Source organism: Paroedura picta, chromosome 3, assembly GCF_049243985.1.
Source record: "Paroedura picta isolate Pp20150507F chromosome 3, Ppicta_v3.0, whole genome shotgun sequence".
Taxonomy (NCBI): Eukaryota; Metazoa; Chordata; class Lepidosauria; order Squamata; family Gekkonidae; genus Paroedura; species Paroedura picta.
This window is the reverse complement of record NC_135371.1, coordinates 22,148,380-23,301,812: the sequence shown is the minus strand read 5'-3', so window position 1 is coordinate 23,301,812 and position 1,153,433 is coordinate 22,148,380. Positions and strand designations below refer to the sequence as shown.

Here is a 1,153,433-nt window from a genome sequence, read left to right as displayed (position 1 = left end):
AATCTTCAACTGGGACTTTAAGTTGTGGATTATGTATTTTACCTTATGTGTTTTATATTCTAGGTTGTAAGTTGGCTTGTGCCCCACAAGGAAGAAAGTTGGCTAATAAATGTTTTTAAAAAGTAAACGCAATCAAATGCAAGACTGAAAAAAACAAACAAAGCAAAACTAGAACAAAAATTAAAATAGCTAATAGTGATGCAAAGTTATAAACCATCCAGTCCAGCCAGGATACAGAAAACAAACATCCAACATAGCAGTAAACAAAGTCACCTCAAAGACAGCAAAATGAAATCTAACCAAAAGTAGCAAAACATATTATCTCAGCATAAGGAAAACCAAGATACAAATGTCCTGGGGCATATTTAAAGATACCAGCTCTGAGCTGGGGAATTCCTGGATATTTGGAAGGAAGACCTCCAGATGATACCAATGTTGTAATTTGGTGGCAGGCAATGCTCAACCATCTCTGAACATGTCTTGCCTTGAAAACCCTATGTGACTTGACAGCCAACAAATAAATAAAACCAAGATACAACCTAAACCCATAAAAACAGGGTGCAAGATAACCTCGTATAAGGGGGGAAAGATCATCAGGCTAAAACGTGCCAACATAACTCTATTGAATCAGTATAATTAAAGGACAACAGCTTATGCACTACTGTACTAGGCAAGTTTCCAGGGAAGAGCATTCCAAAAGCCATGTCTCATTATTACCTGCCTCACCTCTAAGCAGAAGAGCCTATGGGATAAAGATCTCATTTGGTGAGCAAGCAGCATTTCCAGCTCTTGGTTAGGAAATTCCTGAAGGTTCCTAGGGGGAAAAAAGCTAGCTGGACCCAACCCAGAGAATATAGCTGCTTGTGGTTAAAGATGGATAATTGATTCCTGTGTAATCTTGTATCAATAATAAAAAGTGAGGTATGCTGTGAAGAAGTCCAAAGTTGCCTGTGAAGAACTCTAGACACGTATCTCCGAACTGAAGACTAGTCAACAAAATGAAATTCAGTGTAAATAATCTCAAAGTGACGCACATTATGACAAATGTTTTTTTTCCCTTCATATATAGGCTGACAGAAATAAATGGGATTATTCAGGGTAAACATCTTGGGGTCATGGTAGAGCGGTCTCTGAAAATGTTGACTCAATGCATCATTGAATGAAAAAGGCTACTTCAATATTGAGAGTTGCTAGGATGGAAAACAAAACTTATGGTGTTGTTATTGTTGTTAGGTGCGAAGTCATGTCCGACCCATCGCGACCCCATGGACAATGATCCTCCAGGCCTTCCTGTCCTCTACCATTCCCCGGAGTCCATTTAAGTTTGCACCAACTGCTTCAGTGACTCCATCCAGCCACCTCATTCTCTGTCATCCCCTTTTTCTTTTGCCCTCAATCGCTCCCAGCATTAGGCTCTTCTCCAGGGAGTCCTTCCTTCTCATGAGGTTCCTATAATATGTGAAGTAATGGTCTTCAGAATACTGTATACAATTCTAGTTGCCCATATTATAAAGGAGTTCCGAACATTGCGAAAGTGGCAGAAAAAAGGAATCATGATCAAGCAGTTGCTCTATATGAAGCCACCTGTCTAAATCAGACTATTGTGTTATCTAGGCCAGCAGTGTGACCAGTGGTTCTCCACAGTCTGAGACACAGTCTTTCCCAAATCTGCTACCCAAGATCCTTTTCACTAAACGTACCTGGGACCTTGACATGACCGTTTATGCACTGGGAACTTCACTGCCCCAGCTCCTGTGCAGGAGCACAAATCAGGGGCAGATAAGGTGCACTAGGCCAAATGTTCCCCCATGTGGGTACAGGAAGAGGTGGGATAACCTGCCATGACTAAAATTCCAGCTTGCAGCCTGGCATGAAACCTCCAGTGTGTCAATGGTCCATGAGAGGCAAATGTCCTGCTATTGACCTCTGGCGATATAAGAAGAGTTTATTTTTATACCCCACTTTTCCCTATCTGAAATGGCTTACGATCATCTTCTCTTCCTCTCCCCACAACAGACACCCTGTGAGATAGGGGGGACTGGGAAAGCTCTGAGAGAATAGTGACTGACCCAAGGTCATCCAGCTGGCTGCATGAGGAGGAGTGGGGAATCAAACCTGGTTCTCCAGGTAGTTGTGAATTCCTGCATTGTGCGGGGAGTTGGACTAGATGACCCTTGAGATCCTATGATACTAGATGACCCTATGATACTATGGATCTATAACTAGAGACCCCTGCTCTTACCACACTTGCTAGCTACTGCTAGGAAGAAAAGGAAATGGTGGAAACAAAACCCGTCTGAATGGTATTCAGGGTGACTTACAAAAATTCACCTTATGAAATCAGTAAAATGGTAATTCTACATGATCATCCTGGAGCACCAAGAAAATCAGCAAGAGAGGTAACAAAATCAAAATACCTTTATAAGACTGAGATAGAAAACAACGAAGGACTGAAATAGAAAAGCCGTAATTCCTAACAGAACTGTCCCACTTTAAGAAGAAATTGTTATTCATGAAACCTCCAGTTGGTTTTTATAGTAGCCTAGTAACTTCACGTAACCAAAATATTCTTTGTGTTTCCAAACTTGCAAAGTGTGCATAGAGACAGAGAGTCTGTATATCAACAAAGTCTCCATTTTCTGGTTGCTGCTGCTCTCTGTATAGTTAAGTGTATTGTTCTCAAATGAATAGGAAGGCAAATAGTCTTGCATATTTATATAGCAATTTACAATGTGCCAAGTGGCAGACAATGGATTGCCCACTGCTGCTATACACAAGACAACTTAACTATGCTTACAGACACTGTATGCCAAGTCGTAGCCAATACCTGTTTGCACGACAGATTTCCCTTATCTGACGGCTGGATTCTTACGTTTTGTACCAGTTCACTTGAACCAGCACATAAAATAGAACACCTTTGGGTGGGAACCTCTCCATACCATTGGCATTAGCAAATGGACTAAACTTGGATCATCAGAAACTCCTTTGCTGAAAGTTAGATGGCTGAACAAACCTGCTGAACTTTGTGCCACTTCTCTAATCTAGTCATCAGGAGACAAACAGGACCACAGATCATCCAGTGCCTGCAACTAGTGCCCCAAGTGTAGCTGGAATGAAGTTATCTGCAACTTGGAGGTGTAACCACCATCATACATCTCCCTGTTAATGCATGTTTTAAGCATTATTTTTGGGGGGGGGGCAGGCAGATCTCACCTGACTGGATGGTCCCTCCTTATGCCATGGAGAAGTTCTCTAACACATTGTGTTCTCTACATTGTAAGTAAAGCCGGAAAGTCAAGAAAGCAGTGATTAGCATTCATTGTTGTGCTCTGAATGGAGTACACCAATGAGCTGTCCTAGCTGAATCTGGCTTTAAGTGACTTCATCTATTTAAGTGACATCATCACCATAAGCCATCCTATTACACTTAAATCAAACAGAGTGTGGCAGCACTTGTTTTAATCACACTGGAAACACCCACCATCTAAAGTTAGCTGAACATCACCTCTACCATGTATCTTATAGAAAGGTTAATTATTTTCCAGACAGCTTTGTATCTCCTGTCCAGTTTGACTCCAGAACTGGCATCACAGATGTCTGACTGTAGCTGGGAGATGAACAAAACATTGGGATGAATAGACTGAAGAATGAGCCATTTCTGGTTCCAGCAAAAGAGACATGAACACACCGATACAAGATGGAACAACTCAGGTCAAACAGAAACCGTGGCAGTAATCATGGGATTCTGACATTGAGAATCAATTGGGTTCAGTATAAGGAGGGGTCAAAACCAGCCCTATAGATAACAGTTTTAATCCAGACTTCTAGTTAAATTGGATTCTGCTCACCCTAGCCACAGCTGTACACTGGGATTAAAACTGAGATTTATAATTGGTGGTGGCATGAGGAAAAAACCTACCATTTGCTCAGGTGCCTATATTTAGATGTCACAGTGAACCAGACTTTGAGTCAAATCTTCACAGCCTAAAGGTTGAGCTACAGGGAAAGTTAAAAATACAAATACTTATTACAATAAAGTGCACATATTAAAAATTAAAACCATCGGTAAATCACAATTGTGTACTGTGTATTACATTTTACAATACACATAGAACTGAGACCAAAAGTGTTTCGACCCTAAGTGGTCAAATTATTTTAAAATGCACTAATACAGTAAAATGTAGGGCTTGCTGGGTGGTAAAGAAAGTCTATATGGAAAGTCCAGCTAATCTATGTAATATATTACACATTGTCTGGTATGGAGCCCAAGAACCCCCATTCTCTATATTTGCCCGGCAATAGTGCATTCTCTTTTTGAACTTGTCCATTGGGTTTTCAGTCAGGGCTCAGTCAGAGCTGAGGCCTAGAGGAGATCAGCCCTGGCTGCTCCTTAGAAGGCCAGATCCTGAAGATGAAGCTCAAATACTTTGGCCACCTCATGAGAAGGAAGGACTCCCTGGAGAAGAGCCTAATGCTGGGAGCGATTGAGGGCAACAACAACACCTTCGCACCTAACAACAACAACAAAGTGCATTCTCATGTGTCTGGCAATTTTACTGTATTAGTTCCTCCAGCAACTTAAAATGGCGGCCGTCTCCCTTGGCTGGAGGAAGGCATCCTGCTATGCTCCACAAAGTGGTAGCATATGTGCTACTATATCCAATAAAGAATCCAAGACAGAGCAGATATGAACTATTTAGATGGCAAAACATTTGCAGTCTGACAACAGTGAGGTACCAAAGATTCTAACTTATAATTGATCTCCATTTGAGAGAGATGGTTTATCACACAAGAGATGCTCTGCTGAAAGACGTTAAGCGGATGCAGTGGGGACTATTAACTATATTTTTTTCTTTACCACAAGCAGATTCCCAGTATTTTCTACTTTCATTCCAGTAATCAGTTTGCCTGCTTCCCTGCTTGTTGGCTTTGCCACATGTTCTCTAGACACAAATTGTCAGGATATGACCCCACTGTATCTTTAACTCCACCCTGCTAAGAATGTAAATTTGCTTCATATGATAACTTTGCCTCCTATTATTAAATGGTAGCTATCACCTATCACCTATTTATCTATGGCCCAGTATCACCATATTTTGGAAACTAAGCAGGGTCGGTCGTGGTTAGTATTTGGATGGGAACCCACCATGGAAACCCAGGGTGTACACAGAAAGAGGCAATGGCAAGCCACCTCTGTTCATCTCATCCTTTGAAAGCCCTATGAGGTCTACATAAGTTGGCTGCAATTTGATGACACGTTCCACCACCACCTATATTGAATAGCTTAAAATTGTTGATAGTCAGGGGTGAAGTTTATGAATTTCTTTACACGCTGCACTACCAGTTTGGTGTAGTGGTTAGGAGTGCGGACTTCTAATCTGGCATGCCATGTTCGATTCTGCGCTCCCCCACATGCAGCCAGCTGGGGGACCTTGGGCTCGCCACAGCACTGATAAAACTGTTCTGACTGAGCAGTGATATCAGGGCTCTCTCAGCCTCACCCACCTCACTGGGTGTATGTTGTGTGGAGAGGAAAGGGAAGGAGACTGTAAGCTGCTTTGGGTAGAGAAAAGCAGCATATAAGAACCAACTCTTCTTCTTCTACCTTTCCCCTATAATTTTAGCACCAAACGTATGATCCACATGTACTTTTCTACCCAAATAAGAGGAAGGGGCACATTCACATTCCATTTCAGAAAACAGTGAAGAGGTTACACTCAACTGTCCCCTCAAAGATGTTGGCAAAGTTTAAACATGTGAGAGACCAAAGAGAGTCCTAAGCTAACTGTTCTGGTCTGCATTTAGCCTGTTCAGCAGGGAGCCCCCGGCAGCCGCGCGGAAAAGTCTGGCGGAAGAGCTCCATCTTGCAGGCCCTGCAGAATGATGACAATTCCTGCAGGGCCCGCAGCTCTTCCGGGAGCTCATTCCACCAGGTTGGGGCCGGGACTGAAAAGGCCCTGGCCCTGGTCAAGGCCAGGCGAGCTTCCTTGGGACCGGGAATGACTGTGTTAGGTCAAATAGACTAGTAGACTGTGTTAGGTCAAATAAAGATTCCCAATCTGTGTGGCATACTGGTTAGCATGTCACATTAGAAATGGGGACATCTCTGTACAAATATCCACCCCAGTCCAACAGTCTGCTTAATCTACCTGACAGCAATAAAATGGAGAAGCAAATAACTTTGCATGCTGTTTTGAGCTCGTTGGGGAAAGGGTGAAGAAAAAATGTAGACAATAGCTAGGTCATGTGAAGTGTCTAGACTTGACCATACCATCCGGATGACTTGTACATTGAGGAATGAGCATCTGCATGGAGCACTGAGTGATATATTCGGTTGCTCGCCTGGATATGCAAATATTTTTTTTTTCAATTCTGATTTTGTACTTGGGCCAAGAAATTCACAGTCCTTGAACTGGTTCAAAAGAATCAATCCAGTGAGTTCGTGCTGACATCAGCGCCTCCAGAATACTATAAGTAACCACTGACTCACTTATCCAATGCCAGCAATGTTGAGAGCTCTGGTCCTGGAAGGTTAGCGGGGAGGTCACCGTTTCATGACGGTACAGAAACATTTGTAATAGATTCTGCATTAGGTCATCCAGCCACACATAGTAGGGCATCATGCTGTGGGTTCTGCTATTAACATTTGGCCTTGGATTTGATTTTCTAGGAAGCGTAGCTTTTGATAGCCAACAAATACCTCTCATTACATACTTATAACTAGGTCAGCGGCTGGATGAGTGTGGCATTGGCGTGGCTGACTTCAATAGGGCCAAATTAAGTTTGCTGGAGGGGCCTGTAAGATTAATAATTTTACTGGTGCCCTAGAGCAGAGGTAGTCAACCTGTGATCCTCCAGATGTCCATGGACTACAATTCCCATGAGCTCATGGGAATTGTAGTCCATGGACATCTGGAGGACCACAGGTTGACTACCCCTGCCCTAGAGCATGACCTCATTCCCATCCTCCCCATAATACAAGGACATCATGACAATTTCTTTTCAAATATGGCTTCTCTTGCTTTCTTTCTGTCCATATACCAGTCGCTAAGCTCCCTTTATCCATCGCCCATCAACCCAGCATTCATTCACACAGTGCATTACACTTGACAATATGAATTATTTAAAACAGGCTTTCTCAACCAGGGTTTTGTGAAAGCCCGGGGTTTCTTGATGGCCTTGGAAGGGTTTTCCAAATGGGTGAGAGTTAATGAATTTTTAATATATTTTTTAAATGTGTTAAATGTTTATTGGGTGATATGATCATATATGGTCATATCGACCCACCCACCCCTCCCCAAATGGCCAATGATGGGCCTGGAGGGGGCAGGAAGTGGAGGGGCCCTGGGTGGACGTATACACAGCTATGCTTCCCAGCCATATTTTCCACTTCTGGGGTTTCTTGAAGCCTGAACAGTGTTTCAGGGGTTTTTCAATGGGCAAAAGAGTTGAGGAAGGCAGATTTTAAAACGTGGCTTTACCTTCCTCTACTAAAGACAAGCACACGTTTAGACTATCAATGTGCACAGTTTTTTTTTAATGATATTTAAAGTGAGACTCATCAAAATCAGAGAGATTGACAGCTAGTTCAAATGTTCAGGATAAGAATATGCTATAGTCCTCCTGGGATTGTACCACTTCAGCATATGGGAAGGAAATACAATGTTCCAATATTTGCCATGTTAAATAGAAAGAAAAACCTCTAGTTGTGCCAAATGAGTAGACCAGGAAGAAAACGACACTGAACTTCTTTCTCCAATATACTCAATTTTTGGAGGACCATAAAGCCTTCCAGCTTTTCTTAAAATATAAGTCAGCTCAGAGCATCCTTCAGGAGTGTTTTAAGATGCTTTTGGCTCTCTCTGAAAGTCAAAGCTCAACTTTGAACCAACGCTTTTCAAAGGAAGTACAGCCATGTATCCAGAATTTTTTGGCTGGGGGAGGATCTTTTTTTAAGGAGCAGTTGGCCGAAGCTGGGTGTTTGACTGCTGCTGTTAGCCCTACCCCACCCAGTGCATGCCTCCTCTCCTCCCTGGGGGCACAAAGCCCCTCTTTCCCCCCATCCTCACCCCAAAGGATGTGTGAGTCCACCCAGAGCCAGTGAAATAGATTCTTTGAAGGTGGCAGGCATATGAGGGGCAAGCCAGGCTAGGGTGCAGGGAGTCAGATGATGGCCATGGAGTTTGGACAGCAGCAGCCCTTGATGCCACTCCAGCCTCTTCCTCCTCCTCTCATGAAACAGGCGTCTGGCAGCAGCAGCAGCATAGCAGTGGAATAGGCTGCCTAAGGAGGTGGTGAACTCCCCCTCACTGGCAGTCTTCAAGCAAAGGTTGGATACACACTTTTCTTGGATGCTTTAGGATGCTTTGGGCTGATCCTGCGTTGAGCAGGGGGTTGGACTAGATGGCCTGTATGGCCCCTTCCAACTCTATGATTCTATGATTCTAACAGCTCCTCACAACAGCAGAGCTCAGCAGTAGAATCTATGGTGGGGATCCACTTCCTGCTGCACTGTCTACACTCATTGGTGCCCGCCTTGCACTCACACCAGCACTACTACCATGCCACACCTCACTTGCTCTGCCCCATGACCTCTACAGCCAGTTCTTACAGCCACCTCTCGCTCACCACTGCCACAAATAGAAGGCTAGTGGGTGGGAGCTGAGTGGGCAAGGCAAGTTTTAGGAGGGGCACAGCTCCTGCCAGCCCTCCACCTCATGGCTATGGGCCTCAGAGAGGGCTGGATCTGAATTCAAGAAAATGTCCTTCAAATAAATGCCCTTTTGAGGAAGGGGTGCTGCAAAGCTGGAGCATCAGCTGGAGATTCAACAGCAGCGACACTGAGGTGCGGAAAAGGCCTACAACATGTAATCAGCAAATAAATACATCATTGTTGGATTGGTTCGAGCCTTCGTTGGAAGGTTCTGTGCCAACCAAACAACCGGTGTGTTGTTATAACTGGAGTGTTGCTATAAAGGTTTGGCCAGAAAGGATTCAATGGACAAATTCAGTTCGTGAAAGAACTACAGTAAAGAATAGGATTACAGTATTAGTCAATAAGTAAACACGGTTTGGAAGAGGAAAGTCAACACGGCTTTCATAAAGGGGAGGCAGGCTTGGCTTCCAAAAGCTTTCTCTCCAAGTGCCAACAACAATATGAATAAGTGCCAACATGTCAGTGGATTGTACACTCGTTTTCAGGAGCCTTCGCAGAAAAGTTTTTCAACAAAAGACTTTAAGAAAACAGTCTGGGTGACAGACTTTGATTTCATGGCTTTGCAATGCCAGGTAGAAAGCAAGCAGGGTCAACACAGAGAGGCTGTTTTCTATAGCTATAATGGCACCATGACCCTAAACACGCTGCTCGGGAAGAAGCCCTGATTTCATGAGTATTTAGAATGGGTGTTTCCAAACCTTTCTGCCCCAAAGATAATTTCTAATAAATACCTTCACACAGAGTATCCGTCACTACAGAATAGGCTAGAGCTGCCAGCCTCCTGGTGGGGCTTGGAGATCTCCCTGAATTACAACTGATCTCCAGACTGCAAAGATCACTTCCCCTGGAGAAAATGGCTGCTCTGGAGGGCAGACTTGATTGCATTGTACCCCCACCCCAGCCTCCACCCTCCAAATCTCCAGGAATTTCCCAATCTGGAGTTGACTGATCATCTACAGATGGGGCTCCTGCACGTTTCATTGCAATTCTGATGTCCATTAAGACCATGTTAGTGCATTAGATAAATGGCAACCCTTGATTTCTCTTTATATGCCTCCCCAGCAACCACCTGCTCAAAACCTGTCTCCCCCACCCATAACTTTGCCTTGCTACATCAGGGCAGCTCCTTATTTGGTTGCCTATTATGTTTTTTTCATCCCTCTTTTCATGTCAAACTAGTTACTAAAACCATTCACAGGAATTTTAAAAACAACATATGAACGAGGTTGCTGTTCGGTACAAATAGGTCACATGGAGGACATCATCAGCTCATCTTAGACTAGGTACTAGGAGGGCTTAGTGGAGAGAGGTGCCTAGCTGCTCCCAAGAGCCAACTTGGTGTAGTGGTTAAGAGCAGTGACTTCTAATCTGGAGAACTGGGGTTGATCTCCCGCTTCTCCACATGCACCCAGAGACGGAGAAAGATATATTTTGATGAGATACGGGTGTGTATCATCTCCTCTTTGGAGGAAAAAGTTGGACTTCTTAGTCCAGCTGAAGATGTTAGAAGAGATCTATTCTCTCTGTGTGTATGTCTCCCTCTCTCTGTCTCTCTCTGTCTCTGTCTCTCTCTCTCTCTCACACACACACACACACACACACACAGAGGGAGAGGGACCACTTCTAATATCTTCAGCTAGACTAAAAAGTCTACCTTTCCCCTCCAAAGATGAGATGATGCACACCCATATCTCATCAAGGTATTTTACTTTCAGACCTTCACTGATCTATATTTCTGAGGTGCAGCAGCTCATACTTAATATGCACACCAAAACATTTAGTTAAAATAAAGATAATGTGATGTTATAAAGCTTTGATCCTTTGACAGTCCTCCTTAAAACATAGACAATAACATGGAAATATAGATCCAATACATATGATGGAGTGACCTCTGACTCCTGGAAGCATGTGATTGAGTTAGTCTTTAAGGAACCACTAGACTCCTGTTTAAATTCGGTCTCACATGGTATGCTTTTCAGAGGATTTTGATGTTGAGTTTCTCTTACATCTAGACTTCCAGTACCTAGACGTCATATGATAGTGTCATAGAACTCTCTAGGCATTCCTCAGATCTCTATGGCTTTTACTATCAGGGGATTCCTAGAGTGTTATATGATGCTGTGCTATCACTCACCCACGAATTATGACATGTCAACACAAAATGTGGTTGTCCCCTACTCTCTGTTCCCAAACGCTCTAGGCTCCTCATATCTTCCCAGATGACAATCCTGTCCGTTGGCTTGAAGAACAGATTATGAAGGTTTATCAGTACCTCCTTGTCATAGAAGATAAACAAAAAACATCTATGTATAGATCCAGCATATCTTAGAGGCTGGGAATAAAAAGGCAAAGACTGTTGCCTCTGACAGCCTTCTAAAGCATCAGGCTGCTGGAAACAGAATAGTAAACCAGAAGAATGTAGGGCCAACCCAGTAAGAATGCTCTTGTGCCCCTAAAAATAAACCATTCTGTGTTGCCTCCAGACCTTTTGCTCTAGTCTAGATCCAGCCTTTCTTTCTTATTAATCAAACCCAGCAAGTTAGTCACATGTGTACATCTTTGGGAAACACTAAAAATACCACTCAGAAATATGGCTGCCATATGAACAAAGCTGGTAACAGCTTTTTATAAAAAGGAGGTCTGTTCTATCTGTTTAAGGGAATTATTTATGGTGTCTGCAGTGTCATACCAGATTTGCTATGGTCCATTAAATACCCACCTGGACGTTGCATCATTTAACAACTGGAATGTAAGCATTCTGCTTGACTTAAGGCTGCACGTGGTGGAAGTTCCTGCATTATATATATACATTTATAAATTCATCCAAGATGAGCCACGCAACGAAATAAAATTGGATCCATCCACACAGGGAGGCAATTCTATATTTCATTACTCATTGCGTACATTTGCCGACAAATTGTTTATTCGCCTTCCTTCTACTACGCCAGTCTTTTCTGGTTTGTTTTCTTATGACAACGGCATGGAGTAGATTTATTCCAACCAGGGTACCTCCTTGGGGCTAGACACCAACAGACTCGCCCCCTGGCTGGACGATAGGACAAAGAAACACCCCCTGGCCCCATCTAGTTGCAAAAAAGTGCTTTGCAGAGACTTCATCTCAAGGAACACCTTAGATGCTGAAATTCTGATTATGATGTTTCTCTTTGGCTGTATGCCTGGCTGTATGCTTCTTAATGTGCATCTTGATGGTGTTTGCTGCAGAGGGCTAAAGTTTAGAGCCACAAACGGCCTAATAGTGAAGACAGGGACAATTGGGTTCTAGAGCTACTTTGGCTGTGTCGTTTGGAGGACCACAGGGGTAAGCATACACCTTTAGGAGGAGAGCAAGAATGCATTATAAAATGATCACATACTCAACTTAAAAAAAATGTATTCTTAGTCATGGAAACAGGCATCATTTACATATCACCAAACTCTTGGATTGGGCTTAGGTTAGGACTTTGACGGAATTCAAATATGCAGGAGTGCAAAGCACCAAGTTGCTTAAAAGAATATTTTTATTAAGAGGAGACTGTATAGAAAGTGTCTTAATAGGCTAACTAACTAACTGTTTTGATGTTCTGTTTGTTCTGGAGGCACACAGGGAGAAATTGTGCTCAAAGCAGCAGAGAGTTTCCAATGGAGCTGATCAGGACATAGGAGTAGAGTATTTGAAAATATCAGGAAGTTCCTAATCTAAATATGCTAACAACATATATCCTCCAGTGCTTCCTGTAGGATACCTGTCATATGCTTTCAAATCATACATAATACAGATCTTCTGTATTTCAACACTACACAGGCCTACCACCTGTTCATTATTTCATAGAACTGTTCTGTATTTATTTATTTCAGAAATATTTCAGAAATATACACCTGAAGGAGACAATCTCCAGGTGAGGCAAGAGGTTCTCCCTGAATTACAACTGCAGGGATCAGGTCCCTAGAGAAAATGGCAGCTTCTGAGAGTAACTCTACGATATCACATCTCTGTTGAGCCCCCTCCCCAAAACTCCAGTCTCCATCCCCAACTTCAGGAATTCCCCACCCAAGAGCTGGCAACCCTAGATGCACCATAATTGCAAAAAAACAAACAAACAAACAAACCCAAAACATTCTGAGGATCGTATTTTCAAATTAAATCACGATAAAGCCTTTATTTCATGCATTTTTATCAAGATGGCCTCAAGATGGGGCATGTGAATCTTGGTTCTTCCAGTTTAACTCCATGACAGTGCTGTGAGCTGGAAAAGGCTGAAGGAGAATGACTGGCTGGAAATCTCCAAGTAAATTTCATGGCAAAAGGGAACTTGACCCTAGATCTCCAGGACTAGGCCTAACTTCACCACAGTACTGACACATGAAAGATGCCATTTTCTTATTGTCTCATGCTGCATTCCTTATTTGGGAGCCCTGTGGGTGGGTGTGTAGCAATCCTACTCTTTGATGATTTTTCTCTTCCCTTGAGGAAGGGGGGATTTCTTGACACACTTAAAAAATATCTGTCTACATACCCCTGCACTAGAGTTGCTACCTCAAGGTAGGGAAATAACTGGAGATGTTGGGAGGATGACCTGAAGGGAGGGGATGGATTTTAATGGAGTAAAATAACATAGAGCTCAGCTTCCAACGTGGCCATTTTCTCCAGGTGACCTGATCTCTGTCATTTGGACACTTGTAATAGCGGGAGATCTCCAGACACTAACTGGAGAAGGACAAGACTACCCTACACACTGATGGATTCACTTAGCTCTGTTCCTGGCCAGAGAAAGGCAAGTAGCAGATTGTCCAGATCTAGCAGGAGCAACGATAATCTCATGCTGGGATGGAAGATGGGAATAAAACTGCTTTAGCCACTTACATGCTTTGTATGTTCTTACTTCATGACACAGGATCCTAATAAGTTGGGACTGAACCTTGTGGGAGCAGAAGGGGAAATGGGAAATGTTTTGAGGGAGTACCTGCTACCCCATGGAGTCATCTTTGGCAGAATGCTTTCCAGTTTTGCCAGATTCATTCATGGCCCATGTGTTCGACTGAAGATGAAACATAACAGGAACCATCTCTGAACAATGGCCTAATCCAATTTGCCCTTGGGGGAGGGGAACCATTTCGCCTAATATGAAGCAACTTGAGTTGAATGGGCCCTTTCTATAAAGTTCAGGGTGCTTTGGATCTAACGCCCAGCCTAAGTAGTCGTTCCTCTTGGTAAGTCTTTCATGTTACAGATCTCCACCCACCTTGTCAGATATCAGTAGCCCTGGAGGAAACAGAGGTTGATAAAAGTTCCCTGTGTAGGCTGAAATTGTTTTTATCAGTGTTCCTCTCAAAGCTGGTCAGGCCTTCCCTGAGATTAGGGAAAGTCCTGTTCCCTGCAATTAACTTTTAAAAATCTGAAAAGAAGAAAAACAGACAATGCTATTTTTAAAAATACAGAGTTCCTTGGACATTAGAGCCCTACCAGTTATCTGGCTGCTGCTTCTCGTAGGGCTTTGTGTGCACACAATGTGGTGTGATACCTGGTCTGATACCTGGCTACTGCTCTTGTATCTTAGCTTATGTACAGAGGAACCTCTGCAGAGTACAATGCCATAGGTCTTCCAAAACAGCCATTTTCTCCAGGGAATTGAACTCTATTTCTGGAGGTCAGTTGTCATAGCCGGAGATCTCCGGGTCTTACCTGAAGGTTGGATGCCCTAGATGTGGGGTGTAAAATCATGTCTACTTGCAACTCCTGTTTGCACCTGAAATAGAGGTAAGGTTGCTAGTCTCTCCTGGCAACTGGTTGGGGATTGCAGGGGGTGGGGTAGGACTCTGCCACCCCCAACCAGCTAATGATCCCTGGCCCTAAAGAAGCCTGTCTGGCCTCAACCGGGGCCAGAACCTTCTCTGTCCCGGCCACCACCTGGTAGAATGAGCTAAAACAGTTCTGCAGAGCCTGCAAAAGGGAGCTCTTCTTCCAGGCATTTGGTTGAGACCAGGCATAACCAACAACATCTACAGGGCATCCTGTACTGAGGCAGTGCCGAGGAGGCCGGAGTCACAGGAGAGGTGGCGGCAGTGGCTGGAGTGGTGGCGGCAGCATGGTGGTGGCAGCAGAGCTTGGTGAGCTCTGAGGGGGCTCAGAGGAGGCCAGCTCCATGGCTCTGCTGCCGCCACCACAACTCCCCAGGAAAGGCCAAATGATCCCTTGAGGGGTCGCAACCCCCGGGTTGAGAACCGCTGGCTTAGAGCTGCTCTTTCGCAGCAGTTCTCCTTCAGCTCTCTCAGCCCCACCTACCTCACAGGGTGTCTGCTGTGGGGAGAGGAAGGGAAAAGTGTTCGCAAGCTGTTTGGGGACTCCTTTGGGTAGTAAAAAGCAGGGCATTAAAAAACATGAGGCCCGGCAAGCAAATACACAGCAGGGCTGCACAGCCTGCATCGTATCAAAAGTCAGATGTGTTATCAGACATAAAGTCAGCTCATTAAGCCAGTACCGGAGTGACCCCTCTGCATGGACCCACAAAAGATATGGCCAGCACTGTGTTCACTTCATGCTATCTGCTTCTGCAGAAGAGCATGAGACACATCTCGGATGTTCTTGTCACTCCCAACCGTGTAGCTATAACCTAAGAAAGCAGGTCATCTGATCCAAACATCAGTTATATCACTCTGTGTTAAAGCTGAGATCACAAGCTGTGTTTGGATTGGAAAAAAAAAAAAAGATCGCTCAGATGGGTCAAGAATCTCTGCTAGAGGGTTCAGCCAGAAATCTCTTGTCGAAAAACAGCTGAGATAGGAACAAGTGTTGCTGGGATATTTCCAGGCATATCTTTGCAGGACAGTTGCCAATCTCCTGGGAGTGTGTGGAGATTTCCTGAAAAGACAAGTGTTCTCCAGTCGGCAGAGATTTGCTCCCCTGGACCGTTTACGCACTGGAGGTTTCATGCCAGGCTGCAGGCTGGAGTTTTAGTCATGGCAGGTTGCCCCACCTCTTCCTGCACCCACATGGGAGAGCATTTGGCCTGCTGCACCTCATCCACCCCCAATTTGTGTTCCTGCACGGAAGCTGGGGCAGTGCAGTTCCCAGTGTGTAAATGGTCCTGGAGAAACATCTCCTTTGGAGAATAGACTATTGCAACGTGCCCTGCGAGGTCCCTACCTCCCCCAAACACCCCCTTTCCTCGGGCTCCACCTCCAAATCCCCCAGGCACTTCCTGACCTGGAGCTGGCAACCCTATTTTACGCCATTCCAGAGTAGAAGCCTGACATTATCCGGCTACTGAATTCTGAGACCAGCGGCCATCTCTGTGGTCGTACGGTGCAGCCAGGCAAATTGTGCCATGTGTGATTCAGGTAAGCGAGCAGATGTCACCTGCGGGCTAAGCCAAAGTGCTGCGATTGAAAGCTTGCCGGTTCAGATGCTACCGTGAATTCCCACCAACTCACTTATAATATGGGGCACTGACCTACCTTATAAGGGCTGTTGTGAAAATTACAAAGAATAAAGCACAGGGAATGCCTTCCTACACAGACGTAAGCAGAGTCCCATCTTTCTAAGCCCATTGGCTTCGACAGACTTAGGAAAGTATAACTCGACTGAGAACTGCACTCGGGATGCCACCCTCCAGAGGGGACTTGCAGACCATCTCCATCCCCCAGTGATCAGTTCCTCCAGAGAAAATGGATACTTTGGAGGCTCTATATACTAGCACTGCAACCTGCTGAGGTCCCTGTTTTCCCCCAGGCTCCGTCTCCAAATCTCCAAGAGTTCCCCAACCTGGGTCTGGCCACCCGCAGTGGCTGGAAAGAGCTGGCAACCGTAAGCTGCACTGCTGAACACAGAAAGTACTGTAGAAATAGCGAACATTACTTGTTGGCATGAGGTATTCCGAGAGCCAGCCATTAACACTTGACCTTTATACAAGCACCTTGGCACCTCCAGAAGGCAGGCCATAACATTCTGGCCTGGAGGGGACGAAAATGTAGTACGATCTGTCTGTCCTGTGATGCATCGTGCAGCCTGAACAGCCCGAAGCAGTCAAATGGTTCGGATCAACATGGACATTGTACACAGTGACCCGTAAGGCAGCAGAAGAATCGGCTGAAAAATGACCTGTTCCCAGCACGGAACCCCAGGGCCTGAGAAACCAACAGGTGAAAATAGCTGAGAAGCTCTTGTTTCACCGCATTTCTCTCTGCAGTGCTAAACCACGGCCAGCTCTGACAGCTGTGTGCTTTATAGCCGTCCCCCCCTTTTATTGCTCGACTTTCTTCCCTTCTCCTGCTTTTCACAAAAAAAAGGGGGGGGGGTAAAATTTATAGCTAGCAGAAATAACTGATTACTCTTGGCAAATTAAGTGAAGGGATCAATTGTTCCATATGGAAAGAGCCAAAGAACGCCGGCTTCTATTCATAAGGGAAGACTGATGTGCTAAAGGGCAAAGGAATGCCACTTTTATTGTGTGGCAGAGAATTTTCACATTTAGGTCCAAATTCCTAAAGAAAGCGTGGCATTCCAAAAAAAAAAAACACCCCTACACCAAACCCTAGCTATACAGGGCTTTGCCTTGACTACAAGTGTGAGCAGAGAAAGCCGTGAGCACAAAGCTTCACTGTTCATCGCTTTGAACAACGAAGGACCCTCCTTCCGACTGCCTTCTAAAATGGCTGACAGAATGAGCCCATGGACAAGCAGCAGTAGCATATCCTCTTGTTATACTCAAGATCTGTAGTGTGCATGATTCAAAAGGATATGAAGAAGAGATGTGCATTTAGCCTGGTTAGATTAGGAGCTTCCTGAGTGGTGAGGTTTTTTTCTCTTCAGAGTCTCCTCCTATGTCCTGATTGGCTCATTTTGAGACTTCCTGCTCCTTTGAGACCATTTCCTCTCTGCTTGCCTCCAGAACAGAAAGTTCTATACAAAGTTGCTTCTCTTCACAATTTTGTCCTCTAAAGCAAGGGTAGTCAACCTGTGGTCCTCCAGATGTTCATGGACTACAATTCCCATGAGCCCCTGACAGCAAAAGAATTACATGTCTAGACTAGAAAATGGCTGCTTTGAAAGGTGGGCTTTTGGGCATTATAGCCCACTGTGATCCCTTTCCTCTCCAGGCTACACTCCCAAATCTACAGTAATGGCCTAACCTGGAGTTGGCAGCCTTACGCTGAAGAGAAACAATAAGAATAAAAGTTAGCTCTCCCTGAAGGTAATTGACTGTATTCATTCATTCATTCATTCATTCATTCATTCATTCATTCATTCATTCATTCATTCATTTTTGCATTTATATACCACTCTGCCTTGCGGCTCATTGTATGAGATTACACATTCCAGAACAAGCCTTTAACAAAGTGCTTTTGTTTTTCCATGTAACAATAATACAGTGAGGCACTAGAAAGACATACAGCTTTCATTTGTCTCTCTAGTGAATGACAAGGATAAGGGATTCTAAACCAAGTTAAAGCCAAGCCTTCTGTGCAAAGTGTATGTTAAAGTGTAAATTAAAGAAATGTCAAAATTAGGATTTGGGGGGAGCAATACAACGTCCCCTCCCCCGAAGATACCTCTTGGCTGTAGGTAATATGAAAGACCACTAACACAGACTGGGGGAAGCTATTCTCAGGGCCATTCCGCACCGGGATCCATGTAGCAAATTGTTTGCTGAACGAAAAATCGCCATTTTAAATAGTGGAATTCGTCGTTATGCATACCTGCCTTTGTAGTGGAATCCAGTTGCGTTTCTATCGTTTCCCACAGGGCTCCGGTCTCTGCAAAAATCGCTAGCCAGGAAGTGCTATTGCTAAGCTGTGTCCCGCCCCTGCCCGTCAAGCAGTCAATGGGCGGCCGTTATCATGCTCCCAAACAGCCCCTTTCCCTTTAAAGAAGGTTTAAAAAAACACACACACACACCAGTTGCAACGAATATGTATTGATTCGTTGCAACGGAGAGACCCATCCAGCTAGCAGGTGGTGTTTGAGCTGCCGTTTCATTGTTGCCACGCTCCCCCCGAGTGAAAAAAAAAATCCCCCCCCCTCACGGGCGCGATTTTCGGCTGAAAACAGTGTGAAAATAAAGTGAAAATAAACCAGCAAACGGGCTTGTGCTTGGTGACTTTAAACAGAGGGGCTGCAGCCAGGGAAGCCTCGCTGGGTAAACGAAGGCTCGCTGGTGTGTTGATCTCCGCTCGCTCGGAGAAAAAAAAATGGCGATCGCTTCGCCGGAAGATCAGAGGAGAGAGCCAGGGGGAGGGACTTTGTAGAAACCACAACAATGGTAACGCACAGAACTTTCCCGCTAGTGTTGCAGATTGGTTGCAGGAGTGTAGCGCTTTCCGGAGGGTGAATCCACTTTTTGGGATTTCCCTGAAAGCGCTACAACGAAGCGCTTTTTGCAGATCGGTTTCAGGAGTGTTGCAGATTGTCAACGACGGTGTGCATACTGGCAAAACTGTAGCGATTTCAATTAGTAACCATTGTGCTATTTTGGACGAATGCAGAACGGCCCTCAGTCAGAACAAAGTCTGAATCCAGTGGCAGCTTTAAGGCCAACTAAGTTTTATTCAAGGTACACGCTTTCATGTGCAGGTACATTTCTTCAGATACGGTATTTCACTGGACCGAAACTTTGTTCTGCTCCTTCAGTCCAACTCAGCTTCCTAGTTGAATCTATTCACAGTCAGAGGAGACAATGCTAACCTTGATAAACCAAAGCTTTGTCTTGGAGAGATGTGACCCTTTCATGAGATGCGACCTCCACCATATGTAGGAAGACCAATGTGTGTGTGGTGGTGGTGGAGTATTGTCTGCTCGCATCTTTGAACAACATTTGTGAAAACATACAAGCACATGGAGACCATAACACAGAAAGAGGTTCTCATTTCAATGTGGTTCAAGATTTATCAGCTCAGGGCTCACGCTTGCACTGAGCTGCTGAAGATGTTGGTTGCTGATTTTTGACAACAACAACAACAGTAAAAAAATACTCACAGCACAGCATGAAACGTAAAGGTTAACAGGGATTTACATTTCACCAAAAGAAGACAAGGAATACGGGAGAGCACTGGGATGATGGAAAGAATTCAACACATTTTCTGCTCGACGCAGAAAGCAGGGCTTACCTCTCCTAAGCTTTTCCCATCTGGGAAATGGCATATGGAGGTTTACTTTCATGTGCAGGACTGATAATGCTTTGGAAATCTGACAGCGCAGATGTACTGCAGCTCGGGGTGACTAATTTTAACAAGCTGCTCACACTGTTACAAAAGGCAGATCTGCTGGCATTTTTACTTCGAACCACCTGGTTTGGACAAACAGTCTCTGCAAATAGCACATCTGTCATATGGGGTGGACTTGGGAGTTGGAGGGTGGAATGCAAACCCTGAAGAGTTTTAAGGCCTTTCTTTTCCCCCCAGCCAGAGATTACAGGGTGAGGCAGGGAGTGGATTTTCAGAGCTGTTTTTTCAGATGATCCATCACTTACGGGTATGAAGCATGTTGTACCTTGTGTAACAACTTTTTAAACATCAGGATATGTGCTTGCAACTCTTCACTTTTATTAATGGCAGGCAATAGAGCTGCGAGAGAACCAACCAACCTTTTTAAAAGATTGATAGACTGCTTTATGTGTAAATATTTCATATTAATATTAAACAACTGGGGGCCTGAAAAACCCTACCGGTTGCAGATTCAAGAGCATTTCTCTCCAGCAAGGGCTCCTCAGGACTGCTTGGAAGGGGGTTTAGTGCAATAGTAGAACACCTTCCTTGGTGTGCATAAGTGTCTGGCTTAATTGGGGTTGTCAGCTCTGGGTTGGGAAGTCCCTGGGGAGTTGGGGGAGGAGTCTGGGGAGGGCTTTATTTAGGGAGGGGCCTTGGAGCAGCTGTTTTTCTTCCCTGGAACTGATTTCTGCAGTCCGGAGATCACTTGTAATAGTGGCAGATCTCCAAGCTGTGCGGCTGGTGACCTTGGAGGCTGGCAGCAGTCACTGATCTCCAGACCACAGAGGTCAGTTCCCCTGGAGAAAATGGCAGCTTCAGAGGTTGCCAGCTCTGAGCTGGGAAATACCTGAACATGCTGGGGGTGGAGTTTGAGGAGAGTGGGGTTTGGGGGAACGGCTTCAGTGAGGTGTAATACCAAAAAGTCCCCCTTCCAAAATGGCCATTTTCTACAAGTGTCACCTGGTGATCTCCAGCTTCCATCTGGGGGTTGGCAACCTCAGAGAGACCTATGGTGTATCACAAATTCTGGGTAAAAAAAACCCTCCCTGAATCTTAATCTCTAGCAGTTAGGGATGCCAGCCTCCAGGTGGGATCTGGGGATCCCCTGGAATTCCAGCTCATCTCCAGTCTACAAAAATCAGTTATCCAGTAGAAAATGGAAACTTCTAAGGTTGGACTCCATGGCCATTGTGCCCTCTGAGGTCCTGGTCCACCCCAGGCTCCACCCCCAGTTCTCCAGGAATTTTCCAGCCTGGACAGAATTGGCAATCTCGGCCTCTGTAATTAAAGGATGTCAACCTTTGGCCTAAAAGAGACACTTACTTGAAATCCTGGAGAGCTATCTCCAATCGGTATTGAGATGGACTAGTGACTTGACTCAGCAAAGGCTTCATTTAAACGTTAGTTCTACTGCCAGTGAGAGATCCAAAGAACCCGTGCTTCCCTTTGGAGATTCGCGGTCTTATTCTGCTTAGTTTACTGGGGCCAATTCTGCAGTTGTCTGTATTCTCCGGAGCTCCCTCGCATTGGTCTCTGGGGAGACAATTCGGTGTTGCACCTTGCTGTCTGTACTCCTCCAAAGGCAAATTCCGCAGTTGGTTCCAATTTCCTGGAACCATGAGAATGCCATCCCCGCCCCTTTTTCCCCTGTCTGCACATGGTGACTAATGACTGATTGATCTATCACAAATAATGGGAGGCACGAATGACAATTGATTTTCATTGAAATACATTACAGTAGGAAAAGAGTTGCAAAGAAAACATGGAATTACAATAGACTACTCAGGGCCTGGAATGACAGGTCCCAGAGTGGAAGGGCAGCCCCTGGGAATGCCATGGGGGATGTAGAAATGGAAGGACAGGCCCCAGAGTGGTACTCCCAAGGGCTCTCAGGGTGCTGAAATTTGTTCTTGGTTTCCAGTCATCCGCTTTAGTGAAGATTTCTGTTGCTAAGTAGGTTTTGAACTGACATTTTCTGGCATGCCTCAGTTTTGGAGCATCGTAGTTACTGGACCTGGGCAGAGTCTGCACTTACTTTGTTTGTTCCATTGTCAATCCTGTTGAATTCAGATTGATTTGAACTCGGATCTTCCTCTTCCCCCTCCCCCATTGAAACAGGAAAGTGTTCTGCATGTGGTTAGGGTAGTTCAGAAGGGGGGGAGGCAAATGGAGACTCTTTCTTTGTTTTCTTGAAAGGGGGGAAGGTTCCAAGAAGACAGAGGAGGAAGGAAAAAATCCTTTCTTTTCTTGAAGAGGGGGGAAGAGGATCGAAGAAGGCAGAAAAAAAAATCCAAGGCCGACAGAAGTTGAGAGAAATTAGGGGCTTCTCCTTTAAGGCAAGTTTGTCACATGACCACCTGTGGCCAATCATGGGTTTCCTACCATGGAGGAGAGCCCAGATTCAAAACAATGCGATTTAAAAATATATTGAGCATTAAAAGCACTCTAAGATATTGCACAATAAAAGTAGGGTCACTCTGGATCAGTCCTTCTTGCTGCAGAAGGAAAATTTAAATCGCCCAAAATCCAAACAGAAATCACATTCTGTGTAGAGGGCAGGGACTGAATCGACCTGGGGTTGGAATAAAAGCTCCATGTACACCTAGGAGGACACATTCATTTTACCTGGAAAGTGCCATTTTACTGTACCCTCTGGGAACTTTCTCCTAATCCCCTTTTACATGTGTTCATTTATTCATTACTATTTTATTTCGCCTCTCCTTTCCTGCTGACCAACCAACCGGTTTAGCTTATGATACACAAACAAAACCATTAATACTTTCCAAATGGAAACAGAAGACTTTGGAGAATGAGGACAGGGAAAAGAGGGATGATATAAATGTTGGAATACATAAAGTGGGGAGGGGAGCTCAACCTACTGGAAACTGACAAAGCAGAATTTTTAGCCAAGCACTGACCTACCCTCGGATATTTTCATTGTAATTTTTGTTTTAAAAACCACACCGAAAGATAATAGCTGTCCTTAGGATTGTCAGCTCAGGATTGGGAAATACCTGGAGACTTTGGGGGTGGAGCTGAGAGATGCCTGGAGATGGGCTGTAATTCTGGGGGATCCCCGTTCCCACTTGGAAGCTGGCCTTCCTTCCTGTCCCTATTCCAAATGAGTACTTAGTAACAGCCATTAAAACATTTATTTGATAATTGTAGCATTCTAGACATTTAGAGGTGACTCAAAGTTTTGGTTTTAGAAAATCCTGCTTACTAGTAGCATCAAGCACAACACAATATGTAAATAGCATAGTAGCTCCTATTTATAGGTAAATTAATAAAATAGACAAAAATTTACTTTATACAGTGGAATCGTTTGGAATTCAAAATATAACAGGAAACATTTTCGCTAACAGTTCTTTCCTCTGTGGTAGCTTGTTTTACAGATTCTGAAAAGTATCCAGTGGCATAATCAAGTAATCGGGGGGAAAGCCCATCTTCTAAGGTAGACGTCCCAGAAGAAAAGAACAGGAGCATGAATTTTGACTTGCAGCTCCAAACAATCTTCAAAATGAAATCAAATCCCCCCCCCTCCTTTCTAGCTTGAGAAAACCTTACCAGCTGAGGATAAGGATTACTTCTGAGACCTGGACCAATCAATATTGTACAAATCATTTGAGAGCTCCAGAGGCAGGACTTGTGGGGGGGAAAGCAGTCAGAAAGAAAGTTTTTGTTCACGGCAATGGAAGTTGGTTTGAATTAAACATTTTCAATGCTGAATCATTCTTTCGGCTGAAAGGATAGAATTCCTATTTATACCTCTCTGGGGTGGTCTGGCTAGTTCCCCTCAAAGTTTTTATGGGCACTTAAAGTAGAACATTAACTACTAGAAAAGTGGCAAGGGAGCAGGCTGTTGGCTACTAATGTGACATAAACCCATAATGGGACTGATGGGCTGTCTGTTTCTCCCGTTTGACTCTGGGCCTTCCCATGGAGATCTTGAACATCAAGCTGGCCAAACCTTAGCAGTCAGAGCCACTAAACACGAGTGTGCCACATCTCATTATGGGAAATAACTTTGTTATTATAAGTGTTCTAGAAAGTCTTCTATGTTTCTAGTCCCAGTCTCAATAATAATATAAATGCTACTTTCTTGATGGCCGAGTTATTGGCACAGCTGCTCTGAGGCGTAGAAAAGAAGGGAGGATTGCCAACTCATCATTGGCATCCGGCAGGAAATTGCAGGGATTTGGAACAAGTGATTCAGTTTAACCATAGAGTTTTGGGTGAATCCTAGAGTGTCGCACCAATGCAATGACAGAACTTCTACTTTTTTGCTGGAAGTGACATCATGTGTTGACTCAGCACCAAATCACTCAACCCCATTTCGCCCCTCCTCCCTGTCAAGCAGCATTTGAGGGCTGGGAGTCTAGGGTAGGAGGTCTCCCATCATAGTAGGATACCTGGGAGTCCAAAAAAGGAGGGCAGAGAAGATGAATCAAATAATCATCTAAGGAATAGAGAAGCAAGCTGATTCCCTAGATGACTTTGTTTAGAGTGAAGAGAAACAAGGACTTGCAAGAAATCACCTGCAAACCACTGCTGCCCTTCTGGACACAGGTTGGGTTTCCCTAACTCATGTGGACCTGGCTTTCCCCCTCTATTCTAGAACTGTCAGCTCCAGCTTGAGAAATCCCTGCAGATTTGGGAATGATGTCTGTGGATGGAGGAGTTTTGTAGTGAACTGAACAGGAATCTGATGCTATACAGTCTACCCTTCAAAGCTGCCAGTTCTTTCATGGGAACTAAGGTTGCCAGGTCCCCCCTGGCCACCAGTAGGGGACAGGAGGTAGGGTTGCTAGGTCCAGCTTGTGAAACTCCTGAATATTTGGGGTGGAGCCTGGGAAGGACAGGGACCTCATAGTATATAATTTCATACAGTCCACCTTTCAAAGCATTCATTTACTTCATGGGAAGTAATCTCTGTAGCCTGGAGATGAGCCGTAACTCTGAGAGGTCCCTAAATTTGGAACTGACCTCTGTCACTGATCTCATACACATATGAGTCTAAAGCACCATCAAGTTGCAGAAGACTTATGGCAACCCCATGGGGTTTTCCAGGTGAGTGACTAAGCATAGGGGGGTTGCCGTTGCCTTTCTCTGCAAGGTCTTCCTTGGTGGTCCCCAATTAAAATACCAACCCGATCTTTGCTCAGCGTCCTACACACCCCTACATTGATTTTAATATTTGGTAAGATTTTAGCCCTTGTTATTTTATGGAAACCTAAGCATTGCCTTTGTTTATAGAAGTGTCAAGTATCACTAGGGCTCAACCTATTTTGAAGAAATCTGAATCCTTATGAGGGTCAGTCAGGTAGGGGTAGATGATAGTTTTTATTGGGATTTTTATATATGCTGTTACCTACCACAAGCCTTTTGGGAGTGGAGGGCTAGAAATCGAATTATGATGATGATGATGATGATGATGATGATGATGATGATGATGATGATAATATATCCCCCCCATCTGACCACCTACCTTGATTTTTTTCACCTGACCACCTACTTGCCTGCTGGCTTGAAAGGTTTGCAGTTCACATCATCAACTATCCTAGCAGCACATCAAATACGAAGCTTGTGTCTTACTGCCAGGAGTCAAGGCTTCTAGCCTGAATCTTGTGTCTCCTGATAAGCTGCAGCTTTATAAAGGCAGAGGGCTAGTTAACAATTGCATGTATCTTAGGAGCAGTTTTCTGCTTTCCCTTAGCATTTGGCTGGAAAAAGAAGTTACTATACCACATTTTAAAATAAACAAGACTATGCCCCGTGATTCCAGGCATAAATCACAGACAGTAACTGCAATGTATTTCACCATCCAGACAGGAAACTAATTAAGTCTCCTGCCCCTAGGTTGTTGCCATCACCGAGCCTGGGTTAATATAGGATAATTTTCGAAAGAGGTATCATTTGTGTCATGCTGGAGTCCATTTATCTTGCAGGTCAAAATTCGGCACTTACTTAACATGGGTTTCACAGCCATTACCTGCTATAACATCTGGAAATGCTTAAACTGTAAGAGTGGTCTCGGGTATTTATATGGCCAGCAAAGGTGCTAGCACACTCTCTGTTTCATAGTTTCAATTAGGGATTCCTGCTACACAAAAGGTGCCAAATTCTTCTAAAAGAATGGGCAGGACTGTTCACACACGTATGTTTATCACTTGAAAGTCATAACATCACACTAACTGAGCGATCAGAGATTAAATGTTCTGGATACTGCTACTTGTTCCAGCATAGTCATAATCAAGACTGGAAAATTAAGCACCAGACTACACTCTTTGTCACCTCTCGCACAATGTCAGTTCATACATTCTGCTGTCAATCATCAACTGCAGAGCTTTGGGGTCTAAGCAAATAAATAGGTATACCATGTGTGTGAATTGACCCTAGAAGTCTGCATCTTTTGACCCCTCATTTTGTGGACAAAAGATACAAAGAATATATTAGTATTAGTATTAGTATTAGTATTAGTATTAGTATTAGTATTAGTATTAGTATTAGTATTAGTATTAGTATTAGTATTAGTATTATTTAGTTCATCTCCAGGTGAGAGAGATCAGTTCCTCTGGAGAAAATGGCTGCTTGGGAGGGTGGACTCCATAATATTATAGTCCACTGAGTTCCTTCCCTGCCCTGAATTCCATCAACCCCCAAAACCTCCAGGTATTCCCCAACCCACAACTGGCAGCCCTATTAGTGACCGAAGAGGCTTTCAGGATATAAGCTTCTGAGAGAAAAAAACTCAGTGCTCATACACTGAACTGATTGGCCATCATTGGAAGAATGCTCTCTCCCTATTGGTGGCATACCCCAAGGGAGAGCCAATCAAGTAGGGAATGAGTTGGCTGCCTGCAAATTCAGCTTTATAATGTTTAGTGATGAATTAGCTATTCCATTCCACCATTAACAGTTAACTATATTGCAAAAAAGAAGTACCTAACTGTTCTAATGGTTTTCCTTCAGGAGAGGCATGTTGGTCTGCTTTCATAGCCCAGAAGCTTTTTCTCTACCTAAGCTGGGCCATAGTTCAGATGTTTTTATCTTGCCTGTAAAAGGGCTCAGGTACAATCCAAACCATATCCATATAAAACTAACACTACTAAGGAAGAACTCTTCCTAAGACTCTCAAAAATCATACCCATTCAAATACAGACAGTACTGGCTTATAAGTAGGGTTGCCAGCTCTGAGTTGGGAAATATCTAGAGACTTTGGGAGTAGTCAGGAGTGGGCCGGATTTGGGGTGGGGAGGGACCTCAGTGGAATATAATGCTATGGTGTCTACCCTCCAAAGCAGCCATTTTCTCCATGGGGAGCTGAGCTTTGCCACCTGGAGATGAGCAGTAATTCCAGAGGATCTCCAGGTGACATCCTTACTTATAAGCACCAATTTTATAATACAGGTTTATATTATCATATATTGTCATTTCTATAACAGCAGTGTTCCACAAAGCCATCTTGATCTATTTGATCCTGGCTTTAGGGCCGTACATGCAGATATTGACTAATCAAAACTCTAACCAAAAATGTCTTGTTCCTAGATATGGTTGTTATAATGAATATGGGCAGGAAAAATAAAATTAGTCACCAATATTTAGAAATCTTCATATATATCTGTGAACCTGGCACTCTTTTGAGAAGTTACTGGAGGACAAGAGCAGGGAAAGGAGTCAAGAGTGATTCAATAGAACAGGCATGGTTCCTGGTGAGCAGAATCCAACAGATGTTGCCAAACAAATGGTTTGCTGCGACTGGGCTGCCTTTCCAAATTTGTCTGTTTCCATCAGTGGTATTGATGGCTCACACAAGTCAGGTAAGAGCTTTGAGCCAGAGATATTGCATCCAGGCAACTGGACTCACACTACTGTGCTGAGAGGAACCCGCCACCTGCTCCACTATCCAGATAGCCAGCAAAACTGGGGAAGTTATAAGCCCAGGGTGGAGATATGGAAGGGGGCAGACCATCACCATAGGGTGGCCACACACAGGATGCATAGTGCATGGCTGATTTTGCGGGCCATTCTGCTGGGATGTGGGGGCATACCGTCCACCAAACCGAGGAAATAAGAAACCCCACAGTTCAGCAGATCCATGAGAAACCCACAAGCCGGAATTGTACTATATAGTTGTTATTGTTGTTTGCTTAAATAATCATTTTGTAATCCTTTACATGCTATTTTGAAGCACCTGTGGAAATAAAGGGAGGGGGAATGCTGAAATAATGAATAAACAAACATGGGGGCCAGTGGCATTGAATTTATTATTGATACTAGAGACCAAGCCCATTGTAAATACAACAGGCGCTAGGTGTGCTTTTGGGGCTGGGGGAAGTCTTCTCCCCCCTCCCCTCGGCAGCAGCGCAGCCTTCCCCCCGGGCCCAGAAGCACACCCGCGGCCTCCTCAAAGGCTGAACTCTGAGGCATTGTACGATTTTGAAGTCCCACCTCCAAAACTCCAGGAATATTTACAACTCAGGGGTAGCCAACCTCCAGGTGCGGTCTGGAGAGCTCCTGGAATTACAGCTTATCTTCATAGTATAAAGATCAGCTCCCCAGGCAGAAAGGGCTACTTTGGACAGGGTTGTGGCAGAGAAGAAACATTTAAGGCCTCTCACGCAGGTTGTTGTTGAATTGAAAGATTTGAGGCCTACTGCACAGGGTTGTTGTGCAGATGAAACAGGAGACAAAAGAACCTCCGCAACAGCATCCAGTTTCGTCTGCAGAATAACACTGTGCAGTGGCCTCAAATCTGCACAGAGTATTGCAAAGAAGAAATACACATGGCTTGGCTGTGTCTAACCCCCGGCCAGAGCAGTATTTTAAGTGAGAAGGGGCTTTTCTGTGGCCTCCCTGTCAGCCATTTGGCAGAAGGAGAAATTCCCTTCCCCCTCAAAAGGAATGCCTACCCTCATGCCCTGAGGCTCCCCTGCGTTGCTTTCAGAAATGCTTCCCTCCCCTCAGTCAGGGGCTGTTAAAGGTTCCTTCCCAGCAGGCCTGAAGGGGGGGAGGGGGAACACTCTGCAGCCTCCTGCCAGCTCTGTCAGTGTTCTGAGGCAATTTACAGTTGGACATGACAGTTAGAACAGCCTTAGGGTGAAAAGGGCTGGCACAACCTGCCCAAGCCTCTGTTCTCATCCCCCTTGGCAGCCCTACTGACCTCCTCTCCCAGGAGCAGACTAGCAGCGATGTCTCCAGATTGCCCATGGGTGGGCGGGTCGGGAGGTGCTCTGTGCCCCCCAACTGAATGGAACTCTGGTCTGTCCTGGTGAGGGCCCAATTGGAAGGTGCTTCACACTTTCCGACTGGCCCCTCACCCGACTGGCTGGAATTCTTGTCAGTCCGGATGAGGGGCCAATCAGCACTTTCCACTATCCTGGACTGGCCCCGTCCCTTTCTCCTCCCACATAAGTCTTAACCAATTATTTATACCACTTCTAGCGGTTTATGGATATTATGTGTGTGTGCCTTTTGGCTTCTTAAAAGCATTTATCACTCTGCTGCCCCCTGCCCCCTGCCCCCGCTGCCCAGTGCCTATGCGGCAAATGAGATTTTTTTATAGCTTGTAAAACGAGGATACTTTTCCTTTTTGTGTTTGAATTTGGCAGGGAGAATCTCTCGGGTGAAGGATCAAGTCTCTCAGTGTTTCATCCCAGTCGAATGGAGGGGGAGGGGGGCAGGGAGAGTTACAGCCAGAAATCTGGTTCCCATCGAAAACAATGGGAGAGAAACAATGGGAATAAATTTAATCGCTAACGAGTATGAATCCCATTTTCTTTAAAGACAATAAACGTATCACGGCATGAAAAACTGAACCTCCCAAGTGACAACTTGTAGAGGTGACAACTTTTTATTACTACTAAATCTTCCATAAGAAAGGGGAATGATTAATAATATAATACATCGATTAATAGGATTGCCAGCCTCCAGGGTGAGACTGGTGTTCTCCCACTATTGTGACTCATATTCAGGGAACAAAGATCAGTTCAGCAGGAAAAAATTGGCTGCTTTGGAAAGTGAACTGTACAGCATTATGCCCTATAAAAGCCACACCGCTCCCCAAATCCCACCCTCAGGCTCAGCCCCCCAAATCTCCAGGTATTTCCATGCCTGAAGCTGGCAACCCACCCACCCACCCAAACTGGTTTTTCAAAGCCTAAATCCTTAACCCTGTTTTTTGTTTGGGACACAAGCTGATGTAAATGTTCCAACCCTGACTGTTGACATTACAGTACATGTGATCTATTTATAGCCATTTCTTATTTATTTATGTTTTGATTTTTATTCTGCCCTTTCTAAAAAAAAAAAACTCAGGGCGGATGATGATATCAATAAAAGACATAAATTATTTTGTGGCCCTTCCTTGCATAGCCAGGGAATTGGTAATTGCTGCTGTGGGATGGTAGGTAAATTTCCTCCAGGCCAGGCTGAATTCCGGAGATTTTTGTTTGGGGGGGGGAATCATTTGGGCATGAAATTGAGGTCACTGTGGCTAGGCAGGTAGTTGTAAGTTCATGCATTGTTCAGGGGGTTGAAGAGGATGGCCCTCGAGGTCCCTTCCAACACTATGGTTCTATGATTCTATGATGCAGCTGTGTATACCCACCTAGTTTGGAATAGAAACACAAATTTGGCCTTAAATCGTGCAACTTCCTGTTTGATAACTACGCTATCTATTGGGAGTGGTTCGGAGGGGGAAAACCTATAGACTCTGTGCCAGCTCTTGTCAGAGCCAGAAAACCTATCAACCAATTACGGGGGCGGGGGGGCTCTAAACATGTCCAAACTTCTGTTTAAAGGCTCAGGATGTGGGCAGAATTGCAATCAAACCAGAACAGTACTCAGAAAAAAATGCCATTTGCAGCTTTTGTATAGATTTTCTTTGACACAACCTGTTTCTGGTGCTGCGGGCAATCTTCTACCATGCCTTTCCTGATGCCTCTTCATATTTGTACAGAAAAGGTATTCTCAGAGATGGCACATGCATTAACAGAGTTAACTGATGCAAGTGACTGCCCATGTGGAAACCATGTGGAAACCTTTCTTTCATGGAAGGGTAATATTTAGGGGAAACTCACAGTAGCTAAGAGCCTCTTGTGGCGCAGAGTGGTAAGGCAGCCGTCTGAAAGCTTTGCCCATAAGGCTGGGAGTTCAATCCCAGCAGCCGGCTCAAGGTTGACTCAGCCTTCCATCCTTCCGAGGTCGGTAAAATGAGTACCCAGCTTGCTGGGGGGTAAACGGTCATGACTGGGGAAGGCACTGGCAAACCACCCCGTATTGAGTCTGCCATGAAAACGCTGGAGGGCGTCACCCCAAGGGTCAGACATGACTCGGTGCTTGCACAGGGGATACCTTTACCTTTACCTTTTACACAGTAGCTACTATTCAGTTATTACTGTTGACAGAGTTTAGATAAGTAAAGAGTGGATGAGCACCCAGCCGCTAAAAAAGAATAACATGGTTTTATTATGAAGAGAAACCAATATGTATAGAAAGAGAGGAGAGAGACCTAACTAACGGTTTGGAGACAACAGAACAGTTCGTGCTGGAGGCAAGCTTGGAGGAAGGATTCTCACGCGAGCAGGAAGTCTCCAAAAGAGCCAATCAGAACACTGGAGGAAACTATTGCAAACGCATCGGGACACATCTCCTGCAATGCTCCCAGTAGGGTATTCTTCATATGTTGTTGAATCATGCACACTACAGATCTTGCATATTACAACAATTAGAAACCAATTTTTAAAAAATGAAATTAAAATTAAAAGCCTACACAATGGATCCAGTTCATATGTCACTTTTGATCCGGGCCATAATGGCAAGGATAAAATGCTCTATTGACTCCTCAAGGCACAGATGGTAGTCTAGACATGACTGCATTGGTCACCTTCTGCCCTCTTTCTCAGATGCGGCAAGTGGCATCATCACCCATTGCCTCCTGCCAAACTGCTGCCAGACAGGGGCAAGGTGAGCCCCCCAAAATATGAACTAAGCCTTTGTCTGCAGCTGCTGACCCTATAAAGGGGTAGCCCACTACAAACCCATCCCCAATGCTAGGCAAAATTCTTGGCATTTCTGGTCACGATTTCTCGGGTAGAATAGACCATATATAGTGAGATGGATCAATGGGCTCAGCATAAGACACCCTCTCATGTTCAACCACATCTCCTAAAGTTCTGAAAAAGATGCTACCAAAAGGTATATTAGCCCTATAGCTAGTCTAGTTTGTAACTGAAATGGTTCTAACTGGGTTCTAATAACCACTTTAAAAAATTCTAACTCTTTATTTTTTATAACGAGTTTCTAACCATTGTGTGATGCAAACAGCAGCCATGTGAATAATTACAGCAGTGATGTGCAGTGCTGAGCCAAGGAGGCTGGAGAGATTGCACCAGAATTCCTTTTGATTCTATGTCACTACATACCACTAGATCCTACGCCAGAACACTCAGGAAGTGCATGCCATTTTCAGGGTGGGGTCACCATTACATTAAAAGTAATTGGGAGGGGCTATAGCTCAGTGGTAGAGCATCTGCTTGGCATGGGGGAGGTCCTAGTTTGGCCTATTATGCATGGCCCCTGAAACGGCCGCATGGAGAACGCGGAGGAGGAAGAAGCAAAGCAAACCACTTATGCACGGGACGGAACGCAACGGCGGCAAAACGGCTACTACAGAGACACTTCTGGTTGCGCCCTGGTCCCGGGAAGCTCCACTTTCTTCCGCATCTCTCTAACACGGTTTTTTCGGAGGCATACATTGACTCTGCGCCCAGTTGCCGCCTGGAGCGTGCATAATTGGTGATTTTAGTCACTGCCATTCCACCCCGAATGTGGACCTTCCACTCCGTGCATAATGGGCCTTTGTGACCCCAGTACCTTCAATAAGGATTAGGTCATAGGTAATGTGAAAGAGCCTCTTGTGGCGCAGAGTGGTAAGGCAGCCGTCTGAAAGCTTTGCCCATGAGGCTGGGAGTTCAATCCCAGCAGCCGGCTCAAGGTTGACTCAGCCTTCCATCCTTCTGAGGTCGGTAAAATGAGTACCCAGCTTGCTGGGGGGTAAACGGTAATGACTGGGGAAGGCACTGGCAAACCACCCCGTATTGAGTCTGCCAAGAAAACGCTGGAGAGCGTCACCCCAAGGGTCAGACATGACTCGGTGCTTGCACAGGGGGTACCTTTACCTTTACCTTTAATGTGAAAGACTGCAGCCTGAGTCCTTGGAGAGCCACTGCACAGTCTGAACAGATAATACTGACTCAGGTGGATCCAGTCTCAGTCTCAGAATAGGGCTGGTTCACGTGTTCAAACAGTAGCTATGCTGGATCACATACCAGTCATCCATCATCCTGTTTTTAAGAGCAACCAGGCAGGTGCTACAGGGAAGCCCATGAGTAGGGCCTGCTGGCAACAACCTTCCCCTGCTGACTCTTTGCTGGCATCTGTCAAGTCAGAGACATTCTGCTTCTCTACCTAGATAGCCAGTGTTGGACCACATAAATCTGTCCAGTCTCCTTTTAAATCCATCTAAGCCAATGGCCATCGCTCCATCTCATGGGCTTGAGTCCCACAAATGACTGAGCAAATGATAACTATCCCAGTGATTTATTTTCATGGCTATTCCATCCATTCCATCATTTTTGAATATGTTTCCCATCCTGAGTCATCAGGAGAGGGGAAATACAACTTCAAACAAATACAGCTGTGTGCTAGACAAAGTTCAGCCCCTGTGAAAATCCCACAGATTTCAGTGGGCTACATTTATGTCCACGCTTCACATCCTTACCTAAAGATGTGTAAGATTTAGGATGGATTGTACTCTATATTGGCAAGATCAAGATGGGTGGCTCTGTGGGGCATTTCCCACGGCTTAAAAATAGCACAATGGTTGCTGATTGAAAACGCTACTAATTTGCCATAACGCACGACGTCGTAAACAATCTGCAACAATCCTGAAACCGACCCGCAAAAAGCGCTTCGTTGTAGCGCTTCTAGGGGAATCCAGAAAACTGGATTCACCCTCCGGATAGCGATACACTCCTGCAACCAATCTGCAACACTAGCGCTAAAGACCTGTGCGTTACCATTGTTGCGGGTTCTTCAAAGTCCCTCCTCCCGAGCCTGTCCTCCAAACTTCCGGCGAACTGTTCGCCATTTTTTTTTTCTCCGAGCGAGCGGGGATCTACGAGGCAACGGGACAGCGACTGGCTTTCAAGCACGATCACTTTCGGAAATTCTGCCCGGACACCACAAGAGTTTTTCACAAGCACAGTGGCACACACCGTCACGTTCCCAAAATTTGCCCAAAGCTTAAAACCCCGTCTACCATCGGCCAGTCCTAGCGGAGTCAACGTACAGGGAGCATTTTAAAAAATTTTCCTCTGAGCGTGCCAACGAACATTCGCCGCTCGCAGTCTCCTGCTTAGCTTAGAGGGGTTCAATAGACGTGATTCGTGGTGATTTCATGAGGGGCGGCTTATGTGTAGTGGGTCTTTGTGTGGTTCCCAGTGCGTGCTTGTGCTTGGGTGCGGACAACCCCTTCCATTGGCGGCTAGACCTACGGCAACCGGAGTTGCCGTCCCCCGTTCATTTTAAAAAATTTTCCTCTGAGCGTGCCAACGAACGGTCGCCGCTCGCAGTCTCCTGCTTAGCTTACAGGGGTTCAATAGACATGATTCGAGGTGATATCATGAGGGGCGGCTTATGTGTAGTGGGTCTTTGTGTGGTTCCCGGTGCGTGCTTGTGCTTGGGTGCGGACAACCCCTTCCATTGGCGGCTAGACCTCCGGCAAGCGGAGTCGCCGTCCCCCGTTCATTTTAAAAAACATTCCTCTGAGCGTGCCAACGAACGTACGCCAGTTACATGTCATGTTTGGTTGATTTATGCTGTGGCTGGTGAATATTATTGGGGAACTGCCGAGTACTGCCGCACTTGCTCTCGGTTGAACACCGGCATGCGTTTGTGTAATGGCGGACATTTTCCTAAAATGGCTCCCGCTGCATGTTCAAACTGCTCTTCTCGCGTGTAAACGAATACGCGCATGCGTTAAGTCAAACAACAAGGGCGCCAATCTGGCCATTAGGAGCAGATCCTGTTCCCGCGCGAGGAGTTTTGAACGTGACATGTGACCTGATGTGGCCAATGTGCGTGTCCCCTGCTGCCCTCCACCAATCAGGAGCCGGCTAGTCCCTTTGTCTTTGTGTGCGGGAAGGTATATGATCCGTTGCACCCTGCACCTCCCACCACCATTTTGCTCAGCTACTAGCAAAAGCAACATGGAATCGTCTTCTCAAGCCTCGTCCGTCCCTGCAACCGGCCGTGGCCCAACTTGGAGGGACGCGGAGATCAGGGACCTGATCGGGATTTTCTCGGAGGAGAAAATCCAGGACGCGTTCCAGTCCTCCCACAGGAATAGGGAGGTTTTTGAACAAGTGGCTATTAAGATGCGCGCCCTGGGCCACAACAGGACCGGCCTTGAATGCCGGTCGAAGACCAAGACAATGAGGGCAGAGTACATGAGAGCCGTGAACCATAACAAGGGTTCCGGCAACGAAAAGGTGACCTGCCCCTACTTCGAGGAGCAGCGCCAGCTGTACGGGGACGGGGAAGGATCCGGCAGGCCGAAGCGCGTCGGCCGGAGCCTTAAGGTGGTTCGGAAGCCGGCTGCCCCGGTCGAGGAACCACCCGCTGAGGAGGATCCCGGCGAGGGAACCTCCTCCAGCTTTCGCCCTCCACCCCCCGTCCAGCAACGAGCCGCGGAATCGGTAACGCTGGACCTGATCGCCATCGTTCCTGGGGAGCCAGAGGAGGCTCCTGAGCAAACGCCCCTTGCCTCCGGTAAGTGATTTTCTTTTTATTTTATATTTCCTTTTAAGCAAATGTGTGTTCTGACGTTTGGGCATCGTTTTCTCGTGTGTTCGTTGCAACGCATAATACGGTAGGCTGTGGAGAGCTTGCTGTGGTTACTATTTGAAACGGTTTTAATTTTATAATTTTATAATTTAATTTTTAAAAGATTTTAAAAGAAGGTAGGCTGTGGAGTGCTTGCTGTGGTTACTATTTGAAACGGTTTTAATTTTATAATTTTATAATTCAATTTTTAAAAGATTTTAAAAGAAGGTAGGCTGTGGAGTGCTTGCTGTGGTTACTATTTGAAACGGTTTTAATTTTATAATTAAATTTTAATTTTTAAAAGATTTATTAAGATGGTTGGCTGTGGAGTGCTTGATGTGGTTAGTATTTGAAACGGTCATGTTTAACCAACAGCCCCAAAATATTTGCAGCATGCCTCGCCCATAGGCCTTCTGCAGTACTTTGGCTCACAACTTTGGGAGCTTGCTTTGTGGTTCATGGTGTATGCTTGCTCGTTTTTCACTATTTTCTGCTCTTGTCCACAGAGACACAGTTGCCAGGGACGGGGCCCCTAGAGTCTCCAGCAGCACCTGACGTGGATAGTGATTCGGGGGCATCAACTAACATTGGTAAGTATTAGTAAAAATAGGGGGGGGGGGCTGTTTTAACTGCTTTGTGCTTTTCTGTTTGTGCAGGGCAGCAGCACTGCTAAGAGAAAGAAGAGAGTCCCTCTGCGTTGCTGGTGTAGGCTTTGAAGCTGGCTTTGCCACCCTTTGGTCCTAGATCTGTTTTTTTTCCTTTTTTTGCAGATTTCATACCCGGAACACAGGAGGAGGAACAGCCTAGGGTGCTTGGACCTCCTGCCCGGCGCAGGCGGATACAGATTCAAGATGGTGAGCGTGCATGACCTGTTCCTTTCGAGCCATAGCTGCAGGACAATGTCGCTAGGCACTAACCATGTGCTCCCTTTTAATTGTTGAGAGTCCTGCTGTGAAAGTAGGCAAAAGTAAAAGCACACCATGGGCAAACAAACAATAGCCATGTGCTCGCCGGGGATTGTTTAAATTCTTGGCAGGAAAACACGGGGACAAAAAAGAACACCATGTCCACCATGGTGTGTTTTGACTTTTTGGATGTTACTAACAGTTTTGTTTCTCATTTTTTGCCAACAGAGGTTCTTTCAGATGAGGAGGAGGAACCACCCCTGGCTCCAGGCAGCCCACCACCTAGAGGTGCGCTCCCAGCAGAGGAGAGGCTTACGAGGGAACGCGGCAGGCTGAGGCGCGTCTCCGTCTTGACAAGCGTGGGAGAGAGGCTCCTTGAGCACTGCTATGAGGAGTCACGGCGTGCCGCGGCCGCTGACCAAGCCATGCTCACACTCATTGCCCAGGAGGGGAGAAAATTGAGGGCAGTCCTTAGAGAGACAAACCAAATCCTACGCGAAGGCGTGGAGGAGGTGCGTCTGATAAGGAGACTCATGGAGAGGGCTGTAGCGGTCATGGAAAGGGCCTACCCTCCACAAATCGCCCCCCCACCACCACCCACACCAACACCACCACTTCCAGCACCCACCCCACCGACTCCCTCTCAGAATGCCTCCACCCAAACAAGAAGGAGGACTATTCTCGGAAAGAGAAAAATAAAACCAGCAGACAAGTACTCCCCCTCCTAGTTTTGCCCACTTTTTCTATTTCATGTTATCTGTGTTTTGTTGTTTGTTGAATAAAGTTTATATTTTTGACTCTGTCTCTGTGTACCCTACTGTAGAATCTGCAAGGCTGAAAGCGGCCTCTCTAGTGATTGTGTATATTGTGGTACTGCTGTGTGGGTTGGAGGTTGGAGGGGTGTTAGTTCAAGGAGTTTTAGGAGTGTGGTGTGGGGTTAAATATGTGCGAGTTTAAGAAGTCACACTGGAGTCTTGTTATAAAATTTGCAATAACATTTTATTTTAAAAAACATTTTAACAGGGGAAAAACATTAGGGAATGAAACTTGGAGCCCCACCAGCACCACCACCCCCCACCCCCCTGGAAAACCAATTTTTTTTAACAAAAGTATACATTTAACAGGGGAAAAACATTGGGGAATGAAACTTGGAGCCCCCCCCCCCAACCCCTACCCCAAAACACAAACAGGAAACAAAACTCAGGTCCCACCGCTCCCCTCCCCAGCCCCTTCCATCGCCCTAACTCTCCTGCACAGCCGTCCCACGGTCCCCCTAACTTTGCGCCGGAAGAGCTCTTCGTCCTCCTTCTTCTTAACTGTGGGGAGGGAGAAAAAGTACACATTAGTACCACACATATTTTCAAATTTCTTTAGTTCACATGCATACACTTTTAAGTGGCCTTAGCCACAGTGTGAGAAGAGTTGGGCAGTGGGGAACATAACCTACGCTCTTCCGCCTCCCTCTGTTGCCTGTGCTGCTCAATCTCCCCTTTCAGCTCCGCCACTTGAGCCTCCAGGGAAGTAACTCTGGCCTCCATGGCACGCAGCCTTGCCTCCACAGTTTCAGCTATAGAAATCAAACAAAGAATTTGATCACACTCCAAAAGGAAGCATCACATCAGGCTCCCATATGGCTCCGTGTGGGTACACACACATGGGTCTCCCTCACAGACATAAAACTCTCACCTGCAGCCTGTCCCGAGGTGGAAGGTCCCTCTTCCTCCCCCTCCTCACGCTCAGGTGCTGTTGCCAGCTTGGATGGTGATTGTGTGGCTGGGCAAAGAAAAAGACAAATCATAATTAAAAGCACACAAAACAGAGATGAAACACAGCTGGTGGACACACCACAGTTAGAGTCTAAGCGCATAACCAAAGTGGTTCTACAGTACTGGCTGGCTAAGTCTGAGGGGGTTGACAGCATCTAAATACTTTCTCGAATTTCATTGGGGACAGTAGGGGAAAGAGGCAGCTAGTCATTCCATGCATGTTTAAGGGCAAAACACAACGAGGGCAGCACTCACCCATATGCCTCCTCATGTCCAGGGGGGGCTTCCCAGCCTTCTCCCATATTTTCACCATCTGGTCGTGGAAGACCGTCCTCCCACTTGGCTGCGGGATCCCCCCCCACTGTTCCAGACTGTTTAGGAAGTCCAGCTTAAGGCGCTTGAATTTTGTCCGGACCTGCTCCCAGGTCCGGACATAGCCCCTCTCCCTCAGCTTTGAAGCCAACACCAGGTAGGCACCCTTGGTGTGGCAGTGGGTGCTGGCCATTAGGCGGCCAACACTTTTTGATTGTAGCACCAGCTCCAGAAGTGCCTCAGCCTCGGCGCGCTGCCAGAAGGAGCCCTTCCGTGGCTTCGGCATCTTCGGAATGACGGTTAGGGAACGAACGTGCGTTGCTCCGATCGACCACCCCGTTTTTTAAATGTATCAAAGCTGCCCACCAATAAAATTATTCCTTGGAACATAAGTGGATTGATCCTCCGGTTTGACAGGGGTCGCCAATACTTCCTGGCTACCCGCCTCCCCGAACTTTCCCCATTCAGCGCTTCCGTATTGTGTTTGTCAATTTCAGTGGGGAGTTAGCATTTAGGGCTGTCAAAGTGCTTTTGGACCAGAGAATCCCCGTTTTTTTGCTGGCAAAGTACACAAACCGCACAAGACAAGGTTAAACAAAGAACACAAAACTTTATTCAACAACAGAGTAGGAAAAACAATTAAACACGCCTCCTGTTTCTGTAGATGTGGGTGGCTATGGCGTCCCGAACCTTGCACCCCTCAGCATATATCCTTTTTCTCCTTGCTTCAGGGATGTCCTGTGTATCCTGAAGGACTACAGGTTCAGGTTCGTCCTCAGGGAAGGGGATGTTATGTCCCTTGTCCTCGCATATGTTGTGCAAAATCACACATGCGATTATCAGCGGAGTCACATTGTCAATATGTACATGGAGTCGTGACATTAAACAACGGAACCGTGACTTCAAACGTCCAAAGGCACGCTCCACTACATTCCTTGCCCGGGAGTGACTGAGGTTGTAGTGGCTCTGCACGTCCGTCCTTGGCCGCTTGTAGGGAGTCATGAGCCAGCGTCGTAATGGGTAGGCTCCGTCCCCGAGGACCAACGCCGGCACACGCACGCCCTCAATGGTGGCGGTGGGGTTTCCTGGAACAAAGACCCCTTCGTCCATGGCTTTCCTGAGGTTGGATTCCCTGAAAACAAGGGCATCATGCCTCCTGCCACTCCACCCCACCTCGGCATCGATAAACCGGCCGGAGAAGTCCACTGTTCCTTGCAGGAGAACAGAGCAAAAGTCCTTCCTGTTCCCGTACTCTTTTATGCTTCCCCCGGGGGCACGGATAGGGATGTGGCTTCCATCGACGGCCGCAAAACAATGCGGGAATCCAAGCCTGGCAAACCCGTCCATACTCTGGAATAAGGGAAAGAAAAGAATATAAGCCATTGCATGTCAGCGTGGGGTGTATCGCGTCTTCGTTGCTGACCTGTCAAACAAGAAAAAAAATTTAAAGGGCAAAAGGGAATAGAATGACACTCACCGCTCCAAGCCGGTCTCCGAGGCACACGACTTTGCTGAACAATTCCGCCTCCATGGCGAGGCAGAACTCCTTAAGGATATCGCCAACCGTAGTGACTCCGAGTCCGAATTGCTGGGCTACTGTCCGGAAGTACTGAGGGGTGGCCAAGTACCACAATGCGGCAGCCACCCTTTTTTCAACTGGAACGGGGCGCCGCATGCCAGTGACTTGCCTCTCCATGCGTCCACGTAGAGCCTCCACGAGTTCAAAAAATGTCCCCCTCGACATCCTGAAGTTGGCAATCCAGTGGTCATCATCCCAGCGAGTCCACACAAAATTCTCCCACCAGTCAGAGGATCGTTCGTCCACCCAGAACCGGGGGGGGAACCGGACCTCTGCCAGAGCTTGCCAGCGTTTCTTGGCCGCCATGGTTACCCTTACAGAACGTCTTCTGCTGCTGGTCAGCGTTCCGGCCACCCGTTCTCGGTACTCCGCGATAGCATACGTCCGACGCGACAAGGCGGTATTCATGCGCTGGACCACCGCGAGCATGTAAGCCAGCAATTGAAAAATAAGCCTCTCCATTGCAACGTTGACCTGTGCTGCGGGCAGTAGGCTACGCAAACAAAAGAGTGAGGCCGACCGCGTGTCTGCCCAGGTGCATATAAGCAGGTAACCTGTGGGCGTGTACTGTGGGCGGGGATTAACCAATCAAACATGTCAATGCATCTGGTTCCTAGAAAACAATAGAAAACACGTTCCAAGGGCGCCAATGATTGGACGATAACGCGTTGCTACGGGGTTTCCTGGGTTTTTTAAAAAAAAAGGGAACCCCGACAAGTTCGGCTTTAGGGTCGAGGTCAAAGGTGTGCCTGCAGTTTGATTGACGGGCACGGGAGGCCAGAAGCGCTAAAAAGGGACCTCCTTTGTAGCGATAAGACGGAGAACCGGAAGCCTGTGGGTTACGAAAGTGGCGAGAAGTGAAAGTGCCAAATTCCGCAAAAACCGCAGCTGTGCGTTACGGGCACGGCTAGTTACATTTCGCTACTTGAAGTAGCGCTTTCACAAACGGCAACCAAATAGCAACTTTGAGCTCTGTGCGAAATGGCCCTGTTAGTTTGACTGTAGCAGTAGAAAAGAGTCAGTAGCATTTTAACAGCAAACAAAATTTGTGGCAGCTCTCATGCGTTATTGCTCTTTTCTTCAGATACAGCTAGAATGTGAGATCTAGATATTAGAAAGTGGAGTGTTTCCAGATGCCAAGTGTAATTAGCAGACAAATGACAGTAGCAGAGGTGACTGGATTAGGTGTGATATGCAGACAGGTAGTTGGCGTAGAGAAGTCAGCATTAAGACAAAAAACCTAGGTCTTGATTCAGTCCAGGTGGATGCATTGTTTTGAACCTTGTTGTTATCCATTGCAATGCTCTTTCTACTTTTCTAAATTTGCAGCTCCTCTGTAATAAGTACTCCATGACAGCCTGTGAACAGGATCCTTAAACTTGCAAATAACACAGAATAAACAGAATCTTCACCCTCAGTAGTAAATATTTGTGAAGTGTTTCTATTTGGGATGATTATCTCCTCCACTTCCTGAACTTTAATCTTTCCTTTGCTTTGAACTTCGCCTAACTCTAACATCTCATAGTTATTTGTAATGATGCCGGTTCCTTTAAGGGTTCCCCCCTTCCCCCTCCAACAGGCAGAAATGTCTCAGGATCTTAACTATTTCATCTGGGTGACCTGCCTTTTGTAAATTCAGCTGCAAGCCTTTACCTGATGATTGCAAAATTGCAGGACCTTTAAAGCACACATACACGCACATTTAAACTACTCAAACAATCAGCATCTTGTCCACCATTATTATCAAAAAGGGTGGAGTAGAGAAAGAGAGAGAGAGAAAAAACATTGTTCAAATAACGGGCTTGTGTTAGGGTGCTTCCAGGTATTTATAATTAGTTTTCTCAGGTGGTTTAACAGGGAAAGAGTATGAAAAAAGTCAGCATGGAATTAGAGGCATTTCACACACCCCAGCTATGTGAAAGGGAACCAACGGTTAAAAGGCTAAAGAAAAACCTCATACAGTTTTCAAGATGGAGGTATCTGTAAACATGTCACCATTTCTCTGTCCTTCCACATTGCACCCATGAACCATTCCTTAGCTCCATGTGAAAACCTCACAAGAAGATTTTCTTTCCCTCAAAAATCCCATGCAGATGCATGTCAAAACGGGTAGTAGCCACTTCATAGACTCTGCTCTAGAAAGGGCAATGCATGCAAATACAAGGTTGCCCATTAGAAGAAGAAGAAGAAGAAGAAGAAGAAGAAGAAGAAGAAGAAGAAGAAGAAGAAGAAGAAGAAGAAGAAGAAGAAGAGTTGGTTCTTATAGGCCGCTTTTCTCTACCCAAAGGAGTTTCAAAGTGGCTTCCAGTCGCCTTCCCTTTCCTCTCCCCACAACAGACACCCTGTGAGGTGGGTGAGGCTGAGAGAGCCCTGATATCACTGCTCGGTCAGAACAGCTTTAACAGTGCCATGATGAGCCCAAGGTCACCCATTCAGACACTTCCAGCCTGAAACAATGTCCATCATGCTCTGTTTAGGTTTGGATCCAAAGTACCCGAATGCCTCTATTGCACATATCTTCCTGAACTGGGAATCACATATGTCAAAGAGTGATGCATAGGCATTTCCCAGATATTTCAGTCAGAAAAAAAATATCTTTCACTGCCTGCTATGTCAGATCTTTTAACTAAAGGTGCCAAGGACTGAATATGGGAACCTCCATGCACAAAGCATGTGCTCTGCCTCTGATCTATGACATTTTTTTTCTCTTCAAGCAAACATTTGTGAACCAGGTTTTATTTTGTACTATAGAAGATATAGACAAGGGCATTCACAACAGTGGCTCTGAGTGAGTGATATTCATTCTGTTTTTACTGATTAATTTCTTTTATTGGATACCTGGACATTTTCACTGGATTGACTATCATGTGACACTTGTTCTAGTCTTTTACAATTTCAAATATTGGGGTTTGGATTTTTTTTGGGAAGGCAGTATATACGTTTTATAAACAAACAATACATTTTTGCTAATACCTTCGTGCTCTCAGAATTATCTGTGTAGAGCAAAATAAAATCAAAGACAGCCAGACAGAAGTCAAGACAGCAGATCCATTCTTTCAGTGAAACAAGAGCCAGTGAGGGCTAAGGTTAAGGTCACTCATAACATGGGGGAAAGCACAGAAGAAAATAGCATGTAAAAAACTTGGATTCCCTCTCCCCTCTCCCACCTACTCCTGTTGCCATCTGTAGACTCCATTGAGTACAAATTCCCTTCCCACACTTTGGTCGGCAGTTTGATCTTAAGAACTGGGGCTTCCTCCTAAACACTTGCATGTGAGCTATGCATTTTTGAGAGTTTGACACATTCAGGGTTATTCAAAAAGCAAACAGGACTTCTGCTGTTTCCTTCACAACTAATATATGGCGTTCTCTCTTCATTCTTCATGGTAAAAAAGACTATTGATAACTACTAGATCGTTTTGTGCTTTTATCAGGTAATTACTAAAAAAAATGATGAGATGGTTTCAGTCTGGTACTTTGACCAGATTAAGATTAACAATCTTTATCAGCGTTCATATACTTGATTTCATTGCAAACAGTCTGACCCAGAAAACAAAAATTAATGGTTAATTTAACTTAATTAAACAGAACACATTATTTTCTTGTTTCCTTGCATTCTATCCAACACGTTACTCTCTGATATTTTCAATATAGAAAAATAAAATTATTGCTTTTGGAGTTAAAGTATGGATGGACATGGTCATATGCTTCAGATCCAGTTCCGGTTATGGTCTAGGTCAGCAGTCTCCAACCCCCAGACCGGAGACCGGTACCGGTCTGAGGATCAGTCGGTACCGGGCCGCAGCTCCTCCTCGTCTTCCACCCTGGCTGCTGTCTTGGGGGCTGTCCTACCATTCTGCCACTGGCTCACCTCTGGTGTTCTCTGGTGGCCACAATGGCTGGGGCTCCCCCTTGGTGTGACACTGCACAGTTGCTGCTGGCAGTGCCCCCCAGAGGGCAGCGGGAAGTCATGGGCACCGGCGGGAAAGCAAGTGGAGCAGGGGCTCAGGTGGCATCCCTCGGCAAAAGACTAGCCCCCCCCCCGGGCCTCAGTAAAATTGTCAAGCGTAGACCGGTCCCCGGTGATAAAAAGGTTGGGGACCACCAGCCTAGGTGATCCATAGCCAGAGAAATCAGAAACCCCTAACATATAGGTGTTTGAGTTAGGGTTCCTATTCTCCTTCCAGCCAATTATCCAAGTCTGTACTTTCCCCTCCTCATAGCTGCTTATTGCTCTCTCTGGTTCACAGTACTACCACAAGGGAAGGACAATACAGGTCCCTTCTGCAACTTTTCAGGAATACCCAAGCCTACAGAAACATTCTTAAATTTACTAGATACAAATAGGATTTACTAAATGTACCAATTCAGGATTACCTCTAGTACTTATTTTAGTTTCAAAACATCGGGCATTTCTGCACATTGAAAAAAATAGTGTTATACCAGCGCCATGGTGTAACGCTATTAAATAACGCACCTCCGGTCATTCTTTACATCCTGGCTCTCTCCCTTCCCTCTGCCTCCTTCTCATGCTTCTGGGCACTCTGCATGCCGACTTGAAATGGCAGAAGAGAAGAATGCGCTATCCATGAGACTCTCCTCTGCCTGTCAATCAAGACAGGCAGCCAATCACTTTTCTCCCTGTTTTAAAAGGCCTGTGATGCATACTAATTTTGTTTTTAAAAAATAAAACATCTCCATTTAGATGCCTATGCATCTAATCATAGATGCATAGTGCTTTTTTAATGCCACCCCTTTTGAAATCATTAGCCTTGAAGCAATCTTGTTCCTGATTTTAGGCGGGGGGCGGGTTTAGATGCATGCTTTGTGCGTTAACTGGTGGGGGGAAAAATGTTTTTGCTTTGCCTGGGCGATTGAATGCGTATTCGTTTCTCTAGGCAGTTTGCTTTTAAAAAAGAAAGAAAATCCGCATCCTCAGTAGAAGGGAGAGGGAGGCAGGTGCGAGAGTGGGCACTGGAGGTGGAGATAACGCTACTTCAGTTCCACACATTTCCTTTGTGTATGGCTTGCTGGGTCCTCTCCTCTCACTCATGCCAGATCGTTGGGGGGATCCACTTTTTGGGATTCCCCAACTTTCACTTTAAAATGGAGGATGTAACTGCCGGTTTGCTGCTGGGACACTGGAAGTTGGTGACGTTGTACAAAATGCCAAAAATATGGCGTCTGCAAAAGGTTAGCTTTTCACTTTATTTTGCGGGTGCGGAATGGCCCACTCTCCCCCCCCCAATCCCCGGCAACCCAGAAAGAACACTGAAACCGCTTGTGAGCACATGCCTGCAGGAGACATGATTTGGCATAGGCCTAGAATGTTCTGCCTCACCTCCTTCAAAGATAGAAACTAGCAGGCAGGTCTTTTATTTATCCCTTTCAGCCACATGACCTTGTAAAACACAATTAACCTTTTCATTAAACAATATCTCTCAATGCAAAAAAAAAACCCACCTTTTTTTCACAAGTGGACTGTTCTATGTTAACTGTATGCTGCGGTCCTTAAACAAAATATTTGTGCTTACATAAATACTTGGGAAAGGTAAAAATGTCAAAACAGTTGGTGTTTGTTATTAAAGTCTCGGCTCACCGTCAGCTTACAACTGAATTTCAAACAAAGCTTGTATTATGCAGGCTCCGTTTATTCAAGATTTCAGTGTTTAAAAGTCAACGGACAATTCCAAACAAGGCTCCAACTGCAAGTCTTGTACGACCTGAGCTTCAACTGAACACAGTCTTATTTTTATATCTGAAGCCCTTGGTTGTCTATCTTTCAAGTGTCATGAGATATGCCTGTAGGGGGTACGGTGGCCTCCTTGGGCCTATCACTCTGCAGCCTCCTTGGGCACTCTTGACAACACAAAAACTTGCAGTGAAATCTTAAGCAAATCGACATCTTTCAAAATCATAGACTTAGAAAGCGTAGTTCCATGTAAGGAGCAATGCACAGGTGGTTATATATGATCACTTGGTTGTATGTTTGTCCCTCTCTCCCTTGGATCCTGCCCATCGCTTCATTCTCTAATGCCTCAAAAGTTCCACATGGACAGAACAGGACATGTACAGCAACAGAAGCAGAGGAAAGGGATGGCTGCCTCTCCTCCCTCTCCTTCAGAAAACTATACTTTATAGTGAATTTTGTTCTACAGCATAGATTCGTCTGCCATTTGCAGATGGTAACGGTGCAATTTCCCTATTAGCCCTGCAAACCATCCCTTAGTGTAAACTCATGGAAAAGGGGTTAGAGAAGCAAACAGGGAGGGAGAAAAATGATTCAGGGTGAAGCCGTGATGGTCTGCAGTAAAAGAGGGGACCTGATGCTGAAGGAAATGCCCAGAAGAAAATGGCTGCCTTGGAACGTTAGACTCCATGGCAATAGACCCAACTGGGGTCCCTCCATCCCTCCCCAGACTTTAGCCCTAACATCCAGGAATTTCCTAATCTGGAGTTGGCAATCCTCATCCTTCCTCCTCCACCTCCATTTCTCACATACCAATAGGTTTCCCTCCAAAATGTTTCAAGCCATTCTAAAGAGATACCACCACAAAACTATTTTTGGCAAATGCCTCTTCAGGCTCTTAATGTTACTACATTGTCCTATTGCTTACCTGAGAGTGAGGAAAATGTCTTTTCTATCTGATCATACTCCTAATGGCACCTGACATAAATAATGTTGATAAACAAGTTTACAGTAAACTGCCTCGAGCCTGTCTGCAGAGATGGGCAGTCTAAACATTCAATAAAGAAACAGGCAAAAGAACCTATAGCATAGTCCTAAATAGAAGAAGAAGAAGAAGAAGAAGAAGAAGAGTTGGTTCTTATATGCCGCTTTTCCCTACCCGAAGGAGGCTCAAAGTGGCTTACAGTCGCCTTCCCATTCCTCTCCCCACAACAGACACCCTGTGGGGTGGGTGAGGCTGAGAGAGCGCTGATATCACTGCTCGGTCAGAACAGTTTTATCAGTGCCGTGGCGAGGCCAAGGTCACCCAGCTGGTTGCATGTGGGGGAGTGCAGAATCTAACCCAGCATGCCAGATTAGAAGTCCACGCTCCTAACCACTACACCAAACTGGCTCTCTATAGAGTTATAGCCATCCAACTATTTTTGTTTAATATTAAACCAAGCTTTTGTTTGTTTGTTTGTTTGTTTGTTTGTTTGTTTGTTTGTTTGTTTTGGGGGGGGAGCTTGCAGATAAAACCTGAAGTTTAAATTCAATCAGTCATTCAGTATGACCCACACATTTCAAATTAGCCAAAAAACTGGTCCAGAAAATGTATTGTTTTTAACTTTCTCTAGACTGATATAAATTATAACTGGAGGGGGAAGCAGATAAAACCTATTTGCTCCTTAGTTTGCTTGTTGATTAGAGAATTATCAAGACAATTCTTGTACTCTACCATCTGTTTGCAGGAAAGAGGGGCAAGAAAGTCCTGCTCCAGAGCATCTACTCCACTAGTAGATTTTGGAGGATATGAAACGAGGATTCCAAGCCAGGTCCTCCCAGTGTGCGGTGGGATTAGGGTGGCCAGCTCCAGATTAAGAAACTCCTGGAGATTTAGGATGAAGCTTGAAAAGGACAGAGCTTCAGTGTGGTACAATGCCACTGAATCCACCTTCCAAAGCATCCTTTCCCCCTGTTCTATGTAGTCTGGAAATGAGTTGTAATTCTGGGGGATCCTTAGGTCCTACCTAACTTCCCTAAGACTGTTTCCACACGGGGAAATTCATTGCCCCAACTCCTGTGTGGGAGCATAAATCCAGGGTGGATGAGGTGTACCGGGGCAAATGCTCCTCCCATGCAGGAGCAGGAAGAGGCGGGGAAACCTGCCCTGGTTCAAACTCCAGCCTGCAGCCCAGCGTGAAGCCTCCGATGCTGAAATGGTCTTTAAAAGAAGCATTAACATTTGGCATATATGGGGAAAGAGAAAGGAAGGGAAAGCTGTCTAGATTATCCTTTGTTAGAAGAAGTACTCTGTCAAGGTAGTTTACAAACATTTTTTTCCTCCAAGTCACCCTTTCCAGCTTGTCCTGGCTGACAACGAACTTCCCCCATGTCAGCCAGTCATCCCAGTGCATCATGGGAGATTGTAAAGTGTTTTCCACAGTGCTGTCAGTTCCTTCAGAGCCCTGGCCGTGCATACAAAGCATCCTCGTCATCCTGCACAACCTGCGAATGTGCCTTATCACATACCCAACGGTTGTGCTTTGCAAAAGGGAAATTAGTGGTGTTCAGCGAACTGGTTTTCAGGAAAGGTAACCTGCTATTATTGCCTACTGAGAAAGTCTTGTTGGCCTTCCAAGGAACACCAGGACTCTCCAGAACATATTTTGAAAGCAATCATTCAAATATCACAGGAGCCCATAAGTATATTGGGAAGAAGCAGGGTATCTGTTTGCCCAGAGCACATTAACACGCATTACGATCTCGTTGCTAATGGTGTATGGCCAAAATACTATTATTAATTCATAGTGTTTTTATTTAGCTCATTTTTGCCCATCGCTTCTAACCAAATATCAGAGAGTTGGTGTGTAAGGTTCCTCCCCCCTCCAGCCTTTTACCTGCACAATGACCTGTGAGATCAATGAGGCAGCAGAACTGGCCCAAGGTCAACCTGTGAGTTTTATGGTGAGTGGAAATTTGAACCTGTGTATCGCAGGGTCTGACCTGGATGGCCCAAGCTAGCCTGCTCTTGTCAGATGCTAAATAGGGTCAGCCCTGGTTAGCCTTGGATGGGCAGCCCCCCCCCCCCCGGAAATCCAAAGTTGCCATGGCAAAAGTGGGAAAATGGCAAACTCCCTCTGTGTGACTCTTGCCTGGAAAACCCTGTGAGGTTGCCACACATCCACTGCATCTTGGCAACATTTTCTACCCCCATTCCCAGGGTCGACAATCTAGCTATTATGCTGCACGAATGCTAGCCAAATCCACTGTACTGGTCCTGGTCTCATATTTGTTTTCGACCCTTTGGCATTTGTTTCGTGAAGCAGCCGTCTTTCCCCCCCCCCCTTGATGGTTTTCAGCTTCATGAGATGACTGCAATTATAAGGACTAGCCACAGCCCTGAATGCTGTGTCGCCTGTTTTGCAGCAACACTGCAGTCCCCATCTGCCTTCCATGCAAGGATGTGGAGAGATGAGCTTTGCCAAACATAAGGGCAGCAGCATGCACCAAAGTGCACGTTACTCCATATTATCAAAAGCCCATGAAATCATAAATTTAACACACCCAATCAAAAGTCATATGTAGCCTTTGATGTCCCGACTCCATATCTAACAAGTCTTTGACTCGAGAAACACGTTCAAAGTCAGGATCAAGAGATCAAATGCCTTAATAACTCAGTCCAAGTCTGCGATAGACTCAGACCATTTTCACAACCTCTCAAACGAGAACTCATCCAAGATTTGAGATTCAGGTTGCATCCCTCTGGAAAAGCAGGAGGGAGGGAGGTTAAGGCTCACTGATTTCATTGTTCCTCCACACACAGGCATTTTCTCTAGCCTCTATCTCCATTTGCTAATCTGGAAAAGAAATGTGAAAATTATAAGGAATCCCTGCTAAATCCTCTCTTCAACCAATGGGACCGTAGTCCTCCTGAATGCCACCTTTGGAAGCAACCCTTAAGCATCTAATTCATGTCCAAATGCGATTGGATCCTTCAAAATTGCTTACTTATCCTAATTCTTGCTGCATTTCTGAAGAGTCAGCGTGGTGTACTGGTTAAGAATGGAGGACCCTAATCTGGTGAACTGGGCTTGATTTCCCACTCCTCCACATGCAGCCAGCTGGATGACCTGTCACATGGCCAGTCATAGCTCTCTTAGAGCTGTTCTCATAGAGCAGTTTTCTCAGAACTCTCTCATCCCCGCCTACCTCACAGGGTATATGTTGTGGGGAGAGGAAAGGAAGGCAATTGCAAGCGGGATATAAAAACCAACTCTGAAGAAGAAGTTGTGGCTTTGGGTCTATCTTCTTCCAGATCAGGAAAAGAAAGGCAACTCTATGATTCTACCACATTCCCTCACAAATATTGGAGTACTTTTCAAACTGTCTTAGCACCTAGTTCTCCGGTCCTGAATTATGAGGAGTTGGCCCAGCTGCCCACAATTGTACTTCATCTTCTTCCTTCAAGGTCATTCTCAAGGGCAGAGCACCCCAACAAGTCTGATGCTTTGGTCTCCATTGGCATAGAGCCTCAGCTCCTGCTGCAGCAGCCCAACCCTAGTCACGAGCTAAGAATCACACTAAAGACTCACAACTTGAGCAGATTCTGGGCTTTTGAAAGTACTGAAATGTAGAAGAGCAGAGGAGTCGCCGATTTTTCCCATCTTGTCCATGCTCCCCAATATCTTCCCTCTCCCTAAAAGAAAAAGCCATTTGCACTGTAAAAGAGCCATCAGCCTTCCAAGTTCCGTTCAGAAAAGAAGCGCACTCCAGCTATCAAGAGTATGGCACATGCACGGTGTCATCAACATGCTGACAGGATTCCTTACCATTAAGCCACCACTGACAGAAGCTATCCAGTTCCCTTCCAAGGCACAGAAGCAACGTGACCCTCGCAGCTATTCAATTATTAACCGCTCCTGCTGTAAGGATCTATTTATGTGTTTATCTGTTTTGCTATTCAGCCTAAATTTAATTTGCTGCAAGCTTTGATTTTTCCTTCAGATGGTTGTGATCCATCTTCCTTAATAATAGCTTCGGATATTGGAAGGCCGCTAAGGCTTACTTTTATCTCTTGGCCAAGGGAATAGCAAAGCTTGTTGGAGGACCCCTCGCTGTCATCACCACACAGGTCATTATGATATCAAAATACATTTATTCCTATTTCTGAGTTAGGTGGTAAGACAGCGCTGCAGCTGAATATATGGAGGCAAACTTGCTTCATTTTTGTTCGTTGGATGAAGGGTCTTTTCTTCAGACACCTTCAAAGCAACGCTACCGTCACTGCCAAATGGCGGGACTTGATTCATTAACCCACGTTCTCTTTTACAGTCCAAAATATGAAGCAGAAAGAGATAAATGTATTTACTTATCCATTCGTTTAATTTCTATACCTAAGAACATGGATTCTGAAATATTTATCCTCTTCTGATAATGCAAGACTGGATTGTTTTGTGAGTGGTTTATGTCAAGATTCTGTTTTACTGTTTTCTAAAAACATTCTTGAATTTATAGGTATATGGCTTTGAGGCTACAAAACCATGATATAACCGTACAGCACGGAGATTTGGAAAGTTGTCGGGTCTCCCTTTATAGTGGGCGGCCTCTTGCCAGCAGACCCCTCCCCTAGGCCCTGCTGCCATTTGGTAGGACAGCAGAGGAATAAGTCAGATAAAGACTGTTATCGCATCAAGGGTATGGCGCTATTGAGAGGCGGGGCAATATGGCGGTGCATTAGGTTCTCTTTCAGGTCATCCAAAGCCGTGTGTGGGCAATTTCAAAACAACGAATGGCAGGAGAGGGGGATTTGCATAAAAAATCCCGCATACCTTTTCTGACAGTTCCTTTGGCGACAACAGTGCGGAGGTATTTTGCAGGCAAACCTAGATTCTTAGTGTGGCATGACATCACTTTCAACTTCAACACTGAAATGACATCATTCCATCAACATAACAGCAGTCTTATCCCTCAACCAGGGCCCTTCCAAGCACCAGCTATAGGCTGGCAACCCTAGTGACATCACTCCCAAGTTTTCAACATGAAATTATGTCACAGCATCATGCTATGATGTTCTGTCTCTGTCTCTGTCTTTTTTTTTTTTTTTTTTTTTGCTTTCCTCTTTTCCATCAAGCAACAGGCATCAGGACCAAAGGATAGGTAGTTGCCGACTAAAAGGGTAATCCGGATCCATTTAGTCCTAGTACAATGTGTATGGAGGCTAATACCTTTAAAATGTGGTATGCCTAAACCCACAATTAATTGTACTCCAGGTCAGAAATGCTCAGGTAGTTTGAAAGCTCTGTCTAATTGTAAGGGTACATATATGACTGTCTGTCTGCCTGCCTGCATGTCTGTCTATCTCCTTGTGTAACACCTAGAAAATCTTGAAGAGCTCTTCCTGCTATTGCCCTCATACAACATTTCACAAAATTCTGAGAATTGAGGTGCATTATTTTTCTGAATTTAAATTTAAGACATGTACAGAATGGTGACTCATTCATAGACACAGCACTTGACCTCCTCTGCCATATGTAATGTTCACATGCAGAGGCACAATACTATGAACTCCCCTGCCAGAGAGAATGATCACTGGAAGGCATGCTACCACCTCCCAAGAGTCTGAAGCTATTTGCTGAGAAATGTCTCTTCAAACAGCCGCAAGCAGTGCATGATTGTCTCTGAGTGGCACGCCACATTACAGAAGAGAATTATACCACACATTACTCCAGTTAAGCCCCCTAGGGACATCTTACAAAACCATCACAATATTTACTTGCAGATGATTATAGTCAAATGTATGGGCCAAACAAGATAGAGGAGTATAACAGAAAGAAGAAGCAAACAAACAAAAAATCAACGAAAGTTTATTACATAGGCAAAACCTGGGAAAGGGGAGAGGTGTTCATGTATCCTTAGAATCTTTTCTGTCTGGTCTCTTGCCACACCACACATGAAGCTGGGCCAGGCTGGGTCCTTGACCCATGGGTGGAAGTCTGGGCCAGGCCCCTCCTTTACCTTAAGAGCAAAGCCAGGCTGGGCGCCTTCCTCCCTATACCTTGTAGGGCAAGTAGTGCTGCCAGCCTCCAGGTGGCCCCTGAGGAGCTCCTGCTATTGCAATTGAGCTCCAGACAACCAAGATCAGTTCCCCTGGAGAAAATGGCTGCTTTGGGGGGTGGAGCCTATGACATTACACCACATTGAAGTCCCTCCCCTCCAAAATATCCAGCCCAGATCTGACAGCTTTAAAAGCAAAGACCACTGACTTGTGACACATAGGAGGAGGAGGAGAGTTAGTTTTTATACCCCTCTTTTTACTGCGTAAAGAGTCTCAAGGCTGTGTACAACCGCCTTCCCTTCCTCTCCCCACAACCTACCCTGTGAGGTAGGTGGGGCTGAGAGAGCTCTGACAGGACTGCTCTGTGGAAACAGCTCTGACAGGGCTGTGACTTGCCCAAGGTCACCCAGCTGGCTGCATGTGGAGGAACAGGGAATCACACCTGACTTGCCAGATTAGAAGCCGCCGCTCTTAAAACACGACATCATGCTGGGCCCCATACACATTGTCCTAGCAAGTAAGGACTAAAGGGACTGGATGACCATTTTACTGGGCAACTTCCAGCCCTTTGGTCCTGATGCCTACAATTGCTTGATTGAGAAGAGGGGAGCAAAAAAACCCTGAGGCAGAACAGCATAGAATGAAGCTGGCTTATACTGAATCAGGCCATTAGTCCACCAAAAACAGGTTTACTCAGTCTACAGAAGCTCTCCCAAGATCTCAGGCTGAGGTTCTTCACTTCAGCTATTACCTAATCCTTTCGGCTGGAGATGCCAGGGATTGAACCTGGGACCTTCTCATAACAAGCAGATGCTCTCCCATTGAGCCACAGCCTCCTATTGTGCCTGCTCTTGGCTTGGGGCCAGAGTGACCCCAACAGGGTCATCCTCCTGACCATTAGCCCACCAGGACTTTCCCCCATATCATGCGTGGCCACTCGACCCCAACAACTGACAGATTTGATCTTGTTTTCTGTGACGTAATCCATGTTCTTTCCAGTGGCCCTAGTGAGGTCCAGAGGGCACTTGCTTTAAAAATGTCCTCTTGCTCTATTCCTGATCTTGTCACTTCTGTACTAAGTAGGCACCTCTTCTACTGGCTGTTCATTGAACTTTCTTCATGCCACGTTCCCCCCCCCCCCCCGTGGAGACATGAATGGAACTTGTGACACATTCGCTTTGGTCCTTCTTTCCCTTTTATTTCTCTCTCTTGACTGAACGGCTGAAGCAGATGATGCTTTGAAGGTCTTGGCAAAGGAGCATGATAAATCAGTGATGGATTGGAGCACATGAATCACAATATGGAGAGAATATGGAGCAACACTTCTTCAATGGCTTTGCCTCCCGTCTTCACACTGCAAGCTTGAAAGTGTTGGTCGTCTTTCTCTTCTTCTTCTTTCAAATCTGTTTCCAGTTTGTGCAGTGGTTTTGCATGAGTTGGGAGGAGGCAAGAGTCTTTTGCACAGAAACAGAGGATCCTGCCTCTATGGCAATAATGAGGCATTGTCATCAACTGAGTTCAAATAGCTGGGGGAAACCACTTCAAGGACCACAGAAAGCAACTGGGCAGCTTCGGGAAGAGCAGTTGGCAAACGGAACGGCAGCGTTTAAAACTTTGGCTTAATGAACTAGCAAAACACAGCTGGTGCTCTCAGCTAGCTGCACTTGTTGACAATTAAACTTTTGCTCTATTTTGTAAGGACTTTAAAAAAAAACATGCCAGATTTGAAACATAGTCTAGCCTGCCTCTCTGGAGATACTGTCTTCTTAACTCTGGTGCCATTATAGAATTAGAGTTGTCAGGTGGCGGCCATTTTAAAAAATTCTCCACAGAGTGCAAGAAGGATCAGCTGACATTTCTCCCACCTGTTCTTGTGCCAATCTTTATTCAGCTTCCCTCCTTTGCAAATTGCTTCACGTTAGCTGGAGGATGGGCATTCGGGAAGCTGCTTTAGACTGAGTCAGCAGTGTAGGGGTTAAGAGTGCTGGCTGCAGGCACGTATTGACCCCATTTGGAGCCTGGGGCAAGCAGGTGTGTGGGGCTTGGTGATGTGGGGGCTGGGGGTGGGACCTCTGCCTCCCACAAATTAGCCCCCCACCCTGGCACCCAACATCCTGCTGCCCCCACAAGGAGTGATGGCAGAGTGGCTGCCCACCTCAGGTCATGAGGCCCTCAGCTCAGCCCCAATGTCAGGAAGATGGGACAGGGGGCTGACTGCCATATGGAGTTGTCCTACACCTATGCCTGTGACAGAGGGAAGGCTGTGGGGATTCACACTGGGGTGGCTGCCAGGCATCGCTCCATCCACCATGAGCATCTGCTGTACCCAGCCTTGGGTTCAGCATTGGGGGTCCAGTCTGTTTACAGGTGGCATATGTGCTGCTGAGTCACCCTATGCCCACCATGGCAAGTGTCACTGGGTATGGGCAAGTTGGAGCACAAAGCTACCACCATCTGCAAGGACTTGATGGGCCCAGTGTGCCACTATCAGGTATGGCACTACAGGTATAAGCCCCAGTCGCCATGCCTTAGAAGAAGACTTGGTTCTTATATGCCGCTTTTCTCTACTAGGAGTCTCAAAGTGGTTTACAATCGCCTTCCCTTGCCTCTCCCCACAACAAACACCCTGTGAGGTAGGTGAGGCTGAGAGAGCTCATCTTTATCAGTGCTGTGGTGAGCCCAAAGTCACCCAGTTGGCTGCATGTGGGGGAGCGGGGAATCAAATCTGGTTCACCAGATCAAAAGCCACCGCTCTTAACCACTATGCCAAGCTGGCACTCCTGAAATATAACATTGGCTGGCTGGACTAGTATCTGGGAGACACAGATTCAAATTCCCATGGCAAATATGGCAGAAAGAGGCAAGTGAACGATCAAATTAATTCCTTCTCTCCATTCTTGTTAGACTGAGAAGCCTGGTCCAGACATACAGCAGGATGAACTTTGAATGAGATGGCAGGTGGCTGAGGATGGAAAATGGCTTGTAACACTTCAGAATGCCACAGATGGATTAAAATGTTTTAAGCATACTTTAATAACCCCCCAATAAGTGGGAATATAAAATGTGACCTTCCCACCTACAATCTGAAGTGCCCTTTTCTTCCACTTCATTTTGGCAGGGGGTTTAATAGCCAGGAAGGACTGGCTAGATTCTTCAGATACAATGAAATAGAATATCCTCAATCATTTACATATAAGTAAAGAGAGAGAAGAGCCTCTTGTGGCACAGGGTGGTAAAGCAGCCAACATGCTATTTGAAGCTCTGACCATGAGGCTGGGAGTCCTAGCTGCTTAGTCATCCCTAATAGTCATGGTGTTATCTCTTTCCAGACTGCAACCTGGGATTCTTGCCTGTTGCAGGTACACCTGTGATGCTTCTTCTACTGTTTCTGCACTAGCCCATTCAGCGTCTCTTACTTTTGTATCTGGTGTTAGCTGAAACATGCATTCTGCAAGATACAGATGCCAGTGTAGAGAGTAGAATGCCTGAAAAATCTCACATGGGGATAAGAAAGGAAAGGGAGAATCATGTGTGATATCTTGGACTTCTTGAAGGACAGACAGGGTAAAAATATACTAGACCAAAAGAGAAATATGATGACAGGTGCATGAATGGAGTGGGAGAAACCTTGTCCGTGGCTTCTCCTGTTCCTTCAGAACTTTTCCTTTCTTGTTCCCTTTTTTCAGCACTCCTATGATCAGATGATCTTGAGCAATGACTAAAAGAATAGTACATTATTTACTAACAGAAAATACATTCGACAGAAATTTGGTGGCCAAGTAGGTTATGTTTGGGTCACTGCCTAGCATCGGATAGAGACTATTATCCCCTTGGAGTTTATTAAACAGAGAGCGCATTAAAAAGTGGTGAGCTCTGGCAGTTCCTAAAAACAGTAAAAAAAAATGGCATTCTGATATTTTGTGAGACAGGGTATCAATTTTTACCCTGACCACAAGGGCAAAGACAATATGAATATGGAATACAATAAAATCTCCCCTGTAAAACTTTGGATGTAATGGTATTAATGAGAACTAAAGCAAATGAACTAACAAGGTGGGAGGGGCCATTAGGTGTCTCGTGCATAATGGCCAAGTCCGAGGAGGAAAAGTAACAAAGAATTGACTCACACAGACTCTGCAAGAGCGAATCGCTGTACTTTTGTAACTCAGCTCCGTACAGTGATGCTGGGCTTTGCCTTACCTGGCAAAAAGATGTCTTCGGTTGTAAGCCCCAGCTGCCTTCATCCATTGAGAATGGTAAGCATCTTGTTTAAGAAAACACAAGAGACCTTCAGCTTCTGAAGCAAAAGTAATCCTTAGCCTTAGCTTGAAAATGCTGAGCTGCACAGCAGTTTTCAATGACTTTGGGCTGAGTTCAGCTATGAAAGATACATCTGGGATGCAGTGGGGGACTCATATTATCCTACATATAAACTATCATAGGGGATGGTCAAAAGATGCTGTGATTAAGGAAGTGCAGATAGCGACCCCGTATAACAGTGGTTCTCAACTTGGGGGTCGGGACCCCTTGGGGCTCGGGACCCCTTTGGGGTCAAATGACCTTTTCACAGGGATTGTGGCAGGGCAAGCAGCTTGGTGGGGGGGCAGCATCTACACACCAGCCTTGCGGGGTAGATCGAGATAGAGCATTCATCTGTCTGGAGCAGTGGAAAAGAGTGATATTGTCATGGTGGGACAAGAGGCAGAACTGAACTGAGAAACCCCGGGGGAAGAACAATTTATATACAATCATGAACAATGGATCTTCACGCCATTGGTCAGATTCAGTTTAATTTCTCTGAAAGAACACTTGCAGAATTTTATGGTTGGGGGTCACTACAACATGAGGAACTGTATTAAAGGGCTGCAGCATTAGGAAGGTTGAGAACTACTGCCATATAGTAACTGGGGTATCATTTACTAATTGAAAACCTGAATTGCATCGGGGACCTCAGAACTTTTGAAGGTCTGGGCAGGGTCTCTAATTCTGCCTGTTTCCTGGAGAACTGCCAGAAACCACGTGAAAGGCTGCAACAATTCAACACCAAGTCATGTTTGGGAGACTAGATTGAATGCTTAGCTGAAAAGGGAAAGGAAGTCACCATACCTTGGATGTCCCCTCAAAATTATGCCTGACCCCAAACCTCCATTCACACACACCCCATTATTTTGCAGAGTGAGTTTTCGCAGGGCATTGCTGTCTCTTATGACCTGATAAAATCTCCAGCATAGTGCCATCACGCCTACCGACATTCCCAGCTGTTTTCAATGCAGACAATACAGGCCAAATATGGATTGCATGTGCTTCAAACTGGCCCTTAGCCATGAGGAAAAAGCTCATATACAAAGACAGTTGGTTTTCAGTTATCGCACAGGCTAAAAAGACAGGTTGTGAGAACAGTATTCTAGGAGCCTGACAGAGAAGCAAGAAAGATGGTATACACACATGTTGCCTAGACAGCAATGTGATATATACCAGAGTGGTGTAGTGGTTAAGAAAGATGGACACTAATCTAGAAAGCTGGGTCTGATTCTCCCCTCTTCCACATGAAACCTGCTGGTGGGCCAATCACAGTTATGTCAAAAGGTGTCTGTGGTTGGGAAAGGAAGAGAATGTGATTGTAAACTTCTCTGAGACTTCTTGAGGTACACAAAAGCTGGCGGGGGGGGGGACAACTCTTCTTCTTCTTCTTCTTCTTCTTCTTCTTCTTCTTCTTCTTCTTCTTCTTCTTCTTCTTCTTCTTCATTCTTTATGAACTTGTGACCACAAAAATGGCCTTAGGAGGCCTGTGTAGGGAAACATTTACTGGTACCACTCAGTCTCTACCTGTAGAACTGCTGGTTTGGATTTTAACACCAGCAAAGTCAAAGGCTAATATTCTTAAGCTCTTATGTTCTTAAGATCTATAATGTAAATCCTTAAACTCTTAAACTAATAAACTCTTCCCGAGATTCAATAACCCTAACAAAACACAATAATTAAAGCAATTATATGCACATCAACAATAACGATCCTTGACTGAGTGATTAAACATTTCACATGAACTTATGAAAGTAACCCAGGCTGTGTGTATCTATCTAAGTACTACTGTGTCTAACATATAGTGGACTCAGGGGTCTTTCATATCACCCAGTACCTTATCTTTTTAAACTGGAAATGTCAGGATTGACCTTGAGACCTGCTGCATGTTAAACAGATGCTCTGCACTGAGCCATAGCCACTGTTTTATTTATCATATATTGCAGAGTTGCACACAGGAAGCATCACCATTGTATAAAATATGTAACCAAGTTGGGTATGCAGACTGATTGAGTAAGCTCCCTAAATACTAAAATTCAGATTTTCAATCCACTCTATCGTAGCTGGAGAGAGTTAAAAGAGCTCTGTCACATCACCATGGAAAACACAATGTTCACATTCCTGCAACAGATGGACAATACTTTGGCAAGCTGCACCATTATCACATGTGAGTCCTGGAAATTTGTATTTAGACAACAAAAGATTGGCACAATTGCCATAGCCTGTCTGTATTCTGTTAGCCGACTTCCATACTTTATGTGGCATGTCAAATCCTGTGGGCCTCTCACTGGTCTTTATCAGGTTATGGGTATCAGTTGGAACTGATTTCATCCATGCTCTCAACCATTCATTTCCTAGATCAAAGTTTTGTGATTGCAGGATATGTGCTAATCTTATTACTGGGTGTCAGGATCTTAGTCTGGATAGCCATGTCTTTGTTTTCAATTATCTTCCTATATTTATGACAAAGAGCATCTTGTCTTCAGAGATATGGGGCAGTGGCATATCATAGGTAGCTAGTAGGTTGGAGTAGATTTAATATTGTTGTATTGAGCTGGACATCAAGTTTGTGGACATGGGGGCTGTTGAGCCAAGCTGAAGCTCTATACTCAGTACTATACACCAAGCCCAAAGCTGAGATCTAAACATTGTAGCAGATGTATTCTGACTTATACCATGTAATTCTGGAGAATGTTGTTTTGCGCAGATATTTTTGCTGCTACTTTGGTAAGATAGTGTTCATAGATCAAGGTCCTGTCTATGATAATGCTAAGGTACTTAGGTGTGTGGTTCTGGGTAAGTTGGGTAGATATTCAGTTCATGGTTGGCAAGATTGTTATTGAGATGGAAACAGGAACATTCTATTTTTCCTAGACTGAGGATAAGCTGCCATTTTTCACAGTATTCAGTGAAAATTTCAAGGTTCCTAGTCGGTATTTCCTCAGTCCTTTCAATTGGTTTGTGCTTTTGTTCCTGGATATCATCTTGGAAACATCAGATACGTATACATTGAAAAGAACTAGAGTGAGAACCATGCCCTGGAGGGAGACCATTATTCAGTTTCTATTGCTTGCTGAGCCTCTTGTGGCGCAGAGTGGTAAGGCAGCTGTCTGACAGCTTTGCCCATGAGGCTGGGAGTTCAATCCCAGCAGCCGGCTCAAGGTTGACTCAGCCTTCCATCCTTCCGAGGTCGGTAAAATGAGTACCCAGCTTGCTGGGGGGTAAACGGTAATGACTGGGGAAGGCACTGGCAAACCACCCCGTATTGAGTCTGCCAAGAAAACACTAGAGGGCATCACCCCAAGGGTCAGACATGACTCGGTGCTTGCACAGGGGATACCTTTACCTTTACCTTTATTGTTTGCTGATTGAATGATCCATAATTATTTGGAAATTTCTATTGCTTAGCATGTTATTTAGAAGCCAAAATAATGTTCTGCAGGGGAAAACTTGTAACAACTTTTTCAGCAGACCATCCCTCCAAATTGTACCATAAGTGGCAGTCAGATCCATGAAAACGATTGATGCCTCAAGAAACTTCTTTTATGCTGCCGCAGTTAAAGTTAAGCTAAAAGCCTGGTCTTCATCTAAATCTTGCTTGCTTGTTTGTTAATTCTGTCACTGATTCTGTTCAGGATTAGCTTTTCAAGGAGTTTATAGAAAATCAGAAGGGTAATAGATCTGTAACTTTCCACCAGATGTTTTGGTTTTCCAGGTTTCAAAATAGCAACTATCTTTGCTTTCTGTGAGTCTTTCTGTTCTCATGATGTCAGTGAGGAACTTCATGAGCCACTTCTTAGTGAACATGCCAGTGCTGATCAAGAACTTGTTATGAATGCAGTCAGCCTGGTGCTTTTCTGCTTGTGATGTTCTACAGTGCCTCAGAAACACTGAAATCTCCTGAGAGCTCACAGTCTTCAGGGCAAGTGTATTTCAAAACCTAAGCATTCTTTTTTCTTAATCCTGATTGTAAAATCTCGATCCCTAGGTGCTCTGGATAGGGATGCCAGTCAAGAAGTTACCTGATTTGATGTTACCTCTGGATTTCTTCAGAGTACAGGTGGGCTTGCATCAAGTTTTTTCAATGGGTTCCAGGCTTTCCTACTGGAATGCCTGAAATCCACATTACAGTTGCTTTGGTCCATTTTTGTCTTTGTGCAGTGTTGAGTTCATGGAGTAGTTTGTCCGGCATTTCTGGAATATCCGCTGTATTACTGCAAGTTAAGTGGCATAAAAATGTACAGAAGGGCAACTGGAATAAAAATTAGGAAAACTGATTAAGAAAAAATAATACCTATATCAATGTGGAGGAATTAGCACACCTGGATGACAAAATATTTCCAAATACCAAGAGTATGATCAATTCATTTGGCTCAGGTGGGGAGGGGCAGGGGAAATAAGATGTAGGATCATTCACCAACTCTGAGTTAGGGAATTCCTAGAGAATTTTTTGGAACAAGGGGAAGGGCAAATTTTGGGGATTGAAGGGATCTTGGGGTATAATAGAATTTTCTCCAGGAGAACTGACCTCTGTAGTCTAGAGACCAGTTGTAATTCTTGGAGGTCACTAAGCCCCAGCCTGGAAATTGACAACCCTTATTGTGAGAGAGACCCTGTGACCCAGTGAAGAATCCAATATCAGCAAGGGGTGGGAGATCCAGGTGGCTGAGCATTTGGATTCTAACAATAGGTTGTGACATGTTTACAAAGCCGCGCAGGCACATCCATAAATCATGCAAGCACGCCAAACGAACGCATTATCGTTTGCTTCAGGAGAAAGGAAAATTCCAATGGCAAGGAAAACGTTGGTGACAGACCAGGAAATCTCTTTGCAACAATATACTACAGCCATATCTCCTAACAGTGCAGTTAAATACAACAGAATTGCAAAATCACTTTGCACAATGTGGGTTCTTTCATTAACTTTGCCCGGGTTCGGCCAGCCACTCTTTCCCAGCTGAAATCTGTGCACATCACAGGCCACAAGTCACAAAGCTTTCCCAGATGATCAGCATATGCACAGGTGTTCCTTGTATGTTGCAAGGGTTCCAGATGTCTTTCTTCAAGGGAGTGCTTCTTTGGCAGAGAGAGCGCACCGTTTCCCAGCACTCTTGCTGCAAGATTTTATCACCGGGGGGGGGGGGGGGAATATATATATATATATTCCACCTCCACAACTATGTGTCAACTCCAACAGTAATTGCAGCTTGCACCCTAGTTGCATAAGCACCGCGGACTCGTACCATTTTAAGGGTTTTCCCTGCCACACGGAAGCCTAGAAGGCAGAAACTGCCCGTGATACCAGTCATGACGGCTCTCGTGCTCTCCTCTCATATCCTTCTGTGCATCATTGTGAAGCTTTCGTTTTATTCAAACCAGAGGAAGTGTGTCCCCCTCAAAGAACGACCCCAGTAAAAGAATGCTCACGCGGCAACCACGCTGTTAGCATCACGACCCTCCTCTTTTTTGGATCGCCTGCTTTACATTTGTTGGGCTGCTTATTTTATTTGTTGTTGATTGAATGCTTTTGTTCTTTCCCGTGAGCAGACAGCAGGCACGTTGCCCCGACCTGAGTAACCCAGGCAAGCCTGATCTCGCCAGATCTCAGAAACCAGGCAGGGCTGACCCTGCCTAGTATTTGCATGAGAGACCTCCAAGGATCAGGACGGTATTTCCTCCAAGGAACGCCAGAGGTCATGATACAGAGGGGGAAATTGGCAAACGATTTCTGAATGTCTGGCTGCCAGACAAGCCTCGGCTCTCCTGGCTAGCACTACACATGCCATATGATCAATGAGAGACGAAATAGAAATCAAATAATTAAAATAAATAAATAGATCATAGCAGACATATTTGTTTTGATCCGTTTCCCCTCCTTTGAAGGCTAGGTGCCTTCCCCCAGCCAGGAATAGCAGCCCAGCGGAATAGCCCCTACTTTGCATGCACAAGGTCCTGTATTTAACAGTAGGACCATTTATGCACTGGGAACTTCACTGCCCCAGCTCTCATGCAGGAGTACAAATCGGGGGCGGATGAGGTACACCGGCTCTTCCATGTGGGTGCAATAAGTGGTGGGGCAACCTGCCATGACTAAAACTCCAGCCTGCAGCCCGGCATGAAACCTCCAGTGCATAAATGGTCTAGGACCAGGTAGTAGGAGATGTGAAAGACCCTTTCTGAAGCCCCCAGGAGCCAATGCCAGTCAGAATACACAATGCTGACCTTGGTGAACTGATTCAGGGTAAGGCAGCTTCGTGTGTTAAAATGCATTTCAACGTGATGCTGGCAGGTGAGAACTTACCCATGTGACAGACTAAAATGGACTGTTCCATATGCCCCCATGCTAGAAGGGCAGAGGTCCGTAGGCTGCGCTAGCATTGTTGGTGATGCCCTTATGTTGCAGCATACGTGCATAAAGGTAGAGGCATCCCCTGTGCAAGCACCGAGTCATGTCTGACCCTTGGGGTGACGCCCTCCAGCGTTTTCATGGCAGACTCAATACGGGGTGGTTTGCCATTCCCTTCCCCAGTCATTACCGTTTACCCCCCAGCAGCAAGCTGGGTACTCATTTTACCGACCTCGGAAGGGTGGAAGGCTGAGTCACTATTCGTACATAGTGGCCGGATTTAAATGAGACACTGGGTATGTGCCACATCAAATGGGCAAGTTCTTGCCTGCTGGCATCATGTTTCAGGTGGGCCTTACCGTGTCCATCCCCTCTCTCATGATTAAAAGGGAAAGGGGAAAGGGAAAGCAAATGTTATTCACTTCTGTCCCAGCAAAGCTAGGGGACAGAGCATACCTACTTTTCCACTCGATGAGATTAACAGATAGCACTGGATTAGGACTAACACCAATACACAACAAAAATGAATCCCATTTTGTTCTTTTAGTTACCTGGAAACCACAGTACTTTTCAGTGGTACTGACTGAATAGGCAGCATGCATTTTCTTCCCCACTTTGCATACATCCTACAGCTGGGTACTGATGGAGTTGTTTCCCTCCATGCAATTCCCATCATAGTACTGGCAAGCTTGGTTTTTCAGTCTGTTTCCTTTTCTGACGTTCTTTTTCCCCCTTGCTTTAAATTTATTTTTGGCAGCTTCTGGTCATGTCGCGGTTAAGAACAGTGACCTCTAATCTGGAGAACCAGGTTTGATTCTCTGCTCCTTCACCTGCAGCCAATTGGGTGACTTGGTCCGTAGCCTGCGCTAGCATTGTTGGTGATGCCCTTATGTTGCAGCATACGTGCATAAAGATAGAGGTATCCCCTGTGCAAGCACCAGCACTTAGAGCTCTCTCAGCCCCACCTACCTCACAGGGTGTCTGTTGTGGGGAGAGGAAGGGAAGGTGATCAAAAGCCACTTGGAGACTCCTTCAGGTAGTGGAAAACAGCGTATAAAAACCAACCCTTCTTCATCCAGAAGTTTACACCGATAGAACGCTCTCACCCAACTCACTTCCAAGTTGAAAATACAGGCTGTGGATCATACCTGCCTTTCTGTTCGATCTTGCCTAATTCCTCTCCTCATTGCATTCCCTCCCATGCAGTTTTCTCCACAGGGATCCCACGGTCTTCCGCATAGCCTTTTCCAGTAATTGAAAAGGACCACTGCATTCTCTAATGCCCGTGAAAAAACTGATAAAATCTGACTCAAATATATGACTGCTATATTTTTTAAATTTAAAAAAAAATTCTTGATCATTCCTGTTTGAATTGGAAGGTTGGGTGGTGGGAAGCAAACACCCTTCGCACAACCAAAGCCTCTGCACTGACAATGCATTTCCTAGGAGGCCTTCAGATCCTCCAGTGAGTGTCTGAGTAGACATTGCTTTCAGATGCACCCATGGTTGCACAGTGGGAAATATTGTCTTCCAACAAAACTTTGATCCTCTTGTGAGTTACTAGAGGCCATAATAGCTTTGAAGTTTCATTTGAATTCCGCTACTGACGCCTCTGAAAGGAGCACGTTAGCTAATGAAAGTGATTAATTGCTTCAGTTGCCTAACCATTCATTGACAGGGACATTTCAGAATCTCACTGCCTACATGTATTATTATTGCAGATAGCGGCCTCTTAATGCAGAAAATTCTCTACAATGTTTACTTGTCCTTTTTATGGGGGGAGGGGGGAGAACCTGAAAAACCTGAGAAGACATTCTGCTTCCAAGTGTACATATGACAAGAGAACCTAAAAGATGCAAACTGTTGAAGGATTTGAACCTCTTTCTAAGTGCTTAGAACATTCAACACAGAGAAGCATGTGCATTCATTTTCTTTCTTGAATGAATTGATTCAAGCAAACCCAAACAAATGGATTGCGTGATTTTTTTTGTCTTCCCCTTGATGAAGGTCAAACTTTCTACCAATTCATGATGTCATAAGTGACAAAAAGTGTATTTCATTGGTTCAGTTCCCAGGGCCCCTCATAAACCCTTTGGGCTCTCCTCACATTTTTCAATCTGTGGTCCCCTTTGAATGTACCAGATGGCCCCCCTGGCATCCCTGGGCTTGAAATTTTGGACTACAGAAGTAGCCAGAAATACCTGTGACTGTTCCCTTTCTTTTTATTTCAAACATGCAATTTCATGGTTTTCTTCTTCCGCTTTAATAAAAAGAGAGATGTTATTTAATATTTGTTATAGCCCCATGTTTCTCCCTAACCAGAGGCAGGCTGAGGTTATATGGAGGCTTAATTTAGTGCCTGATATAGTGGCTTAAGACTTCATCCAACCAGTGTTTCAGACTCTCTCATGGCTGCCATTTCAGGGACAAGGCAAAGTGCCAGTTTAGCTATACAATCCCTTAAAGACTACATACTGAACAGGGCCGGCCCTGAATATTAAGGGCGCACAAGCTCCATTACACTTTTCAAGCAGCCAAACTGGGGTTTCAGGCAAAGGTCTTTCATGTGATCTTCTCCCTGAACCTTTCCATTGGAGATGCTGGAGATTAAATTTGGGACAGTCTGCATTCCAACCATCTCTGTCTCTAAACTATGATTCCATGCAAGGAGCTTCAGAAAACTAAGGAGATATGAGATGCTCCAGTTCATTCAATCAGGTGTTTTCTTGGTTACCCATATAATGAAACCAAGTAGTACTAAGGGTGTACCATTCATCATGACAGGTGCCCCAGCCAATGAGCATGCAGTATTTTCTGACCAATGAGAGCGCAGAGGAGGCGGGACTAAGGCGGGTGTAAGGTCCTGCCCACGTGGTCAGGTTGGCCCCTCCCTCTGAAATGGGAGGGGTTGGAATTATGTCTTGTTGTAGCCTGAGTCTTGGTTTAATTAAAATAAGTAGATTAATTTTGAATCTTTGATACTGAAAAACCACCCCTGCGGGGCGGGGTAGGTGTAAGGATATTACAAGCAGAGTCTCCTAGCACAAGCACCTGAGAGAAAAGCCGATCAGAATGCCCCTGTAGATGGTGCTGTATTTTTTATCCTTGTTAATTTCAAAGTATCATAGCTCGCTTAAAAAATAGGCAGAATGATTTTAGATCTTTGATGCTAAAAACCAACCCTGCAGGGCGGGCTCTTGTAAGGATTTACAAGAAGTGTCTCCCCCTGCAGAAGCACATAGGGCGAAAAAGCAATCACGATGTCCCATAGTTGGTACTTGGACATTGCTCAAAGTTTTTATCCTTGTTAATTTCAAAAGTATCATAGCCTGCATAAAATAAGCAGATTAATTTGGGATCTTTGATGCTAAAAAACAAAACAAAAACATCCCACAACAGTGCTGCCTGCTGTACAGTTTTACACATAGGGAGTGCTCTGGGTCTCTAAAGGGGTTCTCTGTGTGGCTGGAAGAAGTCTCAGAGAGTGTGCCACGGGGGCTGGTTGGTGGAGTGTTGTAGCTTGAGTCATGGTTTAATTAAAATAAGTAGATTTATTTTGGATCTTTGATGCTAAACAACCAATCCTGCAGGGTGGGCTCTTGTAAGTATTTACAAGAAGAGTCTCCCTGCAGAAGCACATAGGGCGAAAAGCGATCATGATGTCCGAATTTGGTTCTTGGACATAGCCCAAAGTTTTTTATCTTTGTTAATTTTAAACGTATTATAGTTTAATTAAAATAATCAGGTTAATTTTGGATCTTTGATGCTAAAAGCCAGCCCTGCAGAGCGGGCTGTTGTACAGTTTTATACATAGGGAATGCTCTGGGACTCCAAAGGGGTTCTCTGTGTGACCGGAAGAAGTTTCAGAGAGTGTGGCAGGGGATGGTAGGTGGGGTTTTTTGGGGGGGGGGCTCGGGGGGTGCATTTCTTCCCTTCTACACTCAGTATCCAACTATGGCTTGATTAAAATAACAAAATGAATAAATTTTGGATCTTTGGTGCTAAAAGCCAGCCCTGCAGAGCGGACTGTTGTATGGTTTTACACATAAGGAGTGCTCTGGGACTCCAAAGGGGTTCTCTGTGTGGCTGGAAAAGTCTCAGAGTGTGTGCCAGGGGTGCTAGGAAGGGGTTTTTTTTGGAGCTCCAGGAGCGCGCATGCTACCAGCATTTAAACGTGCTAACGAGCGTGCCTTTCAAATGGGAGAGAGGGAAGGCATCCAGGGTGCTTTCTGCTACTGCAGAACCCACTGCCCCCATGGAAACCACACCAGTATATCTACTGCTGAGTCAGGATGAATATATATTTCTGTTCAAACACATAGCTCTCAGCCTGTATGATCTGGCTTTCTAAGGAATTGCTCAGCCAGTTTGCCTACTGAATTGCTCACATATGTCAGAAAGGAAAAGGCTGGTTAGGCTCCGCCCCCCTCCCCTCAAAACGTCAGGGGAGTGTTGATTGTGGCTTGCTGGAGCTTGGGTGTCCAGCGAGTGTGTTTCGATGTGATTAGTAGAAGGGTGGGGTACGACTAATGGTTTTTTTCTTCTATCGTGGGGGGATATCTGATCATTCGTGGAATATAATATAGGAATTTCTGAGTGCACTCTTAAAACAGACCAACATGAAGTTTTTTATTCTTGTTAATTTCAAAAGTGGCAGGCCTCCCCCCCCCCCCCCCCCCCGATACACAGAGCCTGAAAGCAACTGGCTGTATATAGTCAACGATGTGAGAGCCTCTGAGTTGACTGATTTATTTTTGGAGGGTGGGTGCCCAGGGAGATTCACAATATAAAGAAAATACATAAAATATATCACATAAAATACATACAAAAGCAAATTTTAAACCACAATTTAGGACTACTTTAATCCGATGCAATCCTAAGTAAAGCCGACAGCTGCCTAGTAAGGACCAAAAGCGGGAGGTTCAAGTGTACAACCCAGAGGAGATTGTTCCACAAGTGTGGGGCTGCTGCTGAAAAGGCCCTTTTTTCATGTAACCACAAAATAAGCTTCTTTGGTTACTGGGACAACCAGACAGGCCTCTCCCAGTGATCTTAATTCCAGGACCGAGTTTTTCTATGCAGTGGTATATTTTGTGTACAAGGAAGCCTTCAGACGTGTGAGCTCTCACTTGCTGTCTGCCATGGTAAGCCACATGGAGGATCACCATCTCACTGAGAAGAATTAGATCTACATACTAGGGAAGGTCTTGTCATTGGAACACAAACTCAATAATTTGGCTCTCAAAAGCTGCTAAAGGGGATCTGATGTGGACTTGAGCCGTGCAAAACTTGTCCCAAAGTTGTTTCACTAATTAAAACAACAACAACAAAAAATGCCCTTCTCCAAGCCTGGATGTGTGGGGGGGGGGGGGAGTTGAGCATAATACAGATACCTGTATTTTTCCTATACCAGGACTTAATGGACCTAGGGAGGGGTGGAAAAGTTCCAATGGGGTAAATAACAGATGGAAAGGAGAAAGTTCCTCATTACCACAACACCAGTCTAGTCACACACACTCTACTTCTATCTAGGGCCGAATTACATGCTCAGTTTTCTGGTCTGTGCCTGTTTTCCTAGATGCTATTCCTGGGACATCTCTTGCCACCCTACAAAAAGCAGGGGCCCCCCCTCCCCCATATGTGTACTTTTGTTTTATAGTCTTGTGTTAATGCCACATCTCATACTGGTGAAATTCACAAAATAATAAATACCACAACATAGACAGAGTGTAAAAGAGCACCCCCCCTCACCCCCCACAAAATATTCTCAACACAGCGTGTTTAATCAAGAATATTATTTATTTATTTGGATTTTTATACAATGTTTAAACAAAGTTATACCTGATAACAGCAATGTTCCTACACGTTCTGAAAACCTGCTGTCAGCAATCTGAACATAAGTTTGATCAGATATACAACGTTAGGGCAACTCAGACCATCAGTTCTCCATCAGAGGTCTCCAACATAGTCTGACAATCATGTCTTTTAAATTTTCTAAGGGAATGCTCAGTGCAAGCAGGTGTGGACAGACAGCTCTCTGTACAACAGGGTGCCTTTTAAAAATGCTTTTTCAATTGCACTTCGGGTTGCTTTAGAACAAAGTAGGGTTGATGGGGGAAGATTAAGATTCCGTTATTTTAGCCGATGTGTAAGGGGGTATGGTGGGAATAGGCAGAGGCCTCAGGGGCTGTTTTAGTACTGATAAGAGATCCCACCGAGAAAAGCTGGGTGTGTGTCTTAACGGTTCCTCCACTGTGCCCTGGCCTCTGGGAAAAAAAAAAAAAACAGGCCATTCCCCCGCCCCCCCCCCCCAACACCCTTCAAACACAATAATGGGTTTGCAAAACTTTGAGCTCTCCCCCCCCCCCCTACACAGAACCCTGAAATTTAAGATTCGGTTATTTTAATAATTGGATATACATTCAGCTAAACTATTAATGTGTAATGTCCATTACATCCCCTTGATATTTCACCACAACAGGAGGTTCCAGAGACCAGAGTGGTAGACATGGATCCTGCAAACTCTTCTCTGGTATGGAGCAGTTACATCCTTCAGTTTAGCCTGCCTCAAAAGGGTGTGTTGCAAGGGGGCTACAATTGTTTGTGTGTGTGTGTGTGTGTGTGGTGGTGGTGGGGGGAATTAAATGAAAAATGCTTGCTTTTCATTTGCACTTTGGGTTGCTTTAGAACAAACCATGAGTTGAGGGGAATCCTGCTAATAAGATAATAGCCAGTCAAGGACTTTCATACATAGGGACTGTCCTTAGTATCTACCGTAAAGCACTGTTGGCAGAGCAGCACTGACATTGCAGGCTCACACTGTTTTTACCCCCATTCTCCTGTTAAAGCTCAGACGATTTGTTTACTCAGACTGACTGCGTACACCTAATTCTGCAATGGTAGTTAGAGTGCATCTCAAAACATCTATTTCAGTAAAGGAAATCATAAATCTGTAGCTTATGTTTCCTATGCACATTACCTATTTGAGACATTGCTTACCATGAGAGTGATCCGTTGAGGGCTACAACTGACACAAGCATCAGCTTAAAAAAATCAAAAATCAAAAAAGAACCCCCCGTGTTACCAATAGTCTATGGAAAATCACAGTATTAGTGTTTTTCTTTGGTATAACTGGAGAGCAGGTAGCATCTCGGGTGGTTTTTTGGAACTTGTCTCTTTCTTGTCCCCCAAAATGAAGTGCGGTGCGGGTTACTGAGTTTTAAATTGTAGACTTTAAGATTCAGTTATTTTAATAATTGGGTATGCATTCACCTAAACTTTGAATTCCATTAGTAGATATCCAGGCAGTCTCAAATGCAACCTTACCACGTGTCTAAAAGCAGTTTGCGGATCTGAAGGAGTAAGAGTTTAAAGAGAAACTGTCACGTGTGAAAAATTTTCCTCCTGGCCTTTCTTAGCATTTTTTTGGGTATAAAATTATCGACTTGCTTGTCACTAATCAAGACTTCTGTGAGGACACCCGAGGTAAAGATTTTTTTCAACATTTTTTTTAGCACGTTTAAATGCTGGTAGCATGCGCGCTCCTGGAGCTCCAAAAAAAACCCCTTCCTAGCACCCCTGGCACACACTCTGAGACTTTTCCAGCCACACAGAGAACCCCTTTGGAGTCCCAGAGCACTCCTTATGTGTAAAACCATACAACAGTCCGCTCTGCAGGGCTGGCTTTTAGCACCAAAGATCCAAAATTTATTCATTTTGTTATTTTAATCAAGCCATAGTTGGATACTGAGTGTAGAAGGGAAGAAATGCACCCCGGGAGCCCCCCCAAAAAACCCCCCACCTACCATCCCCTGCCACACTCTCTGAAACTTCTTCCAGTCACACAGAGAATCCCTTTGGAGTCCCAGAGCATTCCTTATGTATAAAACTGTACAACAGCCCGCTCTGCAGGGCTGGCTTTTAGCATCAAAGATCCAAAATTAACCTGATTATTTTAAATAAACTATAATACGTTTAAAATTAACAAAGATAAAAAACTTTGGGCTATGTCCAAGAACCAAATTCGGACATCATGATCGCTTTTCGCCCTATGTGCTTCTGCAGGGAGACTCTTCTTGTAAATACTTACAAGAGCCCACCCTGCAGGATTGGTTTTTTAGCATCAAAGATCCAAAATTAATCTGCTTATTTTAAATAAACCATGACTCAAGCTACAACACTCCACCAACCAGCCCCCGTGGCACACTCTCTGAGACTTCTTCCAGCCACACAGAGAACCCCTTTAGAGACCCAGAGCACTCCCTATGTGTAAAACTGTACAGCAGGCAGCACTGTTGTGGGATGTTTTTGTTTTGTTTTTTAGCATCAAAGATCCCAAATTAATCTGCTTATTTTATGCAGGCTATGATACTTTTGAAATTAACAAGGATAAAAACTTTGAGCAATGTCCAAGTACCATCTATGGGACATCGTGATTGCTTTTTCGCCCTATGTGCTTCTGCAGGGGGAGACACTTCTTGTAAATCCTTACAAGAGCCCGCCCTGCAGGGTTGGTTTTTAGCATCAAAGATCTAAAATCATTCTGCCTATTTTTTAAGCGAGCTATGATACTTTGAAATTAACAAGGATAAAAAAAACAGCACCCATCTACAGGGGCATTCTGATTGGCTTTTCTCTCAGGTGCTTGTGCTAGGAGACTCTGCTTGTAATATCCTTACACCTACCCGCCCCGCAGGGGTGGTTTTTCAGTATCAAAGATTCAAAATTAATCTACTTATTTTAATTAAACCAAGACTCAGGCTACAACAAGACATAATTCCAACCCCTCCCATTTCAGAGGGAGGGGCCAACCTGACCACGTGGGCAGGACCTTACACCCGCCTTAGTCCCGCCTCCTCTGCACTCTCATTGGTCAGAAAATACTGCACGCTCATTGGCTGGGGCACCTGTCATGATGAATGGTACACCCTTAGTACTACTAACCACGCAGTGAGCCCTCCTTAGTGGCGTGGAGGTCCTTTCCCCAAGAAACCACTGGTGTCTTCTAGAAACATTGTGTAATCTTTCAATTTCAGCTGGAATTTATTGACCAAGAATGGAGCAGCATTCCAGAAGATTTTAATTTTACTGGGCTTCATGAGGTTTCATGAGGTTTTGCTTATTTTATTCTTATAAAGCTGTTGCATATTAGAGGTACTGTAACCCATCCCACGCCCACACGATATAGCCAGATAGCAATCCAAATAAATGTTCTCATCTGTCCAAGGAATTAAAATTGGCTGTGCATTGTATATATTTGCTGTTGAACCAAATCAAAATTATTTACACACAAGTTCCCTCTCACAGTCATTCTCCTAAAACTCAAACACCTTGAATTTTTAATAAACATTTATAAATAAAAGACCAACTATATTATATACATTGCCATGACATAAATCACAACGAGAAGCCTATTGTATACATTGGAGACTGTCAATCTAATCGCATGCATAAGTTAGAGCAATTTTTAAAGTTACACACAGTCAGACAGTACCAAAACACTAAGATCTATATAAATGCAAATCTAATTAGTGAAAAATAAGTTCGATAAATTAAAAATGGGGAAGGCAAGGAATAATAAGGTACCTTCTCTGTGCGTTGTAATGAAACTAGATCTTTATGAAATGCAGGATATCCTGCAACGTAAAGGCATCAAGTAGCTTTAAAAACCATGTTTCTGAGAAACTACATGTGCCATTTTCTTACAGCTGAGAGCACAATGGTGAGCTTTGTGGATGCACTGCAAATATAGAATGTTCTTCAATGGAGATTCATCTAAATCTGAGCCTCTTTTGGAATCACTGTGATATTTTTTAATGTTGGTTTGTTTGATATTGAGGACTGTACAATATAGGCGATCAAATAAATAAACGTTAGGGGTTTTTTTTCATTCCTCTGTTGACTTTAAAAAAGTAGGCACCTTAAAATTATACGATCTATGTTAGCATTCATTTAAAGGAAGAAGAATGCACATGACATTCTTTGAAAGTAGGGGAAAAAAGCATCTGTTCAGCTGAAATGGGAACCAGATGTTTACAAAAGCACAAGGGGATAAGCAGAAGTCTCTGCAGGAAGAAGACCACAAGCATGCCTTCAGAAATCCATTTCCGCAACATTGGTCAACATTTGTTCCACATCATATGGGAAATAATAGGAAGCACCCATAAAAAACCAAAAAATCAACGTAGAATTAAGCATTTATGGAGGGGGAAACCAGAAAATGCACAGGCTACAACAGGTCCATCAAAACTCTCCATGTCCCTACAGTGGCCATGTCCTTTACATCTGCACATCTTCCTCCTCATCAATGGGCAAGGCACTTTGTACAGCCTCACAACCAATGAGAAAGATCTTGAGGATGGATCTGAAAAGGTGGGCAGATCTGACAGTGGGGAACCACACAATTGTTGAGGGTGGATATTCCATCCATAAGGAGCACATATAAGAAGATATGTATTTATTATACCATATGCATGATGAGGAAATATGGACATGGCGCCATCTTGGAGTCAGGCTTCCATGGAATCTAAGCAAGCTGGTTCAGGACATAGGTATTCTGCCCCCTCAAGGTTGAACTCTCCATATATTCAATGTTATCCCCACAGCTGTGAAGGTAGAATAGCTCAAAATTTCCTAGCAGCAGGGCCAGTGTCAACATGCCCTCAAGTGGGACAGCTGCCAAGGCCTAGGGCTTCTGGCAGGGCCCATTGCTACTGACCCCCCCCCCCCGATTGCTTGGCCACCCATTTATCCAGCTGCATACACTGCCCATCATTGTTAGGGAAAGGGGTGCAGGCAGTGCAGGTGCCTGTGTGCATGGGCAGTGGGAGGGCTTGTGAGCAGATCAGGGAAGGATACACAGACAGGTAGTGAGATGCATGGGTGAATGGGTGGGAAGAGAGCCCCTAGGAACTCTCTGCCCAGCCCCCCAAAATGTGGAACTAGTTCTGTTGTTCTTAAACTGCCAAACTCTTTCCCAAACACATCATCTCCATAATCTCAGTTTCTCTTTCCTCCAGGGCTGATTGTAGTCCCATCATTGTTCTCAACCTGGGGGTCGGGACCCCTTTGGGGGTCAAGCGACCCTTTCACAGGGGTCACAGCAGGGCGAGCAACCCTTCTCTCCAAGGGGGTCCCAACATCACTCCTCTTCCATTTCATCCACACAACAGCCTTGCAGGGTAGATTGAGATAGAGCATTCATCTGCCTGGAGCAGCGGAAAAGAACAAGAGGCATAACTGAATTGAGAAACCCCGGAAAAAAGCCCAGTTTATATACAATCATGAACAATGGATCTTCACGCCATTGGTCAGTTTCGGTTTAATTTCTGTGAAAGAACACTTGCATGATTTTATGGTTGGGGGTCACCACAACATGAGGAACTGTATTAAAGGGTCGCGGCATTAGGAACGTTGAGAACCACTGTTCTACTCTCCCAAAAGCTCACATGCTGTCAGCAACCCTACAGTGAAGTCAGCATTGCCATCTTCCAGCTGCCCTCTGTGGGCCAGGTGTGCCTCCTAATCCCCTGTCCCAAATTATCTGCAATCTCTTCTCTGTGAAGTAGTGCTGGGTCCACAGCGGCTATGAGACGGTGCACATTTCCACAGCCTCATCTCAAAGGACCGAAAGCATGCTTTAAAAAATACACCACATCCCCCAAAGATACTTTATAGAGAGATTCTGTTCTTCCATTTCCTTTCCTTCTGACTTCCAAACCACAAGTTTGACTGGATTTGGCAAACTCATTGACTCACTCACACCTGGAGAAGAATATCTGCTGTAGGAAAATGGAAGGTTGGGATTCTATCCAAGTGGGATTTTTGTATCCCTCGTGATTTGTACTCACCTGTCTCAGACTACAAAATCAATAGCTTTGGGGTCCACGTCCTTTCATATGCGTCACTGGCTTGCTTGTGTATTTTGATTGCTGTTTGTTCGACCTTGAAAAAAATTCTAAACTTGAAAACAATAACAGCAACAAACTTATCCACAAATCACCACCTCTCTTGATAATTCCTAGAAAAGGCTTTCGAGAACTAGGGATGAGAAATGGTGGTTTAAACATTTAGTTTTGCTTTGGACTCTAATGATGAGAGGCACATTTGCAGGATATTAAATTTTGATGTACAAAATTGCCATTTTAATGATGACTCATTGAGGGGGAAAAATAGGCAACTCTGCAAAAAGACCATGTTTTAATACACCCAGTACTTACTCAGAAATGCACAGTTAAGGCAGGAGTAAGACATGTTGAGGCATTTAACTACACTGAGTTTAAGTGGCCCATTAGCACTACCCCTCAATGGTAACTGAACGATGTCTAGTTCTTGTTTTTACAATTTATAAACCTCTCCAAATCTGAGATCCTAACAGTGTGATCCTATGCAGTTATTCCAGCCTACTCCTACTGCTTTCATGACTGAAATAACTCTGTGCAAGATTGCTTTGTAAGCTGTACTTTGCTTGGCTCGTGCATAAATCTGGTTTTGCAACATTACAGCCTTACTTTGGGACTCCATGACCATATGGAAATGTTTCTTAAATAATGTATTTTAAAAACACAGAAAAAATCAGGCATGTTCCAAAATCTCTTGGCATTCTTGGAACTCTCTTGGTAGCCAGAAGTATACTATTTTTTTTTAATATGGAGATTTCAAATAGTTCTCATATAGAAGAGCTGGGCTTTTGCATGAATTTCATTAATCTGGCTATCCCTTTAAGTAAAACTTTCTAAGCTTAAGGTCATCATCACTTCTGAAACTGAGAATTCCATAAGATTGTTGGGATATGCAGGATCTGTGGTGTGCATGAGTCAAAAGCATATGAAGAATATCGTACAGGAGGAGATGTAGATTAGCATCATTTTTTAAGATAGCTTTTATTGTATTCACCAAAGGCCTTCGCAGTGGGATGATAAAAATATAATATAAATCAGATAAAACAGATGACAACAGATGAAATTCCACAAGCAATTTTAAATACAATAACCAGAATTTAAATGCCTTTCTCAACCTTTTTACCACTGAGGGACCTCTGAAACATTCTTCAGGCTTCAAGAAACCCCACAAGTGATGCCAGCAGGCCACATCTCCCTGTCACACCCCCAGAAGTCAAATGTCACCAGAAATTAGATCACCCAGACACTCTCACCGGATGTGACATCATGCCCTGTCGTCTCCTGCCTCCCCAATGCCAGGACCTGGGAATAGGGCTTGGACAGGCCACTGCTGCTCTATCGCCCCCTGCCCTCTCACCAACACAGTTAAGTTAAAATGAGAGTACTTACCTCACTGAACTTCAGTTGCTACCACATGCGATGAACCTTGGCCAGCAAGGATTTGTATGAGTGGGGACCCTCCCCTTCTCACCTCCTCCAAGCCCATCACTGGTCGTTTCGGGAAGGGGTTGACATAACCATATATGGCCATGTCACCCAATAAATTTTACTTTTTAAATCATTAATTCATTAACTCTCACCCAATTGGTGAAACCCCTCTGGGGCCATCAAGAAATGCTTGCGTTTCACAAAACCTCAGTTAAGAAACCTGGTCTATGGGTAGCATTACTGACATAATCACTTTCTCTCTGATCTTCCTGGCTGCAAGTGCATAAGGAGCCACTCTATTAGAGACATATGGGCCAGAATCAAACAATTAAAATCAATTTATCACGATGCAGTACATATGGTATTAACCTCAAAATAAACTTACTCCTTGATTCGTCATAGAGTGGACATCTTTAATTTTGGTCTCAATGACCGTAAATAAATATTGATTGATAGAGTGGACATAAAGAGCCTCTTGTGGCGCAGAGTGGTAAGGCAGCCGCCTGAAAGCTTTGCCCATGAGGTTGGGAGTTCAATCCCAGCAGCCGGCTCAAGGTTGACTCAGCCTTCCATCCTTCCGAGGTCAGTAAAATGAGTACCCAGCTTGCTGCTGGGGGGTAAACGGTAATGACTGGGGAAGGCACTGGCAAACCACCCCGTATTGAGTCTGCCATGAAAACGCTAGAGGGCGTCACCCCAAGGGTCAGACATGACTCGGTGCTTGCACAGGGGATACCTTTACCTTTTTACCTTTAGAGTGGACATCTTAGGACATAATGGGTAAGGTCCTCAACTTCCAGATTCCCACAGATACAGAGGTGGAAGGATCTTGGAATACATGAGAATCAACCAAAATGCAGAGCTATGGGCACAGCCTGAAGTCGTACATAAGTAAAAGCCAGCCTTAATGAAATGGGGATAATATTAGCCTGGTAAGGTGTTCTTATGTGATCTTTAAAAAAAAATTAAACCAGGGAGCTTTCATTGACTGTGAAATTATGAAGCTATCGATCACAGCATCCATATGATAAACCCAATCATGGAGTTCATGTCCAGTACCCCCCTCCCCACCCCACAATGATTTCTTTGGGTAGCAAAAAGTTCCAGCTCTTCATAGCATAGTTAGATTAGGAACTTCCTGATATTTTCCAGACAGTCTTCTCCTATGGCTCATTTGCCTCATTTGGAGATTTCCTGCATACTTCCTCCTAGAACAGTTAGGCAGTTAGGTCTTTCTCTCCTTTTTCTATACAAAGATATTTCTCTTCTAAATAAAACTATTTTATTCTTTAAGCATCCTGGTGGTGCGAGTCCTTTTTGCATATTTAAACTCTACCAACAAAGCTTACTATTTGGGATGTGAAATTGTATCTTTTATCTATTCTAAATTTACTGCCTAAAAATTTCATTGGCTGACCCGCAACCAACATTCCTTATACTGAACAAGGCCATTGGCCTGTCAAGGTCAACACTGTCTGCTGGCAGCTGTCCAGGTCTTTCCTGCTACCTGCTCATTCTAGCAGATGATGCCAAGGTTTGAACCTAGGACCTTTAGCAAGCAAAACAGAGGCTCTTTCACTACACCACAGCCTCTCCCCATGAGGTTAAGTGTTAGAGGGAAGAAGGTCCTCTTGGTCCAGTCTCAGCATTCTGCCTCAAATTTCTATCAGAGGTTCCAACAATATGATTTAAGACTATTGGTAGAAATTGTTTACTATAACACATGGTTTTTTTTTCTTCTCTTTTACCTTCATCAAGAGTCCTTCAGATTAGTCTACAGGCAGCACATTTGTACCAGACTATAAGTCTCATTATTGCTGGAACATAAAGAAGTTGAAGGATTTTTACTCTGGTATTGTGCTTAAGACTGTCAGACTAGGAATTGTAAACCTGGGGTTTAAATCTCACCTCAGCCATTAAGCTACCTGGATAGCCAGTCATTCTGTTTCAGTCTGATTTCCTTCACAGGATTAGAGTGTTCAGAAATCAAACTAATAAATCAGTCAAATTAATCAAATAATCAAACAAACGAATGAATGAATGAATGGAAGGTGACAGAATTTTGAGTTCCTTGAAGAAAGGGTCAGTAAAATGTGGTCAATATATTTTTACCTACTAAAATCCTTCAGGATTTCCTTAGGGGAAGCAGTCATTTTGGGGCTGTGCAGCAGACTGTGAATTTACACCCTTTTCCAATATCTATATGAAGAAAGCTTTTGATGCATACGCACAAATACCTCTTCTGAGAAACTGTGCAGGAATTAATGGCCTTACACTACCTCTGAGAATGGCCTGTGAAAGTCGCAAACCTCTTTTCCCTCTAGGAATGTCACCCTTCTCTGTGAAAAGGCAACCTTAATTCTGCAGGTAGCAGATGCTTCAAATTAATTCCAAATTCCAGCCACAGTGCTTGGCCTGTCATTCACGACTGTGCCTAATGCATTCCTCATGAGCTAGGATGTTCCAAACTTCTATCCCAGCCCAGAGGTGAAAGCAATTAAACTGACACAAACTATAAACCTTGAAGTATAATTACACTTGAGCTGTGCAAACGATGTCTTCATCAAACACCTAGCAGCTGAAGAGGCTAGCATTTACCACGAAGTGCCTTTTCCGTTAGCCATAGGGCAAAATTTTGATGCAAACTCAGAAATGACAAGTGTAAAATTAGCCAACAGAATCTTGATCTCTCTAGGCAGCTTTGTGGTGGTTGTGTTTCTGAGATTAGAAGAAACCTCTTCTTCTATTAAAAAAGAAAGAGAAAAAAAACCCACAAGCGTATGTGTGCCTTCTCTTTCAAATGCAAGAACCGCCTTAAGACTTTTTCTAGATTGAAATGGCTGCTGATTTGAGACTAACTGAGTGTTAGGGGTGGGTGGGTCGACATGAGCACATATGGTCATATCACCCAATAAATGTTTAACACGTTTAAAAATATATTAAACACTAATTAACTCCCACCCATGCAGGAAACCCTTCCAGGGTTGTCAAGAGACCTCAGGGTTTCATGAAACCCGGGTTAAGAAAGCCTGTTCTAGGATCATAGGCCATCACCCCTGTATTGCATAACCTATTTGAGTCAGGACCCCTCACACTGAAAACAGAGCTGAGAGCTGTGGTCGGCCTGGCTAAATTAAGCCCTGGCTCGCCTATTAGTAATAATATTTCCAGTTCAATCCTCAACAGAGCTGCAAGCCTGTAAATCCACGGAATCCAGTGGTTTCCCCATTAAGCATTCAAATAGTTTGAAGCCCTGGGATTCAGGATGTATTCTGAGTTACTTGAAAGAAAACCCACATTTATAAAGATTGGTGCCAGTCCGATCATTTCTTACAAAGGGGTTTGCTTGATCAGCCTCACAAAAATGTCACTGGTTAGCTCAAGTATTCCTGCTATCAGCAGTATAATGGCCCTAGAACATCATAAAGTACAAAAGCACAGATCTCTGCCCTGAGGAGGTTACAATGCAACATTTAACCTGAAGGTGAACCCAAGGACCGGAAGAAATGCAGAAACTCAGGTAAGTTGGGGGAGTATATGCTTTTGTTTAACTACGTGGATTTGACCCTGGCCTGGAAGGCAAAAATTAGCCAAATCTCATCAGATCTCAGACTATAAGCAGAATTGGCCCTGCTCGGTATTTGGATGGGAGACCACCAACAAAGTCCAGGGTCACTATGTAAAAGAAGGTAATGGCAAACCACTTCCTTTAAGATCTTGCCTGGAAAACCATACAGGGTTGCCGTAAGTTGGCTGCGACTTGATGGAACCTGACACACAGACGCGTGCACACACAAATGTAATTTCATTAGCAAGGGGGAGGGTGGATGCCAAAAATGAATTTTTACCTTGCTATTTCAGCCAAGGGCATTCAGTGTTAAGAGGCATCGTTATAACGACTCAGGGCTTTGCCAGCCTCGCATGCATAAAATATGAATTACAGTTTAATTCTTCCCTGGCAAATTGTTCTCCAATTAAAAAAACAAAGAACACAGAAGCCCAAGTGAGGCAATTAGAATAATTGTATCTTGTTAATTACAGCTTGACAGATGCCACATGCTATGTGCAAGGAACTCTGGAGCTCTCAGCAATCGCCCCAAGTCCAGTCAAGGCCTTTGGGTGCGCCCTACCCAATATGGTGGGGAGGCCGCCTCTGTTTCCATTCATGCTCCCATGCAAGCCTCATCAGGAGGAATGTGGTTCGCCCAGCGACAATCTCTGATGGATTTTTGTTCCTGGTAATGGTAGGAATAGCTTCTGCCTTGACATGTTCTGCTTGCCTTTTTAATGGCTTATGAGACAGGCCGTCAACACTAACTTATTCCATGTGGAAGCACTGTTGCCAAACTGTTTAGTTACACTTTTGGAAAGGCCGCAATTATGTATTCGATATTTTTATCCAGGGGGGATTCCAGCAGCTCTTCTATTATTTCAACTGGGATGGAGAGAAGGTCACTCAGGAGTGTCTGGTCAGTCCCCAAGCAATTAAGAGTAACTCTTTACCCTCTGCTGGAACTGCCAGAAAAATTTCTTTTCCTTCCCTTAAAACCTGTGAAGGCAGCTTCTCTCCTCATTCGCTTTCGTGTACAGACTTCAACCTTGGTTTTGGCTGGGAAATAATGATCACCAGGACCTGTTCTCACCAAGTCGAATGAGGAAAGGTTGAGGGAGCTTGGTCTGTTTAGCCTGGAGAGAAGACGACTCATAAGTGATATGATGGCCATTTTCCAGAACTTGAAAGAAATCCATATAGAGGACGGAACAGACTTGCTTTCTGTTGACCCAGAAGATCAGACCAGAACCAAGGGGTTGAAATTACTTTGACCGAAGTGTTGGCTAAACATCTGGAAGAAGTTCCTGACAGAGTGGTTCCTCAGTGGAACATGCTTCCTCGGGAGGTGGTGGGTTCTCCTTCTTTGGAAGTTTTTAAGCAGAGGCTAGATAGGCAGCTGACAGAAATGCTGATTCTGTGAACTTAGACAGATTGTGAATGGGTGTGCAAAAGGGATTGTGTTGGTACTTGGCTCTTTTGGCCCTCTCTTACATACCCTGGAAAGTGCCAATTGCTACTTTGGGGGCAGGAGGTAAATTTATTCCAGATCAGACTGGCTAGGGATTCTGGGTTTTTCTTTGGGGGGCATCATCTGGGCATGAAACTGGGGTCACTGTAGGTGAGCAGATAGTTGTGAGTTTCCTGCATTGTGCAGGGGATTGGACTAGATGACCCAGGAGATCCCTTCTAACAGGGAAAACACAGAGGTATATATTTCTTGCTCCTGAATGCTGTGGGAGGGAGAGCTTGATTTCAGAAACCACAGAGGAAAAGTTCCCCACTCAACCTCGAGGTGGATTTCGGAGTTCTTCTGGATTTATAATTGATATCTAGAGTAGACCAGCCATTCTCAACCCTTTTTTGGCCAGGCCCCTTTTAGGAGCTATTTTCAGGTTCTAGGGCCCCCTGCCATAGGCTAGTGGCTTGTGCACTAAGTTAGTTTTAAGAAAGCCTAAGGGTAAACTAACTATACTTGTATCATATATGCATGTGACAGATTTCTAGAACATTTGACCAAGCATGCACATTTTTCTTCCTGAATGCGTTAATTCAAGCATACCCAAAGGAACAGATTAAATTATTTATTTTTCTTTCCCTTGTCTTAGCTTGTCTTAGCTTTCCAGCAATTAATGATGTCATAGATGACTAAGAGGGTATTTCATCAGTTTCTTTATCAGTGCCTCTTATAAAACTTGCGATATATACAGCAGGAGAAGATGGTCTGATCAAGAAGTGAAGTAAGATTTGGGTTATACTCTAGGAATCTACCCAATCTCTATGGTTTTTTACCACAGGAATCTGGGAGGAATCCTGGCTAAAAGTGACATCACTTCCTGGTCAGACGTGATCCTCCCTAGGCCCCACTCATATTGCATTATTTGGCATCACAGTTTATTGTGGAATACCCCATTCCACCTCTATCGATTTTCTTGCTGTGCCCCAGCAGTTTTTCAGCAGTGTGATCCAGCCCTATACCCAGTTCTGTAAGGCAGTAACCACTGCTGCTATCATCTAAGGCACACAGGAAGGGCTAGGGCTGGACAAGCTGGAAGAAGATGGGTTTCATTATTTAATTCTTCAGGATCTTATTGCTTTATTTTAAAGAAACAGTCCCTGGTTAGACACAGAGGTGTTTCAGATCTTATCTGCTGTTCCCATAACACCATAGGAATGATTTCATGCGAGAGGAGGCGGGCAAGAAAGGAGTGCTGAACCATTCCTCTGGCTAGTCTCCAAAACTGCTGGAAGAAAGGCAGCTGGGGAGGAGGGAGAAGCAGTTTCAGGGCGGCAGGATGGGAAGCCTTCACCACTCCCTTCCCACTTGCTGTGTCTCTCCTTTAAAATCACCCCACCCTCCTGATACCTGTTTATCAAACCCAGCGTTCTTCTGACACAAGGTTTGCGTCACAATCAGGTCTCGTTATGCCCTGCAGCGAGGTAGCAGACGCTTAATCAAGTATCCAGCCACCCGTACGTTCTGTCTCCAAGAGGCCTGTAATCCTTTCCAGCATCTCTTTTTCACATTTGCGATCAATTGCAAAGCTAGCCATTTTGGCATTTCAAAGCGCCCTACAAATGCAAACTGTGTGACTTCATGGGCACCTTGAGTGCAGCTGCCACAGCTAAAGGACCTCTATGTGGAACATTTTGAACTACATCCTATAGAGGCAGGTTTTATTTCTTTGGATTTCCTGAGTGTGTTCCACACTGTCCCCAGACGTCTTTGCACGTGCATTTATCGACCATGTTGATCATATCAATTTTGCTCCATTAGTTTAACCGACACCTAGAAATACATCTTCAGATATGGCGTTGCTATGCAATGATGCATATTTGTTCAAACCCAGGTGCCGATGGGTGCTGGAACTCCGAAGTGCTTGCAGAATTTAATTCATGCCCATATTGGATATGGATGTGCAACCCAACTCCCTGGTGTACGAAACGAGAGCAAAGAACAAAGACACGCATGCACACACGAACTCACAATTAAATTTTACTGGAAAGTTCCCCAGCTATCCCCTTCCTGGAAGGACTTCATAGGTCAGTGGAATAAAGGTATTAATATTTACAGGGGAACTCAAGTCCATATGGATTTGACTTTATAGGCATGGGGGCATTCATATGCATAAAATCTGACAGATCACAGTACATAGATTAGGTTAAATCCTAACCTTCCTCTAAGGCAGTGGTTCTCAACCTTCCTAATGCCGCAACCCTTTAATACAGTTCTTCATGTTGTGGTGACTCCCAACCATCAAATTAGGCAAGTGTTCTTTCACAGAAAGTAAACCAAAACTGAGCAATGGTGTGAAAATCCATTGTTCATGACTGTATATAAAATTTTTTTTTCTGGGGTTTCTCAGTTCAGTTTTGCCTCTTGTCCCACCATGCTGATCTCGCTCTTTTCTGCTGCGCCAGACAGATGAACGCTCTATCTCGATCTACCCCGCAAGGCTGTTGTGTGGATGGCGCCCCCTCCCGGCCAAGCTGATTGCCCTGCCGTGACCCCTGTGAAAGGGTCGCCCAACCCCCAAAGGGGTCTCGACCCCCAGATTGAGAACCACTGCTCTAGTGCAGCCTTCCTCAACTTTTTACCATTTCAAAACCCCTGAAACATTCTTCAGGCTTTGAGAAACCCCGGAAGTGGCACAATGGTGCAGAATAGGGTTGGGAAGCAGAGTTATGGATGTGCCTATCTTGGGCCCCTCCCCTTTCCACCCCCCCCCCAGGCCCATCATTGACCACTTTGGGAGGGTGGGTGAACATGACAATATATGGTCATAACACCTGATAAACATTTTAACAAATTTTAGAAATATATATACATTTAATTAACTTCCACCCATTTAGGAACGTCGAGAAACCCCAGGGTTTCATGAAATCCTGGTTGAGAAAGCCTGCTCTTAAGGACCCAAAGGAAACTGTGCAGTTATCCTCATTCTATCCTCACAACAACCCCATGAGGTAGGTTAGGCTGAGAGATAGTGACTAACCCATGATGGCTCAGTAAGCTTTGTGGCTGAGAAGGGATTTAAACACAGGCATTCCCAATCTCACCTAACCTGTACACCAGGGGTAGTCAACCTGTGGTCCTCCAGATGTTCATGGACTACAATGCGGTTGCTGACAGGGGCTCATGAGAATTGTAGTCCATGAACATCTGGAGGACCACAGGTTGACTACCCCTGCTCTACACTACGCAGGTGGTGATGGTAGTAAGCCCCACATATCCCACCTCTTTTTCTCATAGGCCCTGGAGAGAGCAAATCAGCTTGCACAGAACAGAGGCAGAAGAAAAAGAACTAGCAGAAGAAGGAAGGACCAGGGTCAACACATAAGATGTGATATGTGCAAGAAATCACTGAATAGTAAAGATAAGTCTTTATATCCTGCTTTTCTCTACCCAAAGGAGTCTCAAAGCAGTTTACAATCACCTTCCCTTCCCCTCCCCACAACAGGCACTTCGTGAGGTAGACGAGGCTGAGAGAGTTCTGGGAGAACTGGGATTGGCCCAAGGTCACTCCTCAGGCTTTGTGTGGGGGAGGGGGGGATCAAGCCCAATCAGAGTCAGCTGTTTTTTAAATACACCATCCTGCTGATACAGCATATTGACTCAGGGCTTTTTCACTCAATCTTGCCCAATTATTACACTCCCAGTAGTATATGACTTCTGTCCATGCAGGTCCCATGATCCCCAAAATGGCCTTTTTTTAGTAGTCCAGGGCCTCTCCCCCTACCCTTTCCCACCATCAGGATAGCTGTGAGATCACTTCACAGCACCAGGTACAACAACATAGTAGAACTTGGTTAGGTGATCAGTAAGGCTGGTCTGTACCAAGCAAGGCCGTAACCAGTCACAGCCGGCAGGCGACACAAGTGAAAAACAGGTTCAAGTGGGCAGCCGTGTGGGTCTGAAGCAGTCTGAAGGTTATACCTTGAATCAAATGTTGTTGGTCTTAAAGGTGGCACTGGAGTCAAATTTGGATCTAATTTTGGATCTAAATATGGCAAATGAACCTAAAGAAAAGGCGTAAGACCGTAAGGGATCATCTTTATGGGAGGGCGGCATACCATGCAATAAATAAATAAATATTAAAATAATCATACCATACAATAAGGCAGTGGGGGCCGGGAGCCCTTTGTGGGTCGAACAGCCTGGAGAAAAGGAGGTTGAGAGGGGACATGATAGCCCTCTTTAAGTATTTGAAAGGTTGTCACTTGGAGGAGGGCAGGATGCTGTTTCTGCTGGCTGCAGAGGAGAGGACACGCAGTAATGGGTTTAAACTTCAAGTACAACGATATAGGCTAGATATTGGGAAAAAATTTCACAGTCATAGTTCAGCAGTGGAATAGGCTGCCTAAGGAGGTGGTGAGCTCCCCCTCACTGGCAGTCTTCAAGCAAGGGTTGGATACACACTTTTCTTGGATGCTTTAGGATGCTTAGGGCTGATCCTGCGTTGAGCAGGGTGTTGGACTAGATGGCCTGTGTGGCCCCTTCCAACTCTATGATTTTATGATTCTATGAACAACCCTTTAACTGGGGTTGTGGCAGGGTGAGCAACTTGGCAGGGGGGGGCGCTGCCACTGTTGCTGCTCCTCCTGCAGGTGCCCATGCTTGGTTGCCAGCTGCTCCAGCAGTGCCTCCAGCATAGCACAGTCTCTCATTAGGCGCTCCGGATGGTAGTACAGCTCGGTGGGACAAGAGGCAGAACTGAACTCTGAAACCCCGGGGGGGGGGGGACAATTTATATACAATCATGGAGAATGGATCTTCACACCATTGGTCAGTTTTGGTTTAATTTCTGTGAAAGAACCCTTGCATAATTTGATGGTTGGGGGTCACCGCAACATGAGGAACTGTATTAAAGGGTCGCGGCATTAGGAACGTTGAGAACCATTGCAATAAGGGGAAATCAGCACATTCACAACTGCCTATGATGTAACAAGCTGGTTGGGTGTATCAAATCCCTGATCCCTTATCGTTATCAAATGGTTTCAAAGCAACTTTATGAAAGTCCTGATAACCGAGTAACTGGGTGGGGCTGACAAGGACGAGGCACTTTCTGAACAACACCAAAACAAACAAACAAAAAAAGAGCTGAAGGCAATTTAGGCAAAGGAGGTCTGTTATTCCTTTCTGACAGGATGACTGTCTTCAAAGCTGCCCGTTCTTGGAGCAAAGCAAAAACAGTACTGAGTCTATTAAATTTCTGGAAGCACGACAAAGGATGGCAGCCCCTGCATATGGTGGGGCTGTTCAGTCCCCATGATTTACGTGGGATCTAAGCAGGCTTATTGTTGTGTGGCTGACTGCAGCCAAAGACATTGGCTTGTAACAAAGCCTTTTTTTTTTTTTTTAAGCAAAACAGTTCATTGAAGGAGTCAGGAGCTGTTGTTAGTTTAAAGCGATTTCTATGGCTTTAGAAAACTGGGAGGCATTTTCCCTGCCGTACATTCAGCATTTGGGTGTGATGTGAAGCGTTGACAGTGGAAGAATGAAGTTTTCAAATGTAGGTATCTTTGTGGGAATTACGTTTGGCATGCCAGAGTCCTTGGATGTGAGCCAGCTGTATTCCATTGATTTCCATGGCACTAAAGCAGCTAAGATCCAAGTAATTTGTCTTAAGTGGTTTGTGGGTAAGGCTGCCAATGCAAAGTGTTGATGCGGCGAGCCTCTTTTTTTCCCTCCTTTTTTGTCATGTGTTGTGAGAAAGGACTCCAGACATTTGTGGATGAAGAGGAGAAGATCTAAATGCTGCACAACTCACCTTTGTTGTCCAGCTAGAGCTGCCATAATCTGAAGCTGAAACTGAAATGTGTAGAACTGTGAGATTTGATGGTTTTCATGTCAGGTGACTTTCATATGGCCACCCTCTACAGCAGTGGGGTAGATCGAGATGGAGCGTTCATCTGTCTGGAGCAGCGGAAAAGAGTGAAATCGGCATGGTGGGACAAGAGGCAGAATTGAACTGAGAAATCCCGGAACAAACCAATTTATATACAGTCGTGAACAATGGATCCTTACGCTATTGGACAGTTTTGGTTTAATATCTGTGAAAGAACACTTGACTGATTTCATGGTTGGGGGTCACCACAACATGGGGAACTGTATTAAAGGGTCGCGGCACTAGGAAGGTTGGGAACTATTGATCTACAGCATGTCTGCAGACACTTCTCTCAGCTTTATACCTGAAGTTAGCGTATGATGTTTCTTCTTGCTGCTTTTTCCTGCTCTTTATCAGAGAAGTCAGGTTAGCAGGCTGTATTGACTGGACAAGGCTTGCTTGGAAACTGGAAACAGGTGATTTGGTTCCTGTTTCCCTCCGCCTTTCCTAGGGCTGGCAGGAAAAACTGATGTAACACAATTACTATTAGGTGGCAGTATGATACCAGTTCTTGGAGAAATATGGAAGTGATATTGGTCCACTCTAGGAATCACCAGGAACTCCGTGGTTTTATCATAGAGTTTCTGGCAATTCCTAGAATGGCATGACATCTGATTTTCTGGAAGTGTCAGCGTGCCCTCACCTAACAGTGTCCCTAGTCCCCTGGATTTTTGGCAGTTGCCAGCTGCTATGATGAGCCTTACTCAGGTTGGTTCACATATGCAAGAGAATGAAGTGATAGAATGGACTGTACCATTTTCAGGTGGTGAACTCCATCTTTCATTATGCTTTTATGTTAAAATCCCATTGGGGGGGGGATGACCCTTCATGCAAAGGGAATATAGGAGATTCTGAAGAAATGTTCTGGCTCCTCTCGTTGCTTGTTATGATGTTTTTCTCTTTGTAGGAACATTCGAACATCTGATCAACCAGGGTAGTTCCTCCTGTGGTCTGAGGTGGCTAACAACTAACAGAGGTATCACATCAGGCATCACATCATAATCACAAGATGTCACAAACACACTATACCACATTGGTCAGACCCCATCTGGAGTAATGTGCGCAGTTTAGGAGGCCTTATATCAAAAAGGATGTGAACAAAATTGAGAGGGTGCAGAGGAGAGTGAGGAGGAGGGTCCAGGGCCTGGGTTGTCACTTGGAAGAGGCCAGGGAAGGGTTCCTGTTGGCAGCAGAGGATAGAACCCCCAGTAATGGGTTTAAACTACATGTGGAACAGTACCAGCTAGATATCAGGCGAGCATGGTATTGACCAATGCAAAACAAGGATTCCCACCCCGATATCCAGTAGTTGTAAATCAATCTACTATGATTGAACCAATGGTGTGCACGGGCAGGAAGATCTATTGTTTGTGATTGAACATTATGTTGGGGTTTGTTGGTTCAGTTCTGACTCTTTTACCACTATGCTAAGTTCGCAATAATGAGCTGATTGAACGCCCAGTGTGCCTGGCTTCCTTCGAACCCACGGATTTAACACTCTTAACTCCAGAAGTCAGCAGCAAAAAACTGGCCTGTAGTGCAGTTATCCCCCACTATGTGCTGGAGTTTACACCAAGGGATAGCTGCAAGCCCGCCATCTGTAGTGAATTATTAAACACTTCCACCAGCCTAAAGCTCCTAGTCACGGAGGAGGCTGCCTGTAGCATCCCTGCATGATTTATTGCTCCGCCAACGTCCAGATGTTATTTGATTGCATCTCTGCATCTGGTGTGGCTAGATCAGAGGTAGTCAAACTGCAGCCCTCCAGATGTCCATGGACTACAATTCCCATGAGTGTTCGCTGTTTGCTGGCAGGGGCTCATGGGAATTGCAGTCCATGGACATCTGGAGGGCCGCAGTTTGATCACCCCTGGGCTAGATCATTTGCCCTTATTGCAGACACTAAGCAGAAATACACCCCGCTCTTTTGGAATTAACAGCTGTGCCTCTGATCTGCTCTGGGCTTCTACTCCTTCCCCACCAGGAGGCATGATCAGAGCTCTGACTCATGGCAGAACCACAAGGGACGGATGCTTTTGAGGGAATTCTTACTCTTTTGCGTATTATTGTCTTCCTGTGAAAACGGGAAGCCTGCCTCTCATTTTAGCTCAGGAAAAAAGCATGCCTCAACTCTCAGAAGCTTCGGAAACATTGTTCTTTTGTGGGTCAAACTGTAACTCAGCAAAGCATTTCTCCTCACCAGAGAACAGAGATGGCAATTAGGTCCTTTTTGAAAACTGGTGGGCAGAGAGAGAGACCCAGTGAAAAGTGCCTACTGAATCAATGACCATGTTGCAACTCGAGTCTTTCCGCTGGACCTCCCTGGTTTCTGCAGAACACCGCGCACGATAGCCAGTATATTCAGAGGAGGAGGTAAATGCCTTCCTGATCCCAGATACTATAGTCGGCGTGAGACCCTCGGTACACAAGCTCGGCCTGCCAGACAGACCCCCTGAGAAACCTGCCGAGGGGAGGACAATCCAAGCTGGAGGAAGCCAAGCCATAAGTATGGACTAGGCAGCCAATTAAACGTCCTTGATGCTGACAGGTTTGTAACGCAGGTGGTGCAGTGCCTTTTCACGTGGCGCATAGGCAAAAATCCCAGAAACCTGGTTGTTAGTTTTGGCTCAAAAGCATCGTCCTCCGTGTGTGGCCCACAGGTAGAACACTAGCCCCAAAGACAGATTGCTTGACTGGTTGCCAAGGCCTTGAGATGGAAAAAAGAGCCACTCGACTGCACACATCAGCATCCGAGCGCCAATTTATTTCCCTAATATAACATCGACACATTTAAGTGAGAAAGGCCCCCACACTGCAATCTATCGGGGGTTTAGCCTTGTGTAAACATCGCTCCAAATCATCAGCGTCTTGGGTCGCTTGGAGCGCGCTAAAAATAATGGGATGCGACGGGATGTTGTCAGATTAGGCAGGCTTCCATAAATGGCCGTGAAGTGTAGACGTTACTTCACTACTCTGATGTGTGCCTTGCCAGGACTCCATTCATCCCCCAGCCCTTGCTTGGAGAGGTTTCCAACTTCACCCAGTTTGTGGAGAGCAAACCACGGAAGGCTTCGGTGACTGCAGAGCCAAAAGCCCCAAGAATTTCTGTACTGCACTCAACAGAGCCATTAGCGGTGCTGTCCTCACGTGAGTTGGGCAGATTTTCTTTTTTCTTTTTTTGGCAGCGAACGCAGATCAAAGGGGACAAAGCGGCTTTCGATAGCAGTGATTCCCGGATGATAGATTGGACCGGTCACAGGAACACTAGAAGGGGGCTGCCAAGTGATGACAAGGGTGAGAAAAGCTCAGTGTTAAAGCTCAGGAGCTCTACCTGTGCCCACTGTTCCCTAAGCACAAGTCCAAACCTGGGCTGTAGTCCTGCATGGCCCTGACCAACCACATGCCCTTCTTTAATGATAGTGGGCAGCTGGGAACATGGGCACAGGTGGATGGCTTGGGGGGATGTAGGTGAGAGACAGTGGCATTGGGCCCCATCAGAAATCTGGAGCTCTGGCAGTTGCCCAGCCTCACAGAGTGCTGATTCAGTCTGAGCCAGGGCAGGTTGCCCTACCTCTTCCTGGTGGGGGAGCATTTTCCCCACTGGATCCGGTCTGCCCTGGATTTCTGCCCCCAGACAAGGCAGCCGGGATGGCGAGGTTCCGCTGCACAGTTCTGATGTTGGGGGCATTCCTTTTTATTTTTAAGGAGGTGGGATTGCGTTACACATTTTCTGTCCCTTCTGGGACACCATAGTTGGGGGAAGCCTGGCCTGAGCAGCCCAATTCTTCCCTTCCAGACAGTCCAGGCCCAGCATAGACCCTGTTGGTTCCTGGAGCAGAAAAGGGGACCTGGATATATCCACTGTCCCTTGCCATGGGGCAAATGAGGGCATGAGTCAGGCCAGTCCCGGGATGGCCCCAGTCCGACACTGACATCCTCTGGAAGCAGGCATTAGCCCTGCAACTGGATGAGTGCCAACCCGAGCTGAAATCTCCATGTGGAAAAGGTCTGTGTAAAGAAGTACTTCCTTTTGTCTGTCCTGAACCTACTGCCCATCAGTTTCATTGGATGCTCTTGAGTTCTAGTATTTTGGGACAGGGAGAGAAATGTCTCCTTGTCAGCTCTCTCCACCCCGTGCATAAATTTATAAACCTCTATCATTTCCCCCATCCCCACCCCAGTTGTCTCTTTTCTATAAGAGCATATTCTATAATAACTAGTGGTTGTGGTTATACAGTGGCAGGCTTGTTGATTTCATACTCAGTATTTGAAAGGTTGTCACTTGGAGGAGGGCAGGATGCTGTTTCTGTTGGCTGCAGAGGAGAGGACACGCAGTAATGGGTTTAAACTTCAAGTACAACAGAAAAAAATTTCACAGTCAGAGTAGTTCAGCAGTGGAATAGGCTGCCTAAGGAGGTGGTGAGCTCCCCATCACTGGCAGTCTTCAAGCAAAGGTTGGATACACACTTTTCTTGGATGCTTTAGGATGGTTAGGGCTGATCCTACGTTGAGCAGGGGGTTGGACTAGATGGCCTGTATGGCCCCTTCCAACTCTATGATTCTATGATTCTATGATCTATGATTTATATTGGTATATGTTCAGTCCCCCTTCAAGGATCGCTGCCTTGTTGTGGCAAGGGGGCTTGCGTAGTTCAGTGAAGCTATGAGCTATGCCGTGCAGGGCCACCCAAGACGGACAGGTCATAGCTGAGAGCTCTGACAAAAGGTGATCCACTGGAGAAGGAAATGGCAAACCACTCCAGTATCTTTGCCATGAAAACTCTATGGACAGTTCCAATAGGCATAACGATATGACGCTGGAAGATGAGCCCCTCAGGTCGGAAGGTGTCCAATATGCTACTGGGGATGAGCAGACGGCTAGTACGAGTAGCGCCAGAATGAATGAAGCGGCTGGGCCAAAGCCGAAAGGACGCTCAGTTGTGGAAGTAACTGGTGGCGAAAAGACAGTCCGATGCTGTAAAGATTTTTATTCCATAGGAACCTGGAATGTCAGATCCATGAATCAAGGCAAGCTGGACGTGGTTAAACAAGAAATGACAAGACTGAACATCGACATTTTAGGAATCAGTGAACTAAAATGGACAGGAATGGGTGAATTTAATTCAGATGACCATCAGGTATACTACTGTGGACAAGAATCTCGCAGAAGAAATGGAGTAGCCTTCATAATCAATAAGAGAGTAGGAAAAGCAGTCTTGGGATACAATCCCCAAAATGACAGAATGATCTCAGTTCGAATCCAAGGCAAACCATTCAACATCACAGTGATCCAGGTCTACGCCCCAACCACTGCTGCTGAAGAGGATGAAATTGATCAGTTCTATGAAGCCCTACAACACCTTCTAGAAGCAACGCCCAAAAATGATGTGCTTATCATCATGGGGGATTGGAATGCTAAAGTAGGAAGCCAAAAGATAACCAGGATAACAGGCAAGTTTGGCCTTGGAGTACAAAATGAAGCAGGGCACAGGCTGGTAGAATTTTGTCAAGAGAATACAATGGTCATAGCAAACACTCTTTTCCAGCAACCCAAGAGACGACTCTACACATGGACATCACCAGACGGTCAACACAGAAATCAGATTGACTATGTGCTCTGCCTATCCAGTCAATAAAAACAAGACCAGGAGCTGATTGTGGTTCAGATCATGAGCTTCTTGTTGCAAAATTTAGGCTTAAATTGAAGAAAGTAGGGAAAAGCACTAGGCCACTCAGGTATGAACTAAATCATATCCCCGACGAATACACAGTGGAGGTGACAAATAGATTTAAGGAATTAGATCTGATAGACAGAGTGCCTGAAGAACTATGGATGGAGGTTCGCAACATTGTACAAGAGGTAGCAACTAAAACCATCCCAAAGAAAAAGAAATGCAAGAAATCAAAATGGCTGTCTGAGGAAGCTTTACAAATAGCTAAGGAGAGAAGGGAAGTGAAAGGCAAGGGAGAAAGAGAAAGATACACCCAACTGAATGCAGAATTCCAGAGAAAAGCTAGAAGAGATAAGAATGCCTTCTTAAATGAACAGTGCAAACAAATAGAAGAAAATAATAGAATCGGGAGGACCAGAGATCTTTTCAAGAAAATTGGAGATATGAAGAGAACGTTTCATGCAAAGATGGGTATGATAAGGGACCAAAATGGTAGGGACCTCACAGAAGCAGAAGAGATTAAACAAAGGTGGCAAAATTATACAGAAGAACTATACAAGAGCGAGCTTAACATCCCTGATGACCACAATGGGGTAGTTACTGACCTGGAGCCAGACATCCTGGAATGTGAAGTCAAATGGGCCTTAGGAAGTCTGAGTAACAATAAAGCTAGTGGTGGTGACAGCATTCCAGTTGAACTATTCAAAATCTTAAAGGACGATGCAGTAAAAGTGCTACACTCAATATGCCAGCAAATTTGGAAAACTCAACAATGGCCACAGGATTGGAAAAGGTCAGTTTACATTCCAATCCCAAAGAAGGGCAATGCCAAAGAATGTTCAAACTACCGCACCATTGCACTAATTTCTCATGCTAGCAAAGTTATGCTCAAAATCCGACAAGCTAGGCTCCAGCAATATGTGGACCGAGAACTTCCAGAAGTACAGGCAGGGTTTCGAAGAGGCAGAGGAACTAGAGATCAAATTGCCAACATACGCTGGATCATGGAGAAAGCTAGGGAGTACCAGAAGAACGTCTACTTCTGCTTCATTGACTATGCTAAAGCCTTTGATTGTGTGGAACACAACAAATTGTGGCAAGTTCTTAAAGAGATGGGAATACCAGAGCATCTTATTTGTCTCCTGAGAAATTTATATGCAGGTCAAGAAGCAACAGTGAGAATTGAACATGGAATCACTGACTGGTTCAAAATTGAGAAAGGAGTTCGGCAAGGCTGTATACTGTCGCCTTGCCTATTTAACTTGTATGCAGAGCACATCATGAGAAATGCGGGATTAGAGGAGTCACAAATTGGGATCAAGATTGCAGGGAGAAATATCAACAACCTCAGATATGCAGATGATACCACTCTAATGGCAGAAAGTGAAGAGGAACTAAAGAGCCTGTTGATGCGGGTGAAGGAGGAGAGTGCAAAAGTTGGCTTGAAACTCAACATCAAGAAAACAAAGATCATGGCATCCGGCCCTCTCAATTCCTGGCAAATAGAAGGGGAAGAAATGGAGATAGTGACAGATTTTATTTTCCTGGGCTCCAAGATCACTGCAGATGGGGACTGCAGCAAAGAAATTAAAAGACGCTTGCTCCTGGGGAGGAAAGCTATGGCAAATCTAGACAGCATCCTAAAAAGCAGAGACATCACCCTGCCAACAAAAGTGCGTTTAGTCAAGGCTATGGTCTTCCCAGTTGCAATGTATGGCTGCGAAAGTTGGACCATAAGGAAGGCCGAGCGTCAAAGAATTGAGGCTTTTGAACTCTGGTGCTGGAGAAGACTCTTGCGAGTCCCTTGGACTGCAAGGCGAACAAACCGGTCAGTCCTAGAGGAGATCAGCCCTGACTGCTCTTTAGAGGGCCAGATCCTGAAGATGAAACTCAAATATTTTGGCCACCTCATGAGAAGGAAGGACTCCCTGGAGAAGAGCCTAATGCTGGGAGCGGTCGAGGGCAGAAGAAGAAGGGGACGACAGAGAATGAGGTGGCTGGATGGAGTCACTGAAGCAGTAGGTGCAAACTTAAATGGACTCCAGGGAATGGTAGAGGACAGGAAGGCCTGGAGGATCATTGTCCATGGGGTCGCGATTGGTCAGACACGACTTCGCACATAACAACAACAAATGTTCAGTTGGGATGCCTGAATCTTTAAAATATTTATTTTATGTCATAACAATCAACATGCAAACATATTTCAAGATACTTCTACCTATTGGGCTGAGCCATAGAAGATTCATGTGCCAAATGAGCAACATGGGAAGCAAGGTAGCCTAAGAGTGGTGGTTCTCCTGACAGTGGTTTTGTTTCTTTCAGACCAGGGGAAACTCAACAGGTACAGTCCCTCAGTCACGGCATGATGCTGCCAGTGAAGGCTGTACTGCTTAATTTTGTGCCTGCAGGCAGCTGCTAAAGGTACAAGGGGAGCTAGGAGAAATGTAGCAACCCAAACATGATCTGCATGTAACTTTGATCTTCATACATCTGTGAAAAGTTGAGGTTTTATTGCAAGGATCAAGAAAATCAGTATCTAAAGTAAATATCTCGACCCCCATAGATAACGAATTGGCATTGGAACCACCACAAATGGCAACAATCAGACTGATGTCAAAAGATAATCTATTGCATAACCTTATTGTGGTTTTATTGGGACTCTCTATGGGGAATAGGTTGCTACAGAAGTCAGATTGCTACAGGATCAGATGTGCATTGGGAAATGGGAGGGAAACTTTCTTCCCTCCAGGTAGTGCTTAAGACTGATCTGATGCCTCCACCTTCATGAAGATTTTCAGGCACAGAGCCCAAAAGCATAGTGGGGAAAAACACAAGATGTTTTCTTCCCCATAACCCTGATCTTTATGAATACAACTGATGTTTCTTTTTTTACTTGAATGGCCTAATCTCAGATTTTCTTCCTATTTAAGATATTGACTGCCCCACTCCCACATCCTGGACATTAATACCTGTTGATTAATCTCTGTATTGTGTTCCAGGAACCTAAGGTTGTCAGCAACTAGGAGCAGGAATGGCCCCAAAATGGTGAGATTTAGGGGATGCCCTCTAAATGGTGGGATACCTCTTGAAGAAGGACACATCCCTCAGCCACTGGAGAGACATCTGCTTTGCATATATGATGTGAAAGACCTCCACCTGAGACCCTGGAGAATCACTCCCGACAAAGTCTATAATACTGACCTTGACAGAGTAATGGACTCCACATGAGCAGCTTCATGTATGCAAAGAAAAGGGAATCCATTTGGTATATCATTTTAAAAATTAATAAAACACAGGACATTTTCACTAAGCATGTACAGAGTGCAATTTATAATAAGTTGTCATTAAGAAAACCAAAGCAACATTAACATATTCTTTTAAAAAATTCACAAAATTAATTGTTTGTTAATTCGGACACTAAAAAATTATGATGACCTTTCAGGTTTTTAGTTCTATTCTCATAAATACACTCGGACAAAGTCAGCTGTCCAGTGGCTGAGAAAATAAGCTGGATGAATTTTAACCTATTAGGCTACTTCTTAACTTCTAAATTCATTCAGCTTCTTTTTTCAACCACTTTCTTCATGTCCATCAGATCTGAATATAATCCCAAACAAGAAGACTGTGGATTTGTATTTTTATTCTAAGAAATGTTCTATCAGAGGAGAACCAGTTCTTTAGAGAGCCAGTTTGGTGTAGTGGTTAGGAGTGCGGACTTCTAATCTGGCATGCCGGGCTCGATTCTGCACTCCCCCACATGCAACCAGCTGGGTGACCTTGGGCTCGCCATGGCACTGATAAAACTGTTCTGACCGAGCAGTGATATCAGAGCTCTCTCAGCCTCACCCACCTCACAGGGCGTCTGTTGTGGGGAGAGGAATGGGAAGGCGACTGTAAGCCGCTTTGAGCCTCCTTCGGGTAGGGAAAAGCGGCATATAAGAACCAACTTTTCTTCTTCTTCTTTAGAGATGTATTTCTTTGTGTTCAAAGAATCTTAACTGAAGAGGTCTACTAGTCTTACCAATATACAATTTTCAACACCCACATGATATTACATAAGCCACAATATTTCTACAGCATGTTGTGAATTCTTTAAGATATTATTTATTGTCAACAGGATTAGTTAAATGTTGCATGGATTTTGTATTTTTGCAAAAATGGCAATGCCCACAGGGAAAGTGACCCAATGGAGGACTGGGTCCTGGTGGAACAGATTATGTACTCTTATGTGGGTGAAGTTTTGCAGTGTACTAAGAGATCTTTGAAACTAGCTGGGTTTTTTTTTTTAAATAAGCTACAATATTTTATTGCATATTGGAATATTGTCCAATATGTGCCAATTCTTGTAAATGCTTGTTTTCAAGGTTGCACTTACAGAATTGTAAATCAGACTGCATACAAACCTCACAAGAGAACGAAGTCTGAGTCCAGTGGCACCTTTAAGACCAGCACCATTTTATTCACGGGGCCACTGGACTCGATTTTTTCCCTACTGCTTCAGACCTCTTTTTCTTACCCATTAGAATCTCACTTCTGTCTTTAGCGGTGGCCTTGGTAAGGGATGTTTGTAGAACCCACTGGGGGTATCCTTTGTCTGCCAAACTTCCCTGTAATATTGGTGCCTCCGTTCAAAAATCCTACATTCGTGTACTATTTCTCCTCATTCAGAGAAACAGGCTTAAAGGTCACTTATTTCTCACACGAGGTGGGTGCTGGCTGTCATGTCTGAGGAGAGAATGTTGGTCAGTCGGTTTTGTAGACAAACTTGTACAAATGTGGTTATTATCCCTGAAAACCATCATGTCTAAAAAGTAGAATTTTTTTTTATCTACACATAATTCAGTATCTTTGTTGGTGAGCCAGGTATGTAATGTTTGTAACTGATCTAAGGCTCATTTCCATAATATAAACATGTCATCAATAGGACCCCATGATGGGTAATTATTATATGACCAGGGGCCAAGCCCGTTGCATTCAGGAATACAACAGGCGCTGGATTGGGGTGGGGTGGAAGAACACTGTGGATGGCCTCTCCCTTCCCCCAGGACCTAGAAAGACTGCAGGCTGGAGGCCCCGGTAAGGGAACTCGCTGGCAGAGGTAGCTCTCACACAGCAGGGATCTGCAGCCTCCAAGCCTCACAGGGAAGTAGAAAGAGGAGGGGATGGTCAGGGATGGGGGACAGAGGGCAATTGGCTGGCCACTGGACAGACAGGCAAGCTGATTGGAGGAGAGACTCAGGGGTGAGACAGCTGCCCTGAGTGGGTGTTAAGCTCTGAGTGGCACTTACGCCATGAGACCAGCTCCTCCTCCAAGGCCTTACCAGAAATATATTATGTGGAACAGATCATTAAAAATTAGAGCTGTACAATTATTAAAGATTAATTTCCCTCTGCACCATTTTCTTTCATCTTCACTTAGCTTCATGCATGTATGCAACATAAGAGGAACCCTGGTGGATCACATGATCAACATGTCTTTTCCACACAGCAGCCAACCAGTTGCCCTGGAGGGCCAACAGACAGAGGCCTTACCTCTTCCCAAGGCAGTGGTGGTAAAAAGTGCCATCAAATCACAACTGACTTAAAGGTGACCCGCTCATGTGAGAGATTTGTGCCTTTTTCCATCCCTAAGTGGGATAAGAGGCGCATCTGTGGGAGAAAAATGGGAGAAACTTATGGCTGGAGAAGGATTCAAGAAGTTACTTTGGCTGTTGCAATAAAAAAAAAATATTCTAGCAAATAGAAAATGATTTTTTAGGCTGGTTTATGCAGATTCTAATGTGGCATGACCCCAAACATGTATGCTAAATGAGTAGTATCGTTTAAGTGAGTCTGTGTTTCTCCCCACACCAAGTTCAGCCAACAAGATGAGGCAGGACAGCCCTATTAGCATGGGAGGAGAATTTTGTTCAGTGTTCCTGGGGTGGGATGGAGAGATCGTTATATTTCTTGTATCATGCAGTTCAGCCCCCAAGGAAACCAGCTCGATACGCACTGAAAACCCGCCTTGGGGGAGAAAAGTCTTTGATGGCTTGAAAGACCCCAGCTGCAGCTGGCCTAAAACATGCTATTGCCTGAGGCATAAGATTTAAATATTCTCCTCTCCTCGTGATTAAAAATAAATTAGAAATAAGAAACGAGTTGACAATCTGCTGCAGGAGGAAACTTCCCTTTACTTCATGTAATGACAATCATTTCATTGTTATTAGATTACTTAAACCAGCCTTCCTCAACTTTTTTATCATTGAGAAACCCCTGAAACACACTTCAGGCTTTGAGAAGCCCCAGAAGTGGCACGATCATGCAGAATGTAGTTAAGAAGTACATGTCCACCCAAGGCCCCTCCTCTTCCCAGGCCCATCACTGGTGTCTTAAGGTCATTTTGGGAGGGGGAGCAGATGGACATGACCAAATATGATCATATCACCTAATAAATGTTTAACACATTTTAAAAACATATTAAAAATTGATCAATTCCCACCCATTTGGGAAACCCTTCCAGAGCCGTGAAGACACTCCAAGCTTTCACGAACAGCTGGTTGGGAAAGCCTGACTTGAACTGAAGATCCACAATCCAATCCTAAACAGCGTTACATCTTTCTAAGTTGACTAACTTCAATGCTCCGAAGAGTGTAACTCTGCTTATGATTAAAATCACTTTAAATAAACTGCCCAAACCAAATGTTACTTTATCTCAAGGGTACAAAGTGTGTTAAAGCTTTTCTCTCCTACCCACCCCCCACCCAAATATAGGTCTAGGAAGACAGTAATCTCATTGGTGGTTTGAGCGTGGCTTTCCAGGACCCTCCTGTATGCCAAATGACATAAAAGGAAGGCCAGGCTAGAGGGCTTTCTTGGTGGCTTTTCCCCAGGTTAAGAACTCCTTTGTTCCAGAGCTTCAATAAAGACCAAGACCGGGTTCTCTCCAGAAACATGTCAAAGAGCTTGCTGTATGAACGAGCATTTAATATCTGGGATGATGACATTCCTTTTAATTGTACACTTCATTTACTCTAAGCCACAGATCTTTCCATGCAGTGGTAGTAGAATGCAGGCTGGAAGATTTGCATTCCCTTAAAAGCCCTAGCTTGGATGGCCTGATCTCATCAGATCTCAGAAACAAAACAAGGTCAGCCCTGATTAGTGTTCGGGCGGGAGACCCTCAAGGAAGCCCCGGGTCACTGTGCAGAGACAGGCAATGGCAAACCACCTCTGATAACCCTTGAAAACGCTCCAGGGGGACGGTGAGTCAACTGCATTCAATGGCACTTTATACATACAGAAGATATTGGTGCTTTCAGCTTATGCACGAACATAGACAGTTGCCTTCTACTTGGTGTCTTAAGGTCAGTATTGTTTACTTTGTCTGCAATCAGTTTCCTGGGTTCTCTGGTAGAGATCGTTCCCATTCGCTACTACTTTATCCTTTTGAATGGAGATGCGGGTGATTGAACCTGGGACTCTCTGCATGCAAAGCAGATCCTGTCCTACTGAACCCTGGCCCCTCCCTAGTCTGAAAGAGAGATGAAAAAATACATGTTCTAAGGCCTGTGATCTCTTAAAGACTAAGCAATTTACTTTAGCTTATGTTTTTATCTAGAAAGTTGGCATAGACACTACCTCCCCACCCACCCACCCAGCACAGATGGAAGGGAGGGGGGAAGTTTTTTGAAACTTTGGCCAAAGGGCAAAAAACAAAAAAACACACAACAGCAGTGGCTGTGCCTTAACCCGAAAGAGCACACTGATGAATTCAAGATAGGCACATACTGAGATCTAATTGGGATCTTGAATAAGTTTGTTTCGGGCTGCCTCAAACCCATTTTTGAATATGGCACTGTTACAACAATCAGATCCACAAGAGAATTCGGCTGCAAATATGTGGATGAAGCTAACAGCCATCCTAAATGCGGTTTTTTTTTTGGGGGGGGCATTTTCTTCACCTTTGGAACCTGCCATGTCAAGCTGGGTTTTTTTAATATTCTGTTTATGATGGCATGGAAAACACAATCCGGTGGCTTCTTAAATCCTTCAAGTTTTCACGGGGCCGAGCCCACTTAATTAAATGTTAAGGTGATCAGATTTTAACATTGGTAAAGCGGGACACCATTGACCAGGGGGGGGGTTTCTTGATTAAAAATTAGGTCTATATGGAGCAACAAAAAGTTGCATAGAACGTAAAAATAGTATTGTAATATATGTATATATTTAATTTCAACATAAGTACAATTTGCCAGGTGCCCCCAGATGTCCTTCCAGAAGTGGGACAATCTGGTCACCTTATTAGAGGCACAAAGCGAAGCATTGTCCTTTGTTGACAGCTATACATAGACGAGAGCAATACAAGCAGAGAGCTAGGGTGTGTGTGTGTGTGTGGGGGGGGAATATGTTAGCCAGAAGGTCCAGCAGTTCACGTTCTCTGAAGAGAACAAATGCAAAGACGATCCAGTCAAAAGAGCAAATGATCCAATGTGTGTGTGTCCGGGGAGGTGTGGGAGAGACGCTGGGTTCTCAAATGGTGATGAATTGCCAAAGCAGATAAGTACAGCAAGAGAGATAGTTACTTACTGCAGTGAGCTGGCTCATTCCAGTCTCTACTGAGACCAAGTCTGATAATGTCCAATCTGCATATGAATTTCAAATCAGCAACTCTGCTCTTTGGAGTCTGCATCTGAAAGGGTCTTCATTAGGATATGTCCACTTTCCCACCTATTGCAGACGGCCTAGGAAGAAGACTTGGCACCAGTTCGGGTGTGGGTTGTTTCTACCCTAGTAAGACCTCTACCTCTTTTGACCAGATTGCAATTTCATTTGCATTCTGCATGCCAATGCAACATCTCTCTCCCTTTCTTTGCGAGGCCTCTGGTTTTACCTCGAAAGAAGTAAATCTATCCCCACCCATCCTCTTCTTCTCTCTGCCACCTCCCCACCATCCCTTTGTCTTTCCTAACAACTGAGGTTTTATGCCCCAGAGGGACGGACCAGATCCAATGGGATGAAATTAATTCAAAAGAAAGTCCGTCTAGACATCCAGAAGTTCCTGACATTTTCTCAGTGGAACAGGCTTCCTCGGGAGGTGGGGGGTTCTCCATCTTTGAAAATTTTTAAACAGAGGCTAGATAGCCATCTGACGGAGAGGCTGATTCTGTGAAGGCTCAAGGGGGTGGCAGGTTACAGTAGATGAGTGATAGGGTTGTGAGTGTCCTGCATAGTGCAGGGGGTTGGACTAGATGACCCCGAAGGTCCTTTCCAACTCTATGATTCTATGCCCAAAATAGCTTATGCCATAATACACATATTGTACTAAATTAATTTCTTCCAAACTGTCAGAGGAATACAGTAAATTTCCAGAAGGCTGTTAGAAATGTATCTAATATATTTTTGGCCCACACTTTCTCCCTTAGGGGGATGTACACAGAACCATAGAGTTGGAAGGGGCCATACAGGCCTTCTAGTCCAACTCCCGGTTCAATGCAGGATCATGCTAAAGTGTTCTTTCAGTTCTCGCTACTTCCATGTTATTCCCACCATTCATTCATTCATTCATTCATTCATTCATTCATTCATTCATTCATTCATTCATTCATTCATTCATTCATTCATTCATTCATTCATTCATTCATTCAGATTAGAAAACCAAGATGTATTTTTATTTATCTTGTTTTTCTCCTTCAAAGGGATTCCCCCCCCAGTGGTTTTTCAGTCTCATCTCCCTTTCAAAGTGTCCCCAGAGGGCCAAGGAGAATCATTTTGAATGATTAATGTCTGGGGAATTATCTGCTATAGACACATCTTCATATGGGACCCTACAATAGGGGGTTGTAAACTGGAGCCACCACCAAGACTCCCTCTAGGTTTCCACCCCCTACCTAAGCATCACATGACGACAAATTACTGCCATGTAGCCCCAAGTTTGGGTTCAGCCCCCCTCCTCTTTTTGGCAATGTGCATGCATCATATATAGTCATTATACAGAGAGCCAGGGTGGTGTAGTAGTGAAGAATGTCAAAATGATATGGAAAAGTTTTGTGTTTGAATCTCCACTGATGGCATGGAAGCTCACTGAGTGACCTTGGGCAAGCTTCACACTCAGCCTAACCTACCTCACAAGGTTGTTGTGAGGATAAAATGGAGGCGAGGAGAATGATGCAAGCTGCCTTGGGTGGTCGGCTCCTTTTATCATATGTGGTGGAAGTGTGAAAAAGTCAAGACATTTTGGATTGGTGCTCACAGGAAAAAAATGCTGAATTGTAAATTCCTTACGTATTCCGTTAAGTGTGCTTCCAGAAAGTATACCAGCAAATGCCAAAGAATTTTTATTTCATGCTACAACTGCAGCGAGACGATTAATTGCTCAATGCTGGAAATCACAGAACTTACCTAATACGACTGACTGGCTGGACATAATGGGGGAACTGCGTAGGACGGTCAAACTAACAAAGTTGGTAAACAGAAGGCCTGCTGAAGAATTGCAGGACCATGGATGTCTCTACATGGTCTATATGAACAATTTGTTTTAGATAAAAGAATAGTGGAGCTTGCAAACTGGTAAAGTCCAATTCATGTTTTCTAATAATAATGTTTTCTTGAAGGCGCCTGCCAATTTATAACCAATTTATATAAAATCATGAACCATGGATCTTCACACCATTGGTCAGTTTCGGTTTAATTTCTGTGAAAGAACACTTGCATAATTTTATGGTTGGGGGTCACCACAACATGAGGAACTGTATTAAGGGTCGTGGCATTAGGAAGGTTGAGAACCACTGCTCTAAGCTGGGGCTGCTCATTAATACAGGATGACCCCTTAAGGGTCTTGCAGTGCCCATTATAACATTCCAGCAGCTATATTCTGCTCGGGATGCGAACTGCCCCGCTCAGCAGCAGGAAAACAAATTAGGGGGAATGTTCCTTTCCGAGCTCTAATGGCTTGGGGTCCTCTAGATCAGGGGAGCCAACGTTTGCTGACAGGGGCTCATGGGAATTGTAGTCCATGAACATCTGGAGGACCACAGGTTGACTACCCCTGCCTAGATTTCTTCGTCGGCCAGCTCCATCTTTGCAGCCCCTGGTTCCCGGGCAAGGCCAAGCGGGGTTTTTTCCTCAGACGTCAAGTTATTGCCATGGACAGGGCTGACTCCACGAGGCCTGCAAGCAGCAGGCAAGGGCCGTTCATCTCCAGCCCGCGCGAGGGCTAAAGCTTCGCCCACACGTGTCCTCCCGTCTGGACACGCGCGACACGCGTTTCGACAGCCACAGCCGGGCAGCCCCACGGAATTCGCAGGCGGTCTCTGGCCCTCCTCCGTAATAACGGCGCGCCCTTTAAGCGACCGGAGGCAAAAGCAGCGGCGGGAGCCTCGCAGAAGCGCGGAGAGAGCCAAGGGCGGGCGCGCGTCCCGCCCCGTTCCCTGCTCGGCGCGCGCTGCGCTTCCCCTTTAAGAAGCGGCGGTCGGAGGAAGGGGGAGTCTCCCGCTTTCACACCTTGGGTGGGAAAGGGAGGCGGGACCTCTCGCCTCTGATTGACGGCCTGCCAACCTCAATGGAACGTTGCGTCTCCAAACGAGAGGAGGCGGCCCGTCCAATGGGGAGGCGCGGGGCCTGCCGTCGAACGCGGCGCGGCCAATGAGGAGCGGGAGGTGGGCGGCGGGAGGGGGACGGGACATGTTGCAATGTGTCCAACGTGGGTTTGAGTTGGGAAAGCGACGCGCGGCGGGGGGTGCGTTGGAAAGTGGATTTTGTGGCCGGGGAGAGGGGGTGGGGGAAAGGCGGCGGCCGGCCGGAGGGGAGCGCCCGGGAGGATCGCGCTAATCGCCGCGCTCTGGGCGCTGGAGGCAGAGAGAGCGAGAGAGGCGGGGGGATCCAGCCCCGGGGAGGCGGGCGTGGGAGGTGTCGGAGGGGGCCGGGAAGCCAGAAAGGGAAAGTTGCAGAGGCGGAGAGAAAGCGCCGCTTTGCTCGTGCGGCGAGGAAAGGTGCCCGAGCCCCGGGAGGGGGAGAAGCCGTGCGAGAAGCCCCGGCGCCGGCTGGATCCACGCGGAGGAACTTTTCTGCAGGCAAGGGAAGGAAAGAAGGAAGGAGGACGCGGAGCCGCCGGCGCTTCCCTGCAGCCGCGGCCGGATCTCCGCGGCGGCCGTCCGTGGGAAGGGGCCGCCTTCTCCCCTTGCGCGATCCGAACCCGGGCTGATTATGCGCGCCGTGTTCCCGGCCGAGGAGGAGGGGAGCGGCGGCGGCGGCGGCGACTTGGGGCTGCTGGCCAGAGCGTGAGAGGCTTCGCGCTGCTCCCCGCTGCCGGGCTGCCTCCCTTGCCGAGCCCCCGCCGGCCTCGGATCGACTCTCAAACTCCCCGCTCGGCCCCCGAGCAACTTAAGGAGCTGCTGCTGCTGCAGAGCCTCGGCTTGGCCGCGATGCTGGCGAGGAGCGCAGGCCTCGGAGCTGACGCCTGAGTGCCCAGAGAGGCGGCCTCAAAGAACCCGGCCCTGAAGACTGGGGCTCTTCGGATCCTTTTGAGATCCCACTTCTTCTCCTTGGATTTGATTTCTTCCTTCCTTCCTTCCTCGCCCGCGGCCGGGTCCCTGATCTCGCGTCCAGGAGACAAAATGGCGCTGCCGGGATGGGGAAAGTTGGGGTCGTTGCCGGTTGGGGATTTCTTGTGGACTTGCCTCCTGGTCGTCCCCATGTTCGCCGGATTGGGCTCCTGCCTGGAGCAGCCGCCCTGTCACTCCAACTGCACGTGCAGGGGCGATCTTCTGGACTGTAGTGACCGCGGGCTGCAAGAGGTTCCCGTGGAAATGCCCACCTGGGTAGTCGCTATGTAAGTTGCTCATCTCTCTGAACTTTTGAGAGCTCGAGGCTCCTGGTTTATGGCTTCACCCCCCCCCCCCAATCTCTCTCCAATTAGTTTCCTTTAAAAAAAAAAGCCTTCCTTGAAGGGCAATCCCTCCCCAAAATCTGGCCTTTTCTCCTTTGCAGTGTATGATTAATATAATGCTCAGTTTCCCCTTCATTGAAGGATCCAGTTGTAGCTAGTTGCTGAGCAACTAACTCCGGGAAATCCCTTAGGGGGTAGAGAGTTCTCAAATCCTTGTGGAAAGATCCCTGGGGGAATTAGAGGCTACCTCCTTCCCCTCCGAGTTAGAGGTGTTCAGCAGAGTTGTAGGACTAAACCTTTTAAATGGGAAACTCGCATCCCGATTCCTTTTTTTCCTTTTAATTGTCAAGTTTAATCAGAGTTTTTGCTACCCATGTGATAGGACATGTGCTCCTTCTAAACAGTTGCCTCCCTGGACTGCAAACTTGGTGTCTTTCATATGGCAGATGCTGAAGTTGTTGGCCATCTTCTAACCGGGTCGCTTGTAGACTTGGGAAAGAGGTGTGGCATTTTGCATGCATGAAGTTAGGAACCTGGTGGCAGTCACTGCGTTTAGTTGCCTGTGGAGATTCTGGCAGATCTCTCTTCAGTAGACTGTAGACCACAGTTCTGAATAGACCCAACCTCATTCAGCTGGAGATTGGGAAAGGTACTTCCCAGTAAGAAAGTAAAAACCCATCAACTTTTCTCTCACCCATCAACTTTTCTATCTGGTCCTCCAAAGACCTCATCTGGTACATGGCCAGGACCTTTCATTGTACACAAGATCCAGAACAGGAAAGTAAGTGATGACAAAAAAAAAAAAGGAAAAGGAAATCCCCAAGGACATACATGCTATATGCTGGCTATTATATTCCAAGCACCTGTAACAGCAGCTCTGTTGTCTGGGTGTATTTCAGTGAAGGGAGATTTTAGATCTCTCTCCCTCTCTCTCTTTTTTTTAGTAGCTCTGCCTGAGATTACATATCTCATGTTTCTCCTCTAGTTCAATAATGAAAGTTGGAAAAGGCTGTGAATAAAAGGTTGCTGTTTGCCTCTTCCAGACAAAGAATAGTCCTTATTTCTTGTATGACCTGCTTCCCTGTGTTTTTATGGAATTAATAGCTACACCTCAATGAGGGAAGCCAACCTCATGATTTTGGGGAGGTTTTTTTTAAAACAAATAATTTGCAGATGTAGGCCACATGCTTTCCCTTGGGTTGTTGCACAGTAGACCCTTTATCTGTTAGAACACTTCTGTAAAAGTGTCTTCCAGCTAATTGTGTGAACACACTTTATTAGTGTTGTTTTCACTACAGGGACCTATGTAGCCTGGCTTCAGATTAAGCTATTCAGCCTGTCAAAGAAAGTGCCTAAGACTAGACACTCATCAGTGTAGATTGCATGTAGATTCATAGTTCTATTATATGTGAGATAATTTACCATCGGCTGCAGGAGTCATTATTTCTCGGTGAACCTGGCAAAAATTGAAGTTTATGGGTCATCACATTTTCCTCTTTTAGAAGGCAGGGGTATGTTGTAAATTCCCTCTAACTAGATAGTGTTCTTAAACTGTCTTACTTTGTCAGAAGTTAGATGCCCTCCCTTTATTTTATTTTTTTAAAGTGGAAATTAATTCTTTCCATGCGACATAGCATTCCAGTAGCTGATACTTGCCAGTTAGAAGGGAGGCAGTATGCTTTGAGCAAAGCACTCCTTGAGTTAAAAGTATACCCAAGTCCAGTGTTATATTCTACTTATGGACGCCAAAGCAGATTCAAATGCAGTGGTAATCTGAGAGACATTGGGGTGAGCTTGATAAATATCAGGGCAAAATAATTTCCTTTGGTCACTGCCTTTCAGAGCAGCTTAAACGAATTCATATATTTATCACACAGATAAATGTTCCAGTAAGTCATGAAAATCTGGAATGAGTGACAATGAAAGATCATAGCTTTTTTTGCCATTTTGAGCTGGGTGCTTGCAATATAATAACATTTTAAATACTAAAACAACTCTCCTTTCTCCAATGAAAAAGGAAGTATTAATGCTGTTCTCTCCAATTGTATTAGCCTAGCATTCTAGACTTGTCATTACTATAGATACATACACATGCACATTCACACACACCACAGTAAAGTTCAAACTAGGTATCTCTATCATGACCCAGAATTGAAGAGAGGAAACTGGGATGACTGGGCCTGGTTTTACACCCATCGGTGAGGCTTGTGTCAGAGTGTGAATTTTTAATTCAGATTGATGTCATTATAATTTAGTTGTCAGTCTCGGGAGTATAATTTCTTTTTACCACCACAATAATTATGTCGATGTCTCAGATTATTTACTGCTGTGTTTCTCACACACGCACCGCAGTCTGGAAGGTTGTCCTGAACTGCTTCAACAGAGGTACAGGTCTGCGTATTGCCAGTTGTCTCCCTGTGCTGAAGTACAACTGTAAATGCTTGCTGATCATTACTCAAGCAAGATTTTCCAAACTAAACTTTTCTTTCATGTATGTGAGCGGGGAGAGAAGATCTCACATCTGGAAACATGCACCGTTGTTCTCTGACCATGTGCACTATTAAAGAAGCCATACAGTTCAGAGACAGCTAATGCTGTGTTGTTACAGAAGGCGCTGTCTGCATGGCATTTTATTGCTGTTTGTAGGCGGTCTGCATTTGACAGCCGTTCGGACCCTGGTAGTGTATTGCCGGCAGTGTTAAATCTTGCATTGACCGTTTACTTGAGCTGTACAGTAGTTATAAGGACTGTAAGGCATGAAGACCCTTCTGTTTCAGACCCTAGTTCTTCTAGGCACCCATACTTTCTATTCAGATTAACTCCCATAGATGACCCCAGCCAGTAATGCGGATTGTCCCCCTGTGATGTGTTAGGATAAGCAATAATCCCTTCCATTACGCTTCTGGTTAGTTTAATAGGAGTAGCTGTGCTCGCCTGTTGTAGCTGAAACCGCCAAGAAGGCCTGTGGTACACACTGAATGAAGAACAGATTTGTGAGGCTGTTGTCTACATTGGCAGGTGCTTGAAGTGGCTTAAGAAATCCTACACTCAGTGGGTTCTAGCTGGGAAAAATGCTCACCTTAGTAATGGCATTAACCTTCTAGGGCAGGGGTAGTCAACCTGTGGTCCTCCAGATGCCCACGGACTACAATTCCCATGAGCCCCTGCCAGCATTTGCCGACAGGGGCTCATGGGAATTGTAGTCCATGAACATCTGGAGCACCATAGGTTGACTACCCCTGTTCTAGGGGCCACAAAGTTCACTTTTTTAAAGTTTATATTTTAATTGTGGATTGTGGAAGGTGGATGTGACTGATAGAAAAAAGACCTGCTTGGCTTTCGTTGAAGCCTTCAGGTGGCTGGATTAGCGATAGGTTTGGTCTTGCGGAAGTCTGCTAGAGTTTCCTGGAAATGGTTCTTGACTACTTTTTGGAACCAAGCTGTTAATGTTGGGATCTGATGTTAATCTGAATAACATTTGAATGCATAGGAGAAATACAGGCACGAGAAGTTATCACATGACGCTCATATTCCTCCTCCTCCCCCAAACAAATAAGGATATTTGAACGCTTTTCTCCCTGCCTTGGGGCTTTGACATTAGTTGTGACTCTTCCCTTCCATCTAGCACTTGGTTGATGCAAGATTTAAACAAATGCGTTAAAATACTAAACTGGGCTTCAAGAGTTTTTCCCATTTTGCAAACCAGAACAGGTCCCCCCCTTTCAAAAAATTGATTTTAATTAGATTAAATCAAAGTTAAAAGCACTTACAAATGTTCACATTTTCAAAGTGTCATATTGCACAAAGTGAATTCTGGCATATCTAAACAAGTGGCTGGTATAGATATTTATGCCCTGCCGTTCTCCCTGGGCGGTGGGGGGACATCTTATGCTCCCAGCCACAACTCTGTGAGGCTGAGAGAGAATGTCTGGCCTGGTCACCCATTGGGGCTCCATGGGGGAAGTTCCACCTTGGAATCTCTGAGGCCCACCTGTCCTGTTGTGCTTGGAAGCCTCGCTAGGCCAAGGGGCTAATGGTTTGAGCCTTTCTTACCTTAACTTGGATTCCTTAATTACACACCCATGAGATGGCCTTTCCAGGAAGAGCCTTGAGGAATACATTTTAACAGGTCGTTTCTTAGGGAGGGGAAAAGAGCCAGCGTGGTATAGTGGCTAAGAGTGGCAGACTCTGTTCTGGAGAACTGGGTTTGACCTTGGTTAGTTGCTGTTCTCCCTGAACAGTTTTATTAGAGCTCTCTCAGCCCCACCTACCCCACAGGGAGGATGTCTGTTGTGGGGAAAGCAAGGGAAAGGTGTTTGCAAGCTGCTTCAGGACTCTTTGGGTAGAGAAACTTCAGCTCTTTGCTCTTATTAGTGGCGAAGCCCATTTAAAAATGGCCCGGGGGTCCTGCAGCTCTCCCTCTCTGCAGGATGCCGGCTAGAGTGGCAGGGCCAGAGCGGAGCATGCCCACTTACTCTTTCCTCGCCTCTACTGCATGCTGGAGGCCAGCAAGAGCAGTGGGGCCAGGGCAGAACATGCCCGCTTTGCCTTCTGCCCCCTGCCTTGTTGGGTAGGAGGGCATTGGGAGTGGTGAGGCTGTGGCAGAGTGCACCCACTCTCTCCTCTGTCCTCTCCCCTGGCAGAAGGAGGGAGTTGAGAGCTGTAGGGATGACACGGAGCGTGGCCACTCACCCTTTCCAAGTCTCTGCTGCTAGCCAAGCTGGTGAGCGTAGTGAGGCCAGGGTGGAGCATGACCGCTCATCCTTCCCTGCCCTTTCCTGGTGGCCAGGAGGCCGGGGAAAGTGGGGCCGCCTGCGTGGACAGCGTCAGGAGGGCCTTTCCTGGCCTTCCCACGGGCAGGGGTGCAGGAATGCAGTGGAGCGGGGCAGATGGACGGGTGTCCAGAACTCCATGGCTCACCTCCTGCCAGTGCTTTGTCCTCATGGGACGTGCTGAGAGACAGAGAAGGATGGGGGTGGGAAAGAAACTGATTGGCCCTTGCCATTGGAGCACTCCCCCAATAGGATGAGAGCTCTTCCCCGTTGAGGGCCAATCAGAGGTGCATGTTGTCTTTAGATATATAACCTATTGAAGGTTAACAATCTATTGGGGGCTAACATTTGAGTTAGAGGGTTTTGGACCTTTGTTCTCCATGGTCAGAATGGGACTCTGAAGCCTCTTTTAACATGCTCTGGTCTATGGATTCAGACCCAAGGTTTCACGGTTGTCAGTGGAAGAAGCTGTAGAGAATATACATTCTTACAGGATGTTTTTGCACATGTGCCATCTGTGGGATTTGGGACCAAATACCGGGGATGCAAAGCATTAAGTCAGAACAGGCCCTAATGAAAACAAAGTGAAGTCCTCTAGGCTCAAGCATGGTTTTGTTAGTTCTACAATTTAACACCCCCCCTCCCCAAATTCCACATCACCAACAAAAATGTAGCATTCAGTCGTTGATAAAAATTTATGCAAGCATGCATATATATGTTTGTTTGCTTTGTGGAGTGCTGCTTTTCATCTCTACAAGGAGGTAAGACTAAGGAACTTCATAACATTTTTTTTGTTGTTTAAACCTATACTCACCCAACGGTTCTTTCGCCCCTCTGAAATTATGTTCAGTCCCTGTTCCCTCTCTTTTTTTCTGATAATTTTGGAGGGAGTTTTCTACAGTTTCTGAATCCCTTTTAAAGCCCAGAAATGTGTTGCTTCTAAAGAAAAATGAAAGTGTGTCCACATGCAAAATAACACCCCTTCCAACTGATAGAATCATAGGCTACTTGTAGCCCCAGCTATACGTTAATAACAAATGGTTCGCATTCTGCTTCAGATACAGTATTACAGCAGTCTTTACAACAACAGTGTAAGGTAGGTTGGGATTAAACCTGTGTTGCCCAAGAGAATATCTTTCCTAAAGTCCCCTAGTAAATTTTTGGCTGAGATGATGTCTGAACCTTTTGGATCTTAATTTGTTCTCTTCGTCACTCCATGCTGGGCAAGTGTATTGGTAGAAATGCATTTCTTTTGATTTTTGTCAATGCATATGAAAACTTTTGATTTTTATCCTGTCTTTTCTTCAGGGAGCTCAGAGCAATGCACCTAGTCTTTCTTTCCCTCCTTTTCTCCACTACCTATCCTGTGTAGTTCATGTTGTCTTCACCACAACCCTGCGAAGTAGGCCATGGTGCCAGAGTGTGACAGGCCCAAGGTGAACTCCTTGGCTGATAAGAAAACAGTGAACTCCCGGCTGAGAGGGATCTGAACCCAGGTCTTCCTTGTCATAGGCTGACAGTGTTACCTCGATGCCATGCCAGATTAATGAAAAGAGAAACCCAGGGAAGACTTTAGTAAGTCTCTAGCACAGAGGTAGTCAAACTGCGACCCTCCAGATGTCCATGGACTACAATTCCCATGAGCCCCTGCCAGCGAATGCTGGCAGGGGCTCATGGGAATTGTAGTCCAAGGACATCTGGAGGTCTGCAGTTTGACTACCCCTGCCAAAACTCTCCATGTTGTTTCATCTTCTTCTCTGCCTATCAGTGCCCATGTAAGAAGGGAGATAACAGTGCATTGGGAGAATGTTGCAGGTGGAGAATTGAGGGTGTGTGTTTTTGGCACAGTTGGAAGGGTGTGTCTTTTTCTCGTGTGTCTTGCTTTTGTAACACGGCCTACCTCCCATATGAAAATGGATAGAAATGTAGATAAAATGCACCCGCTGACACCAAAACATGCTGGCCTTCAAATTGCTGCTAGTGATACTTTAAGCAAATATTCTCACTACAGGCTTATGACAGAACAAATGAAGATTTTGTGTTTTGTAAATACCAGTCAGTGCTTTCAGTGGTGGCATGACATTTTAGGAACTGCTTGTTGTGGCATGGCCAGGACCTCCTAGAAAGCTGAAAAGGAATGAAGGGGGAGCACCTTTATCAGATATATATGTGTGTGTGTGTGTGTGTGTGTGTGTGTGTGTGTGTGTGTGTGTGTGTGTGTGTGTGTGTGTGTGTGTGTGTGTGTGTGTGTGTGTGTGTGTGTGTGCGCGTGTGTGCGTGTGTGCGTGTGTGCGTGTGTGCGTGTGTGCGTGTGTGCGTGTGTGCGTGTGTGCGTGTGTGCGTGCGTGCGTGCGTGCGTGCGTGCGTGCGCTTCTTCAGTTCCATGTAAACCGCCCTGAGCCTTCGGGGAGGGCGGTATATAAATGCAAAAAAATAAAATAAAATAAAGAAGAGTTGGTTCTTATATGCAGCTTTTCTCACCCAGCTGGCTGCATGTGGGGGAGCAGGGAATCAAACTCTGCTCGCCAGATTAGAAGTCCACCCTCCTAACCACGACACCAAACTGGCTCTCAAACTGTGTGTGTGTTATGTCATTCTTGGGTAATGTGAGTTTTGTACAGAGAAATGTACTTTTTAAAAAGTTGAGTCGACTTGAAAGGGTTGTGTGCTTCCGTTGTGCAGTGGCTAACAGTTGTTGCATAAGAACATTTATATGTGTCTTTTACCTTAGCTCACTGGGAACCTTTGTGTGTGGTTGGGGAGGTGTGTGTGGCAGACTTTGTGTATGCCTGGTGGGAAAGCAGAGACTAACCCTATTTGAGCAACTTGTGGGGGCCCCCCCTTCTTTCTTGGTGCCCTGGCTTTGAAGCCAGAGTAGACATCAAAAGATATAAAACATCTGAAGCATGATTTACATCCGAACATTATTCATGGTGTAAAGAAACTTGATGGCGGAGCTTAGGGAACAGAGAGGCCTGCTGTTTGCCTATGCCAGGTGCGCAGTTGAGAGGACATCCAAATGGCAAATACACAGCCAGATCCTCTTCCCCCGCTTTCTAAACCATAAAGTTCTTTCCCCTCCTGTTTTTAGTCAAAGCACATTTGATGGTTCTATTGGCATCGAGCTTGTGCCATGGACCGAGGAAGTTTACATCAAGTTGCACAGGGATTATGGCTGTTAATAGCTTAGGAGGGAATGAAACCTCCATGGGCAGGAGTACTGGACCTTAATGGCCAGATTCTGGAGATGGATGTTTGGAGATGGACTGCTTCTGTCTTGCCTTGCTGTAGAGCTGGGCTTTGGACTTCCAGAGTGCTGCTTTTGTAAGAGGAGGACTGGTCTGGCTTTGGGCTGTGTTGACATTTCAGCGCACATTAGGACCCGCTTTTGTGTAGATAAATGAGAGTCAGCATGTTTAGGGGTTAATCTAGAGCACCCAGTTTGATCTTCCACTTACCAACATGAAGGCAACTGGGTGACCTTGGGCCATTTGCAGATTTCTCAGAGCTCTCTCAGCCCCAATGACCTCACAAGGTGCCTCTTGTGTGAAGGGGAAGGTAAATGTAAGTCGCTTTGTGACTCATTAGCAGAGAAAAAAGTGGGGTATAAAAATCAACTTGTCTTCTTCTGAGAAGATGCTCTACAAGTTATTTGTAGATCACGGTCTGGATTCTCCATGTTCCCAAATGGTTTGGCCTGTCCCAGTTTTGTTGGCCATATAAGATAGATATGACCCACCCCAGTAGGTGCAAATAGGGCTCTTGGGAGGGCTTTCTGTGAGAAGTTCTGGTGGCATGTGGGATTAGAAGTGGTGGCCCTCTTTCTGTTACCAGTAATTGGTGGGAATTATTGGGAAGAAGGAAGAAGTATGTGTTTGAGTTTTATATGCTGCCTTCTCCCTGCTTCTTGGAGTGGGTGGGGGGAAGAAGTTCCATGCAGTTACCTGCACTGAAAAACTAAGGCTTTTCCTATAACATTGGAGAAGCTCTTGATGGTTATAACTGTATGAAAACTAGTTGGTACATTTAAGTGCATTCTGCATCTCTTTAGTGCGTGTTTGAACTCTGATTTTAGCCCTCTGCCTTCTCCTGTTGATTGAAATGATCAAAATAATTTAAATGATCATAACCTCCCTCTGTTGTTTTTTTTTTAAATGAGTTTTGGCATGGCAAATATCAGTTGTGGAGTATGTATGATATTGGTAGTGTGCACCTGTTGATTTGGGATACATAAGCACATTATGTGGGGCTTGAACTATATAAGTTAAGGTTCTGTCCATTTCTGATATGGTTCTGCTGGGCCGAAATCTAGGGCAGGGTTACAGAAAGTGTGTCGATATCAACCTTTTGACCATGGAGCAGCTCCTGAAATAATTTTTCAGGCTTTGAAGAGCCCTGGAATTGGTGTCAGCTGGTCACGCTTCCCTGCCACGCCCCCTAGAAGTGACAGGTCACCAGAAGTGACATCACCACCCGCATTAACAGGCAGGCTCAAGGAAGACTAAGCAGGGACAGAGAGGAGGCAGTTTAAAGCGGGAGTAGCCATTGAGGGTGTCCCCCCCCCCCAGGTACAGAAACCTCAAGAGCACTTGGATGGGGAGGAAGGCTGGTCCCTAGCTTGTAGCCAAGTCCATTAAGTCAGGAGGGGAAAGGCCACAGACCCCTGGTTGGGAATCCTGGGTCTATGCGTTTACTTCTAACTTCCATCTAGAATATGAAGAATTGGTTCTTATATGCCACTTTTATCTACCCAAAGGAGTCTCAAAGCAGCTTACAGAAACCTTCCCATTCCTTTCCCCACAACAGACTCTGTGAGGTGGGTGAGGCTGAGAGAGCCTTGATATCACTGAAGAAGAAGAGTTGGTTCTTATATGCTGCTTTTCTCTACCCGAAGGAGTCTCAAAGTGGCTTGCATTTGCCTTCCCTTTCCTCTCCCCACAACAGACACCCTGTGGGGTGGGTGAGGCTGAGAGAGCCCTGATATTCCTGCTCAGTCAGAACAGCTTTATCAGTGCTGTGGTGAGCCCAAGGTCACCCAGTTGGTTTCATGCGGGGTCCCAATATTCAATTTGATAGAGAGGTAGCAAAACACAGGGGGTAAATCTGAAATAATGAAATGATTTTGTTTCTAATCGATGTAGTTAATTCTCCCCCTTCCCAGTGTTTGAATGTCATTCAGAAAGTGTACTGTATATCTCTTTTAATTATGATGAAAGCAAAGTAGTCACGGAAATGTTGGTTTACTAGAGTTTTCTTGTAGAAATCGTGGCCTTCCTTAGAAAAGAGCTACTGTACTGAGCTGGCCCAAGGTATTGGGGAATTTGTAATCCTTGGGGGTAGACTTCTTGACAAATTAATAAATTTTGTTCCAATTCAGCAGGTACGTGTTTCTGAGGCTTTTTAAAATGGCGGCCTTTTCTTTATGGACCAAGTTCAGTTGCACATATATATTTCAAATTTTATGTATTCTAAACCCATTTGTATCAAATCTGGCTTCATTTCCAAGTATGGGCACTGTGGTTATGTGTGAACAGCAGCTTCTGTTTTCACAAGCGGCTTTTCCCTTTTCTTCTGTGTTCATGTGTGTTTTGTCCTCCCCCATCAGAGTTTGTTGGCGTGCTTTGCTGTTCCACTAAGAGCATGCTTCTTTGAACCCTTTGCAGTACTGTGCTCAGATCTTTGGGACCTTGGGCCAGTTTGTATAGATGGTTTTGGGGTTTTTTTGACAGGGCCAGTCAAAGCTCCGCTGCATTTTCTACAGAATGCCAGCAATTTTGAAAGAATTGCTGATTTCTGTCTCAGCTGCGGTGCAGTCTGAAATAGTGCTTGTTCCAGGGCTCCCTGAAGGATCCCAGAGCAAAATCCCCAGGAGCACGTTTCCTCTTGAGAAGTGGCTTGAATCACTCTTGGCTTTTCCTCCCTACAGTGAAATACAATTTGAAAGGCAAGCGCCACATACAAAAGGAACCAGAGCTCAATAGGTTGTGTTAATATTCAGAATCCATTTACAAATGGGGGGTGGGGGTGGGGTTGAAAAGCAGAGAATGAATAGTCTTGGGGGGGGGCGTGTTGGGGGCGGAGGAGCAGAAGAAGTGAAGGAAACATTCCCAGGGTAGGAAAACAACCATCTCTGTAGGCAGCTGAGAAAGGAATAGTTCTCACACATACTAAACCCAATCCACAATAACTTTGTTCTTGCAAATTTTTTTTGTTAATTTCTACCTCTGGGAATGTTCTGTGCCACTAAGAAGAGAGGATCAGAAAGGGTTAGATGTTGAGGAACCCTTCTTTTATCCCTATTGAATGTCCTCGCAAAACGTCTTTAGGCTCTAGCAAGTATGGCTAAAGTATCTGCTGCAGAGTGCTGAAGAGATTTCATGGCTTGCCCCAAGGGAATGTGGGAATTATAGTTTTTGGATGATGCTGAGAAGTCTCCGTTTGAGATCTCTTGCTCTCTCAATGAACTAAAGTTCCCAGGGATATTTTTTTTAAAGAGTGGAGAAAAACATAAAAGATGAATTTAATTTTGTCTTTGTTTAATTTTCTTCTTTGTGTGAAAGGAACTTTCCCTTTTCATGATATGCCATTTCAGAGGTCTTAAGTAGTGGAAGAACTCAACCTGACCTAAGATAGGTCGGAGCAGATGCACTGGTGGAGTCTTGTAAAAATGAAAGAAAGAACAAACACATCTATTGATAAATAGGCTGAAGGTCAGCTCAGAAAGACGAGATTAAAATGGGACATGAAATTAATTAAAGCATAATTAGCCACTCTCTTGTGGCAAGAAGAATTAATCTCTAGGGTCCTTTCCGCACTGGTGGTGCCGCTCCAAGCTGCCACTAGTTCTTTGTGATGATGCAGTTAGCCCCGCCTTCCTGGGTCCAGATGGGGGAAGGTTTTTCCCAACGGACCAGTCCGCCCTGGATTACTGCCTGCACAGAGGCTTCACGGTGGTTTGTGTGTGGAGTTATTTTCACAAAAGTGGGATTGTGTAAAACTAAAAAAATGCCCTGGTTGGCTCCTTGGTCCTGCAAAGCACCGTGGAGGCGACTTTTTTGTCCCTTCCGGGACTCCGTAGACAGGGGAAGAGATGGGCCTGGAAGGCCTGACTCTTCCCCTTCCACACTGGCCTGGCCTGAGATAGGCTCCGTTGGTGCCTGAGGCAAAAAAGGGAATGAGGAAATAGATGTGTTCCCTTGCTGTGGGGTAATGGAGGGCCTGATTCGGGTAAGGGCCAGGCTGGTGCTGACGTCATGTGGAAGTGGGGATTAGCCTCGCTACCAGATGAGTAGGAAATCTTTACAAAGGTCTATTCTCTCTCATTTTAACCCACAAAGATACCATTTTAGCCCTCAGAGAAACCAATGATAGATGGTTAAAATGGTTAATATTACATCAAACCACATCAGCTAAAAATCTTGATTTCTGTATTCCCCCCAATACTACTGGGATGGATTGTTCTTAGGGAGGACCCTTTTAGATAGTGAACTATAGAACTAAGAACACTTATACACAAGCTCAGTTAACCATGTAGAACATGAGAATCATATAGAATGTGAGAATCTTTAATCCCCTACATTACGAAGGTCAGGAAGGCAGCGAAGGACGAGGAAACTAGTGTGATACCTTTCACCCATAAAACCAGCAACGGAGCAGTTGCTGTTTGTTGTGGCTGTTTGGTTGTGCTGTGTACTAATTGGGATGTTCCAGAGCTATTTTTTTTTAAGAAAAGCACTGGCCGCCTGATTGTGCGCACGTGTGTGCCTGTGGGTGTGGTTGTAGCCGTGCCATCTTGTGGGAAGTGATCAGTGTCACTTCCCTGGTCCATTTTGGAATTCCAGGGTAGCAGTTGCCCTGACAATCAAATTGACCCCTCTTGTCTTCCAGCCCCAGAGAGGACACAGTGGGAAGCATAATGGCTGGCCTGCAAATGCTATCATCAGGGGTAATAAAATGGATATCATAGGAAACTTGCCTGGTTGGAGGCCCTGTGAAATATAACCCCTGAAATGTCTTCCAGTTGTCCAAACACTGCTGCCTCACCCTCCCCGTGTGTGTTTGTAAGGGGGCTCGTTTCATTGGCCAGTAAAGGAAAAATAGAAGAAAATTGGCACTGGGTGAAATTTAGCGCACAGTCCAGACGGCCTGAGCCAGTGAAAGCTGGTTTGTCTTCCCTTTTTAAATGGCTTGACTCTTGTCAGTTTGAATAAATGATGCAATCTGCTGGGGTGTGAGGACTGTAGTCTGATTAAAACTTCCTAGTGTCTGTGTTTTATAGTCCCCTTGGGGTTGTCTGCCTATGTGTATGTTTAAACCATTTGCTTGCAGAGGGATTTTGGAGTGTTGCAATAACCACGCTTGCTTTGCGTTGTTAAAAACCAAACCAGGTGAGCAAAGTTACTTGCCATCCTTGCCTGATGATGATTGCAGGCAGCTCAAAGAATGTGCAAAGTGCTCAGTTCAGGTCAGCAAAGCCTCACCGCTTGTCTACTGAGTATGTAGCAACTCTTTCCTTGCCTTTTGGTCCTGTGTAAATGGAGGACCTAGTCTATGTATCTGAACCAGCGTTCTTTGCTGTGGTAGAGGAGATGCAGAAACAAGTCAGGCCCCCTTCTCTTAGACCTGCTTGTAAATTCTGCTTATACTATTTGCATTTTGGAGAACCTTTTGTCCACTATGGCCAATTATGCACCCGTTAGATAATGCACTTTCAATGTGCTTTTGCAGCTGGATTTTCATGTGCAGAACAGGACAATGTACTTCTAAAGTGCGTTGAAAGTGCATTATCCAATGTGTGCATAATGCGTCCAGATTGGGGAAAAATGTGATCAATGTGCTACGGCTGTTGAGGTTCCTGAGTGGGGCTTGATAGTCCAGTGGGATTTTTGGCTTTCTAATATAGCCTCTGAGGATCCTCTGCCCCCTCCCTGGTTCTGTGTATACTGCACATAGCCAGCTTGGTGTTGTGGTTAAAAGTGGCAGCCTCTAATCTGGAGAACTGGATTTGATTCCCTCTCCTCCACATGTAGTCAGCTGAGTGACCTTGGGCTAGTCACAGTTCTCTCAGAGCTCTCTTAGCTTCAGCTACCTCACAAGGCTGTATGTTGTGGGGAGACAAAGGGAAGGGGATCGTGAGCCTCTTTGAGACTCTTTCAAGTAATAAAAAGCAGGGTAGAGAAAACTAGCTCTTATGCTTATTAAGCCTTTTTGTGGGGAGAATGATGTTTCACCTCTTGACCCTAAGGCCTCTAAATCCTGTGCAGAATGCTGCATAGATCTGGATAGGCAGTGGTGCTGGATGGGGCTGGTATTTGACTGCACTTTACTTTTTGCCAAGTGATGATGGGGATTTTCACCATACATTAGCTGTAGATCTGTGGAGGAATGCTGATCTGTAGCCGCCTATCCTATTTCGGCCTACTGTTGGCTCTAAATATATGATTGCCAACTTTGGCTGGGAAAATTCCTGAAGACGGGAGTTCGGTTCCTGGGGAGGGCAGATTTTGGGAAGGGCGGGATCTCAGTGGTGATCTGATTTTTTAAAAATTTAGAATCTGAATCATAGAGTTGGAAGGGACCTCCGGGGTCATCTAGTCCAACCCCTCCAGAATTTGATTAAATTGTTTAATTTGTAAACTACACCCTTCCTGCAAAGCGGACACAGGGCAGTTAACGTCATAAAATCATATATACAGAGATTTAAACTCTGAAATTATAAATTATAAATCAATTTATAGGACCAGTAATAGTTAAAAGTTTAAGATAGCTCTAATAATTTATCTGATTACTCTTGGAGGGGAAGCAGAGAGGAGAGGAGGGAGACCCACTTTGATGTTTCATTTGTTTATTTTGGCCTCAGCCATATGCCTGGCGGAAGAGTGCTGTCTTCCGGGCCCTTTGGAACTTAGTTCCCAAGGGGTCAAGATCTCTGCTGGCAACTCATCCCACCAGGATGGGGCCAGGGATCACAAACAGGTTAGAATTTGCAGAGCACAGTGCTCTTTGGGGGACGTATTCTGAGGGGTGGTTGCTCAGATACGCTGGACTCTAGGTCTTCAGGTTCTCCTGGACTCTGTGATATACCATTGACTCTACCCCAGGGGTAGTCAACCTGTGGTCCTCCAGATGTCCATGGACTACAATTCCCATGAGCCCCTGCCAGCGTTTGCTGGCAGGGGCTCATGGGAATTGTAGTCCATGGACATCTGGAGGACTACAAGTTGACTACCCCTGCTCTACCCCATGCCACTTCCTCGAGGGAAGCTGAGATCAGTTGTAATTCTAGGTCTCCAGGCCCCTCTTTGTCGTTGGTAGCCCTCTGCTAGTTCCTACAGTTTGGGAAATAGGGGGAGTTATTCCCCAAACTTCAGTTCTTCTGGGAATTGAAAAGCTCCTTACTGTTGACAAGTAACTCCCCCCCCCCCCTTAATGTTCTGTTTGAGTGTAGTGAGGTGGCTTGCTATGAATGATACATTGTAGAATTTTTAATGGTTATAAAACTGTACCATTGTTGAATAATGCCATTCCCCTAAAACTCCTTAAAAAAACAAGATTCAGACTTTCTTGTGTCGGTGGTTTTGCCGTCATGCTCCACAGCCCAGACTTTGATCAGTGCTTCCTGAAATAATTTGGATCATATTTTGTGTCTCCTGTTCCCTGGTTGTGCAAGATAGCAGGTTTCAAGCACTGCCCAAAGCAATGTACATACCAGCTGTATCGTCGTAATATCTTTTGTGTTTCTAAAAGTTCTTGGTTTTGATTCAGCTGGTATTGTGTTTCTTTTCTTCTGACCATACAGGAAGATTTGTGTCACTCTGAACATTTAAACAAACCATATGTAATTAGCTTTGAATCATTTGCAAGATCTTTTTCTTTGTAGCCAGACGTATATTTGTGGTATTTTTTATCTGTGCAGGGTTTACGTAATGGAGGGATGTTCTTTACTGATACGTGTGTGTGTGTGTGTGTGTGGGGGGGGTGTTACAAAATAGCAAGTGGATTTAAAGATGAAGGAGGGGGATCAAATCCTTGGATTGAAAATTGGGTTTGAGCTATGCGTAATCTTGGTGCATTAAGCATGCACAGGTGGTGTGCGACAAGAAATAAAAACCTCCACTTCTAGATACTGCAGCTCAAAATAATAGAAAATAAATATGCAATTGAAACACAAGCAAAAAGGCTGCTGGATATTGATGATTTTCAAGGATTCTGTCTGTTGATTTCTGCTCAAACGAAAGCCTGCTGCAGTTCGTGTCATTGTCCTATTACAGCGGTGATGAAATAGCATCTGCAAGAGACCATAGGTTGATTAATACACAGTCAGAACAAAATTTGAGTCCAGTGGACCCCTTTAAGACCAACAAAGTTAATTCTGAGTATGAGCTTTTATGTTCATGCCGAAATTAAACTTATACTCAGAACTAAACTTTGCTTTGCTTAAAGGTGCCACTGGACTAAGACTTTGGTCTATTGTTTCAGACGAACACACCTGAATTTAATACATGGCTTATTTAGCTTATGTAGGTCCTTTTAAGAGCCTCTTGTGGCGCAGAGAGGTAAGGCAGCAAACATGCAGTCTGAAAGCTCTGCCCATGAGGCTGAGAGTTCGATCCTAGCAGCCGGCTCAAGGTTGACTCAGCCTTCCATCTTTCCGAGGTCGGTAAAATGAGTACCCAGCTTGCTGGGGGGGGTAAGGGGGGGTAAATGGTAATGACTGGGGAAGGCACTGGCAAACCACCCTGTATTGAGTCTGCCATGAAAACGCTGGAGGGTGTCACCCCAAGGGTCAGACATGATCCAGTGCTTGCACAGGGGATACCTTTACCTTTACCTAGGTCCTTTTGGACACCTTATTTCCCCACCCTGTGTATTTTTGTGCAGTCTTTTGATCCTTTCTTTACTGGCTGGGCACAGATATCCAGGCTGAGCATAGTACCTGTGTCCCTTCCCTTTGGCTGTCCTGTAGTTTTGAACATTGAATTTTAGGTACAGGTGTCCCTGAAGAAGAGCACAGTGCTTGCATATCAGAGTTGCACTTGACTAATTCGCTTCAGCTCCTCAAATTCTAAACAAAGCACAAATTGCTGACTTCAGAGCTTTCGAAACTGAGGTGAAATGTTCAGTTAACATAAAAAGGGCCTTCAGAGCATAGACTACTTCCTCTTGGAGCCCACTGAAGTGCAGCAATGTGCAGGTTCCTCTGTCTAATAACTTCCGATTGCTTCCTCTACAGCTTCCTGAATCCTTTTGACTAGGCCTTGCTTAAGACACATCTGTCTTCATCATTTCAGTGCTTAAATCCCCCACTTACAATTAATGTGGTGTGTTATATGTCTCATTTATTTAATGCTCATTTTCTCTCTAATACACAAAAAAAAATCACTTATTTTGTCCTAACCCCTACTTTCAGTGATTCTGGGGGAACATAAGTGGTCCTTTCTCATTTTATTTGTTATAAGACCTGTGGGAGGTAAAATAAGCCCCCCATTCTTTCTACTGCATGTCAGTGGCTTTTCTGGAATTCAGTAGTTGTGAATGAATACTGGGAATGTTTGTCTCTGTTTCTGCCATCCTTTTGCTGTCTCTTGCAGGAAATTTTAGATTATAGTTGTGTAGAGCAGGGGTCTTTCATCTGGTTCATTGTGAGATACCACACATGGTGTCTTTCTATCCTTTTAAAGTGAATCAGTGTTTTGCCCTAAAGGCTGAGGAAGAAAGATGATAATTTTGAAAATACAATGGCAATTTATGATAGGGGGAAGATCTTGATAACTGTTCTGGATTGGGAATATCATTATCTCCTCCTTTGTCCCTCTTGCATTATATGAACCTGATACTTCTGGTTATCAAGTTCTTCATGAAAGAGGTGGGTCACAGGGGAAAAAATAACTTGGATATCAAATCGGAGGTCAGAAGTAGAGGTGGGGGCTGATTGGGTACAAGGACGTTGGATTACAAGTCTGATCTCCAGAACCCAAAGGTAGCAATTGTGTCATGGAAAAGACTGTATCTGGATGCCAGGAACAGTTTTTCCTGTGTGAAGAGAAAACGCATCTGTTGCTGAGTCTGTAAAGGGATTGTGGGAGGTACATGTTGCTTACAAAGGGGATTTGGATGTAAGGGGGGGGGGAAGGAAGACTTATTATGAATGTGGAAGCTCTGTGTGCTAGTGTGTGTGTGTGTGCACATAGTTCTAAGGCAGGGGTAGTCAAACTGCGGCCCTCCAGATGTCCATGGACTACAATTCCCAGGAGCCCCCTGCCAGCATTCGCTGGCAGGGGCTCCTGGGAATTGTAGTCCATGGACATCTGGAGGCCCGCAGTTTGACTACCCCTGTTCTAAGGAGTAAGAATGTTGGCCGAGTCCGTGTTGTAATGTTATAACTCCTCTTTCCCAGGCCCTGACAGAAAGAGTCAAAAGCCAGGTCACCAGACAAAACTGTGTTTTTGATTTTATTTATTCAAAATATTTGTTTCCTGCCTATCAACCTATGGCCATTGGTAATAATTCAAAACAGCCCAGCAAGACAGATGTGCTTGCATCCGGAGTTTGCATCTCTCTTAGGCCAGTTCCTGCTTCCGACATGTTTTCTGGAGGTGCCCCAGCATAATCTTTACAATGCTTAAGTCACTAGGACGTATTTCGAAGTAAATAGGTTTAGAGAGGGGTGGCAATAACCATTGCCAATACTGGGTATGGGTTTTCACGAAAAGTTTGCCTCAGGTGTAGTGGTTTGCCTCTCAAACTGTAATGTGGTAATCCAATGTTGACTGTAAAATTGCAATTAAAAATGGCTTTGAAACATGCTTCTGAAATGCTGCTTGGTTAATATTACGGTCTGTTGTATCCCGCGTTTCCTCTGAACATTTCCCTTCCTCGTCTTGTGTGGGATTTGTTTATTTTTCCAGACTTCCAGCACAGAATTCCTTCGCTTCCATTTGTTTGGGTGGCTTTGTGGCTACTGGAGCATGTCAGCTGTAAAGCTGGAACATTGCTACCCCCATCATGTAATATGTTTGTTTTGGAAGGGGAGGGCAGCACATTTCTGGTTAGATCTTGGTCCATAGAGAACAACTCTGAAACCAAGAATAGAAAAGTTCCCTCCCTTTAAACTCTTACGGCTAAGTAATTATATCTCTCCTTTATAAGTCACATCATGTACGGAACTACATTTCCTGCTCCTACGCAGGGCTGCAGACCGAATTTAGACGTTTAAAGTTGAGATGAATGAAACATGTCAGCTTCTGGGGTTTTCTGTGAAAGCATGCAAACACTTGTATGCAAAGCAATGCGCTTAAAGCTTCTGTAAATACCGTGTGCTTGAAAGCATTTGCACATGCTCAGAGGCCCCCTATTTATTGCTGTTTGAAGCCACATATTTTCTAGTCCTGAAAACTGGTCCTACGGCCTTGATAGAACGTGATTGTAAGCCGCTTTGAGACTCCTTTAGGTAGGGGAAAGCAGGGTATAAATGCAGACTCCTCTTCTTCATCTCCAGCTGGATTGTATTTACAGCTGAACTGGAGTTTCTGGTCCATGTTATAGCTCTTCATAAGAAATGCTTTCACTCAGAGGATCTCTTTCTCAGAGAATGTCTCATGAATAAATAGCATTTCTCCAGCGTTCAGTCATCATCCATAATTTTGTAGGGGATAGCACTTCAAGCCATTCTGTAGCCCTCCCTGTCTAGCTTGTATGTCCACTGCAGCATTGAGTATTGTATAAAACACGATTTTGAGAATACTGTAAACATTTCTTAAATATTGCTGTCCCACTGATATCCATCCTTTTCTGAGTTTCTTTGAAAAGTTTCTAGATTCCAGACCCCCCATTGTCAGCTGTGGAGCATGCAATCCTTATTTAGAGCAGGTAAGCTTACTAGAGAGCAGGCTATATAGGTTGAGAAAGGCTGGAGTAGAGAGCTGCTATTGGGGGATGGGGCTATTCTTAAAATGATGATGGGAGAAAAACAATATATTACACTTTTTATGTAGCAAAAAAAGTGGGATACGGAACCAGGGATGTGGTAATTCGTTTGGGTTAACATAGAAAACAAACCTATAGTCTTGACTTTGTTTTGAAGAAGAAAGCTGGGACATGTTCACAGTAAAAAAAAGTGTCCTCTAGCTAAAATAAAAGCTGTCTTCACAGGAGCTGTTTGAAACATACCATGAAAGTGTACATTTTGGGGGCAAGCACATATTAATCCATTTCAGTCTTGCCTCTCCACAGAATGGTTCTTGCCAAGCCCACCAGCTTTGCTAGGCACACAAGGTTTTCCTGGCGTGGCAGAGAAACCCAGCTGGAAAAATGTGATTTTTGGGTGATATTTGAGTTCCAACTGCTTGTGAAGTCGTCTTGCTAAACAGAAAATAATCCTCATTTCTACACATTAATTCTCTCTTCTGAAATCTTAGGGCTTGCTTACTTCCTTTAGCCATAGCTTCTACTGTGGAAAGAAGTAATCTCTGCCCAACCAACTTTCAGCTTTCAGGAACCAGAAACTAGATTGCTATATTTCAGGGGTGGCCAAACTGTGGCTCTCCAAACTGTGGCTCATGGGACTACAGTTCCCATGAGCCCCTGCCAGCATGTTGCTTGGAGGGACTCATAGGAATTATAGTCCATGAACATCTGGAGAACCTCAATTTGGCCACCTCATTTGATCCTAGCCAGAATTCATTTTTGCTTGAGCCATGGATCTGGTGGGTCAAGGCTTTAGGACCCTAATCCCTTACCAAAGCCTTTTAAATATTATTGGTGGACAGATGTGCTGTTACCCTTGTAGTTGCTTTCAATTATAGTATAGCATAGCATTGTATAGTATAGTTCACTGTTCACTACAGTAGCGAATGTCACACAGACCCTGCTGCCTACTCCTGTTAGCTTTCAGTGACCTTTTGCAAAATTTTGACTCTTTCCCTGCTGCTCTTCTTTGCTCTTAACCAAGACTTGAAATCTGTAAATTGACTGTCCTAGGGTGACCTTTCTCCTACAGAATTGAATGATTGGTGAAGGTGATCTACCTTTTTTTCTACTGCTAGAACCCTTTTGCATAGTAGTGAGTTGGTACTCTCTCCACAACATACCTTTTCAGAAACTGCTCTGGAAATCGAAAATTACTGTCTATTTTCTGCCAATATTTCATATTCTGGCAATGCTTTAGGAGGAATAGCCTTTGCCTGTGATGTGAACCTGGTGGTAACGTTTAATTTTAAAAAAAACCCTCTTACCTCTCTTCCGTCCTCCACCCCCACTTTATGTACACATTCATCCAAATCCTTGTTCTCGTGTTTGTTTTGTGGGAAAAGCTGAGACTGGAAAGCCAAAATTGGTGATTGACTCCTCTGTTCCCTTTTCTGTTAAAAGTGGAGAACCACTTCCAAAGCTGAGATGAGTTGGTGCCAGACGCCACACAGTTATTGTTCAAGGAATCTGAAATATAATTGAAAACAAACGTTTGTTCAGCTGAACCAATCGGCCAGCCTTTTCCTCTCTCTCCCCCGCCCCTTTCCCCCCTTCTCAGAAAAGAGATGCTTTCTACAATTGCCTTTGACCAGATTTCATTGTCTTCTACGCACTCATGGCGGATGAATCACCGTGCAAATTTCTTTACATCTGGTAATCGTCTGCAGAGTTAAACCTCATATTTTAAACATCTTGTTAAAGATATACAAGTTTAAAGTTTCAGGCGTGTTTGCATATTTGTGTGTGTGTGTGGCGGAAAAACATCAAATGGAGGCTGTTGAAATAATTCAAGTTGGACCGCTGACAGGACCAACTTAGGCGAAGTTACACCCATTGAAGCCAGTGAGCCTACAAGGATGCAACGCAGCTTGGGCTAACATTGTGGGTTCTTTAGATTGAGGAGTTTCTTAAACTAGTGGTTTAAGTACATGAAAACGTCACAGTGATGATCTTTTTTGGTTTCATTCCCTTCATTTAAGAATGGCCCCATCAAGAGATGACTGGTATATACATATGGGCTGCCATGCTTAACACCATAGGTGATTCTAAGTCCCCTCAGATCACCTCAAGCGCAGTGCTTTTCAGTGGAGTTTAGCCACTCATAGACTCATAGAATCATAGAGTTGAAAGAGGCCATACAGGCCATCTGGTCCAACCCCCTGCTTAACGCAGGATCAGCCCTAAGCATCCTAAAGCATCCAAGAAAAGTGTGTATCCAACCTTTGCTTGAAGACTGCCAGTGAGGGGGAGCTCACCACCTCCTTAGGCAGCCTATTCTACTGCTGAACTACTCTGACTGTGAAACTACTCTGCTCAACTACTCTGACTCATATAACTTTCATCCATCAAATACTTAATGATGGACCATGGAGCAATCAGTAGGTGGCTATGCACGAGTGAAGATTCCTGGTGTCCTTTGTTGAAGTAAAATGGTGGATCTTTAAAACTCCTGAATCATTTACAGTCTGCGTTCTGCCCGGTCATGGGACTAGTTTGATCTCGCAGTGGAATGGTGAGACTTCCCAGAAGCAGATTGTGGAAGGTTTTTGGTTTTCTTTGTTTCTAGTTCAGGATTATGAATGAAATAACTTTGAATTGATCTTTTAGAAGCACAGGGCCAGTTTAATAAATATGTTGGCTCGGAAAGAAGGTTTTGATTATGGATGGGTTCAAGAAGTCTGGCATTGTGCTCAGTTTCTCTCATCACATGAGCTGGTCCACGTTCATGCAGCTTTGGCATGCCAGTGCAGGTTCTGCTAGAGAATGTAAGGCAGAGGTGCTGGCTGCCACACAAGTCCAGAGCTCTTTAAAATTTATACTGGGTTGTATGCAGTTCTGCTGGGGTGAAGAGCTTTTTATATACCCACCCAGCATCCTGTGGTCCCATAGTCTCAAGCACGAGGTGGGAGTCAGCTCTTGGTAGTCCCTCATCCAAATCCAGACTTGTAAGAGTGGCCTCCCAGCTCTTTTGTTGCTCTCTGAGTTTCTGTTAGAATCAGCAATCACGGTTTTGAAAGTTAAGGGGTATTTTTTGGATTCCACCCTGCCCTGTAAAGCTAGCTGCCAGCCAAGCACTAAGGAGCTGTGAGTGGTTGCTTTTACTATTCTTACTGTGAATTCTGCAGTCTGCAGTTACCTCTCCCCCCCCATTCCCATTCCCACTCCCTCCCCAGTTGCACTGATTCTGGGGATCAGCAGGTATCTCTTGGCTCCTTTCCCCTTCCATCTGGTTGAAGTTGTTGAGGATCACACATTCCTTCAGCTTTATTTTTGGAAGGTTCATTTTCTCAACAGTGTTGGCAATGTTTAGACCTTCGTTGCAGTGAAAGCTTTACAATGGTATATGCTAGCCGGTGCTACAGGATCTGGAACAAAAGACGCGTGCTAAAAGCTCTTCCAAACCAATGGCTTTGGGTCTTTTACCTTTTTCTCAAGAGTTTCAGTGTAGTCTATAAGACTTGCTTTCCTCTGGTTTCATTCTGTGAGGGAGGTGACTGCCCTAAAGATCAGCCAGTGAGTTTCACGGTGAGGATGGATTTGAACCTGGTTTTCCAGACCACTTGAGCCTCTTGTGGCGCAGAGTGGTAAGGCAGCAGACATGCAGTCTGAAAGCTCTGCCCATGGGGCTGGGAGTTCAATCCCAGCAGTCGGCTCAAGGTTGACTCAGCCTTCCGAGGTCAGTAAAATGAGTACCCACCTTGCTGGGGGGTAAACGGTAATGACTGGGGAAGGCACTGGCAAACCACCCCATATTGAGTCTGCCATGAAAACGCTAGAGGGCGTCACCCCAAGGGTCAGACATGACTCGGTGCTTGCACAGGGATACCTTTACCGTTACCTTTTCCAGACCACTATATCATGCAGGATTTCTATTCCACATATCAGATTCTTATGTTTGTTTTTCTGTTGTATTTTGGAGGAGCGATTTCAGAATAGCTGTACCATAGTATAAGGTCTCTCTCTCTTTCTCTCTCTCTCTCCACTCATTTGTGCCCAAAGTTGTTGTAAAAGGCACACTGAAGGCCCGAAAGGAAAACTAGAAAAATACAAAGGGGGAGAGGGAGAATCCAGAGATCACAGAAACAAATAATTATATTGAACTTGTTTTTAAAAATCTATTCTGTGTACATTTGAAGATCTGCTGTTCTTCAGGGCAACTTAAACCAGATGAAATTGGTATTTAAGCCTAAAACAAATTACAATAACACATAAATGTTGATTCTTTGTAATCTTCTATCCTTTAAAAATGTTTATAAACACTTTAAAAGGCTACATATTTGGCCAGGATATGTTAGAAGCTGTTGAGAACTTATAGGGAGAAAGTGTGTATTTCATTTATTCACTGACACAGATTTCTTACCCAACTTCCAAGGCAGCTAAAACTCAAATTTTAATCATCAGGTAAAATGTGGTAACAGTACAACTACAACGGGACTGCAAAGATCAGTGCTAAAAAACCCGAAAGGCTTAAGTGGGGGGAGGAGAGCATAAGACGAAACTGGTTTTATTATAAGGAAGGGGAGGGATAAACACTTGGATTTTTTTTTACTTCAGCATCTTTTCCGTTTAGGCCTAAACGAGATGAGACACCAAATAGTTTAATAATTGGATCTCCCAGCTTTTAAAAATTCAGTTTATCATGGGGATGAGGGCCTGATTCTGATGTAATGGTTTAATGGAAGGAGCAAATAGTGACTCTGTGGAGCGGCGTTTGATCCAGAAAACTGTAGGAAAATATTGAAGCCATCCCCAGGCCTGCATTCTGGTTCTGACTGGATTTGGGAGGGCCTAGTACGCGATGGTTGGATTTTCTAAAACCTGGGAACTCTAATTATTAAAGACTAAGCTAATCTCTTGTCTTTTCTGACCCCGAATGATCTATCATTTAAAACTGGAGGTGTGTGTGTGTGGGGGTATCTTTCTATAGCCTCCCAAGCCCCATTTTCCCCCGGTATGATTTCAACAGGATAAGACATCACTATCCTGGAATACCAACCCTAGTATAATAATGAAAAAAACATCCACTTCACAAAGGTTACTTTGCCTGGCCACAGCATGTTTATTTACTACATTTATAAACTGCTTTTTTGTTTTAGAGGCTCAAGGTAGATGAGAAAAACTGAAACCCGATAATAAATACAACAAAAAGTATCTAGAAAAAATGTCTGCACATCTTTAACCCCTCCACCACAATACTCCTTTTATATAAAAGTTTTCTTCAGTAGTTCCATTTTGAACATTCTGTGGAATATAAAGCCCCTTATGGACTGGAGGACCTTACTGTTTTTCCAGGGAGCTCTGAAGCTCCTTGGAGATCAGAAAGGAAGTACTTCAGTTGGAGAGTGATGGTCGTGTTCAGTAACTGGAAATGGGGGGGCGGGCAGGGGGGGGTCAATGGTCTACTTCAAGTGTAAGCAAACCAGTAGAAGTACGTTCAGTTTATCAGTTAACCAAGCAGAGCACAAATAAGTTCATTATTTTAAAAACAAGCCTGTCTTATGCTTTGGCTTACGTGTTTTGCTTCTCACATGCGGAACCGAAATTTGAAGCCTTACTGGTTAGTGGGGATGGCCAAATTTGGACTCTGGAACAAACAGAAGCCTGTGGCTCTGTAAAGCGAAGCCACTCTCACCTGCTTTGGGTGGCTCGTGAATGGAGGTCAAGGTCCGCTGCTTTTTGACTTGCTTTTCTGTTGAATTTGAGATTTTACTGCGATTTAATTGATATAAACCTCTTGAGTCCCATTGATCACAAGAAACTCGGGGATATAAACATTATAAATGGTAGGGCGCACCTCCCTCCCTCCCCAGCTTTTTCTGCTTTCTGTGCTAGTATATGTCCACATTTGGCATTGTGTTGATGTCACAATATTACATGGAAGGGGTTTGGCTTGAAATTAAAAGGGGGCTGAGTGACATTCAGAATAACACAGAGTTCCAGCCTGTGTTCACGGGAGTACTGCAGCTGTAGAAATTCCTGGGTGGGATGGGGTGGGGTGGGGTGGGGTGGGGGGTGGAATGGCAGGGTTGGAGTGCCATGAGATGACGCTTTGGGTGAAATTTTTGTGAAGGTCCCTTTACGTGCTATGTGCAAGTGTCTGCTGTTTTATAGTTAGTTCAAGTAATAAAGCTGGAAAATACTGTTCTTTGTCTTGCACTGAAGAACTCCACCAGTGGGGAATAGAGCCTTAAAAAAAAAGAGAGAAAGAAATCCTGTCTAGGATTGTAGAACAAAGCCTTTAATGTACTGATTGCGTATTAATGAACAGCCAAGCGGCCCTGATGGTTGCCAAGTGCCCGCGAGTGGGAGAGCCAACAATATCACTGTTGTGAACTTTGCACTCTGCAAAGTGTGAAGTGATGTTGGTGAAAGGAGTTTATTGCACGAGTGGAATGACACAGCCCTCTTTGATGCCTCCCCTTCTGCTCCACTGGGAAAACAGAGCAAATTGGCTGGTGCTAGTAGAAAACTCCCCCCCCCCCGCACCAGTTGACTACCTCTGTTGTGACTCAGTGGAACATTTATAGTGTATACCTGTGATATAAACATGTGTGCGTATCCTGTCGGGGCCACAGTTGGCATACAAAGCCATAATATCTCTTTTAAAGTGTATGGGGCTTATGCCTAGCGCATCTGGTTTGGATCACCTTGAAGTATTTTTATTGTACAGCCCGTAATATGCAGACAGAATCGTTTTCTGTCTTCATGGGGTAGCCGAGATATATCAGGTAGACCAGAATCAGCCTGAATCATCTGCAGAATGGCTTAATAGAAAGCCATTTATGTAATGTAACTGCAGTATCTGTTACCCAATATGGACATATCTTTATTTCTAATATAGGATTTAATGGCAATTTCTCAGCTCTGGGCTAGTGATTAACATGCATTATTGAAAATATTCTTCTTAAGCTTCCATGGAACAATGAATTATAAAACCAAAAAAAAACCTAACTCCTCCAACTACAGTAGATCTGGCAGAGTCCTTTTAACCTCTCGTCGAGATTTTCCATTTTAGAGTCTTTTTTCCTATATGCTCGGTGTATGTGAATAAGTGTACTAAAGAATCATGTAACTAAATGCTGTTTAGAGTGCTGGGGAGAAACTCCCTTGCATTTGGTACAAGCCTAGACTCCACTTTCTGGTGGGGAGTTCTTTACCCACATCCAGACATACCCAGCAGTTGCTCTTTCTCTGCAGCAAAACTTGAGAACCAGAAACTTGCTGCAGGGAGAACCTAAATGAAAGGTACGTTAGGTTTTTGGAGCGGAGTAGCCAGTGCTCAGGCATCTGCCTTGCATGTTAGAAGGCTCCAGGTTTAGTCTCCATCCTCTCTAGTTGAAAAGATTGTGTGAAGGTGAAAGACCCGTACTGGGAGATGCTCTGCTAGTCGGGGTAGTCAATGGTGACCTTGATAGACCATTTGGATTGCCTCATGGAGGGCCACCTAGATTCCCCCTGGATACATTTGCCAGATGTTTGGAAGGCTGTAGCTGGATAATTAGAACAGAGTCGCCTGAAACTCAACCCCTCCAAGATGGAGGTCCTGTGGCTGGGTTGGAAAGGGGCAGAGCAGGAAGTGCGTCTGTCCACCCTGGCTGGGATGCAGCTCAACATCTCACTCTCAGCCAGGAATTTGTGGATGATGTTGGATGCCTCCTTGTCAGTGGAAGCCCACATCACCAAGGTAGCCTGCATAGTGTTTTTCCATATGTGCTAGGCGAAACTACTAGCGCCTTTCCTATCCCTGGACCACCTGGCTACAGTAATCCATGCAACAGTCGCCTCCAGGCTGGATTTCTGTAACTCACTGTATGCAGGCCTACCCTTGTCCTTGACTGAAATTGCCAGTATATCTACTTCTCTGGGTCCACACAACTTTCTCCTTCCACTGCTTTCACACATATCACTTTAGCAGTTGTTTGCAACTGGATTTTCCTGTCTTTTCCAAACTCCATCAAATATTCCGTGTTCTTTCCTAATCAAGTACTCCCCGCACTCCCCCAATGTTAAAGAATGTCTGCTTTTGGTGTGGGTGTTGTGGTGGTTTAATCCTATGAAATGGCACACCTGAAACTTTTGCCCTGTGTATGTTTGATCAGGACTAACCTGGCAGAAGTGAATTTTCAGGACTGCAAGATAACAAAGATGCTGCATGCAGAGGAACAGAACGGTTTTGGTTTAAGGTGAAGTGGAGTGAAAATAGAGGAAATTGGATGAAATTTTACATTGTGCAGAGAATAATTTGGCTATTAACCTGAGTGCATGCTGAGCAGAGTTCAGGAGCCTATTTGGACAGAGCAAGTGTTTGTCATATTTATATGCTACACTTTGGGTGTGTGCTCAAAACAACTAAGGATATGTTTTAAAATGTCATTCTTGACATAACCTCACCACAATATGACAATTCTTTAATTTCTTCCATGCTTACTTTGTGTTTCTTCCCTGCGCTGTGATCATCTGTGTTCTTCCTTGTGAGGAGAGGCTGAAGAGATTTGGGAATGTTCAGTCTAGAGACGAGGAGGTGGGGGGCGTGATTACTATCCTTTATTTCAAAGACTGTCATTTACAGGAGGACAGGGAGTGGTTCCTGCTGGCCGCAAAGGACAGAATTCACAATAATGGGTTTACATTATGGGTGTAAAGGTACCGGATGGATATTACGGGAATTTTTTTTTTTGTTAACAGAGTTGTTCAGCAGTGGAATTGGCTTCCTAGGGAGGTAGTGAGCTGCCCCTCACTGGCAGTTTTTAAGCAGCAGCTGGATGAACACTTGTCAAAGATGCTTTAGGCCAGGGGTAGTCAAACTGCGGCCCTCCAGATGTCCATGGACTACAATTCCCAGGAGCCCCTGCCAGCGTTTGCTGGCAGGGGGCTCCTGGGAATTGTAGTCCATGGACATCTGGAGGGCCGCAGTTTGACTACCCCTGCTTTAGGCCAAGGGTGGCCAAACTGTGGCTCTCCAGGTGTCCCTGGACTACAATTCCCATAGATTGCTTTAGGCTGATCCTGCATTGAGCAGAAGGTGGACTAGATGGCCCGTATGGCCCCTTCCAACTCTATCAATATCTGAAAGTCAATGTGTTTAGGACAGGGAAATAGGGGGCACCCATAGAAGTCTGCATGGGGGAGAGGTAGATGGTCAGGGAACAGATATTCTTTTATATCCCGTACAACAAACAAGATGCAATATGCCTGCTTGTGATTTCCAGATTACAGCACTTCACCAGCAGCTGCACTTTCTCCCTCCCCCTCCTTTCCTCCCATGCTACCTCTGCCCCTGGGGCCAGCCTTCTGTTGCTGTTGTGGCTGCACCAGCTATAAATTAGACTGGAGGGTGTTCTCAGGCCTATCGAAGCTGTAGCAAGGTAATTGCTCTGGACAGCTTTACAGTAGGGAGGTGTGAAGGGCCTGCTGTCTGTCTGAGCTCTGTGAGAAGGCAAGGACGGGAGGCCGAGGAGTGGGAGGAAGGGTTGATGACAGATCAGTGAATGCAGTTGAGAGATGGGCGCTGGACTGAGATAACTCGCTGGAAACCTGTTTGTTCCTGTCCTGTGAGACGGGGCAGGGAAATAGAGGTGATGTTAGAAACACATTGGGTTTTCTTAACTTCCTTTGAAGCTGGTCTGCAGTTGTTTTCTAGCCACCTGTGTGCTAGGTAGGAACTAGGGTTACCAACCTCCAGGTGGTGTCTGAAGATCTCCCGCTGTTACAATTGATCTCTAGAGTATGGCGGTCAATTCCCCTGGAGAAAAGTGGCTGCGTTGGAGGGTTGTCTCTGTGGCATTGTACCCTTCTGAGATCCTTCTGCTTCCCAAACTCCTGACCTCCCAGGACTCACCCCCGACCCTTCAGGTTTCTAAGTATTTCCCAACTCAGAGCTGGCTGACAAACCTACTAGGAATTGTACACGTCAAACCCCAAACACCCTCTGGGTGTTCTGTGTGCATTTGTGGTGATGGTGGAGGAAATGTGTTAGCAATACATCCCCAAAAGGACAAACGATACTTGGTACATTGTCTATGGCTAATACCAAGTAACTAGTGGGTTACCTTGTTAGTAGACAGATCTAAAAGGGATTCCAATACACTGTGTAAATGATTCAGTTAAACAACTTAGATCAGCTTTGCTCAACATTTTTACCATTGAGAAACTCCTGAAATGTTCTTCAGGCTTTGAGCAACCCCAGAAGTGGTACAATCGTGCACAATATGGTTGGGAAGCATAGCTGTTTACGTTTCCCACTCCCTTCAGGCCCATCATTGGTCATCTAGGATGGTGTGGGTCAACATTACCGTATATAGTCATATCACCCAATAAATGTTTAACACATTTGAAAAATATATTAAAAATGAACTGACTCCTACGCATACAGGAAGCCCTTCCAGGGCCGTCAAAAAAACCCAGGGTTTCCTGAAACCCTGGTTGAGGAAGCCTGACTTCGACATTGTAGGAGGCTTAAATTCTGACCCTGAAAGGAGATTTCTTGTTGCTTATATGTGTGTGTGACTGCGCGGCCCCTTTAATGAGAAGGTGCAACCCTCTCCCCCACCCATTGGCCTCTGTAGAAGTATAGAGGATAGGCTTGCAATGGGTCAATAACTCTTCCAGTCTAAAGCTCTGAGGATGAGTGAACAGTGTGTCCATTTTAACTCCACCCTTCCCCAATAGGCCTTTGCTATCAGGAGTGTGGGAATGGCTGTTCTGAATAGTTAGCACAATTGGAAGAGAACTGCCCTCAGGGTTGCTTCTGCAAAATTTCTACCATTCCTCCCCCCCCTCCCCCCCCCCCACACACACCCGGGTACTATTCTGCGAGCCAGCAGTGCAAGTCCTGTCTTGTGCAGGATTTGTGTGTGCTGTACTTGTATAATACAAATCACCAAAGTTGCTGATCTCACAGGGAAGCTCTTGGAGGGAATGAAATAAGAAAGGACATGATCCGGTTGAAATGACACACGCTGATCTCACTGGGAGAGATTTAACTGATTGTGCTATAACAATGCATTATAGTGTTAGGCTCAGGGCCTCCAGCAACTCTTCTGCCAGGCATTTGGTTGGGGCCAATGAACAACAACAACGAACAGTAACATCTTTAAGTTGAGGCCCTCCTACAAGAGCCCTTCCCGGGATACCATCGGAAGTCAATGGCTCACATATAATGACTATAACGGAACTGAGTGCTATTGTTTTCATTGTTTTTACCTAGCTATTGTTTTAAATAGCAAGCCGGTTTGCCGGGAGAGGCAATCACATAAATCTAAGTATGCATCTACTAGCTTCAAAGCCCGTTTCTAAGAATGGGTCATGAAAGGGCCCCCTCCCCTGGTCCCCAGCCAGGCAGCTTAAGGTGGCTTTGGGCCGCAGCTGGCAGCCAAATCAAGTGGGGCGGGCGGGGGCTGGACAGCTCATTAGGAGGCCTGGGGCAGAACACCTGAGCAAGCAGTCAGCAGGCCCAGCCTTAGCAGGCCAAGAGGCCCTTGTTGGCAAGCCCTCCACCACGACCCTTTGCCCAGAGCCCTCTCACCTGCTGCTGGCTCCTGGCACTGATGCGTCTGAGAGCAAAGAGGCTAGAGTCCAGGGCCAGAAGGCGGGAGCTGCAGGGTCAGGGCCAATCAGGGCAAAGCTGGCTTCACCCTGATTGGCCCTATTCTAACTTGGACAGCCGGACACGTCCCACCCCCAGGGCCCCTGGGACATCCACCTGGCTTCAACCAGGGCCAGGCCTTTTCAGTTCTGGCCCCAACCTGGTGGAATGAGCTCCTGGATGAACTAAGGGCCCTGTCAGAATTGTCAGCTTTCCGCAGGGCCTGCAAGATGGAGCTTTTCTGCAAGGCGTATGGTTGAGGCCAGGGCGGTGTTTTGGTGTTTCATCGGAGAATCCCTCAATGTGTGATTAGATCTGGTCCCTCGCTTCCAGTGAGAGACAACATGGGCTGAACAGGGGTGGGGTGGGGTGGAAAATTGGAATTCTTCATAGGAATAGATCGCCATCTAATTAATGTAACGTAAGGGTTGTTTTTTGGGGGGGGGGTTATTGTATTTTATCTACTGTTGTGAACCGCCATGAGACTTTTAGAGAGCGGCAGTATAGAAATACGAAAATAAATAAAGACAAATAAGTGGGTTCTAGATCAAATCAACCCTGAAATCCCCCTAGAAACGAAAATGACTAAACTGAGGCTGTTGCACATTGTGCACAGTCAGAGCTGCTGGAGAAGACAGTAACTCTAGGAAAAGTTGAAGGTGGAAGGAAATGAGGAAGACCCAGCATAAGAAGGATTGGCACAACCTAGGAAGCTACAGCCCTCAGTTTGCAAGCCGTGAGCAAGGCTGTTAACAATAGGATGTTTTGAAGAACATTCATTCATAGAGTCTCCATAAGTTGGAAGTGACCAAGAACAGGTTGGTGGTTAGGCTGGCTCATGACATGCTAGTTATGTGGTAGCCCTTTCTTTTTCCTCCTGAAGAATCCAGAAGGAAACAAATGCAAACAATAACAAAATGTGGGGTCATACCTTTCCAGTGAGAAGGGATGAAGGTCCCAAGGTTGGAGGAGTAGCCGAACAATTTTTTTTTTAAAGTAGAAACCAAACCTCACTCTCTTTTGTGCAGTTCAGATTGCGCAATGCCAGATAAATATTGACACTCCAAATCCTGGCAGGGTTATCGCTTTGTAAGATGCTCCTCGAAATAAAAGATCCTTTCATTGGCATTCACTGCTTTCCTGGCCTCTCCCCCACCCCCCCTCCACCGCACACCTCTCATCCCACAAGTTAGTACAGGTATCTCAAAGTAACATTGCAGTGCAGGTAGTGACAGACGAAAGTAGGATGTCATTAGTTCTTTGAATGTGATGCTTGAAGCAAACACAAGCTACTGATGGACATTTTTGTTAAGACGACAGCAATTCAAAAGATTTTTGTTTTGCATCCATGATGATGGAGAGCATTGCCCTGTCTCCTAGAATAATGTGCCGTATTGGGGGTTCACATCTGATATGAATGGGATTGAATTTTCTCTATATGCAATCCATGCAACTAGTTTGAAAATCTCTGCTTAGTTGGATTGATGTCCTGGAAGTCACTAATATTTACCCTATTGTTTCTTTAAAGAGTTTGTGGCTGTATTGATCCCCAGACCCCACCCCTGTGTAGCCTTACAACAACCTACTGAGGTAGACTAGTCTAAAAGTATGACTGGCCTGTTGATCTCCATGCCAGAGTGGGGGTTTGAATGTACTATACTAGGGTTAGCCAAACTGTGGCTTTCCAGATGTCCATGGACTACAATTACCGTGATGCAGGGGCTCATGGTAATTGTAGTCCATGGACATCTGGAGAGCCACCGTTTGGCCACCCCTTTTCTATGCAGTAGCCCGTATGGTCCGATATTTCCCACCTTAATCAGCAGTCTCCTCCTATTCAGTGCAAGCTTCTAACAGTTTAGGAATATAGTTAATTGGTAACTGGACAATACTAACATTTGAATGAGAGTTTTGTTTTCTCTGTAGATGTCTGTGGTTTAAAACTATTTTCATATTGGTTGGAGAGGGAGGTCCAGTAGAAACAAATTTTCTGATTGATCCTATAAGCAAGAATGAGAAATGGTTTGGGATTAGGCTTGTCAGCTCTGGGTTGGGAACTTTCTGGAGATCAAGGGAGATGGGATTTGGGGAGGGAAGGGACTCAGAAGGCTTTACTTCCATAGAATCTATCTTCAAAAACAGCCATTTTCCCCAGAGAAACTGATCTCTGTCATCTAGAGAAAAGTTGGAATTCTGGGAGGTCTTCAGCCATCACTTGGATGTTGGTGGCCCTATTTGTGGGCTTGCATCTCGCAGACCTCTTCCCTCTTCCCCAAGGAAGAGTTATGGGTGTTTCATAAACTTCTTGCTTTACCTACATTAAATGTTCATCCTATTCGAAGCAGGTTTGCTTAAAATTTCATTCACCAGATGTGATTGTAGGCAGAGCTGCACTGGACAGGATTACTGCATTTGTGGTTTCTCCCACTCTGAAGACCTTTTACATGACTAGACAGGAACAGCCCAGTCTCCCAGACAATCAGGGATCCATTTTGTGTAGACTTATACCTCATTTCCCGCCACGTCTGTAACCGCCTACGCTGGAATTGCACGACCACTTGCATCCGAAACAAGACACATGTTACCGGGGATTCTAAAAGCAGATCCGGACTAGAATTCCCAAGTTGTCCTCCCACATTGTACTAAAATCCTGTGTCATGGCTATCTCCCATGAAATCTGGGGTCTAACATCCTGCTGATTTTTATTTTAAACTTCCCAGTCCTGATCAGGTATCAGAGAACAGCTGCAGTGACAAACGATCTGCTAACTAATTTATGCTTGTGATATATACACCCACACACAGGTGTTTAGATCCCTCTAGGTATATCTATATATCTATATAGCTGTTTATCAAGTTTGACATTTAAAAAAAATGGGTGACTCATTATAAAAGGTGGTGGTGGGAACTTTTTGTGTGTGTGAAACATTCTGTTTTAAGTTTTCGACTAATCAGTTTCTGAGCCTGCAAAATCGGGTCTTGTTTTAACTTGATGGCTCATTTTCTGCCAGTATGTGGCTCATTCTCTGCCAGTATTTTGTAAGGAGCAGAATAATAGTGATTAAAAAATGTTACAAATGAAGTTGGGCTTAAGCGAGATGCATGTGAGAGTATGGCGAGGGGGGTGGTTTGTGATTTGGAAGGACCGATGAATGGTATTTCCAGACGAAAAGTCTGCCTGCAGTTCTCAAACCTGCTTGCTCATTTTTCTTACAGAAGATCACCTTGTGCTTCCCCCCCCCCCCCCCCCGGTAACTTGTGCAACTAGTGTATGCTATCCTTCCTTTGATCAGTATGGAAGCATTCCTGTTCTTCAAAACGGAAACGTTTGCAGTCACTCCACCAAAACGACCCACACGAGAGCTGAAGAGCAGGGATCACCCTAGTGTAAGCGGAATGATACTTATCTGCAGACCAGCTGTGAGGCATGCGTAGCTCCCCCGGCTTTAATGTTTTGAGCAAAAGAAAAATGAAGAATCGGTCTTGTAATTAAGACACTGTTTCCTAATTTCTAGGATGAAAGCAGGAAGTCAGTTCAGCGTAGATGGTGTTAATTTTTGGTTTGTTTTTACAAATGAGCCATGCTGCCAAGCTGCATGACAAAAAGGCCCCTGAAGGAAGTAAAAACAATAGGCATTCTCTTTGGAAATCAGGGGAAAAAATATGCTGGCAATTCTCATCAGGAGTGGTTTAAGGCAGGGGAAGTCAACCTGTGGTCCTCCAGATGTCCATGGACTACAATTCCCATGAGCCCCTGCCAGCATTTGCTGGCAGGGGCTCATGGGAATTGTAGTCCATGGACATCTGGAGGACCACAGGTTGACTATCCCTGGTTTAAGGAATAGCAGGGGCCATAGCACCAGAGCCAGTTTAAGGATTATTGGGGGCCTAGCAGAGTACCATTGTGGCGGGAGCAGCCCCACATGATGGATGGGGCCCCCACAGTGGAAAAGGGTGTCATTCCGAGTGTTCTTAAAACGAGAAAAGGGGGGAGGATGAAGAGAGGCTTTGGCCCTGATCTGTGTGGGGGCCCATAGCACATTCTAAATGTGCTACATGGGTAAACCTGCCCTGATTCTCATACCTTTTGAACTTCTGTGTGTAGATAGCAGAATTCAAAAAGTATCCGTTTGTGTCCTGAAATTTCCCCCGCCCAGAGCAAAGCTGTCTCATCGTGAAACTTTATATTTGTAACATTTTTGTTCCAGGCTTTCTGGGGCGGGGGAGGGGGGAAGAAATAAAATCAGATTCCTTACTGAAGCTGGTTTGGGGATCCATTAAACTCTGTAGTGTTTTATGAGTAACAAAATCCTACCATGACTGAGACTAAATTAATGTTAGTCATTGATTTCTTAGGAGGAGACAAGGCATACAGCTGTAGAAACTGTATACCTTCATTTGAAACAGCCAATTTTAGGTCTGGGCCAATTTTCGGTTTACGTTGGTTGTATTTTCTCCCCCCCCCCCGAAAAGTAACTCTAATAAAAAGTTTGACCATAGATACTGCTCATAATTGCAGGAAAACATTGTAAGAAACAAGCGAGGTTATCTATCGTTGCTTGCCTTAAAAAAATATTGGGGGCATAAGTACCTTACAGTGGATAGATTGTGGCTGGCTGCCCTGCAGCACAGTGGGTATGAGTCCAGGGAATTTTGCTTCATTTTTGGACTTTTAAGAGCCAAAATAGTACAGTGTCAGGAATACACCCTGTGCTTGCTTCTCTTGTTTCTGCCACTGGCTCCTCCAGGCCTCATTTTGGCTTAGGCAAAATCATTTCAAGATACAGGGGCCTTAGAATCATAGAGTTGGAAGGGGCTATACAGGCCATCTAGTCCAACCCCCTGCTCAACGCAGGATCAGCCCTAAGCATCCTAAAGCATCTAAGAAAATATGTATCCAACCTTTGCTTGAAGACTGCCAGTGAGGGGGAGCTCACCACCTCCTTAGGTAGCCTATTCCACTTATATTTACCATAGTTGTCCTTTTTCGTACTTTTAGTTTGGCTCGCCATAAAAGCTGGTTCCCACTGAAGTAGGTTATTTATGTGTCTTGATTCTGAAGATGAAACTACTACCTCATTAAGGTATTCTGACAAGCTCCATTTAAGTTCCAAGTAATCTCTGATTTGCTTGTATTTACCTGTGGATATTCCTTGACATGTGGAAATTTAATTGGAGTTAAAGGGAACTTGTTGCAATAGCTAAATGCTATTTAAGTTTTCTGTGTAACCTTTAGCACAGGTTGTCCCTTGCCAAGGTTATCGTATGCCTTAGTTCTTCTCTCCCATGGGTGAAACTCCCATGATGTGACTCTTTCATGACAGTGTGGGTAGAGCTGATTGAAATTGTGATGGTGCTTGTGAGTAGGGCTTTTTAATCTTGTGCTATCCGTTACACAGGGAATATTGGTCTTAGTTCTTGATATATAATTTTAGATAACATATCTGTGGTACAGATACATCAAACATATCTGTGGTGCATGCTTCTGCTTTAAACTTCTGTTTCCTATACTGGAGTAAAAGTTATGGGCAGTCAGATGGAGGAGGAAATCCAACGAAGGAAATCCAAAATGAAAAATTGGCTTTCTTTGGTGCAAGTAAAAAAACAAAAACAAAAGAAAAACAGGACAATGAGTCCTGTAAGAACCTGTGCAGAATACAACAGGATGAGATAACTTTCCGTGGAAGGTTTTTAATACTCCACTTTTTTGTGCTTTCCAAGTCCACTGTGTGTTTGGGGAACAGATTGGTCCTTCCTTTATAATAAGAAAGCACACACAGAAAAAGAGTCTCAGAAATATAAGTAAACAGAGTCCTGGTAAACAGTGAGCTTGCTTTTTGAAAGCCCAATGATTGATTGATTGTGGTTTTGCTTTAAAAGAAATGGGCAAGACCCATCCAAGTTCAGTCACTGGAAAAGGGATTGGCTGGAACCAAAAATAGAGTCCTTGGTATTCTGCTGCCTTAACTTAAAGACAATGGCTTATTCTGATTTGCCAGTTTGATTTTGGTAATGATTAAACTGTGCTCAGATTAAACTGTGCTCAGTTGGCTCATTAAGGAAGTTGATGGCTTCATCTTGCTCAAGAAAAGAAAGAAAAGACAGAGTGAGAAGGTAACATTTAGTTTGGGGAATAGTTACATTGGAGCTAAAACAGACGCTTCCATTCCGCTCTCCCTAGGCTCTTCAACTACCTCACTGGTTGTGATGCAATAGTGGCAATCTGGCACGATGTCAGCTGATTGAAGAGCCCTTCCAAAGTTAAAGTAGTGTGTATTTCATGCTTTGATGTTTCTCCAGCATTCTTTTTTTGAAAAAACGTTCCGACAAATTCCTAGAACTGTTCGTTCTTCCTGTGTTAGACTGCTGCCGGGTTGTCTGTTCCATTAGCCTAGTGGGATAGATTCTCCGTTCAAACACAATGCAAAACCAGGGTTTAATTTGACAACAATTGTGATCTCAGAATTAGCCTCACGGACATTAATTTAAGTCCTTCTTCAAAAATTCCGGTTTCGTTGCCTTTGAGGTTTTCCATGTCTCCTCACCAAAGCATGTCAGCCTGGATTGCTGTAAAGGCAGTGTTGGGGAACCAATCTGGATTAAGCCCGGATGTCTGAGTTTGTGCATTACATACTGGTGTGATGACTAACATTGGCTGTTAAATCAACTTCAAACCATAGCTTCAAGTTCTGGGGGCTGCAGTGAGAAAGAGAAAATTATTTTTCGTTTATGGCTCTTCGGGATTCCACCCAAAGTATATTTTGAGATTTGGGTGTTTAATTTTGAATATTAGATCACTTTCATTCCCGTGAATATTAGTAGCCATATTATTAATATCTATATTAATGATTTGGTGTGCAATATTTAACAATATTCCTAGAGGAAAAATCATAGAGTTGGAAGGGGCCATGCAGGCCATCTAGTCCAATCCCCTGCTCAACGCAGGATCAGCCCAAAGCATCCTAAAGCAAAAATGGGCATGCATGCTTGCTAATCAGTTTTTGCAGGGACCCGTAAAAACTTTATCTGGCATGGGAAAAGGTTGCATGTTAATCAAATGTGTCATAAGCTTATGCCTCTTCCTTGCCCTACCCCTTCCTAGAGGAGTTTGACGTGGCTGAACCTCGCTCCATAGAGACAACTTTCATGCCGTGTGGGACCGGGCCCCCCACAAGACATGGAGCCTCAACCCTGCAGCATGCAAACAAGTGGCCCAACTGGGAGGCCACCAGAACTTGTTCCTGGCAATTCAGGGCAATCTGTAAATTGTGAATTCTTCATGTCAGAATTTGGATTTGATTGGATATTTGGGTATGCTTGTTAACAGTTGTATTGACAATTTTTCAGTCTTAATCACTAGATGACTGCTAAAGTTACACTAGGTATTTTCATTTCCTTATAGGGATCACAGGTCCGTTCTGGTGGTTAATGTCAGTTCAGATGCTACATTATGTGTAGCAACTCATGAAGAGTACATCAGCCTTGTGAAACTTACTGAGTTCTCAATGTGGCAATTGAATAGGAGTTTGGTTCTTTAATTTGTCATTCCGTCACCCTTTGGTACATGACTGAACTGAACCATAACTAGAGTTGGGAAATACCTGGAGATTTTGGGAGTGGAGCCTGGAAGAGATGGAGTAAGGGAAAGGAGTTCATTGGGGTTGAAGGCCAAAATAGCTATTGTCTCCAGGTGAACTGATCTACATCTTTTGGAGATTGAATGTAATAGCAAATTTCCAGCCACCACCTGAAGGTTGGTCACCCTACGCCTAATCAGTTTTGGACAGGGAATATCCCACCTCCTCTACTGGATAACTCATGGTTTTGGAGACTTCCCAAACAAATTAAAAAACAGCAACTTTGGATTTGGGTAAGCAAAAGTCATAAGAATCAAACAAAATCTACTGCAATATTAAAGCAATATTTCCTGCTTGCCTTATGACTTCTGCAAAGGTATTAAAGAGAAGTGTCAACTAGCCACTTGTTTTTCTTCTTAATTTCCACAATTGTAGGTTCATAGAAATGTTCGCTAGGGGTAACTAGTAAAACACAAATGGAAGTATTGTAGTAATTTAAAGATGAACATTTTTTAAAATTCTAGTATAATTTTTAAAATATTAGTGGACTAAAAAAAATCTGCCGAATTGGACTCAAGTGTGTGGAAGCTTATCCTAGAATAAAAACATGTTAGACTGTAAGGTGCCCCAAGGCTCTCTTCTGCTCCTGCCCTACTACTACTACTACTACTACTACTACTACTACTACTACTACTACTACTACTACTACTACTACAGGTTTTAGACTTTAAGGCTATACGTGGTCTGGGCCTGGTGTGCCTATGGGGGCAGCTCTCTGAATATGTCCCCAGAAGAGCCTTGTGCTGAGCCAATATGAACAATCTAGTGGTCCCTGACCCCGCTGGCCTCAGCCAGAGGACAGGCCATGGCTCCTGCCTAGTGGAATGAGCTCCCAGGAAATATCAGGGCACTGTCAGAGTTCAGTGAGTTCCGCAGGACCTGCAAAACAGAGTACATTTGAGGCCAGTAAAACAACTACCAACAACACCGGGCTGCTCTGCCTTCTGTCCTTGCACCCACGCCCTGGGTTTGGATATTACATCTACGGGTGGAGTTTTTCTAAGCGTTTTAGAAATGTTTCATTGTGATTTTTAACTGCCCTGTTCTATACATGTTGTTCATGCCCTGAGTCCACTTTGAATAAATAAGTAAAGAAAATTGAAAAGTTATCTTTGGGCCAGTCCTTTGGATAACTGATTCTGAATAATGTTTTTGAGAAGATGCTGGAGCAGTAAGCTGTTTTTTAAAGGAAAAGAACCTATTTTCTTTGACCACTTCTCTTGGAAGCTGGAGAGGAATTCATCAAACCCTCCTTTAAAATCTGTGAATAGGCTGCGATTCAGCTGCTGCCTGTTGAAGGTCTGTGCTTTTCAGTCCGAAAGGGGCCCTTTCAGATATGCTGCCCCTTCACAAGCAACTCCAGCGGCTTTCTTTTCCCATTCAGATCCAGCCATGTGTGCTCTGGGCTCCCTTTTTACCGTATTGAAACATCTGCAGAAATTTGGCCAAGGGGGTGTGTGCTGGGGGCAGGCCAGCTATTCAGCAAGCTGCAGACTAGGCAGCTATCTTTCGACAGATTAGCCCGAGGAATTTCTGTTGCAAAGATTTTGATTGTCCAAAGCTCTTGGTTCCTTTTGTGTGTGCAACGGTGAAAAGTTGTGTTGGGACAAAGCCTGACAAAGTGCGAAATGAAAGCCACAGTTGGCATTAAGAGACATTCCCCAGCTTTCCCCCCTCCTCCTTCCCTCTCCCACCTCTTTAGCAAAAGGTGCCAAGAAGTTTTTGGACACAATTTGCTGATCTTACGGTGACAGGTAAATGGTGGCAAACTAAACCGATACTTTTGGCGGACAGTGATGTAGGTTTTTTTTAAGGAGCATTTCTTTATTACGTGCAGCAAGTAAGCAATTTATGGATTGTTGGAGAGTATTCCCCCCCCCCCCCGGTATTCTATATTGCCTTGAAACTGTAGGCAGCACTATGAAAAACTGGCTAATCATGCCTCCCCCTCTGAATTAATTCTCCCCTTCAAGCAGGAATTGAATGCATTTGTAATTTAAAAAAAGAAATTCAGTGTTCTGGATTAATTACAGTGGCAGGGATATATGGCACACAAAGCTTGTAATTCTTTTTGTTTTCTGTCTTATTTACATAGCAAAAAATATTTTGCCCTTTTTTGGGGTGCATGAATCTGTTTTAATAAGATTTGTTTTTCATTTTACAGACAATTTGATTGCCTGTAGGTTACCTGATATTTCCAGGGCAATATTAGCATCCATCTCTGTTGTTCTAAAGCTTGCCAGAATTAATCTGTCTCTGGTCACAGTAAGTTTTGCCTGCTGTAATGCATTTTATGCAACATTAAGGAATGCTTGGGAACATCAGCCAATACAGAACACAGTGGCAGGATTGTTGTTGGGACATAGGGCTGCAAAGTAGGATTCCAACTATTGGCTAGGCAATACTGGTTAACTTGAGGAGGCGGTATCTGGAGTTTGGGATAGATGTGATTTCATTTCTGGGTGACATACTAGGGATTTCTCTCAAGCTCTATGATTCAGGCTGTAAAGGCTAGAGGAAATTCCTAGAGCATCACGATGGAGGCCATTTTTCTCTCCTATTCCTCAGTTTCTCAAGGATGAGATTTTGGAGCTGGGCCTAGGCAATTTCCTGCCAGGTTTGGGCAATTGAGGAGCCTAGTTGCAAATTATAAATTGGGTTCTAGTTTTCCAACTTAAAGTGGTGAATTTGTTCTATAAATCTATAAATGATCAGTCCTCAGGCTTGCTGAAGGACTGTCTGCTCCACATTCCTGCCATAGATGCTCCAGTGACTGTTACCTGCCATGAGTCTCTTTGTGCTGGAGCGGCAGGCTATAAATCAGTGATTCCCAAAGTGGGCGCTACCGCCCCCTCGTGGGTGCGGCAGCGATCCAGGGGGGCAGCGATGGGCCACAGGTGCATTTGGGGGCAATGAATAACTATTAAAATAAAAAAAATAATAATTTCCAGGGCACTGAGTAATATGTTTTCTGGAAAGGGGGCGGTAGGCCAGATAAGTTTGGGAACCACAATTTATATTTGTAGTATAAATGAATGAAATTAAAAATCACTGTCAATCCCTTCTAGAAACTGCCAGATGCAGCAGGTCCTGGAGGCAGAAGTGATGTCACATAGTTGCCGATGGTGCCCCCCTCCCATGTCCCTGCACCTCCAGATTTCTGCTGGTTCCTGGAGAACCCTACCCTTTTAGTAAGATCTTTCTCAAGACCATTCTGGATCTCTCCTTCCCCAATCTTCTGAGGTTAGGGAGGTGGTGGTGAGTGACAGGCTTCTCTGGTGTGATGTCACACTGTCGTAGGATGTTCAAATTTTCCTATTTTGTTTAGTCAATTCATTGTTAGATTTTTGGAAATAGTTTTAATGGTTGCTTGCCACGTCGAGCAATTCTTTTGGAATAAAACCAGGCTAAAAATAAATTTAAAAATAAATGCCCGAGAAAGTGTTGAACAGTGGTGGTGCATCTTGCTATAGGCTATGTAGATCAGATATAGAGCAAATGTTTTGCATGCAGAAGGTCCCAGTTTGAATCCTTGGCTCCTGCTATTCTGGGTTCTCTGGTAGGCCCCTTCTGGTTAAGACCCTAAAAAGTGTCTGCTGGTCAGAATGTAGGGCTATATAAACAGTTACCTCTGCATTTATTGGGTGAAGTTGAGCATTATTTTATAGTAGGTATACACAAGAAAGAGAAGAGATTTAATTAATATTAATAGACATAGTAGTAGAAGCAGTAAAACAAATCCAGGTACCTTAAAAGACAAGTGGTGATTATTCTCCCTCCCAGTCCAGTCACCTAACCTAGATGTAATTTCACATATTGGCATGAAGTATAGGAGACAGACATTGAGTGTGAAACTAGAATACCTTGATCAGTAATCCCTTGTTTCAAGAGGAAAATGTTCAATTTCACTCTTAGTTTCTGCTTTAATTTGACGTTTTAGAGGAATGATTGTTCAAAGAAAGCCTGGCACAAGTTCCAGCTCATATGGATTTTCTTCCATCATGGTACTGTGAGAAGAAGTCTGTTTTTTTGCCAAGTTGCTCTGCCGTGCAATGGAGCCCCATTAAAGATTGATTTTATTTGTAGTGGTTTAAAAATTGTTGTCCTCCCAGACTCAAGGCAAGTTATAATGTTAATTAAACGATCCATTTGGGTGCCTATTTGTTGTTACGAAAGGTCACCTGAACAAAGTCTTTGAAAGGTGGGGGGTGGAGCTTTGTAGCAGAGTCAGGAAGCCATTCCACTAGACAGAAAACACTTTGAAGTTGGCATTAGCTGTCTTCTGCTGGTCTACAAGATCCAGGAGGTCTTTTTAGGTCAAGAATGTGGAGGTTTTCCTTTGAAGGGACACGGCATTCCACATTTGTAGCCATGTTCCTTCCCCCTTTTAAATTAAATTTATACGTTTAATTTTTTTAGGGCCTTGAAATTACAAAATTGTTTAAAACTCTTATGTCTCACAAGCGAAGCCGCAAGAACTGACAGCATATCCAGGTGCAGAGTTACTCCAGTGAAAATTGTGGAAATCAGTGGCCGCACTTGAGTCACTTTTCATGGGATTGTGTGTGTGGTGCCATAGGTCAGGGGTAGTCAACCTGTGGTCCTCCAGATGTTCATGGACTACAATTTTATATTAGGTATACACTCATGGGAATTGTAGTCCATGAACATCTGAAGAACCACAGGTTGACTATCCCTGCCATAGGTTACCTCATTTATTAATTCGTCACCTCCAAAACTTCCTGTCCTTGCTCAGGAGCTACAAACTAAAGGCTGTGGCTCAGGCTATCTCACATTGGGTCTTCTTCTACTGCAGTGGTTCTCAGCCTTCCTAATGCTGCGACCCTTTAATAGAGCTCCTCATGTTGGGATGACCCCCAGCCAAGTGTCCTTTCACAGAAATTAAACCAAAACTGACCAATGGCTTGAAGATCCATTGTTCATGTGTATATATAAATATATAATTTTTTTTCTGGGATTTCTCAGTTCAGTTCTGCCTGTTGTCCCACCATACTGATCTCGCTCTTTTCCGCTGCTCCAGACAGACTAACACTCTATCTCAGTCTACCCCACAAGGCTGTTGTGTGGATGGTGTCCCCCCCCCCGCCCCGGCCAAGCCGCTTGCCCTGCCACAACTCCTCTGAAAGGTCATTTGACCCCCAAAGGAGTCCTGATCCCCGGGTTGAGAACCACTGCTCTACTGCCTTCAATTTCCCACTGAGTCTTATCTTCTCATTATGTGACTGGAACATATGAGGGAACATCAGAAGAAAATCAAAACATATGACAGTACAGACCGTGAAAAACTCTGGAAAGTTTTTAAAGATATGGGTGTGCCACAGTATCTGATAATTTCGATGCACAACTTGTTTTCTGGACAAGAGTCTAGTGTTAGGACAGGCTACCGGGAAAGAGAACGGTTTCCAGTTGACTGACGTGTCAGACAAGAGGAAAGATTGCACTCTTAATATTTCTGCTATTCTTGCGCAAGTGTGCCTTACTTTGTGTTCTCGTTTGCATTCCTTTTGGGGAAAATTGACTTCAGGGCTCATGTGCATTTTACCTGCCCTTTTCATCTAGCCGATGAGCTCAGGCTTGACTTTGTGGTTTTTGAGGAAGGGATTCTTTGCTGTAATAATCTGGACAAATTGCATTTTTATTCCTTTCTCTCTCCCCCTTCCCCCCTCCCTTTTCTTGGAACACGCTGACTTGGGTTTGAATTGCCTTGGAATTCTTTCTCCGCAATCCGATTTCTTTTATGTGATACGAAACCCTTTCTGAATGTTTGAAGCATATTAAAAGCTGTCAGTTATTGACCCAGAGGGGGAAACCTGGCTCCCTAGAAACTGCTGTAGGTCACTTTGAAGACCGTACTCTATAAATTAACGCGAAGGGTGCTTGTTTATTTCTTGAATTCGATAAGTAATCGCAGACAAAGAGATGTGGAATAAATGGAGGTTGTAACTACAAAAGGTTTTGCTGTAACCTGCTCGGTATCTTATAGCTGTTGGCTCAGTGTGTTGGCAGGACTTTAGCTGATAAGGTTCTCAAGGTTTCTAGCTACGTTGTTTATCCTTTAACATGACTTCTGATTTTCTTCTGTCGCCCAACTCTGCACAAGATAGAATGGCTTATACATGTATTCTTTGGAAAACAAAAGTCTTTTAGGACAGATGATTCCTCTAGTTTGTTGTTGGCTTAGCACGGTAGGACCAGCCTTTGGTTATGCTTTTACTTGGTGGAAGAAGAGGAGGCTGAGATTAAGTTAAAAGATCCACTGTTTTCTACGGGGTTTGAAAGTATTTGAGACTTTGATCACCAACTTCTGTTATGATTGAACCAGTTTGCTGAGTTGGTGGTGATGATGATGGTATGGATTCCTGAGGGCCGGAGGTATTTAGTTCTATTGTTTTGACATCACAAGATGTGATAAGGGGCAGCATGGTGTAGTGGTTAGGAGCAGCTGTCTCTAATCTGGCAAACCGGGTTTGATTCCCTGCTCCTCCACACGAAGCCCGCTGGGTGACCTTGGGCCAGTCAAAGAGCTCTCAGAACTCAGCCCCTCCCATTTCCCATGGAGCCTGTTGTGGAGAGAGGAAGGGAAGGAGCTTGGAAGCTGCTTTGAAACTCCTTAAAGTAGAGAAAAGAGGCGTGTAAAAATTAACCTCCTCCATCTAAGATAGCAGTTGTGGTTAGTCTTGTAGAGAGAACCTAACAAAAGGCTTCTTGTCAGAAACTCACTTATGAAGCCTCTTTTTCCAGTGAGGGCAGAACTATGACATTGTTGTTTGTTTCAATATTTTAAGTAATTTATTTTTAAAGACAGTGTATCAAAGAAAATGCAGGAGTAACCCAATCTTATAATGCAGGGGTAGTCAACCTGTGGTCCTCCAGATGTCCATGGACTACAGTTCCCATGAGCCCCTGCCAGCAAATGCTGGCAGGAGCTCATGGGAATTGTAGTCCATGGACATCTGGAGGACCACAGGTTGACCACCCCTGATGTACTAAACGAAATCCTTTCCCCATGAACTTATCTGTAAGAATTTTTGCTTCTGGAAAGTTTCAAGAAAATTCAGTTAAGTTTTCTTGTGAAAATGGACATGTTGGCAATCAACTGGGGTCTCCTTGCTGAAAAGTGATAAGATTGAGTTAGAGTTTGCTGCTTTTAAACAATATTCCACCCTTGCTCTCTAATCAAATCATGACCGCCTTGAAGGGGAGCAGCTAACATTTTTTTTTGGGGGGGGAGGAGTTTTCAACCTGGTCCAAACAATGTCTCTTATCAGCTCCATCTTAGAAGAGACATTCTAATAAACATATTTTCATCTCCATGTGCTTGCATTTGTTTTGTTTGAACTACTCTTAAAATGCAGGCAATATCTAGATGCAATCCCAGGTTAATTAGGACTAGCCACTTTTGTTACTTGCAGTAACTGTGATATACTGATTATCCTGTCTCTTATTTTCTAACAGAAACCTGAGCCACAACAAGTTGACAGAGATTGATCCTTCTGCCTTCTCTGGGCTGCCAAACCTGCGGGAAGTGTAAGTATTTCTCTGAAGCACTCTTGTGTCTCTGTCCCCCGCCCCTTCCAATCTGGCCAAGAAGCCGAAAGGAAAAATGCGTATAGTTTCCCATTACATGCCTCCATTGCATCACTAGCTTGCGTCAGCAGATTAAACTGAACTATTGTTTTTCTTTCATAGAGCACCTGTGTGCTGTCTTTCTGTGTCTCTTCTTTTTAATTAAGCAGTCAATTAGTAGAACATAACATCTCAATTAAATGACAGTACAGTTATTGGAAATCTTTGGTGTTTGTTCCTTTTATCCCTGACTCTTTGCACTTCATGTTAGGATTAGCAAGAGTAGTTCAGGTAACCACACCTAGCGACGAGGATGCATTTTCCTCCATCAAGGCAGAATGGACTTGGTTGTGACATCTGAAGCCAGCCTGTCCCGAACCTCCCAGCCAACAAAGGTGTAGAGTATTATGCAACAGAATAATTAATTCATTCTCCTCCTACCTTTTGTTTGCTAGCCTGAGAGGCAAGCTGGGAGATTTTCGGTCTTGCAATGTGAACGGAGGTTGAGTGGCAATAGTTACGGTTAAGAGAAATACTACGACCCCCCCCCCCCCAACTGATTTTTTAACAAAAGTATTTGAAGCCAGAGGTCCCCACACATTTCTATTAGTACGTCAGCTGTAGCATATTCTATGGTTAGAAATTGCATCTGTTATTCTCTGGTGACTCTGCTGTTGATAGGAGATCTTCTGTAACATTTTCAGAATCTGAACCACATAGGAGGATGGTATATAAATTACATAATAACAACAACAACAACAGCAACAACAAAAAATGTGATTCCCAGCGTTCTCTTTCGCAGGAGTGTGATGTAAAGTGGAACTTTGCCACCTTAGGAATTTGGCCTGGCCCAACATTCAGCTGGTTATAGGGCTAATTCCAACTTCTGGATGACGTTGATGTAGGTCTGGGCACGGGTCAACTGAGAGTCTGAGTTGCGCCAGGCCCAGGCCTGTCCCAAGCAGGTACTGACGTCATCCGAGAGTGGGAATGAGCCCCATGACTGGCTGAGTGCTGGGCCGGGCTGAATTCCTGGTGAGGAAAAGGTCCAGGAGTGCCTATGTAGATATCTGGGGTCATCGGTGGAAGGGGTACAGCTTTGATCCACTGGCACCTCTGCCCTTTACTGTCTTCACTGTGCACTGCTTTCTATTCTAGTGGAAACCCAGTTGCTTAGAGGGGAGCAGTAAATGCTCCCTGAGTTTAGAGGGCAGAGATGTCTTCTACCTTGCTCAGGATCCTTCTACCTTGCTCAGGATTCAAACTCTTTGCTTGCTCACCTATCTGTCGTAAATGTGAACATGAAGCCGGTACAAGACAAATATGAAAGTGTCTTCTTAGAAGGGTAGGCACTGAGTAGTAATTCTCATTGCATACTTCACCTGATTTCATTATTGTGTTTGAGTTTATTAAAATGGCTTGTGCCTTGCACTGTGAAATTAAGACTAGGAGGGCGTGCTAATAAATTTACTGTACTTTATTTTCGTTTTTAAATTACCCTGACTCTTTCCTCCTCTTGGACCTCAAGGTGGTATTAAAAAAGAGAAAGAAAAAAGACAAACAGCACTAATTATAATTATATTTATGGGTCCATGAGTGTAATTGTACCCCTTCAACTGGTCTTCTAAAAAGCTGTCGGTGAAATCCACTGTCATGCACTAGGGTCTGATTTGACTAAAGCACCCTGGCCTCTTACAGAGATAGTCAGGAGCAGAGATAGTCAGGAGCTGAGCACTACCCTATTTTACCTCTTAGCTCTACTTCCTTCTGAGCCTGAACCCTAAGCAGATACATCTTCCTCAGCCTCCTCCCTCCAGCCCTTTGAAGACCCTAAGCCATCTCTGGGGCATGCCCAGTTGCCTCCCTCTGTCTAGAAGCCCTATGAGGGTGTGACCAAGCTCATTAGGGTAACATAGTATACTAACTGTTAAAATGCAAATAATTATTACTATTCATGTGCACATTAAACATTTTACAAGCATCAATATTAAGTATCCACTTTTGCACATGGATGAAGTGACCTACTACAAAAGACCAAATGCGTTTCAGACTCGTCCTGGGGTCTTTCTCAGTGATCTGATCTTTAAATGCACTGATACAAAGTTGCTCTAGGGACTGTAAGGTGGTAAAAAGAATTCAAAGAAGAGGCTCCTGCTAGTATAAAAGAAGATATCTGGAAGCCCCCATGCAAAATATTTATTTTCTAAAGTTCCACCCTTATTATTGTCCTCTCTTAACCTGAGGGAGTTCTCATGTGTCTTGTATGCAACTAGTATTTAAATATCAGACCACTGAGGGAGACTCGAAGAGGCTTTGAAGCCAAACTTTAAATGATCTGCATTTCGTAATTTCATTTACGGCCAAATTGAGTGACCCAAAACCTCAGTAGTTTGTCTTGGTTTTTTGGTGGCGAGAACCAGTGGCCAATGTGCTGGGTCAACTGCTTTCACTTCTGGTTGCTAGCTTCTTTTAAAAAAAAGCCAAAAAAAAAGTGAGTACTACTTGTAGTAACTCTGACTGAAAGCTCTCTTTCTAACCCTTTGATCTCACTGTTCTGTGTGGTAAAAAGGGGAGGTGGGAGAGCTACTCAGTATAAAATATTTACAGCCCATTTGCCTGCGAATGTCATGCTGAAATGGATCCTTCTCAAAAATAGCACAATTCTCTTGAGGATTCACTGAAAGGCACTTAGAGCCCCCCCTCCACTTCTTTTTTTTTTTTTTTTGGTAAAACGGGAGATGTTTGGGATGTTTGCTCCATTTGCCACCCTCTTATTTCATACAAAAACAATAGCAGAATATCAAATGTATTTCATGGTGTACTATCATCTTCCTTTCGAGTTGCAAAAAAGGAATGGAGAACAGGAACAGGGCCCAATTTAGGGAACCACTGGATAATGGTGCCCCATGTTCAGTTCTCCCTCCCACCTATTATGTTCAGAATCACCTCAGCTACATCATGTCAGTTGTTGCACTGCAACTCCACAGCTCACTGCGAATTGTAGCATAGAGTTAATAATCATATATGTTACAGAGACTAGTGAAAAACCTCGACCCATGGACGCAGCTTTCAGTGGTATCCCTGCATTCTGCCTACCATATAGTTGTGATCTTGCAAAGCTGATGCAGCTATAGTGGGCAGTCCTTCAGAATAAAAAGAGTGAGATGTAATAAGTTTTTTTTTGTTATGACACTGAGCTGGAGAATTACAACATTGCAGAAATTGCCATGATAACAGGGATTGTGGGGCTCATAGGAAAAACTACACATAACTACACATAATAATGTACCCACATTCGACCTGTGCTTCAGCAGCTGCACTGGCTTCCAGTTGAATTCCAGATCGGGTTTAAGGTTCTGGTACTTCTGGACCCGGTGTACTTGAGAGACCGCCTGTCTGCCTGTGTCCCTTGAAGACCACTTCACTGCAGATTTCAACTGGCTGGTGGTCCCTGGCCCCAAGAAAGTACATTTTTGCCTCAACCAGGGCCAGGGCGTTTTCAGTCCTGATCCCTACTTGGTGGAATGAGATCCTGGAGGAGATCTGGATCCTGTTGGAGCTGATACAGTTTCACGGAGCCTGCAAGACGGAGCTCTTCCATCAAGCTTCTGGTAGGGGCCAATGACTTAACACCACCGTTGGCCCTCCCCTACAAAACACACTCAGCTCCTAGCCTGGAGATTTATAGGTAGTGATCTGGATACTGTTATTACTTAAATGCTGTTAAATTGTTAATTATGTTATGTTTTATATTGTTAATATTTGATGTTTATATTTATTATGGTTTTGTTTCATTGTGAATTCTTAACTACATTATTTGCACCGCCCTGAGCCATTTTGGGAGGGCTGTATAGAAATGCAACTATTAATAACAACAACATCAATAACAACAATGCTCAAACCAAACTAGAAAGGTATCTTTGCATTACATTCAGGTTTTCATTACAGTTGTCAGAAGCTTAACCGCTGTCATAAAATTTTATTGTAGAATGTATTCTAATAAATCCTAATTACAAAGAAATCTAATAAAATAACAAATCTATGCTAATGTAGATACTTTGGGAAAATTGTACAGATAGAGAGAAGAACTGTATACCTTAAGAACAACATTATCCACAGCAGGTTAATAAACCTGCTTAATGTATCATTCTAAAGGACATGCTAGGAGATAGGTCACTTCATATTTGACTGAGACCCTCAAGTTGAAATTGCTTCTTTTGAAACCTGTTTTAATGCAGACATACTTTAGTAACCTTTATTGCATGTTATAGATCTAGAATAATAAATTATTTGGCATATTGCTCATTTTAAAATGTTTGGATCCATCAGGGCCTTTATGTGGCTTGAATGTTTTCTATAAGTGGAACACACTTTTATCTCCTCTTCTTTTCCATTGTAGTCCAAAATGCCCCCCCCCCGGGCCCTCCCCTCCACTCCTGTTGAATTTGGGACCCCTAGGTATGGGCTGCAGCTGGAGTGGAGAGTTGAGAAAGTAGCACGGTGTATAGAATCTGTCAGTGGAAATGCACTGGTGGATTCAGTTCAGCCAGTTATATTGCTCTTGAGATTGATGGGTGGAGACACATATTCAGAATTTTTACTCACTCAACTCTTCCTCTCTGTGCCCTTTGACACCTACTGTTTGTTTTTGTATATATCCTGTCTTTTCTGAATGGGCTTAAAGCATTTCATGGAAAAATATCCAATGGCATCCACAGCAATAGTAAAATAATCAGCCGTAAAAAAAAAATCCACAGCAGTATCACTTAATCCATTCACAGCTCACCAGTCAACTGAGGTTCTGTGGGAACACTAAGGTACAGTGTCTTCACGCCTTGACTTTTTAGATTTATCTGTTCTTCAGAATGATTTCAGAAATTTTCCATATTGCTAGAATATATTATTGGAACTAAACATTCACATTTATGTATATAATGCAAGTGAACTCTTACAGGCTTGGTGCTGGTGATTTTCCAGCATACATGTGAATTATACTAAATGTTTAAATTGAGATAAATGCATAAATTATTGCACATACCGCATTAAAAAAAATTGATGTTTGGAATAAGAAGAGTTTTCTAGAATGTTACTGTTCTTTTCCACACTCCTCTCTCTCAAACTTTGGGAATATCGCAAAAAGTTGAAAAACAATGTAGCTTTTAAACTAGGTTTCCCTGAAACCCTTAAAGGGCTTATCTTTGAAATCCAGTCATACATTTCTGTACTGCGTTTAGAAACCATTGTCATGTCTTGAAACAGGAAGAAGCCATCTTTGCTCTACATTTTCATTGGCTGGTTGAGAAGGATAAGAAATTGGAGTTTTCAGGCTGCCAGACAAGCAACTGTTATTATTATAGTAATTAATTGGCTAATTCAGCATACAAACAAGGGCTCTTCAAACCAATAAGGGAGCATGTTAAGTGACTCAGATCTGCTTTCACTCAGAGAGAGAATTTAAACATTCTGCCACTGAGAAAGATGTGCTTCTGTATCTGATAGCGTAACCAATATAATGCGAAGAAAAGAAGCTGTGTGTTTCCTGGGCATTTGTTTGGAGTTATCTGGTTTGGGTTCAGTTTGAATGAGAGGACTTTAAACCATTTTCAGGGTATTATTTTCTTAACGGATCTGAAATATCTCAACTCTCTTCTCTTTCTCCAATGAAACTGTGAAATATTTGACACTCCTCTTCAGCTGCTTCCCAGGAGAGATGCTCATGTTTCCAGGGCAGTACAAATCAGGCTATTGCCTTGTCTGCTGGGGTGCCCGGTCCCAAAATTGACCTCTTACTGCAATGGCAGAAGCTGCGTCTGTTGTTCAGCCTGTTAGCAAAGAGGGTCAGAACTGCAAAAGATAGGCTTCTTGTGACAGTTGCGACAAGAGAACATCTTGGCATTGGCTAGCAGTTAAACAAAGGCCCCTGGACCTAGACACTCTCCCTTAGTACAGGGGTAGTCAACCTGTGGTCCTCCAGATGTTCATGGACTACCCCTGCGTTAGTATTAGTAGCAGAGGTCAGCTGATGCTAGCAGTATCTGGTTGTATATGCAGAGATCCCATCAGAGCAGAACTTCAGGGCAAATGCTAAGGGCCCCAGTCACCCTGATTCAGTGGGGCCCTTTCAAATGCACTGTGTAGCTAGAGGCTGGGAAGTTCCATCTTGTTCACATCCATCTTTCTTCTTCCACTTCTTTGACCTGAATGCTTGACATTGATGGGGGACCTTCTATCTAGAGCAGACTTTCTCAGCTAGGGTTGGGTTCTTTGGCGCGCTTCGGCCACTTCAGTGATTGTGGAAGCCCGAGGCGGCCAGCACTGCGGCGCGGAAGGGAGGGGGAATCACCGAAGTGGGTGCGTCAGCCAGCATCCACACGCAGGTGCATTGCGCCTATATGCTGGCACTAGCTGGCGTGCCGGCACCACCCCTCCACACTACTATGCTGGCCACCTTGTGTTTCAGCGATTGCCGAAGCATCTGAGGTGTGCCAATGCGCCCAACCCTATTCTCAACTAGGGTTTCATGAAACCCTGGAGTTTCTTGATGGCTCTGGAAGGATTTCCTGAATGGGAATTTTTTACATATATATTTTAGATTTGCTAAACATTTATCAAATGAAATGACCATATCTGGTCATATTGACCCACCCACCCGTTCCAAAATGACCAATGATGGGTCTGGAGGGTGTGGGAGGGGCCCCAGGTGGGCGTGTACACAATTATGCTGCCCAACCATATTTTGTATGGCAGTGCTACTTCTGGGATTTCTTAAAGCCTGAATATTGTTTCAGGAGTTTCTCAATGATGCTTTGGGCTGATCCTGCATTGAGCAGAGGGTTGGACTAGATTTTGCATGATATATTCTTTTCCTGATTACTAGAAAATCTGCGTCAACGTCTGGGACTTCGCTGGATAATTGTGTGCATGCATCAGCCCTATTTTTGCATGATTAGGCCTTTTAACGATGGGTGTTATTCAGCCAAAGTTAATTAGACTTGTCAACGAAGGGAGGGCATGATCCAAAATAAACCTGATTCTAAGCTGAACTCAGATTCTGGCTTAAGAGCACGTGTTTGTCAGGTACATTCAGAGGGATGCAGGATGTATACAACTGAATGCTTAAGTAATATTTATTTATTTACAAATTTTGTACCCTGCTTTTCTGCCCTGATCAGGGCCACCTAGGCAGCTAACAGATTAAAAACACACACTGTAAAAACACATTTTAAAAACCATTAAAATTCAGCAATACCATTGCTAGTTTTCGTATTGCTAGTGGCATACCTTTTGTTACACACCACAGTGGCTATAAAAATTGCTGATACCTATGCCAGGAATGAATGCCGCCATTGAAATAACTGGGTTATGAGTGCCTGAGATCTGTTCAGGAGCCATACTCAGCCCCTTACCAGGAGCTGTGCATGTGTCTCGGGGGTTGCCGTGTGGCCACCTCTGACGAGGCACTGGCATAAGCTGCCGTCCCATAAATATGTGTTAGCAATAACTGAAGCAGGCATGGAATGTGCAGCTGGGTTTCTGTTGCAAGTGTTCTTGGCAGAGACTTGGCTGGAAAGTCACAAAGATACAGGAAGCTGTGAACAAATACCCAGAATTCTAATTCTCTGTGGAAATGTAACTTTGATTGTTAGGGGGGACAGGCAATAAACTTCATCTGTACAGAAATGCAATTTACCTAAGACTTCCAGAGCTGACGGACTTCAGTCTTGCTTTAAAAAAAACACACACCTAAAACCTGCTGGCTGAAATGACTGGTTTTCTTTCTTTCAGGCGACTGAGTAACAATGAACTGACAGCCATTCCGTTCCTGGGAGCCGCATCTGCCAACATCACATCCCTTTATCTGTAAGTTGCAATTTTAAACCCCACTTAGGGTCTTGTATAAAATATGTACATTCTTTATTATGACTCTGTCTCACATCTATATCTCACCTTTTTCCAGGGAGCTCAGGGTGGCATATATCTGGGGTAGTCGACCTGTGGTCCTCCAGATGTTCATGGACTACAATTCCCATGAGCCCCTGCCAGCAAATGCTGGCAGGGGCTCATGGGAATTGTAGTCCATTAACATCTGGAGGACCACAGGTTGACTACCCCTGCTCTAGTCAGTGAAACAGTTAAATCCGGCTAGTGAGCCTGTAGCAATAAACATGGCCTCAAAGCCTTGTTCAAGTAGGGCAGTGTGTGTAAGGGAGAAACGCTTTTGATGAATTCGTGCCCGGCTTCTAAACAGAGCAGTGTCTCAACTTGTCCCGAGTGCCAGATGTTTACTTTGAAGACCAAGGAGGATCATGGCACCCTTGGCTGTGGGAAAGGCCCCTTGCTGCTGAGCACCTCTGTGCCAATTGCCTGTCATCGGCCCTGCCCTTGAGATTGCATCCCAGGTTGGGAAAGCATTTGAAGTCAATACCCAACCCGAAGCCGTTCCAAATGCTTCTCTGATGAAGGGAGAAGATGTAGTGTTCGCTTGCCTCCTTTCGCCTCGACTTCAGCAAACAGGAGGAAGAATTAGAATTCGGAGTCCCTTGAACCTGTCGACATGTCCAGGATCAGTGGACCATCATTGGATCTTTTGGGCTTAGTGTGATCTTGTTGTCCTGACCCCAGCACTGAGCTCTTCCAAATTGGGGAAGGTAGTCAGTAGCTAATCAAAGGACTTCTTGCCTCTTTCTGATTAGGGGTATCTTTGGACCAGAAATATCTTATGGGCATTTTTGGGGATATGTTTTTGTCAACTGAAATGGTGCTTGGGATTCCAGAAGACGAAATATCGATTCCTCAGACACCCTGGGAATATTCGGTGTCACCATTTTCTCTCACTTCTCAGGGTTCCCTGGCAGTGGAAGAAAGGGGAAAGGGAAGACAGCTGTCCCATGCAGTAGAATTGGACATTAAAATAATTGTTTTAATGGTGTGCCCAATCAGATTCCCACATCCCTGCCTAAGGACCAGCTATGCATTTAGGTTCTTAACTCCGGTTTCCCACATCCCTCCAACAGCTGTGGGAAATAGGATTTTTTTTTTAAAGGGGAGCCCAAACAGTCTCAGAATACTATTGTGGTAAGAGGAAGGGCTTCTGCCTCCCTCCCCAAGCCATTTTCCCATGCCGAAACAGCTGGGGGTGGGGATGGGGGAGTTAACATCCTCATTTTTGCTGATCCATATGGAATTTTCTGTGCGTAGGCAAAAGAGCGTGAAAGCAGCTTGATTCCATTACAGAGCTAGAGTTTTGGAGTATGTGGCTGTTGCTCTGGTCTGCTTTGGATTTTGACTGCTTGCTTACCTGCCTGGGAAGACCTCCTTATTCTCTGACTAATGGTTCGACAGTATTATTTTAAGTTTTTGTGTGTGGCTTTTTTCCTGTTGGAGAGGCATTTCTTCTCTTTCTGGTTCTTTCCTTGTGTTTGTTTTGTGGTTTCATGGAGTTCTGGTGTATTCCTGATGTTTTTTTCAAAAACAAAAATTAATTGTGGCAGCTGGTCCAGAAGAAGATTGTTTTTAAATGCCTAACTGTAGGTGAGCGCTTAGGTATTTTATAAAATACAAGGTTGGTTTGATGTTGGCTCTGTTGAGCTTCTTGCATTGGAGACCTTTGGCCAGTGGTTGCTCTTGTGTATTTGGCTATTGGCTTCATTGAGTTCCGTCCACTTCACCATAGGTAACAGTAGAATTTATGGAGCACAAAGTGTGTTCTAGGAATGACAGTGGGTAACCATCGGGTCATGATGGCAAGCACCTGGTTCTTTCAGTGGGAGAAGCTTTGCGCCGCCCCCGACTTGCTTGGAGAGAAGGACACATTAATGAATAGGCAGTAATTATTGCTGGATACACTGTAACAAACAGATGTTGAGAAACGTGCCCTGGACTGTGTAGCGCAGTTCATGAGAGCTGGGGTTGTTTTTAGAACATAAGCCTGGCTTCACTTGACTTGAGAATCACAAAGAGATTACGGTTCTGTATTTGAGGAAGAAGCACCTTTTCAGCTCTGGAACTGTCTATTCCATCAGAAAGTTAAGGGCACACGCTAGTTGGCCCAATGTGCATCACAGCAGGTGGCATTTTACAATACATTTATTTCTTTATTATATTTATAATATTTATATATCGCCCTCCTGAAGGCTCAGGATGGTTCACATAAAACAGAACAGAAACCATACAGATAACGAATGAAGTGAAACAACAAGCAGCATGGAACAGTAGAAAAATGTGGGAAACATTAAAGTAACTCATACTGATAACCCAGTGGGTTGGGCGGTATTATGGTGGGTGCCACAGGAGGGGGCTCAGGAGGAGGGGACAGGTTGACCTCAACCAAATGCCTGGTGGAGGAGCTCCATTTTGCAGGCCCTGTGGAACTGTTTAACTTGCTTAACTTGTTGCTTGTTTCATTGGCATTCACACTTTGGCCTGATCCACACTAGTCCCAGATGGAACTTGAGATGGGAGAGCTCCCCCTTCCCCCCTCAAGGTTGGCCAGACTGAGCTTATTCACAAAGAAGAAGAGTTGTTTTTTTTTACTCTGCTTTTCACTGCCCAAAGGAGTCTTAAAACAGCTTACAGTTGCCTTCCCTTCTTTCCCCCACAACAGACACCCTGAGAGGCAGGTGAGGCTGATAGTACTTCTGTCAGGACTGCCCAGTTAAAACAGCATTATCAGGACTGGGATGAGCCCCAGGTCACCCAGCTGGTTGCATGTGGAGGAGCAGGGAATCAAACCCAGCTTGCCAGATAAGAAGCTCTTAACCCCTACACCAAATCATTCATTATATTATGAACTTGCTTCCAAAGATCGCAGACCAAATGTTGCCAACAAAAGTGACATAAAGGTCTGGGTATGTTGTTCCCCAGAGAAGTCACCCTTCTTGTCTTTGAGGCCACCCTAACTTAACCTGTCCTGCTGCTGGAGAACAATGTGGGGTGCTGTGCCGATAGACAAGCTTGCTCCCTCCGCCATCCTCTTTTCCTCCTTGCCTTTTCTCTCCTAAATGTGTGAAATATTATCTTTAGTACTCAGTGCATTCTAGGAACCATTATTTCCCAGAATGCACCAGATGCCTGGATGCATTGACCTCAGAATTCACTAGCTGCCATGGATGCTGTGTATTCAAGCCAGAGGCAGAGGAGAGGCAGCAAGAATTTTCCAGTCTCTTAGCTCTCTGCTGGCAGCAGCCCATAACTTCTCAGCAGAAAGGCAGATGTTGGGGTAGGGAGGGTGGGGAGTATTTATTTGGTTTGGATTTGCCACCCAAGCTCTAGAATAATTGAGCATCTGCTTGGTTCACTTTGAAGCCAAGCTTTTTGAGCTGGTGAAGTTTGTACTCTGAGCCAAAGATGGGCACACTTTGGAAATATCTCTTGGGGAGACCAGGGTGTAGTCTGCACTGGGCTTTTTACCCAGTCCCAGTTCGAATGAATCCCTCCCATCTACACTGAATTTGCTTTGCATTTTGTTTTGGGAACGCTTTAAATTTTCCCTGTGCAACATGCATGATTTATTTGTGGTGACCCTACCTTTCCCTATGATATCCTGGAGTGGATATATGCCTCGATATTTCACTAACCGCCATGAGTAAATGTTCAGCTCTCTGCTTTTTGCAAATTCACTTGCTTCCTTGTGCTTCCAATGCTGTAGCAAAGAAGTCTTCCCTGATTGGGCAGGGTGTCAGTTCAAAGCCTTCCTGGTTCCCAGTTGCAAGGCTCTCCAGAAGCCTTAACTGCTCTCAGCAGACATTTGCCTCTTGGTTCCCCCCCCCCCTCTGTCTCCAATCCTTCCCTCCCCCGTTCAGAAAAAGAAAGAGGCTCCTGTTGTGTTTGGCTCCCACCCATCCCCGTTCTGAGCTTCCCCAATTGAGTGCAGAACACTTTCTGTTTCAAGGGGGGGGGGGGGGATAGAGGAATACCTGAGTTCAAATCGATCTAAATTCAGCAGGATCCACAACGGAATAAACAAAGTAACTGCAAAATCAGCCCTGTTCTTCCAGGAGTATAAGAGGAAACTGGACACAACTGCGATATCCTCTCTTTCCTTCGAATAGAGGCTCTTGACATGGAGGGTAGGCACCCGATGTGCTTCCCAAAACCCTCCTTTCCAACCAACTTCTATGTATTTCCCATCACACTTGACCACACATTATTTGGGACTGCTGGGGACCAAAAAGTCATCTTGGAATGCTATACAAAAAAGGGAGGGACTTGAGAAGGCCAAGAGAAGGCCAAGAGAAGTAGGTTGAGTGTTTGCTGAGAGAGAAATTTCCCCCCTTGCTAGAGAAATATGCCGGTTTCATCAGCCTTGAACCATAATGATGCATATTTCTACATAATCATCACCCTTTCCCTTCATTGCACATTTGCACCACATGGATTAATTATACGATCCACTTCCCTGGCCAAAAGATCCAATTGTGGCTGAGTCTGGACAAGCTTAAAGGAGCTGTACAAGATCTTGGACTTGTGCACACCAACATTCACATGGAAACTGAACCTGCACTACATACCATAGATGTCAATTGAGCCTTCAGGATGGTTCACAATATGGTATTGGAGTGAACATCCTGGATGTTCCCACTATGGACTGGAAGTGTGGTGTGGTTAAAAGCATAGGCACGAGCATTGCTGCATGGATGTTACCCTTCCAAAAGGATGAAATCTATCTCAAACACTGTAACCCCACTATCTGCATTTGATCTTGAGGGTGTGTGTGTTATCTTTATTATTCAGATATTTTAACCCAGTTTTCCTACCCAATGACCGTTTACGCACTGGAGGTTTCATGCCGGGCTGCAGGCTGGAGTTTTATTTGTGGCAGGTTGCCCCACCTCTTCCTGCACCCACATTTGGCCCGGTGCGCCTCATCTGCCTCTGATGTGTGGTCCTGCATGGGAGCCAGAGCAGTGAGGTTCCCAGTGCGTAAAGGATCAACGGGAGCCCAGAACAGCTTGTAACATCATGCTTCCTCCACCATTTTATCATAACAAGGATAGGGATGCTATGAGGTAGGTTAATTTGAGACAGAGTCTGGCCCAAGGTTTCCCAGTCAGCTTCCATGGTAGAGTGGCTATTTCACTTTGAGAGCCAGCTTGGTGTAGTGGTTAGGACTGCGGACTTCTAATCTGGCAAGCCGGATTTGATTCTGCGCTCCCCCACATGCAGCCAGCTGGGTGACCTTGGGCTCCCCACAGCACTGATGAAGCTGTTCTGACCGAGCAGTGATATCAGGGCTCTCTCACTCTCACCCACCCCACAGGGTGTCTGTTGAGGGGAGAAGAAAGGGAAGGCTATTGTAAGCTGCTTTGAGACTCCTTCAGTAGACAAAAGTGGCATATAAGCACCTAGTCTTCTTCTTCTTAGTCTCCCTCATACTAGTGCAGACACACTAGCTACCATACCGTGTTGATTTGGGGACACCGTTGCACTTGTTATGTCTGTCATTTTACTCAATATTAATTGTCGGTTTGTACGTTTGTTTATTGTACAAAGGTATTTTCTGTGCAGAACAATCGACTGGTAGGTGTAAAGTGAATGCTGTTATTAAATGGGCAAAGCTCTTAAGAGGATAATTGCAGCAGGGGGTAATTATTGGACTAGTTGCTTATCTCCCAACCTTTTCATTGCCTACCCCTCTTTGCTTTTGCCCTAGAAGTCAGAGCCACTGCTGGGATAGCCCAGTGTGTAGTTTTGGCAGGCATTGAAAAGTTGTACTCTGAGACCAATTGAGGTGACCTTCATATATTTAATTCTTTGTATTTATTTACATGAAGGAAGACAAATTGGCTGCATTCCTACTTTCCCATTAAAACTGTACTAGAATAGGAGGAGATGCTGTGGAGCTCTCTCACTCAGGTCAAAATTGGCAGCTGTGACTACTTTTTTCTCTTTTGCCTGGCAAGAAATCAGTCCATATTTCAAAGAAAATAAATTTGGCTCCTCAAGGAGTGAGTGTGTGTGCGTGTGCATATGCACGTGTGTGTGTATTTTCCCACTGAGCTGCTGCTGGAGGGTGCACCCCCTTGTCCTGTCTTGTCTGTGCTACAACTGGGACAGAAGTAACTAAGCCAGTTAAAATAACCAGCCATCTGGCTTGCATCCACACAAGTTCTCCACCTACTTTGGGGCTGCCCAGGAAACAAATATTGTGATTTCTGGGCAGAAGCTGGTGTTCTTTCCAGTAAATTACATGGGTTTTTCTTGCTTTATATTATATCCTGTTATATTTCCCCAGTTTTGTGGATTAAGAATTTAGTGTCAGAATGGGTCACTGATTACTGATTTAAGTTACAAGCGCTCAGGAAGGAATCCCGAGTCCTTGAACAGAGATCTGTCCTAGTGAACGAGGACATACAGGTGGCAATATCTGTTCATACACTGTGGGACCTTGACCATTTCGGCAGGGCCACCAAGATAAGAGCTATTCTGCCAGGCCTGTGGTTGAGACCAGGAGGATAACATCTTTAACATCTGTCGGCTGGCCTCCCTAGAAGAATTTTGAAGAACTGAAAATCCCCCGGAACATCAGGGGACGACGCGTCTTCCCCAATCAAGGATACCCTCCTAATAACAGAGCAGCGAAGGCTTTAACTTCTCATGTGTGTAATACTTTCAATTAGCAGTGGGATTACTCAGAGTTCTTTTAATGTAAACTACGACCTTAAATTTTAATGTATTTTATGTAATGTATTTATGATTGATGTTACTCACCCTGAGCCTATGATAAAGACAGGTTAGAAAATTGAAGTTTGCTTCTGGATTAACCAAGATGAAACATTAAGAGCCAGACTCTTTGCCATTCTTCAGCACCTATCTTAGGCATCTGGAAGCCAACCTGAACAATGGTCACCCACAGCCCTCCTATGACCTATAAGGTTCTGGACCACTATAGAATTAGTCAGGTCTGGTTTCAGACTTTTCTGGCCAGATGGTAGAAACTCACCTTCCAGTTTGGACAGAACCCCAGAGACTCTACTCACTAAACAGCTGTGATTGTTAGCTTGCTTCTGAGTAGCCTGGATATCTTGGATAATATATAATTCTGTTTACTGAGATCTCAGTGTTCACAGGCCTTGACACTGACAGAATTGTCCTATTCTCCCTGGTACCATGAATCTACCATAGTCTACCATACTGTGGCTGGCAGAATGGAGGAATAGCCAGATTCTAAATATATTTTGGAGTGGACAGGTGATAGCGCTCTTTGTAAGCCATGCTTGAGTTGAGCTTTAGAGACAATGAAATCTCTTGTTAGTCCAAAAAATCTATCCTTATGCAGGGTTAACTAGAATGAAATTCTACTGATCTAGTAGGACTTGCTCCCAAATTATTATGCATACGATCAAAGTCTTCATCAATTCCTTGTATTTCAAATGCTCCCTGCTCATTTTTTTCTTAATCTCAAGTTGTGGATAATGTGTAGTTGTCTTCCCCCAACTCGCTTGCCTTTCTCTGTATGGACCGTGAAGTCTTGAGAGCCATCTTGGTGTAGTGGTTAGGAGAGTGGACTTCTAATCTGGCGAGCCAGGTTTGATTCTGCGCTTCCCCATATGCAGCCAGCTGGGTGGCCTTGGGCTCGCCACAGTACTGATAAAGCTGTTCGGATGGAGCAGTAATATCAGGGCTCTCTCAGTCTCACCCACCCCACAGGGTGTCTGTTGTGGGGGGAGGAAAGGGAAGGCAACTGTAAGCCACTTCGAGATTCCTTTGGGTAGAGAAAAATGGCACAGAAGAACCAACTCTTCGTGTTCTTGAATGTGGAGGGATTGTGGTTCAGTGGTAGAGCATCTGCTTGGCGTACAGGTGGTCCCAGGTTCAGTTACCTTTCATTTCCAGTTAAGAGGATCAGGTAGTAGGTGATGTGAAATAGGTCTGCCTGGTAGCCTGTAGAGTCTATGAAGGTCTGCGTAGACAAACCTAACCACGATAGACCAAGGGGTCTGATTCAGTACAAGGCAGCCTCTTGTGCTCACGTGAGTGTTCATGGTACAGTGAATGAAGTCAGTGTGTGTGAGTGTGTTGCTAGGAAGACCAATGTGACCACTCAGTGTGATTGGATTTGTATGTGTAGGCATGGGGATGGCACCTTCCTGTGGTGCAGCCATGTTAGGCCATGTGCGGTCCTAACTTCCCTCCTCCTCCTTCCTCAGTTTGAGAGAGATGGGCAAGTGTGCTGCCTCAAAATGGTATTGGTGAGGGATGTCGCTTGGGCCGTGTGTGGCAACTAGAGCAATGGTACAAAGAAAACTGCGCCCGGCTGGATTTATCAATGAAGAAGCAACATTTTCTGCTTGTAGTTTTTATTATTATTATTTGTTTTGCTTGAAGTAAACACAACACGTTTGGGTGTGGATTCTCTATCCTCAGTTCTGTTCTCTCAAAAGCAAACTGTATTCTCAGGTAACCTATGAAGGAACTAGAATCCTGTCGCCGGGAGGAATTGTTACCTGTGGGGTCTCACTAGCCCAAAGATACACTTTATGTGCTTTTAATGTATAGGGCTTCTGTTGCCCATAGTGTTGTATAGTGGGTTCGCTAGGAAATAAGTGAGAGGCGGTCGTGCATCAAGAAGCTCTTTATTGCTTCCAGGAGCAGGTACATGTTGAAGGTAACCACACAGACTGGAGACTTGCCTGGACAAGCCCCCACTTATATACATATGTACAGGAGGTTGAACCGCCCTAGGTCAAGCCTGATTGGCTTAGCGGTGCTTGATTGATTCAAACTCATTGGGCCCTGCGGGTGGGGACCCGACAGCTCATTGGTTGTTCTTCGGGGCTGCTTGGATCCTGCTCCAGACTCCAAGCTCAGCCCTCTGCTGCCTCGCATACCCAACACATAGATACACCCATATGCTTTTGAGGGGACAGAACTGAGGAAGGGGAATGCACACCCAAGCGTTTTGTGTTTACGTCAAGCAAAATAAATACAAAAAGGCCTCAAAGTAAGAAGTTTTGCTTCTTTGTTGATGAATCCAGCCAAGCAGAGTTTTCTTTGTACGTTATTGTTAATTCCGTAAATGGTGTCTCCCGCTCATTTTGTGGGAGAGCAGTCACTGCTGCCGCTGCTGTTTTCATTTCCTGCTCAGATGGGGTGACTGCTTAGTCACCCTAGGTGAGGGGCAAATTGTGCGGGCGGGGGGGGGGTGTCGTAGAGTTAGGGAAGAACTCAATTTCTATTTGTGTTCGACCAGTTGCACTTGCTGTTTGTGAGTACCGAGGATACTTCCCAGGTTTCTCTGTAAAATCTGCCCCAGCCAAACCCGCTCCGAACTCTTCCCGAGCCGCTGTTGCTGGCTGCAGTGTGTGTTTTTATGGCCTTGTTGCTCATCTCGTATATTCCCGGGTTTATTGTCAAGCGGCTTCTGAAACTGAAGTGCTGCAGCTGGCAATGGAAGTAGATCGGCCACGCCATTTTGCTGGTTGACCTAAGCCTGAGGCGTATTTCAGTTTAATTATCCACTGAGGAGCAAGTCTTATTCTCCCCCCCCCCTCCCCTCTCTGCTTTGAAAACCTTGCCAAAGCCGTTCGTCTCCCGACACCAGCAAGCATGAGGGATTTGGGACGGGTTTTGTGGAACAGAAGAAAACAATTTGTGCATGAGTCAACCGAAAGACGGAGCTGCACAGCCCTTTAAATGCTAACAACTGTTTCTGCAACGCAGCGTCTCTTTTGCCCCAGAAAACTCCAAAGCTTCAGGACTGGATTGTGATGCCCATCTGTACTAACTAAAGTTACATCAGGAGAAGCATTTTTCTCATCGTTCTCACAGTGAGTTATTTAACCGTCGTCTATAGAACAGAGCATATGGGAATTACTTGCAGCTGTTGTCCCGAGAACGTGTAGCTGCGGAATTCCATTTGCTCCTTTTTAGTTTCGCTATCATCTGATGCCTTAACTCCCTTGGCCTTTCACAAAGGGCTCTGCGGACTCTGCTGTTCCGGTGCTGTGGATATTTTCGCATATGTTGGCAGTTGTGACAGGATGTCAAACAGCAGAGACGGAAGGCAACTAAGAGAGGCCGGACTGGAGGTGGAGGGCCGATGCTGTTGTGAGTGTCTTTTTGTGCCCTTAATTGCTGAAGAAGACATGGCAAAGTAGTTAACCGTTGCTCTTTGCTGCCTCCCAAATATTTGAGGCCTACAGTACTAATAGAACCATTGTGTCGAAGCTTTTGGAATTACGCAGCACCAGCAAACAAAAGAGGCAAGACTGCTAAAAGAAGAGTTACTTACAAGATGGTCCTGCCCTGGGTGTATCAAGGAGTAGAACCCAATTATTTTGCTTTCTTTAGACAGAAGAGAGAGGCGGCCGTTGGTGTAATGCACTGATACGCCAGGGAGAGCTCAACCTTGTCCCTGACATGGGAGGAAGGAAAACGTGCTGTGATGACTGAATCATGGTTTAGTTTTTCTTTAAAAGAACTTGAGCACTCTTGTTGCCAATGAGGGAAACCTCAAAAGGCTTTGACCTAACCAGTGTGTCTAGTAAGAGGTCATTTCACCTCCTCTTTGGGCTGAGTGATACTTCATGCTGCAGGTGGCATGAGCTGTATGGGTACACGTGCTTACAACACAGAAGTGGAGGTCCTTGTCAGGAAGGAGCAGTGACCACGTAGAGCCGAGACTTGGCCACTTGTGACTTCTCGGTATTCGTCCAGATTTCCAGCCCTCCAGATGTCCATGGACTCCAATTCCCATGAGCCCCCGCCAGCTCATGGGAATTGGAGTCCATGGACATCTGGAAGGCCGCAGTTTGACTACCCCTGCTTTATGTGGATTACTAGGAGAGTAAAGTGGCCAGGGATTGCTGTGCTGTTATTGTGGGATAAGAATGGAGAAACTAGCTAGTTCCAGGGACCACTGATGCTGTTTTACCTCCAGCACAAAGGGGGATTATGGCCTAGAACACCTAGCAGCCTGCCGCTTGAAATTTGCATTCTTGAACCCCTTCAGCATCACAGTCCTTTGCCCAATAAGTGCTGAGGATGAGGAAGTTGTAAGCAGTCCTTTTTTTTTTAACCAAAAGAGTGGAAAATAGGATTAGCTCATTCATAAAGGGCACAACGGTGCTCTATGATGTATTTAGTGCCAGAGTGAGATCAATAGGACTACTCAGCTGCCAAACAGCATAAATCTCCCTTGTAAAACATCAGCTGTCTTTGCGAAGTCATTAATGTAGCGATGAACTCAACGTTAAACTATAATTAAACAGAGAAGTCTAATAATGGAGGGTGAACGCTCTGTCCAACCATTGGCATTTCAGGACACATGAATATGGAGTATTCAGAACTTATCTGCAGGAGCATCAGCATTGTAGTAGAACCAGAGAGCGAAACAGTATCGTGCACGCATAAAAGAAGAGTTGAAAGCTACAAAGATTACAAAAAGCCTAATAGGTTGGTACTGAGAGTACACATTGAAGGAATCCAGTATGTTTAGTCTAGAAGAAAAGGTTTGAAATCTACCATCTTCTCTCCTTATTTAGAAAGAAAGAAAACCAATGAATGGTAATAAATACAGGCTAAATGGTCACATTGGCACATAAAGCTACCGTTGGCCCATTGGTGTGTCCTTGAAAGCCAACCTGCTTTTAACTCTCTGTATTAATTCATTAAAAATTATATCCTGCTGTCAAATGGGAAACGTTTTCTAAAGCAGATAGCAAATCATTAAAGCCAGGTAAAACACCTTAATAACTACACTTTGTCCCAATCTCAATAGCCCAGGCTAATCTAGCCTGGGTCAGATCTCAGAAGCTAAGCAGGGCAACCCTGGTCATTGTTTGGAAGAGAGATAATCATGGAATACCATGCAGGCTCAGGCAGGGGCAGACTACATCTGAATGTCTCTTTCTTTGAAAAATCTGAGAGGTTTGCCGTTAGGTGACCATCAATTAATGGTACCCCCTTCAACCCCTCCCCACTACATTTAGAGTTCCATTCTCCAACTATGCAGCAGTAACAAAATAAAATTTTATAGCTGATTTCTGATTTCCAACCTTTCTGAGCTCCCAAGTATATTTGGACTTCTGACGTAGCATGGTGGACACTGCCACAAAATGGCTGCTACTGAATGGTGGCTACAAGAGGCAAAGTCAACCACAAAATGGCTGGTGCAGCTTACCCTCAATCAATGAAAATCTTTGTGCTGTGGTGGCAGCTGCTGTCAAGATTACATTGAATTTAAAAAATCTGCACAGCCAATCAGAAGCCTGGCTGGGCAAAAAGCTCCAGCCCTGGCCCCACCCAGCTCATAAAAACACTTGGTGGACACCAGGATAGGGCAACAGTTTGGATAATCCTGCACTAAACAATGAGAAGTACACAAGAACACTCAGTCATGACCTTTAAAACTAGGCCAGCAGCAGAGCTGAATGAATTGAAGCAACAATGATAAAACCAGGAGCCACCAGATAAAAGATAAAACAGGATTTCAAATGAAGGCTGGAAGCAGCATGGCAGGGCATTACCTAAAAGTCTTGGCTAATAAATATACCCGAAGCAGAATCCTGGCCATTTTTAGGGAGAGTGTTCCAGAAGTGGGTTGCTGCAATTGAAGACATCCTATGTCTCGTTACTGGCTGCCCCAACAGGCAGTCTCATCTGGGTAGGCAGGAACGCATGGAAGAAGACTGTTCTTGTGTAGTGGTTAAGAGTGGGGGCCTCTAATCTGAAACACCAGGTCTGATTACCCCCTCCTTCACGTGCAGTCTGCTGGGTGACTCTGGGCCTGTCATGGTTCTCTTAGAGCTGTACTGCCAGCTCTCTTAGCCTCCCCTACCTCACAAGATATCTGTTGCAGGGAGAAGAAGGGAAGGTGATTGTAAATCGCTTTGAGACTTCTTTGGGTAATGAAAAGCTGAGTATCGTCTTCTTTAGCTACCCAGGTCCTAGGTCATTTAGGGCTTTGAAGGTAACAGCCAGCAGTTGGATTTGAGCCTGGAAACATATGGATAGCCCATGGAGAACAGCTTATATTTGGGGAAATTCAGGCTTTTTTTTTTAAAGCTTCTATAGCAGGGGTGGTCAACCTGTGGTCCTCCAAATGTTCATGGACTACAATTCCTATGAGCCCCTGCCAGCGTCCATGGACATCTGGAAGACCACAGGTTGACTATACCTGTTCTATAGTACTTTTGAGCATCCCGTCTGCACTATGGATGCATGGTTAGTCCTATTCTGCGTATGCTTTACCCATGGCATGAACACTGGAATATAATGGTTGGTCTTCTTCCCTTTAACTTTTTGATAACAATCTGTGTCATACCATTCCAAGCAACTGTAGAAGTTGATGAAAAGTCAACATTAGTACCTACTTTGATTTTGCATCTTTGGTCACAGCTGACCTCCAATAAATCCCTGCAACTTTGTCCAGTAATTCGTTCACGAGTGACCACAGCCATGATGTTGAATTATGTTGCTGTATTTATGTTTCAGCGGTGACAAAAAGGCTTGAGTATTGTGAAAAACAGATGACACAGTTGGATACTTCGGTTTCTTTGTTCGATGTATGACAGTGAAGTCAAAGTGTCATTGTTTGTGACATACTGTATTTGGCTGTCCAAGTGAGAATTTGGTTGGCAGGAGGAGGAAGGAAGGAGGAAGCCAGTGAAACCCGTACATTCCACCCCCAAAATCCACATGGGAGGGGGGGGTGTCTGACACACAGACTTTCCATTAACTAAATGTAATGCGACTTTGGCTCTGTGCCAAAGCAATGTGTTTTACCATTTCTGTTCATTCTCTCCTACCTAAAGGATAGAGAGACAGCTTTATAAGTGAATTAATATACATTCCATTGTTTTGCTTGGACACGGCTGATCCTGTAATCTGAGAACCAGCAAGAATTACCACCTCTGGTCAAGAGAAAATCCAATTCTCAACTATATGAGCCATGGTCTGCAGTAGAAACCCCTCAACCTTAAACTTACAATACCATGAACCTGCCCTTGTCCATTCCCAGCACTCATGTTGCCTCCTGAAGAATTCTGTGCAATTCAAAAGCTCACGACATCTTCTAAAACACTGTTTAGTCCAGGAGAAGAAACACTGCTTGTTCCTAGTTCAAATTTAGTCTTTTGAGTTTTGCATGCAACCAGTGAAATCCTGAATAATCACAGATATAAGTGCTGACTAATCGAGAGAAACAAATGGTGACTACAGGGGAAGGGAATACTCAATAACCAGGTCATCCCTGGTTATTGAGTATTATACAAGAGTAATAAGAATACAAGAGCCTCTTGTGGTGCAGAGTGGTAAGGCAGCAGACATGCAGTCTGAAAGCTCTGCCCATGAGGCTGGGAGTTCAATCCCAGCAGCCGGCTCAAGGTTGACTCAGCCTTCCATCCTTCTGAGGTCGGTAAAATGAGTACCCAACTTGCTGGGGGGTAAATGGTAATGACTGGGGAAGGCACAGGCAAACCACCCCGTATTGAGTCTGCCATGAAAATGCTAGAGGGCGTCACCCCAAGGGTCAGACATGACCCGGTGCTTGCACAGGGGATACCTTTACCTTTACCTTTTAATAAGAATAGTCTCAGTTTGATGTGTATTTCTTTTGTGGAGCAAGATATCTTTTTGGAATCTTTTATGCTGTTTACTTATAATAAATGTTGCATTTAAAAAACAGTAAAAATAGTTTCTTTTTTTAAGTTTTTTTAATTGATGATCTTGCCCAGCTACTATAGTAGTGACAAGTTGAGTTCACTTCATTGTGATTTGCCAGTGGTGCTATGGTGATGGTATCTTGTGCTGCTGAAAGCATGGTTTAGGCACCTGGGCTTGACTGAGTACATAAGGTTTGGGTGTTACAGGTGAGCAAGGAGCCAGTCCATCAGTCCACAGGAGGGTGCATTTCCCACAACTTTATCTGCTTGGTGTTGTAGAAAGTACCTCTTCACCTCTTGAAGAATGTCTCCCACTGTGTATGCCTTCTTGCCTGCTTTCTCTGCCACCAATGGAAGTTTGGACAATTCATTGTCATTCTCATTGATAAACGTCAGGTTGGGTACATTGAGATGAGATGCAACCATCCACTGGAGAATAGCTTGAAGCTCTTTATTCACTTGACTGTCATCTGCATTTTGATTGTTCACTATCACTTCTGAGTCAGTTAATTGCCCAGGGTCAGCTAATTGCCCTCCGTCTGCTAGTGAAGATGACGTTTGTCCTCCAGAGAAGGAATCGCCGGAACCATTTTGCTTTTCTGCTACCTCATCTGTTGTGGTATCAGAACCATTGTCTTTGGCCAGGTCTAAGGATAACTTTGTAACTGATACTGACAATTGATCAATAAATTGGTTGACTGTCTCATGAATATCATCAGGCACATCTGGAGCACTGCTTGTCTCCTCTGATAACCCCCCACCAGTTTGGGATGAGTTTCCAGGAGCAGGATTGTGGACTGGATTGTTGGAGCTGTCGGGCATATTGGAAGTAGTTGGACTTAATTACCTTGCCCAGTTCCTCTTTCAGTTGAGCAGCTTTGATGACCCAGCTGTATGCAAGATGTTGCCTGCTCGCTCAGATTTCCATGCTCTAATACTGGCTGGTGGCATTTTCAGTTGTGTGGACCTTTTTGTTTCCATGTCGATGGTGACATCACAAAGCATCACTTTCATTCACCAACCAATGAAGCATTGCCAGTGCTTTGTTTATGTAAATATTACATCTGACTGATTCCAACAACCTTGAGCAGGTAATTACTCATTATACAAGGAAGTAGTTATATATCTGATGATTTAGTCCATTTGGTATAGTGGTCAGATCTGAGAGACCCGTGTCCAAATCCCTACTTTGTCATGAAGCTTGTTGAGTGACTTTAGGTTATTCAATGTCAGCCTAATTTCTTTTACAGGGTTATTAAGGTGAAATCAAGAAAAGACCAGTGCAATCAGCGAATGTCATCCCAATCTTCATAAATGGGAGGAGACATGATCCAGGAAACTAAACGCTAGTGAGTCTGACCTCAGTTGCAGGGAAGATGATGATGATAATAAAATAAAATTTCTATACCACCCTTCCAATACGGCTCAGTGATTTAAAAACGAACACAATAATATCAGTATTAACATAAAAACAAAAACATTAGCAGCAAATTAGCAACATTGTCGTTTTGAAGACAACTACTACTTTGAAGCAGATTTTAAAGGGGGTGATATACAAACATCTGAAGTACAATTTGGTAACCTGGGAGAAGTCAGCACAGATTTGTCTCCAACAAGTCCTGCCAGACCAACCTGGTTTCCTTCTTTGAGTTATTGGCTTACTGTTGTTTGCCTGGATTTTAGTAAGCCATTTGATAATGTGATGTTGTGATGGGTAAACTGGAGGACTGCTGACTGAATTTTCAGAGGGTTAGGTGGATAGGGAACTGGCTAGGAAACCACACTCAAAGAGTAGTTGTCAATGGTGTTTCATCAGATTGGAGGGAAGTGAGTAGTGGGGTGCCACCGGACTTAATACTGGTTCAAGTACTTGCCAGCATCTTTATCAATGACCTCGATGGAGGGACTCCTTATTACATTTGCATTGCCCATCATGATTTTACAGAATTTGCATAAGCAAGTTATCTTTGCTGAGTGAAGGACCGATACTAGAATGGCTTGCAACTGGTAATATCTGACTGCAAAGTCGTTTGGCTCGTAGCAACAGAAATCAAGTAATATTTCTACCTTCCAGCAGAATTATCTAATCTATTGTAAGCATCAACTGGGACAAGGCACTACAAAGAGAATTCCTGTGTGACTGGCTCATAGTCTGGGCGGATTTCAAATGTAAATAGCTGTTGAAGTACAGCAAAGGTGTCCTTTGTTGTCTCTCTCCGGAAATAGGAATTAATGAGCAGCTCGGTGGTATTTCGGATTGCTCTGGGCAAAGAGCATTCCATTTCAAGGGGGAAGCTGTGATTGCAACGACCAATATTTTAATTTCTACTTTTGTTTTTAGATCAAGTATAGATAGTTGTATTTGTAATAACTGTATTCAGTTTGTTCCCTCCCAACCAAGCTGATCAGTAGTGATGCATCCTAGAAAAATACAACTACTAGCTGTAGACTTGGATCCTGTAAAGTGCAAGGAGAGCTGTGCTGCAGAAGTGATCTTTTTCCTGCCTCTTCCATCTGCAACCCCATTTTTGCCTCACCAGAACACTATATCCTCATAGGACAGCAGACCCAGGGGAACATCAAGAAGTCAAAGTGGGGAAAAGGAAACAGGTGAAAATTACTGTCCGCCTTTTCCACAAGTGGAAATGCTTACAGCAAGCAGAAAGAGAAGGATTCAAGGCTGTATCCTTACACAATGTAGCAGTGAAACTCTCTCCTGCCAATGGAATTCCCATTGTTGAAGAAGAAGAGTTGGTTCTTATATGCCGCTTTTCCCTATCCGAAGGAGGCTCAAAGTGGCTTACAGTCGTCTTCCCTTTCCTTTCCCCACAACAGACACCCTGTGAGGGAGGGGAGACTGAGAGAGCCCTGATATCACTGCTCGGTCAGAACAGTTTTATCAGTGCTGTGGCAAGCCCAAGGTCACCCAGCTGGTTGCATGTGGGGTAGCGTAGAATCGAACCCGGCATACCAGATTAGAAGTCCGCACTCCTAACCACTACACCAAGCTGGCTCTCACTTGTGTTTAAAATGGTATTCCCCTTGTGCTTAAGATTTAGTTTCCCAAAATTTTGGTGCATGGTAAAGCTAGAGCATCGCTAAGAGTTGGCTAAGTTAACCAAAACAAGAAACTTTTGATTTATAAGAACAAAACGCTTGAGGAAAATCTAAGAAAGTGTTTCTGTTCCATTGAACTTTTGAAATATGGCCCTATACCTGCAACTGGGATCCAACCAATGTACTATTTTCAGCCTGATCCAAGCAGCTCTTCTACACAGTACCCCTCAGGCAGAAAACCCTCTTTTCACCTCAGTGCTTAAGCCAGCTCTTTTCAACTCTTTGACTGTGGAGGAACCCCTGAAATACTTTTCAGGCTTTGAGGAACCCTAGAAGGGGTGACATGGCCCTTCAGAGAAGTGGGCGTGGCAGTCAGATGCAAGAGCAAGCCCATCAGCCCACTGTGGAGAAGGAGTCTTGGCCCGTAGATCAACAGGGGAAGTGGGCTCCATTGATGTCTAGTGATGTCAGCAGCCGTCGTTGCTTTTTAGGATATTTTCCTCCTCAGGAAATAAATGTGTAATAATTCCAGTGCTGACTGTAAGAAAATGATTGAAAGTTCTACCTGCCAGCTTGATTTAATGCCGAATAAGAGCAAAACTATTGAGTGCCTAGGGAATATCCATGTATTTAAGTTGTGTCAAGGCTGACGGGGAAAAAAGCAAAAAGAGAATGGTTTCAAAAAGAAGAAATACTGAGAAGCATTAATGGGATCTTTGTAAAAAGCAAGGTGCAGTTCTGCCGGTCCGTGCATTGCAGCCCTGTGCCTCGCACAAGAATGGGGCTGTGAAAAGTAGAACGGTTTACGTGAGTGTTTATGGAAACTATTCTGTGTGGTCGTGGCAATTGAGCTTTATCTTTCCCCCAACATATCTGGCCTTATGGCAATTAACACATTTCCTTTTGGGAAGGGAGACAGCCAAAGGAGAAATTGTATGTGACTATTTCAGGGAGATTGCCACTGGATTAGTGTTCTTGTGCATGCCTTCCAAAACCTTTACAAAAGTCCCCAGTGGTGACATTGTGTTATAGGCCTGGGTTGCATAATTAGTAATGTTTCCCCCAGTTCTTACCTCCTCAGATATTTTTTTCTTGGAGGCCGTTTTTCACGATTGTTGGAAGGTTTTTTTTTTCTTGTATGCATGTATGTTTGTGTGTGTGTTTGAATGAAAGAATGTGTGAGTGTCATTCAAGGGTCATTTTGTTGTTGTTGTTATGTGCGAAGTCGTGTCCGACCCATCGCGACCCCATGGACAATGATCCTCCAGGCCTTCCTGTCCTCTACCATTCCCTGGAGTCCTTTTAAGTTTGCACCTACTGCTTCAGTTACTCCATCCATCCACCTCATTCTCTGTCGTCCCCTTCTTCTTTTGCCCTCGATCACTCCCAGCATTAGGCTCTTCTCCAGGGAGTCCTTCCTTCTCATGAGGTGGCCAAAGTATTTGAGTTTCATCTTCAGGATCTGGCCTTCTAAAGAGCAGTCAGGGCTGATCTCCTCTAGGACTGACCGGTTTGTTCGCCTTGCAGTCCAAGGGACTCGCAAGAGTCTTCTCCAGCACCAGAGTTCAAAAGCCTCAATTCTTTGACGCTCGGCCTTCCTTATGGTCCAACTTTCGCAGCCATACATTGCAACTGGGAATACCATAGCCTTGACTAAACGCACTTTTGTTGGTAGGGTGATGTCTCTGCTTTTTAGGATGCTGTCTAGATTTGCCATAGCTTTCCTCCCTAGGAGCAAGCGTCTTTTAATTTCTTGGCTGCAGTCCCCATCTGCAGTGATCTTGGAGCCGAGGAAAATAAAATCTGTCACTATCTCCATTTCTTCCCCATCTATTTGCCAGGAATTGAGAGGGCCGGCTGCCATGATCTTTGTTTTCTTGATGTTGAGTTTCAAGCCAACTTTTGCACTCTCCTCCTTCACCCGCATCAACAGGCTCTTTAGTTCCTCTTCACTTTCTGCCATTAGAGTGGTATCATCTGCATATCTGAGGTTGTTGATATTTCTCCCTGCAATCTTAATCCCAATTTGTGACTCCTCTAATCCCGCCTTTCTCATGATGTGCTCCGCATACAAGTTAAATAGGCAAGGCGACAGTATACAGCCTTGCCGAACTCCTTTCTCAATTTTGAACCAATCCGTGATTCCATGTTCAGTTCTCACTGTTGCTTCTTGACCTGCATATAAATTTCTCAAGAGACAAATAAGATGCTCTGGTATTCCCATCTCTTTAAGAACTTGCCACAATTTGTTGTGCTCCACACAATCAAAGGCTTTAGCATAGTCAATGAAGCAGAAGTAGATGTTCTTCTGGAACTCCCTAGCTTTTTCCATGATCCAGCGTATGTTGGCAATTTGATCTCTAGTTCCTCTACCTCTTCGAAATCCTGCCTGTACTTCTGGAAGTTCTCGGTCCACATATTGCTGGAGCCTAGCTTGTAGGATTTTGAGCATAACTTTGCTAGCATGAGAAATGAGTGCAATGGTGCGGTAGTTTGAACATTCTTTGGCATTGCCCTTCTTTGGGATTGGAATGTAAACTGACCTTTTCCAATCCTGTGGCCATTGCTGAGTTTTCCAAATTTGCTGGCATATTGAGTGTAGCACTTTTACTGCATCGTCCTTTAAGATTTTGAATAGTTCAACTGGAATGCTGTCACCACCACTAGCTTTATTGTTGCTCAGACTTCCTAAGGCCCATTTGACTTCACATTCCAGGATGTCTGGCTCCAGGTCAGTAACTACCCCACTGTGGTCATCACGGATGTTAAACTCGCTCTTGTATAGTTCTTCTGTATAATTTTGCCACCTTTGCTTAATCTCTTCTGCTTCTGTGAGGTCCCTACCATTTTGGTCCCTTATCATACCCATCTTTGCATGAAACGTTCTCTTCATATCTCCAATTTTCTTGAAAAGATCTCTGGTCCTCCCCATTCTATTGTTTTCTTCTATTTGTTTGCACTGTTCATTTAAGAAGGCATTCTTATCTCTTCTAGCTTTTCTCTGGAATTCTGCATTCAATTGGGTGTATCTTTCTCTTTCTCCCTTGCCTTTCACTTCCCTTCTCTCCTTAGCTATTTGTAAAGCTTCCTCAGACAGCCATTTTGATTTCTTGCATTTCTTTTTCTTTGGGATGGTTTTAGTTGCTACCTCTTGTACAATGTCGCGAACCTCCGTCCATAGTTCTTCAGGCACTCTGTCTATCAGATCTAATTCCTTAAATCTATTTGTCACCTCTACTGTATATTCGTCGGGGATATGATTTAGTTCGTACCTGAGTGGCCTAGTGCTTTTCCCTACTTTCTTCAATTTAAGCCTAAATTTTGCAACAAGAAGCTCATGATCTGAACCACAATCAGCTCCTGGTCTTGTTTTTATTGCCTGTATAGAACTTTTCCATCTTTGGCTGCAGAGTACATAGTCAATCTGATTTCTGTGTTGACCGTCTGGTGATGTCCATGTGTAGAGTCGTCTCTTGGGTTGTTGGAAAAGAGTGTTTGCTATGACCATTGTATTCTCTTGACAAAATTCTACCAGCCTGTGCCCTGCTTCATTTTGTACTCCAAGGCCAAACTTGCCTGTTATCCCTGTTATCTTTTGGCTTCCTACTTTAGCATTCCAATCCCCCATGATGATAAGCACATCATTTTTTGGCGTTGCTTCTATAAGGTGTTGTAGGGCTTCATAGAACTGATCAACTTCATCCTCTTCAGCAGCAGTGGTTGGGGCATAGACCTGGATCACTGTGATGTTGAATGGTTTGCCTTGGATTCGAACTGAGATCATTCTGTCATTTTGGGGATTGTATCCCAAGACTGCTTTTCCTACTCTCTTATTGATTATGAAGGCTACTCCATTTCTTCTGCGAGATTCTTGTCCACAGTAGTATACCTGATCGTCATCTGAATTAAATTCACCCATTCCTGTCCATTTTAGTTCACTGATTCCTAAAATGTCGATGTTCAGTCTTCTCATTTCTTGTTTAACCACGTCCAGCTTGCCTTGATTCATGGATCTGACGTTCCAGGTTCCTATGGAATAAAAATCTTTACAGCATCGGACTGTCTTTTCGCCACCAGTTACTTCCACAACTGAGCGTCCTTTCGGCTTTGGCCCAGCCGCTTCATTCATTCTGGCGCTACTCGTACTAGCCGTCTGCTCATCCCCAGTAGCATATTGGACACCTTCCGACCTGAGGGGCTCATCTTCTGGCGTCATATCGTTATGCCTATTGGAACTGTCCATAGAGTTTTCATGGCAAAGATACTGGAGTGGTTTGCCATTGCCTTCTCCAGTGGATCACCTTTTGTCAGAGCTCTCAGCTATGACCTGTCCGTCTTGGGTGGCCCTGCACGGCATAGCTCATAGCTTCACTGAGCTACGCAAGCCCCCTTGCCACAACAAGGCAGCGATCCTTGAAGGGGGAAGGGTCATTTAGTCCAGTAAAAAAAGGATTATTGGGAGTGAATTGCCAAAGGCCTTTATGGCTGGAGTCAGCTGGTTGTTGTGGGTTTCCTGGCTGTGTGGCCGTGGTCTGGTAGATCAAGTGGAACCAGAACTGCAATCACTGAATGCCATCATGGAGCTCTGTGACCAGACCACGGCCACACAACCTGTAAACCCAGAACAACCACCTATTGGGAATGGTTGGCTCACTGTTTCTGCACTGGAGGCTTTGTGCTAGGTTGCAGGCTGGAGTTTGAGCAGGGGCAGGTTGTCCCGCCTCTTCCTGCCCTCACACAGGGGAGCATTTGGCCTGGTGCACCTTGTCCGCCTTAGATTTGTGCTCCCACATGGGAGTCAAGGCAGCAAAGTTCCCAGTGCAGAAACGGTCTCAGCTGGGGTTTTTCCTTTGCAAATCTGAATGGTCTTGGTGGAACTTTGGAAAATACCAAAAAATGGCCTACCAATTCCCTAAAATATGTTGCAGGTTTTCTGACAACACTTGATAAGCCCTTTTCAATAACCTCTGAGCTGGCTTTGTGCGGTAGTTAACCAAACAGCCACATATCTAGCATGCAGCTTCAGGGTGTTAACAGAAGCCTTAAGCTATCAAGGGAGTATCAACAATGCATCCGACCCAGAAGTAATTATCTAACCCTTCCTCCCCCTAGGGACTAATCCCAGATGCAGCAATACTCCTATTATTGCTATTAGTATTTAGGAGCCCAGACAAAAGATTAATTCAGGGCTGCAAGGAATAAGAGAGCCATGTAGTAATCTCCCCTTCCCTTTAAATAAGGCTAGAAACAACAAAGATTCCTTTGATTTATGTTAACTCTGGAGAGATGGTTTGGCCTGACTCCCTTGTTGTAATGGCCATACCCAAGACTCAGTATTGTATGTGCTGCAGAGTCATCATTTAAGCATGAGGGTGACATGGTCTTGGTAATCACCTTCAAGGCCATACGTGGTCTGGGCCCAATGTACCTGAGAGACTGCCTCTCTGTCTACATTCCCCAAAGAGTCCTACACTCTGCCACACCCAACTGGCTGATGATCCCTGGCCCCATAGAAGCACATTGGACCTCAACTGGGGCCAGAGCCTTCCCTGTCCTGGCCCCCACCTGGTGGAATAAGCTCCCTGAAGAGATCAGGGTCCTGTCTGGATTCCCACAGTTCTGCAGGGTCTGCAAAAGGGAGCTCCTCCACCAGGCATTTGGTTGAGGCTGACCGACCCAACAGCATCTGCTGCCCCCTCCCAAAACCCCTCCCCACGATCTGAACTCAAATCAACCACCTATGGGATCATGGTTAGAAGTTAATGTTGTTATTGTGAAATGTAGTAATTCTTCATTTCTGGTATCCACTGTTATTGATGTTTATGATGTTATACTATGAATTACACTGTAATTTCCCCTCCGTTTTGTGTAAACCACCCTGAACCCTGGGGGAGGGGACGGCGGTATAGAAATATAATAAGTAAATAAATTACTTATCACCCTTTCAGCATTGGTGCAGTGTAGTGGCTAGAGTGTCGGACCCAGGTTCAAATCTCCACTCAGCCCTACCTCACACAGTTGGTATGAGGACTAAGGGGCGGAGCTATTATGTTGCCCTGAGCTCCTTGAAGGAACTGGTGAGATAAAAATGCACAGTTGGGTGGGTGTTGGAAATCAGGGTCCTGACATCTACTTTTCTGTAGGTGGAAAACTCTTTTGCATAGAGGAGCCGTGTAAAAGCCCCCAGCTCGTTCTGCCTTATTACAGTCCAGGCTCAGGTTTGCCGACTTAGTAAAATGTAGGCCATTGTTATGAATTGCTAATGGAACATTCATACCATGTGCACATACCACTCATGCATGCCTTTATTTAGTATGCTAGCTGAGGGATCCTTGCCATATGTATCATCACTTGGGGCCAAACTCCACTTAGTTTAGGCTTCAAAAGCTGCTGGGGAGATTGAGAAGGAAATTTGATTGGAGCTGCAGAGTTGGAAAACACGCAGGCATCACTTTGAAGACCCGTCGTCCAGCCACTCCACCAGCACGGGCTCTCTGTGAACTATCTTAGCTCGTTGAAACGTGTGTTTTCATTTTCAGGGATAGAAAAGGTCTGGCGCTAAGAAGTTGCTTAATTTAGCATACTGTATGTCTAGCACAGCTGGTTTGCTTATTTGCCTCAAATGTGTCACTGTCCTTTAGGGTATCCTTCCCCTGGCCTGCCAAGCAAGAAAAACTCCGCAAATATTCACACTGGATTTTCACTGTGTAGCATTACACTCTCCCTGTTCCCTGTCCAAATTTAGGATGTGTATGCAAGCCTGATTATGTAATAAGAGCCCGCATCTCAATCTGCTTGCAATCCAAGGAAGAAGAAGAAGAGCCTCATATCCTGTTAAACTGAGTAGACATAATTGTTCTTGGAGCTTGCAGAGTTTCTACTTTGGAAAGGGCTTTAGATTCCAGCACAATGACATGTACTGTGTTTGGCTTCGGTTTTCAGTATATGAGGGCAGACTGAAATGGGTGCCTAGAAGTTGTCATGGTTTTTTATTACAGAAATATCCCTTTGCAGGAACTAGCGGACACCCGGCCTTCCAAAAAAACTTGATTTTTGATACATGCCTTAGCTTTGAGAAATGCACCTGAATGTGGTTAGTGTGGGATGGGAATCTGAGGGAAGGGGAAGCTTGCTTTCGGTTCGTTTTTTTAGTTTTGGTCACAGTATTGCCTTTTAAACATGAAATCCCTCGTGTCTAGAGGAATGGCAATGGAATGGTTAAGACACTTGATTACATCCGTGGAGGTTATGAGTTGCTGAGACAAAGATTGTTTTGCCTATGAAAGGCTGCCTTCTGTGAGTTCCACCCAGGCCATGTGATTTGAGGGGGAGAAATAACAACCTGAAAAGAAGTTGTCAAGACCGCCACAAGCAAGAAAAAATGCCCCGGAGATTTCCTTTTCTCTCAAAAGCCCTTCTCCGCTACCTCAGTGTCCTGCTGGAGAACGTGAGCACACAGTTCCTGTTAGCTCAAGAGATTGTTAAGCCTCTCCTCCTCAAGTGAAGAGGAACAGCCAGATAGGAGAAACCTACTTTAAATAATGGCCTCTGCTTGTGTGTGTGTTCCTGTGAGTGTGTTAGGATTTAGGTACAGTGGCATTGGCTCCAGCTATGCTATTATATGAGGTAAACGAAAGGGGGCGGTTGTGCTTTAGGGGGTGACATTTTAATAACCCCCACCAGTATTCTGTTAGATCTTATCTGTTGCGTGAACCAAGCAACATGTTCCAGCCATGTTCCTTATCATGTCAATAACAGGCACTGCTGTTGTTTGGGGAATCTGAGGGGAAGGGGCTCCCTGTAATTTAAAACACCTCTAATAATCTGATAGATAGATAGACAGATAGACAGATAGATAAACTGTAATTTCTAGTATCCACGAACGAAAATCCACATGTGGCTTATGAGGGGAAATTCATGTTGAACAGTCTTGTAGCCACGTTACAATCTGAAGTGATGGACACTGTAGGCATATAGAAGTGAAGTGGGCTCAACAGCAGCAGAGAGTGTGATGAATATAATCCCTTCCCCAACCCACCTCTGCCGTTTTTTAAAAGGCCACAGAGCTCCATGATGGCATTCAGCAATTGCAGCTCTGGTTTCACTTGGGTGGAATGAGCAGGTGCATGTTCTAAGCATGTCCTTTCAGACAGGCACAATTTATAAGGTTGCCAACTCTAGTTGGCGGCTGGAGACCTCCTGCTATTACAGCTGATCTCCAGGTGACAAAGAAAATGACTGCTTTGGGAGGCAGACTCTATGGCATTATATCCCATTGAAGTCCCTCTTCTTCCCAAACTCTGTCTCTTCCAGTTCCACCCCCCCAAAAAAAAAATCTCCTGGTATTTCCCAACCCAGACCTGGCAAACCTAACAACTCATCCCTTTACCTTGATGGAGTGTGGGAGTGTGGTTGAAATTCAGTGCCTGATACACTAGTAGGGTCTGTATCTCATTAGATATTGCACTATTGTAATAATTCACTTCTTGTTCTTTTGCAAGCTGTGGAATCTAATGGATATGATGACAACGACACAGTATGCAACTGTGTCCTACTGCTGTTTACAGGTTACATTAATGCATGTGTATATGCACAAACATGAGTATGTCAGTTTGTATTACAGAGACTATATGCCTTGCCTTTAAAAAATAAAATCAGAGACCATTAGAATAAATATGAATTTTCAGTTGTATGTTCAGCTGTTCAGGGCCTGAATATAACATGAGAATTATGTTATATTATTCAGTGTACTTAATAAAGTAAAATCAAATGAACCCTACACCCAGATTGTACATGTGTTCTATGGCTCTCCAGTTTCAGCTGGAGGTCATTCACATTCCCTACTACCAGATCTTTTAAACTAGGAATGCCACATATTTATCCTAGTACTTTCTGCCCATAATAACATAATCAGCATGAGTGAATTGCAAACTAGCGCGATGATGCTCGTATATATGCCATATGTGGAAGGAACTAGCATTCAAAAATAATGACACATGTCTATGACAGTGCCATGCATCTCAGAAAGGATTAAGGAACTTAGTCAGCTCAGCTTTTTAAATGTTTTGAATGATAATGGTACTTGTAACTATCTTACTCCAACAACCTCTGCAGATGGAGGTTCAGATCTCTTTCTCCTGACATCTGTTTTTTAATAATTATACTAAAATTAACCTATTATTATTACCTGCTCCACTTAATATTTCTGGTAAGGCCTTGGAGGAGTATGTCTCTTGGCTTAAGTGCCACTCAGCGCTTAACACCCACTTAGGCCAGCCATCCCACCCCTGAATGCCTCCTCCTTCAACTGGCTTGCCTGTCTGTCCAGTGACCAGCCAATCGCCTTCCATCCCACACCCCTGACCACCCCCCCCCTCCTTTCACTTCCCTATGAGGCTCGGAGGCAGCAGATCCCTGTCTTGAAAGACTGGTAGGACAAACCAGACAGCAATTATTTTACCTACATAGAGTATCAGTTTGAATGGCATAGTAGTTAATTATGCTAACTGAACAACTTAGAAACGGTTTTGGTTCATGTTTAGAAACTACAGGGAAAGGAGTACCTTGCAGGCCATACCCCCCTCCTCCCCCAGTTCTTCTCTTTTACAACTTGTCCCAAGTCCTATGACCCATAAATAATTCCCCTTTGCCTTTATGCTGATGTTCTTGATTTACTCAACTCTGAAGTACAATAGTAGATTGAAAGTCAGTGCAGGCATGACATAGAATTGTGGTGTTGGAGACAAAGGCAGTTTTACCATGCCCTAGTATTGAGCTGGAAGTTAAGGGTACCTTTAGCAAGGTATAGAAAAGAACCAAAATAAAGGCACTTGCAAGGTGGTAGGATATAGGGCATGGGAAGGAGGAAAGTTGTGGATCTGTGCCCTATTTCCTAAACCATGTTTTTACATTAGATCTGCCCTGGCCTTGTAGTGATGTTCAGCACAGGAGCAAAGTAGTGCTCTTAAAAAATAAATAAATGCAAAGCCATGAGCAGCTGTTAAAACAGAGTATGCTTTCATATTGGTCAGATGATGTTGGCAAGCCAGTGGGAATGTGAACGGAATCACTGTAGACTCCTGTGTGGTGGCTTGCCACGTTGGCGCTGGAAAAACATGTGGGTTGCAGGCCTGTGGGATGGACACCTGAGGCTTCCTGTTTAACTGTTTGGCTTGTGGCAAAGGCTAAGGTGATGTAACCCAAGAGTGAGGTCATCTCTAAGCATGTTCACACACACATTAAATGCACAGGAGTTCCCTAATGGGACTGAGTGCAGCGAGAGCGCACTAGAAATAGAAATGAGTGTTTGTTTACTCTTGTCAATGTTAAGAGGGGGAATAACTGCAAACTCTTAATGCTTTATGGGAGCCAAATAATTACAGTGAAGTTAGTGACCGGGACATATGGAGGATAATTTGAACTAGAAAACCGCCTTTGGATAGAAAGTATTGCCCTTGAGGTGACCTATTGCGATTTTTGACTTTTAGGGCTCACATTTCCCTGCCATTCCCTAGATCACCATGGGATAAGTTGAAGGCCACAAGGGAAATTCTACTTGAGCTGGGCTGAAATCCATGTTCAGCTAAGCAACCCTTGCTTGGGTCAAAGGCTTCTTTCAGTATCATCATCATAAATAATAAAGATTTACTTCATGGAAGTTAATTGTCAGGGACAACAGAATCAGAGTTACAGAGGACTTTGCGTATTAAAAGACGTAAGTAGAACCATGTTGGATAAGAACAAAGCTCCATCTAGTCCAGCATCCTGTTTCTATAACAAGGGACAATTGAATGTCACAGGGAAGTCCACAACTGGGGGATGAAGGCACCAGTGCTAATTCGCTGGCTCTTTCCCAACATCTGACAATCTGCCCCATCCACGTCCCATCCAGCTATTATGGATAATAGCCAGTTGTATACCCATCCTGTATATATTTATCCAGTCACCTTTTACATCTCAATGTTGATGACTTAATTAGATTCTATTGTGTTGACAAGCTCCCAGAGGAACTCCTTTGAAAAAGGATTTTGCTAACAAAGGCTCCACATCTAGAATGGCGAATTTGAACTTTCAAAAGATTTAGCCCTCATTAACAGAAAATAAAACTAAAACTTTGGCCAAGGCTTTTGTCTTACCATTTCAGTGCCGGTCCCATCTTTTGGAATTTAAAGTTTTCCTCCCGATTTGAGGAAGTAGGAAAGGAAAGCATGCAGTCACATTACTTATTGCTAGTGTTTTGAATCTGATGCTTAGTGGTGTGCAAAAATGCACTTCTTCATGAAGAAAACTCCCATGAGTAGGCATGCATAATACATTCACGGCAAAAAGGGTGTGTGCACGTGGTGCCAGATGAAGGTCAGAGGTCAGAAAAAAGAACACGTAGGCATACAGGGATATGGAGGGGGGGGGAGAGGATACCCTTATCAAGGCATAGAAGAGAACCAGCATAGAAAGGATACAGGCAATTGTAATAGGATATAGGGCAAGGGAAGTTGGGAAGTTTGATCCACGTTTTCAAGGTTATGCCTGTGGCCATAAAAGAGGAGTAAGATAGCACCTTAAAGACCAGCAAAATTTATTTCGGCATGAACTGTCGTGCGTCAGAGCTCACTTCCGTCAATGCATAGAAATGTGCATCCAGACTAGCAATTAGTCTTAGCCTCAGACTAACAAGACTACCCTTCTGGTCTGTATTCATGTTGCCTATGGACTAGTTTAGAATAAGTATATAGTGGGGGTCAACCTTAGCTGTTGTTGTAGCTTGAAGTCATGTGCTTGTGCTGTTTAAAGAGACAAAAAAATAAGTCATTGTTGTGGAGGACTGATTCTTGGGATTAGCCATACTGAAAGCTCTCTGCAAATTAAACTTATCTGAGGAAGTGTGCATGCACACGGAAGTTTATACCTTGAAAGAAATTACGCTGGACTCAAAGGTTGTTCCACAAAATAAAGCAACGGAGTTAAAGAGGTACCTGTGCAACCTAACAATAACAGTCCTCTTGCTTGTCATCACACCTGTGTCATAACTAGCATAGGCTGATGCTGGCCTTTGCATTCCCTATGGGTTAGGAATGCCCATGGGATCTCACATATGAGGAAGAGAGAGATTTGCCCCCTGCTCCCATCTACCTTGCTTTGTCCTCTGGCCAAAGAGGGATCCATCAGGGCAACAATGCTGATGGCTATTCCTTCCTCGGAGGCGAAGCTAGGGTTGAGTTCCAGTATCAGATTCTGTCACTTCAGTGCTCTTTTAGCATCATGCCATGAATGAGCAGAGGCACATCAGAATGGCTTGTCAGGTGAGGTAACTCAGTCTTCTATCATTTTGCAGAAAGATTGGTTTATTTTATGTGTTAACTTGAGGGCCACCTGATGTGACAGGTTCCAGGACATACACTCAGGAAGGAAATGTCTTCAGTGACCCAATTTTCTATTTCTTGTTGATGCCTGCTCGCCTTACTACCTGTATCATTGCTAGGGACCTTTCTCCTGGCCAGCAGCTGCTGTTGCAGTCATAGTGGCTCAAGAGCTTATTTCAAGGATTGATTGACCTGTGCCATGAAACGCAAGTGGCTGGAGAAGCTCTCCCATGAAAGCTCCGCACGTAAGCAAATAGGTGCTTGTGCTCGGGAGGATTTATGGATTCCAGTGGGATAGTTTTGCGAGTCTGCTGTTGCGAAAACAAAAAGGAGTCATGCAGCACATTAAATGCTAGCAGATTTATTGAAGCATAAGCTTTCATGGGCTGCAGCCTGCTTCAATAGATGAAATGGGCTTCAGCCCACAAAAGATTATGCTTCAGTAAAGCTGTGAGCTCTAGCCCATGAAAACATATGCGGCCATAAATCTTTGAGGAACCTCAAGACCCCTTTTTATGATTAGAACTGTGCAGTTTTCCAGTGCTCATGTACGTTTTAAGAATAGAAGTATACAGTGATGTTATTCTTCCTGTGTGTGGGGGGGGGCATTGTTTATTGATGTCACATGGAGATATCCTTCTAGAACTCTTTCTGGACGCATTTCCTACTGAAGACACAGTCACTGGAAAGAAGTGTCTTGAGAAAGGAGAGGGATGAATTCTGTTTCTCTAAAATGCACATAATTATGGAGTTGCAGAATCACTACTCTTTAAAGGGGACCTTGTATTATTCTTCTGTTTCAGCAATTCTGCAAACAGGAGCAGTCCAGGAGATAAAATACTAAAGGAATTGAAATGAAGAATCTGCTATCTGTTAAAATTGCATAGTAAGAGTTTTGTTGTACATTAAGAAGGGACTGCGGGAATAACCTAGGATGAGCTTACTCTGAACAAAACAGACCCTGCTTTCTTTCTTATGACTTCTGAGAAGTAGCAAATTCAGGAAAGTTCCCCCCACAATACACTGCTATATTGGAAGAAGTGACAACCGTGGGATCTCTGCTTGGAAGTTCTTAAAGGCATATAAGACACATCCCATTCTCAATGCTTTTAAATACAAATGACGCGCCAGACCATGTATCTGTCTGCACATTGTTAAGTAGTCTTAAATGATGATCCATTCAGGTTCCTTAAATATCATCTCTCACAGCCTCCTGCTTTTATCTCCTTTATGTCTTTTCCTGCCTATCCTCCTCTGGGCCATTTCTGCAGTTCCAGACCTATAAAGGAATCACGGATTCCATCAGAAGGTGACTCATTTTGCATGCAGGAGCTCCCCAGCAGGAGCTTCAAATGGCATCACCAGTTCAAGCATTCTGGAAGCCAGTGATGACCCCGGAGAAGGATTTCCAGCCAGTCAGGGTAGACAGTAGTGGACCAAAGGTCTGACAACATAAGGCAGCTTCATATCTGCAGTTCCAGATCTATACCTACCTGCCTGCTTCCTGGCTTTTACTTCCAACATTTTATATTTCCAGTATTCTTTTGCCAGTGCAAGCTCTGGTTCACTCAACTAGTTTATGTTGCACCTCCTCTCCAGCCTGTGACTGCCCTTGCATTTCTGGCCGCTGGTGTTGTTCCTTCATTCTTGCAAAAAAATGGTTTCCCGAGAAAAGGAGATTGGGGTAAGAGCTGGCACTCTTCTCTGCTTTTTGTTACAAAGCCGGCATGTGGCCCATCTTGCTCTAGGGCCAATGCTGTAACTAATTAAGAAGCTGATGTTTGCAGCTTACGTTGAGTTCCATCGTGGTTGACCCAAGCATGTCAGGAGTACGGATCCCACCCCTGGACTGCTGTGAACCTCCACCTGAACAAACAGTCTTTGCAACGGAGGCCTGAGAATCTGCCAAAGGATTCCTTTGGGGATGAGTGATTCAACAGCCTCTGAGAAAAGTGGGGGCTACTTTTTAGGGACGTTCACTTCCTGCCTGAATAACATCCTTAGAGCACAGCAGTGCTCTTCGGTCACAATGCCGCTCCAGTGGTTGCAAAAGATTCCTTTGGAAGACCTTTTCCAGGCCAATTAAGAAGAGGTGGAACTGGCACATTAAACTGACCTGCGATCACAGCGTACACACCTGTGTATCCTTCAACCAGTCTAACCCAAAGTCGTTACAGCCTCTATATTAAAGTAGATGAGATGAAGCCAGATTCTGCTTCTGACTTGGACATGCCATTGACTGTTTTTCTTTTTTACTTTGTTTGATGTACATTTAAAGGTTGAAAATTTGACATAGTTAAAATGTGTGTCTGCTGTATGGTACCCATAGGGGCATCTATCAGGAAAAAATAAAGACAATTACATACATGCATGCATGTCCGCCCTACCATTTGGAATCATGTATACATAAATATACATTATGTACCATTATTTAACTAAAACTTCTTTGTGTTTCACTCTCGTGTATGCTGTCTGCTGGTGTAGCTTCTTGAGATGGTATGAAACTCTGGCTTCAGACATACCTGCAGCAGTCCCAACACAAATCCCGCTTCAGAGTAAAATATTTGTTTGTTTGTTTGTTTGTTTATTTATTGCATTTCTAGGGCACCTTCCTCCTTGGACTCAAAGTGGAGCACAATAAAATCCAGTATAAAACCCCACAGTATAGCCCCTACAGAAATAAAATTTGAAAATCCTCCTTTACCCAGCATTGACCCGTATCAAGTTGTTCAGAACCTGTAAAATATCCAAGGATATCTCAGCTTTAGAAACTATAATGTCTGGTATGTATTTAGTTCCAGTGCCCTTCCCACTATGAAATACACAGGGCTTGTTTCTGATGCCAGGATCATGAAATGTTTTGAGCTGCAATGGCACAAATTACAGAAATAAATTGAACAGTAGCAGCTCTTGCTTTGTGTTACTGCTTCTGTGTAGCACTCCAGCGAATCCAGTGCTGACCTGTCTGGTTCTTCCTCTTGTTCTTCTTGGTCTCTGCTGCTGTAGCTACTTGATTTTTACCTGGCTGGGGAAGGGTCCCAGTACTGGGTGTCTGAGACTGGTGGGATGTCATAGCCAACCAAGCATATTATCTACTAAGGGCCATCTTTACATTAAGGACTCTCAGCCTTGCTGAGCCAGTAGGAGCCTTGGGATTTTGAGAAAGGATAATGGGTGTCATCACAAAATGGCTGCTGCAGGAGGGCAGCTGCAAACAGTTGAGACATTCTAACCAGGCTTTCTCAACTTTTGTACTGTTGAGAAAGCCCTAAAACATTGTTCAGGCTCCGAGAAACTCTAGAAATGATGCAGTTGTGCAGAATATGGTTGTGTGTGTACATGCCCACCCAGGGCCCCTCCCCTTCCCACCCCCTTCATGCCTATAATTGGCCATGGGGTGAGCAGGTTGTCGTGACCATAGATGGTCATATCACCCAATACATTTTAAATAAATTGTAAAAATATATTTAAAATTAACTAACTACCACCGATTCAGGAAACCCTTTCAAGGCTATAAAGAAACCCCAGGGTTTCCCAAAACCCTGGTTGAGAAACCGTGTTCTAAGCATTCACTTATAATAGGGGGAGCTATTTCTGAATGGGTGTGGCTCCCTAACTTATTTGTGATGCCTCCTGGGGTTTTCCTGACTCTTTGCTTTGGGGAAGCGCACATGTAAATATTTGATACAGTGCCATGCAGCAAGAGCATGCACACCAATTATGTGGCTTTCTAGGGTTCTGTATCGTTCAATGGACTAAAAAATGCTAGGTCAAATGGTTTTCTGTCTAATTGTCATGCAATTCTTCATTAAAAAGTAGTTAAAAATCTTGGATGTTGACTCCCTGGATATCTGTAGTCCTGTGCTTGCCCGTCCAACTTAATATGAGCATAAAGTTCTTTAGCACTTAAATGATCATGTGATTTATGTGGGGTTGGGAATTGTTAGGTGGATGGTTTCCTTGATTAATTTGGGGATGCCTTGGCTGTGGCCAATCAGTGTGTCGCTGCTGCTGGGGATGGAAAGCCAGACGGTCCATTCCAGCCCACAGTATCAGAATCAACCCATGCAACCTTCTCTTTTGATCTCGGCATCCAAGCACGGTCCTCGTCATTCCTCTGTGAATTAGACCTTGTGTGTCCTTTGGATGCCAACATTTTTAGGTTATTTAATTGTTTCCCTCTGCACACATAGCTGAATATTAATAGAACAAAAGGGGATATGCAGAGCCCCCCTTGTGTTTGAAGCTTCATTTTGCTTTTTTTGATGCTTATAACAGGTGGTGTCTTAATAGAGTTTTCCTGTGCTAAGGCTAGTTTTTTCCCTTCTAAATTAACAAAGACTATCCAGAACGGTAAGCCGATACTAGATGAAGGCCAACCATGAAATTTCTCCCTGCCTCCCCATTCTCTCCATGGCAGACCAAAAATAGCCTCCATCGTGGAAAGAAAATGCCAGCTCTTTAGTGTAAGAATGCAAGGGCCCCCCTCCCAATTTCTACTTGTGGAAAAGGCTGCTGAAAAGACTTATCAATAAATATTCACAAAGACATTTAGCACTGGCCTATCCGCTGAGATTAAGGTGTAACTTTATCTTTAAAAGCATGCTCCTGTATTCCTAGAAAAGTCATGATCTTTTGAAGTAGCGCCACCTGTTTGACTCTGTCATTTCTCACCCCTCCCACAAACACCCATTTCTGATCTTCTGCTTAAATTGTATCAGCCGCTTAAACTGCAAGCCATAGTGTTTTGCTTTACAGCCGAAGGGTTGATTCAAATGGGTAGCCGTGTTGGCCTGAAGTATCACAACAATGTTGTGACACAGTTGACTAATTTAACAGAATTAACTTTTGCTTTATATTCCCACTGTCATGATGGTCGTTCATAGTCTGAGGAAGAGTGCTTGCGCTCGAAAGCTTACACCTTGAAAATCTTGGTTGGTCTTAAAGATGCTACTGGACTCTGATTTAGTCGAAGGGTTGTTGGCTTTTTTTGGCTGTATTCGTTAACTGTATTCTCCCCACAAATCTAACAGACTGTAACTAAGGCTAGTGTTCTTAGTACACCAATCCGCAAATCACTGGGATTTACATTTGCATAGGTAACTATGCATAGGATTGAGCTGCATGTCTCAAAGCACAAAAGGATATGCACCTATCTGGTGTTCTGGTGTAATCCATCTTCTTTCCATGGAGAAGCTTGTTGTGAAAGATGGAACAAGAGGACAGCGGGGGACTTTCTTGGTGTAATTGTCCATATATAAAGATAGGATCACCATGATGTGGTAGTGGGAAGGGCAGGGGCAGTGTGTGCGCATGTTTGGTCATTACTGGTTCATGTAGCTAGCCAGCATTGTGTAGAGATCAGAGATTTCAGATGCAGAAGACCTTTAGTGGCATAAAATTCGATGTGAGAGCCAGTTTGGTGTAGTGGATAGGAGTGCGGACTTCTAATATGGCGAGCCGGGTTTGATTCCGCGCTCCCCCACATGCAACTAGCTGGGTGACCTTGGGCTCGCTACAGCGCTGATAAAGCTTTTCTGACTGAGCAGTGACATCAGGGCTCTCTCAGCCTCACCTACCTCACAGGGTGTCTTTTGTGGGGAGAGAAAAGGGAAGCTGAATGTAAGCCGCTTCGGGTAGAGAAAAGCGGCATATAAGAACCAACTCTTCTTCTTTTTCTACACCAGGGGTAGTCAAACTGCGGCCCTCCAGATGTCCATGGACTACAATTCCCATGAGCCCCTGCCAGCATTCGCTGGCAGGGGCTCATGGGAATTGTAGTCCATGGACATCCGGAGGGCCACAGTTTGACTACCCCTGTTCTAAACCAAAAGTAACATTTCCAATCAGAGGCATATCAAAGTCAATGAAAATGCCTTATTTTACAACCAGTCTACATTAGAGAGAGGTAGGTCCTTGAAATAATCAGTCTTTTTTTTTTTTGGAATGTCCACAATCATTGAAGGCCCCTTCTCACTCAACATCTTCTTCACCGGATGTTTCTCTTTGACCGTTTATGCACTGGAGGTTTCATGCCAGGCTGCAGGCTGGAGTTTTAGTCATGGCAGGTTGCCCCACCTCTTCCTGCACCCACACGGGGGGGGGGGAGCATTTGGCCTGGTGTGCCTCATCCGCCCCTGATCTGTACTTCTGCACAACAGCTGGGGCAGCGAAGTTCCCAGTGCGTAAACGGTCTTCAGCACATAAATATTTCAATTTTTTCCATATAGCCCCTGAGATAGTAATGGTACATCAGAAATTTAGGGCAACGAAATAATAAATGCAGAAGTGTATCTGGGGCATTGCATCCATGGTGACACATTATCTCATTTCTTTATTTCTTTATTTATTATAATTATATACCACCCTCCCCTGAGGCTCAGGGCGGTTCACATGAAACATAGCGAACAGGAATAATACAGTAACCTCAGTAACCATCGGATGAATAACAATAGTGATAATAACAGCAATAAACAGAGAGAACAGTAATTAATAACTGCAGTATTCTAACGGGCCCATAGTTCAAGGGTAGTCAACCTGTGGTCCTCCAGATGTCCATGGACTACAATTCCCACGAGCACCTGCCATCAAATTGTAGTCCATGGACATCTGGAGGACCACGGGTTGACTACCCTTGCCATAGTTGGTTGATACAGGGCATTTGAATTCATAGGTGGGAGGCTCGGGGGCCCAATTGATGTTGTTAGTTTTAGTCAACCTCAATCAAAGGCCTGGCAGAAGAGCTCTGTTTTGCGGGCTCTAGAGATGAGAGTGTCAGGTTGGGAGCAGCAAGTCCTGGGTCCAAATCCCTGGGAAGCTCACTGGACGATCTGTGGCTGGTCACTCACTTTGGCTCTAACTGTACTCAGAAGGTAGTTTTTTGGGGGGAAACATCGAAGAGAACTGTGTATGGTGTCTTGGAACTCCTTGGAGTAAGAATGGAGAGTAAAATATATCTTTTGTACCATGTATGTTATAGTTGTAGAATACATTTTGTTTATAGCCAGGATGGTATGCATCTCTTAACACAATGTTCTTTTACAACCTAATTTCTAGCTCTCGTGGTTTGCAAAGGTAAGCTTGCAGTGTTAAATTTAAATACAATCCATCAATCAATTAATTAATTCCATTTTTATACTGCCCTCCCTCGCATCTCAGGGCAGTTCACAACAGAGTCCAATATACATGCTCTGATATAATACAAAATACAATTAGTCTCAGTCTATTGCATCAATATTATCGAACGGTTAAACCATTCAACCATTTAAAATGTTTAACCATAATTTAACAGATGGGCTGGACTATAGATTGCTTCACAATGTATCCAGTGGGCATTTCTGATGGAAGGGGGTTCTGGCAGGCCCAGTAGATGTTATCAGCTTACTGGCCTAACCAAAAGCTTGTCAGAAGAGCTCCGTTTTACAGGCTCAGCAGAACTGTGCTAACTCCCTGGCATTGTTGAACTCAGTACACCAAATAAGGGGGGTTTCTTTTTTGGGGGGGTGGGGGTGGACATTTCATAAAGAATGTATACATTGAGGTGCCCACTAAAATGATTTCCCTGTCTCAGGATTAGAAAGCTTGCAGATTTTGTCCTTAGGGGGGGAAATGGGCTGCATCTGCAGAGATCTGTTTATTCATGCCCTTTTAGATCATTACAGGGATCAGTTGCGTTTCACTAACTTCCACAACCGTTCATTGTTGTTGCAAAAATCGCTAGCCTTTCTGGTAATGCTCCAGCTGCTAGCTGAGCCTGAAGTCCAGTCAAGCTGGACTGGGACATAGAAAACCCAAGTTAAATCCTGTGTTCCATCACGTCTTGAAGGTCTTTCATGGTATATTTCAATTTTGGGGTGCTCCAGCTCTCCACCACTGATTAGAAATACCCACGTAAACATTACACCAGGGGTAGTCAAACTGCGGCCCTCCAGATCTCCATGGAGTACAATTCCCATGAGCCCCTGCCAGTGAACATCTGGAGGGCTGTAGTTTGACTACCCCTGCATTACACGCTTTACATACCAGTGCTGAATCATCCCAGTAATTTATTGCATCTGAGCAGGGCAGAAGAACTGGCGAGTTGCAGAGGCCAGAAGGACAGGTTCTCAGCCAAAGCGGCAGGATGTTGGTCACCTCGCCAGCCCTACCTTGGGATGGCATCATATTGCACAACTTGAGAAGGATTTAAAACCACTGAAGGAGGGCGGCTGAGCTATGACACTGCACAAAGGGATGGTGGTTAAGGCCGCACCTGGTCCAGTTGGTTACTGCCCATCTTTTCTGTCTCCTCCTTTGGCTTAAATATCTGTTTATGCATATATTTATATATAGAAGCCAAGCCATCTTTTCTCACTGAGACTCAAGGGAGATTACAAAATGTAAAAGCTGTGCAATCAGACAGGGTAAGACATCCAAAAAGTGCAATAGGACTAGAATTACAAAATCAAAGAGCATTGAAAACAAGCTGTCTGAGTCATTGGTTCCCAAACCTTTTCAGGTTGCTGCCCCCTTGGCTCCCAGTCTCTCCCTGCTGGTCTTTCCTTCTTCCCTTTTGGTTGCTATTCTACATGCATCTGGACAAGTAGATGTTTTTTTTGGGGGGGGGGCAGTTCTTGACCTATGGGCAGAATAGGTTGCCTACTCTTGATGCAGAGCTTACCCCCAAACAACAACTCCCCCTACCCTTTCGTCTCACGTAATTGTGTTTTCTTCAGATGATTTAGAGGTAGTCAACCTGTGGTCCTCCAGATGTTCATGGACTACAATTCCCATGAATTCCCATGCATTTGCTGGCAGGGGCTCATGGGAATTGTAGTCCATGAACATCTAGAGGACCACAGGTTGACTACCCCTGATTTAGACAATGTTTTTGGCAACTCATTGAGCCTTCTAACAGGCTGCTTTGGAAGCATGTAGTGACTTGGAGGGTGATCAGTAATATGCATTTCACTTGTGCTTACTTGGCAGAAAGCTCTTTGCTTTAACATGGGAGTGGAGGACCCAGTCCCAGACAGTGAGGAGGCTGGGAAGCCTCTGCGATGCAAGTTCAGGCAATTGTGGCTGTAGAAGCATCAGTTCCTAAAATGCTTGGTTGACCAATTGCAGTCTTCTTGTAAGGATTCTATCAGGAAAGCATCCATTTCCAGTGACTGATTCTGTGTGTGGGAAGGTATTCTGTTAGATCCCATAGCAGATTTTCACTAATGGAAAGGAGAGGGATATGTTCATTGATTTTTGCCTCCCACCATGTACTTCTGACTCACATGAACACACAGTGCTGCCTTATACTGAATGAGAACGTTTGTCCATCAGAGCCCATAATGCGTACTCAGACCGACTGCAGCCCTCTAGGTTCTCAGGCATAGGTCTTTCATATCACCTCCTGCCAGGGCCTTTAACTGGAGATGCCAGGGAGTGAACCTGGGACCTTCTGCATGCCAAACAGATGCTCTACCACTGAGCCACAGCCCCTGCCATCCCCCATGCTGTTCCTGGGGATCCCTTTTCTCTCAGGAGCGGCATTTTGTGAGGCATTTGGGGCCACAACAAGGTGTACGTGCGTATGAAGAAATCTTCCAGAGTCCAGGCCATTATCTTCTAAAAGAACATTTCTGTCCTGCCCCTCTTACAAGGAGATGGTGAGGTTCTCCCTACTCTGCTTTACTCTCACAACAACCCTGTAAGACTGGTTAGGCGGCGAAAGCATGGTGATTGCATAAGGTTTTCCCAGCGTGTTTCACAGAAACTTCCTTTCTAATGGACCTGTGGCCAAGAGAGTAGATCTCAGGAGAGTTTTTAAAGAGCGTAGGTGTTTTCAAGGGCAGCTTCTGAGAGAGAGAAATACTTGAGGGAGGGGCAGAAACGTGGTACATGTGTGTGTGTGTGTGTGTGTGTGTGTGTGTGTGTGTGCCTCTGGATTGCAGCCTGCATTCTCTTTGTTGATTAGACACTTTGTACTCGTTACAAAATGGAATAATGAGGAATCATGGGTTTAAAAAAGAAGAAAAGCCGTATATTTATTATATTGGAGGTGGGAATGTTTGATCATTTTTTCCTGCTTGTTGAAGCAAGATATGCCTTTAGGTGGGGTGGAAAGAAATATTTGTGAGGGGAGTGCCTGGTGCTTCATCACGGAGCCTATGAGAGAGTTTGCTTGTAAGAGTACATTACTGTGATGTTGCCTGATGAGGAAGTTGCCTTCAATGCAGTGGCCTCTCACCAAGGAATAAGCAGAGGTGGAAGTCATGAAATTTGTTTTGTGGTTTGAGAGCACAAAGAGGTTTCAGGATGGGATTTGTATTTCCTGAAGGAATAGGAAGTGGTTTGCTGTGGGCAAATTTGGCACGGTCCCTTTGACCAAGTCAGCAACTTGACAGATATGTTTTGGAAACTTCTGTCTTCTCATGACAAAGGGAAGCTGTGGCACTTGAAGGCCCATACCCCCAAAATCTCATTGGTCTCTGAAAACGCTACTGGGCTCAAATCTAGCTGTTCTTCTGCAGACTGCCATGGTTGCCCCCTGAAACTATCCTCTTCTTGTTGGTTGTTTCGTTTGTTATATTGAGCAAAATGGTCACCAGTCTTCTTCAGAATGGGAACAATGGGTATGGTACGATTAAGATTCAAATGTTTTGCTTCTTCAAAGGTAGATAGTGACTACAAAAACACATGGCACTTTAGATGCCCACGAAATCATATGTTGAGGAGTATGGAATGATGGCTTGTCTCCTTGCCTTAACCAAGTTCTCGCAGAAATTGTTTTCTGTTATTTGTTTACAAACGTTATGTTAGACCTTTCTGATCCATTTGGTCCACCAAGATGGGTACAATTAAAAACAGAGCATTAAAACGTATCATAAAAGTTAAAGGTAAACACATGTATCAAAGCACATGAACGAAGATTTGAAACATAGATAGGGGAGATCACTGAGGGATGCTAGGCAATACAATTAAGCCTTCACTGTTAAGCAGAAGACAGTGATAGAAGGGATCATACAACTGTTCCACCATTTTTGCTACTTTTCTTTGTTTCTTGTGGTACTCTTCCAGGCTTCTTGTGTCTCTGCATGAAGTACTCTAGTAACTGTCTCCTGAGTAATATTTACTTTTATATAATAGAAACATCCAGGAACATTTGAGGTGGACTTGCATCTTTCTGGCAGCAGCAAGCTATATTCCATATTCTCCCTTCCTCCTCTTGTCTGTAGTTAGCAATGGCACAGCCTCATAGATTGATCTAGGATTGTGTTATAATCTAAAAAGACAAGGGGGACTGGCAAAAGTCACATGGGGAGGAATCCCATCGTCATCCAGGATAGAATCATAGAATCATAGAGTTGGAAGGGGCCATCTAGTCCAACCCCCTGCTCAACGCAGGATCAGCCGAAAGCATCCTAAAGCATCCAAGAAAAGTGTGTATCCAACCTTTGCTTGAAGACTGCCAGCATGGTCCTCTTAGAGTTCAGCAACAATGGTGGGTGGTGTCTACGAACTGCTCTGAGCCTGGAGGGCCTCCTGACCTCTGCCACTGCTGGGCTTGGAGTGGCTCCCAAGCTCTGACATGGCCAGGTCTGTTAGCATCTCCTGGGTTCTGTATAATACTGTGTAATACTGTCAAGGAAATGACACCCGTAGAGAGCTAGATAGGCATAGGGGTTAAGAGCAGCAGCATCTAATCTGGGATTGATTCCCCACTCCTCCACATGCAGCTAGCTGGGTGACCTTGGGCCAGTCACAGTTCTGTCCGAGCTCTCTCAACCTCCCCTCTCGCAGGGTGTCTGTTGTGTGGAGAAGAAGGGTAGGCGAGTGTGAGCTGCTTTGAGACTCCTTCAGGTAGTAAAGAGTGGAGTACAAAAAACCCAGCTCTTCTTCTCTGCCAGCAGCTCCTGAAATCTTACTTGACCCACCTTATGTTTTTAAACATTGCTTTAAGGTTCTAAATGTTGCTTTCCGTCTCCATGAAATGCCTTCCATGCCAGCCTGGAACCAAATTAGTTATGCTCCGACTGTTGTTTTTCCTGTAATTCGTTATTTTATTTGAACCGAAGGAAAAGCTAAAAGTGGAGTGAGTCTGATTCTTCTCCATTCTCCATTGTAGGAATCGCAACAGGATCCATGGCATCAAGGCAAGGGAACTGGAGCCCTATGTTGCCATGGAAACTTTGGACCTTAGCTCAAATAACATCACAGAAATCCGAAGTGGCTGTTTCCCAGTGGGGCTTCGTATAAAAGATCTGTAAGTATTTCGATAGTCAGTTTTTGTTGCGAAGCCTATGGAACAGTTTCAGTTTTATATAGTAAAGATTTTCAAATTTTCTTGAGTTAAAAAAATTAAACAAGTTATAATTAAGAATTTATAAAATCAGCTAGGCATTGCTCTTTGACATGCATACTGGAGAAAATCATCCTTTTTTTAAACCATCAATCTATTTATTACAAGAGATTGAAAAGTCACCTTGCTGTTTCCTCCCACCCATCACCCTTTGACTATTTCCAATAGATCGATGGAGGAAGGGGAGCACCAACTCCAGGAAAGAAACCTGTTCTTTTCTCTCATTCTTGACTGGGGATTGCCCTAGTTAGGAGGGTGGAGGGTGGACTTCGGGTGTGGGGAGGTACTGCAGCTCTCTTCCATTCCTCCCCAAAACAGCTAATGCAGACTTAAGAAAGAGGCAATAGTGAGGGTATATAGAATCATAGAGTTGGAAGGGACCTCCTGGGTCATCTTGTCCAACCTCCTGCACTGTGGAGGACATTCACATCCCTATTGCTCATCCACTGTAACCTGCCACCCCTTTGAGCCTTCACAGAATCAGCCTCTCCGTCAGATGGCTATCCAGCCTCTGTTTAAAAATCTCCAAAGATGGAGAACCCACCACCTCCCGAGGAAGCCCGTTCCACTGAGAAACCGCTCTGTCAGGAACTTCTTCTGGATGTTTAGGCAGAATTTCTTTTGAATTAATTTCATCCCATTGGTTCTGGTTCGTCCCTCAAGGGCAAGTGAGAATAGTTATTTGTAGATTCGTTCCCTTAGCCTTTTTAAAAAATTGAACACATGAACTTGCTTCACACCAAGGCAGACCACTGGTCCATCTAACTCAGGACTGTTGATTTTGACTGGCCATGATTGTCTAGTGCCTGGTCTCCACATGCAGCAGAATGAGGCATTAAGGAAGTGGCAGGCCCCTCAGGTAGTAGAATGTACCTCAGCCAAGAGTTAAGGGAGCACCATTTGGAACGCTTTTGTAGAGGAAAAAAGTGTCCGATAGGCAGCATGACACGGATCAGGCAATCTGGAATAGACCCCCCCCCCATGTTATTTTGTCATTTGCCAGGAGCATTCAAAAACAGCACCCTACTCCCCACCCCATTTTCAAGTGGTAAAGTTGACTCTTAATCCCTCAGGATTTTACCTCCTCATTCCAATGCATTTGTTGACCAAACTTGAGATCTTTGCTCCTCGGGAGCCCTACCCATCATGTGCTGTACCATTGAGGGATGGCCTCTCCCCTATTACAGGTTATTGCAACACTGAATAATGCTTTAATTGTCTATTGTTAAATACAGAGAAATTAAAAAAGAGGCAGCAACCGGCTTGTCATGTGTCATGACTGAACTGTATCAAATAATGAATGGTGTATAAATGTTTTTCACTGTGGCGTGCCGTCATCGCAAAATAGATCCGAGACAGAATTTCAGACCAAAATTATATTGGAAAAAGATGCTGGGGAGTCCTTCTCACAGCATCTCCGTGACATAGGTGGCTGTCATTCCCATTTTACCTGTTTGGATCTGTGCCTGGAAAGGACACATTTAAGTACTTGCCTTCCCATGTCCAATTGAAGTATTCTACCTGTTAAGCCACAGAGATCTGAGCTATTTCTGGTGTGGGTTTGTCCTTTGAACTATTCCGTATCAAAATATGGAACTGAATGTATGGGCTCTTGATACCTGTGGGAAATTAAAGGTGCTGAGATTATTATTATTATTATCATCATCATCATCATCATCATCATCATCATCATCATCATCATCATCATCATCATCATCATCATCATCATCATCATCATCATCATCATCATCATCTTTCGATTTATTGCCCGCCACTCCCTTACGGCTCGTGGCGGGTTACAACATTTTAAAAACCCCAATAAAATCCATTTAAATCCCTCAACAACAATTACAATATAACATTATTGGTTAGCAAGCTAACCTGGCAAGATAGGCTAATCAACCTCCCCCTCCTACTACAAGCAGGTGGAGAGGGGATACTGATGGTACTAATCCCCAATCTCAATCCCGGGTCCCGGGTCCCCGGGGGGGGCATAGATGTTAGCCTCGGCCTCAACTGTAAACCTGGCGGAAGAGCTCCGTCTTGCAGGCCCTGCGGAATGATGGAAGATCTTGCAGGGCCCGCAGCTCTCCCGGGAGCTCATTCCACCAGGTAGGGGCCAGGACCGAAAAGGCCCTGGCCCTGGTCGAGGCCAGGCGTGCTTCCCTGGGGGCGGGAACGACCAGCAGATTTTCTCCGGCAGAACGTAAGGCTCTGTGGGGGGCATAGGGCGATAGATGGTCCCTCAGGTATGTGGGTCCCAACTCGCGTAAAGCCTTGAAGGTTAAAACCAAAACCTTGAACCGGATCCGGGCAGCAATTGGCAACCAGTGCAGCTGCCTCAGCACTGGCTGAATGTGGGCCCTCCAAGGTGTACCAGTGAGGACCCTGGCAGCTGCATTTTGCACTAGCTGGAGTTTCCGGACCAAGGACAAGGGAAGGCCCGCGTACTTCAGGGAATACTTCAGGGAATCTCCTATCATCCGTTGTCTAAATTGTGCTGATAGGGGAAATGGCTTCATTTGGTCTGAAGAGAGAAACGCATGATATTTTTCACGTGGTATGTCCAGGAGTCACCAGCCCCTCTGGTAAGAAGCGAACGAGACCTCTGTCGTAGCCGTTTAAATAGCTTGTGATGAATTATTGCAGCTACCTGGGGAGCAACCGAATCAGCACCCTGGAGACCAAGGCTTTTGATAGCCTGTCACAATCCCTGCTAACGCTTCGCCTGAGTAAAAACAGGATCGCCCAGCTTCCTGCTAAGGCATTCAAGCTGTCCAGGCTAACGCAACTGTGAGTAGAAATGCGCACTTTAATTATGGCTAACCAAACTTTATGGAGACAAACATTCCCTGAGGACATGCTCACCAAATGCAGTCCTTCTTCACACTGTGCCTATAAAATGTTGAATAAACTATATTTTAATGGCACTATAGTGACACCTAATAAAACAAATTAGGAGTAGACTTTTTTTTGGTGTGTGTGGCCTCGTACAATGTTAGATCGTTCCCGTAACAAGAGACACAAAAGAGAGAACATGTTTTTTTTTAAAAAAATCAATTACAGTGCTCATCCTAAGATCGTTCTAAGTTCTGTGAACTTAGAAGGGAGTAGCTCTGCTTAAGAGAGCACTGTTAGGATATTAGCTGCCCTGAACTTGCAAAGCATAGGTTCTCGAACCAATGTGAACATTTATTTAATTGTCTTTTTCTCCCCTCCCCCTTTTTCTCACAAGGCAAAGTTAAGCAAGGTCATAGGCCTTCCCTGTACCGTGTTGTCAAGACCACACATGAATTTTTAGTAGTAATAAAGCAGGCAACAAGGAAAGGCTTGTTAAAGGTTACAGTTGACATTTGAACGATCAAAATGATGATTTCAATCAGTCAGCGTACACATTGTTGTTTGTACAGCCATAGTATAGCATGGACGGTATTGGATCATAAATATACACCTGCATCTGTGAATGTGTTTTGTGTGTCAATAATTGACCTTTGGTAATGAGGATTTGCACGCTAGAAGTTTGGAACCAGACTTATGAAGACCAGATCATGAAGTATTTGGTGTCCAGTTGCAATCAGTGTGAAACATTTAAAAAAAATAAAGACAATTTATATGAACAGACACTGAAGGGGTTATGGAATTCTTTTGAAACAGAAATCAAATCATAGCTAAAATTCTAGTCAAGCAACTGTTGGTTTATCTGTTTTTAATTCCCCCAGTGTATGTCATCTGTTCAGACAGTAAATTTAAATTTGCACTCTCCTGTCAAAGACTCATGGAAGAAATATTCCAAATCCTAAGCAAGGCTGCTTTTATAAATGTTTCTAAAGTGCATGCAGTATTTTGGCACTTGGATCCCATTAGACTTTCATGAGACTTCTTTTATTTAAGCATTTTAACAAGCTGGAAAATAACGCCAAACACTGGATCATGTTAGGATATATTAATAAGTAGCAAAACTGCTTAATCTGCCCTAGATGGCCCAGCCTAGTTGAATCTCATCAGATCTCAGAAGCTAGGCAGAGTTGGCCCTAGTTAGTATTTGAATGGCCAACTACTGGGGAAATCCAGGGTTGCTCCACAGAGGCAGGCAGTGGCAAACAACTTGGGGACATCTTTTGCCTTGAAGACCCTACAGAGTCACCAGCTTTGGCTTGAGAGCACTTTCCACAATCACCACCACAACCAAATCCGCTCTAATGCTATACAGGTACAAACTAAGAAAAATAAGTTAAATCAGTGATTCCCCATTAAAACCCTGCTAATTCTGAAGATACAGAACTCTTCATCTGGCAGAATCCACTTTGTAATACAAGAGCTTGCAAATCTTGGCTTCTGTAGAAGCAAGGTACCGCCTTACTTACTCCTTGTTTGCAGACACTGAAATCCCCAACCGTGTACCTTACAGCAGGGTTAGTCAACCTGTGGTCCTCCAGATGTCCATGGATTACAATTCCTGTGAGCCCCTGCCAGCAAACGCTGGCAGGGGCTCATGGGGATGTAGTCCATTGACATCTGGAGGACCACAGGTTGACTACCCCTGCCTTACAGAACAATACACAGACATTGCCATTGCTAACTCAAAACCATTTCTACAAATTAGGGGCTAGGTTCACTGATTGAATCTTTCTTGTGACTTTTGCAGGTATTTTAAATTTCAGTGTGACTGTTTACTTTAACCTGAGAACTTAACTTTGTAAAAACAGACAGTTTTGTGATTGATTGATATTCAAAATTAATAGATGAAACCATTGAATTCTTGAGATTGTGAGCTCTAAGGAGTTTTGATGAAATGCTATCGACATCAAATGTAATATGCATTTGAAACCACAGTCCCATGCATTTTGTGTACGTGTGGTTTGTCAGAATTGTGGCTAAGAGTTACCAATCTGTTCCCCCTGTTTGGATGGTGTGATTGTGCCCAGTGCATTAGAAAAGGTAGGCCTGTTTTTAACACCTTCTTGTGCTGTTGACAATTTTAGCGACTTAAACCGTAATCGCATTCGTTCGATTGAAGGCCTGACGTTTCAAGGACTGGCCAACTTAGAAGTACTGAAGCTGCAGCGCAACACCATAAGCAAACTGACTGATGGAGCCTTCTGGGGCCTGGCCAGAATGCAAGTTCTGTAAGTTGAAAGATGATTGACAGTTTCTTTCTCTTAATTGGATATAAGCAGTGTGGAGGGGAATTTCTGTTTAGCTATCATGGAATTTCTGTTTAGCTATCTCAGCTCATGACTGTAGGTAGACCTACCGTTTATATAGCTACTAGAGGCCAAGCCCGTTTCATTCAGGAATACAACAGGCACTAGATTGGGGGTGGGGGTGGTGGAAGAACTCTGTGGACAGCCTCCCCCTTCCCCCAGGACCTGAAAAGGCTTCAGGTAGCTTTTAGGGAACTCGCCAGCAGGGGCAGCTTAGATCTGCAGACTCTGAGCCTCAGAGGGAAGTGGAAGGAGGAGGGGGTGGTCAGAGGTGGGGGACGGAAGGTGATTGGCTGGCCATTAGACAGATAGGCAAGCTGGTTGGAGAAAGAGGCACTCAGGGGCGGGACAACCGTCCTGAGTGGGTGTTAAGTTCTGAGTGGCACTTAAGCAATGAGACCCACTCCTCCTCCAAGCCTTTACCAGAAGTATATTATGTGGAACATATCTGAGCTAGATATCTCTCCATATTTCATTGCGTGTGTGCATGTCTTAAAACAACCAGTTCAGTGTGTGTACTCAGAATTCTAAAATGTGTTATCTCTTTAGGCATCTGGAACATAACATCCTGACTGAAGTTAATAGTGGCTCCCTGTATGGCCTCTCTTCCCTTCAGCAATTTCATCTGAGCAACAACTTGATATCCCGTATCAAGCCTGATGGATGGAGCTTCTGCCAAAAGCTAAATGAGCTGTGAGTTACCTACCCTAAGAAGCAGCTGAGATAAAAAGTAGATATTAAGGGGAAGGGGTGTGTCCCTTACTATAAAATAAAAAGGGAAGATGGACACATGCAGAAATACGCCCCTGAACTTTCTAAAATATGCCTGTAAGTTCTGGGTTGAGAAAAGGCTTGCCTTATCAGCTACTCCGATTTATTGCCAGCTTGTATGAAGTTAACCAGGCTGAGAAGTAAAATCTGCTATGCCTGCATGGATCCCCGGCCCTCATGAAGTATGCCTGGCTTTGAACAGGGCCAGGGCCTTTTCAGTCCTGGCCCCTACTTGGTGGAATGAGCTCCCAGAAGAGCTGAGGCCCCTGTCAGAGCTATCACTGTTCTGCAGGGTCTGTAAAATGGAGCTTTTCCACCAGACATTTGGTCAGGGCTAGGGACTTGGAAGATCGCTGGGTCCCCCCTCTTCCTCCCCTCCTGGAAGATTCAATCTTAGTTGCTGCATCATCCTTTCATTTGACCTGGAGTCATGCAACTGCCAAGGAACCATCTGCTGTGGCAGTTGGCCACTCTCTGGGTTTAATTTTATTGTAACTGCATTGTGGGGGTTTCAATATTGGGGTGTTTATTGCTCAATTATTGTATTGTTTTTATGATTGTGAGCTGCTGCGAGCCTGTTTCGCTGGTACGGCTAATAAAGTGCAATATAAATAAATACATTTTAAAAATAAAATAACGGTGCCCATCACCATTGAGATTTCTTGGACCGGCTGCAATTTCTGTACTCTCAAAGGCCACTTTAGAAAGACCTTTTGCTCAGCATTTTCTTTTTAGAGAAGGATAAGGTACTCAGAATGGCCAGTCTTGGTGGGAGATATAAAAGGTATATGAATTGGTTGTAGAAAAGCAGCTGGTTTGTAAGTACTGCTGTTAAGAGTGGTAGATAATTTCCAAAATCTTTTAAGGGAATCTTTTTCTTTTTTTTTTAATATAAATATTTAATAGTATATGGACATATAACAGAAATAGTGGATACATTAGAATAGATATTAAAAGTGAGTGTTCCCCTTCAGTTGTTTCTCTAGTCCAGGAGTGGCCAAACCTTGGCTTTCCAGATGTCCATGGACTACAATTCCATGGGCTCATGGGAATTGTAGACCATGGACATATGGAAAACCAAGGTTTGGCCACCCCTGCTCTAGTCTAATGCAATGTACAGACCTACTTGTTAATGTAATGATATTAAGAATGCCAGTGACTTTGAAATGTATCTGGAGGCGTCCTGCTTACTAGAATTGTCAGCTTGGCCATCATACATAGTTCTCCAAGCTTACGAAGCTTGGGAACGGTTTTCCTTGAGCAAGATTTTTTATTGCTTAACCGAACAGTTATTTCCAGGCATAATTATTAATTATTAATTCAGCTTGTTAACATCTGCTCTTTGTGCACACAGATTACCATCAGACAATATAGAAAGCCCTTTGAATTGTTTTTGAAATGTTTCACAAGCACAAGTAAAGGCTGTTTTCAAAAATGACACTCAGTGTCCTTTGGGTCTGCCTTGAATCTTCTCCCCCTATCTTTTAATATTTACAAATATGGCTAGTGTTCCAGGTGATGATGAATAAAATGAAAAATTCAAATGATAATCCACAGAGACATGGGCATTTAGTTTAATCAAGGCATGGATGCTTGTTCCCCTCAGTCTGGGAATAGATGGGTTGCTAGTGGTTCCTTCTTACCATATTTATCCTAGAAAATATCGCCTGCCATGCCTCTCTCTTAGTCAACGGCCATGGGTATTCCTAGTGACGTGAAATGTTGATGTTTTAAATTCATGTATTTGTTTTTGTTTTGCCATGTGAAATGTGAGTTGGCATGAGGTTAACCTGTGGATGTGTGAAGTTCAAAAAAGGTCACTTTTAGTTTCTCATGTGGAAACAACTGAGAATTCAAGTACTAGCTTGCTACTGGGGAATTGTGGACTTTTAACAGGAACCTTCACAAACCCCTCAAAGGAAAATAAAAACATTCCTTCAAGTTCTAGAAGGAAAAGGGATTGTTTGGGTCAGCTTCCTTCAAGAATATAAGAAGGACGGTCTAATCATTAAATCAAACAGAGAGAAACAGACATATCCACTGGCAATATGATAAATATATATTCATAAAAGAAAGAAAAATGTCCTATTTTTGTAGTTTTCCTTGTTTCTTTGGGGAACGTGTCAATACAGACCGGTATCCCCATACCTATGTGAACCTGTGACCAGTCTTATACCATTAATATATATAAGGACTTGTCACTGATGAAATAATCTCACTGAAAACGGATATTACCTGGATTCCATTTTGACAGAAGTCCTAAAGAACAAAGAAACAAGGAAAACTACAAAAATAGGACATTTTTCTTTCTTTTATGAATATATTTATCATGTTGCCAGTGGATAGGTCTGTTTCTCTCTGTTTGGGTTAGCTTCCTTGCCTCAGAATCCAACCGTAGGTGAACAGGCACTAGAAAAAGGGGTGATTTGTCCTAAAAGCGATTTTTGTGTACGCATCTAGCTGGTTGCCACTATAAACCAAAGAGATCCTGGGATTTGCTCTTTCTTGGCTATCTCTAAATCATGTCAGTTAAGACAGGCCTGTGAAAGCTCTGTCAGAAAATCCCATGCAGAAAACCGAAGAGCAATTCCCCCTTAGTTAAATTTAGCACTACACTGGATTGCTTTTCCCCCCTCCAGCTTTGAGTAAAAATTCTTTCGTTGCAGGTGAGGAAATAATTTTGACTGGCTGCCATTTCTTCATAATTCAACAGTACAGCCTCTTTAGGAATGGGTGTACGTTGTCCGGTGGCTTTTGGAAAGCCATTAATCTCTTCTGAATTTCTTCCAGAGGTCTTTTAGGTGCGCCTCCACCCCCCTTGCTTGCACTTCCAAAAGGAAGACAGCTTGCCAAGGAAACGACACTCCTAGGACTTAATATATACGAATGTTTTAACTTAGGCTTTGGCTTAACTAGCTAACTTCTCCTGTCCCACCTAGATATTTTTTTTAAGGTAGGGAACACAAGAGCCAAACCTATAAGAGAAACAAGAAGCTTTCAATATGAACAAGAATTGTGCATTGTTTCTTCTATTATACCCTCTTATATTACCCATAGATTATATGGAGTCTTTCTTTAAAAAAAACCAAAACTTTCTCATGTCTATTTTGTGAGAGAAGATGTTGCTCAAAGGCTTTCAAAGCATGATGCAAGCTTTTCTGGGAAGGACAGGCGGTTGCTAGGGGAGGTCCAGCATTCACCTTGACACTCCCGCTGTCGGCTGTGAGTGGGCCAGGTGGCAGAATGCCAGTTTAACTCACAAATTCTCACACACACACACACAGTACAGTGATTGGAGACTATTGTGCCCCAGCCCACCAGTTGAATGCCAGTGCTGGGAACTTCCGAGGCAAGTCAATGGACAGGGAAAACTTCTGTTGGTCTCTTCTGTTGTGTGGAGCCTGGAGGGACCTTGATTTCATTTCCCGGGTTTGCTCTAGTGCAGTCTGAGGTTCCAAGGTTAGTTGGCAAGCGGGTTGAGCCACGATCTGGATGGGAAACTTTCTACCAAAGAAATCCCTTCTGTCCTGTCCTGAGCTGCGTGGAGCGCGAGATACAAATCGAGCAGCAAAGTAAAATGCACCTATCTTATTCTCCCAAGGTTTATTTTCCAAGGAGTAAGCACTATTTGGTAGCATGCAGCTTACTTCTGAGTAGACCTGTTTAGGATGCTCCTTTGAATATTTTTATCAGTTTTGATGCTGCAAAAGTAGAGGGCATGTTTATGTATTCATGTATTGTGCCCATTTATTTAGAACTTTCAACTCTGCTTTTCTCACCAGTGGGGAACCTAAAAGCAATTTAGCATGCCATTCTCCCCTGCTCCATTTTTAGCCTCATAACAACCCTGTGAGGTAGGTTAGGCTGAAAGATTGTGGCCAAAGGCAGAGTAAGGGTATTGAGCCTGGGATCATCACGTCACTACACCACACTGGTAGACATACTAGACAGGGTCTAGATGTTCAGAGGCAACAGAAGAGCGGGTTGAGAGAGTGAATGAAACTGCTCTCTTACTAGGATTGACTTTTGTCCTTTTCCTTCTCAGGTCCCTGTCATTTAACAACCTAACCAGACTGGATGAAAAGAGCCTAGCGGACCTGGGTGGGCTGCAGACTCTACACCTCAGCCACAACTCCATCAGCTACATCGCAGAGGGGGCGTTCCAGGGATTGAAAAGCCTGCGAATTCTGTATGCGTTTTTTGATTTTTCCTTTTCAAGATGGTGGCGGTGGTGGAGGGGTCTTAAGAAAGTAAAAGTGGTTGTTCCTTCCCTAACGCACAAGAACACATCTATGAACACAGCTGACCTTTGTTGTAAAGTATGTTTGTACTGCTGCCAGGGCCGGTTTATCCATGTAGTACGTGCTACGGGCCAGGGGCTACACAAGATGCTCCCCCGTGGAACAGGGCCATAGCTCCCCCCACCCCCGTTTCCCTCTTTAAGGACATTCCGAGTGATTCTCCTTTCCATGGGCGGGGGGGGGGGGAGATATACCACGAATCCTTAAATTAGCTCTGGTGCTATGGGCACCACAAATCTTTAAACCACTCCTGGCTGCAGCCTAGCCTTGCTAAATATGACAGTCTTGCCTGCTTCTGTTTCGCTGTTCAGGTTTTCCCCATACTTGGTGTTATGACTCTACAGGCAGTATTCTTCTGCCGGGCTGCCATTTGTTTTCAGTGGAGATGTACAGAGACTAGTAACACTGCTTGCTCCTTCTTTCCCACAATTTATCTTGGCTTCTAGTGCCTCCGGATTATGCATGCACGATTATTAATCCACCAGTGTTGTAAAATCTGCAGCGCCAGTTTTCCAGCAACACTTCTGCATCCTGGCCAGAAATCATGTGATGGATAAGGATTTTTTTTTTTTTAAAGAGAAAAATAAAAAAGAGCCAGTGAAAAACACTCAGTGTTTCTTCCCTTCCCTTTCTTCTTCAGCCTAGTTAAAGGCTTGGTTCAATTGAACCTTCCTCCTTAGTTACCACACTGTGCAGCCATTTATTCCTTTTATTGAACGAAGGGAGGAAGCACTTTTATGTTTCTTAGCCTTTCTCAGAACCACCTTTCGATCTTCACGCGCCCCTTTCAGAAAGGCCCTTCTCCTACGCAGCTGGCACGGAGAAAAGGGCTCGGGAGGACTTTCCCAAACCCCAGAAGGGTGTTTGGATTGCCGCTAATTCTGATCTTCTTTTGTGTCCTCTGCCCGGAGAGGAGGGGCAGGGCGGGAGAGCGAGCTCTAATTGAATCAAGAGCATGGCCCATCGGGTCTTGCACCTGGTGAAAAAGAGCCGGGCATGCTTTAATTACGGCCTATTGTTGGCGATCCTTTGGTGGGTGTGAAAGTGCTGAAATGCGAAGCTATTCAAATAGAGGTCAGGCCTGGGGACCTCACAGCAGAATGATTAACAAGGCAGTAGGCATTCAGGGCCAGCCAGCCAGAAAGAATAGGAAATTGGCAACAGGGGATGGGAGAAAAGCAAAGTGAATGCAAAGAAAGCTGGACCAGAATGCTGAATTCCCTACCCTTTTCTGTGTGAAAGTCTTTTCTCCCCCACCCCCCATTGTTATTAAAAGGCATTTTGGTTTCTTTGGGGGAAGGAAGCCCTCTGTAGCAACAAGTCATACTCTGTTCCCTCTTCTTTTATAGAAGATATATAAAATAATACAGTGTAAAGAGCAATTAACAAAAAGGTCGCTACAGGACTCTCAAAGCATTCGGAGCTGGTTTGGGGAAAGGGTCTGAATACAGAGCAGTCAACTTTTTTTAACTCCGCTAAAGGCGGGTTTTTTTAACTCCGCTGCAGTTTTGCCCAGTGGCTGCTGTAGAAAATGCGGAAGTTGCTTCACTGAGGTAAAAAAAGAAGAAGAAGAAGAAGAAGAAGCTGCACCTCTATCACACATACAGTCGGTAGTCCGATACATGCCACTCGAAGGAATTAAAGTATACCTGTGCCCCTGCTGAGTTGTGACCCTGGCCTCTCAGCCTGGTGCCGTTTAAATACTCTCCTCCCACTGCTTCACCGTAACCTATTGTGTTGATTCCATTGTTTTCTTGACTTCTGACTGCACACTGATCTTTCCAGCAGCCACATCTGCACGTTCTGGAATGCGAGCCTTGTGCTCTGTAAAAACGATTGTGGCTTAATTTTTCATTTCCCAGTTTTGGTCTAATTTGGAATGCATCTCTCCCCACCTCCCCCCCCCCCCGCCCCAATCAATTTCTTCATTGCTCTGAAACACAGGAGGGAAGGGAGAAAAACTGAAAACCCACTTCAAACTTTAAAAGGATCAAATTTGGAAAAAGGCCTTACTTTGGAAGCTTTCTTTGAGAGAAAGCAATATGGAAGTGGTCAGTTCTAGTCAATGAGAGTAAATTACCTCTGATTTCCCCGAGAGTACTGGCCCATCCTGATTTATTTATTTTTTAAAAAGCTTCATGTTCCCTGGAGAAAAGAGGAGGCCTTTGATAAGCACGTCCTAAAGATTACCCTTTGAATCTTTTAATGTTGAGCTTGCAAACCAGGAAATTGATTGCAAGCTGGGTTTTTTTTTTTTTTTGTCTTCTCTCCAGGAATCTGGACCATAATGAAATTTCAGGCACAATAGAAGACACCAGTGGGGCCTTCACAGGTCTGGGAAACCTAAGCAAGCTGTGAGTATCAAAAATACAGATTGATCTGTCTGTCTGTCTGTTCATTTGTCTATTGTCATTTGGCTTAATGTGTGTTTTATAAGGATAAAAGAGGCATACATTTCAAATAATAAATTAGTTACAAAAAAGGCTTTCTCCATTTGAGTCTTCAGCAAATTGATAATTAAGTGATATGGGACATGTGCGGTCAAAGCCAGTAAACATGACTGAGATTTCTTTGCTGCAACAAGTTTATTCCGAATCACTTACGTTCATGGGCTCATTTTACCAGTAATGGAACACCTTATGATTTTTGGAGGCAACCCTGTTACTTATTCCTCACAGTTCCCCACAGTCTTATGTGGCACAACCTCATGTGGAGACAAAAAGGAAACTGAGTATGTTGGGGAAATAATGCACCTCAGTCATAGTGTGTGTGCGCGCACATGCACAGGCCATAACCGCACCAGGCATTCAGAACTCTTTAAAAATCCAGTTACCATTTAGGAGTATAGGGAAATACTGAGTATAGCAGAGTTTTAATTTTCCAAAACCAGTGGGTAAGCACCAGGCATAGAATTCTTAGCAGAAACAAGCCTTGATTGCTCTTGTTTGTACCTTTTTGCAGCAGGGAAACACCGAAGGCCAAGAAATAAAGGCTTTTGTAAAACCAGCCAGTAAATCTGCACTAGGAATTCTAAGAACCAACAAAGAACATTCTTTTCATTTGTCTTTAGTTTCATTGCACAGTGCTTAAAGTGGCATCCAGACATTACAAATAAATGTCAGCTTGTGATGGGGGGGGGGGGGAGCCCCAGTATTTTCTGTGCACTCCGTTCTCTCGTATGGTGCAGAGACTGAAGACTTTCTAGTTTGTAACAAATGCCCAGTGTGCTGTGACATTGAAATTGAGTCACACTGAGGTTTGTTCCCATGCATTTACACCCAGGATTTTAAACCAGCACTGGACCAAAATGAAAATAATGGTTACCAGGCAGAGGGCCGAAATAGTAATGGTTCTGTAAAGTACCCAATAGTTGGTGTCTCTAGTTCTGGAGTTGTAGGAAGCTGTCCTAGATAGCCTAGTCAGAAGCAGATAGTAGATGTTGGTTTTCAGAGGTGAGCAGAACTGAAGTCCAGTAGCACCTTAAAGACTAACACAGTTTCCACAATTTTGATAATCAGAATTCCCATTGGCACTTACAAGACTTGATTCTCGAAACTTAGACCCTGGAAATCTTGTTGGTCTTGAAGATGCTACTGTGCTGGAATCTTGCTCTTCCATTTGATTACCCACCTGACACTTTGAAAAGGTGGACCAAGATGGTTGTCAGGGAAGAGGTTATACAAAATGAGATCATGCCTCTAGGGCAGGGGTAGTCAACCTGTGGTCCTCCAGATGTCCATGGACTACAATTCCCATGAGCCCCTGCCAGCAAATGCTGGCAGGGGCTCATGGGAATTGTAGTCCATGGACATCTGGAGGACCACAGGTTGACTACCCCTGCTCTAGGGGAAATTTGCTAAAACCCAACTGGTAAAAATGCAAGAAAACTTCAGCCAATTAGACAGCAACTAGGGGTTAAGCAGAATGCAGGAACTGGTAAGAGCAAGACATCTGGATTTTGAGAACAAGCCACTGGGCAGCTCATAAAGGAACTCCCACAACTATTGACCAACCTCCCTGCAGTCATTTCCTCTTACAGGAAACCTATCAGAGGAGCCCATTGTTAGGAGCAAGAAATAGTTCACTTCACTCACACCCTAGAAAGAAAAATTCAGTGTGGCGCCCCTCGATAGTGTGCAGCCCTTTTGATCTCCTGCTCCATTTTGCCTCTCCCACAAGGGGTCGGGGTGGACTTTCAAAACAGGAAATGGTCAGGCCTCTGTCAAGAAGTCGCTAAGGAACCGCAGTAGGCTGCAGAGTTTTCTAACCAGGAAGGAAGCTCCAGGCCAATGAACAACTAAGCCCCCTGCTCCCCGCTCCATTTAGTGCAGAAATTGGCACAAAGTATTGCAAGTGGGACACCAACGTGTCAACAACCGGGGTTAGCTCAGAGCAAGTCTCTACCAGAAACATCATTCCGCTGAATCAACAACTGCGCCCGGTGTAGTTAAATACTCATACATATCATGTATGATTTTGATCGTGGCTTATTTAAGATCACATTTTTTTTTGATTACTGCCCTTTTTTTCACCCCACGCATCTTTACAACCGTTCATTAAAAAGCTATTGAAAACAAACAAACCGAAAAAAACTCTGACCTCCATGTGGTAAACGTTGCTTTCCCTCAAGTGGGATCCTGTGTTTAAGCTGTCGAACAGACGTTTAAATGAATTAGCATAAAGTGTGTGTGGGGGGGTTCGGGGGGGGGGGAAGGGCCGGGAGAAGCAGACACTTAGGAGGAAACCTTCAGATGAATTAATAATTACCTCAGCTCTTTGGAGATTGCTTTGAAAGCTGCTCCCTTTTTGATCTGTTGTGGATAAACTTGTGAAAGGGCTGAGCAGTGAAGGCTGCAGTGCCTTGTTCAGCATATTGAAGGTGTTAAACTGGGGGAAAGGGGCCAGGCCAAGCCACTAGACTCCTCTGAATTATAGATGAGGCTCTCCACTCCGGGCAAAAGCAAGCCTAAATTAAAACAATGCTTCCAACCAGCGATTTGGGGGGGGGGGGGGCGGGGGGGGATAAAGCACTACTGGGCCGGGCTGGAGTCACTAGAGATAATAGTCCTTAACCCACCCCTGACCCCCCCTAATTATTCAGGCCATTAAATTTAACTCTCTTTGCTTCTCTGCCCTCCCGCACCCCCTAGCTCACGCCGGCTTGATTTAAACGTGATGTTGGTGAGGCAGGAGAATTCACCTGTGTAGATGTTTCGCGTGGGCGGCTGCCCGGTTTAAAGGAAACACCATGCAAGTGCAGACTTCTATGGGAAAGTGCTTTGCCGTGTCCTGTGCGTCCTTTGTAAATGAGGGCCTGATGTAGAGCACAAAAGTGAGGGAGACAGAATGGAGAACCTTTGAACCAGCAGGTGCAGAAGCTTGACAGGAGCGGAAAAAGGACGTCTCTCTAATGAAGAGGAACACATGTAGGGCCGGTGCGCTTATATGGCTGTGCAGTCTCCTTTGGGAACTTGGGGCTCCCACCGGTTTTCCTTTGATGGTGGATCACGTTTGTGTCTTCCAGGAGAGCAAACGGGCCTGCCTTTATGGAGCCCCCTTTTCTCTAGCGCCAGAAATCCTTTTCAAGGAAATCACTGGCTTTTGTTTAGTAGTTTATTCATTGGAACGGAGTTTCCGCCAAGGAGAGCATTGTTGCTATGAAAGAATTACGAGACTGTTACAATGCGAATTCTATAGTGTTGGCTTGTCTTCAAAACGCATGAGGGGGAGGAAAGGATAGGAGGACTGACGGTATAGCACATCTCTGAGACATAATGTAAGTTATTGCAGCTGCTGCTTTGCATCTCAGCTAATTTCCTGACATTGCTTCACCATCTGCTTCTCAGCACAGAGGTCTCTGTACAGCTGTACAGCAAGATCTGAGGAATTGTTTTCTCAAAGGTAATTCCGACTAAGTTAAGGGACTCCTCCCTCAGGAGGCTCCTCATGTGCTATGCTGATCTGGTAGGGCCCTGCTTCAAGGGTTGAGATTTGTGGCTGGCACGAAGAATAGAATCCCTTCCCCTCCTCTTTTAAGTTTTTGGAACTCCTTTCCTCAAGAGGCTCAAAGAGTCTGCTTGGTCCCCGTCCCTCCACCCCCCGAAAAAAGTAAAAATCAGCACAACATGATACTTTTTCCCTTGAGACATACAGTCACCATAAGGAAAAATGATCTCAAGTATTTCCTCCAGGTGAAACTGGGGACTGGAAACACAGGATAAGGAAGCAAGGTCCAAAAACTCAGCCAAGCTGAGAGAAGATCTAATATGCAGTTCATACTCATGAAGAGGAAGGGGAGAAACCCACAGGATTTCATGGAGCCTTTTCTTTTTTGGTCTACCATCACATATTAATTTTACTTAAAACATTTCATACTGTTTTTTCACTCACACAATGGTGCCCAAGGCAGTGAACCATCAAAGAAAATTAAAATACATTTCTAAAATACATACATAAAAACAAACTATGTAAAAGGGATGGATGGTCAGTGCAGGAACGGCAAATGAAGCAAAAACTCTGTCCACTAGTGAAAGACTGTAATTGGAGGACAAATGAACTTCCCTGAAAGGGAATATCATAATTTTGATAATGATGGAGAAGGCCCTTTGTCAGGTTGCCTCAGATGGTGAGGGCATCCATCCTGAAGATGATTGTAGTAACTGAGAAAGATCATATAGGAATACACAGCCTAGAACAGGGGTGGGCAAACTGTGGCCCTCCAGATGTCCATGGACTACAATTCCCATGAGCCCTTGCCTGCATTTGTGGGCATAGGCTTATGGGAATTGTAGTCGATTGACATCTGGAGAGCCACAGTTTGCACACCCCTCATCTAGAATGTATGCTAGCCCCAAGTTTGTTCAGAGTGTTAAAATTCAAATGTTTGCATCTTTTCCTAACCAGGATAGCCCAGGCAAGCTCAATCCCATCAGATCTCAGAAGCTAAGCAGGGATGATGCTGGCTGATACTTGGTAGGAAGACCTCCAAGGATTTGGGTGGTAGTTCCTGCAAGAAACAATAGGGGATCTACACATACCATATGATAAAAAAAATAACCAGTATCTTGAATTGGGCCCAGGAACCAATTGGGAGTCATTATTTTGCTTAGGCAGCATGAGTTGGGGAGGTCATTTAGTGGGTCTGTTTTCCTTTAGCTCCAAGCATCAGGTATTGTTTATACCTTTGGAGGGGTGGAGAAGAGGAAAGTTGGAGCAGCCAATAGACAAGAGATTGTAGGCACAAATTGTAATCACATGGCTCCCACTGTATGCTCCATCTCCCTGCTGCGTTATGGGCCTGAATTTGATCTGACAATTAGTTTGGAGAACTAAAAGAAATACAGTTGTAGACAAGTTTATTTCTCCCTCCTGCACTTGAGGGGAGGAGTCAGAACTCAGCCCTTCAGCCCATAATGGTCGAACCACCGCTGGAGGAGCTCCTGGAAATTTTCAGCCAAGGTGCTAAGAAGTCCTTTGTCAGAAAGTTGGCTTTCTCACAGATCTCCATTTCCCATTCTCACAAGTCTACAGTTCCCAGTGTTCCTTTGAGGAAAACACTGACAATTAAATCAGTTTTTAAATTTGAAGTGCAGACATGACCTAACTTCATCACAGTGCAACAGTGGAATAAAACGAACAGTGGAATCCTGACCTATAATGATTTAGACCAGGGATTCCCAAATATCTTTTTGCCAAGCTTCCACTGTGTCATTACTTCAGATGTTCAAGCCCCGATGAGCCCTTCTGGTTCCTTTTCTCTTTCTGCATTTGTTTTTACCTCCTGGGACAGACGTCCAGTTTTGAAAGTCTGTGTGAATATAATAGTGGATTACATATAATGCTCAGCTCTTTATTGGAAAGCAGACATGCAAACTGTAGAAACTACATTATTTACCTCAGTGCTTTCTGTTTTGGATTAGAACAAGAAACAGCTTTGAGGTGCAAGCCTAGACAAGGCCCTTGTTGCTTTATGTGGGATAGTTGGTTGTTGCAGCCAAGGTGCAATTTCCTGCAGAGGACATGAGTTTGCCAACTCCTCATCTGATCCAGTAGGTTTAACTGGGTGTGCCTGAGAACTAAAGTTTCCAGGAAAGACATATCTGAAAGTTGTACCGTGTATTCTTGGTAGAAGTGGTTACACGTGCAAGATACTTAAGGAATTGCCTGTGATAACTTTTTACACATTTTATAATCGGTTTCGGCAGCTGTTCCCAGCTCACAAAGCTGGTAAAATATGCATCTCCCGTATTACCATAATTACTTTGCCATGGATGCACTTTGCAGAACATGTCATATTTTATGTAGGTAGACCTTGTTGCTGACCTACATAGAGGCCATCTATTTCCAGAAGTTGAACTTGGTCAACTGACACTATGTTCTGTTTTTCATTTCTGTAAGAATCACTTTCAATGGTGGTTTATCAGTTTAAAAATGGCATATATTGGGGTTTAAAATTGTAAAACAAGATCATATTTGTGTCTGCTACACACGTTCTTGTTTTCTGAGCTTTGCCAAATGTGCAGTTAAAAACATGTATCTGCATAGTGCTTCCTGTAGCTTTTAAAACCATTTTAGATCTTCAGAAAATACTGCTATAAGCAGTACTGATTCAGAATATAATTATCTTTCATCTAATGAATGAGGAGACTAGCAAAACAGACCCAGTTACCTTAAAAATATGTATCCATAGCTTTGTAGTGGCTCAGTGGTAAAACTTTTGCTTTGTGTGCAGAAGGTTCCTGTTTCAGTCCCTGGCATCTCCATTTAAAAAGTCAAGATGATATAAAAAATCTTTAATGGAGACCCTGAGAGACAGTGAGATATGTAGGTCCAGGTGGGCCCTGGCCATGCTGCTCTCATGGTCATGGGCCTGGTCAATATGCTTGCTGCCCTTCTAACCTCCGTCCCATCCTCAGAAATGGGGAGGTGAGTTATGTCTAGGGTGGAGCCCACACTGATGTTATGCAATGCCAGGTAGATTAATAACAATTTCTCGACCTTACAGGAGTATTTCACAAGGCACGAGGTAGACCTGGTGTGTGTGATCAAGACCTGGGTGCGGGAGGGTGAAACTGTCACCCTGAAAGATCCAGCCCCGCCTGGATTCTTGGTCTTACACCAGTCTCATCTCTGTAGAAGTGGGGTGGGGGTGGCAATCCCAGGGGTTGAATGTGTCAGTCTAGGGTGGGACTCGGTTGAGAACTTGGCCATCTGGTTGGTTTATTGTTTGGCCAGCACTCCTCCAGATGCCTTTTTGGGCCTGCTGGAGGAGACAGCTGCTTGGAGGTTGCAGTCCCTCAGGCTTATAATCCTGGGTGACTTCAATGTTCACATGGACTCATTGTCCCCAGGACTTGGCTTGGACCCGGTGTCGACCATGGTGACACTCGGGTTATCACAGTTTGTTGTTGACTCCTCTCATCAAGCTGGCTATACCCTCAACTTGATCTATGGTGTTGGGGTAGAGGAGGATCTGTTGGTGACTAATGTCATTCCCTAGTCAGACCATCGTGCCCTGAAGACCTAGCTGAGGGTACAACCCCTTACAGTTTAGTCAATGGGCGTATTTTAGCCCACCCGCAAAGACTTATGGAGCCTAAGGGATTCTGGAATGCTCTGTGAGACCCGATGCCCTCCTGTGACTTGTTAGCAGCCTTGGTGGAGGACTGGCAGTCCCACCTGATGGCCACTATTGGCGAATTGCTCTCAGGTACCCTCTCTGCCCTCATCTCAAATGGGCCCCATGGTACATCCAGGTACTTTGTGAGAGGAAGAGGGAAGTGAGTTGGTTATGAAAGCATATGAGATGGTGGTGAATGTGGAGAAATTAGAGTTTTATGCCACTGAAATTGCATTCGCGATCTCTCACCAGGCACAGTTATTTAGGGTGCCAAAATAGTAGTAAATTGGATTTGATGCATTAGGGAGCATTTTCACAGATAAAGTCCTGTTGCTCCTTTGCGACCTTCCTGCCACAATTGATACAGAATGTGAACTAGAAGCTTCATGGCCATTGTGGGTGAAAATGTTTGATTGTTTCAGGTGGTTCTCTTTAACTGAAGTAGACAAGTCGCTGGAGTCGGTGAAGGCAGCCACTTGTCAACTTGATCCTTGCCTGTCATGGTTACTCAAATTGGGTGACCAGTGGATAGGAGGCCCCCTGAGACATGTTATCAATCTCTCCCTGACATCCAGGGAGTTCCCCAGAGGGCTGAATGGGGCAGTGGTTCGCCCTCTCCTGAAAATAAATTCCTGGATCTGAGGGACCGGTTGGGGTTGTGAAGGGGAGGAGGGCCGGGTAGGTGTGTCCACAGTTACGTTTCCCAACCATATTCTGCACAATTGTGCCACTTCTGGGGTTTCTCAAAGCCTGAAGAATGTTTTCAGGGGTTTCTCAACTCTTGAGAAAGGTTGCTCTAGAAAGAAGGTAAAAGTAAAGGATAAAACCTGCAGAAAGATAAGATTTAAATCTAAGGTCATTACGAGTGTAGGGGCAAACCAGAAGATATACATGATGTGTCAGGTGCCCCCAGTCTAAATTATATTCCCACATGACTCCAGGGAACTAACATTCCCAAGTGGTCTGGAGCTTGAATCAGCTCAGGAGAATGCCACAGTCGAAGAAGGGCCTTCCGTCTTGCCTTCTGAGTGAGTTTTTGTGCGTGCCAAAAAGGCCACCAGTGTGTGTGGAGGCTCTCTTCATTCCAGTCTGAGACTCCACTTGCTGTCGTCATTGCAGGTGATGCTCTGGACTGAGATACATAATGCCTCTGGACTGAGATAAATAATTGACCACATTGGCATGGGAGGGAAGGCTAAATGCTGCCCTCTCTCCAGTGTAACTCCTGAGCTGATTCAGGTCCAGGAACACTTGGGGAAGTTAGTTCCTCAGCTGTGCAACTTCCAGTTGAGTTGGGGTCTCCCAACCTGGGGCATGTCAGGTATATTTTCTGTTCTGGACCTTTGACCCCAGCAATTAAAAGCCAGCAGAAGTAGAGAGATTTTGGCAGCATTTCCAGTTTTCCAGTATTTTCTGATTCCTTGACTGTTCAGACTCTTTCAGTATAACAAAGGTAGAAATAAGGGCAATAGATTTTGCAATGCAATATGATTCCCTATTTCATGTTTTATTTAACAGTATATTTCTTAGAATCGGGACATTGGTTTAGAAGGCAAAAAGGAAATTGTCTGTGCCAAGGCTTGCCAAATCCTATCATTTTGGGGATATGATTTTGAACTCGGCAATACCATTGTACCAAGAGAGGATTGTCCCTCTCTTAATCTGGTACAAATTTCCATTTTGGTTCTGTCGTGTGCTCAAGGAGGAGTGTGGGGAAAGTATTTTCTCAACTTCTTTATTGAATGACTTAGTGAATATAAATTCAAAGAATTCTGTATGTTAAAACAATTCCACATTTTATAGCGTGACTATAAAAATCCATGGAGGATAGATCAAGATGGGTAGCTGTGTTGGTCTGTCTGTAGCAGCAAAAATGAGCAAGAATCCAGTAGCGCTGTAAAGACTAACAACATTTTTGATGCAATGGCTCAAAGCTCATACCCGGCCTAAGACGTTTGTCTCTAAGATGCTCCTGAACTCTGGCTCTTTCATAAAAGTCCATATTCAGCTGACAAAAAGTTAGGGAATTTTTTAAAAATAAAAAGCTTAATTGCAGTATACTGTTCTTCCACAATAATTTGATTTTTTTTTTTGCCAAGGATTTGACTAACTTCAGAAGCAAGGGGTAGTGGTAGGCAGCAGGTATTTCTATATAACATCGATTTTGTGTGCATGTGTATCTATATAAAATTTGGAAGTTCCCGGAGAGAGACAGAGGACACATTAACAGTTTCTACAGGAGGTTCTTGGGCGGATTTTGTTCCTTCTGTGACGATGAGGTCTGGAAATTTGCTTACTGGATTCTCCAGAAACTGCTCAAGTCTGTATTTTTGGCAAGCCATTTTTTACCAGCTGGGAAAGGATCGGGAGTTCAGAGTGCTGCGTCCAGAGTCTCATTCAAATTGTGTTCTCTCTGATAACCGAAGGTCAACCCATATACTGACTCCCCTTCCTCGGTAACCAAAGCAAACCTCCATTCCTTAATGCAGTACAGCGTGTCTTGTGTAAAGCTATCATCACCCGTAAGTTCTAATAAAGATAAAAGTATTTAATTTCAGGGAAATGGGGGAAAGCAGGCATACTTCAGCTTCCTTAATCTCCACAGGTCGTATTTCCAGTGCCTTTCTTGGGGATGTTTCATCAGATACAGCCACGCTAATTGGGGTCTTTTCATTTTCTTTTCTTTGCTGTCGTCCCCCTCCCCCCCCCCCCCCCCCGCCTTCTCCCGCTGCTTATCTGGTGCTGGGTGTTTGGAAACTGCAGGACTCTGTTTGGAAACAAGATCAAGTCTGTGGCCAAGGAGGCGTTCTCAGGCTTGGAGGCCCTGGAACACCTGTGAGTAACCCACAATGCTTTGCGGGCTTGAAGTGAAGTGGCTGGGTGGGAGAGGGGAAGCCTGCCAGAAGTGGCTGCCGGAGAGGCCTGCTAGCAATTTAATAGCATCTTTGTAAGCTGAGAAGCCAATCCATTTGTGAGAGCCAGCTGCTTCCTTCTCATTACAAGTCAGCTTCAACTTTGGCTTTTTTTTCCACCAGGAAGAAAGTTATAGAACACATGGCCAGTTTGCACGCTTTTAATTTTTAATTTTTTTTGGGGGGTGGGGGTGGGGGTTGTTGCAACGTACAATGGATCACATCTCAATTATTCACACTAGCGCTTTGGTCCCCCGGGAGACCTGTGTCCTGCCCCTCACGCCCACATTCTATTCAGCCCTCCCCAGCGCCCATGGGTTCTTCGCTTTCTCCCTCCTCCCCACCTGAGCCTAGAAGGGCTGTGAGCAGGAGAGGAGGAGGAGGGGAGAGCAGGTCCCTCACCCCAGCAGGAGCAAAACAAGCAGTAAAGCCACCGTCCATTTTGTTCGAGCTCTTCTCCTCCCCATGTGCTTGAAGCAGGCTCAGAATTGGGCAAGCAGACCTGGCCCTGGGAGACTGCCAGGGCCCTTTCAACATTTTCCTGTCTGTAAAGCACACAATGGGTGGTTAGCAGCTATTTGATAAGGAACATTCACTAATGCTGCGGTTTGGTGAGAAACAACCACTTTGTCCTTTTTTTGAAATCTTCCCTCTGTTTCCCTCCACTCAGAAGCCCGAGGAACTTTCAGTGCAGATTAAGGAAGGGGGCACCTGCATGGAGGGGGGCCCACCTGGCACCCATGGTGGAGTGGACCCAGCGTGGTGTAGGGGCTAAAGCAGGGGTAGTCAAACTGCGGCCCTCCAGATGTCCATGGACTACAATTCCCAGGAGCCCCCTGCCAGCATTCGCTGGCAGAGGGCTCCTGGGAATTGTAGTCCATGGACATCTGGAGGCCGCAGTTTGACTACCCCTGGGCTAAAGAGTGGCAGACTCTGCTCTGGGGAACCGTGTTTGATTCCCTACTCCTCCACAGGCAGCCAGCCGGGTGACTTTGGGCCAGTCATGGTTCTCTCAGAACTGTTCTCGCTTAGCAGTGCTCTTTGAGCTCTCTCAGCCCCACCTACCTTGCAGGGTGTTTGTTGTGGGGAGAGGAAGGGAGAGGTGCTTGTAAGCCGCCTTGGGATTAAACACCAGCTCTTCTTCTAGGTTAGGGCTTTGGTGTTTACATGAAGCCTGTGCACGGCTTTCCTCCATAGGCACTTACAGAATTAATTCCAGTTGAGGAGCACGCACCAGAGGTCCAATGCTCCTGTGCAAAGAAGCCAGGTTCCTGCTTCCAGGTTATTTCTGAAAATTAGAGCTGAAGGAAATACTGTGAAAAGGGTTGGATCCAGTGCAGAATTTCCACTTGCCCCTAAAGCTTTCATGGAAGCAGACATGCTAGGGGAAAGGCCACGGTAGCTGCTTGTGCTCCGTGCAACTTCTAGAATTCTACTCGTATTTCTGGTTGTCCAGCTAAATTCTGGGCACTTTAATATAGAGGAAGGAAAGCAGTAAGTATGTGTTCATTATGGTAAACCAGCAGAACCGTACGAAGATCCAAACCAAAGTTTACTGAGTGAGCTCCTCAACTGTAAACTTTTCAGAGGATAGGAAGCCATGCTCCTGGGTGCTCTAGTCTTTCGGAGTGCCTTTGTTGCATGGGGACGCATAGCTTCCCCTATTCACTTTGCGCCGATGCCTTCACAAAAGCGAATGGTTCGCTTTGTCTCACTTCCTTTGGAAACTTCAACATGGCTTTCATGTGGACCCAGGCAGTCAACACCTGCGTAGCTTTACTAGCCCATTCATTTCAAAATGTCAGGAAACCTTTCTGAGTGTGACTTTTTAAAACAGTGAATGAACAGTGCTCCTCCTCCCCCCCCCCCCCGTGAACATTGATTTTCTTAAGATCCATGCTCTGAGAATCCAGTGGAAAGACTTCATCTTGAAAGAGTCGAGTCCAGTGATCCTTGGCATGCTAGATTTTGGCAGAATCTTCATGGAGCTCGTTGGGGATTGGTCAGGTTTATTCAAACATCATTGCACTTAATTGTCATGATGCGGCAGTGGAAAAAGAAGGAAAAAAAATTAGTGCCATTGATTTAAATCCACCCAAAGCATCTTCGGGGGATGTGTGTGCATGTGTGCTGCTTAGACACATGAAAGAAGCTTTGCTTTGACAAATTTTAACTTGAATAGTTACCAGAACAAATGGCATCAACTGGCTATCAAAGAATGCCTACCTTTTATTACTTATTTCTGACACCAAAGCAGGAATGTTCAGGGAAGGCGGAACATTGTGCAGTACACACACGAGTCAACGCTTCATACATGTGAGCTTTCGGGAACAGGTTTTGAAAGGTGTTGATGAGGGCCGCATGCTGTAACGTGCACCACATGCCCACAGATCCACTGGTTCAGTGAACAGCACACTTTGACCAGTGAACAACACACTTTGTGATGACCTGAGTAGCAGGTGTATACATATTGTAATTAGATGCAAAGCCATACTTGTTTAAGAGCCTCTTGTGGCGCAGAGTGGTAAGGCAGCCGTCTGAAAGCTTTGCCCATGAGGTTGGGAGTTCAATCCCAGCAGCCGGCTCAAGGTTGACTCAGCCTTCCATCCTTCCGAGGTCGGTAAAATGAGTACCCAGCTTGCTGGGGGGTAAACGGTAATGACTGGGAAAGGCACTGGCAAACCACCCCGTATTGAGTCTGCCATGAAAACGCTAGAGGGCATCACCCCAAGGGTCAGACATGACTCGGTGCTTGCACAGGGAATACCTTTACTTTTACCTTTTACATACTTGTTTTCAAGAAATTAATCCAACTCAAATGCTTCTTTATTTTATATACTGTATTTGCCAGCGTATAAGACGACTGGGTGTATAAGATGACCCCCCAACATTTCCACTCAAAATATAGAGCTTGTTACATTACATTACAGTACTATGGGCCACTATGGGCAGTTATGTCTATCCCAACTGAAGTGCACCCGGCGCATAGGACGACCCCCCACTTGGAGGCATGTTTTTCAGGGGGGGGAAGTAGTCTTATACGCCAGCAAATACTGTATTTATTTTTCAATTGAGTGAGAAAACCAATTCCTTTTTCTCTGTAAAGGTAAAGGTAAAGGTATCCCCTGTGCAAGCACCGAGTCATGTCTGACCCTTGGGGTGACGCCCTCTAGCGTTTTCATGGCAGACTCAATACGGGGTGGTTTGCCAGTGCCTTCCCCAGTCATGACCGTTTACCCCCCAGCAGCAAGCTGGGTACTCATTTTACCGACCTCGGAAGGATGGAAGGCTGAGTCAACCCTCAGCCGGCTGCTGGGATTGAACTCCCAGCCTTATGGGCAAAGCTTTCAGACGGCTGCCTTACCACTCTGCGCCACAAGAGGCTCATGTACGCGTCTCTGTTTTCTCTGTACGCGTCTTAAAAACATTCTCTTCCCCTTGCAGGAATCTTGGAGATAATGCAATCAGGTCTATTCAAGCAGATGCTTTTGCCAAACTGAAGAGCCTGAAGGAGCTGTAAGTAACTGGGGCTGTTCTGAAAATTGTATGTGTTGCTGTGGCACTTTCATCGCAATGACTGTTCTTACCCTTCTCTTGGGAACTCAGAAGTTGAGCTGTACAATATGATAGCGAACAGTAGTGAGCCTAGGCATATGCCATAGGAGGTATTCTCCCAAAAGTAAAAAAAAATTACATATTGGTTGGAGCCATAATCTACAGATCCCACTCAGCTACACTTTATAATTAGTTCAGACTTTGTATATAGAGTGTATTGTTATAATTCTGTTATAATTCTGACCACTGAAGAAGACCCAGTAGGGTCGAAACACGTTTGGTCTTGTGTGCAGTTAGTTCTGTATAGTTTTTATGTAGTTTTTATTCTGTTTTTAAATTGTGCACCACAATAAATACTGTTTTTATAATTTTTAATGGTATTTTATTGTACAGCTCAGGTTTTCTGAGTTCCCACTTGTAAAGGTTGGGTTGTGTTCCTTTTTTGGTTTTGGTCTTACCCTTCTCTTCCCTGCCCCCAGCCTCCCCCCCCCCCAAGTATTGCTGCTTTCCACTTGCTACCCCTATGGAGTTATTTTTACATTACAGCAGGTGTCACAGACTCATCTCACAGTCTGTAACGAGTGAAATTGGATCGTCTTAGCAGCCTCTTTCATTGGGCCGCATCTGTGGCCTTATTCATCTCCCTTCAGGAAATCTAGACTCCCGTTCTCGAGCCTTCCAGAGCATTCACTGGCTTACTTAAATCCCGGCAGCAAGTCTTAACTTCTCCGTTTCCATACGCACATTTACGGTCCCGTGACGTTTCCGTTTAAGTTTGAATTTGATCCACTGGAATCTCAAGGGTGGGAAAATGGCAGATGTGTTAGCAGATCCGACACTACAGCTGTGCGAGGGAGATCTTGGTTGAGCACATTCACATGCCAGACTTCCTGCCTTGGGATGCTTTCCACTCCCACCTTCCCAAATGTTAACATGCCGCTTACGTTTGACCGGATGTTTGAGCGACAGATGGTGCCTGGGCACTAAATGCCTTGGGTCGCTTTCCAAGAGAAACTTGGGGAAATGCGTTAGCATTTGTATCTGGAGAGACCGCAAGGCCGCAGCATCTTCAGTCAGACGGTGACGGCTACACTGCCCATTTTCTGCTGTCATGTGAAAAGAGGACCAATGGTTTAACAAAACTCCTTCAGACCTGACATACTGTTCTGCATGGGCCGGCTTTGCTCATGTGAACAACGGGTTTGTGACTCTTCCGGAAACAGATTGTGTGAAATGTCCCAAGTACCGAACAGTAGTTAGAATTACGGAGAGTGAATCACCGATCCTGTGTCCATAACTGTGTCAAGGAAAGGCAAGTTTCACAGCTCTCTTACTTTCTTTCGGTTTGTTTCCCTCTAGCCGCATCAACAGCGAGAGTTTCCTCTGTGATTGCCATCTCCAGTGGCTGCCCCAGTGGTTAACCAGGAAGGAGCTGCGGCCGTTTGTGGCCGCCACCTGTGCCCACCCAGACTCGTTGAAGGGCAGAAGCATTTTCGATGTGGTGCCAGAAAGTTTTGTATGTGGTAAGTCTTGGCTGTAACCTAGCAATTTTGAGGTTGTTTAGAAGGGCAGACTTTGCACAGGAATTGGTATGTTGTTTGCGGCTTGCTTGTTCTGTAGGGTGTGGTGAAGGAGGGCATTCCTCTTGGTATGATTAAACTTGTCACTGAGCAGAGCCAATTTCCTCTCAGAATTGCATGTTGTACTGGTCAGAATGCAGCAACATAAATCTGGAACTGTGATACCGAACTGGAAATTTGAGGATCCCACAGTGGTTCATGGAAGCTTTGAGAGCCAGTGTGGTGCAGGGGTTAAGAGCGGTGGACTCTAATCAAGAGAACTGGGCTTGATTCTACACTCTTGAACATGCAGCCTTCTGGGTGACCTTGGAGCAGTCACAGTTCTCTCAGGGCTCTCTCAGCCCCACCTACCCCACAGGGTATCTGTTGTGGGGAGAGGAAAGGGAAGGCGATTGTAAGCCGCTTTGAGACTCCTTCGGGCAGCGAAAAGTGGGGTATAAGGACCAGCTCTCCTCCTCCTCCTCCTCCTCCTCCTCCTCCTCCTCCTCCTCCTCCTCCTTCGTATTATTATTGTTACTATTATTGTTGTTGTTGTTGTTGTTGTTATTATTATTATTATTATTATTATTATTATTATTATTATTATTATTATTATTATTATTATTATTATTATTATTATTTATTATGGAACTCACATCATATGGCAATTGTGGAAAGGACTTCCATAGCAGGCCGGGAAACCTTAATACATGAATGGGAAGTCTGTGGTCTGCATACCTCATTGTGACCTGTGGAAGCTCATTGTTTGAAGTTACTAAAATGGCAACAAAGTCCACACAGATTTGTTTAAAAACAGGAAACATTATTACAGTGTAACTTGCCATAATATCCTTGTGTTAGGATAGAACGTGGGTCCCCAGTGTGGTGCTCGTGGGCACCATGTCACTCACTGACACCCCTCCTGGCTTGCGCCAAGAGGTTTTACACAATGGACAGGCCAGTTGGGTTTTTTTGTTCTGCAAGCCTTCTGATTTGCCAATGCAAATTTGATTTTTAAAATGTTGCTTTGGCAGCAACGGCATTTCCCATGATATAACCTGAAGCCCCATTGCTCAGGGGCAAGACTCATGGCCACCATGAGTTCTTGGTCCCCATTAGAAAATGCTGCAAGGGATCGATCCTGATCAGGCCCATACACAGTACAGAGCTCTTTCCAACCCACCCGTTCCCTTTTCAAGCGCCAGAACAAGATCAGTCCCTCACATCATTTTGAAAACCACTTTTAAAAGGTGGTGGGATATTCATGGTGGCCATGACTTTGCCATCACGGTTAGTGTGGCCATCAGTTTTAGGCTACGTGGATGGAGCAGAAGCACGGCTTCTCCTTTGAGAACAAGCTCCTCAGCACCGCCTGAAAAATTAACAACCTGAATGGATATGTAGGCACAAGGTCATTTGCCAGATGTCTTTGTTTTTAAAGAAAATGCTGCTGTTATGTGTGAGGACGGTCTACCCCAGAGGCAGCAGATGGATAAAGCAACATGAGACTTCTGCTTTGATGGTTTGGCAGAATTTTGCATCCCTTGAATGAGGTACATTATCGTACCCGAGGTGCCCAGGGACACAATGTGCCATCATTAGCAAATCTCTCCATGTGCTTTGAACAAATACACAAATATCGTCAATGATTTTCATGGCAACTGAGGGGGCAGAACTGGGAGGGGAGGGACAACAAAGTTTTGGGTGACCTGGTCAACCTGTGGCTCATGAAACCAGCAAATCATATGAAATTTGTGGTCCACCTAGGGGGTGTGAAGAGGCAGCCCACCAGAGGGGCTCTTTTGCTGAGAGGGTTATTATGGCTCCTTGCACAGAAGCTTTCACCAAAAACTGGCAGTCTGGCTTCAAGCTGACAGTCTGGCTTCGTGGGACTGCCACAGTCAAACCACTATGGAATTTTTCATTTTTAGATTCAATGTAAAATGTATCCCAAGTGTACAGTAAATCGCATACCTTCCTTTTGGCCCCTGATAAATTAATAGTGGTTTTAATTGTACGCAAGGGTATGAAAAAACATCAGGTCACAAAATGGAGAAAGTTTGAGCATGTGTTGTTATGTGATTTCAGAGTTCATTTTTGATCGGTATACTATTAATCAACTGTGGTCCTCACCTGCAGATACTTAAATCCCTAAATTGGGGCCACACCGATGGTTCTGCAAACTCAGGGGCCCCTCTAGGTTTGCAGAAGAATCTGATTTTTTTAAAGTGAGGAGTTTAAATCCCCCTCCAAATAAAAAAGTGTTCTCTGCACCTCTGGCCCTGTGCCAGTTGAACAAAAGGGCAGGACCCATGCTGGGCCCAGGGGCAGAGGTGCACTGCCAACTGCAAAGAATGGCAGAGGGAGGAGGGAAGATTCTGCCAGCTCACCTGGAGCTTCTCCTGGGCCCATTATGCACTGCCGCCGCAATGGCGATTTCGGGTCACATGGAAAACGCGGAGGGGGAAGATGCGAAGCAAACCACTTATGCACAGGATGGGATGCAACTGCGGCAAAACCCAGAGTAACCGATTATGCACACGGCGACCCCGGTGCCACTTCTGGTTGTGCCCTGGTTTCCTGGAAGCTGCGCTTTCTTCCGCGTTTCACTAATGTGGATTTTTTGGCAGCATGCACCGAATCTGCGGCCAGTTGCCGCCGGCGCCGTGCGTTATCGGTGATTTTAGGCGACGCCATTCCACCCCGAATGCGGACCTTCCCCTCCGTGCATAAAGGGCCCCGGTGAGCCGCAGAGAATGATGGGGGTGAAAGATTCTGCTGGCTCATCCGGAACCGTGCCAGGCAAATTGTTGAGAGTGTCTAGAGGGGGAGGGGGGACAGAAAAAGAGACAGAGAGAGAGAAAGTTAGATGTAAGAAGATCATAGTCTGAGGAAGAGTGCTTGCACTCGAAAGCTCACACCTTGATTAAATCTGTGTTGGTCTTAAAGGTGCCACTGGACTCTGATTTTATTGTGCTACTTCAGACCAACATGGCTACTCATTTGAATATGTCCAGAAAGAGAGAGTGATGGGATCGGGGACAGAGAGAGTGACTGCTGTCAGGAGGACATAGATAGGGTGACAGGCTGGAGAAAGAGAGAGAGGCAGAGAAGAAGGGGGGAGGGAAAGAAGCAAGGGGAAGGGAAATGCTCCCTCCCTGCATGTTTCTTGCTAAATAGAACCGTCAAGAAATGTGTTGTTTCAGAACTAGTATCCCAGGTGTCAAATCTAGCACTATCCAAGGAAGCATTTAAATGTATCTGTAGGATGCAGGTTCAAAATTTAGGGCCAGCTGTGGAACAGCCAGTTGCTTTGGGGGAATGGATTCTCCCCCCCCCCCCCCTCTCTTGAAGAGGTCTTTTCTGAACTTTTTAAAAGTACTGTTGTTTGGGAGAAGAGTTATGGACTCTCACGGTCAACAAAGAACAGCTGAAACGACATGTGTGTGACGTTTGCCTCTTAAACTGGAACGGTTAGGAATGCCTGGAGCCAAAGTTGAAGTTGCTCACATTTTCCTGCTCTTAAGCTGAACAGCACCCTTCCCATCGTGCAGCTTGTTTCCTGATCTAGAACTGACAACCGTCACCATGCACGAAGTGGCTCTCGTTTTGTGCAGGGAATTAACCGAAGAATCTGTTTACTCTGTTGAAAGCCTAACCCGCCAGTCCTGATGTTCACACCACGCACTGCAATCAGATCGGCACGGGTTTACCGGCACCTGCTCAGATCACACGAATCTCTCAGCTGCATCGATGATCTCACTCTCCAGCTGTGTATGTGCGCACAAAAGACGATGAGGAAAGGCATAGACAATAACAACAGATAATGCCACGATCCCACCCACCACCAGTGGCTGTGGCCACACCTCGCTTTCTGCAGGCGTTGAGGTCACTCTCTCCTTGAGGACACGCTGTAACAGCCTTGGGCTGGGGTGGGAGCCAAAGCTCACACCTGAATAGGGAAGAAGAAGGGCTGTTTTTGATGCCTTGCTTTTCACAACCCGAAGGAGTCCAAGAGCAGCTTATAAACACCTTTCTCTTCCTCTCCCCACAACAGACACCCTGTGAGGTAGGTGGGGCTGAGAGGGCTCTGAGAGAACTGTGACTGGCCCGAGATCGCCTGCGTGTGGAGGAGGAGTGGGGATTCAAACCCAGCTCTCCAGATTAGAGGCAGCTGCTCTTAACCACTGCACCAAGCTGGGTCTCAGGTTGGCTGGTTATTCTCCCCGAACGAAAGTGCAGGGCTTAGGGCTGCTCTGCAGGCTGTTGACACACCTTGTACCAGCAGCCCGGTTAAGCCAAATATAGCTAAGTTGGGGAAATGGCATGGCTCAGCAAGAACCCCAGTGATACTGAGGTTGTTAGGAGCTGTTGCATTCTCCTGTCGTGCAGAATCACAAGCCTCTATAGCCCCAATGTCCAGCTGAGGCGTACTGCTACTGCTTTGACCGGCTCAGTAGGATCAGCAGGTGCAGCATGGCCACGGATATGCGGTCAACTGACCCAGGGGTAGTCAACCTGTGGTCCTCCAGATGTCCATGGAATACAATTCCCATGAGCCCCTGCCAGCATGTGCTGGCAGGGGCTCATGGGAATTGTAGTCCATGGACATCTGGAGGACCACAAGTTGACTACTCCTGAACTGACCCCAGGGTGGCTGATGTTCACTTCTGATTGGCTGCCAGTATCTCTTTTTGGGATGTGCATTCAGCTCGTCTAAAACCAACTTCCTCTCCCCAAAATCAATGCTGATTCAGGCCCCTCCCCTTCTAGTTTTTAGCTGAACCATCATTCTCTAGGGCAGAGGGCAGAGTTTGATAGAGATGCCAGATTTGCAGCATAGCTGCTGGAGCCTCTCCTCCAAAGAACCCCCAAGTTTCAAAAAGATCGGGCTGGGGGGTGGCCAGTTCTATGTGCACCCAAAGAGGGTGCCCCCATCCTCCATTTTTTCCTAGGGTGGGAAAAATAGGGCCAGGCTATACAAGCCTGGGCAGAAAGTTTCAGAGAATCATTGCAGTGAAAGTGAAGCCGGGAGGGGGGAGGGGGAGTTGCAAGGCCAGCCCAGCCCTGCAGGAGGACCAGTGCAATACTGCCCAGCAGAACCAGTGCCACTGTGCCAACCCCAACAGGACTAAGTTCATATCAGAGAATCTCTGCAGTGGAAACCGAGGGGATGGCAGGCCCCTATGTCCCCTAACAGTGCCCAGCAGCAGAACTCAGAGCCAACCTGCTGGTGCCCAGCAGCAGAACACAGTGCCCCGTTGTGGCAGGTGCCAGCTCCACAGGGCTGGCCGCACAGAATCACAAACCTGGCCCATACTGTTGTGTCTGTTCAAGGGTTCGAAAGCGATCATTAGCACGTCCTCCTGTAATCTTTCATCAAAGATACACCCTCGCTCTGCCGTTCTGGACTCATCCAGCCTTGCGTAAATACCGTCCTCCTTGCACAGGACAGCATCAGCCTACAGAGGGCGGTTTGCATAGCTGAGAGCTCCGTCACACAGCGTCTCAGGCAGAAGGTGGAATTCAAGCCATTTTCTCCACCTCTTACCTTCCCAAGTGCAGAGCCGTTCTCCCCGCTCCATAGGGTGGAGCCACCCTGCGGCCCCACGATCCAGAAGAAGTCCTCTGTGCGGTTCCGTCCACGTTCAAATGGGCTCGCTGTGTTGAACACGTGACCCTGCCAGACTCTTCTCTTTGTCAGTAAGAACGGGGCTCAGTGGCCAGCAAGCCCTTGGACTGCCCCCTTTCCCCCCCCCCCCCGAGGGACGCCTGCGCTCCCGGGAAGAACGGAGTAGCCCCGAAAGGAGAGATGCCTTTTGTGTGACTAATAAATTAAGCTGCTTGGAACTCGGCTAAACCAAACAGCCTCCTGCGTCAGGCTCCAGGAGCACAAGCCTTCGCTCGGGACGGCTGACAAGCAGATGCATCTGCTCGTCCCCCCGACATCCTTGTGCCAGGAGGCTATCCTGCCTGTCAGCGCTTGTCACTGCCGAGGTTAATTGCAGCAGTTGCTGTAACTCTTTAGCAAATTAACGATGTCATCGTGTGGTAGCAGCCACTTGGAGGGCATGCCACAATGACCGGCCAGCAAAAGAGGATGGGAAGAACAGGTTTTGGGGTGAAGGGGGGACGGGGAAGGATTCCTTGCTACAATGGTTTTGCTGTGGTGAGTCAATCGGGAAACACTGGGTTTGCCTTTAGAAGTGTATGAGGATGAGGATGATTATATAACATAAAAAGGAACATTACAGAACTTTCATTTCCTGACGTTCTTGAAAGTCTTCTGGGGGGTCTCCTATTAATTAAGATTGTAAGCTCACTAATCCTGGAGGATCGGTAGCGATCACTTTGGCCAAACACCTCTTTTTCTGGTGCTTTTGTAGCTTATACCAGGGTGTTCTGCTGATAAATGTCCTTGGAAAAGGTGCAGAAAAGAAGATTTTGATTCACTCACTGTTCACTACCCCAAGGAGTCTCAAAGTGGCTTACAGACGCCTTCCCTTCCTTTCTGCGAAGTAGGTGGGGATGAGAGAGCTCTGACAGGACAGCTGCATCAGAGCAGCACTATCAGGGCTGTGGTGAGCCCAAGGTCATCCAGCTGGCTGCACGTGGAGGAGCGGGGAATCAAACCCAGCTCACCAGATGAGAAGCCGCCGCTCTTAACCAGTACAGCCATGCTGGCAACTAAAAGGGCAACTAAATCAATTAAGGAGAAAGAACACCTTCTCTATTAAGAAAGGTTAAAGAGATTAGGGCTTTTACCTGGAAGGAATGGCAATTGAGGCATGAGTTAATAAGAGGTTTACAAAATTATGCATGGGATAGAGAGGGTAAAGAAATAAGTACGTTTGCCCTTGTCTCACAATACAAGAACATGTGGGCCCTAAATGAGAAATGAATGAACAGTATGCTTAAAGCAGATAAAAGAAAGTACTTCTTCACCCACAGAGTAACTGACGTGTGTAATTCAGTGCCCCAGGCTACATGCATAGACAGTTTCAAGAGGGGACTGGATAAACATACGGAGCCACAACGTATAGATGGAATGCAATGTCTGGGGCAGGGATGCTCTGTATTCTTGGTGCATGAGGGGCAACAGTGGGAGGGCTTCTGGAGGTCAGGCCCTGTTGGTGGACTTCCTGATGGCAGCTGGGTTTTGATATATGTGACCGTTTACGCACTGGAGGTTTCATGCTGGGCTGCAGGCTGGAGTTTTAGTTGTGGCAGGCTGCCCCACCTCTTCCTGCACCCACACGGGGGAGCATTTGGCCTGGTGCACCTCATCTGCCCCTGATTTGTGCTCCTGCACGGGAGCTGGGGCAGTGAAGTTCCCCGTGCATAAAAGGTCTATGTAACACATAGTGTTGAACTGGATGGGCCATTGGCCTGATCCAGCTTGGCTTCTCTGATGTTCTTGGCCCTTTCCTTGCAATCAGGATATGAGTTGAATCCCACTAGTCAATAGTGGTTAAGAATTCTTACCTAGTTCTGTTGTTTGTAAGATTGTGCAACAAGTACTGTAAACATGGAGAGTTGATTTTTTTCATTTCTGGTCAGTGTTGCTGTGCACAAACATCACAAGGCTATAGGATTCGATCAAGGCGAATCATTACTGGTGTCCGTGTGTGCTGAATATTATACCTTATGCACGGTCTTACAGAACGAGCAATACAAAACACAATACAGTCAAGTCATTGAATGGAACACTCATAGCTAATTTCATACATTAGTTAGTGTGAGAGTTTTTGTGCAAGTGGAAATGTTCTGTGGGATCCAACCCAACGTATCTTCTGGATCTTTTTCTTGTTATCTACTTCTGTCCACCTTTGTTGAGCAAGAAGGACAGTCAGTAAGGCATTTGCCTCAATACAGAGGATGCTCCTTTTAGAGTTCAGTATGGTGAAGCTGTATGGTGAACACAGCGAGCAAGCAAGGTTCAATCTATTTGAGTGTGCTGAGTGTGTTTTATACTGTTTCTGAACTGCTTCAGCAGGTATTGGATGAAGCAGCGATGTTTCTGAGGAGTGGAAGGTGGGAGGAAGCTGATCCTTCCCTCAAAGATGGGGTTTCCACTTGTGAGTCCACTGCGTCCTTCTTTTCCTTTTTTTTTTTAAAATGAAAATACTTTGGTTGTTTTTCAGAGGATTTCCCCAAACCCCAGATCACAGTTCAGCCAGAAACGATGGTAGCCGTCCTTGGCAAGGACATCCGCTTCACCTGCTCGGCAGCCAGCAGCAGCAGCTCCCCCATGACCTTTGCCTGGAAGAAGAACAATGAAGTCCTGCGCCACGCGGTGATGGAGAACTTTGCCCACGTGCGGGGCAGGGATGGCATGGTGATGGAATACAGCACCGTCCTGCTCTTGCGCCACGTCACGTTCAACCATGAGGGGAGCTACCAGTGCGTCATCACCAATCACTTTGGCTCCACCTACTCTCAGAAGGCCCAGCTGACTGTTAATGGTGAGTGAGAAGCAGGAGGATGGAAAGTATAAAGAAAGCTGGGGATTGCGTAGGGTTTGGCCTTATATGCCAGCGTGGTATAGTTGAAGAAGAAGAAGAAGAGTTGGTTCTTATATGCCGCTTTTCTCTACCCGAGTATAGTGGTATAGTGGTGAAAGTCAGTGGCTTCTAATTTGGCAAGCTGATTTTGATTCCAAACTCTTCTCTCACATGCAGCCAGCTGGGTGACCTTGGGCTCACAACAGCACTGATAAAACTGTTCTGACCGAGCAGTGATATCAGGGCTCTCTCAGCCTCACCCACCCCACAGGGTGTCTGTTGTGGGGAGAGGGAAGGGAAGGCAACTGTAAGCTGCTTTGAGCCTCCTTCGGGTAGGGAAAAGCAGCATATAAGAACCAACTCTTCTTCTTATGGAAGGCAGGGCAATTTTTGCCAGATTTCCCTCGTAATACAGGCCCCCCGTTTTGATTTCCCATGGTGTTCCTGGGAATCTCCTGATACTAAAGAGGGAGGGAGGAAACAGTTTCTTTTAAGTGCAGTTGTGTTCACGCTGCATGAGACCCCAAGCCTTAGCAAAAGCTTTTGTAATTCTCTTTCATAATCGCAGACAGTCAGGTGTTGACCTGAAAACACCACAGACAGAAATATAAAATTCGTAATGATCCAAATCGGTATTTATGAAAGACCGGTCCTGATGCGCTTTCACTATCAGCTCTTGAATGGTGAGGAACATTCCCCACTCCTCTTCCACATGCAGCCAGCTGGGTGACCTTGGGCCAGTCACAGTTCTCTCAAAGCTCTCTCAGTCTCACCTACCTCACAAGGTGCCTGTGGTGGGGAGAAGAAGGGAAAGCGATTGTAAGCCCCTCTGAGACTCCTTCGGGTAGTCAAAAGCACCAATCTTCCCTCGCATCTCGTAAGCCACTCTGAGTCTGCATTAGGGGAAAAGTGGCCTATAAATATCTGAAGAGTTGTTAAAAAAATCAGTAGGAACTTTTGCATACGGCAGAATATGCTTTTAGGGTGGACTCTACTACCTCAGTTGACAGGTACGGGGATGTCATTTCAGATTGCTGCTGCATGTGAAAACATGAAGTCACAGGGAAGAATGTAACATTGCAAGCTCTATTGCAGCCCTAGTTTTTATCTTGGAAAGAGTTGGCTTTTTTAATTTTTATGTAGCCCCTAGTGTGAATCCCCATTCTGGCTTACTGGGTGACCCTGGGCCAGCCACTCTCTCTTAACCCAGTCTACGGATGGTGGTTACTGTGTGGATAAAATAGAGGCCAGGAGAGAATGATGTTATAAGCTGCTTTGGGCTACCACTGGGGACGAAAGGGGAGCAAAGATATCTAAATCCTTAAGTATAATAGCTTCCCCCAAGAAAGCTTTTTCATGGCTGTTCTCTCTTGTTCTTCGCAGTGTTGCCGTCATTCATCAAGACTCCCCACGACATTGCGGCCCGAACAGGGACGACCGCTCGGCTGGAGTGTGCTGCCGGGGGCCACCCGTCTCCACAAATTGCCTGGCAGAAGGACGGCGGCACCAACTTCCCCGCGGCCCGTGAGCGTCGGATGCACATCATGCCTGACGACGACGTCCTCTTCATCACCAACGTGAAGATCGAAGACATGGGGGTCTACAGCTGCACTGCTCAGAACCCGGCTGGCTCGGTGTCCGCGAATGCCACGCTGACTGTGCTAGGTAAGGTCATCTGCTTCCTCTCAGATGGGCTGAATGGACGGCAGATGCACTGGAAGCAAAGCCCAGACCAAGCCCGTGGCCCTGGCATAGCCAGCAATGTCCTGTATTCCCTCTCAGCAGAGAAAAGATGACCCACAAGAGAGTCTAATTCCCAAGTGTCTGTCCGTGAGATGCCGAGCCAAACCAAAAAAGAAACACAACCCAAGTTCATGAGGCTGAGTACATAGCAGCGGCACTGAAGCCCACAGCCACCCTGCCAGCTCACACAATCACAACAGGAGGGCTGCTGATGCTCCTGTTCTAGCCAGATGTGCAAGCCAGTAATGCACCATGCCAGCCTGTTGTGTCTTTGACACTCATTCTTCTCCGCTCGTGCAGAACACAACAAGGGAAAGGGTGTATGGTGCAACATGTTAGCAGGGTAAATAAGTCATAGATATGCACACGCCATATTTTAGGATAAAGGAGATAAAAGGATTTATTTATGGAACGACACACTATGATAGTGCAGAGGAGATATAGGGACAGGCGTCTGCTCTACATGGCTGCCTTAGAAGAAGAGAGGCTGAGAAGCTTCTGAGAAGAAGCAGGATATTGCCCTAAGAGTAGCAATCTAGGGACAGACAAGAAAGCACATTTAATAGGAGAGAAAGGTCCTAAACTCTCTGACCTAACAGTCTTCTTGCTGCCCCCTTCGGGGTCTTCTTCTCTTCTTCTCTTTGTACACCAGACATTGTCTATTCCAACACAACATAGTACAAGGAAAGACAGAGGACAGCACAAAACCAAGGAATTTAGTTGCTGAGAAGAACCCTGCCTTCCATAGCATGAATTGGAGAACTCCTTGGCTGTTAAATTAGCAAGCAATGTCCTAAACGCTGGCTAGGTTAACATATTATCTCTGACTTCTTGCAGAGACCCCAAGCTTGGTTCACCCACTGGAAAACCGCGTTGTATCCGTGGGGGAAACTGTGGTCTTGCAGTGCAAAGCGACCGGAAGCCCACCTCCGCGCATCACCTGGCTGAAGGGCGACCAGCCTCTGATCGTCACTGAAAGGCATCATTTCACCCCTGGTGACCAACTCCTCATCGTCCTGAATGTCGTGATGGAGGATGATGGGAAATACACTTGCGAAATATCCAACACCGTGGGAACGGAGCGGGCACACAGCCAAGTGAGCGTGGTGGAAACGCGCAGCTGCCAGGATGGGACCACAGTCGGGATCATCACTATTGCGGTCGTGTGCAGCATCGTCTTGACTTCCCTGGTCTGGGTATGCATAATATATCAGACCAGAAAGAAGAGTGAAGAATACAGCGTCACAAACACAGGTAGGCTCAGAGCCTTTAGGGTAACAGAACTCAGATCTGGAGGGATTCTCTTTCTGGTGCCATTTGAGGGCCAGCTTGGTGTAATGCAGGGGTGGCCAAACTGTGACTCTCCAGATGTCCACGGACTACAATTCCCATGAGCCCCTGGGAAATGTAGTCCGTGGACATATGAAGAGATATAGTTTGGCCACCCCTGGTGTAGTGGTTTAGAGCGGTGGCCTCTAGTCTGGAGAAGCGTGTTTGATTCCCCACTCCTCCCCATGCAGCCAGCTGACCTTGGACCAATCAGTTATCTCAGAGCTCTCTTAGCCTCCCCTACCTCATGGGCTGTCTGTTAAGGGGAGAGGAAGAGAAGGCAATTGTAAGCCATTTTGAGACTCTCTCAAGTAGTAAACACCTCTTTTTCTTCTTAAAAAAACCCAGAAGGGCTGTTTGTTTAATATTCATAGAATCATAGAGTTGGAAGGGATCTCTAGGGTCATCTGGTAAAACCCACAACTATCTGCCTACCCACAGTGACTGCAATTTCATGCCCAAGTGATTCCCCCCCTTCCCCGCCAAAAATCTCCAGAATCCTGGCCTGGAGGGAATTCACTTACCATTTCACTGTCTGTATAAAGTTCAGCAAAAAGCCAACAGAGCCAAAGACCCATAAACCTTACCAAGAAAAATACAGTCCATTAGCACCTGTAATGGTGGGGGAATCCCAGATTTGTTGTGATCCCAACATGCTGTAATCCAGACAGTACATCTCCTTTCCCCATCTTTCCAGATGAGACCATTGTGCCACCTGATGTGCCAAGCTATCTGTCCTCCCAAGGAACACTGTCAGACAGACAGGAAGCAGTGGTCCGAGTGGAAAATGGCCAACAACCCAACGGGCATATACAAAGCAATGGTATGGCTTGGAAAGTCTCTCTTTCTTTGTGGGTCATCAAGTCACCTGGACTTTCTTGATGGTTACCCATCCAAATACTGACCAAGGCTTCCCTGGTTAGCTTCCCTGATTTGATTAGATTGGGCTAACCTGAGCTAATGTAACTGGGTTACTTTTTGTTTTTTTCTTAAGATAGTGGAAGTCCAGCAGAGCATTCAGTAAAATCGCATTGTACAGGTTTATGAAGGTTATTGAGGAGTGCATTTTCTCATACTCCGGTAGGTCATAAACCCTGGAGATAGTGTCAGGGACAGCAGTAGTTCGATCAAGACTTCCTGAGTAGATACTCTTTCAGTACACGTGTTGTAAAACAATCTAGACATCAAGACTCAATGGATGTGGCCAGCAGTGTCTTTATTCTGAAGTCCCAAATGGCCATTTTGGAACCTCCCAGATGTGGAAATTAGCCTGAAGAGCCTATTTGACCATATAGACCGTTTACACACTGGAGGTTTCATGCCAGGCTGCAGGCTGGAGTTTTAGTCATGGCAGGTTGCCCCACCTCTTCCTGCCCCCACATGGGGGAGCATTTGGCCCGGTGCACCTCATCCGCCCCCATATATGCTCCTGCACAGGAGCTGGGGCAGTGAATTCCCAGTGCATAAACAGTCATAGAGAGGAATAATCTAATTCCTTGGAATTATTTGTGAAGCAAAACACATCCATTCCACCTTCAGTTACTTATTAGGATGCTTTTAAAAAGTTTTTTAAAAAACTGTGGGAGTGAACACATGTGCCTCATTTTAATAGATTGAAGATTAAAAATGCTCTAGAAATCACTCAGGCCTAGGAAGGAGTAGGAGACAATATGGATACTTCCAGTCCCACTTGCAATGCGCATCTGGGTTCTGCTGGATGGGCCTTGCACTGCATGTGGTCTTAATTATGTGCAGATTAGCAGCCCACATCTAGAACTAACAAGCATGGAATCTCTATGCTCCCTTCTCTAAGGACTCTTTTCCGTCACCTTCACAGCTTCCCCTGTAGTCTGTAGTCACAACTACCAAACCCTGAGCTTTAAAAGTAGGATTCTACCAAGGTATTTGTTTATTATGAAATCAAGACTTGGTGAAATGTGGGTGGGACAGGAGTACAATAGATTAGATTTCACAAGGAGGGGGGTAGTTTTGCCCTTCCCATAGTGTTTGTGGAATATATATCTAGGGAAATAACTTTTGAGTATTCTGGTTGTCCTTACTGGAGTGAAATGTCTTGGCCCAGGTTTCCCAGGAGTTGCAAGAGGCCCTCTTTTACTCTTTGGAATCATAGCCGTGTAAAGGGACCTTTCCTTCACCTCCCCCATCCTAGACTTTAGAGGAATTAAAATAGCTGTTCCTCATGACATAATGGCCTTCTGTTTTCCGTGCTGTGACCCCTTCATAGGACACTAGGATGCAGCAATTTATCTGGGTTCCCTGTTTATGAACGGCTGCTTGCAGGTCTAGATGAAAGAGAATAGGAGCTTTGTCAGAGGGCCCACTTGCACTCCCCCCCCTCACAAACATACACACAGCCATACAAACCAGCAGAGACACTTCAGTAATCTGTGTGCAACAATGGCCCATTATGCACAGAGTGGAAGGTCCACATTCGGGGTGGAATGGCGGCGGCTAAAATCACCAATTATGCACGCTGCAGGCGGCAACCGGGCGCAGAGTCAACGTATGCCGCTGAAAAAGCCGCGTTAGCGAGATGTGGAAGAAAGTGGACCAGGGCGCAACCAGAAGCGGCTCCAGAGTAGCTGCGTGCACAATCGGATAATCTGGGTTTTCCTGCCATTGCGTTCCGTCGCGTGCATAAGCGGTTTGCTTTGCTTCTTCCTCCTCCGCATTCTCCATGCGGCTGTGCATAATAGGCCAATGTGATGCATGTGCAGACTTTTCACAATTCTGCCTCCACTTCTGTTCTCAGAGGGCTTTGTAACAAAATTCTGCGGATGACTGTTCCTGGTGAATTTGGGCATGCATCTGAATTTGTTTTAGGTTTTGGGGCTGAATTATCTGACCGCCTTTATTATCCCCTTCAGTCGTTTTTCTCCTCCTCCTATGTGCATATGTTTTTTGGTCAGCATGACATCTGGATTTCTGTTTTTGAAGCCGTATCTCATATTGCCCTCATGCTCAGAAGCTTGCAGCACCTGTGATCTGTAGCTGGTTTGTCATCCTCTTGCAGGTATCTGCCAGACCAACACAGAGAAGAGCCCGGTGGTGGATGAGGCTCCCCCTCTTGTTTATCGACAGCCAAAGCTGTGCCTAGGATATAATAAAGATGCTTGGAAAGCAGACGATGTGGCCAATGGGATGCTTCTTCCGGAGAAGACAGGTACAGAGCAAGGGAACTATTTGTATCCATAGTAAATACATTTAACAACAACATAAACAACCACACAGGTACCAGAAAATCAAGGCAACCTATTAAAAACTTGCAGGGAAAGTTGCTTTATCCATCAGTGCAGGTTTCTGGTTTTAATTCCTCTCCACTGTTATTGGGGAGCAGCATGAAACTAATTGTAGAAATATAGAATCAGAGTTAGAAGAGACCTCAGGGTCATCTAGTCCAACCCCCTGCAGGATGCAGGAAATTCACAATTGCCTACCCACCCACAGTGATCCCAATTCCATGCCCATGTGATGTCCCCCCCCCCCCTCAAAAAAATAACCCACAATCCCTGGTCAGTCTGTCCTGGAGGAAATTTGCCTCCCGACCCCAAAGTGACGATCAGCGCATGCCAGAGAGGGCCAGAAGAGCTAAGCATGGACACAGTCCCTTCTGCCCACCTACTTACAATCTGCCTAAATTCACAGAATCAGCATTTCTGTCAGATGGCTATCTAGCCTCTGCTTTAAAACTTCCAAGGAAGGAAAATGCCACCTCCCGAGAAAGCTTATCGTATCGGCTCTTAGTCATCTTCTCTCCAGGCTTTTTTCATATGACTTGGTCTCCATATGACTTGGTCTCCAAAGCCATCTCTATTTTCGTTGCCCTTCTCTAGACGCACTCCAATTTGTCTGCATCCTTCTTCAGTTGTGGTGCCCAAAGCTGAACACAGTACTCCAAGTGAGGTCTAACTAGAGCAGAGTCAAAGCAGTACCATCACCTTGTGCGACCTGGATACTATACTTCTTTTGATACAGCCCAAAGTCCCATTTGCCTTTTTAGCCACTGAGTCACATTGCTGACTGAGGTTCAATGTATGGTCCACTAAGACCCCTAGATCCTTTCCGCACATATTACTTGGCAAAAGCTCCTGCTGTGTTAGTCCCAAAAGGTCAAGAGCAGCCTTTCTCAACTTTTTTTACCATTCAGAAACCATTGACACATTTTTCAGGCTTCATGAAACCCCAGAAGTGACAGAGCTTGGCCTGTTTATCCTGGAGAGAAGATGATCAAGAGGTGATATGATTGCTATCTTCAAGTACTTGAAGGACTGTCACCTACAGGATGCAGCAGAGGTGTTTTCTGTTGCCCCAGAGGGCAGAACCAGAAGCAATGGGATGAAATTAATTCTAAAGAATTTTCAGCTAAACATCCAGAAATTCCTGACAGTTTGAACGGTTCCTCAGTGGAACAGGCTTCCTCGAGAAGTAGTTGGGACTCCTTCTTTGGAAGCTTTTAAGCAGAGGCTAGAAATGCAGATTCTGTTAATTTAGGCAGGTCGTAAGTGGTTGGACAGAACGGATTGTGTCGCTGCCATCTACTAATTGTTCTGCGGTTGCCCATTCCCACAATGAGCCTCCTCCCCCTTTCTCTCTCCCCCAGGCTACAGCTTGCCAGTCGTGTGCACTGATTGCAGCGGCAGCACAGATAGCACGAGCGTCACCATCTACCCTAAGGCTCCCGACGATTACCCTACGGCTGTGGAGAACTTGCATCCAGATCCATCCAGTAGCAAGGACTCCAAGAGGCATGGCAATGGCGTGCCTGCTGCTAGCTGTCCAAGTCCTCCGACGTGCAATGGGAGCATCTGCAGCAGCAAGTCGGACGTCAGAGGGACCATCTACCCCAGTAATCATGACAGGATGCCAGCTGCTAGCCCAACTAAGCTGCTTCAAGCAGAGAGCAAAGGTATTATTGTTGTTGTTATTATTTTTATTTATTTATTTATTTATTTATTTATTTATTTATTTATTTATTTATTTATTTATTTATTTATTTATTTCCCGCCACTCCCTATGAGGCTCGTAGTGGGTAACTGTAGTCTTAATCCTATTAAAATCCCCATTTAAAGTCTTTAAAAATATAATTTTTTTGTTTTGTATATTTTTTGTTTGTGCATGGAGGGGGGGATCTCGCTATCATTTCCATGTGGTCATACCTCCAGTTTATGATATGGAGGGTTGTTAGAGAAGCATGTGTGTTAGATGCTTCCCCAGGGGGGGGGGGGCGACCGGAAAATAGATTCATCCATGACTCCCATTTTAGGAGGGGTTCAGCTAATATCTGTTTGGAGTAGGCTTACTAGCCACCACCCCTCTCTCCGGCTTACTAGCAGGGGATGGGGAGAGTAGGGTTGTCAGCTCCAGATTAGTAATCTGCTGGAGATTTGGTGATGGAGCCTGGGGAGGTCGGGGACCTCAGTGGGGTACAAGGCCACAGAGCCCACCCTCCAGAGCATGCATTGTGTCCAAGGGAACTGATCTCCATTGTCTGGAGGTGAGCTGTAATTCCAGGGGCTTCCGGGTCCGTAGGGGAGAAAGGGGGCTACATGTCCTCCAGTGGTGGAAGAACAGTTGGGGCAGGGGGACAGAACTTAGTTTTCCTCTCTAAGTGTGCCATTCTTATGATATTTTACCTGAGCATTTATTATTGGTGTCCAGTGCCATCAATTGCATTTGGAGGATCTGTTTTTGCCTTGGGATCAAATTCTAGGATCTGTCCTATCAATTGGGAAATCTGGAGTTGGTCTGTGATACGTTAAGACCGTTCCTGTTTCTGGAGAAATGAGAAGTGGATTTGAATGAGGCATCTAGGTTACCTTGGTCTCATAGCATTTTTCATACTAGCATTGTGAGTGGAACTTTGCCCCTCCTTCCCCTGGGACTTCACATCTCTGGTGAATCTGGGATCCTTTTGCTCTTGAGGCAGGCATGGGAAGTTCTTCCAGGCCAAACTCGGGGAAAGCCCTGCATCAAGTTGGGCAGTATTGGCTCTCAAGGGGTTATGGTCCCATAACTTTAGGACTTGCCAATCTCGACTTTCCTCTTGCAGTAGACCAAGATGAAAACAGTGCTATTTGGGTAGGTCACAACACTGCTTTCTGTTGCTGCCATGACCAGAAGAGAGAATGGGTGGTGGGTGTGGGAAGCTTACGGTTCTGGGTGACTCCTCCTTTTCGTCACTAAAATCTCCGTGGCGTTTGCTTGCAGGTTCTTCGCAACCTTTAACAAAGGCTTCCGAGACTCACAGCCTACCGCCGTCGTCCGAAGGCGCAGTCAGGCTCCTAACAGGGACTGCTGGACTCTCGCAGACGTTACCAGTAGCGGAAACTAAACAGACTCTTCCCAATGGACATTTACCAAGGTCACGTGACTCCCTTCACGAGTTCAGCCACTGAAGATCACAATGGACAGAGGACAGTGGTCCGTGCAGACAAACGGAACATACTTCTATAGCAACCCATTTCTTTGCACAGAATATCTAAGCTACTTCTACCTCAGGTTCTCAGCTGATAGCCCCTCCATTGAAATGTTGTTGTTTTTTTAAAGAGAAAATAAAATGAGGTATAAGAAGCGAGCTTGTGGGGGGGGGGGAACGAGGCCCTTTCCAAGCAGTGCCCAATTGTACATAGTTTAAAGTCTCAGAAGCTCACACATTGGCTTGCAGAGAAAGCACAGAAATGCAAAAAAAATGTTATTGTGTAAAGTGGGGGGAAAGTGTATTTGGTAAATTTGTACATAAGAGTTTTCATATATATAAATCTATCTATCTATATTATATATATCTTCTAACAGAGTTATTTTATTCCTTGGTGCATGATTGAATGGAGTGAAATTCTTCAGCATTGACTCTACGTTGTTTTCTCACTGTACTGTTGGTTTTCTTGTTTTTTTTCCTCCCGTTTTCCCCTCCCAAGAGTAATAATTCTGGTGCCTTAAGGGGAACTTCGAGGTCAGGCCCATATTTTAATGGAGCAGGCCATACTGGTGGAAAAAAAATTCCTTTCTGAAGCAAATACTGCATTGGTTTGCTACTTATGTTGAGCAGTGTTGCCCTTGACCTTTAAGACTGAGGTCTTCTGTTATTTCAGCATTACTGGGCAGAGTCCATGCAGACTGTCATTAGAGCAACTCAGATACAAGTTTCTTGAAATGAATGGGAAAGTGTACAAAAGCAGATCTGTGGAGCATTGTGCTTAATATAGTTCAGGGGCGGCCAAACTATGGCTCTCCAGGTGGCCACGGACTACAATTACCACGAGCCCCTGGCAGCGGCTCATGGTAATTGTAGTCTGGTCATATGGAGAGCCACAGTTTGGCCATCTCTGACAGTGGGTGAAGGCAAGAGGGGAAGCTGGGAAATCTCTTTAATAGCAGAACCCGTGATTCCTCGGTGTACAGAGATCTGGATCATAGTTTGTTCGTTGCACTAGTGAAGTTCCATACTTCCCAGGTGGAACCGCATTAAAATGTTGGTTGGTTGCTTGAAAGAAAATGTCCTTGAATTGTGTATGGTCTTTCTATTTAAAGTCCAGGGATTAAGGACAACAATGTTTAGACTGTATTCATACTAGGCTCCTGTTTATTTTTTTAATAGTGCTTTCAGAGGTGTCATTTAAAGCAGGGGTAGTCAACCTGCGGCCCTCCAGATGTTCATGGACTACAATTCCCATGAGCCCCTGCCAGCATTTGCTGGCAGGGGCTCATGGGAATTGTAGTCCATGGACATCTGGAGGACCACAGGTTGACTACCCCTGATCTAAAGCACTCCTAAAAACCGAGCAAAGGGTGAACATGCACAGGAAGAACCGTTTTTGCTTAAAAACAGCATTTTGTTGGGCTTTATAGAAGTGCTGCTTCTCTTGATGCTTTGTACGTGCGTAACAAAAAATAGCATTCTTTGCCCTATTTTTTAGTTCAGGATTGTTGGATTTAAATCGCAATACACATGGGGGGGGGCGGAATTTCTGTCTCTGACCTTTTTTTTTTTTTAAAGGTACAATTAAAAGCCACTTTTAGAGAGAAAATGCTGAGGAGTGGGAGAGACCGAGGTGGGGGGCTGATCCCTCTGTTCAGAGTAGAGCAGCAAGCTCCAACGATCATCAGGGCCGTCGAAGGGACTTCAGGAACTCTCCCCACAAGACTGATGGGACACCTTGTGGTAGTCCTGGCACGCCTTTTGCTCACATTGTGCTCTTTCAAACATTAAGGGTGTTAAGTTCTCCCTTACAGCATCCTTTTTTTTTTCTGAACAACTCGCCCCCTACTAGAAAATTCATTTACTGAAGGAGGTCACATACCTCAGTCCTCTTCCCAGGAAAAGGACTTATGATTACCTTAGGGGTAGTCAAATTGCGGCCCTCCAGATGTCCATGGACGACAATTCCCATGAGCCCCTGCCAGCAAATGCTGGCAGGGGCTCATGGGAATTGTCGTCCATGGACATCTGGAGGGCTGCAGTTTGACTACCCCTGCATTATAGGAACCAACCAGCCCGTGTGTGTGTGTGATGGGGTGTTTGTGCATCTGCCACCTGTAATTTATTCTGAAGATCTGATGGGGAAGGGACACTTGAATAGGAAACCTGCTCAAACAAACAAACAAACACACACACAGACACACACAGAGTCACCCCTCTTTTCCCTTTAAAGCTTGAGAGGGCTGATTACTCATTTTGTATCCCTCTTAAAATAGTCTTACCTGTCCCGCTGTCTACCCCAAACCATAGGAGACATGGGGTTGTAAAACCAAGGGCATTAAACCAGGGAAGGAGGGAAAATAGGGGGAGGGGGGTAATACAACCTAAGGCAAAAATTTGTAGTGTAAAATTCTTTTAGCTGAAGCTGGCCTTTATGAAGCAATGTATAATTAGGCAAGCTCCCTATCGCTTTCCCCTTCTGGATAGTTGAGGACACTTGCACTTTGTGGTAGGTGGCTAATTATGTGACGTGCCAACAGAGAGATTGAGCGGTTTCTTTTTCTTTTAAGCGACCATTTTTTCCTCCTTAGTTAGGAAAGAAGCAAGATGTTCATAAAGGGGAGGCCGACCCGTCCAGGTTGGTTCATAGGACACGAGCACAGAGAAAGGGGGGGGGGGGAAGTATCACAATTGGAAAGGCTGAGCATACTTGCCACAGTAACAGTTCGGAAAAAAAAATTATATTGTATTTTTTGATACGGTTAACTGTTTAAGTAATGTTACTTCCACTAAATATGTGAATCTGCTGCTTCTGAGAGGCAATGTGAAAGAGGAAGTATTACTTTTGTGTACAAAGTTATTTATTTATTAGAAAAAAATTTTGGTACAATGTTGTACATTGAGAAGTACATTGTAAAAAATATCGGAAGTGTCTAACAAACAGCATTGAAGTGTCTTTAATAAAGGTTCATTTATAATATCACTGGCATTTTTGTCTAGCGTTGCTGTATCGTTGACCATCTCCAGGAGCCCTCTGTTGAAGTTCTCAGAAGTTCAGGAAGACTCAGAAGACATGTTCTGGACATGTGTCCTATGAAATATGGAATTCTCTGCCATTCCTCCATCAGCTTGTACTAATTGGCTGAAGTCTCTGGTCTGTGCCCTTTCCCGACTATTATCAATGCTATGTCATCTAGTTCAGATGACAGTCCCACTCAACAAAGGGCTGATGCATCAGAGTGGGGGGAGACTGCTGGGATCAGAATGGGCACGGGTCTATAAACTTCATGACCTGTGTGGACAGGCGTACATTGAACGAGTCTACAAATTCACTCTGATCATGCTGCAATTCAGTGCTGCCCAAATAACAAAATTGTCAAAAAGAAATTCTTCATGAGAATTCACAACCTCGAAAGTGTTCAGTTGTCCTTTTCTGTTTGAGGCTCTGTCTGCTCCCAATGAGGCTAAACGGGTCCTAGTGGCTGTGAGTTTTGGGGCAGGGACTCAGGGATGTAAAGAGCCAGAACACTGGGCTTATGTACACAGGTGTGAACTCAAAACAGTTCACTTTGAAGGAAAAGTATACCTCCAATGGAAGTCATTTCTCCCCAGTTAGAAGAAGAGAAGAATTGGTTCTTATATGCCGCTTTTCTCTACCCAAAGGAGGTTCAAAGCGGCTTACATTCACCTTCCCTTTCCTCTCTCCACAAGAGCCACCCTGTGGGGTAGGTGAGGCTGAGAGAGCCCTGATATCACTGCTCGGTCAGAACAGCTTTATCAGTGCTGTGGCGAGCCCAAGGTCACCCAGCTGGCTGCATGTGGGGGAGCGCAGAATCAAACCCAGCATGCCAGATCAAAGTCCACATTCCTAACCACTACACCAAACTGGCTCTCCAGTTACACTAACATGCTTACAGGACAGGGGTGCATTTTCCCCTAGGCCATCACCCCAAGAAATCCCCTTAACAGTGAGCAGTCACCAGATTGACAGGAGATTCACCCCCCCCCCCGCCCACCCCCTAGCGTCTTAGCAGAGTCCTTGGGACTAGCATAGAACGGAAAAGGTGGAATTCAAAGAATACCTCCTCATGGGGCATCCCAAGATGCTTTTGAAACTCCCCGAAGTTTCACAGTTTTTAAAATTTATTCACTCAATTTATGTATCACTCCTCACTATGATGTCTTGGTGAGTGGTCTTATCAAGGAGGATGGTGCAATAATCAGAGGTCCAATGTGCCCTGAGCTGGGAGGCCTGGGCTAGCCTGGTGTTGTCAGATCTTGCAAACTAAACAGGGATAGCCCTGATTAGTACTTCACTGGAAGACCCCCCCCCCCCAAGGAAGTCCAGGGTTGCTAAGCAGAGGAAGGCAATGGCCAACTGCCTCTATTCATCTCTCGCGCCCAACACCCTCCCCAGCAGTCCCCGCCAGATCTCCTTTCTGCTTGCTCTGCTGTAAAAGGACTGTGGATGTCCTCTTTAGCCGCCGAGTGGCAGATGTGGCGGCCGCCGCCCAATCGGTCCCTCACACGCTGTCCACAGTCTCTGTTCTCATGTTCGGTGGCTTCTCTGCCGCTTTCGAGGCAAAGGGGTGGGGAGGAAAGAAAGAGCGGGGCTTTGTTTCTGTTTCATAGGCAACATTGTTGGGCAGTAAAATAATACAACATTGTACTTTTACTGGAGAAATCTGAGTCTAATTAAAAAAGGCAGCCTTGCTTATCCAAGCAAGAATGCTTGCTATGCACCTGCAGCTAGGAACAGTGGTCTAAACTTTCCAGACGGGACTCAAACAAGAAACAAGTGGCTTCTCCCCCCCCCCCCTTTCTCTTTTCATATATCCAGAGAGAAGACGACCCAACCATCCTTTCCGTCTAAGGTGTTTTTATTTGGAGCTCTGCAGGCCTGCAGTTGTGTCCAGGCTTCCTGAGTGCCGAGATCGAGCGGTCACAAAATAAAAGGGAGATTCTTTTTTGGTGCAGTCGCATCATGCCTGCTGCGTCCTTTTGCTTGCACATCCTTCTCCCTAAATGAGCTCTTAATAATAATGCCTTTCAGGCCCCCGGCAGGATTCCATAAAATGGGCTGTCTGCCCCCCAAGTATTGCCGTTTTTGGCACACGCCTTCCAATGAGCTCACTGCTAGCGCAGGGGTTTCCATACTGGGAAATGTTATATGTTAGGGGAAACGGAATTCAGGGTTTCTTTCTCTTTTTTTTTGCAAAGAGAGAGAATGCCGGCTAGGCTATTGAGCAGCGGCCGAGCCAGAGGAGGCTGGGGTGGGGTAGGAATTGTGGGAAAGCAAAAGAGCATCTTCCTGAATGTGTTTTTTCCCGTGGAGGCAGCAGCAACAACAGCACAGTTCCCCAGTGGTGCATTCGGAGCCCCTGGGCCATCTCACGAGAGCAAACGGCGTATCTTGTCATACGTCCCAAGGAAAATGAAGCCTCCAAGACTGATGGCCGACATCCGAGGGACAACGCCTGCAAACAGCCTGAAAAGGGGAGAAAGACAAAGGCAGGATGATTTCACCTCTTCTAGAATGTTGCCATCAAGGACAATTGTGTTTTTCTGAAAAAACACAAATATAAAACAGTGTCCTATCAAAAATCCAGACAATCATTATAATTATAATAATCTAATAACTTCCAAATTGGATTCCTGTCACGCAAAGTGCCACGCAATGCATTTGCACCCACAGGCGCATTTGTGCACACATGTGGCAGCTCCACGCAAACGTGCAGAGGTTCCGTGCATGCGCATCTGCATCCGCCAGGGGCGCAAACGCACATGCGCAGCAGCTCTGCGCATGCACGTTTGCATCCGCTGGCATGCCGGCAGCCGCGCTTGCCTCTCCCCCCCCTTGCAGCAAGGAGCTAGCCGGGCCGTGGGTGAAGCAGCCGTTTTGGTGGCTGCTTCACTCGTGGCCTGGTGAGCTTCTCACTGCGGGGAGGAGCCGCCGGTGGCCCAGTATCGGGCCGCTGACCGGGGGTTGACAACCCCCGCTGTAGGGAACCAGGGCTGGGTTGGGGCAATCTGGGTGGAACTCATTAAAGTGGAGTCTGGCCCTTGTTCTTCTGCAAACGGTGAAGCGTTACCGGCTCAAGAGAGCCTCTAAAACTGCTGCAGTCAAACATGTTTCCTGTGATAATTTCTTGTATGGATGTAATTTTAGTCTGGTTTTATCTGCTTGTCTGGCACTCTACTACTCTGTAGTACATCTCGAACAGTAGCTAACACATTTCAATGGGAACAAAATCAGGATATAAAAGTTTTAATTATACCAAAAAATTAAAGGAGGGTCTCAATCAGCCAGAAGGCAAAAACCTTCCCACTCAAAAGGGGGTGAGGGGGATGGCTCTCCAGGCAACCTCTACCTCAACATTGCACACCGAATCACAGAAACAACTCCCTGCGACATAAGGGGGACACCTTGAGACACCCTGTGCTGCAGTGGGTACATTAGGATCTCGGTGACCCAGGTTCGAATCCCCTCTCTACCATGGAAGCGTACTAACAGGCCAGCCATACCCTCTCTACACAACATACCTCATAGCAGGGGTAGTCAACCTGTGGTCCTCTAGATGTTCATAGACTGCAATTCCCTTGAGCCTCTGCCAACAAACACTGGCAGGGGTTCATGGGAATTGTAGCCCATGGACATTTGGAGGACCACAGGTTGACTACCCCTGACTTATAGGGTTGCTGTGAGGCAGAAAGGGAAACAACATTATCCAATTTGGGTTCCCAGTATGGAGAAAAGTGGAGCATAAACAAGGTTATTAATGAATTTTTCCAGTGCATGTTTTGTAGCTGCTTGATTTTCTTGCAAGTCTGCTTGAAGCACAGTTTGTGAATGGGTGGCCTAAAATAAAATACTGTGATTTCAGGCCCATCTGAAAGGTACCATAACCTCCCAAATATGGAGAAAGATCTCCCTGGTTCCTGTTCCATGACGCCTGATTACGATCACATGGTGCTGAGAGATCCTCTACCCCAGTGGTTCTCAACCTGGAGGTCGGGACCCCTTTGGGGGTCGAATGACCCTTTCACAGGGATCACAGCAGGGCAAGCAGCTTGGCTGGGGGAAGGTTGAGACCCATTGCTCTACGTGGTCAGAAGTTCTGTGATGTTTCCAGGAACTGGTTACGGTACTGCAAACAGGTCCTAATTGTCAGTTCTGGTACAGCCTTGTGGGAAAAGGGACACATGACCTGCCTGTATTCAGCCATGAGAATTGAGTCTGGCACACATGTGATAGGAGGACTGTGTGAATATAGTTGGTCTAGTAGAATATTGGACATTTTAAGAAAGGAGAGATCCTGAATTTGACCCAATCTGCAAAATGTATGCATACACAAACTGCCTTCCATTCCGAGAAGAACGAATAATGCTCCAAAATGTTTGTTCAATGGACAAACAGGTAAATTTATCTTGCAGTTGCATTAGGATGTGGAAACCTCCCTGCTGTCACATTACCATGTGCGGCAGTAGGATTATCCAAGTACCTTATTGCTCAGATTGAAACAAACAAAACATATGATTTAAGTAGCCCCATTTTAAACATTACAGGTCCCAGGTTGGCTCTAAATCAGCCAGATTCAGATGGAAGCACATTCTATAATGTAAATCAAGGAGGAAACACAAGGCCACTGCAAGGTACCCATTCTTCACCTAACCAACTTTCTCTTGTATGATCCAAGCTCAGTTCTGAGTATTCCCTTCTAGTAGGCTGCGCTGGGAATGAAAGAAGACAATTCCAAATGTCTTGGATGGGAGCGTTCTGTTCCAGGGTATGTAATGCCTGGATATCCCAGTTCCCAGTCACTGGTCTTTAGCCATTTTGAAGAATCTGCGGTCTCATTAGCCTAACATGATGCTTTCAGAAATGGTCGATTCAACTGGTTAGTCGTGTTGGCCTGAAGTAGCACAACAAAAATAGAGTCCAATAGCGCCTTTATGACCAACAAAGATTTATTCAAGGCATGAGCTTTCGAGTGCATGAGGAAGTTTGAGCAAGAGTGCCTGCACTTGAAATCTCACGCCTTGAATAAATCTTTGTTGGTCTTAACGGTGCTATTGGACTCTATTTTTGTTCAGAAATGGTGTCAGTTATGGCAGAGTTCCTCCTCCCTGTTGAAACATACATGTAAAAATAGGAAGTGCTCTTGTAACTCCCTTTCCTCTTTTCAACGATATTTTACCTCTATGGAGACCATTTCATTTGAAACATATATACCTGTGTTTTATTCATAATTATAAGTATTTGGAATGGAAAACTGCAATGGCCTCTGGCTACGTGCAATAAACTTTGACTGCCTGACTGGCGTGTAAAAATCAGTGCCGATTTTGCATCCCGGTATATTCCCCCCATAGAAGAAACGAGCACCTCCTCCCCCCCCCCTCAAAATAAAGTTTTGGGAAACCAGGCAAGTGTCTTGCTAAGACCCTGCCCAAGTGGAGGGTCCTTGGAAACCTGAGGCCAGCTCTGTAATGGGTTCTGATGAGCCCTGTCTCTTCTTCCTCACCCTCAGCCAGATTTCAGGCTCGCTCAGAGTCTCCGCTGCCCTTGCTGTCGGCTGCAATGTTCTTCCCTTCAGGACCGTGGCAGGCAGATGGAAATGTTTTATGGTTTCTCTAGACAGCAATTCACTCTATTACAGTAATTATAGCTTTAAAGCCAAGCAATTTGTTACAAGGCAAGTACTGACAGAACATTCCAGGGGAAGATCTTGTGGCAGAACACCATTGTTCTCCACAGAAATGTGGCCTTCTTCCTTGAGGGTTGATTGAGACAACCTTCTGGATAAAGACCATAACCTCTAAGTGGCATCTAACCCTGGCTTCCACTGGCGAAGAATAAGTCAGTTCCCTTGGACGCTGCCCGGAAATTAAGCCAGTCCTGCCAAGGAAGCTGGACCACCCAAGGCTCTCCTTGCCCGTGGTTGCTGCTCAAGAACCCACCAAACCTTCTACCAACTAAATACTGATCAGCCCCTCAGAAGATTAAAAAAAAACCTGTAAGGTAGGCAATTTAAACATACTTCTAATCATTTCAAAATGAAAATAATTAAAATGTTTAAATTGCTACATATTATATTGGTACTATGTTGTTGTGTTTACCCCAACAAACCCTCGCCAGGATAGCAAGTTGGAACTAGGGTTGTGCGATCCTGCAGCTAGAAGCGAGGTGCGGGCATTGGCGTCCTGGTGGAGCTCCTCGCCTGCGTGTGTGCATCAACCGGCGTGCTGGCGCCTCCCCCCCCCCTGCCCTGCGGCGTGGCGCTGGCTGCGCCGGGGACGAATGGCTGCTTCGGCTGCCGGATCGCACAACCTTTTTGGAACTGACGGGGTGGGAGGTCAGAAGCTGGTGATTCTGCCAGGTATTGCACTCTGTCTTCTTATCTGATGTTACCCAGAGTCACCCAGAGAAGGGCAGACTATAAAAATAAACTGATTATGACTGTGATTACTATATCTCAGCCATGAATTACAACAGGAGTCCAATGGCATTTTTGAAAACTAACAAAACTCCTTCCAGAATAAGCCGGTGTGATCCAAAGCTCACTTCGTCAGATGCAAGGGAGCAGAAACCCACCAGGGTGATTTAGAGGTATGTACAATGGAAAGGTGGGTTTAGGAGGGACATTACAAAGAGGTCCGGTCAGAACAAGATCCAAGCCAAAGAGCAATCTGTTTGTAAATGTTTTTAGACAGGCAAAATGTAAAATCTGGTGGAGGAGGAAGTGAGACAAGCAGATATAATAAGTTACAGATGAACAGCTGAAGAGGTATAATGCAAAAGGGACTACACAAAGTATTTGCACCTACAGAAACCCAGGGGATCATTAAATATTGAGTATGGGGTACATTATCTTGAATGTGTTAATGAAGTCTCATTTAGCAAATATTATTCCCCCCCCCCATATTTAACAAAACATTGGAAGCTGGTCACAAATCATTCCCATAATAGAAAATTTGACTCTGACAACTAGATTCTAGCCACGTTTATTCTGAATTCCCAATGATTTCTGTGTAATTTATTTCAAAATGTGTTTAGGACTGTAGCCATTAACAGGTCAGTTTCATTATCCATCTCAGCCAGAATCCTGTCTATAGTTCTGGCCAAGTCCCAAAATGCCTCAGTTAAACTGAATGAAATGCATTAAGATCACAGGGAACACCGTGATCCAACTTCCTATATTTTAATACCCAGCAATTCCTTTGGCAAGAACCTTGGCTACAGCCTCCTGATACTTGGGCATTCCTCTCCTTTGTCTCGCAGCTTTGATTTCAGTGGCACTTTGGGTAATTGGCCCAGGCAGCAGGGAGGAATAGGCAATTGTCAAAGTGGCAAAATGACACAGCCGTCTCTCTAGAGCCTGGCAACATGGGGGAAATGGCCGTAAAATACACTGAGAGGACCACCATGACATCAGTTCACACATAGATACACAGAGCTGGAAGGGACATCCAGGGTCATCTAGTCCAGCCCGCAGAACAATGCAGAAAAATTAAAACTGCCCCCCTTCCCCAGTGACCTCTGCTCTATGCCCAGAGGATGGCAAGAACCTTCAGGATCCCTGGGCCCTTCCTGACCCCTAAAGAGGCAACTGGTAAAACCCTGGGGCATGTAGGAAAGGACCACATGAGTAGAGCACTGGCTCATCCATTCCCACCTCCCCTCTCATGATGTGCCTAAATTCACAGTCTGCACCACTGTCAGCCAGCATTCTAGCCTCTGTTTAAAAGCTTCCAAAGGAGAAGAACTCCTTCTCCAAAGGAGAAGACCTCCTGAGGAAGCCTGTTCCACTGAGGAACAGCCCGAACTGCCAGGAAGGTTCTTTCAAATGTAGGACGAAAACTCTTGATTTAATTTTAACCAGTGGATTCTAGTCTGACCTTCCAGGGCAATGAAAAACAACTCTGCTCTATCTTAGAATCATAGAATCTTAGAGTTGGAAGGGACCTCATGGGTCATCTAGTCCAACCCCCTGCACTATGCAGGACACTCACATCCCTATCACTCATCTACTATAACCTGCCACCCTTTTGCCTTCACAGAATCAGCCTCTCCGTCAAATGGCTATCTAGCCTCTGTTTAAAAATTTCCAAAGATGGAGAACCCACCACCTCCCGAGGAAGCCTGTTCCACTGAGAAACCGCTCTATCAGGAACTTCTTCTGGATGTTTAGATGGAATTTCTTTTGAATTAATTTAATCCCATTCATTCTGGTCTGTTCCTTTGGGGCAAGAGAGAACAATAATCCTCCATCCTCTATATGGCACCCTTTTAAATAGTTGAAGATCCCCTCTCAGTCGTCTCCTCTCTAGGCTAAACAGACCAAGCTCCCTCAACCTTTCTTCATACATCTTGATCTCCAAACCTCTCACCATCTTTATTGCCCTCCTCTGGACACGTTCTAGTTTGTCAACATCCCTCTTCACTTTGGTGAACAAAATGGAATACAGTACTCCAAGTGAGGCCAAACCAGAGCAAAGCGTATGATAACCCTTCAAGTACTTGAAGATGGCTATCATATCTCCTCTCCAGGCTAAATATAACCAGCTTCTTCAACCTTTTCTCATAGGACTTGGTCTCCAGACCACTCACCATCTTTGTAGCCCTCCTTTGGGCACATTCCAGCATGTCAACTGTGGCATCCAAAACTGAACACAATACTTTAAACAAATGAGGTCTTACTAGAGCAGAGTAAAGTGATGCCATCACTTCATGAGGACTGTTGATGTGGCCCAAAATTGCATTTGCCTTTTTAGCTACCACTTCATACTGCTGACAGATTCAGTATATGGTCTACTAAGATTCCTAGATCCTTTTCACATATACCACTGGTCAAGACAACTCTCCCCCATCCAGTAATTATACTTTTGATTTCTCCTACCTAAACTTTATACTTATCTCTGCTGAGATATATTTTATTAGCTTTAGTCTACTTTTCCAGCCTGTCAAGATTATCCTGTACCGTGATTCTGCTGGCCAATAACTGCTTAAACCTTCCAGTTCGTCTTGAGGGCCCCCACAAGCACCCCTTTCAAAGCAATTAATATAGCTCCTTCACACAATAAAAACATTTACAGGTCAGAGACTTACCCAGGCAACTCCCTCTGATTAGCTAAACCTTTCCCTTCCTCACAGAGTAATATATATTTTTAAAAACCAATGAGCAATTCAGTCGGTGATGACTTTGCAAAGCAAGCACAGTATGAATTCAATTTACATCCTCTCTCCTATGTTGTTATTTATTGTCCAAGCTAGCCCAGACAGAAGCTAAGCAGGGTTGGCCTGGCTAGTATCATCAGCCAGGGTCAGTCTGGAAGACCATCACCTGGATCATGGCATTGAGGCAAGCGATGGCAAATGAACATCTCTTGCCCTGAAAACCCTATGGAGTCGCCATAAGTCAACTGGGACTGGAAAGCAACAACAATTGCTTTTTACCCTGCCTTCCTCCTGGGAGCTCCAGATGACATACAAGGTCCTTTCCTCTTCTCCTTTAGTTTGTACAACTCTGTGAGGAAGGTTAGAGCCCAAGACTGGATTAAAGTTGCCTAGTGAGACTCCAGGTTGAAAGGGCATTTGAATACGGTTGCCGGCCTAGCCCTAATCTGACACTCTACCTGCAACACTGCATTGGCCCTCACTACCATCTATGATTCTGTGCATAAGTGACCAACAGAGATGATCTGGGGCATGAAGACCACATCAAGTGAAGAAAGGCTGAGGGACTTAGGAAGGTTCAGCCTGGAGAAGAGGAGGTGAGCGGACGTGATTGCTCTCTTCTATTTCAAAAAGGAAAGTGGGGAGCAGTTTCTATAGGTAGCAGATGATAGGACTTGCAATGTTGGGTTTAAATTATGGGTGGAAAGATACCAGCAGGATATTAGGATTTTTTTTTCCCTACAGTAAGAGTAGTTCAGCAGTGGAATAAGTTTCCAAGGGAGGTGGTGAGCTCCCCCTCAATGGCAGTTTTTAAGCAGCAGCAGGGCAGCTACTTATCCTGGATACTTTATGCTGATCCTGCATGGGGCAGGAGGGTTGGACTAGATGGCCTGTATGGCCCCTTCCAACTCTATGATTCTATGAGATGACCTATGTGGCTCCTTCCAGCTCTATGATTCTATTATTCATCTTCATTAGGCAAGCGACTTTTTAAAAAGCAAACAAGCAGGCCCAGGCATCATTCTTCAGTGTTTCTTCCCCCTTCTACTAATTCTTACCCAGGTATCCCTTGGGTTCTCCACACTCCGTACAGAGCTGGTAGTACGTTCCCAGATGCATTTTTAGAGCCAGCCTAGAACAGAAGAAAGAAGAGGTGTGTACGAAGCTGCTTCCTACTACATCTGACCGTTAATGAATCTGACTCCACTAATGTCTATTCCCTGATAATACCTTACTCATCTTAGGCACAGGTGTTAACCCGCTCTGCCACCTGAGATTCTTTAACAGCCAAGAACTGAATCTGAGAACATACACATGCAATTATATGTTCTACAAGTACTGCTCTCCCTATTAAGCTATTAAAAGGCAATCATCAAAGTATTTTGGGAAAAAACATATACCCATCCGGAGCAATGTTCAGCAAGAAAGCATTCTGACTAAGAGTTATTTGACCTCTTTAACATCAGAAGGGGGGGGGGGGGTTGCATTGTTTCAAATTTCTTTCAGATTTGGCTGGTTCACTTTTCATTCGTCTCCATTTCAACATCTGTTGTGATTTTAAAAGGATCTGAGCATCGTAACCAGAATAAACTTTGCAATTTAACCAGCTTAAATTTGCACGACTGTAATTACGTGTTAGCCACTGTGTTAATTCTTTACATTGAGAAACAAGTTAAGAGGATGTTAATAAATGGATGGTACTTTTTCAAGATGTGAGATGGATCCCATGACTCTTTAAAGTCATTTACTGAATGAATAAGGCAGGCATCTGGCTTTCTGGAACATTTTTAAACCAGGTCCTAATTCTCATCTGGATAGTCACAATGTAGCACTATGGATTCATGGTACATAATCTCTACATAGCCCAATTTTACTTATTTATATGTGTGTGTGTCTATATACATATACATATATACACAAACACACACTGCCCTCCCTTGTGGCTCATGACGCTTTACATCAAACATAGGAATGAGTATGAAGAACCACCTGGATCAGGAAAAGGAATACTGCAATTGACTTAGGGAGATCTAAATTGAAATCAGTTTAATATGCAAATTATCACAAAAATCAACCTCTCTGATGGAGGATCAGCTAGTACCGGGGTAGTCAAACTGCGGCCCTCCAGATGTCCATGGACTACAATTCCCAGAAGCCCCTGCCAGCATTCACTGGCAGGGACTTCTGGGAATTGTAGTCCATGGACATCTGGAGGGCCGCAGTTTGACTACCCCTGAGCTGCTAGTAGAAAACAAAGAGCTTGTTTTTTTAACCCACTTTTCACTACCTGAAGCGGCTGACAAGCATTTTTCCTTTCCCCGCAACCGACACCCTGTACGGTAGGTGGGGCTAATGCAACTGTGACCTGCCCAAAGTCACACAGCCAGCTGCTTGTGGAGGAGTGGGGAATCAAACCCGGTTCTCCAGATTAGAGTCCACCACTCTTAACCTCTATATACCACGCTGGCTCTTTTGAGTCGCAAAGCTAATGCTGAGTTCAAAAACACAGTCCTAGGGGCATCCAAGCTATTACAGGATGTTTATTCTAGTATCTGTTCTGAGTCAATTGAAAGGAACAGCTATTCAAGGCAGACTAAGCATATAAAGAGGAATTAACCCTAGTCAGAACCAGCAAAGCTTCCGTGACAGGAAGTCCTGCCTCACCAGCGTTTTGAAGTTTTTTGACAGTGCTAACAAGCAGGTAGAGGACAGTCTCCTGGTATAAATTACAAATCTGGATTTTCAAAAAGCTTTTAATGAAGCCCTTCACCATGGACCCTTGAGCAAACACAGCAGACACAGGTTATGAAACTAAGTCATATTGTGAATTAGTAATCAGTTACATGACAGCAGCAGAGGATAGGAATAAAATAAGCACTGGACTGGCCATATTTTTCCCCCATAGATTATCTAGAATCAGGGGTGAGCCATGAAGTGACTCAATTATTTAGATTCAAAAGGGTAGCCGTGTTGGTCTGAAGTAGCACAATGAATTCAGAGTCTGAGGAAGAGTGCTTGCACTCGAAAGCTCACGCCCTGAATAAATCTTTGTTGGTCTTAAAGGTGCCACTGGACTCTGATTCAATTATTTAGGGTTTTGAAAATGAAACTGAATTGTAAAAAGCTGCAAAACGTTCTCTTTGAATTCAACAAGTAGGCGGCAAAAGAGATTCAGTGGAAGTGCAAAGTGATCCACACTGGAGTGAAAAAATCTGGCATTCAATAGAGCAGGGCCAGGGCCTTCTCTGTCCTGGCCCCCACCTGGTGGAATGAGCTTTCAGGGCTTGCAAAAGGGAGCTCCTCCACCAAGAAAACTGATAGGGAGAACGTGCTCTCCCACTCCTAGACCCTAGAACAGGGGTAGTCAAACTGCAGCCCTCCAGATGTCCATGGACTACAATTCCCAGGAGCCCTTGCCAGCATTCGCCAGCGAATGCTGGCAAGGGCTCCTGGGAATTGTAGTCCATGGACATCTGGAGGGCCGCAGTTTGACTACCCCGCCCTAGAACTTAGAACCAAATGAAATTGATTGGCAGTAGATTCAGGATAGACAGAAGGACACTTTCCATACTAAGACTATGTTCCTGGATGCTGGGCATTCTTTTCTCCAGAGCCTTGGAAGCTACCATTCTCAAAATGGTGGTTTGTTAGGTGAAGCCAGCCATAAAATGGTGGCTTGTACAAAAATTGTTTCAGAGCAGGTCTGCAATGCTCAAATGGGAAACTCTTTCCTATGCTATTTTTCCAAAGCAAACCACGGCCACACCAAACTGAAACTTCCAGCTGCAAAGGAAAAATGGACGGTTACTTCTATGTTTTCCCTGGAAGGGACAAATGGAGGGAGGAAGGAGTCAACAAGGCTATTCCTTTCTTATTCACAGCAAGGGGCATGCACAGGAAGGTGGGGTGGGATAGGAAAGGGGATTGGTGCTATCCTTTCCTATGCAAAGTTTGTGTGTGTGTGACTCTTGCTCCTTTATGTGACACAGGAAGACAAGAGAAGCTGCTGTGAGAACTTTAAAGGAGAGAATAAAAATGTGATTAAAGCAATGTTACAGGAGTGACAGAGAGCTACTTTCAATGGCTTGGAGAGTTATCGGTCACTTCTGTCCATCCCTCCTTCACATCAGGTGAATAACCTGTGGAATATTCTACATGAGGATGTGGTGGTGGTCTTTAACTTATATGATTTAAAAGGAGATTCCTGTGAGACAGTCACTAAGGTTAATGAGTTTATCGATGGCTGAATATGAGCTTCAGAGGCCGTATACCTCTCAATGCCATCTATTGGACCGTTTATGCACTGGAAGTTTCATGCCGGGCTGCAGGCAGGAGTTTTAGTCGTGGCAGGTTGTTCCACCTCTTCCTGCACCCACATGGGGGAGCATTTGGCCTGGTGCACGTCATCCGCCCCTGATTTGTGCTCCTGCACAGGAGCTGGGGCAGTGAAGTTCCCAGTGCATAAGCAGTCTTGATGACTCCCTGCAAAGAGACAAATTATCTTCTGTTTCTCAGCTGTAGACTTTCCAGGACAGTCACTGTGGGAAATACAGTTATTGACAACTGGGACGACTGTTCATATTTAGCAGGGTTCATAGGCTGTTATCCCTGGATGGGTTTGGGCACACCATTTTCTCTTCTAGCCAGAAATGGGAAAAGCATTGTTCTCTCTCAATGTGCTGCTAGGAGAATGAAGATCAGGAAATGTGGTTTCTGGTACTGAGCTGCAGGAACGCATCGGGTTATAGATTCAAATTCTTAGATTAAATCTTAGATTAAGTTCTTAGATTAAAACCAGATTAAATCTAAGAATTTCCTCAGGGAGAAGAAACAAGTGAGAGGAAGAATGAACTAGAAGTAATAGGAAAAGCCAGCAGCACCAGTGTCCCAAACCCAGAGACAAACATAGCATAAAAGAAATTGAGTCCAGGGACGACTTTGTTGATCTTGAAGGCGCCCACTGGACTCAAACTTGGTTTTGCTGCTTGAGACCAACAGGGCTGCCCACCTGAAATCTAACATTCAAGTGAAAGAGACCAGCCGAAGGTGCCAAACTCAACTCTGTGGCTACCAGGCGAAGTGCTAGCACGCTTTCCCCGCAAGCCCATCAATCAGCCTTTTCTTCCACCTCTTACCTTTGCCAGCATAATTCTCGTCTTGGCTACATCCAGAGGGGTGGTGACTGCAGCTGCAAATCCACCTGAGCGTATAAAAATGCCAAACACAAGCGAGACTTTGTTTGTTAAATATGCATGCTGCATGGCCCCACAGTTCCCACAGCTTCTGCCAAAACCACTTCATTATTAATGCCTACAGCTTGTTTCTCACTTCAGAATCTGGCCGGATTTGTCGGGGAGCCACAGCCTTCTGCTTGCTGGGCTGCGGTAATCGGGGAGGGACGAGGAACTGGCAATGGACGGCTCACCCTGGATCCGGACCCCTGTCTGTGCCCCCCTCTCCCCTGTCGCTTCATGCCAGCCGTTTCCACCTTCTCCCCCATTTCTGAATTCTCATCCCTGTTGCCTGAACTCCCTGCCTCTACATCTTTTAAGACTGCGCCCGGAAGCAGCTAGTGGGATGTAAGAACCCCCAACGGCCATCCCCACTCAACTAAGCCGATGAAATTTTATATCCTCATCCCCCTCCTTGGTTCACAAAAACATTGAAATCAACGGGCTTCAGCAACAGAAGATCAGATACGGGGGAGAAGTGAACTGCAAAATGGATTTGGACAAGGGCGGGGGAGATGGCGGCCTTCCACCTCCTGGGCCAACCTTGGGGGAGGGGGGTATTTCGAAAGAGCTCGCTCCAGACAGTTTGGACACTGTGCATTTGGAGGAGTTCAGACTAACAGCATGGCTCTGGAACCATACAGCGAGTCCTCCTCCCTCTTGGCAGTGGGGAGGGGGATATCTGGAGGAGGTGCAAAATTCCAGGGAGGGGAAATATCCTGCACCAGAAGGAGCCAAAAGCACTTTCCTCTCAGCAGCAGGGATTTAGTGCCATGGCCAGAGAAACTACTACGCCAGTCAAGGGAACAGCAGAGAGACTAGACATTTTTAGCCACACCCGCTCCTCTCCCTTCTCTAGTCGCTTCTGCTGCCTGACTGCTTTGTTGTTATTGTTGTTGTTATTATTAATTTTATTTGTTGCAGTGGTGTACAACAGTAAAAATGACAATAAAACCATACAATAAACCCAGTTGGACAACCATCCCAATACCCCAAGCCAACGGGCCCCCACCCCAGTAGGCCTGACACCTCGGGGGGGGGGCACAGAGGAGAGGGAGGAAGAATCTATGGGCTCCCATAGCTCACTGCCAAGGCAATGTGGGATTAGAGTCCCCAATGCACGAAGTAGCAAGCTGAGGAACAGAGGAAGAGAATTCAGCAGGCTTTGTGTCAGCTGCAGATAGAGCTGCCGGGGATGTTGGCAGGTACAACGTGCTTAGAAGGAGGCCTCTGTCTGAAACCAGTTGAGTAACATTAGACTAGAGCCTGTCATTCCCTAAATAAATCCCCCGAATAAGCCTATTGTTTGTTGCAACTGATACCCGACAACACACCGCCATGGGATTATTTAAAATACTTTGCCGCCCTGGCTTTCTTGCAATACAAACAAGGTGACTTCAAGCAAAATGTCAGTGCGTTAATAACACCCACAGCTAGGGTTGCCAGCTCAGAGTTGGGAAATTCCTGGAGATTTGAGGATAGGGGGTTGAGGAGGGGGCTTAGCAGGAAGCCAGGGCAGAGGGTTCACCCTCCAAAGCAGCCATTCTCTCCAGAGGAACTGGTCTCTGTAGACTAGAAGTCAATTGTAATTCCAAGAACTACCCTGAGATTGGAAACTATCGGCACAGTTTCCTATTGACTCCATTGACTCCACCTTTCCAAAGAAGGTAGGAAACCATGCATGGTTCTCTCCCTGCCTGCTTTACCTTCACAACAATTCCGGGAATTAATCCGGGAATGTCAGGGCTTCACAGGTAAGCACAATCCTACCCACCTTGCCTCAGAGCATACTACAATTACAAATTTTGTGCGCTGAACATATTTCTATGACTGCTGTGCTTTGGAGTCCAGCATCAGCTGGCCCATGGGAGAGAGGTACACCTCCTTTAACTGGTGAATAAATCAATAAGTTCATAATGCAAACACATCTTAAGAACCATTAAAACCAACAAAAACCTAAAAAACAATTCAAAGCAGAACGAAAACACATACAGAAATATAAAAACAAAAATTAATACAACGGGCAGGAAGAAAAGGGTAACTGCGGAACACCAAACAAAACAGCAAGGTCTTCATCTGCATGTGGACGATAACAACTGAGAGAGAGTTTGGGTGCCACAACTGAGAGGGACCAGGATATCATTGTCAACCTAGGTCACTAAAAGTGCAAGCTACCACTAGCTGAACAAGTAAACATGGTGAAGGAGGGCCACCTTGGCTTTTACACTGAGAACCTGAACCAAAGTCCACAGCTGGAATGCTAACAGTTAAACGCACATTGGTGCCAAGATGGAACTTGTAGCTAAGCAAATAAGGCGAGGCATCCTCACAGGCACACAAATACAAGGCTCTTTAAGCCCATGAAACTCAAGTGCAGCACTGGGGCATGAAATATGTGAAGCTGCCATACACAGAGCTGAGAGCACTGTCCATGTGGCTCAGTTGCTGCGATGTCCCGGCCAGAAGTGGAGCCCTCTTCCATACTACATCTAGAGGTGAAACCCATTGTGATGAATGAAACTCTTCAATATCCTGATGCACCAATGGCCTTAGCTCCTCTGACACAACATCTCTTGTAGCGATGGCAATTGCTGTAGCTTTTGAAGCACAGGAGCTACATTAGGCCTCACTTTCACCTTCAGGATACATCCCTTAGCACAACCAATTCCTTGTACAAGATTACCCCCACTCACAACTGGAGCAGGCCTCTGTAAAGATCCTACTTCTAGCTGGACAGGCTTCTGCGAGGGCTCCACTTCTGGCTGGGACATCACAACACCTCCATCTACCACCATTAACCTTAATAAAACAAAAAAGTTCATACCAAGAGCAGGAGTGCCATTAGGTACTATATAAAGTTCCATCAATGCACGATAAGGACCAAAACTCAGTTTAGCAGGTAAGCAATCACATCATGGTATTTGATTCTTTTAAGTAACGTACTGGCAGCAGTTTTCATTCTACCAAAGGACTATGTTATGGATTTAGAGAGAGGGAAATGTGGAGTAGAGAGTGTATGTCCCTTTAAGAGGAATATATATAAGGGATGAAAGAGTGGGTGAGGCAAGCAGCAGGCTTTGGGTGCTTTTTATGCTGTTACTGCGTTGCATTCTATGAAGTTGTTATTTACTGAATAAAGGAGTTTTGGATCTAAACTGGAGGCTTTCCTATAAGACGCAACATCAGGGTTGTTTCCCATTGACTGGTCTCAGCTTCCCAGAGCCTCAGACAGCCAGTTTACTATAGTGGTTAGGAGTGCGGAGTTCTAATCTGGCATGCTGGGTTCAATTCTGCACTCCCCCACATGCAGCCAGCTGGGTGACCCCTGGGCTCACCACAGCACTGATAAAACTGTTCTCATCAAGCAGTGATATCAGGGCTCTCTCAGCCTCACCCACCCCACAGGGTCTCTGTTGTGGGGAGAGGAAAGGGAAAGTGGCTGTAAACCGCTTTGAGACTCCTTCGGGAAGAGAAAAGCGGCATATAAGAACCAACTCTTCTTCTTCTTCTCAGGAAGAAAGTTCTCTCTCAACCCCAACTGCACAATAGCCTTTTAGGTAGCCAAGGACCGGACCTGGGACCTTTGGTGGTATTCTGCCAGAAATCTGCCACTGAGCTGGAAGTCTTTCCCAAGGAACACCCCTCTCACATATGTTCCTGGCAGCTAACCGCCAGTAACGACACAGGCTGCTGCACAATTCACATCAGCTGAAACTTCTGAAAGGTTCTCAAGGGCTACAACATGTAATTAGCAAGCTGTGCTGAGGATGGACCTGGATGCTAAAGGTTTGTAGGTAAGGGGGAGTTACAGAAGTCACACCCAGGAAGCTTGTGATTACAAAACCACTACATCAAGGCTAGAGCAAACTCAAGCCCAGAAGGATACCGAATAACCATGTTGGTTTTGAGGAATGCCGTGTATGCTGAGAGGGACGGGGAGTTACACCCCCTTCACCTACAGCAACCCTATCTCCTCTTTCAAGCTAACGAATGCTGAATTGTATGCTGGTGTGCCCAGGACTGGATTTTGTGCTCTTATTCAGCTACAGCCATTCCTATTAAACTCTTTACTGAACAAGGGACAGACAGGAAAAGCAATGAAAGGTTAAAAAGAAAGTTCCTTTGTGCAGACTATGTAGTGAGTCCAGAGCCAAGATCATGGGTACATGTTCCAAAAAGTCCAGCCCAGCTCATTGTCTTGGGAAGTATCTATAAATAGTTGACTTTTCCTCCCAGTTTTATGGAATATAGAAAGCTTGTTCTTTTCCAAAGTGTAGGCGAGGGGGAGATATTTAAATCTGGAAGTGATTGAAAATCAGTCCCGTCCCCCCCAATGGCTCTGAATCAACCTCAAAAGGTCCCTTGATTGTCTTTGCTTTGCAAAGCTTAACTCTGTATTTGGATAGGTAGGATGTATTACCCAAAATAATAGAAAGGTTGCTAATACATGATATGGTTCATTGCTCTTAAATCAGGGTGTCCTTGATGCCAAAGATCCTCCAGATACTGAGTAGCTGAGGCCCAAGAAAGGACAGGTTGTCCACAAGCTTTAGTTTCAGCTCCGGAAATGGGGGAAAACACACATTTTCTTGACCAATAAAAATAGGAAAACACAAGCATGCTAAGCAGCCCACCTGGGGATTCACTAATATTCTCAACAAACCAGAGTCAAGGACTTCAGAGGAAGTCACTGGGGGACATGCGACTGTTCTGACATATCCAGCTTTGGCCCAAGAAAATGGCAACAGCATTGCCTTCGTCGGTAATGATGTCTTGGTTTTAGTTCTGTGTGGAAACCATCAAGCAGTGCTGCAGGGGCTTAACTCATATGATGGATGAGTCTTGGGAGACCACAATACAACACTTCAGCTCCCTTGGCATAGCTGGGGTGAATCGACGGTTATGAAACCCACATACTAAGCGACGACATCTGCACGAATGACAGGCAAGGAAGAAGAATTGTGTGAATTCTGCATTGACACAGAATGGATGAACATAGCTGAAGTTTCACAGATGTACTTCTGGTGAGGGGGGGGGAAACTGTTTATATGGCAGGAATGCGACAAGTGAAGGGGAAGTTATGAGAAACTTGTGGAAGACTAAAAGGCCAGTCCTACTCTTCTTCCATCAACTGGAACACAACAGGATTCCAACCAACTCCCTCACATCTGTGCACCTTTAAGCAGGGGTAGTCAACCTGTGGTCCTCCAGATGTTCATGGACTACAATTCCCATGAGCCCCTGCCAACAAATGCTGGCAGGGGCTCATGGGAATTGTAGTCCATGAACATCTGGAGGACCACAGGTTGACTACTCCTGCCTTTAAGAACTGCAAGGGGGTCTTGACTAGTACAATCAAGTTAAATTGCCTCCTCCTGCAGTGACACAAGCAGCTCTCAGAAGAGATAAAAGATTCCCCCTCATTGCTGCTGCATGCCATCCATAGCATTTTGCTTGCCACAGACATGAGTCTCAGGGCTAAGGCCAAGAAAAGGAGGTGGGGAAAGAGTTGCTCCATTGACCCCTGCCACAAGTTTTCCTTTCAAGTTCAAAACATACGATGAACACTCTGGGCATATAGCAAATAACACCAGCTTGACTCCAGAAGACAGTGTGGCTTGGAATACCAGGAAACTTGCAGAGATACCTCTGCAATTCCCAAGAATTTGGGTAGATTTTGAATGGCAGAGCACCATCTTCCAGACTGTGACAATTCATCACCACCATCTGATACTCAGTCCCTGATATATCTAATTCCAACTGATAGGACGAAAATACTACCTGTCCATTGACCCATGCCAAGGTGGAACTTTGCTTTAAAGCAGGGGTAGTCAACCTGTGGTCCTCCAGATGTTCATGGAATGCATTTGCTGGCAGGGGCTCATGGGAATTGTAGTTCATGAACATCTGGAGGACCACAGGTTGACTACCCCTGCTTTAAAGCAAGGCATTTTACCTTTTGACCTGCCCTCCTTATCTGTGCACTGCTAAAAGAACTGCCCCCATTGCCTGCTTCACAGAATTGAAAGAAGATGTGCATCACCCTGTGAAATCCCTGGAACTAGAGTCATTGGGATTTAAGAGTTTCCCCATTGGTACTAGCTTGCAGGTCAGATCTAATTCTTGTGTGGTCCATAAGAATAGCTTTATAATGTCCTTAAGAGATCAAGCAGTCTATAAAAGGATGAGTCCTGTCAAGATGTAGAAACTAGCAGACTCGGCATTTCATCTGCAATTATTTAGCCCATTTAGGTTTAGAAGAACTGTCTTGAGCATCTGTAAAGAGTCAGTTCTAAGAGCAGATTTCATCACTGTCTTTATACCTTGTATGGAAAAGGAGACTCTCAAACGCAGCATTGTAAACCCATCAGGGCTAATTGGATCGGAAAGGAAACCAAAGCAACTATCCAGGTTGATTGCAGGAAAATCCATCACTAGCATTTCATTGTTCACAATCTTCATTTCCAATAGATCTCGGCCTCTTCAACACACCTCTGATTAACAAAGGCACATGGCTTTTATAGGTAGGACGGACTGCGAAAGACAACAGCTTTCAACAAGGTAATTTCAAAGTCGTGCTGCAAATTTTGTGTGCTGTAAGAAACGCCAGGACTGGTTATATCAATAATCTGTCCAGTACAATAACCTTGGGCCAAAAAGACAGAACAGCCCTTAGTCATGCACACTTACAATGTATCCTGGCTTCCTTTGGAAAGTAAACAAAGGAACTGAGTCATTGGATCAGGCCACTATGTGCTCATGGCCTTCAGCCGACAAAGGCTAACCCAGCTGCCCCACTGGATTTCAAATCAAAGTGCACCTATTCCAGCAGTCTGTTGCCTGTGGCAGCTAACCACAGGCCACATGCAATACATGCATAGGATTGACCAGCTTGTCTCTAGTACCTGGGAATTGGAAGCATAGGGACTCTTCAGATGGGACTTCCAATTACAGTTGTGCAGACCAATTATAATGGCATCTACTCTGACTGCAATGCCAATCAGCAATCTTTGATTAAGTGAAGGAAGAGGTTAGAGAACAGAGAAGGAAGGACATCTCAGGGGCTGGGGCTGAGTGACGCACCATACGCTCGACATACAGAAGGTTCCTGGTTCAATCCCGGACATTTCCAGTTCAAAGGATCAGGTGGAAGGTGATGTGAAAGATCTTCACCTAAGACTCTGGAGAGGCACTGCCCATCTATGTGGATGGACCAAGGATCTGGTTCAGCTTAAAGCAGCCTCATGTATTCGTGAAAGACAGAATCATTCAGTGGGCATGTGGAGGCACAATTTCACATCTTTGTGTGAATCACCAGCCAACTGTTTGGCTACAAACTCCTGCCAAGCTTTTATTTGAAAGTTCTTTGTTGTTTGTGTCCCTATAGAGAGCAAGACATCAGCAAACAGCTGAACTGCCATAAAAGGAGGACTTCAGTGACGGCAATTTTGCGGGCAGGAAAAAGAGGAAAGCGAGAGAGACAGAGGTGGCGCTGGTCATCTAACTAAGCACTAATGCATCTTAACCCTTGGCCAAGTGCACAATATTATGATTAAAAGAAATGAGACAGTAATTTCTCTTGGTTAATGAGGGAGCTCCAAAACAGGAGGGTGTGTTTGTCTTGTTTAATGTTTTTTCTCTCCTCTGACCTCTAAGAGGCTTTAAGTAAATTTTGTGGTAAAGCAAAGAACATGAGCGGTTAGGGAGTCTCAGATGGTTATGAGGTCTGAATACACTCTTTGTGGTATTGGCAATGCAGCTGTGATTAAGGACGGGATAGTTGTTTGGGATTATGCTCTTTTATTTTCCTTCCAGGAGACCTGCAACATGCTGACGAATGCAAGTAATACGGACAAATTCATAACGTGGCATCAGAATTTGGACTACCTACCCTAGCTTAATGTCTAAGGCACTTACTTGGTTAAGTGTTAGACATCAATGAAAACCTTTCCTGTTAAATTCAGACTTTTGCCAGCGTTTGATTTCACATTCTCTCAGAACAGGTGTCTTTTGGCTTATTTGTGAAATTATAAATTGTTTACTTCATTGCTTTTCATCATACTGCCAGCCACCTTGGAGACCTCTCTCAGCGAGAAAACAAACAAATGCTCATAAGCATATTGGTTTTGATCTTGGCACACGTGCTCCTTTTCCCTTCTGATCTATTTGCGAAGCTATATATGAGTAAGTTGACAAAAACTTGGCTGAGAAAAGGTTCAAGCTGACATAGAAAATAGATCTTACACAATTCCATAGCCCTTTCCTTGAGAAGGAGGAACGCTAATCCCTGCTATAGGACAAGGGCAAGTTACCACAAGGAACAGTTTTATTTATTCACTCTATTTATATCCCATTTTTCTCCCCAATGTGGACTCAAAGCAGTTTACATTATTCTCCTCTTACTGATTTTATCTGCACAGGGTGTCTGTTGCGGGGAGAGGAAGGGTAGGTAATTGTAAGCCACTTTGAGACTCCTTTGGTAGTAAAAAGCAGGGCACACACAAAAAAGTTGTCGTTGTTCTTCTCACAACAACTCTGGGAGGTAGGAAAGGCTAAGAGGTTATCCAGCAAGCTTCCATGATGCAAGTGGGGACTCAAACGTGGATTTCACAGATGTTTTAACACCACAGAATGGTGGCTCTCAACACCAGCTGGAAGCCAATAGGTGTGTTTGTGTGAGTGACGAGTCTGACTACAACTAAATGCAGCATGCTACCCCTATGACCGTTTATGCACTGGAGGTTTCATGCCAGGCTGCAGGCTGGAGTTTTAGTCGTGGTAGGTTGCTCTACCTCTTCCTGCACCCACACGGGGGAGCATTTGGCCTGGTGCACCTCATCCAGCCCCGATTTGTGCTCCTGCACGGGAGCTGGGGCAGTAAAGTTCCTAGTGCATAATCGGTCTATGAGAAGCCCTGCCCCCTTTTCAAGAAAGTTCCCAGTCCTGTAGCAGCAAAATAAGGCACACCTTTTAGACACATCGTCCCAGAAGATATTCACAAAATTACACTGCAAACTCTCTTGAGACTTCAATAGGATTCTGAACAGACCTGCTTAGGACGGCACTAGTAAATGGGATCCCTTAATTTATGGCCAGATTATGCACGACAGGGGAGCAACAGTGACTTATTCCCACATCGGCTTTTAGCATCAGAAGAAATGAGCAGGGAGAAGAGCAGAAACTTCCCTTTCCCTTGCTTGCCACTTCAGACTTCCTCTCCCAAGCCTTGCCTGATTTCAGTATTGGATCTGAGCAGAGAAGCACTGGAAGAACAGGGAAAGAAGCACGGGGAGGAGTCCACAGCCTTCCACCATGCCTCTTTGATGAAAAGAAGAAAAGGAAAACTCTCCCCTCCCCCTTCCTTTATCCGCAAACAAGGCAGAGACATGCCGCATGCATCCGTGAATGTGACTTCTCCTGACCAGTTTGGACCGCTGAATATGCAACACCTTTTAGGCCCTCGACTGGGAACCCTCAAGGCAGTTATCCTGGATTAAACAAACGCAGAACAAAGATGTGCTTTTGTGGCTGTGTCACACATGCACTGGCACACCCGAGTGCGGCTACCCCAAGTTTGCAGCAACCCAAAAATGGCAGCAACGTTTGCTCGATCCTTGTTCAACACGGCACTTGGCTTCAGGATTTGTTTTCTCATAGGCTCTGCTGTACAGACACCTCTGTCTTCCTCTTGACTGGCGCCTCGAGGGGATTGTCCACATAGTGCACTCCATTTGGCAGTTCAGCCAGTACACGATTTAATCTTGTGATCGTAACACTTCAGAAGAAGTCAGCTTTTTGTACTCTAAGGAACTCTTTTATTAGGTGTGCGTCTATGGGCCGTTATGCAAGGGCATACTGAAGAGGAGACCTCCCCTTCTTTAAAGGCCTACGCACTTGGTGTCCAGGCATAGCTGCTGATGAAGAACAGCTCCCTTTCACTTTAAGAGAGGGTGTAGCTCTGTATGTACACAACTTTTCGCACAGACCTTTCCAGAAGATTTCTAGGAAGCTCTTGCTAGGAGAGGCCCATCAAAGGAGGCTTGTAGCCAGATGCTGTGTATGGGAAGGACAAAGAGAACACCCAGGATAGGGGACAGGGGAGGAGATCAATGCAAACCAGCCAGGTCCGAAATACAGCTAGCCAAGTACGTTGGAGCCTGTTTCACTTTATGAACTATGAAAGAATGTAATTGTGTACCTTTTAAAATTAAGCACCCACTGCAGTTCAGGAAGATAGGAGCAGGTTTCGCCTTAAATGAGCAATCAGGCAGAATGTTGCCCTGTGTGCGTTCTCTCGTAATAGCACAAGTAAAAAAATAAAATTAAAAGCTGAAAATTCACATAATGGCCTTAAAAGAACCAGTGTGTTGAAGTGGCCAAACTGTGGCACTCCAGATGTCCATGGACTACAATTCCCATGAGCCCCTGACAGCATCATGGTGGCAGGGATACATGAGAACTGTAGTCCATGGACATCTGGAGAACCACAGTCTGGCTACCCCTGGGCTAGAATGTCAGATTAGGAGACCCAGATTAGAGACCCAGGGAGTTCCATGTCTGAATCCCTCCTCTACCATGAAAGCGCACTAGGTGCCCTTGGGCCAGTCACACGCTCTTACCCTAACCCTCTTTGCAGGGCAATAGTTATGAGAGTAAGATGAAGGTAGAGGAGAATGATGTAGGCCACTTTCTCCCACTGGGGAGAAAGGTGAGTTATAAATAATGTAAATGAGGCCAGGGCCCAAGGAAGCTTCCAAAACCCTAGGAGATTGATGTTATCAGGCAGAATACATGAACATGCTGTATGTACTATGCGTTAAAGGAGATTTTAAAAATCGAAAGAAAAAAACACTACTGCAAGTGACCCCGTACCGTGCTATTACATATGATCCAGTCATTCAACCAACTATTGGAAGGAGGGGGGGAGGTACATATGAACACTTAATCAAGAAAACATTTACATTAAAAAATATATTCAATAATAGGTAAAAGGCTCCTCTGGCTAATTTTCAAATTGCATGAGAATCCAGCAGCACAAATTCATTGTGGACCAGAGCGCCAAGTGACTAAATCACAGAATCATAAAGTTGGAAGGAGCCATGCAAGCCATCTAGTAGAGTGGTCCCCAAGCTTTTTCAGGCCGGGGACCGGGCGGGGGGAGGCCCGGGGACCGGGGGGGAGGGAGAGCGGGGCTTGCCAGCGGGCGCAAACTCACAGGCATGGAACTGCCACGCCTGCACGTTTGCGCCTGCACCTCCTCTGCAGCATGGCGCTCACCAGCGAACAGAAACACGCAGTCACGGAGTTGCTGCTCCTGCACGTTGGTGCCCGTGTCTCCCCCCAGCTTGAGCAATTCGGCCGCCAAAGCAGCTGATCGCTCCTAGCACAGTGAGTGCCACGCCGCAGGTGGGGGAGTGTGGAGGAAGAAGGCATCCATCCCCCCGCCGCGGCCTGGTACCGAGGGCTGAACCGGGCTGCAGCCCAGGGGTTGGGAAACACTGATCTAGTACAACCCCCTACTAATGCAGGATCAGCCTAAAGCATCCTTAATAACTATCTGTCCAGCCACTGCTTGAAGACCACCAGGGAGAGGGTGCTCACCACCACCTTCCTAGGAAGCTTATTCCACCAATCAACTACTCTAACTGTAAATATTTTTCCTGATATCTAGCCAAGACTGCTCTACATGTAATTTAAACCCATTACTGCAGGTCTTATCCTCTGCTGCCAACATGTGTTAAACAAAAGGTGTTAAACACGACTGTCTTTTAACCCCTTTTAAATGAACCGATATTGGCTGGCCATGGAATCCCTGTTCTGATTTAAGCAGACAACACGCTGTTATTATCTAGAACAGAAGTGGGTCTTCATAAGGAATTAAATGCATTTACTGATTACTGTATCCAGAAGGGGTTATCTCTTGTGCCAGACAGAAGACTTGGACTGAAGGAAAAGCAGAGCAGGTGAAAGACAGCGTCAGGTGGGAGTTATCTTGTGTTGCAGTCTCACCTGGAAAGCCCCTGCCGGCTCAGCAACTGAAATTGCTAAGACCAATGCAAATGCTCTTTTAAGGTTTCTCCATTCAAAAGGCAGTCAAGTCATCAGGGCTTTCAATGCAAAAATAATTTCTGAAGTATTGTTTGGGGCAGGCATCTGGAGTTTCAGAATCTCTGGACCATACACTTCCTCAGTTCCTGCAATGGTTGGCAGGAGTGCCTAAATGCATGCAGGAACTGCCCTTAGAGTTTGCACAGTGCTCACTCAAATCTAGGGCTAAGATCTGAAACTTTAATCTGAAACCAGGTCCTCTTTTCTGTACCCTGTGCTCAACGGGGGCTTTTGCACCTTTTAAAGGAATACAATTTTAGAAGTGCCTGGGAGGTTGTAGAGTTTCTCCGTCTTTCCCAAGAAGTTGATCGGGACGAGGGGGGTTGATCTTGACTGTGTCAGCACACTAATTCAGGCAAGACTTGTATGCACTTTTGCACTTGGGATCCCTCCCTCTGTGTCCATTCCCTCATCCTTGAAGCTCCTAATAATCCCTAGCCACAGGCATGCTTCTTATGCTTGCCAGACTGAATGCCCTGCTGACAGCAGAAAGGAGAAGTCGATTCGCTAAAACTTCATCCTCGGATCGCTTCTGCAGCTGTGTATCTGTTGCAATGGAGGCTGCAGACCATCTTCTGTTATTCTGTGATCAATGGACTGTCCCCAGGGCTCTTTGGATTAACCCTATCCTGACTAGTATCAGCTTCCTGCTGAGCTCTGGGTAGTATCTTTATTGTCATTGCCTTTTGATCCAGAAATAACTTGATCTGTTGCAAATATCTGACAATTGAGGTCTCTTTAAAATACTGCTAAATGAGTCTTATCCTACTGGCTATATGAGAACTGTAGATGTCCTCCCATTTATTTTACCCAATGTGTTTTTAGACATTTAAGAGATGTATGTACTTTTCCTCTTGTCTGTTCTGGCATGTTTTGTAATACTTGTTTTATCCTGCTGTGATCTATTGCTTTTTTGCTCAAGTCCTTTGGTCATATGCGTTTAATAATAAAGGAAAGGAAACAGAAAGACAAAATAATCATTCCATCTTCTAAGGGTGTTGAGGCATAATTAGTCAGTTAGTCTTTATTATGGCTCACAAGTCATACAATACAACACAAGGTGTAATGGTTAGTGTTGGATAAAGACCCAAGAGTCCTGGTGTCAAATATCTGCTCTGCCACAATGTTCAATGGGTGACTTTGAGTCGGCCATTTTCTTTTACCCTCGCCTACCTCACAGGGCTGTTGCGATGACATCAAGAAAGAAAGAACCATGATGCCACCTGGAGCGCCCGGAAGGAATGCAGGATAAAAACGCACTAAGAAGCAAACTTGAAAACATGACCCAAATTTTGTTAGATCAACCACCATGGTTCCCTCAGAACACACTTGTGAAAATAGTGCATTTCTCAGAAGGCCCAGCAGAACTCAAAGCAGTGGTCTTCATGGCAAAGGAAAGAAAAGGTTTACGATTAAGTCCATATGATGGACAGTAATATAAGGAGACAACAAAATGAAGCCGTTTCTTGGAGGCTCATAAACAGTGGGTGGGGAGGTAATAGTAGACAGGACTCCCAAATTCTGTGAAATGCAATGAAAGGACTGAAAGGGGCATCAGTCGGAAGGAGCTAAGAGTGATCATAAAAGAAGGTGATGACCAGAGCTGCCTCACAAGCGGTATCAAATAAAACAGGTGTGCCAAGGGAAGCCTAAGAAATTCAGAAGGAAGGAGCCAATGTGAACAAAGACTAGAGGACATAAAAGGAGGCCAGAGCTTCATGGGTTTTAGTGAGCACAACAGCTGTAAGGCAGAAAGAATTCAAGAATGACAATGGAGGGGACACACAGACAGCTGGATACAGGGCACCAACCCTAAAACATGTTTATGGGGGGCAAAGACTTGCTGATTTGAACACAACGCACCTCCAGTTTAATTAAAGGAAACTGTGTTATGACCCAGGCATCTAGAGGCAACAATCATGAGGATTTGGAGTAATACAACACCCAGGAACAAGGACAAAGCCCAGACGTAGGGGTATGTGTGTGTGTGTGTGTTAAGTGCCATCAAGAGCTTCTGACTTAGGGCAATCTGATGTCCTCCACAACATCTTATTGTTGACAGCCTTGTTCAGGCCCTCCATGTAGGGCCATGGCTTCCTATATTGCATCAATCCATCTCATGTTGGATCTTCCTCTTTTCCTGCTGCCTTCCACTTTCCCTAGCATTGCTGTCTTTTCCAGTGAGTCTCACCTTCTCAGGCAGGAACACACTACTTAGCATGATGTTTGCTTGTCAATTAGCTATTAGTGGATACATCATCCTCCAGGAGGAGCCTCAAATTCTCCCAGACTGTAACCCAGAGTACAGTACCCAGTTCCCCCGGATAAAATGGCAAGTTCAGAGGGTGGACTTTACGGCCTCATATTTCTGCTGGTCTCCCTCCCCTCCGTAGGCCCTGCCCCGAGGTTCCCAGGGATTTCCCAATGCCGAGTTGGCAACCTGTTCTATTAACTGCCTTACTAAACATTCCACCACGCCACCTCCGCTTGCATGGCAGAGCTAGGTGCTCCGTAAAACTACATCATTGCAAAAGGTCAGCTAATATTAAAACAGGTCAAAAATGCAGTCTGGAGTGATCCAAATGTGCTCTTATTACCACAGTCACAATTTCGGCATTAACCGCTTTGGAAGCTTACACCCTGCGTTTCACTTCCTTCTGGAAAACAGATTTCGCCACTCCGTCCTGGGCAGCTATCAGGCCATTAAGCCTCCCCCCCCCCCACCTGCCCACCCTCCCCCTGCTCCTTGTCAGACGTGTGGGATGAGCCACTTGTGACATCTTAAAGGAAATTATTTTAAAGCAGGCTGTTATAATAAGGCAAGGTGGCTCTTTAAGAATTCAATTAACTTCCAGCTTGTTTTGCAATAAATCGTCCAAGAGCATGTCCTGCCACTCTTCATTCCAGGGAGAGTGTCCAGAGACTGCCCAGATGTTTCAGCCTCCGGTTCTCCTCCGTGGAAAGTTTCCGCCTGGAGGCTGCTGCATTTAGACATTCTGTTCTCCTGACTCTACTTAATCTAGAGCGCTTGTCAAAGCTGTCACATGAACAGTGAATCATGGGCCCTCTCCGAAAGCCCTCAAGAGTCGCTTAGGGCAGACAGCTGCACAGACCTGCACCCAAATGTGGTCTCCCCCTTCCGAGGCTTTTGACAACCCGGCCTTCAGATAATCCCCCCAGCTTGACTGACGGGACCTGTTTGTTCAATAACAGAAATTTGTCAAAAACAAATTGGCTGTCTTTCAAACGGACACCCTTGCCTAGGTTGCCCGCCTCACCTTCCCCCCCCCCTTCCTCCCCTTTTGCTTTCCCTTCCATACCACACGGACAGCCATTTTTCTCCCCTCGAAACAAGCTGGAATTATAAAGGAATGTTGCTGCACTGCTAGCCTTAACAGATTTGCACACTTTCCCCCCCTCCCCTCCTTTCTTCTTTAGCATTTCCCAGGATAACATATAATCCTTTGCACCTGCAAAAGCTCCACAGACTGCTGACTGCCAAGAATCGACCACGTGTCCTTGCTTCCATGACCAGAGATCCTGTGTTTAAAGAGATAGGAGGGAGGTTGGTTATTACGAAGTTAAGGCACTGTCCCGGTTCTCTAATGCTTCCTAGCTAGAGAGAAGGTGAAAAGAAAGTGTGTGTGTGTGTGTGGGGGGGGGGGTTGTGGCATTTTCAATATGGAGTGAGTCTTAATCTCTCCCAGCACCACCCTCCATAATAGATGGACGGGGAAAGATAACAGGAACGGAAAGAGATTGGAGTAGGCATGTTTGCAGAGGGTTAAGTCACATATTCGTTTCAGCCTGGAGCAATGCAGTTTCTGCAAATATCGCATGGATCTTTCTCCCTCTTGGGAGGATAAAACAATGCAAAAGAAGAACACAGGGGGGAAAAATATCTCCAGCCACTTCCACTCCAAATGCACAAGCCAAACAAAACTATTTCCAAAGGGCAGTCTCCAGTTGACTTCATACGCAGGAACCTTGCCCTAAAGCAAGGAGAGCAGCGGGGACAGCTCTTGACAGACGCCCCCCCCCCCCAGGGTCAGTCTGAGAAGCAAAGTAGATCCACTGCTGCTGCTCCTCCTTCTGGCCTGGCATGTATCATATCCACAAGGTAAAGTGGTGGTGACCCATCAAAGCCACCACACCGGGGTCAATGTCTTGCCGTATCTGTTCCACTATATATTTCTGGTATGGCCTTGGAGGAGGAGCCTCATGGCTTAAGTGCCACTCAGCACTGAACACCCACTCAGGATGGCTGTCCCAGCCCTGAGTGCCTCCTCCTCCTCCTCCAACCAGCTTGCCTGTCTGTCCAGCGGCCAGCCAATCACCTTCCATCCCTCATCCCTGACCGCTCCTCCTAATTCCACTTCCCTCTGAGGCTTGGAGGCTGCAGATCCCTGCTGCATGAGAGCTGCCCCTGCCGGTGAGTTACATAACACTTGCCTGCAGCCTTTCCTGGTCCTGGGGGAGGGAGAGGCCATCCGCAGAGTTCTTCCACCCAACCGCCCTAATCTAGCACCCTAGTATTCCTGAATGCAACAGGTTTGGCCCCTAGTTATTATTAATTATTAGTGCTACCAAGAATGCTTCATGCAGAGTGATTTTGGGTTGGATCATATCTAAATACCATGCATGGAAGCACAATTGTCCTGTTTCTCTCTCCTACTGCACCCCAAAATGCCTTATCCCTGCCCCAAATGTTGTTCCTCTGGGGTGGGGGACACCCAGGAGGAAGCCTGATGGGGAATTGGAATGCTTCGGGGATGATCAGCAAACACAGAGCTTTTCCAAACCAGGATTCCCTCCCATTAAACTGAACCCTAAGACTCTCTTCTACTAAGAGAAGCAGTGTGGCTTGATTCCTCACTCCTCCATATGAAGCCTGTTGGGTGACCTTGGGCCAGTCACAGTTCTCTCAATCCGACCTAGCAACCTACCTGTTGTGAGAAGAGCAAAGGTAGGTGATTGTACACAGCTGTGAGGCTTCTTCGGGTAGTAAAGAGTGGGGTACAAAAACCCCCAGCTCTTCTTCTAAGTTGCCCTTCAAAGAGAAGGACTTTCTTTCCTTCCAGTCGGCAGAGGTTTCCTCTGAAGAAGAAAATCTCTCTTTGTTGAAGGAAGCTTCTCTCTATTTGGTGCAGTGGTTAGGAGTGTGGACTTCTAATCTCCTCCTCCTCCTCCTCCTCCTCCTCCCTCCTCCCTCCTCCTCCTTCTTCTTCTATTGGAAGAAAACGTGGTGGAAGGGTGTCATGTAACTTACCCAAAGCCATCCACTGAGCTTGGGGCTCAGCAGACATTTGAACCTTGATATCCAAGCCCAATGCTCCATTAGGCAGCATGGCTTCACAAAGACCGTTTATGCACTGGGAACTTCACTGCCCCAGCTCCTGTGCAGGAGCACAAATTGGGGGCGGATCAGGTACACCGGGCCAAATGCTCCCCCGTGTGAGTGAAGGAAGAGGTGGAGCAACCTGCCATGACTAAAACTCCAGCCTGTAGCCCAGCATGAATTCTCCAGTGCATAAACTATCTAAGACATGACATTCCTACTCCTGACAAAAGGTGCAAGTTATCTACTTGCAACAGGGTTTACCAAGAATGACAACTATTTTGTATGTGTGCACATGCTGCTGAACTCAAAGCTGTTTGGAAGACCAAAGGCAAAAGAGAATTGAAGCTGACCATCAGGAAATAATGCAATCTTCCTTACCCCCTCCTTCCCCACCCCCCACCCCAGTGAGGTCAACTGAACTGAGCTATAGCCTTCCCCGGGGGAAGTGAGGAAAGCCCTTCTAGCAGGATCATTTAAAAATAGACTGCAAAAGTGTTGCAAAAAGGCAACACTCGAGAACACCCCATAGGGAATAATTCTGCATTGGCAAAGGTTCGGCAAGGATGACCTAATACACTTGTTTCCATCTCTGTGTCTCGTAGGCAGTTCCAAATTGACTCTGTGAGAGCGAGGGAAGGAACGCATCAAGAATAGAAAAAGTAAAGACCAGCAACCATAAATGTGAGCTTACCCAGGACGCTGGTACTTTACAGATGGAGTCTTTATCTATGGAGCAGAATTGTATGTGTTGGAGGGGGGGGGGGAGGAAGAGACCGTTTCCCAAGAAAGCTTCAAAGACATGCAGCATTTTACATAAACCTTACAGATGCGTGTACTGAACCTGCTAGTTCACAAACCACCCGAGGGAGGAAGGGTAGGCCCTGGGCCAAGGAGCTTGCAGCTTTCGGGAGCATGGCATTCAAAACAGCCATCTGTCTGGAAATATTCCTAAGCGACTTCGGATGGTAAGCCGTTTGCCATGTGTGCTGCTCTAGTGACATTTAAACCTCTCCCACCAACTCTGGCTTGTTATAACAAAGAGATTTGGGTCATTTACAGGATCGCTGGCTTCTCTTTCCCATGCCTTTTGTAGGGAAGTCTGATCTGCCAAGTAAGCACCTGAAAAGAGTTTGACGTTAAAATAAAATCTCTTTTTATATGCAAGTGCTCAGAAAGAGGATTAGTGAAAGGTGAGATATCAGAAGCATTTTGGCCACTTGTTGGGCTTCCTCGCGATCTAGTTACACACCGAGACATTTCACTGGAGGAATATCTAGACCAGTGGTCCCCAGCCCGGTCCATGGATCAGTTGGTACCGGGCTGCGGCTCCTCCTCGTCCTCCTCCCTGGCTGCTGCCTCGGGGGCTGCCCTGCCGCTCTGCCACCGGCTCAACTTTGGTGCTCTCTGGCGGCCGCCATGGCTGGGGCTCCCCCTCGGCGTGGCACTGCGCAGCTGCTGCTGGCAGTGCCCCCCAGTGGCCGGCTGGAAGTCAGGGGTGCTGGTGAGAAAGCAAGCAGAGCAGGGGCTCAGGCAGCGGCAACATTCCTCGGCAAAAGACTAACCCCCCCCCCCAGTGATTGACCGGTTCCCAGTGATAAAAAGGTTGGGGACCACTGATCTAGACTAACTGCCCCAATAATTCTTGATACGTGAGATAAATGATCTGGATATATTCTGTCATGGCTTCCTTGTGGACTACACTGAATCTTGTACCAAATTCTGTTTCAACCTGCTCTGGACTTGCTTTGTTTGAGAGAAAACACAGGATAAAAATTTATTTTGATCCCAAAAAAGGTGATTTTTCTCTATCAGAAATTACACCCAATGACATGCTAGAAGGATGCAAACCAAACTGAAATGGCTGCAGAGCAGAACAGCAAAGATGGTCGGGGATCTGGAAAACACATCGTACGAGGACAGGTTGAAGGGAATCTGTGTGCTTAGCTTGGAGAGGTCTGAGGAGGGACATGACTGGACTCTTCACGTACCTGAAGGTCTGTCACACAAAAGAAAACAACTATTTATCCTCAGCAGCTACAGACTACATCCAATGGGCTTAAGTTACAGTGGAACGGAGCATGAGGAGAAACTCTGGAACACCAAGAGCTGGTATACTATAGAACCAGCTACCCTGGCAGAACAGGCTCTCCTGGACAGGCGGTTCTCAAATAGATGCAGGCTGCACAGCTCTGTTGGGGATGAAATCTGGGTGTCGTGCATTCACCAGAGGGTTGGATTAGATAACCAATAAGTCCCCTTCTAGCTCTATGATTGGGGATGCTACGACTCAAGCTGTAGATGGAGACCTCCTGGCACTCTGGTGTTTTGCCCACCAGCTAGCAGGAGGAAATAAGGCGTGTAAGAAAATGGAGTACACACCAACACTGTATCGGAGCACTGATGTTACTTCTGGTAAAACAGGTGACATAGTAGAGGTTCCAGAATTTAAGAACATTAGGGTAAAATCACGGAGTTTTTCTAAAATCTAAAGCATCTAAAAACATCACTTCTGGGTTTTACCAGAAATGATATCACTGCACTGGTGCACAATGCTCAACCCTCCAATCTCTTCCAGGGGATGCCAGCTGCAGCCTGGCAACCCTGCCTGTGATTCATGAGACTGAATTATGTGTGGAATCCTGTGGGTTGGCATGATGCAGGTTTGCACTGGGGTCAATAAAACTGTGTGTGGAACTTGATGAAAACCTACCCTGCTTGTGTTTTGGCCCCTTGATGCTGGGAGAATCTGGTCAAATGGGCGAAGAAGCACATATGAGATCTTGTTACAGCTTTATGCTTGCATCCAAAGACAATTCAACACATTCTGAGGCAGAAGATTGAAAATGAAGTATGCTCTGTTAATACTGGTGGTCTCTTGCCCCAAAGAGGTCCACCTGGCCTTGACCAGAACCAGGGCCTTTTCTGCTGTGGCTCCAGCCTAGTGGATCAAAAGTCTTGTAAAGAGAGAGAGAGGGGGGTAGGAAATATTCATATCCACATTCCATTGGTAGTCGCTCGGATTCAACCCAGTGTTCATTATATTGAACTGGCCATGTGTACCATGACCCCAACACGTTTGTGGGGATGCCCTGAATCAGCTACCAGGCAGTCACTGCATGCTTGGTGTACTGGTTAAGAGCAGCGGCTTCCAATGTGGTGAGCCGGGCTTGATTTCTCTCTCCTCCACATGCAGCCAGCTGGGTGACCGTAGGCTCGTCACAGCCCTGATTGTGCTGTTCTGACTAAGTAGTTCTGTCGGAGCTGTCTCAGCCCACCCTACCTCACATGGTGTCCGTTGTGAGGAGAGGATAGGAAGGTGACTGTAAGCCACTTTGAGACTCCTTCGAGTTATGAAAAGCGGGGTATAAAACCAACTCTTCTCAGCCTTAATTCCACTGTCACCGGATTGGCTATGGGAGAGATAAAAGCTCGGTACATAAAGCACGCGATCGGATCAGCGTTAAATCAAAAATGGTCATTATGCTGAAACCATACAGTCTATTAGACCCTCCCCACCTCCCAAGCAAGTGTTTTGGCAACCTAAGTAAACCAAGTTAAACATGTACACAAAAGCATTTTTAGGATAAAGTCCTAAATGATGCATCTACAACTAATTATGATGGTTTCCTTTTTTGGTTCAATTAACTCTGGCATTACAAATACGCAGTCTAGGTATCAATACGAGTACACAAATATGTGGCCCTCCTGTTTCTTTTTAATGATTCCCTGTCTGATTGCTCCAGGCTTGTTCTATTAAAGACAGCAGGAAATAATTAGCTGTGTTTTTCTTTCGGGGCAATACCCATTCCCACCACCATTCTCAGCACTGGAAAGCAAAAAACCCGACAAGCACCGTGCTTTTAAAACAGGCCACGATGCCAAGCCTGTGTCATGTGTATTCTATTAGACCCACGTCTGAATAGAAGACTTTGTTTTCCACTTCAAAGGACCCATCCCAATCTTGCGCTCTTCCCTTATGAATAACAAATTGGAAATAAATCTTCTGGCTGAAACACATGGAAGCCCAGACAATCTGGGCCCTCAATAGCTTCCTGGGTCACTTGTGTGCTAAACAACAACAACAAAAAGTATGAAAAGCATCAAAGTGGCATCTTTGCAAAAATACCAGCATGGCACTCAGGTATTCCCAAAGGTTGTTTTTTGGGTTTTTTTTTTTGGGGGGGGGCTCTTCTTGAAATTTTTACAGTGCATAGAAAACACATATTTAAAACCCTTGATACAGCTTTTGCAGGGTATGCTAATTCAGACCTACAATATTAACAAAAATAAGTTAAGGGGAGGAGGGGAAATCAGGCATAACTATCATCACAGACCGATCCTACTTAAAATCTTTGCAAATGTTCTAAAATCTAAAATGGTCTAAAATCGTAATTTTTTTTTTAAGCACAATTGACAAAATCGTGAACAATTACAGCTTCTCTGTCAATACAGAGCTAGCATCTGTATGGGGTGAAACATCCACAGGAAAGCCAGCCCTTCAGACGCACTTAGGAAAGGGAGGCATAAATCCAGACAGAGTTTACAATAAGTGAAGGTTGTTTAGAAACACTATAGAAACACACGGCACATATATATCACCTCTTATATCCCATTCAGCCTTCTCACTTCACCAGTTATCCCAGATTTTATAGGATTAGTCATATGTGTGCAGTATAATACATATAGAAACTCATCAATGATTTGTGAAACATTCACATTCTTCTGCATTAGCATGTTTTGCATTTATTTATATTTTACTCCCCATCCTCACCGCTTGACATCTGTATTCCTCTATTATTTATAAACTAGGAAATCCTTTTTAGTGGCTGCCTTTCTTTTTTTAAAAAAGGCTACACTGCCTAATTATTTCCAATTTTCCTTCTCTGCTAACTCTTCTATAAACAGCATATAACTTCTGTTTCATTCATCTGTCAAAACTACAATTATTATAACCGATTCGTTTTTTTCACCTGCCCCACCTCACATTTCCAAATATCCCATATTTTACGGAAATAACTAAGAGCAGGGGTAGTCAACCTGTGGTCCTCCAAATCAGTGGTCCCCAACCTGCGGGCTGCGGCCCGGTGCCGGGCCGCGGCTCCCTCTCCCCGCCCCCCGCAGTAAAAAACTTCCCAGGCCGCAAGGTTGCGGCCCGGGAAGCTTCTTACTATGGGAGGGGGGGAGAAGGAATCAGGGCCACGCCTGTGCATGCGCACATGCGCCATGCACGGCCGAAATCGCGCACAAGTGGCATTTCCGCGCATGCATGCATGCGTGAAAGTGCCACGCATGCGCAATTTTGGCCGTGCATGGCGCATGTGCACATGTGCTGGCCCGGCTGCGCATGCGCGATGCGCGGGTGCGGCCCTGATTCCCTTTCCCCCCCTCCCGTAGTAATGGCAGGGGCTCATGAGAATTGTAGTCCATGAACATCTGGAGGACCACAGGTTGACTACCCCTGACTAAGAGGACACAAGAAATAAGCCCTTTGATGGTGCCACCATCAGCATTAATATCTCTAATTCTCTAGCTTAGTGATCCCCAACCTGTAGGCCGCGGACCACATGTGGTCCTTCGACTAATTGGAGGTGGGCCGCGAAAGACACCTTCTCCCCCCCCCCGGCCCTTTACAACACACTTCAGGTGTCATTGTCTCCCATCACTCCCAGATGGGACTATCTTGTTGCAGAGAAACAAGTTCAGGGTTCCCATTGATTTGTCATTGTCATGAGTTAAAATTTCCATGAAAATAAAATGTTCCTATGTTCATTGTTGTGGCGGGTCTGTATTTTATTTTGAAGGGATGTTTAAACAGTACCATAGCGATCAGAGAGTGTTAGGGCAGTGGTTGAGAGTAGAGTAAACTACCACCCCCCCACAGGGCCTCATTAAAAGGCGTTGAGTGGTCCCCGGTGATAAAAAGGTTGGGAACCACTGCTCTAGCAGTGGTTGGGAAAGGTTGGGAACCACGGATACTTAAATCTGGAGAGTAGAGCTATGAACAGAAGACAGATCTTTCTACAAACTTGAAATATATCCTAAGTTTGACAAAACATCTGAAACGAATACATGTTTAAAAATAATAGAAGCAGCATCTGTAGCTTTAAGAAACAGCCTCAGGCCATTACTAGGCAAACACACATTACTGCGGACCAGCCTTTCAGATTTGGGTTCTCTCAATCTAAGGCAGATGGAAGATGCAGGCCATTTCCAAGGCTGGTTTGGTCTTTGAGGGAGCACTCATCGGGGCCCAATCACCCGGTCACATGATACCATATGACTTGTACAGCTCCCTCAAGACTGACTACTTGCTACTGTTCAGCAGCAGCCACCCCAAAAACCCAGTATGATGTTGAGGCTAAAGTTATTCAGTATATAAATTGAATAAACAAACAAACAATCACTATGAATGGATTAGTACAGAAATTCTCTCAGGAGAAGCAACAAGTTCTGGGGCTACAAATGCTTTACGATATGCATTTAGAACAAAGTTTCAGTGGGACCTTTAAAATCAACAAAATTTTATCCAAGGTATAAGTTTTCATGCATATACACACTTCCTCAGATACCTGAAAGCTTCTACCTTGAATAAAACTTGGTTGGTCGTTTTTGTAATATAATAATTTTGTATTTAAAAGTAAAACACTACAATGTTACAGAACGACTATTTCTTAAAAGTGTTAAGCTACTATTTTGCAACACAGAAAGAGAAAACTAGATCTTGATTTCTGGAAGACAACTTTCAAGAAGAAAGAAGGGGGGAAAGACTTTGCTGGTCTTAAAGGTACCGTTGGCCTCAGACTTTGTTCTGCTGCTTCAGACCAACATGACTACCTGCTTGAATCTATAAGTTGCATACATTTAGAATGCAACTTCTCTAGCAGGAGGATTGTGTCCCATTCTAATGTGGGAATGAAAGCAGTGGGGAAAAAATCTCCATGTTAACTTGCTCTCTGCAGCCTGTTTCCAATGCGCTGCCTCCGTTTCCAAACGCTCCAGCATTTTTCAAAGGGTGTTTCAACACGGCCAGTAACACACTTCCTTTCCTTTGGCTGCTCCAAGCACACAGCTATGTACAGAGGGTGCATAAGAATGTCTTTGACAGTGTTTTTTAAAAGCCACTGTGAATAACAGTTATTGTGACACTAATAAAGTGAGGTTTGTTTGCTGAACAGCTGTGCCTATATTGTTCTTCTGTGCGGGCAGAAGGGTGGGGGGGGACACAGAGGGGCAGGAGGGGGGGGGACACAGAGGTAGCCGTTAGGCAAAAGGAATGTGTGTTCTCCATTGGCTGAAAGTGACATCATCTGCCTTGAAACAGAGCCCTAGAAATCTGGTTTCCCTGAAGGAGCACCTAAGCAAATGGCAGACGCGTTAGTGTAACTGAATGATTAGCACTTAATCCCCCAAGAAAGCAGAGCCCCTTTCACCGAGAATGGTAGAACGCTTACTGCACAACTTGCAAGGAAGTGGGTTTAAAGCTTGGCCTGGGTTTTATCCACCTTGGGCTTAAATGCCACCGAGAACAGCAAGCAGAGAAAGGGAATGCTGAAGTCGGGGAGGGGAGGAAGAAACAGGAAAGAAAAGACAAAAGGAAGGGACCCCCAACACACACACAGATGCGTGGGGGGGGGGAAGAATGGGGAAAAGGTCGTTTGCTCTTCTCGCTTCTCACCAAAGCCCAACTGTGGCTTTACAAAAAAAGTTCACGCTGATAAACAGAATTAATTGCTGCGTTTTTACGTCTTTACAAACATGTCTTTATTCTGTGCTCTGAGCTGTCACTGATAGGGACTGCTAAAGAAAAGCTGATCCATGAGAGTAATAATCGAAATATACATTTGGTTTGGGTCCTACGCAATTGTAAGCTGCCTTCAGCCTGTTTGGGTATCACTCCTTTAAGATAAACAAACAACCTCTAAGGAATTTCAGCGCTTCGATGCATCAGAAGAATCTGCCCATGCTATGGAAGCATCTGGGAAGATTTCATTGATAATAATGGGGGGGGGGGGGGTGCAAGGGAGAAGACTAGTACTCAAGCAGTTTCCAAGCATCTGACAGTTCGTAGAACCACCCAGTAGAAGGAAAGCAAACAGCATAGGCTGCAATGAGGCTTTCTCAAAATTAAATCCCACCATGTACATGGGACCATGTGAAAGTGGCGTTCAGGAAAGCCATAGACTCTCCTCCGCAAATGTTTTTATGAGTTACTTCTACATTGTGATCCCAGGGGTGGCCAAACGGTGGCTCTCCAGATGTCCATGGAGTACAATTAGCACGAGCCCCTGCTCCATGGACATGGAGAGCCACAATCCCCCCCCCCCCCGAGGTACTTTGCCTGTTTTCCTACCTAGCCCAAAGTTACATTCTTCAGCTGAAAATAATGAGATGGGCATTCACTCTTCAAAACTAATCTTCCACTGAAGGACAAAGCTGCAGTCTTAACCCTCACAAAGTTTAAGAAGTCACACATTAAAACCAACCTTACAGCCTTTACGGTTGCTAGGCAATGTTCCTCTTAAAACAATATCACGAAACAGGGTTGTTGATGAAGTGACTGTAAATCTTGCTAGAACTGGGCGGAATCACATTTAGGTTACACTCTGAGTTTAATCCTGAGTTGTCTGTTTTGCGTTTCAAATTGCACTGGTATTCCTTAGGCCCTGCGTTTATAACCCACTCTACCTCCACAGTATCTTGAGAATTTACTACAGCAGCCTCGTATTCTCGGAATTGCTACATCGTGTTCCTGTTTCTAAGTGGTTTTGGAGAGCACATCTTCTCCCCCCCCTCCTCCACCCTCTCCTTTTGAATGCTGTCATCTCCATTTTCCAGAACAAAATTATACTTCCTTGGCAATTACCGTGTCAAGTTAGTTCTGTAGTGTACAACTTAACAGAAAGCTGCTCTTTGCTGTCGAAAATAGATTCCTAATAAGGTAAATGCACTTACTCTGTAGGAAGAAACAGTCCCAAGATGCTGGCATAGTGAGAACACTTCTGCCAAAAGCACCTTATAACTAGCCAGCCGTTTTCACGATACGGTCTTCCACCAGATATATTTTCGTGATAATAAAGTCAGCAATTTCCCGGTAATTGTGTGTCAGGGACCCTGGGACTTAACCCAGGAAAAGTGGGGCTGAGGCCTAGTCTGGTGCGCCACAATGGACTGTGGGGTACATTGATGTCAGAGCTCATTTTAGGTGTAGAAGGAAATAGACCCTTGAGATTGGCAGGTAGTATAATGTTTCTGGATTGGCTGATCTTAATATAAATATTGGTATAGTGGCATAAAGACTATAAATATTAGAAATATAAATATTAGGAACCTGGCTGTCTTTCTCTGCCAAGTCAGTGGAGCAGAACATACTCCTTATGAAACTTTCAAGGTCCACCTAGCAGCGTTTCCAGCTGAAGCAACTAATGTTGGGGAATCTAAACTCCGAGGCCTAGATTCATATATGTCATCTCATATGTTTAGGACAACAGTCTAAGAACTATTATGTTTTTCATGAGATGAGCACGAATGCAGCTTGAAAATTTCCATATATGATCATATACATCCACCTGTCGATTTAGTCTGGGGGATTAGATGCGATTAATAGCTCCATCGTGCCATCACTTTCAATTAGTTTCAATGAGCATTCAGCCCTCTAGTTTCTGGAACAGCTTGCCAGAGGAGGTCTGATCTAGTTCCTTCCCCTTCTGTCATTGTGATGAGTTTGAAACACTGTTCTTTTTTTAAGGCAAAGAACCTGGACGCTAAAGTGCTGTTTCTTGGTTAGGGTTATGGCTTTGGTTATATTTCTTCATCATTTTATTGGAATTTTTAACCTGCTGTTTACTTAGTCACTTGGAACAATTTTGAAACAGTGAGATTTTTTTTTACAGTAACTGAGATACACACAGATGAACACTAATGTCTGCACAACTTCTCGCTAGAATACAGATGACGTATCTAGTCCCAATTTAGATATAGGGACAAAATGCGAGATCTTTCAATGGGAAGAGTCCACATAACTCAAGCTTTCTCAACCAGGGTTTCATGAAATCCTGGGGTTACTTGACAGCCCTGGAAGAGTTTCCTGAATGGGTGGGAGTTAATTCATTTTAAATGTATTTAAAAAAATTATTACACATTTATTAGTTGATATGACCATATATGGCCATGTTGATCCACACACCCCCTCCCAAAATGGCCAATTATGGGCTGTGGGGGGTGGAAAAAGGAGGGGAACTGGGTGGCCATGTACATAGCTATGCTTCCCAACCACAGTCTCCACCATCGCATCACTTCTGGGGTTTCTCGAAACCTGCAAAAAGTTTCAGGAGTTCCTGAACAGTAAAAAAGTTGAGAAAGGCTGACATAAAAGATAGATGAGACGTTATTTATTTATTTATTTTATTTATTATTATCTGCAATGAAGCTTACAGGATGGCAGCCTTGGGTCAGTCACACTCTCTCAAATTCATGTGCCTCATGAAGCATTGCCTTGCTGTGCCTGGAGATTGTTAGGGGTCCAGAGAGTGATGTGGGGGGGGGGGAGGTGCATTCCGCAGCAGCATGACATCACTTTAGAGGAAAACCTCATGCCATTGGCCCAGCTGTATTTTTTATTTTTCCTTCACTAGCATGCCAAGTGGTAGCAAAAAGAAAGGACAGCCAGTGGGAGGTCTTCTGCCATAGAGGGAGATGTGGCAAGCCACAGCTCACAGGGTTGCTTGTGTGGATAAAATGGAAAGGGAAGAATCATACGTGCCATCCTGAAATTCTTCAAGAAAAAGGTGATCAACAGCCCAATCTTCCTGCAAAAGCATCAAAGACAGAGGATTCCAGGCCTTCCCTATATTGTTCCTCACAGATCTGCCCTCATGAAAGACATGTCTGAGAAGATACTATCTATGTTTGTTTATATAATTTATTTCAAGAATTCAAATAATTTCACACAGATTACCTCAGTAATCATTGAAACTGCCTTCTAAAATAGGCTTTTTATCCTCCTATTGCCAAACAGGAAATTTTCTGACTGATGTAAGATTTGAACTCGGGATTTCCCAGGCACTCCTAGCCCTCTGTTCACATTGACATTTACAGGCTTCGCCTAGTGCCCACGGTCTCCCATTCACACTGATTAGCCACCACAGGGATGGCTCATTGAACCTGTGCGACTTACTGACCAATTGGCTGCCTTTCTCGGATCCCTGTTTTGTGATGCATTTGAGTGGGACTTAACGTGGTTACAGAGAACAAACTTCCAACAAAGTAATAAAGCAATGTATATAAATAAACTGCAAGTAATAAGAAACGTACTTAAAAGACAATTTCACACACATGCTCTATATAGCAATGGACCAAGCAAAGATACAGAGTAAAGTTGCATAAGGTAAAGGTAAAGGTATCCCCTGTGTAAGCACCGGGTCATGTCTGACCCTTGGGGTGACGCCCTCTAGTGTTTTCATGGCAGATTCAGTACGGGGTGGTTTGCCAGTGCCTTCCCCAGTCATTACCGTTTACCCCCCAGCAAGCTGGGTACTCATTTTACCGACCTCGGAAGCATAGAAGGCTGAGTCAACCTTGAGCCGGCTGCTGGGATCGAACTCCCAGCCTCATGGGCAGAGCTTTCAGACTGCATGTCTGCTGCCCTGCCACTCTGCGCCACAAGAGGCTCTTACCCGGCATACCCGGCAAGAGGTGCATACTCGGCTTGTTATTCAAGGGTGGGTGATTCACACTTGCAGAGTTTTTTCAGTCCTCCATTAACTTGAGCCTTTCTCCAGGCTGCCTGCCTTTGCTTAGCATTATGGGGCAATGACAGACATCACGATTGAGCTCTAATGCAAGAGTGCCTTCCTGCAAGTTATCCGCCGATGGAATCAGCCAAAAATAGGCCTCTTCCCTTTGCATCCAAGGACTCTACCTCCTCGGTTTGTCCCTCTTCCATGTCAGCCTTTGTGATCCTGTTTATTCCTAGGAAGTTATACAATCTAGTTTTTGGAATCCCCATGCCTCTGTCCCCTCCTGCATTTCACATGGTTTCCAGGCATGAGATGGCCCTTAGATTGTTCTCTGCTGGCAAGAAGCATTTGCACAGCCTGGAGGGGGAAGCCTGACAGCAATTAATCTCTCTCCTGTTTCCAGACCTTTTCCCAAAAGAGAAACTTCTTGGGGGTGAATGTGGGGGTTTGCTGCCCCAAAGCCTCAAATAGTGTGATGTAGCCCTGAAGGGGAGGATATTTCTCCACAATGCCCATGACACTTGTGTTTCAACAGCAATCAGAACAGCGAATAATACACTATACAGAAAGAAAAACACCTTGTTTTCAACAGCTTGTCATACTAATTGCTGCACCTGGTGAAGTCAATATTGATCCAAATGGTAAAGGAGTGGCACAGAATGGTCATCGTAAGGCTAAGGAAGTTAGATACAGTGCTCTGACAGCAAGAGGAATGTAAATGTGGGTGTAGGCCAAAATGCTATAGCACTATAGTCTTTAAGGAAAAAATGCTTATCGGAATAGAGAGATGCTGAAGGAAGGTAGCATGAAACACCCAGGCAAAGGATTCCTATTCATCTTTTTTGCTAGGGAAGGCCCGCTGTAGCTGAAGACAACCAACAAGGCATTGGCTCTCTTTTCTTCCCAAGGTTTTAAAGCAGGGGTTCTCAACCTGGGGGTCGAGACCCCTTTGGGGGCCAAACAATCCTTTTAGAGGGGTTGCGGCACTGCAAGCAGCTTGGCCAGAGGGTTGCCATCCACACAACAGTCTTGTGAGGTAGATCGAGATAGAGGATTCGTCTGTCTGGAGCAGCAGAAAAGAGCGAAGTCGGCACGGTGGGACAAGAGGCAGAACTGAACTGAGAAACCCCGGGAAAAAAACAATTTATATACAATCATGAACAATGGATCTTCACGCCATTGGTCAGTTTCAGTTTAATTCCTGTGAAAGAACATTTGCATAATTTTATGGTTGGGGGTCACCACAACATGGGGAACTGTATTAAAGGGCCGTGACATTAAGAAGGTTGAGAATCATTGGTTTAAAGACTAGGGTTGTATTGGGTTTTTCTTCACAAATCAGTTAGATTAATTTTTCTCTCGTTTGTCACACACTGTCCTCATCTTCCTTCTACGTACCATTTCTCTTGTTAAACTACTGTTTTCTGCAGCACTCTGATCACAAACCCATGTATCCCCTTCATTTGTATTTACCGGTTGTGATACTCTCAAAAAGTCTTATTATAGAAAGTTCTCGGTGCCATTTCTGAAATCACGTCGCTATACATTTCACAGAAGGGTTACACTCTCCCTCCATCTAACGTTATTTTAATCTATTTAGTTGCTGGCTTTCTTTGGCTTTCTTTATTCTTTCCCACCCTACTCAGAGGACTCATCGCTGACCAAGCTGCAGTCTGGATTTTGCCAATACAAAACATGTCAGGGCGTTTTTTAAAAGACCATTCCCGGTACTTAAATGTCAAACACCAAACATTTTTCATTTCCCCAAGCATCTCACAATTACACTTTAAATTATAAAACACCATCTCATCATGGCATCTTCCTCACTTTCCCCACAATTCTTCACTTTCCTGACCCTAGTAACGAATTAAATTGCTCTTAAAATGTTATAAAGTAACCCCCCTACCATGCAAGCACTGACATATCCCCCCCCCCTCCAAAAAAAAAGGTTTGGTTTTTTTTTTTTGAAGAAAAAAAAAGATTGGAAATGTCTCATTTATTTCAGTTTATGTGAAATTAAACTTTTGGGATCGTTCCAGGAAGGTCACTTAAAATGGAAAATATGTATCAGGTTTCTTTTTATGTCACTGGAGCAAAGCCGGGTACTGGTGGAAATTTACTAGCATCTGACAGCAGTTTGGTGGTTTATGTAAAATTATTTTGTGGTCTCAGTCAAGTGGCAAGTGGCTTCAGCTTCCAAAACCACTCGTTCAATTTAAGTGTCTGAGAAGGTAGCTTGAAGCATGAGCTGGAAGTGGAACTTGGTTTATAGAACTGCTCTAAAACAAAAGATTTTGAGGAGAACAACAGATAATAATTTATAAGGTGACCTACAGGCTAGGCTACCATGGTTTTGCACTGTACTCTTCACAAAACTGGGAGGGGGTTGTTAAATGCTAAAACTTGTCAACATTCATTCAAGGTCCCTTGTAAACAAGAAAGAGTGTGGCCTTTCATAAGAAAGAAAAAGAAATGCAAACATAGTCATTGGATAATATGGAACACACATGCAAGGATCCTAAGCGCGTCTGCCTGCCCTGGACAGCTCACTCTGCCAGGAACCTAGGTGTGATTCTGGACGCTTCCCTTACAATGGAAGCCCAGATCACAAAGGTAGCACGGCTGGCATTCTACCATCACCGCCAAGACAAACTACTAGCACCCTACCTGGCCCCGGAACTCCTAGCCGCAGTGATCTATGTGACAGTCACCTCTAGACTGGACTTTTGTAACTCGCTCTACGCAGGCCTGCCCTTAGCCCTGACCCGGAAACTACAGCTGGTTCAAAATGCAGCAGCCAGGATCCTCACAGCAACACCGTGGAGGTCTCATATCTGGCCTATTCTCCACCAGCTGCAATGGTTACCAGTTGAATTCCGGATCAGACTAAAGGTCCTGGTAATTACCTTCAAGGCCATACGTGGTCAGGGCCCAGTGTACCTGAGGGATCGCCTCCCCGCCTATGCCCCCAAAAGAGCTCTGCGCTCTACCGCCACCAACCAGCTAAGGATCCCTGGCCCTAAATAAGTTCGTCTGGTCTCGACCAGAGCATTCTCTGTTCTGGCCCCCACCTGGTAGAATGAGCTCCCGGAGGAGATCAGGGCCCTGACGGAGCTTAAACAGTTCCACAGGGCCTGCAAAAAGGAGCTCTTCCACCAGGCATTTGGCTGAGACCAGACGTAATCAACAGCGACCAAAGGGCCCCTGCTCCCCCCCCCCGCCCCCCCTCAGAATTCCATCAATAAGCCCTGGACCTGTTTGTACTGCTATATTGTTATACTGTTATATTGTGCTGTTATACTGTTATCTGGTTACAATTATTAGTTATTATTATAAGGTTATTCAGATGTTTTTATAGACCGTTTTATGTATTGTTCCTTGTTATGATGTAAACCGCCCTGAGCCTCCGGGGAGGGCGGTATATAAGTATGATAAATAAATAAATAAATAAATAAATAAATAAATAAATAAATAAATAAATAAATAAATAAAATACCTTTGATACAATTCATCATTTAATCACCCCAAGACGACTTGGCCAAGAGGGGGGAGGTATATATATATTGGAACATAAATAATTAAATAATGACATTTAAAGGCCTGGAAATTCTAAAACAACTACAACAGGAATGCTAGTAACATTGGGGATTTTCACATTACCGTTCTAAATTCGATGTTATTTATTATTGGCCCTATTTCAAGTAAAGCGATACAGGAACGGGTGTTTCATAAAGCAAATTTCCTTCCATTAACGAGCTGTCTCTGATGTACAGTGGTCATTTTAAACAGGGCCACCTTTCCCCCTGCCCTTTTTTCTCATGCAATCCTCCTTGGAGTTTGTTTTGGTCAGGTACATTTAAAATGTTCTACATAGTGCCACTATAGCACTAAACCACTATAGGGGCTATAGCGGCACTGTTTAGAATGTTAAGATGAAGAAGGATGATCTGGCCCCCCTTACAGCAGCAGCAGCGAAGACCAACCAGTGCCCTCTGTGTCCCCCCCCCCCAGGACGGGTTACTGAGGGGTGGTATAGATAGGTTTGAGTTTTTCGCCACATGTTGTTTTATTGTGCTTGTTTTATTATATTTGTTAATTGTATGTATTCTTGTTTTTACGGATTTTATTGCATGGTTTTTACTGGGTTTTTATGTCTTGTAACTAGCCTCGAGCCTCCGGGGAAATGCGAGTAAGAAATCCAAATAAATAAACAAACAAACAAATTAGTGTTTTAGTGAAACATAGTTTAAGTCCACTGGCACCTTTAAGACCAACAATATATTATTCAAAGTACTAGCAATAATGCCCATTGTATGAAAAAATACAATGGGCTCTAGAAAACTCCCTGAGTCAAAATGAAGTTTATGGTGGATGGGGGGGAGGGGGTGACCGCAGGCTCTACTGACACCTGCCCAAGCAGGGCGGAGTTCCCCAGCCCCTCCTCATGTTTCGTGCAGCTTTGTGACATCTGTGGGGAAGGTGCTTCCTTCTCAGCCAGGAGAGAGGGGAAGCAGTTTTACCAGTCAAAAGTGGGTGAAGGTGGATATAACTGTATTGAATACTTCTGGTCCTAAATGGGGTGATGCCCTATAAAACATATGTCTGCTTTGCCACCATTGCAAATCATGGCAAGAGGGGAGAGGGGGCAGGTAAAACTCTGTGCTTTCTTCCCCACATTTCCCTGGGCCCCTGGAAGATCAATGATGCTCCCTCCTGGCAAAGCAGATGTGCCACCCTTGAGCCAAAGAACTTGCACCTGTCCAAGCCTGTCGGGGGCTCTGAAGTCCCTCCCAGCTAATCCTCCCCTTTCCCCCCAGCCCTGATGCTATTCCCTTGGGTTGTGCCTGGGGGCCTCCCACTTTCACTCTGAAGGTAGCAGCTGAGCAGGGCCAGCATCCTCACGGCTCCTCTAGGGTGCCCTTTGAGGAATGCAGCTTTACCAGCCCACTCTGAATGGGCCCTGGCATGCTGGAAGGCAGCCAAAGGCCTCTCCACACCCTTTCGTGGATAATTTTGCATGCACAGGACCAGGAATTCTGGGCTGTTGGCCAGAGCTGCCTGGGAGAGTGGGGCTTTCCCAGCTGGACTTAAGGAGGCATTTTTGCACTGCTAAGCCACCAAGCTGCCAAGCATGCCTGACTCACTCCAACAATGTGCATCTGCCGGTGAATGGTTCCTGCTCACCAGCCCAGCAACAGGTGGAGGGTGGCTGCAACAAAGCCAGCCTCTACCCTGGGTGTCAGGGGTCCCACCTCAGGTTCCCTGGCTCAAAAAAACTCACTCCTGCTGACCCATGGGTCAAGGCTTTCAGCCCAGGTGAGGTCCAAGCTGGCCAGTCAAGAGGTGCAGGGGGGCTGGAGGGCCCAGTGGGTGGCTCAAGGACTCCAAAGGGGCTTGGAAGCTAGAGCTGCTCATCGGTGGAAGGAAAAGAGGAAAGAGTCCCCACTGAGCTCTGGAAAGGACTTGGCACAGCCTCCCCTCGGACCTTTATAAAGAGCTCTGAGTGACTCCTGGAAGCCACCCTAGCACCCGTAATGCCATGAGTACCCAACAGAAACCAGTCTGGTTGATGGAATATCCCTTATTCAGAGCAAATTACCTCCAGTTTAAGAAATGACATATACTTAGCACCAAGGTATATGTTTTATTATACAGAAAGATATGCTTTCGGGTTCATGAATACTTCTTCAGATGGTGTCTTAGTAGACAGTGTCAAGCTGGGCCTGTTCAGACTGTTTTTTCACAGTATCTAGCACAACCCATACCGAATGATATGCTCTACTGATGTTCAAAATTATCTAGTCATCAATGACAAATTGGTTTTCCTCAAAATGTTACAGTAAAATCTTCTTGGCTTCATCTTATTGTTCAGGATTAGCCTTTCTTGGTCTTTCCCACCGTTCTTTCCAGTCTTTTAAGAGCTACTGAATCTGCATCCAATCTTATCCTTCCTCTAATATTCTGTACTGTTCACACTTATAACATGAAGAACCCCCACAATTTGTCCATAAGTGGAACTTACCTTTAAGAACTCCCAAAGTGGAAACTGTACTACAGAGAAAGGAATCTGGAATCAAAGAGAGAGGAGAGAGGGAAAAAAATTCATCACAGAAGCAAAGGATGTTGGCATGTTAGTTAGCTTACTAAATTAGGAAAAGTTATGGTTCACTCGGCGAATTGCCGCTTACGAAATTTATAAATCCTAGAGAACTCAATTATGCACACGCTGTTAGGTGGACGGTTCTGCTCAAGAAGCTTTGACTTTGTTTAACACATTCCCTTGTGAGAGGTTAATGTATTGTAACCAGGGTGGGCTCTAAGAGGAACAACTGGCAACATCGAGTGCAGTGAATCTGATTCAAAGTCTGGAAAGACCGTAAAGGAAATGGTTCAGCAACCACACGCAGAAATCCAGCCTGCCAAAGAACTGCCAGCTCAGTACTAGAGCTGAGTTGTCACAAACGTTTGTGTTAAGCTGAAGGTAGTTTCAAAGGACAGCTGGGTTGGTCTGCAGTAGAACAGCTAGGTTAGAGCCCAGGAATACCTTAGAGGTGAACAACTTTTTTTAGGGGGGGGAGGTTATGTGCTTTTGAGAGGCAAGTCTCCCTTGGTCACAGAAGGGAGCTTTGGTTCTTTGACAAAGCGGAGCTTTGGCCCATGAAAGCGCATATTCTCCAAAATCTTGTTGGCCTCTAAGGTGCCTCTAAGGTGCCACACTGGACCTGAATCTTGCTGTCAACTGAAGACATAGACTAGAAATTGCTATATGGGAAACAATATTTCTTTCATTTGAAAACAGGACAGCATAATAAGAGCTTGGGAACTGAAGCTCTTTGCTGCTTGAAAACATCTCTCTGGAGTTGTCAACTGCTGGAATCACTCCACTACTCATTTGGAAGAAGACTTCGTTTTTATAACCTCCTTTTTACTACCAGAAGGTGCCTCAAAGTAGCTTGCAATCACCTTCCATTCCTCTTCCCACAACGGACACCCTGTGAGGTAGGTGAGGCTAAAAGAGCTCTGACAACAGCACTATCAGGACTGTGGTGAGCCCAAGATCACCCAGCTGGCTGCATGTGGAGGAGCGGGGAATCAAACCCGGCTTGCCAGATTAGAAACCACTGCTTTTAACCACAACACCACCCTGGCTCCACCCAAAGACCCCTCTTCTACACTCTCATCCTCTGACTTGAAAGATACAAAGGGCTCACATCAAGAATGTACAGTTCAAGCACTGAGGGACTTAATCAAATTCATGCAGCGCATGAGCAGGAACAGTTAAAGGTGTACTGAGTTTGTGCATGAAACCATATTCTGTCCCAGTATGATTGCCAGTTATGATGGAGTATGTGGGGAAGATGATATGGCTCTGTTTTGGCTGGCGCAAGTATTCTGTGAAACCATGGTTTATTTAAACCAGGGGTAGTCAAACTGCGGCCCTCCAGATGTCCATGGGCTAAAATTCCCATGAGCCCCTGCCAATGTTCGCTGGCAGGGGCTCATGGGAACTGTAGTCCATGGACATCTGGAGGGCCGCAGTTTGACTACCCCTGATTTAAACTAATAACTATAGGCTGATTGCCCAAACTCTATGGACTAGAAATTCAACCAGGATCTGAAATCATGGTTTGAAGCTGGATTATTAACTGCAGTTAGTTTCATATGACCTCTGAATCAAGTCTTCCAAACTTGTTCGCCGTAACTGCCCTCACAGAAATGCAGGCCAGGATACTCCAAATCTTTGTGGGGAATTGAGTTTAAAAGAATGATTAAACCGGCACTGATCAAAGTAAAATAGGATTTTGATAAAATTCTAATCCGGTAGTACCTTAAAGACCAAGTCGAGTGATCATCTGCAAGCCAGGCCCTGATTTCAGTTAAAATAAATCCCGGTTTTGTATCATGCTTGTGTTATGACCTAAGCCTTTGAGATCGCAATCTTAAGACCTTCTCACAAGCAAGTCCCATTTCATTCAGTGGGGCTCATATCCAGGAAAGTGTCCTTAGGATTGTAGTCTGATTTTATGGTATGAGGTAGGATCTTTGATATTTGTGCCTCTAGGATTCCGCTGGAAAGTAAGATCTCACTTTTGAATATTTTCTATGGATGTTTCTTACGGGAGAAAAGGCAGTAAAGAAAGCACAGATGCCGAAAAGGACTAGTTAAATTCTCTAGATTTATCTCATCATTCATCTTTGTAGGTCGCACACGATTGCTGATTCCAGTGGCTGCAATCCACATGCAAGTATTCTTCCCTTCGTTCTGCTGAATAAGACTTCAGCAAACCACGCCGGACGCTAGATGGTAGCCATTGTTGTTTTAGTATATTGTTTTATCATGCTATTTCATCATGTTTGCAAAGTGCTTGTTCAAAACCTGCATTTTATCAAGGCACTACACACTTGTAACCTAAAACATGATTATACCATGACTGTCAATACAATAGGTTTCAGCGGATATCAGTATACCTCATACGCCACAGCTGTCCCATTCAATGTATACAGACATATAATAAGAAAGAAGAAGTTGAGAGCCGGCTATTCATTGTGACATTTAATTTAATGTAATTCTAAAATACACTCAAGAGCCCTGGCATGACTTGTTTATGCTTTAGTTTTTTAATTATGAAGATGACTAGCTCAATACATACATTTTTAACAAAGCAACACAGAAACAGATGTAACCACTTAACATTAATCTAATATATTCACTCAAAAGGCCCTTACATCTGGCTATCTGTCCACATCGCCATCTGGGTGCTTCTCAATTTCAACTTCCAAAAATGGCAACCCAACATAATAAAATGTGTTTATTGTTATATGCGGGCTTCTTTTTCAGTGCTATGACTTTATCTGTAAACTACGGTAGCTGAGAGAGTTGGCCTTTCTGCAACAAGCAATTTACGCACCTTTAGTGCCACTGTGGTATATGTGGTTTTGGCAATCGAGCCTTTGAGCACAGAATCAGTTTCTCTGAAAGTTTTCTTCTAAAACATTTTAATATACCAGGCAAGTTAAGATTGGGTATCCAATCTGAATGAGACTGCAGGCACAGGGGGAAATTTGAAAAAGACCAGCGTGTGCCAATGTAAAATGGCTGTTATGGGAAATGGGACCAGCTCCAACTACTGGGAGGTTCTAAGCCAGATGTTGTCCTATGATTGGGGCAAGCAAAGCAATTTCCAAACAGGTATCTCCTGCAGGCCCAGAGGTGATACCCACAAAGGCAGTGCTTCTCAACCTTGGGGTCCCGACCCCAAATGGGGTCGCCTGGACCATTCCCCGGGGTCGTCAGATTGGTGGCCGTGGCAGCAGGAGGCGGTGGGGAGTGGTGCTGTTAGCGGATGTAGCCACCTTCCGAGGCACCCAGCTGCCATGGCCGTCCCCCGAGCCCTGCCGTGCGGCCACCTGCTACTGCTATGTCCCATCTGCCCGCACCGCGCCACCACCAAGCCTCCGCCAAGCCAATCCATTCACCTGTCTTCTGCTATGGCCCATTACAGACTATCACTACAATCTAAACAGAGATTCAGGTTTGAGCCCATTAGTTTCAATGGCCTTAGATAGGAGCAACTCTCCCTAACGCTGCATTATATAACCCAAAACAATGAATCCAGTTTCTGTTCACATTGTTAGGTTCTCTCCTGAGAAAGGGATGTGTCATTGTTGATATTTGCACTTAATAATTATCCCTTAATCTTTACTATTCTAATTTGGCACTGTGACCGGGTATAATAAACCCAGGCTCAATTTCCCACTTGGCTAAAGCCAAGTCAAACTTACCTCACAAGTTGTTGCAAATACTCTAATTGTTATTTAGGAAATACTCTGAAGAAATGCCTTTACCATAGGAATTGCAACTGTAGTCACAATGGAAGTAGACAGACAGACAGATCTTTATTACGGTCATAGACCAGCAAAGTCAGAATTAGCAATCACTCAATCAGTTGCAAAACATAATACAACTAAAAACAGATTTGTTCATAATAATATAAAATTATATAAAACAGCTTAGACCGTAAAACTGCTGAAATACAAATTAGATGATACATATTGGAAGTACAGGGAATTATTCTGATCACAATGGAAGTGACAAACAGCACTTTAAAAATTTCTCACATTATAAATGGGGGTCAAACCAGACGAGACCTGTCCATTATTTATATTGAAATTACAAGTTGGGGGGTGGAGTGGGATTTAAGACTACACCCCAGAGAAACAAAAGGCTTAAATCACATTGTTAATCATTAGAAACCAGAGACTTCCATCTCACTGCAGTGGGTCTCAAACTGCAAGCTATCACTCAAAAAGAATCTGCAACTCTCACAGGTGGGTTACAAGAACAGAGAGAGGTGGGATTCCTGAACAGAAGGAGCAGGCTCTGGGTCTTCTCTCCTCCCAGGGGTGGGAAAAGGAGAAGAGATGAAAGCACGATCATGTCCCATCCTTCACCCTGCACATTATGTCATTCCCAGTGATTTGGCTCATTTCCAGCCTCCAGCATCATGGAGGGATGCTCCATTCTCATGGGATGGGGGAGAAAGCAAAGGAGAGGTAACTGTAGTTTTCTAAATTAGGTTATACATCTTCTTTTGTTTTTATTTTCTTCATATCTACAGCCTCATCCCTAGAGCTGTTGATACCAGATTAAAGCTTTAAGAGACAGACTGCCTCAATGCCTACCCGTGAGGTTCACTGTGTCCACATTACCAAACAACCATGTTTGATTGTCCTCCAAGTATTAAACCAGTGAGGGGGCATGCTGTGGGAGGTAGTGGAGGCTACTAAAGGAGAAGCCTCCCCCCCAGCCTCTTAATAGAGATGAGGAGCTATGAGATAAACAAGGTCCCCACCTTCTGGACAGATGCCTTGGTTCCTCACTTGCTGGCTAATTGTTCAAGGGGTGGGGGAGAGAGTAATGTGAGAGACACCCAGGAGGGAAGGTATACTAGTCCCATCTCTAAAAGCTTGATACTCATTACCTTATGGGCTGTTTAAGTCTTGTAAATGATAAGGCAGGCAGAGAGAGAGTGGCTATCTCCCCCCCCCCTTTTTTTTTAGAACTAGGAACAACTCAATGAAGGTTGGCTTTGATTGGCTAAATTGCACAGGGGAAAGGTCAAGGTCATTCTTTCCCTATATCATGGTCCAGCTGTGTCTCAGGATCCTGTACAGCTACAATTTCCATTCACAAAATTCTGGAAAGGTCAAGTTGCAAGCCATCTAACATTTCATCTGGCTTGACCCCAAGACTTAAATCTACTGTCCCAAGCCTCCTTGCTTAGAACGATGTAATAACTTTTGGCACAATGCTTTCATGCTGCATCAGCATGCCAGACGGCAGGTGAAGGGCAGAATAGCTGAGAGCTGTCCCATGCTGGAATTAGACTTCAGTCATATGAAGATCTGAACAGTATTCCACTGGGGGACCTTCTAGGTCATAAACCCTAGGAGGACTCCTTGACTCGCTCATTGATACATATACCACTCTCGTCTATAAGTAGAGAGAAGTATGAATTTATATGAACTCAATATGAAAAAGCTCTATTTTTTAAAACTGTATCCCTCAGTGAAAGGGGAAAAAAAGAATAAGTCTCTATTACTCCACACACACACACACACACACACACACACACACACACACACACACACCCTGCCCCGATGTTTTTCAACGCCCCAAGAGTTAAAGATTATTGTCTGGTTCCTCATGTTGCAGCTAATGATTAATGAATGAGTCTACACCATTTCTCTGCCAGGCAAAACTAAGCTTGACAGACACCTGCCATGGGAAATTTGTTATCTACTCGGGCAGGAAGTAGCAGTGAGGAAAAAAATCAATGTCACTGCTGTACATCGAGCTGACAACCTGAAATCTCAGAGGAAGTTTGTCATCGCAAAACAAGGAAGATATTTCCCTTGTGGCATCTCAAAAGCCTCACAGTAAAGGTCAAACATGGTTCTTACTTATCAGGGCCATGAAACTCAAGTGTGGTGATTAAATTTCTTCCTGCCCCCAATTTCAGGTGCCAAAGCCCTGTTCAATTTACAGCGAAAGGCAGTAATATATTTATGAGGCGATTCAGGCTTACGAAAGGATGACTCACTCCTGAACAGGAATTAACTCCTTGCCCCGTAGAATCAAATGCAGCATTATCTTCCATAACACAGCAGAGCACCCCGATTAGAAAATGAGAACACAGCCATAAGACATGACCCTCCTTAGGGGGCACAGACCAGCAGAAATAAGGACCCTGTGCAAAAGAAAGCCCAGTTATCTTGGTCGCTATCTACTCAGTCTCGCAAGCAAAAGTAGAACTATCCTGTTTCGGTATTTTGAAAAGGATTAAGCATTTTTAAGCCACTTTGCCCCTCCAAATGACTTACAAAAGGTTGGGTCCAAGATAAATATGTTCAAATTATTCAAAAATACATGAGCACAAATGTACAGCTTTTTGAACTCTGATCTTTCTCCCCCTATGCTGGTGGTCCACGCATCTTCTCCATTCAATTCCAGTATTCATATATCATCTTCACCCAGGTAAGTTTACCTTCCAATTCCCTGTCTACAGGCTCCCCTTTGAATCCCAACACAGCAAACTAGTACTAGATAGAAGACAGACAGAATGAAAAGCACTCAGACACCCTGTGTTCTTTTCATCATTTATAATTGTTCCGACCCTTATCTACCTGAAAGTATGAAAGAATTAGGTTGAGAGCTAAAAAGCCAAAGTCAGCAACCCTCAAATTATGCAGTGCTATCTTGTACCAAACCAGAATGGGGACCAAGTCTAAATCTGGGTTATGCCAGACCAATGCAAATTTCAGAGCCTTGAGAATCTTAGCTTTCAAGAGCATAAAACTATTCTGTCCCCTTAATCAGTGGTCCCCAACCTGCGGGCCGCGGCCCGATGCCAGGCCGCGGCTCCCTCTCCCCGCCCTCCCCCGCAGTAAAAAACTTCCCAGGCCGCAAGCTTGCGGCCCGGGAAGCTTCTTACTGTGGGAGGGCGGGGAGAGGGGATCAGGGCCGGGCCGGGCCGCGCATTGCGCATGCGCGGCCCGATGCGCGGGCGCGGCCCGCTGCCCTGCCGGTCTTCAGCCTCAGAAAGGTTAGGGACCACTGCCCTTAATGACCTGAAAGTATGAAGAAATGTTATTGATTGCATTTGTATTCAGCCTTTATTTCATCACTGCCCCTAAAATGGGATACACAGGGTTCCTAGGAGGTCTCCCATGGTAAGAACAGAGCATTACAATCTCGAGACCAGGGTCTGATCCCTCCCCCTTCTCCACATGACACCTACTGGGTGACCTTAGGCCAATCACAGTTCTCTCATAAGTCTCTCAGCCCCAGCTATATAGCTCCCAAGGGAGAGGAAGGGGACATGATTATAAGCAGCTTTGAGACTTCTTAATGATACAGGAATGCAGAGAATAACTATCTTCTTTTTTCCATCTAAAGTTGCTTAGCTTCAGCAAGATGATGGTTTCATGTCCCTTCCAACCATATCTCAGGGTCTTGTACTTATAAAGAAGGCTAAGAAGGTCTTCAAATACTCTTTCAAATGTTTCAGTGCCATGCATAGCTCCAGATGTTATAGAATCATAGAGTTGGAAGGGGCCATACAGGCCATCTAGTCCAACCCCCTGCTCAACGCAGGATCAGCCCTAAGCATCCTAAAGCATCCAAGAAAAGTGTCTATCCAACCTTTGCTTGAAGACTGCCAGTGAAAAGCAATGAAAAATATATAGGAATAGGTTGTACAAGGCACCGAATTTAACATTTCTTGTAAACTGATTGATTTGGTATGATTTTTGATGTGATTGTGATATGTTCCCCCCCCACACACACACACACATAACTTTTCCTGTCATTGGTTTAACTACAGCACTGTGCCTAGAGGATCTCTATCATTTCAGGCAAGAGTCTCTTCCAGTGCAAGACCCCTCAACTGGAGACAATCTAAAGACTTACATAGGTAGAGTGTGTGCTCTAATGCCAATGTACAGCCCTTCTACCAGTTTGTTTTAATGCTTGTTGCAGATATGCAATGCTCAGTCCTATAGAGCAGGTAGATTTACAGAAGAGATATGCTCTGTAAATCCATCCTAGAGATGGATCTGATGTCAAAACACTCTGATGTTCACAGAATGGATTACAGTTTAGCTATTTCGGGCGCCGGAAGTGCGTTTGCATTAGCTCCTATCTTGAAGTTGTGATTAGCAGCCAACGATCTGCCATATGGCACTAACGCAACGATTAATGAAGAGCATAACGAATAATCCAATAGTTGATACTACCCAAAAGGGCAAAAAAGATGTGCTACGTAGTTGGCACACATAATCAAAGCCACTCAAAGAGCAACAATTATTAATTCTACGCTTTGAGCATCTAGAGTAGCAGAATGATATAGTTCCTACTAGTTCAAACACAAGCTTCCATGCAGTCGGGGGGGTTTAACCTTCACTGGAAATTGTGAAAACTGTGTCAAAATAATCCTCACCTTCAAATTCAGGGATGCCCAACTGTGATTGGGAAATATCTGGAGATTTTGAAGATGGAGCCTGGAGAAATGGGGTTTGGCGAGAAGAGGTCCTCAATGTTATCTGATGCCATAGTGTTCATCCTCCAAAACAGCCATCTTCTCCAGAGCAGGGGTAGTCAAACTGCGGCCCTCCAGATGTCCATGGACTACAATTCTCAGAGGCCCCTGCCAGCGAATGCTGGCAGGGGCTTCTGGGAATTGTAGTCCATGGACATCTGTAGGGCCGCAGTTTGACAACCCCTGCTCCAGAGTAACTGAGTTCTGTTGTCTGGGCATCAGTTGCAATAGCAGGTAATCTCTATGCAGCACCTAAAGATTGGCAACCCTATTTATATTCCACTTTCTCAATAAAATGCATAAGAACTTGGGCATGTAACCCTAGGAAAGGCAGATGAGCACCACCTTTTCTTACTTTGTCAATTAAGTCTCTTCAAGGGTGTTAGTAGATATCACTAATCCCAAACTTAGTAGCCCAAGGATACCATGATGCCTGCTAATGTGTTTTCCAGTCCCTCTTTTCTCCTCCCGCAAAGGATCTCCAGCAGCCATTCCTGGCTCTTTCTCCATCTCTAGCAGGTGCTTCAGATGAAGCCCAGGAGAAATCACCTTTGCATCCATTAAAAAAAAAAACTACCTCCATTTTTAGGAATAAGCTTGGCTTAGAATTTTCCAACATTTTGTGATGTTCCCCACGACAGCCATATTGTCCTGGCATCCACTACCTTATTCTCAGATTTCCAAATGTTTCCACAGACTGAGCAAGCAGGGAACCCCTGGTCTCTATTATAGTAGCTATGAGGTTCTGCCAAAAAGAATTTTTGGTCCTTTTGAGATGTTTTTTTCCTAGCTCACTACAGCATCTAGCTCTTGTTTCGGTGTTGCTTTAACATCCAAGAAGAATAAGACAATGTACACTCATGGGCACAACACAAGGTGGCCCTTGAAGCAAATGCTCCCTGAGGCCACCAAACAGCAAACTCATCCTAGCTCAAAAGAGGAAAGGAAACAAAAACAAACCCTATACTTCCTACTAGCTTTAATAAACTACTATGGATATAAGTGCAGCTCTTTAAGTTAACCATCATTCTTATCGGAGCATCTGGAACTCTAAGAAAATTCTGAGGTCTATCACCATATAAAACAAAGTTTGTGCAGTGGCACCTTTAGGACCAACACGTCTTAAACTTTGTTCTGCTGCTTTAGACCAACACGGCTACCCACCTGAGTCCATCACCATCACCATGGAGGTTTAGCATCAGTATGGACAGCTTCCTCCCAAATGGATGTTAAGTTTCTACCAAATGGCCAGCTTGCCACTGTGAGCTTCCAACTCTCCAATACAAAACGGGGGGTCAACGTAAATCAGAAGGAAAACACTGGAATTTGCCAGAGACCTGAATCCCACACCTATATATTTTTTTAAACTGCTGGTATGGAATCTGCAGGGGACTTCATTGCTAAATAAAAGGTAGGAGACTCTCAAGCATAGTCTCTTCCCAAGCACTTTCTTAATAGGTGTACTTTCTCCCAGGCCAATGATACAGGCAAGGGAAACTCACAGTTTACAGACATCTGAACTATGACTACATTAATATGTAGCACTTTGAATGGAATTCGGTCTTAAGGTGCCATTTTGTCTACATAGCAATAGCTTTGCTGTTAGCAGATGAAATTTATGGTCCACAGGGGCATAACTTGGGAGGAATGGGAAGGGTGCAGTGAGAATAAGGAGACTGGGACATTGGATGTCTCCTAGCACAACACCACGGAGGGCCGCTTAGGATACAAGCCATTACAAAACAACTGAATGGTTGTGCCACTTGGTACCACAAGCTACACTTTTCCTACAAAACTGCACTGGCCTTGCGTTCTCCCAGTCTTTCCTTTCCCAAAGTTTACGTTTGGATGACAATTTTAGCAGAGCAGCCTTTGAATGGGGTGGAAGGGAGGGGTGGGAAGGGGGGCATGAACTCTGAGTCACCAATACAAAGACCACTTTCTTTACGAGGTCATTTGCAGAGTGACAAAAATTGATTGGATTCACCGCAAGCCTTTTTACAGCTCTACCACAATTAGGGTGATTAAAATGCCTTGCTCCAGAAAAGGCTTCTTCTCCTCTTTGTGGCGGTTCGGGCGCTGATTGCGTTCGGTGATTATTTTCCTAAAGAAATCACCGAAACAGAAGATCATCACGCCTTGCCAAGCACAGATATTTACACCTGAAATATGTTAAAACAACAGTCGAATGTGTTCTGCACATGTGGATAGCTTTCTGCCAGCAAATGCTGGCCAGATTCATCAATTCTCTCCTCAAACGCTCACAGAAAACAGACCCCGGAGTACCAGTTCTCTCTGCCTGTCTGAAGTGATATAGCTGTACTGATTGTTCAGCAGAGTTGACTAACACCAGAATTACTTCCAGAGAGACATCAATTATTCTAAAACATTAACGCTGATAACTGGGGGAGGGGAGAGCTCATGCAATTTTAGCGTCAACAATATAATGTCAATAAATGTATAACAATTGTAAGTTTTATGGCTTTGCCTTGTTTTAGTTTCGTTTTAATGTTGCTGTTATGTTGCAGCCAACTGGGTGACCTTCGACTAGTCACAGTTCTTTTAGGGCTGTTCTCACAGGGCAGTTCTCTTAGAGATCTCTATGCCCCACCTATCTCACAGGGCGTCTGTCGTGGGGAGGGGAAGGGAAGGGAATTGTAAGCCGCTTTGAGACCCTTCTACTCTCACTGGCTTCTGTGATCTGAGAACAGTGTGACTCTGTTTAGGACTACAACATTAAAAATCCTAGGTTTCTAAATGTGTGGGTTAATAAGCCGTTGTGGCCTCATAACAGGTTTGACAGCCTCCAGGAATGGGTTTGGAAGGAAAACAGCAGACCAAGCACTGGTAAAAAAGGAAGGAGGAAGGCAGGCTCCCTGAGAAATAAAACTGCCTTCAGAATGCTAGAATTCAAAAGGAAACAGATGTCCACGGGTGGAATTTGCATGTGGCTTTATTCTCTTCTAAGATACAATAAAACCACTCTTCTGCTGGATCGTGAAAACTTAAAATTAAAACAGTGGCTTGTCATGCCTAGTGCAGCTGTGCCTTGTACCCCTATCCTTTGATACCAATTTTTTTTTTTTACAAAACGGGAAGGGGGGATGACAAACAAGAGAAAGAGCACAAAAAATGAATTTAAAAAAAATTGTGGTATGTGCTCTCAAAACAATCTATAAACTACAGATGTTCTTACTAATCTGCAGCAAGCGTTTGTTTATTCAGGTTCTGTCTATTTCTGAAACGGGACAGCGCAACCCTCCAAATTATCTCCCGTTACAAAACTCTTAAATAAATACTGAAAGAGGAGATCTGTGTAAACAGCCCCAGGAGAGGACTAGCACACCTTGAAGAACTGAAGGCCTTTGTTTAGTCCAACAGGTGCAGCTTTGTTTTTTTTTTTTTGTGGAGTCTGACTACATCACCCCAGTCATTAAACACATGGTGAAACTTAAAGCAGTCAATAGTCTCAATTAAAGAGAGGGGCTCGGGACAGGCGTGGGCACCAATTGCCTTCATATGGTTAAGAAGAAACGTTATGAAAGGAAAGAAAGAAACAAAAGGAAAACATTAAAAGAAGATGAGAGCAAGCTGTTTGTCAAGACGCTCCCAGACATGTGTTGGGAAACGGCAAAATTAAATTGAATTAAGAGTTTCAAAAACAAAGATCGCTGATTCCCATCCGAAATGTGGTTCCGGGTCGTTCAACATGCCCACCCTCTCCCAGCCAATGTTCCTTGCAGAGGTGAAATTTGTCCCACTGGACCCCAACACAGGTCCCTCTTGGCTATCCATAGTGGAGGGGAGGGGGTTGCCAGATCCAGGTTGGGGAACTCCCGGAGATTTGGGGATGGAGCCTGGGGAGGACAGGGATATCAGTGGGGTACAATGCCACAGAGTCCACCTCCAAAGCATCCCTTCCCTCCAGGGGAACTGATCTCTGTGGACTGGAGCTGTAATTCCAAGGAACCCAAAGGCCCCACCAGGAGACTAGCATCTCTAACCCATGAGTTTGCCCCAGACCAGTAAAACAGCAGTTCTGCAGGGAAACTTCAGACTAGAAAAGGGGCACAAATGTTGCGCTAGGACCTGGGCCTACTGAGTAGGCACGGGGGATTTGGTTCATTTATTATTTCAATTCAATTAATTTATGTTCAGCATTTATATCCCTCCCTTTCCTCTTGAGCATGGGTAGTCAACCTGTGGTCCTCCAGATGTTCATAGACTACAATTCCCATGAGCCCCTGCAAGCAAACACTGTCAGGGGCTCATGGGAATTGTAGTACATTGACATCTGGAGGACCACAGGTTGACTACCCCTGCTCTTGAGCATCTCAGGACTCTATGCAGAGCTGGGGCCTTGAAATAGTCCACTCTCAAGTTTGCAACTAAAGAATTGGTGCAATTGAGTCTTTTTGAGAAAGGGCGGAATTAAAATCAGAACATGAAACAAATCGGCATTGAAAATTCAGCCCTCTGCCATTATCATACGTCACTGCATCCTGGCCCTTGGTGTCTCATTAGGTTTGCAACGTCAATGTGTCACCGTAGTGAAAGAAACTACCGTAATCCTTTTTTTTCTATGGCATTCTTAAAGGTGCAAGTGCTTCTCAGGAAATAGATCTGGCATCCCTTCATTTCCCTTGGCTCCCTGACAGAGATACAAAAGCCAAAGGAGGGAAACTGAAAAAATTCAGAAGAGGCCTCCCTCCTTTTTTCTTTTTTTCATGAAGAGGATTATTCCAGTGTTGGAGAACACAGGGGGCGGGGAACCCTCCGATGGAATATTTTCTCTTTTTTTAGAATGAGGGAAATAGAAAGATACGTGTAGGACGAAGATCCTTATGTAAAAGCAACAGAGGTAGTGTAACTTCAAAAACTCCAGGCATCTTATATGTTCACAGCTGGCACTACAACGTTGCCCAGCAACTCCATATACGAGGCATTTCTTTTCTAAAAAATCAAGGAGTCACCAAGACGCTAACACAGTGAAAGGACGGGAGGGATGGGACATCTCTTCCTCCTCCCGAGTCTTCATGGGCTCCCTTCTCTTATTCTATCGTGTGTGTCCTTATCATGCACTGTTAAACAACTCAGTGCTTTCAATGTTATAAAGTTTAAAACTGTATCCAGACTCACTGCTAGCCGTGTTGGGACTGACCAAACACAGAATATCACAGAATATTTTCAATTAAAACTTGTTTTAAAAAACCTTCCAGATGGAAAAAGAAAAATTAGGATACATGAGCTAAGGCAGCAGCGGATGTAGAATTTTGCATTCTCTCTCTCTGTCGTATTGTCTGTATTTGTAGTTTTTCTAGTGGAAAACAAAGGCATTCATCTATTTATTTACTTACTTATTTCCTTTCTACCCAGTGGAACCCAAGGGGGCTTATATTCTCCATTGTAATATAGTGAGGTAGGTTAGGCTGAGAGTGTGTGACTGTTCCAGGGTCACTCAGAAAGCTTCCAGGGCAGCATGGGTATTCGAACAGGGGTCCTCCCTAATCCCAGTCTGACACTAACCACTATGGCTCTCTTTACGATATTTCATATTATACCAAATAATACCATTGTGCATATTAACTGTCATAAATTAAGCATTTAAATAGCTAAAGCTAGGTTTGGATAGAAAGCATTTTGCATAATTTCCGTTCTCAAAACGTCCATGTTTTCCTGAAAACCTCAAGTACAATTTCTCCCTATGGTTTCAATGCTGATGACATTTTTATATCCTCTGTTCCCTGGCCCACACTTTCCAAGGCTAGAAGGCTCTTGCATTTGCTCCTTTCTGTAGCAAATAACTCTCTCTGCTTCCAATCTCTCTAAACATTTGGACTTATGGGACTGACAGTTCTCAGTAACATCTTGCAACTATACTGCATCCAAGGTAGCATCAGCAATGCATTTTACAAACTAATTTGCAGGGCTTATAGTAATTGTAGTCCATGGACATCTGGAGAGCCACAGTTTGGCTACCCCTGCTTCTGAGTATCGTTGTGCAAAAATCTAACTTCTTTTGGCATACTTCTGGTACAAGACTGCTGTGCCCTGAAGCCTTGTTCCTTGTCTTTACAGCAGTTATTGTCGACATCCATTTTCACAATGTCTTAAAACTGCCAACAGGAGTCCACGGGATAGATTGCAGGCTCCCCCAGAAATCTAGGCTAGGTCATTTGTAACTTCAAGCATGAATGGAAAAAAGGGTTGTCAAACATCAGGGGCTGATATTGCAGCTTTGAATGAGGAAAGGAAGTTAGCGTGGTGTCAAAAGAATCTCAAGAATATGTTACGGAAACGATATGCACCCCCCCCCCCCACACACACACACAATGCCAAACCATGGCTGATTTTAGCTATGGTTAGCTTATAAAACCAGGATTCAGTTTGCAGAGAATCACTGGCCTTGGTATTATAGAAAAAGTCAGGATTAGGCTAGGAGGAGAGCATTCACAGACATCACATGAAATCAAAACCAAAACTGTGGCTAATAAACCAATGTCAAGCCATGGCCGACGTGTTGTCCATCTTTTCCCAGTAGCGAAATCTTCAGACACGGTTAGGGCAAAATGTATCGGTCTAAGTTCTAGCACAGTAATATGATAAGACCTTTCCTGGTTTGATCAAAGACCCTGAGCTGACAAGCCTTTACACTGGGCTCCCCAGCCCTCCAAGGAGGGGGTTAGTAGTCAGTGTCAAATCCAGGGCCTGTATCCCAAGGATCCCCTTGAAAATGCTAGATTGTTTCCAAACCCCATTTGAGGGAACAAATGATGGGCCTAGGCACTGAAAATTTGTGATTCATTCCATGCCTTTACTGGGTCCAACCATCTTAAAAACCAGACCTGTAAATCCCTCATAGGCCACCTAGTGTAGAGGGCTACCACTGTGGTGGATGCCATGTTTCAACTAGTAAGTCTTCCACCCTGGCTCTGGTTTCAGTCAGATGCTTTGTGCATCCGGCAGGAGTACAGAGGGGCAGGAGCACCCTCTGCTGGAGTTTTAGCTTTAAAAAGTTCTCTGCAGCAGGCCTGTGGGGCTGCACTACAAGACAGAAAATGAAGGGATGGGCATGGACCTGTTCACAACCTTAAAATGGCTATGAATTTGGCCAGGATGCCCCCCGAACCCCGAGTTCGCCTCCCCCGAACATTTCACGGACCTTGTAGCTGTTCGGGTTCAGAGTTTGGCCTATTTAAATGTAGCAGCTGAACAGGTGGTTCATGCCTCAGCTTTAGTTTTAAATGGCTCTGAGCCATTTAAACAGCCCGTTTCACTCCCCCCTCTTTAATAAGGGAGAAGCAAAACCAGCCACTAAAATGGCTGTCATGGCTGTCCGCCATTTTGGCTTCAAAACAGGGCCCATGAGCCTCTCAGATGTCCAGCTGAAAAAGGCTGCAAATAATTTCAGTGCACCAAATCACTTCCCTCCCCTTGGAAGGAGGGGAGCAATCTGGAGCACTGAAATAGCTTGCAGCCAACTCTGTCTGAGAGCCAAGACCCCTGCTGTCAAGCCCCAAAAGGCTGCAAGCCTTTTCAGCCCACTGGATCATTTCTCTCACTTTTGAAGAGGGGAGAGCAATCTGGTGCACAGAAAAGCCTTCTGCCCTTTTGGCCTGACTGCAGGGCTGTCAGTTCGAGACAGCTACAAGCTATTTCAGCGCCCCTAACAGGGCAGAAGTTAAACGGTCCAGCTCAGACTGGTTCACTGGTTCAGGTATTCAGTTTGCGGGAACACCCTGAACTTTGATCCCCAACCTGGAATTTCCTGGTTCATGCCCACCCCTAATTGCGGGTGTCCACACCTTTATATGCACTATGTCATGGTTTTCTATGATGTCTGAACTGTTATATTTTGGGGTCCCTTTACGTTTGCAGTTATATATCCTCCTAATATACGTTTGTTTTTACAGATATTGCCTGTTGAAATATTTAGACCAGGGGTAGTCAAACTGCGGCCCTCCAGATGTCCATGGACTACAATTCCCAGGAGCCCTTGCCAGCATTCGCTGGCGAATGCTGGCAAGGGCTCCTGGGAATTGTAGTCCATGGACATCTGGAGGGCCGCAGTTTGACTACCCCTGATTTAGACTATTGATTAATTTTCTAGAATTAATTAATTAATATTTACATTTATATACCACTGCTTTCAAATGTCTCACGGCAGTTTACAAGATTCACAAGTACAATAAAATCCCGTAAAAACCGATTAAAACAAAATTAAAACACAATATCATGATGGCGGATAACAAATATATAACCCACTCCTCACCCTCTGTTCAGCAAAGGTCTCTTACTCTCTATCTGGGAACGAGGGACTTAGTTGCTTTCAGCTAGAGATCCACAGCTGACAACACTGGGAGCCGCCTTGGCCTCAACCATATGCCTGGCGGAAGAGCTCCGTCTTGCAGGCCCTGCAGAAAGCTGACAAATCCTGCAGGACCTGTAGCTCTTCCGGGAGCTTATTCCGCCAGGATAGGGCCAGGGCCAAAAAAGCCCTGGCCCTAGTTGAGGCCAGGCGTATATCCCGGGGCCCCGGGACCATCAGTAAACTCATATCCACAGAGCGAGTATGCCTTTTTGTATGTCTTCATGACATTTTTTCCAGTTTTGACTAATAAGGTAAAGGTATCCCCTGTGCAAGCACTGAGTCATGTCTGACCCTTGGGGTGACGCCCTCCAGCGTTTTCATGGCAGACTCAATACGGGGTGGTTTGCCAGTGACTTCCCCAGTCATTACTGTTTACCCCCCCCCCCCAGCAAGCTGGGTACTCATTTTACCGACCTTGGAAGGATGGAAAACTGAGTCAACCTTGAGCCGGCTGCTGGAAACAAACTCCCAGCCTTATGGGCAGAGCTTCAGACTGCATGTCTGCTGCCTTACCACTCTGCGCCACAAGAGGCTCTTTTGACTAATACTTCAGTACTAATTATTGTTTTGTATATTTTCATTTTTAAGTTTGGGAATCATTTGACAAAGCGCTGTGTAGGGAACTATTAAATACTATTGTGTTAAAGACTGAAGACTCCTCGTGTGTCAACTTACTATGCTGGATTCAGAATTTTGTGTTTCCATACAGGCATTCCAGTGTCCCCTGTATTGGTTATTGTTATTTTTTCACTGGGTCCCACCCTTCTATCTTTGTATTGCCTTGAACTGAACCACTGACAAGAGAGCAAGGGATATGATGTGTCCTAAGGAACCCCTATGCAAAAAAAACACAAACGTTAAAATACATAGATTAACTCAATTGTGCTTTGATGTGAGATTGCCTTCAATCTAATGGGCCAGGGAGCAAGCAGCTGCACACTCTTGACTCTCATACCAATGACCAATCCCTTGGGCACCACTTCTTCCTGTCCAGGTGTGCCACAAACTTTCCTTGTCCCTTACATGTCCTGTTAGCAGGTTAGCCACCTGTGGCTTTAGACTATATCCACTTTCTGCCTTCCGATCAACAAACACACCAAGTTTGAAAATGTCAGAAAGATGCCCCCTAAGGTTAAAAAAAGAAGAAGAAAAAAGAAACCACCATTCAAAACCAGAGGTTTTGATCAATTGTCTCCAAAAGAAAATAAAACCAATTATCAAAGAAAGTCTACAAGTTCAGCTGACAGAGATACAGTTATGGCTGTGCAGGAATACTTGATCAAACATTTACTTATCTCCTAAATCCCCAAATGTTAGAAAGAGAAGGGAACGCATCTATAAGGGCAGTCCAATTTCATGAACATCTTTAGACCTATTTATTCGTATTTTCAAAATTATTTTTAGTCCACAGATTAAACACGCATTTGCATGCACAGATTAAACAAGCACAGATTAAACATGCATTTGCTGGCAGGGGGCTCCTGGGAATTGTAGTCCATGGACATCTGGAGGGCCGCAGTTTGACTACCCCTGATATAAACCATCATAATATTTTCTGAACCTTGCCATTATACTTCAAAAATTTAAACAAAATCACATTTGTAAATTTTACAGCAGCTCACTCAAAACTATTTTATATTTCAAATTAACCTCCATGGAATCAAAGTGACATGCCCATAATCTGTGGTTTAGACGTTTTTACATCCATTAAAATAAATATGTGAAATTATATTGACATTCAAAATACGCAGATTAACTGCCTCATTCTAGCCAGCCACATCATCACTTAACCACAGTATGACAATATGTAAAAAGAGGGGAGGGAAATACATAATTGGGAAGCAGAATATACAGCAATTTACTAGTACATGCTGTTTTCAAGGCAAAGATACAAATCTCGTAGGATAACAGATGAGTTTAGCAGCTCTGGAAGAATGAAGGTATTGTTTAACAGGAAGCAGATGTATGTCAGATGGCAAACTCATTAGAGTGTCCCATCGTTAAAGGAAACAGGATAACAATGAGCCATCTGAAAAAATGCGAAACGATCAGGAAATATACAAGCCGCAGCTAATCTCCTATTTATTGGTAGGTAATGCCTCTAAGTCATGCACATGCATTGAGTTTAGGACCATGAAGGACAAAACTTTGTTCACAGTAGAAAAAAAGAAAAAGTAACAGCTAGCCCCTTGAGCATGGAATGCAGCATTTGGTATGGGGGGCGGGGAGGGGGTGCTTTCCGAAACACAGAAGTAAAAGGGAGAGGGGAGGAATCCTAGTATTTGAAGAGAAAACCCATTATCCACAACTGCCCTGTCTAATTTTCAGTCCTAAAAACACTTTCCCTAGAACAAGCTTATCAGAATAAGTATTTGGAAGACTGAAGCTTCATATTACGTTTGCCCATGTCTAACACGCAGGTATAGATTTGATTAGATATTATTTAAAGTATTGGGCATAAGCCAAGCAACATTAAGCACTTTGAAGATTTCAAAGGGAGAGATTATAGTAAATGTTTCAACACCACTGAACTGAACAGTCTTTCAGGTGTTTAATTTAGAGTGAATCGTGCCCATTGATTCTAATTATTCCATATGGGAGCACTATTTATAGCAAAACAAAATCTTAAAGCCCGTAATAGTGTCAGCATTCCCAACATTGACAGCAAAATCCTATGCAGAGTGTGCCATTAGCCATTTTTTAATTTTATTTTTAGTTATTTGTACCCTACTTTTCTCCTCAACCCAAGCTGTTTATGACATAGTCTCTCCTCCTTCATCCTCATAACAACCATCCTGTGGGTTTATGCATGCCTAAATTTGCACTGGGTTGCAATCCAGATTTAAGCAAACTAGAGTGCATCTTTGGTATGATATGGTGTCTATGGTGTGGTATCATTGTCCATGGAGTCGCGATGGGTTGGACACGACTTCACACCTAACAACAACACAACAATTTGCAATTAATGCTAATCTGAAGTATATCTATAACAAGAAAAACACAATGATGGCCATGATCCAAAAGTTAAGCAGCTATGTTTCATATTCTGCACAATCTTATCACTTCTTGGGTTCCTCAAAGCCTGAAGAATGTTTCAGGGGTTTCTCAACAGTAATAAAAGTTGAAAAAGGCTGAAGTAGAGGGACACTCTTCATAACTAACCTACAGAATCCATTGATATAGGGATACAGCAACAATAGCCGTGAAGAACAAATTATTGCAAGCAGTTAATACATCCATGTATTATAGGCCTCTCCACCAATGCTAACCACGATTAACCAGAAATCAACTGCCATGTTCATAGACAGCATACCTCCATCACCTTCGACAATCTGATTCTTAAAAGTACACAAAAGAGCCACAATTCAGTAAAGAAGATATGAAATGATTTATAGCCACTAGCAGCATGTCTGGCATTTGGAAGCATATCCGACCAACATATTTTTGAAACATTAAATGTATAATTGGCACGTATTTTTCCTTGCCTAGTTTCCATAGTCACAAATCTTGCTTCAATACAATATTTCTTGCATCAGACTGCAAGTCCCCAATCTTCTTCTAGTAGTTCAAATATGGATTAGTCAGCAAACGTCTCACTAATCCTGTGACTTCAAAAGTTGCATAGCAGAGTGAAATGTAGTAAGTATAACCATGATGAAGCAACAGCTGCCTTCCTTCACCCTGCCCCACAGCACTAACACAATAGGTCAGGTACCGACAGCAGAGAATGCAGTGCAACTATGCCTGCCCTCCCCCCGCCCCCCAATATCTCTAGGCTCATTTTCAATGCCATTTAACAATTATTGTTTCTTTTTGCTTACAGATAACCAAAGCTGACATTTTTCATTAGCTCTTGCAGAATAACGATAGTTAAGAATTCATTTAAGAGATTGCTGGCTTCAGCCATTTTATAAATTATTATATACTAGTTTTGTTCTGCCTTCTTCTAATGGGCGTTTAAGGGAACAACATAACAATTATGTAAATAAAATGCGTATGTGGTACTGTGTATCAACAGATTTTGTGCTCAATTAAAAATAGGAAAATTTAGCATGTGCAGTATTTTAGAAAACATACAACCTTTTTGGTCCATTTGCCCTGCAATTCTCAACTATTTATATGCTGGCCTTCAAAACAGCAATGCATGAAGCAGCTTGCTATGGATTTTCACTTTCTGCCTGTTTCCAAAAAAAAAAAAGGAAGAAAGAAAAAAGGATCAAGTATTCCAAGAAACAGTAGTCTCTGACGTTCAGTATTTATTGAGTTTCTGTTTTCCTTTTATTGTCAGTGATCATATAACTCAATTATTCATTACAGAAAAAAATTATAAGAAAGACAAAATGACTATACAAGAGCACTGTACACTGAGCGTGTACTACTCCAAGAAGTTTTAGCCTGCAAAATCATTACGATTGTATCTTGCACTGTCATCCCCATCATGTGGCAGAGAAATTTACTGCAGAATAGTTTCAAGCAATGATATGTTTGCTTTTACATACTATTACACAAGGCCAGTCTTTCTGCCCGAAAACACTGTTAAATTCTACAAGGCCACTCTAAGCACATCTTCCAACGCCAGTAGCCACAAAATATGACATAACATTAGGAAAAGTGAGCAGTTCCTACTCTCCTAATTTAATCTAGGCACTAGGCTTTGCCTTTTTTAATTAGCATAGGATACATATATGAGCATGAGCCTTTTGCGGCGCAGAGTGATAAGCAGCAGAAATGCTATCTGAAACTGTCTGCCCATGAGGCTGGGAGTTCAATCCCAGCAGCCGGCTCAAGGTTAGCTTTCCATCCTTCCGAGGTCGGTAAAATGAGTACCCAACTTGCTGGGGGGTAAAATGGTAATGACTGGGGAAGGCACTGACAACGCGACCCTGTATTGAATCTGCCATGAAAACGCTGGAGGGCGTCACCCAAGGGTCAGACATGACCCGGTGCTTGCACAGGGGATACCTTTACCTTTACTTATATGAGGTATCCAATAGTCTCCGCTCTATGCCATTGTAGCTTTAGCAGTAACACAGCTTCAGATGTTTTCACAGACTGTGTACCAAACCTACTGCTTTAAATCTGGCAGTTCTTGAAACAGAATAGAAAGTGAAGTGAAATACATATACAGAAACAAAAAAGGCACAAGACCCTTCCAGAATTCTCAGTACAAGACCTTGCACTGTTCAGTTTGATTGGTTAGCCCTGCGTTTGCTGGCAGGGGCTCATGGGAATTGTAGTCCATGGACATCTGGAGGGCCGCAGTTTGACTACCCCTGCTCTAGAACATGGTTATTCCCAGAGCCCCAGAAGGGTTACTCCAGTTGTGGTGGGGGAATAGGAGTCAGGAGGACAGAGCGGCTTTCTGACCATCATTTTGATCAACGGTGGCCTTGTTGAATTTGCACACAATGGAAATGGAATGAGAGGGAAGAGCTGAATCTCCTGTACTCCCCCCCCCCAGCTCATCCCATGTCACCTCTAAGAATTTCTTCAGAGCCTCGCTGACAGAAAATGGCTGGAGAAAGGCTCTTGCAAGCAAAGAGATTCAGATATTCAAGCAGGAGAGGACTGAGTTCATTGCCACAGAGTCTGCTCTCCAAATCTGCCATTTTCTCCAGGGAAACTGATCTCTGCAGTCTGGAGATGCGCTGTAATTCTAAGGGGTCCCCATGTCCCACCTGGAGGCTGACATCCCTAGCCGAGAGCTACCACACATGGATCCAGTACAAGGCCTGTGCACAGTCTGCACAAGCAAAACTTTCTTCCCTGATTTCCCCTTGTCCTTCCCATGCCATTTCTGACCCTGTAAAATATATATTCTCAAATCTTGCCAGGATTGCTAACTCATGGTGGTGCCTGGAGTTCTCCCAAAGATACAAGTGATCTCCAAATCACATATATTTTCCCTGAGAATTGCTGCTTTGCATGGTAAGATTTGACAGCTGAGAGAAATGCTTCCTTGTTTTGCCCAGGCAAGGAACCACATATCTGTTCCACTTAATATTTCTGGCAAGGGCTTGGAGGAGGAGCTGGTCTCATGGCTTAAGCGCCGCTTAACACCCACGCAGGGCGGCTGTCCCGCCCCTGAGTGCCTCCTCCTCCAACAGGCTTGCCTGTCTGTCCAGCAGCCAGCCTTCCGCCCCCTACCCCTGCTTCCATGTCTAACTGTGAGGACAGGTAGAGCAAGAATGTGGCATAGCTGAAAATCAAGGTCAAAACAAATATGGTTAATACAAATGAAGAGAAACTGACACATCATAAAGAGGAACACAGAAAAGATAGAGAGATTGCGGGGTGCGAGGGAGGGGTGCCTTTTGAATGCCTCAGCACTGATAACCAACAAAAAGGAACGAGATTAATTGTTTTGCATGAATACATGAGCACTCTTTGTCTCCTGGCCCAGCAAAATTTATTGAGAGCAAAAATGGCTTGAGCTCCCTTGATGCTTCCCCAGGGAGGCCCATCTCACACTTTATTATTTTTTTATAAACAAAAAGAGTATTTTGCTTTGCTCACCCACACACTTTTAAGATTCCTTAGGCAGACACTTTTTAAGGAGCTGGTTTTTAAATAAATAAATAAATATTAAACGCTTGCTCTTTAACTCTGGAACATATAGTGTCACAAGATAAATGGCCACAGCCTTTACTATGGCAGGACAGCTAAATAAAATCACAATAGCATTCCACCTGTCAAGCCCCAAAAGCACCGCACATGTAGAATTTATACAAGCTGAACCGAAGTTATTTCAGGGCACGTCATAACATTTAGTCATTTCTGTAATGTGCACAGTTTTTTTAAAAAAATGGTTTGGGAGATGAAATGAGTGCCTGCAAAAGGGCAGCCACATCTCGAGAGAAAGCAGGGCGTGCGGTGGGCACATGGACATCCTCAGGCTCTCTTGCTTGCATTCCTGGGTGTTTAATTTTTCCTCCTGTGTTTTATGCAGCGTGTTTCCAGGGTGCCTCCAAAAATTAAATAATCCAGTGAAAATAAGCTCCAGTGGAACTTAACGGCAGCAAACAGGCTCTGCGTTTACACTGAGAAGATTTTTATATACCACTATCCAAACCTGAGCTTGTTAAGGATAAGCAGGAGCCACAAATACATTTGGGCTCCCATAAATTGTCTGCAGTTTGTCAGCTCTCATAAACTAAGGTACAGAGTTTCTATACAGACAGCATCAAATGAAATATTTTAAATGGCCATCTCTTCTAAGTCACGCATTTCGGCATGTGCCTGAAGCTGACCTTGAGAAACGGTATTATGAGAGGACCATCTGAAATTACTTTCCTGTCAGGATGACAGTTCTCAGCACACTCAAGGAAAAGCACGGTTAAGTTTTTCCATCAACTCCAACAGACTGGGGAGGAGGTTTTATTGGGCCTAACTGGAAAGGTACAACCACACGTTCAGTGGAAATGTAAGCACTGTGGAACAACTTTCCTGGAACCTGGAAACAACTTTTCTCAACTTTTTGACCACTGAGAAACCCCTGAAACAGTCTTCAGGTTTCGAGAAACGCCAGAAGTGGTGCAATCATGAAGACTAAAGGATAGCTGTATACATGCCCACCTGGAGCCCCTCCCCATCCCACTCCAGGCCCATCATTGGCCATTTTGGGAGCGAGATGACCGTAAATGGTCACCTCTAGACTAGGCTTCTGTAACTTGCTCTACATTGGCCTGTCCTTAACCTTCAGCTGCAACTGGTCCAGAACGCTGCGGACAGGGTCCTCACAGCAACACCATGAAGGTTCCACATTCAGCCTATCCTGCAACAACTACATTGGTTTCCAGTCGAATTCTGGATCAGGCTTAAGGTTCTGGTAATCACCATTAAGGCATCCGTTGTCTGGGTCCAGTGTACCTAAGGGATCGCCTCTCTGCCTACACCCCTCAGAGAGCCTTACGCTCTGCTACTACCAACTGCCTAGTGGCCTCAGGGAAGCTCGCCTGACATCAACCAGGGCCAGAACTTTCTCCATCCTGGCCCCAGCCAGTAGAACAAGCTCCCAGAGGAGAGCAGAGCCCTAGAGGAGCTTAAACAGTTCTGTAGGGCCTGCAAAAGGGAGCTTTTCTGCCAGGCTTTTGGTTGAGGTCAGCCTGTATTCAATCACTTCCCATTGGCCCCTGAACCCCCCCCCCTCCCATGAGAACCACCACCTGCATGTCCATCCTACGGGACTGTCAGTATGTTACAGTTAAAACTGGATGTTTTCACCATGTTTGTTCCATTATGTTACTGTTCTCCTGTTATGGCTCTTTCACTATTGTTCAATTTATCATGTTATCTGTACTGTTTTTTATTCCAGTTCCATGTAGACCGCCCTGGGCCTTAGGGGAGGGTGGTATATAAATATATTAAATAAATATCATCTGATAAATGTTTAACAAAAATGTAAAAAAATTAATTAACTCCCACCCATTCAGGAACCCATTCCAGGGCCATCAAGAAACCCCAGGGTTTCAGGTAACCCTGGCTGAGAAAGCCTAGCCTAGAACATCCATCGCATTGGCTCCCAAGAGACAAGACACATCTCCTATAGTACAAGAAAGAAGCCTACAGCAATTTGTTTGTGATCAAGAGTGGTACAAGGCTCCTCTGTGTCAGCTGCTATAAACCTTTAAAGTGATCTACGGAACTGACAAGCTTTCTTGACACATGACTTTTCCAGCTGGAGGGCTAAAGCTTTCATTTGGACACTGAAGCTGTTAGCTTGTTTTTACATAATATATTTTACTGACTATTGAATGGTATAGAAAACGACGAAAGAGCATGAGGATAAAAATAATAATGCTTTAAAACTTTCATTATTCAGGCAAAACCTTCATCGTGTCACTGCTGCAAAAGACTGGTCTCCCCACTGTAGGGTTGCAGGATAGTCAGTGACTTGAGGCTTATTTTCAATAGTTACAGCTCAACAAAATCTTCTTCAAAAAGAGTACCTAAACAGTCAAACAAGGCAGAACATAATACATTTTAAAATAAAGTATTCACCAAAGCTGGAATAATGAGTTCCCAACACAGATTCACAAGATTCTGACAACAATATTTTAACTGATTGCTAGTGATACAGGATTATTTGAGTTGTAGCATACTGTACCTTCCTATACTCTTTGACTGCATTGTTAAAACATTGTTCACGGACAAGCAGCCACATTCTTAGAAGTACCTGCCATGTCATAATGACAGCAACTGTATTACCTTAATGTAATTCCATAGACTGTTGATCAGAACATAATCCTTGCCAGTTTTGTATGCAGGTGGTAAGAGACAGTTGGGGAGGGAAAACAAAAGGTATAAGCTATTTAGAACCTGAAGATGGGGAAAGAGTGGAGCTGGGTTTAAAGCAGTGCATGTTGAAGAAGGTGGGGAGAAAGAAAGCTAAATGAATCTGTGTAATTGGAGAAAGCAGAGAGGAGAAATAAACTGGGAGAGCATTACAGAGCAAGGGAGACTTGGAAATTCTGAGATGGGGGAGTGAATGATGCTGAGGAGTTACAAGTTCAGATCCCCCTTTGACCATGAAAGCCAGCAGATGACATTGGGCCAGCCACTTTCTGTCAGTCAACTTACCTCACAAGATTTTGTGAGGATAAAATGGAGGAGCTGTGAGCCATTTATGCCACCCTGAGTTCTCTATAAAAAGTAAGGCAGGTGAACCATGATAACGCTTTCCCAAGGACCTCTATTTTCCATATACTCTAACAGACAGGTAAATGTAATCAACTTTCACAACATTAAAGAATGCATAAGAGTACAGAAAAAACTGAATCTAGGCAGAGAAGGATCTTTTGTTTAATGAGTCCCCCCTACATACTATTGCCAATTCCCAATAACCTTCTTCATAGTCAAGAAGACAAAAAAGCAGAAGTCATATGGCAAGATATATAGGAAGCAATAAAGTCTCCAAAGATTCAAGACTAGCGATATATTTATACTGAAATTTTACTTTAAAAAAATCCCATGTGTTCTTCATCAGCTACTAAGGGTGTATTTTTCCTCCTTTTTACTATATGCCCAATGCCTGTCTTATGAGAGAATGGCCTTTCAAAACTGGTTACCTGTTCACATTCAAACAATCATGTTACTTTGATATCTCTTGATCTTTTTCTCTGCCTGAACTCCCACAATTCTGCAGGGCCTGCAAATGGGAGCTCCTCCACCAGGCATTTGCCTGAGACCGACCAAACCAATAAAATCCATAGGTCCCCCTCAGACACCTCCTCCATGGCCTGAGCCAGTCTGACCTCCTGGGGGGGGGGGGGTTATCTAAGTTGTTGTTCTAGTTATACTATTGTTGATCAAGCCATTAAAATTATGTTAATTTAAAACCACTGTTGGATTACTGTCGTTATTTCTATGTTATATCCTTAGGTCGTTCTGTCATTCTAGCACCTTCCTTGAACTCTGTACTAGCTCTTTACAGGCATGTTCTATGGTGTATTATTAGTTATTTGTAATCATAAAATGACAACATTCAAATGAAGAGTGAGTAATTTAATTTGCCAACATTCCTTATGTGTACATGAACTTTTCCTACTATGACCTTCCATAAACTCTTTTTGGTCTTCAATTCCTTCCTAGATATTGTCTTTTGGTCCATGACACTTTTTTGGAGCACACAGCTATTCACCAACAGAAAGAAGCACATACCAATTTTTCTTTCTTGATCCAATCCCACATAGGCCATAGGAACCTTGTACAGCACAGGGCTCGGACTGAACCAAAAGATATCCATAAATTAACTCAACATTTGAGTACTTGGTCTCATGAAATCTGTGCATCTGGAGGACACTGGGAAAGATAGGGGAAAGGAACACTATCTCTGGAAATAATTTATTGCTCATAAATCATTTAAACACTTGACAGAGATTCACTATTTCCTTGTAAGATCATTGTAGCCTTTGAGAGCTCCCAAATGAACAGGGTTTGCAAATGAATTCCCAAATACTGCTCTCGTGTTTATTGAGTGATTCATTACCTTCAGCAGCAGTTCCAGCCTTGCTTGTGATAACCGCTAGTAGGCAAAATACCAGTCCTTAAATCTGTATTGATACTGCAGCACACACCTGTACTTGATTTTTTGAACATGATGTATGCAGTTTACAAGAAACTTCATTTCCTTCTAGCACACACAAAACATGTTCCTTGTTCCAAGAAGAGCTTTTTTCCTTAGAAAGAACAGTCAATAAATAAGTCAGATCTGAAACCCAGTGGGTCATGCCATGTTCATAGTAACGTCTTAAAGAAGTTGCCAATAACAAGAAGTAATCACCAATTCATAATTCACCTGCCTCTCTCTTCCTTGCTTAATGAAGAGCAGAAGTGTTAACACAAATGCACATTAAACCCAAAAAACCTTCTGTAAACTTGCCTTGTGAACATAAAAGTTAGCAACTGAGAGGTAGCCATTGGAGCGTTAGACTAGGATCTCAGATCCTAGTTCAAATCCCTACTCTGCTGGGGAAATTTGTTGTGTGGCCCTGAGAGTCACATGATCTCAGCCTATCCTATCACACAAGGTTAAAATGGAAGAGAGGAGAACGATGTAAGCTGCTTTGACTTCCCATTAAGGAAAAAGGTGGGGTGTGAATATGGGGGCATATCCAGAGGTTCATATCCATGAATAGGTCTAAAATGATAAAAACTCAAATGAGGACAGACTTATGAAGTGCACAGAGGAATTTGCCTTACTAAGGAATAAATAACAGGGCTTTGTCTCACAAAACTTTTTGCGTTGTTTGAGAGGGCTAACAAACTATTTGATGAGAATACCTGGACATTTAAAAGTTTTTTTAGTTTCTTCCCCTGGTGATGGTGAGTGAACTTAACAGTCATATGATAGAAGACAGGCCCTCTTGTGGATTAGAACCTGGTTAAAATGACAGGACAGCAGGTGAATACTTCTCACTGCAGAGATAAGAAATCAGCAGTGTTCCACAGGAACCCAGCAGCATTCCACAGGAAATTGTAATGCCCTGGGGTGCGGTGGGGTGGGCTGCTCCTTGCCATCCTCTGCCATTGTGGCCTTAGCACACCACTGACAACCATGCCTGTTTGTTTCCAAGTGGTCAGCATTTATTCTCCTTTATTTCTCCTTCCCAACACGTTTCACTCTCCCAGCTCTTTCCTTACTCTCCAACCACCCACACGACTGTGTACGCCTTCCACTTTTTATCCCCCTGTCCCCTCCTTCCCAATTCCTCTTAACTATGAGCTCTGCTCTCTCTTTCCCTGGTCCTGCTTTCAGCTGTCTTCAGCATCAGCAGGTGCCTCTCCTTCCCGGCCGTCTCCTCCAGCCCCTCTATGGCCCTTCTCGCTGGTCCATTTGGTTGGGTGTTGCTGGCAGGACTGTCCCTCCTAACTCAGCCCCCCCCCCAAATGGACTGGCTCAGGCAAACGGCTGGCCAGGACCTGCTATCTGTGGCTGCCTCTCCTTTTGGCAGGTGTGTCCCATCCCTTCAGCCCCAACTGGGAAAGTTGCTGCGTAGGATAAGTGGGGCCTGCCTAGGTTCTCTTTGTCCACCGGGCTCAGCTCACCTGCATCTTCTCCAAGCCTTGGTGGGCTGCTCCAGGGCTGCTGCACACTGCCCCATTCCCAGTCCCATGAGAGGGGGCCCCTGCATGCTGCCACCAGCCCATCAGGACTCAGCGGTGATGATGAGATCTGCATTCTGAATATGCTCCTTTTGTTTCTACAGCTGGGAGCACAATATGGAGAATGACAGCAACTTTACTGTATAAGCAGCTTTCAACAGTTCGATAAGATAACAGACATAACAAAGCCCATGCATTCACTGGGTCACCTTGCATCCACTCCACCAGCAAGGTACAGCTCACTTTTCTGGGTTGGATTCTGAACTACTGCCATAGGATGGAATGATGTCCTTTGACACATTTCCTCCTCTACTAAGCTGCCTCTTCCTGTTAATAGCCATAAGAGTTGGGGGAGCCATATGAGTTTGGGAGTCAGTGGGAAGGGGATGAAATTACTCACTGCTTCCCTTCCTCTCAACAGATTCTTGGGATAGGGATGGTTAATTATTTTTATTCACCTTTTAAAAAATACATTCAAAAAAATTAACTTCTTCAAGGAACTCATTTGGTTAATGGAGCAAAACTTCTGCCCCTCACAATAACCTGTTTATGGCCATGATTTTTAACTCATTAATGCTTGCTAAAACTTGCAGATGGTCCATACAAGGCATTACATAATCTTAAAATAATTAATGATTCCCTAGCCAAGAGTGGCACTGCAGAACCCAGAGAAAATTTTAACCCCTGTTATATGTACTTTTAAACATCAAACCAAGCATTCCTCATCCTTCCATTTGCCCACATTCCCGGGTTATTGAAAACACATGCGGGCACTGAATCATTTCACGGTTCATTTCAGACAAACATGCAGAAAACTGTGGGAAACAAATATGTAGCCCCGTGAACTCACAAAATAAAGGTACTCACAACCAGTGAAAGCTCAGACCAGCTGCAGCTTGAAATGCAGCTAAGACTACAGTGAGAAGAGATTCATCAGGAAAGCATATCATTTCTACAAACACTGACTATTGCCAGTGTTGTTAAAAATATTAAGACGAAGTAAGAAAGAAGACGTAATGGAAAGAGGCTCTGAAGCCCAATGGTATTCTTACCTCCACCAGAGGCAGAAAGCCTATCAATCATGCCCGCTATAGGATGCCTATATTCACATCCATGACTAGCCAGTTAGTAAGCATCGGAACAGCATGTCCGTGAAAAGAATATCACTTTGAAAGTGGAAGCATCAAACCCTTCAGGAGAGCAAGAAAGAAATAACATTCTGCCAGTTGCCTTCTGCTGTAACTACCTACAAGTTGCAGAATAATAGTTGGCTATCGCTAAACCCTCAATGAATTATTGGCACCAATGTAAACTGTTGGCATCAACTTCACGACCAGGCTAGTCAAAGATTATATATACAACAGAGGGATGGATGGACAGACAAAGAGGACACTTACAGGACCATGTTTCCCATCTGACAACCTCTCCATAAATAATATAAGCTCTAGCCTGAAAATTCCCCAATGACATACGGCAGCCATTCTCAACCTCTTCCCCCCCCCCCACAGCTCTTTTAGGTGGCCTTTTCATATTCCAGGGCCCCCTGTAGAAGGCTGGCCACTTGCACAAAGAGCTAGGCTAAAAAATGCATAAGCTAAGGGTGAACCAGCTATATTCAACATATCTTGTCTTATATATAAACAAGAGACAGATTTCTAGAACATTCGACCAAGAGAAGCGTATGCGCTCTTTCTTTTTTCTTGAATGCATTAATTCAAGCACAAACAAAGGAATGGATTAAATAGTTTCTTTCCCTTGATGAAGGTTAAACTTTCTAGCAATTCATGATGTCATATGTGACAAAAAGGGGATTTCATCAATTCAGTTACCAGGGCACCCAATATGGCCCCCGTTGAGTATACTACCTTGGTGATGTATACTAAACATTCTATGCTTTTGAAGTCTACCACTGTGCCGCAGACATGCCACACAACAAGCAGGAACAAACATGTGCAAAAAACCCTGAATAGATCAATATGGAAGTTTGTAATTTAAATCTACCATATATTTAATTCCTGGATGGTCATTATTTGCACGAGGCCATTTTACTTACTCACAAATTTCCCAATAATGAGCTGGCAATGCAATTAACTTGGTTCTTGTTCTAGTTTAGAATTCAATATTCATTCACCACTAGACACTGTTAGCGCTGCAATAACATCAAAACCCATGGCTTATCTGATAAGGCTGATGAAGGGAAAATATATCAAACTTTTTGCTTCTAGTTAAAACAGAACCTCAAAAGACTTCATATCTCACCTGCACAGCTATGGAGTCACAACAAACGTTTATTTACAGAAGTACATTTGGTAGTATTACACTGTGATACTTCAAAGCTAGAAAGAAAGGTCATGCAGGCATTTTTTTTTAATGGTCAGTTTATACAAAAACCTGACTCCACCTCTTTAAATTCATGACTGGCAAAGCGAAATAAAATAAAATTAAAAAGTGATATTATGGGAGGATTTTTGATACCAGTTCATGGTTTTTTGGGGGAGTGGAAAATTATGTTCTAGGGAAGAAACTGATCTAAAATAAACCTCCCTCGGTAGTGAAGAGCACGTTTTCCATTCTGCCACTCCCAATGATCCTTGAGACAACTCTGTACAGTTCATTACACACACATACAGAGAGAGAGAGAGAGATGTGATGTTTGCTTTAAGCTGCCTGATTCCCTTTTAGAAGCTTCCTCTGAGTTATTTCAGGAATTTCAGTACAATCAACTGTGGAATCTGCTGTGGCAGAAGGGACTCTGTGTCTGAGCCTCGTACCTTTTCCTGTAGCTTCACTTGACCAGCAGCCTTGTCAATAACCTTCACATACTTAATCAAGCTGCACATATAGTACTCTCAAACAGCATCTTCAAAACATGCGTGCCACTCCTATGCAGTGCCCAAGTGGCAATATCAGAAACTATTCAGTTAATTTTTGTTAAAGGTTGTGGCATGAATCAACTGAACAAAAGAGCTGTTTATTGAATATGATTGCACATTTTAACACTTGTGTAGCTTCGGTTTGAAGGTCTGTTCCCCTTGCTAGATGTGTGAACTTTGAATTTTCAAACAGCATAAGGGCATGTAATATCTTGATTAAAAGCAGGGATGGATTGGGGGAGGGGGGAGAAGGCTGATACTCCTTTACTCTGGCCAATGCACGACTCCCTTCCACCACCACTTGCACTTCCATTTGTGCAGAGGGTCATGGAAACCATTCATCGTGCACAAATGGAAAAACCAGTGGCAGAGAAAGCGGACTGCACTACAGCCAGAATAAAGTGCATGCAGGACACATTCACAGGACCCAAGCCAGGAGGTTTAAGTTACTCATACACTATGCTACAAAAGCCATACCTGCCCCGAAGACAGAAGGATAAAACAGGTGCAGCAGTCTAAGATGCCCTGTACCTGAAGCCTTTTCAAGTGTGACTTCGTAACTCTTGCCCTCCTAAGACTAAAAGTGGGAGTGGTTTCTATAGAAATACATATCTAGCTTCAAGCTATATATCTGTGGCTAAAGGTAAGTTCTCTGCAGATACTTTTCATTCTACCTGGTCGAGAAAAGTAGAGGAAAAACTGCTTCACACTGTTCTATCCACTAATCTTCTACTGAAACTCGGTCTCCAACAGGCCCGAACTTTAATTAAACAAAGATTATGAGACATCTCTCTGCAATTGGACAGAGCTGGGTTGCACCCTACTATCAGAGCAGAAAATTTATATTAAAACTACCCAAAGAAGTCACAGCTTACAATTGTACATTAAGACTTCACCCCAGCAAGATATCTGAATTTTTTGGATTGTCCAAAATATCACAGAGCATTCACTCTTGCTCAACTCAACACCCTTCCCTTATCTGTTATGTTAAGAAAATATGCCCGTACCCTCTCTGCTGTACACCTGTAAAGGCAGGGCTGTTAAAAACTATAGAACATGTGCTCATACAAAGATATGAAGTATCAAGACATTCAAACCCAATAAAGGTAAAGGTATCCCCTGTTCAAGCACCGGGTCATGTCTGACCCTTGGGGTGACGCCCGCTAGCGTTTTCATGGCAGACTCAATACGGGGTGGTTTGCCAGTGCCTTCCCCAGTCATTACCATTTACCCCCCAACATGCTGGGTACTCATTTTACCGACCTCGGAAGGATGGAAGGCTGAGTCAACCTTGAGCTGGCTGCTGGGATCGAACTCCCAGCCTCATGGGTAGAGCTTTCAGACTGCATGTCTGCTGCTTTACCACTCTGCACCACAAGAGGCTCTTCAAACCCAATATATAGTACCAATTTTAGTTCGACATCAGGGCAAAACAGACAGCTATTACATATCAACGCTCCTCACTGATATACACAAAGATATCACCTGCAAAGTAGACAGATTCTGTGCCACTGCCTACCAAATTAGAGAAATTTGCCCTAATATGTTTCAAATATTGATAATATTTTAGTTTGTTTTTAAACTGATTAGTTATTTTGACTAATATCAAAGTTTATTTTACTCTGTGTTAACCTGTATGATAAACTGATCTTTGATTGTGAATAAAGACGTGTGACTTGATAGCTCTTGGGTAGTAAGAGAAAAACACCTTTAGAATTTCTGCAAGAAGACTTGTCCCAAGTGGACAACAGTCCAATTAAAGTTTGCACACTAGAAACTACAGTGACAAGCAAATGAACACATCTATGTGGAATGCCATTGTCCCAGACACGCCAAGCTACTCTGTATGCATATCAGCAAAAATGTTATCTAAGATTTCTTCACACTTCCTTTTCATCAATGTACCTGACATGTGGCCCCCGCTTTTCTTTTCCCTTGTCCATGAAGGACAGAGTAGAGAACAGACGTCAACTGACATCATCAGGCATTTTATTCTTTTGGTTTCTACATCTAAAAAGAAAGCCTTCTTGAGTTTTATAAGTTAGTTGCTGTTTAGCCATGTCAACATATTTTTGGACTTGATTGCCTCATTCTGTGTAATAATATAGTATTAAATAATATCCTTAAAATGGTAACTTTTATTTAACTAATACATGAGTATGTTCAAGCCATATAAACCTGCCCCTAAAAGGTGAAATATAGAGTGGTAGGGTACCCCAAAATTGGAACCATCTTTGGAAAAAGAGAAAAAAAACAAAAAACAGATGGAGTCTTCTCTCTCCGATTCCTTTAGGAAGTGTTCTGGAAAAACCTAAAATAAGCAAATCTATGACAGCGCCCAATTCTCAAAACATCTATTAAGTACAGCACTTTCAATCATAAAATGTCAGGATTTTAGCTGCAGCATAGGAATTGCTACTAATCGAAGGTATGAAGTAATCTTAATCACCAAACAGGACTCTTTTAGTTTACATATCTCTGTGACCACATTTTATTGAACAGGGAAAGAGAAACCTCCTCCTTCGCTGTTCTTTAAAAATCAATCCATCATACTGAGATACAAAAAGCAGACTTAATCCTTTCAGCTTTTCAACAGTTGATGAATGCCTCTCTGGTAAGACTTGAATTTGCCAAGTGACAAATGCAGATGTAAAAGTTAATATTTCCACCAATTGTAAATTGTTAAATGGAGAGGGAAATAACTAACTCAACTGGAAGGGAGGGCGGGCAGGCATATTTGTTTTGGCACAGTAAATGTATTTGTCTACATTACCTTACAAGGCATTTGTTTGTTGGAAACTTAATTGTGAAGTATCAAATGGGTTCCTTGAAAAAGCCAACAAAATTACAACAATTACCTCAAAGAAGCCCAGGAAGCTGTAGATTTGAGGAACATTGTTCCATTCTGGGCCACTGTGTGCACTGGCAAAGATCAACATGTGCCCCTTTCTTCCATTACCACATGAACTGGAGCACTGGAACCTGGCCAGAGACTCAGCACTAAGCAGAGACTGGGAAAATCCTCTTAATAACTGGCAAATTATTACCCATCTGTCAGCCATTTTGGAACAGCTGGTATTAACTGCAACTTTATTACCCCACTTCTAATTACAATAAATATAGCTTCAGTTCAGTGGCACCTTTAAGGCCAACAAAGTTTTATACAAGCTTGTAAGTTGTTGTGTGAATGCATACTTCATCAGCTATCAGTATGCATGCACCCAAAAACTTATACCTTGAATAAAACTTGGGCTTTAAAGGTGCCACTGGTCTCAAACTTTGGTCTGCTGCTTCAGACCAACATGGCTACACACCTGCATAAATACAGCTTGCATCAGTAATAAACTCTGTGAAATGAACACAGTCAATAAGTATGGTTTACAAAATGACAGCCCAGAAGACAAAAAACAGTGAAAAATCAACAGTCTGTAGAACATCCTCAAAAACTCAGATACTGTTCAAACCTGCTAGCAAATGCCCCTTGTAAAATCTGCAGAATCTAACTAGAGAAAGTGCCTTCTGTACTTCCTGTGGTAAATCATTCTATTAAAAAAAGGTAAAGGTATCCCCTGTGCAAGTATTGGGTCATGTCTGACCCTTGGGGTGACGCCCTCCAGCGTTTTCATGGCAGACTCAATACAGGGTGGTTTGCCAGTGCCTTCCCCAGTCATTACCGTTTACCCCCCAGCAAGCTGGGTACTCATTTTACCGACCTCGGAAGGATGGAAGGCTGAGTCAACCTTGAGCCGGCTGCTGGGATCGAACTCCCAGGCTCATGGGCAGAGCTTCAGACTGCATGTCTGCTGCCTTACCACTCTGCGCCACAAGAGGCCCTATCATTCCATTAAGTGGGCACTATCATCACCAATAATAAAATGATAATAAAACCTGCTGCTTTTCCTGAGGTCAAACAAACCTCCTGGAAGAAGGAAATATCAACAATAATTGTTGGGCCAAGTGGAGTTGGTAGGCAGGCCTTTGAAGATGAGGAGGTTTTTCAAGTACAAGAACCCCATACGGCTTTAAGAGCCAAAAGCAGCATGTTATGTTGAAGTCAGAATCAAATTGGCAGTGTAACTGCTGTACATTTGGGCATGTCACCCAGCCCCACCCAAAAGTCAGGCTGCTACATTATTATTATTATTATTATTATTATTATTATTATTATTATTATTATTATTATTATTATTATTATTATTATTATTATTATTATTATTATTAATTTTATATCCCGCCTCGAAGCGGGTCACATAAAAACCAATTCCCTAAACAACAAAAGCACAATAAAACATAATACAATTAATACAAAAGTTAAGACAAGAATGGCGGCAAAATTCAATATAGCTAACCCAATTCCATACCCACTAAGAAGGGAAAGGGAGGGGGCAGATGACAGACGCAACCGTCACATTTGTGAGGGGGGCTAGAGGCTAGATCTTCTTGCTGCCCGGCCTCAACCGAAAGCCTGGCGGAAGAGCTCCGTCTTGCAGGCCCTGCGGAATGATGACAATTCCCGCAGCTCTTCCGGGAGCTCATTCCACCAGGTTGGGGCCGGGACCAGGCGAGCTTCCTTGGGACCGGGAATGACCAATAGGTTAGCCCCCGCAGAGCGTATGCACAAGATGGCATTTGAGTTACATTCAAGAGCAGTTCCATAGAGAACTGATGACAGTAGTCCAATCTGGAGTTTAGAGAAGCATGGATTCGTGTACAGGAGGTAAGAGTTCAAGAAAGGAGAAAAGTTTCCTAATTAGAAGTAACTCTTTGCAGCTATATTTATTTAGTTATTTATTTATTATATTTATATACTGCCCTCCCATGAGGTTCAGGGCGGCTTACATGGGACTGGAATAAAAACAGCACAGATAACATGATAACCTGAACAGTGGTGAAAGAGTCATAACAGGAGAACAGTAACATAATTTTTATCCAGGACAGGGCTCGGCAGATGAAGGGGCAGAGGGCTACAGCTATGAATCTAGTGTGCTCCTCGTGAGCAGCTATGGGCATGGACACAGAGAATGGTAACAAGTGCACCAGCTCCTTGTGTAACCTTTAACAAGAAATTACAGAAGAAGTCAGCTACTGCAGGGATATCTTCATTTTTATCCACATATATAATCTCCCACTTCCACTTCCATGAATTAATATAACCAGCCAACAAAGAAGTTCAAATGTCTACACTTCTTCAAGAGGAAATTGGCAAAAAAAATATATATTCCTTTGCCCTTTCAAATTCCAGGAAGTGAACAGTTAAGTCTTATTAAGTCTTGAAGTTCAAATGAATTACCAGCATGAATGGATGAAAAGCGCCTCTACACAGCTGTACGGTAAACACTGGAGGGAAAACAGCTGATGCAGCAAGCATCAAAGGCTTGCAAAGCAAGTGACCCTTCACTAGGCAAAGATGCAGGATTGGTCATATCTGAGGCCCAAATCCTGCATGCAAAGGAAATAAAGATCCCGATGATTATAGGAACAGGCTTGCACAGTTTTAATCCCTAGAGACACAAAGCATTTAAAAAGTGGATATTGGGTCTGTGAACTCGCATAGGCCACAAGAACAAAGCATATCTCAAAAGCAAAGCCTGTTATGGTGAGTTTCTACGGTCAGTTTTTACAGGGAAATGGCATCATAGCATGAACATTTTTTTTAAACCTACTTTGTCACTTGCTTTATAAATGCACCTCACCTCCTATCACAGTAATCCTGTGATCATTTTTTTAAAGCAAAATAGAAAATTCAGTGTTAATTCATTTTATTGTTACATTCTTCTGACAAAGGGTCTTGAGCAAAATTAATATAAATGCAAAAAATATATATATTTAATTAAGGGCTCTTCCAGAATTATACAAATTTTTTTTATAGATTATACATACAGATACAAACACATACCTGAGCAGTACAGATCCGAAAAAGAAAAAAAGAAAGAAACTAAATTGTTTGGGTCAGACATTAACAGAGTGTAGAATATAAAAGTAAAGGTATCCCCTGTGCCTGGAGGATCATTGTCCATGGGGTCGCGATGGGTCGGACATGACTTTGCACCTAACAACAACAACAAATCCCCTCTGCAAGCACTGAGTCATGTCTGACCCTTGGGGTGACGCCCTTTAGCGTTTTCATGGCAGGCTCAATACAGGGTGGTTTGCCAGTGCCTTCCCCAGTCATTACCGTTTACGTCACAGCAAGCTGGGTACTCATTTTACCGACCTCGGAAGGATGGAAGGCTGAGTCAACCTTGAGCCGGCTGCTGGGATTGAACTCCCAGCCTCATGGGCAGAGCTTCAGATTGCATAATTTATATATATAATCCATGTGGTAAGGACCTAGCTATCACATTTTTGCAAGTTTTATGTCCCCCCAGAGCAGGCATTTCCTTTCCTCTTAGTTAGAAGATCTTCCTGTCAGGTCTAGGCTACGGCTCTCAGAGTAAGATGACTTTGGCCAAGATGACTTTGCTTTTTGCCTTACATCCAACATATCCAATCTTCATACCAGCCTTTCTCAACTTTTTTACCGTTCAGAAGCCCCCGAGACATTCTTCAGGCTTCAAGAAACCCCAGAAGTGGCACAATCATGCAGAATATGGTTGGGAAGCAGAGCTGTGTACATGTCCACCCAGGCTCCCTCCCCTTCCCACCCCCTCCAGGCTCATCACTGGCCATTTGGGGGGGGGGGAGAAACACGTTTACATGACCATATATGGTCATATCACTAGATAAATGCTTTAAATCAGTGGTCCCCAACCTTTCTGAGGTTGGGGACCGGCAGGGCATTGGGGCGCGGCCCGCGCGGGACACGCCCATGCACCAGCCGCGCCCGCGCATCAGGCCGCACCCACGCATCGGGCCGTGCCCGCGGGCCGCGCCCACGCATCGGGCCGCGCCCGCATGGGCGCGGCCGGCCCTGCTTCCCCCTCCCCGCCCTCCCGCAGTAAGAAGCTTCCCGGGCTGCAAGCTTGCGGCCTGGGAAATTTTGTTACTGCGGGGGGGGCGGGGAGAGGGAGCCGCGGCCCGGCGCCATGGCCTTCGCGGCCCGGCACCGGGCCGCGGGCCGCAGGTTGGGGACCACTGCTTTAAATATATACTAAAACTTAATTAACTCCCACCAATTTTGGAAACCCGTTCAGGGCATCACAAAACCCTGGTTGAGAAAACCTGCTTTAAACAGAGAAAGGAATACACTTGACCAAATCTTACTGCTGCTAGCCAGTTTGGAGCTGTGGCACAAGGGGGGTAGAAGGAGCATTGAAGGAAGAAGAGAAATAAAAGGACAGTTGGCCCACTGAAAGTTAGGAGGTAGAGATGGAGTGTTGGGACCATTATGCTATGAGGGGAGCTGAGAGGGTCTACAAGGGAAATCTCCAATTTTTATTCCACTGACACGAAACACAGAATTCACTGCTAATTTAAAAAAGGGATTAGACACAGGGGAGAAGGTGTAAGGTTTCCCGTTCTATCCTCATCTTTACCTTCTCTTTATTTTGAAAAAAATACTACACTCTTTCATTCCCAATTTTTCTCCTGTAAACCACTGCTCAAGTTTGCATGGGAATTGTATGGATTTAGCTGTTGCTAAGTGTAAATATGCCCTGACCTAGATGGCACAGTCCAGTCAGACCTCAGAAGCAGGCTAGTATTTGTATGGGAGACCACCAAGGAATTCCAGGGCCATGGTGCAGAGGAAAGCAATGACAAACTATCTACTCCCTGCCTTGAAAACCCTAAGGTAGGGGTACCTTACTGCGGCCCTCTAGATGTCCATGGACTATGTCCATGGAATTGTAGTCCATGGACATCCGGAGGGCCGCAGTTTGTCTACCCCTGCCCTAAGGGGTTGTCCTCGGTCATCTACAACTTGATGACACTTTACATACACAAAAGTGCAAACACTACTTTCCCAATGGTGCTAAGTGCACTCTGATACGGTTCTCTTTCCCCTCTTGTCATGATTTACGAATGCAGCTGGGGATGGACTGTTCTGAATGTATTCACCCCACTCCACTCTTCATCCCCTGCTCCACACTTCTCATATACGGAAATTCATCTGATTGCCGAGGAAAGCAGGTGTGGGAGGCATTTGTTCCAAAACAGAAGAGAATTCTCACAGGGCTACGTGAATTCTGAAATATTCTCTTCACTTCCAGAGTTTTTGCTAGCTGTCCTCCTGGTCATTAACTTCAGACAACGGACTGTAAATATTCATGCATTTATTGCAAGTTTTTGTGACCAAAGCCATAAGCACATACTTAATTTTCTTCTGGCAAGCCACTTGCTAACCATATATTCTTAACTCTGCCCTAAACCTTTTAACAGGAAAAAATAAAAGTTGTTTCCTGACACAAAGCAAAACCAAACAAATTTTTGCAAAGAAATGGGGATCTGAATTTTCTAGTTCTTGTTCATTTTACCCTTCCTCCAAGAAGCTCAGAGCTGCATAAAGATATTTCTGTTTCTTTATTTCATCCTGATGATTGGTGAGGCTAAGCAAAAATAATTGGCCCAAGGTCACTCAGCAAGTTACAAGTAGTGTGAAGATTCAAACTTGGGTGCACTGAGAGCTTCACGGCACACATAAAGCCAGGCTAACTTCATTTCTGAGTGCAGTACTTCCAACACAAGACTTCAGCCTCAATTTACCCTGCTTCTATGCCCCTGCTGCCCCAAATCCCAAGCAGGATACTTCCCCACCTCAACTCAGAATACACTATCCTATAGAAGGTTAGGGGAGCATATGGTGTCGATAATTTCATAATACTTAAAGGGAGATTACCATGATCCTGTGAGGCTACAGTATACATAACTAGATGTATACGTTCACTACAGCAGTGGTCCGCACCCTTTTCCAGGCTGCGGACTGGCGGCGGCGGGGTGGGCGATCGCCCTGCCGCGCATGAGCGTTTGCGGCCGTGTATTGCGCAAACGAGCATTCGCGGCCCTGTGGAGGCAGGGAGCCGCGGCCCGGTTGTTGGGGACCACCGCACTACAGAATACTATATAAAGCCTTTCCTCCACTGTGCAGCTGCTATTACACTTCCAAACTGCCGTGGAATATAAACATTGTCAATGAGTGACGGCATCAATGCTAGATGTTCTAGGGCAGCTGTCCCCAACCCCCGGTCTGGAGACCAGGACTGGTCCAGGGATCAGTCAGTACCGGGCCATGGCTCCTCCTCCTCCTCCTCAGGGGCTGCCCTGACACTCTTCTGCTGGCTCACCTTTGTTGCTCTCTGGTGGCCGCTATGGCTGCGGCTCCCCCTTGGCGTGGCACTGCGCAACTGCTGCTGGCAGCACCCCCCAGTGGGCGGCGGGAAGTCAAGGGCGCCGGCAGGAAAGCAAGCAGAACCGGGGCTCAGGTGGTGGCAGCAGCGACGTCCCTCGGCAAAAGACTACCCCCCCGCCTTCACTAAAATTGTCAAGCATTGACTGGTCCCCAGTGATAAAAAGGTTGGGGACCTCTGTTCTAGGGGCCGCAAGTCACAACCAATGGGATTTATTGGCTCCCCTCTTAAATCTGGACAACCAGGTTTGATTCCCCATTCACCAGCAGACAGGGTGGGTGACCTGGGGGCAGTCACACTTCACTTAGGGCTATTCTTGTCAGCGCTCTCTCCGCCCCACCTATGTCATAGGGTGCCTGTTGCGGGGAAAGGAAGGGAAGGCGACTGTAAGCTACTTTGAGACTCCTTCAGGTAGTGAAAGTCAGGGTATAAAAAACAACTCTTCTCTCACTCTGATTGAACACTGTAAAGTATATTCGCTGAACAGACACACAAACCTTGTCTGTATTCTACAACTTTATCCTACTTATCCCAGTCAATGAAAGAGAGACTAAGATCAAGATGGCTATGTAAAATTAAGGCTTAGTGAGTGTACAAACCTATTAAATATTCTGGAATTAAAGGTAAAGGTATCCCCTGTGCAAGCACTGAGTCATGTCTGACCCTTGGGGTGACGCCCTCCGGCGTTTTCATGGCAGACTCAATACAGGGTAATTTGCCAGTGCCTTCCCCAGTCATTACTGTGTTACCCCCCAGCAAGCTGGGTACTCATTAAGCCAGCTTTTCTTGCTGTTTTCCCTCAGCTCCCCATTATTAGCCTTCTCATCATATAGCTGTTGGTTATTTTGGATTTATTTTAAAAATGATGCCTCACTGGCAATCTGTAAAGTAAGAGAATAATGAACAATCTCTAAATAGCCCCATGGGCTCAAATAAACAGAGCCTGATTTGTCCAAGGAAAACCAAACGTCTTCACAGTGGAGCCATCACTTGACTGTAGGTTTTTTAAAGTCCAAGGTAAAGATTTCAGCACACTGATTCCTCAGTTTTATACCACCTTGAGCTATATATAAAGAAACGTCAAGGAGGAGAACGCAACTTCTTCTGAATTTACCAGACAAGCTGCTAGAACAAAGTGTGAATTCAGTAGCACCTTTAAGATCAATGAAGTTTAATTCTGGATATAGGCTTTTGTGTGCATACATATTTCTTTGAAGCTTGCATACACGCAAAAGCTTATACCCAGAATTACACTTTTGTCTTAAAAGTTCCACTGGACTCAAAATTTGGCCTATTGCTTCAGATCAACATGAATCCCACCTGAATCACGCAAGCTGCTGTAACACCTGAAGACAAAAACTACTGACACACAAAAAATACAGCATCTTACAAGAATGTGTTGGCCCTGGTATACAAAGAGGGAGAAAAAAAATCGCCTTTAAAAAAAAAAGGAAGTATTCCTTGAAATCACATCACAAACCTTGAATAATTGCATTACTATTGATTCAAAGCTGTAACGTAAAATTAGCTCTACGTCTCAAAACAAAACTCTGTGCAACGTGCTTGAAGTATTTTGAGCCAGGCACTAAAACACACCGGTTATTTACAGATCAAAGAAGCTCCAAGTGTCCTGGAACAATCAGAGTGAGAAATGCCAAAATCTGATTTCATCCATGTCCACATGTTTCTTTGAACTTGTAATTCAGAGAATTGGTCAGTGTATTGAACTAATTATCACGCTTAACGCTTGCCAGTTTTGATGGCCGTGGTCTGTTCGTGTAGAGGAAGAAAAGCAGTGAAGAGACAGGAAAGGGTGCAGCCATCTGTAATGGTGATGCCTGAGAAAAGTGCACGTGCGGGGACGGTACTGTGACTACACACACAACACATCTGTTTGTTCTTCTATATACTTACCTTGAATGAGAGCCGGAACAAGCTCAATTTTATAAAAATTATGAATTATTAGCAGAGAGCTGGAGAGAACAGCCTTGGGGTCTTAGGTAAAACATTATCACGTGTGGATTTAATGCTTAATCTGTTCAAGTGGCACTTATATGCTCAGTTTCCACACGCTGCAATACTCCTAAGTGTTGGGGGTGGGGGAAGATAGATTGGGGGTGGGAGGGAAAGCAGTAAAATGGAGATTTTGTTGGTGGGAAGTTAACCTTTGTGTGTGAAGCTCCACTTGGAACTGCTTTGGGAGCTCATTGCTTTTGGCACCTCCTCCATCAGGCACTTGATTGAGGCTCATCTGACCCAACAACACCCCCCCCTTTCCAGACACACACCCCATGACATGAATGAATCAGACCCCCCCACACACACACCCACCCAGGGTACTGTTAAAGTTATTCTTGCTATCAACATTTTTGTTCAATTGAACCAGTTGTAATATTCTTTCAATCTTATAACCACTGTTGAAACTGTTGCCAATATAACACAATCAGAGTGCAGTGACACCCTTAAGACCAACAAAGATTTATTCAAGGCGTGAGCTTTCGAGTGCAAGCGTTCTTCCTCAGACTGACCATCATGGCGCGCCTTGAATAAATCTTTGTTGGTCTTAATGGTGCCACTGGACTCTGGTTTTGTTTTGTTGTTCTGCTTCAGCCCAACACGGCTACCCACTTGAATGTTATCTTTATGAATGTTGCCAATATGTTATGTTATGACTGTTATATCTATGATGTTCTGTGTAATACCCCCCCTCCCCCGAGACATTCCATGTAAATCGCCTTGAGCCATATGGGAGGGCGGTATAAAAATCTAAGAATTAAATAAATAGTTTGGACGGCTTTTATGTGCTGGCTGGAAAAATCCAGGAGATTTCTGAACATGATGCAGTGACACGCTAGAAACAACATAACTTAAGAGATTCGGTTCAATCTCTACAGTAGCGATCCCCAACCTGTAGGCTGCGGACCACATGTGGTCCTTCAACTAATTGGAGGTGGGCTGCAAAGGACGCCTTCTCCCCCACCAACTCCGGCCCTTTACTTCATTCCCCCCCGCCCCTTTAAAACACACTTTGGGTGTCATTGTCTCCCATCACTCCCAGATGGGACTATCTCGATGCAGAGAAACAAGCTCAGGATTCCCATTGATTTATCATTGTCATGAGTTAAAATTTCCATGAAAATAAAATGTTCCTTATGTTCATTGTTGTGGCGTGTCTGTATCTTATTTTGAAGGGATGTTTAAACATTACCATAGTGATCAGAGAGCGCTAGGGCAGTGGTTGAGAGTAGAGGAGTAAACTATCCCCCCCCCCCCCACCGGGCCTCAGTAAAAGGCGTTGAGTGGTCCCCGGTGATAAAAAGGTTGGGGACCACTGCTCTACAGTATCCTTGGTAGTTGAAAGGCAAGTTAAACTAAAAGGGAGTATTCTCAAATTCATTTTAAACATGCCTAGCAGTGAAATGGCTGAAGTAAAATTGGACGGGCTCAAGTGACATGCACAATGCAAACACTTGTATGCCTCCAATTAGGAATTTCTGAGACAATAACACTGAGCATATAATTAAAACTGTATAAAGTACAGATTACCAGCAATTAGCTAATAGGATGCTAATTTCATTTCACACAATACTCAAGGAAAAAAACCTCAGAGCTTCAAAAGAAAGTGGGTTGTTCACTGAAAACTGGAATCTACATAAAACCATACCAGGGTTTCCTTTTTCTTAATAATATACCAATTTTACCAAGCAAAAAAAATTGACTGCTTTATATCTTGAGATGAATCTGGAAACAAGCAGCACATTTTTGCTGAGGTTTTATGTCCTCTTTTCTTAGAGACCTGTAGGAAAAACTGCTGTTTATTTGTATTTTTAGTATTATCTTTATATTTTTTAAAAAACTTTAATTTGCTGGTCTTACAAAATGCAAAAATAAAACAAGCCCCTGCCCAGTATTTACAATCTAGATTGGGGATCCCCAAATTTTCTGAGCCTGTGGGCACCATAGCATTCTGGCATAGTGTGGTTGGCACAGCCACAAAATGGCTACTACAAGGTGGCTACCAAAGGCAGCAGAGCCAGCCACAAAATGGCTGCTACAGCAAATCTTGCTCAGATTCTCATGCTGAGGTAGCAGCTGTTCCCAAAAAGGAATTTTAAAAAATCTACATAGCCAATCAAAAGGTACTGGCAAGTGTCACGACACCCATGGGACATTGTTGAGGACCCCTGATCTACATCATCAAGACCTAATTATACTGTTTAGCCTTTGTGCCAGTTATTTAAAAAAGGGAAAAGAGGCCGCTTACAATAGAGTGGGGTCTCTATATACTGAGAGTCTCCACATCTATATAAAAATACATGGAAATATAGACAAAAAAGCAGGGTGACTCTGTTCCAGGATACATGAAATGCTTAATTGGAAATTGATTAAAGAAAAGGGGGGGAGGTAAATTAACCTGCCCAAGCTCCCAAAAGCTTCCAATTTTATTCCTTCAAATTCCAGATTCCAGATAGATCTCCCACTTCGCTTCTCCAATAGCAAAATGCATGAAGTACAGATTACTTTATGCTAAATATCTAATTACGAAGGCAAAGAAAGATTCACCTTTAGACATTCAAAGTTATTGCATACTCGGGGATTTTCCTTCATTTTCAGAAAAGGTTTGCAAACGTGAGTACCTCAGAGTTATTACAAAATACCAAAAATATTCACTATTGGAAGGAGTCCCAAAGCGGTTCTCACAACAGACACTCTGTGAGGTACGTGGGGTTGAGAGAGCTCTCAGAACTGCTTTGCAAGAACAGCCCCAAGAGAACTGCGACTAGCCCAAGGTCCCCCAAAGGCTGCATGTGGGGGAATGATATGGATATTCCTAGGGAAAACATTCTGGAAATGTTTTGATGCAGTACTTAGATCATTCGCTGGCAGGGGCTCGTGGGAATTGTAGTCCGTGGACATCTGGAGGGCCGCAGTTTGACTACCCCTGTTCTATTCAAACAAATGCAACAAGCGTGGACATGGTTGTGCACTTATCCAATTCAACAGAATTGAGCTCTCTTTGTGGAAGGCTCTGGGGCACCTCAGTTTCACTGTCACTCTGTATAGCACCACTTCCATTACTTGCAAATCCCATCTCAGGTTGCTGACTGCAATTATCCCTTGCGCCGTGGATGAGATGACATATAAACGAGAATTTTATCTTTGGTTCTGACTTGACCTGAACTGCCCACCACATGAATTCATTACCTGGCTTTTTAAAATTTGAATTACTGATATGTATTGTGGTTTTATTCCCCCAACCACCTATTTACTAATCAACAGAATTCACAGAATCACACTACTCCTGGAGACAGACATCTGACAAACTTTCAGTCAGAGGTGGTTTGATATGGTACTGTCGATGGTACCCATTCACTGTTATTAATTCTATGAAAAAAATTTATCTTTAGAAATGGAATATTTTCCAAGGAAAAATTAAGCCCAGTAAATTACTTCTGTAACTCTGATTCTAATCACTGCTTCTAATCACTAAAAATTATCTCTTGCCACTATCATGGATTAGCTTCCCGCCCCTTTTTCCTTACTTTCCATCTATTCAGGGAAGCCCTTCTCAACTTTTTTACCCTTGAGAAACCCCTGAAACGTTATTCAGGCTTTGAGAAACCCCAGAAGTGGTGCAACTGCGCAGAATATGGTTGGGAAACAGAACTGTGGACACAGCTACCCAGGGCCCCTTCACTTCCTGCCCCCTCCAGGCCCATCATTGACCACTTGGGGGGGGGGGGGTCAACATGATCATATATGGCCGTATCACATGATAAATGTTTAACCAGTTTTAATATATTAAAAATTAACTCCCACCTATTTGGGAAGCCCTTCCAGAGCCATCAAGAAACCCTGGATGAGAAACCCTGATTTAGGGCATCAATGGCCAACTTGTAAACAGGTACAACAACTGGCATGAGCAGAGAGATATATGACATCCTAACTGGAGGGCCAAGGATAGCTTCATCAGCACACAAGGTGTGGCGTGTGCATATTCCCATAGTTTGGACTTGAGGTGACACATTTCCAAAACATAAAAAAAGAAACATTGTCTGTGGTTTAAGAAAGCTGTTATGTCTGAAACCTTCCAAACCCTGGGAATAATCCAACTTGCCTTTCAAAGTGAAGCACAAAAAGTTGAATTAGCTCACAGCTGGTAAATTAAAGATCTGGAATGCAGACAATCTATTCGCATCCCGTATAACCTAGATTGTTTGAAAACTGAATTGATAAATCATAGTAATCCAAATACAAATCTCAATTGATTTAATTTGGGGGGGGGGGGGAACACTTTGACACAAGCACTCCAAAGATAGTTTGATGCAGGTTTATTTTTTTCTGAAAAAGAGAAACAAAAAAGGCTGCTTGTACAGCTTCCTCCAAAGAAGAGAAGGTAAAAAACCTTTGGTAATTAAAATCTGGTTTGGTTCCATCAACAAGAATCATGGGCCCTTGGCCCCCTCTAGTGGCCAAGTATTGCTTGTGACTGTAATAGGAAAACTTGCTACTGAAATTAATATAACCACAGTCAATGGACTCAAGCAGGTCTCTTGGAGAGGTGGCATATAAATTTTCTAAATAGATATTCACGTCACAATCTCAGCTCTCAGACCACATTAAAAAAAAAGGGGGGGGGAGATATGACTACCTTATTTCCAAATTTCCATCATAGCAGCGTTTCCCACATCAAGGAAATTCCAACAAACTAGAAACTAGAATAAAGATGCCAGCATTTGTAAGGGACCACGGTTAAAATTGATGAAGGGATTCGGGCCTTAGAAACTCTTCGGAAAGTGATCAGAGCTCTTTCTATTTTGCGTATTAGAAGACCCCAGAACTTCTAGCTAAAGAATACATGTCACAGGACCGGAAAAGAGCTTTCTTAGAGAGGTACTTCCAATTGGAACAGGCAGCAGCTGACCCTGTGGTCTGGCTTATTCATTTCAGAAGTGGCTTTACACCATGTTCAATTCACTTAGAAGTAGAAAGCAGCAGAGACAGAGCAAATGCCAGTGGGAGGATGTTGATGGGAGGGAGACGTTACAAGGATGCTTCATCTTGGCAGCGTGCCAATCAGAAAGCAGATACAATTCACACGGATGCTACAGAGCTATGATCACACACAACCTCAGCCTAGCAAACATTTAAAATGATAGACAATCATTATCGATCCTGAGATATTCACAAGCCTAAGGGTCAGATGTGTAATCCTTCTGTTCTCAGGACACGGCACAGACCTGGTGTCAGCCATGGCTCTCGCAGGTTGTGGCCGGCCACACCCATCAAGCAGTCCACACCCTGGATTTAATGTTTACTGTGCAGGTGGGGTGGATTGGGTAGCAGTTAACGCTGTGCCGTGGTCAGACTACTTTGCCCTGAAGGCCCAACTCAGGGTTCCACCTCCCCCCTGGATGGGCAGGGGAGAAAAACCTCCTACTAACTCAGTCAATTACAAGAACAGCCAGATGTCAGCAGCCATCAATGAGATCCCTCCCCTACGTCCGATGCTCCCCCACCTCCAATCAGCCCCCTGACAGGCTCTACCAGGTGGGAAACAGATAATGTTCAGTTTGAGACATGCATTCACAACCGCTCCTCACCCTCCCCAGGAAAGGTTGCACAGATAAGGATGGAATCTAAAGTAAAACTGAAGGTTGGATTGACTAACCAAATTTAGATGCCCTAATATGGTTCGATTTTCAAATGAAGGTTATGCTGCTAGTATAACAAATGAAATGGGACTAGAACCACATATTACGTTCAGTGGATTTCTAGTGTGCCTCCACACGCTGGCATGTGCACATAATACTCCCTAAACATTTCAAAGCCGACTCAACCCCCAGAAATAAAATTGTGATTAATTGGTAATTAATTTGCTTTTACAAATAAGCACACACACACACACACACACACACAGTATAGCTGCTGTAGGGACAATTTGGACGTGATCAACTAGATGTTCTCAGGTTACTTACCCAACTCAGTCTTTGAATAACATGGGCTTAGAATCATGAGCAAAGGTCAGTCTCAAATCAGGGGCTACATCTGGCAACATTTCACACAAAGCACATCATTTGGAGAATCTTGTTGATTGCTGCTAGTGCTGCCACTTCCTCCACAGCCAACGGCAAAGGATAGGGAGGGCGGCCAGATCTAGGTTGGGAAACTTGTGGAGATTTGGGGAGGACAAGGATTTCAGTGGGGTACTATTATTATTTATTATTTATTATTTATTATTTATTATTTATTATTTATTATTTATTATTTATTATTTATTATTTATTATTTATTATTTATTATTTATTATTTATTATTTATTATTTATTATTTATTATTTATTATTTATTATTTATTATTTATTATTTATTATTTATTATTTATTATTACCACCACCCACCACTCTCGGCAATGCCCTTGAGTCCGCCTTGCGAAACATCCATTTTCTCCAGAGGAAATGAGCTGCAATTCTGGGGATCCCCAGTCCCACCTGGAGGCTGGCATCCCTAATTGCTTCTACAGCTTCCTAGATGCTGTTCTGGAACCACTTCAAGGTCCTACTGGACTCTTGCTCTTTTTTACAATCATTCTAGAAATGAAGCTTCTCCAGATCCATTCGTACTGAAAAAACACACCAGATTGAACACAAACAAGTGAAACGCAACATACAAGTCAATACAGCTTAGCAAGCTTTTTTGTTCAGGTTCTTCACCAGGATGCCAGATAAACAAAACAAAGATCCTGCAACCAAAAATCTTGCAAGTCAAAGGGGAAAACAATCATTTTAAAAAGCCTGTTCACAAATCCACAGCACAACAGCAAACAACAACTGAACTCAATAAGTGCAATCAGCATTAATTTCAACACTTCTATACAGAATAAATCGTTTTGCTGTAAACCAGAGTAAAAGCTACTCTTTGACAAAGGCTTTAAAAAAAAAAGAAAAAGCTACACTCTCGTTAATTATACTGTCTTGTACAGGCATCTGCTAAAAGACTGTTCATTTTATTTTTTTTAAAAAATCTAAAAGAGCCTTCAGGATTTGGGGGAGGGATTCCCTCCTTTCCACCCCCTTTTCCCATGAACTAAATGTAATGGAATTTTAACAGATGTTCTCCTTGGTCATAGTTAATAAAATGAATTCTGCAGAAATTGAAAAGCCTGGCTTAGCTTACTGCCTAAGCCTTTGAGCAGAGGAGTGGTAGGTATTGCCAACTCATCATCAAACCATTAGAAAGAATTTCCTGATTCCCCAGAAGACTGCCCTTATCAGCGTAATCACAAATTGCAAAAACTGTGCTCAAAAAGATCGCAAAAAAGACTCTCAACAACTGCAGTTTCTTTTACAAATGAAGTCATTATCTGAGTCCATTACCACCCCCACGGTCCTTTTCTGCTCTACTACCTGAGGAAACACACACCAGCCTCATCAAATTCTGCTAGTTCTGTGTTCAAAGCCCATTTTTATGCTGCTACATTTACAGGATAGTGGGCTATGTGGAAACAAAATGGACACCTTTTAAGATACTTGAATGATTCTATGTTATCTTGTCACCTCCCAGCTTGGTGTAGTGGTTAGGATTGTGGACTTTTAATCTGGCGAACTAGGTTTGATACTGCGCTCCTCCACATGCAACCAGCGGGGTGACCTTCACCACAGCATTGATAAAGCTATCTGGACAGCGCAGTGATATCAGGGCTCTCTCAGCCTCACCCACCTCACAGGGTGTCTGTTGTGGGGAGAGGAAAGGGAAGGCGACAGTAAACCACCTTGAGACTCCTTTGGGTAGAGAAAGGTGGCATATAAGAAGCAACTCTTCTTCTTCTTCTACATATAGTATTGGCTTCAAAGACTTGGCATCTTAAGCCCAAGAACACAATGCCAGCAGCATCACAATTGGGGGGGAGGGGAAGAAATGTTACCAGCTACTAGACCCCAACAATACCCAGGCAAGCCCAATCCCACCGGACCTTAAAAGCTGAGCAGAATCAGCCCTAGATACCACTTGGAAGGGTGACCTCCAAGGAATACCAGGGTTGTGAAATAGGAGCCGGCAACAGCAAACCACCTCTGAATGTCTCTTGACTGACACCCAGACAATCCTAGGACTTCCTGGCTATATTACATACATGTCATACAATAAATGAACAAAATCCCCAATAATATCTAGTACTACAAAAAGCAGTCTTCCCCAACCCCCGGGCCATGGACCGGTACCAGGCCACGGCAGGGGGGGGAGGTGCAGGCGCCAGCAGGCACACTTCCCTTCCCCTCCTCGTGGCGTGGCGCTTGCTGCGGCCGATGTCTCCCGGGCCCTGACGCAACAAGCACCACACTGCGGGGGGGGGCATGGGTACAAGCGCGCAGGTGCAGAACTGTCGCGCCTGCGCATTTGTGCACGCCAGCACGCCGGCGCCTTCCTCCCCCCCGGTCCCTGGGACTCCCCCCCCCCGGTCCCCAGCCCAAAAAAGGTTGGGGACCACTGCCTAAAGTAACTGAAGTCTTCATGGTATGGATTTCCTTGGTCACTAGTTCCACTTTACCAACTACATCTAAGCTGGGACAAAGGAACATGCACCTTAATCTCATCAGGCAAAAGCTGCCTCTACATATTATAACCAAAGATCTGAGGAAAATCTATTCTTTTTTTTTTTTTAAGGAACACTCAAACACTGCTCATTTTCTCAAACAGCCCTCAAAGTATCTTACAACCACAGTAACAGATAAAGAAAAAAGAAAAAAATACTCTTTAAAGCAAACGCCAAAAAGGCATACAATACTACTGCTTTTGGAAATAGCCACAAAGGTTCTTGTGATCTTTGGACCAAGTATACACAGAATACAAAGAATATATCCAATTACTAAACATAGTGTCATCTATTGGACACAACAATTTTTTTCCTGTTTAACGAGGACAGCAGGAATAGCTTATTTATTGTACATTGATCATAACATTTTGGTTTTTCTGAGAAAGGCAGCTGTAGGCTGAACTGGCTTCTCCACACAGACAAAAAGTTAACACTAGAACAATGTTTATTTGGGCAAAAATGAATGGCATAACTTAGAACTAAACTCGTATTTATAAAAATATCCATGAGCAACTGATCATTTGCTATTTGTTTCATTCTGAAGTGAAGCCACATTTCATTCAACAATAATTTGTTACTCGCTCTATCAAGGGGGACACTCCAAAAAAAGCAATATTTCAACTGAAATTGGTTCTGAAAGAAGTTTTATGAATACACATAATGGAAAAGGCCCCAATTAAATTTCCAACAAAGTGCTGCCATTTTGAGTAAACAAAGTTCTCTCAGCAGGGACACACACTGTGCTAAGAGACCTGCCTGGAAATTAATTACCACCCTGACACATGTCAAAACACATTTTAAAGAGAGAATAGCATCCAGTCGTAGCTGTGTGTTATCTGTTAGTGTGTAAAAGAAAAAAAAATCTGTATTCTTTAGCAGTGACATTTATTCATTTATTCCAAATCCCTCAGAGAAATCAAAAGGCTTGTTGCCCTTTCTCCCCACTCCCCCCGCCTCAACCAGATGAAATCTGAACAAGTAACATGTGCTTAGTGAGGCAGAAAATAAGTACAGGATGAAGTGATAGTGTGGGTTATGCTTGGGATGAAGGAGAGTGTCATCTCTCGGCATGAACAACTAATTTTTGAGACATTTGGAGACGCCAGAGCAAAGAAAGTTACAATCACCATTCCACCACTCTAAATGCGGAATGCTTAATGCTATATCGTGACACTTACAGAGAGCTAGACTAAATGTGGAATGCTTAATGTTATATCATGACACCTGCAAAGAGCTAGACTAAATGTGGAATGCTTAATGTTATATCATGACACCTACAAAGAGCTAGACTAAATGTGGAATGCTTAATCTTATATCATGACACCTGCAAAGAGCTAGACTAAATGTGGAATGCTTAATGTTATATCGTGGTATTTACAAAAATCTTTGTCATTTCATTTCAACCTGGAGTAGCCATCACTATCTGGTCCAAATGAATGAAAGACAGATTCCAAAGACAGGATTTTGAAGAAATACAACTGGCACTTTATCTCAGAATAGACCTATTTTTAATCTTGTTGTTTATCACATTTTGCTTTCAAAACATACAAAGGTTTGTTCTCCTACTCCAAATGTGAGGGTGGTAACTTCAGTCAAATTCTCCTCTAGCATGACTGAGGGTACCAACATCCTCCAGTGTTCCAGGCTCAAACGTTATGGAGTACATGTAGATTCTTCTGCCTCCATAGATCTATTCACTTTGTTAACTATTTATCTCAGCAGTCTGCGCCAACATTACACAATGAGAAGCGGGAAGGAGCAAACCGGATTGCAGAAATGGCTTGTGGCCATTGCAGCCTTACAGCTGGGTGGGCTGTAATCATCATGAGACCACATGGAAGCCTTGCAAACAAGCTTTCAAGAGGCAGTCATAAAAGACCTCCTCTACCCACCTGGGTGCTCGTCTCCCTTATGTTCCCTTATGGTACACAAGGAGGGCACAGCATTGCAAGGCTGGTGTTCTTCTTGGCATAGGACATCCTGCCTTAGGTTGACAGCATTTAGTAGGCATGGCAGACTTGGAAAGTGGCCCCTTTCTTCAAGAATGAGCCAAGCTAAATACAACATTCCAACCCACTGCTGAGAAGATGAGAGACCCATCCTACCACAACTTCCTTGTATACTGGTCCTTACTTCTTCCATTCTTAAAACAAAGCACTCATTTCTATGGCCAAGGTTGAAAGTTAGCCAGAGAAGCAACAATGCCAACAGGTAACACTACAAATACAGGGGGTATAACTGATATAAAGGGTGGATCAGCATAAAAAAATAAATGGGGTTAGGCCTTACCTCCCTTAAAATGGCACCAGTGTGCTCAGCAAGTATGTACACACATTAAAATTCTAAAATCTCACCTTTTGATTTCAGTTCTATTACCACAGTAACAACATCCAGGGAGAAAATAATTCAATAACTTTCAAGGACACAAACATTTTTAAAAGATACAAGAAGAAAACAAGTGTTTTACCTCTCTTAAAACCGTACTTTTATAACCTCGATAAAGTCCAAGAATACCCTGCAAATCAACAAAAGAAAGCTTCATCTTTCGGGAATTATGTTAGCCAAGACTGCAATTTACTGATGATTACATGGCAGGTATTACGGCTTTACTGAGAGTAATGCCAAGGCTTCTAACAAATTGACAATATTGATTATAAACACCCTATATATCGCCAACCGAGCTTCACCAACACAGGAGAGCTTTATCCTCACTTTCAAGACTTGTTTAACAGCTACTAAAAGTAATCAGTTACAGTTACACATGGAAGGGATAATACATCTCATTATTCTGTTAGGAGAAAAGGAAGATGAAGAAGTGTGAGAGCTTGTTCTTGCCATCCTCAATATTTTAGAAGCACAGCTGATGTCTAGAATCATCAGCTATTCCAAAGGCGCATACAGAGCAAGTGAGTTTTGGAGGGTGGAGGACATATGAAATCAAGTCTATGTCAAGGCCTTTTGGGGAGAAAAATACTTCCTAAGTAAGAAGATGGTTTCACTGATCTTTTCAAGTGGGCAGCAGCACGTTTTAAAACACACTGGTGTGTTCTCATGCCTGCTAATCATTAATTCTATATTTTTTTAAAGAAATTAAAAAATGGGTTGTTGTGGGTGTCCTCTTTGCTCTCAATAGGATCCACCTCCAATTAAAGCAGCAAATCAATGCCCAAAAAATGGTCCAGGCCAGGTTGAGTGTAGTGAGGCCAAAGGTAATGGCCCCATGCCCAGATGACCTGATCAAGCCTGGAAATGCTTAACAGTCAGGCCTTGTCACATGACCTGCTCTCTTGAGGTTCTGTTGAGGTTTCCTGATAGTCTGGCTAGTCAACCTTCCATTCCCAATGCCCAGCACTCAATGGCAGAACACAGGTGAGTTCATTGGCTGATGCCATGAGGTCAAATGTTTGCACTCGTCACTGGTCCTTTCTGTAAATCAAACACCAACATGAGAAATATCTGTTTCCTTAGTCGTATACCAGCATGCCAAGACACCGCCATGTATAGCTTTGGCATTCATCAGAATCTTCGTCATAGGACTGACTCCAGAAACCACCTCCGTCTCTCCAAACCATAACATGGAAAGCATCCCTTAGCTCAGGGGCTCCCTCAAAAATTGCATGTTGTCACATGGAAATAATCCACACGTAGGAAAAATAAATGTGAGGAAACAACAAGTACGTATCTTCTTGTGCTCGCACTGAATGGAAGCCGCTCTGGACTCTGGCTTCCCAAAACGTGCTATTTTCATTAACAGACAAATTTACTCCATGAACAGGAGTGTCTTGTGTAAAGCATCTCACAAAAAGGAGGAGATGAATATTTAAGGCGAAGCCTTCTCTGGCCAACTAGAGTTATCTATATACTGTCACATACAAGGAGGTATAAGTATAAGTAACCCAGTACAATCCATTCAAGGTCATGGAGGGACATTAAACTCCATAGGAGTCAACTCCTTATGTCACTGAACTGACTGCTGTTCCATTGCTTTGTAGTTTTACCTGGGCGCACCTCACCTCAATTTTTCTCAAAGGGCTTTCAGTAGTATAACAGGTTGCTATTCAAGCATCTGGAGGATAACTCAAATACTCTCAAGTCCTCAGCACTTTAGTCAGTGATTCTAGGTCGGCTTTCATACTTCTTTTTTAGAAGCAGGGAAGTCATTTCTGGGTTTGCCAGTGTCTGGTACCTCTGTTTACCTTCTCTCCCCTCCCCCCAGTTCTGAATACACTGCCCCAGACACTGCAACTAGTCACTTCAGAGACTTTTGCCCAATGGCTATCTAGGGTAGGATGAACCTAGGAATTTCCTTGAGAGGAATGGCGATGCTACTCAGAAGTTTGAAGAGAGAAGCAAGAAAAACTCAAAGGACTGTATTTTTCCTCCAAGACTAAATGAACGTCTACCGCTTTTGCAGCATCTATGATTCAGAGGCAATCCTTAACTAAAAGGGGATCTGAGATCTCACCTCTTCACAAACAGTGTTGGAAAGGATCCGTAAGGTACTAGAAGCAGGAGAAACTTGTGCTCTTTGTTTCACGACTTCAGATGGAACCCGTATTAGGCAGGCAACCTGAAAAAGAAGCATAAAACTTGAGTAAGGTGCACAAATATTCCACATGCTACTAGAGACATCAACAGTTTCTCCTGCCTATTGCTTTTTTTAAACAAAGTATGATTATACAACTATAAGACTTGATAGGAACATGCAGAATTGTTAAATGTTCCACTCAGGAAAGATATTGATTTTGTTAAAGAAATTACTGGTAAAATTTTGTTTGTTTGTTTGTTTAAGAAGATAGACGATATGCACTCTTACAGTATTAAGAACATGATCTGAGAGCTTTGTATCTGGAGCTTCTTCCAAACATTGCATATGCCATTAAATGCCAACAATGCTCCTCTGTTCTCTACGTAGGGTAAACAGGTCAAATCCCCCGCCAAAGAATAAATGGACACAAGTCTGACATCAAAAAAATCATAGGACTGAGAAACCTGTAGGGCAGTGGTCCCCAACCTGCGGGCCGCGGCCCGATGCCGGGCCGCGAAGGCCATGGCGCCGGGCCGCGGCTCCCTCTCCCCGCCCCCCCCGCAGTAAAAAACTTCCCGGGCCGCAAGCTTGCGGCCCGGGAAGCTTCTTACTGCGGGAGGGCAGGGAGAGGGAATTAGGGCCGCGCATGCGCGATTCGGCCGCGCATGGCGCATGCACGGCATAGCCCGTGCATACGCAATGCGCAGGCGGGGCAGTTGCCCTGCCGGTCCCCAGCCGCAGAAAGGTTGGGGACCACTGCTGTAGGAAAACACTTCATCCTTCCAAGGCATTTAATGAGGGCCCTCAAAGTAGCTGTTTTATTGTAAAGAAACTTCAAGAACAGACTGGAAAGGAAGACTGCAGAGATGAAAATTATTACAACATCCATAATAATGGAATCCCCCAGAATCAACAGGGATATTGGTTTCTTATCTCACTACATATGCTAACCTCATTCAGTTCTTATATCTATATTCCTTACAATCCCCTCTTCATTTCATTTGGGACAATGGGACTGTAATGCGATGTAAGTATGTATGTAATAGAATCTAACACAGCAGGACTTGTAACTTGTAGGGATGCTTCCATGCTTGGGTGGAGAGGGATGGCACTAGCAACAAGCCTCTTTTAATTATTTCTTTCCACAATTTGGAAAGTATCTGCCATTAATCACTACCCTTAACATTCTTATATCCCCCATGTTTCTGTGAGTGGTAGCTGAACCCAAAAGGCAGATTTTGTTATTCTAGCAACTAACTATCCAATTTTGATTGCATATTTGTTGTGAAGCTGTTTACTAATTTACTATTAATTTACTCTCCTTATACCTGCACTCTTACGACTTCTGTTCCATTGTCAGAGGAAGTGTGTGCCTGCACGTGAAAGCTCACACCTTGAATAAAACTTTGTTGGTCTTAAAGATGCCACCGGACTCGTATTTTGTTCTGCTGCTTCAGACCAATAGGGCTACTGAACTGAGTCTTCCAAACAGTACTTTCTTTCTCAACAATAATATAAGCAAGCACCACCATCTAGTGGCCACCAGTATACACACATGAATGAGAGACAGAAAACAAGACCACACAACCACAGATCTCATATATTCAATGCACTGTGGAGATGCAGAATATAATATAACCAAACTAATGTTTGCTTTAACTGCTTTCAGTTCCACTAGCAAAGAAGCCTCAATATTGACAGGTGCAAGATACACCTCAAAAGCCTACCATATACTATAGCCTGACATCAACCGTACTGAATTGTAGCAAGAATTAACACTAGGAATGCTACAACCAAAGGTGTAACCATGACATTGTATACAGACCAGGACCACAGCTTACAACTCCTGAGCATATAGGAGAAGTATCCATGTTCACAGTTCAGGAAGAGGAGACTCTACCAGAAAGAGTCTCAAAGAGGCTTATAATAGTTTTCCTTTCCTCTCCCTACAACAGGCACCCTGTGAGGTAGGTGGGGCCGAAACAGCTCTGATATTTCTGCTCTGTGACAGCAGCACTATCAGGGCTGTGACAAGCCCTGGCTGCATGTGGAGGACCAGGAAATCAAACCCGGATTACAAGACGCCGCTCTTAACCACTACGCCAATCTGGCTCTCTCTAATTCAGGGGGAAAAATATCAGAAATGGATCCTCTCAAGAAAAGAACACACTGCTCCCCAATGGAAACCAAATCCCTATTCCAAGGAAAACACAGAACGGAATCAGTTAATGCCCATGATGCCTTCTCTTCCCCTCTGCCCTGTCCTTCCAATACACAGCCCAATGCTCTGCATGTTAATGCTCACCCAGTTCAACAGGGCTTAGTCACAAAGACCCGCACAGAATTGCAACCTCAAACTGTAATCCCAGTGCAGTCGAGTCAATTACATACTTAAGGAACTTTATCTGACAAAGGGAGCTTTGACTCTCGAAAGCTAGTACCCTGAAAATCTTTTTGGTCTCTAAGGTGCTACCGGACACAAATCCAACTGGTTCTACTGCAGGTCAGCATGGGTACCCTTGGAGACAATACTGAAGGAATGTTTGCCAGCGGTAATCAGCTGCAAAATTTTAGCATAATTCCAGGAATGAGGATGCTGAAGAGAACCAGCGATAACACAGTGCTGAAAAGAACAGTGAGAAAGTAAAGGGAGGGGAGGGAATCAAGGGGGTTCCACCGTCGCTCATACACTCCCTCTCTGACTGCTTCCAAAATTACAAGAAAGAATCCTGCCATTCAACAAGAAGCTCCTGTCCTTCATATTGCTACCTCACCTTATGAAGGCAGCAAGGAGTCCTGGGGGGGCGGGGGGCGGGGGGGAAGCAACTGCTACACACGGCTGACCAATGTTATTCTCAATATTCTGGTAAAAGAAAATGATTGGTTGAAGGCAACATCCTATCCTGTCCAGAACCATCCTAGGCAAATAAAGTCGCATCACTTCTTTCAATTATTTTCTCAGCAAAGCAAAGAACAACAGAGGCTCGATGAGCATTTTTTAACTGATGATGATGATATTTCAGTAGATAGGAGAAGATTTTATTTCTATAAACACTCCAGGGTTCCAGGACTGAATAGTCCAGCTCAGTCTGAGCTTGCAAACTAAGCCGGGATCAGCCATGGTTCGTACTTGAAAGGCGACCACCAAGAAAGGCTTGGGTTGCTTATGCAGAGGAAGGCAACAACAAACTACCTCTCCTTGCCTCTTGCCTGGAAGGCCCTATGGACAAGGTTGCTGTGAACTGGCTGCAACTCAATGGCATGTTCCTAGTTGGAATACTGAGAGAAAATATCGAGCTACACCAGCGAGCACCATCAACACCATTGGGCAAGCACTCTGCCACTGCATAGCACCATTCAGGGCAATTTATATCTAGCACCAGAAGGAGGTGCTCTTGGGGGATGGTTTGTTACCAAAATAAAAATGGAGATGGAATACCAAACCCACTACAATTTAAGGGCAGATCTGTATGCAAGGCTAGGCGTTCCATGAGCAGAGCTCCTAGCACTCTGTTTCCTTTTTTAAAAAGAAAAGAAAAATCGCACGGCATGGGGAGGGAGATTTTCAAAAGGACAGGACTGCAGAGAACAGGACAGGGAGGACAGCTTTCCTACCAGCACCATTTCCCTCACCTGGAACAGCCCCAGTGAGCCTCTATTTGCCCCTTAACTTCCAGTACCTAACAGCACTTCATATCTTGTTAACACCCCAATTAGAACTAGGGGTTGGCAACACACGTGTTTTTTAAAGGTTTTTCTATGGAGAGCCATTCACAGAACTCCCCGGGTCCTCTGCAGATGAGCCCAGAGTCACGCAGGTTGGCAACTTATAAGAGGACTACAGCAACTTAAGATCTGAATAAACGTGATACTTCATAGTGTCAGTTTCACTAGACTAGAAGATTTGTTTATATTTTATTTATTTATAATTGGACTTATATGACCGCCGCTCTCAAAGAACTGGCTCGCAGCGGTTTACATTTTCACAATACAAATCCATAACATAGAAACATTAACATGTCCCATTAAAACCCCATTTAAAACAATGTTCTAAAACTCATTCACAATTGATGGCGGTATATAATTTAGCAAAAAAATGCATTAAACACTGGGTGGTCCAAGATGAATAGTTGGGCTGGTGTCACAGGGGTAGATTATCTTGGAGATTCAAGGCCAGTCTAGAGCTGGCCCCAGCTCTGAGGGGAGAGGGGAGCCCGATCTTAAACCCCTGGGACCATGGCATGGTAGTAAAAAGAATAAATCCATTGCAGGCCAATCCAATTCATTTACTCTGAAACAAACTCCACTGAGTTCAACCGGATCGGCACACATTATGTAAAGTAGCGATCCCCAACCTGTGGGCCGCGGACCACATGTGGTCCTTCGACTAATTGCAGGTGGGCCCCGAAGGACGCCTTCTCCCCTCCCCCCGGCCCTTTACTTCATCCCCCCCAGCCCTTTATAACACACTTCATTGTTGTGGCGTGTCTGTATCTTATTTTGAAGGGATGTTTAAACATTACAGTAGCGATCAGAGAGCGTTAGGGCAGTGGTTGAGAGTAGAGGAGTAAACTACCCCCCCACCAGGCCTCAGTAAAAGGCGTTGAGTGGTCCCCGGTGAGTGGTCCCCGGTGGTAAAAAGGTTGGGGACCACTGATGTAAAGTATTGTCTGCAGCTGTAAAGTTTTAGAAACACCATGTTAGTAGCCTCTGCCAGGGAGTCCAGACTGGGCAGAAAGTTGTACCATCTTATTTATTAGTCTAGACACCTTTGCTTGGAAAGTTTGTAGCATCTGAAAAACGAAGCCAATTTATAAGCTTGTCAAGAGAGCGCAGGATATCCAAATGTCATCCTGAAAAGGTACGAACTAGTGCCTTCTCTTCAGTCCCAGTGGTCAAAAACAACCAAATGACCCCAATATGGCTGAGAAAATAAGAACAATCAACTCTTTTATTGTAGCCTGGCATAAATATTTATAGAACTTCACACTTCATAACACACAATGTCCTTATATTAGAGGGTTTTCTAAAAAAAAAAATATTATTCCTTAATACTGGAGGAAAAAAGACTTCAGAAATGTTTCAGATGAAAAACAATCTAGCCTACCAAGGGGATCCAAAGCACCCACTGTGGCTTCCTGACTTCTGTGGCGTTGCAATTTTGGCAAGAGAGCAGAAGCTACAAAGCAAAGCGTCGCTCTCTATTTTCGCCCAGACACTTGCGGTGCCTTCCATTTTGTTTCATATTACACTTTGATGTCTTCTGGATTTAAATTTGAGCTACAAGGGAATATTTCACTGCACGGGAACAAAATGAAAGAGTGGTATGAAAGCTAATGTCATTCCAAAGGTCTGTTTCTCAGGTTGGTTGTATAGGGCACCATTTTCTCACTGGCGCCCCAAATACAAGGGGTGACACTTTCTGGGTCTGAACTTACGACGGTATATTAGTTTTGCATACACAACTCACAGTCAACGACAAGACACGAGTCGTTTTTTGAAGAAACACAAGTCTGCCTCATGAAAGGTTTGAAATACGAAAGGTGTACGTCTCAAGTTCACTTCTTAAGCCCACAGGCTGGAAATACAATGACCTTAACAGTGGCGATCTAAGCAGACTTGCACAGACCCTTCAAAGTTAATTGAGTTCAACAGGCTTAGAAGGGTGTAAACCTGCATAGGATGCCTCTACCTCCCCTATGCCCTGGTAACTAGGAAAGGTCACAGAATTCGTCCACATCGGCCTTTTGACTTCCTGATGCTTCAAGACCACCTCACATGTGGCTTTTATATTCTGAAAGAAAGGTAGGAGTAGGAAAAATGAGTCTGTTCTCTAACACGGAAATCTTTCAAGTTCCATGTACATAGTCCAAGCCTGGTCAAAGGGGGAATGGGATGCTTCTCGTTTGGTTATTCAATATGTTGCATATTTGGTGTTTCTGTATACAGCAAAAAGGTCATAGGATTACATAACAAAACAAGCCATAGAACGATAAAACAAGCCATAAAATATAAAATGCTAGAAGTCCCAACACTGTATAGGAACTTCTTAGCTAAGCCTCCAGCAACAATAGTCGTTACATCTAGATCGCTATCAGAGAGAGAATTGCAGGGTTATTTGTTGTTTTACTGCAGTGGTTCTCAACCTGGGGGGCAGGACCCCTTTGGGGGTCAAACAACCCTTTCACAGGGTCGTGGCAGGGCAAGCAGCTTGGCCAGGGGGCATCATCTGCACAACAGCCTTGAGGAGTAGATCAACATAGAGCGTTTGTCTGTCTGGAGCAGCGGAAAAGAGCGAGATCGGCATGGTGGGTCAAGAGGCAGAACTGAACTGAGAAACCATGGGAAAAAGCAATTTATATACAATCATGAACCATGGATCTTCACACCATTGGTCAGTTTGTTTAATTTCTGTGAAAGAACACTTGCATAATTCTATGGTTGGGGGTCACCACAACATGAGGACCTGTATTAAAGGGTCGTGGCATTACAAAGGTTGAGAACCACTGTTTTAATGTTTGCTGTTATTTTTATGCTGTTACCTATCTTGGGCCCATGCTACTGTGCAGTTAAAGAAGAGTTGGTTTGTATATTCTGATTACTTTTTCTACCTTGAGGAGTCTCAAAGCGGCTTATAATTGCCTTCCTTTCCTTTCCCACAACAAGCACCTGCTGAGATAGGTGGGGCGGAGAGTTCTAAGAGAACTGTGACTGGCCTTAAACACTACACTGTTCTGGCTTCTCTTTAACTGTTGTCCATCCCTGCTGTGTCTCCCGCAACAAATATATACTGCTGATACAGGAAACTGAAAAAGGAAGTTTTGTGGCTCAAAAATTGAAGGCAACTGTTCCATTGATGATCACGGCATTTTTTTTTTTAGTAACTACCTCCATGGAACATTAATTAGGCCCTGGAACAAGAATAGAGTCACCTCTGTTTTTTTATGCATATTTCTACTAATATTCTACTAATCAGGGACTGAAACAAAGGCTAAGTTGAAATATGTTCAAATAAATGTTAAGTTACATGGAATATGATTTTGCCTTTACTTTAGCAAAGAAGACAGACTTATAGCTTGTTCATCTTTCATGTCAGGCAGTCAATGGAGCATCACACACAGAAGTAATTGGCAAGATGCTCTTTTTCATGCATGCTGCGCAGACACACAATATGCAGGAAAAACAAGATTCTAGAGAATGTAAGTGTCAACTTCTTACAAATTTGTTGTTGTTATGTGCGAAGTCGTGTCCGACCCATCGCGACCCCATGGACAATGATCCTCCAGGCCTTCCTGTCCTCTACCATTCCCCGGAGTCCATTTAAGTTTGCACCTACTGCTTCAGTGACTCCATCCATCCACCTCATTCTCTGTCGTCCCCTTCTTCTTTTGCCCTCGATCTCTCCCAGCATTAGGCTCTTACAAATACCATCTGGCAAAAACCTAAATCAGACTCACCTTAAATTTTCTATACATATTTGCTTTTCAAATTCAAATACTACTATGAAGTAATTAATTAGGGTACATCTTTTTCTCCAAATATGTATTTTTCAGTAAATGCAGTAATGCTGCCATCTAGTGCTAACACATCTGCCAATTGTGTCCATTTTTTAAAAAGGATCTTAAAACTGAGATTATAGATTGTAGCAGTATTAAAAAGAAGTTACATGGCTCAGCATTAGCTTCCTATAACACATAAGTGACCTCTGCATCCTGGCCCTCCCCCAAACTAGCAATACAGAGGATAAGAATACCGGCCTACTCAAAAGGGTCATTTGTGAGGCTTGGTGAGATACAGGAAACACTCAGAGCATTTGAAATAGGCTACACAAATGTAAGGATCAACACCTCTTTGTACATCAGGCCATCAAAATACTGGTTCACTGAGGGAAAAAATATTACATTCTCATTTTATAAAGGTAAAAGGTAAAGGTATCTCCTGTGCAAGCTCTGGGTCATGTCTGACCCTTGGGGTGACGCCATCTAGCGTTTTCATGGCAGACTCAACACGGGGTGGTTTGCCAGTGCCTTCCCCAGTCATTACCGTTTACCCCCCAGCAAGCTGAGTACTCATTTTACTGACCTCGGAAGGATGGAAGGCTGAGTCAACCCTGAGCTGGCTGCTGGGATCGAACTCCCAGCCTCATGGGCAGAGCTTTCAGACTGCATGTCTGCTGCCTTACCACTCTGCGCCACAAGAGGCTCTAATCTCATTTTATAATGTTTCATAAAATATGTTTTAGAAAACATGATGATGATGGAGCAAGTTGACTTATTACAGGGTCATTCAGCTATACTGAACATATTTCTGTTAACTTAAACTGAAAAATTACAGCTAGGACAAAAATTCTAACAGCAAGAAAGGCAGAAGATAATTCAGCATGCAGGGGCCAATTACCTGGAAAAACATAGGGGAGGAGAAAAACTTGGTAACAAAATCTGGAAAATACCACTTACCAATGAACATACATGCACAACTATTAATGGACCGCTCCCTGATTTATAGTGCTGGCTCAGAAAGGAAATATTAATGAGATTATTTCCAGATGCAACCACAAAAAAAATCTGGGCATGAACCACACAAGTTATTGTTCCACAGTAAGAAAGTACTATTCAGAGAGAGAGAGAGAGAGAGAGAGAGAGAGAGAGAGAGAGAGGTTACACATTAGGGCTAAATAAAAAGCTTCCGGAACATTTCGATCCCAGGGAAATAAAACACATTAGTCCTTGAAATTAAACCTCGCAATGTCCCATGTAAAGTCAGCAGCTGCAGCCATTTTTGAAGAGGAAGGGAATTCTAAGCAACAGTTAGCTGCAGAATCACCAAAATCAGTCCAAATATTGTATGAGGCAACTCTCTCTCTAGGGCCTACATTTTTTTACCACTCTGGAAAAGCCATACTAGGTCATATTAAATGGTTCAACTTTACCTCAGCATTCACTCTTCTTTCAATTGCCAGTCTGACTTTTCAGGTGTGATTATTAGAAATGCATAATGGTATTAGATATCTCCTGCTTCTAGACCCCATTCAGTTCCCCAGGGGACCCAAGCAAACTGTGCCACAGCAAACCACCAAAATCAGGTGTGTTAAATGTCTGTTATACCTTGGTTACAGTATAGAAATCATGAACCTTTATCCAATCAGAAACTTAAAGAGATCTGAGGCTTCTTGGAGCAAGTGTAGTGCAATGTCAGGAGGACTAAAAACTAGACCACCAACTCAGAAAAGGTGACCATGAGAATTATGACATTCTGGATCCTGACAAATTCTAAATGTCTGCTCTAAATTGTGGAAATAAAGGAACTAATCAAGTTTTACCACTGGATGCCCACTCAAAAAAATCTGCGTGAACACGTTTCATGATCAATATTTATGCTCCCTTAGCCTTCTTATATCTAGACCAGGGGTAGTCAAAACTTCGGCCCTCCAGATGTACATAGACTACAATTCCCATGAGCGAATGCTGGCAGGGGCTCATGGGAATTGTAGTCTATGAACATCTGATCTAGACACAAAATGTCTTCCCTGGTCTTTGAATCCTAGCATACATATGCCACAGAACAGGGAAGTTATTTCCTGTGGGAGTCACGTGACACTTCAGGTTGCAAATGAGGGGTGATATTTTAGAACATTGCCCTGAATTGAAAATGAAATCCTGCAGCAAAAATACTAACATCCAGGAAAAATAACTTTCAGTATAACCATTTGTCCCCTGTTGTGGTTTACTGCTTGCAGGGAATATTTTTTTCCCCAAATCCATTTCCCCCTGGAGTCAAAAAAGGTACAGTTCATTCTACCACCTCAAATTCCACATCAAAACGTATGCATTGACCAAGCATCGGTCTAGGCAAATGAAGTAGAGGGAAAGAGTTGTCAGTAACAGCCCCACATCTACCGCAACGTGTAATTCTGCCCCAACGTATCTTAGTTCTTGGAGAAGCGGGAGGGAGAGAGATCATAAATCGAAAACTGCCAGGTTTGCTGCCAGTGAAATCTAATAATTCAATTAAAAAACCATATTCTCACAGTAAAGCAAACAGTAGTCATCCTATTAAAAGATGCCACAAATCTTTCAAAACGAGTTATGTCTCAAAAACGTCCAGCTTTTCCAACTCTGGAATGTTATCATTTTAACTCACTTTGTGTGAACTTGTTATCATGGACAGATACTATCAAGCACTGTTCTTTTCTTTTTTTATCACATCAGGACATCACCTCAGCAGCAGAGGAAGGCTGAGACGTGATGGGAAAGGAAGATCTCAGAGACAGAGGCAACCTTTGCACCGTAAAAATCTGCCACCCATTACGTAGAATCATAGAATCTGCATGAAGAAACAGCACAAACAGTCTTGAGGTAAGAAAAAGATGTGCTGCTCATCATTGTAAAGTCTCAGTTCGCATGATCACTTTTGATATGAGCATCATCACCTAATGTGTAAAAATTAATGTGGTCTGTTTTGTAGTAAGTACCAGCTGTACTTTAAGCCAGTGGTCTGCAAGCGTTCGCGCGCTGCGGACCGCCGCTCCAGAGTGGGGGGAGAGGGCGGCCCGGGGGCCCACGCACGCGCGGCAGCCCCAGCGCAAACGCGCATGCGCGGACTGCCGCGCACGCACGTTTGCGCCCCTGCTGCTCCAGTCCGCGCATGCGCGTTTGCGCCGCCGCCATGCCGGCGGGCGCTGCTCCCCCTCCCGGCCCCTCCGGGCCGCCAGCAAATCGGCCGCTAAAGCAGCCGATTAGCTTGCGGCTCGGCAAGCTTCTCTTCCCTCCCCTCCCGAAACAAGAAGCTTGCCGGGCCGCGAGCTAATCGGCCGCTTTGCTCACGGCCTGGCGAGCTTCTCGCTGGGGAGGGGGAAGAAGGAGCCGCGGCCCGGCGCCAAGGCCTTCGCGGCCCGGCACCGGGCCGTGGCCCGCGGGTTGGGGACCACTGCTTTAAGCCACACGAGACTTAATTTACAACATGGCACTGAAATCCTGTAAGAAACAGATTCATATGACCACAGAATCTTCTAGGTTTACCCTCGGAAGAAGAGAGCATCTAACATGTTTTTGAATCTATTAACCCATATAAATTCCTAAACTACATTTTATTATGCAATTTATATTGTTGGGAGCCACTCCGAGTCTCCAGAGAAAGGGCGGCAAATAAATGAAACAATAAATGTTTAAAAAAAAGAACACTGAACACTGGCTAGGGAACGTCATTTTAAGCCTCAGCTCCCATCTAAAAATAGCATCAAAGCAATGTCAAAATGCTCAACGCGGTAATTATTGTAAAGCACTTGATAGATCAACGCTCAAGATACAGCTGGCTGCAGTGGTTGTAATAAAATGCAAATTTAAGGGCATTTCAGAAACTAATATTTTACTCAGGAAGATTGGACAGATGACTGAAACGCAACCTAATGACATCTCCTGAGAAACCCCTCCTCTTCACAGTAAATCATACCTTTCCAGCAAGCAAGCTGCCAAGTACAATTGCCGAGGAGACAAGCAACTCCTATGATGCCTAATTATCGAGGATGAGATCAGCCACTGTACGACTGTAACAGAACTCTATTAGAGGATACCCTTGAAATCACTGCCAGAAGACCCCCACCTTCCCGGTGACATTTCGAAACGGTCAGCAGGCTAAGCCCTTTTTTACTAGCCATCTTCCCTTACTGCCCTCACTCACCCATCAATCCCTGGGGTCTCCATTTTTCAAAATACAATCCTAGGCAGCAGACCTGAGAAAGACCGGCCACCAGTTGCTGTAAGAACATCTGACACTTACAGCAAGTTCATGGAGGAACACACCTGAGCACAGATACACATCTTTAACCACCATGCTTCACCGGCAGCAGAGATTTCATTTAAATATTTTGTTCTGTTTTGTATTGACTTTGTCTTTCCAAATATCCCTTTTGTTAACTACACTTGCTGTGAAATTATTATATGGCAGATTAATATGCCAGCGAGCTATGGTTTTGCTCCTCTGGCCCCTTAGTTTCACAGGGAGAGAGTGAAATGTTGGGAGAGAACAAAAAAATACCCAAAGGGATTAATTCTTCCACCACCACCACCACCCCTCCCACTGATGCAAGAGGAGAAAACTAGAGAGGAAAAAATATTTACATATAAGAACACATGCATGGGAAACTATGTGGATTGCTGGTTAGGTGCCTGACAGCTCCTAATTTACCGCTTTCGGCCTTTAATTGTGTGATGAATCTGCTGGCGGCATCTGCCATTCTCTGCCTCCATTCATCTTTATTTACAGGCAATTCACAATGTTAATTTGAGTTTCCTTCCAGCGGAACTGCAACCTCTTCTCTCTGCTCTCCACCAGGTCCTAATGGCAGCAAACCTAATTTTTACCGCTGTGTTTTGACCAGCATGTTCACCTGCTCTACTGGATAGAAGCTTGGTTGAACATCCAGAATATGCATATCACAAACCACCTTGATTAACCCATGAATATCTCAGACTCTATCATATCTTTGTTCAAAAGGCAATACTTGTTGCCTGTTCAAGCCAGTTTTGCACACGTTGCTGAATTATCATAACTCATGGGCAAATGATTGAGAGAGCTTATTCCACAGGGGAATAAGTACTGTCTATGCTTCTACAAAACACATATTCATAAAATATCCACTACCCATTTGTAGTGGATATTTTATGAGTGAGCATGGTGTAGTGGTTAAGAGCGGCAACATAATCTGGAGAACTGGGTTTGATTTCCCCCCCCTTCTCCCCCACATGCAGCCAGCTGGTTGACCTAGGGCCATAATTCTCTCAGCCCTACCTACCTCACAGGGTGTCTGTTGCAGGGAGAAGACGGGAAAGCAACTGTAAGCCACTTTGAGATCTTTGGGTAGTAAAAATCAAGGTATAAAAATATAAACTTTTCTTCTCTTGTTACAATCATGAAACTGAAGTGTGGGGTTTTTTTGGGGGGGGGGAGACACTCAGTAAAGACCTGTTTGCTACAGCCTGATTAGATCCTAATGACTAATCAATAAAACTATAATTACAGCTCTCACCTTTTTACTTGCAATTCAGAATACAGTGGAATAATCAAGTGAGGCTAGATGACAGGAAACAGTGGAGGAGAGTGAATCTCTCAATTTTTTGTGGCAATGATAAGAGACCCCACTGTCCCAAATCTAAATTTCTGGTTCAATTACTGACTTGGCTTTTCATCCCAAAAGAAAGTGTGCAAGAAGCAAGTGAGTGAGAAGAACTTTATTTGAAATAACATTAGATCATCATCAGAAAGAATAATGCAGGAAGTTGTATCAACAAACAGCCAAGGCTCCCTTGAGACATATTGGTGTCTTCAGAGCAGTATTTAGGCAATATGCTTCCTTATACAGGGTTGGGACTCTTGGGCCTCATTTCCCTTAGTAAGAGAGACTCGCTATTTCTTTGTTTCCAAGACAGGCAAAATATTCTCTTAACAGTTCTTTTAGGGGGGAAAGGTTCCCTCTTGGGCCAACAGGGAAAAATGTCATCTATTGAAAGTCATCTGTTGCAGACAATTCCAAGAAACAAAACCCGTTTTAAGTTCATATGTGTGATTTTATTAGGAAATTGTCAGAGCCAGGTTCTCAGATGTCCATCAAATAATCCTCACTAAAGACACTTATTAGACCCTCTACAGTTCCAGTCCATCTTGGAGACTATTTCGGAGGCAATGCAAGCTTCCCGTAGATGCGGGCATTCCCTCATGCAACTACACACCTGTGAAAGTGTCCTTTAGCTTGCTGCTTTCTTTCATAAACACACACAAAAGCAGACTTAGGTGTAACTTACCACTTCTCCAAGTGAGGCGGCCACCATGTGCGTTACCGGAGCTAAATACGGAGAGGCATCTGTGTGGAGCACGGCTTTCATACACTCATATGTGACAAAAAAGGCAGCAGCTGAAAAGCAAAAAGGCATCCAAGATTCCTTTTTAGTAAACACTGTTCTTGCCAGAAGATTGAGTAAACATCAAGTAGATTGTCTAGCCCAACACAGCTAGAGTGTCTAGCCAAACACAGTGCACTAAATTTTTCCTCCCCCCTCCCTGTCACAACCTGCGAGCCAATTACGATCTTCAAAAGGCCCTTTGCCTTCAGTTTATTATTTGCCAATACTCATTTTGGTACTGTAAGACGTTTAAGACAGGGGGCTAGCTTTTCAAAACAATACTGCATGTATCTTTATACCCTTCTTCTTTCCCCAACAGGGACTCAATGCTGCTTACAATATAATCCTCCTGTCCTCTATTTTATCTTCACAAAAATCACTCGGAGAGAATTTTGGCAGAGAGAGAGAGACTGGCATGTCACAAATAGATCTCACGTCAAAGTGAGGTTTTGAACCTCAATGGGGGTTTTCAAAATGGTGGCTGGGGTGCCACCTACCCTGTGAAAGGAATCCTCCTACCCTGTGAAAGAGAAAGATTTTAATTTTAAAAAATTCTACCCTTATTTGTGCACCCCCTCCCAAAGTGGCCAATGATGGGCCTGGAGAAGATGGGAAGGGGAGGGGCCTTGGCCATTTAAACCTTTGCTGGCCAAAAGTTCCTCTCACTTGCCGGGAAGAATGGGAAGGAGATGAGGCCATATGACATCAGTTCCTGGTATCTCAAAGCCTGAAAAACATTTAAACAGTGCCTCCACAGTCAAAAGGTTGAAAAAGGCTGCTCTAACGACTGGAACCCACTGACTCTCTAAAGCTCACCTTTAACCGTTTGTGCAGTTTTTAGTTCCGTAGTAGAAAACTGCATTTAATTCTACCACCACCACCACCACCCCCGCCAAAGCTTTCGTAAGGACTCTAGAAAGGTTTTGCCACTGCCCTTAGTGAAATAAAATATAAAATTCATCAGCATCACTGATTAATTGATCAAACAAAGTCTATGATCTTCTAGAAGCACATATGCTTTCTTTTGATTCTGAAGTGATCCATTTTTTTGATCTGCACTGCAAACTGGCCTGAATTTAAGACATAATTAGGAAAACTAAAATGGAAGTTACTGAGAGGGAATATCAGCTGGGGGAGGGGGAGGCTGCCTACTTGCAATGTTCTTGTTAGCATTCCAAGATCAAATATTCAAACTGCATTTTTAACTCAGCTAAGTTTAAAGTAAATTGGATGTCAACTTATTTCGCACACAGTGATCCAAACAGAGCCAGTTTGGTGTCGTGGTTAGGAGTGCGGACTTCTAATCTGGCAAGCAAGGTTCGATTCTGCACTCCCCCACATGCAGCCAGTTGGGTGACCATGGGCTCGCCACAGCACTGATAAAACTGTTCTGACCGGGCAGTGATATCAGGGCTCTCTCAGCCTCACCCACCCCACAGGATGTCTGTTGTGGGGAGAGGAAAGGGAAGGCGATTGTAAGCCGCTTTGAGCCTCCTTCGGGTAGAGAAAAGCGGCATATAAGAACCAGCTTCTTCTTCTTCAATCCCACCTTCCTCTCCCCCCAAGGAGCTCCAAGACAAAACATGCGTGCATCCAAAAAACAGGTGCAGCACAAAGCAGGACACTGCAGAGCATTATCTAAATGACAATTCTGAATTCAGGCCTTCAAAGATCAGCAAGCAGTCAAAGAGACCAGCTTTAGCAAAACAAGTGCTAGCATTTTAAATACATTTTCTTCCCTTCCAGCATCATACTAGCGCAAAGGAGTAGTATAAAAGAAGAGTCAAAGCCAGACACTGAAATCATGGCAATGGTTTCCGTTTGTTTGTCTTAATGAAGAGAAATCTAAAGAAGCATCTGCCATTCACCAAGTTCAGCATTTGAGACAATTTAAAAACCTCTGATTCATTCAGCATGGCTAAAAATAAATAAATAGCACATCTCCAAATTTAAAAATGCAAATGCTGCATGCAGAAGGTGGGTATTTAAGTTTGCCACAAGGAGCAGTTTTAATTGTATCACAGAGCCCTGCTGTTGCCCTCTGCTGCTAATCAAAAGATTCTTATCACCTCCAAAAGGAGATAAGAGCAGGGGAGATAAAGAAGAGAAAAATTTCATATCATCTCGCAAAGGGCTTAGAAGGTTTGAAGGTGCCCGAGGATGCCACTGTAAACTTTTCATTAACCTTCACTGAGAGAAAAAAAGAGTTCAGAAACAGGAAAGGCACTGCCACACAAGCGGAAACTCTTTTGTCACTAACTTTATATGAAATCAACCTTTTTGCGTTCCTCCCCATTTAGGTCTCCTCACCGACACACATTCTAGTTGTAACTCTAGTTCGGCCTTTACTGCAGTTCCATGCTTTTTCTGCTCCTCACTCACACAATCAAGCAGAGAGGCAGCAACGACTGACTGGGCCTTTTTGGTGATGGCACCAAAACTACAGCATATTATTTAAGAACATATATACCGCATAATCAGAGGCCTTCTTGGAGTGGCACTCGACATTCAAAGAAATAGAAATGTGGTATAAAATACTCCAAAAATGTCAATGTCACTAATGCCATTGACTGTACTTGTAATCTAAGGCAGTGGTCCCCAACTCCCGGTCCGGAGACCGGTGCTGGTCTGTGGCTCAGTCAGTACCGGGCCGTGGCTCCTCCTCGTCCTCCTCCCCAGCTGCTGCTCACCTTTGATGCTCTCCGGCAGCCGCCATGGCTGAGGCTCCCCCTCTGCGTGGCACTGCACAGCTGCTGCTGGCAGCACCCCCCAGTGGGCGGCGGGAAGTCAGGGCCGCCAGCGGGAAAGCAAGTGGAGCAGGGGCTCAGGCGGTGGCAGCGATGTCCCTCAGCAAAAGACTACCCCCCCCCCCGGGCCTCAGTAAAATTGTCAAGTGTTGACCAGTCCCCGGTGATAAAAAGGTTGGGGACCACTGTTCTAAGGGATAACTTGGATTGTCAGCTAAGCATCCCAAGGGTTGGTGGGTCTTAGAGGCATCTAAGCCATATTGCACCACACTTTACATAGCTTTGTGTTGAGGTGATCTAAGAGTTCACCAAGATCTTATAAAATGAATGGCTGATTGAGGCAAGGTAATCTCTTTCAACCCTCAGGTGCTGTCATTCTAGCATTATGTGCATAAATATAGAAGCAGTGAGCATGGAAGTAAAATAGTAACTGTAACTATATATATATATATATTTATCCCACTAAGGAGCTCAAATCCACTTCCATCATTCACCCTTCTTCCACCGTATCGGCACATCCACTTTGTGCCAAACGTTACGCTGAACCTTAGGCTTAGCCCAAAGTCACTCCGTGAGTTTTGAAGCAGAGTGCAGATTTGAATCCAGGGTTCCTCAGTCCTAGAATGACATTCCACTGTCCTTTACTGGGTTCTCTTACCAGGTAAATAATCCAAGGAAGTCCATTTTTTTTAAATCTTATGTACTGAGAACCATGAATATTATCTCAATATACTTTTGTAATTTGATGTTACAATTTTTATTTTGTTAATTTGGGGAAATACATTCTGCAAAGGAATGCTTGCTTGGTCCTTGCAATATATAATCAACTTCAGCTTCACCAAACTCCGATACTGCAGTCCGCCAAGTATTGAACAACACGGTTATTCAAGCCAAAATGCACAATGTCAGCAGGACTTATTTTAAAAATCACATTTTGGCTTGTGAACACAAGCTGAACTCCAGCATATGCTGAAATGTGTTACAATTTGAGACAGAGGGTACGTTCACTTGTTCTAAAATTCAAGAGTCTTCCCCCGGAACAATCAGCTGGACACGCAGAACATGGGAGACAGCAAGTTCACGGGCAACTCAACTTGAGCTTCAAGAAGCAAAACAAGTACTCATTATCTGGTCAATGAGTAGAGAGTAGCCATCTATAATGCTAAGCAAAGACACCTCAGAAAAGAAATTTGCGGTGGTTTCGTTGAAGGGCAGGATGGATAACAATACTGATTTCTACAATGTACAGGCTGCCCTTGTCCAGAGGTAGCAACAGACCCTCCACTGCAGCCAAGGAAGCTCCCAGTAGACCCACTCCCACTGACAGAGCCTGGCAGACTCCTGGAAAACAACCCAAGGTCCTTGTCTCCACAGCTTCAACAGAAACCAGGGCAGGGCTGAAGAAGCTAAGGCAGGGCCACAGAAGCCTGCAGCAGGTAAAGCAAGCCCAACAGCAGCCCAAACCAGGAAAAAGTAGGGGCAGGGACTGAGGGTGATAGTCTATCCCACTCAAGCTCTGGCATAACCAATAGGGCAGGAGTGAAACAGCTTCAAGGAGGAGCTACCCAGCAGCCCAGTAAGAGGGATGGGTAGGAAGCAAATAACTACCCTTCCCTTGGAGAGAAGCCAGGTATGTCCAGAAGAAGAGCAAATAGCTCTGATATGACAAGAGCTGTGGTCCTGGGGAAAGGAGAAGGAATAAGGTGGCATAATTCCTTTCCCTATTATGAGGCCTGGAGAGAGCTGTCTGAGACACCCAGCAAGGGCAAGCCTACGGAGGTGAAGAGAGAGGAATCTCAGAGCCCTCAAGCCTTTTAGTGGGACAAACAAGGTGATGGCCTAGAAATCATGCACAAAATTTTTACCTACCGTTTGAGTTGCCAGCTCAAGGTTGGGAAGTTGACCCTAAGGAGGGCAGAGACTTCAAAGGAGCATAATGCCACAGAAACGTCTTTCCACAGTAGTCATTTTCCTCTAGGAGGTCAGCTGAAATCCCAACAGAGTGCCAGCCACCCCCTGGAGTTGGCAACCCTACCTACCATGAGTACCCACAACAACCTCAAATACTTAACTTACACAACACATCCTTACCATTTGGGAAAGATCCTACAGCTGTAGAAGGAACACCTGCATAAATGCCACGGAAGCCACCAGCCTTCTTAAATCCTTGGGGACTTTGCAATCTAGTTTTGACTGTATCCAAAGGGAACAATACCAGGTCAACACACATTCCAGCTAGTCCTCCAGCCTGGGAAAATAGGGAGATTAAAAAAATAAGGAAAAATATGCATTACTTACAACAGAAAGACAAAAATGGATGCAGTTGGGCAATTAGTGGAAACTGAGAACTCTCATGTGGTGCAATACATTATAATATTAGAAGGTGGGGAGTGAAGACCAACGGTTCTTACTTGGCCATATATTCACTTAGCAGCCTTACAGCAGCACTCATGGGCACCACAGTGCCTCCCATTGGCTTTCCTGGTACTCATTTGTTTCTTCCCAAAATTAATTCTGGCTTTTCTCCACCTCACCCAAACAGGAGGTGCCTCAGAAGAGTTAAAGTCATCATCTTTGTCTGCGACCTTCCAGCATCTCATGGCAGACATTTTATGGTGGCACCTACTTCTCATTCACAAAATTCCCAAAGCACCTACAAATTTAACAAAATTCGGGACCCTGGCCTACAGTAGCCTCAGTTCCCTATCGGTTCTTGAGCCTCAGGGGAGGGCGGTATAAATGCAATCTGTTCCACATAATATATTTCTGGTAAGGCCTTGGAGGAGGAGCATGTCTCATGGCTTAAGTGCCACTCAGCGCTTAACACCCACTCAGGGTGGCTGTCCCACCTCTGATTACCACCTCCTCCAACCGGCTTGCCTGTCTGCCCAGCCAATCGCCTTCCGTCCCCCATCCCTGACCACCCCCTCCTCCTTCCACTTCCCTCAGAGGCTGCAGGTCCCTGCTGTGTGAGAGCTGCCCCTTCTGATGAATACTCTGCAGCCTTTCCAGGTCCTGGGGGAGGGGGAGTGGCCAGATAGCTCTGTGAGGGCCCTAAGCTTTTATGGGAGCTCATTTCACCAGGTTGGGGCCAAGGCCAAAAAGGTCCTGGCCCTGATCAAGGCCAGGCGAATGTCCTAGGGGCCCGGAACAACCAACAAATTCATACCCGCAGAGTAAAGGGACCTGCGGGAGGCATAAGAAGATAAGCGGTCCCTCAGATAGGTAGGACCCAAGCTGCATATAGCCTCAAAGGTTCTGTGAGCCCAGCCCCTGTTAGGGAGTACTTCCTGGACAAAAAGCCTTGCAGGAACAACCAGCTTCACATAAATCTGAGCTGGATGAGAGCTTAGCCTAGCCAGATGTTCAACAGACAGAGAGCTCTGATCAACAGGAAAGAATGGAGCTGCAGACAAACCAGGGTTTAGATTTCAAAGTTGTGAGCTCCTCATTCTTCTGTCCAGCCTCCAGTTCCCTGCCTTGTCAGCCTACTTAGTATTTGGATGGGAGATCGCCAAGGAACACTAACGTGGCATAGGCAAGCCATGGCAACCTACCTCAGCTCATCACCCATGAGGGGTTGCCAGCTCTGGCTAATTACCAGTGGCGAGTTAAAAACCGGCCAAAGGTGACCAAGCCAGGAAGTTTTACACACGCTGGCTTCCTTTTCCTTTGAAGACCAGCACCAGCATATATGGCAAAATGACATCACAAATGTTGAAGGCACTTGTTGGCTGTGCTATCACATGGCAGCCTTTAACAAAATTCCTTCCTGGAAGGGAGCAAGTAACATAAATTAACAAACCCCTCCCCCCAACCCAAGTAAGCACCCAAGCATTCATTAAAACATTCATTTGGTCCCAAAAATCAAGCCAGCAGAGATTTGTTTCAGCCCACAAGGTGCTGATGAAAGCTTGTTTTGATAACAGCAACTGAGTAAAGGTATCTTCCATTCCCATATTCCTTCTTATCCTATTCAAGAGGTGCTCACTAGCTATAGTTAAAGTTTAAATCAATAAGTTAATTACTCTTTTAATCTGCTTGGCTATTTTGCATGCATTGATTTCCTCTCCCTTCCAACCCCCACCCCCACCCCATATCCTGCTAGCTTTCCCTCCCCCGTCAGAATTCTTATCTCCAGCAAGTGATTAAAAAAGAAAAGGAAAATTGATCTGATTTTAATCTTGCCACCTGGCAAAAGCATGAATCAAAAGTTACTAATTGCTTCTTTGGATTTCAAACTTCTCTATCTTACATGCAATTTAAATTCATGAAGTGGCTAATGGAGCATCTGCCAGGGACTGCAGACACCTGAAACTCTACTCCATCTGTGGAAAATAGTAATGATTGGGCAAAGGACAGCAAGGGGGAAAAGACGCCCTCTCTCCGTGCTTCATTTGCAGCTTTAAGGTTGACTGCATTCTCCTACTTTCACCTGACTTCTGAAATATATGTTCTACTAATATGAATAGACTTCATGTACACGAGGCACCTGCAAGCCACCTTCAGTTTGTGCTGCATAGACCTGTCCTCTAGAAACAATGGAGAGGTCTAATAAGTCAGTGATTTTAACACATGATTTGCACATGTATGCTCCCAAGCCTATTGCCCCCCATCATCTCTAGCTAAGGACCTCAGGTGCAAAGTTAGTGGCAAAGCACCTGCTTTACTAGCAGGAGGTCCCTAGCCTAGCCCTTAGCATCCCCAGTTAAAAGATCAAGTAGTTAATGATGGGACAGATCTTTATGTGAGACCCCAGGCAAGCACGGTCAGTCATAGAATCCTAGAGTTGGAAGGGGCCATACAGGCCATCTAGTCCAACCCCCTGCTCAATGCAGGATCTGCCCTAAGCATCCAAGAAAAGTGTGTATCCAACCTTTTCTTGAAGACTGCCAGTGAGACAACAGTGACTTTGAGGGAATGACAGGTTAAGTCCGCATAAGGTATCCCACTGAGAAATAGTTACATTAATTATCTTTGATTGGTATATTAAAGTTCTGACAATACATAAAAGCAGTTTTCTAGTAACACGATTGATTCATTTCAACATTTTATCAAGGCACACTATGCCCGCTACTCAATGAAAATAATTTTGGTTAAACATTAGGAAGAACTGCCTGACAGAGTGGTTCCTCTGTGGAATAGGCTTGCTTGGGAAGTAGTGGGCTCTCCTCCTTTGTGGAGGTTTTAAAGGAAAAGCTAGATGTCCACCTGGCAGCAAGGATGATCGTGTGAAATTGGGCAGATACCAGATGGAGGGCAGGAAGGGATGAACTACTGCTCAGGGTAATGCCGATGGCCACTTTGGGTTCAGGAAGGGATTTTCCTCCAGGTAAGATTGGGCAGATATCCTGGAGGGCCTCTGGAAATAGAGCAGAAGTTACTGTGGGAGAGGGGGTAGTTGTGAATTTCTTGTGTTGGGGGGGGGGGTGGACAAGATGACCCTTGAGATACCTTCCAGCTCTATGTTTCTAATTGTGGTTACCTTTTTATGACTCCAGTTATTCACATTTTGTTATATGGTAGGAGTGATTTTATATCCCTTGTTTTCAGTTTCTTTCACTCAGCTGGGCAAAAACCAGCCTGAACTATGGCTGCTTACGTTTGTAATGAGTACTTACTTACATATGCAGTTTTTTGTGCAGGTGTAACATACCTTGTGGAGGATGGAATTAAAGCTACAGAGCTGAAACAAATAGCTTGGCATGGGCCTCGCAAAGTGTTGTTTGAGGCCTGCAAATTCTTACCAAATGCATACAAAGCATGAGGTAGTCTGTTTACATCTCTGAAAGACAATTTGTAAGTTACCAGAGGTTTATCTGGACGTAAGTATATTTTACAAAGACAGCCCTTGCAAGTGCAATTATAGAACATATATACATCTCTAGCTCCACAAATCATCCCTAGATTCTTTTTCCATCTTTTATATTAAAATATGCCACATTCTATAAAGTGTATATATAACGCAGCACTGAGAATGTCTTCCAAGCAGAGCCATCCCAATGTATACTCAGACAAAGGCATAAGCCCACATAATGGCGCCCCCACTTTCTCAAAATGATCTGTATGTTGCTCTGACAAACTGCATAACTGAATCTTTTTAAGCAATATGTTACGAATGGACTTACCTAAAATGCTTCCCAAAACAAGTCACACAACAAATCTCTTCCAGTTCCCAATCACTAGTTTATAGCCAATCATGACAAAAAAGGGGGGAAGTGAACGTCTTTGTGCAAACACTGTATGCCTTTTCACAATTCGCCATCTTAAAATATATTGCAGGAATTTGAAGCAGTAAGGCTAAGCTCTGGCACACAAAAGCTTCCCCTATAAGTCTTTAAAAAGCCATAAGACTTGCTCTTGTTTTTGCTACAGTAAGTTTAATGCTAACTGTCCCTCTGGTACAGAAAAAAAAACCTAGATTTGTCTCCCACACTTCTGAGATTCGAATAGTGCAATTTAGCAATTACAAGACTCAGGATGAGGACAAAAAGAAGAGTAGGTTTTTATACCCTGCTTTATCTTAAGGAGTCTCAAAGTGGCTCACACTTACCTTTCTCTTTATCTCTCTCCACAACAGGCACCTGAAGAGGTAGTTGGGGCTAAGAGAGCACTCAGAGAACAGTGAAAGGTCCAAGGTCATCTACCAGGCTTCATGTGGAGAAGGGGTAGGGAATCAAGCCCAATTCTACAGATCCAAGTTCACTGTTATAACTAGGAGAACGACATACGCTATCCTGAGCTCTTGGTATGAAGGATAAAAACTAGGAGGCAAACTCCCAATTTTCGTTCTTAAAATAAAGGCTGATGAGATGGAGGAGAAGTGGTCCAGATAGCAGCTTTGTGAGATGGAAGGATAGCCCTTTCCCCTGTACCATTTGCATGAATTCCCCTTCCCCAAAAGTTTTGGACCATGGGCAAAACTGCATTGGCACCTATAGAACAAGTTTGTTTCAGGTTTTGTTATGCAAAAGCCAACTATTTGGGTTTTGTGAAGGTTTTGAGACATTTTCTAAAATTACATGAGTAATTCATGTGTTATAAACTGATTTCCACATTCGTAGTACAAAGCAGGTGTGTGAAGCAAATCATATAGCGTGGGATTATTCACTCTGAGAATCTGTACCAGACTCTGAAAAGATGGTAAAGATAAAAGAAACAGACTGCTGTTGACCAGAGATTACACGTGTAGTTGTATTAAAAGATATTCTGAAAATACCTTTACTCAAAATCAGTATAAAAGTTTCTAACGGTAGGAGTGTAAGCACTCTAAAGTAAAGGAGGCACACTCCTACATTCATTAGAATATACTGCACTCAGCAAGTTAATGTACAGAGAACCAAGCAGTAAAAAGCAATTCCGAGGGCTTGCCTATATATCAAGATATTCCTTGAAACTTTTTTCACAAGATTTTTATAGTTCTTGTATTTATGTTTACAACAATCCAGGGACTGGAATATGAAAAAAGTACAACAATCCAATAAGGTAGACTGGAATAAGAAGGAAGGAAAGGAGGAAAGAGCAGCCTATCTGGAGCAGGAACAATCTCAGTTGGAGAACAAAAATTTGAGGATCTCCAGTCCCAAAGAAGAGCCCGAAAAAGAAATCATTGGCATCCCAACCCTATCGTTAACGAATGACAAAGAGAACATTTTGTTTAAAAGACAGGGTTTCAAAAAGGTTCAATACCATTACCTAAATGGTTAATCTTTATCAGTTAATTATATATATACCGCCCTCCCCGAAGGCTCAGGCGGTTTACATTGAATTTATGAACCATACTTGAAACAATCTTCTTTAATAATAATACAATAATAACAGTGGTTGTAACAGTATAACAGATAATTATCTCTCAGGATGCCATACATCTGTTCTCCCTTCTTTCATTTACCCTCAGAAGCCTGAGAACTAAGTTTGAATGAGAAAGAGTGACTAGCTCAACTGAGTAAGAATTTCAATCTGAGTCCCACACCAACTCCTCCACCACACCACTGCTGTTTAAAGATGATCCTCAGAATCACCACAGTCACTCCTGAGCCCAGAATTTCCCCAATTCCTCATCCTTGTCTAGATTATCACACCACTCCCTTGTTCTCACCCATTATACACACGACGCAAAACAGACTCGTGCACGCTCTATGCCAATGATAAATTACAATTCCAATACACGTACTTAGAAGTAAGCCTCTTTTTGGTCAGTGTGGCAGCAGATAAATCGTTATGCGAGGCACAAGGTCAGCACTCGCAAGTACATAAGATTCAACAGGCAGCATCCCCTGTCTTCCCAAAACCCCGAAACGCTTCCCCTTGCGAGGCGCTGTGCACCATCTTGCATCGTCACGTCCCTTGCTTACTTATGTGCTTCCAGCAAGCGCATTCAAACCTCTACTCACCGTCAGGGAAGCCAAAAAATTCCCCCGATCCATGTGCACACGAGACTTTCTCCAATAGCCGCAAAGACACTGGAGTCTTGCTGCTTATGGGCGCAGCCATATTACAACCTTTCGCCCCGCCTCCCCTCGGTCATGTGACCAATACTGGCTTGCATCGGCACACGGCGGCATCTAGCGCATGCCCAGTGACAGTAAGTGAAGCTTTTCTCTTTCCGTTTTGCCCTGAGAACGGTGGGGGCGCTGTGTTGGAGAAAGGCGGCTTCTGCCCGGTTCTCCCGTTACAGTGTAATCTATACAGATAAGGAATACCCAGCTCTCCATAGTTTCGGACTGTTAATCTTGAATATATTTTCATGTGCATTGAAATTTGTGCTTTCTGCTCTCCCACAACTAGGGTTGCCGGCAGAAAACTGTCCTGTGGCTTTTGCACAGAAACGTAATAAATGCACCTGATCAATAGCGTCGTATTGATAAGCCTCTTTTAAAAGAGTTATCATGTGGCTGTGTGACTAGATGCTGTGACACAGTCTACTAATGTAACAGGATTAACTTTTGCTTATATATTCCTACTGTTATGATGGTCAGTTCATAGTCTGACGAATGCTTGCACTCGAAAGCTCATGCCTGGAATAAATCTTTGCAGGTAAGGTGCTACTGGACTCTGATTTTATTGTGCTACTTCAGACCAACATGGCTACTCATTTGAATCTATCCTCTTTTAAAGGGATAGGGCATTTCCTGAAAGCCTGTAGCAATCCTAGTCGCAAAAAAAGAAGCATATTGGCGTTGCCGTCTTTTTTTTTTAGTCCTTTTAGGCCAGTTGCCAGATTGTGTGTGCCTGTAGAAAGCAGTCCTTTAACCAAGATGCCAGACTTTCCCATCAGGTTTTCAAGAGGCAGTTCTTTAAATTATTTAAATGTATATGCTGTTTTTAATTACGTAATTCTATTATTTGTATGCTTTATTTTGTTGTGACTCACCCAGAGCAAAACAGGAAGGGAGGGCTATCAAAATTAAGTGTATTGTTATTGTTTAAAACCATCCCTTTTTAAAAAAAGAAAAAGTCAGCAGAGCCATTTTCACTTAATCTACAGGTTGGAGTTTTGTGGGTAATATATGGACTCCATATTTAAATTTCTTTTAAAATGTAAACAGCACCATACTTCCATGGTTCTACCCTACTCTGACTGGCTGATTCCCCAAAGGTGGTGACAGGGGACTGCGATCATCTCCCCTCTCCCCCCCCCCCCTTGCTGTTTAACACCTACAAATGGAAGATCACTAGGGGGGTTGGAGTAAAGTGTCATCCATTAATGGTAAAATCAGAGTCCAGTAGCACCTTTAAGACCAACAAAGATTTATTCAGGGCTGAGCTTTCAAGTGCAAGCACTCTTCATCAGACTATGAACTCCTTACATGACAGGGAAAGCCCTGAATAAATCTCTGTTGGTCTTAAAGGTGCTACTGGACGCCGATTATATTGTGCTACTTCAGACCAACATGGCTACCCATTTGAATCTACCCATTAATGGTGACATCCAGCTCTGCTTCTCCTTAACAGCTGAGTTCAGATTGAAATCCTGAGCAGATGCCAGAAGAGACAAATGGATGAGGGACAGTAAAGTGAAGCTCAGTCCAGACAAGTTGCAGTTGGTCAGTGGCAAAGCTGCTTAAGGCCTGAGGAGTCAGCTTGTCCTGGAGGGAGTTACACTTCTCCTTGTTATAGCTAGTCTTTGCACTGCCTTCAGTGCATAGTCACAGCCAGCTATATGACTCTGCCATTATGGGATGCTAGCTATTAGATCAAACCTCCTGGTTTTTCACAGGATAGAAATACTCACCACAACAGATATTTTCCATGTGCCACAGGTAGGCACCAATTTGTTTGTATTAGATACCATTAAGTTGCTTCTCACTCATGGAGACCCTATAAATTAAGGACCTCCCAACTGGTCTCTTGTTATCAGCCTTTCTCCGGGCTTGCAAACTGAGGGCCTTGGCTTCCTTGATTAAGTCAATCCATGATAGTTTGGGTCTTCCTCTTTTTCCGCTGCCTTCCACTTTTCTTAGCATTATTGTCTTTTCCAGTGTCTCATGTCTTCTCATGATGTGACCAAAGTACAAGAGCCTCAATGTAATCATTTAGCTTCTAGAGAGAGTTCAGATTTCTCTCTTTGGCACTCCACAGTGTCTGTAAAACTCTCCTCCAACACCACATTTCAAAGGAAACAACTTCCTTCCTGTCAACCTTCTCCATGGTCCAGTTTTTACACCCAGACACAGTAACTGGGAATAGCATGACATGGCATAATTGGATCACAGACACCAATTCAGCAAGGGCCAGATTTCCAAAGCCGAGTAAACATAATGGCTACATTACCTGTGGCTGCCATGCACCCAGTGATAATGCTGCAGAAACTATTAATAGTGAATCTGAAGGAAACAGATGGCCAGTAGCTTCAACAGACAGCACGCAATGGGTGCTGTCAAGCTATGCAAGGCTTCGGCCTCCGTTGCTCCCAATATGCAAAGCCACTGATGCTGAGCACAGAATCGAGGCTCTTCAGCTTCGTAGGCTTCTCTCAGTCGCCTGGAGATAGAACCCATCAGTGCTTCATGCAGTTCAGTTTGTGGCGAATGCATATGGTCTTCCGAATGGGGACATGTGTATCGTCATTGCTTTTGACATCTTGGCACTTTAACTTCAGAGCAGAAATACAAATCTATCCCGTAGCGTTGCAGTTGCCAGGAAAGATCTTCCACAAGGTCAGTCCGTGGGATTTTTATTTATAAGATGTGTTTGTTTGTTAAAGCAGCATATTCACCGAAAGCATGATTATGATGTTCCGTTTAAGACCAGCCGCCTCCCTCCCCCGGCCTCCCTTTTTTAGAGGCAAAGTGATATTTGTTTTCAACCAGGACTGTGGCTGTCTCTTCAATCTGCCAGATCGGCTTGTGCAACAGACTAAAGCCTGACCGTTTCAGAAAGAAATGCTACATCTCCTCCTTTCTTCTCCAGTGAGATGCCTTCAGCCGTTTTGGTTTAACCCACAGCCAAAAACTCCCCTCAGGAAATAGAGCTGAAGCACAGATGACCCAATTTCTGCTTCTTGTGAAATGAGGCGAAGACTCCAGTAGTAGTTACAGATGCTCTGGACTTTCTCAGAACGAGAAACACAATGAGCAGTGATCTCTCCCCTAGCCAAGGAGGTGATTCAAATAAGGTCCATTAGGAGAGAATGCAGACAGGATACTCCAGCTATAGATAAAAGTAAGATAAAGGCCGGAATTCGTTCCTTCTGGTGTTGGTCTCACACTGACCACGGCAGTTTTTAATTGTGTGTGTTTTCTCTTATGTGGTTAACTTGGACATGTCCCTCCAAACACAAAGGAAAAATGTGACAAATCTTTTTAAGATTCTTGTGTGAATACACTATTGGCTTAAGAGTGAGACAGACCACAATTCTCAAGAGAGCAGAGCATGGTTTTGGCCATGGGTGGGTGGGCATGAAATGTTGCATTTGAGGGATGCCACTGTGGAGGTGTAACAATTCATTTCTGTGCATGATTCCGCCACCTTCCCTGCCCACATACATACTCTTCACTTAGAGAAGCCTGAAATGAGGATCTATTGATCTGTTTCCCAGCACATTAAAGCTGTCAAGTGGCAGCTATTAAAAACGGACAATTTGGCATTTATCAATCTCTGGAGAAATTAATTGCACACATGTTCCAGTGTATTTTCTCAGGCCACTGCTCATGCATTCCTTTTATTATCTTTGTCCCCTTCAAATTATGAGCACAGGGGAGAACTAGTTCTACCAACAATCTACAGCCCCATCTCTCTAACATGCAGAGAGACAGTGTGTGTGTCTTATGACAGTAATCTGAAATTTACTTTGTCTCCTACCCAAGTCCAATCAGAGTACCTTCCAGTTGTTGCCCCCATCCTCTTGTTAGAAATCTGGGGTGGGGAGGAAAGGCTATGGCTCAGTGGTATGACATCTGCTTTGTATGTAGTAGACTCCAGGTCCAAACTCTGGAATCCTCGGTCAATGAAGGTCACCTGAGACTCAGGATTGCTGCTACCAGTCAGAGTAGACAATACTGGCCTTGATAGAGCTATGGTCTGACTCAGTATAAGGAGGCTCTAAGACAGAGGCCCTTGACAATGTGCTTTTAATGACAAAGCCCTTTTAATTTGGGTTGACTTTCAGCAAACAGAATGATATTTGGAGATATTTTTCATGGGGTTTTCCTCCCCTTATATCGCTACACCCTTGTGATACATTCACGTATCTCTCAGGTGTTCCTGGGCTTTTCTTTTGTCTTTCTCAAGTCTGCTTTGCTGCAAAGTTTGACTTTGACTGCTGTGTGGGTGGGAAAGTTCAGATCATCCCAGTCCCACCCACGTGGCAGTCATTTTACCTGCCTTTCTCCCCATGGTGGGTATCTCCCCCTCAAATGTGGAGCACTTTCTTTGTTTTCACCTGACAATTGAAAATTGTTGTATCTTTATAAAAGTACAACAGTGTACCAGCTTCCCTCAGTTTTTATTTTTTAAGTACAATTTTTAAATTTATTTTTATTTATTATTCAAATTATATCCTGCCCCACACTTGTGTCCTGGGGCAGTTAACAACATTTAAAGTTACAATACAATACAACAAGTATTATAATTAATAACATCCGTGCCCCTTTTGTTGCAGAGATGTCTTCCCCTTTACATTTTTGACATGGAAAATACTTGGTTGGTAGACAGACAGACAGACTGACTGATTAGTTGATTTAAACGAAACTGGGAATTCAGTGAACCAGATTTCCTTATAACAATATTCAATTGCCAATTTTTAAAAATAAAACAACCTGAAAAGGCCCATGTGGCATGGGGAAAGAATAGCTGCTACCAGGCGATTGGAGCAAGGTACATGCAGGAAGAGCCTCTTGTGGCGCAGAGTGGTAAGGTAGCTGTCTGAAAGCTTTGCCCATGAGGCTGGGAGTTCAATCCCAGCAGCTGGCTCAAGGTTGACTCAGCCTTCCATCCTTCCGAGGTCGGTAAAATGAGTACCCAGCTTGCTGGGGGGTAAATGGTCATGACTGGGGAAGGCACTGGCAAACCACCCTGTATTGAGTCTGCCAAGAAAATGCTGGAGGGCATCGCCCCAAGGGTCAGACGTGACTCGGTGCTTGCACAGGGGATACCTTTACCTTTTACCTTTACATGCAGGAAAACCTACCATGTAGAAGTCTCATGGCTGCTTTGCTGTATTAATGGGAGCCAAATAAGACTCTTCCGGTGTACAAAATACTCAGCACACGTCACAGACTCCGTAGACTTTTTTGTTATAGTCTTCATATATTATTTCCTGCTTATGAGATGAACTTTAAGAAATTTTAGCTCCGCTCTTCTTGATTGTCCTTTAGAAAATGGTGCCAGCTCTTAGATATTCAACATCTTAAACAAAACTTTAAAATGTGTCTTCTTTTTCTTCACAATTGACTATAGATAGCAGTAGGAATTCCACGTTGTGCTTCACTGGATTACAGTGCAGGAAATGCTGGGTGGAAACCAGGCAAAATTTTCCGCTAATGAAAGAGGAGGTGTAATTTCACCAACTTCCCCTTCCTGCCTCAGAAGCCCAATTCCTGCCAGAAACCCATCATGGCATTCCTGAGGGTCCCCTGTTCCCCAGGAGTAACATTTCAGGGAACTCAATGGACTGCAGTGGGATGGGAGAGGCAGGAAATTTCTGTTTCAGGCATGGAACTGCCTTCTGTAAGAAATTAATTGAGCCTGGATCCCACCCACTGGGGAAATGCTTTCAGCCTGAATGGAGTTGGCCTTTGTAGCAAATCCACTTCCAGTAAGATAAATTGCCTCTTGCAGGTACAGCTGCCACTTGCCTAATTCCAAACTCAAATAATGTTTTGTTTCTTTTTTTAAAAAAACTGAGCTTTAATTCCGTGGGTAATTCTAAAGATTTTAAAGCGAGGAAGATCTGATTGGGGCTCCCCCGGTGCTAGGCATTGTATTGTTTTAATGGGGTTTTACTGAGGGTCTTTAGCATGGGCAACTTATAACCCACCATGAGCCAATCTTGGGAGTGGCGGGAAATAAATTTAGATAATAATAATAAAGATGCCCATATTTAAACAGAACAGACTGTGAAACCCAGCCATGTTTTTTTTCTTCTTCTTCTTCCAACCAGGAGCCGATACGCAGTGGACCACCAGCAGAACTAGCATGCTGCTTTCTAAAAAGTGAGGAAATATTTTCAGCTGTCATTTCTCTGAATATCTTTTTCGGTGTAGAATGATGGACATCTGAAGTTTGGCTAACACAGATCCGCCCTCCTCCCGATTTCATATGAATATAAGAAGAGCGCTGTTGGATCAGAACAGCGATCCATCCGGTCCAGTATCTTGACACACACAATGGCCAACCAGATCCTCTGAATAGCCAACAACAGGTAGGTTGCCAAGTCAGTCCTAGCCACCAGCAGGCAATAAGGAGGTAGGGCTGCAAGACTGAGGTTGAGAATCTCCAAAGGATTTGGGGATGGATCCTGGGAAAGACATGGCACTCAGTGAGTCTAATTCCATAGAGGCCACCCTCCAAAGGTGCCAAGGTATCCTTCTGCTTGTTGCCTGTTGGTTGTTCTCAGGGCGATAGCACATTTTGAGATGGGTGAATCAACTTTATGTGATTCCCAAACTCACACTTTAAAATGGAGAATGTGGTGAGCTGTTGGCTGGCCAGATGCTGGATGTGGGCGACATCATGCGGAACGGCCAGAATATAACACCAACATTAGGTAAGTATTTCACTATATTTATCGTGGGCAGAAAAGCCCCTAGTTTCCCCCAGGAACAGTATTTCAGGATATTTTGTAGGGCTGCTGTAGGATGGAGCTGTCACCCCCTACGTACACACCCTTGTGTTTCTAGAAATCTAGGCACTTTCATGCCTTTATGTTACCTTCCAGCCATATACAAGGATCTAGGCCATTATGACAAAATTTCCGCACAGCCCCAAGAATTGAAAGAGGGAAGGTTGTAGATACTAGGTTATCTTTTGGGACAGAAGCCAGGGAACACTCGCTGCCAAGTAGAAAAGATAAGGAAATGAGGCCTTGAAGTCCCATATCCAGTTTGGTGTAGTGGTTAGGAGTGCGGACTTGTAATCTGGCATGCCAGGTTCGATTCTGCTCTCCCCCACATGCAACCAGCTGGGTGACCTTGGGCTCGCCACGGCACTGATAAAACTGTTCTGACCGGGCAGTGATATCAGGGCTCTCTCAGCCTCACCCACCCCACAGGGTGTCTGTTGTGGGGAGAGGAATGGGAAGGCGACTGTAAGCCGCTTTGAGCCTCCTTCGGGTAGGGAAAAGCGGCATATAAGAACCAACTCTTCTTCTTCTTCTTCTATCCTCCTAATTACTGGGTTTGCAACTCAGTTCCTCTCTGGGCTTTAATATTTGACAGTGCCAGTGTGTCCTCCAGGCAGGCAGTGAATTGGCTTTAGCTGGAACAGGCATGACTAATCTCACTGCATTGGGATTATTGCATTGCTGGGAGCGAGAATTTCTTGTTCTCTGTCTATTAAAATAACGATCTACATTACAAAGGTGCAGTGAGAACAAAGATTGTAAACAAGGAGGTAAATAATAAAGGTTGTAACAGCTCTTTGCAAATTGCTTATTGCTGTATATATGTAAAACGAATTTCACCAGACGTCTACTGCACACAATTTTATGCAGAGAAGCTTGCATGAAGTATAAGAGCAGTCAAACAAAGCTAGAAACTTTAGGAGGAAAGAGAGATTTGGGATGGGGGGATTACATCTGGGATTCTCATGATGCCCATTTAGATTACAAATGTTTGAGGTCAATCAAACGTGCAGAATATGCACAACTTTTTGTAATGGTTTGCCACAACCGCTGTTTGCAATACCTCTTTCTGGAGGAATCAAAACCTGTTTGGGGGGTGGTAAAAACAGGAGAAAATGAGAGAGCTTTGGCTGAGAGGCTAATTACTATAGATATAATACAAACAGCAAGGCAGAGAGCTAATGGCTCCTCGGAGTGCTTACCAGTAGGAACACCTGTTTCAAAATTCATTAAGAAAAAAATGATTAATGAAGATGTCATTTTTGCATAATTATACAAAGGCAAGTTATCCTGCAAGTTATTAGTTTCCCAATTTGGCTTCCTGGATGACTAGACAATGTAAGGCTAAGGTTACTGTCCCCAAAATAGACTTCATTATGCTCTGTGCAATTGACATGCAAGCCATTCAGTGTGATGCAACGGCAAAGAAGGCTAATGCAGTCTTGGACTGTATAATCAACAGAGGCATAACGTCCAACTCACAAGATGTCAATGTCCTGCTGTACACTGCATTGGTCACGCCGCACCTAGAGGACTATGTGCAGTTATTTAGGTGCAGGTGATAAGAGTACAACAAAAATAATCGGGGCCATATGAGGAAAAGCTGAGGGACTAAGGAATATTCAGTCCGGAGAAGAGAAGATTGAGTGGGGGGCGGGGGCATGACTGTTCTCTATAAGGATTTGAAAGGCTGTGACAAAGGAGGGCAGGGAGCTGTGCCTGTTGGCCGCAGAAGATAGGACTCACAATGGGTTTAAATTATGAGCACAAAGATACCAGCAGGATATTGGGGGGTGGGGGCAGAATTATAGTCAGAGCAGTGGAATCCACTACCTAAGAAGATGGTGAGCTCCCCCTCATTGGTGGTCTTCAAGCAGCAGCTGGACAAAGAATGCACTTGTCAAGAATGCTTTAGACCAGTGGTTCCCAAACCTTTTTGGGTTGCTGCCCCCTTGGCTCCCAGGCCTACTGCCCCTCCCACACATACAAATACACACTTCTGCAAATGCAAAACACATTATATTGATTACACTCCTTTTTAATTTGTTATTTATTAATTCATTTATTATTGGTTTACTAGACTGCCCATACATATATACATTTGCACCATTAAAATTACAATTAAAACAAATAAAAACCTTGCAGTGCTCTGATTGAGCACACCTTTCAGTTTAATAAAATCAGAATCCAGTAGCACCTTTAAGACCAACAAAGATTTATTCAAGGTGTGAGCTTTCAAGTGCCTGGAATAAATCTTTGTTGGTCTTTAAAGGTGCTACTGGATTCTGATTTTATTGTGCTACTTCAGACCAACACGGCTAGTCATTTGAATCTACCTTTCAGTTTAGTGATGGGAATACCCCAGAAATTAATGGAAGGAAGTCTGTACATGTTGTTGGCTATGTTAGTTTGTTACAGCCTGAACCGTAAACCTGGCGAAAGAGCATCATTTTACAGGCCCTGCAAAACTTAAGCACTTCCATCAGGGACTAGATCTCAATTTGCAGCTCTTTCTACCAGTTCTTAAGGGCTACATCCAATAGCCTAGAACAATTTTGTTTTAACCCCATCTGACCTCAACTGCATGATCTAAAACAGGGTAGTCAATCTGTGACCCTCCAGATGTCCATGGACTACAATTCCCATGAGCCCCTGCCAGCGTTTGCTGGCAAGGGCTCATGGGGATTGTAGTCCATGGATATCTGGAGTGCCACAGTTTGACTTACCCATGATCTAAAACATGCATTAAATATAAAGGCCCGCAATAGTGAATAGAGAGCCACCTGGTCTTCAAGTCCTTCTTAAAGATGTTGAGATATCAGCAGTCAGAAAAGCTGAATTGGACAAAAGATCAGTTCAGAGGCTCCAAACTGGCCCCAGTTCATGCCAAATTTTGTCTCGTGAGCTGATTTGTGTGCATTCCCAAGGAAGGCACTGTAGCCTCAAACCGGCTTCCAATCATGCTTTCAAATCCTATTTTGGCAACTCTAACAATATTTAGTGGAGTGACACACATTCGGACAACCACTTCATTCAGTTAAGACATGTTTTCGTATGAGGGTTGAATTAAGCCATTATGGTTATCAAAGCTAACCTTCAACGGGGGCTTCAGGCTAATAATGCTCAGCTAATATCAAATGACTGCTGACTCTTTACTGCACCAGAAATGGCAGTGCCAGTGTACAGAACAAGCAGTTTGCTGAAAGAATCTTCTTGTTGGCCAAAAATCACTAAACTGGAGAGATGATTTGGACTTGTGGAATTTCACATAGAGGCTGATTCCACATGGGCAATAAAGGCCAGGGTGGACCCGGGGCTAATCCCTGTGTTCACATGATGAGGAAGCCAAGCCACTATCCTCCTGGCCCTGGCGCAGATTGGGCCCCAGAAGCCCTGCACTAACGGAACACGGGTTCTTATGGGTTCCCTTTTGGCATTGCAAGGGCCAACAGGGCCTGTCCCATGGCAGGCCCATCAGTTGCTTCCCTCCCTATGGAGACCTGCAGGGGACAAAAAATGCCCTGGACAGCTTTGCGGTGCTAAAATATGTCCCCCATGGGACGCAGTACACTGCGGAGCATGCAGCTCTGCAGCAATGCACTGGCGGCAGCCCGGAGTGGCTCTGGTGGTGCGGAATCGACCAGAGAGGACTTACATGGTATCACCCTTATGGGGTTCTGAAACTAACCATCACCCCATTGGGCTTGGAAGTCCACGACTGGCACTTGAAGAGCTGGTAACACTTTCGCCTGCAACAAGAAGTACACGCAGGCCTTATATACATATCCAATTCTTCAGGCCACCCACTTAGATACACTACTGGTTGTTAACACACCCTTATGATGGGTTAATAAACGCGCTCTGACAACTGGCTGCTTGCAACATTCTAGTGAATTGCAATTGAGGACCAAGGAAACAACAGAAAATTCTTCTGCAGCTAAATCAACCCTTGTGCTCATTGGTAATTTTCAAATATATGTTTTCCTAAAAACAGGGAGGGAAACCCATTTTGCTAAAGATCATTAGCATCGAATACGGAGGCTTCGTAATTAATGAATTCTGCATCTGCATCAGACACAGACCCTCCTTCGTGGGTTTCTCTTTTCCCACCGCACACAGAATTAGCAAAAGCAAAGTTAGATACAGGGCTTACAGTGATTTAGATGTAATCGAGAAACACGCAGCTCCCCTCTCCATCTAATTGATTCCTCTAATAGAATTAATCAGCACCCTAAATACAAGACTCACTAGCAATTAATTTTTTTTAAAAAAATGCTATCTATCCCAAAATACAATTACTCTGACAAACTCAATTACACGCCTCAGTGGCTTCTTAAATTGTGTTGCTCAGTCGCTTCTTAGAACCAACCTGTGCCCCGTTCAAATTTTGGATGTTAAGAGAAATCTTGGCTTTCTAAATCAGATGGTGTTTACAGAAAATATACAGCCGTGATGTTTTATTACCCCCCATGGGCGAAATTAATTTGACACACGGAAGCCAAATGAGCAAAGCTGGGCAGGGGGGCCGGCCTTTGGTGCTTTCTTTCGTACCAGTTGATGCTGTTGATGTGAGAAGAACATTCCTGGGATTAACCTTACTTAGGCTTTTACCAAGGCAAATCTGATTTCAAAGTAGGGGCAGTGTGAGACCAAAGAGAACTTGCAGGTAATCAGCAGGTGTCAGTGGCTGCATTTTGAAGAGCAGATGGAAACAGAAAGGGAATGGCACTTTGAAGTCTGCCTTGAAAAGGAATATACCCATGTAAGCTACTGAATATTCATTGCATTCCTGCTTGTTTTCACTTCTACAGCTGTTAAGATTCTATAGCAAGTGCAACTTATTGTTTTGCTCTAGCCTACGGTAGAGACAGATCCCTCTGGAAGAGAGAGAGAGAAAACACAGTGGAATTGTACTGCCTTTGCAACATTTGTGAAAGATGATTGCAAGCCAGCGCAGGTTGAAAAACAGACTGGACTCATGGCACAAAAATCTGCAAAGCCCAAAACAAAATGGGATAGTTCTTATCATGGTGGTAAACCTGCATCTGGGAGCTATACTATTTCAGACTGTAGGTAGAAGCCAGCTGAATGAGCCTCCATAAGATGTATTCCCTGAGCCCAGAAACTTAACATATCACGGAGAGGCCTAGGAAGTAGGGTTGCCAGCTCTGAGTTGGGAAATATCTGGAAATTGGGGGGGAGGAGTCTGGGGAGGGCAGAGTTTAAGGAGGAGAGGAGCTTTATCAGGCTATAATGCCATAGAGCAGTGGTCCCCAACCCCCAGTCCAGGGACTGGTACCGGTCCGGGGATCAGTTGGTACCGGGCCGTGGCTCCTCCTTGTCCTCCTCCCTGGCTGCTGCCTCGGGGGCTGCCCTGCCACTCTGCCACCAGCTCACCTTTGGTGCTCTCCGGCAGCCTCCATGGCTGGGGCTCCCCCTCGGCATGGCACTGCATAGCTGCTGCTGGTAGCACCCCCCCAGCAGATAGCGGGAAGTCCAGGGCACCAGCGGGAAAGTAGAACAGGGGCTCAGGCGGCGGCGACGTCCCTCGGCAAAAGACTACCCCCCACCCCCGGGCCTCAGTAAAATTATCAAGTGTTGACTGGTCCCCGGTGATAAAAAGGTTGGGGACCACTGCCATAGAGTCTTCCTTCCAAAGCAGCCATTTTCTCAGGGAATTGATCTTGGTAATCTGGAGGGCACTTGTAATGGCAGGAGATCCTAGGGTTGCCAGCTCTGTGTTGGGAAATGCCTGAAGACTTTGGGGATGGAGCTGGAAGTTGGCAGTATTGTGGGCGGGGAGAAATCTCAGTGGAGTACAATGCTATGGAGTCGTCGTCCGCCCCTCCGAAGAGGATATCTTTAGAATGGAGATGAGCAAGAATTCAGGGGGTCTCCGGGTTCCACATGGAGACTGGCATTCCTAGAAGATCCTGGATGTTGGCAACCCATCCTAGGAGACATTCCTTTGGCTGGAAAAAATTCTACCCTCCAAAGCAGCCATTTTCTCCTGGGGAAGTGATCTCTGTTATCTGGAGATCACAGTGGGAGATCTCCAGTCCTCACCCAGCAGTTGGTGGCCCTCATAATTGGGCACAGGGTGGCACCATTAAACATAGGAACTCCCCAAGTGGTGGGGATGGCTGATGCAGAGGGTATCCTATTTTTCCCCCAACATTGATACTCTTCCTCCAGCAAAGAGGATATGTATGAACATACTAGTAATACATACTAGTATTTCTTCTCATGTACATGTAACAAGAAGTCCAATAGCCTTTATTTTCAATTTATACTCTCCTGTCCCGGAGCAGTGAGATCCCAGCAAGGGCAGACCTATCAAGAGTCACTGGCAGGAAGGCTCTGAAGCCTAGCCTGTCATCAACTGAGATTTATTTTGCAGGAATGGACCAGGTAACATTGCTGCTTTGTGTTGATCATCCATTATATGCCTGGTTAAATTTAATTACTCATCCTGGCCAAAACCACAGCAGAATTCCCTGACAACTTCAAGGGCTTCCACAATGCCACCAGTGAGCTTTCTCCTGCCAGCACAAACCTGCCAGATTTTGGATGTGTATTTAGCACCAGGAGTCATGGGAAGGAGAGAACTGGCTTGGAAAACTAAGCAGCCAGCAGTGGGAGAGAAATGATGGAGTGAATTGATCCTGTTGTTGAAGCGGCCACCTTTTTTTCGGGAAAGATGTTTCTTCACTTTCATAGCTGTACAACAGGCAGAAATCAACAACTTAAAGTTTTCCAGATATGGAGATGAAGCACTGGGGAAAGTGTCGCTTAGACCGATTCTGCATGTCCATGGCTGCGTCGGGGCACCACCAGTGCATAGCTGCACACTCCACAGCTGTCTGTGTCCCCATGGGGGACACATTTCCATGGGGCACCCAGTTCCTCACTGAAATGTATCCCCCTGGGAGACGCAGCTGCAGCGGAGAGGTTCTGTCATGCAGTGGGGCAGCAGGTTTTTTTATTTTTCAGGAAGGTGGCATTGAGTCGGAATGCAATCCCACCTTCCTGCAAAATAGAGGGAAAAGCCGCTATCCACTCTGTGGTACCACTCTGTGGACACTCTATTATTGAGGGAGAAAATAACGACATGAATCCACCCGCATTCTTTGTACGGAACAAAATCATACATCAAACAGAGAGCTTTCTCTATCATCTCAGAAGCTCAGGTGTGCCATCCCCAGACCTCATCCTTTGTTCATTCCACACATGTCCCTCCCGTCAGTAATGATGCATGAGATGACACTTGCAAACAGCTACCAAGCTCATGCGATATTAGATAAAAATTACAAGTGAAAACCTATTTTACTGCTATTTATTTTCATCAGCTAAACACCGCTCTCCTAAATGTCATTGCCGGCTGGTCGATATTGACTTTTCAGTCTTCTGGAAAGTTTTTTAATTCTTCTTTTTTTTTCTTGGAGCTTATGTATAGAAATCAATAATACTTTGCAATCTGTTGAAACTGTGAAATGGCCGAGTTACAGCTAATGTATTCCTGATTTTGCCTTCTATTATATTCCCATCCACTGTGCAGAATGCAGATTATTTCTTTTCAAAGTTAAAAGTCGTTTTATTAGCTTACATAAAATACATGCTAATGTTTTCTTTTTACCACTTATTCTAGCTTTGAAACTATAAAAGAACAAAATAATGTTATCACTGTCTTCTATGACGATACCTTACAGAGAGATTAGAATACGGAAGTGGGGGGAGGTGGATTGTACATGTAGGCCATTTTGTAGGACATGAGGATCATGACCACAGAGGCAAATGCTCCAGTTACCAGACTTCCACAGAGAACATGAGCATGGTGCCTATGTATGAAGGTCCCTAGCACCAACTATTAGTTCATCAGAGAAACAAAAATGGAAGGTATGGACTGTGCATTGGGAAGGGCAATCATGAAGGAGATTAAAAAAATTCTTCCATGTAAGAATGTGTTGCTGGCAACCAAGATCAAGCTAATTCATCCAATAGTATTCCACATAACTATGGATGGGTGTGAAAGTTGGACAATGAAGAAAGCTGACAAGAAGAGATTCGTTTTTAATATGGTGTTGGAGGAGAATTTTCTGCATATCATGGTGCATCAAAAGGGCAAATAAGTGGGTACTAGATCAAATCAAGCTTGAACTCTCCCTAGACTCTAAAATGACTGAACTGAGGCTATCATACTTTGGCCACATTATGAGAATATGAGAATCACTGGAAAAGACCATACTGCTAGGAAGAGTTGAAGGCAGTAGGAAAAGAGGAAGACCCAGCATGAGATGGATTGACTCAGTCAATGAAGCCAAAGTCTTCTGTTTCCAACATCTGAAAGGCTGTTAACAGTATTTGGAGGTCATTAACTGATAGTGTCACCATAAGTGACTTGATGGCACTTAATACAAGAACATGTATTTTACATTTGCTTCATGAAGGAAGATTGGGGTATGCTGAATAGGCAGGTCCTCAGGTGTGACTGTAATTCTCACCTCTTAACTTACACACAGGTGTATAGTTTGAACTTCTAAATAGGGTTTGGAGGACAGTTTGGAGAATGTGTACAAAATGCAGTGCCACCTTGAACCATGAGGAATGGTAGGAAATAAATGTGTTAATTATTAAATAAAATGGCACAGATGAGAGTTGAGTGAATAGGTAGCAAGCCACTCTTTCTCATCTTCCCTTCTTCCATCACAAATATGGGGATAATATGGACTTCCCATATGTAGGTGTTGTAAATCCTATAACCCCTCCAACAGGGTGTAATGGTGAAACACTGGGAATAGCGAGGGATGATGTATATGCTACAAATGAAGCATCAACAATCTGGCTTCCTTAAAAGTCTGCTTGATTCGTGCTGCCGCTTTCATGGCTGGGGGCCAAGCTAGAAGAGATGCCATTCCTGGGTTCATCCTAGGTAATGTGTCTCCATCTGGAAGAGTCAGGGAACACCCTGAAGAGCCCAATTCTAATCAGGACCACGATGGCAACGAGAGAGGAGGATCTCCCAGTTGGTGCCAATTTTCTGACCAAAATGGGGCTGAGAAAATAACACACGCACACCCGAGCTATTTTGTGAGGTAAAATGTTAAGGGGGATACAGGAACCTCTCCCCCATTTCAACCTGTCCAGGCCATCTGTGCAAAGTTGCCATCTAGTTGCCTGGTTTAGATATTGGGAGATGGGGGTAGGACTGGCCGTGTCTGAGCTGGGGTGGGGCTGGGGGGCGTTTCTATTTCTGTGCTGTTCCAAGATGGTCCATATGTGACACTGAACAGATTCAAAGGTTTCAGAGTTGCCTTCGCTTCCTACAGTGAACTTTGTGATAAAGTACAGATGGGGACATATGTGAAATAGGCTCATTGAGGCTGGCTGTTTTTCTCACTGTCTTGTGAAAAGCCAAATCAGCAAAGGACTTTCCTTTCTCTCTTTATCCAGGAGTAAAGTGGTAATAGTGCTTTAAATCAAAGCTGTTGTGGAAATTTAGCTGGTCTGAGACTACCATCTAGTGTTGCAAAGACAGCGCAGCTTTCCTTTAAAAGGTTTAGCTCTCCGTGGCCCATTTTAGATTTGAAATGTCATTTGTGGATCCAGATTCACTTCCCCAAGAACAAGTTGACAATCATGTGCAGTGTAAACACACACTATAACAGGAAAATCGGGGGAAATGCAGATAGAATGTCCATTATTCCTTCCCCTTTTTTCTGAGAGAACCATTTGTCAACAGTCTCCTGAGAGTTTAGCAAGTGCAAATGAACTGTATTTTGCAAAAATATTGATCCTCCACTTATTGCAATACATGTGTAAATCGAAAATGATGAACTCTGAAAATTAAGACTTCTTATCCCTACAGGGAGCCACAACTGGAGGGCCTTTTTAGCACACCATGGCAAATCTAGTTTATTAGCAATGTTCACCTGACCATGGGAAATTTCTTCATTATTAACTCACAACAGTTCAGCCTCACAACAGCTGAGTGCCCCCAGGATCTAGCTGAAGAGTTTCAAAGGAAAATTCCCGCAAGATTCATATATAGACCTGATACTATAAGACTAGAGCCTCTTGTGGCGCAGGGTGGTAAGGCAGCAGAAATGCTGTCTGAAGCTGTCTGCCCATGAGACTGGGAGTTCAATCCCAACAGCTGGCTGAAGGTCGATTCAGCCTTCCATCCTTCCGAGGTCGGTAAAATGAGTACCCAGCATGCTGGAGGGTAAATGGTAATGACTGGGGAAGGCACTGGCAAACCACCCCGTATTGAGTCTGCCATGAAAACGCTAGAGGGCGTCACCCTAAGGGTCAGACATGACCCGGTGCTTGCACAGGGGATTCCTTTACCTTTACCTTACTATAAGACTAGTGATTGGGCAAGAATAGTTTGTAATGAATCCTTCTGACATGATTATGCACAGATTCATCCTGCTTGGATAAGTTATCGACGTCTGGGAATGGTCATCATTCTGAATAGACTCAGGGGAAGAATCTGGGACTTTTTACGGGAAGAGTCTGGGACCATTCCATTTAGAAAAGAGACAATTAAGGGTGGACATGATGGAGGTTTATAATATTATGCATGAGTTGAAGAGAGCTGGCAAAGATAACCTTTTCTCCTTCTCCCAAAATACTAAAACTTGAGGACATCCAATACAGCTGATGGGCTGTAGATTCAAGACAAACAAAAGGAAATACTTCTTTACACAGAGAGTGATTAAAATGTGAAATTCACTACCAGACAATATGGTGATGGCTACAGATGGCTTTAAAAGGGGATTAGATAGATTCATGAAGGATAGATCAATGACTACTGGCCAAGATAATTAAAGGGAGCCTCCAAGTGCAGAGGCAATCAGCCTCTAAATCCCAGTGCCAGGAGGCAACGTCAAGAAAAGGCCTCACCCGCTATGTCCTGTTGTCAGCCCTCCAGAGGAACTAGATGGCCACTATGTGAGACAGGATGTTGGACTAAATTGTCCACTGGCCTGATCCAGCAGGGATGTTCTTATGTTCTCACTCTTCTGATGGGATTTTGGTTTTGGCCATTTATTACAAGAGAGCACACCTGTGTCTGGGGAAGGTGACCTTTCTGACTTCCATTACAAACCTCACCCTCCTCCCACACCCTTCTTGGACTTGTGGGTATAGGCCTCTTTGGGTATAGGCCTCAATGGATCAGATGAAGTTGGGATCCAGTTTATGCCACAATAGACTGACTGTTCTTTAACAGCTCACAAGTCAGTTTTGTTGTTTTGACTGCAGCAGGCTAACATGTCTGAAAACGAGCATGTATGCAAACACTGCCTGTGGGAGGCAGTGGTTGCATGCGCTAGTGTCAGGGCATCTATGGGATGGTGCCTGTGACATTGCACTAAAGAGGACTGCAAGTCTGATTACCCTTCTTTTTTCCTTTCCCCTACTTGTAAAATCAGTACATTCCCTATTTCTACACATTTCTGACGATACCAGATGCCCTTTAACCTTAAGAGCATAAGAAGAGCCCTGCTGGTTCAGACCAATGGTCCATCTAGTCCAGTATCTGGTCTCCTACAGTGGCCAGCCAGTATATCTAGTTGGCTACTGGCAAGGCGTAGAGGCCAAGGCCTTCCCCTGATGTTGATTCCTGGCTCTGGGATTCAGAGGCTTAGTTCCTCTGAATGTGAAGACTCCTCTCAGTCGTCACTGCCAGTACCATCCCATTAAACCTCTATTAATGGGCAGGACATTTTCCCCCCAAGTTTTTGACACCCTTATGTATGGGGCCTAGGCAGTTTACTATAAGATATAGTGTTAGTCACCTGGTTTAATCATATTTATGAATGGTGGGAATTTTAATCAAAGGATTCAGACAGGCAAGCCAATTGGAGGAGGAGGCACTCAGGGGCAGGACAGCCACCCTGAGTGGGTGTTAAGAGCTGAGTGGCACTTAAGCCATGAGACCAGCTCCTCCTCCAAGGCCTTACAAGAAATATATTAAGTGGAACCGATATATTTACTGCTCCTCTCGAACTCACTGGCTTGGGGAAGTGAACAACAGTGTCAAATTACCATTCATTTCAGCAGGAATAAAACACTAAAACAATGAATCAGCATAACATTTTAAGATTGTTCTCTTAATTTTCTCCCCTTGCTCTATTCTGAAGCTCTATCCCGGGATACTTGAAATGTTTACAAGGATAATTGCATTGCACACTCTGGCCACTAGAGGAAGCTCCTGCTGCATTCTGAGTTCCTCTCAGTTCTCCATTGCCTGTCCTGTACCTTCACAGCACCATTTTATTTAACAAGTCCTCCCCACTCACCTCAATGAATGAGCTGAAAATGAGGCATCTTTCCGTGGCCTCTTGAACTTTCCTCCCAATGTGCAGATCTCCTCAATTCCAGTTTTCAGACCCTGGCTCGCTATTCACAAGTATTTTCACACCCTATTCTCTTTCCCAGGCTGAGGTGTTTTAAGCATGCAGTACTTGGCAAAAATATAGAAAATCACTTCAGTTTGAATTGAGGGAGAAGAACAGAGACCGGCTGCAGGTTAGACACGCTAGTGGTCTCCTTTTTCAGACGCTGGAAGAATGGGGGGGGGGGGGGGAAATAAGCGAGATGGATGAGCTTGATAGTAAATGATAGTCCCTCCCAAGGCATGTTTGTATTGGTGTTAGCTCATTTTATTAGTAGAAATGGGTCTGTTGCTATGATTTTTTTCTTGATGTGCCCTATCATAAGTTAAAAAGTGACTCAACAAAATGAGTAAATGGATCCAGCTTGAGTAAGCGATTGATGCAGGTGAATCATGAGGGAAAGGAAGAGGCCTGGAAATAGGGAACTCTGCTATAAAATAAGGTATTTTGTACTTGGGTCTCTTAGACCAATTCCGCATGGGGGGAAAAGGCTGAGAGGGTGGCCGTATGGAAGCGGGGCCCTCAGATGCCCCAGGCTAAGGGAACGTGGGAGAATCCATGTTTCCTTAGCTGCTTTGGGGCCAACAGGGCCTGTCCCACAGCAGTCCCTGCGCTACGGTGGCCCAGAGGGGGCAAAGAATGCCCCAGCCGGCTGACTAGTCGGAATGCCACCCTGCCCTCTTGCAAAATACCCCATGTGGCTCCCCTGTGCAGCAGATCTAATCCGCTGCTGCTTTGTTTCCTGGGGAGGCACATTTCAGCGCCAGAGTAGATTAGCACATTTCGGCAGCCAGAGCTGCCCTGTGGATTGGGCCTTAGACAGTCTATTAAACTGAATATAGAGGGTGAAACTGGGATGGGGAAACAAGGCAGTTCTAACAAAGGAATTCCAGCTTCCAGGAGGGACCTGGGTCTCCCTGGAATGACAACTCGTCTCCAGATAGTTTGATGCAAAATAAAAAATATTACAAACAGAGAGAATTTGTCTTGCATTTTATATTCAGACTTTACAGCATCACCAGCTATATACTGAAACATTATATTCCGGGTTTGCATAAATCTTCATAAAAATACTTGGCATTTGTATAGCACTTTCCAAGTGTTTGAAATGCTTACATTATTTCATTGTAAATCTTACAGCAGTCTTGTAAATGAGGTAATAATGAGGGTGTATTTGTATGTCACAAAGAGTATGTGGCATATACATGCCTGCCACAATGAGTTGTGACCAATGGTAATCATCCACTGAAACACCCCAGGCCCTTTGCTGTGCAAAGAGGAAAGTGGCTGCAATCCTCCGTTTTATTTCTGGTTCACTATAAGCAAGACAGGTCAGGCCAAGACAAGCCTACCCAGAAATAAGCCAAAAACAGGCTCAAGCAAAGAGGATCCCTGGCTGTCACAGAAATGATGCAATTATTCTGCACAAAAGGGCTGGATAATATGCATCAACCCCACCCTAGTGCAACAGGAACAAAAGAATAGGACAACATGGACCAATGGTTGGTCGTATCAACGACCCTGCATGGTTTCACTTTAATGTCTCCTTTCTTTAATTACCAACACATCAAAATCCCATTAACAGAGGGTCCACCACCTCTGGACTCCCCGCCCTGCAAAATGCAGATGTAGCCCATTCCCAAGAACTCTCCAGGAGTCTTTCACCAGCTGGGGGGGGGGGGGTCCTATTGGCCCATTAGAAGTTTCTTTATCAGTCCGATTCACCCATTAATGAACCCTCTGTTTCTTTGACATGGTCCAATTGATCACATCAAGACTTTGTCTTAGGGTCTTTATGCACTGCCCGTATCCCCCAAAGTACAAAATTCACTATTAAAAGACAGCAAGGACAAGCCATTTTTATTCTCATGTTTGGTTCTTCCTTACATGAAACCCAGCTTGCTGCTGGGCTGATTCTTCTGGACTCCCCCCACCCCTCACATTGGGCAGTAAGTATACATTTCTTTGACCCAAAATCATATTCCCCTTTCATACTTAATCAACTCTTTAATTTCACATGTACCCTTGTGTTTAGAACAAATTGTATCTATATTGTTAGGGACGCTCTTTATTTGTTTCAATAAAATCCCTTTTTATTAATTTTTACAACTGCCTCTGACTAAGATTTCTGACCAGATAGTCTCTTTCTATACACAGATGGAGTACCTCATTTGCTGCCCCTCTCACATTGCTAATTTGTCTCCTAGAATTACTGATTCCCCCATCATAAATTCAGGAGGAAGGTCTATTTGAAGTAACACCACAGGGCGGGTGCTGGCGGGTGCTCCCTGGCCGGTGGCCCGGCGCGTCGGGAGGCGCAAAGCGCCTCCAGGCATGTCGGGCCGCCAACTGCTGCTGCCACAACCACATCCCCCCCCCCGGCGCAGCTAGCCACAAAATGACACCACTGCAAGCTTTGGGACCACCGCCCCGATGGAGCCACCCAGAAGCCGCCGCCAGCTGTGGCCTGCCCCACGGACCAAAAGCCACCCAGCTCCTGCAAAGAGGTAGGCACCGCCCTCATGGCGTGCCCTGCTAGCGCTCGCTGCATTTTGACTGCAGTGGGCTTATTTACTAGTCAATTATATTTCCTGAGGTTCTGATCCTTACAATCTATCCAGGGAGAGATTAGATTTCTACTGAAAAAAGGTGAGATTATAGGTTATATTTCACCGGGGGGGGGGGGATTCTATACAACACAAGTCCCAGAATACCTGTGCTTCCCCTCAGGCAATTTACATCTGGTAACAATTGTGTGCTAGCACCTATTTCTAACTATATGGGCAATTTTCTTAGATTTTTGTTCCGAACACTTCTTCATATATAAAAGTTATACCACATTCTATTAATAAACTGACCAACTTACCATGTGTAGATGAAATAACCTTGTCTGCTACACTTGGTGTGGTCTCCCTATAAATCAGCATTCCTCATACAGAAGCTATAACAATTATAGAGAAGACACAGAACAGAGAGGGCAACAATTACCTCCCCCTACATATCTTCTTTTTTAATAGCCATGCCAGAAATTGTGCTTAAGAAAAATTAGAGTCAATCAGAATCAGAGTGCCTTTATTGGCATAACCTCAAGAAAAAATATTTCAAATTCAGCGGAAAGTCCTATTGGCAGATTCAAGTTGTAACCATGGGGTCTCCCTTGGCTGCAGAAGTGGCAAATTTATTAATGATTCTGAAGATGGGAACATACATTCTTTAGATAATCCTTTTCAGAGCTAAATGATGGCATCATTTGATTTATCCATTTATCTATTTATTTGATTTATATCTATATCTTTTTTTGTATTATGGGAACCTTAGATTAATGACAGACATTTTACAACTGACTTGACAATAGAGGTATGAATTAAAAAAACTGAATCACATGTAGATTTAAAAAAAAACAGCTTAACCTTTCAGACATTATAGTTTTCAGGAAGAATACCCAAATCAATACAAGCTTGTACAAAAAACCAACTGACAAAAATTCCCTCTTCAGATATAACAGACCATCTATCACATGTGAGAAGTAATTTGCCTTTTGGTCAGGTCCTCAGAATTCGGAAAAATTGTAGAGTACCAGACTTTCAAAGGGAGGCACCAATACAGCGGGTTCTACAAACATCTCTTACCAAGGCCACTGCTAAAGATAGAAGTGAGATTCTATTGGATAAGCCAAAAAACTGACCTTGAAAAGCCTGTTTGCAGTCTGACTTATAACTCAAGTGCAGCCTTGAAAAAGCACATTTACAAGAACTGGAACATATTAGCCAATATTCCAATGTGCAATAAAAGGCCTATTGTTGCTTATAAAAACACCCCAGCTAGTGTGCAAGATCTCTTAGTCCACAGCAACACTTATGAACAAAACAGTCCTCACTCTGTTCTACCAGGATCCAGTCATGTGGTCCCCAACCTTTTTATCACTGGGGACCGGTCAACACTCGACAATTTTACTGAGGCCCGGGGGGGGGGGGGAGGTAGTCTTTTGCCAAGGGACGTCGCCGCCGCCGCCTGAGCCCCTGCTCCACTTGCTTTCCTGCCGGCACCCCTGACTTCCCGCTGCCCACTGCCAGCAGCAGCTGCACAGTGCCACACCGAGGGGGAGCCCCAGCCATGGCGGCCGCTGGAGAGCACTTAAGGTGAGCCAGCAGCAGAGTAGCAGGGCATCCCCTGAGGCAGCAGCTGGGGAGGAGGATGAAAAGGAGCCATGGCCCGGTACCTACTGATCCACGGACTGATCCCGGTCTCTGGACCGGGGGTTGGGGACCACTGCTTTAGGCCACTTTCCCCTGTAGGCATTGCTGGTTTTGCAAAAACTACAAAATCCACTTGATATTTCACTTATCCTGTTGACAATAAACAATATTATCTTAAAGAATTCACAATGGACTGCGGTTTGCACAATATCATGTGGATGTGGGGGAAATTATATCGGCAAGACAAGTAGACCTCGTAAATTATTTATTTATTGATTGATTTATTAATTACGACTCTGTACATAAAAGTAGTATAGCTCATAAAAGAATTGGTGCTCCTCTGGTGGAACATTTCTTAGAGTACAAGCACAAACCCATATACACTTTGAGTTATATTCAGATCTGATAGGCAGGATGATAGACTCCTGTTGAGGGAAGGACCAAACTTCAGGATTCTGAAGTTTAAAACAACGCAGCCTAATAGGTTAAATGAGGACTTCCCCTGGCAGAAGCTCATGTAGATAAGAGCCAAAATATTCCTGGAGTGCTCAGTTTGTTCTAGTGTATCTGAACAAAGTTTGAGTCCAGTGATACCTTTAAGATCAACAAAGTTTTATTCAAGGTATAAGCTTTCATGTACATGGTAATTGCTGTGAAGCAATTTCAACAGAAAGGATAAGCCAAAGGCACAGATTTCTCTTAAAATGATGAGAACTCCTTGACGGTTTCCTCACAGTGCCGAAGGACTCCCATCAATTTGTAATTAGAGCAAGATCGGGAGATTACAATGGGAAAGCTTGAAAAGGAATGATATAAAATCTGCCCGCCCTTTGTGTGTATGACACAGTTATGACCCGGAAGCCCTCTGTGTCTAACTGAGAAGAAACTAATCAAAGTCAAGCTGCTGTCAGGACTGAAATTTGTGAAGGTTGAGGAGGTGCAGTAGAAAGAAATTTAACTATATGTTAAAACATCTAGCAAGGATTATTTGGCATATTCTGTGAAGGCTGAAGCTGGTGACTCATGTGAAATCTGACCTTTCTGAGTTGTTATTCTTTTTTTGGCTTTAATAAATGAAACAATAGTCATATTCATTCTAAAGTGAGTAAGTTGAACTGGAAATAGTGGTCAAGATATTTGATCAGGGACTTATAAGGAATACATAGACAGAGACAAAGACAAGGAAACACCTCCATATTTTGGAGATGGGAGCTGGAGATGGGAGCTATTTAAAAAATAAATAACAGCAAGCTTTCATAGAAACATCGAGTTGGAAGGACCTCCAGGGTCATCTAGTCCAACCCTCTGCACAATGCAGGAACTCACAACTACCTGCCCACCCACAGTGACCCCAATTTCATGTCCAAGCGATCCCCCCACCAAAAATCTCCAGAATCCAGTCTGGCCTGGAGGAAAATCACCTACGATGATCCTGTAGTGGCAATTAGCAATTCCCCAAGTATGCAAGAAAAGGCCAGAAGAGACAAACACCAGCACATCCCTTCCTGCCCACCTACTCACAGTCTGCCTAAGTTCATAAAACAAACATTTCAGTCAGATGACTATCTAGCCTCTGCTTAAAAACTTCCATAGAAGGAAGTATTTAAACAGATACCATATTAAGAGATGCCATGAGCAGTCCTGATGTCCCTAGAAAGCACTAAGTCCCAAGAAAGCAGCCTGTCACAGCCCAGGGCTCCCTAACTCTGGTGGAAAAGGGATAGAGCTGGGGCACAGCCCTTCAGCAGCGGTGACAAGCAGACAGGGCAGCAACAGCAATGAAGGAGCACTCAGCATGAAGGCCCACCAGTACTAGCTCCTTATGGAGCAAAGGATTCCTCTGGGACAGAGGCCACCTGGAGAGGAAAGGTCTGTTCAGAAGTAGGAGCCTGAAAATGGGACTCTTCTCAGGTAAAAACCTCATTCATGATATTTTAAAGAAGTAGTCTTTGCATTACAACACAGCAGTGTTGTAATGAGATAACTTTGTTTTTTTCTTTAAACCAAGGGGACGCGGGGGGGGACGATCTTGGGCACACATAGCAGATGGAAGAGGTGAGTGCTAGGTGAGGGCACCTTTCCCTCAGGAGGGGGAGGAAGGGAGGGGGATGGAGGATGACGATGAAGAAAGGGGCATGCCCCAAATACTCAAAATAGTGGGTGTAGGGAGAAACTCAGTTGCAGTTATTCCTGCATTCGGCAGCCCAGATTTAGACCCCCATTAGACCCTGCTTCAAAAAATGAAAACTAGATTTCTTGTGGATTCCTTGGTTGCAGGGCAAGTGAGGGGTCAATTTGTATTTGTGCCAGAAAAGGCAAATTTCAGTGTGGAAATGGACGAAAAACGCAACCCTTTAAAAACGGATATCCGAACAGTATCCCTACTGTGGAAACAGTCTGTGTGCTACAAAGTGTTGACTGTGTGGGCCACCCAGCCCGGCTTCTCTTATGTTCTTATATTTCTATTGATACATTACCTCTTCTAATTCTTACTTAGTATGGAACTACAGGAAGCAACAGCATTTTTTGGCAATAGATTTTTTTCACTCTACAGGACAGCTGGCACCCCCTGCTTCAGCCTTCTCCTTAAAGGCCAATATTTCTGTGCTGCACCTGGGTAATCATCCTGTCATAAGCCAGAGTGATTCTAGACATTAGAAAGCCCAGGGGGGATTTATGCTCCTCTTCTGACATTTGTGTCTACCTTTCTCATCATTTCTGATTGCTGTAGCCTCCCAGGCGTGAACATTTATCAAGAAGAAGAATAGACGTTAATCGGCCCAGACTTTATTCTCTTGTTTGCCTCACCCGTTTTACTCTTTTCTTTTAATGTGATCATTTAGGAATCCTCTTTTTGTGCTGTGCAGTGAATAAAAGGTCTATACATAAGGAACTAAATAAAACCAGTTGTCTGTAGATTCCCTTACCTGGGACATTTTCTCTTAGGAGTCCATAGGTTAATTAATCTGTCAGCTGTCTTGGAGATAGGATGGGTTAAATGACTAAGTACTTTTCAGTTACAAGATGGGCCATGGAATTTGGAAGGTAAAGGATGGGGGAGCGGATGGCCAACTTGATTATTGCTTTTTAACATTTTGTTCCCAATAGCTTGTATAACTATTAGAAACAGTTACCCAAATATCATAAACTGAGTAACTGGAAGTAATATTGTCCAGGACAAATTAATTGTTGGCCTCATCGGTGTGATTTCTTTTTTATATCTTCTTTGGCCCACAGAAGGTAATAACTTGTTTGTCCCTAGTTTTTTTGTTTTTTAATATATTGATTGTGACTATGGAGAATAAATTGCAAAATTATTGTTATTTTTTGTAATACTGATAGAAGAAGAAGAAGAAGATGATGAAGATGAAGACGAAGACAAAGACAAAGACAAAGACGATGAAGGCGAATAGTTGGTTCTTATATGCCGCTTTTCTCTACCCGAAGGAGACTCAAAACAGCTTACAGTCGCCTTCCCATTCCTCTCCGCACAACAGACACCCTGTGGGGTGGGTGAGGCTGAGAGAGCCCTGATATCACTGCTCGGTCAGAACAGTTTTATCAGTGCTGTGGCGATCCCAAGGTCACCCAGCTGGCTGCATGTGGGGGAGCGCAGAGTCGAACCTGGCATGCCAGATTAGAAGTCCGCACTCCTAACCACTACACCAAACTGAACAATGCAGGGGAATGAGGAGAGGGGTCCAACAAAGAACCATATTAGGGCCAGTGCTGTTTCATTTGTTCAGAAGTGGTCTGGAATTATGGGGGCGGGTGGGGGGGAATGAAGTGTAATGGCCAAGTTTATGAATGTCGTTCAATTATTTCAGAAGCTGACAATCAAAATGTATTGAGAAAAGCACCAAGAGGATCTCTCCAAGACATATGAGTGGGCACCAGCTTTGCAAATAAAGTTCTGTTCAAATAGTAGGCCCATCCATAGGCATTGCCACATAATTGTATGGCAATAATACCGGCAGAGTTAGTGTCTATGGTTAATTTATTTAAAAACAACACAGTTTTGATGCTGGCGCTAAACAGCTCCTTCCAACGATCTCCAGGCGGCAGCTATTTCACTAGATACATTTTTTTTAAAAACCCTCTTAAATCCTTTTATCAAAGAGTAGATGAGAAGATAGCACTGACACCAGCTGCACAAGCAACTGTAATCCTGTTTTCAGTTTCCAGCACTGTGCTGAGCCTCTGTTTTTCAGCAGTGAAGGTTTTATCCCCGTGAAATACTGAAATGTCATTCGCTACCTCTTCTTTAAGGAGCCAAAGTTCGCAACTGGTCACCATGGCAACTGCAAGGCTGTCCGGCCACTATAGTCGTCCTCATAAGATCTGAGATCTGATAGGGCCTTAAATGATGTATAAAACATATACACAACACATACTACAAATTCCCCCCTTCCTCCCACCCCCAAATATAGTCTTCAAGTGCTGGGACTTGTATGAGTAATGCCGGTAGAATCCCGGATCCATTTGCCTGAAAAGGAAGGCTGAGTTTTTGGCATGGAACTGATCTCTGACAAATTTTTGATCGTTTCTGGTCTGGGGAGGGGTGTGTGCTTTTTTGCACAAGATTCAGAATCAATCACAGAATCATAGAGTTGGAAGGGGCCATACAGGCCATCTAGTCCAACCCCCTGCTCAATGCAGGATCAGCCCAAAGCATCCTAAAGCATCCAAGAAAAGTGGGTATCCAACCTTTGCTTGAAGACTTCCCTTCATGTGGAGGAGTGGGGGAATCAAACCCGATTCACTCAAGAATAATGCAGTAGAAGCAAACTGATTTACTTCTCAGTCAATGCATGGGGTATTACTGTCCAAATAGCAATGCAGGAAGACAGTACTTAGTTAGCCCCAGGCCTTCTTTATAACGTGCTTGCTTATGTTCCTAAGAAAGCCGCCGCACATTCTATTAAGCCTGTGTTGTTTACCACCCCGAGGCGTCTGATCGCAAGGGAGCGGTATAGGAGTCGCATAATAAATAAATAAATGAACAGAACTCATGCTTTGGATTGTATTCATAGGGATCCATATCAATCTCCAAGCACATTATGTTCTTATCCTTTTATCCTTTATATATGTTTTTTATCTTTTATATTCTGGTCTAAGACTGTATACTAAACAAACTAATCTCCAGGCACCAGTCCCAAGGAAGACCCCCTGTTTGAGATGCTGGAGATCTGCTGTCAAAGTACTTAATTGTAAACAAAGTCATAGATGGGGTGATCCAATACAGGGATGTCACAATTATTTTCTCATTTGGATACCACATCCCATCACTGTAATTAAACTTTGAATCTTTCGTTCAGCCTAAGGAGAAGTGGGTCTTCTAAAATAGCGATCCCCAACCTGTGGGCTGCGGACCACATGTGGTCCTTCGACTAATTGGAGGTGGGCCTCAAAGGACGCCTTCTCCCCCCCCACAGCCCTTTACTTCATCCCCCCCAGCCCTTTACAACACACTTCGTTGTGGCGTATCTGTATCTTATTTTGAAGGGATGTTTAAACATTACCATAGCGATCAGAGAGAGCTAGGGCAGTGGTTGAGAGTAGAGGAGTAAACTACCCCCCTCCACCGGGCCTCAGTAAAAGGCGTTGAGTGGTCCCCAGTGAGTGGTCCCCGGCGTTGAGTGGTCCCCGCTGATAAAAAGGTTGGGGACCACTGTTCTAAAAGACACTTGTTGGAGAAAGACTTGATAGGATGGAGGGAAGGCTTTAGTGTGGCATGGCTAAGAATGGCAGGCTCTGATCTGTTACAGTTCTATGGCTCAGTTTGGTCTCAAACTGCAGTGTTGTGGGAGGTTTGAGACATAGTTTATGACCATCATTGCCTTCTGAACACATGCTGCTACTGGCTGGGTCCAAGGAGACCCCTTAAATTGGCTCCAGGGCCACTGGGAATGAGGGTAATCCTAGGACACAGCTGCATAGTATCTCTTTCTAGAGCCATGCTTGAGCCCCTGTAGCCCTGGTAAAACTGCCAGGGTTCGGCTTGCTTCCATGACAGGCAGCAACAGTCTGTGGGGAAAGGCTGAGGGATGTGGAATTGTTCAGCCTGGGAGGTTATGAGGGAATATGGGTGTGCTCTTTAAGGATCTGAAAGGTTGTCCCTTGGAGGAAGACAGGAAATGGTTCCTGTTGGTGGCAGAGGAGGAGACCCACAGTATTGGGTTTAAACTATGTGTAGAATGGTTCTGGCTAGACATCAGGAAAAAAAATGTCCACAGTCAGAGTATGCCTATCAGCTGCCTATGGAGGTAGTGAGTTCCCCCTCACTGGTGGTCTTAAATCAGTGGCTGGACAGATACTTATCCTGGATGCTTTAGGTTCATCCTTCATTGAGCAGGGAGTTGGACTATTTGGCCTATGGTCCTTTCCAAATCTATGATTCTATATTCTACCAGTTCTTATGGCTAAATACCTTGAACCAGCACTCATGTAGGAGATACTTCTATCCTATTTAAGAGATCAGATGTACATTTTTAGTATTTCCAAGCCACATAGCCCAGCTATGTATACCTGGATGCCACAAATGCACAGATGATTCCCGTCTGGAATGGAAGCACATACCCTTCATAGTGAATATGTGTTAATGTACATCTAACATATCCATTTGTGAAACTGGCATTGCAGACAGGTTTTAGGAGAGCTGCACCAAGAGTAATCTTTTAAATATTCAGATAGTCAGGCAAGGAGCTTGGCGATTGCCACAAAGATATTTAGCACTCCATAGAACTACAATTCTGAGAGTTTCCAGAGAAGGTACGACAAACCAGCTGTGATCTGTAGTATAGACATTCCCTAGGCACGTTATTTGTTGATAGACTACCTAACCTTTAAAGCATGGCTTCTGTACCTTCGACATTAGCAGCTAAAGATCAGATCTACTCTCGAATGGAAACAAATAAAAGTTTCGTCTCATCTTCTCATTTGGATGCTATGTCCTACCACTGTGCTCCTTAAAGTCTGAAGCTTTTGTTCAGCCTAAGGAGACTTGCTCCTGTAGAAATGTGTCTTCTAAGACAGTGGTCCTCAACCTTTTTATCACCGGGGACCACTAAATGCTTGACAGTTTTAATGAGGCCCGGTGGGTGGGGGGGGGGGGTAGTTTACTCCTTTACTCTCAACCACTGCCCTAATGCTCTCTGATCGCTATGGTAATGTTTAAACATCCCTTCAAAATAAGATACAGACACGCCACAACAATGAACATAAGGAACATTTTATTTTCATGGAAATTTTCACTCATGACAATGACAAATCAATGGGAACCCTGAGCTTGTTTCTCGGCAACGAGATAGTCCCATCTGGGAGTGATGGGAGACAATGACACCCAAAGTGTGTTGTAAAGGGCCGGGGGGGGGGAGGCGTCCTTTGCGGCCCACCTCCAATTAGTCGACGGACCACATGTGGTCCGCAGACCACAGGTTGGGGATTGCTATTCTAAGAGACACTTGTAGGAAGATTTGATAGGATGGAGGGAAGGATTCAGTGTGGCATAGTGGTTAAACATGGTGGATTCTTATCTGGAGAACTGGGTTTGATTCTCCACTCCTTCACATCAAGCCCGCAGGCTGCCCTTGGGCTGGTTCTCTCACAGGTCTCTCAGCTCCACCATCCTTACAAGGTGACTGTTGTGGGGAGAGAGGGGGAAGGCAATTGTAAGCCACTTTGTAAAAATAGAGAAAATCAAGGTTTAAAAGCCTGTTCTTCTTCTTTAAACTATGTTGCTTCTACCCATGGGTCTCTCTCTAGCTTCACTTTTAGACTTGAGTGCTTTTGGGGAGAAACAAACTTCTATATGACATCATGCTTTAATTGACCTCTTTCCAGATTTTCTCCTTCCTCAAGACAATCATACTCCAGGCAGCTTTGTCCCAATTTTGGAGGGAAAGAGCACTGTCCTAGTATATCATTGTGCCATTTCAAAAGGAAGGTGCACATTTTCCCACCCTGCAAAGTTACTGCCTGAATTGGTATTGCTTTTCTTCCCCTCAGCTTCTCACAGGTATCATTTCCCCTCCATTCTCTTCTATGTTATGATACCTTGGCAGGGCTTTGTGTGTGGAGGGTGCTATAATACTATGTTATAGCAAACTATTGACACTTATCCGTTTGCATTTCAAGTTTTAGTGCCTTTGGATTCCCAGGTTTCATTTCTGAAATGAAGTCTTTTTGCTACTGAAATATGAAGGGGGAAAGTGGAGACTCTTTTTTTTTAAATCCAGATTGGTTGAAAAGGAATGGATTGAAGAAGGCTGTGAGACAATGGGTGTTGAGTGAGAATTTCCTCCCCAGCTGATCATTTAAAACTCTACCATGAAGTGATTTCTCCACATTCAAGGCAGAGGAAATGAATGGTATACAGGGATATTAACTAGAACTCCTGCCGTGAAGAAAGCAAGCCCCCAAAATGAAAGGACGGTGAATTATCACATTAGCTGTGATAATTATGGGCTTTAGAGAGCTAATGTGGAGCTAGTGGAGAACACTGTAGAAGGGAGTAGTTAAAAAATAGATGGAGGAAAGGACACACAAAATATATATATATGTGCAGAATCGTTTACAATGCTAGTGGAAGCTGGTGGAGAATCCTCATTGTGTGGAAGCAGCCCATCTTTGTGCAACTACATTTCCAAGGGTTGAAAGGAATAGTGCAAGAGAGATCTGAAGGCTCTCCCTAAATCTTCTCTTATCTCAGGGCTGCCTCACATTTGGAATGTCCTCCATCTCTTCTGTTGCTCCAAACAAGTCTATATGGCTATTGCCTTAGAATTTATAACATGCACGCCCTTCGAGCTATATTTTGCTCCCAGCTTCAGTTAATCAATCATGCACCCTTTTCTTAGAAATATGGAAATGGCATGATCAAACCGACACAAAGCAAACTTTTCTAACACACATGAGATGCACTCTCTGTGCAGAGTAAAACAATAGCTGAGAGTGGTGTTCCTAGATATTACATATCGTAGAAGGCTCCAAAAAGAAACACTATATAAGTATTTGGTGTGGCTACACCTCACAGTTTTCCCTTGACCACCCAGCTATACTTCATAATTGGTTTTGGATGAGAGTGCATTATCTAATATTATTGACCACTGAGGAAGTTTGAAACGTGTTTGGTCTGTTCATGTGCAGTTAGTTTTTATATAGTTTTTACTTCATTTTTTACCTAATATTGGTGCAGTTTATTTATTTATTTATTTATTTATTTATTTATTTATCATACTTATATACTGCCCTCCCCGGTGGCTCAGGGCGGTTTACATCATAACAGAGAACAATACATAAAACAGTCTGTAACATGTATAACTGATAACTAATAATTGTAACCAAAATAACAGCACAATATAACTGTATAACAATATAGTACTACAAACAGGTCCAGGGCTTATTGATGGGATTCTGAGGGGGGTGGTTTATTGATTGAATTCTGAGGGGGGTGGGGGGGAGCAGGGGCCCTTGGTCGCTGTTGATTACGTCTGGTCTCAGCCAAATTCCTGGTGGAGGAGCTCCTTTTTGCAGGCCCTGCGGAATTGTTTAAGCTCCGTCAGGGCCCTGATCTCCTCTGGGAGCTCGTTCCACCAGGTAGGGGCCAGAACAGAGAATGCTCTGGCCCTGGTCGAGACCAGACGGACTTCTTTAGGGCCAGGGATATGTTTAATACATATCTGTTTAAATTTTATATTGTTTTAGAGCTCAACTTTTGAGTTCCTTCCTTCCAAACCGACACAAAGCCTTCACGTTTTTCATTATCGCCATTGGTCACCTGACTACATGTGATTTCTTTCAATCAGGACCAAGGGAACGCTCCTTATAATCTCTGTTTTATTCCGAGGCAAATCAATGCAACTTCAAGTATAGTCTAGTGGGGTCTCAACTTGCTGGGATTGAGAGAGGAACAGATCTTGGGACAATAGTGGAAAGGTCAATGAAAGTGTCAACCCAGGGTGCTGCAGCAGTGAAAAAGGACAAATTCTGTGTTTGGGATTATTTGGAAAGGAGTTAAGAACAGAACTGCCAATATTGTGATGCCCTTGTATAGATCCATGGTGTGGCCTCATTTGGAATATTGCGTACCCTTCTGGTAAGTGTATCTCCAAAAAGACATAGCAGAGCTGGAAAAAGAACAAAGGAGGAAAACCAAGATGATTAGTGGGATGGAGCCCTTTCCCTGTGAGGGCAGGTTGAAGGACCCGGGTTTTCTCCATTTAGAAAAGAATTGACTACAGGGGAACATGATAGCAGCTTATAAAACTATGCATGGGATGGAGAGAGTTGACAAGGAGAAATATTTCTGCCTTTCCCAAAATATAGAATTTGAGGGCAACCAATGAAGCTGATGGGTGGTAGGTCCAGCATAAACAAAAGGAAATATTTCTTTACACAGAATAAAATTTGAGTCCAGTATCACCTTTAAGACCAACAAGGTTTTATTCAAGATATTACCTTTCATGTGCACGCACACTTCCTCAGACAATGAACTTTTTTCTGCTGCTTTAGACCAATGCGGCTACATCTACTTCACACAGAGAGTGTGATTAAAATGTGGAATTCGCTTTCAGAGGATGTATTGATGGCCACAGGAATAAACAGCTTTAAAGGGGGATTAGATAGATTCATGAAGGATAAATCTATCAATGCCTAGGAGACATTCTGACTGAGGGGAACCTCCACATTCAGGGGCACTAATCCTGTGAATTCCAGAACTAGCAGACAACATCAGGGGGAAAGCCTCGGCATCTATGCCTTGTTGTTGGTCATCCAGATTGGCTACTCTGTGAGACAGGATGCTGTTCAGGAGGGCTCTTCTTATGTTCTTAACTGGCAACAGATATCCAGTTTCCCAGACAGAAATATTTCCCAGACATTCATTTCTTCATTCAGAGATGCCAGGTATGGGCTTCACTACTGAGTTATGAACCATCTTGGTCTGTATGATCCATTGTTGTGTCTCTGGTTGCAGTGTAGTAGGACAGCCACTTCTAAGTGAGACGACAGAACGAGTTATGATTGTGAGGACTTACTGATATATGACTGATAAATGATACATTAACCTCAAAGTTCTGTTCCATACTTGTTTCATAAAGCAAACAGAATAGACAGTGGAAGTCCCCAGTCTTGTAGCTCACACTGTTAATGCTAGAGAGGACTTTTGAAAATGCAGTCCTTCACTTACAGTATTACGTGGTAAAGCTTATTTTACCTCCTCTGCATACCACCACTTTCTTACTACCTCATTCTATTGCATGAGTAGACCCAGCCCAATGAGTTAGATTACTAATGAAACCTGGTGCCAAAGGGGTTCCAAAAATAATGGGTTGGTCCAGTTAGGGCTAGTAAGTCTAGTTTTGAGAACTGTCTTGGGTGCTATAGTTCAAGTAATTTCTTGAGACTTGGAATGATTCAGCAAATGATTTACAGGTGAGAGAGCTTCTAGCAGTCTATCCACCTGCTTAGTGCAAGGCCGCTTCATATTGGTAAGGATTAGCCTTACTTTCTTGTGTTCTGTAGTAGTACTAATTGATTGGTAGCCACCCTCTGCGGCCCCATTGCTGCTTATGGTGTAATGTGATCTAGACAGAGTGTGTTGACCCAACTCTTTCATGGTTGATATATGAATGGTTCAGTCTAGAAGTAGCAGAATGGGGCTAATGTCCTTGTGATCCATTTCAGCTCTATTATTCAACCCTGAGACAACATTATAAAGAGCAAGAAACTGATACAGAGGGTTCAGAGGGTTCCCCACCCCAACCATTTATATCTTATTTAATAATCTGTGGGAAAACCTGGCTCATTCTCACCGGCTACAGAGTTTTTAACATATTGCTGATAATGTTAATGCAATTAGGCGCCAGCAGGTGATGCTCAAGTCAAAAGCAGGAGCTATTTAATATTGTCCTCTTGCCTAATGTGCTGTAAATCATTGACTCACACTACAATCATTATGCCTCAAATGTGTCTTTTACCCATAACAACTCAGCCAAAAACCCTTTTATTTTCTTCACCCTTAGAGTAATTTGACCAGAGGAGGAGGGCTGCAGAATGGAAAACAAAGGAGCAACAGATCTGTCATTGTCCATACACTAGATGTGACCATCAAAGTAACATCAGAAGGAGACAGACATCAGGATTATAGACCAACATGATTGTGGGTAGTCTTGAAGCTCCTTGGTGTTTAATGAATTCTAGGAAATAGACAGGTAAGAAAACTGAAACCTAGGATAATCCCTGAAGTGGCTATGTAATATTCCAGTGATACTCTAGAGCTGGGCTCCATTTATAACAACCCCTGCAAAAAAACTTCTCGGGATCCATCTGGTTAAGTGATGAACACTGAAAGCCAGCTCCTTCAGAATTCTGATAGTTCTAGCAGTAGTACACAGTAGCCTTAATCCTGAACAAAATGAGACACTAAAAAACAAAGATCTGCAATCCAGTCCTACAGAAATTTCAGTAAGTGGACAGACATCCTGCTTGGTTGAGTAAAATAATTGTTTGCAAATATAACTGTTATGTTATAGCACAGAACTGATGCATCAGACCGGCCAGCAAGGGGAGAAGCATACATGAACATAGAAGACTGTATGTAGTACTGAGTCAAACCAACTCACTGTTGATGTACTTTGGGTGAAAGTAGCTCTCCAGGGCCTGAGGCAGAAAAAAGCCTTCCCCAGAACTGGCTAGCTTTAAGTAGAGATTCCAAAGGTTGTATCTGGCTCTTTCCCAGATCATGCCATTATTCCATTGCCACCTGATCCGTAGAGCTCCACTGTGGAGTAATAGCCAGGAAATGCTCACATCCAAGTTAACATTTTAAAATATGCAACGCAAATTAAGCCAGTTATTGCATAATTTGCAATTCAGATCAGATTTCTAAAGCCGAACAAGTAAGTTGAAAGTAACAAATATATCAAAATACAAGATCTCATTAAAATAAATAATATTCCTTTCCCTTTAGAGTCCAGCCATTATTTAACTTGTCATTCTCTTAATACATTTTCATTCTATGAGAGTTATGGCTGAGCTCTTGCAAAATGTTTCCTAAACTGTTAATTGCATTGTCCAGTTCTGCAGCTCTGTCCTTCCCATTTTTGCAGTAATTGTTTAGGGAGCATGAAGAAACTAAGAGGAACCCTGCTTAATGCAACCGGTGATCCATTGAGTCTAACAGTCTTTTTCACACAGTGGACAAGTGGTTGCTCTGGAGGGCCAATTAACTAGGCACGGAAGCCAAGGGCTTTCTCTGATGGTTGAGTCCTAGAAGCTGTGTTTGGGGCCTTGGAAGTTCCCTTTGGTCACCATGGCTAGTAGCCACTGATGGATCTAGCCTCCATAAAAATGAACTAAGGTAAAGGTATCCCCTGTGCAAGCACCGGGTCATGTCTGACCCTTGGGGTGATGCCCTCTAGCATTTTCTTGGCAGACTCAATACGGGGTAGTTTGCCAGTGCCTTCCCCAGTCATTACCATTTACCCCCCAGCAAGCTGGGTACTCATTTTACCGACCTCGGAAGGATGGAAGGCTGAGTCAACCTTGAGCCGGCTGCTGGGATTGAAGTCCCAGCCTCATGGGCAGAGCTTTCAGACCGCATGTCTGAATGCCTGCATGCCTTACCACTCTGCGCCACAAGAGGCTCTTAAAATGGACTATCTCTGTTTTAAGTCATCAATACTCTTGGCCATCACCTAGTCCATTGGTAGTGACTGCCAGTAGAGATAGAGATGACAATGAGCACAGATGGCTTTAAAGGGAGAAAATACAGATCCATCAAGGTTAGGCCTATCAGTTTAGTTAGTCATTGAGTAAGGAAGAAAAAAACATGGGCTTCAGTCCCGCCATGCTTAATTTCAGTGTGACTTTGAACTGGTCAATTTGATTCTGAACTGCTAGTAGATTTTCACCTAACAGAAAATATTTCAAGACCCACAGCAAGATACAACTGGCTGCCAGAGTAATCGAATTAACACATTAAATATTTAATAGTAGTAGTAACTTTTGAATACAGCTATTCTCAAAATGATTTACAATGCAAAGCTAAAACAATTAAAATGTCAAAAAAATTAATAAGGACGGCTTAATGATGGGGGATGGATCCAGATACAGTAGAACAGCTTTTTTTGACCTTTTGACCATGAAGGTACCACTGAAATATTTTTCAGGTTTTGAGGTACCAGGAAGTGATGTCAGCTGGCCACACCTCCCTGCCACACCCCTGAAAGTGAAAGGAGCCTCCATTGTTGAAAACTTGAATTCCTGGGGCCCCTTCCTTTCCCACCTTTCCCAACCCCTCCACTTTGGGGGGGGGGGTAGGTCAACCTGGTAGTTTTTTTTTTTAATTAAAACCCTTTTTCTTTTCTCTTAGCTTGGAGCTGGAAAAAGCAGGCACAGGGTGGGAGGGCTCTCCCCAGCTGCCATTTTGAAAACCCCCAAACTGTGGTGCCATTAAGGGCACTAAGACTGGGAACCCTTGAAGTAAATGCTGCCTAGTTGTTGCCTTCTTGCTTTTGGGTGGTCTAAGTCAGGCTAGTTGGTAGTTGGAGGAAAGTCCTTTATTGACAGCTTAGTCCAGGTATGGAGGAAAATCATGGCTGTTGCCTTCCTTCCCCATTGGAATGGAAAACTGTAATGGCCACACGCAAAACACATTTGACTGACTGGCTTCCCTTCCCCCGGATTATCTTATGAAATGTCACTGGAAGCTGGGTGTACAGTGTGCCATGGACGATAGGGTATCCTGGAAAAGACCTCTAAAATTCCCAAACGTTTTAGCAACTACTCATTAGAAGAGAACATTTCCACCTGGAAAAAAGTGTTATTCATGGGAAACCACTCCTATACCATGCTTTCAATTTTACCACTGACACTTAAGGTAGGGAAGACAGCAGAATTTCATTCTAGTCACATAGCTGCTACTTTTAGGGAAAGAATATCTCCAAATGAGATGCTATAACTCATTAGCACAGCACATGTTTTATACATAGAAGGTCAAAAGTCTATTCACTGAAGTAGTAGAGTTGGGATTTTGGAGAACTACTGCCTGTTGAGTTGGTTCCAGTTGTTCTGCTTATGGACAGAAATCACATTAATAAGCCTAATATCTAGTTACATTAAAGGTCAGCTAAGTCTAGCCGACTTCAGCTGTGGGTATAAAGATGACCTTGGAGTTCTGCTGTTGACTATCAAGTTCCCTCTGGGATCAAAGAAAGGGAACATGATAAGATGTATAGAACGGAAGAAAAACTGTTATACCGATGGAGCAGGGCTTCAGAATTTGATCCTCTGAGATTTGCAGCCGTGCTTAAACTTTACCATAATAGATGCTTCAGAAATGCTGTTGTGAGTTCTGCCCTTTATTTTTACAACATTCATCAACTAGGCAGGAAAGAAAGAACTCAACCCCTCCCTGACCCTGAATTGATAAAGAAGGCAGACTCTAGTTTTACTTCAAAACATTTGATTTGTCATCCATCGTATCTGACAGTGTCCAACTTCATAAGTGCACAAGAAGCCACCAGGACCCAGCACTAAACAGATGGGAAATAATCTCTTTCCAATAATCCCAAAGCACAATTTTATATGCCTTTCCAGTTAATTAATTTTTGCTTGATAAGATAGATAAAATTAGAATGGAAAACACCAGCCGGTGAATCGGTGGGTGGGTGGGGGACCAGGCCTGGAGAAGAAGAATGACTTGCCCAAGGTCAAAGAATGAGTCAAGGATAGAACTGGGAACAGACAGCACATCTGATCCCCTATCTATGTGCTAATTAATGTCTAATCATCCATCTGTAAACACAGCCAAACACTTTAACAGATTATAACCATAGGTGCCCTTGCTTGCAGTAGAGGGACTATATTCTTGGCTCTTTCTTCCTTCTTGTGACAACCACAATGTCTGCTCAAGGATCACCATCCAAAATCAGCCACCTGTAGAATAAAAGAGAAGGGAGGGATCAAATCGGGAGGAGGGAAAACCCTAATGAACATATTAATTATTACATTTATTGAAGAGTGATTGCTGTGATTTCATTAATATCAACAGCCTAGTGTAACCTATTGTCTGTAGCTCCTATGATTCAATTGAGGTCCACTGAGATTGGCCAAGCATCCTCCCCAGCTTTTTCCACCCCATTAGCCCTTATGCATTATACAAGGTGGTTGCTGGTCCCTGAGAATCATTCTAGAAGTTGCTACTCAAGCCAAAATTATTGTCAACGTCCAGGTGATTGCTGGAGATCTCCCAGAATTATATTTGATTTCCAGGCTATTAAGATCAGTTCCCCAGGAGCAAATAGCAGCTTTAAAAGGTGATTTGTATGGCAATATATCCTACTGAAGTGCATCCCTTCCTCCATCCTCCTCAGGCTCCACCCCTCAAATCTCCAGGTATTTCCCAACCTAGAGAGGGCAACCCTAACCTGGACTCAAGGTGTCGTGGCTAAGAGCAGTGAGATCTAAGCTGAAGATCCTGGTTTGATTTCCCCCCTCCTCCACTTGAAACCTATAGCTGTTGTAACTTACATAAAACAATATTCCTGGGTTGTATGTTCATGATCGGAGATCACTAGAGACTAGGCCAACAAGACAAGTTCAAGAAGGCCTCAGGTCCTATAAAGCCTGAGTTTGTAGGCTTACCTCCTCAGAATAGGTAAAGTCAGCCAATGAGGATTAGTTCTCTAAACTGGGTAAACTTAGCTTGCCACCTCTTGCTTAAATGAGCCCGATTTTCTGTGACTGAATCAGTAAAATTTCCAAACCTGGACTTTACTTGGATCTTCACCCAGCCTCTGGCACGTTGGACTGCTTACTTATACTCCCCGCCCCTGATCACAGCCTGTTTTTCAAAGGTTTTAAATGTGGGGTATGAAAGTTTTCGTTTGCAGAAGGCAATCTAATTTGTAGCATAAAAACACTTCTGTTTTGTTCTTAAGTGGAGATGGAATGTACCCAAAAGTGGTACCTCTCCAAGCCCTACTCACCCAATTTGCTCTGCTTGGTCCAACTGCAGTTTGCTTTGGCTAAGGATGGGTTTCTCAGGATCGCTAACCCACTTCAAGATGATCCACGTTAGCAGGCAGGCAGGCAGGCAGGCAGAGAGAGAGAAAGAGAGAAAGAGAGAAAGAGAGAAAGAAAGAAAGAAAGAAAGAAAGAAAGAAAGAAAGAAAGAAAGAAAGAAAGAAAGAAAGAAAGAAAGAAAGAAAGAAAGAAAGAAAGAAAGAATAACTGGCATAGTTTTTTATTTATTTAGACTATTTCTACGTGACTTTTTCAGAGTCTTACTTACGGTAGCATACAAATAAATTACTATTTCGTACAATTTTGGAGCTGTGTATCTGCTTAGCATATCACACAATGGCACTGGCCTTAAGATCATGGTGTATAAAATCACACACCCTCCTTTCGACATCCTGCCTGTTGAAGAGTTCTGGAAAATCTGAATGCTTGAAGCCTTGTGCCAAGGTGGTAAAAGAAGAAGAAGAAGAAGAGTTGGTTCTTATATGCCGCTTTTCCCTACCCGAAGGAGGCTCAAAGCGGCTTACAGTCGCCTTCCCATTCCTCTCCCCACAACAGACACCCTGTGGGGTGGGTGAGGCTGAGAGAGCCCTGATATCACTGCTCGGTGAGAACAATTTTATCAGTGCCGTGGCGAGCCCAAGGTCACCCAGCTGGTTGCATGTGGGGGAGTGCAGAATCGAACCTGGCATGCCAGATTAGAAGTCCGCACTCCTAACCACTACACCAAACTGGCTCTGAGGTCATTTACTGACCTCAGAAGGATGGAAGGCTGAGTCAACCTTGAGCCGGCTGCTGGGATCGAACTCCCAACCTCATAGACAGACAACTTCAGACAGCATTTCTGCTGCTTACCACTCTGCGCCACAAGAAGCCATGGTGGTAAAAGGTAAAGGTAAAGGTATCCCCTGTGCAAGCACCGAGTCATGTCTGACCCTTGGGTGACGCCCTCTAGCGTTTTCATGGCAGACTCAATATGGGGTGGTTTGCCAGTACCTTCCCCAGTCATTACCATTTACCCCCCAGCAAGCTGGGTACTCATTTTACCGACCTTGGAAGGATGGAAGGCTGAGTCAACCTTGAGCCGGCTGCTGGGATTGAACTCCCAGCCTCATGGGCAAAGCTTTCAGACGGCTGCCTTACCACTCTGCGCCACAAGAGGCCATGGTGGTAGGTCCTGATAAAAGCTATTGGGGGCTTCTGTTTGGGCTTTCACTTTGGACCAACATTGCTGACTGTAGCCTCATTTTGTTTGATTCTTGGGTGGGTGGGGAACCATTTTTAAACAAAATTTTTTTGGCAGAGTTTAAATATGCAAAACAAGAGATGATCACCAGCTGTTTAAAGCATATACAGCTTTATTGAGAAGAGAAACAACTTTGTGAAGAAGACAGATATTGTCTAACAGTCTAACTGACTTACTGTTGTTCTGGAGGCAATCAGGGAGGAAGTGTGATCAAAGGAGATCTCTGACTGAACCAATCAGAACACAGGAGGAGATTATTTGAAAATAACAGGAAGTTCCTAATCTAAATTTACTATATACACATTTTCCCCGAAGCTCCCTGTAGAAAACTTTTCATATGCTGTTGAATTATGTACACTACAGATCTTATATATACCAACCCTCACAGGGCCACCAAGGCAGCTAACAAATTAAAACATGCACATTAAAATCTCATCTTAAAACCAACACATAAATATATCATTAAAACCTAATTTAAAAGAAAGCTTAAAATAAATACACAATAAAGAAACGCTAAAACATTGGGAAATAGGAGGGACCACTGAGGAAATGCCTCCCAAAAAGTCTGGATCCTCTGGTGGGAGAGGGCAACAGAAGGCAACAGGTAAATCTGCCTGGGGAGATATTTCTAGAGTTTTGGTACCACCAGAAACAACTTCTCTCTCAGGTGGGCCAGCTGAAGCAGGACCTCCAAAGATGACTGCAGGAGTTGGGAAGGTTCATAAGGGTATAAGTAGTCCTTCAGGCTATTCTGGCCCCAAACCATATAAGGATTTACAGGTCAGCATCAGCACCAAAATGTGGTGTCCAAAAACAAGGTGGAAGCTAGTATAGATAAGCCAAGACTGGAATGGTACGGTTCCTATGAGCAGGGGTAGTCAACCTGTGGTCCCCCAGAGGTCCATGGACTACAATTCCCATGAGCCCCTGCCAGTGTTTGCTGGCAGGAGCTCATGGGAATTGTAGTCCGTGAACATCTGGAGGACCACAGGTTGACTACCCCTGCCTATGAGCATTCCATTTGCATGGCTGCAGCATTCTGCCCCAAACACTTTTCAAGGGCAACCCCTCATACAGCGCAGAGCAGTAATCTAATCTAGATCTAATTTAGAAACTCTCTTGGAACGTAGCAGAATGTTCAAGAGACAATAGATAATGTAAGGAGCACATTGATTGATTAAGGATGGAGTGAATCATAAATACCTAAATGTTCCTGAATTTGTGTATTTTCTAATGCCAATTTGTCGCTCGCAATTCAGATATACTCTTGGGCTAGGTGGCAAGATTACAGAAATCCCTCTTGGTTGTGAGGAAATGGCTGATTTCCATTTTTTCTTTTCTTAAGGCTTCTCCGGGCCCATCCAGCAACCATGTGACCTTGTGGTGTCCCTTCCACAGGTATCATTTCAGAAGAAGCGCTGGTTTTTATATCCTGCTCTTCACTGCCCAAAGGCTTACAATCACTTTCCCTTCCTCTCCTCATAACAGGTAGATGAGGCTGAGAGAGCTCTGACAGAACTGCTCTGTGAATACAACTCTAACAGGACTTAACAAATTTGTACCTCACTTTCTTTCAAAAGCCTGTAGGCCATTTAGAGATTCTTCAAGGATGCTTATTCCCACTAACTATCTCCTCTGAAAAGAAACCCATGTCCGGCAAGTATCCAGAACCCATTTGGGTTAAGAGGCTGCAGTAAGGAAAATGTATAACAGCACTGGAAAAGCACTTCCTAGTTCCAGTCCGTCCCCTGAGAGACTTCCAGATAAGTCAGCAATGCAATGTGTTTCCCTTCCCCCAAGAAGTAAATAAAATGCCCAGCAACTGTTCACATACTTTACACTTTGGCATGTCCAACCTCTGAAGATGCCAGCCACGGTTACTGGGGAAACATCAGGGACTAAAAACGACCAGAGCAAGGCCACACGGCCCGGAAAATCCACAACAACCTGTATAATTACCCTTTCCTTTCTCTTCTGTCAGTGGAGCTGCACTGTTGGAAGAGCCAAAAGGGAGAGAATAAACTTTGAAGACAGGTAATTACAAAACAAAATGCAAAGCACTATTCCCTTATGAGGACATCACATAACTCAAAGTTTAAGAGATCTACTGATAATATTCAAAGACCTTATTTTAAATTCAAAGACATCAGAGTTCCTTTATCAAATTATTATCCCCCCCCCCCCCTGTTAGAGACAGGATCTGCCTTAACATGCTACTAATAAGACTAGATGTGGCCAATTCCTCACAGGGGCGGCTGCACCAGGCTCCCAGTGGTGTGTTGCTGCAGAGCTGCATACTCTGCAGCAGTCTGTGTCCACACAGGGGACACATTCCAGCGGGACACCACTGAAATATATCCCCCCGGGAAACAAAACAGCGATGGATTAGTTCTGCCATGTGAGGGGAGGCTACAGGGGGTTCTTAATTTTGTAGGAGGGTAGGATTGCATTCCATTCAATCCCACCTTCCTGCTAAATAAAAATGAATACCCCAGTCCGCCCTGCAGCATGGCAAAGCACTGTGAAGCTGACCGCAGAATTCTTTGCCCACAATGGGCCACTGTAGAATAGGGAGAAGATGGGCATGCAAGGCTCGGCCCTTCCCTGTCCACATGAGCCTGCTGCGGGACAGGCCTTGCTAGCTCCCGCAGTGGCTAAGGAAATGTGGATTCTCCTGTGTTCCCTTAACCTGGTGCAACTGAGGGCCTGATCTGTGGCAGGCCGGGGAGGGGGCCTGCCCAGTGGATGTGTCATGTGGAAGTGAGAATTTGCTCCGCTTCCATCCGACTACCCTCTCGGCCTTTTCTGCCCATGCAGAATCAGCCTGTGGAAAGGCATAATGATTAAGGTTCCCAACACTGTCTTTATAAATGGCAGGAGATTTTTGATCTGGTTCCTGGAGAGGGAGGATTTGGGGGATGTGACAATACTTGCAGGTGACACTCTTTCCTAGTCTCTATAGTTTTTATCATGGAAAGTATGGAAAATTTCTGAACTGTGACTTTGCGCCTGGAAATTGGTACTGAGGACAGGTAGTTCCCCAAACCAGGTGGGTCAATGTGAAGACTAATAATGATTAACAGTGTTACTGGAAACAATGATGTCCCAGTGTTCTTGGACTTCTGAAAATTATTGAGAACATTTCTAGATTGTGATGTTTCCCCTCTTTTAGTCATAACAATACACTGGATTGGATCATATGAACTGAATAGAAAACAGTCCTTCTTACCACCCTCTGTGCTCCCCAAAAAGCTGGGGAAGCTCTCTGTGGCTTGGGAAGCTCTCTGCAGCATAGGTCACCACAGTCTGAGCATAAACCAGTTGCAAGCACCACTCTCTTCATCTGCTCCTTCATGAATGTGGCTTGAATGCACCCAAGGAGGGTGATTTCTGCTAAACTTGCTACAGCCTTCTTCAGTTTATCCCTCCTGTGTCTCGAAGGTAAAGCAAGTCGTGATTTTGAAGCAGGTAGAGAGGTTGTCGTTGTTCCATAAACAACAGCTTCTTGTGATTTACTGGACCCCACCCATTAAGTTTCAAAGACCAGTCTTGATTGACCCAGTTTTACATTGCAGGTAATCCTTTTGAATTCTGATTCTCTGTAATTAGACTTCTTGCTGTGATTAATAAATTAAAAAAAAAAAACAGTTCAATCTAATTTTTGTTCCATTTCCCCACATATCCTAATACTATGACTGATTAATGAAGAGGGATCCTAATTGCTATGAATGTAATTTCAGCACTGGCTGTCCTTTTAATACATACATCTTAGAACGGTAATTAGAAAAATCATTCACAAATGCTTGCCATCATTGGATAGAAATATAAATCAGAAGGAAGCCCCTTTCCACAATTGTATAGGTAGAACTAATCAATATAACTGCTAAGATTTCATCCATTAATCATCAATTTGTAACCCCTCCTCTGTTCCCAGCCTCAAGGATAGCTTTCTGCCTCGCTTAGAAAAATTGCCTTTTGTTGTAGTTTTTAAAGACAACCATCTGCCAAATTATGTTTGCCCATATTGTGATAGTCAATTTATTAGAACATCACCGAATTTTACAATAACGGACTGCAACAGTCCATATTTAGTACCATATTATGGTAGAAAAGGGTAACATTTTAAAGGACCCAACAAGATAACTTTAGGCTTGATGGGTAGTTTGGGGGCATACATACCTTGATTTATTTGTAAAATAACTTATTTCTGGTATTTTGGAATGAGGTATCGTTACAACATATGTACAAAGTCCACTGAAGCCTAGTCACATTTCCGACCATTATTATGACTAATCTGTTCCACTTAATATTTCTGGTAAGGCCTTGGAAGAGGAGCATGTCTCATGGCTTAAGTGCCACACTTAACACCCAGTCAGGGCAACTGTCTCCTGAGTGTCTCCTCCTCCAACCAGCTTGCCTGTCTGTCCAGCGGCCAGCCAATCACCTTCCGTCCCCCACCACTGACCACCCCTCCTGCTTCCACTTCCCTCTGGGGCTCGGGGGCTGAAGATCCCTGCTGCATGAGAGCTGCCCCTGCCAGTGAATTCCCTAACAGCTGCCTGTAGCCTTTCTAGGTCCTGAAGGGGGGAAGCTGTCCACAAAGTTCTTCCACCCAACCCTGCCAATCTATCGCCCATTGTATTCCTGAGTGCAATGGGCTTGGCTTCTAGTCTTATTCAGTCTATTAGTGGTTGAATACCATAAAAATAACAGCTTATAATGATTCTATCTTATGGTTTTCAAATAGAATTTCTTGGTCCTATGGTAAGATTTTTTTCCTGATGGCCAAATATAATCAGGTCATTTTACATAAATAGTATTTGTAAGGGTATGTGCAGTGGGATATGAAATATTTGATGCATTTGGGTATGCAGCATAGATTTGTGCACTTGGGTTCATATTACTACATTTTATGTATATCTTGAACATGCAAATTAATTGCATCCAGAACTTGCCTTATTTTTTCCCCCATGATATAATGATCACCTACAGATTACGGTCTGATACATCTGTATACTAATAGTAAAGTCAACCTAATCTGAGAATACATAAATCAGTGACTGGAAATGTGAATGGGCAAAACAGATCTCTCTACCAGTCTAAAAAGAGTCTCAAATATGCAAGAAAATCATAGAATCATAGAATCATAGAGTTGGAAGGGGCCATACAGGCCATCTAGTCCAACCCCCTGCTCAACGCAGGATTAGCCCTAAGCATCCTAAAGCATCCAAGAAAAGTGTGTATCCAACCTTTGCTTGAAGACTTCCAGTGAGGGGGCGCTCACCACCTCCTTAGGCAGCCTATTCCACTGCTGAACTACTCTGACTGTGAAAAACTTTTTCCTGATATCTAGCCTATATCGTTGTACTTGAAGTTTAAACCCATTACTGCGTGTCCTTTCCTCTGCAGCCAGCAGAAACAGCATCCTGCCCTCCTCCAAGTGACAACCTTTCAAATACTTAAAAAGGGCTATCATGTCCCCTCTCAACCTCCTTTTCTCCAGGCTGAACATTCCCAAGTCCCTCAACCTATCTTCATAGGGCTTGGTCCCTTGGCCCCAGATCATCTTCGTCGCTCTCCTCTGTACCCTTTCAATTTTATCGACGTCCTTCTTGAAGTGAGGCCTCCAGAACTGCACACAGTACTCCAGGTGTGGTCTGACCAGTGCCGTATACAATGGGACTATGACATCTTGTGATTTTGATGTGATGCCTCTGTTGATACAGCCCCAAATGGCATTTGCCTTTTTTACCGCTGCATCACACTGCCTGCTCATGTTTAGTTTACAATCCACAAGTACTCCAAGGTCTCGTTCACACACAGTGCTACCTAGAAGCGTATCCCCCATCCAGTAGGCATGCTTTTCATTTTTCTGACCCAGATGCAGAACTTTACACTTATCTTTATTAAATTGCATCTTGTTCTCATTTGCCCATTTTTCCATTGTGTTCAGATCTCGTTGAACTCTGTCTCTATCTTCTGGAGTATTTGCCAGTCCTCCCAATTTGGTGTCATCTGCAAACTTGATGAGTAGTCCCTCCACCCCCTCATCTAGATCATTAATAAATATGTTAAAAAGTACCGGGCTGAGCACCGAGCCCTGAGGTACCCCGCTACTCACCTCTCTCCAGTCTGATGAAACACCACTGACAACAACTCTTTGAGTGCGGTTCTCTAACCAATTCCCTATCCACCTAACTATCTGAAAATCCAGATTACAGTCCTTCAACTTATCCATCAGAACATCATGGGGAACCTTGTCAAAAGCTTTACTAAAATCCAAGTAAATGACATCAACCGAATTTCCCCGATCCAGCAAACCTGTTACTTGGTCAAAAAAGGAAACTAGGTTGGTCTGGCAGGACCTGTTGGAGACAAATCCATGCTGACTTCCTTGGATCACCAAATTGTCCTCCAGATGTTTGCAGATCGCTCCCTTTAATATCTGCTCCATTATCTTCCCCACAACAGAGGTCAGACTCACTGGTCTGTAGTTTCCTGGGTCATCCTTCCTCCCTTTTTTGAAGATCGGAATAACGTTTGCTCTTTTCCAGTCCTCCGGGACATCTCCAGTCCTTAAAGAGGTTCCGAAGATGATGGACAAGGGCTGTGCAAGTTCTCTGGAAAGTTCTTTGAGTACTCTCGGGTGCATTTCATCTGGACCAGGGGATTTGAACTCATCCAGTGCAGCTAAATGCCTCTCGACAACCTCTCTATCCATGTTAACCTGCCACCCAGACACTATCCTTTGGCTACAGCCATCTCTAGATGTGCCTAAACACTTTGACCTGTGGGAAAAAACTGATGTAAAATAGGCACTAAGCCTTTCTGCTTTCTCTGCATCTTTCGTTAGAGTTTGTCCATCTGCACCCAACAGTGGGCCTATTGCCTCCTTGACTTTACGTTTGCTCCTCACATAACTGAAAAATTATGTAATCTAAAAAAAAAAATCTGTAAAAAAAATGTGGCTTTAAAAAACTCAAAATGATTAAACCTGTAGCTTTAAGAAACAGAAGCTCTCTTTGGCTGATGCTAGGTAAGCACAGCTTTTCAGGCTGGATTTCTGTAAGTAAAAATGCAGAGAGGAGGCAAACTTTAAATGAGGTAAAGGTAAAGGTATCCTCTGTGCAAGCACCGAGTCATGTCTGACCCTTGGGGTGATGCCCTCTAGCGTTTTCATGGCAGACTCAATACGGGGTGGTTTGCCAGTGCCTTCCTCAGTCATTACCGCTTACCCCCCAGCAAGCTGGGTACTCATTTTACCGACCTCGGAAGGATGGAAGGCTGAGTCAAACTTGAGCCGACTGCTGGGATTGAACTCCCAGCCTCATGGGCAGAGCTTTCAGACGGCTGCCTTACCACTCTGTGCCACCCCAAAATAGTATTCCTGAAGGATGGAAGGCTGAGTCAACCTTGAGCCGGTTGCTGGGATTGAACTCCCAGCCTCATGGGCAGAACTTTCAGACTGCATGTCTGCTGCCTTACCAGGCTATAAATGCAGGAAATAATTAATAAATACAGTTGAAGATGAGAAGCAGACAAAAGATGGGTTAGTAAATGACTGAGTATGAAGCTGATAAAGGGGATAGGAAAGGAGTGAAAGGGGAATTCAAGGGAGTGGGGGGGGGGGATAAGGGTGAGATGTCCTTTCAGAAGTCCTTGAGGGCTCCTTACCTTGTAAGCGGATCTGGCCCAGGGGCTGGCACCACACGGATGCTCCACTACTGAGCCACAACCCTTCTTATGCTCACTGCCAAATCTAAAGGTAAATGACTTGCTTATAGCTGCTCTGATAGTTATAGCAAGATATCAAGAGTGACCTAAAATGCTGTTCATTTCATAGCTTCTGAAGGAAGCGATGGACACTGCGGAAACAGAGAAATCAGTTTCAATGATGCATATTTGAAATGCTTTTATCATTGGTGACTTTCTGGATAAATGAATTCCGTTTATAAAAGATTGGAACAGCTACAGTCAGGCTAACCCTTTGGGCCACAAGGTATTTGCAATTTGTGCAAAGACAGTGGGAAACAATTGGCTGCATGAGAATCAAACTCCACATCTCAGCCATACACCCCGCCTAAATCACTAGTTCATTTTAAAAATGCAAAACCAGTGCTAGACCATGCATATAAATACTTTCTTCTATGATTGAAGAAAGTAAGGGCTATTTCCCCTCAGGGAATGATCTGCACATGAATGCAAGGTTCTGGACACAAGAAGGCAAACTTTCTTTTCTCCCTGCCCTTGTTGAAATGCCTGACACGAGTAGGCAGGGCTGATTAGAATCTATATATACTATCCCATTAGGAATAGAGGAGACAGGAAAGATGGTGAGGAAGAAATTGCTTCCAGTGACAATTTATGTGGTTATTCCCCATTTCCCCAACCCTCCCTGTGTAGCACAAGACATTTCTGCTAGGAAATAGATGCATCCCTGACTTCAGAAACCACTGGGCACATTGGTGAGATGTCCAAAAATAATTAAGTATAGAAGTCTGAGAACTGTCTTAAATTCTCTTCTACGTGCACATTAATAAAGTGCCAAGTCCCACCTGCCCATTAGTGAATCCATTTATCTCAACTCTTGGGTCAAATGATTTACAGCATTATTTAACTAAGAATGTGTCTGTTGCCCTGAAAAAGGGGGAAGATGTAATGAAGGAAAGCTTGGCTAGTGATAATTGCACCAGCTTTGACTGGGACCAATTCTGCACAAGGAATTTGCTCCTGGACAGCCTTTCATTGCTCATGGATTTTAGTGCTGCTTCCACATGACATCAGCAGCAACCTGGAGCTCTCCAGTGGGTAGCACAAGTTTTCATCCAGTTTGCTCCACGGTGAGGGAGATCACAATATCCTGATTTCCCTCTTCTTGTCGCACTGTAAATTAGGGCACAAACAGAGGCAAGCCTGTCTGGAGGGAGAAACGAGTCCGTGCTCTGTGTTTTAAATCTTTATCATTAACACACAATCATCGGGGTCCAGTTACCATGGCCAGCCTATCACAAATCTACCCAAGCATAGAGAGATCATGATACAAAAAAATCCCCCCCAAAATCTGAGGAAATGTTTTATTGCTGTGGCGTGATCCCAAAGCAACGAGGAAGTGCAAGTTTGTTTTTTTTAATGTTTTACTGTTGTGGCATTTCTCCATAGCAACACAGAAGTTTGTGTGTGTGTGTGTGTGTTTATACTTATACTTATACTTATATAAACAAAATTAATTTCAGGACTCAGGGGGTGAAGGGAGTTTGAATCCCCAAAATAACCACTGTGAAGGGATTGGTGGCTCTCGATGATTGACAACCCAAGGAGCTGAGGTAAAACTTTGGGTTGGCCACACCTCTTGCTTCTCCGCTGCCTCATCAGGAGGCAAAACGCTGCAACAAGACAGTGGGATAATGTGGGAGAGGTGTCCCATCAGGAAGCGTGCAGACTATCACACATTTGCAAGCAGGAAGCGGCACGTGCTTTACACCTCCATGCGGAATCGGTCAGTGAGTTCCTGGAACTGTTCCACAGACTGTGTCTGTTGGTTGCTCTAGGTTGAGAATAAATTTGAATGTCATATGTGAAATTGCATGGGGTAAGGACAAACTGAGATATTAAAGGACCTTTCATACATGCTGAATAAGGCACATTCAATCTACCTTCAGTGTCCTTCATAACAGGATTATACTGTGAAGAAATTTCCTTGCAAATGATTGCTAAAGTGCATTGAAAGTATGTTTCTTTTCACACGCTGAATAATGCACTTTCAATCTACTTTTGATGCAATTTGCAGCTGGATTATTCTATGTGAAACCAGAACATCCCTGGTTGCTTAAGTGCATTGAAAGTGCATTATTCAGTCCACTCATCCATTCATTTTAGCTTTTTATTCTGTTGTAACATATAGTTGCACCCCACATTTTCAGTGGCTAAAACTATTAATGTAGTTGCAATATCAGGATATTAACAAAATCAAGAGCAGGAGCTGGGCCAGGTTGTCCTGTATCACACAATTCTTGATCCACCACTGAGTTCTTCATTTGGAATTTCTTGCCGGTATTTTAAATTACTTTCCTTCATCCTGATGAAATTCTGGAAATATTAGAGGGGACATTTCCTCATGGAAATTAAAGGAGCCATGTGTTGAGTCAAAAATGAGCCTGCACACAAATGCTACAACTAATCAAGAACAGCAAATCAGAACCTCTAAGCATGGCCTTCAGATGATGTGCCCCTGATGCTGTCTATAATTTTCACTAGAAATTATAAGGCACTTTGTTGCTGATCTTTCTTGAAGGAGACAGGGGAACCCAGCACTATCAATCAATAGGCCAAAGCTACTTTTCATTTTTCTTACTATAAACTCAAGGAGAAAAGGGTTCAACTACTTGTCCAGACCTACTGATAGCAGCAATGGTAAAGAAAATTATTGCAACCTTCTGATTGATCGCCCAGTTATTAGGGATTAGCTATAATTCTACATACTGGTCTGTCTTGGTTCAGGTCTTTGGTCCTTTTCAGGCAGAGAAAATAGCCTGTTCCTCTCTGGAATGTAGTTTTTGATAAGCTCTCTCACAAAACTAAAGTTTATGTTATAGCTGGAGACAAACTGTCCTTATCTCAAGGCTAGATAAATGGAAGAAGTGTGTGTCACTACTGCTTATGTAAACAATTGGAGGTTGGGGGGCGGGGAGCATGAGAGCAGCTTTTTGGGCCTGTCAGCAGTTCCTGGAAGGCTGGCTGTAATGTATTCCCAGGAGGTGGAGAGGGTAAGGTAGAGACCCCAGGCTATTGGCTCATCCTGCAAGGGGCATCATCTTTTCCAGCCTCCAAGAAGAGGATATTTAACACTATGCAATCCTATTGTTCTCTGTGCAGATTTGGGAACTCCCCTGTGTCTATATTTCTTGCTTTGAAAGGTGGACTTATGGTATTGTACCTCAGTGAGGTCCCTGTCCACCCCAACCTCCATGCCCAAATCTTCAGGAGTTTCCAAACCTGGATCAGTCAACTCTACCCCACCACACAAAAACCATCCCAATTCCATACCAGTGGCCAGGAGGGACCTGTCAACCCCAAACCTCTGGAAAAACAGGTACAAAAAATCTTCACAATTAACAATAAAATCATTCTCAAAAGGGACATCAAAACAAATGCTTCAGAAAGCATTTAAATCCAATGGGCTACCCTTAAGGAATTCAAGTTGAAGTGGTTTCTACAAGCATTTTGTCACTAGAGAACAGATCCTTCTTCTAGTGGACACAATTTTTCTTGTGTCCATGAAGTTACTCAAAGTAGAGCCTCTCACGTGAACATCTCAATGCTTGGGGAGGCCCCTGTGAGAGATGGCATGCCAGGTTTCAGTCAGAACAGCAAGCAGAAAACACTCCTAGAGGCAAATATTCCTTGCCTTCCCTTCTCAAAGAAACTCCTCTGTGATCCCTGGAAGCCCAGCCCTGGAGTCCAAGGGATCCTATGGACAATATTACATGTGGCATGGAGGAGAATATCAATGTGGCAAGGCACTCTACTGATCTACAGTCTTCCACATTCCCAATGCCTCTCCTCAAGAGTCGCCCCCTGCGTCATGTGGTCACAGAGATCTGCTGTGAGAGGAGGAGTGTCTACCTCAATGAAAGACTTAAGTTAGTGCTTTGTAGGGTCCAACCCAGAATGTTCGGGAATCTAAACCAGGAGCATCAATTACATTGTTTTAATCCTTATTTCAGATCTCCCTTGTATGGATCTCAGTGCTTAAAATCTACGTCAGTAGGAAATATTTCTCCATCTCCAAACAGTTTCTCCATCTCCAAACAGTAGCTTCTGGTTATGAGACAACACATGCTAATAGTAAAATATAATGTTCTCAGTGTGTTTGTGAGACCATTGTTCATCATCATGCCAAAAGCTGTTTATAATAAGAGGATGCTGTACACAGCAAGAGGGAATGGTAAATGCTACCAGCAATTTTTCAAACCTTGGAAGGTCTTACTTAGTCAGAGGCATAAGGATGTCTTAAAAAAGGCCTGGTGGCTTATGTCAAATTGGCTGTAACTAATAAAGGATTGGACCTAGCCAGGTTTTTAAAAAATATCCAGTCATTCTTGGCAAAATTTCCTCCCAACTCTAGTCCCCATCCCACATGGCTTTTGTCCATGCAGAGCCCATGATCCGCACTCTGGCCTTTTTAGATGATCAAAAGCGCCCCTTCACACATGTTCACCAGTGGAAAAGCTTGTTAGATGCAACCCAGTGTCCCAAAATATACAATTTTGGAGAGGGGAGAGAAGAAATCTTGTCTGCGCTCATCAATTCAACAGTAAGAAGTGATAGACATAGTAAAATCTCACACATTGTCACAGCGGTTAGCAACTCTTTCCGCGGAAGAAGGAATTTTTTGGCCATACCTTCAGAGTCCTCTTACACAGTTGCCAAAAATGCTGTTAGATCCTTTGATGCTCCCCCTGGCAACCAAGAAGAGAGAGGGCTCAGTTCAGTGCTTCCACTGAAGGATGGGAAACCTTCCCAGCTGCCCCCAAGCAGACTGCCTGCTGTTAACCAGAAGCTTGTTTTTTGGAACTTATACGGCAAACATTAAAGAAAGCTGAATTCATGCCCGGCTTGTAGAAACGGACATATGTTCGGATCATTCACCGAAAGCTCATTCAGAATGGATCAAGATTTTTTTAACCAGTAGAGGGGGGGGGGCATTTTGACAAGTTGATACTTCCATTGGTTTTCAATTTGCTGGGTGTTTGGCTTGTTATAGTCCACTGATAAATGTGCATGAAAAACTTCAGACATTTTAGATATGTAACTTCTGAGTTGCTGTTCTGTTGTTTAAAAATGGCTTTCTTCTCTTTTCTCAGGAGAAGCATTAGCAGCATAAAAAACTGACATTTTCCAGACCAAAACTAACTGACGGCATTGAAAAGGCCAGTCATGATTTGTCCCTGCTATTGTTTTAGTATTAAACATTGTCTGCTTGAAAGTTAATGCATTGCTTTCTCTCAGTGCTTGTGTCCAGGAATTCTTTGTGAGGTGGGGACTGATATTTTTTCTTCTGTGGAAAGGGACAGTTTTCTGCTACAGTTGTAGCAGAGACAAAGAGACAAAGGTTGAGGCTGGGCACGTTGGGTACCAGGAAATTTCAACCCTCCCCCCCCCCCCCCGGTTCTTGGGTGTTAGACCTGCAGAACTACACTGCTGTATCCATGCCCCAACCATTCCAGCCCACTGAATAAACTGTATTGGAGGCTGGGGAGATCTTTCCGTTATACTGCCATCTTGTCTTATTGTATTCTATTGTTATGTTTATTGTAGTGGGGTAAAATCTGGGGATTTTATTATTATAAGATTTTTATATATGATGTTGTATATATATATGTTGTAAGCTGCCATAAACCAGTTCGCTGGGAGCGGTAGTCTAGAAATCAAATTAAAAATTAAATTAAATTAAAAATAAAAACATGACACCTCAGAGTAGCCTATGGCTCAGGCATCGTGCTTATGGTATTGTTAAATGTGGAGATTTAGGTTGGTTCTATGAGAGGAGTTTTAGGATCATTTTCCTTTCCCCCATTTTATGAAAGGTGGTTAACCGTCTCCAAAATAACAGAGCCAGCACTTGTAGCTTTAAGAAATCAATACCCTCATGGGCCATTGTCTGGAAGGAGAGGGGAAGCTGCGGGGCAAGAGAAGGGGCAATTTTGATCTGCGCCTGAAGTGGCAGATTTCAGTGCAGAAACTGACAAAAAATGTGACCCTTTAAAAATGCAAATCTGAACAATATCCCCAGTGTAGAAATAGTCTAGCTTTGTTTTTTATGCACAGGCTCATTTTCTTCTCTTTTTGTACTGCCTAGCAACTGTTCCCTTATGTTTCTGTCTCCATCCATGACATATCACATGTCCCACTTGCCCACATACAAACCATTCACATGAACATATCCCTTATCCCCCCCCCACATTCATACACCTGCACAAATAGGTATGTGTGTAGACATGTCCACTTAAACACAGTAAGCATACATAACATTTTTCATAATTGCAGTAACCTCGATTACTTAATTCGTATAAAAATATGTACTCACCACCTAAAGAAAAGCTCAAGGCAGTTTACAGGCATAACATCACTAAGAAAAATGGGGGGCGGGGAATGACAGCTGTTTATCAGAGCAGATTAATCAGAATAGACCCTTATGCAAAAGTACCATTTTCCTTATGCAAAAGTACCAAAACAGCAATGACAAAGGCGTCTTCTATACTTGGTCCAGCAACCCATGCCACAAATCTGGAGCTGCCACTTCAAAATGACATGCTCTTAAAGCCGACATCAACTAATAGATATACATTAGCTGTGTTCCCCCCTCCATAATTGTATAACAACATAAACTTAGATTAAAATCACTTTTTTTAAAACTCTGAACTAATTATATGAAAATTTTTTATCCCATTGGTCATATAGAAAATTATTTTGGATTGTACTGCTTCAGATACACATCAGAGCACATTATATATTTCAGTACTGAATGCCTTAGGGGCACCTGAGACAAACTTACCTTCTAGGTGTTTTCACTCTCTTAAATTTATGAGCATGTGATTTTAACTTTCCAGTGACCTTCTGAAAAGAATAAAGGACCATTGTCCTGGCAGAGTTCTTTTTCTGTTTTGGTCAAGGAGGAAATCATTTTTATTTATGGCTATTGACTCAATGCTGCCCTTCATTATGGGATTTCGTTCCTCGGGAAGAAATAAAGCTGAACATTAGCAATAATTTAGCATACTGCTACTGTAGACAGCAAAGCCCGAGGCAATTATCCCAATGAGAACCTGTCAATTTCCTCAGCACCACTACTTCCAGAAATGTTCATCACTGTTAGATGGATGCCATCGGATAAAGATTTTACAGGCCAATTGCTCGGTCTTTCCCTTCGTCTCTTGCCTGATATGCTTCGTATTAATTTCGTGGCTAGACAACTAACTATGAATGCAGAGTCCAATGACATTTAGTTTGGGTTCAACAGGATAATAAAAGAAGGACCCATCCCTTCAAATTGTGCCTTTCTTGTTGAAAGTCAGAACAAGATGGAGTTGTATCTTCTGGATCAACCTCTGGTTGAGCAATTTTGCTGGTCCTCTCACATTAAAACATGAGTTTGTGACAGTAAATTGAGGAACCACTACAATAATAAAATTAACTAGCGCACTGTAGTTTGCTTCTGGCATCTGAAAAGAGGCAAAAATAAAAGATCTTTTTTAGTTCTTAAATAGCCTCATTAGTACATCTTTTCTCTTAGAAAATGCTCCTGTGACCTTGATTCTTTTATAAGATGCATTAATTTAGCAAATGTAGTTTCTCCTACCTCAGCAGCACCATAATGGGAAAAAAACCCTACCTCTTCAGCTTTCCTTTGCCAGCATACAAATGGGCAGGTATAGAAGAAATCAAGGAAGACTACTGGCCATTTCCACACAAGAATAATGTTCCTGGACAGCCTTGGCATGTTGGCGGCATATAGAGACCCCTCCACATGATGTTGCCAACATCCTGAGGCTGGCCAGTAGTTGGGTTATGATTTGGCCATTTTTAAATCATGATTTCAGTAATCCAGAAAAATGGGGCCATTTCCGCTCAGAGTGCCAAATTGCGATTAGTGTCCCGCTCACAATTGCAGGATAGTAGATGGCGCTGTTTCTCCCCTCCATACTCTGCCACTGTGTCTCACCTTTGGCCCTCCTCACTAGGGGGGAAATGCACAAGAAAGCAATGTGCTATTTTACTCACTGCTCCGTGGCCTGTCAATCAATGGAGGCAACCAGTTGGAGGTTTGTCTCCAAAGTTCCCCTGAGCATGATTTTTCCACATTCAGGGAGTTATGTATGCCAATATCAGTTTGGGGATTTTTTTAAAGCCTTGGACTCCTGCCCTCTTTCTCCCTGAGTAATTCTGAAGCGGGGGCAGTGGCGCCCAAGCCACTGCCACCTCCCACACACACGATCGCCAGCAGACGATGCTTTCCTGCAAGACCTCACGAGTGAGTGAGTGTGTGAGTGTGTGTGTGTGTGTGTGTGCATGCAGGGGAGGCAGTAGCTGCAGCATGACACGAGAGGAGGGAGGGAAGGAGGCACTTGGGCAGCGAGACAGTGAAAATGGAGGAGAAGTGAGGGCAGGCGTGAGGGCGGGACAAAGCCCCTCCAGACTATAGCGTATTTCCCCCTCCACACCCACTTTCTAAAAGCACTTGGTGAGCGCCAGGAAAGGTGTTATCAGGTTACAGGGTGCCCATGGGCACCCATCTGGGGACCCCTGTTCTGGTGTACTGATAAGAAAAATGGCACAACTTGAATGTCTTCCTGTTGCACAACATCAGTGTTAAGAAAAGAGACAGCAACACTTCCTTAACAAGTAATAAGTTTACGTGTTTTTCAGGGAGATGTGCTTGAAATTAAAAAGGGTTATTTCTATCTCAGCTCCCTCCTGCCGATCACCTAACCAAGAGTAATACCGTATCATTATAAACGCATTTGCTATTTGATACAAATGCAAAGTGCATAATAAATGAAGCTGGGTTGAGAAGAACTAGTTCCACGGAGTAATTTGGCATATGTTAAATTTCCTTGCAAAATGTATGTTCGAGGCTCTAGCTTCGGTACAAGACGTATCACTTAGCAACAGGTACTGGCTCTGTGTTGCTGAACTCCAGCTAGCACAGTATTTCTTCCTACTAATATATTTTATTCTGAGACAAGAATGCAGCATTTTTACTGTGCTTCATGCCAGCTCTTGGGGGAAGGGTGACGAGGTTTTAAATATATCTTGGGTTGTGTGCATTGCTGCAGAACATAACTCAGACTAGTGACAGATTATAAAGTTAGCAAGATCATTTCAGATAACATTCCCTCTTCAGTATACTTCCCCATCCATCTCTGCCTGGGCCACTAGCAGAGATGGCAGCACAGTTTGCCATCTCTTAGAGCCTCTTGTGGCGCAGGGTGGTAAGGCAGCAGAAATGCTGTCTGAAGCTGTCTGCCCATGAGGCTGGGAGTTCGATCCCAGCAGCCGGCTCAAGGTCGACTCAGCCTTCCATCCTTCTGAGGTCGGTAAAATGAGTACCCAGCTTGCTGGGGGGTAAACGGTAATGACTGGGGAAGGCACTGGCAAACCACCCCGTATTGAGTCTGCCATGAAAACGCTGGAGGGCGTCACCCCAATGGTCAGACATGACCCAGTGCTTGCACAGGGGATAACTTTACCTTTACCTAGGTTCCATAGTCCCTTGCAATGGAAGTGGAGCTCTCGTACTCATTCGCTATGAGGGCCGGGCTGAATGTGGTTCAGTGCAAAGAGAAGAAAGCTTCTTTAAAGAGAAGTATCAGGGCTCATCTCCTCTTAAAACCTGCACCTTGTGGTCCAGAAGCCTTGTTTCTTTATACCAGCCTTTTAAGATAGTTCACAGGGAAGGGAAATACACTCAGAGGCATGCTAGTCCTTACTACTGAGGACTATACGCTACCTCTCTCTAGTGATCTGCATGAGACAGCTCACAAGTAAAACCAACACTGTCATATTCCATGTTCCCGAGCAAAATAATAATAATAATAATAATAAATGTGTTCCGGCTGAAATCCAGGTTCCTACTATTGGCAAGTCCTTGCTCCAACTTCCATTTGGATTCAAACATGTCAGCTCTGTTCAGTGTCCCTTGGCATTTATTCTTATCCCTGCTTTTGTAACACTATCATGCTTTCAGCCCACCATTCCGCCACCATTTCCAGGGTGCATGCATGCTTTCCCCTCCATTGTTTCCTCACAATTCTTTAATCTCATGGGATTATGACTGATATCCAGCCAACAGAGATCACTTCCCCTGAACAAAATGGCAGCTTTGGAGGGGAGGGGGTGACTCTATAGAATCATGTCCTTGTTGAGTTCCCTCCCCAATTTTTGCCTTCTCCAGGTTCTGTCCTCAAAACCCCAGGGATTTCACAAGCCATGGCGAGCAACCCTACCTTGAGGCCTAGCCTAATAAGCTTCATGGCTGGATAGGGCTTTGAACATGGGTCACTTGGGTTTTATATTTGCCTTTGGTTTGCCATCTTGGTGTTTGTTTAGCCATGGTTTTACTGAGTCCTTGAACAGGGCCTGAAAATAAACTGGCAGCCAATTTTGATGGCCCAAGAATAGACTGATGTGGTTCCTACAACCCAGTCTACTCATGAGAACTATGCATGCCACTCTGAGCTCCTCATGAGAATGACTGGATAAACTTTATGAACGGTTCCTTTGTTTGTGATGTCCTTTAATAGAATGCATTTCTTCAGCAATAACAAAGTTTACTCATATCAATTCAAGGTTCAAATGCACTCATTCTCCCAGCCCACAAGTCCCATTAATTTCAATTCATGCTAGTATCCAAACCTGAACATATGAAACTCCCTTATACCTCATTAGACCAATGGTCCAACTTAGTTTATTACTGTCTGCCCTGACACTCAACAGTTCTCCAGTTTTTAGATAGAAAAGGGCCTTTCTGAGAAACTTTTAACAGAAGTTGGCCGCCAGGGATACAATCTGCATGGAACGCATGTACTCTGTCACAGAGCCATGGCCCCTCCTCTCGTCAGCCCCACAGATGATAGGACACAATCCAGAATTAGTGGAGGTGGTTGACTAGCAAGCTTTTTACCATTGGCTTATCCATTTCCTGAAATAGAAGATATCTGTCACTCCCACACAACACTGTAGTGCAGAGTGAAAGAGGAGATGCTTATGGGGAGATGAGTATAGATTAGTTGTATCTGCAAGACAGCATTCCTCAAGGCACGTTCCCATCAGGATGTCTATGGTAGCAGCCATAGATACACATTTTGAAACATGGCTGTACAGGGCTTCTACCAGTTAAAGCAAAGCAAATCCCAAACTCTTTCCTAGTATAATAGTAATGCTTCCCAAATTAGAATGTCTCCAGAATTTACATGGGGGAAAACTTGGCTCTCCACCTGTGTATGTCAGGGTCTTTCTCTAGAAATGCACAGAAACCAGTTTGAAATAAAGAAAAATGATCTTTATTGGATAACAAACAAAACTAAAACTAGCCAGCTTGCACACACATTAAACTAAGCAAACACACAAGAGGAAAGCAGGTGAGATGGTGCAATAGAGGAATATAAGGGGGGGGGAGAGAAAACTATATCTACTTTCACGGCATACATAAGTTCAGAGAAACAGTGAAAACAACCAGTGCTTCGGGTGCCTGTGGAATATCCAGAGGACACATACAGCAAGGAAGATGAAGCTAGGCTCACAAGTAGTGGTGGTGTTCAGGGAATTCCAGAGAACACACACACATACAGGGGCTCTGTGTGCCTTAAATATGTATGTAGTGGCTAAGGTTGGGTGCTGTTGCCCCTAAAACAATGGGCTTGATGAAACTGCATGTGTATAATAACGAATCCTAGAAGGTGAGTGATGTTCTTTTCCAATGTGGACAAAATATGGGGTAAGGTCCCAGAGGTTTCCTGGTACAGAGATAATACCTGTGATGGCCATGGGTTGTCCCTTGAAATGTTTCCAGGAAAAGAAACAAAGACATGACGCTATCATCTGAAATGAGGCAAAATTCATATGATGTCTTGATGATCCTGGGAGTAAAGGACAAGTAAGGGTCTAGATGTGTTGGATATGTGTTATGACTAATGGAGTTCTGTAGAGGCAGCAGGAAGGAAGAATCATTTAAGGAGTGATAAGATAGTAACATTCTCAGGTGCACCATTGACCTGCAAATGGGCATCGTTTCTACAGAAGAGTACGCCTGAGGGCTCATAATGATGTCATCTGAGGGATCTACACAGCTCCTAGAAACCATGGCATCTGACTGGACAGTATGTTTCCCTGTCTTCTGCGTGAATGCAGGTCTTGCTAGTCAGCTTTTTGGTGATACTGTTGCAGGCCAGCGTGGGTAGAACGTGTGTGAAAACTGGTTCATCTTTACACAGGACCCACCTGGCCAGCTCTGAAACACTGACATTCACCTGTTGGACCTTTGGACTGCTTCCAGACTATGCCTTGCCCCTCTGCCTGCCTCAATGTTTGTCTCAGACTCTGACCATGTTCCTGAATTGTTGCCTGCCCCAACCTTGGACTGGCTTCTGACTACACTCCTGACTGCTGCTTGTGCCAACCTTGGACTGCATCTCTGACTTTGGACTGGAACATTCTGGTGCTGTGCCTGTCCTGCTAAGCAGCACAGCCTGTGACAGCGTAAAGTCCTTCACTTCCAGCAGCTTGAAAAGGGCCTGTGTTATCTGCTTTAAATAACAGTGAGAAAATCAGTCTATTAATAATGAAAGTAAAACTCTATTCTCTCTGCTGCTTCTTAACAAACTGCATGGCTTCAAACATTTTCTTCATTCTCAATCCAATTCCAATAATATCAAAGTTTGGGAGAGGTTGAATAAATGCTTTGAACAAGGAATACTGTGAGCTAAAAGAGATGGGCAGGATTTAGCTCTCTTCCCCCATTCTGTTCTCTGGGGGGAAATGAGGTACTCTGTAGATCTTCCTCAACCCTGCAGATCTCTGGTATTCTGAGAAAGTTGACATGTGGACCGCCTTTGCTGCTTTCTTAAGGAACCATGTTATAAAACAGATTTTTCTTCCCTGGACCCTTGATTTCCCTTTGCCAAACAAACAAGCAAAAACACACTTATTTTGCAAGTTTTCCTGCATTCTTTTTCTTTTGTCAGTAGTTGCCCCTGCTGGGCTCTTCGTGATGCTTAATGAGACTCAGTTTTTGAAAAGACTCGTTTGTCATACAAATGAATATTTCTTTGCACCTATCAGATACTTAAAGCTTTCTTGCCAGGGAAAAACACAGCATTCTTAATGAAGGCAGGTTCTTCAGAAAGAAGCTAAGCTGGGCTGTTTTATTAGATAACACAGTGAAAGACAAACTGAGAATTACTTCCATTTGTTGTTGCCACTATGGGAGGCGAGAAAACAAGTGGCCGCCATGCAAAAATCAACTTAACAAAGAGTTGGGGCAAGAGAAAATGAGCCAAGAAGCACTTACATGCATCCTTGCATGCCTTCACATCCCAAACACCAATGACCTAGCAAAAATATTTACACAATGGCTGCTTCTCCTAACCCTTCTAATTAAAGCTGTAAATCTCCATGGTTTGCTTGTGAATACTGGTGTGGGGGGGGGGGGGGGATATGTGTGAGAGATAGTAGGGGAGGGGTCAGAGAGAGAGAAGTCATAAAATAATCTCAAAGCATCCCCCCCCCCAAAAAAAACCTTGTTTCTTGCACTTGGCAGCCTTTATTATTCCATTGGTGTCCAGGTTTGCAAAGATATAGGGAATAAAATCAGCCCTAGGCCACTGCTGGCTCAGTTTGCCTTTTCCTCCTTTAATGTTATTTTACAGCATTACAGGAAAGCAGCCAAGCTCTGCAATCTACAATAAATTACAGAAGGTCTTTCTTAACTTGTGGGTAAATTTAAGCAACAGTACAAGTGGCTTTAAACAGGCCTTGTTGGAACTTTGTCCACTTTGGGGCCTTTCTCCCTCACTGTTCAAAGGCCAATGTTGAACGTAACTAGATGTTAATGAAGATAGATTCATATGGGTAGCCTGTATTGGTCTGAAGCAATAGAATAAAGTTCAAGTCCAGTGGCACCTTGAAGACCAACAATGTTTTTTATTCAAGGTATAACTTTTTGTATGCATGCATACTTATTCAAATACAGTGAAATGGAAGTTGCCAGTTCATACATACGGGTAGAGGGTGAGCAGCAAATTAGCATGTAACATAATGAAGATGTTTATCAAATGTAAGGACCAAATAGGAATAACAAATTTAGTTTATATTCCCACCCTTTGTTTGGATTTAATTCCTGGGGGGCAGGGGGGGCAGAAACATAGCGAAGAAAATAAATATATCAGAATTGGAGACTGAATGACAGACTGCTCACAATAATTTGTTTAGTCTCAGTTGAGCAGAAAAAGTTGGGAACTGACTGCTGAAGAGAACTCAGTTCAGCCCTGACTGAGAAATGGAACAGTTCAGCCTTGAATGAGAAGAGTTTAGCATTAACTGAGAACTGCTTAACACTGACAGAAGACTGGAAAGGTTGACAAGGAGGTGTGGGAGGATTGGTAAAGGCCCCCATTCATGCCAAAAAAGGGGATAAAACTAGTTCACTATGCCCCTACTGATGCCTCCTCAGCCCTCTGAGGTATTACCACAGCAGCCAGTCTAGCTGTTACACATCCATCAGTTGAGCAGTCAGTTTTGGCTGAAGATTCCTTTGAACACAATGAAGATCCAGCAGAGAGCGAAAGGAAGGAGCTGGTTGTGTGCCGAGATTCAGTTCCAGCACAGCCAGTGTCAGACGACAGCCTGGAGGAGCTTGCTGAGCGCTTGAGACAGAGGAGGCACATAATGGTCACGGAGTGCAGAAGAAGTGCAAGGCTGTTGGCTTGATGTCAGCATAGACCAGACACAGCTGATGCAGCTTCAGAGGAGAGTGATTGATGTCCCATCTGGAATCACTCAGCTCATTAGCAGGACTACAGCAGCGTTTCGGTGTGGGTGCAGTGACCCTACCGTCCGACTTGGATTTCCTTTGCTCTGCAAAACTCCTGCGTCATTTCCTATCAGCTTCCCTGACCTTGGCGTACGGCTCTCTACTTCACTCCCAGAAATTGGACTGGCTTTGATGACTAGCTCTGCTTCTCTGGATCCTGACCTCGGCTGTCCCTCAACCACTCTTTGCCTCACCCCCAACTCTGCTTGCTTCAGTACGTGTAACAACCCTGACTGGACACTGACCTTGTTCTTTTTTGGTGACTCAGACTTGGCTCCGCAGCCAAGGCACCTCCTGCCCAGCTTCCACTGGGTGTGGCCAGATAGGGCAGCACACCCTCCTCAGTTGGAAAGGAAGAGTGGAGTGATCCCTGGTGTGTTTAGAGAAGGATTTTGGGTACTTGGTAGTGTATCCCTCCCTTCTGAAACCTGAAGAGTCAGTTAAACTCAATGAAGTGAACTGGAACAAAGGTTTTTCATCTCTAAGATTCTAAGCCATATCCTCCAGGGGAAATGATCTTTGTAGTCTGGAAACCAGTTGTAATTTTGGGGAGAACTCCAAGCCTCACCTGGAGAGGGCAACTATGTGTGGACTAACACACTTATATTTCAACTTATAGCATAAGATATTCCAACATGTATCTTGCTTTGACCAGAAATCACAAGATTTCCCAGAATCTTCAGAGATCCTCAGAATCCATCAAACCATGTTCTTTTTTCCCATGTCTAAAGCACATGGTCTAGTAGTAAATAAACATGAACTATCTAAAACAAATGGTGTGTTAAAGCATACAAAAGGTTGTATTCTACTATCATTTCCCATCTCCTCTTGTCAGTGGTGAAGAAATAAATATTGTTGGTTTTCCAGTCCAGACTCCGTCATTATCCCCATTCCGTTTTGAGGGTCTACAGACCCTTAGAAGTGAATTTTCAAAAGAGGGTTCAGGTACAAACAACATGGGACATGGGTCCTATCCACAGCTGTTGATGCCATTTTGGAGGGAAATGTAGCCATTCAAAAATTGCCATGAGGGTCTGACACAGATTGGGCTAGCACTGCAACAGCAATCCTTTTCAAGTGCTGAAATTGGGTTGTTGAAAAGGTGTGTGGGAGAGGGAGAGATCAGAGGGAGAGATCAGAGCTGCTGCTGTGTCAGGCCAATCAGGGTTAGACCCTTATGGCAATTTTTAAACGGTTAAATTTCCCTTCAAAACAGGATTGGAGGCTACGGTGGGACCTGTGTTTGCTGTAATGTGTAGTATGGTTCTCAGTGGCTTGCAGCAGGAGACAGATACAAGAAAGACTAATTCATACAGCTTCCTTTTGCTTCTGGTTTGCTGCATATAAACCGATATTCATTAGCCTTCTGTTTATCATGATACAGATGAAAAACTTTAGTAGACTACAAGAGCAGCAAATTAAGCATGATTTCTAATGGATCAAAAGCCCTCCCCCACCCCTCCACAATAACCATAGAGAAATGGATTTTAAAATAATTTTAAAGGCACATTTCCCAGCAATACAAGAAAGTTTTGCGTAAGACATAAACGTCTCCATTAGAAGATATTAATATTAAGGAGGAATTTGTTCCTGAGCTTCTTTTAAGCACTTGCTCTTAAAATATCAAATACATCTTCCTGGTAAGTTTAAATAGTACAATTATAATGTCCCCTGCTTGACAGATAAATCCGGTGTCACCTCATCTTAAGTAGGTTGTAACAGGCCACTTAAGGAGTTTCATTCCAATGGCGTACATGAAAGCATTTGTGGAGGTTTTCTCAAATTGTTGTGAGCTTTCTTAAGGGAAGAAATATCATCTGACTCTACCTAAGGATAATACAATAAAATCAGAGTCCAGTAGCACCTTTAAGACCAACAAAGATTTATTCAAGGTGTGAACTTTCGAGTGCAAGCCCTCTTCCTCAGACTTCCTTGCACTCGAAAGCTCACACCGTGAATAAATCTTTGTTGGTCTTAAAGGTGCTACTGGACTCTGATTTTATTGTGCTACTTCAGACCAACACGGCTACCCATTTGAATCTAAGGGTAATACACACTGTTTGAATGATAATGGTCATTCTTAGAAAAGCTCAAGATGGTCATGAATATCTTAGCAGTAGTAGCCATATTTAAGGAACATAACCGACAACCAATTTGCAGAAGGATTGTTCCTTTTTAGGGTCTTTTGCTAAGTATGAGATCTACTTTTGGAAAATCATGTGCTTGTGTCCTGACACCAGCAGCTGTTTCAGGATCCAATATGGTGAGGGATTGAACTTTCATTCTCCTCCTAATACCCATATAAGTAATAGCCAAATATAGTCCCTTGTGTTTATGTTGGGGGGGGGGGATACAACAGGCTATGATGCAGGTTTCAGCAAACCTAAAGTTTGTGGCAAAATACATTTTGATTGAAATATGTGGAACATGTTTAATAGGTAAACAAAACTGTAATGGCGTCCTAGTACAGATGTCATTTTAAAAACCTCTACCAAAGTGCTGCAAATCCTGCATGAAACTAAAAAGGTAAAGGTAAAGGTATCCCCTGTGCAAGCACCGAGTCATGTCTGACCCTTGGGGTGACGCCCTCCAGTGTTTTCATGGCAGACTCAATACAGGGTGGTTTGCCAGTGCCTTCCCCAGTCATTACCGTTTACCCCCCAGCAAACTGGGTACTCATTTTACCGACCTCGGAAGGATGGAAGGCTGAGTCAACCTTGAGCCGGCTGCTGGGATTGAACTCCCAGCCTCATGGGCAAAGCTTTCAGACGGCTGCCTTACCACTCTGCGCCACAAGAGGCTCTTTGCATGAAACTACAGTAGCAATAATCAGCTCCAGGAGGAAGCAGGAAGTGGCGGCTAGCTCTTGTTCCAGCAGTGAGGAGAGGAGGCAGGACAGGGAGGCAAGGAGTCAGAGGGCGAGGAGACTAGAGCCAGCGAGGTGCAGTGGTTAAGAGTGGCGGCTTCAAATCTGGCAAGCTGGGTTTGATTCCCCGCTCCTCCACATGCAGCCAGCTGGGTGACCTTGGGCTTGTCACAGCCCTGATAGTGCCTTTCTCACGGAGCAGTCCGGTCAGAGCCTTACCTACCTCACAGGGAGTCTGTTGTATGGAGAGGAAAGGAAGGAAATTGTAAACCTCCAGGGGGACTTTTCAGTTTGGGAAAAGGGTGCAAGGGGAAAGTCAGAGCCCTCTTTCCCTGAGCAACCTGATCCCAATCCATGTCACCTGGGATAGAGGGAAAGGGTTTTAATTTTTAAAAATGCAATTGTTATTATTATTACTTAACTTGTCATAATATATATTTAAGCATGCCTGTCTGAACTAGGACTGGTGAAAGGGGATGGCGGCATAGAACTGTTTACTCCTGCATTTTACTGCTTGTACATAAAACTGGGGATTAAAAAAAAACACATTTCCCAAATGTTCACCTCTCAGGGACCCATCCAGACTCCGAATAATGATGAGGCTATTAAAAAGCAAAAAATGTTAAATGATAAAGCCATTTTGTTGATGGCTCTCAGTACAACTGTTATTGTTTAATGTGTGTTTTTACTATAGCTGGCTCTTCCAAGAAAACTTTATGAGTATCATAAATGCAGGGGGGGGAAGAAGGAAATGGGCTGTTTTTCTTTCGTTTTAGAGCTATTTTGTCTGCTTGGCTACCGTAATTCATAATCTTATTTGTGTCAATATCAGAAATAAAAAAGTGAAAACCCTGCACTACTCTCTAACATTTTTAGAAACAAACTTCATCATAAAAAAAAACCTCATAGACAATCAGGCGCAATTTTTCGGCTGTAATTGTATAAAACTGAGAGCTCCAGGGTACATCCATGGCTCTGTGTCACCATTAAAGGACATAAGTACAGTGCCATCCCAAACTGAATTACACCCTTTAAAGTCTACTGAAGACAATGGATTTAGAAGGGTGCAATTCTGTTTAGGATTGCATCAGTTGGGTAGCTTCCCTCCTTATGGCTTTAAGTAATGCGCGTGATTCTACAAACCTCCCCCTTGATGAAACCTGTAATGAGGGGAAGGATTTGAATAAGGCCTAGTGGATGGCAACAGCCAGGAAGCTAGGTGACAGCAGCTGCATTTAGATGTCACAACAAGCTCTATGTAAAATCCAATTCAATTCCCATGTGGCAGAAACACATTTTATTGCTGCAATCACACATTCTCTTCCTGCCTTTTTTCAAATGCAGGGAATTTGTTAGCTTGATTTGCTGTGACACATGAATGTAGGAGGCTCAGTGAACAGGCATTTATTTACTACATATAATCTGGGATTAGGGTTGCCAGCTCCAGGTTGGGAAACACCTGGCTACTTGGGGGGTGTAGCCTGAGAAGGGCAGGGTTTGGAAAGAAGAGGGACTTCAATCTGGCTGCTCCTGTCACAACTGTACTCAGCTAGGGCCACACAAATCCTTAAATTAGCTCTGGTGCAATGAGCCCCACAGATCCTTAAACAACTTCTGGGTAGAATGCCATAAATACCACTCTCCAAAGCAGCCATTTTTTCCAGGAGGACTGACCTCTGTCTCCTGGAAATCAGTTGTAATCCTAGGAGAGCTCCAGCCACCACCTGGAGGCTAGCAACTCTGTCTGGGATTCTCTATCCTGGTGTTCGCTCTGTTCCAGGAATTTGGGTGTGATCCTTGATGCCTCCCTTTCTAGGTTCAGGTCACCAGGGTAGCCCATCTAGCATTTCACGGGATGAAGCTACTAGAACCCTACCTGTCCCCCGAAAACCTGGCCATGGTGATCCATAGGATGGTCAACTCCAGAATTGACTTCTGTATCTCGCTCTATGTGGGCTGTCCCTTGTCCTTGATCTGGAAATTGCACTGGGTCCAAAATGCAGCTGCAAGGGTCTTCACTGGAACATCTTGGAGGACCCATATCCATCCAGTGCTGAAGCAGTTGCATTGACTGCCAGTTGCGGCCCAGATCAAGTTCAAAGTTTTGATTTTTGACCCTTAAGGCCCTTTGTGGTCTTATGAGGGACTGCATGTTGCCTTATGCCCCCTGCAAGGTCTTGCACTATGCAAGTGCGAATTGGTTGGTGGTTCCCAGCCCATGGGAAGTTTGCCTGGCCTTGACCAGGGCCAGGGATAATTTGGTCCTGGCCCCGACCTGGTGGAATGAGCTCCTGGAAGAGCTGAGGGCCCTGCAGGAGCAATCATGGTTCTGCAGGGCCTGTAAAATGGAGATCTTTGGTTGAGGCCAGGTGTGGAAGGGTGTAGAAGATCAGAGGGCGCCTCCATACACCCACCCTTGAGGCACTGGATGTGTGAGGGTTGGTGTGGGACGAGAAGAAGACATTTATGCCACCAGCAGGTTTTACTAACTTTGGGTATTAATTGGGAGGTTATGTTTTTATATTGTGGGTTTATGTTCTATGATGATTGTAACCCACCACGAGACAGTTTCCGAGAGCGACAGGAAACAAATCTAATAGATAAATAAATTATAATAAATTATAAAGCAACTGTGATTAAACAGAGGTGGGCAGCAATTACTCTGGTGCCAGTGTCCATAATGGATATTAATAATAAGTTCAGACAGATTCTCATAGTGGCATGTAGGGCACATCAAGATCCAGAGAATAATGATAGAGCCCACAATTCCCCTGTCTATTGCTAATCTGGTTGAGAATATGTATAATACATGGACACTTTCCATGGATATGGAAATGGGAAACAAGGCAAATGAGGAAAATGCTTTGGGTACCAGAGCACAATGACATTAATGCATTCATACACAACATCCCCCCTGTTTATACATTATTAGTGCCGCCTCCCTGGTGTCAGCGTCTTGAGCACTGCCGCTGTTCCAGGGAGGATTTAACCGTGCCATCCTAAACAGAATTACATCTTTCTAAAGTCATTGACTTCAGTGGCTTTAGAATGGTTAACTTTCTTTAGAATTGCACTGTCAGTTGGTTAGGAACTGGGAAACCTGTCTTCTCTAGCTGAAAACCAGCAGGAGGTATCCTTTGGAGGAGGGATGCAATCCCTGAGAATTCTGTTCCAATTGTTTGGGGGAAGCAGGGAGGCTTTTCTCCTAACTGACTGAATTGATAGACAGAGGATCCTTTGTGCAAAGGGTCCAGCACCTGAGAATTTCACAGCAACCGCATAAGGTAACAAAACAAAACAAACAAAAAGCCCCAGGAACTATGTTTCCTAATGAAACCAATGCAGAACTGTCTTAACTATAGGACCAGCGCAATTTTTAGAAGTACCAAAACCCAAAAACTTCTGCACACTGTTGTTTTCTATCCTTTCTACAGGCTGAAAACCTGCTTCTGTGGTATTGTAGAAAGCAAATGGAGTACAAGGGAAGTGCAACAGTCAGCAAAGAGATGTAACTGGGATTGCCCCAAATGAGGCGAGCTAAACTGGGCATCTGGGGTTAGTCTCTGTTCTCCCAATGAGAAACACTGGGTCATTGAGATTCTGTTCCAGATTAAGGGCTCCTCAAATGAGGATAAGCTTATGGGACAAGCATGGAGTTGGCACAGAGGTTCTACCCTGTCTTCATACCAAGAGGCTGCTCCTACCCACCTGACCAAGGGAAGGAAGGATGACAATCTCTGATGAGGCCAGCTCTGATGAGAGCCAGTTTGGTATAGTGGTTAGGAGTGTGGACTTCTAATCTGGCATGCCAGGTTCGATTCTGCGCTCCCCCACATGCATCCAGCTGGGTGACCTTGGGCTCTCCACGGCACTGATAAAACTGTTCTGACCGAGCAGTGATATCAGGGCTCTCTCAGCCTCACCCACCCCACAGGGTGTCTGTTGTGGGGAGAGGAAAGGGAAGGCGACTGTAAGCTGCTTTGAGCCTCCTTCGGGTAGGGAAAAGCGGCATATAAGAACCAACTAAATCTAAATAAATAAATCTAAATAAATAAATAAATAAATAAATAAACTCTTCTTCTCTTCTTCTATTTCCCCCTTAGCTAATCACCTCTGTCAAGGCCAGCTGGATCTCATGGCCCTGGGAGAAAGGTGGGGATTTCCTTATAAGCTAGGGCATGGCTCGTCCTCCGAGGGAGTTTCCTAAGTGATGTTGCTTGCTATAGTTGGGGTGAGGGCTGTGGCTATGGTGTAGTTCTTGAAACAGCCACGGAAAAGGTAGGGAACTGAATGGTCAGTCTTTGGCGCCATCGGTCAGTTTCGGTTTAATTTCTGTGAAAGAACACTTGCATAATTTTATGGTTGGGGGTCACCACAACATGAGGAAAGTTGAGAACCACTGGCTTAAAGAATAAAATAGTAATATTTATGAAGAGAAAGAGCTATGTACAGAAAAAGAGAGAGGGAGAGACCCAGTTCTCTAGCTAGCTGCAATCATTCTTCTCTCGACTGTTGCTCTGGAGGCAAGCAGGGAAGAAGTATGTTCAAAAAGCAGGAAATCTCCTCTTGAGCAAATCACAACATGGGAGGAAATAATTTGAAAATCATTGGGAAGCTCCTGTCCTTTCTATGCTAAATAGATATATCTGATGCCCCCTGCAGGACACACTTTATATTCTGTTCTATTATGCACACTGTAGGCCTTCTATATTCCAACAAGAATAAATAAATTAAAATTTGATGTCCTGAGAAGCCACACCCTTTCTCCCTCTATGTTCTACATTGACCTAGAAGTGTTTCAAACAACTGAATGAGAGTCCTGCTGGAATTTAATACCTTTTCTTCTGGAAGCAGGCAGAAGTCAGCGGGGGATTGCTCCATTCTGCATGTGCTCAAAGTTAAGGACATATCCCTCACAAGAGAACTTGGACTGCTTCCAGATTTTTCATCATAGGAGAGGGAGCACGCAATAAATTCTTCAGACACTCCTGTCGGTGCCAACTCCTAGTCAAGATCATCTCTTGTTTCAAGAAGCTCGAAGATAAATGCCTTACTCAACTGTATTAATGACACAGTCAACTGCAACAGAGACACAGAGAACAAAAGGCATTCCGCATCTTCAAGTTATGTAAATGAAAAGCATTGACCAAAGGACAACCTGTGAAAATGAAACGCACTGTCCTACTTAAAGCAACCCAAGGCTCATCAGCTTTTGAATAACAGCTTTTGGGGAGGAGGATCTATGGCCCCAGTTGTGTTAGATGGAAAGGGTTCCAAGTTCAAGCTCTGCCAGTTCCAGATAAGTAGCAGATGCTGAGTAAGAAACTTCCTTGCGTTGGATCCTGAAGAGCCGCTGCCCATCAATGGAAATAACACCAAGGGAGCAGTATTCTGACTTGGAATAAGTCCATTTCCTAGACTTGTACTTCCTGTGAACAACGAATTATGCAAAACTGTGCATGTGTTGTTTAGAATTTGAGCCTGCCAAAGAACATTTATGCAATTGGAAGGTGACTGAAATACACTTGAAAATGTATAACAAAGTTCAAGACCAGTGGCACGTTTAAGCCCAATAAAGTTTTATTCAAGGTGCAAATTTTTGGTGAAGTGTAATAGCAGAGTCTGAGTTGATTATCCTCAGCATTCCACACTTAAGGAGGGTACATCTGCCTATCAATTTCCAGTTTTAATATATTTATTTCCTGTACTGTGTTTCCCCTTGGAGGTAAACCTAAACAAATGGTGACCATCTAAATAAAGCTTGTTATTCCAGTTTGGCCCTTGCATGTCTCAGATGCCAGGGCCAGCAGGAGCAGCCGCACCACCCCAGCGGTCCCCCAGTCTGGCTCCAGCTCTCATCCCTCAGCGTGGGCAGTGGCATCAGGGGAAGGCATGGGGAAGGCACTTGATGGGCAGGCAGGCAGAGTTGGCCACCTTGCTGTGCTCTCCCGGCAGAGGTGGTGGCGGGACGAGTGAGGGCATGCCCACCTGCCTCCGGGCTGCCAGGACGCCGAGGGGAGGGAGGCAAGAGGAAAAGGCGTAGTCCGGGAAGTAGCCTCTTCAAGCACAATATGTGGGGTGGGTTGGTGCAAAGGTGAAGGCGGGGTGGCCAGGGCTGGGCAGAGCCATGTTGAGCCACGCCAAGACTAGCCACTGGCTAGCAGGACTTTTGAGGACCTGGGGAGGACATGGGACTATTTCCTCAAAGGCGGGAGGGATCCACGGAACTCAGGACAGATGGTCAGCTTACTTTAATTGCCACTGGCCTCAAACTTGTTTGGCTACTTTAGACCAACATGGCAACCAACCAGTATCTATCTTGAAAAATCATTTCAAAATCATTTTAAAAAGCAATTGAATTTTAAAAAATCATTTAAAAAGAGGGAAAATAGAACCAACAATCAACCCCCATATCAAAAAGGATTGAGGGGGAAAGGCATATAAAGGAAAAGCAAAATTTCAGTTTATAAACCAGTAAAATAAATCCTTTAATGAGTGTACACAAAGTATATATGCTCCGTATTAATTCAATGTTTGGTTTTAGATCAGATTGGTTTCTAAATAGGTGTTTTGCTTTTGTACACGTTTTCCTCTAAATTTAGATTCCATCAGGATATGGTTTTTAGACTTGAAGGCTGGCCAAGGAACTCCCTACAATCTAATTCAAAATGGTGCAGCCAGACAAATATATCTCATCAAAAGCTGACAGCTAAAGGGCGGAATGGAAAGGTACTGCTAATAATATAAGACTGTTTTAAACAATGGGATTTTTGCCCTTGAAGGGTGATATATATAAGAATATTTTAAAATGCAATGTCATATTAAACAGCTATTTCAAAGGAGTAAATAGTAGAGGGATGAAGCCATGTACTAGGAAAGACCGACAGTAGATTATCGAAAAGCATTGTAGAACTGGAGGATTATATGGCTACTATCTTAAGTGAGCAAAGTTTTGGACCGTTTCCACACGGAGGCGCAAACATCACGCTGCCCCCTGCTTGCAAATGCGCATTTGTAAGCCATGCGTTTGCAAGCCTCCTCACGGGAGACCCCTTCCTCATTTTCCCTCTGCCTTATTGCGGCGTGTTGCCTCCAAATGACACTGCAAGGGAAAACAAGCCGAACGTCTCTCCCTTCTCCTTGGCTTGTCAATCACAGCAAGCCACCAATCACAGCACAGTGGTTCTCTTACAGTCATACATTTCTTTACTCAATGAGGAATTCACTTGATGAATGTTTTAATTATTTTTCTATTGATAACTTATTGACTTTGGTTTATATGTTTTGCTATAAACTTTGTTGCAAACTGCCCTGAGATGACTAGTCATGAGGGAGCGGTATAGATATCCCCAAAATAGAGTATATTGTAACATTCATGGCCAGTGAATGTAATGATGGCCGTAAATATGGATGACTTTAAAGGGAAACTAGACAGATGCAAGGTGGGCAGTCTATAAGTAGCTACTAGCAATGGTGACTAAAGGAAACCTACATATTTAGAAGCAGCAGAACCTTTAATACCAATTCTAGGAATTAGCTTCAGAGGGTAGCCATGTTATATTCATGTCCAGTAGTTTCTTAGAGGCCAACAAGAGTTTCAGTTCTAGAAGCATTGATGTTCTTAGTCTCATTGGTCAAGATAACTGGGTTAAGAGCAGGACTGCCAGCTGAATTCTGGCAAGTGGTGGGACTTCTAGGAGGATGGACATTCAAACTGACATCTCAGCAATACCACAATGGCATTTCAGTGGAAACCTGTAACTGGGGTCAGCATGATGCACTAAGACTCCACCCAAACTCTGTGATTTTAGCAGGAATCCAAGAGTGCTATGCCAATATATTGATGTCACTTCTGGGTTTGAGCCTGAAGTAACATTGTGGCACTTCCAGAACATTGAATAGGGCAGTGCTTCCCAACCTTTTTATCACTGGGGACTGGTCAACGCTTGACAATTTTACTGAGGCCCGGGGGGGGGGGTAGTCTTTTGCCAAGGGACATTGCTGCCGCCTGAGCCTCTGCTCCACTTGCTTTCCTGCCGGTGCCCCTAACTTCCCGCTGCCCACTGGGGGGCGCTGTCAGCAGCAGCTGTGCAGTGCCACGCTGAGGGGGAGCCCCAGTCATGATGGCCACTGGAGAGCACCAAAGGTGAGCCAGTGGCAGAGTGGTAGGACAGCCCCTGAGGCAGCAGGCAGGGAGGAGAACGAGGAGGAGCCGTGGCCCGGTACCAACTGATCCATGGACCGGTTCTGGTCCCCAGACCGGGGGTTGGGGACCACTGGAATAGGGGGTTCAATAAGGCGCAGGGTCGCTTGTGTTGTGAGACATCAGCTCTTTATGTAAGATCACACCAAAGAACTGGACTCAATGTATATATAATCCAGGGGTCCTGCCCAAGCCTGTGATTGACCCTGTGTGAGTTCCCCAGGTTTAAACTGATTAGACCAGCCTTTCTCAACTTTTTTACCATTGTTCAGGCTTTGAGAAACTCCAAAAGTGATGTGATCATGCAGAATGTGGTTGGGAAGCACAGTTGTGTACATGCAAACCTAGGGCCCTTCTCCTTCCCACCCCCTCTAGGCCCATCATTGGCCAAACTATATCAGTCTGATTTAGTATAGATGGGGCCAGTTTAGAAAGCTGGCAACCTTCCTATTGTTAGCAGAGTTTAAACATGCAAAAAGATCAGAGGACAAAACTTCTGAAAGAATAACATAGCTTTATTATGATGAGAAACAACTTTTGTAGTAAGAGAAGAGGGAGTGTCCTAATAGTCTGATGAACTGATATCTTCATTCATTCTGTCTGTTCTGGAGGCAAGCAGGGAGGAAGTGTGGTCATCTTGGTGTGGTTAAGAGCAGCAGCTTCTAATCTGGGGAGCTGGGCATGTTTCCCTGCTCCTCCACAGCTGGGGTGGGCTAGTCACAGTCCTGATAGTTCTGTTCTCACAGAGAAGTCCTGTTAGAGCTCTTCTCAGCCTCACATAACCTCACAGGTTGTCTGCTGTGGGAAGAGGAAAAGGAAGGCGATTGTAAGCCACTTTGAGACTCCTCCTGGTAAGCAAAAGTGGCATGTAAGAACCAACTCTTCTTTCTTCTTCAAAAGACCAGGAAATCTCCAGCTGAGCCAATCAGGATATAGGAGGAGACTATTTGAAAAATATCGGGAAGCTTCTAATCTAATTGTTTTAAATAGACATCTCTTCTGATGTCCTCTGAAGGATTTCCTTTACATGCTTCTGAATCATGCACGCTACAGATCTTGCAAATTCCAACACTTATAAAGACCAAATCTGTAAAGGATTTGTGGCAAACAGGGTTTTTGTTGTTGTTGTTTTTTGCATAGCACTGAAGGCTTGAAGTTTCATCAAGGTGATCTCGAGATGCAATAAGCACTCGGGGCAGGGGCCACGTATTTTAAATACCCCTCCTTGCAGACTGTTCACTTGCCAACTGCCAACAAGGACTCAAAATTGCAGCCTCAGGATTGAAATAAGCTTCCATCCTACCCTGTTGCTATTCTCATGCTAATCTTTGTCATGAGGACGGATGAATATGCCACGTTCCAGCCCGCCTATTAAAATAAAACAGGAATTCATTTTGGGTTTTGTCTTTGGTTTTCATCCCAGTGTTTGCCATCGGAGTGAATGATTGCTAAACTGGCAGAGCTCTTATACGTATTTGTTCTCACTGTCTTCTCTCATTCCCACTGGCAGCCAAGACTGCCAGCACGGAATATAGCCTGCCATTAATCCAGGCCGTGGATGGCATTAAGAGTAGCTAGATACACAGTACAAAATGTGCCTGTCTCATGATCATTGTCGATAATGTGAAAGGCAGTGTGGTACAGCAGCTAGAAGGCTGGTCCTTGGCAAGGGAGATCAAGGTCAAATCCTCCATCCACTTTGAAGGTCACTGCTTGATCACGAGCCAGTCATTCTCTCTTACCTAACTTGATGTGAATGAGGGGAAAGACCACGCGTGCCCCTTTGAATATAGCAGAGCAAGGGTGTGATAAATATGTAAGAGGGAAAGAAGAACATACGGAATGTCTACATTTTTATGTCACCCGTCCTTCGAAAAGATCAGGACAAAGATCAGGCATCCAATTGCAGGCAGACAAAAATGTTTTTATGGTAATGTTTTTATAATATACTAGAAATATAGCCCGCTGTAGAAGGGATACAGCGGGCTCTAGGCACTTACAGTTTGTTGTGTCCCGCGGCGACGGCTCTCCGTGGCGGCTCCCTCCTGTGAGCGGCGGCGGGGGAGGCGCGAAGCGCCTCTCGCTGCGTCAGGCCGCCGGGCAGGGAGCCCCCGGCAGCCGCGCTCCACGGCGCCACGGGCAGTGTACAGATGTTTTATTACAATGGTCTTATAAAGTATGGCCTCACTTGAAGGCACAAAAGATCCGATGGGAATGCACTAACAGCAGTGCATGGGATAGGTTGCGTTGTGGGTGGTGTGCTCCAACTCACTATGACTTCTTTCACTGCTTTGAGCTGTGGAAATGGTTTTGCACAGCATTAGAGCAACACCTGACCTTAATCAAATATGCCATTGCTATCTAGCAGTTTGATACTTTCAAAGGGAATGTGTCAAACAGGCAAGAATGGCTACTTGAACTGTCTAACAACCTTGTCAACTGTCCAAACATATGATGACAAAATGCAAAATGCTGACCTCAAAACTACCCGAGGTACGCTGGCTTTGACACTGATAAATGATCAGGAGTAGACAGAAATCCTTGCCCAAGAGAGCTGCCTGCAAAGCCAGCCTTAGGAATACAAACCAGTGAAGACTGTTGCTTAAATAGCTGACTAGGCCCTCCTACCCAAGAAATAACGCAACAAGCTTAAAGTACTCCCAACCCCCCCCCCCAAAAAAAAAAAACTTGGCAAAATGTGATGCTTTTTGATCATCTTCAAAACCCAGATTTCAAAATGTAATGTTTTCATAATTTAATTTTTAAAAAACATCTGAATGAACAGGACCTCTGATTTCAATGACCACCCACTGGTTCATGGGTAGATCTTCCTTTGTAGCTTGCACGCCAAATGGCCTTCGTGTACAACTAATCGGTTCAAAGGCAATCAACAAGATTTAAATTGCAGACTTGAGGATGGAATAAACCATTGACACGTGTCTGTCTTTTCCTCTGTTATCTGAATTGTTCTGAGATTATGTTTTTTCAGATGGGAACACAGCTGAGTTATAGATCACATACTCTACATAAAGAAGTGTCCAGGTTTGGTCCCTAGTTACAGGATCTCAGACAGCTGGGCTGCAGAAAACCACAGTCAGCCTCACACTATGGAGACCCGTTATTAGGCAGAATATCTAATTCTGTGCTAGATGGGCCAGTGGTTGGTGTAGCAACGGAATTTATAATTTAGAGACCCCCCCCCCCTTATGTTTAACAGTATTTTAAAAAACTGGTCGTTTGGAGACTCGCTCTAATACTACATGATACATTGATTTAGTTATAGAACAAGGCTTAGAGACTGTAAACAGGATAATTTTTGTAATGTACTTACAGTCAAGTTGTTTTAAGCCGTTCCTCATCCTGTTCCTCTTTAACTGAGGAACCAGAAACTCTACAATCTGATTTACTATAACACACTTCCATCATTTGCTCTTTTTAAAAAGCTTTAAGTGTCATGTGTTAAACAAATTCAAAGTATATAAAACTATAAAGAACAATTAGCCATCATGACTAATAAGTGGTCCCAAAATAGCACACATGAAAGGCAATTGCTGAAGAGCAGTCAACGCGGAGAGGGGGTTTGCCTTCAATACTCTGCTTTTGGGTTTCCCAAGGGCACCTGGCTGGGCAACATCAGCAACAAGAAGATGGACTAGATGGACATTTGGTCCAGAAGAGACTGTCTTATATACTTCCCCTGGACATGTAATGATCACTGAGAAATGAAATGTATGGACACAGGAATTCTATGGAAGTTTTTAAGCAGTGTCTAGATAGTCATCTGACAGAATAGTTAGAGTCTAGATAGTCATCTGACACTGTCAGTCTTCAAGCAAAGGTTGGATACATACTTTTCTTGGATGCTTTAGGATGCTTTGGGCTGATCCTGCATTGAGCAGGGGGTTGGACTAGATGGCCTGAATGGCCCCTTCCAACTCTATGATTCTAGGATTCTATGATTCTAAATGCTGATTTTATGAACTTACGCAGATTTTGAGTGGATGGGCAGGAAGGGATGTGGCCCTTCTTTGCATACCCACTGCTGATCTCCACTGTGGGATAGAAGGTGAAGGTGGGATAGATAGAAGGTTTTCCTCCAAGCCAGGCTGGATTCTAGAGACTTTTGGTGGAGGGAACACTTGGGCATGTGGTGGGCACTGTGGATGGGCAGGTAGTTGTGAGTTCCTGCACTGCGCAGGGGGTTGAACTAGATAACCCTGGAGGTCCCTTCCAGGTCTATGATTCCAGGTAGGTCTGTTGAAAATCATCAAATCAACTCAGTTTAGAACGTACTCACTTGATCAACCCAACAGATACACTATCAGATGCTAACAGCTAACCACTAGATATCATTATTGGCCAAATGTTGATGATTGCTGTCAAATATTAAGTCCTGGCATTAGACTTTCTTGAATATTCACCATGTTTAAAATAAAAATCTATAGAGGATAGTTTTAAAATAAAAATCTATAGAGGATAGAGGGGAGAACGACTTTGTTTCATCTTTGTTCCGCATCCTGTGTCCTTCTTTCTTCTGACCCCTCAACTCCAACCTGCAACGGGGTGGGACTCACTGTGTTTTGGAATGCCTGCTGACATCTTGTCTGAAATCAGGGGGAATTGACAGCCAATAAATGTTTTTGATAAAACAAACAAAAAGCACAGTTCTTTGGACTTTTATGCAACTGTAGTTCTTTGCCTGCTTGCACAGTTCTGGTTATATGGTTGCAAGTGGTTCCCCAAACTTGTCATTTCTCTTTCAAGCATCCCTCTGAGCAATGTCCACTTCCCCGTATATATTTTCTGGCAACACAGAGAAGTGTATGAGTCTTCTTTCCCCAGTGGTATTCTAAATGGTAATGAGGAGATAACAGTGTTATCAAAGTACAGATCGCTGCTCTTCTATACTATAAATTTCTGGGGGAATTGACCTTTAATAACAGTGCAATGAGTAAATTAGTTGCAATAATAGTCTCACAACTAGAATAGATAGAACTGAGAACTGAATTCCTATGGTAGGAGGCTGTCAGTTTGCTGAGTTGCATTGCCAAGGTCAGAGGTGAATTGGTCCCCCAATGGGTCACATCCAATCATTAAAGCCCAAAGAACTGCTTACCAAACACTATGGGGTTTGAAGCACACATTATGTGGATATTCCTGTTATTTTTGATTAATTATAATGCACAGTGGAACAAAGTTTGAACCCAGTAGCACCCTGAAAAATTGAAGAAGTAGGCATGCACACGAAAGCTTATACCAGAATTAAACTTTGTTGGTTTTAAAGGTGCCACTGGACTCAAACTTGGTTCCATTGCTTCAGACTAACACAGCTGCCCACCTGAATCTATAACAGGGGTAGTCAACTTGTGGTCCTCCAGATGTTCATGGACTACAATTCTCATGAGCCCCTGCCAGCAAACGCTTTACGCTCAGCAGGGCAGAATCTCCTGATCGTTCCTGGCCCTAGAGAAGCGCGCCTGGCCTCAACCAGGGCCAGGGCCTTTTCGGTCCTGGCCCCTACCTGGTGGAATGAGCTCCCGGGTAAGCTGCGGGCCCTGCAGGATTTACCAGCTTTCCGCAGGGCCTGCAAGACGGAGCTCTTCCGCCAGGTTTTTGGTTGAGGCCGGGGTCAGAAAATGAGTACCAGCATTCCTCCCCACCCTCCCTGCCGCTCTGATAGCAGGGGATAGGAATAATGAGAGCTTCTACCATGTTGTGATTGTTTTTAAAGTCTTTTAATGGGTATTTTAATGGGGATAGGACTATTGTGACCCGCCACGAGCCTATGGGGAGTGGCGGGAAATAAATCTAAATAATAATAATAATAATAATAATAATAATAATAATAATAATAATAATAATAATAATAATAATAATAATAATAATAATAATAATAAATAGTCCATGGACATCTGGAGGACCACAGGTTGACTAACCCTGATATATAATACACAGTGTTACTGATGGTGAATAGCACATCTTGTGTGCGTGTGTGTGTGGGGGGGACAATGGGAATGAGGGTTTTAGCAAAGAAGAAAAAGGAGGAGAGCTAGTTTTTGATGCACTGGTTTTCAGTACATGGAGGAGTCCCAAAGTAGCTTACAAATACCTTTACCTTCCTCTCCCCACAACAGTTACTCTGTGAGGTAAGAACTGCTCTCTAGGAACAGTTCTAAGAGAAGTCTGACGAGTCCAAGGCTGTGTGTGGAGGAGGGAGAATCAAACCCGGTCCATAGAATCATGGAAGGGACCTCCAGGGTCATCAGGTTCTCCAGATTAGAGGCTGCCACTCTTAACCACCACACCAAGCGGGCCTCCTAGAAGTATCTGGCTGGCCACTGTTCTAAATGAACGCTGAACTAGGTGGCTCCCTGGTCTACCTGGACTCTTTTGTGTTATGTAGCATGAATGGACATGAACCAGCCTTAGACCCAATATGCACACCTTGGATAAAGCACTTTCAATGTGCTTTTGCGGCTGGATTTTCCTGTGTGGAACAGCATACTCTAATTCTAAAGTGCATTGAAAGTGCATCATCCAATGTGTGCATAATGGGCAGTATTCATACCAACCCTAACCATGTTTCCTTAACCATTTATTTGCCTTGATTCTTTAGGGATGCAGCCTATTAACCTCTGCACGAAAGCCTTAAAACAGGCGTAGTCAACCTGTGGTCCTCCAGATGTCCATGGACTACAATTCCCATGAGCCCCTGCCAGCAAATGCTGGCAGGGGCTCATGGGGATTGTAGTCCATGGACATCTGGAGGACCACAGGTTGACTACCCCTGCCTTAAAATCTTTATTTGCTTCCACATTGAGAACGGTGCTTCATTTGAACTGAATCTTACCTTAACCCAGTAAAATCAGATGATGTGGGGTTAATATTCTCTACTCATATCAATTTGAGGAAGACTGACTTCCAGGTATTATTTAGGCAGTTTGTTTGAGCCTCGCAAAACCTCAGTGTCCATGTCTGTGAAGATGCTGGCATGGCAGAAAAACAAGGGAGTGTGGAGAGAGACGGTCAATATTTTTGCCCACTGAGAACAAGCTGAGCCTCCAGCAATGCTGCCGGTGCCTCAGGGGCTCTCCTCGGTTCCCGGAATACAGGACCCCTGAGGCTTGCCAAGCCCTAATGGTGCAGCAAGCTACTGTTCAATAGACATGATGAAGACATGATGATGAAGACATGCCTTGGGCAAAGTAGGTGCTGGACAACTTGTTTGAGAGGAACCTTATATTTGCAAGGGATTCGCCTGCCTGGAAATAAAATCCAATTGCTATGAAGTATATTTGTTGCATGGCCCCCTTGGCTTCATTATGCCTGGTGTAAAGTGAGGGATAGAGACAGGATTCAGGCTATTCAAAGTAGCTGGAATATGGCTCTCTCCTCTTCTTCCCCTCCCTTCCCCAGCTTAATATGTATATCTTCTTCATTCTCTCTCTGTGCTTTTCTGGTAAACATCTCCAGAGACAGTTTTTAAGGAGTGGGAGTTGGAGAATTAACTTCCCCCCGAAGCACATTGAAGATTGACTCAGCTTCCTATATAAGCAGACCTGCAGCAGCTAGCGTATGGTCTGGTAGCATCACCAGGTATGGCGGCCAGGAGGACTCTGGCAAGTAGAATGGCCAGCAGCCCTCCCTCAGTGGTAGATGGGCAGCCAGAGGAAATGCACAGAGTGGAGGACACTCACAGGACGGGTGGGTTGGTTAGCAAAGGAGACATGCAAGGGGAGCAAGAGATACACATGGTGGGCAGATGATGTGTGAAGCAAGAGCTAGCCAGCAGAAAAGACGTGCAGGGTGGACGGGTTGAGACTTGTAGGGTGAGTGAATGGAGAGGGTTGGTCAAGTTGGCTGTCAGAGGAGATGTGCGGGGCAGGTTGGAGGAGACTCATGGAGTGGGTGGGTAGAGGAAACGTGGAGTGAACAAGCTGGCTAGCAGAGAAATCGTGAAGGGTGGGCCATCCAGCAGAAGAGCCACATGGGATGTATGGCGGGCACATAGTCTGGCTACCCCCCCCCACACACACACACATACTCCCACATCTATCCCTGCCCACGCAGCACCAAGACCTGCCCACCCACTTGCCCCAGTCACCAAATAGGCTAGGTTGGGCTCCCAATGGGTCTGTGCCCTCCAGCACCCTTTTTTAATCTACAGGAATCCATGAAATCCCTAGCAAGAGGCCATCTTGTGAATTCATTAATCAATGGCAGCAGGGTGGGAGGGAATGTATGGGGAGAAATAGTTGGGGCAAGAATGGGGAGAAAAATAAGGAAAGACCAGGACAGCACAGGGATGTTAATAAAGTTGCTTGGACACAAGGATACAAAAAAAAAACCCTGGTAAAATTGGTCAATGAAACTGAAACATTAAGGCAATCTGGAAAACTGTCTCTTGAGATGTTTACCAAAAAAGCAGCACAATAAAGACCATTCTGTGGTTAGAATGGTGGAACCCCCTCCCTGTAGTATCTTCTTTGTGCATGGTGTTGTTGTTGTTGTTAGGTGCAAGGTCGTGTCTGACCCATCGCAACCCCATGGACAATGGTCCTCCAGGCCTTCCTGTCCTCTACCGTTCCCCGGAGTCCATGGTAGAGACTTCCTATTTGACAATAGTTGCTGCAGAATATCCCCCGCCCCCCAAGGTTCTCTAAATCAGGGGTAGTCAACCTGTGGTCCTCCAGATGTCCATGGACTGCAATTCCCATGAGCCCCTGCCAGCATTTGCTGACAGGGGCTCATGGGAATTGTAGTCCATGGACATCTGGAGGACCACAGGTTGACTACCCCTGCTCTAAATCAACAGTTTGCTATAGTAAGCGTGCATCAATATGTGAAGCAGCATTCTATTGAGTTGGACCGTTAGGGTCTATTCAGCCAGCAACACTCCCAGCTTTCAAGCAACGGTCAATTCCTTCCCTACAGCCTGGGGCCCTTTCGACTGTTGGAGATGTTAGCAGTAAGCAGAACTGAATGCATCCTGTATTCCTCTGTATGGACCCTTTACCTAAGCAGAATGCAGCGGGATTACAAACAGAGGCAGTGCCAAAGAAGAGACAGTGAACGGTGTAGGAGAGAGAAACTAAAGCGAGGGTTACAGAGGGCTACGAGGGGAATAGCCAAGAGGACCACTACATTTGGAAGAAAGCTGGCACAGTATAGCCTGATCTCATCTGATCTCAGAAGCTAAGCAGGGTCGATACTGGGATGGGGGACTATCAAGGAAGACTTTGCAAAGAAAGGCAATGACATACCACCTTTGCTCCTCACTTGCCTTGAAAGCCCCTTAGTGGAGTCACCATAAGTCAGTTCCGACTTGGCAGCACTTATGTACATACGTATCACTGCATGTATGCAAGCCTTCTGCGCGTGAAAGACTGCATGGAATCTTCGTGGAACCCTCCCCATTCCTGGAACTCCTGCAGCAGAACTTTTGCGTGGTGCCGAAACTAGACTTGCTAGCTCCAGGTTGGGAAATACATGGAGATTACGCGGGTGGAGCTTGAGGCAGGTGGGGCTTAGGCAGGGGAAGGAATTTAGTGAGGTAGAATGCCATAGATTCAAGTGGATAGATGAGCTGGTGTGAAGCAGCACAACAATATTTGAGTCCAATGACACCTGTAAGACGAACAAAGATTTTTTCAAGGTGCACGCCTTGAATAAATCTTTGTTTATTCTTAAAGGTGTCATTGGACGCAAATTTTATAATGCCATAGAGTCCCCCTTTCAAGGTAGCCATTTTCTCAAAGGGAACTGATCTCTTTCACTTGGAGATCAGTTGTAATTGTGGGAGATCTCCACCCACCACCTGGAGACTGGAAGCCCTACCCAAAACAGTGCTTCCTTTCTCATCTTTATACAGCTTTCGCTGTATTCATATTTGGCTAAGGGCTACGTGGGCGGAGAGTGGGCAGGGCCAGTCTTGGTGAGGGCCTCTCACCAGGACAGACAGCAGTTCTAGCCAATTGGGTGAGGGCACAATCTAGGGCCTCACCAGCACAGGCCAGATAGCCTTCTAGGCCCTCACCAGGACAGGCTTCAAGGCCCTCACCAGAACAGGACAGAAAATGACGGGGAAGTGGCAGGACACCATGAGTAAAGATGGAGGCCTTCCCCTCAGGCCTAGAAGCACACCCGGAGCCTCAAAGGGGCCCCAGGTGTGCTTCTAGGCCCAAGTGGAAGGCCACGCCGATGTCGGGGGGAGGGGGGAAGCAGGCCTTCCCCTCAGGCCTAGAAGCACATGGGGGGGGGCTTTCAAAGCCTGTTCTCATGAACGGGCTTTGAATCTAGTCCCTAAATATAGTTGCATTCCTCCCAGTTGGTCCAAGCATGTGCTGTTGTTGGGAGTTCTGAGTTGTTCTGTCATGCTTCTCTCTGTTGCTGGCTTCCAAGGCTTTTATGTGAGTTTTTTGGGCCTCAGAGGGGTGTTGTCAAAGCACTGAAACATCACCAATGACACTGTACAGGAGGAGGGGTTGGACCCCATCAACATGGCTCCCTTTAATCCATCACTAGACCCTCTGCCAGGCTTATGTTCTGCTGTGAATTGATAGCAGAACATAAGAGTCAGAGTTCCAGTTTTTACAGCAGTGGAATTTTAATGAAATTTCCAAAATAGTGCCGACAATGTTACTGCTTACTAAATAGTTTTATTTGCATGGGGTGCATCTGTCACCGAATAGCACTTGGTATCTTCAAGCACGTTTCTAGTGGAGTTCACGAGCTGCTTAGTGGGATCGGAAGAAATGTCTCCCCCCCATTTCCTTTACACGGACTGGGATTCATTATGCATTTTATGAATTCTGTAATGGGTCCAAAATAATTGTTGCCATCAAATGGTGGTTTTTAAGAGCTCAAAAGTGTCTCATTCATTTGTCATCAAACCAGATGTGATGAGAGAGATCTGTGATTAGGAGAGATCCCTGATCCAGCTCAGGCTTCTTCTACCCGACTAATTAGCAGCCTATGCAGCTGCTTTGATCAGGAAAGGTTACTGGGGGGGGGGGTTAACCCTTTCCTCCCATCCATCTTCAGCTATTTAAGTTCTTTGAAACTGCAGTTAGCTTTATGAGGGGCATTTTTAACATCAAGTCACAGTTGAGTTGTAGCAACTGCGGTCCTCCAGATGTCCATGGACTACAATTCCCATGAGCCCCTGCCAGCATTCACAGGGGCTCATGGGAATTGTAGTCCATGGACATCTGGAGGACCACAGGTTAACTACCCCTGCTGTAGAGTCTTCATGGAAGGAGACATTGCTGCCTCAGTGTAGCACCCTGTGGACTCCCTTGGTGGTCTCCCATTTAAGTGCTAACCAGGGCCAACCCTGCTTAGCTTCTGACATCTGAAAAGATTGTACTAGTCTGGCCTATCTCCATCTGGGGCTGGGATTCAGGGGACAGCTGTTCAGTGGATGATCTCCATTCTACAGAACTGGACACAGAGAGTAGCAGTGAAGGAGGAGTTATCACAACCCTATCAATTTCCTTGTGAAGCTCCACAGGGAGTAGTTCTCCCACATTGTTCAAAATCTTTATGTACCCTCTGGCCCAGGTGGCCTGGAGTTACAGGCTGGGTTGCCGCCAATATGTGGATGACACCCAGCTCTATCTCCTGATGGACGGCTGCCTGGACTCTCCCCTGGATACATTTGCCAGATGGTTGGAAGCCATAGCTGGTTGGTTAGAGCAGAGTCACCTGAAACTCAACCCCTCCAAGATGGAGGTGCTGTGGCTGGGCAGGAAGTGCACCTTCCCACATTGGCTGGGATGCAACTTAACATCATGCCCTCAGCCAGAAATCTGAGCATGATTTTGGATGCATCCTTTTCACTGAAGGCCCAGGTCACAGCAATAGCCTGCATGGTGTTTTTCCATCTGCGCCAAGTTAGGCTACTAGCACCCTACCTGTCCTCAGACTGTTTGGCCACAGTCATCCATGCAATGGTCACCTCAAGACTGGACTTCTGTAACTCATTTTATGCGGGTCTGCCCTTGTCCCTGACCTGGAAACTTCAGCTGGTGCAGAATGCAGCTGCTAGGGTCCTGACAGGTACATCTTGGAGGACCCATATCCATCCTGTGCTGAAGCAGCTGCATTTGTTGCTAGTTGTAGCCCAGATCATTCAAGGTTTTGGTGTTAACATTTAAGGCCATTTGTGGTCTGGGCCCATCATATCTGTGGGACCACCTGTCTCCGTATGTCCCCTGCAGGGCATTTTGCTCTGTGGGTACTAAGTTGGAGGTTCCTAGCCCGAGGGAGGTGCGCCTGGCCTCAACCAGGGCCATGGCCTTTTTGGTTCCGACTCTGATGGAATGAGCTTAATGTCTGGGTGGAAGGTTGACATGGGCAGAGAGGTTGTTGAGAGGCATTTAGCTGCACTGGATGAGTTCAAATCCCCTGGGCCGGATGAAATGCACCCGAAAGTGCTCAAAGAACTTCCCAGAGAACTTGTACAACCCTTGTCCATCATCTTCAGGACCTCTTTAAGGACTGGAGATGTCCCGGAGGACTGGAAGAGAGGGAGGAAGGGTGACCCGGGAAACTACAGACCAGTGAATCTGACCTCTGTTGTGGGTAAGATAATGGAGTAGATATTAAAGGGAGCGATCTGCAAACATCTGGAGGACAATTTGGTGATCCAAGGAAGTCAGCATGGATTTGTCTCCAACAGGTCCTGTCAGACCAACCTGGTTTCCTTTTTTGACCGAGTGACAGGTTTGCTGGATCGTGGAAATTCGGTTGATGTCATTTACTTGGATTTTAGTAAAGCTTTTGATAAGGTTCCCCATGATGTTCTGATGGATAAATTGAAGGACTGCAACCTGGATTTTCAGATAGTTAGGTGGATAGGGAATTGGTTAGAGAACCGCACTCAAAGAGTTGTTGTCAATGGTGTTTCATCAGACTGGAGGGAGGTGAGTAGCGGGGTACCGCAGGGCTCGGTGCTTGGTCCGGTACTTTTTAACATATTTATTAATGATCTAGATGAGGGGGTAGAAGGACTACTCATCAAGTTTGCAGATGACACCGAATTGGGAGGACTGACAAATACTCCGGAAGATAGAGACAGAGTTCAACGAGATCTGAACACAATGGAAAAATGGGCAAATGAGAACAAGATGCAATTTAATAAAGATAAGTGTAAAGTTCTGCATCTGGGTCAGAAAAATGAAAAGCATGCCTACTGGATGGGGGATACGTTTCTAGGTAACACTGTATGTGAACGAGACATTGGGGTACTTGTCGATTGTAAACTAAACATGAGCAGGCAGTGTGATGCAGTGGTAAAAAAGGCAAATGCCATTTTGGGCTGTATCAACAGGGACATCACATCAAAATCACAAGATGTCATAGTCCCATTGTATACGGCACTGGTCAGACCACACCTGGAGTACTGTGTGCAGTTCTGGAGGCCTCACTTCAAGAAGGACGTCGATAAAATTGAAAGGGTACAGAGGAGAGCGACGAAGATGATCTGGGGCCAAGGGACCAAGCCCTATGAAGATAGGTTGAGGGACTTGGGAATGTTCAGCCTGGAGAAAAGGAGGTTGAGAGGGGACATGATAGCCCTCTTTAAGTATTTGAAAGGTTGTCACTTGGAGGAGGGCAGGATGCTGTTTCCGTTGGCTGCAGAGGAGAGGACACGCAGTAATGGGTTTAAACTTCAATACAATGATATAGGCTAGATATCAGGGGAAAAAATTTAACAGTCCGAGTAGTTCAGCAGTGGAATAGGCTGCCTAAGGAGGTGGTGAGCTCCCCCTCACTGGAAGTCTTCAAGCAAAGGTTGGATACACACTTTTCTTGGATGCTTTAGGATGCTTTGGGCTGATCCTGCATTGAGCAGGGGGTTTGACTAGATGGCATGTACGGCCCTTTCCAACTCTATGATTCTATGATTCTATGAGCTTCTGGGAGAGCTAAGGGCCCTGACGGAACTGTCCTACTTCCACAGGGTTTGTGAGATGGAGATCTTCTGCCAGGTATTTGGTTGAAGCCAGGGCAATTAGATCTGGGGCCCTCCCTGAGCAAGCCAAGTGATTGGGCTACCCATTTACTGTGTTCCCACTATTTTTGCTATGAAGCCTGTATGGTGGGTGATGGCTTTATTGTCGCCACCAAGGGTGCGATTTTTACTGGGTTTTATTGTTTCAAGGTGATTATGAGTGGGATTACTGGTTTTTATTGTTTTAAGTAAATTTGATTGTGGACTAACTGTTACTTACCACTAGCCACTGTGTGGGAGTGGCAGGATATAAATAAAATTGCAAATAAATAAATAAAAATGCACATTCATACATGCATTCATGCATGCATGCATTTATACTTATGCATTGTTTTAAGCAATTGGAAACATGCCTACTTGGTTTGGGACTCAGATCCAAATAGATGTACACATCGCTATAAGTTTACCAGTAGAAAGTATTGGAGGGAGCTATAAAGCATGCCTTTAAGCAAATACAGGAGCATTTATCAAAGAGTCAATTACTTTAGTAGAATGTATTCATAAATGGCACCTTAATGACCCTTCGATAAAACAAGAGAAACTGACCAAGAGTGGGAAAGATTAGAAGTAAAGGCCTCAAACTGAATCTCTAGAAAAAATGCTGTAGATTGATTTTTTAAAAATATTAGTTAGAACAGTTAAGAAATTCTTTTTAAGAAAAAGAACACTGCAATATAGGACTACATTAGTCAATATTGTTACGTCATTATTTTGTTGTAATAAACTTTCTCTATGCTGGCCCCCTTTCTCAAGTTATACAAAGAACTTCAGATTGTAATGTGGCCCATTACAGGAAGCCAAGTAATTTTAAGTTTTCTCATGTGTCTGGAGAGATAGATTGTGGTGGATAGCCATGTTAGTCTGTCTGTAGCAACAGAAAAATGCAAGAGTCCAAAGACACAAAATGTATGTCACTGTTGACCTCTTCAGATACCTGAACTTGAGTCACTCCTTGAGGTAGCTGAAGAAATAAGAGATGACACCAAGAGCCAGCTTGGTGTAGTGGTTAGGAGTGTGGAATTCTAATCTGGTGAGCTGGGTTTGATTCTGCGCTCCCCCACATGCAGCCAGCTGGGTGACCTTGGGCACTGATAAAGCTGTTCTGACCTAGTAGTAATATCAGGGTTCCCTCAGCCTCACAGGATGTCTGTTGTAGGGAGAGGAAAGGGAAGGCGACTGTAAGCTACTTTGAGACTCCTTTGGGTAGAGAAAAGCAGCATATAAGAACCATCTCTTCTTCTTCAATTTTGTTGGTCTTTAAGGTCCTACTGGACTCTTGTCCCTTTCTACCCATGCTTTAGTGGGGAAGACTTGTTTGCAAGATTGCCCCCAATATTTGTACTTCTTGGAAGACCTTGATAGCTCAGGCTGGCTCATCATATCCCAGATGCTAAGCAGGGTTGGCTCAGACTAGTGCTTGGATGGGAGACCTCCAAGGAATACCAAGATCATAACACAGAAGCAGGCAATAGCAATCCATCTCTGTGCATCCCTTACCATGAAAACCCTGCGGGGTCGCCGTAAGTCAGTTGTGATTTGACGGCATTTTCCCCCACCACCCTTGGAAGATGCACGTGATATATTCTGCTGATCTGTCTCATTAGATGACTTGAAACTGCCCACTTCTTCTTTCCCACATGCATGCAAATGTAGCAGCAGAGAATTAGCTGCTTATTCCATGCCGTACAATTCCTATCTGCAGCTATGCACTTTTCCCCTCTGCTAGATGAAACCAGATTTGCTCAACTGTTTCTGATTAAGTTAATCTCAAAAAAAGAAAGAAAGAAAAGAAAAGAAAAGAAACCCATCCTACCCAGAGGAAAGTATACTTGGAATCTTTGCTAAAACAGACTACACCCTTCTAATAAAAAGACTTTGCTAAATTATTTTTTTCAGAGCTTCTCTATGAGGCAGCTTTACACTGTTGTGAACTTTAAATGAATTTAAGGATTGAAAGTAACAGAAAATACTGAATCCCAAGGGAATGGAATCTAATAGTATGGGATAGAAATCAGATGAAAGAGTGGTGTCTCTCTCTCCCCCCCCCCCTTCTCCTTTGTCAAAGCAAAGCATTTTTGTTGTCCTTTTCTTACATTTGTCCTTGTTTCTCTGTTGCAAGAAATACTGGCACTGAAAATGACCATATGGGGAGAATGAATCAAAACTATTTTTGAGCACTATTGATTTAAATAAAAAGTTACATAAATCTTCATTTGGAATCCCCTTGCAGGAAATAATTGCAAACTCCTCAAAGTAATGGGAGAGGAAACGGCTTCCAAAAAGAATAATATACACCTCCTGGCATTCTCCGTGCCCAGAGTCTATCAAACGAGATCAAAGATTGACATTTCCTTCCTAAAGGCTCCATCCCTTTGCCTCATGAGCTGATGTTGGTGTGGGGACGGAGGATCCAATTTAGGAGAAAATGGATTATTCACAGAATTAACTTGTCACATGGGACGGAAAGAATTGTATCCTCTAGATATTTTATATATAGTATAATCTGATGAAGTAGGGTCTTGCCCACACAAACTGAACTACACTGCGGGGTCCTTGATCAGATACCCTAACAGAGTTTAGTCTCACAAAGCAGTTGCAGAGCCTCCCAATTGATGTTCAGATGTGTTGTGTATGTGTGTGGTGGTGTAGTTCCTTCCACTGCAGTGGATTTTCCTAACTACCATTAACTACCAGTAAGATGGAAAAAAATAGGTCCTTTCTTTGCCTTTTTTCCTTCCCAGTGTTAATAGCAGTCCTCTGAAGGAAGGGCAAATTCAGCCACGGGAACGTTTTAGAACCTGAAAGTTACCTCTGGTTTTCAGAAGAGTTTGCCCAGTTCTGATTTTTTGTTTTTTTGTTTGCCCAGCATTGTCTGGCCACCTATCACTATTAGCTATATGACAGCACCAGCCAAGAGCACAGAGTTATATAAAGTAATGTAAGAAAAAGACAGCTCCCATTCTTTAAGAGCTTGCAACTGGAATCAATAGCCAGTGGGCTAAGCAACTTTCTGTTGCTTTTAGGCTTATGACTTGTATGAGCATGGATGGTGTTAATAGGGGGTAAGACAGATTCACACAGGGAAAGATGTTCACAGTCAGGAATAAATTAATGTGCTTGACTTTTACCAAGTTCTCTGCTTCTTGTTTAACTGCCAACATCCAACAGAGAAGATGATGTGGAACTGAACGGAAGGTATATATAGCATTCTGATCCTATAGAGTGGAATGGGAACTCTGTTATGGGCAGCGAGCACTGCTTCTTAAGCTTTGGGGGGCTCCCATTTCTGTTTCCAGGGCTGGAGAATTCTACCCCTCCTCCAGTCACTTTGAAGTTTAGTAAACATTTTGATTGAGTGGAGACAGTCTGTCTGGAAATGTCTTCATTCACAAACTGCCACCAACTGCCATCAACCGCTTGAAAGTTCACAGAAAGTTCATGCCAGTTGACTTGTCACGAATTCCAGTTCATGAACCACAGTGGCCACAATTTGTCATGAACTTTAGTTCATGAGCCAGTTCATGCTCATCCCTAGAGATTAATTGTAACAGCAGGAGATCTCCAGGAGTTGGCAAGCCTAAGTACAACCCCATCCCACTGAAGGCTGGGAATATCAGAATTACCGAAAGGGAAAAGCAAGAAAAATCTAGGCTACCCTGTTTTATTACCTGTTTCAGATAGCTTAGTTATGTAAAGTGAACGCTTTATGTCAGTGTCATAGTCCAAGAAAAAACAAATGTGTTTGGTCCCCCCTCCCCCAACTTACAGATAGGTCTTCCTAAATGCAAATCTACAGAACAGTTCTGGAACATTTCTGAGCAGCAGAAGCTGGCATTCTTCTTTATTATTGTTATTAAGCGCCAGGAGACAAGGGAACATTCTGATAAATAATCACTAAACGTGCCAGATCGATGCATCTTTAGAATGCTCTTGTTTACAAAAGGTGCAATCACATGATGCGCCCTGCTTGAAACCTGCTATAACTCGATAGATTAATGCTGGCAATTCATCATGTGCTGCCGGGATTAGAGAGACGAATATGAATATTTTTATGGCTTCTGGTACATAAAGTGCTTGGTTTCCTTCCCTTCCTCCTTTCTCTGTTCCCTCCCTTGCCTTGCATCGTTCACTCTTGGTTTGTTTTTAATGGCACACAAAGTTCAAAGATAAGTTAAATGCAGAACTTTGTTTTTGGCTTGCAGCGGAGTGAAGAAGAAACCCTGCACTGCAGATCTTGAAATGCTCAAAAAACACAACGCTCCATGTTTCCGTTGGGAGCTCCGACTGCCCTTTTCATTCCACTGATTTTGTTGCTCCTTTAGCAGCTCCATGAGAATCTCAGGCTCATGAATGCCAAGGATAAAAGCTGACAAGTGAAATAAAAGCAATATTATAACCGGCCTCTAACATTCTTCACAAGGCATATTTCCTGTCCTTCAAAGCACCACCTTGCGTGGAGTATGGATTTATAACATTTGAAATGGTGATTTTATGAACTTAGGCAGATTGTGAGGATGCAAGCAGGAAGGGATGTGCCAGTGTTTGTCTCATGTGGCCCTTCTTTGCATACCCAGGGAACTGCTAATTGCCACTGTGGGATGGTAGGTGTATTTCCTCCAGGCCAGGCTGGATTCTGGAGATTTGTGGTGGGGGGGGGATCACTTGGGCATGAAATTGGGATCAATATGGGTGGGCAGGTAGTTGTGAGTTCCTGCATTGTGCAGGAACTAGACGGTCCTGGAGGTCCCTTCCAACTCTATGATTCTATATAAACCCCACCCTTCCTTCAAGAAGCTCAGAGGGATGAAAATGGTCCCCCTTCTCCTTTTATTTGTGCAACAACTCCCTGTGATGGGTCCCAGGATCTCAGTGACTGAAAAGGGATCCTACCCTTTCTTCTCCCAATCTGTCCAATGCTGTATTCACCGCACCCTGACCCAGATAGACCAAGCAAGCCCAATCCCATCAGATCTCAAAATTTGAGCAGGGTTAACCCAGGCTAGTATTTGGATGGGAGACCACCAAGGAACATTAGAATCATGTTGTGGAGGCAGGCCAGCTTTGATTTCTCTTTTCTGGCTGGCTGATGATTCTAGGATCCCCTGGCTATACACATGACATATATGATAAATAAACCTGTTGCAGCAAAGTTATCAGTCAGCGATTGAAAATTAATCTCTGATTGGTGATTTAGCCGCACAGGGACTCACACATATTGTCTCACCGTCTCTGGGTTGGGGAATTCCTAGAGATTTGGGGAGTGGAGGTGGAGTCTTGAGAGAGATGGGTTTTGGGAAAGGGAGGGACTTCTGTTGCCTAAAGATCAGTTGTGATCCCAGAAGACCTCTAGCGACCTTCTGGAGGTTGACCATCCTGTCAGCACAGGAGTGGTGAAATCTTTTAAAGGCTTCTTTGCCATGGGTCCAGACAACGGAACTCCACCAATAGCATTGACCTACTGTTGTCATTTGCCTTCTGTAGTCGTCTGGCATCTGAAATCATTCCACTCTCCAAGATATCAGGACAAAAAGACTCACATTCTACCTACATAGCGATCTGAGGCCGCAGAGGAACTTGTGGGAGACTAGGCCATTTTACTTTTTCCTCTCGAAATTAAAGTTCATAAACGAAAAACAGACTTTGGGGAATGCTCTGGCATGCCATGGGACTGTGCATTGCTGCGAAGTGTCTGCTTCCATTTTTCCACTCTTTGAAAAGCCATGACCAAAGAGCAGGGTGAAGAAACTAAACAGAAGGAACATCTGCAAAAGTTTTTCACTTTGAGAATTTCAAGAATGCTTGGTAACTCAAAGGCTCGCCATTTATTTCATTTCTCCCAGAGCACAGGCCAGATTGCACGAAAGGGATAGTGTTCCCTTACCATTCATAAGCATAATCACATCCCCGTATCAATACAAACAAAAACTAACAGGCAGAAGTAATGAGGGGACAGCTGTCGATGAATTTGCAATGGAACGGCTACCAACGAGATGGCAGCTCTGCCTGAGTGGCAGCAATTAAAGTGGCCATCAAAGATCCATGGGGCCTAGTTTGAGAGCCAATTCCACGCTACATGGAAGAGCTGCAATCCGGATCATCAGCACTTTTTTAAATGCTAAAAGCAACCTCAGCAAGGATGGGGGAGGACACTGAGATATAAGCTGATGCAGAGAAGGTGGTTTTCATCTTCTCTGCACCATGGTTTTCAAATTTAAGTGGTCTCCTACTGAACTTATATTTGTCTTGTGGGAGGGGAAGATCATACAGGTGAGAGCAATGTCAACCTTGTTCAGGCAGTACATCCAGGGTTAGGGGAGATAGGCAGGGAATGGGCCAATTGAGCATGGATGGACATCTGCAAGGAGTGCAGGTAAGGAGGGCCGTCTGTGTGACTGGAAATCCTGGAATGGTGTAGACAGGGGATGTCTAACAGGTAGCTTGTACAAAGGACGACCTGCTCCAGGTTGGGAAATACCTGGCCATTTTAGGGGTGGATCCTGAGGAGGGTGAGGTTGGGGAAGGAACTTCAATTGCATCATAGAATCATAGAACCATAGAGGTGGAAGGGGCCATACAGGGCATCTTGTCCAACCCTTACTCAATGCAGGATCAGCCTAAAGCATCCAGGATAAGTATCTTTCCAGCTGCTGCCATTGAGGGGAAGCTCACTGTCTCCTCAGGCAGTTGGGCAGTTGCCATAGATTTTATCTTCCAAAATGGCCATTTTCTCCAGGTGAACTGATCTCTGTTACTTGGAGGAGAGTTATAACCTAGGAGATATCCAGTCAGCCCCTAATGATTGGGAACCCTAATTGTGTGCTACCAGAGCTCACCAGTTCCTGCAGAGGGGCTCAAACATTCCCCAGAAGTTCCAAGGAAAGATTGCAAAAAGGTCTGTGCTAGGCTTTTTAATTTTTTTAGAAAATACTTTTATCTCCTAGGATTTTCCTCGGCGCTTAGCTGATAGCTACATTTATGGTTCTCTTCCTAGCTCATGTTCTTTGTTTTTTCTTGGACAGAATGAAACCTGATAACATACTGTGAAGAAGTTCACAGTACTTTTTGTTAAATCTGTGGATTCAGAGGGGAATTCATTTCAGCTTATTATTGACCTCAGCTCTTAAGGTATAGAGAACCAAAGCTGAACTGAAGAAACCCTCTGAAAATGCCAACATATATACCCAGCTGGCTGCATGTGGGGAAGGAAGGAATCAAACCCAGCTTGCCAGATTAGAAGCTGCCGCTCTTAATTACTACACCAAGCTGGCTCTCTGTTATGTACATATGGCGAAGAAGAAGAAGAGAACCATGACTAGCCCAAGGTCACTCAGCTGGCTGCATTTAGAGGAATGGGAAATCAAACCTACTTTTGAATCACTATGCCAGTACACCACACTGGCTTTCCTTGCCTGGCTGGAGCAGGTAAGAAGTGATGTGGAAAAAACTTCATCCTGAGACTCTGGAGAGCCACTGCCACTCTGAGATGACAATACTGACTTGGAGGGACTGAGGGTCTGATTCAGTATAAGGCAGCTTCATGTGTTCACATAAGTTTCTATAGAAAGTTTCCAAATATTAAAAAAGTCCACATGCAATTTTCACCAAGATGCCATGCATTCACCTATTGATAGAGTTCTAAAGGCCTCAATCCATTTTGGTGTAGTGGTTAGGAGCGCCAACTTCTAATCTGGTGAGCTGGGTTTGATTCCGCACTCCCCCAAATGCAGCCAGCTGGGTGACCTTGGGCTCGCCACAGCACTGATAAAGCTGTTCTGACCAAGTAGTAATATCAGGGTTCTCTCAGCCTCTCCTACCTCACAGGGTGTCTGTTGTGGGGGGAGGAAAGGGAAGGCGAACGTAAGCTGCGTTGAGACTCCTTCAGGGAGAGAAAAAGTGGCATATAAGAACCAACTCTTCTTCTTCTTCCATTGATTTACTGTAAGATGACCAGATTGTCCCACTTTTGGAGGGACATCTGGAGGTACCTGGCAAATTGTACTTATGTTGAAATTAAAATATATATATTACAATACTATTTTTGTGTTCTATGCATTATATTAAACTTTTTGTTGCTGCATATAGACCAAATTTTTAATCAAGACCCCCCCCCCCAGTCTATGGTGTCCCGCTTTACCAATGTTAAAATCTGGTCACCTTAATTTACTGGGATATATTCCGGTGAATAAGAACATATCCCACCCATCCCCTCCACATTCCCTTGCCCTACAGCTAATGTGACTCATAAAGAATTCATCTTTGGTGAACTCAAATGAACTGAATTCCACACACCTCTGTAAGGTTTATCCTACAAGGGAAACCACTGCAGGGAATAGCCAGTCCTTATGCTTCTTATTATTAAGTAATGCAAAAATCTGGTCCAATTAAAATTTTAGCTGCAAGTACATAGTCTTCCCAGTTAAGAGTGCTCAGTGCTGAATCCTCACAGAACTTGCTAAAAATATAAAAGAGGAGGTCATTGTTCCAACTGTATAAACCTAGGTTAGGTCGCCATATGTACATAACAGACTGAAGTTGATCCATCAATCCGTCTTGTTTGCCCCCTTTCCGCTTCCAAGCAGAATCCCTAAAAGCTATCCCAAGCTCCCTTGCAGCGCTGAGCTGCTGAAAGAGTGTCATTTTCATAGGCAGCCTACTCCTTGTTTATCACCTGCAAGGAGCGGCAGGGGAGGCCTATGGAAAGCCATGTCTTTTAACACTTCGTTGGGCTGCTCTGAGCTAAACCAGTCATCAGCTGCCCTCACTCTTCCTCTTTCCATCTGGATGCTTCATTGCACTCACTAAACTTTTTTACTCTGAAATAACATAGATTTGTATCGTCCCACCCCCACCTCTGCCATGTCCCTAACTCTGCTGCTTCTCAGAAATATAACCTTGGGTCAATACACATGCTCATAATCTGGTAATTCACTCGGAGGGTATCCCTTGGGATACACAGAGTGGTTTGCAAGGAGATCTCTCTTTGTGGAGAGGAAGGATTGACGGTAGTTGGGTTGTGACCTGCATTTGATTGTAGCAATGCTTTGTGAGAAGCAGCTTGTACTGTACCTGTTAACAAACTGAATAGAAGAAGAGTTGGGGGGGGGGGGGTTATACCATGCTTTTCAATATGCCAAGGATTGCCAAGGTAAAGGTAAAGGTAAAGGTATCCCCTGTGCAAGCACCGGGTCATGTCTGACCCTTGGGGTGACGCCCTCCAGCGTTTTCATGGCAGACTCAATACGGGGTGGTTTGCCAGTGCCTTCCCCAGTCATTACCGTTTACCCCCCAGCAAGCTGGGTACTCATTTTACCGACCTCGGAAGGATGGAAGGCTGAGTCAACCTTGAGCCAGCTGCTGGGATCGAACTCCCAGCCTCATGGGCAGACAGCTTCAGACAGCATATCGCTGCCTTACCACTCTGCGCCACAAGAGGCTCTTAAGGATTGCCAAAGTGACTTACAAATACCATTCCCTTCCCCTCCCCACAACAGGCACCCTGTGAGGTAGGTGGGGCGGAGAGAACTCTGAGAGAACTATGATTGGCCCAAGGTCACCTAGCAGGTTGCATGGGGAGGTCAGGGGAATCAATTGGACTCTGCTGCTGGTAACCACTACCCCATGCTGGCTCTCTAGAAGCAAATGACTGATGGAGCGATCTCAGAGTTACACTTTATCTTAGCCAGATTTAAGTTGGGTAACTGTTTTTAGGATGGCACAATAGGAATGTGCGTCTTTGCTGCCTTTTAAACTGCCTCTTCGAAGAGGCTGAAGTCATGCTGTCTTGCATGGTGAGTAGGGTTGCCAACCTCCAGATAGCAGCTAGCGATCTCCTGGGGTTACAAATGATTCCCAGGAGACAGAGATCAGTTCACCTGGACAAAATGGCTGCTTTGGAAGCTTACCTTTCTGACATTATACCCCATTTAAGTCCCTGCTCTCATCAGGCTCCACCACAAAAGCTCTGGGCATTTCCCAAGCTGGAGGTGGCAACCCTAATCCTGAGCCATAAGAAGTAGGGGAAATGAGTGGTAACCTAAGAGAACTTCAAAGGTATGTTGCTGAAATTGCTATGTGTTTCTGCTTTTTTGTGGAATGGAGTCTGTACTGTAGAGGCTATTGTATTTTGGTCACATTGTGAGAAGGCAAAAGTCTCTGGAAAAGACAACAATGGAAGGAAAAGTTAAAGGCAGCAGGAAAAAAAAACCCAGTGTGAGATAGATTAACTTGTTCAAGGAAGCTATTGCCCTCAGTTTGCAAGATCAGTTTACAAGGCCTGAGTAAAAAACAACAACAGGACATTCATAGGGTCACCATCAGTTGGAAATGCCTTTATGGCACTTCACACACATATGCTAAAAACTACCCAAGGATGACCTTCCTGGGGAGATGTATAACTGCAGAGTCACCACTGAGAAGACCTAATCCTTGGCACTGGAAATCCTTGGCATCATTGGCACTCCGTTGCTATACGGTAATGCCACAACACAGATGCATTTTAAATAAAAATCAACATTTCTGTGTTGCTATGGAAAAATGTCAGAATGATACAGCACCCCCCCCCTTTTGGGGCTTCATATTTTTTAAAAAAATTATTTATGTCTGGGTGGATGCTTGAGAGGCTGCACATGGAAAACTGGAGCCCAAAAAATCATGTTGTATAAATGGAGGGCTTTAAAACAAGGAAGTCATGTGGAAGTGGCTCTAAAACCAACCAGCAATCAGAGGCTATCCAGGGACAAATTCCTCATGCAGAAATGGTTATATTTCTCTACTATTTTCTTCTATTTTTCATAATTTCTTTGTATGTATATCCAAAATGGGGTACAAATGTTTTTATTGTTCATCAGCTTCTCAGTTTATTTATGAGGCAGACTTCATGCTGAATTTTCTACAAGATGGGCACCCTTTTCTTACACAACAGAAAATGTAAGTGTGACGGTTGAAGGGGATCCAAGAAACACTGGCTCCATTTAATTTGAACTAGTGACTTTCAAGGAAAAAGTTCTGGAATCTATTAACAGCCTCTAAGTGCCCACTCCCTTCCACCTAGAAGGCATTGACATATATAATAAAAATCAAATGTTGAAAGTAAATCATTTTCTTCTGCTCAATCAAAGCCATACTTTAGTAACCTCTGGAGAAAACAACATCACAATTTATATTCGCTTAAAAAAAAACATATTTGGGGGTGGGATTAACAGATGTCCTGCTGTTAATCATAATGCTTACCACATTCCAAAGATTTGGTGCATAGATATTGTCAAGATCCAAAATGATAGAATGGTGGATCTCTTTGATTTGAAGCCAGCAGTGAGCTCCCATCATCACAGCTGCAATAATCACACAGAGCCAGCTTGGTGTGGTGGTTAAAAGTAGTGGCCTCTAATATTGAGAATTGGGTTCCATTCCTCACTCATCCATGTACAGCCAGTTTAGTTCTTTCAGAGTCTTTCAGCCCCACCTCCCTCATAAAGTGTCTGCTGTGGATAGAGGAAGGGTAGGCAATTGTAATCTCCTCCTCCTTCTAGTTTAGCCCCAGTTCTTTAGATTTTCTAGAGTATAGTTTATCAACTGGAAGTCCCAGGACCAAATCCCACCCTCTGAGGCTTCCCATTTGATGTTCCAGTTGCTAATCTAATAATATAATGAGAATTTGGGAGAGAAGAAACTGCCAACTAGACTTACAACACAATAAGGTGAGTCATTTTGCAGCGTTCTCAAAGTGACCATCTGCTGACCTAAACTAGAGGACTGTGGCTTTTTACATGCTAACTGGCCCAAGACTGTTGCCAGAGAAGGGCAATCTACAAATTAGATGATGATGATGATGATGGTGATGAAGAAGAAGAAGAAGAAGAAGATGATGATGATGATGATGATGATGATGATGATGACGATGATGATGAATGGATAGATAGATGGATAGATGGACAGACAGACAGACAGACAGACAGATACCCTTTGCTAGTCAGTTCTTGCATCTGAAGTCTGAGCTCATCTCTCATTAATAAAATACACTCCTGATGTTTGTAACTGACTAATGATTTATGATGGACCAAAGAGTTACAACTTGACCTACTATTACAACCACATTTTGGAAATAGAGGGAAAGAAAACATTCTCTTCTCCTCCATTTTATCCTTACCACAATTATGTGAGGTAAGTAAGGCTGAGGGAGAGAGAGATAGTTGCTGGCCTAAGGTCACCCAGCAAGCTTCAAGGGGGTCTTCCCAGATATCAAAGGGAACTGGTGACTTACTGAATGCAACTCATTGTCAGAATACCTGTTTTTAAAATGCCTGTTCCCTTGGCTTCCCTGATCCTCATAAAACAACCAAGTTTCATGAGATAGGGGAGCATGTTTCTGTTGCTGTAGCATTAGGTGCCAGAGTACTCCCAGATCTGTGGAGGGGATGCAAACTGACACTCCTGCTAACAGGACAGCAAAGCCTGTGCCCTGAGCTGTGCTATTCTGCTAATGCTCTAATAAGGACCACCCCTTACCCTGCAGCACTCCATTTGCAAGACCTCAGCAAGGCTGCAGCTATGCTATAGGGCAGTGGTCCCCAACCCCTGGTCCAAGGACCGGGACCGGTCCATAGATCAGTCAAGAAGGGCCACGGCTCCTTCTACTCCCCGGCTGCTGCCTCAGGGGCTACTCTGCCGCCAACTCACCTTTGGTTCTCTCCAGCAGCCACCATGGCTGGGGCTCCCCCTTGGCGTGGCACTGCACAGCTGCTGCTGGCAGCGCCCCCCAGTGGGTGGTGGGAAGTCAGGGGCACCGGCGGGAAAGCAAGTGGAACAGGGGCTCAGGCGGCGGCTGTGACGTCCCTCGGCAAAAGACTATCCCCCCCCCCGGGCCTCAGTAAAATTGTCAAGTGTTGACCGGTCCCCGGTGATAAAAAGGTTGGGGAACACTGCTATAGGGCATTTAGGAGGTCATTAATTCATAGGGTTGCCATAAACCAGAAACAGTTTGATGTCACTTTGATGCCTTCTCCCCCCTCCCTCGGCCCTTTACTTCATCCCCCCCCCCCAGCTCTTTACAACACACGTCATTGTTGTGGAGTGTCTGTATCTTATTTTGAAGGGATGTTTAAACATTACCATAGCGATCAGAGAGCGTTAGGGCAGTGGTTGAGAGTAGAGGAGTAAACTACCCCCCCACACACCGGGCCTCAGTAAAGGGCGTTGAGTGGTCCCCGGCGTTGAGTGGTCCCCAGTGGTAAAAAGGTTGGGGACCACACACATATTCTCCAATAGGATGGAGGCCAGTAATCTCACATTGTGTTTGGAGCATGTCAAAGCAGTAATAAGCCCAATTGTATGTCTATCAAAATCCCAGCTGTTCGAAGAATGATACTTCCATCTCTAATGGTCCCTGAAGTCAGTTCTGCAATTTTTTTTGCAATGTAGGGGTTCTTTCGAGGAGAGACCCCTGCAGCCATACTGCAATTTGATGCCTCTACGTCAAACCCCCACCAGCCACAGAGCACAGAAAAGACAAAAAGGGAAACTTTCCCCCCTTTCTCTTTCCCTTTCAACTTTAAACATCTACTTGTGTGAATTGACAAATTGTGCCGAATCGCAATTCAGTGATTCCAATGAGGTTGGTTCGGCTATGTAAACTTAAACTATTGGGGAATGGTGATTCATTCCAGATTCAGCTGATTCGTACCCAAATCAAGGGTGATTCGGGTACCTATCAGCCAATCCAAATTGAATTGTACATCTGTATTCATGATTCCTCACTAGAGCAACTCTGAATTTTCCCCACCCATGCAGCATTGACAATAGGCATCACCACCAGATAAGCTATGGGCACTAGATACCAGGACAATGTGCCTGCATTTCTTTCTGGCTGAGAAGTTGTGGGAAAAACCAAGTGGCACAATGGGGCTAGGGGTCAGATCCCACATGTATCACGTATTTTATTTTGCTGTCTCTTTACACTTCTACTCCTGTAATAAATAGCTTTGCAGTTTTCTTTCTTTTAAGAATAAATAAATTGCCAACATGGCTATTGCTGAGCAGCAGCTAAGATCCAGGGCAGAATTCATTTCAGTGTCATGGACACTTTAAACAGAAAATTTTCACACTAGGCGAAAGCAAGAGTGAGCCAGTGGTGAATTACGGTCTGGATGTGTACCTTGGACCCCGTTGGCTGTGGAGTGAGAGACTACATGAGAAAAGCACAGACAGCATGAAACCATCCTGACCCCAGCTTCAATGAAACCTTATCCTTCTGTTACTTAGCCCACATCCGAGCTGCATGTTAGGAGAAAAAATGTGTTCTGGTTTCCATCAAAAGCAGCCATATAACCCACATTTCTACTCTGATCTTTAGAAGGGAGGTCAAATAGCAAGGAAGAGAAAATAGAGTGGGTCTAATCCAGCCAATACCGATGTTTATTTCTACTGGACAGAAACACCAAGTTATTTGCAACATTTCCCAGCTATCGGCTGGAACTTACTGAATGCTTTGAAGCTGAAGCCAGATGCACGCTTGTGCTTGTCGATCCAAATTCTTAAAAATCACAAAGAGTTGGGCTCTGTGCCTCCCAGCCGACAGTCAGATGGATCGATGGCAGTGAAGACTGATGAGCAAAATTATTGCTTTATACCCATTTTCATTCCCCCCACATATTTTTACACATATGTACACCTGTAGGCTTGAGGAAGACTGTGGTGCTACTGCTATCCTCACCATGGCTCCACCCCCCTCACTAGCCAGCCTGTCACTAGGCAGCCTGTTTAATTTTCTTTAACTGCAGCTGGGGGGGAGGGATATTAACTATTCCCTCCCTCCCAGAGTTATTTTACTGACCAAAAGTTGCCTCTCATTCCTAGCTAATGATACTCTCAATACAGAAAGACAGCCATGATTCTTTTGGTTAATTAAATATAACACTAGAAAGAAAAACATGGAGAAATCTCTCCCCGGTATCACAGAGCAGGTGGAGAGTTTGGGTAATGATGCAGTGTTCTCTTCCTATCCCTGCATGACCTGTATAGAGATGCCCCCATATTCCTGCTCACTGTGATACCTAATAGTGTTTGATCTATGATACACCCCCAAAAGCATTTTAGTTATTATAGGTATATTCTTTGTGCCCAATATCAGTTTGCAAGCCTTTATGACAGCCAGTTTGAGCATAGTGCCAGTTTGGTGCAGTGGTCAAGAATGGCATTTCTAATCTGGAGAACCAGGTTGGACTCCCCTGCCCCTCCTCCACATGCAGCCAGCTGCTTGACCATAGTTCGGTCACAGTCCTCTCAGAACCCTCTCAGACTCATCTCACAGGGTGTCTGTTGTGGGAAGAGGAAGGAGAGGCGATTGTAAGCTGCTTTGAGACTCCTTTGCATAGTAAAAAGCAAGGTACAAAATTCCAGCTCTTCTTTATGCTTGCTGCATGTACTCTGCTTGCCTCCTTCTATGAGCTGACAGAAGAAAGTGGATTCCTTTGAAATGTATTGCAACAAAGTGGTACAGACATCCAAAAGACAAGAAAACATAAGTGGACTCTCAATTAAATCAAGCCTGAACTCCTCCTAGAAGCTAAAATGGCCCAAGTAAGGCTAGTGAACTTTGGCCACATGATGAGAAGACAAATGTCACCGGAAAGACCATAAAATTTAAGGCAGCAGTAAAACAGGAAGACCCAATATGAGATGGACTAACTTGATCAAGGAAGCCACAGCCCTACGTTTGCAAGACGAACAAGGCTGTTAATGACAGGACTTTTGGAAAACAATAATTCATAGGGTCACCATAAGTGGGAAGTGACTTGATGGCACTCAATACATACACACACACTATCTACTACTGCTGCTTACTTGGGGCTTTGCAGTCTATCTCTGTCACTCTGTAATGGTTTCCAACACCTGCATCTTCCTTGGTTGCCAGATGTCTCCATCTGCTGGCCCTGCCTTTCTGCCTGCCTTCTTGGAATCATTCATGCTTCTTTCTTCCCACCCTGCAAGTGAGAATTTTAATTGATTATAAAATTGTAACCCTTGCTTCCTATCTGGAAGGGAGAATTCCTTGGATGAAGGCATACAATCTCAGAAGTAAAAAGTTACAGCTGAAAATGTATTCTTCCACTGAAAACAAAGGAAGCAAAATGATGACCTGAATAGTAAAACCAGGAAGTTTTAATAACAAAATCGACAATAGAATTGCCAGATCCAGGTTGGGAAACTTCTGGAATAGGAGGATGGCTTCTGGGAAGGCCAGGGACCTCAGTGTGGTACAATGCAGTCCACCCTCCAAAGCATTCACTTTTTCCCCAGAGGTACTGATCTCTGTAATCTGGAGATGAGCTGCAATTCCAATGGATCCCCAGGTCCTACTTGAAGGCTGGCATTCCCAATCAACAACAATGCTAATTTTGGGCATTTTTGCACATTGGAAAAAATAGCGTCATGCCAGCATAATGGTGTAACACTAAATATTATCACGCCTCAGGCATTCCTCGCCTTCTTGTTGTCTTGCTTGCGGAAAGGCTCAAAGTGTTCCCTTCCCTGAAAACAAATTTTTAAGGACCCCCCCCCAAGACAAAAGACAAAAAGTGCAGACTTCTATTACTGTCCCTTGCATAAAGACATCTGGGTAGGATGGCCCATACAGTAAAGTACCAGTTTCAGAAGTTTGCTGGATTCACACCAAGTTACATAAACTGCAAACCAAAATTATATGCATTTTTAACCATTTTTTAACATAATAATTTAAAAAAGGACATTAAACCTCTACATTTCAAACTGAAATAATTACTTTCATTGCCTTTTTCTAGCCAACTTTTTTCATGACAATTTCTGCAGGAAAGGACAGCTGTCGAGTTGTAGAAACAAGACTCTGTGCTACTAATTTATGGTTATACAGGATATGAGAAGTGCTAAATTATCTCCACTTAATGCAGCAGAGATTTAAAGTGGTGCAGTTTTAGTTTGAATGGAGGATTTATGTCTTTTTTAACCCTTTAACTGTACCCAGAAGTTACTTGATACCTACCATGACTCAGTATGAGTGGAATAACTTAAATTTGTGTTTCTTAACACTACCACTCCATGTCCTCCCAGATAAATCACATGGCGAAAGTCTACATCATAACTGCATCAAGACATTCGAAACAACTGAACCAGTGGATTGAAGGGGCTAGAATGAATATTGGACAGGGAGTTAAGACCACTGGTCAACCAGGATGGTTGAGGGCTGTCTCGCACAATTTTCGTGAGGTTAAAAATAAAGATAAGAATGCTACTCTGAGCCTCTTAGAGAAAGACCTGGATATTAATAAGAAAAATACTCTAATAAACACACACATTAAACTAGTGTCAGATAGTGCCATCAAATCACAGGGACTACATACAGTTTATCAGGGCAAGAGTCATTCAGAGGTAATTTGCCATTGCCTGACTCCTTGACCCTGGTGTCCGAATACTAGCCAGGGCTGAACCTGCTTAGCTTCCAAGAGCTGATGAGACTGAGCTGGCCGGGGTGATCCAGGTCAGGGCACACACAAAACTACAGTGTCTGAATGTTGTGGCTATTAGTGTTCTACATGCAAAGAATGGCCATGCCAGGTGAATGAAAATATCTACTTTCAACAGTGAGGGGAATAGGTCTTTCTTCAGACACTTGTGAAATCCATCAGGGATTCTCAGTATTTACAGATTCAAATTTCAATGGGTCAAAGTCATGTAAAATAATGCGGTGGAGGCATCCAATGGCCACCGCAACATCTCTGCCAGCAAGCGGAAATGAAATAATAACACATCTGGTTTGCATGTGTCGATCACTAATAAGCCAGCGGGAGGCACCCCAAAAGTCAATCAGTGCTTTGCTAGGAATACATTCTCTAGCTCTGCAATGTTTACATCTAGAAAGAAAGAATGGGCTTATTTACCGCAATCCAGCATAGCAAGCTAATGAACAGCTCAAGTCAAGTTTGGTTACAAATGAATAACAGACACTTTTGGCCTCTGGGAGCTGAAAGGGGGGGAAGGGACCAAAGGAACAAAAAGAACATTTCATTGACTCTTGAGCTATCAGCTCTGTCAGCAAAGGGCTCCTTAATTATTATTGATTTTCACAATGATGTTTTATTAGGCTAAGCTGTCAATTCAAGTTATAGCCTAAAAGACTTATATTCAAACCAACATAATCAATGCCAATGCCGCACCATTTATAGTATGCAAACTTTAGACTGGAGCTTCCTATGAGCTTTCAGCTTGTGCAAGAGGAAGGCAAGTAATTTTACCCAATTCTTCCTTATTGCCATCTCCATTCTGCATGAGGCTTTTTCCCCGTAGACCCAGTATTGACTTTAAGTCGATTTCTGGGAGCTATTGAGGGGGAGTACAAGGCAGGGAAAAATCTGCCTCCATGAATACTGGATAATCAGCCAGATAGTATCAAGGATTCACAGTAATATCCATAAATTCAAGAATTTCATACCAAGAAGTAGTCATTCCAAATATATTTAAATACTGTGCAAATTAATCCACCTAATAGGAGAGGAGAAAGACCTAAAGGCAGAGCAAGGGGGAAGAGCTCTGTAGTAGAATATTTGCTTTACATGCAGCAGGTCCAAGGTCAACCCTTACCATCTGAAGTTCAAAGGATCAGGTAGTGGGTGGCATGGAAGGCCACTGTCTGAGCCCCTGGATAGTCACTGTCAGTCATAGACAATAGTATCTAGACAGACCAGTCATATAAGGGCAGCTTCATGTGTTAAAAAAGAAAAGAACGGGCTATATCTACCCAGTTGTGCCAGTCTAGGCAAAGGTATCCAAGTAGACAAAAATAAAATTATTAAATTAATCTAAAGGGGAAGAGCAACAGTGATGGATCTGGTAATCAAGGGTCATCATGATCCGCCAAAAAAGACAAGTGATATGTCTACTATGGGAAGCATCTGCAGCTGCTCATGGGAATAAAGCTATCAAAGGTGAATCCCTAGTAAACTTCAATTAAGGGAAGTATTCTAGTGTTGGGTTCTCTTTCCAGCCATGCAATGTATTCTCATATTGTCAACGTATTGTCATGTTATGCCCTTCTCTCCCCGACCAAACATCACTGGCTCCATGAATTTCTTTTTGGTGGTGGCAACTTCATTTGGAGGGCACAACCTGGGTAAGATATTTGCCAAGAATTCAAATAGATCATACGGAGTGCTCTGTGCTAATGCCCAAAAATGTATGGTGCTGTTGTGAAGACTCAGTCTATTCAACCAGCCCAACACGTGATTAAAAAACAAGATTTACAAATGTTACGGCATCTTCCCCATGGAGCTGCCATCACATAGAAGCAAGTTTTGGCAGCTTGCATGAATTGTAATATTTGACTCAGCTCCCAGAAGTAATGTAACCCAAAAAGAATGTGTACATGTATAGGATCCATAAGAGGTTCTGCCAGTATCTCTAAACATATTTTTCCCTTTCTCTCATTTGCATTCCATCCTTCCTCCAAGGAGCAATGAGTGATGTACATAAAGGGTGGAGTGGTTATCCCATTGTGTTCTCCTAACTACTCTGATAGGAGTGGACCACCCAGTGAGTTTCATAGCTGAGCAGGAATTTGACTGTAGGCTTCACCAGTCTAAATAGCACCCTCTTATCCATGAAATTCCCATACTCAACTTCTCATTTCTGGCTGTTCTTTGCACAAGCCTGGATACAATCATCCAATTCCCACAGTCTAATTAGTGAGTGATATTCAGACATCTGAGAATGTGGAAAGAGCCATTTCCATGATCCTAACTGCTGAGCAAGGAGACCCTGAAAACAATCCATGCAACCCCAGCTGAGTTATATCAATCTAAGTCCTGGGGCTTCGAATGGGCTTTGGAATCATAGAATCATAGAATCATAGAGTTGGAAGGGGCCATACAGGCCATCTAGTCCAACCCCCTGCTCAACGCAGGATTAGCCCTAAGCATCCTAAAGCATCCAGGAAAAGTGTGTATCCAACACTTTTGGAAGGTGTGGTTCTGCTTAGAACTGCTCTGGTAGAGTTCTAAACTGTAATTTTTATTGGACAGCAAGATACATGAAGAAATAGTTGGCCCTGGCTAGAATGCTACATAGTGCAACTTTCTTCCTGTACTCTCCTGCAAAGCAGGTAGTCTTTTATTTTTGTATAGTTCAAATCAATGCCAGCCTCACCACTAGCCAATATTATTCTATTCTTCCTGTGTGTAGCTCTGAAGAAAAGCTGGTTATTTTATACCCCTCTTTTCACTACCCAAAGGAGTCTCAAAGCAGCTTACAATTGCCGTCCCTTCCTCTCCCCCCGAACAGACACCCTGTGGGGTAGGTGAGGCCGAGAGAGCTCTAAGAACTGTGGCTAGCCCAAGGTTGCCCAGATGGCTGTACATGGCAGAGTAGGGAACCAAATCTGATTCTCCAAATTAGAGCATGTTGCTCTTAACCACATCACCACAACAATATACCATGTTAAATATATATATGGCCAGTCAAAGTGTTACCGAGGGTTACCGAAGGTAGTTTTTGGGTGCAGCAGAAGACAGAAAGGAAATTTCTTTTTTGGTGCCACCATCTTCTACTAACTTGTGATACTCAGGTATAGGAAGGAATGATGGGAGATCTTTCGTCTAGACAGGAAAAAAGGAGCAACAGGCAAGGAGGAAGCCACATCAACTAAAAGGCAGGAAAGAGCTGATAGTCCAAGGTTAGAATAACAGAATAGATCCATAAGCTCAAGTCAATAGCTGACTTGAGTACAGAGTATAAGGTACATGGAGTGACATTGGGGAGCAAGGTAAGGTTGACAAACTCATTTTTGTCCCCACAAATTTGGACATCCCAAAAAATTAGGGTTAGATTGAGCACCTGTGAAATAAGGAAGTCTGGTCATTGGCATGAGAACAGTCATCAATTAGGTGCATGCCTAGCATAAACAACTGGAGGTTTGTTCCTCACATCTGAACCACTCCAGTTCATCTTCTTAAAAAACTGGCAGGTATGGGCATAATATTAGCAGATTTGGTCCCTCACAGTAATTTCTGATGTGCCCCAAGACTGTGGGGAAAAGACAATCAACAAATGTGAATGATCTAATCTTGAATCTGAGGGCAACGCTGACACTGGATCTCATTGAAGTTAGAACACAGATTGACTCTGTCAGGTTATGTCTTCTGCTTCCCATTCAACAGCCTTGTATCTTCCACAGAAAGCAACAGAGCTGGCCCAAGTGCTGGTTTTAGGCAAATCTCCTTTCCCCTGAATGGGAGCCATAAATCTTTATCTTGTTTGCCAGGCATCTTCCACGCTTTCTTAATAGGTATAGGCTTGAGCCAACTTGCTGTGTCTACCTCTCCATGCAATAATTAGCTTTGACCTGGCGTTCTCCTGCCCTGTGCACAGCCATCGATCAAGCAAGGTAAATTAACAGCTCTATCATGCTTCCAAGGGTTTGAAATATCTCTTACTGGCAAGGTAGAAGGAGCATCCCAGTGAACCATGTAGAATAACTTACTTAAGTTCTTAATGTAATGTTCCCCTCGATCATTGTTTACTTTATACAGTAGCATGAGAACTTGTGTAAATATTAATTTTGCTTCGCTATGAGATTAAGAAGAGATAACGATGAAAAGAGCTTTGCCTTGTTGCAAACAAAGCTATTTTTTAAGGGAATTGTTCCAGAAAAAGGCATTCTTATCCCTTGATGTGAATGATTCAGCGCTGCAGGAAAATGCCCTGACTTGGATAGCCTAAACTAGCCTGGTTTTATCAAAGCTTGGCTGCTAAGCAGGGTTGGTCCTCATTAGTATTTGGATGGGAGACAAAGGAATACCAGGGTTGCTATGCAGAAGAAGGGAATGGTGAACCAACTCATCTCCTGCCTCGAAAATCTTATGAGGTCACTATGAATCGGCTGCAACTTGATGGCACTTTCCATCGAATACACAGCATAAGCATTCAAGGATGCTTAAAAGTGAAATTAAAATGCAAGTGGCATTGACTGACAGGCCTGCAAAGCATTAGGAAAGGGAAGAAGTCGGGCTGTACAGCAGTGCAACTGACACTCCAGTCTCCAAAATCAACTCCACATGTACGGACTGAATGCATCTGCTTTGCTTTACTCTGAACCCGATATTAGTTTTGCAGAATGTGGGATTTGGGGCATGGCAAGAAGCAAGCAATGGCACGCTAGAAAGTCTAGAGGAGCTCCAGCCCTGGATATCAAGAGCCTTTTGTCAATAAAAGTCCCACACTACCTCTAATTGCATTCAGTTGTAGGCACCGGAGACTTTAGATAGGGACAGGTATCCCCGTTTTTCCGAGATGAATCCTTTCGGTTCAGTAGGAACAAGAGATGCATGGGCAATGCCACTGCTGTGTTTGTGGAGGGGTAGGGTCACATGGGAAGGGTTCATCAGGACTGTTCTGGCCTGAGATTTGATTAGGAGGCCCACAGCTCAGTGGCAGAGAATCTGCTTTCTGTACATAAGTCCCCGGAATCAATACCTAGTATCTCCAGTTTAAAGATAACCGGGCCGGGTCACACCACCCTGGAGAAGCCACTGTCAATCAGAACAGAAAACTGTTGTCTAGACTGACCAATGGTCTAACTTGTCTCTCAGTTATTTGGGCCAAATGGAATGCAATCCACACTTGACAGTAAATGTAGCCAAGAGTCGCAACCTAATACCTTGTTATCATAAGAGAGCTTTCCAGGAGATGAAGTAATGACCAGTGTTGAATGACAGGGTTATTCTTTGGCAATTGGACAAAACTTGAATCCCCACCCACACCCCAAGTATCATGCTAGCAACTTCCAGGAGGTATCATAGGGTTTTCGTAGTCTGCCTGACTGTTCTGTTCTTTTTGGTGTCCTAATGAAATCTTGATTTTGACTGGGCATTGAATAAAGCCCTCCTTGAAATGTTACCAAGAACACACATCTTCTGGATGTCAGAGATTCCCCACTGATTTCAACGAAGCCCTGGTTGACAAAATCTGTCCTAGACTAACACTGTAACCAAAATACCACACTGGCCCTGCACTACAGGGACCATGTTTCATTTTACTCTTTTTTTACTTAGGTACAGCGGGAATAATATACACACGTGTATATATTTCCATTTATTTCTTCATAATAGTCAAGCAAAGTTTACTAGTGGAGGCCAAATTAGTTCCCAGCTGCTGATTTTGAGTGCTTTCAAAGGAAAATCCATGATTCATAAACACAGGCTGCAATCCTAAAGAGATTCTCCTGGGAATAAGTTTTGTTGAATAAAAGTAGACTTCCTTAGGCTTGGCCCCATGGGCATCATTTGCACCCAGCTTAAACTGATGGTGGATGTAGAAGAAACACATGTTCACTGTCTTAAACTGGAATCCAAATGCCTAGAACCCCCCCCCCCAAAAAAAAAATATCAAACTCACTGCAGATCTCTGTGTTGCATATGAACCTGGTCACGGCATCAATAAATGAGCTCATATGACCATATCTGGTAAACAATTCCAACATTTGGTATTATTAATATTTATTAAGTGCCAGGGGTATAACTCTTCTGTTAAAAGCTTTGGTTCATTTGAAATGCAAGCTGCAGAACATGATGGGAACGGAACTAATTTACTAATTTTGTTCATTTATTTTCCAATTTTACAGCTATTTCCCTCTGTCATATTTTACATCATTTATTGGCTAAAGGCAGCCTAAGAACTTTCATTTATAGTTCCCAGTTCAAAAATATGGAAAAACATTATCCTGCATCAAAATATACACACGTGTCATTGTAATGATCCAAATCATTGTGGATTCGGGTGGATTTTTGTAAATTGTCATTGGGCATGCAAGCTAGGTCTTAACCAGCTTGCAGCGTTCTGAACATTTCTGATGCCATTACTGTAGAATCAATTCAAGTTTAAAACATCTTTTATGGAATATTGCATTTTTATATATGGACAAATCTGTTTGGAGATTTTTGCATATCAAGTGTGTGGAAAAGTAGTCAAAGAAACGAAGAAGAAGAAGAAGAAGAAGAAGAAGAAGAAGAAGAAGAAGAAGAAGAAGAAGAAGAAGAAGAAGGACAAGCACCGTTGATTCTTATATGCTGCTTTTCTCTACCCGGAGTCTCAAAGCAGCTTACATTCATCTTCCCCTTCCTCTCCCTACAACCGACACCCTGTGAGGTGGGTGAGGCTGAGTGAGCCCAGATATCTCTGCTTGGTCAGAACAGCTTTATCAGTGCTGTGGCAAGGCCAAGGTCATCCAGGTCACCCAGCTGGTTGCATGTGGGGGAGCACAGAATCATACCCGGCTTGCCAGATTAGAAGTCCGCACTCCTAACCACTACACCAAGTTGGATTGAGGCATGGCATCTTGGTGGTAGTTGTCCTGATTGGCTCAATTGGAGAATTTCCTAGCCAAGCTGCTTGCCCTGCTGTGACCCCTGTGAAAGGGTCTCGTTTGACCCCCAAAGGGGTCCCAACCCCCAGGTTGAGAACCACTGGCCTAGAGGGAGGCAAAAAACATCCAGGATTCCTTGGCCAATGTGGCCTGGAGGAAAATTCCTTCCTGACTCCGAAGTGGCAATAGGTATTACCTTGGGGCATGTAAGAAAGGGCTACGAGAGGCTAGCACTGGCTCTGCCCTCCCTGCCTTCCCTCTCATGATCTACCTAAATTCACAGAGTCAGAACTACTGTCAAAATGGACACCTAGCCCTGCTTTAAGACCTCCAAAGAAGAAGAACCCAACACCTCCCGAGGAAGCCTATTCCACTGAGGAACCATTCTGTCAGGAATTTCTTCCTAATGTTTAGCTGAGAATCCCTTTGATTTAATTTCAGTCCTTTGGTTCTGTGGCCCAGGAGGAGCAAAACAAAACAACTCTGCTCCACCCTTAGAGAATATTTTTGGCATTCGCCAGGAGAGTTTATTACCTGGATAAGACATCAATTGCCGAAAACCCTTCAAGACTTTTAAATAAAACACACAGCGTGTCTGATGGAGCGCAGATAGATCACAGACAAAGAGTAGAGCCATATTCCCTCACATCATTGTTTTTTTAAATCAAGAAACTCATACAATAAAATTAAAGGCTCTTTGTTCCCTTTATTAATCAACAAGACCATTACTGATTTGACTGATCTTTCCCCCACTGATTGGGATATTCTGTGCCGGAGTTTTAATTTCAAGGCCAAATCGTGGCCCGACTTCATTCCTGCCATGTTAGGACAAAGAAGGCAATCCTAAAGGTGGCCAACATTGAAACGGTGGTCATGAGCTCGTAATCTGAGGCAGGAAGGTTCTCTGGAAATTACAAAGATGGAAGAAGGAAAAATAGGAGAGAGGCTTGGAAGGTAGACACAGAAGAGAACAGTGAAAGAGAAACAGAGAAGGGGGGAATAGTTCAATTAGAACGGCTGTCGACAAATTAAGTAGGCCTCTGGGGCTTTTCCAATTATTGGAGAATGCGGAGCTATTGATCCCTACCCTGGCCTGCGGGGCTGATTGGCACAGAGCAGCTTCAGAGCAACTGAGGAGACCAAAGGCTGAACAGGGACAACTCCGTGTTCATCAACGCATTGCAGAGCCCTTGTGTTTGCTGAGGAACAATATGAGCACCACACATTACCCGTGTGATGGGAGGTTTTTTTTGTTTGTGGCCTCAGCACCCTGGGTAACTTGGCTGTAGCTGCCCCCCCTCCCAAACACACACTGTTTTTGCCTTCTCAGACCTCCTCATGGAACCACTATTAGATATGTGGTGAAATTTAAGTGTAGCCAAGGAAGTAATATGGTTTCTTTTTTCAAAAGAACCAATAGCAGTTCCATGAGGCAGTCTGAGGACACAAAAACAGCGGAGGGGGTGGAGGGCTTCAGCCCTTTCTCCGTGTCTGCTGAGGTTTCCTACAGAAGAGAGACAAATGAGCATCCGTGAGGTATACAAACTCCCGTGGCACGTGTTATACAATGTCCTTGCGTTGTTCCGAAAGAGATACAAGGACTTTGTTATATCTAGATGGAGACGGAATGGTTAGCAAGCAGAACATTAGCAAGCAGATGTTCAATAATGGGACTTAACTTATTGCATCTGACAAAGGGAGATTTGAAGCCCAAAAGCTTATACCCCCAAAAGTGGACTCAGATGTAGCTGGACTTGTTGTCAGAGTTTAAATATGCAAAAGAGGAGTAAAGCACCAGTGATTAAATAGCTTTATTGAGAAGAGAAATAACTTTGTAATGAAAGAGAGGAGAGAGCTAGTCCTGACAGTCCAACTACCAACTGTTCTTTTGGAAGCAAGCAGAGAGGAAGTGTGTTCAAAGGAGCAGGAAGTCTCCAACTGAGCCAATCAGGACACAGGAGATTATTTGAAAAATCCCAGAAAACTCCTTATCTAACTATGCTAAATACAATTCTAATGATGCTAAATATAAATCTCCTCCAATGTCCCCTGCAAGATATTCTTCATATGCTGTTGACTCATTCACACTACAGATCTTGCATATTCCAGCATGGTTCACCTTGTTTGCTGTGCCCATTGACCAATGCATTGAGCACCTCCTATGTCTGCCACACTGATTTACTTCCAATTTAAAATACAGGAATTCCAGCTGAGCCTCTTGTGGCGCAAGGTGATAAGGCAGCCGACATGCTGTCTGAAACTCTGCCCATGAGGCTGGGAGTTCGATCCCAGCAGCCGGCTCAAGGTTGACTCAGCCTTCCATCCTTCCGAGGTTGGTAAATGAGTACCCAGCTTGCTGGGGGGTAACTGGTAATGACTGGGGAAGGAAATGGCAAACCACCCCGTATTGAGTCTGCTATGAAAACGCTAGAGGGCGTCACCCCAAGCGTCAGACAGGACCCGGTGTCTGCACAGGGGATACCTTTACCTTTACCTTAATTCCAGCTGATTCTCATCTGCACATGGTAGCATGGCAGCTGGCCAAGTAAGTGACAGCTCCTCTAGCATACTGACAATATACAACCTTACTTGGGTTACATACGTCCCAGGATCGTTTTGGGGTTGGTCATACATCATTTTAAATAGACGACATTAGCATGTCTGAATGCCTTTTTGCGACTGCACAGCTGGCAGCAGTAATCATGGTGGTGCATGCTCAGAGCTTACCAGATCAAATTACCCTTCCTTGAAGGGCTGTGCAAAAGCAGGTAAAATGTAAATGCTCAGCTTTGAGAATCAAGGGGTGGGGTGGGCGAGGCAGGAATACGAAGGGATCGTAGCTCAGTGGTCGATGGGCAATCTGCTTTCTCATCCGGACCATGATTTATATATTGGCTAATGGTTTTATATGTTGTTCATTCACCTCCTGACTGTTACTAGTTGCTAGCGGTATATTGCCGAAACTGTTAGCTAGCGTTAACTGATAGTTAATATGCCGATTTAGTGTTTGTTGACAATAAAGGTAAAGGTAAAGGTATCCCCTGTGCAAGCACTGGGTCATGTCTGACCCTTGGGGTGACACCCACTAGTGTTTTCATGGCAGACTCAATACGGGGTGGTTTGCCAGTGCCTTCCCCAGTCATTACCATTTACCCCCCAGCAAGCTGGGTACTCATTTTACCGACCTCGGAAGGATGGAAGGCTGAGTCAACCTTGAGCCGGCTGCTGGGATCGAACTCCCAGCCTCATGGGCAGAGCTTTCAGATGGCTGCCTTACCACTCTGCGCCACAAGAGGCTCTATTGTTGACAATACATTCTCGATTAAACAACCAGTTGCCATTATTCATACTGCCCATTTCAGGCATGTAAAACAAACTATTCTTGCTAATTTGTCTTTTGCCTATGCATCTATAATAAAAGGCTACAAGAAAGATCATAGCTTTTTCTGGGTGAGCGAGAGTAAGAAAGAGAGGGCCGGTTCATCCATGTACTACGTGCTATGGACCTGGTGCTTCCAGAGACCCCACAAGGTGCCTTCCCTCCCTGCCCGTGGACTAGGGCCATAGCCTCTCTCCTTCCCCCTTCCCCCTCTTTAAGAGCACTCAGAGTGGCACCCCTTCCTACTGTTGCAGGCCCTTCTGCCCTCAGTCTTGCTACACTGTCTCATTTACAAGTGGCTGCCATTTATTCATGTTTCAGGGGGAGTGGGCATGAGGTACAATGCCCATTCTAGTTTTTAGCCAAAACTACCAGTGAGTTTTGATCAAAAGCCAGAGCATCACCCCCAATGTCTCCAACATGCTGTGTGACATCAGCATGTCGGGGTACTCCTGAACCATGCTCCTGGATCCCCCTGCTGTCCGCCCAATTCCACCTGGCAACCCTAATCACACAGGAAGAGTTGTCATCACACTAGCAACTTCCAGGTGACACTCTGTTAAAAAAAATCTGTGGTAAAACTGGCTTCTGCTATAGAGTTTTCACCCGAATACCAGAGCATTGCCCCCAAAATCACTGGGGTATGATGTCACTAGGAAGTCACTAGCCCTTCTTTCTACTGGCAAGTCCCCTCTCTGGCCAGCTGATCAGAAGCAGAGGGGCAGAGTCTGGTGTGGTGGCCTTCAACAGGGAGATCTGGCAACCCTCGTTTTGCTGGAGAAAAGGAATGCTTTGAAGGGTGGATTCTATGACATTACATCCAACTAAGGTTGCTTCCCTACTCAAACCTTGTGTAGGATATTCCCCCAAATTTCCAGGAGTTTCCCAAGCTGGAGTCAACCCAAATCACAGCTTGGGGTTAAGCTGAGGTATACTGTTGTCTCTCGACTTGTCATCCCCCCCCCCATGATTCTTCCTTTTGGGGCCTGAATTTGATGGGGGTAGAAATGCTGAATCCTTAGCTGACACCCTTGATAGGTGTTCAGGGAGTGAAGCCCTGGCATTAAGAAAAGAATTTGTCTGCAGGAAGCCCAGCCTAGCATTGCCAATGTCCAGGTGATCTCCGGGAATTAAAATTTATCTCCCTGGAGAAAATGGCTGCTTTAGAGGGTAAACACTACCCCCCCCCGAGGTACCACCCCTCCCCAAACCCCACTTCCCCAGGTTCCCCCCAAATAGTCTGCAAGAACCTTCCAACAGAGTTGGCTGAACTAGCGCACCATATGTGGAGAGGGGCTGGGGGGGAGAGCCTGAAAACGAGTCTCGCCTATACAAAATGAAAGAGCCGGTCTGCTGAGGGCCTAATTACGCAGTGCCTCTTATCGTATGTGAATTAAAATTAAAAGTGAATTAAAAAATCCCCAAGTTAGAAAGGCAATATTTATAGCCACTTTGGAGTGCTGTGAATCACTGCATTGGCACAAGGGCGATGTTAAAAATGGACTCATAAATCAAGCGGCATTATCAAGCCAGTGTTCCTGCTACTCACAGGCCCTTTCCCTGTCTATCGATTACTTTTACAGCTCCCGTTTGGTATGCTGCTCACGGCCTCCCAAACAAGACTTGCTTCTGTTACCAGCCTGCCTTTTTCTTTTTCTTTTTCTTTTTTTTTGGTCCTTACAAAGCCACACTTGAGGCTCAGCAACAACCTGGTGGCAGGCTTGCCGTCAGTACAGAGAGAATAAAAGGTTACAAGAAGAGGAACAGGTTTTTGTAAAGTCCTGGAAATGCAGGGAGATAGACTAGGATCTCACAGACCGGCTGCTTTAGTGTCTTCCCAGCCAAGAGATAAAATCTGTCCCTAATCCTAACGTTTTGGAAGCCACTTTTTGCACCCACTTTTCAACAAGGCCAAAAGAACGGAAATTCATTTTTGGATTTTGGAGTTTTTACATGCAGGGCGTATTACCAATACAAAATGCCCATGCCCACAGCTAAACGTGAACCTCATGCACATATAGGCATGTGTTTCAATGCTTTCTCAGTGGCCACCCCCCACAATGGCTAAAGAGAGGGTTTTGAAACAGTTCAGACATGGAAATAGACAAGTGGAGAGGACAGGTATTCATGTACTGTCTCTGCATATTCAAACAAGAGAAGCTGAGTAGCCAGAGCCATTACATTATCTTCTGGAAGATACCTAGGGGAACCCTGATATTCAAGCAAACTTTCAGACTTTCATCACTTCGACGGTAATTCACTCTTCACAGCTGCCAGTTCATAAACAGTCTCTGTGTATTTGTTCAACCAAAACCGGGCACCTTAGTCTTGACAGACCTGTCTTCACCCAAGAGGGCCTTGGTCCCACAGTCTGTTCCCTATAAACGGTTGGCAAAGTTTAAATCTGCAAAAGAGCCAAGCATCAAGCTGCTTAGCAGAATAAAATGGTTTTATTAAGAAAAGAAACAACTTTGAATAGAAAGAGGAAAGAGAAAGAGTCCTGTTTAACTGTTCTTCAGCTATTCTGTCAGTTCTGGAGGCAAGCAGGGAGGAAGCATGCTGAAATGAGCAGTAAGTCTCGAAATGAGCCAATCAGGACACTGGAGGAGACTGTATGAAAAATATCAGGAAATCCTTAATCTAACTATGCTAAATACACATCTCCTCCAATGCCCCCTGCAGGATATTCTTCATATGCTTCATGCACACTGCAGAGCTTGCATATTCTAACACTCCTCCTCAAGTCCTTCAGGTTCCTATTCTGTGTTTTGGGATTCTTCTTAGGAAACCCATCTCACCTGACACTCTCTTGCCTCTCCTTCTTGTCAATGTCGACCATTACAGATCTTTATCATTTCAGTTCTCATATTAAGGATTCTGTATCCATTACATCCTAAACCATATCCTACAAAAATGTCTTGTGCAGTTTGCATGCCCCCCTCCCACTTACTTCATTTCTCCTTGGGAATGTACGCAATAGCCTTTTGACCCCAGCACAACTAAATGCTTCACACTGGATGTGTGTCCATACTGTAGTTCAGGGGTAGTCAACCTGTGGCTGCCTACACAAGGTGCCAGAAGAACACTGTGTGAACTACAGCAGGGGTAGTCAACCTGGCAGGGGCTCATGGGAATTGTAGTCCGTGAACATCTGGACGACCACAGGTTGACTATCCCTGGCATCTTTTGTAGGCAGTCAATTTGTAAATATCTGTTTGTAATCACTTCTCCCCAGTATTTTTCAGGTAGCTGTGCTTCTAGAAGCATGCATCTGTTTATAATAATAATAATAACAACAACAACAACAACAATAACAACAACAACAACTTTTTATTTGTATCCCGTCCTTCCCTGGTTGACTCAGGGCAGGTAATAGCAAGCTTAAAACAATCATGTAATTAAACATTGAAAACCTAACATTTTAAAAAACATCTCTTCCTCATAATTAGAAGCTTCTGAGGATTGGTCAGAGTTTGGAGAGATTTTATTGGCGGATAGGTTCTCAGGTAAGGAGGCCAGTATCTTATGGTATTGTTTCCTGACCTCAATCACAGACCTAGTGGAATAGCTCCATCTTGCAGGCCCTCTGGAATTGCTTAAAATGATCTCATCAGATAGAGCATTCCACCAAGCCAGAGCCAAGGCTGCAAAAGCCTTGGCCTTGGTCAAGGCCAGATTTGACCCTGAGCAGATTTGAGGCCTACCGCACAAGATTGTTGTGCAGATGAAACTGGATGCTGTTGCAGATGTTTGTTTTTTTTGCCTCCTGTTTCATCTGCACAACAATCCCGTGCAGTAGGCCTCAAGTGTTTCATCTCCACAACAATATGCACGGGAAGCCTTAAATGTTTTTTCTGTACTACAACTCTGTCCACCCTCCAAAGCAGCCATTTCTGCCTGGGGAGCTGATCTTTATAGTCTGGAGATGAGCTGTAATTCCAGGCACTGCTACTGTTAAGGAAGGGGTCATAGCTCAGTGGTAGAGCACGCATGGCCGAAGCCCCAGGTTCAGTCCCCGGCATCTCCAGTGAAAGGTTCTGGCAGTAGAAATGAAATATTTCTGCCTGAGAACCCACAGCATGGTTACTGGTTTGAGTTAACAATGCTAGCCTTGACAGACCAAGGGTCTGATTCAGTATCAGGCAACCTCTTTCGTCAATATTTCCATACAGTTTATGGTTTCACCCTAAGTAAGTTGGTTAGATGAACATGCCAAAGACACAAATCCATTTGCATGCTCAAAATCCTTCTTTGTTCTACACTGATATTACTGTACTTGCTATAGAGCAGGGGTAGTCAACCTGTGGTCCTCCAGATGTCCATGGACTACAATTCCCATGAGCCCCTGCCAGCAAATGCTGGCAGGGGCTCATGGGAATTGTAGTCCATGGACATCTGGAGGACCACAGGTTGACTACCCCTGCTATAGAGGGTTTTTTTTTTAAGTAAGTGCAAGTGTTCTGTTTTTGTGCAATTCAATTGTGGATATATCCAAGAATGTTAGCTTCAAAGTGCTGCCTTCCCTCAGCCTTACAAGCAGGACTCCTTCAAATACACCCTCCACTCCCTGAAGGGTAAAGACATGGATGTCTTTGAACTCCAGAGTTCACGCAGTATTAGCTGTTGTGTTTTTTTTTATTAAAAGAAATGGTGACCATTTCAGAGAACAGAGCTAATGACAGCAATAGCCGGTAAACAGATTTCTTTAAAGGAAATGGGTGGTAATGAGTGATTTCTCTGAGAGAGCTTAGCTAAATTCTCTCCTGAAGCCTGGCAGTTCAGTTGATGGAATCTGAGCCAGAGAGGACTGCCTCTTTTGACAGAGTGAGCTGGCAATTCAGTAATGGGAATGCTACATTATACATCACAGCTAATGCTGAGCTGCTATGCAGGGTCACCACGGCTGTCCCTGGATGCCCCAAGGCACTGTTGACTCAGAAATTCATATGAGGCAGAAAGAAATAAGGTAAGAAAAGTCAACAAAGTAGGAAGGAAGGGATTTTTTTAATGGAATTCAGGAGAGAATGGTCACGTGACAAATGTGATTAAAATTGGTTTATTTGGTCACAGACGAGTGCAATAAGTTGGGCTTTTTGTCCTTGTCAGTGGCAGGTTAGGTCAGCTATTCTGTTGACAGCTAGGAATTATTTTATACTACTACAGTTCTTATGAAACAGAAAGAAAAAGAGTGGCAATACAATTGTCAGCAGTCATACCCTTCTAAACCCAATGATTTAGATAGACTTTGAATGGTGTAACTCTGTTTTGGAAGGCTCTGTAAGTATATCACATCTGCAGTAACTTCACTAACAGGAACCATTTTCTGTGGCAACCCCAAGTGGATTGAGATGAGAAGTGGCCTTGGCCAAGAGTTTCTGTGGAATCTCAGTTCAGCTAGCACTGCTTGGCTTAACAGTGCAGGAGGCATCCCTGGTATGGGATGAAGAGCAATCTGGATTGGGTAGGAGAGTAATCTGGATTTGAACTAATATAGATTTGGCAGGTGAGGCACAGGCAAAGATAAAGGAGTTAACACATACCTGAACAGCGGAATTATTAACATCGGCTGCAGAGTTCAAAAATTATGTAGACGGAAGATTAATGGGCACAACAAAATTAATGGGCACAACAAAAGAACGATGTGAACTCTAGCACTTTTATAATTATCAGTGACCACTAGCCATGGTGATTAAAGAAAACTTTCACATTCAGCAGTTGTTGTTATGTGCGAAGTCGTGTCCGACCCATCGCGACCCCATGGACAATGATCCTCCAGGCCTTCCTGTCCTCTACCATTCCCCGGAGTCCATTTAAGTTTGCACATTCAGCAGTACAACCCTCAAAAACCCAGAGCTAGATGGGCAACATCAGGAGAAGATCTTGGTTTCTATGCCCTGTTATTGGTCATCCAGAGGAACTAGTTGGCCACTAAATGAGACAGGGTACTAGACTAGTTTTTACTTGCTGTTAATGTTCCTAAGAACAGTTGGCATAGTTTAAATATGCAAAAAAAACATACAAAGCATCACGCAACTTAAAAGAATAAAATATATTTATGGTGAAGACAAGCTTTGTATAGAAAGGAGAGACCAAACTAGCTGTTTGAAAAATATTAGGAAGTTCCTCTTCTAACTATGCTATATACATATTTCCTCCAATGCCCCCTACAGGATATTATTCATATGATTTTTGAAACATGTACAGTATAGATCTTGCATATTCCAAGAACCGCTCTCTAACATAACTGCTCTCTAACATAAAAGCATTTGACCTTTTCTGACCATCAGTGAACACTAGGAGGGTAAAGGAGATTGTGTCTACTCTCCACATGGGGCATGGCTGTGTAGCCACAGGACTGATCAGTGTGGGGAGTGGGACAGGTACAATTTCTACCCTGCAGTGCATTTGTTGTAAGCAGAATCTGAAAGTCTGAAAAGGGCCGTTGTTGAGTGCCAGTCAGTACTGCTACAACGCCAGTCAGTGTGAAAGGTGTCTACTTGGGGACTCTTAAGCAGGATGCTTCCTAGTTTCCTGTAACTGCACAGACCTTTGATTCTTTCTAATCTCTGTCACTGCAGAAAACAGGGCTAGGCATATTGTCAAGGGAACAAATGGCCCTGTCATATGGATAATGAGAAAACCTGGAGTGACTGTGCTGGGCCGTAATTGCTTGAGGCCCAGCTGAGGCCTTCTGTCTAAGCCTCATTACAGTTATTTTAATATGTAGCCCGTTCAGCTAGAACAGGAAGCGACAGTAGTTTCTTTTCCGGCTTCAGTCCGAAGGGCTGTTAGAGCAGAAAAGAACACGTAGTGCCCACCCCCCAAAAAAATATTTTCTGCGCGAGCACATTAATGGTTTGTGCTGAACAGACTCAACCTTACATTACCAGACAAATCAAAACCCAGTGTGTTTTAAGAACAAGTATTGTGCTGATTGTTTTACCTCACAATATCCAAGAAATAAAGATGTTTCTGAGAAATAATTAAGTGGACTGAGAAACGTGGTGGGGCGTGTACATGAGAAGTGCTTCATGTGTCCTCCTTAAAGGTACCCAGATATTTAAAAATTCATGGCAGCTCTTCTCTTCCTTATTGTCATTCCATTTCTGCTTTGTCCTGTCATGGTTTCATGTTCCATGTTCTTTATCCTGCCTTCTTGAAGAGCCATATCAGAGGCAAGGTTTATATAACCCCAGCCCTGCTGGGATGAAATTAATTCAAAAGAAATTCCATCTAAACATCCAGAAGAAGTTCCCGTCAGTCAGAGTGCTTTCTCAGTGGAACAGGCTTTCTTGGTAGGTGGTGGGTTCTCCATCTTTGGAGATTTTTAAACAGGGGCTGGACAGCCATCTGACAGAGAGGCTGATTCTGTGAAGATTCAAGGGGGTGGCAGGTTACAGTGGATGAGCGATAGGGGTGTGAGTGTCCTGCATAGTGCAGGGGGTTGGACTAGATGACCCAGGAGATCCCTTCCAACTCTATTATTCTGTGATTCTTAGCTCTTGAATGAGACTAGGAGTGAACCATCCAAATGGTTTTTTGTACTCATTTTAACTACGTTTTCCAAATAAATGTATTCATTTTCTTTTCTGTTTTCCTTATTTTGCATTAGGTGCATGACATGCACAACTTTGTTTTCCCAAACCAAAATGGACCTAGAGAGCCAGAGTTTGTCCGACTGAGGACACTTAAGTGTATCAATGGCATAGTTCCGATTAGGAGTGCATTCAGCAATATCCAAGCCAAAAAATATCTTATCAGAATTTTTCGGCTATTTCTTCAGCCAGATATAGATTTGAAGGTTTTTTTCTGCTGAAATGGGCAAGCTCAAAAAAATCATGAAAATATTTAGGATTTGGGAACAACAGCTAATCAAAGAGCATTTAAGAGGACTGTAGTCCCTTTAAATGCCTTCTGGGTGAAATCACCACTTGGAGAAGGTGTTTAACAGGGACTGCAAGCTTGTTAAATGCCTTTGGAGTTCACTTGTGATCTGGAGAAGGCATTTAAAGAGACTGCAAACCCTTTAAATATCTTTCCCCCCTCCATTGAAACCTATGAAGAATAGGGTACCTTCTTTGGGTGCCCAGAGAATTGAACCCCCTGGTCCTATCTTTGTGAAACTTGGGGAGGCTGAGAAAAGATACCAGCAGCTATGCTGCAAATGTGGTGCCTCTACCTCAAAAACCAGCCCCCTTAAGCCCCAAATACCATTGGATTCTTAGGGGTCTCAGGAGGGGCTGTTTTTTGAGTTGAAAAAAATTGGGATTTCTGAACAATCCTGAATCCAAATTACCAGTACTGGGATTCAGGAACCTCAGAAAATACCGATATTTTTCAGGCTCGACATAGTTGAACCCAAAAATACCAAGCTTTTTTCCCTCCACATACCTAGGGCCCTTGATCACTTGAGAATTGACTTTCTAGCATGAAAGTCACAATGTCTAAACAAATTCTAGGAAGGACACAAAGGAAATGTGCATGAGATGGACAGATTCAATAAAGGAAGCCACAGCCCTCAGTTTGCAAGACCTGAGCAAGACTGTTATGAGAGGCTGTTTTGGAGGTAATTCTCTCATAGGGTCATCATAAGTCAGAAATGATTCGATGGCACTTAACAGAGTTTGGGAAAGTCAGAGCAGGGCTGGGGCTATATAAGCCTTTTCTCTGATATGGCTTTTCAGTCCTAATAACTTGTAAATTATGGAAGAATGTAGCTTTATCCTGCCTGCTTTTTGGATTGGTTGCTGTTGCAAACTCAAATTATTGGCTACCAAGGATTTTGCCTCCAGATCTACTGCTTGCTGTATCAGATTTAACCCACAGCTTGTCTGTATACCTCCTTGTTTGTATGTCTCCTGACTTGCTGGCCTTACTGCCTGATGAGTTAGCCTTAGTCTCCAGTATAGCCATGCTGGTGCCCTCTGGAACTGGTGCTGCTGCGTTGGACTTCACTGCTGACAATGGCCACACTCTTTAACTCGACGCTTTCATGGCTGGCGTCCCAACAATCTTTAATTAAAATATTTGGGCCTACAAGCCCAACCATTTTAATTAAGGATCGTTATGATCACACTGCTTGCCTCTGGCCCTGCTTTTTTAGCTTGCTGCCCAGGCAGGCTGATTTAGTAGGAGCCAGTCCACAGCTTAGCAACTGCATTGCAATAGCAATGCAAAGTAAGTGACAGAGAACCCATAAACATGCGGCCTCTGGAGAGGAATTATTCAACACACGAAAATGTTCCTGGACAGCCTTTGCCTGTTGGCAGCATATAGAGCCCTTCCATATGACCCCACCAACATCCCGAAGCTGTCCAGTAACCAGGTCGTGATTTGGCCATTTTTAAGGCCATCGTGATTTCAAGAATCGCCCAAACTGGATTTACCACCCTAAATCACGTGAACCACCCGTTAGCAACCAGGGATAAGACCAGATGAAGGGAGAAAGGCATGATAGTCTCAGCAACTTTGTCCCGCTCTCACTTCCACCCGCTCCCCTCCATTTCCTGCTTTGAGTAATTTTTTTAAATGACTCCATCCATGTTGCAGCGCAACTGCAAACCTACATTATCCAAGGTGAAATAAAATATTCTTTAAAGTGTCCATGGTCTTCTTGGGATCATTCCGGCAAAACACAGCCATGTTTCTGTTTTCTGGTGGTGGGGAATGAGCTGGGAAGGGGGGGGGCGGTCATCTGGATGCCTCCTCCTGATCCTACAGGGATATGAGCAGCTTGATTTAAAGCCAACTATTAGCACAAACCCCCTTCAAGGATCGCTGCCTTGTTGTGGCAAGGGGGCTTGCGTAGTTCAGTGAAGCTATGAGCTATACCGTGCAGGGCCACCCAAGACGGACAGGTCATAGCTGAGAGCTCTGACAAAAGGTGATCCACTGGAGAAGAAAATGGCAAACCACTCCAGTATCTCTGCCATGAAAACTCTATGGACAGTTCCAATAGGCATAACGATATGACGCTGGAAGATGAGCCCCTCAGGTCGGAAGGTGTCCAGTGTGCTACTGGGGATGAGCAGATGGCTAGTACGAGTAGCGCCAGAATGAATGGAGCGACTGGGCCAAAGCCGAAAGGACGCTCAGTTGTGGAAGTAACTGGTGGCGAAAAGACAGTCCGATGCTGTAAAAAATTTTATTCCATAGGAACCTGGAACGTCAGATCCATGAATCAAGGCAAGCTGGACGTGGTTAAACAAGAAATGACAAGACTGAAAATCGACATTTTAGGAATCAGTGAACTAAAATGGACAGGAATGGGTGAATTTAATTCAGATGACCATCAGGTATACTACTGTGGACAAGAATCTCGCAGAAGAAATGGAGTAGCCTTCATAATCAATAAGAGAGTAGGAAAAGCAGTCTTGGGATACAATCCCCAAAATGACAGAATGATCTCAGTTCGAATCCAAGGCAAACGATTCAACATCACAGTGATCCAGGTCTATGCCCCAACCACTGCTGCTGAAGAGGATGAAGTTGATCAGTTCTATGAAGCCCTACAACACCTTCTAGAAGCAACGCCCAAAAATGATGTGCTTATCATCATGGGGGATTGGAATGCTAAAGTAGGAAGCCAAAAGATAACCGGGATAACAGGCAAGTTTGGCCTTGGAGTACAAAATGGAGCAGGGCACAGACTGGTAGAATTTTGTCAAGAGAATACAATGGTCATAGCAAACACTCTTTTCCAACAACCCAAGAGACGACTCTACACATGGACATCACCAGACGGTCAACACAGAAATCAGATTGACTATGTGCTCTGCAGCCAAAGATGGAAAAGTTCTATCCAGTCAATAAAAACAAGACCAGGAGCTGATTGTGGTTCAGATCATGAGCTTCTTGTTGCAAAATTTAGGCTTAAATTGAAGAAAGTAGGGAAAACCACTAGGCCACTCAGGTATGAACTAAATCATATCCCCGACGAATACACAGTAGAGGTGACAAATAGATTTAAGGAATTAGATCTGATAGACAGAGTGCCTGAAGAACTATGGACGGAGGTTCGCAACATTGTACAAGAGGTAGCAACTAAAACCATCCCAAAGAAAAAGAAATGCAAGAAATCAAAATGGCTGTCTGAGGAAGCTTTACAAATAGCTAAGGAGAGAAGGGAAGTGAAAGGCAAGGGAGAAAGAGAAAGATACACCCAATTGAATGCAGAATTCCAGAGAAAAGCTAGAATAGATAAGAATGCCTTCTTAAATGAACAGTGCAAACAAATAGAAGAAAACAATAGAATGGGGAGGACCAGAGATCTTTTCAAGAAAATTGGAGATATGAAGAGAACGTTTCATGCAAAGATGGGTATGATAAGGGACCAAAATGGTAGGGACCTCACAGAAGCAGAAGAGATTAAACAAAGGTGGCAAAACTATACAGAAGAACTATACAAGAGCGAGCTTAACATCCCTGATGACCACAATGGGGTAGTTACTGACCTGGAGCCAGACATCCTGGAATGTGAAGTCAAATGGGCCTTAGGAAGTCTGAGCAACAATAAAGCTAGTGGTGGTGACAGCATTCCAGTTGAACTATTCAAAAGCTTAAAGGACGATGCAGTAAAAGTGCTACACTCAATATGCCAGCAAATTTGGAAAACTCAACAATGGCCACAGGATTGGAAAAGGTCAGTTTACATTCCAATCCCAAAGAAGGGCAATGCCAAAGAATGTTCAAACTACCGCACCATTGCACTAATTTCTCATGCTAGCAAAGTTATGCTCAAAATCCTACAAGCTAGGCTCCAGCAATATGTGGACTGAGAACTTCCAGAAGTACAGGCAGGATTTCGAAGAGGCAGAGGAACTAGAGATCAAATTGCCAACATACGCTGGATCATGGAGAAAGCTAGGGAGTACCAGAAGAATGTCTACTTCTGCTTTATTGACTATGCTAAAGCCTTTGATTGTGTGGAGCACAACAAATTGTGGCAAGTTCTTAAAGAGATGGGAATACCAGAGCATCTTATTTGTCTCTTGAGAAATTTATATGCAGGTCAAGAAGCAACAGTGAGAACTGAACATGGAATCACTAACTGGTTCAAAATTGAGAAAGGAGTTCGGCAAGGCTGTATACTGTCACCTTGCCTATTTAACTTGTATGCAGAGCACATCATGAGAAATGCGGGATTAGACGAGTCACAAATTGGGATCAAGATTGCAGGGAGAAATATCAACAACCTCAGATATGCAGACGATACCACTCTAATGGCAGAAAGTGAAGAGGAACTAAAGAGCCTGTTGATGCGGGTGACGGAGGAGAGTGCAAAAGTTGGCTTGAAACTCAACATCAGGAAAACAAAGATCATGGCATCCGGCCCTCTCAATTCATGGCAAATAGATGGAGAAGAAATGGAGATAGTGACAGATTTTATTTTCCTGGGCTCCAAGATCACTGCAGATGGGGACTGCAGCAAAGAAATTAAAAGACGCTTGCTCCTGGGGAGGAAAGCTATGGCAAATCTAGACAGCATCCTAAAAAGCAGAGACATCACCCTGCCAACAAAAGTGCGTTTAGTCAAGGCTATGGTCTTCCCAGTTGCAATGTATGGCTGCGAAAGTTGGACCATAAGGAAGGCCGAGCGTCAAAGAATTGCTTTTGAACTCTGGTGCTGGAGAAGACTCTTGCGAGTCCCTTGGACTGCAAGGCGAACAAACCGGTCAGTCCTAGAGGAGATCAGCCCTGACTGCTCTTTAGAAGGCCAGATCCTGAAAATGAAACTCAAATACTTTGGCCACCTCATGAGAAGGAAGGACTCCCTGGAGAAGAGCCTAATGCTGGGAGCGATTGAGGGCAAAAGAAGAAGGGGACGACAGAGAATGAGGTGGTTGGATGGAGTCACTGAAGCAGTCGGTGCAAACTTAAATGGACTCCGGGGAATGGTAGAGGACAGGAAGGCCTGGAGGATCATTGTCCATGGGGTCGCGATGGGTCGGACACGACTTCGCACATAACAACAACATTAGCACAAAATATCTTTTTGGGCTTCAGTTATTTGTCCAGCCTTCTAAGAACTGGGGCAGGCAAAAAACAGCTCCATTTGCATTTTCTGGTGGTGGGAAATGAGCTGGGAAGCAGGGGGCAGGTGATCGAGCTGCCTCCTCCCAATCATACAGGAATTGGAACAGCTTGATTTAAGCCAACCATTAGCACAAATTGTCTTCTTGGGCTCCAGGGACAATGTCCAGCATCTCAGAAATCCACCCAGACAGAAATAAACTGCAAAAAACCACTAGAATTCCAAAAAAGGAAATGAGGAATGCTGTATCATTCTGGCGTTTCTCCATAGCAACAGGGCAATGTTGATTTTATTAAAGATGCATCCGTGTTATGACATTACCACATAGCAACACGGAAGTGTCTTTTAAAAAAATAATTTGGGGGCTGGGGAAGAAAGTTTCAGTCCACAAAATAACTACTGTGCTGCGATTGGTGGCTTGCTGTGATTGACACACCGAGTGGAGGGAGAAGCTCGGCTTTTTCTTCCCTTGCAGCCTCCTCAGTAGGCAAAAAGCCTCAGTAGGGCAGAGAGAAACCCCAGGAGTGTGCTCCCTGTGAGGAGGGCTGCAAATGTGAGATTTACCATCCCATATTTGCCAGCAGGAAGCCATTCGCGTTTTATCCCTCTGTGCAGAAATGGCCCCAGTATTGACTGTTTCCTTTCGGCTTACAATCTTGTATTTTATCTTTTATAGTTTATTTAATCATTTTAAGATCTGTTTGGTTATGTAACCCCATGGCCTATTTTATTATTTTGTTGAAATTTTAAACCCTATTTTTATATGTCTTATACATATTTTATGCCAATAAAAGGTTACTGACTGACTGTTTCCTTTGGGAAAGAGATACAGTGGGAATAAAAGAAGTTGGTTCCAGAAAGCCACAGCCAACACATTGGTGATACTGGAATAGTGTATAATCTGCTCTGCTTTTGATTAGTCTATCCATCAACACTTTGCAAAGCAGGGAGGCCTCAGCAAGAATGGGAATGACACCACCGAATCCCCTCGTTGGTAGCAATGACTCTTTCTCAAGGATCTTTCCACACTTCGCAATAGTCAAGAACTGACAAGTCAACTTCTTATTTTTTTAAATGCAATTGAAGTATGTTCCAGATTAAATTCAGCATTACACTTTCCTTCTCTTGCCATGTAGCATGTCTTGATTACACTCATGACCTGGGGGCTGTAACGTTTGATACCTTCTGATTCACATTAACCAGGCCCATACATATATGCCATGTGTGCCACTTAAGGGGGGATTATCTGGTCCCTAAATATAAATCTACTGGCTTTCCCACAAGATTGGGTCATAATATAAACCATAGTAATACAATTACAGTTTCTGAATGAGGAAGTCACCTTTGAATTAAAAAAATATTCTGCAAGTGAAACAAGCATCTTTCCTGGCTACATTTTTATCTCCCCCCTCCCCTGCTGTCAAGTCAAAGCCAATTTATGGTGACCCTGTAGGGCTTTTAAGGCAGGAGATGTTCATAGGCCGGTTGGCCATTGTCTGCCTCCCCATTGCAACGCTGGACCCACCCTGCTTAGCTTCCGAGAACTGTCAAAATTGGGCGAGCCTTGGCTGTCGGGGTCAGGGCATACTTTTATATAGCAAGGGGGGTGAACATACTGCATTTTCCATTATTTAGAAGGTAATGGAACACTGACATTCCTTTGTTCTAGCCAGAGGGAGAGAGAACTTTGGGTAATAATCACTCTCTACTACATGTTCATGCCTATTGCAGTCATATCAGCTACTACCTATAGATGGCATCTTTTCTCTTACATGGTATTAAGGGGACAGTTCAGATACCCACATTATTTATTTATTATTATTATTTTATTTATTACATTTATGTACCACCCTCCCCTAAGGCTCAGGATGGTTTACATGAAACAGAACAGAGAATTGGTAGCCATAGAACAGCCAAGTAATTCAGGGGTGGTCTTTCTTCCGGAGCAGCCAGAGAAAGCATCAAAATCACAACTAAAACCCTAGCTCTAGCTAACCCTAGCCTGTGGGTTTTCATTAATGCACAGCACTATACTGAAAGAGTCCCTGTTCCCTGTTCTCTGAATTGGGTAGGATTGTGATAGCAGGTTCTGCCCTACCTTCCCCCTCACTGGTGAGCTCCCCCTCACTGGCAGTCTTCAAGCAAAGGTTGGATACACACTTTTCTTGGATGCTTTAGGATGCTTTGGGCTGATCCTGCGTTGAGCAGGGGGTTGGACTAGATGGCCTGTATGGCCCCTTCCAACTCTATGATTCTATGATTCCACACATTCAGCAGTGTGCACAGCTGAGTAGAGCTGGATGTGCATATGTGCTTGGGCAAATTGAGGCAAGGTTGTAGAGCAAATCGGGGCAAGGTTGTAGGACTGGAGAGGGGGGGACTGGATTAAGCATCTAGACCCTTGGAGTCATCTGCTAGCACAGGGGTAGTCAACCTGTGGTCCTCCAGATGTCCATGGACTACAATTCCCATGAGCCCCTGCCAGCAACTGGCAGGGGCTCATGGGAATTGTAGTCCATGGACATCTGGAGGACCACAGGTTGACTACCCCTGTGCTAGATGGATCCATCCAGCTTTTCAGCTGCCAGAAACCATGGGCAGTGAAATAGGTGTTGTGGTAAGGAGGGGAACTTTGTAGGAGTGAGTTAAAAAGGCAACTAGATCCAACCCAATTACATCATTAGTGATCAGTATGGTAGGGCATGTGCTTTGAGGTCAGCTGTGGCCCTGTAACAGAACACATGATCTATGTGCATAAAATCCCAAGTTCGATCCCTGGCAAATCAGTGGAAGGGTTTTAGAAAAGACGCTTCTCTGGCAGAGACCTCAGATAGCTGCTGTGATCTGCAGTAGATAGCACAACGTTGGATGGACTAGTGGAACAGGGTGATATGGCCACTGAATACGTTCAGTACTCGTATTTTTAAGGGTGTCTTGCTTAGGGTCAACGCTACAAGGCACATTGTGCATTTATTGCAGAATGAACATTGTAAGCGGCATAATTGTAAACGATATCTCTTTTCCTAGATTTTGAATCTCAAAATCAGTACAACGGTATAAAAACTGGGGGGAAAGAGAAACGCAGAGAAATGCCACCAGAGGAAGTGAAACTGGTGCCTACAGATGCACAAAATGTCCAAGCTGGCCTTTGCAAGCCAATTGGTAGTAAAAGCCAGCGTGGTGCAGTGGTTACAGAGTGGCAGACTCTAATCTGGAGAACCGGGTTCCCCACTCCTCCACTTGTAGCCATTCGGATGACCTTGGGCTAGGCACAGGGGGGAGGAAGAGACAGGTATTAGTAAGTCACTTTGGCACTGCTTCGGGTAGTGAAAAGCGGGGTTTAAAAATTGATCATCTCCTTATTACAAATTCTATTTCTTTCCCATTAAATGCCACCATTCTTATATCTGTCCTGATGACCTGCATCCAAGTACACAATTAGGAAAACAATTAGGAAAGAAACAGCAATTTCTGCCAGGTCCCTCTCCCACTGAACTTCCCCCCGATTCCTCCCCCTGAAGGGGTACAGTGGTACCCCTCAGGTATGGTCCAGAGGAAGTCTGCAGTCAGAAGAGAAATTAATAGAATCACTACTTCTCTTTGGAATTGGATTTGCAAGGGGAAATGTTAGCTTGCCTCCTAACAGGCAGACACCAAAGCCTGCCACAAAATTGTCAACCTATCAGGAGAAGAAAGGAGCTGACTTTTTTTTACCTGCAGTGTTTACAACTGGAATGAGCACTAATTTATACAGATTATGCAGCCTGCTCTCAGCATGGGGCGAACTGGTGCAGTGTAGAAGGTGCATCAATTGCATGCTAAGTGCCTTAAAAAAGGACAACTCTGACGGAAGGATGGATGCTGTTTTGCTGGTATGTCGCTTTAAGAATCAATGTAATGTCCAGCAGTCAAGTGATCTTTCTCTACTTAGCTTAAGGGGAAAACAGGGTAATGGTGTTGGCTTTTTAAGCCTGAAATGTATCGCTTGTAAATATCATTAACGCCCTGTGAAAAGCAGAATACAGTCACAAGTAAATCAAAGATACCAGCTATTCAGTTGCCTTGATCTTGCTAACAGGCACAAGTTCACCCAGGAAGACTTTTCTGCAAATCTGCATTACTAAATGAGAAGCTACATTTTTGGAAATATAGTGGTTACTGGGGATTTAAACTCCCATTGCTATGGGGCCCACTGGATGATCTTGAATCAACCACTCACTTGCAGACTGGCCCACCTCACAGGGTTGTTGTGAGGACAGAATGGAAAAGGAAAAACTGTATGTGCTGACATATGTTCCTTGGAGATGTGGGATGGACAGAAATATCTTAAATCAAAAGAACTATGTGTACAAAACGGTATTGCACATTTTACAAAACTGTGTTCGTATAAACCGTCAGAAAATAAGCAATTTTGCCAGTTGGTTGTTTATGAGGTGGAAGCTGGATTGAAGTTGACACTAACATTCGGTTTGTGCAAGGGGATGAAATTCTCTGTGTGCACAGCTCTGGATAAGGCTGCTATAAATAGCCGAAACAGGGCATGTTGTTTGTTTTATACTTATGAGACATGCAAATCTTGATTTAAGCATTGCTTGTGGAAAGGGTACAGGTTTTTAAGTCTGGCAAGCACCAGTATTACTCAGGGAGGTTTCATGCACTGCCTGGGGAGAGGCAAAATGGCAAATGCATTTCACTACTTGGTTTTGTGCAGCTCATGTAACAAATAAAAAGGATACTTCAATGGTGGTGGGGGATGCTCTGCAGCTAGAGCTTGAATGTCTTTCTCTGTGAGTTCCTTTTCCTATTTTGAAACGTCACCCAAACACAGGAAGAGCCATTTGCATGCCCAGCTGTCCAGTTCATGCCCAAAGCCCCTCTATGGCAGAACATAATTTTTTTTTTTAATGGATGAGGGGTAGGGGTTGGGAGGTAATTAAAAGCACATGCGTTTCCAAGTGTCAGCAGGTGGCGCTGTTGCATGCCGTCTCCCAAGTTCCCAAGTTCCCAAGCTTCATTATGGAGCAAAAGGTTTGAAGTCCAGTGGCACCTTTAAGACCAGCAAAGTTTTATTTTAGGTACAAGCTTTTGAGTGCACCTATCTGGAGAAGCTTATATAGATCTAGAATAAAACGTTGCTGTTCTTAAAAGTGCCAGTAGACTCAAGCATTATTATAGAGCAGAATGTAGAGGAGGAGGGCAAGGAGAGGCAATGTTATGCCATCTCGAATCCAAGGTTAAACAAGGCATTAAAAGGACAGAGGAAGAGGGGCAAGAGAGTTTGTCTCCTTCCATTGCTAGAGTTTCCAAGAGACCTGAAGAAAAACCATTCTGTCCCTTTAATAAAGGATTAATGTGTGGAAAGAGGAATATTCTATGTAAAGGTAAAGGTATCCCCTGTGCAAGCACCGAGTCATGTCTGACCCTTGGGGTGACGCCCTCTAGCGTTTTCATGGCAGACTCAATACCGAGTGGTTTGCCAGTGCCTTCCCCAGTCATTATCGTTTACCCCCCAGCAAGTTGGGTACTCATTTTACCGACCTCGGATGGATGGAAGACTGAGTCAACCTTGAGCCGGCTGCTGGGATCGAACTCCCAGCCTCATGGGCAAAGCTTTCAGACAGCTGCCTTACCACTCTGCGCCACAAGAGGCCCTAATATTCTATGACATGGAAGTAAATAACATATTTTGATAAATAACATTCCATTAAATCTTAACGAGGTTGGGCAGGCTTTCTTCAGGCAGTTGGCAACCTTTCCCATTTCATTCTGAATGAAGTCTTTTCCCTCACAAATTGGGCTGCAGTATTGAAATGGGGGGGGGAGCCTGTGTCTCAGGGCCAGTCATCTATTTTAAACATCCGTGCAAGGTACCCATGCAAGTGCTTTGATGACTGCCAGGATTGCGTATCGCTCTCAGCTCCCACTGGCCCAATTCGGGATTCAAAAGCTTTAGCTACCAGCTCCTACAGCACGTGACCTTTCCTCTGGTCACCTGCTTTGCTAGGCCCACCAGAACATAGCCCTCGGTTTTAAACCTAGTGAGATGCTAATTATCTCTTTTACATATAATAGGGGAGGGATTGGATTTTTAGCCGTCATGTTAGTAGATTGATGTTTTAATGGGAATTTTAATGGGGTTAGTTTTTGTGACCCGCCTCGAGCCTGTCGGGAGAGGCGGGAAATAAATCTAATAATAATTATAATTATTATTATTATAATTCTCAGCAGAGGCATTTTCCAGCCATTACATCTCTGGGTTAGGAGGGACACAGGCACTGGAAGTGGTTTAAGCAGAACTGAACTAGTAACACCATCAAAATCCCTAACTTATATATATTTTCTGTTCAAACTGACTGGATCTGGCAGTTGGGATCTAGCCGCACTTTGGTTGAGGGCATGCAGGGTTACGACCCTGTCTCAGATCTCAAGCTCAGTCCTCAGCAGAGGTACCAACACAACAGTAACTATGAGCCAGAGTAGAAGAAGAAAAAGAGTTGGTTCTTATATGCCGCTTTTCCCTACCCAAAGGAGGCTCAAAGCGGCTTACAGTCTCCTTCCCTTTCCTCTCCCCACAACAGACACCCTGTGGGGTGGGTGAGGCTGAGAGAGCCCTGATATCACTGCTCGGTCAGAACAGCTTTATCAGTGCCGTGGCGAGCCCAAGGTCACCCAGCTGACTGCATGTGGGGGAGCGCAGAATCGAACCCGGCATGCCAGAAACCACTACACCAAACTGGTATGAAGAAGGAACCCTGAGAAAACCAGATCCACGTGTCTCCTCAACTGAGGTTGCCAGCGCCAGGTTAGGAAATACCTAGAGCTTTTGGGGGTGGAGCCTGAGGTGGGTGTGGTTTGGGAGACTGGTATAATGCCACGGCCCACTTTCCAAAGCAGCCTTATTTTCAGCCTTATTTCTGTAATTCCATGAGATCTCCAGCCATCCCTGGGAGGTTAACGGTCCTACTGCTCAGCTCACTACTGGTTGGCCTGGGAAAGGGAACTACCTCTCCACATCCCAGTACAACACAGTGCTAAACTGAGTTGCGCACACAAGGGCCCCCAAGTTGTAACAAAGTTATGGCAACCCCAACACAAGGAGCTTTCAAGTCAAGTGAGAATCGGAGGTCATTGCCTTCCCTCACGGCTCTCATCCTAGTACCAGCCCTGTTTAGCTTCCAAGATCTGGTGAGATAGAGGTCTATCAAGCCGCCTTCCCTCTGCTGAGTTTCCCCCTTCTAAAGTCATTGAAGTTAATGGCTTAGAATTCTTTAACTCTGCCTAGGATCATCCTGTGATTTTATTTATTTGTTTGCTTGAATTTGTAGCCTGCCCTTTCCGCGGAGGCAGACTCAGGGCAGTGAACAGCATGTCCATAGCAATAAAATTCAGTCACATTAAAACCATTGTAAAAGCTCTAAAACTACAGCCAGAAGTCTAAAGGTGAGGACCCTGAAATTTGGTGGGCCTTTTGTCCTGTCTGAGTACAGGCCTGGAGACTAGATGTCTCGTCTCTTTATGAGATGCTTAATAGGACATTATTCAACAAATGATGTTATTTGCCTACCATGACAAAAATTAGCTGCCTTTCCACACAGATTTAGCCTCTCATAATGGGGCAAGACATTTGATATGGAACACATCTTCTGGCGCAGTCCCTGGGATGGAAATGGATAAAGAGCTCTGGAGCAGTTATGTGTCCCACATACTTGTGAGACCCTGAGTGTCACTACTTTTATTTTTTTCCTCCTGGCCGGTTGGCAACCTTAAGGGCCAATGAAGCAGTACAATATTTTAATGAGGGATGCCTGTATGACCTCATGATTGCTTTCGTTTTGGAAACAGGAAAATAATAGTTGGTTCATGGCAATTAGGTTTCACTGAATTTATTTATGGTTGCACAGGACTAATATAAATCTAGGGGGAGGGCTACAGTCCAGTGGTAGAGTATCTGCTTGGCCTTCCACGGGTCAGTCCCCAGCATGTCCAGTTAAAATGCCAGCTAGGAGGTGATGCAAATAACTTCTGCCTGAGATACAGCTGCTAGCCTGAGTAGACTATTCTGACTGATGGTCTGATTCAGCATAAAGCAGCTTCATGTGTATGTTCTTTATGTTGGCTTCTCTATGTAATTGCTTTCCTGTTTCATAGAAGTTTGAACTTTAGGTTTTATATACTAATGTAACCCACTCAATTACTTGTTAAGTAAAAAAAGGTGGAATATAAATATTTCAAATAATAAATATAATGTTTCCCTTGGTTCTTGTTGTCTATAGGGTTCGAGTTAAGTTGAGTATCAGCTGTGTTTGATATAACTTTATTTCCTTCTCTGCTGTTGAAGATTTCATTCCAAAAGATCTGAAACAGCTGGAATAGGGTGTTATCTGCTAGAACAATCTTTGTCATTTCCTTTACACTTTGGAAAGCCAGCCAGTTCAAAAACATCCTCACATTTATAGTTGTTTCCTATACATTTTAATGTAATTATTTAAACAAACAAATAAATGGGGCCTCACTCCTTTGCATATTTTACATGGGCATAATTCCTTTTGAACATAGTGTGATTTACGGCCAAGTAAATGAATACAGGATTATGTACTGCTTTAAAGAACGACCCCTTTTTGTTACATTTTTAGATCACCTTTGACTCTCTGTAACTGGCAGTGGCTCATGGTAACTGTAGTCCCTGGACCTCTGGAGAGTCACAGTTTGGCCACCCATCCCTGGCATTGTGGATGTAGCAGTGCAGAAGAGCAGCAATTGCTCTTTGAAGGAGTCAGCTGCTAAGAAAACCCTGTAGGATCTGAACTGGGTTTTCCAGTCAAGCTAAAAGATTTATCGGCTGCCAGGAAAGGTTTCAATTAAACTTCTTTGAAGCTGAACAAACATTGTTTCTGTAGTCAGGCTTGCCCACAGACCTGGAGAAAAAAAAAACCCACTGTTCTGTTCTTTTAATAGTGGCTCTATGGGAAATATATCCTGATAATGTTACTTATGAACTGATATAACCAAGGCTGTGTAGGTTCTATGGAGCTAATTCAGAAACTGAACCTGCAAGGCAATTAGTTAAACAAAATTTAACTCCAAACTTCCCCAATATTTAGAACAATTTAACAAAGCTTATTCAGCTAAGTATCTTCTGTCTAAAAGTGAAAGGCGGGGGTTGATCTGTGAATGCTTAAATCCACAGATTGGGCCCATTTAGACAGATGAAATTGGGCCCATTTAGACAGATGAAACTTAGGGGATCCCCCTGTATTTGCATAAAAATGGGGAGGGGATGGAAGCAGAGTAAATCTCACATGCCCATATGTGCAGGCAGTGCTTCTGTTGTAAGAGGAAGACATAGTAGGAACTTTACTTACTTTACTTACTCCCCCAGGCCCTGTGCTGTTCTCACTGTCATAGAACCTGGCATCACTGCCACAGCTCCTTGGCTCATTATGGATCTTGGCACTTCTGCTGTGACTGATGCCACTCCCTACATCACTGCTGCTGACCTTGAGCCTTTGGCCCCTCTACAGCCACAACAAGCCTGGTCATGGCTAGAAATACACAAGGTGGCTGGCACACCCTCTCCTGGGATGAATGGGAGGTGGTCAGGCAGAGCATTGAAGACTTGGGGTGGAGGGCAGGTGGACTACTAATGATGGGGGTGGTGAGCGGGATGGACCAGATCCAATGGGATGAAATTAATTCAAAAGAAATTCCGTCTAAACACTCGGAAGAAGTTCCTGACAGTTAGTTTCTCAGTGGAACAGGCTTCCTCGGGAGGTGGTGGGTTCTCCATCTTTGGAGATTTATAAACAGACGCTGGATACCCATCTGATGGAGAGGCTGATTCTGTGAAGGCTTAAGGGGGTGGGAGGTTACAGTGGATGAGCGATAGGTTTGTGAGTGTCCTGCATAGGGGGTTGGACTAGATGACCCAACTCTATGATTCTAAGAACAGCTAGGTTGGGGAGCAACAATAGTGAGGTGGGGGAGGGGGTAGAGCAGTGAGAATGGGTATCATGCTGCCCCCTTGGCACCATTTTGCCAATCAAGGGAAATCCCACTCCTGAGGGATCTTTGTGGTCTCTCAATATTTTCCATACTCTTGACTGTTTCTTCTCACCCCTCCCTGTGTCTTGGATTCTTAGTTTGCTAGGTACATGGTTTATAGCCGTTATCTCTCGAGAGGGCATGCGTAGTGTCTGAAAGGGAGTAAAACATCCTTGGGAAATGTTCAGCAAACAATCCTGAGTAGCTTTCACTTTGGGGAAGGAAAGGGTTTTTCCACGGGAACAACTTTAGGTGCGAAAACACTGAGTGAAGGGGGGGGGGTTGGGCTAAAGCCAATATATATCTGGGCTCTGCAATGGTATCCTGTCTTAAGCCATGATTGCCTGTGGTGATTTCCCACACAGTACTGGAGGCGGGGGCCAGAGCCTATAAATGTCCTAGCCCCTCCTTTGTACCTTGTCTTTGACAATTCCTTGTTCTGCTGATGCTTATTCCCGAATGCCCTTTCAATGAAGACTAACTTTAGCTCTGTTCCTAAGGCCTGGGACTCTGCTCTGTTGGTTCAACCTCTGGGCTGCATTCTGTGGGTTGTGACACTATGTTTAACAGGATGCTTTTTGAACTGCCCAGCCAATGAGAGACTCTCCTGGGCACAAGCGCCAACTGGCTCTGTCCACTTTATAAAAACACTTAGCAGGCACCCCAGTACCCTGTTGGGAACCCTTGAATTAAGGGCCTGGCAAGAACACTGTAGGGAGACAAGGCCTAGTTCCCCATCCACCAAAGTGCTGGGGCGTTCTTGCAAAAGGAGACAACATGAACATCACAGAAACCGGACTTCATTTGTTGGCTTGAAAAATGCAGAGATACAAAAGCATTGTGATTGTAATCATCATACCAGTCACACTAATTTCAGTCTTCTCTTAGCAATTAACTTTTCAATTACCTTACACAAGGTGATAAGAGCTCGGAAAATCTTATCTAGCTTTCCAGCACAAATTCTCCCTCTGTTGTTGACCTCCATTCATCCAGGGCAGAGTCTGCACTTACTTTCTTTATTCCATTGTCAATCCTGTTGAATTCAGATCGCTTTGAACTCGATTCTTCCTCTTCCCCCCCCTTCCCATTGAAACAGGAAAGTCTTCTGCACGTGGTTAGGGTAGTTCAGAAGGGGGAAGGAAGCCAAGCCTCTTTCTTTCTTTTCGTGAATGGAGGGGGAAAGGAGCCAAGCAGGGAGCCTCTTTCTTTTCTTGGAGGGGAGGGGGAGAGGATCGAAAAAGGCAGAGGAGGGAGGAAAAATCCAGGACTGACAGAAATTGAGAGAAATTAGGGGCATCTCCTTTAAGGCAAGCGTGTCACATGACCAGGTGTAGCCTATCAGAGGTTCTCTACCACGGAGCTTTCTTTCCCAAATGGATATTCAGGATTAAAAGCAGTCTGAGATATCGCACAATAAAGGTAGGGTCACACCGGATCAATCCTTCTTGCTGCAGAAGGAAATTTTAAATCGGCCAAAATCCAAACGGAAATCGCATTCTGTGTAGAGGGCAGGGACTGAATCGATCTGGGGTTGGAATAAAAGCTCTGTGCAGTTTACGCATAGGATTGCCCAGAATACTGCAGAAAAATGTTCTGTCCCTTTAAAAGAGGCTTAACGTGTGAAACAGGAGAAACCATGGCTCAGTGGAAGCCCATCTGCTTGGCATGCATGCCCAGGTTCAATCCACAGCATCTTAAGTTCCCCCTTCCCACACTGTGGCTCTCTACCTGCGGGGATGCTGGACTCAGACATGAGGAAAGATGAGGCTCAGGTGGGTCATCTGGGCAGGAGAATGGTGGCATGAGGCTTACAGAGACCTGACACTGGGAGAGGAAAGGTGACCAGGTACCTGTTCCACCAGTTACAGGGCCCACCTGGGCACCCCCTCCCCTAAATTACCAAGCCCCACCCATCAAACTGCCCTGGGCACCCAATACTCTAGGTACCCCAGGGCCCAAGAAAGTGTCCTTAGGATGACGGCCATGTTTCTTGTCTAGATCAAAGTTTGAGTCCAGTGACACCTTTAAGACCAACTGTTGTGTATGTGACTCAGCAGAAGGCTGAGCTTGGGGTCTGGAACAGGATCCAAGCTGCCCCGTTGAACAGCCAATGAGTTTAAACTAATCAGGCGCGGCTGAGCCAATCAAGGGTCAGCCTAGGGCGTGTCCACCTCTGCCCTGTGTATATATTCAGGGGCTTGACCAGGCAAGCCCCAGTCAACGTGGTTGATTCCATCTGAAATCACTTCTTAAATAAAAAGAGCTGTTCTGCACGACTGCGTCTCGCTTGTTCCTGTTCGAACTCACTATTTTACACTGGCGACGAAGGTGGGATTCTAAGGAAACGAAGCTGCTCCTGCACGCATCTGGACAGAGCCCGCCAACCTCGGGGACCCTCTGCCAGCTAACAAGCGTGAGTCCAGCGGCACCCGACCGGCATCACGAGCCACTGGAGTGGAGCCCAGCCGTCTGAAGGGGGGAACCAGCTGCCAGCTGAATCGCTTAAGCCGGGCCGACAAGCACCGAGATCGCACGCCGCAGCATGGCTACCTTGGGCCAGATCGAGCAGTTTGACTCCAGCCGCCCGAGCCAATGGAGAAGCTATGAGAAGCGCTTCCGCCACTTCCTCACGGCCAACGAGATCACCGGGGCCGCAAGAAGACGGGCGGTCTTCTTGAGCACGTGCGGGGCCGCCACGTTCGACCTGGCGCAGGACCTCTTTGCGCCCGACGATGTGGACGCTGCGGACCTGGACGAGATCCTCCGCCGCCTCCAAGAACACTACGATCCACAGCCAGGGGAGATCGCGTGCCGGTATGTTTTCTACCAGCGTGGACAGCGAGAAGGCGAGTCCATTGCAGAATTCACCGCCGCACTCCGCAACCTCGCCCGTGACTGCCAATTCTCCAATCTGGAAGAGGCACTCCGGGATCGTTTTGTGTGCGGCCTCAGGGACGAGGCCACCCAGCGCCGGCTTTTCGGAAAGAAGGGGCTGACCTTCAAAGAGGCGCTGGAAGACGCGGCCAACGCGGAGGCCGCCAACCGCAGCGCCAGGACCGTCCGCGGACACGAGGCGTCGAGGCACCCACCGGTGGAGAAGCCAACGACGGCCGTCCACCACGAGGACCTGGGCGGAGACCTCGCGGAAGAGGAGGCCGAGGTGGACCACAACGTGGCCCGACCGCACCGCCGTCCAGCAACCTCGACGGGGCCCTGCGCTGGCTGTGCAGGCCCGCATGTACACAGCATGTGCCGATTCCGCGACGCGACTTGCCGGGTCTGCGGAAAGAAAGGGCACATCGCCCGGGCATGCCGCTCAGAGCCGGATTCCGCGTCCCACCCCGTGGCCGGCGAAAATGCCTACCGCCAACCGAGGGCGGCCCAAGGCAACAGAGGTCAGCGTGAGGTGACCAGCCGCCAGCGTCGCCTGGAGACAAACAGCACCCGGACCGTCATCCTAAACTCCACGAGGAACGGACCCAAGGAGAAGATACGGCTGAGGGTAAGCATAGAGGGGGCCCCTTGCACCATGGAACTGGACACAGGGTCGTCGCTCTCTATAATTTCAAACGCGACCCTCAAGCGACTTTGCCCGCACGGGGGACCCCCTCTCCGCCCCTTGCCCTACATAGTCAAGGATTACATGGGAGGGCGAGTGCCGATCAAGGGGGTGGGGGATTTTCATGTTTGCTTCCGGGACTTTGCGGGAAAATTGCCCCTTGTAATAGTGGAAGGGGAGCGCACCAGCCTGTTGGGTTTAGACTGAGTCGAGCCGCTGGGAATCACGATCGGCGGTATTACTCAAATCCAGCGGCTCCAGACCACCGCGCTAGAGGACATCTGCGGGGAATTCCCAACAGTCTTTGACGCGTCGCTCGGTCGCTACACCGGGCCACCAATCTCGTTGGCCCTCGACCCCCAGGTGGCACCCATTCGCCTCAAGGCCCGGCGGGTCCCGTTCGCCCTGAAGCCCCGGATAGACGCGGAGCTGGACAAACTCCAGGCGCAAGGCGTGCTCGAGCCGGTTCCGAACGCGCGTTGGGAGACCCCGATCGTGACGCCCATCAAGGCAAACGGGGACATACGAATCTGTGCGGACTACAAGTGCACGCTGAACAAGGCGTTGCAGCAGCACGCGTACCCAGTACCGGTGATCAGCCACCTCCTCGCGTCCCTAGCCGGGGGTAAGGTTTTCGCCAAACTTGACTTGGCCCAAGCGTATCAGCAGCTGCCCGTTGACACGGCAGCCGCGGAAGCGCAGACAATCGTCACTCACCGGGGGGCGTTTAGAGTTAAGCGTTTGCAATTCGGGGTCAGCGTGGCCCCCGGAATTTTCCAGAACCTAATGGAGGACCTTCTCAAGGGGATTCCGGGGGTGATCCCATATTTTGACGACGTCCTCCTGGCCGGGAGAACCGTCCCGGAACTCGCCAGCCGACTCCGGGAGGTCCTGCACCGATTCTCCGGGGCCGGGCTGAAGGTGAAGCGGGAGAAATGTCGTTTGGGCGTCCCCAAGGTGGAGTTCCTGGGTTTCCTTATCGACGCGGAAGGGGTCCACCCGACCGAAGACAAGGTGAAGGCCATCCAGAACGCGCCACCGCCGAAGACCAAGCACGACCTCCAAGCCTTCCTGGGCCTCCTGAATTTCTATCATTCCTTCTTGCCCAACAAGGCCACCGTGGCAGAGCCTTTGCACAGGCTCCTCGACAAGAAAACTCCCTGGGTCTGGGGTCCCTCACAGAAGGCCGCGTTCGCCTCGGTCAAGCGACTTCTCACGTCCGACAGTGTACTGGCACACTTCGACGAGGCGCAGCCGGTCGTCTTGGCCTGTGACGCATCGCAACATGGCATCGGCGCCGTCCTAGGTCACCGCCTGCCCGACGGCCGCGAGGCCCCGGTGTCCTTCTACTCGCGGACCTTGTCATCGGCTGAGCGGAACTACGCACAGATCGACAAGGAGGCGCTCGCTATCGTCGCTGGAATTAAGAAATTCCACGACTACCTCTACGGCCGCCGGTTTACGATCGTCACGGATCACAAGCCCCTGCTCGGCCTCTTCACGACGGACCGCCAGACGCCCCAGATCCTGTCCCCGCGGATGCTGCGCTGGTCCATTTTTTTGCATGGATATGACTTCAGCCTCGTTCATCGGCCTGGCAAGTCCATCGGGCACGCCGACGCACTCAGCCGACTGCCGCTACCACAGGTCGACGCAGACCCGGCCCCTGCTGCTGAGGTGTTGCTGATCGACTCCCTGCCTCAGCAACCCCTGCGATCGGCGGACATCGCCGCGCACTCGGCCAAAGACCGCCTCATCGCCCGAGTGCTCAACTGGGTGTGGAGGGGATGGCCAGCGGGCAAACAGGACCCAGATTTTGCCCCTTTTACCGCCAGGCAAACGGAGCTATCGGCACACAAGGGGTGCCTGCTGTGGGGACACCGAGTGGTGGTGCCGCCCAAGCTACGCCAGCGGGTCATGGAGGCGCTGCACGATGGCCATCCTGGCATTGTGCATATGAAGGCACTGGCTCGCAGCTACGTTTGGTGGCCGGGGCTGGACAAGAACATCGAGTCCTGGATAAGCGGCTGTCGGACCTGCCAGGAGAACCGCCCAGAGGCGCCGCGAGCACCGCCGCGGACATGGGAGTCGGCCATGAAGCCTTGGTCCCGCCTGCACATCGACTTTGCGGGGCCATTCCAAGGGCACACATTCTTGGTCGTCGTGGACTCCTTCTCGAAATGGCTGGAGGTTGTTCCGGTCTCGGCCATGACGTCGGCCGTGGTCATCAGGAGCCTCCAACGCCTGTTCGCGACCCACGGGCTCCCCGACACGATAGTCTCCGACAACGGAGCCCAGTTCACGTCCACTGAATTCCGGGTGTACTTGGGGCAGCACCTGATCCGACAGGTGACCTCAGCACCATTCCATCCGTCAACTAACGGGCAGGCTGAACGGATGGTCCGGACAACCAAGGACGCGTTGTCAAAACTCCCCCAAGGAGATTGGCAGACGCGCCTCACGCAGTTCGTAGCCCGCCAGCACACCACGCCATCCTCGGCAACCGGGAAGAGCCCGGCGGAACTACTAATGGGACGGAGACTCCGAACCCTCCTGGATCGTCTACACCCCGACCATGACGAAACCCGGGAGAAGGGCCACGAGAATCCCTCCGCGCCACGCGCCTTTGCCCCAGACGATCCGGTTTACGTCCGGAACTACAGCGACGGGCCCAGTTGGATCCCTGCAACCGTCACACACGCGACGGGACCCGTGTCCTACGGGGTCCAGGGCGAGGACGGCCGGATCCTCCGGCGACACGTGGACCAGGTGCGCCGCCGGGACAACTCCGTGCATCGGGAAGGCGACACCGCCAACCCCGTCCCTGACGCTACCCCCGGCGGGAGACCACCACTCTGCAGTCCAGTGGCTGAGCCGAGGGCACCCAGCACGGAGCCCGCAATAGCCGACGCGGCGGCGGACCCTAGGAGCGCGGCAGTACGGACTGAGGTCAGTCAACCCGTGCCGTCTCCAGAGCCGCGCCGGTCGGGGCGGACCCGCGTGCCCCCCAGATACCTACAGGACTTTATTCACCACCTCCTGAGTGACTATCTAAGGGGGGAGGGGTGTTGTGTATGTGACTCAGCAGAAGGCTGAGCTTGGGGTCTGGAACAGGATCCAAGCTGCCCCGTTGAACAGCCAATGAGTTTAAACTAATCAGGCACGGCTGAGCCAATCAAGGGTCAGCCTAGGGCGTGTCCACCTCTGCCCTGTGTATATATTCAGGGGCTTGACCAGGCAAGCCCCAGTCAACGTGGTTGATTCCATCTGAAATCACTTCTTAAATAAAAAGAGCTGTTCTGCACGACTGCGTCTCGCTTGTTCCTGTTCGAACTCACTATTTTACACCAACAAAGTTTAATTCTGGGTAGAAGCTTTCGTGTGCATGCACACAAAAGCTTATACCCACAATTCAACTTCATTGGTCTTAAAGTGCCATTGGACTCAAACTTTGTTGCATTGCTTCAGACCAAAATAGCTGCCCACCTGAATGTTTCTCTTCTGTTTCTTCATGGGCATCTGTCCCCGGTGTGTTTTGCAGCCATTTAAATCATACCCTTAAGGCCAAATTGTAGACTAAGCCTATTTGTTTAATGCGTTTAGTATTCATGGTAATGGATTTCGTTTTTGTTTCACTTTTTCTCCCAACTTTTAGATTTACATTTTATAGACTTTTGGTAATGAAAAAAGATAGCACAGCCTTGCTCTTACACTAAAAACATCCATTAAGACATACCAAGGATTCTGGAAGGCAGAACATTTTTAAAAATAGCTCTGTATGGTGGACACAATCAGTCCCAGGAAAGGACTCTGAAAAAAGCACTTATTTATGTCCGGCATCTCAAAGAAGCCATTATGCCTCAGAGGACTACTTTGATTCAATAACTTGGCACCTTCAGGGAGATTCAGAAGAGAAATAAAATAAAACAATAAAATTGAGGCTTAGTTCCAACATATGTATATATCTATTCTTTTGTTTTGTTTTTTAATGCTATCTCATACTTCCCTGAAATTGTTTGAAGCAGTTTACAGAACTAAAAAAATCTGCAAGGTAGAATAATATATAAAAGCAAACTGATCAGGCCAAGCATGCATTTCAGAAAAACATACAAGTAGTAGCTAGCCAGCTTAACTTTTCTTGATTTGTTAATTTTCTGTTCCACCCTTTCTCTAACAATCTTGGGCAGCATATGTAGCTGTCCCCTTTCCCATTTTATCCTGACAACCGCTCTATGGAGGAGGTTGGACTCAGAGAGGGTTTTCAAGGTCACCTTGTAAGTTTCGTGCCTGGGCAGGGATTCCAGCACTAGAGTTGCCAGTTCTGGACTGGGAAATATAGGCGATGTACACGGCAGAGCCTTGGGGGGATGGGGATGGAGAGGAAAGGGAACCTGAGCAGAGTATAATGCCATACAGCAGGGGTGGCCAAACTGTGGCTTTTCAGATGTCCATGGACATCTGAAGACCCACATGTTGGCCTCTGCAGCCACAGTGTCCCCCTGACAAAGCAGCCATTTTCTCCAGGGGGACTGATCTTCATTGTCTGGTGATCAACTGGAATACCAGGAGATCCCTAAGGGCCACCTTAGGGTAGACAATGCTACATGGCAGCCATGGCCCCTGTTGATGTGTTTCCAAGCTCCTGTTTAGTCCAGGGGATAAAGTCCAGGGGACCTTCAAAGGGACAAACAAAAACAGAGTGCTTCCCTAACAGTAGATTAACTAGAAAACACCGATCCAATGCAGACATGTAACAATTCACTCATAGACACCGGACTTCTGCAAATTTCTTCTGCCTCCTTCTTTCTACAGTTGTATGGGGAACGGACCCTTCTCTTACTTCGGAAAGCATCTTTTCCCCAAAACACCTACCAATCTGGTTTTCCCTGCTTCCTATGTTCAGGAAGTGATGCGGAAGAGTTCAAAAGTCATCAGGCAAAAGTCTACAGGGAGTGCCCATTTGAAAACAGCAGTGTTCTTCATTTTGTAACCGGACCCACCCTTTTGTGGAGACCCTTCCCCAAAATTCCAGAAGTGCCTCTCAAGACTGGGTATCTCCACTCAAACCCCAAGATAACACGAGCCCTCTTTCAATTCACTTCATTAGTAGGAAGCAAAACATACTCTAACAGATGGCAAAAGTCTGGCAGATTTCTATCTGTTCTCAAATGCCCTCCCCAAAAGGGACTAGCAAGTGTGTCAAAAAACAGTTTGTGTGGGAGCAATGTGGACTTTCCCCCAGGAATCTATTCCTAAGCAAGCCACATTTGGGGCACAGATGAAAACAACAAACACCAAAAAAAACAGACTGATCTAAGTCGGCAGCCAGGCATACGAAAGGAGGGTGTCTGCAGGCTGCACCACTTCAGTCTGCACTGCGAACCTGTGCTTGGGTTGTATCACTTCAGATTAAGGTGGGGGGTCATGTGATAGGATAGGCTGGAACGGAATCAGAGAAATCAGTAGGTGAAACTTTACCCAGGATGGGGGTGAGTGTGACAACATGGGTACAGCTGCTAAGGGGCCCCTGGAAAAGATTTCCTGTTTACCTCCTGCAATGGCAGACCTAACCCAATCCAGTGATATAAAAATGAATCACAGACTGCCTTAGTTCCATAAACCTCCCTTCAGAATGATCAGAATCTTAACTTCCTCACACATACTCAAGCCAAACACTAGCAACCCAAGAAATACCTTCTACCTCTCCTGCTGCTGTTGGGCAAATGTGCAGAGTTACAGGAACGCACAGGGTTAGCAGTCCTAAATGGGGATGCAGTCCATAATGGGGATGTGCACTTCTATCACCAGATCGATTCCAGTCCAGTAGCACCTTAGAGACCAACACGTTTTGGGAGGGGTGAGCTTTTGAGAGTCAAAGCTCCCTTCATCAGATACCATCAAAAACAACACATCTGTCCCATGAGCCTCAGAGGAGCTTCACACCACCAGTGGAGACCTCCTTCCACAGCTGTATCTGTTGCGCATATTTCAGGGCATTCATCTTTCGGCGACAGCAGACCACCACACCTATTCTTCTGGATTTATCCTAAGAGAAGTAACTGGTGAGTATTTCTGGTATCTGTGAGAACACTTATGCTCTACAGCGTGCATTAAGATTATTGGGAGATATCGGCCAGACAGTTTGGCCACCTGTTAAAGACTGGTTTTCTCCCTCTAACATTTGGGATGTGTGTATGAGGAGGAAGGGGGTGACAATTTAATTTTAGCACCCTCACTGCAATAAGCAATGCTTGAGCCAACCTTTCAAAACCCTCTATTGACGCTATATGCCTCAATGGCCTCAATCCAAGCAGCAATTGCTAATCGTTTGTATCAAGCCATGTGCCACAAGGTAACAGACACTGTGGCAGTCAAACATGCAACAGCAAAGAGACAAATAAAGGACAACAAAGGGCCTTTGAAAGGCTGGCTGTGAATTAGCTGCCAATGATGTCAGTGGCAGAAAGCAGAGTGGCAAGGAAGGCATAATTAATCTGCTAGGTGTTGGGATAATTGTGGTTCCTTGTGAGTGACATTTCATTTGTGGAAAGTTAAACAGGTACAATGCATTCTACTTAATGGAACTCCTTTTAATGGCCCATTCTGGTTTAAGCCTTCTTTTTACTAATGCAACTCTACAGACCTGATGATTAGCAGCAGTCTATACTTCCTCTAGGGTAATCCACATGTCTCCCTGAGATCTTGCTAGTGCGAGCTGTGTGTTTACCTGGCCAAAGTCCACAGAGGGCTGTGAGGGTGTGTGGCATAGTAACAGACACAAATAACCTGGGAATATTTTTCTAGGGCTTCCAGCTATACTGTCCATCAAGGCTTCTATGCAAAGGCAAATAATCAGAACCTGAAGTTCTTTCTGCCACGTGGGGAGACTGCCAGGAGAAACATCATCTTCTGGATCCCTGCTGATTGCACAGTGTGGTATACTGGATCTGAGAGACATCGTTTCAAATCCCCATTTTGCTACAGAAGCTTTCTGGTAATCTCAGTCCAGTAGCATGCTTTCAGTCTAACTTACCTTTGTTGTTGTATGGATAAAACGAAGAGGAGCCCAATATAAGCTGCTTCGAGGACCAGTCAGTTCAAATTATATGCAGACAATTCACTACCTACCTTATTGGCACTCCCTTGTGGGTGTGCTGCCAATAGGGTGAGAGCACTCTGCCAATGAGGGCCAATCAGTCCAAATTGCACTCTGTCAGTAAGGACCAATAAGTTCAAGTTGCACTCTGCCAATGAGGGCCAATAAGTTCAAATTGTGTGTAGACAACTCACTACCTACCTGATCGGCCTTCCCTGGGGGTATGTCACCAATAGGGAGAGAGCACTCTGCCAATGAGGGCCAAGCAGTTCAATTCGTGATAGCTAAATGGCCTAATTAGGGTTGTTTTGCCTAGCCCCAATTAGTCACACTGTGAGAAAAACCTTTCATATTTTTACTGCAGAATAAATATAGACACAGAGGAATTTCCAAATCTGTACAGAGAATAATAGGATTACATAGTGTTAAATACCCTTTTCTTGGAAGCTGGGAAAGATGACATCCATACAGGATGAGCCAGTAGCCTGGGGTCTCTACCTCCCTACTCCACCTCCTGGGAACACCCTACAGCCATTATGCCAGCCTTCCAGGAGCTGCTGACAGGGATCTGAGTCTTCACCTGGCATCACTTCCAGCCCCCCAGGTTGACATGTTGAAAGGGCTTACTCATGCCTTCTGGACTTGGTGCACAAGATAGGACCAGCTTCACCCTGCTCAAAACATTCCTTCCTGCAACTCATGGGGAAGCTACATTCTGGAGAGGAACATACTGCTCTCTTAATAAGAACCAAAAAACAATCAAACCAATATGCAGAACTACAGTCAATTTCTAATAACTGTATGATCAAAAGGTTGCAATCATTTTCTTTACCACCATGCCATCATTGCATGCAATCAACTCACTCCCTAACTTATTGGCCCATCCTGGGGGTGTACTACCAATAGGGAGGCAGCACTCTGCCAATTAGAGCCAATCAGTTCAAATTGCACTCTGCCAATGAGGACCAATCAGATCAAATTGCATGCAGGCAACTCACTGTCTACCTGATTAGCCCTCCTGGGGGGGTGTTGCCAATAGAGAGAGAGAGAGCACTTTTCCAATGAGGGCCAGTTGTGAGATTTATCTGTCCTTTCTTTCTTGGCCTGCTGCTTGTTGGGTGGAAGAATCTGAAAGACCCTGCTGCTGGTAAGTTGCTCCATCCTCAGTCTCTTCTCACCCTCTATCTCCCCCAGGCAAAGTAGGGAAGCTAGCTGCTTTCTTTGCCTCCTGTGTTGGTGTTAGATCTCTGCTGGAAGGAAACACAGATGAGCTGCCAGGAAGAGAGAAAGTATAAGTATTTCAAAAACAGAATGCCAAAAGACAGAATGCAATGAATGTAGTAACTCAGTTCAGTGAGTCAAGGGTTTGTTCAAGCAGTCCAAGGGCATCCACAGAAGGGACAGTTCTGCAACCCAGGCCTCCCAGCCTGAAGTAAATATAGGCTGTCAGCAGCTTCTCTGTCCTCACAGTCTTCTGTGATGGCTCACAGTCTTCTGTAGTCAGCAACTATCTTGCTAACATGGTGTGGTGCCTTTTAGACTGGAGCTCTCTTCCAGCACATATCTGGCTTTGCTTAATTGATTCAAGTGAGCTTGGTGGGCTGACAAGGCAAATAGCTGTAGCTGGAGGCTGGGCAGAGGAATGAGGAGCTCCTGCAACAACTTAGGAATCTAAGCCCTGGTTTGGCTACAGCTCCATTCCTTCCTTCAGAGCTCTCTGCCTATTGAACATCTGGCTGGGCTAAGCACTCATCTAGCTGAGTCTTGGGTGAAGCCTCACCCAGCCTGATCCTTGGGAGATGTGGGGAGAGGGGAAGGAAGCAGCTCCCCACATCTTTCCCTACCTGCCCTTTTGGAGATGGATATGAGTGGGAAGGATACTGCCCATTCCCTATGGACAGGACTTCAGTCAGAATAGCACTATCAGGGCTGTATTGATCCCAATGTCACCAAGCTGGCTTCATGTGGAGGAGCGGGGAATCAAACCTGGTTTGCCTGATTAGAAAACATCACTCTTAACCACTACACCATGGCTCTGTACTTAATCTGGGGCTTTGTAGAAATATTTGTATTGTCTAGTCATGGCACTATTCTCTGCATTTCAGTACCCATGTATGGCCTCACGTTGATAATTATATATATTGATTAAGCAGGAGCAAATATCTCCTTTTTGAGGGAGGTGCTCAAGCAAGTCATTGCTGTGCAACTCCAGATTTTCTGGGAGAAATGTATTTGAACCCATTTCAGTCTGGTGTCTGACCCAGTTTTTGAGTAAAATTGCCTTGGCCACCGTCAAAGGTGATCAAGGGAGTACATTGCCATGATTCTTCTAGACTTCTTCTGGACCTTTCAGTATAATAAACCAAGATGGACTGAGATAACTATCAGGAAACTGTGTTCTGGTGGTTCCATCCCTATCTGCAACAAAGGAAAGGAGGGAGAACCACCAGATGTGGACATAATCCAAACAAGAATACAAACACCCCACAAAAAGAGGAGATCCAAATCAAGTATTATTTTTTTAATAGCCCATGTTTCACTCCTAAAGGATTTTCTTCAGGGACAAAAACCTTTTGTAATACTCCCTTCTAGCAAACAGCTCTCTTGTCTTAAAGCACTGGTTCTCAACTTGGGGGTCAAATGGCCCTTTCACAGGGGTTGCGGCAGGGCAAGCAGCTTGGCTGGGGGGGGGCATCTACACAACAGCCTTGCAAGGGAGATCGAGATAGAGCGTTCATCTCTGGAGCAGTGGAAAATAGTGAGATTGGCATGGTGGGACTAGAGGTAGAACTGAACTGAGAAACCCCGGAAAGAAACCAATTTATATTCTTGTAATTACCCATCTCTTGCTAAGTCCCCAATTAAATTCAGGAGACCTCCAATATGGGTAACAACCTGTGGATCTCCCAGAATTACAGCTCATCTCTGGACAATAGTCCTTCATTCCCCTGCAGAAAATGGATGTCTTGGAGGGTGGACTTGATGGCATTGTACCCGATTGAGTTATTTGTCATCCCCCCCCCCATTGCACATCCAAGTTTGCAGGAGTTTCCCAGGATCTAGCAACCTTCCCCCTCGCCATCTCCTGCCGGTGGCCAAGAGAGATCTGGCAACCCTAGTGTTGATCTTTCTACAATGCTGTTTTCCCAGTCAGAAGCAGCCCAAGGAGAATACAATTCACCATTGTGTGGAAATGGAATTTATCAGTAAATGGGCAGCCCCAAGAAGGCAAACGGAGAATTCAGATTATCTGCCAGGGCGTTTCTCTGTGTTCCTCATCATCAGAAGTGAGGTAGAGGGCTACCAGAGAGAAGTCTTTCAGGGCTCCCGCTCTGCAGCACACTCTCCCAGCAGCTATCTAGGCAACGTTGTTACTTGCAGATGCAAGTGTAAATAGATTTCAGAAAATGATCTGTAGTTACCTGGGCACTTGGTGGTGCTTGTTTTGTTGACTTACTGTTACTATTTGTTCCCCCCCTTCTTTTCCCTCTCTCGTCCCTTGCCCGGAGTCTTACATCTTAATCTGTTTTATAGGTTGTAGCTGTTGAGTAGTTTTTACAAGCGGCTAAATATTTTATTTCTGTGATTTTACGTTTTATATTTATATATATATATATTATATAATACGACATATGATGGTTTATCTAGTTAACTGCCCTGGAAGTATGGCAGAGGGGGTAACATACAGGTTCCTTAAGTTTATATCAATCATTCCATCAATAAAATGGCGGTCGATAATCTTTAGGTTCCCCTGCTGCCCACCTCAGGTACAACAATGATAATTTTGCAAGATTTTCAGCATGCCAGCTTCCTCTAGCAAACAAGTCGGCTATTTGCTTATGCCTGGAGAGATGAATAGCTTGTTCCTTGGGTGCCCATAAGCCACTCACTCTCTGCCAACCTAACTTACCTCAACGGGTTGTTATTATGGGAATAAAACAGAAAAGAGGAGAGTGCTGTCATAAACCACTTTCCGTCCCTGTTGGGAGAGAACTGCAAGGTTTAAATACCTTTAGGGTTGGTGGAATGGATCCAGAAAGCACTGTTTTCATTCCAAAAACGGAGTGTATTTGTCCAACCTCCCAAGTTCCAATCTGGTGACAAGATGGGATGCGATCCAGCAGCACCTTTTAGTAGTCCTCCTCAGCAGGGCCGGATTATCCATGTAGTACATGTAGCACGTGCTGTGGGCCCTGTACTTCCAGAGGCCTCATGCTGTGCCTTCCCTCCATGGATCAGGACCTCACTCCTCCCCCTCTTTCCGTCATTCATTCATTCATTTATTTAGAACCTTTTTCCACTGAGGAACGCCCCTCTGGCCACAATGGTATTCTGCTAGGGACCCATCAGTCCTACAACTGGCTCTGCTGCAAAGAGCCCCATGAATCCTTAAACCAGGGGCAGTCAACCTGTGGTCCTCCAGATGTTCATGGACTACAATTCCCATGAGCCCCTGCCAGCATTTGCTGGCAGGGCTCATGGCAAGTGCAGTCCATGAACATCTGGAGGACCACAGGTTTGACTACCCCTGCCTTAAACCACTTCTGCTCATTCAGCACTTGACCTCATAGCTCTGGCATGCAGCTTTCGTTGAGGTTGGGGTCTTTGCAGTGACTTCCAGCTTTCTGGATGTGATCTGTGACTGATGAACGTTAATGATTCCATGACCAGGCCTGCCTGCTAAAACCTCACTCCCTTGAACTCCTGCTTGTAAAATCTATACAATTATACAAGCCAATCCAGAGTCACTTCCTCTGTTTTGTTTTTTGTGCTATCTTTCTTCCAAGGAGCTCAAGACAACATGTAATCTATGGATGCCAACAACCTGGTGAGAAAATGCCCCTTTAATAATGGCTTAATGTGTGTGAACAGAACTTTCTATGGCATGGAAGTAAACAAACGAACAACTACAACAATAATAGCTCACCTTCTCAACAGACTCAGGGCAGGTAAAATCAGCAAAATAAGAATACAATATAATGATACATAGAATACTATTTAAAGCCAAATTAGGTTCTAAAGTCATGAAAAACATTTAAAACTGCCTACCCTGTCACTTTTAACTCCTGAGGGTTAGTTGATATTTTGAGTGGCAGAGGTTAGGTAACGTTTCGAACAGGGAGGCCGGCATCTTCATTATGTTATTTCCTGGCCTCAACCATAAGCCTGGCGGAATGGCTCCATCTTTCAGGTCCTCTGGAACTATTTAATTGTTCCAGAAGGCCTTGATTGTGAAGGTTATTAAGCATTAGTAAGGTCTGAATATCCATAAAGTTAGCAGAGTGCCTTATTACTTACTTACTTGCTTGCTTGCTTGCTTGCTTGTTTGCTTGCTTGCTTGCTTGCTTGATTTATTACCTGCCACTCCCAGAAGGCATGTGGTGGGTTACAATGTCTCAGTTTGGCAAGTAACACAGCGTGGGGCAGAGTGCATATGGTCAGAATACAACAAATAAAGACATGTTCACCAACATGACAACTAATGCAAGAACTATTCATTAGAGAACATTATTCTACATACTTAGAGGTAAATATAAGGTTCCTATTCTAGTCTAAAGAGCTGGATGGAGAGAGATGCTTGAGGCATCTCCCTTCCATCATGTTACATGCTTGAGAAGTGGAGAAGAGACTGGGGAAACAGGAAATTACCCTCTAGGGACTGGTCAGTGAGATCAAAGGTGAGAGTGGTCAGTGTCCCTGTCTATCTCACTAATTCTATGGTGAAGAGACTTCCTGTTTACAGCCTCACAAGTCAGGGGACATCGCACAGAGCTGTTTCCAACAGATCTCACCAGGAAGAGTGTTCTACCAGGCTGGCCTTACCTTGCTTTATTTCTTTGGGGCCAGGGACCCTGAGCAGATTTTGATTGCTCAATCTTAACGATCTTTGGGGGGCACAGTGGAAGAGGCAATCCCACAGATCCAGCCCCCCCCCAGACCATTTCGGGCTTTAAAGCTAAGTATCCGAACCGTGAATCCGATTCAGTCTCTAGTCTGGAGCCAGTGCAGCTGAGAGAGCACAGATGTAACATGCACTCTCTCTTGGGTCCCGCTAAGGATCCAAGCTGCTGCATTCCAGACCTGTTGGAGCTTCTGGAACATTTTCAAGGCAGCTCTGTGTTGAGAAAGTTGCAGCAAAGGCTGGCAGAATGTCCGAGGAGTGGCAGCTGGAACTTCGGCCTCCATTGATAGGGAGACACCCAGGATCACTCCAAGGCTTTGACAGTGACTGGAGGCATTAAATAACCTCACCTGGTCAATTACATCCCCTTAAGCCTTTATTAAAGAGGTAAAACCATTTTTTCTCCAGGCAGTTGGCAACTGTAGGCTGATGGGGCTTTCACCCTGGATCTCTCTAGCTCTAGTCTAGACTCAAAGTACTACAGCAGGCTCTCGATGTGTTGCTTTCTTAAAACACAGGCACATATTCATTATTTCAGAGATGAGTAACATCTGAGCATTTTCTCTTAATTAATCAAGCATGTACATCAGGCTTGCCCGGGGTCTATAGCTTGCCCTCTTGTCTTTTCCCATTGGGGGAAAAAAGGCCCTGATTGTTTTTACTCCATTGCTTTATTAACTGGTGGTTTGCACATCAAGGTAAATGCATGTCTGGAAAGCAGGGCTCCATCTGGTCGCAATGTCTCCGATATGCTTCAGGGATTTTGTCTGATAATATTGTTTCTGAAGGTGAAGATGAAAGTAGAGGAGAATGTGAGGACTTCAGGGATCCTGAATTACTCTCTTGATGCAGCTCAGCTGTGGTTTTAGGAACACATTAACTCTTATGTTGAAGGATACCCTCCTAGAGGTTGTAGATGATCTACATTTCTCTTGTGGCTTTGTAGGATTTCTGAAACAGAACTCCAGATGATGGTGGGTTTCTTGAAAGACAGCTATTTCCAGCAACGACGTCTACACACAAATTATTCTCTGATTTGGCTTCCGCAACTAGAGCGATTGGGGGGAGGGGCCAGGGTGCTTCCACACAATATCACATACAGTAACCATCCTGTTGCAGGTTTTCCCCGTCCTCAATATACTCTTGCCCAAACTTTACTCTGTTCCTTTTGGAAGGATCATAGTCAAAGCACATGAGTATGCAGTCCGGAAGGAATGGGGCATATTCTCCTGTCCTGCAAAAGGGCCACTCCACTCACATGGTGCCATTTTCCTACTTACCACCCTTAAACGGGCTTAGGGATTTCAGCCTCCAGGTGGAAATGGGGGATCCTCTGGAATTACAGCTCATCTCCAGACTCCAGAGATCAGTTTCCATTAGGAAGATGGATGCTTTTGGAAGGTGGACTCTGTAGCATTGTACGCCCACTGAGATCCCTGTCCTCCCCAAGCTCTACCCCAAATCTCCAGGAATTCCACAACCAGGAGATGGCAACTCTACCCCTCTTGCCACTGGCAGCTGGGGGGACCTGGCAACCTCATATGACCAGCATTTTTCCAGTTCTTTTTCCTGCTATGACATCAGGGGGCAATCGTTTTTTTTAAATGAGTAACTACTATAGGGCTACATCAACCTGCTGCCATTGACCTGTTTCAAATTTTAATCAAACTGTTATAAGCACTGAAGCTCAGGTGTGGAGAATAACACAAAAAAGGGGGAGGGCAAGTCACCATGGGCACATACGGCTAATGTAGAGTCAATGTGGATGGCAAAAAGTCAGGGGGGAGAGGGAGACAGAAGTGCATAGAAAACTCCCTTGTGTGGAAGCTCTCTTGTCAATCTACTTCTTTCTTTTTCTTGTTATGTTTTAAGCTCCTGTGATCCAGTGACCTTGAGCAAAGGACCTTTACATTACTAACTGCTATATTACCTTGCACTTCAGAGTGAATAAATTTTGCCCAGTAAAACTGCAGGGAGATGGAAGTACATCGTTTTCTCCCCACCATGGCCCCATTCATGCTAAGGGACCACATGGCTATGGTTTCTATTGAATAAACACGGGGAAGATGCAGTCCTGATTCCTTCAACCTCTTGCTTGGCTTGGCTCAAAGAAGATGTTAGCTGTCTGTTCATGCACCTGTGTATAATCTGAAGGAAAATTCATGAGAGATATATGTTCAGGCCAGGCCATGGATGTGCACACAGCCTACATATGTCCCCCGGGGGGGAACCTTTGGATATGGTGTAGGACAGTGGTCTTTACCCATGAGTTGGTATGTTCATCTCCTGGATTGAGAGCATCTATGCAGCAGGCAACATTTTTGCTGTCTCTAGAAAGAACCTTCTGCTGGTACATGTAGGTTGAGTGAGGCTTCATACCTTTAGGGTTGCCAGGTCCCCTCTGGCCACCAGCAGGAGGTCAGGAGGGATAGGATTGTGAGAGCCAAGTTGGAAACCTCCTGGAGATGTAGAGATGAAGCGTGGGAAGGACAAGGACCTCAGTGGGGTACAATGTCAAAGTCCATTCTCCAAAGCAGGGGTAGTCAACCTGTGGTCCTCCAGATGTTAATGGACTACAATTCCCATAAATGCCTGCCAGCAAGTGCTGGCAGGGGATCATGGGAATTGTAGTCCATGAACATCTGGAGGACCACAGGTTAACTACCCCTGCTCCAAAGCATCCATTTTCTTCAGGGGAACTGATGCCTGTAGATATGATCTATTTCTGGAGGATCCCAACCTGGATGCTGGTACTGGAAATTCCTGGAGATTTGGGAGTGGAGTGTGGGTTGGATGGAACATGGGGAGGAAATGGACCTCAGCAGGGTTTGGTGCCATATGGTCCACTCTGCAAAGCAGCTGTTTTCTCCAGGCTATATCTGATCTCTGTAATCCGGAGATCAGTTGTAACTTGGACACCAGTTTGGTGAGTCTGGCTTCCACTCTTCCTGATGTCCCACTCTAGTATCACATGACTTCCATGCAGTAGATCCCAGGTCTGAAAAGATCGCTGCTGTCAGCCTCCCTTCTTCTCTTCTCCAATCATGAATGGTTAAAGTGACCTGCTTAGGTTGTGATAATGTGAGGGAAACCAACACAAACACTTGGCTAGAAGGTGCTTAATGTCAGTCCTAATCTAAACAGTTGTGAAAACCACTGGCCTCACCCATCGCTGTTCATCATGATGATGAAAGCAGAGATAGGATTCAGTCCTGGAAGGACATAGAGGAGTTCAGCTTTAGGAAGGGACAGGGCAGCCCTTGCAGCAAAATATCATTACATTTTTAGCTAAAGAAATAAGTTGCGGAACTGTCCAAGGCCCACATCTGACATGATTTGACAGCACAGAAGGGAACATGGAAGCACAGATTGTAACCCATATGTTGCATGTAACTAATTTGTACTGAGTTGTCACTCCGGGCATGGGAGGCCAAAGCTGCTTATCTGGTGTAGATCAGTATAATGCCACTGAAATTAAAGGGACTTGATTGCACCCATTTTCTCCAGTGGAAGATTTGGCCCCAAGTCAAAGGCAGGCTTTTCTACTATGTCTCCAGTTACTGCAAACAACCAAAATAACAAAACTGGAATTGGGGATTTGAGCCCAAGTTCATCCCCCTGCAGATTCTTTTCTAATGCTGACTGGGAAAGAATCTCCCCAAAGAGACCTAAACAAAAGCTTACCAGTGAATGGCTATACTGGTGCAGTCATGACAGAATAAACAGCTCTTACTGTAATTCCCTCCCCGTGCCACTGAAACTGCATTAAAAGCCTTATCTGAAGAAGGAATTGCAGGCACCAAAATGAGAATCAGATGCAGCATTCTACAGGCTGCAGGGCATATTCCTGTCCAGATGCATAGAGAATTATGTACATAAAACCTAATTTGGTTTTATATTGTAATTTTCATAGGCTTTTCTCTCAAGAGATTGACAATGAAATGTATTAGTTCCTGCCGGCACAATAGAGGAGAACTTACACACAATGCACGTGTGCGCTCACACTCACATAGAGCTTTGTACTCTGAAGAAGATGAACATCAGCCATTTATTTGTTTCCCCTGTCTCTAAGTGCTAAGGGCAAAGTTTTACCAGCAGGGAAGACATTCAGAGAAAGGCAACAGTCTTAATTTCCCCTTCTTTCTGGCTTGTACTTTGCTGCATTATTGCTGCAGTTCACAGTCACACCCTGGGAATTTTCCCAGCAGAAGGGAAAATTGGGTGGGTTAGTGTGCTGAATGCCATCTTGGAGTTGTGTTGTTAAAATTAAATTACGTGAATAAATTTAGATGGGATGCCATAGAGTTTGGGTAATACTTTTTACTGAACCCATTGTATTGGTATATAACTGCTCCGACCTCAGCTACGAATGCAACTAAACTTCTCCCCCAACATTTAGTTACCTATATTTAGGGTTTCGTTTTTTTAATGGAGGCCCATTTGATCATAGTCTTCCACATGAGCCTGTCCTTACCTGTGTGTGAGCAGGAAGGAATGTGCTACCCCTCCCTCAGAACTACACAGGCTATCCTTGCATCTCTTATGCACTTGTGCTTCACATAAGCATACTGTTTATCCTACAGTAGGATCCACCCCCATGACAGGGGACATGAATGTAGATGTTCAGGTAGAGATGCCAGCCTCTAGGTGGGAACTGAGGATCTTCTGGAATTACACATCTCCAAATTACAGTTCCTCTGGAGAAAATGGGTGTGTTGGAGGGTGGACGGTATGGTTTGTGCCCCACTGAGGTCCCTGTCCTCCCTATGCTCCACCCCGAATCTTCAGGAGTTTCCCATCCTGGAACTGGCAACTCTAACTCCACACTCACGCCTCCTGCCAGTGGCCAGGGAGGACTTGGCAACCCTATGTTCAGGGCAGGGGAGATTTTGCCACTGTGATACATGTCCTGGTAACATCTAGATTAGATTAATGCAATGAGGATACCACAACAATTAGTACGGAATGTTGTGTCCAGAATGCCGACTGGAGTGAGTCAGAGGGAACATAACTCCAGTCTTGTTCCATCTGCAATGGCTCCTAGTTTGCTTCCAGGCCTGAGTCAATGTGCTGCTATTGACTTTTAGAACACTCTATGACTTGGGGCCAGCATGCAGTCATCTTCATGCATTACTTCAAGTCCCCCTGATATCTGAGGCTCGACAGGGGGCAGACTTAGAAAGGGCCTTCTCCATCCTGGTACCTCAACTTGGAATTTTCTCCTCTCTCCCTTTATTGTTAACTTCTGGCCAATTGGTGAAGGCTTTTTTGTTTTGTTTGGCATAACCTCTATAACTGTTATTGATCGCTCCCTCCGGTTTTAGAGTTATATGTGTCTATATATGTTTTCACTGAATTATTTTGTCTGGAGTTTATTTTAAATGTGCTTTTAATGTTGAGATATTTTGGTGTTTGCTTGAGTGATGTGCGAAGCAAAAGAGAGCGTTCCATCTCTGAAGAAATAGCCGTCTGTGGAATACAATATGCTAGTAGATCCTGGTATGTGTTTGTGTGGGTTTGTGTGGGGGGTATAGTTTGTTTTGCACTGGTATGGAGTGAAAGAGGGCACTGTCAAGGAAGCCAAGAAGTAGTAGGCCGGAGAAATAATCATAGGTCACTTCTGTGGTGAAATTTTATTCTTTCACGTGGAAACAGAATATAGTAATTTGGGACCATTGTTTGTACGTGAAGGTTCCCTTGTTTTCAAACTGTGGGTCTTTAGAATAGGATGCGATGTCACAAAGTAATTAATTGATGACCGTTATATGGAGAAAGTATGCCTTATAACTATAATTACATGTGTTAGGAAGTTCCTACACGCAGCAGCTTCCTAACATGTGTAACTGTGGCAAAACAGACTTTCAGTTTTATTGCACTTCTTAGTATACATTGTTATAGCCATACTGCTTCTATTATACAAAGTGGCTCTCTTCCAAGGCGTGAGATAGACTAAGGGAAAATGGGCCATCGGCTATTTGAAGTATGCAGAAGAAAAGATATAAAGGATTCAAGCATAATTTCTCTGGGTCTATTACACACATGCAAATATACTGTGGTTACATCCTGTATATTTAATCCCATAAACCATGAAAAAAAGCACATCTGTTTTGGTTCTAAAATTACATGCTAGATCATATTATGACAATGAGCTTGCATCCAGATCTGGCCCTATGATAGGGTTGCCAGACTCATGGCTGACAAGTAATGGAAGACTTCCATCAGGGGCAATGTTAACACTGTGACATCACTTCTGGCGCATGAGGTTTAGAATGAATGCTAGAATGTTGCTTGATGAGATGGCGTCACTTCCAGGTCATGCTAGAAGTAAGAAAGATTTATGCGATCTGGAGAGAAACCAGAGTCATGCTAAAAGTGATGTCATCACCACCTCCCATTCTCCCCCCCCCACCTGCTGCCCAGATGAGTAGCAACAGGGAGAGCTGATCAGGGGTGGGGAGTCTTTGGACAAAGCATGAGACCTGTCCTCCCCACACCACAGCAAATTACTCAGGGTAAGATTGCTGAACTCCAGCTGAGGGCTAGAGGTCTCCTTGAATTATGAATGATCTCCAGACTACAGAGAGAAGTTCTGCTGGAGGAAATGGCAGTTTTGGAAAGCAGATTCTCTGACATCACATCTCTGCTGAGTTCCCTCCCCTTCCCAAATTCCACCATCTCCAAATCTCCAGGAGTTCTCCAAGCTGAAGACGACAACCCTAATTTAGAGCCAGTGTCATAGAGTGAACCTGGCCAAGACCCACAGCCAAGCAGAATGACGTCCATTCCGCATGAGTTAAAAGTAGCAGAAGTCTTACAAATGGTAAACGCTACAAATTTGACATTCCGTATGACGTCACACACAATCTGCAACACTAGCGCTAAAATCGCTTCGTTGTAGTGATTTCCGGTGAATCCAGAATAGTGGATTCACCCTCAGAAAATCGCTACGCTCTTTGTGAAAGCAATTGGCAACATTGGTCCTTGTGCGGAATGGGCTTGAGTTTTCCACAAAGTTTATATCATCCCTAGATATTGTGCTGTGGGGCAGAAGGATATGACTACTACACCATCTATGATTGATCAAGTTGAGTAGCCATATTAATCTGTCTGTAGCAGCGGAAAAGAGCAAGAGTCGAGTAGCACCTTAAAGATTACCAAAATTTGTGACTGCTCACGTTTTCAGCGACTCACAAAAGCTCATAGCTTGCTACAAATTTTGATTGTCTTTAAAATCCCTACTGGACCCTACTCTTTTCTATACATTGTGTATTATGATAATTGGGATTTAAAACTGCCCCTCCCTACAATGCTTGGGGCAGTGGACAACATGTTAAAAATCGACATAAACAGATTCAATAAAATCATATACAAGAAAAACAAGAAAAGTCTGTCATTCTAGCTCCCCATTATTCTTCCCATTAACTTTCCCCCCTAACCTTTATCACAAGCGAGTTATGCTGATGTGTTTGTGAGGGGACCCATTGATTTTATTGTTTGCTGTGTCTTCGACTATACGCCTGGTGGAATAGTGCCGTTTTGCAGGCCCAGCAGAACCTGCAAAGGCTTAATGGCTTCACCACTAAAGAGAATGCATACCTGAATCAGTAATGTCATCTGGGGTAACGGACTGAGGAACAATTGTGCTTCCTGGAAGATTCCCTCAGGAGACAGACAGGAATCCTTTGTCATTCCAGATGTATACATGATAACACCACAATTATACTAAACACATGCAGGAACCTGCTGCTGCTTCTGTTCTTCCCAAGTGAAACTGTGAGATAATTCTTTTTCAAGGTAAAGGTATCCCCTGTGCATGTCTGACCCTTGAGGTGATGCCCTCCAGCATTTTCCTGGCAGACTCAATACAGGGTGGCCTTGTCAGTGCCTTCCCCAGTCATTACCGTTTTACCCCCCAGCAGCAATCTGGATACTCATTTTACTGACCTTGGAAGGAAGGAAGGCTGAGTCAACCTTGAGCCGGCTGCTGGGATCAAACTCACAGCCTCATGGACAGAGCTTTCAGACAGCTTTTCGGCTGCTAACCACTCTGCGCCACAAGAGGCCTGAAGTTTGCTGGCAGGGGCTCGTGGGAATTGCAGTCCATGAACATCTGGAGGACCACAGGTTGACTACCCCTGCCCTATATGATGGCAGTTGTGCACAGGACAGAATTTGACCTTGGTCTACTCTGAAGTGAGGGTTCCCTTTGCTAAGTTCCATAGAGAGAGACTACTGCAATAGTAATGGCATTTATCTCCAATTCCTTTGGAACATAAAGTTGTCGTAAAAATCTCTGACTGTTAAGGACCCTAGCAATTTCAGATATTAGAGCAGGCAAATACATGTGCAGACCACTTTATGAGGATACATATTAGCTGCTCATATTGTTATCTCTACAGCAAAAAGATTACGATAAGTGTTTCATAATAACTGCTGCCGCATATTATATATAGACCCCAAAGAAACAACCCACCTTCCAGTAATTAGCGCAATCTTATGCAAAAGTTCTCCGGTTGAAAATTGGATTTTAGTGGGTTTAGATTGGAAGAACTCAGCATAGGACTGCTTAGAATGTTCTGTTTCAGCTTTTGAATGGAAAACAGTGTTTGCAGAAAATGAGAAATATTCTAACCAAGCCCCATAAAACAATACAAACATTCAACTTCTTCTATTCTGTTTGATGCCACGATCTGTTGCAGCTTCCTGATAAGAGCTGAGTCTATCATCATCAAGCTTCCATTTCAGTTTATCTCTTCTATCTCCTTCCATATTGAACAATGGAAGAAGCACCTCTTCTCCCTATCTCTGCATGAGCCGGTAAACTTGCTTCAATCTATCAGTACCATAAGTTACCAGACCAGACCCATCTCACACATACCAGTGTCCCCCCTGGATGAAATAGTCTCCTTTGGCTTCAGCCAATGAAGGGTAGAAATTAAGGACCATCACTTTCCCAGCCCAGTTGCATTCCCTTCTGTGCTTGCAGCTAGAGCTTTGTCCTCAGCATCCTCACTCAGGTCTTTCAAAGGGCCTAGCCATGTGCAGTGGCTTCCATCTTTCCTGAAGCTCCATGAGGGCATGGCCAAACCCACAAAGGGTGACTAGGAACCTCGTAGTGGAGTTGTCAGATCTAGGTTGAGAACTACCTGGGGATGTGGGGGTGGAGCCTGAGGAGGGCAGGGTTGGAGGAGGGAAGGACCTCAGCAGGGCATAATGCCAAACAGTCTACCTTCAAAGCAGCCATTTTCTCTTGAAGAACTAATCTCTGGGCCATTCCGCACCAGGATCTATGTAGCAAATTGGTTGCGGGATGAAAAAACACCATTTTAAATAGTGGAATTCGTCGTTATGCATACCTGCCTTTGTAGTGGAATCCAGTTGCGTTTCTATCATTTCCCACAGGTTTCCGGTCTCGGCAAAAATCACTAGCCAGGAAGCGATATTGCAGAGCTTTGTCCCACCCCTGGCCGTCAATCAAACGAGCAGCCAATGGGTGGCCGTTATCATGCTCCCAAAAAGCCCCTTTCCCTTTAAGGAAGGTTAAAAAAAAAAACATGTTGCAACGAATCTGCGTTGATTCGTTGCAACACAGAGACACATCTAGCTAGCAGGTGGTGTTTGAGCCGCCGTTTCATCGTTGCCACGCTCCACCCGATTGAAAAAAAAATACCCCTCCCCCCATGCACAGGCGCGATTTTCGGCCAAAAATAAAGGGAAAAATAAAGGGAAAATAAACCAGCAAATGGGGCTGTGTGGTGCTTGGTGACTTAAAACAGCTCTGGGGAGGGACTGCAGCTGGGGAAGCCTCGCTGGGTAAACGAAGGCTCGCCAGTGCGTTGATCTCCGCTCGCTCGGAGAAAAAAAAATGGCGATTGCTTCGCCGGAAGATCAGAGGAGAGAGCCAGGGGGAGGGACTTTGCAGTAACCGCAACAATGGTAACGCACAGAACTTTCCCGCTAGTGTTGCAGATTGGTTGCAGGAGTGTAGCACTTTCCGGAGGGTGAATCCACTTTTTGGGATTTCCCTGAAAGCGCTACAACAAAGCACTTTTTGCGGATCGGTTTCAGGAGTGTTGTAGATTGTCAACGACGTTGTGCATAACAGCAAATCAATAGCGATTTCAATTTGCAAGCATTGTGCAATTTTGAAGGAGTGCGGAATGGCCCTCTGTCTCCTGCAGAACAGTAGATTCCTATCTCCAGGAGACTTCCAGCATCACCTGGAGGTTGGCAAGCCTACTTCACAGTAATCTGGACCCAGAGCATGAGCAGGACCACAACTTACCACACTTACTGAGCCTCACCCAGTACCAGGTAGTCAAAAGAGTGCTTTTAGTCACAAAAGGATCTTGTTATGAACACTCTGCCGAAGGAACAACTCAACCAACATTAGCATACTCCTCAAACAAGTCAAACTGGTGCAATAATATGAATTGCTACCTCAAACCTCCAGTATCCTTCATCCCACATTTCAGTCTTCAGTCCCAAATATCTTTATAAAGGTAAAGGTATCCCCTGTGCAAGCACCGGGTCATGTCTGACCCTTAGGGTGACGCCCTCTAGCGTTTTCATAGCAGACTCAATACAGGGTGGTTTGCCAGTACCTTCCCCAGTCATAACCGTTTACCCCCCAGCAAGCTGGGTACTCATTTTACCGACCTCGGAAGGATGGAAGGCTGAGTCAATCTTGAGCCGGCTGCTGGGATTGAACTCCCAGCCTTATGGGCAAAGCTTTCAGACTGGATGTCTGCTGCCTTACCACTCTGCGCCACAAGAGGCTCTAATATCTATATAGGAGTAGGAATTTCCAGTAAGTTTAGGGGTACCAGGTTCCCTCAACTACCAGTGGGAGTTGAGGGGATAAGGTTGCCTGGAGATTTGGGGGTGGAGCCTCCACAGGACAGGGACCTCAGTAGGGTACAATGCCATGGTCTACACTCCCATGTTCTTCAGGGGGTATTGATCTGTGTAGACTGGAGACAAGCTGTAATTCCAGGGGATCCCAAGGTCCTACCAGGAGGCTGGTATCCCTAAATAAATTGTCACTAGTAGTTTCTAATATGAGGCAAAGTATATATAGGGAAAACTCCCTTGGATATTCTGAACTCAAATTGCAAAGGGCTCTAAGGGTATCTATCAGTACCTTGAACCTGGCCGGTAGACACACTGGCAGCCAATAGACCTCAAGGAGAACTAGTTGTGTGTTCTCTGTAATCTCTTTGGTAGCCTGCCTGTGGCATTCCCTTGAGCTGAAGTTTCTGAATCATTTTCAAGGGTTACTCCACACATTGCATTGGCTCCCAGGCAAATGTAGGCCTCTTTGTATAAATTAACTACAGATTGTGGGTGATCCTTTTAGCCCATTAATATATTTTTTCCATTCTGAAAGATAGTTTCCAAGATGAAAAGATAACAGAAGTTCTGAATCTCATATGACTCATGTTCATTTGTTCTGAAAACCGGAATGTAAATATGAAAATATCCATAGAGCTATGGCAAAGATGAGTGTTGCTGGAGTCCAAAGGGGGAAACAGGGAGCATCCCGTCCCGTGAATAATGCCTCCAGTGGGCCAGATGCACTTTGAGTAATAACACGTGTTGTAATTTAATGTCATAGCAATGCTTTCTGCATCGCTCAGGAATTCCACTTCCAGATCCTCCTGGTAAGCACCCCGTCTTTGAACTGCATTCAGGGGGAAAAAATTATTACCCCACAAGAATGTTGATTTGTCTGGCCCAGCTTGTACAGAATGTGATGCTGGAGCCAATATTTAGACAAATGAATAATCGCAGGTCAAGTTACACTAAAAAGAAGTGAATATATTATCCTCTAGCTGCCGAACCTTTTCCAATCTAATTCATTATGGGAGTTTCACAGAGTTGATATTTTAGCTGCCGTCTTGCTTAGACGGGCCTTGGTATTGAAATGGCAGGGAGAGCAGTATAAAAAGGGGGGCTGATTCCTAGGGAAGTCTAGTTGGTATTCCATTTATCAGCCTTCCCCCCCAACCTTTTTGACTCTGTGGCCATATTTTGAATTTTGACACAGCACAGAGGGCACAACAACAAAATGGCTACCACAAAAGGATCTCAAAGCTTAGCTTCAATAACACAGTGAAGGGCCTTGTGATGTGAAGCCAGCGGCTGCTGAAGGAATGTATTTTTAAAATCTGCTCAGTCAATCAAATTTCCAGTGGTCAATGTGCAGCCCTGGTGAGCAAAAGTCCCACCTGGCCCCACCCACTTCCTAAATAGGGATTCCAGCCTCCAGGTGGGACCTGGGGATCTCCTGGAATTATAGCTGATCTCCAGGCAACAGAGATCAGCTCCCCTGGAGATAATGGCTGCTTTGGAGGGTGGACTCCATAGCATTATACTCCACTGAGGTGCCAAATCTCACCAACCCCAAAGTCTCCAGGTATTTCCCAATCCAGAGCTGGCAACCCTATTCCTGAAACATGCAGCGTGCACCAGACTAGGGGTCGGTGAGTGATCATAGACACTGCACTGGGTGCATTTAGGAAGTAGACAAGGAAGGAAGAGAAAAATTGTATTATTTATTACAGAAAGCTGAGGGCTTAGGACAGTGACATTTATACTAGCCCCAATGTTCTGCCCACCGGATCATACCCTGATCCAGTGGTAGAGACATATGAACCAGTGGGTGCAGCAGAAATAATTTCAGGGTTACAATATCAGAATGAGGGATGGAAAGGCAGCACTTTGGTCAGATTTCTTTATACCTGATAGACTGAGTCCTCCTCTTTGCTGGCTATTTAGGACAATCTGATAAGGAGTTAAAATGTGCACTTTATTTCCATAGGGTTGCTAGCTACGTGCGGCAACCGGCAGGAGGTTTGGAGGGGCGGGGAAATTCAAGATGCCATTATTCCAGTGGCATGACATCACTTTTGTGGGACATCAGAAATGACATCATTGCATCAGGTCAATGGCCGTTTCCCCTGGCATTTTTCTCCTGCTATGCTACTGAGGGGCTACTAGTGGGAGGTCTGTCAGCCCTAATTCCCTGTGATATAGTTAAACTACCCTGGGATGCCAGCATAATTAGAAATTAATGAAACAGAATTCCATTTGATATATATTTACACTTAATGGTGGGCAAAGGAGCAGAGAGGTGATGGTAGCCAAATCTAAAACAAACTTTTCCATGGGCTTTCATGTATTCCGTTGCATATTATTTTGCTGTAATTCAGATAGCAGAAAAACTCCTTTGCAATATCTTAACAGTGCATAGGGCTGCACTGTTAGTCTGTCAGTGGGATGGGACACTGTGGTCAGTATTATGTCCATTTTACATAAGGGACTTGGAGGCTCAGATATACCACAAGAGTAATCTTAAGCAGGTCTACTCAGAGGGAGTCTAATCAAAGGGACCTGCTCCCTGGAAAGTGTTCATAGGATGGTGTTGTGAGTGACTCAAGCTTCAACTCCTTAACTCTTGCTGCCATAATTGCATTGTCCATGGGCCGGATTACTGAGCAACTCTGGATACAGCAGTTCGTTAAACTCATTTGCGTCCGTTCTGTTTTCTTCTCGATACAGACTCCTCAGTATGCTGCTTATTGTATGTTATTTAAGTCAGAAGGGATGACTTATAGGGCATGTTTTATGGAACCATTAATTCATACCATGCTTGACTTCTACCACCCAAGAAGTGTATTAATGGCTCCATAAAACACACCCTGGAGTAGGTTAAAATGATGATGAGATTGATCTTCAGCTTTATATTTTACTGTTTGAAACATGACTGGACTTAATTACAGAGGAAGACGACACGGCAAGTTTTTTCTATGGAAGGGCAAGTTGTTTACTGGCTTAGGATGGGTCCATCCGGGCCATTGCATTTTGCTATGTTCCATTTGAGCGTAGATTTGTTTGTCCTTAACTGTCCTGGTACTAAGCACGTTTGCACTTCCTTTTAGTGTCTGGCCCCTCCTGTAGCTGAATTTGTAAAATAGGGCCCTTTGCTGAGCATCAAAATAACTTTGATTCACCTATTTTCACTGTTTGCACTGTTACCATTAACATTTAGTAGTAATAATATTATGGTTGCTTATATGGATTGTTTTGTAAACCACCCTGAGACTCCGGGGAGGGGGGTGGTATATAAAATGAATGAATGAATGAATGAATGAATGAATGAATGAATGAATGAATGAATGAATGAATGAATGAATGAATGAATAGGCTGAATCTGTATTGCTGTGGTTGTTGGTTGACCATTCTGTTATTTTGGTGGGCCTTAAATAGCTTTTGTTTAGGGATTTTGCTTCTACCAAAGAATCCACCTGTTACCTTCGTTAGGCTAATGGCTCCCAATAGTCAGTGTTTCTGTGTGGATACTATAATTGTCAGGAAATGTTAGGTTTCCATCAGAGACTGGAGAAGGTGACTCCTCACGCCTGAAGAGTGGCTGTGGTTGTGCGTGAAGCACACTCTGTAAGGGGCAGATGGCAACAGCTTGGGATTGGTTGAAGCACTTTGGGGGTACAGGAACTTGCTGCCTAGGGAGGTACACTAGTGGATCTGATGCTTCTGGAAGGCCTTTCCTCTTCCACTAGGGTTGCCAACCTCCACATGAGGACTGGAGATCCACCAAAATGACAACTGATCTCCAAGCTACATAGGTTGATTTATTATTTATTTATCAAATTCGTTTAATCAGCTTCTCCTGGAGAAAGTGGCTGCTTAGGAAGATGGGCTGTATAGCATTATACCCTACTGAGTTCCCTCCCTAAACGCCGCCTTCCCAATCTCCACCCTCAGATCTCCAGGTATTTCTGGGCCGGTTGATCTTACTTCCACCAAGGGTGACCAAGCTCAAGGTGAAGCCTGGAGTTCTCCTGGAATTACAAATGAACTCCCATTATTACAAGAAGTCTCCAGACAGTGCAGACTTGGAGAAAATGGCTGCATTGGAGGGGGGTTATTATACCCTGCATTATATCCTGTTGCTGGCGCAGGGTGGTAAGGCAGCCAACATGCAGTCTGACAGCTCTGACTATAAGGCTGGGAGTTCGATCCCAGCAGTGGCTCAAGGTTGACTCAGCATTCCATCCTTCCGAGGTTGGTAAAATGAGTACCCAGCTTGCTGGGGGGTAAACGGTAATGAATGGGGAAAGCACTGGCAAACCACCCCGTATTGAGTCTGCCATGAAAAAGCTAGAGGGTGTCACCCCAAGGGTCAGACATGACTCGGTGCTTGCACAGGGGATACCTTTACCTTTACACCCTGCTGAGGCCCCTCCCCTTCCTAAACTCTGCACTCCCCAGGGTCCAACCCCCCCATCTCCATGCTTCCAAATCCAGAGCTGGCAACCCTGCTGGGCACAGGCCCAAATCTTAGGGAACTAAGACATCACCTGTGCATTACTTGTTGATTTGTAAAACAAGCAAGAAAACAAACCAAAAGCAAATACCACAAAAAAGGCCACGAGTCTTCAGTTTTCCAAAGAGAGCCAGTTCTGATAAGTGCTGGCCCCGGAACTTCTCACTGCTTGTGGAAACTGGGGGATACAACTAGCTTCAGAGGATTCAGCAGAATAAAAACCTGACGTTTTCACGATGTTCTGAGTGCATACAGCTTTTAATCTGGGGCTTTGATAAAGACTGAACTGTCTTGAACAACGCTTTGCGTTCCCCTGAAAGAGAACGGGCTGAACTCCTTGTTGCTCTAATGATCACATGTACCCATTCCCCCATGTGCATTGTGGAGCTTCACTAATTAATGTTTGCAAACTGCTCCACTGCCCCTTGCAAACAGAAAATGCTATTATTAGAGCTGTGATGGTGAGCAGGGAAAACGGGCTGTGAGGTTATTGCTTTCAAGCTGCCCGCTGCCTTCACTGAAGAAGGCTGCAGCCTCCCTGGATAGATGTAGAGCATACACGATGCAAACGATATTTTCTTGAATGTTTCACTTAACTCTTGGGGTCAAGCCACAGCCTTCTTATTCAGGCCCTAAACAGGGAAGGGACTCTATTCAACACCTCAGAGTCAATTTGCTTGTTACCGAGTCTTCCAAGCCACACAAGGACTTTCAATCAAACATAGAGGAGGTCCCCACTGGGAATTTAATTCTCAGGGATAGGTGGCTTCAGTTCCTCCCACCATTTTCCTCATCTGAAATGACTTTTAGGATCTCCATGTGATGGCTCCGGGGACTGACGTTTGCACTTGGGGGGAGGAGTGCAGACAATCCTCAGCTGGGGCTGCTGGCCTCCGTTGCTGCCGCCATATTTGCTCCCTGACATGTGGCAGCTAAGCTTCAGCTCATGAGGAAATGTTCTTCAGCAGTTTCTTCCACAAACTGGGGTCTAGTACTGCCATCAAGCATGTGATTTAGCAGCTGGGCCTTCCTCTCCCATGGACCACCTGCCTAAAGCTATTGGTGGCCGCTGTCTCATGGGGGGGAGGAGGAGTCAGTTCTGGCAATCTTGGGATATACCAGTTGCTAGGTGGCCTGGGGCCTCCACCATATATTTGGCTGTGGGGGTACATGAACATGGAGCTCACCAGCTTGCTGTCCTTTATAAAGTTTATATCTCCAAGTAGTTGTCATTACATGAGTGACATTTATGTCAGAGCTGGCCCTCATAATGAGTTTGACACTTCTGGTTTAAGCCCTATGTGTTGTGTGGTCTGATTCCTGATTCAGATTGGGCCCAGGAATTGTGTTACCAGCAGAGAACTCCCAAACATGTCAGTGGGGGTAGTGGTGGGCTATTTATGAATCAGCTCTCAAAATCCAAACACTGAAAGAAAACAGAGGGTTTCCCTGTGGCTTGCAAAGCTAGGTTGCCAAAATTCAGATGGGGCCTGGAGACCTCTAGGAACTACAAGTGATCTCCAGAATTCTCCAGGCTACACTTGAGCCAGCTTGGTGTAGTGGTTAAGAGTGGTAGTTTCTAATCTAGCAAGCCAAGCTTGATTCCCCACACCTCCATGTGTAGCCAGCTGGGTGACTTTGGCCTAGTCACAATCCTGTGACAATTCTCACAGAGCAGTCCTCTCAGGGCTCTCTCAGCCTCATCTACCTCACAAGGTGTCTGTTGTGGGGAGAGGAAGGGAAGGTGATTGTAAACTGCTTTGAGACTCTCTGGGGTAGTGAAAAGCGGGGTATAAAAATCAACTTTTCTTCTTCTGCTTCCAGACCACAGGTATCAGGTACACTGGAGAAAAATGGGTGTTTTGAGGGGTGTTATATTGCAGTGGTCTCCAACCCCCGGTCCGGGGACCGGTCCCGGTCTGTAGATCAGTTGGTACCGGTCCGCGGCTCCTCGTCCTACTCCCCGGCTGCTGCCTCGGGGGCTGCCCTGCCACTCTGCCACCGGCTCACCTTTGGTGCTCTCCAGTGGCCACCATGGCTGGGGCTCCCCCTCAGCGTGGCACTGCGCAGCTGCTGCTGGCAGCACCCCGCAGTGGGTGGTGGGATGTCAGGGGCTCCAGCGGGAAAGCAAGTGGAGCAGGGGCTCAGGCAGCAGTGACATCCCTCTGCAAAAGACTACTCCCCCCCCCCAGGCCTCAGTAAAATTGTCAGGCGTTGACCGGTCCCCGGTGATAAAAAGGTTGGGGACCACTTAAGTCCCTCCTCTCCCTAAATCCTGCCCTTTCCTGGTGCCACCCCCAGAGATCCAGGAAATCCCCTACATGGACCTGGCAATCCTTTAAGTGGCACTCTTAAGCCTGTTTACTCCTTGTCTGAGATTGGGATTTATATGTTAGAAACAAATGGTTATTTTCCAAGGCACACCTTCGCCTCAGTTACTTTTAATGGCACTTCTGCAGCTATTTTGAACGCTGTGGAGGCAGACTACATTTTGTTTCCACTGTTTACAGAGTTCTTCAAGAACTCTGCAAGGTTCCAGGCCCCAAATCAAGCTGAACAGGTTAGCTTTTTTTTTTACTTATCCCTGCAGACAGTTTGTGTGAGTAGATAATTTATAGCTGAAGCAGAGATGCATCTACTGCATAGTGGATAAAAAAAAAACACCCTATGTTGGTTGCCAGAAATAAACTGTTTCAAGAAAGAGACTTTAAAATATGGAGGACGGCCTAACATAAGTACCTGGCTAGGGGAGATGGTTCTTACCCTTCTGTAACAGGCCTGATATAGCGAAACCAAGGAAGTTATTTGAGAGTGGCAAATAGCATCTCATTCCATAAATAAGGTTTCACCCAAACTGAAGACCTTTTGATTATTTGGTAGCATTATTTGGTATCCGCCAACTCTCTGTTGGGGCTTTTTAAAACACCCCACATCTTAAGATGTTGCTACTGTTATTTCCCTGGATGTATTCAAAATGTCCTGCTGTCAGATTGATTTGCTTTTCATGTTTTATAATCCACTTTGCGTCTCAGTGAGAAAGGTGAACTGTAAATGAAGATGATAATCCGAATGTCCCACTTTTCTCCAAGCTGGGGACCCAAAACACCTTATAGCAGTATACTCCCTCCCTCTATTTCAGGGGTGGCCAAACTGTGGCTCTCCAGATGTCCATGGACTACAATTCCCATGAGCCCCTGTTGAGAGCCACAGTTTAGCCACCCCTACACTATTTTATCTTCACAGCAGCAAACCTCTGCGATAGGTTTGGCTGACAGAACGTGTGATTGGCCAAGTTCACCTTGTAAGCTTCCATAGCAGAAGTGGGTTTGGCTCCTTGGCCACTCCCAGTGAGATGCTGTAGCTGTACAGTGTTCATGAACAGGCACTCTGCACCTTCTCAGGGACACTCACTCCTTCTCTTCTTTCAGGGCATGGTGTGCAGATCTGAAGCCAGTGGACTGATCTTGTACTGGGCTTGAACGTTCCTCTCCTTGGCTCAGGTATTTTCCTGTTTATGGAAGAAGAATCAAACAAGTGATGGACAGCCCAGCCTTTCTCCCTGACAACGGGTCGGAGTGTTATTCCAAACCGAAATACATTCCCTGCCTTCTTTCTCTCTTGGTTCTAGGATGTGCAGAGCAAGGCATGTGACATCCACATGCAGACCAGACAAGCCTCCCAACCCAGCCGAGGCAAATCACGGGAACGGATCATGCTGGAGTGTAACCCTGCACACTCTGTTCTCCAAAGAAGGACAGCGGACGGCCTCCTTCATTGTCTTCTCAAGCCTGTTGCTTGGCTGCCTTCTTGTTTCTATGTGCTAGAAACAATTCCCTCCACCCCGCCCCAACCGACCTGCTGTCATTCCTGCTTATTTATGTGAGCTTCTTAGCATGTGTTCCCTGAGGAAGAGAGCTGGCTAGCCTGGCTGATAACATTTCAGTGCCAGGAAGGGGAAGGCGGGGCTTCGAGCCGGCAGTCCAAGGAGGGAGCCAATTGGAGAGCCCCGCTAAAGTCACTGGACAGCTGCTAGGGAGAAGTCGGTGTAGTGTCACCCATGCTCAGATCAAAACCAGAGCAGACTCCGATCTTTGTAATTAAGGATTAAAATAAAGCGCAAAGCAAAACACAAAACCAAGTGGGGGTTGGAAAGGATTGCTGGGAATGCTGAAAGATAGGGACAGGCATAGAAATAAACAAAGAGAGGCTTGGGTTGTTTTTTCTTTTGATTGAGGGAACACAGTGTAGCTACATGTCCCTTATATGTCCACGCTCCCATTTTTATAGATAGGGAACGGAGGATGAAAGAGCAAATTATGCCCAAGGTTGCTATGTGAGTCCCTGGCTTTAGCGTTGCCAACTTCCTCAGGCTTTGGGGGTTGCCAGATCTCTCCTGTCCACCAGTGGGGGGTGGGGGTTAGGGTTACCAGGGTGGAGCCTGGGGAGGATAGGGACCTTATTGGGGTACAATGCCATAGTGTCCACCCTCCAGAGCATCCATTTTCTTCAGAGGAACTGATCTATGTAGACTTGAGGTGAGCTATAATTCTGGGGGATCCCCACCTGAAGGCTGGCATCCCTATTTGGAGGTGGGAGCTTGGGGAGAGGAGGGTTTGAGCAGGTATGGGAGCTCAGCAAGGGTCAATGCCATAGAGTTTTCCCTCCATGGCAGTCACGTTCTCCAATCGAACTAATCTTTGTCATCTAGAGATTGGTTGTAATTTTGGGTGGTCTTTATTCCTCCACCTGTAGGCCAGCAACTCTAAAATCATGTTGGCACAAGTGTGTAAAACTGGTATTACATTGGCTTCCTTGTCCTCATTTTCCTACATAGAGCAAAACAGCCATGTTCTTCTCACAAAACAGACTGTCATTGGTATGTGCTGCCTGAATACAGCCCAATGCAACATTTTGGATTAGGGCCTACTACAAGACCTGAGTTCAAATCTCCCCTCTGCCACAAATTCCCATCCTGCCTACTTCAGGGTACTCATGGGAGTTGCAGTACCAGACGTGAAGGGAATCAGGACATTGTGGTCCATGTCATCCCTGTGAAACTCCCCACTCCAAAGCTCTTTGCAATGGAAGCTGAGTGATTAGCAGAACTCATCAGAAAATGAAGGTAGGAGCTTGGCCACCAGTTTCAGGATGATTATGGGAGCTGCAGTGCCTAAAATAAAAGGATCTATAACAGATTAGCTCTGGAACATCTCTCTGTTACTTGCAAGGGAAACAAATGTCAACTCATGAAAAGCTGGGAATTTAAAGGTACAGACAAGGCAGGCAGGAAACACCCTTTCTGTGACAAAACAAAGGGAGTGGCTAAGAATTTCCCTAAGCTGTCTGAGCCAGTGATGTAGTGGTTGGAAAGCCAGTCTAGGATCAAAGGTATGAATCCCTAGTTTGTCATGGAAGGTTGATAAGGGACCTTGGGCCAATCACACACTCTCAGACAGACTTCACCCACAGGGGTTGCTGTGAGAATAAAATGGTGGACAGAAGAGCAATATAAACCACTTGGGCAGGATATGACATCCGTTATAAATCAATCTAATTTATTGCTTTTGCTGTCGCTTCATCCGGTATCACTCGAACTTCAACAGGAGGCAGAACTGCTCCTTCAGTATTCAAACTAACATAACATATTGCAAGGACAGCGATCTATTCAATGGGTGAGCAGGAACACCTCTCTAATAAATAAATGTGCTGTGATGAATTTTCTGATCTGTAATACAAGCCCTAGAAGCAGCTGTGTGTGTGATATACCCCAATTTGGATTAAGGCCATGGGGCTGGGAACAAGGGAGTTAATTATTCCCCCCTGTGCTGCTAACTCATAGGAAATTGTCTCTCCCAAGCGTGTGCTAGACCTGGTGTGTGTGCATCTGGGTCTATGTTTCTGGCATTGTAAGCAGTTCAATCTATTCAAATGGGTAGCCGTGTTGGTCTGAAGTAGCACAACAAAATCAGGGTCCAGTGGCACCTTTAAGACCAACAAAGATTTATTCGAGGCGTGAGCTTTCGAGTGCAAGCACTCTTCCTCAGACTATAAATCTTCATTGGTCTTAAAGGTGCTACTGGACTCTGTAGTTCAGTCTGTGTAAGCGAGTGTACTGCTTATGTTCAAAGATCTAGTGTGTTTAATTTGTCCAGTATGGTTGTTGGACTGTAACTGAAATAAACTGAACTGAATTGAACTATGTGAGGGGAAAGTGCCAAATGCCCCCAGCCAAATTAGAGCCCTTTGCAACTGCTGTTTGAGCTGCTTGTGGATCTGCAGTGTCATGTCTAGTTTGGTCCTCACAGAGCTGAATTATTTTCAGTCCCCTGATGTCCTTTCTACGGTCATGAAGCGAGGACAGAAAAGGCATTTTTTAAAGTTCACGTCAGATATTTTGATTCTAGAAAATCAAAAACACCAGAAAAAAACACCAAGTATAAATGCCCTACCAATCTCCAGAAAAAAAACACCAAGTATAAATGCTCTACCAATTGGTGTTGCAGCTACATTTAGATTACTGTGTACATTTCTGGTTACCCCAAGCCAGGTCAGAGAGGGCCAAAAAGATCCAGAAAAGCAGTTTGCAGTTGGAGCCTTAGCATATTGACTTAGAAATAAACACTACTTTCTTCAACAGGGCTTACTCCTAAATGGATCGAAGCCTAAAATGATCAAAAGCTTGGGACACTTTCCTAGGAGAAAAGTATAATGTGTTTATCTTGAGGGCTGGGGAAGAGCATGGCAGAAGCCTGTACAATTATGAAGGGCTATATCAGAACGCAGGAATTGATTTCGATTGGCAGTAGGTTCAGGACTGACAGAAAAAAAATTACTTTCCCACATGGTGTATGGAAGTCAATGTCAGCATATTATGAGATGAGGCAGCTGGTGGGGCCCAGGGCTTTTGGTGGGGCCCAATGTCACCTGTTCACCTCCCTTGCCAGTAGTCCATTTAAGCCCTGCTAGAGCAGACCAGTGATCCATCTAAAGCAGCATCCTGCCTTACACAGTGGCCATCCAGTACCTTTGGAATTCCAGCAATGGAAGATAGAAGCTGAGGCCTTCTCCTAATGTTGTCTCCTGGCCCTGCAAGCCAGACGTTTACTGCCTCTGAACATGGCTTCCCTTTAGTCAGTATGGCTAGTAGCCACTTGCTTGCATGCACTCCACCACTCACGCTCTGACTTTCCCAGAGCTGATAGGGAAGCACATGCAGGTGATCCATAGTGGCTGAATCTGGTGGTCGTAGAAGCTGTATGCACCAGCCATGCATGTAAGACCACCAAGGATGACTCTGCAGAAGAAGGCACTGAGAAACCACCTCTGCTTCTCACTTGCCAAGGAGGAGGAAAAAGAAGAAGAAGAGTTGGTTCTTATATGTCACTATTCTCTCTGCGAAGGAGTCTCAAAGCAGCTTACAATCCCCTTCCCTTTCCTCTCCCCACAACAGACACCCTGTGAGGTGGGTGAGGTTGAGAGAGCCCTGATATTACTGCTCAGTCAGAACAGCTCTATTAGTGCTGTGGCAAGCCCAAGGCATCCAGCATGTGGGGGAGCATAGAATCAAACCCAGCTCGCCAGATTAGAAGTTTTCGCTCCTAACACTACACCAAGCTGCCTCTCTTGTCAGGATAGCTATAAGTCTTATATTGATAGCACTTTATACAGACACACTTATAAGCCGAAAAGCTTCCAGGAGCATTTGACTAAACACTGTTCAAAACAGAAAGCTGAACTTGGGAGATTTTGGGTTCATCTGTCAAGGCAATGCTCATTTTCACATTTACTGAGATGAGGCTGAATAGATGAATCCAAGCAGGGGGACAAAATGTTTATGGATTTTCCTTTAAACAAATGTCTCTTGCTTCTCGGAGATTGGAAAATCATAATCTGAACTCCCTAGGTGGTTCATGTTGAGAAAGAAAATTGTTCGCCATTCCACTTTAGGAATATAAGCCTCTAGATACAATGAGCCCCAAAGGTTTGTTTTTGCTGTGTTTTCATTTGAAGGAAGCAATTTGGGGTCAGAGTTAAGTCCCTTCATCTTTGGAACTGAGGGTAGAATATGCCTGCAAGTAGAAGGAGCTCATCATGGCACAGATCTCTCCTGCTTCTGCCTGCAGCTTCCTAAATCTCTGAAAGGCAGCTCCTGTCCAGACAGGGGACCACAGGGCCAGTTCCATGTTTGGGAGAACCCTGAACAAATAATGTCCAGAGATGTCCATCTGGTCACCACCTGCCCCCCCCCTCATGGCTCCCTTTCCTTCCACCCACCCATAGTCTCCCCCGCTGACTTTAAACCATTTTTTGTACTTATGTGGTTGGCCTGAAGAGACCTTAGGTTTGATTTTTCAATCCACCAGGGGATAAAACCAACAACTTTTAAACTGCTCTTGGATATCAGGTTTGGTTTGAGCCTCTGCTTTTGTAGCCTTTTAGAAGGATCATAATCTTTCATGTGGTTTGACCTCTCTCTTTGTCTCATCATAAAACTATCATCATGGAACAAATAAGAAGAAACATCGCTGGGGAAAAATCGTACTAGCTAGATCACTAGTTTGTAACCATTCATTAGTAAGGCAATAACCCTTTCTTAAATGCCAGGTACTTTTCAGGCCTTAATCTCTTGCATTCCTAAAACTGTTCCTTTCATTTTACACATGGGGCCTGAAAGCAGAAAGCAATAAGGTCGCTATTAGCCTGATGTGTGAATATGAAGGAGAATTCCTAATCTTACAGGCTGCCTGCTTGGCTGCACCAACTTTCAGGGAATATTGACACTACAGAACAAACTGGTTAAGCTTCTGCTTGCATTGCATTGTCCCCACCAGATTTGCCACTGTTTGAATTCTGTACAGCACCTGGCACGCTATAATGAATACTAGATAGTTGTAGCAGAATAATAGGTAGAATCTAACTGCATTCATGCTAGGCAAGGGGTTATGAGTGTGGTACCCAGCAACTGTCGAAAAGCCCACCAAGTGTTTTTAGAAAGTGGGCTGATGAGATTTTGCTTAGCAAGTCTTCTGGCTGCCCACTGGTGAAGAAGAAGAAGAGTTGGTTCTTCTAAGCCACTTTTCTCTACCCGAAGGAGTCTCAAAGCAGCTTACAGTCGCCTTCTCTTTCCTCTCCCCATAACAGACACCCTGTGAGGTGGGTGAGGCTGAGAGAGCCCTGATATCACTGCTCGGTCAGAACAGTTTTATCAGTGCTGGCTGCACGTGGGGGAGTGCAGAATTGAACCTGGCTCGCCAGATTAGAAGTCCGCACTCCTAACCACTACACCAAACTGGTGTTATAATTTGCTCTGCAGATTTTTTTTTAAAGCATTCCTTCAGCAGCAACTGGCACCACAGCACAAGTGATTGAAGATCAGCTGTGGTAACTGTTTTATGGCTGCCTCCACCTCCTGCAGCAGCCATTTTCTGGCAGCACCCACCACAGTGTGTTAAAATTTAAAGGTGTCTTTAAGACTCAAAAAAATGCGGGGACATCTGTTCTAGACAGGCATAACGTTCCTCCGCAAGACTGGTCAACTTGTAGTTTCTGGCATAAGGGGAGAAGGTGCCACTCAACAAGATAACATGCACACACCTCATGAGCAGAGAAACCTTTTCTTTCTGGAGTCTCATCCTAGTGTAAACATGACAGCGTCAGTGTAAAAAAATCTACATCTCCCCCCCTCCATCCACCCTGACCAGGAGGCGTGGGAAGCAGAGGCAAGGTAACACTCCGTGGCTGGGGTTAGTACATCTGATAGGCTGACCCACCCCCTTCCCTGGAGGGAAATTCGGGCTGCTGTAAATGTAAGCCAGGGGCTCCCCAGGGCTCTGTAGCTATGCAAACACACTGCCATAGAATTACCAAGTGTACAGTAAGACTTGCATTGTAGATTATGAACACATGGTTCCCTCTTCTGGCCCGTTGCCCGGGTCATAGAAGTTTTGATTCCCTTGATACAATTCATGACTACACGTCTTTGATTTCAAGTCTGGCTTGGCTTATTACAGTCAGGCCATTAGATGCATTGCTTCTCCTTTGAGTTGTGTGCACATATATGCAGCCCTTTTTAGCCAAACAATGGAAAGAAGTCAAAACAACAGAATACCCTGATCTGTGGCTACTACACAGATTTCATTTTAAGAGCCCATTTGTTAAGCCTTGTCTCAAGGGTCCATCATTTCGTAATCTTATTAACCACCGCTTGGCCTTTCAGCAATAAATCAATAAATAATGAACAGGCAAATCTGTGCCAATTACAGCTCAAATGCAGTTTAAAAAGAGAAGAAGCTCAACAGGATGTGGAGAACAGCCAGAGGTTACGATGGTATGCTCAGCTGGGTTTCCTTCCTATACCATTGCAGCCCCACTGGAATGTTAAGTCCCAGGAAATTCAGCGTGTGTGTGTCTGTAGGATAGCGATCCTGGTGCGTCTGGGACAGAAAGACCAAAGGCAAGTGCCAAAGATCCAAATTTCTCGACTCCCCATTCAGGAGAATATTTTTGCAATACTCAAAATAATAAATGTCAGCTTCTCTCTCCAAGTGGAGTCCTGTAATGAAATACTCAGAATATTAAATATCAGTTTTTCTCTCCTAGATGAGTCCGGTAATGCAATCCCAGAAAAGCTCAAACATCCTGGAGGAATTGCAGCCTTCCTCTCCTCCAGGGCATTTCATTGGCTGAGCAGTATATTAGATTTTTATTGAGAGTATATCCTGCTCTGCTAGCCACGAGAAAAGGAAGGAACTATGCAGAGTACGGATGCCCTGCTCTGGGCTAACCGGCATTGATTTCATGAATTATTATTTTTCAGAGATTTTGCTGAGAATACATTGTAGGCTACCTTGTTTCGCAGTTGGATTGCAAATGGTCTTAACAATAAGAGTCTTGCTTTGCCAGTCTTCAGCCTGTTAAGTTTCAACTTGGCTTGCCAAAGGTCCCCTGAACAGAGGCCAGTCACACAATCTCTGCCTAACCTACCTCACAAGGTTGTTCTGAGGATAAACCGGAGAATAATAATATAAGCCACTTTGAGTCTGCTTTGGGGAGAGAAAGGAAGCAAATAACATATCTTATCAGCCAGGTGAATTATTTACCTCTGTGCCCCCAAAAAGCTTCAACCACCTATTTCTGCACTGGACATAGACAGTGTTAGCTTATATGAATTTCAGCCCACTTCATTGGATGCATTGTGACTCCTCAAGTTGTGTACTTTCTTATAGACTAAGGTGACCAGATTTTAACATTGGTAAAGCGGGGCACCATTGACTGGGGGGGGGGGGGGAGTGTCTTGATTAAAAAATTGGTCTATATGGAGCAACAAAAAGTTTAATAGAACGCATAGAATGCAAAAATAGTATTGTAATATATATATATATATATATATATTAATTTCAACGAGTACAATTTGCCAGGTGCCCCCAGATGTCCCTCCAAAAGTGGGACAATCTGGTCACCTTATTATAGACACAGAGAGAAAAGAAAACTGTGCAGATAAGTCTAGCTAATACTAAACTGAAGACGTGCATCTCCATTTAGCGGTGACTAATGCAACAATGTACCTTCCGATTAAATACAGGTACAGGTGAAAGGCAAACAAATCGGCTAAAGGGCCGTGCACCGGTCTGGAAACAAAAGGTCAAGTTCGGTTTCGTATCGGACTGGCGATCGCCTGGAATCCGGGCTCGGCTCAGAAAACAAAAGGGGACGCCCCCTTAGCAAATAAGAACCATGTGTCCGGCTCCGTTTCAGGTCCGGCGACCGCTTACGGGCACTGTGCCTTAAGGGCAGCGGCTTCACTCCCCGCCAGCGCTTCTGTGCGCACATGGACCTGGGGAGCTCGCACATGCCTAGAAAAGAGGACTCCGCTTCTCTCCAAAGGGAGGCGGCGGCGAAGGAGAAAGGGGCGGCGTGTCTGCCGGGCGCCTGCGCCAGCAGTTCCTATCGCAGCCCTCTCTCGCTTGGCTGGGGCTCGGGGGAAGCGGGGGGAGCGCAGGGTAACAAAACAAGCGGCGGCTTTGTATTGGCTTAAAGGAGCCGCGCTCGCGGCGAACTCCGACTCGGGGGTGGGGGGGCGGGAAAGTGGCCGGGAGAAGGCGCGGAGGCACGAAGTCGCCGGCGCCCAGGTGGGACGGACGAGCCGGACTCTGAGGCGGTGCAAGGGGACGACGAGCGGAGGATTACTTGGAGGGAGAAGAGGCGCGCGATCCGCCGGAGGGGAGCGGGCGCGAGACAGGCGAGGGAGCCTTTAAAAGCGCGCCGGACAGGGCAGGACCGGACAGGACGTCCAGGCGGCTCTCGGCGCGAGCGGGCAGAGCTGGGCTTGCGGCTCCCGCGGCGGGAGCGATGCGAGCGGGGCTGTCGGCGCCGAGGGAGCCCGCGAGGCGCAGCCGGGCAAAGTTTGCTCTATGATGGCTTGAGTGGGGCGGCGGGGAAGTTGTCGGGAGCGGCCGCTGACGGCTCGTTCTATGCCCGCGGCGGGCTGCCTCCTCCGCCTCCTGCGCAGCCACCTGTGTCCCTCTGCCTTTCGGAGCCCCCTTTTTTAAGCGGCGATGTCGAAAGTGATCCAAAAGAAGAACCACTGGACGACCAAGGTGCACCAGTGCGCGGTGAGCCGCGGCGCTCACGGCGAGCTGGTGGGGGTGCCCATCCTGGGGGGCGCGGAATACGGCGAGTTTCCTTACGTCGGGCCCGTGGCCGAGCCCGAGGGGGAGGCGAGCGGCGGCGGCGGCGAAGGGAAGCTGAGCGAAGGGGAGCTCCTGCTGGAGGTGCAGGGCATCCGCGTGTCGGGCTTGCCCCGCTACGACGTGCTGGGAGTTATCCGGAGCTGCAAGGACCCCGTCACTTTGAAAGCCGTCAGACAAGGTGAGGCGAACCGCTCGGCTTGCGGGGGGGGGGGGGGGCAGCCGTTGCTTCGGAGAGAGTTTCAAAAAAAAGGGGGGGAAGAGGCTCGGCCGCGTGTCTGTGTGTGTTTTAACCCTTCGTGGTGTGTGTGTGTGTGTGTGTGTGTGAGAGAGAGAGAGGTGGGCAGTTTGTGTCGCGCAGCGAGGCGGGAGAAAACACTCTGCTTGTCCTCAGAGGCCCGCCGGCCCGCCGTGCTTGGGCGCCCAGTCGTGTCAGGGAAGCCTGTGTGGAGTGGTGGTCGACACGGCTGCCTTCTGCCAAGCGGAGCCGGAGGGGACCATCGGACTGCTGGCCTCGGAGGCTGTGGCCGGAGAAGTGGAGAGCCTCGCTCTTGCCTGCTCCCCGGGCGGCTCTGGCCGTCGAGGCTTCCTCTGCCTGGGACTCCGGGGACTTTCCGTCTTCTGCTGTGCTCTTCCTCACCTGTAAACACGAGGAATAATGGTTCGCCAGCAGCCTGGAGGCTCAAGGGCTTGTTTGGACCCGGGACTCTTGCTCACTCCTGTTAGGCGGGCTGCTCTGCACATGTGCAGAGACTGGATGCCCTGGCTCAGGATTGTGGGGTAGGGGAAAGGGATGAGCGCTTTGGTATTGGGAATTGGCTTATCTGGGTTGGGAATGGGCTGTGCTTGATCTGCCCTGTGAAGGGTCACACGGTTTGACTCATATTCCCCAGAGGCCAGAGGAGTGTGGATCTGGTGGGTTCCTGATCTACTCGTCTAGGTGCTCTGGTGAGGTCTGTTCCGGTTTAGTTAGCCCAAAGGCTTCCCTGACGTCGGAATGCGGGGTTTGCTACAGCGCTCTTAACTTTTCAGTCTTGTCTGTCTGTAGGGCTAAGTGCGGCTTTACTTTTAAAACTGCAGCGTGACGCATGTCTGCGTGAAAGAAGATTGGAAACAGAATGTCAGGCCTGTGAAAGCAGCGCCATAGGAATGGGGTGGGAGTGGGGGTGGGATTTGTTCTTGCTTCAAAGGGCAAAGGGAAAAGCACCGTCTCCTCCAGAGTGGTGGGCTTCCTCCCTGATCTTCTGAAATACAAGGGAACCATAATGGAAGTGCACCCAGCCTTCAAAAGGAGCTGCTGGGAGCGTTCCCTTCCCACTTTGGCCTGTATGGAGAGGGACTGTGATTCAGTGGCAGAGCATCTGCTTGGCATGCTGAAGGTCTCAAATTCAGATCTCAGTCTCTCCAGGTGAAAAATCTCTGGCAGAGAGCTGATGCCCCTCTGAGTCAATGGACCAAAGATATGTTTAATAATAATAATAATAATATGTTCATTTATATCCCACACTTCCACATTGCTCAGGGCAGGTAACAGCACATACAGATTAAAAATATTAACATTTTGGAACTTTATATTTCTCCTGCTGCTCCCAGCTAAAATATCCGAGACAGGCTTTTTTTTTGTTAAGTGTCAGGCAGCTTCGTGGGAGTTCACCAGTCCTCCTTGTCATTTGTGTCTCTCCTTTCCTGGGAAGCCACTGACTTCTGTCTGGAACTCTTCCTGCAGGAGGCTGGCATTTCCCTTCCCAGACAGAATTTCAGCTTCATCGCTAGTCCCCTGTGTAGGGCTTCTGCCCCGGGCAGACAGGCTGTGTTCTGGCGAGGACAGGAGGGGTGGTGCTTCCTCCTTGGACACTCTGTCTGTCTTGCTCCTGAGAAGTGACCCAGACAGCCTTGTGCTTGGGGAAAGGATGTGTGGTTCTGTCTGCTTGGAAGAAACTGCTGCGTGAGAGCGTTTTGGATGCTTATCCCGCCCTTCACTAGGTTTTATTAGTCTTCTAAAGATCTCACACTGCGTCAGCGAGTGGGAACTCTTAATTTGTCGGAGGGGCTCTCCGGTCACTTAGCTGCGGAAAGCTCCTTGGCAAAAGGTCGTCCAGCATTGTGCAGGGCTTGCGTCCTCTCCTAAAGGCGCCTAGAGGTGCAGTGTGCCGTCATTCAGCTGACCCAAAGGGAACAAGTTGGCCAGCCTTTTTTTCAGTGTGCCCCTGCAAAGACACGATGGGCAGAGTCACCTTCAGGGAGCTGTTACTGCTATTCACTTTACACAGCCACAAATCAGTTTGACTTTTTCGGTCTCTTTCCTCACCCCCTCCCTTCCCCGGCCATCGAAAGTGATGGAATGTCCCTCGAAAAGCATGAAGGGAGTATCTTGTTTTGTTTGATGGCAAGGCTGTAATTGGGTATGGCACTGTTTCACCTGAGTAATCCAAGACTGTACGCTACACTCCGCCCCCCCCCCCTTCCCGTCTCCCTTGGGACTCCCAGTTTTACAGCCTGTGTCATTTTCTCCAAGCCGTTACCCCTGAAGTCCATTCAATTTTTAAACATGTTCTTTTAAAAAGCTGCATCATGGCCCCTGGCCACAGGGAGCTCTTGCAGTTTGCCAGAGGGAGAGTCTTTGGATCTGGTGGCTACTCCTAACAGAAAGCCAAGCAAATATTTCATTTGACTGGACCTAGAGGAATTTCCGGAGAGATCGACTCCTCCTGCAGTGATGTAGCTTCATGCCGGAACATTTGGTTGTTCTGCTGGGATATGACTAGAATGTCTCTTTTCTTATATGAAAAAAAAAGTGCAAGCATGTGATTGCCAGCTGCCTTCCCTATTTTGTGTCAAAAGGTTGGCATGGATTCTGTGCAGGGAGTGGATTATTTCCTTCCCCTCCCCCAATGTTATGCTGAAATCCCAAACATTTCTTCTTTCAGTCTTCTCTAGCAACAAGATGCTTCTGGGTCACTTTTACCCTATGCAGAAACTGTTGCTCTTCCCCAGTCCTAACTCCCAGTGCTGTTCACATGCTAATGGCAATGGGCATGCAGAACGAAGTCCAGGCAGTTGGTAGGGAAACGGCCAGCTTTTCCTGACCTCTTGTGCTCTAGCAAGCCAGCCTGCTCCTTCCCAACTAGGGCATAGGCAAAATACTAGGTGTGGCACACCTCTTGGCTTAGCAGTTGCTGTAGGACAGTGTTTCTCAGCCTCTGGATCCTCACTCAAAAATGAGTTGCAGGTCGCAGACTTTTGCAGTGTTACTGATTTCTGCATACTCCTTTTTTTTTTTAAAGTGAGTTTCTCTACCTAGTAAAGTTGGGCTTGTGGGTTACCAGTGAGAGATGGTTAAGAGTGTCAGACTAGGATATGGAAGGCCCCGAGTTCAAATTCCCACTCATGCCATGAAAGTTTGCTGGGTGACCTTGAGCCAGCCACACTTCCTCAGTTTAACCTACCTCACAAGGTTGTTGTGAAGTTGAAATGGAGGAGAGGAGAATAATGTAAGCTGCTTTGTGTCCCCACAAGGGAGAAAGGCAGAGTGTAAATGAATTAAATACCACATTAAACCTGATTCCGTAGTGCAGGGATTGCCAAATTGTGGCTCTCCAAATGTCCATGGACAACAAGTACCATGAGCCCCTTCCAGCACCATGCTAATCGTAGTCCATAGTCATCTGGACAACCACAGTTTGCCCTCACCCTGCTCGAGTGGAACAGCTGAGCAGCACTTCTCTGTGGGTGTATCTTGCCTCTTAGGGTCTCCTTATAGCTTGACACACCATTCATGTCTCAGAATGGCCTAGGGCAGGGGTAGTCAACCTGTGGTCCTCCAGATGATCATGGGCTACAATTCCCAGGAGCCCCTGCCAGCAAACGCAGGTTGACTACCCCTGATCTACAGTATTTAGTGTACTAAATCTCTTCCTGATCACTGTCTCCCTGCTGCTTGTGGCCTGATGCAATATGACTACTCTTGTGGTTTTGGTTATCACTTACATGCAGAATAGAAGGTGCCATGACTCTGTTATGGCCATCTGAACCCTGCGTATTTACATATATATATATATATATATTTACATATATAAGTACCAGGTTGCAGCTGGCTGTGGTTAGGAATGGACACAAACTGACTCATGAAATAAATTTCGTTATGCATTTTGGCTGGTTCATGGTTCTCGAAAGGATGTTTGTGGAAGGGTGCCTGGTATAAACATTGGACAGACTTTGGTTCTGTTTGTAGCGGCTTGCAAATTGATACATTTTCAGACAGTTTCCACTCAGTTAAACCAATTTCCACTAGCCTGGAGTGCCTGCCAAGTCGTGAGTTAACTTTGGGGATCCCCATCAGAAGTCTTGTCATGTCTCCCATTCTGTCCTCCTAAATCTGCCTTTGGAGAATTGTGGGTGGCCCAGCCAGCCTGAAAGGTGTTTCCTTTCTTCTGCACAGTAGAAAAATCTACAGTGAGTTTCAGCCATGGCGGGGGGGGGGGGGAGCTGTAAGAATTGTGGACAGGCTTCCCTTGCTTGTCTGGTGGGGCTGGAGAGTGTACCAAGCTATTGCAGTTTGCTTTGGGGTGCTACTACTTTGGCTTTTTCTTGAGCCATTCCATAGACTCCTGTAACTGCAGCTTTCTTTTCCAGAGAGAGCACTATGGAGATTGTTTTGGGAGATGCATTACTGGGATCCTAGAAATGTACTCTGCCCCCAACCTGGAGAGATGGTAGAGGATGAGGTTCCCTGTGCATTTGGTGTGTGCAGTGAATGAAAAGTGTGTACTTGGAAGCAGTCTTCCTTTCCATCAGCCTGAAATGGATCTGAGATTGGGACATTGCATCTTGTCAGGGACTCATTCCATAGCACATGTTGACTTAGGGGGCTTGTGCATAGGTTCTGTGCTTGAGTCCTTTTCAGTGCCTCTTATGCAGGCCTAGATTGGGATTGATGCAAGGGTGTTTGTGTTTGAGGGTCAATGTAGCAGTCTGTCTGAATGCTAACCCAGACAGCATTTAAGTAGCTGCCAGGAATCTGCTATCCTGATTCTCCTTTCACACTTGCCCTAGGCTCTTGCAGTTCTTCTTATTTGCCTTCGCTTTCTTTGACTATGGACGTGTAAATGCTGCCAGGCAAGCTGCCCTTATGTTGTCCTAAGTATACACAGGGGAGGCTTGAGTAATTCTAATAGTGACTTACAGCATTGCTGTAGCAAATCTTTGCCTTATGTTGCCTAGGAAGCTGGCTTTTCGCTCATGGTTCTGCTGGACTTTCTCTGATAATTTGCTCATCATCTGAGGCTGCAGTCCTTAGGACACTTACTAGGGAGTAAGTCCACTGAACTCAGTGGAACTCTGGAGTAAAGATGCTTAGGATATTATTACAGGCATCGTGACGACTATGGATGTGGTGCTTTGCTGGAACTGCCTAACGTTTGGTTGGTGTTCCAGATCTGTCTGTTTCAACTACTTGTGAACTTTTGCTTATTATAGCCATTGTAGGTGGTCCCCCGGCATGGACAGAGTTCTGCTATGAGCAGATTTACCTCTAAGGGTGTAACAGTGGTGTTGTAACTTTTAGATGCATTTGTGTATTTTTATTGACTTTATGGGTCTGGAATCTGCTTGCAGCTGTTAGAAATCATTTCATGCCTGTAGAGGTGCTAAGGGGCATACATTTCCCACAGGATTATGTGGGATTCTTGCATGTGGGATTGTTGCAAGAAGTTGTTAGTGGATGTCCCGGTTTGACAGTTCTTACAGAGAAGGCACAAATTCCTTTCCCCCATGTCTCCATACTGTTCTGAGCCAAATTTGTCTGATCAGAAACCTCTACATAGGATATAGTATAGTAGATCTGATGAGATTGGGTTAGCCTGGGCTATCCAGGTCAGGGTGGTTTATCCGTGACCCTGGTTAAATCAGCAAAATAAGTATCCCCCATGCATAGTTAATGCTTTTTCTGTAGCATGATTTACTTATCCGCACACATGACTTCTGATTTCCCTAGGGTGAGAGAGGTAATGCATTCATTAAGAGACAGGAATAAGAGCATCCAGTGACCTCTGGTACCGAGAAGCTTTTGAACTCAAAGTTTTACATATTGGAATGGGATGGACTATCTCTGTGGATGAGCATTCCTCAACTTGCACCAGTGATTAAAGGTAAAGGTATCTCCTGTGCAAGCACTGGGTCATGTCTGACCCTTGGGGTGACGCCCTCTAGTGTTTTCATGGCAATACGGGGTGGTTTGCCAGTGCCTTCCCCAGTCATTACAGTTTAATTAGGGCTATATGGAGATGTGCACACATAGTGGGAGAGTCATGTGGTGGGTAGAGCATGTTTTTTCAACTAGCGTTTTGTGAAACCCTGGGGTTTCTTGATGGCTCTGGAAGGGTTTCCTGAATGGGAAGGTTAATTAATTGTTAATATATTTTTAAAAAATTGCTAAACATTTATTGGTGAATGTATGGTCATGTCAACGCATTCCCCCCTCCCAAAATGGCCAATGATGGGCCTGGAGCAGGTGGGAAGAGGAGAGGCCCCCGGTGGGTATGTACCCAGCTATGCTTCTCAACCATATTCTGCCTGTGTGCCACTTTTGGTGTTTCTTGTAGCCTGAAGAATGTTCCAGGGGATTCTCTGTGGTATAAATGTTGAGTAAGACTGGGTTAGAATGTTGGACTAGGATCGGGGAGATCCCATTTAGAACGTCCACTCTGTCATGGAAGCTTAGTAGGTAACCTTTGGCCAGTAACTCTCTTTCAAACTAATCCCCCTTCCAGGGTATCGTGAGGATGAAATGGAGAACGGCCCAAGGTTGAAACCTGCTTTGGGTTACTATTGAGTCTCCCTACTGGGGAGGAAGGTGGTATATAAATAGAGTAAGTAAATACACATGTCAAGTATTCAGCAGCTTATAAAAGAGAGATAAAATGTTTGAGAAGCTTTGCTTCCAGTGGTGGACCTGTGATTTTAGCTAGTTCCAATGTTTCCCTGGCATGAAATTTTCACAAGCTTTTTGAGCAGGAAAGAGCTTCAAAGTCTTTTTGAACTGCAAAATCAATTTGTTTAGACACCAAGGTGATTTTAATGCATATACCCATGAGCAGTAAACTCTCTTCCAAACTAATGCTCAGGGAGGGAACCTCTCACATTCATTTTCTCCCAGGTATACAAATGAAAAAGGAAAGCCATAGAATATGTTCTGTCAAAAGCATGAGACCTTAATGCATCTCTTGAGAGATGGGCAGATGTTTCCACACTTAATGTCACCAGAGGTTGTGCTGGCAGGCAGAATGACATCTAAGTTACGGGAACTATACTCCTTGTAAACGTAACGTGTGACTTTCCTACAAAATTCCATTGCTTGGAAGCTCACCATGCTTGTTCTGCAGACATGTTTCAAATTTCCATTGTCGGTAACCTGGAATAAACTTAAAATTCACTCGCTTTGTGCCCCCCTCCCCCTCCCCACAGCAAGCAGGAATCTGTCATACTTGTTAAGCAACATTTCGCTGTCACTGAAATAAATGCCTATCTTTTCCTTTTGAAAAGAGAGTGGGGATTGCCAGGCTGTGTGCTTCTGTGTATGAATAGATTTACAAATCAATGGAATGCTTTAAATTCCGATGGACAGAGTGGTCTGAGCAAATGGACAAGCCACAAAATGAAACTGAGATTTGTGGAGGGTAGCTATATGGGATTCAGTTGCACATGTATATACCCTGACTATGTTGGCTGCCGTTCATCTTGTAAGTGAAGTCTGTATTCTAGGTTGCCAGCTGCCATCTTGGAAGTGGAGGCTGCAAACCGAAGGTCACTTTCCTGGGAGTGAACCCCAGCCGATAACATGGGTTGTACCTGCTTATGAACCCTAAAAGTCAATGATTTGGGGAAGAAAAGTTACCAATGCTGTATTTTTATAGTGAAAAACTTCCACCTTCGCTTACATAATTGGACTGTTATCTGTAGTTGCCTGAGCTGTTGTGCTGTGTATCAGTCATGTTAGATCAGCTAAATGTGAGATATGAAGCATGGATGAACCTCTGTGCTTGTGCACAATGCAGATTTGTGGATAGTGTATTTGCTTGGCAACCCTAACAAGATTCTAGGTTCAGCCCCCAGCATTTCTATAGGATTTTGGGATTTTTGCTTGAGGTCGGAAAAGATAATACTAAGATAGAATGGCCTGATGGTCTGATTCAGTCTAGGGCATTTTCATGTGAGTTGCCAGTGGCTTCATAGGGCAATGAATTGCTTGCCTTACGCAGTTGCAGGATTCAACGTCCGGCATCGAAGGCAGCAATGCGTTTTTAGTTTGTGAGTTTTTAATGTGATAAACTGCAAAATGTGGGATTCAGATGTCTGTCAGTCCAGTTCCAAAGGGAGATATAGAATTGCCATTATTCATACCAACTGGCCATCTGCCTAGTACTTCATGGGCTGTGTCCCTTCGCACCCATGCCAGTTGTGATAGTTTCTAAATGGAAATGCCAGTGACTGGACTTGGACTGTTTATATGAGTCAAGCTTCAATCTGAAGCTCTCCTCTCTTTCCCTTCCCTGCCTAATTAAACCATATAAACTGGGGTACAGGAGTCCAAGTAGCAGCAAAACAAATGCTGCAGTAGGAAAGAATAACCAGAGCTAAGTTGTGAGACTTCTTCCTCCAGAGGAAGGAATCTTTAGCCAATCCAGGCTGCTTAAGAGGAGATCCTAGCTGTTCCACTTAATCTTTCTGGTTAGGGTTTGGAGGAGGAGCTGGTCTCATGGCTTAAGTGCCAGCACTTAACACCCTCTCAGGGTGGCTGTCCCTCCCCTCAGTGTCTCCTCCAACTGGCTCACCTGTCTGTCCAGCAGCCAGCCAGTCGCCTTCCGTCCCCCACCCTTGACCACACCCACCTCCTTCCACCTACCTTGGAGGCTACAGATCCCTGTTGTGTGAGAGCTGCCCCTCCCGGTGAGTTTCCTTGCAGCCTGCAGCCTTTCCAGTTCCTGGGGGGAGGGAGAGGCCATCCACAGAGTTCTTCCACACACACCCCAATCTAGCGCTGTATTCCTGAATGTAACAGGCTTTGCCCCTAGTCTCTTATAAAATCCTGCTGAAGTGAAACTTGAGAATGAAGGCCTGTGTTGTTTGGGTAACAGGAAAAGAGAAGAACCGCCAATGAAGCTTCCATCCCATAAGCCCAAATCTAGTCTATTTCCCCTTGAGGATGTGCTCATTTGAATTCTGACAGAACTTTGCTGGAGCCTCTGCAGAGCAATACTGCTGTGATGAACTTGAATGTCTGAAGGAGTCCTTAGTGTAACCTTGCATTGGAAGCAGTTCTCATTGTTCGTCTTCTTGACTCCCTTGAATTGTTGAAGAGATTTCAGGATAAACATTTCTCAGATTTTTAAAAGAATGCCATTTGTGCTCAATTATCTTTCTGCACCCTCCAAATACTGGTCAGTTCATGCCAGCTGAAACTAAATGTCCTTCAGCATTGTCCTCCTCCTCCTCTTCCTTTTGATGACTTCAGATAAGTACTAATTATCGATAACGTTTAGTGACTTTCACAAAGGTACAAGGTTCCCCCTCACTGCTTTGCAAAAAAAGAGCGAATCAGGGTACCTTTTTTTGTTGGCTCATAAACTGTGGCTATTGTGTAGATGAACCGGTTCTATCGAAGGAGAGAGATTTAAGAGATGCTGGCAGGGCTGCCAATGACGTTTTGGAAGACTAGATGAAATAATCCCCTTATTGGACACAATTTAAGGGCAGCGGAAACCTTCTGATGCACAAGAATGCCATGGAACTTTCTGTCTCCTCCCACAACATCTGTGCTTGGTCTGCCAACAGTCCTATGCATGTAAAGTGGGGGTTGACAACATTTTAAAAAATCAAAACTGCTTCTAAGTAATAAAAAAAATCCAGAGTTCCTGAAAGGTATATATATAAATTTCCTGTTAACAAAATTCCCTTCAGGACCCCCCCCCCTGAAAATGAAGGAATGGTTCCTGTTCCCTTCCTATGGGGAGAGATTTCAGGTCAGTTCATTTAACCTTCTTAATTCTTAGAGTCTCGTGAGCATGTTCTCCCCCACAATTTCTTTCCTGAGTCCTAGGGGACAGATGAACTGCACAACTGGTAGAGCCATAAGTAGCTACTTTTATGCCCAAAGCAAGAGTATAAAATTGCATGCTCAGTATTTTCATAGTACTTGTTTTGGTGAAAAGGCAAATATATAAATAATAACAAGAATAACACTAACACAATATTTATTTTAGTCTTATGTGTTTTTTTGCTCCCTTCAGCATTGTGTGCTCCTGTTACAGCTCTGGTTAGCTTCAGAGAACACCTGAGGGGGTATACACACACATTCTTCCTTGAGAGCCAGCTTGGTGAAGTAGTTACGAGTGGCAGCCCCTAATTTGGGGAACCGAGTTTGATTCCCCAATCCTCCACATGCAGGCACCTGGGTGATCTTGGGCCACTCATAGTTTTCTCAGAGCTCTCTCAGTCCCACCTACCACACAGGGTGTCTGGGGATAGATTCAAATGAGTAGCCGTGTTGGTCTGAAGTAGCACAATAAAATCAGAGTCCAGTAGCACCTTTAAGACCAACAAAGATTTATTCAAGGTGTGAGCTTTCGAGTGCAAGCACTCTTTGTCAGACTAAGAACTGACCATCATAACAGTAAGAATATAGGAAAGGTAGGTGAGACTTTTTGGGTAGTGAAAAAATTGAGTACAAACCTAGCTATTCTTCTACTTGTGACCCAAATGTTGCAAAAAGATGGATTTCAGTTGCACATACAGACCCTGTGCGTGTACATTTGTTTTACACATTTGTAATTCTCTCTACTTGTTTAGATGAAGGCCTAGATCAGGCTTTCTCAGCCAGGGTTTTGTGAAACCCCAGGGTTTCTTGACAGCCCTGGAAGGGTTTCCCAAATGGGTGGGAATTAATTAGTGTGTGTATTTGTTAAACATTTATTGGGTGGTATGACCATATATGCTCACGTCGACCTCCCTGCCAATGGTGGGCCTGGAGGGGGTGGGAACAGGAGGGGCTATACTTCCCAACCATATTCTGCACAGTTGTGCCACTTCTGGGGTTTCTTAAATCCTGAAGGGTGTTTCAGGGATTTCTCAATGGTGTGGGGATGATGGATACCAGGGCAGTATTGCCTTTCATAGAGCAGCGGTGGTTGGAAACTTGCTTGTGAAGCCATAGAATACAAAACAAACAGGTAACATAGCCATATGGAACCTTGTGGCATTGTATTCAGATCAGCAGCAAGCCTTGGATTCTCGAAAAAATGCTTGAGAAGCCTTGACTTCCAGGCAGCCAAATTTAGTCAAGGAACTATTGTTAACCCAGAGTGCTTGAACTGATGCTGGACTAGTAAGTACCCTGAAAAAGACGGTACTTTACAGGTGGTTACTTCCTTCTCCCCTGCTTCTTCAGAGGTATTTTGTTGATATAATGAATTATGACTCCCCATAAGCATTCACTGACATTCTATCATTTGCATATTTTAAAAGGCCACTTGACTATGTTTCCATATAGAAGAGTCTCTTCCTGTAACTGTAGGTCCACTGAAATGTGTCCCATGTTGCCTTCTGGTGCCCGGGATCTGAGGCTGAGGACCATTACATCTCATTTTCCAGGAAGGTCAGATCAGGATGGATTAGTATTACTGCTGGCAGATAGGGATAAATTCATTACTTTCTGAATGTCATGGTTTGTTGCCGCCATTGTAAAGATAAGGAAGATGGTGAGGCACGGTTGACCTACACTCTAATAGCTCCACCCTGAGTTATTAGTCATTGGATTGAAAGGTGGTTTTACTTTACAAAATTTAAATGATTTGCAATATTTAAATGATTCAGTTTTTCTTATGGAATCGTATTGTTGCTATGGCTTATTTGCTGATGTACTAAATACAGTAAAGGCAAACCGAGTGACGTAAGTCTCTGCATTAACTGCACTGTGAGAATATCCCGGTTGACATGTCTTAAAATAAGATTTATAGACTCTCAGTTTTGCCTAATCTTGGCAGCAGGTAGGAAACCCCCCTGAATCAAATGTCCAGTAAAAGAGCTTGTTTGGAGCAAACAAGGAAAACGGCAAAAACAGTTTAATCCAATTTTGTCGTACTGCTGGCAAATTAAGGTGTATTAGTGAAGGGAATCCAGTAACTGTTAGAATCACTTCATTTTAGCAAAGTGCTTTTTAAAAATCAAGTGTTGTACTGTACATTTGGAAGGCTAAACAGACCACCATGGAAAAGAGCGCTAGGAAATGATTCTGTACGGTTTGGGTTGATAGTATTCTAGCAAGTATTTGGTTGAGACAGGTGATGAACTCCCCAAGAATGCAGAGTAAAAGTTCATAATGTACTTTCTGCTTCCTTTGTCCCACTACAGGATCTCTTGGATCTGTTTTCTCTGTGTGGGACATTAGCCCTAAAGTGAAGCCGCAGCAAGTTACCTGAATATTGGATTCCCAGGCCCCCTCAGCTGCATCAGTATCTGAGCTGACTCCAGTACTTCTTTCCTACCTCCTTGTGGTTTGAGTGGGTTCACTGTGCCACTCTCCCGAAGCCTGGTGTTGATCTTTAGAGAAACTGCCTTATGACCTTTGGTGCTGTATTCATCTAGCCTCCAAAGCCCACAGTATTCCCACAGGGTATAGCCTTGTAGTAAACAACAGTCTGTGGTGCTCTGTGGGCACCAACTTGTTGGTCATTCCTGGTCCCAGAGAAGTGCACCTGGCCTCAACCAGGGCCAGGGCCTTTTCAGTCCTGGCCCCTACCTGATGGAATGAGCTCCTGAAAGAACTGTGGGCCCTGTGGGAGCTTTTGGCATTTCACAGGGCTTGCAAAATGGAGCTCTTCAGCCAGGTTTATGGTTGAGGCTGGGGCAGTGAGGAAGATCTGATTTGCCCCCACCCCCAGTGCTAGACAGCAGTTAGGCCATGTGTCACGTATGGGTCCCCTCTTCCCACTTCCTCTCTTGGATGTCTTACTGGGGCAATGGGAGGCTGAGTTACACCACCATGGTCTGGTATCTGCTATATAACTTTTATGTTCGTGTAATGTTTTGATGGCATTTTGATACTGACAATTGTACCCTACCATGAGCCGGTTCTGGGGGTGGCAGGTAATAAATCTATAAATCTATAATAATAATAATAATAATAATAATAATAATAATAATAATAATAATAATAATAATAATAATAATAATAATAATAATAATAATAATAATAATAATAATAATAATAATAATAATAATAATAATAATAATAATAATAATAATAATAATAATAATAATAATAATAATAATAATAATAATAATAATAATAATAATAATAATAATAATAATAATAATAATAATAATAATAATAATAATAATAATAATAATAATAATAATAATAATAATAATAATAATAATAATAATAATAATAATAATAATAATAATAATAATAATAATAATAATAATAATAATAATAATAATAATAATAATAATAATAATAATAATAATAATAATAATAATAATAATAATAATAATAATAATAATAATAATAATAATAATAATAATAATAATAATAATAATAATAATAATAATAATAATAATAATAATAATAATAATAATAATAATAATAATAATAATAATAATAATAATAATAATAATAATAATAATAATAATAATAATAATAATAATAATAATAATAATAATAATAATAATAATAATAATAATAATAATAATAATAATAATAATAATAATAATAATAATCTGTACACCGCCCGTGGCGCCGCGGGCGCCACGGACTAAATAAAGCTGTAAGCCCGTGGAAGGCGGGCTGTGTCCGGGATGAGGAAGGGTGCCGATTGGCCCCTTCCCCCGGAGAGACTATCGGAGGGAACAATTGGCAGGCGCGAAGCGCCTGCCGATTGGTCCCTTCGATTCCTTGCCGGAGGAACTGCGAGCTGCGCGCAGCGCGGCTCGCAGTTCCTCCTTGGCCGGCGGCCTGACGCCTCGGGAGGCGCGAAGCACCTCCCGAGGCGTCAGGCCGCTGAACAGGGAGCACCCGCCAGCCGCGCTATGCGCGGCTGGCGGGTGCTCCCTGCCCGGCGGCCAGCCGCGGCGGGAGGCGCGAAGCGCCTCCCGCTGCGTCAGGCTGCCGGCTACGGAGTTCCCGGCAGCCGCCCGCAAGACGAAGACGCTTCCTGGCAAGACGCTTCAAAAATGGCCGCCCGCTGGACAAAGACGCTTCATGGCAAGACGCTTCAAAAATGGCCGCCCGCAGGACGAAGACGCTTCCTGCCAAGACGCTTCAAAAATGGCCGCCCGCCGCAGCCCGCACTAGCGGAGCGTTGGAGTCCTGTGGCGCCACGGAGATGGATCGGAGCCGGGACAGTGAGCGGCCCGTGAAGTGGTCGCAGCAGCGGACCACGGCGTACCTTCCTCTTTTGGATGTCTTACTGGGGCAATGGGAGGCTGAGTTACACCACCATGGTCTGGTATCTGCTGTATAACTTTTATGTTCGTGTAATGTTTTGATGGCATTTTGATACTGACAATTGTACCCTACCATGAGCCGGTTCTGGGGGTGGCAGGTAATAAATCTATAATAATAATAATAATAATAATAATAATAATAATAATAATAATAATAATAATAATAATAATAATAATAATAATAATCTGTACACCGCCCGTGGCGCCGCGGGCGCCACGGACTAAATAAAGCTGTAAGCCCGTGGAAGGCGGGCTGTGTCCGGGATGAGGAAGGGTGCCGATTGGCCCCTTCCCCCGGAGAGACTATCGGAGGGAACAATTGGCAGGCGCGAAGCGCCTGCCGATTAGTCCCTTCGATTCCTTGCCGGAGGAACTGCGAGCCGCGCGCAGCGCGGCTCGCAGTTCCTCCTTGGCCGGCGGCCTGACGCCTCGGGAGGCGCGAAGCACCTCCCGAGGCGTCAGGCCGCCGAACAGGGAGCACCCGCCAGCCGCGCTATGCGCGGCTGGCGGGTGGTCCCTGCCCGGCGGCCAGCCGCGGCGGGAGGCGCGAAGCGCCTCCCGCTGCGTCAGGCTGCCGGCTACGGAGTTCCCGGCAGCCGCCCGCAAGACGAAGACGCTTCCTGGCAAGACGCTTCAAAAATGGCCGCCCGCTGGACGAAGACGCTTCATGGCAAGACGCTTCAAAAATGGCTGCCCGCAGGACGAAGACGCTTCCTGCCAAGACGCTTCAAAAATGGCCGCCCGCCGCAGCCCGCACTAGCGGAGCGTTGGAATCCTGTGGCGCCACGGAGATGGATCGGAGCCGGGACAGTGAGCGGCCCGTGAAGTGGTCGCAGCAGCGGACCACGGCGTACCTTCCTCTCTTGGATGTCTTACTGGGGCAATGGGAGGCTGAGTTACACCACCATGGTCTGGTATCTGCTGTATAACTTTTATGTTCGTGTAATGTTTTGATGGCATTTTGATACTGACAATTGTACCCTACCATGAGCCGGTTCTGGGGGTGGCAGGTAATAAATCTATAATAATAATAATAATAATAATAATAATAATAATAATAATAATAATAATAATAATAATAATAATAATAATAATAATAATAATAATAATAATCTGTACACCGCCCGTGGCGCCGCGGGCGCCACGGACTAAATAAAGCTGTAAGCCCGTGGAAGGCGGGCTGTGTCCGGGATGAGGAAGGGTGCCGATTGGCCCCTTCCCCCGGAGAGACTATCGGAGGGAACAATTGGAAGGCGCGAAGCGCCTGCCGATTGGTCCCTTCGATTCCTTGCCGGAGGAACTGCGAGCTGTGCGCAGCGCGGCTCGCAGTTCCTCCTTGGCCGGCGGCCTGACGCCTCGGGAGGCGCGAAGCACCTCCCGAGGCGTCAGGCCGCCGAACAGGGAGCACCCGCCAGCCGCGCTATGCGCGGCTGGCGGGTGCTCCCTGCCCGGCGGCCAGCCGCGGCGGGAGGCGCGAAGCGCCTCCTGCTGCGTCAGGCCGCCGGCTACGGAGTTCCCGGCAGCCGCCCGCAAGACGAAGACGCTTCCTGGCAAGACGCTTCAAAAATGGCCGCCCGCTGGACGAAGACGCTTCATGGCAAGACGCTTCAAAAATGGCCGCCCGCAGGACGAAGACGCTTCCTGCCAAGACGCTTCAAAAATGGCCGCCCGCCGCAGCCCGCACTAGCGGAGCGTTGGAGTCCTGTGGCGCCACGGAGATGGATCGGAGCCGGGACAGTGAGCGGCCCGTGAAGTGGTCGCAGCAGCGGACCACGGCGTACCTGTTGCCTGAACGTCAGGAAGGAACGCGCAGCGGCCGGTAAGGAGCTTGCGGGCTCGGAGGGCAGAAGGCAGGCAGCGGCCTCGGCGCAGGTCCTTCAGTGCGTGCGGCCGAGGTTTGGGCGGCGTGTGGGCGGGGTGCGCATCGTCGGTGCTCCAGGACAGGTCGGCGAAAGTATTCTCGCTGTGCAGTGGGCGGGAGCAGGAAGGCAGCCGCGCGCAGTTGTGGTTCATCAGTGAAGGGCGCGGTGCGACAGGCGCTGGTGCTGGGCCAGCTCAAGTTGGAGGGCGGCGGCGATCTTCCTGGTGCCAGCGTACGAAGGAATGGCGGCGGCGAGGCTGCAGCGATGGGGGGGGGCTCGCGATTGGTCCCTTGCCGCTGGAATGACAATCGGAGTCCCTTGCCGCTCGCTGCCGCCGCCCGCCCTCTACAACAGCTCCTTTAAGGTTTGCTTCCTTCCTCCCTGCTGCCCTGTCCTTTCCATTCTAGCGCCCATTGTATTTGGGTTACAATGGGCTCTTTTCCTAGTAATAATAATAATAATAATAAAATGTGAATTAGCGGGTAAGATTTTGACAGCCTGCTAGGCAGCCATAAGCAAAGCCTTGTTGTATCATCCTCTGTACCCCCCAGCTCTTCTACGGGTGTAGTCCAAGCCTTATATTACAGGTTGGTTGTAAGAACTGCTACTGGAAAGCATCATCAATTCTCAATCGACTTATGGAGACCCCATGATGTTTCCATGGTAAAGTAAAGGTAAAGGTATCCCCTGTGCAAGCACCGAGTCATGTCTGACCCTTGGGGTGATGCCCTCTAGCGTTTTCATGGCAGACTCAATACGGGGTGGTTTGCCAGTGCCTTCCCCAGTCATTACCGTTTACCCCCCAGTAAGCTGGGTACTCATTTTACCGACCTCGGAAGGATGGAAGGCTGAGTCAAACTTGAGCCGACTGCTGGGATTGAACTCCCAGCCTCATGGGCAGACAGCTTCAGACAGCATGTCTGCTGCCTTACCACTCTGCGCCACAAGAGGCGCTTTCCATGGTAAGAGTCATATAGAGGTGGTTTGCCATTGCCTGCTTCTGGGTAGGAACCCTGGACCTTCTTGATGATCTCCCATCCAAGTATCTAAACTGGGCTGATCCTGCTTAAATTTTGAGTTCTGATGAGTCTAGGCTAGCCTTTGGCCAGCCAGGTCAGTGAGGATTATTGTGACAAAAATGTTCAAAATATTGCTACGGTGCACTTTCCAATATTATTATTTTTACTCCACTGTATATGCCCTTTTGTATCTTTTTAAATAAAGTTTCTGCAGTATAGGGACAGGTTTCTTATGCAGCAATGAAGTGATCACAGTAGGTTAAATCAGTGATTGATACCTAGATATGTATGTGCTTTAGTATTCCAATGATCAATGAAGAATTGTCAGGGTTTAGGTTTTTTTTTTGGCATTTTTCTGTCTACCTGTAACTTTAGTGTGGTTGGTTAACTTGACTGTCATGCTATAATAACTTCTTTTATTGTCCTTTTAAAAGCCTCTAGGATTTGGCACAAGTTACTCCTGCAGATAATTGGGGGATAAGCTGAAAAATTCTTTGTGGTTTTTAATGTTTAGAACAATAAATAACACAGGGCTCTTGATGTAATCATTGCACTTTTTCAGTATTACTCTGGGTTTTTTTTAGCTACCTGGAAGATCCTCAATGAATTATAGATAAGTTTTGTTTTTACTCTTCCAGTGTATACCGTCATCCGTAATCCAATGCATTTGAGGGGATGGTATGTCGGATACACATGAAAATTTTATTTGTAGTTGGGTTGTTTTGATCATTAATTTTGCTTTCATTATTATGTGTGTTTGAATTCTTCTACTTAAAAAAATCATTGAAACCAATGGGACCACATTTCTACCCTGCTTATCAAACTGCGACAGTTGGGCAATTGTTATGTTAACAATTATGACATCTGTAATGTTTTATAAAAAGTAACTAATTTAATAAAATCACTATTGTGAGGGCTGAAAATTAAATTAAAAGAAAAAAAAAGAAACCAATGGGACCACATTTCTAGCTGTAGCTTTTGTTTCCCACTCAGTCAAGATGAAATTCTCAGTGGTGATACTCAAGCAATACTCATTGTAGACACTGTTTTGTTTGCTCAGCCCCCCCCCCCTTTCTTGGGCAGTTTCCTCTGTACAAAGCATGCCTGCTGCTTGTTGCAAGTCCTTTGTAGTTAATATGTAGGGGAGTGTCAAATGAACAGTGTGTTTGACAGTGCAATTGATTTGATAGTGGCTCAAAAAAGATGAGGATGACATGTCCCTCTGTGTACTTCTGCTGCTGTACTTTGGCAGGTTGAATGCCAACAAGGTGTTGTTTATTTTGATGCTGTTGGCAGCGCTGGATGTTGCTGGCAAGACAGATCAACTCACTTTGGCAGTAGAGGTCTGAAGGCTGACATACCTTGAGGTGGGACATCTGCTACGGTTCAGGGCTTCTGGTGGGGCCCACTACCACTGGTCCCTGGCCTCATACCTCCTCTGCCACCTGTCTGTGCACTTCTTCCTCACCCACTTGACTGCAAGCGCTCTAGGTCTTCATCTCCTTCTAATGATCTGGGCGCCCAGCATTGCAAGAACATGCAGATGATGATGGTAGTAGCCCAGCACAGCCAGCCACACACCCCTCCCAGCACCATACAAGAAAGGACTTGCAGAGGGCGGTGTAATATCATGAGCAGGCAGGGGACAGATGCACAGATAGACAGAGGGGGTATGTGGATAGGGGGTGTGAGAAAGGAGTTCTGGTAGGGAGATAGGAGAGGCTGGTAGGGAGAAAGAAGTTCTGGTAGGGAGATAGGAGAGGCTTGAACACTCTCTGCCCAGGCCCATCAAAACCCAGAACTGGTCTTTGTCCACGTAGTGTTGCATATTTTGAAGTATGCTGACAGCAATGGGTTAAGAAGGCTGTAACTCTGTTTACACAGTGGCACTGTGGCTGAAAACACCACATTGATTTGGTGCTCTGTCGATCGCTGGGTCCTGCGGTGGTTGTGAAGCTTGTTGCGGTTGCCCCACAACCCCGTTCTGATCCTACAGAACTAAGAGTAGAGGCCGAAGTTCCTAGTATTGGCTTGTAAGTGGAAGAACCTGATGAAGCTTGTAGGGTATCCTATGCTGTGTTTGACTCTGAGGCCACCTGTGTTCTTAAGAAGAATAGTGGGACCCAAAGGAGGCAGCTGCAGTCTTGATTTGAGTAACTTTGGGAGTTTTCTCTTTTCTTGTGCACTGCGTACACTAGATGATAGATTGGAATCAGGAGCCGAGGAGATTCTCATCTTTTACGAGACAGCGTTCCAACGTGTGTGGGCCTGTTTGTCTCTTAAATTCATATGCTTGGCTTTAAAAAACGAAAACACCCCTTCCCCCACCCAAATCCTGTACTTTTAAAAGAACAATTCCTTTTGCATTTTCTGTGTCTCTGCATTATCAGCTAGTTTAAAGCTGCAATTCATGGCGAGCAAGTTCATCTGAGTATATTTAGATTGCTTTGGATACCTAAAAGGGGGGGGGGGGAGAAGGATAACTTTGTGTGCTGTTGAAGCAAGACAGTGGGTCTATTTACCTCTTTCTGTCATATGTGATGCTTTGACAACATTAATTTGACCCTCAGATGAATTTGAAAGCAGAGGGGTGTAATGGTAGATGTCTATGCGGGGCTGGCATTAATTACCCGAGCCAGCTGTGGAATGTTAGGCTCAATTACATTTACCAATGTGAATGGAACAGGCTCTTTAAAAGTTATTTGTCCAAGCATTTATTCTGACATCTTTTCCCTAAGGGTGTCTGGGAGGGATGTGATGTCTTTCAATAGTCTGGTTCCTTCCCCTCCCCCATAAAACGCTGGAGAGTTTGGTAAATTGGAGAAGGGGGGGAGAAGAGAGAAGGGACACAATTATCAATGCCTCTGTGAAATTTTGGGCAAGTTCTGTAGCTTTATGTACACAGGCAAGCAAAATGTCAGCATTAAGAATAGATGACTTGAAACCTCTTTTGATAAGTGGGTTATAACCCCTGCCGACTCTGGCATGAAAACAATAAGCGAGCACTGAAGCGTGTCTTTGTAAAATGTAGAAGTATTTGCATTACATCGTGGGTTGTATTCCCGAATGCCGGTTCAGGATAAACGTTAATAAGGTCAAAGCATTGGGTGGTAGTGGGGGGCGGGGGAGGAGGGGCTTCAGCTGAAAATGTTGCTGCTCTCAAGAACCCATCGACATTTTCTGTTCAAATGATTGCTCCGTTCTAGGGTGAAGTTCCTCGAAAGCCTTGTTTCCATGGCTTAGCATTTTTTTTTTTGCAGTGATCAGCTAGATTTGTGCTCCAGGTGTAAAACTTGTCCGTGAAATAGGTAACACACAATTGGCTATTTAGTGTTACATGATCTGTTGACGTGTTTGTTGGTTTATTTTAGCGTATGAATTGTTAGGGTGGGTCAGTTGATCGGTTGACATGACAATAATGACGATAGTACAACAGAGGTCTCTAGTAGAAGTCATACTATGTGGGTGAAGGCCATATACCTCTGAATTCTCTGTCTTATGTTTTCTTCTCATCTCATGGACTCCGCACTGTCTGAGCTGCTTTTGAAACTTGCTCCAGTAATTCTATCCTTTGGTAGACTGACTGTGTCTTACATTTCTCTCTCGCTGGAAGCCTGAGCCTTGGCTATGCAATGAGGGGAGAGCCACTCTATTCTGAGCTGTGGGCAGGAAAACTATGCCCAGGCTTGAGGGAGGGTGCAGTGGTTAGTCTTCCCCCTGGTTCCTCGGCACTTCCACCTGTGGCCCTCTTTTTATCCTTAGTGATTCAAGCTCCTCTCTGTTTTTTGCTATTAAGTTGCAGCCTACTTTGAGAAACCCCTTAGGGCAGGGGTAGTCAACCTGCGGTCCTCCAGATGTCCATGGACTACAATTCTCATGAGCCCCTGCCAGCAAATGCTGGCAGGGGCTCATGGGAATTGCAGTCCATGGACATCTGGAGGACCACAGGTTGACTATCCCTGCCTTAGGGTTTTCAAGGCAAGAGATACCCAGTGGTTTGCCATTGCCTGCCTTTATGCAGCATCCATAGACTGCCTCCCATCCAAATGCTAAATAGGGCTGACCATATTTCACTTCTGAAATCTGATGAGATCAGGCTAGCCTTGACTATCCAGACCAGGGCAAGATACTCTGTGGTATGTCAACATTCAACTCAGTCACTCTCTGAGATTTAAGACAAAAGTTCTGCTTCTTCTTCTAATTTGTGGAGCTGATCAGAGGACTTGCCGGCCAAAAACCTCACATGGGGCTGCCCACTTCCTAAAGACAATTGGTGGGCACCAGAAAAGGTGTTGGTGGGCACAAGGTGACCCATGTGGGCAGCATGTTGGAGACCCATGCTGTGTAGTGGTTAGGGTAGGAAAGACCCAAGTTTGAATTGCCATTCCCCAGTGAGGCTTCCTGGTTTACTCTGTGCCATCCTTTTATCTTGGCCTAATCTACCTGACAGTGCAGATGAAAAACTCTGAGCCATTTGGAGTGTGTGTGTGTGTGTGTGTGTGAAAGCAGGATAAGAAGGAAAGTGATAGATTTGTTAAGAAGCCATTCAGTGGAAACAGAAATAGCCAAGGTCGAAACGAATGAGCGTAGAGGATGAGTACAACTTCTTACAAACACCAGGCCCAGTAGGTGAGGACCAAGTTGGAGACAATTCGTGTCTTGTGCAAGGCTGACTGTACAGCTTCAGTGAATATATGTGTTCTTTCAAGGGCCTTGGGGTATTCAGACCAACTTTTTACCTAGTCCTGTTCCACAACAATGTCTCTCAAACCTTTTAGCAAGCAAATCCAGCGGCGGGTCTGATTTGGACATCTGTGGGTTTCCACCCAAACTGGATGTGAGATCACCTCAGCCTGTTATTTTAGAGAGTCTGGTCACCTAATCATACTGCTTGACTTAACAATTGGGAATTACTGTTCTGAAGCAAACAATGGTGTAATCCAAGGGTAGTCAAACTGCGGCCCTCAGATGTCCACGGACTACAATTCCCATGAGCCCCTGCCAGCGTTCGCTGGCAGGGGCTTGTGGGAATTGCAGTCCATGGACATCTGGAGGGCTGCAGTTTGACTACCCCTGGTATAATCACTGGGCTTTAAAAAAGAAGTGAGCTGGGTATTTAGAACTAAATACCACAACTTTGATCTGTGTACCATAAGCTGCCTGAAGAACAGCCATCTTCGTATGGTGCCCCAGTAGAACTCACGGTATGAAAACTTTAAAGTATCTACATCTTGTTGAATAGGAATCCCCACAAGCAGTTACCAGAACCTGGAACAAGGAAACATTATCTTGTTTGCGGAGAACCAATGAGCAATAAGCTAGTTTTGTTTCCTCTTGGCAAGGCGTTTACATTCTTCCCATGTGCTGTTTGGTTTCGATAGCCTTCCTGTGTACCATTTGTCAAGAATTAATATGATCCTCTAATGGGATAAAATGGGATTATATTTTTCTTCAGTAAAGTGAAATGCCTTTCAGCCTCATTGTGAAATAATACCGCAGGCTCTAATTTTGGGGGACCGTCAGATCACAGTGCAATTAACCTTCAGATTACACTGTTAATTACCAGCGGTGTTTCAAAATGGTTGCTGTGTACGGCATTAAATAATTAACTACATTTATTTTTTTACTGTTTGTTATGGTTCTTAAATAGAGTTAATTTGTTTCTTTGGGAGCGTGGAACCTAAATTTGGTTTTAGAAGTTGGACTTTTAAACGTTTACGCAACCCTAGCTGCTGGTAGCTGGCAAACATTACCTCTTTCTGAATTTAAACTTGGAGGCTCTCCTGCATCTGTGCAAACATTCCCTTCTTGAGAGGGTAACTATGGCCTGCCCTCTGGAAAGTCCCACTCCTGATTTAGAAGGAGGCAAACTCGGAACAATTACTCATGCGTGAGAAGCAATATTTAGTGTGGAATAGGTTTTCCGTGAGCCAGACCCCCTGTTGTCAGATGCTTGATGTGATTGATTTCAGTTGGCAGAAAGCTCTGATCAAAAGAGGAATAGGATCACCAGGTCCCTCCTGGCCTTCAGTGAAGGATGTGGGGGTACAGTTGCCAGACCCAGGCTGAAAAATTCCTGAAGGTTTGGAGATGGAGCCTGGGGGAGGACAGGGAACTCAGTGGGGGCCAATGCCATAGAGTCTGCCCTCCAGAGCATCCATTTTCCCCAGGAGAATTGATCTCTGGAGATGAGCTGTATTTCTGGGGGATCCCCAAGACCTACTTGGAGGCTGGCATCCCTAGGGCGGAGAGAGTGGGAGGCATAGGTCCAGTCCCCCAAACCAAGCTGTGTAACATTATATTGCCAAGCATAAACACAAACAAGATCCCGTTAGAAGAGTAAACAGTCCACGCAGCGTGGGTGCTCTCTGAACTGTTGATGAACTAGCCAAGTATGGTGGCTCTGAACTGTGCCGGTACAGTTGCTTCCTGGGATGAGCCATCCCAAACAAATCCCTGTCAAGGGTGAGCCTGGCGGTATCAAGTCTGTGTAAGAATCCTTCCTCTGCAGCTTCTTGCTGGAGTGTGCCTCTGCAATGTTTGTGCAGGAATGCTGCAATGCAGTGAGGCAACCTGCAGCCTTCGCCACTGGTAAGTGAAGCTGCTGTGCCTCTGGGACGGAGGGGATTGATCCAGTCACCCTCCGTGCAGCAGAATTACTTGTGGAGGCAGACTGGATTAAGGCAAGGCAAAAAGGGAGAGGAGGCGACCCTTGAGGATGAGCTCTTGGGAGACTTGTAATAGTGGAATTTATTGCCTGCTGCGGGTTCGGGAATTGTTGTTTGGCTCTGTCGCCAGGCCTGTTTCCCAAACATTCATCTGGCTGAATGTTATCTGCAGCAATTGTAAACGAGGGGGATGCCTTTCTGAGACCGACCACTAAGTTCCTCTCACTTGGGGAAGGTATCCATGTTCGTCTGTAGCAGAAGAGGGCTAGATTCAAATCGAGTAGCACTTTAGAGGCCAGGAAGGTGTAAAGCTACTGTCTTGCTGCTGAGGTTTGGCCCTTCTCTGCAGTGTATTTAGGAGCATCTTGTAGAAGATAAAAAACAGCATTTGAAGGCCCCTCCTGTGGCTCAAACTGTGCACATTGGAAGTGCTGTGTCTCAGACGGGCGAGATGCTGGATCTTGCCCTGAAACAGATTAGCACATGCTACCACACCTGCCGTATGACTCAAATGACTGGTGGTGTGTTTGTGACACACCTTCTCTATGCACACAGAGTGCCCGCCATCCTTTCAAACCTCTCTCTCTCAGGTTATGGGTTATCTGTAGGTCAGGATGTCACAAGCCATCCTTCTTGTCTCTTTTAGAATTTAGAAGATCAGTTCAACACATTATTAATGACCTATGACCATGCTGGATAGTGACACCCCTCACACAAGCACATGGGGGGGGGATGGGACCTTTTCTGGCTAACAGGCAATCTGCTAACCTAAAACAACTTATTTCCTACAATGATAAGCTACACAACAGTAACATGGACTTGGTTACCAACTCCTGCAACAAATCAAGTCTCCAACGTTGCTCTCGTATAGATCTTAGCAGTCCCATCAGTAGACCCAGCAACATCAGCTGTACTGTCTCAGATTCATACTCCTGCTCATCCTCTAATGGGATTTACACAATCCCATTGGACAAACAGATCAGTCTCTTCAACAAAGAATCAATGGACATTAGTCTGACATTCAAAACCACAATGTTAAAAAACCAGAGGGGAAACATTTTAACTTTCCCGGACATTCAGTTGCTGACCTAAGCATAGCAGTTCTCTTACAAAGGGAGATGAGAAAGCAAAACTGCTAAATTGCAACTGATAATGAAGCTTAAGACAATGCATCCCTCTGGACCGAATCGAGACCTAGGTTTCTTGTCTCATTACCAGTGCTGATTCCTCCACCCTTACTACTCCTCTGCATATCATACCTAATCCAGTCACCCCAGCTATTGCCATCTGGCAGCTGAAATCATTCTATTCTCCTGTTGAACTCTCATTCCAGCTGTATCAGAAGAAGTGAACTGTTGCTTCTTATTTCATATATGGACTCTCAGCCCTTAGCTCTAAAATCTGTCAGGGCAATCCTGAGGTCATGTAAAGCAGGGGTAGTCAACCTGTGGTCCTCCAGATGTTCATGGACTACAATTCCCATAAGCCCCTGCCAGGGACTGCAGGTTGACTACCGCTGATGTAAAGGAGGACATATTTGGTCTTGTGGACCAAATAATTTTACTGCTGGAAGTCATTTACAAGGTTGTCACTGTCCACTCTAAAGACTTGATTCTCTATATCTGCCGATGTAGTCTAGAAATAAAAAGGCGTTTAGACTTCCATTTGCATGAAAATATGGGTTAAATGAGGAGATTCCTCAATTCCTAGAAGCAAATCAGAAACATGGGAAACAAACAAGAAATCACAGTTCAACATGTCATATAATTGCCACTCCTCTCATCCCCCATCAGGATATACTGGGCAATGTGTGTATGTTTGCTAAGCAAATTACTCCTCTTCAGTTCCCAGAGTGTAGCCTGGAAGCAATTTGCGTACTCCTGCAGGCAAATTCAGGGCTTGAACCTAAATGAATGGGCTGACCTGGCTTGATGAGGGAGGTGAGGTTAGGCTGCCACAATTGTGTCTTAAATTCAAGGGATAACAACTGGTGGGATGTGGGGGGGGGGGGTCTCTGTAGTCTACCATGATTCCCCACAAGTGAGGGAGGAGACTCAGACATTTTGAGACAGATTAGGGCTTCTACTGCTGGGTTTGTCTGCCCATTTCCCTTCCTTAGCTGACATGGCTGGTTTTGGTAGTGGCCTGAACTGTCACTTTGCACGGCAAGATTTGATGAGGCTGTTGATGGTAGATGTAGGCTTGGTGCCAGGTAGACCTGGCATGCAATGCTGAAAGTGCAGAGGAGGTGAGGTGAGCAAAAGTAACTGAATAAGGAAAACAATTGGCTTTTTGTGCGTGTGACAAAGAACAAAACATGTGGCACACGTCAGTAGTTTTATGTGTGCACCTAGGCACCATTATTCTCACAACCAAGTAGGTCGAGTTTATTAGGTTTGCAATACAGATGGGGTGAGGGATCCAGTCTCTTACCTGTCCTTGCCTGCTCCAGATGACTGAATCATAAGTGTAGGCTCAGCTGGGCATGGCAGTGCCCTTGTATTATCAAGTCTACAGTGCGTAACATGCAGCTGGTCCCAGTCCATCAGGGATTTCTCAGATCAAACTGGAAACTATGGAGTGTGCTATGATGCTCACTCCCATGTTCTGCATGCAGATCCTTCTCATGAACACATGAAGCCGCCTTGTACAGAATCAGACTGCTGGTCCATCAAGGTGAGCATTATCTCCTTTGAATGGCTCAGCTCTCCAAAGTCTTAGATCTTTTACATCCTGTACTATCTGATCCTTTTGATGGGAGAAGCCAGAGAGTAAACCTTCTGCATGCAGTAGAAATGCTTTAGTACTGAGCTATGACCTCTCCCTATCTCGGTGTTGTTGCTCATAGGTACTGGTACTTCCTCTTAAGTAGTTGTATGTACTCCTCTTACTTTTTTTTTTTTTGACAACTTAGCAAATAGCTTTCTGGAGCAGGAAGCAGTAAGACCAGAGAAGAAACTTGTCACGGGACACAGTGAAAGAATATTTAACTGTACTGTCAGATGTTCACAGCACTTAATATGCACTATCTTGTTTCCTTTATAGAAACCTTCTAAAGTTAAGCAGGTATTATCACTAGCCACAGGCAGGGGCTGAGAATGGCTTCCCCAAGGCCAAGGTCATGGCAGTGGTGAAAGTTCATGATGATTGATTTGAAAAACAGCTAATAGAGCGATGGGGATATAACCTCGTGGCCCGTTCTGTGGGTAAGCAACCTGGATTCTACAAGAAAACTATATATGTATATTTTAGCTTGCTGTTAACTTGGTGTAAGTGTGGGTGTAAAATTATTTCTAGAGCACTGGCCGCCAGTTCGTTAAGTAATTAAGGAAAAGAAAACCTTTTATGATATAGGAAAGAAAGAATCCATCAGCCTTTTGTTAGTCCCTGTGGATAATTTTATGTTTTCATATTCAGGACCAGAGCTGGTCAATGGGATATTTCATAATTCTTCCAAAAGTAGTTGACCTCCATGCTACAATTCAAGAGCTCTCGGCTGAGCTGGAATCTTAAATTCAGTTTCTTCTATCAATACCTGATTCTATTTTGAATGTACCAGATGGACTATTGTAGCATAGTGGGTAGAGTGTTTGGCTTAGACTAGGTTCACCTGGGTTCAAATCCTGGTTTGGCCATGAACCTCAGGGCACAATAGGCTAGTTCATGTCCGCACACCTACTTTATAGGATTGTTTATACTTTATAGATGAACTTCAGAGAGGTGTAGCTGCCTTGAGCTTCTTGAAGGACAGATGTCTGCAGGAACATTTAGTGTCATCTCTGCAACTATTAAAGGTAAAGGTATCCCCTGTGCAAGCACCGAGTCATGTCTGACCCTTGGGGTGACGCCCTCCAGCGTTTTCATGGCAGACTCAATACAGGGTGGTTTGCCAGTGCCTTCCCCAGTCATGACCGTTTACCCCCCAGCAAGCTGGGTACTCATTTTACCGACCTCGGAAGGATGGAAGGCTGAGTCAACCTTGAGCCGGCTGCTGGGATTGAACTCCCAGCCTCATGGGTAAAGCTTTCAGACGGCTGCCTTACCACTCTGCGCCACAAGAGGCTCATCTGCAACTATTACTTAGCCTCTAATAATGGTTGCATGTCTTTTCTTAACCCAGAAATCTTTATCCCGGTTCTCTTTTCCTTTAAGCTTGCACTGCCCCTTCTTCCTGTCCAATTTGTCCAAACAAAGTGCCCACAGCATGATGAACTTGAATTCTGCCATAACCTGGAGGAAGGAGAGAAAGTGCTGTAGGCAGTCCAGAGCTGATTAATTTGTTCTTTAGGTGACTTAACTGGGTGGAAAAATTTGCAAGAGTCTACTTCTGTCTCTACAACATTGTAAAATACTATTGAGTAACCTTTTAGCAGAAGAAGGGGATGCCTGGGTTCTTTTGTGGCAGAAGAGTGAGGGTATCAAATATTTAGGTCTGTTCTTGTTCTGCCTGGACCGCTGGCAGAACAAATAAAATACCTTGTTCATTTAAACTAATACTTTATAGCTAGGCAGAATAACAGCTGCTGGTCTGCATGACTAATTCGTAAGGAGCGGTAGGATGAAGGGAGTTACACACGGTTTGCCACAGCTGATTATTTTTACTTTGGAAGAAGGCAGCTGACTGCTTTTAACATACTTGGCTGGTTTAGGAAATATGTGTCAGGCGGGCTGGCACTGAAGTCTTTTCTTAAGTGCACACAAACACTTAATGCTGTAGTTGTATGTTCCCAGGTTGCATACGGAACGGAAGCTGATATTGAGTGTCTTGCTATTCAGCAGTTCTGTGGCTATCTCTTTGGATGCTATTTTGTAGGTATAATGCTTTACTTAAAACTTGATTTTCTTTTCCTTTCCCAGGTTCTTTATTAATAGTGTAAACTAATTATATTTATCTGCTTACCTGCTTCCAGAGAGGTAAGAGGATGTGCATGGGACTGAATTTTCACATTAGCCTAGCTCGTTCTTGTTGGATCAGCAGCCTTTCTAAACCCCTGAAACACTCTGCAGGCTTTGAGAAACCCCAGAAGTGGTGTGATCGTACAAAATATGGTTGGGAAGAATAACTGTATACATGCCCACCCAGGGCAATTTCTTTGGAAATTTTTAAACAAGGGCTGGATAGCCATCTGATGGGAGAGGGTGATTCTGTGAAAGTTGAAAGGGGTGGCAGGTTACAGTGGATGAGCGATTGGGATGTGAGTGTCCTGCATAGTGCAGGGGGTTGGACTAGATGATCCAGGAGGTCCCTTCCAACTCTGTTATTCTATGATTCAGGGTCCCTCCATGCCCGCTCTGGGTGCATCATGGACCATTTTGGGAGAGAGCTGCTGATTGACATGGCCATATAAATGTTTAACAAATTTAAAGCATATATTAAATTAATTAACTCCCACTTACTTGGGAAACACTTCCAGAACCTTCAAGAAACCCCAGGGTTTCACAAAACCCCGGTTGAGAAAGCCTGGATCAAGGTATAGAGGCTCTCTTGAGCTTTTTGGCTCAAGAGGAATCTATATCCCAATGGGGAGGGGCTATGACTCAGTGGTAGAGCATCTCCTATGCATGCAGAAGGTCCTAGGTTCAATCCCTGTCATCTCCAATAAAAAGGACCAGGTAGTAGGTGATATGAAATATCGTACACTTGAGACCCTGGAGAAATGCTGCCAGTCTGAGCAGACATTACTGATCTCAGTGGACCAGAGGGTATAAGGCAGTTTCATTAATTCAGATCTTCCTGTCACAAGTCAATCATCTAACCATTCCATTTCTCCCTCCCAATCTTAATAGACTTACTAGTGCATGAGCTGGTTGTTAAGTGTAATATTCCCTTATTTATTTAATTTCTATACTGCCCCTCTCTACGAGTGGCCTCAAGGTGGTTTACGATAAAAGCACAATTAAAAACTAGTCCCTTTCCCACTCCGCTCTTAGCTCCACCTCCGCTATTTGCCTGGACTGGGATGGTTTAGAATAGTTGCTCTAAAATAATGGGGAGAGCCAAGGAGAAGGATGGAGGCCTGTGGCTTTTGTAGGCAACAAGATGGTAGTTGATATAGCTCAATGACTTGGTACGGTATAAGACAGCTTCAGACATTTCTCTAGTTTGAAGGTAGTGGTGTAGCCTCTTAGAACAGCTTCTTTGCCAATGCAGTTAATTTGTACTCATGGGAATTTGAATGGATGCCCAGTGAGCTTTCAGTCCTTGGCAAAACAATTGGGGAATTCTTATTTACTTTGATTTTAACCTTTCTTTTCAGTGGTAAATTTGGTTTCTGAAGGAACTCCCAGGTATCGGAATAACACAAAAGAGTGCAATATAAAATGTTCCCCGTGGAGAGAATTCTCAGTTGTGCTGGATCTGGACATGATCCAGAGATGCCTGGCTGCTCCCGCCTCCCTTTCAAGAAGAGCCATTCTCTTTGGGGATGGGTTCATGGACCATTTTGCAGTAACTCTGTGGCCCCTCTAGTGGCTCCTGGCGTTCATTGGGAACCATTGCAGTCTTGTCTAGAATGGTGTCTCCTGACTCCTCTCTCTTCCTTGGGAAGCTCCTTCCAGCTGTCTTGAGCCCCAGCAATATTGGGGGAGGCCCTTGACCAAAGGCCAATTCCAGTCTGAGTAATACATGAAGAGAGGGCAGAGTGAGTCCTGCAGGGATGAGTTCACCTCTGAAGCTGCCATTTCCTGTTTCCTCTATTTCTGTAGATCAATTATTAATTCCAAGAGAAGTCTCAGTACTACCTGGAGTTTTACAATCCTGCCCCCCAAGCACCCCACCCCAGTTAGTTTAAATACCAGCCTGAGCGGACTAAGACTTTTTGGGTCTCTCCGCAGTAACGGAGCCATTGATGTCTACATAATAAAGTATAATTTAAATGCAGCCAGTAGCAGTAGCGAATTTCAACAGCTCCCTCTGTTCACCCTTCCCCACTTGAATGGTTTTGGGATGGTTATTAGTATGGGATATATTTTACCTCCACATCTTATCCCCAATTTGGTTTTTGATTGCATTTGTACTGTAGTTTTTATGTCTGTTTTAGGGGTTTTATTGGTGTTTTATTCTATGCTGTAACACTACAATTCAAAGGTACACTGCATATATTATCCTAGTAATCCTTATGGCAGCCTTCAAGGGAATTTAGGCAGGTACTCTAATTCCCCACCTTGTAGAAGCTGTGGTTTAAACTGTGGCCTACCTTACACTGGGCCCATTCTGTACACACTGGATAATGCACTTTCAGTGTGCTTTGCAGCTGGATTTTCCTGTGCAGAACAGGAAAATCTGTTTCAAAAATGCATTGAAAGCACATTATCTAAAGTGTGCGGAAAGGGTCTGACTCTTGCATTCCTTGCTGTGAACCTATTTTCCAGGCAAATAATGTGACCTAGAAGGGTGGTTTTAATGAATGGCAGAGGGCTTGAGTTGAGGAATTTTGTAGACCTTGCAAGTATTTAGCATTGGAGCACAGTGGTCATTCCTGGAGTGTATGATGGTTCTGATGATTCTGGATATCAAGAGGCCAGAGGCACGCTTTAAATTAGCATTTGAGATAAATCCTATAAATACCCAGATCTTTGCTTGTTTACAGAGAAAGTTTCTGGTTTCTCTGCATGCGGTCTGCTCATTTTCATTGCACAGTAAGTATGGCAAACAATTCAAACTCAGGTTCTGCTGCAGTGCCAAAAGTAAAGTGAAGATTCATTATAGTTCACTGATGCAATGAGAAATGTGCCCTGTATCAGGAATTTAACTTGCTTCCCCTGAGAGTGTTAACTCAGAACTGCAAACGTGGAGGTATTTTTCAAAACTGCAGTGTTATGTGCAAAAAAAAAAAGTCGTTATAAGGTTTGTTTGTATCTTCATTTTTTAATTCCCCAGTCTTCTTGAATAATGTAGATTGAAAGTTAGCAACATTATAAAAGATCACAATAAAACATGAGGAACTATTCAGACATAATGTGAAACCACGGTTCAGTTTTGTGAAACAAGGATTTGGTCATGCAAATCCTGGCTGGTTTAAAACATGAAGGTTTTATCTCCTTCGTTCTGGCCAGTTGTCTTTGTGATTGGGTAGTGCACGCAGTTGTCACTGGGCATCTGCATTTGTACATTGAATGAAACATTAGTGAAGACCGTGCTTACAAAAAGCAATGATTTGAGGCCCTTATTGATATGGCTAGATATGTAAAAATTAAAAAATGTTATGTTATTACACACACACTTTTCTCTTCAATGGTGACCTGAGTAGCCCAGGCCAGTCTGATCCCATCAGCTCTCAGAAGCTACGCAGGGTCGACCCTGGCTAGCCCTTGGAAAAGGGACCTCCAAGGAATACTAGCGGGCAGGCAATGGCAAACCAACTCTCAACTTCTTTTGCCTGGCAAGCCACACAATCAGCTTAGAATCTCCTGGTTATAGTACCGTGCGTTAAATAAATTTTAAAAGGTGACCCCGAGTAGCATACGTTGCTTCCTCCCCCTTCCATTTGATCCTCATAGTAGCAACCCCTTGAGATGTGTTAGACTGAGAGAGTATGACTGGCCCAACGTCACCCAGTGAGCTTCCCTGGCAGAGGGGATCTGACCCTGCCTCTCCCAGATCCTTGTCTGACATTCCATCCACCACACCGTGATGATACTTAGCGGAACAGTCAGCCACCCAGCAGTTTCACTAACCAGGCATGGTTTGTTTAAACTCTGGCTTCACATTACTTCTGAACTGAGCTTCATCCAGAAACTGTACAGCCCATTTAACATTCTCCTCTGGAGACTCACTACCAAAAAATCTCCTTAATTTCCAAATGCAAGTGGTCAGTGGTGGAGAAATAATGTAGCAGATGTTGCAAAGATGCCTGATGCAAACAACCCCCTCCCCCAATGAAAGACCCACTGCATGGGGAGGTAGAGCAGACATGAGTGTGCCGGTCTTGCTCCCATGCAATTGCTTGGTTGTCTGCAGAGTGTGACCGTGCAGGGGAGTGTCGTAAGGCCTCTGGGATCAGGGATGCTGCTTTCAGGATGGCTTCAGAGGGTAGCTGTGTTGGTCTGCAAAAAAAAAAAAAGAGCTAGTTCCGAATCCAGTAGAACCTGAGAGATCAACATCTGGAGCAGCCACTTTGTCCATGTGGCTGTACTCTACAAATGAGCTTTCCTAAGGGTGCAGAAGAGCCTCTTGTGGCACAGAGTGGTAAACAGCAGAAATGTTGTCTGAAGCTGTCTGTCCATATGGTTGGAAGTTCAATCCCGGCAGCCGGCTGAAGGTTGACTCAGCCTTCCATCCTTCCGAGGTCGGTAAAATGAGTACCCAGCTTGCTGCTGGGGAGTAAACAGTAATGAGTGGGGAAGGCACTGGCAAACCACCCCGTATTGCATCTGCCATGAAAACGCCGGAGGGCATCACCCCAAGGGTCAGACATGACTCGGTGCTTGCACAGAGGATACCTTTACCTTTAAGGGTGCAGAGCCTAGCATACCTGGACCCACTATCCTTTCCTACACAGAGAATCAGAGCGCATGGTGTGTGTGAGTGTATATATCAGGTTTTCAGTCATGTAGCTCATTATTCTGACAGTCAACTACTGTGCACAGTTGAGGCCAGAATGAACACCTGCTTTCCGAGACGTTAACTGGAGAATCCAGTGGTTAAACTTGCTTCCTCCCAAGTTAAATGTCTGTGCTTTGCTGTTGAATCATTTGGCGAACATTATGCAAACAATATGTGTGTTTTTTTTAAATGGTTCATGATGGATGCCAATCTGACTGCAGGCCAGACTGTCTCCTGAAGCAAGATTCCTCTGCTGATCAGAAAGCATAGGGAGATTTGTATCGTAGAAAGAATTCACTAAGGTGTTGGCTGCTTAGTTGTAGAAATTATGAGAAAGCAGGTTTGTAACCAAGGTTGCCAATGATGGGGGTCCTTCTTTCCTTTCAAGGCTGTATGGAGAGAATGGTGTATATCTAGGACAGATATACAGATTTCTCAACCAGGCTTTCATGAAACCCTGGGCTTTCTTGACTGCCCTGGAAGGGTTTCCCAAATGGGTGGGAATTAATTAATTTTTTAATACATTTTTGAAATGTGTTAAACATTTATTGGGTGATATGACCATATATGGTCACGGGTGACTCACCCACCCTTCCCAAAATGGCCAATGGATGGGCCTGGATGGGATTGGAAGGGGTAGGTTTGTTCACAGCTATGCTTCCTAACCATATTCTGCACTATCACGCTACTTCTGGGGTTTCTTGAAGCCTGAAGAATGTTTCAGTGGCTTGTCAGCAGTGTAGAAAAGCCGGCTTCAGATGTGGATTGAGAGCTGTGGCCATTACCAGCCTGAGTATGCACTAGTGATGGACCAAGGGTCTGGTTCAGTATAGTGCTGCTTCATGTGATGTGTTTTTCCTCTGTCTGTGGGAAGCACTCCATAAAGTTAAGGTATCCCCTGTGCAAGCACCGAGTCATGTCTGACCCTTGGGGTGATGCCCTCTAGCGTTTTCATGGCAGACTCAATACAGGGTGGTTTGCCAGTGCCTTCCCCAGTCATTACCGTTTACCCCCCAGCAAGCTGGGTACTCATTTTACCGACCTCAGAAGGATGGAAGGCTGAGTCAACCTTGAGCCGGCTGCTGGGATCGAACTCCCAGCCTCATGGGCAAAGCTTTCAGACAGCATGTTGGGTGCCTTACCACTCTGCGCCACAAGAGGCTCTTGAAGCACTGCATGCTGATTGTAATATGCAGCCCTGACCACCTGGATAGCCCAGGCAAGCTGCAACTCTTCAGATCTCAGAAGCCAAGCAGTTGTCACCCTGGCTAGTATTTGGATGGGAGACCGCCAAGGAACACTAAGGTCATGACACAGGAGCAGACAATGGCAAACCACCTCCAAACATCTCTTGCTTGGCTGCCAAACAGGCCTTGTGTTTCCTGTCTATACGACACATATGCTGTACAATAATAAATAAATACATCATATGCATGTTGGCTTGGGTTGAATAGTTCTTGGAGGCAACATGCATGTTACATTGTGTGAACTCAGAAGAAAAAAGGAAATCTTGAGGCACAATGATATAGAATTCTCTATATTTATAAGTGAAAATGGTTAGAACATGAAGTCTAAATGGTCAAACATAAAGAGTCAACCAAAACGGGATCCTAAGTTAAGTATCCCACTTCTGTTCTATCTTCATCAGTGTTTGCTCTTCCAATATAATGTTGTAATAGTAATCGTATCACATTGGCAAAATGATCATAATCTGGGGATTTTGTAAAGTGTTACATTGTGTGGTCTTTTAAAATCGTATGACACTATAATGTCACTTCTTGGCACAAAATATTCTGATATCCCTCCCCCCTTCCCCACACAAACCCTGCCCTTATCTTGGCTTCTTAACTCCTCTGAGAGTAGGATAAGAGGCTGGTTGTAATCAACATTCTCTCCGGCGAAGGTAAACAGTTCCACAATGGGCACAGAACTCTGTTTGTTCTTGGTCAAAAGCCTGAACTTTCAAGTTCAGAGCAGTTAATATTAAACAGCTAGCAGTGTGGCATAGAGTTGCTTTACTTAATACTTCATGTTTTGGCCTTCTCTGGTCCTCCATACAGATACAAAGGAAAGATTAATTTTTAAAGCCTCTGATATAAAAGTTCAGCAGAGAATGCATACATTTTCAAAGAGGCGGGTGAGAGAGAAGCGCTCAGATAGTGCATGCACGTGCCAGATTTTTTTTGGTTAGATGGTCTGGGGGAGAGAGAACAGTGCGGTAAGAAACAGCAGAAGGCTATCAGGTTTGCTAGGCCCTCCCTGGCCACAGGGGTGTGTGTGTGGGGTGTATGTGTGTGTGTGGGGGGGTAGGGTTTCTTGTTCCAGCTTTAGAGGACAGGGACCTTAGTGGGTACGATGCCATAGAATCCTCCCTTCAAAGCAGCCATTTCTCCCCAGGGAAACCAATCTTTATAGTTTGGAGATGAGCTGTAATTTCAGCGGATCCCCAGGCCCCATTTGGATGGTGGCATCCCAGCTGTCAGTTAGTTTGGCTAGACAGGATTATGGGTATTTCTTGCACACACACCCCCTCATTTACTAGGTAGTAGCTTCCAGTCTAGAGCCTCTTGTGGCGCAGATTGGTAAGCAGCAGAAATGCTGTCTGTCCATGAGGTTGGGAGTTCGATCCCAGCAGCTGGCTCAAGGTTGACTCAGCCTTCCATCCTTCCGAGGTCAGTAAAATGAGTACCCAGCTTGCTGGGGGGTAAACGGTAATGACTGGGGAAGGTACTGGCAAACCACCCCGTATTGAGTCTGCCATGAAAACACTAGATGGCATCACCCCAAGTGTCAGACATGACCTGGTACTTGCACAGGGGATACCTTTACCTTTTTAGCTTCCAGTTTGTCTTGTATAGATTGTGTACTGTGTACAATACTATTCTCATCAAATTGCTTACTATTAAGATTACTTTTTAGAAAAAGATTCAGGTGGGTAGCCGTATTCTTCTGAAACAGCAGAACAAAGTTTAGTCAGTAGAACCATAAAGGCCCACAAAATTTTATTCAAAGTATAATCTTTTGGACACAAAAGCTTATACCTTGAATAAAATTTTGTTGGTCTTAAAAGTTCCACTGGACTTTGTTCTATATTTGTTTTAGGTTTCATCTTTAAAAGGGACCCATGTGTCTCAGTGCAGGATACCCTTGATTAATGGTTTCCTTTTAATTTTTACAACCAATCACTGCCATTTTTTTCCTTCCTGTTTTTTTTGTCCAGCAATTTTTGCCATCCCAAATCACCACCTGCGTTCCATTTTAAGAGTACATTGGAAGATAGGGTTGCCAGCATCCTGGAAGAAAAATGTTCTGCCTTTGGAATAGGGCTTAATTTGTAAAACTGGGCAGTTGAAGCTTTTCATAGCATGGAGCAAGGTGGCATCACACTACGCCTCTGTTACACAAGACATATTCCTCCAGGCCTGTTGGCAGCCTTGTCTGCAGGTCTTTATATCCATGCATGTCATAACTTATCCTTCTCCCTCCATTTTTTTGGAATTGAACATCCAGTCCGATGGAGAGCACTAGAGAATCAAAAGTTTAATTCCTATTTCATGTTGCATATTTGTGAAATTTTAATTGGTTCTGGTAAAAGCTGTAACACCTTTTAGTTATGGAATGTGTGCAAACCAGAGTTGGCTACTTGTGGTTTTAGTCCCCTACAGTATTTGTTTCTCTCACCTTCCTGCAAAAGGAGAATTGTTTCCTTTTGTTATGCTTGGCCTGTCCAGTTGACAGTACACCTCAGGGCATCTAGTCAAATAGGTACATGTGCCACCTTTTTTATTCTCGGCCCTCCCTCCATATGACTTAAATGCATGAAGGCTGGGGCAAAGGTGAAAGCTAAATAAAGACTTGCACATTCCTTGTAAAGTTCCTGGCAAGACTGAATTTTCCTTCCAGATTTTTGTTTCAATATATAGCAAGTAATCCTTGTACTAGGTACAGTGGCATATGTCTTGTAGATATTCCTCACCGTTTTCCAAAAGTGATAGTGATATAAACAGCCTTCTGTACTTTGAAATGATCATTACTGCTTTAATTTTGTTTTGTCCTTGAAAAACACAAGAATTGTTGGCATGTTAACTCTTTCTAGTATCCTGTTTTTTAACATTGAAATATGTATTTGGTAGGTAAGTGTGGTGTCTGGGACTAAGTTTGCCAGGCCTGGCAACTGGCAAGAGTCCAGTGGGATATGGATATGAAGAAGGCCACTTTCAGCAAGGCATGGTATCACTTCCGGGGGAAATCCGGAAGTGATGTCAACCCCCCCCCCCCTCGGCTAATTTCCTGTGATTCCTAGAGTAGAATGTCATGTCCAAGCTGGACATGAAGTCACACTCTTGCTGATGACATTTTTGAAAAAGTTATTTTTTCTTCCACTGTGGCAGCACTGGTGGGAAACCTCGGGCTAGGGAACTGGCAGCCCTGTTTGGGACACTGGGAAAATAATATGCATTGCTGGAAAGCAGCCTGTAAGACAAATTTAGACAGTCTGTTAGTTACAATTTTAATATATGTTTTTAAATGTTGGTGTTATCCAGAAGTATGCTTAAAAAGAGAGAGAGAGAGAGATAACCCAGTACTTCCAAAGTCCTGGAGAAGCTCACAGTGTAGATAGGAATAATATTGAGGGCTTTGAAGAAAAAACTGGAAGAAATGGAGGCACAGAGGTCAACTGAGTCTAGTAGGCTGTTTTGAGTGCTGGCTGAAAAGTGTCCAGATATCTGTTTTGAAATCTTCCCACAATGGCTTCAATATTTCAAAAAGCAACATCAAGAACTGATCCAGACACGTCGGTGGGAAGTCTTCCATTGCTTGACAGGAGGTCATATTGTGTGTTGTCTGTGATGCTGCCATGGTGAAGAGCCACACCATGGACTACTTACGCCGGGGGTAGTCACCCTGTGGTCCTCCGGATGTTCATGGATTACAATTCCCATGAGCCCCTGCCAGCGTTTGCTGGCATGGGCTCATGGGAATTGTAGTCCATGAACATCTGGAGGACCACAGGTTGATTACCCCTGACTTACGCTTTCTACTCTTGACCAGTGAGTATCACATCATTAAGGTTAACTGGGCCCTTAACTTGATAGATATTTGGGAGTTTGTGACATGCAAAATAGTAATATAGGATACAGCTCTAGAAGCAGCAGCAGTCCCAATACTGTAGGTGTTGCCTCTTACGGAATGACATGCCGTTACTGCTATTTTGTACCGCTAGAAAACAATTACTATGACTATGGTTCCTCCCACAATCGGTCCCACTTGCTTCCCTGAGAGAACTGTAGGAACATAACAATGCTGATATAATTTGTTCTAGTCCTGACTTTCTCTTTCCTCACTACCTTTCTTGCATCTGTTTTTTAACCACTTCTTGGCACCTGAGTGGATATTCTCATCCCACCCAGTGCCCCAGACAGTTCCTTGACTGCATAGTCTTACTCCATAGCTTTAAGAGAAACTTTAAATTTTGCCCTCTTGGTTCAGGCAGTCTGCTTCCTCCAAATTGCCACTATTAAACTTTAAATATCATTTGAAAACCGTCTGGTTTATAACTATAAATAAAAGTAGCAGCAGTTCTAGCAAGTCATTTTATTTATATAGGATATTCCTGTACTTCTTCAGAGTCTTGTTCGAGGCAGCTTTGACTATTAGAATCAGAGTCACTCAGAGCTGGAAGAGACCACAGAGGGCCATCCAGTCCAGCCCACCTCCCACCTTCTCAGGGACTTCAAAAAACCACACACTCTTGACAGGTGCTCATCTAATCTCCTAAAAACTTCCAATGAAGGAGACTGAAACACTTCTGAGGCAGCATATTCCATCTATGAACAGTCCTCAGCATTAGAAAATGCTTTCAAATATTTAAGTGAAACCTCCTTTCCCATGTTTTGAACCGTTTGCTCCTCGTCCTTGACTCTAAAGCTGCAGTAAACAAGTTGGTCCCCTCTTCAACATATCTACCTTGTACATAATGAAACCCAGCTCTCCTATCACCCCTTGCCCTCCTGTTCTCCTAGATATGCATATCCAACTTTATAGCCTTTTGTGGCGCAGAGTGATAAGCGGCAGAAATGCTGTTTGAAGCTGTCTGTCCAAGAGGTTGAGAGTTTGATCCCAGTAGCCGGCTCAAGGTTGACTCAGCCTTCCTTCCTTCGAAGTCGGTAAAATGAGTACCCAGCTGGCTGCTGGGGGGTAAATGGTAATGACTGGGGAAGGCACTGGCAAGGCCACCCTGTATTGAGTCTGCCATGAAAATGCTGAAGGGCGTCACCCCAAGGGTCAGACATGACTCGGTGCTTGCACAGGGGGATACCTTTATCTTTAATAAGGCATAGATTCCAACCCCTCAACCATCCTGGTCACCTTTCTCTGAACACATTCCAACGTGTCAGTATTTTTTGTTTCCTTTTGTTACGCTTGACACAATGCTAAAAATAATCCATTGGACAAAAACAGCATAAAAGCTATCCCCCAAACAGCTGACCATTAAAAAGCTTGTAAGAAATTGCTGAAATTGTCTAGGTATTTTCTTTTGCTAGGTATAGCTATCTAAAATGATTTTCTTTTGCTAGGTACATCTATCTAAAATGACAAATTGCTCTGAACAGGTACCATGTTAAGTTATTTTTTTTAAAACAACAAAAAACAGCCCCCCAAACCACCCTCTTTCCTCCATATCCTGCTGCATGTGGAGGCATCCATACATTTGATTTGGTGTGTCTTAGGCCTCAGGATATTGCTTTTTGGTTTCTGACAGCATGTAATATTCATATCTCTACATTCTTCCATTTAATATTTTGTTGGGTCTCTTGACATTGCAGGAATTCAAGACTGTCTTAAGTTGTGATCTACTTCTCACAAGTGTTCAAAAGCTGTACAGCGAAGCAGATGCTGAAAGAAGTTCACCTCTGCCTCCCTTATGGGTCTCTGCTGTGCAAGTGAGATGAAATAGTCTTGTAGCAACCACACTTGACTGAGACCTGGTCTGGAAGGCAGCTTTCCAGTATGCTGTTTTGTGGTGGAACAGTGAGCATGCAGTATTTATCACCTCCCACAGCTATCTAAAAGCCTTTGCATGGAATGTTACCTGAAGCTCTCTTGCCAGTGAAAATCTCACCACAGGCTGTAGGCTTGCTGATAAAAGGGTTGACTTAATTCTCCAGCTTTGCCGTGGCTATGACCTCTTTTGAAATCCTTCGTACATGGAGAAATATGTGAAAAATTTATTAGTACAGTCCCTGTGGAAGGACTTGCAAAAGTGAATTAAACCATGCTGGCTTAAACCAAGAAAAAGCTATGCAACCATCTGCTTCATTGAATTAGACTAGGACAGGCTTCCTCAACCAGGGTTTCTTGGCAGCCCTGGAAGGGTTTCCCAGAAGGTTGGGAATTAATCTTTTATAAATATATATTTACATTTGTTAAGCATTTGTTGGGTGATATGCCTATGTCAACCCATCAACCCGTCTCAAAATGGCCTTGAGGGGGTAGGAAAGGAAGGGGCCCTAGATGGGCATGGACACAGCTGTGCTTCCCAACCGTATTCTGCACAATCGCACCACTTTGGAGGTTCCTTGAAGCCTGAAGAATGTTTCAGGGGTTTCTCAGTGCTAAAACAGTTGAGATAGGTTGGACTAGAAAGGAGCAGAAGGTTCTCCTCTTCATTTTTGCTTTACAACACCCTTATAGAACTATGTGACTAGCCCGTGATCACTCTTGGGAGCTTCAGTAGTAGAGTGCGGAATTCAGCATCTCCCATATCCTACACCAAACATTGCATGTCATAAATATGAAGAGTGCTACAATTAGCACAGTTAGTAGTATTTTCTCAGTTTCAGTAGTAAGTACTATTGTAAGACCTAATTAAAAATGGGACATACCCAAGCGAATCCAAGGTCTGTGTGGCATGATAACTCAGTCTTGCCGTGTTGCTCTGTTTGAGTTGAACTTAATGTAATAACAGAATTTTTGAGCTAGAATTATCTTGGTGGCCAGGAATCTTGTCTCTTCATCTTTTGCTTCCCTATCTTTGGGGCCTGGAGCAGGGATTTGGGGTGGTAAAATATTTTGAATTTGCCCTAGGGATCAGTCCGTGCCAGCTGTTTAGCTGTTATTCTTACAAGCTGGTATGGTGGTGTGATGTCAGACTAGGATCTGGGAGACCCAGGATCTAATCCCCAATGTGCCATTAAAGTTTACTGGGGGAACCTGGACCTATCCCCTGCTAGAGTGATTATTGTGCAGATAAAATGGAGGTTTGGAAAATTATTTTATAAGCCATTTTGGGTCTCCACTGGGATATGGAAAAAGATATTATTACTAATTAAATTTCTAGACCGCCCTCCTGAGACCGGCTCAGGGCAGTGTACATACACAAATTATAAATAACAGCAGTTAAAGCAACAGTAAAACATTAATAACAATCCTACAATTTAAAACCTATTAATAGTTTAGCAACATCTAATTAACTTCATCTATTATTGTCTTGCCACTCAGAAACTGGTCACTGCTGATAGGTCTTTTCCAAGGCTGATGTCTCTATGGGAGGTGTTTTGTTAGAGGGGGCCCATAGATGTTATAGGGTCATTGGCCCCAACCAAAGGCTTGGTGGAAGAGCTCCCTCTTACATACCCTGTGGAACTGTGCCAGATCTGACTGGGTCCTGATCTCCTTTGGGAGCTTATTCCACAAAGTAGAGGTCAGGACTGAACACATTTAATCTAAATAAAAACATATTTCCCTATCCTCCCCACAGTTTGTTTTGGAATTGCATGTAGAACAACAAAATATGGACATTCTCATAAAATTGGCATGGGTAGGTGAACATGTATTCTGTGCTTTAGCAGAACAGTATTTTTCAGTGATACGTGAAAACATATAGCAGAAAAATTACAAATCAAAAAGGTGAGTGAGTTGTGGTCTTCCAGCTTTTGAAAATCCTGGGATATATGAGAGCTAACACATCCTTGCTGTACCCTCTAAGGCAGCCCTTTTCAACCTTTTGACCGTGGAGGCCCCACTGAAATATTTTTCAGGCTGCCAGGTGCCTGGAAGTGATGTCATATGGCCACGCCTCCCTGCCATGCCCTCCAAAAATGACATTTTGGTGGAGGTGTCACCCAGACACTTCCACGGGATATAAACTTTGTAAGCTCTCACTTGTTTACAGTGTGCATGACCTCACTGGTAAAATGAAATGTTTGTTACATGAGAACTTAGTTCAGTATGCTAAATAGAACTTCGAGGAATGGTAGAGGACAGGAAGGCCTGGAGGATCATTGTCCATGGGGTCGCGATTGGTCGGACACGACTTCGCACCCAGCAACAACAACATGCTAAATAGGCTCCTCCCTCCACACTAAATCTGGAAGAAATATTGTTTTAACTCCAAGTGCCTCTGGACAGGGTGCAGTCCTAAGTGCAATATACTTGTAAGCAAGCCCCATTCTAATCAGTTGAACTTGTTTTATTATAAATGGACTTGTACATATCAAACCCAGCCCTGACCTGCAAAGCTGCTCTTTGTATCTCAAATTATGCATCTAGAGTTCCAGTCACTTGCAGTAGCCATTGCCCTTCCTTTTCTTCGGCGTTAATAAGCCTGGCACTCTCTCCCAAGCTCAGAAGTCTTTCCCTTTAAGAACCTTCTTCACCTTTCCAGGCTGTACCCCCAAATCTCCAGGAATTTCCCAACTCACAGCTGGCAACCTGAGAACAGACCTGGATGGTGCAATTGAGGGCAAGCACATGTGCAGCTTTCAGTAAGGCAGTAGCCCCCACAGGGCAGTTTTGGACCAGGAAAATGGCACAGGGGGGAAGTTGAAGCTGTAGCCGCCTCCCCATTTGAATCAGAGCCCTATGCGTTGTGGGTGGGGTGCCTTTCTACACCAGCTCTCCAGCAGAGTAAAAAAGAGAAATTAAGAACAAAACACCAGTCCCCTTGCCCAGAAGAACAAAAACCTCCCTGGAAATATTTAAGGTTTTTCCAATACTTTCTGCACAAGTGCAGGACTCCCCTAATATAATGATTTATTTTCTTCTCCTTGAATCCATTTATCATAGTGTCCATTGCCCATGCATCATAGTGGGCAATTCAAAAATTCCCATCTGGAAAAAGTGTGCCTTCTGATGCTTTCAGTGCTACTTCAAGAAACATGTTTGATGGTACAGTGCCCCAAAATTGAGGGAGAGGGTTTTGGAAGAAGCCTAAGTGCAAGAGGCATGTATGTCATATCATTATTTCCTGAGTAACCACAGCAGGCAGCTGTCGTGTGTGAGGAGGGATAGGGTCCCTTTTAATGGGACTAGGGGAGAGCCCATGATCATGGAGTGGGGCTTGCAGCCAGGTGGAGGCCTTTCTCACCCCACCACCCACCCGAGACCCAGAGTGGCCCAGGGAGCATGCCATGGTGGCAACCAGTAGTGTGGGTGGGTGGATGGACTTCTCCCTGCCACGGCCTAGAGTGGCAAAAGGAGCATGCTATGGCAGTGGCTAGTAGCATGCAGGAGTAGGCCTGTCCCCCCCTCTGAGGCCCAGAGTGGCCCACGGAGCCCCAATCTTCTGCTACTGGCTGCCGCCATGGGCTGAAATCCAGACAGATGGCAGCTGGTAGCCTGAGCCCCGGCAAGCCCCTCGCTGACCCAACCCAAGAGTTAAAAAAACCAACCTCCCCCCCCTACCAAAAGACCCACCAACCCAACCCCTGTTTCCAGCCCCAGTCACCACCAAGGATGGAGGAGGTGGCAGATGTTCGAATGGCTGGGCTGCTCGCCTTGTCATCTTCTCCAGGCCCATCATTGGCCACTTCGAGAAGGAGTGGGTTGACCTGCCCAAGTAAGGATAGAAATTTTTTAAAATTTAAAAAGCCCTTTTCCTTTCCTCTTAACTCTGAGCTGAACAGCCACTTGGAATACCTTCATACCACTGCACCATTGAGGGGGCTTCATGGTACCAAAAGGCTCTGTGATACCACAGCTGGGAATGACTTCTCTAAGGCTTCTTTCTTTCCTCAGTCCTTTTCTGGCTTTCAAATACATGTTTGTCCATAACTCCCAGTGCCTTCTTATCTACCTGGCTGTTAATAGCAAATACTCCGAAGCTGCCAATTATGAAAAATCCTCCTCCTTACATAACTGCTGGAAATTGCTTTCCTTTTTGCTGATACTTTATGTTATTGTCGCTGGGGTGTGTGTGTGTATTCAATTAACATATGACAGACTGCTTTTTGTGAGGTTGTGTATATTTTAATATTTACCCCCCCTAAAGTGAATCCTGTATGCTTTTAATTGTATTCCCAGGTTGATGTTTTATGATCTTCTCATGAGGGAAAATATCATTACTGTTCTCTCTACAAATGTGAACATTTTTTTGGCATACTGATTCTGAAAGTAGCATAGCATTGTGCATATGGTTTACATTTTTCTTACCTCAGCCGAAGGCAATGAATTGTAACAGTACCTATAAATTGTGAAGACAAGAAGTCATTTCAAAGACCGAAATAGGTTTTGGCTGGTTCTGCTAGTTCAGGCTTTCTCAACCAGGGTTTCTTGAGGCCTGAAGAATGTTTCAGGCGTTTCTCAGCAATAAAAAAAGTTGAGAGGGGCTGTGTTAATTCTCACAATGGTTGCACTCACAGAAATCTCTGACTTGATGTGGTTTGGGCACAATCCTGCTGGAATCCTTGCCACTCTTGCTGACTTTAATGGGGCTTCCACACAAGAATTCGTCTGTAATTACCTAAATTAAGCCTACTTGGAACATATATATATAGAATAACTTTGAAATACAGCAGTCCTGTCGTACTTATGAACATCACATTAATTCTTTTTGTACACCTTATATTTTTAAGGCAGGTCAGTAGCAGTCTGAATAGCCCGGCTTAGCTCATCTGAGCTTGAGAGCTAAGTAGGGCTAGCCAAGGTAAGTGTTTGTCTGGGGGACTCTCCAAGGAAGACTGGGGTTTCTATGCAGAAGAAGGCAATGGCAAACCATCTCTGCCCACTTTTTGCCTGGGATGCCCACTGGGTGAGACCAATAGTTGGTTGCAACTTGACATCACATTGTTTTGAGGGTGGAACGGCATTGCCTTTGTAGAATAATGTCTGCCTCTGGTGTGGGTAATGAAATCAGTGCAGTGGGCACAAGGAAGGCGCATGCATGTTGGAGGGGATGCCATGTGGAAAGATGACTGTGTCAAAAGTGTGACCCCCTCCCTGTAAAAGATGAGACGCACTTCCTCTGGACTGCACGTGTGAGCATGAGGGCACAATGCTGGCATGACCCTAGATTCTCTGTGCCTGTTAAACTGAAGGGAAACAAATAATTGACAAAGATCCCCTCACTGTCAGTCTTCAAACAGTGGCTGGACAGATACTTATAATGGATGCTTTAGGGCAGCGGTCCCCAACCTTATCCTGGTTGAAGACTGCTTCCGGCCGTGGGGGAGAGCCGACGGCCCGGGCGCTGCGCAAACCGGCACACGCGGAGCTGCCGTGCATGCATGTTTGCGCCCACCGGCAGGGCGCAAACAGCCACGTGCGGCAACGCCACACAAACGCGCAGGCACAGAGCTGCTGCACATGCACGTTTGCGCCCCCTGGTGGGCACAAACGCACACGCACATGTGTGGCAGCTCCACACAAATGTGCATGCGCAGAGCTGCTGCTCATGCGAATTTACATCTGCCGGCATGCCCGGCGGCCACGTCTGCCTCTTCCTCCCCCTGCAGCGAGAAGCTCACTGGGCTGCGAGTGAAAGCGGCCGCTTTGCTTGTGGCCTGGCAAGCTTCTCACTGCAGGGGGGGGGGAGGTTGGGGGCGGCCGCCGGTGGCCCGGTACCGAGGCCTTCGCGGCCCGGTAGTGGGCCGCGAGTCGGGGGTTGACGACCCCCGCTTTAGGGGGCTCCTGCATTGAGCCGGAGGTTGCACTCGATGGCCTTTATGGCCCCTGTAGGATTCTATGATTCTATAACAAGCTGAGCTGCAAGTGGATAATAGAGGTGGATAATAGAGGCCCTTCAGTGCATCTCCTATTCCGGAACAAATAGTGAGGCATCTCCGTCATCACAGCCTAGAGCAGGGGTAGTCAAACTGTGGCCCTCCAGATATCCATGGACTACAATTCCCAGGAGCCCCCTGCCAGCGTTCGCTGGCAGGGGGCTCCTGGGAATTGTAGTCCATGGACATCTGGAGGGCCGCAGTTTGACTACCCCTGGCCTAGAGTCATAGAAAGCCTGGCAGAGGAAAAAGCAGAGCACCTAAAGACTATCCAGCTCTTTCTAGTTCATAGCTGCCCCTCAGCCAGCATTCTGCCATGGACCTTGATATATTTTCTTTGGCTCAAAGAACCAGTCCAAACTGGATTGGCTAGAAGGTCTACCTGCAGGTGATTTCTATAAGACAATCAGAGTGCAGTGTCCAACCGTATATAGACGCAGACCTGATTGGGTCTCCGAAGGAAGTGAATTCTGTGTCCTCCTGGCTAAATGACCAGGACCTTCTCACTGAGATCGTATAAAAGCTTAGGTTTTTATGTAAGCGGTAAGTTCAAATAATGTGTCTTGTTGGCGGCAGGTGCCAGGGTATAATGACCATCTTTCTGTGATAGCTTCACCTTCTGTGTAAACAATGACTACATTGCACAAGCAAAGTTGCTGCAGGACAGTGACGATATGGGTGGGTTATAATGTGGATGATGTGATCAGCAGTATCTAATTCGGGCTTGGCAAGAGATGTTGCAGAGTTACCTTGCTTCTCTTCCAAGCATCCAATTTTAATTTTGTGGTTCAGTGTCTGGGAGTCGTGGCGATGTTAGGCGATGCAAGCAAAAGAGATCTAATTTTGAAATTGGATCTAGTGACAGTGGGGGGAGGGGAAGAACTTTCATTTGATTCGGGAAGGATCGCAGGTTAACTTTATCGTGCACCTGACACCTTCAGGATGATGAATGCTCTTTATTTAGGCCATCATGAGCTATTCTGAACTGAAAGGTACATGTAAAATTTATAATGGAAGCAAATATCTCTCCCCCCCCCCCCCCCCACATGTTTTCTGTATTCGGAAAAGAGATGGTGTAAGTGCAATTTGTAAATGAACTGTAAAAGTTCCATTACCTGTAGCGGGTAATGGAAATGTACTAGCATTAACCCAATGAAATAGTACATCTTTAATGTTTAGTGCCATGGCTTTATGAGCTTCCCAGCTTTTTGCACTGAACGGAATGAATTATTATTTTACAGAGAGTATCTTTCAGGGTCCAGGGTTCCTTTCACAAACGTTTACACATTGAAAGCCACAATACTTTGGACTGGATATTTTAGGATATTTTAAAATCTCAGTTCACAATGGCTACTTGAATGTTCTCCTATGACTAAACTTGTAGCTTTGTTGTCCTGCATTGTGATGTTTGGACACTTGGAAATGTTAATATGTGTTTTTTCAACTTCTTTGGAGGGATGAGGTCCAGCTTTTTCCTGTACTCTGGGCCATGCAGTAACTTAAGATCTATCCAGTTGTTATGATTTTTTTTAAAACTAAGGATAGAATCTGCTCTTGTAACACATGGGTTTATCTGCCATGTGGTTTCAGATTCCAGACTTGCACTGCAGTCCTAAGAGTTGGACCCTTCTAAATCCATTGACTTCACTGAATTTGAAAGAGTATAATTCTGTTAAGTATTGCTGGCTTACTGATGCTTTCCTCTTACAGTTTTAGTCTAGATAATTCCTTATGGCTGCTTTTATAGCTTTTTAGTCTGCTATGATTTTTTATTTCAAGGTTTTGTTATCCCTTGAGAATAATTGGTTCATTGGAGTGATAAAAATTGTGTCTTGACTATTTTAGTAAAGGCAAGTGGGGGATGTAAATCTTCAAAGTAAACAATACACTGCTTTTTACTTTAATCTTGTCTATAACTTAAAACATGCCTGTGAACCTCACTGTGAAACATAATCTCTCCCCCATTCCTCTCACCCCCTTTAAGTATGAAAGAGGGCCTTTTACCTAGGCAACATCACTGAACATCTTGTGAGATAATATATTTGCCTTCTCTGTGTAATAAGCACTGGTTCAAATTGGGCATGTGAAATACAGTGTGCCAAGAAAAGGGGGCAGGAGTTAGTGTTTGGAGTCTCCCTGAGTTCTTGGGAGAAATGCAGCTTGTAAATGCCATAAATAAATGCAATAGTTCTTTGTCAGGTTTGGGTGTGTGCCCTTGTTTAGCAAAGTGTGTGCTGTAGCCTTAAGGGCCTTAAGAAATAAACCCTACAGTGTGTTGGTTTGGTGACCTCTATGTTAGTCCAAAGAATGCTCTTTTTACAAACTTTGATTTCTATAAATTATAAAACAAGCTTCTTGGAATACCTTCAAAAATTTAGCTTGGCAATGCCAACAATTAGAGAAGCATCAGTGGTCTCTGTTGACATCCACCTATAGTTGAGTAGGTTGTGTAAACCAGGGATAGTCAACCTGAGGTCCTCCAGATGTCCATGGACTACAATTCCCATGAGCCCCTGCCAGGGTTTGCTGGCAGGGACTCATGGGAATTGTAGTCCATGGACATCTGGAGGACCACAGGTTGACTACCCCTGGTGTAAACCTTTTCCAGGAGTGGGATTTCCAGAATGGGTAGGGAAAAGAATGCTTGCTGCCAGTGTTGGAACAGTGGTGTCCAAATTGTTTTGATTGGCGAGGTGCTTTGAACTCCCATTTCTTGCCTAATAGGAAATTATGCAGATTTACTCAATGCATGTCTCATTGATTCAGTGGGACTTACTCTTGAGTATGTACAGGATTGAAAGCCACTTAAGTTAATGAATTCTGGACAAAGTGAAATGTTTTTGCCGTAAATACCTTTTCATGTCTTTCGTTGTTCAGTGCCACCACCTTTGGGTGATGTTTCAAGTGCCGTCACAGAGATATCTACAGAGAATTCCTTTGTGGACCAGACAGTTGATAGAAATTCTGCTGGTTGCTTGTGAGAGTAGGAAGACTCAGGGAAGCTTATAAGAATGACACAAAGTGGGCATAGTCCAGTTGGTTCTTCAGCCACTGTGACCTTGCAGTAATTTGGCTGCAGCCGTTTGGAGATTGAGAGCATTTAGTGAAAGCCACAACCCTTCTGACATCACTCGAACTGAAACCACTGTCTCTTCCCTTTCCCCATTATTGAGGCTTACATTAAGACTACCGGGTATAGGATTCTGAAGGGTAAGTGTCTCTGATGTTTCGGGAAGACTGACCTCTGAATATTGTACAGACCACCATTTCCTGAAGGTAGTTTATGAACACACAGCCAACTCACTTCATCCGTATCCATACCATGACAATAGAGGCTTTCATATATGTATTTCTGTTGGCTTTGTAAGAATGAAGCTGTAGTTATTTGTCACTTCATTTGGGAGGCTTATATTGTTTTCAGAGGAGCTGTGCCGTTTAAAGCATTATGTGGTGCTAGGAAAATGTATTGTTAGTCTTGGGAGAGCAAGGATTATGGGGCTTTAGGGATTTCTCAAAACACTTTCTGGCTCTGGGTGTGAGAGGGAGAGGGCATTAACTCTTCCTGTGCTTGTTGATTTAATTCTCCTTGCAAATATACCCTTGGCCTTCTTGATTATGTTACCTTCCTTGCCATGTTGAGTTTTTAGTGTCTTTAGGGCTGGTGTGTGTGTGTGCGGAAATGGGTAAATGATGTAGAGAAGTATTAGAAACAAATAATTACAGTGCATCAGTCTCCAGGCAGTCGTGAGAGAAATATGTCCTATGTACTTCAGCCCTCAGTGAACTAGTGATGTTTTGTTCTCTTTCCTAGTATAAGGTTTAACTAACTACTTACCTATTATCTGATACATTTTACCTTTCCTCCGAGGACCTCAGAACTGCATGCATGCTTCTCTTTCCCCAATTTTGTCCTTACAATAGGAAAATTAGTTTGGCTTAAAAATTGCCCAGCAAGGTTCATGACAAAGCGGGAGTTTGAACCTGGGTTTCCCAATTTGTGGTACTTCATACTGTAACCATGTGTTCAGGACAGACATTTTTAACCTTTAGATCAGGGGTAGTCAAACTGCGGCCCTCCAGATGTCCATGGACTACAATTCCCAGGAGCCCCCTGCCAGCGAACGCTGGCAGGGGGCTCCTGGGAATTGTAGTCCATGGACATCTGGAGGGCCGCAGTTTGACTACCCCTGCTTTAGACCATGGAGGTAGCACTGAAATATTTTTCAGACTTCAAGGTAACAGGAAGTGATATTAGCTGACCATGCTTCTCTGTCATTCCCCCCCCCCCCCGAGAAGAAAGAGGAGCCTCATGTGGTCAAGGTTTAAATGACTGGGCCCCTTCCCTTCTACTTCCTCCAGGCCCATCATTGGCCACTTTGGGAGGGGGCAGGTCAGCCTACCCAAATAAAAGTAGCATTTTATTTTATTTTTAAACGTCTTCTTTTAAAAACGCCATAGTCCTTTTTTTCCCCATTTGACTAGGGCAGTGTAATCTGGCACGAATGCTTGGCTCAAGAAATTGCCCACTGTTGGGCAAACTTTGCCATGAATCCTTGTTTTAAACTGTGCATTGTATCATTTCACATTTTTCCCCCTGAAGAGAAACTGGTGCACTTCAGTTGCATTGTAAGCAGCTATTTAAGTCTGCTTTTAGTGTCGTTAAAATAACAGCAGGAGTGTTGTGTCGTTGTGCTGCAGAATATTATGTGACAATGTCTCTTTCAGGAGGCCTACTGATTCGCAACAACAATTCTTCTCATGAAGCAGCTGATTCTGAAACCAGGTTTCACTTGCTGTTTTTGTATAGAATGTGCCAAAATGTGCATTTGGAGGGAACTTAGGATGCAGAAAAGGAAATAACCCGAAAATTAACAGTCAGTATTGAACTGGTGACACATTCACTGTCTTTTTTGTGGACTGGTTCTGGGGTGGTTATTCATTTTAAGACACCATGCCCTACTAACTTAATGATCAATTGAAGGGTCTCACTAGGCATGACAGTGTGTTTGTGGCTGCTTTGAGGATGACCCCACCATTTAAATGTTTTTCAAAATACTGCAGGAGCCTGGTTGGGCCCATTGCATGTTAGGCTGAATCACTCTTCTCCCCCCTCCAGGGCCTTATTGAAAGATGCATAGGTGGGGGGCAAAAGAGCTCTGTGGGCCCTCTCAGCCTTTGAAAAATTACTTTAAATGGGTTTGGGCATTCTCATAGCAGCCACAAACACACTGTCATGCCTCGTTTGGTCCCAAGTTAAAAGGAGGAAAGGGTTGGAAGGCTTTTTTCCTGGCGGAAATACTTTTATGTATACTGGTAACGAAGAAGGGCTTTGATCTTGGAGAAAGATGTTGTAACTTTCAACTGGCTCATTCTTCTGTACTCCCATTAGAGATCAGAGACATTATGGCAAAGGAAAAATTCCAAACGTTGTGGATTTTGAGGGAGATCCAGATTCATTGGGTCATGTTAGAGAAAACGGTCAAAAAGGAAGTGGGCTGTGCTGATTTTTGTGGTGTAGAGGAGTAGAGATGAAACTTATAAACTAAACAGGTTTTACAGAGTGGTTTGTTTTTTTTTTAATCGCACTTGTAAGATCAGCATGAGCTCCAAAACATACTTTTGTTTGGGCTGAATTCCAAACTGTCAGCCAACCATGAAGGCTACTAAATCTGAAGCTGGAGCTGCATGTTGCATCTGAATACCTGCAACAAGACCCCAGTGTCCACTTGTAGTGGAAAGGCCGTGTGATTTCAAACATATGTTTATCTTTGCATGCCTTCAGCTGGAACTCCGGATGGAAAAACACCTGTGAATTGGAAGTGTGCATGTGAACACACACCCTGCTACTTCATCAGTGACATAAATAATTTGTTCCTGAAGTTGGCTTGGTTTCAGAAATTCATATGAATCCATGCTTCTCTTCTAATAAAAACTACTGCAGTTCAGATTTTAAAAGTTCAGGGTGTGCGTACTGGCCCTGTAGAGATCCAGTTTGTTGTAGTGGTTAGGAGTGCGGATTTCTAATCTGGCATGCCGGGTTCGATTCTGCACTCCCCCGTCCCAGCTGGGTGACCTTGGGCTTGCCACGGCACTGATAAAGCTGTTCTGCATATAAGCCATCTCTTCTCCTTCTTCTTCTTCATCTTCATCTTCATCTTCTTCTTCATCTTCATCATCAACTAATAACACTGCGATGTGCAGGCTTTAGAATTTTCCAGAACTTGGGGTCTTTCATTTTAAAAACAAAGACAGCAAAAAAATGGTCAGGTGACCACTAGGAAATATTATCTTTGTTTCACTTAAACTGACTTTGTGCAACTACTAAAAACCAGGTACTATTAATACATGGACTGCTGCATTCTTCTTATAGATTTTTGGCATTAGAATTTTATTATATGAAACGTCCCAGAGAGCCAGGGTGATGCAGATGGTTTTTTCTTCTCTTTTCTCCTTGCAATAGCTCTGTCAACCAGGTAAGTATGCGTGACTGGCCGAAGATCACCCAGTTATCTTCATGGCAATCAGGGATTTGAATCTGGGTTTCTCAGACCTAGTCTAGCACTCTCACCATTACATGTCCCTGGATGTTTACGAAGAGGGAGGCACTTAGCTTATAATGTAATTTTTGCAGTTACATGGCTTCCACTTTTTCTTTTCAGAACCTGACAGCATCCATGTGTCCTCACAGCCTCTGAAGTCAGCAGACTTCAGAGGCCATAAGAACATGATACCCTGCAAGCCTGCCCCCACTTTCATTTTAACATTCATTCTTTTAAGAGTTCTGGAGAACTCAAAAACTTTTTACACTGTATTGTGGTGTGTTGGTTGGTCTTAATAAAAGTATTTCTTAAGCTTTCCTTTGGGGTTGAACTATGATTCAGCTTTTGGTGTGCTGATTTGGAGAACTCCTCTCCTCCAGATGTCAATAAACTAATTATGAGTTTCAGTAGCAGAAGAACACTTTCAGACAGTCCAGAAAAGCTAGCAGCTGACTGTGCCTCTTGAGATTCAGCGTGGTCTAGTGGTTAAGAGCAGTAGACGCTAATCTGGAGAACTGGGTTTGATTCCCCATTCCTCCACATGCAGCCAGCTGGGTTACCTTGGGCTACTCATAATTCTTTCATAGCTCACTCAGCCCCACCTACCTCACAGGATGTCTATTGTCAGGACGGGAAGGGGGAGGTCTTTGTAAGCCACTTTGGGACTCTTTTGGGTAGTGAAAAGCGGGGTATAAGCTCTTCTTCTTTTTAGATGGGGTATTCTGAGAACAATGTGACCCTCTAATACTGCATTGTTTTTAAGAGGTAGGGTATGAGAGTGTGGGAACTGAAGCCCTGTTTGGAAGTGAGGGCAGAAATCACATAACTGGTTTTGCTGACTAATGCTACAGTTCAGAGCTGCCTGTTACATCTGTTTGGGTATTGCCATTAATGCTTGATAACGCAAAACATGCAGGGTCATCATGCCAAGTTTCCATAGCTCTGCTTCATTGGCTTCCAGGGGTGGAGGAATTTATAGGGTAATGATGTCACATCACATAGCCTGCTTAACTAGGTATCCCTGGAAAAGATGTGGAGTTGGAGGCGGTGGGGCTCTGTTTTTGGCTGCAGAAAGTCATAATGTGTCATTCTGGCCATCACATTGTTCATAAGGAAGGAAATGTAGTGTGTAGTGGCTCCAGGTCTTTTTCAAGCAGGGCTCTTGGCTTCACTCGACGGTGAAGCCACTTTCGTAGGCCAAATATGGATAAACTGAGGTTACAGTGTAATTCCTTGGCAAGCAACCAGGATCAACACTGATTGGTTTATTTATAATGGATTGGCCCTCTGACTGTTAACTCTGCCTGGCTGGTCTGGCAAGTGGAAGATGCTTTTATGGAAGGCATCTGCCACTTGATGGAGTTGCTTCCGCAAACTGTGCATTGCATTTGTTTGGATTAGTAGAACTGATACTGTGCTTAACAACTGGCCACAGATTATAAGTCACTTTGAGACTTGAGAGTTGCCAGGTTCCCCATTGGCCACTTGGCCCGTCCTCCGAGGAGCATTCCGCGGCCCGGAGAAGGCCGCCAGTCTCGGTCGGTCGGGTGGGGGGGGGCGGCCTTCTCCCGGCACCGGGAAGAGCCTCGCCACGTTGCAGACGCGGCGAGGCTCTTTCCGCGGCCGGGAGGAGGCCGCGAGTCTCGGCCGGGTGGGGGGGACCACCTTCTGACACCCTGACGGCCGCTGCTGACCATGGACTCTACAAACGGTGAGTACTGCTCCCCAGGGTCACAGCTCTCACCAGGAGTCGGGGCGTCTCCCTTCCCCTTCCCTTTCTCCCCTTTCAAAGCCCATTTTTATAAATGGGCTTTGAAACTAGTACCTGTATATTGCTGAAGCAAAGCTGCTCTCACACCTTTATAGGTCTTGTATGTGCAAAATTCAAGAGACTTGTAAAAGACTTCGAACTTTAGACCTGAGGCTGGGATCCTGAGCCTTTGCTTGGGATTCACGGGCCCTGAGGTTTTAACGAATAATAGAAGAGACTTATGAATCAGTTAGGAGCCAGACTTGAGGCCCAATCACAGGGCTTCGTTAAGGGCCAGTCTTGTGTCTTTGCAGGAGTCCTGAATGTGTATATTAGTTCCACTGTTTTGCTTGTCTGAACCCACGGATTTAATAACAGGGCTAAATCAAAGCTTTGGATCAGACTTGCGGTTGCTGCAATATAGTGTGATGGGACACGAACCAATATCCAAACATTCCTCTCTCCATTCACCTTCTCTATAAAAGGCATAGCTTTTGCATTCTGGTCACTCTTTTGATTATGCTGAGCAGCAAGATGGCTGGGGTGGGAGGGCCGAACTCCACTGCCGGAACTGTGTAGCAGCTGCTAATTAAAAATATATAATACTCCCATGATTAGTTTATAATGATTGTAATCCCCTCGAATTTGCTTATTACCACAGCGTGGCAGACCTTAAACCACCCCACGCTTCAATCAGGGCCTTGTAAGTAAGAAACCAGTCATTAACTGCTGATACCCTGTTCCTAAAAGGATTATTTTGCAAACAGAATAACATGGGCTGAACAGAGGCATCGCTTTCCCATCTGCTATTGAACTCCTAGGAGTTGCTGGCATTTTCTTCTTGTTTCTTCTTCTGCCCAGCTGGCTCCCTTTTGCTAGAGAACAATAGTGCCTTGTTACTCATTTGTGCTGTGGTTCATTCAAACATAACGGTGTCTCATGTGGGGGATGCGGGGAGGAAGGAGGGAAGTAGGAACGCAAAGATGATGAAAGTTTCCCGTCTGTTACAATATTTAGGTACACCAGCCCAGATAGTGTAGTACCACACTACCAAGTGCCATGGGCTCATCAAGGAACTGATTCTAGTGGTTATGACTTCTCTAGAAAATAATAATTTCATGTGGGTGGCTATGTAGCAGCAGAATAAAGCAGGAATCCAGAAGCACCATGGCAATCGATTTCGGAATAAGCTTTCATGAGTCAGCACTCCCTTCATCGGGTTCATGGAAGCATACTTCCATTAAGTCAATAACTTCATTTTCACAGAGGAGAAGTAGGGATACTTCTACGTCTCTCTTCTGTTGCTAAGATGATAATCCCCTGCTGGACCTGGTAAACATAGGGACGACATGTTAACCTATTGCCAAATCTCTACCGAGCATGATACATTTTGACTCACTATGACATTGTCTTAGGTTAGAATTTCTTAATTTCTAGCAGTGCACTTCAGTCATAAGGCAGACGAAGAGAAGAGTCTCCGTTATGAGGTCTCTTATCACAACACAGAGAGCCTCTTGTGGCGCAGAGTGGTAAGGCAGCAGACATGCAGTCTGTAGCTCTGACCATGAGGCTGGGAGTTCGATCCCAGCAGCCGGCTCAAGGTTGACTCAGCCTTCCATCCTTCCGAGGTCGGTAAAATGAGTATCCATCTTGCTGGGGGGTAAGTGGTAAGGACTGGGGAAGGTACTGGCAAACCACCCTGTACTGAGTCTGCCAAGAAAACCCTAAAGGCCGTCACCCCCAGGGTCAGACATGACCCGGTGCTTGCACAGGAGATACCTTTACCTTTACCTTTATCACAACATCTCCTTACAGTCTCTGAATCTAAAATTAGATTTCCAGCTTTGTGCTGGCTCACAGGTGTCAGCAGTCATCTTTGGGTGTTCCTCTGGGGAAAGGTTTCCTGTAAATTTCAGGACTCTGCTGGAGGAGGAGCACGTTGCGTGGATACACAAGTGGAGAGGCACTGAAACAGATGCTGAACCTCTTACATATATTGGCTTCTGCATGACCAGGATTAATCTTGGCTTCTTCCAAATAAAACTGGAATTTTGCCTGCTTTCAGCTTATCTCTCTGCTGCAAAGAAAGTTTAAAAAAAAATATTTTAAAACTTTTTAGAAAACATCTAGAGAGAATCTGTTTTCGACATGTTGGTGATTAATCTCGACAGTACCTTTATTCCATCACTTACCCACTTTAAGAGCAAGATTTGAATCGAGAAGTACTTTAAACACTGAGATTTTTGGACTATAAGCTTTGGAAAGCAACAATGCATGGGGAACTGTCTTTCCCATTTAGGTTTGCTTTTTTTTAAACTTTGCATATTAAACTCTCATCAAGACCTTACCCTCTATGACAGTGGTCCCCAACCCACGGGCCGCGGCCCGGTGCCGGGCCATGAAGGCCTTGGCGCTGGGCCGCGGCTCCTTCTTCCCTCCCCCCCGAAGCGAGAAGCTCGCCAGGCCGCGAGCAAATCGGCCGCCAAAGCGGCCGATTAGCTCACGGCCCGGCAAGCTTCTTGTTTCGGGAGGGGAGGGAAGAGAAGCTTGCCTAGCCGCTAGCTAATCGGCCGCTTTAGCGGCCAATTTGCTGGCGGCCCGGAGGGGCCGGGAGGGGGAGCCGCGGCCGGCGGCGCAAACGCGCCTGCGCGGACTGCCGCGCACACGCGTTTGTGTGGCAGTCTGCGCATGTGCGTTTGCGCTGGGGCTGCCGCGCGTACGCGGGCCCCCGAGCCGCCCTCTCCCCCCACTCCGCTGCAGCGGTCCGCAGCGGCCGAAAGCTTGCGGACCGCTGCTCTATGAGGTCTCTCTGTGTTTGCATCCCTTCATTGTATCAAAGCTGTATAGACTGATTGATTGGTTGATAGATGCCTCTCTGGTGGCTGTTGAAATAGATTGTGATTGGCTGCTCTGATATTAGCTGCTTTGTTGTAACTTTGATTCCTGCAAGTCTGAGAGTGACAAGCGTCATGCACACTACCATGGAGCAGCTTTACTATTGACCCCTTTCTAACAGGCAGAGCCAACTGCACAATAATGGCAGCTCAAGAGGGATTTGAGGGTCTTCAGGGATGGGCGCAGTGTGACTTCCATACTGTCGAAGGAGGTTAAATCACAGCCTCTTCTTTGTTACATCGCTTTAGGAAATGCACGGAACTGCAGAATTAAGAAAAACAAACCTGAAAAAAAATCCCTGCCACAAATCCCTTAGAGATTACAGCCAGCTCCTCCTAAAAGAAGAAAGTTCCAGACACCAGCATATTATTGATTGTAGTTTGGCCAAAGAAAAGAGTTCTTTCTTTCTTTCTTTCTTTCTTTCTTTCTTTCTTTCTTTCTTTCTTTCTTTCTTTCTTTCTTTCTTTCTTTCTTTCTTTCTTTCTTTCTTTCTTTCTTTCTTTCTTTCTTTCTTTCTTTCTTTCTTTCTTTCTTCTCTCCCCCTCTCCCCCCAATGCCTTTGTTTGGTCTGCAATGGAGTTGAGTTAACCTGGTAGAGTTCAGGCAACTTTTGTTGGACTGGGAACTTCTATGAACTCTGGTCTATACTCTACCAGTCAGCTGTTATCCATGGCTTTGGTTTTGTGAAAGAGGTAAGATCCCCACAAATTATGAAAGGCTGCTTTATGATCTTCTCAACTAGGCTATTTGTACATCCATTTTATAATGAAGCACTTTCATTATATAGTGAGCAAAAGGCACTTTCCAGAGGCCCCTGTGACCATGGTCAGGAAGGGCTAGGAAATCAAATTTAAGAATTGCACGTATTCCTTCAACAATAACAGATTAAATAAATGTGCCAAGAGTAGTACTCAGATTGCATTGAGCTCAAGAGTCCTGTGCAGTTAAGAATCTTGCAGAGAGCAGGGTCCCTGGTTTTATGGACAGAGCCAAGTTATTGTACATCATCTGCAAATCTCTAGATGAGTGCAAAGAGGTGAGCTTGCAGGGCTGGTGGGTATAATCCCACCCCGTCACTGATATTCATATTCTGTTGTGTAAACAAGGCTTCTATTATGAGTAAAACAGTAATTCCATAATTATCTGGGCGGTTGACTGTCATTGTGACCTTGAAATTTGACATTACCTGCTAAATTCTGAAACGGCTCGGGTAGATATTCTCGGGTTGTTACGGTTTGGACTTGATGATGGAGAGCTTTTCCTGATGAATACCAAGCTGATCTAAAAGCAGTCTGAAGAGTTGTATGAAATTCCTATTTTTTTAAAAAAAGAATAACCCATGACTGTTTCCCAGCTTTCGTGGAAGTCATCTTAGCAAACATGAAATAGATTTGCACTGCAATGCCTCAAAAGTGCGTTTAATATGCAGCTTCTGTTAGTACAGAAATGTGCAAGCATAATTAACACATCACTTAACATCCGTGGAAGAATCTGAACTTGGTTTACATGATATACTTATATACTACTTGCTCTGTACATTTTTGAGGTAGCCTCTGGATAATAACCATCACACACAAAAAGGACAGACAACAGCGGTATTAAAATCTACACCAAAATAATTCAGACCAGGTAAGACATTACCCATTATTTTTATCGCACTCTTACTCCAGGGATTTCTGTTTGACCTTTGTGGCTTGTTGCTCCTTTATTTTGTTAGCCAAAGCTAGGCAGAGAATGTGATTGACCCAAGATCACCCCATGAATATTATGCCTGAGGGTAGACTTGAACCCACACCTACCCTGGCTGATCACAGACTCGCTAACTTGAAACCATATACAAAAAGACTGGCAGAAACGAGAGGGCAACCCCCCAACCCAACAAAACAATTGAAGCTATATAAAACTTTATGAATACCAGCAATTTACAGATGTGGGCATTTTTTTTTAAAAGCTTTGATCTGGCACCAGAAAGCTAGTATAATACCACTAAGTGGATGATAATGGAATGACTACCTTTTCCAAATAAGGTGCCATAACAGAAAAGGCCCTGTACTTAGTGCCCACCCACTTTCGAAGACGCAGGACACTTGAGGCTGCCTCATGATATCAAGATCAACATTATCTACATTTACTGGCAGCTGCTCCTAGGGTATCAGGTGGAGGTCTTTCCACATCACCAACTATCTGAACCTCTTCACTGAATTTGCCCTGGATTGGATCTGGAACCTTCTGCATCAAAAGCAGATGCTTTACCACTGAGTCACAGCTCCTCCTGTATGCTTAGTACTTCAGTTGTATCCAAAATGCTTGCTTAAATTTTTTTTTAAGTGCTGTGTGTCTGCCAATGATACTTCTGGGTGCTTATCAGTTTAGTGGGATGTCATATGCAGCTAAATATGGGGAGACCGCTGAATCTGTGATTCTGATGGGGATTGGCGGAACAAACTGTTTTAACCTGTGCTCAAGTAACTCTGCAATGCACTTTACAACTTTAGTGCTTGTCATTTAAAGGGTGATTTCACTTGAGACTTTCTCCTAATTCAGGGGTAGTCAAACTGTGGCCCTGCAGATGTCCATGGACTACAATTCCCATGAGCCCCCACCAGTGTTTGCTGGCAGGGGCTCATGAGAATTGTAGTCCATGGACATCTGCAGGGCCGCAGTTTGACTACCCCTGTCCAAGTTGCAAACTCTGTTGATCGTGCAAGACACCATTACACATCAGTGGCTGTATCGTCAGATTTCATTCATTCATTAATTTTGCTCCTTCCCACAGTGGATCCTGTTTCCCCAGCTGTTTTTAATGTGGCCCAGTTAGTTCAGTAGATTGTGGGCTGGCATATCTACTTATGCCCTTATCATTGGAAAACTGCTCATGCAAATCTGTATGAAACACAGGTGGCTTATATGGTACTACCAAGAACTAATGTATGAGGTTTAGGAACACAGTGGCTTGCAAGATCAGGTATGCAGCTGGTTCTTACGTGACTGAATTATAGAATCATAGTGGTGGAAGGGGCCTCCAGGGTCATCTAGTCCGACTCCCTGCACAATGCAACTACCTGCCCAACCACAGTGCCCCCAATTTCATGCCCCAGTGATCCCCTCACCAAAGATATCCAGAATCCAGCCTGGCCTGGAGGAATCCCAACAACTGACAGAGAAGCTGTTTCCCTGTAGAATGCACTTACTGAATAAAGAATACAGAAAAGTACCAAGCAAAATCACTACAGGATTTCCCTTGTGTCCTCCATTCTCTTTTCCATCTTTCCTAAAATGTCTTGGCTTCTATGATGTATGACTTTAACAATTATGACTTTCCCCCCTTTTGTCTTTATGTGGTCCTTGGACCTCCCACCTTTGCAGTGGGTTGGGAGGTACAGTTTGTTGTGCTAAATACCCTAACTAATTCTTTCTGGCTTCCTTTCTGTTTGGTAAGTGCTTCAATGGAGTTTATGAATCTTCAGCTGCTACACGGAGACCATTAAGACTTGTATTCCACATGTGTATTTAAAAAGAAGAAGGGAAGGCATCTAGATTTTTATCCCCCACATAAAAATAGGTGCTTTTCTTAGGATGTGATCAGAAAGGCGCTTACCTTAACTGTCTTGGAAAGATCTAGCACCAGTCCCTTGAAAGATATATGCACAGAGGTGAAAAGACTCCAAAGAAAACCCAAATCCTTCTAGATGCACTTCAAAGGGAAATGCAGCCTAATTAAAACCATCCGTCATGAAGAAAGTGAATATGCTTCCAAGTTTTATTTAGCAAAGAAAGAATGGTGTGAGCTTCTAATCTCAAGAAATTTAGCTTTGAATTGCCAAGGAAATTAATATAGGTGTAATTAAAAATGTGCAGATGGATTTTTAATACATGAATTGGGAGGTAGAGAAAATATTCAATAATGTGTAGGGCATAGATTATTTTCTTTCCCAATGATCAAGTAGCTCCAATATGAGGATCTTATGGATGTGTGAGATATTTTGGCCTTATAGAAGATTCGCTCTCCCCCGCCCCCATGCTGGCAGAAGGTAATTCATTTGGAAGACTCTGCTATGTCAGCTATGGTTTGCAAGTATGACTGTGAGGTAGGTGGGAATGAGAGAACTCTGGCAGGGCTGCTCTGTGAGAACAGCTCCAACAGAACTAGCCTAAGGTCACCCAGCTGGCTGCATGTGAAGAAGCGGGGAATCAAGCCTGGCTAGCCAGATTAGAAACCACTGCTCTTAACTATTCCAAACCATTCTTAAACCACTGCCCAAAGAGCCTGCTTCTAGTTCATACAATCCAGTGGCATGTTAGATTGAACTGTTGTGGATCAGGCACCCCGTACCATACATGCATATTTTCTAGTGGAGACAGCTCATGCATTCAATTGAAGGATATCGGGCCCGTGTGAGTCAAGTCCAGCAATATGCGTTCATCTCATGTTTCTGTAAGAGGCTTCTGAGATGACTCCCCCCCCAAATATGGGTCAGCGTAAGGCCACATCTCTGAAAATGGGCCACAGATACAACTGAAATTAGCATCTTGGCAAGACTCCAGCTGTCTGATGGGGAGGGATGTCATTTTGACCAAGGGGTGTTGCTTAGTGACAGACTGGCTCAAAGAATACTGTTATCTCCTGCAAATAAAGGGAGCAACTAGTCAAGTTTGTTTGGTGGTTGGTTTGTTTAGTCAAAGAAATGATTAGACAAAGCAGACACTCACCAGAGAAAGACTCTTGTGTCCCATAGCTGACCCACTGCTCAATTCCCCCCCTCTGATGCGTGTTTCTAATTTCATCAAGATTATAACCTCACATGGCTTCAGGAAATGTCAGACCAGTCTTATTTGCATCCACAAAGAAATGTCAAGGCTTGCATGTGTTTCAGGCTTGTTACCATGCTCGTTGGATGCAAATGTGATGGGTTTTATATATATTTTTGTATTTACAAAAAAAAAAAAAAATCAAAGCAAGGTAACTAATGACTAATTAGCCTCAGAATTCTTTAGGGGTTTGTTTGCCTTCTTATCCTTTCTGTGAACACTGATGAGCATTGCACTTTTAAAGAAGTTTTGTTTTTTGTGTTCTACAAAATGTTCAGCAGTGAAGAAATACAGATGATGTCCAATGCTAGAATATGTGTGAAAATTTGAAATAAGTGAGACTAAACTAATACTCCATCTCCCAATGAATAAACGCAATTGATTTATAGTAACAGTTGTGCTCATGGTCCATACTAACATTTCTGTAGTCTGGCCAAACTGAAAAGGGGGGGGGGAGTGATATGCCTAATTTGTTTCTTCTCTTGCCTCAACACTATTTTCAGTTCTCAAAATCTCAGAACTTCCATTAAATTTGCGCATTGTACTGAATATGGACTGGTGCATAGGTAAATACACCTTGGCCAATTCTAAAAAGGATGCTCACAGTATTTTGTTTAGCGGTATTGGTAGTCTGTTGTCCACAAAATGGGGGCCATTCCGCACCAGGATCTATGTAGCAAATTGGTTGTGGAACGAAAAAATGCCATTTTAAATAGTGGAATTCGTCGTTATGCATACCTGCCTTTGTAGTGGAATCCAGTAGCGTTTCTATCGTTTCCCACAGGTTTCTGGTCTCAGCAAAAATTGCTAGCCAGGAAGTGATATTGCCGAGCTTTGTCCCGCCCCTGGCCATCAAGCAGCCAATGGGCGGCCGTTATCATGCTCCCAAAAAGGAAGGTTTAAAAAAAAATAAACACATTGCAACGAATCTGCGTTGATTTGTTGCAGTAGAGACCCATCTAGCTAGCAGGTGGTGTTTGAGCTGCCGTTTCATCGTTGCCACGCTCCCCCCGAGTGAACCCCCCCCCCACGGGCTCGATTTACCGCCGAAAATAGAGTGAAAAATAAAGGGAAAACAAACCAGCAAACGGGCCTGTGTGTTGCTTGGTGCTTTGTGACTTATAACAGCTCTGGGGAGGGACTGCAGCCAGGGAAGCCTCGCTGGGTAAACGAAGGCTCGCCAGTGCGTTGATCTCCGCTCGCTCCGAGAAAAAAAAATGGTGATCACTTCACTGGAAGATCAGAGGAGAGCGCTAGGGGGAAGGACTTTGCAGAAACTGCAACAATGGTAACGCACAGAACTTTCCCGCTAGTGTTGCAGATTGGTTGCAAGAGTGTAGCGCTTTCTGGAGGGTGAATCCACTTTTGGGGATTTCCCTGAAAGCGCTACAACGAAGCGCTTTTTGCGGATCGGTTTCAGGAGTGTTGCAGATTGTCAACGACGTTGTGTATAACAGCAAAACAGTAGTGATTTCAATTTGTAACCATCGTGCAATTTTGAACGAGTGCGGAATGGCCCTGGGTTTCAGCTAAGCTAAGGCATCTGAAGAAGCAAAGTGGTTGCTATGGGAGAATATAATTTCTAATTGGTCTTTTAATATTTTCCTGTGGACTTTGTTTACCCAGTACTTTAACCTTAAGGCAGGTGCTATACTGTAGAGAAAGAAAATGACGAAGGCAAATATGTTCAATATTTATTCTTCAATAAACCAGAACCAAAACAAACCCCAGGCATATAATACTTGTGTTCAACACCAATGTCTTCCTCAGCGACTCTACAAATTAAACCAAATACAATATTTTAGCCATATGTACAATATCTAGAAATTCCATAATCAATAAACATATTGATATAACATCACACTGCCTTTAATATTTCTGGATCAAACTCATTTATATTTTATATTCTTAAAAGGATGTATAACTCTGTAAGAAAATAATAAAAGAAGAAATAGCCATTTGCATGTCAAGTGGCTTAAAGTCTACAATTGTCCCAAGGATTGTGATGACTTTATTCCTTAAATTCATTGTCTCATTAATGTCATTAATACCACACCATTCATCTTAAAGTCATACCTGAGAGACTGTTTGCCTGCCTATTCTTCCCAAAGAGCTCTATGCTCCACTATCGCCAACTTGCTGGTGATCCCTGGCCCCAGAGAACCATGGCTGATCTCAACCAGGGCCAGAGCCATCTTGATCCTGGCTTCTACCTGGTGGAATGAGCTCTCTGAAGAGACCAGGTTCCTTCCTTTGGTTGAGGCCGGCTGATTAAACAACATCTGTTGGTCCCCCAAACACCCTCCTCCATGATCTGAGCCATGCTGACCTCCCATACGTTCATGTTAAAAGTTGAGAGGAGTTGTCACACAATGAATCCATTATAGTGTTTTTTGTTATAATCTGTTATGTTCGCACTAGATTTCAGTGTATACCCACGGCGTTTTATGTAAACCGCCCTGAGCTTCATGGGAAGGTGGTATAGAAATTTAAGGAATAAATAAATAAACAAAGTTTACAAAAAACAAGCATAACCCAATGACTAATTAAAGGTAGGCAATGATCATGTTGGATCTATATGTTTATTGAGAATGGAATTTCTAGATATTGTATCTACGGCTAAAAACCGAATGGCTTGATTTGTTGAGTCATGGAGGAAGACATTGGTGTTGAAAACAAGTAATATATACCCGGGGCTCATTTTGGCTTTGGTTTATTGATGATGAACATATTTGCCATTGTCACCTTGACAAATCCTTTTTCTGGATTTTTGGCTGATGGGTCTCTGTGGTTAGGTGCTGTACTGTATCCGAAAAGAATGACTTCCACATAATAAATTTGACCAGGATTTGTCTTCTGAAACTCGAATACAACCACAGTATATCCGGTCATTTATTTAGGTGCTAAGAGCTAATCTGAGTCAAGTCAAATGATTACTCGTGCTTTGGCTTGTGGTGGCCTTGGTGGAAGTTGGCACTAGCTGACTGAACATCACTGCCAGTAACATGAGCTCAGTGTTGGGCGAATAGGCCCTTGGGGTGCCGTTACTATTACACAATATTTTGCTTTTAGAAAACCCTTTTTGTCTTTCTCTCATGGTGTAGCTATGAATCCAATTGGGAACTTGTTTCATCATTTTAGCCAGGTTGGGTAATTTGGTCCTGGATTAGGGGTAGGTGACTGTCAAAATGAACGCTCTTGAGAGACTCTCAGAGGAGAGCAGTCTGTCTTAATCTTACAGATTAACGGGGTTCCTTTGAAGAAGAAGCTCAATGGAAATGAAGGTGTAAAGCTATCTCAGCACAATTTATTTCTAAAGATTTAATGCCTCCGTCCTAAAAAGCCATTTGTTTTTAGAGGTGAGTCTTGCTGATTTAATGAGAACACAATTCCCACGTGAGCGTGTTTCGAGTCATGTGGAATAAAGTTATAATGTGGCACAAGGGGATTCGGGAAGGTGGAAAGAACCCTTGAAGAGAGGCCCAAATGGTGAATGGATTAGCTGAATAGCCTGGTATGATGTCAACTGCCTCTTTTCACAAATGAGACAGACCTTGTTGTGCAAAAGCGTAAAAGGCTTATAAATTACAACCAAGTCATTGTATAGGCCAATTCATGCCTCAGGTGGATCCTTCATCAACAGCAGGCTTTCCTGTGCATGGGAAAAGGTCATGGCAGCACAGAGTTTTCCTTAAAGATGTACAATTTCTGGAAATGTTGAAGCCATACGAGATCTTTTTAAAAGAAATAATAATATTTTTTAACTCTCAGTGGGTTTTAGTATGGAGAATGGACCTCACCTCCAAAGCACGGGAAAAAACAGAAACAAATGCAAGGTTTCCTTTCTTATTGAACCTTCACTTATGTTCATAGCATAAAATGCATACTTTTTGACACTTGGTATATAGAATTATGCTGTTTGTAGCACCTACAGAATTTAAAAGTATGTAACTACTTTTGTTTCTCCAATTAAAATTCTGTATACTGTACAGACAATCGCAGATTGGTGTGCACTATAGTACCCTAGCACTTCGTGGCCTTGGACCAGCCAAATTTGCTCAGCGTAATCTAAATCACAGGATTATTAGGGCCAGGTGGGTAGGGGCCTCTAAGGAGCAGTGGAGGGAGGGTCAAAGTGGCTGCAGCGGTGGGGTGGGGGACACTGGAAATCATTGCCCTTCCCTGCTGCCTGAAACGCTATTCTCTCCACATAACAGGTGATGACATCCTAGAATCCAATCCTATGTGTGGGAGTGAGAATGTAGCCCATTTGTTAACCTTACAACCCCCAGGTCCCAAGTGGGATAGAATATAATCATAGTGTTGGAAGGGGCCATATAGACCTTCTAGTCTGACCCCCTGCTCAATGCAGGATCAGCCTAAAGCAGGGGTAGTTAAACTGTGGCCCTCCAGATGTCCATGGACTACAATTCCCATGAGTCCCTGCCAGCGAAAGCTGGCAGGGGCTCATGGGAATTGTAGTCCATGGACATCTGGAGGGCTGCAGTTTGACTACCCCTGGCCTAAAGCATCCGTGATAAGTATCTATCCAGCTGCTTAGAGACTGCTATAGCAGAGCCGTATTTTCCACCCAGCATCTTTGGCTCACCAGCGTCCATGCTAATTCTTCCATATTACAGTTTCCCCTTTATATATGCAGGTTTGCTGTTTTATTTGGAAGAACACACAAATTGCTGTGATGAAATATTTAATAATCCTACTAAATTTTTCTTTCTCCCGCTCCTTTGGAGGAGGGTGGGATGTCAGCCGGTTGTTTTCCAAGCTTTATTAACTGAAGAACTGACAATTTCATGGGAATCACACGTCAGGGGAAGAAACTTGAGCAGACTTCATTAGCCTTTTTACCATTGAGAACCCCCTGAAACATTATTCAGGCTTCGAGAAAATCCAGAAATGGTGCGACCGTGCAGAATATGATTGGGAAGAATAGGTGTATGCATGCTTACTCGGGGCCCCTTACTGTCCCACTCCCTTCAGGACATCACTGGCCATTTTGGGAGGAGGGGGAAGCAAGTCAATATGACAATATATGATCATAAGGTAAAGGTATCCCCTGTGCAAGCACCGGGTCATGTCTGACCCTTGGGGTGACGCCTTCTAGCGTTTTCATGGCAGACTCAATACGGGATAGTTTGCCAGTGCCTTCCCCAGTCATTACCCTTTTACCCCCCAGCAAGCTGGGTACTCATTTTACCGACCTCGGAAGGATGGAAGGCTGAGTCAACCTTGAGCCGGCTGCTGGGATCGAACTCCCAACCTCCTATCACCCAATAAATGTTTAACACATTTTAAAAATATATATTTAAAAAATAATAACTTCCCCCCCTTCAGGAAACCCTTCCAAAGCCATCAAGAAACCCCAGCCTGCTCCCAAGGAACAATAGCACCTGTTTATGTGAAGATAATGTTTTTCTTCTACATGATGAAGGCGAGCACACCAACTTCTGTAGGAAAGGAACCTCCTTGAGCGTGATTGCAGTTTACCTTCTTTTTAAAGCAGCATTTTTGGATATACCTTTTCCTCGGAAACCTGAGCTAGCTGCCCATTCTAACAAAGCTCATTCGAATCTCTGGTGTTAAGGAAAGAATGCAGCGTGTGGTAAACTTGGTGCATGTACTCTGTGTATTTAATTTCAGCCACATATCCTGTCTCAAGTGATTGTTAACATACCCTGCTGCGCTTGGGCTTTTGCGGGGATTTCCAGACATTGGGTGGTCTTCAGGCTGCCGTGCTGAGGTATACAAAGGCTTCAGGTAACCGGAGCTTCAGTGTTCATTTTGAGTTTCCTTGTTTTTGAAAACGGAGGCCAGGAGTATCCTCCGCTTGATCTGCTTGCATTGCAGCTTTCCCAAAAGATAACGTTTCATTCTGTTTTCCTCCTCCCCGTGTAAGTTTGTTTTACATTTTTTGAATTGCTGCTGATGATTTGTTTGGGGGAAGTGCCTGTTAAAGGGGGAGGGGGTACTTTTGAAATTGTAAGGTTTCGTTTGTATCCTGTTTGAGCATTTGGTGTCTCCACTTTTTTTTTCTTAATTAAGGAAAACAGAAACCATATTTGGTACAACAGAGACAAACTGAAAGATGAGCATGAGCTTTTACTGCTAGATAAGCAAGGGATACAAATAGCGTGTTGTGCCCAGAGATTCTAGTGACGCTCATAATTCTAGATTTCTCTTGCAGTCACTTTAGCAGCCAGTTAAGTGCAAGAAAAAAAAGTGGGGAAACATAACAAATTTTGCTTTCTTTTGTGGAGACTCTCCCTGTGATCTGTGGTGCGCTTGGAGAACAGCCATAAAATGGATTTGTATGATTTAAAGCATGGGGGTTTCTTGAAAATGTAACATTACAGGAAAGAGCTCTGCAAAATGTTATTTTGCAGAAAATCTACTTAGGGAACAGACATGAACCCTGGAGAAAAAAATCAGACAAGAGGATAATTGGTTCATTTGAACTCTGGGGCTGGAGAAGGCTTTTGCACATTATGTGGACAGCAAAAGTAACATACAAGGAAATACTAGAACACATAAAGCGTGATATATCACTGGAAGGCAAAATCACGAAGCTCTAGCTCACTTACTTTGGCCATATCATGCGATCCAGCGTGTTGGAAAAAGTTATTATGCTAGCACTGGTCAGTGGTTAAATGATACCAGGCCTACAAAGATCACAGTGATTAAACATGATCAAAATAGATACTGGCCAAAGCATCATAAAACTAAGAGGAGTGGTGTAAGATCGAAAGCTGTGAAGATAGCTAAGCCATAGGATCGCCAAGAGTCAGACACTATAGAATGGCTGACATCATCAATTTAGGACTGGCCGCTTTCTCCCTGAGTCATGTCATCTCCTTCTCCCATAAAGAGCAACTATTTCTAGAGCAGTGTTTTCAACCTTTTCTTCACCGTGACCCCAACTTTGCCGCTGAAGCCCAGTGGAGGAGCTGCCAGCGAGCGCTGCAGAGGTACTTCTGCGCCCCCCCAGCTGTGGCCATAGGTGACCCCCCGCAGGAGGTGACTGGAAGGGGACAAGGGTCCTGCCTGGGGGAGGGGGCTGCTGCCGCCGCCACCACATCCATGTTGCTGGCTATCCCACTCCAGGCCGGGCTTGGGCTTGGCTTGCCGCTTCTCTCCTTTCACCCTTCTTTTAACTGTGTGTGGGGGTTCCGTGGCGGCCCTGCTGCAGAGCATGCGGGGCTTGCCGGATGGAGTCAAGTAAACCCGCGGGGGGAGGGGGTTGCTTTCTTGCCAGCTCTAAAAGAGCTGAGAGAAGGATTTTGACACATTCCTCAGCAGGCACTGGCGCAACCCTCCAGGCAGGCTGGGCAGCTGCAAAAGGAGCCAGTAGGACACTGGAAACGCATGTGTGCTCATGTGCACAACAATCAAGGTGGCGTGGAGGCAGCCATTGCCATGGCTCCGTTGCCTCCGCTGCTGCCACCTGCCTCCGCTGCCCGCTGATTTGGCAGCCGGCAACCTTGCGACCTCCTGACTCCAAGGTTGGGAACCACTGATCTAGAGGGAGCCAAGTGAGCTCCATTCTAGTGAATGGTAGCCATGGCCTAGTGCAGTGGTTCTCAACCTGGGGGTTGGAATCCCTTTGGGGATCAAATGACCCTTTCACAGGGTTCGTAGCAAGGGGGGCAGGGGGACGCCACCCTGTTGCCACTCCTGAAGGCACCCACCAATTTATATATAATTTATAACCAATTTATATACAATTATGAACAATGGATCTTCACGCCATTGGTAAGTTTCGGTTTAATTTCTGTGAAGGAACACCTGCATAATTTATGGTTGGGGGTCACCACAACATGAGGAACTGTATTAAAGGGTCATGGCATTAGGAAAGTTGAGAACCACTGGCCTAGTGGATACTACCAGATAACATTAGAGACTAGATGTCTTTGGCTCTTACTTGCTTCTCTGGGTATGTGACTGGCTTAGCCTCTGGTCACTTTCTTCAGCTGCTCAGAGTGGCTGTGATGGTTAGTATTTTTTTAAAATAAGGAGGCCAGTTCTTGTCACACTCCCTTCTTCAACGTGGGATGGCTTTGGGTTGCCTCTTCTCATTAGGCAGCAACTGTCTCCTCCACTTCCTGAAGGCGGCCTTCCCCTCCTCTGGAAGAAAGGAGCCAAGTTCTTTAATAGATGTTGCACAGGGACAAACTTTGTTCATTCCCGACTTGTATGGATACTAGCCTCTCTCTTCCTTTTTCCCATGTGAGATAATCTAAAACTGCGAACCAAACTCCCTGCGTTTCATTCTCTTTCTGAAAAACTTCACAAGAAAGAATCTCTTGAAGGTGGCACTTTAATGGATTAGGAGCTCCTAATTCAATACTAGAAAGTGGAGTTTATCATCTGTGAGATCAACAAAGTTTAAGGGAGAAGAAACAAATTACATAAAAAATTGATCTACACTGGAGGGGGGAAATAAATGAGAGCATCAAGTGATGGATGATTAACTGCGTCTGTGTTCCCCTTTGACTCCCCCAACCCCTCCCCCCACTCTTTGATTATTACAAAATAGTTCTTTGAGCAAACTCCCCCTCCTTAAATTTTGTGTGTGCACTGCCCTTGACATTCTCCCCCCTCCTTTTATCCTAACTTGGTTTTTGCAAAAAGTTTGAGCAATTCTAGCAAGTTGGGTGATGTAACCATTTGAGAGCAGGGCAACAATAGCTTTCATCAAGCAGGTATTTAATTAAACTTCATTTTTTTTTAATGACAAGTCTCCAGCAGCTGAGTAATTACTCTAGTCTACTCTCTAAGCCTGTGGGGTTGGTTTAAATGTGAAATCTTCTCTTTCCCCACAACAGAAACTCCAAATGACTTCAGAAGCTTTGAAAACAAAAGTGTAAACTTCAACCAGTGCCGGGTGCTGCCAATGAAAGCATTTCATACCAAGAATATAATAAATGTGTGCTTTGATTCTGTTTAGTTTTGTTTTTGGGTTCTCCATTGAAGCGATTCCCCGAAGGCTGCATAAACTGGGGGAAAGCCAAGCAAGTCTGTCCTTGACCTTCTGGAAGCCAGGACTTTGGCTAATATTCAGCCACATTGTTTGCTTTCCAGAAGAAAAGGAAAGTCACACTGCTTTAAATAGGAATTATTATAGTCTTGTGAACTGCATAGCATTCGGAAGACAAATGAATGCAAAGATGGCAAGGGAACAAAAGGCATTAACGTATTGCTTTTTTCTTTTCTTTTTTTGCATTCATGGGATCAATCTGATTATTCTATAATGTAGTCACTTTTGCCCATCTGTGACCATTACTGTCATCTCCATTACATATAATGTAACTTAACTCTTCCATTCTCCCTTACTAAGTTTAGCAACTTTTGTTCTGTTAAGAATGATAACATTTTAATAGCTAATTTATAGATATCAGAAATGTGAGGGTGATGGGCTACCTTTTAGGGAATTCTGACCCTACCCAACCTTTCCCTGATATAACTTTGTTGGTTCTTTATAATGTAAGCAGTTCCACTGGCTAATGTTGCCAGGTTCCCCGGCCACTGGTCCTCCCTCAAAAGATATGACCAGAGCTTCACAGTGGAAGGATATGCCGCTCTTGGTGGCAAAGTTGCAGACCGAAGGCCAGCTAAGCCTTCCTAGCTAGCTTACAATAGGCATTATGGTGATTGGCCAGTCCATTGTTTGTGTCCTTCGGTCTTGGGGTTTTTTTTTTGAACCCCAAATCAGTTCTGTAGGAAAAAACCCTTTAAAAAAATGTGTAGGTTAATTTTCATTATGTGCATAAATCATTGACTAAACTAGATGACAAATGAATTGAACACTGATTTAAGGTGTTCAAGTATGTTTCCTTATACTCCCAGTTAAGATTTTTTGTGTGCATAGGCAATGATGCAGGAAATCGGGCAACCATTACAACAGTGGTCCCCAACCTTTCTGAGGCTGGGGACCGGCAGGGCAACTGCCCCGCCCGTGGATCGCGCATGCACGGATGGGTTGCGCATGCGCGCATGTACCATGCGTGGCCGAAATCTCGCATGTGCGGCACTTTTGCACATGCGCAAAAGTGTCGCGCATGCACGATTTCAGCCGCGCATGCGCGGCACGGCCCTGATTCCCTCTCCCCGCCCTCCCGCAGTAAGAAGCTTTCCAGGCCGCAAGCTTGCGGCCTGGGAAGATTTTTACTGCGGGGGGGGGCGGGGAGAGGGAGCCACGGCTCGGCGCCATGGCCTTCGCGGCCCGCAGGTTGGGGACCACTGCATTACAAGGTTGACTCAGCCTTCCATCCTTCTGAGGTCGGTAAAATGAGTACCCAGCTTGCTGGGGGGTAAGTGGTAATGACTGGGGAAGGCACTGGCAAGGCCACCCTGTATTGAGTCTACCATGAAAACGCTACAGGGTGTCACCCCAAGGGTCAGACATGACCCAGTGCTTGCACAGGGGATACCTTTACCTTCATTACAAGGACTGGACAAGTCACTTTTTCTATCCTGTGGTGTGTAAGTCCCTTTTGTTTATCCTCACAGCAAATCTGGTGAGATACATTGGGCTGAAACACAGAGACTGCCTCAGGGTCACACAGTTGGGTGATTTGAAATCTGGTTTCTCCAAGTACCACCTTTTAGTTTCTGTACCTAAGAGGCTCACACTGGCTGAAGCAGCATAGTTCCCACTACTTATGAACTGCTCTGCCCAGAAGAAACTATCTGAAGCACCCCTTGGATATGACATGCATGGTTCTGAACGTGTTTGTTTTTGTTGTCTTTAAAGCTTCAAGAGAAAGCCCCAAGTTCAACTCTCTTATGTGTTAGGCCCCACCGATAAAATTACTTCAGCACTCTAATATCTGTGCTTATAAAAGTGCCATATATAACACAGATTAAATCTCCATTCTCAGCATTCTTCCTGTAGCCATAAACACCTGCTGCACTAACCAGACTGGTTTGACTAGTTTCATCTGTGCTGAAGCATTGTCTCAGAGCCATTTTTAAAAAATATGTATTGAGAAACCCTTCAGCCTTGGCAACAGCCTGTAAACAACCTGGGAGCCAAGGAACATGGCTGCCTAGAAACAGCCAGCCTTGGGAGTTGCCTTTTAAAAAAAAAAGTCTGCCTCACCTACAACAGGAACATAGTGCTTTAGGAATGACCTTAAGGTCTTGAAAAGTATGGAGCAGACTTTTAGCTGCCAACTGCCTAAATAAAAATCTTGCAAGCAAAGGAAAGGGGTGTGTGTTTGTAACGAGCATCCCCCTCCAAATGTACACTCCTGAGGTTTGCTTAGTGCAAAGACAGAGTCTTTGAAATTACCAGTTGCTGCTTAACTTTGTAGATTGCAAAATTGAGCAATTTCTTTTCTTTTTCCCACTTGATCCCCAGGGAGCCGACAGAACCAGAGTAGAAGCTATAATTCCTTCAGATGATATTTTGAATGTATATATATATATACCGAAAGGCATGAAAATCTCATGATTTTCATGTATCCTGGGTGAGCTATAGATTGTACAAGCACTTAGTAGCTGACAATATAAACAAACCCACTGGAGACTGACATTTGTGTGCCTTAATGGGCATGTGCAAGGAAGAGATGCAACCAAATATAAAAGGGCTCTTGTTTCTTCCCCGGTTCTGTCTATTTCTTCTCTGTTTTTCTGGTTCACGGAATGATTTCAAGTATGCATGGCTGGACTCTTATTAGTGCACATGCAAAAATCATTAACAGTGCATCCGTTTGCATACATTAATGCAAATAAGGTAGCGTGCGTGTTATAAAAAATGACTTGAAAAGCAAATGTTGAGGCATAGACTCATAAGAAACCTAGGACAATTAACTTTCCGCTAAGAATGGTAGAAGGAGAAGAATTTGCTGTGCTCTGAATCATTAAGAACAGTGGCCCGAACATCCACAGCACAGCCATCTGTCAACTTGGCTATCTGGACAATTCTTCATTGCTTCAGAGTTGTAGCTCTTCTTTAAAAGCATTTGTACACAATGGAGATTGAAGACTGCACTAAATTCTTAATTTGCTGACATTCTCATGGTCATAGTGAAATTGTATTTGCCCATGTCTCAGTGACTCTTAGGACAAGTTGGGCTTCACTGGAGTCTGCCTAGAGTAGTGTGAAACGCTCTTGATCCATATGACACTCAAAACCCTCTGGGCAACCGTTGTCACGTTATGCTGCCAGGTACTGAGACCTTGCTCTCTGTGTCACTATAACTGTTCTTTGAAACAGGTTCCCAGAGGTAGTACACAAAGTCTGTTCAGTGCTCACATTCAGGAAATTATGTACGACAATGTTACTTTAGAGAATATGTTCAGAGCAATTACTGATAAATTTGGGTTTAAAGGTAGCAGAGCGCTGTTGAGATTGTGATTGTATTGTTATTGCAATTGCTGCTTGAGAGGCTAGATGACCATAAGATATAAATCTTAAGCTTCCCTCCAGTCATTCCTCTTTCACTTTTTCATACCACCCACAGAAACAGTCTCTGTACCAATGGAAGGCAAAACACTATTAAGTAATTAAAAGGATAGTCTATTGACTATCCAGTCTCACATGGCACCAGACATCTACGCACACACATTCAGGTATACCTCTGGAGTGGTTAGAAATGAAGGCTTTGTTTTCCTCCTATTCTGTTTAGTAACAAGGAGGATGGAGCTGCCCTGAGCCTCTAGGGAAGGGCTGGGTATAAATGTAAAAATAAATAAATATACTGTCTATGAAATGCAGAGTCTTTGAGAGTTCTGAGTTTCAGGACCTTTGCTCCTTGTTATAGATTACAGAACTGTACCTATGTTGATTGAAAACATGACTGCAACAATTTGACACCACTCCTTAGATGTGATGGATCAATTAGGGGAGGAGAATCACGGATACCATTGGCTAACTCTGGCTTGAGAAATTGCTGGATCTTTGTTGTGGAGCCTGGGAAGCTATAATGCCATAGAGCAGGGGTGGTCAAACTGTGGCTCTCCAGATGTCCATGGACTACAATTCCCACAGTTTGGCCACCCTGCCATAAAGGGTATAATACCATAGAGTCTATCTTTTTCTCCAGTGGAGCTGATCTATATAGTCTAGAGATCTGTTGTAATTCTTTAGGCCCCATGTGGATGCTGGCAACACGAGGGGAGATTAACTCCTTATTGTAAATGGAAATTACAATATTTGAAAGGATTAAAAAAAAAAGTTTGACTTCATCTACCACTTTTCCATGTTCTAATCCCAGCAGGTATCGGTATTATTTTTACTGGTTTTATTGATTTACATTTTTTTTGTCTACTTTTCTTGCCGAGTCTCAAGGACACAGTGTCCATCAATGCAGTCAATAGAAGGGGACATGAAATGTTGATCTACAATAATTGCCAGTAAAGCACAGTATCTGATAGACCTTTCATATTCCTTAGCGTGGAAAATAGTACTATTTTGTACTTGTCTCCTGAACATGTGTACCAACCTCCGCTTTAATAACTGTTCAATTGCAGTAGGTTTTGCATTTTTCCTTCTCCCCCTTCCCTTTGCAAATAGATACGGTGGTCAAGCAAGTGGCTGAACTTCAAAGACAGAATGGTATCAGAAACACACCACATTTGTGTGATCTCCATTTCAGAAGGGAACATTTTACTGTAGAGTGTTTGAAATAAAATTAAAATCCTTCAAAAATGGGAACAAGGCTTTTCATATAACGCTGTCCTGAATACCCGTACCAATTTTACTTGGCTCCAACGTTCAATGGCATTAGCATATTTCAGACACAGGGAGAATGTTGAAGGAGGGAATAAAACCAAATGCCTCACTTGGCTTAGCCAGTTCGTGTGTCAACAGAACGTTCTGTTTAATTTTTTTTTGTCTTGCTTAATGTCCGCCTGCTTTTCCTGTTTTCTTCCTCCCAGTAAACCATGGATAAGGGGGCAAGCGTTTCCTTGCAATATTGGCCTGGATGGCCTGAAAACAGGAATTGAGTCATAGCATACAAATGAAAGGGGGTCCAGCTATAAAAGGCTAAAACAACACACAAATGATGGGTCGCTTCTCCAGGGACAGGAAGAGTGCTCCCAGCTCTCAAGGCTACAATTAAATATGCAACAGCATTTCCCTTGTCAACATGCCTTGACAATTAGCACACCTGGGTACATTTGTGTGTGTGTGTGTGTGTGTGTGTTGGTGGGGGGGAGATGTTTTCAGTCCCTCTTAATGCCTGCATTGCTTTTAGTCTGATCTTTTTGCATGCCAACTGATCACCTTGCTTTGCTTTTTCATGTAAATTGCTAAAAAAAAGGACCTTGCAGCTCCTAGGTGTAGTCAACAGTCAGCAAATGCAAATGTCCCCTGAGCAGTTTGGGCTTGTTGGCTTTTGTTCACCAGAGTATTTGGGAAAGAATGTATCTGTAATGACTTGGACCTAATCTTTCAGAGGTGTCATTACTGTGATGCGGATGCTGATTATCTTTACCTGCTCCTGCATGTCCTATGATGTTAGCTTGCCAACTTTGTATAGCCTTGGGCTGTAGCTTCAGGGTGAGCCTTGGGAAAAGCTGGAAGGGGGCTGGCTTTCTGGGTGCCTTCATTTTGGTTCTGGAACACTGGCCATTATAACTGTAGTAGTTCTCGACCTTCCAGATATCTGGAATGTTATTGAAAAAATTATTCTACATTCCTTTTTTTACATAAAAGGATGGTTGCGTAGCAATATAAATGTTCGGGGTGGGGAGTTATAAAAGAGAAATCATGCTAGCTTCCTTTCAGCAGAGCTCTTTTTAAGTAACGTCTCTTGTATTCATGGGCAAACTATCTTCTCATCCTCCTCATGCTCTTTCCCTTCCTTGCTGTTGGTCATGTTATCAAGAGCCACACAAAGAATTAAAGCTAGTTCCACTGCAGCAGTAAGAGGGAGGTGAGCTTGGCTGGCAAGGAAATGCCTGATGCTGCATGATCCCCAAAGCTTTCCTTTGTCTTTTGTTTTTCCAAGTCCCCTGCAGAGGGCTGCTCATCCATTACAGAAGCCATCACTTGAGTCCGGTGGCATCTCAAAGTCCAACAAAGGTTTCCAGTCTGTTAAGTGTTTGAGAGTTGAATTTGAAAATAAATTTGAATTTGAAGTGTTTGAGAGTTAAAACTCCCTTGATCAGGTATGAGAAAGAGATATTTGACTCTCAAAAGCTTATGCTCAGGAAATCTTGTTGGACTTTAAGGTATCAGTGAAGCCAAATGTTGCTCTTCTACTGTAGAGGAAGACAGCTACACAACTGGGAATAAAACACATCACTGTCTTTGGGTATGGGATGGAGTCCAGGGCAAGGTGGGCAGCTGCCGAGGTCCAGGTCCTCTATTGGGGCCCCCTTCTTCCATCACCACCACCTGCTCACTTTCCTTGCTTATTGTGATTATGGTGAACCCTCCCACCAGCCACATTCCCAGTTGGATGCACTGCCCAGCACAGTCAAGGAGAGAGGTGTATGAGCAACAGGGGGACTGGAAAATGAGCAATTGGGTGGGGAAAGGCTGAATGGTTAGGAATACTGGGAGGAGATATGGGCATGGAGGTGTGAGTACCCCTTACCCAAGGCCCACCCAAATCTAAGACCAGAGGTGGCATGCACGAGATGTGGGGAGAGAAGCAATCCCTTTTCCTTCTTTTTGTGTTTCTGCTCTCCTGTTTGTGACAAAGTTAAGGGCAGGGGATAACAGCTGCTGCTTGCTGATGGCGCTTGAAAATCTGGGCCCTAATCTGCCCCTGTGGGCCAGTGCTGGCCAGGGAAGGACACCCGGGACTCATTAGCCAGATCACAATAAAGGGAAATGATTTATTAAACACAATGTACAGCCAAGCAAGTGAAATAACATCACAGCATAACATACGATGAAAAATAACACACAAGCAGTAGCAAAACATACCGTTAATGCATTTCTGCCAAAGCAATTAAATACCAAAGTGAAATGAAATGCATAACTGAAAGATACTAACACAAAAAATGGACAGTAAAAAGAAATCTCAGTCCAATTAAAAATGATTACATGCCAGTAAAATATGCCATTTCATCACTTTCCAGTCATCTCCTGCCCGTCTAGTTAAAACCTAAGCCAAGCCCTAAACTGCTCTAAAACAGTTTGCATAGCTACTCCCCCACCCATTTTCCTAGGTGAACTTCCTCCAGCCAGAAAGTCCCCCAAAATATTCCAACCAGAAAAATAAAGGGGGAAATGAACAATACATTCACCCTTTTAAAAACTAACAAAATCCGCTGGAAGCAAAGCAATAAAGCCGTATGAGCAGCATGAAAAGAAGGGGAGGTTGAAGTAAAGCTGAGGCACAATACATTTTTCAAGAGAAGGAAATCTGACTGGAACATGTCCTGATCTGGTCTTTTATATACTTGTCCACTGGTCAGAGGCTGCTCTTTTTGTTCTTTGGAAAAGTGACAGCTTTTTTCCTTCTTGTCCAGTTTAGTTTCTTTCTGAGAGTTTGACATGACTGATATACCTTTCAGGAAAACTCTCTTCCTTGTCCCACCTTGACGGTGGAATCCTTTTACTTATCTGTCATGTCTTCATCACCCTCGAAGGTCCACAAAGCTGTTGGATTATAGCACAAGCAACTTGACTCTGGCCTTCAAGTACATTTATACTTGTGCCATCAATTCCAGATCCATTGAATGGCAGTTCTGTGCTTTCACTAAAAAGATTTTAGTGCCCTTTGCTGCATCTTGGAACTCCTGTGATCACAGGGTAATGCTGCTTCCTAACTCTGTGATTCTTTTTGTCTGTTGCAGCTAGGCATGTAATGGGCCAATCTCAAGAATTCTTAAGAATTGAACAGATGGTTTGGGAGTTCAAAGGTCAGGTATGGGGACCAGATTGATAGTGAACAGAAGAGGAGGAGGAGTAAAAGGAGTAACAGTGGACATTACCTCTGTCTTTGGCAGTTGTTGAAAGGGTTGCCAGTTCCGGTGAGGAACAGAGGTTGCCTGCATATTTATAGAAATTGCTATTCTCACACACATTTCCCTGAAATGAAGCTGTTCAAATGATGCTGTTTTTTTTTTTAATCTAGAGAGGCAGCTACATTGCAGCAATGGTAAACAGAAATTCAGTGGCACCATAAAGACCAACCAAAAAGTATCCCAGCATAGGCTTTTGGGAGCCAGACCTCACATCTGTAGGTCCGTTTTAAGAAGTGGGCACGGAGTCATGCAAGCCCATACTGAACAGATTGTTTTTATGGACTCTAATGTGACTCCTTAAGGAATAAGTGTCACATTGATGCCATAAATTGGGTGGCTCCATCTTAGGACAGAAAGAACTTGGCCTATCTTAAAATAAGAGGTCACAATGAGCTTAATCCATACCTCTCCCACTTCCCCCCTTCAGGGCATGCAATGAAATACCATTGGATTCAAACAAACTCCAGTTGCCAGCAGCTTAATGAATGCAGGTGAGCAAGTTTTCCACCATAATTTCAAGTTTAGAATTAAACCATGGCCCGTATGAGACGAAAGCAAATTCCATTTAACCTGCATGCTGATAGGATTGCCACCTTCTCAGTGGCACCTGGAGTTCTCTTGAGATCAGTTCCTCTTGACAAAATACCAGCTTTGGAGGGTGGCCTCAATGGCCTCACTGATGTCCCTCCGACCTCCAAAATCTCTCCTCACTTGGCTCCACTCCCAAATCTCCAGGAATTTCCAAATGGGAGGCTGGCAACACTTTCACATCACTGCACCCACCCCGTCATATATCACTGGTAACTGGAGTTGGCTTGAAACCGGATTTGCTCCATAACAGGAAAGAGGAGGAGGGTATCTTGGCACAGCAGCAAAGTGGGGTTGTGTTAGTTGAGTTACTGCTCACTTGATGCGAGTCTGAATGCAGCCTCCAGTTGTAATTTTCGCTACAGGCAGACAGAGAAAGCACGCAAGACTGATCTGGGCAAACACTTGTTCCCTCTCCCCACTCTATTAGCTGCTATGCTGTTGCTATGCTATTAATTGAAGGTTTTTAAAATCAGTGGAAGGGATAGGTAGCACAATTGTCCCACTGCTTCAAAAAACAATCAAAACGTATGTCCAGTACCCTAATATTCAAAATTAGGGTTCTGGGCTGCCTACAAGTGTGTGCATCTAGTGAAGAGAAAGATCTTTCAAAGGCTACTTCCAAGCAACATTGGCTTGGACACAGACCTCCTGGCAATTCTGCTTTGCTGAATCACGTAGCTGAATAATTGGTGTTTTGTTTGGCTAACAGGACCTCACTGGAATTCCCCAGAGGTGACCTTTTTCTGCCTCTCTCCAGATAGAGACTCCTATGAGCTTTGCCGGCTTAGGAAAGAGCTGCTTTTCCAACTACTGTCCAGGGGAGGAATAGTAACTGAATCGAGCCTAGATGGGGAAGCAGAGCTGGAACTTGGGGGCTGGCGGCATTCAGCAGATGCCATCTCTGGCAGACAAATTCCTACCAAGAAGGAAAATGAGAAAATCCTGAAGGAAGGCATGTAAAGGCCTTCCACACTGCAGCACCAAGGTACAGAGGGAAATAAACTAGATTTGGAGATGAGCAAGCTGAAATGACTCCCTGGTGCAATTGTGTGATTTTTGGTTTTGTAGCGGCTTTATTGTGTTTTGCAGAATGCCTGGTTTCCTCAGGGAAGAAATGTACCAGTTCTTGCTTAGGTTTGCGATTGGAGTGCAATCATCCCCCCTCCCCCCCATCCTTTTCCAAGGTTTTCATTTTGTGACTTGAATTTCCCTTCGTTGTCATCTCAGCTGAATGCTTGGTGAAAATTGACAGGATTCCTTCCACCTCCTGTCTGGCTGTCGATCTGCATGAGTGCACCCAAGCGATGATCCCCACCACCTCAAGACTGGCCCTTTGCTCTCTGTCTTTGTTGGCGAAACCCAAAACCTTTCTGCTGGCAAACTTTTCCTGAGTGAGAAGGAAAGATGAAAATAGCTTCCACACAAATCAGTTTGATCATTTCCGCAGGGCCTGCAAGACAGAGCTATTCCACCAGGCCTGTGGTGGAGGCCAGGAACCATTCCACCTAATTACATCTCATTGGCTGGCTTCCCCCCCTCCCAGGAAAGCCTACAGGGGAAACATGCACTGGAGCCTCAAAGGTGATCCATCAACTTGAAGACTGAAACTGTGAATGCTCAACCAACTAGTGCAGGGGTGGGCAGATTGTGGCCCTCCAGCTGTGCATGGACTACAATTCCCATGAGCCCCTTTCAGATCCATGGGTAGTCCGTGGATGGCTGGAGGGCCACAGTTAGGCCACCCCTGAACTAGTGTATATCTTGGGGAAGTTCTAAAATGTTTTAATGCAATAATGCTACTTGACAGTATTTTGTCGACTAATGCTCCCAGCCCTGAGACTCACAGGAAGGGTGGGTTATAAGAATAAATATTTATTACAAAGTGAGACTTGGCCATTCTTTTGAATTTTCATTTTGCATAAAGTGATGCACACTCTAAAGTTTGGGCCCAGATACAGCTGAGTCTTTAAAGAGGACCTCCTCTTTAAAATTTACCCTAATGCCAGCATGACCTTGAAGCTGGCTATTGCTCATTATTAATATAATCAGCCTCTTGTGGCGCAGAGTGGTAAGGCAGCTGTCTGAAAGCTTTGCCCATGAGGTTGGGAGTTCGATCCCAGCAGCCGGCTCAAGGTCGACTCAGCCTTCCATCCTTCTGAGGTCGGTAAAATGAGTACCCAGCTTGCTGGGGGGTAAACGGTAATGACTGGGGAAGGCACTGGCAAACCACCCCGTATTGAGTCTGCCATGAAAATGCTAGAAGGTGTCACCCCAAGGGTCAGACATGACTCGGTGCTTGCACAGGGGATACCTTTACCTTTTTATACCATAGTCAGTGTGCAAAATGATTCAGAATGTCTTCATATAAAACCTTCCAGTCTTCTTCCCAGAAGCTAGTAACATTTGCATGTCTCTAGTAGGTTCGATCTGCCATTAAGGCAAGGCTTTCCACTGCTTCCTTCTGCCGCAAACAGGTTCTACCTTCTCAGCAGTTGTCAGAAAAGAAATCCCATGTATTGCAAAGCAGAGCTCAACCTGACATGCTGTTTTTTTTTTAAATGGAAGGTAATTTTCAAGAACAACAGAATTCCCCTGTGTTAACAAAACTCCCATATTGAGCTGTAAATTACTGGTAAAAGATTTTAGCTCCATGTTGAGCTTACTTGCCTTCCTACACTAGGAATGAAAAAAAGACCCAGTGATATTTATTGACAGTGGATGTAAATGTATTACAATTAGTTCATTTCTCTAGGATAGCAATCCCCAACCTGTGGGCCTCAGACCACATGTGGTCCGTTGACTGATTGGAGGCGAAGGACACCTTCTCTCCCCCCCAGCCCTTTACTTCATCCCCCCCCCCGGCTCTTTACAACAGCGGTCCCCAACCTGCGGGCCGCGGCCCGGTGCCGGGCCACGAAGGCCATGGCGCTGGGCCGCGGCTCCCTCTCCCCGCCCCCCCGCAGTAAAAAACTTCCCAGGCCGCAAGCTTGCGGCCCGGGAAGCTTCTTACTGTGGGAGGGCGGGGAGAGGGAATCAGGGCTGGGCCGCGCCCATGTGGGCGCGGCCCAATGTGCGGGCGCGGGTCGCGGGTCGCGGGTGCGGGCCGCGGGTGGGGCCGATGCGTGGGCGTGGCCCGTGCCGCGATGCCCTGCCGGTCCCTAACCTCAGAAAGGTTGGGGACCACTGCTTTACAACACAATTTGGGTGTCATTGTCTCACATCACTCCCAGATGGGACTATCTCGTTGCAGAAAAACAAGCTCAGGGTTCCCATTGATTTGTCATTGTCATGAGTTAAAATTTCCATGAAAATATAGTGTTCCTTATGTTCATTGTTGTGGCATTTCTGTATCTTATTTTGAAGGGATATTTAAACATTACCATAGCGATCAGAGAGCGTTAGGGCAGTGGTTGAGAGTAGAGGAGTATACTACCCCCACACACACACACCGGGCCTCAGTAAAATTGTCAAGCGTTGAGTGGTCCCCGGTGATAAAAAGATTGGGGACCACTGCTCTAGGAGACACATTCATTTTCATAAATAAACAGATACCTAATAGGTGCTCTGTATTTAGTTTGTATGCAGCTTCGTCATCCATGGAAAAGTGAAGAAATTGCCATTGGGGCAGACTTGTGCTCATTTGGGCCAAATCAGTCCCTTGGAGTTGACTGAAACAGAAAGCGGCACAAGCAGAGATGCCAAGATCACAGTTGGTCTATATGAGGGGTAGTCAACCTGTGGTCCTCCAGATGTTCATAGACTACAATTGCTGGCAGGGGCTCATGGGAATTGTAGTCCATGAACATCTGGAGGACCCCAGGTTGACTACCCCTCGTATAGACCACTACCTTTATTCTGTGACTCCTAGGTCTGCACCCCGTAGAAGCTCATAGCCTGGGGGTTAAAATGTGGGAATCTGATTGTTTTAAATATCGAATGTTAATTTATGGTTGTATTGTGGATATTTTGTAAGCTGCCCTGAGGAATTAGGGAAGGGCAGTTTATAAATAAATGAATAGTGCTATCTCTGTCCAGGAGCATACACTAGTTGATCTTGGTAGATCTTTTTGATAGGCTGAGGAGCCAGTAGCTCAGTCATTGTCCAGGCAAGCCCAATCCTGTCAGCTCTTGGAAGCTAAGCAGAGTTGGCCCTGGTTAACACTTGGAAGGAGGTGACCTTCAAGGAAGTCCAGTGTTATGATATTGGGGCAGGCAATGGCAAACCACCTCTGAATGTTTCTTGTCTGGCAGCTAGATAATTTTAGGATTTTTTAGCTATATTACACACATGCCATATGAGAGATAACTAAATAAATATGTGTTGGGTGTTCTGATGTTTAATAAATGAACTGCTTGCGCGTCTGGCCTCGACCAGGGCCAAGGCCTTTTCGGTCCTGGCCCCAACCTGGAATGAGCTCCCAGAAGAGCTGCGGGCCCTGCGGGATTTACCAGCTTTCTGCAGGGCCTGCAAAACGGAGCACTTCCACCAGGCTTTTGGTTGAGGCCGGTGCCTCCATAGTAGATCGGAACCCCCCCCTTCCCTCTTAGGATTATGATTATGGTGATTCTTACTCCCTCCTTGGGTTATGAGCTGGGTGGTATAATGTCGCCGCCGCTTGAATTGGTTGGGTTAGGTTGGGTTGCTCGGCTTTTTTAGTAGATTTTATTGTATTAGGGGGTTTTATGGGGGTTTTATTGTTGTGACCCACCACGAGCCTTGTGGGAGTGGCGGGCTATAATAAGTCCAAATATTATAGTAATAGTAATAGTAATAGTAATAGTAATAGTAATAGTAATAGTAATAGTAATAGTAATAGTAATAGTAATAGTAATAGTAATAGTAATAAGGCTCCTGGGAGTTTAAAGTACTTATTCATACTCTCCCCAAAATGAAGAAACTCAGGAGTAGGGATCCAAAGTGATTAGTAGAGCTTGGCGGTGGGTAGATGAAGGGGAGGAGTTCTTCAGTCTGTAAGGGCATGAGGTTGAATGTGTGTGCTGTGTGGGAGGTTGTGGTGGCATGGTGACAAATGAGGGCATGGGTGTGGAAATATGGGTGTCAAGAACCTGTGGTTTGGAACGTTTGTTGAGTGTGGTAGAGGACTGACCTTTGTGGCATAGTGGTTACAAATGAGCTTTCTACAGCCATGTCTTCAGATATGTGAAGGGAAAATCAGACTGGAGGCTCTTCTTAGGGGAGATTACATAGCAACCAATTCCTCCCAGTTCTGCTTCATTTCCCTTCTTGTGTGAATTAGACCACAGACACTGAAATGTCCCCCTGCCGTAATACACATGGGGTAGTCACAGTACCCAGGTGTCCACTCTGCTCCTTCGGTCTCCATTTTTTCACTGTTGATAAAATGTTATGTGCCCACATGCTTCTTTCATGGTTGCTCCTTAGAAGAAGAAGAACTGGATTTTTGTATCCTGTTGTTTACTACTCAAAGGAGTCTCAAACACCTTTTCCCTTTGTCTCCCCACAGTAGACAACCTGTGAGGGATGTGGGGCTGTGAGAGGTCTGGAGGGGGTGGGATGGGTCTTTGGTGGTCATATACATAAGTATCCTTCCCAAATATATCCTGCAGATCGTGCCACTTCTGAGGTTTCTCATAGCCTGAAGAAAGTTTCTGGGGTTTTTCAATGGTAAAAAAGTTGAGAAAGGCTGGGTTATAGCCTGGAAATCTTGTTGGTCTTTAATATGCTACTGAACTCCAATCTGACTGATGTATAGCAGACTAGCATCACTGCCACTTGAAAAAACTTTCATCCCTGCACTGGGCTAATGCGTGAATATTGTACTGTACCTAGGTACTGGAAACTTTTGCAGGTCCTCTTAGTTTCTGTGTACCACTTTCTACAACAGTTACTTTAACTGAAATATTTTAAGAAATCCTTAAATTGGCAGCTGCACATGAATCTAGTGAAAGAAGGTACCTTGTCCAATAGGAAACGTATTTGCATCATTCAGCTTTGAAACAGGAGAGTCTGCTTAACGATATCCCCTGAACCAAGTCTGGTTAAACTGTAATTGGTCTCTACCATCACGCTAGTAGATAAGCTGTAAATACAGCAAGTGGGAAAGTACGTGCTCATGTAGCTGCTCAAATCAAGGTTAAAGTATAAAATACTGCCACAGTTGCTCACAAAAGTCAAAGGTTCTATTTGTGGTGAGAGAATCGATCTAAAGCACATTTTTTCTCTCTGAGGTGTCATTAATCCCAGTTCCTTACAGCCTTGGCAAATTCCAGGAACCCTGTGTATTATAAAGTATTTCCCTATTGGAGCTGCATCAGAAAAAATGTTGATTTTTGTCTCATTAAGAACAAGCGCATACATCCAGATACATGCCAATTAATGTCAGAGTTAGACATTAATGAAACATTCTCATAAGAGTATTAAACAATTATGTTATCCTAATGTGAATGCTTTTCTAAATAAATCTAATTCAGGCCAAGAGACCCATTAGCAGAGGAGGACACGTGATGTTCAGGCAGTTCTAACCTTGATGGGCCTGCGGCTCTTCTGGAATCTTATATATTTACAAAATTTGTGTCCCACCTTTCTGCCCTTACAAGGACTGCCAGGGCAGCTTAATAATTTAAAGCATACATGATTAAATCACAACTTAAAACCATTAGTCAACCCTCCCAAATGCACATAATTAAAATAAATTGAAAACACTTAAAAACATTTAAGAATCAGCAATCCAAACATTGGTTTGGAAGGAGGGAACGCTGTGGGAAGGCCAAACCAACCAACCAAATAAATAAATAATCAGAGGAGAGGACAGAATTCTGGGGAGCTTTGAAGCCATGACTAAGAAAACCCTCTACCAGGGTAAAGGTAAAATGTAAAGGTATCCCCTGTGCAAGCACCGAGTCATGTCTGACCCTTGGGGTGACGCCCTCCAGCATTTTCATGGCAGACTCAATACGGGGTGGTTTGCCAGTGCCTTCCCCAGTCATGACCGTTTACCCCTCAGCAAGCTGGGTACTCATTTTACCGACCTCGGAAGGATGGAAGGCTGAGTCAACCTTGAGCCGGCTGCTGGGATCGAACTCCCAGCCTCATGGGCAAAGCTTTCAGACAGCTGCCTTACCACTCTGCGCCACAAGAGGCTCTTCTACCAGGGTACTGCCTGCCTAATCTCAAAAGTACCTGAAGTAGGACCTCCGAAAACAACTATAGCAGTCAAGCAGGTATGTTGGTCCCAAACTTTGAAGGGTTTTAATGTCAATACCAGAATCTTGAATAGTGCCAAGGAACAAATCGGAAGCCAGTTTAGATGGGCCAGGACTGGCATGATGCAGTCCATATTACCCATGCCAGTCAACATTCGGAGAAAGAGTAGTGGATGCTTCCAAAAAATTGCTTCCATGGAATAATAGTTTATTCATAAAAAGTTTGCCACAAGGGGTTGTTATAAAAGGCTTGGAGGTCCCCCAAACAAGCATTCTTTTATAGTGGGGGCAGGTGATGCTCTCTGGGGTCTTCTGAAGGAAGGGTTATTTTTTCTTTTCTTTTGGGAAAAGAGCAAGTGCCTGGAAACTCACCGATGTTACCCATGGTACTATTTTGAGACTTGCTCTTGACTTAGTAATAAGTGGATACCTACTGCCTCTTCCTTTGCTTTGGTTCTTGTTGTCCCAGTGTTGGCTGGTTCCCAAGTTCTCTATCTTGCTCTGCCAGAGCTGGGTATAAAGAATGCACTCACATCCACTGGCAAAATATCAAGTGTCTATCTGCTATTGGGAGGCGCATTTATCTTAGCATGGATCAAAGCAATTGCTATAAATAAAATAACATTTAAAAAGTAAATCTTTATTTTTCTAACCTGCCCTTCTCATGCGGCTCAGGGTGAGAAACATCAATCAATAAACACATTACGCTTTAAAATCATATTGAACACTTAAAAAAATTACAGCATCCCAACCCATACATCAACTAAGGAGAGTATCCTTTTTGAGCAGGTGTAGTTAACTTTGGTGTTCCAATGGGTATTTCCTCAGGGGAAGCCACCCAGTTAGATAGGTGGATGTTATGTTCCCAGCTTCAACCATAGCCTGGTGGAATAGCTCTGTCTTGATGGTCCTACAGAACTGATCAAGGTCTCACAGGGCCCTGATCTCAGTTGGCTGAGCATTTCACCAGGCTGCAGTCCCCAAGGCCACTTTCACTTCTTGTGGGACAGGCACTGAGCATATTTTGGTCCATTTACTGTAGTGTTCTTTTGGAGGCAGAATGGGAGAGGTGGTCCTGCTGGTCCCAGACCATTTAGTCATTTGAAGGTTAACACCCAAACCTTGAATCTAATGTGGTCTCCAATCTGGAGCTAAAGCAGTTGAACAAGTATTGGTGTTATGTAGGCCCTCCACTACGTCCCTGTGAGGACCCACACCACTCTATTTTGGACCAACTGGAATCTCAGGGTCATTCTCAAGCCACATGTAGAATGAGTTGCAGAAGCCTAGCCTAGAAGTTACTCTTGCATGGACCACCATGGTTTGGTCAGGAGCCAAAAGGTAGGGTGCTAGTTGTCACACCTGGCTTAAATGGAACAATGCTAGGCAGGTGAGATTCATGATCTGGACCTCCATTGACAAGGAGGAGTCCAGAATCATGCCCATGCTCCTGGCAGAGGTCACAGATGTCTGTTGGGGCCCCATCAAGAGCTGAGATTCTCACTATCTGCCTCTCAGCATACTGGCCTAGGCAGAGACATTCTGACTTGGCTGGATTTAGCTTTAGCCATCTTTGCCTGAGTCAATCCATCATGGTCTCCAAGCAACTGGCTAGATTCTCTGGGGGTATTGATGGATGGCCATCCATTAACGGAAATAGCTGAGGGTCATCTGCATACTGATGACAATCTAGCCAGAAACTCCAGATCAACTAGGGAAGGAGGCACATTGGGATGTTAAATACTATTTAGTGCCTGTCTTTGGGAGATGCTCCTCCCTTGCGCCATCATCTTATCAACATCTAATATATATTGGACTGCAAGGGCAGTGTAGTACCTATGGTAAGTTACGCTGTAGCAATTTAGGTATAACTTTGCCCATTGGTTGCTCTTAAGATGGGAAATGTGTTAAAGCGGAAAGTGGGTTTTCTGGGTTCCAAAATTGTGCCGCTTTTTCAGATTGAACATTTCATTCTGCCCCGTTTTTATTGTGTGGCTTTGAATGCTGACCATGGTCTCATGTTACTTCATCAGTTCAATTGCTTTAGACAGCAACATGATGGAGTTAATATGGTTGTGACTAAAATATTTATTGCTCTCAGAAAGATTAGAATGTACAAAAGTTCTATGTAGTTTATTAAAACTGTCAGCCAGTGATTAAAGTTCCAAATTAACACTAGTGTTTTTACAGGGACATAGTATATTTTGTGCTAACTTTAGTTTTTAGAGGCTTCCCCAGGAAGAGGCTTCTAAAAAGAGGTTTTTAGAGGCTTCCCCCAGGCGACTTGGAAGCAGGTACCTTTAGCAGTTTTCTGGAACAGAATGATCCCTCCCCCCCCCCCCGGAAGTAGTGTACATCCCTTAAACTAGGGACAGATTAATAATCTCCAAGGGAGAGACCCAGATCTCCCTTCCACCAGCCTTCACCAGCCCTCAGGGACATAGGCCAAAGGAACATGTAGTAGGCTTCTCCTTTTTTTGTTGATCTCTTTTAATATTAGACTGTGGGCCTTAAGCTAAGAAGATAAAGAAGGTGTAGGCTTTATGCACTGACTGTCTGTAAAGTTGAGAGCACCTCAAATGGATTTGCTTCTCTTTCCCCAAAGGTATGGTTAAAACCAGTCTGATAAGATGGTGTCAATATACTATACCAGCGGTTAGTTTTGTTCAGCTTCCTGCTTCACCCGATGGCCTTTAATGGCCTAAAAACAGAGTAAAGAAGCCAAGATCTTGGCTTCCTATTGCTGCGTAGCACTAAAATTTAGAGGTTTATTGTCTCTGGATGTGTATTGAGATCCTGCATTTACATACTTTTTCCTTATTTGGTTTCTGAATATCTGTTCGATTCTGCTGTATTACGTACCATAAACTTTCACTTTTGTAAGCTTGGGAAGTGGGAACAGGGAAAGAATTGTGTGCCGATGTGTCCTAGGGGGTAGGATCCAGGGAATAATATCGGGGGAGGGCTATGGGTTAACTTCAGTTTCTGCAAAGACCTCATGTATACTATTCTTTAATAAAGAAGATTTGTTCACACTAAGAGTCTGCTTATTGGGAAGTTTGACAGGGCACTGGCAATGTGCAGGTTCTTTCTAGTCATCCTAGCCTATAATCATTGATGTTCCTATACTCCATGGGTCTGTCTAAAGCCCTCTCGGACCATCCCTACACCAATGGCAGTGAATTCCACAACTCACTTGGGTGAAGAAGTAGTTTGCACCCATGACTCTCTCAAAGCTGTGAACTCATAATTATCTCATAATTATCTCATAAGTATCTCATAATTAAGGCAGTCTTAAGCTAAGTAGCACCTTGAAGGGGTGTTTCAGGCTGCAATGGAAGGGGAGAGTCATGGAAGTTATGCTTTCGGGTACAGAAGTCCTTCTGAGTTTTGACATTTTAGACAGAATTAAGCCCATAGAGAAGCATATTTGCTGGCTGACTTGTGGACACAGAACTTCACAGTCTGTAGTGACACATTTTAGCTGAAGATTCTAATGCAGTTAAAACTTCCATTAATGGGGAGCAAGAGATGCTAGCATGGGCATGCTTACAAAATTATGATGCCTTCAGCATTTTGTGGAAGGTTGCAATGCATGGTTGGATTCTTGTTTCTTCCCTCTCTCTATTTATACAGAAAAGATCCATGGAAACAAACGGGGAATGGATTCAGTGACACCCATGAGAATTCTGTCCAGTGTGTACATGAAAAGCTAGAATGTCATTTATTTGAAAGTAGTTTAATGAAACACAATGGAAAACCCAAATTCAATTAATGTTGAAGATAATCCTGACATGTTTCATGCTTGTAATAGTTGAAAATTAATGTCCTCTTTTGTGTATCCAGATTTAATTTATAGCCTTTGGCTTACAAAGGAGGTGTAAATACTTCTATTCCTGTAACTGTGGAAAGATATTAGAAATTACATCACATCTCATCTTTTGCATGTTCTTCGTTTATGTGCCTGGATGATAGTGTGGACATTACAGACGGTTTCCAGAGGGGCCATATATAGAATGGAGCCTTCTGTAGCAAAGGTTGTATCCATTTATTTGTCTGTTGTCAGATTTTTCAACTTAGCCTTGCTGTAGGCAGCTCGACCTTGGAATCTTTTGGAGGTCACTGTGGCCTGTGGAAGCAGAGGCTCTTTGGCTTTGGAAAGGCAAATAAATTGGTCCTTCGACACAGGAGAAATATTCTGCATACAGCTTCCTACGCCTGTGTATATATTACCAGCCTGTGGCTCATATGGATTCTTTGCTAGCTTATTCACAAGTTAATAATAATCCTTTCAAAATTAACATTAGCTTGGGACCCTGAATTGATAAGAAGTGCCTGGTGCATAACCACCGTCTTTTTATTAGATCCCAGTCTGTTTCCTTAAAGAAGAAGAAGAACTGTACCCACTTTTCCTGACCCAAACGAGTCCCAAAGAAACTTACAAATGCTTTTATCCCCCTCTCCCCACAACAGACACCTTGTGGTATAGCTGGGAGAGCTCCAAGAGAACTGCTCTGTGAGAATAGCTCTAAGAGAACATTGACTATCCCACGGTCACCCATCTGGCTGCATGTGGAGGAATGGGGAATCAAACCGGGCTCTCCAGGCTAGTGTTTGCCACTTTTTAACCAGTACACCACGCTGACTCTTAAAGCCAAGACCTTAGGGCTGTGAAAGAAGCAGGCAGCTGATATCTATCGTCTAAGGGTGCTGACTTCCAGGTGGTGCCTGGAGTTCTCCAGCCATTACTACTTATTTCCAGATGACAGAGATCAGTCCCCCTGGATCAAATGGCTGCTTTGGAGGGTGGACCTTATGGCTTTATACTCTGGTGAGGTCTCGCCCCTCCCCAAATGCTGCCCTCCCCAGCCCCTACCCTTAAATCTCCTGGAAGTTTCCTAACCAGAGCTGGCTGGTAAAGTCCATACTGAAGTCCTCTGGAATCCTGTCGTGTACTTAAAGTCCACACTACTCCACTCCATTCAAAAGATATGGGAAATAGTCATACGTCTTACCTAATCCACAGTGCTGCTGTGATCAAAAGCCAGTGTTCTGATTTCCAACAATTTCGCTTCAGTACAAGGGAAGGAAGCACTTTTGAAATGACAGGATGCACCTGCACTATTCTGTCCCTCCTTGCTTTGTACACACATATTCATACTACTCTAAGAGAATATACAGTTCCATGATCTCCAGGGGTAACACCACAGGGTTTGATTTCCTTCTTGAAGAGAGCACACTGAAGACTAGTGACATTTTTCGAGTTTTGTTTACAAATATGCAGGCTGAGCAGGAATGAGATAGGCAGGCCCCTAAACACTGCGGAAGTCTGGAGAACAGTATTGGTTCTCCAAAACAAAGGGCGTTCCTGTGCATTCCCCCAAGTAACATGTTTTCTTCTTTCAAGCCAGCTTTATGTAGTGGTTATGGGTGGCGAAATCTAATCTGGAGAACCATGTTTGATTCTCCCCTCTTCCTCATGAACTCTTTTGGGTGACCTTGGGCCAGTCATGGTTCCCTCAGAACTCTTTTAGCCCTACCTGCCTGCCTGCCTGCCTGCCTGCCTGCCTACCTACCTACCTACCTACCTACCTACCTACCTACCTCACAAGGTGCTTGTTGTGGGGAAAGGAAGGGAAGCTGGTTATAAGCTGCTTATTGTAGAGAAAAGCAGGGTAAAAAAACCAGCTCTTCTGCAAAAATGCTGGCCTTTCCTGTTGCTGGCTATATTCTAGGTCGATGCGTCTGCTGTTGCTATGTGCATGTATTGGTGGCATCTCAGTCTTAATCATTGGACGCAGGTGCTTTGACTGGTAGCGATTGTAGAAACATTTTTAGAAACATCAATTGAGCTGTAGCAAGCTTTATCAGTTCCAAATACAGTAACTTGACAGATGTTAAAATCTAATAGCCTGGTATCTAGATATGTCATTTTTGGCAATTGTTAAGGCATAAGGGAATGTTTGCACTTCATTGCTCTCCTGTCTAAAAGAAATGGAAAATGGGGAGAGGCCCATCTCCAAAGAGAAGTATACTTCATCATTACTTTACTGGTTTCTAATGGCAAATACATGGCATAGGACTGAACGTGCATACAAAGCTGTAAGAAATTTAAAAGCAGTGATCCCAGCAATCAGAGAATTATTACCAGTGTTCCCTTTCCATAAAATCCTGGTTAATTCTTCTCCCTCTCCTGTACCTGTTCTACATTAATGGAAATCTGAACTTTTCCTTTCTGATTTTTCCCCACCGTCATTGAAAGCCATCTTTCAGCAGCTGCTTGTATGGAGCACTATTATTGGGAAGCCAGCTGGGTGACCTTGGGCCAGTCACAGTTCCCTTAGAACTCTCTCAAGCCCCACCTACCTCACAAGGTGCCTGTTGTGGGGAGAGGAAGGGAAGACAATTGCAAGCCACTTTGTTTTATTGCCGTTTACTCCAGATTAGGTTCTCATTGACCGTTTATGCACTGGGAACTTCACTGCCCCAATTCCCATGAAGGAGCACAAATCAGGGGTGGATGAAGTGCACCAGGTCAAATGCTCCCCTGTGTGGGTGCAGGAAGAGGTGGGGCAACCTGCCACAACTAAAACTCCAGCCTGCAGCCAGGCATAAAACATCCAGTGCATAAACGGTCTTTGAGATTCTTTAGTGTGGAGAAAAGTAGGGCATAAAAACCAACTCTTCTTCTTCATCTGTGGGTCAGGGAGCTGAGAGAGGAAAGCAAAGCCAGAGAGACAAGTCAAACATATATCCTGGGGGCTGTATAGTTCCTCTTGGAAATATCCTTCAGTGTTAGTTGCAGAAATGCTTGTGAACATTGTGGAGGTATGGAGTGAGATTTGCCAAATATCCTGCTAGATGCCACTGGAAGAATAAAGATTGGAACCTGCAGCTTAATTCTGAAGTGTTGTTTTGCCTTCTCCCACCACGACGACATCTTCATTTTGTTTGTTCTCATATTGTTTGGGCATGCTTATAGATGGTGTTTGGTTTGTGGTTACATAGCAGTGGTCTCCTACTATTCTGTATTTAACCACAAATGACTCTAATTGAACATTTATAGATAGTGGTGGCTTGACTTAAGCCGTTTTTTATTATGTGTAGGCCTGCCTGAGCCTTATATTTTCCTATGTGACAATAGCTACAGAGGAGATTTGTAAGGAAGAATGTGCTTCCTGTCATCAATTGCTATCCAACATCAAAGAAGTACTTTTGCTTCTACTGAGAGAATTGTGGCATAGTGGAATTATAAGCAAAATATCAAATGGCTCTGAGAATTTATATACATGCTGCATTCTGCTGGAAGAAATTTGTTTTCAATGTGTTTGGCAGATTTTGATAATCTAGCCAAACCTCTATCTCTGATAATGTAACCCAATTTACTGGCACCCTTGGGCCACTGGGTTTGGAAATCTTTTAAATTAATAATTAATAACAAATCTGATCCTACGGGTTTTGGTTTTTTTTTTTTAAGGAAAATCTTTCAATCTTTACTCAAATACTTTGGCCACCTCATGAGAAGGAAGGACTCCCTGGAGAAGAGCCTAATGCTGGGAGAGATTGAGGGCAAAAGAAGAATAGGATGACAGCGGATGAGGTGGCTGGATGGAGTCACTGAAGCAGTCGGTGCGAGCTGAAATGGACTCCGGGGAATGGTAGAGGACAGGAAGGCCTGGAGGATCTTTGACCATGGGATCGCGATGAGTCAGACATGACTTCGCACCTAACAACAACAACTACGTTGTGCAAAGGTAGCAGCACTAGACGACAAGAACTAGAATCAGGTGCCCTTTAGGATCCAAGTAAATGGATTGCACTATAAATCAGGATCGAATTTGCTATATTTCTGGCTGTAGCACTATAAAGAACCAAGACATTTACCCAAGTTCAGACACTCTACAATTTAATCACTGCTGCCAAAAATTTATGCTTGCAGAAGCCTAGTATTAGAATCCTGTGCATGTATACTAAAAAGTAAGCCCCATTCCCAGGTTAAGTGTGGATAAGATTCTAGTCTTCCCCACAATTATGTAGGGAAATCAGTGTAATAGGATTATATCTAAGTAAACATACACAGGATTATCCTGTCGGGGATGAGAAGTCTGTGGCCCTCCTTCCCTCCAAGCCTCATCCTGCTTCTCTTTGACATTTTGTACTACCCAGACCCAAACAAATTGTCCATTTCTGAGATTTCCCCAGTTGCTTCTTGTAGAACTCCTGTTGCTCAAATGCCCCGTCTGTATTTTGTTGGCCTTGTAAAGCAGAGGTCCTTCTGTCTCTGTGCCCTGTGTAGTTAGGCTAAGTAAAGCCTAACATCCATCTTCCCAGTTGCAATGCAGGTAGAAACTAGGAGTCCTTTCCACATTTGGAATTAGGTTGCCCTTAACCCTTTAAAAAGAAATTGACTTTCTTGCCTAACTCTGTATGGGATTCGTAAAACTCCCAGTAGAGGGTTACTAGACTTAGGTTTTGTTCCTTAAAACAGTGGTCCCCAACCTTTTTATCACCGGGGACCACTCAACGCCGGGGACCTCTCACCGGGGACCACTCAACGCCTTTTACTGAGGCCCGGTGGGGGGGGGGTAGTTTACTCCTCTACTCTCAACCACTGCCCTAACGCTCTCTGATCGCTATGGTAATGTTTAAACATCCCTTCAAAATAAGATACAGACATGCCACAACAATGAAGTGTGTTGTAAAGGGCTGGGGGGGGAGGATGAAGTAAAGGGCTGGGGGGAGGAGAAGGCGTCCTTCGGGGCCCACCTCCAATTAGTCGAAGGACCACATGTGGTCCGCAACCCACAGGTTGGGGATCGCTACCTTAAAAAACTTCAGGACCACTGATATGCAGGCAAGTAGTTTTGGGGGAATACTGGTTGGATTTGATACATTTTAGGAATTTCCCAACTTTGTGATCCATCAAAAGTTTTATGGTGTATCCCCTGACCTGAATGGCCCCAGCTAGCTTGATCTTGTCAGAACTTGGGAACTAAGCAAGGTTAGTTCTGGTTGGTATTTTGATGGGAGACCCCCCCCTCGGGAAGTCCAGGCTCTGTATGCAGCAGCAGGCAACACCAAACAACTTCTGTTTGTCTCTTGTTTTAAAAACCCTGTGGGATCACTTGGACCGTTTATGCACTGGGAACTTCCCTGCCCCAGCTTCCATGCAAGAACACAAATCGGGGGTGGACGACGTACACCGGGGCAAATGCTCCCCCATGTGGGTGCAGGAAGAGGTGGGGCAACCTGCTACGACTAAAACTCCAGCCTGCAGCCTGGCATGAAACCTCCAGTGCATAAACGGTCTTGGTGGCACTTTACGTTCACACACAGCGTACTGCTTTAAAATCACTGTCAACCCATCCACGTCTCTCCATTTCCACATACTGTCAGATCCACTATCACTCTTCCCAGAGCTTTGACTGGTACTATATTCCTACGTGTGTCTTGACAAATGAACTAGTCAGCCAGTCATAACATTGATAACACTCCTGATTCCTGCACAACATTAAGCCAATTTACATACCTCTGTGGAATTGCTTTTTCACCTTTCACAACGCCATCCCACACATGCACAAAACCAACGCATTTGCCATTTAATTTATATATATATATAATAGATATTTTCTATTCAGCAGTTATCAGTTTTGTGAACATTCACATCAACATTCAGATACTTTAAAATATTCAGTAATAGGGCAGTAATTTACCTCCCTAATGAAGAAATGATATTAACAAAAATCTGATCGTGTTCATGCACATACAGTGCACGGCAATCCAGGTTTTTATACTGTAACTCAAAGCTTTATTCCTGCTGGGCTTGCTGCTAAATAGTTGTGAGGGGACAGTATCTAGTATCTGCTTTGGGAGACATGTTAAAAGATCAAAGGAGGAAGTATTCATTCATTCATTCATTCATTCATTCATTCATTCATTCATTCATATACCACCCTCCTCAAAGGTATCATATATGGCCTTCCTGCAACCCTCTTTGTTGAATTTGGGAATGAGGGGAGGGTCTTATCTGTGATGAATCACACCTGTTGGGGTCAGTTGCCCAAAGGTTGTTCAGCTGGATACTAGCCCTTTTCAGACCTCCAGTCCATGTAGTGCTTATGTTTTGTATACAGAAACAGGAGTATATTGGCAGGCCTGGTTCCACAAAGTATTCAGCGAAGGGCTGCAAAGGTTATGCATGTGTGTGGGTATAACTGTACCTTTTCAGGATGCCCACCTGACAAAACGGCTTAGGCATGTCCAGTCATTTGCATAAAATCTAGGCAAACCTTCAACCAAAGGGCATATGATGTGGGCAAGGCCTGCTACTGCCTTGCACGTACTCCATGTGCCGAAGGGCTGAAAATGGGTGGAAAGCTAAATTGCTTTGGCTTTCGTTTTATTGCCGTTTACTCCAGATTAGGTTCTCATTGACCGTTTATGCACTGGGAACTTCACTGCCCCAATTCCCATGAAGGAGCACAAATCAGGGGTGGATGAAGTGCACCAGGTCAAATGCTCCCCTGTGTGGGTGCAGGAAGAGGTGGGGCAACCTGCCACAACTAAAACTCCAGCCTGCAGCCAGGCATAAAACATCCAGTGCATAAACGGTCTTTGAGATTCTTTAGTGTGGAGAAAAGTAGGGCATAAAAACCAACTCTTCTTCTTCATCTGTGGGTCAGGGAGCTGAGAGAGGAAAGCAAAGCCAGAGAGACAAGTCAAACATATATCCTGGGGGCTGTATAGTTCCTCTTGGAAATATCCTTCAGTGTTAGTTGCAGAAATGCTTGTGAACATTGTGGAGGTATGGAGTGAGATTTGCCAAATATCCTGCTAGATGCCACTGGAAGAATAAAGATTGGAACCTGCAGCTTAATTCTGAAGTGTTGTTTTGCCTTCTCCCACCACGACGACATCTTCATTTTGTTTGTTCTCATATTGTTTGGGCATGCTTATAGATGGTGTTTGGTTTGTGGTTACATAGCAGTGGTCTCCTACTATTCTGTATTTAACCACAAATGACTCTAATTGAACATTTATAGATAGTGGTGGCTTGACTTAAGCCGTTTTTTATTATGTGTAGGCCTGCCTGAGCCTTATATTTTCCTATGTGACAATAGCTACAGAGGAGATTTGTAAGGAAGAATGTGCTTCCTGTCATCAATTGCTATCCAACATCAAAGAAGTACTTTTGCTTCTACTGAGAGAATTGTGGCATAGTGGAATTATAAGCAAAATATCAAATGGCTCTGAGAATTTATATACATGCTGCATTCTGCTGGAAGAAATTTGTTTTCAATGTGTTTGGCAGATTTTGATAATCTAGCCAAACCTCTATCTCTGATAATGTAACCCAATTTACTGGCACCCTTGGGCCACTGGGTTTGGAAATCTTTTAAATTAATAATTAATAACAAATCTGATCCTACGGGTTTTGGTTTTTTTTTTTTAAGGAAAATCTTTCAATCTTTACTCAAATACTTTGGCCACCTCATGAGAAGGAAGGACTCCCTGGAGAAGAGCCTAATGCTGGGAGAGATTGAGGGCAAAAGAAGAATAGGATGACAGCGGATGAGGTGGCTGGATGGAGTCACTGAAGCAGTCGGTGCGAGCTGAAATGGACTCCGGGGAATGGTAGAGGACAGGAAGGCCTGGAGGATCTTTGACCATGGGATCGCGATGAGTCAGACATGACTTCGCACCTAACAACAACAACTACGTTGTGCAAAGGTAGCAGCACTAGACGACAAGAACTAGAATCAGGTGCCCTTTAGGATCCAAGTAAATGGATTGCACTATAAATCAGGATCGAATTTGCTATATTTCTGGCTGTAGCACTATAAAGAACCAAGACATTTACCCAAGTTCAGACACTCTACAATTTAATCACTGCTGCCAAAAATTTATGCTTGCAGAAGCCTAGTATTAGAATCCTGTGCATGTATACTAAAAAGTAAGCCCCATTCCCAGGTTAAGTGTGGATAAGATTCTAGTCTTCCCCACAATTATGTAGGGAAATCAGTGTAATAGGATTATGTCTAAGTAAACATACACAGGATTATCCTGTCGGGGATGAGAAGTCTGTGGCCCTCCTTCCCTCCAAGCCTCATCCTGCTTCTCTTTGACATTTTGTACTACCCAGACCCAAACAAATTGTCCATTTCTGAGATTTCCCCAGTTGCTTCTTGTAGAACTCCTGTTGCTCAAATGCCCCGTCTGTATTTTGTTGGCCTTGTAAAGCAGAGGTCCTTCTGTCTCTGTGCCCTGTGTAGTTAGGCTAAGTAAAGCCTAACATCCATCTTCCCAGTTGCAATGCAGGTAGAAACTAGGAGTCCTTTCCACATTTGGAATTAGGTTGCCCTTAACCCTTTAAAAAGAAATTGACTTTCTTGCCTAACTCTGTATGGGATTCGTAAAACTCCCAGTAGAGGGTTACTAGACTTAGGTTTTGTTCCTTAAAACAGTGGTCCCCAACCTTTTTATCACCGGGGACCACTCAACGCCGGGGACCTCTCACCGGGGACCACTCAACGCCTTTTACTGAGGCCCGGTGGGGGGGGGTAGTTTACTCCTCTACTCTCAACCACTGCCCTAACGCTCTCTGATCGCTATGGTAATGTTTAAACATCCCTTCAAAATAAGATACAGACATGCCACAACAATGAAGTGTGTTGTAAAGGGCTGGGGGGGGAGGATGAAGTAAAGGGCTGGGGGGAGGAGAAGGCGTCCTTCGGGGCCCACCTCCAATTAGTCGAAGGACCACATGTGGTCCGCAACCCACAGGTTGGGGATCGCTACCTTAAAAAACTTCAGGACCACTGATATGCAGGCAAGTAGTTTTGGGGGAATACTGGTTGGATTTGATACATTTTAGGAATTTCCCAACTTTGTGATCCATCAAAAGTTTTATGGTGTATCCCCTGACCTGAATGGCCCCAGCTAGCTTGATCTTGTCAGAACTTGGGAACTAAGCAAGGTTAGTTCTGGTTGGTATTTTGATGGGAGACCCCCCCCTCGGGAAGTCCAGGCTCTGTATGCAGCAGCAGGCAACACCAAACAACTTCTGTTTGTCTCTTGTTTTAAAAACCCTGTGGGATCACTTGGACCGTTTATGCACTGGGAACTTCCCTGCCCCAGCTTCCATGCAAGAACACAAATCGGGGGTGGACGACGTACACCGGGGCAAATGCTCCCCCATGTGGGTGCAGGAAGAGGTGGGGCAACCTGCTACGACTAAAACTCCAGCCTGCAGCCTGGCATGAAACCTCCAGTGCATAAACGGTCTTGGTGGCACTTTACGTTCACACACAGCGTACTGCTTTAAAATCACTGTCAACCCATCCACGTCTCTCCATTTCCACATACTGTCAGATCCACTATCACTCTTCCCAGAGCTTTGACTGGTACTATATTCCTACGTGTGTCTTGACAAATGAACTAGTCAGCCAGTCATAACATTGATAACACTCCTGATTCCTGCACAACATTAAGCCAATTTACATACCTCTGTGGAATTGCTTTTTCACCTTTCACAACGCCATCCCACACATGCACAAAACCAACGCATTTGCCATTTAATTTATATATATATATAATAGATATTTTCTATTCAGCAGTTATCAGTTTTGTGAACATTCACATCAACATTCAGATACTTTAAAATATTCAGTAATAGGGCAGTAATTTACCTCCCTAATGAAGAAATGATATTAACAAAAATCTGATCGTGTTCATGCACATACAGTGCACGGCAATCCAGGTTTTTATACTGTAACTCAAAGCTTTATTCCTGCTGGGCTTGCTGCTAAATAGTTGTGAGGGGACAGTATCTAGTATCTGCTTTGGGAGACATGTTAAAAGATCAAAGGAGGAAGTATTCATTCATTCATTCATTCATTCATTCATTCATTCATTCATTCATATACCACCCTCCTCAAAGGTATCATATATGGCCTTCCTGCAACCCTCTTTGTTGAATTTGGGAATGAGGGGAGGGTCTTATCTGTGATGAATCACACCTGTTGGGGTCAGTTGCCCAAAGGTTGTTCAGCTGGATACTAGCCCTTTTCAGACCTCCAGTCCATGTAGTGCTTATGTTTTGTATACAGAAACAGGAGTATATTGGCAGGCCTGGTTCCACAAAGTATTCAGCGAAGGGCTGCAAAGGTTATGCATGTGTGTGGGTATAACTGTACCTTTTCAGGATGCCCACCTGACAAAACGGCTTAGGCATGTCCAGTCATTTGCATAAAATCTAGGCAAACCTTCAACCAAAGGGCATATGATGTGGGCAAGGCCTGCTACTGCCTTGCACGTACTCCATGTGCCGAAGGGCTGAAAATGGGTGGAAAGCTAAATTGCTTTGGCTTTCGTTTTATTGCCGTTTACTCCAGATTAGGTTCTCATTGACCGTTTATGCACTGGGAACTTCACTGCCCCAATTCCCATGAAGGAGCACAAATTGGGGGCGGATGAGGTTCACCAGGCCAAATGTCCCCCCCATGTGGGTGCAGGAAGAGGTGGGGCAACCTGCCACAACTAAAACTCCAGCCTGCAGCCCGGCATGAAACTTCCAGTGCAAAAACGGTCATTGAGTGCCTTTAAATAAGAAGTCATGGGATCCAACTTATTGGAGGAAGCAATTATGCTAGGAATGGTCAGTGATAAAAGGAAACCAAGCTGACAAAGAGCTCGATGGTTAGACCCAATCAAAATGGACGCTGGCCAGAGCATCATACAACCAAGAGGAGCAGTGGAAGAGTGAAAGATGTGGAGACAGAGGAGCCATAGGACTGCCAAGGGTCGGACATGACTGTATGGCTATCATCATCATCAAATAAGATGCACTTTTAGGATGTTGGTTCTAATTGGTCTGGTTTAGGTAGAAGAACTCTTGCCTTCTAAATGCCATGTGACAATCAAACAGAAATCCAGTGTCAAAGCAGTGACTCCCAATATCATAGGGCTGTGGCTCCTTTCTTCTTCTCTCTTTTGTCCTTTTGATATGGGAAGGGAGGAAAAAATCCAGAGATTGGGGTGCTGTAAATCAGGTATTGGCCCGGACTTTGATGGCACAGGCTAGCTCCATCTTGTCAGATCTTGGAAGCTAAATTGGATCTCCCTTGGTTAGTAGTTAAATTGGGAGAGCACTAAGAAAGACCAGAACAGCCAATGGCAAATATCTGAAAGTCTCTTATTTTGAAAACCCTTCAGACTTGGGCATAAATCGGCTGTAATGTAACAGGGGAAAAACATCAGGTAGATTTCATTTTTCATCTGATTTTTGTGAAATATGAATTGCTCCCCCCTCATTCAGATTTTGCACTGAGGTGGTTACAGGTATTTAGGCTTGGGTTTGGCCAGGTTTGCAAGTCCACATTTCCCGTTGAATAAAACAGGAATTCCCAGACTTCACAGTTTAAAATTTCACAATAGATTGTCAGCAAAGCAATAAAAAGCAAACAGACTGACAGTTTTAAAATAGCTCTTTGGAAGTTGAACTAACTTCTGCCAATATAAACTCTCTGGAAACAAGACTATCAGCTGCTTCTCTTCCCTTTTTTGCCAGCCTTATCCATTTCAGTATCTGGTATCGATTTCGATAACCTTTGTGTCTTATAATGAGACAATGCTAGCAATCAACAATTCTGCCTTGCCTATAGTAGCTCCGTAATGATACATGGCATGCTAATGAAGGCTGGGGAAGAAATTTGAAAGGGAGGGATGTTTTAGAAAGATTAAACATAGTCACTGTAGACTGTACAAGTATCATAACTAAGGAGTGGTCATTGGAAGCAGGATGCCTGTTCCACACAGTGCCTATCCTCAGAAATAATTTCAGTTAATTTAAGCCAATTTGCATTTTCTGTATCAGACTAGCTGATTGCCATCCTTATCCTTAACTATCTGTAAAACTATGCAAAGCATATTTTATTTTGTGAACAAAGTTTGAGTCCAGTGGCACCTTTAAGACCAATGAAGTTTTTATTCAAGGTATAAGTTTTTGTGTGCATGCACAGATCTGACGCACACAAAACCTTAAATTAAACTTTGTTGTTCTGCTGCTTCAGGCCAACGTGGCTAACCACCTGAATATATTTTACGAAAACTTTGTATCCTGCCTTTCCTCATGGTCCAAGGTGGCTTATTATCAAAGTACCAGACAATAAGACAAAAACCAAATCCTTCCCCTAGTAGAAATCATGCAACAAAATTCCTTTTAGAAAAGTGTATTAACAGCTACAATGCCTTATAGCAGTGGTCCCCAACCTTTTATCACTGGGGACTGGTCAATGCTTGACAATTTTACTGAGGTCCGGGGGGGGGGGTAGTCTTTTGCTGTGGGACTTCACTGCTGCCTGAGCCCCTGCTCCACTTGCTTTCTCACCAGTGACCCTGACTTCCCGCCGCCTGCTGGGGGAAGCCGCAGCCATGGCGGCTGCTGGAGAGCACCAAAGGTGAGCCAGTGGCAGAATGGCAGGGCAGCCCCCAAGGCAGCAGCCCAGTACTGACTAATTAACGGACCGGTACCAGTTCCCGGACCAGGGGTTGGGGACCACTGCCTTATGGTACCTCCAGAAAATTTTTAAGGATGGTGTTCCTCTTAGCTCCTTGGATCCTATTCTATAAAGGGGGAGAAATCATAGACCCTTATCTATGAGAAGTGGGCCACCTTTAATGGGTGTACAGCTAAAAGATAGTTTAAAGACATGCAAGGAGAGTTAGTCCTCTAGATATGCAATGCCCAAGTTGTGAAAGGGTTTAAAGATTATAACCAGGACCTTGGATTGAACTCTGAAATAAACTAGCAGCCAATGAAGCTATTTTGAAATTGGCAAGATGTGTTCTTGATGGCCTTCTAAGGACAATTGCGGGTAGTAAGTTGCACAATTTTGTTCGCTCAAATAAACAAAGATAAAACAGGATGCACAGCTGCCAGGCAGCATTGTGCTTTCATATGAAACTGCGACAGCTCACTCTTCCATTCCTTGGGACTTTAATAGCTGGTTGACTATTTCATTGTTTGGTTAACTTTGACACATTCATGGAGACCGCGGACCTTTCATTTCCTACAGAGTTCTATCTGCACCCCCTAGTGGACAGAGAAAAATGCATCTGCCTAGAGACAGGAACTCAACTGAGCTGTCGAAGGCCCTGCTTGGTTCAGTGCAAATCAGAAAACAAACATCAATTTGAAGCCAGTGTGCTGTTGAACAGGATTGAAAGTCTTTATGGAGTATAGCCATATGACAATAACATTGCAAAATGCAAGCTTGATCAGAGCATTTGACTAAACAGTGGGGGATGTTTTGTTTTAAAGTGTGAGAATTGTTAGTATATGAAGGGACGGTATACTGCAAAGTTACCATTGCAAAAAAGCGAGAAGCTTAAAGAGATCACTGGAAGGGATGTTGAGGCCTCACAGCGTAAATATGTTACAATTTGTTAGGCTAGTTCTGATTTCTTTCGACACAACTTATGCAAGTTAACAACGCTGGCTTTGTTGTTCTAATGTGTGTTTGCAAAAGGACCCCCTGTGAAGACTTGGTACATAATCCTATTGATATATTTGCCGGATGGCCTCATTTTCCAGTTTGGTTACTCTGTTTCGTACTGCTCATTATCCCTTCATGCTGTGCTGAGTATTCAAGCCATGTTTTCTCAGACATCCTGAAGAGACTGAAACAGATTCTGGGAAAGATGCTGACTGTACTCTGGTACCCCACCATCCTATCCATTTGAACCTTGATTTTGTGTGCATCTTTGACATGATTTAAACAACCACAATAGTATTTTAGTTCGGTAATTGCTACGTGAAGCTGTTTTTATTATCTACAAGCATAATATTGGCCAGGATTTGCAGGGGCATTTCGTCTTCCCCACTATTTCCTGTTTCCCTTCCCTGAAGTTCTCCATAGCCTCTCTCCATAGCCTCTCTTCTTTCCTCCCCACCTACCAGTCACCCTATCATTATAATCCCCTCCTCCCTGTTCACTCCCCCCCCCAAAAAAACAGGCCTAGTTTCATGATGCAAGACCTGTAAGACCTTTTCACCTGTAAGACCGTTTCATTAACACAGGATTTTGTTCCTAATATTTCTGTTGATGGTGGAGTTCTACATTGTGTGTGCTTTCACTGGTGTTGCATGAAATAGACCTAAATTTATGATGGGGGAATGGACAATTCCAGGAGACAAAGGAGTGTAAAAGGGGCAACAAGTGATATTACTCCACCAATGTATATGAAAGAGTATTTGGTCAAAAATCTTAGGTAGAGGTATTTTTATTTGTTTTAATTAATATCAAGGTTCCTCTCAATAGACACTATTTAGGCTAGACACATATATGCAGATGAAAAACAAAGAGGTGATCAGGTTCGAAAGGGGGTTAAGTTTGGATCAAAGAAAGTTTATACTTATGACAGACAGAATTAATCAAGCTGTGTTGGAGCAGGAGGGTTCATTAATGGATGACTTTGACAAAGAAGCCTTAATGGATGTTGGCCATGTTGGCATATTGGCTGGGAGGGGTGTCCAGGTGTGGTGGAGCTTCTCTTAATGGGAATTTGATGTAAAGATAGGAGGAAGCAGCCAGAAGTATGACTTCACCAAGAGACATTAAGGTAAAACAATACAGGGTCATTGTGGGGCTTAGTCACAGACCAGGTTTTGTCACATCCCTTTGTTTTCAATTGCCATGGTGTGAGGAAAGAGCATGCTGCCAACCCTTTCATTGTGCAGATTATTTGTATAACTTCTGTGACAGCCTAGAAATCTCTTGCTTATTTCTGATATGCAAAGCCTTCTGGGTAGGCTTCTTAGCCTGGCCATTCTTGCTTATAGTGAACCAGAAATATAATGAAGGCTTGCAGCCACACTCTTCCTGGCACATGAAAGCCTATAGCGGGGGCGTATCTCTGGGGCCTTTCATGAGGACTTGAAAATTAGGGATAGTAGCATATGATTCTGCTGTCTGTTGGTTCCTGTGGTTGTGGGCCTAGACTTTGGGGCAGAATGAACTGTTCCTTATTTTGCTCGTATCTTGGTTGCCACTGATTTTCTTGATGGTGGCAGGTGGTTGCTATAACAAGGCTTTAGGCATTCATGTTTTGGTTTCTTGCCTTACATCCGTGTACTGAAACTCTTTCCCCAATAATAACAAAATGATAACTGTAACCTCATCTTTTCAAATTGTATCTTTAAAAGTGAAGTTTAGCAAGATGAGATTTAAAACATTGTAGCAGAGTTCAGCACTTGCATCTATAGACTTTGTAGGCACTGAGTTAAAACGCTTGGACTCAGACTTTTACTTCTGCATGTCCAAGATGCAGCCCCTGCCGTGCAGAACACTGAAGCTTATCCAGCATGATGAAGTGGTTGTGACAGACTCTAACTTGGAGAACCAGGTTTGATTCTCCCCCCCCCCCACCTGGAATCTCCTGGGTGACCTTGAACTAGTCACAGTTTGCTTAGGACTCTGTTAGTTCCACCTACCTCACAAGGTGACTGTTGTGGGAAGAGGAAGGGAAGGAGATTGTGAACTGTGTTGAAACTCCTTAGGTTAGACAAATGTGGTGTATAATAACCAAAACTCTTTTTTGTCTGCTGCCTGTGCTGGACCTTAATATGTGTTTCTGTTTTGCTCCTTTCACTGGGCCCAACCCATTGCCTGTACGAGCAGCAGAATAAAGTGGTGAAGGATGAAGTTATGGTAGGTAGGCCTTTCCCCATGTGTGGAGAATTAGCAAAGTTGAGAGAAGATGGGGCTTCATCCTTACTTGCTGGAATGCCAGCAGTCTCCTTCTGGGGAAATGTTGTAAACAGAGAAGGAACATTCAGATGTAGCACCCCACATTTGTTGTCCATGAAGCAATAGATTATTCTACCACCATGTTCTGCAGCATTTGTAGGCAAATGTTCAAGGTATGGTTGTACTCTTAGGCATGTTTACTGGAGAGCAGTCTCCAATGGATTTGGAAAGTGGTTTACACCTAAGCAAATAGGTTTACACCTAAGCAAATGGGATATTAGGGAAATATGGCTTAACCTCTGAATCTTTTTCTCAAAGTTTCATTTCAAATAGGTCACTACTATCCTAACATTTTCACAGTAATCTTTTCCTAAGAGACACATTATTTTTCAGCACATAAGTATTTAGAATCTGCTTATTTCTCTTGAGGCTGCATTTTCTGCTATCTAGAACACTCGGTAAGTATATTTTAAAATCTCCGAAGTATGAACGTGTAAAATCTCTCATCTTTTGGCTGTACGCGATGAATATATCCCTTGGTTGGATTTTAAGTTGACAGCTTCTGGTTTAAAATCTGATTAGAGCTTTTCTTGTACAAGTATGAGCAGAAAATAGATACAGGGTTAGGTTGACTGGCTTGGCAACCAGTTGGAGATGGGGGGGGGGGTATGATATTACAGTGATGTTAGTCACTTCCGGGGAAGACCTGGAAATGACACCACACCTCTCTAGGAATTGCTAGGAAGTTATGTGGCAAAACCAAAGAGTTTTTAGCAATTCCTAGAGAGATGTGATGTTGCTTCTTGTTTTTTTTCCCTTAGCAACAGTACTGTGCTATTACTGTTAGCTTTTTAAAAGAAATCTGCCAGCCAGTGGTGTGGTTGTAGGCAATGCCTGATGGGGTTGGGGGATCTCCTGCCCCTGCAGACATTTAGTGATGCTATAAAGCAGGGGTAGTCAATCTGTGGTCCTCCAGATGTTCATGTACTACAATTCCCACAAGCCTCTGCCAGCGTTTGCTATACAGTACAGAATTTTAATTGGCCATTGTGAGCAGCAATGGGCAGGCTCTGAAGATAGGGCTGTGGATGTTTAAAACATAAACATTGATGTTTGCTTGATTTTTTTTTTTTTACAAGGAAGCAGATCTTGTTCAACATGCCCTCTGAGGTAATTTATTTCCCCTGGACAGTTTCTCTCAATTAGTTGTGCCATTAATGAAAATATTGAGCATACTGAGCTGTCTGATATATATATTTATTATTTAGATTTATTTGCCACCCTTCCCGGCAAGCCAGCTTTTGGTGGTTATTGGGCTGTCCAGGGAAGAACAAAGTGAGACGGAAGACTTGTTTCAGCTAGTTGAATTGATACCAGCTAGTATAATCTTAGGATGCCAATATTAACTTCAAACAGGGTGTTTTCATTGAGGCTTCGCACGTTTGGCTGTGAACGAAGATTGAAAAGGAATACTTCAGCAACAGCATGCAATCATTATGTTCAGAGTTCGGTGTGCTCTCTTTTAGAAAAATTCAACCTCAGTGCCAAGGTAACTAAAATCGGGAGCCAAGAAGTGCTGATTTTTATGGTTAGCACAGAGTTGAAGCACAGTGCTGTGAAGAACAATACACTGATCTTTGTAGAACCCCAAGTCCCAGTCCTGAAGAGAAGTCCTTTTTTTACATCTGCCCCTCATTTTCCCTGTAAAAAGAACATTGTTGCAGAGAAATTTTTGGTGTTGGTGTGTGGAATAGCACGTTTTGTTGTTGCAAAAAAATATTCACTTTTTTTTTAGACGCACATCCAGCTTTGTCGAGTTTGATGGATGAAAGGTCATTAACTCAAAGATGCAATGCCTATGCCAGCAATGGCTTTGTGAATGGCACAACACCATGTGTCCACCATGTGTGGGATAATAGTCTTGACTTCCCATATAGTTTGAACCTGTAGTCAACCTGAGCATGGGTTCAACAATCAAACTGCGAATTGCTTAATATAGGTTATTAACAGCTGAAAAACTACCTATGGATTTCCCCCTCCCCCCGTCCATAAGTCCCTTGTTCAGCATTAAAATATAGTGTTTCTATTCAAATGACTGTATGATTCTTGACTGGCCTCTACTCCCGGGGAGAAATCCTACTTGAATGTAAGAAATGGTAGGATTTGAAGGCTGGAGATGTCAGAGCAGCATGGAATCTTATAGTTGGAAGTTACTCGGAGCCTTGTTGAGGGATAGTGAGGACAAGCCGAAAGGGTGAGTGCTGCAGAACAGGGGAAGTGGCAAGCAGCAAAAGAAGGCTGCTTTGACTTACTACTTGCAACAGCCTGTGCTTCCTGCAGAGGAAAGAGGTGATTCTTATTGTGCCTAGGAGTCAAATTACATAAGCTTGAATCCGTACCTGTCAGATCCCTGAGAACAAGATCTGCTTCAGGATGCTTTACTGCGGATGCGGGCATCCATGTCTGCCTGTCGCCGAGCATTAAGCACCTGCCAGATTGGCAGGGAGACTATTAGTCTTCCAGGGTTGGCACGCGGCAGTGAAAAAGAACATCTTAATGAGACGGAGAAAAGTTGACATCAGGACACACAAAACAGCTTCAAGCTATAGTCCAACATGCAGCAGCATGGAATTATTTCCATCCTATACTTTCAGGGCAGGAAAGTCATTTTAGACCAGGGGTGGGCAAACTGTGGCCCTCCAGATGTCCATGGACTACAGTTCCCATGAGCCCTTGCCAGCATGCTGGGAATTGTAGTCCATGGTCATCTGGAAGGCCACAGTTTGCCCACCCCTGTTTTAGAGAGTCAGGACTTTCTATTAGTCAGCTATTTAAAAAAAATAAGAACACTGGTGGAGTGTCACCATCCTTGTTATAACACCGAGCTGATATTTATGATCTGTCAGGTGAAATTGTTTTGCTCTGCTTGCTCTCACTTTTGACGGTGACAGAGAGAAGGTGAAGGGGCACCAGTGCTATCATGCCACTACAATGACATGGTGTGTGCATACATTTCTACAGAGTGGGCTGCTTATGGAAGCAAGCACAGGTGTGCTTGATAATGGATTAGTATAGGGGTGAGAACAGGCTAGCATTTCAGCCACTTCTGCAAGTGCTGGGATCCTGTCCCCAAGGCACCATACCTCCAGCTTTACTTCTGAGACTGAACTGCAGACACTGAATTGGAGAGCTGGGAGCGAGTTCTCTGCTCTATTGGTATTCCTTTGGAATGGGAGGCCAGAATGGGTGCTGCGTGGACAAGGGCTTTTAAGAGTTATAGGCCTAAGACTGTGGAATGATCTTTGGGGGGAGTTAGTAAAACTTTCAAAAGTAGGAAGCCATTGGTGTACAAGTTGAATTGATGATGATGATTATGATGATAAAGGTTAACATGTGCTTCTGGAGGTTTGTTAGTGGGTTTAGTTAAAGATTGCTTGCAGCCATAGAAGGACACTTGTTTGAAGGAATGTCCCCTCCCAGTCCATCAGTGTGGCTCAGCACAAAGTTCCATTTAGTATTGCCAGCTGTGAGTTGAGGAATTCCTGGAGGCAGAGCTTGGAGAGGGTGGAGTTTTGTGGGAACCTCATTGGGATACAGGGCTGTCAACTCTGGGTTCGGAAATACTGAGGACTGAGGGTGGAGCCTGGGAGAGTTGGCTTTAGGGAGCAGAGCAACCTTTATAGGGTATAACATCATGCAGACCACCTTCTAAAGAAGCTATTTTCTCCAGGAGAAGAGGAATAGACACTAAATAGATTATTTATTTAGTCTGGAGACTGCAGGGGGAACTTTGTCACCTGGAGATGAGCTGTAATTCCAGAGGATCCCCAGGTCCCACCTGGAGGTTGACCTTCTTAGTGGGGAATAATATGATAGAGCACAATTTCCAAAGCATGCATTTAATCCAGAGGAATTGATCTCTGTAGTCTAGAGCAGGAGTACTCAACCAGTGGTCCTCCAAATGTCCATGGACTACAATTCCCATGAGCCCCTGCCAGCAAATGCTGGGGGGGGGCTCATGGGAATTGTAGTCCACAGACATCTGGAGGACCACAGGTTGTGACTACCCCTAGCTCTAGAGGTCAGTTATAATGCTGGGAGATCTTCAGGTCCCACCTGAAGGATGGCAATTCTAATCTTGGGTGAAAACAAAGTTGTTTCCTCTTCCCTCCCTAATGTAGGGCCTTCTTGATATTTGTCCTGACCCTATAAAACTCACTCCCAATGATCGTTGTCTGTCTCTGTCTCCTTCCAGAAGCTGTGTGTTTCTTCCAGTGGACAATTAATGCGAGACTGTGGCATGGAGACCATTTTTCCTGCTGCTGCTATTTATTTATGGATTTTTTAGTTTATCGCTGTGCTTAATATAGGTTATTAGCGGCTGAAAAATTGCCTCTAGATTTTCTGTAATCTTTCCGGTGCGTATCTCCCTTGATTAGCATTAAAATATAGCGTTTCTTTTCAAGTTAATAAGCAACACTGCTTGTCGTGTGTTTTTCTTTCCTTTGACATATTAACAGGAGGTTGACTTCATACATAACTAATATGTCACTTGTTTATAGCTTCCCATTGAGCTCTGTGTTTTTGGAGCCTTTTAAAGATAATACCCCCCCCCCAATTGATCCCCCTATTTTCCAGGGGAAGGCAAGATCAGAGGTGGCCTGTGTTTTTTTTGAGATTTCAGGACAACTGTACCAGACAGCAGTTACTGTTCAAAAATTTTGCAGCTGGGCAGGAACAAACAGGTTTGGAATACCAGCAGAAGAATGACGGGGTTTTAGCACACCAATCTTCATCACTAAGATTTGGCTGTGGGAGAATGTTACAGCCCTGGTGGGAAAGCAGGTGATCGGGTTTGGTGCTTTGCAGGGGCATGTGCATTGTTGGGTGAGGCAAACTGAGCACACCCTCTCATGCTTGCGTTTCATGGAAACTCTCCCCTCTCTTAACTGTTTGACAAGCAGACTTGCAAGGCAGCTGCCAGCATGCCCAGTACCTCCTTAAAGAGGTAGAAAAGAACAAGGGAACATGCCTTCTCTTTTCTCTTGCTCTTTTAAGTGATTTCAGTAGGCTTGGATCCTAAAAGGGAAGAAGGAAACAGGTAAGAAGAACTTAACGGTGGTTCCCCTAGCTCTCTGAGAAAAGATGAGGGAAACTTTCTTGTGGAAGGGAATAAATTAGTTTCTCTTTGTGTGTGTGTGTGTGCGCGTGTGTAGGAGGGGAATGCGTTCTGATGAAAGTTTTATTCTTTAAAGTGATGTTGCTCTCAGTGGAAGACCCCCCCCCCACACACACACTTTTGCCTTGTGGCAGGAAGCCATCTTGCTGGCCCAGTGTGTGTTTCATTTCTAGTCATTTTCCCCTTCTAGTTAAGTCGTTTTATCTGGTGTTTAGGTGAAGGGTTTCAGATTGTGTCCACAGCACTGTGGTTGAATGTTAGGTATAGCCTTGGGATTCCCCCCTCTGCTCCATATGTAAATAGTTGGGGTTGTTGTTGTTATGTGCGAAGTCGTGTCCGACCCATCGCGACCTCATGGACAATGATCCTCCAGGCCTTCCTGTCCTCTACCATTCCCCGGAGAATGGGGAATGGCCAATAGGCATAACGATAGTTGGGGTATTGGACTCTAATTTAGATTCCATCACTTTCTCTCTCTCATATAACTCCCTGCCAGCCCCCGCCCACATGTTTTTGTAAGAAGTAGATTTCAGTGTCATTATTTCTCTAGAAGGAGAAAATACTCTGTTTTTACATTGCTTTCTAACGCAAACTGATATTAATGTGCATTTTAAAGCCATGGCTTGGTAATAGTTATTTTAAGTGTATTTTAAATGTATTTTAAAATGCCCCGACTGCACACTTACATTGTATACTGACAGACAAAATAAAACATGTTAACCCATCAAGTGTTAATGGGCTAGTAATTTACTTTGGGTGCATACATTTGCCTATAAGGCTATATTTTTTACATTTTGGAGTCATTTACAAGGTTTTAGGATATCCAAGATTCAGTTATGTGCAAGGCATTTGTGCATCTTCGAGGCTCACAGTAAAACTGTGAGAAAAAATAAACCAATTTAAGTCATTCCATAACCACAATTATACTTAGATTCAAGTGAGTAGCCGTGTTGGTCTGAAGTTGCACAACAAAAATCAAGTCCAAGAGCACCTTTAAGACCAATAAAGATTTATTCTAGGCGTGAGCTTTGAAGACCACTCTTTGTTGGTCTTAAAGGTGTTATTGGACTCAATTTTTGTTGTGCTACTTCAGAGCAAAAACGGCTGCCCACTAGAATCTAAATAAAATTGTGGTTATGGAATAACTTGCTTTAAAATTGGTTGTCCCCCCCCCCCCCACACACACACACACTGTCTCCTGCTGGAGCTTTCTAATTGGGAAGCTGTGATTGATCATGTTAGTGAAACTTGTTTCATTTAATTCCAGTGAGCACTGGGGTTTTTGGAAAACTAACTTTTGACAACTTTTAAAGGAATTAGAGTTGCCAGCTCTGGGTTGGGAAATATCCGGATATTTTTGGGGGTGGAGCTGGGAGTACACGGGATTTGGGGTGGGGAGAGATTTCTGTGTTGTAGAGCAGGGATGGCCAATCTGTGACTCTCCAGATGTCCATGAGCCCTGCGGGGGCTCATAGTAATTGCAGTCCATGGTGCATCTGAAGAGCCACAGTTTGACCACCTTTGCACCCCCCAAAGCAGTAATTTTCTTCAGGGGAATTGTTCTCTTTAGAATGGAGATCCCCAGATCCCATCTGGGGACTGGCATGCCTAAAACGAATGTTGAATGTTTTAGCTCCATAGTTTATATTCTTAGGACACTTTGAAAAGAGATGTAAACACTGTTTTGATTTATAGATGAAAAGCATGAGGATCAGATTATTAAATTGCTCTTGATTTGGTGATTGTTCATTGACAGTTTCCTTGACATATGATTCAGTGAAACTAGGTTCCATCTTAAAGGCAAGATGAAATGAATATTGGGTGGACATTGGTTTGATGTATGCTTATGATGTGTTTTGATAAGACTTTAATGAAGCAATGCAGAATTTCCTTTTTTCTTTTTTTGGGTGGCAAGAGTTCCTGCAATAGAACCAATAAGAAGGGAGATTTCTTTGATACATTAAAAAAACCAGAACTTTCTCCAGTAATATTTCCAGTGATGATGGGCTGTGACTTAGTGCTAAATCAGCCTTTCCAAAAAATTTTCCCTGTTGAGAAACCCCTGAAACATTTTTCAGGTTTTGAGAAACCCTGTAAGTGGTGTGATTGCATAGAATATGGTTGGGAAGCACAGCTGTGGACACACCCACCCAGGGTCCCTCCCCTTCACACCCCCTCCAGGTCCATCATTGATGTCAGGGCCCTGCCAGCTGCAACCCTATCTGACTCTGAGGAAGAGGCAGATCTGAGAGGCTTGGCAGAACCAGCCCTTAAGTCTGAAGCACCAGAACTGCTAGGGAACCCAGCCCAGAACCTGAGCCACAACCAGGCACAAACACCCAGCACCTCCAGACTTTAGACACCCACCCTGCAGCAGAAGCCACAGTAGTAGCTGGCTCCCCACCTTCATCTTCTTAGCCCAAAGAGCAACAGCATAGGAAGCTGTGATTCTCCTTACAGGAAAGTCACAGAAGTGGGAGACTGGCTGCACAAGGCAGAAGAGGTCTCTGTGGTGTTTTGCAGAATCTACTCTGAAGACTGAGACAGCTGTGCATGATTAGCTGTGCTTGGGGCTTAAGAGAGGTGAGACGCAAAAGCCCATTGTGGTGGTAGCATCTTGGACTCCCAGACCCAGCTCTTGAACCTCATGGGTCCTGTTTCCCTGACTGACCTTCGCGTGCCACTCTTGATTATAGACTTTTTTTTTTGCCCTTTTTGGACAAGGCTTGTGAGTGTTTGTTTTTTGACTGTTGACCTTGGCTTCCTCGATCACGTTTTACATACTCCCTGCAAGACTATTTAGGCTGCTTGCTCGTCTCTCTCTGCCAGGACTCAGGAATGGACAATTGGCTATTTTGGGAGGTAGTGGTGGGTTAAAATAACCATATATGGTCATATCACCTATAAATGTTGAATACATAAAAAAAAGCCATTAATTAACTCCCACTCATTGGGAAACCCTACCAGGGCCTTCAAGAAACCTCAGGGTTTCAGAAAACCCTGGTTGAAAATTCTGCATGCAAAAGTTCCTAAATTTAATCTCTATCAACTCCTGTTTAAAAGGATTGTTTAGGAGATCTCCATCCGAAAGACATGTATCTGTCTCCAAAACAGACAATACTGAACTGACACAGTATAAAGTACCTTCATATGCCAGTGCGAGTTGCCATAAAAATAAATAGCCATTTTAGTGCTCCCTTAAAAACTAACAAGATTTTATTTTTACAATTGCGGGCTTCATCAGATGCAAGGTAGTGTTTCCTTAAGTAGGGAGACATTTTAAAATGGTATGAAAAACAAACAAACAGAAGGTCCAAGGAGCAACAATAAAGTACAGAGTGTGAAAAACAAACAAACAAACAGAAGGGTCCAAGGAGCAAGTACAGGGTGAAATCTAACTATGTTAAATTCAAATGTAAACACTAACCCCAGCAACCATTCATAACAAGAGTTGTTGGCCAGTTCCCTAGTTCTGCTAAGCTACTTAACTGGTTTTATTAAGACATCTTACACCTGTAAGGACAAAGAATATGAGCTGGGCCGGTTCAATAAAGGAAGCCACAATCTTCAGATGACAACACCTGAACAAGAATGTTAGTGATAGGATGTTTTGGAGATCACAAATTCTTAGGGTCCCCATCGTTGAGGAGCAACTCGACTGCACATATCCCACACACGGCGATTAAGAAATCCCAAATCTTTATTCAGCCCTCAGGATGAGACTGTCATTCTCCTCTCCTCCCATTCCCCCTTCCCCAAACACATTTTTATTAGATAAATGGTTGATTAGTGTTCTTCTGTGTGGCCTGTGTATTTTCTGGGGCTCTGTCTAAACCAGGGATAGTCAAACTGCGGCCCTCCAGATGTCCATGGACTATAATTCCCAAACACTGGCAAGGGCTCATGGGAATTGTAGTCCATGGACATCCGGAGGGGCACAGTTTGACAACCCCTGATCTAAACCATTTGTGCTGGAATAAAATATTTATTGACGTTGCCAGTAAACTACTGTATTTTCTCTCTGGTGCAGCAAAAGGGGAGAGAGAGAGAGAGAGAGAGAGAGAGAGAGAGAGAGAGATTACTAAAAGGTCTTGGAAAAATATCTTTTCTTTCCGATATATGCTGATGGGTATGTACTGTGTTCACCTTGCAGGAATGACAGATTTTTGTAGTGTTTTAGGAAGACCTCAGTCTCTTGATTAAAGTGCCCCCCACCCTGTTCCCAGCCTAAAAGTTCAACAGAGGCTCACGAAACAGCACACAGGGGTAGCCTGTATGAGGCAAACAATTAGAGGGCAGTTCTAAAATACTTTTAAAAGTATAAAAGATAGGTTTACATGATAAAACAGTGTGTCGCTGTTTCTAGCACAGCTGGGAGGGGCCCCACAAAGATAGCTTATAACTCAGTCTTCTCTTTGTTGTCTTTCTATTGTCCTGCACTAAACTAGCTTTGGAATTCCCATGTAATTGTGGACAACACTTCATCTTGCGATAGTCAGAGATACCCTGGGTGCACTGCTGTAATTTACAGGGCCATCCATTGACCCTGTGCTGTGCAGGGTAGCCTCTGTGACCACATGCTTGGGAGTTGAAAGGCATATTGTGCATAGCCAAAGCTTTGTGAAAGCAGATGAGGACATAGAATTATTTGTAGCTGAACATAGAACAGTAAAATAAAAAGTGAAATCATCGCAGGTCTTCTAATTGCAGTATGAGCCCAGCTTCCCCCAAGTTTTGCCCTTTCAGTGACTGTTTCAGGCATGCTGCTTAGCCTTTAGTATACACTTATCTATTTGTATACCCGTTGTTGTGTAAAAATTGGATTTTTTGGAAAGGGTGCAACTGCTCTTGGGAACCTGGTAAAGTTCAAAATATGATGTTGCCTTATATACTGAGTTAGTATAAAATCAATTTGTCTGTCCTCTAGGACAGGGGTAGTCAACCTGTGGTCCTCCAGATGTCCATGGACTACAATTCCCCCTGCCAGCAAACGCTGGCCCCTGCCAGCGTTTGCTGGCAGGGGCTTGTGGGAATTGTAGTCCATGGACATCTGGAGGACCACAGGTTGACTACCCCTGCTCTAGGATCTCTGACAGAGATCTAACTTTTGCTACCTGGGAGATTGGAGATAGAACCTGGGACCTTCTGTGTTCTTATCCCTTAGCCATGGCCTCTCAACGCATGCTAGAGTAATAATGCAATGCCCATGATGCTCAATGCAGCCTTTTGTGTGTCCAAAGAGCCTTCTAACACCCTTTTCTACTAGTGTAAAGTCTGGTTACATCCATATCTCCTCAACTCAGGCAAGACATGGGAGTGGTGCTCTTCTCTGCTGTCTTCATGGTTTCTGCCACTGTGGGTAGCATGGGATGACATAACTGCATGGTGGGCATTGATCCTGAGATCACGTGCCTGTCTCCTGGAACAAGAGCCATCTAGGATGCCCACAGTAGGGAAGTTCAATGAATGTAATCCTAGCAAATTCTAGCAGTGCTTCTCTACCTTTAAAAGGAAAGCAAATATTTGCAATAGCACTGCTTCTTGTTAACCCAATCACTCATGCCCTGGGGAGTACTTGATGATTAGGGGCAAGGGGGGGAAGTGCGTGTCTGCCTCTTTAGAGCAGAACAGGCATGCCGCAGCATTGCCCAGCTGTCTGTAGAAATGTGACTACATGCGAGCCAAATAATGAGAGCTGTATTTCATCTATGTGATAGTTGCTGAGGCTGTAAGCTTTTCCATGGGAAACGGTTATTCGAAACATTGCGAGTGTAAAATGCTGCCCAGCAGTCCATTGGGAATGAATGTTTGGTGATTTTTTTTTCGGGCGTGTGTGTAAAAATGGCTTTTAGGTGTTTACAATGCAATCAAACAGAAGTGAGTTTAGTTCCCCTTCCCTCTTTCTGTTGGCCAATAATAAAATCTGTCTGTCCGTGTCCGTCCGTCCGTCCATCCATCCATCCATCCAAAGGTGGCTCTGTGCGAGTCTTTGGAAAATGATACCAAAGTGTTCTCCTTGGACTTACAAGACTTTATGCATTCCTTGCCCAGTTGAACTGAACCATCTGTAACTGGTACCCAGGTTTAGCGTTCTGTGCCAAGCTGCTGATTCGTAAGGCAAACCCTGCTGGGCTGTCCTGAACCCCCTGCACAGACAGGAATGCTGGGAATCACACCTGGAGTACTGTGTGCAGTTCTGGAGGCCTCACTTCAAGAAGGACGTAGATAAAATTGAAAGGGTACAGAGGAGAGCTACGAAGATGAACTGGGGCCAAGGGACCAAGCCCTATGAAGACTTGGGAATGTTCAGCCTGGAGAAAAGGAGGTTGAGAGGGGACAGGATAGCCCTCTTTAAGTATTTGAAAGGTTGTCACTTGGAGGAGGGCAGGATGCTGTTTCTGTTGGCTGCAGAGGAGAGGACATGCAGTAATGGGTTTAAACTTCAAGTACAACGATATAGGCTAGATATCAGGAAAAAGTTTTTCACAGTCAGAGTAGTTCAGCAGTGGAATAGGCTGCCTAAGGAGGTGGTGAACTTCCCCTCACTTGGCTGTCTTCAAGCAAAGGTTGGATACACACTTTTCTTGGATGCTTTAGGATGCTTAGGGCTGATCCTGCGTTGAGCAGGGGGTTGGACTAGATGGCCTGTATGGCCCCTTCCAACTCTTATGATTCTATGAATTTGGTGAAAGAGATAGCTAGTTGTCAGTGTACCTTTTGATTTTTTTCCTGGGATTTCTGCCTGTAACACCAAGGATTGTTCCCAATTATTCCAGCTTTCGGGGGGGTTTATGTGACTGGATAGAATCACAGTCAGCTGCTCTCCTTCATGTTGGCCAAGATCCTCAATACTGATTAAGGACAGCTCTGCTGGTACAATTGTGGAGGGGAGAAGGCAACCTACAGATATGTTCTCCCCCCCCCCCCTTAAATACATATATATGCTCCACATTCCTGAAAGAAAGCATAATGATGGGAGGCAGTTCCCTTGATGGTGGCAGCTACTAGTGGGGGGGGGGGAGTCTTCCAAGCAAGAAGAAAGTAAAATACATTTGGCACCCGGATATCTTCCGCTATTACAATTGATTTCCAGATGACAATGATCGCTTCCCATGAAGAAAATAACTACTTTAGAGGGTGTCTTCTGTGGCACCGTACCATGAAGAGGTCTTCCCCATTCCTCCCTAGGCTCCATCCTCCGAATTTCCCAACTCTGTTTTGTAAACATTTACATGATTGTGAAGAAAAGAAGGAACTTCAGCCTTGACAGAAGCAGCTATCTGTTTACGTAGAGCCATAATTCAGAGAATTATGAGGAGGGAAATCCTGACCAACTATGCCTGAGGTCTAAGGAATATTTGTCACTTTTAGAGAGAGGCAGATGTAATGGAGAAGCTGCCTGCAGGTGCTATAGAATTAGTTTATTTTGTGAGAGTTCATCTCTTCCAAGCACAGTTTTCAATTCTTTTTTTTAAACCCTTTCTGAATAGTGCTACTGTTCTCATGTGATACCCTCCCCTGTATATTTGTGCATCTCATGACTCCCATTGAGAGTCATAAAACATGCTGAACATTTGAAAACATCAAGAATGACTGCCAGGAAGCTTTTGAATGCTCACCCCTCAGTGGAAGGATGGGAGGGGTATTTAAAGGGACTGGGCCATGTGTGTGCATTAAAGCTGGGCTGTCACAAGCAGGTCTAATGCATTCTGTTTAAACACTTCCTCCTTTCCTTGCCAATCTGAGAGAGAGTGCTTACAGGGATCATCCCCCATGTGCCCTGGGGCTCTGCTGTCATGATTAACTGTAATGTGACTCCATGCACCTTGTCAGGGTGGTGGTGGTGGTGGTGGTGGCTATCCAGCAAGCAGGTCACTCCATGGGAAAGTTGCTTGCTGGATACTTTAATCTCTCCCCCCCCAGCACCCTGAGAGAGTACAGGGAGAAGGCTCTGTGCACCCTCTCAGTTAGCAGCAATGGGGGGGGGGGAGATAGAGCTGGCAAGCAGCAATGGGAATAATGCCTGCTGCCTCCTTAAACCTCCCTCCCTGCTGCCCATTGCATTCCAGGGTGCAATGGGCTTCACTGCTATTATACTATACTATACTATACTATACTATACTATACTATACTATACTATACTATACTATACTATACTATACTATACTATACTATACTATACTATACTATACTATACTATACTATACTATATATTGTATTTATATACCACCCTTCCCGAAGGCTCAGGGCGGTTTACATGAAACAACAAAATGGTACAGGTAACATCATTCTGTTAACAGTAAGGTGGTAACAACAGTGGCATTAATGGAAGGTGGAACTGCAAAGAGCCTTAGCTCAACTTGTACCGAGACCCAGGGGCCTTCACTATAACATGTGAACAGGGCTTGTGTAAAAATGGAAAGAGTGGGTTGAATATCTTCCTCTAATAGGGCCTCATGCCTCCATGGAATGCTACTCAGAAAAGTCTTCCACCCTGCAGGTGTAGGGTCTTTTTTGGGAGGAGGAGGGGTGTCTCAGGCAGTGTTTCTGAAAGATGCTCCCACGAGTGTGTGCTGTAGATTATGCATGCCCTTTTAGTCTAGGCCAATGTATTTGACTGTCAAATATTTATACTCGGAAGGCAAGATCTAAATCATTTTCAGAGCAGTAACCTGTCCTATACAGTAACAAAGTATATCAATGTATTCATGGGTTCTTAATATTTTATTTATTGAGATTTCTTAAAGGATCTGATATTTGTAACACTCTAGTGTGAAATGTGCTCTTGTGTGCCCCCCTTCTTTGGTATTATTTTACAAAATGAAAGCTTTTGAGGTGGGTCCCTGCAAAGGTTGACATTGAGGAGGGAACTCAGTGGAGTACAATGCCATAGAGACTACCATCCAAAGGAGCCATTTTTGTCATGTAGGGCTGCCATTTTCCTGTCAGGGCAGAAGTTCCCTGGCTCTGGTATGCTGTGGCCATTCCTATAGCTCAGGGGTAGTCAAACTGCGGCCCTCCAGATGTCCATGGACTACAATTCCCATGAGCCCCTGCCAACATTTTCTGGCAGGGGCTCATGGGAATTGTAGTCCACGGACATCTGGAGGGCCGCAGTTTGACTTCCCCTGCTATAGCTAGTAGTAGAAAAATAATATCTTAAAAAGTCACCATTGGGCGATGGGATGACATCATCAGTCTGTTTTAGAAATTGCTGGAAACAATAGTTTGACAGTAGAGTCTCTGGATATTCCTAGATGTCACTCCTGGATTTTCCCTAGAAGGGTTTCTCTGTAACTTGGAGATAAGTTATAATTCCAGATCTCCCTCAGGGTTGGGTTATTATTGTAAACTGTCATGAGCCCACCAGGAAACAGCGGTATATAAAGCAAATTATAAACAAACGAACAAACAACTAGATGGCTGAGGTTGTTCCAGATACTTATTTCTGTTGCTACTTTTAGTGTGGATGCAATTGCAGATTGCTAAAGAGGTGCCAGAATCATATGTTGTTTTGTTAAAAGTTGTAAATATGTAAATAATGCGGGATACGGCTTATATAATGAGAAACACCTGTGTGGGTCTTGTAAGTAGATTTTCTGTTGTTTTAAGAGTAAGCATAGAAATGCCCAGTTTCTGGTCTGCACACAGTAAAACAATACACTGCTAAGGGAGGAATTGCAGCATTATTATAGTCCATCTGCCTGAGGTTAATTTTATAGGGTGGAACTTCACAAGCCCTCTCTTGTTGCAGCAGCAGTACTTTTGGTCTAGAAGAATGATAACAAGAAAACTGCTGCATTCATTTATTGGTCCATAATCAGACCCTGAGCCAATTGGAAGTAACAAGGTCATCTTCATAGACATTGGCTGTCTTTACAGTTTCAGGGAGTTTGTTCCAGTACTTTATACTTTTATTTCTTTTATATTTCCCGTATGGCCTATTGCTGCAGGGTACACATTAATAATAAAAAAGGATTTTTGAACTCTACAAAGAAGCTTGTTTTTGGCATGTGAATGGAAGTTTATTCCACTCCTGTTTTTTGTTTTGTTTTTTTTTAAGCAGGTGAGGAGAGAAATGACATTTACTTGGTAAAAACTTAACTTGGTTGAGGTGGCAAAGTAGCGTGCTCTTTAACATCGATGACTGTGTGAAAAAATATTCCGACCCTCCTCCCTCTCTCTCCAAGGCTTAGATAGTTATGGATGAATCTGTTAGAGCTGTCCCATTATTCATGCATGTGCTGAGGATTCTATTATAGGAAAGCTATGAAATGTTCACTAAATGAGTGATTGATGCCCTTAATGCCATCAATGCATTAGAACTAAAATGTTTGGGCTGAGTGATGCAAATAGTGAAGGTGACTGAATTATGAGAATTATGTACTCTTAAAAAAATGATCTTTGTTCTACTAAAAGGAGTCACAGCACAACCCTAAGCAGAGTTATATACTTCTAAGCCCATTGACTTGAATGGGCATAACTGCTTAAGATGGTACTGACAGGTCATTGCAGGGTGTGTTGATAAGACCAGGGAAATTAATTTCTAATTTCAGCTGATCCAGGAAACTCACCTGGTTGACCTTGGGCCAGTGACACTCTGTTGGAGCTGAGATTTAAGTCTTGTGCCCTTCATCTGTTCATAGGTTCCTTGAGAATTCTTTCTTTATGCAAGTTTCTCATTCCTGTGGTATCTCAAGATACCCTATGAAACTGTGCTAGCTCTGTCAGTGTTCAGATCTCCTCTGGGAGCCCATTCCACAAGGTAGGGGCCAGGACAAAGAGCAATCTGGCCCTGGTTGAGGCCAAAAGTGCTTCCGTGGGGCCAGAGTTCACTAGCCAGTTGGAGTTGGCTGAGTATAGTGCTCGTTGGGGAGGCATAGGCAGAGAGGAGGTCCCTCAGATACCCTGAGCTCAGACTGTGTATTGCCTTAAACATAATTACCAAGGCCTTAAGCTTGATCTGGGATTCAGCTGGTAACCAGTGCAGCTGTTGGAGCATAGGATATGGGCCCTCCAAGATGTTCCCGTCAGAATCCTGGCTACTGTTGTAGCTTCTAGTTGTAGCTTCCGGAGCAAGGATAAGAGTAGGCCTGCATTGATTGAGTTGCAGAAATCCAGACTAGAAGTGACTGTCATAGGGATTACTGTGGCTAGGTATTCAGGCGCTAGTAGTTTGGTTTGGCACAGGTAGAAGAATGCCAGCCATGCAACTCTTGTGACCTGCGCCTCCATAGAGAGGGAGGCATCCAGGATCACACCAGGTTCCTGGCAGAGTCAGACCCTGAGGCAGTTGCACCCCATCCAGGTTGGGTAGTTATACTTCCTTGCTTGGGTGGCAGTGAAAATGGGTGGCGATATCTGATTTGCTGTTTTGTCCTATGTTACCGCCACTGGGGTCAAAGGCCAGCTTTTGCCTTGTGTAACAAAGGCAGTGGGAATAGATTTGAATATTAAAATTACATACCTTTCTTTTAATGAGCTCCACGTACAGCATTTTTCCATTTTAGATCTAATGCTGAGACATATTGTTACTAAGGAACTGACAGTTCCCGCCTTCCTCTTGGCCATACTCCATCTTTCTATGCCCATATATTTGTAGGTGGATGTGTTATCAAAGTGCTGCAGTCCATCAGTATGCTCCCCTTGTAAAGGCCTGGGGAGACTAAGGACAAAATTATGTTAAGTGTATTCTATTTATGCACAGTGAATATTATGCAGTGTTAATTTTTTTTGAGGGGGGTGTAATTTGGCAGTGATGTGGGTAGACATTACCATGCTAATAGATCCATTTCAGCTTTTCATTCTGTGCTGTAGCTTCGGTGCTGTCAGTCTGCATGGAATTTAGATTAAGCAATCTTAGTTGTGAAAGAAGAAAAGATCTTTTGGGGGAGAAAAACGAATAATTCATTGTTCCCAAATGTTTCATTTCTTATTCCTCATAGTGTTAGATTTATAAAAAATACATGTGAGAAGAGGGGATCCTATTGCTAAAACCACAATATCCCACCACCATCTATCTATCTGGGAGTTCGAGATACATCTAGCACCATCTCAATGGATGCCCAGCAGCTGTCAGAAAAACAGAACCGTAAATGAGCATATTGAAAATGCATGGAATGTCTGTCCTTTTCCAAGAGCCAATCTATACATCCAGTTGGGAAAGGTATAGAACAGAATTATATCATCTTGTTATACTCATCTGTAAGCCTTCTCGTTCTTTTTCTTTGACCTTACTTTTCCTTGGCAGCTACTCGTCAGGGCATTGTGGTGCATGACTGTATCAGGGTTGTTAATTTTATTGGGAAATTAGGCCAGGGATGCAACGGGTTCTAGCAGTGGGAGGGCATGACTGGTGCGCCGTCGCCATACCTGTGGTCGGTGTTGGTGGCCCGTGTGACATTGGCAGCAGGCGGCTGGGCTGGTGCGCAAGCCGGCCGCTGGCTGGCTGGATTGGCGGCCTGGCTGACACTGGTGTTAGGTGGCTGGGCTGCCGTGTAAGCTAGCAGCTGGCTGGATTGGTGGCCTGGCCGACATTGGCGGCATGTAGCCAGGCTGCTGTGTGAGCTGCCGGCCGGCTGGCCAGATCAATGCCCTGGCCAGGGCAGTGAAGGATCGCTCTCCCCCATGGCCAGGGAGTGACTGGCTGCGAGTGCGTCTCACAGCCAGCTTCTTGGGGTGGGTGCTCCACTGGCCGGCCCAATCCAGGTGTGCCCAGAGGATAGCACTTCTCCCATAGGGGCTCTAACAAAATATTAGAGCCACTAATGATTAAGATGTACTCTCGCCTTCATTGTTTCATGCAAATTCTTGATTGTGTCCCAGGATGCTTTGTTAGCCACAAATCCTGCTCAAACTTCACAAGAAACAAAGGTTTTTTTCAGCTGTCAATTAGACATGCTTCACATTGTCATATTAAATTCATTATTGCAGAGGTCTGATTGGGACTGCCCATGTTACTTATGGGTCTGATAGTCACCAGTGTCATTTCCTGATCTGATTCATCCTTTCCCCAACGCTGCTGTTTTCCTCACTGGAGGAAGAAATATGTCTGGAGGGGCTGTGGTTCGGAGATAGAGCATCTGTTTGGTATGCAGATAAAAGTAACAGGGATCAGATAATGTGAAATACCCTTTTCTGCGACCCTGAAGAGTTACTGCTGTTCTGACCAGACAATGATGACCTTGATGGAGCATTGGTCTTATCCAGTATAAGGCATCTCCATGTAGAGGTGAAGGTGGTATTTTGATGGAGGAAAATGGCATGTGATTGACAGAAAGGAAAAAAAAACCTCTATCGGTATTGCAGCCCTGATTCCCTTTTGGGCTCCCTGTGTTTGCTGAACTAGCCCTCTGTTCTCCAGAATGTATACTGATCATGAAACACCCATATCTCAACAAGTTTTGTACCCTCTAGGGTGGTAGGCCTGTTATGTACACCACTTTAGACTCTAGAATGGTGTGTATCACTGCGCAGAATGCTGCTTCAGCCCAGAATTCTTTGCACACATAAAACCAGCTCTTTTGCAGAGAAAGGTCTTTCCCCTGATATTGAGTGTCTAAATGAATTATGGTGCTTAATGTGAGTTTGAAATGACACAGATTTTTAATGCCTTGGTGGGAGTGAAGTCAGAGGGATAGCCATGCTAGTCTGTCGGCGTAAAAATAAACCAGAGTCTGGTGATACCGTAAGGACAACCCAGTTTTTATTGTGGCACCTTTGAGTATCCGATGGTTTATAAGCCATGAAAACGTATGCTGGAATAAAAATTAGTGCCCCCCCATCATAACTCTTCCCCCTGCAAAAAAAATTTTCTAATAGAGAGGGTTTCCGCTGACTCGGGCTTGGCTTGTCCACATGGATGCAGTTCATGTATCCACTAATTATTCAGGCATATCTGTGTCCAGCTACTGAATATATAATTGAACATGAAACATAAATAATTGAACTTATAATTGGCATCAGAAAGAGATGATGTGGAAAAGTGCAAGAGACATTGAAAAGCCAGTTTGACAGAGTCTCTTATGAGGGAGGGGTATGGCCTTCTCTGACATACAGCCAAGCTTAGCACAATATGACTATGTGGGTCTTTCTAACAGCATCAGTCTTCTTATGTTTTTATCGAAGACAGGTGGGCTGCACACCTGTATATATATATATAATTTAGAAAGATGCAGAAAGAAAAAAGAAAAATGTTATTTATATTTACAACTTAATATGGTAACCAGATTGTCCCACTTTTGGAGGGACATCTGGGGGTACCTAGCAGATTGCGCATACGTTGAAATTAAAAATATATATATTACAATACTACTTTTGCGTTCTATGCGTTCTATGAAACTTTTTTGTTGCTCCATGTAGAACAAATTTTTAATCAGGAACCCCCCCGGTCAATGATGTTCCGCTTTACCAATGTTATAATCTGGTCACCTTAAAACCAAAAATTCCAGAGTATACAATTAAAAGTATGTGTCCTGTTCTTTTTACATCATTTAAAAGTTACAGACCAGATATTGTATTAACCCCAAAATTAAGATATACAATCTAAAGGTTGCTTTTAGGTGGACACATATTTTGTATTATCCATAAAGGACTAATCGTTATCTCATCTCAGTATGAAACATATTTTCTGTAAATTAAGCAGTTAGACACTGCTTTATAGGAAATTGTAGCAGAGTTGTGTGCTTGATGTTGCACAGACTACCTTAGTAGTTTTCTAGCTTCTGGTGAGACTTTCATTTGTCTCAGCTGCCTTTAAGATAACAATGCTTAGCTCTGCTGTAATACCTTCATAACACTTCATATACTGTGGCTCAGATCCTGCAGTATACTCTGATAATCCACTGTCCGTATTGTTTATAGTTCACCTTGCCTTACTTTAATCCCTAATTGTGTAATCCTAGTCCTGTTGGATTGTTCTTTGTTTTTTTAATGCTGTTTGATGATTGCACTGCTTTATATCCTACTAGATTTTAAGCCCATTTTAGTTTTTAATAAAATGGGCGCTAGACTGACCTTGTGGGCGTCGTCCGTGGTTCTTTGTCAGCTCAGGTGAAGTGGGGCGACGTTCCCAAAGCTGCAAGGGCGCTGCAGCGGCGGCGAGAAGGCGGGAGGGCCCTGGGCGGCCACGACAGGCATTTCCATGCGTCTCCCGGCCATTGGAGCGGCCGGGAGAAGGCGGCGCGCCCCCCCCCCACCGCGAGCCATGGAGAGGCTTCATCCAGCGCGGCGGGGAGAAGGCGGGAGGGCGGGGGCCGCCCACAGCAGCGATCTTCAGCCGCCCCCCGGCCATTGGAGCGGCCGGGAGAAGGCGGCGCGCCCCCCCCCACCGCGAGCCATGGAGAGGCTTCTTCCAGCGCGGCGGGGAGAAGGCGGGAGGGCGGGGGCCGCCCACAGCAGCGATCTTCAGCCGCCCCCCGGCCATTGGAGCGGCCGGGAGAAGGCGGCGCGCCCCCCCCCCACTGCGAGCCATGGAGAGGCTTCTTCCAGCGCGGTGGGGAGAAGGCGGGAGGGCGGCGGCCGCCCACAGCAGCGATCTTCAGCCGCCCCCCGGCCATTGGAACGGCCGGGAGAAGGCGGCGCGCCCCCCCCACCGCGAGCCATGGAGAGGCTTCTTCCAGTGCGGCGGGGAGAAGGCGGGAGGGCGGGGGCCGCCCACGGCAGCGATCTTCAGCCGCCCCCCGGCCATTGGAACGGCCGGGAGAAGGCGGCGCGCCCCCCCACCCCAAGCCATGGATAGGCTTCTGGAGGCGAAAAGGGGGGACGGTGCAGCCCGGCGACAGCAGCAGTCTTCAGGTGGGTCCCAGCCGTCGGAGCAGGCGGGAGAAGGCGGCGCGGCCCCCCCACCCACAGCGACCCAGCGGCCGGGAGAACGGACAGTTGGGCGGCTGTGCGGCTGGAAAGGAGCAGGGCCGCCGCGTCTGCGACGCGGCAGCCCTGCTCCTTCCCCCGCATCGACTCGGGCGGCTGTGCGGCTGGAAAGGAGCAGGGCCGCCGCGTCTGCGACGCGGCGGCCCTGCTCCTTCCCCCGCATCGACTCGGGCGGCTGTGCGGCTGGAAAGGAGCAGGGCCGCCGCGTCTGCGACGCGGCGGCCCTGCTCCTTCCCCCTCATCGACTCGGAGACAATGGCGGCCAAGGAGGCAATGGGGAGGCGCGCTTCGCGCGCCTCCCCATTGCCTCCTTGGTCCAGGATTGACACTCGGAGGAGCGAATCAGGAGCCGCTTCGCGGCTCCTGATTCGCTCCTCCGAGTTTTTATCCCGGACCGAGCCCGCCCTAACTCCTCCCCACTACCCCTTACTCTTTTATACAGTCCGTGGCGCCCGTGGCGCCACGGGCTGTGTACAGATAATTTGTCTTGGAAGGCCAGCTATATGAAGGCAGAATATAAATGAGGGAAATAAACAATTGCTTGTGTTAGTCCAATAGTACTTCTACACCTTCCTTTACATCCCAACTGACTCCTTCTGAAGTGGGAGAACTTCAGAAAGGTGCAGATCGAGGGGGTCTCCAGTGGGAGGAAGATTTCCCTCCATCTTCCACAGATGAGAATTTGCTGTAGGAGCCAGCAAAATTGTTAAGAGTTTCAGTATTGCTGTCTCCTTGTTGCAGATGGGAGTGTAGGTCAGGGACAGAGACTGAGAACGGCATGCAAAATATGGGCACGCTGGATCACATCAGGATTTGTTTTCAGTTCTGTTTCAGAAATATTTGATTAAAAAAATAAATAAAAGCAAATACCATATCATGAATCTTGTAGTAACGATGTGTATAACTAGATGAGAAAGAAAGCAATTTGACAGTTGAACAGTGTATAATTAATAGTTAACTTCCAATTCAAAATGACAACAAACAAGGATTTGTGCAAATTTCATGCTGCCCCATTGTTAGGTAAAATAATATCTTCAAGAATTATTTTCATTTTAAAAAGTGTAAAAACCACAGTCTTGGAAAACACAAATATCAGATTAATAGCCCACAAAAATGCTGCTGATGCAGTAGCTCTAAACACCCTTATGTTGTTGGGCAGCTCAAGTAATGGATCTAAAATGGTATGTCCTATGCAAGTGTTGATGCGAAATGATACATGCAGCTTCCGTCCTCCTGGATCATCTAATGTAGTCTATCTTCTAGATCAGGGGTAGTCAAACTGCGGCCCTCCAGATGTCCATGGACTACAATTCCCACGAGCCCCTGCCAGCAAACGCTGGCAGGGGCTCGTGGGAATTGTAGTCCATGGACATCTGGAGGGCCGCAGTTTGACTACCCCTGTTCTAGATACTGATATAAAAACACAATTGTCATGGCTCGGTCCCCTTCCCCATTGTTCATAACACCCTTCCTGCTGTGGAAAGGTGGGCATATTTCCCATTCCCACCCCCATGGTACTTTTCAAGCGCAGATGAGTTAGTCAAGTGCACTTGCTCTGCCAGGATTAGTGGTGGTGAATCACCGCTCGTTTCTTAAGGCAACAGAGTTCTAATGGAATTCTGGCATTCTGAGTGAACAAGCTATTGCATTCTGCTTTAGGGGGTTAAACAGGATTGTTTTACTCTAACGCCTAGGCGCATGGGGAATTCTGTGTGTGGAGTTAGCCTTTCAAACTTTTGTTTTAAAAAAGGGAAAGAAATCTCTGCCAGTGAATTTCAAGAAGGTTCGACTCATTCTGAAATACACACCTACAGACCAAGGCCCCGTGTTTAGTAATAGGCCAAATGCTCAGAATCCCAGTGGTGCTGTATAAATGTGTACTCTTTTTACAACCAGCTCCTTCGAGGACTGTTAAATGGAATAAGTTATCTGTAATAAAATAGCAGGGCTAGAGGGATTTATAAGAGGGGTATTTCTAAATTTTGGACAGAGGAAAGGACAATGGGCATATAACTTGAAAGGAACAGGTATTCTGCTTTGGTGTTTACAACTGTTCAAGTTTGGTAGGAAAACCTTGATATGTGCCTTGTTTATATTTTTACTTTGGGTTCTGTTTTAAGGCTAGAATTGCTTTCACGAAGAAGAAGAAGAAGAGTTGGTTCTTATATGCCGCTTTTCTATACCCGAAGGAGTCTCAAAGCAGCTTACAGTGGCCTTCCCTTTCCTCTCCCCACAACAGACACCCTGTGAGGGAGGTGAGGCTGAGAGAGCCCTGAGAGTACTGCTCAGTCAGAACAGCTTTATCAGTGGTGTGGTGAGCCCAAGGTCACCCAGCTGGCTGCCTGTGGGGGAGTGCAGAATTGAACCCGGCTCACCAGATTAGAAGCCCGCACTCCTAACCACTACACCAAGCAGTTTCCTTTGCTTCTGGGGATGCAAAGACTCTGCTTATATGTCTAAATGTAGTTCGACTGAAATCATGTTTGTGACTTATTATTTTAAGCACGTAGTCTTCATGAGCAACTGGCAATAAAGACTCAGAATCTCAGACTCACGAAAGCTTTTGGGGTATAATTAAGTTCTACCACCTGTGGACTTTACCCATGTAGTATAGTACTCTCAAGAAAAATCAGAACATAAGGATTAATGAGATTAGGTGAATCACTCAATACTCCAAGGAATGTTAGCTCACCTTGCTGTACTGCTTGTCTGGTGATGGATTCATGACTCAGAACAGCACTCACTGCCTGGCTTTACCAAACTTTTATGCCTCTACTCTCCCAAATAATAGACCAATACTGACTAATCTACCGTGGTTAGTAACATTCTTAAAATCCAATGTGCAAGTTGGATTGATCTGACTGTATAATTGGGGCCTTGATTTCTCTCATTTTACTTGCTCGTTGTATGGCTAGTCACTGAATCATTATCCCACTTCCTGTGTTGTCATTTTGCTCTGCTTTTAATTTCTAAGTCAGATTCCAGTTGTCTGGTGGGAAATATAATGGCAGGGGGGTATAGCTAGAGTTTCACTGCCGGTTTTAATGCCTGCAGTAGCTGTTGCTTTGATGGATACTGGATTTCTTGTAAGACTTGGTCAATAGCCATAATAGTTGATGGAGACTCCAGTTTTGGAGGTGGTATGTCTCTGAATGCCAAAAGGGAGGGCTAATGTCATTGTTCCCTGTCTGATAAACTTTCAGTAGCTCGTGGGTAAGCTTCTGATTAAAAAAATGGTGGCCTGAGTTGACCTTGTAATTCAGATGTAGCAAGGCTGCCCTTAATGTGACCATGGAGCAGCTTTCCCCCTGGACGTTGGTGTAGGGAAATCATGGGGGATAAATAAGCATGTATGCTTCCTTCAGTGGCCACTTTCCCCCAGTCTATATATACCGCTCCAGGTTGCCATTTGGCCTACTAAGCATCTGTTCAGACTCCTTGTGGCTTGCAGATGTTATGCATTCTGAATTAGCAATAAGATTCCTGCTGGTAGTTCATATGGTCTAGTACAGGGGTAGTTGAACCGTGGCCCTCCAGATGTCCATGGACTGCCAGCAGGGGCTCATGGGAATTGTAGTCAATGGACATCTGGAGGGCCGCAGTTTGACTACCCCTGGTAGTAGTTGTCTACTTATTGGTTCTCAGCACTGATGTTCAGAAATTCGCTGCTTCTAAGGGTGAAGGTTCACTGTGGCCACTATCTGTTGGTAGACCTACTGTCCATACGTATGCATCTGAGTGATCTCAAAAAGGCCTGAGAACGGCTCTAAAGAGAAGCTGTTGGTCAACCAGTTAAACTCCCAGAACACCCTCTCTTTGGTTTTCATTATGTTAACACTTGTATTTTTGAGAAGAGCTTATTGGGGAAGGCTTTGTTTCTCTTTAATATCTGTCTATGATAATGACTGTATCCTGTGAGAGACGTCAGAAGCGTCTGAGTTCATTTATACAGGGAGATTTATTTTTTCTCTCACTTTTTGTGAGGAATTAAGATGCCATAAGCTTTTTATTTGCATTAAATCATAGGTATCTGCCGACAGCCGAATCTCTTGGTTTTCATCTGCTTATGTGCATATTATACAACCATTATAATGGGACCTGGGGGCTGTTCTTGGCTGTACGGCATCCTTACTTCAGAACAAGTCTGTGCACTTCCTGACATATAATTCCCAAACCCTCCCATTGGATATTTTTGCAAATTTTGCCCAACTCTATAATGTTGCCCAGTAAATGAAGGAAGTGGCGCCAGTCTTGGTGACGAATTCATGAGCGCAGCTATAAGAGATTATGACAGTGGAGGAGATTTAATGTGTCTGAGGTTTAATTTTAAGATTAATGTGTCTAAGATTTATATAGACCCAGACCTTCCTCTTTCCCCACTGTTTTAAAAGCATATTTCTTTTATTAAAATAAACAAGGCATTTTAACCTTTGTCTTTGTACACTGTGTTCTGCTATCCTGCAGGAAAATGTTTTCAGGCACAGAACAAGAGTAACCAGCATATGAATCACAGCACAAAATCGACTTCAAAGTCTCTTGAGTACCCTTAACGGTACCATTATTAGGTAAGGAAGTCTAAAGCAAGCAGCTCTTTAGTATGACCTGTGCAGGCTTGTGGTGAGATCAGGTCACTAGAAGTATTGGTCCTTCATCTACCTCTGAAGTTGTACAGTGCGCTTCCTCCCTCCTCTTTTGGCTATAGGCAGGTTTCAGCGATCTACAGTTGTGAATGGAGAAGTTTAGTTTTGCTCTACTGAAACATGCAAAATTCTGAAAATTGAATGTTGATGAAGAAACGTCAGTGTGATTAAATGCCGGAGGGGAGAGGGAATCTGTGGGTGCTTAGAACTGAAAGTTTTTATTAATTAGTCTGTTAGCAGAGAGCTATTATGCTCTAATGTTTTTAAAAATCATGGTAGTAAATCAACAGAGCAAAATATTGCAGATGACTTATGGTTGCACACCTCTTTAAAGGACAGATTCAGGTGGGGAGCTCTGCTTGTGTGACGCAGAAGTTTGCATCTCATGTCACCTTTAGGACCAACAGAATTTTGTTCAGAGCGTAAGCTTTTGGTTGACACAAAGATGTGGGTTTTTACCTGTTTGGGTGCATTTAGCACAGATAAAGTAATTTTGGTATGCTAAAAAAGAAACAGCACTGTTCAGACAGTCAAGTAATTAGGTGCTCCTTTTGTTGTTTCCGAATCAGATACAAAGATAACCCTGCATAAAACTAGTTGCAGTAGTCTAATGGGCAGCATTTGCTGGAATGTATGGGTTAAGGCCCAACTATTAAGAGCCTCTTGTGGTGCAGAGTGGTAAGGCAGCGACATACTGTCTGAAGCTGTCTGCCCATGAGGTTGGGAGTTCAATCCCAGCAGCCGGCTCAAGGTTGACTCAGCCTTCCATCCTTCCGAGGTTGGTAAAATGAGTAATGACTGGGGAAGGCACTGGCAAACCACCCCGTATTGAGTCTGCCATGAAAACGCTAGAGGGTGTCACCCCAAGAGTCAGATATGACCCGGTGCTTGCACAGGGGATACCTTTACCTTTAATGAGGAGATTACTGGGATGCAAACAGAAGTCAAACCTTTTCAAAGACAGATATTTTGTAAAAAAAAACAAAACCCAAAACAACGAAGTATGGTAGTGATTTCATCGAAAGTGTGATTGCTGTCCTTTTGGATTGCTCTTTGAAATTTCAGGTCTTATGAACATCAAAAACAAATATGCAAAAAAGCAATCATCCGATAAAAAGAATGTTTGTGTTTTCCTTTGACCTTTTCTAAAACCTCATTATAGCAATACACATTGACTGATTCATGCTCATTTGCATTTGTCAATTTTCTTTGGCCGTATTCTGTAGCTCTGGTAGTTGTTCCACATCTCTTGTTGGCAGCCAAGTACAGTGGCATTCTGCCAGCGGCTGTGCTGAAATCTCAGGAAAGCTAAATTTCCTTGTAACTGCTGCAAAGAATTATTGAGACAGTTGGTAATAAGCTCTTCTCTTTCTGTCCTCCCCCCTGAGGTCTCTCATCATAGGGACAAAGATACTATTACTCGATTACATTGAGGTTGATTGATTTAAGGAAGGCAAGTGCTCCTCAGTGAATATTTTTACTTTGAGAGAATATTCTTGATGGATTTAGAATTAAACTATTTGTTGCTATGTGTTTTGGGGAATTTGATAAATAAACTTCAGATATGTTGAAGTTTCCCTCCTGCCTTCATCTTGAAGTGGAAGCAAAAAATACTTTTGTAATAAATGCAGTATCTTCTAGCATGGCCTTTCTCAACTTTTTTACCATTGAGAAACTCCCGAAACATTCTTCAGGCTTCAAGAAACCCATAAGTGAAGAAGAAGAGTTGGTTCTTATATGCCGCTTTTCTCTACCCCAAGGAGTCTCAAAGCAGCTTACAGTTGCCTTCCCTTTTCACTCCCCACAGCAGACACCCTGTGAGGTGGGTGAGGCTGAGAGAGCCCTGATATTACTGCTCGGTCAGAACAGCTTTAACAGTGCCGTGGCGAGCCCAAGGTCACCCAGCTGGCTGTATGTAGGGGAGCACGGAATCAAACCCAGCTTGCCAGATTAGTCTGTGCTTCTAACCACTACACCAAGTGGCATGATGGTGCAGAATATGGTTGGGAAGCATAGCTGTGTACATGCCCACTCAGGGCCCCTCCCCTTCTCAACCTGTACAGGCCCCTCATTGGCTATTTGGAGGGGCGGGTGGGTCAACATGACCATATTAGCAGTTCATATTACCTCCCTAACATGCTGATTTAACTCTGAGTAAATGGGCATTTGTGTTCTACAATGAGGAGAAGCATGTAGGTTACTTTAAACACATCCATTTAAATGTTAAAACATATTTACTGTGCTGTGATGATTCCCTGCCCCCCCCCCCCAGCTAATTTTTGAGTTGCTGTATTCTAAATGCTAAGATAAGAGTGATAATGTTGCTATCTTGGAGGGAAAAAAAATTCAGATAGGACTGCAGTATCATCTTGGTATCTTTTCCATGATATATCTTATATAGCCTGGTAGATAATTGTCTTATGGACCATTTGGTTCCTCTTAGTGGGATACTATTGTAAATGATTTTGTTTGCTTCCTTAACAGATCCATGGAATTGTGTGTTGTTTGAGTTTGCAATGTGTGGTTGGGTTGCCAACTCTGGGTTGGGAAATTCTTGGAGAATTTAGGGTGAGGCCAGCCCCCCTCCTCCACTTCAGGTATAGATGAATGCGGTCTGAACTTACTGAGATTGAGACGGGAGAAGATATTGGGTTGTAGTGGTTACTCAGTTAAAGTGTCAACCTGGTGTGCTGCAGCAGTGAAAAAGTCAAACTACATTAGAGATTATTAGAAAAAAGATCGAACATAAAACAGCCAATATTATAATGCCCCTGTATAGATCTTTGGTATGGTCTCATTTGGAATACTGTGTACACTTCTGGACATGATATCTCAAAAAGAACATCACATGACTGGAAAGAATACAGAAGAGGCCAATGAAAATGATCAGAGGGTTGGAGCACCTTCCCTATGAGGAAAGGCTGAGGAGTCTGGGATGATGAGAGCTGGCAAAGAGAAATTTTTCTCCCTCTCCCAAAATACTAGAATTCGAGGGCATCCAATGAAGCTGATGAGCAGTAGATTTATGATGAACGAAAGGAAATACTTTATGCAGAGAGTGATTAAAATGTGAAATTTGCAGTCAGAAGATGCAGCGATGGTGATTTAAAAGGGGATTAGATAGATTCATGGAGGATAGGTCTAACAGTGGCTACTGGCCATGATGATTCAGAGGAACCTCTATGTTCAGAGGCAGTTAACCACTGAATCCCAGAATCAGGGGGTATTATCAAGGCATTATGTGGCTGGCATTATGCTGTATCTAATAAAATTAAGGGAAGACTTCAGCCTTGGTGCCCTGTTGTTGGCCCTCCAGAGGAGTTTATTGACCACTGTGACCGTTTATGCACTGGGAACTTTGCTGCCCTGGCTCCTACGTGGGAGCAGAAATCTGGGATGGATAAGGTGCACTGGGACAAATGCTCACCTGTACAGAAGCAGGAAGAGGCGGGGCAACCTGTCCGGACTCAAACTCCATCCTGCAGCCCTGCGCAAAGCTTCCAGTGCAAAAATAGTCTGTGTGAGGCATGATCCTGGAATAACTGGTCCATTGATCTAATCCGTAAGGCTCTTCTTATGTTCTTAAATCATGGCATTAATATTTTTAATAAAAATTAAATTACTTTCATTATATAGATTCCTTTTCCAATTGTCTTGTCATATCTGAGCCCAATTCAGAGTGCTAGTCCTTAAAGTTTAAAGCCCTAAACAATTTGGGATCATAGTACCTAACTCAGGGATTCCCAACCAGGGTTCCGCAGGAGCTCTGGAGGGCATCTGCAGCCTTTCCCCTCCTACCTTAATGGATTTGGCCACAAGCTAAGGAATGGGCTGCCTCTGCCCAGAGGGCTTGGTGGATAGGTCGTGGATGTAAGAATCAAAATGGGGGTTGTGGTATGGTATGGGTGGGTCTGGGCTCCTGCCCTTCCTTCTAGCCTACATGAGGCAGAGCCGCAGTGATAGGAAAGGTAGGGGGAGGGAGTGAAAGGTGTGTGTGGTGATGTCACTTCTGGTGACATGACACTTCCAGGGGGTGTGGCAGGGAGGCATGGCCAGCTGACATCACTTCCGGGGGGTCCTTGATGCCTGAAAATTTATTTCAAGGGCTCCTCCACAATCAGAAGGTTGAAAAAGGCTGCCCTAATGAATGATGTACTTCCATACTCACCTGTTGATCACTTGAAATCTTGGCCAGAGGCCTAGTCTGCTTAATCTCCTTCTATTGTGAGAATTGAGACAAGTACAAATGCAAGTACAAACTTCTGACATTCGGTGAAGGCTTAGTTGTTGAGTTTGTATCTTTATTTAAACCTTGACTTAAATAATAAATAAATAAAGGCTCTATTATTATTGGTTTATTTTTACTTTATATCCACTAACTTTTTAAGCATGTGCCCCACTGACATTTCAAGTACTAGTTTCCTTTTATTTCAGATGCCACAATTCCAAAGCCCTACAAAGTTCTCTGGAACTGAAGCCTCTTGAGCTGAGTCTGTAGCAGAGTTTTTTTTTCCATCTCCATCAAACAGAATTTTGGGTTCCATATTTCTCTCCAGATGGAAGAATTCTTCATAGCACACAAAGCTTGAGGTTGCCTTTATCTGAGGCAATAGCGGTTCCATGTCTAGCAGAAAGCTTTTAAAGTCTTGCAGTGCAATCCCAGGAACTTCCACAGCATACGCAAAAATATTGGCTTTTCTGCCCTTCATAGCAGTTGATGCAAATTGGGAACAGCAAAAGAGAATTGGGAACAGAACAATTAATCCGGCGTGAAGAACCATTCGTAGAACACGTTGACACTTAGAAGGTGACTTGGAAAATTTGAGGTAGAGAGAATAAGCTTCCTATTTAGTGTTCTCAATAGTTTCAAAACATTTAGCCACATAGGGGTGGAATACTTGTAAACAAATATGCACAAAACATTTCTTCCTCCTCTCTTTGTGCTTCTGTTACCCACCCCCCTGCACCAACAAGTTTGCAAACAATGAAAGGATGAATTGCAATCCATCTGTCTCTGCTGTGCTGAGGTAGCTGACTCATCACCAGCTTGACGGGAATAAGCTTTGTACACAGAAGGTAGTTTAAAAGAAGAAAGGAGGTGGGGGTGTGATTTCTGTAGAAGATATGTGGGCTGCCAGCCTCCAGGTGAGGTCTGGAGGTCTCCCCAAAATTTCAAATAATCCCCATACTACAGAGATCAGCTGTCTTTGGAGAAAATGGCTGATTTGGAGGGTGTCCTGCATGGCCTTATACTATACTGATGATGATGATGATGATGTCCTGCCTTGCCTTCTCCAGGCTTTATCCCCAAATTTCAAGTAATTTTCCAACCTAGTGTTAGCAACCCTAAGAAGATAAAAGTTCAGGCCCATGGGCCATGCTGATTCATGACTGACAAAGCTGTGGAGAGTTTTTCCCCCTTCCTAGATGAGAAATACCTGCGTCTAAAGAAGTTTGCATCCCGCCAGTTCTGAATTTGTGGTTTGCTACAGTGGACAATCTATTCTGAATGAGTCTTAGCCTGGAGGGATACTGTTTTGTTGTTCTTCCCTCATGTTAGCTTCTCCGTTTCCTAGACAGGGTAACATCATTAACCAGTGGGTGATCACTCTAGTAACAAATATTAATTGCTGTTTTTCGTAGTACAACCATTGTTGTATCATTTGTGCCCCTCCCTTCTTTCTTGAATTTGTTGCACAACTTTTTCTAGTTTAAGAAGCTGAATAAGAATAATGTGTGTTTTTTTAACCCTTTAAAGAAGAATTAAATCATATTTTAATGAGAAGTGGAACAAATTCTTTAAATTATGCACTTCATCTTGAACGGAAGGTGGAGTGAATAATGGATAGCCCTTGAAGGTTCGGTTTAAACAAATAAAACATGTTTGATTATTGTAAATAGATATTGGGTGAGACTACATGGGATGTAATGGATCTCCTGAGTAATTTTTGTTGGTAATTACCAGCTATGGTGCGGAGACTGATTTGGGTTATGGGGAGAGGTATTAACTCTCCCCCCCCTCCACAGGTTTCCCAACTTCCACCGCTAGAATTTCTATTTTCTATGGTTGGGAAAACATGTAGAAGACATGTACATTCCTACCCAATCAGAACCATACCAGCTCTGGAGTCGGAGGAGTTGAGGATGAGAAAATAACCTTCCCCATAGGAGAAGCCAGCTCTGTGTTGGGAAATACATGGGGATTTTGGTGATGTTGCTTGAGGAGGGCAGGGTTTGGGTAGGGAAGGGGCTTCAGTGGGGTATAAGGCCATAGACTGCACTTTCCAAAGGGGCCATTTTATTCAGGTGAACTGATCTCTGTTTTCTGGATATCAGTTGTAATCCCAGGAATCTCCTACCATCACCTTGTAGCTTGGCAATCCTACTTCCCCCATCCTATTGTCTTGATCTAAACCTATTTATCTCCCACAGCTTGTATTGGCCTCACTGGCAGAGAAAGAAATACAGGCGCCATACAGGACATTTGACATCACACCCGTTCAGCCCAGACTTATTTGCTATGTTAGCTAGGTACGTGGAGTCTCCCTTGTGAATGATAAATAAACAAAAACACTTAAAAATTTATCCTGACTCATAACTTTGCTTGAGAATGCTTACTGTAAAAGCAATAATGAAAATATTATAATGAGTAATATCAGTGAGTAAAAAGAGAAATAACAGCTTTTCCCCAAATGCAATCTCAAAATGAACTTTGCTCTCAAAGTACTTTCTTCATTAAAAAGGAGTCGCTCAGTAAAAAACCAGAAACCCAGGAGGCGTTTTCCAGTTCCTTGTATCTGCTCCCCTCCTGCTGTAACTTTCCCCACTGATGGGACTGTTATGCGTCAACTAGGGGCAAAGCCCATTGCATTCAAGAATACGAACACAAGATTGGATGGCGTGGGGTAGAAGAACTCTACAGATGGCCTCTCCTTCCCCCCAGGACCTGGAAAGCTGTAGGCAGCAGTTAGGGAACTCAATGGCATGGGCAGCTCTCACGTGGCAGGAATCTTTAGCCTCTGAGAGAAATGGAAGGAGGAGGTGGTGGTCAGGGGTGAGGGATGGAAGGAGATTGGCTGGACAGACAGGCAAGCTGGGTTGGAGGAGCAGGCACTCAAAGGTTGCGCTGAATGGCACTTAAGCCATGAGACATGCTCCTCCTCCAAGGGCTTACCAGAAATATTAAGTATCTGCCTCAGAAAGCAGAGGTGAGATTGGGAGGAACACCACCCTTCAGGTGGTGGCTGGAGATCTGCCATTACAACTGAACCCAGGCAACAGAGCTCAGTTCACCAGGAGAAAACGGCCATTTTGGAAGGTGAGATCTATGGTATTGTACCCCAATGAAGTCCTGTCCCTCACGAAACCCTGTCCTTCTCAAGCTCCAGTGAAGCAGTGAAGGAGAAGTTGGACATGTGATTAACACTAAAAAAACATTTTTGGAATAATATGCTGGTTTTGAATAGTGTGAAGGGGACCCCAGTAACATGTCTTGTTCTAAGTATGTGGCTGGGTTTAGTCTATGTTCTTTATATTTAACATCAGAAAAAGAAGTGAGGGAGAATTTCATATGAAGGGAAGAGGACACCAATTAAGATATGAAGGAATAGCACACATGTACTTAGGCTGCTGTGCTTTAACTACTTAACAGCTGCCTCACGAAACATGTTTCTGTTCCAAGCAATAGGCAACACTTCAACTGGTTGGTCATCACATGGAACCCTGACTTGCCTATATGCGGACCAAGTGAAGTGGTCCTCAGGAAAGAGTCACCAAGGAAAGATTTTTACCTTGGTGATACCTGTGTGAAGACGGGGTACTTAAATGTTACAAAAACATTCAAGTATATATAGAATGAGGTGAGGAAAATGACACGATGCAACATTTAACACTAAAGCAAAACCCAGGTATTTTGCCTACCCGTCTTCTTCATGAAAGCTTGGTGTGCCTGAAGGCCAAGTGTGATTGCTCATATAAGCACATAATTGCTATTCAAAAGTGCAGGAGGAGAAATTTTGTTCATCAAGGTGCTCTGTCAGCATGTTAGAAATTAAGCTCCAAAGCCCACTATACCAATAAGTGTTTTAGTGATCATTGTGAGCATTTGTCAACATTATGGGCTTCTGTCTGCAGCTGCAATAAAACAACTGGCATATCCTAGAGGAACAAAATAGCTTTATCCAAGAAGAAGTGACTTTAACAGGGGGAATGAATAGCACAAGCCATAAATGTGGGGATGATGGGTTATTTTTAAACAATGGGTGTAAATGAGACTGTGACAGCTTGGCAATGGAGCCAGTTATATACACAATGTAACTTGATTATTTCCATTCATTTACTTTAGGCATTTCATATACTCTCAGTGAGAAAACTCTACTTTCAGTGATTTCTGAAATCTTGATAAGAAGGTCAAAATGATAAAAATGTGAAATGCAAATCATAGGGTTTAAGAACAAAGGGCGTTCTCCCCCTCCTTTTGCCATCAAGTCACAACCAAATTATGGTAACACCATAAGGTTGTCATGGAAAGAGATGATTGGAGATGATTTGCCATTGCCTGCCTCTGGATTAGGACCCTGGGCTTCTTTGGTGGTCTCCTGTTCAAGTACTAACCAAGGCTGGACCTGCTTCGCTTCTGAGGACTGGTGAGATGGGGTTAGCCTGGGCCATCCAGATCGGGGAAGAACGAGTATAGCTAACAGTTTTTAATAATATAATAAAAGGGTTATAAAATGTTAAGAACAAGCAAATCTAAATTGCTAAAATATCTTCAAAACTATCTAATCATTGAAACAGATAATATGCATTTGTTTTATTTATGATTTGATGATTTATATACCGCCTCTCTCGGACTGGCTGTCTCGGGGCGGTGAACAATGAGTTATATAACGTTTACAGAATAACATACACAGTTATCATAAAAAACTCATTCAAGAATAAATTTAAAAAATTTAAAAATTGCCTTTGTAATATAGGTAATAATAATGGTGTAATTTTACCTCCAGCGATTAGATTGGAGAATAATAGCAGATTATCAAATCTAATAAATGGAGTTAAAACGAAGATTCAGAATAGTGGTCAAGGTACGGTGAGGGAAAACACAAAATTAACAAGGTCATGTATGAAAAGTGCAAGAGTCTCTGTGCCAGGCAGATAGTTGTGGGGCAGGCATTCTGTACTTGAGGTGCTGGCCCAGAGAAGGCTCTGTTCTTTGAAGCCCCTCACTATTGCTGCAGACCGCACAAATAATTAGAGCAGGGGTATTCAAACTGCGGCCCTCCAGAAGTCCATGGACTACAATTCCCAGGAGCCCCTGCCAGCGAATGCTGGCAGGGGCTCCTGGGAATTGTAGTCCATGGACTTCTGGAGGGCCGCAGTTTGACTACCCCTGAATTAGAGCAAGAGTTCTGAAGCAGTGATAACTTTCTGGTGGACCTCCTAATGGTGCCTGGGTTTTGGCCACTGTTATGATTTGGGTGGGCCATTGGGCTTATCCAGCATGGCTTCTCTTATGTTCTTAACTGATGATGGGGAGGTCACCTTGGATAAACCATTCCTTTAGGCACCTTGGTCCCAAGGTGTCTTGTGTCTTAAAAGATAATAATTTGCACTTTTTAATTGGGCACAGAGACAGCCAATCTCTGCAATTCTTTGAAAAGTTACACGATCCCTATAATTAGTGCCAGCTGGCTATATGCTGCATTTTGTACACATTGAAATTTACAGATAATCTTCAGAGGCATCCCACTCAAAGTGCTTTATGGTAATCTAACCAGCATTTGATAGAGCATAGCTCATAGCCAAATGATACCCCTAAAAGAGGTGCTGCTGGAATATTGGCTGACATCCCAGTCCCTGATTGGTTATCCTTGTCCACCAGCATCCCCTCATTTCTTACCTGGATTTCTTAATGTCAGTTTGTTGGCTGCCTTCCAGCCCATTACTGCCTCTAAGCCCCATTCAGCACATGTGCTGGCTTGCTTGATTAAAAAAGAGTGGGAGAAATAGAGTTGGATGAAATCCATCTACTGGTGATACTCCACTACCGATTCCCAAATGACCTTTTCATATTGATTAAACAGCATGGGGGACAGAATGAAGCCACATGAAACCCTACAACACAACTGTCATGAGTGTTGCTCTGTCATCTTAAAGGACGGAGCATGTTGTCCCGGTTGCCATCTTGGACTACCGTTCCAGTAGAGTACCACCAATGTCACAAGGTACTGAGTGGTCTGTTGCACTCCACCTGTCTTTGTCCTGATGAAGAAAGTCAATCTGTTCCAAAATTAGGTTGGCCAATGGGTCCATATAACCCATCTCTTCCCCTCACCAAGGGAATAGTTGCATCAACCGCATCATTCGTGGAGTTTGATTGTTATGATTTAATTGGGGGGGAGATGTTATTTTTAGTGTTTTTATTGTATTTATATATTGTAAAGGCTGTTTGTCTTTTATTTGTAAGCTGCCCTGAGCCAACTTCTTAAGAGGGGCAGGGCATAAGTTTAATAAATAAATAAATAAATAAAAATAAAAGATATACATTTGTCAACTGGAGGGTGGGAGTGTTGTTTTAGTGACTAGTGATGGAATTAACTCATGAAGACCAAAGATAATAAGTACAGCCAGTTTTAATGCTGCCATCAAAGTACATTTGAGGGCCTGGATGATGAAATTTGTTTGCCCAGCCTTTATCTTAGCACAAGTCCACTGTGTATTGTGCTTTCTTCTTATGCATCTAGTACAGATGCTGAATGTCAGGGAATATTCATAGCATACATGATATTGGATACAATATCATGAATATTGATTATGGGATGAACACTCATTGTGGTCAAGCAAAGCAAGCATTCAACTGGTCCGTGGTACCCAAGATTATAGAGAATGTTGGTAAAATCCCTCTGGTATAATGCCATCTGCATTAGATTTGACTCTAGTTCTTTGCATCTGGTATAAAAAGACAGCTGGTGTTCATTAATGAGTTCTTAAAAACAAACACGCACACATGAAGTGCAGGGGCTTCCCTCTTCCCCCATCAGGTGGCAGGTGATAAACCCATGCAACATCTAGGGAGACATAAGGAAAGCAGCCAAACTTAAAATTAATCTAATATTGCCGTTTTACAGAGCAGTTCCTGCATCATCTCCATAACAACCATGGTCCTGTTACCAAAAGTCAGGCGTGACACCTTCTCTAATCAGGCTTTTCAATGTCATTTCACCTAGTACACTGTCAAAATGATTAAAACCATGGAAGAATGCTTTTCCAATCTGCTTGAAATAGTGTTTTCGCTCTCTCTCTCTCTCTCCTCTCTGTGTGTGAATGCTAGCAGGGGCTCATGGGAATTGTAGTCCATGGACATCTGGAGGTGTTAGTATAAATCAGGGGTAGTCAAACTGCGGCCCTCCAGATGTCCATGGACTACAATTCCCAGGAGCCCTTGCCAGCATTCGCCAGCGAATGCTGGCAAGGGCTCCTGGGAATTGTAGTCCATGGACATCTGGAGGGCCGCAGTTTGACTACCCCTGGTATAAATCAGTGTTTTCTGGCAGGGACTCATGGGAATTGTAGTCCATGAACATCTGGAGGACCACAGGTTGATTACCCCTGCTATAGAGAACTCCTCTGGTGTCTAGCCAGAAGATCTTAAGGCTTGCAACTATGGAGGTCTGTGTGTGTGTGTGTGTGTGTGTGTGTGTGTGTGTGGTGTCATGTAGGTATTTGTCCGGTCTACTCTGACTAGTAACAGCTTTGCAGTGTCTCAGGCAACGAAAATTCTTCCATTAGAATTGCTGCCTGAATTCTGTTACCTGAAGTTGCCAGAGATTGAATTTGGTTTGTTAGATCAATACAATATACCACTGATTCATAACCTCTCTTGTGACTCAAATGTTTTGAGATTATGTCCATTTAAATTTGTAGTAATCTAGTCAAAATAAAAGTACAAGATTATATACTTCTTGCAATATGTTAATATGTCAATATACTTAATTTAAGAGCCTCTTGTGGCGCAGGGTGGTAAGGCAGCCGATATGCTGTCTGAAGCTCTGACCATGAGGCTGGGAGTTTGATCCCAGCTGCCGGCTCAAGGTTGACTCAGCCTTCCATCCTTCCAAGGTCGGTAAAATGAGTACCCAGCTTGCTGCTGGGGGGTAAACGGTCATGACTGGGGAAGGCACTGGCAAACCACCCCGTATTGAGTCTGCCAAGAAAACGCTAGAGGGCATCACCCCAAGGGTCAGACATGACTCGGTGCTTGCACAGGGGATACCTTTACCTTATACTTAATTTGCATAACTTAATCAGCATGCAGAATATGACTTTTCTTGGCATCAAATTTGGATTGCTTGGATACAAATTTACATGTTTTATAAAAAAAAGAGGCTATAAACAGCCCCGGTAATGGCTGCAGTTAGGACGCAAATTAATGCTGATATGCTTGTTATAGTGCATGCCGTGATATATCTTTCATAAATCAGAAGCAAAAAAGGAAATAGAGGGCTAATTCTGAAAATTAATTTTTCTTCCTTTAAAAAAAAAATCCATACAGAAGACTAGTATGGGAAATGTTATTAAAGATAGCTATTCAAGTTAATCTGTGGAATGCAAAGAAACCCCTCTCTCCCTTTCTCCCACCCCCAATACCCCCCCCCCACACACACCCAGGCCCACCCTCATGCTCTAATTCAGGGGTAGTCAAACTGCGGCCCTCCAGATGTCCACGGACTACAATTCCCACAAGCCCCTGCCAGCATTCGCTGGCAGGGGCTCGTGGGGATTGTAGTCCGTGGACATCTGGAGGGTCGCAGTTTGACTACCCCTGCTCTAATTTAATAGGGCCTCAAGAGCTGATCAGGGTTCCTTCTGACATGCTGCTGAACTTGAGAGTAATTTTGCAGAGAAATTTATACAAAGCAGCAGATATATTTACATTCAAGTTTTGGAAGACGTTATTAAAACCAAAAGGAGTCCGGTCTGTTTATGTGTTGAATGGCCTCAGGCATTGGAAAAATTTCCTATCCTATGGTCAAGCTAGATATGCTTGGCTGCTGCCAGAAAAGTATGTTACCCGTGTAGTTTCTGTTCCCTCTTCTGTAGCTTCTGCTTAGATCACTTGGCCATTTCCTGACAGCCCAATGTTTGTCATTTTCCTGCCCAACACTAGCCAATTATGTGGTGAAACACAGGATAAAGGGGTAGTTGGATATGATTGCAGTATATGCGGGGGGGGGGGGCAGCAAGCAGTTTCTGTTCTTTCCACAACTCATTTGGCTCATGGGATTTGTTAACAATTTCCTATTAAGCTTTCTAGCCGTCACATAGACTGACTCAGCAGTTCTTGCTTAATTATGTAGAAGTTTCTATGGTTTTCAGCCATTCTCCCTTGCTACTCTATTAGATAACATGCTGTGTGACTCTGTTGGATTGAACACGTAGGAAGGGGCTCCAACCTTGCTAGGCCTATAGGTGTTTTGGGAATGTTGAGAATATTGAATGGGCACATCCACCAAATGGCTGCCACAGGCTCTGATCACCAACACTACAGGGTTTGAAGCCAGATGTATGGATGCTCCCTGCAGACCAGGGGTAGTCAAACTGCGTCCCTCCAGATGTCCATGGACCACAATTCTTCTGGGAATTGTGGTCCATGGACATCTGGAGGGAAGCAGTTTGACTACCCCTGCTGTAGACAGACAGGTGATCCCTCCTGGGCTCTTCTAAAGCACTTATTGTGCTGAAGAGATGGGGGGGAAAGCAAGGGTTACCCCTTCTTTCCAAATGTATATTGTTTTCCAGAGGAAAGTGGGGACCAGGAAACACACTGGCAAGTATGGCATTATCACCATGTTGGAGATCACTGATGTAGGAACCAACTGTATAAATAAGTGAGGAAATGCACCCTAATATCCCTCAAGGGTTAATATGGTGATTAGTTGGCGTCCTCTGGCTCACAGGTGTCTGTGGTTTGGGCCTTCCTGCAGATAACATATTTATCTCTTTCAAGGCTGGAGTCAAGAATGAGGTTATCAGTTAATCACAAGAAGTTGTGCTCAGCTATATAATCAGATGGGAGGGGGGAATTAGAAGATGTTGAAGTCCTCTGGAAAGTTCTACCAAAAGGGATTCCTGATTGGGTCCAAAGGACCTCCTGATGTCAGTGGGCAAAAAAGTTAGAATAAAGAGATGGACCAGAGGGAAGCTATGGTACCTTTTTAATGCCATGCTAGTAAGTTATGACATGCTATGTTACATTCTAATGGACTGCAGTGTATAGAATGCTTTAAAGCTACAATGTGGACTTTTATGCTGCAAGAAGGTATACCATCTAATACCAGGTGCTATATATATTAGATATACAAGTTAGCTTTTTAAATTTCTCTTTTGCTAAGCTATAACTGGGCTGCATAGCAATATCCTTTAAAAACGTTTGAATGAATAAACCTTAAATATTGTATATTTTTACAAAGGTCTGCTTTATTTAACGTTGATGCTCCACAGAGCTGGTTGCTGCTCAAGCACTGAGTGGTTTATTAGATACAATTTCATGAAATGTGCCTACACACGAAAGCTGATACCCTGAATTAAACTTGGATGGCATATTAAAACAAAACAAAATCTGGCTTGTACATTACCATTAAGCCAAGTATTTAATGTACTGGTAAGAGCAAATACCCTCTTACCAGTACATTAAATAGTAAGATAAATAAGCTTTTCCACCATAATGAAGAGAGCAGCGAAAATTATGGATGGAAACACACAGAGTATCTTGCATAGCCAGCCATGCTGTCTTAAGTAGGCTGTGTGGTAAGACAAGTACCAGGTTGTTGGGACATGTTTTAAACAATGCAATAATAGTTTCCCTTGAGAGAAATGGAAATGTGTTTCAGTGCTTAAGTGATGTGTTAGAGGTCAACTGTTACATCTGCAGTATAGAACATAAATTTGCTATGCCAGAAGTGTATGCTTTTAGCTTTGAGAGGGAAAAAAGGTAAATGCTTTGGTACAATTCTTTCTTTGTACGTTTTAAATTGAGTTTTAGTTGCTTTCCTTATGTTTTGTATTGTATATAGATCTTTTATACTTCTGAACATTTTTGTAATGCACAGATCTGTTGGGCACATCTTTTTGAATTCTGACCAACAGAATTCCCTGTAATCAGCCTTCTTACACTGCACCACCAGAACGGTATTTCGATAATCAAATCTGAGTCCTGTAGCATCTTAGCAACCAACTAATTAGGGGTGTAAGCTTTTTTTGGGGGGTATAAGCTCTTGAGAGTCTAAACTCTCTTCATCAGATAGGAATAGGAATGGGGATGAGTCTTCATAACCCAGTCAGAAGGTGGGAGGGATATTGTAAAGAAGGAATTCAGAATGCAAAGGTAGAATGCATATCATAATTACCTTGATTAGAACAAAGAGGAAATGCTGGGGGGGAGCAGAAAATTAGCATCTGTGGTGAGACAAGAATCATATGTCCTTTATTCAGCCATGGGAGGTCCATTTTTCTGAACTTGTGGATGAACACAGGTTCAGCAGTCTCACATTGTAATCTCCCTTTGAAGTGCGTTTAAAATGTTTTCCCACTGGTTTTTGAGAAGGGCATTGCTGACATTTGATGGGATGTCTATCACTGAAAAATGAACACGTGAATGAACCTAAGATGATTCAGCTGGTTGTTAGTACTGTTTAAGGTCCCAAAACCCTTGATATCCTCAGGCAGAGCATTCCACCAGGCAGCCTTGAGCATCTGCTTGGTGCTGGGGTTGTCTTCATGCTGTTTTTGATCTTTTCTGAGTACAAAAAGGTAAAGTAGTGAAGGGGATGTAGACTTCCTGAAAATTGACTTGTGGGATGCTTCTGGGTTATCCCCCCCCCCCCGGTGTTAATATTGATACAAGACTAGTTAGTCAGATCCTTTAACTTTTGAGTTGGGTGTCATCAATGCAACAATGATGGTTGGATAGTTGTCCTCTGTCTAGCCTGCTTGGTATAATGGTTAAGAGCAGCGACCTCTAATCTAGAGCAGCGTTCCCCAGCCCCCGGTCTGGGGACCGGTCTCGGTCCGTGGATCAGTCTGTACTAAGCCGTGGCTCCTCCTCATCCTCCTCCCCAGCTGCTGCCTCGGGGGCTGCCCTGCCACTCTTCTGCTGGCTGCCCTGCCACTCTGCTGCTGGCTCACCTTTGGTGCTCTCTGGCAGCCGCTATGGCTGGGGCTCCCCCTCGGTGTGGCACTGTGCAGCTGCTGCTGGCAGCGCCCCCCAGTGGGCAGCGGGAAGTCAGGGGCACCGGTGGGAAAGCAAGTGGAGGAGGGGCTCAGGCGGCAGCGACATCCCTCGGCAAAAGACTACCCCCCCCGGGCCTTAGTAAAATTGTCAAGCGTTGACTGGTCCCTGGTGATAAAAAGGTTGGGGACCACTGATCTAGAGTACCAGGTTTGATTCCCCATTCTTCCTCCATATGCAGCCATCTTGGGTGACAATGGGCCAGTCATAGTTCTCTCAGAACCCTTTCAGCCACTTCTACCTCAGAAGAGGAAAGAAGATGATCGTAAGCCACTCTGAGACTCCTTTGGGGTACAAAAAACATCTCTTCTTTATGTAAGCCCCCTTCTGCTTCTTTCTTGGTCTTTGGGCAGTAGGCAAGCAAGGTAAATATGGATCCAAACAAGGTAGAAGTGATGAGGGTTGGGAAGTCTGCTATCATGGAAAGGGTTTTGTTTGTTTGTTTGTTTTTTAGCCATTGGGGCTTAAAACTTTAATATTCATGAATTCAGTGTTGAGCCTGATGATGCTTTTGGGCCCAGTGCTGAGGATGTAGTTTCTGTTGCTATGATACAGCTGATCTGTCTGCACTGAATCCATATCACTGTGACTCCAGATTATTTCGATGTATTCTACATGGGGCTGCCATTGAGGACTGTTTGTAAACTATGGTGCATTTAGAAAGCCTAATTGCATCTGCTGGGGCTGCTTGGGTCAATCATGTCATGGCAATACTGAACACATGTGTGACGCTGCCTTATACTGAATCAGACCCTTGGTGCATCAAACTGAGTGTTGTCTACTCAGACTGGCAGCAATTCTCCAAGGTTTCAGACAGAGTTCTTTCACATCACCTTTTACTTCATCCTTGGAGATACCTGGGGCCTTCTGCATGCCAAGCAGATGCTCTACCACTGAACCATGGCTCTGGTCTGTTTACTGGATCAGGTGCACTTTTTAACAATTTGTGTCCCAATCTGAGTAAAGGTTGCTGGTTTGAAATATTACTGGAATGATCTCTATATAAGTGGATCCTTCTCAACAGCTTCCTGTTTCCTCTCTTAGGTATTTTGTTTGTTTCACGTGAAAAGCAATCTTACTGTAGTGGAAACAGAGTATGCAAAGACACTAACATGGCTGGCACTTAAAAAAACCAAACATTTCAGATTTCCTTTAAGTGAACTGCAGTTCTTTGGCAAAGTTTACATCTGCTTGCATGTATACATTTTTGTGAGTGTATGTTAATGATCCCTCTTAAGGTTTAGCAGCAATAGTGTTGATCTCTTTGTTTTGGTACTCAAATGTCTGCTTCACAGAGTTGTTTGCAACACTGGAATTAGAGTTCCAAGTCTTCAGCTCTCTGATGAAGATTTGGCTCCTGCCCTTCATATCCCTCCTTCCCTCCCATCTAATCTATCTAAAAAAAGTCATCCTGAAACCATACAATTGTTCTTCCTTATCAGTGTTTACAGTGTGTGTCTATAATGTACAAGATATTTAGTACTTTATGATGCTATTATTAAATAATTATATAGGGAAAAACTAAAGTGTTCTGACCGTTTCTGTAGAATATATTAACTAGTGCCCCCCCCAACCCCATCCCAAAAGCTTCAGCAAGAATTTGACTAGAAAATGTCTGGATAATTTAATTTTGAAACCATATCAAATAACTCTGCAAGAATGCCACATGTGACAGGTTCCTATTATATAAATAAATAAGTAAAGTCTCTGCTGAAATATGTAACATAAGCATATTGCAGAACTCTTGCTCATATATAAGATCTTAATAATGTAAAATGTCTAAAAGAATATATTGTTGATAATCTCAAATCCCACAGGTTTCAGCAGCATTCCTGCTCGAAGAATATTTAATATTTCATTGCCCGAATGTTCTTTGTATCAGTTACCAAACATGTGGTTTGTGCTGCATTGGTTGGGGATTAGAATAATATGCCTGAAAAGGGAGCTCTAAAGGACTAAAGCAGCCAATTAAAATCAATATAGTTAGTGTGCAAACTTGAGTTCCCTGCTGAGCAACACATGTGCATTGGGCTGTCTTTAGAGGGGTGCCCAGTAATGCAGAGCATCACATTCACACAATCATTGTCCTATTTTGACACATAATGGCATGAGGAGGAACTTTACATCTGTTCACAATTGATGAAGTTTCTCCGTGTCTCTACATTGCAGTTTTGAATACTTGTGGAAAGTTATGTTCCAATGACATAGGCATATGGATCAGAGGTAGCAAGGGAAATCTAAATTGTGGGCAGTGTCATAAGGGTGAAGGCAATTTCTCAGGTATACTTACTTTTGAGCGTGTTCAGGTTTTATTGTGTGGTTTGGTGATAGTAATTCTTCAAAGCATGCCTAGCTTTTAAATAAATAAAACACACACAAAACCGCCTCTCCCATGCAGGTCTAATAGAAACAAATACTTTAAAAAGAGTACTTTGGAAGTTAAAAGTTAGCAGACTTCCCTTCAACACTGATCTTTTTGTGTCTAGTTAATAATTTTAATAGGGTTCGAGACTTGCCATCTTAATGACATAGCTTTTAGGCTGCATATTTATAAATAGTTGGCAGACCAGATTTTAGAAGCTCAAGTTCAAATGTGTAATTCTAACTGGGGAGAGGTGCATTCCCATCCCACTTAATCATGAACCTAATGAGGTAGTGGCTTAATTAAATTTCTTAAAATATTGGTGGAATTCAGGGTGGCTAAACAGGCTGATTAAAAATAAGAAACACAAATTGAGTAGTATCATGTTAATTAATAGGATAGCATCATTAAAACTTAAGTAAATCAATCAAGAACTGTATCAGCCAGACAGGGAGCAATCCAACCCCAGCAATCATACAGGCAGAATGCTTGTGGAAAAGAACTTCATTCTTAAAAGCAGTGGAGACCATACCACAGGGTTGGTGTGGAAGGATAAAGCAGAAGAAGAGTTTGTAGCTCAGCTGATGGGAGGGAACAGTGCACGGCAATTGAGGAGTGCAACTGATTCACTGGTTCATAAGGGGGGGGGGCAATCCTTCAGGTAATGTGGGTTACAGTTTGTTTGGGCCAGTCACTCTCTGCTTACTCCACAAGGCTGCTTGGAGGATGCCATTTAGGAAGGGAGACTAATGTATATCATGAACTTCTTGGAGGAATAGCAAAATAAAAAAACTCAGAAATAACATACCGTGGAACTTGTATGATGCTTTGTGCTGAAATCATTAGAAAGCATATCTTTGAAGAAAGCTTCCAACTTCGTAAAGATTGAATGTGCACATAGACCTCAATCCATGATTGAGCAGATGAAGATATATATATATGAAGAGTTCTATTATGGACAGTTTATTTAATTTATAGACTGCACCCTCCCCACAAAGCAGGCTCAGGGTGATTAACATCATTACATCATATGCACAAAGATTAAAATCATAAAATTATAAACTATATATAATGGATCAGTAGTATTTAAAAAGTCTAAAATAGGAGCAAGAGCTCCAGTAATTTGTCTGGTTACTCATGGAGAGGAAGCAGAGAGGAGAGGAGGAAAGCCCAGTTTGATATTTCATGTGCTCATTTTGACCTCAACCTGGCAGAAGAGTGCCATCTTACAGGCCCCTTTGAACCTAGATAGTTACAAGAGAACGTGGATTTCTGCTGGAATCTCATTTCACCAGGTTGGCTCTGACTTAGGTCAATCACACTTAAAACTCTATAAGTAGTATGGTAGCAGATCATATGCTGAACAATTGAGGTTCACCTCTGTGATGCTTGGTTGCAGATGCCAACCTTATGTGGGCTTCCCAACTCTCTGCTTCAGGGAGGTGTGCTCTGGCTTGGTGTGATTCAGCTGCATCCCTGGTTTGGGGAAGCAATGGGGCTGTCATGCCAAGCAATACTCTTGGTTTCCCTGACTGATCATCTTTACCGTGAGAGTGACGGGGAAGCATATTCCTTCTGATTCCTCTCTGTGAGTTTCAGTGCCGTCAAACATGGGATCCGTCTGTAGGACCTGGTTGGATTTGGCAGTAGGAGGTACCATCCTTTGGCGTTACAACTCTCACTTGACCGACTCCAAAGGTTCATGCTGAGGACTGACCTTGTGGCATTTGTGCTCTGGAGACTTAATATCTCATTCTCCATGCTGGTTCTTTTAACAACTGGGTTGAATAGATCTATGGAAGCCCTGAATAGGTGCCTGGGGAAAATAGTGAAGTGGATGAGGGCCGAGAAACTGAAGCTGAATCCAGGCAAGACTAAGATGCTGTTGGAGAACCAGCTCGAGGATGGTAGAATCAATTTGTTCTGGAGAGGGTTGCGCTCCCTCTGAAGGAGGAGGTTTAAATCTTAGCAGTTCTGCTGGATCCCAGACTAGAACTAGAGGCTCAGATATTCTCTGTGACATGTAGTGCTTTCTATCTGCTTTGGCTTGATATGGCTTTTCCTCTAACAGTGAGATCTGGCCATTGTGATCCATGCTCTGATCACATTCATGTTAGATTAGTTTAATGTGCTTTACATACACCTGTCTTTTAAACCAGTGGTCCCCAACCTTTTTATCACTGGGGACCACTCAACGCTTGACAATTTTACTGAGGCCCGGTGGGGGGGTAGTTTACTCCTCTACTCTCAACCACTGCTCTAACGCTCTCTGATCGCTATGGTAATGTTTAAACATCCCTTCAAAATAAGATACAGACACGCCACAACAATGAACATAAGGAACATTTTATTTTCATGGAAACTTTAACTCATGACAATGACAAATCAATGGGGACCCTGAGCTTGTTTCTCTGCAACGAGATAGTCCCACCTGGGAGTGATGGGAGACAATGACACCCGAAGTGTGTTGTAAAGGTCCGGGGGGGATGAAGTAAAGGGCCGGGGGGGGGGAGAAGGCGTCCTTCACGGGGGGGGGGTGAGAAGGCGTCCTTCACGGCCCACCTCCAATTAGTCGATGGACCACATATGGTCCGTGGCCCACAGGTTGGGGATCGCTATTTTAAACTATCCAGAAATTGTTGAGCTTACTGTTGTGGAGGGATACAGAAACGGTGTCATCTCAGTACTGAATGATCTGATGATTTTGGGTACAACCAGAGTACATGAAGGAATGCCTTCTCTCATACTGCCCAGCTCACCATCAAGTGCCTTCATCACAAGCCTTGCTCTCTGTGCTTTCACCTGCAGAGATGAGGCAGGGTTTTTTCAGCAGTGGCACCTTGACTGAGGAGTGTTTGCCTGGCTCTTATGCTGTTCTCTCTTAGGCATCAGGCAAAACAATGCTTATTTTACACAGACTTGTAATATGATATTAATTTTGAACATCTATAGTTGTTTTGGGATTTTTTAGTGCAAGAACTCAGTTTTATGTTTGTAAAGTCTGGTTGGCTTTGCTGCATTTTTAATTAATAACCTGTTACATTTTTGTTGGGATTTGTTGTGAACCATTTTAGACAGGTTCCCTGGAGACACGGCATAGGGATTTGCCAGATAAATAAAGACTATCTCTGCTTATTTAGAACATTTTTCCTAGTAACCATTAGGTAAATCGAACTAGTGGAAATTACAAGAGGATGTATGTATTATGACTGAGTGCAACTTCTTTGATTCTCCAGCAGTGTTTACAAAAGTATGTAAGAAATGTACAAATCTATAAAAATGTCGCCTTTTGTGGCCGCATTTACTCTTCTTCCAAAAATAAGCTAGACTGTGTCTTGTGCACCTGCACCATAAATCAAGGAGTAACGAGCTGTTTTAATGTCACGATTATGGGTTTGTAATTTGGCTAAAATACAGCAAATGGAATTGGTGCAGTTAAAAACCACTGAGTTTAAAGGAGCAAGCAGTATTTTCTTCTGCCCCCTTTCCCCTCGGTATTCTAACATTACCCTTTGGTCATTGTGGTTTGCAGGGGGTTTTTTTTTTAGCCGTTTTTAAACATTCTTGAATAATAACTTTCCTTCCTGGAATTCAGTATCGGCATGATTATTTCTTTGAGTCGCCCATGGAAAAGGCGTAATAATCATCCACGTTAAAAGGGAGGGGGGAGGAGGAGAATTAATTCAGACCTTTGATCCCCTGCTCACTATCTGAAATACTATAGCCCAATAACAGACATGTTATGGGGTGGAAGGCTGGGCTTTTGTTCCATCCATTTCAGCACTGGATGAGGATATTCTACATAAGAATCCATTAAATGCATTTCTAACTTCTGCTTGGATGCCCTTTCCTAATTTTGTGTGTATGGAAGACAAATAGTTAAGGCACCACCTTTTGCTTTCAAGGACTTCAAACATGATAAGATATGTTTTTTATGGTGGTTTTTATGGTAAGTGGTTTTTTATGGTGTGACAGTGTACCATGGAACCTGTCAGCTAGTGATAGTTTGTCCAGCTTTTTCTTTAAGAATGTAAGAGTTTAAGAAGAGCCCTGCCGGATCTGACTAATAGTCCAGCATCCTGTCCCGCACAGGAGCCAACCAGTTCCTCTGGTCAACCGACAACAGGGGTTGACTTGGGTTGTGTCGATTAAGCAGCTTTTGGCACACATATCCCTTTTAAACTGGCAGTTGGTGATCTATGTTAATACAGGCATTAGCAAGTGTGCTTCAAATGAGGAACAGATGCAGTGACTAATGATGTGAGGGAAATACGAATAGGGCATGTTGTGTTGGAGAGAGGAATACGGGGATCTGGAAATGTAAAGGGGAAAAATGCATATAAGATGGTTGCAAAAAGAGATGAAAGAAAGGGATATGGAGAATTATGAAGAAGAAGAGTTGGTTTTATATCCCACACTACCTGAAGGAGTTTCAAAGCAGCTTACAATTGCCTCCTCCTCCTCTCCTCACAACACACACCCTGTGAGGTTGTGGGGGCTGAGAAAACGCTGAGAGAACTTCTTTGTGAGTACAGTTCTGACAGGTCTGTGACAGCTCGAGGTCATCCAGCTGGCTGCATAAGGAGAAGCCGGAAATCAAGCCCAGTTTGCCAGATTAGAAGTGGCCACTCTTAACCACTACAGCATGCTGGTTAACTATCGTAGAATGTTATGGTATTCATACTTGATGCTTATTAATGAGAAGTTTTGAAGTACTTGAAGCTATACTTATGGTTGAATCAGTTCTCCATTGTGGAGTGCATTTCTCCAAATCAAGGCCCTTCTTGTTTATGCAGGCATGCCTCTCAGTCTGCCAGAATTAATGCCCATCATATTTTCTCTTATTGGTGTCCTGTAAGTCAAGTTTCTAAGATTCTGACTAATACACAAAGTCATGGGCCATCTGGTGTTTCCCTGGTTAAAATAATTCTTACCTTGTTGAATGCTAATTGCACTCATGGTCAACTATAACTTGGAACACCTCCACACTAGATTTCCTTTTTGATCTGCTGATATATGTGCCAGCTCATTGTGTCATTTAATTAAGGTAACCCCAAACAAGGAGCCTAAGGTGAGCTGTAGGGCAGGGGTAGTCAGCCTGTGGTCCTCCAGATGTTCATGGACTACAATTCCCATGAGCCTACATGGGACTACAATTCTCATGGGAATTGTAGTCCATGAACATCTGGAGGACCACAGGTTGACTACCCCTGCTGTAGGGGACCGGTGGGAGATTGTAAGTCAGACAGACAGTGAACATGGTTGAGCTGCATATGGAAATCTACCTTACTGGGAACTAAACCAATCTTAATGCTAGATAACAAAGTAGTCACACTTGTTTGCTTGCAAACATTCTTTTTCTTTGAATTAGTATATTTTTATGTATATTAAAATAGGTCCTAACCAATATTAAAAATGTAAAATGGGTGAATTATTTATTGGCAGTGTGCCTACCCATTATTCAAGCTCCAGTTGACAGTTAACTTTGAATAACATATAAAGCTCAGTAGGTATATCTAAACAAATGCTAAGAAGATTTAGCAACTAAAACCACCCAGGTCCAACCCCTGGCATTGTTAGTAGCCAGGTCCCTCCTCACTTTCTGGAGTGGTCTCTAGCCATCAACTTCTAGACCACCTTCAATAATATTGGAATAATATTGCAGTCTGGCAAAGATGGACTTCGGAATGTTAGTTACTTCTGAAACTGACCAATTGGCAAACTGTGCTCCAAAGCAAAATTGAAAGCACCAGCACCATCCAGATGCCATGCCTCTGGAAGATTCCCAAACTCGTTAGATTAGATCACTCTTGGGACCACAGGGGCTGATTAACTGCTAGCTTTTCTCCCCCCCCCACTGCAAATAGGGATCTATATCCTTGGGACAATAGGACTTCTGGTAAGGGTCTTCTAATCTCCTCAGCTCCCAATATGTCCTTCCCAATTACATCCATAAACTCCATTAGCATTCACTAAAAGGACGCTCCACCCCAGAAATTTCCTGTCCTGTAATTCAGGGGTCATCAAGTACTGACCTTGATGGAACAATGGTCTGATTCGGTATAGCCAAGCCTCTGTAGGATAAAACGTGTTGTAAAATTGAATATTAATATTTAATAAAATTAAAAACCCAAGGCTTAAAATATAGCCTCATTAAAATCCAAGTGTACATTCATACTAATGCCACCACTGACCAGATGCGTTTTGGCTATCGCTGCCTTTATCAATGGTCAGGCATAAATAAGGCAGCACATATAAAATACAGGAACAGAAATTTTAAATATACAGTTGGCTCCTTTACATGCAGTGATAATATGTTAACTATGTTGGACGCTAAGGACCTCTGAAAGGAAAGAAGAAGAAAAGCTGTGTTATAATAGCATAGTATAAATCAGTTAGGGAAAATTGTTTCAAATAGCTTATAAGCTTACTTGCTAATTGATTCTATGGACCAGAAGGCCAGATACAATTCTTTGAGGCTTCTTATGTTTCTAAAGCAGGCCCTGGTCCAGATGAGCACCTATAAAGTTTATAAGCATGTGATCATGAGAAATTCCCCTATAATACTTATACTCAGCAATATAATGCCCAAGAATAACATCTTCCAGTGTCCAGTGAGTGTCTTGTAGGAGCCAGCCTTTCTCCAAAGTATCTTGGGGTGGAATGCTGTTACTCTGAATCTTTTTAATACACCTCTCTAAGTAACAGAACGATGCAATTAGGCATTGTTCCCATTTGAGGGAGCAGAAAAATCTCAGTGTGCAAGGAGGAGGGGCAAAGGGGGGGGGGAGAAGAGATATATCCAGAAATAATAAACAGAACACAGAAACAGTTATAAAGTGAGAACATATACACTGTTGTACACTTTGCCACTCTGTATCTTCATGCAGTCTGAACGGGTGAAGTGTTTTCAATTTATGGATCCAGAAGGCTTCTCTCATTTTTAGGTGTCTGATCTGCTGAAGCGTAGGAGCTTGGACCTGTTCCAACACCCAGAAATGTAGCTGGTTCTCTTGATGCCCAAGGTCAATCCAGTATTTGACCAGAGGACTGTTTTTTCTTCATGGTCTGATGCAGCTGCGATGCTCACATATTTGTGTTTTAATACTTCTACTAGTTAGAGCCTGTTGTGATGCAGAGTGGTAAGGCAGCAGACATGCAGTCTGAAAGCTCTGCCCATGAGGCTGGGAGTTCAATCCTAGCAGCCGGATCAAGGTTGACTCAGCCTTCCATCCTTCCGAGGTCGGTAAAATGAGTACCCAGCTTGCTGGGGAGTAAAACAGTAATGACTGGGGAAGGCACTGGCATGAAAGTCTGCCATGAGAATGCTAGAGGGCATCACCCCAGGGGTCAGACATGACTTGGTGCTTGCACAGGGGATACCTTTACCTTTACTTCTACTAGTTATCCAACATAGAATGTTTCACATGGGCATGAAATTCCATAAATTACTGATTTCATGTTAAAATTTACATATGATTTAATATAAAATGTATTCTTACCCAAAGAATCCTGAAACCTGTCAATTTAAAGACTTAAAGCACAAACAGAACATCTTCCACATGTATGATTTCCAGTAGGAAGGGCTGCACCATCAACTCCTCTCTCTATATGTTACTGGAGAGGATCTAAGTTGGCTACTGACTAGCACGTCTCTTAAATTTCTGGATCTCCGCTCTGCAAAAATGAGAGCTGTCCTGCATCTAAGAATGTTGGACACAAGATGCCAGTGTTTGATTATTGTATTCCTCACCTGCTTTTATCTCTCATCAAAGGTGAATGGTACAGCCATCCTTGTTTTGTTCTTATGTACTAGCATTGTAGATCTGTTGGTATTCCTAGCCTTACAGAATGCCTTGTTAATGATTTTGTGCAAATAACCCCTTTCTAAAAACTGTTTAGTGAGGATTTTGACTTGCTTAATGAAATCTGAGTATAAACTACAGTTTGTTCTAATCCTCAGCATTTGTGAATATGGTAGATTTTTCTTCAGGTGTTGAGGGTGAAAGCTATCTCCCGCTAAAAAGGAGTTAACATCTGTAGGTTTTTAATACAGGTCTGTATATATGTTATTGCCAATCTTCTTAACCTCAATATCCAGAAAGTTAATTTTGTTATTATATGACATTTCAAACTTAATAGTCTCATGGATTGTATTGATGTAGTTGCCAAATTCCAAAAGAAGCTCTTCTGGGCCTTTCCAAATAATGAAAACAGCATCAAGAAATCTTTTGTATAGAATGATATTTTAAATATATTTATTAGTTAGGTCCGATATTGTTTGATTCTCCAGCTTGCTCATGAACAAACTAGTGATCTCAGGACCAAATTTACACCCCATCACTGTTCCTGAGATTTGCCCCAAAACTAGGAACTGGAAATAGTTTTTCTTCAGACATAGTTCTGCTATTTGGCACAAAAAATAAGTAGGGAGGTTAGTGTTTTCCTTAACTGATTTATATTATGCTATTATAACAGCTTTTCTTCTTTCCTTTCAGAGGTCCTTAGCGTCCTACATAGTTAACATATTATATCACTGCATGTAAAGGAGCCAACTGTATATTTAACATTTCTGTTCCTGTATTTTATGTATGCTGCTTTATTTATTTATGCCTGACCATTGATAAATGCAGCGATGCCGAAAGTCATCTGGTCAGTGGTGGCTTTAGTATGAACATACACTTGAATTTTAATGAGGCTACATTTTGAGCCTTGGGTTTTTAATTTTATTAAATATTAATATTCAATTCTACAACGTGTTTTAACCTACTGAGGCTGGAGCACATTTTCCTTATTTTGACGTTTTTTTTTTGGGGGGGGGGGAGGGTTTCCTGACTTGGGTCAGGATGTTTTCTCCTTTTCGTTGTGGACTGATTCAGTATAGGCCAGCTTCATATGTTCAGCTTTTGCTAAACAAATCAGCTTGACTGCTGAATGTTGATTTGCACAGAAATGTGTACAACCAAAAAAGGAGGGAAAAACAACCAGCACAAGAAAGGTAATCAGAAAGGCTGGGAAAAAGAAAAAGAAATGGAAAAATAACTATGCACGTAGTGCTAATGTACAGAATAACATATATATAATTTAATAATCCAGTTAGAAGTGCTAAAATGTCATTTAAAACCACACGTCTTCTGGTTCAGCATATAAATATCCATTCCCAATGTAAATACTGGTTTTAAAAAACATATTGTCTCTATATGCATGAACCAATACAAAACATGTTTTGGCACTAAGCCTTCCTAAGTAGCATAAATCAAACTGAGCACTCCATTTAACGAAGTCATACATAAAACTGATCATATACATAATGGACTTTAATCACACTGAGATGTATACCCATAGAGTAAGTGGCGTCAAATTTTCTTGTGATAAAAGATTCAAGATGTAAAATATTTCCTTTGCCTATAGATTTTCTTGAGTACAATCTGAAATGGCCAAAACTCCAATGGAGTACTCAGGTACAACTAGCTGATCTTTCTAGGTTGGAGACATCACACGTCTGGCAGTCACTTGAAAGTTTGTTGGATTTAAAGTGTAGGGATAGGCACCTATACTGCCTTATGTACTGCAGGTCCTTGATCTGTCTGTCCTACACATCTTAATCTTGCCCTTCCTTTAACGAACTCGGAGGGCATATGTAGTGGTCTCCTCCTCTGTTTTATCTCCTCAATGCCCTTGGTGTGATACTAGGCTGACAGAGTATCTTGGCCCAATATAATCCAGTGACCTGCGTGGCAGAATTTGAGCTTGATTTTCCAAGAGTCATAAGCTGGCATTCGTAACACTGGTTATTTTTTCTCCATTAGGCATGGAGGGGGTAGTACTACAGATGGGCTGCCATGACAGCAAGGGAGAGTGATGGGTAAACCAATAGAATAAAACTGGTCTGAAGAATTACATTCCTGGCCATCTCTGCCATCAACCCATTCCAGAGTAGGTTCCACTTCCCTAGCTCAGCTGATTCTCACAGCCGTCAACATGTCTACCTTGTTTGGGTTAAGTTGTTCCTGTCACCTGGTGAACAGGCAGACACTATGATTGATGGCCTTCCTTTAAGAGGCGTAATTATGAAATGGACTCGTTTGGGCTATTGCACGAATAAGAATGCCAGATAAAACAAGAAGCTTGTGAGCTGCCCAACGAGAAGTTTATTGAATTGGAAGCTGATGGAGGAAGAGTGGTAATGAGAAGGAACGCTAGTTTTAATTATCATTTGAAACCTAACTATGCAAAGCAGATATCAGCTTAAACTGGAAGCTTGATTCTCTTGATGCCAAGGTAGCAGATGGCCTCTTGTCACCACGTTCAGACATGCTAATTGATATATTGCACAATTCAGTCTGAACCTTTTGATTTGTTTTTAAAATAAGTGATTGTTGATTTTTCTAGAAGGTGAACTTGAGGAAAACTTGAAGGGATTTATTAGTCTCTTAGTAAAAATACAGACCGCCACTCTGCCGACGCCTCTCAAATAGCTCTGCATTGCACCACCTCCAACTGACTGGGGATCCCTGGCCCAAGGAAGTCTGCTTGACCTCAGTCTGGGCCAGAGCCTTTTTTGTCCTGGCCTCCACCTGGTGGTGGGAGCTCCCAGGCAATATCAGGGCCCTGATGGAACTAAAACCGTTCTGCAGGACCTGCAGAAGGGAGTTCCTCCAGTATTCATTTGGTTAAGGTCAATCAAAACTAAAAAAAAAAAAAAACTACTGGGCCCCCCAACCTCCCTCGCTGAAACCATGGACCTGTTAGTTTATAGTCAGACTTTATTGCATTAGGACATAGGCCATTGCAAGATCAGATAACAATAAAATTGTTAAAAACAAACCCAGATCTGTCACTTAACCAGAATAAAAATCACACTGAACCCATACATTCTACTGTTAGATTGTTTATATGCTGAAGGTTTCCTCTCTTCATTGTTGTTATTATTGTTACCATTCATTCAGTGAGTTCAATGTACTGTTCTGTTATGTTCTATGTGAACCGTCCTGAGCCATTACAGTCAATCAATCAATCAAATCAATCAATCAATCAATCAATCAATCAATCAATCAAACTAGCTCTTTAAAATAGCCCACAATTATGACAGAATGTCTTCCTTCCCCCTAGACAGTGGTGATAATTTGGAAAGGGCATAATTTGTTAAGCAGTGGTAAAGATGGCAAACCTGCCTGCCCTTGGCAGGATCTGGATTGAAGTTCTGATTGAGACCTGCAGTATTAGAGACGTAGGGGACACATTACAGAAGAGAGCCCAGGCAGATAAGACAGGACTGGTAAATAATAAATAAATAAATAAATAAATAAATATTATTTATTTATTAGTTCAATATCTAGGCTGCTGCTCCTAGCCTGGCAGCTCGTGGTGGCTTACAACATAAAATTGCAATTCAACAGTAAAACAATACAACAATAAAATTTTATTTAAAAACCCACCTGCATCCTCGCGCCAATCATCCCTCCCCAACCCCACCTCCCCAACTGCTGTACATCCGTGGATAATAATGTTGAGCTAAGATCTTCCTGCCTTCCGCCTGGCCTCAACCAAATGCCTGGTAGAAGAGCTCCATCTTTCAGACCCTACAGAACCATGTTAGTTCCATCAGGGCCCAAAGCTCTTCTGGGAGCTCATTCCATCAGGCAGAGGCCGGGTGAACATCGCAGGTTCTGGTGGATCTCCAACCTGTTGGTATTTGCAGAGTGGAGAGTCCTACATGGGGTATATCAGGCATAGGTGAAACCCAGGAAGCCTGGGTAGGCTTTCATGTCTAGGGAGAGAAGGAAAGGCTTCTTTGGATTATGTGGAATCTGTGGGCTCCATAATGGAGATGCTTTGCTCCAGATGCTGAGTCTCGGTCTGGTGAGTGCCTACATAGAAGATGCCAGGGGGGCACTATGTACATGGTCAGAAGTTCCAGTATGGAAGATGGGTGGGTTATCGATGTAATTAATTAATAAGAGTTATTAAATATCTATCAAGAATATGAGGGAACTTTTAAAACAGTCATGTTATTGGTTTCCACGACACCATATGGCATAAAGTTTCCACTAACATTTTGGTCTGAGTATTTGAAAGAGACTCCCTGCCACTTTTTAATAATCTTCCAGCTGTTTAGCTATACTCTCTTTTACCCTGTTCACATTCTCCTTGCTGTTTGTGATGACTGTAATCTGGCCACATGTCTAGACTTGCCAGATGTTGCAGTGAACAAGCTCCGCGAGGAGCATAAAGCTCATATGCTTTCTGCTTGGGAAAGCACCACAACCCCCCTACTGTCTCCCACAAGGCTTGGCATCTGGTGACTCTAATGATTCCCCTTCCCTACTGCCCTTCGAAGCCGTGGAGTCCTGAGGAAAAGTCCTTGGGATTCTGCTGTTGGAAAAGAGTACTCTTGTGTAGTGCACATATTAGAGATTGGGTTGTTGGGGTAATCTGGGAGGCACAGGCTTTGCAAAATAAAGGGGAGAGTCTGTATTAGATGCAGATGTTCTTTGGAATTCCCACTGAAACCCGGGGAAGACGTTAGCTAAATCTCCTCAGACTATATTTCTTCATAAAAATGAAAATTGAAAACCTGCTTTTTATTATAAACCATCAAAATATCCATTCCTTAGAACATAATTTTCCCCACAGGGGATGAATTATAGCCTGTCGCAGCATGGGAAAAATAAAGAGAGGCTCTTAGGGGCACTAGTGGGGTTTGCTACGGAGCTACCTTACACTCCATATATTGTGCCTCGTTGAACAGCCGATTGGGAACCAATCCAGTTACATCTGACTTTTGGACGTACTGGAGCCTTGTTGTGACTCCCAAGTGGTGATGTGGTTGGGCTGTTGGACTGGGACTGAGGAGAGTTGGATTGAAATTCCCACTCAGCCATATCTTGGTATGATATACCTGATAAGGCTGTTGTGAACATAGAGGAAGATTTGTTTGTTTGTTTGCTTATTTATTTATTATATTTATTTATTTATTATATTTATATGTGCCACCCTCCCCGGAGGCTCAGGGCGGTTTACCTTGAATTTATGAACCGTACATGAAACAATCTGCATTAATAAGCATACAATAATATTAATAACAGTGGTAATGCTTAGCTCCTTGGGGGAAAAATACAGGTCTCCCTGGGCTGTACTTGAAATTTACTTAACAGCACATGCGATGAGAACTCAAGCTGTTTGCCTGTGCCTCCGCACAAAAAACAAACAGCACAGTATGGAGTTATCTATGGAGGCGCAGTTATCTATGGAGGCGCAGCGCATGTCACAGGAGTAGCACAGGCCAATCACTACTAAGAGTCAGCACTGCATAGTGTGAGTTACAGAATTCTAGCCTAGAGGTGACTGTGGCTAGGTATTCTGGGGCCAGGTTGGGTACTAGTAGTATGGCTTGGCGAAGGTGAAAGATCGCCAGCTGTTCTACTTCTGTGACATGTGCTGCGCCTCCATAGATAAGGAGGTGTTGAAGATCACACCCAGATGGCTGTCTAAGCTTGCATAGTTGTACCCCGTCCAGATTGGGCAGGTACACTTCCTCGCTTGGTCCCTTCCTACCCAGCTATAGGACCTCCATCTTTGAAGGGCAGAGTTTTAGATGACTCTCCTTGAACCACTCCTCACTGCTTCGAAACATTTGGCAAAGTTGTTTGGGGGGAGAATCTGGATGGCTGTCCATTAGGAGGTAGAGCTGGGTGTTGTATGCATATTGGTGGCATCCAAGTGTAAACCTTTGGACCAGCTGTACTGCACAGTGGGAAGTTATTTGCAGACAGAATGGTAAGGTGCTATTATAACTGAATAGGTGGGTAAGAACCAGCATGATGTCCTCTTCCCTGTTCATAACCATCTTTGTGCCTCCTTTTTTTTCTTCAACTATCTCGATTTTTTTATTCCTTGCCTTGCCTTGCCTTTGGTCTGTTTGTTGCCTTATTTTCCCTTTCTTGTGGCATCTGTTGCCTCCACCTCTGAAAGGATAATTACTTCATATGCACCTGGCTCCTGCCTCCTGTAAAATCACAGTTTCTATGCACTGCCAAAGGTTGGTTTAATTTAGTTTCTTTTAAAATTTAATACTTGCTTTGTCTTAAAGCAGTATTTAGATCTTTGGTTTTTTTAAACAATCGTGCTGAGTTGATGTTTAGGCCATTTGGTTGCTTAGTAATCAGGTGGCTTGGTAATTAATATTGGGTACTGAAGTAATGAATTCAGTTGTAATCGGGGTGCTGGTTCATGATGTCACAGAGTCCTGAACCCCAATAGTATCTCTGTGCATTTTCTTCTTGCTATTCACTAAAGGGAATCTGGTATTGGTTCTCTGACAGCCAGTGCGGTGCAGTGGTTAAAGAATGGCGGCCTTCTTGTGGCGCAGAGTGGTAAGGCAGCAGTCTGAAAGCTCTGCCCATGAGGCTGGGAGTTCAATCCCAGCAGCCGGCTCAAGGTTGACTCAGCCTTCCATCCTTCCGAGGTCGGTAAAATGAGTACCCAGCTTGCTGGGAGGTAAACGGTAATGACTGGGGAAGGCACTGGCAAACCACCCCGTATTGAGTCTGCCATGAAAACGCTAGAGGGCGTCACCCCAAGGGTCAGACATGACCCGGTGCTTGCACAGGGGATACCTTTACCTTTTAATCTGGAGAACGAGGTTTGATTCCCCACTCCTCCGTGTTGAGCGAAATGGGTGACCTTGGTCCAGTTGGAATTCTCTCAGAGTTGTTTTTGCAGAGCTATTCTCTTAGAACTCTCCCTCAGCCCCACCTATCTCACCAGGGCCTATGTTGTGGGGAGAGGAAGAGAAAGATGTTTGTTAGTCACTTCAGGATTCCTTCAGGTAGTGTAAAGTGGGGTTTAAAAACCCAGCTCTTCTTCCATTTGGGGAGGAGGATCTTCTGAGGTGGTATTTCAGTGAGATACCAAATCTAGTCTTCTATCTTCCCCTTTTTCTTGGCTGTGTGAAACACTTCTTTCTATTCCCTGTGGTTTATGAGGTGGAGAAAGTGGATCAGAACACGTACTTTTCATGCTTAAGAGCCCAATCCTATCTTTCATGTTAGAACGATAGTAGGTGTTGGGAATACTTTTCTCTGCCTGTCCTCTGAAGGCTTGATGCAAGTCAGAGTGGACATTATTGAGCTGGAGGGTGGATTAATGGCATAACTCTTGGGGTGGGCTGGGAGGCAGGCATGCTCACTCAACATAGAAGAAAAGTGGGTTCTTATATGCTGCTTTTCTCTGACCAAAGGACTCTCAAAGCAGCTTACCGTCGCCTTCCCTTTCCTCTCCCCACAACAGACAACCCTGTGAGGGAGGTGAGGCTAAGAGAGCCCTGATATTACTGGTTGGTCAGAACAGCTTTATCAGTGCAGTGGCGAGCCCAACGTCACCCAGCTGCTTGCATATAGGGGAGTGCGGAATCAAACCCAGCTCGCCAGATTAGAAGTCCGCACTCCTAACCACTACACTAAGCTGTCTCTCTCTCTAGAGATATAGAAGATATATGTGGACCAATGCAGGATCACGCAACACCTGCCACTCACGCACAACTTATTCTTGGACTATTCTTGCCTACCCAGCACTCTCCAAGATTATTCAACATGGCCCTCTCCTTTTTCACTGGGACACGATGCTTCCCTTTCTCCTCTGTCAGGGTGACCTTTTAATCTTTTTATACAGAGGCTTCATCAAGTAGTTTTTAAATGTGAAACTGAATAGGCAGTATTTGTCGAAAATTCAGATTTTTCACAGAGTTCAGATTTCTCTGTGAGACCTGGGGCGAGGGTCTTGAAGCATGTCCATTGAAGAAAAGGAGAGACCAGGTATTTTTTTAGGTTGCCAGAATCAATTCAATGATCAAGACTTCTAGAGAGTACTGGTAAGACTGAATGTATCGTTTTGAAATTCCGAAGTTGTATCTGAAATAAAGATGTCCAAATGCCAGAAGACATTATTAAGGTAAGATATAACTGGAGTGGTAGCATCCTACCATCCTACCTCTATCTGGGGACATAGGTTTGCTCCAATAGTTTTTTCTATTGCTGTTATTATATAGTTATGGTTATTCTTGAAGTGATTTACAAATTAATTTTACGTATACCAAATTGTTTAGCCCTACTTGGCTAACACTTCAAAGCCCCACAATTGAGAAGCAAAGGTGCAAATTGAAGCACCGGTGTGCCAAACCACAAAGCAAAAAATTGAATAAATGTTTTTGTATACTGGGACTGAGCACTGTCGCTGTTTTCGAGTAAACTTTGTGATGCCATTTATTAGTCAGTTGCAACCAGGTAAAAATTATTTTTCCTCTAATGAAGGAATGTCATAGTTTTTTCTTTCCATGGTTAGAAGAAGAGCTGTTTTTTAATACTCTGCTTTCTGCTACCTGAAGGAGTTTCAGAGGAGCTTACAATCACCTACCCTTCCTCTCCCCTCAACAAATATCCTGTGAGGTGGGTGAGGCTGAGAGCTCTGAGAGAACTGTGACTGGCCCAAGGTCACCCTGCTTGGCTGCATATGGAGGGCTGGGAAATCAAACCCAGTTCTCCAGATTAGAAACCACTGCTCTTAATTGATCCCTCCCGCCACCGCCTTGCTGGGTATGTTGGGCAATAAGACCGAAAAGGGGGCAGGACAAGGAGAATATCATGGCAAATCATTTACCAGCTTGGTATAGTGAGCCAGTTTGGTGCAGTGGTTAGGAGTGTGGACTTCTAATCTGGCGAGCCGGGTTTGAATCTGCACTCCCCCACATGCAGCCAGCTGGGTGACCTTGGGCTCACCACTGCACTGATAAAGCTGTTCTGACCGAGCAGTGATATCAGGGCTCTCTCAGCCTCGCCCACCTCACAGGGTGTCTGTTGTGGGGAGAGGAATGGGAAGGTGACTGTAAGCCACTTTAAGCCTCCTTCGGGTAGAGAAAAGCGGCATATAAGAACCAACTCTTGTTTTTCTTATAGTTTGGACCTGCTTGATACCTCATATTATTTACAAATATCAGTATGGCTGTTTTGTATTGAAAGGCGACAGTGTTCTTGTGCACCAGTTGTGGTCCTCTAGCTGTCTCCTTCTGCTGGTCTCCCTGCTTAAGGTCACCCACCTGACATTTGACTGAGGCCTGTACCTTTTCAGTTAGGTGCTCCCATCTTGTGAAAGAGGCTCCCTGAGAAGGTGAGGGAGTTGCCATCCTTATAAGTATTTAAGAGGCTGTAGGGCCCTTTATTTGCTGTGACCTGAATGGTTCAGGTTAACCCAATCTCATCAGATCTTGGCAGCAAAGCAGGGTCTAGTTAGTACTTGATTGAGAGACCACCAACAAAGTCTAGCATGGAAATGCAGAGGCATGCAATGGCAAACTTCCTCTGTTTGTCTCCTGCTTTTAAAACCGTACAGGGTCACCATAAGTCGGCTGCAACATGACAGTTTATTGGTTAGGGCTTTTATCGAGGTTTGAACTGCAACCATTGTCTTGGGTGTGTCAGTTACTTGAGTTTTATTGGGTTATGTAAGGTTCAGGGGATTCCAAGACCATCATGGCCATTATGTCTTTGTGAGAAGTAGACTTAGGGCTGTTTGCTGAATTTGTCCTTTGACCCAGAGGTCATCACATCACCTGTCAGTTTAGTGTCCTTCTGCCTCTCTGTCTCAAGCACCATCGATTGCTACAGCCTCTTAGGAATCATTGGTGACTGCTAGAAGGGTTGTTTTTGGTTGCAAAAGTGTCCCCACCCCAATTGGTGAGTGCTGTGCAAACAGGACCAAAATTTCTCCTTTTGTTAATGACATGACATGACCCATAGCTTCAAAGTAACAGGGCAGTGTCAATATTTGAACTAGCATTTGTTCCCTAACTTTATCCTTCATTCTTTGTAAACTAATTAATAACAAAGCCTAAAGCAAGCCGGGTAAGTGACTTTCTCTGGATATAAATTATGGTAATTCAAACTCCCCCCCCCCCCTGAAGTTGTATTTAAAAAAACTAGCATGGCTTTAGAACTTTCCTCCGTGAGTTGTCTTATCACGGACTGCCCCTAGGTTTATCCTTTGAACGTATACAGGCCTTTGATGAGGGTGCTTAGATCCAGGTGTTTAGCGGTTGAGGATATTGTGATTACTTTAATTACCAGACTTCTGGAAAGATGAATCAATTCAATTTACCATATTTGGCAAATAGCCAAATGTTTAAATCAAGTATCTTGTATCTGATGAATGCACTGTTCTATTTTTGCCCATTTTTTCTCCAGCAAACTTTACGGTAGAGTGCGAAGGACTGGTTGGGTCACTAGTCTGCCTCTTTAAAAGGTAGCATCATATGAATGATCTGACGGTATTCTTTTGCCAGTGGAGGTATGATACAGCCTCTCCCCCCCCCCACACACACACAATAGCAGCTGATAACACCTTCTGTAGTTGCTGGTTTTGACACTCTTTTGCTTAGAACTTTACCACTCTAAACCAACATCCTCTTCACTGTTGACTACATACAACTCTCTTAATATTGAATGAACAAGAGTTTCTCCCTGCTGGGCCAGGAAAGTGCCAGTCACTCAACATCCTTTTTGTCTATCAAAGTTAGTCTGCCTCTGTACAGCTGACACTGGATGAGGCCAAACACCATTCGGCTTGCTCTTTCACAGCTGTGTCGAATCAAGTCGGAATCAAAACTTATTCTAGGCACAAAGCCTTCTGGAACTCCCTCTGAAGCTTTGTGGCTTTAGAGAATTGAAGGCTTGTGTGTTGTCTCTGGCAGCAAAGTCTCTAGTTTCTATTTGATGCACATGGCCATTGGCTGCACAGCTCAAAGCTCCTGTAAACTTGTATCGGAGGCAAATCTTTAATCTTGTTTTACGGGATTGGAGGCATAGCATCCCTTTTGGAAACTAGCTGTACAATAACGTAGTGTGAGAAGTGTAAATAATCCTCCTGTCTTGAAAAGGGCTAGAACACACAAGACTCCAAAAAGGAAGGCCTAGGATTAGCCATACAGTATTCCAATTCTTCGTTTGCAAGATCTGAGAAAGGCTGTTGATGCGAAGACATGTTGGAGGACACTAATTCATAGAGTCACCATAAGTTGGAAGTAACTTGGGGGCACGTAACACACACATGCATATTCTGATACTGCATATTTAGGCAGAGTGGTTTAAAAAGTGATTTATTCTAAGCCAGGCCTTGTTTAGTTTGAAGAAGAAGAGGAAGAGTTGGTTCTTATATGCCGCTTTTCCCTACCCGAAGGAGGCTCAAAGCGGCTTACAGTCGCCTTCCCATTCCTCTCCCCACAACAGACACCCTGTGGGGTGGGTGAGGCTGAGAGAGCGCTGATATCACTGCCCAGTCAGAACAGTTTTATCAGTGCTGTGGCAAGCCCAAGGTCACCCAGCTGGCTGCATGTGGGGGAGCGCAGAATCAAACCCGGCATGCCAGATTAGAAGTCCGCACTCCTAACCACTACACCAACTTTGGTTCTTGGATCATAAGCGGTGGAAGATATTCTCTTCTACTTCAGGTTCTTGAGCGTGAAATGTTGCTGAGGTTGGGTCTGGGACCTTCCCTGTGCAAAATATATAGTCCATCATGGCCCACAGCTTCTCCACAATGGGGAAAGGTGCATATCAGCAAATGTCATTTCTACTAGGCAACTAACTTGGAGGAAATAATTAATTCTTCTCCTCCAGGTTAAACTTGTGCCCGTCCTGATGGTTGTTTTTTAAGGTTTCAAAGATATGGCTGGCAATTTGATTATGGGTCTTATACTTAAACTATAGTTTGACCAGGACACAGCTGATTCACAGATTTAACCTTGGATCAGCTGCCAAGTATTATTCGCTTCTGATACCATCTTATGTGACTTGGGTGGCTTACGCTTGCAAAATAAAATTTTAGATGTGGAACACATCTTCTGGTGCACCCCTTGGGATGGAAATAGGTACGCCCCAGGGAGCAGAGCAGAAGATGGGAGGACGCTGCCAGCAGAGGAAGCTAAGTCGCCGGCTGTGAAGCTGGGGGAGGCAAGGTCCCTAAAGCTGGCTGGGGCTGCTGTGCAATCCACACAAAAACTTCAGGGTGAGGTTCCACTTGTGAAGCAGGCTGGGGCCACTGTGTCGCCATGGCTCCCCACTTCTCCAGCTGGTCCTGCCCTCCATGGAGCAGGGCAGGCCAGGGGAGCCCTGTCGCCATGACACCTGGCTTCCAGAGCCAGCCCTCATCCTCCTCAAAGCAGGGCTGGCCTGGGAAGCAGAGAGACACTGTAGCCACCAGTGGAGGGCTGCTGCAACAGATAAAGGTGGGAGTGCACAGGTTTGTGTGTCTGAGAGGGTGGGGAGAGGGACCAGGAAGAAGAGGTAGGTGGAAGAGGCACATTGTGTGGGAAAGGTGTGTGTGGGGGGGGGAAGGGATTACGGGGGTGACCAGGAAGGAGAGGTAGGTGGGAGAGGCAAGGGGGTAGTAGGGGGAAGTTGTTTGTGTGTGGGGTGGGGTGGAGAGGCAAGGAGGGAGGAGGGATTGGGAGTGTGTGTGTGGACTCTCACAAGAATTTTTTCAGAAATTCAAGTCTGTTCCTATTGGTTCAGAGGGCTTCTTGTGGAGGGCTTTTTCTCTTGATACCATTATGCACAAGGAATTAACATAACCACTGGATGGAAAAGTGTGGATTAATCAGAGTGTTCTTTTAAAAAGAAAATTGTATGCCTTTTTGCCGAAGTCATGCTGTGCAAATGCCTCAATACCAGGATACACGCGTGCCCATTGTAGTTGTTCCCAAACCCACCACAAATTACATTAAACACTGTAATTAAGGAGTAAAGCATAAAACATCATATGAAGCCTATCATTTCTTTGCCTTTGGTCTGGGGAGATGCAGGAAAGGAATGGAGAGTCTTTGTGTGGGCTTGATTCTGGGTGGTACGGGAAGGGTTCTATTTTTCTGGCTGAGTTCCTTCTTGGTCATAGGCATTTTTGTATGTTAATGAGTGAATGTTGTGTCTGAGCCATTTTTCATCTGTCACTACTCTTGACATAATAGGAATGTGTGAGATATTTCTTTTTCATAAGTAACAGACAGGCGATTCATAAGAGATAAAATATAGATGGGGGAGGATGGATTTTGCTCCTGAGAGGAACTTCTGTTAGTATAGAAATGTGCATATTTTTAGTGGTTTATTGGTTTCCCTCTTCAGACAAAATAGAAAACAACTAACCGTAATTTGCATCTGGATCAAGGTTGTCTCAAGAGTCTGCTGTCGTCATGTAGTGAACTGAAGGTTTAAACTCAGCCATTTTGGTGTCTTCCTTTTGCAGAGCCTACCTGCTGCTGCTTGGTTTGGTGTAAAGCAGTGGTCCCCAACCTTTCCGAGGCTGGGGACCGGCAGGGCATCGGGCCGCGCCCCCGCGGACCGCGCCCGTGCGGGCCGCGCCCGTGGATCGGGCCGCGCCCGCGGGCCGCGCCCACGCCGCGCCCGCGGATCGGGCCGCGCCCGGGCCGCGCCCGCGGATCGGGCCGCGCCCACGGGCCGCGCCCGGGGATCGGGCCGAGCGGGCATGGCCCGCACAGGCGCGGCCCGGCCCTGATTCCCTCTCCCCGCCTCCCGCAGTAAGAAGCTTCCCGGGCCGCAAGCTTGCGGCCTGGGAAGTTTTTTACTGCGGGGGCGGGGCGGGGAGAGGGAGCTGCGGCCCGGTGCCATGGCCTTTGCGGCCCGGCACCGGGCCGCGGCCCGCAGGTTGGGGACCACTGGTGTAAAGCATTCCACAAATATAGTGGTCATCGGTACAATAGTCCGCCTGATAGTATTCAGCAGCCTTTCTTGGACCAGTGTGAAAGAGTAAAGCAGCTGGTCTCCATCATCCTGTGAATCTACCCTTTTGCACGTGCCCATCTGCATCTTGTGCCAGTTGGCTGGAATGAAAAAGAATGCTCCACATTTCTTGAAAGAATGCATTTCCTATGGGCTAGGGCATTTGCTGGCAGGGGCTCATGGGAATTGTAGTCCATGAACATCTGGAGGACCACAGGTTGCCTACCCCTGGGCTAGGGCTTTCTGTTCAAATAAAATGCAGAAAATGGGATAAGTGATACATACTATTTTGTGTGGTGCCAGGGCTTGAATGCATCAGGTAATGTCTCCCTCTTGAGAGTCCGTAGGAATTGACCGATTCTCTGGGAGGAATCTGGTAACAGGATGGTTCTACTATTCCCCCAGGAGGGGAGGGGAGGGGGAACCCATTGTTGTACATGATGAAGTAGTAAGATTTAGTTGCACTGCCCAGTTACGCCAGATGTTGTGGGCGAGAGGCAAGGATACGTTTACTGGCATTGCAGTGGAATGGATGCAAAGATGAAAGAAGTAGGCTCAACTGTTCTAAGGTGAATTTGACTTAGCTCAAGTCACTGAAGCATGTAATCTTGCTGTTTTACCTAGGCTGAGCATGTTTCCTAAGAAGCGTTTTAATTCTTTTATTCCCCAGAGCAATTTGGTGAGATAAGGCAGGATGTTTTAATTCCAATTTAAAAGGGGATGGGGAGGAGAGAAACATGCCCAAGGTTGATCCAGTGAAGCCAGAGTTCACATAGTTCATAGAGAACATTTGTGAAGCATGGTTCAATGGGCTTCAAAAATATGAATGTTAAAAGCCATGTTCTCCAGAATGCAAAATGGCTGTTGCAGAAATCTCGCATATTGTTTTCATGAAGAGGGGCACAAATAGTGTGAAAGTGCTCCAGCATCTTGGATAATGCTGACTTCTCTGGCAAATGCTTGAAGTAGATAATGCTCAAGGGCAGGGTTGGATTTACATGAAAAGAGGCCCTAGGCTATTCCACTTATGTGGCCCTTTCACCTCCCATTTTTAAGTTTGTAATTTACATGAGACATGATAAAATAATAAAATACATCATTACTGTGATATATATCAATATGTTAAATGAAACATGTTGCGATTGGTACTAATCTTTATAAAAAATGCGGAATATAGGCCCCTCTTGATCTTGAGGCCCTAGGCTGAAGCCTAGTTAGCCTATAGGAAAATCCAGCCCTGCTCAAGGGTGTGCATGCAACCATCAGTTAAAATAATTTTGGTCATGTGAGCATTCTGCCAATGTCTTTTTTTTTCTTTTCAAATATGAGACTGCCATTTTTTGAACTTGACAAGAATCAGTTTCTCCCAAGCACTGGTAGGATCTTGCAGTCAATAAAGAAACCCCATGCCTATCTGAATTCCATAGATCAGGGGTAGTCAACCTGTGCTCCTCCAGCGTTTGCTGGCTGGGGTTCATGGGAATTGTAGTCCATGAACATCTGGAGGACCACAGGTTTGACTATCCCTGCCATAGGTCATAGGTGACCAAGATTCCTCTTGGCTCCCATATTTTAACAGCTGCGTGGCATGCAAATTCCCCCTGGCTATGTTTTATGCATTGTTGTGCCTTCATTCTCAGAATTTTCTTGTCATCCACTTATTAAATACAAACATCTAAGTTCTTAATACAATTTCCACCCTTTGGCCCATATCTACAAAAGTGGTTGACTGGGTCTTTGAAGCAGGGTTGCTCAGTAGAATGGAAGGAAGTAATCCTAATTTTCGATAAACCAGAAACTGCAATGGATGAACAGTAATGAATGCAAAGACTGTGATTATGTCGTGTATTATGGGTTTGATCCAAAGCCATTCTTCCACTAAGCATGAGCCTTTCTCCATTGGAGAGAAACAGCTTCCTGAAATTCTGTTGGAGGTAGACTCTTGTTTAGCAAAAGGAAATTTAGATCCAATCCACGGAAGTAGTAACCTAATTTGTAATGAAGTACCTAGTCCAATAAAAGAGCCTCTTGTGGCGCAGAGTGGTAAGGCAGCCGCCTGAAAGCTTTGCCCATGAGGTTGGGAGTTTGATCCCAGCAGCCGGCTCAAGGTTGACTCAGCCTTCCATCCTTCCGAGGTCAGTAAAATGAGTACCCAGCTTGCTGCTGGGGGGTAAACGGTCATGACTGGGGAAGGCACTGGCAAACCACCCCGTATTGAGTCTGCCATGAAAACGCTAGAGGGCGTCACCCCAAGGGTCAGACATGACTCGGTGCTTGCACAGGGGATACCTTTACCTTTACTTTACCTTTACCTAGTTCAATAAGAAATTATGAGAGTCCAACATTGCCAGGTGGTCTTTCCAGTCTGAGTTCATTGATCACAGATTCCCCAGTAAAGCCAAAGCCAAATTTTAAAGTTCAGTAAATGAAATGTAAATCAATATGGTACTTTCAATAAGAAGTCTTAGGAGGGGACAAGAAACAAAATAAAGGCCAGTGTAATGAGAAATTTCTGCTCTACAGCCTTTCAAAAATATTATAATCACATTTTCAATTTTATTTTTTGACATTGAGATCTAGAAACAATGCTGCTGTCCAATAATGCTTGTTTATAGAAGAGTCGGTTTTTATACCCCACTTTTCACTACTCGAAGGATTCTCAAAGTGGCTTTCAATCGCCTTCCCTTGCTCTCCTCACAACAGACACACTATGAGGTAGTGGGGCTGAGAGAGCTCTGAAATTGCTCTGTGAATACAGCTTCTGTCAGGACTGTGACTAGCCCAAGGTCACCCAGCTGGCTGCATGTGGAGGAAGAGTGGGGAATCAAACCCGGCTTGTAAGATTAAAAGCTACCATTCTTAACCATTGGACCATGCTATCTCCTAACTGGATGCTACACTCATTAGTCCCTTTTGAAACCCAGTCACCATGGTTTGTCTATGTTGAGTCTTATCTGTAGGTTTTCCTTTTCTTCCAGATGGCATGCTTCATAATCTCCCTTGCTTTATTGGAATATTACTAAGGTTATATGTTTCCCTGCAAATGTTTCCATGCGGCAGACTTTTCAGGGTATCTGTTCCACTATGTATTTCTGGTAAGGCCTTGGAGGAGGAGTGTGTCTCATGGCTTAAGTGCCACTCAGCACTTAACACCCACTCAGGGGAGCTGTCCCGCCCCTGGGTGCCTCCTCTTCCAACCAGCTTGCCTGTCTGTCTAGTGGCCAGCCAATCGCCTTCCATCCCCCACCCCAGACCACTCCTTCTTCCTTCCACTTCCCTCTGAGGCTTGGAGGCTGTAGATCCCTGCCGCGTGAGAGCTGCCCCTACCATTAAGTTCTCTAACAGCTGCCTGCAGCCTTTCCAGGTCCTGGGGAGGAGGGGAGGCGATCCGCAGAGTTCTTCCACTCCATCTGCCTATCTAGCACAATGGGCTTGGTCTCTAGTACATTATAAGCACAAACTTTTGGGGGAATAAGTTATTGGAGAGACAAAGACACAAAGGGAGCTTTATTTATTAATTATTTATTTATCACATTCAAAAACTTATACCCTCAAAACTCTTGCTGGTTTTTAAGGTGCAACTCGACTTGGATCTAGCTGTTCTTACTGCAGATCAGCATGGCTACCCTCTGAAATAATCCTCATTATTTTATAATACTTGTATGTAGAGTAACAAATAGTAAAGCTCAGTAAACAGCAATGCTGTTGTGATGTCTGAGAACAAGACTTTCATCAAATGCATTCATTTCATAGTCTTTTTGGGGGAGGGGGGTCTCCCCTGCTTTGGTCAGAGCAAGATCTATATTTAGGTAGGAAAGGGGGCTCTACAATGCAATTCAGTTCCTCCCTTTCAGGAGAGGAAAACCCTTTGCTTCCTCCACCCCTTGAATCCGTCTTCAAGACTGCAGCAGCGTTTTGCAAACATAAGCTACTAGCTCCCTCTGCAGCCAGAAATACTGCAGCTATCTTTCGCGAAATAAGTAAGAAGCCCTGCATTATTGCTCATTGGACTGAAAGGAGTATCCGATACTCCCCTTCTGCTCTGTTTTCCTCCATAAAGATATTCAGTCGTGGCATATGTAACTGCATTATTTCTGTTGTGTTACAGAATCACAGATTGATAAGGATAAAAAGGTAACCTGAAGGGGAATACCGTCAAGACTTTCCTAAACTGTGTAATCTAAACTGAGTGCTTCCAGAAGAAATTTGTGTGGTCTCCCTTGCTCCCAGTATAATTAGTGCCTACTGGCAGAATTACTGTCTACAGAGCCAGATCAGATTACTCTTTCAACAGGGTGAAAATTGGACTGTGTTTAAGAGAGGCTTCACGCAGTTTGGGTGAGAGGCATTGCTGGGCAGATCAATGGTATCTAGAATCATTGTAGTTTGCTTGTTCTCTACTTGAGGGAGTCTCAAAGTGGCTTACACTCCCCTTCTTTTCCTCACCACAGGCATCTTGTGAGGTAGGTGGGGCTGGGAGAATTCTGAGGGAACTCTGCCTGGCCTAAGGTCACCAAGCAGGCTTCATGTGTAGGAGGAGTGGGGAAGCAAACCTGGTTCTCTAGATTAGAGCCCACAGCTCTTAACCACTTCACCATGGTGGCTGTTCTTGTACTGATAAAATATCATAGAGGTTTTTTTTTGGGGGGTACAATTAAGTATTGAATACCAGTGACAATAACCCAGACTTCCAAATGGGGAAGCAGTGCAACAGTTGGTGACTCTAGGGCTGAGGATTCCTGAAGGGAATCTTCTGGCCCAGGGGTAGTCAAACTGCGGCCCTCCAGATGTCCATGGACTACAATTCCCACGAGCCCCTGCCAGCATTCGTGGGAATTGTAGTCCATGGACATCTGGAGGGCTGCAGTTTGACTACCCCTGTTCTGGCCTCTACAGGGGCCAGCTGAGGTCCATGGGAATGGGGGGTAGCGGGGTAGGAACTCTGGCCATTTGCCAGTGGCCTGTTTTGTGAAGGATGAGAATTCTGAAAGATCAACATGTATTTCGGTCAAAAAACATCTTTGTTGACCAAGGATGTAAACTGACTAAGAATACATATATTGTGAAGTAGCACAGAGTCTATAGGCCAGAGGAATAGATAGGCAAGCGAGGTGCAGAAAGCTGTTCAGAGGATGATGTTGACTATAGCATGGGCAGGCGAGTGATGCACCATGGAAACGCATCTCATGTGAAGGATCTGTTTTGGTGCCTGCCATCTGCGTTAAAGCTAAAGTTGCTGCTACCTTAAATTGCTTAAAGGCCACAACAAGAGAATGCCAATTAGATTTGGTAATACCAATGCTCTATGATATGGAACCTTGATACATTAATTTGTATGAGATAAAAAGTTGCTTCAGAAACATTGGCTTTTATCCACTTATGCAGTTCTGAAGGCTTAAAAAAACCAGAGTAGATCTGCCTTACAAATTGGTTTTGTTGCATACACAATTCTCTCTTATTAGATCTGTGTGGCATCACAGGATGCTTAAATTCCAACCAGTTTGGCTCACCAGCCATGCCACTCATGAACAGCGAACAAATTTTCGAAGATCGCTTTGACTGTTCATCGACCCATTTGTTCCTGTGCAGTGCAATTTACGTTTCATGCATACAAGTCCTCACATAGGGAAAATGAATTCTGTTATCCCCTTCCACTCAGTAGGCAGTAGTTTAAATTGACAATTAAATCAGTCACGGATCGTACAAGTCAATCATAAATAAATCCTGTGCCTTAATGAAATCCTACAGTTTGGTGTTGCCTAAGTAATCCCTGAAGACCCTGATGGTTTTAAATTGGAAGCATCTTTGGGCATGCACAGTTTTGCAAAAAGGAAAAAAGAAAGGAAAAAGAAAACCACACACAGGAAAAAAAAATCACCTGATTGATGTCTTTGAACATAATACATTTTAATTCTGAACACGTTTGTGGCAAAATTCTGAGCCTTCCTAGTGGCACCATTCATCTGGTCTGTATTAGGTGGCTTAATCCCTATGCATTTAAGTCCATGTGTGGGAGACCTAGTCTTCTCCAAGGCAGATATGTATGATTCCCTAGTGGTAGTTGGGGACTCATTAGTGGGTCATAATAGTCCTGTGACCACGTTTCCAGGAGCACAGGACCAAGTGGCTGAATTACCTACTTGTGAGATCAATTGCAGTGAATGAGAATGAGTCTCTCTGAATGGGTAGAAAAACTTTTAGAAAGGGAAAAAAATTCCTATTTTGCTGTGCCTTCCTTAAACAAGCAGTTGTCACATTTCTGTACTAAATGGCAAGGCTACATGAGGGTACATGTCCATGGTCAGTGGGTCAGTATTGACAAATAGCTCAACAGCACATCCCAAATATTACTGCTATATAAGTGCTTTTGGTGATTCTTTTATAGGTGGTCAAACCGCTGACTTACGAGGCTTCTTAAATCTGCCTCGTTGTTGTTTTTTTATGAGAATTCCAGGAAAGATCCGATATTACCATCTCTGTTGTAAAGCTACAGCCTGTGACCTTACTTCTAAAGCGGTTTGTGGTAAATTAAGCTGAAAAAGAAATGGAAAAGAGAAGAACTGCTTGACAAGGATAATGAAAGAAAGGACATTAGGGAAGGCAAAAATGGCTTGAAAAAGCCAGGGAGGAGTTGCTTCCTGAAGTCAAGCTTGGCTGGGAATTAACATGTCTCTTACCCTTGCTAAACAAATTAATTGATGGATATTTATGATTCAGCTGCATAATCGCCTTAAAGGTTTGCCAGTAGAAAAACATTGTTTGTTTTTGACAAGGTTGTTATCTGAGTGTTTTGGAAGGGCGGTATAATAAAAAGGCAATAATAAATAAAATAAATACTATGGTAGGACACAAATCGGTTTGCTTTGGGTTGTTCCTGAATAGAACCTCGAACCCAACTGGGTTCAGACCAGTCTGTTTTGCTTCACAACCACTTAGAAATGGAGGGGGGAAGTGAAACTGCAGACAGACACACTCATCCCACTGTAAGGCTGCAAGCCATTTCAGCCTCACAGCACCCCTTCTCTTTTGCTTCCCTGTTTGGGACACGAAATGGAGGGTTTAAATGGCTGTTAGTCATTTAAAACCTCAATTTCACTTTCCTCTGTTTGGAAGGGAGGAAGCAAAATGGTGGTCACAGACCCTGAACTCAACTGGACATAAGGTCTAAGAAATGTTCAGGGGTGGTACCCCCTCTGAACCTGGGTTGGGGGGGGGGAAGGATGAACTGGCCAGATTTTAGATAGATTTAAGGTTGTGAACCAATTCATGCCTATCCCTCTTACCTATCCTGACCCTCTGTACATATAATCCAGATTAACGCAGTTCTTCCTCTTCTCATCCTGTTGTATCATCCGCATTACCACATAAGCAGTGATTTGGCAACTTTATTCTTCTTTGATGAGCTTACACTCGCTGCGGACCACTGCGGCATAGTGGAGGGAGAGGGCGGCCCGGGGGCCCACGCACGTGCGGCAGCCCCAGCGCAAACGCCCGGCAAAATTCTGAATGCTAATTTTTTTTTTGGTGACTGTGTCACAAACCACATTCCAAAGCTTTTGAATTGGTAACTAGGGTAGGAATGCATTGGTTTTTCAATTGATGCATGCACCCTTAAGAGTTCATGTCTCAGGGTAGTAGAAAGGCAGACTGTAAAAGAACTCCATAAAAATAGTCCATTTACATGGTCTCATCAAGTCTTGAAAACTTTGCTAAATTTGATTTAAGGGAACTTAACTTTAAAAGAGCCTCTGGCACAGGGTGGTAAGACAGCCAACATGCTGTCTGAAGCTCTGATCATGAGGCTTGGAGTTTGATCCCAGCAGCCAGCTCAAGGTTGACTCAGCCTTCCATCCTTCTGAGGTCGGTAAAATGAGTACCCAGCTTGCTGGGGGGGGGGGGTAAAACGGTAATGACTGGGGAAGGCACTGGCAAACCACCCCATATTGAGTCTGCCATGAAAACTCTAGAGGGCATCGCCCCAAGGGTCAGACATGACTTGGTGCATGCACAGGGGATACCTTTACCTTTTAAACCTAATTTTGAACCATATCACGAGCTCTCTGGGTCCAGAAGCACTAAGCATATAGCTTGTGTGTACAGTAGCCTGAGCAGCAAATAAAGCATAGAATTTAGCTACGAACATTTCATGACTAATGCAGTGACCATCTGAATTGTCAGCTGAGAACGGGCCTCGCTGTTCTTTTTATGTCCAGGATGAAACCTTTCCAGGATCTCATTGTCTGAAGTGGTAATGTGAATTGATTTGTTTGTTCCTGGTTGGATTGCCAGTGTGATCACAATAATGGTGACACTGTCACCACCTCATGATGGACGAGGTCATATCTTCACTAATGGGTGCTGAATTGAAAAAGAACCTCAGCCATTGGCCACCTTTGAGGCTCTAGGAGGTTTGATCCTCCTGCTTTATTACTACCATTTAAAACTCTATAATGGGGGACGGGCGGGGGGGGGGCACTGACCAATATTGCACCTGAGCTAATACTGTTAGAAAAACTGGTTCACAACGGATGATTTCCTTCTCTTTGTTCCCCCCTCAGAAGCTGGTAACCACTCCCAGCCTACAATTTTTAGAAAATAAATAGTCAGGCCTTACATTCCTCCTCTCCCTCTTCTACAACTTCTCCCGGAGTTTCTCTAATTGGCAGAAAATGCTGTTCTATCTGACTAGACCAAGCCTTGTTTGTGCTTGCCCTCCAAAACAGAATTCAAAACCCTCTTGAAGCTTGGTTCCAAATTTGGTTTAGAGGACAAATAGGAAGACTGAGTATAAAGGCAAACCATTTGCTATGAGAAAAATAAGTCTGGGAGAGAGAAGAAGATCCAGGAGAGTTATAGCTTTTATTTTCTAAAAAGGCAGGTAAAATTCGGCTTGTGAGGTGACTTATGCCCATGTTGTTTTGTGTTTTCTTGCCAATACAAAATTGTTTTAATGCCCATACAAAAGCTGCTATTCAGTTCTTTGTGTAAGAAAACATGTCTAAAATGATTCTTTCCAAATACACCCTCTACTTTAAGAGGAGAGATACACACTATTAGCCCTTAAACGAAGGAATAAGGTCTGATAAATGAATGGCATCATCTGAGTTAAACACTTTTGTGTGCTGTCAGTCAGACATATGTTATCTGTTACTAAGCGGGTTGTATGACATTCATTAAAAGTAATGAGAAAGTTTGTCATATGGTATTGAGCTTGCTGTTCTGGTGTTTGCCACTGAGCTTCAGGAAGACGGGGACAAACCAAAGCAATATTTTGATTTTCTGCTTCTGCCTCTTATCCGCCCCCCTCCCCCTGCCATCCATGTTGGGTTTTGACATTCCATAGCTCCCTGCTCCATCTGCTCAGTGCCTTGTTCTTGAATTTTTATGGCCTTCAGCAAAGCTGCCTCTAGTTAAATTGGCTGGGCTCCTGATGTTCAGTGAAAAATTGGGTTCTACTAGAGCTGTGATCCTAACCAGCATGACTGCATGTTTAACTTCTGAACTGGTGCAAGAAGGTAGAGTTGTCTCTTGAAAATGCCCCTTAGACTATGAACATGAGAGCTCCAGCTGTTTTAAGGAATGAACTTGTTTCCCCTAGTTCTTCAACTTTTTATTGCAACAGTTTGGTACAACATATCTCAGCTTTAAAAATTTATTATCTTTTTTTTATCTTTTAAAAATGAATAACATTTGTTCACCACTATGACCGTTTATGCACTGGGAACTTCACTGCCCCAGCTCCCGTGCAGGTGCACAAATCGGGGATGGATGAGGCACACCGCGCCAAATGCTCCCCCACGTGGGTATAGGAAAAGGTGGGGCAACCTGTTACAACTAAAACTTCAGCCTGCAGCCTGGCATGAAACCTCCAGTGCATAAATGGTCTATGACGGACTGCACTTTTTAAATGCCTAGAAGTGCTGTACAAAGAGACTGAAGGATTGTGAAGGGTTAAGTCTTCATAGATACAGTGACAGGCTGTTTCAAGCAATCTGATTGGTTAGCATCAACTAAGCAGAGAAAGATGTGAAAAGGTGCATGCTGAGAGATTCTGTCTTGACTGAACTGAGTCTGATTTCAACCTTAGCTGAGAGTAGTTTTGCATAGAGAACTGGGGGAAGTAGGCATGAAAGTTTGGGAACTTAGGTGAAGGTTCCCATTTGGGCCAAAGAAAGGGGATAGATATTCTAGGGAGAGAAAAAAAATCCCTGCCCAATCAAAGGAAGAGTTCGTTCTGAAAAGTGCAGAGATCTTAATTCATTGTGTCAATGTGTAGAGTATGAGCCAACCAGAGTTAAACACATTTAAGTCTTTTTGTTCTTCTTCTACCATACCACTTACACAGAATGTCTACCATCTGGTGGTAGCAGCCAGATGCTGTCAGGAGTGTGTGACTCTACTATGAAGATAATTCAAGTATGGTAGGAGAGCAAAATACTGACTGTTTATGTTGCATTGGATTTAAGCCATTTAAGTGGAGATAATTTCAATCAATTTACCACTGAAATAAGAGCTAGTAGTACTATATGCAATGTAAGAACATACAGTGAAGCTATATGAAGGAGGGAGGGAATTATGGTGTCAAGCTGATGTCAACTGAACACATGATACAATATATGTAGAGGCTGTCCATGTACAGTCTCTCTGGCAGTTGAGAGCCCTATTTTTCTCAAGGTTCCTGGTCATATTTTTGAGTTTTCAGGTGTCATTTGGTAGTATTCAGGCGCATGTACTGGGAAAGTACACTACCCATGATCCTTCAAGCGCAGGTAGTCACCATTTCCTTTTAACGGAACATAGTGCCATGAAGGGTCTCGTATAGTATGTGGTACAGTTGAAAGTATGAGTGGAACCCTAACCAGGCAAAATCACTGCCAGGGATATCAAGTGATTATGGGTAATACACTCTTTGTTACGTGCATAAATCGAAACACAATGCCTTAGAAAGTAACTGAAGGAGAGTAGAAGAAGAGTAGGTTTTAATACCATGCTTTTCTCTATCTGAAGGATCCTCATGGTAGCTTACAATCACCTTCCCTTCCTTGCCACAGAACAGGAACTATGTGTGAGGTAGTTGAGGCTGAGAGAACTGAGATGACTGGCCCAAGGTCACCTTTCAGGCTTCCTGTTGCGGAATGGGGAATTAAACCTGGTACTCCAGATTAGAGTCCACAGCTGTTGACAACTACACAATGCTGGCTCTCTATGAGGAATCTATGCATGATCATTTGTTTATGTGCATGTTCTTTGCACATGTTCCAATGGATATACTTGGGAAGAGCTTGATGCTGCAGTTTTGTCCTTGCACGTATTCATTTGTACACACTTAAAATAACTGAATGAGCCTCTTGTGGCGCAGAGTGGTAAGACAGCAGACATGCAGTCTGAAAGCTCTGCCCACGAGACTGGGATTTCAGTCCCAGCAGCTGGCTCAAGGTTGACTCATCCTTCCAAGGTTGGTAAAATGAGTACCCAGCTTGCTGCTGGGGTGTAAACAGTAATGACTGGGGAAGGCACTGGCAAACCACCCAGTATTGAGTCTGCCATGAAAACGCTAGAGGGCATCACCCCAAGGGTCAGATATGACCCTGTGCTTGCACAGGGGATACCTTTACCTCTACCTTTAAAATGATTGAAATGGGAGGAAAACAGGGGCTTGTGTGATCCTTAAGAGGATTTAAGGTAAAGTCTAGTCTTATTTTCAAATCCAGAAAATGATTTGTCCTTTGTTATGATAAGGAATGCTGTCAACATCAGCTTGTCTGCGGAGGAAGTCTTTATGTTTTCAGATGACAAAGGGCATAAGTTGTTAGCAGATAGACACCATAGATATATATTATGAATATTTTGCTCAAATGCCACAAAACGTGTGGAGTTGGCGATCTGAAGGCAATGCCATTTTGCTGTTTTGTTTTGTTTTTTGTGAAAGCGGGCACCTCATCTGTGATCTCTGTTCCTCACAACAGAAGGTTATTGGGTAATCGAGTCTGCCCTTGCAGCTTCTGACAGCTTATAGTGGACATTTGACAGTTAATAGCTTTTCTGAACTCATTGGCCTTGGTGACTGATGAAGGATGATGTTGTTCTTCCTGCTTTTTCAGGGTTTTTTTTTTGTTTGTAGAAAGCTATTCAATGTTATTTGAGTATACAGGGATTATACATTGATGCATTTATGCAACTTTCATCTCAGAATGGTTATTCGGAAGTATGGAGCAGAGGCCAGGAATCTACAATACACTGTGATATTCGGATTACTGTGATTTGAACGTCTCCACAAAAGGAATCTCTACCAGAATACGTGACAGTGGAGCACAGGTGGATGCTGCGGCAAGTAAGACTCCTAAGGTCATTTATATTGATAAAGATTCCTTTTGTGGAATAACTCATAACATTAGATCTTGCCTGAAGAAGAATTTGAAACAGAGACCCATTCCGGAAACTCTGTCTTTCACAAGGCTCACCAGACTAAAAGAAAGAAAGCATTTTACACAAGTTTCTCTGCATTAACTTTAATGTTGATGTTTAGAGCCAATACAGGTTCTTGTTCTGGTTGCTGGCTTATTCTCAGGGCCATAATATCTAATGCTTCCTCTAAAATGAAGAGTGGCTTCCATTTGGCAAGAAGTACCAATCTTCTAATTAGTTCCAAGAGTTTCTGAAGTTTGTTAGCAACCCCACTGCAGAGCGTAAGCCCAAGAAGGATTTGTAATAAACTACTTCTTGTCAAAGCTCCTCATATGTTTGTATGTATTATGTTGATATCCAATTTCTTTGCTTTTGAATAATGGCAATGATGACTGCCAATCCAAATAAGGCTAGATGGTAATTATATCCCCTTTGAAATAGCTGATTGAGCTTTTTAATGGGCCTTGTGGTTTATATTTTGTGAAGACAGCAGTGCATTTTGTCTAGATATTTTAGTCAACGTTTTTCTTCCCTCCCTGTGATATCTGTAGTATTTCCTTTCTTTTTATTAGGGTAATTATTGCAGATTAACATAGCTATGACTTTTGCTCTTTCATGGTTTTGTGGAATGCTGCATTTTTTGAAAGAAAAATGAAGGTGATTTTAATAGTACAATTACCATTATTCAGCATTTAAATTTCTTAGCAGAACTGGTTCAAGGCTGTGATCACTGCTGCCGAAATTGCTCTGTGGGGAATGCAATAAGATGATTTATAATATAAATAATAAAACCCTTAATAGGCATTGAGAAGGCAGATTCTGGGTTCAGTAGTAATGGTGTTTTAACTATTAATGTAACGTCTGTTGTTGACAATAAATACCAACCCATACTTTTGTGGGACCTTAGATTGCCATCCATACTGAGGTCACAGGTCTGAAGCTATTTACAGAAGGACAGGCATACCATGCCCTGAAGTAGATACCCCAGGCTGTCCTGAGCTTGTTGGATCTTGTAAGCTATGCAGGGTTATCTGTGGTCAATATCTGGAAAGGAGACTACCAAGGAATACTGGGGTTCCTACATTGAGACACTGGCAAAACATCTCTGAATGTTTTTGCCTTGAAAACCCCACAGAGACACCATAAATGAGCTGTGACTTGATGGCCAGAAATAAGTAAATAAAAGCACCATATATGTTTTCCCACTATAGAAACGTGTGCCACGGATTTTTTATTGACAAAAGTTAATTATCTTATAGTGTCCCGCCTTACCTCCCTCCAACTCTGGTCACTTTACACTTTGAGCCTCCTTCGGGTAGAGAAAAGTGGCACATAAGAATCAGCTCTTCTTCTTCTTCTTCTTCTTCTTCTTCTTCTTCTTCTTCTTCTTCTTCTTCTTCTTCTTCTTCTTCTTCTTCTTCTTCTTCTTCCTGGTTGTTCTGTGGCATTCTGCATTCTTTGTTGCTCTCCAGAGTCATCCCATCTTGAAAAGATTCCATAGTCGCTGGCACCATATTGCCATTTGTACCACACCTCTCAAAGTCCACCTGCGTGAACAGTGGGTATTAGAGCTCTTTGGTGCTGCAGACTTGCATATTAAGTGGAAGGGGTTTACCCTGATCTTTACTTGCTTCCTGAAAACCCTTCAGAATTCATTAATACTTAAACATTCATAAATGTTTGATATGATAGTCAATATTTGTGTTCAAGCAGCAAAACAAATGCTACCCACCGTGCCTGGCTAGCCTAATTTGAATTGCATATAATATTAGCTGTCCTTCCCCAGGTAATTTTGCATTTTTCCCCATCTGAGAGAGTGCCTTGTTAATTAAAAAAAAAGTTGTTTGGATGCTCAGTTAATGTACACTGAGACGGGGTCTTTGGCTTAGCAGATTCTTTCCCATCCCTTGTAAAAGTTAATGGCTGTCTTAAAAGATCCTGCATTTATTTCAACATGGCTCCAAGCTACACAACATGTGCAATGACCTGTGCTATAGGGTTTGTTTCTTTTAAAGATGTCTCTAGCTATATCCCTTGCTAGATCTTAAAACTCCACTTTCTAAATACTTAACATTTTTCCCATTTAAATATATTTTATTCTATGTCATTTGTTTCTTTGGTCTTCAAAAGTGGTTGAGTATCATTCAAGAATCTTCTCCAAAAATAATATAGAACATCATTTTCAGGAACTGGTGGCTGGAGTTAAGAAATGTGTTCACGTATTTGTGTATGGAAGGGGAAATAATTGATCTGTCCTGGCTTGTGTCTGATCCCAGGCCTTATTTTTAAAGTATTTTAACATCTTGTTTCATTTTTAGCATCTTGGTGACTTCCTCATTCCTAACCATGCCTTTATCTTTAGGTTTGTGGATTCATTGTATCTGCCTTTTTATTCCCCCCTCCCTCCCACTGATAATTAGTTCTGTTAATAGCAGATATCATGGAATCATCACCTAAAATCTTGAAGTTAGGTCTTGAACTTTAAAACCAACAACCACCCAGTCCTGCTACTTTTATAGCTGACCTTGTTCTTTTTCATACCTATCTGTGGTTTGCACAGCATATTAGAGACAGATTGAAATAAAAAATGGTAGCAATAAAACACTGAGAGATGCTCCAAAATATTGTTTTTTGCCCTCTCCCCATGGGTAGCAGAAATCATCGCACATGATGGTCAGTTTGAGTTTCTTTTATTAGCACCTTTGGAAATGACCCTCATATGTCATGTGCAGCTCTGCTGCTTGGTAAATAAGACGCCTCAGTGGTATCTATCTCAAATGAAATGCTCTCTCTGCTTCTTTGGCTACTGAAACCAGAGCTTGGTTTTCCATTAGTCCTTCAGCGAAGTTGACTTGTGGTTCAGGTGCTTCTGTGGGCTTCCAGGAAACCATCTGAGGATGCTTCTAACAGTACGTGGAAATCTGAGATATAAATTTCCAGTGTTTGCTCTGGCCACATATGGAGTTCACATTAAAATGATAGTGGTTCTGTGGGGTGCCCACCTGTCCACGTATCCACCAACTACCATCCACTGCAGGACAGTTAGTCTGCAGTCTGAACTGGGAGAGACCCTAAGAAATTGGACTGCTGATGCTGATATTGTAAACTGAATGCTATTTGTTTTGTTTCCACTAATTTATGTTTTAACATTTAGATTATTGTATATTATACATGATATTGTATACTGCTCTGAGCTGGTTCATTGGGACCGTTTATGCACTGGGAACTTCACTGCCTCAGATCCCATGCAGGAGCACAAATCGGGGGCAGATGAGGCACACCAGGCCAAATGCTCCCCCGTGTGGGTGCATGAAGAGGTGGGGCAACCTGCCAGAACTAAAACTCCAGCCTGCAACCCAGCATGAAATCTCCAGTGCGTAAATGGTCTGGGAGGAGCAGTATGTAGGTAGGTAGGTAGGAAGGAAGGAAGGAAGGAAGGAAGGAAGGAAGGAAGGAAGGAATTTATGAATAAGTAAATAAAAGACCCTAGGACATGTAACTCATGAATATTAGTTTTTCATTGTGTTTTTATTGTGTATATCTGGATCTGGCTTACAAAACTGATCCCTCTGGCAAAAGAACACAACCTGGCTGGGGAGAGGGGGACTTGGAATCTCAGTAGATTGCTGTCTGAGGTAACCATCCCAGGCTATAGAGGGAATTCTAGGTTTGGGCACACAGTATCAAAATGATCTTGTTTACACAGGATGCAGACCTAATCTTTATTACACAGGATGCAGACCTATGCAGACCTAATCTTGAGAATCTCTTAAAAGACAATTTAGAGAATGGGGGCAAGCTGTGGGAGTACATGTTTACTGTAGACTAGGGGTAAGTGCTAAGGCAGCCTTTCTCAAGTTTTTTTTTTTACTGTTGAAGAACCTCTGAAACATTTTTTAGGCATCAAGGAATCCCAGAAGTGGCATGATTGTGCAGAATATGGTTGGGAAATTAGGTAAATTAATTTCCTACCCCCTCCAGGCCCTTCAACTGGCCATTTTGTCAGGTTGGACAGGTCGACATAACCATATCACCCAATAAATGTTTAACAAATTTTAAAAATATATACAAAATAAATTAACTCCCACCCCTTCAGGAAAACCTTCCAGGGCAGTCAAGAAACCCCAGGATTTCACAAAACCCTCGTTGAGTAAGCCTGGTCTAAGGTTACCAACCTCCAGGTGGGGCCTGGAGATCTCCCACATTGATCTCGAAACATTAGAAATCAGTTTCTCTGGAAGGGATGGCTGCTTTGAAAATGTGTCTCTATGACCGATTATGCATGGGCAGGAAAGGCTGGGCTGGTGCTTGCATGGCAGCAGGGCTAATTCCTGCTTATGCTTGACACCGGTGCCAGCCTGGCCCTGGCCCGCTTTAGGGCCTCTGATGGTCCACAGCAAGAGACCACTGATTTTCCAGCGTTCCCTTTTTTGGCCTAGCTGCCATTGGCAGCCAGGGTGGGCCAGGCACAGCCCCTCCCCATGCTACAGTGGCCAGGAGGGGACTGAAAATGTCCCAGTTGGCTCCGCAGCACTTTGCAGTAAAGCTGGACTGAAGTTTTTAATGTGATATTTTGCAGGAAGGTGGGATTGCAGTCTGCCCCCCCCACAGGAGAATATTTTTGCCACAGCTGCATTTCCTGGGGGGGGGGACACATTTTGGCGGCGGGGCTGCTCAGTCGCCAAACCGTGTCTCCCATAGGGACACAGAAAGCACTGGACCAGCTCCACCACTGAAATGCGTCTTCTGTGGGGACACAAGAAACAGTGGATTGTTTTGCTCCACCACAACATATCAGAGTGGCTTGATGCGGCCACTGTCATGCATAATAGGTCTATAAGATTATATATATATCCTCCTGGGATCCCTCCCACCAATTCTACCCTCTCCAGTATCCTCCCCCAAAAACCTCCAAATATTTTCCAAGCCAGAATTGGCAACCCCAGTAGGGACTTTGTTTTTTTTTTGGCCTGAATGCCAAAATGCCTGCAGTGTCTGCCTGCAAAGATATTGTGTGAGACAAGGGTATGTGTGTGAGACAAGGGTTCTACTTTGTCAGACAAAGAAAGGCCACGCTGAGTCCCTGTGGCACAGTCAACGTCTTGGAGGTTCAGTTCAGTTTCTTGGATAGAGAATGAACTCAACAGGCTAAGAGAAAAATGATCTGAATTGAACCACAAGGAATGGTGGGGGTAAAATTGTTCCAATAAATGTTAAAAAATGTGTACAGGGTTTGCTTACTCTGACCACTCAGAGCGGTTTTGTCTTCTCTCCTTAGACATGGATGACTTTAGAGTTGATGCTTATCCAAGTCATATTAGAAGTTGATTAATAGTCCTTGGTTAATAGGAGAAATGTTTAGCATTAATTATGATTTATATTGTTGCCAGTGTATCCTTAACCATGACATGAGGAAGAGGGGAGCCTTCCGCATGATGGCAAATAAAATTCCCCCAGAGTTCCCAGATAAAACTACACCCCTCATAAGATTCTGTGTCTTTCAAAATAGAAAAAAGCAGGCACATGAAAGAAAATGGGATAGTAGAGCAGCTTTATCTTGAGATGACTCCAATCAGTGGATCTTAAAGAGACGCAAACTGGCCAGGGTGTCAGGAATCAGGCTGAGCCCAGCCTGCAGAGTCCGTGATAAAGACACATCTGAGATCCAATGGTCAGTTGAAATCCAAAGAGAGCTTTATTGAACAGAGTCTACAGAAATGCTAAAGCGAGTTAAGATCTTCCTAAGCAAAGATCTTGAAAGTAACAGAAAACCATAGTCAGTTCAGGACAGTTATAGGGTTCTCTCAATAAGGGAGGGGTACAATGGCATTTCGGCAGGAGAGCAAGAGGGCACCTAAGATGTTAAGGTTCACAGGATTGCCAGATGGCCAGAATCTAATCTCTATGGTTACAGCGTTGTTGAGACTAGGCTGTCTAGGCAAGGTCGCTGAAGGGAGATTGATAAAGTAACGGAAGAAAACTCCCACTGGGAAAGCAGAGGAGTCTTGGAGCCTGAGGACAGATTTACAGGTTTACAACCCTCGACCTTCCCAGCCTTCAAGAAACGAAACTAAACGGGCATGAATCGAGGATCATGACACAGGGTTGTTGTGGGCAATTGGTCTTGGCTAGGCCAATTTCTTTGTGGTCTCAAACATCATCATGTATATCCAGTCTGGAGCATGAGCAAACCCTTGCTTAGAGAAACCTGACATGCCATGTCTGCAGCTTCTTGTCAACTGGTTAACCAGTGAGAAATATCTTGGTTCAACTATAGACTACTTACCATTGGAACTTTCACACTATCAAAAAAGAAAGCAAAAATACCTACTGGTAATTTGAGGAAATGGAGACCGTTAGAGCCCTTCATGATGTTTGCATGGTTGCTAGTGCATGTTGGTAAAGCCAGTAAAATTTGGACTAGTGATGGTGATTTTTATATTCAGTGTCTATCAAAGAGTGGGAATATGACAGCAGATGGGCTATTGGATCAGAAATGGAACGTATTGAAGAATAAGAGTTGGTTCTTATATGCCGCTTTTCTCTCCACGAAGCATGTGGGGGAGCACAAAATCAAACCCGGTTGGTTCTTATATGCTGCTTTCTATAACTGAAAGAGTCTCAAAGTGGCTTACAGTCGCCTTCCCTTTCCTCTCCCCACAACAGACACCCTGTGAGGTGAGTGAGGCTGAGAGAGCCCTGATATTACTGAAGAAGAGTTGGTTCTTATATGCTTTTCTCTACCTTACTTTTAGTGCCGTGAACAGACCATTTTGGGGGGAAATCGACCGTTTTGCTTTTGAATGAGTAATTCAGAAATTGCATAAATATAACTAGTCTACAAAGGATTAAGACAAATTGCGAATACAAATGATATGTACAAGAAAAATAGTTTCTTTTGATTGCATGGTGCAACTAAGCCCATTGTTTGCAAAAAAAGCAATTTTGGTGGGCTGCTAGGCTTGCATAGATTTTTTTCTTTCCCATTGAAGATCTTTTGCAGGGATCCCGTTAAATTAAGCTGCGATTAAATATAATCCTTTTACATTCACAGTATTTTTACCCCACTTTAACATTTGCTGGGCAAAAATACATTTCCACCCTCAGTGCATCAATTTCATTTATTCAGATAACTCTGCAGCCCGCCTGAATGTTCAGGTAAGCAGAAAAACACGATTGCTTTATACATAGGTTAAAATAGATTAATGGGAAATGTTTGTTGTCTAAAGATTCTTTTGAGGTGTAAGGCAGGGGTAGTCAACCTGTGGTCCTCCAGATGTTCATGGACTACAATTCCCATGAGCCCCTGCCAGCAAACACTGGCGGGAGCTCATGGGAATTGTAGTCCATGAACATCTGGAGGACCACAGGTTGACTACCCCTGGTGTAAGGCATACTTGTTCAGAATACCGGGGCCCTAAACCCACCACTGATTTGTGTTTGTGCAAGCAGACTGGGGATTGGCATGGTCTTTGCACGACGTGCATCGTGAGCATACTTTAGGTGATGTTTATGTTGTTAAATGTTAAGAAGCTGCTGCTCTTAGGACAGTAAGAAATCAGAGTAATGGGTTTCGTAAATAGCAATGCCTCATTACAAGGCTTTATAGATTTTAATTTTGACTGTCTTCCCTCCCAGCAAACACTTTTTTTTTGCAGCATTTAGTAATCATGACTCTTAATAAAATTATAGAGCAGCAAAGACCAATATGTTTTGGAGATCTTTGTCATATGCGTAATAAAATGGAAGATTTTCATTTTTGTCAGCCCAGAGCATGAAATTTGTTATATCAAGCCCGTGACTAAATGTTATATTTAATACATGGCCACAGCTGTGGGCCTGAGGCAAGTGAGAACCCACCTTGAATGCAATGAGCACCTTGGTAGCTTACCTGGGTTGTTATAAGAATGGCTATTGTTTGTTTGTTTTGCCTCCTGGGCCACATTAAGGCTGTGCCCATCAAGTTCAAGTCATATCTGGCAAGATTTTGAGCCTCTGAGGAAAGGGCACAACACATTGGCCTGTAGATGGTGGTCTCATAGTCAGGTTTCCTACCTGTCTGTAGTTCAAAATGCTTTTTTATGGGGTGTCAAGGGGAAGGACATTGGAGGAAGTATTGCTGTTCTCCTGGGGGGCGATTTTTAAAAACACTATCCTTGCCCACATTTGGCCAAATGTTAAAAATCGAAGTTGTATACTCTATGATTCCATTCCTCACATCAAGAAAACCTGGACTGTTTTGATGGTTCGTAAGCAGTGTCACTGTCAAGAAGAAAGAAGCTGAAGAAGAAGGAGGAGGAAGAAGAAGGAAGAAGAAGAAAGAAGGAGGAAAAGGAACAACTTGATGTGAAAAACTTAGGAACTAAGGAAGAAGTGCTGGTTCTTATATGTCCCTTTTCTCTACCTGAAGGAGTCACCTTCTCTTTCCTCTCCCCACAACAGACACCCTGTGAGGTAGGTGAGGCTGAGAGAGTCCTGATATTAGAGAGTCCTGAGAGAGTCAGAACAGCTTTATCAGTGCTGTGGCGAGCCCAAGATCACCCAGCTGGCTGCATATGGGGGAGTGCAGAATCGCTGGCTTGCCAGAGTAGAAGTCTGCACTCCTAACCACTACACCAAATAGTTGCCTGCAAGTGGGAAAGTGATGCAGTAAGGTCGTGAGAAGTAAAACAATGCTGGCCTGTTTTATAGCCTGCAACACACGCCAGCATTTTCTTTACCAGGAATAGTTAAAGAATTCTTTTGAACCACCCCGAGCCAACAGTTGACAAGCAGTCTGTTTAAAGACCGACCCCATGTTTGCAGACGTTCCAGCATCCCTAATGCTTAACTCAAACTTAGTTGGCCCAATACACAGTCTCTGTTTCAGTACAAGCAGCCAGTATAAAGTAATTGTTTGCAAATTTGCCTTGTAGGATGTCTTTGAATACCAGGATTTTGGATTATTTAAAAAAAATCCTACATTACGTCTACGACTTCCACCTGTTGCTTGTATCCTATTGACTTGTGTTTCATTTCCTGGCAATCTATTAATGACACCCTATTGATCTTCCTCGTCTGTGGTATTTATTAGTCACTAAATATGTTTGCTACATGCCACAATGGGAACTTTACAAGATTAATAAAAATTTATGGACTTAATTACTAGATCGGCTCGTGTCGTTGCAAGCTTAGTGGCGTAGTTATTGGCTCATGACCGCTCGATGATTGCTTGGAATCATTCCAGACTCATAAAGCTGTCTGGGTTCATACTGCAAATGTCTTGATTAGAAACTCTTCTACCCAAGAAGAGAGAAAGGCATGTGTCTGGAGTAGGGTACCATACTATTTAAGGTGGCTCCGCATATTTTACACGGCCAATTTAATCATTGCAGCAAATAAGCAAAATGTGAATGGCGTGCGTGACTCATAGGCTGTTTGTGGTACATGGGTGTTTAAAGACACTCCTCTCATATATTTGTGGTAAAGCAAGTGAATATTCTGTTCCTGCTCCTTCCCATTAGGGGTTATTTGTAAAGATTGGGTTTACTGAATTGGCCCATGGAGATAAGAGTCCATGTGTGTGGTCTTATTTAAAGGGACCTGTCAGCAGAAGGCTGGAGGAAGTTATAAAAATTGGAAGGTAGCCCTTCCTGTAGCCTCATCTCTCAAAATACATCTCCCTCCAGCTCTACTTTGTAGCATGTGCCATTCTGGTTGCCTTTCAAGACCAAGTGAGATTTTTCTGCCCTGTGAATCTGATTAGCTTTCATTCAGGTTCGTTTGATGCCTGCTCTGCATTTCAGTTTGTGAAAGGATTTACTTAAGGATCCAGCTAGCTGCTTGTTGGTCATACAAATTCTGGTTGAAATGAGCTATTGCAGTGTATGAATAAAGCAGTTATATGATAAGTGTTGTGACTTACTGAATAAAGCATCAAATAAAAGTTAAAGGAGTTGGTATTCAGACCAAAATCCCATGGCTTTTGTCTCAGCCAGAGCCAGAGGAGGAAGTGGTTCTTATATGCTGTTTTTCTCTACCAGAAGGAGTCTCAAAGTGGCTTCCATTCGCCTTCCCTTTCCTCTACCCACAACAGACACCCTGTGAAGGAAGTGAGGCTGAGAGAGCCCTGATATCACTGCTCGGTCAGAACAGCATTATCAGTGCTGTGGCAAGCCCAAGGTCACCCAGGTGGCTGCATGTGGGGAAGCGCAGAATCAAAGCCAGCTCACCAGATGAGAAGTCTGCACTCCTAACCACTACACCAAGCTGGTTTGGGTAGGGATGCCAGCTCATCTCCAGGTTACAAAGATAAATTCCCCTGGAGAAGATGGATGTTTTGGAGGGTAGACTCTATGGCATTGTACCCCACTGAAATCCCCATCTTTCCCAGGCTCCATCCCCAAATCTCCAGGAGTTTTCCAAACTGAATCTGGCAACCCCATCCTCCATCCCCTGCCGGTGGCCATCTGGCAATCCTACATGGGGCTGTCATGATCTTTGACTCAAGGTATTCATGGCTAGGAGGAGGGATCTAGCATGCTCCCCTCATACACCTGTTGTCCTTGCCAAAGGGGAGTCTGAACAATCCAGCAGCATGTTCAGATATTTGGAATCCAGGTAGACGCCCCCTTGATGCTTGAACAGAGGAAGCCTTGCTCCTCTTCATCCTGAATAGATATCATGTACACAGCATAGAAATTATTTGATTGTTATGCATTTTGCAGATCCTTTATGTTTAATCAAGTTGTTACAGCCAACGAACTTCTGCTATTTATTCCATGGACCATCTGCAGCGCAGCAATTGGAGTCGCAGCATAGGGTGCAGTTGCCCTGAAATGTGTTGTTTTTCAGGCATTGGCTTTTTTTTAGCTGATCTTTTGAGCCAGATGGCAGGGTAGCCCTTGTCTGCTTTATATGGTTAATTTTTTTGGAGGGAGCCCGAGCAGCCCACAGTGAACTTGGAACAAGTGAAACAACATTTAAACAAGCTGAACTCCTTTAATTTTACTGGTTTTCTGCTTTGATTGCTTTGTAATCTGGCCACTTTGGGCATTTCTAGCCTAGGGTTCTCATGTGCTTCACTTGAACCCTGAAAACAACATATATGGTATGGTGCCAGTCTCCAGGTGGGGCCTTGAGACCTCCTGCTATTACAATGAATCTCCATACAATAGAGAGCCGTTCCCCTGGAGAAAATGCTTAGGGGGTGGACTTTTATAGCAGTGTACCCTGCTGAGGTCCTTCCCTCCCCAAACCCTGTCTCTGCCCCCAGAATCTCCAGGTATTTCTCAGACTGGAGCTGGCAACCCTAACGTAACCTATGGATTTCCAACACTGAATAAAAGGGGAGAATAAGGAATTCTTTGGGCACTGATAGCGGCATAAACTATTTCTGTCTTTCTAACCCTCCCAGGTAGTGCTTTTTATTTTGAGGCTTGATTTGAAGCTTAAGGGGGAGCTACAGTCCATGTTCTTTGATCTTGATGCCCATGAAGAATCCTTAAAGTTATGCATTTCTTAAACTTATACTGAGCTAGTGATGTACAGCAAGCTCTGCCTTGCCATTCACCTAACTTTAACCTGAAATCATTTTTTCTCTAAGCAATAAGTAATTTCAATGAAAATTTCTGTTTTCTATACATGTGAAAAATGAAAGCTTGAATAACGTGGCAGCCGTTAAAAAGTTTTCAACCTTTTGACCATGGAGGAACCCTGAAATAATTTTTGTTTGTTTGTTTGTTTATTTAGATTTCTATACCGCCCATTTCTTTGCAGCTCTGGGCGGTTTACATTGAAACGTTCTATAACTCAGTGGTCCCCAACCTTTCCGAGGCTGGGGACCGGCAGGGCATCGGGCCGCGCCCCCGCGGACCGCGCCCGTGCGGGCCACGCCCGCGGATCAGGCCGCGCCCGCGGGCCGCGCCCACGCCGCGCCCGCGGGCCGCGCCCGCGGATCGGGCCGCACCCGAGCCGCGCCCGCGAGCCGCGCCCGGGCCGCGCCCACGGATCAGGCCGCGCCCACGGGCCGCGCCCGCGGATCGGGCCGAGCGGGCGTGGCCCGCACAGGCGCGGCCCGCCCTGATTCCCTCTCCCCGCCCTCCCGCGGTAAGTAGCTTCCCGGGCCGCAAGCTTGCGGCCTGGGAAGTTTTTTACTGCGGGGGCGGGGCGGGGAGAGGGAGCCGCGGCCCGGTGCCATGGCCTTCGCGGCCCAGCACCGGGCCGCAGCCCGCAGGTTGGGGACCACTGCTATAACTTACATGGAACGTTATACAGACTGTAACATCAAACAACTTTCAGTAAAGCATCAAAAGATTAAAATAACACATTTATAATATAAATAACAATTAATTGGGAGGTTAATTATTTCAGTGAAGGGAGGGTGTCTGGGGGGACCAGCAAGTGTTCTGAGTCGGTCGGCCTCAAGCGAATGCCTGGTGGAAGAGCTCCCTCTTGCAGGCCCTGCGGAACTGTGGAAGTTCAGGCAGGTCTCTGATCTCCTCGAGGAGCTCAATCCAACAGGTGGGGGCCAGGACTGAGAAGGCTCTGGCCCTTGTTGAGGCCCGACGTGCTTCTCTGGGGCAAGAGATCTACAGCCAGTTGGAGGTGGTGGAGTGTAAGACTCTTTTGGGGGTATAGGCAGGGAGGCGGTCTCTCAAATAAACTGGGCCCAAACCGTGTATGCCCTTAAAGGTGATTACTAGAACCTTAAGTTTAAGGTTTTGAGGAGCCCCAGGAGGGGTGAACTGGCCCTGCAGCTCTGCCCAAGCTCTCTGGAAGTGAGTTGTTACCACCTGTGTTACCAGGCAGCCTCGAGGAAGACTGGGGAGGGGGGAAGAGGCAGGAGGCGGTATAAAGCAGGAGTAAGCATGCAGGCTTCACCTTCTCCCAGGCACAGAAGCCACAAGGAAACTTACTCATGCTTGGGAGGAGGGGAAGCAATGGAAGCAGCCTTGCTTTTGGCTGAGTCCATTAAGGCAGGAGGGGAAAGATTGCGGGCCCCTTCTAGAGCTCCTGCAGAACCCTGGGAGTCTGTGAACCCCTGGTTGGGAATCCCTGGCTTGAATGCTGGACTTAAAAGTGGTGGTGTGGCAATGCAACAATCATCATCATCAGTATATCAATATATAATATGTCTACTCACTCCCCTTTTGCAAGAGATAAGTGCTTCTGAATAATTGGTGGATGCGCATGGATTTTAAATCCATACAGACCGCCAGGTGGCCTAAGAGCAGCAGTCAACAAGCCAAATAAACAAACAAAATTCTGTCTGAAGCAGGTTTTGCATGCACCTTTATAAGCTTGACAAGAAGGGCTGGTTTTTACCTATGTTTTATAGATATTAAATTTGTTACTAAGTTCTGAAGAATAAAAATATCTATTTCTTTGTCTTTCAGGTAAGAAATTGCATTCTGCTAAGCTGGGCTGCCTTTGGGACTTGACAGATGCTTTCCTCTTGGCTCTCATGTGTAAGCTGCTAAATGATGCAAAAATGTTCTAGCTTGCAAAGTTAGGGACCTGACTTGTAAGTACTGTTTTTTAAGAGTGGTCTGGAGAAACAGGGTTGTATTGGATTGACATAGACGTAACTGTTGAGGAGTCCTCTCCCCAACATACACTCGCTGAAACCCGTAACATTACTGATGAAAACGAGATGCCTAATGGGGGAAGTGGTAGAAGCTACCACTAGAAAGTAGTACAGTCCGCCCCTCAATGCTACATTGTCACTTAAGGAAATGCTTTAGAATATGATCTAGATGTAACTTTAAGACCATTGGAAGGGGAGCATTTCTATTTCCAGAGATGCCTAATGACATATTCCAGCGTGGTTTTCTGTGCATATCAAATTAACCATCCCTGGCCCAATGAGTGCTTTTGGTGATTTCGGACAATGGCTGTTGAGGATCTTGATTACTTACCTATGTGTCCAGTACTATAATGACCCCACTAGAATTTGTTGTGCTGATTTTGGCTGTTTTCCAGTGGTACGAGAAGGGCGCAGTGTGACAGTATTGAGAGTACTGGATGAGGAGTGGAGAGATAGAAAGCTATATTCTCCATGGCAGAACTCACTGGGTGATCTTGTTGGGCTAGTCATTCTTTCTTAAGGTAGTCCACCCTAATCCTAGACTATTATTATTATTATTATTATTATTATTATTATTATTATTATTATTATTATTATTATTATTATTATTATTATTATTATTCCTCCTCCTCCTCCTCCTTCTAAATAAATAGGGGCAACTTCCTAGGTGCAAGTAAAGTATAAAATATGCATGTAATGTAACATATTAGCAATAATGTAAAACTAAACAATGCTTTATTTTAAGAATTTGGATAACTAAGCATGTTTTTATGAAAGTGGATGGGAAATCTATATTTATTTGTTTGTTTGTTTATTTGTTTATTTATTTGTTTATTTATTTATTTATAGTACATTTTTGTGCTGCCTTCCCTTGTGTCTCAAGATGGTTAACAAGGACCCTGAAAACCAATAAGACATATACAACATGAATTCAGTAACTGCATCAATCAATCCTGCCAAAATATATCGGCATGTTCTGGGGTTTCATGGTACCTGTGGACCAGGCAGTTTTTCAGTGGCCTTTCCTGAAGCCCAGCACAGTATTCAGGCAGTGCATATTGTCAGGAGTGTTGGAGGCAAGAAAATGGAGTTATGCATGCAACATTGGATAGTAACAGTCAGCTGATTTCATTTCCCTCCTTTCTTCTTCTCCAAACATTCCAAAACTCAGTCACTCTATTCCCCTGTCCCTCAAAGAACTCAGGAATACAAGCAGTAACAAATTCAAAGCCTCAAAGAGTAATGGCCTGTGAATACCAGCAGCAACATCTATGAAGGTCCACTTTTATACTTATATCCTATTGCCTGGTACAAAAGATAAAATTGGGAGCTAGCTTCATCCATAGAAACTGATTATTTTTGGCACTACTTGTACCCTTTGGCAGTGAAATCCATGGGCTGAGATGAGCAGTGTCTGCCTGTCTGTTATTTTGGTTTTGATTCTGGCCTTAAACCTGCCTCTTTCCTTTCAAGTAGACAGGCTGAGCTGTATTTGAAATGCTAAAGGCCCTGAGCTGAAAGACAAAATATGTACCCGTTGTACAAAATTGGCACCTCAAATTCATGTGTGTTTGTATTTTCTATCTCTTTCTGTTGATAAGTTTCTGACCATGTGTGATGCTGTCTCGATCTTTCCTCCCAGGAACAAAAGGAGCTGTTCATGATTAAGGCAGTTGAGGTTAAAATATAAACTGTGCGGAGATTTGACAGCTGTGTGCCATGTTTATGAATGTGGAAGTATTTATGATTGGGAAAATGCTTTGCAGAAAAATGAGCGCAGCTGGATCAGTGGCATTTAGTTAATTTATATATTTTTTACCAATGTCCACAGTGTTTGACATCTGTAAAAGAAGGAAGAATGCACACTTGTTTCCATGGGAGGAGTACAGAACTAACTTCTTTTCCCAAGGAAGTAACACATTTATGGTTCTGTATTTCTCTCTTTTTTGGTGGTTAACTGCCTAATTGTCTTAGTAGCTGTGTTTCAGGAGTGGGACAAATAGCTTCATTATACTGAGGCACATGGATGCTGTAGTCAGAAGGCCAGCTTCTTTTCCCATTCCTCTGCATCTCAGGAGAGAGCCTCTTCCTTTAGTGATTAAAAAATTTTCAGCACTAAAGGCTTGGTATCGATTATGAAAACAAACCGTTGCACCTCAGTCCTTGCTGAAGTGGAAAAAGAAGAAAGAAAAGGAAAAAATCATAAAAGGTTATGCTATCTTAAAGACCAAGGCAGGGATGATGAGATGTGTACCTCCACAGCACATCTGAGGAAGGCGCACGCCAATAAACAGTGGTACAATTTACCTCACAGGTGACTAGCCTTCAGAGAATTGTACTTTTAGGCTAGTTCCTCAAATATCCAACAACTGAAGGCCAAACTAGATGTGATGGTGGCCACCAATACAATTTTAGGGGGAAACTGAGATATCTGGGCATTTTAAAAGGCTCACGGAGGAGGTGGAGACAAGATTACCTGTCGCTGCTGTGTCATCGGCCCAATCAGGATCAGATTTTTTGGCAATTTCAAAATGCAGGCACACTCAGTCTAACCTGCCTTACAGGGTTGTTTTGAGGATAAAATGGAGACTGGGGGAACACTGTGATAGATTCTGCATGAGTGGAAAAGGCCAAGAGGAAGGTCATAGGGAAGCGGGGCTAATCGACTCTTCCACATGACGCAGCCATGAGGCATGCCCCCTCCTGGGTCTGCTGTGGATCGGGACCTCATTTGCCCTAGGCTAAGGGAACATGGGCGAATCTGCATTCCCTTATCTGCTGCGGGAGCCAACAGGCCTGTCCCATAGCAGGCCTGTGTGGACAGGGAAGGCCCAGCTCCTCCCTGCACTGCGGTGGCCCAGAGGGGGCAAAAATGCCCTGGTAAGCTTTGCAGTGCTTCTTGGAACACAATCCCATATTCCTGCAATATTAATCCCTCCCTCTGGTGCCCCCCCTCGTGCAGTGGAACCATTCCGTTTCCCAGGGGGACACATTTTGGTGCCAAATCAGCTCTGGTGCTGAAATTTGTCCCCCATGGGAACACAGAATGCAGCTCTGTAGCAATGCATCGGCAGCCACCAAGTGTGGCCACTGCCATGCGGAATGGGCCTGTAAGGTGCTTTTGGTTCCCACTGGAGAGAATAATAGTGTATAAGTGAAGTAAAATAAATAAAAACTTATCATTAACTTGACACTTATTCAAGGGGAGATGATAGTCCTTTATGATAGTCCAGATCACTCTTTCAGTATGATGTTCATGAGTCATGCTTATCTCTTGTATTGCAGAGAGTTGATCAGTCAGTGCCGCTTTTATTGTTAGCTGGTGCATTGACAGATACAGGTAAACTGTCATCTGAACAGATGGCCTGAAATTATTTGACAGCTTGGAACTTTCCATGTGTTAATAAATCAAATGCTTTCCCATGAATATGAAAAGGAATGGGAAGGGGGGAAAGCCTTAACCATATTGGGGGTAAAGACTGGATATTATGTGACTAAACATATGTGTGTGCATATGTGAATTACCTAATTGCCTCATGGGTGTAGTATATTTTGGGCAAGCTTGCAAAAATTTACTTTGTTACGGTTGTTTAAGGTGGATCACAATTTTGAGTATTCATAATATTGTGATATCTAGATATCAGCCAGCTGACTGGAAGGAAGTGAGATGTTCACCACAGGCGAAATTAAGCTTAAATTTGTTTCATTGGCAATTTTTCTTCTTTGTGTGATGTTGTCTTAAAAGCCACAAGTAGAACACAAGAAGAAGAAGAAGAAGAAGAAGAAGAAGAAGAAGAAGAGGAGGAGGAGGAGGAGGAGGAGGAGGAGGAGGAGGAGGAGGAGGAGGAGGAGGAGGAGGAGGAGGAGGAGGAGGAGGAGGAGGAGGAGGAGGAGGAGGAGGAGGAGGAGGAGGAGGAGGAGGAGGAGGAGGAGGAGGAGGAGAAGGAGAAGGAGAAGGAGAAGGAGAAGGAGAAGGAGAAGGAGAAGGAGAAGGAGAAGGAGAAGGAGAAGAGTTGATTCTTATATGCTGTTTTTCCCTACCCGAAGGAGGCTCAAATCGGCTTACAGTCGCCTTCCCATTCCTCTCCCTAGAGGGTCCTATTGAATAAAACAGTAGTTTCCAAACTTTTTTGGCCTGCCCTCCCCTTGGGTCTCAGACCACATTCCTAGTGCCCCCCTCCCCTAACACACACCTCTTTCCTGGTCTTAGGTCAACTGCAGATTCAAAACATACTGTATTGCCTACATTTCTTTTGGGGGTTTTATGCAGCTGCCATATTTCAGTCTGGAAAAAAAATATACACTATTTGTAAAAGTCATTGTAAAAGAAACTTTGGGTCCTCATTGGAGAGAAAGATGGGGAAAGTCAGAGAGATAAGCAAGTGATGGAAAATCCCATGGCCAGGAGCAAACAGAAGAAGGCTTTTTCAACCTCCCAAAGAGAGACTTTTGGGGAAGGACTGCCAACCCTGGGTTAAGAAATTCCTTGAGACCTGAGGTGGAGACCGGGAAGGACAGAGTCTGAGGAGGGGAAGGAGTTCGGCAGGAACATGATCCCATCCAGCTCACCTTCTGAAGCTGTCATTGTCTTGAGGAAGCTAAGTAGAATTGGCTCTGGCCAGTACTGGGATGGGAGACCAACAAGGATGTCCCGGGTCACTACTACCTAGGGGCAGGCAATAGCAAGCCACCTTGGAATGTCTCTTGCTAGGAAAATGCAGCTGCAGCAGGAAGAGTCAGACTGCTGCCCCACTACTTCCCCACAATGTCTCATTGATCTCCTGGATCCTTCCATGCCCCCCTGGAAGGGGTTGTACCACCCACTTTGGGAACTCCTAGAATAAAGCTTCCTTGTAGTTTCCTGTGGACAAAAGAAGAAAGGTCTGCTTGATATAAACTTAGATTTATGGTGAACAGTTTTTAAATATATTGCAGCTATTTCTTCTTGCCTATTGCGTTACTAACATCTTCTTGCCTACTGCATTTCCAACAAGCCTCCATTTTGTTTGCCTTTCTTGTTCCCCTTCTCCTGTCTTGATGTTGAAGCCAGCTCTTTTCCTGTCAGTTGTGTGAGACTTTGATCATCTTCTTATAATATAAAGACTGAGAACCAACGAAAAGGTTCTCACTCACTGGGAACAAAGGCAATTCTGGTAATTAGTCCAAATGTTCAACAACAACAATGTAATACAAAGGGTTTGAATCCAAACGGGAAGAGGTTATGGCAGAGGCATCAGTCTGAGATTGGCTGTGGTCTGGCCACTTCCTTGTCGTGCAGAGAGGACTTCTGTAGTGCAGGATTTATAACAGCTTCCTCCAAAGATTGGGGTCGTGGGAATCTCCTTGGACTAAGCAGCATCAATGATGTTCATAAACAGCCATTTTACCCTGTTCCCACAAGATTCTAACAGCCACAAGGTGCAAGGATCAAGACTATATGTGACTGCCAGTACTCTGTCAACAACACTCAGGAATATCATGCTGAAGTGATTCTTAAAAGAACCCGGCTTTGCCACAGGCAGCTACACGAGAGATTTCAGTAGTAAGGACATCATGGCTAATACCCAGATCAGGAACTAAGGAGTTACTGCAGCGTGACTGTTGTAGAGCAACTGTATTGAATTAGTTCCCGTTCCACAACTAGTTCCCCTTCCAGAAGCATGAGTTGGCCCATAGTGAACAAGAACCATGTCTGAAATCCTCTGGGATGTCTAAGCCCTAAGAATTTAATTACCTTAATTTTGTAAACAAGTGTTATGAAGCTTGGCAATTACTATGACTTTGTTTTGCTTTGCTTCTGAATTTCCCTTGAGCCTTTAAAGGTGGGACAAATATATATACATATATTGTGTCACCAACTTGGCAGCCATATCATTCTGTCCTTGTTTCTGAATTCCATTAAGGTCTCACTGTAGTGTCTCACTTTGGAAAGCATAAAAGTAGTACTTCATAAGAAATGTCATTCCTTGATTGAGTGAAAATGGAAGCTGAAGGCATCAAATACATTATGTCCATATACAGTCATTTCTCCAGTACCGTAACTCATCTTTAAACATTCCCACTGAGGTACAACAATTAGAGGATTTTAAAGGAAAGGGGGATTAAATAGCTTGTGAATAATCTGCCTGTTCTTTCATCTACAAAGTCTAAATCAAATGGAAACTGAGATCTGAATCAATAGACTAGTGGTTGCTCAGGTTTGAAGGGTGGGTGACAATTCACAAAAATTTCAGTGATTCTGCGGTATGCTTTTATAATGTGGATGAACTGTAAGGCACTTCTGAAGTTTTATTCACTGTGCCAGATAGGTGCTTTTAAAGGCCTTTCTGGCTTTATGATGGATTAGTAATGGATCTCTTTCTCTATGTGCTTTTACTTTAGAAGTAAATATTCATGGATGCCACTCAGATTGCCATCTCTTCCTTACTTGGAAGAAAGCACTGTTGTAATCAAAGTGCTATGGTTGTAACTGATTGGTGAATCTCACTGGAAGATGTTAAGATGTTAAGTCAGCCTTTCTCAATCTTTTACCTTTGAGAAACCCCTGAAACATTCTTCAGGCTTTGAGAAACCCCAGAAGTGGTGCAATCATGCAGAATATGGTTGGGAAGCATCACTGTGTACATGCCCATCTGGAGCTCCTCCCCTTCTCACCCCCTCCAGGCCCATTATTGGCCATTGGGGGGGGGGGGGTTGACATGACCATATATAGTCATATCAGCTGAAAAATGTTTAAGAAATTTAAAAATATATATTAAAATTAATTAACTCCTACTCATTTGGGAAACCTTCCCACAGCCATCAAGAAACCCCAGAGGTTCACAGAACCCTGTTTGAGAAAGCCTTTGTCAAGTACTTGGGAAACTTCCACTTTCATTCTTGAGGAGGATTTGCATGAACTATTGATAATGCTTTCCCTGGACTGAATGAGGAACCACGGCGTGGACAACCATCGGTGTAGTCAGCAGATGGACAGAAGTCATTTAGAGCCACAACTGAGTGCTAAATATCCTGTTTTCTCCCTTTTCACCCACAAATATTCTGCTGCTGCCACTTTGCATGTGAGTAGCCATTGCATGGTTGGGAATCCATTGTTACTGAATATGAGGAAGAGTTATGTGAGCCCTGTACAATGTAAATCTATAGAAGGCCAGTACTGTAGAGAGGAGTGGGAAAAAGTGTTCCAGTCGTCCCCCCTCCTCTTAGTCAAGCTGGTGCCAACTCATGTGCTCTCACTTCACATGGATATCAGCAACGTATTAGTGTCGTGTAGGTCCTGTGATTGGGAAAGTTAGAAAAGCAGAAGGGATTCCCACAGTTCTGACCCATTTAGAAGTTTGATCTGAAGATCTTCTGTTAAAGTTTTTGGCCTTGACAGCATGGAGTCACTAGTACTATAAAGTCTGCCATTTCTTTCCCCTCCTCCCCAGTGCCTGTAAAGATGGTCAGTTTTTTCTGACTACATATTTCTGCTGGATCAAGACCAAGAGAACACCATAAGAACTGTGGTGTAGGCATGAGCCCAGCATGAAGCAACTGAAAATATCTGCATCCAGAGTCTTCGTCTACATCCCAAAGGAAAAACTAACTGAGATGGATTTAAAGATAGAACAAGGAATCTTTGTAAGCTTTGTAAACAAGGAATCTCAGACATGACTCGGTGCTTGCACAGGGCATACCTTTACCTTTACCTTACTGTGCATATATTCAAAGAAGTGACCATAAGATTCTTCAGGGGACTTCTAGCTCGAATAGCAAGGTTAGAGTCCTCTCTCTATTTCAAATAGTTCCCCATTTTGTCTCTGATTGGCTCACTTGGGATATTCTCGTTTTTTCTGATAACAGTTTGTTCTCTTCCTCTCTCCAGCTAGAGCAGACAGACCGACCTCTGTCTCTCTTCTTTCATTTACAGTTCTCTTATTCCATAAATCTATTTTGCTCTTAATCAGTGTGCACTCAGCTTCTATCCATATTTAAACTCTGGCAACAGAAAATGGGATTTACAACGGGGCAAAAAACTTTATATTAGTTTTTATTGCGTTTTATCTAGCATCAGAATTAAAATTAACGTAGGGAGTTTTCTCCTTACTTTGAAATATTGGATCCGTAGGTGGGGAGGGATGAATGGGGTTTTGCAATGTATTACTGTATCCTTTCAATTATGAGTCAAGGGGAGAAAAAGCCATAGCATCTTTATGAAGGGAGCAGGAATACATCAACACATCAATACATGCTTAAATTTTGTACGCATTTTATAATGTATATATCTTTGCCTAATAGAGTGTGGATATACTTTTTGTTGCACAGTGACCTTTAGAAGCATGATCTTCACAGATTTTCCCTATCCCTTAAAGCAAGCTTTTCTTGTATGTTTAGTTTAGCTTGTGCTTTGTTCAGAGAGAACAGTCATACTAGCAGGAGATTTTGTTTGCTCTTTTCATCTTTTATTTTAGGCATCTTGTTCCTATTTTAAGATCTTTTCTGTTCTAGGATTGTTATCGCTATATTAAGGCACTAGTTACAACTGAGGCCAGTTTTTGCATAATATAACTTTCATGGTTATTTCCTATAGTAATGTCGCACCAGTCCACATGAATTGTTATGCATAAAGAGCTCTACTCCATACGATTTTTTAAAAGTGTGCTGTTTAAATGGGAATTGGAGTCAAGTGACCGGACAATGACGATTGAGGGTTGCATTTAAGTTTTAGCGCACTGTTTCAGAACCTAAGAAGAGGCCAATCATGCACACTCAGCCTAACCTGCCTTATAGGGTTGTTGTGAGATAAAATGGAGACTGGGGGAACACTGTGGCCGATCAGTGGATCAGACCAGTTCATCTAATCTAGCATCCTGTCTCATGGAGTGGCCAACGTCTTCCTCTGGGCATAGGGTCCAAGGCCTTGCCTTGATTTAGTTTCCTAAATCTTCAGAGATGTGCTGCTTCTAAATGTGGAGGTTCCTTCTAGTCGCCGTGGCTAGTAGCCACTGACAGACCCATTCCTCGTGATTCTGTCCAATCCCTTTCTATAAAGCTGTCTTCTTCCTGTGGCCAGCACTGCATCCTCTTACAGCAAATTCTGCATTTTAATCACTGACTTGTCATGCTTCCAGTGAACTCAAATAAACAGATTTGGAATGATTAGCAAAAGCAATTTATTGAAGGAAAAATGAACTCAGTTCATGATAATATTTGTTAAGACTAATTTGCAATACCCTTATAGTTTGATATCTTCTCCATCAGTTCCGCCTTCATCTCACGTCACCTCACCTCACTTTGCAAGGTAACCTCCCTATTTTTCCTGGCTCTCAAATGGCTATAATGGTACACTCAGGTGTGACCATTAACTGCCAGGCCCCTCAGCTCCAAGGACAGTGTTGTAGATTGCGCTAAAGCCAGTGTGGTGTTGTGGCTAAGAGCAGCGGCTTCTAATCTGGCAAGATGGGTTTGATTCCCCATTCCTCCATATGCAGCCAGCAGGGGGTGACCTGGGAGTCACAGTCCTGCTAGAGCTGTTCTCACAGAGCAGTCCTGTCAGAGCTCTCCCAACCCCGCCTACCTCACAGGGTGTCTATTGTGGAAAGAGGAAAAGAAGGGTGCTTTGAGGCTCCTTTGGACAGTGAAAAGCAGGATATAAAACCTAAATCTTCTTCTTCAACACCCATTTGTCAATCAAAACTTAGCCTAATCAGAGATCAAAATGAAACTGCAAGCAAGCACAAACTCCAAACGTTCCAAAACTCACCAAACAGTCACTCTATTCCCCCATCCCTCAGAGAACTCAGGAATACAAACAGTAACAAATTCAAATGGGTAGCCGTGTTGGTCTGAAGTAGCACAATAAAATCAGAGTCCAGTAGCCCCTTAAAGACCAACAAACATTTTTTCAAGGCGTGAGCTTTCGAGTGCAAGCACTCTTCCTCAAAAGCTCAATAAATCTTTGTTGGTCTTAAAGGTGCCGCTGGACTCTGATTTTGTTCTGTCATGCTTCTTCAGGCCAACACGGCTACCCACTTGAATCTATCTTTTTCAGATCCGTTAACCAGAACTGCACATAAAGCTGCACCTTAAATCAGGGGTAGTCAAACTGCGGCCCTCCAGATGTCCATGGACTACAATTCCCATGAGCCCATGCCAGCGAATGCTGGCATGGGTTCATAGGAATTGTAGTCCATGGACATCTGGAGAGCCGCAGTTTGACTGCCCCTGCCTTAAATCTATACAGAGACATCATGATATCAGCCATTTTACTTTTGATTCCTTTCCTTTTTGCTGGCGGTAGTTTCTAAAGCTATGCAGTGTATCCCTCAAATTTCTCCTCTCTCCCCTTAAAACAAAAAGAAGCTTGAAAGGAAGTATTTTCTCTGTGCTGGTGAATGAGTTGGTGCACTTTTTCCCTAACTCTCCTTGTATACTCAGTGAATCGTCTCTTAAATTCAGTGGACATGTATACTTGAAGGGAAGAGGACCCTTCCTCTTTTTTAAAGGTGTTCAAATGATAAGAATGTCACCTTCTTTTAAAGTAAACAAGGTAGTATATTTGGAAGAAGTGTACCTATGAAACCATCACCAAAAGGATGGTGCCTGCTTGTGGCTGGAAGCTCCTCATCTATACTAAACCTTTCCTGTGCTCTGCAGGGGGTTTCATAATGTTTTGGTGGTTTTATGTGCTTCGTTCAGTAAACAGCAGGAAATCTCGGAATGACGCTTTCATTTATAATATTATAGATACACTGTATAATTAACCAACCAATTAAAATTTATTCTCCTGGGTTGATTCAGGCAGGGAAAACAATGAAACCAGGCAATCCTTCTTTACAATAACTGGTCTTGAACAAGGTGAAACTCATATGCATTAAACGGAAATTTAACACAAGCAAACTGCAGATCTCTGTGGGTTTTCAGTTTTATGAAGGTTTAGTAATAGTAATAATAACAGCCGATAAGCCATATAAATTCACAAATTAACCCAGTAAAACAGATTTTTGCCTTTGCTAGCTCAGACATCTGGCCAAGCCTTAAACACAGTTTGCAGAGTTACTTGACTTTGTTTTTTTATCTTGTTTTGTCAATCTGTCATAATAAAAACAAACACTCAGCACAATTAGTTTGCCAGATATTTTATCACCAAAGTTATTATTTCTTTACCAGGATTACTGCAAGTCTGAGTTGAACTGTTGTGTTGCAGTAATGCATTACTTGTTAAACTTTCCTATGTAAAATAACGTGAAGGTGGACAAGGGTAGCAAGTTTTGCCTTTGAATATTGCAAACACATGGTTTAATTTAAATTCAAATAAAAGATGTTGCTAAATAAAGCCAGAACCACTGCAGTGTTCTGAATGTGTATGTTCAAAATTGAGGATTTTGTAATGATTAGAAATTTGGCTTGTGTGAAACATGCTCACTTTGCACTCTTACTAAATTCTTACCCAAGTACCCAGTGGGTGGCAGTGTACTAGCTATGAAAGAGTATTCTGAACCTTCCTTCTATCAGAAAGATGGCTATTCTGAAGCTAGTTTCCATGGTGATCACTGCAGCTTTGATGCTTCTGGGGATGGAGGAGGGATGGGGAATAGTTCATTAAAAAAGCCCCCCTCCCTCACAATGTCTCTGAAAGGAAGGCCCATGATCAATATTAGACTGGGAAAAGACACAGCAAATATTGTTATTCTTATTGTGCCATGATCTATTGTGTCTCCTGTGAGTTAATGCAGCTTGAAAGAGAGACTGATTTTTAAGTTGCATAAGTAAACATGGGATACCATGATTTTTATTAATTATGCCAGCTGATTTATATATCTGCATTTTCCGTCATTAGGTTGAAACAGTGTGGCTCCCTGGGAAGAATGTCATTTGGCCTTGTATTCGGACCTAGCCATGCCTAAGCTGTCATCTGCTAGCCTCCGTTCCGTATTTCAGAGAAATGAGAGTAATGCTTCTCCATTGCACAGGGTTTGTTGGTGAAGATGAAGACAGCAAATTGCAGCAATTATGGTTATTTTGGTTTTCCCCTTGTAGATTTTGTTTTGAATCTTTTTTGGTCATCCATCTTCTTTAGATTCCATCTCTTGCTTTATTCGCTTGCTTCTTTTTATACCTATTATCCCCTCTTTCTTTGCACCCCACTGAAAAGCAGAGTCATTTATGTATTTTATGCTTGCATTCATATTGATGCATTAAATTAACAATTTGGTTCCCATTATGGAAACACTTTAAGGCATTAATTTATTATCCGTGTTCCCAAAATAGCCTTTCTTTCTTTTTTGCACACAGCATTATGCTCTGAATATAATGCCCAGCAACTGGAATTAATACCTTGTTGTAACCATTCAGCTCGTTTGTTGCACACATTCCAAAGCAGAAAGGTCTTCATGGTATAGGCCAGACGTTCTGTGGAATGATGCCAGAGGATCCTGCAACCTAATCTTATCCTGACTTTTATAGTTCCTAATTTTTTGCCCTTGAATGTTTTTATGAATTTCAGTGGGGGGGGGAACTCTTTTTGTTTTTGCAAAGATAAAAGAAAGGTGTAATCTAGATATCTGTCATCTGGAGATCCCTTGTAATCCCAGGAGAGTTTTAGCTGCCACCTGAAGGTTGTTAGGCCTATGATGATGATGATGAAGAAGAAGAAGAAGGAGAAGACGAAGAAGAAGGAGAAGAAGAAGGAGAAGGAGAAGAAGAAGAAGAAGAAGAAGAAGAAGAAGAAGAAGAAGAAGAAGAAGAAGAAGAAGAAGAAGAGTTGGTTCTTATATGCCTCTTTTCTCAACCTGAAGGAGTCTCAAAGCGGCTTACAGTCGCCTTCCCTTTCCTCTCCCCGCAACAGACACATTGTGAGGGAGGTGAGGCTGAGAGAGGTCTGATATCACTGCTTGGTCAGAACAGCTTTATCAGCGCAGTAGCAAGCCCAAGGTCACCCAGCTGGTTGCATGTAGGGGAGGAGCGCAGATTCAAACCCGGTTCGCCAGCTTAAATGTCCGTGCTCCTAACCACTACACCAAGCTGGATGCAGGGTCTTCAGGTTCTTTAAGCACCTAATGACTTTAATGGTCAAAAACAGCACACTTGGCCTTCTGAGAGGAAAATGCCAAAAACAAGCCAGTACAATGGAAAGAAATCATCCTATTTAAAATACCAAAAGATATCAGTTGACCAAATGTCTCTCTGCAACCAGGTAAAACACACTGATGTTGTCCTCCAGATGTCCATGGACTACAATTCGCATGAGCCCCTGCCAGCATTTGCCACAGCCCCTGCCACAGGTTGGCTACCCCTGCTCTACACAACAGAAATGCAGAGCTGGCAACCCCATCTACAGGTGAAGGTTGATAGTAGGCTTTGCTGGTCCTTGTATATATTCTGTGCTGAGGCTCTAAAAGGGTTAATTGGCAGTCCATTTTGGCTCTGACCAGTTCGCAGTGATTTATGCCAGCCTCTATAGTGGATAGTCCGAGGCAATACTGTGCTGCATGGAGCAGTGCCTTGAATGAATACAAGACAGCTTCATATCTTCATAAATCTTTCAGGTAGTGATATTCTGTGCCTGCATAAATGTTTGAACTTGCTCTTGGAGGCACTATAATTAGCAAGTGGAACTTGTAACTACTATGGAGGAGTAATGGCTCAACATCAACCTGGACCATCTGTCGATTGTAGAATGCAGACTTGCTCTGAATTAACGTGAGTCCTTTTAGGAGCACAAGTCTGTGCTTTCTGCAACAGTGAAATAGCTGTGAATACTAATATTGTTAATACTTCAGGATACTGTTTTGTGCTCCGACTACTTATTTTGTGTGTGTCTCTGTGTTGAGAATCTCATTCTCCCTGAGATGCTCTTTACTATATTCAGAAAATTACTTATCTCATCTAGCACAACCTGAGTTGGTGTCTGCTTTGGCCACTAAGAATGTCTCACTGACAGGGCTGTTTTGACCCCACACATCTAAAGATGAAATTATGATATTTTAGGGTGGGTTGGTAGTTGGATAATATCTTGTGGAAGATTAAAGGAACCCGCAGGCTAAGCAGAAGTTTGCCAAGCCTAAGTGAATGCATTCTCCTCCTCTCTTCAAAGTGAAGCTAATTGAATAGCTGAACCTTTGCTCTCTTATGTGAAATTACATTTCATGCATATCCAGCTGCAAAATGGATCTGATTCAGTTCACCTATGTGACACCTTGCCTCTTTTTTTTTTTTTTTGGTACCAAAATGTTCATTCAGTCCTGGCTATACCCATGACTGTCCATTTACATTTTTGTTTTTAATGCAAGTCCTGGAATTGCGCAAGAATGTAATGCATGAAGGTCTGTTTGGTCTTGCAGTACTTACAGTGGGAGAGGCATGGCTAATTACTAGAAATTGATGTGCCTTATTTCTGACTACTCTGCTGGTGCAGAAGGGGGAGCAAGACAAAATATTAGCCACTGCTACTCAGATAATTAAGAGCCTCTTGTGACGCAGAGTGGTAAGGCAGCAGACATGCAGTCTGAAAGCTCTGCCTATGAGGCTGGGAGTTCAGTCCCAGCAGCCGGCTCAAGGTTGACTCAGCCTTCCATCCTTCCGAGGTTGGTAAAATGAGTACCCAGTTAGCTTGGGGGTAAACGGTAATGATTGGGGAAGGCACTGGCAAACCACCCCGTATTGAATCTGCCATGAAAACGCTAGAGGGCGTCATCCCAAGGGTCATAGAATCATAGAGTTGGAAGGGGCCATACAGGCCATCTAGTCCAACCCCCTGCTCAATGCAGGATCAGCCCAAAGCATCCTAAAGCAGGATGCTTGCACAGGGGATACCTTTACCTTTACTCAGATAATTATAAGGATGTTGGGCTAAAATGCGAAATCAGCTAACTTTTTCTAGGAAATACATTCCCGATGTAGTCTTCTGTAGTGTTCCCTGTTACATATGCTTTTGTATTGGCCGTGCTAGTTGAGAGTCATAGCCTTACTGGGGGAGGAGTGAGATTTCACACAGACAGTAGAAAAAATGAATTAGAAAAACACTGCTGTACCACTTCATGCAATCAGTGGGGCCATTTCTTTGCTGTGAATATTTAATATGAGCATCTCTTAAAACATTATTATTATTATTATTATTATTATTATTATTATTATTATTATTATTATTATTATTATTTAATTTTTAGACCGCCCTTCTCCCAATAGGTCTCAGGGCGGTTTACAACATAAATAGTTAAAACACAATAAAATCCCCATAAAAACCCCAATTAAAAGTTACATATAACATATCACATAACATATAGCGGCGGTGGTCACAATACTGATTTTAGTTCAGCCTGGTGGAGAGAATAATGTTCAGAAGAGGGTGGCACCAATACAATACATCTAACCATGATCTCGGTGTTAGAGATCTCAATATTGGAGGGGATCCTCTGATGGATTAGTGGGAGAGCTGCCCTGGCCTCAACCATATGCCTGGCGGAAGAGCTCCGTCTTACAGGCCCTGCGGAAAGCTGGTAGATCCTGCAGGGCCCTTAGCTCTTCTGGGAGCTCGTTCCACCAGGTTGGGGCCAGGACTGAAAAGGCCCTGGCCCGGGTCGAGGCCAGGCGAACATCCCGTGGGCCCGGGACAACCAGTAAATTCATACCCGCAGAGCGGAGTGCCCTGCGGGGGGCATAAGCAACCAAGCAGTCCCGCAGGTAGACGGGACCCAGGCCACGTATAGCCTTAAAGGTCAATACCAATACCTTGAATCTGATTCGGAAACAAACTGGTAACCAGTGCAGATGACGAAGCACCAGCTGAATGTGGGCCCTCAAAGGTGTTCTAGTGAGGACCCTGGCAGCCGCATTTTGGACCAGCTGTAACTTCCGAGTCAAAGACAAGGGAAGGCCCGCGTAGAGCGAGTTACAGAAGTCTAATCTGGAAGTGACCGTTGCGTGGATCACTGTGGCCAGGTGTTCCGAGGACAGGTAGGACGCTAGTAGCCGGGCTTGGCGAAGATGGAAAAATGCCGTCCGAGCTACATTGGTGACCTGAGCCTCCATAGAGAGGGAGGCATCAAATGTCACTCCCAAATTCCTGGCAACTGGTGCAGGTGTTAATTGCACCCCGTTCAGGCATGGGAGGCGCGCTTCCTGGTCCTGCCCTCTTCTGCCCAGCCACAGGACCTCCGTCTTGGAGGGGTTGAGTTTCAGGCGACTCTGCCTGAGCCATCCAGCTACCGCTTCCAAACAGCTGGCAAATGTATCTGGGGTGGAGTCCGGCCGGCCGTCCATTAGAAAGTAGAGCTGGGTGTCATCCGCATATTGGTGGCAACCCAGCCCATAGCCCCGGACCAGCTGGGCTAGAGGGCGCATATAGATGTTAAAAAGTGTGGGAGAGAGTATCACCCCCTGCGGAACCCCACAAGGGAGCTCACAAGGGCTCGACATACTCTCCCCCATCGCAACCCTCTGCGTCCGGTTCTGGAGGAAGGAGACCAGCCATTGAAGCGCAGTCCCCCTTATTCCAGCTCCGGCGAGGCGGTGTACCAATAACTCGTGGTCGACCACATCAAATGCGGCCGACAGGTCTAGAAGCACGAGAATGGCGGAGCCGCCCCGATCCAGCTGGCGTCGGATATCATCCATGAGGGCGACCAGCACGGTCTCCACCCCGTGGCCAGGGCGGAAGCCAGACTGGTATGGGTCAAGGGCCGAAGTTTCATCCAAGAAACCTAGGAGTTGGTCCGCTGCGGCCCGCTCTATCACCTTACCCAGAAACGCCAAATGCGAAACTGGGCGGTAACTGGCGGGGTTCCGCGGGTCCAATGATGGCTTTTTCAGTAAGGGGCGTACCACTGCTTCCTTGAGCCCCTTGGGAAACTCTCCAGATGTTAAGGAGAGGTTGACAATCTCCCTCAAGGGGCCTCCTATCCGCTGGTCGCCCGATTTGAGCAACCAGGATGGACAGGGATCCAAGGGGCAAGTGGTCGCCCTCACTGAACCCAGTAACTTGTCCACTTCGGTTACAGAGAGCCGCCTGAAGCCATCAAACACTAACCCCCTTGACGGCCACGGAGCTTCCAGTTCACTAACTGTATCAATCGTGGCAGGTAGGTCACGGTGGAGCGACAGGACTTTGTCCGCAAAATAGCTCGATAATGCCACACAGCTCAATTCCAATTCCCTTATCGTTTGTCGCCATTCTTCCAGGGCGGTAAGTGATCTAATTACCTTCAATAATTGTGCTGGGCGACAGCTTGTGGACGCGATTTCTGCAGCGTAGAAGTCTCGTTTCGCCGCTTTCACCGCATTCTCATACGCCTTCATAAGCGTGCGATGAGATGTCCTTGTAGCTTCGTCACGAGTCTTCCTCCACACTCGCTCAAGCCGTCTCACTTCCTTCTTCCTCTCCCGAAGCTCCTGGGAATACCATGGAGCCTGTTTGAGGCGAAGGCGGAGAGGGCGCCTAGGAGCAATCTCGTCAATGGCGGCCGTAAGGCGGGACTGCCAGTCCTCCACCAAGGCCGTCAACGAGGTGCCGGAGGGCATCGGGTCCCGCAGGGCATTCAGGAATCTCTCAGATTCCATGAGTCTCCGCGGGCGGACTAGAATACGTCCATCACCCAAACATCATGCTGTAGCTATAATTTAGAAATAAAATGTGGAATGATGGAGAGACCCTTTGGACTTTCATACTGGCCTGTTTTTCCTGGCCGTTATAAAGAAGTCTGGACTGCTTCCAATTTGCATGACTGAATATTCATAGACGACAAGGGTCACGCATAGGTTTGCCGACTTCCAGGTGGGCCCTGGGGACCCCTTGGAATAAAAACTCCTTTCCAGGTGACAGATCAGTTCTCCTGGAGGAAATGGCTGCTTCGGAAGGTGGAGTCAGCGATGTTGTACCCACCAAGGTCCTGCCCCTTCCCAAACCCCTTCTCCCACAGGCTCTGCCCTAGAAACCTTTAGTGATTTCTCAATGGAGAGTTGACACCCCTAGCCATGCCTCATGTGCTGTTCATGACCAACAAGGCTGCACTTTGTTTATATGTTGTAAATTGTGCAGGCATTTATTTAAAATACAAGCTTGTGAATTGGATCGTTAAATACAACCAGAGAACGACTTGCGAGTCTACATTTAGCAAACACCCAATCTGATGAACAGATCACGGTTCCAGTTTTCACTTGTCAGATATGTGTGTAGTGGAAGGATGAGCCTAGAATAGCTGCATCCTTGTTTTCGTTGACATATCTGTAGTTTATAATTGTGGAGATGCATAGTACAGGGTTAAGCATGTATAAGGCACACTGAATTTACTGGAGTTTGTTACCTAGTAACTGTTCTTAGGAATGCATTCTAAAAAAATGGGTCGTGATACAGTGTTAGAAGTTGCCTGTATCTTAGGGTTTCTAGCATCCAGTGAATCATGCCATAGTAGTAGCCTGTGGGTGTGCATTAGAAATTCTGCCATGATACAGAGAAAGTAAAGAGGTCTAGATAATAATCAGGGTTCCGAGGAAGAAAAGGACAGAAAAGATGAGTCAAATGGCAGGTTATCCGTGAAAAGGGATATGTCAAGGTCAAGAATAATGATGTTCCGAACGTGCTAGGGAAGCAACGAGGGACGATACAGTGCACTTTGATCAATCAGTACCATTTTCCTTATCCCAAATTGTCATAACTTTGCCCGCTTTTCTCTCTTCCTTGATGACATGGTATGGTTTCTGTAACAAATCGGGTTGCAGTGCTTTGAGAGGGTCCGTATTGATTTTGATTTCAGCAGCATCTGAGAAGCCTCTTTGTTGAACCATTTGTGTCTTAGTTAAGTCGTGTATGTCTGGATGTTTAAAGCAGTTTGCAAGAATCGATAAAATTCTGCAATACCCGACAGTACAGCAGTAAAAGTCAGATGTATCAATGAAACAGTCAAGTAACAAGCCCAGAACAACAAATTATCCAGTGATTAATCAAATCTGCAAAGAGCAAGAAGAAAAGTTTTGCAACCCTTGTGAAGTGACATCAAAGAAAAGGTCTTTAGACTTCACTGAACAAACATTATTTTGGGAGAGGTTATTGTAGGTCTAGTACTTTATATTTTCTTTCATTGTTTGCTGCTTTGCTCAAGTTGGCTGAGGATTTTCCAGAACTCTAATCTGGAGAACTGGGTTTGATCCCCCACTGCGCTACATACAGCCATCCAGGTGACTTTGGGACAGTCACAGTTCTCTCAGAACTCTCTCAGCCTCACCTACCTCACAGAGTGTCTATTGTGAGGTGAGGAAGCCACTTGGAAACTCCTTCAGGCTGTAAAAAACAGGGTACAAAAAACCAGCTCTCCTCCTCTACATCTTGGGCAGCTTACTATAAATACAGAAATTTTATATAGTATAATATACTCCCTATTTCCCTGAGCAGTGAAAAACCTAAAAGCAGATATAGCAAGGTTCTTGAAATCAGAGCGCACTGGAAAGTGAGATCCATATCAGTATTATTATTATTTATTACATTTATTACTCGCCTCTCCCCGAAGGTTCGAGGCGAGTTACAGTGTTAAAACCCCCAATAAAAATCTCCATACACAATAAAACACAGTACAAAGATATGGCTGTAGAAGCAGTAGGTAAGAACAACCCACCCTGAAGAAGCCATACTGGAGAGGAGGGAGAAAGAGGGGGCTGTTGGCAGTCGCTACTGCTACTCCATGGGGAGCCCTGATTTCCCTTGCTGCCCAACCTCAACCAACAACCTGGTGAAAGAGCTCCGTTTTACAGGCCCCGCGGAAAGATGGAAGCTCCTGCACATACAGATGAATTATCATGTTCAAGTGTGGCATAGTGGTTAAAGTGTTGGAGTAGAACAGGGGTAGTCAAACTGCGGCCCTCCAGATGTCCATGGACTACAATTCCCAGGAGCCCCTGCCAGCGAATGCTGGCAGGGGCTCCTGGGAATTGTAGTCCATGGACATCTGGAGGGCCGCAGTTTGACTACCCTGGAGTAGAATCTGGGGCATGCAGGTTCAGATCCCCATTCTGCCACAGCAGCTCATTGGATGATCTTGGGCCAGTCATACATTCTCAGCCAATCCTCCTTCTCAGGGTAGTTGTGAGGATAAAAGGGAGGAGAGGAGAATGATGCAAACTGCTTTGGGTCCCGTTTGGGGAGAAAGGCGGGATATGAATGAAATAAAATAATATGGACATATCTGTATCTGCTCAGTTGTGGAATTGTAAATACATGAAGCTGCCTTATACTGAATTAGACCATTCATGCATCAAGGTCAGCACTGTCTGTATCATCTACTCCTGATTCCCCCCCCCTTTTTTTTTTTACTGGAGTTGCCATCAGCTTTCTGCATGCCAAGCGGATATTTTATCACTAAGCCACAGTCCCTCCGCCAACTCATTGTGGGGTCATATGGATTCTTGTTGCATACCATGACCATCGTATGAGAGACGTTCCAGGCACTGAAGACTAATGCAGGATCGTATTGACTGCCCTGTTCATTCCGGCAATGAGAGTTAAATGTTTGTTTATGTACAGGACAGATTATTATCTAGTCATTCCTAAACTACCTTGATGGCGAGTGCTTAATTCTATATTCAAATAACATCTCCCATTTCCAGATAAATTAAAAAGGTTGAATCTCTCTACTGGAGGATTAGTAAGACTTAATTAAAAAAAAAAGAACTGTGTCATCCCTAGAGAATGGGAAAGCCCACCACTCCTGCTTTCGAACACTTTCCTGGACTTATCTTTAAATAAAGCTTATCTTATTCCCAGTAATCATTGCTCACAGAACCATGTGTATCTTCTTCTTTTCTAAAATGTGCTGATTTGTTTTTGGCTGGCTGTCAACACAATATTTGTCATCCATAGTAATGTTGCTGGTGACATTGCTGATGAAAATAAAACGGAGAAAGTTTTTATTTAAAATTTTCCAGTGAAAAGAAGCACATGGTAAAATGCCTAGAGAATTTTGTTTTACTTGGTTATGAACTGCTCATTAAATAAGTGCAAAATGGAATGACCTGTGGAGTTCAGAAAGTAACTTGGTCAGATCCGGGACTGGGTATGGTCTTTGTTTTCCGTGTGAACATGGACCCCTCTCTGAGGTCGGGAATGATGTGAGCAGAACATGTAGAAGGGCAGGGGGAGCAGAACTATGCCTTTGTTCCATGGGGACAAAGCCTATGTGTGTACACCCCTCACTCAGAACCGCAGAGAATTATTGGAATTGGAACTCAAGCACGGCTTCACCATACATAGATGCACACAAAATCTTGTCTTCTATTTCTCTCCTCTATAGATTGATATAGATATAAATATCTTATATAGATATCTTTTATGCACCTGTGTATTTATTTCACTGAAACCATACGTATACAGATCACATGGCTGAGCAAATAAATAGTTAACCATTCATTCATTCATTCATTCATTCATTCATTCATTCATTCATTCATTCATTCATTCATTCAGTTTATCTCAAGGCAGTGTACACAGAACAGAGAGGATACATTAAATATTTGCAACCATTTGAAACAAAGAAATATCACAGTCATAAAAGATAACCAATGACTGGCATATAACAAATGAACAGAATATATGAATAGGGACGTTTTGAGCATCAGTGTTAAAGTTTCCTGGTGACTGGGTTGATGATGGGGGTCCTTGTCACTGGCCTTCTCCAAAAGCCTGGAGTTTTTTCCTGTATGTACTCCTTAAAAATACCTTTGAAGTGAATTAGGTAGACATCGTAAAGTTTCTGTTGGACTTTTGAACCATAACTCTTTTCAAACATTAAGGATTCTTTGTTACAAGTCAGGCTTACTCCTAGCAAGACACAGGCTGAAGCTTCCAGCTCCTTGCTAGGGATGGGCACAAACCAGAAAATTCCATTTTAGAGTGTTCTCGAACCACACACCCAAACGTAACCAAAGCTCCACAATGAACCAGTTGGTTTAGGCTGGTCTGCTTTGTTCCCTCCCAGTTAGAAGCAGGGAGGAGGGGAAGTGAAACAGACTGCTAAAATGGCTGCCAGTCACCTCAGGCCGACAGCAAATGGGGCTCTCAGCCCTCCTGTCAGGCTAAAATGCCTGCACGGCATTTCAGTGATCCATTTCCCTCCCTCCCAATTAGAAGCGGGGGGAAGCTAAGTGGACTGCTAAAATCAGCCATTTAAGGCTGACAGCAGACAGATACATCTGTTAGGATTAACATTTTGCTTCCTTCCTCTTGGAAGGGGAAGAAGTGAAATGGAAGATTTAAAGGGCTGCTAGCCATTTAAAACTAACAACTGATTGGTGCACCTGTCTGCTGTCAGCCTGAAATGACTGGTGGCTATTTTAGCCATCTATTTAGCCCCCCCCCCCCCGAGTCTAAGGAGGGCAGGATGCTGTTCCCATTGGCTGCGGAGGAAAGGACACGCAGTAATGGGTTTAAACTACAAGTACAACGATATAGGCTAGATATCAGGAAAATTTTTTTCACAGTCATAGTTCAGCAGTGGAATAGGCTGCCTAAGGAGGTGGTGAGCTCCCCCTCACTGGCAGTCTTCAAGCAAAGGTTGGATACATACTTTTCTTGGATGCTTTAGGATGCTTTGGGCTGATCCTGCGTTGAGCAGGGGGTTGGACTAGATGGCCTGTGTGGCCCCTTCCAATTCTATGATTCTATGATTCTAAGTGGGAGGGAGCAAGATTGATAATTGAAATGGCATGAAACCATTTTGGCTTGACAGCAAGGCAGTCGCACCCAGTTACTGTCAGCCTGAAATGGTTGCCAGCCAAAACCCCAAATTGAAGTGGACAAAGGTCCGGGAATGTTCTAGGGGCACTAATGGGGTATTTTCATGGGAAGGTTTGTTTTATACAGTGGTTTGTGCCCATCCTACTCTTTACCAAGCCAGTTCTAATTCTCCCTCTAACTGAACAAATATCTTTCACTGTCAGACACTCTTTAACTGGCTTTGTCATCCTCTCACCCAGATGCCATAAGCACCTATTAGCCACTGTCAGGGAGGGGTGAAACATGCCTAGTCCATCACACAAGCTGAGGAAACAACAACACTGATTATCTTGTAAGACTCACAACATCTGTGATCCAGAAAGATCACTGAAATGGGAATTAATGGGAGTTATTTTTTAAAATTTTCATCAGAAATCTTCTTTAATTTGAGGGCAAGGCACTAATTTTGCCAAGGTGGTAATAGCTGATGTACTGCTTGCTGAAATGACTGTCTTCTCATCATTGGTGTGCTGCCTTAGATTATACATACAAATGTGACTCATTGGAGCTAATGTCACGCTTGTACCCCATGTCCGAAGCTTATGCCTCAGGGAGGAAAGTTGTTTCATTACAGTAAGAGAGAGAACCAGTTTGTGCTGTGCCAGATTGGTATCGAAGAGTACCATTTGTCGACATTTCTGTTTTGAGCTATTTTTCTAATTTTTTAATTAAAAGTGGTGGTTTTTTTTCATATTGCCATTTAAAACTCATATTCTGCATGGGACCTTATCGTACATTTATCAGTTACAAAAAGCAAAGAGAGAAGAAAAAATACGTGCCATAACAGAAGACTGTCACTCATTATAATAGATAACGTACATTCTCATTCTGACTCATGTTTAAATTTAATCTTCATATAATGAACACAAGGACGCTAGTATCTTCCAGATGAATCCATTTTCTGCTTTCCTTCTTTAACTGTCTGTATAATCATAGCTTAATATCAATGTAGCCCACAATTTAACTACTTCTATTTATTGCAGTTATAAAACTATTCATTGTCCAAAGGAGGATGTTAGCTTTCAAAACTTTGTACTGGAAACCAGTGCCCTATTGTTCATTAAGACCATCTCTTTAATCATCATCAAGTTATAATAATTGATTACAGAGGTACAGAGATGTAACTATATCTCTCCTTTCTAGTGCTTTTGTATTATTTTTTGGGAGTTGATGAGCATTCGGGCTATTTCACCCTATATAAATGAAATATCACCATGCCTTTTGACAACTTGTGCACTATTTGCATTGGTTTTAAATAATTTATATTGCCTCCACGTTTTCTTTGCAACAGAACTTGATAACTGTTTTTTTTTCTTATATTCTGTCAACCCACAAACATTTTACAGAATCTTTACTCCTCTATTCCCTGAAGATCAGTTTTCTATTTTACTTTTTTCTCTCATTGTCCCAATTCCTTTGTTTCTCAACAGCATGTAACATAATGTCTCTTCCCTCCTTTGCAAACCGAGTCTTTTAAATTAATTTAGTTGCGTCAGTGGTTTTTGTTGTCTTGTTAATCTTTCTAAATAGTTTCTGATATGGAGATACTGATTAAAGAAGGCCAAATATTTCTTTTTTCCTGATGAACTGGTGACAGAGCATAGCCATTTAACATTCTTCATCTGTCCTAGCTCTGTGATTCTCCCTGGTATCAAAGGCATTCAGCCACTGATGAAGCCATGCAACTTTGAAGTCACACTTGTGATTATGTTGTTCAACTTCATCTAATATTAGCCGGTCATAATGACTTGCCTGGAAGCCTATTCGGCATTTATATTCAAAGTCTCTGCTTCAAAAGCCTCTATTTAATAGTTTGATTTCTTGTAATGAAACCTTGTGCAAATATAATTTGCATGCTGACTTATAGGAAGCTTCCAGATAGTGGTGGCTTTTTATGAAGAGCATTCCAAATTTCAACCAGTGATTGCTCAGGAGAGTGATTATATTTGTGTGGGGTATTTTAATAATGTCATTTCCTAGGAATGTAGTTTTCTTTATAATTTAGCTGCCATAGCTCAGTGGTTAGTGGATATTGTAGGAAGTAACTTAAGGAGAAAGGCCGGAGAAGTCCTGCTCGGGATTGCCAAGTATTACTGCCTTTTAGTAGTACTAGACTTGATGGACTATTGGGCTTCATTATATTAAGAGGTATTGTTACTAGTGGCAAAGCCCGTTCGTAAAAACGGGCTTTGAAAGGATCACACCCAGGGTGGCAGCGAGGCCTTTCCAGGCCTTCGGGAAGCGTGCCCTCTCCCCCCATCCCCCCTTGGCCGGATGGCTTCCCAAAGGCCTTGAAGGCACACCCGGGGCCGGTGCGAGGCCTTTCTACGCCTGTGGGAAGTGCTCCCTCTCCCTGCCACCCCCTCCTTGGCCGGATGGCTTCCCAAAGGCCTTGAAAGCACACCTGGGGCCTGTGCGAGGCCTTTGCAGGCCCCCCTCCCCCCCACCTTCCTTCGGCCAGATGGCTTTCCAAAGGCCTTGAAGGCACACCCGGGGCTTTCAGGCCTTTGGGAAGGGCTTCCTCCCCCCCCCAGGTGGGACTCTTACCTGGGGCCCTGCAAGTGGAGCGGAGGAGTCACTGACTGGCTGGCCGTAGCAGCCGGGCATGTCTGTGAGGCAAGGGGTGAGGGCTTTGTGAGGGAGGGCGGGAGCTGTAGGGGCAGGGCCAATCAGGGTACAGCTGGCTGGGTTAATGACTGGGTCAAATGATGTTTAGGAGAACTTGGAGGAACTGAGTATGTAGTCCTGTAGCTGTTGAGATTGGGAGCACTATATGTGTACCATGACAAAATATGTCACTGAAGTCATTCTGCAACTTATTTATTTGTTTAATTGATTTATACTCTTCTTCTCAGTGAGGGACCCAACGTGACTTATATTTTTTTCCCTCTTCATTTTATCTTTAGAACAGCCATGTAAGGCAGGTTAGGCTGAGAGAGACCGTTTTTGCACTGGAAGCTTTGCACCGAGTTGTTGGAGCCGGGGTTGCCCCACCACTTCCTGCTCCCACCCAGGAAAGCATTTGGCCCAGTGCACCTTGTCCGCCCTGGATTTGTGCTCCCGCACAGGAGCTGGGGCAGTGAGGTTCCCAGTGTGGAAATGGTCAGAGTGTGACTGGCCCACGTTCTCCCAGTGAAATTCCATGGCATGATTGGGGATTCAGACCTAGGTCTTCCAGATTCTATCTGGGCTGATCCTGCATTGAGCAGGGGGTTGGACTAGATAGCCTGTATGGCCCCTTCCAACTCTATGATTCTATGATTCTATCATTACACGCTTAACCATTACTCCATATTGGCTCTCATTTAGAACTTTTCAGCTGTGGAAATGACTCTTCTTCTTCTAGAAGAATAACATACAGCAGGGTTATCTTTAATACATTGGATTGAAGATCTGCTACAGCTGATTATATCAAATGGTTTTCTTGGTAGTGGGAGTACCATTAGGTCAAAATTGTGTTCTGGTATCAGTAGTAATTGTGGACCATTTCATTGTTTCTACAGAATTCCCCCCCCCCCGCATCAGAAACTAAATTAATCTGCTTGCTTGGTGCTCCAAAATATATAATTTGGTTCACCAGATTTCAAGTTCCCATTTAGAATGACTAGAAAAATGTATCTTCAGCTTGGCAAAAATGAAATATGCTATTCCTGATATTTCCAAGTGGGAGGAGAGTTGCAAAACATGCAACATAGGTTTATTTTTGCTTGTTTCTCCTTTTGTGAGGAGCATTGTTTTGTTAACTGAACCTGGCCAGCTGGCTTCTATCCCAAAACCCTTCCTAACCTAGGCATTGATCAAACTACAGATATGCAATTACTCAGAATTGATGTGCTGTGCTGAGTGTCCTATTGATTTGACTCCACATTGGTTAGCTTTTACACTTCCAGCTCCCAAGTAGCTTTTTGGAATAGTTAGCCACTGCTGAAAGCGTTGTTACACAGAGGATTAAGCTTTAAAGCTGTCTGTATATCATATTTTAACCTGCCCTTCCATCAAAGAGATCAGTGCAAGCATATATGGATCTTCTTTTACTCCTTTTATCCTCAAAATAACCCTTGAAGAAAGTTAGGCTGAGAAGATCACTGGTCCAAAGTCATCCACCAAATTGCATGGCACATTGTAGATGGAAACCTGGGTCTTCCCAATACTAGTTTCCAGTACTGGTCTGGCACTCATAACTGTTAAACCTTACGGGCTCTTAAAGTGATCTCCAATATACTTAAAAATGTTCATCTAGTCCAGTAGCATAGCGATCCCCAACCTGTGGGCCACGGACCACATGTGGTCCTTCGACTAATTGGAGGTGGGCCCCGAAGGACACCTTCTTTCCCCCCCCCGGCCCTTTACTTCATCCCCCCCCCAGCCCTTTACAACACACTTCATTGTTGTGGCGTGTCTGTATCTTATTTTGAAGGGATGTTTAAACATTACCATAGCAATCAGAGAGCGCTAGGGCAGTGGTTGAGAGTAAACTGCCCCCCCACACACACACCAGGCCTCAGTAAAAGGCGTTGAGTGGTCCCCGGCGTTGAGTGGTCCCTGGTAATAAAAAGGTTGGGGACCACTGCAGTAGCACATCTCACACAGTGGTCGGTCAGTTGTGGAGTGCCAGCCAACAAAATAAAGAGGCCAAGACCTTCTCCTGGTGTTACCTCCTAGCACTGGTATTCAGAGGTTTGCTGCCTGTAATTGCAGAGGTTCCTATCAGTTGTCATAACAAGTAGCCATTGATGGACTGATTCTCTATAACTCTGTCTAAGCTACTTTTAAAGCCATCTGTGCTTGTGTTTGCATGGCAAGGGGACATATGCCATGGCAGAATAAGGACAGCACACAAATAATAGATTTCTGGGAAAGAATTGGCCACAAATGAGCATTAGTGCAACGTGGGAGGATCCAGCCATCTTGCGGCCTACAGACCTCAAGGAAGCTTCCAGTGGTGCAACACTTGCGGGGCCCCATGAAAAACAGTGGGAAAACCAAGTGGGCTCATGGTAACAGTGGGAAACTGGGCACTGCTGGCCATATTTGACTGTGCCAGGTCTATTTCTGGCCTAGTATCCCTGTGCGGCCACACTCTGTAGCCTAGATGATCAGCGTTTGTCACTGTCTCCTTTGATAGTGAATCACACAATTTAATTACTTGTTGAGTAAAGAAGTACTTCATTTTTCTCTGTTAATCTTTTGTCCATCAGCTTTTGGGTACCCTTAAGTTCTACTATTTTTGGAGAGTGCATAAAAACAAACCTTTCTTTCTCTGAGCAATGAATGATTATATAAACCTTTATAAATCCCCCTTATTCATTTTTTTCATAGAAATTAAAAGCCTAAGTCTCTTATCCCTTCCTCATACAGAAGGTGTTTTAATCTGTAAACTGCTCCATGAGAGTGGTAGTATAAAACGGTAAGGGCAATGTGGGAGGAGCAAGGGACAGGGCGAGTCCGGGATAAAAACTAGAAGCGGCTCCTGATTGCCCCCTCCAAGTGTCAGTCCGGGAGATGAGGGGGCCGGGGGAAGAGCCTTCGCTGCTGGGAAAGGAGCAGGGCTACCGCGTCAAACGCAGTGGCCCTGCTCCTTTCTCACTGCCGAAGCCAGGACATTGGGGGGGAGGGGGGAAAGGCTGCTGGATGGCGGGCTTCGGGGCCTCGGGGCCTCAGGGGGGGAGGCCGTGGGGGGAAAGGCTTCGTCCCGGGGAAAGTCTCCGATGCGGTGGGCCTGCTCCTTTCCCCGGGATGAAGCCAGGGCCTAAGGGGGGGAGGGGGTGGGGGAAACGGCTTCCTGGGATGAAGGCAGGATCTCAGTTTGGTGTAGTGGTTAGGAGTGCGGACTTCTAATCTGGCATGCCGGGTTCGATTCTGCACTCCCCCACATGCAACCAGCTGGGTGACCTTGGGCTTGCCACGGCACTGATAAAACTGTTCTGACCGAGCAGTGATATCAGGGCTCTCTCAGCCTCACCCACCCTACAGGGTGTCTGTTGTGGGGAGAGGAATGGGAAGGCGACTGTAAGCCGCTTTGAGCCTTCTTCGGGTAGGGAAAAGCGGCATATAAGAACCAACTCTTCTTATTCTTCTTCTTCTTCTTCATGGGGAGGGGGTGGGGGGAAGGGGGCAGGGGCAGGCGGAGTGGGGGAGGGGCCCGGGGGAGGGGGGCCATGGGGGACCTCCCGCACCCAGTCTCCTGCCCACTAGCGCTCGCTGTATTCGGGCTACAGTGGGCCTTAAACCTAGTTTTTTAATAAACTGTATGACTTCCTTATGGACATTTTCCTGCTCTGTGATATCTTTTCTTGAGATAGAGCAACCAGATAATTCAGCCATTAACATCCATGAATGTAAACTGCAGTTCAGAAACCACCTACAAACCCATCTTTGTAAGACAGTTTTAATTCAGATATTGTGACTAAGGTTTATAAACCATGATTTATCACGAGATCTGACTCTGGCCTCTGTCCATCATCTGGACAGAGATTTATCCAGATGAAGCCATTGGCCAATGTATTAAGGGATTAATGGAGGGATAATCAGCAATTTTCAAAAAAGATGAAGTGGACCAGGACTAGAGTACCAGATCTGGGGGTCTTTCAGGTAAATGGTAACAACAGGGAAAGAAACAAAAACCAAATGGATCATTTATTGCCTTGTAAAAAATGAAATAAGAATGGGTTGTAAGAAAATCTAAGACTAGGAAAGTCCACAGGAATCTATTATAGGTGTCTTTTGGCCTCTTTAAATGTTCACACCCAATTAAAGTGGATAAACTTTCATCTTGAACACAAACTCATCCATATTTAAGTAGGCCAAAATTGTACAATTTGTTTTCTGTTATGTATTTAATACAGGAGGAGTTTCTAGGCAGTTTTTAAAAACTGATTACAGAAAGTGAATCACCAGCCGCAGTTCAATTTCCTCCTACCTACTTAAAGTTACTTTCAATATGTGACATTTCAGTGGCTTGGGGTCAAATCAGACTTCTTTTCACCCATTAAAAAAAAAGCAGTGAGTAGCTTGTTGCTCCAGTAGATCTGAATTTGTAATGCAGCATGTTCATCACTGAGATTTATCTGAAGCTTATCAGGATAGTGGAACACTCTATATTAGAAAGGCAAAAACTCATCTCCTGAGTACCAACGTATCTCTAAGCAAATACTCATCCATCGTATTTGAGTTAATCATTTCACAGTCAGCTTTTGCCAAAAATGCACGCTAAACAAGGAAATAATTTTCTAAGAAGATGGAACCAAGCAGATAAAGTTAATTTAATTTGAACTCTTAAGTCTACGAAAACTAGCATTTTAGCTACCAATTGGGTTCAGTTTTCCTCCAGCCTACTACCAATGCAACACCAAGTCAACAGAAATCAGTGAGTTATGATTCAGTTTCTTTCCTTCCCATTTCCTAGTGTCCTCTCTCTTTCTGTCTCTCCCTCGCTCTCCTCTGCCACTGTAGCCAGCTTAGAAACTTCTGACCAGCTTACCACTTGACAGCATTATCCTGCTCCATCTTTGTTCTTCAGTCTCACCACCCAGAGACCCTAATCTCTCCCCGTCTCCAGACATTTATGCAACTCACCAATGTTTGCTCACTCTCACCCTCTGGACCAGGGGTAGTCAAACTGTGCGAACCACAGCAAACGCTGGCAGGGTCTCATGGGAATTGTAGTCCATGGACATCTGGAGGGCCGCAGTTTGACTACCCCTGCTCTGGACCATCCTTTAGCCCCCTGTAAGTGGTTCCAGGCAATTTCTAGCCCTTATTGTCTGACACCTACTTCTTTGTCTGTTGGCTGGTCTCACCTCAGCAACTCCTTTCTCTTGGTCATCGCCTCTTCCTTGAATGGGTCCCTTAAAAGGGAATTAGAGGAGAATGGAATATTATTATAAAATAAGGCAATAATCGCAATAGATTTGAAATTGCCATTATTGCATTGATGAACTGCTATTGGTTGAGTGATGTCTGTTCCTTTATCTGTCCAGTTGTTAGTCAGTAATATTTGCTATTGATAATTAGAGATATCTTCATTTGTTTCTTCTTTGGGGGAAGGAGAAAGCCAGTTACACACAAGCCAGATGTGGTCCATAGACTGTAGGGATTTCTGCATAAGTCAGCCTTATGTTATGGGTAATATTACCTGATCTCAGAAGGGTAGTGGAAGGATATAATAAAAATGTGGAGATGGAATAACTTTTTTCTGGATGGTAACATACAAGATCTGGCTCTTTGATTAGACTTCCAAATGATTGCTTCTCATACTCTAGCTTTGTTCAACCTTGATGTCCATACCATTCTAAGTGCCTGATTATCACCTTAAATGTGTTTTGAAAAAGCCATTGCAGTTGCGGCTATTTAATTGGAAATAATTACAGAGGCCATCGCCACACATGCCGGCAATTGCTCAATATTACTTTTTCTTTAATGCGGCAGCAGATGTGCTGCTAATGAACAGCCTTCCTAAGGGGGAAATAGTTTTGCTTGTATTGATGTTGCTTCCACAAAACAACTCTTCTTGTAACTTCCTTGTGGGACCTGTGGCAGAGCAGATGTTGCATGCAGAAGGTCCCAGGCTCAGTCCCTAGTCCTGTTAAATGATCTCTGGGAAGAGGCTGGTAAAGATGTTGCCGGATATTTTCTTTCAACCACCATAGACACTGGCTGGACTAGACTGAACAATGTTCTGAATGGCATGAAATGGCATGAAACATATGGGAGCCCCAGCAAAGACTGTGTGTGAGCAGGTTGCTACTGGTCTTACCCACCCCACAGGGTGTCTGTTGTGGGGAGAGGAATGGGAAGGCGACTGTAAGCCGCTTTGAGCCTCCTTCGGGTAGGGAAAAGCAGCATATAAGAACCAACTCTTCTTCTTCTTCTTCTTCTTCTTACCACTTGGCAAACAGGACTGTTCAGAGAAGTAGTGGGGAAAGTAAAGCATAATCAGAGAGGTGGTCCCCTACATAGGTGTGACCTAGGTCTTTAAGAACCTTGAGAGTGATGATCAGTAGGCTATGTAGAGACTGGAGGAGGGTACGATGAACAAGCCCTGCTTGGAACTTGTTAGTAATTCAGCTGCTGCATTCTTTACCAAAGAGAATTTCTGAGCTGATGTCAAGCGAAGACCTATATAGAGTGCATTACTGTAGTCTACTCTTGAGATAACCATTGTTACCTAAAATAGGCGGTGTCCTGGATTTAGATGGGGAGAGTAGCCTATTCTAGGAGACCCAGCGAGAGGTAACAAATGGGATGTCCACTAATGTTTACAAGTGTGTTCCCATTAGATAACCAACCCAGAGACCAAATTGAATATAAAAATTATCTTTATTGAAGATTAAAATCTAACCCACAAGCTTATAATTTAAACTAACACAAGTACACAAGAAGAAAGGAAATGGCTGAGATGGGGCAATAATAATAGCTACATTTCACAACTTATAGTAGTCCGGAGGAGAATGACAGCAAGATGGCCCATGTACTTCTGGGTGCAAGGTTTGGGTCAGAGAACAACAAACGCATGACAATGGCCAAGTGTGTCTACCTAAGTACTCAGTTTTGTATAAGGCTGGGCAGTCAGCCCCTAAAACAAAAGCCTTTGCCTGTATTCAAATGGACATTGTTCAGCCTAAGGCCATCACATCATCTCTGCTCTAAAGCCTGATCATATAAAGAGTTCAGGGCAAAAGAGTTATCCACAAAAGCCCAGAGTTGTGTTCTTAAGCTAACTCTCATGTATTTCTTACAAAATGCAATAAGTATCAAATGGACAATAAAAGGTCTTTATGGGGGAAAATATTCCAGTGCGTTTGAACAATAATTTTTGCTGATGAAAGGCACAGGACTGTCTCACCTCTCCATTACAATTGCAGTCCAAGATGCTCTCCAAAGCGCTAATCTTGGGAGACAAGGACTCTAAGGAGCATTATGAGGGACAAACTGGAGACCTGCAGTAGGAAGAGGGAATCGATGAGCAGCATCCTCCCTCCATTAGTGGAAATGTATCTCTGGATCCTTCCCATTGCTTTGAGGATCAGCTTACAGGAATATTGATCATAGTGAGGAAAACTAAGGCTGGGTTTGGGTGTCACAACAGGCTGATATTGATCCTGAACCAGGGCAGCAGATTCTAATGTGCAAAACGTATGCAGAAAAATGAAGTAAGACTGATGTTGCATTTCAGTTTGTTCAAAATATCCTATCTCTTAATAACAACTCTGAGGCTCCTGATGAGTAGAAGTTTCCTTCAGTTTCCAATGTTGTTCCTTAATCTTTGAATCCAGAGCTTGTTATAAGGCAGTCCTGCATTATTTCTTGTTGTTTTTCATTTGGAATTTAAGGGCAAGGGATGGGGGTGGAGGAGAAATACATTTTTTTTACCAATGCACAGAGTTAGACCAATTGCTGTTAGGTGGCTCTTAGGTGGCCCAGTACTACTGGAGAGACCTGCATTGAAGGTTGTGCATTGGAGAAATGTGTGTATGTGTAAAGTGCCTTTAAGTTACACCTGACTTATGGTGACCCCACAACATTTGAAAGGCAATTGACTAACATAGAGGGTTTGTCCTTGCCTGCCTCTGTGTACTGACCCAGGCATTTTTTGGTGGACTCCCAATCCAGAGACTAACTGACCTTGCCTAGCTTCTGAGAACTGCTGAGATCAGGCTAGCGTGGGCCATCGCAGTCAGGGCATTAGCGAAAGAGCCTTGCTTATTTCATGGGAGAATGTGATAAGAGTTTTGTGCCCCTCATAAGACTGTCCAGACTATGTTCAGTATTAGGCAGGGCTGGAAATAGTGGCTTTCAATTATCTAGTTTGTTTTGCAATTTGGGAAGGCTGCTGAGAGTAGTGGTTAATCATTTTGACAGATAACGTGCTGCATATCTTACAGCTTGGGTTAGCACAGTACGTTAGGATTGGTGCGTGCTTTCAGAGGCACCAGGACTCTGTAACCTGAAGCAATTGGAATGAGGCTACAATCCGCTGCCATTCCTGCTCTTTGTTTGGAGTCTATTATCTTTTGAGGCTGCCTTATCAGGGCCAGCAATACTTGGACACGCATGGACATGAGCCTGTCTTATAGGCACAGGAGCTTGAAACCTTGGCTTGAAGTAAAATAGGAAGTCACTGAAAAGACTTTCCTCTTTTGGAGACAAAGCAGGTTTTATACCAGCGCTGGTAAAAGACAATGTAGTTTTAATTTTCGTTCCTGCATTGCAGTGCTGGACTGCCTTGCCACAACTTTTTCCCCCCGCAGGAGGCAATCTCCTCCTCTGTCAATTAATCTCTGGTCCAGTGGATTTCCATATAAAATTTAAATAAATGTCTGTCCCCCCCTCCTTGGTAGGTTATGCTTCTGCATTGACAGCATGCAATCTTCGCAGATGAATGTCAAGTCTTCATGACTGAGACCTTTAATTTTCTAATGTTTACAGTTTGAGAAGCTATTTTCGCATGCATTTTATGGCTGCTTTTCTACTGTCCACTTTATCACTAACAACTTTTTAGGGATGTTTCTGTGGTTGCAAGCTGGAAGAGGAGGAACCGAGCTATGGAAACTTCACTGACTATTCTAGAACAACTACCATTATACAGTCCCTCTCTTTCACATCAACTGCTGCCTGGCCCTATTAAGTGGAGATGCTGGGGATTGAACTTGAGACCTTCTGCATGCAAGGCAGAGGCTCTTCCACTGAGCCACAGCCCCTTGAGAAACAGGGTGCCCTATGTCCCCTTACATCATAGGAATATCAGAAGATAATTTTCACCTTTAAATGTATACAGATACTTTTCTAAATTAGACAGGTTGGGTGTGTCAAACAGAAAGGAATGGAAGAAAATCTGATGTTACCTGTGTATAAGATCAAATGTACCATCACCTCTGCATGTGCCCCATAGTGCTACTTTGATAGTTGCTTCATGTTGGCTTGCCTAAGGTTGGCTGTCAATGCTGGCTAACTTGTGTATGTGTTAAATGCTTCTGCCTTATGGCACCCCTATGAATTAATGATCTTCAAAGTGAATTAATGATCTTCAAAGTCCTAACTTTAACAACTTTGTTCAGGTCTTGCAAACTGAGGGCTGAGAGCCAGTTTGATGTAGTGGTTAGGAGTGAGGACTTCTAATCTGGCATGCCTGGTTTGATTCTCCACGCCCCCACATGCAGCCTGCTGGGTGACCTTGGGCTTGCCAGGGCACTGATAAAACTGTTCTGACCAAGCAGTGATATCAGGGCTCTCTCAGCCTCACCCACCCCACAGGGTGTCTGTTGTGGGGAGAGGGAAGGGAAGGCAACTGTAAGCCGCTTTGAGCCTCCTTCGAGTAATGAAAAGTGGCATATAAGAACCAGCTTCAGGCTAGTTCTTCTCCTTCTCCTTCTTCTTCTTCTTCTCCTTCTTCTCCTTCTCCTTCTCCTTCTTCTTCTCCTCCTCCTTCTCCTCCTCCTCCTCCTCCTCCTCCTTCTTCTTCTTCTTCTTCTTCTTCTTCTTCTTCTGAGAGTTTATGTTCTTTCTTAGTATTTGATTTTTCTATACTCTGAGAGGTTTCTCTCACTGTTTTTCACAAACAGGTCTTTTTTCTATTGTCTATGAATTCCCTGAACTCCTGTGGTTTCTAGAAGGCAGGTACACTTCTGCTAGTACCCCAGTTTCCTTTCCTAGAAGTACCCTCTGACTTTAGAGGAATCTGCAGCATAGTTTCTCTCACACATGTAAGGAAATCCTCACACCTGATTTCCCCTTGGCAGTGATCCTCTTCTCCTTTGGCTTGATTAAGGAGTATCATTTCACTGCCCAAATTCCCTCTGCCCAATTTCTATATCAGTTCTCCAGACACTTTCAGCTTTTTCTTTGACTAACATTCTGCTCAATGGAGCAGATGGTCAGCTAAGGCACTGGGGGGTTTTTGTCAGAATGTTCTCTCTCTCTCTCTTTCTCTCTGAACCAGAATCAGAATATTGTCCCTCCAGCAAACAACTATATCAATTCCCTCTCAGCTGTTGCTGGCCAATGAGAGTGGTTGGAGCTGCCTGTCACTCAAGCTGCCTCTTCTTAGTGAGGAATGTTAACACTTCACTTGCTTGTTGATGTTCCTTCAGCACTTGGAACTTTACTGATTTAGTGCTGTCTGTCACACTAACCGAAATACAGTAGCCTCGCTTTACTCATTTTAGCTTGATTTGATTTAAAATCCACTAATCTGTCTTCTTGGCAGTCAATAGTATTCATAAAATTTGGCTAATTTACTGAAAGTATCCCCTAAATTTTTTTAATAAAAGAAATATTCTTCTATTTAAGGTAGGTTCTCTTGTTTCATAGTCTGTAGAAATGTAAGGTACAAACTCCCATAAAATGGGGGGGGGGAGGGGGACTTGACTGGGTGTCTGGGCAATAGTCTTGCAGTGGTTAAGTGCTTTTAGGTGAAGTTGATCCTAGGTGTATCTCAGATTGGCTTAATATTTTCTTTGAAACATGTTTGCTCTGCAGCATCTGCTGCATGAGAGATTCTTGGCACAGCAAACATACAGTACCACAGACTTAAAGTTCATCTACTATTGATTTTCTTCCAGTGAATCAGAGAGAGAGAGAGAGAATCTTTTAACTTCTTCCTTTTCTAAGCATTGTTCCAGTCACAATCAAAACAAGCCTTTTGGGATGAAAACTGCAGTAATCAACATCATATCTTTCACCTACTTTGAATTCTCTACTCCATTCTCCAAGACGGATAGCAATTAACAGGCAGACTCAGTAACCATTATTCCAGATAAGGGTTGGGACTTACCCGGGTTCAGTATAAACAAAGAGACTGGTCTAACGCAGAAACAAGTGTATCACCTCATGCCCCTGGTACTCAAATAGCACGCAGAGTGCTTCTGTAAGGCCCATTATGCACGGCCGCCGAAACGGCGATTTCGGGTCACATGGAAAAGGCGGAGGGGGAAGACGCAAAACCCAGAGTAACCGATTATGCACGCGGCGATCCCGGCGCCGCTTCTGGTTGCGCCCTGGTCACCCGGAAGCTGTGCTTTCTTCCACGTTTCGCTAACGCGGCTTTTTCGGCGGCATGCACTGACGCTGCGGCCGATTGCAGCTGGCACCGTGCGTTATCGGTGATTTTAGTCGCTGCCATTCCACCCTGAATGTGTGTTATTCCCCCCGTGCATAATGGGTTTAACAGTGGCTGCTATCCTGATAGAGGTAAGAAAGGTGTTCTTCTATTTGTTCATGGATTGATAACATTGTACAAGCAGAATTAGTTGTTGAGAATCTTTTGTGGCTAGAAAGTTGGCTTAAATTTTGCAGCCCCTTCTTGTCTTTCACATAGACCTAGAACTTCACACAGGTTTTCCGTCTTTTTACAAAGAAAGAGCCCTGCCACCAAATGTGGACAGGTAGTTTGATGTCACCCTATTTGTGTTTTCCACACAGAGGATTTATTTTGCTCCCACCTCACTGTTTCACAGTACTGTGACTTGCTTGAGTAGAGAAACCAAGTGTAAGACTTGGATCCACTCTTTGTTGATCATTGGTGATGGGTTGAGGAGATGGTCTTCAGTCTTCTGCAGACTAAATAGACTACCCAGTCTATTGTGCTACCAGTATTCATGGAATTTCTCAGAATGCATGGGTTCTGGCTCACTAGGGATTCCAGCTTCCTGCAGTTAGAAAACAGGATGGAATGCAATATAATGCATATTACATACTACAAACAATGCAATAGATCACAAAATGCAATAAAAACATTATAAAGCCTATAATACACAACATATTGGAGACAGCCCAGCATTTTCAGACCTTAAAACTACATCCCTGTTCCTTTTATAAAAACACCCCTCTGAACAATTCCATTTTACACGTTCGTGGTATGGTAAGAGTGTGGGAGCCTTTCTGATCTCATTAGGTAGGCCATTTCGTCATGTGGGAGCCATAACAGGGAATGCTCAAGTACAAGCCGCTGTTGATCTTACTCAAGGTGACACTTTCAGAAGAAGGCTTTGCTCAGATGAATGAAGCTGCTGCAGTGGAATATAATGGGGAAAGTGGTCCTGTAGCTACATGGGCCCTAAGCTATGAAGGCTTTTTGTAGGTAAGTACTGGTACTTGAACTGGGCCAGGGAACTAATTCAAGAGGCTGCAAAATATGTGTATTATTCCTGACAGTATTGTTTCCTGACAGTAATTGTGTTGTAACATTCCATATTAAGTGGAGTTTCCCAATCGCCTCTAAAAGCAGATTCATGTAGCATGTATTACTAGCCTCCAGGATATTGTTGTTTGGCTCTACGTGGCAAGAGTAGCCATATCAAGGCATGGAGCCATCCTAGAGGCTAAATGAAGACAAAAGAAACATTGTTGGAGCTGCATTCATCTACTTCTGCAGTGTCTGGGTGAGGTCACATCTCATGATAGCCAACTTCTGGGGGCACTGCAGGGAGCCTGCAGTGGGAGCCTGCAGAAACAGAGCCAGAGCTGGCCTATGCCACTCTGTCACCCCCATCCCACTGCCAGAAACAGGGCCATGGCAGGCCTATGCTGCTTTGTCACTTCTACCCTCTCAATGCCAAAAACAGGGTCTGAGCAGGTCTGTGCTACTCTGTTGCCCCCATTCCCACTCCAGTGCCAGAAACAGGTCCGCAGCAGACCTATACGGCTCTATCGCTTCCATCCCCCCCCCATGCATTTCTTATCCCCAAATGCCTTAATTGGATGACAAGACCCACTGTATCAAAATCTGCTGATTAATAATAAAAACAAAGAGGTACATTTCTATATACATATACAGCCACTAACACTGTCCCTGTCCCTATAGCTTGACGAAGCCAGAATTAGAGGATCTAGAACGGAAGTGGCATTTATGAGGATCTGGTGCGTGCTCTGCCTCCATTGTCCGGAAGAGACTGGACAATAGTCACATAACTCCTCTCTAGTTATGTTTTTAAAGTAAGGGACAGCTAGCTGCCGCCTTTAGTAGCTGTGGGAAAACATCCTAAATAAGGAATTGATTTATAACGGGCATCAGGCACTCATTAATCTGCTGCTTAGAATATTTCAGTAACCAGCTTGGTCAATAGCACCAGTGTGCCCCTCCAACCAACCAAGATCCTGTCGCCATCCATCATGGTAACCAGGACGAGAGGAAGTATAAGTGGACCAGATGGTGCATTAGACATTTCTACTGCCTGAACTCTATCACAGTAGATATCCAAATTGGGGCTTATTTGAAAGATTTTTTTTCATAGAAGAGTCACAACTAATTACCAAATCTTGGTGATTTAAAGACCAAGGCCTAGGAGTCGACAAGTGCCAAAATGTCATAAACAACTAAGCCTCTTATGAATTAGGTAGGATAATATCATTATTATTGCCTTTATGGCTACCTCATGGACTTCCCAATGGTTTCTATTATACACACTGCCAGATTTACTCCGGCACACCTATACATAACAGTGAGTTCTATAGATATCCATCTTACTAGAGTCTGCCTTGAAGGCCGAAGATGATGCTGGGGGCCAACCCTGTTGATAGTTTCCAGGAGCTTATTCCAAACTCCTTTTGTGGTCTCAACAGAGCTGCTGCTTGGGTCCTAAAATCTCCTTGGAACATTTTGGAAAGTAGTCTCTGCGGGGAACCATTTTAATTGGCCCCCTGCTTGTGCCTTAGGTCAGTGCCACATTAAAGTGAAGATGAGAAAGAATCTTGCAGTGTTTAACAAACACTCTTGCATCTTCAGAATTTATCTCAAGATGTCGTTTTTCTTCTCCGGGTTCCGTCACATACATGTGTTATTGCAAAAAGGTGTTATGTGAAAATGATGTGTAAAGGTTGCTTTGGGTACAGTGTTGCTTTATTATTATTTTTTTAAAAAGAAAGAATTAGAACCGAGATTTTGGATCTGTATGTATGTGTGTGCATCTGTGCTCACTTGTACATCTGTGCATGTGCATCAGACCTGGCTGATGCAAAGACAGGGGGAAAATAGAAGACACAAAATGTCCTATGCCATAAGAACTTTGCTGATGGGTGCTTGGACAAAGCTCTTAGTTTTTGACAACAGGTTTGCAGGCTGGGGCTTTCTGTTTTGTTTTTTGTTGATATGACCACATACAGCCAATGATACCATTGTTGAATGCAGCTTTTTGTGGCATACTGATTTCGGGGGGTACCATATCCAATGACTGCTTGAGTTTAGTGTTTAAATGTGACTGAGTACTTAGGACGAGGCGTATTTAATTCACATATTTTTGCAAAGTTTTCTTGGGGACTGAGTTCTGTCTCCAGTACAAGGACTCATGGATGCCATAATATCTGCTGCTACCTTTCCTGGCACTTGCCAGGTGTTTTCAGAAAATGGGTGTGGCTAGGTGAGGCTCTTGCCGAGCATAGCTCCTGATTAGCCAGTGGCTACTGTCTCTCTCACACTAGTCTTTCACGGTATATTTAAAAAAATCAACCCTTGTTGGAAATGCATTTGCATTTCTTCTGGATGTCTAGTTTGCTCTGCCTCCTGTGGCAGCCATTTTGTGGTTGCCTCGACCTCCCATGCCATCGATTTCGTGCTGGTGTTCATCATTCTGTCTAAGAATTCCAAAGGTGCCTGTAGGCCCATAAAAGATTAGGAGGCCCTGCTGTAGGATTTATTCCCCGTGGTCCTCAACCTACACCTGTCATGTATTGATTACTGGAGGTAAACGCAGACAATTTTATTATTTATTATATTTATTATATTTATTATATTTATTTATTTATTTATTTATTTATTTATTTATTTATTTATTTATTTATTTATTTATTTATTACATTTATATACTGCCCTCCCTGGAGGCTCAGGGCGGTTTACATAGGAACAAAGAACAATACATACATTTCATTCAATACATAAATTTATTTACATTTACATTTACATTTACATTTACATTTACATTTACATTTACATTTACATTTACATTTACATTTATTTCCCGCCACTCCCCGTAGGGTCGTGGTGGGTAACAATAGTCTTTGTCCCCATTAAAATACCCATTAAAAGACTTTAAAACAAACTCAACAAACTTAACATGGCGGAAAGAACACCCAGTATTCCCACCCCCTGCTATCAGAGCGGCAGGGAGGGTGGGGAGAAGATATAACCTATTAGGCCCAAGGGGGCCTAATAGGTTAATTTCAGTTTCATCACCCATTTGATAATGGTTGGAAAAGTGAATTTGAATTTTTGTTTGGTCCTTTAGAACCTGTTTGTGCTAGCTTTCTTTAAAATATATTCTGCAGAATGCGTTGAGCAGATGAGTACATATGAATTGAATATGCTTCTCAGATGGGTGCATTTGGCAGCCCCCATTTCATCACATCTCTCCTAGCATCTGGCTGTGTGGGTGATTTTGCATTTTCATATCACCACATGGCACTTCCTTCTATCAAGCAGGAAGGCCTTTTGGTGGATGATTGGATATTCAGTGGAGACTTGCGGTGTATGAAAAAAAACTCCCATGGAAGAGAAAAGGGCAGAGAAAAAGAAATTCTTTATTTTCTCAGTATAGTATGATCCAAAATTGTGAGGCGATTTCTATATCAATTACTTCGTGCTTATTAAACAACGGTGTGAAATCTATTGATGAGGAAGTCACACCCAAGCAACCTTACCACCAACTGGGAATCTGAGCTTCTGTCATCATACAGCCATTTTAAAAATTGCTTCCCCCCCCCCCAGTTTTGCTAGGTCAGGGGTAGTCAAACTGCGGCCCTCCAGATGTCCATGGACTGGCAGGGGCTTCTGGGAATTGTAGTCCATGGACATCTGGAGGGCCGCAGTTTGACTACCCCTGTGCTAGGTGGTTCATCAAAGTAAACATTGATAAAGGTGCTTGGTAAAGGCTACTTCGTCAGCTGTTCCTCACTAGCTCAGCATCTCTTTTCTTCAGAGCTTGGCAAGAGCACCATCAGGCTTTATGCAAGTGAATTACAAAGAAAGGGTCCCTTCTTGCTATATGGCCAGGGTTGTCAATTATGACTGGTCTCCAGTCGACAAGAGATCAGTTCATCCAGAGAAAACAGCCACTTTGGGAGCTGGACTCTGTGGCATTTTAGAGCAGTGAAGTCCTTCCCCTCCCTTCCTCAAATGCCACCCTCCTCAGTTGTCACCCTAAACATCTCCAAGTATTTCCGAACCCGGAGTCGACAACCCTACTGTATGTCTGACGAGTTGGTTCATTAGAAACAAAACAAAAGAGCAACCTGTAGCTCTGTCTGCCCAGTGAGGATTTTGAACCCCTTCATAACTGTTGCTTTTGTTTCAACACTTAAAGACTTTATTTTCTAAGTGCTGTTCATCCCAGCAGGCAATGGCAAATGGCACGTCTGAATGTCACATGTCCTGAAAACTCTGTGGGATCACCATAAGTCAGCTGTGACTTGAAAGCACTTTCCACCATCCCCAGTGATCAATCAGAGTTTTTAAAAATCCTCCCCAAATGTTTGTTTCTGTCTTAATATGCTTGTGTGAACATTACATTTTCCATTATTTTTCCCTTCTTCAAAATTGAGAAATTGTCATGTTGCCTGGTTTGATGATGATGATGATGATGATGATGATTTTGATTTTGATTTTTATACCGCTGCTCCCTTAACTGGCTCACGGCGGTTAACACAATTAAAGCAGCCATACAATTAAAATTCCCATAAAACGATTAAAAACAATTTACAGATATGACAATGAGAATGGCGGTGACCTAGTATAGCTATCCTCCCATATTCTGGATTTGATCAATATAGACGAAATAATAGCTGAGCAAAAACATAAGATGGAATAAAACCGGCTAGAGGATGAAATTAGGTCCCTCAACAATCTAGCACTGCTGTTCAATAGGGCCAGAAAGGTGGGGGGGGGGGGATAGAAGGCCAAGCATAGGGTTGCTGGGCCCAACCTGGCAACCAGTGGGAAATTGAGGGATGGACTGAAAACAGGGACATCCCTTTGGGGTTTGTTCTCCCCTATCTGCTGTTGGCTGAAGTTAGGAAAATTTACTCTCAAAACTGAATAGCTTCCGAAGACGAATAAATGGCCTGTGTCTCTATTAGAGATGGACAATTCCCAGGAACCTTATCTGATACTGGTGCTTACAAATGCATTCTTTCTACCCTTGCATAGGGACACTGCTAAGTAATGATGCTTGCTCAAAACATTTTTCTCGGGTGCTTCAAATTGAAGATATTTTCACTCTTACTCTCCATAGCAATTATTCCGTTATCACCATGAAAGTAGTTAGATATTTCATTAGCAGTGGTGGTTAATGCAAATTAATTTACGTTCATAAATGCCTTCGATGTGGTACAAATGTTACTGTTCAACATTTTAATGCTTTGTTATTAGCATAAAAGGGATTAATGTGCACACTTCTGAAAAAGTAATGTGCAAACTTTAAATTACAGTACCTAAATTGCTCAGCACAATCTGTATTACACAACAGGCCTAGAACAGCCTTTCTCAACTTTTTTACCATTGAGAACCTCCTGAAGAATATTCTTCAGGCTTCGAGAAACCCCAGAAGTGGCATGATTCTGTAGAATATAATTGGAAAGCATAGTTGTATACATGCCCACCTGGGGTCCCTTCCCTTGCTACCCCCTACAGGCCCATCATTGGCCATTTTGGGTCATATCACCCAACAAATGTTTAAGTTGTTTAAAAAATATTTGGAGCTCCATGAAAGTAATAAGATTTTATTCCAGAATAAACGTGCATGGTCTAGGGGCTTGCTTTGTTAGATGCTTGTTTTTACTATGGTCTCAGTGTTGGCTTCTGGTGCATGACAGATGGTATTATAAAACCTGATTGACATCTCTTAAATTAAAACCTGCCCTTAGAGAATGTTGACACTTTTGCTGGATTTTCTGTAGACCTGTATTTAGCTTGTACAACAAGCACTTTTTTGACAAGAACCTAGCTGCAGAAAGTTATACCTTCAAGTAGCAGTTAAAGGCTGCAACAATCATTAGTACACGTCTGCCTCTTTGGTACATACATTAGTCAACAGGTGTATTTTATTCTGAATAGTTAAAAACAGAGACTTTATAAGTAAATTCAGAAGGAAGAAAATTCATTGATTGAAAGGCAGTTTTCACTGATATCTTTACAGAGATGTTTTAATGCAGAAGCCTTTTACCTAAGGGCAAGGAATGGTGGCTTCTAACCTGGAGAGCCAGGTTTGATTCCTCATTCCTCCACATGCAGCCATCTGGGTGACTTTGGTCTAGTCACAGACCTGTCAGAGCTGTTTTCACAGAGCAGTTTCTCTCAGAGCTGAAACTTTCTTAAGGCCTTTATCTCAGGGCTAGTATTAGGCCAGTTTTTTTAATGGGTCCCGTTTTATTTACATTATTACTGTATTTACTCAAATGCGAGACTAAGTCACCCCCCCCACACACACACACCATTGGGGGGGGGGAGGCTGCCAAGTTACTGTTCTGACCCAATTTATTGGAGGTGGGTAGGATAACATTTGGAAGGGGGAGGGTTGTTTCACATTCAGAATAATCTTCCTTCCTAGGAGATATGGTAAGATTTTAAAAAATAATAATAAACTCTAATGATATTAACTTGTGAAACCTAATTCAAGGTTGTTAATAAACAGTTTGCTTAGCAGTTATATAATTAATCAGGCTAACCTGAGAATGCCCTACATGAACCACTCTCGTCTCCCTTTCTTATCACACTTGGAGCATTATTTAGATAAGAACAGTTATGCTAACAATTGCCTTTTTTTTTGATGTTAGATTCACATGTTCTGCAGGCTGAGCAACTGCACAACTTATAGGGCCATGTTGTCTGAACATGGATCACATGTGTATTTTGTATGTACCTACAGCTTTGGTACACAAAAGCCAGAACCCCAGGAAACCAGAACACTGGTTTTAACATACTAAAGCTGTTCATTATGCAAATACTTGCCCTGTTTTGACAGCATAGCAATTGTGCATATTGGGAGGATCTGTGCATGGTTGCTGGCCTGATACATGTGAATGTAACATCTGAAAACCGCTAAATTTTTTGAAGCCTCAAATTGGAGTGGTGCAGTGATATTTAACGGAGTTTACTCATAACATTGTATACCTATCTATAGAGTTTGTTTTTGCCTGATGCAAACATCCGTTTGCTTCCTAACAATGGCCACTGATGGTACAGTGCAGGGGTAGTCAAACTGCGGCCCTCCAGATGTCCATGGACTACAATTCCCAGGAGCCCCTGCCAGCGAATGCTGGCAGGGGCTTCTGGGAATTGCAGTCCATGGACATCTGGAGGGCCGCAGTTTGACAACCCCTGGTACAGTGGCTTAAAATGCTTTACATTTACTTATTAGAGCTTTTCAGATACAATGTGGCTATGTTTGCTTTAGCTGATTTGTGTTGTGCATTTGAATCCTGAAAATGCCATGCATGTGTACCAATTGGAAATGTGTGTTAAAATATTGATGGATTTTTCTTGCAAGTAGTTGGAGAGTTGTTTGTATAGCTGTTCCTTTTAGTTTGCTCTGAGTATTGTATTTGCAGAGCTGGATGGATAGTGGATATTTTTTTAAAACCCTATTCACTACTTTTAATTAAAAAGTAATTCAGTGGTCTAATGTGGAAGAACTCCAATAGTAGGATTGGAAAGGAGAGGCAGTCATATTTGCATTGACCATATCTACCCCTCCAGTGGTTTTCACTTGCCTAGAGTGCATGTTCAGGTCACAATTGAGGCATTTATTTATTATTTGCATTTATATGCTGCCCCTTCTGGTGAGCTGGTTCAAGGCGGTTAACAACATGGTAGGTAATTACATAAAAGCTGAAACATTGAACGTAATTACAATATTAATTAAAACCAAGACTTTTATTGGCATAGCTAATTAAAACCAATTCAACTGTCTCTTTAATATTCTGTTGCCATACCAATATCTGAAGAGTTCTCCATAGATATTTCTCATTTCCAAAGGAGGCTTGGAGGAGGAGGGGTCCAAATCAGTGATATTACTGGTTATTGGCCCCAACCAAATGCCTGGGGTAAGCACAGGCCCCTCAAAACTGAGCTAACTCTTGAAGGACCCACAGCTCTTCTGGGAGCTTATTCCATCAAGTGGGGACCAGGACCAAGATGGCTTTTGGTTGAGGTATGTCTATTCCAGTCATAGTTGAGTGACAAGATCTGACACTTACTGTACCTGTAGGAATAGTGTATTCCCACCAGATTTCCTGGTGACATGTATATCTGTCCAGTATATGTAGTCCTCATAGAGACCCATTATGCACGGGGGTTTTAGCGCACATTCGGGGTGGAATGGCGGCGACTAAAATCACGGATAACGCACGGAGCTGGCTGCAACCGGCTGCAGCTTCGGTGCATGCCGCCGAAAAAGCCGCGTCAGTGAAACGCAGAAGAAAGCGCAGCTTCCGGGTGAGCGGGGCGCAACCAGAAGCGGCGCCCGGATCGGCGCGTGCATAATCGGTTACTCTGGGTTTTGCCGCCGTCGCGCCCCGCCCCGTGCATAACCGGTATGCGTCGCGTCTTCCCCCTCCGCGTTTTCCACGTGACCCGAAATCGCCGTTTCGGCGGCCGTGCATAATGGGCCAGAGAGACAGTTTTCATGCTCAGCTGCTTACTTCTGGAAACAGGATGTTATCTTTTATATGGAAGTTGCTAGCAGCCATACTGGTTTAAAAGTAAAATAAATAGAACCATATTGTGATGAGAACTGAAGAGATTCTAGCAAAATTTGAGGATTTTTATGTGAGTTTATATTAATCTAAAACCCTGACATAGATAAGATGTACTTTCATTGCAAAATTAAAGATGTCTTATTTATCAGAGGAGGACAGGACTGTCTTAGATCATCCTATAAACTTATATGAGGTCCAAGAAGCAGTTAAAAAAACTTTTCAAAACATAAGGGTCCTGGGCTTGATCAAATCTCTCCTGAGTGTTATCAGCTTTTAAAAGACATAACCATAGATCTTTTACTTGCAACTATAAATCAGATTTATGCACCCAAGGCATTGCCAACTTCTTGGGCTGAATAAAAAAGGGTAGTTATTTTGAAACCAGATAAAGATCCAACTCAGTAAGCTCCCATCAGCCTACTAGCACATTAAACTATGACTATATATAATAATAATAATCTCCTTTGGCTAATAGATCAAAGGGAACAATATCAAAATATATTAATGAAGACTAAACCAGGTTAATCCCTGCAAGTTCAGGTAGAGCAAATATTAGAAAGATAATTAATTTGATCTATCATGTTAAAAAATAAACTTTGAAAGCAGCATTTTTATTTTTAGACACCAAAAAAGAAGTCAGCTCAATTAAACAGAGGCTTATTTTAAAAGAGCCTCTTGTGGCACAGATGGGTAAGGCTGCAGACACGCAGCCTGAAAGCTCTGCCCATGAGGCTGGGAGTTCAATCCCAGCAGCCAGCTTAAGGTTGACTCAGCCTTCCATCCTTCCGAGGTCGGTAAAATGAGTACCCAGCTTGCTCCTGGGGGGTAAACGGTAATGACTGGGAAAGGCACTGGCAAACCACCCCGTATTGAGTCTGCCATGAAAATGATAGAGGGCGTCACCCCAAGGGTCAGATATGACTCTGTGCCTGTACAGGGGATACCTTTACCTTATTTTAAAATGCCTAGGGGCTTTAAGGGATAAGCAAAAAGTATTTATGCCACATCTTCAGCATATTTATCCATCCATAATGAAATATCAAGTTCATTTTCAGCAAACAGTGTGGTAATGCAGGGATTCTGACTGTAACTGGTTTGAAAGTAGGTAATATATGCTATAATAGCGATCCCCAACCTGTGGGCTGCGGACCACATGTGGTCAGCTAATTTCATCCACATGTGATGGTCCAAGACCAGTGCTGCTTTGAATGAAGGATGCTATGTTTTGAATAAAAGTTGCTACTATATTGAGCTATATTGAGCTTTGGTTTAGGTACAGAGGTAAAAAATAAACCAGAAATTTTGTTACTAAATTCACAGTTCCCAGGAGGGCAGGTTGTAAATCAAATAAATAAATCGATAAATGTGCCCTAACATTACATAAATGAAAGATTATAGCCTTCAATTTAATTATATCTGCATGCTTGGTGTTTACACTGTGCATGACACTGGAAATCAAAGAACATCCCTGAAGTAAACAAGTGGTTAGGAAAGATAAAGGAGGTTTTTACCTTATGATTAAACTTACATCTTTCCAAAAAAAAAGAAAATTCTGAAGAGTTAAAGTATGAGTGGTTAAGAATTATTAATCTTATTCAATTAAAAGTGAACTGTTTGATTTTAGCAATTATGTATATAATGATGCTTGAAATATATGATTGTAAATGTATGCAAATAATATATATACACACACATATACACATATACACATTGAGGCTTTTGAACAAGACTCTTGTGAGTCCCTTGGACTGCAAGGCGAACAAACCGGTCAGTCCTAGAGGAGATCAGCCCTGACTGCTCTTTAGAAGGCCAGATCCTGAAGATGAAACTCAAATACTTTGGCCACCTCATGAGAAGGAAGGACTCCCTGGAGAAGAGCCTAATGCTGGGAGTGATCGAGGGCAAAAGAAGAAGGGGACGACAGAGAATGAGGTGGCTGGACGGAGTCACTGAAGCAGTAGGTGCAAATTTAAATGGACTCCGGGGAATGGTAGAGGACAGGAAGGCCTGGAGGATCATTGTCCATGGGGTCGCGATGGGTCGGACACGACTTCGCACCTAACAACAACAACATACACATACACACACACACACACACACACACATTTAAAGAACACATTCCACTTTTGTCAGTAGTAACACACAGCAGTGTGTGAGCTTCAGCATGTTACCCCTAAATAAATATAATTAACCTTTCCCCCCCAAAAAAGCTTAATAAGAGAAAACGAACAGTTCAGGGCCTTGCCAGAACTAAAACAATTCTGCAGTGCCTGCAAACTAGAGCTCTTCCACCAAGCCTTTAGTCGAGGCCAATAAAACAACACCAATAAAACGAGCCCCCTGAACACCCCCCCTCCCTACCATGTATTGCGTGACTCCTGACCTGGCCATATGCTCAGCAATGGCTGTACTTACAGTTGGGCAGTTAATGGTTGGCAGTATCAAATTATTAAATACAGCATAATGCCAGCCATTCACAGTTAATGGTTGAAACGTTATACAGTTTATAAGCTTGTAAAGTTGTAATGTTTCTAATGTTATGAGTTCAAAATGGTCATTGTATTTGTTATATTGTAGTACTCTCACAGTGAATTATGAAATGTAAACTGCCTTGAGCTGGCAGATAAAATAAATTTGGTTGAGCTAGCTGTACCCTTAAGCCTGTTCCAGTCCAGGTAATTCTGCACACAATGCAAACTTCACCAGGACCTCCCATGACATCCTGAGTGATTTTCCTTTCCCATTTCCAACATCTTAAAACTTTTTTTGTAACCTCTGATGAACTTAAATTCGTGCACACTTGAAAATGGCTCATCCTAATGAAAGGCACTGTGCACATTGTGCTCTAGTATTTAGGGGCCTTATACCTGATCCAGGAAGCTATCCACATGTTCATCACTACCTTGACATTAATTCTGCAAAAATGGTAATGACCCCTCCCCCCTGCTTGGTTTTCCTCTCTCTCCTTGGCTGGATGCTAGAGCAGCAGCCAAATATGATCAAATCGAGAATCCTGACAAAGGCTTCCTTTAAGCTCTGTTTTTATTTGAGTAAACAGATATTATCCACACATTAGTATGGAAGAGAAAAGATGGCCAGCACTGCTTAATCTGTGTGGATTTGGCTCTCGTCTCTTCTAAGACGCTCGCATCCTTAACCATGGCCACCGTCCTAATCCTGTTTTGCAGAAGGTGCTTTGTGACTCCCTATCAAAAAGCTTTTGGGTGCTGTAGCAAGTGTTCTGCACAAGCTGGGAAGAGGACTTAAGAGTCTTGAAGGCAATACTCCAGATGCTTCTCTGAATGCCAACGAGTAAATTAACTCTCAAGTGTCACTTGAATTAAATCACCGAAGATTCCTCGTTAGCATATTTCATAACTGAAGCTATCTCTTCCTGTTTGTCCCTTTCAAAACGTCCCACTCTTAAACACACACACGTTCTGTTTGTTCTAGTTATGGCAACAAAATAGCAAAAGACTACTTTTGAATGGTGTGATTCAAAAAAGAAAAGGAAAAAAGATCTGTCATGGCAGCAGGGGATACCTAGTGTGTGAGTGGTCCTAGGTGCAAACTGCACGGAGCTTTTATTCCAACCCCAGATCATTCAGTCCCTGCCCTTTACACAGAATGTGATTTCCGTTTGGATTTGGAGCGATTTAAATTTTCCTTCTGCAGCAAGAAGGATTGATCCGGAGTGACCCTACCTTTATTGTGGGATATCTCAGACTGCTGCTAATCCTGAATATATTCAGAAAATCGCATTGTTTTGAATCTGGGCTCTCCTCCGTGGTAGAGGACCCGTGATTGGCTACAGGTGGTCATGTGACAAGCATGCCTCAAAGGAGAAGCCCCTAATTTCTCTCAACTTCTGCCAGCCTTGGATTTTTTTTTTGTGCCTTCTTCGTTCCCGCCCCCCTTCAAGAAAAGAAAGGATTTTTTTCCTCCCTCCTCTGACTTCTTGGATCCTCTCCCCCCTCCCCTTCAAGAAAACAAAGAAAGAGTCTCCATTTGCCTCCCCCGCCCCTCTTCTGAGCCTCCCTAACCACGTGCAGAAGACTTTCCTGTTTCAATGGGGAGGGGGGGAAGAGGAAGACCCGAGTTCAAAGCGATCTGAATTCAACAGGATTGACAATGGAATAAAGAAAGTAAGTGCAGACTCTGCCCTAGTCAGTTTTAGCTGGTGCCTCTTGGCTATTTTATTTCTCCCAGGCCCAGCATAAGCGAAGTGCTCTTGTCACTTTAAAATGGTGTCAGGCAGGGAAAAAAGGACATAAGAGTTTCTCTGATAACAAATTATGTTTTGGGTTGAAGATAAACAACAATAACAAGACACTGGAGCTATGAGACCTGAGGTACTAAACAGATATGCTAACACAATAATAGCCACTCTTAAATCTCTAGTAATACTACTGTCTCCCTACGCCTGCCCTCCATGCTGGGGCTGTCAACTGCAAAAGCTTTGTGTTTGTGAAAAGGTCCCTAAAGCAGAATTATGCATCTTTCTTAGCTATAGAGATACTGAAATGCTGAGCTGTGTTTCTGTTTTATTACCCTCAATTTCTCTGGAAATTCCAGTAGCTCTTTGCATGGAAACAAAGGCACTTACTCAGCCTGGTAAGTAACCTGGGTTGTCTATCTCAAACCCTTCTTGGTGTTTCTTCTGCTTTGATGGTGGCAGTGGGGAAAGATCACAGAGATCAGTAGTGGAGGACATGGGAAGAACTCTCCCACTTGTTTTTTTCCCAATCTTTTCCATAAGTAACTTTAGGAAAGGTGGAGCAGAGAGAAAGGTGAGTAGATCCTTATATTTTCCGTTGGGTGGGCGAAGTAGCACAGCTTGGGCTCTTAATCTGTAAAATGTGTTTGGCCATGTTTGGGAAGGAGCCATGGCTCACTGGTATGCTTTGTATGCAGAAGTTCTCAGGTTCAATCCCCAGCATCTCCAAAGGATCAGGTAATAGATGATGTGAAAGAATTCTACTGTATATTTTGGAGAGCTGTTGCCTGTCTTAGTAGACAGTACTGATCTTGACTGAGTAAAAGGCAGCTTCATGTATTCATATGAAAATATATGGTGGTGTCATAGACCAGACCTTGTCCTGGGATGTAGCCTTGGGCCTAAACTTCAAGCTGCCACTGGTTCTATGGCTGACTTGGTGGCAGGAGAGCTGAAATTGACAGGCCAGGCAATGCATATAACACCTGTGGCCTCTTTAAGGAGCTGCTAGCATCAACTGTAGCCATATAGGGGCCATATGAGCAAGGCTATCATACTAACAGTGAACAGGCATGGGAGGTCAGAGAAGGATGCTGGGAATGTGTACTCATAAAGTGCCAGTCAGGAGCCTAGGAAGGGAAGTTCAAAGGCTTCCCTCAAGCTGTGGCTGAGAGACGTCACCACCACCACCACAACAATATAGAAAAGTGCAACATTCTAGTAGAACCTTAAAGATTAACAAAATTTGTGGTGGGCCATGAGCTTTTGTGAATCACTGCTCACGTCTTCAGAAGCACTCCTTCTCCCCTTGCTGGTGCCACGGAGTCAGATAGATCCTAGATCTCCAAAAATAGTTAATTTCTACCATTTCTAGCACAATTTTGTGACTTTTCTACTCATTCTAAAGAATTGTTTTTCTTTAGTTGCAATCCTATGTAGAGTTTTCAGTAAACCCTGATTAATGTGTTGGTACTTTAATTCCAAGTAAGCAATAATTAGGATTGGGCCGTTAATATATTTTTAAAAACCGTGCCATGGAGATTTGTAGCAGAGATTGATGTTGGGTAATAGGGAAAAGCACCCATTATTTTTCCATTATGGCTTTCTGGACAGGCAGTCATTGGTGCCCTAGCTTGTGGGAGAAGATTGATATGGTATTAATACTGCATTTATCCTGACTTATGGCTGCTTTGAATGCTCTCTGACTGAATGTCAATAAGAAAGAATGCTTGAAAGTATAGTGGTGCACATTAATGAACTTCCTCTTTGTTTCCTCTTTGGAATAGGCTGCCTAAGGAGGTGGTGAGCTCCCCCTCACTGGCAGTCTTCAAGCAAAGGTTGGATACACACTTTTCTTGGATGCTTTAGGATGCTTAGGGCTGATCCTGCGTAGAGCAGGGGGTTGGACTAGATGGCCTGTATGGCCCCTTCCAACTCTATGATTCTGTGATTCTATGATTTGTTTCTATTGGTGAATACCTAGTAAATATGACTAGTCCTTAGCTTTCCCTTCTGATGGGTGATCCCACTCATCCTAAGCTGTACATGTGCATTTCCAAGTGCAATGGATATACTAGCCCATCCCTTCAGTGTGTAGTGTTTTACACAAGTGCTCAGAGAACTTTATATATATTATCTCAGCAAACCTTATAATAGACCAGAAAGGTTATGCCTATAAAGCTGTTGATTAGTTCACACCATTTGCCACTCTTTTGCCATCTGCGGGGGAGGGTGAGGATAAGCCACAGGAAAAATCTGTGTGGATTGATTTTTACTAGTGCAGTTTGGTTAGGTTTACTGATCAGCCATTGGCTATTTCAAACAAATCAGCAGTTGTATACAAAATCCGTTTTTACTAGGAATGGGCACCAACCTAAAAGTTCTGGTTCGAGACAGTCTCTGAACTGAATCCAGTTGGAATTCCCTCTAAACAAACTGACTGGACCCCCCTATCTCCGGATAAAAGCTTGCCACGACTGGGAGAAAGGAGGAGAATCTCCTGGGAAGCATAAATGTTTGCCAGCCATTTAACAAATCTGCTTTGCTTCTTCTCATTTGAAGTGGGGGACGGGGTCAAAATGGACATATTTAATATTTCACAGCCATATCAACCTACCGGCTGATGGGCGGACCCTCCAAGCTGTTAGGTTTAAATGGCTGGTGACCATTTCAGCCTCATAGTGGGACACATGTGCAGCTATTACGTTGAAATGGCTGGGAACCTTTTGGGTGGATTTCCCCCCTTTATAGTCAAAAGCAATTTTATAAGAATAGAGGAATTTAGATAAGCATTTTAAATGTTATACATTTTATGACTTGGAGCACTTGTTCTGGGTTAAGGACCAACATATTTTTAATTGAATTTGTATTAAAATAAAGAAAATTATGCCTGTATGCAAAGAAGAATTACAGAGTTTTTTTTCCCCTTCAAGCTGCAAAGCAACAGGTAAATGCAGCCTGATGTTTCCTGCAGGTATCGTTCAAAACTTAATCAAAGCCAGCTGTCTTTTATTCAAGGTGTAATTCCAAGGGGCTTTTGCTCTGAAACATAGAACCATTATAGATTAGTGTACTTTGGGAAGGGTTTTTTTTTAGCCTTCATTGCTCATTATCTTTTCATTTGGCTTCCCATATAAGTTATGCATATTCAGACAAATATTAGGAAGGATTTTAGATGTTGCCTATAGCTAAAGCGATAATGCCAGGAAATTTAGAGATGCTTTACGGCTGCCATGTGCAGAATATTAAAGCCAATGTGTGAATTAACACAGAGCGATGAAACTTGGAGCAAGGCTAACAAGCACAACGTAGGGCCCTGTTTTAGAGCCTATTTTGCTGTCAGGATGATGGCAAAAAGTATGAGTATTTATTGTTATAGTCAGCCACCAGAATAGTTAAACAATATACAATTAACAATATTTCCATAATGGCAGAAAGGCCATTGAGTCTGCATGCAGCCATCCAGTGGAGCTGTTTCTTGTGCTTCAGGAACTTTTATATCACAGCCCCAAAGATTGGGACTCTGTCTACATGGCAGCCTTCTGTGATCAATCCGCAGATAAAATCACACAGATCGCACAAAGTGCAAGTAGCAGTCCCCCAGCACTCTCTTCTGAAACCTCCCTTCCAGGCAGGACCAGAACTACCATAAAACAGGGCTTTCCGGTCTCAGAACCAAAAGGCAGTTCAAAAGGATATCATCATGCTTCATAGTTCTGAAATCTGCTGAGAAGTCCAGGAGAAGTAACAGAGTTGTACTTCCTCAGTTCCTTTCCAGTACAGGTCATCTAAGGCTGTTGCAGTTCTATAACTAGATTGTTTGGATCCTTTTCAATCAGTTTTGCTCAGGAATCCTTGTTGTCTAGCCACGACTCTTTTAATCACCTTGCTTAAGAATGGGACATTTGAAACAGATTAATAATATTAAAATCTCCTGGGGCAAGGGTAAGTTTCTTTAGTAGTGGCCATGCCACAGCATGTTTCATGGTGATCACCCCCTCTATTGAAGAAATAGCTATCTCTCAGCAGCTTGATTTTAGCAGCTTGAAAGGACAAGGAGTGTGTCTCAGACATCCGAGGCTCCTGTCAAGGAGTCTAAGCCTTGAACCTCATAGGCAAGTGTATGCAAGAAAGGAATACCTCATAAATATATATTAAGTTTATTAAATATATTTCAGAAATAGTTCTGTCTCTAGGCAACACAGCACTCTAAAAATCTTTGCAGCAGAGAAAAAAACAAGAAAAGCTTGCTTTAGATGGCATAAACTTAAGTCCCCAAAAGTCAAAGGCCCTGGCTTAAACTTTCTCTAAGTAGCTGTCCATTGCAATATAAATATCATAGACCGTTTACGCACTGGGAACTTCACTGCCGCAGCTCCTGTGCAGGAGCACAAATCGGGGGCAGATGAGGTGCACCAGGCCAAATGCTCCCCCACGTGGGTGCAGGAAGATGTGGGACAACCTGCCACGCCTAAAACTGCAACCTGCAGCTCGGCATAAAACCTCCAGTGCGTAAACGGTCATAGTCCTGACCTCAGTCCACCAGAATTACATTAGCCCTTTTCTCTCTCTGACTCTTAGCTCAATTATAGTTTCATGCCAATTGGCATCAGGTGATGGTGACAATCCTATCAGGATAAGTTCTCACTGGAATCCTCTAGAAGGTTGCATCATCATTCCTGCTTCCCCCCCTCCCATCCTATTCGCTACAGATTCCTAAGAAGAACTAATTATACTTCTTTGTATCTGAAGAAGTGTGCATGAACCTGAAAGCTTATACCTAAATCAAACGTTGTTGGTCTTAGAGGTGTCATTGGATTCAAACTTTGTTCTATCACATTACTGATACTGGTAGATTACTAATACCTGCAAGATGGAGAATACCCCTTGGGAAGAATCAGGGGTATTTTGCCTCACAGCTCCTGTTCACGCCATCAAATTGAGAAAAAAATTACTGACAGTCTGACTCTTAGAGGGTATGCGGAACATATCTACTCTGGGACTACTTGGTCAGCACCCCCTCCCTCCCTTGCAAACACACACACAGACAGACAGACTCCCTCGCCTCCCCCACCCCTTATTTGTTGTTTTCCCGACTTCCTCCTTGGTTCCTCCCCTCTCCCTCCCTCCCTCACACACAGAAATAAACACACACAGACTTCAACATCAGTAAACTCAAAAGTATCCAGAACAATTCCACAGGTCAACATCCTGCACTCATTGTACCCTGTGTCTGCTAATGTTGATTCCAAGTTCATATAGATGTGAGAGATTTCATCTATTGAGCAAAATGGCTGTCGTGTGAACCCATCTGGCTTGGGGGGTGGGGGGAAGATACTTTAAAAAAAGTTCCTTCACCTGTAGATCATCTTCATCCTGACCAGATCAAAATACCAGATCCAGATACCAGCTCCATGAAGCAAATGCACAAACCCTTCGTCTTTACTTTTGGAGGTCATACTTGTTCTGTATAATGTACATTAATCACTGTCATCATTATTAAATTGAGTTATGAGTCACTTTATAAATTATTTATAATTACCTTATAATTAAAATTACTTTGTAGCATTACCATGAATATGCAATGAGCAGCCAATGTGAGGCCTTAAAATTACAGACGAGATGTTCATTTTTAAAAATCTGACTATGAGGTTTTGCAATATATTCACATACAGGTAGGGGACTTGCAAGGATTGGTGGGGTACATCTAATTTCCCCCTGTATCCCCCATTTCCCCTGATTTCAGATCCCCTTTCTGCTTTCTTTGCTTCCTTCTTGCCTTTCCACACACCAGCCAACCTACTTGTATTTGTCCCCAATCTTCAGCTATATTTATTTCATTTAGGCTCAGCTTTCTCAACAATGAAGAACCAAAGCATCTTACATTATTCTCCTGTCCCCTGTTTTGTCTTTGCAACACTCCAGGGGGATAGGTTAGGCTAGGAGTGTGTGACTGGCCCAAGGTTACCCAGTGGGCTTCTGTGGCAGAATGTGGATTCAGACCTCATCCTAATCTAAAATTAACTACTGTACCACACTGGCTTTCTTACTGTGGTTGCTATTGGATCATAGTGAGGAGCTAGGCCTGCCAATGGTTGCCTCCCAGCTTGGCCTCCATGAGTCCTACCTGAAAAAGCAAAACAATTCTGGAATAATAAAAAAAGCAAGACCTGAATGCATCCAGTACCCTACAATGGTCACTGCTGAGGATGTTGGTTTCTTAAAGCTGCAGATGCTGTTGCTATTGTTTTGAGATGTTCCTCTCCCCCTCGTTTTTAAATTTCAGATTTTGGGGGGGAAAGCCAGGGGCTTTTCTCAGGTTTGCAGAAAGAGCTGTCTGTCGATTGCTTCAGTTTGCGGAGTTTAATATCCACAGTTGGGGACCGCAATCAGGATAGGATATTTTGTGATATAAGCTGTAAAACCATCCCATTCTATGTAGCAACAGTTGACCCTTCTGTATGCAACATGACAAATGTGTTACACTTGTTGTTTCAGTTGTAGACATGAAACAAATGTTTTAACAATTGTCATCAAGCTCATTTACAAAAAAATAAAATAAAATAAAAAGGTATAAGAATTGGCCACCACAAAGTCTGAAGCTATCAGTTATGATGGCTTTAAAATTGGAGTAGACAAATTCATAGTTGGTAAGTCTATCAGTGGACCTCACCCGTGATAAGTAAATGGGTCTTCCAAGTACAGAAACAGTATACCTTTTCTCATCTGAGACAAATGGAGAATGGTGATCCGGTTCATATAGTTTTTTGTGAGCTTTGGGAACCATCTGGATGGGGTATGATCTAAGGTAGCAACGTGCTTCAAGGTCACATACTGGACACAAAATTTCCATGTGTTTGAGAACAAATAGGGTTCAGCAAAATAGAAAGACCTTCCTCGGGATGGACAACAACCAAACAAATTATTTGGAAACGAGGAGAAGACAATGGCTGAGTGAGGCCATAGTTCAAGGCAATTTATCATCAAACATTTCATAAAAGCTCTTCCTGGGAATTCCTGTGATCTGGATCTGGCTGCAGCTTGTACTATATCTGTGTGAAAATTCTGGTATATAGACCGGGCAGTGCCATTTGAGAAGCTTCGTATAGTATACATCAAAACCCTTGTCCTTTTTGAGAGGATTGGTAGCTTAATATGAGGGCTTAGAGAACCTCACATGCTTAAAATTCAAAATCCTTTTTAAAAGAAAAAAAGAACAGAAGCTTTTCAAAGGTTATTCGTCATCTTTATCATGATCCCCATCTCTGTTTTCTGTTTCTCAATGGCTCTGCAGAGTCCTTGTTCTGAGGCTGTGTGCCCAAAGAATGCCTAAACACACACACAGAGTGATTTGTCTGTGCCAGGGACTATTTTATTTGCCATTAACAAGGACTTGTAATGTTTGATGTGTATTACTTTGTGACCATAAATGTCTGCCCAGAGAGGCCAAAAGCACAGAAACAATTAAGTAGGCTGAGTTTTTTCTGTTTGTTGGTTGGTTTGTTTTTTGTTCTCCGACATTGGAACTGTAACTGTGCCACTATGTTGTGAGGGCAGGCTGGAATGATGACAAAGCTACATTCAGATATCATAGCAGACACAGTTATGGGGCATGAACACAGGTTTTTGCGGTGGTTGTGCATTCCTTCCCTGTTCCAGTGTGCAGACTCTAATCTGGAAAGCCAGGTTTGATTCTCCACTAAGGTGTACATTTGGCATGAACTTTATTGGTATTTTTTGGATATTGTTTAAGCCAAATGCATATTGGAAAATCTGATAGCTACACTTGAATACAATTGACTGAAAATCAGCTGCAGTGGCAGGGACTGAGAGCTCCAGCCTAGTTTGACAAGCCAGCCCAAGATTGACTAGGGCAGTGGGAACTGAAAGCTCCCGACGAGGAGTGACCTTTCTGTCAACTTCTCCCGTGGTATGGCTTAAAATGTGGTACAGGAGAAGCAAACCAAACTTCAGGGTTGGGTTGGGTTGGCTTTTTCAAAAAATTGTATTTTTCTTCTCAGGTATATTGGACCTGGAAAAAGTTGAGATTTCTGAAAAATCCAGGGTCTGCATACTAACTGGTGTTGGGATCTGAGTTTTTTTTTTCAAATCCCAATTATTTTCGGTCCAGTAGACCTGAACTGAAAAGTACCAATTTTGAGGGAGCACATCCCTATCCCCCACTACACCACACAAAGCCTGTTCAGTGACCTTGGGCCACTCACAGTTCTCTCAGAGCTCTGTCAGTCCCAGCTATCTCACAAGGTGCCTGTCGTGGGGAAGAGAAGGGAAGGCGACTATAAGCCACTTTGAGAGTCGTTGAGGCAGAGAAAAACACTCCACTAGATAGAGAAAAGCAAGGTATTAAAACCTCTTTTTTCTTCCTCACAAAGCACAGGTAAATACTTCTTGTTCTGGGAAATTCCAGTTTGCTGTGAAGAGTGTCTCCCCTCCAAAACGAAACAAAAAAAAAAACAGGGAAGGATTCAAGGCTTATCAAGCTCACAAGCCTACAAGCCTTCAATCATGTAACACAGGGGTAGTCAAACTGCGGCCCTCCAGATGTCCATGGACTACAATTCCCAGGAGCCCCCTGCCAGCATTCGCATGATGTACTTCTTGCTTTATTTTTGTTTTTCAGCCATTGTAAGTGCATGAGAGTGATGGAGAAATAAGTACTTTATTGGTTGTAGGTTTGGCTTCTTTAACCCAACAGCACTTCATGTATGTAAATATTTCTCCTCAGTGTGGTGCCCTCTGATGTTATGTAAGTAAAGATATAACTCTTTTTTTTTAAAACTCTCTTCTTCAGCATATGCTGGGGAAAGTGGCACACCCACGCTTGACAGAGGATGTGACAGTTAAAACGGAAATAGACTTCCCTTGTCAAAATGAAAACTTTTAGAGTTGTTTTTGGGTAAAAGTATTTAAGTCAGATTTTTATCACTATCATTTGACATCTGTGTCAAAGGCTGGAGGAGAAATCAAGTGTATGAATTTCATTATCCGGTTTTATAATTATCTGTCTTGGGGAATTGAGGAAATTATGAAGTTAGAGGGAAAATAGGAGATAATGTTTCATTTTATACTTTACCTTTTCTGTCGGTATGGTTTTGTGGAAGTATATAGTTATGAACTTTTATGAAGGAAGATTTCAGGCAGGGATTGGGGAGGCGTCAATTGATATGTGTGTATTTCTCAGAGGAGAGGACACATGGTGAATTAATACTTTAGCAAAACCACATTACCCATACAGTCTGAAGCCAGTTTACTTGATTGCATATATTTTCTGTACAATATAAGTAATCATGGAGGATGCTCATTGAAAATGACAGAATGGCAGAGCAGAATAATTTGTTCACATTTGTTTCAGGCAACAATTCAAATCTAGTTACTTTGATCTTTGCAACTTTGCAAAATGGCCAAACTAACAAGTTTGGTAAACAGAAGACCATTGGAAGAATTCCAAGATCGCTGGCATTTCTACTTGGACTATATAAGCAAATAGTCTTAATGATACTTATCAGTAGATGATCAATTTAAGACTGTTATACTAATTGTATCTCTGTTTTCTTCTAGCTTTATATTTTGAATAAATAGAAAAAAAGTTTTTAAAAAAACTTTAAGAATATCTTACTCTAGTCTAGTCCAGGTGTTGGTTCATACACTGTTATTTTTTGCAAGATAGTTTAGCATTCTTATTTGCTTGTTAAACTCCTCCATTTGCAATTTGCTGTGTAGAATTGATGTCTGTTAGCTAGCTTCTTTCTTGACATGTAAAGGGAATTGCTCGGTTTTATGGCATTCATTAATATTAATGCAGCTGTGATTCTTTTTTAACCCTGCACTTATTCACCTTTTATGAAGAGGATCTTGTCAGATCTGTCCTGACCATCAGCACACCCAGACTTAGATAGCTAGACAGTCATTAAATATGATGAATGATTTAATATCTTGAGCATTTCATATGTGGGCAGAAAATTTGCCCTGATCTGATTTTCTTTAAGCTGGAAATGCAAATATAATAGACTACCTCAAACTGAAATAAAGATATAAAAATCAGTTGATCTCTTATGGTTGGGTTTGAAGAAAAAGCAATCTGATTTCATATTAAAAACATAATTTGAAGGAATGCAGAGCTTGGGACATTGTTCATGTGGAGTATCATATCCATTGATATATAGCTTGTACACAGTTTTGTAAATGTTTATTAAACACTCAGACACATATATGTAGACATATAACCACTGGTAAATGCTTATATACAATTTTGTAAAAAATATTAAATCCTTCATTACGTGTATTAAACTTTTTTTGTGTATGTCTCTCTGTGACCCATTATGCACGGGGGGGATAACGCACATTTGGGGTGGAATGGCGGCGACTAAAATCACCGATAACGCACAGTGCTGGCTGCAATCGGCCGCAGCTTCAGTGCATGCTGCCAAAAAAGCTGCGTTAGCGAAACGCGGAAGAAAGCACAGCTTCCGGGTGACCGGGGTGCAACCAGAAGTGGCGCTGGGATCGCCGCGTGCATAATTGGTTATGCTGGGTTTTGCTGCCGTTGCACCCCATCCCATCCCGTGCATAACCGGTGTGCTTCACGTCTTCCCCCTCCGCGTTTTCCATGTGACCCGAAATCGCCGTTTTGGCGGCCGTGCATAATGGGCCTGTGTGTGTCTATTTCTCATTCTTGTCCCATACGCTACTTAATTTTACTTTATAAAGTAGGATAGGAAACAAGAATTAAATAAAGAATTAAGTCAAGCCAGGTATGAGACAAGAAAGAAACAATGAATTTAGAATCCAAATTTCTGTTAGTCCTAATGGTGCAGGAACATATATTTTGGAACTTCTAATCTAAGCCATCTAATCCAAATGGCTGCCTGTTGCAAAGTAATGGGTAATTTTTAAAAATGGAAGCATGAAAACCATTTGGATTGGAGGAGCAACTTCCTTAGATAGTAGATATCTGGGGGTCCAACCCAGATTTTTGAATTACAATAAGTCCCACTGGCTTTGATAGGACAAGATTCCAGTTAGCTGTGTCACTCTTCCATATCATTAATTCCCCCAGCTGTCAGTTTAGTACTCTACTTCTGGTTTGAACCCCCTCCTGTAAGACACTGTTCTACTCTCTACTACCAAACCCCCCTTTATATTTTGGTGGAATATAAATGAGAAGCTTTGGGGGGGGGCACATTTTAAATTTGATATATGTTCCATATTCACTGTGTGTACCGTGCTTGTGATTTCATAAAACCTCTGTCTCCCGCCCCCACTTTTCTGTCATCTATTTTTGGAAGCTACAGACTAGCCAAAGCTATTTAGGGCGTTATTCATAATGAAGATGATTCATTTGCTGGAACTGTTTTGTTTCTGCTCCCACTCTCCAATATCATTTTAAAGGTGAATGAAGAGACGCTTGCATAGCGTGTTCTAATTGTGTACACCATTTTTCTGCTTGCTGTTATACTAATTCCAAACATTTTATTCTCCTTTTAAATTGCTGCAGCAGACTGAACGGATATTTTCAGTGAGCTTTCTACTGTGACCCGTATAATGATTCTTGGGCAATTAAAGCCAATTTAAGACCTGAAGCCAGAATTGTTTTTCTTATCATATTGGTACTTTGCATTTACTATATCTGAATCCCTTCTGCCAGTCCCTTTCTAAATGGCATAGTGGTCAGCTGTCCAATAAGGAAGTGGTCCAGGGAAATAGTTCCATTTGGCTTCAGCAGTGGTGTTGGGAACCATACTTCCTATAATTAAAGCAACCCCCCCCCCCTCCAAAAAAAAATCATGCAATATATTGGGTATCCCCATCTCCAGTGAGTTTTCTTTTTCCGGTTCCTGGATGACTTCTTGAAATATGGCGTTGGAGTATAAAGCCAGAGAAAAGTTTGAGACTTTGATTCATAATAAAGGTTAGAGTGGCAGGATGTTGTATCTGTTGAAGTGCAACCTGCCAGCTAAGTACCTAATACAACATGAAATGTGATACTGGTAAGATACTGAAATTCAACACAACATCTCTGGGTGTTTCCAGTCTGCAAGTTCTGCTTCAACTTCTTCAATAATCTCTGGTTGATTAGATCTGGTTTTGTTTTTTTCAACTTTCACTGAATGTTGGAACATTGGTTCAATGTAAATGGCTGCCTCTATTTATCATGACGTTTTAGATTTATAATACGTTCTACCAGCAGAGGATTATAGTCAGCCCTGCTGTCTTAATATTTTTTTTCCAATTAGAAAACTTTTGAAATACATCAGAAGAAGAATTCAAAACTTACCTTGGAAATAGCCCCTCTAACTTACCACCCAATTGTGCCATTCCAGAAGTTTCCACCCCTCTCCCATTCTGGTTATGGGGGGAAGATAGAGTTGCCAGATCCCCTCTGACTGCCAATGAAGGTAGAAAAGGGCCGGGTGCCAGCTCCAGATTGGCAAACTCCTGGATATTTGAGGATGGAGACTCCAGAAGACACGGACCTCAGTAGGGTACGATGATATAGAGTTTGTCCTCCAAAGTAACCATTTTCTCCAGGTGAACTGATCTCTGTAGTCTGGAGATGAGTTGGAATCCCAGGGGAACCGCTGGATCCAACTGGAGGCTAGCATTCCTACAAACAATACTTTCAGATAGATGATGCTACTTGGCAATTTTTTTTCATTTAACGGACTTTATAATTATGTTGACTGTTAGCATGCGTGGTTACTAGGGTTGTGCACGGCGGCATCCAAATCGGCCATTCCAGGCCGACGCAGTCAGGGTCGTGCTGCGGGGGAGAGGGGACGCGCGGGTGCATAATTTGGCGCACATACACAGGGCTGCATTGCATTGTGCAGGGGGAGGGGAGGTGCGGGCGCTGGTGTGTAACTGAGCTGGCTGCGTCGGCCTAGAACGGCCAATTCGGACACCGCCACACACAACCCTAGTGGCTACATTAGCCCCTCTGATGGTCATGGTCAGACTATGCAATCTTACGCATACCTATCTGGAAGCAATCTCCATTGAACACATGGCACTTATTTCTAAGTTCAGGAATGTGTGGTGAGAAACTTGACAGGAAATACCAAAAGTCTGAGGCTTCTGGGTATATCTGGCTCCTGGAGAGAACAATCAGGGCCCTCAGCTGTCATAAAGTACCTGTGGTGAGAAAAAATAGTGCATTTGTCATTATATATTTGCATTTGTGTTTATTGCATCTCACTTTTCTCCACTGTTGGGACTTGAAAAGTTCACATCTATCTGATTGTACCTGACTGTCTCAGGTTCTTGTGACATCAGGCTCCTCTAAACATCTCCTTCTCTCAACTTCTGGGTCTTCAACAGAACTTACAATGACTTTAGGTAGCAGAGTATGGGGTGTTGTTTCACATTCAGTTCCTGAAAAGTCTCACAATATCCAGGGGAGGGAGGCATGGAAAAAGTCTGCAAATACTTTGTTTGCCCCCCTTTCTCCTTTAAGCTTAATATGGACATATCCGCTGGCTGCCCTCCTGGTAGGAAATGGAAGATCATCCCTGCAGTGGTTCATGAGCTGGTGAAATGGTTTCCTTGTGGGATAGGTGCTGGGAGGGAATTGAGCAACATTTCCCCATGTTCCCTTGGCTCAGCAACATAGCCAAGGAGTCAGTGCTTATAGAGCTGAAAGGGAGAATGGACAAAGTATACTACTTTCTCTGATGTTGAAGAACAATCATACCAGTGGGAACCTGAACATTTTCCCAGCAGCTCCTGTGCCACTACTGTTGATTGTAAATGGAAGTGGTATCTAAAAGGAGCATAGAATCCTAGAATAATAGAGTTGGAAGGTACCTCATGGGTCATCTGGTCCAACCCCCTGCACTATGGAGGACACTCACATCCCAATTACTCATCTCCTGTAATCTGCCACCCCTTTGCCTTCACAGAATTTGCCTCTCCGTCAGATGGCTACCTAGCTTCTGTTTAAAAATTTCCAAAGATGGAGAACCCACCACCTCCTGAGGAAGCCTGTTCCACTGAGAAACCGCTCTAGCTGTCAGGAACTTCTTCCGGATGTTTAGATGGAATTTCTTTTGAATTAATTTCATCCCATTCATTCTGGTCTGTCCCTCTGGGGCAAGAGAGAACAATTCTGCTCCATCCTCCATATGGCACCCTTTTAAGTACTTGAAGATGGTTATCAGATCCCCTCTCAGTCCGTCTCCTCTCTAGGCTAAATAGACAAAGCTCCCCCAACCTTTCTTCATACGTCTTGTTCTCCAAACCCCTCACCATCTTTGTTGCCCTCTAGACATGTTCCAGTTTGTCAACATCCCTCTTCAATTGGGTTGCCCAAAACGGAACACAGTACATCATCACTCTTTGAGTGCCCAGAAGATAGAATTATGGAGTCATAGAGTTGGAAGGAACCTCCAGAATAATCTAGTCTAACCCTCTTCAAACTGCAAGAAATTCACAACTACCTGCCCACCCACAGATAACCATGTTGAGTTGATCCTGCCTGCCTCAGCCCACTGTGTAGGCTTTTCTTGGCCTGACCATTCTTGCTTACAGTGAACGAGAAATAAAATGGGGGATTACAGCTGTTTTCCGCATTGCACAGCGAAGGGCATACCTGCAGTATATGTATATGATATGTGTCCATGTATGTATAAAGCTACATTTAATTCAGTAAAAAAATATATATGCTGCTATACTTAATTCTCCCTATCATTTTGTAGCACAGGGAGCCATAAGTGGGCAGGGGAGATTGATTAAATGTCTCCTTGCAGCCTGTGTTGTTCGTCATTTCTAAGAGTTATTTGTAGTCAGCTGGGTAGAAGGCAGTGAAGGGTGCCATTACAATCCATAAACACTTTAAAAGAATCACTGTGCACAAATAAATGCAGCCCTCCCCATTGCCAGTGCTGGGAAATGCTCCTTCCTGAATGGATGCTTACAGGCTTCAAACTGAGCATGACTTGCGGAATCTGACTTTGAAGAAATCAGTAGTTTTTACAGTCATTTATCTGAAGGAATCTAAATGAGAAACACAATTGGAGTGGGAATTTGAGGTGTACACCTGGCCAAAAAAAAGAAAAAGAAAAGCTTTTTACATTTGTCCTTAAAGGGATGATTCAAATGTTGTCTTTATGCCTGTATCAAAAGAATACCCATGAATAATTCCAGCTGTCTGCATCATCAATACAACCCCCCTCCCCACACACCTGGGTGGATATTTTCAGGGTTAGTTGTACCAGTCCCTGGTAATACTTTCCCAGCAGTAGGGGCTGCTGCTTTTTAAAAATGCATTCAGTGCACATGATATTTTACAGGTAGCAAATGCAGAGGTTTGTATGGGCCTATGCCCAAAGAAGTCTTAATTTGGGTGAGAAACCAGGAAGCAACAAAAAGTACAGGTAGAAAGGAAAAGGAAAAGCAAAAAAAACCCTCTTGACGATAGGAGCCTGTGCAGAAGTAATGCTCCCAGTGCTTTTAATTTTTCTGCAGTTGAGAAGAAGCTGTGGGATTACTCCAGCCCTTTTCATTTCTTGATTCCTCCCCTACTTCTCACGTACTGTAAATAAACATGGGGATAAATATTATTTTAAATTAATTTTTATTTAAATATGTTGTTCACTGCCCTGAAACGTGAGGGACAGGATATAAATTTAATAAATAAATTTTATTACACACACACACAAATGTATCCCCTGTGCAAGCACTGAGTCATGTCAGTTCTGGGTTGGGAAATATCTGGAGAGTTTTGGGGTAGAGCTGGGAGTGGGCAGGACTTGGGGTGGGGAGACTGCTCAAAGGAGAATAATACTTTGGAGTCCACCCTTCAAAGCATCCATTTCCTCCAGGGGAACTGATCTCTCACCTAGAGATGAGCTGTAGAACTAAGGGATCCCCAGGTCCCACCTGGAGACTGGCATTCCTACTTTCTCCTCATTGTTCTCCTTTCTTCCATTGTATCCTCTCAACAATCCTGTGAGGTAGGCTATGCTGAGTGTGAAAGTCATTGTATTGTAGAGACCAGGCTATTTGACTGTGGCTGGGAATGCAAACTTATATCCTTTTTTATCAATGGAACAGTGGCTAGCCTTGACGAAGTCGCTGTCTCTCAGCCTAGCCTACCACCCATGCTAGGTTTGAGGGTCAAATTAGATTAATCCCATGTAAAATGCACCGGGCTACCTGGAGGATCCACAAGTGACTTTGTACCTTCATTTTATCCAGAGATAAGGTATGAGGCATGAAGAAATTGTGAGATTTGAGAAGGGCTTTAAAGGAAGCAAAAGACATTGCACTCTAGAGCAGTGGTCCCCAACCTTTTTATCACCAGGGACCACTCAACGCTTGACAGTTTTACTGAGGCCCACTGCCCTAACGCTCTCTGACTCTGGTCGCTATGGTAATGTTTAAACATCCCTTCAAAATAAGATACAGACACGCCACAACAATGAACATAAGGAACATTTTATTTTCATGGAAATTTTAACTCATGACAATGACAAATCAATGGGAACCCTGAGCTTGTTTCTCTGCAACGAGATAGTCCCATGTGCGCCTGCCGGATTGTGGATGAAGTAAAGGGCCGGGGGGGGGGGAGGCGTCCTTCGCGGCCCACCTCCAGTTAGTTGAAAGACCACATGTGGTCCACGGCCCACAGGTTGGGGATCGCTACTCTAGAGGAAGTCTTTGATGGGGAATCCAGGAGGACTCAGGCCCTTCAGCAGCAACAATGCTTCATCCTGTATCACGAGTGAAGACAATGGGTGGGCCACTGTGCAGAGTTGGCCTTCCTGACCAGGTGGGATCTGAGCCACTGAGCCACCCTAGCTGGCTTGCAGCAATTTCAGGGGCTGACCAGCTTGGCTTCTTCCACTGGCAGTCTTCAAGCAAAGGTTGGATACACACTTTTCTTGGATGCTTTAGGATGCTTAGGACTGATCCTGCGTTGAACAGGGGGTTGGACCAGATGGCCTGTATGGCCCCTTCCAACTCTATGATTCTATGATTCCAGGGCCATTGAGACTTCCTGCCCCTGATGGTTCCTCAGGGAGAACTGGGTGTATTTGAGAGTCATATTGATGACAAATGCCCATGCAAGTGGATTTTCCAGATTATGAACTATGTGCAAAGTGGTTAATGTTCTCTTAGAAAATAAATCAGCCAGAAATGGATTTAAATGGTCGTAATAGCCAAGCGTTAAAAAATATCAGATCAGCCCATTTTCCATGGTGTTCTGACTTGTACATTCTAATGCTTAGGGTGACACTGCCATGGGAGGGGGGGGGGTAGTGACTGTGTACACAGTTTAAAACTCCACTTGTTCATGGAGAACCCTCCCCTTTCCTTTTTACTGCTCATTGATCTGGACATGTTTTTTTTTAAGGACTAAAACATGAAATGAGAAAGCTGCAGCTTTGAGGCACCAATCAAATATATTCTGTCCTTGTTGCATGGAGAGTTCAGTGATTAAAACAAACAAAAGAAGATAGTTCAGGAAAGAAATACTTACATGCTTATGAAACAAATTAGTTCCTCTCCTCACAGAAGAGCTCATGTTTCCTTAATGACTCTGGAACTACTTCTAGCATCTGATTTTCCACCCCCTTCCCCTTTGAGAGGAAAGGGGGCTCTTCATTTATAGATTGCAGTGCTGCAACGGGAAATTAATAGAATTCATGCTTCTCCACTCAACACCGTAATGATTCTAAGACTGCAGACAGAGGCTCACTTGAGCATGTGGTGGAACGCACATTTGCAGGCATCTGAAGCAGATACTTTCAGAACAAGGAAAATGTATTCAAGCCACTTCTTTCAGACTTAATAACAGTCTGTCCTCACATGCTAGCTATCAGGCTGGGGTGAGCTCCCCCTCACTGGCAGTCTTCAAGCAAAGGTTGGATACACACTTTTCTTGGATGCTTTAGGATGCTTTGGGCTGATCCTGCGTTGAGCAGGGGGTTGGACTAGATGGCCTGTATGACCCCTTCCAACTCTATGATTCTGTGATTCTGATTCTGTGATTCTGATTCTGTGATTTCCTTGTCCCCTATGTCAAATGCACATCTTGTGTGAGACAACAAGGTTAGCATAAGAAATCTTCATGGTGATGCTTTTATGTAGATTTAAGTGCTATGGTAAAAGGGCCATGGCCCACGAGCAAGGGAGAGATTAAAGCGGCAGTGTTGTCCGGGGAGTTCCAAACAAATCTCACGGCAGAGTTCACTTGGTCTGCTGGCTTTATTTCTATGGGAAATGGTATGTGGCACTTCACTGGAGGCTTTCTTGGTGGTAAAAGCTATGTAATGAAGCCTCATTTGAGCCTACTAAAGATACATGTGGTCAGAGATGTATGAAAAGTCTTTTCAGTTCCTCCAGATTAAGCACTTCTCTAATGCTCGGCTCTAAAAAGGGCTTTGTCACGAACCGTGGCTGAAATGCTCGACCAGAAGCAACTCCCTCAAAACATGGCTGCTCCAAACGTAGGTGATGCTGAGAAGCTAGCCTTTATTTGAAAGGTTTCCATACCTTTCAATACACAGCGGCTGGTGAGTGCATGGGATTCATTGACTGAGATGGGAACAAGTTGCCCCATAGGGGGTTTTATACGGGGGGGGGGTAGTACTAGGTGGGGAGGAGGTTTCAGATAGGAAAGGATTATTTATCTAAAAAGGTGCAAATAGTCGGAGACATCTGGTCTGCTCTTAGGTTGTAAATTTCCAGCCTCCAAGGACAAGCAGGGTGATAAGGGAAGGTTCTCACAGCTGGGGAGAGAGAGCCTCCCTGAACCATAAAGTTTGGCCCAAAAGCCTGGGAAGGTTCAAAGAGGAGATCAAAAGGGGGGAGGGGTGGAGCTCAGGAAGCTTCTAACTCAACTCTCCTGGCTCAAGCAGGAGGACGGACATAACAGGCTCTTCCTTAGGTGTTTCCCAGAATTTGAAACAGAATCCCAGCAATATAGTCAAGGTCTTCTGTTTAAAATGTGCTTCTTCTCAATGCTGAAAATAAACTGTAAAAAAAAAGTTTTGTTTCTTTGATTCCTTTTGGGATAGGATATTAATCCAAGAGGTTTGGTAATATTTATATTTAAAAGGCCTACCTTCTCAGTCAGCCTATAATTAAGTAGGTTGCTCCTAGGCTGGCAGAAAAATCGTCTTACAGGATGAGGCATGTGGGTGTCAGCTGATATTAACCCTATGTAATCTGCCCTGGGGAAGGCACTGGCAAACCATCCCATATTGCGTCTGCCATGAAAACGCTGGAGGGCGTCACCCCAAGGGTCAGACAAGACCCAGTGCTTGCACAGGGGAGACCTTTATCTTTAATCTTCCCTGGGCTGCCTGGAGGAAGGCCAGGATCTGAATGTGATTCTAAGGTTAAACCATTGAGTTGGGGCTAAATCCCCCACAATGATGGCGACACATCTAGGTTGCACCAATGTAATGCCGTGGTGTTGGCATGATACCGATGGCCCCCCATTTCTCACTCCACATTTCCTTGGAACAGGAGACTTGGCAACTCTGTTTTAAGAGAGAAGGCTAGGAAAACAATGATTTGGTGGTATTTTTCTCCTTTAAAGGCTGCTAAAACATATTTGAAACTTCTGGAAAATGGTGGTATCATAATCGGTGCTATGCTTCTTTCTTCTGCCTTTGCTGGGAGGGCATAAGCTTATTGGAAGGTCATGTCTCAAAGGGATCGTTGCCTCAGTCTCCTGAGAGCTTTCTAATTTTATGAGGGTCATACCAAATGACCTCCAACCAATAATCTTTAATGTCTTAATTGCAGCATATTGGTTTTTTGTCAGGTGTTAGGATAGAAACACTAACAAAAAATGGTACAGAATAATATTAAAGTCTACTAACACCTTTAGGACCAATAAAATGGTATAGTGAGGGGAAATTCCAGGATTTATGTGTTTTGATACAGAATACAGAGTACCTTTATTGGAATATAATAAAAGATAAAACAATAGAACAAGAATAATACAATAAAATAATATATACAGTTGTTCAATACTGTATAAAGCAGTAGATGCTAGATAACGAGGTAGTCATATCGTGATGTGCGGTTTACAATGTGGTAAATCAAAAGTAATGTGCTCACATACTTGGTGACTCCCTGATGTCACTTCCAGGATATGCAGGGATCAATGTCACCATGTCACTGGGCTGGGCCTCCCCAGTTACTGTTAGTTCTTCCTGAATGCAATTTTGGCTTTGGAGGGAGAAATAGTTGGGTCGAGGTCTGACAAGGGTTGCAGCTCCAGATTGGGAAATTCCTAGAGATTTTGTGGTTGAGGCTGATGAAGGCAGGGTTTAGGGAGAAGAGAGGCATAAACAGGATCTAATGCTACAGAGTCCATCCTCCAAATCAGCCATTTTTGTCAGACGGACAGATCTCTGTTGTCTGGAGTTGAGTTGTAATTCTGAGGGATCTCCAGACTTCACCTGTGACAAACCTAGGGCTGGCAGTGTGGCACCTAACTTGCATGACTCAGCTAGGTCTGCCTGCTTGCTACCATTCAACTGCAGTCAACCCATGAAAGCCAGGGGGATTCAGCAGTTAGAGCTTCAGAGCAGGGTTTGCGAGACCGAGGTTCAGATTACCATTTTGCTGTGGAAACTGGCTGGATGATACAGTTGCATACTTTCAATCTATTTTGGACCGGTCACGTACTTTCAGCAGGCAACCATAAGGAGAGTTGATCTCTGTAGTTGGGAAATCCATTGGTGAATCCTGGGGAGCTGCCACTGCTACTACTGCTGGAGGGGAGGGGAAGCAGGTAGACAGATGGGAGTGCCGCTACCACTACCACCACCACCGCTGCTGCTGCTGCTTGGGTGGGATGGGGGAGGAAGCAGGGAGAGTGGATGAGGTCAGAGGGAGAAATAGGTAGGGAGGCAGAAATACAGGTTGTTGTGGTGAGGCTAGTTGAGTGACCTTGAGCCTGTCCCAGTTCTCTCAAGAGATCTCAGCCCCACCTTCCCTCACAGGGTGTCTTTTGTGGGGAGAAGCAGGAAAGGGCATTGTAATCGCTTTGAGACTCCTTTGAGTAGTAAACAGTGGGGGACTAAAGTGGGGAACAAAAGGTAAGCAGAAGGACAAAGGAAGTGAACGGCACAGAGTGTAAGAAAAGCGGTAGCAGGAGAAGGAGTGTGTGTAAGAGAGGTAGGGGGGGAGAGGGGAAGGAAGCAAAGTTGGGGGAGAATGGGATAGCTGGCCTGCACATTTCGTGTGATTCTCCATTTGTAAACATTCTAATTTCTAATATGCCCTAATTTCAATTGCAAATGCCAGTAATAGGAGTTTTGCTCCATCGTGTGCTTTGGGAATGAACACAGCAATTCAAATGTGTCTGGGGTTTGGCATATGTGTTCATTGGCATATGGTTGTGTTTGGGGCTTGTAGCACTACAAGCTTAGTTATCCCTTCTGTCTTCCTGAGCTCTTCTGGCTTTGGCAGCTCAAATAATTCAGTTTATATATTTTTAAAAAAACATACACAATTTCCTGGCTCTGGACATGGAACACTGTGATCTGCCTATTCTTTCCCGGTATATAATGGCTTGATGTGTTGTATACCTTCCGGTTATGATCTTTCCAAGGAGAATTAACAGCTTGTTAATTGTTGTTATAAGGAGCCTGGTGTTTGGCCCTATGCTTCAGTGAACATGACACAATTGAGCATAGGATTTGTTTGGCATTTGCAAAGGAGTGCAGGCATATTTAGAAACAATCTGTGGGGCCCTTTCCGGAGTAAATATTAACCTGATTTGGCTGTTAGGCTCCATGGAATCCACAATTTAAAAGTTCATTGAGTAACATATTTAATACGTACTGTACCTGTTTGCCTTACATAATTTGGGGGGGGGGGTTTCCCTAAATGGTCATTCTTATTGGCTTCGTTTAGCAATTATACTACTTTGACTGTTTGCATTAACTTCTGTGTTGCTTGGATTATCAGGAGATGTGATCTTATGAGTTCAAGGTGTGGCAACGTAAAACATTATTATTGTGTGAGAAATGCCATTTTAAAAAGTTTTGATATTTAAAGGAGAAAGCGGTCTGTTGGAATTGTAGGAAAATGTATCTTTTGATAGACCGGCAAACCACAGAGTAGTGGCTTCAGAAGTGATGCAAAACTGAAGCAAAAATCACATATACTTATACATCCCTTTTGTAGATATATCTTGGCGCCCACGGAAGATGTAAATATTAAAGTTTTCATGGAAGGAAGCATAAGCCAGTCATGTTTGTGCTCTAGTCATGTTTGTGCTCTCATCAGAGGTGCTACCGTCTGGGAAAGTGGAATGATCTTGTAGCTTCCATGCTTAAAGTTAAGTTTACTGTCCTTTTGTCTTTCCTTGATCAAAAAAAACTTTAAAGAGAAATATTCATATGACAATGTAAGATGTAGTCACTCAGGAATATGTGCAGGATCTGTTTTGCAAAAGGTTTTCAACCAAATGGCAGAGGTATTTTTGGATTTGGATACAATGAATGAAAAAGGAATTTGTTAGGAAACGAGGGACTTATTAATGAAACAACAGCCAGTAAGGACTAGCAAGGGACAATTATGCTTTGAGTAGCAGATAAAGATTACAAGAAAACCTAATGCATATCAACAAAGCATCTCTGGCTTGTCTTTCTCTTTTGGCTGGGCATTTTGGTTGGGCTTACCTGTTCCAGCTTCACTCTTAGGCTCGTGGTTGGCTCAGCTCTCTTACTTTTATACAACAGATCCTGTATTGCTTATCCACCCTTACTAACCTTGGGAGCACAATAAAATCAGAGTGCAGTAGCATCTTTATGACCAACAAAGATTTATTCAAGGCATGAGCTTTCGAGTGCAAGCACCCTTTGTCAGACCATCAATCTAACCTTGGGAGGTATACCATATCACATCCTTCCCAGTGTTGGCTGATTAGGTTCTGCAATGCCCTCTACTGGTTGTGTATATGAATCACATGCCCATCCAATGTAGACAGGAAAAACAAACATGGCTGCTTCTGGCACAGGAAAGGTTTGTTAGGTGCGTAGGAACACTACCTAATTATGGAACACTACCTTATTTCTTGATACAATCTTCCACATTTCCATTGTACTCTACCCTTTGGTGAACACAGTTTTCCATCCCTACTTTGAGATTCTTATACTCTTTGTAATCTCAGAGCCTGAACATCTATATACATCCGTCATTTAAAATATCCTTCATGTTGACTTCTTTTTGTCATGTTGACTTCTTTCCATCTGTGCACCGAAGTCGCTTGCTGACAGAAACATCAGGCTGGAACAGACTCCCATGGGTTTGTGCAATACCAGCCACAGCTGTGCTGTTCTGCTGTACGCTCCAAAGGAATAAATAATAAGATACACCATTGTATATGCAAAAGAAAATCTTATTATTCCCAATGCCTTAATTTAGTTTTGTTCAGACAGATTGGGGAGAGGGCACTGATTAATAAAACCCACTTTATTGGCATCTGGGTTAGGATTTCTACAGTTCAGTTAAGCTGGTTTGGGTAGGGAACCCACTCTTTCTGTCCTTGGTCATTGTCAGGGGACCCAAATTCTTTATCCCCTCTCATTGTGAGCCAGTATGTGCCCCCATAATAGCACATTAATTCTTTCATAGATCAGCTGTGCTATATGTTGCCCAGGTAGACAGATTATTATATTTGGGTTAACACTTGTGCTTCATCTGGGTAATCGGCATTTAGCACACCTCCAAACAAACTGAAGGTCCTTGATGGCTAGACCTGATTGAGGGGCAATCTTTAAACCGCCCGTGGTGCCGTGGGCGCCACGGACTAAATAAATGGTTAAGCCGTTGTGAAGCGGGATGTGTCCGTGATGAGGAAGGGTCCGAATTGGACCCTTCCTCAGGACAGACAATCGAAGGGACCAATCGGCAGGCGCTTCGCGCCTGCCGATTGGTCCCTCTGATTCCCAACCCCAGCAACTGCGAGCCGCGCACAGCGGCTGAACAGAGCTGCTTGGAGTGGCTGAACAGAGCTGTCGGGAGTTGGGGAGAACTCAGCCCCTGCGTCCCCCGTGGAAGTCTCCTGATTCCAAGCAGACGCTCCGGCCGGGAAAGACCGCTCTCCCCTACCGTCCTTCGCCTCGCTGCGCCAGGAGCCTCAGGAGACGCCGCCAACGAAAGAGCAGCACTCCGGCCGCTCGCCAGCTGCTCGCTGAAAGACCAAGACTCCAGCCGCTCGCAAGCCGAAAAGGTCACCCCCCCCATACCCATTCTCACTCCTGGGGGCTGCTAGCGCCCATTGCATTTTTGCGTGCAATGGGCTTTTTGGCTAGTCTGTCATAAATCGCATGGGGTACTGCATTCCCAGTGCCCAACGGGATTGCAATTTGCAACCCATACTTTGTTGAGTAGCTAGTGCGCTGGATGTTATGAGATAAACTACAAGAAGTCAAATAATCCTGTACTGCTGGTAGAATAGCCACCGGTTTGAGGCTATTTTCAATAGTTACAGCTAAACAAAATCTCCAGTCAGGTTTTCTAAAAGATAAAACAACTGTTGTTACAAAGAGTACTTAAACATTCAAACATGGCAGAACATAATCCATTGCTTAGGCAGGGGGATATTTTTCACGTCTCAATAAGGACTCTGACACTAAATTTGGCAGAACGTGGCACAGATTTATTCAACCTGGAGCATGGCGTTGCATGGGAAGGACATCTGCCAACTAGCAGCCAGCCGGCCACCATGGCAGTCAGACAGCTGGCCACCACCCTAGTTCTGCTGGCCAGCCCGCCGGGCACTCAGGACCCAACAAGGCCTGCTATCTTGTGGGAGTGGCTACAAATGGAGCCCAGCAGGCATCAGCCTCTGACAAGCTCCAAATCTGCCTGGAAATGTGCCCCAACTGTTAGCCCTCTCAACTATGTGAGAGTGCCTCATGGCTCCACATTCACGCAGCCCCATATGGGGGTCCCCTCACCTCAGGGAGGGCAGCACACAAGCCTTTGGCCATCCCCTGAACAGTACTTCCCATGCCTAAAACCTCAGATGGAGACAATAAATGCAACCATCAAGCAATGCTAATTCACAAAATATAACTAAAGATCAATATTTTTGAGGGGGCGGGAGGGTTTTTTTTTAACAGCCAGGCAGCAAAACGGGGAAGAGGCAGACCATTGCCAGGTGCTCTCTTATAAAGGGAAGCACTCGGTTCCACTGCTTGTGCTCCAGCTCATTTCTGGTGTATCTTTAAATAGTTGCTTCTGTTACGAACAGAATAGTTGATTCTGTTAGTAAATATACAACAGTTTGGTCTGGTACTCCAAATGCAATCGAGTTCATGCCTTATGATGTTCCAGAACTGAGTTGGGGAGACCATTTAAACCCTGTGTTGACAGTATTGGGACCTCATTATTCCAGCGCTGGTGAAAACTTTATTTTAAAATGGATTATGTTCTGCCTTGTTTGAATACTTAGGTACTCTTTGTAATAACAGTTGTGCTATTGTTTAGAAAACTATCAAAAATAAGCCTCAAACCGGCGGTTATTTGACATTATATCATACTGTACCTTCCTATACTTTCTTGATCGCATGAGATGAGCTCCAGCATTATCATGCTTAGCCCTGATTGGTAATATGCTACCCGAAAAAATCACGGGTTATAATCAGTGGTAATATACAGTATGGCTGAACTTCCCACACCTTAAAATGCTTCACTCATTAAGGCGCCTTCATCCACACTATGTGTGGCTAGGATGTTTGGCCCACATTCAAAGGACAACTATTTAGATCAAATTTAGCTTGTTCCAAAATTGTTCCCCATCTTTTTAGAGCATGATCTGGAGTCAGTTGTTGAAACTTTCATTCTAACAACCCTTTTGGTTAGTCTAGCTCCCTGAGGATTCTGGGGGATATGAAATATTCATTGGTTATTCCATTCATTAGTCCATTTTTGTATCTCTGCACCAGTGAAATTATTTCCTTTGTGAGTCTGAATCTGATTAGGGACATCATATCTCCAAACTAATAATATTAGTCTTTAATGGTGTTTTGTTGGGTAGCTAGTGCATAAGAATATGCCAACAGGTACCCAGAGCAGGTATCCACCATTGTTACATATAACTCCCAGACTGAGGGAGGGAACTCAAATAGTCCGCCTGCTATATTTGTCCCGACCCTTTACCCCTGCACAGGTGCCTCATTGGGACTTTTAAGAGGGGGACTTGTTTAAATCTTAAAGTTTTCACGCATCAGCTATTGTAGTAGCAGCACCTATTAAACAAACAATACCTTGCTGAAATCTATTCCCTGGTAGCTTTGGCACTCAAATACCCTGATCTTTCATGATTTCATCATGCCAAAATCAATATTTCTTTTCTTGGTTTTGTATTGTCACTGGCAAGCAGGGGGTACTGATCTGGAATAGCTGTATTAGCCTTACCTCTGGAGCCACGCTATATCTCTAATTCATACCACAATCTTGTAGGTGGGTCTAAGTTGGTATAGTTCCTCCTTTGGTGCAGCAGTTGGAGTAACAAGTATACAAAGGTACCCACATCACTTCTTTCCCTGGGATGCCTTCCTTTTCACAGTTTAAATGTATCAGGTGTTGGTAGGCCATCTATTTTATCTGAAGTCAGTGAACATTTGTCTCCATGTAATTTTATCCTTTGGTTTCCTAGTGGTTTCTCAGTGGTGACCAAAAACCAAATAACTACAACAAAAAATGAAATGCTGATTAGAAAAACATACAGTGCCTCTTAAGCTACTTTTGGGTCACAAATCCCCTTTGCCCTGAGGGTTATGCAATGTGTGTGTGTGTGTGTTGGTTGTGATTTCACCCCCAGGCATTTCACATTCAACTAGAAAGTAAATATTTAATGTTGTTTTCCACTACTTTATAAAATGATAGGAACAAAATCCTCTTAACCCACAGCCATTTTTAGTATGCTGGTATTCAGGCACAGCCCTCCTTTCTTCAGATTATCACCTGGTGGCTATTTTTCTAGATATATCCTTATGAATTTTTAAAATCAATGTATGGATCATTTTCATGCTTAGCTTGGTCTAGATATTTTCCTCTCCACTTCACTTAGGGGAGGCGAAAGCACCTTCACTTGATCTCTCTGTCCCCTTCTCTCTCTACCCTTTAGTCCAGTGGTTCTCACTTGCATAATTTCATGGCTGGGGGTCACCACAACATGAGGAACTGTATTAAAGGGTCACAGCATCAGGAAGGCTGAGAACCACTGCTTTAGACCCTTTATGCACGGTGGCAGCTACTCTGCGCTGCCACCGTGCCGTTGCGGCAGGGCAGGATGCGGCAGCAAGCGTTATCGGGGATTTAGTCTTTACCATTTTCAGGGAGGTTTTAAAGGTACCCCTGTCCTTCTTTTCTTCCACCTCAGCATAAGCTTGATTATTCTTTAAAAAGCAGAAAGGAGAAGAGGAGAAATGCCTGTACCGTTCTTCAGGCATCATGATGGCAGAAAACCATCTTTTGCTATCAGACAGGATACATTTATTGTGAATCATATTAAATTATAACATTTGCTCTGATTTTGCTACTTAGAACACAAAGCTTGACCTTTTATTCCCTCTTCTTTCCGACTATTTATATGCTTACTTCTCCAAGGTGACAGCACATTATTTGGTAATGTATCAGCTGGTGCAAGCCAGACAGTTATAAGGTAGGGCTTTTCATATGTATGGTAACAATTGGGACATAGTTCCACTTTAGAGCTAGCACTCCCTGCACCATTACCATTTTAGCATCCTCTTTATGAGCCTCTGGAAGTGTGACGGTTAGCAAGGACAAATCATAAGGTTTCTAGGGTCCTGAGCCACAGGACTGGGCCACACCGCCCCAGGACGCACAACCCTGCCTGAGTCACCCCAGGCTCAGAAAAGGCTCAGACCTCAACCCAGGCTCAGATGGCAGGTGCATTTACCACCAAGCCACTGCCTAAACAGACAAGTTTTTCCTCCTCTTTCCCCCTATGCTGAGGGAGATGTGACACCATAGAAGATTGGTGGCTAAGACTGTCCCTAGAGGAAATTGTGTAAGCCCTATTGGATTAGCCATTCATGGGAAATGTGTTCTTGGTTTTGGAACTGGATACTCTAAATTAATCTTGGTGGATGGTCTTGTGCAGGTTCTCATTTCTAGGCCCTTGATTTTTCCCTTGCAATCAGATTACTGCAAGGTGTTCAACTGAATTAAGACAAAAATGAATTAGAACTCAATATTGCAAGAGAGAAGGTTAAGGAGTCAGTAATCTATAAAGTAACTCTGAAAGGATACTATATCTCCTCAGTTATAGAATTGAGGGCAACCCTGCTTTCTCCAATGTCTGCTATCTAAACATCCAGTCTAGCTCAAAGGATCTTTTGAGATTTTGGAACTATAATTAGGCTTCTCAAATAATTTTCTGATTGGAAATAAAAGTGCAATAGAACAGCCCTGGAGAATAGATCATTGCTTGCTATCTCTCTCTCTTTCCCATGGCAAATATCTCACCGAATAATGTTAAGCTATGACTTAATGGTATGGAAACTGGAATGGCAGATGTAACATCCCAGACATACATAAATCACTCTCTTTTGTCACTGCTGGCATATGGCCAGTGAGTGTTCTAATTATTGAATGGCTTTTATAGCCCCATTACTTATAATCACTTTTCGGACTGCAGCTGGAAAGCTGGGATGGAGCAGAATGAAGTCACATAGCACAAATGTTACCGTTTATGCAACAGCTCTTGGGATTAGGGATCTGCCATGGATGATATGGTTTAGGTAGCTGCCATTGAGTTAAACTGTTTAACAATGCACTCAGAGGCTCCTGTTCTGGACACTGTAATTGTGTCCGGATTATTAACTATCAATATGTTGTATGTTAACACATCATCCCTAGAAAAACCTCTGGTAAGTGTAACGTTTTGCTATGATGCACGTTGCCTTCCTTGTTGGAAGAAGCCCTTCTTCTGATAGAAAAGGCTCTCCTCTTAGTTGAACAAAATGGTAGAATACAAACCTAGAATTCTTCTTTTTAAAAGTCTTTTTCCTCCAACAAGTCGCTGTGAAGTGTTCTCCTTCAGAGTGTTGTTTGCCTGTCATGGACAGAGCCTCATTTTTCCATTGCTGCTTCAATCTCTAGAGTCAGTCAAATATGGTCTCTTGTTGTTGATGCCCTTCCTGATCAAAATGGCAAAGAAATATGCCGTGCAAAAAGGAGCTTTAGATAGGGAAGCTGAGCACTTTGTGGCGAGCATGTTTGGCAGGAAAACATACTGGTTTTGACAGCTGCAATAACTTGTGAACCTGTCTTTGGATCTCCAAGTGTCTGTTCTACCATCCATCTCTAGCAACTGAAAATTCTGCAGCTGCTCTCTAGTGGTGGAGAGTATCCCCACCCCCCCACCCCCCCCCCCGCCACTGTTGCATTTGTACAGGAGATGAATTTGATTCTTACTCAGGGTCATGGCTTGTTGGATCAGGTAACTAAATGATGTGGAGTGGAAGACTACAGGTCTCATAAGGCTGTGCCAAAATGTTCATGCACAAAAGTACATTGAAAACAGATTTATCGTACAATCCTGAGAGCATTTTCTTGGAAGTAAGCGCCACTGACCAGACGTAAGTAGGATTCCAAGTAGATCTGCTTAGGATCGTTCCTTTAGATAAATGAACAAATTAGATTCTTGGTTGAACAGTCCTTTGAGTGTGAGCTTTCCATTTTCTCACCCACCACTCTGGCCATAACAGCATGTTGACTCAGCCAGACAGCTGTACAACTCTTAAAGTGTCAGAAAATTTTAATAGAATGGCATTTAAAAGACTGAAGCCGACGTGAATACCATATATTTTTGGCTGCAATTTTAAAAGAGGCATGGTTGTTTCCCAAGGAGCTTAGCAACCTGGCCTCTAAAATCAACAGCTTTTTAAAACATGTTGTGGTAAAGATCCATCTTCACTCATCACAACTGGAAATGTCTGTCTAGAATTTATATCTGCCTGCAGTTTATAACTGCAATGTGTTGTGCATTGATACCTGTACTTGGAATGATTGTGTGTTTGTGTATGTGTGTTGACACCATCCTAAGCAAGGCAATTGATTAATAGTTAATGAAACCCCCTGAGACCCTTATAGGGAAGCAGCTGCTTTCCATAACAATCACACAAAGCTCATTTCAGCCTTATTTTGCCCTTCCAGTTCTTAGAAACTCTGCATTTCACTTTTCTGATCAATTCTGTCCATTAATATGGGAAGCTTAAAACTGGGAGGGGAATCATTCATCTGTAGAGCCCTAGCATAGGTCAAAGATCATTGCGCTCCTCTCTTGACCTGTGTCTGCATAACCACTATATCCTTCTTCAGAATACAATTTATTACCCAGATTATGGATGTTAGTTGGAGAGGACAAATGAAAGGAGAGTGGGAAAAGACCTGCAGACATCTGTGTACTCATTACTAAACATTAAACGCTATATAATATCCACTGGATCGCTATTTGCCTTGTCACAAAAGCAGATGAAAATAATATTGAACATATAATCTGAGTAAGTGTTTATAAATGTATTGCAGATTCCCATCAATTTTTAGGTCATGTTAGTTTGAGAAAACTTTTAAAATAAAAAGTCGGTGAGAAGATTAATTCCTTAAAAATGTAATTGAGTCATTTCTGGGCTGTACCTTGGTGAAAGGTAGTATAGAGTTTGGAACGGCATGGCCAACTTCTATTTAGGTTTACTTTATTAATGCAACTTGTAAACTGCATGATGGTGAACAGCTGAGCATGATCGACGAACCTGGGGTGATACTAGAGTTGCCAGACTCCAGGAGGGAGCTTGAGAAAATGTCTGCTTTGGACTCGATGGCATTATACCCCCCATTGAAATTCTAGAAACTTGAAAGAGAGGAATGAATGCATGAGACAAGCTTCAGTTAAAAGGAGGTATAACTCTAGGTTAACAGGATAAGGAATCCACTTAACGGAGCACAGTTAATCAGAGGTAGTGTCTGGTCAAAGTCTAAAGTGACCAGAATTAAGGTGCCGCCGGGCCCCCCTCCCCCATGACTGGGCTCAAAAAGGGCGGTGGTGGCAGCGGCGGCAGCGGGCCCCCCTCCCCTCCTCCCCCCCGCCTGGCCTCAAGAAGGGTGGCGGTGGCCCAGGAAGAGCCCGGAGGACGGATCCATGGAGGCAGGAAGGCACGAGCAGGTGGCAGCAGAGCGGTGGGCCCTGGCGGGAATGGCACACCACGCAAGCCCTGCCCCAGAGCTCAGGCGCCTGCACGGGGACCTCCTGAGCCTGGGCTGCCTGCTGGGCTTCCACGCAGTGCATGGCAAAAAACAAACAAACATTTAAATTTTAAAAAATGGTGGCGGGATGCAGGGCAAATGCTCCCAAATGCAGGACTGTCCCACCAAAGTCTGGCCACCTCATAAAGTCTCTAAAAGAGAGTACCAGCATCTCTACTCGAAAATAGTTAACTAGCAGTTCAACAGAACCTGAGACTTTGTACTGCACAACAGGGGCCATATGCATAGTGTTAGAGGGGAAATCCAGCCAAGTAACTGCTGGGCCACTGTGGAATGAGCATTCTCCCATCTTTGGAGAAGATGGAAACGCCATCTTTGTCCACAGAGGTACAGTATGGGGGAGGAGTGTAGAGGGAATTAATCCTGTTTATTTCAGTCAGCATGAAAATATATCTGCCTAGTTTGGAACCCATTAGGAGATGTTGAATGGTACAATTTGTCAGTGCAGAATTTGTAACTGGAATTATAAATGGAAGATTCTAGTTGTCCCCTATATCTATAACACTGAATCTAGAGTGGCTGATGGAAGAACTTGACTTTGATTACCCTCCCATTCTCTTGGGGTAGAGCAGCACCTTCTTACCCTCAATATGTTTATGGTTTTTTTAAATTAAAACATCTGTGCCCTGCATTTTCCCTACTCCATAGAGACTTGAGACATTTCACTTAATATGATAAATGAAACAACCAATAATAAAACAATTCCACAGTGATCTTTAATGCCCTTAACAACCTGGGACCCAGCCATCTGAATGAATGTCTCCTTCCATATGTCTGTATGTGCCAGCTGTGGTCATCAGGCAGCCATCTATTGGCTATCCCAGGCCTTTTCCATCATGGCTCCTGCTCTGTGGAAAGGACTTCTTGAAGAAGTATATGGGGCCTCCTCCTTGGAGATCTTCAGCAGGCGCTGCAAGGCATACCTGTTTGCCAGGGAGTTTGAATGGCAGGCATCTTTTTGAAGTGTGTTTGGGGAAATGGGGTTTGTCCTACAATGAACTGCCAATCAGATTATACTGTCATCATATAAGCTACTGGGCAGACAAGCTGCTAACATTCAGTGAGAGACATTCTGCAAGGTTGAGGTTACAGCTGAAAAACTACAGATGTTAGGAACCTAAAAATTGAGCTGCAAAAAATTGTTTTAAATACAAATATTATTATAGTTCTGTGCACATATCAAAAGTTAAAAACATTGACAACATCTCAGTTATATATACTGTGTAATATAGTCAATACAAAATCAACAATAAACCATGGAACACATAAGGAACAAAAAGCAGACACATTTCGACCCCTAAGGGGTCTTCTTCAATGGTCAAGTAACTCCCTCCCTCCCTCCCTCCCTCAACCCTTAGGTTCTAACTTGTCTTGTCAGGTTGGGTTTTTGTTTCCCTTTTTTGCTTATTTACTGAAAAGCCCTGGATGACCGTCTACGATCAGGACTTGGGGATCCCCTGTTTTATAGCTCGTCTCCAGGTGACAGGGATCAGTTCCCCTGGAGAAAATGACTGCTTTGGAGGGTGGATTCGATAGCATTATACTCCACTGAAGTTCCTCCCCACCCCAAATCTGGCCCATTCCCAATTCAGCTCCTAAAGTCTCCAGGTATTTCCCGCCCCAGAGCTGGCAGTCCTACCACCCACAGGCTGAATTAAATGCATGGTGGGTTATTGATTGAGTACTCATATAACTCAGGTACTCAAAATTCTTTGCTTGACAAAATATTAGTGGTCTGAGCATGTATTAAGTGGCAGGAAAATTTGAAATAGAGACGTGGCAGGCTGTGGAATTTCATTGGTACATGTCAAATAGGCATACCCCATGAAGACATGATGCTAATGACAACTTATTTTTAACCCTAGTATGAGCTACATCTGTTGCTTTTCGCACAGAACTGCAGGGGAGCTTTTTTGTGTGTGTGTGACACAGTCCTACAAATGCTGGTGGCTGTTTCTAAATAATACCACTACATCTGCTGGGTACATCATTTGGGGCTTTACTATAAGATCAGCATCTTTAACAAGTGACACATTTGATCCTGTCTCACAGTTTTGTGTGAATGAGATCAGAGCAAAATAGCTTTCATTTGGCTGCCACTATATGAATGGCACCCTGTCCTAGGTAATGAAATGTCAATGAACTTCTTTTTGCTGGGAAACCTTTGGAGGGCGTATACTTAAGCTAAACGGATGTCAATGGGATTTGCAAGTCTAGCTTAAACCTTGTGGGAGTTTGCGTTAGTGGAACATTTTCATTTCAATTTAATTATTTGGCATGCTTGGAGAATGAATGTGTCAGGTCCTTATGGGACTCTGAAAAGGGTAGAAATAGATGAGTGTGTGACAAAGAAGAGAGTTGTTTAATTGTTGCTTTAAAAAAAAAGCTGATCCTCTCTGCCTTACTAGAACCTCATTAGTGAGAATTCAACAGGACTAATAAAAATTGCTCTTTCTCCAATCCCGGAGGAGTGATTAGTCCCAGATGTCTCTGATGAAGTTGGGTTCCTGTAGAATACCTTAGAAGATCCTTGATTATTTTTTTAATTAAGTGTTTCAGATTCACAATTTAACTACATCAAATTAAGTCCCTACTGGTACATGACCAAATAACTAACTAGTACATTTATTGATACATAGTTATGGATGCTGAAGAAACCATCTTTGATTTACTTTCTAGATAAATCTTGCATGCTGATTTTCATTAATATTATTTTGGGTATGTGCACAAATCTTTAATTATCCCTTTATAAATCTGACTGTTGAAAAAGCTTGTGTAGCCTGCTTGGTCACCAGAGACAGTGTAAAACAGAAATTGTGCACTTCCTTATGGCTCTTTTACTAGGGTTGCCAGCTCCTCCTTGGGGAATTCCTGGAGAATCTGGGAGTGGAGCCCGGGGAGGGAAGGGACCTCGGCATGGCATAACACCATAAAGCAGGGGTGGTCAAACTGCGGCCCTCCAGATGTCCATGGACTACAATTCCCAGAAGCCCCTGCCAGCATTTGCTGGCAGGGGCTTCTGGGAATTGTAGTCCATGGACATCTGGAGGGCCGCAGTTTGACTACCCCTGCCATAAAGTCTACCTGCCAGAGCAGCTGTTTTCTCCAGGGAAACTGTTCTCCTTCACTTGGAAATCAGTTGTAATTCCAGGAGATCTCCAGGTCCTACCTGGAGGTTGGTAATCTTATCTTTAACCCACTGAAACCAGACAGATTTTTTAAAAGGTCTTGATGATCAGCTGCTCTTCTCTTCCAGCTATTGAAGCCTTAAATTGGATTTTTATTTTCAAAATCCGTTTTGTCCCGGGTTTTTTATGCTGTAGTTGTTGCGATGCAGAGTTGTGGCAGACTGTCAATCGAAAGGTCTACCACAGTTTTAAAGGTGCCACTCTGCTTCCCTTTCTCCTGCCTTTTTTTTTTTTTTTTTGGCCACTTCTGCGCAGTGACAAATCAACCACTAATCTTCTTTTAGTCACAGCAGGTGTCACCTAGAGGTGTTAACAGTGTTGGTAGGCCTGTCAGATTTGTCTTGCATTCTGTTTCCTGAGAGGAAAACAAATGTGTCTCCAAATGGCAAGCTGAAAGGATGGGGGGAGTATCATGTCGGGAAACAGAAACTCTTGACCTTTTAGCAAACACGCCCACACCCACACAAGCAGAGCACAAAACTCCTGGAGTCGGAAAGAAATAAAGTAATTTACAGCCACCTTCAAGATGGGTTGGATGCTGTCTGAAACCACTGTTCCCACCTCCCATCAGACAAATAACAGGCAGAAAGGATTAAAAAACAGGGCAAAAGTTGTTGTGTGAAAGTGACCCCAAGAGAAATGATTTCCAAAGTGGGGGCAGTGACGATATTGCAAGGGACCCACAAATCCATATGAGAACTAAGCATTTCTTTTTGTCATTATCAGTCCACAGATAGTAGTAGTACAACTATTGAGGAATGTGTGTCTGGGTAAATTATTGAAGTCGAAAAAGGGGTTCTCATACTTGAAATGGTTGAGAATCCTTGGCTTGGGCCATTATCCTACCATTAAATTTCTCTTACTTGAAAGAACTCTTATGACTAATGGCCAAGTTTTAGTGGGTGCCTGCTATGCTTTATTTTTATTAATTTTTTAACAATTGGTCTGTTTTTGAGAGCCAGCTTGGTGTAGTGGTTAAGAGTGTGGACCTCTGATCTGGCGAGCCAGGTTTGATTCTGCGCTCCCCCACATGCGACCAGCTGGGTGACCTTGGGCTCGCCACAGCACGGATAAAGCTGTTCTGACTGAGCAGTAATATCAGGGCTTTCTCAGCCTCACCCACCTCACAAGGTGTCTGTTGGGAGGAGAGAAAAGGGAACGTGATTATAAGCCACTTTAAGATTCCTTTGGGTAGAGAAAAGCGGCATATAAGAAACAACTCTTCTTCTTCTTTTGTTTTTTATATTATTTTTAAAAACTTTCATATATTCTGTTTTTAGCCTGGAAAAAATTAAGGAATCTTTTAAAGTTGCTTTGAATTTTGAATTGTTTTATACTCTGGTGCTGCTTTTATGTATAGGGTTTTAACAACTTTTATGATGTTTTAATCATGGGTTATACTGTAAGATGCCTCAGGCAGGTTCCCTAGAGAAAGATGGCATAGAAATTTTCCAAATGGATAAACTAGACATATTAAAATATATTTTATGAGAATGAATATCGATTTTGCTCTGCTCTTGATTCTTGTCTGAAGTATCGAGTATGGCTTCTTAAAGATCAATATGTTTTTATTGTAACACAAGCTTTTGTGGATTACAGCCCATATTGCCAGGTGTGCATGGTGGACCCTCACTGGCAGGCATTTATTACAGGCAAACACGGGTACATCACTGGAATTTCAACTTTGATTCAAGTAAACCTTTCCAAATTAATGTGTACACGGAGGAGCTGTTATGAGCTATAGACATCTTTTGGTGAACTTACAGCAGGCTTTTGCAACTTGTGAAGCCAGAGGCATTCTACCAGCTGTGTATTGTAATGGACAGTGCTCATGTGCTTGCTCTTCTGAGTCAGTATCAGTCCAATGACATTGCTGGGATGCATTTGTGTTTGACTTTGTGTGCCTCAATTTGTGCCGTCTACTTCTAGGATTGATAAGTCAGTAGATGTGAAGTCTTGGCTAGGCATGTGAGGACTTGCTGCTTTGCATTAGTGAAGGAATCATATCATATCCTCCTGTAACTGCTTTGAAGAATTAGAAAATAGAGCAGGGAAATTGTTATTTCGGTCCTTCACTGGGAAACTTGGGATCTTAGGACACAATCTGAAAGCCTGTAAAGTTACATCTTGATCCTTGTGTGTGTTTGTCATCATCATGTAAAATAACAGCTAACCAGAGAAATGTTGGGAAATGGTAAATAGTAAGTATCTTGGAGGTAGAATTGGGGGGGGGGGAAGCAATGATGTGGGGAAGTGTCATGGGATAGCCTAACACAATACCTACATTAATAAACAGTTGCGATACATACAGCCAATAAAACAAGCATGACATCTTAACTCCATTTTAAATAATGCACAGCCATAAACAATGTGGCATTTATTAAGGAATCTGTTTAGCACCAGCAAGAAAAAAACATGGGTTATAAGTCAAGGGAGACTTCTGGTTTACAAGAAATCCTGTTTGGTAATTAGCCACTTTTAGAGGAGGTGAGAGGAACTATGTTCTAGTTCAGAGGAGGTGTGCGGTATATTGCAAATCGAACATTTTCCAGAGCTGGAAATGAGAGTCTTTTTTCACTCAACTGTGATTTTTCCTCCCCTCTTGTAGGAAGCCGTCTGAACAAAGATTTGAGACATTATCTCAACCAGAGGTTTCAGAAAGGATCTCCTGATCACGAACTGCAGCAGACTATTAGAGATAACCTTTATCGCCATGCGGTGCCTTGTAAGTAATTTATCTAGTGGATATGACATAATGATAAAGCTAAACCCCCTTGTGTGGCAAACTTTTAAAGTAATCAACTGGTCATATTGCTGATTGTTATAAGGAAGAGCTGCTGGCTTTGGGTGGCATCTGAGAAAAGGGTGACTTTGCTTTACGACTGGTTAGAGAGGCTCCACCTGGATGTTGCAGAATTTATGAACATAGATTAAAAATAAATAAAATAAAAGGGTAACAGTAGATGCTGATTTCCTTACAAAGTTTTTGTTCAGGGCTTTCTCAACAAAACTAATGTCTGGTTGGAAAACATTTGTTAGACCAATGGCCAGGCCTACCTGACCAGACCTTTTAAAAACATCTTGTACTGTATTATCACCAACAATGACTTCTGGTCATCTTAGTTTCTGTAGAGCTTTCAACAAGAGCTATGTGTGAGTTCTCTGTCTTTAAAGGATAAAAAACAGCTGAAAATTATGTGATTGTGGGCAGAATTCTGTAGGTCCACCGTGTATGAGAAGGTGGTATAATAAGTAGTTTAATAAATTAATCCATTTAATTCGATCAACTTTATGCAAGAGCTTTTCGAGCTAGCACTCTTGAAGTATCCTGCTTGCCATGCAGACTATCAGGGACAGGAACTTTAGTGCTCTGAATAGCAGTGATATGCTGAACAAATGGAATGAAAATGTGCTAGGGTTCACATTTGTCACTGAAGGGGGAAACTGAATATCACCACAGCTGCAGGATTAGTAAGGCTGCTTTAACTGGTTGGGTATGCACTGATATTTTTTAGCATCAAAACCTTTTCATCTGCAGAAAGAAAAAGAGGGGAAGAGGGAAGTATTTCTAGCATCTTTCAGGTAATTCATTCAGTTTAGTGATTCATTTGAAAGAGATTTAGCGACTTGGAAGAGAATTGTTAGAGAACACTTAAAAATTGCCCATTTGTTATACCCCGCTTGGGGGGGAGGTAATTATTTGGGGCATGTGTCCCTCCAGATATGCAGATATGCAGATGATACCACTCTAATGGCAGAAAGTGAAGAGGAACTAAAGAGCCTGTTGATGCGGGTGAAGGAGGAGAGTGCAAAAGTTGGCTTGAAACTCAACATCAAGAAAACAAAGATCATGGCATCCGGCCCTCTCAATTCCTGGCAAATAGAAGGGGAAGAAATGGAGATAGTGACAGATTTTATTTTCCTGGGCTCCAAGATCACTGCAGATGGGGACTGCAGCAAAGAAATTAAAAGACGCTTGCTCCTGGGGAGGAAAGCTATGGCAAATCTAGACAGCATCCTAAAAAGCAGAGACATCACCCTGCCAACAAAAGTGCGTTTAGTCAAGGCTATGGTCTTCCCAGTTGCAATGTATGGCTGCGAAAGTTGGACCATAAGGAAGGCCGAGCGTCAAAGAATTGAGGCTTTTGAACTCTGGTGCTGGAGAAGACTCTTGCGAGTCCCTTGGACTGCAAGGCGAACAAACCGGTCAGTCCTAGAGGAGATCAGCCCTGACTGCTCTTTAGAAGGCCAGATCCTGAAGATGAAACTCAAATATTTTGGCCACCTCATGAGAAGGAAGGACTCCCTGGAGAAGAGCCTAATGCTGGGAGCGATCGAGGGCAAAAGAAGAAGGGGACGACAGAGAATGAGGTGGCTGGATGGAGTCACTGAAGCAGTAGGTGCAAACTTAAATGGACTCCAGGGAATGGTAGAGGACAGGAAGGCCTGGAGGATCATTGTCCATGGGGTCGCGATTGGTCGGACACGACTTCGCACATAACAACAAGTCCCTCCAGCTTTCATCTTTCTTTGGCATGCCCCACATGTGCCTTAGCAAATCGGATGGGGGGGTTATAACACCCTTAGCCTTGTCTCCCCAGCTCTTGGTTCATCCTCCACTGGTATGAACCAGCCCTTGGTTCATACCATAGCGGGGCCTGCCCTCACAGACTGCCTTGGGGTTATTGCTAGTAAAAGCTCTTCTGCAGGTAGGGGTCATCCCAACCCTCTACCGATACCTGGAAGTGGGTCTGGCTCTCTCCTGGCTTCTGAACCAGTGGCCCTTCCTCTGTACTTACCTATCTAATTGGCCCCTTTTGAAGTTTCAAAACAGGAAGTCAGCATCTCCTGCCACTGCCTTTCTCCATTTTCCTTCTGTGGCTGTCATCCTGGCCAACCATCTTTGTATGTGCTGGTTGGGCTTCCTCCCTACTCCCCTATATACAGTTCCTGGCAGGTGAGTCTGCTGGGCTCACTCTGCCCACCTTCCCTGACTGCTTCCACCACTTTGTTGCTGCCATGCCCCTCCAATGTTATTGGAAGAGAATTGTGGGCCATGTGGGTGTGGTGAGAATTGTTCCTACCCTGCAGACATTGCTGGAGCCAACTGGCCTAGTCCTAGCCTTATTGGTGGGCATACGAGGGGGGGGGGTTGCTCCATCTCCAACATCATGCAAACTCCTAGCCAGCCTGCTGACCTGTGGGTAAATATGGATAGGGCTTTTTCAGCCATAGAAATTATTTTAAAAGTTATTTTTTAGCACCGAATCTGCTGTCCCTTTCTGAGATGCATGTTTGTGCAATGCCACAGGGAAGATGATAGCTTACCTGGGGATCCATGACTGAAAGAATGAATGTATCCCTAACTATGACATTGTCTCCCTACCCTTTGTCTGCTCTGATTATGAAGCAAGCAAGCATAAAATGAAAATATGGAAATGTTTCCTCCAGTAGAGCAAGAGGTAGAGTTGCTGTAAGGATTTTCTGCCCAGCTCTTGGTTTTCTTAAGTAACATCACAGTGTCATTGCTGGTGCCCTCCATGTCCCCACCCTATTCCTGCTGGTGTCTGCTTAGCAACCTTAGAAAGAAGGAAAGTTGAATTCCTTCTTTTCTCTGTGAACTTGAACCTGATCATGCTCAGTAGCAAAGATCTTGCTTAGCTAGGACAACTCTGATGAGCAACTTGCTATATTGATCACAAGGATGAATTTACATGCTCTTGTTGAGCGATGTTGACTTTTTCAAAATTACTGTTTTATGCTTAACTCCCCAAAGCTTATGCCCTGGGAATCTTGTTTTTAAGGTACTACTGGATGTGAATCCTGCTGGTCCAGTGGGTTACTTCGAATGGCTTAAAATCAAAGTATTGCAAATTAGATCCCATTTTTTAAAAACATCTTCTAAATTAGCCACAGTTGTATCGAGATTAGTCTACTTCTGGCCATATGCCAGCAACAGCTGCCAGCTGGCTTTTGATGCCTGGCAAAACTAATGTAAAAATTGACACATAATATTCTCAGTTTAAAGGAAGCATTTTAGGGCCAGAAATTTCTCTTTGGAATACAGTCGGACATTTGGTTATACATTTCTAACTCCAGTATCTTTACATGTTCTTTAAACATTATAGGCAGACTCGGTATTTATCTGCTTCACTAGAAAAGTTCTTTGTAGAAACATCAAATGTTTCTGTTGATGAGGAATCATCCAACCTGTTGAAGTGTTAAATTAAATTGCACCCTTTACTCTGTCTGTGCAAACCTACTGGTGGTTCCAGGCCCTCGGGATGTTCACTTTGCCTCGACCCGGGCCAGGGCTTTTTCGGCCCTGGCCCCAACCTGGTGGAATGAGCTCCCGGAAGAGCTAAGGGCCCTGTTGGAGTTAACAGCTTTCCGAAGGGCCTGCAAGACGGAGCTCTGCCGCCAGGCATATGGTTGAGGCCAGAGTGAGCGGTCCCAACATTAGATCTGGGCACCCTGGGTTCAGCTGAATGATCTGATTGCCTCACTCCCATATTAGCAACCTGATGTCTCTCGGCTAACGTGGGGCGGTTTTGGGGGGGGGGGTTAGTCGGGTTAGTTAGTGCTCGCCTGTTGCCTAACGTTAATAGTGTGGATTGGTTTTAATGGTTTAAACCATGGGTTTTATTGCAATTTTTTATCTTGTAAACCGCGGTGAGCCTAAGGGAATGGCGGCATAAAAGTTAAATAAATAAATAAATAAATGCAGTAATTGCGGTGGAACAAGTAAGCATTCAACATGGCGTTGTCCTTGAAAAGTATCCATGTGTTGGAAGATGGCTGATATAGAACCGGAGGGCTTAGCCTCAGTGTCCTATTGGAGGATATTATTTGATTTGTTTCATTTAACTGTCTCCCTTCAGCAAATCAGTAGTGTAATTTGTCTTTAGATCATCGCATGAGAACCACTGTTTCAGCAAATGCAATTATAAATGCATAAATATGCTGGTTTTTCTGGGCATAGTGGGCATAGTTCTGTCCTATGAAGTTTATTTGGTCCTTTATGCCGGTGGTCCGCGGCTCCCTCTCGCCGCCCCTCCCCTCCGCAGTAAGAAACTTCCCAGGCCGCAAGCAAATTGGCCGCAAAAGCGGACCATTAGCTTTCAGCCCGGCAAGCTTCGTTTTGTGGGAGGGAGGGGAGAGGGAAGCAGGGCCGCACATGCTCAGATAGTGCTCCTGCTCAGCCTTTAGCGAATCAAGTAACGGTTCCCACGCTGCAATAAGATAATGTAGAAGTCCAGTGGAACCTTATGGCATAAAGGGACATGCTACAGAGACAAGGAGCCCAACCTATGCAAGATTGAGACAATGAAAAAAAACAACCACTCTCTTTCATAAATTGAGATTCATGTCCTGTCCTACAGATTAGGTGAACAGATGAAAGAGTGGCAAAATAGTGCAAGAACATACCTGCACCAGTTTTTGTGATGTACATCTGAATATTAAAGTCAGTCAAGCAAAATGGGAAAGCCCATAATAGTTACATAAGCCATGCAGCTCTCCAACTCTGAAGAACCGAAATGACATTTTAAAAATTATTGTTTGTTTGTTTAACACGCAGGTATTAAGGGGAGGGGGGCAGAAAAAGCAGTTTTAAAAATCTGTGTTTGTGATCCAATTTCATGTTTTCTGCAAGCAACCAAACTTTTTTATTTTAAAGTATGCAACCTGCAGACAAACTGATTCAAACACAGCAGAGAAAAAGCATTCTTATTTATTTCTGTTTTTATTGTTTTCTGTTTTTATTGTTCAGTGATTTATTGCTGTCGGTTTGGTCAAGTGTCGGTTGCTACCGGGTTTTGTTAATTTCTGTAGTGATTAACATGTATTTAATCCTGTTTTGTGGAGCTTTATGGCTATGATGTGGCACAGAATCTTCATAAAACCAAGAAGCATTTTGAATCATGGCCCCAAAGCATGATCACACACATTCAAACATCTTTGGAATGGTTAACACCCCTTTGTATCCAGGCTGGCTTTTGGGAGGGGTTAAATTATCATATACAGTGAGTCTTGAAAAGCACGTGCTAAAAACAAGCAAACCCTAAACCTGATAAATGGTTTAAAATGAGAGACTTAATAGCTGGCTTTGACCCATATAACCCCTCCCAATCTTGTAAGGAAGGGTAGTCAAGTAACAGTCTGTTTTTTTATTTGCCAGCTGCATGTTCATAACATGCTCTGAGACACCTGTTTGTTTGAATACCTCTGGAGTTGAAGCATCTCAGTGTTGATTACTTTGTGCTCCTCATCTTCCTCCTTTTTTTGCAGTTTCAATTTAGGAAACAGCAGATAAAGCAAATGAGCATAAGTTCTGTTGGAGCATTTTGCCTTCCTTGTGGTTGCCAAGGTTACGTTTTTGAAATGCTCTCCTCTTGACTCTCTTCTCTGATTTATTGGGCTTGACTGTGAATGAAACTGCCTTACTTGGTTTTTAATCTCGGCAAAGGCCTTGATTATAGAATTGGTGATTGGAATGGCTGGGGGGGGAGGGGGTGTTTGCTCCCCCCCCCATCAGTTACCAATATGGAACGGTGAGAGTAAAGACCTTATGTTTCTGTTCTCTCCTCAATATGAACATCTGTATTCGTGTCCCAATTATATAATCAACAGACAGTTCTGGAGCAGGGAGCTGATTATTATGCAATGGTACATTTACAGAGCTGTTGGTTGAACGGCATTCTTTTATTTCCTCCCTGCCACAATATTTGGTGCAAAGAAAAAAGAAAAGAAGATTGTGGATGTGATGGTAAAAATGTACAGGCATGAGACTGAAAGAAACTACTGTATATGTGGCAGTTTGGAGCTGGGAGGTTCAGAGCAGGAGGAGAAACTGGTGTGTGTGTATGTATATTTGTTTGTATCTATATCTATCTATCTATCTATCTATCTATCTATGCTGGACATTAATCTTTCTGCATACTCTTTTTTTTATTATTATTTCTTGGTACATGACCAGAAAATCCAGTGCTCTGGACCAATCTATAGCAAATGGATTATGAGACCTTGTATCCTGAAAATGGTGATTATATGGGGAAGATGTTAAAAGCTCACAAGGTCACTCAAACTGAGCACGCCTCTACTGCATGCTGTAAAGGCAGGACTTTATGAATTGAAGATGAATAATGGCCCCCTCATACCTAGTACAGGGGCTCTTTTAATTTACCATTTACAAGTAAAGTTTATTATTGTGCTACAAGACCCGAATAAACAAGTGAGTAGCAATAAAAGCAATAATAAGTGTGCCTTCTTTTGTGGGTGGGCAGGGAATGATTGATCAACATAAAGCTGGCCTTTCAAGTAAGTGGTCTTTTCAGAGTATAAATCTGTTTAGGATTGCATTGTTGGAATAATAGACAAAGAAGAATGGTTGGTTTTATTTGGGGCATATTTCACTACCTGAAGGAGTCTCAAAGCAGCTTACAATCGCCTTCCCTTACATTCCCCTCAACACCTGTGAGGTAGGTGGGGCTGAGAGAGCTCTGATAGAACTGTCACTGGTCCAAGTTCACCCAGCTGGCTGCATGTGGAGGAGTGGGGAATCAAACATGGTTCTCCAGATTAGAGGCCATTGCTCTTTATCACTACACAATGTTTGTGTGTTTGTTTGTTTATTTGTTACTTCGATTTATTGGGGGTTGCCCCAGGCGTTCCTACTGCTGTTCTGAAATGAGGCAGGTCCACCATAACTGAAAAGTAAAAGGTAGAGGTGAAAAACCCTTGGAAGCTCTCTTGCAGCACAGAACCAACAAATTATTTCACAAAAGAGAGCCATTTTATGGGGAAAAGCCTATAAAAATCAATTTAAAGATAAAACCAGTATATACATTTGCTGTTGAACACGGACAATTGGCTATAGTTGTTAAAGTCCCTGGTGCAGATCAGTCTGTTATATGATTCATACTAAAATAAATATGAACAATACCTAGTAATAGGTACACTATTATTCTTCAGACTATGGGCAAAGCCTGTTACATCCGGGAATACAGCGGGCACTAGAGCTTAGCGGTGGGAAGGGGGAGGAGCTGTCCAGTCTGTAAGGGCATGGGGTTGAATGTGTGTGTTGTGTGGGAGGTTGTGGTGGCATGGTGGCAAATGAGGCCATGGGTGTGGAGATATGGGTGTCAAGAACCTGTGGTGTGGAATGTTCGTTGAGTGTGGGAGAGGACTGACCTTTGGGAATTGTGGCATAGTGGTTACAGATGCGCTTTCCAGCGCCATGTCCTCAGATATGTGAAGGGAAAATCAGACTGGAGACTCTTCTTAGCAATGAAGTGAGCAGTGATTCACGAAAGCTCATGCCCTCCCACAAATTTTGGTAGCTTCAATGGCACAAGTGGGGATTCGAATTTGGGTTTCCCAGATTGTAGTCTTAAACTTCTAACCACAATAGCACACTGGCTGGTATTCAGTGGCTTTTCTTAAGGAATCCAGTATAGAGCTCAGTTAGCATAGTCCTTTTCTCTGACATTGGATCCAAGGTCAGCACTCTTGTAAACTGGTTTGCTACAAATTCCTCTCCTGGATAAGCGCTAATACAAAAGCTCTTAAAGTATCCTGCCGTATCCTAGCCAAGTTTCTTGATTATGTCACCCAATTTACCCAAGCTTTCTAAGCAGATTATCAAAACTGAAAATTGTCATGGTATCCTTATCACCCATTAATATATGCAAAGATAAATTTAATCATGCTGCGCTCTCCCAGGAATTCTCCTGTGCTGTTGAGGACTGCATCACATTTTGCCAGCACACAGAAAGTACTAATACGCCGTGGATAAATTACATGAAGGGATTTTTTTTTAATTTAGTGCACAGTGTTGATAGCAAAAATGTGTCTTCCATCCCCATCAGCTACATTTCATGGAGGAAAGCAACTGAAGTAATCTCTGACGGCCTGAAATGTTCCAACTGAGAATTGTTTACACTCTTAACAGAAACAGGGAAGAGTCTCCTGGGTGGAAGCTCAGGCAATTGCCAAGAGAACACCAAGCAGCTCCTTCCAACTTCCTGTTTCTTGATCTGGCCAGGAGGGAGAGTGCGGGAACGAAGTGTCCTTTTCTAGACATTCATTGTAAAAGTTATGGTTGCGTTTCTCAGTCTTTATGTTCATTATCTGTGTCTCAGATGTTGGAGAAACCTTTCGCTTTCCAAGGGTGCACAAATTTTTTGTAGTGTACAGCTCTCTGTATTGCCATGGATCCATAGAACTCCTAGCACTTGTATTTCTGTTGAATCACTTGCTTTCAGGTTGAGAAAAGTGGTCAACCAGAAGAACACTCTGTCTTTGGGCCGTTAGGAGACACTTCACTCGGGGGAAAGTCACAGTTAATCTTGTGTCATCTTTTTATTAAAAAGTAAACATATGTGGCCTCTGACTATGGCCTAGATCAGAGGTAGGTAACCATTTTAGCCTTAGTGCTGGAAAAATGCTACCAATGGAGATACTAATTTGCCAACAAACTGGTTGAGCAAGAGACACATAATGCCAGTATTGGTCAGTTTGGTGTAGTGGTTAGGAGTGTGGACTTCTAATCTGGCATGCCAGGTTCAATTCTGCACTCCCCCACATGCAGCCATCTGGGTGTGACCTTGGGCTCGCCACGGCACTGATAAAGCTGTTCTGACCAAGCAGTGATGTCAGGGATCTCTTAGCCTCACCCACCTCACAGGGTGTCTGTTGTGGGGGGAGGAAAGGGAAGGCGATTGGAAGCCACTTTGAGTCTCCTTCGGGTAGAGAAAAGCGACATATAAGAACCAACTCTTCTTATTCTTCTACTTGGATCTAGTTGGGAAAAATTGTCTCTTGGATATACTTGGGACAAGCTACACCCCAGCAGCAGCAGCAGCACCGCAGTAATTCACCTTGAATTCGGTTACTGGCTGTATAGGTTGGGGAGGTGATGATGGGCATGAGCTAAGTATTGTAAATCAGCCAGGCTCTGTCAACCCAGAAGAGGCAGAGGACTGTGTGGAGGAGGAATGAGCTAGTGAGGGAGGTCTCAGTTGCAACCAGATACAGACAGCCTCTTGTAGGAAGCTACTTCTCCCCTGCCTAATAATGATTCAAAATCTGATAGCAGTGACCCAGCTGTTTAGCCCCATGGCTCAGAACCAGGCAGTATTCCATCATCTGCCTCACCTCCCCTGTCTCCAGAGCCACTGGAACATGTTGGAGGGTCTGTCACTGCATGCTGGAAAGAAGGCAAAGTGCAATTAGCAGCCCAGAGACACCTGGATCTAGATAGTGAGGGGTACTGCACATGCAGCTGCTTGATGCAATCCAGCTGAAGATGGACATCTCTGATATAAAGGGTGGAGATTCAGGGAGACTGGCTTGGAAGCAACATATCAAATTACTCCTGACCTCGCTGCTGCTGGCTCTGCTTCTGTTTCATGAAGCGGACCCTTTGGACTGTATTTGGACTCTGACGTTGGTTTTGTACCAAACCTGCTTTTGTTGTAAAGTTAATGACTCCACGTATGACCTAGGAACTTGGCTGTGAACATGTAGTGCCTGTTGTGCCTTCACTTTGCCTTGCTCATGAGTTACCTCAACTCACCTGCCCTGCGTGCTTCAGGACCCTATGCCTTTTGCCTTTGCCTGGACTACTGGCCTGCTATGCCAGTAAAGGTGTTTTGAGTCTTCAAAGGGCAGGATGGGCCTGGGAGGATGGGGGAAACCCTGGCAGAGCTCCAAGGCCCAACTCTGAGCCTCTCAGCTCTGCTGCCACTATCTCCTGCCACAGTCCCTAAGGTGAGAAAACGTACACCATGTCTGTTATAATTTTTGTTTTACGGCACACGGCAGAAGATGTAGTCCACATCAACAAACAATAACAACAATATTTAGATAATTCCATTTTGTGACACCTCCCTCCACTGGCAGTCAGAACCATCACAACCGATATAGTTGCCATCTTGGTGAACACTACATCTAAGTTAGAGGCTGAGAACTTTAGGACCGAAGCATGGAGAATGTGCAAGGATACAGGATGTCCTGGCAGTATGTATTTTAGGGATTAGCATGTCGTACCCCTGAAGCTTTGTGGAATATTTTTTGTCCCCTCTGATCTCTGAGGCATACCACTGATAGGGACCAAAGACAGTATCCGGTAAATATCATTGATTTACTGTACTCAGGCCATTACATTTCTGTGCCTGTCCTTTGCCTCCATGTTTCATGGTCGGGAGCTGTTTCATGGTCGGGAGCTACTCCACAACTGATTTCCCCCATAACGTCATTTCAAGATAGCAGATGGTCAGCTATTTTACTTATCTGAGTTTTAGGGAAATACAAGTCACTCCCATCTGCTTGCTCGCATCATTAAAGAACTTCTGCTTGAAACTGGCCAAAGATTAAAAGAATACAACAAAGTCCAAACAGACCCTCTCTGCTGCTCAGCTCAGAAGGTTTGGCTGATCATTTGCCAACCAACTTCCGAGTAAGTAGTGTGGGAAGATAGTTGATGGCTGAGGCATCTGTGTTTCTTTATTAACTCTCAGTGCTCTTCAATTTGTGTGCAGTTATTATGGAAGCAAAGGGATTCAGAAGAGTGCTTTGTCATTATTGTGAGGAGTCTGCAGTGGGCATTCAAGTAGTTCTAAAAGGGATTAAGGCAAAAGTCAGTGAAGGGGAGGGAAAGGAATCTCATTTAAACCTACTTGCAATATGAGCAAGTTTACAAATTGGAGCCTGGAATAAATTTTCTGAATGAAAATTCTAAGCATTGATAGGGCCTCCATCTCTCTTTCTTAGGAACAATAGGTTCCAAGTTTCAGAATGTGTGGAAGATTTCCTTCCTCTTTCCAAAGTTCCCACGTATATCAAAGTCTTCACTTCCACAAATGGATTGGAGGCAGGATGTTAATTCCAAGAAATCTGTAATCCAGTGAGAAGGTACAACTTCAAAGTATAAACTAGAAGAACAGACAACTATGATGTGGTAGTAGAAAGCAACAACTGCTGAGAAGTGGTAATTCATCTTCTGTGTAGCCTGGGTGTCCAATATTGCCTTCACCCCATTTTTGTTTCTTTAGCTCTCCTCCTCCATTTATTTTGTTGAGTTAATGTGTTCCTTGCAGCCTACATTTTTCATACTGTAAAATCTCCCTTCCCCTTCTTAAAGAGCCAGCTTGGTGTAGTGATTAGGAGTGCGGACTTCTAATCTGGCATGCCGGGTTCGATTCTACACTCCCCCACATGCAGCCAGCTGGGTGACCTTGGGCTTGCCACGGCACTGATAAAACTGTTCTGACCGGGCAGTGATATCAGGGCTCTCTCAGCCTCACCTCCCTCACAGGGTGTCTGTTGTGGGGAGAGGAAAGGGAAGGCGAATGTAAGCCGCCTTGAGCCTCCTTCGGGTAGAGAAAAGTGGCATATAAGAACCAACTCTTCTTCTTCAGTAGTATCAGGGCTTCCTCAGCCTCACCTCCCTCACAGGGTGTCTGTTGTGGGGAGAGGAAAGGGAAGGCGAATGTAAGCCGCCTTGAGCCTCCTTCGGGTAGAGAAAAGTGGCATATAAGAACCAACTCTTCTTCTTCAGTAGTATCAGTGCTCTCTCAGCCTCACCTCCCTCACAGGGTGTCTGTTGTGGGGAGAGGAAAGGGAAGGCGAATGTAAGCCACCTTGAGACTCCTTCGGGTAGAGAAAAGTGACATATAAGAACCAACTCTTCTTCTTCAGTAATATCGGGGCTCTCTCAGCCTCACCTCCCTCACAGGTTATCTATTGCGTGGAGAGGAAAGGGAAGGCAAATGTAAGCCGCTTTGAGACTCCTTCAGGTAGAAAATAGTGGCATGTAAGAATCAACTCTTCTTCTTAACTCCTCCTGTTATGTACCTAATACAAGTATGTTCTTACTTACTGAACTAAGAATCAAATACTATATTCATTAGGACTTAACAGTGCAAGTTTGCTTAGGTATAGTGCTTTCCCCGGCATCAAAACACAGATGGACAGCTACAGACATGGTGAAGAGCAAATAAAAAATGAGTCATAGGGCCATAGTATATCAACTATGGGCCATGCTTTAGTAATAGGCATACATTCAGTATCATGCCACATAGCATTTCTGCTACTTTCTTTTTTATTGCTGGCTCCTTTTGGTAATTTGTTCAGGATGGGAATTAGAGAAGTTTCTGATTGAGATACCCTGACAAAGCTCATCACAAAACATGCTGGGATCTAAAAGGTCAAATAAATGACTCTCACACTTTGTCTCCCTTCCCCTTTCCCCTCATCCTTAGTAATTTGGATCATTGTGCTTTGCATTCATAAGATTTGGAAGCTAAACCTTGGGTTGTATACTCTACCTCTTCTCATGTGCTGTGATTCCTTCATTTCATTTGTGGTTTATGGAAAGCCACAGTTTTCCATTACTTCGGTAGCAGCAATGGAGGACTCGTGTTTGCTTTGCAAACCGGATTTGTGAACTGTTGTGTCATTGTGGTTTACGGGATTCAAATGTAACAACAAACTAGGGTTTACCATCAAAGAGGAGATGAAGAAGAGAATCTTGAGAGCGACTCATGGTTGGTGTTTGGTTTCTTATCTGAGCGTTCTCTCTCTCTCTCTCTCAAATCCACTCCTAAAATCAGTCAACATATACACCAGACATTTTCAGTTCTCCTCTTGAAAAGCAAATAAATTTATTTTCTTAGGTCCTAAAATAATTACATCATTGAGTTACAAAGTCAAGAGTTGCCAGAGCAGATCTGTTTAGGGGGGAAGAGGAAATCAATCCGATAGTTTTTTAAAAGGTATTGTATTGCCCCTTACTGCACTCTTCACATAATTAGTGATTTAAGAGTAGACGCATCTGTTTCATGTAAGATTGTGAAAATGATTATTATTATATAAGTGGAATGCGTAATAAATGGTCCTTGAAACAACTAATGCATCTTGAAAATGAGACGGGTATTGTTAAATGATCACGTATCTATTGGATACATGCAGAAAAGAAAAAAATTGTACACCTGCTAAACATAGTTTTAGATTTCTGGCACGTTTGTGGTTCAGAAATGAAGGAAATTAAAAAGGAGAAGATACAAGTGAAGGAAATATAAAAAGAGAAATATAACAACTTACATTTCTTATTGACTTGGTTGGAGTTTACTTTTTTAAAACGGCAACTGTAACTTATTCAAACATTCATTTCATTCCTTATATCCTTAGACTTAAGGCAGTTAACAGTGCAATATGTTGCCAGGGCCCGCACATACACACACACTGAGTCTATTAACAAGATAAATACACACAGATTAAAAATGCAGCTAAATCTGCCAAACCAATTTACCCTTGATAAAATGCTGACTGAAATAAAACTGTCTTCCATGCCTTTCTAAATTCAATGAATGTAGGTGTCCTTTATCCATATTCTAGTAGGCCATTCAAAGGACTGGACCTGTTACAAAAAACCCTTACCATTGTTATAAGATAGCACCCACAAGGTAAAGGCTATCCTAGCAATATAGCCTTCACATAGAAGTATACCAGGAAATGTAGAACTTTACATTTCTCACTATTGAAAATCATTTTATTCATTTTAGCCCAGTTTTCCAGCCTGTTAAGATCTTCCTGTATTCTGATTCTTGTCTTCTGCTGTCTTTGCAACCGCTTCCAGTTTAGTAACATCTCCAATTTTAATAAGTACCTCATCTGTTTCTTCATCCAAATTATTTATGGATATATGTTGAACAACACAAGGCCCAGGACAGATCCATTCTATTTGTCACTCCTCTCCAAGATGATGACAGACCATTCTACTGGTTATCAATCCAAACTAGAATCCATACCACATTTTTCCAACTTGTCAACAAGTACTGAACATACTCAACTGATCATGTGCTGAACATGGATGAATTTGCCATGAGGAATGATTGCTGGATGAGTTGCTCTCCTGCTTGGCTTGGAAGCTTGTTGGCTCTACTTGCTTTCTGTAGTGATTCTGCGTGTCATATTTCAGCCCTTTTAGAAAAGCAATGTGATTGATAAATATTATCCACCAGAATGCAAAGTGAGAAGAGAAGGCAAAACACTGACCCTTTTAATCTGAAGTGAACCATCTGTGTTTGAGTTCCACATCTTGCTGAGTTTTCTGTTAATGTGAATTCACAGTTTGTTTCTCCATTTGGTGTTCCGTGCTAAGTTGAAGAGGTTCCAATTTGTACTGAGGAAAAGGAAATACAGAGAGGTCTGCTGCAGAAGTTTTCTTCTGCCTAAAAGGATCCATGTTTTCATGGTGTAAAAGCATTAAAAATCACACTTTTTGTTCTCTCTGGTAGTCACTTTGGGAAATAATCGTGAGGATTTTTTGTAGGGTTTTTTTTAAAGCTTGGCATTGTTAAATATTTGGAAACATTACAGAGGTCTATCAGGGAAGACACAAACATGGGGTTGGACCCAGCCAGCATTTTTGGTCAACCTCAGGCCACAGCCCCATTCTACATGGCTTTTGTTCATGTGGGTACTATGATCCCCAACATAGCCTTTTGACAGCCAAAGGAGACCCTTCTTCACATTTTCACCAGTGGCAAATGTGGCTGCTTCCAACTTGTTATTTTTTCAAATTTGCTTGGGTATTTCCAAAGTATTCCCCTTGTTCCTAGTGTTTATTCTACATATTTCTGCCCCCCTCCTCAAGTGTAAATGTTCTTCTGAAATTTCACAATAACTGTGTAAGATAAATGAGGTAGATGTTTTTTTCTAGAATAACTGAGTCAGTGCCATGGTATCGCTTTAGAAGTATTTACTACAGGATGTAAATTTGCCAATCTCCACGTGGGCCCTGAAGGCACCCCAGAATTACAACTGATATCTATATGGTGGTTTCTATGAGTGGATACCATGTTATCATACCTGGTTGAGTTCCCTCCCTAAGCCCCGCCCATCCGAGGCTCCATCCCTAAAACTCCGAGAATTCCCTGGCCTGGTGTTGGCATTCCTAGTGACATTGCATTCTAATTCTCTGTAGGAGAGTTACATCCATGAACAAATCCTTTCTTGGTTAAAATGGATACTAATTAGAGATACAGTGAAAAATAATTCCCAGAAAATTCAATCATTCTAATTAATAGGATGGGGAAAAAATGACAATTTAAAATGACCAAGAACAAAAGGCCGATTTAAAGCATTAATTAACCTAAAAATATCCACTTACTATCTAGAAACAAACTTTCTAATCGAAGAACATACTAGCTGGTTTCTTTCACCATACAAATATATTGATTTCGGTTTGTTTGCTTTTTAACAGACATCCTGTTATTAGTGCCCACCCACTGGTAAACTTAACTTGCCTTTATCTCGTCTCATTTTAAGCTTTTCCTTCTTCGCTTCTCCTTGCAGCCTCTACCTAGAAAATCTTCACACAGTGGTAGCCTTCAAAAACTTGCAAGGAACACTTCATGTTGTCCTGAACTCCCATTCTCTACCTCATCCTCCTAAAAGCCCCCCCCCACATACAACACTTACTGTGCTTCCTTCTTACTTGCTCACTTGCTATCTTTTATCCACACCCCATCTTCAGTTTCTAGAGACAGAGACTTGCTAACAACTGCACCAAGCATTAGCCCAAGACCCACAGTTTGTATTTTGCACCCTGCATTTTGTTTGTTTTAATCTTGGATCTATGATGTTTTATGGATGCGTTTTTCTAAAGTTTATTGAAGTCTTTCCTAGTTGGAGAATATGGGGAGGTATCGTGCCATGTGGCCAGAACCACCCTATTAGTGTAACCAGAATTTGTTATCTATTTCCATGGGTAGTAAATATTGACACCTTTCAAAGACATTTTCTTGGGACGGCTTGTGAGCTATAGAGCTACTGCTGCTGAGGTTGCCCAGATAATCCACGTGGGATTCTATGGAATCCTAGAAAACTAATTCAAGAACTCCAAGGAAATATCCTGTGGGAAGTGGATCTAATTTCTATGAAGCAGACAGGAAAGCAATTCAAGCAAACAGGCAAAGTTCCAGGGAGCAGCAGGATTGCCAGACAAATGGAATCTGGAGACTAACAGCTTGGTCTTCTGCTACAAGGAATGCTGTGATTTTCCAGGAACTCTACTAAATAGTTCTGGCAATCTAGTTACAAATGACAGGTGAAGTTGAGGCACATAAATAAGGACAGAAAGAGCCAGCCCATTGTAGTTAACCGCCCTGCGAGTGTTAAGCAGTATAACGTCTGGGGGCACATACACAGAGACTGCTAACTATTTCCGTGATCGGGAGAGAGAGAACTTCCAAGTCCTGCTTGACAGTGCTGATGGAAGGTTACAGATACCGATGAGGGAAATTAAAAGTTTAAAATATAGACCTGCAGGGGCTATGTGATACTAAAGATATAAGGAAAGTAGGTAAGATGAACATAAGAAGTAGACCTTTATGCCTCTTTATACATAAATTTAGAATGTTAGTTTATAGTTTACAGTAGTGATAGGGCATTTTCAGTGTATGAGGGTAGGAATAATTGGAAGGTATTAAGCATGTATTTAGGAGATTACTAAAACAAGGAACAGTGGAGAATTAGCACACTATTGAAATAGGGTACTACCAACTTAAGAGCCAAGTGAAAGGAAGAGACGCGAGTTTAAACTATAGCTGCTTGGAGTTCAAAATGAGGGAGAAAGAAAAGACGGTGACTTTGATCCCCTCCAGTATAAATAATAAGGTAAAGACCCTCTGAAGCAAAGTGATAATCATGAGTCAATAATAAAGGATATTGATACAGTAAAATAGGGAACTACCACTTCTTAAGAGCCAAGTGAGAGGAAGAGGCAGTTACTTTAAAATGTAGCCACTTGGAGCTCACAGTGTGGGAGAAGTAGGCTGTGACCACTATCTCCTCCAATTGAAATAATAAGGTGAAAACCTTTGAGGCAAAGTGGTAATCATAAGTAAGTATTAAGTGAAATTGATGTATGATAATTGCAGCAGCTATATGAATATCATGGAATGTGTAAGTTACTATTTGTTTTTTTTGTAAGTGACATGGTTATATCACCAATAGAAGTGTAGTGAGCTAAAATTAAATAGTAATTATTAACATTTGTAATAAGAAAAATATAATATTGATAATTTGATTTTTTTTAATTAATAGCCATTGAAAAAGATGGTCATATCCAAAAACGAGGTATCCCGGATCTCGTTCTGACATGATTAAAATTGAATAAACTTTTGCCACAACAGCCAGCTTGATATTTCTTTGTTTTGTCAAGAATGTCATGGTGAGCATGCTTGCTAGCAAACATCTCTTATTTCAACTATTTATTCCATATTAGGTGGGTTTCTGACTTCATCACCTCTATATTCCTTGGCAAATAGATTCAGGTGGGTAGCCATGTTGGTCAGAGGCAGCAGGACAAAGTCTGAGTCCAGAGGCACATTTAAGATCAACTTTGTTCCCTGGCAAAGTTCATCATGAACACAAGTCAGTTTTGTGCCATCACAGAAACATAGAGTTGGAAGGAAACTCCAGGGTTGCCTAGGAGTTGCCTGGCCATGGTATCTTGCAGGTACAGTTTAAGAAGCAACTTATGTATTGAAGAAGAAGAAGAGTTGGTTCTTATATGCCGCTTTCCCCTACCTGAGGGAGGCTCAAAGCGGCTTACAGTCGCCTTCCCATTCCTCTCCCCACAACAGACACCCTGTGGGGTGGGTGAGGCTGAGAGAGCCCTGATATCACTGCTTGGTCAGAACAGCTTTATCAGTGCTGTGGCAAGCCCAAGGTCACCCAGCTGGTTGCATGTGGGGGAGTGCAGAGTCGAACCTGGCATGCCAGATTAGAAGTCCGCAATCCTAACCACTACACCAAACAGAATTAGTATCCTGTGGCAGCATGGTTGTGAAGGCCATTATATTGATTTGTATAAAACAGAATCAGTTGTGTTTTGTACACTCATTAAACCTCTGCAGTCAGTTGTGTAGTCAGCAATGTAGCAGGTGGCAGGTGTGTGTGGCTTTTTTGGGGGAGGGAAGAATGCAATGCTTTTGGATTGTGCCTTTAAGTTTGACCTGAACATGGACCAGCAGTGTACCATTATGGTGAATAAAATGTGGTCCCCACCTCCTCCCATTTAACAAAATCCTCAGTGGTCAGAGGTATTTCCAATTGAGAGAATTATTTAGGCATCTGGAAAGTGGAACAAACTGATTTCCTATTTCGGAATGCAAACTTTTGAATTTCCTAAACTAAACTGCACACACCTTAAACCAGGAAGACGGCAGCCCACTAGACCAGTGGTCCCCAACCCCTGGTCCGGGGACCGGTACCAGGCTGCAGCTCCTTCTCGTCCTTCTCTCCAGCTGCTGCCTCGGGAGCTGCCCTGCCACTCTGCCGCCGGCTCACCTTTGGTGCTCTCCAGCTCACCTTTGGTGCTCTCCACCATGGCTGGGGCTCCCCCTTGGTGTGATACTGTGCAGCTGCTGCTGGCAGCACCCCCCAGAGGGCAGAGGGAAGTCAGGGGCGCCGGCGGGAAAGCAAGTGGAGCAGGGGCTCAGGCAGCGGCGGCAACGTCCCTCGGCAAAAGACTACCCCCCCCCCCGGCCTCAGTAAAATTGTCAAGCGTTGACTGGTCCCCGGTGATAAAAAGGTTAGGGACCACTGACCACCCAACTGGTCTAGTAAAGCAGCTGTTGAACTAAGAATGATTTTTGTCATTCCCTCCTCCCCTTTGAAATCCTATTTTGAATTTGTTGGAGCAAATGGGAAAAGAACGCCCCAGACGTTCCCTGCTTGGCTCCTCAGGGATCACAGCAGCCACTGTTGAATATTGCAACCTATTCCTTCCTACCTGTTTCTTTCCAGTATCTTCAGGGTTTAGGTTTTTTAATTAAAACTGCACACCTTCAGAAGTGTCATTAAAATATTGGAGGGCAAAGGAAATTAGTCACAGATCCAGATCTGAAATACAAGCAGCGGTTTGCTAAAGGAAGACTAAAGGAGGGAGGAGAAAAAAAAAAGCAGGGCTGCTTAGGTTTGTCCTAAAATACCCGTAGAAAAATGAAGCGGCTCATCCATATATGCATACATACATTTGTAGGTGTTCATTCTCTGGTTCCGTTGCCTTGCAAATGAGGGCAGTACCATTCCAGCACTTTGCTGGGCGTTTTCTTACACAAAAGCACAGAGAAGGTTGACAGGGGAGGGGAGAAGGAAATCTGTCTGCTGGTATGTCGTGTTTCGACAGCGGCAGGTGCTTTTCGATCCCTCCGGCCTGCACCGTTGGCGTCGCCAGGAGCAGTGAGCCTTGTGATGTAATGCTCTTTTTCTTGTGCTCCCAGCTTTTAAATACAGATGGAAGTTGTTGTCATGTGTTAGAAATGTCACCAATAATATAAAAGGCAGGCAGGCGCTCCTGCATATTCCCTTTTTGTGCTGCCGGCTGCCGCCACCAGCTTATTCTCCCCCCCCCCCAAAAAAAACCCTCCTCTTTTTTTAATGTCATGTGGCAGAAGCTCTGATGCAACTAAGCCCCGACCACCCCCACCTGATCCTGATCCCCCCCCTCCTCGGCTCACGAGCCTGGCAACCTTTTTTCTCCCCCCCTTCCTTCCCCTAATTTCGCCCCTTCCACTGCAGTGCTGAGGATCAGTGCCCACCGCCACTTAGACAAGCCCTCACAAAGGAAGGATTAATCTGGCGGCGCTTGAATTTCGAGGGACTCAGGCAAGTCGGGACACCGCCGTGCCGGGCAGTGTGTTTGTGTGCGTGTGTGTGTTTGTGTGGCGGGGCTGGAATTCGCTCTCTCTTTGGAGACGCTGAGGCAATCATTGTAAGAGCAGCAAGTGGCGGGATCGCCGTGCCAGCGTCGGCCGAGCCAGAAGCCCAGGCGCCTCCGCTTCGGGGGTGGGGAGGCCGGAGCACAGGCTGGCAGGGGCGGGGTGGGGAGCTTGCGAGCGCAGCGAAGGACGCTGAGAGTAGCGCCGGCTACCCAAGCCGCCTTCAGCTTGGGAGGACAGATGGCTGGTGGTGCTCCCTTTTCTTTTCATTTCATTCCTCCCTCCCTCCGATTCATCAGGCGGCCTTTCCGTGAGGCGCATTCGTGCACGGGCGCGCTGTGAATAGCGAGGTCAATGGGCGCGAATAGGTTGAGATCAGGACCAGATGCCTGCTGAACAATGGGGCTTTTGAGAGGAAGGCAGGGGGAAGCGTGGCGCTCGCTTTGTCTTGCCTCCTCCGCATTGCAGGTTGGAACCGGGCAGCTATATTTTAATGAAGTGCATTCCGAAATGTGGCCGTCAGTCCGTGGGGTGTGTGGGGGGAGGGGGGGGGGAGGAGGGGGAGGGGGGGGAGGAGAGCATGTCAAAAGGGGCTTGGGGGGCTCAGGGGAAGGGAAGAGGAGGGGGACGCCAGCCAGCAGCTGATGTATAGCGGAAGAACAATGCTGTCTCAGTGTTGCTTGGGTGGGGGGCGAAGAAAACAGAACCACAACGGATAGAGACCCCCTGCGCATATTAATGGAGTACGGCAGGTGTTTCCAAAAGTCCCTTCCTGTATTGTGTGCTGCCAGCCCCTTAAACAGAAAGATAAGGCATGTGTTTGGAGGAGGGGGGGGAGGAAGAGTCCTTTGGTGTGTGAAGCTATTCATTTGATTTTTAAAAATCGCCCTTGCTCTCCATGGTTTAGCTAGAAATTGGGGGGAGCCAGCCACATTTTCTTCCCTGGAGGCCATCCACAGAAACAGGAGCCCTTCGGTTTGGGAGAGGAGTAGAGTGTTATATATGTGTGTGTCCGTGCTTAGAAAGGACCTTGCATCTGTGGGGTAGACAGCTGTGAGCTGCTCCACTGATCCGCCTGCTTTCGGTGCCTAAATCTGGCCGTGGCGATGATGGAAGCTGGATCCTTAAAGGGGCAGCTGAGCTGTTTATTCCTGAAGCACAATAGTATTGGAAGAGCAGGCACATGGCAGGGTTGAAGCAATGAATGTGCTCTTAGGGATGCTGGGGCTGGTTGGTGTTTCTCTAAGACGGGAGTAAGCAAGAGCTAAACTGGATCAAGATGTAGGGTCTGTTTGTTGTATGGATGAAGACTTAAAAAGGCACCTCTGGTTTATTGCTCCATTGCCCTTTCGAAAACAGAGGAAGGTCTCTCTCTCTCTCTCTCCATCTCTCCTCTCTATCAAGTTGCAGCAGTGTCATCCAGTTTTATAATTGTTGGTTGCAAGAGAGAAACTGATTTTAGTTCTTACCTATTGACATGCCTTTCAGAAGTCTTGTCTTCCCCATTACCAGATATTTCATGTGTCAAGTTCTATTCACCTGTTGGGAGAAAGATCAGATCAGCCAAAGATTCCTTTGGCATATTATCATTCCAATCCAATGTGCTGCCTTTTTAGGGTTCTGCAGTAGTATTTATTCTGATGATGGGGCTTGGGATAAGATGCTGCAATCCAGATATCATTCTGAGAATGAACACTTGGCATATGTGTTGTCAAGGGTTACACTTTGGATATGTGAACACTGTCATGATGTGTGCATTAAGTGTAGTGTGAGAATGAAGTGACTATACTGTCAATGAGTAGTAAAGACACTATCTGAGGTTCCCACACTTTGGTACCCCATGGGAATAAGTGAGTAATTCATAGAAAGGACAATACACTAATACAGTCTACTGGGGCCTGTTCTTGGTGTTTCCTCATTGGTCAACATACTGATCACTAATAAGGCTGGGTGGGGGCTTTTTTGTTTGTTTTCCCCTCCTTTCAATGTGGACTTTACCTGTGAGGGAAAGATTAAATGATGAAAATTTAACCTGAGATCTATGCAGAGGACTGTGCTTGAAACAATGGGACGTATTCAAACCATTCAAGTTCTCTGTAACAAAACCCTATGCCTCCTACTTCACAGGCCTTTCTACTACTAATTTTATCAGCTGAGTGAACTACTTAACTCTCATGTTGTATACGTGAATGCAGGCAACATATCCAGATGCTTTTTTGCATTAGTATTTTTTATGCTAACATCAGTGGCAGTGGCTTCTCTAGCTTTAATAAACCCTGGTCTTTGCACATCCACTTTTAATCACTTTGCTTGTAAAGTTAAGCTATCTGAAAGCAGATCATAAAACAGAGGCATTCTAGGGCAGGGGTAGTCAACCTGTGGTCCTCCAGATGTCCATGGACTACAATTCCCATGAGCCCCTGCCAGCATTTACTCATAGGAATTGTAGTCCATGAACATCTGGAGGACCACAGGTTGACTACCCCTGTTCTAGGGGATTGTAGGAAAGGGCTGGACCGGCGTATCACCAACCTCTTCATTATGCAACCACCAATAGAAATGTAGCACCTTGCCAGACTAAAAACCTCTGTCCATCCATTTAATCAGCCAATTAAATTTATCATGTTCCCTATCAACTGTCGTAGTCCATTATTGATTTGCAATTACTCTACCGCAACCCAAGGATTAATTGAGTATTTCATGCTCTAAAAGAAGCATATGTCTAAAATAGTTTATTATAAAAGCATATTTAAAGTGGAAGAGGCTAAGAAAAACTGATGGTGACTGGTGGCAACTGACAAGAGTTGGAAAGCTGGGGAACATAGGGAGTTCTGTCAGTGTGATGGCATTATGCCAGTGGTGATTTTGTAATTTATTTATTTCCTGCCGGCCAACAGAGTAATGGCATGCTGTGGATGCTGCTGGCAGGAGGTGTCCCACCATAGCAGGAGGCCTGGCATAACATATTTGTATACCTCCCTTTCTTCTCCAGTTAGCACTCCATGGCTGAATGGAGATTTGAACTTGAGTCCTCCTGGTCATAGTCTGATATTGTTTCACAATGTGGCCTCTAACTTACCTGTAGTATCTCATGAGAAAGAGTCAGTGGTTTGACTCATGTAAGTGTACTGTGTTCTTGATCACAGTGCTAGGGTGGAGGGGTAACTTGGTATGTTGATCCCAAGCCCAGCTTTTAAAAACAAGCTATAATTTTCACATTGTATTGTTCTAAAGGTAAAGGTATCCCCTGTGCAAGCACCAGGTCATGTCTGACCCTTGGGGTGACGCCCTCTAGCGATTTCATGGCAGACTCAATAAGGGGTGGTTTGCCAGTGCCTTCCCCAGTCATTACCGTTTACTCCCCAGCAAGCTGGGTACTCATTTTACCGACCTCGGAAGGCTGGAAGGCTGAGTCAACCTTGAGCTGGCTGCTGGGATTGAACTCCCAGCCTCATGGGCAGAGCTTTCAGACTGCTGCCTTACCACTCTGCTCCACAGGAGGCTCTTATTGTATTGTCCTAGAAGAGTGAATATTGTTTAAGGAAGGATGTGTGTTGGTAAAACAACATGCCAGTGATCCATATTGGGAGGTGAGCATGGTTTTCTGTGCAAGATGATGGGTAGTCCATGGTGATCAATGTTATAATGGATCATTTGTTCTTTTGACCAGACCTTCTTTTAATCTGTGACCTGCAATGTAATACTATGCATCTTGTTCTTGGAAACTGGGCCTTTTGAACTATCTGTGTAATTACTCTCTTTACTGTGAGTTGGACGTTTGGGGATAAATCTCTCCGCCAGCTGAATATATTATTTCATGCATCGTATCCAGTGGATTCTGGCTCACAAGCTTATGCCCTAATAAGATTATTAAAGTATTTATTCATTTACTATTAGTTGACCTTGCTCACTGAGACTCAGAAGTAAATTCACACAGTGTATGTCAATATCAATACAGTCAATAAGAACATAAAAACACAAGAGCCATGCTGGATCAGGTCAAAGGCCTATCTAGTCCAGCATTCTGTTCACACAGTGGCTGACCAGCGGTCTCTCAGAAGCCCATAAACAGAAAGACTGCAACAACATCCTCCTGCCTTTACTCCCCCAGCAACTGATTTAAAGAAGGATACTACATCTGGTACTGGAGGGGAGGAGAAATCCACCATGATGAGTAGCCATTGATGGCCCAATCCTCCATTAATGTGTCCGCTTCCTTTTTAAAACCTTCCAAGATGGGGGTTCATGACAACATCCTGTGGTAGCATGTTTCACAAATTAACTACACGCTGTATGTACAAAGACATCCTATCCTAAAATCCATCTTTTGTCTTCAGTGGATGACCCAGGGTTCTAGTATTACAGGAGAGGAAGAACAGTTTCTTTCATTCCACTCTCTCTACGCTGTGCATAATTTGATAGACCTCTATCACATCTTCCCTTTTTTTTCCCCTAGGCTATACAGTCCTAAGCACTTTAAGTAATCCACATAGGTCATCTAATAAGCAATCTACTAGGACTAATGTTACAAAAAACAACAAGCTTAGCATATTAAGCACAAAACAGTGCAGGTGCTGTGCAGAACATGGCATTACATTACCAAGGCAGTGATAACAAGATAAAGATAAATACATTCTTCTACATAGTGTAAGGTAGCCAGATTGTCCCACTTTTGGAGGGACATTTGGGGGTACCTGGCAAATTGTACTTATGTTGAAATTAAAAAATATATACATATTACAATAGTATTTTTGCATTCTATGTGTTCTATGAAACTTTTTGTTGCTCCATATAGACCAAATTTTTAATCAAGAACCCCCTCCGGTCAATGATGTCCCGCTTTACCCACGCTAAAATCACCTTAAGTATGGTATAGTTCCCAGACCTTGCCTTTATCAACTCCCTTTTTTTAACCAAAGGCTCCTCCTGAACACAGTTTGACATAGTTTGCAAAATGAAAGAAGTGTGGAATCCTTTCAGACTTTCTCAGGCAGGCTATTCCACACAGTGGGGGCCACAACAAAGAATGCATGTGTATGGGTGGTTCTTGATCTTGACCATTTACAGGATGGTACCTACAGAAAACCTGGAACAGGTAAGCCAAGTTCCTGTGGCAAATGTGGAAGGAAAGGTAGCCCTGCAGGGTTCCAGAATTGAAGGCCATGCAGAGCTTTGCAGGACGTTCAGTTGAACTTGATGAAAGCCAGTGGAGTGACTGCAGATTGGGTATAAGAAGAAGAGTTGGTTCTTATATGCTGCTTTTTCTCTATCCGAAGGAGTCACAAAGCGGCTTACAGTTGCCTTCCCTTTCCTCTCCCCACAACAGACATCCTGTGAGGTAGGTGAGGCTGAGAGAGCCCTGATCTTACTACTTGGTCAGAACAGCTTTATCAGAGCTGTGGTGAGCCCAATGTGGGGTAACTCATAATCAAATCCGGCTCGCCAGATTAGAAGTCTGCATTCCTAACCACTACACCAAGCTGGCTCTGTGCTCTGTTGAACTCCAGAAAATAAGCAAGATATGGTATTTTTTAATAACTAGAATCTCAAAAAGATATATCCAGGTGGGTAGCCATTTTGGTCTAAAGTAGCAGAACAAAATTTGTGTCCAATGGTACCTTTAAGACCAAGAAAGATTTACTCAAGGTGTGCATTTTTGTGTCTGAGAAAGTATGCATACACAGGAAAGCTCATGCCTTGCATAAATTCTTGTTGATCTTAAAGTTGCCATTGGACTCACATTTTGTTTTGGAATCTACAAGCTGTCTTTAAGAGCAGGTGCATCTAGAGTGCAGTACAACAGCCTAGTCTCATTTTTACTGTGGCATTGATTCGGGGGGGGGGGGGGTCAAAATAAGGGGCTGTTTCCAGGCTTAATGAAGTTGGAAGAAAGTAGGTTTTTGTTGTTTGTTTTGCAGCTGCACTAACTTGGTTCTCCAACAATAATGCTAGCATACAGGCTCTTAATTCAGTCAGCACAGGTCAACCAACCCCATCAAAAGTGGGAAGAACAGTATCCTTCAAGGTTTTAGCTTTTCTGACCAGTATTATGCTTTTCTTGCCAGAATTGTTTTAGTTTGTTTTCTTTCAGACATTTCATTACAGCAGTCAAGCAGAGGCTGAAGGCCTCTACTGCACTGCCAGGAGATTTGGACAAATAAAGATAGAGATGGAGAGAGTGCTGGGTATTGTCAGCATATTGATGACACCCAGTTCAAAAGCTATGAATGATTTTCCCTAAGACTTAACATGTCCTCCCCACTAGAATATTACAGCAATCTGTACATTGTTTGACCTGGTCAAATCCTGTAGAATGGGCCTCAGGCTTCTTACTACATGATAGACAGTTCTATGTGTAGTAATGAGTTCAGGAATTAGGGATGGGCATGAACCTAAACATTCCAGTTCGGTTAGAATTCAAGGTGGCTATTGAACCAAAACCTGAAACATGCCCAGAATTCCTAGAAGTGAACCAGCCAATTTTGATTCCCCTTTTTCCCGGCTGCAGAGTTCCATGGTTGGGAGAAGGGAAGAGATCACCCAGGAAGGGTTAAATGACTACAAGCTATGCTCTTCTTCTGGGTATTCCTGCCACCTATTCTTGATGCTCTGTTGGTCAGTCAGTTCCTTTCCCTGTTTATCTTTGATAATTCTTTTGTGAGCATTAAATGGCATTTAGAACCTCTTTACTTGCGTCAAAGCATTTCTCATGTGTCCCTTTTTGTAGTCTTCTTTAATTGCTTTCATTTCTGGTTCTAGTAAGCTTCACTGTCTATTCCTGCTCCCCTGTGAAAATCCACATTTAATGTTCTTGCTCCCTCCCTTTTGCCTGCAGCTTTTGCTGCTTTTCTACATTCAGCGATTCTTATAGTTTCATTTGAGAGACATTTTGATCTTTTTTCTGGCTTCTTGTGTGGTAGGTGTTTAACTGATGTTTCAACAACAGTTGAACTGTGGAAGAAAATTCAGTCATCAGGTATCTTCTCTGCTGTGTCCAATGGTTGAAATAGATTTTTCACCTCCACTGTATATGTGAGTGGAATTTTATTTATATTGAACTTCCTTAACCCTGATGTCTTCTTGATGTTGCAGAGTTTTGTTTTGATTTTAGCCAATAACAGTTCATGATCCGAACTGTAATCAGCACCTGGATATGTTTTGACATCAAGGATTGAAAGATGATTGGCTGCATAAGATATAGTTGATCTGGTCCTGGTGTAGTCCATTTGGTATAGGCTATATTTATGTTGTTTGAACCAATCGTTGATGATGTAAAGCTGATTTTCATGACAGAATTGTGCCAGACCTACATCATTCCTTTCTCCAAGTCTGAAGTTGCCAGTAATGCCTCTCTGCTTGTGTGCCAACATTTGCATTAAAGTGACCCATTATGTAAATGACATCCTTCTTGGGTACTAATGTGTCTTGAATGCTGGTATAGAAGTGTTCAATTTCTGCCTCTGTTGCATCAGTTGTCAGAGTGTATATTTGGACAGATGTACACTGTTATGTTTAAATGACTGGCAGCCATTTCAGCCTAACAGCAGGGTGGGTGCACCCATCAGCTGTTAGACTGAAATGGCTTTGAGCCATTTCACCTGTCAGTTTCACTATCTCCTGCTTGGAAGCTATTTCAGCCTAACAGTGGGATGGGTCTGAGCCACTTCAGCAGGCAGTGTCACTTTCCACAAGATGAAAGTGGGACAAATGAAATGGACATATTTAATAGCTGGTAGCTATGTCAACCGAAAAGCTGATGGGTGGATCTGCCCTGCTCAGAAGTTAGCTTTAAGTGTCCCAAACAGCTCAACTGAATCAGACAAAAATGCAGTAAATATTCAGGGAAGATGTTTTCCCTGAACATTGTTTCAGAGGCTATGAATCGAGTCAAGTTCTTACTGAATTTTGGCTCCCAAACCAGTTCGTGCTCATCCATATTCAAGATTATCTCCAAAATGCTTACCTTATTGGTTAAATGTGAATGTAATTATTTCCATAAATAAATAGGAAGTATCCATATCCTTATATCTGACTGTTAAATGTCTTCCCAGATTACCTACCTTGAATCTTACTCTGAATACTTTTGGTCTGTGTGAGGAAGGGGCATATCAGAGCTAGGAAGTGACTTGGTTTTCCATTTATACTACAGTATTTGCTGGCGTATAAGACTACTTTTTTCCCTTGAAAAATATGCCTCCAAGTGGGGGGGTCGTCTTATACGCTGGGTGCACTTCAGTTGGGATAGACATAGCTGCCCATAGTGGCCCATAGTACTGTAATGTAATGTAACAAACTCTATATTTTGAGTGGAAATGTTGGGGGGTCGTTTTATATGCCCAGTCGTCTTATACGCCGGCAAATACGGTATTTCTGTTCATAGCTGCATTTAAAAGAGTAATAAAAATAGTGGTGGGATAATCCCTGTACCAATTAGTAGATTGAAATTTCAAGGGGGGGGTAGGTGGAGTAATAAGAGAGTTGACCTTTTCATAGGGTTGTAGTATTTGTAAGTAATGGATGCTGACTGTGCACTGCATTACAGAAGTGCAAACAAGAATAAGGAGCTAGTCAAACAAGGGGAATGCCCCCTTGTGAGCATTCAAGAAGAGCCACATGAGGTTTCTGAACACTGCTGATAAAGAGAGTTGTTCAAAGCACAGTGTATGAGCTTATTTTTATACATCAGTGTAACATTAAATGTACTTTCTGTTGGCTGGAAGAGTTCATTGTAGGACAGAAGGAACTAAATATATGCTGCAGTTTTTCTAAAGAGGAAATATTTAGGCTCTATTAATGCAGAATGGTGTGAGAGATTCAAAACAAGGTTCTTGATTATTAAATGAATGCATAGAATTTGTGAACAGCAGCTCTTGACACCATCACTATAGCATCTTTCTCGACAGGCTGGCAGTAGGGGCCAGTGAGTTTTGGTGGTTCCATTCCTGTTTGTCCAACTGCTTCCAGAAGCTGGTGCTGAGTGACTGCTTATGCTGTTTAATATCTACATGGAACTGCTGGGAGATATCATTAGGGATATTGAGTGAAATGCCACGAATAGGCAGATGACCCAGCTTTATGTCTTTAACAGCTGACTCAGGTGAGTCTCCAGAAGTCCAGAGGAGGTACCTGGAGAAGGTAATGGGTTAAATAAGGACAAATAAACTGAAGTGCATTCCACACAAGACTGAGATACTATTAGTCATTGGAAAAGCTACTTGGGGACTGCTTGCCTGAGAGCGGGTTGAACTCCCCTGAAGCAGCTTGGGGAATGCTATTGTATTCTAGCCTATGATTGAAAGCTCAAATATCCCCATTGGCAGGTAGTACCTTTTATCAGCTCTGGCTAGTTCTCCAGCTATACCACTCTTTAGGAAGCCTGATCTGACAACAGCGATCCATGCTTTGATCACATTCAGATTAGATTATTGTGATGAAGTCTACATGGGTCTTCCTTTGAATACACTTTGAAGACTTCCTGTGGTCCAAAATGCAGCAGCCAGGCCACTGTCAGGGGCGGGTTACAGAGATCATGTCATTCATATGCTGAAATATCTGCACCAATTATGCTTTGTTTCTGGGTACCAATCTGGGTGCTGGTTCTTACCTTTAAGGCCATAAATGGTTTGGGGCTAGGGTGGTGTAGTGGCTAAGAGCATGGGGCCAGTGTGGTGTAGTGTTTAAGATCAGTGTACTCTAATCCGGAGAATTGGGTTTGATTGCCCATACCCTACTGCATGAAGCTTACTGGGTGACCTTGGGCCAGTCAGTTCTCTCCAAACACCCTCAGCCCCATCTACCTCACAAGGTGGCTGTTGTAGGGAAAGGCAGGTAAGGCAATTGCAGGAGAAAAGCATGGGATAAAAAACAAGCCCAGAATTTATTTCCCCATTGATAACCTAAAGGTGTAACCTTGCACAGTGAAAAATCTATCATAAATCCATGGATTCCCTTGGGTTTACGCTGGAGTTACTGTGTTGGATTGTACCCGTGAGAACTCACATAATGTATCTTCTTGCGTTCGTTCCTGGATTTAAATAAAGCCGTCTGAATCTATGTTTCTTTCCCTGCCCCATTAAAAAAAATACCACACTTCTCCAGTTTCCTGCAGATCTACAGCCACAATTCAAATAAGCTTGATTCCTTTTTAAAAAGTGGTTGCTACTTAGATGAATTAGTATATCCTTTGCTCATGACAAATGGCATCCCATAATAATGGCAGGCCTGTCACAGCCATCATGGGGTCTTGAAAAGGAAAAAAAAATAAAGCAATCTCTCCAGGCATTAATTCAGCAATGCAAGCTGATTAGGGAGTACAGGCCTCTGATTCTTTGCCTGACAGTAATAAAGCTTACATTGGATTCCAGTCATTTGCAAACTCCCTGACTACTAAAGGTAAGGCTCAAGCTTTCCCTTTGAAGATCGGGCAGTGATGTCCCCAACATCCACTGACATCGGGCAATGATGTCACTCTTTGCCCACTGAGTTCAGGAAATAATTTCTGCTATAAATGGCTGCAGAAAAACGTAGCATGTATCACGTCTGTGACAACCACACTTGGATATGAGTGTGCTGAGAAATGTGCTGCCTTTTCTTTGACATTCAGACCCTCCCTGAAAATCCTCTGCAAATATCCTGCTTTTTGAATATTCTAGCAGGCATGATGGTTGGTTCACTATGTTAATCCCATACAGACTCCCTGTCTGCAGTTAATCCCGAGTCACTGTCGTTTGCATGCAGGAATAAGTTAACCCCCTTCCCCCCATTTTAATATCCATTAGAATTTTAGTACACTGTAATTGTGGGTGCGTGCAAGGGGGGGGAGTATTTTTTAAAGGGAAGAACGGGAACTATCTTCTTTTTTGCTATCAAATTATACTTTCATCGTTCAACGGGGAAAAACAACACGATGTGGAAAACTAAGCAGATGAGGAAAGCTGCTAGATCATAATTCCTTTTGTGTATGGATCAGATGCTTGTCCAAAGTGAGGGATAAGTTATGTAACAGCCAGCGTCGGAGAGGTTGGCTTATAGAGCTAAAGGCTATCGCAAAAAGACTATTTCAACTGAAAATTGCCTATGAAGTGAGAATTCATGTGCAATATTTGTCATAGGAATTGCATTTCATTTCTCCCTGCCCCCGCTCTCAAGTAGGAGAGTTCTGCTGAATATCTGGCTACTGCTTATGATACACCTCTTTTCTTTTTTGCATATGTTTGTTGAATAATCTTCTATCAATAATAACTCTGAATGTTTCAGTTAATATACATTTGCAGCCAACTAATGCTGTGGATTCAAAGTTGATTTTTTTTCTAATGTATTTTCATTTCACTGACATTTGCACTGCATCACTGGTTAGGTTAGCACATAGAAAACGTGAAAATTAACACAACAAATATATCTCTTTAGACCAAAGAAATGCTTGAATTTCTCCTGTAATCATGTAATCTTTTGGACTTGCAGAATTTAAGAAGTGAGGCTCTTCAAGCCCTGGTTTTAATATGCATAGTGCCCTGGCAATCATTTTGATGTCTAAAGAGGAGAAGAAAGATACAAGAGAAGACCACTCCCACTCATGCCAATCTCTCCCATCGTTGAGATCTAGAGATGGTGCCTTCTTATGCAGACTGGCCTTTAATAAAAAGATATTGACCAGAACCAGCAGAAGGACAATTTCAGCTGCCCTTTAACCCTAGAAGTATGACGTCAAGTGATGAGAATCATCATATCTTTACAGGGGTCCTGGGCTACACTGAAGAGAGTTGCGTTGTAGAAGAGCTTTGATCTGTACTGATTGGTTCTGGGAATAGTATCTGGAGTGTTATATATTAATCTTTTTGAATTCAAGGCTGAGAGCACGTATTGAAATAAATGAAATTTAAAAAATGTGTGTATGTAAAAAGGAGTGAATTCCGTGTTGCAGATTGGGGTTAAATGTGAGTCTTGGTTCTCAGTGAGGTTTGAGGTTCAGTCTGAAGATATCATCTGGCACGACTAGTGCATCCATTGCTATTTACTTTTTTAAAACTATGGTTGGCCAGATTATTGCTAGAGATTCCACAGACAGGCTATAAGAAGAGAGGTCTTGGCAGCTGTAGCAAAATTTTCAGATGCACAGATTTGGGCTGTTGCTAATGAATGCATGAGATGATCAATTCTCTTTGTGTTATGCAGCATTTACAACTATGGTCCTAAATTCTAGAACATATAGGTTACAGAATCAAGAGTTGTACTAGCAAGTTCTATCTTGTAGTTTATGGAAGAATAATAACTTATTTTGATACTCCGAATATGGAAGAGTAATAACTTATTTTGATACCCCGAATAAGAAGCTGCCTCAAACTATTTTTGATCTCAATGAGCCAGCGTTCAGTAGATGGTAAGAGTGTTGGGCTCTCATCTCGAGAACCAAGTTTGATTCCCTCCTCTTCCCCATGAAGCCTGCAGGATGTCTTTAGGCCAGTCACAGTTTTCTCAGAATTCCCTCAGCCCCACCTGGTTCTGTCTCAAATGATGTCTGTTGCGGGAATAGCAAAAAGGTGTAATTTTAAGCCGCTTTGTGACTCCTTAAGCTAGAGCAGGGGTAGTCAAACTGCGGCCCTCCAGATGTCCATGGACTACAATTCCCAGGAGCCCCTGCCAGCAAATGCTGGCAGGGGCTTCTGGGAATTGTAGTCCATGGACATATGGAGGGCCGCAGTTTGACTACCCCTGCGCTAGAGTAAAGTGGGGTATAAAAACCTACTTGTCCACTACCAGATGAGAGATTCTACAGCAGTGGTTCTCAACCTTCCTAATGCCGTGACCCTTTAATACAGCTCCTCATGTTGTGGTGACCCCCCGACCATAAAATTATGCAAGTGTTCTTTCACAGAAATTAAACCGAAACTGACCAATGGCATGAAGATCCATTGTTCATGATTGTATATCATCAGTTGTATATAAATTGGCGGACGTCTTCAGGAGGAGTGGCAACGGTTGCAGCGCTGTCCCCCCCCCCCCACTGCCAAGCTGCTCGCCCTGCTGCAACCCCTGTGAAAAGGTCATGTGACCCCCAAAGGGGTCCTGACCCTCAGGTTGAGAACCACTGTGTTAATCAAACATCAAGGCCTCAATACACAAAGGCTAGACATTCCCCTCCCTCCCCATATCTGAAATCTCTCTATCTCATTTTATATAAAATGAAAACTGCTTTTTAACCCCTCAGCCTCTCCATTGGTTATGTATTTATGATTATTTTCCTCCTGTCTGCCTCTCACTTCTCTAGAAGTGAGTTATTATTAAATGTTTAATGTGCTATTCTCGTGTAGTACATATTCATTTAATTAGTTTTTTAACCTTTTAAATAAATTACTCGAAAACGTAACATCACTATAAATTGACAGTATGCCAGAAGATTGTGTTTAGGAACATATCCAAGGCTATAAAAGCAGGTGCCAATTCCATTTATTGTCAATTCAAAGTCTTTAGGGTTTCTTCTATTGTTGTAAATTGCTGAGATTTTAGGTACTCTCGTGTTCTAATCAGCTTCACTTATGACTGTAAATGGATATCAGTCTAAGTAACAGCAGCTGTGCAAATTGCTGATAGGCCATGCAGTTTAGTTATAGTTTCAATAAGATCACATTGGTTGGGGGAATGACAATGTGGGGGATACGGATGGACTGCTTAATGGAGTGGTCCCTTATAATGGTTGCTCGGCAGCAAAAACAACGTCTTGTCCAGACCATATTTTTAACGTACACCAAGAAACGATTTTTCATATCTCACAAAGGCCAGTGCCCCTTTATTACCATTCGTGATTTCAGTGGTTTCCTACTCTACTACTTTCAGGGGTGTTTCAGTCAGCGTGGCTTTGCCTGTGCTCTTTTCAAATGTTAAGGCAGGCATTTCCCCCCTCTGTGCGTGCTTCCATATAGACTTCTATAAAGAGGAAAATTGTTTTAATATTTGTCAAGGCAACAATGGATGAATTCTTGTTTTCCCGCTCTAGACTTTGTGAACTCATGAAAATCTTAACCAGAATAAAAGAACACCAAAGCATGTATGGTAGATATGTTCCTATTCTGTGTTTTCGCCAAAATCACTGTAATTTATGACATGTTTAAGTTTGTATGTTGTTTGGTGTTGTTCCTGGGAAATTTCTGAAGATGTGATAGATATCTGCTCAAACTGATCACTTACAAATTGACCTGTGTTTCCCAGTTGTCTATATAGCTGCAGTCAAACAGGAGTTTACAAAGGAATGATGACAACCTGTGATTGGATAAATGTGAAGACAATTAAAAAGTAAAGGGGGAAAAAGTCCAAAAATCATGAGGAATTTACTTCTCAGGACACTCACCAGCTAGCAAGTGACACCTCAGTCAGTAGATTGCAATGTGTTCAGTGATGAAAAGCATGGAGATATCATGTTTCCACAGGCAGAAACTTAGTCAACATCCCACTCCTATTTCAGTCTCTAGAGGAGGGACAGGGGGAGAAGGTTGTATGCACAAAAAAATTGGCCAAGACATAACCATATTTTGTTCAAAATTATGAGGAATGAATTGGGGAGGAATGGTATGATTGGGGAAGCAAATCTTGAAAGCAGCAGTGGACAATCAAAATACAGCGTAAATTCATGGAAAGTCTGTATTTGGGGATAGTGGTTAAAATTTTGTGCGTGGTGTTTTGTTTTAACTGGGGGTGTAAGTGCAGTACTAGTATAGTATATAATATTAATAATAAAATGTAATAATAGAATAATAGATTTGGAAGGGTCATCTAGTCCAACCCGCCGCACTATGTGGGACACTCACAACCCTATCGCTCATCCACTGTTATCTGCCACCCCTTTACAGAATCAGACTCTCCATCAAATGGCTATCCATCCTCCAACCTCTGAAGGATTCTTTTTTATCATTACACATTTTTTATTATTATTGTAATGCCATAGCACAGCCTTTCAATTCCATTTTACCTTTAGATGTTGTAGCAGCTATTTGATTGGAAGTTTCTTCATCAGAATTTTCATTCCCCATTATCTCTAGTAATCCCTTCTGTTTTTATAGTTTCATTAGCCCTGATCTTTGATGTCTTCAAAGCCTAAGCATTCCAGCCTTTCATGAAGATCTCGGTGTGTCTGTGTGCATATTGTTCTTTCAAGATATTTTGGTTGAATGATAAACTTATGAATCTCTGTTCTGTTTATCCTTTGACGTTATGAGTTTGTTCGCCTTTGTCTAACTAATCAAATACAGATTCATTGAAAATGATTTTTTTTCACTCATTCAATACAGATTTGCTGCTTGGAGAAGTAATACTGGCTAGCCTTTGTCTAACTAATCAAATGCATACCTTTAAAAAAAAGAGGTGAATATTTGCACTCAATACTTCATTTTTGATCTTTCCATGTTTGTGAGAGGGGGATGAACGAGCTGTGTACCAACCGATAGATTTCCTATTCCATTTCTTCCACACTCCATTAATTTTGCCACTTCTCTCTGCCTGCAGAACTGATATGAGCAAATGTCAGAGGCTCCAATTAAATCTTGGTGGGGAGGGGGAGGAAATGCTGACAGACCCAGGGTGCTAAAGAAGTCTAGCAGACTAGTATGGCGTCCAATGTTTCCCTGAGCTGGCCTTTATCAGAGGTAAAGAAAATGTTAACAGTGATTTAAGCAGAGGGGGATACAGACCATAACGGAAGTCCTTCTCTAATTATACGAGAGTTATATTTGTAGACCGTGAACTGCCTTCTGAAACAACAGCAGCACAACAAAACAAAACTTTTCCCTGCAACCTTTGTGACGACCTTTTGTTGCTGCTTGTACTTGGAGATTCCACAAGGCAGCAGAATGGCTATCCTAGTCACTAGTGCCTGGTTAAAAGTGATACAGTGTTTGTTGAGTTGTTCATCTCCTTGACCACTCTCATTCTGGTTTAAGGCCTGGATGGCTTGGGCTACTCTGGTAGAAAATCTCCCATCAGAATATGGACAAGGGGCATGCTTCACCGATGACTGTGTTAGGCATGTCAACAGCTTTTGACCTGGTTGAGAGTTTTATTGACTCTTTTGGAGGCTGGGATTGATGAGGAAATTATTGGGGAGATTAAATCACATTTGTCTTCCACATGCAGAAAACAGCAGCTGGGTCTTCTCCTCTGCTCCTTGGAATGTGGCTTGTAGAGTCAGTATCATTACCCATGCTGTGCACTGTTTAACTAAAATCCTTGCATGAGGGAGCCTGTTGTTTGGAAAATGGATGTTCTCAATATGCTGATGACATTACGCTATATGTTTCTTCACCTAAGCCACCAGAAGCAAGTGTCTCACTTCTTGCCCAGTACCTATTTGCTGTGTGCAAAGAAAGTGAAATTAAATTCCAGCAAGACAGAAGGGATTCTAGTCAGCAGGACTAAATTTTTAGTGTTCCCTACTTTTGACTGGGATGAATTCATTGCTATCTGACCAGAGCTTTGGAGACTTGTTGAATCCAGCAGGTTGTGACTGTGGCAGAAACTGCATGTTTCCATCCAAAATACAAGAGACGCCAACTGAAGTGTCCAAATTATCTTCAAGGACTACCACTGAGTTTGTAAAGATGCTTGAATTGTGGCTAGATCCTATTGTCAAACAAGAGATTAGGAAGTTGTAGCAAGAGTATAGAAGATATTCATGTTCCTAAACAGAAAGAAATTGCCCCAGCTGGCTCAGCAATACTGCACAGTGCCACGGAGCCACTTAGGGCATTTTGTGTCCCTCCTGGGACACTGTAGTTGGCCCAGGGTGGGGGAAGGAGCCAGGCCTGACTCTTCCCTGCTAGACACGCCTTGGCCGATAAAGGTCAGCCAGAAGGATCCAGATTCCCTTGTTGTGGGACAAATGAGGGCCTGATTTGGGCCAGGCCTGGGCCAGCACCAACATTATTTGGAAGTGGGGATTAGCATTGTGTGAAGAGGTAATATGTGCAGTTTGCTGCATTGCTCTAAGAGGTTGCTTTCATTTGGTTTTCCTTTTGTTTCTGAAAGTATGGCAGATCTAAAACATGGTGCTTTCGGAAACATTGGACAAGAAGACAGGAATAGTCATCCTCTTTAAAGTGGTAATTAGTTGGCAGAGTTGGGGTTTGAGGATGACCTCCCTTCTTGTTCAGATATGTTTGATGGTTCACATGTAACTCAGTGTTCAGAAGTGGCAACCTAGGTTCTGTTGGCATGAGATTGACAGCATTCCACAACTTGTGGTGTCCAGACATATTCAGGCTGTGAACACATTCAGGCTGCTGGTTGAACATAGTTATGGGAATTGTGGGCAGAACTGATTTAAGTAAGAGTGGAGAACTGTTGACTGAGTGATAGTACATAAAACTATAATAGAAATAATGGTGGAGTAGGTAGGGTTGTAGTGAGCCTCTTGTGGCGCAGAATGGTAAGGCAGCCGTCTGAAAGCTTTGCCCATGAGGCTGGGAGTTCAATCCCAGCAGCCGGCTCAAGGTTGACTCAGCCTTCCAAACTTCCGAGGTCGGTAAAATGAGTACCCAGCTTGCTGGGGGGTAAACGGTAATGACTGGGGAAGGCACTGGCAAACCAGCCCGTATTGAGTCTGCCATGAAAACGCTAGAGGGCGTCACCCCAAGGGTCAGACATGACCCGGTGCTTGCACAGGGGATACCTTTACCTTTTAGGTAGGGTTGTTTCTGTGGTAAAGGTAAGAATGATAACAATTAAATGAACAAGTTAAACATCAGTTTTCCGCTCTTGTGATACGTATTTTCAATCAAAAAATTGGAAACTCAGATTTTGAATGACATTTTACCTCAGTATTCAAGTATTTCAGTCTTGCTGGCATCTGTTGACTTTTAATTTTTTTTTTTGGCAGATGTTAACTTTGAAATTTCATAAACTGTCATCCAGAACATATACTAAATATAATTGCACATAATGTGTAAACACTGTCAAATGTTGAAATGTTGACTACGTCAAATACTGATCAAATATTTAGTATATTTGAACACACAGATCCTCTGATACATATTCAACATCAAAATCCATAGTAAAGATCTCTTGTTGAATAACTCTTATGTTGTGATGATTTTTCTTTTTTGTTCTCATTTTCAGTTGTATTTGCTGGTTGAGAACAAAGAGATATCTAAATTATCTCAATATTAAAACACACAGACATACAAAAAAAACCTTGGTTGAAATTTTTTATCCCCCCCCCCATGAACTGTCCCAACTCCCACAATTCTGCAGGGCCTGCAAAAGGGAGCTCCTCCACCAGGCACTTGCCTGAGACCGACAACAATTCCCTCCTCAAAATCCCTTCCATGGCCTGAAACAGTCTGTCCTCTCTAGGGGGCTTAGCTAAGTTCCTGTTCCTGTTATATTGTTGTTTAAGATCACTGAAATTTTGTTATTTAGATTATTGTTGTTTTTGTTTATGCTATATATTAATTTGTTCCATATATCCCCCCATGTTGCATGTAAACCGCCCTGAGCCATGTGGAAGGGCAGTATAGAAATCGAATGAATGAATGAATGAATGAATGAATGACTTACCTCTATATAATATATTGACCTGGTTTCAAAAGCCCGTTGTCTGTGACACTAGGATTGGTGTTGCTCGCTAAGGAAACAGAACTGCTTTGGTCTCTTGGACTCAGGGAATGGATTGCCTTTGGAATGAATCATCACCATTGTTTATTCTTCATACTTGATGGGATAATGCAGGGACATACTATAGAGCATGTGTATATGATAATTTTCTCAAGCTCTATGACTCAGTGGATAGATATCAAGGAGTTTCAAGCAGAACCCTGTGGATTCTCAGGGCAGAGATGTGCAAATATCCAGGCATCTTTTAAATATATATTTATATTAAGTACAACAAAATGCTCCAAGACAAGAAAAAGAGAAAAAATACGATAGCTTACTACCTAATGTTTGATGGTCTATATCAGGAGGTGCATCCTTAATTACTGACATAAGCAGTCAAAGTGGTCTTTCCTCTGATGCTGCAGGAAGCCTGTAGACGTCATCCACGCTTGCATAAAATCTCTCAATCATTAGGCCATCTATAATTAGAGCCCCCCCAGGGTCAGGCAACCAATCTCGCCAATTAGGAACCATCCTTGCTAGAACCCTCCAGAAAATTACCTCATCTCTCCAACTCGCTAATTATTCAGACATAGTGATGTCCTTGAAGATAACAGAGCCAGCCTGAGCCAATCTCTCATTGCAAATATCTGCAAGATGGAATCATTCAACGTACTGATCAAGCCTTGGGAGACAACAGGAGCTCCTGATCTCAAGATCTAGTGATCACAAATTGTATATATTCCATATCTCTGCTACAATTACTTGAAATTGTAGTAGTCTTAGATGTTGGAATTTCCTTCACCTGTTTATGGACACACAAAATGAGGCATGGTTATAGCGTCTAGGTTACAATATATAAAAGCTGTTTTATAACTTAATTTGTGGCCCAAATAGATGTTAAACAAAAATTTAGAATTCAAATGCCTCCGCGGCTATTTTTGTGGCGGTTTTCTAGCTGTCAAACATCACATTCTTTTTCACTGTCGAAGGGGCTTTATTAATTCAAAGTTCTTAAAAAAACTTTTAAAATCACTATAGGTTATATCATCTTGAAGGGCACACTGGAGAATGAGATGTCATTATCTCAGTGAGGCTTCTTTAGTATAAAATATTTAATAGTAACTCACTCCCATGGAATTACCTGCTGGCCTATTCCTTTGGTAGCGGCATGATTCCCCCTTATTAAATAGCTGCCTGTTGTTGAATTTTCTGAAGTTTTTTTTGTTGTTTTTTTAAATCTGACTGCACAAAGGCCCAAACCAGTTATTCCCATTTTGGCAAAAACTCTTTATATGGAAACACTTTGATCTGCAGATTCCCATGGGTGCTTTCATAATGAGGATTGACTTACAGTGACTGTTTTGTGCTCTTTTCCCGCTCAATGTTATCCCTCCGTTTTAGAAAATGAAAAGGACTGTGTGATGCAGTGCAGTAGTATTCGTATTCCTTTATATGGGAAGAGTTTCTCCAAGGGCACACAAAGCAGGAGGGGAAGGGTGCTGAGGTGGATACCATATCACAAGAATTATGTTCTTTGGCCTCAAAATATAGTTGTACATGTGTGTGTGTGTTATGTGCCATCAAGTTGCTTCTGAGTTATGGTGGGTGAATGGTGAATTAATCACTTCCAAAACATCCTGTCATTAACAGCTTTGCTCACTGTCAAGTACTGAATTTTAGCATAACATCTCTGTTGAATTATACTTTATATATAAATCTGAGGCATCAGAATGGTAATAGAGGGACAAGCTACCAATAATCAGTGGCAAGAGTGGATCACAAGAACCCCTCTCTTTGCTTCATACACTGATTTATCTCTCAGCAGATGTGTAAACATAAATGCTACCAGACATGCCCTTGAACACATCTGTGCATGATTTGTGGAGCCAAAGCCAACAATAGTGGGTTGCTGGTGGGGGGGGGGGAGTGAACTCTGCTTTTAGGGTACGTGCCTGAGAATGGGTTAATGCATTCTAATGTGCAGCTTAGCATACTGATTTTTCATCCTGTCTTCTTGTGTAGCCTTGTGTTGGGATTGCACTTGTGCTGACCAGCTGCAGAGCATTTTTTTCTACTAGCCACAGTAATAAAGAGGGGCTTCTGGGACCAAAGAGTGTTTATGGGGTGGTTCTGGATTCCGCCTTTGTGCCAGCAGATAGACCCTAATCTCTCCATTCCCTAGGTCAAGCCTTTGTTTGGAACCAGTGGCAGTCAGTAAGGGCCATCCAGGACCTATTAGCCCAGGGGCAGTCAAACTTCGGTCCTCCAGATGTCCATGGACTACAATTCCCAGGAGCCCCCTGCCAGCGAACGCTGGCAGGTGGCTCCTGGGAATTGTAGTCCATGGACATCTGGAGGGCCGCAGTTTGACTACCCCTGTATTAGCCTATACCACAGTAGTGGTCCCCTATGTCAGATTACATATGAGAGACCTACAGGTATAGTACCTGAGGAGGTTTGAGCAAGCACACTGCCTTTTGTCATTTATTGGTTCCACGGGTTATTCAATCCTTGCAGTGGTGGCTACAAGAATGAGAATCTCTTTTTTGGCATTCCCTTCAGAGTCTGGGTCTCCAAGCTCACACTGTGGATGCCTTTCGAAAGGCTGGGTTGCCCATTGCCAAGGGCTTTTGTCCAATGTTTGTTCCCACCCACTGAGGACCATCAACTGCATATTAATGTGAGTTGTATGCCATCAGGTTTGCCCTTTCTTTTGCAGATATCCTCAAGATTCATGAGGCAAGATGAGGCATTGGAAGTTTGGAGAGTGGCCTCTCGGAACCAGTGTTTGGCCCAAGGCTACTCACATTGCAGGGGTGCTCAATGCCGAAGCCAACAGATTGAGCAGGCAGATCCAGACCAGTGTCAAATTGTCCCTGAGCAGTTCATATGCAATAGGAGTTGTTCTGCTTATAGGGGTTTCCCAAGGTGGATCTGTTCATTACTGCCAGTTCCAAGAAAGCCTGCACTTCTGTTTCCTGGTGGGAGAGGATTTGGGATCTTTTGGGGACATCTTCTAGTTCCTGTAGCCATTGACTCAGAAGGCTCAAAAGGAGTCAGAATTCAAGAAGGCTATTTTGCACTATTTGTTTCAATGAGGCGCTCTTCCCAGTTCCCATGTGTGCAGCACAAGAAGATGGAAGATGAAAACAGGGTTGCACTTACCTGTAACTGTTGTTCATTGATGTCTTCTATGTGGAAACACATTCCCTTCCTCTGACCGTCTTTGAGCTCTTTTGTTATAGTTGGTTGGAATGGTGCCTGGGCTCCCATTATGTTCCATTCCATGGGAGCTTGGGGCTGCTGGTTGGAACTGAGGAAGGGGCATCCTGATCGAAGAATACATGATCCTACTCACAGGAAAACGGGTGGATATGCTGCTCCTTTGGTCTAGGATATCCCCTTTCCAAAGGACAGATTCAAGTGGGTAGCCGTGATGGTACGAAGTAGCACAACAAAATCAGAGTCCAGTAACACCTTTAAGACCAGCACAGTTTACTAATTTAACAGAATTACCATAACTTTTGCTTTAAATTTCCACTGTCATGATGGTAGTTCATAGTCTGAGAAAGAGTGCTTGCACTCGAAAGCTCATGCCTTGAATAAATCTTTGTTGATCTTAAAGGTGCGACTGCACTCTGATTTTGTTGCCCTTTCCAAAGCTTTAACTAGTGGAAAAAATGCTCTGTGGCCAGGCTGTGTGAGCACAGTCCCAATGTATTTCTGCACAGAAAACATTGATGAACAACAGTTACAGTAAGCGCAATCCTGCTTTCCTGGACCTGCCTTGGGGGAAAAATGGAGTGGGGGATATGGATCCTGTGGTAAATGTCCTCTAAACCTGTGGTCCCTAACCTTTTTATCACCGGGGACCTGTCAACGTTTGACAATTTTACTGAGGCCCGGAGGGGGTAGTCTTTTGAAGAGGGACGTTGCCGCCGCCTGAGCCCCTGCTCCACTTGCTTTCCTGCCAGCACCCCTGATTTCCTGCCGCCCACTGGGGGGCGCTGCCAGCAGCAGCTGCACAGTGCCACATCAAGGGGTAGCCCCAGCCATGGCGGCTGCCGGAGAGCACCAAAGGTGAGCCGGCGGCAGAGTGGCAGGGCAGGAGCCGGGGACCGGTACTGACTGATCCACGAACCGGTACCCGTCTCTGGACCGGGGGTTGGGGACCACTGCTCTAAACCAGGGGTAGTCAACCTGTGGTCCTCCAGATGTGCATGGACTACAATTCCCATGATCCCCTGTTAGAAAATGCTGGCAGGGGCTCATGCGAATTGTAGTCCATGAACATCTGGAGGACCACAGGTTGACCACCCCTGTTCTAAACAAAGGCATTTTATCAGTGGAATGGGACTTACTCTTCACTCTCTTCCTGCTCAACTTTTCCCCTAATTTCTGATTTTGTGGGACAAGAGACCCTTTGAAGGGAAGGAATCAGTGAAAACCACCCTACTTTCGTTAGCATAAATTTTCACTGGATCTAACCTAAATACATTTTAGGACCACCCGTGTTAGATCTGCCGAAACACTGGGGGAAAATCATTGCTGATTGAATGCGAGGAAAGATCGAAGTTAGTTTGTTTGTGGAGGTGTTGAGATTTAACAGAATTAACTCATTCAATAAATGTATTGTAATAAAAAAGCTGCAAGGGAATAAATGCAATAAAACCAGTGATGCTTGTCAGAGCCACTTGTCTATCTAGGGGACTTGGAGGTGCTTAGGTAATGTAATTGCAAGCTCTTGGCAGGTCTGTTTCTGGCCTCATCATTTTCATGGCCATTAAGTTTGAATGTTTCTTTTTTTTTCCCCTTGAGGTGAAAGAACCATGAACTTTTTGCTAAGGAAGAGGCCCACAGATTGCAGAAAATGAAAGTTTTAAAATCTGCTTCTTCAAAATCGTGTTAGTACATCCGGTTCCCGTGTTCTGTTGCATCTCCGCAGTATTATTTTTCCGAGGAAATAGCTCTCAGAACCATTTGGTTTTAAGTGTGAATGGGTGATTATATAGGTGTATTCATTCCTGTCTTCATGTTTTACTGTTACGTGATTTAACACAGTCTGAGAAACACGTAAAAATAAACTCTGCAGTTTTACAGCACACATTTGTATAATTCACATAAAGGTCCGTCTGAGCTAGTATTTCTTTACACATGGATTGTGTCGTCTTTGGTTGATGAAGCAGAATTTAGTAACGACCTGCAAAAAAGTTAAACCTGCTCGGACCAAGAGCATGGCAAGTCCTACATGAAATGCCATGGTCCCATTCATAGAATCATAGAATCATAGAGTTGGAAGGGGCCATACAGGCCATCTAGTCCAACCCCTTGCTCAACGCAGGATCAGCCCTAAGCATCCTAAAGCATCCAAGAAAAGTGTGTATCCAACCTTTGCTTGAAGATTGCCAGTGAGGGGGAGCTCACCACCTCCTTAGGCAGCCTATTCCACTGCTGAACTACTCTGACTGTGAAAATATTTTCCTGATATCTAGCCTATATCGTTGTACTTGAAGTTTAAGCCCATTACTGCGTGTCCTCTCCTCTGCAGCCAACGGGAACAGCATCCTGCCCTCCTCCAAGTGACAACCTTTCAAATACTTAAAGAGGGCTATCATGTCCCCTCTCAACCTCCTTTTCTCCAGGCTCCTTTTCCCCATTCATTATTTGCTGGTAAAAGTTTGGTGGTACAAGATGTCCAGTAAGGCATGCACTGTCAAGGAAACTGATGAGGATCCGATTGTTAAAGCAAAGCTAATTAGCTGTGTAGAAAGTAAACGGAGTAAATCTGTAAGCCAAATGGAACTACTGTTGCAATTTTCTTCAAGATTTGGGCTTTAACTTATGGGTGTCTTGCTCTCTAGCTTTCTTGGAGTTGTGAAACTTATGCAGGGGTGGCCAAATTGGCTCTCCAGATGTCCATGGACTACAATTCCCATAAACCCCTCCCAGCATATCCTGGCAGGGGTTTATGGGAATTGTAGTCCATGGACATCTGGAGATCCATAGTTTGGCCACCCCGGCCACAGAATATCACTTGGTTTTTAAAACGAGCAAAAATATTCCCAGGAGATTACTACAGAACATTGTTAGTACAGTGTCCCATGGGCCTGACAATCAATTATGTTCTTCCAAGCCCCTCCATGTGTAGCACAGGCTGCTATAGTGACCATGCTGCAACTGAAGCCAGCTTGAATCTCCTGTCTGTATAGGTTATCGTCTGAGGAAAACTACCCTGAAATGATACCTGAATTTTTATGTGAAATTATTCTGCATTAAGGAGCCTCTTGTGGCGCAGAGTGGTAAGGCAGCCGCCTGAAAGCTTTGCCCATGAGGCTGGGAGTTCAATCCCAGCAGCCGGCTCAAGGTTGACTCAGCCTTCCATCCTTCCGAGGTCGGTAAAATGAGTACCCAGCTTGCTGGGGGGTAAATGGTAATGACTGGGGAAGGCACTGGCAAACCACCCTGTATTGAGTCTGCCATGAAAACGCTAGAGGGCGTCACCCCAAGGGTCAGACATGACTCGGTGCTTGCACAGGGGATACCTTTACCTTTACCTTAAGGACAAACATAAATCAGTTTTTTGCTGTATCAAGAACTTACCAAGTCTTCTGTTGTTAAACGTTACGTTAAAAGTAGTTACAGCCCATACATCCCACTGTCAAGCAGAATGAGATAATCTGTGTTCATGTTATCTACCATGTTTTCCTGAACGAAAGACAGTCCTGAATGTAAAATGATATCCTTTGAAAAGATTACGCCCAAACGTTGGTTTCTGCCTTCTTTATATGGTTATATCATAATGTAAAAATGCCACTTCTTTTTCTTAGCAGCAAACCTGGAAAATAACCTAGCCTTCCTCTTTGGTATAATATAAGTACCTGGAGTACTGTGTGCAGTTCTGGAGGCCTCACTTCAAGGACGTAGATAAAATTGAAAGGGTACAGAGGAGAGCGATGAGGATGATCTGGGGCCAAGGGACCAAGCCCTATGAAGATAGGTTGAGGGACTTGGGAATGTTCAGCCTGGAGAAAAGGAGGTTGAGAGAGGACATGATAGCCCTCTTTAAGTATTTGAAAGGTTGTCATTTGGAGGAGGGCAGGATGCTGTTCCCATTGGCTGCAGAGGAAAGGATGCACAGTAATGGGTTTAAACTACAAGTACAACGATATAGGCTAGATATCAGGAAAAAAATTTCACAGTCAGAGTAGTTCAGCAGTGGAATAGGCTGCCTAAGGAGGTGGTGAGCTCCCCCTCACTGGCAGTCTTCAAGCAAAGGTTGGATATACACTTTTCTTGGATGCTTTAGGATGCTTTGGGCTGATCCTGCGTTGAGCAGGGTGTTGGACTAGATGGCCTGTGTGGCCCCTTCCAACTCTATGATTCTCTGAATCAAGCCTCCCTAGCTTTATAGACTTCTGCATGGTGGTGATTCTCTTTCTCCCTGTTACAGTGATTGTGTATACTGTGAAGTAGGACATATGATTGACCATATGTTACATTATCAGTGAGAGATAAACACCACAAGTTTATAATTTTTTTGTTCATTGTATTCCATTGCCATGCTCACTTTTTCCCCTTCTAGATGATTTATATATATGTATTCATAGTCATACATATGGACTCATGGCTGTCCTTGTGAAATTAACCACTGAAGAGTTTGTCTCAGTCCTGTTTCCCCACAACCCCAGCCATAGGCTGTTTGGACATCAGCTCTTTAGATAAATCAAAGGATGAGTTGAGTTTACATAGCAAAAGTTGCCCTTGTCACAAGGAAGACCCATATGTCGCATTTGATTTATAAAGGGAGCCTAGACCAGACTAGTATACTGTGTCCATATTAGGCTCTTGAATTATTATGAATGATCCCAATTAATTGTTGGAAGCAATAACTTTATTGATAAAAACCTCTGCTCTTTATCATGCTGCAATATTGGACTTGGTCAGCATGAATAGGTTTTGTTGAGACAATAATAACAGCCAAAAATAAGTTGGTGAAACTTCTATTGTTACAATATATAAATATCACCGGTTTCCCTGTGGACTTATAGCTTGTTCTAACAGCCTCAGCCTGTTAGTGATGTAAGCGAGATCCAGAAAATTGTAATGAAATTAGAGTAAGGATTCCAAAGCTATAGATTGGCGGGGGGGGGGGGGGTGACACTTCTCTCTGACATGACAAGAATGTAATGAATTGTAATGGCTCTCTAAGGGAAGAGTGTTGTGGCCTCAGGTCTTGGTCAGAGAAGAAATCTTGTTTTGTCAGAGAAGGAAACTTTTTCATTTCCCCTCTCAGCCAGAAATAAGACCTCTTGTTCATGGACTCTGAGGCCTCTACCTACCCATCTGCAAAATTATATATGATTCTCCTCCTAAAGGCTATACATAGAGATAAATAGCATTGGAAAGTGTGTGTGTAGAATCCCAGAGGACAGCCCTATACTATTAAGAACTGTCACTTGGAGGAGGGCAGGATGCTGTTTCTGTTGGCTGCAGAGGAGAGGACACGCAGTAATGGGTTTAAACTTCAAGTACAACGATATAGGCTAGATATCAGGAAAACACTTTTCACAGTCAGAGTAGTTCAGTACTGGAATAGGGTGCCTAAGGAGGTGGTGAGCTCCCCCTCACTGGCAGTCTTCAAGCAAAGGTTGGATACACACTTTTCTTGAATGCTTTAGGATGCTCTGGGCTGATCCTGCGTTGAGCAGGGGGTTGGACTAGATGGCCTGTATGGCCCCTTCCATCTCTATGATTCTATGTTCTTTAATAAAAGCCCTCTCAGTCCAATATCAACAGAAGACTTAAACCAATCCAAAGCACTTTCCCTGATACCTACTTCCACCTCTAAACATCTCAGCAAGATGGCATGGCCCACCATATCTAACACAGCAATTATGTAAGAGCGAAAATGAGACATAACCCTTGCCCGCATTCAAGCAGAATTTATCAGCTAAAGCCACCAGGACTGCTCAATATTAAACAATATGAATTTTGATCATGTTCAATATATATTTTAAAAACCACAATAATCGAACAATCCCGTCAGTCCTGTAAAAGTAAATCTGCCTCTTCAAATACATGGCTAAAATAAGATCTGTGCCTATTACTAGTCATAATAACCAAAAATGCCAACAAATGTCAATAAAATGAGGTCACAGTGATTCTACATTTTCACTTATTTTTGTTTGATGATTCAAGTTTATTGTGCTAACCTAGAGCTTGCTTATACCATACCTGAAATTAGCCCAGATTTTTAAAAATATATATTCAAACTAGCTGTTTCCTGGTACATTAAAATGGGAAAATGATTCAAAGTTGCCTGAGCAATAATTCTTAAGAATACTTTCTCAGAAGTCTTCCCTTATAGTTGTTCTGACCATGGACCAACTTTGCATTCATGGGGAATTTCTAGAGAAAAATTCAAGAAAGACACACGGGGATTGTACTAGTGTCCCTTGCATTTAATTGACTTCACTATGTTAATAAATCTTTATTCGAAATGATCTAAAGTTTTGCCATCCCAGAATGACTGAGTAAATAAACATATCTTGACTGGATCATGTTTTGAAAACAATCCTACAGCTGAGGGATAAATGAATAAAATAGTAAAATTAGGCTGACGTGTGTGTGTCTAGATTACTTCATCTATTACAGTACTGCCCTAGGGGCAGGATTGCTAAAACGTAAGGGAAATGTAAGTGGGATTGCTTAAACCTGTTCTCCATGGCTTCCAACAGTGAAACCAACAAGAATTTCCCCCCATTAGGTCAATGGGTGAAGTCCTGGCAGATCTCCCACTGATTTCAGTTGGTCTAATATTTCAGCCTTTGGGAGCATAGTTGTGGCTGCAACTGACTTGTGTAGAAACTAGATTAATGTGCACCTGTATTAGTAAGCATCATCGTTTTGTGTCTTTCAATGTTTTCATTCTAGCATGGTGTTTGTTTTAAATTTAATGTGGTGGGGCACATGTTGTAGATAAATAAATGAATCACTCTTGAAATAATTTCTACAAACCTTCTCTCAATAGCTCCACCCTTCTCTCTGAGAATTCCAATCTAGATTCCCCCCCCCCTTAAACAATACTGTCGAAGTCACAAGCTCAGTTTTTGTTCTGTAATGCTGGGCATTAGTATCAAAGGGGAATTGCCATGACTCAGAGTCTGCATGTAACAGATGTTTAATCGGGTGCTTGTGTCTTAAAGTTCACTGCTGTTACTGGTATCAGAACAACTTTTAAAATATAAACAACAAACCATTACGTTTTTGTTCTGAACATATATATAGGATTTCAGTCAGACATGCAGATTTGTTGTAGCCCTGCACATAACTTGCATTCTGGCAAAAGTTTGGCAGCTCTCACCTTAGATATGGATAAGTATACAGAGAAAGAAAAGAACAAAGGCCATGTTGCCTTTAGTGGACTTTAAGGTCCACAAGGGAAGAGTGCAAGAAAATCAGGCATCATCTCATTGATTCCCAGTGCAGTTAATGGAGCTGTGATTCATATATCTTGTTGAATGTGAGCCTCCTTCTGACTACAAAGGGAAACCTTGTAAAATTTCACATCGGATGTAATAAGTTCATGCAAAATAAATCTTGGAATGTTTTGTTGTTGACTGGCTTAGCTTCAACTGAAAAATACTGGCTCATAGCCCTTGGCCAATTACCTGCAATCAGTTGGAACACTGAACAATTATTCCATGTTTTGAGTCTGCTTTTCCATTAAAATCATCAAAGCATTGTACTGACGTACACATTTGCATGCATTAAAACACTTTGAAGCACTGAAACAGCATTGACAAAAAAAGCCCATTGGAGCAGTGCAATAGTGAATAAATAATAAAAGCTAGTCATTAGTATAAACAATGCAGTGTTTTAAATGTTAGTTTGAATGGCTCATTCCTGCTATCGCTACACAGACATCAGATGACCCCCAAGAACGTCTAAATTTTACCTCCTTATTTGATAGTTGCTTAAGCATTATGGCACTAGACAATGATATTCAGAATAGAAGTCAGATACAATGAGCTACTACTCACAGGGCAGATGGAATAAACTACTCACTGCAAATTCAGCAGACCTTTTGATTGGCAGTTTTGAACAACTTTGCGCTTGGCTTCAGCTGTATGTCCATATGAATACACTGCCCTGCTCAGATGCAATTTTATATCCCAACTCAAGGCATGTGACTGGCACCTTTCAGATTGGCTCCTGTGAAATTACTACAGTGTGTGTGAATGTATTTAAACAATATTATACAGAAACATGATACCTCAGTAAAAACATACAGCAAGCATACAGGTAATACTACCAGAACCTTGCAAGATGAATTGCCTTTGTGCTTGTTATTTCATGTATTTATATATTTATATTTTACTACTTGGGGAGCCTAAGTGTCTTACAACTTGGTTTCCCACGCTTCCACTGTATCCTTACAACAGTAGCTCTGTGATGCAGGGGAGGCTGAAAAAGAGCAACTAACCCAAGATAATGCAGGGCCATTTCACATTGCAGCGGTTGTACCAGGCTGCCAGCAATGTGGTGGTGTGGAGCTTTATGCTCTCCAGCATTCTATGTCCCCACAGGGGACCCATTTCAACAGGACACCTGGTGCATCCCCCTGGGAAACACAGCACCCTTCTGCAAAATAAAGGAAAATGCCCCAGTCCACCCTGTGGTGCAGCGAAGCATGCAAAGCCAACCAGGGCACTTTTTGCCCCCTCTGAGCCACCATAGGACAGGGGATTAGCCCCACTTCGATATGAGCACCTTCACGGCCATGTCTGCCTGTGTGGAATCAGCCTCAGTGCTTCCATGGAAGATTGAGTCTGCAAAGAAGGAAAGGAAGTAGAAGAAGAAGAGTAGTAGTACTTGGTTTTTATATCCTACTTTTCGCTACCAGGAGGAGTCTAAAAGCGGTTTATAAGCACTTTTCCTCTCCCCACAACAAACACCATGTGATGCAGGTGTGGTTGAGAGAGGCATGACAGTCTGGCTTTGTGAGAACATTTCTAAGAGGACTGGGACTAGCCCAAGGTCACCCAGTTGGCTACATGTGGAAGAGCAGGGAATCAAACTTGGCTTACCAGAATTGCTGCTCTTCATCACAACACCAAGCTGGCTCTCTCACTTAGAACATGGATTTTGTGTATTCCAGTCCAAACTTTGGACCTCTACGCTAATTTGGTAATGATGTAGTCACCAAAGTCTGTGTGGGGAGAAGTCATTAAAAATCACTGTGGTATCACTGTGGAAGCAACCAATTTGTTAGCAGAACATCTAAATATCCTTGTAGCAGAGAGGAATTCTGGCATATTGAAATAGTCTCCATGTGGCTTTGTTGAATGGAGGAATGAAAGCTGTTCCAGTGCAATGAAATTATTACAGAGGTAACCATGTTGGGATAATCGTAATTAATCCCACAAACATGCATGTACTAATAATGGCAAAGTATGGATACCTATACTATTTGCTGCTTCAGTACAGGTGACATGCCATGACATCCCTGAGATATTTTATGTGCTGAAATGTTATGATAGATTTTGATCTGTGTTTTTATGATCTGTTCTGGATTCCTACCTTTTGCAGCAGAGGCCCTGACTTGCTTATTTATTTATTTAGCTTGCTTGGCCTCTCTTTCTGTATTTCTTTTATTTATTTAAACAGTGCCTAATTAAATGGGTCAGAGACAAGTTGAGTGATGTGGGGAGCTTTCTCCTTTCTCCGCATGGCTGCTTGTTTGCTGACATCTGTATAAAAACCTCTTAGGGTGGGGGGTGGGTGTAAGGCAGATGCAGAGAGTGAAAGAAACTGAAGCAACTAATTGGTTGGTTATTGGGTTGAGTGCTCAGTCATGAATGTCTGAGCCCTGTAATACAAACTGTACAGTAGAATGGTTTGTTCTGCTTAATGGGAGTACACTCTGAAGTTACTTTCCACATGATCTGAATACCTTCATTTTTTGACACCTGAGTCAAAAGAGCTCATGGGTATGCCCATTTTAGGCACCTTCCCTGCAAGTAATTAATTTGTCAGTGTGTTTCTAGGAGGAAAATAGATATTTTCCTGGCAGCCACTTCGGTGTTAAGCTTCCCTGTGGCATAAAATTCTTGGCCATCGAGGTACTTGATGAGAACATGGTTATTTGAGAGACCCTCAAAAGCAAAACCTGCATTGATGAAACCTTTGGTTCAATAACTGTGGGATCATTTTGTTGAGCTCATTCAACAAAATCATGGGATCTGCCCCAAAGGCAAACCCTGCTAGTAAAAGAGATGGGAACACAGTAAAGTCACTCTCCTCTATGAATCAGGGATTTAAAAAAACACCACCACTATGGCTTATTGGCAGCGGTGTCTAAAAGGCAGCGCTACAATGGGAGGTAAGATGTCTTCATGTAGATTGATACAAATGGGTAGCCCGTGTTGGTCTGAAGTAGCACAATAAAATCAGAATCCAGTAGCAACCTTTAAGACCAACAAAGATTTATTCAGAGTGTGAGCTTTCGAGTCCAACCTTCTGAGTCTGAGGAAGAGTGCTTGCACTCAAAAGCTCACGCCCTGAATAAATCTTTGTTGGTCTTAAAGGTGCTACTGGACTCTGATTTTATTGTTCATATAGACAGTCTGATATTCTGCCTGAAGTTCACATGGCTAACGTGCTTCCTAGCAGATCTATATTTAACTTGCCTATAAATAATACCTAAAATCTCAGTGGGAGTTTTCTTTGGCTTAATTTGGCTGCTCTTTTCTTTTGCCTCAGCTCGTCCATGCTCTCCTTATTAGGCAGCCTTCCTATCTTTAAAGATAGGAGCTCAGCATGGTGTGAGGTATACAGGCCATTGTTCACTAGGCTTCACAAGCATAAATCCTCTTAACTTCAGGGATAGGCAACTGTATTGGTCTGACTGAGGAACTGTTTGTAAAGTGTATCATATGTCAAGGGTTGTAGTGAGGGGAAGGAAACATTAAAATAGAGGATTTGAGAAAGCTTTTTAAAAGGGCATCATAGTTTATGGACAGTCCCTAGGGGCCTATGTTGTTGGGTATCTTGAACAATGAATCTCTCTGTGTGGGCTGCATGTCGCCCACCTCACTGGGCTTGGCAGTTCTCTGGGTTGCTTTCTTGAACACAGACATACCAAATTTTATTTCATAGACACAATGCTCCCTATTCTGTTTGACGTTGAGTGGGTCAGGGCTTCGTAGCTCTTGTAAGTTCCCTTGGCACCTTCCATAAATCATACATCTAAAGAGGGTACAAGCTCAACGTTTTTGTCGCCATCTGCTAATTGGTACATTGCCAGTAGTAAGAGTGATGTTGGAAAGACAGGAACAGTGTATAGCTCCCTAATTGTGATGGGAGGGAGGTTATGGAAACTGTTTTCCTATAGTTGTTACAGTTTAGCCATCTGCATACCATAAGCCATAGAAATAGCTGCCAGTCTATACATATTGTCCTTACATTTGCTGCACTGTACTTCTTGTTGATAGTTGGAGATGAAGAACAAAGCCCTCCGTCCCATCCATACTGATTGCTACATGAGAGCTAGGTCACTGTCACCTGTCCCAACAGAACAAAAGTTGGAGTCCAGTGGCATCTTTGAGACCAACCAAGTTTATTCAAGGTATAAGCTTTCATGTGTATGCATACTTCCTCAGATACAATAAAATGGGAATGACCAGTCCATGGATATAAGCAGAGGGTGAGCAGCAAATTAGCGTCCAGCAAAATGAAAATATTAAACAGATTCAAGGACCAAACAGGAGCGACAAGCTTAGTTGATAAGGTTAACCTGTGCCACTAAACTCAAACAGAGTATTGCTGCTACAGATCAACATGACTGCTCACTTGAATCTACCTCTCTCAATAGTTATATCCATTGTTGGGACAGGATTACTGTTGCAGATCGAGGTGTCAGTTTCAGTTGTTAAAACTGGTTTCATTAAATTCATCAGTTAGGTTATTTAAATTTATGAAAATGTCTCTGATCAATTGGCAACAACTGTTTATTTTTCAGAATGTGTCTGTTAAAAAACAGATGGCAAGCTCCATCGTCAAAGATGTATTCTTCGCTCCACTTTCAGCACTGTAATTTATTTGCATGATAATATATGCAGATTTAGTCAATTTTAAAGGAATTTGATTAGAAGAAGAAGAAGAGTTGGCTCTTATATGCCGCTTTTTTCTACCCAAAGGAGTCTCAAAGTGGCTTGCATTTGCCTTCCCTTTCCTCTCCCCACAACAGACACCCTGTGAGGGAGGTGAGGTTGAGAGAGCTCTGATATCACTGCTCAGTCAGAACAATTTTGTCAGTGCCGTGGCGATCCCAAGGTCACCCAGCTGGCTGCATGTGGGGAGTGCAGAATCGAACCTAGCATGCCAGATTAGAAGTCCGCATTCCTAACCACTACACCAAACAGTTACCCCCCCCCCCCATGATGGTCCTGGTTTTGATGCCAAGTAGAGCTGATCCTTGGATGATATTTCTTCTCAGCTTTTTGACTACAAAAGCAAAAGTGATGGATCTCTACTTTACCTGTAAATTAGGCCGATTTGAAGCTGGCCTTGCTATTTCAAAAAGAAGGATTTTAAAGAGGAATACTGTTTTAGGAATAAACCCAATGGGATATTTCAGCTTTCCCCATTACCTAATGCTGCTACAATGTTTACATGATCCAGAAGTCTGTGAACTACTGTGGTTTAATGGTTAAAATGTCATAGTATGGTCTGGGAGAATGAGGTTTAAATCTCCATTCAGTTCCATGGAAGCTCACTGGGTGACCTTGTGGCGGGTAACAAATAGTCTTAAAACCCCATTAAAACTCCCACTAAAATACCTTAACACTCACAACATGGCATAAAATTCCCAACATGGCAGAAAGAATATGCCACTCCCACCCCCACTACCAAGGCGATGGAGAAATGGAGGAGGAACGATGTATACTTCAAACATCATGGAGGCAATAGATCTACCTCACCGTCCCCAGCCTCAACCATAGACCTGGTGGAAGAGCTCCATTTTGCAGGCCCCGTGGAATGTTGACAGATCCCACAGGACCCGTAGTTCACCCGGGAGCTCATTCCACCAGGTAGGGGCCAGCACGGAAAAAGCCCTGGCCCTGGTTGAGGCTAGGCGTGCTTCCCTAGGGCCGGGAACGACCTGTAGATGTTCCCCCACAGAGCATAAGGCCCTGCAGGGGGCATAGGGCGATAGGTGGTCCCTCAGGTATGTGGGGCCCTCAGGCTTCCTGGTCCCGCCCCTTACCTCCCAGCCACAGGACCTCCGTCTTGGAGGGGTTGAGTTTCAGGCAGCTCTGCTTGAACCATTCTGTCACCGCTTCCAAATATCTGGCAAATGATTCCAGGGGAGAGTCCGGGTGGCTGTCCATAAGGAGATAGAGCTGGGTATCATCAGCGTACTGATGGCAGCCCAGGCCAAAGCTCCGTACCAGCTAGGCCAGAGGGCGCATGAAGATGTTAAACAATGTGGGGGAGAGAACTGTTGGGGTCGCCCATATATCCATACCCAGCAGTTAAATAACCATACTGCCATGGTACTTCCTTTTTATAATGGGATAGAATGCAAATGCTTTCAAAGAGAACGGTTCTTTGTGGCTTGACTTTTCCAAAGTTATATGAATATATGGCTTCCAGGTCCTGTCCACCCCCCCCCCCCCAGGCCACGAGCAAAGGGCTAGGAGTCAATAGGGTTGCCAGATCTACTTTGGTAAACCCCTGGAAATTTGGGGATGAATCCTGGGAAGGACAAAGAACTCCATGGGATACAATGTCATAAAGGCCATGTCCAAAGCAGCCATTTTCTCCAAGGAAATTGAACTCTGTGGTCGGGAGATGAGCTGGAATTCCAGGGGCTTCTCAAGTCCCACAGTGGCTGCCATCAGTATGTGAATGCTTCCGGAATTAGACTTTGGGACACATAATAGTGAAGAAAGCATCTCTTTAGCAGAAAGGATCAGGGGAAAAAGTGGTCCTCCCTTTCCCCCCTTCTCTTCTGGTTTTCAGCAGTTGAATTGGACCTGATATATAGGATAGAAATTTATTAGGAAAAAAGTAACAAGGTGCAAGGGAGAGTAGTTTATTTGACCTTTTAAATCCTAGCGCAAAAAGGTGAAATAAATTACTGTCCTTTGCCCCTGTTCCTTTTTATCTCCTGCTTACTAGTGCAGCCTTGTTTGTTGTACATGTTAACAATACCAGGGCACAGTTGTTACTCTCTGCAGTGACTTTCTTAGATTACAAGGAAAGGTAAAATATAAATGTTCTAATACATAATTAATACAATTCCTTTTTAAATCTGTCTGCTTAGGAACTTGTGTGCTTTGTTCAGAAAAATAATTTGCACCAAATAGCTCTGTCTAACTTATATTTTTGCATTTCACTATAGATAATAAAATAAAAAAATTGAGTTAACAGTGCCACAGGTACTCCTCTGTCCATCCATTCCTTTTACTCTATCCAGAATCTCAGGCTGGAAACAATATTAATTTTAAAACTCCTACTACTTGATTGGTTGATCTCACATCCTTCCTATCTCACTTACCTCTGTTTACCCAAAGCCAATTTAAGAGAACACCTGGACTTGCATATTGGTACATTTCCAGCATTCAGACATCCCATTTAATTGCAGCTAAGTAAAAAAATCTGCACAGAGCTTGTGTTTGCACCTGGCTTCCCCTCCCCACTTCCTAAGCTTGACAACCTCCAGGTGGTAGCTGGAGATTTCCTGGGGTTACAACTGATCTCCAGGTGCTCATTTTACATGGACACAATGTCCATTTTGGAAAGGGGATTTTATGACATTATGCTTCACTGTTGTCCCTCTCTTCTTCAGACCTTACCTCTAAAATCTCAAGGTATTTCCCAACTTGGAGCAGGCTTCTCCAAAGCTTTTGCACAGTACAGTGAAAGAATGCTGTTTGCAGAGCACCTTCTGTTACTTTTGACATAGAGATGCAGTTATGTGGTGCAGCTGGAGGTCACGCTCCTACCAATAACTGGGTTTCTAAAGAGGATTAAGCCATGATTGAGAAAACAAAAAGCCACGCGCCCCCATTCATATTTACAGGTAACCAGACTTGTTGATAAATAACCTTCATCATGTTCCTCTTTGAAGAAGGAGGTGGAAGAAGGAGCTGGGTGCACAGCACACCTGATCCAAGTGCAAGCAAGGTTTGTGCACATTTGCAGTTAGCCGTGATGGAGCTGGATATCTGGAGGTAGCCCAAGTGCTTTATTACTGTGACCCAAGAGTACATTCAATTTCCTAGAGGCCCTGTATGAGTATGGGATCTTCTGGGCAGCGCAAGTCACAATATTGGAAATCCATTTGATGTTGATGCATAGAAAAGCTTTTTTAGTAACACCATAACAAGCAGAATTAGGAAAACTACCTAAGGGGTTGCAAATGAAGAAAAGCCAGAATGTGTGTTGAATTATCATAATTAGGCAAATGTATAATCTTCAAGCCGCTTAGTTGTGCATGTCATTCAAAAAAAAAAAAAAGAAGTGTGTTGCAATTTTGATGTGTAGCCAACTCTGTGTGCCATAAGGCCTCCTTGCTCATTTTGTTAAATGAACTAAGAATCCCTTGCTAAATGGGATCTCCTTTATAATTGGGTACAACCTGCTTTGACTTTCACCTGCAGGAAAGACCTTGATGACTATAAAGTATGTGATGGTTTCTGTACTGAAAGGAGTCTGATATAATTACCCTTCGTGGGTGAGGTGTTTCGCTCCTCTCCTGGGAAACGCGTATTTCTGAAAGGTCTGACAAGAATATATCGCCGTCTGGGTTGACTAGAATCAGATGTTATTTTATGATTGTTAATTGAGCCCTAGGAGGATGTAGTCTTTGCCTTCGTCCTGCTTTCGTTTGTCTGCAAGCTGATTTAGATGCTTAGAAAATCAGATGGCACAGTCCTCTGGAGATCGTACCATTTCAGAATGCAGGTGGAGGAAACTTTGTATCTGAGTGCTTCCCTCTATGGCAGTTTCTGTATAGATAATGGTCTAGTCAGGGAAGAGACTACACTGGGAAATACCTCTTGGAAATACTAGCTGTCCATGTTCAGGAGAATTGTGTCACATGCTTCTTCTGAAGGGTTGGATCTGCCTTCAATAAAACACAATAAATCACGCACTTATGCTGACTGTTAGTTTAAACCGGGGGGGGGGGGGGGTTAAACTGTGCCCCTCCAGATGTCCATGGACTACAATTCCCATGATCCCCTGCCAGCATTGATTGGGAGTGGCGGGAAATAAATCTTAACAACAACAACAACAACAAACACTGCCTCAGGATAGGGCAATTAAAAAGTATCTGTGTTTTACTAAAGGGTGCTGTTTTCATATTGTACATTACAAATTCCCCTGACCTGGATGACCCAGGTCCGTGTTCCCCAACCCCCGGGCCGCGGCCCACTACTGGGCCATGGAGCACTTGGAACCTATTATCTTGACATCCATTGTAGCTAACTTACGGTTACCCTGTAGAGTTTTCAAAGCAAGCCATTTCAAAGACATTCAGAGGTGGTTTGCCATTGCCTGCCTCTGTGTCATGACCCTGGTATTCCTTGGCAGGCTCCCATCCAAATTCTAACCAGAGCTGACCCTGCTTAGTTTCCAAGATCTCACGAGATCGGGATACCCTGGGCCAGTGGTCCCCAACCTTTTTCAGACCGGGGGGGGGGGAGGGAGGTGTGGGTGCGCCTTCCTCCCCCTCCCGCGGCACTCCCTCTCCCCCACAGCATGGCGCTCAAGGCGGGGGAGGTGTGGGCACAAACGTGCAGGCACAGCCTGCGCGTTTGCGCCTGCGCCTCCCTCCTCACAGCATGGCTAGGCTTGAGCGCCGCACCACAGGGGGAGGGATTGCTGCTCCATGGGAGGGAAGGAGGTGCTCCCACTGGCGCGCTGGCACCCACGCCTCCCTCCCCCCCCAGTCCCCAGTCCCCGGTCCTCCCTCTCCCCCCCCCCGGTCCCCGGCCTGAAAAAGGTTGGGGACCACTGGCCCAGGGTATCCCGATCTCATGAGACCTTGGAAACTAAGCAGGGTCAGCTCTGGTTAGAATTTGGATGGGAGCTTGCCAAGGAATACCAGGGTCATGACACAGGCAGGCAATGGCAAACCACCTCTGAATGTCTTTGAACTGTCTTGCTTTGAAAACTCTACAGGGTAACCATAAGTTAGCTACAACTTAGCCACTTTTCCACCACCAAGTTACAAATTATCATGAAAAACTATTACAGGTCCTGGCAGTTGAACAGGGAAATCCTGAATGTTTCAAGCTTAATATTTATAAAGACACTGATGATAGGAAAATATCGATATCTAGCTATTTCCAAAGATTTTGCTGTTGGTAGATGCAAGGGTTTTTTTTAAAAGACAATTTAGTCTAACAAGGCAAATGGATGTCAAGATAATAGGTTCCATTTTTAAGGTTCTTAATTGATTTTTCTTCTGATGTTTGGGCATTCGCTTTCTATGAGCATACCTATAATTCTCTTTACTTCAGTCAAAGTAGCATAATTGCAGTGTCCTAGTTTTTAACAGTGGGAGATAAGTTTCTATGATTTATGCAAAGCATGAAGTTAATTGTATGGTAGGAAGTCAGTAACTTTCATGTCAGAAAGAAGTTTTGTCATTTCAGACATGAAAATATTCCTTGCAGAACATTCCTAGAGGAACGTTGTCATAAGATCAGTGTAATGCATTTCATGTATTTCTGTACTGATATGTCCAGACATTAGATACGTACAGGATCAATCCTTTGCAACATTTTCTCTTTTCTTACTCGAAATAATTAAAACCATTAAGTTTGCCCACGAAACTGTCATAAAAACAGGGTGCAACACACTATGGAAACAAGACAGCAAATCTCAAACTAGGCATGTTGTATATTGGAAGGATGTATGATAATATGTAATCAGAAGACACATGATCCAAGGAACATTGCAGAAGCTAAGCAGGTCGGACCTACTCACTGCCTGGATGGGAGTCCTCCCACTGAATCAATAATGAAGGAGACACAGGAATGAAAGATAACTAAAAATAATGGCGTGTTACCCTACCATTCAGCTAAGCAAAATTTGAGGCCTCAAGGAATGCTCTTCCAGTCACTTTGGAATAGTTATGGTCTAATAAACTGGAAATTAATCACAAATATGGCAGAAGTCCTACTGGCTAGTGGAAGGTCTGGCCCAGGACTTAGTGTCATCTGCACTGGATGGGGTTGCGTTCTCCTTCAAAGAAAAGGGCTGTATTTTCGGAGCGCTGTTGGACCCAGGCCTGCAGGTCAGGAGTACCTATTCCAAGCCTTAACTAATTAGCTAACTGCAGTCGTTTCTGGGCACAAAAGATCTACCTGGTGTGGTGTATGCCTTGGTTCCATCTCGGCCAGATTACTGCCATGCATTTTAAATGGAGCTGCCCTTGAAAAGTGTTTGGATGTTTCAACTGGTGCAGAATTAGCTAGACTGTTGGTTGGAGTAGGTCTTGGTGACCATATCATTCGAATCTTGGCCCATCTACACTGGCTTCTAATTTGTTTCTGGGTACAATGGAAGGTGCTGGTGCTGACCCAACCCAATATGGCTTCGGACCAGCATATTTGTAGGAATGTCTACTCTCTTATGAATTTACACAGTCACTGCTATCCACTTCTGTGGAGCTATACCTTGTTGATTTTGCAAGTGGACAGCATATAGGGAAAACAAAAATGGTATCAAGCCTGACAGAACAGTGGTAGCCAAACTGATCATAACTATCCCTTACTGATTGTGTATCTACAGTACATCACTCCCCAGCTAAGAAATGCAAAACAGAAGAAACGCTACTAACATCTGTGTATGGTTGATACAGATAAAACTAGACATGTTTGTTAATCAGTCTCTAGAGGGTCTCATGCTCTAAGGCTGTTTGCTTTTGATGAAGGGAACAACTGTGTAAAGTGCACAAGGCCAGTCTTTTTAAAGGTAAAGGTAAAGGTATCCCCTGTGCAAGCACCGAGTCATGTCTGACCCTTGGGGTGACGCCCTCCAGCGTTTTCATGGCAGACTCAATACGGGGTGGTTTGCCATTGCCTTCCCCAGTCATGACCGTTTACCCCCCAGCAAGCTGGGTACTCATTTTACCGACCTCGGAAGGATGGAAGGCTGAGTCAACCTTGAGCCGGCTGCTGGGATTGAACTCCCAGCCTCATGGGCAAAGCTTTCAGACGGCTGCCTTACCACTCTGCGCCACAAGAGGCTCTTTTTATTTATTACTATTATATTATTCTTACTCTCAAGTATTGATCCTGTGAGAGTGGAGAAGAAAATGTGAAGTCTTGTTCTGAGCCGTGTTCTCTGGCATTGCAGCTCTTCGAATTCCATGTTGAGTGCAGACATATGTGGTGGCAAAGAAGAGGACCCTTTGAAAGATGGCAACAGTCACACACTAATGGCATTAGTTCAGCAGTGGAATAGGCTGCCTAAGGAGGTGGTGAGCTCCCCCTCACTGGCAGTCTTCAAACAAAGGTTGGATACACACTTTTCTTGGATGCTTTAGGATGCTTAGGGCTGATCCTGCGTTGAGCAGGGGGTTGGACTAGATGGCCTGTATGTCCCCTTCCAACTCTATGATTCTATGATTCTGTGATACTGCTTGTGAAGCTAGCAGCTTTCCTGATTTTCATATTTTACCATATCTGCAAATATGGTCAGTGCTTCCATGTTCCAGTTTAGAATTTTAAGGTCCCTAATACAGGAAGCAGAATAGCTGCTTCTTTGATGAATGTGTTCAGTTTGGTGTAGTGGTTAGGAGTGCAGACTTCTAATCTGGCATGCCAGGTTTGATTCTGCGGTCCCCCACATGCAACCAGCTGGGTGATCTTGGGCTCGCCACGGCACTGATAAAACTGTTCTGACCAGGCAGTGATATCGGCGCTCTCTCAGCCTCACCCACCCCACAGGGTGTCTGTTGTGGGGAGAGGAATGGGAAGGCGACTGTAAGCCGCTTTGAGCCTCCTTCGGGTAGGGAAAAGCGGCATATAAGAACCAACTCTTCTTCTTCTTCTTCTTCTTCTTCTTCTTCTTCTTCTTCTTCTTCTTCTTCTTCTTCTTCTTCTTCTTCTTCTTCTTCTTCTTCTTCTTCTTCTTCTTCTTGCCATTATTAGCCTACCCCATTTCTAGAACTTGGGCACGTGGTTTGAACATGGAACATCCAGCAGGGTGATACAAGACTAAATGTTTGGTTAAGCCAAGTAAAATTAGGAGATTCTTGATGGGAAAGCTATTGGGACGCTATAAAAACATTGCTCAGTGCACAGTTGGAATAACCAATAACCTCAACAGTGCTGAAGGTTTGCCTGGGATCCTGCTCTGCACTGTTTATTTCTTCATCGTAGTCGATTCTGCAAAAATGAAATCTAGCATTTAGTAAAACTCTGGTGTCCTAATATCCTGTCCTTTAAGATTCTCCCAAGTGACTGCTTGTCTGATTTTCAGGCAGTAAGACACATGGCTTTAACTGATCTCTGATCAGTGTTCCAAGGAACGTCAGCTGCCAGAAGAGGAAGTAGATAGTTAGATGGGAGTCTCACTGTTACTCTGTCTTCCTGATGACGGCCATGGTGGGCAAAGTCTCTGGTTCTGTCCATCTCTGATAGGGGTTTGTATTCAGCATAAACCAAGCTAAAATTAAAATATCCCAATATATTTTACTGCTTTCAGATGTATTCACCTACACTGAAGGTTAGGTGTGACAGCAGGAACTGAGAGTCCCAGCCAGGCCTGCATGCAGCAGGGAGAGACGTCATGCTTCTGAGGCCAGCTTCAGGCTGGCTTTAAAATAAATCAATATTTTTCTTCTTGGGTCTTTTCTAGCCACCCCCCCCCCCCCAATGTGGTGTTTCCAAAAAAATCCTGAATCTAAATACCCTACTGGTATTCCGATTGAGAATTTTTCTGAAACACCAAATTGTGTGTGTGTGTGTGTGTGTGTGTGTGAGTGTCGGGGGGGGGGTTTCCAATAAATCAAAATAAAAGTTACCCCCCTTTCCCCCCCACTCCTAATCTCTGTGTTTGCTTATTTCTAGTGTTGGTCAGGGTTATAAATGCCATAGAAGATAATATTGCATGTTGTGTAGTTCAGCCCAAAGTGACCTCCCACCCCAGTGTAGGATCTCAGACTATTCTGCAGGGCTTGTAAGACAGAACTATTCTGCCAGGCCCGTGGTTGAGGCCTAAAAAACACCTGACTGGTTGGCCCCCCTGTCCGAATCCACCAACTAACTCCAGTGGCCATCTCTATGATAGAAGAGTGGACAACTAGTTAAATTCCTGTTTTAATATCTATAACTTCATTTATTTTAAATTTATATTTGTCCATTATAATTGTATAAGTTTTTACTCTTACTCTAAGCTGCTCTGAATCCTCGCAAGACAAGGTGGATAATACAACAACAACAGCAACAACAGTAGTAGTAGTAGTAGTAGTAGTAGTAGTAGTAGCCTGGTTTCTCACAAAGTAGACTCTGATACATTCAAGGTTTTCTGAGAAAAGATTCTGTGAGCACAAACCTTACAACATTCAATATTGTAGCCCACTTACACTCAAGACTGGCTCTGAGGTAGGATCCTTCCAGTCTCTCCTCTGAAGACTTATATTCTGTTATAACCTGTCTTGTGACATTCACTATATTAGTCTGCTTACACGGAGAGCAGGCAACAAGATAGCCAAAGTGTCCTGAGAGAATGTTTTTCAGCCCATCCCTCTGAAGACACAAACCCTATCAGAACTGAGCTGACAGGTTCAAGTCCGGTAGGTAGCACTTTTGATGATGATTTTCAGGGCATATATTTTCAAGAGCCAAAGCTCTTGAAAGCGCATAAATCTTGTTGGCCTAACATGCAAGTGGGCTAGAATATAGCTGTTCTGCTGAAGACCAACATGACAGCCCTCTGATACTGAGCTGACAGTGTAACAGATTTTCCTCTTCACTCCCTCTCCCATCTGGCTTCCTCAGCCATCCATGGCCCCTGATTGGTAGTTAGCAGATCTGTGCACATACCAAACTGGCATACAGTGGATTGGGAACTGACAGAAAGGGGCAGGATTTCTGCTCATCCATCACATATGATTGGACCCCCTGCAGCCAGGCACGTATTCTTTCTGTCAGTCAGGCTCTTGTTTTTAACCTTTTGCTGGTCATGCTGAGTGTCAAAGCCAACAGTTGTCAGAGGTTTTCTTGGCGTTTGTGGACTCCTCCTAATATTGCCAGGCAGAGATGAAGGAACCAGCCTTACTTTTAATGGCATTGTCTTAAGGAGCAGTTGTGAAGCTGGTGGTTTTATTAGATCTGTGATAGAGGTGGAGGTTCAGTTGACCATTATTATATATGGACATTCTTTGCCCGGTTTCAAGCGGTACAGTAGTTGTGACCCTTCCTGATCTGGCATTGTTACCCTGCTCTGTGCACGTCCAAATCGAACTATTACAATGTGTTGTGCCTGGAGTATTTGAAGAAGAATAGGAGTTGTTTTCACTGAAGGAAACTCAAAGCGGTTTACAATTGCCTCCCCTTCCTCTCCCCACAACAGATACCCTGTGCAGGTGGGGCTGAGAGACTCCTGATGTTACTGTTACTGAGAGCAACCCGATCAGTGCTGTGACTTGCCCAAGATGCATGTGGAGGAGCAGGGAATCAAACCTGGCTCACCAGATTAGAAGCTGCCGCTCTTAACCACTACACCACACTGGATCCTACATTTGACTTCAGGTGGTACAAAACAAAGCAACAGGGAAACTGATGATGGGCGCGAAATATTTCAAACACTTCTAGGAAGTTTTGAAAAAAGCTAGAGTAGCTGTTCATTTCTGGGCATAATTTGAAGTTCAGGTTGTTACCTTTAAAGCTTTAAATTTACTAATTTAAATAATTTACTAATAATTTAAATTATTGCTTACTTTTACATGGACCTGCCTGTCTCAAATGATCTTTCCCTCAAATGGATCTTAACTAGTCACCAGAAGCAGGGCTTTCTTTATGGTGGTACCTCAACCTGGTGCTCCTTCTCCACTGCGCTTCTGTCTGTACCTAGCTACAGATGGAAATGGCTCCCGGTGGAATTCCAAATCCACTTTAAGATGCTGGTATTAACCTTTAAGGCCATACCCAGTTATGTCCCTGCGTAACTGAGGGACCACTTAGCTGACTATGCCCCCCAAAGGACACTATGATCATCCAGCATGAACAAATTAATGATCTCTGACCAAAGAGTACTTCTGGGCTGAACTAGGCCCAGGGCCTTTCTGGCCCTGTCCCAGGTCTGGTGGAATGATCTCCCAAAAAATCTAAGGGCCCTGACAGAACTGAGTAAAGATGGAGCTCTTCCACCAGGCATTTGATTGGGGCCAATGAACATCAGGACGGCTTTGGTTAACACCACCTGGGCTCTCTCTATAAAGACACCTCCCTCTGTAAACAGAGGTTCTGAAGTGTTTTGCCTACACAGTTGACATGATTATTTTATGGCAATGTTTTAAATTATAGTGCAGTATATATTTTCATGCCTTTATGTGTGTGTGTATATGTATATGTGTGTGTATCACACATATATACACATACACACACACACACACACACACACACATATATATATATATGATTTAATGTAATAATGTTGGAAGCCACCCTGAGCTGGCATGCTGGGAGGGGTGGGGCACAAAGAAAAAAAAACAAATAAATGTAGTTGTTTTCCTAGACCAAGATCCCCAACCCTTTTTGAGCCCAAGGGGACATTTGGAGTTCTGATAGAGTGTGGTAGCTCCTGCAGGAAACTGCTAGCCACAAAATGGCTGCCACAGCTTACCTTCTCGTGATACAGTGACAGCCCTTGTGCTGTGGTGACACCTGCTGCCAAACCAACAGGTTTAAAAACCTACAGTGGTCAATCTGAAGCCTTGCTGGACAAAGGCACCACCTGTTCCCACCTACTTTCTAAAAACACTTGCTAAGAAAAGTTGTCAGCAGGTACCATGATACCCACAGGCTCCACATTCAAGACTCCCGTCCTAGACCTTCAGTTGATTTCCTCTGATCTGATTTTGCCTCTTTGCTGAATGATGATGATTGTTTAGTGTGTGTGTGTTTTTTTGTGTGTGTTTTTGTTTTAAACTAGATGTTTTATCTGTTGTTAATGTTTTAATAGCTGTATTTGGAACTTGATTTGGAAGCCACCATGCTGAGAGCTTGCAGGATATATCTTGCAAATATATAATAACGAAAGGAGTAAATGTGCTTTGTGTGAATGGAAAGGTTGCAGTCGGAGCCTGGGATAATGGAGTGACGGCAACAATATTATATTCAGCGGTAAAAGACTGCCAAAGCCATTCTAAGGCTATTGTCTGCGCTGATAGCAATCTGTGTTGTAAGAAGTAAACTATTATAGCCTTATCATTCCACCATGCTGATTCTTATGGCATATGTGGAAATTTATAAGCAAGGTTACGCGGTGTTTTTGATTATACACTAGTCTACGGAAGTCAAGAAGGGCTTTTCATCCATTGACCTATTTCACAATATGAAAGATTAGATATGTACAGCTATGATGAACAGACTGAACTGACTCCTTTTTCCTCCTGCTTTTCTAACCGCTGAGCATCCTCTGAGTGACCCCCGTTATTCAAGTACTTTATTTTGTGTTTTAAGGCAAAACTTTTCTCTTTGTGCTTTCCTTGATTTTGTGCTAAGGTAAAAGTTATCATTAGTGTTAGCCGGATTTTGGTGATCTAAAGATTAAAGTTACATTTCCAGGTGTTGATTACAGATCTTAGACTGACTGGCCTGGGCCCTTCGTATCTGAGGGACCGTCTCTCTGCATGCATTCCCCAGAGAGCACTCTGTTCTAGTAATATCAACCAGCTAAGGATCCCTGGCCCTACAGAAATATGCTTGGCCTCAAGCAGAGCCAGGGCCTTCTCAGCCCTGGCTCCTTTCTGGTGGAATGAGTTCCCCATGGAGATCAGGGCCCTGATAGAACTTGGCCAGTTCCAAAAGGCCTGCAAGACAGAGCTCTTCAGTTGGGCTTACGTTTGAGGCCAGTTGAACAGTCAAACAGCTGGACAGTCTTTGTATACTAATGAAACAGGCCTCCCCATCCCTTGTCCCCCCCCTCGACTTCTGTCTCCTAGTAATGTCTTGCTAACAACATGGCCATCTTTATAATCATGGTGATTTTCTACTTGTGCAGTTAGCTGTCTAATTTATGGTTTCAATTTTTATATACTCTTTATGGTTTTGTTAATTGTAACTTTTATTGTTATTGTAGTTGTGAATTTCTTGCATTGTGCAGGAAGGATATTCCTTCCTACTATTTGAGTCTATGAGACTGCTAGTCCAAGAGGCATGATATATAAATCAACATAAATAAATATGCTAATGGAAACATGCTTGAACCAGCACAAGATTTCATAACCTCTCTGGGCACTATAGAGATGTCTCAAGCTATGAAGGGCCATACACATAATTAAAATCATAGCTTATATTTAAGGTACTAGTTATCACATTAAGGTCCCCTGTGGCCTAGGACAGTGGTCCCCAACCTGCGGTCCACGGCCTGGTGCCGGGCCGCAAAGGCCATGGTGCCGGGCCGCGGCTCCCTCTCCCCACCCCACCCCCGCAGTAAAAAACTTCCCAGGCCACCAGCTTGCGGCCCGGGAAGCTTCTTACTGCGGGAGGGGGGGAGAGGGAATCAGGGCCGCGCCTGCGCATCGCGCAAGTGCGGCCGAAATCGCGCATGCGCGACAATTTTGTGCATGTGCGCAAGCGCAAAGTGCCGCGCATGCGCGATTCACCCGTACATGGTGCATGCACAGCCCAGCCGCGCATGCGCCATGCATGTCCGTGGCCACGCATGCACGGCATGCGCAGGCGGGCAGTTGCCCTGCCGGTCTCCAGCCTCAAAAAGGTTGGGGACCACTGGCCTAGGACACAATGTGGAATAATTTATCCTGTTATGCTATACTAAAGCAATTATATATGGTGGCCCCACTGATTCCTTGTGGTGGGGCATCATGCCCCGCCGCTTCCTGTGTATGCATGGGGGAGGACATCCCCCAATGCACATGGCCCACCCCAGAGTTGTGTGTGTGCATGCACAACTCTGAGGCAGGAAGGAGCCGCTGTGCGTTCTGTGGTGGCAGAAGGGGCAGAGGGGGCATGGGGATCTCAGCACACGATGGTGGGAGAGTGGCATGCCACTCTCCCACCATAGTGGGGGGTAGAAACGCCCTGTATCAACGGAGGCATTACATCAAAATCACAAGATGTCTTTGTCCTGCTGTATACCACATTGATCAGTCTGCATCTGAAGTACTGTGGGGAGTTCTGGAGGCCTCACCTCAAAAAGGATGTGGACAAAATTGGGAGGGCACAGTGATGAAGAACAAGCCCTATTAGGAAAGGGTGAGAGTCTTGGGAATGTTCAGCCTAGAGAAGAGGACTTTGAGAGGCGACATGGTTGCTCTCTTTAAGTATTTGAAAAGTTATCACTTAGGAGAGGGGAGGGAGCAGTTTCTGTGGTCAATAGAAGATATATATCAGTAATTTTTTTCCCCACAGAGTAGTTCAGCGGTGGAATCTGTTACCTAAGGAGTTGTTGAGCTTCGTATCACTGGCAGTCTTTAAGCAGCAGCTGGGCAGATACTTTTCAGGGATGCTTTAGATCAGGGGTAGTCAAACTGCAGTCTTCCAGATGTCCATGGACTATAGTTCCCATGTGCCCCTGCCAAATGCTAGCAGGGGCTCATGGGAATTGTAGTTCATGGACATCTGGAAGGCCACAGTTTGACTACCCCTGCTTTAGACTGATCTTGCATTGAGCAGCAGGTTGGACTTAATGCCCTGTCTGGCCCCTTCCAACTCTATGATTCTATGATTGCATTTCCATTCGATCTCTTATATTGTATGCTTACTCCTGCCCTCGAGTGCTCTGTAATCTTTCTTGAGTCTCAGTGAGAAAACTGAGTTGTAAATAAATTCCAATAATAATAATTTTTGTGTCAGATATTTACCGAAGGCAGATCTTAATATTTGTTGAATCTCTGTTATCACTGGACCAGATTTTGTTGATATGTAGATCATGATTATCTAGGTACGCTTATTAGAGTGGAACTGAACTCCACCCATTTGGGGGGAATGAACTGTTGTGTAAAAGAGTACATCTCTGGTTGATCAAGGAATTATTTGAGCTGCTGAGTTCAGTGTTTGAAGGCCTGTCTCTCTGTCTACTACTGGTTCTGCCTCCGTAGGGTTTTCCATATTCAAATAAAAATTGGTCTACCAGTCCACTGTCTCTGAGGAAAGAGTACATAAACATGCTCTAATATCTGACCATCTAAAGTCCTGCAATAAAGATAACACTCTCCATAGGCAATAAGAATTCTTTACTGATTAGAGATATGTAGGTCTTAGTGGGTTTGGGGATTTGGATCTGAGAGATCAGCAATTAGGTCATGTCAGCCACGCTCATGGTATAAACATGGAGAACCCAAGATCTCTTGGCCTTACTGACTGTACATTATTTTATAAATAAAAATGTTTTCATCAAATTAAAATACTTGATTGGCAAAACTAGTATTGGGCCTCCTCATGTTGAATAACTTCGATGGAAGACAATATTTCAGTATGCTTGCTGAATTAATCAAATATAACCATGGAAGGTTTAAATATACAGATATAAAGGCATATGAATCAACCTTCCTCTGATGACTAAATTTAATAATTACATATTGAACAAAACTGTCAGACATACTCTCTTCTTACCTGTTCATGAAAAGTATTTAGTGACTACAAATCCCATATTGGATCATCTGCTGTTGCTGTTAAGCAAAATGAGAATAAGGAAACATATTTTCTTTCTGCGGCAGTTGGTTGGTGATAACATACTGTGAAGTATCAATATTGTCAACAAGTAGAACAAATGTTGTCCTCAAAGCAGAATGGAGAACTGCAGGACTTGATGACTCAGGTTCTTGCAATGGATTTTGGTAGCTGTTCCAAATAATATTCATTTGAAAATTTCCCGATTAGACATCTTTCAGTTTTCTCTTTTCTTGATTAATTACTAAAACCTAAAGTTTCCAGTTTATGTCAATAGAATGTATATGAGAAATTGCAGCATTTGGTTCATAGAAATAGTTGACTGGCAAGAACCAGAGAGCTTACAAGTAGAACAAAACATCACATTGCCTATTGCCTATGTTGTTGTTGTTGTTGTTAGGTGCGAAGTCGTGTCCGACCCATCGCGACCCCATGGACAATGATTCTCCAGGCCTTCCTGTCCTCTACCATTCCTTGAAGTCCATTTAAGTTTGCACCAACTGCTTTAGTGACTCCATGCAGCCACCTCATTCTCTGTTGTCCTCTTCCTCTTTTGCCCTATTTCCTATAGGTGCTAATATTGCTCTAGAGCAGTGGTGGCCAAACTGCGGCTTTTCAGATGTTCATTTTTATTAAAATTATATTTATATACTGTCTTCCCATGTAGCTCAGAGCAGTTTACATTGGTACTCCAGACCACACCTGGAGTAGTGTGTGCAGTTCTGGAGGCCTCACTTCAAGAAGGATGTAGATAAAATTGAAAGGATACAGAGGAGAGCAACGAGGATGATCTGGGGCCAAGGGACCAAGCCCTATGAAGATAGGTTGAGGGACTTGTGAATGTTCAGCCTGGAGAAAAGGAGGTTGAGAGGGGACATGATAGCCCTCTAAGTATTTGAAAGGTTGTCATTTGGTGGAGGGCAGGATGCTGTTCCCATTGGCTGCAGAGGAAAGGACGCGCAGTAATAGGTTTAAACTACAAGTACAACGATATAGGCTAGATATCAGGAAAAAAATTTTCACAGTCAGAGTAGTTCAGCAGTAGAATAGGCTGCCTAAGGAGGTGGTGAGCTCCCCCTCACTAGCAGTCTTCAAGCAAAGGTTGGATACACACTTTTCTTGGATGCTTTAGGATGCTTTGGGCTGATCCTGCGTTGAGCAGTGGGTTGGACTAGATGGCCTGTATGGCCCCTTCCAACTCTATGATTCTATGAATCTTCATGGAACAGTATAGTATAGCAGACGTCTCAATTTGAATATATAAAAACAGGAACTTGCATCAGAAAATAGAGCAGTTTGCAAATTACCCGTCAACGATTGAATATTTAATGATGGAACATTTGGCTCTGTTTACTGCACTGTAGTTTGTTTCTTTTCTGTGGGTACAGTTTGGTGATGGAAAAGACCTGTGGGATCTGGTTGGTGGTTAGTGTAAGGTGACCAGATTGTCCCATTTTTGGAGGGACATCTGGGGGCACCTGGCAAATTGTGCTTATGTTGCAAGTAAAAATATATATATTACAATACTGTTTTTGCGTTTTATGCATTTTATGAAAAATTTTGTTGTTCCATATAGACCAGATTTTTAATCAAGAACCCCCCCCCCCCCCGGTCAATGGTGTCCTGCTTTACCAATGTTAAAATCTGGTCACCTTAGGTTAGTTCACTAGTCTTGACCAAAAGCCTGGTGGAATAGCTTTATTTTGCAGGCTCTGAAGAATCGGGTTAGCTCCAGCAGGGCCCTGATGTCATCCGGGAGCTCATTCTACCAGGTAATTTTCCACCAGGTAAAATGAGTAATTTTCAGGAGTGCTGGCTCTGGAAGGGGGTTCTTGGAGATTTTAGGAGTGGAGATTTTTAGGAGTGGAGCCCGAGGAGAACAGTTTTGATTATGGGGAGGGGTCTCAATGGGTTATAAAACCATAGAGTCTGCCTTCCAAAGCAGCCATTTTCTCCTAGTGGACTGATCTCTGTCACCAGGAGATCAGTTATAATCCCAGGAGATTTCCAGCTACCAGTTGGATGTAGGCAGCCCTACATACAAGTCACTTTTTTATTTTGCTTCTTCGTTCTCAAAATTCAAACTAGTGCTGGTTTGGAAAAATCTCTGGGGACAAGGGAGCCCAAGAACAGAGTCTGCCATGAGCAGTGGAAGCTTCTTTAATCTGTCCCTTTTCTTTGGATATTATCAGTGGAATCCAACCTTTTGGGTATCTGTCCCTTGAACAAAACCATGAGCACCAGCATAAGTAATTGGCTACCTTACCCAAATATTGTTGTTCCTGTCTATCACTGATTTCCATGTGGGAAAATAACTTCCTGTCTTGGCATTGTAATAGACTTGTGCTGTAGTGGATGTGAGTGATTTGCGAGAGGGTGAAAAGGCTTTCTCATTTGTTAAAGTCATAGTGTGTTGGTATGCTGACTTCAAAATCCTTTTGTATGTCTAGTGTGATGTGAGTGAAAAACTCTTGAAAGCTACCTTGTAATTTCTGCTCACCTCCTCAAATTGTGTGTTTTCTTCAGCACATTTTACCCTGTAGAAGATGGCGGGCTTAACTCTTATGAGACTCACTAAGGTGTGCTACTTCATTGCTAAAAGGCATGTTTCTTTCGGACATTTCACCTCATCGTGTACTGATGTAGTTGCATGCAAATCCAGTTTTTTCTTCCATGGCCAAAGCTGGAGATACTTAAAACAAGCAAACAACTCCCAAATTTGGAGTCCACCAACATCTAGCTGCAACACAGCTTAAAAAAATTCCTTGCTTCTGCTCCAGCAGGACAAACCTCCTTCTCTATGGTACCTCTGCTGCATTAGTAGTAACTGTTCCCTCCCTCCCTGTGCCTCAAGTCCTTATAGGATCCCTGATCCATTCCCATCAGGGAAACTGTGCCTCAAATCCTTATTCAATAGCCTACCATCCCTTCCATTCTTATGCAAACAAAACTGGAGATGAGCTCCCCAGAGTGATCTGTTTTGGCCTACTTTGCTGTTCCAACATTGTTCCTGGGCTCTCGTAGACACTCAACAATTATTCTGAAGTTACTATTTAAGAGAGGTTTTGTGTAGGCAAAGTATTGGAAAGCAGGTAGCAGTCTGGCTGATTTGAAAGTGATAGCAGTCCGTGCCTGATTTCTGCAGCTTAAGAGGCTAACAAGAAAAAAGGGCCTCCTCCCACATGTTTTATGCTCCGTCCAACACTACATGTAACATATATATGTATATACTCTCACTCTCTCTCTCCTCCCTTCTCTGCAGAATGTCAGGGTCATGTGATTTGTTCGGTGGGTGAAAGTCTTGTTTATCCAAAGGCCATGTGGAGGTGGGCGGGTGCTCACCAGGGGGACCGAGAGGGACAGGAGAGCCGCCTTGCCTCACACAAGTGCTTGGTGTGTGAATAGCTCGCACTGACTGAACTGGATAACCGGGCAGGGGACTAATTTGCTGTGCCTGTGAGGCTTGATAAAAAGAAGCAGCTGCTGACAACTGCTTGCTTGGATGCATGTAGATGAGTCTGTGGGCTGCAAGAAAGAAGGGGGACCTAAGCCGACTTTCCCTCCCCTTCCCACGGAATATCTGCGTCTCTTCTCTATGAAGTTGCACTGGATCAGGTAAAAAGTATTTCCGTTCTCTCTCTCTCTCTCTCTCTCTCTCTCTCTCTCTCTGGGTCTGGCTCCCTTCTTGATTTTATTCTTGCTTTGATTGGCAGACCGATGAATGAAGGAACCACTGAATAAGCTTGTGATACAAAGGATTCCAGTAATATCAGCCCAACCTTTCTAGCAGACTCCGGTTGTCTGTAAGATGGAAACTTTCCATTAATACATATATTCTATTCATGATATATATAGAGAGAGCGAGAGAGAACAAACGAGGCAACAGTTCTCTTTAGAAAAAGAATTAAAATTTAAAAATGCTGCGCTCCAAGTACGCTTCTGCCCGTAAGTTCTTGTTTGCATCTGTCGCTGCACCAGCCAGCCATGTTTTTCATGTGATTATCTCCAGGGCTGGCTGTTGCCGAGAGAGCTAGGATGCTCACTGTCCTTTCCGGGGCAGGGCCGGCGTTGCAGCTCTGTCCAAAGGCGGGGGACTAGAACCGAATCTGCCCGTGCTTAATATCGGACGTATTTCTTCCTCCCAGGAGGAGCTCGGGAACGTTTAAATTATTTATCGGTGCGCGGCGAGGCGGGATTCTATATCCCCATTCTGTCGGGTGTTTCTGACCGGCGGGCGATTCCATCTCTCTCTCCCTCGCGCCGTCTTTCTTTTCTTAAATGTTGTTTGAATGAAGCGAAGCCTCAGCTGGGGAAAATGGAGAAGCGGGCAGGATAGAAAGGATGGCCTTTTGTGTTGCGCGCTATTGTACTGTCTCTCGCCGCCCCCCCCCCCCCCCCAAATCTCTTCAGCTTCACTGGAGAGCACCAGCCGTTGTTAGTTAACCGTCTATTGCCTGAAGAAACAAGTTTCGGGGAATCTTGCGGGGAGGGAGGGAGAGAAGAAGGCAGAAATCTGTCCAGCTCACAATATCATGAGGAGAAATGCGACGTGAAATTTAAAATCCGTTGGCAGGGGATGGATGGGGGATGAAGCTGTTCTGTTTGTGCCAAATGTGTCTTATCTGTAGCCACCTCTCCCCAACCCCCTTCCCATTTATTGACAAGCTGTTCTCCTTACATCCTTTTTTTTTTTTTGGCTTTACGATTGATGGGCACATCCCTTTAGTTCTGCTCAAGTGCCACGTTCTCTCAAACGGCAGCGATAGGATTTTAATAAACACTCCTAGGAAATGTTTAGAGCCGCCTCAAGAAGCAGGATTATTTCTCCTTATATGTGAGGTCCGTGTTGGGAGGGGTCGGCGCCTGATTTTCCTCAAAAGACTGGATGAAAGTCCTTGATTCTAAGAACTTCCTCAATGACTAATAGTGGATATCCACCCCCCCCCCCTCCTCCCAAACCATCAGCCAGTCTCCCTCACCTTCATGTTCCCCGGTGATTCTGTAGCCAGAGGCACATAATTGAATTCTAAGCCATCACCAATATTTTGTTTCTATTCCTGGCATGGCAGATCTTTTTCCTGACTTGCAATAAATAAATTCAGAGGCTAGCAAGTGAAATTCCAAAGGTTTCAATAGAAAAATAGTTAATTTGGGGGTTAGTTGCATGTTCCCCTCCCCTTTTCGAAAGACAAGCCTGCTCATTTAGCTACCAGCAAAAAAGCAGGGCTTTTATCTGTGGTATAAAACCTTTCTCAGGAGTGACGGTTTAAGTTCAGCAATGGCTATTGGAGGGAGGGGGGGAGAGAGATTTTAACATATAGCTTTAAGGGGTTAACTTCAGATAAATTTACTTCTTAATGCCTAGCCAGTCTCATTATAGTGTGTGCCTCCCTTTGAGAGGAGGGTCAAGTCACAATGATAGCTAGACCAAGGCGTGCCTATTTTGAATGCAAAAAGGAGACTGAATTCAAATTGAAGGAAAGTTTTATATATTATTGGACATGGCAGTGGTAGGATTTGGGTTTCCCAGAATGGCAAGTACAACAAAGCATATAATATGTAAAAGTCTCTTCCAACTGTCCTCCTTGTATTGTGTGCATTTGATTTGGCAGCAGGGTATAACATAGAAATGCTTCCTAGCATCTCTGCTCTATGAAAGGATAGCATGAGGCTGTAACGGAGGACTGGAATTTGTGTGTGTGTGTTAACATATTCTGTCTGCATGCTTCTGAATGGAGCTGAGCACAAGTCTGAAAAGGGTTCTGGTGAACCATCTGTTTTTGTGTTGGACACTTGAGGAAAGCTCAAGACATTTTCTTGACATTATGCCACATTTTTTCACTGTGGGCTTCCTATGGGCTATGAAAACAAAACCCACAAGGGACTCCTTAATAGTCACCTGTCTTCCTTCTCAAAGGTGTGCACATTTGTTTCTGTGTCTCATAGGCCTGGAATTACCATTCAAAGCTTTTTTTTTTACCCACATTTTTTTTTGGGGGGGGGATCAGGGTTTAAGCAGAGCATGATCTACTGGAATTGAAGGGGAGGAGCTTCTACTGTGATTCTTTACAATTTTCAAAGTCACTGTTTTCCATATACACAAACCCACCATCATCACCATACCGTTCCATCTAAGGATGTTAGTTTTATTTCAGTGTTGATTTAGAGAGGACTACTACTCTTCTGAACATATGAAGCTGTTTTATGCTTACGGTTACCAACTTCCGGGTAGAGGCCTAGTATTCCCCTGGGATTACAACAGGTCTGCCCATCACAGGGATCAGTTTCCCTGGAGGAAATGGCTGTTTGTAGAAGGTGAACCCTGCAGCATCACATCCCTGCTGAGTTTCTGCCATTCATCGAATTCTGCCTTCTCCAATTGGCAAAATTTTAGAGAATCACTTGAGAACCTTCTGTGTCAGAGAATGTCGGCCTGTTGCATTCCATATTAGCTAGCCTGGCAGGTAGCAGCTCAGTTCTTCATATCATATGCAGTCTGATCCTTTTAACTGGAGCAGTTGAAGATTGTTCCTGTGACTTTCTGCATGCAAAGCCTGTGAGTCATGGGCCCACCCCCTAAACAATTTTATGGATAAAGGGCACCTAATGGTCAATAGTGTTTCTGGACTCAAATCTAGCTGGTGCAACACATATTGTAGCTGTATGATTGAAGAAAAGTATGGTAGGTAAATGAATCACTTTCAAAGTATAGTCAATAGTGTTTTGTTTTGGCTGTAAAGTTGTAGAGGTTTTATGGCAAGAATATAGGGTTTTCAAGGCAAGAGATGTCTCTACATAACAATCCTCCCTTGGTGGTCTCACATCCACGCACTCACCAGGAATGACCCTGCTTAGCTTCCATGATCTGAGGAGAAAGGGTTGGCTTTTGCTATGCAGATCAATTTGTCTTGGTTTAAAATATGCTTAAACCTAGATTGAAGCACAAATGTGAAACGTGACACATAGGTCGGTAATACAGGGTTTATATTTTGCCTCTGAAAATTTCCCATAGTCCTGCATAGTGATCCCCAGTGACTGAAAACAGTTAAGACCTATTCTGTCCTACCATACCTTCACTGCTTGATAAGGCAGCTCATTTCTCCTGTGAAATCTGTTCACCAATGTTCATGGGGGAACAGACAAAAATATCATTACTGTTGGAGTACTCTCAGAATCACTGAGCACTATGGAATTGAGACCCTCTTGTGGAAAAGAAAGGTCCTAGTTCATTATACTTGAGGTCAAACTAATTTGTTAGCAAATTAGAGCCAGCTTAGTGTAGTGATTAGGAGTGCGGATTTCTAGTCTGGCGAGCCATTGATTCCCGCTCCTCTTCCACATGCAACCAGCTGGGTGACCTTGGGTTTGCCACAGCACTGATAAAGCTGTTCTGAGTGAGCAGTAATATCAGGGCTTTCTCAGCCTAACCTACTCAAAGGGTGTTGGTTGTGGAGAGAGGAAAGGGAAGGTGATGTTAAGATGTTTTGAGACTCCCTGTGGTAGAGAAAAGCAGCATATAAGAATCAGTTTCACATTTAAGCATGATTTTGCTCTGTTTGCATATAATTTTACTTACTTCATTGGAACTTGCCTCTCCTCCATTGGGACCTAAAGGAACATGCATCATTTTCCTTTCTTCCATTTGGCCCTCACAACAACCCTATGAGATAGGTTAGGCTAGGAATATGTGACTGGCCCTAGGGTAGCCAGGTAATGGCAGAGCAGGGACTCAAAACTGAGTCTCCTGCATCCTGCCATCTTACCAAATTAGAGTCTAGATTTTTTTTTTTACTTTCATGCCAAGGAGGTCCACATCATTTTCAACTTTTGTTTGTTTGCCTGTTTTTACTGAATCACTGCTGCAATCGCTATCATAATACAATGGAGTAGGCACCTTGGGGAGAGTTTAAAGGAGTCCACAGAAAGGACGGTGGTATACTTGAATCTGGAAAGATGGTCCGACAATTATATGTCAAGTATTTGGCCTGCCTCAACCACCTCTTACATATGTAGTATTATTTTTGTTCTAGTACAAATTCGCTAGCGTACTGCTTAGCTCATTTATTTAAGAAGCACTTGATAATCATGCATCTAAATTGGAGGAGGGGACCCACACCCTTATCCGCAGCACAGACCATTCTGCAATGTCCCTCCTATTTACCTCAACACTCATGCGTCCCTTCAGAATCTGAGTGTATTATTTTTCTCTTATGTTAAGTAAAACATATTTTCAAGCAAGGCAAGCTATTCTAAATGTAGTTCTCTTGTTCTCCCTTTTATTGCATTTTTTCTAGAGACATTTGTACATCAGACTTACCATGTGGTCATTAGTTGTTTTCATGCAAACAGTAGCCTCTCTGCTTTTGAGAGTCTGTCTGTATGCTGCAGGAGCTTTCCAAAAATTTCATCCCTGCTTAGAATTTCATTGCATTTTCCTTCTTTCCAGAAGAATGTACTAGCTATAATCATATTCAGCACACAGTCTGCCATAGAGCTTGTTAAATTCCAAAACATAAACCGTCATGTGACCTGTGATACCATCTGTTACACTATACCACCCAAACGATTTCCCTTTACAAAACAAATCTCACTGGTAGTGAAGCTGTAGTCCTCTCTCTCTTTTTATCCCCTACTACTACTACTACATAAACATATCCTGTCATTTATTTGCAGGTGTTCAGAAGAGAGATTTCTAACTCTCAAACTCCTATACTGCTAAAGACTTTGAAATAAATCTCTAAGCACAGGCAAAAAGGCTCAGTGAGATGGGAATCCATGATCAGATTTAGTGCCTCTTTCATTTTCATAAGTGGCAGCTAGCTACAAATGGTGAAAGTGGGATTGTGACTGTGATGCTCCCAGCCCACAACCTCTATTTCACAAATAGAGGTTGTGGCCTTTTAATTAAATATCTGTTACATACACATAGACCATTTCCACACTGTCCTGGCTCTCATGCGGGAGCACAAATCTGTAGTGGATAAGGTGCACTGGGTGAAATGGTCCCCTGTGCAGGTGCAGGAAGAAGTGGGGCAACCTGTCCCAGTTCAAATTCCAGTCTGCAGCCTAGCATGGAGCCTCCAGTGCGGAAACGGTCATAAAGCTGGCCTCTGGAAAATTTGCAATCTTGTGTAGCTATATGTGGTGGATTTTTAACAGAAAATGTTGGGTAGTTTCGTTAATTATCCTCTCCCCACACATACCCAAGTGTGTTGTTAAGAGAAATTTGAAAAGATGGGAGAAATAAGCACAACTCTTCAAAATCTTGTTGTTTTCACAATTAACTTTAAAAATTTTCGTCTCAGAACTGTCATCTCTCCTGTTGGATTTGCCTAAAGAGCTAAAATTGTGTGCATAAAGAGAAAGTACAACAAAATTTGAGTCCACTTTTAAGACCAACAAATATCTATTCAAGGTATGAACTTTCGTGTGGATGCAGACTTCATATTCACTTGTGAAGGTGTTTTTATAGCCAGGCCTGTTATTCTCTTTGGATTTTCTTACTTAGCAGTACTGGTCTAGTCTAATCTTTGTTCAGAGACTGGAATCAAATGATATATTGAATGCATATTCTTGAACACTTCCTCTCCTAAGTGGGTTCGGGTTTCGTTAAAAGTGCCAAAGATGACACCATATATTACTGATAATCTATATGCCTAAATCTTAACATGATCCCATCAGTGGATACTTTGTTCTGGACTTGTGATTGGGGCCATGTTTAGACAGGTCTTTCAACAAACATGGAAAAGGACCACGTTGACAAAAAAAACTTAAGAAACAGTACATTGAACAGTTCAAACGCAAATAACAGAAGCAGCACCAATACCTATAAAAGACCAGTGCCCTCTTCATGGCTGTTGCCAACATTGAAACCCTAGTTTCTGTAAGTAAAAGATAAAGGGATGGGGCATTTTTGATGGGTGTTTTGATCTTTGGGTGAGGATTCATCAGGTCCAGGCCAAACAGTTACTACTGAGTGACTGACTCACTACCACACTATATGTCCAGCTAACCTGGATCTGAATGTTTGTTACTGTGAATAGCAATCACCTTAGTGTGTTTTAGTGCAGGGGTAGTCAGCCTGTGGTCCTCCAGATGTCCATGGACTACAATTTGCATGACCCCCCGCCATTGTTTGGTGGCAGGGGCTCATGGGAATTGTAGTCCATGAACTTCTGGAGGACCACAGGTTGACTACCCCTGCTTTAGTGGTTAAAGTTTCAGACTAGGGTCTGGGAAACCTGGGTTTGATGCTTCGCTCTTCCATGGAAGCTCATCTAGGACTAGTCATACACACTTGTCCAAGCCTATCTAATAAGGCTATTTTCAGGATACAGTGGAGAATAAGAGAATGATGTAAGGTGCTTTGGGTCCCCATTGGGGGGAGGGGAAGGTGAGATATAAATAAACTATTAGATGAATAAATATTAGATGAAGATGCACAAAGCTGCCCTGAACTGTATAGCTCCCAGGCTACCCCATTCTCATTGTATCTGGGAAGCTAAGCAGGGTTGGCCCTAGTTAGTATTTGGATGGGAGACCTTCCAGGAATACCAGAGTTGTGATGTGGAGGCAATGGTATATTTATTTTGCCTTGAAACCCCTGTGGGGTGGCCATAAGTCAGCTGTGACTTGACAGCACTTTCTACTATGGCAAGCAAATAAAATAATGCTTGGTTAATAGGTGGGAAAGAGTAAAGGAAACAGGAAAATATGTGAGCTGCCAAGAGGAAGAAAGCATGAAATAGTGTGGGGAGAAGATGCAGGGGAAAGTGAGGTGCTCCCCTCCCTCGCTAGTCCTTGACTGTTCCCTGCCTCACAGCTAGGTCTGGCATAGCCCAGCAGCCAGAGCCACATAGAGGTTTCACATAGACTGATTATGCACGGAACAGGTAATCCAGGGTGGCGGCAGCAGGGCAGCCCCGAATGTGCACAACGCTGCCGCCATCCCAGCCCTAGCCTGGCACAGCATCCTGGAAGGCTTGTGGAATCTTCCGCATTCTCTGGGATGCCTCAGGTGCCAGCAGGGGTTAGGTAGGGCTGCTGCCGTGCATAATCGGCAGGGACACCACACACTCCTGTCAGTTCTGCAGAGCTGCAGAGCTGGCCAGAGAGTCCCCCTCCCCCACCTTGGTGAGAGAGCCACATGCTTCTTCTAGTCATCTTGCGGTGGGGGCCCCATGACCCCTGCTCCCCCCCCCACACACACACTGCTGCTGCCTCCAGGCAACGTATCGGGCTCTCCCGCCCTGGTGTTTTGCACACGCGTACACTATGCTGAGGCAGTCTGCATACGCCAGGGGATTCCCTCCCCTATGTATATGTGGGAAGCTCTGGGGCATGCTTTTCCAACAAAATGCCTGGCAGCAGCCCAGTATGGCTGCTGCTGCTGTGCATAAGGTTGCTTATGGAGGGTGGGGGGCGTGAAGGTGGGAAAGCAAAGACAAGGGAGGCAGATAAAGGTGAGTTTGCTGGTTGCTGAGGAGGAGAGAAGGCAGCAGGTAAGAAAAGAGAGACACTATTGAGGGGCTTTCTGGGAAGGGAATAGAGGAAATAATAAAGGAGTAGAAAATGATTCCCACCACAAGTCCTTGCTTGTATTATTTCAGTGTGCTTCTCCATAGCAGTTAACCAAAGGATAAAGGTTTAGTACTGGGTGTATGTTGTTGTTTGTGTACTAGGTGCTGCTATGAGATGAACTGGACTTCTGTTTTTAAAATTTAAAGCAAGAGAAAGTGGCCTCTCTTTTACGTACATACATGCATGTATACACTCTCTCTTTCAGTGATGTCCTTGGAAAAGGCCAAGAGCAGCTGCATGTACTACCTTTCCTGGATTTGTAGTAGGCAAAGCGAAGCCAGTGCTATTCTTCTGAAACTAACCCTTTTCATTTATTATTATTTTTCCCCCATGAAGCAATTGCAAACATCATTGGGGATGCAAGCAACGTAGAGCAATGTAAGTGTTCAGAATTACATTGCATACCCTGTGGATCGCAGTCATAAAATATTCAACCAAGCACTGCAGTTCCCAGCTTTCTTTTCAAACTGAACTGAAAAAGCACACATACCCCTTCTTCCCTGTTATTCCTCCCTCCAGAATGTCACAAACACTTCTGAGTTCTGGAATTAAAATAACTGGAGGCTCTGATTAACTATGAACTGCTTGGACTTGTGCTGTTACTTTCCTATTATTTTTGGTAACAGACAATCTTATGTTGCAGTATTATGCTTTTTTCAATGGCTTTCAATTTTGATTTACCTTCTTTTGCAATTGATAAGAATTGTGGAATCATATAGTTGCAAGGATCCGTATAGGCTATCTAGTCAAATCCTTGCTCAATGCAGGATCAGCCTGAAGAGCACCAGTGATGGGGAGCTCACCACCTCCTCAGGCAGCCAATTCTACTGCTGACTACTCTGACTGTGAAATTCCCCCCCCTGATATCTAACTGATATCATTCTCCATGTAGTTTAAAGCCATTTCTGCAGGCCCTATCCCACCCCAGGCCCTCCTCCAAGTGACAACCGTTCAGATACTCTAAAGAGAGTCATCGTTTCTCCTCTCAGCTTCCTCTTCTCCAGACTGAACATTCCCAAGTCTGTTAGCCTTTCCTCAGGTCTTGGTTCTCAGGCCCCAGACCATCCTCATTGCTCGCCTCTGCACCCTCTGAATTTTGTCCCCATCCTTTTTTGAAACGAGGCCTCCAGAACGGCACACAGTATTCCAGGTGCAATCTGACCAATGCGGTATGCAGCTCTTTTGTGTGGTAGGACTGAAAGTTTATCCTTGTCTTGTAATTTCTCCACACTTGAAATAAATAGTTGGGTAAGGACAAAAAAACTATATATAGCATGCTTGATGGCTTGAAAATCCAGGACTATTCTCACTGTGGTTTCAAGTCAACTTGTTATAACATCAGCTATTTTCCTCACAAATTTGGCAGCTGTGATGAATGGCTTGTCAGGATATGGAAACTTATACTGCAATACAGTTGTAGAAGACAATTTATTTTGCAATATAAGCAGTACCCTTTGGGATTTGCTCATTCCATCTTTTATTTATGGCCTTCTCAAGTCTCCAACTTGCACAATCCAAATTGTCTATGCCACTCTGTGTATGTGCTTTAGGGGACAGTTCACAATATCGTAAAGACTGCAATGCAAAATTAAGTTCAGGACTACTCTGCTGCAAAACGTGGGGAAGGCTTTTAAAAAGGGATACATTTAGTTTGTGGATAATATGTCAGTGGCTAGTGGCGGCAAACTGGTAGTCATAGCCAGCATGGAAGCTGAAATAGAATTTGGTCTGTGTCAAGATCCAGAAATAGGTTGACCTATTTGAAGATACTGTAGCAAGGCAGTTTTCCATTCTTAAAAGCTTGATTTACAATTGTTGGTTGGAAATGCCTTCAGGCCGCACACAACATATGATGACCCTGTAAGGTTTTCAAGGCAAGAGATGTTCAGCCATTGCTTGCCTTCGTATAGTGACCTGGTATTGCTTGGTGATCTTCCATCCTAATACTACTGATGATGATGATGATGGTGGTGGTGGTGGTGGTGGTGGTGGTGGTGGTGGTGGTGGTGGTGGTGGTGGTGACGGCGGCCATTCAGTTGAGTCCAACTCTTGCCGATCGTATGGCACAACTGCTGCCACGATTTCCGATGATAATTCTTTGCTAAAACAGCAAAGAATTGAGTTCTTTTGAGTTCAGTTGTAGTTCACAGAAACATTGGAGAAATAAAACTGTCCACGTTAGTAATTAATGGCAGACACTTTCCCAGTTGTTGCTGGCCCCATCCATCTCCACCCAAGCGTGGAAACATCTTTGCAAGTGACAAGCTGTGCTGGCAGCTATCTTTTCCTGACCCCATTGTCCCAAATGCAATAAGTTAAAAAGAAGAGAGGATTGTAAGGAATTTGGCTATAAGAGTTGGACAAGGCTAGCATGCTAGCATGGTTCTTATATGCTGCTTTTCTCTACCTGGAGTCTCAAAGCAGCTAACAGTTGCCTTCCCTTTCCTCTCCCCACAACAGACACCCTGGGAGATAGGTGAGGCTAAGGTCAGAACAGTTTTATCAGTGTCATGGCGAGCCCAAGGTCACCCAGCCGACTGCATGTGGAGGAGGAGCGGGGAATCAAACCCGGCTTGCCAGATTAGAAGTCCGCATTCCTAACCACTACACCGAACTGGTTTAGAATATCTCGAACTGTTAAACTTGCATGAATTGTTGAAGCAATGAGTTACACATGTGATCTCAGTTTTGGTTGTGGGTATACACATAGATTTTAAACTGCAACAACTTGCCATTGTTTCAGAGAAGAACTCTGACGCAATATGTGTATCTAATAGCCCCAGCTATGGTTATTAGGTCTGAAGAAAAATGTCAAATGTGTCTTTCTCTGAGGGTATTTCAAACTACAGAAGGCCTCTGTTTCTTACTTGCTTATGTTTGCGTCATTTCTAGCATAAAATTAATTCCACAAGAAATCAGTGTTATAAGTTATTTCTCAATGATGTTTCAAGGATTCATGATGCCCACCGAGGTGGGAATGCAGTCAAGAAGTGTATTGTATACTTGAAGGTCGTGTGTTGGATCCCATGATCCATGGCCACAAGGGTCACAGGATCTTCTCTGTCCTCCCTTCCCCTAGAGCCATGTCTAATCCCAGAAAAAACTTAATCCTAGTCAGGTGGCTGCAGTGAGGAGACAGAAGGGCGTGAACTTGTTCTTTCTCTTCTCCTGCAAGAGATAAAAACATCCTGGGCCACTGGCTGTGGGATCTAAGCCATTGTATTCCCACCACTTCCCTTTTTCCCTCTAATAGGCAGTTACCTAAAAATGTCATATTGTCTGCATGGATGGGAATTACATTTGGACATAATGCATACTGGATGTAGTGAAGGAACCAGGCCATGCTTAATTCTTATACAGCTGTGGTTCTCAGACCAACACTTATTTGTGCTCAGCACAGTAATAAGGCAGAGCATTACCATTTTTCCTTTTAAAAAAACTATAATTGAATAGGTTCTCACAGATTATTTTAAAGCCCAGGGTGAACATTGCTGGGTTTTTACTAGAGAGGGACACTGCATGCTTCATTACAATTGTAATGTCTTATAGTTAGATCATTTAGCTGTGTATGGGATGTTCTAACAGGACCATTCAGTGCTGTTCTCCAGAGCTCAATGTTTAGAGTGTTAAAAATGTGTAATTGTTTTCAACTGTGCTATGATCCTGTATGTATAGATCTTTGTAGGTTTATAAAGCCACATAGGATGTTTCACAGGTGTATGGGGGATACATCAAATGATGACTATCCATTTGCTTTCACATTCATGCCGAAAAGATCTCCAGATTTTCTCCTTTCCTTGTAGTATGTATCCAAGAGGCTACTTGGATGTGCCACGTGTAAGATTTTATTCCTGTCTTTTCAAAAGGTTAAAATGCATGTTTGTTTCTTGTATTCCATCTCATTTCCAGTAGTCTTCACTATACTGCTAAAGTTGCTTCAAGTTGCATAGAACTTAGAAGGTAATATCAGCAGGTATTTTCCAGGCATGGACCATTCTTAAACCTGACCGGAAAACATAAACCAATTTCTCAACTTTTCACATTTGTTTAATATTTGCTTGTTCATTTGTTTGTTTATTAGATTTTTATACTGCCCTCCTACATGCCTCAGGGCAGTTCACATACAACATTGCAGGGGTAATAGTCTAAACACATAACAAACACAGTCATATTACTAAGATATGAATAATATTCCAATAGAGTTTCCAATTTAACAGAGTTTCAATGGCTTTGGCCAATGATAATACAATAAGAATAACAACTTAGACAAAACCCCCTGAGAGGTCAGGCCGGTTCAGGTCATGGAGGGGGTGTCTGAGGGGGGACCAGTAGATATTGTTGGGTTGGTAGTTTAGTCTGCTATTAGTATATTTAGACACTATACAAATTAAATGTATACAGAATACAAAGGATTTATTGCTCCTGCAGTGACCAAGAATATATAGATAAGCCCTATACAAACTCCCAAGAATATATAGATAAGCCCTATACAAATGTTGAAAAAAATTTCCATTTAAGGTTCATGAAGAAGACTGCTTTATTCTCCTCACAAGATGTATTGATAGCAAATCTATTACACTTATTAACGCCAACTGTTCTCAGACAACCCACAGATTAGAATCAAACTGTTAGCAGGGCTACTTTGGAGAATAACCTTCTTTTGTTACCAGCAGACAGTAAATAGATTCATTTTCATCGCATGTGTATGGAGGGGACTTCAGTATACTTAATGGATTTAATTTCTCAGGGATTTTAAAAAAACATTCATGTAATTTTAATTCATTGTGTGTTTTATGTCTGTCGTTATACCATGGCCTTTAGCCAGTGCATTAATAAGCTATAACCAAATAAGGAACTGCTCCATAAAAAAAAAAGATCAAATGTGCTCACTGTTCCAAGTCAAACATGCAGACTGCTCCAAATAAAGGTTAGTAATACAGACTTGCTTTATTCTCCCCCACACACATACATATAGTCGTCATTATGATAATTTTAACAATCATTTGGAGTATTAGGACTCAAAGTCTTCAGACTCAGGTCAGTATAGCTCCCCCCTTCCTCCCCGTGAAAGGCTGCTTTTGGCTATACATAAAAGTCATGGAAAATTGAGTCCCCCTGTGCCAGTTGTCACTGTTTGACATCTGAGCAGCTCCCAATTTTTATCCTGCCCTTTCCCAAAGGAGCTCATGAAGGTATGCATGGGCCTCTCCTTGCAATAGTTGGTTTTGCCATCCTCCAGGTAGTGATTGGAAATCTCTTGGAGTTATAACTGATCTCTAGGTGAGAGATCATTTTATCAGGAGAAAATTGCTGCTTTGGAAAGTGGACTCAACAGCATCATACCCCACTGAAGTCCCTCTTCTCCCTTCCCTACATTTTCAGATAGCAACCCTAGCATTAGCCCTGTGGCAAGGGAAGGCTCCGATGAAACCGATGGACCCAAGATCATCCAGCAACTTTCCTGGCTGAGTAAAGGGATTAATCTGAATGTCCCTGGTCATAGTCTGACATTCCTATATTGTGGAAACTAAACTCTCTGTATGAAATAATGGGCTTTAAATCGGTGGTAAGGAATAAGCTTAGACCAGAACTGGGACAAGAAATTCATTTCCCGTGTTTTCATTTTCGAAGAAATGTTTAAATTAGTTATTCATGTTATTAGATATTTTACTTTAATTATATCTCTGTGAAATGGAGTCACTAGGGTACCCTAGAATTGCATATATAAGGTTTAACTGTTATTAAATTCCTATGCTTGCGTATTCTCCCCTTTATGTGAAGCAAGCAAATATAAGCACTTATTTAAAAAAACAAACAAAGACAAATAATAGATTGATTTATGCTAATCACAAGTGACTGCTCATTCTTTGTTTTACTATGAGGAATATGTTCTGGTAGATGAATGCAGGAAATCAGATACATTCAAGCAGATATTCCAGGCAACATAAGCTGTGAGAAAAGTCAAACGCATGTAACATGCATATGAATGCTCTATATCAGTGGTCCCCAACCCCCGGTCTGGGGACTGGTCTCGGTTCGTGGATCAGTCAGTACTCCTTCTCGTCCTCCTCCCCGTCACTCTGCCGCCGGCTCACCTTTGGTGCTCTCTGGCAGCCACCATGGCTGGGGCTCCCCCTCGGCATGGCACTGCGCAGCTGCTGCTGGTAGCGCCCCCCCAGCGGGTCGTGGAAAGTCAGGGGTGCCAACAGGAAAGCAAGCGGAGCAAGGGCTCAGGTGGTGGCAATGTCCCTCGGCAAAAGACTACCCCCCCCCCAGGCCTCAGTAAAATTGTCAAGCATTGACCGGTCCCTGGTAATAAAAAGGTTGGGGACCACTGCCCTATATGGCAGGGGTAGTCAACCTGTGGTCCTCCAGCTGTTCATGGACTACAATTCCCATGTGCCCCAATGCTGGCAGGGGGCTCATGGGAATTGTAGTCCATGAACATCTGGAGGACCACAGGTTGACTACCCTTGCTATAGGGTATTTATGCCATTATGAGGACATTGGTCCTGTTTTACGAGTGAAATGCATTTTGAGTCATTATTGTGCCAGCCTTTGCATCTAGGGCATGGGATTCTTGAGCAGAAGTAGTAAAGAAGAAAGCACCTCTGAGCTTAAAATGCTTTCCTCATATTGCATAAATGAAAAACGCCAGCACCTCTTTAAGCACCTGACCATAACTTTATGGCCGGTAAACTACAAAAAGTGTGTATTTATTTATTTAAAACATTTGTGTGCTTCGTTTCTGTCGTACATACAAGTTGCTTCTTTCCACCCAACAGTGCAGTCCAGTCTCCTCCTTATGGTGATGAACCATTACTGAGAAGGTTTATTTATTTGATTTGATTTGTATACTACCCTCCCATACAGCTCAGGGTAGTTTACATATAACGTTGTGGGGCAATACATAGAATGACCTAAGCGTATAACATAGTCAGAAATAACATCAACAGTAATCCAACAGTTAAATTAACATAATATCTATGATTTTGATCAACAATACTATAACAGGAACAGCAACTTAGATAAAGCCCCCCAGAGAGGTCAGACTGGTATAGGCCATGGAGGAGGTCTGTAGATGTTATTGGGTTGGTCAGTCTCAAGGGAATGCTTGGTGGAGGAGATCCCTTTTGCAGGCCCTGCAGAATTGTGAGAGTTCAAGGTTCAGATGCTCACTGGAGCCATGCACAACTGGGCACACACTGGCACCAGTGCACAACTGGGCACACACAAGCAGGCGCAGAGCTCTGCGCCTGCGCGTGTGTGCTGACTGACACACTGGTGCCCACACCTCCCCTCCCCTCCCATGGTGCGGTGCTGGCTGTGTTGGCTTGGAACTGCCGATTCGTATGCCACCGCACACAACCCTAGTGGATAATGTAAGGTTGATAACCCTACAGTTACCAACCTCCAAGTAGCACATAGACCGTTTACGCACTGGAGGTTTCATGCTGGGCTGCATGCTGGAGTTTTAGTAGTGGCGGGTTTCCTCACCTCTTCCTGCACCCACACAGGGGAGCATTTGGCTCACCTCATCCACCCCCGATTTGTGCTCCTGCAAGGGAGCTGGGGCAGTGAAATTCCCAGTGCGTAAACAGTCCTGGAGAGCTCCTACTATGACAGTTGATCTCCAGATGACCAAGATCAGTTCCTCTGGAGAAAATGGCTGCTTTGAAGGGTGGACTGTATGGCATTAAACCCCACTGAGATCCTGCCCCTCCCCAGACCCTGCCCCCACTCGACTGCAACCTCCAAACCTCCAGGTATTTCCCAACTCAGAACTGTCAACCTTAATAGGTCCCCCTTTCTACCTAGTGCTTTGTAGGACAGTTTATGCCTCAAGAAACATGTGAAGTGCCACAAATGACACTTCAGTAGGCAGTGGGAAAATGAAACTAAGGGGTGGGTAGTATCAGCATAGACTGCAGGAAACAACAGGAGACTCAGGATATTAGATTGCTGGCGTCAATCATTTTTAACCAGAAGTCGTTATCACTGTTGTTTGAAACAGTTTTAGTTTAATTTTAAAATTCTTCTCCATTTGTAAATGCATATGTCATATTGTACACCACCCAGAGAGCCATTCTACCAGGATAGGTGGTATAGAAATCAAATCAATAAATAATAGGCTATGCTGTTGTATATGTTGTTTATTTTTATTTATTTATTGAATTTATTACCTGCTGCTCTCGATAAATGTCCCACGGTGGGTTACAGTAACAATAAAACCCCCAGTATATAAGCATTAAAAAGTCAAATACTCCATGCCCCAGCACCGAGCAAGTAAAAAGAGACCCACCCCCCAGCGTGTATATGTTGTATATTTGTGGGTTTTTTAAAATTATACTATTAAGATAAGATAGTTAGATGTGTGTTCTGACATTCTTCCAAGGATTGCTGGACCATTATCACCATTTCTTCCTTCATAATACCCCTCTGAGTAAGCTAGGCTATGTTAGAGACTCAAAGTTCCCAAAGTGCTTGGTAGTCATTGATCTGGCTGTTCTTACCTCACATTGGCCACTGAAGTGTCATTTGTGTCACCTTGAAGATTCACAGGCATAAACTGTCGAGGCATAAACGGTCATGGACCAGAATACACTTTGTAAAATGGAAAGAAATCTCTCTTGGGTCACAAGAACCCAAGGCTCTCTTGACTCGGTTCACTGGTCTGTTTCTCATGCGTCCAGATCTGATAGAAAAGCTGCAAGCTGCAAGCAAACTGCTCGCCCTTTCCCATAATTCCCCCCAGAAACTCATCTTTAGGGCCATCATAGATAAAATCTTGAAGATGAAACTCAAATACTTTGGCCACCTCATGAGAAGAAAAGACTCCCTGGAGAAGAGCCTAATGCTGGGAGCGATTGAGGGCAAAAGAAGAAGGGGACGACAGAGAATGAGGTGGCTGGATGGAGTCACTGAAGCAGTCGGTGCAAACTCCAGGGAATGGTAGAGGACAGGGAAACCTGGAGGATCATTGTCCATGGGGTTGTGATGGGTCGGACATGACTTTGCACCTAACAACAAGATAAAAACTAGACCTATCCTCTGTTAATTTGTGCCCTTACCTTTTAAGACCACCAAAGCTAGCAGTTCTTGCTGCATGATGAGGGATTGTATGAGGAAGTGCTTCCTGCTGCTATCTATCCCTTACTTTCATTGGGTTTTTTTACACATACCTTGCATCGTTTAATGGTAGCTTGTTCTCATTAGTTATCTTTTAGGATCTTAATTTTTTTAGAAGCCCAAATGCCAAAATCCTTCCTTATAGAAATATACGAGTTTGGTTTGCTTTTTCAAGCTTTTTGATCGCAAGTTCCCCTCCAGGTCAGTTGCCAGCAGTTCAGCTCTACTAATGTATATCAAATTACATATTGTTGGTCCCAGCATGCATAATTGGGACTGAACTCCCATTTGCTTTACTGTTGTCCGTTGACATACGGTGAGTAAAATCCTCTCTGCAAGTTACTCTGTCCTTTATCAATGCTTGACCTATTTCAGTTGGCGCGTAGGCCCAATTTTTGGGACCCAAACTGCTTTGGTTGCTTTAGTGGATTATCTCAGTGTGCAGATGAAAAGTGGCAATGCCTCATTGTTCTTCCTCAATCTGTCTGGCGCTTTTGACACTGCAGAGCAGTCAGTCATTGAAGTGCTCAGAAGAGGATGTGGGGCTCTCAGGAACAGCTGGCTGATTCTTTGGGTCATTTCTTTCCAAGAAGATACAAAGGGAACACATCAGAGAGATAGAGTGCTGTGCAAGTGTTGAAATGTTGAGTCCCCTTAAAGCTAAGTGTCCCAAATAGCACATTTCATTATTTATGTGAAGCTGCATAACTTGATCACCTGTGGTTTTGCAGTCAGGTGTTACCAGTGTAACATCTGCTTATAAGTGTCATTTACAATGCCTCCAGAAGTGTCCATTTAAGTTCTCTACCCAGTGTTTTGAATCTATGTTTGGTTTGAGAGAATCTGGCTAAGACGGTGATAGTGTCAGTTGGAAAGCAGATTCCTTCCTTCCTTCCTTCCTTCCTTCCTTCCTTCCTTCCTTCCTTCCTTCCTTCCTTCCTTCCTTCCTTCCTTCCTTCCTTCCTTCCTTCCTTCCTTCCTTCCTTCCTTCCTTCCTTCCTTCCTTCCTTGTAGAAGGAAGGGGGACTGAGTGCCACTATTTGACGTGTCTGTTCTCTTATGTAAACCATGGTTAAAGGGCATTGCTGAGGGGATGAGAGCAAGTATCATCATACCATATCATATGTTTGATCCTGTGATAATCACTGTCAATGTAGTAGCCTCTGCTCCAGCATAGAGGCTAGAAAGTCAGGCTGTGGAGCCTCTTGGGAAGAGGTTGCCTGAGAATGCCAGCAAAAGTGTCTCCAGACTTGAAGGGAAGCTCATGTACTCCTTTATTACAAGCTTCCAACAGGCCTAGCATTCTCTCACAGGGATATTGCATCACAGTCTACTTCAGCGACCTAGATCCTTTGACTGATCCATGTAGTCTCCACTCCTCAGCTCCTTTCCATGACCATCTTTAAATCTTCCCCAACATGTGTTCTTGTCCTGGGAATGAAGGGAGTGGTCCTTCCCCGCTCCTAGAGTGCTACTCTTACTAAGAGGAGGGCACACCTCCCATCAGAGACACAGCTGATCCTATGTCCCATGTTGTGCCCTTCAGGCCATAAGTAGCCCACTAGTTTAACCCTTGAAGGGCTACCATTGCAAAGCCTGCAATCAGTCTTCCTACCCTAAGAGCCTCCTTCCCCTTGATAGTGGTACTTGATTTAAAGACATGGAGGGAGTTGGCATGGGGGAGGGAGGGAAGCTACTATATATGACTTTTAACACAATTACATCCTATGGATATAACGATTTCAGTGGTTTGTCAACGAGACTGAATTACATATGTTTTCAGATACCCTATAATCGACAACGTTTTACGTGTCACTGTGATTAACTGAATACATGACGGTAGCGTTCACCAACAATTTAAAAATCAGCAGTTTGGAAAGGTTGCTTGTGTTTGATTTAGACTGTAGTAAGCTTTTAACTTTGTTCACACCAAAGGGCAGTTGGGTTTTCTGATATACTTTATGTTTGAAATTTCATTGTTTGATTAACACATAAAAGCACAGTGGCTGCTGCTCCAGGACAATGCAGGATTTCCTTAGAAAATGAGCAGTGATCTACTCTGTGTCTACTCACCTAAGGAATGTAAATCATTATCTCCCCACTCAATTGTAGAGTTTATTACAATCATAGAACTTGCTTTTCTTTCTTTCCCCCCACAAAGGTCCAAATCCTTTGTGGAGTAGGATGGTCACTCTGTTTTTTAAAACTGAGAAAGTAAAAGTGCATTGCTGACTTATCACAAGGTTAAGACTATTGCATTAAGTTCACAGTAGGGTTGGATGTTTGCGCCTGAAGCAGCCAGTGCCGTGCTGTGGGGGGAGGAAGGGAGACACGGGCGTCGGCGCAGCGTTGGTTGCTTCGGCGAGAATAGCCGCTTCAGACGCCGAAGTGCCCAACCCTAGTTCACTGTATGGTCAATGGGCCACTATTGTAACATTATTATTGTTGCTCTTAGTTGCTTATTGTAAGAATCCTGGTGATCCCAGACTCTAGAGATGTCCACCTTTTTGGCCCTGGCTCCGGCCTGGTGGAATGAGCTGCTGCCAGCTGAGTTCCTGGCAGAGCTGTCAAAATTCTGCAGGGCCTGCAAAATGGCACTTACCCTCCAGACCTATGTTTGAGGCCATGGAAGCCATGATTGTATAGGCCTTCCCCTTTTCTTTCTCTCGTGTTTTCATTTTTTCTTCTATTTTGCACTCTGCTCCCCCCCCCCCAAACACACACTAGATAATCTCCACTAATAAACAATTCTGAATGGAGAATGGAGGCAGCTGGGTGGGAGTGGGTTACTTATTCTTTTTATTGTTTGTTTTATCAATTGTTTTAGTGATTTTATTGACATATTTTATTTTATGTTGTAAATTGCCGCAAGCCTGTCTAGGGGAGTAGGGTAGTGTAGTGGAAAAGCCAGCACAGTAATTTTTGTGGCTTTCCTGTAAAACTTTGCTTCAGGTATCACCTCCCCTCCCTGGGCCTAGTTCTGATGTGTCTTTACAACTATTCTATCCAATTACTGCTGAACTGATTTGTCCTTGGGTTGCACCTAGGAGACCTGTGAAGATAAGAACTTCCCTCCAGCTTTTGACAATTAACAATGGCCTTGTTAGTCATGAGAGCCTGACCTTCTTGTTACTGCAGGTCTGCTTGGTACCATCTGAACAGTGGTTCCTGATTGGACATTGAGAGTGACTTAACATCTGGTTACTAGGGCTCTAATTTGCCTTCATTTAAAATAATATAATACTTTATTGGGTGTTATTAGTAGTCCCCACATAGGAGAATATATATTTATATTCTGTTCTATTGCTTAGGTCTTACCTGGTTCAAAATTGAGAAAGGAGTTCAGCAAGGCTGTATACTGTCGCCTTGCCTATTTAACTTGTATGCAGAGCACATCATGAGAAATGCGGGATTAGAGGAGTCACAAATTGGGATCAAGATTGCAGGGAGAAATATCAACAACCTCAGATATGCAGATGATACCACTCTAATGGCAGAAAGTGAAGAGGAACTAAAGAGCCTGTTGATGCGGGTGAAGGAGGAGAGTGCAAAAGTTGGCTTGAAACTCAACATCAAGAAAACAAAGATCATGGCATCCGGCCCTCTCAATTCATGGCAAATAGATGGGGAAGAAATGGAGATAGTGAGAGATTTTATTTTCCTCGGCTCCAAGATCACTGCAGATGGGGAATGCAGCAAAGAAATTAAAAGACGCTTGCTCCTGGGGAGGAAAGCTATGGCAAATCTGGACAGCATCCTAAAAAGCAGAGACATTACCCTGCCAACAAAAGTGCGTTTAGTCAAGGCTATGGTATTCCCAGTTGCAATGTATGGCTGCGAAAGTTGGACCATAAGGAAGGCTGAGCGTCAAAAATTGAGGCTTTTGAACTCTAGTGCTGGAGAAGACTCTTGCGAGTCCCTTGGACTGCAAGGCGAACAAATCGGTCAGTTCTAGAGGAGATCAGCCCGGACTGCTCCTTAGAAGGCCAGATCCTGAAGATGAAACTCAAATACTTTGGCCACCTCATGAGAAGGAAGGACTCCCTGGAGAAGAGCCTAATGCTGGGAGCGATCGAGGGCAAAAGAAGAAGGGGACGACAGAGAATGAGGTGGCTGGATGGAGTCACTGAAGCAGTAGGTGCAAACTTAAATGGACTCCGGGGAATGGTAGAGGACAGGAAGGCCTGGAGGATCATTGTCCATGGGGTCGCAATGGGTCGGACACGACTTCGCACATAACAACAACAACTTCCCTGCACTGGGTTGAGAAACCCTGCTTTGGTCCCAGACAGATATAGGGATGGACCCATGGACCCCTTAATCCTAAAGATGGATTTAAGCATGGCGGCAGATGACAGGCGGAATTTAGGGGTTTCCTGTTTCCCTATTTTGTAACTCTTGAACTCCTTGACTGGGGGATCAGTCTCCCTGGGGTGTTCTACAGGTGGTATAGATATATAATAAATGAAGAAATAGTCTGCATTTAACATTTTAGCCTCTTGTGGCGTAGGGTGGAAAGGCAGCCGACATGCTGTCTGAAGCTCTGACCATGAGGTTGGGAGTTCGATCCCAGCAGCCAGCTCAAGGTTGACTCAGCCTTCCATCCTTCCGAAGTCGGTAAAATCAGTACCCAGCTTGCTGGGGGGGGGGGGTAAACGGTAATGACTGCATTGAGCAGGGAGTTGGACTAGATGGCCTGTATGGCCCCTTCCAACTCTATGATTCTGTGATTCTATGATTTTATGACTGGGGAAGGGAATGGCAAACCACCTTGTATCGAGTCTGCCAAGATGCTAGAGGGTGTCACCCCAAGGGTCAGACATGACATGATACCTTTACCTTTAACACTTTAGATGTAGGGAAAATATCCATAGATTGGATTCAAACGAAGGGGACAGCACCTTTCATTGCGGGTGGGGAGTCCATATTCATCATTTCCCCCTCAAGCTATTACAGCAGGTCCCTCAAAAGTGAGGAAAGGCTTTTCAGGCGGCGTAGGAAGCAGCAGTAGCGGGAGTCACCTGTAACTTTTGAAACATGTCCTTATTTTAAAAATTGATTTCTTTTTAATGCTTGCAGCGCTGTCTAATTTCCTTGAATTATTTGTTGAGAGAGAGAGAAATAAAACTGTATACCTCCATTAATGTGAACGTAATGAAAAGAATCCATAAAACAAGCACAGTAAAAGTGCCGTATTGATTTTTAGTTTTAGGGGCCAATCATTGCCAATAAGGTTTGTGGGAAATTGTATAATTCATTCAGGAGCCGTTCGGAATGCCATCTTCCAACTTCCCAAAGCCAGAGATCTAAGCCAGGTGATGCCAGTACGCTGTGAAACAGGGGTAGTCAAACTGCGGCCCTCCAGATGTCCATGGACTACAATTCCCAGAAGCCCCTGCCAGCAAATGCTGGCAGGGGCTTCTGGGAATTGTAGTCCATGGACATCTGGAGGGCCGCAGTTTGACTACCCCTGCAAAATGTTTCTGAATGTTTTGGAAGGGGAGAGGATTCCTCTCCCTTGATATTAAAGCACTGAAACATCATGGCAGCTGGGTGTGTATGTGTGTGTGTGTGGGGGGGGGGAGACTGAGAAGACAAGATTTATTATTTTTACATTCACATCCCTGGCGAGCCGACTGGAAGAGCTCAAAAATCCAACTCATCTGGGGTGGTGGGGAGATGGGTGACGTTTTCAATCTCCGAAGGGTAGAGGCAGTTTAAACACTCCAAATATAATCAGTATTTGATTGGACACTGTTTTTTAAGTATGCCTGGTGTGTGTGTATGTATGTGTGTGTGTATATATATATATTACTGTCAAATTGGTTTGCACTAAGGTTTTCCATCTCCCTGCTCTCCCCTGGCATTGCGCTGGCTTTCCCTCTCTTGCTGATGAGCCTACATGCTCGTCAGCAGCTGCCCGTGATTGATGTCAAAGCTAGGAGCCAACAGCCACTGATTTGATTATTACTGTTCCGTTTCCTAACCTTCAGAGCGTTATGAGGGTGTATTTATTTACCTTGTGAACGGTTAATGGAATTTGGTGCAGTACGTCTGTTGAAGCAGCAGTATTGTTTAGACATAGTGTAGGTATTCTCCATGGCTCCTACCTGATTTATTTATTTGTTTTTGAGTGGGGAAAAAGAATCCGGAAGGGAGCAGGCTTCTTGGCATGGCCTGCTGTCTTATATTTGTGTGTGTGTGTGTGTGTGTGTGTGTGTGTGTGTGTGTGTGTGTTTGGAGATCTATTAGAGGTAAAGGGCGTGGAAAACTCAGCGGCACGGTAATAAATTAATAACACCACGGTGACATAAAAAGGACCGGATTCATTATTTATAATTTTTTTCCCCTACTTCCATTAGAGTAAATGGATACGGCGTGCAAATAATTTGCGTGCAGATAAGGAGGTCCTGACAACTGCATAGTGTAATTATAGCACTGCATATGTTAATAACACAGAGAAGCTGTTACTGGAAGTGTGCTCATGTGACTAATTGTGTCGTTTGTGCTATGCGTTAGGGTGATAGACAAAGCGGTTTTCGTCACTATGAAGATCTGTTACAAGCCCAGCGCAGTGTTTTAGGAGGGAGTGGGGAACTGCACTGTTCAAATCATCATTATAAATCATATTGATAACACAAAATATTATATTTAAAAAGGCTAGATTGCATTTAATAATAAAATGAGCCCAAACCTACAATGACAAGCAGCATCACAGCTTGAAACACAGTGTAAATATCGGTGAGATGTTCTGCTTGCTGACCAACCCTACTGTAGCTAAGATTTGAGTTGTATCTGTGGGCTGCAGATGGAAGCATTCACAATGTTAAAATATTATCTCTCTGCGATGTGAGTGTGTATGAGTGTGAGAGATAAGATGGAAAGAGAACGTCTTGCGCTTGCTGTCAAGTTGTAGAAAAAGTGACTTTTCTAAGGGATTTATTTTCTTTATTAAAATATTTAGATCTTTTCCTCATTGCTCAAAGCAGCTTACAAATCAACTAAACCTATCACAGTTGAAAACATAGAAAATGAATGCTGATCCTGCGTTGAGCTGATCCTGCGTTGAGCAGGGGGTTGGACTAGATGGCCTGTATGACTCCTTCCAACTCTATGATTCTATGATTCTATCAAAACCAAGATACTGCCCATCAAAAGATGCCTGCATTCTGTTCCCAGTTAAAATTCCTGGAAAATAACATGGCCATTCAATGTCTCTTGCAAATTTTTAAAACTTGAGAATCTGTAAAATGGTTGAGCATAGGTCGGGTTTCAGCAATTTCTCAATAGGTTCCATCTGAATGCAGAATGATTCTCCCTGTTTTGCAGCACAGATCTATACCTTCAAGGAGGCTTCTCGACTTTTGATGTTACTGGCACGCATTTGAACCTAAAGGATTTGGAAGCTGCAGGAATCAGATAGATGTTGAATAATCTATTCCAAATATCCATTGTAGGGGATTATTCTACAATGTTCTCATCAGAATTAATCCATCTCTTACGTATTCTATTCTTATTCCTATGTCTAAAGCCAGGACTCTCATAGAAGGACATGTGTGCACAAAAGATTGTTACCCTCTCATTTGAAGATAAAATCAAGATTGGAATCTAGTTGCAGAAGAAAAGAGTTCAACATATTTCTAAATCTAAATATGATCCAATGTGGCTAGCCACCAATTCCTGATTTTAAGGAAAGGTTCAGTTGTTATATTCTAATAAAGAATTGGTAGCATTCTCAGATAAATGCTGCATTATTTTATGTTGGTGTTGAAATGTGGTCTTTATTTTAGAACTCTTGAAGGGACAGCCCTATACCTAGTGATGGCCTAAGTGTGCAATAACTGAGCAACATCACTCCTATTTTAGGAACATTTGAAGCCAGCAGGAAAAGAGGAAGGCCCAACCTGATATGAATTTATTCAATAAAGGAAGCCATGTCTCTTATATTTTAAAAGCCCTGAGCAGGATTCTTAATGATAGGACTATATGGAGGTCCTAAATTAATAGGGTTACCATAATTCAGATGTGACTTAATGGAAATTAAAAGAACATGTGATTTTAAAGGAAACATAGGCTTTGGAAACTCACCTTGGATATTAGGGGTCATTGTGTTATTGTATTTATATTTATTTTCCTCCCCATTTCCAAAGACTCAGTGAGGATTACAATAGAAATAAAATTATATCTATAAAAATTCAATACAAATAGAAATTTAAATAAGTCAAAGTTTTAAAACATTTAAACCAGATACATTGTTGACTAAGTTGCTCAAACTCTTCTCCATTATTTTGGAAAGAAGTGGGGGTCATACAAGTACCCCATTGATTGAAATTTAATTTGATGGGTTCAGATAAGGAGGACAGCCAATAGAGATGTCATTTTGGGCTTCAAACATAGGTGTGGTGGAACAGGGTCTTGTAGGCCCTGCAGAAGGTCCCAGGGGGCCCTGATCTCACTTGGTAGGGTGTTTCATCAGGTCAGGGTCAGGGCTGTGAAGGCCCTGCCTCTGTTTGAGGCCAGTTTAATCTCCTTGGCGTTAGGGATCCTGATCAAATTTTGTTCACTATTTCTTAAAGCTCTTTGGAGGACATAATAGGAGAGGTGGTCCTGCAGATATGATGGCTCCAACTTGTTTGGGGCTTTGAAGCTGAGAATCAGAACCTTGAACCTGATCCAGTTCTCAATTTGGAGTCAGCGCAGTCGGGAGAAGAAGAGTTGGTTCTTATACGAGGCTTTTCTCTACCCGAAGGAGTCTCAAAGCAGCTTACATGAGATCCCTTCCAAATCTATTATTCTATGACCCAGGAGGTCCATTCCAACTCTGTGATTCTATACTTCTACATTCGCCTTCCCTTTCCTATCCCCACAACAGACAACCTATGAGGTAGGTGAGGCTGAGAGAGCCCTGATATCACTGCTTGGTCAGAACAGCTTTATCAGTTCTCTCCCCTAATGTCTCCATCTGTCCCTGACCATGGAGGGAAGACTGCAGCCTTTTAAGGCCAGCACTGGGCTAAGAGCCCATGATCAACCATACATTACATTCAATAAACCTTTATTAGCATACAAAACCATCATCATGATCAATCATGTTGAATGCTGCTGTTAGGTCTAGTAATAATGGTAGCACTAGCCCACCTAGATCCAGCTGTCTCCAGAGGTTGTCTATGAGGGTGACCAAAGCCAACTCCATGCCAGGATGGGAACTAGAATGGAATGGATCAAGAGCCGATGCATTTTCTAGGAAACTCTGTAGCTATTCTGTGACTGCCCACACAAACCACCTTCCCCAGAAATAGTAAATGTGGGACTGAGTAGTCGTTGGCAGGGTCAGATGGATCCAGAGTTGTTGATTTTTTCAAAATTTGTGGCCAAACCACAATGAGCTTGTGGAACAAGCTGGCTGACTACACAACTCTGAGCAACTCCTCCAGGGTCTGTGTGTTGCTGCCAGATGGACATTAGGTAAATAAACAAATAGCCAGATGAATAAACAACCAAAATAGTAGTGGGGAGGTGAGTAATGCAGAAGGCAACAAGCAGCCAGGGTAGAGTGGACTTTTCTCTTTTCACATGATTGTTTTTGTTTGTTTTGAATTTGAAATGTGGAGGGCAACTGAGATACACAATAATTACTCTTATCAAATCTAACTGTGTTTTACTTTATTCATATATATTAAATAGAACAGAGTACATTTTATATGCTAATATATATGAATAAAGTAAAATACAGTTAGATTTTATAAGAGAGTATATAGCTAAGATTGTATGCACATTACTGCCTGTAGACTTGCATAGGATTTTGCTAGGGTGAGATAACTACGAAAGCCATGAAGAAAGAATCCTCCATTGCTTCTGCAAGCTCATGTCTGACTCAATTATTTCATATCATTTGGACCTTAACATCCCTCTCGTAGAGGATGGAAATCGATTCTGTTCAGGCCTTAAGCTGTGAGACAATTGTGTTTTTTTTCCCCATGGATTAAGTCCTGTCACTATGCCATGACATCCCTGCTAGCTTGGAAACTTTATGAGAACTAGAGGCCCCTTGTAAGCAGGCCTGCCGAACCTGGATATTACAGCTGACCCAAAATGCAGTGGCACAATTTCTTACTAAGACCCCTTGTTGTGCATACATCCCTCCAGTGCTCTGCCGCTTGCACTGGCTACGGTAGTGTGTTCTAGGTTTTTATTTTGACCTTTAAGTTCTTAAACAGCCTGTGGCTCTTGTCCCTGTGAGACTGCATCCTTCCATATCCAAGAGCATTATGCTCCCAGGGGCCCAGCCTGCTGGAGATTCCTAGCCAGAAACAGGCCCAATTGTCAACAAGAAGGGCTAAGGCATTTTCAGTCCCAGCCCCTGCCCCCTAAAATGCCAGAAGTTTGGGCCCTTCGGTCTCTTCCACGGGGCCATAAAACTATCCTCTTTTGTCAGGCACTCTAGGGACAAGGGACCCTGCCTGGGCAGGCTTTTAATCTCCTCTTAGATTGCCATCCCCTTATTAAGAACTTTGACCTTTCACTTTTTAGATGGTTGCCATATTGGATAGGTGGGGTTGGAATGGATTTTGATGTTTTATTGGTGTTTTGTACTTTGTCTAATTATGGTTATTTACCCTTTCTCAGATGCCCTGAGTCCACCTTTAGGTGGGATGGGCAGGATAAGGAAGGAAGGAAGGAAGGAAGGAAGGAAGGAAGGAAGGAAGGAAGGAAGGAAGGAAGGAAGGAAGGAAGGAAGGAAGGAAGGAAGGAAGGAAGGAAGGAAGGAAGGAAGGAAGGAAGGAAGGAAGGAAAATATAGCATCTGTAACACTTCATCAGTGTCCTAGGTGGAATACTAAGTAATGCAGTCTCCTCTAATAAAAATAGCTTTAATATATTTTCATGATTTCATCCTTTCAAACAAATGTATATCCCTTGCTACAAATTTACCAGCCTGTATTTTGTTGAAAAATACCACAAATTGCATAATACCTTATTGCACATTATTAATTCCCAATATTGCTTGAGAGGAGACAAACAGCACCAAGACTACATACCTGTACGCAAAAAAAGGAAATGCCAGTTCATTTATTTTTTCCTTCCATTTTGCCAATAGCAATTCCTACTCCTGCATAAAGCATTATTTAAACTTCTTGAGGTACACTGTCCTTTTTGTAATGTTTTTAAAATGTCAGAGGTAGGCTGATGCAAATATGAATGCTGTTGTACTCTATGGCTAAACTCTGGAGTGCATATGATCTTTTCGCACATCTGGTCACAAAAATTACTCACCTGTAAAATTAAGTCCAGTTGTGGCTTGAACTTCACCAGGGTTAAGGATTCCTGTTTGAGGTCTGAACTCAGTTTACGGCTGTGGTTTCAGGTTGCCTTGAACTCAGGTGGTCACACATGGGGTTCTCCTTTTTTGTCTTTAAAATGCTGATTCACACACAATGAAGTAAATGGTTGGGTCTATATTAGGGGCTAAGCCCGTTGCATTCAGGAATACAATGGGTGCTAGATTGGGGGATGGGTTAGAAGACCTCTGTAGATGGCCTCTCCCTCCCCCCTCCCCAGGAAAGGCTGCAGGCTGGAGGCCCCTGGGATGGGAACACAGTGGCAGGAGCAGTTGTCACGCAGCAGGGATCTGCAGCCTCAGAGGGAAGTGGAAGGAGGAGGGGGTGGTCAGGGATAGGGGACAGAAGGCAATTGGCTGGCTGCTGGACAGACAAGCATGCCAGTTGGAGGGGAAGGCACTCAGGGGTGGGGCAGCCGCTCTGAGTGGGTGTTAAGCCATGAGACACACTCCTCCTCCAAGGCCTTACCAGAAATATATTATGTGGAACAGATGATATGTCTTCAATAGGTCAAATACCCTGTTAAGTCTAACACAAGGCTGGGGACTCAGACTTAATCTGTGTATTCTATATTGTCTGCATTGGCCTCTTGAGTGTTAGATCTGATGCATGTTCACCCAGTTTGCTTGAGGCCTGAGCAAGTATATGTACTGCAAATTCAACTTTCCAGCCTGGCTGTTATTAAAGACAAGCAAAAAACCAAAACTGATTTAAAACTATTGATTTCCTTAAATGAAAACCTTAATACATCAAACATTCTTCGGTTTCTAGTTGGCCAAGTGAAAGATTTATCTAGATTCTTCTCTTGAATCATTTACTTTTTAAATAGTTCACACTTCAGTATATACCATAAACCATTTGTGACCATTATATTTGGGTAATGGGACTGTCCAATGTCCGGACTTTGTTTCCGCTGCAATGGACCCGCCTCGCAGCCACACGATCCCCACCAGCTGCTGAGCCCTGCCCAGCCTGCTGCTTCGCATGGCCAGAGGCAGTTTCTGCGGCTGTGATGTGCCGCCGTCAGCCCCAAGGAGGCAGTGCGCCCGGGGAGGAAGTGGCGGCGGCAGCTGTTATGAGCTGGTGCCAGCCCTAAGGCGGCGGCGGTGGCCCCAAGCAAGTGGCAGCCACAGCTACGAGGAGGAGGCAGTGGCGGCGGCAGCTACGAGGAGGCCGAGGAGCCCACGCAGAGCCGCCGGCCGCATGCACGAGGACCCACCAGGTGTGACCCTCACAACTGCCACCGCTAGGAGGCACCACTGCCCTCAAAGAGGAGGTGACCGCAAGAACGAGTGGCCAGCAGCCGCTCACTGAAGAAGGCTGTCCAAGGTGCGCGCAGAGACAGTGAAAAATTGCCGGCCCCTAGGGGGTGGCGACAGCCGTGGGAAGCTTCACCGGCCCCAGCCAGCTGTCATGGCCCCACACTGCACTCGTCATCTGTGCCCTGCCACCACCTACGCAGTGGTTGCGGGTTTGCCTCTGGATGAGCGTCCGATCAAGGACAGCCAGCCCCGGCCCCACGGCCCGCTCACCACAACGTGTTTTGCACAGACGGTAAGGGAGGTCCTGGGAGCCCGCTTTGCCTTCCCATCCCTTCCTCCCTCTGCCTCCCTCCCAAACCACCCCCTACCGCTAGCGCCCACTGCATTAAGGCATGCAGCAGGCTTTTTGCCTAGTGTTTCATATAATCACACTAGATATTAGTAACTGAAGAATGTTGTTAATGAATTCTTAAGCCTTGGTGTGTTGGAAGAATGGCAGCCTCTAATCTGGTGAGCTGGGTTAGATTCCCTGTTCCTCCACATGCAACAGATTGGGTGACCTTGGGATTGTCACAGCCCAGATAGTGCTGTTCTAACTAAGCAGACCGGTCAGAACTCTCTCAGCTCCACCGACCTCAGAGGGTGTCTGTTGTGGGGAGAGGAAAGGGAGACAATTGTAAGCCCCTGAGACTCCTTCAGGTAATGAAAAGTGGGGCATAAAAAATCAACTCTTCTTCTTTGGATAAAAGGTGTAGCTTAAAGAACAGGAAGGGCACATAACTACTGATATATAGCTTTATTAGCTTCGGTTATCGTAATTAGCAGGTGTATTTGGAGAGAGTGAAATAAAATTAATTGTTGGCTTAGTTGCTGAGGTATAATTCCAGCAGGTCAAAATGGAAGCTATCTAGAAACGCCTTGCATTGGATGGGCCTGTTTGCCTTTGATAAGAAGACAAGTCGGTGCTGATTTGTTGGTAATTGAATCTTGGGTCTTGCAGACCCTTCTCTCTCTCTCTCTCTAGTTCACTCTCTTTCCCAGCATATTATGGTTTGCCCTTATATTCAAACTTAGTAAAGCCATGGATAAGCGTTTCCCCCTCCGTGCCTGAATTGGAAACCATGATGAAATCATGGTTTTCAATTTTTCTTTGGATAGTGAATCAAGTGCATCCCTCCAGGCAGGAAAGAGAGACCCACAATGTGCCCGCTGATAGAGGAGAATGCGGAGGTAGAAATCCATGAGTCTGAATATTGTTTATTTGATGCCAAACCATGGTTTGACTTTGTCTCTAAACCAGCCCTATATGCATGCAGGACAACTTGTGTAAATAGTATATTTATTAGGCTGTGTACAATGTGAGCCCTTTAAACACACAAATCTTGCAGATTTGATCATATTCAGCTCTTATGATCCTCTTTCCACCCCCCCCCACTGAAGTCCAGTTCATTTCCTCCCCCCCTGTACAAACAAAGGTAATTGCATTGACAGTAGTATCACTTTCTTTGTTTCTAGGCCATATTTCTTATCAGACAATTCATTCTTTGCTTTGGAAAACGTTAATTGTAATCAACCTTGTAAGCTATTCATCTGTATTACTCCTCTTTTTCCCTCCCCAGTTAGTATTCCTTCTCCCTGCAGTCTTCCTTCCTGGCCAAGCTGAATTAGCAAAGATGACCAGCTAGGAACTCTCCTGCTGTAATTGGATCCTGGCAAACTGAAGAGCTGCTGTAGCCAGAATACCAGCCTCCTTTGGCTTCGTTTTCCTTAGGCTTCACAAGAAGGATTTGTGAATGAAGTATACACAGGAAAACACATGGGGGGGTGGTGGGGGATGAATCTGTTGCATCCAAATCTACTACTATAGAGGAGGTGCAGCTTGTAGCTAGAATGGAGAGGGAGATACACAGGGCAAATTACATAGGTGGTAATATTAGTGTTCCCTCATCCAGGTCTGGAAATACCTGGAGATTTAAGGTTGGAAGCTGGGAGAATGGGGTTCAGAAGGGGGAGGGCCCTCATAGGGGATAATGACATGTAGCCCACATGACATTTTTCTCTATGAGAAGTGAAATAAATATATTTTAAATAAATAATATGTGATTTATGCAGTCTGGAGATCAGTTGTAACTCTGGGAGATCTCCAGCCCTTCCTTACCTGGTGATTGGAAACTCTGGGTGATTTGTATCTACCATTCCTTCCTTTGATTGTGGAGCATGAAAGAGTACATTGGAGAATTATTGGCAGGCAGGTCTTACTGAATGTGATGCTGGAGAGATGACAGTTTGTCAACAATTTGATTAACGTTTATACCAGCCTTTCTCAATCTTTTTATTGTTGAGAAACCCTTGAAACATTCCTCAGGTTTTGGGAAACCCCAAAGTGATGTCAGCAGGCTGCACTTCCATGGAACACCAACAAAAGTGACATCACCTAGACACTCCCACCGGATGTGACATCATGCTCCAATCTTTATCTGATTGATTGATTGTATTTATAAACTGCCCTCCCCTGAGGCTCAGGGCAATTTACATAGAACTTAGCAAGAGGGACTAATACAGATAACTTAGTAGTTGTAAACAGTAACAATACAGTGATGGTAATAGAGCAGTGTAATAGACCAGTGGAACAGAAGAATAATGGTGAGAACAGCGGTTTAACTATGGCATACTGACGGCCCCGTGGGCTGGACAAATTGGTGGTGGTTTTCATGGGAGGAAGGTGTGGGGACCAATGGAATGTTATTTGTTCAAGTTGATGTCAACCAAATGCCTAGTGGAGAGCTTCCTTTTGCAGGCCCTGCGGAATTGTTCAAGTTCCATTAGGGACCTGATCTCTGGGAGCTCTTTCCACCATGTTGGGGCCAGGATGGAGAATGCTTTGGCCCTGGTTGAGGTCAAGAAAGCTTCCTTAGAGCCAGGGATCACCAGGCAGTTGGAAGTAGCAGAGCGTAAAGCTCTTTGAGAGGTGTAAGCAGAAAGGCAGTCCCTCAAGTACACTGGACCCAGGTCACGTATGGCCATAAAGGTGATTACCAGGACCTTAAGCTTGATCCAGAATTTGACTGGAAACCAGCACAGATGTTGGAGAGTGGGCTGAATGTGGGCCCTCCATGGTGTTGCTGTGAGGACCTTGGCCGCTGCATTCTGGACCAGCAGTAGTTTCCAGATCAAAGTTAAAGGCAGGTGTGCATAGAGCGAGTTGCAGAAGTCCAGTCTAGAGGTGACCATCATGTAGATCACTGTGACTAGGTGTTCCAGGGCCATGTAGGGTGCTAGTAGTTTGGCTTGGCGAAGGTGATAGAATGCCAGCCGCACTACTTTCATGACCTGAGCCTCCACTTAGAGGGAGGTATCAAGAATCACACCCAGATTACTAGCAGTGTGAGCCACTTATAGCTGCACTCCATCCAAGTTGGGTAGGCATGCTTCTTCGCTTGGACCCTTCCTGCCCAGCCACAGGACCTCCATCTTTGAAGCTTTGAAGCTTCAAACGACTCTGCTTGAGCCACCTCGTCACTGCTTCCAGACAGCTGGCTAACACTTCTGGGGTAGAATCAGGTGGCTATCCATCAGGAGGAAGAGCTGGACATCATCGCCATACTGGTGAGAGCCCAACCCAAACCGCCACAACAGTTCAGCAAGTGGGCACATAAAGATGTTGAATAGGACTGGAGAAAGAACTGCTCCCTGAGGACTCCGCATGCAAGCTGGTGTCGGCTTGATGAACTCTCTACTATTGCTAACCTCTTCCTTGTTGTTCACGGCTTGTTACATACTTCTCTGTTTTTTCTTGCCTTTGGTTGGTTCTGCCTGTAAATTAGGTATATCCTGAAGGTTTCTATGCTACTGAGAGGTTTACAGTCCATTAATGCTTCTTATAATCATTTGGTTGTTTTGCTTTACAGAGTACGACTCTGTATAGGGGGGTCTGGTTTATTATTTATTAACTGCATTTAGAACTGTTTTTTGGATGGAACATCTTCCTCAATCCCTTTTTAAACTACATTCTGCGTATAGTCCAGACATGGCAGGCTAAACAATATTTGACTTTATTGCTCTTGAGTTCAGATTCTTGTTCTGTGTTGCATTTGCAGAAAAGTGGCACTGTGTATTCTAAAGAAAAGATATTCCAATAGAGTTTGGAGATACCTCTGAATTTTAACATGTTGGCATCTTATGAGCCTCTTGTGGCGCAGAGTGGTAAGGCAGCCGACATGCAATCTGAAAGCTCTGCCCATGAGGCTGGGAGTTCGATCCCAGCAGCCAGCTCAAGGTTGACTCAGCCTTCCATCCTTCCGAGGTCGGAAGTAAACAATTAATTAGTTTTTAGTATCTCATCTTTTGCTGAGCCACTATGTGAGACAGAATGGTGGCCACTGAGTGAGCCAAGATGGTGTACTAGATGGGCCTCTGGTCTGATCCTACAGGGCTCTTCCTTTGTTTTTAATATGATCAAGTCATTCTTAGTATCTTAGCTCCTGCTGAGCCAGCCATATTCCTTCCTCTGTATAAATGCATTGAATGGGCATTGATTTCCTACCCTCTCTGACAGTAATGGCAGACAAAGAAAGTTCCGGACCACTATTGCTGAGTCTCCTATCCACAGTGCTCAGGTATGTTAAATGTGCTTAGATGCGTGCCTGCTTCAGGCAAAGCTGATGGTGAATGATACTGATCGGGCTTGTTCTCTGTGTGAAATCATCCTAGTATTTACACCCAAATTTCTGCCACACATGGGAATTCTATGATAGATGCTGATAGTGTGTGTGTAAAGTGCCATCAGTGTGCAGCCAAATTATGCGACCCTGTACAGTTTTCTAGGTGAGAGACTTGCTGTTGTCTTCCCCTGTATAGCAACCCCAGAATTCATTGGGAGACTCCCATCGGCCTATTATGCACGGCCGCCGAAACGGTGATTTCGGGTCACATGGAAAACGCGGAGGGGGAAGAAGCGAAGCAAACCGCTTATGCACGGGACAGGACGCAACGGCGGCAAAACCCAGAGTAACCGATTATGCACGCGGTGACTCCGGCACTGCTTCTGGTTGTGCCCTGGTCGCCCGAAAGCTCCGCTTTCTTCCGCATTTCGCTAACGCGCCTTTTTGGTGGCCTGCACCAAATCTGAGGCTGGTTGCAGCCGGCGTCATGCGTTATTGGTGATTTTAGGCAACGCCATTCCACCCCGAATGCGGACCTTCCCCTCCGTGCATAATGGGCCATCCAAATACCATCCAGGGCTGACCCTACTTAGTTCCCGAGATTTGACAAGATCATGTAAGCCTGGGCTATACAGTTAGAGAAATGCTAAAGCACTCAACATTATACTGAGTTTGATCCTTTGAAAATCATAACCATGGGAAATGATGCTCCGCAGCCATTACAGTTCTCTTTGGCTAATTTCACAGATGTGCGGTTGGTGGCTTTAGGAACAGAAATTGATTTCAGATTGATAAATAGCCTTGTTTGGCTGGGCTATTACAAATATTTTACCTGTCCTTACCTGTGTGGCTGAGCTAATTGCTCTATATCTGGCTTTCTGATATGATCCACCTCTGTTCTCTGTCTGTTGTCCTGTGGTTTGTATCATATTTATTTATTGGGGGAAAGACATGCTGATTATAGATGGAGTAGCAAAAATGCCCTTTCTGCCCCTTGTAATAGTATTGAAAGTCTGCTTCTCTTTATCATCCCATTGTGAGCTGGACTGTGATTACAATGTGTGTTTTTTAAGCTTTTTTAAAAATGTATTGTGCCATATGTTTTGAGCAAGTTATGGGAGGGCTGCCATAGACAAAGGGTGAAATATGGTGTTCCATCAATATGTTTAGGAAAGGCTTTCTGAAACCTAAAGGAAATCCTGTGCCAAGCATTTAAGATTTCTTTAACTTGGGCATTCTACTTGACAGCTTTAACTTCCACCATTCGCCCGTGGCAAGATATATGCCATGTTCTGCTCTTAAATCCTTGTAGACAGTGTAAGACGTTTTCCAGCATTACAAATCAAGTTCATTTTCAGAGACGTGAATAGCTCAGATTGTGCATGGCATCCAGGCTCAGGAAACTAAATCTTCTTGTGTCTCAAGTTGAATTTTGATTTGCAGAGACATGTATGCTGTGTCCCTAATGAGAGTACAGCACCCGGATCCTATAGACATGCACAGCTCTGGCATCGGACAGGGTAGCTCGTGTTCATGTAGCTACAATGGGATCTGGTCCTTGGCAATAGGGTAATTCCATTCCAATCTTCTGTCTTTAAGCTAGTGTAAAATATAACACATTTGTGGACTCTGGATATGGAAATGGATTCAGGATGCCATCTAGTCCAACCCTTGTCTCATCCCCATTAATTTCACATTCCTGGACCCATAATGGTAAATTAGATTTGAACAGTGTGCTACAACTTAATCTGCAGGGTACCTAGTAACTTTCCCCATGGCATGACCCAAGAGAAGTGGATCATTCTCAGTATGGTTGTCTAAGTTCACTAGGAAGCTTGGGATACAGAGTACATGCCATAAATCTCTAAACCTTTTAAAAATTGTTACATTCTCTACAAAATCCTTGCAACAAATCCATATATAATTATCTCCACCATCATGGGGTGGGGGAGTAAGATCAAACAGTTGAATATAAGATCTGGAAGGTCTGAAGTTTTGACTTTCCCCTATTAATTTTCTTCTTTTTCTTTTTGCATGTATTAAAACAATTTATCCAGCTTTTTCTCCAATAAGCGTTCAAAGGAGCTGACAGAGTATCGCTAAAAACTATTTTCACAAAGACCTCATCCTGTTAAAATAGAACACAGATAAAGAGTTGGATAAAACCAGAATACTAACTTTTCAGTTTTGCCAGGTATTTTTTAAAAAACTCTTAAAGCAATTCTACCTTATAAACGTTGTGAATGAGTTTCATGGCAGAGAAGGAATTTGAAATCTGTTGCTTTCTCCAAGAGGATAGTATAGCTTAGCAGGACTCACAAGTAACAGAGAGGTTTGGGCTTAGGGAACAATTCAGTGTGGATGCCAGGAGAAATTATACATGGCTGTGTCGGCACAGATTTTCCCCCTTCCTGTGCACCATGGATTTTCCCCCCTGAACAAATGTTTAGAAGCATTAATAATTGTGTTTTTCTCTTCACCTCTAAAAGCTGCCTAATTTGACTTAGCAGTCAGAGTGAAAAATAATAATTAATGTGGCTCATCCATCTAGAAAGTATAACATGTAACACAAAATGAACTGAAGTCGTGGGACAAAAATACAATTTATTCTGTGTAGCATAGAATAATTTTTCACTGCAAGAGGAAGTGATGTGAATGAAAACAGTATCCGCTTCATCAGATGGCTGTACATCCCATAAAACATTCCTGGGATTTCTTGCCTCCTTGTGGTTAAATAAAGACTGTGACTAAAACTGTAGAAGAATCAATATTCTGAACCTCAGATTGTAAATAGTTCTGGTGGTTTTTTCCCTCCAAGGTAAACCAGTGATATAGAGCATTTTTGTTCCAAGAATAAATCCATCCCTGAACATAGTTCTACTACAGTATGTTGTTTGCTGTGCTTTATACTTCAGGGGATCACCCAAAGACAGATAAATGTTTTCTCTGTGCCTGTGAAGAAATGCACGTATCCTTGCAAATAACATATACATTTATGGCCTTTTTGTGCGCGATTGAGAAGTAATCACAACTTGTCACTGGGGGTCCCTTTGTCACTTGTTTGGAGTGTCCAGAGAGGCTCTGTGTTGGTCCGTTTCTCTGTTGGAACCTTACATATTGTACTGTTGAACAATCTTGTGGTTTCTTCTCCTTACCCCTGCTGTTTCTGGGCAACAGAATAATTGGCCCCATGGTAGGAGGAGAAAAATCCATGGCAGCAGAAGCCTTGTTCCTCCTCTGTGCCTTCCCTAAAGAGCTGTCCAAGGAAAACTCCCCACCCCACCCCCCTTCTTTGAGGTGATGGCATCCAGTTCTGCGGCCAGCCATTCTTGGCCAAGTCATTTCTCTCTTGATCTAGTTGCTGCCTTACAACTGCTAAGGAGCAAAACTAATTCCAAGGGTGAATACCAGTTTGCTTGGGGAGGAGAGGAGCAAAGAGCGGGAATCCCTAGGGAAAAGTTTACTTGTCCTGGATTATTTCTATAGAGGACTGTTCTGGAAACAGTCTTTAGTGTGAGAATCGGCTACATACTCAGTACCAAGGGCTACCTGGGAAAGTACCATGAAACTAAAAGCTGTACTTATTCTGCCTCCTCTCCCTAATACGTGGATTTGTGCCTACCATGTTATCTGCGGATTCTCAGTAGTTGCTTAGTAAAATAACAAAGCAACCAAAAGAAATAAAACGCTATAACCAAGTAATCAACGTAGTCCCAAACAAATATAGCCACCTTCCTCCCCCCCCATGGCCAAAGAAAAATTACCATCAAAGGAAGAAAAAAAATCAACACCACTACAGCCCATAGGACAAGCAAACTGGTTACAGCAACAGGATTTAGCAGAAATAGGGGAACGGTGAAATGTACAGCATCATTCCATTAACTTAAAATGGCTTGCAAGGGTGTGACTCTGCTTTGGATGATTAAGGTGCACTGTTTCCTAAACCTGAGACCATTCCCAAATTGCCACCGATCTTATAGAGGAAAGGTCTACTCCTTGTATTCTCACAAAGGGATGGCATGCAGACCTTTGAAAGTGGATCTGTATGGTATTTCGAATATTATTTTTAAACCCCATGTTTATAGGGCTGCCCTTGTTCAAAGTGCTCCTTTTCCTGAGCCAACACACTAGAGACAGCTTCTCTGCAATATCCTCTCTTCCCACAGGGTAGAAGCTGCAAGATGCCGCAAACTTAAATGGACTTCCAACTGGGATAACCTCACTGTGTTCTTACAGATCCGTGGCTCTTGTGACATGCCAATTTTCTGCAAGACAGACATCTGCTCATTTCCCTTCCCTTCAATTCAGATGGCTCTTGTTCGTGGGGGAAATTATTGTGTCTCTTGGCTCCGGTCACTGGCAATTTTCTCCATTGAAGGCGAAGAAGGGAACTGAAGTTGTTTAGTGCCTACAGCAAGGTTGCAGAAAAGTGCAAGAATGTGGTTTCCCAGATTCAGTGTGCTAACATATTTTGTAAGGACAAAAAGGGGGCAGAAGAAGCTAGTACAGAAACTTGCTGAAGAACTGGGTGTGTATCTCAGGCTCACCATCATTTCAGGGGAGAATATTATATATTTATTCTTTAGATTTTTACTCTGCCCATGTCACCTAACCTTTCTTGTCCATCTTAACACTTTTAACCTTTCTATCCATGGTAATGCTTTTATAGTTGGATCTTATTGGAAGGTTAAGTTCATGGAAATGCTGCAAAAATAATTGTTGCCGGCCACTCCGGGAATTGTTTTAGGTTATAAAGCAGGCTAAAATTTAAAATAAATATAAAAAAAGACATCTTGGTTTCTATTGATAAAAAAGGTCTACTGGCATTTGTGACTGAAAGAAGCTCTGTTTATAGCCCAAGATGCAACATAAATTGGATTTTTCTCCCGTGGTTGGGTGAAAATGCTGTTCAATGCCTCCTACTGAGTCTCACAAAATTATGTAGGAGCCACTGTATGGGTGAAGTTAAATGAGATGTAAACCAGAATATTATTGGAGTGGGGAAACGGAAGTCAACATTTTATATTGTTTTAGTGGCTGCTTCTTGTGTGCCGGAGCCCCACATAACTGAGGGACCGTTTGCCTCCTTATGCCCCTCACAGGGCCCTTTGCTCTGCAGGTGCTAATCTGCTGGAGATTCCCGGTTAGAGTGAAGTTCACCTGGCCTTGACCAGGACCAGGGCCTTTTTGGTCCTGCCCCCGACCTGTTGGAATAAGCTCCCAGGAGAGCTAAGGGCCCTGATGGAGGTATCACAGTTCTGCAGGGAGCTCTTCCACCAGGTCTTTGATTGAGGCCAGGGCAAGGGAAATCATGGGCCCCTTCCCCTCCCCAGGCTGAGCCTGAACATCTGGCTTATCCTCATACACCCGAGGTGGGGGCAGCTCTGAACTGGGTGGAGGGGGGAGTTTTTGCCACTGCCAGAATTAATGATTGTTGTTCGGGAAGGTTTTAATGGGGTCTTACTGGATTTTATGTTGTTACCTGCAACAAGCTGCTTGCGGGAGTGATGGATTATAAATTTAAGAATAAGTAAATATAGAATGAATGAATGAATGAATGAATGAATGAATGAATGAATGAATGAATGAATGAATGAATGAATGAATGAGAAGCAGAGAACAGTGAAATTTACTACTTTAGGGCTATGCCTAAGGTTACCTTTATAGAACAAGTAGAAATATTAATTACTGCAGTTACAAGGCTCCTGGGAGGGACTTCTCATGAACACCACATAGACCGTTTATGCACTGGGAACTTCACTGCCCCACCCCCTTATCAGGAGCACAGATAGGGAGTGGATGAGGTGCGCCAGGCCAAATGCTCCCTCATGTGGGTGCAGGAAGAGTTGGAGCAAGCTGCCACGACTAAAACTCCAGCCTGGAGCCCAGCATGAAACCTCCAGTGCATAAACGGTCATACAGATGATGTTTCATTGACTCCAAAGCTCCCAGCTTCTTTCCTAGGCAATTGAGAGTGCTGATGTTGACTTGTAACATCCTAAATGCCCTGGGACGGAAGTGCCTGAAAGGTGGCCCACCCATTTATGAACCTTAGGGTTTGAGACCTGCTTAAATATGCATGCTCTTTGTGCTTGCTTTATCTGAGATGTGGTTAGCAGGTACACAGTACAGAGTTTCTCATACTATGACTCCTAGAGTATAGAATTTTTTGTCAGCAAAGCGTCATTCAGCTCTTTGTTTTAGCAAGTATATGAAATGAGCTCTTGATTGCAGACTCTCCTGATTTTGTTACTGTTGCTATTGTCTTTTGGATTTTATTATTTACCTATTTTACATTACATTTTGGCACTTGGGCCACTGGGCACTTGGGCCATTTTTTTTTTAATTTTGCATTTGTATTGGACGTGATTATAAAGAATAGATGTCAGTGTTTGAATTGTAGTCTGTATTTTTAGTTATTGTAAGCCATCTTGGGAGTCCCTCAACGGAATGACAAGATGTACTTAAAAACACACGATTTCCTATGAATAAATCTGTCCCTCTGAACTTGTGGGAGGCTCCTCTTCTTTTCTCTTGAGCCATGTGTGATCATCCAGTAAACTCTCAGGCATCTTGTGTTGCCTGACTGTTCTTTATTGTATAAAACAGGGACTGGCACCTTTTATTTCATTCATGAAGAAATCCCATCCAGCCTATCTGGCTAGAATAAGCCACCTTGAAGAATGCTTAATGAAATCATGTTAAGGAGCATCCTCTTCGTCCTCCAGCCAACCCACTCACCCAGCTCGGGGGCTTCATGGGGAGTCCAGTGGCCCCAAACCAGCACCCTAGCCTGATGTGACAAAGCTGACAGTGGCATTCATTTGGGTGGAAAACAGGAACTGTGTCTTGAACTCTTGCAAGATTACAGGGGAAACGTGGAGCAAACTTTAAAAGGCAGGCTAGAGGCAGGCCAGAGGCAGGCAATGAGGAGACCTTCCAGCCACCTCTGAAACATGAAGGAGGCAGAACTGAGTGAGCAATAAACCAGTTTGGCATTCTGAAGCAGACATTTTGCAGTTGGTGGACTGGGAATTATAAATCGTTGGTTCTGGACTGTGCCCTCAAGATCTGGCTGACCTTTTATGTCCAGTAACCAACCCTGGGCTCAGAAATTTCTTTGGTGACATCAGCCACTTACAGTATTTGCTGGCTATGTATAAGACTACTTCCCCCCCCCCCTGAAAAACATGCCTCCAAGTGGGGGGGTCGTCCTAGACGCCGGGTGCACTTCAGTTGGGATAGACATAGCTGCCCATAGTGGCCTCCTGATGCCCGCCCACCTCATTCTACATACCATCCAGTATCTAGCACGGCCGCGGCGGGTCATCAGCATGGCTGCGGTGAGCATCAGCAGCGAGACAGGGGTGCCAGCCTTTTCGGTGTGATTGGCCCATTCTGCTCGACGGGAAGCAGCAGCGCTCTGGCCCGCCCATTGTCTACGCAGAGCTCACACATGTGCACTTGCACTCTAGTGCCGGTCACAGGCAGATGCAGGGGTGGGCCGGTCGCACTGTGGCCGTACAATAGTGACAATGACAGGTGCTGTAATGTATTGTAACAAACTCTATATTGTGAGTGGAAATGTTGAGGGGTCGTCTTATACGCCCAGTCATCTTATACGCCGGCAAATACAGTATTTCTCAGGTTCTTTCCCCTTGCAGGGTGGGCAGTGCTCTTAAGTAAAATATAATCCTTTTTAAGGATTCCATTCAAGCTGATGAGTTCAGTTTGTTTAACCTGGCATAAGCTTGTAGATACTCTAGCTTTTCCCTTTGCACTGGTGGCTGCTTTGGAAATCACCTCAGAAACTAAGTGTGTTTTATTTTTATCAGTTGATATACTGAAAATAACCATAAGCTATACCTGCCATTCTGTATCCTCTTGGAAAGTTAAAATGACTTGGGGTCTTTTCACTATCCATGTCACAGTGTTCATGTACTCTACTTGTATGTAATATTTACATACATAAAGCTTTACGTATTCAATGGTAAGCGGTAGGTGAATTTCCTCTAGGTCAGTCTGGATTCTGGAGATTTGTGTGTGTGGGGGGGGGGGTGGGGGGGGATCACCTGGGCATGAAATTGGGGTCACTGTGGATGGACAGGTAGTTGTGAGTTTCTGCATAGTGCATGGGGTTGGACTAGATAACCCTAGAAGTCCCTTCCAACTCTATGATTCTAAAATTAGCTTCTCTAGACAATATGTTGGACATGGGATGTTCAAGTTCTACATTTTGCAAACTGCGAATCACAGGGTGACCCTTGGCAAATCGTCCCTCAGCCTGATTTATTTCCCAGACTGCTGAGAGGATTAATAAGAATTGTTAACAGAGACAGTCTGAACCATTTGACATCCCAAGTGGCTGTAAAGCATCCTTTGTGAAATTTCAAGGAACCTACAATACGGCACTCAGATAATGCACTTCAGGTCCCAATGAAGCAGCATTAATCAAGAGGCATTGTCCCTGTTACTTTGGAAGAGAAACTGACATGTACCTCTTGGGTTTGCATAGTATCTGCTTCTCTTGGCTATCTCATAAGGAAGAGGATCCATGTGTATGCTGCAGTTGACAACTTAAAGACAGTTTATGCACGGGAGGTTTCATGTCAGGCTGCAGGCTGGAGTTTTAGTCGTGGCAGGTTTCCCCACCTCTTCCTGCACCCACACAGGGGAGCATTTGGCCAGGTACACCTCATCCGCCCCTGATTGGTGCTCCTGCATGGGAGCTGGGGCAGTGAAGTTCCCAGTGCATAAGCGGTCAAAATATCACATTGTCACATTGGTTGGTATGGAGTATAAAAGCACAGGAGGAATGGAGAAGTATAAGAATTTGTTGCTCACCAAATCCTCTCCCATCATTATTCACATAATAATATAGGTCTAGCCAAAGTGCTTCACATATGTTCAGCATTTGCTTATTTATCTCCTTTATATCCCACCCTGGGTCAAGAGTTAGAACATCTTCCTTTTGAAGAAACGTTTAGCGTTTTGTGTTGCCCTGCCAGACTGCACCAACATGGCAGGGCAGTGAAGTCGCAGCAGAGACCTTTCCAAAGTTCCAAGGCTCCTTTGCTGTTCTGTCATCATATTATTATTGCTGTTGTCATGTTGGGATTATTGTTGTTGTAGTTATTGCTGTTGTCACATGTGTTACCCCATGTTATCTGTATCTGTTTCCTGTTCCCTGTAAACCACCCTGAGCCTTCGGGGGAATATAAATATAAATATAAATATAAATATAAATATAAATATAAATATAAATATAAATATAAATATAAATATAAATATAAATATAAATATAAATATAAATATAAATATAAATATAAATATAAATATAAATATAAATATAAATATAAATATAAATATAAATATAAATATAAAACAAGGAGAAAGCTTAGCCTTAGGTTGGATGTAGTAGAGCACAGGGCTCTCTGAGGAGTGTAGGTGGAGAGGCGGTCCCTCAGGTATTTGGTCACAAATCTTATAGAGTCACATTTGGCAGAGCTATAATGCTGAAAACATCCAGATTCTAACATAGGAACTGTTGCTAAAGTTATTTACATATAAACAAAAATATTCTTGAAAATATTGTCTATGTCTTCTCTGTGGAGAAACTGTTAAAACGTGTTTTAAAATGAATGAAATCAACTCACACGGGCCATTTGCTCAATGGTTGAAAGTGGGACAAATGAAAAAGTTCTGCAGCCCTTTGGAAAATACCGAATGCAAAATCTGCTGACTTCTAATCACTTGCCACCTCATGGGAGCACTTATGCGCCTTGTTCTTTTTCTTCTGCTGTCGGCTAAGTGAACATTCAGCAAAATATTGAATGGGAACTGATAGATGTTGCTATTGCTTGTGTGGGATGAGTGTCTAGTGTCTGGATGTTGCAAAACATTTGAACATTAAATGGTTTTTTGTATTTGTTTATTGAAGGATTTTAAAAAATGGTTTGGCACATTTGAAGGGCTAGCCTCAACCCCCGGTCTGCGGCCCGGTAGCGGGCCACGAAGGCCATGGTACCGGGCCCCTAGCGGCCGTGCCTGCCTCCCCCGAGAGGGGGGAAAGAGGCAGGCGCGGCCGCCGGCATGCCAGCGACGCAAACGCGCACACGCGGAGCTGCCGTGCATGCGTGTTTGCGCCCCCTGCTAGCGAAAACGCGCACGCGCGGCAGCTCTGTGCATGCGCGTTAGCGCCACCTAGTGGCGAAAACGCATATGCGCGGTTACTGCGCGTGCACATTTACGTGCGGCGGCGGCTGGGCCGCCGGCTCTCTCCCACCCTCAGAGGCGGTCCCCAACTACAAGAAGGTTGGGGACCACTAGGCTAGAGAGTTCAACTTCCATCTTATGTGGTCCCACATTGGGGCTGAGCTTGCATATTTTCATTCTAGCTTTAAAACTCCAAAGACGGGACACCCTGCCCCTTCCAGAGCCAGCATATGTGTGAGATCCCTGCCCCACACATCATGTGCTCTGTCAGCAGATCCCCCCTTCCCTCGGTTCCTTTTTCACTGTCATGAGGATAGGAAACTTTTGAGCACACTCCATTGATTTTTCATCATCGTCATTCTGGGTCGTCATCATTCTGGTTCAAGAAGACTCCTTTTCTCCACCGAAAACTTATTTTGCACCCCTTTGGAAGTCCATTTCACAGGAGTTAAGCCCTTTTGTAAACTGGATTCTTTGTTGTGCTTGTGGTCCCTCATCATGGTATCCAAGGCAGTATTTTAAAAATAGTAGTAAATTAACATACAAATACAAAAGTGGCACATAGTGGTAAATCAGCAGACATGCTGTCTGAAGCTCTGTTCATGAGGCTGGGAGTTCGATCCCAGTTGCCGGCTCAAGGTTGACTCAGCCTTCCATCCTTCCGAGGTCGGTAAAATGAGTACCCAGCTTGTTGGGTGGTAAAACAGTAATGACTGGGGAAGGCACTGGCAAAACCACCCTGTACTGAGTTTGCCATGAAATCGCTAGAGGGTGTCACCCTAAGGGTCAGACATGACCCGGTGCTTGCACAGGGGATACTTTTACCTTTACGAGAGTTAACAAACAGATGTGAGAACTGAGTTTGAGTCCAGTGCAAGTTCTGGTACCAGTGACCACGTTCAAATTAGATGTATTATTGTGGATGAGAAATCGTTTGAGATGTTTGAGGAGTTGATTTTTTGAGCTCTCTGTGCACAATAAAAGATTTAACCCCAGCTACTTGTGAAACAGAATGGTTGTAGAGGTTGTAAATCATTGATGATGCGATAAACTGTTTTGTGTTGAGAGCTGTCTGCTAGTGTTTTGTTTTTGTCATTGTCTCTTTCTGGCTAATAACCCCCTACTCCCTCTCTACCTGTGTGTAATTGTTGAAAGTTTTGTTTCACCGTGCATGCATACAAAAAGCTTATATACCTTGAATAAAACTTTGTTAGTCTTTAAGTTGCCGCTGACCTCAAACTTTGTTCTGGTGCTTCAGACCAACCTGAATAAATTTTGATAGCATGAATGAGGTTAAACCAAAGGAAGGCTTTGTAGATGACTCCGCTATCCATGGGAAAGTGTGGGAAGCATTCCAATTTCAAAGATCAGTTTCAATATCAATTTCAATTATTCATTGAGAAATACGTTTAAATAGAATATGTAGACCCACAGTAATGCAGAATGTTCTGCATTGTTAGGTATTAATGAAAATGGTAAATCATTTCCTAATAGCAATCAGTTTCCAATAAGGTTATTGTTCCATGCAGAGTACTGTCTACTTCAATCAGCACTAACTCTCCAGTGGTAAAGATGGAGAAATGTTCCTTCTCTGATTACCAAAAAACCTTTCAACTGGAGGTACCAGGAACTTAACCAAACATTTAAAAATGCTTAACTTGCACTATTCTACCGAACCATGTGATTTCACTTGGCTAGCTAGATACTGGATAGAGTGAAGTTCCAGAGCAGGGAACACCCCCGCCCCCACCCTGGCAATCCTAGTTCTCCTAGTCCTATTGCATTATTCAATCACCGTCCTATACTATATGTTCACTTTCCCCCTTTTCTCTCTCTGTACTGGGAAATCTATCTGGATTTTAGTGAGCAAGCTAGACGATAAATAAGTTTAATAAATAATAATAATAATCTACAAGCCATTCAGTTGGATTAGGGGGTCCCATAAGAGGTGTCTATAAAACAGTCTTGGCAAAATGTTAGTATTTTATGGTGTGTTGAGAGCACTGAAATTCATTGGTTGCTTCTGTCATTTTATGGCTTTAAAATGTATTGGGTACAAGACTATATTTAGGTCCAATATTGCATTGCGTAGGTGATGTTACTAAATCATGAAGTCAGCCCATGAAGGAGGCACTATATTATTTTCAGTGTGTTTTGTTATTTCCAACAGTCCCCCTGTTTCTCCAGGAAGGAAAGGAAGGAGCAGGATTCCTCCCTTATTTCCCTACCACTTACCTAGTCTCTTCATCAAGGTGATTTTTTGTGTGTGCTGATTGGGACAGGTGGCATAATGCATTAGCTTCCATCAGTTTTGTGCTTCTCTACCTGCATTGATTGGTAATGCCCTTCTCAGTATTGGTAGGAAGGTAGCGGTATCTCTAAAATATGCTGCATTGCTTTCCTTCCCTCCCCTTTGACTCATGAATTAACTGTGCCAGCCTAGACAGCAGGAAACGCAACCCTGTGTGTGTTCCCCACCACACTTTGAGTCTTCATTTCTGACATTTCCTTGGCTTTTTAACCTGCTAATTTATCCCTACTGTGTAGGCTACTAACAAGTGGCAACCTACAACACTTTGTGAAATTAACAGAGACACCTAGAAACCTAAGAATTATCTAAGAGAGTGTCATTCAAAACTCCAGAACTTCTATAATAATGTTGGCTTGTTCACCCACCTTCTCACCCTGAACTCCTTTGTGGTTCTATAACAGTAAGAGAACAACGGTAATTTGTGGACTTTGACTTTATATATCTTACCTTCAATTGATTTTTTTTTTTTGCTTAATTTTCTCAACCTTTGGGAAAATTAGATTCTGGCCTTCCTCCTTGCAGAGAAACAATCTGAAGGTAGCTTTCAATGTAGAGTAGGCATTGATCAGATTACTAATGCCCTTAAGAGAGCCATTGGGTGCGTGAATTGCCGTGGAGCAACAGCTGTTCTTTTTATTTTCTTTCTCTTTTTTAACTGGCCATCCCAGACAGCAGTCCAGGAGTGGCAGAAAAGATCCTCATCCCAGACTGCAGCTGTTCCCATTTTATATTGCGGTGGCCTGTGGAGACAAGAGAGGCCACAAATGGCTCCCTTTCCTATTTGCAGCACGAGCAAGAGGGGCAAAGGAGGGGAAACAGACTGTCCTTGAGCCCCCAGCTACTCCCACTGTTTCCATTATGGCTTCTGTAACGACTAAGTTGAAGTGTGCTACTATTAGGAGCTAATGGATCCATCCATTTCTGTTCCTGGTTGGAGTTACAGCTGATGGGGATGTTCATACAGAAATTCTCGTTTTCTGGTGGTTTTGTGCATTTACAGAATGAAAAATGGAACTATGGAATGACTGGAAAACCTTCCAAAATCAGGTAGAATAAGGAGGGGATCTTTCTAGGGGCTCTGATCTCCAGTTTATTATTGGGCGTGGGGGTGGGTTGGGAATGCTATGCTTTAATCCTTTAATCTAGCAGAGCAAAGTCCAGTTTTTTGTTTGTTGATTTGAGGAAGCTTTCCCACCTCTTCTATGTGATCGACGCTGGTTTGTTATTTGCCCATGAAGTTTAGGATGCTCTTCTGGTGGTGAGGGGACCATAGTTTGCTTTGACAGATAGCAGGAGACCTGGCAACCTTATTGAGATGTTATCTACTGTTTTAGAACACAAAGTGGCATCATGATGCTCTAGGAATTCTCTCTCCTTTAAAATTCCTAAAATGCCATTATGTCACTTCCTGTTCCCAAATACACAGACAGATCAGAGCAGCCCCCAAAAGCAAAAAAACAAACAAGCCCACAATTCTTCTTTTAAAAATAAAAGTAAATATTTTTAAAAAGTGAGGGGAAATATATAAAGGTGCACAATCCCCCCTCCCCCTCCAATACCGCCCCCCACCAACAGATATGCGATCCCTGCCTCACCAAAAAACCCTAAGAGTTTATTAGGAAAATAAAACACTACATACTTGTGTTGCCAGCCCTAGCAGCATTAAACAGATAGGAACTTCTAAGACATCACTTCATGTTTTGGAACAGGAAGTGACATTATGATGCTCTAGGAAGTTCAAAAATAGATAGAGTTCCTAAACATGAAGTGACATCTAAGATCTACTAATTTTACCCACACACACACACACACAACTACTACCCTCCAGTGCTCAAATGGAGAACAAAACAAACAAATAATTTAAAAAGACAAATCTGGCTAACAATAAATAAACAAATGATCAGAATTACAGTCACAAAACCTGAAATGTCAAATGAGTCCTTAAATGACTCCTGTGACGGCCCAACATAATGGTCGCAATGGCAACTTGCAAGCACAGTCATTTCCCACTCCATAGAAGCTCCAGTGAGGCCAGAAGAATTTAGGCAAATGGCTGGCTCTGGCCCAGCCAAGGGGCATTATTCCTTCAGGTTTCTCCAAATAGTTTGCCAACTCCCAGACCTGAATCTGGAATAAATATCATTGAGTCCAGTATCCATAATTGCCATTTTCTATAGAGAAACTGATATCTGTTTGGCTACCTTATCTCAAAGCCTTTGTGAGCTATATGGTTTCCAGGCCATGCTTGGCAGGAACTCTCTTAAAGGATTATGGACAGTCTGTGCTGTGACGTTATTTCCAGAGAAAACCTGTAAAGTGAGGTTGGGTAATTCCTGAAATTGCCAGAAACTCTACAGTAAAACTAGAGTTTCTGGTGATTCCTAGAGGTACCCAGTGGTTTCCCCCAGAAGTGGTACTCTTGACTCAAAAAATTCAGCTACTGCCTCTTCAAGTAACAGTTGGCAGTGTGGCCTATTGGTCAGGGAGCTCTGTTGTGTGTGTGTGTGGGGGGGGGGGTTGTTGCCTTGAAAGAAGTATGGTATTTTCCCCCTCCCCCATAGGTAACAATGGAAATCAGAATGGCTGGGGACACCTAACTGAGAGCACCAGAAAATTGGGCCCCTTTGTGTGAAAATGCAGTGGGCTTTTGGGTAGAGACATTATGGTTTCTTGCAAATTTAGTACCATTTCCCCCACCACAACAAAAGACCTCCACTCCAGACCTCTTAGAGATATCTGGTTTCTGCATGGGCCCATAATTCTGGAAATCTAAAATAAATAAAAAACCTCGATCTGGTACCCCAACATTCCAGATAACCTTACTGGTGGACCCCCCACGGGATTCAAAATCCAAAACTTACTAGATTCCCCCCCCAAAAAAAAATGCACAGTCTTAATGGCTAATAGAATTGGAGCAGGAGGACAACGGGAGGAAGCAAGAGAACAGTTAGGAAGCAGACCATGACAAAAAATACGCTTATACACTCCCATCCCCAGGTTCACATTGTTCCAGTTCATAATCTTGGGGCAGTTTCCCATTTGTGTGATATCTATAATGAAAGTACCTTCATTTTGAGGAATCCACTTGACTTAAGCTATTGGATGTCCAATATTGGCCTGGAATAAAAGCATAAAAAGAGCTGTAAGTGGCTGAGTTTCGATTCCCATCCCCCCTTGGGACTTATGGGTTGCTTATTAGAGACTGAGTTCTCTTGCTGCTTTGTAGCTGCTGCTAAAGGTAACAGGTGGATGACTCACTGCTTTCCTCTCAATCATGTAAAAAATCATTATTGGGATGATAGGTACACTGTTGACTGTTGATGGTGTTGCATGTCACGGTATTGCCATTTCCTGAATTTTTACAGGATTTTTGTTGCAATTTACTGGGATGGTATTTCTAATAATGTGTCACGGATGATTAGTTCATGTTCATGTCTGGCCACTAATCAGGTTGCCTTTTCCGGAGACGGAGCAGGTTGTCTTCGTCTGTTCTGCTCTCTTGTTGCCGTCAGCAGAACTGCAAAGTTCTCCTCGCCTTCCGTTTAACTATGATTTAGGTGACAGATCAAGGAAGAGCCAAGCAGACTTTCCGAATTATCTGATGACATGGGAGAAGAAGGTGACCTTTAAATAGAATGGACATCTCTGAGTCGCAGAAGGTTTCCAAGGCAGCAAGGGTGTTACTTCATTTTCAGTTTAAAATTGTGAAATGAAAAACTGGGGGAGAGGGAATCAGCAAGGTACTGGACTAGGGTTATGGAGACCTGAATTCAAATCCTCCCCCAGCTATGAAGCTCACTGTGGGCGACATTGTGCTGGTCATTCCCTTCTAGCCTAACCTAGCTAATGATAGAACAAAGGTTGAGCTCAATGGCACCTTTAAAGAATCCTGGACTAGATGGGACACTGGTCTGATCCAGCAGAGCTTGTCTTAAAGTTCTTGTGCAGTAAAATTGCTCCAGAATTTTCAAATAAAATGCTCAAGTGGGGAGGGCGGTGACTACAGTGGTTGCATTTGATATGCTGGAGTAGAAAGGAAGATTTGAACAGTTGCTGTATCTACTGAAATGAGCTTCAGTTTGGGCCAGATGCTGATGATTAGACCCCTCCATGTCTGCCTTGGAATTAATATAGAAAAACTGCATAGACTGTATGCCAAAAATTAATCTGAGTGTTTTAGATAGGGATGCCTCCAGGTGAGTCCCAGAATTAGTCCCAGGATCCCCCAGAATTACAGCTCATCTCCAAACTCCATAGATCAGTTCCTCTGGAGAAAATGTATGCTTATAGTATTTTACTTCACTTAGGTTCCTGTCCTCCCCAGACTCTACCCCCAAATATCCAGTAGTTTCCCTTCCTGGACCTGACAGTCCTACTAGAAGTCTTGGTTTCAGAGTATTTCCAAACTGGGGGGGAGGGGGGGCTCTTGCCCCCAGCATTCTTCCAATGTTATCTGGAGTGCACTAGGAGGACGGGGGGAGGAGGTGTTGGTGGTGGTAATGGTGGTGGTGGTGGTATATGCTGCTTTCGTCTACCCGAAGGAGTCTCAAAGCGGCTTACATTTATCTTCCCTTTCCTCTCCCCACAACAGACACCCTGTGAGGTAGGTGAGTCTGAGAGGGCCCTGATATTACTGCTGTAGTGAGCCCAAGGTCACCCAGCTGGCTGCGTATGGAGGGGCAACGTGGAATCAAACACGGCTCGCCAGATTAGAAGTCTGCACTCCTAACCACTACACTAAACTGGCTCTCTTTTCAACCTGCACAACTCCAAGGTCAGACAGGACCCTCCGTGATACAAAAACATACTCTTGTATTTCTCATAGTAGATAAAATGACTTCCATCAAGTGCAGAAGGCAGCAAAAGGAACTTGGACACTTATATGTGGTGCTAGAGGCTTCTGAGTATTGTGGGAGCTCCTTTGCCCTGTTTGGAGGCTGCTAGTTTTTACTTGGGCTATAATATAAGACCAAGAAAAGGCTTTTCCCATGTTGTGAAGCAACTTAGGAAAATACATGTTGGATCCGGCCAGTGGTCCATCCAGTCCAGCACTTTGTGTCACATAATAGCCAAAACTCAGGTGCCATCAGAGGGTCCACCAGTGAGGCCAGAGTTCTAGAAGCCCTCCCACTATTTAGACAGAAGCACCAAGAATGCAGAGCATCACTGCCCCAGATATAGTGTGCCATCTATACCTTCTGGCTAATAACCACCGATGGACCTCTACTCCATAAGTGTACTGACTAGCCTGTAGTTTCTCACCACTTTGGGGCCAGGAGGCAAATTTCCTCCAGGCTAGACTGTCTGGGGATCATCTGGGCATGGAATTGGGGTCACTGTGGGTGGGCAGGTACTTGTGAATTTCCTGCATTCTGCAGAGGGTTGGATTAGAAGACCCTGGAGATCCCTTCTAACTATGATTCTATGATTAGCTATCTTTTCGTGTTCAGGAATGGAAGCAGATTTTAGTGATAGATTGCATATATTTTTTTGTCAGGAGGTCAGCAAGCTCACATTTGAGTTCTTTCAGAATTCTTGATTGTATGCCATTTGGACCTGGTGATGTGTCTGTTTAGAATTTGCCCATAAGTCATAGGGCTTCCTCTCTTGTCATCTCAATTTGATTCAGGTCTTTTGACACCTCTTCTGAAATTGGTGTTTCTGGACAAATGTCTCCCTTCTTCCACTGAGAAAACAGAGGCCAAAAAACAAAAAAGCATTCCTAGGGTCAGTTATGTGGTTCCTAAATTATCTGAAGGTCCCAACTCGTAGGATGAAGACCACAGCTTCTGATAACATAGAAGGGCTTATATATTTGATACGTTTTAAAATGCTGGGAACTTTTATTTGTTTTCATTCCTTGCTCTCTAAACCCTGTGTTTCTCGAAGACTGTTTCTATGCTTTAATTGCTGTACAATATCAGATAATTGTGCTGATCTAATATGAAGGTAAATGAGGTATCAGAATACGGGCTCCTTGAAGTGTTGTTCTAAGATTACGGTAGGCAAGTTTCTAATTAATTTAGCCCCAGGGTGTCAACATCTATTAAGCAACATAAAACCTTGCACAGTAAAAATGAAAGAGAGCACACCGATTTTCCAAGTGAACCTGGTGGCTAAGGTATAATTTAGGAGCATTTTGAAGTATTTATGGCTACGTTAAACAATATAATAACTATATCAGATCATGACAAACTGTGCGGCCTTTTAGACATTACTGCGGCAGTGTAGGGGGTCAGTTATCTGAGGCATTGCGATGAGATTTAAAGGCACATCACCATACAGATAGGTCCAGTGGCACAGATTCTTACAGTGCCGTCCTAGACTTTTGAAGGCAAAGGAGTGAAAGTCCAGGTGGTAAGGGTCCACACATTTGCCCCCACCATTTTAATAGGCCTTCAAGTTTATAGAAATATCAAAGGATGAACCCACAGAGAACCTTCTGCTGTTGTAGGAAACACTGAGCTTATTGAGAGAAGTTGTCTAAAATACACAGAAAACAAAATGAATACAGTAGTGCATTGTGTTAAGATGGTTCTGTAATAATAACATGGCAGACACAGATTCCCTTATATACATTGTGAGGGCAGGATGAAGATCACAGCTGTGGACTGGAACTGTGGATTTTGAGAATGAAAAACTTCTGAAAAACTAGCAATTTATACCTGTAGAATTGGCAGTTCGTAAATATTTGCACCCACAGGTTGTGGATTTAAATCTGATTTGGTTTGCCATTCCTGCTACATGCTGAGGACCAGATTTCCTGCAGAACATGTTCCTGTGTTCAAGTGGGTAGCACAACAAAAATAGAAAGCTCACGCCTTGAATAAATCTTTGTTGATCATAAAGGTGCTATTGGACTCTATTTTTGTTATGTTCCTGGGTTGTTAGCAAGGAATGATTTTGGGATGTGCTTTTGTTATTGCTGTTGTTATTTTGTTTCATGATTTGTGATGGAATGCACTGATCATGTTCTTCATCACTGCTTGAAGAGCAGGAATGGGTGAAATACCTTAATATATATCTTTTCCTATAATTAAAGTGTTGTCATAGCAGCGTCCTCATCAAGGGTCTGTTGGACCTCTCATCCAAGTTACATTTTCTTGAGGGTGTTTTGTAGTCCAAATTTTCCTTTTCCTTTTTGGGGGGGTTGTTTATTTGTCTCTAGTCTTGAGTGCTAGCTGACCTTGTGTGTGCCTGATAAGGAGGGGGAGACTTACTGAAGACCACAAGAGCTTCGAGAACAGTGATGACGAATGACATGATTTAATTCTGTGTTCATATCTTCCCTGCAAGATCTCAATCCAAGCCTTATTTCTAGACCAGTGGTTTTAGGAAAAGGGACTGAATTTTGGTTTGCTTGTTCTTTGGTGTCTTTTCTTCAATAACCCACTGGGTTGGTAGTAAATGTGGTTTGTGCTCTTTGTGTACAGCCCAGATGGTTCATAAAAACTCTTTGAAATGCCATCTGTCAGGCGTGTGTCCTGGCAGCAGCCTGTCCCTTTACTACAAGAAAGGAAGAGGCGGGGATTCCCTTGCCCCTTGTTTTCTTTACTCTCTTTCACCATTTGCCTTGGGAATGTTTGCTCAGATGTGGTGAAGCTGAGAGTAATCCGTGCACTGATTAACAGTGTGGGATTGCGGGTATCTGCAACTCTGTTGATCTAACAGAATGGGGTGAAACTATATGAAGTTATATTGTACATTTTCATCGTAATTCACCATTTCCCCGAACGTAACACAAACTTCTTTGAAATGCATTTGTGTTCAGATCACAGCTGAAGCCAAATAAAAAGACATGGGGGTCACCTTCAGTGTCAATGAATACATCAATATCCTAGGCAACCCTTTGTTCTCTGAGCATCCTGGGTGAGCAAAGAACAGGCAGGAACAAATCCACTTGATTCCATTTTGTGTCGGCCTTGAGACGAAAGTAGAACCAACAAGTCTCAGAAGATGATAATGTTAAATAAAATCACTGCTAATAAACAACACAGTGGGAATTTGCCAAATGCTTTGAAGGAGTATCAAGGATTGCATCCCACATTTTAACTTTGCAGAGTTAATGTAAGACACTCAAAGTTGAGCATGTTAATTAATTTATTTATTTATTAGACTTCTTACCCGCCACTCCCATACGGCTCGTGGCGGGTTACAAATGTTTGTATAAAAACTCCAGTAAAATACCCCTTAAAACCACAGACAAAAATACATCAAATAAAAATAACAAGATGTGGCAAAACCATTAAATCCTCAATCTGCCTCATAGAGATGGTAAAACCATTAGGTCCCCAATTCTATCCCATAAAGAGGGCAAGGAATGGTATTTACAATACATTAAGCACGTGTAGGGCTCTCCCATTGAGACGAATAAAGTTTGCAGTGGACTCCCGGGAATGGTAGAGGACAGGAAGGCCTGGAGGATCATTGTCCATGGGGTCATGATGATTCAGACACGACTTCGCACCTAACAACAATAACAACAGCGTGCAGTGTTCTGAACAATGTACCTGGCTTATTACTTTCTAATTCCTTCAAGGTGTGTTTGCAGGCTGCCCCACACAGGACAGTGAAGGACAATTTAGACTTCGGCATGCTTAGGAAATTAAGAACACTAAGATGAAACAAATACAGAAAATTAGTCCAGTAATTGTAACAGATATGATGATTTAATGCAGAGAAATAGAGAGAAGATTAACAAAAGTTTAGCTTTGAAGTTGTCCTTAAAAGAACTATGGAAAATAGGTAGGTGTATGCTAATAAACATTTTATGTATGGGTGGTAGAGGGGAAAGCTGTGAAATAAAGTTAAAATTAATTCGAGTTTCCTTGTGCCAGTGGACTAGATGATAATGAGGTATGACAGATATTGCATGTACTAAGTTGTGAACTTCTGATTTAAAAAATGTTTGTGTGCATCTTTTACGTGTACCCCCTGGAGACCCTTGGCATGGAAAACTGGCAGGTTGTAATAGTGAAACAGAATAACTATGGGCTAACATGGGAAAGACATTGCAAAACCATGAAACTGAAGATGTGACTCCCCATGAGAGACACCTCTAGCTGTTTTCCTTCCTCTGAAGGAGATGTGGGGTGAAAGAGTAGCAGAGAAACTCTGCCTATCCCACAACAGTGTTTTGCTGTATTGTTTCCTGAAAGATGCTCTAGGATGTTGAATTCTTCTCAGTCTGGTTGACTTTCATCTCAGTTAGTGGGGTTATGTGCTGTTTACCTCCTCTTGCGTATTCTGTTGTCTTATAGATTTGTTTAATGTTTGGTCCTTTCTTTTCTCCTCTAGGCACAACCCGTCCTCCACGAGAAGGAGAAGTGCCTGGTGTGGATTATAACTTTCTAACTGTGCAGGAGTTCCTTGAACTTGAGAAAAGTGGGACTCTTCTTGAAGTAGGAACGTATGAAGGTAATGCCGCGGTTGCGGGAACTGACAAAAGAATGGGTTCTCTAGATGCTTTCTAAAGCTTCTAGGGAATCTTAGTGCCACCATTCTAATTTCTGAGAAGGACACTGTTTATACATTTTTTATGAGGACACAGAGCAATATATTTGAAAGGGCAGAAATAGCCAAGGAAATGTTGTGGTCAAAAAGAGGCCTCACTTAGTTGATGGTTGACTATGATGATTAGGCTTGATTATGATGGGAAGAGCCACTTTCTGAAACACATAACTGTGTTCATTCTGTGATTCTGTGGAAAATGTAGTGCAGAATCCATTATTCAGCAAATCTCAGATTTTAACCTTGATGACCTCAAAGATATGCTTGAAAGTCTTGGTATGGACTGGAGTGGCTGGAGGTGGAGATTGTTAGGAAGAGTGCAGTGGGTTTTTGACCACTCTGTGACACTAGTCACCTCTCTCTTTTTGCTCTTGCTACTCATTCAAGCAGCACAAAGGGTGGAAAGCTGCCAGAAGAGGAAACCTGGAAGCCCTAGCATGGCCTTAACCAAACTTAGTCCCTATGTTAGGCCTGTCACACAAGAGCACCTTCTGCATGTGAAATCTGAAAGCATAAGCCCAGAGGGGAAAGGCGGTCTTCTTACTTTATTGTATATGCAACTTTCAGTTTCAAAGACTAAATCTCAGCTATAGATAGGATCGAAGGGAGACAAGCTCTTAAAGAATAAAAACTTTATACAATCTTAATATGGGTTTATACTCCTATTAGACTTACTTTCTACTCCAGCGTCTGTTCCTCCCACTTCACTAGTCCAGAGCAAACCAGCCCAGAGAGAGGAGATAGGTACGGGATTTTCCACAGTGGGACCAGAACGTGGGATGAGATAGACAGGAATGGAACTAAAAGACCTTAACCATGGCCAGTGGAAAAGGGATGGCAGGCAGTAAGACAAAACCAATCCTGGATGGGCAAAGGAGAAGCTAAGCAGGGGAATATTGGGGAAATAATGTAGAGGGTTAATTTCAGAAAGGAGAGTGAAACAGGAGATAAGAAATTATATTGTGTTGGTCTTGTCAAGTTCTAGCAGTTTTGTATTTGTAACAATGGAAGATGGTAATAGGGGAACTATGAAAATGAAGTGCCCTGTTTATGCACCTGAATTTGCCTGGTGCCAGTGAAGAAACCCTCCAGTTGGTCCACTGTGATGGTATAGAGCAAGGATCTGTGATAGTTTTGGTAGACTTTGTCTTCTGATGGCTTTTTTATGATCCCAGACTCCATGGTAGCAGTTTCATGATCCAGGCTGTGATAGGCTGGAATAAACAATGTATGGTAGAAGGGTCACTTAAGTAAGCATACCTTGGATAAATTTGGTGACTGATGATTGATTTAGACAAGCTGGCATTCTTGACGTGAACCTGCCAAAATGGGCATAAGGTCCTTAAGGAACTATGCTTGTAGAAGGAAATTAAATGGCTTTATTTATTTAACTGCAAACCTGTCTCTGTGTTTGTAACCAGAGTATGTTCTGGGTACTTAAAATATGTTCACAGAATTTTCAAGAAATCAGGTTTGTTTGTACCAGGAACGTCTTCAACAGTTCAAGATAATGGAGTATCACATTAGATGCTTTCCCCTTCACTTCAGGCCCAAATGTTTAGGAGTATATTTTTTCTGTACCTGGCATCAGGAGATGAGGGGATTGTGAGGTGCCTACATTAGTGTCACTGTAGCAGGGCAATGCCTGCTGAAATCTTGGAAGCCAGGGAGTTGGGTGGAATAAAATTTTCAGTGATCAGGGCAAGCTTTTGGCTGCCCTTACCTCTCCCATGTTATGCAAAACAGCATATTTTGTATAACATATACTATATATAATATACTTGTGCAGATACACTTAAGTTTCTTAATATATACAGACTGAAGTAATTCCCCTCCCTCTTGGAGCAGAATATTATGTTTGTAATGGAGAATATACACTGTAAGGCTCTGCCTAAGCAGCCCACCTCTGCCCCACCTGACAACCAGGGGCAATAAAAGATGTTGCCAAGGAAAGATATCATTCTGAGGGGCTGGACTGGTGGCTCTGGATTTGCGGGTGACATTGGCATCTGTCTGAGAAACACCTGTCTTGGTGATCAGGTTAGGCGTGCAGTTAGTGGGCATATCGCTGGATCAAGCATCTAGTTGGAATGACCTGGTCAACTATTCGGGGCATGCAGTTCAGGATGGGTCTGTCCATATTGGTGTGAAGAATAAGGGCAGCTCCAAGGGCTGGCTGAGGTGTGCAAATGTGGACTGAGTTAACCATACTGACTCTACCCTAGTTGTGAGCTGGCCAGCTGGTGTGCATGGGCCAGCGCTAGTCACCTTGGTTGAACCTCAGGTCCTTCTCAGGCCATGCACTGATCAGACTCACCATCCCCAGGAGAGTAGCAGACCAGCAGTGACCCTTAAGGCAGAAAAATGTCATGTGGGAGGAACAAGATGGTAACGGAGGGGCAAGCTCAGTTGTATATTAGGCCCAGGACAGCAGCCAGGGATATGTAGCCCTGGAGGCTGACAGCAAGTGAACCCAGTCAGTCCCTCTCTAAAGGGGCTGAAACTCCCAAGATCAGCATGCAGAGGTGGGAGGAAGGTCCTAAGTGGGCCATCAGCCCCAAGATTCACTGACTGTATGCCTGAGTGCTATTTGTACAGGCCAAAAAAGGTCAAAATGATGTTCTCGTCCCCCAGGAACCCTGTACCTGAATGATTTTGTGCTTATATTAAGTAAATGGCTATTTGATCTGTTCAATCTGCCACTGTAATTTGGTTCAGTGATTTTACTGTGGCTACAAACGGTATTCGGCCTCAACAGAAAGTGTCAGCCATACTAAGCTTGGTTTGGGAAGCTAGAGAGAATGCAAGGTGAATCAGTGCCAAAGCTAGCATTAATTTTAATGGACTGAGATTATTCAGTCTTAATAATTCTGTAGCAAAAGTCTATAGTGTGTACGTGTGCGTGTCTAAGGCCAACTCTCAGCGGATTTGTGGGCAGCCCCACAAGAGACTTTCAAGGTAAGTAAGAAGCAGAGGTGCTTCCCTCTGCAGAGCCTTTCTTCATGCCTCTCATCCAAGTACCAGCCCTGCTTAGCTTCCGAGATCAGACAGGGTTGGGCTATACCGTGCTCCCCTCCCAAAAGACTGCAATAGAGAGTGGGGATGGAATGTGAATGATTTTGTGCTTATGCTAAATAAAACTGGGAGAATACAGATCAGGAACTTCATAGGAGTGCAAGATTGTCCACATTGTGAAGAATTGTCACTTGCCAGCCAGCATCTTTTTCAAGGCTGTGCCTATTTCGGAAAGGTTTTATTTTCTTTCCATTTATCGTCCCTAAAATAACTGACGGTACATTACTCTTCCCAGTTTAATGTTTTCATGCATCTTGAGATGCTGGCCTTAAAGCATTTTACCATGCGTTTACCATTCATGCTCCTTGCTTCGTAGTGATGATGCATAAATTTTGTTGGGACGTTAGGCAGAAACCTTTTTGAGTAGCCAAGGTGTGCTACCCAGAAATACGTCCATAGGGCTGAAGATAGGCTTGGCTAAATACACTGTAACGCGGGACTGAGGCGAGGCCTCAAAGTTTCCTTCTCTGTCTAGTGTTCTTAACAACAGAAGTTCCTAAAATAAATGGAGAAGATTATTGGGTAGTATGGGTTTGCATATAAATAATCAGAGAGTGCATTAGATCACTTATGCTTAGAATTGAATAATCATCAATTTTGAGAATTCTCTCACAGGTCAGTTTAGCCTGGGAATAGAGGTTGCTTTGCTTGTGATTTGTAGCTTGACTTACTTCATCTGGAGAAAATTTGCACTGTATTGTGCCTCAGTGGTACAGTATTGCTCTTTCACTTATAACAGCCTTTCTCATCTTTTTAATTGTTGAGAAACCCCTGAAACATTCTTCAGGCTTCAAAATGCCCCTGAAGTGGCTCAGTTGTGCAGAATATGGTAGGGAAGCATAGCTGTGTATATTTCCACCTGAGGACTCTCCCCTTCCCACCCCCTCCAGGCCCAAGTTGACAGGACCGTATATAGTCATACCACCCAATAAAATTGTGACAAACTTAAAAAATATATTTTAAAAAATTAACTCCCACCCCTTTGGGAAACCCTTCCAGGCCCTTCTTCCTGTCATCACCCCATGTGCCTCAGAGAGTTGGAACACAAGAAGGGAGTCTCCTTGAGATCTCAGTGCTTGGGCAGGTCTGTAAGGCACAAGGCGTGCCTTCAGATAACCAGGGCCCAAACCATTTAGGGTTGTATGTGTTAATGTCAGTAGTTTGAATTGGACTTGGTGGTGAAAATGGAGGCAATGCAGATCTTTCAAGACCAGCATGATGTGTGTCTGGCCAGAGTCTCCCATCATCAGTCAAGCTGCTGCATTCTGCAACACTTCCAGCTTCTGGACCATCTTCAAGGGTAGGCCCATTTAGAATGCATTACAGGAGTCCAATCTGAAGGTTACCAGAGCATGGATCACTGTGGCCAAGTTATCCCTGTCCACAAAAGGCTGAAGCTGGCGAACCAGTTGGAGATAGAGGTAGGCACACTTTGCTACTGCCATCACATGAATCTCAAACGACAGCAATGGAGAACACCCAGATCCCTCACCTATTCTGTCTGTGACGGAAAGACCCCATCCAGAACTGGGTGCCCCTTAACTTCATGGACTAGGGAACCTTTGACACACAGTATCTCCATCTTGTCTGGATTTGGCCTCAATGTATTGATTCTCATCCAGCCCATCACTGCCTCAAGGCAGTTATCAAGAATCTCAGCTGTCTCACCTGACTCAAAAGGAACAGCAAGATAGAGTTGGGTGTCATCAGCGTACTGACAGCACCCCAGTCCAAAATTCCTGATGACCTCTTCTAACAGTTTCATATAGATGTTAAAGAGCATGGGAAGAAACCACCACATGAAAGCTCCCTGGGCATCAAGCAAAAGGCCCCATAGCTACTTTCTGCAGCCTATCTTAGAAATAGAAGCGAGCCAGGTCTTCAGGTCCAAGCCAGCAGGACATATGGCTTATGGCATCAATAGCTGCTGAAAGATCAAGGAAAACCAACAGAGTTGCATTGCCTCTTTCCTGATATAGGTCATCCATCAAGGCAACCCAGGCAGTTCATTCCAAACCCCTGCCTGAAGCAAGACTGTCATGGGTTTAGATAATTGTTTCCTCCAAGTATGTCTGCAATTGGGTAGCCACTGCTCTCTCCAACAGCTTGCCTAGAAAAGGAATATTAGCCACTGGGTGGTAGTGACCTCTGGATGCAAAGAGGCCTTCTTGATGAGGGGGTGTACCACAGCATACTTTATAACCACTGCTACCTTCCCATCCCTCAAAGAGACATTTATCACTCCCTGGACTAACCCAGCCATACCCTCACTTCCTTTGACCACAGCAATTGAAACTGAACCAATATAATCGGACCAGATGGTCCTGTGGATACCTCAAGAGGTCCACTTCCAACTGTGGAGTCTAGTTCCATGCAAATCTGAACAAATGTATCATGAAAGAGCCTCATACATTTATCATAGCAAGCTTCCAAAGGTGGCAGGACATATTTTTATGGCTCAACGACAGCAGCCCTTTAACTATCTTGATCAGCCCAGTTGCACAGCCACTTGAGGACACAAGGGAGGCAGAGAAGTAAGCCTTCTTTGCTGATGCTGCCACACAGTAAGCATGATAATGTGCTCTAACCCGTGTTTGGTCGGATTCACCGTTTGGTGTGTTGGGATACTTTGGAATCGGTTAAAATGATTACCTTGAAAAATGAATGTGTATTCTTGCAGAAGTCTATAAAACATTTTAAATTATGTAATGTAACAAGGCAATGTAGAGAGCATTTCAGCTTCCTAGCTATGCCTACCTTCTGTCCAAATAGATGGCCATTAAAATGATAGCAACACAATAGAAGGAAAAAATTACAGGCAGTCAGAACTGCTCCTTTTCTTCCTGCCAGTAAAACGAGTAACCTTTAGCAGCAAACAGCAATCCCAACAATATGTTCATCAGCAATTCAAGCACTCTGAAATCAAGAGCCAACTTCTCTCAAGGCCAGAATTACAGTGTATTGGGGAGAAGATGAAATGGAATGAAGTTAAGAGTTTATTGCCATGATTTTTTTTAAGCATCAGTAAAGGAAGAGGGGTGAGGGAGAAACTGATACGTTACAAATCAGAATGCAACAACATTATTGAAAAGCTTTAAAGGATGTTTAGGATTGTATTGTTAATTTTTTTTCATATTTTATTCACTGACCTCTTTAGTAGCAGTCCTAAAATTTTTGGTTGGGAGACTGAGAATGAACTGCAAGAAGTACATAAAACTAGAACAACACAGGAGATAAAATGTCCCATGTCTTAGGTTGACTAAGGTTGACTGGTTTGTTCTTTATCCCCTAGTTCTTTGACATCTCCCATGTACCTGGACCATGTAATGGTTTCCTCTATTGTTTTTTTGATCGAGTAGCCCTCTTAGATAAAGGCAGAAGTGGAGACTGCCCTGAAATTTTTATTTATTTATTTATTTATTTTGCTTGTTGCTTTGCTCGGGGAGACTCTGCAGTCAAGGTGACTCGCTGCTCTGACTTTGGGAAGCATGATGTATTGCATTATTAAAGTAATTCGAAACGTAGCATTTACCTCTCGAGAGTGGCTGATGCATGCCTTGAAAATTAAGTTTTAAATCCGTGGTGAATCACAAGGGTTGGCAAGACAGCTCCATTTCGCCCAGGCTTCAAAGATGGTAAGATTATGATAATGATTAGGGCCGACTGGATCTATGTTTAAGTCCTTTTTGTGGCTCCCGAAGTAGCAATACATTTCCTCAAATGCCTAACTCCTTTTTCCTTTTCCTTAGCTTTGAATGAGTAGTCTCCAGGCTAGAGGGTGATTTGTTCTACATAAGCTTTGCTTTGACTGTTCTCTGTTTTCAGTATTTGCAGTGGGTGTGTTGTTGTGCTAAATCATAGGGTGGTGGCTGTGCTTCCTGAGTGGATGACTGAAGTAATTTACATTATTAGGAGGTGAAAGAACAAATGGGATACAGAGGAGGAGACTTTGAAGTCAGGAGGGTGTTTCTATTAAAAATGCATTTTATACAATGGGCCTCTTGATCTGGCTCAGGTTGTTTTTTCTTTAATGAACATAATACAATAAGCAAACTACAAGTATGTCGCCCGCAATGTTGTTGGAATTACCTCCTGGCTGGTGTTTAAACTCCCCTAGAGAAACTTCCATGTAATTTTAATTTTATGTTTTTAAAAATTAATTATGTAGAAGAGTAGTAAAGGCAAAACTTTCAAATCGTTTCGCTGTTTTTTTGTTAATGGCCAAGAATAACAAAATTTCAGAGAAGGCTTTGCTGCTCTGTTTCTATTTGCCAGTGTTGGAGAGCCAGCTTGGTGTAGTGGTTAGGAACGCCGTCTTCTAAGCTGGCGAGCCAGGTTTGATTCCCTGCTCCTCTTCCATATGCAACCAGCTGGGTGGCCTAAAGCTCGCCACAGCACTGATAAAACTGTTCTGACCAAGCAGTAATATCAGGGCTCTCTCAGCCTCACATACTTCACAGTATGTCTGTTGTGGGGAGAGGAAAGGGAAGGTGAATGTAAGTCACTTCGTGTAGTGCAGCAGTTCTCAACAGCCATCAGGCCATGACCCCAACTGCGGTGGTAGTGGAGGTGTGCGCAGATGCATGGGCCCATGCTCAGAACGATCTGGAGGCAGCTTGGAGGTGGCCAGTGCCATGGCTTCTCTTCCGCTGGCCAACACCGGCTGCCTCCCCCCCCCTGCTGCCTGCTCCTGCTGCCTGCCGCCGCTACAGCCACCAATCTGGCAACCTCGCGGAACAGGCCAGGCAACCCCAAGGTTGAGAACCACTAGTGTAGAGAAAAGCGGCCTATAAGAACCAACTCTTCTTCTTCTTGGTTGAAGCAGAAAGCATGGGATGTAAAGAATCTCATTCATGGGTGTGTGTGTGTGGGGGGGGGACTATCCTTGCAAAATTGTTCACTTTCACAAACATAAAATCATAACAGTTTTTGCCCTGTAACACCTCAAATTGAATTTGTAGTGGTGAATGGTTTTTCTAATTATTATATACAGCAATGGCCATTTTAAATTGAGTTGAATGCGCTTTGGCAGTGCCCTTTGGAATTAAACCCGTTGAAGATCACTGTTCCCTTCCAAGATCTGTTAAGTAAAATATATGGGAATTGGCTTGCAGTAGCACTTGAGGGATTATGCCGGTTAATAGTCATTCAACTTGAAGACTCTTTAACTGCACATCAACCACAAGCTCCTATATAAAACAGCAGAATAAGAGGAAAAACGGATACAATGTTGCTACCAAAAAGGCAACATAAAAATGGGTATTGTCTTCTTTCTTTCTTTCTTTCTTTCTTTCTTTCTTTCTTTCTTTCTTTCTTTCTTTCTTTCTTTCTTTCTTTCTTTCTTTCTTTCTTTCTTTCTTTCTTTCTTTCTTTCTTTCTTTCTTTCTTTCTTTCTCTCTTTCTCTCTTTCTCTCTATATCTCTCTCTCTCTTCCTCTCTCTTCTCTCTCTCTCTCTCTCTCTCTCTCTTTCTCTCACCATCATTTAAGTTAGCTTGACATTACACAGAGAATAAGAATTATTTCTCCAGTAGAGATGGGTCTGCTGTAAGAAACCTTCTTTATACCCTATTAAGGCTCTTACCAGAAGTAATTTCCTTTTTTTCAATCAATAATGCATAGATGTGCATTCAAGATTTCCAAATGAAGAATGAGTTCGAAGGTGTTGCTACTTCTGTGGAGCTAAAACTTTTATGTGTGGCTTATTGAAATAGAATCGATCTGTGAAGCAGACATTTTCTTCCTCAAATTCCCAAGACTTTTAGAATGGATCCTCCCACTGTTGTCGCCTTGAATTTTAAATCTTTCAGACTTATTGGTACAATGACATGTACTGCAATCAGTCTTTTGGCCGGGAAATACAGCTAGTGTTATCACAAAACCAAGCATTGCATCTAGTACTTAGCTTGTTCTGACTTTCTTCCTACCAACAGTCCTCCAGGGCAGGGGTAGTCAACCTGTGGTCCTCCAGATGTTCATGGACTGCAATTCCCAAATGCTGGCAGGGGCTCATGGGAATTGTAGTCCATGAACATCTGGAGGACCACAGGTTGATTACCCCTGCTCTAGGGTGATAAGCAATAAGGGAAAATCAAAACACAATAAATACAATAAAATTCCATGATATCACATGGTGATGGAGTTACCCCAAGTGAACAGCTTGATTGCTGGCTTTATTACAGGCCTGTTTACCACCTCAGATTCTCCCGAGGGCTGTATCATGATTGAGCTCCCTCCTCAAGTTATCTTAGAAGTTATAGTGCAGGATCATTCTTTTGGGTAGCAGCCATGGTGTTATGGGATACCCTTCCCCAAGAAGATGGCAAAGTGCCTCATGCAGGTGGCTTCCTTTAAACAGTGTAAGATCATAGTTTTCAGGCAAGCCTTTGGCAGCTCATCCATAAAGTGGGTATCATTTTAATAGAAAGGGGCACAGCTGTTTTCTTGTTTCTAGCTTCTAGTCAAATTTCTTGTAAATTTTCTTGAGCCGCCATCGTCAGCGGGAGATGGCAGCCTATAAATATTTAAATAAATAAATGTCTTAAGAAGCCGCTCGTAACAGAATTGAAGAACAGTACTAATAAAACAGCAATGCAATGCTAACTACAGCAAAGCAGAAAAAATAATAGGCAAATGAAAACGATTAACAGTCTCATTAAAGGCGGGGAGGAAAAAGTCTTCTGAAGCAAATAAAGAGCACATCTCAAAGATGGCTAATGTGATTTCATGGAGGAAGGGTCTAAATGCTCAGGAAACTAAAAAAATGGGCAATACATGATTTGGTTATTGCTGTGCTTCTATAAGAATGGGGTTCAACAGTAGACCAGTGGTACATGTAGTCTAGCATTCTGTTTTGAACAGTGGCCCATCAGTCTATAGACAAAGGGACTTAACAAAGCTACCCTATGAGTTCCATAGACACAACCCTCTCCAGATTCTTAATCACCTCTTTTGTTATTTTTTCAGCTCTGTAATATCATTTTTGAAATACGGTGATCAAAACCGTACACAGTACCCCAAATGAGGCCCCACCTTGTTTCTGAAAGGGGGGGATTCATACCTTTTCCTCAGTTGAAGGTCATAATTGCCAAGTATACTTATTTAGGAGAAGGCACCCCTGTACAAAGCAGGGCTAGTTTACTTTAGGATAACATTTTAATCTGGGGGGTGTTAACCCTCTTGCAAATTTAAAGCTTTCTGACTACCTCTATTCCACCCTGAGGCAATTTATAATAAAATATTAGTTAAATCTAGATTTATAAGTAGAAGCAGCTTCCTTTTTCCATGACAGCCCTTTGCATTTCCTGAGAATGCACAGCTGAGAGATGGCAGAGCCTTGTGAAAAAATGTACACCATACACTGGTCTGCGTTGAAGATCAGGCAACATCACTGCTGCTGTCTGTTGTTTATGCCAAGCAGGACTTGGGTTGGTCAGGCTTGTAAATTCTAGTCTTGGGTCATAAGAATAATGGTACGGAGAACTTCCTAGGGAGCAGTTGAACATCTTTCTTGTCTGATCATTTAAGAAACTGGACTGTCTTGTGATGATCCATCAAAAACACTGGCAGAAGCAGAATTAGGCAGTAATGATTAGCTCAAAATCCTTATTCATATCTGTCAGAGGTTCAGACACTCAATTTTGAACTATAATGTCTCAAAGTACAGCTAAGTCAGAGCTGTATGATGCATATTGTTGCAAAGTCTGAACAATCTTTTACAATTCATATTGCATAGGGTACTACCAAGAGGCTTTTGCATCAGGGTCTAATACATCTACTTCTCCCCACCCCCCACCCTCACTGTTCTGATGTGTTTGAACATCCAGCAGTATAGAGTTCTAGGCAACTCAAAAACTTTGATGCACTTTTGCATTATTTTGGTTGGTCTTACTATGTGGTGTTTTGTTTTCAACTTCAATTGATATTAGAGTCTCTCCCCTCCCCCATAGGAGGTCACTTACTCCTGGTCCTTTACACAGGAGATGCCAGGGATTGAGCCCACAAACTTCTACATGCTAAGCAAACATTCTTTCACTGAGCCACAGCCCTTCCCAATTGATGGCCATAACACTTACTGTCAGCCCTATCTCATTCCTTCCATGGCCTTTTGTGTCCTGATGCAGACTTAAAACACTCCTGACTCCCTTACCAGAGTGTAAGAGTGACAACCTCCTCTTCGTTTGCACTCTTCTTTTTCCTCCCCTTTGTCACACAAATCCCCAACTTCCTTTTCGGGTCAGAACATGATGCCACTGCGAATCTACGCTGATCTTGCCATTTACTGCGCTTGGTTCCCAACCGGAGTATGTAGCCGTTAAAGTGGATCCAGTTGTTAGCTCCGAAAAAGAAAGAGGATGTAGGATTTGTACACATTCTCAGAAACACAGAGCAGGAGGGAGAGAAGATTCCAATGCCATGGCACACCCATTTCTTGGCAATCCTTATATTTCCCTTTTGGGAGAAATTTAATGGGAGAAACCCACCGTCGTTTCTCCATCTCACCCTGAAACTCCTCTACCTTGTGCAGGCAGAAGCCACCTTCTCGCTGTAAAGGTAAAGGTAAAGGAATCCCCTGTGCAAGCACCGGGGTCATGTCTGACCCTTGGGGTGACGCCCTCTAGCGTTTTCAGGGCAGACTCAATACGGGGTGGCCTTGCCAGTGCCTTCCCCAGTCATTACCGTTTGCCCCCCAGCAAGCTGAGTACTCATTTTACCGACCTCGGAGGGATCGAAGGCTGAGTCAACCTTGAGCCGGCTGCTGGGATTGAACTCCCAGCCTCGTGGGCAGAGCTTTCAGACTGCATGTCTGCTGCCTTACCACCCTGCGCCACAAGAGGCTCTTTCCTATTCACCATTAAATCTGAGTTCAGTGTTGGGCCTTCCCAGCTCACCTGCTCTCCCAAGATCCGTCTTTGAAGTCCAAGAATGGCCTTGTTCTGGGATTTTGCTGTGCCTCCCTTGCTGAAATTTGCATGTCTGATGCCTTTTGTTTCTATTCTCCTTGACCTCGACAGCTGAAAATCTCTCTTGGCAAGGCAGGTGCCACGTGGTGTTGTTCTTTTTTTTCTAGCTCCTTTCTGGAGACTGATTACTTTTTTGAAATGTAGCTGCCACCCATTGAGGACATGTATTAAAGCAGGTCACCCCCAGCCTTTTATCACTATGCTGGGTGATGGTAGTAATGAATTTTTTATCTCACTCTAATTCCGTGGGTGCATACATGGGTTTGTTGGTTTTTTTAAGCTACTAATTGAAATTCAAATGTAATGAGATGAAGGGGTGTTTTTTTCTTCTCTTTTCTGGGTTTGCTTTTGTTTTCTGCTGTTCGCCACAGTTGTCTTTTGTTTTAGTCCTTGTACGCTTGGTGCACCTCAAAAAGGCAGGCTTTGGTCCTGCTCTTAAATTCAAACATGAATGAGTAAAAAAAAAAAGAAGAAGAAGAAGAAGAAGTAAAACAGCAGACATTTGTTTCATGTCTTACAGTCAGAGGGAGGGCAGGGGAGGGAACCGTGCTTGTTCCTATTAGGTAAGATGGAGACATGGCTTTGATTTGGGGCGTAGGGAGAGGAGTCTTTATAACTAGATCAGATCTATGTTTTTTTTGGGTTTTTTAAACAGCATGCAAATGTGTTTCTATTGCCTAGGTAACTATTATGGAACACCCAAGCCTCCCAGCCAACCCCTCAGTGGGAAAGTGAATAACACGGATGCTTTGCAAAGCCTCCAATCCGGCTCCAAGCAGTCGACCCCCAAACGAACCAAGTCTTACAATGATATGCAAAATGCTGGCATAGTGCATACGGAGAATGAAGAGGAGGATGACGTCCCTGAAATGAACAGCAGCTTTACAGGTAAACATTTCCTTGCCTTGTGTAGCTGGGAGAAGGGGGAAATCGAAACAAGGACTTGTTGGTCTCTCTAAATGTATTTCTTATATTGGAACGTCTCGAGGGTTTTAATCTGAAACCGTGGAGCAGAGAAGTGTATCACTGCTGTCTGATAAAACATTTACAGCGGATATCCCATTGATGAGCGTATGCTATTTCCCCCCAAGAAAGCTTTGTGAATAGCATGAAAGAATGAGTTCTTAACTTAGCCTGATATCTTTTGATTTAACAGCTGAGGTCCAAACTACAATACTTGATGGAGCACATGGACTGAAATTGCATTGGGAGGACCTGAGGAAGCTCCTCATGGTCTTTTCACCTTGTAGTTATCAGAGGGGTTTGTAAGAGTAAAGAAAGAGTGAGGGATAGCATAAAGACTGCTGCTAGTCATTATTTGCTCAAGGATCTCGGGCAGTTGTTGAATTTTTGAGGCACTCTGTGTACTTTGACAACTTCAGTTAATGTCCAAGTCCCCTGGATTCTCTCAGCTGAGTGTTTCTTTGGGAAACCACAGCACCCATTTTCCCAAGCACACAAGAAAATGTAGGTTTGTTATTTTATCAGCTAGTCAAACAAAGCTCCGTCCAACCAGCTGAAGTCTCTGGGTTTTATCTCTGCCTTTGCATACTTTTGCCCCGGATTCATCATGTTGCCTGACCATCTTTGAAACACTGGGAGAGCCCAGGGCAGATAACATCTCCCACTTCTTGTAAGCCTTAAAGGTGTATTTTAATCTCTACTAGGATTTTATCTTTAATATTATTTGGAAGACAGAGTTGCAAGAAAGACTGGATGAAATCTAAATCAATTACAGTGGACCTGAGTTTTCAAACAAAAATATTAGCAGCTTTTAATTATAACAATAGCATTTTCTGTGCAATAGGCAAAATGTTCAGGTGTCCTTATAGGTGTACCACTAAAGCAATGCTTATGTGGAATTTTTCCAGAAGAAAATAATCACTGAAATTAAGATGCCAGTGACCATTTTCCAAAGTGATAAAATGAGAAACATAAACTCATAAAAGGGACTCCGTGCTTATGCCAGAAGTTTCTGAAGCTTATTTATGCAAATGACCCCATTTGATTTCAAAGCATAGTACCTGTAGGCCATTGACTTGTAATATCCTATTTTTCTGGGTATTTTGAAGGGTGGGGAGAAATGAAAGACTGAGCTGTTGTCAGTGCCATCCTAAGCAGGGTTACACACTTCTCAATCCTCTGAAGTCAGGCAAGGGTGAGGTTGCAAGAGAATCTTGCAAATCTCCAACTTCAGTGTAACAAGTGCTAGATGGTGTCAGTGACAATGCTGTTTTCGAATGTTCCCATTCAGAATCAGCTGTTTTGTTACCTTAGCCATTAATGAAAACAAGTGTTTTGCAATTAATTTAAGAGGGCTATTGAGTTGAACCACGACTCCTTATGGCTTGAATGCTTTGGTTTCCAAGGTCAATCTCGGATTCTTCTCCTTGGATGACCTTATTTATTTTATTTATTTATAATTACATTTATATCCCGCCACTTCCACTGATGTGGCTCGCGGCAAGTAACAATAGATAACCCACAATAAAATCCCACTAAAACAGTGATAAAATCCGTCTAACCCACCCCTGGTGACAAAAAGTTCCTACCTCCCTTGTTCCACAGACCCTGTGTTACAGGGCCTCGGGGGATAATTCCATGGGCGCCCGATGGCCTGGCTAGCCAGCGAGGGGCCCAGATCTAACCGCCTTGGCCTCAGCCAAAGATCTGGTGGAAGACCTCTGTCTTGCAGGTCCTGTGGAACAGTGAATATTCCATCAGGGCACTCAGCTCTCCCAGGAGTTCCTTGATTAGGAGTGGTCGTGTTTAACTCCTACACAACTACTTTTGCACTAGAGGAGGAGGATTTGAAGGACTGCATTGCACTAGCTTTCATAGGAGCTTGTGCAGTTCGGAAGATCCACTCACCCTCTCCATGTATCAAGCCCTCCTTTTCTTTCCTCAGTGTTGCAAATCAAAGTATTTTGACTCTGTAGGTTCTGAGTGGAAAACCTGGGAACACAGGTGAGAAAATGTATGCTAGAAAATATCCCCCCCGCCCTCACTGGTCAGGAATTTCCTTCCTAATGAAAGAATCTACTATAGCCTTCTTTCTGACATGCTTCATTACTTTGTGCAAGCAGCTCTTGACATGGGAGAGCTTGCAGTCCCACGACCTCTGACTTGTATTCAGACATGGCATCATCCCAGTGGCCAGTTTGGTGTAGTGGTTAGGAGTGTGGACTTCTAATCGGGTGAGCCAGGTGCGATTCTGCACTCCCCCACATGCAGCCAGCTGGGTGACCTTGGGCTTTCCACAGCAGTGATAAAGTTGTTCTGACCGAGCAGTGATATCAGGGCTCTCTCAGCCTCACGCACCTCACAGGGTGTCTGTTGTGGGGAGAGGAAAGGGAAGGTGAACGTAAGCCGCTTTGACACTCCTTCGGGTAGAGAAAAGCACCATATAAGAACCAACTTTTTAAAATGCTTATCTTAACATGGACATGTATAGCTGTTTCAAATTGGGTCCAGCCATTGATTATTCTAGATCAACATTGTCTAACTGGCACTGGATCCTCAGTATGTCTAGAAGAGACAAGTCTTTGCCAAAACTGCTGCTTAGCAAGCCAGGTTACAACTGTGAAGACTTGGCTTAAAATCCCTACTCATTTCCTAGTCCTCACCCAACTGCCAGCTATTCTTTCTCAGTCTCATCCTGCCTCAGAACATTTTGAGGATAAAATGTAGAAACAGAAGTCATTTGGGATGGTTTATTTTTGTGGTTCAATACCAGCTAATCTTATCATTTGCTATCAGATTTGCTGAGTACACAAAGGGGTTCTACAGGCTAGCTGCTTACGTTCATTAAAATCATGGATAGATGCTTAGATTCTGAATAATGGTCAGTAAATATTATGGTCACATGACGCTCATTAGGCTTTAATGTTAAGAGCACGTGTCACAGCATGCAATTGTGGGAGTGGTGAAATTGATTCACGAGAGCATATATTGTTCTACTGCCCTGCTTACGTAGACATTCATAGCAACTTGATCGAACCACGCCATAATATGATCGAGCAAAGAGACTGCTAAGTGATGAGTCCCCCCATTATATCAAATGACCATATTCTTTTGGTCTTTTATGTATTAATTCCATACAACTTGGTCTGAACGACTGTAATAAAGTTTGAACTGAGCATGCAAGTGTAGAAGTACTGTGGTTTTAACACATTGCCTTGACTTCATTAGGAAGTTGAAACCAAGTCTCTCAGGGTCTGGTAAGCGCCTCTATGGGAGAACACCTTGGAACTTTCTGTACACCGTCTACTGTTCCTCAAAGGAATATAAATGAATGAAATAATTATCTGTTGAGTTCCTTGAATAAGGATAAAAGTGGGAAAAGTGGTAGACCTTTGAGCTGGAGCCTTCAGGGTTGAACCAGGGATCTTGAACATGCAAAATATGTGCTGTACAATTTAGCCAGACTCCTTCCTCAATAGATACCTTTGGAAGGCAGTCAGATGAAAAACAGAGACAGATCTTTTGATATGAAAATTGATACTCATTTCATCGAAGTCTTTCAACCCCCCCACACCCCACCCCCGGCAAATAACAGCGCAAGCATCCATGATTTGACAGGTAACTTGCATGAATTACAGAAATAAGCAAAGTGAAAATAGTGCTGTGTCATTTACTCAGAACTGACATGTTTTATCTGATTTATGCCTTGATGTCTATTCTTCTGCAGCAGACTCTGGTGAACAAGACGAGCACAATACCCACAATCCAAGAGAGACAGCTCCCCCGCCTGTGAATAGCAGCATCAACACCGTTCCCACCACGGAACCTTCTCAGAAGCTCCCTCAATACCTACCTCCTTGTGCAGAGGAAAATTTGGGTCCTCTGCCCGAAAACTGGGAGATGGCCTATACAGAGAATGGCGAAGTCTACTTTATAGAGTAAAGCAGGGTTTATTTCTCTATATTTTGTAGTGGGTGAGGTGGCTTAAACAAAGGAAGAGTTACATTTGCACAGCATGTGAGGGCCAAGCTAGACTTTATGGGAACATCACTTTAATGCTACTAAGCATGTTTACTCAAGAATAAGACCCTCGGAATGTGATGGGACTTATTCTAAGTAAGTGTGTATAGGGCTATACTCTCAACTGTAATTAAAGACGAGGCAATCAAAAAGAGAAGGGAGAAGGAGAGACCCTCAAATCCCAGACACAATACCATTCTTTCTTTCTTTCTTTCTTTCTTTCTTTCTTTCTTTCTTTCTTTCTTTCTTTCTTTCTTTCTTTCTTTCTTTCTTTCTTTCTTTCTTTCTTTCTTTCTTTCTTTCTTTCTTTCTTTCTTTGGAATAGTTGGAATAGCTGTTATTTTTTTACCCTTTTTTACCTTTCTTGCATTCAAGCCACCATCAGAAGTTCACTGTGTAATTATAATGGCAAAATAGCTGGAATTCCTTGCCACAGGAGCAGAGTGAATCCCACTGCCTTCTGTTGCTGTCCAGGAAGGAGCATAGGTCTTAGGGTTGAATGGGCTTACCTGATTATAGGGTCATACATGTGAGAAAATTTCCCAAACAATAAACCAAAGGATAAAAGTCTAAACCAAAAACCAAGCAGGCCTCTGTTATATGCCATTACAGAGCCCTGCATTAACATCTGGGCAGAAGAGGGTTGTGTTATACTCCTTAAAATGTCCATAGCAGACAAATCAGTGCTGTTAACCAGGAAACTGGGTTTTCGTTTATGTAGTACTCAGCCCATGCCCTCAAGAAGGCTCTGCTAGCAATAGACTGGTTTCTGAAGGACATTCAATTACTGTACAGAAATCCCTTTATCCTCTGAGGACATAAAATGTTGTGCACCTTGGCAGACCCCCTTTCCTCCATTATTGTTAATTTGACTTGCTTGCTGGACTTCTATGCATTAGTTTACCAGCTGGAGATTAATTGCCCTAAAACGCATGAAAGAATTAAACGGGCTGATGCATTTTGCAGTGCGAGGGTGGGTAAAGGAGTGTGTGAAACAGTGACCTTCCAGTCCAGCTTTCACATCTCCAGTTAATGGATCACTGCGATGTGAAGTCCTTCCTTTGAAAGCAGATCTGTTATTTAGCGGTAACTCTTTCAAACAGCATATACGGCTCCCTCCACATAACTTCACAGGAGGGTTAATTCATTTTGTGAAACCTCTTTTGAGGTTTGTGGAAGGAACTGGGCTGAGGTATTAAACAAGGCATGGCTTCCTCTTGGTTGAGATGGTTAGACAGTAGCTTTAGCCTTCCTGGCTCATGGAAGGAAAAGTCCCATACAGTTGCAGAGTTCTGCTCTGTTATAATGATGCATTAGACTAGTAAATCAATTTAAGATGCCTGTTTTAATCTGGTCCACCATCAAATGCTCTCCAGAACTTACCAGCTTACAGGTAGCATCTCATGTTCATTGATGCACTCTATACCACTTCCTGCCCACTGTTCAAATGGAGCTTCTTTTGAACTGTCAAGGAGTTCCTCTCCTCTCCTCTCCTCTCCTCTCCTCTCCTCTCCTCTCCTCTCCTCTCCTCTCCTCTCCTCTCCTCTCCTCTCCTCTCCTCTCCTCTCCTCTCCTCTCCTCTCCTCTCCTCTCCTCTCCTCTCCTCTCCTCTCCTCTCCTCTCCTCTCCTCTCCTCTCCTCTCCTCTCTCCTCTCCTCTCCTCTCCTCTCCTCAGGCCCTTGAGCTATCCCTCAATCAATACCGGGAAGCCTGAGCTACTTAAGATCAACTCAGAAGCAATGGCATGGCTCTTGAGGATGTTCTTATCTATCTTGGGCTGTACCTATTTCGGTTTACTTTAAACTTACAGGCTCATTGGTCTTCACTTCAATGAATGAAATACTCAAGGCTTCATTGACTATGTTGACCCAGGCCAAAGTTGAATCCATGCTTCAATCTTTGGTTGTGTTACCGAACCAATAAGGAGTTTTGTAGCACTTTAAAAGGTAAAGGTATCCCCTGTGCAAGCACCGAGTCATGTCTGACCCTTGGGGTGACGCCCTCTAGCGTTTTCATGGCAGACTCAATACGGGGTGGTTTGCCAGTGCCTTCCCCAGTCATTACCCATTTACCCCCCCAGCAAGCTGGGTACTCATTTTACCGACCTCGGAAGGATGGAAGGCTGAGTCAACCTTGAGCCGGCTGCTGGGATTGAACTCCCAACCTCATGGGCAGAGCTTTCAGACGGCTGCCTTACCACTCTGCGCCACAAGAGGCTCATTGTAGCACTTTAGATTTGTTATAACATAATCTTTTGTGGGCTAGAACCCCATTCGTTACTGAAATGCAGTGAAATGTGTTATGCATCTGCTAAAGGAGGCTGTTGCCCCCAGAGGGCCTAAACGTCAATAAATATATTAGTGAATGTTGCAACAAGCAAACACAGCCACCTGACTGGAATCTTGGCTGTTGTAACCCAGCAGCTCACTGTGGTCCTGCATGTCAAAAATATGCTTAATTTCAAATGTACTTTGATTAACATTCACACCGGTAAGCTGCATTAATGAGACTTGATGGAAAGTTTTTAAAAAATCCTATATTTGAGAATATTTATTTTGAACACTCTTTACATGAATTCCAAATTTGTGATTTTCCAGGAGGGCTTTATTTGATCTTTCCATCTATGTTCTTCATTTTATCGGGCTTTAACCTGCTTCGCTTTGCCAATCCACTTGTGCAGGGGGCTTTAAAATGCGTCTTTGGGGTATATATATTTCAGACAGTCACTGGTCAGAACAAAACTGGGGCAGATTGGCTATTTAGGCCACCAGGTCCTGGCCAAGGGACTGCCCCGCGTATTGAAGCCACCTGAACCTGCTAGCCCACCCTGGCCACCCCTGCCCAAAGGTGAGTGGGTTAATGCAAGCCTAAGGCACAGAAAGGTAGGGCTGACTTCAGTTAGGGTTTCATGCAGCCTCACTATGGCAAGAGATGGAACACACTGGCCTATCCTACTTTCCTCAGCCCTCCCTTATGGCAACAAGGGACAGAATGAGTCTGCCTGCCTTTGCAACAGCAAGGGACAGGTCTACCTGGCCTCATGGTGCCCATCCACACAGCTTGATCAGAACCTGCTGCTCAGGGCTGGCTGGATAGACTGTCCCTCTCTCCTGGGTGGGGGGGGGGGAAGCAAGGCCAAGTCAGGTTAGAGACGGAGCCCCATTTCAGGCCCTCTCTAACTCCCCCAATCCACCTACGGAACAGAGAGTGTACGAACAAAGTTCTTATTTATATTGTACGTCTGATCCTGAATCTGGTTTGAAAATGCCATGCAAAACTCTTCCAACATTAACATACGTGTACATCTATAACTGCTGGTGATTTGTTTCACACAGTTGCCTTTCTTAACACCCTGTTCTTCTCGAAGTAAAATTAAAATGCCTTCAGTACAGATGACTAAAAGTAGTGGTCATATGTGATTTATTCTGTCTTTAACACTTTAGCTCTAGTTTGTTTTTGTTTTTTTTAATACTACATTTCCATTTTCTGGTTTGCAGCCATAACACTAAAACAACGTCTTGGCTAGACCCACGGTGCCTGAACAAACAGCAAAAGCCTCTAGAAGAATGTGAAGATGATGGTAAGGAAGTAAATGTCTGAATCAACTCATGGAAATATTTGCTTTCTTTAAAAAGAATGAGTTGGACCTTGGTCCTTTTCTTCTCCCAAATCGGCAAGCTACACGATCAGCTGTGCTCTCATGCCACGCGTAACAGAAGATTGCTTGGATGGAGGTGAACAAATCAATCAGTATCAAAGAAACACGTCCAGCAATTTCAGTGGGGTCCAGACGGGAATGCAAATTTGCATTGACATCAGTCCTGTGTACAGGTCTCCTTTCCTGAAGCAAAGCCTTTATGTAGAAGCTTAGCTGTTCTTTTACGTTTGCTGTTCCACTGTGTAGGACACAGAATCTTTCATCTCTAAATGTAAGCTATGAGACTGTTTTGTCTCCTGTTAGCCAGATAGTTCTGGATTTGAGCATATGCTCTGGAGCTGACTGAGCAGAACAATAGTTGAAGGTGCCTCTGGTTTTCTGAGCTAGGAATACATATATGTGGGTTTGCTTTCATGGCAAGAACATTCCTTACAGAGGTAAGTCTTCTGCTGTAAAAAGGGCTCTCTATTGAATCCATTGGAGAAGATGATCGTCTCATTATTGTCATAGAATCCTTTAATTTACATGGGTGTATAGAATCTGTAACTACTGTTATTTTATTTGGGTCCAAAGGTCACTATTGCTTTCTTGTTTTGACACAAATTAAGCATGTACATGTTGCTTGATTATTGCATTTATATATTCCAGGGGTTTAAAAAACACCAACAATTGGCACTGATTTCATTTTTGCGTTCCTTGGGCCACTGAAAAATGCAAGCCAGTGTCCAATTTAATGGGGCCTGAACAGAACGATTTAAGACTCCATGAAAGCATTTGTTAAAACCCCCTCAAAGGACAGAGAGAAAAGAGAAAAGAAGCTGAAATCAGAAAGGATCGGCAACAAATCATAAACAGCTATCCAGCCAAGAAAATGTAGTTCATTTAAAAACAAGTAGTATCCCCCACAGTGCATTCGCATACTAAATTTCCATTTGAAAACTCAATTAATTGTTCTCAAGTTTGAATGAACAGTTTGAGCCAAAATTGGTGATAAATTTGTATGGTCCATGTGTCTATCCCATTCACATACACAGTATGGTAGGCTGTGTTTATATGTATAATTTTAACATCACAAGGAATGTATAGGACAGTGGAGCTGAGTACTCTACTGCTGCTCCCTGAATATCTCATTTCATTCTATTCTGACTGACCAAGCTCTTTTCTCCTAGCTCAGCTTGCTTTCGGTATCTGAATTAATGAAGGTGGTGTGTAAACAAGGAGGAAGTAAAGGAGGAAACCACTCACCGTTCCTTCTGGTGTTGACACTGTCACGCTTTATGCGGAAACAATAAACAGGGCTGCCACCATGACACCTATTTTGGCCCTTAGGTCCCTGATGTGCTGCAGAGTCTGTAAATTGTTACTTTCCATTCTGAATATTCTGTTATAGTGTAAATTCTATTAACATCATTAGGGGCTTGCATTTAAGAGGGCCGACCCTGAGCAGTGCTGTCCCTCTGCACTGTTGCTTTTCTGGCCCTGAATTTTATTTGGTCCCTGAAAGCATTCTCAGTCTCGTACCCTCCCGTACCACTGAAACACAGCATGCTGGATTGGTGATTATCTTCAGCTAATAGGAGGCAATTAATATATAGCACTATAATAATTTGTAATGAATAGCTGTGTGTCTGCATGGTAACTCCTTCTATTCAGCCAGTTTTCTTTCCTGAACTGACTTGATTACTAATGAATACTTACAGCAGTAGGGGGGTATACATTCTCAGTTATTTCATAGGTGCCTCGTCTTACTTTATGCTGTTTATCAGGTTTTTAATTTTTTTTAATTGTGATGAAATGCCACAGTGGAAAAAAGAGAAGCGGTTATTTTGTATACGTGTCCCTGGCTGCAATGCTAATTTGATGGCCACAAAGCACTGTATGATGGTGACACTATATGGCTTTTGAGTAGAAGGTTACCAGCTCTTGGTTGGAGAGTACCTGGGGATTTTGTGGGTGGAGCCTGGGGAGGCAGGTTTCGGGGAGGAATCTTGGCTGCATACAATGCCACAGAGTCCACTGTTCAAAGCAGCCATTTTCTCCATGGGAGTTGATCTCTATTGTCTGGAGATCAGTTATGATAGCAGAAGATCTCCATGCCCTACCTCATGGACGATAATTTGTTTTAAGTGTAAAGTTATAAAATATATGACTCTGCCTTTTAGAGAATGAGAAAGTGGTCCATTTGGCTGGCGAAGGCTTCTTGCAAACCTGTTGTAAAGTTCTCTTAACTGGGCACACCAAGGGTTGGTCTCAGAACCTTATGTATAAAAAGCACCACTCAGCCATGAACCTTCTCAACTTGAGCGGGTTGTGTCTATGAAACTCATATGGTAGCTTTAGTTGCAAACTTGTTAGATACATGTGCTCTGCCTTTTAGTATGGTTCCTTCTCAGCTACAATTTAACATTTCTGAAATGCATAGAAGCTTCTGAAAGAATGAACAATAGTTTTAAGATGATGATGTTTCTCTCATTTCGAGAATTTTTGAGGTCCAGATGACTTCTGCTATATTGAATCCATTGCTCTTTTTTACCATTTGCTTGCAAGTTTTATCATCTCCCATTTGCTGGCTGCAGTTTTGTTTCTAGACCAAAACGATACCTCCAGTCATTCATGCCATCATCAGCAGATGGAAATGGTGCTCACTAAATAAGCGGGAGATTAAGGGATTGTTCCGAATATGACACTCTTTTGGCAAGCAGTAGTCTGTTAAAGCAAACCTTGCATCAGAAAGCATTTTTGTTGGGGGACTTGTGTTTGGAAGACTAGGCCATGGATCCAGTACAGAGAGCTACTTTGGCACACCTAGAAACAACCATTTGAGCAATCCCAGTGCATTACCACTGGGTTTGTTCTGGAGCTATACTAAGTACATTGTATTCCTGTAAGCCTGGGCTGGGGCTTTGGTTCATCCAATACTTTGAAACTCAAGCTCACTGAATATAGTGTTCCAACACTAAAGACAGATACTTTGAGCTGGATTCCATAGATTCTCAAGACCTCTGATTGGTGCATAAAGCTACATGCACAAGAAGTAGGAATGGGAAACCCAGGTATAGATTAACACAAGAAGCTGCCTTATACCAAGTTAGAACTTTGGTATCTCAAGATTGTCCACTTGGACTGGCAGTGAATTTCCAGGGTCTTGGATAGAGGTCTTCTTTCACCTTTCTGACCACTTGATTATTTTCGGTGGAAAAGCTGAAGGTTGAACCTGGGACTTTCTGTGTGCCAAGCATGTGCTCTAGTATTGAGACACAGCCATGTGCAGATGGAAGAGGACTTTGGATAGGGGCAGTTAACTTTTCAGTGTACTAGTAATGCTAGTCCTGAAACCTGATTGTTTCTATCACTCTTCTCCATCCCAATACAAATTGAAGGAGGAGGGACAGATTTGTTTCATTAGCTTGACAGTGTCTTTAAAAAGCCAACATAGCACCATTTTTAGTAGCATCAGGAAAGGGTAGGAGGTCTCCACTGACTGTGGTGGTCTGTGGGTTTGGGTTAGTTTTGTTTTAAAATGTGATGTTGGTTTTGCTGTTTACTGGAGGGGAAATTGCTTGCTTGGTGTCGGTGTCTGAATTTTTCTTTTAATTTTTTTCTATCTCACTTACTGCTCTTCCTTTGGAGAAGAAGGGGTACACACGGAGGAACTGGACAGTGAACTAGGTAAATCATCCATCTCTCATTTTTGCTGTGTCACTTGGTCTGCACCGTTTAAACTGCTTAACATCTTTTTTTTTCCTTTGTGTCACTTTTGCTTCTTTTAATTTAAAACAAGCCTAACATGACAGTGAACTGTAGCTGGGTTTCCTGTGTAGGAAACTGAGTTTTTTGAATTGTAAGATGATTGTAGATGTGGTCCTCGTTGTATAAAGCCTTATTATTCCATGATAATAGAAATTCTGTACTGTAAAGATGTATCATCATGGCTAACTACTTATGCTAGCAAGTTCATGGCGGATTTGTGCAGCAGTGGGGTAGCTATACAGTTTTTATATGTACAGGGCTTCTTCCACGTGGACTGGCATGATGATATCCTGCTACATTGGTGCAAGGTTTTGTATGCATTCTGCTATGTGTCCTTCACGTCAAGTGGCCAGATGAGAATGACTATCAATAAGCTTGCTGTCCCAATAGAATATTTAGAACCTGGAACAAGTCCTAGGTCATATTTCAGTAACTTGGTTGAAGCTATAATGAAGACCCAGTTCTTGTCAAACCATTTTCTATCCCGGCCCACCTGTCAGTGACTGTTGTGTGGCTAGGGCTGTGTCCATTGAGTCTTGAAATCAGGCATCTCATAGACATCTGCGTTTTAAGAAGATTGCAGAGTTACTGCTTCTGCCTGATACAAAGTGCTGTTCTGGTTCACCATACCCACTCTTTTCTCATCGTTAACTGGTTTCATGTTGAATGTGATGTAGAATCCATTCACAGAGTAAGCATGAGCTTAGGCAAGCCCAATCCCTTCAGATCTTGGAAGCTAAGTAAGGCCAACCCTGTCTAGTATTTGGATGGGCAACCTCCAAGGATTTGAGTGGTACTTCCTTCCGGGACACCAGGGGCCATGACACAGAGGCAGGCAATGGCGAACCACCTCCAAATGTTTCTTGCCTGGCTGCCAGACAATCCTCAGATCTCCTGACTACACTAAACACCACAAACAATTAGTCAGTCAATAATAGAGCTCCTGTTTAGTGCCAAGCTAAGAGGGGACCAGTGTGGGAGTAGCTGTTAGGGCAGGCCTTCTCAACTTTTTTACCATAAAGAAATCCCTGAAACGTTCTCCAGTTTTCAAAAAAAAAAAAAAAACCAGAAGTGGTGCAATCATGCTGAATATGGCTGGAGAGTTGTGTAGATGCTCAGCCGGGACCTCTCCCCTTCCCACCCCCTCCAGGCCCATCATTAGCCTTTTGGGAGGGTGGGCAGGTCAGCATGATCATATATGGTAATATCACCTGATAACTGTTTAACAAATGTTTAAAAAGTATTAAAAATTAATTAACTCCCACCCATTTGGGAAACCCAGGGCCATCAAGAAACCCCAGGATTTCACAAAACCCCTGTTGAGAAAGCCTGAGTGTCAGACTAGCATATGGGACAGCCAGGTTTCAATCCTCACTCTGCCAGATTGGTGGGTGACCATGGGCTAGTCTCGTACTCTCAGCCTAACTTACTTCTCAGGGTTATCATGAGGATAAAATGGAAGATAATGTAAAGCTGCTTTGGGTTTCATTGGAGAGGAAATAAATATTAGGCATGCTCTAGGAATGTAAAGTAAATAAATATTAGGCATGCTCTAGGAATGTAAGAGTCTCTTGGACTGCAAGGCAAACAAACCGGTCAGTCCTAATGGAGATCAGCTCTGACTGCTCCTTAGAAGGCCAGATCCTGAAGATGAAGATCAAATATTTTGGCCACCTCATGAGAAGGAAGGACTCCCTGGAGAAGAGCCTAATGCTGGGAGCAATTGAGGGCAAAAGAAGAAGGGGACAACAGAGAATGAGGTGGCTGGATGGAGTCACTGAAGCAGTCGGTGCAAACTTAAATGGACTCCAAGGAATGGTAGAGGACAGGAGGGCCTGGAGGATCATTGTCTATGGGGTCGTGATGGGTCGGACACGACTTCGCAACTAACAACAACAACGGGAATGTAAGTGCTATTTCACTGGTCAAGAAAGAGTTGCTCAGTGGGCCCTCAAGCCATTGTCAAATGATTGGTCGATTATCTTTAAATCATTTATTAGAAAGCACACAAAAACTTTTTACCTAATCAACATATTTGGAATAGCTTTTGCTAATTACAAAATCAGATTAGTTACCTCTTATAGTGAAACAATGAAGCTAGGTTTTGTTTTTGTGTGTGTTTAATGAAAACCTTAACAGTGTCTGTTAAGGTTGCTACTTTGAAAGAATGTAAGTAGTTTTTTAGTTTTCCATGAACACTGAGATCAGTTTCAGAATGTGAACAACTAAAAACAAAGCAACAATTGTTTCAGAATGGAAGCCAGATCTTTTTAAAGACCATATTTCAAAGGCAGTCATGTAAGTCAACTCCATAGGTTGGCCCTGGCTAGCACTTGGAGGAGCACTTCCAACGTATACTGGGGTCATGACACAGGGGCAGGCAACAGCAATCCACCTCTGAATCTCTCTTGCCAGGCTGCCAGACAATCTTAGGATCTCCTGGTGACATTGTACACATGCCATAGGATGGATGGATGGATGGATGGAATGATCAAACCTCATGGCCAATTTGTCCTGTTTGGAGATACCTGCCATTCTTTCTAGTGATCAGTAGGAGATGCTTTGTTCCACTGCTACTTCTGACCCTGGCTGCTACAGATCAAGGGGGCAGCAGCCCTCATATATGCGCTTGCTAACAATTATGCCCTAAGGACATACAAAAAGACTAATTGTTCGCCTACAGAGGGACATACCTGTCATGACCACAGACAAATAACAGGCAGTAATATGGATACCAGTCTCCAAATGGGTTCTTGGGATCCTTTGGAATTACAGCTCATCTCCAGACCACAGAGATCACTTCCTCTAGAGAAAATGTATTGGAGGGTGGAGTCTATGGCATTGTATCCAACTGAGGTCCCTCTCCAGCTTTGCTTCGAAATCTCCAGGTATTTCCCAACCTGGATCTGGCAACCCTAACCTCCCTCCAGTGACCATGGAGAATCTGGCAGCCCAAGGCAGTTCTCAATATGGGATCAGTCAATCAACTAGTAAGCCAAGCCTTGTCTGGTTTGGGTTTGGGAAATTAGTAGTATTTCAGCTTGCTGTGGTATACGGCTAAAGAATTATGGAGATTTTTTAAAGTTAACCAGAATGCCAAATAGTGCTATAGACGTTCTATTGAACAATGTACTTTGCTAGACTTTTGAGTCTGAATTTCACCTGCAGCCAATTTGGTGTCTGTATTTAGCACGTATGTCGCTGTGTCTTTGCAAAGTGCTGTAAAGTGGGATAGAAAGGATATATTTCCAAACACTTTGCGGATACGCTTGGGGAGCTGCAAATGACCTGCAACTTCCTGGAGTATCTGCTGTGTTATTTGGTGGTCATTTTCCCCTTCACCATTTGTAATGTTTAATGCCTCAAACAGGTGGAAATTGTGAAGTTCCTGCCAAATTCTCCAATAATATGACTCTTGTACCAGCAAAGAAGTTTTTAGGGAGCACCTGGAGGCCTGGGAATAGGCAGCTGAGCTGGGCTGGGGGCCGGGCATGAATCTAAAAAAGGGGAACTTGACATGAATCTAAAAAAGGGGAAGTATGCCTGTAGCATTTACAAAACCAAACAATAAAGACATCTTTGCTGCTACAAGAGTCAGAGTATTGGGGAATTCAGCAGGAACCTCACAGAAATGATCAAATGTGCCTGTTAATTTTCCGCTTGGTTTTGTGTCGTGTTACTTGGCCCTTAGTTTCTGTAAAGTGGGAATAATCCCAAAATGACCTTGATAACTCAGGGCTACAGCCAGCTTCCAGCATAGCCATGAATTGAATGTTTTGCGTGAAAACTGGTAGTGTGATGGGCAGATGAGCACAGAGGGCCCCCTCTGGAATGTAGGGTTTTTAAAAAACAGATATTTTCTTCTGCGGCTCATCCTTTTTATTTTCAATCGGTTTCACTGCCGTGTCCTGTTCAAGACAAAGTTGTCTTGCCTGCATACATAGAGCCCTTACAAAGCACTGTTGAAAAGACCGATAGACCATTTCTTGTCAAGCGCTTCCTCCCACCACCACCCCCGCCACCATCTCTATCCCTGAAGGATCACTGGCTTGCATTTGTTTCCTCTGTCTCCCAAGGAATCCAAAGATGCTTCGGATGGGGAGGACGTGGGTGGGGGACGTTGGAGGGGAAACCTGCCTGTTATTTGCAAACATGGAACATGTGGAGTAAAACTCATGCAATAATCCTCCCCCCCCCCCTTGATTTTCAGCCAGTTTTGAATTGCAAATATCAACTTTGAGTCATTAGCCCATGTGTGTTTACGTGGGTTTCAGTCTGGAGCTATTTGTGTCCGTATGGCATTTCCGTCGGAAGATGGCACGCTGGATAGCGGCCTCGTACTGATTAATGGGGAGCTGTTGGATTGCCTCGGCTACATTACAGATTACGTTCCTGGTTGAATTGTGAGAATAAATTGAGGGAGACAGAATCATGCACACCTCTCCGAGCTTCCCGGAGAAAAGAGGGGCTAAAAATGCACCAGGTAGATCAATAACACAGGAAGAAGGAATGCATCTACTTACTTCAGAAAAAGACACTTCTTAATATGGGTATCTGTGCTGCTTTCTGTGTGTATATGTTAGCGTTTTCAAAACGAAAGCATGCTGTGACCCTACTGGAGTTGGGGTGGGGAGTGGCTTGATACAGTTGTCCCTCTGTGTCAAAAATCGCTATGACAGATGGGGTGAGCGGCATGCTTGGAAACTTGTGTCTGCCCCTTTTTCTGATGCAATTCAGTATATGAGAAGTTCTTATTATTGGAGAGCATTTAAATCACATGTTCCCCACCTGAGATGGGAAATGTATGCATTGCCTGCTAAAACCAGAAACCCAAAGGTTGAGCTGCAAAAAGAACTTTTAATTTTTTTTAGAAATATTTATTATATAAAGTGCACTAATTTAACATATTAAAAACAAAACAAAAAATCAGAGCCCAGTAGCACTTTTAAGACCAACAAAGATTTATTCAAGGCGTGAGCTTTCGAGTGCAAGCACTCGAAAGCTCACACCTTGAATAAATCTTTGTTGGTCTTAAAGGTGCTACTGGGCTCTGATTTTGTTGTGCTACTACAGACCAACACGGCTACCCACTTGAATCTATTTTAAAAACATGGTCATCTTGATTTGAAAACAACTCATTTCTAGCTGCACATGAAATAGACCAACAGAGTGGACCAAATGCATTTTGACCCAGAGGGGTCTTCCTCAGCAGTCAAATTATTGTGAGGAATGCACCCATGTATAAAATCAAAATGAAAAGGCTTGCTGGTTGGCAAAGAAAAATCTGTTAGGTGCTGCTCCAAATAGTCTTTCTAATGTGAAGGTATCTGATTTGGAGGCCACCTTCTAAAATATGCACTTCCTGAGGCCATCACTCAGCTTTTGCCCTTCTCTAAATTATGAGTGCATTCCCACTTGTGTCAGAAAGACTAGTTGGAGCAGCACCTAACAGATTTTTCTTTGCCACCCAGCAAGCCTTTTGATTTTGATATTATACATGGGTGCATTCCTTACAATTATTTGACCACTGAGGAAGACCCCTCTGGGTCAAAACGCGTTTGGTCCATTCTGGGTTGGTCTATTTCATGTGCAGCTAGAAATGGGTTGTTTTCAAATCACGATGACCATGTTTTTAATATGTTGAATTAGTGTACTTCATATAATATTTGTAAAAATTTTTAAAAATTGCATCTCAACCCAACTTTTCTGGTAATTTGGGTTTTGGTTTCCCTTTCTGGTTTTGCATTGCCTCCTAGACAGGCATCTTGAGTTCAGACATAAAGCAAACCAATTCAGCTAAGTTTGGGTTAGTAATATCCTTTGTATGTGGGCCTCTAAACTGGTCAGTATTTATTCATCTTCTGAAGCTGGCTAGTTGGCTAATCCTAACTTTTGCTCGGTATACAAATGCATACGTCCAAGATTAATTCTGGTTTTTTTCCCAGGACTACCTTGGCACTTCCCCAGCCACAGAGATGCCAGGCCAAAACAAAATCTATGAAGCTGTAACTTATTGCAACACTGGGATTTGAATGATTACCCACAAGTCAATGACATAATGAAATAGCCAGTGCCTAGAGAAATTATGACTTTGTATTGTGTCTGAACTGAGCCACAAATGTGTACAAACTCTTACTGCAGATTCTTGGTTTGTTGGTTTTATGTCAGTTGGGAAATCAAACAAGTACCTTGAGAATTACAGGTTCTCTCTCCTCTGCGCTGAAAGACATGTGCTCTCCAGAAAGACCTTACAACCCAAAGTTGTTTCCATTTGTGGTACACCCATGAAGAGCAAGTGATGTATTAGTATGTGTTGAATAGCTTGCAAATGTATTAACTGCAAATACATGTTGGGGGGCATTGGATCATATTTATTTGTTTATTTATTATTTGGCTTATATAGCACCCCTCTCCACAGGTGGTCTCAGGGCAGATTACAACAGTGGATTAAAATATCATAAAAATTAAAAATTAACATACATACAAAGAGCTGGTTACAGGTGCCGTAATCTATACCATGCAAAAGTACAAGTAGCCCCCCTATTATATCCTGCCATGTCATAGCTCCTTTTAAAGTTTTTAAACGTGAGAGTAATTTTATTCAATTGTTCTGTCTGCAGCAGTAGAAAAGAGCAAGAGTCCAGTAGCACCCTAAAGACTTAACAAAATTTGTGGCAAGGTATCAATTTTAGTAAAGTGCGCAGTGACTCACAAAAGATGCCCTGCCACAAATTTCTTCAAATGGGTTCTCCTGAGAAAGTCACAAGCTTGATCGGTGCCTGCCAGGCATCCACAGTGATTGCAGGAGTTTAAAAAAAGACACCTACATCTGTTTAGCCTGGAGAGAAGATGACTAAGAGGTGATATGATAACTATCTTCAAATACTTGAAGGGCTGTCATATAGAAGATGGGGCAGAGTTGTTTTCTGTTGCCGCAGAGGATCGGACCAGAACCAATGGGTTTAAATTAATTGAAAATAATTTTCGGCTAAACATCCAGAGGTTCCTGACAGTTAGAGAGGTTCCTCAGTGGAACAGGCTTCCTTGGGAGGTGATGCGTTCTCCTTTGACGTTTTTAAGCAGAGGCTAGATAGCCCCCTCACAGAAATGCTGATTTTATGAACTTAGGCAGATAGTAAGTGGGTGGGCAGGAAGGGATGTCCCAGGGCTGTCTCTCGTGGCCCTTCCTTGCATACTCAGGGAATTGCTAATAGCCACTGCGGGATGGTAGGTGAATTTCCTCCAGACCAGGCTGGATTGCGGAGATGTTTGGTGGGGGGATCACTTGGGCATGAAATTGGGATCACTGTGGGTGGGCAGGTAGTTGTGAGTTCCTGCATTGTGCAGGGGGTTGGACTAGGTGACCATGGAGGTCCCTTCCAACTCTATAATTCTATGATCACCAGCATCATGATATAACTTCTACAATAGCCCCAGAAGTGATGTAGGCTGGCTCTAGGAATCACCAGAAACTCCGTGATAAAACTCTAGAGTTTTTGGAAATTCCTAGAGCTAGTGACATCACTGATGTCACTCCCCCATGCCTGCATCAGTTTTTACACTCAGCCTGGCAACCCTAGTGTTTATAGATGTGTATCTCTCTCTTTCATTGATAGAAAGCAGAAGTGTCTTTTTTTTCTTCCTTTAAGCAAGCTCAGATGTACACTCAATTGGTGTTTCTTCATCTACTCATTATGGTTGTAGAAGTATTTACGCCTCCAGTTTAGCAAGCCTGCCGGCGAGGAGCTAAACACTTTCCCGGCGCCTTCCCCCTTCTCTCGCCGCCGCATTTATTCCCCCTGCAGTCGCTTGAAAACTGAAAATCACTCTACAGTGTGATTAAGGGATAATGATTCTGTGACAAGTTTTGTAACATAATAAAATGACTGCACGTGCACAGAGACTTCTGCTGTCAGCTCCGAGATTCTGATTCACTCGGTTATGATAAGAAATACTAAGTGCCTCGAATCGAGGGAAGAGACAGTTGCTGCCAGTCAGGCCGGGTTAGCAGCGTATTGAGCACTGAGAGTTTCCCTGCTTGGTGCCTCTAATTAATGAGACCGGAGCGGTTTCTGTCAAATGGACATGTCAAGGTGGACGTGGACACCAGTTGTTCAACAGCAGGATGATGAGGAGATCACTGCTGTGAAGAATTTAACTGCCTGTTGAAGAATGTGATTTCGGATCCTGCCGAGAATCCCCCCCTTTTCAGAGTAGGGGGTGCTTTTCTCAGACTCCCATCCCCAAGCCCAAAATGTCCCTGAAATGCTGCTTCTCCATAACAGCTAAAACAGGAATAGGCTGCCTAAGGAGGTGGTGAGCTCCCCCTCACTGGCAGTCTTCAAGCAAAGGTTGGATACACACTTTTCTTGGATGCTTTAGGATGCTTTGGGCTAATCCTGCGTTGAGCAGGGGGTTGGACTAGATGGCCTGTATGGCCCCTTCCAACTCTATGATTCTATGATTCTATGGATCAGAATTTCTTGTGTGGGGGATAAACCTCACTCGTGCCCACAATAAATCTGGGTAGACTCCAACACATTGTATGTTTATTTGTTTTTAGGCCCTGTGGTATTGGTTGTAGGACCCCATTATGTTGTGTTGCCCCTCAATTTTCAAATATACCTCCACAACCATGAGAGCAAAGATCTTTTTGGGGGGGAAGGGGGGGAAGCACGGTAACTGGATTGCCTGACACTTACCATCACCGAACAACAAGCTCTGAGGAGACTGGTGGAATGCATTCTGGCCCACGCAAAGCACCTGTTGATCTCTTTGTCAACTTAATTGCTTGGGTGGGGATGGATGGGGCAGCAACAAATGGTAAAGGTATAGCCATTAATGACTAACGTAGACAGTTTTATTTCTCCAATGTTTTTGTGAACTACAACTGAACTTAAGGGCCATGATTGGCTGTTTTAGCGAAGAATTATCATACAGCTGTATTTGGACGTGTGGCACAGTTTACTAATTTACCATAATTTGCTTTTGCCTTATCTTTCCACTGTTATGATGGTTGTTCATTAGTCCGAGGAAGAGTGCCTGCACTTGAAAGCTCACGCCTTGAATAAATCCTTGATGGCCTTAAAGGTGCTACTGGACTCTGATTTTGTGGCGCAGTAGAAACTAAAGTGAATCCCTCGCAGTGGGCGACTGAAGGGTTAAACTGCATGTGATAAGTCATTCCTTCTCCATGTGCAGGCTGCTGCTGCTGCTAGCTTTCCTCCTCCAAGGCACCAGGGGAGCAAGCTGGAAGTGACGCGGCAGAGAAGAGCCCTGCAATGTGGACATTTTCAGAGCCCCTCCTTGCCGATGCTAGTAATAACACAACTACAAAAGCCGCTGCAATGCTGGAGACGGGAGACGGGACTTTGAAAGTGTTTTTAAGCAGCCGTGAGCCCTTCCAAAATAGGCAGGCTATAAACGTGCAAGAATACATTTAAAATATGCCTGACGAATAAGCATTGTATATTCATTTGTTTTTAGAACTACCTGCTGGTTGGGAAAAGATTGAAGATCCTGTATATGGTGTCTACTATGTAGAGTAAGTACATTTCAGTTTGTTTGGATTCCTGTGTGTCACTTTAACTCATTGTGAAGAGCCCGCTTCCAAATACAGCCAGCCCTGGCTTGGATGGCTCAGACTAGCCCAATCTCGTCAGGTCTTGGAAGCTAAGCAGGGTTTTTCTTGGTTATTATTTGGATGGGAGACAACCAAGAAATTCCAGGATCCCTATGTGGAGGAAGGCACTGGCAAATCCGTTAGTCTTCTGCCTCATAAGCCCTTTGAGGCCACCATAAGTCACGACTTGATAGTGGTTGATAGCACTTTACACACATATGCTGCTGAATTTCTTGAATTTCCCATTTGTTATTGGAAAAGTAGCCTCTGTGCTTGCTTTCTTGTTACCTTGCTGTGCTGCCTTGTGTTGATTTGTAACTGACAACACAAGCCTTTAATAGTTTCCTTTTTTAAAACCGCATGAAAGCCGGAGTGAGAGAGGAGGGTGCATCATGCATTGCTCTTCTACACCCCCTAGTGGCCATTTTGAGAAACAATCAACCTTCCGAGTCTCTGATAGGGGAACTTCATTTTTGCGATGCACGGAACACCTTAGCAGCATTTCGTAATCGGGCTTTTGGAAAGTGGCGTTTATAATGCACAAAAAGACTAGTTAAAGTTATGCGGTCACGGGCGATAGTATCTAGTATTCAGAAATGATAGCCCAAAGTAGAGGTTAAAAGATGAATACATCTACAATGTGAATATTGCCAATAAAAGGCCTTCTTGTTAACAGGATTCTTTTTAGATGAGCTGACATCAGACATTTTGGGATTTGCTTTTTCTGCTTTCGCATGTGTATCGATGTGGTTAGAAGGGTGTCTATAACTAGTTTGACACTACATGAACAAGTCTTAGAATCCCAAGTCACAGAAGGCAGGAGTTGAACTGAACTCAGGGATATTTTGTCCCACATGTGTTTTCAAGGCTCATGTAAGCCATGCTTGTAGGCCAGTGTGGACACATAACTGCAGGTTCATACTTAAGGGGTCAGTGATGGAGACACATCTCAGATTATCAGGAATGGTCTATCACCTTAATCACAAGGCCTGGAGAGAAATACATTCCTCTCCTCTACCCTGCCCCTTACCAACCCCCCTCCCTATTGCAAGACTACTCACAGCTCATTTTTGTGCTCAAACTTAGAATCAAGTTTGCTGTGTATCTTTATATCTAAACAAACAGCTTTCTGCTCTGTCTGCATCCATCCTTTGGCCTTGTTGTTATAGAGGGCTTCCAGATTTATTTCCTGAGAAGATCAACAATATATAATTACACTTGTTAGACAGGCATGAGGGAAGTATCTCATCTCTGCCTTCAAAACATGCTTTCTGGCTCTCAGCATCATTGGGTCAGATTCTGAGCCCTGTGGTTAGAATCAGAGAATCAAAGAGTTGAAAGGGGCCATTCAGGCCATCTAGTCCATCCCCCTGCTCAATGCAGGATCAGCCTGCTGCTTAAAGACTACACGTCATGGGGAGCTTACCACCTCCTTCGGTGGCTGAAAAGTACCTGACCCAATACTGATCCCTGTGACACCCCGCTGCTCACCTCCCTCCCCTTTGATAAATACCACTGACAACCACTCTTTGGGTGCAGCTTTCTAACCAGTTCCCTACCCACCTAACCATCCGAAAAGCCAGTCTGCAGTCCTTCAGTTTACCCATCAGCACATCATGGGGAACCTTGTGAAAAGCCTTACTAAAATCCAGGCAAACAACATTGACAGCATTTCCACAATCTACTAAGCCTATCACTTGGTCAAAGAAGGAAACGAGTCTGGTCTGGCAGGAGATGTTGAAGACAAATCTGTGCTGACTTCCGAAAATCCACAAATTATCTTTCAAAATTTTGCAATTCACCCCTTTTAAAATCTGCTCCATTCTCTTCCCTGCACCTGAATTCAGACTGTCATTTCCTAATTCATCTCTCCTCCTGGTTCATCTCTCCTCAATCTTTTTTTGAAATTTGGGATAAGATTCACTCCCCTCCAGTCTTCGGGCACCTCTCCAGTCCTCCAAGAGGACTCTTTCTTTTATATTTGTATAAAATAGATCTTAACAATCAAATAAGCACCAAAGTTAGTTCCAGATGTTGACCACGTTTCATACATTCTGGCAAGTCTCACTGGTTGCACGATGGAAATCAGCATTTTAGAGCTTGTTGGACTGGGCATCCTTAAATAGAGAAGCACATGTCATGAAACTTGAAGTGTTCCAAGGAGGAGCATGTTTTGTCTCTAAAGGAGAAAAGAGCGTGTGCATGGTCAATACAGTGGATTTTGCCTCTCTCAAGAATATGAAATCATAGGTCATGATGTTTGGACCTGCTAGTCCAAATTTAGACTTGTTTTTAGATTTGTATTTCCTATGGGAAGTTCAACAAACCAAAGGGCACCAGCTGGTAATGGCTGCAACAGGGAGGATAAAGGTCTTCATCATTCGACTAAAAGAAGAGAATGTCACACTAGCAAGATGACATGAATGTTTTGTCCACTAGCCCATGCAAGCTCAATCCCGTCCGGTCTCAAAAGCTAAGTAGGGCCGACCCTGGCTAGTATTTGGATGGGAGACCTCTAAGCATTTCATTGGGAGTCATCCAAGGAAAACTAGGGGTCATCCTTGGGAGTCATCCAAGGAAAACTAGGGATTCAGAAGCAGGCAATGGCAGACCACCTCCAAATGTCCCTTGCTTGTCTGCCATATAATACTTGGGTCTCCTGGCTACGTTACACAGAAGCTCTATTGGGGTTTTTAATGGGGTTTTAAATTGGATCAAATTTGTAACCCACCACGAGCTAGAAAAGAGAGTGGCGGGCAATAATTCCAGTTATAAATAAATAAATATGATAAACGGATAATAAATACCCTTCCTTCACTTCCTGTTTTCTTCCTGGCCACTATAGTGAAACCAGTTTTGTTAATGTCTTTTCTGGGTCTCTGCAAGGGGGATCGGTTCTTGGAACTCGTTATCAGTGGGGATATGATAAAAGGAAACTGGAGTGATCCTGACCCCACCGAGTGACCTCAGACAACCCTGAAATACCTGTGATTAGAAGGACAAGATTCCAGACACTCTGAAGGAGGGTGTGTGTCTAACTGCACAGCATGCATTGGCTGAGGAAGGGACTGTTGGCAACCCTCCCTACAGCATTGGAGTTCCCAGGATTCAGTGGCTTGGCACAAATCTTGTTCCTGGGTAGTCAGGAAGCTGCCTCTTCCCATTTATTACACTCAGCAAAGTAATGGGGTATTCCTGAAACCAGGGCCTTGGTTATATGGTGAGCCAAGGGTGATTTGGACCCTTCAATTCCGTTGCTCTCGTTTTCCGAATAAGTTTTGTGTTTCTATTGTGCTGACTGCAGTAAGGACTACAGTTCCGATGGAGACAATTGAGGGCAAATCATACAATGGGGGTTTGGATTAAGGAAAAAAGAATTAACGCAAACTATATCCAGAGAGTATATAAGCACATGCGCCTTACCGTTAGAAAAGTTGAGCCGCTTATGTGAGAGGCTTGAAGTCTGCTCGGATTAATGATGCAGCACACTTAGAAATATTAGATTTGGAATACAAATTTCCTGGCCTTGCAGTTCCTGATTTTTATTCCCCTCGCCCTGAAATAAAGACTCCGTTTGCAATTCCAAACAAGTTGTGTTTGGAGCTCACGGCCTTCCCTTTGGGCCTGCACATTTGGAAGATGGCATATGCCAGAAATTGGTTGTTTTAACCCCTTATCTTGTTCTCGACAAAACCATCCTAATAACAGGAATTGTCTTGGAGTTTTTTCAACAACAAGCGTGTGATTTATGGAACCCTGGCTATGTCGGAAGGCCATCAGTCATGTCCGTGTCATCAGGTTGGCAAAGTCATGCGTGCCCCGACAGCACGGCGTGCATCATCAGGTCAAAGTGACCTCTGCAAAAACAGATGAGAAGGCTGAAAGGCAAAGGCCCTTCTAGTCCCAAAACTGTAAAGCAGGAGTAGTCAACCTGTGGTCCTCCAGATGTTCATGGACTACAATTCCCATGAGGGGCTCATGGCAGGGGCTCATGGGAATTGTAGTCCATGGACATTTGGGGGCCGCAGTTTGACTACCCCTGCTGTAGAGGATCAGGGGGCAAACATTATCTCCCTGAAGAAATGCACAGTCCGTAAGGCAATCTTCTAAGAAGAATGTGAGAAGGAGAGGAGAGGGGTTAATTAAATTCTCCACTGATATATTTCTTTAAAATCCCAACCTTTGCAAATGCCTGGCTTCCCCCACCTGTGCACTGCAATTCCCAAGCAGCAAGGCAACTGTGTCTGTGTGCAATAAAGTAAACCAACTAACTCTGGCAGGCTGGCATTCCCCCCCGCCCCCAATTGCTCACAGAGGCCATTTGTGATTGGTGACCCAGTTACTTTGGCAGCCCAATTACTGATGGGGGAAGCTGGCCCATTTAATGATGCTTCAACAGCATCATTCCTATAGCGTGGAGACCAGGGACTTTGCAAAAATGATGGCGCCGGTACCACTGCAAGTTCGTTGCGTGTGTCTTTGCCATGCGCACAGTGCTGGCACTTGTGCCGTCACACAAGCAAGATGACATTAATGTTTTGTCCTGTGTCCTACTGTTCCTTTCTAGCAGCATGTCTGGGAGCAGAGTGTACATTAGGCGGTGTTGTGTACCAAGGCTCCTGGCAGTAGACCCCTCTCCTCCAGAGTGGTGCTGTTCCATTGTTTTCAGTGGAACTGTGCCCGAAAGTGGACAGGCATTGATTGTGTGTTTCTTTTTCACGGGCCATCCAGGCGTGAATGAGTAGTAATTTGGGAAGTGACAGTTGGACGCTGGCACAGGCTCTTCTGGAAACAGTGGGGGCTGTAGGTGTGCCTAGGGAAAATTAGTGAGCTCGATATAGACCCGACTTTTGGAAAACCTTCAATTAAAAACGTTCCCTGTCAACAGGACTTTAATGACTTCATTAATGGCTTGGTTCCTTGGAACAGGATTAATTTCCATTGTGCATGTCATAGAGACATTCTTCACCTCTCCTCTTTCCTACATTGACATTACGGAGTTTAGGGACACCTTATGCTAGTCTTAGTAACTGTGAGCTAGGTTGATTTATATACTTTTTAATCTTTTGGAGCCCCACCGCTTGCAGCCTTTGGTGTGTGACTGATAAGTGTCCTTTCAATTCAGCCATTTTTTTTCCTGTCTTAAGTAGCTCGTGTGCAGTGTGATAATATAGCCGGCTGGTCAGATAGCTTAGCAAGCTTGCAGCTTTGTTTCCACTTAAACTTTGCTGAACCAAAGGAGGGCTGAAAAATCTCTTACTGATGAGAAACTGTCTCTCTTTCTTGCCCTGCACCCAGTGGAAGTATCCTTCTTTCTTAGCCTCATTGTTCCTGTAGCCAGCTTGGTATAGTGGTTTAGAATGATGGCTTCTAATCCCGTGAGCACGTCACAGCACTGATAAAGCTGTTCTGACCGAGCAGTGATATCAGGGCTCTCTCAGCCTCACCCACCTCACAGGGTGTCTGTTGTGGGGAGAGGAAAGGGAAGGTGACTGTAAGCTGCTTTGAGACTAGTTTGGGTACAGAAAAATGGCATATAAGAACCAACTTCTTTTCCTCTTCCTTGTCCTCCTTCTTCTATTACTTAGAAAAGGGGTAGTCAACCAGTGGTCCTCCAGATGTCCGTGGACTACAATTCCCATGTGCCCCTGCCAGCAAATGCAGGGGCTCATGGGAATTGTAGTCCATGGACATCTGGAGGACCACAGATTGACTACTCCTGACTTAGAGCACTGGTGTTGAACTCATTCGTTTGAGGGCCCGATCTGACTTAAAGCAGGGACATGTGTGCCTTAAGATGTAAAGCCAGGTACTGGAGATATTTTACCACTGACCATGACCCCTGCTCAGCACTTAACTAACTACCCGTTGCTCAGTACGAACAAGACGTTTTGCACAGCCTGACTGCCATACGATCAAGGTGCAACAACCAGACTCTCATGGCTCTTTAAAAACTAACATATTTTGGAAGCTCTTGGTGAGCCAGATCATGAAGTGCTGCATTCCGTTTCTGCAGTTGTGGAAGACAACAGTGGGTGGCCAAGTGGTGTCAACCAGGGAAACCCAACAAGCCCTGTCTTAAAGAAACTGCTTTGGTCAACAGGCTTTGAGGAGGGCTGGGGGAGGAGGGTTGAGGCAGGCACACAATCCCATACCTCCCTCTGTCAAAGTCCCAAATTCAGCATCATGCTCGAACCACAGGGGGATACGTTGCTCCTCAGCACCATAAGTATGCTTCAAGTGCTGGCATTCTCCGAAGATGCCAGCTCCACTTTAATTGCCTTTTGCAGACTTATTTCCTGCCAGCTCAATGGCATTGTCCAACCACCCAAAAGACTCCCCATGATCAGGCGCACAGACACACACCCAAGGCCTGCCTCCGCCATGTGTAAATCTGCTCCCATCCGTCACTTCCATTCGTGATGGATGGGTGGCTTTCCAAGCTGGCCAGTGCCTGTATACATGGGCTCCTTTCCTGAGCTGCCTGTGGCAAGCGGCAAGTGGCAAGCGACTCAGCTGGGCTCAGGGAGTTGAGGCCGGAGAGATTCTGCCCACCACATATGAACAGTCAGCCATCTTTCCAGCAGCCTAGATGGCAGAGGCAATAGCACAGTGTGCTCTGGCTGGAGGAGGAGGTGGAGGCAGCGGTGGTAGACAGTGCAACCTGGTGCCTTAGCCAAAAGCAGCAGGTAGGCCCAAAGGGGATTGGCTGCACAGAGCCTAGGGCCAAACCTGTTCTCCTTTCCCCTTATGGTTGCCAACTCTGCAATGGGAAATCCCAAGAGATCTTGGGAAAGGTCTGCACTTGTGAAGAGAGGGGACCTGAGCAGGTGATATAATACCTTAATATAGGTCCTTCTAGTCCGCATCCAAACTAGTTTCCTCTCAGTTGCTCACAGTCTGGGTAAGAGCCTTAGATGGACCTCCAGCTGTACATTTGACATGTCAGAGCATTGGAGTGATTTAGCCATAACTCTTCAGGGTGTCATTTCAACGAAGAAGCAATGTTAGTAGTTTCTTAGCTCAGCATATTGACCCTGGCTTCAGGGAGATTGTGCCCGTAGATCTTGCCTTTGACTTATCTCTCCTGTTTTTCTTTGTCCACCTGTCATGCTTGCTGTTTATATCAAGTGTTCCTTCGCTGAATGGTTTCTTTTCTCCTTCAGTCACATCAACAGGAAGACACAATATGAAAATCCAGTTCTGGAAGCCAAACGGAAGAAGCAGCTTGAGCAGCCGCCGCCGCCACAGCCAGCACCCCCGGAAGGTTGGCACCCACCCTTGTTAAGGCTCACATATTGCTTAATATCAATTTATGCCACTGAGGTTGCACATTTATTCTTTAACCCATGCTTGGTCCCAGCTGTCTTTCTAGACACATGCCCAATAGCACTTGAGATCCAAATGAACATGGATATCAGAGAAATATAATTATATTTTCTTAATAACAACAACAACAACAACAATTTGTTGTGCCTTATGTACTTCTACAGCAATGTAACCTGAAACAGTTAACAATATTGTCTTACCTGTTTTGCCCCTGTTCTTTTGTGACCCATAAACTCGATTATCTGATCTGAGGTCATCTCTCATTACTTGCTGGTCTTGTTATCTGCTGGTTCAGTCAGGGTAGAAAGTTCGTTGAGGGAGATGGATCACTTTCCTTTGGCTGAATGCCATGGCACCAGTCAAATATGGTTACTGAGGGCATAGTGCAAACTGTAGTTGCATGTATGAACACACACACTTCATTTGTAGATCCTTATAGTGCCCAAACAAATAGGGGATAAATGTTTCCTTTTTTTTCTTCCAGAATGGACAGAAGAGCATCCCCCTCTTGCCCCTCCTGCAGTTCCAAACCATGTTCCTAACAACCAGGAGACAGTTCGAGATGCTCCAGTACAAGGTAAAACATTGTAAGATAATGTTTCACTTCAGGGAAAAACAAACTTTATTCTGAAAAACTGCTTTCTTCCAGCAGAGTTAAAGGTTGACTTAAATGTCCCACACTGGATCCAGGTATCCTCAATGTTATGCTTCTGCAGGCCACCCCCCCCCCAGCCCAATATGGAAGCAAAGTCATCACCACTCAGGTTCCTGTAGCAGTGTTAGGCATCTACTTTCAATGTCCAGTAGATCCCAGATGCAATTCTTGGTGTCTTAAAAGGATCCTGATGTGAAGAACCTCTTCCTTTCAGCTTGGGGACCACTGCCAGGCATTATCGTTATCATCAACCACTTTATTTTTATAACCCACCCTTCCCAGGGCGGGTGATAGATCATTCTGACCTCGATAGACCAATTCAGTGTGAGGCAACTGCGTGTGCCCATGTGACCTCAGCTGCTGCCTTGTGTTCTTTGCCCACGGAGCCAGTTCCCATCTCGGAGGTGCATTTTTCACTGTTGGCAGGGTCACCTAGCTGTGTGAGCAACCAGGCAAGAGAGTGCTACCTTGAATGCCACAATAAGTGGCATATTTATCTTTACATTATATTTTAATATTCTCTGAATCATGTAGGCTTGACTTAATCATTTTGTTTGCATATGTATAGATAATTTTATTTTTCATTGTTGATTTGTTTTTCTATTCACATTCCGCCATTCCCCAGGGGGCTCAGGGCGGCTCACGATATAATATAATAAATATAAAAGATGTATAATAAAGGAACACATAAAATACTGATTTAAAACCCAAGCATTTCAAAAGGGCCGCATCCTTCTCTCTAGAACAGGGGTAGTCAAACTGCGGCCCTCCAGATGTCCATGGACTACAATTCCCATGAGCCACTGCCATCAAACGCTGGCGGGGGCTCATAGGAATTGTAGTCCATGGATATCTGGAGGGCCGCAGTTTGACTGCCCCTGCTCTAGAGGGAGGAGCACATCAAGTTACTCATTAGATGGGTGGATATCTCAGGTAGGGAGCCCAAACCTTTGATGATGTATTTAGGCCTCAAGCATAGGCCTGATAGAACAGCTCTGTGTAAAGTTTTCCATGGAGTTATATATATATATATATATATATATATATATATATATATATATATATATATATATATATATATATATATATATATATATATATATATATATATATATATATATATATATATATATATATATATATATATATATATATATATATATATATATATATATATATATATATATATATATATATATATATATATATATATATATATATATAAATATAAAAAACCCTGCCTTTTAAATAGACTTGACATGTGTTGAATTATTTATAAGATTGGTTAAACAGGTGCCAATCCACTAAAATGTCACAACATGTTGACTTCTGTACATTATAAAAATTGTTGCTGCTGCTGCTGCTACTACTACAATTTATTCCCAAACTGTCTCACAGTGTGTTACATAATAATACCGCACAAAAAATACATTAAAAATCCTTAATTCCCCATTAAAACAAGTATCATGGCAGAAAAAACGCTCCCCTCCCACTCAGCTGACAATTTCCCCTCCCTGTGCCTCAGGGACAACTTATAGATGCTGACTCCACTACAGATGGGCTAATCTAGAGAGGCCCTTCTGATCTCCCACACTCTGACCTCAACCAAAGACCTGGCGGAAGAGCTCCATTTTACAAGCCCTGCGGAACACAGAAAGTTCCTGAAGGGCCCTCAGCTCTTTTGGGAGCTCATTCTACCCAGTCAGGTAGAAGTCAGGCCCATTCTAGCAAGTCAGGGCCAGGACAGAAAAAGCCCTGGCCCTGGTCGAGGCCAGACAAACCTCCCAGGGGCCAGGAATAACTAGTAAGTTGTAACCAGCAGAGTGCAACGCTCTGCAGGCAAAATAAGGCAGCAGGCAGTCTATCAGATATGTGGGTCCCAGACCACATAAGGCCTTAAACCCAAACCTTGAACCTGATCCGGGCTGCAACTGGCAACCAGTGCAACAGCCTCAGCGCCCCGCAAGATGTTCCTGTGAGGACTCTAGCAGCTGCATTTTGTAGCAGCTGCAATTTCCAGGTCAGAGACAAGGGTAGGCCAGTGTAGAGCAGGTTACAGAAGTCAGTTCTGGAGGTGACCATCACATGGATTACCGTGGCCAGGTGCTCTGATCTGCGCCTTCCATAGCTGGTGTTGGGGTTAAGAGGGCAGAAGAAGCAGAATGTGAAAGGGAAAAGACGGGGGGGGGGGGGGAGGAGCAGATGGCAGCAGGAGGAAAGAGTCAAGAAGGACAGTTTGGGGTTGTATCAGAAGCCAGAGGGCAAAGCAGAAACCAGTGGCAATATTTTCCTGTGAATATCTAATGGGCCTTCACTTGTTTCATCTATTATTGCCAAGGACAGCAGTAAGATAAATGCTATCTGTTTAATTTTCCATCCTGTACATTAAATTCAGGGGGTGCATCATGCATTATTTCCAAAGAATTGATGCTATATATTGGAATGTACATCAAATGTTTAATATCAGTTGGAAGGACCCTTCTTGGGAACATTGTAAAGGGGGACTAGGTCATACTTAAAGAGGACATTGCTGCATGCACACATCGTAGTTAGATATTCCAGTAGCCTTCATTCCTCCCCACTACATCAAATTGCCTTGTACTCTCACAGTAAGGGTTGCAGTCTAAGAATGATAGTCAAGGTGTTTTTTTTTTAATTGGAACTCTGGAGTCACCATTCCCCAGTTGGTCCTGGGGGTCCCCTGATTCTGCAGGTCTCCTCCCAGTTCTAGGCTTCCTTCTCTGGGGATGCAAAGGTTCCTCAGTTGCAAGGCAGAGATACAAAGCTAAGCCTCCCTTCCTTCCATCAGCTAAGGTCTCCTTCCCCCTCCTTTGGAGGGAAGGAGAGAGAGACCATGAGAGAGAATGAGGCCCGAATCCTATCCATGACACTCTTTAAGTATTTGAAAAGTTGTCATTTGGAGAAGGGCAGAATGCTGTTCCCATTGACTGCAGAGAAAAGGACGCGCAGTAATGGGTTTAAACTACAAGTACAACGATATAGGCTAGATATCAGGAAAAAAATTTTTCACAGTCAGAGTAGTTCAGCAGTGGAATAGGCTGCCTAAGGAGGTGGTGAACTCCCCATCACTGGCAGTCTTCAGGCAAAGGTTGGATACACACTTTTCTTGCATGCTTTGGGCTGATCCTGCGTTGAATCATAGAATCAAAGAGTTGGAAGGGGCCATACAGGCCATCTAGTCCAACCCCCTGCTCAGGGGGTTGGACTAGATGGCCTGTATGGCCCCTTCCAACTCTATGATTCTAAGACCAACAAAGTTTTATTTCAGGTAGAAACCTTTGTGTGCCAGCACAGTTCTTCAGACAAAGGTAGGGAGGATTCTTCTGATAAGCACAGTTTACATTGAAACTGCTCTGCTGTGCTGCTTACTTTGAGATTTAATTTCACACTTGCACACGCGCACGCACACACACACACACAAGCCAGAGAGAGAGAGCTGTCTCCTGGAAAGTGCTCCCTACCCGCCACCAGCTGTACCCGTGGACCTGGCAACTCTCGCTTGTGCCTTGCGATACCTTCTCCCTCTTTTCAGGAGGGAGTCTTCCACCTACTTTCACAGGAGTCTTCCACCTACTTGCAAAATTGATATTAAAAATTGTGGTTTCCTTAACTTCAGACATTGGTTGATTGTACTGCAAACAAAGGTGGGGAAAGGGGGAAAACAACAAGCATTTCCCTCCCTCCCCCCCACCCCCCTTGGCATATTTATGAGTTTTTTCTAACTTCCTCAGCAGGAAAACCATTTTTCACGCGAAACCCTTCTGAGCTGAAAGGGAAGTTCATTCACACCAAACTGAGGAAAAGCAGCCGGGGGTTTGGTTTCACCGTTGTTGGAGGAGATGAACCAGATGAGTTTCTTCAGATAAAGAGCTTGGTTCTCGACGGCCCTGCTGCTCTGGATGGCAAAATGGAAACAGGTAAATTGATCATCCCGGGGTCAAAATGGCTACTCTGTTTCCCTTGCATAATGTGAATCATGTAGGAGTCTTGGAGCCCATCTGGTCTGCTGAGTGATGGTGCCTACTTGAGGTAAGCACTAGGGGGTGCCCTGAACATGTATTTTTGCTTTTGTTTATTTTAAACATCTCTTAGCTGCCTTTCTTCATTACAGAGATCCAGGTGGCTATAGGTTGTTTATCTTTGCTCATTTTTGCCCGAGGTCCTCAACTCAAGAGTGTGGGGGTGGAATGGGAAATTGTAGACACCCACTTCTTCCTTGGTCTGCTTTTACCTGGCTTCCATCTCCTCTGTCTCTGTCACTGGATCAGCATATTGAAAGCACAAGGGAGTCCTTGGATCAACCTGACTAGAGTTTAGCTCCTTGCAGACCTTTCAGCAGAACTCTTTCACTTCAGTCCTGCCCAGTGATGACTGGTGAATGGCAGGTGGCCCAATGATCTTTTGGGTTTTTTTGGGTGTCTGTGCTATGGTGACAAACACAGTGAATCACCTGAGTGGATTGTCTGGAGGGTGTGGTCTCCACATAGACCCTTTTCCCTGGCCCCTCAAACACCATGTTGCTTTTAGGATCTGCCCCATGAAGAGCAGGTCCTTCGGAAGGTGAAAATGCCACATAATGCCATTGTTGCAGTATATGGATACCTTGGAGATCTTGGAGAAAACCTGACTTCATATGCATATGTGCATCTTCCATTCTGAGAGGAGAAAGCCTACATTTCAACTTGTTTCTGGCACACCCCATGCAGCAGGTTAAGAAATCATTGGCGATGAATGAGCTTTTTTCTAATTGCAGCTTTAGCCATGGATGTACCACTGAAATATTTTTCAGGCTCCCTGCCATCTGCCCCCTCCCTTCCCCACCCCATCTAGACTCATCATTGGCCACTTTGGGAGGGTCTACCTGCCCAAATTAGGGTAGATTAAAAAAAAAACTTTTTTCTTTCACAGGGTGGGAGGGCTCCCCATGCCACGGAACCATTGAGTGGTTTTTGCAGTACCGTATTGCTCCTTGGTACTGTGGTTAGGAAACTCTCGTCTAAAGGATCCAATTCTATATATTCAAGAACTCCTTGTTTGTGGTACAACCCACAAGGCTAAACAAACCACCCCCAACAGAGGACTTCCAAGCTCTGGAATATCTCTTAAACGGTTTGTTTTGTTTGGAATCCAGAAATCTAAAGAGGGAATCAAAATAGAAAGATCAAAGAGTGAACACTTTGGATATTTTTTTTTTTACACTTGCATTCCTCAAGGGCAGGACTCCAAAAATTGAGTTTGTGGGCACCTTTGTGATTCTGATCGAGAGCAGAAGGCATAATCACAGAATGCTGCAGGAGGTGAAACCAAGAAAAAAAAACTCAGGGACCAGCAAGGTGTAACATTCTAACATTACAGGCAGAAGTTCTATTTAATAGTATGCCTTTCGATCTGCGCAGCCAATCAGAAGCTCTTTCTCTGCTCAGCAATTCTGTGCCCACTTTCTCAAAGCCTTTGGGCTTCATGGGTGCCACGGTGTTCATGGTCACCACACAGAGGACCCCTGATCTAGGGTCTAAAACTGTTACATAGGAAAGCATAACAGACTTCCTCAGATGACAAATTTCCATGTCTTGGGATGCAGGAATGTTAAAGCTGTTTCTCACATGATGTAAAAGCTTCCATTTGCAAATCCAGTTCAGTGTGGGAGTGGAGTGGGCAGAGACGGAAAGTTTAAGCAATTTTACAATATATCAGGGACCCAAGTTGTGCTACTTGCAGAGTAAAAATCTGCCATTGTGTTTTAGCTAACCTGTTGATCTGAGTGCTGCTGACTCACCACTAAACAAGAGTTGTGCATTGTTCTTTCCTTTTCTCACTGTCACCATTCTGTCGGACTGCCTAGCACAGAATAGCAGTGTGCAATTGGATGCAATTATCCTCACATTTCTACTGTTCAGTGCCCAGCGCAGGCTCAGTGTTAACCAATAAGCATACTAGCAATTGTAATATGTAATAAGCAAACTAGTCATTAGTAGCACACAGTCCAATTGATAGAAATGCAAACAAATGTATTAAAAGTCCACTGAAAGCTCACTTAAGTACAAAATATTTTACAACATCTTCAGAGGGTCTTCTAGTGAATTCGTTCAACTATCTGCTCTCTTGGACAGGGTCTTGAGCAAGACCACACTTTTAGATCTTAAGGGACTAGTGAGCTGTTAGTTACAGAGGGATTTGGTGAAATGCAAAGGACATTTAAGATTTTGTTTTGAGTTTTAAATTTTCAGTAAGGCATACCGTGAGAAGTTAATCCCCCCCACCCCCAGCTTCATTTGGAATTTGGTGTAGTGGTTAGGAGCAGTGGCATCTAATCTGGCTAGCTGGGTTTGATTCCCGGCTCCTCCTCCACATGTAGCCAGCTGGGTGATCACAGCCCTGATAAAGCTGTTCTGGCCAAGAATTCCTGTCAGGGCTTTCTCAATCCCACTTACCTCACAGGGTGCCTGTTGTAGGGAGAGGAAGGGAAGATGATTGTAAGCCTCTTTGAGACTCCTCCTCCTCCTCCTCCTCCTCCTCTTCTTCTGTGACCTCTCAGTGTCCCCTTGCTTGGCAGCTGCCAGTGCTTCAGTGACTGCAGGAAGGATAACTCACTTGCTCTCCCCTCTCTCCTGGGTGCCTTGAACAAATGCTTCTTTGTCAGCTTCCCAGGCCTCAGGGACCTAGATAAACATAGTTTTCCCAGGATGCCTGACATGCTTAGTAGAAAAGACAGATGCCCTGGGGAATCTGTTTCTCAGGGCTCCTAATGCTTGTGACACTATCTTAGCATAGCAGCATTCCAGGACCCCAAGAAGGTGTAAAGAAGAGAGACAATCTCACTCTCTGCCAGTACCTCCACAACTAGCAGCAACCTAATAAGAAGACTTAAAGGGGTGAAGTATGAGTTGCTGAGATGTATATATCCACAATTACATATTACAGCAATCTCATTAGCAGCTATTTGCTATATAGACCTTTTCTGTATTAATTCCATTGACCTGAGAGCCAGCCTGGTGTAGTTATTAAAGACTGTCAGATGAGGATTTGGGGTGCCCAAGTTCAAATCCTTATACTGCCATACAACTCACTGGGTGATCTTGGGCCAGACTCATATGCTGTTCCTAGCCTACCTCATAGTGTTGTTGTAAGGATAATACTGAGGAAAGGATAGCTGTTTGCATGGTCCTGAGCAACTTGTAGGAATGGTAGGATAAAATGTATGAAATGTAAAAAATTATCATTCATAATTCCACCTTTCTTACATTATGGAATAGAAGGTAGCATACACTGGAGTCTTAGGACTCCGTCCAGCTCTGCTTTGTTATACCCTCCAAGCATATCCTCAGCCCAGTATAATTTTTTGCCCTTGAAGGGGTGGAGGGTGCCATGGCTTAAAATATACTTGAAATCTATAATTTTCCATATCATTCAGTGTAGCTGCTCATCTGAGTGGCCGTTATTAGCAGTACTCGGCACGAAAAGTACTTTATAATCAATATTCCTATATTTTTCATTATATGTATACAAATTAATTCTGCTGTTATAGCCAAAGCTATAAACCTTTTAGAGAAGCATGCTTAAATAACCAGTACAAAACATATTGAACGATTTCTAATCAGTATTGTGGAACATCAAATAAGTCCATTGCAGTCCATTGCAGTCGAACCAATTTCTGATAATTAAGAACTAGTTCCAGCCTCTCCCCGCAAAGGTGCTTATCCTCTATCAGCCATTCCATATGCTGCATAAATAAGTCGGTAATAAAGAAATGGAGGTCACAGAGTTGGACATGGGGAAAAACAGAAAACAAGAAGTAAACTCTGTGAAATATAGCAATATAGTTGTAGTTACCGACATGTCAGTTTTTAAAAATAGTAATACTACTGTATTACTATACCTCGCAGAGTTTTCTTCTTGTTGAATACATACGTTGGTAACTTGTTATCTGCTACGATTCCGAGATATTTATAATGATTTCTATAATGGAGCAATTTAAAATCAACATTGCATATTGGCCTCACTGCCACATACAGATGAGAGATTGAAGGTAGGAGAACTAACACCATTGATAAATCACTAACAGTTTACTTGGACCTAGGTCTTTTCTGTCTACTAGACCCCACCACCTAAGTTGTAATTCATACAAAATTGTATTCTAGACTTAGCTACTTCCTTGTTCTGTTGTTCCTCATAAGCCAGTTGAAATGCTAAACTGAAATGCTGCCATAGGAATATACAAGCACAGTTCACATTAAATGAGCCATTCAACATACTTCTGATTCTGATATATTCTTTCACTTTCTGGGAAAACCGTGAACACTCCCTGCATCTATATGCATGCATAATATCTTTATTGCTGACAATCACACTAGGCAAAAATATGGAAGCTGTGGGCACTTTTGTTTAAAATATAAAAAAAGTAAAATAAAAATTTCACTGGATATCAGTTTGGTACATCTATGGTAGTTCATTGGATTCTCATTTGAAATACATAAATTCACATTTGCTCTGTACTTCGCTGAACACCAATCGCAGATTAATGGGGTCCCTGAACTATCAGGGATAGGTGGAAATCTTTCATAAAATAGCTAACTGTAGATATCTGCTTAGGTTCCTGAATATGCTTAGAGATACTGAAACAACAATCTTGAATGTGCCGTTTCACTTACTGTTTTTCTAAACCAATTCTTCCCTAGGGGACGTTATTGTCAGTGTGAATGACACATGTGTGTTGGGCCATACGCACGCTCAAGTTGTGAAAATCTTCCAATCAATTCCCATTGGTGCCAGTGTGGACCTAGAACTGTGCCGAGGCTACCCTCTTCCCTTCGACCCAGATGATCCTAACACAAGCCTGGTGACATCTGTGGCCATTTTGGATAAAGAACCAATCATTGTGAATGGCCAGGAAAATTATGACTCTCCAGCAAGCCATGGTAGTAAAACGGGGAAAGTAAATGGGATGAAGGAGCCAAGGCCTAGCAGTCCTGCCGAGATTTCTTCGAATGGATCCCATGGCTACCCCAACGACACCGTCTCTTTGGCTTCTTCTATAGCAACGCAACCGGAACTCATAACTGTACATATAATTAAAGGGCCCATGGGCTTTGGTTTTACTATAGCAGACAGTCCCGGGGGCGGGGGACAGAGAGTGAAGCAAATTGTTGACAGCCCAAGGTGCCGAGGCCTAAAAGAAGGGGATCTTATAGTCGAAGTCAATAAGAAGAATGTGCAGAATCTTACTCACAATCAAGTTGTGGATATGCTGATTGAATGTCCTAAAGGAAGTGAGGTGACACTACTCGTCCAGCGAGGAGGTAAGTTTGTTTTATGTTGCCTTTATCGCCAGAGAACACAATCTATGTACAAAGGATCTGTTTAAAAACACATAGCTAATGACAACCAGTTTTTTCTTCAAGTAGCTAAAATGACAGCAAAAAAAATGAGTGGGAGTAGGGATGAAGGAGATTTGGTGATGACCTGATTTCCCTCCTGCTTTGTTGATATTTCATGGTTTCGTCATGGTTTCGCGTTTGCGCCACCGCCATGCCGGCGCCCGCGGCTCCCCCTCCCGGCCCCTCTGGGCCGCCAGCAAATCGGCTGCTAAAGCGGCCGATTAGCTTGCGGCTCGGCAAGCTTCTCTTCCCTCCCCTCCCGAAACAAGAAGCTTGCCGGGCCGTGAGCTAATTGGCCACTTTGGCGGACAATTTGCTCGCGGCCTGGCAAGCTTCTCGCTTTGGGGGGGGGGAGGGAAGAAGGAGCCGCGGCCCGGCGCCAAGGCCTTGGCGGCCCAGCACCAGCCCGCGGGTTGGGGACCGCTGCTTTAAGCCATTTGTACCAACACATTAGGAAAACAAAACAGTATTAATCTTCCCAGAACTATCATAGCAAATTGCTACATTTATTAGAATTATTATAGTTGATGATGACATTTGAACTTCCCCATAATGGATTGTGAATATGATATGTCGATCTGATCAGGAATTAGAAGTATCTGGTACTAATGAGAAGCTGAAATGGTCAATCAGCTGCCTTTTTCTTAATGAGTTTCATTTTTATTTTATCGTTGGAACCATTTCAATTGATCATCTTATTGCAGATTCGCAGCAAGGGGATTGCTTTGACTTTGCCTCAGTCCCTCTGCTTAACTTTCTACTTGCACACTGTAGTTGCCATGACATTTGGTTTCTAATTACTTTTTTCCATTTAATGTATGATCCCAGTTCCTTGTTGGGTGAGGGACACCATACAACTCTGAACCTGAACTGAGGAAGATAAGGAAGGCTGCATATCCTCAGAATCAGCTGGCACGTTCTCACACATACACACTCTTTCATCACTTGCTAGACAATTTTCCTTTAGAGCAGGATCCTACAAGATTTTCATGCCTGTGGGCACCTTTGGAATTCTGACAAAGGGTAGTGGGCACAATCACAAAATGGCTGCTCCAGAATGTCAAGGATCAAGATTTTATGCAACTCCAATAATCACTTTTCAGCATTTCAGGCAGAAGCTCTGTTTAGTAAGATACCTTTTAGTCTGCACAGCCAATCAGAAGCTCTGCTGGGAATAGCCTCAGTTAGCCCTGCCCACTTTCTAAACAACTTGGCAGGTGCCAGGAAGAATGACAGCAGGTACCAGAGCACCCACAGGCACTATATTGGAGACCCCTGCTTTAAAGAGTAGTCAGATGTCTTTTCCTTAATACTTTGAATGAATGTGACTAATTTTAAAGGGTCTTTCCGCATTCAGCGACTTATAACTCCTCTTGGGAATCTCATAGGATCATTTATTCGTGCATTCATAGTTGCATTTATTGACCACCACGTGCTGGCAGGGTCCAGGTTTACAAGAATTTAAAATGATATAAAATACAATTGCAAAAAATACAATCCTAGATCAGTGGCAAAACCCCATCTAAACACCCCTTTCCTTCCAACCCAGACCCGACCACAGTGCATACAACCCCACACCACCATCTTGGAGGGCGGGGGTAACTTCTACCTAGATAACCAACATATAGGGCCTATACAGAGAGGGACCCAATCTACCTGGCCTCAACCAAATGCCTGGTGGAAGAGTTCCATCTTACAGGCCCTATGGAACTGTGATAGCTCCGTCAGGACCCTCAGCTCTTCCGGGAGCTCATTCCACCAGATTGGGATGAGGACCAAGAAGGCCCTGACCCTGGTTGAGGCCAGGTGTACCTCCCAGATACTAGGGACAGCCAACAGATTCAAACCCGCAGGGCAGACGGCTCTGCAGGAGGCAAAAGTAGACAAGTGGGGCCCAGGCTGTGAATGGCCGTAAAGGTAAGAACCAAAACCTTAAACCTGATCCAGAAGCTAACTGGTAACCAATGCAGATGCCTCGGCACAGGCTGGATGTGGGTTCTCCAAGATTTCCGCTTGAAGACTCTAGCAGCTGCACAGGCGCAGCTCTCTGCGCACACCCCTAGTGAACAATGCCTCATAACCACAGCAGTAATGATGACCCCTCCCCATGCTTGTTTTCTGTCCAATTTGAAGAGACAGAAATTCCTTACTGGAATGCATAGGACATTCCCCCCCCCTCCAAAAAAAAGAAAGACTTCCCACATGAACATCTTGGAAGTCTCCTTATGATGACCCACCTCTAAAATATGTGAGTGTGGAAGTGTGGTAGATCTGCTTTACTATGTATTTTTGATGTGTAAAGAGCATGAGAAAAGATGTCATCCTTTTTTGGATCTGTATCACTGTCTTGAGACAAAGGGAGGTTAAAAAAAAAAAGACAGTATGGTGTATATGAAAGATGGTACCCAGAATATGACCGTGTGTAGGGTCAGTCTGAATGCTTTCAGTTATTTCTTGGATTCCTTTCAGTAGCTTTTACTTAGGCCTGCAGTTACCAGATGAGTCAGGACAGGGCCTTTGTACCGTTTGGCAAATGCCAGTTCTCACACAGAGTTGTAAAAAGCAGTGCCTCCTCTTCTACACAACTGTTAAAATGAGAGGGATCCTGTTCTCCTTTGTATTTGTTACACACATTCCTTTAGGGCCCAGATCACAGGGTCTACTTGGCTTCCAGGAATGTGTTTTGTCTCTCATAGACCGTTTATGCACTGGGACCTACACTGCCCCACCCCCCTGTCAGGAGCATAGAATGGGGGCGGATGAGGTACACCAGGCCAAATGCTCCCCCATGTGGGTGCAGGAAGAGGTGGGGCAACCTGCCACAACTAAAACTCCAGCCTGCAGCCCGGCATGAAACCTCCAGTGCATAAACGGTCATGGTATTTTCGTAAACTTTTGTGTGTCTGCTGGCTTGGGCCATTGCCTGTCTCTCCTTCTCCCTCTGGTGTCCACCAGAGAGAGTGCTGGGGAGAAACCTTGCTGTCGTGCTTTTGTTTTCTTAACATGTTGTTTGCTTCAGCCGTGTCCTTCGCAGTGGCACAAAGGCTGGTGTCTGGAGTGGTTCAAAGGATTGGTCATTAACGGTTACTAATCAGGCAGGCCAAAAAAAAAAAAAAATCATAAGGTGAGTTAATCTATATGAAAAACAATGCCAGCTCCCAGACAGTGGCATATTCTCTGCAATGACGTTTAAATACTAAAATGCGAGACACAAAGCCAGGGAGAGGGAAAAGCCTGTGAAATATTGACCGTAATGTATCTTCAGCTGGAACCCTGACTTGTGTTAATGGGATCGCTTGTGCCAACCAAATCTGACAGCTGGGGCTAGGTTAAGGGACATGGAGCTGGCGAATAAGAAAGCTCATGGGGGTGGGGTGGAGTCCACATGGAGGAGTATGCGCTGCTAAATAGAACCCTACAAATCTGCATAATTTGGTATTTTAAGCTTGCGTGTAGAATGAGGCCTGATTCATGTACTGGGGAAAGCACAGTCAGTGCCTTGAAAACACAACTTCATGGGCCCTACAAAACAAAATCAGAGTCCAGTGGCACCATTAAGACCAACAAAGATTTATTCAAGGCGTGAGTTTTCGAGTGCAAGCACTCTTCCTCAGACTTGCACTCGAAAGCTTACGCCTTGCATGAATCTTTGTTGGTCTTAAAGGTGCCGCTGGACTCTGATTTTGTTTTGTTGTGCTGCTTCAGACCAACACGGCCACCCACCTGAATCTGTCTTCATGGGCCCTGTCATTGTGGAGCAGTTTAAAAAAACGGAGGTGTTTGGAAATGTGTAGGTGGCATTGGTGGGGTCACAGAGGCAGTGGCTTCGCAGCTCATTCTATTGATCGGTGATTTGCTTGGAGGTCTCTAAAAGTAAAGATCCCTATTTAAGCTATCCTAGGCCCTGCGACTAAAAGTCTCTCTCTTGATTGTGGACTGGATAGTTTGGAAGTTAACAGGCTGCCATGTTCAGCATTTGCCTCATCTTCAGCTCATTATTGCTCGCATTATTTTCTCAGGGAGAGTGGCTTAAGGTGCTGGAAAAATACTTGCCCATGGTACTGACCTGGCTCAAACTAATTAATTGAAACATTTCTGTGCCACATTTCCACTCAAATAGCGTCCCTAAGGCAACAAACATCCAAATACTAAAACATCCAAAATGTTAAAATGTCATTTAACACATTTATATAAGTCTGTGAACACATGCAAGCAAGACAAATACAAATTGAAGACATCAGGGAGCAGAACTGACGTGGGTGTAAGTAGAAGCCCATGCATCAGTATATTGAGAGCCAGTTTGGTGTAGTGGTTAGGAGTGCGGAGTTCTAATCTGGCATGCCAGGTTCGATTCTACACTCCCCCATATGCAGCCAGCTGGTTAACCTTGGGCTCGCCACAGCACTGATAAATCTGTTCTGACCGAGCAGTAATATCAGGGCTCTCTCAGCCTCACCCACCTCACAGGGTGTCTGTTGTGGGGAGAGGAAAGGGAAGGCAACTGTAAGCCGCTTTGAGATTCCTTCGGGTAGAGAAAAACAGCATACAAGAACCAACTCTTCTTCAGTAATATCAGGGCTCTCTCAGCCTCACCCACCTCACAGGGTGTCTGTTGTGGGGAGAGGAAAGGGAAGGCGACTGTAAGCCACTTTGAGACTCCTTCGGGTAGAGAAAAGCAGCATATAAGAACCAACTCTTCTTCACTTACGGGTTCTTGTTATTCCAGGACTGATTGTAGCTAATACCATAACATGTTTTTGCCCGAATACCACCTGCGACTGCATAAAGTTTAGTGAAGTGATCTGATGGAACATTGCTGTATTTCTCTATCTTACCCATGCACCCCACAGTCTTATTTGGCTTGATATTGGGTTACGACCAGGATTGCTAGGCCCCTGATTGAGGTGAGGGATCCCCCACCCTCAGCTCCTTTTTCCCACCACCACTTCCAAACAGTAGTAGGAGAAGAACCCTTTCAAACTGGCCACCATGCCAGCTGCATGACATCACTTCTGGGAAAACGCAGAGGTGATAGCATCCCTCTCTTGGAATCACCAGAAACTTGTTTGGAAAAAACAATAGAGTTTCCTGCAGTTCCTAGAGAGGAAAAAATGAAAGTGATGTCAGTCCTCTCTAGGAATCCCTAGAAACTATGGCTTTAAGTATATACTGGGCAGGTTGAACTCAAAGCTTATCTATTCTCTTTAGTGATAGATTCAATAAGTAGCCGTGTTGGTCTGAAGTAGCACAATAAAATCAGAGTCCAGTAGCACCTTTAAGACCTGCAAAGATTTATTCAAGGCTCGAAAGCTCATGTCTTGAATAAATCTTTGTTGGTCTTAAAGGTGCTACTGGACTCTGATTTTATTATTCTCTTTAGTGTTTGCGTGTAGAATGAGGACATATATATATACACATACATTCATACACATATATATGAGAAAAAATTGTAAGTTGCCTTTCCGGCCCTAAACCTGAAAATAGTTTTTGCAGAGTTCTTGCTTCTATTTGTAGCACTGGAAGAATTGCCGTAGGCTTGAATTGCCAAAGAGCCTGGCAAATTAGACGCAGCATTTTTTTTTAAATTAGGGGAAGAATGTTTAGCATTCTCAACCTACCTCTAAAGCTCTAAATGTTTCAAGGTCAAACTTGTTCCCCATGACTCTCACCCGTACCATCTCTGGATATTGGGATGTCAGAATCACTTTTCCCAGGCTCCTTTGCTCCTTGAGTATTCCAGAAACAGGGCTTGAAGTACAAAGATGGGGCAAATAGACAAAGACAAAGAGAACTCTTCCGCCTTCCCCTACCTGCACTTCACCAGGATCAGGGACAAGCATAGGAGGAAAAGCTTTCCAACCTGAATCGCAACCCAGACTAGGGAGATGTTGAGGATTCTACTGAATGCCTTCTTCATACTGGAGGTAAAAAGCATTACTGGCCCCAGGGGGAAACAGACTTCCATTTGCACCACCTGAAAATGAGCAGATCCCCAGCTTAGTCTGAACATGTACCATTGTTTGTTTCAGTCCACTTTTCATTTCCTCGAGCATAAATAGCACCTTGGAAATAATGTCGAAGTGAAAAGTGCCTCATTTTCTTTCTTTATATTATTACTTTGTAGGTATCCTATTTCTGTTACTCTGATGCCTGCCTTACACATACTGCCTTTTGGCACTCTTTCCTGTCTTCATACTAATTTAGAATGTGACAGCCCCTGTCTTCTCCAGAAATGGGAATTTACTTCTTTCTCTGGCATTCGCACCATCTGGCATTCCCAGCAGATCTTGGGTTTTCATGAAAACTCACCTCAAAACACCACCATTCTCCTTGGCCCGTTTTTTACTTGCTCACACACAACAGACACACAGTCTTCAATAAAACAAAACAAAATTCTCTTCAGGAGGTCTCTGTGTTAAGAGTGTTAGAAAGCTGATAAATGTTTTGGAATCACTCTCCCAAACTAGTTATTTTTACAGGCACTTATTAGAAGACATTGTACTCCATAACGCAAGTGAGACGAGATGCATGGAAAATGTTTTCTGTGTAGGAATTCTAGAATGATTGAAGCAAGCCCCAAGCATCCCAGTTCACCTACATAGCACGTAATCAATATTGCCGGCCACTAATCAGTGAATCCTGTATGCTGGGTAAGGGTCCTTGGCTGCCATGACCAACACTTTTGAGTTGGTAAAAAGGAATTTGTAAGCATGGCACTAACACATGTTCCCAGCAGTGTGTCAATTTCAGTGAAAAGGTAGACATTTGATTTTTAGATATTGCCAGTATTTAGCATATGACAAAGTAGGCTCTTGTTCACAAAACACTGCACAGAAATAAAAAAAGTCGTGTTTGTCTCGAAGGTGTCACTGCTCCTTGTTTTTGTTGCAAAAAACTAACATGGCAACTCCTCTGAAACTACCGTTATTAAATTTAGAGATCTCAGATCTTTCCTAAATTTGTAAGGTTTGTATGAGGTTTGATGGGAAGCTGGAGAGGTTTTTGTAGAAAATTAGGCAAATAGGCAATTAGTATAATTGAGACAGAAAAATAATTTTAACCCAAGTGGTAGAAAAGAAAATGTACTCTCTTCCTTTTATGTAATGCTGCTCTTGTGCAGGCTGCATATGCAGAATTTAGGGTGCTGGGTCGTTTTGTCAGCAGTTATTAGTTAAAAGACTAAAAATGGAAAGGGATTTTTATGATGATAAATTCATCAGGAGTTGTCTATAGATCAACCTTTCTCAATTTTTTTTTACTGTTGAGAAACCCCTGTAACATTCTTCTGGCTTTGAGAAACCTCAGAAGTCGCATGATCATGCAGAATGTGGTTGGGAAGCATTGCTGTATACACACCCACCTGGGCCCCTCCCCTTCCTTCCCCCCCCAGGCCCATCATTGGCCATTTTGGGGGGGAGGCAGGTCAACATGACCATATGTGGTCATATCCCCCAATAAATGTGTAACAAAATTTAAAAATATACAAATATTTATTAGCTCTCACCTATTTGGGAAACCCTTCCAGGGCCCTTAAGAAACCCCAGCATTTCCCAAAACCCTAGTTGAGAAAGCCTGTTACACATCTTTGAAAGCCAGAAAAGAGGGGCTGAAACTGAGTTTTTTTCTGTGCGTAAAGAAAACGTTGTGGGATAAACCCAACGTGGTTGATGATAAATTTGAGATTCATACCTGTCGCCCTAAATTGGAAAACCCAGGCTAGCTCAATCTTTTCAGATAGGGAAGCTAAACAGGATCAGTCCCAGTTAGTTACTTGGATGGGACGCCACCAATGAAGTCCAGGGTTGCTATGCAGAGGAAGGCAATGAATATCAGTTTGTCTTGAACACCTCAGAGGGTTGCCATAAATCGGCTGCAACTCGATGGTGAAATTAAAAAAACCCTTTTAAAACAAAAACTGCAGTGACTTGCAGCCCTGTAAAAGCTACAGGGTTTAATGTGACACAGTGTTTCTGTAGCTTGAGCTCCTGTGTAATCAGGTACATCTGATAAAGTGTGTTCTAATCCCCCCCCCAAAAAAAATTTACACCATAATAAATGTAATAGCCATTTAGGGAACTGTATTATTATTCCAAGTACTTAGTGGCCAGTATGATCTGGCTTAAGTAAAGTAATCACTAGAGCTGTGAAATTCTGCTAATAAGGTCTTACGTATCGCTTCACCTTTTTAAAATTAAAAGCGTGATGTGTATTTATTGTTTAGAACGTTAATCTTGTGCGAACGCCGAGAGCCTTTGCTGTGTATTGGTGTTTTATATCAGATGTGAGTTGATGTAACACAAGGTGGCACAGCAGAACCTTATATTGTGCATTAAACAAGGTAGATTTAACTAGAGATGAGATTCTCCATTCTCCCAGCCGCTTCTTACATGGCAGTAAATCAAGCAGACGTCAGATTATTTCAGCTGTAAGAACAGCCGTATTTTATTCCGGCTTGCTAGAAGCAGATATCCCTGCCATGCTCCCTGCCAGTGACTCCAGCACGTAATTCGGGGAAACATGAAATACTGAGACCACACCTGAGCCCAGGCAATAGAGCTGCAGCTCAAGGATTAAACATCCTCATCATCAATCAGCATCCATAGCATGAATGATATGCCTGCAACTCAAGGAAACAGCTTTGTTGGCTGGTCTTGTTGAACCCTTGGATGAAGGACTTCTTCTCTAAATCCTGAAATAAATTTAGCTGACGTTTGTTGGCCCAGTGAATCTCCAATGAGTTGTGGATGCAGTTTTGCTTTTGAGACTGTCTATACAATATTTAAAGATATGGCTATTCTCAGCTATCAGCTTTTCCTGGCAAGTGCAAAAACACTATCTCAGTATCTTGGTCCCTGTCCCATCATTGATCAGAATTAAGAAGGCACTGTAAAGCAAGGATAGGCAACTTTCCGTAAAGATGACAGTGTTTAGAATTCAGGGTATGATAGTTCTGGAAGCTTTGGTATGAATGCTCAATAGAAACCTTCCTTTGGATGTCACCTTTTAGGAACTGAGCATTATGCAAATATTACTTCCATCTACTTCAGTAATAGTCTTAAGTATGCGTATTGATAGCAAAAGTAGCTGATGTTTTGTTTGCATTTATAAAGCAGGCTTATTGTTTACTTTTTTATAGCCCTCCTGTCAGGAATCAGGCTGAGCCCAGCCTGTGGAGTCCCAGGTGAAAGCACATCTGAAATCCAACAGTCAGTTGCAAATTTCCAAGAAGAGCTTTATTAGGCAAAGTCCACAGATAGCTACAGCAGGCCAAGATCTTCCTAAGCAAAGATCTTGATAATAACAAGGTACAAAGGAAACAAGGAGGGTAGATATAGGGTCCACCAAATAAGGGAGGGGGACCCAAAGGTTTCGGCGGGAGAGGGGGTACAGGTGACAAAAGGAGATCCGTTCTCAGGCCGCCAGATGGCCCGGTGCCTTATCGGGAGGTTGGCACATTGTTGAGACTTTGCTGTCTCCGCAAGGACACTTACAGTAAGATTGATACATTCATTGGGGCTTCTCGCCCGCTGGGAAAGGAAGGGAGTGAAGTTCTCAAGAGACAGGTTTATTGCTTTATGGCCTTGGCTGAAGAAGGCAGGAGAGTGTGAGAATATGCAGGGTCTGCAGGGAGCAAGATGGCATGAAGCTGGGGGGGTTCATGACACTCGCCTCCCCTTAAGGCCCCCGCCCCGCTCAGGCGCCCGCGGCCACGGGGCCCGGGCCAGGCTTGTCGGGGAACCGAGAGTGGAATTTGCGAAGGAGGAGGGGGGCAGCCACGTCCTCGGCATCAACCCATTCGTTGTCTGAGTCGGGGAAGCCTTTCCAAGAAACCAAATATTGCAGCTGTTTGCGGAACAGGCGGGAGTCGACTATGTCGGACAGCTCGTAGTGGGTCTCTTCCCCCACCATGACAGGGGGAGGAGGGCGTGACTGCGGGTGCCAGTCATCCGGAGGGGGGGCTTTTTTGACCAGGCTCACATGGAAGACCGGGTGGACCTTGCGGTAAGCCTTTGGCAGCTCCACCCGTACGGTGACTTCGTTTAGCACTTGCACCACTTTGAAGGGGCCAACGAATTGATAACTGAGCTTTTTGCAAGGGCGCCGGTTTTTTAGGTGCTTCGTGGAAATGTACACCTCATCCCCCACGGCATAGGGCGGGGGGGCGCTGGCGCTTCCGATCTGCCCATCGCTTAAAGTCGGCCTTGGCTTTAGTCAGCGATTCGGACACCTCCCCCCAAGCTTCCCGCACTCGGGCTGCCCACTCGTCCACCCCTGGTGGGGAGGCAGCGGGGTCCCCCGGAGGCTTGGTGAGCGCAGGGAATGGGGGCGAAGCGTAGCCGTGCACCACCTCAAAGGGAGATTTCCCGGTGCTGGAGTGGGGCGCATTGTTGTAAGCGTACTCCGCCAGGGGCAGAAGGGAAACCCAGTCGTCCTGGTGGTAGTTCAGGAAACAGCGTAGGTACTGCTCGAGGACCTGATTTACCCGTTCCGTCTGCCCGTTTGTGGCGGGGTGATAGGCAGAGCTAAGCCCCCGGGACACCCCTGCCAGGGTCATCAGGGCCCCCCAGAACTTGGCAACGAACTGGGCCCCCCGGTCGCTCACAATCTTGCGGGGGACCCCGTGGAGCCGTACCACGTGGGCAACGAACATTTCGGCCAGACGCTGTGCGGTGGGCAAGCCCGGGCAGGGGACAAAGTGGGCCTGCTTCGAGAACTGGTCCACCACCACCCAAATCACCGTCTTCCCCTGGCTAAGGGGCAAGTCCGTGATAAAATCCATGGAGATGATCTCCCAGGGGCGGTCCGGGATTTCCAGGGGTTTCAGTAGTCCCTGGGGCTTTCCCACCCCCCTCTTGTGCGCGAGGCACACCGGGCAGCCCGCGACGTATTTCCCCACGTCGCGGCGCGCCCCTGGCCACCAGAATTGGCGGCGGAGCAGCCCCCACGTTTTCAGGAAGCCGAAGTGCCCCGCGGCTTTGCTGTCGTGGCACAGTTCGAGAATCGTTTTGCGTAGAGAAGCGGGGATGTATAAGCGGTCCCCCTTGTACCAGACCCCCTCATGGGCACGAAGCTGCGAGCGGAGGCCGGCCAGCTGTGGGTCCGGTCCCAAGGCCGAACGGAACTCGGCCAGTGGTACCGAGGGCGTGGCCCCCGGAGGCCCCGGTGGGGGGCTCTGGGCGGGTTGCCCTGCCTTGGTCTGGCTGCGGGTCTGGGCCAGGAGGCCCAATTGTTTAGGAGTGAAGACCGTGTCCACCCTGGGGGGACGGTGTTCACCCGGGTGCATGCGGGAGAGGGCGTCTGCCATGAAGTTCTTCCGCCCCGGGATGTGAACGAGGGTGAAGTCGAACCTGGAGAAAAAGTCTGCCCACTGAATCTGCTTAGCGTTCAGCGTGCGTGGTTTCCGCAGGGCTTCGAGGTCCTTGTGGTCGGTCCAGACCTCAAAGGGGATGGTGGACCCCTCAAGGAAGTGGCGCCATGTGGAGAGGGCGGTTTTTACTGCGGCCGCCTCCTTCTCCCAGATGGGCCAGTTCCGCTCGGTCGGGGAGAATTTGCGGGAGAGATAGGCGCAGGGCCGAAGTTGACCCCCCTCCCCCCTTTGTAGGAGGACCCCGCCAATGGCCTCGTTCGAGGCATCGACCTGCACCACGAAGGGTCGGTCGGTTTCGGGGTGGGCCAGAATGGGCTCTGAGGTGAACAACCGCTTGAGGTGTTCAAAGGCCTGAGTGCAATCCTGGGTCCATGGCAGAGGTGCCCCAGGACGACCGTCCCTGGCCCCCTTCCCCTTGGTTTTCAGGAGGTCTGTGAGGGGCAGGGTTACCCTGGAAAACCCCGGGAGAAAGTCACGGTAGAAATTGGCGAACCCTAAGAAGGATTGGAGCTGACGGCGGGTACGGGGGACCTCCCAATCTAGGACCGCCTGGACCTTAGTGGGATCCATCCCAATCCCCTCCCCCGAGACCCGGTAGCCCAGAAAGTCAACCTGGGATTTGTGGAACTCACATTTCGGAAGCTTTGCGTACAGCTTGTGGTCGGCGAGGCGGCGTAAGACCTCCCGCACCAAAGCTGTGTGTTCCGCCTCGTCCTTGGTTATTATTAATTGGTTATTATCAATTTGTCAGGAATCAGGCTGAGCCCAGCCTGTGGAGTCCCAGGTGAAAGCACATCCGAAATCCAACAGTCAGTTGCAAATTTCCAAGAAGAGCTTTATTAGGCAAAGTCCACAGATAGCTACAGCAGGCCAAGATCTTCCTAAGCAAAGATCTTGATAATAACAAGGTACAAAGGAAACAAGGAGGGTAGATATAGGGTCCACCAAATAAGGGAGGGGGACCCAAAGGTTTCGGCGGGAGAGGGGGTACAGGTGACAAAAGGAGATCCGTTCTCAGGCCGCCAGATGGCCCGGTGCCTTATCGGGAGGTTGGCACATTGTTGAGACTTTGCTGTCTCCGCAAGGACACTTACAGTAAGATTGATACATTCATTGGGGCTTCTCGCCCGCTGGGAAAGGAAGGGAGTGAAGTTCTCAAGAGACAGGTTTATTGCTTTATGGCCTTGGCCGAAGAAGGCAGGAGAGTGTGAGAATATGCAGGGTCTGCAGGGAGCAAGATGGCATGAAGCTGGGGGGGTTCATGACACCTCCTTTATCACAAAGACTCAAGTCACAATACAAAATTAGAAACCATTCCAATGACAACAGTATTGGCTGCATAGAAATACCCTCATGTCAACTTCTGTGGAATAAAGTTCGAGTCCAGTGGCACTTTTAAGACCAACAAAGTTTTATTCAAGGTATGAGCTTTCATGTGCATACAGACATCTGGGGAAGTGTGCATGCACACAGAAGCTTATATCCTGAATACATTTGTTTGTTGTCCAGGTACAACTGGACTCAAACTTTGTTCTGCTGCTTTAGACCAGGGGTAGTCAAACTGCGGCCCTCCAGATGTCCATGGACCACAATTCCCAGAAGCCCCTGCCAGCAAATGCTGGCAGGGGCTTCTGGGAATTGTGGTCCATGGACATCTAGAGGGCCGCAGTTTTGACTACCCCTGCTTTAGACATTCCGTGGAATGACACCTGTGTTTCATTTGACTCAGGATAGTTATATTTGTAAATGAGGAAACTATATGGATAAGACAAAATTTCTGCAAGTTCTTCTCTTGGCTTCCAATTGTCTTATTTCTTGGTGGACTAACAGAGCAATACTCAGTAGGTCTCTATGTAAGAACGTTGATTGAGGAGCAGACTTCCTTCCAGGATTGTTGTATTGAAAACCAACTGTATTCATGGAAATATCCATGGCCTTGTTATATGAAACATCAAGGGCTATTTCTCAGGTTTTTTTTTTTTTTTAATAAATCCATTTCTGTGTGGGGACATAGAGAGTGGGAGGAATATATGTAAAATGCACATTAATGGTTATTCTGTTACTAGAATTAAAGCCCATTGTGGCTGATACAATGGACGCTAGCAGGAGGGGAAGGGGGGAAAATAGCAAAGAGAGAGGGAGGTAGAAAGGGAGACAGTGAATAAGATTGAGAGAGCTTGAAGGGGAGGGGTTGTCCAGTCTATAAGGGCATGAGGCTGAATACGTGTTTTGTGTGTGTGTGGGGGGGGGTTGTGGTGGCATGGTAACAAATGAGGGCGTGGATATGGGTGTGGTTTGGAATGTTAGTTGAGAGAGGGAGAGGACTGAGCTTTGGAAATTGTGGCATAGTGGTTACAGAGCTATGTCCTCAGATATGTGAAGGGAAAAGCAGACTGGAGACTCATTTTAGGGGGAGATTACATGGCAACCAATTCCTCCCAGTTTTGTGGCCCTACTCCTTCTGTCTCCATTTTTTTACTGCTGATATGATATTATGTGCCCCCATGCTTCTTTCACTGTTGCCCCTTAGAAGAAGAAGGGCTGGATTTTTGTATCCTGCTGTTTTTGTACCCTACCAAAAGGAGTCACAAAGTTGTTTATAAACACCTTTTCCCTTCATCTCCCCACAACAGACAACCTGTGAGGGTGGTGGGGCTGAGAGCTCTGAGAGAACTGGCAATGGTCCACAGTCACCCAGCAGGCCTCAGGTGTCTCTAAGCAGTTTAAAATCACCTTCCCTTCCTCTCCCCATAATAGATAACCTGTGAGGGATGCAGGTCTGTGAGAGATCTGAGAGAACTGGGAATGGTCCACAGACATCGAGCAGGCCTCAGCTCTCTCTAAGCAGTTTAAAATAACCTTCTCTTTCTCTCCTGTGAGGGAGGCTCCTAGGGAGGGCGGCAAGCATAGGGACCAGCCCAATTGGCTCGTATTCAAGAGCGGACACCCCAGACACACTCCTCCCACAAGGCTGTTTCACAAATATATAGAGGAACCATGGATATGGATGTATAAGTATGCTGTGGCAAAACAAAACATTTGAACATCAGAAGTGCTGGTGTACACAATTCTACAAAAGATTTGGAAAATGTCCTTATTGCATAAGTAAGCCATTTTTTAAAAGTAAAAAATATCTGCAAGCATTCTGTCTCCTTCACTCCCATTTATGTATTTTTAAAAGCTTGTAAATGTTTGACTTCCATTAAGTCCTTGAACTGGCTTTTATTATTCTGATCTTTTATTAAAATTTTTGCAGGCAATATTATATGCAGAATTAGTTTTGTCCTCCTGCCCTCCTCTTCCAAAGAACATTATTGGCCATTAATGTTAATTATTAAGAGCTCCTTGTTTTGTACTTGGAAGACAAACATATTGATGTGCATTTGCTGAGTAACTTGTGTCTGGGTTCTCCCTGCCACATAATGAGAGATTTGTATTCTAGTTCCAATATTCTATCTGCAGTAAGATGGATACCTCTGCCCTCCTGTTGTTTTTTTTTAATTGTCTTTTATATGAGAGCCCCAGGGAGCATTTCCCAGCATCCCTTCTCTCAACAAATACCCAACAGTATAGCATTCCATAGATCTACCAGTACAGCTTCATTTTGAAATCTTGATCTGGAAATCCGTAGGTACTTAAGTTAGAGAGACGTAACTTTGCTTAACAATTAGTAAAGCATTTAGGGAGATTCATATAGGGTGAGGCAAACAGGAGGTCATGTCACTCAGCCATTCTCAATGACCATTTCCACACTGGGAACTTCACTGCCCCAGCTCCTGTGTGGAAGCCAAATCCAGAGTGGATGAGGTGCACCAGGCCAAACTCCAGTCTGTAGCCCGGCGTGAGCCTCCAGTAAGGAAATGGTCAATGGGGGCCATATAGCCTGCCAAGGGAGGTGTGACTCTGATACATTTAAAGGGGTCCACAGACTGAACAATGCGAGAAGAGGAACCCAAAGGGTTTATGGGGAGGGGGGGGCTGGTAACTGAATCGATCAAATACCCTTTTTGATATGTATAAGATCATTAATTGCTAGAAAGTTTGACCATCAAGGGAAAGAAAAAGGAATAACTTAATCTGTTCCTTTGTGTGCACTTGAATTAATGCATTCAAGAAAAACAATTAATGTACATGCTTCTCTTGCTCGAACGTTCTAGACATTTGTAAGCCAAAGTATACTTAGTTTACTCTTAGCTTAGTCCTTTTTTTAGCCTAGCTCACTGCACAAACAGCCAGCCTAATGTAGGGGACCCTGGAACCCAAGAAGAACTCCTAAAAGGGTCATGACCCAAAAAGGGTTGGGAAGGGCTGAGCACTGGTTAAATGGTGGTGATTACTGGTGAGTACTTTACACTGCAGTGCCAAGTACAACTTTGCGCTTCTAAGCCCACTGAAATCAATAGATTTAGAATGACGTAACTCTTTTAGGATTGCGCTATTAGGTTATTATGCTGGCTCTTCTCTCCAAGGTATCTTAGTAGCCGTGAGTGTGATTCATAGATCTATAGATGGGCCACCCAGTTTCAAAGCGAATAAATAATTTCCTCTTAATGCAACAGCAGAAATCTTTTGCAAAACTAATTTATTAGCCCTAGTAGTCTCCTCACGGACAGCATATCATAATATAGTAAAATTAAAGCCATTATAAAACAGTAAAACCATTCTACAAAAATTGCTTAATTTTTGCTTGGTCCCAAAGTGTCATTTAACAGGTAGAAGAATCGCATATACATATTCAGCTTTAAGGAGAAAATCGAGGAATGAGAATAGCAGCTTGATAACAGATGCCCATGATAATCTCAGGAATAATTAGTTTGAGGCAATTTCTCAGTTTAGACTATCTCTGTGCCTATGCATTAATACTTCAACAGGTAGGAATGTGAAATTAGTCTTGAGTACAAATTCCCTTTTGCATAAAATGTCACTTGTTTTTCATGGGATCGCTATCATTTCCCCCATATAAAGCATTTGTGCTAAGTTTTATCTTCCTGTCCAATAGAGGGTGCTGCATGTTCAAATAATTCATGCATAATTTCTATAGGCTTCTAGTAGCAGAGGAGACTTACAGGACCCTAAACTATTGGCAAAGATTATGCAAGACATGAGATTGTCACGTAACATGTTCAGTCTATCCCTTCTCCATTCTGTTACACAATGGGTCGACTCCGATCCACTTTTCCACTAGTGGGAGGGAGGGGACTTAACCACCAAGAAGGCTATGCTGTAAATCATTTGGAACAGGGGCTGCAATAAGCAGTGGAATTGGCAGAAAGGATAGCGGGATGCAAACCTCATGATTGGCAACCAGTGATATGGGCTGTAGATAAAACATTTGATGATTTAATGCAGAATGTGTGATACGCTGTGGAGAATAATTCAGTCTTGTTCACGTTACAGTGACCACACATACAATCTCTGTACATCTGTTTGTAAGAAATAGCCAGCATGTGTTCATGTTCCCAATGAAATGGGGGACCAGTACCGGGGTAAATGTGCAGTGTCACACAAATACACATGGAGTTGCCTTATATTGTTGGTTCATCAAGGTCAGTATTGCCTGCTCAGACAGGAAGCTGCTCTCCAGAGTCTCAAAGGGAATATGAAAGAAAGATGTGCTAAGTTACAATCATGTGCAGGTAAACACTTGGCAGGATGGCAGAAGTGATTAAGGAATTTCACCACACACCTGCATGCCATTGGGGAAGGAGTGGCATTATATAATATTTTCTAATCTTAAGGTAAAGGTATCCCCTGTGCAAGCACCGGGTCATGTCTGACCCTTGGGGTGACGCCCTCCAGCGTTTTCATGGCCGACTCAATACGGGGTGGTTTGCCAGTGCCTTCCCCAGTCATTACCGTTTACCCCCCAGCAAGCTGGGTACTCATTTTACCGACCTCGGAAGGATGGAAGGCTGAGTCAACCTTGAGCCGGCTGCTGGGATCGAACTCCCAGCCTCATGGGCAAAGATTCAGACTGCATTTCTGCTGCCTTACCACTGCGCCACAAGAGGCTCTTGTTTCTAATCTTACAGCCAGTCTTCCACAAGCCATTTCCTGATAAATGCTGCTGATGACTGATGGTAGATGAATATGATTCTCTGTTCCTCCAGTAGTCATTCACCTCTCATGACCATCTCTCTCTACATATATTGATGGAATCTTCTTTGGGAACCTCTTTCCACTTCCATATTGGAGATGATATTGTGATTTGTGAATCCTACTTCTCTTTTAAAACCTCTGTATGCTCGAGGTTCATCTTTGTTAAGCCTATTGAGATTCCTTTCTTTCATCGGTTTGGCCAAGACTTATGAAACTTGTCTTGCTTTTGATGGTGGGGATCCTTTTTGTGTCCTGAATACATGGATTCAGACAGCATTTTTAAGAAGTGATCTTCCCTATCAGAAAGACATAAAAATGAGATATACAGTGAATCATATGATCATTTCTAATCTTCATCGTTGTTTTCAGAAGTGCAGGAGGAATCCTCAGCTGTGGTTTCTATTTGACTGGTGGTAGACATTTTGTACTGCTCTGCATCCTTTGGATGAGAATTCGTAATGCAGATTGCAGCACATTTATTTCCTGGCTTGGCCCTTGGCAGCTGGGAACTGGTAAATATGATCTGATTTTTAAGCTAGCAAACAAGAAAATTTTCATAAGGAAGTATTTTCCTAGGAATTTTTGTGGGTTTGATCAAATGTAAGCCACTGGTGCTGTATGTATATGTTTTATTATAAGTCTTGTGTGCATTTGTTTCTTTTGTCAAATTATTGCTGGCTCTGCAGCAGACTCTGGCACAGAGCAGAACCTTCACAAGATTCACAGGCCGTCCAACCCTTGCCAAGCAGCGGCTTGTATCTCTTTTCCACCCTATTTTTGGGTATATTCAATCTTTTCTGGATAACATCTGGAATTAATGACAGACATTGAGGGGAAGGTTTATTCTTGTTTATTACATTTTAACATTTAATAACCTGGCACCATAAATTATTCCCTGATTTAATTTTTAAAAATGCAAAATGCTGCTTCTTGCATCTTTCATTCTGTTAATTCATTTAGGAGGATCCCATTGTGAGGAATATTCTGTGAGTGTGCATGTGCACAAAAGCACAGGACACAAACTTCATGAACATTTCAAAGGCTTTACATGCTGGATGTGACTGGAAAATTCTACAGCTTGTGAAGAGAGCACTTTTTAATTCAGTGTATTTCAATCAAATTCATCCTCTGAGTCACAGATATTCTCCTTTGTATAGCTGAGAAATGAATACTTCGCAAATTTAACTAAGTTAACTCTGAGTTTTTTGGATTCTAGTCCCACTTTTTAGAAGTGGAATTGAACTGATTTTTTTTTAATTAACAGTGGGTTCACATATGTTGACATGTTACTTATGACTGTGTTATGCATTCAGACTGTACCATGTATTACCCCTGCAATGTTTTCTGTGAACTGCCCAGAGCTGTTGGGGAGGGTGGTATAAAAATCTAATAAATAAATAAATAAAATGTATGGAGGTGGCCACATCAGCATGCTGCTCCCCCGTGAAAGCGATCAGAGTCTTGAAAACCTGGATCATTTCCCACATTGCTTTAGGCCACCCTAGAATAGCCATCAGTTCAATGTGTTTATTGTATGGGTGAACAGTTCCACTCTGTTGATATTCTGCAGTTGCATTGTGCTTTCGGTTTTACTCTACTCGCCTTCCAGCAAAAGAATACAATTTTGGAAAGTTGATATTAGATTTTGTGCAGTTAAAAAGTTCCTCTCCCCTGTTTTCTAATCTGGTGAGCTGGGTTTGATTTCCTGCTCCTTCTCCACGTGCAGTCAGCTGGGTGACCTTGGGCTCGCCACAGCATTGATAAAGCTGTTCTGACCAAGCAGTAACATCATGGCTCTCTCAGCCTTACCTACCTCACTGGGTGTTTGTTGTGGGGAGAGGAAAGGGAAGGTTATCGTTAGCCACTTTGAGACTCCTTCTAGTAGAGAAAAGTGGCATAGAAGAATCAACTCCTCTTCTTAATTTCATTATAATGCACAGTTTTTTGAAATAAAATGTTTGCTGGGTCCTGCATGTGAGGTGTGTGACAGCGAAGCCTGACCCAACTCAAGGGCTATGATTTTCTTGAATAGAGGGTACCAGTTGTAGGGAAAGGTGGATCATTGGTTGAGAGAAAATTAAGGTAGTGGTGGATGGGAAAGAGAGGAGAGGAGAAAAATAGGAATGGCAGAAGAGCTATGTGAGCTTTCAAAGATGGAAAAGAGTGAAGGCAGAGAGAAATAAGATTTACCCCACAGGTCTTGTCGGGTTTATTTTAGCTAGGAGGGCCCATATTCAGCCAGTGCTGAGGCAGCTTCATTGGGTACTGGTTGTGGCCTGGATCAGGTTCAAGATCTTAGTGTTGCCCTTTAAGGCCATTCATGGTCTCGGACCCACATATTTGAGGGACCACCTTGTGCCCTATGTTCCTGAAAGGGCCTTGCATTCTGCAGGCTCCAACTTATTGACCATTTCTGGCCCTAGGGAAGCTCGCCTGGCCTCAACCAGGGCCAAGCTTTTTCGGTCCTGGCCCCTACCTGGTGGAATGAACTCCTGGGGGAGTTGCAGGCCTTGGAGAGCTTTCTGCTTTCCAGAGGGCCTGCAAAAGGGAGCTCTTCCACCAGGTTTATGGTTGGGGTCAGTACTAGACCAAATGGAAAATGGGTCCCTTCTCCTGTTGGCGTCCAACATATTGGCGCCCATCATCTGGTTTCCCCATGCTGTATCTGAAAAGTATGTTTTAGGTTATAATGATTTTTGCCATCTGTGGAAGCTTCTGTATTTGATAATGGAGTTTTTAATGGGATATTATGAGGTTTTATTGTATTGTTTGGCCTTTTTGTAACCTTTTGCGAGCCGAAAGTGGTGAGCTAGACATCTAATAAATTATAATAATAAGTCCTAGTTTCATGCATGACCATGGTTTGTATGCAACCCTAAAGCAACAGTTGAGAGGATCCAGATTCAGGACTCTTGAGGGCACTCCCCACCGGGACCTGGTGTCTTAGGCATTCAGAAATAAGTGCAAGCATAGAATTGCCTCGTCTAAGGCAGCAGGAGCACATCTGGGGAAGGAACCAGCCATTTCCATCATTCTATATGAAGATCGTAACATCTAGTATCTGAACATGTGAGACAGTATTTATATGGCACTGATCTTTTACCAGTTGCCCTTGCCAGCCTATCAGACATATGGGAGTAATACAAGGCTATTCTTAACTGCTATTGTAACCATTTCTTGAAGTAATTGATGTAAAGTGGTTTGAGTACTTTTTAAAATACTATGCAAATATTTCCTATTATTAGCGTGTATTATTTTTGTCTTATTTTATTCTTTTGAAACTGGGGTATGGAAGAATGGTTTTTTTTAGTGAGTGATAGCTCCCCGTAGGGGAAAGGGGAAGGGAGCACCGTGTATGCGTTTTTGCTTGGGAGAGAGGCTGGGAAACCAACAGGCCCTAAACCCCTCCAGTGGTCTGCCAGTTGCTAAGACTATGTTAGGGAGGGAGGAGAGATAAAGAGGGAGGGCATGAGCCAGTGGGATGGGGGGTGCTTATTGCAGCTGGGGTGTTAAGATAGTTATTAGGTAGTCTGGGCCTAGTGTTAGTTGGTTCCAGTTTGAGGGCCCCAATGTGGAGCCAGGATCCCAACAGAGGCCAAGGGTGATATTGCGGGGGGTGGAGTTTGGACAACAGAAGAGATGGTAGCTACGCGGACCAGTATGGGACTTGGTTGTAGAGATACAGCCCTGGGCACATTTGCTCCTCTTCTAATCTCCATACCATCCCTAGATGGGTGAGGTGGAGGCTAGGGAGGAACTGACTCTTGCAATGCAAGATCAATTAACAACAAGACCTTGACTCTGCATGATTATTTTGCCGAGTCTAGGGTTGACTTTGCTTGTGTGACTGAGACCTGGGCACAGAAAGGTGAAACAGTGGCCCTGAAAGAACTAGCCCCACCTGGGTTCTCAGTCCTGCTCCAATCTCGGCTCCATGGTGGCACCGTCCCTGGGTCATGGCTCTGACCTGGTGTCAACCATGGCAATGATAGGGCTATCACAGTGTTACCGGTCCTGCACATCATGCCGGTTACTACCTCAATCCAATCTTCAGTGCTGGGATAGAGGTGGGTCTGGTGGTGGTGTCTGTCATCCCATAGGCAGACCACTATGCCCTGTGGGCCCAGATCAAGATTCCACCCCTCCCCTGTTTGGGCGATGTACACATTTTAGCCCAGAGACTTATGGATCCAGTGGGATTCTGGAATGCTCTACAGGTCCCGATGCCACCTGGTGACTTGTTGACAGTACTGCTGGAGGACCTGCAGTCCCACCTTTTGGCAGCTTTACCGTCTGCATGTACCAACCAGTTGGTGGTTCATGGCCCCCAGGAAGCTCACCTGGCCTTGACCAGGGCCAGGGCCAGGGCCTTTTCAATCCTGGCCCCAATCTGGTGGAATGAGCTCTTAGAAGAACTGGGGGCCCTGCGGGAGCTACCTGCATTCCACAAGGCTTGCAAAAGAGCTCTTCTGCCAGATCTATGATTAAGGTCAGGGTATGGATGATCAGATGGACTCCTTCAGGAGTGACCGCCATGAGGGCCAGACTATTGCCTCATGGCAGACCACCGGTGTCTGTAGATTCCCCCTATGGCGCACTGACAGGGAATTAGTTGTTGCAGGGGTGGGAGGAAAGGTTTTTTGCCACCAGGGTACATCATTTTAATGGGGTATTATAAAAGCCATTTTATGTGGGGGCTTTACAATGTAACCTGCTGCAAAATAGCTTGCTGATAGCAGCAGGGAATAAATATAATAATAATTATCAACAACAACAGCAACAACAGATAAGGGAGGAAATGTGAGGGGAAAAGGAAGGGAGTCTCTGTGTATCTGTGCGTGTGTTTGTATGGGAGGAAGAGAGGGAGGGGAGGAGGCTGAGAAACCAATAAGTAAGGGGGAAACAGGAGAGGGGAGTCTGGGCGCTTGTGGATGTATGCAGTAGGAAGGGAGGCGGGAGGAACCAAGGAGGAGGCCAGGAAACAAGCAGGGGAGGGAAGGGAGTGTGTGTGTGTGTGTGTGTGTGTGTGTGTGTTTGCCAGGGAGGAAGGGAGTCTTGACCAAGTAGCCCCAGAGCAGATATGTTTCACATACCCTCTGAGAGTCAGACTGTCAGTAGATTTTTAAAAATAATCTGAACTATTTTCATGTTTGCTGTATGGCAGATAATGTCTGTTTGTTGGTATTAATATAAACAGTCTCACGTTAGTGGCAGAACCTCCAATAATTGTGTGTCCGTACACTGACTTTTTGCTGTTGTGCAGCAATTATGAACCTCTGTTCTAGTTCGCTTGCTCTTTGAGATTCTCCATGTTTCCCTCTCTTACTGCTGCCACATGGAAGGCCCACTTGGATTGCTTTCTAAATTAAAACTTGAAGCAGCCGTAACGCAGACTCCAGTCAAAAGAATAAATGTGCCAGCTGAAGGAGAATAGGAAGCGTTGCTAGGCTGCTGTTAGACAATGCTAGATTTGCCACGTGTATCCTATGATGAAAAACAGTGACACTATTTAGGGCAAATATTATACATCTCAGTGACTAACAGTGATGTAGAACATGTGAAAATGTAACAATGCGGTGGGCAGTCCAGCAGCACCAGAGCGTTGAAGACATTTTAATGTGTTATTAGTCACTGCTTGCTGTTCTTTCTCCCTTGGAATTTTTGAGTGTACATGAACGTCAGCTGACTGGGACATATGGGTCCCGGTGATCTGTCAGGTAGCAATGAGTCAGTCTGGAGTCCTGTTTCATTCTCACAAATCCTTGGGTACCTATTGTTTTCCCTCATTCATCTCTCTCAGTACAGCATGAGTTAGGAATGTGTTCTTCACCTTGTTGCATGGAAAATGTGTTAAAAGGAAAAGAGAGCTTTGACTAAGTGGTTCAGTTTTAAAAGGATGGAAGCAGATTTCAGATGGTTGTGTTCTTTTGCACTTTGATCCACAAAATGGGGGAGGGGGATATTTCTGTGGCATCGTTTTGGCATTTTGCTCCACTGCCCCTTTCCCTCCAATTTCTGAGGTAATATCTTTGTTTTAAAAAAAGGGGGGGGACCTTTGGCGTAGAGCAGGGGTGGCCAAACTGCGGCCCTCCAGATGTCTATGAACTACAATTCCCATGAGCCCCTGCCAGCGAATACTGGCAGGGGCTCATGGGAATTGTAGTTCATAGACATCTGGAGGGCCACAGTTTGCCCACCCCTGGCTTAGAGCATAATGTTCCTTTACTATGCATCATTTCCCATAAGCTTCAACTCCTTTACTGATGGGGATATCATGCTGGAAAAAGTGGTGGTAGGGAAATTCACTTCCTCTGGTTTCCCTCTGCCAGAGAGGAGATGATATGCGGCAGTTCTCACAGGGATGGTCTCCAAAAGGCAAAATTTCCTCCAGGCGTTCACTCCAGAGCCTTAAAAGTAATGTTTCATTTGCGTTTCCCTCACTATTAATTTCTTGGAAAGACTCCCATCTCCCCTCCCCTAGCTAGTCACTTCACCTCTCTGCATCCCATTGGCATCTGTGGCAAGACCAGAAATTTAAAAAAAAAAAAAACATGCTGTGCTCTGTAGAACTATCCAATGATGGTCTCTTCTTATAATATCACACAGTGGGCTTGGCACCAAACTTAGGGTTTATTTCCATTTTTTTAAAGGTGGGGGGGGGTATGTGCCCACCTTTTGTTCTTTCCTTTTAGCTTTGCTCGGCTGAGCATCTCATTTCAAAAGCTTGTACATAAAAACCTGTCTCCTCAAACAGAAGTCTGTCTGTCTACCCATCTCTCTCTCTCTCTATCTCTCTCTCTCTCTCTCTCTCTCTCTCTCTCTCTCTCTCTCTCTCTCTCTCTCTCTCTCTCTCTCTCTCTCTCTCTCTCTCTCTCTCTCTCTCCACTACTGTTCCGATTGGTCTGATACCTTTGACAAGCCAGTCGCGTCAAAAGGTAATATCCTTGACTTAATTGTAAGCTAAGACTCTCTTAATCCAAGGGAGCGTTTGAGATTCTGTCCAAGTGTTCAATTTCCCAGGCCGCTGAGGTCTGTGAATTTCTTTCTCCAGCCTCCAGGCTGCTGCAGCACAAGTCAGCATAGCTAATGCAGATAGATCTCCTTCCCCCATGCTCTCCCTTTCTCTCTTTCCCCTCCTCTCTCCAACTCCCCCCCCCCACCCCCCGAGCTTTGATTCGATATGAACAGACTGGCAACTCCGATGCGAGAGCAAAATCTGACATAACTCTGCAGATGGCTACGTTTGGATGATACACCTAGGAATTTTTTTTCTTTTAAGGAAGGTAATGATTTATGTGCTAATAATTCTTTTTTTTCCCCCCCTTGTTGCCATTTTTCAGGACTGCCAGCTCCAAAGAAGAGTCCAAAGTCGGTAAGCACTTTTCAGCTACTATACCTGTTTGATTATTTTTGTCTGGGGGCATGGGTGGGCGGTTTCTGGAAATATAAATGAAAATACGATGTGTGTGATTGGGGTGGGGGGGAGCTCGTGTGTATGCCCAGCAGCTGCTTCTTTCCTACCTCTCAGACCCCACCCCAAATCATTTAGTTTGAAAGTTGCTGGATATTATTCTATTGCAGGGCTAATTGCTTTGCACCGGCTTCTGCTAAGGAGGAGAGCCGGGAAGAATGCAGTGCAGAAATTGGATGGCGGGGGGGTGGGGTGGGGGAGAGAAGCTTGAATGGAGAGACGACTTGGATGGGATTCAGTGGAGTGACTTCTAGATTGCTTCTTCTTATGGACTGAGCTTCACTGGCACTTTATGTACCCCTTAAAATGCTATTGTTTCTTTGTTGAATGATTGTGAGGGGGAGGGGTCCCTCCTCCTCCCCCCCCCCTCCTCCTCCTCCTTTTCAGCTCATGCTTGCTATCTGTGGCTTATGTTGCTTTTTGAGATTTTAAGTGCATGGTTTTCAAGGCAGAATAATAATCATTAAAAAAATCCTTAAGCCTGCTCCTTTACGGGGTGGGGTAGGGGACTGTGTCACGATACGCATGTATCGTTCTACTTTCCAGCATTTAGCTGCCTGAACATTGGAAGTGCGAGATGGTTTCTTGTTCTGTGGAGGGCATCCTTTGTTGTTTTTTGCTTGTGTTTAGCAGCATTACGCTGCAGGTGTGGATTTTTTTTTAATCTGCTTTTTAAAAAGGAGATGGTGGGGGGGATCAATATTTCCTCGTCCTTGCTAATCGTGTTTCCTTGTGGGAGTGGTTACCTCGTTGACATGTGAGCTAATAGCTTGGAGATTATTGCTAAAAGTATAATTAAAACAGGATTCAACCACTCCAGGGAAAAAAAAGTCCAAATTAATGAGCTCCGAGCGGGCAAGGAGAAGAGCAATCTATTTTAGAGGGAGTTAGTTAACTGTCTAGAGGGTGAAAGTTTTTCCTTCTGTGTGAAAAGGGGAAGGGGGAGGCAAGAGGAGAATCTTGTTTCCAGCCAGTTTTCAGAAGGGAAGGATGAGGTTGTTGCAGTAGCACAAGACCCCGCAAAAACTTCCCTGACTGTCCGTATCTGAGCTGCAAGATTTGTAAGGCCCCCGACCCAGTCCAAAGAGAAAGATGGACAGAATTATCCTCCTGCTTTTGATGCAAGTTTCGCTGCTCGTCCAAAAGGAAAGCCCTGAAATAATTAATGTGTTCCTGCTGGCTTAGGGCTGTGCTGATTAAAGTCACATGACCCCGGGCCTCTACCGTCAGTTTATATTATCGTTGGTGAGGGCGGAGATCACCGTTTACGTTCAGCCTCAAATCCCACAAATGTCAGACCGTACGGGCTTTGCTTCTGTGGCACTGTCAGGGAGAAATTCAGCCTTTGGTTCAAATGGAAGCGAGCATGCAAGGGTCACACAACCCTGCTGGATTACTGGAAGAAGGAAAAAAGGTGTGTGCTGAGAATGGAAGAGCAATTTGCTCCCAGTCAAAGGGCCAAAATGATTTTTCAGTCTTCTCTCCCCTCTGTTCCTCACTCTTACTAATTAAATCACACCTGATGTTAGGCTTAGCGGGTTAGCCAAGTTAGAGACAGTGTCCCCCCACTAATTTGGAGCTGTCATGAATGCCTCTCTCCAGTGAATGGTGATGCATGAGCAGCTTTAAGGTCTCATGTGTGGGACCTAAATCCATTTAGAGATAATCCTTCTCTAGTGAACAAAGATCCTGTTTACAAACAGGTGTCTTTCAGGAGCCCTCCTCCCTTCACCCCCTTTTTCATCTTTTTCCTTCAGCAGAATTCAATCGATCTCTGAAGACCATTGCATCAGCTAGAACCCCTTGAATGCTACTTTGCTGGAAGCCTTTACCTTTGCTCCTCTTCTTTGTCTGCTCCAAAGTATTTTGAAGCCCAGCCAGTGGTTGTGTTCTCTACTAGAAGAGAGGAAATCCCCAGAAAACCAAATTTATCCATTTAAAAAAATGTCGAATAGAATGCGTGTTAACCACATTCTGTCATACAGTGCCTTGTTTTTTTTTTGTAATGCAGCAGCTGTTGCATTCGATATAGAGATACCATCCTGTTCTCTATAATATTCAGAGCATCCCTCGAATGAGAAGATGAAAATGTTTAAGTCTTGTAATGTAGACTAGACTTTTGTATTTTTAAATGGAAGAATAACAGCAATAAAGGTTCTGTGCTTGCAGTATTGCTAAACAGGGAAGGAGGTTGTAAGTGGATTAGAGTGAGCATTCTGTGAACTTCCAGCATTAATCTGAATGGGAATTCCCCCCCAATTCAGTTCTTGAAAATGGCATGAAATATTTTCAGTGACGGTGGCTATTTGTCGAAGCCTACATGTTGACAGTCTAGTGAGATGACGCAGGCATCCGAAATGTCGAGCATCAGCCCATGTGGTCCCCAGAGCCTACTTACATGGTCTTGTGGTTGCATTTCTTTTTCCTTTCCCTCTTTTCAGTTTTTCTCCAAGAGTCCCTTAAAACACTAATTATTTCATGATCAATAATAGATTAGCTGCCGTTCCATGAACCATGTGCAGCCAGCCTCGCGGCATTAAAAAAGAAGAAGAAGAAGAAGAAGCAGACACACTCACACGCCTCTCCTGATCTTAATGTTTTCTGTTGTTAGATTTATTTCAAGGACAGCAAATTCAGCTCCAAAATACATTCCAAACACATCAGACGCATCAACTTCAGAAACATAACGGCAACCTGCCAATGGAGCTTACAAGAAAACGTCCCAGTGGGCTACTATCCTAGGAGGCCACGTGGCCAGCAAGAGTCCCTAGCCCAGCAGCTGTGGCAATAGCTCCTACAACAGCAAGGAAAATTGGTATCATCAATTGTGGGAGGAAGCATTGGGTAAAGTAAGCTAATGCCCATTGCTAGTTCTACTGAACTGAGTGGCCCCTTCAGCACTGGCCTATAGTGCCACAGGGACACATCAGCATGGCTTGTTCCAAGACCATTTTGATTTCCCAGGCCACTTCTCTCCCACATGGTAAATTGCCCATCAAACAATGCAATCACATTATATACTTGATACTCCCATTTTTCAGGGGGTTTCAGATGCTCTTATCTGGATCACCCAACAGCCTCAGCAATTAGGGAGCAGATTTGGGTATTTCCAGATTACCAGCATGGCCACCAATCACAGAAGGTGAGAACAGGTCACTGATATTTTCATTGAAGGCTCAGAAGTCTCCTGGAAAACCTCCCCAGAATGTTTCAAAATGTTCATAAACTGGTGGCCCCCATCTTTGGCTAAAGTGATCAAAAGGTGATCTTTCAGAAGGGTGGATGACTAGCATAAATGTACCTATTTACAAAAAGGGTAATAAGAATGACCAATATAACTACTGCCCAATAAGTCTCCTAAACATAGCCTCGAAGCTTAAACCATAAATTGAAGGAATGGGTAAAAGATAATATCTTTTAATAATCAGCAAGTATCAAATCGGATTTTAAAAGAGCCATTCTACAATTGAACACTGACAAACGTTCTACTGTCTAGCTACCACATAAGGTAGCATGCATGTTGCAATGATAACATGCAAAGCCCATGATAGGAGGTGCCATTCAGCAGGGTATACACTTTAGACTGTTGGACTACAATCTGGGAGATTCATATTCAAACGGCCACGCTCCATAGAAGCTTGCTGAGTGATGTTGGGCCAGTTAACACACTCTGAGCCAAGCCTACCTCACAGGGTTGTTATGATGAGAAAATGGAGGAGAAGTGAATGATATAAGCCACTGTGGGTCCCCATTGGAGATTAGGAATGCCAGTCTCTAGGTAGGACCTGGGGATCCCCGGGAATTTCAGCTCATCTCCAAACTACAGAGATCAGTTCTCCTGGAGAAAATGGATACTTTGGAGAGTGGCATTGTATCCCACTGAGATCTCTGTTCTCCCCAGGCTCCTTTCCCAAGTATCTTGAACAGTTCCACAGGGCCCACAAAGGGAGCTCCTCTACCAGGCATTTGGTTGAGGTCAGCCTGAAACACCACTAACCATGGACCCTCCCCCTGAGCCTTCCTCCTGTGTTATCCACTACAATTCCACCCAACCCACTGGGCTATCAGTATGTGTTCATTTAATGTTCTCCATATTTTTCTACTGTTCTATGTTGCTTGTTGTTATCACTTAATAATTGTTAAACTAAGTTATCTGTATTATTTCTGTTTTATGTGAACCACCCTGAGCCTTCGGGGAGGGCGGTATATAAATATATAAGAAATAAATAAATCCAGTTGTTTCCTAACCTGGATCTGGTCACCCTATCTCTCATCCCCTTCTGGTGGCCGGGGGTGGGGGTGGGGGGTGGGACCTGGACACTGTATTGGGGAAGAAAAGCAAGGTATATATGAAGTAAATAAAAACTGGCCCATGTGAGAGAAGAGCTGATTTTTTAATACCTTGCTTATAACTACCTGAATGAGTCCCAGAATGGCTTACAGACACCTTTCTCTTCCTATCCCCACAACAGACACCCTTTGAGATAAATAGGGCTGGGGGAGCTCTGAGAGAAGTGTTTTGTGAGAACAGTTTTAAGAGGACTGTGACTAGCCCAAGGTCACCCAGCTGTCTGCATGTGGAAGAGTGTGTAATTACTCCCAGTGTGTAATTTAACACTTTGCTTATCATATGGAAATTTCTGATTTTGGTGCAGAGACTTTCCATGCCAGCAAGGTTCTCCATGTAGCTACTTTCCGTATGTTAAAAAGCATTACACAGTGTAGGAGATATAATGGACAGGGGGCTGTCCCACTGCTGAAAGGAAGAGCAACCACTCAGCTGTAGGGATGTACGCTTCATCCAATGTACAGTTCGGCCACCTCGGTGATCACCGAAGCCTGAGGTGGTGCGTAGGAGGCCAGCGCTACAGCGCAGAGAGTAAAGGCGGCAGCAGCACACCTTCTGGCAGCCGCTGCCGCCTGTGCCCTACGTGCCGTGGCACTGGCCTCCTACGCACTGCCTCGGGCTTCGGTGATCGCCAAGGCGGCCAAGCCGAAGCGCACATCCCTACTCGGCTGTTTCATCCGGGAACCTATGGGAGTGCTGCTCCAGCATCCAATCATCTTTCAGAGGGGGATGGAATGTTGGCAGGGAGCACAGTGGGAGTTATTTCAGGTCTGACTCCGGAAGACCACATTTTGAAGGGTTGTCCTCCCTGATAACATGGTCGAGTAGTTTCACTCTACCTCTGGGAGAGAATAGAGTACCTGTTTGTTAGACCGTGTGCAATTTAGTCTCAGTTTTGGGAAAGGACAGGCTGGCGAGGGTGGAATGTGTGTACAAAAGGATCCAAGCTGGCGGGTTGTCCTTGGAAGCCTATTTATACCTGAAAAATTTAAGAGAATTCAAACCACGCTCTGAAGCCATAGCTAGCTTGAATATATTTACCTTTGGCTCTCTCCAGATGTCCATGGACTGCAATTCCCACAAGCCCCTGCCAGTGCCTCACTAGCAAGGGCTCATGGGAATTGTAGTCCATGAGCATTTGGAGAGCCACAGTTTGCCCAACCCTGGTCTAGAGACTTCTGCTGCCGCCCTATTTATAAGTAAATCGTCTTTGCATACAACTCCTGCCTCAGTGACCTCCATGTTCTTGCTTACTATGAAACTTACCTCACAGCAGTCAACCCAGAATATCCACACTTGCAACCCTAGTGACATCCGGTAACTGAAGAGAATATTTGCAGCTCAAAACAAAGTCATAAGAGGCTGTGCAGGCACCTTATTTTCCCAGAAAGAGCCTGTCATATCCGGTCACATTAAGCTACCAAAAAAGAACTGCCTTGTGATGCTTCTGGCCATAAGAAGCTCCTCCCGTCGGATTTGGAGGCCCTGTTGTATCCATTTCTTTGATTATATGATTTCAAAATGAAGTAGCCCAGTTTTTATATTTCCACCCACTAAAAAGCGTCCCTTGTCATCAAAGTGAAAGACTGTGATTTTCCATCTTAATGCGGTATCCAAGCGTCTTTCTTAAATGTTCGTGAATATTTGATGCATGCTATTTTTATTATATGTTTTTTACTTATGCTATTAAATCTAGTTTAGTAATTTATATATCTGAGATTAAAGGAAGGCGGCCTCCATCATTTAGCACTGATAACCTTTTGCAAACTCTTTATCTATAGGTTAAATCCTTGGCTACTCTGATTCAAAACAGTGGTGGCAGGCCATCCCACAAAGACCCAGCTGTCTTTCCTTCCTATATAATTGAATGGATGGGAAAGAGAACACCACTATTGCTGTCTTAGGTTCCCAGCTGCTGTGAATCTAAATTCCAGGACGCTTTAGCAGAGCCTCTAACATAGAAAGGAAGAGAGAAGGAACAGATTCTATGGAAATCAACCGAGTGGTCCATGGGCTGATAGTCTTTATTTATTATTTTTAATTCATTTTCAGTACCTAGACAAGTGAGTGGAATTAAGAAGGTGGTTTCCCTTTGGAAACGTTCCTTCTTTCTTTAAATCCCTGTAGTCTCCTTTTGGAATTTCTTAATTTCTTAATGACATTTATCATGTCAAAGCGGGCCTTGGATTGAATTTCCTAATCAGTCTTGAATGCATGCCATTTGGACAGCTAATATGATAGTCCAGCCCTCATTGGCTCTCTTGCCACTGTGAAATGCTTGGTTTGGTCAGGTGTTTCTTTTCTGAGTGACAGGATTTGCCCAGAACATCAGGCAGTTGCTCTTGTAGCCTCATAAGTTGGAAGGACCCACTTCATTGTTTCAGGGTGCATCTAAGAAAAACACTAGAATATCTGAATGCCACCTGCATCTTTTTCTATGAGTCAAAAATAATCATGTTATTGAAGTACATAACACAGAACTAAAATTCTTTATATAGTTGTGTCATTTTTCTGCAGCACTATATGCTGTACATATGGTCCTTTTCCAGCCATATCAGCCAATTCCATTGGCTTCCATTGGTTGCTGTACCATTACACCCTTCTGTCTTCTAGAGCAATGGTCCCACGATTTTACTGAGGCCTGGGGGGGGGGTAGTCTTTTGCCAAGGGACATCGCTGCTGCTTCCTGACCCCCTGTTCCACTTGCTTTCCTGCCGGCGCTCCTGACTTCCCACCGCCAGCTAGGGGGCGCTGCCAGCAGCAGCTATACAGTGCCACGCCGAGGGGGAGCCCCAGCCATGGCAGCCGCCGGAAAGCACCAAAGGTGAGCCGGCAGCAGAGTGTCAGGGCAGCCCCCGAGGCAGCAGCGGGGGAGGGGGATGAGGAGGAGCCGTGGCCCGGTACCGACTGATCCACGGAGGAGTCCCGGACCGGGGGTTAGGGGCCACTGTTCTAGAGAATACATGCATTTCACTACTTTATTTTTGGGCATAAACCTAAATAGATACTACTCCCTTCTAATACAGAAGGTAAAGTGTTACTCTTGGGATACTGTAAGACAGTGGTCCCCAACCCCCGGTCCGGGGACCGGGACCAGTCCGCAGATCAGTCGGTACCGGGCTGCGACTCCTCCCCGTCCTCCTCCCCAGCTGCTGCCTCGGGGGCTGCCCTGCCACTCTGCCGCTGGCTCACCTTTGGTGCTCTCCAGCAGCTGCCATGGCTGGGGCTCCCCCTTGACGTGGCACTGCGCAGCTGCTGCTGGCAGCACCCCCCAGCAGGTGGCGGGAAGTTAGGGGCGCCAGCAGGAAAGCAAATGGAGCAGGGGCTAAGGCGGCGGCGACGTCCCTTGGCAAAAGAGTACCCCCACCCCAGGCCTCAGTAAAATTGTCAAGCGTTGAACGGTCCCCAGTGATAAAAAGGTTGGGGACCACTGCTGTAAGACATGGAGAGAAATCCTCCCTTAATACTGGGCAATTCAACTTGCATAGACCCTTGGGGAAGGACAATCCATGGCTGTACACACTGATGTATTACATGTTACAATTAGAGACCGTGCTTCAGTCATCATGGTAGCCACGTTGTTAGTGGAGGTATGTAGATAAAATAGGGCCATAGATGAAATATGCTAAGGGTTTTTTTTTTTTTTTTTGGGGGGGAGGATTGCAGCAGGCCTACCAATATTTGTATTATATAGAGCAGAAGCTTTATTAAAATTAATTATGTGACACTGCACTTTCTTAGAGCAGGGAATAAAGTCCAAAGCCCTAAACTGAAAGTATTTCCAATTTGGTCCAGACATGACAACTTCATCTTTTTTTCAGAATACCATAAAAATGGAAAATATCATAGTATTCATCAGTAAAATAGGTTAGTAGACTTAAATGTTTATTCTGGTTGGTAAGAAAGCAATCTCCGAAGATTTGACAACATGCTTATGATTTCCCACCCACTCTTAATTTTCTGTTTCTCTAAATATAGTTTCTATTGTTCTGGCATGAAATTAGAATTTGCTTATTCCTAAAAGAATAGTCTGCTGAGGGTAGTGCATAGGTCATAGATACTGTCTTCTTTATGTAATTGGTAATACAGTTTCCTGTATAGTCTTAATTCCAATTTAATGAAGTTTCTGCAAGGGCTGTGTAAACAGGTTAGATTTTGAATATGGAAGTAATCTTCAGGTATTAATAGTAGCTTTAACTTCTTTCTGAGCTATGTTTAAGTTAACATGAAACAATGTGTATAAAATGCCATTTTCAGTTAAGTTTTGTACATATTTGTTGATTTCATCACTCCTGTTTTCTTTGCTAGTTTTGCCATATCATTTCCTTCTTTCATAGCATTTTTACATCATTTTATGGCATTTCTCTCATTTTATGGCATCATTTTATGGCATTTTATGGCATTTCTCAGAGCCTCTTGTGGCGCAGAGTGGTAAGGCAGCCGCCTGAAAGCTTTGCCCATGAGGCTGGGAGTTCAATCCCAGCAGCCAGGCTCAGGGTTGACTCAGCCTTCCATCCTTCCGAGGTCGGTAAAATGAGTACCCAGCTTGCTGGGGGGTAAACGGTAATGACTGGGGAAGGCACTGGCAAACCACCCCGTATTGAGTCTGCCATGAAAACGCTGGAGGGCGTCACCCCAAGGGTCAGACATGACCCGGTGCTTGCACAGGGGATACCTTTACCTTTACCTTTATGGCATTTCTGCCACACACAGTTCTACTATGTCATTTAAACACAAAAACTGATCTCTACGTTAATTTTGCTGTCAAATGACTTTATTTTGGTATCCCATTTCACTGCGAACACTGAAAAATCATAAAAGAAAGTCAGTCTTTCAAATTGAACCAGAGTAGTAACAAAATATAGTGACATCCCTACCAATATGTAGTATGATTACATGTCTTCACTCCAAGAGCGTTCCTTCATTGTTACAGTGTACCATTGCTTGAAGTAACAATAGTGTGTGTGTGCAGGGGAAATATAGCACAACAGTTGGCTCATTAATTACTATGAGCATATATCTGCCACTAGTTTTCTCTCATATTAGATGGGCATCTAGATTTTCATCCAAAAGAGTCATATCCTTACATATATTATATTTGGAAAATTTCATTCCTTACTTTCCCCATATGATTGTATGTGCTTGGTATACTTTAGATATTATACCTGCAGCATGAAATCTGCCTTTTTATAGGTTTGTCTCCTGATGCCCCTGTAACATCAGGGACTGCCAACAGCTAATTTCCAGCAGCTAATAGGTTCCTTCCTAGTTGATCATTTTCCCTAATTCTGGCTGGCTGGCACACAATTATTTACATGATTAATCCACATGATTATTTACTTCCCCCCACCCGGGAGCAGATCCTTATATAAAGCATCAGTGTCACCTGATGAATCTATGGAAAAGTAGGTCCTGTATTGCTAATTTTTATAGCTAAGGGATGTAGAATATTGAAAACAAAAAACCCTTGGTTTGTACCCGCAGAGGTGGTAAATGGTGTCATATGTCAACAGTGGTTTTTCATTTCATCATAATGGCACTTGTAAACAGATTGTCTTATTTTTAAATCAAACCATTATGCAGTTGGGACATCATAATTGAGCATTACTTGGGAACACCAAATTGGAGGGAGAGAGGGACTCTACATAAACCCTGCTGTTAGCCTGGTATAAAGCGGGTCTCAGGGTGTAATCCACTTCTCCAAATATCTGTATTCCGAAGATTAATTCTCACCCTTCTCTTTTCCTCTTCACATATTGCTGAACACACTTTTGAAACTTCCTTAAATTTGAGAGGTAGCTTTGTTGAATGGTGTGTGTAGGGATGCTGGTGCCAGATTTTGAATAAGACAAACTTGGAACATTCTGGGCCATGGTTTACTACGTCAGGGTGTAACGAGGCCTATTAGAATATTTCATTGCGTGGGGAGTGAAAATAGGTAAGATACAAAACCTGACTGAAAAGTTCCCACCCAAACTGATCTGGAAGTGGGCTGGGAACATTTTAGCCTCCCCCTAAATGGGAAGTGAGAATTTACAATGTGACAGTAATGGTGTGTTAGTGGTGTGCTAGTCCAACTGTTCTGAACCAATTGGGCTGTGGGTGAAAAAATAACCAGGCATTTGAGGTGAGTGAGAATTGCCTCCAGGTGACCATGTGAAGCAGACCCAGTAACCACATATGGGGCTGTTTACTTACCTATCTTCTCCTAGTTCAAATGGGGAAGAGATAGGGTCTGACAGCAGCATCCCAAGCATAACACTGTATGGGGGAATGTCTTAGTTGGCTGTACTATATTCTCTCTCTCTCTCTCTCTCTCTCTCTTCTTGCCTCTTCCTAATATCACAGGGAGGTAGATTAAAGGGAAAAGAGAATTTCACTACATTATGTTTCCCCTAGTTCTTAAAACCAGGAAGACTGGGTTATTTTCTTAATCTTCCCCTCTGCCAGGGAAAGGAAGAAAACCCAAGAGGGCAAAGGGGCAGAAAAAAAACTCTGGGGGCAAATGCACTATATCTCACTAACAGGGCAAAAACAATGGGGACAGTTTCTGTGTTTTTTTTCTGTCCTGTTCTGTCTTCTATGCTGAGGGGAAAAGAGGCAGTTGGTCTAACCATCCTATTCCACTCACCTTGCCTAACAGCAGATGCAAAAGACTTTACTCAGTATCCATAGAGAAGGCTCACATCTCTCTTATTCTCCCAAACTTAAAGCCTTCACTTCCAAGTTTTGGCCATGGAATGAGAAAAGGAATAGACCCTGTTACTACTGTGCTATGGTAGAATGGCACCATGTTAATAGAAGCTGATTAAGCAACTTGGAATGGGAAACCTCTCTTTCTGTGATTATTGCAAGGCTTTGAGTAATGGACCTTCATGTTTTAAAGCCTCTGAAAAGCTAGTAAACCAACCCTTTGACCAAACCCCTTGAAACCTGGCATACTCCTTTATGGCTGAATTCTGTGCCATCACTCCTGTGTCACAAATATGCCCACACCGGGGTGAAAAAAGGCAGTGATAATATTTTATGTTTAAAGTACTTTGATGAACCAGCCATTGTTTATGTCTGAGGGTGGTTTTCTCAGCACATTTTCTTCATGCATGAACTACTAGCTGCATTTCCAGGCAAGGGGGGAAATTATCACAGGAGTTGAGCAATCAGGGCTAGCACACGTCATGTGGGTTTCAGTATGAAGGGTAAAGGTAATTTTGAATTTAAGTCAGCAGAGAATTTATATCTGATGGGTCAAGAGCTGTAGGAGAAGGTGATAAAGAATTTCAGAGCAAAATCTGCTTGTGGAGTTATCACACTTCTCAGCAAATAGCTACACAACTTTCAAGAGGGGGGGGAGAAATGGCTGCATGTCCTGATTCAAAGGGCTTGCAGGGAACACTCGGTATAGAAAAGTAGCTAGAGAGGGGGTGTTTGACCTGTTAATTTGTGTTTGTGACCAGTATCTAGTATCTAGCATAGCTCATTGATAAGTTATTGAATTGGAATTCATTGTGAAGTTTTGAGTTATCCAATTATAGATGGACACACTGTATGCAAAAGTTAATTATGTAAAATTAAACATAAAACATAAAACCAGCCTTGTGATATAGAGATGATATCAAGAAAGCTGTGATAATAGTGAAGAAAAATCATACAGTTCAAAAGATTTCCTCTTTGGCTATGTTGCCATTTTGGAATTATCTCCCCCCTACCCCATCCCTGGCTTCAGCCCATTTTTCAGTTTATGCACCAAATTTCAGTTTATGGACACATGAGTTGGACTTTCCTACAGGTAAAATTACTTAAGCCAGAACCTGAGGTCACAAGCTCTTGAATTTAGTATGCTGTTGGATGTGATTCTACCACAGTGAATGTCTCTGTGGTTAAAAAAAAAAATTACCAGTATTTATCCAAGCACCGGCCAGTAAGGATGTTGTGTCATGCTTTGGGTATTAAATATATTTGTTAAAAATGTTTCATCCTACCTTCTCTTTCAAAAAAGAGGTCTAAGGTTGATTTGTGCCCTCCAACTCCAGCCGTCTTACAGGTGAGGGGCAAAGTTGTTGAGTATATCCTTTCTTCACCCCCACCCCACACTGTTCTATTGATGGCTGATTATTGTGCCAGCTTAAAATTGTCACTACCCTGATTGGTTGGGGGTGTTCCCAGCAGCTGAGTTCTGCTGCTGAGAATGAAATGCGGTACTCTGAAGTAGCATCAGGGCAGAGAATCTTCAGGGCTTCCAAATTTTACTCAGAGTTGGCTGGATGACAGCACTGCACAGCCAGTAAGATCTTATTGCACATCAGCAGTATTAGGAAGCATTAGACGCTCACTAGAAAGGGAGCTTCCATTGCTTCCACTTGTACTAAGATGGACTTGGTAAATAGCTTCTTCCTATCGGCCAGAACTAGAATTCCTAGTAAGAGTGGTGTTTTTTTTTGGACAGCAAAATCAATTTTACCCCTAGTGAGAGGTATCCATAGGGTGAACCAAAGCTGGAGAGGACAATAATTTTACAATCTTCTAAAGGTTGCAATCACCGTGGCCTGACTTGGGCACGGCTGAGTAGGGACCAAAAAAAAGGAGAGAAGAGTGAGAATCAAGGTTCTGTATCTGTTACATAGTGCATGGTGACATAATCATGCAAGGAGTATAAAGCAAAAGTCCACCCTAAAGACTAACAACATTTATAGCAATATGAGTTTTCGTGAGCCCTCAAATCTTCAGATATGTGGAGGGAATTCAAATTGAGAATTCTATTTAAAGGGAATATTACAATCAGGGAAGAGGGAATGAGTCAAAGAATTGGGTGTGAGAGGTGGGTCTCATCCCCCCACCCCTCCAAGTAATCTTCTCTTTAAATAGAATTCCTCCACATATTTCAGGTAGTGACTCATAAAAGCTTATATGGAAATAAATGCTGATAGTCCTTAAGGACTTTTGTTGTATTTTGCTGTACCAGGCTAATCTGTCTACCCCTTTGCAATTATACAAGGAGAACAGAGAAGAGAGTGCGAAGCTTGTTCTTTGATTTGTTCATTTTGTAATACTGATGAGATGTCCAAGTGGATAGAGAGAGAGAGCTGTTGGTGTTGTGGGAACTGGTTGAAGGGGAACCTTAAGTCATAATATTTGATGTAGTTACTCAGGGACACGGTATAGAGGAAATAGAAAACTCTGTGAAAACTCAGTTAAGGAAGATCATATTCCGTGGAAACACTGAATGAGTTGGTGATTGGCTGGGGGAATCAGCTGAAGATAATTAAAACAAAATACCCTAGATTGCCATGAGAGTCCAGCAGGTGACAGGGTAACAATTAATTAACTTTCTTTGTTTATAGCCCGCCTTTTCTCATTGAGGCACAGGATAAATTACTAAGTATTAGATACAGCATAAGACAGCCAATAAACAATGCAGTGCAATAAACAATTAGAAAACAACAAAGGGGGGAACACCCATGTCATAACAAAATGCATAAAGTAAACTGCAAAGACAAAAGATAATGCCATAAAAGCAAAGTGATATGGTAAACATTGCAATATACTCTAATCCTATCCTCTTAAAAAAGCACACTCCTGAGTTGTTCCATTATTCAGCAGTCGTAATCCCTTTATAAAAATGACCTCTTGAACATTTCTGTTTTGCACATTCCATGAAATAATAAAAGTGTTTGGGACTTCCTGGCCACCTCAGGTGAGCTGTTCCAAAAAGTGGGAGCCACAACAGAGAATGCATGTGACAAGGCTGTTGTTCATTTTAAGGGTGGAACCCTCAGAAGGTTTTGCTCCTCTGAGCAAAGCTCCTGGAGCAGAGCATGGTAGGAGAGGTGGTTCTGCAGGAGTGTGGGTCCAAGGACCTGAAGGGCTTTGTAGGTTAATATTTTGATCTGTGCCCTGTAACAGATTGGTAGCCGGTGGAGTGATTACAGATTGAGTGTGAATGCTTCTGATAGCAGCAAAGCTGCAGCGTTCTGTAGCAGTTTGAGATTCTGTGTTGACTTCAAGTACAATTCTATGCAAAGAGCATTACTCCAACATTGAGGTTACAGTGGAATGGATCCATATGGCCAGATTGGCCAAGTCAAGATAGGGAATGGAAGAAAGCATCTTTTGTTCTTGATCTTCCAGAACAAGGTGAAATTTCAAGCAAGGATTTAGAAGTGTTCTGCAGGCCGGCCACAGCCTGGCCACATGTTTAATATGATCCAGACTAGATTATGGTAGCACATTTTGTGTGGAGCTACCTTTGAGGACAGTTCAGAAACTTGTTGGTGCCAAATACAGGTGCGAGGACTTTACTGGAGCATGGCAAAATGAGCATTTAAAACTACGTACTGTTGCTTCAGTTGAATGGACTATCTCTTTATTTCTGGGCCCAGTTCAAGGTTATAACTCAGCAACCAAAGGACCTCTTCCACATGTACCAGTCTGCCTAAATCTTGACATCCAAGCATGGTGCCTTCATGCAAGAAGCTATCTTTTATAGATGATAGGTTAGCTGAGAGTCATGGGAGGGCCTTTCAGCTGCTGTCTCAGAAAATGACATTCCTTTCACAAAAGGAAATTGAAGACTTAGACCATTTCCACACGAAGGGGTAAAATGCGAGTGGCTTCCTGCTTACAAACACGGGATGGTAAACCTCGCATTCTTGAGTCTATCATTTTATAATGCTTTTATTGAATTGTGACCTTGAACAGACCCTAGAGTTCTCTTCTTGGTTTTTAGAGAACATGTATATTGAATCCCTGAAAGATAAATGGCCTGGAATGGATACTGGCTAAGCAAAGTTGGAAATCTATTTTTTTAAATATATATGAGAGTGTTACTTGCACTGAAATAATAATTAGGATTAATTAGTAATTAGGATTGCCAGATAATGGGGTGTTATAGATGCTAGATCCAGGCTGGCAAACACAGGAACCTCATTAGGGTACAATGCCATAGAGTGTATCCTTCCAAAGTTGCCATTTTCTCCAGGGGAACTTATCTCTACAATCTGGAGATGAGCTGTAATTCCGGGAGATCCCCAGGTCCCATCTGGAGGCTGGCATCCCCATTCGTAATGTATGAGATGCATGATATATGGACAGATGTCCACACTTAGTAACATCTAGTAGCAGGTTATTGTTATACCTTGTGATTTTCTTTTGTTTATTTACTTCATTTATACCCAATCTTTCTCCTCCGTTTTAGTCTTACTATAACCCTGTGAGGCAGGTTAAACTGAGAGAGAGTGACTGGCCCAAAGACGCCAGCAAGATTCTGTGGCAAAGTGGGAATGGAAACCATGTCTGCCTGATCCAAGTCCACAACTCTAGGCACCGCATCACCCTGGCTGCTACATGGCTGTCTGATCATGGAAGAAGGGGGACCCCTTGAATGTATCCTAGTGCTGTTCATTCAAGCTATTAGCGTCTTCATTGTGACCGTTTACGCACTGGAGGTTTCATGCCAGGCTGCAGGCTGGAGTTTGAGTCATGGCAGGTTGCCCAACCTCTTCCTGCACCCACATGGGGGAGTATTTGGCCTGGTGCGCCTCATCTGCCCCCAATTTGTGCTCCTGCACGGGAGCTGGGGCAATGAAGTTCCCAGTGCGTAAATGGGCTGTGTGGTGCCATATAGATTGTGAAACTTCCTGCCTAATTTCAGTTTGTGGAACCAACATGCTTCTGGACTGCTGCAGTTAATGATATATTCCTGCTCCTACCACATTGTTTCTTTGCAGTGTTTATTGTTTAATTTACATTGTGTGAGCACATTGTTGCCCTCCATGTTCAGTTTTGTGCTATGGCATTATTCATTCACTGCCCTGTACAGTATGATTTCGTTTCCCCCTCTCTCTGTCTGTACTCTGTAATCTACCTTGAGTCTTGGCAAGAAAGATGTGCTGTAAATAAGCTGAATAAACAAAGTTTACTCATAACCAAATGTTCAGCAAATCTAAATGTTCCAAAATGTTTTATGTAAACTGGCCAGAGCTGTAGGGAAGGGCGGTATAAAAATCTAAATAAATAAATAACCATTTCCCAAAATCTGCAGTTCTCTAGAGTCACCCAGTGGAGTGTCCTCAATGAAGTTTTTATCTAGCAATTAGTGACCTAATATAAGGTGACAAAATTGAAGGGAAATGAAGATGTGGGATTTTAGATGTCTTTCTGTGCCCACTCGCTAGTTTGCCAGATTTGAAGAGAGTCCTGCTATGCTTCAACCCATCAGAAATTGGTGATTTGGGGCATTTTAACTTCTTGTATGTGGTATCATGGGGGATAAACAGATATGAAATCATTTGGAAGCTTGGTATTGGGCTGCAGCAAGCCAGTCACGCTGGTTGTCAGCCTTATTGGTAGTTTTGGCTTTAATCTGATCTGTTGTTTATTTTATTGTAAGCCACATATGGCCAACTTTGCGGGGGAAAGATGTATTCTAACCAAACCCGCATTGCATTGGCTGACAAAATGGCTTAGGACAAAGTTGTTCACCACAGTTTAGAGATGCTGTTTTGAGCAGAGGGTGAAAAAAAATATATAAAGCCACTGATCCAATAGGGAACTTTTATTTGCAGTGCGCTTGTACGTGGAAGGTTGGATGTTTTTCTCTGTGATGGATGACTTTCCCCTTTCTTGCATCCCTCTGTCACTCTCTCTGTCTATCACCGGGAAAATACATCTGTACTCAGCACAAAACTGGCAATGGTAGAAGCCAAAATGTCTATCTCTCTCTCTCTATATATATATATATTTATATATATACAGACATATAATATTGACCCAAAAAAACAAAAACCCTGCAGGAAATTGCTTACTTGCAAGCCATTAACCTTCTTGGGATTTTTTCCCCCCCATTCCCCATCTCTTCTGGCACTTTTGCTTACAGCAACCACTTGAAAGGAAAGATAGCCAAAACAGCTCTCAACACAGTGTCTCCAGCCACCACAGCACACACACTGCTTCGCCCGTCCACAGCACTCAGGTGCTTCCCGACTACCCTGCCCCTGAAGCGCCAGCTGCGGATCAACCAGACAACACTGGGCAGAAGAAGCCGGATCCATTCAAAATCTGGGCCCAGTCCAGGAGCATGTATGAAAGCCGACGTAAGTATCAGATGAGACCTTTTCTTGTTCTGGAGTCAGCTCTAGATAGCAGCTTTCTCGAGCTGCTGGGATTCAAAAGCATTTTGTTTGATTGGGAAAATAAATAGGCCTCTTGTTTTGCTAATGCGATGAACTGTCTGAAATTGCATGTGGCCAGAAAGAGGTTGCAGTGGCCCAAGGTTAGAGAAACACAATGGTGAGAAGCTACAGAGATCAGAAAATTATATGCTGTTCACAATCTTTTTTGTCTGTGATGAAAAAGGAGCTTTGATTGCCTGCAGTAAGTGGGTTTACAGCATGATTTCAATAAGCAATAGGCAAGTCCTTTCAACATTACAGTCTTTCTTTTCTTATTTTCTTCTGCTCACTTTCTGTAGATACAAACAAATCAAATGTATATAGAATGGGAAAGTGTCCAAATATCGTTGCAAGTAGTTAGGCACCTTCCCTTGCTGATGACTAAGAAAGAATTGAAGTCTGTGGTCCCAGCCTTGAAGAGCATTTTCCTGGGGAATTAACAGTATTATGAAGTTGGGCCACACATAGGTGTGCCAACTTTTTTCTGGGCCTTTGGATTACACGCTCATACCTGTAACCCTTTTTAAAATTTCCCAATCCCCCAGTGTCCAAAAACGGGGAGTTTTGCTCTGTTAGGGAAAAGATATAATTTCCTAGCTAATACCATATACTGTCAAACCACAGTTGCTTTTATCAGTATCTGCTGTTCCAACAATGCAAGAGCCAGATAGGTGGAGTAAGAAGCCTTAATTTGGGTTATTAATAGATAATATTACTGTATTAATTTGCCAGGGCTGTGATTCTGTTCCAAGTACAACATTGATTCCTCTCACACCCCTTTTATGCAAAGAGAATCAACTCTCTTCTTCTCAGCTATATTTTTTCAAAGCATAGGTTAGATTTGTTCAGAGTGTGTTGGGTGTTCCAAAGGACCAAGCTTTCATGAAGCATGCTCAGGCCCCAAACAGCTGCTTGTGTGGTGGACTGTGGATTTCTGCTTATTTCATAGGGGGTCTAACACCCAGTGAATCAACAAACATTGGATGGACCGTATAGTAACGTATAGGACAGGGGTGGCCAAACTGTGGCTCTCCAGATGTCCAAGGGCTACGACAATGAGCCCCTGCCAGCACGATGCTCATGGTCATTATAGCCCATGGACATCTAGAGATCCATAGTTTGGCCACCCCTGGCAATGGGGAAGGAAACAAATAAACTAACAGTAGTCCTAAGCAGAGTTCCATCCTTGTAAGCCTGTTGATATCAATGGCCTTAGAAGAGGGTTAACCCTGTTTAGGATATCACCGTGAGTCAGGAACTTCTGAGCTGAAGAAGCATCAGAGCAGCGTGTTCTTTTGCTGTTTCATTGAGGCATTTCCTTTCCATTTCTTTTTTTGGAAGTGCAGCAGGTGTGTACGAACAACCACTTTCTCATTGCTTCTGCTTGCCTCAGTTGTTTTCACAAGAGACACTCAAATACTTTTTTTCTCCCTGATCCTTTGCTAGCCTTTGTAATCCACATTCATATATTAGCATATATGCTATCCTCTTAGAAATGTAGCACCCACCATTATAGAATCATAGAATCATAGAGTTGGAAGGGGCCACACAAGCCATCTAGTCCAGCCCCCTGCTCAACGCAGGATCAGTTCAGCAGAACCTGCTCTTCCCTTTACACCAAGTAAAGAACGCCAATCCCTGATTTCGGTTTGGGGCTCAGCTACTTCTGCCGAACACCATCACAATAGTAAATTTGGGTTTTTGTAGGTTTGTTCCCCACCATTGTACAAGAATGTACTTGGGGCAATCTGGGTGGTGAAAAGTGCCATCAAGTTGTAGATGACTTGTGGCGGCTCCATAGGATTTTCAAGGCAAGAGATTTCAGAGGTGGTTTGCCATGGTTTGCCTAGCGAACTTGGACTTCCTTGGTGGTCTCCCAGCCAAGTACTAACCAGGGATGACCCTGCGTAGCTTCTAAGATCTGATGAGATTGGGCTAGCCTGGACTATTCAGGCCAGGGCTGGGACAATTAACAACTTGTTTACACAAGCATCATATCAGAAAAAGCCGAGTAATATATTCTTAAATGATATATAATTTCTTTTCTGAGGACCGGCTAATGGCCACCCAAGTAATCCTTCAAATTACAGCCATATTTACAGGTCTATTGCTCAAATGTGGGAAAACATGAGGACCATATTTACAAGTGAAAAGCAAGGGTTAAGATTCAACGACTTGTAAATAGAAGGAGTTTGTGGAACTGATCCCTCCTCCTCCCTCCCGTACCCATCTTCATCCTCTTCTGCCCTCCCTTCAAAATCACTATTCTGGAAGGTTAGGATACCTTCAGGAATGGCATGGGATGCAGCTGCACCAAGACAGGGAACTGGGCAGAAATTGCCCCTCCCCTTGCATGAGCACTGGCAAGTGGAGGGAGGGGCTTCTCCTTCTTTGATTTTTCATTTTTTTAAAAAAGCTTTGCCTTTCAAACATTCTTCCCCCCCCCCCAAAAAAAAAAAAAGGTCTCTAAGATGCTTCTGGATTCCAGTCTGGCTGGCCAACATGGCTACCCTCTGAAGGATTCTCCAGAGGATTCTCCATTCTGCTCAATATTTGAGGATCTCCCAACATTCACAAACAGCTCTATTAAACTGGGAACCCCAGAAGCTGCAGAAGAATGGAGGCTGAGTGTGTGTGTTCATGGGATGATCATTCTGTGAACTTATTCTGCTTAAATACTGGAGTCGGAAAAAAAAAATCCTGTGCCAGAAATCACTTATTCCATTCAATGCATGGCTGGCACTTAGCAGCAAGTCCGTTAAATCTAGGGCAGCTACCTTCTATCCTAATATCACAGCATTTTGTGTTTCTTTCTCCCATCTCATTCCATTGGCTGACCATTGACTAGAGGCAGGGAATTGCACAGTGCTATGACATCTGAATCCAGATGAGTTCTTTAAATTGGCAGGGGCAGTGGGGAGGGGAGGGGAGGCTGGGGTGCTAAATCTGCTGTTTTCATTTGGGGTGGCAGCTGTGTGTTTAATGTAGCATCTTGTTCCAGCCTTCATAACACTTGTGAAGGCCTCTCTCTGATATTTTTTACTGCAGGACAGGTTTCCTTCTCTTCGCTTTCACAGCCAGCATGTCTGTACTACCATTGTCTGCAACCCCCTGCAGCAATTTAGTACCAGCTAAACAGTTAATTAGAAATTAGCTAATTAGTCATTAGGATTAGCCCAGCAGTATTCACTCTCACTGATTCTGCATTTTTTTACCAAAAAAAAACAACGTTACAAGAAGATATTGCCAGACATGGCCATCGCCCAGCGTAATACAGGAAAAGTAGCATCCATTTTTAGTAACAATAGAGCTTAGTCTTTGCTCCCAAAACTCTAACATGGGTTTAAAAAGCTGTTCCTCTCTTAGGAAGTTGTGACGCTTCCATAGCATTCTCCAAATATCTTTCCCCAGATCTTCTGTGAACTCCCCCATCGTTTTCTTTACGTATTTCTGGGTAGAAGTCTGATCGTTTCCAATTTGCTACAGGAAATAGCTCAGCTTCATGTCCTGTGGAGGAATCCATTGTTCAAGAAACAGCACTTGTTGATCTACGAAACTGAGCATTATTGCTTTTTTTTATTACTGCTGTGTATCGGGATAAGCATTATCATACGTAGCTTTAAAAGGGAACTTGACAAATTCAAGCTACTAGCCACGGAGTGAGGCTCTATCAACAGAGGCCGCAAACCTCTGAATACAGGTGCTGGGAGATGGCAGCAGTGGGAAAGAATTCAGCCTCTCTGTTTGTTTGGCCCTTCAAGGCAACTGGTTGGCCATTGTTTGAAACAGGAAGCTGGGCTATATAGATCCTTAGTCTGAACCAGCTGTTGTCTGCACGAGTTCTTCATTCTGGTGGTCTTGTCTCTTGGGAAAAGATATGAACTGCAGGTGTATATAAAATATAACATGAAAGGTCATCTGTTCTACATAATATATTTCCGGTGAGGCCTTGGAGGAGGAGAGTGCCTCATGGCTTAAGTGCCACCCAGGGCAGCTGTCCCATCCTTGAGTGCCTCCTCCTCCAATTGGCTTACCCATCTGCCCAGCAGCCAGCCAATTGCCTTCCGTCCCTCACCCCTGACCACCCCCTCCTCCTTCCATTTCCCTCAGAGGCTGCAGATCCTAGCTGTATAAGAACTGCACCTGCTGGTGAGTTCCCTGCCCAGAGGCCTCCAACCTGCAGCCATTCCAGGTCCTGGGGGAGGGAGAGGCCATCCACCCCCCTCCCCCAATCTAGCACCCATTGTATTCCTGAATGCAACAGGCTTGGCCCCTAGTTGTTCACAAAAGTCCATATAGCTTCAACTGCAACAGGCTTAGTTCCTCCTTCAGGTATTCATTTAGTGACACTGCCAAGTTAGCCTTCTGTGTGCTTTGAAAATAAGCTCCATCACTCCTCCTTGAGATAAGGGCAGCTCTCCCTCACCCCACCCTCAGAAATCTTCTCTGGCTCAAATATGATTCCGCAGGGCCTGTAAGACACAGTTCCTCTGCCAGGCGTTTGGTTGAGGACAAGGCATAGAAGAGCTTTATGGCCCCTCCTCCAAATCTCCAAATCTCAACCATTTTATTGCACTAACATCTGATACACATACTGTGGCCCAGAACTCAGTCAGGCGATTTGAATTTCATGGGGTGGTTGGAGGGGAGGGGGAACTTGAGGGTTTTAGCTTTGGTAACTTATTGCGTTTTTACTCTTGATGTAAATCACCACAGCAGACGGCAATAAATCAAATCAAATAAACAAACAAACAAACAAGCAAAATAAATAACTAAATGGTGGTGCAAGTGCAAACTTTGTAATGTTTCTTGGTACACATTTGACATCTCAATTTGTGATGGAACCAGTGTGATGGCAGGGCAGGAATAAGTCTTTCTTCTTGCTGACCCACCCATCTCCTGCTGCTGCAGTAAAACGAGGAGTAAATTGGAGAAAGGTCTTTGGGACTAACCCCCCCCCCACTCCCCCGACTTGAGAGTGCTTTGAGATCCCAAGTCTTCCTGAATCCTCCTACCATAGTCAGGTTTAGAATATAGTCAATGATGCTGCCAGGATATCATCCAACTAACGAAAGAATGTTCCAGACCTCTTATTCCTTGAAAGAACGCTGGCATATTTTGCCTCAATGGGTTCCTTTGCTTCCCCATCAGCCATGATTAAGAGCATCAAACATAGAAGCAGCATGGAGTAGTGCTGAAGAGCAGCATACTCTAATCTGTAGAATCAGGTTTGATATCCCTACTTCTCCACATGAAGCCTGCTGGGTGACCTTGGGTCAGTCCACAGTTCTTTCAGACACCCCCCCCCCCCCGGCCTGATGTGAAGAGAGGAAGGGATGGTAACCGTAAACCACTTCGAGAATCCCCAAGGTACAGAAAAGGAGGGTATACAAACCTTCTCAGAGAGTTCTCATGTGGCTGTGTTTGGATGCTGTGCCACAGTTTACTAATGTAACAAGATTAACTTTTGCTTATATATTCCTACTGTTAATGATGGTCAGTTCTTAGTCTGACGAAGAGTGCTTGCACTCGAAAGCTCACACCTTGAATAAATCTTTGTTGGTCTTAAAGGTGCCACTGGACTCTGATTTTATTGTCTTCTCCCTCCAAACAGACTTTCCTAGTCTTCTTTATCAATAGCACCCTCCTATCGTGTACATGTCTCAATTTACTTTAATCAGTTCACATGTTGAGTTCTGGGGAGTTGTAAAAACAGTTTGGAGATTGCTTGAATGCAGCAAATAATATGGAAATTATACCTCCCCCAAAAAACAAAACAAAAAACAGGCATGTGTACAAAAGGCCACTTGTGCCTCATTTTTACCTTGGCCTTTAAAGCCTGCATTCAGCATAAGCAATTTTTAAAATGCATGCTAGAATATTAGTTTGTTGGGCACAGCTTCTTTAAAAGCCGCAATCTGTAGATACAGGAGATCAGGTCTGATGTTTTGGACTCCATCTTAACGGCAGGAGATAAATCATCTTAAGAATGCAGCTTACTCTGCAGTGGCAAATGCGCCTGCCCTCCTAGGGTGAAGAGCGTTGTCCGCATATGCCTTCATTCTGGCATTCTTCCCAGGAATGACTTTCACTCACAGTCCTTCCCTTATTTAAGGTTTTGGATCCTGGCAATATCTTAATCCTGCAGAAAAAAAAATGTATCCCCCCCCCCCCCTCCTCACAGTACTTGACAGTCTGCTGAAGCATATCTGCATAAGGACAAGCCAAGCTGCTTCTGTTAGGCATGAGCTATTCCCATTGAAGCAGCTGGTAGAACAGAATTGATCACCAGCAGGACTCTTAATGGGCCAGTCCACATAGTTCTTAAAAGGGATTTGGACCCCATGGGGTTTTTTACATGCCCATTTTAGATGCAAAGGTGGCTCCATTGGGATGATAATCATATTCATGGTCATCTTCACTTTTGACCAAACCTGTGCAATATTGCAGTGTTGTTTGTGTGCTGTTGATGTGAACTTGAAACACCAGGATATTGTGCAAGAGAAGGGCAGGCAATCGCCTGTGCTTTCAATTTAAAACCAAACCTGTGATGGAAAGAGTTCGATTCTGGGCAGGGCTGCGTTTCATGAATTGGCATTTTTGGGGAAGCTAACCATTACTTTCTTAGTGAAATGGCTGTGTCTGTATCTTGGGATTCCACGAGAAAATAGTCAGGTCATTACCAATAAATGGTTTCTTTCAGACTGTGTCACTGGAGCAATCTCTGGTGTGTAATAGTCTTAGGGCAACAGTAACTGAGCTACAAAGTTATAACAACATGGGTCAGCATGGCTATATTGGCACAGCGTCAAAAAGGAAAGAGTTGGTGATCCAGATGTAACTGATAGAAGGTGTCCCTGGCAAACTGGTTTTCAAACAAGGTTTTCCTGGTTATGACATCCAAAGTTCTTCACAGTCTGGGACCCACCTAGCTGAAGGACAATCTCTTTCCAATCAGTGTGTCACCTCTGGTTTTCAGGTGTTATCTGTTCTCCCCAGTGAGAGTGGCCCATTTGGCCTCAGCCAGATACCAGGCATTCTCCCACATTGTGGAATGGGCTTCCTGATTATGGGGACAGGGAACCCCATCATTTTAACTCTTCAGGATACCTGCAAGACCTGTTTGTCAGGGCTCTGAGTGACGTATGTACATCAAGATTCGGGCGGGGGGGGGAAGCAAGGTATCTGGGAGTTTTATTATTTGATTTTAATTTGTAATGTTTTAATTATTACTTGTAAGCCTCCTCGAGCCAAGAGGGAAAGTGGGTTATAAACATTTAAATAAATAAAGTCTTTCTGGCAGCCCAGCAGTATGTCCACTATTTTTCCTGATATAAAGTGACACTACCTGAATCCTTATCCAAACAACAGTTGTCTCTCAAGTCACTGCTTGTTTTGCACCATCATTTATTCCGAGATGACCATTCTGTAGTTACTGTAGCCTTGATACAATTATGATGAATGGGAGAGTGAGAAACATTCTCATAATATTTAGAAGCTGTGATGGTTACTTCTGCACACTTCACCACTCTGAGGTAAATTTCCTCTCCAAAATAAAATGGTGTTACCCTCAGAGACTGAGTTACCCTAATATCATAGTTTCCTTTATTAATAAATGAAGCTCACCGTACCACCCTGTCACTGTTAGAACTTTTCACTTTTATTCATTCCTTGAACCTTTGGGGAAGGTATAGAGCTGCCCTTTCTTAACAGACCCTGTGCCAGAATGGCAGTAGGGTATATTTACTAACAAACAAATAGAAGAAGAAGATTTGGTTCTTATATGCCGCTTTTCTCTACCTTCGCCTTCCCTTTCCTCTACCCACAACAGACACCCTGTGAGGGAGGTGAGGCTGAGAGAGTCCAGATATTACTGAAGAAGAAGAGTTGCTTCTTATATACCGCTTTTCTCTACCTGAAGGAGTCTCAAAGTGGCTGTCATTTGCCTTCCCTTTCCTCTCCTCACAACAGACACCCTGTGAGGGAGATGAGGCTGAGAGAGTCCTGATATTACTGAAGAAGAAGAGTTGGTTCTTATATGCCGCTTTTCTTTACCTTCGCCTTCCCTTTCCTCTCCCCACAACAGACACCCTGTGAGGTGGGTGAGGCTGAGAGAGCCCTGATATTCCTGCTCAGTCAGAACAGCTTTATCAGTGCCGTGGCGAGCCCAAGGTCACCCAGCTGGCTGCATGTGGGGGAGTGTGGAATCGAACCCGGCTTGGCAGATTAGAAGTCCGCACTTTCCCACAGAGGGAAAGGGATGTTTTTCTTTTATCTTGGTCTCTTGGAGTTCCCCTATACTCTGTTTCCTTGAAGGTGGACACTCTGAGCTTGTACCACAGATTTTCCCTTCCTGTATGAACCAGTATCCCACTGCCTCCTGAAGTAACTGAAGTTCCTTCTCATACACAGGAATCTTAGGAAATTCACAGATCTGATTCCCCTTCCTAACTAGGGGGCCTCTTCCTCTTCCTTCCAATTTTGCCTAATTTGGGAATTAATACTTGATTGCCAAATAACTACCCTAGTTGTCCAGACACTGTGTTGTTTAGCTGTCAGTAGAAAATTCTCTTCTCTTACTAGAGTTTCTCCTCAGAGGAGTTCATTAGCTAAGGATCTGTCAGAATCAGACTTCTCTCAGACCAGTCTCTGACAGACACCAAATGAACAGTCTTCCCCCCGGCCCACAGCCAGTATATCAACTCCCACTCAGCCGTTGCTGGCCAGCCACAGGGCTCAGAACTGCCTGTAGCTCTGGCTCTATCTGCCTAGTGAGGATTTTAAACCCCTCACTAGTTGTTGTGGTTGTTCAGCACTCAGATCCTTATTTTCCAATTGCAGTCCATCACAGAAAGAGCCTCTTGTGGCGCAGAGTGGTAAGGCATCAGACATGCAGTCTGAAAGCTCTGCCCATGAGGCTGGGAGTTTGATCCCAGCAGCCGGCTCAAGGTTGACTCAGCCTTCCATCCTTCCGAGGGCGGTAAAATGAGTACCCAGCCTGCTGGGGGGTAAATGGTAATGACTGGGGAAGGCACTGGCAAACCACCCCGTATTGAGTCTGCCATGAAAACGTTAGAGGGCGTCACCCCAAGGGTCAGACATGACCCGGTGCTTGCACAGGGCATACCTTTACCTTTATCCATCACAGAAGAATGCAGGAATAATGACCTCAAAATGACCAAGTGAGATTCAAGCTGATTCAGGATACTGGTGTTAAATAATTAACCTGTGAAATATATTTGGGTGTCAATTATTAGTTAATTAAGAGCAAAGTAACTCCAGAAGTAAACCTCAGGCTATGTAAATGCAGCACGTGTTAAACTTTCATTATTTGCATACCGTATTTTTTTTTTAGTCTGTGAATTTGCTTCTAGGCCCTGTTCTGGGACTTCGTAGCTTTCAGAATCTTTATTCACAGTTCTGTGGTAATGGAATTCTCATGTTTTCTTCCTTCCTCAGAGATCACTATGATCTCGGAGACTTGCAGCACCTAGGGCTAAATCACTCGCTAGCTTAGTGTTAAGTTGTCATCTTTCAGCCTCAATTCTCTATCCCTGGAACAGGAATAATAATTATTACCTAATTTTGAGTGGGGGCTGCCCTTATGTGCATCAACATTATCGTAATTGTTATGAAAAAAGATACTAAAGCTAATGTTAAAGAAACCCAGGCCTTTGAGAGTACAGACTGCACCACTTGCTGTTACCTAAATATGGTAGGGCTGTGGAGATAATCAACTGCATCCTTGTTTCTTCTTCCAGCTGCTTCTTTTGCATGTTAGGCTGCTGACAGTGCTGTTAAATAGCCAGACGTGGAAGCATATCCTTAAGTCTGGTCATGGCTGTCTAATAAAAATATCCTTTGCAGCACAATCCTAGGGAGACCTGCGTCCTTCCAAGCTCAGTGTATTTTGAAGATTTTAGCTTTGTTTAGGATTGCCCTGTTATGTAGCTCCAATAAGACGTAACTGAATATGAAATATGTCCCAGTTCCAGATACCTTGATCTGTTTTCCCAATATACATTTCTGTAATACTTTCTTTTCTTATGGATGTTTTTTTTTTAATTCTTAACCTTCCTTGAGGATTGTACCAGTCCGTGGTTGTCTTGCCTGCCTGCCTGCCTTGCAAATCTGCCATATCCTATGTATGGCCATCTGTCAAACCAGCAGTGACAAAATGAATTAATCTGAATTGCAGATGTGTTAATGAGCCCCTTTGAAGGGCTTAAGCACGTTTTAATTAAAAGCAAAGCTGAACAGGGTTGAGGCTTGCTAAAGCTTTTAAAATATTGCAGCGGTGAGGTTTCTGTTTTAATATTCGAGTTTTTATTTTCAGTCATACAATAGATTTGTCGTGTGCAAATTGGAAGCAGTTTGTTCGTTCAGAATTAAATAGGATTGGGGGGGAAAGCAACAAGAACACAAAATAACTCATGGAAATTCTGATGAGGCAGTCTTTAAAATGAACTAAGCAGGGTGAGAAGGAAGTTTACCCCTTTTATGGCTAGAATGCAAACAGCTACATAGAAGCACGTGTCATCATTGTCATTTGTAATCTCCTTATTAATTTTATTTAAGAGCAAGCCTGTTGTAAAGCAAGCATTTTCTCATACTGATTAAAATCCAGACTTGGAAATTGGGCATCTGTTCTAGTAGTTACAGCATTGCTGTTTATCCTGAAAATTATCCATTTGGGTTTTGGGTGGTTTTACTGCCCTTTAAGTTTGCATAGAGCATGCCTGTAGAGAATCTAAAAGTAGAAACAAGGAACACTAGTATAATTTGCAAGGAAATAGCTTAAACCAGGGTAATGTTACTAGGCATGCTAGTAATTTGCAAATAAGCACAAGCCTTTCAAGGAAATGTTAAGGCTTTAGATAGTCCTGACTCTTATCATTCTGGATTAAAAGTTCCAGGCAGTGCCAGATATAATTTGATGGAGGTTCACAAGAATATATTATTTGTTCTTGGCATCATAACCTATCCTCTGTAAGATTAGTTAGTTACGTTGCTTTTACATATTCCTGAAGAAATACAAAAACCAAGGAAGGTCAAGCCACATTGTGGTTCTGACAAATCATAAAGACTTGGATGCTTCATGGGTGCTTTAGGATGATCCTGGATTGAGCAGGGAGTTAGATGACACGACCTGAATGGCACCTTCCAACTCTATGATTCTACCTTGATGAATGGGTTATAAAGTAAAGGTGCTTGACTATTAGAGTCCACTCCCAAAACAGGTGCTTATTTTGGATGGTATTTGGGTGGCAGGGATTTCCACTAATTTGTGGTGTTGATGATGCTCCCTCACATTCAGGATCAGAGAGGTTTGTTCATGCTGGAGGAAATGTATATCTGGTTGAATTATTATATATTGTTTGTCTTATTATATTTTGAGAAAGAAGTTCTGGGTTAGCAGCAGAAAAGCAGTGTGGCTATTTTCATCTTGGTAGATAATATGCAAATATCAGCCTACACAAATCCAGAAAGAATGGTTAGTAATAAGAGACCAGGTTCATCCTGAAGTTCTACTCAAGTCTCTCTCCATTTTATTTTCCTATCTGCAGAGCTGCAGACTTTATTTGTTAAAGATAGGCAAATGTTGGCTGTATTGCTCTCTTGTTTACCCTAGGGCCTAAAAGTTTGTCCATTTTTCACTGCCACCAGAACTAAGGCCAAATGGCTGTCTTTTGGTTTGTCATCAACTTGGATGCTTTAGTCAGCAAAAGGAGCCCTTAAGGTGCCCTTTTAAATGTTGTGGCCCACTACCAAGGGGTGGGGGGAGAGGGTGACCCGGGGCCAACGCATGTACGGCAGCCCCGTGCAAACACGCATGCGCAGATCTGCTACGCATGTACATTTGCACCCTGCGGGGGCGCAAACACACATGTATGGTGGCTCTGTGTGTACACGTATGCGCGAAACTGCTGTGCGTGCACGTTTGCGCCCTGGCAAGGGCAAACGCGCATGCGCGGCTGGTCCGCGCATGCGAGTTTGTATCGGCTGCATGTTGGTGGCCACGCTTCCCTCTCCCCCCCTCCCGCAGCAAGAAGCTTGCCAGGCCGCAAGCTAATCAGCCGATTTGCTCGTGGCCTGGTGAACTTCTCGCTGCAGGGGGCGGGGAGAGGGAGCCGCAGCCCGCTGCCAAGGCTCTCGTGGCCTGGCACCGGGCCGCGGACCAGTGGTTGGGGACCACTGCCTTAAGGTACACCAAAGGTTGACTATGTTTATATATACACTTCCCTGGAAGTAAACCCTATTGAATAATAAGGAATTACTTCTGAGTAGACTGAAATTGACACAGTGTGTTGCGGGTGGAACGAAAGCATAGGTTTTAATCTGAGATTATCTGTGTATCAAGGGGGAAATGTACACCAATACCCAAGCATTTTTGCCATTTTTGCCATACCATAGAGGAGAAAATGAAGGTGAAACGCTGGGCTCTGACAACCATAATGGTTGAAGCAGATGTCGCAAAAACACATTGACAAGATTTCCCCCCCAAACCTAATGCTGCTGCTGGTTCCCTTTCATTTTGAAAGTTCTGTTCTCACACATTATCTTACTCAAATGTTTTCCATCTAATTTTCTTGTGTGTGCAGGTTTTGCTCTCTAATCCGGCAGATAAGAATTGTGGTTTGCAAAACCCCTGGAGCTCTTTTGTGAGGGCAGCAAATATTACATGGTGATTTTTTTTCTCTCCTCATGCTATGTAATTTTAACGTATTTTCAGTGATGCATATTATGCTCTGATAAAGTAGTCTAATCCTAGATATTGCTAGTAGGTACAGAGCTGACAAAGCAGGTAGGTCTTTGCCCTAATCCTTTGCATCTGCAACCTGAACTGCAATGAACAAACAAGAAAACAAAATCCATTAAAGCTTTGCAAAATGTTAAAATTAATATCCACAGCTATGTCACCTTCGCCTGCGACTGGACTGAGCAAGGGGGAAAGAGAGAGAGAAATCAGTTCCACGAATTTTGGAGAATGTAAGGACGAGCGGAGAACTGTTCTGTGTGTCTTGTTGTCCATCTTGTACAGTGTTTGTGATCTGGGGACAACTCCCATGGCATGGGTGGGGTGGAAAGATAAAGCATGAGGAGCAGTGAACACTTGATATCTTCTCCTTAAGTGTACACAGTCCAGCACTGGAATAGAGCCTGTGGCTAGGAGAAAAGAAAGTTCCAGTTGTGTTTTGTAAACCGTGATGCTGATTAATTTCCTGTCACTAATGGACATCATTTTCCTCACTGCCTACCCAAAACTCTTTTTATTACCTTTGCAATGAAGTGCTAGAATAGAAAAAGTTGAGGATTTCCCCAAAGATTTTTGTGTTAGAATTACTCCCTACATCATGGGGAGACTGAGGACAGCAGAAATAGTTTTAAATATCAAAACATGTGTTGATTTTATTTAGGTTAGGTTTGAATGAAGAACTTTATTATTTATGCTTTGCAGCACCTAATTTTGCTAATCAGTCTTCAAACACTAATTTACAGTTTGATGGAGCAAACAGATTAAAATATACTCTGCTGGGGGAGGGGAGAGAAATCAGATTGGAAATAATATGTAAAGTGGTTTAAGTTTGAAACAGCCTTCACAAAAGACTTCTGATTCATGGTGCTGTTCTTCTGGTTTTACCATATGTTGTCTGCTAGTTTTTCTCCCCATATTGGGGAAAATCTCACAATCACACATAGGTAGACTCTCTTGTGCAGCAACATCCAAATTGTCAGCCAGCGGCTGAACTTTTGATAGCCTTGATCACCCACTTTATATTTCAGTGCCCACCCCCAAAGTTTGCAAAACAATCTCTGCCAGACAGGAGAAAGCAGAATTTAGTTTGGAGAGCAATCTGGTCAGTGGTTAATGCTTCTTGGTAATGTCAATCAGTGCAAAAGGTATTAAAAAGAATTTTGTTTCATTTTTGTTTTGTCTTGTTACGTGTGTTATGCATGTATTGTGTTTGTGTTTCGCCATCCCCTTTTCCTTTTAATATCTCTTTTTGTTCAACATGCAATGATAGGTATCAACCTTAATGAGAAGGACAAGACCATTCCTCTTCATGTTCTCTTCTACCGCATGGGTCTATAGTCCTTGCTACAAGTATACCTTGGGGTTCCCCATGCTATTTTGAGTTTTGGTTTGGTTTTTTGGTTGAGTAGATTGTTTTAAGTCAACTCTACCATTACACATTCTGTTCACAGGCTGCAGCAATCAAATGCAAAGCAGCAGAAAGGTTACATCACAATGCAAACCCATTTTAAAAAGGTTCCAAGAAATGCATAAATTAACTCATTAATGTAAACAGAATAAGTGACTAACATTACAGTGCAATCCTAAAGAGTCGCACCCTTCTAAACCCATTGACTTCAGTAGAGTTAGAATGACGTAACTCTGCATAAGATTGTGCTGTAAGCACCCCATGCCCCTACAACCAGTAGAAACACAAGGCACCTGGTAATCTTGAAAATTTTACCTTCCACAAGGTACACATTTATGGGTAAAGCCTCTGCAAATGGCTGCTGCAGCCTTGAAATCAGTCTGCCCTGTTTGCAATAACAAATAAATCTCTCCTGAGTTAGATCCCCCCAAGGAGCATTGCTTACAATCAGAGATCTAAATAATCTTTCCTAGCAGAGTCTTAAAATGAGTGTGACAGTAGCAGGGTATATACCAACGATAGGGTATATCTTCCCAGCCTAATGCACAGCTTAATGGAGTAGACATGTGTTTCAACAAGAAACATAATGGCTGTTTTTAAAAGATTAGAAGAAACATAATGCAAAGACATTGGCTGCTGAAGGAAGCACTATACAGTGGACAAATAGGTTTATGCTAGGGAATGCTGAGTTAAAAACATTCCATGCTGGAATTCCCAGTAGATGCTCTTATGCTTTTTACAAGGCAGGCAAGCTGCATAATGCTTAACTGTATGCTTTACTGGCTTGGCCTGGCCTCCAACATGAGACCTAGATAAGGTTGCCAACTCTAGGTTGGGAAATTCCTGGAGATTTTTGGGGGGTGAGCCTGGCAAGGGTTGGGGGGGGGGGGTCCTCAGTGGGGTTTAATTCCATAGAGCTCACCTTCCAAAGCAGCCATTTTCTCCAGGGAAACTGATCTTGGTCATTTGGAAATCATCTTTAACCCGCTCCTAGCAGAGCGGATTAAATAATTTGGTAAGGGCCCCAATGGAGGGCCCTGTCCGTGATGAGGAAGGGTGCCGATAGGCCCCTTCCCCCGGACTGACAATCAGAGGGCCCAATTGGCAGGCGCTTCGCGCCTACCACCCCCCTTCCACCTTGCCCGAATGCGCCCGGCCGGCACATTACCTCCTTTGCCGTGTTCCTCGCGCCGCCTCCAGCCGCGCCTGCCTACAAAAAACCTGTCTATGGCCCACACGGCCGGGAGCGGCCCGCGCCGCCACCTACCGTGGCTGCACATGGTGCCAGTGGCGGCCACGCCGCCAGCCCCGCACGCACACGGCCCACCCGGTCTCGGAGCCTCGCAAACATGGAGCCTTGGAGCATCGGGGCCTACGCCAGATGCAAAACACCCAGCCCCTCGACTGCGGCATCGCCTCCTCCTCCACCGCCAAGGAAGGCCATGCCGCGGGACGGGGGGCACAGGACGAGCCGCCGCGCAGTCACATGCCGCCCCTCGCCCACCCTTGCCTCCCGGCCCTGTCCCAGCACAACCCGCAAGACTCCCTCGCCCCGCTAGCGCTTGCAGCGGGCTTATTTACTAGTCAATTATAATAGCAGAAGATCTCCAAGTACCACCAGGAGGCTGGCAACCATAGACATAGGCGAGAACCCTCTCTATCTACCTGTGGTTTCTCACACAACGTATTTCCCATTGGAGTTTATGGCAGAGTTCAAGCAGCTTTTAATCCAGCTACGTTTCCTATTGTCTAGCTTGTATTCCTGTAAAGCAGCAGCAGCATTTTAAGCCAACGTCCTTCGAGCAGCCGAACAGATTGCAATTACAGACTTTCATCACGTCGATCGCCTTATTATTCTGTAATTGCGTTTAGAAGATTGTTGGGTTACGGCTCAGTGCACTAATACCTGTAAGTTTTAGAGAGAGGGAGAAAAAAAAAACCCCTTAGCATCTGAAATACTGATCAGTTAAAATGAGAGTGCATGCCAGCAATGTGCTGTCGAGATTGACGGCTGTAAAACGCTCCCGAATGCAGCATGCAGGCTAGCTCTCTTTCATCCCTGCTCTTCCCCGCCTGCATGAGTGTCCTTCCTACTTAAAGGGACTTCAGTGGTGAGTCACTGAAAAGGGATACCAGCCTAGGAACCCCACTCTGCCCCTTTTGATGCAGATTGAATGGGGAGCTCAGTGCAAACAGCATCGCACCTGCTTGATGAGAAATGATCTGCAATCCACTGAACCCTGAGAGCATTCCGGGTGTAAGCTCCTTTCATTAGATGGGATGTCAGGGAGGCAGCTGCAGATGTCAGGAACTGAGGATCATTTTGTTCCATGGTGGGAACCTGATGCAGCCAACCTTTTCTGAACTTCCTCTGCCAAGAGGTGTAGGTGATTGTAGGACCACTATAGACAGAGCCACCAGCCTCCCATCACTGGTGGGACTCTGTCCTGCTGAAAAGTTACCTGAGTCTTCCAGGGAACCATTATGGAATTACAGGCCCCTCCTGCACCCAGCTGAGAGTTGCCATGCAGAGAGCAGTTTGTACATGCAGTGATTGATTTTGAGCAAACTGTCCGATATACTTGTTATGAGGTTTCTTTGTACACACCATTGTACGTGTGTTAATATCTGCTTCTCTATACCCTTTAAATATGCTGGCTATGAAGGTCTGATGACTCTGAAAGACGATTCCTTAAGGCTTATTGGAATGGCCTCACCATGACCCAGTTCTTGGAGAGACAGAAGGAGTGTCTTTACTGATGGAACAGGCGAAAAGGAAGAATTTTCACGCCCTTTTCCCTCTCCCCTGGAGCCTCCTGTTCCCCATGGCTTTTACCTCCATGGGTCCCAGAGCCTCTGCAATAAACTATTCCAAGCTGCCTGGGGAGACTGGGAGTCCTTGTTTGTACCATGCATATTTCTTGTGCTGGACCAACTTATTATTTGTACTGGTACTTCTTGTTGCAAGGCATCGCCAAGGTGACTCCCATCATAAAATTCACACACATACACACACACACAAACAACCTGAATGGAAATATTTGTGTCATAACAATACACTTCCAAATAATACCGCAGATCCCTTGCATGTTTGATTCTGCGTAGAGTTTTGAAACATTCCTGATCCATCCCATTTTATTTGATTTGCCTTGTCACAGATTCTGGATAGCAGTGAGTATTACTCCTGCCTTTCAGAGGCTTCAACCATTTCCCCCTTGATCTAGGACAGGGGTAGTCAAACTGTGGCCCTCCAGATGTCCATGGACTACAATTCCCATGAGCCCCTGCCAGCGTTCTGCATGTCCATGGACATCTGGAGGGCCGCAGTTTGACTACCCCTGATCTAGGAGAAACTCATTATAGTGCAGTCCGAGAACACACGATCTAGAGTTCTTTCTTGTTCCTTTGGAGCTCCTTTATGTGAGCTTTACCTGAATTGGTCAAAGTTAAGGGATAAATGCTGCCTTTGAGATGGTTCAGGTAACCGAGCTGAGAAATGGCTTCATCACACACTGACAGTCATGGTTCTTAAAGCTCCAGCACCTTGCTGCAAAGAAATCATTCTTATGACTCAGATACAAACATTCCTCTTCAGAGCAATTAACTATCAGTTTCCTTTGATTATGAGGGCGCAGACTTGAACGCATATTTCAATCTCTTTCAAAATTCATATTGGCTCTCTTTGTGGAAGGAAATGAGTAATCATTTATGACCAAGGAAATACAGAATCTTTTAAAAAGAAATAAAAATAGAAGTTCTAGACATCTGGACCGCTGAAGTGTTTGTTCTTAATTATACGTCACGAATAAGTTTATACGGAATTATAACAAGACCAAAATACTACCATTAGCCATATTAAATTAACCTAAGTTAGGGTAGCTGGTCTCCAGGGTAGTGGCTGGATTATAATCAATGGCTGCTTCGGAAGGTGAACTCGATGGCATTATATCCCATTGAAATCCTTCCCCAAACTCTGCTCTCTTCATGATCCAACCCCAAAATCTCCAGGTGTTTTCCAAACTGGAGCTGGCAGCCCTAACCTGAATTCTTCCTCTGTTATTAATATGAATAATAATGTTTACATTTAAATACATAAACAACGTTGTGTGAAACCTCTCTGTTAACTGCATTTGATGGTTAGGGTGGTTGTGCATTGAACACTGGTTGTGGGTATCTTTGCCCGGTGACCGGAGGCAACTAGTTTCTCTATTAGTTTATCTGAGTATTTCGTATTGGGTTGGCTTTTGACTTTAAGTCTCTTCTCCCTACGAAACAAAGGCAGTGCTGTCAGCCTAACCTATCTTACATGTTATTACAAAAATAAATTAAAGTAATAAAACATGGATGCTGGGGGCGGGGGGGGGGGGGAACGACCCTGAATATTCCATTTAAAATATTCCACTTTTACAAATGCATGCTGCTGAATTGCGAGGCCTTGCAGGAGAAGATCCATGCTATCATTTTCTGCCACACCATTTTTTTAAATTATTTGCAGCTATCATGTGGTAGGCACCTACATCTGTCCTGTCTTATGAATGGTTTGAAACAGTGCGGATAAAGAAAAGCTGGGCTGCATTTAGGAATGTGTCAACAGAACAAAAAGGAAAAAAATGTCAGGCGATAGATGACTGACTGATTTATTATACTAAGTCCCTATTCATTCTGCCGTGCTGGCTTTGCTGGTGGGATAAAAACATTCACCTAGCGCTGGAGCTGTCCACAACAATTAAATTGCTCCCCACTCCAGCTATGGAGAAAACCATATAAATGAGTAATAGCACCATCTTGAAAGGCGGTTCCTTATCCCCAAAGGTTTTGTTAGCTGTGGGAAGGGGGGGGATCTCCCTATTCAGTCATTTCTCAGGTGGGGGGGGGGCTGCAAACAGTGGCTTTAAGTGTTTTCCATTCCATGTATGTGATCAGTGAGCCTTCAGGCTTCATTTGCCTTCCGATATGGTCATAGAGCTAGCTATGACTGGCTACGTGGCATCACTACTTTCGTGGCATCATCCCTGATTGGCTAGGCAAAGGGAGAGCCAGGAAGAAGGAAAATGCTGCCAAATCGGCAGCACCAGCAGAGAGGAAATCACCGCTGCAACAAAAGAAGGGTTCTTGAAGGGGTACGCTTCACCTCCATCCACAATCCCTTTTTACTCTTAAAGCGACCACAGCCAAGCAGTCTGCACAAGCTCTGCAGCTATTTAGAACAGGCAAAATAAAGACAATGGAACTGACAGGACCCTTCTGGTGAGGGTTTATAATCTCCTTTAGATTAGATTGCCAAGATAAGGGCAAGGTGGGGGGGGGTGCTGGAGAGAGAGTAAGCACCACCAGGCAGAAACCAATGCAGGAGCCATAGTTCCAGACCTAGATGTGTAAAAGAAAGACTCTCCTGATCTTATTCTATTTGACTAAAGCAGGGGTAGTCAAACTACGGCCCTCCAGATGTCCATGGACTACAATTCCCATAAGCCCCTGCCAGCATTTGAGGTAAACTGCAGAGGATTGCATTATCACTATCACCATTAAGGCCAAGTTTTATTCAAGGTATAAACTTGACTATTTGAAGAAGTATGCATGCACACAAAAGCTTACACCTTGAACAACATTTGGTTGGTCTTAAAAGTGGCCCTGGACTCACTTTGTTCTGCTGCTCCAGACCAACAGGTTTACGCTCCGGAATACAGAAGTGTACAGTGAGACACAAGAGGTTTTCCGACGGGTTGTGCCCTGTTGCTCAAGATATTTTTAGCATTGTCAGCAGAAATGATGCTGACAATAAGGAATGATGCTGTGCAGATGTTAATTAGTACAGCAGCCGTTTTGGCAGAGAGCCTTCCAATTTATTCTCTCCTCCCCCCGGTTTTATGAAAAGAAAATTAAGTGTGCTGTGTTGCTGATGAAGTTATGCTCTCTTTTGCCTAATGACCCCCCCCCCAAAAAATGTTTTATTTACTCATCATTTCTAATAAGGGTGGTTGTAGTGCTGATGTTAACACTGATGAAATCCTAAGGCTGATTCGCAGCCGGTCGCTACACCTACAATGAACCCCCCCCCCCCATGCCTAGTATCAGATTAATGTGAATCTGTAAGGATCATCACCGAATCTTGAAAGATATGTCAGTAATTCTAGGCAGCAAACCTCATTTAAAGATCTTATGCAGACCAGTAAAATACCCCCTCGCAGATGGGTCTAGTTCTACCACATGATGTTGAGGGGGGAGGATTCAAATTACTGCTAAGAGGTGACTCCAAAGCCAACAGATCCCAGAGATTAACCAGAGTCGTCACCACTTCCTTGCTCAGGATTTTGCTTTCCCCTAGTGGATACTGTTCTCTTCTTTTCCCATTTGCATCTCACGCTCTCTTTTGTAGAGAAAGGAGTGGGCTGCTTCTTTATTTTTAGGTTATCCCCTCCCCTGCCATAACCTAAAGATTTGTTCTTCCTCTGCTGCTTTTTATAGACAGGTAAAGCACTTCTGTGGGAGATGCTGAGGCCTTTCATAGTTGTGGAAATGTATCAGTTCCTCGATGCAGCAGCGTTTACGCCCACCTCCCCTTGTACGCACACGTGCATATGCACACACACACACACGTGGTTGCTTTTTGCACTGAACCTTAAAAGGAGACGCAGCAAAAGCAAGCAGATTTTCTTACAGATGACGAGTAGGGCTTGATCTGTAGCACAGAGAGAAGAGAGAGAGTCCAGGGACTGCAGCCCCCAGTACCTTTTACAGACAAGGTTACAACAAGCCTGGACTAGCATGGGCTTACTCACTGGTAGCCCCAAGGTCTGTGGAGTGGGATGGGCATTGGATACCCAACCCATGTTCCTTTCAAGCAGCAGCTGTGCAGTGTGCTGTGGCCCTAGCCTGTTTCTGTTTGAGAAATAAAAATATCTAAAACTGCTTGTGCCTTCTTCCCAAACTGACACAGGCTTTATCTCATTGACACGATCTTTTTGAAATATGAGGCATTCCTGATTCCTGATGAATGGCAAAGTGGAATATGGAATGGCTTCTGTAGGTTATTGCATCAGGGGTAGTCAACCTGTGGTCCTCCAGATGTTCATGGACTACAATTCCCACAAGCCCCTGCCAGCATTTGCTGGCAGGGGCTCATGGGAATTGTAGTCCATGAACATCTGGAGGACCACAGGTTGACTACCCCTGTCTTATATGACACAGAGATCTTCTCTAGGTTTAGTCAATTTAGAATTGCGTCTCCTGGAACCTTATCAGTACCTGTGCTGCTTTAAATACCATGAAATCAATTATACATTTTGTGAACTGAATACTTCACTTCCATTCAGTACAGACAGATCACCAGGGTAAACTGGGGTTTCGTAGAGCACCTCCTAATTGTGTTCTGTCATTTTAAGAGCAAGACACTTCAAAAAAAAAAAGGGGGGGTGTCCAGCCATTACCAAAAATTAACTCTTCCTGTTTTATTGCAGTTCCAGATTATCAAGAGCAGGATATATTTCTGTGGAGAAAGGAAACCGGGTTCGGATTCAGGATTCTCGGCGGCAATGAACCTGGGGAACCTGTGAGTGTTTTGAAATGTCCAACCAGTTCTGCTTTTTTATCTCTTTCCCTGCCTTGAACCTCATGGCTGTGCTAGCAAAACAAAACAAAACCAAAAACCAAAAACCTCAGACCCAGCGCTCAGCTTTGCTAAAAGTGTTGATCTTTGTTCATGGGGAGAGAGGACCGTGTCTACCAGCTGAGCCCCTTGAGCTGTTTTGCCGCAGCAACTGACCAGAACATTAAACAGATGTTAGCCACTCTGGGCTGCTGCTGATCTAGGTCACACTCCAGCCAGGGCTTCTGATCTCATTACCAGTCCCCTGAGCTGTCTAGCTGTATAAACACGGACTCGTTCAACAGAACTCTACGGCTCAAATAACTCAGCGTGAAACAAAGGAGGAAGGGTGGCGTGGAATTTAATCAGACTAAAACTCTCCATTAATAATATTAGATGAGTCGGTTGGAAGGAGAGTCTTTAACTATTCAGGGAGCAAAATTCTAGAATTGCCTGCCCTCATCATAGGGGCATCCTTTAGAGAAGATTCTGCTTTGAAACTTAGGTGAATGTATGAAGATGACCTACACTGAATCTGGCCCGGTATTATCTACTTGGACTGGCAGTTGCTCTCTGGCCTTTTCCAAGCTTGCAGCTTTAATTGTAAGAGCCAGGGATTGGATTTAAGATGCTCTCTGTGCTAATATGTGCTCTAATACTGACAATTTAGGTGCTATCCTTATACCTCATTTCATAAGAAGAAGAGCTGAGTTTTTTGTACCCTGCTTTTCTCTCTTAAATTGGCTTACAATCCCCTTCCCTTTCACTTTCCCTTTCCCTTTCCCTTCCCTTCCCTTCCCTTCCCGTGAGGTTGAGAGAGCACTGAGAGAACTCTGCCTTGGTTCACATACATAGGCCTCCTCTAGGTTCTGGTATAGGCCAGTGATCATCTACCCATACTTCTCCCTAGAGGACCAGTGGAGTCTTCTCCTAGTATGCAGGTATATACTTGAACTCTGAAGTTGGGATTGGAATGGGCATATATGGAACTTAGAAAATGTGTTGAAGCAGTTCTTGGATTTTCTTTTTCTATTTGGGGGTCCAACTGTCTAAGACAGTGAAGATATTTTTGCACTGCTTGTGAAGCACGCTGATTCCTTGGAGCCTTATGGTGTGCAGCTCAGTGGCTGACTTCTCTATGCTAAAATCTGCTCTTTGCTGTTTTAAAAGGCAACTGGCCCCACCCACTGGTGCTAATTCCTCTGCACGCACCACCGATCTTTAGAAGACAGCTTGGTGTAGTGGTTAAGAGCAGTGACCTCTAACCTGGAGAGCTGGGCTTGATTCCCCACTCCTCCACATGCAGCCAGCTTGGGTGACCTTGGCCAGTCAGTCCTGTTATCACAGTTCTGTCAGAGCTCTCTCCACCCCACCTACCTCTGTTGTAGGGCGAGGAAGGAAGGGTGATGGTAAGCTGCTTTGAGACTCTGTGTAGTGAAATGCGGGATATAAAATCTGTATAACAGGGTCAAATCAGTTCAAAGATGCCTGGGAGTAAAGGATCCTGCTTTGGTAACTGTGGATTAGACAAGACTCCTGAATGAATGAACAGCTCTGATCTCTGACCCGTACATTTTTTTCCGCAGATTTACATTGGTCACATCGTGCCAATGGGTGCTGCTGATGCGGACGGTCGCCTGCGATCAGGGGATGAATTGATCTGTGTGGATGGGACTCCAGTGGTTGGCAAGTCACACCAACTTGTTGTCCAGCTTATGCAACAGGCCGCCAAGCAAGGACATGTCAATTTAACCGTCAGGCGCAAAGTGGTGTATACAGGTAGGCTGCCATGTGACTGTGCAGGAGTTTTATTTTTACTCTGGATGAAAGTGAACTACTTTCTGAAGATCAAAAGCCTGTTATGGCAAAAAATAGCAATGCACAGGATTTTGTGTTTCATCTTCAGTTTCTGTTGCTGAGGCTGTCCAGACATAAATATAGACTGAATTGCTACCAACTTATGATTTTGATCGTTCATAACCAGTGGGACCTGTTGCGACTTTTTCAGGGACATGGTAGTTTGTTCATTATATTTGAAATCAAAAATGTTTCTGCATTGAAGCCAGTATACAGTGAACTATATGGTCTCTGGGTAATCACAAGTATTCCCTTTGGCTATTTACTATTTGTGAAGACAGTGTAATAATACACAGCAGTAATTTATTTATGCTGTGCTTTTCCACCCACGGGGGACCTGAAGTTGCTTACAATGTCATTCTTCCGTCCTCCGTGAGATCTTTGCAACAAGAACCCTGTGAGGCAGGTTAGACTGAGAGCTCTAACCCCAGGTCACCTGCCAGTTTCCCAGGCAGAATGGATTGAAACCTTAGTCTCCCAGATCCCGGGCTAGTGAAGGGATCTTTGACTCTCAGAAAGTTTATACCCCAGGAATCTCATTGATCTCTAAGGTGCTACTGGGCTTGAATCCAGCTGTTCTCTTGCAGACTAGCACAGCTACCTTCTGAAACAGATCTCAGTCCAACGTTCTAACCACAGTACCATGCCAATTCTTGTATTTTTATTCAAATGATATTTAATACTGAAGGGTCTGCATCCTGAAAATATCAGACTGTAAATCTGTATGAAACCACCAAAATACACCATCCGACCAATGAAAATTGTTGTAAAGAATTGCTTCATCATTGATCTTATGTGCAGTCTCACATGGGAAATGCGCATGAGCAGGCTTGCTATTGGGGAGATTCTTACTGCTAAAAGCTGGTCATGTCTGACCATTGGGGGGTGATGCCCTCTAGCGTTTTCATGGCAGACTCAATACGGGGTGGTTTGCCAGTGCCTTCCCCAGTCATTACCGTTTACCCCCCAGCAAGCTGGGTACTCATTTTACCAACCTCGGAAGGATGGAAGGCTGAGTCAACCTTGAGCCAGCTGCTGGGATTGAACTCCCAGCCTCATGGGCAGACAGCTTCAAACAGCATTTCTGCTGCCTTACCACTCTGCGCCACAAGAGGCTCTGGTAAAAGCTGGTTTACCAGTGGACAAAGTCTTGCATGATTCAGATCCAGAGAAAATTGCAACAGTTCCATGGCCTCAGCCTCAACTGCCTATGAAAATGCAATCACACCTGAATCCAGGTATCCAGGTTAACTGGAGGAGTGAGGGGACAACTTTGTTCATTCATGGGATATAAATTTGTTTTCTTACTCTCATTGGGTGCCATCATATCCACCTTCATTTATTCATTTATAAATTGTTTTCTATATCATCCCCCTCAAACTCACCATCTCAGGGTGGTGTACAACAGATTTAACATTAGTTAACATTAGTTACAGGGAAAAGAAACTATAAACAATACTAATTTTTTAATTAAAATATAAAATACCAATCATCAGCACTGATCATGATTAAGATCTGGCCTGTTGGAGTTACAAAAGTAAGGAGGTGGTGAAGGGAAGGGAAGGGAAGGGAAGGGAAGGGAAGGGAAGGGAAGGGAAGGGAAGGGAGGCCCAATCAGTTGTTTTGATGTACTTCCTGCTAGCCTCAACCATAAGCCTGGCAGAAGAGCCCCTGCAGAACTTAGTAAGCTCCGTCAGGGCCCTGATCTCTCTGGGGAGCTCATTCCACCAGGTGGGACCCAGGGCCAAAAAATCCCTGGCTCTGGTTGAGGCCGAGTGTACTTCCTTGGGAACCTCATCTGGTTGGCATTGCCTGACCAAAGTGCTCTCTGGGGAACATATTCAGAAAGGTGATCCCTCAGTTCAGCTCTTGGTTTATTTTCATTGACTCGATGCTTGCTTTCACATTTCCATCTGGCCTCAACACCATAAATTCCTTTTTCTTTTTCTTCGTAGGGTATGTGTTCTAGTACGCTGTGTTGCTTTTTGCTTTGGCCACAGCTCCCAGGCAACTTTCATAGTGTTCAGCCCCAATAATTGCCCACCTTCATTTGCAGGATTGGAAGATATTCCCTTTCTTGAATGATTAGCTGCTTGCGGCAGATTCTAGAGAGCAATTATTGAGGCATGGTTCCTTACTTTTGGAGAACAGCCAAAGATTTGGACTCCTGGTGAATTGGGAGAAGTCCCATTTAATTCTATCCCAGAGGGTACAATTTGTAGGGGCCACATTGGATTCCATAGCAGGAAAGGGCTATTAGACAATTTAAAAAAAACCAATAAAAATAGCGAAACCCATTCCCACCTAACCTTCCCGGTATGGCAACTGTATAAAAATGTCATAGTCATTAATGAGGGGACAGAAATCCAGGAGGAGATAAAAGCTTACCCAGGTAAGGTCCGTCCTCCCTCAAATGCCTGACAAAAGAGGATAGTTTTACTGGTCCTGCAGAACTTTGAAAGAGAATACAGGGCCGAAACTTCTGTTGGAAGGGCATTCCAAAGGGTTGGGGCCAGGGCTGAAAATATCCTAGCCCTTGTTGATGACAATTGGGCCTTTTTCAACCTGTGAATCTCCAACAGGCTGGACCCTAGGAGCAGAACACTCTCTTTGGGGTATATGGAAGGATGCAATCTCATAGGTATGATAGCGCCAATCCTCATAAGGCTTTAAAAGCCAAAACCAAAGCCTTGAATGTACTCCAGTACTCCATTGGTAACTAATGCCAGTAGCAAAGAACTGAATGCATCTGTGCATGACAAGGGGTTCCAGTCAGAACCCAATACCAATCCATTCTGGATCAGTTGTAATTTCTGCAATAGGTTCAAGTGCAAGCTCATGTTCAAGCGCAGGCTGAGCAGGAAAGGAGCAGGACAGGATCCAGAGAAGGTTGTTTTAAGAGCAGATGGAACCATTTCCTCATTCGGTCTCTTTGGGAAAGTCCCTGTACTGAGGGATGAATTTACAGTTTTTCTCAGGGGGGTCATAATCAAGTCCCTGCCGGCATTTACTAGCCAGGATGGTCAGAGATCGAGAGGACAAGTGGTAGGTCTCAGAGATCTCAACAACCTGTCAACATTAGCTTCCAAGAGTTGATTGAACTCTTCCAGTCTAAAGATGGCCAGGGGGAGGTCATGTACTGTTTCCACGCTAGGGGGGAGTTCATGGTGTAGTAATAGAACTTTATCTGTGAAAAATCCTGCAATTGCCTCACAGCTTAAGGCCTGATTAGAATTGATTTCTGTCCCCTCCAAGAGGGATATTAAGGTCTGAATGATACAAAATAATTGAGTCAAATGCAAGCTCGCAGAAGCAATGGAAACTGAGAAGGACCTTATTGGATTTTGCGGAAAGGTCAGAACAAATTAAAAAAACCCAAGGAAGTAGATAATCCAACCTCCTTGTACGGTAATACTGCCACCCCCTCTGAGTGGTCCTCTGGGCATTCAAAAGCCAGTCAAGGCCTTAACAGGGAACTTGGCTCCATCCAGAAATGTTCTTATTTTTCAGTGCTAGTATATAATTTATATATGTGCACCTTAATAAATACAATGTAGTTTTTAAAACCTTGTGTTTGATTCTTGGACAAGCTAAGTCGAAGCCTAGCCTGCCTTACCCGTGCTATACTACCAGAAAACAGATCTCAGTCCAATCAAAAAGAAATTAGCAATTTATTCATTAACCAATGGGGTTACTAATGTCAAGGTAGATGTGCCGATCCTAAAGCAGGTGATGTAATCTCATCTAACTCAAGGCCCGTTCTCATAACAAGCTAATTGGGAACAACTGAAGCCAATTGTCTTATCAGTATGTGCGGACAGTGTTAGGCTTCTCAAGGGCACAGGTGCAGCTAATTGGCAATACATTCCTGCACTAAAAGAAGCAAAACTTTCTCATGCAGCCCACTAAAGATTTTGCAGGGCCAAAGCCTGAACCAAAGTTCCATGAACAGGATTTGAAGCCATTATTTCAATACAAATGGTTTATTCAAACAATCAAGATGGCACAAGTTCCAAGATTCTATGCCAGGAAACTACTTTGATATGGTTCAGAGTTCAGTGCTTCCATTCAGGCCATCCATATTCCAGGAAACTTGAGCACTGAGGCAGACAGATTGAGCAGAGCAGAGATGCTCACTCATGAATGGTTCATAAATGCCACTTGCCTTGAACCAATCTTTACCCTCTGGGGAGTCCTGGAGCTCTTTTTGTCACAATAGAAAACATGAAGACTGCAAAAAATTTTCTTTCAGACAGGGAAAGACATGGGTCCCATAGAGGATGTGTTCCAGATTTATTGAGAGGCTCTTTCCTTTTTCTTTTGGCATTTCATTCCATTCCTTGTCAAGGTGATAGAAAAAGCTGGGAGAGAAAGATCAAATATGATCTTGGTGGCTCCATAGATGTTAGAAGAGCTTTATTGTTTTACATTAAGAGAATTCTGGAGTTCTGCAGGGATAGAGCACTGCTCTATCCCTGCTCCCAGTAGAAGAAAGAGGGCTTCTTCTCAAACTTTGTCCCAGTGGATTGCCTCAGCCATTAGGGAATGCTATGGTATGGCTAGGTTGCCTTGCCGGTTAAACATCTATACCCACAGTACTAGATCTACAGCTTCTCCAGCAGCTTTCTTTGATGGAGTACCATTGATGGAGATCTGTCAAGCTGCTACCTGGTCATCAGCAGACATATTTGTCCACCACTATGCTTTGGATCTTCAGGTGAGGCAAGAAGCTCAAGCTGAGAATGTAATATATCATTCACTCTTCTAGTGAGGTGAGTACGCTCTACCACCTGGTGAGTAGCTTTCTAGAATCCCCATGTGGGGCTGCACAGAAGATTGATGATGAAAACAAAGTTGCACTTACTGGTAACTATTGTTCATCAATTGTCTTCTGTGCAGGCACACATATCCTCCCCCCTCCTGCTCTTCTGTATGCTCTGGCTTTGGTGGTGTTAGAGGTACTGAGGGTGAGGAGCATGTGTTCCCTTGTGTATGAGCAGGTTTCTGGCTCGGGCACACAGTGCCCCTGGAGGCTTTTAGCTGTAAGAACATCTCTGATGTGAGGCCTGTTCATGTGCAGTCCCCATGTGTGCCTTCACAGAAGATACTTGATGAACAATAGTTAAAGGTACATGCAACTTTCTTTTCTCTGAGAATGCCTTTCTGAATAAACAGATCTTGGACTAGGGGACAGTTTTGGGTTTGGGGCCGTTTTAAGAAGAGCAAACCCAAGATGCGAATTTGTATCGGTTGACCCAGATACATAAACTGAGCAATTTGGGGAGCTTTGGTTCAGTCTGATGTCATGTTGTTAAAAACACGGCCTCTTGTACAGACTGCTGACTTAAGATTGTATTTTTGTCAAATAGTTCCGAAAGCTGAGAACGAGGTGCCATCTCCAGCCTCATCCCATCATAGCAGCAACCAACCTGCTTCTCTGACAGAGGAGAAACGCACGCCACAGGGAAGCCAGAACTCCCTCAACACTGTCAGTTCGGGCAGTGGCAGCACCAGCGGAATTGGAAGCGGAGGCGGTGGTGGGAGTGGAGTGGTCAGCACAGTGGTTCAGCCCTACGATGTGGAAATTCGCCGGGGAGAGAATGAAGGCTTCGGCTTTGTCATTGTTTCTTCGGTTAGTCGGCCAGAAGCTGGAACAACTTTTGGTAAGTCTCAAAAATAAATATATATATATATTAGAATGTGGTGCGGGACTCTATAGTTTTGGGCCAAGCAATGTTTTATCCTCATAAGTACTTTTGTGCTTTTTGTTTGAATAAGGCAGGGGAAATACAGTGGCTCAAATCAGGGGGTTCCTCGATTAATTAGGTGGGATTTTCTGGCACAGTTCTGATAATTCACAGAATCTCATTAACATTCTGCATATGACCAACAGGAAAATTTAAGTTGGTTTTTCAGTACAGTTTTTATAAAGAATAAGAGATGAGGTCTCAGTGTTATAATGAGAACAACCAGTGCTCAAATAGTAGCAACAGTTCATCAACATACCCTATGCAAATTAAGAACGTAAGAGTTCTGTTGGATGAGACCAATGGTCTGTCTAGTCCAGCATCCTATCTCACACAGTGGTCAACCAGTTCCTCTGGAAGGCCAACACCCAGGCATAGAGGCTGAAGCCTTCCCCTGATGTCATCTCCTGGCTCTTGGATTCAGATGATTCATTAATCTGTCTAATGGAGGAATCAGACTTCGGGTGGGTTGTTGCCTCTGGGGTCTTGGTTCAAATGGCAGAGCCATTGTGTGCCTATAAGCAAGTGGCCTTCCTTGGTACATGGTAACTGCAGGAGTGGCCAAGGAGGTGCCTTAAAAACACTGGTGCTGAATGCAGGGAATACCTTCAAATGTATTCAAAGCCGCAAAAGTCTGAAATCATATTAATAACCTGCTTAAAGACATGTTAAAATAGCCTGATTAAAAATTAGACAATGAATGAAATGATACAAGTGAAGGATTAGAACACTTAGCACGAAAATAACTCACCTGTCCCATTAAAGTTTAAAAGCCCATTTTGAAGGCAGGTGGATTTTGCTGTTCCTCCAGAATCCAGTCACTGCACTTGCCTCCTTTACTTTTTTTAAAGAGTTTTTTTGCTCCCAGACTATCCCAGTAGTAGATGGTAAGCAGGGGGCAGCCATGGTTAGTCACTTAGATGGGAGACCACCAAGGAAGTCCAGGGTCTGGAGAGGTGGGCAGTAGTAAATTACCCCTTACGTCTCTTGTCTGACAGATTTGCTATAAGTTAGCTACATATTGTTGCCACTTTCCACACCCAGGCTCATGTGGAGAGAAGTGGTCCTCCAGATTGTAGAGGGTCTCAAGATATGGAATGCTTTGAAGGATGAAGCCATTACCTTGAACTGACTTAAGAAGCCAACTGGTAGCCAGGGCAACTGCTATATGATTGGTTACATGTGATGGCCACATCCAGCCCCGGCCACAAAGGCAAACAGCTGTATTCTGTTCATTCCAGACTCTTAGGAGACATGCACATGCTTAGATGTTTTGAAATGTGTGAATTACTAGGGTCTTCAGTGATGGAGTGAATGCTGCCTCTGATACCTGTGTGACCCATTCTCGGTATCTGTAATGCCTTCAGCATCATAAGACCTTTGAGTGTTTGGGAAGCACCATTTAGCTCAAGCTGTAGCAGCCGGTAGTAACACAGGCCAATTCCCAGCAAGGACAGGCTATTAAGCATTTCAACGTATTTGCTTGTATAAGTATTTCAAACGGCTAGTATCCCATTTTTAAAGGTTCTTGCCCCACTTGCTACAATTATACATGGCAGAACCATGGAAATTGCTGGACTCAGTGTGGCAAGTGCATAGGGCACTTCTTCAAGAAAGACATCAGATTTGATGACATGGCCTAGTATTTTGTCTACAGCTGCATTATTTGTATATCAAGTCTATCCCCTGAAAGCTGTTGATGTGTCAAATGCATCGAGCCCTGTTGATTTGGGATTGGCCCTTCCAATATCAGAGGAGATGTCGTTCCAGTAAACTCAGCCTTCAATCAACGATTGTACTTATTTTTGTTTTGTCCCAATTAGGCAAGCAAATAAGACCATGGCTACAGAAGGAAAAAGAAACAGGAAAGGTTTTTAGCTCCACAGTTATTAAGAGTATCATGGTTTAAGTCTAAATCTGGATAAGCCTATTCCAAAACAATCACCGAGTTGCATTAGAGAGGGTTTTTCAGTCCCTCTGACTCTGATTTGAACTTGCTAAATCCAGGGCTTTTTTATCACGGGTTTTAAAATGAATCGGCAATGGGCATCTCATCTCCCAACTTCCTATTCGCAACATAAATGTCTACAGCTGTGGATTATAACGGCAGTAATTTGTAATTAGATCATAAGAGGGGAAGAAAGGTACACTTTCTCCCCAAAAGGATCCGTTTAGAACTGAGGAGTGGTAAAGGGCTTGTATCCTCCAGCAATTCTCAGAGAAGAGGAAAGTGCAATTGGAACTTACAATATCGGTTTGATCCTAAAGGAGTCCCACTCTGCCTTCCAACGATAGCTATTAAGAGGCCATATTTGCAGATAATGAAGCAAGGTGCAGTCATTAAACCAGCCAAGGCCGATCCAATTGCTTTTGAATCGTAGGTGCAAGAGACCATAATAGGGAGAAAAAAAAGCCTGCCTTGACCGTCCCTGGCTTCCAATCTACATACTTCCCACACAAAAACGCGCGTGTGAAGGCTTTAATGAAGTGTTGTGACACGGATGGGAATGGCCTCTTAAAGAAGAGCATTATAATGGTTCTGCTTGTCAAATTCTGTTTGAGTATAAGATGGTGAACGTGTTCATTTTTGAAAGAAGCTTGTATGATGAACTGCTTGCAGCTAGAAAAATATGTACTCCGTGAAAGCAAATAGATGTTTTGACTTGGGTTGTGTTTTTTTTCTCCTCCCTGTTCCCCATGAAAACTTCTCTTACCCCCACATACTGCATGAGACGCTTGCCCTTGGCTACACAGTGCTTGCCTCGTACCATAGAGTTTCCCTTTACATTAGTTGTTAGGTAGATAGCCTTGTGGAGACGCCAGGTCAAAATTGTTGTATACCAAGGAAGGAGTCCTCCATTACACGGATTATGTTCAGAAGGAACTTGAACGGCTAAAACCTCATCTCATGTGAGATAGTCTGTGTGCCATGCTCACCACTGTAAGATGCATAACAGTCCATTCTGTCAGTCACCTTACCTTCCAGTGGTGAGTGAGCATTCTTATACCTTGCCATTTTTTAACTCTTCCTTTGCTGTGATCTTTCTGAAACCGTCACACACGTACATATGTCTAAAACTACTAATAAATGTGATGATAGACGTGGATCCTGGGATAAATGGATAACTGTTGTGTCTTAGAATAATGCTGAAATGATCATTATAACCATGTACCAAGTCATCAGATCTGTTGTGCCAGCTTTCTTTGTACCCCAACCTTCCCCAAAGTACCTCAGGGTACCATACAAAGTGTGTCCCCACCATTTTATCATCCCAACAAACCTGTGAGGTAGGTTAGTGAATTAACCAAGGTTGGTCCCCAATCCTATTCTCCCTATGGCTTCACACCATCGGGAAGTGTTGAGGAAACTAAGCAGGGTGAATATAGAACAAATCTGGGGATTAGAAAGATGGAACCGAAGACAAAATCTTGTTAGAAAGAGAGTTCGGAATCTCACATCGCGTTCAGTTTGAACTTGGAGTTCAAGACCAAAAGATGGGTTCGAGAAGAAAGCTGAGGGCAGAAGTTGGAACCAAATTAGAGCTGAGCCAAGCAAGAGTTATACTGGAGTAAAATAATGGAAGGGATGTGAGGAGAGAAGCTCAGTCAGTCTTGGCCTGATAAAACACAGCAGGAGCAGCAGCCTGCAACGTAGAAATCCAGAAGGGCAAAATGGAGTGCTGTGGGTCTGTCCTGTTGAAGGCGATCCTCCCCATTTCCTTGGTTTACAAATAGCCATTCATACAGGCTAGCTGGGTCTGGCCAGTGGAGCCCATTAACGGTTATGATCCGTTTGGTATAGTTCATAAATTATGTCTCACTTGTTAAATTAAAAATGTTTAAGAGAAAGGATTTTAAAAATAGATGTGTTAGAAACTGCAGGACCAAACTCAAAACAGTGCCTTCCCTAAACTGTACTCACTCTACTTTAAATAGTTTAAAAGTCATATAATAATAATGTTTAGTATGTTGTAGTAATGCCCTGACCTGGATAGTCAGGATAGCCTGATATTGTCTGATCTTAGAAGCAGAACAGAGTCAGCCCTGGCTAGCATTTGGATGGGAGACCTCCAAGGAATACCAGGGTCATGATGTGGAGGCAGGCAATGGGAAGCCACCTCTGAATGCCTCATGCCTTGAAAATCCTACAAGGTCAACCCTAAGTCAGTCGCAACTGGATAGCAAAAGGCGGGGAGGAAGTATTACTAATAATATTCGGCATTTGTGTTGCTCTTTCAGTGTATGCAGAGTTTCATGTATATAGCCACCGTAATGGAAACCATAGCCCTACAGTATAGGACTGTTAGTATCCCCCTATCATTGATGGGGGCACTGAGACCTAGTGAGTCTGTGGCTGAGATGAAATAGGAATCAAAAGCTTCTCATGTTATTGCTCAGTGGCTTAGCCGCTGTGCTACATCATGCTATATTTTCAGGCTCTCATGTATATTAGCCCTCTGTAGACTTTCTGTTTACATGAACTGGGGTCCATCAGCAGTGTGTGTGAGCTGTACATTCCACAGGATTCTCCGGTGGTCCAGGGTGCGTCAGACTCCACATATTAGAAATAGTTCTTCCCCGGAGGCAGGCAGGGTCACTGACTAGGCAGTAAGGAGCTGTTGACTGAGCTCCATTTACAATTTAGGAATCCCTGCTCTAGTTGCTTCTCTTTCTCCCCTCTTTCCTCTTATATCTGTGTTCTTCTCCTCCCACAGCCCTGGATTGGGACTATGGGATTTGAGGCCATGGGGTAAACAGCTTCAAGCCGTCCTAGTGGGTTTTCACTAATCTGTGAGACTCTCCCCACACAGACACACATTCTCCTTATGAATAGAGGAGATTGTTTTCCAGGAAGCCACCTTTCTGCAGAATGATCAGCAAGGGAGATACATGGAGACTGCCCCATGCTAGGACCACCGAGAAGGGAGATTCCCTGTAAGTGAAACAAACATTCCATTCATAAGGATGGAAGCTGTAATTGCATGAAAAATCTATACATTGCCTCATGCATATAAGACAGCAGCTTTGCAGATCAGGTGCACTGCAGAGACCCTCAGTCTCCCCAAATACACCACTGGCAGTTTCCCAGTTTGTGTGAACAGATGAACATCTGCAAAATGCTGTTCATTTTAATGTACGTTTTATCTATTAATGGCTGATACATATAGCATAAGAGTGCTCTTTGCTCACTATTACAGTGTCCCAACATTTTTTAATTTCCTCTGTCTTATAAGTATACCCAGCCTCTTTGTCAACAAGTTTAATGAAGATCTTGGTGTATTTTTTAAACAATATTATGAGTTTATTATCCACACAAGAAAAAGTCAGCCATGCCACAAGGATATGTTCCAGTTTCTCACATGTATTTCCAACATTCATTGGGATTTTCTAGATAGATAAAGGTAGCGTTTTCATGGCAGACTCAATACAGGGTTGCCAGTGCCTTCCCCAGTCATGACCGTTTACCCCCCAGCAAGCTGGGTACTCATTTTACCGACCTCAGAAGGATGGAAGGCTGACTCAACCTTGAGCTGGCTGCTGGGATCGAACTCCCTGCCTCATGGGCAGAGCTTTCAGACTGCGTATCTGCTGCCTTACCACTCTGCGCCACAAGAGGCTCTTGTGGACAATGGCCACCACCTACACCACTCATGTGCGACCTTTTAAACTTCCTTTTGTCACACTGGTTTTAACTAATTCTCACAATCCCTCATTTGCCACAGCCTTGCCGTTCCCTTTCAATGCATGCTATATAGTTTTGGTGGCACAATGTGATTCATTATATATATAAGAAATGAGATACTTTGGATCCTCACCTCAGCCGCAGCATTACTGGGAATCCCTCAGAGTTTCTTCTGGATGGCTGAGTTCAGTAACCATGAAGGAACTGGAAAGAGAGATGGAAATTTAAGTTGATAATAAATTAAGATATAACAGCATGCTCCAGGGTCATTGTGAGAATGAATGCAGCCAGGGACATAAGCCAGTCAACGCTGAATGCTTTTATAGCCTATGGATTTCAGTTGGAGTTAAGCACCACTATAAGGATTGATGGCCCTTAGAATGCAGCCACATTGTGCCTAAAGAATGAAAAAAACAGATTGCTTGCTATAAACACGATACAGTTTAGGATCCTGAACATGGCCCATTGTCAGGAGATACAATGGCCACCACCTACACCACTCAATGTCAGTGGTTGTGTCCATTTTTGATGAATTAAAAGCTGCAGCAAAGAAATGAAGAATTAACTGGATTAAGTAAATTATTTATTTCTTGGCTGCAGCTTTTTAATTGACCAAAAACAGACGCAAGCGTGGCGGCTCCGTGACATGAAGTAGTGATGAAGTAGTGATGATGATGGCAGGAGAGAGATTGCATTAATCCTAGATCACTAGCTCTTTTCTTGTCTTGAGTTGTCTTGAGTTGAGCTTCAAGGCAGTCAGTGGGATTTACAGATAGATGAATCTAAGCAGATTCACAATGCAATCCTGGTTGTAAGTCTGCTTACCAGGGTACCGTCAGGGTGCTAATTGGAGCTTTGTCGGGTTTGAGACACTTGAGCTATTTGAGACCCATTTGTCTTGCTAGAGATCGCAAACAGGGAAGAGTTATCAAATGGCTTCAAGGTGAACAGTCCTGGAAAACCACACAATCTAGTTCTGTTCTGCCTTTAGTGGCTCTGCTCCAAGCCTCAGACAGTTCCTTTGTTCCTGTTGGAAAAACCCTCCAGTTCCTTATCATTTTTACCCATGGTGTGTTCATTAATAGAAAGGATCACAGTGGATTTTAGGGGGGGGGGACTATACTCTTATTCCTTAGTAGGAATAGAACTCTTTCAAAATGGAGAAAGAACAAAACATTGGCAGAAGCGCAAAACTACTGGCTAAGACGTTATTACAAACAAAAGAAAGTAAAAAAAGGGTTGCATTCCCTTCTAGTGGTTTCAGGTTGGAAGTCCAAATCTTGTCTGATTTTATTTTGAGGACTGCGGAGCACTGCTGCAGCCCATTTGTGCAGTTCTGAGCCAAATTAACAGGAGAAAAAACTGTAAGTGTGCAGATGGATTACCGAAGGAGCCATAGAGAATAACCGGGTTGCGAGTTCTAATTTCTGCTCGCCAAGTCAATTGCCAATGTTTTGAACACTGGCAGCAATGCTATCCTTTAATAACTTTTGCTTGATGCATTAATTAATTAACCCTTAACCTTCTCTTTCCCTTTTCAACCCTTTTTTTCCTTTCCCCCTTCACCATGTTCCCAACGTATATAAAACAATTTTTAAAAATGCACCCGCGCCAAACAAACAAAAAAAAATCACAATATCAATGCAAAAGCAGGCAATGCATGTGTGGCCATGCCTCACAAAATAGGTCGGATTATTGAGGGGAGCCCAGCAGACCGCTGTGGGAAGCTGAAAGTGGGGGACCGGATACTGGCCGTTAACGGATGCTCCATCACCAACAAATCACATTCGGACATCGTCAACCTAATTAAAGAAGCCGGGAATACAGTTACTCTGCGCATTATTCCAGGGGATGGTAAAGTATACATTCTATCTATTTCTCCCAAGTGATGATTGCTTTTTGAATGGTCCTTTTGAGTCGCTCTGAGCTGCTCCCTCTTACAAGTATTGACTTCTGAGAAGCACAAAAGCATTGGGCATATTGTGAAGGAGACTCCTCTGTTAACATTCTACCTTCTTACTATGTTTTACTTCTCTGTAACTATATCAACACTCGCATGGGGCTAAGGGGGGGAGATGCTATCGGTTCGGAGAAAAGTTCCTGTAAAATGGCGCCTGTAAGAGCTGAGAAACTGAAGGCAAATTACCAAGCTAGGTCCACAGAGTGACCACTGCATTCTCAGATGAATGCTCTGTACTTGTGTGTTCAGAATAGAATAGATACTCCCACTTGCTTTTGTTTTGTTTTGTTTTAGGGTTCTCCTATCTATGTTCCCTTAGGTGTCTGCAAGTTTTCTGGGTTCTGCTTTTCAGAGAGTTGCCAGGCATACGTCAGCATTTAGGTTTTAGATGCACAGCTGAGGATGTAGGATTTGGGTTTGAATGCTGCACCATTAAAGCACTGGTACACCGCAGCCATATGATGCTATGAAAGCACCATCAGCTCTACCAGTGTCATGAATATGGCATATTTTTGGGATCATTGAAGTATAGCTCCAGCCATGTACACATTTCTTAGCATTCCCACAACCTGTATCATCTTGATACAGTACTGTATACCTTGGACGATTTGACCTTATAAAACCAGTTTCTAGTGAGGCTTCTCAATTGATATGTGTATTTATGACCGAATATGCATGGCATGCCCCACCACTTCCTGCATATGCACAAGGGAGGGAATCCCGCAGGGCGTGAAGACTGCCCCTCTGGAATTATTACAATAGAACTGGGGGTCAGCAAACCCTCTCGAATTAAGATCAGAACTGGGATCAGCCACCTTTCATGATTAGATCCAAACTATATCAAAATTCAGAGCAAAATAAAAAAGTATAAGAGAACCCATCATCTGCATAACTGAAACTATAAAACGTAACATTACTGATAAATTGACACAGTCTATAAAGTTGCCGCAACCCAAACACTGGTTCTTGTGTGTCCATAGGAAATGACATACACAATAAGTACCTTGTACAATTGTTTTCATACAGTGGCATAAATCTTTGCATGTTTCTTGCCCGAAGTACTGGCAACTGTTTACCCCAATCATTTAAGAGTGGAAGAAAAGACCTGGTGGATCAGGCCAGAGGTCCTAATTTCCTACAGTGGCCAGCCAGTTGCCTGTTTTCCCTTCTTTAAAGCATATCTAAGAAATCCTTTAGTCCTTTAAACAGCCATATTTGCTTCTGTACTGAGCCACATTCGGCTCTGGGACCTCTGTCTTAGAAGCTTCCATAGTTGTGTTCCAGTTGTGTCTCAAAGTGCTTCACTGCTCAGCTTGGTGTGTGAGTAGCATAATGCAGGGATGACTTTTGCTTGCTCCTAAAGACTACAATGATAGAGAATAAGGGAAGAAGCAGTGCCTCGTGAATGTTGACAACAATCATTATTGGAAGACTCCGCAACATTACTGCACAATTATATTAGCGTAGAAAAATACTGCCATGTCAATTTGCAGTCAGTTTAACATGCCAGGCATATCTCTAAGTTCTCTTTTTTGTATGAATGAAATTTAAACATGGTGCTTGGGCAGCCGCAGATTATCACCCATTTCCTCGATCCTTGCCATTCTTGGTGACGTTGTCATGCTAAAGGGCCTTGCTGGGCATCAGGAAGCAAATACCGCTCTTTTGAGTGGGTGGATCCTAGTCCTCTTGAAGTATGAGTTCATTACACCTTTCTTAAAGAAACATTCTCTGCATCCTGGCGCTTGAGCCATCTCTCAACCAGGTGTAAATCGAAGTCCTCAAGGAGGTAATGGCATTTTAGTTCCAAACACTATGTATTTTCAATATTTGTTTCAGTCTGATTTGGTGACTACTTCTATTAGCCCTCACTTGGTTGACTGTGTTTAGTACCCTGTGCTGGGCAAAGGACAAGGGAAGGGTGGCCCTATTCATTCTACAACTCTTCTTAGCATCTTTGGGATCATCAACTACTGTATTCTTCTGGACTGCCTATGCAGGCCAGATGGTGGGACTCCAGTCTTGTCACGTTTTGCATTTTCCAGATGATGGCAATGTGGAGTTTCAGCTCTGCCCCCAATATCTGCCCTGCATCATTCTTTCTTCAAGGATGATAACACCCATAGGAAACAGAAGATTTCTGTTTCTCTCCCAGTATGTCCCCAAAAGAATGCTACTGTCAAGCGACATACATCTTTTAAGGGGCCCCAGTCCTAGGGAGATTAAATTGGCCCTGGCCCCGGCCTAGTGGAATGCTCTGTCAGATGACATCGGAGTCCTGTGGGACTATCAATAGTTCCACAGGGCCTGAAACAGAGAGCTGTTCCGTCAGGCCTATGGTTGAGGCCAGCAATAACATCTAACTCAGTTTGGCTTCTCTGCCTGACCCCTACCAAGCTGAGACTCTGAACTTCAGTTCCTGAATGACCCCCCTCCCCCATCTCCATGAAGAAAACACTATGGTAGATTTTAGTGAAGAGGAACTAAAGAGCCTGCTGACGCGGGTGAAGGAGGAGAGTGCAAAAGTTGGCTTGAAACTCAACATCAAGAAAACAAAGATCATGGCATCCGGCCCTCTCAATTCATGGCAAATAGATGGGGAAGAAATGGAGATAGTGAGAGATTTTATTTTCCTCGGCTCCAAGATCACTGCAGATGGGGACTGCAGCAAAGAAATTAAAAGACGCTTGCTCCTGGGGAGGAAAGCTATGGGAAATCTAGAGAGCATCCTAAAAAGCAGAGACATCACCCTGCCAACAAAAGTGCGTTTAGTCAAGGCTATGGTATTCCCAGTTGCAATGTATGGCTGCGAAAGTTGGACCATAAGGAAGGCCGAGCGTCAAAGAATTGAGGCTTTTGAACTCTGGTGCTGGAGAAGACTCTTGCGAGTCCCTTGGACTGCAAGGCGAACAAACTGGTCAGTCCTAGAGGAGATCAACCCTGACTGCTCTTTAGAAGGCCAGATCCTGAAGATGAAACTCAAATACTTTGGCCACCTCATGAGAAGGAAGGACTCCCTGGAGAAGAGCCTAATGCTGGGAGCGATCGAGGGCAAAAGAAGGGGACGACAGAGAATGAGGTGGCTGGATGGAGTCACTGAAGCAGTAGGTGCAAACTTAAATGGACTCCGGGGAATGGTAGAGGACAGGAAGGCCTGGAGGATCATTGTCCATGGGGTCGCAATGGGTCGGACACGACTTCGCACATAACAACAACAACAACTTTGTTGATTTATTATTTTGATTTATAGAATTGTAATGTAAACGGTTAGTTATTAATTTGAATCAATTTTAACTTTTATAGGGATTGTACTGGGCTCCTAAATTTAGGGTGGAATATAAATCCCAGAATAAATTTTTAAAAAATAGATAAATAAATGTGATCCAAATAAATAAATGGTGCTCGGTGAAAGACCATAAGCTGAAAGTCAAACCAATCACAGTAGTACTGCTGTCTTTAGGGGCTCAGCTGACCAAAAGTGGCAATCAGCCTGTGCCATACTGTATACCCCTCGCCCTTAAAAGGGCAGGTTTACAACCTGAGCCCAGTCTTGGCTTTGAATCCCAAACCGTGGTGCAAGCCATCTTTGACCATGCTTCAGCTTGTACACCAGTTTGTGATAGGTTTTGAAAGGAAGCGGCTTTGCTACAGTCATACATACAGGGCTGCTGTAGGAACTTTGCCGCAAAGCAGCCTTGGGAAAGATGTGTGAAAAGCTACAGAAACCCAATGAAATGTACAAAAGCACCACTAGCATTTAGGGCAGATACCCCATATGGAAATGAGCTTAGATACTCACTGAAAACTCTGCTTTGAGAGCCCCTGTCTTCTGAGGTTAAACTGGAGCTAGGGCCCTTGCTACAAAAATCTTGTCTGGAGGCATTAACTGGCCATCCTTGTTATTGTCAAAAAAATATATTTACTTTGTTGGGGGGGGGGGGTGTGATTTCGCTTATTGCTTTTATTTATTTTATTTTTCTTGACATTTCTCCGGGGAATTCAGAACAGCTTAAAGTGTGTTTCCCCTCCTCAGATTTGTTCTTACGGCAAACCTGTGAAGTAGGTTAGTTTTCATGAATATCTGGCTCAAGGTCACCAAACAAGCTTTGTGGCAAAATGGAGATTTGACCCTGGACCCTCTAGGAGCTAACCTGACCCTCCTGCTACTAATCCATAGTAGCTCTTTGGATGCCAGTGGTTGCCAACTATTTTTTTTTCTTGTAGAATTTTGTTTTTAAAGTTGCGAGCCACTACATTATTAATAGGAAAACTGAAACATAAATATTTTGAAGAAATTCATTCTAGAATGTTTACAGTGAAGTCCTAAGCAGAGATACCCTAGGGATGCTGCAGGTTTAGTAGCTAATATGTTTGATGGCTGAACATATTGTCAACTATCAAACACACGTGTGAGTTTGTCTCCTGATGAACTCCTTGAAAGGCTGTCAAATGGGAATTCCCTCACAAAATTGTTGCTAAGTCATTGCCTTGCTGGATCTAATGAGAGGTTTGGAGGTTGGGCTTAAAACCTGATTCTCTACTGACTCTTAGTTTGGATTGTGATGGTTGTTGGATAGTCACAAGCCGATTGCAAACAGATTTATGAAGTGTCAATTGATTAGCTAACTGACCACCAAACTGGCAAGCGTAATGTCAGCCAGCAGGTGTTCAAGGATTCCTAGATTACACCCTTCTGAATCATCCTTCAGTGGGCTGAGAAGAGGGCAGACCTCCTCTCACATTACAGACTTCCTCTCACATTGGTCTGGGATTCCCATCATGTGTCAGAGTTATCCCACATAAATTGTGGGTTGTCCTCTGTTCTTGCATTTGCAAGTAGTGGTCCCTGGGTAGTTTCAGAGTGGAAAAATGGCACAAAGAGTGAAGCCCATTCTTCAGGAGCAATAAATAGTTTTCTTTCTGAGTTAAAACTGCCTTTATTTTTTAAAAACCCCACTGCTGAGCCAGTGGTCTCTATTCTTTCCTTGCCCTCTTTGACCTTTCTGCCATCTTTGATACTGCTGATCATTCTCTCATGCTTGAGTCCCTTCACACCTTCGGTTTTCATAACTCTGTTCTCAGCTGCTTCTCTTCCTACCTATCTAATCACTCATTTATTGTTTCCGTAGGCAAAGCTTTTCTTCTGCTTTGCCTCTCTGTTGGGGTTCCCTCAGGCATCTTTCTTACCATCAAAGGCCTCCATTACATTCACCTTCCCTTTTATCTTTCTGTTCTCACATCCTTTTCTTCTGTGTCTTTGACCTCTCTTCCTTCAGCTCCACCATCCTCTGCCATTCAAAGGATTCCTTCTTCCTCAAATGACTTTGCCATCTCTCTCTTTTGTGCTCACTGGTGTGCAACTGCCTCAGAGAAAACCTATGTGATACCAATTCTCTCAGTGCCTTAAAATCCCTCCTAAAACCCACCTTTCCAACTTGATAAAGTGCCGTATACACTGAGGGATAATAACAGCATGAAGTTAGCACTAGTATGAGGCTTCATCTTCTATGCAATATTCATAAACACACCATGACTGAAATATATCAACAAACTACAGTTTGCACAAACTGTGGCTTGCAGTTATGACCATCAAACCTTAATATGACATGGTGCTATGCTTGTTGAGACAGAATCCTGAGATTAGGGTTGCCAAACTCCAGGTGGGGCATAGAGATCTCCCAGAATTAAAGCTGATCTCTAGACCAGTGATCCCCAGCTCCCGGTCCAGGGACCGGGACCGGTCCATGGATCTGTCGGTACCGGGCTGCGGCTCCTCCTCGTCCTCCCCGGCTGCTGCCTCAGGATCTGTCCTGCGACTCTGCCGCCGGTTCATCTTTGGTGCTCCTCAGTAGCCGCCATGGCTGGGGCTCCCCCTCGCCGTGGCACTGCGCAGTTGCTGCTGACAGCACCCCCCAGCGGGTGGCGGGAAGTCAGGGGTGCCAGGGGGGAAAGCAAGTGGAGCAGGGGCTCTGGTGGCAGCAGTGAAGCCCCTCAGCAAAAGACTACCCCTCCTGGGCCTCAGTAAAACTGTCAAGTGTTGACCGGTCCCCGGTGATAAAAAGGTTGGGGACTACTGCTCTAGACTACAGGGATCAGTTTCCCTGGAGACGTATAGCAGCTTTGGTGGGAGAACTCTGTGGAATCATATCCTCGCTAAGCTGCCAACCCAAACTCCGTTGGTCCTAATCCAATACTCATATAGTCCAAGGGTGGCCAAACTGTGTATTTCTGGATGTCCATGGACTACAATTCCCATGATCCCCTGCAAATTGTCCCTGCTGGTAGGGGCTCATGGGAATTGTAGTCCACTAACATCTGGAGAGACACAGTTTAGCCACCTCTGATATAGTATCTTGTCGTAAGCCAACTCTTGCCTTTTTAACCAAGACTACGGGATAGGAACATTTTAAATGATTTTGTTTTAAATCAAAAAAGTGATTCAGATTAGGAGCCCAGCCAAAACTGCTTTCCTTGTTTCATGCCAATTTTAAAAAAATGTTGAGAAGAGTCTTCTGTTTTTTGGGATAGATCCAAGTGGGTAGCTGTGTTGGTCTGAAGCAGCACAATAAAACAAAATCAGAGTCCAGTGGCACCTTTAAGACCAACAAAGATTTATTCAAGGTGTGAGCTTTCGAGTGCAAGCACTCTTCTTCTTGAATTTTGAGAACAACTTAGTCTGAGGAAGAGTGCTTGCACTCGAAAGCTCACGCCTTGAATAAATCTCTGTTGGTCTTAAAGGTGCTACTGGACTCTGATTCTGTTTTATTGTGTTTAGGGATGTTTGACTGGTGTTGCAAAATATGTGTATTATTTCAATATAGTATCTCTTTGCCCTTTCTGTCCTTGACTCATTTACACTTCGCAATGTTTAATCAGATTGATTACAATCTGTGATTTTTGTCAATGGCATTACTGCAGCTGGCATGGTGATATCACAGAAGCATATAAATAAAATTAAAGGGGCAATCATGGCCAATCAGGGCGGATGGGTGTTGTGAACAAATGAAGACAGGCTTCACGTCCAGAGGTGAAACTATGCCGAACAACAGCTGTAGCCCAAAACATGGAAGCATGCTGAGCAACATTGACATTGTCTGACAACATTAATATTTTCACTATAATTTCTTTGATTAAATATTCCCCCTTAAATATCAAAATTTGTGGATATTTGCTTGAGACTTCATTAGGAGTTAGATCTTATTTCTAGAAATTAAGCGTTTGCCATTTCTACTTAAACTATATATCAATGTACAAATGAAAGATACAATTCTTTGATACGTTGTATTGTCTCGAGTTTTCCCCCTGCATCCATGGAGTATAAATATTCTGTTCTGTTCTTTTAAAAAAGAATAATGAAAAATTGTTGTGATACAAATTGTGCTTAAAGAAGATAGGGATGTGGAGAGCAAGGAAACAAGTGAAGGAAATCCTAAACTACAAGGGGCTATCAAGGCAACATATTGTCCGGGTATCTAGAATTGTTGTTCCATGCCATTGTGCCTTGACAGCTACTGTGGGAAAAGGAGAAATGCCAGCTTAACTTACTTTCATAGACATGTTATTTCATAAGCTTTCCTCACTTGATAAAGGTGTGCAGGCAATCACTGTACCAGTACAGGTAATTAAATACTTTACTCATGTGGCCCCCTTTCGGATATTGACTTTTGAAAATGTGGGCTAGATCAAAACCCTCCTGGGTGTTAATGTTGTTTGAAAATGTATTTGATACCTTTGAATGGGATGCTAACTGATTACAGGAGCAGTCGGCCTCACAAAGAATATTGTTTCATTTTGCAGAGTCCTCCAATGCTACTTTATTGACCAATGCAGAAAAAATTGCTACAATTACAACCACGCATACTCCCCAGCAAATGCCACAGGAGACCAGGTCAGCTGGTGTTTCCCCCCCCCCCCCCCCAGACTGTGTTAACTTTTCCAGCTACTTTCATTCCAAGTAAAACTGAATGTTCTATTTTTTCCTCCTGCTTCTTGCCCTCCTTCCCCCCATCCCTTTCTCAACCGAACAGGAACAACACAAAACCAAAACAGGAGTCTCAGTTCGATTTCAAGCCACCCCCAGCAACCCAGGTAAGGAACGCTTTTCAAATGATTTCCATTCATGCTGCTTGCCGTTTTAGCCCACGGTTTGCAGCTTACTTTCAAGAGGGAGCATGTGCAGTGGGGGTTCTGCTCCTTCTTCCTCCTGTTTGTTTGAGATATGATGCCTGATAAATCACCAAGTAGCTCGTGGTGATGCCCCAGTTTGAGAGACGTTTTATTGTAGACAGCTGTTATCAGTAAAATCAAAAGCAGCTAATACTTTGTGAACATAATATTTACAGGGCATTTATAGGCCTATATTGTTTCAGGCTAGTCCTGGAAATAAGCTGTGTTCCAGACTGTACAGCAGGGGTAGACAAACTGCGGTCCTCCAGATGTCCATGGACTACAATTCCCATGATATCCTGCCAGCAAATGCTGGCAGGGGCTCATGGGAATTGTAGTCCATGGACATCTGGAGGGCCGCAGTTTGACTACCTCTGCTGTACACTGAGAAGGTAAGACAGTGGTGTAGAAAAGGATTCTGCCAACGGGTTCTCCAGTTATCCATGCTATAGGTGTCATTGTTCCTTTTGCGTTGCCTGTTCCTGCTTCACACATCTGTGACCTCTCCTGCTGGCAATTACCATAGAAACGAGAGCAATTCTGTTGCTGGCTCGCAAGAGGAAAAGATAAAGGCTGTATACATTTTCTATTTTTGTTAGTTAGTCTTTATGTCAATAAATAAATAACACGGGAATAATTATAAAACGGGACTCTATAGCTGTACATCGTCTGTTACTCTGGCAAGAAGAAGACTTGGTGACCGTGAATACTAAAGGATGTCTTCGAAGGTGATCATGATTTTGTCTTCTTAACTAGGCTTCTTGAAGAATAAGTGGGAAACCCGGGTTTATGTATTTGTCACATTGATTTGAAAAGCAGTTTTTAGGGTTGAAAGACATCAGCTACTAATGTCTTCTTCTTTTGCTCCCCCTTCCCCCACTCCAGCCGGACCAGGATTTTTACACAGTTGAACTTGAAAGGGGAGCCAAAGGTTTTGGCTTTAGCCTGCGAGGTGGCCGAGAATATAACATGGATCTCTACGTGTTGCGGTTAGCAGAGGATGGTCCTGCAGAGAGATGTGGAAAAATGAGGGTATGTCTGACCATTTTAAATGGAAGAATTTTTCAAATATTGCTTTAAAAAAAGCCCCAATTTTAAACATATTGTATTGACGCCAATATCTGTCTCCAGTTTTCAGCCAGTGCTCATTCTTGGTTCAAGGACAAGATGGATGATCGTTGCTTATGTACTTAGATAAGGCCATGAGAGTCGAGCAGATTGTGCTGCTCAGTCTACATACAGTTCTCCCCAAACTCTTCAGTGTTCCTTAATAGGTTATGATATATTAGTATGATATTAGTAAATAAACTGCTGTATTTAGAAGTGAAAGACCAAGAACCAGCCACAAGTGCATACATTTGTCAGCGGGATGATTTCATCTCTCCCCTCCCCACCCCCGTATATACTTTCGTGGTATTATGTCACCCCCAAAATTCATTCATTCATTCATTCATTCATTCATTCATTCATTCATTCATTCATTCATATTTGGATTTATGTAACTGCCCCTCCCAAATACCAGCTAACATGATAGCCTTGAATTTTGAGAACAACTTGTCATGTGGCCTGTGGAGAACCTCAGGAACTCTCTTTAGTGACGGTCTTCCTAATGTGATCTGGTCTGCAGTGTCCTTGAGCCAAATCAAGGTCATGCCTGTCCTGTGACTGGTTGCAGAATACCAGTGGCCTAATTCTGTAATCTTTGTCGCATTGATCCTAGTCATGAGTTAAAGGTTTCGTAGGACTTTACATGATGTTAAATTTGAATATATGGAATGGATTACGATCATTTTATGGAATGTGATTTTTCAAATGTGTTACGTTTTATGAACATTAAAAATGCGCTACTGGGTCAGACCAAAGTTTCAAGTACAGCATTCTGGAGTAGTATGCAATGCAGTGGCTTGCCTTTTACATATGTTATGCCAATTTTGGGACAGGTGCAGTAATTACTTGTTTGTTTCCATGCTCAGTTAATATGTTTCAAAGCCCTTCATGAACCTGTACCAGCTACACTTCTCTGGTCAGCAACGTCTTGTTGCCCCCTTTCCAAAGGGTGATCAGAATTGCCTCAGCTCTTCCTCTTCATGCCTCTGCCTCAGGGAAGAAACATGAGTTTTAAAAAATGGCCATTGCAGCTAGAAGAGGAAAGAAAATATATCGTATAACCAGAAGATGGGATTTGAGAAAGTTTTCTATGCTTAGAAATGAAATATTAGAAACTGTGAGGTCAGAAGTGCAATTTCCTGGAGAATGCCATGAGAGATGCTGTAATACCAAACACCTGTGCCATTCAAAATGAACTTTGGAGTTGGTTTTTTCAGGCACAAAGCACTGTAATAAAGCATTTCTCAGAGAAGGCAAGTTTTGCTGCTGACAAATTGTACCAGAGTGCTGTGTTAGAGTAATAAAACCCTACTTAGGTCTGAGGATAGTGAATGTTCATGTGTAGGTGAAGTGTTCATGGACCTAATCATTCTTGGATGTGGTTTTCCATTTGGCATCCTTTTGGTATAAATGGTCACATATTTTGAATGTTTCCACTGGGACGCAAAAAACATCTGCTTGGAAACTGCAGGTTCAAATTGGAATGTTGGAGAGAGCCAGCTTGGTGTAGTGGTTAGGAGTGTGGACTTCCATTCTTGTGAGCCGTGTCTGATTCCCCGTTCCTCCTCCACATGCATCCAGTTGGGTAGCCTTGGGCTCGCCACAGCACTGATAAAGCTTTTGTGACCGAGCAGTGATATCAGGGCTCTCTCAGCCTCACCTACCTTACAGGGTGTCCGTTGTGGGGAGAGGAAAGGAAAGGCCTATTATGCACGGCTGCTGAAACAGCGGCATGGAGAACGAGGAGGAGGAAGAAGTGAAGCAAACCGATTACGCACGGGACGGAACACAATGGCGGCAAAACCCAGAATATCCGATTATGCACGCGGATACTCCGGAGCCACTTTCTGGTTGCGCCCTGGTCCCAGGAAGCTCCACTTTCTTCCACATCTTGCTAACGTGGCTTTTTCGGCGGCATACATTGACTCTGCGCCCGGTTGCCGCCCGCGGTGTGCATAATTGGTGATTTTAGCCGCCGCCATTCCACCCCGAATGTGGACTTTTCACTCCGTGCATAATGGGCCAAAGTGGAGCTTCCTGGGCTACCAGGGCCCAACCAGAAGTGGCTCCGGATTGGCCGCGTGCATAATCGGCTGCTCTGGGTTTTGCCGCCGTTGCATTCCGTCCTGTGAGTTAACGGTTTGCTTCGCTTCTTCCTTCTCCGCATTCTCCATGCCGCCGTTTCAGTGGCCGTGCATAATAGGCCTACGTGGCTCAAAGTGGCTTACATTCACCTTTCTTCCACATTTCGCTAACGCAGCTTTTTCTGCGGCATATGTTGACTCTGCACCCGATGCCTGCAGCATGCATAATTGGTGATTTTAGCCGCTGCCATTCCACCCCAAATGTGGACCTTCCACTTTGTGCATAATAGGCCGTAGAGAAAAGCGGCATATAAGAACCAACTCTTCCTCTTCTTCTTCTATTCAGTCACCTCTTAGTTTAGTCTTCTTTTCACAGTCATGGAGGTTTGTCATGGCAAGCCTTCTAAACAAGAATTTCCATGTGCATTTTGATGTGATACAGCCAATGTAAAGGACTATGCAATGTTCCTACCTGAACATTTGAATGAGTTTTAATTCTGTTCTGGCAAAAGTGATTTTACTAGAGGTGTAGTTTAAAGTAGTTTGAAAATTTGCCTTTGGCTCCAAAGCTTGTGAAACAGCCTTCCAGAGGATGTCCGGGGGGCTTCTATCCACCTGACTTTCTGATGAGACTGTAAAACTCAATTGTTCTTGAGAGCTTTAGGGGAAGTCCAAAGATGACAAAAGGGGGATATTTTGCTACTTGGGTATATTTATTTTATATTTACTGTTTTAATGAATGTTTTAACCCTGGATTGTACAAACTTTCGCTGTAGTCTATATTGCTTACTTGCTTTGGTTTCTGAGTTGTTCAGAAGAAAGGCAGATCTATGCATAATTTAAATAAATAAGATTTGGGTACTTATTTACCCAGTCTACCTACCTTTCATCTTTATACATTTACTTTCCCACATAGTTTTGCTTTAATGAGGAATTCTTTCCTTATTTCCTAATAGATTGGTGATGAAATCCTGGAGATCAATGGAGAAACTACAAAGAACATGAAGCATGCCCGGGCCATAGAACTGATTAAAAACGGTGGCCGCAAAGTTCGCCTCTTTCTTAAACGTGGAGATGGTTCTGTACCAGAATATGGTGGGTCAAACTATGAAAACATTCCTTTCCTTCCTCCTGGCATCACTCCATGAATGATATGTCTCAAGATCTGAAGCGGGGATTCCTTTTTCTCTTTTTTTTTTCTCTCTTCTTCTCCTTTTTCACCAGTGTCTTACCAACCTTGGCAACAAATGGTTTATTGCCTCGCTTGTGCTGAATTTTCTCTACACATTTTCATCCTTTGCTTGCTACTATGGACTCTTGGGGGCACAGTGTACAGGCAAGATCATCTTCAAAGCAGTATTTTTTTTGGTGATCAGAGGGGGCAAAAACTTAGAGACAAAAAAACCCACAAAAAACCCACACATACACACCCTACTGTCCTGTCTGACCAAACGAGGAATGTTTATTGAACTGTGCCAAACTGTTTCTCAGCGGATGAATTGTTCTCTTGTTCTTCTGATCAATGCAGAAATCCTGTGTTAACCATTCTGAAGCTGTAGCCTTTGTTGGGCTTTTGTCCTTGGCTGTTGTTTGTATCTATAGGCATGAATTCCAAGATGGTGTCTGGGCTCTTACTGTCCCCTTATATTTATGTAAATATTTATAAATTTATTTTTTAAAAGTATGCAATACAAAATATATATATATATAGTTGCACCCTCCCCCTCTCCTGCCGTCTCCCTTACCCTTTAGGATGTATGTTTATTTATGACTGTGTAAGCTATGAGCAAATTCAAAGGGCCATTCCCAGTATTTATGACCCAAGATCACATTTTACTTGCCTGCCAAGGGAAGACAAGGTCAGCATTTAAAAAAAACAAAGAAAAAACACCCTTTTGTCCACCATTATATGAGTTGAGTAGGTAGGGGTTGGGGTGGCTTGGTAATGTATATAATATTATTATGTCTTATTTATTTGAGATAATTGTTCAAAAGTATGCCCTAGATGTAGGGCTTTTCCCAACTGTAATTGGTTTCCAGCCAGTTATGAGATATAAGCACATGATTGAACAGATGTCCTTTATGCTTCCCCATATTTGGGATAACATTCTAACAATGTTCCTTGTTTTATCCTAGTAGGGAACATAACAAAGGTCCCCACCAATCTCCTTTTCTGTGTCTCCTACAACTGAAAGAGAGATTGGGGGATGCCACACTCTGCTGCTATTGTTGCTGCTTTCCCTAAAGGCATAGGGAAGCATGCTTTAATTAAGGGTATTGCATGTTGAAATTGGCTGACTTTTCTCCATAAGTCTGTAGCAAGATGAACTAGTCTTTTGAATGACTGTATTCATGGCTAGATGTCAGTTCAATTAGTCCTTAAAATGTAGAACTTGTCAATGGGGAGTTTTGATCTGGACCTGTATTGAACGGTTCACAAGATGTAAAACCATCGGAGAAAGGTCAGCTTAGGTTGACTTTGACGTGGTCGGGGGGGAGGGGGGGATGGTCAGCACAAAAATGGGTTCTTTCTACTGTTCTCCCAAAGCTTGTCAGAGAAAAATCTTTGAGGTAAACAGCGAATGGGGCAGTGTAGTTCAATTTACAGGGAATGGTTTTGTCAAGGAATGCAAGGCAGATTTGATGGCACAATTTAGAGAAGGCCTTACTGTAAACATAGCCCAGACCAATAGATCTTCACTAAACGACCTCACACTTGTTAGCTCATGACTCCAGTCCCTGCTAGTATAGTAGTGATAATACAGAAATATTAATTTCTTTGGGCAGGTTGCTCTGTTTTTATTTTTAATCCCTCTTAAAACTTCGCACTGGACCGAATATTCAGGCCAGGCCCCGCGCTAAAATCAGTTTTTACACTCTTTAATTATTTTAAACGACTGTTGTTTACACTTTGGTTGTACAGTTGACCGTCTTTCCGCAGAACTGAACTTGTGTAACGTTCTTTCTACTCTGTCTTTTCCTATGCTCTTTGCGCCTGTAAAGTATTGTACCATATGCTAAACATCATAAATATACCCTGTTTAAAAAAAACAAAACAAAAGTGCTTCACATCTCCAAGAATGTCTGTTGCACTGAGGATGATTATCCAGCACTGGGGCGTGGGGATGGGGCGGCTTCTTTGTTTCTTTTTCTCTTTTTAATTTATTTATATATCTATATTTTTTGGCTGCCAGTAACTTTTTGATCATGTAACCGATTCCATTTTCAAGCGAAGGGTTGGGGGTGGGGGGGGGGTTGCACTGCTGCTATCCGTTTTGTGACATTGGGGGCTTTGCTTCTTGGATAACTCTCACCGTGATCACTAACAAGTTGCTTCGGAAATAATGTTAGGTTCCAATATTTTTCTGACTCGATTGGAACGCGCTTCTCTAACGAGGCTGTATATTTTTGTAATGATTTTTGTACTTATTTTTAATGTCGTGGTCTTTGGTGGGCTTCTTTTCGTCACTGTTTACTGTTAACTGTTTTTTCCTCTCACATTCTGTGTTGACTGTTCCAGTTATGTCGTTCTGCTCCCTCCTTCCCTCCCTCCCCCCCACCCTCAGAATGGGTGCTTTAGTTGTCTGGGTTAACTAATCACCTTTTGTACATGATGGATGACAATGAATTGCTTTACAACTGCTGTGTCTGCAGCCTTATATTTGGGTGATGCCTAGACAATCCTGTCTGGAAAAAAATAAACTTTTCTTTATTCTAAGATAAAATATGAAGGGTTTTTTTCTTTCCTCTTTGTTATAGGGTATCTAAACATTCTACTTTTCTCTTTCTCTTTCTTCTACTTTTCTTGGTGCCGGGCTCTTCCTTCCTCAGCGATGATACCTCCTAATATCGCTGCATGTATGAGAAATGACAAGCTCGGGGAGTCTTGCTTCTACCTTATGGGCCATAATCAAACTACGGTTTGTAGCTAAAATCAATTTTAGGTGTTTCTGTGCTGTGGCCTAATTCTCTCACATTGCTTTCCGCTTTGCTATCCCTTTTGTATATACGGCAATTCATTCTGAGCACCCTGCAGTTCCTTCAATTGTAAGTACGTTAAGCAACATGGTCTCTTTTCTTTCTCTCTTTCCCCCTCTCTGTCTCTGTCTCTTTAAATCTTACAACAGGCCACAAGAAGCCAAAAGTACTTTCTATGGAAGAAGAGAAAGTGGTCCTCCATCTTGTCCATTTTTTGAAACATGAAACTGCTATATTATTTCCACATAGTAATCCGCAAAATGATGGCCTGCACAAAACCTAAACTAATCCAGTTTATCAAGAAAAGAGGCTCCGTCGGGGGAGACATCTTGTGATATTAAGCGTGTAGTATGAGAAAGAGAGGAGCTAGTGTAGCTTGAGCTATTGTCCTCAAGGTTATCTTAATTTACTTAAAAACACCATTAAGTTCTGATTAGATTTAAAAAATCTTTAAATGTATCCACATGTGGAAAACAGACCAAAGAATGACATTCTTTTCCCTCTCAAAACAACCTGCAAACTTCTGCCATTTTTGTAATATCATCCATTGCAAATGATATACAGTATTTAATATACTGTACAGAATCACAGCACAGAATCATTGCTTCTCAATTTGCCAATCACAAATCTTTCAGCATATGCCATCTGTCTCTGTGGCAAGAAGAAAGATTTAAGTATTCTTAAAAGATCCATTCCGCACAGCTTTCCATTGCTTTGATATGATCAGGTCATGCCCATCTGCCACCCATTCCCCCGCATTGTGTGTGTTTAAGTTGAATCATTGTGGCAAAACCAAAATTCTCCTCAACACACTCTCTAAATGTCCTGAAACAAATTTGGTTTGAGAAGTATGCTTGCTATTTGGAAAAAGGGGAACTAAAACATTGTGATGTTAGAATATCACCGAAACATGGAGTGACGTTGTTTTGTGCCACATAGGAAAAAAGTTAGGTGTGAAAGACATCCTTTGCAAGATGAAATCTCCCCTCCCCGCTCCGTGCAACTTTAATGATGAAGGTACAACAGGAATTGAAAAGAAGAATTTGGAGGTGTTAATTCTAAAATATTTTCACTTTAACCTGGAAAACTTTAAAATTCTCACACTCGTGATGCTGAGAGGACCAGTATCTGGCCTAAGATGGGCATAGTGAGGACAAGCACCGATACTAATCTCTAGCTCTCAGCCTTTGCTGTTACACTAAAATTAACGTAAGCTTCGGTTAGTCTCCTACTGACTGCTTAACCGTTGTTTGTTTTTGTCACTAATGAAATCTGAGGAATGAATGACTGGTGTCACACACCGAATTGAAGCTATGGGTACCAAACATTCTGTTATTGTCTTTCTTTCAGACCCCAGCAGTGACAGGAACAGTCCAGCCGCAGGTTCACAAAACGTATCGGAAGTGAAAAACATGCCATCCGACAGACGACAACACTCATCATTGGAGCCCAGCTATCCACCAGATCTTCACAAATCATCACAACATGGAGACAAGAGGATATATTTTAAGGACCCAAAAGGCAGCAAAGAGTTTAGCAGACAATCCAATGAACACCACACTTGGAACGGAACTTCTAAAAACAGCAATAGCACAGCAGGCAGGAAGAAAGACAAGTCACCAGAAGGGAGGCGAGACCGGCCACCAGACAGAGTGGTGATGATCAACGGACAGAAACGGAAATCTCCGGAAAAGAGGAGGGAAGGGACAAGGAGTGCTGATAATACTTTAGAGAGAAGGGAACGGCACGAGAAGAGGAGAGACTTTTCTCCTGGGAGACGAAGAGAACGGTCTCCAACCCGCAGGAAGGATGGCTCACCCAGCAGAAGGAGACGGTCCCTCGAGAGGCTGATGGATCAAAGGAGATCACCAGACAGGAAGAGAGAGAGCTCACCCTCCGAAAGGAGGGCAAAGTCAACTGACAGGAGGAGAGAGCGGACCCCAGAACGGAGAAGAGAGAGGTCTCCTGATAAAAGGAATAGGGATGACAAAATTGGCTTCAGGGAGAAGGAAGAACGCACTCTAAAATACGATACCGCTAAAAATAATAGGCAATCCCTTGAGCAAAGAAGGAGACCCTACAAAGAGTGCAGTACCGACCTCAGTATCTAATGGGCTTTGTAGGCCTATGATACTATTGTGGCCTTTCCCAGCATTCAGAGTTCATAAGAAGGAAGGTAGCAAACCCGAATCCATTTTAGTTCCTCATGTCTTAATGCCTCCAAGAGCAAAAATCCAAATAAAATCTGATCATATGTACAGAGAGTTGAGCCTAATGTATAAACAACATTAAAGTATTTTCTAGTGTATTTGTTAAAAAAAAGAAACTTGCCAAATGTTCAACCTGAAAGATTATAATTATGTTCTTCCATAATGAGTAATCATAATTAGCATCATTCCTATTGATTATTTAGTTGCTTTGTTATCATTAGATATTTGGAGAGCAAAACACCAGTGGTGAAAAAAATATGACCAATTGCATTGATTTGTTCAAATTATGATTCACTACTGTGATGCGTATAGGATTTTCTCTAGGATCAGTTGAAGGAAGGGCGGGTGGGGAGATGTTTCAGTTAAAAACTGAGAACTACTGTAAAAGGGGGTGGGTTCTTTCCTTTACAAATTAGGAATGTCTTGCCAATATTAACTTCTTCTATTGGGATGAAGGATATTTATACAAGTCCACCCAGCACCCAGGTATTAAGGAATTTATAGTTTGTTCCATGAACAGTGAGGACTTCGGGGTCTCCTTTAAAAGGAAGCAAGGATGAGGACGGGTCTCCATGGTGTCTTGTGTCATGCAAGGGATAGGCCATCCAGTTTGTTCATCTCTGCAACATTAAACCATGTTTTGTAAAGGCAGCACCTGTGTGGCTCGTGTTCCACTTTTAGGACTATGTGGATGAAACTGGAATCCAAATGCTGTCGTTTGTCTGCTTTGAAAGGAAGCGGATGTTAATTTTGGTTCCTTGCTCAATATGCATTTTGGGGGAACAAATGCTCCTTTCAGAAAATGAGGTCACGTCAGACTAATTATTATTATTGCCAAATTGGATCTGCCTCTCTATACTTCTTTTTTTTGGGGGGGGGGTGCAGGGGAGGGGCTGTTTTTCGTTTACCACCCCATTCTTACTTGAGATGAAAGAAAAAAGAAGCAGTGTCTGGAAAGCCTGGGTTTATGCTGTACTTTTAATTGTAAAGAATGGAAAACACCAATACAAGTTTCTGAGGTGTGGGTTTTTTGTTTTGTTTTTAACAATGGCAAGTGTGTGTGGTAAGTCTGCTGTAGTATTGGTATGAGATTTTAATGGATTACTGCCTAGCTGAGCCAAAATGTTTACCATTACTGTTGGACCACTAAAAGTCTAAAATTGCTGCTTTTTTTTTTTACAGTGCATAGGTGTGTACAAGTATACTGTTTCACCATAGTTTCCACACACACACACACACACACACACATATAAACACACCCCACGATAAGGATTACAAGTCTATCACTGTTGTTGCCATGGTACTGTAAAGGAAAAAGAAAAAAAAAGATGGCCAATCATTGTGTGTACAGAGTTTAAATTGTAATTAATAGAGCCTGTTGAAGAAAATGACAACCTGTTGCCTTTTTTCTTGTATAAAAGAGAATTTATGACAAAAAAAAATTAGCTGTGAGGAATGTGCTAAGTGTTTATATTTCTGAGGAAAAAATGGAACAAATTGATTCACGGGGAATATATTTTAATGTAAACTGAATCAGGTATGTAAAGCTGTTTTAAACAGGAGACTAGCAAAGTCACTCTGACGTTTTTGTTGGTTTGAATAGCCAATCTTTCCTCATAGCGAAGGCCTGCCTTTGTGACTCCAAGGCACTTGGGTGCCATCTGTGTTCTTTAGTTATCATTTCTTGCAGTGTGCGATAGTCATAATGCTCTTTTTCTGTGTTGACGAAAAGCAGTAATGTGGGCCAATCTTTTTTTTATATAAAAAAACAAACAAACACTATGCATATATAAATACTACATTGTTCATAGCTTTATTTGACTTAATCGGGTTTATACATAACATTAGTTATAAGTAGATGTGGACTTTACCCAGTAAAAAAAAAAAAGATTCTTTCCTTGGGACAAAACATAATGTATATGATGTAGCTACTCAGAAGGAAAGAGTCTGTGAATGCTATTTTTATTATCAAATAAAGATTTCCATACAAAGCATAAATATGGCTGAAGTGGTAAGATTAAGGCTGAAATGCAGCACAATTCACTCCCCTTTGTTCTCTTGTGTTTAAAGCCATTCTTTCCAGGAGGCTCAAGGATTTTCTGCCAGTTCCTGCCTCTACCTGGCTATGTGTATGTGTTCTGGTATCTCAGTTGAATCATAGGAAAACCTATTCCAATGTAAGCAAATTATATCATTGAACTGCTCAGGTGATAAATGATGCACTGCCTCTCCCTTCTGACATTTTCTTTGTTGATATTCCAGGTCATCAAACGTAATTCACTTGGGTGTCCTTTTGCAGCTGTGACTTCTCCATTTTTCTCCAGCAGACATTTTCCTTTGGCCCTCTTGGTTCCAGAAATTATAGGGCAGAAATTGTGTTGACAAAGCCAAGTGAGATACTGTTATCTCTTTCAGGGCCCAAGAACAATGGCTTGTTAGTGTGGATCCAAGCAATAATCATTGGACTCAGTTTTAGAGTCTGGCCATTGCTGTTTTGCTATTACAGATTAGATACCTTCTAGGTATTTACAACATGGGGGAAGGAGTGTTGAAGTGATTAGCCTTTCAAGTGGAAGTAAAGATTTCTCAAGCTCTGTGACATGACCAGTCCAAACCAGCACCCAGTCTGGCCTTTGTTCTCTTTTGCAGTAAGAGTTGGTGGCTGTGTGCATTGGGGAGAGAACAGCACCAACCCCACACACTGAGCTACTCACATCAGGGTTAAAAGAACAATTTGCGGAGTACTCCTGAATTTACCTTGAGATCACCAAACATTACAGATTCTGACACTTACCCAACCATTCTGGTGCGAAAATTTTGTGCTACTAGGGTCATTTTCATTTAGCGATAAACACATCCAAAATGAAGGCGGTTTGGAACAAGATGCTAAAATATTCTTTTTTAAAATTTATTATTAAATTTATATCCCGTCCCTCCCAACAAGTCGACTTGCAGAATAAAATGGGCCCAATGGCCCTATCACAATAAAACAGTAAAATCAAGAAACAATCCCCCCATGTTAACAGTGAATTAAGAATTAATTAACTAATTAGTGAATTAAAAATTCTAAAGGGACTTGTAAGAAGTTGCAGTACTTTATTATCCTATTTGCCCACATCTTTAACTGCAACTTTTTTTTTGTAAATTGCTCACTTTTGATGTCATGTTTTAATGGCATATTATAAATCCAATATTTTATACCATTTTCTGTTCTGGATTCTACTGGATTCTACTTTGGTATGGAGCACGGGTAGAAAGAATAGCAAAAAATACTCTGAAGTTTCATATGTTAAGCAGAAACAGTTTATTATCCCAAGTGCATTCCAGTTTCCCGCATGTATATATATCTTGGTCTTCTATTCCTCACATAAGTTTTGGGTTTCTGTAAGAAAATGCTCTAAAGTTAGTGTTGACAGGATTTTATTTCAAGTAGATATTGTCATCCATTCACATCCTTATGGACAAGTGCATATTTGGGAAGCCTTATCTATGTTAAATATAAAGCTCAGTATGGGTGTCTCTCAATAGCTATCAGACATAATGACTATGGAGCTTCCACATTCAAAGACAGTGAACCTCTGAATACATGGTGTTATAGAAGGCAACAAAAGGGGGAGGATATGGCTTTATCCTTTTAAGCCTCCTGGAAGCCTCTGATTGGCCACTGTGAAAAGAGGGATGCTGCAATAGATGGACTTTTGATCTTGATCCAGCAGAGACTTTTGGGCAGGAATTTTTTTTAGATGACCTTTGAGTACTTTCTAGATCTGCCTTGGGTTTTTCATCAGCCCTAACAGCCCGAATTTGCCCATTTCTCCACCAGCCTTTTAAAAGACAAGATGCTTTATTATCAATGTTTCTGAGTAACAGATTCCACTGCCTTGTCTTTTGGTTCACAGGGAGTTAACTCATCAATCCCCAAAAGAGTCCACCTGAGGCAGATGATAGTGAGTGGGGAAAGGGGGGCAGATCAGAGTAATCAGTTTACATAAGCTATATGCTGAAGTCTTCCTGTATATGTTGAGGAAATGAAGTTATGAGGATGATTTACATTGATACTCTACCTTTCTCACTGGGTCTCTAGGGGAATTTGAAGTAAGACAATATAGAACATTTGAATCTGACAGTTCCTAATGAACTAATACACCTGAACTAGGATTTAGAATGAAGGGAGAATTACAGCACAAGCAAACAAACCTGTAAGGCAGCAAGGCCATCAGTGTAGAAAAACGTCCTTAATAAAAGTCACCTCCTGAGTTGATCCATTTAATCTCAGCCTTGCTCCGTCTACAAGAGTGGCCTGAACAATTCTCTCTTGTGCATGTTGCAAAATGACAGAAGCATGCATTGGTCTATAACAGGCAGAACAGCCCCCAATCTGAGTAATTCAAGCTGTGTTGTGAATTAAGTCACAATGGTAAAGAGTAAAACGTCTGTTAGTACAATAGTTATGGATTCAGATATTGCAACAGACCATAATTAGTGCTAGGAATGCACAAACACCTGCCAGTTCAGCTCACATCCTGTTCACCCATTACAAACAAGGACCTGTCTGAGGAATTCAATAGATTGTCAATCTATTTCTTGAAGACTGACATGGCGCTTCACTGTATTTTTTTTTTCTGAGCCTTCAGGGAAGGGCAAAATTAATGACTAAACAGTGCCATTGGTTGTTCATGCATGTGTTCTCACCAACCAAAGTGTTCAGATCTCTCCCCCCCCCCCCCCCTCAACCCCTGTGCACAGTGAGGGAGAGACTGGTTAAAAGTTGGATCTAGACGATTTTACATGAATTCATAGGATTTTTTACCCTGAAACAAAACTGCTGATAATTGTAGTTCATATTTTGGCCTACAGGCAGCACCAGGAAGGGGGGTGGAAATCAAGTGTTGTCAGGATTTTAGATAATTTATTTTAAAAAGTGAATAAAATATGTCAGCTTCTAATATAACCCTGACTTAAAACATTTTGCCTTTCTCACATATCATATAGTTAAATAAAAAGTATTGAACACTCAATTTTTCATTGCATCAAATGTCATGTACCTAATCTTGATTTTTAAACATTAGTCTGGAATAAACATTTAAAAATAACAAAGAAAAAGATCCCCCCACAAATCTAGAGAACCATCAATACTATTACATATTACAATGCATTTATTTTCTGCCTTTTGTCCCTAATGACAAATAATCCACTCTATGATTTTTATAGAACATAATTATATGGTCAAATAAGAGAAGTTATACTATTATTTATATTATCATTATCATTATTATTTATTTGACTTGTTACTCACTTCTCCCTAGACGATCGAGGCGTGTTAAAGCATAAATCCCCAATAAAACTGTACAGTAAAATCTATAAAACCCCTATTACACAATAATGCACAAAATAAAACAATAGAACAGATGTGGCAAAAACTCTAATAATGTCTATATAAGTTACCACCGATAACCCATTCTAAGGGGGCACCTTTATTTTTTTTAAACCCAAGGCTTTGTGGTGCTGCCATGGTGCAAAACATGGATCTAAAGCACAGGTCCTCATGGATCGTCACAATATTGATGGTAGTTAACCAAAACAGATTGGTAGGTTGCATATTGTATTCGCATCTAACCACAGTACAATAAGAATAAAAAGTAGTCCAATAAAAAAACCCTGCTCTGTGCTCATTTGGAGAAGGCTTCTTTGTTTGGGAAGTCTGAAATATGGCAAAGTTAAACAACTGAACCCTGTATTCTCTTTGCCATATTAAATCTTGCCTAAACTCCATGATTGGGGATGGGTGGAGTAAAAGTCCACTCTCCTGCAGAGGATTTCCAATGCATTTCCAATTATGCTAATAGGCACTGATCTATTTGAATTGGTAGCCCCTCTGTGCACATACAGTTTCAAAATCCAGTAAATTTGTGGTTGTTCAGTATGAACCCAATGGATTGTGTGATCAACTCGCCTCTGATCAACACCTTTGCACATGGTATGTTCAACTGCTGAACACCTTCGTGGTGAAATTTGCAGCATCCCTAATTAGTTCAGTCTCAGGTGAATAAAACAAACCCTGGTTTGTTGAGCCAATTGCCTTTAGCTAACACAGCCAATAGGTTTGACCAAACCACAGGTTACAATGATGTCTTAGTGACTGGTTCTAGATTAAGAAATTACAAGTTGTGGGCAGATTATTTTCCCCTCATCCTTGTAATAAACAATAGGTAAAGTCGATTTTCTTTTATGGGAGCAATACAGTTGGGAGCCATCATACGCGGCATAGGAATGAATCCCTGCTTCAGAATACAAGTGGGACGTTCCAGTTTGCCCATTTCCTTACCCAAAAGGTAAGCCCCATGCAAATAGAAAAACAGCATAGCCATGGATAGGAGTTCTGTGCCTTCTGTTTGCTTCCTGTGATGGCTTTTTATTTGCTGTGAGTTTTTAACGTATGAGAAGCATTCCAAAATGTGAACCCTCTTCACCTACTTCCTACTGCCTGAAGTCAGTCTGCCTCCTCATGCTTATGTGCCAACCAAGTCTCATGCATCTTTAACCAGGTCTTGAAGCAGCTGCATTCCTTTGCATTTATAACTTGAAACCTTGCAGGTGCATTTTCTGGGATGAATGCCACCACACTGCTAACCCCTTGGGAAATCAAAGAAAGAATGCAGCTCTGATTGTAATACTAGGATCCTCCAGGAGCCCAGAAGGATCTTAACTATACAGGAGTCCATTAAGACAATTGCATATGGAAAGATGAGAGGTTTGTATCTATGTACGTGGCATCTTACCCGTCGGGATCATGAGGATTCTGGAATCTTGCCCACCTTCTCCAACTCAATCCCTATGGCACCCAAACAAGCACAAGCGTGGGAGATGGATATTCCTAATTGTTTCAGCCTCCTTCATGCCACACGGTATCTTATCCCAGAAGAAGCCTGCAGCATTAGCCACATGAGGTACATGGATGACTGCAGGCTGCAGGCAAGTTTCTTCTTGCATGGTAGGATGTAAGTCTTGATTGGCAATCAAGCAAAACCCTGAAAAGAAAATCATCATTCATATTTCTCCTACTAATTTTGCTGTGTTTGGAACCTGTCTATCTTTAAGGTATTCCCACTTCACCTGACCTGGATAGCCCACTCTGGTCAGATCTTAGAAGCTAAGCAGGGTTGGTCTTGGCTAGTATTTAGATTGTGATGGGGAAGCAGGCAGTGGCAAGCCACTTTTGAACTCTACCAGATGTGACTAGACAACAAAAAAAAATGCCCACCTTATATGTCATGCTGAGCAAAAGCCACCAGCATTGTACAGGTGCCCTAGGTACTTCAAATTAAGAGAAGAAGAAAGGAGCTGTTAGAGCCTCGTGCTTGGAGATCAGAAACCCTAATTCAAGGATGTGGCTGAATGGGGTTCTTCAGAGGAACATCTAAACAACCTAGAACAGGGGTAGTCAACCTGTGGTCCTCCAGATGTTCATGGACTACAATTCCCATGAGTCACTGCCAGCATTTGCTGGCAGGGGCTCATGGGAATTGTAATCCATGAACATCTGGAGGACCACAGGTTGACTACCCCTGGCCTAGAACACTTATCTTACAATTTCAGATTTTACTGTGGAAATCTCAGTTTAACAATGCCACATCCCACTGCTGCCATTTTACGTGTTACATGCAGAAAGTCCCGTGTTCAACTCCTTTAAAAGATCTCAGGTAGCAGAGCTGAGGAATACTTGGTTAAGATCCTGGAAACCTTTTGCCTCTCACAGACCATTTCCCACTGAGAACTTCACTGCCCCAGCTCCCCTGTGGGAGTGCAGATCCGGGACAGACGCGGTGCACGGGGCCAAATGCTCCCCCTTGCGAGAGCAGGAAGAGGCGAGACAACCTGCCCCAGCTCAAATTCCAGCCTGCAGCCTGGCATGGAGCCTCCGGTGTGGGAAGAGGCACAGTCCATAGTGCTAGGGCTGTTTTCACCAAGTTTTCCCTGTGGTTTGGGTTCTGAACTGCGGTGATATTCCACAAAGCTTATTCACAATGTTGTTTTCCATTTCTTGTTCTCTTGAGGTTGCTTTGTTGTTCCCCTGCTTTTTGAAATGGGATCAAAGGTGGCTTGAGAAAGCATGGGCAAACAGTGAGGAAACCATGGAAAGACAACAAATGAAAAATGATGTTGTGAGGAGACAAGAGAAAAACAGCTCCAGCCCCCCAGCCACTTGAAAGCTTCATGTGAAAGAGTCTACATAGTCCTTCAGGTCTTCCCATCTATATACTTCTAGCAGTTTCCTGCCCCACTCCCCAAACACACACACAAACCTGACTGAAGTGATTCTAAATAGTTGAGATTCTACTGTGCCTTGGGCTCTATACACAGGTTTTCCACACTATGTATACTGCATATTTTGGGCATTCTGAGTAGTTAGTTGCTTTAGAATTTGTGCACAGCCATTCTAGCAATGGCTGAACACATGCCTGATCCAGAAATCTCCAGAGTTGTATTAATTCTAGTATTTTTAACCTGGCGCAATATTCCTTCACTTCTTTTTTCAGCAGAAGACACTTAAGAAGCTGTAAAATGCCTATTAAGGCATTCTAAGCACAGAGGAATGGCACCCCTGGGGACGGTGCCACCTTCAATGTGTTTTTAGATGTGGCATTAAAAAAAGGGAGAAGCTGTTGTGCATAAACCCAGTGCCTGTTCCAGAACAAAAGGTGCCTTTACTGGCATCCGTGCATGAATTCCAATCAGTATGTGGAGTAGAGTTAGTTACGGAATGAAAAATGACGGAATCCAGGGTCGGGTAGATTTTTGTTCCGTTCGAAACAGGTTGCGGTTAGAAAATCCAAAAATGATCTGTTGGAAAGACTACCTGATTGGCAAGGAATCTGCAGCTGCCCCTGTCTATGTTTCTGAGTCAAGGACATGGGCCCTACCTCTCCACTAAGCGAGCTTTGATGCCATCTTCTTGTCTATCTTACTTGTCACTTATCCAACTTAAGAGGCAGATTGGTGTAGTGGTTAAACAGTGATGGCCTCTAATCTAGAAAATGAGGTTTTAGTGCCCACACTTCCATGTGCAACCAGCTGGGTGACCTTGGCCCAGTCACAGTCCTCTCAGAGCTCTCTCCGACTCACCTACCTCACAGGGTGTCTGTTGTGGGGAGAGGAAAGGGAAGACGATTGTAAGCCGCTTTGAGCCTCTTTCAGGTAGGGAAAAGCAGCATACAAGAACCAACTCTTCTTCTTCAGTAATATCAGGGCTCTCTCAGCCCCACCTACCTCACAGGGTGTCTTTTGTGGGGAGAGGAAGGGAAGGTGATGGCAAGCCACTTTGAGACTCCTACAGGTAGTAAAAAGCAGGTTAACTGCTCTTTTTCTTAAACCTCACAGTTTGATAGAATGAGTCCCAGCTCCTGCATGCAGAATGTCGACCATCCAGGAGCATACAACACTCTGTGGTGGGATGACTAGCATCAAGGTCCCTCTGCCTAAATGTGTATTTAGTAGCCTAGCTAAAGAGTTGCCCAGTTGGGTTTTGTCTCCCCCACCACCCCAGCCAAGCTTTCAAAATCTTTTGATCCACATTCTTTCCTTAACAAAGTGTGTTAGAATTGTAAATTTCCTTCAGTCTTAGTGCTGGAGATGTTATATTCCGTCAGGGTCTAACTATATATAGATTCCTGTTATAAAAAGCCAGAATGACTTTAGTGAGGTTAAGCTCCTCAGGCATAGTTCAAGTCACGTGATCGCATCTGCTTGTTTGTAGCTCTCGATCCTGTTCTTTTGCATTCCTCCTTTTTTCTTGTTGCCCGTCCTTCTTGCTTCTTGAATAAGGTACTATTGTCTTCTCTTGGGTTTACTTCCAGTGTCCCAACCTACATCTTATGCTAATATCCCTCTAGTAATTTTTTTTCTATCTGTCTAAAGCCTGATTTTTCCTCTATAGATACTGTGGAGTTGCCCTACCTTTTCTTAACTCTCTTTAATCTCAATATTACTTTTTCTTCCACGTTTAGCACTTGCTCCACAGGTCAGACTTGAAAATTACTCACAGTAGTCTGTCCCCCTCATCCCCCCCACCATTTCTTCTCAGTCTCCATTTTTGTCCCCCCCCCCCCAGTATTCTTTCCCTCCTGTCCCCAATGTGGTTCAGGATTGCAGAACATGTAAACTGCAGATATATATGTTACTACTAGAGGCAAAGCCCGTTGTACCCAAGAATACAACAGGTGCTAGGATGCACACCTGCACTGTGGCCTTCCTGAGGGCTGGCTACATGACAAAAGCTCCTGCCCACCCCTGGACTCTTGAGGCCCTGCCTCCAAACCTCAAGGAACATGCCCGATCCAGGGAGCACCAACCTCCAGCTGCGGCCTGGAAATCTACTGGAATTGGCAGTCATCTACAGCAGGAGTAGTCAACTTGTGGTCCTCCAGATGTCCATGGACTACAATTCCCATGAGCCCCTGCCAGCAAATGCTGGCAGGGGCTCATGGGAATTGTAGTCCGTGGACATCTGGAGGACCACAGGTTGACTACCCCTGATCTACAGACTATAGAGATCAGTTCCCCAGGGGGAAAGGCTCCTGGAGATGAAAGGGCTTGCTTGGGAGGGGGGAATTCTGTGATAGAGAGGTTGCAGGATGGGAGAGGTTGGGGCCTGGGGATTTGCTGGAATTGCAGGTTGTTTCCAGGCAACAGAGATCAGCCCCCCTAGGGAAAAGCCCTGGCTTTGGATCCCGTGGAGGTGCAGGGATGCCAGGCTCCAGGTGGGAAACAAAGAGAAATGCTGGGTGGCAGTGATTGCTGATATCAATAATAAACATCAAATACTTCATAAACCTTTTACAGTTTCTTCCTTTAATGAAAATATTTAATTGATAGCAACATTTGCTTAAAGAACTGAACACCTTCCAGTCAGTACGTTCTTCAGTTCAGTTCAATATCAGAGTAAATCAAAAGCAGTTGTATGTTTACAATCAAACATGAAAACATTGGTTGGCAAAGAACCTACAGAGGGTTTCTCAGTTACTGCCTCTATGTCAGCTTTTCTCTTCTTTTTTACCATTGACAATGCCCTAGAATATTCTCCAGGCTTTGAGAAACCCCAAAAGTGGGATCTTCAGGTCCAGCTGGAGGCTAGCATCCCTGTGTCTGTCTGTCTGTGTGTATGTGTGTTAGAGAGAGAGAGAGAGAGAGAGAGAGAGAGAGAGAGAGAGAGAGGCATTCCTCCCTTCTCAAATTGCAAACCTTTTTAAGCACACAATAACCTCTCCATGTAGGAAATAACTGAGTGTCTCCCTCGGATTGCTTTGAGAAGCCATGGGCCAGAAAGTCCAAATTAAAAGGAAAATAATCCCACAACAGTCAATGAGCAAGTCAGAAAAAGACTTATACCAACCTCCTTCAACAGCTTCTTCTTTCTGTGCTCTAGCTATATCGCTTTAAGGCAATGGCAATTTGTACATCTTGGTGTAGTGGTTAAGAGCAGTGGCTTCTAATGTGTGAACTGGATTTGATTCCCTGATCCTCCACATGCAGAGTGACCTTGGGCTAGTCACAATCGATACGACCACCCGCAGGATTTAAGATTCAGCTATGCGGACGGTGGCCATGGGTTCCATCTGCCCCCTTTTCTTTCCTACCTCCTGGAGATTGGGTTGGGTTAGAACTGTTTTTCCGCCGTATCTTATTTTACTTCATTGTATTTGATTGTAAATTATCTCTGTGGTTTTAAGGGGACATTTCACTGGGGTTTTTATACAGACTTTGTAACCAGCCACAAGCCACCTGGGAGTGGCGGGTAAGAAATTGAATAAATAAATGCATTGAATAAATAAAGATTTCTGTTGAGAGAATCTGCAAACAGGAGCCAGTTTTAGCTATTCTAGAAATGGTTCAGGATGGTCGATCCATCAGCTTGATGGAAGTTGCTTCTCCAATTTGGGAGTCTGGAGAGTGGCCAATAAGAAAGCTTTTCTCTCCTATCCTAAGGAAGAATCAGCTTTTATGCAGTTTGGTATGTGGCTACTTAGTTTGTGCGATGTGATTAGTCCCATTCTGTAAAAGCTTCTTTGCTAGGAACCCAGGGTGATATTTAGCCTCTTTTCTTCATGTCTCTTTCAGATAAGTGACCTCCACCCCATACCTTCTGTTGAGTGTGTTCTTTGTCTTTATCAACTTTATTGTAATCTCTAATTAAGGTCCTCTGAAGTTTAGCTTCATAGTCTTAATGCCGGTGGACTTCAAACGACATTAATCAAAGCTCCGATTAATGCCTCAAATGCATTGGGAGCAAAATTCCAAAGGAGGGAAGAGCTGAACCAAGGAGCTGCCTTGTTTTAAACCCCTGTTTTGTGTTTATCTGAGAAGTAATTGGCTTGCCTTTCATATCCATACAGTTTAATTAGGCTTTTGTTAATTACTTCATTTTATTTATTTGTTTGTTGTTATATTTCTATCCCACCCTTCCCCTGAGGCTCAGGGTGAGTCTCAACACACTAAATATACGTAATTAAAACACACAATTTAAAATTCTACAAGAATACACAATTAAAAATCCCACAAAAATACAAATATAAAAGTCCTAGATTTCAACTTACTGAAAAACAATATTTCTAAAGTCTACAAAAAAGCAAACAAAAAAAAAACCATCCTGCTGTGCCTGACATTACATTCTTGCTATCTTGAGAAGAGGACAACCATTTAAGAGTTATTATTTTGCAGATGGAGATTCTGTGTTTGGTCTTCAGCATTTTGATTATCTTTGGCATTCTTTTCTTTCCCTGGTTGCCACATCTACAGTGCCATGTTACTGCTCCTTGTTTGACTTTGCTACGGTTCTTCACTTGCTAATGTTTCCTATTGAAATAGGGTACGACCTGGGAAGTCAGATCATACTTGAGAAGAAGGTCCTTCAGGTAACCTGTCCCAAGTTAAGAACCAGACCTTTGTGTCCAGAAACAAATGGGCACCCAATGCATATCTTTTAACAGGGATGATGCCACCCTTGTATCCCACCCCTAACTATTGCTTAACTGATGCATTTAGAAAGAGTGACATTTCCAGACCATTTTCAAAGTACATTACAGTAAACTAACCTGGATATAATCTGAGCATGAATTGTCAGGGCCAGAGCATACTTTCTGAGGAATATCCTTAGCTGGCATATTAAACTGAAACTCCTCCTCAGAGGAGATCTGGGCCTCCAATTGTAAGATCCAGCACTAACTCCTGAGCTACTCACCTGTTCCTTCAAAGAGAGTGTAACCCTCTCCAGGCTGTCCTTGAGCAACTTTGTCACTGACCTGCAACTCCTCAGTCTTACCTACATCTTTTTTTCTAATGGAAATGAATTGAGAGTGCTTAACTCTTCTTCTGAATTGGAAATGCCCACTTTTGCCTAGATCTGTCACATCAGATTAAGCTGAGGAGCTGGTTTCTCAGAGACAGCAAGGAGCTTGGCAGAAGAAGTAATGCAGCTGGCTATGTCAACAAAGGTTGAGGAGGTGGAGCCCCAGCTGGGAACTTCAAGCTGTGTTCCTACAATCATCGCACACATCTAGAACAACCATACCTACATCGAGTAGCTCTGATTTGCCCAAACCAACCAGACTCTGCTAGCAAAGTCACACTGCATGAAAGGACATGGTCAGCATGCTTAAAGAGTCCCTGGTATATAAAGGATTCTGATGACAGTGAGTGATGGCAGGACCATTCCCGTGCAGACTGCCTACTTTAAGAAATGGCTGTGAAGAATGTAGTGTGGATGCAACAGTGCAGTTTCTAATACAGCCTGATTTCTTTTGTTCCTGTACTCCCTGTTGACCCCAGATTGTTGGCAATTACTTTGACTCTGGACAATCCATGTTGGCATCTTGACTTCTCGGATTTGACTCTTTGGTGTGTTCTGGACTTTCTCTGATCTGGTAACCCTCTGGCTTCTGACTCCTGGCTTGTTTATTACTGTTATCTTGGATATTCCTTTCAGCATAGCCTCCATGGCTGCAAAAAGTTCGGGCTTCAATTGAGCCCAGCAGCTGATCTTGCTCCCGACTTCTCTCCTGACCCAGTACCATGCTGTGGCAGCAGCACACCTGACCATGCCTGGGATCACAAGATGGGAGCCTCAGTAATTACATCAACATTTTTTAAATGGAGGAAGCCTCATCAACCAATGGAAATTCTGAGTTTTGTCTAGAGTTTTTTGCTTCCTTAACAAAAAAAAAGATTAATTCTATAGGTATGTTTTGGATCCAGCTCTGGCCTATTCCACACATGTTGGATCATGCATTTTAGAAGATGATTTTCCTTTTCTGCACAGGAAAATCCAGCTGCAAAAGCACATTGAAAGTGCATTGTCCAGCATGTGCAGAATGGGCTTCTCTGCAACAGCTGCTCAGTTTAGCTGATGGTGTCCAATACCCTAAGATTTCCAGTTCAGTATTTCTGCCTTCATCTTACAAAATGAGGCATGAGACAGAGATCATTGTACTAGGAAACAAAGCAAGTCTATTGATCCCTTGCTAGGCATTCTACTTGGCAACCAACTCAACTACTGCTCAGCTTGACCTTTCCAAGGACGTACAATGACTGCTGGACAAAAGGCAGGTTGCATCCTGGGATCTTTTGTTTCAGCTCTGAGAACTTACATTAGAACTAATTTCCTTTAGACTCTTCCCCCACCAGGACTTCCCCCACCATCTTTCTTTGAGAGTGCCCTATGGCCAAGAATCATTCTCTGCTGGACTCCCAGTTCTTCTGATCCTTCTCTGGTATTTATGACCTGTTGAGACTAGCTGGTTCATAATGGAAGCACTTTGTAAAGCATCATCCTAATTCACTTGACATTTCATCAATTTCTGGTATTGATGATGGACCCCTGCTTGCCTGAATGAACTGAGTGAAAAAAAGGAGATACAGCAGTGCTATTTTTGCATTCTCTGTTCTTAACCATTCTTGCTTACTTGCCTAGCAGGGGCAGCACTAACACGCCTTGTGCTCCCCCCCCCTTCATATATCCGTTGCTGAAGCCTAAAGTCTGTTGGGGGTTATTATTTTAAGTGTGTGTGGGGGGGGGCTTAGCATCTCCCACTGTTGTACCTTGCAGGGCAAGGTTTGGGACAGGGAGACCAATTGTCTTTGGGGGAAATCATATATATGTCATAATTGGCTATCTAAATTAAGAATCCCCAATTAGCTTGTGGGAACGCCCCCCTTCCCCCAGGTTTCCTGGAATACAGTCTATAGATCATCATTATCTGCAATTAATAGGAAGAACACCTAGTTATTCCAGCAGGGCTTCCTTTTAAGTAATTCAGCCTTCAGCTGCTGCGCTAAAGGCCTCCAGGCAGCTTGCTATGTTGAAATTGCTGAGTCAGGAGAAACTGCTATGAACATTTCATGTGGGATGATTATTGCTCTGCCATTTGTAGAGCAACTTTCAGGGCTTCTCTGGGAAATGTCTGTTCTGGGAGCCCATTTGTGAACCAAGCAGATTTACCTGCGTGGCTACTTGCTCATTAATTCGTAATTTATTAATTTATTAATTTGGATGTTGCCTTGAGTCCTAACAGCTTGCAGCTAATAAAACAAAGCCATTAAAAACCAAGCACTAAAACTAAAGCCAGCAAAATACAAATGCTACTTTGAATGAAATTGCTAATAGTTTATAAATACTCATTCCTGCTTAACTATGCAAAAAATGTTTTCCTTGGACATACCCTGTATTCATTCTCCATGGCAGTGGTGCAATGTCTGCAGCTGCACTCTATTTTCTGTGTTATTTTCCCCTGAAATGGTCATTAATTTTCTCCTTCCCTAAGGAGACAAGAAGTATAATAAGGGGGAAAGTTAGACTACTGATACGTGCCTGACCAGGACTTCATCCAACCAGAATCCTTAACCTATGCTCACTTCAAACGGGATTATTTCATCTGCTTCTCCTATAAAGTTGAAATATTTCTCTTTATTTTTTTACCTATGTGGATGGATGTTACCTCCCCCAAAGCAGCCATTTTCTAATGGTGTCTGCCACCTCTTCACAAAATCCCAAATTGCCCACAGCATAAACAAAGTTGATGAACCCAAACCTAAATTGTTTTTCATCTGTGAATATATGCATAGTAAGTAGACAGGAAGAAATTACTGGCAGGGGGCACTAGGAAAACCATACCTGCCTTGCAGATAGGCAGGATAGAAGCTTAAGAGTTCTCTGTGTTTAAGATTAACCATGCATATATGAAACTGAAGTTTTAGGTCATGTGTCTCAAAGAACTATGGATTATAGTTTATATAGATTACATAGGGGATTTTTTTTTCACTCGGGGGAGCGTGGCAATGATGAAACGGCAGCTCACATGTCAGCTGCCTGCTAGATGGGTCTCTACGTTAGGAGGAAGCAAGGAATCAAAGAATCAAGGGATATTTGTTGCAACGTGTGTGTTTCTTTTTTTAACTGTTCTTAAAGGGAAAGGGGCTTCTCCGGAGCATGGTAACAACCGCCCATTGGCTGCTCGTTTGATTGACGTCCAGGGGCGGGACAAAGCACGAAAAAAATCGCTTCCTTTCTAGCGATTTTTGGCGAGACTGGAAACCTGTGGAAACGATTGAAACGCAACTGGATTCCACTACAAAGGCAGGTATGCGTTACGCTGAATTCCACTATTTTAAATTCCATTTTTTCTTTCTGTAAGCAATTTGCTACATTGATCCTTGTGCAGAATGGGCCAGTGTATTCACCAAACAAAAAGCACCTTCCCCCTGTGGACGACCAGCAGGCCATCAGCAAAAGAAAGGTGAAGTGCTACAAAAGAAAGCAAAAGCAATGAAGTGCTCCATCTGCCTCCAAAGTCCTGCCCTTGCACCTGCCTCCCTCTCCCTTCTTCCAGGGGAAGTGCTTTTTAAAAATGGAAAATCACCTGCAGCAATGAATACGCAGGCACGTGCCTTGGCAGTGATTATCTGTGCCTCTATGAATACGCAAAGAGGCATTTAAATGAAAAAGTTTTTTTTTTTAATAGTGATTGTAAGAAGTTCATCTGTCAATCAGCCATGCCGGGAAGGGATTGGCTGGCCAAAATGATTGACACTGGTAGGCAGGCCAAAGCGCAACAAGGCTACAGCAGGAAAAGCAGCCAGAAATGTGTGAGACAGCTCAAGAAGTGTGGAGTCACAATTATTTCTCATGCTTTGCAATACAGCAGGCTTCATGCTACTATACTCAATGTGCGGAAAAGCCCTGAAAATCTTTTCTGCAGCTGGCTTGCACTCAGTCACAACGTGCACCTGAACAGAAGACCACTTGAAGAACAACAGTTACAGGTAAGTGCAACCCTATTTTACCAGGAGAAAAACTATGCCCTGTTGAAATAAGCTAAAGATTCCAAACAGATCTCATAACAATGGTAACCAATCCGAACCAAAAAAAAGAAAAGAAAAGTGTTGGAGTGAAATAAGCTAAACTCAAATAAAATGTCTATGCGCCTCCCAACCTCAGACAATACGAAAACAGCAATGGCATAATCCTAAGCAGAAAATAGTATCTGTTGTGATTTTATTTTTGGCTGAGCAGGGCAGCCGAATGAAGAGCGTGTTATCAGTCACTGCTGCAGTGTAAAAGATGCAAGGCTGCATCTGTCATGCTTCATAAGCCTGCAGACGCTATTATCCTTTCTGAAAGGCAAAATATTTCACAGAGAGAAAACACTTCAAATATCCATGCTGGGCTGTATGCTGCTGAAATGAACTCTTGCTTCTTCACTACTGAATCCATCTCTTCAGGTTTTGCCCAATCTCATTCAGGAAGCCTGTAGGGGTAGCAGAGTGGGATCTCACATGGTGGGTTTGCCCTCTGCAGATAAACACTGGTTTGGGCTGGATATGCACCAGCCAACTCACACAGGGGAGGGAGCAGCTGCAAACCTTACAGAAGCTGTGAGGACTCCTAAACAACATCCTATCCTATCACTGGCAGTCTTCAAGCAAAAGTTGGATACACACTTTTCTTGGATGCTTAGGGCTGATCCTGCGTTGAGCAGGGGGTTGGACTAGATGGCCTGTATGGCCCCTTCCAACTCTATGATTCTATGATTCTATGATTCTATCCCTGAACTCTGCTTCGACCCCATGCCCATTTACTGGCCATCAGGCTACCAGCAGTTTAGCTTTATATTGACTTGCTGGCTTAAGGGGAGAAAATCAGGCACAGTTAGGGGAGAAGCCTTGCTCAGAATACCTTGGCAAGCTTCAGAATTGGAGATTGGAATAAGGCTCTGTTCCTTCCATCTTTTATCTGCAAGACCGATGAAAGTCAGTTTTCCCTGTCCAGTAGACTGCAGGTGCTTGTCAACCCCCTTCTCTCCACCTTAGACCTAAGTGGTTGGTAATTCATTGGCAGGAGGGTTCTGCTTCATCCAAAATACCCCACATAATTTCAAAGGGGGTAACCCCATTTTGAGCTTCCAGAATTACAACCTTTGCTTACCACATTGCTGTTTGAAGGCCTGACATCAACTAAACAGCAATTCCTATAGGGCCAGCCATGTTAATCTGTGGGAGTACAATTACCCAGGAGTCGAGAAACGGCTTAAAGACTGTCTGTACAGTAAGGATGAGAAGCACACATTAAAATGGAGCCTTAAACTCAGCTGACTCCAGGGCCACATTTTCCATCTTGAGTCTTGAGGAAGGAGTTGTGCACAAATTACTCAAAATGGCAGCTGTGGGGGGGGGACATTTGAATGCAAGCATTTCCCCATTTGGCAGCTGCAAATTAGATTCTACCTTGAATAAGGTGACCAGATTGTCCCACTTTTGGAGGGACATCTGGGAGTACCTGGCAAATTGTACTTATGTTGAAAGTAAAAAATATATATTACAATACTATTTTTGCGTTCCATGCAGTCTATGAAAAATTTTGTTACTCCATATAGACCAAATTTTAATCAAGACCCCCCCCCCCCGGTCAATGGTGTCCCGCTTTACCAATGTTAAAATCTGGTTACCTTAACCTTGAAAGATAAACTTGGTGTAACCAGGAATTCCCTTGCTATGGGGTATGTGAGAGGGCAATTCAGACATGCCTGGAAAGGCAAGTTCTAGTATGGAAATGGACGAAAAATGCAGCCCTTTAAAAAGGCAAATCCGAATTACATTGCTAGTGTGGAAACAAATGGTCCTTGAGAGGACACACTGATTCAACCCCATCCCACTGTAGAAACTAGTAAGGACCTGCTGTGAAGGCAGAAATGGAAGCTGCAGCACAGCACTGAGAGGGGACTGAGTCTGCATGAGAGAGACAGTGGCCTGACATCCTTCCCTTCCATTTGTATGTTCTTCTTCTACTAACTAGCTCACTTGTCCATGAACAGGGGAAAAATAGCAGCTGCTGCCATGGATTCTTTCAAGCGGAAGCAACCTCTCCTTTTCCTCCCTTTCTCTCCTCTCCATCTTATGGCTCTAGTTCTACTCCATCCTCATTTGAGACGGAGCCATTTGAAGGAGGGGTGTTCTGTCGGCAGAGAGGCTGGGCTTATCCCAAGAGGTTAGCTCCTTTTAGGAAAAAGCTCTTGGATTATTAATATAACATCCGCTGTGAAAGGAGCCATTGGCAAAAGAAACCGAGAAGGAGCTTGGTACAGTGCCGCCGCTGATGAATGGGAAACTTGAGTGGTGAAAATGCTCCTCCATTAGGACTCTGCCGTGAATCCGAGCACAGTTCATGAGCTGACTTTGAACTCTTTATGCTGTCGAGTTCCAGCTCTGATGGGTTTGACATTTCTCAGAATGTTATAATTGAAATCCTCTGTCAAGCATCATGCAGCTGTCTTCAGTGGGCGATGCAGAGTTATGGCTCTGCCAGC

The 1,153,433-nt window shown here is 44.1% G+C and overlaps 6 protein-coding genes and 4 long non-coding RNA genes across 48 annotated transcripts; 5 read left to right on the top strand and 5 right to left on the bottom strand.

The window, feature by feature from the left end:
* The first annotated feature begins 34,504 nt into the window (after nucleotides 1-34,504).
* Nucleotides 34,505-37,849, top strand: LOC143831749 (uncharacterized). Its single transcript, XM_077325107.1, has 4 exons — nucleotides 34,505-35,749; nucleotides 36,310-36,393; nucleotides 36,574-36,657; nucleotides 36,937-37,849. Exons 1-4 carry the CDS (start codon nucleotides 35,128-35,130, stop codon nucleotides 37,434-37,436), a joined length of 1,290 nt encoding a protein of 429 aa, XP_077181222.1. The 5' UTR covers nucleotides 34,505-35,127; the 3' UTR covers nucleotides 37,437-37,849.
* Nucleotides 37,850-37,851: 2 nt separating this feature from the next.
* LOC143831750 (uncharacterized) lies at nucleotides 37,852-39,517 on the bottom strand. Its single transcript, XM_077325109.1, has 3 exons — nucleotides 38,395-39,517; nucleotides 38,156-38,275; nucleotides 37,852-38,024 (listed from the first exon to the last, which is right to left on the bottom strand). The coding sequence occupies exons 1-3, from the start codon at nucleotides 38,627-38,629 to the stop codon at nucleotides 37,909-37,911; spliced, it is 471 nt and encodes a 156-aa protein (XP_077181224.1). The 5' UTR covers nucleotides 38,630-39,517; the 3' UTR covers nucleotides 37,852-37,908.
* A 66,031-nt stretch (nucleotides 39,518-105,548) lies between these two features.
* On the top strand, nucleotides 105,549-251,334 carry LRIG1 (leucine rich repeats and immunoglobulin like domains 1). 4 transcript variants are annotated; one of them, XR_013228954.1, is made up of 20 exons: nucleotides 105,550-106,481; nucleotides 152,974-153,045; nucleotides 160,870-160,944; nucleotides 203,202-203,339; nucleotides 206,085-206,228; nucleotides 208,418-208,561; nucleotides 209,189-209,332; nucleotides 213,456-213,599; nucleotides 215,985-216,065; nucleotides 226,094-226,165; nucleotides 229,687-229,758; nucleotides 231,157-231,320; nucleotides 239,501-239,821; nucleotides 241,244-241,525; nucleotides 242,441-242,857; nucleotides 243,630-243,755; nucleotides 245,967-246,116; nucleotides 247,554-247,859; nucleotides 249,161-250,558; nucleotides 250,694-251,333. XR_013228954.1 is itself a non-coding variant. In XM_077325097.1 (19 exons), the coding sequence occupies exons 1-19, from the start codon at nucleotides 106,267-106,269 to the stop codon at nucleotides 249,346-249,348; spliced, it is 3,255 nt and encodes a 1,084-aa protein (XP_077181212.1). In that variant the 5' UTR covers nucleotides 105,550-106,266; the 3' UTR covers nucleotides 249,349-251,334. The 4 variants fall into 4 exon arrangements, 3 of the variants coding, with proteins under 3 accessions (XP_077181213.1, XP_077181212.1, XP_077181214.1); XM_077325097.1 differs by having other exon boundaries at nucleotides 249,161-251,334; XM_077325098.1 differs by lacking the exon at nucleotides 243,630-243,755 and having other exon boundaries at nucleotides 105,549-106,481; nucleotides 249,161-251,334.
* On the bottom strand, nucleotides 162,885-174,836 carry LOC143831748 (uncharacterized). 2 transcript variants are annotated; one of them, XR_013228955.1, is made up of 3 exons: nucleotides 174,399-174,836; nucleotides 171,317-171,439; nucleotides 162,885-163,053 (listed from the first exon to the last, which is right to left on the bottom strand). It is a non-coding gene; the product is annotated as an uncharacterized LOC143831748 (long non-coding RNA). The 2 variants fall into 2 exon arrangements; XR_013228956.1 differs by lacking the exon at nucleotides 162,885-163,053 and adding an exon at nucleotides 171,141-171,159 and having other exon boundaries at nucleotides 174,399-174,733.
* A 2,896-nt stretch (nucleotides 251,335-254,230) lies between the features above and the next one.
* Nucleotides 254,231-383,971, bottom strand: SLC25A26 (solute carrier family 25 member 26). Of its 7 annotated transcripts, XM_077325101.1 has the most exons (10): nucleotides 383,843-383,971; nucleotides 377,541-377,697; nucleotides 372,604-372,713; nucleotides 358,745-358,849; nucleotides 356,747-356,794; nucleotides 301,981-302,025; nucleotides 282,353-282,422; nucleotides 266,679-266,743; nucleotides 262,602-262,675; nucleotides 254,231-254,856 (listed from the first exon to the last, which is right to left on the bottom strand). In XM_077325101.1, exons 1-10 carry the CDS (start codon nucleotides 383,873-383,875, stop codon nucleotides 254,760-254,762), a joined length of 804 nt encoding a protein of 267 aa, XP_077181216.1. In that variant the 5' UTR covers nucleotides 383,876-383,971; the 3' UTR covers nucleotides 254,231-254,759. The 7 variants fall into 7 exon arrangements, with proteins under 7 accessions (XP_077181216.1, XP_077181220.1, XP_077181219.1 ...); XM_077325105.1 differs by lacking the exon at nucleotides 262,602-262,675; XM_077325104.1 differs by lacking the exon at nucleotides 301,981-302,025.
* Nucleotides 383,972-384,403: 432 nt separating this feature from the next.
* On the top strand, nucleotides 384,404-455,946 carry LOC143834546 (uncharacterized). Its single transcript, XR_013229810.1, has 4 exons — nucleotides 384,404-384,485; nucleotides 390,052-390,312; nucleotides 419,353-419,541; nucleotides 455,909-455,946. It is a non-coding gene; the product is annotated as an uncharacterized LOC143834546 (long non-coding RNA).
* On the bottom strand, nucleotides 422,174-427,566 carry LOC143834545 (uncharacterized). The gene is made up of 3 exons (XR_013229809.1): nucleotides 427,435-427,566; nucleotides 424,321-424,391; nucleotides 422,174-423,268 (listed from the first exon to the last, which is right to left on the bottom strand). It is a non-coding gene; the product is annotated as an uncharacterized LOC143834545 (long non-coding RNA).
* A 70,277-nt stretch (nucleotides 455,947-526,223) lies between the features above and the next one.
* LOC143831150 (uncharacterized) lies at nucleotides 526,224-527,872 on the top strand. Its single transcript, XM_077324230.1, has one exon. It carries the CDS (start codon nucleotides 526,649-526,651, stop codon nucleotides 527,870-527,872), a length of 1,224 nt encoding a protein of 407 aa, XP_077180345.1. The 5' UTR covers nucleotides 526,224-526,648.
* Nucleotides 527,873-568,084: 40,212 nt separating this feature from the next.
* Nucleotides 568,085-1,134,363, top strand: MAGI1 (membrane associated guanylate kinase, WW and PDZ domain containing 1). Of its 29 annotated transcripts, none has more exons than XM_077325093.1 (25): nucleotides 568,085-568,879; nucleotides 855,568-855,684; nucleotides 984,949-985,068; nucleotides 997,879-998,085; nucleotides 1,001,888-1,002,098; nucleotides 1,005,678-1,005,760; nucleotides 1,009,472-1,009,507; nucleotides 1,019,075-1,019,132; nucleotides 1,026,377-1,026,477; nucleotides 1,027,024-1,027,116; nucleotides 1,030,950-1,031,132; nucleotides 1,035,891-1,036,511; nucleotides 1,061,397-1,061,428; nucleotides 1,078,747-1,078,963; nucleotides 1,091,954-1,092,031; nucleotides 1,100,664-1,100,755; nucleotides 1,102,378-1,102,570; nucleotides 1,108,018-1,108,311; nucleotides 1,115,732-1,115,932; nucleotides 1,123,836-1,123,926; nucleotides 1,124,066-1,124,126; nucleotides 1,125,090-1,125,236; nucleotides 1,128,352-1,128,490; nucleotides 1,131,227-1,131,315; nucleotides 1,132,724-1,133,000. In XM_077325093.1, the coding sequence occupies exons 1-25, from the start codon at nucleotides 568,567-568,569 to the stop codon at nucleotides 1,132,778-1,132,780; spliced, it is 3,834 nt and encodes a 1,277-aa protein (XP_077181208.1). In that variant the 5' UTR covers nucleotides 568,085-568,566; the 3' UTR covers nucleotides 1,132,781-1,133,000. The 29 variants fall into 29 exon arrangements, with proteins under 29 accessions (XP_077181208.1, XP_077181207.1, XP_077181198.1 ...); XM_077325092.1 differs by having other exon boundaries at nucleotides 1,115,729-1,115,932; XM_077325083.1 differs by having other exon boundaries at nucleotides 1,009,469-1,009,507; nucleotides 1,030,947-1,031,132.
* On the bottom strand, nucleotides 868,117-905,555 carry LOC143831744 (uncharacterized). Its single transcript, XR_013228953.1, has 4 exons — nucleotides 905,314-905,555; nucleotides 877,162-877,231; nucleotides 870,018-870,144; nucleotides 868,117-869,942 (listed from the first exon to the last, which is right to left on the bottom strand). It is a non-coding gene; the product is annotated as an uncharacterized LOC143831744 (long non-coding RNA).
* Nucleotides 1,134,364-1,153,433: the final 19,070 nt, after the last annotated feature.

Coding starts and splice junctions, on each gene's coding strand:
- LOC143831749 (XM_077325107.1), top strand. CDS start 35,128: ATGATCCGTTGCACCCTGCACCTCCCACCACCATTTTGCTCAGCTACT. Junction 35,750..36,309: donor GCAAACGCCCCTTGCCTCCG/GTAAGTGATTTT, acceptor TCTTGTCCACAG/AGACACAGTTGCCAGGGACG. Junction 36,394..36,573: donor GGGGGCATCAACTAACATTG/GTAAGTATTAGT, acceptor CTTTTTTTGCAG/ATTTCATACCCGGAACACAG.
- LOC143831750 (XM_077325109.1), bottom strand. CDS start 38,629: ATGCTGTCAACCCCCTCAGACTTAGCCAGCCAGTACTGTAGAACCACT. Junction 38,276..38,394: donor CACCTCGGGACAGGCTGCAG/GTGAGAGTTTTA, acceptor TGATTTCTATAG/CTGAAACTGTGGAGGCAAGG. Junction 38,025..38,155: donor ACAGAGGGAGGCGGAAGAGC/GTAGGTTATGTT, acceptor CCCTCCCCACAG/TTAAGAAGAAGGAGGACGAA.
- LRIG1 (XM_077325097.1), top strand. CDS start 106,267: ATGGCGCTGCCGGGATGGGGAAAGTTGGGGTCGTTGCCGGTTGGGGAT. Junction 206,229..208,417: donor CTGTCCAGGCTAACGCAACT/GTGAGTAGAAAT, acceptor TGACAATTTTAG/CGACTTAAACCGTAATCGCA. Junction 213,600..215,984: donor TTGAAAAGCCTGCGAATTCT/GTATGCGTTTTT, acceptor TCTTCTCTCCAG/GAATCTGGACCATAATGAAA.
- SLC25A26 (XM_077325100.1), bottom strand. CDS start 383,875: ATGGATCGGGGGAATTTTTTGGCTTCCCTGACG. Junction 372,714..377,540: donor TGTAGGATCTTTCCCAAATG/GTAAGGATGTGT, acceptor TTTGCTTTTCAG/CTGCTGCCTTTTTTGTCACA. Junction 358,850..372,603: donor CCGCCTCACTTGGAGAAGTG/GTAAGTTACACC, acceptor CTTCTTTTTCAG/GTTGCCTGCCTAATACGGGT.
- LOC143831150 (XM_077324230.1), top strand. CDS start 526,649: ATGGCTACCTTGGGCCAGATCGAGCAGTTTGACTCCAGCCGCCCGAGC.
- MAGI1 (XM_077325066.1), top strand. CDS start 568,567: ATGTCGAAAGTGATCCAAAAGAAGAACCACTGGACGACCAAGGTGCAC. Junction 568,880..855,567: donor TTTGAAAGCCGTCAGACAAG/GTGAGGCGAACC, acceptor CCCCTCTTGTAG/GAAGCCGTCTGAACAAAGAT. Junction 1,061,429..1,078,746: donor CAAAGAAGAGTCCAAAGTCG/GTAAGCACTTTT, acceptor TTTTGCTTACAG/CAACCACTTGAAAGGAAAGA.